Raw genomic sequence first — 892,219 nt, 5'->3', positions numbered from 1 at the left:
TTGGCCAGAGTCCCGCCAAAGTATGTGCAGCAAGTTTCACTGGCTGGATTTCCCCTTGCGTGAAATAATAAAAGCCCTGGCCAAGGCTTATGAATCTATTTTTGTTTCATTAATATTATTTATTATGTATTTTATTAATATTTTTAGGAGGGACTGTGCTCTCATTTGACCATTTGTAGTTATAATTAATACATTCCGTACTGGTTGTAAAAAGTGTATTTGCATTTAATTGCAAGTCAGGCTAAATTAATGGATATGATTTAAAACAAAACTCACTTAAAATATTCTTGCAGGGAGCAAAAGAAGGGACAGTCCTTGCATTAAATTTGTTTCTGGGTGTCTGTGGTAAGAGGCTTGAGAGGATTGTGTGGGTCTAACAGGAATCGGGTGTGTGTGTCCGAGAGACATGGGGGCCACGCAAGGGGGAGGAGTAAAACCTGGGTAGGGGGAGGGGCAGCCGGGAGCTCCCATCTTTTCTTTAATTTCTGAGGTTACCAGGAGGGGCTTAAGCAAAGTGGTCAAGTCCATCTGCTCCAGGGAAGGTGGTAAAGAAAGGAGGTTAGTGGCAAGAGGGAAGAAGCACAAAGGGAAAATTGTACATTGGGAACGTTGCTCTCGCGGCCGTGGTGTAGACAGACTGGTTTAGCAGACAGAATGATAGATTGTTTTGTCAAGGGTCCCAGGGTGTGCCCTGAACTTGAAGCACTTTGTTTATCTTGAATAGAAAGGGAAAAGAACAGACATAATCGATGTCTAGTTTTTAGGAGCTCGAAAGAGGTAGGAGAACAGAGAGGAGTCGGGGAGGTGGGGGGAGGTGCAGCCCTTGGTTGTGGCTGTCCATTAACAGATGAACTTGGCCGAGGGCCAAGCTTTAGATGAGAGCATGTCAGGGCCCCAGTGCAGCCAAGCCTTTTCAGTGTTTTTTTTTTTTCTTCCTTTTTCTTTCTTTCTTTCTTTCTTTCTTTCTTTCTTTCTTTCTTTCTTTCTTTCTTTCTTTCTTTCTTTCTTAAAAAAAAAGAAAGAAAGAAAGAAAATACCTGCTGACTGTACATCAAATGCTCCCAGGTTTTTGGCTAAAGGCAAGAAAAAAAAAAAAGACACAGCTCAATTTTTTCCCCTCTGAACCAGTTGAGGCCAGTCTTTTGGCTACACACACAGGTTCTATCATCTTTCCTGGCTTGCCATTGGGAAAAAAAGAGTTATGATAACGCCAGTAACCCGAGGGCCTGGGACAGGAAGGGTTCGGTGTGTTCAAGAGACCAGCGTGTGTGAGCGCGTGCGCTGTGGCTAACGTGTGTGCGGAGCCGGGGCGGGGCGTGTGGGCCGGCGTACAGGTAGGAAGTCGGTGCCAACTAATTCCTTTTATTTTTTAATTTTTTCTAATGTGTATTTATTTTTGAGAGACAGAGACAGAGAGTGAGTGGGGGAGGGGTAGAGAGAGGGAGACACCATATCCGTAGTAGGCTCCAGGCTCTGAACTGTCAGCACGGAGCTTGATTGGGGGCTGGAACTCACCAGAAGGGAGATCTGGACCTGAGCCGGAGTCCTTTGCTTAACCGACTGACTGAGCCACTCAGGCGTCCCCAGTCTCCTGCGTACCCACCACCCCCACACCCGCCTCGCCCCGACCTTTTTTTTTTTTTTTTTTTTTAAAGAAGTTAAACTCCTTGCTGGGAAAGACCTGTGAACTAGTCTGTTGGTGGCTGGGAAAGAAAATAACACCCAAGCAAGACCCAGGAAAGGCCAGGGATGGGGGAAAAAAGCGCCCCCATCGGAAGCACAGCACTTGCCGTGCAGGGCTGGTGGCAAACCCATGCGTCTGGGGCTTGTTTTATTCTCAATTATCTTATCTCTTTGGTCTGTTTCTGTGTTTTTTAGTTTATTATGACATTATGCATTCACTTATGAGTGTTGGCAAGCAAGAGTCATCAGCCCAATAACTTCCTGACATTTTTAGCTCTTTTAATGTGCAATCTTTGCCCTCCTGCCACAAGTGGCAAGGTAATTGAATTTCCCTGTTACTTACTGGCGGGAGGCATGTTCTGGTTCCCACCAGAGGAGCTGCTGGCACTAAAGCTGGGTTCATAGAATTCTGCCTAGGGGATACGGGGGCTTCCGAGTGGTTTGGGGGCCTGTCCGAAATGCAGTCCACACAAGAATAGATGTGTTTTTCCCATCACAGACTTGAAAAGGCCCCAGGGTGAACGGCCATATAAAATAGGATAAAATCGTGTTTACTTCCCCAGGCTGAAGCCTCAGCAGGGAGATGGGCTTTTCTTCTCCTTCTCCTGTAGCAAATAGAAACTGGGAAACTTTGGAGGCCTCTGGGCTCATCTCACAGATAACCCCAAACATTCCACAAAGCCCTTAGATGCTTTTTTCACTCCCACCTATGTGTCTTTGTAACCTGCAGGCTGAAAGAGGGGAAATAAGCCCTTAAAAATACATTTATCTCCTTTCATCTCCTTCTCCCCCCATCTTCAGCCTCTGTGAGTACATGAACTAAAATGGTGAAGAAGCGCTGCCATTTCTAGGTGTGTGAGCTTGGGCAGATTTCTTCATCCTCTAAGCTTCCATTTCCTCATCTGTAACATGGGGGGAGCCGCAGGACCCACCACACTGGGGACCTCGTTAGCATTGCAGGAAAACACTTGCCTGGTACCAGGTAAGCACTTGGGAAAAGCCAGTTACTATTATGATTCTGACTCGTGGCTGAGCACTTTTTCTCCTATAAGAACTGGGGTCTCAACCTAGTTCCTCACAGTGTGGGGGTAGCAGGTTGGGAAGAGAGGTGAGCCGGGCAGGGAGAGTTCTAATGGGCTCAGAGCCTCTTTCTGCCTCAGGGTGGGCTCCTGTGGGAACCTGTGGGAAAGGGGCTGTTGGGTGGAAACGGCTGAGAGTAGCCCTTGTGGGACTGGTGAGGTGGGGCGATTGGAGGGGCTTCTCCCCACTGGCAGCTCCCTCAGTGCTTGGCCTCTCTCCCTACAGAGAGGGATGGCGTGTGCTGCATTGCCAAGGGAGGGTACCTGGGTATGTGACATAGTCACTCTGGGTTCCAGTTCCTGCTTCACCACTGACTGGCTGGGAGCGTTGGGGCAAAACGTTTAACCTCTGGGAAATGGAGATAACCCAGGGCACCTCCCTTATGTATGGTCCATGCAACGAGTAAATGAGAGAAAGCACATACATTACTTGCCACCCAGGACACGCTGGCAGAGTTGCCATTGCTATACTATGTATCTGACGCCTTGTTATTCCATCCACAGAAGCCCCAGAAAGGAGATCTTATTAGCCCCATTTGGTAGATGAGGAAATTGGGGCTAACCAAGGGCTAGATAACTTCCCTGAGGGTTCACAGTTATGAAGGGTTTAATCCTTTGGCTTCTAGTCATCATCCTCTGTCACCTCCTCAAAATATTTGCAGCTTTCCGTAGTGGAGCTGGGCACCAGTTGGGTGGGAAGCGCTGGTGTTGGACGGCTGGCCCTCCTGTGGGTTCTGTGGTCAAGTTTTTTAGTCTTCTGGGAAAGAGAAGAATGTTCTCATCCAGTTCCTGGGCGGCTGTCCTGGGCGTATTGGCGGAGCCTTGGAGCTGTTGGAAAGAGTTGTAATGTGAGGAATTCTGCTTTGCAAGTAGTCACTTCTCCATCTGTCCAGAGTAAGCCAGAAATGGGGCGAGGGTCCTGTGAAGAACAGGAAGAAGGTTTCCTATTTGTGTGTGACTTGGTTAGGAGATGGCAGTAGGCTGACCAAGAAACCAAGCTAGGACTTTTAAGGGCTGGTGAACCCCCTGGCTTTCAGCATTTCTGTTCTCTTGTCTCTCTGACGTTCGCTTCACTGACCACACCTTAAAGGGGGTAGGGGGATAATCAGAATTATACTCTGAGGGGGAGAGTATGGGAGTGTGTGTGTGTGTGTGTGTGTGTGTGTGTGAATATGTGTATGTAGGGAGTGCTGGGGGGTTAATAATCTGCTTCTATGAGGTTTTCATTTCTAGCTGAGCAAGTGCTGTGGTAAGGCAAGTCTGGAAAGCATGCTAGGGGACCTGAGAAAATTTTTGAATGGAAACTACAGTCAACAACTCCATATGATCCACATGTGGCTTTCCCTGAGGCAAGTTTTCAAGTGCATGGTGGCCTCCCCCAGTCACTCCGCAGGCTGCTCTGACACCATTAATATTTGCTGAAGCAAGACCTGAGGTTCATTGCAGAGGGATTACATAATGTATTCCGAAACCAAATGTCAGGGTTTTCCTTTAATTACCCATCCTTTTGAATTGGCTGGGCCACCATCAACCACCATTTATATAGTTTCAGAGTCCATTGGGTAGTTTGGAGGCGCCTACTGTGTGCAGAGGTCCCATGGGGGAACTGAAGAGTTGGCTTCTGCAGTGACAAGGGTTGGCTGGGAGTTCTGCTCACCTGGTATGCTCTTCTATTCTATTTGAACCGAGGGAAGTTGTTCAACCAAGGGGTTGTCATCGGCATGGATTCAGGCTGTCTTCTGAGTTGGGGGTAGGGATGGAGGTGGCTGCTGAGAATACATGTGGGTAAAGAACTCCAAGCCTTACGTTTCAATTCTCATGCTGCCCTGGGACTACTGGATCCTTGCTTCCTTGCCCCTTGCCTTTTCCCCTGGTTCTCCACATTGTCTCTACCTGCCCCAGGTTCAGGACCGTAGCGGTATTCCTGATTACCCCAAAAGAGAAGTTCTGAACTTTGTTCCTGGGACTCCTAGATTGAAAAGCAGAAATGATAAAAGGAGTACCATTGCTTTAGAGGTCCTATTTTTCCCCTCCAGTTTTCTCCCCATTCTCTTGAAAATCAGGCCAGCTCTCTGATGGTGGCCTTTCATTTCGTTTTCTTTTTTGGTTCTGCCTTCATTAAGGTAAGCATGAATTTAATGCCCCAAGAGGCAGGCCGGCGACCCTTCAGGCCAAGTGCCTGGATGTGGCAACGCTATAATAAATATTGAATGGTGAGAGCAATGGAAATTTAACAAAGCCATAACTGAGGAGACCGCAGAGGGGCAGCGGACTGGTTAAGAGGCTGTCGGAGGAGCTGGGTAGTATTTCTACTTCAACCTGATTGAAATGTCGACTAAAAATCAATGCTGTTGACTAGTGATAATTTACAACGTTCCCGGTGCTAAGTAGTTCCCCGCTTAAGAATGCGTTGGCTGGGCAGAGATTAGTGCAGGGAGTTGTGTGTGTCACAATGAATCAGACGCATTATAGGTCAGCCCTTTATTTGTTTCATCATGACTTTTACACAGTTGTCATGTAATTTATGGCTGCTTTCACGTTGTCAAACATTTTCATTGCATCTTCTTCTTTAACACACTCCTGACACCGACGCGCTGTCTTGGAAGGCTTGGTATTATTTCATAATCCGAGAGGAGGCCTATAAACCATCAAATTACACTATCTTCGGGCTAATCTAAATGCGCTGCAGATTAAAATCAGAGCTCATTTGTCCCTGATGCAAATTATTAAGTTCTAATTATAAATATCCATTTAATTACCCCATACATTTTTATTTTGCGGACCCTTTTGAGCACTGCTGTCTGCGGGGGGGGGGGGGGGGAGATGCATAGGAGACAATCTGCAGTAATTAATGTACACGTCCCAAATGTAAAGGATAAACATATGCTGCTTTGTTTGGCATATTTATTGATTGATTAGATGTATAGAGACTTTGGCATTGGCACAATCCAAAGTTGAAATCTTTTTAAAAGTGAAAACTATTGAAAAATCTTTCGGGGAAGAAAAAACGAAATAGAGCCAACCAAGAGCTTTCTGCTAGAATAAATCATCCTAAACTATGGGATTTTATCAAATTCTGAATTTGAATCAATCTAGATTTTGTAGAAGTTAAGGGTGAGAGAACTCCTAACTGTTTTGCACCTAGAATATGAAATTGTTATAGAAAAAACTGTAACGTTAAAAAAAAAAAAAAGTCATCCTTTCCATCCCTGTTGCCATTTTCTGCTAGGAAATAACATTATCTGCCTGTAATAGGATGGCAGTCCATTTGAGAGCATTATGATAAACTATTTTTGATTACCAAACAATAAAGTAAAAGAAGAAGAAAGATAAAATAAAAATTTGTAAAGGCCTTATAACTAGATGCTTACCCTTCCATGAAGGCAGTGGGAAAATTACCAAAACAGGTTTGAGGGAGTAAGGATTGAGGTCTCTTGGGATTTTTCATTTTTCTAGAGCTAAATTTTGACTTAAAAATTATTTATTTTTGAGAGAGAGAGAGAGAGAGAGAGAGCATACACATGAGAGTGGGGGAGGGGCAGAGAGAGAAGGAGACAGATGATCCAAAGTGGGCTTGAACTCATGACCCATGAGATCCTGGCCTGAGCTGAAGTCGGACGCTTAACCAACTGAGCCATCCAGGCATCCCACCAAATTTTGACTTTTAATGATAATGGAAAGACACTGGTCTGGGAACCAGTATGCCTGGATTCTAACTCTGAACTGTGAAACTTTGGGTTCCCTTCCCCCTTCATTGGGTTCCTTTCATTGTAGTTTCCGTGTCTGTAGAATGAGTAGTTTGGAACTGGTGGGCCTCTAAGCCCCTGTCCTGTACTAGCATCCTCTAAACACCACAGGCAGATTCCCTGCTTCCTCTTCTAGCTGCTCTTTTCGGAATCTAGTTGGTGAAGGGGGCTCGCCTGCAGATAGGGCAGAATATTTTCTTTATTTGCCTCAAAGATAGGAGCTATGGTGGAGATTAAGTCTTGGGCTTGTGATCCCTTCACAGAAAGCTTAAGAGTAACTTTCAAATTGCTGGAAGCAAAATTGAAGCATGGTATAATGGAATGGTGATAATTCACAGAAGTTTCCAGCCTTACCAGATTTCTCTGTCTTTTAATTGTTGCAAGCTGTTTTTTTTTTTTTTTTTTTTTAATATAAACTCTAAGGAGTGTAATGTGTATTTTCTCCAAGCTTGCTTTTTTGGGCAACTGTAGCTGTGTCAAAATAGAAATACGTTTGACAAAGAAATCAGTTGAATTTAAACAACCAGGTATTTTAAATTCAATTAACCGACTGAATTCAGTGATATTTTGCTTCTTCCTCCCCCAAAAGCTGGTTTCTCTGTATGGACATAGCCTACATATGCTGAGTTCTTGGAGTTACAAATTCTTGCTTGTTAAAGGCATCCGATGCAACATGTTTAGAAGAACTCTCCCTCTGTTAGTGTTGAAGACAGCATAAATTGAGGGAAAATGTTCTTTTTTTATTCATCATGTAGGTAAAAGCATATGGCCTGTTCTGGGACATGTGATCTTTGCAATCCATTTTCTAAACTTGGTGTTTACCACTGACTTTTAGCACGGATGTTTCTGTTTTCCAACTGTCCAGCAAATACCATTTATGCATGGCATTAAATTAGGTATAGAATGATGTTTTCAGAAGCATGCTGATAAACAACATTCAGACTTACCCTTTGGATAATGATTATTTAAAACTTTCTTTTATTATCCCACATGCTAAGAATAAGGGGGAAATGAACCAGTTGTGAAATAACGTGTAGGACACAGGCACTCTTGAGATCTATAGCTTCAATAAAAAAGCAATTTATTTAAATTACTGCCTCTTTAATTTATAATGTTTTGGGGATTTTTATTAGGAGTGCTCTATTAGGGCACTGATAATCAGCTGTTTCAAATTTTGCATACTCTTCTGTCTCAGGCAGAAAAACAAAATAGAACCAAATGCTAAAAAAAACAAACAGGGAAAAGGAAAAAGTTTAGCCCTGACTCAACCCAAAGGAAGATAATGGGCAGACTGAGTGAATGGTAGCCACCCAGAAGCATTACTTTCCCCCCTTCGGTTATTACCTGAAGAGAAAGCACGATAGCATTCACATGCCAAAGAGATAGGCGACAAAATATGTATTCAGATATGATGTTTAGGATTTCATAGCCCGATAGTCTGTCTCTCTTCTCCCCCTACCCTGCATTGTATTGTGCAAATGTATCAGTGGTGTATTGTTAATGTGTGATAGGATGCTACTGCTGGGACAGTCTGGGCTCACTAATGGGGTCAGCTGTGTCACAACGTGATATATGGATTATGTTTACCGTGGCATATTTTGTTTGTGAGCTGGGCTGTGAGATGGGAGCAGATGATAAATGAAGATACCTACAGTTTTCACACTAGGTCCTGTGGTCCAAAGTCTCCAAAACAATCAAGCACTGCTGATAATGGAGAGGTATTTGTGGGGACATAATTGACTTCAAAGTTTTAGATCTCTGGCTGAAGTTTAGGATGTGATAGTCCATTAAGTTAATGTCTTTGCTTAAAGCTCCTATTTGACTTAAATAAATTATTTAGGGTTTATTGCCAGCACCTTGGTAAACTCATGAACCTTCAGGCTAGTTAAATAACTTTCCAGTGGCTTTTCTGTGCCTTCACGATTCATTTGCTTGGGCTCCTTCCTGTGTGTTTATATGACTTCTAAATTTCTTTCTCAAGTTTCAGTGGCAACGAATGATTTCTTACTGGTGAGGTACACCTATAAAAGACTTTTCTCTTTTGGAAAAAAAAACCCAAATATAGTGAAACTATCATCATAAGATATACACCCCCCCACACACATGCTTATATGTATGTACCATACATATGTGCATATATACATACACACATATAATGTGTGTGTAAATATATCTAGTGCTTGTATACATAGTGTGTGTGTGTGAATATATATTTGCATTCTCTCTGTCTCTATACATAGAGAGAGATTGAGAGACAGTAGGAAGATCTTCAGATTTACCATGATTCCATTAAGTTAATATGAAAGTTTTAAAAAGTCATCCATATGAATACTTCTTTTCATCAAATTCTGACTTAGGCAAATCCGTTTCACACTGTTTGTCTCTGAGGATCTGCTATTCACATAGCCCTGGATTGAGGGGCAGAGTTTCAAGTTTAGGGACAACAGTTTCAAGCTGAAATCATGGATGGCAGCCTGCACCCTTGGCCTTCATTGAGTTTAGGAGGCTAGTCTTTCTCTTGGTGGCAGTAACACTTGTTGCCTTGAAGTCCTCTTCTTCACAGTTCTGCCGCAAGTATATTTCCTGACCCGCCTCTGCATCTGGTTAAATGGACTTCAGTAATCTGTGCAGTTACTTCTTACTTATTTTATATCCTGAAAGATATTAAGTCCAACAAGCTTTTACCCACTGAGTCTACAGAGAAAACGGCCAGGCAATTTTTGTTTCAATCTCCGTGTCTCTCTGGAGCACTAGTTCCAGAGGCTGATCAATAGGTTTTATTGTAGACCTCACTGCCTCTAAAAGCATTGTGACCTTATCCTGTCTAAAAATAGTATTTGCTCTTGCCTGCAGAACCTTGACCTGTGAAAACCCATTTGGAACATAACTGACATATCTAGTCAGCTGTATATCCAAGACATGCTCTGTGAATGAATTCTGTGCAGAACTGTCCGGGAGAACACTTTCTTTGAAGAAAAATAAATACCAGTTCTGAACACTGGGAGTGTACCTGCTTGCCTAGAGAGGTGATGGGCCACACAGTGGGGAGTGAGGAAGACTCAGGAACTAGGGAGCTGTTGAGAGGGGTGAGAACCCTCACAGAGGACTCTCAGAGGGTGCATCTGGTCCCCAGTAGGGCAGGGGACTGCAAAGGAACAGGAGGAGTTTGAGCTGAAGTGCCAGGTGGCTTTGAACAAGGTCCGTGACCCTTTTTATAGAGAGTGATTCCCTGAATGCTTTCCTCGGCACCTTTTGTCTTGAACCACGGTAGAAGGGATCCTCCAAAGCAGGACCTAGATGCAAAGAAGTATTTCGGAGTTTAAAGTAACTCCCCTATTTAATGATAAGGAATTATTGTCACTTTAATTTTTTTGGGTGTGATAATGGTTTTGTGGTTAAAAAAGAGGTCTTTATCTTTTAAAAATACATACTGAAGTATTTGGTGATGAAATAATAGGATGTCTGGAATCAATGTAAATAATCCAGTGGGTAGGGTTGGCAATAGGGTTATAGATAAAACAAGTTTGGCCATGAGTTGCTAGTGATTGAAGTCAAATGACTCATACTTGGGAGATGATTTATACCGTTCTCTGTACATCTGTATGTATGTGAGATCTTCCTGAAAATAAAGGTGCTGCCTGACTGGTCAAGAGCAAAATGGCCTTGCCCAATGGATGTTGTTTCTTCACTAAGGATTCAGCTCAGAGGTAGTGATGGAGGCAGGTATCCTTTAGGGAAGAAAGTGCTTATGAGCTCAAATCTTGGAAAGTTCATCGTTAAGGGGATCCTCTTAGAGTCTTCACTGTGCACCGTGCTTCATTCTTCTGGAAGCAAAGGACTGCCCAAATTTGTTTTGGCATGTGAAGAGGAGTTGGAGCTGGAGTTGAATTGAATTCTGGCACCAGTGCCTCCTTTCTTGGTGGGTGTTGGGAAGAGCAGGTGGGAAGTGCCCATTTGCCTGGTAGTGCCGAGGAAGATAAGGCTCTTGGGCCTTCCTGTGGCCATCAAGCTCTGGCTATTTGAGAAAGATGGTTTGCCTGAGAGGAGGCTGGCCGTGCTCTAAGGGAGAAGGGGACCGAAGCCCAGCGGAGAGAGTGCTGGGGCACAGCCTCTGGAAGATGGGAGGGCGCAGGGCAATGGTGGAACCGCTGTAAAGGGGCATTTGTTCTGTTTGGCAAAAGCCAGGGCTGTCTCAGCTCAGCTTGAAAGCAAGGTCACTGGTGGGCTTCGTGCGGCTGGACACACATTGGAGCCGGGGTGGGCCTGGTCTCTGGCGCGTCTGCCGCCTGGAAGCTGAGAGCAGCCTCACAGAGCCATTCTCAGGCACAGGCCCCTCTGCTTTCACAAAATGTCCGTTCCTGCTCACTTCATGCAGAGGCTATTATTAGCAAGTGTCACTCGGTTATCTGAGAGTGGCGCTTTTAGCTGCCATCGAAGTGCCTGACACTTGGGTTTACAGCAGATTAAATTAAATTTTAGGCTGGTTTGGCTTCACTGGCAGTAGACAATGGGACCAGCTGTTGTAAAAATGTAACCTGGCACCCTCAAGAAACTATGTGAGTGCGCAGGCGCTCAACGCATGCACCTGTGGGAGTTCTGAGCATGCAGGTGGCTCTTGGGCAATTAAGGACCTGACAAGCCACCATTGTGGGAATGGGGAGAGGGAATGGGGTTGACCACTGGGTACACCTCCATTTTCTCTTCTCCGCATTTCATCCCTTCCCAAAAAACTGTTTGTTCAGACAGATTGTTTCTCCATCTTGGTTTCATTGTGCTTGTTGACAGAAGGGAGTGTATGAAGCTGGAATAATCTTTCTGCTGTTTGCACATCCATGTCACTGTTTTTCTGCAAAGGGGTTAAGTTTGCATGAAAACACCAATGGGAACCAACGGAAGGGTGTAGGTGATTTTGGGCTCATTCCAACATGGTGACCGAGTTGATGTGATGGCTGGTATAGGCAGAAAGTCTGGCTGCTCCCCTGTCCTGCCTTATACCTCAGACTCCTGTAGGTCCAGCAGGTTGCGGGGAAGTCTTCTCTTCCAGAGGCAAATGTCTTTGCTTTCCTTGGCACTTGGTGTGCTTGTGCCTGTGAATTTGGGACCTTTGTGCTTCTACTATTGAGTCAGAGCAAAATCGTGTACGTCAACATCACTTATTTAAGATTCTTCAGAAAACTGTGTGGATAATTTCTCCTTATAAACAGAACACAAATGTGTACGTTGTTGCACCGAAGGGCGATGCTCTTTATTTTTATAATCTGGATTTTAAAAAACTCTGCGGCACTCGATTTCCTCAGACTCCAGAATTTATACTCACTGATTAGAAATGCATTATGCAAATAATTCAGTTTACATATCCAAATACTGTTTTGCATCATTCACACCTCATGTCTTGAAAAAAAAAGTGAAATTTTCCTCAAAATAAACAAAACCTGCAGAAGAGTTTATTGTAAGGGTGAAAATTAGAGAGGCACCCATTTGCCTGGGAACTTTTGAGGAAGATTCTAATACTTGTGCGTACATAATCTTGCAAAGTTTTTTTTTTCCTTCTTTTTTGGCTGCTATGCATAGGACGTGCCATTCAAGGTATATGATGTTATCTTTGGCTTCCTGAATTTTTCAATGTTCAGAAAAAAGCAGTGGCTACATCAGATCCATATTTGTGCATATGTACATACAGCCATAAGTGAAAAGTTAAGTGGAGGAAATTGAAGGAGATACAAAAATTGCTTACCAGTGACATGGTTTTGCTGCTAGAGAAAGGGGAAAGGAGGGAGATGAAAACTTTTGATAACTCTTGTCAAGAGAGAGTTAACTAAGCATAGCCATGAATGCTTCAGTTCCAGATTGGCAAATGGCAAGGCCCTGCAAAAGTATCTCTGCTTTCAGTGGGTTTTTATTGTCATTGGAGTAATTCAGGGGAATACAGGATGTGACCTCGAGGCCTTGTCTTTAGAAGCACATTCCCAATGCCCACGTGAATGTCTAAACCAGTGGCTTTGACCTCATGTGTCAGAACAGAATTGGCGTCAGAAATCTGCCCAGGATTCCAGTGGTTCCAGCCTCACTCTCTGGGGCGGTTAACCTACTGCTGTTGCAAAGCCTGTCAGATTTCAGGAGGAATTTCCCTCAGAAGGAAGGAAGGATGGCAGGAAGGGAAGCAGGCAGGCGGGAGGGGACCTTGCCTTTTCTCTGTGGTCTGAGTGCCGTCATCTTTCTCAAACGATGCTCCACACCCATCTCCCCTAACAGGTTACAGACACATTTTTGGCACCGCATAAAGTAAGCGTTCCAACATGTTTTTAATCTTTAACTTTCACGTCGTTAAAAGTCTGATGTACTGACTTTCAGCTGCCTGCAGATAGTTCAGGGCACAGCACCTGACAGGTGTAATGTTTTGTTTTATGTCTCTCAATATGGAGGTTATAGAATCAAAAACTCTGCGAAATGCTTTAAAGATGTTGATATCCGTATGCCAAACTCTCATGGTCCTTAGGTTCTTTCTTGCCCCACTTTCACACCTACATTTTTTTTTGTAGCCTGTATTTGAAAGGGGCTCTTGGTGTACGTGGGAGACAAGAAATTTCTTGGTTTCGTGTTACCTACCAGAGGGTCAGGACTGAGAAATCCCACTTCTCCTCATTTTTTCTCAAGGGCTGAGAGATATGTCCTGTAGCTCTTTCAAAGAACGAACTTTCCTTTTGTTGTGGGTCATAGGGAGACAGATTTGGTGGTACTGTGGCTGCGGGTCTGAACTCAAATGATGGAAGGCCAGGGACAAGTAACCCCGTGAACTACCGCCGTGAACAACCGCATCCTGATCTTTGCCCATCGAGCAGCGGCATATTGATGGGTCCGTCCAGCTTGACTGGAGCATGAATAGTAACTGCTGGGTCCTCGGCATGCCCCATGGCACCTCCTTTTACATTCTGGTTCTGGAGGGACTTTTAAAGGAACTGGGTAATGATAAGTGGGCTCTTAAAATCTCCTCAGCGTTCTCTGATGGGTTTCTGTGTCGTCTCTCACCCGCCCCTGGTGGGTGGTGATTCTCAGATTGAGTGCGATGCTTCTCGCCTTGCCCCCCCCCCCCCCCCAAGTCTGTGTGTGTGAGAAACTGACATTCTCATGTGCGATGGCCTCCCATGTGCTGTTTCTGGCTGGCCCCACCTCCTAGTCTCCACTTGAGTAAGCATATTGAAATTCAGGTGAATCAGGATGTCGTTTTACAGGAATAATCTTGAGTCTACTCTAACGCAGACACTTTACAACATAAATACATTTTATTAATACTTAAGTAATAACAAAATTATTGGGACTCGCTTCATGCTGGGCTGCAGCACACCCATGTGGAAGTAAAGGTCTGATCCACTGCCTTCCTTATACAGTTGGGGAGCTCTGCGGACCTTGATGGAGGGAACCAGACAAGAGTTGAGGCCCAGCCTTTTTGGAGGAAGTCTGGAGAGAGAAAACCTAGGCCTAATTTTGCTTTTTCACATTAACATAGCTAATATTTTTAAAGTGTTTTTTAAAAAATGCCTCCCTTTCCCTAAAATTGAGTCTTAGGGCAAAGCTCTTGTTCCTTGCTGACCAGAGTATCTGAGCAATCAGAGAATAAAGTACAGGTTTTTGAGTCTAATTTCCTTCATGAAAGAGGGAAGTAAATATTTACTGAGCATCTTCTTTGTAGACATAGAGTCATGAAGTCCTAGCATCTACCCTCTCATTATACAGACGAAGAAGGTTGAGGCTGAGGAGGGGCGATGATGGGCCTGAGGCCACTCACTAGGCAGTGATAGAATTGGCACAGAGCCCAGGCCTCACACCCTCACCCTGGCTCGCTCTACCAACTCATATAGCCTCTCCTCACCCAGCGGGACCCAGGGTGACCCTCCTGTGCTTCTGCCGAGAGACTCGTGCTGCTTCTGGTGCTTTTATGTGTGATGGCTAGAATGCTTTCCAGAACTGGAGCTTTGCTGAGAAAGACTCCAGAGAACGGTCCTGTGCTTTGCCCTTTCCTCACGGCCTCCTTCTTTCCCTGCCCTGTTTTGGTCAGGCTTGCCTGCCATGTTTCCTGATGGGGCTCACACAGTGTGGTAGTTCTGAGGTTTGCACAGTGTGCAAATGGGGCAGCTTGGCATTTTTATCCAGATCACTGGACATGGGGTGGGAGGGTGGAGCTGGGGTGGTGGGGGAACCTGTACCTTGTCAGTGTTAGACGGGTCTCGAGAATTGACCAGCTCAACCTCTTCCTCCTCCACATGTGTTCTATTTTTAAAGACATCTCTCAATAGCAGGAAATCCTTCCTTTTGTCTACCTTAAATCTCTTATGCTTCAGTTTAAACCCATTTCCTCTTCATTCCAAAGAAGACAGAGTATCTCATCACCAGCTTTGGGCTGAAACCCCTCATGTTTTACAGTTCTTTGCTCTGTTCCTTGCCACTTCTCCTTCCTGAATATTCCTGAATAACCTCTGTTCCCTGAACTTGAATTCATGGATCTATTGTCTTTTAACCTGTTTATCATTTCTGTACTTCTCTTTAGAACCTCCTGGTTCTAACCTTCCTGGATCTTTTACTCAAACACTGGTCTGATTACTGTGCAGTGCACTGGCCAGATACTTTAGTGTTTTGCACATTCCTTACTCTGAGACCTGCACTCCGGTACCTTGCTTACTTTTTAAAAAAGAGCCTGGTGTCCAGGAGGAGTTCTAGATCTTCTTCAGCCATCTTTGAGTGCAATTAAACTTTCACTCCCAACTGTATTGAAGCCACATCTCTCCTTTTCCAGACTCTCCTCTCTGTCCTTGTCCCTACTGAACTTAGTTCTCCCCTGGTGTCCCAAGCCCCGTGGCCACCTCTCTGCTTCACCTGGTGACAGGGGGTTATGATCCTGCCTCTTGGCTCCTCTCCCAGTGACAACTTCATGGAGACTGAGAAATACAGTGAGTGGCTTTTCTTGCCTCACTTGCTGCTGGTGAGAGCTGTTCATAACTTTCCGCTGACATCTGGAGAACGTAGGCTTTGGGGAGCAGAGCCCAGATTCCCTGGGAGCCAGCAAAGCCAAGGCTTTTTTGAGTTTCCAGCACAATCCGTGTTACAGTAATAGGAATTGGTCATTGTGTTTAATAGTAAAACAGAACCTAAGTGCACACGAAAAGCACATCCCTTCTGTGTGCTGGGGTGAGGAGAGGTGACAGCGAGTGTGTAGGATGATATGAAAAGCATTACGGACATGGGAAAGCATTTCAGAGCACACAAACATGGCATGAGTAATGGCAGGCTTATAGCCACGAGGCTAGATTTTCAGCCCTGCCTCCCTTTTATGTACCCTAGTTCAATCAGGACGTATATGGAGTGGTGAGAAGAGGGGTCGCCTGCCCTTCAGACTGCAGGGCATTTGTAGCACAGGACCGTTTCGTGGGTGTAGGCCCGGCAGAGCCCAGAGAACAGCCTCTGTCTGGATCTTTCTCAGACTGACTTGTTCACTTCCCGCTCTGCCTAGCCCAGAGGTGATTCGGTAATCCCCACGGTATGACCTCACAGTGGGTTAAGTGGCTTGGGAACTTTAGCCTTCAGTCTCAAGTCAGGAGCACAAATAAGGAAGCTGGGAAGTTGAGTGATCAAGAGTCGGTCGGCAAGTCCTGCATCCATTTCAGACCCTGCTCCCAGGTGCCCCGCTCTTCACCGCCACATTCTCCTTGCCTGAAAGCACTGGGCTGTGCTTCGAGGAATAAGGAGGTAGCCTGGTCCCACACACATGCCGAGTGCTTGCTGCTGTGTTTGCCTTTCCCTGAGCTGGGTGGCTCCAAGGCCACTTCCCCAGCTAACTAAGAATGTGTGAGTGGGGACCCAGCAAAGGCCTGACCCCCATCAGGAAGTGGCTGCAGCCCCTCTGCTCCCTTTGGTGGAGGTATCGCCCTGGGATTAGTGAGAGGGCATCGGTAGTATTCATATGGCCTCCTGGGGGTTGGTATTTTCTACTGCCAAAACCATAACCGTTTTGAAGGCAGCGATCGGGTTTTATTTTTTGTATTTTCATGTCTCACATAATGCTGGTCTATAGATGGCGTTTAGTTCGTACTTTGTTCTGGCTGATTAATTGAAAATTGAAAGGCCAGCATTTCGATTGGATTCCTTGGCTCCCTGTTGAGGAAAGGTGCAGAGGCTAGGCGAGTTTACCTTCTTCTTTCTCTCTGTGGACAAGCTGAGAAGGGGTTGGGATGGGTACGATGCCTTTGCGGCCTTCACCTGCAGGCGCATTTTCTCTTGATGGAGCCGCGAGCTCTTTGTAGCTCTGCCCCTTCTTACCTGGACTTCGGTGTGGGGGAGGCTCCTCAGGGCTGGGCCAACCCTGAGGAGGGCAGCTAGGGCTACCCTGGGAGTGTGGGTAGCTGGGAGCATAGCCTGTGTTCAGAAGGGAGTGAGTCCTGCTTTTCTTCTGGTAGCTCTGGCTGATGCTGGGTTGGGTTTAAATGGTGATATTCTTTCTTTCTTTTTGTGTATATGTATGCAAGACCTTTGATATTTGAGTAGGGAAATCCTCTCTAATGCATGGAATTCACAGACTCCGGCAGTGTGTTACCCTTTTCAGTGTGTTGTGAAGAGAGTCATCCAGACCAACTAGATTTATTTGTACAACTTTGATTTCTTTCATAAGAAAAAAATTCCAATTTACATTTATGTTTAGATGGCCTGTTCTCTGAGTCTCAGGGCTGTCCAGAAGTGGACTGCTCAGCAGGGCCAGGCTCAGCACTGCTGTCCCATCAGTGGCCAGGGTGCCTGTGACCTCTCATGGTACTGGAGGTGGTCCAGCATGAGAGCACTCCTCTTGAGAACCTTCGGGAGCACTGCTGGCTGGAAGTGCTCTTGGGGAAGTCTAGGAGGAAATGTCTTGTGTGGCCAGGAGTTCCGGTGCTCTGCCTCTGCCTACCTGCCTGCCTGTCTTTCTCAGGCCAGGCTGCCTTCCTAACTCTCTTCTCCCCACCCACCCTCCTCCCCTCCTGCTCCTTCCCCTCCCCTGATCTTTCTTTGGGCATTTAGGAGAATTCAAGATAGTGGATCTAGAATCCAAGTCTTCACCACAGGCCAGAAATCTTCTTTTCCATAGAGGTGCCTGTCTGTGGAAGGCATTGAGTCTCTGGCCTGTTGAGATAATGGGTCTCCTGCTCATTGAACTCCAAGGTGTTTATAACACAGGACCCCTTTGTCAGTGTTGACCCAGCTGTGCTCTCTTCTAAAGCTGGGTCTTACTTCTGTTTCCCAGATACTGGTATGATGGGATTATTAGTTGTGGCAGGAGGCTTTTTCTTTTTGTTTTCCTCCGCAGTGGCCAGGGATGAGTTGGTTCCATTGTGGATGGGAGCAGGCAGCCAGCCCTTAGAGGGAGGTGGGATCTAGAAGGGAGAAGGCAGGATAGGGAAGGTCCTGGCAGAAATTGAAGATAAGCTCCAACAAGAGAGAAGAAACAGGAGTTCTTGCTAGAGACAGAGCCAACACCCATCTCTGGTGAAGGTGCCCCTATGGGTGCTTGGCCTTAGGGCACCTGGACTGTGGCTTCTTCAGTGTAGCCTCAAGGGGGGCATGGAAGCAGCATGTCCCTTACCACCTGGCCTTGAACACTCCTGGGGACTGAGCCCAGGGGGGCAGGAACTCCATTTAGTGCCACCCCTAGCATGAAATTCCTTGTCCCACATTCCACCATCTTGTCATGGTGTCGACTGCATAGACTGGGGACTGGAGCATGATAGGGGGTGCCTCAAACCTAATTAGCTTGTGAGTCCCTTACTCTCGCCATCCTCCTTCCAAGGGAGAGCATTTCAAAGAGTTGTGTTGGGTGGGAAAGACAAATTCACCACCCCTCAAGGCTTGGTGGCCCGTGGAGTTTGGTGCTGGTGGGGCAGGTCCTCGCTATCCCTGAAACTCTTCTTAAACGGTGACTGTCCGGTGGGCCGCCCATACGTTGCCTCTCTCAGGGGTAACTAGAGGTGGTGGTGTGGTCAGATGTGACTTGTGAGCTGTGCCCTGAGGTGTCTGTTTTTGGGTAAAATTCATCTCTGCGGTGGCTAAGTGGTAAAATGCCTTCCTCCTGTGTCATCCGAAAGGACATCATGTGGGTGGGCAATGTGGTCAAGTGTACTCCTTCACTTTAGATGTGTGTTGCAGTAAAACCTGCCTGTTCTCCTACCCCTCCTTCAAGGTGACTCATAGTTGAGAAGCTGAAAGAAAATAAGCCATCTTCACCAGACTGTGAACCTCTCCAGGCACTGAACCAATCTCAAGTGATGGGGATGCCCTGATGCCTACCTCACTGAAGCCTCTTAAATTAGATAAACAACATGGAGTTCTTCAGGGCTTTTGTTTTCACAGGGCCAAAGAATTAGAGCTGAGGGGAGAGGCAGATACCATCTAATCTCATTTTGTAATTCAACATGTGTTTATTGAACACTTGCTCTGTGCCCAGCACTGTATCAGGTGCTAGACCTGCAGAGGTGAGCAAGACTAGGCAAGTTTCCTCTCATGAAGGGTTCTCATTTGGAAGATGAGTGTGTGTATAGGCATGGGGGACAAATTCTTTCTGCCTGAGGGTCAGACACAGACATGCAGCCCAAAAATGGAAAGCCCACAGGCCAGGAGAGGACAAGGGACTGGTCCGGGCCACCTAACTATTTAGCACAGCTTAGCCACCATCCCGATTAGGTTTTCCTGAGTCCCCAACCCATAGTTTTTCTAGCACGTCAAGGGGCTGCCTTTGGCTACTCAACATTTATAGGCGGGGATCTAGGTGCCTCTGAATTGCCCCCTTTAAAGCATCCTGCATAAGTAGGCTTCCTCTTCTCACAGCTCCCCAGGAAAGGTTGAGCATAAAGCTTCCTTTGCAGCTCCCACTTCAAGTGTTTCTTAGCCTTCCAAGTTGTCTGGATAGCGTTGTGGCCCCAGGTCGCTGCACACATATTCATTTGGAAGGCCCTGAGACACTTGTGTATCCTGGGAAGACTTACTGTATCTTTGGCCCAGTTAGTACTAAGCACTGAGCCATGTCCTTTCTAAGGCATTTGAATGCCTGTCCCAGTTACTGGCAGGCCAGCTTGGTGAGTTGGGGGCAGTGAGTGAAGCACCTCATATTCTTATTTATTTGTTTGTTTTGAAAGAAAATTCTCACTCCCTTTACCGTTCTTCCTGTTCTTTTGCCTCCATGGAAACAAAGTGCACAAAGCTTGGAAGAGAATTAGTGACACTCCTCCCCACCAGTGTCTTATATTACGAGCTTCTTCTGTGCCTACTGCATTTTCAACTTATTACAGCTTTTCTGTGGCTTGGAAAATTCGTTGACTGAGTGATGATTGTTTTCATGAAACAGTGCAACTTGTAAAGCAATGGTTGTCATTAATAGTGCAGTTATGTAGAGAGTAGCTCTTTAAGCCTTCAGTTTCAAATCAGATTAGCGCTCTGTTAACTTAAAATAGCCCCAAAAAAGAAGAAAGAAGAAAAAAAGAACTGTCGGAAATCAGAGGGAAATATTAGCATTATGAAACATGTTAACAAGTGGCCATTAGCACTTTATGTCTGCATGAATAGCATCTTTAAGTGTTTTATTGGTAACAGAATAGAGTGGAGTCACATAGAATGGCATTACTTTTCAAATTGGCAAGTTCTTTTAATTCAGACTTCTCCTTGTTATTGCCTACTGGGGAGCATTTATTCACCTGTCAAAATGTACACCAGGGTGGGAAAAGGTACTTTAGCTGTTCTGGCTGATCCCGGGCTCTCAGGTGTAAGGGATTTGTCCCTTTACCATGCCTCCCCCCACTCCAGCAACCCTCCCCACCAGCAGGAGGGTGAGTCTGAAAGCGCAAAAGGTGATGAGTGATGCTATGGAGGAAGTGGTTCAGTGCTATGTAAGTATGTGGCCATATGCATCTCAGTGTGCCCAGGCAAGTGGCTGGCTGCCACGAGGTGTGTGTGCGGATCACTGAGCTGGGGGTGCTCGGAAGAGCTGCTGGTGGTGGGCTCTTAGCTTCTCCTTCCGGAGGCTCCTTTTAAGCCTTAGGGAAAAGACTCCACTTCGGTCTTGACTGGCCTCTCTCAAGAGCCCCCTCTTCCCCATTCGTTTCCCTTTCCCAAACCAGCTGGACCCCTCTATGTTATAATGCAAAATGCTGTTCCCTCTGGGCCTCAGGGCCTGTGGGGAAAAATGGAATTTGGCAGAAACTCAAACTCCAAAGCCCAAGTGATCCCAGGTCTGGCTGCCTGATGGTTTTATAGATATGGCGTTGAGTGGCCTCCTGGCAGTTAGGGATTCTGGAGGTTCCCTCCTTCATTTTTCAACACATTTTTTTGCAAACTTGCCATGTGCCAGGAACTGTTCTTGGTGTTGAGCACATAGCAATGATCAAAGCATTCAAAAATCCCTGACCTTGGGGTGCCCCCATTTTAGCTGGGGAGACAGATAGTAAATGAATAAAAATATGAATTATATAGTGTGTCAGAATGTGATCAAACTGCTTTGGAGAAAAGTAAGGCGGGGATGAGGGATGGGGAATGTGTGGTGGGCACACTTTAAATAGGATGGTTAGGGATGGCCCCACCGAGAAGAAAGGCTCCAAGGAATGAGACAATCGGCCATGTGGATTTCTGGGGGAAGAGAGTTTTGAGCCAAACAAATAACAAATGCAAAGACCTTGTGCATAGTCTGCCTGGTTGTTGGAGGAGGAGCAAGGGGCCCTTGCGGTCTGAGTGGAAGGTGTAAAGGAGGTGGGTGGGAGCTGAAGTCCAAGGGACAAGAGACCAGTGCCTTGCTGGCCATCGTGAGGAGTTTGGCTTTGACTCCAAGGGAGATGGAAGCCACTGGAGGAGTGGCATCATGTGACTTAGGTTTCTAGAAGGTCACTTTGGCTGCCTTTTGAGACTTGTGTAGGGGGAGGTGAGGCAGAAGCATTCAGGAGGCTTTTGCCCGAATCCTGGCCATATGATGGCAGTTTGGGCCATGGGGATGGGCATGTGAGAGGGGGCTGGATTCTGGACACATTTTGAAGGTGAAACTAACAGGATTCACTGACAGATTGGACGTGGGGTGTGAGGGTTAGAGGAGTCAAGGTGGACCCTAAGATGTTTGGCTTGGTGACTGAAAGGATGGAATTGCTGTTTACTGGGATAGGGAAGGCACTGGGAGGTGTCTGAGAGGATGGAGGTGCTTGGGCCAAACTGTGGGGCTCCCCTTCCTCTTCCACTTAGGGCCACAGGTGGCTGTTAGACTGTCCTGCTCAGGAAGCGTTGGGAGGGAAGGGAGTGTGGCCCTCATGGGGCAGTTGGGAGACCTCCAGTAGATTGCTTGTAGCTGAGATGACTTAGGCCAAGCTCTGACTTGTAGTTGTTTAGAAAAGGTGCTTTTTTTGAACTGTTTTATTCAGTTTCTTTCTCTATTGTTCATTAGCTACCAGAGACAACTTGATCTTTTGACTCAGAAATATGTGCTTTGTGTCTTGCATTTCTTTCCTGTAGCTTGTTTTCTCAGAGCTCAGGTCAATCACCAGGGGCTGCTGGTGAACCATGGGATTTGGAAATGGGTATATAAGCTGCATCTTTCCCTGGACTTCACCCTCTCCAGGTGCTGGAGGATTATCAGCACCTCTAAAGAGTCCTTTTCTGAAGATGTCTCCGTGGCTCTGCTGTGCCCAGATCTGCCATTCCGCCCCGGCTTTGGAATTTCTTATGGAAATCTGTTGTCCTCCTTTCCATAGGTCCTCCTCCTCCCTTTCCCCATTCCTGGAAAGAAGTTGGCTGGCAGATAGAGTGTTTTTCCTTGAAAGGAGAGAGGAGAGCCCTCTAATGGAAAAGTAAAATAATTCTTGGAATTCTTATTACACCCAAGCTAGCCAAAGCTGAGACCAAGTAAATTATTTGGAGGTAATTTGCAAGGGCCTGAATCAAACAAATTGCTTTCTTGCACTGACCTCAGCTTGATTCTTTAGAGCAAAAGCTGGCAACGTTAAGAGTTCGGTGAGAAACAAGAGTGAACGTTTTTTTCTGAGTCACTTTTGTGTTGAGGGCATCTTCTAGGCTTTAGGGCTCAGAGGTGAACATCTTTTGCCAGCAATAGGTTCCTTATCATAGGTGGTGCTCCTTTGCCCTCAAGTATCAAAAGGCCTCAAGTAGCAGCGTTTTGAGCAATGAGTTTAATGTCTATCAAGTTAGCCTTAGTTTTCTCTTTATCTCTTCCAAGGTGCTGGCTTTGCTACATGTAGCACAGCTCATTCTGGAATACTAGGTGGCTCAAGGGAGAAGCCACAGAAGAGTCTAGTCTGCCAACTTAAAGGTCCAGCCTGTTGTCAAAGAGGCTCTAGGGGAAATCCAAAGGTCTCCAGCCTTTCCCATGGTCCTAGATATGGAAGCACCAGCCTCTTCCTGAATCAAGTGGAGATGGGTTCCTGACATCTCCCTCCTCATAGCTATGCCCCTTCTTGACCACTTTGCTGAAGTGCTTGAGATCCTTTGCCTACCAAATATATCCTTCCCATCCTGGAGGAAAACAATGTCCCCTTTAGAAAGGGAAAAGTCCAACACAGTTCCACATTCACTGTTCCACAAACTTACAACTGCATTCCTTTACAAATGTGTCTTGGGGATGTTTGTCTCACAGCAGCTGGCAACTGCCTCGTTTTTGACAATGTCAGACTCAGTGGCTAGGCTGCCCTGTTGGCCCCTTTTGCTACTGCAGGGAGAATGGCCTGAGACATAATTCTGTGTCCCCCAAGAAGCGTCTCTCTGGCTCCTCTTTCACATCAAGCCTTGTCTGCCACATTCTAAAACAAGTGTGGCTGAGTTTGAGTTTCATCCTATTTTTTATTTATGTAATTTTTGGTAGTCGTTGTTTGGATGGGGGGTTGGTAGATAATCCTAGGGTAGTTAGCATGTTAGGTTGGCTCTTTGAGATGAACTACTTAGCTTTTGCTCAACTACTTTTGTTTGTGAAATAAAGGGCAGCAAGCACCACGACCTGAGAGAATCTTAGGTTTATTGTGATTTCTTTTTTGTGTTTGTATATGCCCTGCTCAGTTAGGGTATTACCCGTAACCCCATAGGAACTAACACCGAAGGCCATATGATTTTATTTGATTTTAAAGCTTTAGAAATCTGCGTGTGTAATATGTCTTTTGCGATTTTTTTTTTGTTCTTTAGCTTTAGAAAGTGTAATAATAATCCATTATAATTATCCCATAGTATGCTGTCCTTTGTTACAGGAGCACTGGATTAGTGTGAAAACGTGTCCTGTATACAGTTTCAACAGCTTGATTTTGCTTCTTCCTTCCCCCTTCCACCCCCCTCCCTTTTCTGTCTTGTGCTATTTGGAAGACAATTTCCACATTTCTGCCATATGTCTTAGAAAAGCTAAGGACTAAGAGGCAGTAGCAGACTTAGGACAGCGAGCTTAGTTCAGGTGGGGAGGCAGCCCTGTATGGCAGAGACTGTTATGCAGACAGAGAGCTTTTCAAACAGCTGCATTGGAAATAGTGCTTCCCCTTCCCTGCCCTCTTTCTTGAGAGACTCCCAAACATCTGAAAATGCAAAAGCACTTCACCAGGTTTTAACTTTTCTGGCTCAAACAGAAGCAGCTTCAAATCAACAAGAGCATAGCAGTCTTTGTATATTTTGTAGACATTTTTTGAGCTTCTTAAGCAAAACAGGCCCTCTCTTTTCTTCCTTTCTTTGCATCCTCCTTTCCTTCCCTTCCTTTCTACCTTCTCTCCTCTCCTCTCCTCTCCTCTCCTCTCCTCTCCTCTCCTCTCCTCTCCTCTCCTCTCCTCTCCTCTCCTCTCCTTTTTCTTGGTGCCTTGTTTTGCATTCTGCTGAACTGGAAGAGTGTTTAATCCTTGGCCTCCTGTCTGTTGAGATATTATGTTTTTTTAATAGTGCTTGTTTATGACTAAGGTCAAAGACAGTATTTCAGAACAAAAATTAGAGTTAGTTCATAATTGAGTACATATGTATGTAACTGTTTATTTTTATAGTTTGCTAATTTATTTTTAAACCGCTCAGTTATGCCAACATGTTTATTGCTCTGTTCATCACATGCCTTACCAGTCAGGGTGTTAAAAGGCACATGCTTTTCAATAGTTTGGATCCCAAGTTAAATTAGATAATGCTATCAGGTAGCAATTTAATTACATTAATTGAACGTTTAGGCGGAAAGGTAGTTTTGCAGAGGCTATAATGAAATAACATTTATAAGTACCCATGTATAAATCTCAGCATTATAGACATGATTTGAGGTTGCTGACAGAAAAATGGATATATATCGGGCGTTTAGGAGGAAACGTGAGGGGGCTCTATCAGCGGTGGTGAATGCTGCCTTCGCAATTTCGGAGGCTGCTGGGCACGGCCATTTCCTTCGTTTCCTTCGTGAGCTGCCTTTATCATTAGTCTTCTGAGCAGAGACACACAAAGGCACTTGGGTGTGTTTGTATAGCCAGGGCTTTCCTGGGAGGCAGCATGCCAGCTTGGGCTGGCTCACTGAGCCTGAAAAGACAAGACACAGTCTAGTGAGGTCTTTGTCACCTTGGAGGGTCGAGGCTTGGCACATTTGGCTTTATCTCTGTGCACTCCCAGCCGGCTCTATCCGGGATCTGAGGAAGGCTGTCTGAGGGTTCCAGGGGATTTTAACAGACTGGAATGGAAGCCACTGACAGAGAGAGCCCTGGGGCATGAGATGTGGCAAGTCAGCCCACAGCTCTTGCCCATGAGGGTGGCTTCCTATGACGCAAAGGGAGTTAATTAAATGAGGGGGCCAGAGCCCCAGTCCGTGGTCAGCTGCCTTCCCTCCATGCCCTTGGACAGAATGGGAGCGTTGGCATTTGGGTAATATGACAAGCTGTTTGGGGGCCCAGGTGTCCCCTCCCACCTCTCTGATTTCGTGTGGTGGGTGTCAAATGGTGGCTAGCAAAAAGGGATTTTTAGGTGTGCTAACAACAGATTCTTAGCCTCTGAGTAATTCATTGTCCTCTGACACCATCTGCTTTTACCCCAGCTGCAGAGACTAGTGTGGTGGCCCGTATGCCCCGCAGCACCCTTTGTGGGTTATATTTACTGAATGCCACCCTGCCTCCCTCACAGTGTCTGGCAGATAAATCAGGTGGGTCTGCTATTGCTCCCGGGTGTTCTCTGGATGTGAACTTTCTCTGCTCACCGTTGTTTTGGGGGACACCGGCCCCCTCCCTCAGGTGGAATTGTTCCTGGCCGTATCTGTAGCCCGCCCTTCCCCTTGGGAGGCAGCCACGAATGACTTCATCTAAAATTAAAGACCCAGATGGAGGATTACCCTCCTCATCACAGACTGGCCATGTTGGGGCCTTGCCTCTGGGAGGGAGGGGTGGATGGGACACGTTGTAGTTTCAAAATACTCTTGCTTTGGTGGCCAGAAGGTCTCAGTCCACTGAAAGAGAGCTGAGGGAGCTGGGAGGAAGGGTGGGCAGGTGTGCCTTTGAGGAGAAGGAGGTCTGCTGGTTGGGACAAGAAGGTAAAGGAGGGTTGATCTGGCCCCCAAGGGAAGGACAGAAAAGCTCTCATTCCTGGTTGCAGATGCAGTGTTTGTCCAGCTGAAAGCAGCCCCACTTGGTTGACTACCCGATGAGTGATTTTCCCCAAGTTGACAGCTGCTCCAACACATTTCACCTGCAAGTCCTGACAAAGTGGTGTGCTCTTTTGGGGCTGTTATTACTGCAGTAGGCATTTGGAAGAATCTGGAAGAATGGGGTTCCAAGGGACGACCTTGAAGCAGTTTTTGAGTATCTGTTCCTTCCCTTCTTGCCAACCCTGTAGCTTTTTTGTTTGGTTTATGAAAAACCGGACCCATCCCTTTTAAACATCCACTGTGCTATTAATAATGTGAATAGAAATTAAATTACAGTATGTTTTTATGGTTCTGGAAAAGCCCTTTGAGGAGCACTGTCGGATATGAGCCTAACCTCATGAGTGACCTTGTGAAGAGGCAGGAGAGGTGGTATGTGAAACCCAGAGAGGTTAAAGAGCATGTCTGATCTCACACAGCTACAGGATGGACTTAGGGTTCAGACCCAGGCGTCCCCCCTCCCGGCTCTCCATCCGTTCCACAGCCCGCCCACAGGGCAGACGGTTGGGGCTTGCAGAAGGCTGCTCTTTGGTGGAAGATCTGTTGGAACAGTTGGGAGCAGGGACGTCAGTGGGAGTGCTCACTGCTCGGGGAGGCAGGTGATGGGGATTAGTATGATATTTGAGGGTTTGCAGGGGCAGAAATGTGCCTGACATTCAGCCTTTCTATATACTTTCAAGAATTTATTGCCATAGCCCCTAAGCACCAGGGGAAATGTTAACTTGGAGGAGCTTCTCAGCAAATACCTCTGGTACAGTGCCTGGTGAGCAGCAGTACCTGTTTGTTGGGCTCACACCTGCCTCTCTGCAATGGCGAGAGAAGGCTCTGAAGAGGAGGGTTTGGAGAAGACAGACATGAACCTGGTCGTTTTAGCAGACTTGGTCTTCCGTTTGCATTTTCTATTGACTTGACTTTCCCTGGGTTCCAGGATGCTGAGCTCCCGTTGCAAGGAGAACATTAGTGTAAATATGAAAACCACAGGTAGTTAGAGGTTGACTTGTTTGTTTTATTGTACCTTCCTCTTTGGGAAAGTGGGCTGGCAAGGTGGAAGGTTCAAGTGTGTGTAATACTCTGGCATTCAGATCGGTGGCCTCGTCTCCCTTTGCAGTGGGTGGCTGGGTTGGGTGAACCCTGAAGCAACTTAGGAAGGGAAGGGTGGGCCAGACAAATCTCTGGAAGGCTGTGTGCGTTCTTCATCACTCCTGCATGTATGCCAGCCGGTAGCTGTGCGTGATGTCGGGGAAGCTGCTGTGCGGTGTGAGCCCTGGGTCCTGTTTGCTTGTGTGAAGGTTCAGTGGGCATGTCTGTCTTGTCCTGCTAAGCAAGTGTAAGTCAAAAAGGAGACCGGAGCCCTGTGGTACAGGGGTGGTGTAGGCTGAATGATGCTTTTTCAGAGTTCTTAGAATGTGCCACCTAAAGCCGTGAATGCTTCCAGTAGGCAGTGGCAAATGTGGGGTTTTGGTCTGGTTGGGCCTTTCATTCAGTGTCTTTCATTTCCTTCCTTCTTTCCTCTCTCCTTTCTTCTTCTTCTTCTTTACAAAAAAATTTTTTTTTAATGTTTATTTACTTTTGAGAGAGACGGAGACAGAATGCGAGTGGATTAGGGGCAGAGAGAGAGGGAGACACAGATCTGAAGCAGGATCCAGGCTCCTAGCTGTCAGCACAGAGCCCGACGCGGGGCTCGAACTCACGAGCTGTTGAGATCGTGACCTGAGCTGAAGTCAGCCGCTCAAGTGACTTGAGTCACTCAGGTGCCCTGTCTTCTTCTTTCTTTTTTAAATCGATAAACAGTTGATAGTCAATATTCAGAAGGTTTAGATAAATGCAAATTATTGTTTAATTTAAAAAACTTTGCAAAAAGAGGGGCACCTGGGTGGCTCAGTCAGTTAAGCGTCTGACTTTGGCTCAGGTCATGATCTCACAGCCGTGTGTCAGGTTCTGTGCTGACAGCGTGGAGCCTGGGGCCTGCTTGTGATTCTGTGTCTCCCTCTCTCTCTGCCCCTTCCCCATTTGCATTCTGTCTCCGTCTCTCTCAAAAACAAATAAACATTAAAAAAAAATGTTTAAAAACGTTGCAAAAAATTAAACTCCGATGAAAGATCCAGAATACTGTCCCTCTCAGTGGGTGTTGGGTTTGTATCTTATCTCCCAGATCTTCTGGCAGGATAAATGAGTCCTTACAAAATGTCAGTTTTCCCCGGCAGAGCCACCTGGGTGTTTGATGAAGTTTTTCAGAGCTAGGTCGGAATTCCTGGGTGTGGAAACCAACCATAAACCCTGAAAAGCCACGGGTGTGGGAGCGTGGATGGCAAGCAGGCCTGAGCGCCACACATTCCTTTCCTGCCTTGGGCAGTGCATGAGAAGTCTAACCAGTAGACAGGAGGCTTTTGCCCTGTCCTGGGAACAGACGGAGGAGAAGGTATACAGGAAGTTGTTAATAGCACTTAAAGGAAGCAAGAGCTGGCTGTCTCCAAGGAGAAGTCTGGGCCCTCGAATGGCTGCCCAGGCTGGGGTGGATGGTGAGAGTCAGAATCCCTGGAGGATTGGGGTTCCTTTGCAGCTGCCCCCCTTTTCTCTCTTGGTTCTCCTGGTTGAACTTCAGTCTGTGCTTCCATTTGCATGGAGACTGCCGAGAATTCAGAATGGGGCCAACGTGATGAGGGTGCTGGGGCCCCTCCCAAACCTCGTTTGGAGGAGGTGGCCCCCACCCCTGAGGCAAATGCAGTGAGTAGATCTGGGTCTGCTCCCTTCCCTACAGATACCTTCATGACTAGCTTTGATCCTTATTTAAACACATTCCATGCATATTAACATGACAGACACATTGGTTTTGCTCCAAGCAAGTAGCAGGCTTCCCTAGATGGGCCCGGGCCCTTAAAGACAGGTGGGTTTGGAAGAGAGTAAGCAACAGGTCTCACTGTTCTGAGAGCCCCGGACGGACTAGTGTTCTCTCTGTGTCTTTCTCACCCTGCCTCCCCCTACACGCCAACCCCCCTTCCCCCCGTACCCCCCAGCTCATTTTACCCATGAGAAACTTGACTCTCTTAGAGATTAAGTGCCTCCTCCTGGTCACATAGCTTCTTAGTGACAGGACTAGAATTTATGTCCTTTGGTTGTCAGTTGAATGCTTTTTCTGCTCTACTGTATTACCATGAGCAGAGCCAAATTTTTTTAAATTGGTATTTCTTAAACGCCTATTTTAATATAAGAAAGCACGGGATTGGATGTGAATAATATTTTTTGATGTAGGTGGAGGATAAGGGGAGGAAGCTGACTGGGGACAATTCCAGAGCAATACCTGAGATCTGGGAGTTGTGTGTACAAAGTGTGTGATGGCCAAGCGTGAATATGTGCTAGCAGGAACCCACTGTGCTACTCTTCTGAATTCCACGAAGCAGTTATTCTGTCTGTAATTTTATTAGGCTGAGACTTTTTCCAGTGGTTTATTTTTCCGTTTGCTCACAGTCCATAGAGGAGAGCCAGGGAGGGAAGCCAGTGCGCTTGCACTATTTACCGACGCCCTGACTTTGGAACTCTGCAGATCTGCTGTGTGTTGCTTTGTTGCACCGACTTTCACAGATCAGGACAATAATAGACTGTAAGCATATCAGCTCACTTGGATGGACCTGATAGCTGATTGTTGCCTTGATAAATATCTATACAAATATTTATATGATTCTGGTAGTCTTGAGTTGTGTTGTTACAACATGCAAAGCTGTCAGGTTTCCAGGACCTCTGGTGGTAAAGCTTCTCTGTGGAGTGAGGCTTATTTTTGATCTGGCCTTTCCTCCCTAAAACCCTGGTAGCCTGAGATCTCACCTAGTGAGTGCAACACGAGTTTGTGGAAAGAAATGTGACATTACCCCCTTCCATCATTCACTGGTAAAATAACCAGAAGAGGCCATTCTGGGATGCAGAGAGGCTGGTGTAACATTTCAGAGTTCTGTCTCCCTGCTCCCTTGCTTAAACTTTCAGGTGCGAGGAGCCCGTTGCTGGAATTAAGGAAGCAATATAATATTTTGGAAGGCCTTTAGCTCTGGCCACCCAGGTGAGCACCTGAAAAAGAACTTATAGACCATTTGGAAGTGACTAATTCTATTACAAAAGCATCCATTTCCCTGAAGTATCCATGGCTTCTTGGGACACTTGAATGTCTGTTTACAGATCATTGAGGATTAGAGCCGCTAGACTGTGAGCTCTTTGAGGGCAAAAAAGGCAGCTATTTTCCTTTTGTTCTCCCCACCATTGACAACACATGTGTGGAACAAATGAATGAAATTGGCTGCCCTTCACTCTCAAGCAGAATGAATGTAGCATTTTCAGAACAATGATGTGAAGAAGTACAAAACTGGATAGTTCCTGACACTTTTCCAGAAACAGGTCTAGGTTTGGAAGTCGTGTACCAAAGGCATCTTGTATGGGAAAGGCTTATGTGGTGGCTGGAGACTACTGTTGATTGAGTCAGCTGTGATTGGGCCAAGCAGTCCAGGTTTTCCCCGTGGCTCACACAAGGATGTCGAGCCCCAGAAGTGCCCGTGAACCCCCTCTGCTAGGTTATCAAGCTCCAGAAGCTCCTGAGCTCCAGACACTGGTTTTTTTCTAGGCAATTTCACCATAAACATCTTTGCCTAGACATCATTGTTGCTGCAAGCATTTTTGCTGCAGTAACTAATTGGCCCTAAGGCAACTTTGCCATAAAAGGTAAAACAAAACAAAACAAAACAAAACAAAACAAAACAAAACTGGTTGACAGTTTGGTTTCATTTCTCCATTGAGACAGTCCTCACATTTTTACACGATATAAATCTTAGCTCCCATAATGGTCTATATGGTGGCACAGAGTTTGAACCCACATTTCCCATAGAACTTTGGAATGTCATCAACAGACAAGTGACAATATGCCAAGAACAAACAGCAGTGTAGAAGGCTTTCACAATGCAATACAAAGCCCAGTTATACATAAGCATCCTACTATTTGGATAGTGGTGCCTCTCTTAGTGAAGGAAGAAATTTTAGCAAGAAAAGAAAAAGATGGGATGGTACATGAGATGAATCAACAAGCAAAAATATGTATAATGCTATGAATGAAAGACATTGAAGAGAAATGTTTAGGTACAACCCACAAAATCAGTTACTTGCACAGTATTGCCGTGAATCAACACTATACATTTTGAATGTATTCAACTATTTTGTACATTGCAATAAAGTCTTTTTAATTTTATTATTCATTTTCATGTTTCATTATGTCCTTCTAAATGAATGTCCCTTTTTTATTTTTTGTGACTTTGTCTTTTATGGCAAGATCTGCCTTACGGCCAATTAGCTATGGGGTGAAAATGTTTGCTAGCATGGGGCTTATGGTGAGAATACGCAGCAACCCCAGGAGGCTGGCAGTAGTGTTGTCATGCACATTTTACCCATGGAGAGACTGAGGCTCAGGGACCTAAAAGAGCTGCTCTGGATTACACAGCCAGGAAGTGATTGGAGGTGATGATTCTGGAGCCATCATCTACCTAGTTCTGGGATCCTGAGTGCCCACCCTGCCCCACACCCCCCCCCACCCCAGGAGCTTGGACCCACGTGCCCCACTCTGAGCTCCGGGTTGACGTTCCAGGCCCAGCAGCCTTACACCTCTATAGGTGGCGTCACCAGCCTGCCTCTGGACTTGGTCCTGGGGGTGGGGAGTACTGGGGTACCCTTGGTCCTTCCTGCTGTTCCTACATCCTTCACAGGGCCTCCCTTTCCTTCTCTTCCTACCACAGAGACTGGCTGCCTGGCTCTTGGGTAGGCTGCCTGTTCCGATGTGCACTCCTGCCAGGGATTAGTGCCCTGGCCAGGCCGCGGCTGCTCCCCCACCCTGCTCTGAAGGCATGTCTGTCAGCCCACAGGGGTGCGGTTCACAGGCCAGAAGTCGGAGGCACTCTGCCTGAAGGAACTGGTCCCAGGGAGCCTCATCTGCCCTCCTCCTCCTCCTCCTCCTCCTCCTCCTCCTCTCCTCCTCCTCCTCCTCCTCCTCCTCCTCCCTGCCCTGGCTGGACTTGGGAGTTTGACTGTCAGGGTCACCTCTCCCACACCAGTCCCTCTGCCACCCAGGGGTACCCCCAGACCTTCCCTGGCCTCTGGGTTTTCCATCCTGGGGAGAGAAGCAGGACTGTGGGAGTCCCAGCCCTCAGTGCCCTGGGTATAGCCCTGACATGCAATCGCTCTGGCAAGCAGCCTCAGGCAGGCCTGGGCAGAGGGCCGAAAGGAGAAGGAGCAAGGGGAGCCGCAGCAGACCAGAGAAGAGACAAAAGCCAGCTCAAGCGCAAACTGCCTGGCAGTGGGGTGGGTGCCCTGGCTGGAGGGCTGGCCCGGGCTGGCCTGCCCTGGGAGGAGTCAGGTTGGCGCCTGCTCTCTCTGAGTCTCAGGCCTGCTGGCTGCCGGCCAGCTGCTGGAGCCGTGTGTGGGCGGCCGACACAGGGTCTTGGAGTCTTGAAGGTTAGGGGTTGGGAAGAGGCGGAGAGAGAGAACTGAGATGGCAGAACTGAGATACGTCCCCTTCCCCACCACACACTGGGGCCCAGGTGTGGGCCCAGAGCTGTTTCACAGCAGCTACCCCCTTTGAAGTGGAGCGGTTTTCCTTACTACAGTCCATGCTTTGGTCTTAGGGATCTCACAGTCCCTGGGGTTCACTGACACCTGTGAGTAGGTGCAGAGTGGTTAGCAAATGATGTCTTGAGAAGGCCACACTTTGAAGGAGTTTACGCTCTAAAGCCAGGGATATCTGAGCTCGTTCAGCCGCTGGTGGGGTGGCCTGAAACAAGTTGATCAACTCTGTTCAGCCTCGGGCTTCTTATCTGTAAAATGGGGATAATTAGCTTTCCTGTCCACTGGGAAGAAATGTTCCGCTCGACTCTCTCCGAGGTGTTAAAGAATGTGTGTCTTCCCCCGAGGGTAGTGTTCTGGAAGGCATGAGGCATGGCAGTCTTTTGACTTCAGCTTCAGCACTGGAGGGCACTGTCCGCTGACCATGTGCTGCGTGGCATCTGGCTGGAGTTCCCCCTCCTCCCTCAGACTCTGTGACCAGACACTGTCTCTAGGTCGTTGGTTCGGGCCCACAGATGGGAGAGGGTGATGGCAGCCCTGGGAAACTGAGTCCCAGGGGACAGGCCACAGGGTCATCTCCCAGAAAAGGCAAAGATAAATGGGTTTGTTGCTATGGTGTTCTTCCCTTTCAGTGCCCATTTTTGGAGAGAGTTGAAGGAAGGGAAAATGGGGAAGAGACGCTGCTCCTGCCTCACGCCCCTCATCCTACCTTCTTCCTGTTCTATTAGAGAAATGTAGTTTCTGCATGAGTTGGACAATCATCTGAGTTTGATCAAGGTTTATTGATACTGATATATGTGTACGATACATATGTATTAGTACATAAATTTGAGAGGACTCCCTTAGCAACAAAGTTGCTCTTCAGAGGCTCTTCAGAGAATCAGCAGCCTGGACAACAATAGGGTGGGCCCGGCACAACCTCGGTCCTAGAGATGACCTCTGCAGCGCGCTGGCTTCTGGCCTCCTTGTCCCCATCAGCCTGCTCCCCTCTCTTTCCTGTTCATACACATAGGGGAATAGATGGGTAGGTCAGATTGCCTCTGCTCATTTCTCTTTAGCATACTCAACCTATTTGCTATAAAAATTCAAAAACATGCAGGTGTCAGAGGCAGCTATGTTATGAATGTCCCAGGCCACTTCTAGGAAGGGAAGGAGGTAGAGGGGAGCCTGGTGCTTTGTGGTGCCTTCCCGCTATCAGGATGGTGCAATGCTTCAGGATGTCCCTGCCCATGTCCTCAGTGCACACCCTGCAACCTGGTAGGGACCCCTGTGTCCAGCCCAGCCTGGGTGTGCATCTTGTGTGCTTGGTCGGCACTGATAGGGGGTCGCCGTGGGGAGGAGATCTCCTTGGAGCACACTGCCACATGTCCTGTGAGCTGTCCCTGAGGCTGTGCCCAGTGTCCAGGGTCTCTTCTTCCAGGGCCCTGCTGGTTATCACTGTGGGCATTATCTCCACTCACCGCCTCTGCACTCAGGGCTGCGGTGTCCCCTTGAAGAACCACACACCCATCTACCCAGGGGCCCTTCTTGCTTAGAATCTGACTCAACTCCCCTCACCCCCTCCTTCAAGGACTTCTGACTCACCCCGGCCTTTCTCTGAGCAATGTCTTTTCCCAAAGGACCAGACCTGACTCTCTAGGGTTGCTCTGTGGGTCCCAGTCCCTCACCTCTTTGGGCTTGTCACGTTTTGTGTACAGCAATCTACAATGCCCAAACCTTTGTGGGTTCTCATGATGGCCCTCAGCTGATGCAGTAGTTTCATTAGGACTGTGCACAGGACCCTTGTGAGCATTTTCTATGTGAGATTGTCCCATCATCAGCAAAGGGACAAATGGAACAAAAGAGGTCATGGGGTCCTCTGGGGGAAATGTGTGGTGAAGGTAAGGGGGTAGCACAAGGAAAGGGGGAGTAGAAGACTGGTCTGGAAGGCCTTCAAAGGAAGTAAAGTTTGTTAAATTGCTCCTTAAGCTGCAAAGAGCCATTCAGGGCAAGCTATCAACATCATCATCATCAGCAGCAGCAGCAGCATCATTATCATCATCATGGTCATTATCATTACCATGCCGAGGAGGTAGGTGGTAACTGACCAAGTCTCTAGCTGATGCCTGATTTTAGAGGCCATGTATTTGTTTACTTGGAACATTCCAATTCAATTCAAGAGCTGGCATTTGAGTCTAGATGTCCAAACTCTCTGATATTCCCCTGACTTACAAAACTGAGGGCTAGTTTCTAGGGTTTGACTTGAAGATAGTTTTTATATCCTTGAATACTAGTTGTCTATAGTGTGAAAAATCTGAATGTATATAATAGAGCAGTAAAAAGGTGATACTTCATTTTACGAAAGATTTTTTTTTTCAATTTACAAAAGGATCCACAGTGGTGTTCCTTTCCAGGGCAATGTTTCTCTAGCTGAGTAAGTGTTTACAGGTCATTAACTACTCCATGGAAGGACTTTGGTAGGGAAAAGGAAGGCTGCAAGGAAATTGACTCATAGCTCTAGCTTAGAGATGATGATTCAAGAGAATTAGAATGTGCTGGCCAACAGGTGTCTGCAGAGCAGATAGATGTGCGTGCTGTATTGGGAGAGAAGTAGAGAGCATGCTTCCTTCCCTCTGAGAACTTAGAGTCCCTTTGGAAGCAAAGACTTCTGGTGAAGTAACTATAGAGACACTATGATGAAGACAGAAATTAAGTGCTAAGTTGTGTTCACTCACCTCTTAATCACTGTTGATAGGAAAATGGGCCGTGCTTTCCAAAAATTCCGTTTACATACTGCTTTTCAGGACTCCTGCTATTGCATACAGTGAGGGAGGTTTGAGGAAGGACTTGGCCTAGGACTCCTCCTGGGAGCATGGAGAGAGCTCACGATGGAATGCAGAAGGTTGGCCGTCCTGGACTTTAATTCAGAGTTGGCACTCCAGCAATGGCCCAGGCCCCTGATGGATGGTGGGAGAGAGAAGGTGGTGAAGAGAGAGGTTTGTACGAGAGGGGAGAGATGGACTCAGTAGGCTCTTCCAGAAGTGGTAGCTGGCTCAGATCTGTGTCTCGAACCGGTGGCAAAGTGGAAGGCGGCCGTTCTATTTCTCTCTTCCTATTCTGCCTGCTGCTACCCTGAGCTCACTTTGGTTGTGTGTGCAGTGTGGACCAGGGGACAACAGCAGATTTCTCATCAGATGGTCAGCAACAGCTCTGTCTCTGCCTGGGAAATGGTTTCCAAAAGCTCCTGGTTGTGGCCTGGACACCTGCCTCACAGGGCTAGCCTTCGGGATAGTCCACTTTCTCCCTTTCCCCCATCTGTGGCAGCCTGCACCACCTTGCTGGACAAGGCATTCTGTAAATGGGTTCATTGGACCTCCACTGTAGAGGTCATAATTTGTTTCTCCAGCTTCCAGGGACCCTCCCTGGTCCTAGTATTCTGGGATTTCATGAGCAAGTGCATGTTCCCCAAGTATTCCCTCACATACGCATACTGTTCATTCATTCCCCACCCCCCACTGTGTGGTCCTCAAAGCCTTCATCATCAATCAGGTTTTCACAACAGAGGGTGGCCCTGGCCTCCTTCTCAGTTTGTTCCTCACCTTTCTATCAGTCTTTCTTGGATCTGTAGTGTGTTTCTTAGGTATTTAAAAAAAATATTCTAAGAAGAACGAAAACGTCTTTGTAATGTGGAGACTCTCAGATAAGTGGCAGTACCGTTTAGAGCCTGGAGCGTGCAGTGTGCCACCTCTGCCCCAGGCTCCCACAGCGGCATGGGCTTTGGGGCGAAGGGAGAGTACTGAATTGCCCATTCCTGAGCAGGAAGGGAATTGGAGTTTGCCAAGCATCTTTTATGTAGATGTGCCAGTTGAAGTTCCCTTTTGAACATTTTGACCTTCAGGGAAGTCCCAGACTCTCAAACCACAGGGGGCCGCATCAGGCACGTAATGTCTGCTCCCCAACCTGGAAGACAACCTGACTGCTTCCACTAGCTGAACCAGACTCATTTCTAGGGGGTTCTGCTTTGAGGTACTGATGGATGAGCCACTGCTATGAGAAGAAAGGAAGCTAGGCAGGACTTGGAGGTTAACTAGAGTGATGGGGCTGAAAGGAGATACACAGCTGGTGTGTCCCAGGTGCATAAGTAAGAACAGGTAGCTGATGTCAGTGCAGAGACCCAGCATCGGCCAGAAATGAGATATGGCATCCACTCTTAGAAAGTACACGCTGTAAGAATTGGTCTGGTACAAACTAACAGTTGCTTTTATCAAAGGCCCCAAGGAAGGGTTTGGCCTCTGATTGGGGTGGGGGTGAGGGTGGGGTGGAAGAGGAGGGTTAGATCTCCTGGTTTGTGGCTGTTTGCTCAGGTGGCCTCTTTCGGAAGACTCTCTCGGTGGTGGACAGTTAGGTTTTATTTCTCAGTGGGAATAAAATGATTTGTATGCATTGCCAGGTGGACTAGATCATCCGTCCCAAAATTGTAAAGGAGGTGAAGGCCCCCTTGTCTGTATCCTCCCCACTTTGTCACTGTCCATTCAGTTTTCATCTGTCTGTCTGTCCATCCATCTGTCATATACAGGCACCTATCAGGTTCCAGCTACTCTGCATTCTCAAATGACCCTGCTCGCCAGCTTTACATGGTTTCTTCTGTTCTCTCCCTCCCTCATCCTTTTCTATTACTCTTGGGAAAGGGGCTGATGACCTCATTTCTGCTGAGGTGTAAGTAATAAATACCAGGAGGTATGTGTTTTCTTTCACAGAGCACTTACTCTGTTGTAAGTACTTTCCAAATATTAACTCATTTTCTTTTCATAGAAACTCTGTGAAGCACATACCATTATTATTCCCATTTTTCAGATGAGTCAATTTTTTATTCTAGCTGAAGAAATGAAGTGTGGTGGTACACCACTATGAGCCAGGAATTATTTGTCATCACAGAACCAGCATCCATCTTCCCAAGTCTGGCTTTGGCTTTGCCAATGGAGGTTAGGTAGTTGGAATGAACACTTCTCCTTTTTGGTATTTCATCTCAGCTAGGGCCGTTTTTACTCTCCTCTTGCGTATCTCTGCAAATGTAGCATGAGAGTTGTAAGACCTTAAGGAATTAGAGATCATTTATTCCAACCTCCTTGTTTACAGTGGGGTGATTGGGTTTCTAGAGAGGTGATGAGGCCAGGCATGGTCACCTGGCTGGGTGGTGGCAATGCATAGATGAGGAGCCAGGACTCCCAGCTCCCGGCCCTGTGTCTTCCACTATCCCATACTACTCTGTCAGCACTACTGTCTCCCCACCTCACACTTCCTTAGTCTATTTAGCTAAAGGCTCTATTGCCCCGGGAATAAGGATTTGCTTGGGTGTCTTAAGCAACGCAGGTAAGGGTCACTCATGGGGCTTCATTTTCTCTTTCTCAGTTTATTGCCAGGAGCAGTCTTTATTCTGTTTTCTTCAGCTTCTTCTTCTTGAGTTGTTGTCTATTTAAGATGGCTTCCCCCTCTTGTCCACTTCCCCCCTACTCCCATGTCTTCCCCTAATCTGCTTCTGCCACTGCCTGGGGCCATGCGGTTCCTGTTGTGAGGCTCTAGCTCCTTCATGGATCTTTCTGCTTCCCGTTCACCCATTGTCCCCCAGCCCTGGTCTGTTACAGCTGATGGGCGTGGGGGAGGGGCGAAGAGGGTGAATCTTCATTTCCTCCTCTGTCTTTCTGTTGTCCACAGCACTGGGCAGCAGCTGTTTCCCCCTGGGCTGTTGTCTGAGAGAGGCCTTGATGTTGTCTTTCTTCCCAGGGCCTTTTGGCAAGGTATAAGTTATCTCCAGAACCACTGGCTGCTGTTCAACTATACAGTTAATGGGGGAGGTCAACCACCTCCTTCTCTAACCTAGTGGGGGGCTCTTAGGCCACTCAACACCACATTTAATTGTTGCCCCTGACTCAGAAGGGGCCTCTGAAGTTTTGAGGTCTCTATCACTTCCTTAGGGTAATGGAGAGGTTTCTGCTTGGAATAAGGTGACATTTGGTAATTGAGCCAAACAGATGGCTGGGATACAGCCTTTGGAGCTGAAGTCCCAGGGGAATGGGGTAAAGGTGGGGCTGGCTGCAGGGTGATAAAATGGGGGCTCCCTGGACTTTCAAATTCCAAACCTTATTTCTATTCTCAAAACCTGAGTTGCCCTAGGTATTTACCTAAGAGAAATGGAAACATGCATTCATATAAACACATACACATAAATGTTCATTGTAGCGTTGTTCATAATAGTCAAAAGTGGTAACAACCCAAATGTCCATCGGTAGGTGAATGGATAAATTGTAGTACAGCCATACAATGGAATACTCAGGTATAAGAATGACCTACTAATACATTTCAACAACATGAAGCAGTCTCCACATTATTCTGCTCAATGAAAAAATTAAATACAAAAGGTGATATACTGTTGATTCCATTTATATGAAATTCTAGAAAAATCAAAAGTATAGTGACAAGAAGTAGATCAATGATTAATAAGGGTCAGAATTAGGGGAGGGGATTAAGGGGAAGGAGGAAACATTTCAGAGTGATGGGAATGTTCTCTATCTTGATTTTGGTGGAGGTTATACAACTGTATACAATGAGCAAAATTCATTCAACTGTACACTTAAAATGAGTGACTTTTGTTGTATGTAAATTATGCCTCAATAAAGATAAAAAATAAAAACTCCATTTGAGTTGGACCAGCATGGAAGGCTGTCTGTCTATCTCTAGCCTTTAACTGTTTGTGTCTTCTCAGGACTCCAGCTGTCTCTGAGTGGGGCACCAAAGTACATTTCATGGAAATCATAATGCTCTTTGGATTCTGGGGAGATTTCATAGGAGTTGATAATGAGTGGGAGAGAGGCAGAGGTAGACGGAGATGGTGTTACCCACCATGAGCAGAGCATGTGTACTTAGGTGAGAAATGCATGAGCACTTGTGAGTGTGTGAGGAAAGGAATAAGTAAAGGGTGGGTATTTGTTGCATGGAATTCCATTGGGCTTTAATAAATAAAAAGAGGAGAGGGTGTCCAAGTCAGTCTTATTCATTGATAGATCTTCTCCTTGGGTAGAGATGCTAACTGTGTAATTGTCTGGGGAATTCTTGTAAAGTGAGAGTTTTTATTTGTTTTTGATATCCATCTTTCTCTCCAAATTTGTCTCTCATGCAGAGTTTCCAAGGTAGTGTAAATGTGATATCTGAACTTATTTATTGGCAGACTTGTATGGAGTGTGTTTTCTGAACCCAGCTTGGTGCTAAGGCTGCATAGATTTGGGTCCTTAACATGGAATACCTCCGTGCACGCATACTGTTGGGCCCTACCTGGCCACATGGCCTGACTCTGGGTCTTGGCTGTTAGGATAGAGGGAGGATGCCCAGGGTACTTTGATACGAACAGCCTGCCCAGCCTGGAGAATTATGGGCAACATTACAAATAATAGTTACATTAGTTGCTACCTTAGTTTTTTGCCTGGCCTCCCCTCTACTACACCCATGGCTAAAGGAAGCCAAGAATGTCCATGCTTGCTGTTCTCTGGCATCAAAATGAAGTCCTTTTTAGTGATGCTGGATTTAAAATAATATTAAAAGTATGTTTTTGGAACTTAGCTTTTTGCATGCAGGATGTGCTTCTGCTGAGCCTTCTTTGCAGATGACCATGGTTAAAATACAGCTGGAAAGTGGGGTGCCTAGCTGGCTCAGTCGGTAGAGCATGTAACTCTTGATCTCGGGTCATAGGTTTGAACCCCACGTTGGGGGTAGAGGTTACTTAAAAAACAACAACAACAAAACACGGCTAGAGAGTTGTACAACCTTAAAGTTGGTTTTCACATTGCGAAGATGTTATTTTTTGCTAACTCTGACAGCCAGACTCAGGTTGACCTGGCACATGCTCTGGTTGGCACACATACTTCACTTCTGCTCTTCTCCAGGGTGTGGGTGGCTGTTTAAAGAGGGTGGATATTAATGCTAATCTTTGTGTAGCATAACGTGTTACTGCAGCTTGCCTTTTTTATCTGGAAGTTCAAGCAGATATCAGAAGGGAACTGTTTGTGGGCACAGAGATGGTTAAAATTACCATTATGGCCAGAAATGATATTTGGAAAAATAACTTCCCCTTTAAGAAGGTAAATCAATTATTTAACCATTATTTTTTGAATTCCTAGGATATATGTTTATCAGATATCACAGGCTATCCTGGGTACTTTGAAATAAAACTAAAAGAAGTAGAGAATAGTGTCCCTGTACTTAAGAAGCACTTTGGGGAGACATGGAGTTAAGTAGAATCGTAGGTAAGCAGCAATGTAAGGACTGGACATGAGGCCAGTGCAGGAAATGAGTGTTCCATGAGGCTGAAGAAGGAAGAGATTGATTTTTATGCTGAGGTGATTAGTAGACCTTTAGCTGGGCCTTGAAACATGAGCAGGATTCCAGGAAGTCAGAGAGGAAGAAGAAAAGCCAGAAAGGAAATGAGAATGGAGAGGATTTTTACTTGAGCAGAGTATTTTCACTGGTGGAAGAGAGGGAACCAAGCCTAGAATAGAAATGTGAGGCCGGATTATGGAGCTTTGAATGGTAGCTTAAGGAGCTGGACCATATCCTGTTGACCATGGGAGACTATTGAATTGTTCTGAGCAGAGGATGAAGGCAGCATTCTAGGAGACATGAATTGAGGGTTCTGTCCAGAGGTGGGGTGGGCAGGTTGTTGGAATTCTTTCTGTAATGTTCTTCATCCTGAGTTCTCCTGTGTTGATATATATGTTCTAGAGCATGGAGCGTGTTGACTGTAGGGTTTCCTTTCGCAAGCAGAGTAGAACCAAACATTGTAGGATACTAGCGAGTGGGTCTGTTCTTAATGTAGAGGAACTTTGAGGTCTTGGAAAGTTTTCATTGAGCCCACATTATGGCTAGGGACTTGACAGGAATAAAGTTTAGAAGCAAAAGCCCATCAGGTTCCATATTGTTCTCTTGTCCCTCTCCTCCAGACCATCCATTTTGGGGAATTATTATTATTCAGGGCATGGATAATTTTTCATGGTGGCATTTACCATTTAGATGTGAGGAAGCAAGGTAGGCACCAAAATCCATATCCTTGAACTCTCTTTAATAGCATCTTCCTACTTTGGGTGTTAGTAAGCTAGCCTGAATTTAATGAACTTTTTTGGATAGAGTAAGAGGAAAATTGAGAAAAAGGGTAGTAGATAGGCATTTGGAAAGGAAAGAAGGTCTGTGGGCTCAGGAGATTAGCCAGGGACGCACAGAAAAGTCCAACTTGGAAAAAGCAGAAATGCTAGTGAGCCCAGAATATTCTATAGGAAAACTAGCCTCTGTTCAGATTTGAGATGGTCAGAACATCTCTTCAGCCTCCTTCATGGTACTTCTTCCTAGAGGCAAAATTTTCTTTTGAGACAAGCGTTAGTCAAACAAGCATTTTTTGTTTATGGTTGATCCCTTGGCATGCAGCATGGCTCCTTGTCCTGGACAATGAGGAAATCATTTTAATGGCAGCCAGGGCAGCTGTGCGTTTCACTGCAAAGGAATAACAGCTTCTAGGAGAGTTTGGTGGCTTTGGGGAAAAACTCACAGTGGCAGAAGTTAATTGGAAAGTACAGTAGAACTGACTTCCAAAGGCTGGTATTATGTGGATTTGGATGTGCTGTGGGCAAAACGACATAAAGGAAATGGAATGAGAAATAGTGTAAGTGACTGGCAAGGACCCTATTGGCTGGTAGACTAGTGTTGACCGCTCCCCCAATGTGAATTTAGTGAGGTGTTTCCACTTTATCTTCCCCAAACTCTCGGAAGCAACAGTGTTATTGGGGTCTGAGACATCCTTCAGAAACTTCTTGGCCACCTATTGTTTATAACCAACAGCAATTTTTTCTTCTTTCTTTGAAGATAAATTCATTTTGGGTGGTAGTGACTTCAGGCTGTTTTTGAATCTTTGGCTATGGTTTGAAATTCTTTTATTTTTTATTTTTTATTTTTTTAATTTTTACATCAACCAAAGCTAGAAAGTTTTACTGAATCCCCTTGCAGTGTAATAAGTGTTTCCTTTCATTGGGGAAGCAAACTATTTACAGCCCTAACAGGGTTTACAATGAATTGTATAAGTGATACTGACTTCTGTGTCAGCAAAAAATGAAACAAAAACTGATCATAGATGACATTACCTAAATGACAGTACCTACGTGTGTCCTTTCTTTCACATCTGCTGTAATCCTGTTATGGCATTGTCCTATTACCCCAAGTACTGTCATCTTTAAATGCTGTCAGATTGTAACTGGATTGCCAAGGACAGAGGAGGGGAATCAGAGAGAACACAATGGCATTTCCCAACACACCACAGAGATGGCTCTTTCCTATCCCATAGGTTGAATTCTTGGAGAAATTGTTTAGTTAAAATGATGACTCAGATGTCTTTTACAAGCTTTGATGAAATAGCCAGATTCACTCGTCATGTTCCTAGAAGGAAAGAAAGAGACATTCTCTTTTAACAGCTAATGAGACACACTCACTCTTCAAGGGGAATGTTAATGTCTGCATAACGAGAACTCCTTATAAGTATTATTATTGTGTTTTCAAAACCAGGTCAAAAGTAATAACAAAGAGAGGGCTCTATCTAAGAATTTAAAATCCAGTCGTTTCTCATCATGTTTTCCCAGACTTGAGTAGGAGACTCCATTTTAGAGATGGGAAACTGAGTCATAAGACATTGAGAGGCAGATGTTACTGGACAGCTGGAGTTGGGAACATTTGTGTTTTGGATTTGTGCCACGTGTCCCTGTTCTTCCTTATATATTTAGACCAGATTCTTATCCATAAAACGTTCATAAATTTCCGGTACTCACCTTTCTGCAGTGTCCATAGGTAAATGGGTTGATGGGAAGTTGAGTGCATTGAAATTAAGCCTCTTGCTTTTTGCATGCCATTGCTCATAAATAAGGGAGTGAGAAATGGTTACCCAAGCACCCTTATTCAGGCTAGCTTGGCTGCCAGAGAATAGGGCTAAATTTAAGGGGACCAGCTAACACTTCTTTCTCATGCCTCTTTGTTTTTTTGTTCTTTATTATTATTACTTTTTGCTTTGGATTTTATTACAGTATAATGTAGTCTTTCCTTAATCTGATTCTGTATTCATTTTTTAATATATAATGTTGATTAGTATGTTCTATTATTTATAGCCCTCCAGAAGGATCCCAGGGGAAGATAATCTCCATTTGAGGAGATGACTTCCCAATTTCCATACAGATGATGAAACAGTAACTGCCCACTCCATGGCCTCCCTCCCAAGTCTTCTTCTTACACTCTCGGTGTGTGGTGTGTGGGCCGCAGACACCCGAAAGCCTGACTGGAGGTGCAGCATGGGATGTGCTGACATTAACGCGAAAGGACTGGCTAATTGACTTGCAAAATATAGGTTAGGGAGTTTTATGGGATATCAAATTATCTTACTCTTTCTCTGATTAAAGACAAAATATTATATTAAGTAGATCATTACATGGGTAAAAGGTTAGGCCTTCACACACTTAGAGGTGCGGCGCTGGCTTCCCCCACCACTGCCATGTGGCAGAGGCCCGTGGCAAGTAGTGGACGGATGGCAGGGAGACTCACTGTTCACAGAAATGTGAAACGTCCGAATAGAGACGTTAGATTTATAGGAGGGGCGTTTGCCTTAGCTTTGAATGTCCTGAGTCTTTTTGATTCTGATAGAATAGACTCTCAAAATTAAATATTAATTTGTTCTGATTCCATTTCTGTTAGCAGGGAAAAGGGCGAAGACATGAAAGACAGAGTGAGTGGTGGCCAGAGCAGTGGCCACATTTCAGAGATGGGCCACTCTTCCCAGTCTGCCCACGAGTGGCGTTCACGGGGCATTGAGTGGACACATTCTGTCAAGGGACGCGATCACTCTGTGACTGTCACGCCACAATGCCTTGGTCAACCGTCTAATGTTATAAAATTCTTCCTGAAAGAAATTTCAGTCCTAATCCTGATGTTGAGTTGGAAGCTCCATGCGTCTGATAATAATCTGCCAGCTAATCCATCATGCCTCTCATTTCTGTGCATTATTTATTTCAAAACCTGGGCTTGTGGTTTGTAGAAAGGGACAATTTCAAGGCTTTGCCAGTCAGGTGTATTGCAAATGGGTAAATCTTTAGAAATTATCTCTTAAAGTGTGTGTGTGTGTGCGCGCGCACGCACGTGCGCGTGTGTAGAGTAAGTGTAGGTTTCTTGAATTTCTTACTTCAGTACTTAACTACACATGTGTGTGTAAAGCACAGCATTTGCCACCCTGTCTCTCTTGCTGTGTGAGAAGCCGTGGTTGCCAGGGTGGGCCAGTAGAGCTGTGGTTGGTGTCTTGATTTGATGGGTGGGGGAGAGAACAAATCACAAGTTATTCCCTGGAAATGAGCCAAGGTCCACCTGCAGAGCAGTGACCCTGAAAGCCCAAGCACCAGCCTCCCCAGGATGTCTTGACCTTCAGCAGCCTTCTTGTCAAACCACTTCAGAATGGAGAACAGCTTGCCTCTGTGCTGTACTGTTGACCTGCTGATAGACAGGAGTGTTAGAAACTTTGGGTAGATATGGAATTAGATCCCTAAGTACACTAAACAGACTTTGTGTGTTGCTGGGGGTGGGCAGGAGCAAAAGGTTGGAGAAAGAAAGCAGAGGACACAATAAGATATGCAGTCTTACTCTCTAGCCTTCCTGGGATGTATCAGTATCTGTTTCCGAGAGAAGACAAAGCCATGTGTTGCAGAGATGGAGTTTTTCCGGAAGACCTGGAATTGCTGTGTGACCTTAGGGAAACACTTGCCTTCTCTGGGTTGAGCTCAGCCCTTGGTTCACCAGGGGCAGTGCTGGTATTTATAGACCATGTTTGACAGTCCCGAGTGAAAGGCAACTGCACTTCTCACCTCAGAATAGCAAGCCTTTCTTATATCTAGGTTGCTGGGACAGCTTCCTAGGAGCTTGGTGATGTTGGATGAAGGGTTTTTCTTCTGAAATGAGTTGATTGGTTTTTGCCACTTTCCATGTTATTTTCTGGGTCTAGGTGTTTTCTTATTTTTTCCACACAGGCAGTGTCTAACGGAATACAGAGTCTGCCGTGGCTCACACGATCCTGTTTTGTCAGTTAGCTTTAAAGGCCCTGAGGGTTTTCCTGGGACTGGTGTCTGGAAGCCAATGGCCAAAGTGACAACAACAGGATGTGGGTGGGGGCGTGGGCCCCGTTGGGGTTAGAGGCCCGCTGCATCTATTGGGGATGCTGTTCTTGGGAATCTTGCTGGGGTTGCCTTGCCCCACCCTGCCTGGTTGCTTTGACATTATCTAATTCTGGGTTTGTGTGAATTCATCAGTCTAGCCTATGGCATCCCACCCCATCCCATTCTGTTGCATTTCATAAGCTAGCAACTGCAGGGCCAGGCTTCTGTTATCCTTAGCTGCCTGCGTTTGTCTGCAGGACCTCGAGGAAGGACTGGGTCTTCTTAGGGAATTGGGCCCAGTGTCAAACTTGGAGTCAACGTGGGAACCATGGCAGCACGGGATATTGTTCTTCCAGGGCTGTCCCTTGTTCTTGGTGGGGGTGTGCAAATAATTTTTATGTATCCTATTTTGACTTAGATAGTGGTTTCTTTTTTGGCCAAGTCTTAGGCAAGTGCCACACAGCATTCCTTCTTGGCCTAAACTTGATGAAATTTAGATGAATTTGATGAAATAAGCACAAATTTACACACACATGGTCATGGACTCCTCACCCATCCCCTTATCCACCCCAGCACATACCCCAAAATGAACTATTCCTAAGTGAGAATTCCCGGAATTTTGAGGTCTTCCATTGGAATGGTGATAGGGGCAGAAAACCTTAGCCCCATATGCATTTTTGCCTGAGTTGCTAACCTTTCCTTACTTCTTCCTCCTTTTCTCCTCCCCCTTCCAGTTCCCCCTTTCCTTAAGAAAAAACAAGTGAGCCATGCTGGAAGTACAGGCTTGACCTCCACCTCACCAGGTGCAGCTGCTGACCAGCGCAAAAAATAGGAAATATTTTTTTAAAAGAAGGTTGGGGGGTGGCGGGGGTAGTTTCTGTTCCACAATCACTGCTGTTTCAATAAAAAGCAACCTGGTTTATTTGTAAAACCTACTTCCCTTTCTGTGAATGTGACCGTTTTCAATAGCAGAGGACCCTGATGTGTGTGTGTGGTGGGGGTAATGGGAGGGAAGGTGACAGAAGGGAGATGCTAGAAAGAGGATGGAAGGAAGAGAGACAAGAGGTTGCAAGGAGAAGGAAAAGGGGAAGAGAGAAGGCAAGGAGGGAGGCAGGAAAGGGGATTGAAATTTGAGCTATTTTTAGCTGAATGTGCATGCAGATTTCCTCAGGCTTGTTGGCTGTGGGGAAACACTGTGTGGGGACAGTCACCTTGTGTGTAACTTCCTGCATAGCGGCCATGGTGACTAAATTTTCTGACACTGTCAGAGTTTGGACAACCCTGCCAGCTCTTGGAAGGACAGCCCAACAACTGTCACAGGCAAAGCATCAAAAGCGTGAGCTGTCAATAGTGACCTGCATTTGCAGAAAATCTGAGGGCTTTCTAATTAACGGAGGAGCTCTAAATTAGAGTAAAGCTGTTCGACAAGCCCCCTCAGATGCGGGAAGTGTCACGGCGCAGATAATCATTACATCTAACAAGCTTCTGATTTTTAACAGAAGCTACGAGGTGAACTCGCTTATAATGGTTCAGTTTCAAGGGGAAAAAATGGCACCCCCTCTCCAAAAAGGAAGCAGGAAAGAAAGAACAAGAAGGAAAGAAAATGGGAAGGGGGGGAATGAAAAGAGAGTCTCACGCGGGTACTTTGGGCAAATGCTCAGATCTCATCCCTGAATTCTTGCCTTTGTTGCTAGCTGAGGCATTCAGATACATCTTCTGTTTTAGTTTTTCCTTACTGTAATCTGTGTCTGCTAATATGCCAGCTCATTCAGTTGAGGTTTCCCAGAGACAAGCATCTTCTGTGAGTTATTTCTGACCATCGCGCATTCCATGGGGTCTGAATTGTTGAAAGCAGTGCCCCAAAACTAAACAACTTGAACATTACAATCAAAACACATGATACAGACAACAACTGATTAGGGTTCTACCTTGGATGGAGAAACAGACAAGGGGCTGAAGGGGGCTGCAGCTGGACCTGGGGACTTGCCTGAGATCACTTGGGGCTCATCTGAGCTCAGGCCTCCTGATCCTGTCCAGTGCTCTTTGCACAGGGCAGGGGGATTTGAATTCCAGTTTGAGGCATTGATTTAAACCAGCTTTGAGAGGCCTGAATGGAGCTGATCGTTTGTGTGCCTTCCTTTGGGGGTGCTTCCCTCGCAAGACCCTTTCTCTACCATGGGATACACATTAGAGGAGGAGAGGGCCGTAAACCTTGATGGTTGGCTCCCAGTTGTTCAGGAAGTGCTGCGTTAGGAGCAACACTTCTTTTGCTTGTGTGGCTCCCCCCAAGCCACCCACACTATCCTTGCAATTATTCATGGGCAATAAAATAATGTAAATCACACTGCCTGATTCTTCTCAAACAGCTTACAAAGTAATCACAGGCTGAGGTGCAGGTTTTCTTGCAGAGTCTTTATCAGTAAATCAGATTTTGAGCCTTTATCAGCAAAAGTTAGATTTAAACATCATTCCTGTAATGTTTGAAAGAAAGATTTGTTTCGGTGGGGACTCTGCCAATCAGTGATCTTCCAGCTTGACTCTGCTATCAATTATTGCTGCAATTATTTGTCTAGTTGGATATTTAAAATGTCATCAGAAAGAGATGATTACATATTCCAGAAAGCAAGGCACTGTATAATCAGATGAACTGAATCCTGTTAAATGTAGTGTGGGACCAACCTGTCCTTCAAAGTATGATTGTTGAGCTACCACCAGAGCAGCCGCCTTCTGCCTGGTTTTCAGGAAGCTGATCTTAACCTTGGGATGCAGTGCGCTGCTGGGGTCGGGTGATACTCAATTATGGGAAACTTTCCAAGTCCGAAAATGGAATTGCTCCTTCAGATACACGAGAAGTGCATTTTGGTTATCTCATTCAGTTCATCTGCAAATCTATAAATAAGAAGTCCCTTTATTCTTCTTGCTTCCTGTGGATTTAAATGCCAAATCCTGATTTGTGGCAACGTTGTCACATGCCCCTTTTCCCACTCTCTATGCCTGGTGCCCAGGATCTAAGCAGTGGCAGTAGAAATTACAACTGTTTGGAAGCCAAGAAAAAGCTCCATTTCTCACTTTTCTCCAATTCCGGATATTCTCGGCCCTGCTCCATCTATCAGCCTTCTCCCCACACACCTCCTCCACTGCACACCCTCCTTCTGTCTGCTCCACCAACAGGAAACAAATGCAGCTTCAAATTTATTTTTTATTTTATTTTTTTTGATGGAGGAAGAGAGAACACAACCTGAACAAACAGCAACAACAACAAAAGCTCCAACCAAACTAAACTCTAGACAGAATGGTCCCAAATGTCCCAAATGTATAGAAATTCCTCCTTAATAGTCTGACCCTGTTTTGGGGCACCAGGGGTGCCCTGATGAGTAGGATTTTCTGTCTGAAAGCAACAGCCAAGCCTTCAGCTGGGAAACATTAGTTCATCCCCATTCTTAGACCTGACTCTAGGTTGCAGAGGTGTTCTCTGTGTCTAGGTGGGTTTCGTGAGCTAGAGAACATGGTGGGCTGGCTGGCAGGGCTTTTCCCAATTCACTTCCTACTGTGCAGGCTGAGCTCTTATGATTCCATGACACGTTGGTGGTCAAAAGACTCTCCCACCTGAATATAAAATGCCCTGGGGCGTTTGTTAAGAAATTAATCTCGTCTGCAAAAACAGAAAAAGCACCTTTTAAGACATTGGAGCCTTGGGTTGTGTGCGCTTGTGGGAGAGAACAAGATGTAGGGGGTGGAACATCAGGAAAAAAAAATGACTTTAAAAAAGTCACAACCCATTGAAATGGAGAAAAAGCACTGCCCCTGCTGTGATCACTCATAGCCAGGAGCTGGCAGTGGACAGTCCTGTCATCTTTGTCCCTTCTCCTCCTTCACTGGCTATGCTCTTTACCTGGGTTTCCCTGCCAGGCCCTGTAGCTTGTGGCCTGGGTGGCCTCAGTTCCAGCCTGAGGTGACAGAGGTCAGCTGACCACACTGCCCTTTTGTGGTGGGGGTGAGGGTGGGGGAGCAGATACTGCTTTGACCCTTGAAAGTGGGTTATCTGCTTGTGGTGGGTGAGGTGTAGTGTATTAAAACCACACAACAAAGGCGTGAAGGGCCTGGTTTAGCTCTTGAATGATGGAGAGAGGGCCTAGGTTCTAAATGTTTTTACCGTTCTTGGGGTTCCTGTTCTATGTTTGTTTTTAGGGGGTATGTTTTTCTCTTCATGCCGTCCAGCATGTCCCAAGCAGAGGTGGGGGCCTGGGCTTGGGCATGGGGATCTGGGTAGGAAGGGAATTTCTGCGGGGTTGTCTCCTAAGCCCATGGCCATGGTTTTACACTCCACGGCCCTTGCCAGTCCCTTGGCTGGGAAGCCTGGGCCCCATAGAACACAGGCAGGGCTTTGCCTTCTTTGTTTCCTGGGCCTCCGCTGGGCTGTGCCGGGAGATGGTGCAACTTGGGTGATAGGGTCTGGGTGGCTGCAGGTGTTTTCCTGCATCTGAGGCAGGGAGGCATCCGAGACCAGCCAGCCTTCAATGCATCTTCCATGGCTAGCTTCCTAGCCTTGTTTAATCCCTTTTAGTGGAGCAAAACCAAGGGTTCTAAATAGAATTATTTGAACTGAAGAACTTCACACCGTTCTTTCTCTTGGGGCAGAAAGATAGGGGTGTAGGTGGGGGATGAGAATAGAGGAAAGTGTGGGAGATTACTAAAAAAAAAATTTAGAGAGGGAAAGGAAAGGGACCCAGATTAGGTAATTGGGGCCAATTCACCAGAAGACTTCAGAAAAGTTGACATCGATTGTAACTCTTCTAACTGTGTAATTACACAGCATTTGGAAGGTGAATTATTAACCCGATTGTCCATAACAACCATTGAGTAAATATACAATTACAGATTGCCAAAATTGTACAGTGAACCGATGGGCCAGCAGCCACTTTCAAGGGGCTGTAATCATCTCGTGGGTCAAGGCTGACCTGGACGTTCCTTGGTTAATGAATCATTTACTGGAGAGACCTCAACAGCCTCAGGAAGAGAAGGTTCCCTTGGTCACTGCTGGCTCCATGGCAGCTCCTTCCAGCCAGGTCGTTGGGAATAAAGAGCTCTCGAACATGGGGAAGTCCACTGAATAGCACTCAATTTCTGAGTGCTTATTGAGGGACTTTTCTTTGCCCAGAATGGTGTCGGATCATGAGAGGTGGACAATACCATCTTGGTTCTCAGAACCCTGGGGTTTAGTTGAGGAACCAGTGCCGGTGGGTACGCGATGATCTCATGGAGCCCTGGACCCAAGAGCAGTGTAGTGTAGAGCTGAAGACACAAGAATGGCGTATCCTTTGCATTCCCTTCCATTGTCTAACCAGGGGCCTTTGTGCCCCAGCTCCGTGAGCCTCAGTGCCCCCAGCCCTAGGTGGAGGGGGGCAGTAATCCCAGTGGGGCCTCCTCCCGGGGAAGTCCACAGCCCTCTCACACTGAGGAGCCAGCCTGTGTCAGCCAAGAGCCTCAGGCCATAAATGCAAAGTATGGTTGAACAAAAGCCGCTTTTGAGTGAGAAAGCTGAGTGGAGTTGTCCCAACCTGTCAACTTCAGATTTCTTTCCTCCTCCCCATAAATCAAAAAACGGTTGGTGGAAGGGAGGGACAGAAGCGTTTCATTTTCAGATTTTGTAAGAAAATAAAATCAAATCAAAAGAACCTGTCCCACGCTGATACCTTACATGCCAGGTTTGAGCCTGAGGCAAATTTTTGTGGCCATGTAATAAGCCTCTTTAAAATGGTGACAGACCCTTGACTCTTTGCCTTGAATTACACTGATAAAAGACATTTTATTGCGTTAGAGCTGGGGCAGGAGTACAGGACGGTTCTTGCCTGGTCGGCCTCTTTGAAACCGTGTCAGCCCTGCTGTCCACACTCCCCACCTCCTGACAGGGTTTGAGCACCATGGCGGCGGAGATCTGTGGGCCTGTGACAGAGGGGGCTTTCTGCCCAGCAGTGGAAAGTTGAGGCTCTGGACGTAAAAGGATTTCAGCCTGAGGGGCTTGTTAGGGAGAGGGGAGTGTGTCCGTTCTTAGTAGACATGAGAGATCTTGACATTGGTGGTTCCAGGTCATTCTCATGGTTGGGACTGCATGGAAATAGAGCATGGCCGGCGGGAAGGCTAACCCTCTCAGACCTGTATTTCCTAGGCAGTCTTAGAGAGATTCCAAAGGCAAAATGATTCTGAAGTGGAGGGTCCCTTTATCCCCCTCTTGATCCCTATGGAATAAGGATACAGGGATTGTGGCCCCTTGGCCCAGGGAGGCCAGGCGTCCACAAGCTGAGCTCCCAAGTGAACCTGCCCACTGGGTAGAAAGGAGATGAGATGGTGCGTTCTTGGTTTGAAGGGCTCAGAGGTGTCTGATAACTTTGGGTGTTACCTCTGCTGAATCAACAGAATTAGTAAACCCAAGAACAGCCAGCAACACCCACGCTGTGGCTGGATTGGGAACTCTTGAATGAGTGCAGATGATACATGTGGGCATCTCTTTTTTATTCAGGAAATTCTTTCCAGGTTGGTCAGTGGTATAAATGAAAGATTAGAAATTGGGTAAAAAGCCAGGAAAGTAACTATAAAGCCAAGAAAATAGGCCTCAGATAAATAGGCTGTGTCTGCCTCGCCTTCGTTCTGTGGAACTCTGTCAGAGAGGTTAGGGCTGAGGCTACAGCTGGGCCGCTCTGTGCCCAGAAGGAGGGAAGGTGCTGAGGGACTGGGGAGACAGTAGCAGAAGTCGGAAGAGCTTGTGGGCGGGCAGAGGCCTGTTTCTGAAAGGACTGGCTGCCTTGGGATGAGGCCTGGCCTCACAGGACCAGAACCCTTGATTCAATCTCACCTCAGGCGAGAGGGCAGCCTAGTTTTGTTCCCGAGGAAATGTCAGAGCCTGACCTGCTAGACCATTTTTTTTTCTTTTTCATTTGTAGAGCTTTGAAGTCTTAAATTAGTTCTCACAATTTCCGAGCACTTCTGTATTAACCATAGGACATAACAGGTTTTCATTCTGGAGAATGGCCAATTCTGGTTCTAAGGATCCCTTGGCCAAGATTGTCGCAGAGCGTTTGGCCTGCAGAGTCTGCCTTCCCCACTGCCTCAGATGCACACACACACCACTTTATAGTCCCAGGAAGGCAAGTGATTGCCTGTGAATGGCACAAAGATTTGTGTCTAGGGGCGCCTGGGTGGCTCAGTTGGTTGAGTGTCCGACTTCGGCTCAGGTCATGATCTCACTGTTCATGAGTTCGAGCCCCGCATTGGGCTCTGTGCTGACAGCTGGGAGCCTGGAGCCTGCTTCAGATTCTGTGTCTCCCTCTCCCTCTGTCCTTTCCTGGCTCATACTGTCTCTCTCTGCCTCTCAAAACATGAATAAATGCTAAAAAAAAAAAAAAAAAAGACTTGTGTCTAGACAGCACACTCTGCCTTGGCTCACCTTGAGGGTTCCTGAAGTGAGTGGTGATGAGGGCCATACTTAGTGCCCAGGAAGGTAGACTGGACTCTGACTCCCAGCCCTGCCTTCACTACCTGCAACGGGATGCTTTTGACATCTACTGTGTCCTTGCTGGGGAGGTGAGGATAACACCTTCCCTCATCCGCAGGACCACTGTGGGGCCAGAATGTGAGGAGGATGCTCTGGGAAGAAGAGGAACATCTCCAGAGAGGCCAGGACATACTTCCTTAAGAAGGGGCCGGGTTTGGAGGCCTGACACGGCCTTCCTGGGGCTGCCTGTTCTTTGGGGCCCTTTTCCCTTGAATGGTTGCACAGATCAGTTCTGGAAGATAAGACCAGAAGACTCTCCAGCTCCCTGGGTGGTCAACCATGCCTCTCCCCTCCCTTGTCTCTCCAGCAGCACCTCTGCCCCACCCTGCAACACCCAAGAACACCTGAAAATGTCAGGGATCTCCTTATAAGTGCCAAGCTTGGGTTTGCTTAAATTTATTCTGGTATTTGCTTGAGACTCATGAAATGGTGGTATAGAGGCATAAATCACATTTGTCATGAGCTGACACCGATGAAAAGGTTCGGGATGGCCTCGTCAGAGTAATTTGGGAGTTGCGTGTTCTGTTGGCTTTGATAGACCAGTCCTCTGCTCTGGCTGGTGTCGTCAGAATTAAATGTTTGCTAAGCAAATGGTCAGTCTCATTGGATCCATCTTTATACCCCAGATGCCTTTTCCTCCCCTCAGGCATCTAATACTTAAGCCAGGAGAAACTCAAGTGCATGGTTTTCAAGGCTTTCCGGGTGTCTGGGACTATGATTTTCCACCCTTTTCTTCATTTCTCCTGTGGGTAGGGGGGCGTGAGTGGTATCTGTGAATATATTTGCGTGAGGCTGGACAGTTGGGGTGGTGGAAACAAACTCAGAACAGCTTCTTTTTATCTGCCCCCTTCTAACCACAAAGGTATTGCAGTTGAGCCCCACCTTAAGAAAGCCCCAAAACACACGAAATCTCATCAATGGCAACTGATAAATTAGAGGGTGATTTTTCACATTACAGAAAGATTGTTAACTTTTCAAAAGGTTTCGCCACAGGGTTCCTTTAAATAGTGAGCTCCCCCACTGAATTTAAAGTGTTTGTTTACAGATCATTAACTACTTGACAGAGAGGTTGGGGAGGGGGTGGAGGAAGAAGCACTTAAAAGGTAAAATGTTAGAAGCCCTGCCAATTTTCCATAGGCCTGGAAGGGTGATGAAACATCTCTGAAATGATGTTGGTTAGCAAATGTGATTCAGTTTACAGAAACTCACTTTACACATGGCTTTCCAGGAACCTTTCAAGTTGGTTGAGGGCAGGGATCACAGGACACTGGGGCCTTGCCACCCTGGTTTGAGGTGGCCTGGAGAGGACTCCGGCTTTCCTTAGAGCCCCGTGGGTGCCAGGCTCTGGCATGAGGCCGAGCTTTGCCACTGGCCTTCTGGCACAGACAGCAGAGACCTTTTCCCTTGACATTTAGCCTGAGTTTGTGGAAACTTTCTTCCTGGTCCTCTGTGACCTTCAGTCTCTTTGGCTCTGGACCCGCCTTGGTTTCCTCCTTGAAGCTCAGACAGGTGAGATTTGCAAGATTGTGCCCCAGGAAGTTGAAATCCACCACCAGGGCCTACTTTCTGAGTCTAAGAATTAGCCTGGCAGCTGGACCCAGCCCACACTGGCCTGGAGGTTCATCCTAGTCCCTGCAAGGTCACGGGGGCACAGGCCCATCCTGGCCGGCTTTTAAGATGACCCCTACCAGGTCTCTTAACAGCATCCCAAACTCCTGTTCCATATCTGGTCTCAAGGAGACTTTGACTGGCATGGGAAACAGGAGGGAGAAGTCATCATGCATCTGATCCAGTCTTCTCTTTTTAAGGATGAGAAAACTTAGGGTCAGAAAGGGGAAGGGATTTACTCAAGGTCATGCACAGCTGGTGCGTGGCAGAGTTGGGACTGAAGAATCTGGATTCCTGACTTTGTGCCAGCAGCTTCTCTGAAGGCACGAGTCCCTGACATCCTAAAGGAAAAGAGTCTGGAGAGTGAGGGTCAGTGGTGTTCATAGGGGAATGCATTGGGCATGGGCATTGTTCCCAAATTATCCCAAATTCTACCTGAAAAAGACCCCAGGTAGAGGCAAACATGCATGTGTGTGCAGGTGCACACGTGCACCTGCACACACACACACACACACACACACACACTCGTATACTCACGCATATACTCTCACAGTCACGCACACCCCACCACACACAAACAAAATCCTCACATTAGGACTCAGAGGAGGGGTGAGGGTAGCCCCGCCTATTCATGGCTTTGAAGAGAAGAAAGGGGGGAAATTTGGAGGGAAGGTCAAGTTGATGACTGAAGAGACAAAGCAGTGTAGGAAAATCTCCACATTTCTTGCACAGTCATTTGTTGAGAATGTGTCAGCAAGTAGAAGCCCATCTGAAACTGGCAATGATACATCTGAAATAGATTATTTAAGCCAGGGAGGCAATATTGCAAAGAAGAATGTGGCTATCAACACTTGTTTGTCTGACTCAGAGGAATAAAACACACTGAATCCTGCTTCAGCAGACCACCCACCATTCATCAGGGCACAAAAATGGAGGTGGGGGAGAAGCAAAACAGGACGGATGAACTTGCATAAAGAGTTTCTCAAGCATCCGCATGGCTATGTCCCTTATTTTAAGAAAATGTGATATTTGAAAATAGGAACTTATGAAAGCTGAGGACTTCACAGACGTCCTCAGAGGGTTTATTTAGACGAACACATCCTCTGTTGTCAACTAAAGGAATCGGTGTACAATATTTTGATTTAAATGTAACTACCTGTTGGGCCCCATTTGCTATGTGCACACCTTGGCCTTTGCTCCTCTGAGCATCTGTACCTGCTTTTGCTTTTGTCTGGAAAGTCCTTCCTCTTGGCTTTCCAGGTGCAGTTCATAAGTTACCTCTTCCTGAAAGCTGCTCTCCTGCCTTTCAAGTGGAAGTAATTTCTCTTCCTTTGAATTTTCATAGCGGCTCATCTGTGCCTCTCTCATGACACACTTTCTGCATTGGAGGAGAGCGATTTCTCTCCAGGCCTTCTCTTCTCTGCCTCGTTGAGGGCTTTACTGGCAAGTCTGTCTGGGTTTTCTTTGTGTTACCCCCAGATGCTGGCCCATTGCTCTGGGCATTACAGGCCCTCAGTAAATAGTTGTTGAATCAACACATGAAAGAGTGAATGAATGGCATTAACCTGAATAACACATTTTGCATAGTGAGGTACACAGTTAAACAAAGAAAAAAAAATCTGTCCTAAGACAATTTGTCTTTATAGAGTTGCCCTTCCAGTCTCCTTGATTAGTTCCACCATTCTAAGGCAAAAGCTTAAAGTGTAATAAAAATTTATCTAATTCACAATCAAGTGAAAATACTTTGGGCCCAGAGCCAAAGAATATTATTGGAGCGCACTTTTTCAACACCCTAAATTTAACCAGCTGGAATTCTTTTTTTTAAAGTACCATCCTATTCAACCTTTTTGAAATGAAGGATTTGCCTTTTAGTGGGAAATCTGCATTTCAACACAAAGATGGAACACAATGTCTTTGGTTTAGTTATTCTTCAGAAAACTAAGCTCTCTCTCTCTCTCTCTCTCTCTCTCTCTCTCCCTTTTTGAATTACATGCTTTGCTTAAGTTAAAGACACAGATTGCAGAAAATTTTGTTTAGGCCTGACAGATTGGTGGCTTGCATTTTTTGCATTTTTATAGATAAAGGGGCATGAAAGGTGTCATCTCTCCTCCCTTTACAGAGTGAATTTCTAGGAGAAGAACTCAAAAGGTGAAATTAGTTCTTAGATAATCAAGGTTATGAGAGAATAGAATTGGTCAAAAAAGAAAAAGAATTTTTAAGTGAGTGATTGATGAAATTAGAGTCACCGACGAAGGATTAAGGAATATAGAGATCATGAGCAAATTTCAGCAAAGAAGTTTTGTTAAGTGTGATATCTCCAGAATTCTTGCTTGCTTTCATCTGTACAAGATACACTTTTTAAATTTTTTTTTAACGTTTATTTTATTTTTGAGACAGAGACAGAGCATGAACGGGGGAGGGTCAGAGAGAGAGGGAGACACAGAATCCGAAACAGGCTCCAGGCTCTGAGCTGTCAGCACAGAGTCCAACACAGGGCTCGAACTCACGGACCGCGAGATCATGACCTGAGCCGAAGTCGGACGCTTAACCGACTGAGCCACCCAGGTGCCCCAAAATACACTTTTTAAAGAGCATCACAATTTGGTAAAACCATATCTAGTAAAAAAAAAAAAAAAAAGAAAGATGGAAAAAAATGCTTATTTAAATGCTCATTTCTAGAACAAAAAGGAATGCAATTTTGACAATATCAGAAGGTTAATTAGGAAGTCTGTTAGCAATGATAAAGCTGGCACATTTTCAGTTTAGATTGACATGACTCAAGACATAGGCATAGTTAATGTTTCCTCTATAATACTTTGTTAAGACACAGAATCAGAGAGAGAGGCGCTGGTATCTATTGTAAAGGGAGGGTTAAGAGCTAGAAGGGCATTTGGTGGACTTGCTTTCCGGTTAAAGAAGCCTGTATCCCAGACTAGCTGCACTCGTTATTTTTGTGATTTGGATCCAATAATAGTGATAAAATTGGAATTGGTTCATTCAGGAAACTGTACAAACTTTCAGGATGTGTTTTCAGTGTAGTCTGTAAGTTGGCTACTGCCTGGGGAAGAGGGGATTTGAGGATCTTGGAGCTGGAAAAGAGTGTCAGGGTCCTTTATTTTGGCCTATATTACCAATATAGAGATCCTTCCCCATTACGGTGGGTTATCACGCATTCGTTTCTTGAAGACCCAGAGTGAATGGGAGGTTATGGCTTTCCAGGGTGACCCGTTCCACTTGGAGACAGTTGTACTCCTTTTGTGCCCTATCTAATTGGAAAAACAGGGAAGTTTTCTAAAAACATATGTTTAAGAAAGGAAATATATATACACCTATATACATTTCAGGAAACATCAAACACCTATATGTCTGTGTTCTCCTCTAGAGAGGCCTGGGGATTTAATACCTGAAGAAAGTTGGGCACCCAGAACAGTCTCTAAGTGTGTTGGAAATGATGCTTTGTGCTTAGCTGTTTCGGCACATGTGTAGATCAGCAGTATTACTTGCCGATGAGAAAGACTCTAATGTGGCTGCATTACATACCCAGTGATTAATTTCAGAAACAAACAGCATGTCAATAATAAAGGAGTCTTTGAGATGTTCTTGAGGAAGCCTAAAACTTGACTCAAGGACCTTAAATTCCAGGGACATCCCACCCGGCTTAGAGAGCTCTGCATCAAAAGTCGGTACCCCACTGTATATAGAAATGTAAAGTGACCAATGTATAACCTTAAATCAAAACCATTCCTGATTTACTGCAGGTTTTTAATGAGACCTGAAAAAATAAGATTCATTCTTTTTCATTCAGGCGTCAGGAAACATTGCAACCTAATAATGCATAAGGCATTTCTGAGGAGATGCCCAAGTGGAGATGCTGGGTCTAGAGAGACCTTTATGAAACAGAACAGGTTAAAACACCTTTCACCAGAAGAGCACAGGCATTTGAAAAGACTGATCCAGAAGAGGGCAACACATCACATTTGTGAGCCCAGACAGGGAAACAGAGTCCAGGTTTATCCCACCCATGCAGTGTGCCACAGCTGCTTCCTCAAACATTTCAGCTTTTATGAAAGTGGTGAGGACACCATCTGTCTGACATAAACTGGTTTGGATGTTGTCTAGTGCAAAGAGCGCCCCGTACTTGATAGAAAGCTTGGGTCTGTTCCCTGCCCTGTCAGTGAGGGATGTTGGAATTCCACATGAAGGGATTCTTAGGGATGTCCTGGGCTTGCTCTGTTTTGGACAGTTCTCGTCCTGAAAGAGGTGAATCTCAGAAGGGACAAAAGTCTCATAGCCAATCTGGCTCTCTGCCAGCGGAACATGCTTCCAGCTTCTGTGCCTCCTCTTACCCCAAGACAGCATTGTCTTAAACTGGGCTGTGTCCTCAAACCACCTGGGGGACTTGTTAAACATAGATTGCTGCATGTCTCCCACCTCCAGGTTTTTATTCAGTAAGTCTGAAAATTTGTGTTTCCAACAAGCTCCGAGCCACGCTGATGTGCTGTGCTGATGCTGGGCCTGAGGCTGCCCTGAGAGAACCACCAAGGAAACAAAAGAGAGCAGAACTAGATTTCCCACTTTCCAGCCAGCTACCTGAGCCCACCACTCCCTGGGGGAAATGGAGAGAAAAGGCCCTCAAAGGGGTGGGGGGAGGCAGGCAGGTAGAGATGCTCCTTGAGTGTGATGCTTCAAAGCATTAATTGTGAGACTTTGCCTAAAACATGATGAAATCACTGAAAGCATCATCGCAAGAAGTTAAACCCTAAGGAGGCTATTAACAACTTAGCATTTTCCAGTTCCTGTGGGAATGTCGACAACTTACCAAGGAGAATGTGTGCAGAGGCTTCAGAATCAGCTGGGGTTCCCCATTGCCTGTGCTTTGACAGTCTTCCTGGAGGAAGAGAAATTCAAGTATGAGTCTCTCAGAAAGACAATGTCAATAGCTTGTTAAGCTGATAGGAAGGGGTGTGTCCCTCTTCAGCCGGCCAAATTCTGCAGGGGAAGCAGACGTAGAGGGTGAAAACCGTGTGGGGTGGGGGGGGCGAGGGGGGAGAGCCAAGAGGCTCAGGAAGCAGGTCAGGTGTTGTTGTTTTCCAATTTTGAAAACCAAGTCAGTTCATTTGGACCCTTTGAAAGGCCCACTCAACACCCCTGGCTGGGTTGGACTCCCTCCCGAGAGGTTGCAATGAGAGAAGTTGTTTCTCCTAATGGGTCAATGAGTGCCTCTTAACTGGCACTCCTTGGGCAGGAACCAGGGGGAGGAGATAGATGGATCTCCCAGGAAAGAGCACTGGTGGGAAGCAGGAGAGTAATTCTGATCTTCACTTTGCGGTCAACTATCAACATAGCTTGTGGGCTAGTCACTTAATTTCACAAGCCCTCAGTTTCTCCATGTGTAAAATGAAGGCGTAGACCTGATGATCTTGAAAGTTTTTCACAATTCAAAAACCAAAAACAGGTCATGGTACCAGATACACAGATAGTCTCCTCGAAGAGCCCTTGCTTTGCCATGTGGCCTGGCCCACTTCCCCACAGGGCCCCTGGAAACTCAGCTTGTTCAGGGCCCCTGGAAACTCAGCCATGTGTAGACATGGTTACCAACCAGACATAAATGCAAGTGGTCAGGCCTGGGTTAGGTTAACATTCCTCTCATTTCTTGCTGGAGGCCTATCAAGGCACCTCAGCTTCTCCTCTCAGACTAACTGGCAGGGAATTTAAAATCAGACTGTCCCTGTTCAGGTGTCCAAGTACGTTGTTGCATTTCTGCTAGGGTTACGGAGTTACCTCAGTTGTGTGGGTCTCTAAGAAAAGGATCTCAGTCTTGGTGACAAACCAACTTCTGAAATGGCTAAGACGAGAACAAGTGCAAAAATGGATTCTCAGATTTCTTGTTGAAAAACACAATGACTAAATCTGTAGTTAATTTTGCCCTATACTCTCAATACCCTGTTTATAATATACACAGTCAACTGAAGACGTGCTTGTTTTTTAAGTCCAGTCTTTGCACTTTTGCTGGTTCATTTTGTGTCATTAATTCTGTTTGGGGCTGGAGAGAAGGACATGCCTGTGTAGATGGACTCAGGCTAGGCAGGGCCTCCACAGCAGCCTCCCTTTGCAGGCCTGGTAACAACATAGCTTAACAACAGAGCATAAGAGCTTCCATGAGCAATATGCCATTGTTACCCACCATGCTTCTCATGAAAGGAAACCTTGTGCTGACTGCCCTGGCTGTTCTTGGCAATGTGAATCTATATACGGAGAACAGGATGTATTTTACACTTGGGACCTGCTATCCTAGAGTATAACAACAACACTTTTAAGTGCTCTTAATATTAAGCTAATGGAAAACATACTCTGTTTACTCACCATCAAAGTCTGTTTTTCTTCTCTCCCTCCTCCCCCAATCATCACAAACTCCAGGCCTCTAGAACACGCTGGGTATCTCCTGCTCCATCTATCCTACCCTCTGTCTCAAGGTTGACCTCTACATGCTTGGTTAGCTCAAGGTGGACTTGGAAAAACTAGGAATTTACCACACAAACCATATAATCCCCAGGTTGCACAAACCAAACATTTCCTTTTTCACCAAAGTCTCAGAGCTAGAAATGCTTGATTTATTGCTAGCGTTATGTTTATTAGTGTGAGAAGTCATTTCTCCTCACCAGAGTGCAACAAAATGCAGTAGAAGGGAGAAGGTGGGCCACTTTTTCTGGGTGCTGCTATTATCAGAACGCTGGTCTATCCTTGTTATTTAATAGTGGGATTCCTCACCCTGAAGATGGGGACTTGGCCAAAGTTATCGTAACCCCAGAAGTCTAGTATTTATTCTCCACTACTTTGTGTTGTAAGAAGCCATGTCTATATGGGGTATTTCGCTGATGGGATTCTAGAGTGTGGCCCAACCAAGTCCCGAATGTCTAAGATTTCCCTGTCTTTGGAGGTGCTATTTGAAGTACATATTGTTTTTTGCTTGGGCGTGTCAAGTAAAGTAAATGTATGCATGTAAACCAGCCTTGCAGATAAATCCCTCCATTTTACCAGTCTACCCCATAATATTGCCAATTTCCCCCTTGCTATTTACATATCTCTTATTATAAGACAATAAACAAACAATAACAATCAAGCAAATGAACCAAAGACTCCCCCACCCCTGCCAAAAACAAACCCCTTCTGTTTTGTTGAAAAAGACTAAAATCAAAAACAAAACAAAATTGTGGAAATAACTTCATCACAGTTTTTTTGGGTTTTGTTTTGTTTTTTTTTATTTATTTTTTTGATATAGGCCTTGGGCCTGTTAACTATCTGCAAGGCTGTTGTAATGATGTTAATCTATTTTAATGGAATTGAAATGTGATATCCTGTGGTTTACGATGCACATTGTTTATAGCTTTGGTGCTTGATTTTGGGTTTCTTTCACAGATAAACTTCTGCACTGGAGGGGCCTCTCCTCCCCTCGTTCTGCACATGGAGCTCTAATCCCCACGCCCGGGATGAGTGCAGAATATACCCCGCAGGGTATTTGTAAGTTGAGCATTATTTCTTCTACAAATGTCCATGTGTATAGAGATGAGAGTTTCTGGAAATTACCCTTACTTTTTAAGTACTGAAAGGAGTTACTTCCAAAATAGATTGGCATCCACATATGTATTATTCCATTACTCACTTGGCACCCTCTCCCTGCTCCACTCAACCCCCCCTCCTCTTTTTTGTGTCATTCCCATGGAGCTGACAGTAGCTCATCCCTGTGGGTCTCCTCCCCAGGGTCTTACCTGGCTCCACAGCTGGTGACCATAGATCTCTGTGTGTCCAGGGCCCATTTTATTGCTGGACATTCACTTCCATGGCCTCATTTAGGACTTTGAGTTTATTCCATGGCATACCTGTTAGCAGAGGCCAGAATCAAAAGAGGTCAGTTTAGAGTTACTCTACAGTTATTCTCATGCATGTTATAGATGCATTTACATGTGTATTTAAACATGGTATATTTGTATATATACATGGCGCGTTATATATGTGCACACAGAGACGATTTCTACGTGTTTTTCTCCTAGTTTTAGAGAAAAATGCACAGCATTGTTGCTTAAATTCAAAGACACCACTACCACCACCATCACCACCATTAACGCCATCCGCTTATGTGTGCAAACCGACTTTTATCTTTTTATGAAATTCAGATTTATATGTTTATGAAAATGTTTTTGAAAGATGTTGTTCTAGAAGGTAATACAGTTTGCTTTTCTGTGTAGTAATAAATGATATGAGTCATGCATGGCTAAAAAGTTGGGTGGGGGTAGGGGTGGATTCTGCCCCAAACACAAAAAAGCAGGTTCAAGGAAAAAAAAAAAAAGAAGTGTGACACCTACCTCATTTTTATTTAAGGAATTAATTTTTATTTCGAAAGTCAGTGAAAGGTTACCTGTTGTGGAAAGAAGAAAAGAAAGAACATAAAGAAGAGCATAATGGTGGGGAGTTCAGCCATACAGGGGACCTGGTTTTAGATGGGAGAGATAAAGTACACCCAGCCATCTTGTGAATGGTGTCTGCCTGCAGGGCAGGGCATGCGCCCTGAGACCAAATTTGAAGCCAGTTGTTTATTTTGTTAACTCCTAGGTAATCCTAGGTAACAAAGAGTTATTGTGTGAATTTCACAAGTCTTCAAGTCCTGAGGGCTGGGCGGTGCAGGGGTTAAAAGCACCTCTTCTGCCATCCCCTCCCCGACACGAGGCTGGGCCTAAGACTGGGTTAGGTCACCGATTGCAGAGTTTAGGGGGTTGGACTCACAGTTTCGAGTCCCTACATGCTGGCTGGGTGGGGAGAGCTCTCCTCCTTTTGCTGGGGGTGCCTGGGGCCCCGCACTGGGCTGTGGGAACAGAGCCACCCCCTTGGAGGGAAGGGATGAGAAGGGAGTAGGGCAGCAGAGAGGAGGGTGGAGCTGAGTGGCCAAGTGCTGCTGGCCTGGGAATCAGTTCAAGGTCTCTGCCTCTTCCGCTGACCCTCCTGAGGGCAGGGGTGGGAAACTAGGAGCCTGCTGCAGAATCCATGTCTTCTCCCCCTCTTCCTGCAAAGGGAGGGTACCTAGTTTGCTGGTGCCCATGCTGGCAGGACCAGTTTAGGAGTGACCAGACAAGGTATGTGGAAATGGGTTGTGGAGTTCCAGAAAGCATTCAGCAGAGCTGACCCCCAGGCCACTCAGCTGCCTTAACCAGCTGCCCTTGGCTTTCAGAGCACTGAGCACTTAGCACTTCCCTGTGGCATCCCTGCTGGTGGACCACAGTCATGGGCCTTAAAATGGCCCCTCCTGCCACCCTCTAGCCAGGACCTCCCTCCCTTTGGCCTGAGGCCTGGATTCTAGATTCTGGATTCCAGCCTTCTTCTGGAAGCCTTTCTGGGTGTACAACCTGGTCAGTCATCATGCTAGGTAACTAATCAAGCCTGGGAGTAATGAAAACTCACATTCACCTTGGACCTGGTAGTTTACAAATGGCTTTTATACACGTCTGTCATTTGAACTTCACAATTCTGTAAGGTACTGTTTTTATGCTCATTTTACAGATAGGAAACCTAAGGCTCAAAGAAATTAAGTGTCTCAGAGCCCGTAAGCTGGCAAATAGTAGAGCCAGGCCTCTGGTGTCAGACTTCCTTGTTTTTCTCAATCCTGAGGCTTAGATCACATGACTCGTTAGCATTGGTGACAAACTAAAAATGGGGTTATTCCTTCCCATACAACAAAATGAAATAAAATAAAAGCTGGTAGGTGAACTAATGGCTGATTTTAACTATTTGATGCCTGGAGTTCCTATGCTTGGGGCCAGGACTCAGTTTATTGCTCTAAATCAAAACAATTCCCGTGAATGCCCAATGAGGCTCTCAAATTGAGAAGTTGATTTTCGTCAGAGTAAATGAAGAATATTATTATATTTTACACGTCAATAAATCAATGTAGCCCTAATTTTGCCACACAGGAAATCAATTCTGGTCTTTCTAACCCATCAAAGATGTTATGAACAAAGTAATTTCACAAATTATGGCAAGTAACACATTTATTGATGACTGCAGTTTAGGAATTGAGAATCTGTGCGCACTGTAATATAATATGGTGCACTGGCATGAGCTGAGTGAAATACAGATTATATGGTGAAACTGTAATGCATCATTTGCTATTAGTGGACTGGTAATAATTACCAGTTTCAAAGCAGCTCTTTTGATGTAATCTTTAGTCTCAATCGTAACAGCCCTTCTCATTGACATTATGATTACACTAGCTGCCCTCATGATCTAGAATATCTAGTTGATAGGAATACTAAAATGCGATAGTGAAAACTGTATGTTGTATGCTCATTATAAGATAAAATGCTATCTTCTCTGACCTGATGTCTGAGAGGGGAGGGTAACAGCACAGTGTGAACATAGTGTAACACTATCACATCACTGGCTCTGGAAACAAAATTTTAGGAAGTTCAGAGCAGCAAAATAAAATGGACTTTGCTTGTTTAAGCCTTTTGGAAAGGATACAGGTGAGACCCTTGATGCAGGGCTGTGCACATTTTGGCACTGATCCGTAGCCGTGGTCAACGTGCATGCAAAACCAGATTGCTAATTATGGGTCCAGTCCTGGGATTCAGTAGGATATCATAAGCGAAAATATGATTTTAAGGCATTTGGAGTGATGAAAGTGTTAAGGACTTGTTTCAGCTGACAAATCTCCTCTTTACTTATCCAATCCGGATTGTCAGGCTAAATGTATGATAATAACACAGAGTCCTAGAGAGGCAAAGGAGAAAGCCACAGAGGGTCATGTTAGTTGGAACCAGATAGGTTTTTTCCCTGCCTATTTAGAACCCAAGTCATTGTTCAACAACAACAAAAAAATTTATGAAAATACTCTCAATGATGCTTTTTATTTCCCTTTGAAGAAAGGAGGCAAACAAAAATAGGCAGATAATGTGATACTAATGTCAGCGTTTTCTTTCAAAATCTTTCTGCCTTTTTTTTTCCCTCCCTCCACATTAGGCAAATGTTGGAAACCTAATTTTGGTATCTTATCATCTAATCTTGTTAAAGAGATTTACCCAGGAGTGGGATATATTGAGTGAGATTATAAATGCATTGTAAAGTAAATCACAAGGTCAGGGCAGGGAGTCCATTATTCAGACAAGTGCTCTGAGCAAGGCTGGCTTGTTTGGGAATGCAAGTGTTGGGGCTCCTGAGAAGACCCTGCCAGCTTTTCTTTCTGACTTGCTAAATGGAGGAATCGTCGTAATTGATTAATTCCCACTCTTTAGCTCCATGGTGGATTTTTTTTTTGCTTTTAAAAAAGTTACTGACAAATACTAGCTGGGGCCTTAAGCGACTCCTCTAGTCTCCCCTTTTAAAAGACTGGCTAAAGTTTATTTCTCATTTGTACTTTATGCACTGGCTTTTTGAGAATCCCTGGGAAGTTCATCTATTTTTTCTCAACCTTGTCCTTTGGCCACCAATATTTGGGCCCTTTTTAATGCTGTAGTTGACTGGTAAACTGTTAGTCCCTTGGTGTGTGTGTGTGTATATATATATATATATATATTTTTTTTTTTTTTTTTTAATTTAGCTATCTCCAAAAATGAATGATCGTGAAGTCAAGCTGGCCCCCTCTTTGCCAAAGTGGCATTTACCACTCTCGGGTTCTTTTCAGCGAGAGAGAAATAATGTGACTTAAGCAGGGCCCCTCTCCAGACGGCTTGGCTACTGGCCAAAGAGTTGACTAGCTGAACTGTATCTTTCTGTTTCTTTCTCAACTGGAGCTGAGGCTCAGCCGAGGGCGCAGGATGTTGTATAATTTGGTTCTCGTTGTTAGCCTCTCAAAATAATGAGGAGGAGGATAGTGTAGCATTTCTCAGCCTGCTGCCCGTCATGGTGCTGGCTGCTTTAACTGTTCTTAAACTAGGATGCTGTGTCTGCTTAAGTTGGCACCAGCCGCTCCTCCTAACTTCTCCAGACTTGCATTTGTTTGACTGGGGGAACAACTCCTAAAGATTTGATACGGCCTGTTGGTTAAATCCAAATTAAATTTCTCTTTTGAGATTTTTTGCAACATCCCTTGAGATAAAAATGGGAGTCCCCATAGGGTGTTGTGGAACCAGGATTGGGACTCACTGATCCTCACACAAGGCTGGGATGTGAGAATGTTGCTAGTCTCTCTTCCTTGGAATTATTTTAGGAGTACCTTCCCATTTTTAACAATATCAACAATTACTGTGTTTCAGGCTAAGATTAAAAGCATCTCCAGGGCCATAGAGAACTGTAACGAGTTGACCTTCTCTTTTTTGATATCCCTATGAAATGATTGCCTGTTTAGAAAGTTCACCTGCCACCCAGGGGAGAATAGAACGATGGGATTTAGGAAGCAGAAAAGTTTCCCTTAGGTCACCTTGTCCAAGGCCCTCACTTAACAAATGAGGAAACAGAGGCACAGAGATGAAATAGCTTGCCCCAAATAGCTTGTCACAGCTGGTGACAGATTGGAGAGTTCAGAAGAAGAGGTTTGCTGAGGTTCCTTAGAATGTAGGGATCCTCATTCTCAAGCTTGAATTGGTGCAGATTTCTCTGCTTTGGAGATTGGATTTAAAATTCTTAGAACCGAATGAAATGGCAGCAAGACCAATTCGACAAATATTTATTGGGCACCAGCCACCAGATGAACCAGGCACCAATTCTAGGCACAGGGAATATTATAGATCAGTGAGGGCTTAGGCCTGTGGGGTGGAGGGCTGGGGGCAGGGAAGGCTGGAGGTGAACCATAAATAAGCAATTGCTAACGTCCTCCTCCGCGATTAAACATTGATGTTGGTGTTGTATTATTTTGCAGGTAAAGATGAGCCCAGCAGCTACACATGTACAACTTGCAAACAGCCATTCACCAGTGCATGGTTTCTCTTGCAACACGCACAGAACACTCATGGATTAAGAATCTACTTAGAAAGCGAACACGGAAGTCCCCTGACCCCGCGGGTTGGTATCCCTTCAGGACTAGGTGCAGAATGTCCTTCCCAGCCACCTCTCCATGGGATTCATATTGCAGACAATAACCCCTTTAACCTGCTAAGAATACCAGGATCAGTATCGAGAGAGGCTTCCGGCCTGGCAGAAGGGCGCTTTCCACCCACTCCCCCCCTGTTTAGTCCACCACCGAGACATCACTTGGACCCCCACCGCATAGAGCGCCTGGGGGCGGAAGAGATGGCCCTGGCCACCCATCACCCGAGTGCCTTTGACAGGGTGCTGCGGTTGAATCCAATGGCTATGGAGCCTCCCGCCATGGATTTCTCTAGGAGACTTAGAGAGCTGGCAGGGAACACGTCTAGCCCACCGCTGTCCCCAGGCCGGCCCAGCCCTATGCAAAGGTTACTGCAACCATTCCAGCCAGGTAGCAAGCCACCCTTCCTGGCGACGCCCCCCCTCCCTCCTCTGCAATCCGCCCCTCCTCCCTCCCAGCCCCCGGTCAAGTCCAAGTCATGCGAGTTCTGCGGCAAGACGTTCAAATTTCAGAGCAACCTCGTGGTGCACCGGCGCAGCCACACGGGCGAGAAGCCCTACAAGTGCAACCTGTGCGACCACGCGTGCACGCAGGCCAGCAAGCTGAAGCGCCACATGAAGACGCACATGCACAAGTCATCCCCCATGACGGTCAAGTCCGACGACGGCCTCTCCACCGCCAGCTCCCCGGAACCCGGCACCAGCGACCTGGTGGGCAGCGCCAGCAGCGCGCTCAAGTCTGTGGTGGCCAAGTTCAAGAGCGAGAACGACCCCAACCTGATCCCGGAGAATGGGGACGAGGAGGAAGAGGAGGACGACGAGGAAGAGGAAGAAGAGGAGGAAGAGGAGGAGGAGGAGCTGACGGAGAGCGAGAGGGTGGACTACGGCTTCGGGCTGAGCCTGGAGGCGGCGCGCCACCACGAGAACAGCTCGCGGGGCGCGGTGGTGGGCGTGGGCGACGAGGGCCGCGCCCTGCCTGATGTCATGCAGGGCATGGTGCTCAGCTCCATGCAGCACTTCAGCGAGGCCTTCCACCAGGTCCTGGGCGAGAAACACAAGCGCGGCCACCTGGCCGAGGCCGAGGGCCACAGGGACACTTGCGACGAAGACTCGGTGGCCGGCGAGTCGGACCGCATAGACGATGGCACTGTTAACGGCCGCGGCTGCTCCCCGGGCGAGTCGGCCTCGGGGGGCCTGTCCAAAAAGCTGCTGCTGGGCAGCCCCAGCTCGCTGAGCCCCTTCTCCAAGCGCATCAAGCTCGAGAAGGAGTTCGACTTGCCCCCGGCCGCGATGCCCAACACGGAGAACGTGTACTCGCAGTGGCTCGCTGGCTACGCGGCCTCCAGGCAGCTCAAAGATCCCTTCCTTAGCTTCGGAGACTCCAGACAATCGCCTTTCGCCTCCTCGTCGGAGCACTCCTCGGAGAACGGGAGCTTGCGCTTCTCCACGCCGCCCGGGGAGCTGGACGGAGGGATCTCGGGGCGCAGCGGCACGGGAAGTGGAGGGAGCACGCCCCATATTAGTGGTCCGGGCCCGGGCAGGCCCAGCTCAAAAGAGGGCAGACGCAGCGACACTTGTGAGTACTGTGGGAAAGTCTTCAAGAACTGTAGCAATCTCACTGTCCACAGGAGAAGCCACACGGGCGAAAGGCCTTATAAATGCGAGCTGTGCAACTATGCCTGTGCCCAGAGTAGCAAGCTCACCAGGCACATGAAAACGCATGGCCAGGTGGGGAAGGACGTTTACAAATGTGAAATTTGTAAGATGCCTTTTAGCGTGTACAGTACCCTGGAGAAACACATGAAAAAATGGCACAGTGATCGAGTGTTGAATAATGATATAAAAACTGAATAGAGGTATATTAATACCCCTCCCTCACTCCCACCTGACACCTCCTTTTTTCACCACCCCCCCTTCCCCATCGCCCTCCAGCCCCACTCCCTGTAGGATTTTTTTCTAGTCCCATGTGATTAAACAAACAAACAAACAGAAGTAACGGAAGCTAAGAATATGAGAGTGCTTGTCACCAGCACACCTGTTTTTTTTTTTTCTTTTTCTTTTTTTCTTTTTCTTTTTTTCCTTTATGTTCTCACCGTTTGAATGCATGATCTGTATGGGGCAATACTATTGCATTTTACGCAAACTTTGAGCCTTTCTCTTGTGCAATAATTTACATGTTGTGTATGTTTTTTTTTTTTAAACTTAGACAGCATGTATGGTATGTTATGGCTATTTTAAATTGTCCCCGATTCGTTGCTGAGCAAACATGTTGCTGTTTCCAGTTCCGTTCTGAGAGAAAAAGAGAGAGAGAGAGAAAAAGACCATGCTGCATACATTCTGTAATACATATCATGTACAGTTTTATTTTATAACGTGAGGAGGAAAAACAGTCTTTGGGTTAACCCTCTAAAGACAGAATAGACAGCACTGAAAGAAAATCTCTATGAGCTAAATGTCTGTCTCTAGAGGGTTAAATGTATCAATTGGAGAGGAAAAAAAAAAGGCCTTGAATTGACAAATTTTAACAGAAAAACAAAACAAGCTTATTCTATCATTTGGTTTTAAAATATGAGTGCCTTGGATCTATTAAAACCACGTTGATGGTTCTTTCTACTTGTTATAAACTTGTAGCTTAATTCAGCATTGGGCGAGGTAAGAAATCTTAGGACCTAGCATATAATTCTATATTGTATTTCTCACAACAATGGCTACCTAAAAATATGACCCACTATGTCCTAGTTAATCATCATTTTCCCTTTAGTTTAATCTTATAAGCAAAACTGATTATACCAGTATAAACGCTATTTTGCTCCTGGTGAGAGCTTAAAAGAAATGGGCTGTTTTGCCCAAAGTTTTATTATTTTTTTTAAATGATGATTAAATTGAATGTGCAACGTGCAAAAGCCCCGGAATACAATTAAATACATTAGTAAGGAATTCATTTTATGAAGATAACTTAAATAATGTCTGTTCAAAAAATTCTGGCACCAAAAGAAATAGATCCAGATCTACTTGGTTGTCAAAGGGACAATCAAATGATAAACTTTAAGACCTCGTAGACCATATTAAAAAGAAGAGACTGACAATAAGGTTTGACAGGAGGGTAACAGAGGAAGAAAATACGTGATCTTTTAGCACAACGTGGTACTATTTGCCATTTTAAACTAGAACAGGTGTATAAGCTAATATTGATACAATGATGATTAACTATGAATTCTTAAGACTTGTGTTTAAATGTGACATTCTTAAAAAAGAAGAGAAAGAATTTTAAGAGTAGCAGTATATATGTCTGTGCTCCCTAAAAGTTGTACTTCATTTCTTTTCCATACACTGTGTGCTATTTGTGTTAACATGGAAGAGGATTCATTGTTTTTATTTTATTTTTTTAATTTTTTCTTTTTTATTAAGCTAGCATCTGCCCCAGTTGGTGTTCAAATAGCACTTGACTCTGCCTGTAATATCTGTATCTTTTCTCTAATCAGAGATACAGAGGTTGAGTATAAAATAAACCTGCTCAGATAGGACAATTAAGTGCACTGTACAATTTTCCCAGTTTACAGGTCTATACTTAAGGGAAAAGTTGCAAGAATGCTGAAAAAAAAAAAATTGAACACAATCTCATTGATGAGCATTTTTAAAAAAAAAAAACTAAAAAAAAAAAAAACTTTGCCAGCCATTTACTTGACTAATGAGCTTACTTACTCGGACTCAACATTGCAAGCGCTGTGAATGGAAAACAGAATACACTTAACATAGAAATGAATGATTGCTTTCGCTTCTACAGTGCAAGGATTTTTTTGTACAAAACTTTTTTAAATATAAATGTTAAGAAAAAAAATTTTTTTAAAAAACACTTCATTATGTTTAGGGGGGAACTGCATTTTAGGGTTCCATTGTCTTGGTGGTGTTACAAGACTTGTTATCCATTTAAAAATGGTAGTGGAAATTCTATGCCTTGGATACACACCGCTCTTCAGGTTGTAAAAAAAAAAAAAAACATACATTGGGGAAAGGTTTAAGATTATATAGTACTTAAATATAGGAAAATGCACACTCATGTTGATTCCTATGCTAAAACACATTTATGGTCTTTTTTCTGTATTTCTAGAATGGTATTTGAATTAAATGTTCATCTAGTGTTAGGCACTATAGTATTTATATTGAAGCTTGTATTTTTAATTGTTGCTTGTTCTCTTAAAAGGTATCAATGTACCTTTTTTGGTAGTGGAAAAAAAAAAAAGACAGGCTGCCACAGTATATTTTTTTAATTTGGCAGGATAATATAGTGCAAATTATTTGTATGCTTCAAAAAAAAAAAAAGAGAGACAAACAAAAAAGTGTGACATTGTACAGATGAGAAGCCATATAATGGCGGTTTGGGGGAGCCTGCTAGAATGTCACACGGATGGCTGTCATAGGGGTTGTACATATCCTTTTTCGTTCCTTTTTCCTGCTGCCATACTGTATGCAGTACTGCAAGCTGATAACGTTGGTTTGTTATGTAGTGTGCTTTTTGTCCCTTTCCTTCTATCACCCTACATTCCAGCATCTTACCTTCATATGCAGTAAAAGAAAGAAAGAAAAAAAAGGAAAAAAAAAAACAAAAACAATGTTTTGCAGTTTTTTTCATTGCCAAAAACTAAATGGTGCTTTATATTTAGATTGGAAAGAATTTCATATGCAAAGCATATTAAAGAGAAAGCCCGCTTTAGTCAATACTTTTTTGTAAATGGCAATGCAGAATATTTTGTTATTGGCCTTTTCTATTCCTGTAATGAAAGCTGTTTGTCGTAACTTGAAATTTTATCTTTTACTATGGGAGTCACTATTTATTATTGCTTATGTGCCCTGTTCAAAACAGAGGCACTTAATTTGATCTTTTATTTTTCTTTGTTTTTATTTTTTTTTTATTTGGATGACCAAAGGTCATTACAACCTGGCTTTTTATTGTATTTGTTTCTGGTCTTTGTTAAGTTCTATTGGAAAAACCACTGTCTGTGTTTTTTTGGCAGTTGTCTGCATTAACCTGTTCATACACCCATTTTGTCCCTTTATTGAAAAAAATAAAAAAAATTAAAGTACACAATGTAAGCTTCTTGTGTCCTCATTTGACACACTCTGTAAATTACTTTCAAGAAAATAACAGGTTTTAAGAGAAGGCCAGTCAGTCTTTTTCAGGATTATTTCTATGGGCATTTTGATGCGTGCATTATACCCTAAAGGAACATAAAGTGCTTACTATATTAAAATAGACATATCTCAAAACATGGAAATAGTTTTTAGATTTTATAGTTCTAGAATAATTTTCAAGAAATGGAAAGTGTTTTCAGTCTGATGTTAAAAACTTTCCCTTCATGTCTTAACAATAATCCATCCAGATATAAATGAAAAATTGACTGGTAATAGCATCTTAAACTTTTATTTCCTTTGGATTTTTTGCTGTTCTTGTTGTCTGAAAGTTCTTTTCTATTCTCCCTCCCCTGCCCTATCTTAGAACATAATGTAAAAAAAGATTTTTTAAAAAGTTAGCTCTTTCATTTCCATATGAGTCTTTCTTCATACCAAAAATAACATCACCCTCCCCCCCCCCCATAAATATCCAGAAACAAAGGCATCATGTTAACGAGAGAAAGAGAGAGAGAGAAGTAACCAGTAGTTCAGCCAGATGTGGCAAATCTGTGGAATCAGCCACTGATTTCCTGAGATATATGGTGGTTTGCCTTGTGATCCTGTGATCTTAGGGACCAGAGATGGGACAGATCTTTTAGAACTTTTTATAGTGTCTTCCTGACTGGTAGCAAATGAGAGGGGGGAATATGCTTCCGTGATCTTTTGCCCAACCAACAGATTTATGAATGAAACATAGCCTTTGAAAAGTAAGTTAGGTCCATTATAAAAACCCCTCCTTAGAAATCTGTGTTGTCAGTTTTACAAATACTGCATGCTGCAGCATCTATTTGCTTTATTAAAATACATACTTCTGTGATACTGTCTCCCTGTTCCCAGTGTAGATGAATGGATACAACGTTGTTCTTCTTTTTGTAAAAACCAAAACAAAAGCCGTTCTGTTGTCTTCTTGTGGTAGCATTTTCGTTGCTCAGTTCTTATGCCCTGGTGCCTGTGAGGTGGCCTTTTCATGTAATGCCTTTTATCTGAGACAGGAATAGTTTTATCCTTCTAAAATACACAGAAAGTAGGTGTATTTTTTTTAAAGCCAGTTTGGGTGGGAAGCAGAGAGTGGAGGCAGAGAGGAATCCCGTGAGAGAAGATTTGGGGTTGGGTACAGGGGCTGGGATCAGATGGATGTATCTCGCAGAACTTGATAATTGGCAGTGACCTGAGAGGAGATATTTGTGTTTTGAATTAGGTTACTTCACAACTGAATCCAGAATGCTATTCAAGATAGAAATATTCTCCAGTGCCATGCCAGTTTGCGATGTGGTGACTTCTGCTCCACCGTATTAAATGTCCATAAAACCACTGTGTGTCCCTATTACTCTTTTATTAGGAGCTATGAGTGCAGCTGTGCAAGTTTTATATACAGTGTTCATTTTAATTTTTCAATATATGATGCTCTTAGCATAATTAGGTTTTGCATCCTGACAGACAGAATTAATGGTAGATACTGTATACTTACTTGTATGTTCAAATTTCTTAAATCAAATGGGGAATGGGGAGGGGTGCAAACATGTGGTGATAAATCACAGATTATGTTTGATTTACATGGTCCCAAAGTTAAATAAATTTATCGGGAGACACGTTCTTCAGGGTACTCAGTCTCCTGGCTTATTGAAGCCCTCTTATAAAATATGATTTCTGAAGCTGAGTGAACAATACGAGCATGAAAATCTAGGCAATAAAAATATAACTTATAACTGACATCTGTATCTGGAACCCCCGAATTAAAAATCTTAATGCAAAATAACAAAAAACATTTCCAACAGAGGATGAATTCGAGATTTTTTTAAAATGAGGAAATGCTGAGGATACTAACAGTTTTCAGAATTCTCAAGTTTATGCGACACCCCAGATATGTTGATGCAATGTTCTTTACCCACCTGAACTCTTAACGCGTCAATGTTCCTTTTTATCTTCATTTTGAGAACAGCTTCATAATAAACAGGAGTACAGCAAATACTATTTCTCACAGATTTTAACTTAGAAACCCTCCCAGTGCGTGGGCTCTCCCCATCCTGAGACCATTTCCTATCTTCTCTTTGTTTAGGACCCTACAAAAGGACTGAAGCCAAATCATTGCAAAGGTGGCTAAGAAGTGGGGTGAACACTTGTTTCTTCATTTGTACCAGCCATGGCAGGAAGTGTGGAGTAGTTGAGTTTTTCCCAGGGCATTCTGTGCTAGAACTGTTTATTTAAATACCATTTTTGTGTGTGTAATAAGTCCATACTGTATACGTTCATGATGCTGGAAGTGAGGATTTGAAAGGCAGTGGCAGTGGGAGTTAGATATCGTTTCATTTGGAGAAATAAGGAAATGAGGAGGTTTATTCACAGACACTAAAAGTTTGTTCAAAGGTGCTGGGATATTTCAGGCTTTCCTGAAAAGGAGTTGAGGAGCCTCAGGCCCCATCCTGTCCTGCTTCGAACACTTCAGAGTGAGAGGGAGGAAATACGGTGTTTTCTTTTTCTTTCTTTCTTTCTTTCTTTCTTTCTTTCTTTCTTTCTTTCTTTCTTCCTCTTTCCCCTGCTCCGCGCGTGCACACACTAACATGAGTTCTTAGGACTGTGTTGTAGTCGTGTTCTCTTCATTAAGATTCTGTTACTCCATCGTCCCTGGGCCTGGTGTGTTCAAGAATGTACCCATCCATTCTCTTTTCTTTTTCAGACAACTTCCCATTTAAAACAAAAAAAAAAAAAAAGAAAGAAAAAGAGAGAAAGAAACGAAAGAAATGTGGGAATTTTGCCAGTGTGAGGATGGGATTGGCAGTGTTCTTTAAACCTGCTTGGAAAAATATTTTTTAAAAGACCGTTAACTTTTTAACAGGCACGAGGCACTTAGCAAATTTTCCTAAGTGTCTCCTAAGGCCCTGCCGCTTTCCCAATTAAAACTAAATGAACCCATGTTTAGAGCAACGGACATCAGAACACACAGCCAGAATTGGGATTCTGGACGTTTATTCCAGGGCTGCTCTAGCTACAAATTGTAGACATGGGTTGTTGGGTGTGCACTTTTCCTTGCTGTCATCTTGTTATCCCATTAGCCCTCTGTTTCATTGAGTAAAACACATGGCCAGTGAATCAGCCTTTAGGGGGGATGGGTCTGTTTCTCTCTCTCTCTCTATTTCCCAGTGTCATCTGTGGTCATGGGAAGCGATTAATTCCTCCCTTCCAAAAGGGGAAAGGAGATCAGTACAGTTCACCTGGGTCATTTGTACTCAAGATCCTAAACTTGCCTGAACAACTCCAACGGTTGATCCAAATACTGTTTTTCCTTTCTGTAAAGTGGCAAAGACTACTTAAAGGGAGCATATATATTAGGTCCTTGTGATTCAGCAGAAAGGGCAAATTAAGCGATTTCCCCAATGTCTCTCCTCTAACGCAGGACACCCCCCCCCCCCCCCCCCCCCGCCCAAACCCATAGGGGGCTGTGCTTTTCAATAACGTAGAGCGTGGTACATGCCCAGGCCGTATTTTGTCTGTTAGAGCTTTCAATACTGGTAGCAGGTCTGACAAAGGGGTTCGATGGGGGTATCAGCCAGAGGGGCCTCCACGACAGTGGCAGGGCTGGACTGGGAACGGGGTTCCCCAGAGCCCACCTGGACACAGGAGGCCCCTCAGCCCTGGTCTCCACTGCGCAGGGGGCATTCGAGAGAGCAGCTGAGCTCCAGACCCTGGGCCTCCTGCGGCGCCAAGTCTGGGGAGAGGAGGCCCCAGGCCCCTGCTTCGGGTCGCCATGGCAACGAGCCCTGGAATGCCACAGTGGTAGCCCTCTTCCTCGGCACATCCGGACTCCCAGTTCTGCTGCTTCAAGTCAATGTAACACAGCAAAGGGAGGAACCCCGGAGGAGAATAACCACTCCCTTCTTCCCTTCACCATTGCCTTCCCCCTTTACCAAAAAGAAAAAAAAAAAAAAGAAAAGAAAAGAAAACTGCATGTTTGAAAGAAACTACAGGCAGTTTTTGGTGCAATTTGGGAGCAACTATTTTGGGTTCTGGTTTCCTCTTCAGGGATGTGTTCGCCTCTTGTAAATCGTTGGCTGCTTTGACGTTGAACTTGATGACATTTCATGTTTTCGTTGTGCTGCTTTTACATCAATTTTGAGTTTTTGTTTCTTTATAATTTTATTATTATTTTAAGGAAATGTCCCCCTTCCCTCCTCCCTCCCCTGTTCTCCTCAACCAAAGGACTGTTTCCTACTCAGTTTTCTCAGTCATAAGGGAAAGTGTTTCCTTCCAGGTGTGTCCCAAGTTTATTAGGACTACCATACGATTGGGATCGGGTAGCGGGTCTGGGTCCTCTGTTGGGAAGGCAGGGAGGGAGGCATGGGAAAGGTACTCAGGGGGCAGAGATTTGGGGGGAGGGGACAGAGTTTGAAATCATGTTTAAAGATGCCAGTGGCTCAACCTGTGGTTGATTTAAGTTATAATTTTAAAGAGCTAGTTAGAGAACAGAAAATCACTGGGCCAAGTCACACCTGTACTTTTTTTTTTTTCCCCTTCCTCTGTCTCCAACCTCCTTCTAGGTTCTTCACACACCCCCATTCGGCGTAGTACCCAGAGAGCTCAAGATGTGTGGCAGTTTTCGGATGGAAGCTCGAGAGCCCTTAAGTTCTGAGAAAATTTGAAGTCCCCAGGGGCGGGGTGGACGCGTGCTGCCCAGCCGACATCTGCGTGGCCTGTCATCCTGCTAGTTTGTGATGTTTTCCGACAGTAGCCTCCAAGAAGCCGTTGTGCGAAGACAGAGTCCTGCAGAGTCCTTCCTGCCCAGGCCTGCAGTGCCATTTTATTTATATTTTTTAAAAAAAAGTAAAAGCAAAAAAACAGACCCACATTGGAACGGTGAATCAGTCCCATATAGAGGGCCCATGGACCATCGCTGTCCTGAGTGACGTCCTGGCCCTTTTGAAACCAGCCAATCTAATTACCTGTATTGTGGAATCGAGCATGAGTCCCCCAACCCCTTGTTTCTATACATTCTATGTTGTCTTTTAAAAAGTGTGCTTAACATTGACACAATAAATGTTGGAGCTTTAGGTGGTGTTTGCTTGTTCTTTAATTATTGATGCTTATAAGACAATGCAGCTGCTTATGACTTTGTATTTCTGTACCCGTTTCCTGCAGACATCCATGGGGTGGGTAGGAGGAACAGATTTGAGGAATGGGTAGGAGATGTAGGAGGGGAAGGAGGTTACTGCTTATCAGATGGCATAAATTTTCAAGGAGAATCAACATGCAAAACTTGGGAATAAATCATAGCAATATCATAATTAATGTAGTAGTAGTGCTGCTGTTTATTAATGCTGAAGTGTGGTTTTCCTAACTGTCTGACTTATAATTTGCATACCATTAAATAATGCATAATATGGCACGCTGAATTCTGTTTTTCAAATATATGCTTTTGGTGGCTACCATGCAGGATTTGAATTTGTCTTTTAATTTAGCTCAAGAAAGATAACGTCACTGGGTTAGTGGTAAATCCCAAAGAAGGTGATAAATGTCAGTAGCGACTTATTAAATATTCCAATTTTAGGTTCCCAAACCTTTGGCAAATATATCTTAATACAGACAAACAAACACACGTAAAACTTCTTTATTACTTACATTAACTAACACCAGGAAATTTGGGGCAGATTTTATAAGGGGGAAAATTGTAGGAGGAAAGAGGTTCACATCAGAACACACGATTATAATCGTGACGTCCATTGCTTGGAAATTAGTGACACGAATAAGTTAGGTCTACAAACAGGTGATAAAAATCCCTTCTGGTCCAGTTAATTTGCGAAGAACTTTTCTCAATTTGGTGTTTCCTATTGCCTGGAGAACCAGAAGAGAGCTAGAAACAATATAGCATATTAAAATAGGTTTATAAATAATAGAACTCAGACACCTGTGTATTATAGATTTACATATTGGCTGTGAACGTAAGTGAGGAAAATCTTACCCACTCACCACCCTCTGGCTAGATTGCCTAGCCTCATGAGAAGTTAGCAAGATAATTGGCATCTGGATTCTTTCCTGCTTATTCATCATAAATAATGACTTCTTACAGTACTCTATTGCCTTATACTTTATATAGTGCTTTCATGTACCTTATTTCATCTGATCCTCGTTGGGACAGACCTCACAACTTGCACTCTGTGGGTGAGAAGATCGAGGCCAGGACAATCAGGGAGGAGAGGAGGGAAGCCAGGTGTTCTGGTGTCTAGTCCAGAACTGATTTCACTGAACTCTATAACTTATCAAAGAGCGTGTCTCTCCCTGTGTTAGCACACAAGCCATAGATGTTCATGAACATACCCAAGTATGGCTTACACACACACACACACACACACACACACACATCAAGGATGTCCATAGGTAAGGGCACACAAAGTTGTCTCTTTCTACCAACAGCTGTGTGCACTGCAGGAGGGACTGGGAACAAGGGTCCCTCCTTGCCATCTCTCCCTGGTGTCTTTTCCACGACAGATAAATAACCCTGATTGACTAGGTGGCCTTGATGAGTTTTTGAGAGTTCCTCCCACCTAGGTGAGATGGGACTTCCAAACAAGCGTCATTTCATGGAGCAACACTCTCCCTGCCCTATGCTCTGCCTTTGTGTTGCTGAAACCTGAGACCAATAGGGGTTCTGTGACAGCATCCTCCCTGAATGTGCTAAGCTCCTTGCTGATACCTTGAAAAAGTGACACCTTCAAAAGGGACACCCGACTGACACAGAACTATCAGGTGTTTTTTTGGACAACTAGGCCTTGGGAACTGCAGTTGGTGTTCACTACACTCTCATTTCTGGTCTATGTTTTTACCTCTGCCTCTTATTTCTTCTCAGAGTCAGAGAGCCACTGGGCAATTGCAAGTTTCTGGATAATTGTAAATAACTGGACCCATTGTAAATAAATGGATATTTCTGGGAGTGGGATTTTTGTTTTTTTGAGGGGGTGGGGGAGGAGTGAGGGAGTGGGTACAGGGTATCATTCCTTCCTCCCCCTTTTGGAAAAGCAAGATGCTTCACTAAAAAAAGAAAAGACCGTCTCTTTCTCCCCTATCTTTTTTAGCTGAAAGAGAATAAGAGTTCATTTATGAGATTCATTATGAAATGACCGTGTTGTGCTAGTGCTAGAACTTTTGAAAACCCACACAGGATTGATGATTTGGGAAGACATCTCCCTGTGTGATATGTCAAGGTCGTGGTTATCCGTGAATGGTGGAAGCCGAAGAAAGGACTGACAAATCTGATCGGGGTCCTCACTGTGCCCTCTCCTGAGAGTGAAACTTCAAACTGCAGAGAGATTAATTGGTTGCCCAGCGTGTACTGAGCACGGATTAGAGGACATAGTCTCGGGTGCTCGGGAGGGTGGGGACCAAATACGGGACATTGTGCTTACCCTCCCAAGCCTGGTCTATAAACATTAATTCTGTGGTCTGTCCAGACTGTCACACTAAACAAAAAGGTCTGGTTCGACTTCTGAGTCCGTGATGGCAAGACTTAGCTCCCATGACAGCACCCAGGCTTTTGAATACTGGCAGTGTTGGAGAAACAAATGATCGTATCAAAAACTGGTGGTAGTTCAAAGAAATTAAACTAAAGGTAGTTTAATTTAGGCAAGGAGAGCAAACGTGGTTTCTACTGAGGTCTCACTGAGTGCCCCAAACTTGGGCAGAATGTTTCCTGGGCACTTTTGCTTAGAGTTTTCAATAATATTTGTATCAGAGTCAAGTCTTGCAAAAGGTGAGGGATGTCTTTCAAGTTTTGTGTGCACTGACGTGATTTTCCTTTTTTTGAGGGCTGGTTGAGATTAGTATTGAAGAAGATGATTATTAACATTAACATACTTTTCCTCTGTGTTAATGTTTATTCTATCAAGAATTCTTATTTTACAAATCAATGTCTCTAGGAAGTAGTGGTAGAGAGGATCAGAACTGAAGTATTTTGTAGGCTGTTGTTTCTCTTTTCCCATGCCATACAGCTATGGCTCCTTTCGGGATATAGCGTGAGGAAACAGATTTGAGGAATTTGCATACTGGCTATAAAGTCAATATGAGGTTCAACTGGAAGTTACAAGCCCAACTTCCTTCTCCAGGGATCCATCCTGTCTGAGTTCCTAACCAACAGGGAAACAATAATGCTATTTCTTTTCTCAGAGTCTCTAGCAGAGACCATACTCTTCAGTTCGCACTTACATTAAGATGACGAACTTCACACATTCCAGAAAAATCCAGAAACGTAATTGTTTTCCTTCCTGTCTTGCTGTAATTAAGATACTTCCTTGTCAAATCATATTACCTTTCCCCTGATTTTTATTTTTAAAAAATGCTCCCAGAAAATACCTAAGGTTTATAGAACACTTTTATACACATGGTAGAATCAATTTTCCTAGAGATTCTAGAAAGGTAAGCCAACAGACTAAAGCTGAAAGGAACCACTGCAATCATTCATTTTACAGATCAGAGCAAGAGAGTCCCAAAGATTAAATGATGGCTCTAAGATCACACAGCTTGGGGAAAAATAATAATAAATAATAATAAATTAAAAAAAAAAAACCCGAGAGCCAAGCTCCAAACCACACAGTAGCTGAGTCAGAATTGGAACTCAAGTCTCCAGCACCTTTGGAAAGGAATTCAAGCGGCCAGTCTCTCCCTTGTGACCTACTAAATTCAGAAGCAAGAGTGGCAGAAAAGTGTGCATTACAGAAGGTTTTAAGAATAAAATCGAAAGCTTGTTTTGGTGCCAGTCCTAGTGGGGAGCATGTGAGCATGTCCCATATTTCAAGGGTTTCTAAGCAGCATCCCGATGGCAGAGAACATCTAGGTCACTACCTGGAAGCCTTCCTTCTTCATTTCACCTCTCCGATGGTAGAAATAAACTTAGGGACCAAGAATTGCTGCAAGACAGCTTTTAAAGTTAAAAGGGCATAAAAAAGAGCTACTCATCAAACCAAATTCATCTCAAATGACTTAAATAGATTTCACAATCTGTTCCATTCTCTAGACAGGATTTAAGAGAAACACCCACTTAATTTGAATTTCAAGTCCGCATCACATCCTGTTAGAGAATCCAACTAGCCAATAGCATGACCTGAATCTTGTTACTGGGGATATTTAATTTTGAGTTCAAAGGTGGTGAAATAGCAATGACCTACAGGGAGGGTTGACCGAGATGGTTTACAACTCTGGGTTGTGAGGACTGATCACCTTCCTATGCTATTGAGGCCGTACGTTCTTTTTCCATAAAGATGAAATCTTACTCCCCCCTTTGATCAGGGGCTCCTGACTCTGTTAGAGATGTACAAGTCCTGCCTCACCCTTTTATTAGATCTGCCGTGTTCAGCTCTTCTGCCGCCATTTCTTTTCTTGCCAGCCAGCGTTTGATTCACGTTCACTCCTTTGAATGGACATGGGTTGACTTTGAATGTCTCTGGGCCTGATCGGGCTGCAGTCGTGTGCAGCAGCTGTTTAGAGCCCGCACGGACAAAGTCACCTCTGAAACAGGAGCAGGATGGCGGGAGGTCTCACAGAGCAACAGCAAATCAAATATCCCTGTTGAGGATGGTCTGAGATGAAGTAATTTGCCTGGTTTTGTTTCCCCCTGGCGATAGTTCCCTGGATTTCCTGAAATGGCACTGCCAACAGGCAACTTCTGCTGCCTTCACGGTCCCTTTCTGCGCCCGTGTCTTGGCTGACTTGTCCTCTTTCCTCAGACACATAGAAAGCCTGCTGAGATGACCGAGGCGATTAGCTTCCACTGGGCTCTAAGATTTGCAGTTGCCCTGCCCTATTTCAGAGTGCCCGATTTTCCACCTGTTGCTTACCTCACCGCATGAAGGGGAAAAACCAAAATGCAAATACTCCTTCTCAGAAATTCACTCAAAGCTCAGAACTCTGAACATGAGCGATTTCCCTTTACAGCGATCCCCTTTGTGTGGATTTGCCTGTAGCCACGACGCCTTATTTGTGGAGTTCTTTTTATTTTTCAGCTTCTTTGAGAGTACATTTTCTTCTCCCTCTGATGGGATGATGTACTGAGGATGGACTCCTGGGGGTTATAGGCCAGCAAATGGTGCCAGTCTCTGAGTTGGCATCTCTGGGCTGGGATCTCGGCTTTATCTTTGCCGTGTTCACCCACCTGGTGTCCCCTCTCTGCACTTGACGTTATACAAAGACCATTCCTCCCTCTGAAAAAGGAAGGGCACACCCTGCCTCCTACCTCCTACTACCCAGCAGCATGCACCGGTCAGTTTTATGAACCACCCAAATGCTCTAGACTCCATGTAAGAATGGGGGTATTGACATCCGGTCTTGAAGACTATGGGCAAGTGGGGTTGTGGTCCATCTTAAAGGCAGGCTTTTCTTTGCTTTTGGTTAGTAAGGCCATTTTCTTTATAACTTTATGGCACAGATTAAAAAAAAAAGCTGAAGCAATTTTTGTTTGGAATCTAAAGCTGTCATCATCTTTCAAAAATGTGAGCATTTTTGAAATGGTTACATTTGCAGTGCTCAGGGTGCGTTTTATCACTTGGGTACCCCTGAAGGTTGGAGGTCTTTCTCTACCCCTTGCCCTGCTAATGGATAGCAACGGAGGGCCTTGTGTACCTACTGAAGGTTGCAAGGCACCACACATCTGTTGCCTGAAGATAGAGAGCCAGGACGTCTGAAATATGATCTCTATTGAACACCAAACCCATCTCAGCTGGCAGACTGCCGGGAGCTGGAGAAAGAGCAAAATAGAGGTTAAAATGAAAACAATAAGGGGTGCCCGGATGGCTCAGTTGGTTGTCTGACTCTTGTTTTCAGCTCATGTCATGATCTCACGGTTTGTGAGATTGAGCCCTGAGTCAGGCTTCTCGCTGACAGCATGGAGCCAGCTTTGGATTCTCTCTTTCCCTCTCTCCCTGCTCCTCCCCTGCACTGGCTCATGTGCTCTCTCTCTTTCTCTCTCTCAAAATAAATAAACTTTAAAATAAATCATCGTAATAATATTAGCTAATGCTTATTCAGAATTTACTATGTTCCAGGCATAGTGATAAGAGCTTTCTATGCCCATTCTTATTTCTTCTTCATAACCATCTTGTGGAGTAGCTGCTATCATTATTCCCATTTTACCAAAGCCTAGAGAGACTAAATGACATGTCCACGGTTGAACTACTGGCACTGCCATGATATGACTCTAGAATCCTCACTCTTAACCTCTACATATTGACTTCCAGGTTCTGTCTCATTCTAGAATTTTGTCATCATATATAATGCCAACGTGGAGGGTCCCCTATGAAAAAACAATGACAACAGTGCAGCGCTAATTAAACTGATTAGAAAGCATACTCAAAGGGGCCATGCCTTTAGGGTTTTGGTCTTGTTAACTCTTGAGCAAGGTTGAGGCGTGCACTTTTGTCTGTCTTTGGCATTGGGAGAACCGGTTTGATTTTGTGAGGCATATCTGAGAAATTTACTCATGCATCTTCTCCATCTGCAGTAAGACTCGTTCATTTGTTCAGTCAACAAATATTTATTAGGTCCCTGCTATATGCAACCTACTGAGCTTAGTGCTGAGGAAAGGAGGCAAAGAGGTAAAGGACACAGTTACTGCCCATCAGAAATTGCCACCAGTGGAGAATTAAATTAATTAGAATCCTACTGAATAACTAGTTAAGCTGACATGGTGAGAACAGTGGGCCTTTTTAAATGCTAATATATAATTCACTTTGCCAAGGTAGACAGCAGGCCAGGGGCTTCAGCACTCCCAAATGAATGGGAATGTTATTCTTTATACCTTATCAGTAGGACATACTTAAAAGTTGTTTTCCTTTTCTTTTTTTTTTTTAAGTTTATTTATTTATTTTGAGAGAGAGACAGAGTAGGGAAGAGGCAGAGAGAGAGAGAACCCCAGAGAGAGAGAGAGAGAGAGAGAGAGAGAGAGAGAGAGAGACAGCACAGACTCTGCACTGTCAGCATGGAGCCAGTCATGGGGCTTGAACCCATAAACTGTGAGATCATGACCTGAGCTGAAATTGAGAGTCAGACACTTAAGCGACTGAGCCACATATGTGTCCCTTAAAAGTTGTTTTTCAAATGCTGGGGATGATTATACATTGATGTTTCCTCATGTATTTGGTCTAGTCCTTCTTGTAAATAATAACAGCAGAAAATTTAGAATGAGAGTAGCAACGGAAACACAGTTTCTTGTCCTGTAAATCAAAGATAAGTGATACCTATATCCTACATATCCTGTGGGTATATCCTATATAAGGGATAAGTCCATGCATATCCACCCTCTGAGCTGACCTGTGACTGATTACCTGCTGCTAATTCATTCTAAATGAAACACGACGAAGAAATCTTTACTTCTGCTATGTGCTGTCTGATGATCTCTTTTGGAATGTCAGTATAAGCCAAGTTTGTTTTCCCCACCTACAGTGTGCAAGGTGGTGTTCTAGGCACTGTGGGCAACTATAAAGAAGTATAGGGGCACCTGGGTGGCTCAGTTGGTTGAGTGTCCAACTTTGGCTCAGGTCATGACCTCACAGTTTGTGGGTTTGAGCTCAGAGCCTGGAGCCTGCTTTGGATTCTGTGTCTCCCTCTCTCTCTGCTCCTCCCCCACACTCTCTCTCTGTCTCTCTCTCTCAAAAATAAATAAATGTAAAAAAAAACTATAAAAAAAAAGAAGTATAAGACCCAACCTCTGCTCTCAAAGGGATTATAGTTAGTCCTATTAGGAGGATAAAATTATAAGCATAAAAGCAGGTAATTAACAATGAAAGGGTGACATATGAGTAATTCAGAAGTGAGAGATACAAACTATAGGAATATGAAGGAAGAAGATTTCTCTGGGGTTCACAGAGATATTGGGCTTTTCGTTGGTCATCAAAGGCACGCTGGGACTTAAACCATAACGAGAAAGGATGAGGGCGAACCAGTTCAAGGCAGTGCTGTGGTATGTGGAGGGCAGTGGCTAGATCAGTGTGGCAGAAAAAAGTTTGTTTATGAAAATAATGGGAGCTAAGGTTAGAAACTAATTTAGAGCCAATTATGGAGGCTCTTTAATGATAGGCAAAGGGCACAATAAAAATTGTGTCCAGAGAGAAGTTTTAGGAAGAGTATAGTAGAGTATGGAATGGATTGAAGGGGAACTCAGAGCTGACCAAGAGGCCAATAGGAGGCTGATCCTTGAGGGTGTTAGCAATTTCCTGGAGGGAGGGCTCTGCCATGAGTATAGTATTTGGGTCAAGCTATGTAGTCATCTTCACAGTATTCAAGCACACAATGACGCCTTTATTCAATGGTATATCTAAATTCCCCATTTGCCTTGATCTAGATCCATCCCAGACTGACTATGGAAGCCAACAAAAGATCTTCCTTATATGTTGATTGTTGTTAGAAGTCCACACAATGAAGAGCCTAAAGATAAAGACCTTGAGCCTGAACAGTTCCTAGAGAGGAACTGTTTTTAGAGTATAAAGGGAAAATACCATATCTCAACAGGCATTTAACAATTTAGCAACAAGTCTCAAGCACAATGATAAACTCAACTGGAAAAAACAGAAGAATACAGGAGTTTTAGAGTTCAGTGGGCTCCAAGGATTTCCTTTTTTTTTTTTTAATGTTTATTTATTTTTGAGAGATAGAGACAGAGTGCGAGTGGAGGAAGGGCAGAGGGAGAAAGAGACACAATCCGAAGCAGGCTCCAGGTTCTGAACTGTCAGCACAGAGCCCGAAGCAGGGCTCACACTCACAAGCTGTGAGATCGTGACCTGAACTGAAGTCAGACGCTTAACTGACTGAGCCACCCAGGCGCCCCAAAGGATTTCCTTTTTTGAGGGGGAAAGATTTAAGATTTTTAAATAATTTTTTTTCACTATTTGTAAAAGTTGAATTATGTTGTCTTTTCCTTTGCAATATGCTTATTGGTACATGCCAGATACTGTAATATGATTTTATTGTCATTGGCCACAGCATTAGATGACTTTCATAATGAAGGCATGAAGTGAAAGTAAGCAAGCATGTTTACATGGAATCAGAAATGTTCTCTGTACCAAGTAAGGCTGAGCAGTCTAGGGCTTCACTCTCTTGGAGTTTAAATTTCAAAAAAAGAGACCTTTGTATTTTTGTATGGCAGTCATATCATCTGGTATCCCACCACACCTCCCTTCTCCCCTGGCTACCATTCTGTTCTCCCTGGAAGCAGGATTGGTCTATGACTGTCCAGTGTCATAAATCAGGACATTTAAGGCATCCAGAGAATTCATTTTTGAAATGAATGCAAACTGGTTGCAAACTGTCCATTTCAGAAACCCTTGAGTTTCCCCCAGAGCCTCCTCCTGGCTCCTGTGACCTGTCCATAGCTACAAGCCCCAGTGCTGTCTCCACTTCTCAGGAGGATTGTCAAAGATGTAAATACAAGCTAAATATCAGTCATGAGCGAGTGGCTGGGAGTTGCCCAAGGGGTTCAGCACATGTGGAAACATTCCCCTGAGGTGTGAAAACACTTTGACATTACAGGTATGGGTCATATTTCCCTCCCACTGAAATAGAGTATAACTGAAAAAGTTAAGTATTCCCTACAGACCTTGATGGGGGACAGGGAAGAAAGTAAGACCTCTGTGAGAGGAAGTCTGTGGAGCACAAGACAAAGCTCCCTTTTCCAGCTCAGCTCCCCCTCTCCTATGGCAGCACCGGGCTCGATTCACACTCGAGCAAAATGATAATCACTGAAAGTCGCACGTAGGAGCCCCTCCTTATCTGCAGTTTCGCTTCCCGCAGTTTTAGTTGCCCATCCGCAACCAGGGTCAGGAAGCAGGTGCTCCTGATTCAGGGTCAGAAGGTCCATAGCAGCCCAGCGCCACGTCACAACGCCTGCGCCCTTCATACGTCATCTCCCGGTGCCGACATTTTACCACCTCACAGCCTCACAAGGAGAGAAGTACATAGGAGGTTTTCAGGTAGAGAGATGGCATTCACATAACTTTAATACAGTGCAGGCATACCTCGGAGGTATTGTTTCGTTCCAGAGCGCCGTGATAAGGCGAATACCGCCATACAGCGCGCCAAACGAATTTTTTGGTTTCCCAGGGCAGGTAAAAGTTATGTTTACACCACACTGTAGTCTAGTGTGTAGTAGCATTATTCTTTTAAAAAAGGACATGCCTTAATTAAAAAACGCTTTATCGCTAAATAATGCTAACCGTCACCGGAGCTTTCCACGAGTCCTAATCACTGGTCAGAGAGCACCATGACAAATATAACAATAATGAAAAAATTTGAAATATTGCAAGATTACCAAAATGTGACCCCGACATGAAGTGAGCATATGCTGTTGGAAAAATGGCACTGGTAGAGGTGCTCAGCTCCGGGTTACCACAGATCTGCCATTTATAAGAAACATAGTGAAGTATAATAGAGCGAAGCACAACAAAACGAGGTATGCCTGTATATTTTAATAATTGTTTTATTTTATTGTTAGTTTTTGTCGTTAACATCTTACCGTGTCTAATTCATAAATTAAACATTATCATAGGTATATATGTGTAGGAGAAAACATGGTATATGTAGGGTTTGGTGCTATCTGTGGTTTCAGGCATCCACGAGGGGTCTTGGAATGTATCCCCAGTGGATAAGGAGGTGTTTCACATGATCAACGTTTACATTTTCTCCGTGAGACAGAGTTACGGTGTATGTGCAGGAAGGGTGTATGTATGCACAGTTACACTTCTAATTTCTTATGTATACGCCTATTTATAACATATGCATATTCATGTCTTGTGTATGCTGCCAGTATGTACACAACCAGATAGGAAAATATGCCTCATCTGTAATGATTGTGATGATCTCAAGGACATTACTGGGCTTTGATCTTTGATATTCACCACCCCCTAGTTTCTAGAGTCTTGTCTTTAGAAACTGTATTCACTCTGCCCCCACTCTTCTCCAGGCATTAAAAGTAAAGGCTACAAAGCTGGGCTAGAGAAGGTTCATTTATCCTCTCCTGGCCTAAGGAGTCATTGTGTCTACAGAACAGATGTGGGATGGGCAGGACTGGAGTAAACCTATCCCCTCTCCTACTGGAAATCACATTTAATTTTAACCCAAGGGGCCTCTGTGTTGCAAATGGAGAGGTAATTAAGCATCCAGACTCTGAGCCTTTTGGGGTGAGAGGGCTTAGTTTTTCATATATACATCTAGTATATTTTTGAAGAGCAGAGGGTTGGGGTCAGAGAGGCATAGGAAGCCTTGAAGAGAATGGAAACAAGATGACAGGTGTTGGACGTATTGCTGTTAGGTGGCATGGAAAAATAGAACACATATTTAAAAATTAATTCCAGTTTTAAAAAGCTCAAAGAATTCTACCAGCATTCTCGGTAGTGTGACAGGGGAATGGAGAGAGCGCTCTTGGGAAGGAGAGGGGGCTGGAGTGCCCCTTCTGCTATCATCATCATCATCATCATCATCATTAAAACGTATACATTATTGAAGGGGAAAAGTTCCACCTGCAGAGACCTGAAGTAAGACCTCGAAGGACAGGAGCCCTCTGTTGGTAACGACACTTGGTTGTTAACCAACACAGCCAAGGACTGAGCCCAGTGACCTAGAGGGAGATGGCTGAGGTAACCAATCCCCTGGAGTGGTCCTCTGAGGAGTATTGGTCCCATTTCAGCCACTGCCAACAAGGAACATTCTACTTGCTGCTGTTCCGTGTTGATTTAGACCATCCCTTCTGGGTGTGTAGCTATAGTAGAGCTCGGAAAATCTGAAGCAAGAGAGAGGACTTGGGATTTCCATTTAGGAATGTTGACACCTTCCTCTAGTCAAGGGACATGGAATGTGTGAGTGTGTGTGTGTGTGCATGTGCACACACATATTGGACTTGTATAAAGGATAGGGTCAGTCCTTTTCTCCACCACCCCACTCACGTAGGACTGGTGAACGGAAGGTGCTGTTGTATACTGCACACCCTCTCCTTCCACCACCCTCTTTTGGAACCAAGCTGAGAGAACTCTAGCATGGGCACCCTTAGTTTTTTTTTTTTTTTTTCTTTTCTTTCTTTCTTTCTTTTTTTTTTTTTTTTTGATGGGCCAAGCTTACAGTTTTCAAAGTGCTATGACAGGATGGTTGCAAAAATAAAAAGCTAGTGAAAGCTTAGTCACAATATTTCTATAGCTGGCAATCAAAAGATCATATTGCATGCAACTGGCAAAATCATCATAGGGAAATTATGCATTTTCCAGAATACCTTATTCCCTTCTGTGTATTAAACATTACTTTAATATTCTGGTGACAATGTTTTATAATTAATCTAAATGTAAGGGAATGAACACACCAGAGATTATGTCTCAGTGCAAAGAGGTGAAAAAGGCTTTTTTGCAGTGGCAGACCGGATTACTGACTCAACTCCTTTCACTTAAGAGCAGCCACGGATATCACTAAGGGCTAATATCCCGCCCCATCCTCCAGTGAATGCAAACATTCTGTACACTTTGGGGAGTAAAATCTCTTCACTCATAAGGGTGTTAATGTTAACACAGAAGAAAAGTGTTTTAAAAATTGCATTGGTTCATAGACTTACATTGAACTCATGAGGGGGAATCTAGCCCCAGAGAGATAAAAACTAAAGAGCTAAGCTATAAACCAGTATGATAACATCCTTATTATAAGATGCAAATTGAGGGACCCAATTCACTAAAACACATGTTACTGGTATTTAATTTTGCTTGTGGGAATATATCAGAAGTTGGCCTATGCCTTTTGCACAATGTACTTAAAACGAGGGCGAGTAACTTTAGCTATTAAAAAAAGTGATAAAGAAGCACAGGGCAAGCCAGGATTGAGAGATAATTGCAAGGATCTAATTTAAGTGTCAGTGTACACAGCTTTCTTCCCTGGCTTGGGCTTAGAGACGTGGCATTGGTGTGGGAAGGCAAGTGCAGCCGCATTCCTGGATGGGGAGGCTGGGGTCCTGCCATAGAGCCGCAGAATGGCAGCCCCGCTTGGCTGGCCTGGGGCCCATGGGGACGTAGCCTGTGGGGTGGGGGCCACATGAGGCTGGCCAACGCCCAGTGGTCATCGCAGGAACTTCACTTGAGCTAGTATGTTTGGGAGCCTGTGGTTTGGAGAAGAGAAGATACACTTCCCCATGAGAAAAAGGTCAGTTCCTCTTTCCTTTGGTGGCACAAACAGCCTGCTGGGTGTGCTTGGACTTCCTGCCACCAGTTCCACCCCTGAGTAGGTGAATTATGCTTCCCTCTCTGGGTGATGGGGTGACGTGGTGAGGTTGTACCCTGTATCTCCCCAGGTGGCCATTCCTGTGGGGCTTCGCATACAAGAGAACTGTTCCCCAGCTGTCACCTCCTTTCAGAAGCCTTCCTCACATGGGGCCTCTGGGAAAGGGACCTCTCCCCTCAAGACCCATAGTGCCATCAGTGGACCACAGAGCATGGGCATCATCTGGGAACCCAGTAAAAAGCACAACCCGCAGCCCCTCCCCAGAGTGACTGAGTCATGATCTGCATTTTTTAAAAGTTTATTTTATTTATTTTGAAAGAGAGATAGAGAGCAAATGGGGGAGGGGCAGAGAGAGAGGGATACAGAATCCCAAGCAGGCTCCAGCTGTCGGCACACAGCCTGACTCAGAGCTCAAACTCACAAATTGTGAGCTGAAATCAAGAGTCAGATGCTCAACCGACTGAGCCACCCAGGTGCCCCCATGATCTGCATTTTAACAATGTGAATTAACTTTGACAAGTGTGGCCAACCCCACCCTCTGAACTATTGCATGAACCCCTCATTTGTCATTTACCATTTAGGGCTGGCAGTGTTTATATAATTAAGAGAGGGTTCTCCAAACATCTATTTTTGGGGGAGGGGGAGTCAAATCTTTGTGATTAGAGGGAAAAGTATCATAGTAAGCATAGGGATGCAATGGAAGTTGTCAGGGCAGAAGCTTGACACACTGTGAGATGCTACCTTAGATAACATCAAGGTCACCTTGATGTTGGTTGGGGAGGGAAGGGGTGTGTAACTCATGGGGGCATGGAGGGTCTGCTGAAGGGATACATTTGCTATGATAGTGTTCACTAAAGCCCTAGAAGAAGCTATGGACATAAGGGTGGTCTGCCACTGCCTAACCCTTTCCAAAAATAGGTTGCCAACAACGTCCTTGAGAATGGAGTTAGGAGGACAAGGAGGAAAGGAATGGGGGAGGTGGAGCAGGGGGGATGGGGCGGGGACCTCCCCCCACCCCATCCCACCCCAGGCAACCTTAGATGATTAAACTTGCTGCCTCCAGGCAGGTTGGATCAGCCTTCAGTGATTTCAGGGGTTTCTTGGACTAACCCTGCTCCCACTAGTCTGCCAGCGAACACAGTTAGGAAAATGCTTATACTGTGAATGCCGGGTTGAAGGAATACCTAAGTATGAATGAGTTAAAGGATAACCAGCCAATCAATTCATAAGTCTTAACAGGAAAAGAGATGTGCCTGTCCTCGTTTTGCTAGGCTGACATGGCCAGCTCAGCTAAAACCAAGAAGGGGGCTAAGTGCAGAACATGAAGTTTGGAGACTCCATTCTTTCAGCCATGAGTAGGGCCCAGACTGAGCAAGAGAGGTGGAAGCATCTAAGGAAGTATTTTAGTCACTCAGCTGCAAAGGCTACAGTTCAACTTTGCATTATTCAACGCAATGAATGTTTTTGTTTTTTGTTTTTAAACCCAGGTTATTTCGTGTAGAGGAGCTTGTCTCCTAAGGTTTTATTATTGGGGCATTATATTTATTTACTTGTTATTATTATTTTTAATGTTTATTTTTAATAACACAGACTTTATTTATTTTTAAGACATAGAGTGCTAGTGGGGGAGGGGCAGAGAGAGATAATGGAAAACACAGAATATGAACAAGCTCCAGGCTCTGAGCTGTCAGCTCAGAGCCCAATGTGGAGCTTGAACTCACAAACCGTGAGGTCATGACCTGAGCCAAAGTTGGGTGCTTAACCAACTGAGCCACCCAGGCGCCCGTGGAGCATTATATTTAAATATCTTATCTCTCCATCTGCCCCTGGCCTACACTTTGTGGCTTTCCTTGGAGCAAGGACAGTACCCACACATAATTCTCTGTACAGATGCCTACATGTGGCCCTTTCTAAGGGCCAACAAGAACTTTGTGTGGTAATTTCCCCTCCCAGGATGGCTTTTACTCCTGTGTTTTCACCAGGACAGTCCACACACAGTGAGGTCTCTGGAGTGAGTAACTTGCTTATTTTTTTTCTTCCATTTTTTTAAAAGCAAAGAGGATATTTTTCATGAGGTTCTCAAAGTTCAGGTGACACCATCAGATTGATCTAAATGCTCTCAGATGGGCAGGGGATTGAGGTGGGAAGAGGATGGTATTGTTAATTAATGCTTTCAAATGTGTGGGTTAAAATGCTTGTGTTTTTCCAGTGGTTCAGATCTAGGCTTAGTTTCTTGTTTGACCTTTGAGAAGCCATCTCTAGCCTCAGTTTCTTGTTTGACCTTTGAGAAGCCATCTCTCCAGGTGCTTCTTTGAAAGGGAGAGTCCTAGGTGTTTGACTTCCATGTGGGATCAGAAGGAACAATTCCTGGGCACCTGAGAGAAAAATGTCCAAGTGACAGCTCTGGTTTGCTAGGGAATCAGCCCCTGATTTTTGGAGGAGACATGAGAAGTTCATGGAGGGATTTAATTCTGTTTAGATTCCCAGCCATTTTCTTGACTGCTATTCCCTGCATTTGTGCAACTACTGGCCTATACACAAGTTCACAAGCATTCTCTCATTAGATGCTTGTAGCAACACTGTAGTAATGATATAAGCAGGACAGGTGTGACTGCCTCCATTTCACTGACGGGGAAGCTAAGGCTCAGAGCAGTGTGTGGGCTCTCCTGAGGTCACACAGCTAGTTAGAAGTCAACTCAGGTTCCAGGGTAGATGTGTCAGCACTGTGTGAAGATGGCATAAAATGAGATCTGTAGACCACTGTTTCTCTGACAAGTTCAAGTCCTCTGCTTTGCATTGCCCTCCTTCCAAGACAATAAGTTGGTTCAGTGCTTCTCTTGGCAAACTTTGGAAGGATCTCATTGGTGCTAGGTAGCTACTGTATGATCCAGGAATTCCAAGTATATACTCCTAGGTATATATTCAAAAGCATTGAAAGCAGGAACTTGAACAGATATCTGTACATCTGTGTTCACAACAGCATTACTCACTGAGGCCAAAAAGTGGAAACAACCCAAGTGTCCATCAATAGATGAACTGGTAAACAAAATGTAGTATACACACACAATATAATACTATTTAGCCATTGGAAGAAATGAGATTTTGACACATGCTACAACATAGATGGACCTTGAAAACATTATGCTTAGTGAAATAAGCCAGTCACAGAAGGACAACTGTTGTATGATTCCACTTATATGAGGTACCCAGACAGGTGACATCATTGAGACAGAAAGCAGGGGCTGGGGGCTAGAGGGAAAGTGGGAGCTGTTGTTTAATGGGCCCAGAGTTTGTGTTGGGGATGATGTACAAGTTCAGGAAATGCATGGTGGTGATGGGTATACAGAATTGGGAACGTACTTGATGCCAATGAATTGTATAATTACAAATGGTTAAAATGATAAATGCTATGTTACATAGATTTTACCCTAACTAACTAAAAAAAACCCTGTTAAAAATGAAAGCAAATACACAAAACCCAAATAGAAAATGACAAGAACAAACAACAACAAAATAAGCAAAAACAAAAGAGGAGGTGAGGCAAGTAAGAGAAAGCAAAGGATAAAGGATGGGGGCTGGTATGGGAGAGACTGGCATGGAAATGAAGAGGGAGAAAGAAAGCAATCTTGTGGGGGGACAGAGGCACTCTCTGGAGCCTGGGGCTCCTGCAAACTGTCCAGCCAGTTTCAGCCAGAGTAGGGCTGATTTTCTTTTATTACATGACAGTGTGCCTGGAGCCTAGGGGCAGGATCACCTCCCTGGGGTGGGAGAAGTGTCCATTTCCAGTTTATTTATGTGTTTTATCCCAAGAGTAGGATAAACGGCTGGGAAGCTGATCTGATATTTATGTTCACTGTAAGGCTGGTGGTTGATATGAGTGCATTCCAGGTGAACTGTGCCCTCAAAGCCATTTACTTTATGGAAGGTCTCTGTTGGGGAGGACTGGGAAAAGTCATCAGATTCCATGCTTGCTGCTCCCTCTAATTATAATCTCACTTTTGAATAATTTCTGAGCACTTTGAAAGTGCAAGAAGGGGGACCCCGTCAAGTTGCTGGAACGTTCCAAAGACAGGTAAGATGTTTCCTACCCCAGGTGGACTCTACTATTAGTTTGTGAAATCTGCTTTTATCATTCTAAAAGTTTCCTGTTGTCCATTCTACCCATCAAAAAAAAGTTGGAAGATCTGACTTTCAAATATGTATTTGAGCTAGATCAGGGAAGACAGATTCTAATCTCACCTTGCCTGTTAATTTGTATGGTCAGTCTTTGTTTAGGATTCCCTCCCCCTCTTTTTTCTCCTCAAGCCACAAGATGATATAATCATAGCCCTTGACTGTAGAACTCCCTGCTTGTCAAACTCTGGAGGTTCAAGTCTGTGGATAGAAAGAGGCTAGAAGGCAAGATGTGAATACTGAGATAAAACAGAATGTGGGCAAGAGTTTTGTCTGGTTGCTATTGGACTTTAAGAACTCAAAGGTCAAGAACTGGCCTCAAAAGCAAAACTTGAGAGACTTGAAGTTATATTCTGAGATCAGGGCAAAGGACTCCAAGTTTTCAACTCTGTGACTTGCTTTCAGGAAGCATTCAGCATGTATTTGCTGCTGATGGAGGCAAATGACTAGAATTCATTTTTTACCAAATGATTTTGTTAGAATTCTGAGTCCTGAGCCCTCGTCAAACCTTCCCTTTTTTATCTTTTTTTTTTTTTAAAGCAGTTGGTATAGATGGCTTAACTGCAAGAGAATTTAAACAGGAGAGGCTAAATCTTACAAGCTATCTGGTAAATCTGGGAGTTCTCTGAAAGAATTCTAAAGAAATGTGAGTAAGTGTCTTGGAGGAGGACAAGAAAGTGATTGTATTATTACTAATAACATAATGAGATAATCATCCCTTTGAAAAATATTTCTACCTTTGTTGAGCAGTTTTTATTTTCTCATTTTGTCCCTATTCTATCAAGATATTGCTATTAAATCTCATTTCTCCAGTGAGCAAACTCAGGCACAGAGCAGTCTAGTGGTTCAGTGGGGGCCACAGAACTGGTTAAGAGAGTAGGCAGGGCTTAGGACCCGTGCATGGTGACCCATTCTGCAGACTTTCCATGGGGTTTTTAATCTTGTCTTTTCTGGATATGCTGTCTCCTGGGTTTGGACTTATGCTAGGTCTAGGTGACAGGGTATTGGGTATAGTGGGATAAGTGTGGGTATAGGGGGTGGCTCTTGAACATGCTAACATGCTCAGCTCAGGCTGGAGCTGGGTCTAACCCTGCCATGGTGAGGTAATGGGGATTGAGGACAGACTTTTCTGGAAGGGAGGAATGTGAGTGCTGGGTTCATGATACCAGTGGGTGGTTCTCAGCAATTCCATTCAGGCCAAGAAAACAGGTGGATCCATATATGACCTGTATTCTCTGGAACACTTCTGAGCCTGGCCAGCTTCTACACCTTACCCCTAAAAGGACAGCTTACTCCATCACCCTCTGAGTTCAAATGACTTCTTCTAAAGATACTGTGTTAGTCTGGATAGGAAAACCTTCAGAAGGCCCTTGTTTTAATATTCTCAGATTATCTGGGAGGAGTCATTAATCTCCTTTCCTCAGGTGGACTGGTTTGTCAGATTTTACACATCTCACTATTCCAGAAACAAAGAGTCTGACCTTGAGAAGATGAGGTATAGAAAAGTCACCTAAGACAAGATTGGAGTCTACAGGGTGATGGGTGGAAGGATAGCAGCCACAGGGAGCCTATCCAGGCAGATATTTTGGAGGCCAAGCTGAGGCACTGAAGGCAAACTCCCTGGACTTCATATGTGACCTTCCTGGAATGTGTGCTGGGGGAGGGGATGCTGAGGATGTCTTCAGGTCATGAGCCTAGTGGCACAGCACTATATTCAGAATCAAGACACTTGGGTTCTAGTCTCTGCTCTTTCCATTCATTTTCTTCTCTGGGTCTTAGTTTTCTCATTTGTAAAATGAGTAGATGAATTCCAAGAACACTTGTGATTTTAAGATTCTATGTGACTCTCCTTGGAAGGGAGGATGTGGGAGGGTAACCTGGGAGAATGCTGCTCGTTGATGGCTAGGTAGGAAGTCACCTGGAACAGCCATAGAAGGAATCAGTGAATGACTGAGGAGTCAGTACCATGAGCAATCTGTGGTGAGAGAAATAGGCTCAGGGAAGGAAGGCCACTCTTAAACACACCCCCGGGAAGCTATATAAGGAGGTTTTGCCTAAGTGACGGGCAAGTAGGTGCTGGTAGCAAATAAACCAGCTCAGGGTCTCAACTTTGTCAGGAATGGAATGCTTTCTTTCTTTCTTTTTTTTTCTTTAAGGAAATAAATCCAACAGGTCTTTTATCTTGTTTAGAAATCATAAATTTAACATGTATTGGGGTTACTAGACCAGTTCAGGGGCTATTTGGGGGCATGGGTTCATTAGGCTGAGAATATTTATGGGGCAGGGTTTAAAGGATACCATTCAACAATCCTTGGCCCAGGGCTGTTTTGGCTGCAGCTTTGGACAATCTTTTGGAATTCTGTGTTTTTGAAATATAGTTTAGGACACAGAGAATTAAATGGCTTTTGAAAATATTTCCCTACCACTCCAACTAGTTAAATTCCCAACACTTTGGAATCATGGCTATAATTCAGTTTATAAACACAAATAGAGTGCCTGCTACATGCAGGACACATTTTGAGGTATTTTGAAGGAAACAACAGTGAAGGATACTAAGGGCATGGCAGAAGACTTAAACATTTTTTTGTTGTAATAAGTTTTGGGGGGCACTTGGTTGGCTCAGTTGGTAAAGCACGAGACTCTTGATTTTGGGGGCATGGGTTCAAGCCCCATGTTGGACATAGAGCTTAATTAAAAAAAAAGTTTTGGGAATTTTTCTTTTCAAATAAGAAGGCATATCAACCCACACCTATACCACAACCTTCATGTATCCTTTTGCTATAGTACTTGGTCTTGGTTTCTGAAAACTGTTTCACAATTGATAGGCCAAACTTTGTCCTAATCAAATATGGTAGACATGTCTCAACATGAACACTGTTTAAAAAAAAAAAGACTCTGGAAGAATACAGACTGGTTTAGACAATCAAGAAATGAATGCTGATTCACTGGTCACTTGGTAAAGGGCACTTTCTGTCCTTGATCACCTGTTATGTGTATTTTATTGATTCCTCCCTGAACCATGTTGTATTATTGCCACTTTTCAGAGAAAGAAACTGAGGTTTGAACTGGTTAAGTGACTTGCTAAAGGTCATCTAGTTAGTAAGAAGTAAAGTCAGATCTTTCTGACTCCAAAATCCACGCTCTTATTTGCTTATTCATCTGACAAATGTTAATTGAGCATTTCTCATTAGCATACTGCCTTTACATGGGTCATTCTGTATACCTGAATCATGAAACAAAAGTGCAATAGAAAATGGTTTGTTATTAAGTGCTACTTTTTGAGCTACATGAACTCAGAGAAGGGAGAATGATATGGGTTGTAGAGGCTTGGTGAGATGTCTTGGGAAGATCTTAAGCTGGGTCCCAGAGCATGGAAAATATTTGTAGGGATAGAGAACAGAGCAGTAGAATGAGATGTGTCTTGGGGGACATTGAGGTGCAGAGGTAAACCAGAACAGATTGTTTACATTTGCAATGTCACAGCATTTTGGGTTCAAATGTATCTACCTGAAGTTGACTTCCAATCGCTGAAGTGTTGGAGAGACTAAAAGTAACCTGCACTGTATTATTTTCATCTACCTGAATAGCAACTATCTCTAAGTCCAGAAAAGAGAACTGGGAGGGGTGAGAATATAAAATAATTATTCTTTGATGGCAGTTTCCACATGCTTCCTAAACCTATATCCAACCTGAATTACCTTTTCTATGGGTACATCTACAACAGATGAGCCTTAATAAATCTGAAATAATAATGGGAGAAGCCATAAGAGTAATGATTTTAAAAGCCCTGTGTTCCCAAGGGGCATATGTTACCAGCTGCACAGACTTTTCTCAGTGTGATCAAAACCTTTTTTGTTCCCTTTAAAAATAAGACATTTGTAAGTAGGTGCTTCACTGATTGAAAAAGTAGTTGTTTGGTTGCTGGGTTTTTTTTTTTTTTTAATTAAAAAAATTTTTTTAAAGTTTGTTTATTTTTGAGAGAGAGAGAGAGAGAGGAGGGGAAGGGCAGAGAGAGAAGGAGAGAGAGAAGAATCCCAGGCAGGCTCTGCACTGTCAGCATAGAGCCCAGTGTGGGGCTCAAACCCAGGAACCATGAGATCATGATCTGAGCCAAAACCAAGAGTCAGACACTTAACCAACTGAGCCACCCAGGAGCCCCACTCAGGTATCTGCTGGTTTGGTTTTTGAGAACAGCAGTGACATGTTTGTAGAATCAGTTGAGCAGTGTATTTCATTCAGCTTCTCAAAAGTTGCCAATAAACTTTAAAGAGATTCTGGATGAGGCTGTTGTAGTGACTCTGACTTATTGCATCCCATGCACCTCCTTGCCCCTCTTTTGTCTTCTTTCCCAGCCCCATATAAGCCTGAGATGGTGGGATAGAAAGGGAGTACAGGAAGGTTTGGGGCCCAGATATTGGTCAGGAGAAGTTGGAGGCTGGGAGTGGAGCCTCAGAAAGACATGGCAGCTCATGGTGCTGTGGTGTGGCCTCTCAGGTACCACCCTGAATCTCCCCAAGGGAAAACTGTCACCATCATCCTCTCCTTTGCCACTGGTGGTGACTGTTGGGAGCGTTTCTCATAGGATTTAGGAGGGATGTCCAGGGTGATCTCTTAGGGCCCATTAACTCAGTTGCTTGGGCATTCTAGTGACAGAGTTGTGTGGTGCAGTGGAGAGAACACCAGATTGGAGAAGAGGTTTTGCCCTGGACAGTTTCTACTATGTGGCCTGAAGCGTGTTTCTTAAAATTTCTTCATCTTGATTTCCTTATGGTTGCACTAGATAATCCTTATGGTTGCACTACGTAATCTCCAAGCTCCCTCCTAAACCTGTGACTTGAAGCCAAGTTGTAAATTCAGTCTCCTTATGGGATAGGTAATGCTGCCTTGTGCCAGGGTCATAGGCAACAGCCCTGACTTGCCCTCATCTTGACTCCTCTAGAGAGGAGAATGTTGGTGGTTCAGCCCAAATCCCTTGTTATTTTGGGTAAAACAATTCCCAGTTGACGCTGTTAGCAAAATTGTGTAGAAGGCCTGGGGTGACCAATCATGCTGCTTTGCCTGCTATGGAGGACTTTCCCTTCTTTAAAAAAAATTTTTTTTTAGTTTCTCTTATTTTTAAATTTTTAAAAAAAATTTTAATTTTTTTATATTAGTGAAGAGGGGGAAGAGGGGCAGAGGGAGAGAGAATCTTAGGCAGGTTCCACGTTCAGTACAGAGCCTGATATGCAGAGCTCAGAGCTTAGGTGCCCCTCAGTTTCCCTCATTTAAAAAAATTTTTTTTGCTAATGTTTATTTATTTTTGAGAGAGAGCGAGCGAGAAAGAGAGAGCATGAACACTCAAGCCGGGGAAGGGCAGAGAAAGAGGGAGACACAGAATCCGAAGCAGGGTCCAGACTCTGAGCTGTCAGCACAGAGCTCGATGTGGGGCTCGAACTTACAAACCATGAGATCATGACCTGAGCCAAAGTTAGATGCTTAACCTACTGAGCCACCCCGGTGTCACTCCCTCATTTTTAAAAGTGGTAAAATCCTGGACAAACTGGGACAAGTTGGTCACCCTAAGAGGGAAAGTGCCCACCAATTTAGCATTAAGGTGCTGTTCAACCAGGGCCAGTGGAAGTATCACTGAGAAATGTAAAAAAAAATTCTAAAAATATCCAATTTCTATTGGTAATTATTGTATTTCCTGAAATTTTCTCCAGGTATTAAAATCTAAATGAAGTGCTCTCTTCCCTTGGTCCGAGGGCTGTGTAACCAAGATACTTCCTATCCCAGCAGCCTATCCTAGGGTCTTGCACCAAATGTCTCTGAAACTACCTTTTCACTCACCTGTTCAGGGCAGGAGGGATGCTCCAGATGCATCTGATGGCACCATGGCCAAGCCTTGCCCCAATTCCCACATACCCTCCCACTTCTCACTGTGGGCCTAGGAATAAATAACCTCTCTTCCCAAACTAATGCTCTGACTGGGCTGCTAGGCTAGAAATGTGTGGCCACAAGAGAGCAGGAGCCATAAAAGATTAGATATTTTGTGCCCAGTATCTAAGATATCCTGATTTGGGTGATTTATTCTGGGAGGGAGGGTTCTGAGAGTGGCCGTAAAAGTCTAAAAGAGTCTGTTTGGGCACAGCCTGTATCCTGTTGCCAATAACTATTCTTTGTAAGATAGAGCAACTTATTTCCAGGCCTTAGATTCCTTTTCCCCTTTCTTCTAAGCCACTTTTGAGTTAGGGAGCAATGCAGGTGGTTCCTCCAAGTCCCTCTGCTTTCATCTAACCCTTCTTTTACTCTTAGCTTTATTTACCTTCTCTGTCTTCTCTGGGGGCATAGAACACTAAGCAGCCATTTTATAATTTCTAAAATCTATTCAAATTACACAATTTATGTACAGATATATTTTTGTTGCAAAAATTCAAATTTTGTCAGTCTGATGGATAAGAAGGGTATGTCCTTGGTTTACTTCACATTTCCCTTTGTTCCTGAATGACTGTGTGGAATAGGCCCTCCTTCACCCCTCCCCCTGCCATAACCTGCACCAGACTGTGATATAAGCAAGAAGTAGTCTTTTATTGTATTAGGCCACTAAAATTGGGGTTGTTTGCTACAGCAGTTGGCCAACCCTGATCAATGCAGGGCATTGCAAATAATGGCAGAATACCAACATCTTTTTGATCTTTTAAAACCGTACCATCTAGGCCCTGCCTTACCTCGTGTGTATATAAAGTTGACTTTCATTTCTTAAGACCCAGCCTGTGGTTTGAAAACCCAAGTAACTGCAGAGACCTGAATAACCTTTTTTCATCTGCTCTGTCTCCCTCCCATAACCATCCTTACCTCCCCATCTTTGTGAATATTCTTTTCCCTTCTCCCAGTTTGTAGAAGTAAAATGGAAATGTTCATAGGTTAAAATAGGCCAATGGTTCTTTGGCTATGTCACCACATAAAAAAATGGGATGGAGAATTTTAACAGTTAAAAAAAATTCTTTCTGAATTTTCCTTTGGCCTTAAATACCATCTAGATAATTAACGCCATCGTGGTATCTTTTCTCCTCTCTTTGGGTGACTAAATATTTGTACCTTAGCTCCTTCCTTCTCTTTGTGTATGTGTATAGAAATGATTTCAATGCCCTAGCCTAAGATCTGGCAGAGAAAAATATTCTTATCCCCTTGGAGAAGGTCATCCTATTCTGGAAAAGCAGCCTCAAGAAAGGACCATATACATGTTTTGTAAAAGCATGATTATTAAGTTTCAGGTTTATTATCATGCAAATGCTTCTATTTCCCCTCTTACCCCACCCAGTCCCCTCCTATAACCATGAATAAAATGACATCTGGGACGTTGGGAATTTAACCAGCCAGTCAGGAAGGCGGAACAATGTTTCCTCGGCCAGTGGTTCACAGGGGTTCTCAGAGGGCCTTTGCAGGGAACTTAAGGAGTTGTTCCTTTAAACAAGGTGCCAGATTATCTCACATTTTTAAATTCCCTTTGCTTTCAAAGTTAAGTGTTTATCTCCCTGGGAAAATGAATTGGTACAACCTTTCAGGAAAGCAATTTGGCAACATGCATCAGGAGCCTTAAAAACGCTTACAAACTTGACCTGGCAGTCCCACTCCTAGGGCTTTATTCTATGAAAATCATCAGAGATATGATCACAGACACTTATCACAGAAAAATTTATGAAAGCAAAATATCTGGAAACAGCCTAAATACCAAATAATAAGGGTAGGGGAGATCTGCTCAGTAATGGAATATTATGCTGCCTTTAAAAATAGTGTTTAAAAAAGTAGATAACATGGGGAAATGCTCAAGATAAAGTGTTAAGTAGGAAAAAAAGGATAGAAAACAAATTCTTACTTTGTTTAAAACAATTTATTTTGGCACACATACATAAAACACAAGGAATAAATATAAATAAGAAGAGTTTTGTTCTAACCTCGGTTCTGATGCGTGCTAACTGCTTAGCATTGAACAAATGACTTAAACTCTGAATTTTTTTTCAGGGTTGTGGTGAGGATCTGAAAGAATGTTTGCAGTTTCCTGCACATAATGGTTGCTCAGTTAATGGTAGTAACTGTTATCATTCTGATCCTTACCACAATTATTTGTTAGTGGTAAGAGTTGGTCCATGACAAAGCTCATGAAAGGATGATTTTGTGGGAACAGTCTTCCTGTTACTGTCAACTAACTTCCCATTGTTGTCTACCCACTATCTTCTCTGAGGTGGTCCTGCCCATAATCCAGACAAAACAAACCCCGAGCCCTGAAGTGAAAATTGATACAGGGAGGAGAATTTCTGGAAACTATATGGAGGGGACCTTTGGAGGAAGCAGAACTTCCTTTGGCTGTTCAAAAAAAGCAAATTAAGCATTTAGGAAAATGAGTTATTTATTGGGTTGAAAACAAATGATAATGTACATCTGTATGGTGCTGCACTATTTTAAACCCTATTATCTCAGAGGACAACACATTTCAGTGAAGTAGCTTATAAGCTTAGGTACCCTATACAAGTTATCTATTGCTATATAACAGATTACCCCCAAACTTAAAATTTATACCAACACACATTTATTATGTCACAGTATCTATGGGTCAGGAATCTAGGTATAGCTTAGCTGGGTTGAGGGTCTGTTATGAGGCTGCAATCAAGTATAGGTCAGACTTGCAATCTTCTCAAGGTTCAACTGAGCAAGCTCACTCAGTGGTTGTTGGCAGGATTCAGTTCCTTCTGGGTTGTTGGACTGAGGACCTCAGTTCCTCACTGGCTGTTGGCTGGAGGCCATCTTGGGTTCCTTGCTATGCAGGCTTCTATAAGGTAGCTCACAACATGGCCTCCAGCTTCAGCATAATGAGTTGAGAAAGAGAGAGAAGAGTCACAATCTTTTGTAACCTAATTTTGGAATTGACATCCCATCACTTTTGCCATATTTTTTTTAATTAGAAGCAAGCCACTAGATCTAGCCAACACTCAAGGAGAGGAGATCATACAGGGGTGCGGATGCCAGAAGGCGGGGCATTGGGGGCCATTTTTTTTTTCAATATATGAAGTTTATTGTCAAATTGGTTTCCATTCAACACCCAGTGCTCATCCCAAAAGGTGCCCTCCTCAATACCCATCACCCATCCTCCCCTCCTCCCACCCCCCGTCAACCCTCAGTTTGTTCTCAGTTTTTAAGAGTCTCTTATGCTTTGGCTCTCTCCCACTCTAACCTCTTTTTTTTTTTTTTTTCCTTCCCCTCCCCCATGGGTTTCTGTTAAGTTTCTCAGGATCCACATAAGAGTGAAAACATATGGTATCTGTCTTTCTCTGTATGGCTTATTTCACTTAGCATAACACTCTCCAGTTCCATCCATGTTGCTACAAAGGGCCATATTTCATTCTTTCTCATTGCCACGTAGTACTCCATTGTGTCTATAAACCACAATTTCTTTATCCATTCATCAGTTGATGGACATTTAGGCTCTTTCCATAATTTGGCTATTGTTGAGAGTGCTGCTATAAACATTGGGGTACAAGTGCCCCTATGCGTCAGTACTCCTGTATCCCTTGGGTAAATTCCTAGCAGTGCTATTGCTGGGTCATAGGGTAGGTCTATTTTTAATTTTTTGAGGAACCTCCACACTGTTTTCCAGAGTGGCTGCACCAATTTGCAATTGGGGGCCATTTTAGAAGGCAGCCTACCACATCCCCTTTTTACAGCAGAGGAAACCAAGTCTCAGTAAGGATGCGTGACTTTCCCTAAATCTATGAAGGAAGACTCAAACCAGGGTCATTTAGGTTCCAAAGCCTATACTCTGTCCACTCTATCATGTAAATCTCTACTCATCCTATTCCAGTGTAATCCTTGTGCATAAAGGCATGCATGGTGTAATTTATTGAGTGCTTAAGGAATTTTATGTAATAAAAATATCCTAAGAAACCTACAACATTTTATGATGTTCTAGGATGGGGGCACATTTTGGAGATAATAGAAAAATGTAATGATAATTAGAAAAAATATACAGAGACTCCATTACCTACAAATGCCATCCAGAGTTTTCATAGATAAGGGCCTGGAAAAGAGTTCTTTAGGCCATCCAGGGTAGCAGAGATGATTAATTCCAAGCTGTTAACACATTTTATTATGCAAATACTCCAGCAGCTCAGCCATGGAGAAAGTCTGGGCACCGCCCCCACCCCATTCACTCTGGACACTCAATTTGCATGGAAATGTGGCACTCTCACTAGGAGAGGAGACTGGCTCTCCTTGGGGGAGGGGGCTTAGGAGGTAGGTGGGGGAGATGAAGGAGATCAAGCTACCCATTAGTGACATTGATCATTTTAACACCATTTGTGGTTAGAAAAACAATGATATTACCTTAATTTAGTAATTAAATTGCTCCAAGCAGGAGAGATAAGCAAAGCCTAGAGTCAGTTGCAGTTGCACTGAATTTTGGGCCTTCCAGGAATGGGAGTTGAATCCTGCATTACCAGGAAGAAGGCTATTCCATGTGAGCAGTATTTAGTCTCCACAGAAACAGAGGAATGTCCTTTGTGGGGAGAGAAAGGCAAGCAAAAGGAGCATGTCTCTGGGAATTTTATCTGGGAGTTTTTACTATGGACAGTGTTTGGTATCCAGGAGGTGATCACTGATGACTCTTATTGGCTCTTTCCCTCTTAATAGTACTTGGGTGGGCTGAGAACTCTATTCAGTGAATGGACAACCTTAGTTTAGGCATAGCAGGCTTACAGGGGAATATAGCCCTGGGTTGTTGGAGACAGCTGTTGAGGGGGGGCAAAGCAAGGGCATGACAAGAGGCCTCTCAAGAGATGGGCCAGGACACTGGCCTGACTTTGGAGGTGGACTAGGGGTGTTGCAAATTGAGGGCTTGAGCAGCACAATTATCTGGGAGTGGGAGGGCCTTCCAAGACCAGAGCAAAGACACACTCAAACATCTCTGTGAGGATCTTATTTCCAGATGGAGAGAGGGAGATGGGGGAGGTTAGCAGAGAGTTGGGGTGCCCACTCATCCATAAACACAAAACTTCTATAGACACTGGGAATTAAAGGACTGAATCAGGTTTCCCTACAAGCAGAGAGAAGTTCCATGTGGGGAGAGAGTGTGTATGCAGGACATACCCCTAACATCCTTTGTAGTTACTGCTTCTGGCAGTGAGGCTTCAGAAAAAGCATGTTTTTGGTGTGTGTGGTCTTCATCTCTGTACTTTCTACTGTATGCTAGCTTATAAGTATTGGAGGACACTTCTGCTCTGTTTTCACTGTATCTTCACTATGTCTTTAGACTAGTAGGGTGAGTATTATCATTCTTATTTTCAGAGGAGAAAAACTATGGCTTGGAGAAGTTCAGTGATTTGTCCAGTGAGCTGGGGACAGGTGGTCCAGAGACCAGGCCTTTGAACTTCTGGCTAGGAGCCCTTCCCATTTCACCAAATTACCTGGGAAAGCCAAGCCTGCCTTGAAACAAAGGGCAGAGAAAGGGAGCTCAGTTGTATTGGAGAATTTGAAGAGAAACCACTAAGTTTTCTTGAAACTGTCTTCTGCTAATGGGCAGACAGAAAGGGAGGTAGCATCTGGGGAGACCTGTAGACCAGCCTCTGACTTTTTGGAACAACCACCTGATTAAGTTCTTAGAGCTTTAGCTCTGGAAGTAAATAGCTCTGTTAATTAACAGATAGGAAAGGATACACATCGCCAGAAAAAGAGGCTGAGATATGATGGAAAGGTCTCTGACCTCAGAGATCGAAGACCTGTATTGTTTTCTAGTCCTATTTGTGCTACTAATTCATCATTTAATTGTGTGAACTTAATCTCTCTAGTTCTTATTTTGTTCAGTTGTAAAACATGGACTAGTTGTATCTAAGCCCTTTCTAACTCTTACTAGGGAGAAGCTGGAGTCAGACAGAAATGTAATCAACTTCCATTCCATTTCTTACTGATTGATTACCAGATCCCAGCCTCCGGGAACCCCAGTTTCTCCCTTTAGAATTTCTAAGTTCTGGACATCCTGGCACTTTCCTTGATTGTAAACACAGGCTATGAGAGAAACTGGCTTCTTTCTAGTCACCAGCTTCCTCTGCCAGTCCCAGGATAAATGGCACCATGCAACAGTTCCCATTCGTTGTCCTGATGTCTGCATTTGACTACACACCATTCTTGACTTGTGTTCCTTCAGTAGTGCTTTCTCCCAGTCTGCCCTCAGGCTTCCCTGCCCCAACCATAGCCACATTTCCACAGAAAGGTGGATATCTGACCATCACTCAGGAACCACGTGGAAATGTAAGATAGTTTCCTGTCCTTCAGGACCTTAAAACATAATTGGAAGACAAACTGATCAATAAATTTAATTCATTTTCAATCAAAATCTTGGCAGGATTTTTTTTTGTTGAAATTGACAAACTGATTCTAAAATCTATATAGAAATGTAAATACCTAAAATAGCCAAAACAATTTTGAAGGAGAAAAACAAAGTTGGAGGATTTATACTACCTTATTTCAAGACTTAATGTAAAATTAGAATGATCAGAATGTTGTAGTGTTGGTGTACAGATAGACATATGGATCAGTAGATCAGAATAGAGTCCAGAAATAGATCCCCACGTATGATTGGCTGATTTTTTACAAAGACACAAAGGCAATACAATGGGGAAAAGATAACTTTTTCATCAAATGATCTGGAGCAATTAGAAACCATATACAAAAAAAAAAAAAAAATCAACCTTTATTTCACGCCATACACAGAAATTAACTTGAACTGGATTGACCTAAATGTAGGAGCTAAAACTCTAAAAGAAAACATACGAAAAAATTTTGTGATCTTGGGTTAGACAAATACTTTTTAAATAGGACACACACACATACACGTAACCAAACTATAAAATAAAATATTGATAAGTTGAGCATTATCAAAATTAAAAATTGCTTTTCAAAAGACACTTAACAAAATGAAAAGACAAGATAAAGACTGAGAAAAAAATATTTGCAAAAAATATATCTGATTAAGAACTTGTATCCAGATTAAATAACTCCCACAACTTAATAATAAGGGAAACCAACAAACCAATAAAAATGGGCAACAGATTTGTACAACAGTCATTTCACCAAAGGAGACCTAAAAATGGCAAATAAACACATGGAAAGATACTTAACATCATTAGTCTTTAGGGAAATGTAAGTTCAAACCATAAGGAGATACCACTATATATGCAATCAAATGATTAACATTTAAAAGACAGGAAATAACAAGCACTGGTGGAGCAACTGAAACTCACTCATAGGAATGCAAGATGGTACAATCACTCTGGAAGAGAGCTGGGCAGTTTTCTTTTCTTTTCTTTTCTTTTCTTTTCTTTTCTTTTCTTTTCTTTTCTTTTCTTTTCTTTTCCTTTCCTTTCCTTTCCTTCCTTTCCTTTTCTTTTCTTTTCTTCTCTTTTCTTTTCCTTTTTTTAATTTTTAAAGATTTTATTTTTAAGTAATCTCTACATCCAGCGTGGGGCTCAAATCCACAACTCTGAGATTAAGAGTTGCATGCTCTATCTACTGAGCCAGGCAGGTGCCCCTGGGCAGTCTCTTTTAAAGACAGACTGACCACAGGACCCAGCGATTTCTCTGTTCACGAGAGAAATGACAACATATGTCCACACAAAGACTTGTACTTAAGTGTTCATGGCAGCATTATTTGTAATGGTGAAAAACTGGAAACAACTGGAATATCCATCAGCTAATGAATGGGCAAACAAATTGTGATCTAGCCATGCAGTGGAATACTACTCAGTAATAAAAAGTGTGGAAGCCTGTGACCATATGGCTGAATCTCAAAGACATTATGCTGAGCAAAAAAGCCAGACACAAGAGTACATGCTGAATGATTCCATTTAAGGGAAATTCTAGAAAATAAAAAAAACAATTGTGATAGAAAACATCACAGGATGCCAAGAGTCAGGACACCGGGATAAGGGGTTGACTGCCAGGGGATGAGAGAGAATGTAGATGTTCTATGCATGATTGTGGTGGTGTTTCCATGACTGTATATATTTGTCAGAACTCACTGAATTGTGAAAAGACACTGAAAATTGGTGAGCTCTATTTACATAAATCACACCTCAGTAAAATTGATTATAGAAAATATAACGGGGAGAGAAAATATGTTGGCATGAAACAAACAGTGCCAGGTCAGAGTAAGAGACAATGCCCAAACACGAGGGGCAGAAGGCACAGTGTGGACATGTAAAGATGAGACCTAGCTCCCAACTGTATGTGGGATGATCCTGGGAAGGTGGGGAGAAAGGAGCCTTGTGTGGATGAGCCTTACTTAGGGCTTGATCCGGTTGGCACAGGAGGAGGGAAAGGGCAGGGGTTTAGCAGTGGACAAAACCCCAGGGAATGCCAGCCTCTAAAGGGCAGCAGGGGAAGCGGTTCCGGCTGTGGTGGTTTTGGTCAGCACCTTTACAGTAAGCTGTGGGGAAGTGTGGGGTCGCTCGAGTGTGGCAGCACTTTTGGCCTTGAGCCCCACACGCGGGTCACTTTCATCAGAACAGGAAAACGAAACAGGCTCCCCTGAATGATTTATGGGAGGGCTTGTATTTTGGGGATGTGATACTGCAATTTGTGTTATAGGATCAGGACATCTGTTTCCAGGAAGGCGTGTTCTCTTACCATGAGTCTTTCCCACCAGGGATCTTTTGCCCCTTCAAATAGTTACACGTTTTATCTTGGTTGCTCGTTAGCATAATGGGGCCTTCTGGTGACAAGTGGCCTCACTGTTGTGTGAGCATGAGTGGTCGGGGGCCAACTGGGAGGTGAGCAAGAACCTCTTTGGTCCCACCCTACCCCTCAGATGGCATCCAGCAGTGCAGTAAGCTGTAGGATTAGGGAGTATGCCATCTGCCAGACAGCATAGGCAGGCTCCCACTTAACAATTACGTTTAGCCATTTATTTGATTAAATTCCAGTTATGCTAACTGTCCCCATGTGGATTGATGGCCCTTGCTGGGGAACTCTACTGCCAGCGGATCTTGGCCTACAACCCCTTCTCACCAGGAAGCACATCTCCTTGGGGAGGTCTGAAGCAAGAAGGGATAGAATCTGAATCCTGGCTAGAGGGACTTTGGCAAGCTTCCTGTTCAACCCTGCACTTCACAGATGACAAAATTGAGGCTAGCTGGTCACAGGGACCCAGTAGGAAAGGGACTTGCTCAATGTCACACAGCCTGTTAAGTGTTGAGTAGGACCTGGTGCCTTGGGCCTCAAGGTCCTTTCTAAGTCATGCAGACCTATTCCTCTTAGTTTATGAAGCATGCGAGCATGGCCTGGCATGTGTGTAGATGGGAACACAGTGTTGTACCTATGGCAGGCAGGTACTCTGTCTCTTACCTCTTACTCCTTTTCAGGAGGGGAACGTAGGACCTCTGCATGTGCTCACCTTTCCCTGCCAGGCTAGTTCTAGTTCAGGAAAAAAACCTCATTGAAAATTCATTTTGAGAGGCAGGCTCAGTACAAGCCACACTTTTTTTTTTTTAAGCCCTACCCCCTTCTGCTTTTAAAGGAAATAAAAATCCTCAGTTCTCAGTGAGGAAGATCTTTGTCTGGTTTAAATCTTAGGAACTTTGTTTTGTCAAAAGGGTGTTTGAGATTCTGGAAGCCCCACCCTGCCCGGTTTTCAATACTCCCCACTAATCCCTTTTCACCCCGAGGCCTTGTCCACATGGTGTTCATGGTCTCCTAGCTTGTCTGGGTGAATCCTCCCAGCTCCCACCCTGAGAACCTCCTGCAACCCATGATCCCCAGGAGCGTATTATACAAGAATGTGTGTGTACAAGCACCTCCCCCCAACACTGTATGTGGGATCGAATATTCATTGTATAAGTCAAATTAAAATGTATTAACTTTCCTTCCAGATGCCCCCTGATAGCAAGTTTAATTACTCTGGACATAATTAAATGAGTTTAGGAGATTAGAAATATAAGGGGGTAGTGAAGAGCATACATTTAGGGGGAAATAAGGAAAATTTAATTCTGAGTCTTTTGTCACTTGGTGGGTCGAATGCTGGGGATAAGCGAGATGGAGGAGATGCTTGGGAAGAGGTGGGATGAGGAAGGTTTTAGGAGGGTTGGGCCAGTTTGGATGTATCAGGATGTGTCAGTCTCTTACCCCACAAATGTAGAAATGTAGAAGGCTGCGTGCCTGGGCATCTTTCCTTTGATTTAGGGTGGTTTTTTCCTGTGGAGATCCACTAAACTTGGGGCAGATTGACCAAGTAGGGAGCTGGGCAAGCAAGCAGTGATGCTGAATCCTGCTCTCTCCCCTGCTTTGTTCTAGGACGTGGCCTCATCTTGCCATAGGCTTTCCGTCCCGTGGCAGGCTTTTCGAGGGACTTAAGGTCAAGTTCACAAACTTCAGAATGTCTTCAACAACAGAAGTGGCTCCCTAGAGTGTTGGCTGCTTTGTGTTTCTGTGGCTCTTGGCTTATCACACACCTTCAGGTACTTCAACCCCATTGTAGCCCTGACTGAAGGAGCAAGGTGGAGCCAACAAGCCTAGTCCAGCTGATTAATTAGATGCTGGGTTACTCCATTAAAAACTCAGGCACACACACACACGCGCGTGCATGTACACACATGCTACCACGTGCACACATGCATGCACACAAATACACTCACATTGACGCACACTAGCACATTCACACATACATATATACACTCATTTGCATGAACATGCACTCACATGTTCACATAGTCACTTATAACTCACATGCGTGAACACACACCAACACACATATGTATATACTTATATGTGCTCTTGTATGTACGAAGACATTCATACAACACACGCTCACATGCATGTACAGACACCTGCACACACAATTCCTGCAGTCACGTATACACACTTGTGAATACTTATTCATTTATATATATTTGCACAAATATGTATGTATGCATACACATGTCTATACCCTTAAACACAACACACACACACACTTAGAACTTAAAGGTGAAAGTTTTGGAGGAGAAGATACCCTCTTTGTGATTAATCTTACTATAGGTCCTTCTTTTTAAAATCCAGTTTTTCAGCTGGAGGAGATATCTTGCCTCTGAGTGGAAAAGGCAGTTGTGTTAAATTTTTCAGCTGCACAGGGCGGAAGGATATTCTTCCTTGTGGTTTAGAATTACACTCCAGAAAGTTGCAAGCAGATTTCCACACCCTTTCTGAAGGTGCCTTCCCCTACACTGGGGCTATTTTCAAGAGATTGGACAAAGCTCTCTAAATAAAGTGTGTGTGTGTGTGTGTGTGTGTGTGTGTACACATATATATATATATTTTTTTATAAAAGCCAAAAGAAAGCACCAAGGCACTGAATGAATAATGAAAGTGAAGGCAAAACAAGCCTGAGGAGATAAAGTGAAATTCTCTTACATTTGAGCCTTGGGTGAGGGGGTTGGGGACTGTGAGGTGCTAGGATGGTGTTTAGAAATAAAGAGTCTGTGTTATGTCTAGCGGTCCTAGTATTTTGTGTTACTCTGACCCCGGCATTGTATCATTTCAATGCAGTCGGGTGTGCAAATGTTCAGTTCTGGTGGATGAAAGGTATTTTGTATTCAAGCCAAATCTACATTTCAGATTTGAAATGGGGGGAAGCTGGGGGAAAAAGGGGTGGGGCTGAAAGGGGGCAAAGGTCAGTGTTCACAGGTCTGAGACCATGTTTAATATCACATGACACCTTTGTCAAACAGTGTGTCACCCACCCTCCCCCCTGTACACACAAGCGTCTGGGTTTCTGTACCTAAGGGACCTTTCTCTGTGTTGCCTTCCACCCAAACTCTCAGACTTGCTTTCCATAAATTAGAAGAAATGAATGAAATTTGATCTATCACTTTTTTTTTATGTGGTGGCATGAGAAGCCCTGGAGGGTTATGTGCTCTCTTCCCTCCCTGGTCAGGCTGTCTGCTTCTCCTTCCTGGGCTCCTGTGGGCTGTCTGAGGCCTCAGGGATTGACAGGAGGCTGCGGTGGAGGCGGTGGTATTGTATTTCTTACTCATGGCCTTGAAGGTGAGCCTCTGGTCTGCAGCCCAGGGTCAGGTCATCCCCTGAAACCTCAAAGGTGATGAATGAAACCCCAGGCAATCAGATGCATTTGAGACTTGAAAGTGGCAATGAAGACTCTTGGGTTCTGGGGCCATCTGGGGCCTTTCTGTGGGGGAAAAACAGAGTAGCATGGGCTAATGGCCTACCTTTCACCTTGTGGACCAGAGTTCACTGTGGCTTTGATCTTTACCTACACCCTGGTGAACGTCTATCCTTATCACCACAGTCCCCGCGTAAGCATTGCTACTCTGGACAAGCATCTGGAGTGGGATGGTGCAGTGACATACCTTTCTGCGTCTAGAGTCTTTGGGTCTCCCCAAAAACGCTTTATAAAAGAGGGAAAGACTGGTGGATATTGTAGTCACTTTCCTCCTTCACCTTTTGGCACCAAGTTTTAAAGACCAGGGAGAGGGAGAATGAGCCACCAGAAATAGTTTCCCAGTGAAACTTTATCTGAGCTTAATGAAAGAGAGCTCTATTAATGAGCACAAACCAGCAAAGGGAGGAGGACTTCGGAGGCACATAGACCTTGGTTCCAATCCAGAGGTGTCACTTGAAATGGTGACTTCTCTGAGATCCTTCCTTTCTCATCTGGAAAATTGGGATAATAATAACTCGACTGTGAGGTTGTTGTGAATATCGTATGAGTTATTGCATGCAAAGTGCCTGACATAGATTTGGTTCTCAATATATGTTAGTCATCATTTCTTAAGATTTATATTTAGCCATTATTTCAAAGAGTTAGAAGCATGCATACATGCTTGGATTTATACATAAATCCATGGGGCAAAGGCAGAGTTTTAAAATGGGCATTTGGAAGGGGGAAAACAAACATGCTCAGGAATGAGGCTTGAATTTCTTGATCAACCAACACTCCTGACCAAATCATGATTTCCCTTTTTTTTTGGGAGCTCAGAGGGGTTCTCCTCTGCTTGGTGCACTGTGGTGGGAAGAATCTCTGCAGAAACCAAGGCAGTACCTGCAGGGCAGGCCTGAAGGCCCAGTGCTCACTTTATACCTGCTGCCATTTTGACAGTTGTTCTTAAATGGATCAAGGTTGGGTTTACCTGCTTAATAATGATCTGCTTAGGTATAGAAACAAGATGCCAGGAACAATTTGGGGAGACTAAGCACTGTGCAAAAAAGCCACTGCCTTGTCCTTCCCCTATCTCCCAAGCCCCACTTTTAGGCTACCAAGATTGCTGTTTAAAATGAGATATAGAGGCGCTTGGGCGGCTCAGTCGATTCAGTGTCCAATTTGGGTCAGGTCATGATCTCTTGGTCTGTGAGTTCAAGCCCTGCGTCAGGCTCTGTGTTGACACTTCAGAGCCTGGAGCCTGCTACGAATTCTGTGTCTCCCTCTCTCTCTCTGCCCCTCCCCCACTCTTGCTCTGTCTCTCCCTCTCTCTCTCTCAAAAATAAATAAACGTTAAAAAAAAAAGAGATATAATCCTCACAGTATTGCTGAGACATCACAAATCACACAGCAAACCAATAATTCCTATGCACTTGAACTTCTTAATTTGTTACTTGGTCCCTTTCAGTATGGGAGATAACTTCTCGCTGCCAAATTTGAAAATCAAGGGAAGAGCAAGAAAAACTGGGCAGGGAGAAATATTGTGATGTGGTAGAGGGGCCAAGAAGTGGATTTCATTTCTGGCTCTGTCACTAATTAGCCACCACTAGCCATCAGATCTTAGGCAGGTAAATCTCCTCATTCCTGCCACCTCAGTTTTTAGATCTGTAAAATAGAGTGATGGTTATCTCATGGCTTTGTTTTGACATGCACTGAGATAAAAGATGGGAAGGGAACAAAGTGCTCTGCATATTGTTTGCCACCCTTACCTATGATTCTTTCGTGAAAAGGTCAACCCAGCTTCAATTCACATGACCAGCTAGCCTGGGGTTGGGACTCAGCACATTTTCCCCAAGTATTAGCAATAGTCACCAAAAACCCTAAAAAAGGTTGACATACTCAACCCAGTGGCAGTCTGGAGGGCTTGACAAACTGGTGTATGTGCCCAAGAGTTCTGTCCTCCTTAATTCTAGTATGGAAACTATAGTCCTCCAGACTCTAGTATGGAGTATGGCGGAATCTTCAGAGTAGCCCTCTGAGGCTCAGAAGAAGCCACAAAATGAAGGACTTGTTGATATTAAACAAGGGTCAGCAAACTATAGCCTAGGGGCCAAATCCAGAGTATTACCTGCTTTTGTAAATGTCGTTTTATTGGAACACAGCCATGCTTATTCTTTTATGGACCTATGTTTGTCTAATTCTCTGACTGCTTTCAATGGCAGACTTAAGTAGTTGTGACAGACTAGCCCTCAAAGCTAGCAATATTTACTACCTGGCCCTTCACAGGGAAAATCTGCTGACCCCTAATATAGAATATAGATCAAAGTAGGCTGTCACTCAGGTCCCCTATAAATGTGTGGCTTACCCAGTTATTCAGCTTATTTTACTAATGAATTCCTGTTATATCTCAGGAGGGGTTAATACTGTTTCTGGGCTCAATAGTGAAACAAGGACAGTATCATTTTCTTTTATTCTCCTTTTTTTTTTTTGGAGTGTCCTCCCTGTAGAGATGGAAGAAAATTGACCATCTATGTGCCAGCCACTTTACTTACCATCACCTTTACTTTTTATCATAACTCAGTCAGTTAAATATTTTACCTATGGAGAAACTGATCTTCAGAGATGTTAACTAACTCAGCCAAGATCACACAGCTAGTATGGAGTGAAGCCAAATTTCAATCCAGGCCTGCCTAATTCCAAATATTAGACTCTTCCCATCAAAGGTTGCTTCCTCCTTGCTGTCTGGCCCTCCCTGTGAAATTTCCTCAGAGGCCAGTTCTAGACACCATCTATGCCTTGTAGGCATGAGCTAAAGCCGATGAGTTACCTCTTGAGGCATTCCATAGCCTCAGTTCCATTTGTGGAGTTCAAGTCTTTTCTAACTTACAGGAGGGATTTTAGGCGTCAGATTGAAAGATGAAAAAGATGTTTTTGTGGGGAGGGGATTAGGAAAATGTGACAACTTTCCCTGAATCCTAAAATCACCTTGTGGGGTAACTGCCTTGTCTCCTGTGTGAAGAGCAATTCAGAACTGTTGCAGTTCAGGATTGTCCATGGAACTACCCCAGTCTCAAATGAATCACACAGTTTCACTGCATTGGCAAGCCTTTATATACCTGCACTTCTCTCAGGTGAGGGGTAGAGATCTGATAAGTACAGACCAGGAGGACCCAACATCCAGAAGCTCTAGTCTCATCCCATAAACATCTGTCAGTCCACCCCCACAGCCTCTCTGTCTATCCCTGCTGGCTTTGCCATCTAGGGTCTTGGCAATGACTCTGTTTTTGAAAGCAGTGGAAGAGTCCTGGATTCTGGAATGAGTCTGGACACGGGAAACTCTCTGCACTGGCTGAACTGAGCTTCTGGATGGAAGCCAACCCGGGAGAAGAGGCATCTGATCTGTGATAAGGACGAAGGGCCAAAGGCAGCTGCAGCTGCCCTTGGTCTGGCCCTTTTGCTTAATATATGGTCAGTCTTCTGATGAAAGGGCTCGGGGTTAAAGGTTGGCTCTGAGTTGACTGTTAATATACCTGCCCTCTTCTTGCTCCCTGGGGGAGGGATTTTTTTCTATAAGGTTAATTCAAGGTAAATGCATTTTAGGGGAAGGAGGAATGGTAAAGACATTTCTTAAAAATAAAAAAAAAAAAAAGGGGAGAAGACCAATGATGAATCTATTGTACTCTGGGTTGCAGACCTTAGTAGTACACATGTCTAATTCTGTAAAGGCTCAAAGCTCCCAAGCTTATGATGGGTGATAAATAAGAAATAGTAATTAAATTAAAGATGTGCGCACTGGCTTCTCTGAATTCCTGGAAGTTTGAAAATGGACTCCCCCTCCATCATGATTAAGACCCTCACTAAGGATATTCTGTGGTAGTGAGTGGAAGAAGATGTCACAGAAGCTTCCTTATAGACTTCTCAAGCTGTCACAGTTGAGCATCTCCTTTGGGGCAAAGAGAGGTGGAGAAAGAGAGGGCCCTGGGTAGGGGCTAAGGTGGCTGTGGCTGCCTTGGCAGTAAGAAGGAGAGGCTGTAGACTAGGCAGACAGACGTTTGTGGGAGAAAGTTGGAGCTACTGGATCCTGGGTCCTCTGGGTCCATATTTATCAGATCTCTACCCTTTACCTGAGAGAAATGTGGTATATAAAGGATTGCTAATGCAATGAAACTGTGTGATTCATTTGGGACTGGGGTGGTCACATGGAACATCCATGTAAAAGCAGAGTTGACTCCTCTGGAACAACAGCTCCACCATAGGCAGGGGGTGGGGGTCACTGAAGCGGCCACTCCTTCAGCCTCAGGTGGGAACTTTGAGCCATCTGCTTACGCACCCAGTGTAAGGTCAGGGAGACAGGCCACGGCTCTAGGCACAATCGGCAAAGGATACTGTGGTTCATACCTCAGGTTATGTGGTTTTGAACAAATCTGAAACATTGAGATGATAACTCCTGGAGGGAGGAGGCCCTGCAGCCAGAGATGTGAGAGTTAGTCTTCATGGAAGAGAGGGATCAGAGGCGTTGATGGCATCTGGACGGGTCCGGGTGAGGAGGGACAGAGTCATGGGAAAGTCTGTCTCCTGCAGTCACTCGTGGGGCTGAGGGAATTGGTGTGTGTGTGGGCTGAGGTGGGAAGGGCTGAGCCTCTGACCTCTGGGTTATGGCAATGCCATTTTCCTTCTTTCCTTAAAGAAGAAAACCACACACACACACACACACACACACACACACACACACACACACACAGACACACACCAAAAAAAAAAATCCCAACAGTTCATGGTCCTGTTTATTCTCAGACAGGGAGTGGATGGCCGTTCAGAGGTGTCTGACTATGCCGTCCAGCCAAGCTGACATCTGTGGGAGTTCAGGGTTTTAAATGTTTAGTCTGCATGAGACCCCCAGGTCCCAGTGGGCTCAACTCCTGATAGGCCTGACTTAGTCATCTACCCCCAGCCTCTCCTATGAAATGGAATTGTGGGGGTTTGTACAAGGAAAGCTTGGTTCCCTCTGAAGTCCAAGGGGATGCCTGGGCAGAGGGTTGTCATCAAAGTTGTCAGGAACCTAAGCCTGTGGACTTAGTTAAGGCTGTAGGTCAGCATCTGTCCACCTCTTCCCTTCTCCCTCAGAGCTAGCTGCCATTCTCTGTTATGAGGGGGCATGGTAAGGACTGGGCCTGTCTGTCCATATGGTGCTTCATACCTCTTGCTATCACTGTACTTATACACAGCCCTGCCATTAGTTGTCAGCGTGTCTGCATCCCCTGTCCCCTCCAATGGTTCTCTTCTTTATTTCTCTTTAAATCTTCAGCTTCGAGCTCCGTGCCTGGCACAGAGCTTTTGTTCAGTAAAAACCTGGAATTGGCCCAAGCTGAACTCAGCTGAACATGCTTGTCAAAAGCCTGAAGATTTCACTGGGCATGGTGGTATGTGGGGCATCTATGGAGAGAGCTTTGCAGATCTCCGAGCTTGCCACCTATAGAGTTTCTGGGCCACAGTCATGGAGTAGCCAGTGGGTAGGGGTTGCCCTCTGACATCGCGGCTTGGCTGGGGTTGTCAGCCCATTTACTAACAGAAGAGGGACACCTGGGGTCTATGGGACAAGGAGGGGATGACCCCTGTACTGCCACTGCTTTTCTAACTGGAAGTTCTGCAGGGCTTGGGGTAGGGGACGCCATGGGAGTGCAGCGGTTTAGGTCTAGTAGTCACTTACTTAGTTCTTGTCTGCTCTGGAGTAGCCGCAGGCAAACCTCAGTTAAGTAAGTCTGGTTTAAAAAATATGTTATTGCTGAGGGTCTCTTGGGTGACTCAGCAGGTTAAGCGTCCAACTCTTGATTTTGGCTCAGGTCATGATCTCATGGTTCGTGGGTTCAAGGCCTGCATTGGGCTCTGTGCTGGCAGTGTGGAGCCTGCTTGGGATTCTCTCTCTTCTTCTCTCTTTCTCTGCCCCTCCTCACCTCCAACCCTGCTCACACTCTCTCTCTTTCTGTCTCTCTCTCAAAAATAAATAAATAAACTTAAAAAAAATAATATGTCATTACTGAAAATATGCTTTTTAACCAGTTTATGTAACACTTTGCCCCTTGTAGTTTCCAGGGACTAAAGTGTGTGAAGATGCACAAAGCAGAACTGACAAATTCAGAATGCAAGTTGATTTTATACAAATCAATTAGCGGAATATAAGTTGCAGAAAGAAAGAAAGGGAAACCAAAGGTTGAACTGTGTGCTGAAATGATGTCGAATGTATTTAGCTAAATGCCTAACTTAGAGGTAAGCTCTAAGAAGAGTGCTTGTCCTTCTGGAGTTTCTCTTTGGCAGCTCCTGCAGTTTAGCCAGTTGTTGTCTGGCCATGAAGGCTTCAGGTTTGGAGATTCCACGTCTTTACGTGCCAGCAACGTCTCAGGAGATCAGCTCAGCCTCACTGCTCTTCAGTCTTTGTGGTCTGCTCAGCTGTTGATCCATGTATCTCTCCTTTTATCTAACATTTATAGTGAGCCTACTGTGTGCGTTGTTAGTGTTGTGACATTGTGAAGGTGATTCTGAAAATATGGAATGTCCGTACCCTGAGGAACTCGCTGTCTAATTCAGGATTTCTCAACCTCTGCACTATTTGACATTTTGGGCCAGGTAATTCTTTGTTGTTGGGGCTGTCTTGTGCCTTGTAAGATGTTTAACAGGATCCCTGGCCTCCACCCACTAGATGCCAATGGCATTCCCTCCCTGCTCTGCCTTACCCTCAGTTGTGACAATCAAAAATGTCTCCAGATATTGCCTGTTGTCCCCTGGGGGGCAAAATCACTTCCGGTTGAGAACTGCTGGTCTAATCAGAGACAGACACTCCTGACACAGAACAATGTGTTAAGTGTTTTAATGGATGCATATTCAAAGGATTATGGAATGAGAAAGGAAGGAATAGGAGATGTTTGTGCTGTACCTTGAATGGTCCAAGAAGGTTTGTCAGGCACAGCAGGGAGGAAAGGGCATTGTATGCAGAGGGAACAGTGTGCAAGGTGCATAAGCATTATAGAGCATGGTGGGCTTGGGTAGCAGAAGGAACTAGATGTGGCTGGTGTGTGGGCTGAATGATTGGGTGGGAGGAGGAAGCCAGAGAGGGAACTGGTAAAGTAAGCCAGGACCAGGTGGATTGGGGCCCTGCAGGCAATGATACACTTGGACTTCACCTTTTTTTGATGATGGAACCAATGAAAATCTTTACATTTAGTTCAGCCTGGGGTGGGGGACAGCTGAGATACCATTCATGCATTAACCAGCCAATCAAACCAAAACTAATCAAAGAGAGGTAAGTGACTTATACTTGGCCTCCCTTTTCCTTGATCACCTCCCCAACTTTCAATAGAAATTAGAAGTCAAGTGAACTGAACATAGTCTCTTAGTCATCATGTGTAAATGAAGATTTTTCCTGGGAGCATAAGGTTCGGAGTTCCTGTGGAAAAGATAGCCATGTCCCTTTTCATGTTATTGAGTTGTCACTGGGAAAGTGCTACATGTCTCTCTCCCCTTGTTGCATCTAAGTACAGATGTGACAATTTCTCATCAGTGGAATGTGGGGTGGACACGGGGTGTGCTCCTTCAGGTCAAGACTCTCCCATGTCCTTTTCCTTTTCCATTGACCCTAGGGGAATGAAGCTTCAATGCATGGTAGAGTCACATGACAGAAGGAGCCTGAGTCCCTGAAAGACTGTGTGGGAGAGAACTGCTCACATACCAGAGCACCTTCCCAAGATTTTGCATGAGCAGGAAACAAACTTCTGTTGTGTGAAGGTACTGCATTTTGGGTTCATTTCTTCCTGCATCTAGCCTATCTAATCAAACACAGAGGCTGCATTTGCTAATCTGGTCCTAAAAACACAGATGTGCACTCTGTTGCCCACACTGAAGACTGGATATGAGGCTGAACACCACATTTGAAATGGTGATGGCTCAGGTGACTTGGGGGGAGATGAGGTATTGACTTGATCCTCCTTTCCATTGCTTGCAGTAAGAGTCCCAGATGGTAGCTTCCCTCTGCACTTACAGCTTTCCCTCCCCACCAGCACTCCCTTTTCCCCCCAGTATTCTCTACATTCCCTTTCCCCCATTTATTAGGAAACCTCCTCATAAAAAGGTGGGAGAACACAGCCTTTGGTTTTATGCTGAGTCACCAGGCAGAGAGCTCAGTGGAGCGCCTTGGAACATATAAATGTCCATTGCTTCTTTTTTAAGGTCTGGGGCCTAACACTCCAGGCCACCTGTGTTACCTAGTCCAGTTGGCTGCATCTAAATAGTAGATTCCTTCTCGTGTTCCTGAAAACAAGAGGACTGCCTGGGGTGTGCATGTGTGTGTGCGCATGCTGGCAGGTATATGTGCTACAGGCCTGATATTAGACATAGGCAAGTAAAATATTGTCCATTTAACATATGGGGATCAGATGACTGGTCATGGAGAGTTGTAAGAGCATATGCGTGCATACCTTTTACCTCCTGGCTTGTGGGGAAAATGACCTCTAGGATTTTACCTTTAGCTTCCCATATACACATTGGTGACTGTTGGCAACAAGATGGCAGGAAGAAGGGCATTGCTTTCTGAACCCCCATTCCTAAATGATCCTTTTTGCCCAGTCTGCTTTACCCACTTGCATACTGTTCATTAGAGGTAGAGGAGAAGGAGAAAGCAGAGGTAGTGGTGAAAAATAGAAGGGAAACTTGAGTGTGCCTTTTTCTTCTCTTTCTCTTTCTCTACCTTCAGCCATAATTAACAGAAAAATATTTTTAAAAGATCCCTTGATGGCATCCCCAAATGCGAAGGCTGACATTTTCTTAGCTGATGGCCTCCTTCGTGAAGGTATTTTGTGTCCTCCCAGCATGCCTGCTGGATCCCTGGTTTGCTGCAGTTGCTAAGGTAAATACTCTTTCCATTAAACACCACAGCCCAGGAGTGGCCTAAAGCTCAAATAAATGACCAAGGAGCAAGTTAAACATTCCCTGGGGCGATTTTAACCTATGCAATGGCTTTTTGGGAAAATTGCCTATTTTTTCATGTTTTGGCCAGGGGGTGTCTCTTATTCCCTTCTTTTTTTTTTTTTTCTTTTTTTCTTTTTTCTCAGCTGCGTACACCTTTTCTTTCATTTATTCATGCATTGGATGAAGGGTGGAAGTAGGATTAATAAATCACAGAGGACTGCCTTCCCCCTCCTGCTACCCCCAACTCCCATCTCAGCTCTGTATTTGTAAAGAAAGTCAGAGCAGAATACATGCATTATGTTAACTTTGGGGGGACCTGGGACATGTAGCCAATTTGAAGAGGCCCTGCTTCCCTTTCCTGTGAAAATACCACAGCACAACAGGCACTGGAGAATGGTGTCCTTCTGGAAGATTCCTCTGACAGAAAGAAGATTCACGGATCCTGGTCCTCAGTGACATTTCAAGGCATGTGTGCCCAGAGCTTTGCAGGATGGCTTGGTTTTGCTTGTTCCCCTTTGGCTCCAGAAGGATGTTTTCACAGTCCTCAGGGGAAAAAATAGTGTCCTGACAGTTGTCATGCTTCATCATTTGATTAAGAGGCCATGGGGACAACCTTATTTTATCTCAATCTTTTGTGGCCAAAGAGTCTGACTGCCTGGCAGAAGAGGCAGTGTTTGACTGAGTGAGGGAAATCAAGAGTGGGCAGTGGCCTCTTGCTGCCTGCCAGCACCCTCCCCTCCACCACCCCACCCTGGAAGAGAATGCTTCACTGAAAGTCCACTCTCAATTCTTGCCTGATTTCTGCATTTGTGGGTTTGCTACTTTGTGCAGTGTGTTTGACCTCCCACTACATGATGTGTCCCTGTGCCCTAGAATCCAGTCTGTTCCGTCCATGCTCTTGTGTGTCTGCTGCATGTGTGATTCTCAGCAAACCACCCAAAAGTACCACTCATGACCATAGAAGTCAGGCTCTGAGGAGATTGAAGGCCATGATCATAATTACTCAAGTTGGTGGTTTTCAAACCGTGTTTCACAGAGATCCTGGGACAAGAAGGATTGTAGGCTATGGGTGAGTAGTTCTTTATCATTTTATATATTTATTTATTTTTAATTTTTTTTTTTTTTTTACTTTTTATTTTTGAGAGAGAGAGAGAGTGAGGGAGGGGCAGAGAGGGACACATACATACATACACATACACACACACACACACACACACACACACACACACACACACAGAATCTGAAGCAGGCTCCAGGCTCTGAGCTGTCAGCACAGAGCCTGACATGGGCCTTGAACCCACAAACTGTGAGATCATGACCTGAGCCGAAGATGGACTTTTAACCAACTAAGCCACCCAGATGCCCCTGTGGGTGAGTAGTTCTATGCTGGCCAGCGTGATCTTTTTAAAAATGTGAATTGGATCATGTTATGTCACTCAGTGCACTTAGAAGAAACCTGCACCCTGAGAGTTTGGCCAGCCAGGCCTTGAATATCCTGCTCTTCTCCAACTGCAACTCATGCCCCCAGCCCTATGTGGGGCTGTGGTCTGTCAGCCCCCTCTGTGGTTCTGGCCTCTGCCTCTAAGGCTCTTGCCCCACGTTTTACCTGGCTACCTTCCCTGCGTCCTTCGGGTTCCCCTTAGATGTACTTTGAGAGGCCTTCCCTGACCCAAAGACTGAGTTAGTGTCCCCAAGGTGCGCATTCATAGAGCCTTGTGCTTTTTCTCCATTGCGTGAGGCCTTACTGCAATTACTTAGGTATTTGGTGTGATTATTCGCTTAGCCTTGGTCTTCCTGCACAAACCTTTAAGACACACAGGGGCAGGGGCAAGTCTGTTCCATTTGCAGATGTATGTCTAGCCTGTGGCAAATAGTAGGTGCTCAATAAATAAATGTTTAATAAAAGGGGGAATAATGGAGTGACACTACCTCTCTATGTCTTGTCTTCTACACACTTCAAGTTGTCTGTCAGCTGTGTAAGAGAGCAGATTAAAATAATTTCACCAGCACTCTTTTTTAAAAGGGAGGGCCGAGTGGCCCTTTTCAAGCCACTTGTTTAGGCAGTCCTCAAAGAGTATAGTCTTTATTTCCCTTCCTGGTGTGAGAAATTGGAGCTTCCAATCCATATGCACAGGGTCTGGATCCTGGGGATCTTGGAAGTGACCTGGATGTCCTGGAGGCTGTCCAGGGCTGGAACCAGATGAAGAGGCCCCTCTGCCCATTGCTGAGTCCTGAACTCCTTGTTCAAGCAACCCCTTTGCCAAACCACCTCAGGCTACAGCACTAGACTCCAGAGCAAGACTTGGATGGAGATATTAGAGAATAGTTCTGACACCCACCTCTTTTTTCTTCTGAAAAATCCCCACTTTATGGCCCTTTCAGGAAATACGGGAGATGAAGGCCCAGAATGTAACTGGGGCAGAAGCGGGGGGGGGGGGGGGGGGGGGGGAGGGTGCCGCGAGATGGAGGAGAATTCTCATGTTTTTCGTTCTTGACTCTAAGTCAGTCTGTTTTTGTACTTGTGTCTTTTAAGCTTTTCCACATGTGCCCCAAGGGCCCATCGGTGAGTGTGTTTTATAAACTGGAAAAATGAATAAAAATAAGACCCAGAAGGGAAACACCAGAAGGAGTGTGAAGGGAAAAGTGTTAGTTCCTCTGTACCTCCCAGCTAGGCCTGCCCTGAATTTGTGGGAGCCCCAGGGTCAGGGTTATTTGGCTTTATGGGTAAAATGTGGAGTCTTCGCTCAGAGAAAGCCTCATCGGTTTTATACTTGGCCTGCTCCGTTCAGCATTAATTAACTTCAGGAAAGTAAAAAGTGATCCTTTTTTATTTGGCTATCTGGCTCCACAAACCTCATTGGCTTCCTGTCCCATAGGTGTTGGATTGATAGGACTGCAAATGTGTAAAGTCTTGCACAGGAAGCCCCCCGGCACGGCCATTCAGAGGTTCTCACCTCCCGCCGGACCCTAAGTGCACGCAACCAGGAGGCCCACACCCCGTCTCTCAGTGTGCACCTGAGAAAGTAGTACCTGAAAGAAAACTCCATTTTCTTCTCTTAACACGCTTGGGCCAAAACAAGAGCCTGGGGCAAGGGGCTACTTGGAAAATAAATACTCTAGATTGCTTGAAAAACTGATCATAGCCCAAACCCCCAAAATTTGGAAAAGCAATATATTTAGATAGTTTGAAGAAGAACTTTGAAATAATTCCAGCAGGTTTGTGATTACCCCACCACAGTCTCTGTCTGGAACCTAAGGTTTTATCCTTTAAACCTTGCTGAGCAACTTTATCAGTAAAAGCATTTTTGAGAATGTATGCTTAGCATATGTGTATGTATGTATGTATGTATGTATTTGTAATTGATGTACGCATACATTTTGTATTCATGTATTGCATATATTTAAAAGCAAACTCCTAAATGAAATTTTAAGAATTGATACAAATGGCATAAATATCTAAACAAAACCTCATTTTGATCTATTAACAATATGAAAAGCTCTTTGTGCTAAGATTATGCTATCAATAATAGTATTTTTAGTGAGAGCAATGGGGTCGGATAGGCTCATTATTTTTGAAAATCTTGGTGTAATGCTCTGTGACACAGTGAGTCAAAAGTCTACTTCTAGAAACAGTTTTTCAATACCCGGGCTGTGATAGCTAAAAAAGTATAAGATATATAAGTCCAAATGAAAGATGGGAATTGAGGCTCTCATTTCTGAATCCCAGCCTCTGTGGAGGCATAAATTTTAATCTGTCATACTGTGCTTAAAGCAAACAAATGAGTGAGGGTGTTGCTGTCAAACTCTCCTTGTGTGAGATTCCTACCTTTCCCTGAAGACACCTTTAGTACCATATATGACACTGGTCCTTTATCCCCGAGTATCAATCTATAAAATATTAGTAAAGCTTATTTTCTTTATAATTGTGGTAGGCAGAATGTTCTCCAAAGGTGTCCATGCTCTAATCCTGGAAACTGTGAACATGTGACCTTACATGGCAAAGGGGACTTTGCAGATGTGATTAAGGTTAAGAACCTTAAAATAGAGTATCCTGGAATATCCAGGTGTGCCCAGTCTAATCCTATGAAACCTTAAAAGTGGAGAATTTTCTCTGGCTGGAGTCACAAGGATGTGACAAAGGGGAGATCAGAGAGGTTTGGAGTGTGAGAAGAAGGCAGCCCACAGTTGCTGGAGGAGTCACCATGGAAACAATGAGTAGCAAACACTGCCCCCAGCTGACAACCAGGAAGGAAACAGTGACATCAGTCCTATAGCCACAAGGAACTAAATTCTGCCAACCACTTGAATAGCTTGGAAGAGGATCCTGCCCCAGGGCCTTTAGTAAGGAATGTGGTCTTGCCCACACCCTGATTTTGGCCTTGCATGATTCTAAACAGAGGACCCAATCAAGTCCAGCTGGACTTCCAACCTCCAGAAACTGTGGGATAATACATTTGTGTTGTTTTAAGCTGCTAAATTTGTGGTAATTTGTTATATTGTAATAGAAAACTAATGCAGTTATATGTTAGAAAAACTGTAAGTAGAAGTTCTAATCTTTTCTTCCCACACCCCAATGCTTCATCTTATGCTCCCCTTGGGGTGTGGGGACACCATTTTGAAACCACTGTCATCTAGAATTTTAGCCCCCACCTGGGAGAAGACCTGGAGATAAATTTTAGGTTATTTCTGAGCCATTCCCAACAAACCTAGAGAGTGGTGGTGTCCTGCCCAAGGGCCAAACGGCATGCCAGTAAATCATGGATGTAACAACTTTAACGATTGCCACCTGCTCTCCAAATGTCCACCCATCGGCTCAGTCAATTCTTTTCTGCCTCATAGTGATGAGAGGGAAGTGGTGATGAGGACCAAAATCCCATCCATCGGGTATCTGTGGCTGAAGCTTCCATTTCAAATGGAATGTCATTCTTGCTCATGGCCTGATCTCATCCTTTCAGATTTTGTCGCTGGTTATACTCCTGGTGTTCACGTTGCAAACTTTTTCTGTGAGCACGACAGACATGAAGGTGCCACAGGTGTGCAGGACCCTTTCCTACTTACACTGACTCAGTGTAGGCTATCTCTGATATTTACATCAGTGGGTGAGTGAGGGCATCATCAGATGAATGAAAGCTTCGAGAGGGTGAGTGACCCTGCCCAAGGTAACAAGGCCAGTGAGCCACAGAATCTACATACTTGGGGTACCTGGCTCCCACAGGAGCCTGGAAGGAGGAAGAGGCAGAAAGGGGCAGGGCCCATATCACCAGAATCCTGGGGAGGAGAGAGCATTGACACATGGGTCAATGAGCATCCCTCAGGCAGGACTGACTGAGTGGCTCTGTTCTGGTGATTGGAGGAGTCCACAGCATCAGGCCTCACTCAGCCCAAATGTGTCTTGCCCATTTTTACCATCATAAACCTGCTTATCCCAGTCTGTCTATTTGGGAGAGACAGACTATCTCTTAGCTTCTCAGTTCTTAAAAATGCCACTTTGAAATGCCTCTCCTAGGCTTATTCTAACCTTTCTTTATTCCCTCGAATTCTCATTGTGTTAATTGTTCAAAAGATTCTGGCACTTAGCATGTGCTGCTTTGTATTTTTAGTAAAAAAAACCCCAGCACTGTCTTGACCTCTAAGGTGGACTTTATATGTTATAACTTTATATAGTGCCATGGCCCTACTGTACCTGTCACAGTGGTGCATGTGAAAGGGACTTAATAAATATGTATACATTGAATGAGTGATTGAAGAGGTGCTATTGATTTCCTCTGTTCTTCTTTTTCTCTGATTTCACGTCTTAACTAGGGTTTCCCTTTAATAACAATAATTGTGTATAGGTATAGACTTATGTATAGGTTAAAGTGGGTAATGTAAGACTCTGCAGTCCCAGCTGGATGAATGATAGTATACCCATCTCTGCCTCAATGACAAAGGCTAAATCAGTTTAAAGTCACTTTTTAAGAAGGCCAAGTTGGATTAGATTGGGCTCCGCCTTGGAAAGAGCCACAATACCAGCTCACCATTTCCACGTTGTGTCTGATTTCAGGTAGCAGCTTTGTTCCCCTTCCCCCTTCCCCACCACTCACTCCCCCCCCCCCCCCCCCCGCCCACAGCCAGGACCAGAGAGTGGAATGTGCTACTTAAAGACTGCCTCTCAAATTGAACTACCCTATGGCCCAGCAATTGCACTACCCAGGTATTTACCCAAGGATACAAAAATACTGATTCAAAGGGGCACATGAACCCCAAATGTTTATAGCAGTGCAATCATCAATAGCCAAATTATGCAAAGAACCCAAATGTCCATCAACTGATGAATGGATAAAGAGGATGTGGTATGTATACATACATACATACATACATACATACATACATACACACACAATGGGATATTACTCAGCCATGAAAAAGAATGAAATCTTGCCATTTGCAATGATGTGGATGGAGCTAGAGTATATTATTAATATACTCTTACTTGTTAAGCGAAGTAAGTCAGGGAAAGACAAAAACCATGATTTCACTCATATGTGGAATTTAAAAAACAAAACAGATGAACATAGGGGAAGGAAGAAAAAAAGAGAGAGGGAGGCAAACCATAAGAGACTGTTAATGATAGAGAACAAACTGAAGGTTGCTGTAGGGGAGGTGGATGGGAGGGTGGGCTAAATGGGTGATGGGTAGTAAGGAGGGCACTTGTGATGAGCACTGGGTATTATATGTAAGTGATGAATCACTAAATTCTACTCCTGAAACCAATATTCCACTATATGTTTAACTAGAATTTAAATAAAAACTTAAGGAAAAAAAAAAGCCTTGCTCTCAAGCTTGGCTCCCAGCAGAATTCCCTAAAGGTCTGATCTAGCTGGGTGATGGCAGCATTGGCCATTCAACACCTGCACACACAAGCTAGTTCTGAAGGCTCACTTTGGATGGTGACACTGCCAGTGTTGGATCTGGCCCCTGAATGCCCTGACCTCACCTCAGGCTTGGCTTCATCAACTCTCAGGGTTGCACCAAACGGACCGGCTGAGTTAACACTCCCAGTGGGTAGCTCTTGCCCTTCTTAGCAGGACTGGCCTTTCCTGGACTCCCCACTGCCCAGCAAGCCAGGCCACATACCTCTGCATTCAGAGGGCGCCAAATGCATTTGGTGGGCATTCAGAGCCCACCAAAAGGACTTTGCAAATTTTCTGTCTTTTATCTCCTACACAGCTTCTGAGCTTCAGCCAGGCTGGTCTCCTGGATTTCCCCTGCACACCACACCTATGCCTGACTCTGAGCCTATGTTATCAAGTTCATGCAAGCATCCATTTTCCCTGCATCCCTTCTAACTTCAAGCCCCACATTGCTTTTTTTCTTTTTTTTATTTTCACTTTTTAATTTAATTTTGAGAAAGAGAGAGAGAACAGATGAGGGGCAGAGAGAGAGGGAGACAGAATCTGAAGCAGGCTCCAGGGTCTGAGCTGTCATCACAGAGCTCAACGCGGGGCTCAGACTCATGAATCTTGAGATCATGACTTGAGATGAAGTTGAACACTCAACCAGCTGAGCCACCCAGGCAACCCCCCCCCCCCCAACCCTGACATTGCTTTTTAGGAAAGCCATTGCTGAGTACTCTGACCTAGCTGGTGGGTTCTCTCCTTGATTGCCTGCATATCCATGATTTGTCCCACACATTTTGCCCCTGGTAATCTCTGAATTAAGTTTAAAAGGATTTATTTTAAAACACTTTTTAAAAACACTTGAAAATTATTAATAAATCCTCTGCCTGGTACTTGAGGGGGACCCAGAGGAACATGGGCTGCCAACGATTGGATACTCAGTGGGTGTCAGGCATAGCACTGAGTTCTTTACAATTCTGTCATTATGTAATCAACAAACACCCCAAGACCAGGCAATTCTACTTGGAGGAGCAATCCTAGAGAAGAAACTGTGTGTGCACATGCACAAGGAGATGTGTGTGTGGGTGCTTTCTGCAGCATTGTTTGTAACTGTAAAACAACAGAACAATCTGAATATCTATCAAGGTAAATAGATTGTGTTAAATTCATGTAGTGGAATCCTGGAATTAAGTTGTGGTAAATTAATCTAGTGAAATCCTATACAGCAGTTAAAATGAATAACGTTATATGTAACAACACAGCTAAATAGCAAACATAGTGTTAAAAAAAGTCAAATGTAGAAGAAAATGTACTAAACAATACCATTTATATGAAAATTTAAGACCTATCACACAATTGTCTGCATGGATATGCACATATAGAATTTCAGTATTAAAATATGTGTGGGAATGATATATGCTAGGGATTGGCAAACTACAGCCACTGGTCCAGTCTAGCCTGTGACCATATTTTGTATGGCCTGTGACCTAAGAAAGGTTTTTATGGTTTTAAATAGTTGATAAAAGTTATGGGTCAATTATATCTTGATAAAGCTGGAAAAAAAGACATGTAAGGGGGGCACCTGGGTGGCTCAGTGGGTTAAACGTCCGACTTTGGATCAGGTCATGATCTTGCAGTTCGTGAATTTGAGCCCTGTGTCGGGCTCTGTGCTGACAGCTCAGAGCCTGGAGCCTGCTTCAGATACTGTGTCTACCTCTCTCTGCCCCTCCCCCGTTCACTTTCTGTCTGTCTCTCTCAAAAATAAACATTAAAAAAAATGACATGTAAGAAAAAAATAGTTGATAAAAAAATCAAAAGAACAATATTTCACCAAACCTGCAAAATATATGAAATTCAAATTTCAGTGTCTATAAATAAAACTGATTGGAACACTGCCACACTCAATCTTTACGTATTGTCTGTGGCTGCCTTTGTGCTCCAAGAGTATGGCTGAATACTTATGACAGGGACCAAGTAGCCCACAAAGTTGAAAATATTTAGAATCTGGCCCTTTATGGAAAAAGTTTACCAACTTTTATTCTATATTAAATTCAGGGGAATGCTTACCTCAGGGAAGGGGAGAAGAGGAATGGATGGAGTGGGGTATGAGTGGAGTGTCAGTGATTATTTTTTAAACTGCTGATGGGTTATATATTATTACTCATGTTTTCAATATTTAAAATATTTCATAGTTTTAAAAGAGATAAAATACAATCCCCCCACCCCCACCAAAGAAAGTCCCCTATAATATTATTATTGTTCACAGATGAGAACAGGCTTGGAGCTGGCACAGACAGTAAATGTTGGAAGAAGAGTAGAGTCATGACTGTCTGTCCCAGAGACTCCAAAGCACTAGTCTGTGCTGCCAACCAGGGACTGCAGGCCGGTTGGAGGAGAGACATAATGTGGGGCTGCTCTGGACTGAATGTTTGCTCCTAGGGGACAGTTGTTTTGTGCAACACACATTATCGGTGTGTTCTATGGGTGAAATGGGTAAGACAGGCCACCATCTGCGATGACAACTGTGACTGTATTGCCTAGATGGTCATCACACCTGCCCAGTCTTTCTCAGAGCTTTCTGTTTCTCCCAAGTCCTTCCCATAGATTTACTAGGGAACCCTGGGAGGAAGCAAGGCAGTTGTTACTGCCCACCTTGTGGAGATAGTTGGAGGGAGATTCTGAGTGGCTGGTCAGTTCTTTAATGTCTTCAAGGGCTCAGTCACAGAGGCCTGACTTCCAGCTCCTGTGGTCACCCATCTGAGTGACCTTGGACAGGTCCCACATTCTCTCCAAACCTCAGGAGCCACGTCTATAAAACGGAGACAATAATTAGTTCCTACTGCATGAGCCTGTTGTGAGGCTTCAATGAAATCAGGCATGTCAAGTGCTCAGCCCTTTTTCTGGAATGTGAGACTCCCTACATGCCACCTATAGCATTGATGTTGTTTTATTATTACTCAAAGACCAGTCTAGGATTCCTCCCCACAGTGCTGTTTATCTTTGTCTACTTGACCAAGTTTGGGATGATTCATCCTGGACATGGCTCTGGTGGTCGTTAATACTGTGTGATTCCCAGTGGAACAATAAGGAAACTGAGTCTTAGCAACTGCAGTATCTTTGCTTTGTGTGTGGGATTGAGTGCTCCACGTTCCAGGCACTAGGACCTACCTGCTTTTCCTGTGTGAACATCAAAATCCCAGAGTCTTTCAACAAGGTAGGACTGCCATTACAAAGCAGTTGCAAGACGTTTATTAAAGCAGGACATGGTTTTCTTTCACATGGTCCACAATTTGTTTCAGTTATTTTTCTTTGAAGGAGGGTTTTTATCCCCCCAGTAAGGAACTTGTAGCAAAGATGGGTGGAGAGAGGCACTGGAGTGAAGGGTTAATGATGGGCATGGGGGACATGGGATGGGATTGGCGTGGTTTGAAGGCTAGCAGGCCAGACTAAGGGGGTGGCAAAGACAGGCAGGAGAGGGACTGAGAGAAGAAATACTTGCTGTGCTCAAGTGGTCCAAGAGTTTGTGTTGTCTGGTAGTCAGTGGTCAACTGGAGAAGGAGCTTGGTGTTCGAAAGCAGTGGTTACAGGTTCTTCGAAGGGGCTTGGCCTGAAGTGAATGCCTTGCCTGGGATTTGCAGGAAGACCTCTGTAGATTGCAAGTGACAAACTCAGCTCAAACTAGTAATTAACAAAAAAGGGAAATTACTGGCTCATGTAACTGGGAAATGCAGAGGAACTGGGATGCAGGTATGGCTGGATCTGGGGGCTTTACCAGGTTGTGAGTTCTATTTTGCTGTCCATCTTTCAGACATTTCCCTGAGGCAGGCAGCCCCCAAACTCACAAGCTGTCAGCTGACATGGAAAGATGCAGTCTTTTTGTATGATGCCAGCAGACTCTATTGGAGAGGGTCTGGCTGACTGGGACTGGTTCCCTGGCCCCTCCCTATTCGGAAAGGAGATATTTACTGTGTAGTACAGGGCAGCATGAGCTTCAGGCCCTTTCCACCACCTTGCCATGAAAATGAGGATGATTTTGGTGGTGAGCACATTCCTTCTTAATTTGCCTCAGTACCATCTACACAAACTACCAATACACAAATGTGCACATACTTTTTAGCTGTTTTTAAAGGGAGAAATAGGTAGAATCTGTAAAACTGGAATCTTAGAACAAGAAAACCTACTGTGTACATTTAAGCTCCCTCACAGTTACTTGTTCAGGACTTCTTGCTCTGCTGTCTTCTTTTGGCCTGAGTTGGGGATGAGTTCTAACTGCAGTTCTATTTGTAAATGTAGACACAGTCTGACCTCCCACTCCCTGTACATCAGAGCTGTGCCCATAGGGACTTAGCAAATGTATGGCTTTCCCTAGAGCCCCAAACCAAGATCCCTGGAGACAGACTGGCTTTCTGGACTCTGGGAAGGGTTCCAACTTCACTCTGTGGTGTGGAGGGGCTTCACCAGAGAAAAGCTCTGATTCGCCTGTAGTAAGTCCTTTCTCTTCCTTCCTTCTCTTTTAACAGGAGATGGAGCTGGTTTTTTGTGTGAACATGAAAGGTACTAAATTTGGGTTCAAGAATTGGCTTTTTAGAGGTTTTTAGTTATGGAGCAGAGTCTATACTTATGGCTCAAGTCTTTGAGCTGCCCCATTTGGGAGGTCCCAGGATCAACAGGTAAGTCCATTCATTTTCTGGAATATTGTCTTATAGAATCTTTGCAAGTTTTCCTCTTGGAAAGTTCCTTCATGTTCCTTCCTTTGTGCCTGGCTGGAAAACTTTCCCCCTAACTGTCATGTCCACCTGGAGCCACCTTGGAGTAAGTTAGAAATATTTTCCGTTTACAGGGCAGCCTTCAGTCTCATCTCCTGAGCAATGGCTAACACAGCTCTTTCCTTTTCTAGAAACCTGGTTGTGGAGTCCCAGCTCCTCAACATGGTAGCTGAGAGGGCTTTTCATCCTCAGCTTTCCCATCCTTCTCCTAGTTCCAAATGTCTTTTCCTCTTCTCCCTTACACCTATGCAAATCCTATGCATTCTTTACAGCTTTATTTCAGATTCTTTCTTCATGATCTGAATTTCAAAAGCATTTCTGATCTGTGCTGCCTCCTATTTTCCAATGTTGTTCTCTATTTACGTGGGTCCGCTGTCTGTTTTTACTACTGTGCTAAGCTGTGGGATGGCATGGGCCAAGGATTTTCCTTTCCCTGCCCCCCCACATCCTGAACTCACCTTAATGTTGGGCACATAGTAGGAGTTGGAGAAATAGTTGTAGATTGAGATTTTTGAAAAAATGCAACAGAACTCTTCATTCAAATGGAATCTTAAGTGGAAACTAGAACGTGTAAAAAGAACAAGTAGAAGTGTTCTGGTGGAATGAGGAGCCTGGAGTTCAAGCAGCTTGACCCTTTCCCTACCTTGTTACTGGCCTCTCCCCAGCTGCTGAACAGCTCTAGGGAAGTCTTGGGGACTGGCCCGTAGCTGTGCTCCCTGCATTTTGGGTTGATTTACTTGGTTGATGTTGATATTCATGGCACATAGTTTCTGTGGCTTGACTCACTGGCATGAGTTCCTGCTGTCTATGCTGAATGCTTTAGCTTGTATATCCTCCTTTAAGGCTCAGAAGGGTAAATGAGGGCCTTTAAACTTCCTTTAGAGGAACTGTCATTTTCTGCTGTCCCCAAAAGCCACGTTTTGGGAACTTTTGTATCTCCATCAGCTAGATGCTTCCAGTTTACAGAACTATGACAAACCTCATCACTTTAGTTCATCGAGGACTATTAGAAGGACACACAGGATTGGGCACTGAGGGATGTAAGGACACACAGGGAGGTGAGGAAGAACAGAAAATGTGAGCAGTCACAGAGCAGGCTTCACTGAGGACCAGAACATCATTTGCAGCCATGTGGGATTGTAACCTAATGAACGAAATCTCGTGTTCCATACTTACACTGACCAGTTCAAATTCCATCTCGGCTATTTAACAACTGTGGGTGCTTCTTTAGCCTCAGTTTCTCCATCTTCAGAATGATGATAATAATGGTACTGACTGCATAGGGTCCTTGCGAAGATTCATTGATATCACGTTTGTGACAGGCTAACACTGAGCACACTAACAAAGTCATGTTCAGTGAGTATGGTTGCTATTGACAGTGGCTCCATTAACCATGTTGTTATTAATACTGGTTATTAACAGAGGTTCTCCTCCACAGAGGTAGGTGTGTATCCATTATTGTCCACTCCAGTGTTGGGTTTTTGGAGCAATTTAATTACTTTTTTCTGTTCTCCTGTAACTACCCTTACTTGCAGAGGATGGTTCCTCATGTCTCACAGCCACATGCTCCAAGAGAAGATCTAATGGCTCCGCCAGATGTTATCCAATATTGGTCAGCCCTACTGGGCACAGTTTTCACACTAGGCCACTTGATTGGCCCTTCTGGCAGCCTCTCATTGAATGCCTTGTTCAGTCAGTAATGTCCAAGACAACCCACGACTGAGAACCCCCTCAGACTGTGGGCAGGAAGGCACTTTGCAAATCCTGTCCAATGTGACAGTCAGCAGGACCCAGTTACCTGTCAGGAGCCCTACCTGGGTTATATGAAGACACTTGTGCTGTCAGTGAGGGCTCTATTTCCATCTCACACAATAAGCATCCCTCCTTGCCTCTACTAGGCTTCCATTTTCACTTTTCCTCTTACATGCTCTCAGCCTAGAGTGAAGATCAAATATATCAGAGGCTGGAAATGTTGGGTCCCAAAGCAAATTCTTCAGAGAGGATCCCCTTATAGCAACGTCTCTGGACTAAGAAGATGAGGATGGAGAGGTGACTTTGGCACATTTCCTGGGGTGTCCCCATTCTCTTAACTGAATGAACCTCCCCTAGATGGCCTTTTACTCATTGAAAGGGGAATTGTAGGTAAATAGGGTGCTTAGCACAACTTTAGAAATCTGCTAGCTCTCTGAAAACATCCCCTAGTGAATGAGCAGGGAGCTGGCAGCTGTCTCATTGTCCTCTAGACTGGCTTCTTGGAGACCCTTTGGGGGGCTCCCTCTAGAAAGTATGCTCTTAGGTTCTTAGTAGATTTTAGTTGAAGCTTCAAAATCTCCTTTATTTTATTCCTTCAGCAAAGTCCCAGCCTGTTGACCTTTGGGTCCCAGTGCTGAGCCCAGCTCTGGATTTATCTACCCCACTGGGGCCAAATGCCTGACTTGTTAGCCATGCTGCATGGTTTTATTTATTTTCGTTGTGCATTTTTATCATTTTTGTTCATGTGTCTGGAGGCTTTCCTTAGAAAATGATGGATGCGTTTTCATAAATCAAAAATAAATGAGAAAGAGTATAAAGGCAAGAAATAGACCCAAGACTGGAATTTGCCACTCTATGTCGGAAGGACCTGCTAGCTATTTCCCAGTGAGTACACACTTTTTGATTTTACAAGGTCAGATCCTGACTTATTTCAGAATCCATTTTTCAGAGGATTGCCTGATAATAATGCCTACAATAGTGATATGATAATTCCAACCATGCCTAGTACAATGCTAAGTGCTTTACATACATGATCACATGTAACTTTCACAACTATCCTGTGAACTAGGTTTTGTTACCTCCATTATACATATGAGTAAAGAGAGGTTCAGGTGGTTTTGTTATTTAACCAAGATCCCATGGTTGGTAAGGAGTTAGATTAAAACACAGATTTTTCTGATGTAGACCTTATGCTCTTAACTGCCACACTGAACTCCTTTTGAGTGTTTGCTGGAGGTACTGAAGGGTTGTGGGTCGTGGCTTCTCCTGCCAGCTCTGTTGAAGGGCAGGTGGTTGGGAAAGATATGGCAGTTCCCAGCTGGAGGGACTTATGTAGAGAATCTGGTCTCACTGGCTCTGTTCACAAGGCCCCTCTGAGCCAGAACACCAACCTTGCTGGGTGGCACATTGGGAGACTTCCCCACAACCATTTCCCCATGACACCTTGGACAATGTCACTGACCACCAGCAGAAGTCTCACCCTCTTCCTCTGAGAGAGAGAGAGAGAGAGAGAGAGAGAGAGAGAGTCAAGATCCCTTCTTCCTCAAGGTGTCCTTTAGGACCTAGTGGGAGATCTGATACAACCCCGAAGGCAGTTGGTAAGAGTCCACATGCATACTGTATTAGTTATGAGTCCTTTGGTTGTTAACTCACAGAATTACCACTGGGACCAGTTTAAGAAGAAAGGAGGTGTGGGATGTCGATTGCTTCATATGACTGAATAGATGGTTCTTCTTCGTCTTGAGGAAGGATCCTGATTTCCCTGCTTAGTACCATGCAAATCCTTAAATCAATCAGATGGATGGGGAAACTGATTGGCTTGTTCCTGGACATGAGCCCACTTCTCTGGCAGGAGGATGAATAACTATGATCAGCTGCTGGAACCAAGTCAGGGTGGATGAGGCTGACAAAAAAGGGGGTTGCTGTTCTTGCAGGTGATTAGGTAAATGGTCAGGATGTTTTCTATTGCATTTCTTCTATTCCATGCCTCCCTTCTTTGTCTGGTCTACCTTCTTTGTCTGTATGTCCATCTCAAGTAAAGTAGTGGCATAAATCTCTGGTGAATTTCTGAACAATTCCACTTCTTGTTTCCCTGCCCAGAATGATCCTGAGTTCCCCCATTCCACTGGGGTTATCTTTTGTGGTAGGTGTCCATATTCTGTCTCAGGGCTTCTGAGGTTAGACCTTGTCCTTTGCTCAGGCTTGGAGATCTCAAGTGGTGTCATTGGTAACTATGCAGGACTGGAGAGGGAATTAAGCCCATAGGGTTTCTAACTCTATAGCCAAGTTTGGAATTTTCCATTCAGCAGAAGTTTACCTGTGTGAATGTCTGGTAGGACATGAATTCTGTGTTCTTTTTCCAATGTTTGAACAGTAAAAACATCGTCAGTTTTGCAAAAGTTCTTTCACAATTTTATGAATGTGTGTAAATAAGCTAATTAGCACAATCACTGGCCATTTCTTCATCTGTGTGCCACCACCTGGCCCAAGAGCATGTCACCCCTGAAGAGCCCCAGACAATAAGGCAAGGCAAACAACCACCTTGACAGGACTTTGCGTTAGGAATTTGAAGACTCTGCCCTTGAGCTTTGGCAAGGAAACTTACTCTTTCTTCATGGGCAATGATGAAGGTTTGGGGACTTTCGAAGCAAAATATTTTTATTTTTTATTTTTATTATTATTAATATTTATTTATTTATTTATTTATTTATTTATTTATTTATTTTTGAAGCAAAATATTTTTAAAAGCAACTTAGAAAACCAGGAAACTTCCAATAACTACCATGTACATTTACAGTAATTGATTCTCTCTCTGTTTCCTACCCAGTGACTGGTGATGCTGTCACACAATGGTATCTCAGCTGCTGTGCTCCACCCAAGATGCATTTCAGAGCTTTCACCAAATCCCAAATCCCCAGCTTGTTTTTTCATGGTTGATATTGGCTCTCCAAAGGTGTCATAAGCTCTCTGAGGATAGGAAGCCTATCTATTTCATCCACCGGTCACCTGGTAGTTCTTGATAAGTCTTCCTTGGCTGAGGAATTGTAATTTTAATTGTTTGTGTGTGTTGGGGAGTGGGGGTGGGAGTATGTATTAGTTCACTAGGGCTGACATAACAAAATACCACTGACTGGGTGGCTCAAACCACAGAAATTTATTTTCTTACACTTCTGGAGGCTAGAAGTCCAAGATTAAGATGCTACCAGAATTGACTTCTGGTGAGGCTTCTCTTCTTGCCTTGCAGACAGCCATGTTCTCACTATGTCTTCACATGGCCTCTTCTCTGTGTATGTGTGGAAGGAGAACTCTGGTGTCTCTAGCTCTTCTTATAAGGACACCAGTCTTATCAGATTAGGGCTCCTTGCCTTTATGACCCAATTTAACCTTAATTATTTCCCTAAAGGCCCTGTCTCCAAATATAGTCACAGTTCAACATGATGATTCAGTCCATAACAGAGTGGCAACTACAAGCAAGTGCTCTGAGATCCCTGTAGCCCTTATCTGTTGGAGATACTCAAACTGCATGTATAGAAGTTACAATTTGGGGGGAGGAGCTGCTGTTTTCTAATTGTTCAAATTTCCCCTGTCATTGCCAGGTCAATGCAACCTCTGAATTGTGCATTGGAAATGCGACTGCTTTCCAGCACAGTCATGTATTTACATGGGACAGAGCTGAGGTCAAACAGTTCTGGCAGTTATTCAAAGCCTTCCTACCAATAACCTCCTGAAGTTAAAGGCTACTCACATGCCTGACCTGTTGTTCTGGCTTCTCTAAAGCCACATTCCAGCCTTGGTTGATTTTCTGTTCCTTTGAAATATTTCTGTATGAGATGTAGGTGTATGTCATGTGAGAGGGTGTATGGGGAGAGCCAAGTGAGTTAGAAGGGAAGAAGGGGGATCGCTCCCCCTATAGTTCTACACTCTGCTTTCTTCTGATCAGTCTGAACGGGTTTACGGGATTTGATGTGGCCACATGAAAACATGCCTCACAAAAAAGCAAAATGTCAGTGTTTTGAGGCCTTTCCGTTAGGGAGGGTGGGAACATGGTGGTCACTGTGTGTTCTCCTTAGACCAGGCAGGGGAAAGGGAAGTATGTGTAAGTCTCTGATAATTCTCTTCTCTTTCTTCCCCTCGTTTTTGTTCTTCAATAAATCACTCAGGACAATCTGCTTCTCTTTAGTGGTGTGTTTTCTTAGGGTTCAGCCTTTGTTTGAAATTCTAGAACAACAGAGTTGCAGTAAATATGGTCAACCTACGTGTAATTATGCTGGTATGTCAACTTTGTCCCTCAGAGTTGGGTCTACTCTGGTTAACCAGAGGCCCCCCTGACTCAGAAACGAGACCTCCTGCAGAACCCTGTGGAGGGCCGACCCTGAGCCCTGCATTGGAAGGCGGTAAGCGAGCCCATAATTACTCTCATTGTTTAGGTCGGTGCACAGGAGGGTTTACATTAAAGACCTCAACTGGCACACACAGCATGCCTATGGAAAAAACGAACCAGTCTCCTCCTCCTGCTCCTCCATCCCAGCATTGTCTGTCCAAGGGCTTTGGGTTTCACAGACGCCTTCCATGACTCCGCTTTCTGACCACTCCTGATTAGAAGCTTGGATTGCCCCAGTTCTAAGGGGCATCTCAACCTCGAAGTCCGGAAATTGAGCCATGAGCCACTTTTTGGGAATCATAGAATTTAGGGCTTGGAAAGAACCTGGATTTGGTCTCAGCTGGTGTATCTCAAACCTTAATGTTCACGTGAATCACATGGAGGTGTTGTGAACCATACGGAATCAAATGCAGCCATCCTGGGGTGGGGCTGGAAAATCTGCATTTCTAAAAAGCTCCCTAGTAATGCCCTGCAGCTAGTTGGACTACACTCAGAATAACCAGATTCTAAGCTAAGCTTTTCATTTTACAAAGAGTAGAAGAGAGACCCAGAGACCTGAAAGAACTTGTGAGGTAGAGTAGACTCTTGAGCCTTCCTCTCAACCATGGTGTCGTCATGGCCTGTCTCTGGTGCTGTTGGCAGGGATGGTGTGGGTTTTAGCAGAGAATACCCTTCTGTGACCACATCTGGAATGCTGGAGCAGGGGGTCTTTCCCAGATGCTCTGGGGGTAGAAGTAGATGCCCCAGAGCTCTTGACATAAGCCTGCAGGCCTCAGCATCTGGGCAGCTGGATGGAAGTGGATCGCTATGTATTCTTTCTTGGTCTTCCAAGGGGTTTGTGAAGGGAGGGCACTTGGAGCATGTTGTCTATTGAGACATGTGTACATTCCCTAACCCTAGGCCATTCTCGGAAATGTCAGGTAGAGCAAATGGGATTTGGAGGGGAGTATATATGACATCATGGTACAGGGGAATGAGTGTTTGTAGTAGAAATCAGAGGATATGAGGTTCTATTTCTGTCCATACCATGATGAAACCTTAGGCAAAGGAGTAAACCTCGGTAGAACCCATCAGTAAAATAGGTGCTGTGTATACCTACCTGAACCCAGGGACTAGGCCATGTACTCTTTTGAAGTTTATTTTGACCTCAAAATTGAAATTGTAGATTTTATCTGCCATATCTATCTATCTTTCTATCTATCTATCTATCTATCTATCTATCTATCTATCTCTCTATCTATCTTCTTTTCTACCTTAATCTTTGTTAAGATAGTTTGGTATGATATATATAGCTGTGTACTGAAGAATTAGCCTTACCTAAAGAGAACTCTGGCCTTTACCATCAGCTACTGGGAGGTGATCTCTAGCGGTCTGAAATGTCCTGCCTGATAGGAATATCTTTGTCTGGGGCCTTTGGCCACCGGATAGTCTAACAATGTGATTTATGATGGGGCTTTGGGACATGCCCTATTAGTTATAACTTCTAGAGAATCTGGAAACTAAAGGTATTGGCCTGAACCTCCAGGGAGGTTTTGGAGACTATAGATCAATTATGTGCTCAGTAGGTGATTGGGCACCAATAAGTTTTGGGCGCTAAAGTCTTGAGTGAGCTTCCCTAACTGGCAGTACTTTGCATGTGTTGTCACACATTGTGGCTGGGAGGAGGTAACACCCTCCGTAACTCCAAGGGGAGAGGAAAGCTGCAAACTTTGCATTTAGACCCCTATACCCTATGCATCTTTTCACTGGACTGATCTAAATTTGTGTCCTTTTGCTATAATAAAACTGTCATTGTAAGTATAGCACTTTCCTGAGCTCTGTGAGTCATTACAGTAAATTACTGAATCTGAAGGTGTTTATAGGACCCCCAAATTTGTACCTAGTCAGTCTGAATTGAAGATGGTACCTGAACTTGCAGCTAGAGTTTGAAGTGAGGGCAACCTTGTGGGGACTCTTTCCTAACTTTGTAGCTAATTGAACTCTTAACAACAGCAATATGTCAATTTAGCAAATATTCTGGGAAAAACATAGAAATAAATCAACTCCTTTACCCAAAGCCTACCTGGTTGTAGAGTAGATCAAGTCATCTAGGACAAGTAAAGAGCCTGGACTTTGGAGAAAAATAGACTTTCAGATTGAGCTGGGCATCCCCAGTTATTGGTTGATTTGGGCATGTAACTTAATGTCTTTGTGCCTCAGTTTCCCCATCTCTAAAATATACTTACATTGAAAGCATGTTGAGAAGATGAAGTCATACATGTAAAGCACAGGGCATACAGGAAGTACTCCATACTGGTTGTTATGGTAGTTATTGCTGTTATCATTATTTCTGGCTTTATTGGTGGTATGATTTACATGTTAACTTATTTATGTACTTATTAATATTTTACCTTGTTCAAATGTATTTGAGTGGCTCACATACATGGAAATAAGATAGCCTGATAAAATACCAAGAAATAGAAAAGAAAGTAATGATCTTTCTTGACTTATGATGGGGTTACATCCATATCAACCTATCAACAAAATTAAAATATTATAAGTTGAAAATGCATTTAATACACCTAACATACCAAACAGCATAGCTTAACCTAACCTACCTTAAATGTGCTCAGAACACTTAAATTAGGTGACAGTTGGGCAAAACTATTTAACATAATGCCTATTCTATAATAAAATGTTGGGTATCTCATGTAATTTATTGAATGCTGTACTGAAAATTAAAAACAGGGTGGTTATATGAGTACAGGATGGTTGTTAAGTGTATTGGTTGATTACCCTCATGGTTGTGTGGCTCACTGGGAACTGCAATTGCCTGCCACAGCCCAGCATTGGGAGAGAGTAATCATGTCACCTATCCCTAGCCCAGGGAAAAGATCAAAAATCAAAATTTGAAGTACAGCTTCTACTGAATGCATATCACTAATGCACCGTTGTAAAGTTGAAAAATCATAGGCTGAACTATTCAAGTTGGGGCGAACTGTATTGGGTAAATGGCAGTAGCAGTTGAAGAAGTAAGGGCCAGGTCTGGCTGAGGGGTAGGCTGCAAGACTGGGCTTGATCATCTAAGATTGAGAGAGGGACCACTGAAGGCATGGTGACTTGTCCTTTATGTCAGGGGTAGTGGACAATCTTGGGGCCAAGAGTTGAGGAGAACAGCAGCTTTCCTGGCCTGGAGAAGAAGAGAGAAGTAGATTTGCATCTTTGGACTCACTTGGCCATCCTCATAGCTTCTATATGTTTCTTTTCTTTTTTTTTTAAATTTTTAAAATGTTTATTTATTTTTGAGAAAGAGAGAGACAGAGCATGAGCAGGGGAAGGGCAGAGAGAGAGGGAGACATGGAATCTGAAGCAGGCTTCAGGCTCTGAGCTGTCAGCTAAGAGCCTGATGTGGGGCTCAAACTCATGAACCATGAGGTCATGACCTGAGCCAAAGCTGGAGGCTTAATTGATCTGAGCTACCCAGGCACCCCAGCTTCTATGTTTCTATTTGGTAAGTAGGCTGTTCATTAATAGAGGTATGTGTTGTGCTGTAAAAAGCTGGGGAGAGAATAGAGGTGACACTTGTGTTTGGAAAACTTCTATTTTCTTTCTCTTCCTTTTGTCACCTCTGGGCATTGCCAAGTCTCTCTAGAGGCTATACCTTTTCTCATTTCTATTTTACTATTACTTGATAACTAAGAAGTTAACTGATAAGGGTTTTAGACATTGCTCCTTCCACGAAGATTTTGATTTCTGTGGAAGTGGGGAGGGGCTCCTTATGAGCCAAAAGAATAAAACTGCAGTGATAAGAAAGGGTGACAAACTCTGTTGATAAACAGATGGTGAAACTAAAAAAAAAAAGCACAACCTGCTGTTCCCAGACCCTCAAATCAAGCATGAAGAGCTGCTACTGAAGAAGCACTAACTGAGCATTCCAGAACCCACAGATAAGAGGTGAGTCCTAAATCACAGTTCTGAAATTGATTAGCAGGTCACTTAACTTCTCTGGGCCTCAGTTTTCTTAAGTGTAAGATGGGGATAACCATAATGTCCACTGCATAGGGTTGCTAGGAGGAATAAATGACCAAATAATATGAAGAACAACTAGATTTTGGTGGCCAGTGGTGTTTCAATAAAAAAGCAAAACAAAGACATCAGTTTAGTATAGTTTGGTTTTTGATCACACTATACTAAATATTGGACAAGTTGACAACTGGCGTTTTGGGGTCCCTCAGAGTTTTAACAAGTGGGCTCTGTGTCAGGCAGAACACAATAAAAATTTGGAAAACAATGTTCTTTTGTGATTCACCAAGTCTGATTAGCAGTTGGAATGTACATGGCATGCATCCTGTTTGGTTAATAATGGGAACGAACATTCTCTTGCATTTGTCAATGATACATTGAGGTGTTGGGGATGAGCAGTCCCTGGTTTGATGACAGGTCCAGATTTCCCCAGCCTTCTTTTTGACCTTGATCTTCAATTGCTAGATCTTGAACCAGAACACAATTGAAGGAGCATAGTGGAGAGAGTGGGGAACAAATATCAAAACTGAGTTGTGGGATTTTTCACAACTTCTCTGAGTCTTGGTTTCTCTATATCTAAAATGCACACTACAAAACTTCTTCATAGGAGGACGCACTTGAAATGTTATGGAAATGATTAAGGATAAATGCAAATGTTTATTATTGCTTTGTCCTTGGAATGTATTGGCTTATGTTGTTGTTCCTAGAAAGCGGCCCAGAGGGGTTCAGTGCTTGCCCAAGATGAATTAGAGGGAGGATGCAATGTGTCTTAGGGCTCCAACTGGACTGAGTTTAGCAAATCACCTCCCAACAGTTGTCCAGCATGTGGACTGAAGCATCTGCTGATCAGGAACACACTTGCATCTGTGGGTTTGTTTTGTTTTTTTGTTTTTGTTTTTGTTTTGTTTGTTTTGTATGCTTGGTTGAATTGTAACAGTCTTTGCTGTGTGTTGGATTAAGTTCCATCCTATGTCCAATCATTGATTAATTTTGTGACTCCATTAAGTCATGTAGGTCTGGAGTCTTCATGAAATGGGTAGCCGTGGCTCTCCCTGTCTCAAAGGGAATTTGGAACATAAAGGATTGAAAGTAAAAGCCCTCCTTGGAAGGCTTCCATTCTGGGGGTAGGTTAGCATTGAGATTAAGTGCAGGCTCCTGAGTCAGATGCTCTGACACTGACTACGAAGTCACTTAACTTCTCTGTGCCTCTGTTTTTTCATTGGAAAATTGAGGATAACACCACTTAGTTGGGATTGTTCTGAGGATTAAATGACTTAATCATGAGAAGAGCTTCAAATAATGTCTGGCCTAGCTAGGTGCTCTGCAAGTGCTAGCTACTGTAGAGTGGGGTCTGTCCTTTATGTCTCTTTTGAAGGTAAGGTTTCTGCAGAAGAAATCAGTACTGACACCAAAGGTACCAGACACCCTTTGTTCCTTATTTTTCTGCAGTAGTGCCCTGTATTGGTAAGGGGACAAATGGTCAAGTGTTTTGCCAAGCTTGGTTAAAAAAAAGTGGGGGAAAATGTTTGAAGATAAATTCCTGAATATTGACCCTTCTCTATCTCTTCATAGAGCCTGAAAAGCAGATTTGTATTTACATGAACTTGTGGGGAAGAGGCCTTTAGTGGCTAAATTAATATATACAATGATTTATGCAGTGGTGCTTGCAACATCACAATCAAAATCTCTTCTCATGTTTTAGAATGGGGGGACAAGTTCATGATACAAGGTTGGTCTGTTAGTCTACTTTTATTCATAGAGTCTGTCTTCCCAAAGCTGAAAGGAATGCTGTCTGTTTTCTGACCTGTTGTTTGAACTTCAGTGTAGGCAGGCAGCTTTCCATTTTGTAGACCAAGAGCCTGAGGCCCAGAGGTACATTTATTGGCCACTTTCACAAGTGCTGATAATGGTTCTGTTATTTTGGAACTAGTTAGGATAATTTTGGACACTTCTTACTGGATAGAAATCCCACTTGAAGGACCTTTGTAGGGTGTTATAGGAAAACATGCTGGTCTGGGCCTGGTTTAGGAAGGGTCATTTTTATTCATTATGATTGTTTACCAGAAGATTCAATCGATATGACACTTCTGACACAGTGTCACTCTAAGAATACCAATGTTGATGTAGTTGGACATAAAACACTGTTCAGATGTCTGGGGTCCGTGCTTCGTCCTGGAGCTGGGCCTGCCAGCATCAAGTTTGGGTGTCCTTGCTAAGCTCAGAAGGGAAGAACACAGAACCAGAGGAGCAGGATCACCAGGACCATGGGTTCGTGTGTGGGGGTAGGACAGGACTGTGTGTATGCTCCTGGGGGTTTGCTCCTGATGCAGCAATGAGGTTTTCAAGAAAGCTTTGCATTGCTCTATCCCCTCTTCTAGAATTGTTTTTATTATTGTTCATGAAGAAAAGATTTTTTTTTTTTTCTACCAGGCAGGTGAAATTTGTTCAGTGGAATTTAGTGCTTCGGGCCCAAAGAGAGAGAACTACCTTGCCATTTTTTTCTTTAATGTTTATTTATTTTTGAAGGAGAGAGAGAGCATGAGCAGGGGAGGGGCAGATAGAGAGGGGGACAGGATACAAAGTTGACTCTGCGCTGACAACAAACTCATGAACCGCGAGATCATGACCTGAGCTGATGTTGGATGCTCAACCAACTGAGCCACCCAGGCGCCCCATCTAGCCCTTTCTTATTGGCAGCTGCAGTTGAGGTCTGATGTGTGTCATTGTCTGGGGTATGGCATAGTGCAAATTCTTGGAAATTGTGGGAACATTAGGTATGAGCCTTGGCATTTCAGATCCAGGAGTTGTGTCAATATTTGGGCTGTGGCATTCTCTTTTCTGTTCACTCAACAAGTCCTTTTCTTCCCATTTACTCCTCACCTTTTCTGGAAGAGATGAATCCTTTCTAGAAGAGAATGTTTTGGAACACCTGAACGTCTTGTAGTATATGCTGTGGTGGGCTGCCCAGCTTCTGCTTCAAGACCAAGAATGTTGGCTGCAGCAGACTGACAACTGTACCTCTCTTGAACCAGAGAGAGCTTCCTGGGGAGAAGGAAGCTGCCTCGCCCAAACTTGCTCGCTCTCCCCTGGGGGCTCCCTGTGTCCAGTTATTAGTTGACTTGAGAATAAAAAAGCTTGGCTATGTTGGTTTAATTTGGGACAATTCACAAGGACATCTTAAGTCCAGAGCTCCCTACGGGATTGGCTGAAGCCTTTGTTACAGCTATACCATAGCTCAACTCTCCCACCTGTTCATTTTTGCTTTCTCGTCTCTCTTACAAGTATCATTTCCAAGAGCACTCTCTACTTTGCTCTGCACCCAAATCTCTGTCAGAGTCTGTTTCCAGAGAATCTGATCTGAGGTAGGTCCTTTGGAGCCATGATTAGGGATAAAATAGTGGCACTGGTCCTGACTTTTTCTATCTTTTTTGGAAATGTTCTCTTACATTTTCTTCCTACCATGATGTTGGAGACAGGGATTTCTGAACCTGGCTTAGTCAATATTGTGTGCATGCATATATGTGGAAAATCTGGAAAGATACCTACTGAGCTGTTAATTGTTATTGTAGGAGGGGATGTGAAGAGTGAATTTCTATTTCAACTGTATAAACTTTGATGCTGTCTAAATATTAAAATGAAAATGCATTAATGTATGATCTGTAGAATTGTTTTATTTCTTACTTATTTGTTGTCCTTAGTACCTGAGGGTGACCGTCACATCAGCCCATGTGCTCACCAACCCCATCTTCGCTCTCCCTTCTGCCTCCTTGTTCTGCTGAGGCCATATGTAGCTGGTCCTCCAAGTATTTCATGGAGGGGGCTGTGATGGGATAATGGACAGGGCAGTAGAGGTCACTCCCAACTGTGGGGGTCAGCGTCCTTTACCTACTTATTGAGATGGGTCAAAGCGGTGCAATGCTTTGTACCTTTTATCATGATGGAACACTCCTACCCCAGTGTTTGAGGAAGTGTTTGCTAGTTTGTTATAGCAAGTGAAATAACTCTGGAAAGTATCTCATATGGCTGGGAAAATACTTAATAAATGACAATTATCTTACCATTATGATATGATGATGATGATGATGATGATGATGATGATGATGATGTTGTTACTGTATTTCAGTTAGATGATTAGCACTGGAGTTTTTACCAGAACGGCTCCCCTCCCTGCCCCTGGAATTCCATGGTGAAGCAAGAGAATGTAGTGCAAAGTGAGCACCATGCTGGGTCTCTGTCCCTCCATTTTCTTTATGGGGCAGATGACTGTGGGGGATCCCTGATCTGCTGATGAGGGATGGTTGGGGGGAAGGACCAGGGGGAAAACTGCCCTTCTCCCTGCAAGTTTCCTTTAGGGTTTAGGGCTACCTCTTTGGCCTTATCTATAATGCAAGGTGTCAAAGACTAATCCTTTTTCGCTGGAGCAAGGACAAATTATTTATACTTTGGGGAGGGGGAAGAAAGATGAACCCTCATATACCTCCTCACCCCCTCTCTCTGCTACGTGAGCCCCAGTTTTATGTCCCTGTCTATCATGTAGCACTGGCATAAGATGTCAAAGGACAAGCAGGCTGTAGAAATTGAGCCTGTTAAAATAATTTAATCAATTCAACAGTTATCTCCCAAATGGAAGCCCAGATTCTATACTTTGTTGTTCTAAGAAAAGTTATCCCCACCTCCCCTTGTCTCAGTTTATTCATGTGTGACATTGAAGAAAGTCCAGTAGAGGCTGGAAGGATAAGAGTGTCTGTTTGCCAAGTGGGACCTGGGGCAAATTCTTATACCTATCCTGCCTCCCTCACGGTATTGTTTGGGGCTTAACTGGATTAATGAATGTGGCTGTATAAAGCTGAATGTATGTAAATACAAGATAGTCATCAATGAAAAATATGGTTTATTTGCTTTAAATAAGCTCTTCAAATAAATGTCTTCCTGGAGGTCAAATGCTATAGTGTAGCATTGCCATGATAGGTAGATGTGGATAAAAAGGGGCTATTTTGCTCTGGGGCACTGTTTTCCAGATGTGTTCTGAGGAACCCTAAGCACAGAAGATGTCACTTTGAAAAAAGGCTGCACATATTTGTGTGTGTGTGTGTGTGTGTGTGTGTGTGTGTGTGTATGTATGTATTTATTTGTGTGATTAACAGGTTTCAGAAACAATGCATACAAATTTGGAAAGAGGGAAGCTGTAAAATGAATTCATATATTAAGGGAGAATAAAAATAATAAATTATACAATGATTAAAACTGCTGACAAATTCCACAAACATGATGAGATCTAGAAAACATATTTTTATTCATTATTTGAGATACTTCTATGATATTTTTATTCTATATTTCATGGCCACACCTCTACATATGGCAATAATTTTGTAATATTTTTGAGAGAATAGAAAGATAATTTAATTTTTCTCCAAAATGATTGATGGAAATTTGGCTTTTATTATTGATAATTAAGAAAATGTCAAATTTGCCCCTTGTTATTGGTAATGTCATGTAAATTTTTGGGTTGTTGACAAATTTGGGACAACCTCTATCAAGTTTACTTTGTATGTGAGCTGCAAGATTTCAGGATGTTTCAAGTTTTCTGATGTAGTAACTCATCTTACTGCCTCTTCATATTGATAACTCTCATTTACTTACCCAGGTCTTAGAAGAACCCTTTCTGGTGAGGGACTCTGATACGTAAGCTTTATCCAATTCAAAGTAAATTTACCTTTTCTTAAACTCCCAAGTACTTATCTAGAAAAATTTCAAACCTAAGGAAAAGTTTAAAGACTAGTGCAATAAACACTTGTATACCATTAACCAAGATATACCAGGTAACATTTTGCTGCATTTGCTTTATGTCTCTCTTTTTAATCTTTACTTCTCCCCCTTCCCCATCTCTAGACACACACACACACACACACACACACACACACACACACACACACGCATACACACACACACACACACACACACACACACACGCTTTAGACTCTATCTTCTAGGAACAAGGTCATTTTCCTACATAACCACAATACCATTTCCATGCTCAATAAATGTAACATAGATGCAATAATATTATCTAATGTATACCCCATATCACATTAACATGTCCCCTATTCCATCTGAGGTTCTTTATAACCTTTTACTCCCTACACCTCCCTTCCCTTTTTTCTTCTTTCTTTTCCTCTCTCTTCCTCCCTCCCTTCCTCTTTCTCTTAGCTCCTCATACCTTTTGTCATGTCTCTGTTAATATTTGTGTCCTACATTGCTTTCTGGATCAAGATAGTCCATGATCACATTGTTCTTTTTAGCCTCAGACGTACAGTCAGTATTTTTCCCAAGGAATCCTGGTTCAAGGACCCCTTAACAAAAGAAAATACCTGTTAACATCTGGTGGTTGTTGGGACATCACACTCTGTAGAGTGAATACCATCCTGTTCAACCTGAATCCTTTTACCCTTTTTCCCAACTTTGTGAAGTCCTGAGGGTTGTACTTAAGTAACAGGGAAGCCACTGGTGCCTGTGACACCTGGAGACTTTTCATCAGATATTAGATACAGTTTGCTCCATGGAATAAAGGTGCACCTGCACACACACACCCCTTAACCTTTTCTTGCCTATTCCTCCTTTAGTTGGAGGAGTGAGGGGAAGGGAAGGTAGAACAGAAAGACAGCCTATAAAGGATGAACTTTCTGGAAGTTTTCCTTTTCCAAATACACCCCCTTCATGCACAATGGCCAAGCCATTGTTTAAGGTCCTATCTGGTGTTGTCTCTTACAGCTTCAGTATTGTATGTTTGGATATCTTGGGAGTCAGTCTTCATCTGTCTCTGTGTGCCTTCTTTGTGGTGGGAACTCATGAAGAACAACTAGAAGCTTTGCCAAGGACCCTAGCTAAGAGTTTGGATATTTTCCAGGAAGAGCAAAAAGTTTCCCCCTAGAACCCTGAGAGGACAGTTTTGGAAACCTGAGAATATACCTTGAGCTAAGGAGAGCCAGGAGGCCTGGGCCCTAGGGGGGTGACTAAGTGGGACAACCAGGGTATCTTACATGCATTTGCTTCTCTAGTATCACTTCAGAGTCATTAATAAATTTGTTTGGATAACTGCCCTTTGAATGAGCTCCTAGAATGGGGCTGATTCTGTAAAGGTGGTGCTACCCAGAAACCAGAGGGTCAAATGAACTGACTGAGGAGATGAGCAACCCTGGGGATGCCATGCAGGTATTTACTGGAGTGCCTCAGGAGAGGCCCTAGAGAGGCACTGATGAAGTGAAAGTGGAGGTGGCCACTTCTGAGAGCTGCCAGGTGTGGGGACAGAACAGCGAAGAAGCTGCTTCAGCTGCTGCCACAGTTAGGAGCTTACACTGAGACCAAGGACCCTGGCAGGAAGCCCTTCCACTGGAAGCAGAATTTCCCGTCTTCATTCTGCCTGGGCAATTGGCTAAGGGAGGAAGTTAGAAAATCAGTTAACCCTTCTCCAGTGTGATCTCTTCACCTATAAACCAGGGGACTGGATAAGATGACTTTCGTGCCTTTTTTTTTTTTTTTTCAATTAGCAAAATGAAGCCTTCTGTGGAAGCCCAGTGAGGTAGAAGTGCAGCTGTTCTACTTGAAGAGGAAGTTGGGGCCCCACAGCCTTCCCAGAAGCCCTACCCCTCACCTTCCTCTACCCCTCCTCAATGGCCCTGAAGGGAGCTCTGGGTTTTTACAAACAGATTCCATCTGGAATAAAAAAACAGAGATCTAAAACATTTTCCTTATTTTAAACATGCAAATATAGGCAGAAAATTGATTATTTAGAATCCTTCATGGAATGCATTTGTGAGTCCTGGTATAGGAGGCTCAGGAAGTGCCTTCAGCATCATGTGTTTAGATAGCTGGGGAGGAGTGCCATCAGAGGGCTCCAAAATCATTAGGACTGTTCACTCTGACCAGAGCTAAGTGGACCAGATAAACCCAAGTCCTGGGTCTTGGCTATAGGAAGTTAATGAAGCTACTGGTTCCAAGTCTGAATGCATCCTGAGTACTTTCTGAAGGCTTCATAACTTCTGTTCTGCTTACCACAGGTCTGCATTGATACTGTGTACAATGGCTGTAGACTTCCTAGAAAAAACAAGCAGTTCTGGTGGTCTTATCCAATTTTTGCCTTAGAAAAGGGTTCATTCATCCTATTTTTGCATAAGACCCATAAGGAGTATGAGAATACCAAATAGGACCTTGTGCTTCCAGAAGGTTTCAATTTTTAAAGAGCACCCTGTGATCTCATTTGATCCTCACAACAAATCAGAAAAATAGGCAGGATAGGCATTAGGCTCTTTTTATTAGATGGGCAAACAGAAGCCTAGGAGTGGCAAGTGAATTGCTCATAAACACATGGCTGGCATCTGGTGAGACTAGGACTGGATTTTCTGATTCTGCTAAGTCAGCCCCAGAAGCCCAGTTCTGTCTAGATAGTGGATTAAATGCAGGTACCTAGAAAAGGGTTTTGTTGGTATCGCTACTATGGGGGAAGGTTAGCCAAAGATCATTAAAGGTGGAATTATGACCAACAACAAGTTTTATAATGCAAGTTGGTATCCACTGAGAAGAGTAGTGCTCCTGCCTGGCTTCCACTTGTAAATACTTTTCCTTTAGTTCCCTGGGGCAGCAGGATATGGTAAGAGTCTACAGACCTGAATAAAGCTCTTAACTCTGCTGCCAATGGGTTATATGTCTTGGGCAACTTCTCTGAGCCTCAGAGGATATTGGCCTACATTGTTGTTTCTCATGCTTGCGCCACCAGTTACAGTGTGTGTGTGTGTGTGTGTGTGTGTGTGTGTGTGTGTGTGTTTCTGGGTGGCTTCCAGTCCCCCTGCACCTGAGCAGAGTCTTGGTGCTGGGTCACAAGCTCTTCTGGTGCTTTGTTGGCCACCGCTAGGCTAAAGGGTCCTAGTTGTCTTTCCAATTTGATACCTCCTTCAGCAATAACTTTTTGCCTTGACCTGGGAGGGTGAGGTTTTGTAGGGAGGTGGCACTTGATTTAACTGTAGATTTAAAAAGCTGTTCAGGGAGTAACTTACAAAAACCTGAGAGTCTAAAGGGGAAGTCAGTGAGCAGGTGGCACAGGTTAGTGTGGGGTGTGAGATGTTCCTTGTGCTTGTTTCAGGAACTGATGTAAGTTCTTAAACTCTGCTCATGCCAAACAAAAGTATGAGGACTGTCTTACTTCTTACTTATCATTCTTCTGGGGAGTTGCCTCTTCTTGTTCTCCTCTGTCAAGCTCTCTTCATTCAGGTGATGTCTAGGGCTTGTGCTCAGAAGAAGAGCTAAATTCTTACTTCCATTTTTCTGGGAAGAACATGGCTGAAATGACTTAATGTATTGACCAAAGAAGTGAGACCAGAAGCACTGAGATGAAGAAGGAGGCCAGTAAAAGAGTCACATTTTAAAATATGTGCAATACTTATTATAATTGTTTTGTGCACTCTTATGGTGTGTTAAAAGATTTCACACTTTATAAGTTCTGGCTTCCAAACTGAATATGATATTGTCTTACACTCAGGTTGCATATAAAAGTAGCTATAACAGCTTAAAGAGCTAGTCTTAAGAGAAGACTCATGGACCAACATTAGATAGTTTATGCTTATGAGCTTGAATTTGGACATTTTAATACACTGGGGTTGATAAAGTCATCAAAATGTCATGGCAAGAAGCCAAATCCTAAAGGGAGGCCATTGTATTTAAAAAGGATTAGCATTTATAGCTTATATGGGAACATAAGTTCTACTCACCTAAGACTACAGAAAAGATGGCTTTGTGATACAGAAATGTGTGACCTGTATGAATTAATATGAAGTGCAGAGTGTTGCCAAGTGAGTGAGACATTTTGCTGGATAAACTTATGGTTGTCCAAGTTTTCCTTGTATAATTTAGAAATTTATTTATTGGTAGATAATGCCTATAGATTATTACTAGCTCTCTACGAGATAAATTTTAGGTATACTCTTTTCTGTGGGGTCTAGAAGGCACTAGTTTGGGTCAAGAAGTGGGCATGATCCATTAGAACAATGACAGGTACCATTTGGAAGAAGAAAATAAGATTGTCCCCTCCCAGTGGTGCTTTTATTTTCATTCTTCTGAATTCTTCAAAGATCATGCTTGGTGAATCCAAGGCCAAGGCTGCAAGTTGTCTCAGTATCCTGGGATCTTAGTCGACTGAGCCAAGAAGATTCCAGTTTATTTTAAATTGCCAGGCTCATATCCCTAGCCCTTTATCTCTCCTGTGGGGCCATCCCAGTGTCTACTCATGAGCAGCCTCCCTGCAGCTGACAACCCAATAGCCAGCCAACTGGATGCCAGCATCTATGGCTAAGCCCACTTCTGACATGCCAGCCCTCAGTTTCATCTCCTGCTGCTTTCTTCCATCCAGTGATTGTACTGAAATGAACTGTTCAGATGGAATGAAAATATCTAGAAAGAGGATTGTTAATCTGAGTTAATGGAAAAGTCTGCAGAAGGAAGAGCTCTCTGAGATGTGCTCTGGTGGTGGGAGCAGTAATGTGGGGTAATGTTCATCCTGCCAGGGTTGCTATTTCCATGTAGAACATCTTAATTTGGGTTTAATGTGGTTAAAATATTTTGCATATTACTATTCTTCACTTCAAAATTATACCTACTTTTAAAAAATAATAGTTCTTAAAAATTTGCTGGGTTTTCCATTTATTTTTTTAAATTATGAATGACATATAGCATTACTGATAGTTTGAGGGGTAAAGGGAAAATAATCACTCATAATCCCTAACACAATTATTATCTTTATTTATTCCCTTACAGTCTTTTTTTATAAGTATGCTTTTATCTAGTTGTAACCACAGTGCAATACAATTTCTAGTCCCTTTCCCACTTAACATGTGTCACTTACATTTTCCCATGTTGCTATATGGTCTTTATCCTCCTAATGGCAGTATGATGGTCCATTGTAGTGTATCATAATTTACTTACCCATTTACCTATTGTTATTTTGATTGCTTCCAGTTTCCTACTGTTATAAAGCATATTGTGATAGGCATCTTTATGCTTATTGTTTTCCTATATTTTTGTTATTTGTTGCATTTTTAAAAGTGTCATTCAGGATTCAAGATATTAACTCAACAGTGGGAATCACATTTGAAGCTAATGGGAAAATGGGACATTATTTAGCAATTACGGTTGGAAAATAGGGCATCATTTAACAATTTGTTGGGTCTTCACTATTCTATAAATTGAGGGGAACTTGTGGCATTACGGTATTAGCACAATCAAAGGTGCTTAGACACCTTAAAAGTATCTCTGATTTATTCAGAGGTCTTGGGGTGTTGTTAGGACTCTCCTGTCCTTAGCAACATGATTAAGTACTTTAGGGGTGGTCTTCATTGTGATTTCAGTGCTATATGCAGACATACAAGAAGCTGTGTGGAAGGGTGACAAAAAAATCAGCATATTCTTCGATCAACATCCTTCGGGAAAAATACCAGTGAGTGATATCCTACTTACCTGAACTTCACCTGAAGGTGTAGGTTTTGTGGTTGTAAAGCAATATCATTTTTGTCATGTTCAATGTCAATACTATCGTCCTTAGTATCCAAATGAAGGCTGTGATCCTTTGTTTAATATTCCCAAGGCACTGAATGTATTGGCCACTCACATGCCAAGTACAGGCTTGTAATTACAGTGACATTCTTGACATTTTTTCAGTGTTGCAAAGGTTTTCTTTAATGAAACGTGTTTAAGACTAACTAGAACACTTTTTCTGTCTCTCTACCTGTTTTCTTGACTGAGCTTCATTCTCTCAGTGTGAATATGAAAGGGTAAGTTTTGGGAGGCAAGAAAGTAGGGTTCATGCTGGTGGGTCTCTGTGAGCTAATAGCAGGGAAGAAAAATAAGCATTGCATTTTTTTAAATGGGGGAGAAATCAGGAAAAAGGCATGCATAAAGGATTTATCCTTTCCATGAAAACATTGATTAATGAAATCTAATATGAACGGGGTGTCATGCCCTTTAAATATTAGATTTCATTACTTAGTGGATGGTAGCCTTCTGAAAAGGGATATTCTGCCTCTGCTGGCTTTTTTACAAACACAAATGTTTCATGCCGTTGTAGTGATCAAGGATGCAAATGTCTTGGGTAACCGAATCACTGGATGGGGTGAAACATTGTGCTGGATAGATGTGTTGTCAGCAAAGGGCTTTTGCTGATAAAAGGGACAGCTGCCCTCAGGATGAGGTGGGGTAGGGGGAGTCAAGCAAGAGGGAAGGAAGTATGCAAGGGAAGGTGACCCAACCACATGAAGCCAGTCTCTCAGGCCCCCACCTGGGAAACCCCACCAGCTTGCTAGCTCTTCCGGTTCTAGCAGAGCTGGCCAGACATCTGGCCTCTGTTCTAATTAAAGTGGGCAACCAATTTGGTGGCTGCAGTGAGGAAAACAGCAGTGAAATCCTATTGGTTGTAGGGTCACAAGAAGGCCCTACATAACTCTTCAAGACCAAGCCTTTACCAAATTATATGCATTTCCTAAGGGCCATTCAGTTCAATTCCACTTAGATTTATTGAGTGCCAGCTATATACAAAGCCCAGACCAGGCCCTCAGAAAGCCCTTGTTTATTGGGGAAGGCAGACAAGGGGACAGCTGACTACAGAGTAAAGAGAAATGAATTAAAGACCATGTTAGAGACACCAACAGGGTTCTGCAAGAGTGGAGCAGAGGGAGCAATCGACAGAATCTGGGAAGGCCTTCTGGTAGAGCTGACATTTGCTCTGAACTTGGTAATTTTGAAGTCAGGTTCTAGGCAAACATTCTGGAGGATTGCCATGAACAGAGAAACAAATTCCCTAAATGGAATTTCCCACCCGGAATTCTCCCCTGTCTTCATGGGACTAAGACAAAAGACTCATTTTCATATAGTCACAGAGTTTCTCACATCTCAAGGGTAGCAGTTTAGGCCCTGTGACCTCTAAGGCTAGGGTTTAGACAGAGGAAACAAACCAAGAGCCTGGTTTTTCACCAGACTCGGATTGTCGGAGAAGGATCAGTTTGGTGCCTCCGTATCTGGCTTATGTTTATGCCTCAAACAATGCATATGGTAGCCTGTTACTATCAGGAATAATTAAGCACAATCTTCCCAGGTTATCTCCTGCTAGGTAGTTAACCCGCACTTGGCTCTGTTGGTGGCATTGGCCACAGGCAAAGTGAGAGCTGCCCATCTCCATGTAAATGAGCCAGTTGGAGCTTGTTTGTTAACCATTTGCTTTCCCGTCAGTGCCCCCTCTGATATTCCTCTTCCATCCCCCTCTTCTCTCCAAGTGCTCAGTGATTGGTTGGCAATACCGTGCCAGGGATCCGAAAATTCTGATTTGATTTTTGTTACTGAAGGCAAAAATGATCTGCTATGTATATTTTATAAGAAAGTGTTTTGTTTATAGCTCTACAGTCAGCCATCCCCACCTGCCCCCACTAATAAGCTCATGTCAGAGCTCTGAAGTAAGTTTGTCATAATGGTAGCCTAAAGGACATATTTTGTAAAAATGAAAAATGAACATATTATTTATATATCAATAGTGTAAAAAGCATTGATCAATGCCAGCAGCCTGATGTTTTGTTTCTCTATTTCCCTTCTAACCCTCTTTTGCCTTCCCCTACTTTCCCCTCCTTTCTTGCCCCAGGTGCCTGTGACACTCCTACGATTTAGAAAGAGAGTTCTAGTCTGTCCTGGTCAGTTTGTGCTGGGATTCGGTGTTTAATACAGAGCCTTCAACGGCTGAGCCTCCAAAATGACTCTCTGACAGCCAGCCATTAATTACCATCATCCGCGTCTAATTCATTCATCCCTCTCCCTCTCATGTAGAGGGACAGCTAGGGCTGAGGGCACTCAGGGAAATGTAGGCATGATTCCATGTTCTTTATGCAGAGAGGGCTGCCGGAGACTTTGTTGGATGCAGGGGCTTTAATTGAATTGGCTTGCCAATAAAGCTGTTGTCATTCAGTAAGTGAATTTGTTGTACTACTCGAACCACAGCTGCTGCAGACAGCCCGGAATTTCCTGAAGGCAAGCCAGACCCTGGGCTTGCCTGGGTTCAGCCTTTTTGATTGATCTCAAAGGCCAGGCAACGTGTGTCCTCTCCCACCACCCCTCACCAGTGGGGCTTGTTTTTGGCACCCATTTGGATGGCAGCAAGTTGCAGAGGCAGAATTGAGCAGTGAGACACTGATGAGACAGTAGGTGTGACCTTGGGGGGGGTCTTGTAGGAAACAGGGAACCCATAGGAATGTTAGAGATGGTAATTGGAGGGCCCTTGCCCACCACAATTGGGTGTTTTTCTCAGTCCCTAAACAGTCACTGCCCTGGGCTTCTTCCAGCTGGTCATAAGAGGTTATCGCTTCCCATTATGAAAAAGAAATTGAGAATATGACAGTTAATATATTTGTAGAGCCTTGTTTAAGAGGTCGAGTGGTATTGAGGAAATACCACAGCTGTAGAACTGGCATTTGTTACTGGGAGATCGTTGGGCCAGAAATGCTCTACCTCTCCCCACAGTTTATAAAACATGGCAAGATTGGCAGGTTGTGTGATTTATGATGGCTTTAAAGTAACATCAAGATTAAGGAAAGTTTTTCAAGGGACTGCAGGGCTATTTTTATTTTTTGCGTCCAAGTGCATGTATGTAATGGGCTCAAGTGAATGAGTGCAGGACTTGCAGGCAGATTTTCATGTTTTTGGTGTTTTTACAACTTACACAGGTGGAGATCTCTCATTGAGCTCTTCTTTCAAGGGATTTCTCCCCTTGTTATTTGGAATTCTCTGACCAATGCCCAGACCTTTTCAGGGAGCTTACTCTCCAATTGTGGAGAGTTCATAGAACAGAAGGATCTCTAGTCTGCTTTCAATTATCCAAGAGCAGAGGATTTTCCAGGTCTTTGCACCTGTTCTCCACAGTGCACCTACATTTTAGCCATTTCATTGTACCTTTGCCAGGAAGTTGGAGGGAAAAAACCCTCTAAGTCAAATTTAGCTTTTGTTTGAGTCCTGAAATTCTGATAACTCTTTAAGTTAAACCTATGTATTGTCCTTGTTTTTGACCTGACAAGTGAGAACTGAATTGATATGTCACACACATGGCTGTAAGATTATAAGAAGCAAAGATGGTGGTGCACAGGTGAAAAAGACTTCGGCACTCTCTGTCAGCATGAATACATGGAGTGAGAGAGGGTGACGTGTATATGGACTCAAACGTGTGTGTATGTGTGTGTGTGTGAGAGAGTGAGCAAGCGAGAGAGAGAGGTTACTTCGATGTCTGAATTTGGGGTGAAGTAGAGAAAACAGTGTTTCTCATTCTAATCAGTAAATCTATTGACCATAACTTTTCCTAGGATAATCATGCCTTTGTAGGCTCTTCCCCTAAATTAAATCATGGCAGAAGATGTGACCATGGAAATATAATAATTACAGTTTCATTTCAAGGAGGTGGATTGAACTACAAGTCAGATTTAAGGTCCATCTCCTGAAGCTTCAAACTCACACTTATTTTTTCTTACAAAATTGGTTAACTCTTAAAGTCATAATTAAAATTTTCTCTTTTCAAAGGAGAAGGTTCTCTCTCCAAGCAACAGAGTTCTGAAATAGTAAGAAAAGACAAAACAAATTAGAGATATTCCTCTACATGGCACAAATGTGCCACCTGAGAAAGGATTTTGGTGGCTGTTCTTCTCCATCCCCACAATCTGGCCTCTTCCCATGCTTCCTGTTCTCTGTCTTCTAGGCTTTGCACCCTTCTTGTTATTCCCTGCTCCTTCTCCTCCCTGACTTCCTTACTTTGTCTTTCTTCTATATCTCTCAGTCTTTTCCTCCTGATGGGTCTCAATCCCATCACATATCAAATTACATAAGAATAATATTAAAATTTTAAATTGTCTTGTCTTTACGTATATGATTTCCTTAACCTGCTTCCCAAAATGATTATTCTTCCTTCATTCATCTTGGGGGTTTGCACAGCTTGTACCCAGTGAAGAGGCCACCAGGATACTGGTGATTCGATCTAGATACTGCTTCCCACTAGCAGCTGTCTTGGGTAGAAGTCTTGGATCTATGTTGTACTTTCTAAGGTAATAAATTCAGGGGAACCCAGCTGAGACCAACCCACAATATTCTTCATTTGGGGTTTCTGCTTTTCATAATGAGTGCCTTTTTGTACTTCTCTTTGATAAGTGGAATTAACGTCTCCACATGAACTGGAAATGCTAAGTTGACCATAGCCTCTTGAGGATTTTGCGTCTTGCTCTGACACCTTCAGTGACTTCATCAGAATTTAGGTGCATTAAGGGATCAAGGAGCTCGGCTTATATATATGAAGTTCTCAAGGTGTTCTCAGAACATGTTCTAAGCCAAGTTCTGATGGTCCGTCCCCAGGGGAGAAAGCTTTTCATGCATCAAATGAACACATTTCAGTGTGAAACCTCATGACAAGCCAGTGTAATACTTTAATCATTTTCTATCAGTGGCTCTGGAAAACGGGTATGGAAAGAGTATAATCTGTATCCTTTGTTCTTCCCCTGCTTTGGGAAACATTGTTTTCAATTCTCTTTCTAAGATTCAGAATTCTACATTGGTTCTCCTCAAACCAGGGTATGTGGGTGAGGTGGTGGTATGCTGGGTAAACCTTGGGGCTATAGGATCGACATGGTGATTTTCCTGGAACATTTATTGTACTTAGGAATTTTTGAGGAAAAGTTAATTAATGGAAAGATTATTATTACATTATGGAGTTGAATACAATATTTACATTAATTTTAAATAAAATAAGAAAACCTCAACCTTTTGCTTGGGATTCTCTATGTCAACTTCCATCTTGGGGTCCCCACAACTGTGATTTCACTCTTCTCTGAGTGAAGGGTGGGAAGTCATATGACCCTTGAACCAATTGCCCTACTGAATTTCTTATCAGAGCTGAGAAAGATTTATTTGTCTGACTGTGAATTTTAATATGTTTAGAGCATGGATCTTATATGCATAATGTCAAATTTAGTCACTCCTAATAATGGTGCTAGATTTTTGTAGTTGTGTTATATGCAAGTGTCAGAAGCAAAACTTTGGTTAATTTTGACTCTTTTTGGTTTATGATAATGTCTGGATGTGCATATAGTCAATCCATAGTCATTTGAGGGCTTCTCATTTGTATGTGGATTATCTCTGCTTCTTATGTTCCAAATTTCTGCTTACTAGCTCTTGGAGGTTTCTTCACCCATTAAATTAGTTATGATGAGTTGAAAAGCTATTTAACCAGGATCCTAAACATGAAATCATAGATCAGGCTCAAGGGAGATATGCAGAGTGGGCACTCTTGGCAAAGGTGTCCTATTGATTTCCAAAGGGCTTTGGCCCAGGCTCTGATGTAAAACTCCTGTTCTTGCTGAAATCTGCCACACCAAGCATGGGCCACAAGGGCTCTGTTAGCCCTCCTGGCTGAAGGCCTGGCCCAAAAGCAGGCTAGTCACCTTAGCATCTGTAGCCCCATGCTCTGAGCTTGAACTTTCAATCTTGCCTTCTGAGATGAAAAAAAGCAGAGGCCCTTAAGGAAAAGCAGGTGAAGAGGAAATTTCTCTGTAAGTCTAGAGTAGAGTGGACCTAAGATACCCACCTTGGCCAACTCACTGAATGGCCCTAGGCTCAGCAGCACGGGAGTGCTAAGAGAGAGAAGCATGAGTAGAAGAAACTGGAAAGGGCACCGGGCCCTTTAACCCTTTACCCTTCTTTCCTCACAGGGAGAAGTGTGGGAATGAGAGAAGGGAAGAATCAGTCAGCAAGACAGGTAGTGTGGAACAGGGAGTGGAGGCAAGTTTAGTGGAAGATGCTATCAGCTTTTTCCTGATGTCCAAAGTGTGTGACTAGCATTTTGTGCCCACCAAAGAAAGGCCATTACTGAGAGAAGCAATAGTATCACGGACCATGCCTCCTTTTTGTTGTTGTTGTTCCTTTCCAGCTTCTTAGGTGGGATAAAATGGCCCCATCGTGATGGAAGATTCTTTGTGTCCCACGGTGGCAGTGGACTGCGTGTGTCCTTCCCTGGCATGGCACCTGGTACTGATTGTTTGCACGATCTGATCTGTGAGGAAAGACTTTGCTGAACAGATTAGCAGTGTGGATGAGACTGCAGGAGGTACCATTTATCTGCAAACAAACTGTTTTCTAGCACTTTAGTAGCACCACTTACATACAATGTTAATGTGCTAATGTCAAGGAATGATTATTTAGTTAGTGAATTTACTTGAAAGATCTAAAACAGCCTTTACTGTTTTCTAGTTCAGACATCTTACTAACTCAGACTTGCCAGGTGCTTTGAACTGGAGAGGTGTGACAGGAATGTGCTCTTGAATTTTTGGTGTTGAGCATGCATGCAAGCAACGTTCCTTTCTTCAGAAGAAAAATAAATGATAGCATTCTGTTTGGGGTCTTGAAACTGCATGACTGAAAAGATAAAGGCAACAACCGTGATATGCTTTTTTAATGAGGGCAGCGATGTCAAGAGAAACCAGCCTTCTAGGAACAAAACAATACTCTGTCAGGTGCAGTGGACTTAAGACCTTTTTCTCTCTTGGAATAATGTCCTTAAAAATAACCAAATTTTCCATTCAATAGAAAAATGTTCATACCTCCCTCCCCATCAATATGAATTGTTGTCATCGAACATGGAACACTAGCGAGCTGTATTGATTTTGGAAATTAAAATGGGAATGTTCAAGAACGTTTTCAAAGAATTATATGGGATTTTAGCCTTCTGAATGGCTTTCTTTTTAGGGTCAGTGAGAGTATTCTTGCTAAAATGTAGCCCATTGCTTTAGAAATAGTTTCCTTAATGTCTTTCCTGTCGCCCCTGCTGGGTCTGTGTAGGAAATGTAAACCAACATACAATATGTGTGTTTATTTTCATGTCCTATTTTATGGGAAATTGGATGGGATATTCCACTGAGGCTTCAGCTATGAACTGTTGACAATATGGGGAGAGCAGGGCAGGCTATTGCTGAAAGAGTGTGCAAGGGAAAAAGGGGCTTCTGTAACCTTTGAGGGCTGCGGAAAGAACCAGGCCTGCCTGCAGGAGTTCCGGTACTCAGAGGTGAGGAGGAAGGCATTCAGTAATGAAACTGGCTGGTGAGTTGCTGAGCCATTAAACGACATCCTCGCCAGCCAGCCCTAGCTGCCAACATAGTAGGTCTGTTGCGCCACACCTCATCGTGTGGGATGTTATGTCTGATACTGTGTGGTCTTCCTGCCTCTGCTGCCTACAGGAAACTCAGAATACCAAACACCCAATCCAGAGCCCACAAGAGGTCATTAACCAGGCAGGGGGTAGAGTTACCCCAAGGACCCCTGCAGGACCAGAGAGGCTATAGATTGTCAAACCAGTCGTATCCTGGCCATGTGCAGGTGGTAGTTAAATGGAACCTTTTCCTGGGATCCTACTGGAAAAGCAATTTAAACAGTGTCTGGGCAGAGTGGGGCCTGAGCAGGGTGTGTGTGTCTGTGTGTTTCCTGTAGAAGGTTTGAGATCTCAGAGTTAAGCCCATCTGTAAGACAGCAGTAGGTGTCGGTGGGAATGCAAGTTCTTCCTGCAGAAGAAAGGAGTTAGTATGTTTGCATTTTAAGCTCATAAACAGCTGCTGCCTGGACCATCATCGCAAACACATTGGGGCTAGAGGCGCTAAGGGGCTGCTGTTTGCCAGTGCACTGTGACAATTTCCAAGTTGTAGACTGAAATACTGTATAAACTTCCGATTGATTAGGATTTGTCTTGTGTTTCTAAACAAGGAAATTGAAGAGTGTCAAATTAATTTTGTAGTTTTGGTCACTTTTTAATTCCAAGTTGGCCATCCCAGTCTAGATTTGTGTATGTACTGAGGAGTCCAGGAAATAGTCGAAGTACTAAACTTGGTAAATAAATGTGTTTATTTTACAAATGGATTCAAGATGAAACACCCAGTACTTCTCCAGGGCATTTCTGTCCCTGCCTGTTCATTTTAGCATCTTGACCAAATGAATTCCCTTCCCTTAGTATAATATTTAAATGGACTTCTGGCATTTGATGCATTGCCTGCTGCTCCAATTCCCCAAGAAAGTCATTTAAATAGATTTTGACTATCTTGCATCTACTATGAAAGCCAATCTATTAAAAATCCTGGTCACTTCTCTCTCTCTAATTTTAGACAAGCCATGTGGAATTATTGGCATTTGAGACAACTCATCTTATCAGAGCTGAAAGTTTTGGATTTAATTTTTAACAATCTTTTTATTTTTTTCCTTTTTTAGCTAGAAAAATGAACACAAAGTCAAATAAGAAAAGTTTGCCATGAGAAGTTAGCAAGCTATCAATAGATATTTTAGTACTAAATGAACCTTCTCACTTTAGCTTTTTGGGGCAAGATTCCCACCTCCCCCTCTCTCGATTCCCAACCTTCCCTCCACCCCACTCTTTCCATGCCCAATATGAGAAAAGGAAGGAATCTTGATAGGTGTCCTGCCTTCCAGGAATTTGCCATCCGGTTGAGGAGACAAGCTCTACTCATTCAGAGGGTAGACCATGTATATTGGATTATTTGCCATGCCCAGGGGAGGGGTGCAGAGCGGAGAGAGATGCTTATGCCCTGGTCAGGTGCCAGGATGTGATGAAAGCTGGCCTGAGGGATAGTGAGATGTGGGTATGCAGAGACCAAGGGAGGAGATGCTGACAGCACAAAGATGGTGAATATAAGGGGAACAATGGCCACAGGAGTAGGAAGTGGAAAGCAAAAGGTGAATTGGGAGACATGGATTTGGCCAGCCTGACTGCATCCCCAGAAAGAGAGGGGATCACGTAGGGGGGTGGTAGGAGATGTGGCTGGAAAAGGAGTGTGGGGCCAGGAGGGAGAAGCCTTGGGGTAGGGCTAAGGAGTTTGGATTTTGCAGTGTGGCCAGTAGGGCAAGGTTGTGCCAAGCAGTGGTGGAGACAAATGAAACCCAAGGTAGAGACTCCTGCCCTCAATGTTCCTGGGCTGTCAGGGGTGCATATGTTAAATCACAATGTGTGCCACCAGGATGAGAATGTCCTAGGGGTAGGAGGCCAAAGCACTTCTCTAAGAGGGGGAGATAGAGGATGCTGCAGCCTGGGGTTGGCCAGGAAGGTGTCTAGGAAGAACAGTATTTTACAAGGGGGAGGGATCAGTAGTAAGTAGTACTTAGACCCATCTCCTACCATAGAAAGATGATTATTAAAGCAGTACTAGATCCTACCTTGGCAGTCAAGATGTACGAATAAAAATACATTGGTCCCAATTTACTTCCTGTTCCCTTTCTTCCCGTTTAAAATAGTAATTGATGCTCCCCGCCCCCCCCCCCCCCCCCCCCGGCAAACAGATGTTCTCAATTTTTTAGCACGTTTGTGGGGTTGCAGAATGTGTGTGTGGGGGGGGGCAGCAGCTGGCAATAACATCTTTTATGTTTTTGGCTGTGGGTTGGAGTTAGAATGAGGATTGAGAAACGGGGAAGCAGCGGCTTGCGGCCCTGTGTCCTGACCCCTCACACTGCATCTCAGGTAGCGGTTGTCCTCATGAGCCAAACCTACAACCTGTTGGCAAGTCGGTGGCATCTTTATATTATGTAAGTTATACCTGCTTGTGGTAAAAAAAACAAGAAAGTTTCGTCTCCACCAATTTCTCTCTCCAGAGGAAACCCCTGTTAACAGTTTGGTGTTGATCCCTTCTTTTTTCTTTGCAGAGAATAATACTACTGACAACTAACTTTTATTGGGGGGGCTTTCTATTGTGTCGGCCCTATTCTGAGTGCTGTACACGTATGAACTCATTTAGTCCATGTATTAGTCCTATGAGGCAGGTGTTGTGTTTTCTCCATTTGACAGATGAGGAAACTGAGGCACTGAGAAGTTAAATAATTTCCTTGAGATCACATAGGTAGTATGAGATGAAGCCAGATTGATATCCAAGCAGTCTGAATCTGAAACTGTGCTCTTAATTATGACTTTATGCTGCCTCCATGAATGTGTTTAATATGTATGCACACACAATTATATATTTAGTTCTTAAAAAAATAAAATCATGTTCCACAATTTGCTTTTTTTTTTTTTTTGGTAAATAGTAAAAACATGGACATTTCACTGTGTCAGTGCATATCCGTCTACATTCTTTTTAAGATCTGTATAGAATTATACTGATGTACCATCATTTACTTAATGGTTCTCCCGTTTGTGGCCATTTGCACTCTTGCCAGATTTTTGTTATAATAAACGATATTGCAGGGAACATCCTAACAATAGCAGCAGCAACAGCTATCATTAATCCTGAAAAGCATGCTCACTGTGGGCAGGGCTTTATTCTAAGCTCTCTCCATGTATGAACTCATTTAAACATGCATCTTTGTGTAAGTGAGCAAGTAGTCCTATAGGTTAGATGCCTGGAAGTAAGACACTAGGTTAGAGGCCAAGTGCATTTAAATTTTTGATTGTAACTGCCTACTTTTCCTCCAGAAAAGTGGTATTTATTGACTGTTAGCTTTCAACTCAAGACCGTTAGGCATTGTTTGGAATGCACAGATGCATAAGAGAGAGGTCCCCCTGGAGGTCTCCAAGGATGAAGAGAAAAGCTAGCATAAGTCACCAGGTGATTAAAGCTGTCTCTACACAGGCAAGGCTGTGGCATAGCTGGAACATTAGAGGAGCACAGAGAAGGTCACACTGCAAGGGGTGAAAGGTTTGGGAGAGGCTTCAGAGAGGAGTGAGCTGTAGGAGGCCTGGAAGACGTGATGGGATGGGCAAATAGTCCTCCAATTTTTCTCTCCAGAACAAGAAGAGAAGGACAAGGCTGGAGGAGGGGCTGGCGTAGTTTAAGAATGAACCAGTGAGTCAGTGGGACTGTGGTTCTGGCTGAAGCAGAGGGTGTGTGTTGGGAAATAACAAGCCAACCTACTGCCAAGAGAAGAGTAGAGTAAGAGTAGAAATGGAAGTCCACCTGTCCTATGTCTAAAATTTTTAAAGTCACACACAAAGCTAATACATTGCTACAATATGTCCAATTCTTCTGCCTTGACAAACGAATCTTTACAACCACCTGAAATAGGCTTGAATTTAGAATTCCAGCTCCATGGAACATGGCACCGGAAGTTGGGGGATTATATTTCCAGATCAGCACCATTCAGCAAGGCAAAAAAAACCTTGTGATAATCCAGTATATTTGCTATAGTCCCTTGGGTTAGTTCTTCACCTCTGCCAGTATTGAAGCATGCTGGTGGTGAAGCTGTTTTTAAGAGCAGGATGTCATAGCCCAGAAAGGGCAAGTGTGTGCTCTGGTCCCACAGAGGTTGGAACTCCCAATCTCTGACTTGAAGCTGCAACGTGGGCATAGAAATATTCCTATTTGAACTTCCTCCTCACTCCACCCCCAGCCAACAAAGAAAGAAATGCAGGTGCTTGACTGTGACTTTCTGTTCTGCAATGGAAATGGGCTCCTGTGTTTTTGTTTCACAAACATGGTTAAGGTCTGATTTTCAAGACTGCAAGAGGGAAGCGAGGGTGATGGTAAGAAACCCAGAACTTGGATGCAAATGATGGAGCCATTTTTAATTTGTTCAGTGTAATCAGGTAGGGGAAATTCTATGTTTAAATATAGCCAACCACTTTGAACCACATATGGAAGTAGCTATGTAAGAAATGCTTGGTGACGCACTGCCAGAGTTGTAAAATTTGTACCTCTCAAAACAAGGACGTAGAAAAGTCAAGTTTCTCCTGGTGATGCTAACATATCTGCATCGCACTGTGCATGCAATTTCATGTCATAAATAATGGATTTACTGGCTTACCTACTACTCAGGGATATCACACATGTGGAATGTGGCTGAATGAATGTCACCATGAGACCCTTACCTTTCGTCAGGAGGTTTTCTCCACCTCAGGCTGGGACCAGGCAGGGTCAGGCTGGAGAGAGCCGATGCTGCCTGGCCTTGCAACATTGCCTAATGAGCACAAACACTGTTTTGGACTCAAGGATCTTGAGCTCCACAAGCCACAAATCATGAGGAAAGGGAAATCAAGCATTAAGGTCATCCCCAGATTATTATTGACCGGAACGGTCTGGAAATGGTTGGGTCTTTCTAAATGTCGACTGGGGCCTCTGTGAGGTCCAGCGACGTGGTGGTGTTTGCTTTTATTGCTGAAATTTCTCTATTTCAGGTTTTACTTGCTCTGATCCCTCTCAGAATGGGTGTAGAGACTGGCTCTCACCTGGCCTTTTCCTAGAGCTGCAGGAGGTCCTGAGGGAGAGTTTGGTGGCAGGTAACGCATGCAGACCAGGGGCATGGCTTTTACTCAAGTCCATGTGGGCCCTGGGATCAATCACACCTGTCCTAATTTGTCCACTGAGGCGGACTTGGGTGAAGAGAGACTTCAGGGGTAGCAGAGGAGAGAAAATGCAAGGACATCGTGTGTGTGTGTGTGTGTGTGTGTGTGTGTGTTGTGACAACTGGAAGGGACAAGTGGGATTCACAGGTCCTGGTGCCCCGAGTCTGGTCCCTGAGGTGATGTAGAGCCCATGAAAATGGGTCCCAAGGCTGACCCCAGGACCTTATCTTTTGGGGTCACCTTCTACTGCACGCTCCTGTCCCTGTGGAACCACCTGGCTGCTGGGTTGTGGCATATGGACTGGTTTCACTTTCCTTCAATGGGAAGAACTGGAATTGATTGACCAGCAATTTGCTAGTGTGTACGTTTTGCGTGTTGTGCTGGGCTAGGGCCTGTGGAGGACACTAAAGAAATAGAACATCAGCCTTCTCTTGGAAGACTACCAGACATTGGTTACATGATTGTGGATATGCACACATTCTAGGGAGTGACCCAGGGCACATCCTGGGTGCCTGGTTTAGAAGATAGAGACCTTAAGGGAGGGTTTGAAGTCAGGGAAGGTTTCTTGGAAGAGGCTGAGCTGCTTTTCAAAGAGAGGGGATTTTAGACAGGCAGAGAGAAGTGGGGCTAACTCAACAGATGGAGAAAATTCTGTAAGCCCTATGATCATGAGCCCTATAAGGAGCAGGGGTCCTAGTGATAGCTTTTTCAGTCTGAGTTCAGGCCCCAATTTTAGCCTTGAGGCAGGTCAGCTAAAGACAAAACTGTTACCTTGCTCTCCTCCCTGGCTGTCCTGTTCACAACTGTTATGATAAATTTTAACCAAATTATACCCCAGAGGCAGGCAGGCAGGCAGGCAGGCAGGCAGGCAGACAGGCAGGCAGGCATCCTTTGCCACTAGTATAGAGAACGGAATCAACCAACCGGGGTTCCTGCCAGAACAGGAAACCATGAGAAGTGTGTGCCTGGCCGCGTCCTCTGAGGCACTTTTCCCACCCTGTTGCTCGAGAGGACAGCCTTGGTATGGCACCTGCCTCACTGTGGATGTGTGGATGAGGCCTCCGGAAGGCAGGAGAGAGTCCTGGCTGGCTTATCTGACATTTGTTGGGTGATTTGTCATTGAAGGCTGTCTCCTTCAGGCAGCTGTGTGCCCCGGGTGAGTGACTTCCTCTCTCTGGACTCAGTTTCTGAATCTGTATACTGAGAGGGGGAGCCAGATGGCCTTGGATGTCCCTTCCAGGTCAGCCTGTTCCTGTCCCTAAAGGCAGATGGAGGCAGGTGGGGAGGGCAGTGGAGCAGAGAGGAATTGAGAGGAATTCCCCAGCAAAGGCTCTCAGGAACCACACAGTTCCCCATTCTGGTGCCACCTGCTCAGAGGGTGTGGGTGAAAAGGATACTGGCCTTGAAGGTCGTGTGGATGGGTGACCAGGCCTCCCCAGATGTGCCCTTAGGCTCTTTGGGGTTCAGATTTGGACTAATGTGGAGCCCTTAGTTAGGCCTGTCTTGCTTTACCAGGAAAAGTTCAGTTTTGTCTTGTGTAGAAAGTTGCCTGTGGTGCCAGGGAGGGAACTGTTGCCCTGAGAGGCTCACACTCAGTCTCATGACTGCAGCAAGGGCTGTGTCATCACGGCCAGGATCAGCAGGGCAGCAGACACAGGTCCAAGCAAGTTCTCCAGGTGCCTCCCATGGACTCTTGGGTCCAAACACGCCCTCATGTCCATAGCACATGATGTCTGAAGAGCTGAGGCTGGAAGACCCTGACCAAGGGCTGCACTGATGCTGGAAGGAAGGTTCTTTGAAGAATGAGGACTAGAGAGAGCACATGACTTGACCAGACGTGCATAGCTACTTGGGGACACAGCTGCAGCTAACTCCAGGTCTTCTGACTCTCTGTCTATCATGCTTTCTCTTCCACCAAATTGAAAGGTGGCAAAGGCTTGGTGTACCACAGATTGAAACTTGGACTGATCTCTGGGAATCAGATCATTCTCTAAAAATGTGTCAGAGGAAGTGAGAGTGCAGGGCCTCTCTTCACACATTGGAACTGTAGGTGGGGCACGTGTTCTCAGCTCCAGGCAGGGCAGAGAAAGTTGTGGAAGGGCAGCTGACCAAAAAGTACTTATTTAAGCATTTGTGTGTGCCCAGCCTTGAGCTAGGCGTAGTAGGGCATGAAGGAGCTTTGAGGTTCATACCTCACACAGCAATTACACTGCAGCTGGCAAGGCAAATTTAACCCCTAAACTAATTGCAAAAGCAACTGAATGCAAGCTCCTGTTTGTGTGATAAAATAGAAGAACATACATTTATATTTGCATAAAAGAAAATCTGAAAGGATACAAAAAGCTAGTAAAAGTGGTTAATTGAGCAGTCAGTCATGTGATAAGAACTAGGGGGTGAGAAGTTGTCATTTGTATATTTTCATTACAAAAATTTTTTGAACTCTGTGAATGTATCATCTTTGTAAAAAATTAAATATAAACAACAGTACTACCAATCAAGAACATGCTGAATTGGGTGACTAGTAGCAAAAGGAATTCAGAAAAAAGATTTGAGGGGATTTCTTAGAGACTTCTTAAGCTTCTGGAAGATTAAAACTGGAAGGGGCTCTAGGTGTCATTGTGCCTGACTTTCCACTCAATGCTATCAGGTCTTCTATAGTCACAAGACACAGAACTTCCAGTGTCCCTTCCTAAGCCCTGTACCATACATGGACAGTGCCGATCCAGGGATCACAATGCATAAAGAGGTCAGTCTCCGTCCTCAATGGCTTTACGTTCTTCAAGTGCACCTTTAACTGAGATGCCAAGGAGATTTTAAGAGTTTTAGGGTAAAAAACAAAGTGATAAGGGGCTTAGAAGGAGGGTAGAATTAGGGAAAGCAGTAGAGTTAAACAGAAAGTAAGAAAGAAGAAAGCAACAGTGTTTGAAATAACTCTCAAAGGATGGGTGACATGTTGACAATCAGAGCAGGAATGCCAGGTGGAGAGAATGCAATGTTTAGGAAATATTCAAGATTGACTGGAGATTGGGCCACCATGGTGGAATAGTGGCATGGAAATCTGGATAGGGATCATGTTGTTGACTATATGGAGTGCCAGTCTGAGGTATTTCTCTGTCTCTCCTTTTTTTAAGTTTATTTATTTATTTGAGAGAGACAAACAGCGTGAGTGGGGGAGGGGCAGAGAGAGGGCAAGTGAGAATCTTAAGCAGTCTCTGTGCTGCCAGCACAGAGCCTGACATGGAGCTTGAACTCACAAAACCATGAGATTGTGACCTGAGCTGAAACCAAGAGCTGGATGCTTAGCCAACTGAGCCACCCATGCACCCCTGAGGTATCTATTTAAACTTTAATAGAAAATTGGGAATTAATACAGATTTATGAACATGTGCTTGAGTTATTCTTCTTGAGATTTTCCAGTGAGTGAGCATTCTCTATTCCATCCAAGAACGCATGAGGAGAAGCTTCCTGGAAGCAGTAGGAATTGAGCTGGGCCTTCAAGGATCAGTAGAATTTAGAAAGCATTCTTGGTGGAAGAAAGCTGAGTCCAATATCAGTGGGCATCACTGAAGGACTTTGAGCAGGAGAGAGCATGACAATACTGTGCATTGGAAGGACAGCTCTGTTGTGTAATTTAGCATAGAAAGGAGAAAGGATTGCTTGAGGCACAATGGTAGGTAAGGAAGCTTTCTCTATAGTCCCAAGGCAAGACACTGAAGGTCTCTCTGACTTAGGTGGCAGTAATGGGAATGGAAAGAAGAAGACTGGAAAGACCCATTCCTTTCCCATCCCAAAGGTCCTCTTTTCTTGGATTTGCAAAAAGAAACTTTTGACCCATTTGCTAGTCCTGAGAGGAGAGACCATTCTTAGCTCAATGCTCAAGGCTCTCTACTTACCAGATGTTTTTCTGGATCTATCTACTCTCTCTTATCTCTCCACTGGCAGGAAGTGGCAGCCATACTTACCCCAGCCCTACTGTTCTTTGGCATATTACTGCAATTTGGATTTCATTTTATAGATGGTATAATAAACTTTTGCATCCTTGGACATCTGCTGCCAGGTTGGAGGAGAAGATGTTCAGTGGTGGTGAGAAGTCACCAATACTAGATTCAATTTTTTCATTTTACATGTAAGGAAACAGAGGCCCAGAGAGTTAAAGGAACATGCTTAAATCACAAAGAGAAGTGGGGAGTTAGGAGCAGAATTAGGTCTTTAGACTCCAAGTCCTGGACTTTTTAAAGTGTACCTTATAGTTTCTGTTGAAGAATGCTAATATTTACTGAGCACATATTATGTGTTATGCACTGTGTTAAAGCTTTGATATCATCATTTAATCCCCTTAATGGCCCTATGAGGTAGGGACTATCATTATCTCTTTCTCTTCAAATGGGAAACCGCAGGTCATAGAAACAAAATAATTTTATCAAGGTCACACAGCTAGGAAGTTGCAAAACCAGAATTTGAATTTAGGTCTGTATAACTCCAAGTATGTATTCAAGTATAAGACACCCCCCCCCCCCCCGCTTAAAATTATTTGTTAAGATAATTGACAGCCTCAATAGGAGTTCTGCTTTTAACATTTACTGTTTGAGAAGATATAGAGGACTCAGTAATGCCTTTAATTTAATCTGTATTTGAATAATCAGTGTCTGCATACATTTTGGAAAATATACATTTGGAAAATAATTGTACGTATTTATGCAAGACATGGTGGGTATGAGATTCAGAACCCATCAGTGAGTAGAAGAGGTAGTTTGTGAGGTGTGGGAAGATAGTAGCTTGGGAAATACAGTAAGGTGAGCAATCTCAGTGGAGTGAAATTTTAAAGCTTTTCACTCTGATGAGATTGCTCATCTTTCAGTTCTCTGATGTAACTTGACTCACCAACCTGCAGGTATGAATGAAGTCACACATTTGTTTGGCTCATTACTCCTACCTGTAACACTCATGACCTTGGGCTCCCCTGCACAATTTCCTACTTATACTTGTACTCCTGGGATGCTGTGAGAGGCAGTATGTAAACAAACTTGTACTTGCTGGTGGACCTTGGATATTTGTCGTGTGTCCTGCTGCTCTCCCCAGTGTTCTGCCAATATACTGCTCTATTGTGGGGAATTAGGGGGAGCGGTGGGCCAGGGCAATGCCTTAGTCTTCTTTGTTAGAAACAATGTGTTACAGAGTTTAGAGAGGCATCTCTATGTACTTTTTAATTGAGTATTGAGTATAATTTATATTCAAGAAAATACGCAGGGTACAGTGTTCAGGTCAATGAATATTAACCATTGTATATGCTTGTGTAATCAAAAAAGATATAAGATATCCCAGAAGTTTCTCTTGTACTCCTTCTAGTGTCAATTCCCTGATTCTCCAGAGGCAACCACTTTCTAATTTGTCATATTAGATCAGTTTTAACCTCATCTAAGTGGAATTATATAGATGTGTTTGGCTTCTTTCACTTAAAAGAATACTTTCAAGATTCACCCATATCATTGCATTATCAATAGTTCATTCTTTATACCGTTAAGTTATATCCCATTGTATAGATGTGCCACAATTTTTCTATCCTCCTATTGATGAATATTTGGGTTTCCTATTTTTTACTATTATGAATGAAGATGATATTAACACTCTTGTACAAGTCTTTTTGCGGAAGCATGTTTTCATTTCTCTTATATAAATACATAGTAGTGAAATTACTGGGTCATAGGGTAGATGTGTATTTAACTTTATAGGAAACAGCCAAACAGTTCTCCAAAGTGATCATACCATTTCACACTTATACTAAGTAATATGTGAATGTTTTACTTGCTTCACTTGTTTTACTTGTTTCATACTGTCTCCAACATTTGGCATTGTCAGTACTTTTTATTTTAATCATGCTAATAGGTGTGAAATTACAAGATGATGTTGAATACCTTTTGTGTTTAATTGACTGTATCTAATTTTGAGAGATGTCTTTTGGCTATTAAAAAAATAAGGCTGCTGGTTTTTAGATGTTTGATTTGTAGGTATTCTTTATATATGCTAGATACACATTATACATAACTATGTATATATGTAAATATATACATAGTTATGTGTATACATATTGTTATATATACATATTTTTCCCCAGTCTGTGGCTAGCCCATACATTTTCTTTTTTTAAAGTTTATTTATTTATTCTTAGAGAGAGAGAGAGAGAGAGAGAGAGTACAAGGGAGGGCAGAGAGAGAGGGAGAGAGAATTCCAAGAATGCTCTTCACTGTCAGCACAGAGCCTGACAACTTGGGGCTCGATCTCACCAACCATGAGATCATGACCTGAGCCGGAATCAAGAGTTGGACGCTTAATCGACTGAGCCACCCAGGTGCCCTTAACCTATACATTTTCTTAATGGTGTCTTCTGACATCCAGAATTATCTACATAACAAATTATCCTCCAGTTTCTTTACTTAATGACAATATTTATTTTGCTCACAAATCTATAATTTTGGTAGGACTCATTAGGAATAACTTGTCTTTGCTCCCTTTGATGTCAGCTGAGGTGACTTACCGGCTGGGGGCTGAAATCATCTGAAGGCTTGATAACTCATATATCTGGCCCTTGATAATATCAGCTTAGACTTTAGATGGAGCTGTTGACAAGAATGCATACCATGACCTCTCCATGTTGCTGGGTTCCAAAGGTAAGAGCATCTTAAGAAAGAGAGTATGTTTACTTTTTGGAAGATGGAAGCTATTTACTTTTTCCAACGTAACTTCAGAAGAAATATAGAATCATTTCTGCTTTATTCTAAAAGTTGGAGAAGTTACAAACTCACCCTGGTTAATTGACTCCACTTCTTGGTGGGGAAGTGGCAATGTTTTAGAAGACCATGTGGGACTGGAATATTGCTCTAGCCATTTTTGGAAAATACAATCTGCCTGAGTCTAATTCTAATATGTCAGTTTATCCTTTATTAGTTAGTGCTTTTTATAAGCACCCTAAGATTCTTTCCTACCTGAAGATTGCAAAGATATTTTTCTATGTTTTCTTCCGACACTATATGGTTCTGCCATTTACATTTAGGCCTGTGATCCATCTTTCTTGAATTAATTGTTGTGTAAGGAGTGAGGTAGATGTTGAGGATGACATTGTTTTTCATACAGATACCCAATTGATCCAGTACCATATGTTAGAAAGACTTAACTGTGACACAGGAAACCCTCAAAATCCTAGAGGAGAACACAATCAGCAACCTCTTTGACCTTGGCTGGAGCAACTTCTTACTAGACATGTCACTGGAGGCAAGGGAAACAAAAGCAAAAATGAACTATTGGGACTTCATCAAGATAAAAAGCTTCTGTACAGCAAAGGAAACAATCAACAAAACTAAAAGGCAGACTGCAGAATGGGAGAAGATATTTGCAAATGACATACCTGATAAATGGTTAGTGTCCAAAATCTATAAAGAACTTATCAAACCCAACACCCAAAAACCAAATAATCCAGTTAAGAAATGGGCAGAGACATGAATAGACATTTTTCTAATGAAGACATCCAGATGGCCAACAGGCACATGAAAAGATGCTCAACATCAGTCATCACCAGAGAAATACAAATCAATTCCGTGATGAGATATCACCTCACACCTGTCAGAATGGCTAAAATTAACAACACAGGAAATGACATATATTGGTGAGGATGTGAAGAAAGGGGGACCCTCTTACACTGTTGATGGGAATGCAAATTGATACAACCACTGTGGAAAATAGTATGGAGATTCCTCAAAAAGTTAAAAATAGAACTATCCTATGACCCAGCAATTGCACTACTAGGGATTTACCTAAAGGATGCAAAAATACTGATTCAAAGGGGCACATGCACTCTGATATTTATAGCAGCATTATAAACAATAGCCAAATTCTGGAAAGAACCCAGATGTCCATTTGCCCATGCATGGTTAAAGAAGATATGGTATACATATACAATGGATTATTACTCAGCCTTAACAAAGAATGAAATCTTGCTATTTGCAGTGGAGCTATTTGCTATTATGCTAAGTGAAATAAGTCAGTCAGAGAAAGACAAATACCACATGATTTCACTCATATGTGGAATGTAAGAAACAAAAAAGATGAACATAGGAGAAGGGAAAGAAAGAGGAAAAAAAAAAGTTAAGAGACTCTTAACTATAAAGAACAAACTGGGAGTTGATGGAGGAAAGTGGGTGGGAATGGACTAAATGGGTGATGGGCATTAAGGAGGGCACTTGTGTTGAGCACTGGGTGTTATATGTAAGTGATGAATCACTAAATTCTTCTGAAACCAATATTATACTATATGTTAGCTAACTAGAATTTAAATAAAACTTTGGAAAAAAAAGCCACTTTGCAAGAAAAGTTGAAGTCAATTAACCATATATAAATGGGATGATTTGTGGAATCTCTACATTGTTTTATTGATCTATTTGCTTATTCTTTCATCAATATCAAATCATAACTTTATGATGAGGCTTGAAATCATGTAATAAAAGTCCTCCATATTTGTTATTCTTTTTTATGCCTTTGGATATTATATTCCCATATAACTTTTAGATTTAGCTTGTAATTTTTTTTTCTTGAGAGAGACACAGGTGCAAATGATCAAGGGGCAGAGAGAGAGAGAGAGAGAGAGAGAGAGAGAGAGAGAGGGAGAGAAATGGGACTCACCCAAAGCAGGGCTCATTTTTACCTGAAGTGGGGCTTGTGCTCACCCAAAGCAGGGCTTGAGCTCACCTGATGTAGGACTCAAACTCACTAACTGTGAGACTGAGATCGTGACCTGAGTTAAAGTCAGATGCTTAATGACCGAGCCACCCAGGTGCCCTAGCTTGTGAATTTTTCAAAAAGGCCTACTGGAATTTTGGTTGACATGGCATTGAATCTATAGATCCATTTAGACAGAATGGCTTTTTAACAATATTTGTCTTCCAACTTATGAGCATAGTATATGTCTCCATTTCCTGACCTCTTTAATTTCTCTCTGTAAAACTTTTTTTGTGTTTTGTATATTTCCAATAGATTTATTTTTAGCTATTTACTGTTTTTAATGATGTTGTAAATAGGATTTAAAAATTATTTTCTAATTATTCATTGGTGCTCTATTAAAATTAAATTGCTTTTGGTATATTAACCTTGTATCTTGTAACTTTGCTAAATTCATTTATTAGTTCTACTCCTTCTTTTAAAGTGTCCATAGCATTTTCTACTGGGCAATCAAATTGTCTGCAAATAATAATGACTTTACTTCTTTTCTAATATTCATGTGTTGTATTTTTTTTCTTGCCTTATTGCACTGGCTAGGACTTCTAGTATATACTGAATAGAAGTGGTGAGAATGGATGTAACTATGATATCACCAGTAGGTTTCTTGTAGATTCTTTTTATCAAATTAAAGAAATTCCTTCTCCCTACCTATCTTCCTAGTTTGCTGAGAGGTTTTATGATTTTTGGTTATTTTTTTGTTTTTGTTTTTTTGTTTGTTTTTTTAAATGATGGGTATTGAATTGTGTTAATTGCTCTTTCTGTATCTAATGGGAATGAGATGATTATGTAATTTTTTTGCCTTAATTACATTGAACACTGTTCAAATGTTAAGCTAATCTTGCATTCCTGAATCAACCTCATGGACATGATCTACATCTATATAACTATCTATTCTATATGTGTGAGTTTATTTTGCTAATATGTGGTTAAGAATTTTTCATTTATGTTCATAAAGGATGTTTGTTTGCTTTTCTTATAATGTATTTGTCAGGTTTTGATATCAGTATTATATGAACCTTATGTACTGAATGGGGAAATATTCCCTGTGATTTCTGAAAGTGCCTGTGTAAGGTTGATATGAATTCTTCTTTAAATATTTACATAATTAATTGGTGAAGCCATCTGTGCCTGGTGGTTTCTTTGTTTGTAGGTATTTTATTAATAGTTTAATTTCTTTAATAGACATAGGGGCATTTCTATTTTCTTTTTCTCCTTATCTGAGTTCTATTAAGTTTTACTTTTCAAGGATTTTTTCCATTTTATAGAAGTTGTTGATATTTTGGCATCCATTTGTAACATCTCCTTATTATTCTTGTATATCTGCAGGATTTTCAGTGATGTCTCCTCTTTTGCTCCTTGGTAATTTGTGCTTTTCTTTTGATAAGTTTTGCTAAGGATTTATGTGTTTTATTAATTTTTTCAGATATTCAACTTTCAATTTTTTATTTCTTTGTCTAGTCTATTTATTTCTGCTACTAATTTTATTTTTTGCTTTCTGAAATCTACCTAATTGGTTTTAATTTGCTCTTTTATCTTGATTCTTTTTTTAATGTTTATGTATTTACTTTGAGAGAGAGACAAAGAGAGAGAGCTGGGGAGGGACAAAGAGAGGGGGAGAGAGAGAATCCTGAGCAGGCTCTGAGCTGTCAGTGCAGAGCCTGACCTGGGGATTGAACTCAGGAATTGTAAGATCATGACCTGAGCTAAAAATCAAGAGTTGGACACTTAACCAACTGAGCCACCAAGGCGCCCCTTTTTTTTCTTAAGGTCGAAATTTAGGTCTTTGATCATCTCTTTTCTAATATAGGGACTTAAAGCTCTACATTTCCCTCTAAACTCAGCTTTATCTGCATCTCACAAATTTTTTTATGTTATATATATTTTTTTAATTTATTACTCAGAGATATTTTCTAATTTCTCTTGCGATTTCTTCTTTGATTTACAGGTTATTTAGAAATGAGTATTTAAAATTTGAGACATTTCAAGATTTTCTGGCTATCTTCTTGTAATTCATGTCTAATTTAATTCAGTTGTGATCAGAGAGAATTATTTTGATATTTTGATATCATTTTGAGCCTTGATAATTTTTTCAGATTTGTTTTATGGACCAGCATGCAGTCTCTCTTGGTGAATGTTTTAGGTGCACTTGAAATTAATGAGTATTTGCAGGTTTGGGCAATAGGGTCAATTATATCAAGCTGCTTGACAGTGGTGTTCAATCCTTATATACTTACTAATTTTTTTTTTATTATATCAATTACTGAGAGAAGGGTGTTGAAATCTACAACTATGAATGTGGATTTCTCTTTAGTTTTGTCAAGGTCTGCTTTTTGAATTTCGAAACACTAGGATGGGTCTCTATGCATTTAGGATTGATCGTTAGATCTTTGTAATGAATTGACGTTTTTATAATTATGGAATTCTCTCTTTATCTCTGGTAATCTGTTTTGTCTTGAAGCCCACCTTGTCTGATTTTTATATAGCACACTAGCTTTCTTATACTTAGTGTTTATATAGAATATCTTTTTCAAGTCTTTTCCTTTTAATATATTTGTGAATTTATATTGAACATATGTTATTTTTAAATAACATGTAGGTCAGGCTTACCTTTTTTACTGAGTCTGACAATTTTTGCTCTACTCTTGGTGTGTTTAATCTGTTTACACTTAATATACTTAAATGTATGATGGATTTAAATCTACCTCTTGGCACTTTTCCAATTTGTTCTTTGTTCTTTTCTTCCTTTTCCCCTGTATACTTTTGGATGAATCAACAATTTTTTGGTATTCTATTTTGTCTTCTCTACTGACTTTTTAGTTACACTTTTCTTTTTGTTATTTTTATAGCACTTGCTCTTTAGAAATTAAACTACATGTCTTTAAATGGTCACAGTCTATCTCCAAACATGTTCATAGTTTTTTTTATGAACAATGTAAACAAGTCTTATAGCAAGATTTCATGGACCTGCTTCTTGCCCTTTATCATCTTGTTGTTATATGTTTTCCTTCTATTTATGCCATAAGCCTCATGATGTATTATCATTATTTTTGTTTTAAAAAATCAACAATTTTTATGGAAGTTTTTATATATAATATACATTACAATTTGTATATATATAATATATATGTATATATACAGAATAAAAATATATTTTATATACACACATAATTTTGGGGGGCATTTCTGTGGTCCTGGTTTGCTGCAGACAAATTCTCTCTGTTTTTGTCTATCCGAAAATGTCTGTATATTGCTTTTATTATTACAGAATATGGAGCATTAAGTTGATAGGTTCCCTCCTTGCAGCACTATAAAAAGTTGTTTCAGTTTTCTAGCATTCTTATTGTTGTTTCCTGTACATTATAAATCTTTTTTCCTCTGGCTACTTTTGTGAATTTTCTTTTTATCTTTGAGTCACAGTTTAACTATGACATTTTAAGGTATGGTTTTCTTTGAATTTGTCCTGCTTGGGTTCACTGAGCTTCTTGGATGTACATGTTAGTTTTGGAAAGTAGAAAAAAAAATTTTTTTTACACTTATTTATTTTTGAGAGAAAGACTGAGACAAAGAGTGAGCATGGGAGGGGCAGAAAGAGAAGGAGACACAGAATCCGAAGCAGGCTCCAGGCTCGAGCAAGTGTTCAGCACAGAGCCCGACGTAGGGCTCAAACCCATGAACCATGAGATTGTAACCTGAGCAGAAGTCGGATGCTCAACCAACTGAGCCACCTAGGCACCCCTTGACTTTATTTCTTGAAAGGAAGGAAGGAAGGAAGGAAGGAAGGAAGGAAGGAAGGAAGGAAAACATATTTTCCCTGTTATCTTTCTCTTTTTCTTCTGGAACTTCAATTACATGTTTTCTAGACCCTTTGATATTATCCGTTGTTTCTTAATTCTTTTTTCCCCTTATTTTACTGGTTTTTTTTTTTTTGGGGGTAATTTCTATTTTGTCTTTAAGGTCATTGATTTCTTCTTCTGCTATATCTAATTTGATGTTAAATTTATTAAGTAAATTTTTATTATATATTTTTTTCATTTCTATTTTTTCCATTTGGTATTCTTTAACTGTCACCTTCTGTCTTCTGAAGTTACTAATCTGTTTATGCATATATTTTCTCCACTAGATTCTTTAAAATATTTGTCACTGTTGTTTTAAAGTCCCTACCTGGGTCATTTCTGGGTCTTTTTCAATTGACTGTTTCCTCTTTTGACCATGGGTAAGATTTTCTTGTGTTTTTGTACCTTTCATGTATCTTGACGTGTGGAGACATTTTGGGTGGAGTAACAGTAGAGCAAATAATATTCACCTCTAGAAAAGGGGATCATCTTTTTTATCTGAGGGCATGTGTGAGGGAATTGAGTCAATTTCATATGTAGTTCAATGAGTCTGGGCTTGATTGCAACTTAAGTTAGATTGATTGTGCCACTGGCTTAAAACAATTTAAGAAAAAAAATCAAGTCTTGCTTTAGCAAGATTTAGGATCTGAATACTGGTGAGATTCCAGAAAATTCTTTATGCTCTATAATCCGGCTACCAGCTTCTACCTCTTCCACTGGAGAGTATTCTTTGCTCTCCAATTTTGCCTCCAGCTTTCTGCGTCTTGAGAGTTCTCTGTATCCCCTGATGTGCTGTCCACATGTTTTGGAAGATGGCTGCAGTGCACTTGATGGAAGCCCAGAGCGCCTCAGAGTGATTTCTCTCAGATCTCTTGCCCCACCCATAGCTTCAGCCTTGCACTTGGGGAAGGCTGTGGGCACCTCAGGGGGATCTGTATCTGTGTCTGCTCTCTTGCCCTCCCAGCTCTCATCATACTACATCTGGGCCTAGATGAGAACAAGGGGAGCATATTGGTAGGTAGATGCAGATTCACAGTTTGGCTGGGGTTCCTCAAGGTTCTAATCTGTCATGCCAACCAACTCAGTACTATGTTTGACAACTTTGGTTGGTTTCTCTTTATTCCCATCCATGGCAGATTCCTCTTTCTCTACTCCTTCACCAGTGATGAAAGCATCATAGCTGTCTTCTTGCTAGGAAGGAATCATCACTTTTTGAAATTTAGTTCATTTTCATTTCTTGGCATCTTAGCTCTCTGATTGCTTTTGTATTTTGTAGCTTATCTGGATTTTTTTCACTGTTAGGGTGGAAGCAACAGTCTCGTGATTCTCTGCATTCTAATTGGAAGGGTGCTTGGTTCTTTTTATTTTTATTTACTTCCTGTGTCCAGGACTTAAACACCTATGCATTGTAGCTGGGATAGGGATTGGTTTGATTGACTTGAACTCAAAATCTTTACTCCCTTTCTTTGTGGAAGGCTTTCTCTTGGGTGAAACTCATAATTTCTGACTCCATCTCTCAGGAGGAGTTGTCCTTCCAAGAGGTTCTCAGACCCTATTAAATGGGTGTCTGTTGGGCCCACCCTATCAGTGTCACAGAGATACCTACATCTCACTCTTCAAGGTGTGGCAAACTCCCCCATCCCTCAGGTACACAGTGTATCATATTAAAGTAAGAATAACTAAGAGGGGTGACACTTTAAGAACATTTTCAGGTTGGTGACATCAAGGCCTATGGGAATGGGAGAGACCTTAGGGGTGGGGTGGGCTTAGGAAACTCCTACCTACTAACACTTACTTGATATCTACTTTAAGTCACCCTCTTTCACAGTGGTGGCCCTTGACATAGATATTCTCACTTTACAAATAAGGAAGCTGAGACTCAGAGAGATTATACAACTTGCCTAAGTGGCAAACTGGGGATTTGAACTCACAGCTGACCCACTCCAAAATTAAGGTGTTTTTGTTCTTTGTGAGTTTTTTTGGTGTTGTTATTTTGTTTTGTTTTCTTCACCAACATGGAGGAAAGCACAGCAGAAGATGGGAATGGGCAGACCACTGCATCCCAGTCTGGGGTTGGATATTGCAGATATTGGCCATGGGGTTGGAACCAGCATGAGGGCTTTAGTTTCTGAGACTAGAGCTCTTCCTATTAGGACCCTACCATAATCAAACCATGCATTCACTGGGTGACTTTGAGCAGTTTAATTTTTTTTTTTGAATATCAATATTTTTTTCTGAAAACCTGAGCTTCCCCAAATCCTTTGAAAACACTTCTAAAGGATATTGGAAGCAGATCCTCCATGGGTTCTCTTTTCAGCAGGCCTCTCTCCCATTGACTGGACTTGCAGAAAGTAAAGGAGAGAAAATAGCAGCCCCCACACCCACCCCAACCTCTGCTCATCCCAATCCACACAAGCCTTCTCTCCATGCCAGAGGCCACCTCGCACTCGGCCTCTTCTCCCTGGCACTGCAGCTAACGCAGGAAAAGCCAAAGTGTAATTAGTTAATAGCAGAGCTCCTCTGTTAATGGAAAGGGCATTTCAAACTTACTTATGCAAACCGATACTGTAGGGTTTGTCAGAAACTATCAATAGGATGCAACAGAGAGGATTCACAGGTCACTTGTCAAGTGGGGACAAAGCTTTTCTAGCCTATGCTTTGAGAACCAGAATAGTTCTCTGGACCACCTGCTACCTTGGAAGTAAGACTGTCAGGAGAATAGGCTGGGGATCCCTCTTCTGAGCATCTTCCCCCTACTAATAGCCATGTGTATTAGGATGTGTCAGGATTGTGCTACGTACCCAACCAGTATTATCTCAGCTTTCCTTCTCTATAACCTGATGAAGTAGATGTTATTATTGTCCTCATTTTATAGTTGAAGAAATTGAGATTTAGGTATGTTACTTGAGTAAGGTAAAGCAAGTAGTCAGTGGTGGGCCTAGTACTTGAACCCAAGGCTACCTGAATTCCTGGTCTAGGTAGTTCACCACTTACTGTGGTACCTCCTCACTGAGCAGTTGAGTCCTTCTAAAACCTGAGTTACTAATAGAATATGACATTTGGATCTTCTTGGGGCTGGTAATTGATCACCATACCTATTTTTCCTCTTCGTGGTCTCATAGCCACACTACCTCCCTCCTCCTCCTTCCTACACATGATCCTCATGCTCTTTTCCCCTTCAGGTGGGCTGAAGCGGTAGTGATTCCTAGGGCAACCTTGTGAGCCATGTGTCAAAGAGGGTGGATCTACAAGTTAGAAAGATTCGGGGTCCTTTATTCACCATTTGGAGGAGAACATTCCTACCAACAACAACTGTATAAGATTCTTTTATTGTGTTAAGCCACATAGATATGAAGGTTTATCAGTTGCAGCAACCAGTGTTACCTTAAGCAATAAAAGTGTTGGAAGGCCACTGAGGACCTGAGGGAGTCAACCTTAATACTCTATGATTAACCTGCCTATGGGGGTGGGGTTGAGCAAGCTTGGTCTTTGTTGTACAGATTCAGGTTTGGGTGCAGCCTTCACCACAGATTAGCTGGGAGAGCTTGACCAATTCATTAAATTTTTCTGAACATTATTAGTTTTTAAGAATGAGAATGATATTTACATAATTATAAATTTAATTCAACAAGTTATATTATAAATTTAGTCAACAAATTTTATTGAGCACTTACTACATGCCAGTGGTTTCTCTAAGCGTTGAGAACAAAGAATCCCTGCCCTTATTAGAAGTTACACTCTGGTGGAGAGACGGCTGGACAGTCAATAAATAAATAAATAAATAAATAAATAAATAAATAAATAAGTCATTTGGTGATCAGTGATCTGAAGAACTAATAAAGCAATAAGGGGAGATAAGAATACCAGGAGTAGGAATACCAGCAGGTGGTCTTGGAAAGTGTCTCTAATTAAGGATGCTTGAGCCAAGACCTGAAGGTCATAAGAGAGTCAGACATGCAGGTATCTGGGTAGAGTGCTTCAGGTAGAGGGACTGGCAAATTAAAAGGCCCGAGGCTGAATGGTGCTTGGAATGTTGGAGGAGCAGCAGGGTGGCTGGTGCAGCTGAAGTGCTGAAGGCAAAGGGTATGTGTGACAATGTGGGGGAAAAGCATCTAGCACAATACCTTTCAATAAATGTTAGAGTTCTTCCTTCCTGTGTGATGGCTTTGTAGTCACCCTCAGAAGTCCTCATTGCCAAAAACAAGCAAACAAACAAAAAGTAAAGCATATCAAATTTGTGCATATCAAACACAAATTTCCTTTATTGAGGGGCTGATGGTTGGAATTTTACCAGGGAGTATTGTTATTTTAGTCCAAGGCTTTGATTCTGGCAAAGGATAAGATTCTAAGCCATTTTTCATTATTATACTTTAAAAGTGTTGATTGCAAGTTTGCGCTCTGAGAGAAGCAGTTGAGACAAGAGGTAACTGGGAGTATGGAAAGGAGTGAGGTAAAGGTTGAGCTACAGCTGGTGAATGGATGGAGCAGGGAGATCATGACCTGGCCTGAGGTCACAGTTTGAAGCTCTTCTGTGTTGTAGCTTTATGTGGGTGTCAAAGGAACTTACATCTGAAAACATCACTGATTCAAAGAAAGGATTGCTCTTAACTTAGAAGGTTGCCTTGCACTGAAAGAATGAGTTCCCTATGTTCCCAGGAAGGCATGACCCTTGTCCTCTACCCGGTCACTAAAGACTAGCAGAGGAAAGAGTCTCCACAGAGCATGGACAGGTGTCAAAGGTCTGTGTGCCCCGAGGCTCCCGTGCCCTTTTCTCCTAAAATGTCCATGGTCAGCACTTGTAGTTTCAGACAACAGAAATCACTTTGACTGTTTCAAGAAGAAAATGGATTTATTATGTGATATTTGGTTCCCAACAGGATCGTTGTCAATTGGGAGAGAAGCAGGTTCAAGGTTAAGCTTCCAGGAAGAATGCCTCAACCATAGTACAGAATTGGTCTGAAGGTGAAACCACCATTACAGCTGATGAGAATTCAGTGCCAGGAACTGGCCGTCTCTACTGCATGCATTGCTGCCTGCCTCCAGCATTAGGGCCACTTTTTGTCTGGAGCTGGACCTGGTCTCCCAAGTCCTGATGCCTCTGGGTTCTTGGCAGAGCTGGGCTCCTCACATTGCGCACTTGTTCATCTCCAGAACAAAGTCTTGTGTGGATGTGTGTAATGACAGAGCTAGGTCACAGTCCTGCATCTTAGTTGCAAAAGATGCTTGGAGTTTTTGTGACTATATTAAGGATGCAGGGCTGATATCATGGGAATGTCCCCAAATATAGGAAGGATTGGTAAAGATAGGGCCAGTGTTTCTTGCAGAGATTATCTACCAAAGGCCCTTATGAAAATTCAAAGTTTGTATTTAGAACAAAAGGCTTGTATGACCTTATGGGGCCCTAGAAAGAACGATGTCTAGGAAGGTTGCTTTGGCATGGAGTAATAACCCAGTATGGCAACCTTGACTAAAGCATGGCAGAGAGGCATGCTGGGGGTGGGGTCTTCATGAGCATGGAAGCAATCTACCGGGCAACTGGAACGAGCCCAATGCAAGCTTATGTGGGCTTAGTCTTTGTTTTTTTAAAATAAATATTTATTTATTTTTGGGAGAGTGCCAGTGGGGTCGGGGCACAGAGAAGGGAGACATAGGATCTGAAGCGGGCTCTGTGCTGACAGACTGACAGCATCAAGCCCGATGTGGGGCTTGAAATCACGAACCTTGAGATCGTGACCTGAGCCAAAGTCAGACACTCAACCAATTGAGCCACCCAGGTGCCCCCTGGGATTAGTTTTATGATAGTATCCTGCCCTACAAAGAGAGCAAGACCTTCAGGGGAAATGGCAGGGAAGGCAAAAAACCCATCTGACTTTGGTTTGTGTGCGGATTTAATTACTGAGGTATCCTGACGCCTGCATAAACTCACAGCTCAGAAGAGTGAAGAATTCTTTCAGAGAAAGCTTTGGTAAACAGAAGCCTGTAAGGGCTTAGAAGTGCTTAGAAGTGCTTAGAAGAACCTGGGGATGTTTTCCATTTATTCCAAGCTGGACTCCAAACAGATGTATATGTCTTTCCCTGCCCACTGAGAAGGCCTCTTCCTGTCCTGGGTCAGTAAACTGCAGGTTTGAAAGAGATGACATCCATTTCCATTTTCTGATCCGACCTGATAACCATTTAGAATTTTTGAATAAATTTTGGATTGGAACCCCCGTCTTAAAGTGCAATGCACGAGTTAGAACTTCAAGATGAGTCAGTAGTGAATGCCCCACAAAACGCAGACATAGATGACTTTGGTGTCCTCCAAAGCACTTTCCCACAAAAGGCAAGATTCTCTTGGTAGGGTAGGGCATGATCAGAATGAACTTTATCTGCTGTTTCCAAACTTCTTGCCTTGCCTGGGCCCTGTGCTCTCTCACTCCCTTGTTTGTACCGCTGTGCCTTGTCTTCTGTGGCTTTGCCTATCTGGCTTGCCATCTTTCAAGGCAGGCCAAAGGCCTCCTTCTCCATGAAGCTTCTAGTCTGACTATTTTGTGAGTGGGATACAGAAAAGAGGTGCTTTGGAAGTTCTGGAGGCCCATTTGGTTCTGCCTGTTGGACCGCAGAAGCCCTGAAAAGCCCAATTCCTCAAGATAGCACATTGACTAGTTTGGTCCTTGCCTTGGTTTTAATTTCCCTGCTAAGTTTCTGTTCTCGAGCAACATATGCCCCCCTTTCTCTACTTCAGTAACCTCAGTGGTAGCTCTCACCATGTTAAACAACGGTCTGATTTGGCATGGAAGAAAGCAGTCAGTTGTTTCCCGTAAATCTTAATGTTTTAGGCCCTGGGAACATTTTAAGTAACTATTTAATGAGAAGACTTCTGGTGAAGCACAGGTAAGATCTTAAGGGCTCTAATTGCTCCCCAGAGAAAGCTGTCAGGGTTAAGTAACCTCATTCAGGTTGTGTACGTGGAGCAGGATGAGCAAAACAAGGCAGAAGTGAGGAGCAGGGGCTGCAGGGGAGACGTCCCCAAACCTGGTGCATGAAACCTCTTGGACCTGGAAGCTTCCTAGACTGTACGTTGAGCTGTCAACAATTAATACCTGCTGGCCGACTGCTATGCCCCCAAATGGTCAAACAAATGACTGACTTTTTCCTGGGCCTCCTTGCCTTCTAATTTGGAACCCAAATTACAGTTCTTTCCTCTGTTCTTTCATTTAAATACAAAACAAAGCCAGACAAAACCAAACCCCAAACTCTGTTTTCCCTTCTAATCCCCACTTGAAGTTTTTATTTGTGCATCATTCATTTGTTTATTCACGACACAAGTGTTTATAAAACATCTTCCTGGTTTCAGGCACCACTCGAGGTGCTGGGGATGCACTCAATTATTCACCATAGATTTAAGGGCAATGAAACGAAGTTAGGCACAAGAGGCAAGAGAACAGATAGGGACACCACATCTGCTGGCGGGGGGTGACTCCTAACATAGAATCCCAGAGTGCTGGTGTTTGGGGTGAGCCAGTACCCCCGCCCCCAAGGGAAGGATGTGCATGATATGAAGGGGGATTCTGTCATGTAATAATGTTTACTGTGTGTCTAAGGCATGTGCAAAGTGAGGCACTTACAAAACGGGGCTCGAATTGACTTCTGATTTAATGGAACCAAAAAGCTCTTTGTGTGGGCCTTCCCCTCTCCAGCCAAACAGAGGTGGTCTGTTCACTTAGGCAAAAACCCCTGCAGCCCCCTCATGCAGAAATGCTGCCTGGCTCCAAATAGCCATGCTGTCTGGGACCATTACACGGGCTTAAGTAGGTTTTTACCTTTGGAATTAAGTAAGAACCATGGAGGCAAGAAAAGGGCATACTGTAGCACAGACAATTCAGTCCTCTCCTGACATGAGCGAGCCCTAAATTGGGAAGTATTTGGCTGATGGCGAGGGCAGGAAAACGTTACGGATTTGATGTAATCCCAGACCTCAGGCTTGAAACTGAGCTTGACCCTTCCCGTTGAGCACTTTTATGCAATACCACTGGACATGTAGTAACAAGAAAGGAAACAGAGGAAGGATATCGGTTCAGCCATATGTCAACTCTGGGAAAGAAGATGACAGGGAGAGCAAGGCATTGAGATGTGCATTGAGTCAGGAGTTGAAAGAACAAAAGAAAATTCTGTGAAGTTAGAGCTAGTGTGTCCTTGAGGAGACAAATGAGCTGATGTGAGTGCACTGATATTCCATTATAGGATATGAGAGGTGTGTGTATAGTGGGACGATGGGGGCTGGGCATGTCATCTGGCTGCTTAGAAGTCCGACCTAACCATATGGCCTGAAATTCAATTTATAACGATTGCAAATTGCACTCATTTGTCCTCATAAGCCTAAGTGTTGGGAAAGAGGAAGAGCTATCACTATACCAGTGTTTCAGATGGAGAAACTGAGGCACCAGGGGTTTATGGGACTTCTTCAAGGTTGCACAACTGGTGGCTGAATTTTGCATAACATGCAATGTTTGCATCCTGTCCTCCCACAATGGTGCTGCCCTGAATTTATCAAGGACGTTGGCATTTATTCTCTTACTGGACCAGCCCAACAACACTGTAGGAAGTGAAATAGGTGAGAAAACTGAGGACTAGAGATAAATCAAGAATGGACTGGAACTTCTATTTCTTGATACCATAAAGCATTTGCTATGTGCTTTATGTGTGCTGTCTCAGAAATGCAATCTTTAATTTTTTTGATTACATTTATTTATCTTTGAGAGACAGAGAGAGGCAGAGCACAAGTGGGGGGAGGGGCAGAGAGTGAGAGGGAGACACAGAATCCGAAGCAGGCTCCAGGCTCTGAGCTGTCAGCACAGAGCCCAATGTGGGGCTTTAACTCACAAACCGTGAGATCATGACCTGAGCCGAAGTTGGACGCTTAACTGACTGAGCTATCCAGGCACCCCAGAAAATACAATCTTTTAAAGGTAGATCCCAGTTATCTCTGTTTTAAAGATGGGGAGGCTGGGGATGCCTGCCTCAATTGGTTAAGCTTCTGACTCTGGATTTTAGTTTAGGTCATGATCTCATGGTTGGTGAGATGGAGCCCTGTGTCAGTGCAGAGCCTCCTAGAGATTCTCTCTCTCTGCTCGTACCCCCCGCATCTCTCTCATAAATAAATAAATAAATAAATAAATAAATAAATAAATAAATAAATAAAGTAAAAAAAAAAAAAAAGATGGGGAGGCTGAATTATGGAAGAATAAGAAACATGTCCAAGGCCACCCAACCAATAAATGGTAAACTTGAGATTCAGACCCAGGTGTCTAACCCCAAAGCCTGGGCTATTCCATCTCACCACCCACCAATCTGCCTGTAGATGTCCTACAGCCAGTCAGGGCAGAGTCAACTTTAGAACTCTATTTCCCCCATTCCTAATGTTGCCATCAAGCTGCTAGCACAATAACAAGTTAGTAGTGAATAGCAGGAGTGTGGAGTCAGAGAGGCCTGAGCTTCCCTATATACTAGAGGAGGGTCTAGAGTAATTACTGTCTCTCAGATGCAGTTGCCCTACTGTAAAATAAAGACGAACCCCCCTCCCCTTGAGGGTTTGTTGTGGGGGGTCAATGAGAGTAAACTGCTTAAAGCAGCATCCAAGCTGTGGTGAGCGCTTAGCAAGTGGTGGTAGGAGTAGGATGGGGCAGCCGGGCGCCTGTGTCCCACCTTGGTCTGTCCATGTTCCCCTATCCTGGCCCCTCATTTCCATAGGCAGGCACACATTTTCGAAATCTTCCTGTGCCCTCTCTCTCTCTTCTCTCTTTTCTTTTCTCCTGATCTTGCTGTGAGTGCGGAGTAACCTCTTGTTTTCATTCATATATGCCATAGCCAGGTGTGTAAGGGTGCAGGACAGAGCAGTAGCTCACTTTCTCCCTCCTCCTCCTCTCACTAGCAAGCCTGGAAGTGTGTAGGGCTGCTCAGCTGGCTGGAAACTCAGGCAGGAGCTGATACTGCAGTCTTGAGGCAGCATTTCTTCTTCCTCAGGGAAACCTCAGTTTCGCTTGTATAGGCCCTTCAATGGACTGGATGAGACTTACTCACATTATTGGGGATAATATCCTCTATTTAAAGTCAACTGATCATAGATATTTGCCACATCTGTGTAATACCCCACAACACTTAGATTAGTGCTTGGTTGAATAATTGGATACTATTGCTTAGCCATGTGGATACATAAAACTAACCAGCACAGCTTCCATGGCTGCCCTTGGATGAAGGTTCTCAATTGGCCTCTTCTTCCTTCATCTCATGTGCTGGCTCCTTTTCCCTTTGTCTACTCCTTAAATATTGGTGGTCTTCAAGCTTCCATTTTTGTACTTTGCTGATTCTAGGTGCTCCGCTGGGACAGTGTAGCACCCTTATCCCCTTATAGCAGCTGAACCTGTCCCTGCACACCATCTCTTGCCTTGTTTGTATTTCTAGAAGCCTATTTCTGACTGGCCACTGAACATCTCCGCTGGGTACTCCTGGAGTACCACCAGATTCCCTGATTCCCTGCTCCAACCTGTGTGCCCTCCTGAATTCTGCCTTCCCCACTCATGTGGTCCATCCACCCAGAAATCTGGTTGCCATTCTTGACTCTTCCATCTCATCGCTCTTCACATTCCGTTGGTGACAACCCCTGCTGACTTTTACCTACCAAATATTTCATTCACCTAGTCAAGAAAATGTTTATTGATTATCCACACACAGCACCAAGCCAGTCTCTAGAGCAGGGTTCCTTCATCTTGGCATTTTGGATCATATGATTCTTTGTTGTGGAGAATGGTCTGTGCATTGTATGATATTTAAGTAGTGTGCCTGTTCACTAGGGTCACTGTAACTGAACACCAGAGACTGGTGCTTACACAGCAGATATTTATTTTCTCACAGTTCTGGAGGCTAGAAGTCCAGAATCAAGGTGCCAGCAGACTTGGTTTCTCTTGAGGCCTCTCTTTTTGGCTTGCAGATAGCCGCCTTCTTCCTGTGTCCTCACATGGCCTTTGCTCTGTGCACACACATCCCTGTGTCTTTCTTTATACAGGGGCATCGCCATATTGGATTCAGGGCCTACCGTAAAAGCTGCCTTCTAACTTAATCACCTCTTTGATGACTTTATCTTCAATTACCATTACTTCTGAGGTACTAGGCATTGGGACTTCAACGTATGAATTTTGAAGTGACAAAATTCAGCCTATAAAACCTGGCCTCCACCCACTAGACAGCAATAGCATCCCTCACTCCAAGTTGAGAGAACAACCAAAAATCTCTTCAGATATGGCCAAATGTCCCCAGGGTGCAAAATTGCCCTGGTCAGGTACCGCTTCTCTATATACCAATAGTTTTTAATACTGACTGCACATTAGAATCACTTGGAGAGATTAAAACAAACAAACAAACAAACAAACAAACAGACAAACAACACACCTACAGGGATTCTGACTGAATTTTTTTGACTGGGGCCTAGGTAGGGGTATTTTGTAAAAGTGTTCCAGACTATTCTAATTTGCAGCAAGGGATGAAAACATTTTAGCAGTGTGAGAGTGAACAAGATAGACATTAACAACAAATTTCAGGGATGCCTGGGTGGCTCAGTTGGTTAAGTGTCCCACTTTGGCTCAGGTCATGATCTCGTGGTCTGTGAATTCAAGCCCCACGTCAGGCTCTGTGCTGACCTCTCAGAGCTTGGCACCTGCTTCAGATTCTGTGCCTCCCTCTCTCTCTCTCTGCCCCTCCTCAACTCACACTTTGTGTCTCTCTCTCTCTCTCTCAAAAATAAACATTAAAAAAAAATAAAAAATAAAAAACCCAACAAATTTCATAATTGAAAATTTCAAACACAGTTATGATTATGTTATACATACTGTTTTGTAACATTTTCTTTAGCAGTGTATCTTAGGCATTTTCTTGTATCATTAGGTTATCTACAGGTAAAATTTTAATAAGTTTACATGTGGATATGCTGTAAGTCATTTTAGCAGGGCCCTATTCTATATTTTAGAGGGTTCAAACTCTTCTCCATTGAAGTCATGTTCTAAAGAATATTCTTGCTACATATCTTTGTAAGCAGCTTTGATCACTTACTTAGGGTAAAATCCAAGAGGTGGAAATCCTGGGTCAAAGGGATGACTATTTTTGTGTTTTTTGACATGTGTAACTAAATTGTTCCTCAGAAGTGTTGTATTAATTTATAGTTCTGCCAACAGAATTTAAAAAAAACCCAAAAACCATTATCCTATATCCTCACCAGCCTCGGATATTTCAGTTTTTGAAATTAAAGGAAATGTGGTGACTTGTTTTAATTTGAATTTCTTTGGTTATTATTGAAACTAAACATTTCAAACACTTATGTGTTATTTGTGTTTTTCCTTTTCCAAACTGCTTATCCATGTCCTTTGCTCATTTTTAATGATATTTTTATTTTCATTATAGACTTGCAAGAGCTGACTGTAAGAATACTAATTCTTTATCTGTTATGTGTTGCAAATCTTTTTATCTAGTTAGTATTTGCCTTCACTGTTTCTCATTTTTATTTCTGGAAGTAACTTTCATGCAGCTAAATCTATTACTATTTCCTCACTCCTTCCTTCCTCCCTTGCTAATTTTATATTCATAGAAAAGTTTTCCATACCTATCATCAGATCAATATTCATCTACATTTTTGCTCTTTTATCATTTTTTGAACATTTGATTTTTGAAATCCATTTGGAATTTTGGCATGCTGTGTGACTGAATTTTACATTTTATTTCAAATAGTTACCCAGTTTTCTAAAACCACTTCTTAAAATTTTTACCTTTTCTTGTTCATTTGAAACGTCACACTTTTCCTAGACTAAACTCTTATCTGGTTGGGCTTGTTTTGGTGCTTTCTATTCTGTTCTGCATTGTTTTATTTACTGGAGTTATAATTTGTTTTGGCAGCTGAAGTTCAAGTTTGCCTCATTATTCTTGATTTTTCAAAACAATTTTTGAAATTCAAAACCACTTTTTTTCACATTCCCAAAATTCCCATTGTGATTTTGAGTAAAAGCCCATTAACTTGGGGAGCATTTATAGCCTTCCAACATTAAATCTTAGCTTCCGGACACAATATATAACATTCCTTCTCTTCTCAAGGTATTCTTTATGGATCTTTGCAAAGCATGTCGTTTCCTTTACTGCATAATTCTTGTTAAATTTATTCCAAGATAACTTTGTATGTTGTTGCTATTGAAAATGGAACCCTTTACCCATTATATTTACTGGGTAGTTATTGCCAGTTTTTAAAAGAAGCTGTTATTATATATATATTTATTTGTAATTGTCTCGTTTTCTGGGTAATTAGTTTCAATGGTTTACTACTTGAGTTTTTTTGGTCTGTTTTTTTTTTTTTTTGGTTACACAAATAGTGTTAATATGCTCTCCTTTTCATGTTTTCATTTCTTATTTCTTCTTGTCTTACTGCATTGGCTAAATGTCTAGAAAAAATATTTAACTATAGTGGGAATAGTGAACGTCCTTAACCTGCCCTTGATATGTTTTGATCTTTTTACTTATATTAGTATAAGATTGGCCAAAGTTTTGTTAGAGTATTTATTTTGCTGTTTTTGTCTTTGTCATATTTTCTTATTGACATTATATTAATTCACAAAATAAACAACAGAGCTTTCAAAAAAATTATATGACCTACCACATTTTGTATAGCAATAGAATAATCATTTTCTTCAAAGTTTAAATAATTTTCCCATAAAACTATCTGGGTCTAATACCTTGGCAGACTTTTTCCAGTTGTTTCCATGGCATTTGTATGGTCATCTTCTCTGCTTCTTTTGGATACACTTTTGGTAATCTGCATTTTCTTAAAAATTATCTATTTTACAAAGATTTTATTTTTTATTTGTTGTAGTGTGGCACATGAGATTCTTATAAAAGTATCTGCATGCCAGTTGATTATATACTCCTTTATGCCTAATTTTGAATCTTTATATTTTTTCTCTTAAATTTATTTATAACTTCAACTGTTTTTTGTTTTTAATACATTTTGTTTTATTTTTGCTGATCATTTCTTCTTTACTTTTTAAAAATCATTTTATTTGAAATTTTAGTTCATTTTTATTTTTTTAAAAAATTACTAATGAAAATAGTTAAGGCTATTTATTTGTCTTCTGACTATAGTTTGAAAGCATCTCATAAGTTTACAAATATAGTTTTGTAGATAGTCCTGAACTGACTTTTTTCCTCTTTAACTGAAGATTATTTATGAGTGAATTTTTAAAATTTCAAGGAGCTGAGGGTGTTTTTTTTGGGGGGGTTGTTATTTTGTTTCTAGATTTGTTGCATGGTGAATTAAGAATATACTTTAAACAATTTTCACTTTTTCAAATTAATTGTAGTTTTCTTTGTTGGAAGGGTCTTCACTTTGTGCACACCCCTAGTTTAGCATGTACATTTTATTATAGTTATGTGTCTACATGTCTATCATTCCATTAGCCAATGAGCCCTGTGTGACCTTGGCCATTTCTGTATTTCCAGTGTTGAGAGCAGTGCCTGGTAAATGCCAGACATCAATAAATGTTGGCTGAATTGACCTTGAATGACAGATGGGAGCATGACATGAGTTCAATTGGTGAAGGGGGCTAAGATTGTAGGTCCCATTTTTAGATGTACCAGTTGACTTTACTGATCCACAGCAGAAGGCTAAGTACAAGGGAGTATTTATAAAGCAGGGTGAAGTATTGGAAACATATTAGTGTCATTTATTGATAGGATTAAAATTAATTCTGACTTTTTTGTCGTGCTACCACATAGTAGTGTACCTAGACTCAAAGTTATGAAGAGAAGTGGCCTAGATAGTGGAAAACAGCTAGTCCTAGATCTGCATCTATCCAGAGGTCATGGCCATGATTTGCTTGGGCAACTCACTTAGGCTCTCAGGCTGTCAGCTTCCATGTCTGTCAAGAGAAGGACAGGGTTATTTTTTTTATTTTTAAATAAAAAAAAGTTTAATGTTTGTTATTTATTATATATATGGAGAGAGACAGAGCACAAGCAGGGGAGGGGCAGAGAGAGAGGGAGATACAGAATCTGAAGCAGGCTCCAGGCTCTGAGCTGTGAGCACAGAGCCAGACGCGGCGCTTGAATTCATGAGCTGCGAGATCATGGCCTGAGCCGAAGTCAGTGCTTAACTGACTGAACCACCTAGATGCCCCAGGAAAGGGTTATTTCTAATGATTAAAAAAAAGGATCTTTGATAAGTCGCAGGAAAAAAAAATAACTCATGACACTAAAAGAAATTCTGTTAAGAGACACAAAAAAGAAACATTTTTGTGTTTTAGTATTAATTTTTTAAAGTACTGAAATCCCAGGGTGCCTGGGTGGCTCAGTTGGTTGAACATCTGACTCCTGATTTCAGCTCAGGTCACTATCTCATGGTTGTGAGACTGAGCCCCGTGTCAGGCTCTGCACCGACAGCATAGAGTCTGCTTGGGATTCTCTCTCTCCCTCTCTCTCTGCCCTCCCCCCTGCTCATGCTCTCTCTCTCTCTTTCTCTCTCTCTCAATACATAAATAAATATTTAAAAGCGTAGTTAAATCCCTGAAACAATGCAGAACTTTGTGTTTGTGTGTTGCAAATATATTTTTTCTTTTTCTTTCTTTCTTTTCCTGCAGAGAGGGTCTAATTAGGTTTTCAAAGTATCTATAATCTAGAAAAGGTTAAGAGACACGTTTTTTGGGGGGTTCCAAATCTGAGAGTCAGTAGTCCTGATGAAATATGAGAGAAATTTAATTTCCTTTTGCTCTCAAACCTTCCTGTCACATCATCTGTCAGTCAGTCAAATATTTATAGAGCAGATCCCTGAAGATGTTGAAGATGTTCTTCTCTTCCAATGAGAAGAAGTAAAAAAGGGCATAATCCTGTCCCTGTTAGAAGCTTATGGTATGATTGGGGATAGAGGAAAAACAAATGTGGAAAGTTAGCAAATACTATTTCTGGTACAGAGCAAGAACATTAACTACAAGCTGAAGCCTCCCATTTCTACATTGAACACTTAAAAAGTTATGAGAAATTATGAGAAAGAAAATTTTAACAAGTATATATTCATGCTTAAATAAAGAGAGGAAATTTCCAGCAGTCATAAATGGAGAGGTTTCTATAAAATAATTTAACACATGGGCCACACTGGATATTGGAGGCTGAGGCTTGTGGGCACTGGGGATGAAACAGTCTTATCAGTGGGTTCAGGTTGGGACCCCATTGCCCTGACTATATAAAGCTGAAGCCCAGACACATTCTCTCTCCATTAAATTTGGGAGGGGACAGCAGAAAACCCTTCTTTCCTGCCTGGGGTTGGCTAAAATCCTGAGAAGTGCCACCCAGCATGACAAACTCCTGGGAGCATGCTGTACACTCAACCCAAATCTGCTGGTTGGCAAATAACTTTGAACTAAGAAGCCTGGATCTGAGTATCAAGTCCTTCTTAAAACTGCCTTGGGTTTTCTGAATATTTATTGGAGGAAATTCTCATAAAAGATAATCTCACAAACAAAAATTATAAAGCACCTAGCAAGTCCACCATCATGAAAGACAAATAACAAACTCAGCAAATAGAGGAACCAACATCCAAGGGAAAAACCTGATAGAACAATAAAAAATATTTTAAAACAAATCATTTAAGTGTTCTCAAGGATAATGGAAGGTATAGAAATAATGAAAAATGTGCAGAAGGAAATGAAACAAGTGTAGGTGGCTTTAAAGAAAATTAGAAACTTCAAAAATGAAGAAATCATTATTGGAATAAAAAAAAATTGAGTCTATGGATATATTAGCTAACAGGTCATTCCAAAACTTAGTAACTTAAAACAATAAACATTTATTCCTGGTTTCTTGGTTTTGGGAATTCAAGAATGGGTTAGCTGGCTGGTATTAGTTCAGGATCTCTCATTAGGTTTTAGTGAAGGTGTCAGCCAGATCTGTGGTCTTATAAAGGCCTGTTTGGGCCTGGAGGACCTGCTTCCAAGATGGATGCTTCACAGGGAAGGTGGAGATGAGCTCAGTTCCTCCCCATGTGGGCCTCTCCAAATAGCATCTTGATGTGTCCTCATGCATGATAGCTGATTCCCCCTAGAGCAAGTGATCAAAGAGAGAGACAGCAAAGGAAAAGGTAACCATGATGCTCTTTGTCACCAAGTCTTGGAAGTTACACACCACCGTGGCCACCATATCCTATTCATTAGATGAGAGTCATTAAAACTAGTCCTTACTCAAGGGGAGAGGAGTTAGATGCTGACTTTTGGAGGAAGGACTATTAGAGAATTTGCAGGTATATTTTAAATCACATAATGGACCAAATAGTGTATTGCATACAACAAATAATGTATTATGAAACTGGAAGACTAAGATAAGGAGATGTCCCAAAATGTGGCAAGAAGAGCTAATGGGATGAAAATCATGAAAAAAAAAGTTAATAGAGCTAGAAGACAGATCAAAAAGCCCTAACACATGTTTAATAGGCATCCCAAGAGGAGAAAATAGAGAAAATTATGCAAAACAATACATGAAGGTGTAATGGCTGAAAATTTCCCAAGACTAGAGAGTACTGTATTTCCCAGATCAAGAAATTTCATTAGGGATGAACTAAAAGTTAGCTATCTCTATAAAACAGTTATACCAGCAAAAGAATGGTGGAAAAAAGAACTTCGTGGAAATGAAGGGCAAGAGATTACAGGTTGGAGTAGTCAGAAAAGGCTTCCTAGGTGGTGGAGGCAAGGCTGGGAAATTGTGCTGTGTCTGGTGCCATGGAGGGAATGCTGGGCTCAGAGGGCAGAAAGAGACGAGCTATATAGGGCAGCCATGATGGGGCCCTTGCAGCTCCCACTGACCTTCCATTGATACCTAGGACAGTTTCCTCCCCCACTCTGCTACTACCAAATAACCAACAAAGATGTGTGAGATGGCCCTGGAACTCTGATGCCCAGGGTATAATGCCAAGAACTGAAGACACAGTGCTTCTCCCTGAGAAGGATATAGCCCCTCTTGAGCCCCAGGCTCCTCTTTCCAGCTCTTGGGCCTCAAATGTCAAAATGCGGCATCCAGATGAAGACATTTTTCTTTTCTGCATAAAGGCCTTGACTTGGCACACTTCTGTTTATTTTCACCCCCAAAAGCTGTAATTAGTAGTCAGACTTGGTTTTCCCTGCAGACTCAGAGACAGGAGTAAGTGTTAATTTGAACATTTGCAACTAACAAATGCCTTCCCATTGGCCCATATGTAGCCAGCCAGTTTTGCGAGAGATGCTGGGTACCCTGAGGAGGGTGTGGGGTGGGTGGGGACTAGGGGTGGGAGGTGGGAGGTCACAGGGGGGCTAATATGCAGTCTGGTCCTGGATGCATTGCCACATCTCCAGGCTGAGACTTGGAGAAGTGACAAGTGATAGCCTCGATGGGAAGTGGCAGGAGGTAGATATGTATACCCAGATCCAAAAGAGGCAAGCACAGGAGTAAAAGATTTGGCTGGGAAAATCAGTCACTTGAAGAGAGAAAACAATATCAGGCAAGAAAAAAAAAATCCCTCCAGCCAGGCAGTGTGATCTGACCCCATGAGAAATTTTTCTTAGGGTCAAACCTTTGCCCTTTGCATCCTGATCTCTGCCTCAGGCTGAGGCTGCCTGGATATATGTCTCTATGCTGAGGTCACTATTGTCTAAGGTTCAATGAGGCAGGGCATAAGGGAACAAGCTTGGGGTGTCGTGGGGGGGGGGGAGAAAAAAAATCTACTGGCAAGGAGAGATCAGTCCTAAAACCACAACAGTTTGATACCCCACAACTGTCACAGTCTGTTCAGAGTCCATTCACCATTCCTTTCTTCCTCCCATTGCTGTTGTTATTTTTCCTGGTTTGCATTTCACTCCCAGCTCCCTGCAGACTGTTTAAAAATTGGATAAAGAGAAGACACCATCCGCTTGCCTTCCCCTCAAGGAGGGAAAGAAGTTTCCAATATCACCAACCAAGATGGTGATTTATTCATTTTGCTTTCATGCCTAATCTCAGGGAACACTGAGGGAAAGAGGGTATTGCCTTTGTCTTCCCTGCCTCTTTGTGTTGTTGTCACTCATTCTGTCTCCCTCATCACTTTGTCTCATTCTAGATCTCTCTATCTGTCTCTTTTTCCCTTTGTGTATTTGCGTCTTTCTCTTCAGCTCGTTTCTCTGCACAACCAAACTACACCCAATATATCAGCGAGCCATTCAGCACCCTGGGCCAGCCACAATCTAATATCCCACACAGCCGTCTTACATACCAGGTTGTATTTTCAACCTTGTTTCAGCACCCCTAGGCGGTATGCACACTGCGTAACTTTGGATCTTTCAGCTCTCTGGATTATCTTTTATTTTAGTGACCCTGAGCAGATCACAGACTGAGCTCGGGCTGCAGACCGAGACCTGACCTCTTTTTATGTAGTTATGTCGAAAGGGGCATCTGTGGGATAGCCAGTTTTTCAGGCCAATAGTTTTGGGATGGTTGCATGTGAGTGAGTGTGTGTGTGTGTGTGTGTGTGTGTGTGTGCACACGTGCAAATAAACATAACATTGTAAAGGGATTTATTTATTTTGAGAATGCTATTTTGATTCCTATGAAGTAACTTGAAAGCTTCTTTCTTCTTTCTTTCTCTCTTTCTTTCTTTCTTTCTTTCTTTCTTTCTTTCTTTCTTTCTTTCTTTCTTTCTTTTGTGACAGAAGGAAACTGGAGATACTTCAAGCTACTGGGCAAAGACCTTTCTAGAAATGAGACAGTGCCAAAGTCTTATGTCATGATGCAGGTAGAGGGTAAAGGAATCAGGACTGAAGAAAAGGACGATGACTTTGTGTTAGGGCTGGAAATTGTGTGATGGTGAGGAGCCGACTGGACTCCTCTCTGCGACTAGACACAAGCTCCGACATGATTCAGACGCAAGGCTGGCTTTTCTATGACTCAAGCACTCTGAATGATTCTGTACACCAGGGGAAAGCATGACCTGTGGCTTGAGTGAAATCCATGGCTTTTGTGGGTACTATGGTGGTTGAGGATGAAGGTCAGGTTTTTTTTCAATAACTTTGAACAGCACACCAGAATTTTAGGGAAAGAATTGTTATTTTCAAATGGCTGGATCTTCGGTGAATGGGGTGCTGGTTGACATGCTTGGGCTCCTAGGGCATTACAGAGATTTGTGGGAAGCCCCGGGGTAGAAGGATGAGTCCAGCTGCCTAGACATTAGGGACAGTTTCTGTACTGCTCTGAATATTGGAGAGCCCTGCAGCTTTGCATCTAGACCTGGCCTTGGAATGCAGGCTTATTGGCAGCTGAACAGAGATTTTTGCCAGCTTTTTGCCTCATATAAATATAATAGTAACTCTGAATCTTGGCATTTCACTCCATGGATATTTACGTGATCCCCTCTTCATTACCAGTGCTAATCATCAGCAAAATTGCAAACTGGGTGCATCTTGCCTCAGTGCCTTCAGCTTTTGTACTTTCCTCCCTCCTTCCACAGCTGGCCCAGTCCCCCCCCCGGCCCCCCCCACACACATTCTTCTTCCCTCTCAACTTAGCATCCTGTGCTTCTTTCCCCTCCCCCAATAAAAATTCCATAGAGAACACAGATCTCCATCACTTATGCCTTGGTTATCTTTCCCAAGACTGCTTGTACCCCTCATTGTCTTGTGGAAGGCTGCATCCTTGTCCTTCGTGGAGGGATAGTATGGAAGTTCCTCGTGGACAGACATTTTTGTCAGTTACGTTCACTGCTGTATCCCCGGGATCTAGCACAGTGCCCGGCATATGGCAGGTGATCAACAGATTTTATTGAATGAATTAATTGATTAAGTGAATTCAAATTTTGGTCAGCACATAGAGCAGCTTTTTTTTAATGGGGTCAGGATGACTGAGGGTAGAGAGGCCCTGACCACCCCTGCTGTCTCTGGGATTTCCCATAAGGCTCCTACCTTCTTGCCACTCCTCCGTCCCCACCCCCGAATAAGGCCAATCCCTTAAATAACTTTTTTTAAAGATGCAGCTTTCTTTTGTCAGGCTCTCTGGGATCCTAAAATCCCCTGCTTTGGTTCCTGGCAAACTTTCCACACTTTCAGGACAAAGATGGTTTCCTTTCCCACTCTCCCAGGCCCCCGGCGTCATTACCGTGACCTCTTCCATCATAGTGGTCAGTGCCTAATGTTCATTCACCCCTGGGGGATAGCAAAGCTGCACACGCAATGCCCACCTCTGTCCTCGCAGAGTGGAGAATGGAACAGTGTCTTTTCTTTCGCAAACCTCCAGTGCCTGCATCTCCTCTGTATGACTGCTTAATAGTAAAATTGATCTGCTTCTGGGCAGGGGCTTCAGGCCTGGTGACTTGGCCCTAAAGGCAGACCTGCAAAGGACAATTGCCCGGAGCTGTCTCCTTCTGAGCACTGCCCCTTGTTGAGGTGTGAGATGGAAAGTTGACAATGGAATGAAAATATTTCGGGCTGTTTGGAGAGCTATTTTTAATACGCGCAAGGGATGTGGTATTCCTTGTTTAGACCATCTTCAATTTGCCAGGGAGCTCTGTGAATGGAAAATGTGAGCCAAAGGCCTGAGGTGGAAAAGGGAATATAAACGCGGGGGCCCTTGCGATCTGGAAATTTCCCCGCTGTTCCAAGCTGCTGGAGGTCTGAGTTCTGTGCGTGTTAGGGATGGCTCTTCTTTTATTTCTGGATCTTGTCTCTTCCACCTTTCAGCTGGCATGTAAATACCCATCAGCACCCTGGTCCGCAGGACCATCCCAGCCAGCTGTACCATCCACAGCGTATTGTATACATAATGCAACACCATTAACTCTAATGCTGTCACACGGCAGCAAGAGCACTTGGGAAGTGCTGGGTGGAAGGCAGGAAGCCGCTGACTGACTGGCTCTCTCTTATATAATCATAAACTCAAACCCACATTTCTCTGAAAGCAAGAAAAATCACCCAACCACCTTTTGATTACACTTTTACACAAATTAATGTCATTTTCCTTTCCAACAGTATTGACTACAGGATTCAATTTGGTCTGGCAGGCGCTGGGTAACGGGGAAGCCTGCTAAGAGCAGCTGTGTTAACAGCATCCCTCTCGAGAGAGGATTCTCTGAGGAGGGTGAAGAAGGAGGGAGAAGAAGATACAGAAGAAGAAGAAGAAAAGGGGGAAGAAACAACAACTTGCACACACATGCACACCCCTGTGTGTCGCTGCTGCCACCGCCACCGCGGCTGTTTGGACGCGTCTAAGATGGCACCTTGGTGCCCTGCCACATTCGGTCTCCTTGGTACCGAAGCGGCGCTCAGCTTCTTGTCACTGAGTGGATGATGATTATCTGCACCAGGGTCTCAAGGGTGCTCAAGCTTTGCTGGCGATTGGAGCTGAGATGCTTCAGCTGAAGGATTTTAAAAGCTGTACAAGGCCAAAGAACCATTACCAGTCACTTGCTGTGTGATGCTTGTTGAAGAGGGGGTAGGTGTGGAAAGGAGGGGCTCTGGGGGTGCAGGAGAGGGGAGGGCATATGATATCTCTGTCCCTTTCCCTGTTTTCTCTTTCTCCCCGCTCTCCTCCCACCTTTCCACCTCCCCACCCCTTTTTAGCCACTGTACCCTTGCTGAGGCATGACAAGGTTATGTCAGTGTGGTCTGAGAATCTATTGATCACGGCCATCAAAGATCTTTGCGGGAGTTCAGGGATTTGGTGCTTTGCATAACACCCCACTCATCTCAGTTAACTCCTCCTGTCCCGGCCTGGGCTGCCATCACCTCAGAGCTGAGCTGTTGGCAAAACTTGCTAATTTCTGTGACAGCTGCTTTCCAAACTATACTCTTAAGGCTGTCAAAACCATTGTAATTACTATTATAACAGAACTCAGGTGCATGACCCAGGCAGCAAAGAAGTGGAAGGATTGGACCAGACATAGCAAAGGGAAAACAAACAAACAAACACATAGAGATACTAACCTCCATTGCCCACCCCAAGACATGTGCACACACACACCAAAAAGCAAAAAGGATCTTGTTGATCTCCTACCCTGCTGATTTTTCTTTTAATCAGTGAAAAAGAAAAGAAATGTCAGAAACCACCGAGTCACACACTCAAATTCTTCAGCATGTAAAATTTTTCCATAAATATTTATTGAGTGTGGACTGTTGAGCCAGTGCTGCTTTGGGTGCTGGGGCTAAGCGGTATACAAAACAGACAAAAATCCCTGTCCTTATGGAGCTGACATTCTGGGCACACTGATACAAAACTGCCTATCTTCAGTCTGTGGGGACTGAGACATCCCCTGTGATCAGGGGATGACTGCACCAGTGTTTCCTCCAGTGTGATTTGCACCAACACCCATACATGTGCACACACTTCCGCATAATCATTGTAGGCTTGAACAATGCAATGGTAAGAAAATATCTGGGACATTTCTCTTTGGGGCCTGCAAAACCAGGAAAAACTAAAATGTCCCAAACTCATGAGTCTTGGAGAAAAGTGATGCTAGTGCTTCAGCCTGGAGGTCCACTGTGCCATGGGAGGCCTTTGCATTAGCCAGACTCTACCCACCTGGAAAGACAATCTCAAGGGCTTGAAGGACCTGGACAAGTCCTTCTTACAGTAAGTGAGAGGCGCTGTTTCGCTGGAAAGTTCCTGAATGGGTAGTACCTATGGGTGTGTGACCATAGATTTCCTGGGGATGGGTGGGGTGGGTGCGATAGGATGCAGAGATAGGTGTGAGTGGTGTGGTCTTGGACAGGAGGCTGAACCAGGATGCAGAGGAAGAAGACAGGGCTGGAGGGCACCACTGAGCTGTATAAAGGTGCTGGGAGAACTTCTGGGGGTAAAGGGCATCCTCAAACCCCAAGACTGTGGCTGGAGTGTGGCCTCAGCACCCCATCTTGGGGGGGGGGCAGAGTGCCCAGTTGCCTAGGGATCAGGGCACACTCAGCCTGGCCGGAAGGGTCTTGCTGGCTTCTGGCCGCAGCTGGCACCAGAGGAGTCTCTGCTTGTTTCTCTCTCCTTTAGCACTGGGTGTCACTGCAGCGATCGTAGATCCCTTTAGAAACCCTCTTGGGGCCTGGAATTAATCACCTGGCTGGGGAGGGGAAAAGGGTGGAGACCAGAGGGAGGGAGAGTCCAGAAGAGGGGAGAGAAGGATCATCTTGGCTCAGCAATTCCCAAACCCTCTCAGAATCTGGCTCTTCATCCTTTGCTGTCCGAAAAGCCTCATTTGCAGAGACTGATGCGATGCCTCAGCTGAGCCCAGACGTTTTATGCATTAGTGCTGCCTTTGAACACATTAGGGGCTCTAGGTTGGAATCCCAGGCACTTATGTTTATGGTGGGACTGTGGGCCTGGTGGCTTTGAGGGGAGGGGTGTTTGTGTCTCTGCCTGCTGCCTTGGAGGCAGGAATGCTGGGTTTGGGCTCTACATTGGGCATGGGTATCACGTGGCGGTGACCTTACCGTCTGATCTGGAGTTCCAGTGCCAGAACTCCTGTCTGAATGGGAATCAGCAGAGGGTCAGCATACAGCTCCATCCTGTATTAGGCCTCCAGTCCGGAGGGAGAGGAAAGAGGATGTCTTTTTTTCTCTCCCCTTTTCTTTTCTCTTTTCTCAATCTTTATGTTGTCTTTGGCATTGAGAAGCTGAAGTTTGGGTGGTTCTCCTGAAAAAGCACCTTGTTTTGATTAAGCATGTACCCCCCCTCCTTTGAATCACACAGTGATTTTATTTGTGGGGTCACCCCTTTCAAGGTAGTAGATTAGGGAATGAAGAGTCTGGGTCCACAGTGAAATAAATCATTACCACCCAAGCCCAAATCAGGGACACAGGCAAGAGAAATTGTCTTCTTCCTCCAAAAAGGATTTATTTTAAATAATGAGAAAAAGACAAGTTGGAATTGGCTATGAATGTGTGCTCTTCATTTAGGTGCCATATTGTGGCATAACTCTGGGTGAACATGATAAGAAGCTTGAAATGGGTCTTTGTGATTACCTGTATATTTTTAGAACAAACAAAATCACGAAAGCAGGGTTACCAAACTCCATCCCCACCTCCAGAAGTCTCTTCCTCCTCACCACCCTTCTCCTCCTCCTCTTGCTCCCTCTTCCTCCTCTCTGTCCTCCTCCCTCCTCCTCCCTCCTCACCTCTGTCTTTCTCCTTCTGCATCTTCATCCTCTTCTTCCCTCTTCCCTCCTCCCCTCTCCTCCTCCTCCTCCTGGTCAGACAGTTTCACTTCTGTCGTGTTTTTTCGTTTCTCCTTTAGGTTCTTTTGCCTTTCTGAATACCTTTGTAGTGAGGAACCAGCTTCCTCCCCACCTCTTCTCACTTCTGCCAGTTTTAATGAGAGCACAGTCAATAACTATGGAGAGGTGCTGACGACATTACAAAGGAACTAGCCCTTAACAAGTCAACTGTAGATGAGGTGCCAACAGGATGGACAAGAGGATTAAAGTATTTATGCCAAAATATTAGAAGCACACGCAGAATTAGTTCTCCCCGTGTTAGATATTTTACTTTTGGCAAGTCCATATTTAAAAATATTTTATCCTTGTTTTGCTTAAAGTATTACAATAAGCCCTGGATTTTTCACAGTTACACTTGTATATTTTCACAGCTGTTTTAATCAGAAAAAATTAATGTGCTTTTGATAGCTCAGAAACCTATCACTGGCAAAAGCTTTGCAAAAATGTGCTACAGAGCAGAGTGGAATCCTCAACATTATATATTTTGCCGGCTATTTGAAATTCATAGAATTTCCCCTAAATATTTTCTTTTGCAATTCTTGCCTAAATTAATCTAACAGCTTGGGCTGACTTCTTTGATAATCTCTTTTGTTATGAAGGCAGGGATTGCTATTGTTAACATTCTTTGGGAACCAAACATGAACTGTTACTGGAGGAAAACACAATTGCTATTTTTGCTTGTATTGGAAGCATTTCCTCAAATAAAATACACAACATAATGGATAGGCAGGACTGGCAGTCTCCTTGATGGCTTTATGGTCACTGGCTTAGCGTCAGTGTGCTCCCCTGGATTTTCACAAGCAGCACAGGAAGGAACTTGACTTTTGCTTCTCAAGGTCTGTGACACATTCAGTTCTACAGACACACACTCTGAGTCTTGAGCGTGGTGATCATGCACGGTTTTGGATTCAAATGCCAGGCACACGTCATGAACAGTGCAAGAGAGGAAACTACCAAGAGTAAAGTTCTGTGGCTGCACATCAATAATAACAATGCCAACAATTATCTTAATAAAAACTCGCAAAAGCAAAACATTCGCAACCAGGGAAGGGAAAGATGGGGAAGGAACAAAAGGGATGAACAAAAGTCTTGGTTGCCCCTGTCTACCCGGCAAAGAAGAGGCTGATTTCCAGGGGAGGGAGAATCAGTGGATTAATGTGAACTTTAATACTGAAGCAGTGTGTGTTTATTGCTGGTGACCACAAGACATAAATCTTGCAAGCACAATATACAATACGATGCAGCCCCCAGTTTTTTCTCCCTCTCCAGTCTCAATTTGTGTGTAAGTGTGTGTTAAGTGCCGTTGAAAAATAGTGACCTTTAATAAAGGATTGTATCCTGCGACTATTTTCCCAGACACACAGTGACCTTTCAAACCAGACTGAGGTGAGGGGGTGTGGAGTTTGGACTTTGAACCGGCCAGACCCCGCTGTGCTCCTCTGTTAGCCTGGCCACTTTTTATTGTGTCACCAGGGAGCGTTCTGTATGCAAAGCAGGCCGGGCTGGCAGCCTGAACCTTTGCAAATCAATTTGTCTGTGAAGGCGAGTCCACTGGAGTGAAAGATGGTCTAACAGGGCACACTGCCCCGTCTCTTTGTGACATCATCGCCTGTGGTACTCTTGTCAGTCATGTCTGCCCAGAGGACTGTTGGAAGGAGGGGGATGCCTGGATGGTGGGGTGAGGGGGTGGGAGGGGTTAATCCTCACGACCAATTGCGGCCTGAGAGACAAGGGGTGTTCTTAATAGGACAGAGCTGGGAGGGGGTGCACAATTAGTCTGCCTGGCCGGGAGGGTGTTGGGGGAGGGTGCTATTATACCCGATACTGTTGCCTAGCTGTGGTTGTCAACCCTACTGTTTCCCCTCCCTCCTGATGGTGACATGTTACAGGAGGGGATTGCTATCTCCCTTAGACTAGGAGAAAGCAAGAGTTCTGAGGAAATACTGAATATCAGACTAGCCAGAAAGTTTGCCCCACCCCCACTCCCTGCCAATAGAGCTGATGCCCACAAAACTCTAACCTTTGATTGTTTTCCATCCAAGACTCTGAGCTACAATCTCTTCTCATAGCAAACCTTTTCATAAGGGTTAATATTCTTATCGATCTTTCCAAGTCATTCTAACACCTAGGACTCTACATTAATCAGTAGCTAAAAATGCCAGGAAAGACAGAAAAATTCAATTACTTTGTTCCCTAATTCAAATTTCTTTGAGAAGTCCCTTTAAAGATATGGAAATCCTGCATTTTTCATAAAACAGTGGTTAGATCAATTTCTGTGTAAGCAATTAATCATCTTTGTACTCCACAAAAGATGGGGAGCAAAGTGTGACCTACTACAGCAATGCTGACTGATTAGTCTCTTGGTGAGCAGCCTGGTGGAGGGCCCCAAACACCTGTCCTACATGTAGGTTTAAAACGTAAGCCCTGAGTGGAATTCTTCAAGGGGGGCAACACAGGGAGGAGGTGGCTGTGATGGGCTCCGAAGCTGGAGGAGCGCTTAAGTTCTAATTGTTGCTCTGTCACTTGCCAAAAGTATGGGAACTTTGTCAAGTTACCAGTTGCCTTTAAGTCTTGGTTTCCTCATCTGTTTAATGGGAATGATAAAGAATAGCTACTTTGTGGGGTTTTGGTGAGAATTAAAAGTTAAGGCACATATGCTGCCTAACAGAATGCTGGCACGTGGTTACCTCTCTATAAGTGTTAGCCCTGGTAATAATATCATATGTGATGATTATTGAGGTGGAGTACTAAACAGGATGTAATTGTATCCACATGGATGAAGTATGGTTAGGATTTTGAATAGTTTTATTATCCACAAGACTCTTGTCTCATTTAAAAATCTTTGGATTTAGGGCAGACGTGTTTTATTTTGTAGATTATCGTATCAGATTTAAGGCTCTCGACATATGGACCATATATGTAGCATCATGTATGTATTATATTGGTGCTATACACACATCAGTTTTTTTGACTACCAATCTATTTTCAGTTATAACCCCAAAGCATAGGACACTAAAATTTATTTGTGTATCATGTCCTTTCTACCTGGGATCACAGGATGATTTGCAGAGAGTCAGTGGTAAACTGACAGGGAGAAAATGTTTTTGGGAGCGAGATTTGAAAGGGGAAGTCACTGTGAGGCAAGACTAGCCATCCATTTGTAAAGAGCACGGGTGTGATTGGCATAGGCTCGAATCTGAAAGAAAAATTTCAAAAACAATTTAATTTTTAAGTCGAGTTTCACCGTGAAAATGGTGAAGGGGCATTGGCTGAATGTATCTCATTTTGAGGGGAAAAATTTTACTGACCCTTTTATTTAGGAACTCACAACCGTGGGAAGACTAATGGGAGATTTGGGAGGGAATATGGACATAGGTGGGGATTTCAGAGAGGCCTAAGGCAAGATGGAATGTTCTAGGTGATGAAGAGGAAGTATTAGAGGCAAAAAGCAAAAATGAGGTCAAATATCAGATATTAGGACCAGAGTTAAGATCCTAGAATCTCTTAAAGATAGCAACAAAACACAACCAATAAACAAATACAGAAACCTCCAGATAATACAGAAACAACGAAAACAAGCCTTATAACCACACATTAGTGGTATAAAATGAAGACCTTGAAAGAGCAAGCAGTACAAAAAAAGACAAAAAGAAAAAAAAAAAAGACTTCCATTGAGCATCTCTTACCAAGCACTGAACACTTTGGGACCGAAAGCAGGTATAATGTTTAGTATGGAAGCAATGAACTATATAGAACAGAAAATGAAGAGAGGGTGGTAAAAGTGGAACATGCAAGTCCAGTAGGATCCTGTTTACCCTTTCCTGGATTCAGTTATCCAAGATGTCACATCATATTTCCTGAATCTTAAAAACTAGATGACTCCAAAGCTTAATTCAGCACCAGCAGCATCTGACGTGGGCTGCCTTCTGGTCCCTCAGCTTCAGCTCAACTTACAGAGAGTTCCACTGCACTCCCTAAGTGAGAGGTGAATCAAGGTCTTTGTAGAGGAGCCCAGACAAGGTCAGGTTGAGAAGCAGGACAAGGGAGAGGAACTTGTTGGGAAAAGATGAGCAGAAACCATTCCTAGGAAGTCTGGCAGTGTAGGGACTATTAACAGTGCGTAGGTATCATATTTCCAGTGTAGCCAGAGGCTGAGTTGGGGGGAGTGGTGTGGGAAGTTGGAAGTGGTGTGGTCTCTTCCCACTTGTTCTGGTTGGCTTTGTTTTTCTTAGACCTCGGAAAACCCTGGTTGAATACTCTCCTTCAGCTGCTTATGAATGCCAGGAATTACATTATCTCAGAAGGCCTCTTCCACAGTGAGAGAAAAGTTGATGACTATTATCAACTGGAATTACGGGGAAAAATGAGAAGAGATTAAGAATCCATAATGAGACCAAAGCAGGGCATTAGTCACCCAGGGCAGGGCAGCCATTAGCCTGACAGAAGTACACGTCTGGGTGAAAGGGATCTGGGAGTTGGTAGCCAAGTGTGCTGGCAGGCCCATAGACCTTTGTTAGCAAAAGGCAATTCAGACACGGTCCGGAGGATAATGGAGCCGGTTTCTGCTATTGTCCTGGAGATACCACGTATTCTGAGAGGGCTCACGTTTTGGGACCCAGTTCAGGGTGACACTCTGAATGTCCCTGCGGCATGAACGGTCTTAAGGCGATCTGTATGAGAAATGTGAGAAATGGAAAAGAGCGGAGTTCTCCTCCTAATATACTCAAGTTGGTGATTTTATTCATCAACTAAGAAGCCTCATTTTGTACCTCTGATAGCAGGGGCGGGAGCCCCCTGGTGGCTTCCAGCTGTTTGGAGAGGTTGCAGGGTACCTGTGATTCCTGGATGAGGGGCTGGGGGTATTATATGAGACCATCCCCGGGAATGTAGCTGGCCTAGCGCCTGATGAGCACAAGGTGCCCAGCAAGTGGGAACTGTCTCATCATGCTCCTACACTAAATTGTATACTGTCTCTTCAACCCCAGTGTTATGCATTGAGGGGAGGGCCTATATCTCTACAGTAAATCCCCAGAATCTAGTACTAAACTGGCATGCGGTGGCCAGAAACTCAGCAGGTGGGATGAGCTTGCCATGTAGGTATTTAGGTGAGGGAGGAAAGAGAAGGGGAAGCTCCAGAAAAGATACCCCAGCCACTGGGAAGGCAAGTGCGTATGGTGGTGGGGAGGACATAAGGGTGGTTAATATCATTTTTCTCTGATTCCCAATTAACTTTATCCAGGTACCTTTTATGTTTAGAACTTCTCTGATAGCCACAAGGGTGATCGAAGGCTGCTAATGCTGGGTACCTGTCTGGATCTTACAGCTGTGGATATGAATGTCCCAGAGTAGTCCCAGAATAGTGCCGGCCACCAGTTAGACCTGGGGTTAGGATTTATAACAAAAGAACTTTACTTTGTGTAGTGCTCTACCATTTTCAAAGTTCATTAATAAAGTTGATCTCCAGGTAGAGTTGCCAGATGAGTTACAAAACCACCCAATTATATTTGAATTTCAGACAAACAACAAATAATCTTTTAATATATATATGCCCTATATATTGCATGGGACATAGACTAAAAAAATTATTTGTTGTTTATCTGAGGTTCAAATGTAGTTGGGTGCTCTGTATGTGTGTTTTCCCCCCTACATCTGGCAATACTATCTCCAGGTAGAGGAGTTAAAGCACAGACACTGTTAATATAGATGTGGTTTGCACTCCCAGCTCTGCAACTTATGAGCTTTGTGTCTTTAGGTAAGATTTCCTTTTAAAAATCCAGCCAGAGTTTTCTTGTGTGTGCCAGACCATGCTGTGAGGACTTAATGAGATAATGCATGCATAGGCTCAGCGCATAGTGACTACTAAGGAGGTTGTAGTTATTGTTATGGTCTTATTCAAGGCTTGCCCAGGAGGCAGCCAGGCATTTCTTTACCCATGTAATAGAGGAAACTAAGACTCTGAGAAGCCCAGGTCTCAAGTTTTGACTCCTAGTTCAGCTTTTTGTACTAGATTGATGATACCAAAGTGTTGTTTTGCTACCATCTTGACATGGAAAAGCAGACTCTGCTGAGGAACTACCCAGTGCTACCTGTTTTCCCAGAGCAGGGAGAGCAGGCCCCTCCTCAGAGGTCCAACCGGAAGCCTGGTGAGTCCCTTTGCCCATCAGCACCTGTGGCCAGCAGGGAAGGGGCATTTCTTTCAGGGGGTTTCCAGTCATGAGCCCTTTGATGCTGTAGGCCATGACCCACGCCACAGTAGGATGAGAAGCACTTCCTGCCACCACCCCTTCCATGCCCCTCTGCAGACCAGCAGAGGCCCTGCCACTGAGGACTCCATGGCTCAGTTCTCACCACCCACTTATCTTTATCTGCATGATGGCCTAATCTGTACTTGTTCTTGGCACTAATTTACATGCCCTTCCTAGGAAGTGTGTATGTTAGGAGAACACTCTGGGTGCAAGTGACAGAAACCTAACTGAAACCAAAGGGGGATTTGAACCTCCATAACCCAGTCTCAGGCAGAGCTGCTGATGTCTGACTTAGGGATCACTGCAGCCAGGGCTTGAATGTTTTCATTACTCTCTCAGGTTCTGTTCTTCTGTTTGTCTGCTTCATTTTCTCTTGCCACAGATGGTTTCTGTCTTCTAAAAGGGGACAGGCAGCCCCTGACTTTCATGGTTACAACCTCACAGTCAGAGAGGGAGGAGGTCCTTCTCTGTCACTTCCAGCAAAATAAATAAATAGGTAAATAAAAATTGGGGAAGGATCCTGTCGGCTCAGCTTGGGTCATGTGCTCATCCCTGGACCAATCATTGTGATCCAAGAGATGGGATCTTCATCCTGTGGTTATCCCATGCCCATTATTGAAGCCAGGGGGATGAGATGTTCACCCCTTATCAGAACCATTATGTGATGTTCATTAGGTTACTTTGGGAGGAGAGCAGTTTACAAATAGTTGGGATGGGAGAATATGATTATCAGAAGAAGGAAGGGTTGATTCCTGTGTATCCTTGTAAAGAAAGAGTTCAGGGCTAGGAGAATCTGGGCAAGGAGATTGGCTGGATGATTTTTATGAGGAGCAGGGAGCAGGAGGTCACCTGGGTCATGGAGATAGAATTATTGGGTCTCTATTTGGGTCTCTTCTGGACCTTACATCATTTTGGTTTGGTTTGGGCACTGGGATAGGGCTGATGGTAACTTCCAAAGGGAAAACAGAGGTATGCTTGTGGCTCATGGGGCAGCTGATACATTTAGCACTTTGTGGGGGTAATTGCATCCATGGACATTCTATTATTAGGCTTTTACTTGATGCCTAGTGAAGGACTAAGCACTTTAGGAGTTCCAAAAACAATAGAAGACAAGATTTCAGTCTTTGAGGAATTTATAATCTTCTTAGGTCAACAAGATGTGCACATGTAGAACACTCAGGAAATCTGTTAAGGAAGTGCCAGATGTTGTCTGTAGAAGAGGCTCTGAGTTCTGTGACACATCAGGGCCTGGGGTTCGCGGCCTGGGTGGAAAGACAGGGAAAACTCCCTAGAGGAATTTGAGCTGGGGCTTGGGGACCAAAATGCAGGATGAATGCAGGAGGATGGCCGCCCAAATAATAAATTTTTATTGTGCCTTAGTATAGATAAATGAAAATCAGGTTTTGCAAAGGAGGTAGCCAGGGTGGATGCTGCCTTAGAATGAGGACCCAGGTCTTGTCCCAAAGAATATGAAGAAATACCTTTGTTCTCAGGCGGAAACATGCATTTTGGAGAAAGGACAATTCACTTTCCTTTTAAAATGAAAAAAAAATTTTTTAATGTTTATTTTTGAAAGAGAGACAGAGCATGAGTCGGGAGGAGTAGAGAGAGAGGGAGACACAGAATCTGAAGCAGACTCTAGGCTTAGCTGTCAGCACAGAGCCCGATGTGGGGCTCAAACCCACAAACCGCGAGATCATGACCTGAGCTGAAGTTGGATGCTTAACCGACTGAGACAACCAGGCACCCCAGGACAATTCACTTTCTATGGAGATCTGCTTTGCTAATATACGATGAGGTACTTAGCCATATCATGTAAATGACCATGGAATAGGGAAAATCACTTATTTTTCTTATTTCCAGCAGGTTAGGATTTGTTTATGAATGAATACATGGGAAATGTTAAGAGACAAACTTAAAAAAAACTTTAAAAAAAGGCAAACGTTTTCATGAATATTGTGAGGATCCAGGAAGCAGCAGATGTGCACAATGGGACAGGGTTTTTAAAGTCTGGAAGACCTGGGCTTGAATTTCATGTTTGTGGCTTACTAAGGGGCATGACCTCAGGCACTGAGCCTTAGTTTCCTGGCCTATGAAAGAGGAATAAGGTTGGTACTTACTTCATAGGATTTTATTTTAGAGAGTGGATAGATTATCTATGTAAAATCCTTAGGACAGCCTTTGGCAAGTAGGAAAGACTCAATAAACAGTTGTTGTTATTATTGTAAGGAAATATAATCTAGGTGTAGGCAGTTGGAGCAGGAACCATTGTGGTTCACTACTTATTATGTGCCTGACCCTGGACTACATAGGCACTTTACACATATGATTAAATGTAATCACCACAAAAGACATGTGAGGGAGGTAGAGTGATCTTCATTTTAGAGATGAGAAAAGTGAGCCTCAAGGAGCTTAAGGGGCCCCAGTGAGGTTAAGGAACCTAAGGGTGCCTGATTCCAGAATCTTGCTCTCTTTTCTTTAGGTGGACAATAAAAGATGGCTAGTTGAGGTATGAGGTGGAGGATGGGGTGGCCAGGCAATTTCCAGGCCAGAGGCCGCATCATAGACTCTCCATTCAGATGTCTTAGAAGGGACCCAGGAAATTGGAAGTGAGGGGGCAGCGATGCAAACCCAGTAGAAATGGTTGCTAAGACAAGATACAGGTAGGTGATCTCTTCTTGAGCCAAACTCCCCAATGAATTTCTGCCAGCAGCATTTGCCCAGGAATGCCAGAGAGAGAGGGAGTCCCTGAGAACCCTGGGAGCTTTGCTAAGCAAGTGTGACCTTTCCCTTCCCTTGGGTCAGAGCCTCCTCTCTCAGGAAGGCCCAGAGCTCTTGGGAGACCTCTTGCTCCGGTGACCCCTCTCCAGCCCCACAGAGGAGGGGTGCTGGCTGGAGCTCCCCTTGTGGGGGTGGCAGCCAGCCTCTGCCATGGCAATTGCTCCCATCTAATGAAAACATTTCAGGACGGCATAAAGCAAAGGCACAAAGCGAAGTGGAGCTTTGCTGATGTGTGGACAGGTGCAGGCCAAGGAAAAAAAAGGTTTGAGTATGCAAAGTTGAATTGCTGAGACATGGGATATCTTAATAGCGTGGGAAAAGGGGATTGTGAGATCAAAGGCTGTGATAAGAGGGAGATTATTTCATCATGACTGCTGAGGAGACGGTGGTCATACATGCAGGGCACACACCTCACACACGCCCATTTCTTTGATTTCAAAGTCGGAAACACTCAATCCAAGCCCGGCCCCCTTCCCTGACTCCCTACCACACTGGCCAATTCTGCACTGGTTTTACTTGCTGCGGGGATGCAAGACTTCCAGGGCCCACTACATTTGCTCCTGTGTTATTTTCATTTTATTTCCCCGCTCATACTTTTATTTCTTCATAGCTAAGTATTTTCTTCTGGTGAAGCATCCTGGCTTTTGCTTGAAGTCCCAGCCTATGTTCTTTATTTGGTTGTAACCATTGGGAGTTAATTTGGAGGCTTAAACACATTATTATTGCATTTTAAGAAAGACAAACCGGTTTGCCAGCATTATTTCTAGTTCTTAAAATTCAAAGCAGTTTGTTAGAGGTTGTTCCTCGCTTTTGGAGATGGAGCTGGTTTCAGCTTATAGCCCGTTGTCTTCACACCCGTCTCGGTGACTAATACTGTAAGATGGATTTCCTTTTTTTTTTTTTTTTCTTTCCTTGAAGTGGGTTTCAAATCCCCAAAGAATTTCTGGGAGGGGAAACAATCCTTTAATTGAAAGCAAGAGAAAACAAAACAAAAAAGCATAAGAGAGCTGACAAAAATATCATGTTTAATGAAACCAAGTTCCATCCCTGCAGATGGCTGTGGAGGCACAGAGTGACCTAAAGATAGAAAAACGAGTTTCTTTTACATGCCTTGTAGAGGGTTTTTTTTTTTTTTAAATGTTGCGCATATGACTGACCAGCACCTCGCAGAGCCCTGAATGAGCAGGAGCAGGTAAGAGTCCAACCTACCCTTCCAGATGGGTTGGGTCCCCCAAGGCGGTGCTAGGATGGCTTGTGAAGGCATCCTGGGTTCTGCCCTCCTCTGACTGCCCACGGCACGTGTGGTGTGTGCCATATCATTCAGCTTGGATGCAGTCACTTACCATCTGTGTGACCTCAGGCAAGGGACTTAACCTCTTTGGGCCTCAGTTTCCTCCTTTGCAAAGCTGGTGGGAATCATATCTACCTCCATGGGTTTTTGTGAGGATTATTTAAGATAAGGTGGGGAAAGTTCTTGGCATAATGTCTGGTTCTTAGAAAAGGGTGCTGGTTCTTCCTGTGGCCTGATCTTCCTACCTGTGTGTGCAGCCAGATCATAATCTCCTGGTGGGTGGGTTCTGGGCCTTACATACCGGAGGAGCTTCTTGGGTGCTGGATACCCAAGGAGGCCCTTACAATCGATGTGGGCTAAATGAGTAACCAAGAATAACGGAATTACTGAGGCAGATTTCTTAAAATAACCTGAAAAAGTACCAGCCTCTTTGAACTTCCTTCTTAAAGAAACAAATTAAACAAAACACATAAAAAATGAACACATTAAAAACCTCTACAAGGTTGAAATGAACTTTAATTAAGAATTAATGACTTGAAAGTTTTCCTATTCTGTCAATTCTTGCGTCACATTGGTAACTTTTCTCGTCTGCCTTCCGTCTCTGGAGTTACTCTCTCCAAGGCTGAGACAACGTGGGTATATTTTGTAGCTGGAAATACACTTGACCTTTTTCCACTGGGGAAGGGTGCTAATGGCCCTAAAGATGGCATGTGGACCTCTGGTCCATGAGATCCTGAGATAGCAAAGGAACAGCTTATTTTGGAATCTTCTTTGCTGGAGAACAAGGGGGAACCCATGTATCTTTTTCTCACTTTTCTCACTTCCTCTGCACATGCACCGGCTGCCGCCAGCCCAGAGTTATTTCAAGCCCTTGGCTGGGGTCTCTGACTCCCCCTGGGTGCATGTAGCCTACGTGCATTTTTCCTGCCCTCACTCCTTCTCTCCACCTTGCCCTCTGTGCAGTAATGCTCCCTGTCTTTGGTTTTCCAGCTTGGCAGTTCATCTCTCTGCATGCTATTTGCTCATCTCAGTCCCTTTTAAGATGGGATATGGACACCTTAACCTATTGAATTGGGTTCGTTGACCCAAGGAGGTATCGTTTCTCTCTTTCTCTCCTTCTCTCCTTTCTTCTTCCTTCTCTTTCCCTCTCTCAGTTTATTTCAGTACCTGCACCTTGCCGCTACATTCCTGGCTGGCATTTCATATTTTAACGAATTCAGAAAAACCTTTTATTTTGATGTCCTTTACTTTATAAAAATTCCATATCATACCTAGCAACCTAAATTGGCCTGAAAGATAAATAGCAGCTACCCTTTCTTTTTCAAATTATGAAAGGTTTCCCTCTAGGAACAATAGCTGGGATGCTGGCAATGAATCCATTTATTAAAACAATTTATATTTCACTTTTATGAAATATGTCTATGTGTAATTTGAGGCAAACCTGTGTTTCTTTATGGGTTTTTCATCTCTTCATTCTTTTTACTCCGGTCCTTCCTTCCCCTGTCCTAGCCATTGCTGGTCCAGTGGAAACTTAGCGGCCAGTGCACTTTAACACATTCATCTGGTGAGTAAAGTCGGGATCCCTTTAATTTGCATCCTACCCTTGCTTTGTCAGGGCAAGATGGGGGGCAGGACGGGTGTGAAGGGACTAACACCACTTTTTAATCACTTGGAAAACATACCCTTCCCTTTGGCTTTGCTTCTGTTCAGAGGCTTTCAAGCCTGTTAAGTCACACCTGGCCCCCAAATAATTGCATCCTCCACATTAAAGTTTATTGCCCCCTTCAATAGGAATGGAATGAACATGGGGAATTTAGAGACAGACCACAGGCTTCACTGAGCAGTGAAATTCACCCAGGTGTGACATGGTGGGGAGGCAAAGCACCAGGATGGAGGAGAAGACCCGCATGGGGCTAGATGGCACGCATACTTACCCACGGGGCCCAGAGGTTCTGAATGGACAAAGCCTGTGTACCCTGAGCGGCAAGAGTGACCTGGGCTTGGAGGACTGGTTAATGATGCCCCCTACTTGTTTGGTGATCTTTGCTTTCTACATTTTTTAAATCCTTTCTTTCAAATAGCCTCAAAATGCTTTTTTGCTTTCATCTCTGCCAAGGCCAAAGGAACAGCATGGGTTAAATCTAGTTAGCCATGCCCGTGCTTACAGACAGCCTCTCTGTCTCTCTCAGACACACACACACACACACACACACACACACACACACACACACACAGTCCAAACTTAACTGATTTAATTTCCATTATGAAAGGTGAAGTGCTGGTAGGAAATCGGGGGATTGGCTTTGGGAACAAAGTTAACAGCACAGAATTGGAAATACTGAGTCTGAGAAAGATTACTTTTTTTTTTTTTTTTTTTTTCCTTTAAGGGCAATAAGGTGACTGACTCTGGCCACAGACAGGATACGCCAGGAGAGCCTTATCGCACGCAGGCTGTTTTTGCCCCTTTCTCTGGTCACCCGATCTCTCTCCATGTGCTGCTTTTAGAACTTCCTGGTGCTCGGGCCTGGCCTCGAAAAAGGGAACAGCCATTCATGTCCAGACACATTTGCAGACTTCTGGCAAAATAGCCGGAGCTCACGAAAATTTACACTTTTCCTGGCACCTGGCCGAGAGTAGGAGCAGGATTTGGCTTGGGTTTGCTTTCAGTTAGAAAAGCCCTTTGGGGGTGGGGGTGGAGAGTTGGGGGTGAGGTGGCAGCAAGATCCTCATGAAGGGTCAGAGCTGCTGAAATAAATATCAACTCGGCTAGGGAGTGCGATTCCTGTAATTATATCTGCCCGATGACTTATAATCAGCATTCTTAGCAGAGTCTGTAACTTTCATGTTTTCTCCTCCTGTGTGCGATCTGGGTGGCACCGATGGTGTGGGTGGGAGGGAGAATAACACCTTGATTAAAAAAAAAGTGGTGTTAGTGGTGGTTGGTGCTGTTAACATGAACATCATTCTCATTGAGATTACCTTTGAAATAATGCCAGTGGGGCATTTGCTGGAGTTTCTGGTGGTGGGGAAGGGGCCCAGAGGACTGTGTGTTGTTTTTCACTAGGAGAATCCTGTGTGCATAGACATTTAAACTACCAAAACAAAGCTGAGCGTGTGAACGAAGCTCAGACTTGCCATATTGGTCCTGTCCTCCAAGTGAGGGTCCATTTTGGATCCCAACCCAAACCATCCTCTATCTCCCCCTTTTGAAATACTTGAGAGAAACCAGCCGTCTGCCAGTCCACAGGCTGTATGTCATTTCCTTTTCTCTCCAAGCCTCACTCTTTCCACAGAGGAGACTTTTCAAATTAACGTTTTCAGTTCATTAAAGACCTTTTCGCAAACATTTCGTTCTGGTAAAGGCAGTGTTTCATCTGGAAATGGTCAGGCTCGTGTTGGCACAGAATGGTGTGAGAAAGAAAAAAAAATCAAATCCCTTCTTACCAAGTGGACAGTGTGCACGAAACCTCAAGTGGGTCTTCCTTAGAGGATGGAGAGATTTCTTTGGAAGGAAAAAACAAAGTCAGTGAATGAAAATTATTTGCTTGTGTGTTTTGCAAAACTAACAAGGGAATAGGGGAGCTGGGCTTTCATTCCCTTTCTTTAAAAAAAATTCTCTGGGAAGAAGCAACTCACACTGTGCCCCTTTGTCTTGCTTTTGCTAATATCCATTGCAGCCTCTCCAGAGCTTGCTTGGTGCTCAGGGAGTAATGCATGAAAATCCTTCTGCCTTCAAATGAAAATACGCATGGCCTTCCTTTCTCTGCCCCGTTTGAACCAGACACTTGGAGAGTCTCATGAAAATGGCTGGTTTCCCCAGAACAGACCAATGGAGCAAAGCAGCAGTACCTTGACAAGCTTGAGTGCTTGGGGCTTGTTGGACAAAATTACAGAAAATATTCAGTTGATGCAGGACTGGAGATAGGCATACAGGATGTTCAGTTTCTGTTGCTGTGGTTGCCTCAACCTGGGAGAAAGAACCCAAGAATCTTAGTGCAGGAAAGGAACCTGAGACATTAGCTAGTCTGTGTGTGGATTTCTTTTTTTTTAAAGCTGTGTTTTGTAGAGCCCCAGATTACCTCAGGATTAGCTCCATTTTTACATGGTGGAGTTTGGTATAAGATTTCCACCAGACCTCAAACTCCCTGAGACCTCGGCCGTATTTGTGTTGTTCATGCTATTTGCACAAAGTCAGCTATAGGTAAATATTTGCTAAGTGAATAGAGAATGAATAATGTAGCCTAAAAGGAGTATGAAAACCATGGGTCCAGTCTTTTTGCTTTCTTCTTCCACCCAGTTTACATCAAGGCCAGAGATGCTGGGTGGGTTTCCCAAGGTCCCACAGCTGGCCACTGGCATGGCCAGGGCTGGAGACCCAGGCCTCACCCACAGCTAGTGTCTTAGTGTCGCCTCTGTCAGTGGGACTCAATAATAACCACAAATGCCTTGGAGACAGCTTTCAGGTAGGGTCACTATTCCCCACTCACCTTCCAACCAGTGGGCATGACTAGCTGGAGCTGCACAAGGGCAAGGGGTACGTGTGTTTGTTCATCTCTGTGTTCTGTGTGCCTACCACAGTGCCTGACAGTAGCTGCTTGGCCACTGTCATATTTGAGGAATGAATGAACACAAACACAACTCCAGTTCGAGTTCCCGTTTCTTGGATAATCTAGAGAGAAAAGATCATTCTCGGTCCCAAGTTTGTCCTCAAGACCCAGAGAGATCTGTGGGTCTTAACTGAAGTATCAGCACCAATGGAACATCACCTTCAGCAGCATCCAGTCTCCTTCATCATCATCATCATCATCATCATCACCATCATTGTCACCATCAATAGCACCAGGCAGATATGAAATACCTTACTCTTTTGAGGCTGTACATTTCTTCTGAGGCAAATAAGCAGTTCTTGCCTTATTTGAACATGGCTACTGGTTGGTCCTACCCCTATAATCTTCTTAGTCTTGCCCTTTGTAAATAATAGACTTCCACAGCCTAAATTCATGGGGTGATACAAAGAGCACCAGAATCCTAAAGTTGCAGGTTTTGGTGCTAGAGTTGGCTCCATAACTTCTGAGGTTCTGTTATCTTGTACACATCCCTTGTCCTACTTGACCTTCAGTTTCTGCATCTGTCAAAAAGAGAAACAGACCATGTGGATTTGCCACTTACCAGCTGTGTGACATTGGTCAAACCACTTAATCTTTAGCTCTAAGCTTCAGTGTTCTTAACTATAAAATGGGTTCCTAATGGTCTGTACTTCTCAGCGTTGATGTAAGGATTATATGAGTTCATGTATGCAAAACGCTTGGCATAGTTAAGTGCTTGATATTTATACTGTCATAATTATTCTCATCTCACAGGAATCATGAAGACTGTATGGAATGATTCATTCTACGGAAGAATTCTATATAACATAAGGGATGGCTATTGAATTTTTAAATATTTTCTCTGTGTATCCAGTTAACTCACCAGCTTTCACACTTAGGTATTTGACAGAAATACTAAAGGTAAATAGATCCAAATGGAGTCATGACCTTAGCTCATTTCCAGTACTCTCCCCATCTCCCTCACCCTTCTGGTCCAACTCATCTCCTCTTCCTGTGTTTCCTGTTTCAGTGAATGGTGTTGACAACTGTGTAGTTGTCCAAACAACTGTCCGAAAGTTGGGAAGAAGTCAGTTTCTACCTCACCTTCATAACCACTCAATTACCATGTCCTATCAATTTCCCCAGTTAGGGGACCTTCTCCTAAAGCTGGATATACTTCTCCCTTGGCACTGTACTACCGGGCAACAAATCTGAGTCTGTTGCCTGGGCTTGGGCAGCTGTCTGTCAGTGACCCTGCTGCCCCATTCTTGCTGTCTACACTCATATGTTTGTGTCTTCCCACTTGTTGCCTCTGGCCTTTACTCAAATAACTCCTCTTCCCCCTTACCTGGGAAATCCTTCAGAATTTAGCTTACAGAGTTCCTACCGGAAGCCCCCCTGATTACCCTTCTCTGGTCTGAGTTCCTCCTAGGGGCATCTCAACTATACTGCCCCGGGCCTACCTCTGCCATAGTATTTACTATCAGACCATATTAAGATTTTTAGAGCTTGTAAACCTGGAATGGATTAAGATGTTCTCATTTTGATATGCTACCTAAAATGAAAGCAATACTAAACTATATATGTCATAATAATGATAGCTAATGGTTATTGAGAGCACTGATTATGAAACAGGCTTTGATGCTTTATGTTAAAATTTGATTTTCAAAATAACTAGCAATCACATAATATGCTCTATGCTATGCCTATTTTATAGATGAAGAAATTGAGGCCCAGGATGTTTAAGAAACTTGTCCAAGGTCACAGAGCTAGTAAATGGCAGAGCTGTGCTTCAAATACAGGCAGGGTTGCTCCAGAATCTATATTCTTAACCATCCACTGTAAAGAAGTTTAACAAAGTTCTGATTTTTCTCTATTTTACATTTTTTGGGGAAAAGTCCAATATGAAATTCTTTCAAAAATCTTTCTCTTTTTCTCCTGCTGTTGGCACTGCTAGGCTGAGCCTCTGTGCATATGCTTAGCTTGCCTACTGGTCACCCTGTGTTGCTCAGCTTACAGTGTAGAATTGCCTTTGACATATCTCTCTTCCCTCTGGACTCTGATCCCTGAGGGCAGGTACTGTGTCTGTGTCTGTGTCTGTGTCTGGGTGCCTCTCAGGGAGAAGCTCACCCAAAATGCAGAGCCTGTGTGTACTACCACACCTTGGCTAGATCCCCCCTCATGGTTTCCTTCCCCAGCCAGGTTCATGCAGAGCTAGTGATAGGGTGGGCTGAAGTCAGGGTGGCTCAATCTTCTCTAGAACCTTCTATTCCCTCTCCTATGCTCCTGCAACTGATTCCCTGGTAGTTTCCTGCCTCTCTCCACAGTTCTCCACATGGCCTCAAAAACCCTGTCTCCTAAGCTGTAGTTGGAAGGAGGTGTGAGTTGTAAATACATTCTAGTATACTAAATATAGATGATAAAGAAATAAAGACTCTCTTTCACTCCCCTTGTTCTCAGGACCCATAATTCTAAAATAAACACTGTAGGATTAAGAAAACAACAACACATGAAGGTTGCCACTTGCCTAATTGAGAGGAGGTTGAACTGAAGTTTCGGCAACATCCTTCTGGAAGGCTCTTGACCCCTGCAGCCTTCCCCAGTCCTCATGCTGAAAATACACATGAGCCCATGAGCTATTCAGTTGTCCTTGGGGGACTCTCTCCTTCATAGGGTTAGTTGTTTTTCTCTGTACTGCTGAGCTGTATTAGTGAGTACCTGTTCACTTGGTATTGTGAAGAGAAAGCTTATATTTGACTTATCAATGTTTTATTTGCTTGTTTCTTTTTGGGTGCTAGATTCCCTTTTTCTTTGGCCCTCAAAGAGATTTCATCCTCCAAGGGAAGCAATGATGCCTCTCTCCAAACTTTCTCTTTTCTGACTTTTGTCAGTTTCATTTAACTTGAGCTAAGCTATTGGAAATATGCCTCTCAATATGTATTGCGTTTTATTTTTTCCATAAATAAGGATTGAACCTACTATGTGCCACAGGGGTGCCAGGCTTTTTATGGGAGAGTTCGTCATGGCAGGGGAGCACAGGGTTTGGGTAGTACTGTAGGAGGATACAGAGAAATGACTGTATTCACAGCCACTAGGAGTCCTACTGGGTGCAAACAGCCTCCTAGGTATTATAGTTGTTGTGTTCCCAGGGAGGGTTCTGCATTCTGTATGTGTATATAGATTAAATGTCTTCTAGTCTTGATTACTTTAGGTGTAGTCTCATGGGAGTCAGTGACAGAATTACCTTTAACTTTTCCATCACTCTCAGATTCTTTGACAATTAAGCAGGTGAGTTCAGACTTTGTACTTTTGCAGCTGATTTCTAGTAGGACCAAGATATGTTTAGACCTGGGAGAGAGGATTTGATTTTTGGATTAGGAGGCTTCTAGACTCTGAGTCCATTTGGGCAATTAGTTTTGTGCAATGCAATCAACAATGAAAGTTTTTCGCATAAGTATATCCCCAATATTGCCTGGGGTATACTTATAGTAAATTAACATTTGTTGTTTATATGAAATTCAATTTTAACTGGGTATCTTGTGTGTTTTTGTTTTGTTTGTTTATTTTTGGTTAAATCTGGCAACCCTAGAAGGTAGGCACTTGAGGAATGGGTTTTGAAAAGATCCACACTGTATGTGCCTGGTTGTGTTTGTATGTTAGGTATGTGTTTGGGGAAGAGAAGGGAGGGTCTAGGGGAGAATTACTTGGGCAGCTGGACAAGTGCATGTCACAGGAAAACTCTGATAGGGAAATTAATGATGAGTATTTACTCATAAAATAATTCTGGTTATCTCAGGAGAAGCAACCTGGAGCTTAGTGATATCCTAAGGAAGAGAGTCTCTAACTGCTCTTGGCACCATGGGTTAAGTATGGTGGAAGGAATACCAAAATGTGCCAGGAAAGCTGAATATCTGTATCTTGGTCAGTCAGTGTGATCTTGGGCAACCCATTTCAGTCTGTCTTGTCTCATTTTCTGTATTTGTCAGATACGGCTTACTAATAATCATTTTATTTACTTCAAGGGTTTATTTTGAGTTATAAGTTGAAACAATTCTCAAGCTATTTGAAACATTGGTAAACTCATAAGTTTTACTGATAACTTGGTAAACATTGGTAAACTTGCTATACTACTAAAGGAAATGGACCCCTTGTCTTACCAAAATAGACAATTGTACCACATACTTTTGGGATTCCAGGTCTTGGAATCCATGCTTTGGATACTCCTAACAGAAAGTGCAGTGGACCCCTCTCCTCCATTCAGCAGGGAAAGCCCTTTGGGTAAGTTCTCAGGTGGTTCTGGTTTTCTCTAAATGCTGTTTTGAGGTGGCTACTGTTCTCAGTACCTCAGTGGGATTCTTAAGTGACTGAAGAGGATTTGGGATATTACGTACAAGCTGGTTTAACTTAGCAGAGAAGGAATGTCTGGGTAAAAATTGAATGTAGAAATGATTGAACATGCATTTCTCCACAATGACTTCAGTATCTCTACTCAGGTGAATAAGCAGAATGTGTCACATACATAATAAGATATATCATTCACATTGCACTCGAGAGTTTATGATGTGCCTTTTTACACACATTATCTCATTCATGTATATATTATCTCCCTGTGGGCAAAAAACAGACCTTTTGCTTCTTTGTACACATCTGGGGAGGAAAGCAGGCTCCAGAAAGGGTGACTGAGCAACCAGGCCCGACACACACACTGTCTCCTCCATGCACTTGTGCTTCACCATCTGGGCACTACCAAACTCCTTTGCTCCTCACTCTGCTCTATTAACAATGCTCAGTTAGTGTTTTCTATCATTGGTCGTTATGTGGAACTTAGTACTTTCTTATACCATTGCTTATAGGACTGTTGTGTGGAGGGCAGGGATTTTTGTGTCTTTTGTTCATTGTCTTATTCTCCATATTGAGAATATTGCACATAACAGGTACTCAAGAAATATTCATTGAGGGGCGCCTGGGTGGCTCAGTCCGGTAAGCGTCCGACTTCAGCTCAGGTCACGATCTCGCGGTCCATGAGTTCGAGCCCCGCGTCGGGCTCTGGGCTGATGGCTCAGAGCCTGGAGCCTGCTTCCGATTCTGTGTCTCCCTCTCTCTCTGCCCCTCCCCCATTCATGCTGTGTCTCTCTCTGTCTCAAAAATAAATGTTAAAAAAAATTAAAAAAAAAAGAAATATTCATTGAATAAGTGAATTGTTCTTCATAGCTTGGTCATATCTTCTCAACCAGGTTCTAGTAACTGTGAGGGCAGGGACAATATCTTCATTTCTCATGTTTCCCCAGTGTATTTCACATGGTGCTGAAGAACTTGAATATTAGTGATGTCATTTATATGAAACAACCGACATATGCACACGGAAATGTGTTATGGATGGGTAGATGTGGCCGTTGGCCATTCAAGGACCTTCATGGGATAAATAAAGGCACTCAGTTTTGGAAGCCTCACCCCACATTATATTGATCTTTAAAATGCACATATATTTCATGATGTGTTTGTGTGCTTGTGTTTGTGTGTCTACACACATATAATTTTGCTCTAAAATAATTTTTGTAATTTGCTTTGTTAATGGTTACTTTATCATTTTGATTTCACAATTTCTATTTTGTAATTTGGAGCCCCCCTTTTTTTTCACCTCAAACATTTTCTTGGCCCTTGACAAGCCTACAGGTCTCAATCACTGTGCCTATAGTGACTGATGCATACAATGACTTTGCCTGTGGGTACTTCCAGGACAAGAGTGACCTAGAAGGCACAAAATGATGATGAGTTCAGCATCCCAGCGAAACTGTTCTCCATCCCTTTTTTTCCTGTCTCTGGGCCTTCTCTCCTGCCCTGCCCCATCTGCCAGACTCCAGGCGTGTGCTCAGAGAGGATGCGCTCTGAGTTTTATGGTATCTGTTGTTGTCCCCCAAGTGCAAGCGTCTAATTAGGCTTGACACTACCGAGGCGTTTCCCTGACATTTATGTCACTGTCTCTCAATCTTTAGCAGCATTTGGTCTTGTGGGAAGCACAACAAACAATGTCAGAAACAACATAAAATTCCCCATTAGAGGGGGCCCTCGGAAACCGTGGTGCTGTTTATTAGGCGCACTCAAAGGGGAGGCCGAAGGGTGGAGCCGGGTGTGTAGAATCTGGGCTTGGAGGAAGAAATAAAATGGCTCATTTAAATTCTTAAGAACTGCATAGGAGGCAGAAGACACAATGAGTATCTTAGAGAAGAAAGGCCATCAGTTGAACAAACTAATCACATGGTAATCAAAGGGGAGTGATTCGCTGCCTACTGAGAAGTACTTTAGAAGAAGTTCCAGCCGGGGAGAGTAAAGACCCTATTGAATGACAGCTTTCATAAATTATAGATTTTTAAAAATTGCACAAAGGAATCTGTAATAACGTGCGAAATGGATTTAAAGACGAAAAGTGCCCAAAGCATCTGAGCAAGTCCAGGGAACAGGCGGGCCTGATGTGGGAGGGGCTGTGCGAGCCTTTGCGGGAAGCCCCCCTCCCCGCAAAAGCCCCGCCTCCCGCACAAGTCCTGCCCCCATCCGGGTCCGCGCCGGGGTTGTAGGATTGCCCTGGGTTACCTGATTGCTGTCCGGATTTGCACGCTTGGAGACTGGCTCAACGTAGACCCTAACGAGTGAAGGTGCTGGTAGGTGGCAGTTCTCTGTCTCCACCACAAACCGAGCCCCTGGGTGTACAGGCTGCAGGTCCTACGTTTCTCAGTCCCCGGCACTGGGAAGGGCTGGAGACGCTGCCTCACTGGGAGTCCTGCTTCTGCACAAGGTCAGGCTCCCTGTCCGGATCTGGGTGGGCTGCCGGTTGTGATGGGATTGGTAGGAGGACTGCCCACCCCAAGTTCTTCTCCCCTTTTGTCCTAGGCTTGTCATAAATGTAGGCCCTCGTCCGTTGCCTCCTCTCCTGTAGCAATGTAGTCAGGTGGGAGTGCAGCCTGCAGGGAAGGGCAGCCCAAGGCCAAGGGACGCTGTGAGTTGATTCTGAGCGTCAGGGCTGGGCCAGCCATCAGCCAGGAGTAACGTGGGCTGAGTTTGCCTTCTGGCCCATCGCCTCTGCAACCAGCAGCCCTTTTCTCCCACCTGTGTCCACTGTAGCGGCCTTGAGGCCTCTCTCAGGTGAGGGCCAACAATTCCGGGCGCACGGTTAGCAGATAACCAAGGTGATGACTGGTAAAGCCTTCAGGTGTGGCTCTACTCCGGCGTATCTCTTCGAAAAGGTAGTTTGAGAAGTTGGGAAAGTTAAGACAAGATAGAAGTATTAGAACTGAGTGTTCTTTTTAGTTGTGCAATCTGGGCACAGTTAACCTTTCTGGGTCAAAGTTAAAATGGATATATGACTAGTACCTTCTTCTGAGTTGTGATGAGAGGATCAAATTGTAGTTTGATTATTTTAATTGTAATTTGTAATTGTACGTAAAGTGCTCAGTACAGGGCCCAGCGCAGTAAGTGTTCTGTAATGTCAGCTGTTGTCATGCTCCTGAGGTCTCCCTGAGCATGGCGGCTGATTGCAGAGATCTGCATGGGTGAGCTTAGGTCTCTTCCTGATGCCCTGGAGGATTCAGAGTAGAGAAGGAGCATTATCCCTTGCAAGTTCCTAATAGCACCTCCTAGGGAACCATGAGAGCTCCTCTTCTATTGTAGAGTAATTTAGCTAGCTGTTGTAACAAATGACCCCCAGATTTCAATAGCATACCACTATAAAGCTTTATTTCTAGCTCACAGTCCTGCGTAGATTGGTTGAACCGAAGAGGCCTTTCCGTTCCATGTTGTCATTCAGGACCCAAATTCTTTCCATGTAATGGTTCATTCACACATCACTTGTGCTCATGTCCATTGGCAAGAATCGGTCACACATCTCTGCTAATGTGCAAGGGGACTCGGTAATGTAGTTTAGCTGTGAGTTCACAAGAGAAAACAGGCTTGATAAGAACTTACTTGTCCCCAGAATAAACTTCAGAGTGGCACAGGATAGCTTTTGGACAGCTCAAAAACTGGAGGTTCTTAACCCAAGCCCCTTGAATTTGTGGAGGGTTCATGAACCTCTTGAAATTGGATGCTAAGTGTTGTATATATGAGCCTTTTCACTTTCATCCTATTCTCCAAAGCTGAGAGGGTGAAGTCCTGCCCCTGCTTGGACCAGAGTAGTATTATGGTACCTGCTTCCTGCATCTGATATTCATTGAAAAAAATGGTGGGCAGGGTCAGGATTTCTCTCCCCTTGTCTCTCTCTTTACTTTTCTTCCTCCCCTCTAGTTGGGAGAGAATGATGGCTAAGAGGCAGAGATTTGTTAGCACCATATCCTGTGGTGGTACTCTATTTAGAAGCTGTCAACATCAGGGAGGAGGGTTTATGTGGCTGTGAAGAGTCTAAGAGACTGCAGTGGGCAGGGTAAAGGCCCAGCGTTGCTCTTCCAGAATGCAGCTGGGACTAAGGGTTACCCAGGCCTCACCAATTTTTAATTTAGGGGCACAGTAAGTAAGAGGAGGGAGAGAGATCTGAGGGGAAGGACTCCCAGATGCCCATCTGAGACAGCCTCTGTAAGTACTGAGAGGTGACTTGATGGGGAAATGGACATTTTTGCACTGTTGTCTCGATGCGGCATCTGCTTGAGATGGTCCAGAGTGCCATTGTTTTCTTCCTGGTAATGGCCTTTACCTAAAAGACCTTCCAGATGTCGAGGGCATAGCTGAGGAGTTACAAACATTCCCATGGCTTAAAAAGCAAAGTTGGAAAACCACCGGTGTAGTCTCACAATGGAGCTTTGTACTGTAGCCTGACCCTGCCTACCAGAGGGCTTTTGTTTCCAGTAGTTTCTGGCACTGGACTTCAGGAGGCCATTGGCTCTGTTTCTCTCCTAAAGTCAGAAATACTTGCAGCTGGCATTTTGTTTGCATCCTATCTCCTTAAATTCAGGGACCTGCCCCCCTTTGAGGTCACGGCTGAACAGGAGTGGCCTGCTCTCTCTCCCATTTGTAAGGCAGGGCAGGAGACAATACTCCATCCGGCCTGGAGCGTCGGCTGTCTGGATGAGTATGACGCCAGCTGTCAGCCTGGGATGAGGTCAGACAGAGGCCACCCTGGTTCCAGGTGGGCAGGGGTCACTCAGGTGACCAGACTACACTGGAGGCCCAAAGAGTGTGCAGGAGCATGAACTTTTGGCCTCCTCTGCAGGGGAGGAGCTGCGATGCTGAGCAGAGTGAACTGCACACTCTGGCCAGGGAGCTGGCATTCCAGGTGCCTCCATTCCTTCAGGAAGTTCAGGCTCCCCATTGAACTTGGCTGTCTGCAACCTGAACACAGGGGCCTCTACTGTGCTGCCTGGGTAGCCCGTCACCGTTAATAGTTTTATCATCTGGGGAAGTGTTTCAGGCAGAGGTGATGCATGGATCAAACCCTGTGTCTGGCTTTGGAGGCAGTGAAGTTTAATGATTAGGGAGAAACATGCTGGAACCAGACAGCCTTTGTTCAAATTCTGTTCTACCACTGTGCAAGTGACTCAGTTTGTTCCTTTGTAAAATAGGCCAAATAAGAGTATGTACTTATTTCATAGGGTTGTTGTAAGTTTGAGTTGATGCATGTAACACATTCAGAGCAGTGCCTGGTAAACAGTAAGCACTCAGTAAATGTCAGTTTTTACTATTAGCCAAAAATATACAGCCTGTAAGCAGATCTCCAGGGGAAAGGGACCCTTCTTGCTCGTGACAGTTCAAGGCTCTGTGAGTAGTATTTATGTCTATCTCATCATCCCTGAGAAGTTTCTCTGATTACTCAGATCCACAGGGCTATCTTTTGTTTTAACTGTCCTGGTGTGTTTTGACACCTTTTTCTCTAAATGATTCCTACAGATTGAGATCTCTGCCTTATCTTTTCTGTCAGTTCTCGCAGTAAGTAATATAGTAAATTCTTTTTTTTAAATTTTTTTAATTTTTAGAGAGTGTGAGCAGAGGAGGGGGCAGAGGGAGGGAGGGAGAGGGAGAGAGAGAGAGAGAGAGAGAATGAATGAGTCCCAAGCAGGTTGTACACTCAGTGCAGAACCCGATGTGGGGCTCCATCCCGTCACCCTGGGACCATGACCTGAGCCAAAATCAAGAGTCATATGCTCAACTGACTGAACCACCCAGGTGTCCCAGTAATATAGTAAATTCTTATTAAACATTTCTTTTATGGTTGATTGATTGCACCCTCTGGTTTGTTTGTTTCTTTCTTTTAATGAACTCAGACTCTTTGTGTGAATATCCTTCATGAAAGGAAGAATTTCTGTCCTAGGATAAGATCCTGACAATTTTGTGCTTTTTATAAACTCCAGTTTTTTAAAAAAGCACCCTACCAGACCAAAACTATATTGTAAAGCTATAGTAATAAAACAGTATGGTATAGTTCAGAAGAAGGATAGACAAAGTAATGAAACAAAATAGAAAGTCCAGAAATACAGCCAGAAATATATGAGACTTTATGACATTATAAAGGTGTCTTGCAAAGCAGTGGAGAATTGGTATGTTGATTAATGGTGTTGAGATGCTGACAAGTCATTAGGAAAAATTAAATTTGGATCCCTAAATGTAAAAAGAAAAATTAAGCCATAAAAGTATCACAAAAAAATGACATTAAATTTTTTTTTAACATTTATTTATTTTGAGAGAGAGAGAGGTAGAGTGTGAGCAGGGGAGGGACAGAGAGAGAGGGAGACACAGAATCCGAAGCAGGTTCCAGGCTCTGAGATGTCAGCACAGAGCTGGATGCGGGGCTCAAACTCAAGAACCATGAGATCATGACCTGAGCTGCAGTCGGATGCGTAACCAACTGAGCCACCCAGGCACCCCCCAAAAATGACATTTTAAATGATATTCAAGTAGAGCAGACATTTCTAAGTATGACATGAAACCATGGGAGCTACAAAGAACTGATTACATAAAATCTGAAACATCCAAATGGCAGAATATCATAAAAACTGGAAATAAACGTGGCTAAATGATTCTACATAGCAAAAATGCCATTTGAACAGATGAAAAAAATGACTAATTGGAGAACATCTTTTAAACGTATATTTCCTTGGGGCACCTGGGTGGCTCAGTCAGTTAAGCGTCCGGCTTTGGCCCAGGTCATTATCCCGCATCAGGCTCTGTGCTATCAGTTGAGATCCTGGAGCTTGCTTTGGATTCTGTGTCTCCCTCTCTCTCTGCCCCTCCTCCTCTCACGCTTTGGCTCTGTCTTTCAAAAAATGAATAAATGCTGGAAAAATTTTTTTAAACATATATTTCCTTAATATACAAAGAGCTCTTCCAAATCAGTAAAAAGACAAATACACTATTAGGAAAACAGGCAAAACTCAAGAACAGGAGTTTCAAGAAAAAGACATGTAAGTGACCAGGAAACCTACAAAAGGTTACCTTGTAGTTTCTACAGGTTAAACCGTATATGATTTTCACTTATCTCATCGGTAGTTTCCAGAGTCTCATAATGCCTGTGTTTCCAGGGTATTAGGTAACAAGCTCTCAAACAGTGTTGGTGGGCATGTGAATCAGTACTGTTTTTTAAAAAGGTAGTTTGGTAATATCTATCAAAATTCAAGCTGTGCATTCTGTTGACATAGAAACGCTAAACATCTCCATACATACAAAAATGAGCATTTAACGTAACAATAGCAAAAATTGGAAACAACTAGATTCTCATCAGTAGGGGAATGGTTAAATAATCATACTTTGATACATTGGAATTCTGTACAGCTGCTAAAAAAAATGAAATAAGTATTTCTCTATTTTTATAGAAACTTGTCCAAAATATGTTGTTAAGAGAAATAGTGGTGAAACAGTATATATAGTATGATCTCATTTGCATAAAAATGTATGTATTATTGCATACATATAACAGAGTTTTGGAAGGATATACATACAAGGAAGAATTAACAGTTTTTACCTGTGGGGGTAGGATGGGAAGGGTGCTGGTAAGGGAAGAGAGGTGCTTTAACTTTTAACTTTGCACCCTTCTGAACTCTTTTAGTTTTGTTTATAACATGCACATATTACCTTTAACATAAAGTCCTAAAATCTGAAAATTGTATTGATGTTAACACAATAGCAACATCAATAGTATTTTAATTTTTTTTAGTGTTTATTTATTTTTGGGAGAGAGAGACAGAGGCACGAGTGAGGGAGGAGCAGAGGGAGAGGGAGACACTGAATCCAAAGAAGGCTCCAGACTCTGAGCTGTCTGCACAGAACCTGATGCAGGGCTAGAACTCAACAGCCATCAGATCATGACCTGAGCTGAAGTTAGACGCTTAACTGACTGAGCCACCCAGGTGCCCCAATAATATTTTAGAAAACATTGTAACGGTACCACATGTCCAGTTGTATAGGTTGTTCATTCTACAAATCCAGATGGCACCATTCACAAAAATACACTGTACAGCTATACATGTCATTTAATATAAATCCATTGTGGTATTTTCTTTGTTAGATCAACAGATATAAAGTCTTTGATTTCCATAAGATATCATGCCTGAACCAGCCCCACGGAATCCATAGATATAAGATAAAGGTTGAAACACAGTCGGTACCTGTTGCAGTGAGTGGGAGACAGGAAGAAAAAAGGAAGGGAGAATTAAAAAATTAAATGAGGGAACTTTACATGGGCCAGCAGTGATGGGTGCCATGAACTGGAGCATAAGGGTGACTCAGCTCTGAGGGCCTGTCAGTTTTATTAATTACACGTTCTAGACTCCAGCTCTTCCTGGAATACCATTTGAAGGAAGATAGGCTTGGCGTGGAAGGTCCCTTACCAGCTGACACCATCTTTCCTTTTCTTCTACATACCCTTTCTAAGGGCCATTCATTAGCCGGCTAGAGAACAATATAAAGAGGCCTCCCATTTGTGGGCCTCTTTCTTTCTTCATTTCTATTTCAGGTGACTTTCCTTCTGCCTTACCTTGCCCCAGTCTGGCATCATGCTTTCAGATGTGAAGGAGTGGGGTAGAGCTCCCTCCTTCTATTCCCTATGCTCTTCCATGCCATCTTTGGTCTGCTACTCAGTAGGCCACCTTAGGCACACTTGACTTTCAGGGCTCATCTCTGATTCCAAAGACGCCCTTCCTCTCTGGAAGGTATTCTTCCTTGTCAGAGGGCCATTGTTGTCAAGCTTACTTCTTATTAGCTGTGGCCATCATTTTGGTTAACTTGGAGATGCATGGGCATATTTAAAACCAAATTGACGCAAATTAACTTCCAGTAATTTTAGTCATTTAGATCCTGGCAGCTCTACTCTCAGGTAGTCTCCAGCATCCTTGAAAATAAGTTGCCTGTGGATAGTGAAACTTGAAGTTGGTTAGTGCCTCTAATTATACCCATGACTCAGATGGCGACTGGTGCAGAATGACTCTTGCCACTGGGCAAAGAAATCACAATGTCGGCGGTCTCTGGTCTGTACCCTTTCAATGCATGTATTCTCCCAAGTTCAAGCTGTGGTGTCTTGGCCCATAATGATTTTTCTTTGTTAGACTTCAAAGATGAGGAAAGGAGTCAGGAACTTGAATAAGCAAGACCTGAAATTTTGAGCCAGATCTGTAAAGGGGAATCATTAAAATATTTTCATCTGGATTAATGCCCTGCTGGTGGTATCTTTCTTTAACTATCTAGGGATAAAGTCCAACCGGAATAAGAATAATTAAAAAAAATCCCACTCGAGCCTCCAAGCATCCTATCTTCATCAGAAACTTGGCAGCATGGATCTGGGGTGGTTTTGTGGAGCCCTGTTGGGAAGCAGAGGCCCGGAACCATGCACTTCTGTAGTTTCCCTACCCAAGCTAGGATTCCAGGATGAAGAGTCTATGGTACTTTTCCCTCTTCGTGTTGTATGCTTATTGTCTCTTCATCTTCTCTTTTCTCTTTCTGAAGGTTTACTTATTTGTTTATTTATTTTTTATTATGAAATTTATTGTCAAATTGGTTTCCGTACAACACCCAGTGCTCATCCCAACAGGTGCCCTCCTCAATGCCTGAAGGTTTAATTAATGTACTCACATGACAGTAGAAGGCAGACTTCTGAAAAGGGCTCATTTGCAATGGTGGTGGTGGGCAGGGGTAGAAAAAACTGAGAAGATAACGGAGGGTGGGGCGAAAGGGCATTGTAAAGGCAAGCATTACCACTCAGCAGGACGTGTCTGCAGGAACCACTGCACTAGAGGCTTTCCTGGCCCTAGAAGCTTCAACAGGGTGTCCTGGACCTGGGGTCCCCTTTGTCTACTATTGTGAGAGAACCTGCGGCTAGGGACCAAGACCAGGAAGACCCACCTTGCCCACTCAGTCTATCTCTCCCTGCTGTATCGGGGACATACTAGACCCATCTAACTATAATGGAGGCCTGGAGTGTTTTTGTGGTTTGAAACAACCTTTCTTTTTATAAATGGTGATAACTGGGTGCATGGGAAATGCTGTGTCCTCGGTTGATATTCTTGCCAGTAGAGAGAGGAGAAAGGCACCTGGTGCTAGAACCAGTATGGAATTTGGAGCCATTTTTGTTGGCTGATTATTTGGCATTACGATAATGGACAAGGTGTTTGGCCTTCTCTGAGGAGATGAAGGCAGATTTCTGGTAGGTTCTGATAATAATGGTGGGTAGAGAAGGTGCCATAATGACTCTGTAGGAGAAATTGGGGGCTAGAGGCAGGAATGAACCCCATTTGAAATATGCCAGACACCATTCAGTGGAAATGATTGTTTTAAAGCTGGCAAGCAGAACACACACTGTCATACAAAGGCTTAGTATCATGGCATTAAAAATAAGCTCCGAAACATTTCTTGCCCAGACAGATGTTTTCTGAACCACAAAGATGGTGGTAAGAGAGCAGACAAAATTGGTATTTATTTTTCTACAGGGCTGGTAAAAGTTAAAAAGTAAATGAATACACTAGGCTTGCAGATAAGGACTTACTCTCAAGGTGATCCTAAGGGAACCTTTTCTAAGAGAGGTAGGACGAGGGATGGAGGGCCATGGTATCCACAGACAAGAAGAACAGTAAAGGCATGTACAGTTTCCTCTTCATTGTGTCCCGTGTCTTTGGCCTTGAAGGACAGAGACTCAGAATTGGTCCAGTGTAATGCTTCATCAGTCATAAAGACTTAATTACAATCCGTATTTGACCAGGATTGTAACGTGAAGTCTGTAAGTATTTACTGGGATTCTCTGTTGTCGCCTCTCACTTTCTCCCCTTCCCGCCCACCTTCCGTTGGCCCCCCCCTATTAAAAGGATGACCAGTTTTGAATTACGGTAATAGCTGCACTCTTGGTTTAGGACTAACCTCCCTGAAATTTTCAGGACCACTAATTTGTGGTTACTCCAGTGCTAGAATGAACTTGGCGCTCTGGCCTTTAGACTGGCAATGCAGTAAAAGTTTAAAGCGAAGACTGCCTCAGAGCCAAAAGAAGAGAGGAGATTGAAACCTAAAGGTTATCCTGAAATGCACTTTACTGTTATCTATGAGAACAAATGAGTTAAAAAAATTTCAAATACCAGAATACCCTACAGGGAGGAGATATAACTATTAAAGGGCTGTTATAGCTGCAATAAATGTAGGAACAATAAAAATAAATTGATGAAGTAAATGTCAGCGCTGTTCCCCTGAGCTGCCCCCACACCTTTGTCCAAAAGTAGAACATCTCCAATTACAGAGGGTGGAAACAGCCTTCAATGACAATATGACAAGGACAGAACACAGAACGCTGGCACAGAGAACACAATTATGCACAGCCTTGAAAAATTGTATCATAGCACAATGCATGGGAGAAATCAATTAATGATGCAGGGCTTCCACTGCTGTCTAATAATTCTAGAAAGGAAAGGAGGGGAAGGAAAAAAAAAACTCTGTACACCCAGTGCATCAAAAAGGTGACCCTTAAGTGGAAGTCTACATAATACCAGAGGTCAGTCTTCAGAGTTTATAGCATCTGAAATACTCTTTTTTTTTCTTCTCAGTTTTTTTCCCCTTAAAAAAAATCTAACAGTCTTAAGGAGGCATTTAAGTAAAAGTCACTTCTTCTCTGGTTAAATAGGCTTGCAAAAGAGAGTTCTTTGGTGGAAAGGGCAGGGATGAGCAAAGCGTGTGGCTGTCGCCTCAAGCCCACCAGCTGAAAGGGGAAAGGCAAAAGTTAGGCATAAACACTGTGGAAGGTAGAAGGTGATTTATCTTGTGCAATTTACAACAGGTGCTAAACATTACGAAAACCAGAGCTATTAAGCAATCAAATTAAGCTATAATTATAACCGAAGAAAACTGTACAGGAATTCTAATTAATTCAAATCTGAACATGTCCAAGAGGAATGCTCCAGCAACCCCACTTCTGAATAAAACAAAACAAAAATAACCCTTGGATAATGCCTTCAGATTACACAGGAAATTAAGAAATACTTCTCTGCCGGAATATTCCAGGCATTCCTTATTAAATGGTGAGAGAAATTCCCCACAATGCCTGAGCACTTGGCTTTTCAGGTACACACCACATAAAGCGTGTAGTTGGGGGGCCCTTAACTGGGCAGGATTTGAAGACCGAGCGGACCGAGGGATTCCACTGTACGTGTAAGTACTTCAAAGAGTCTGCAGGGTTAGCTCATTCTTCTCTCCTTTGAAGGTTTCTCCCAGGGCATGTGAGCCTTTTAAAGAACTGTTCACACTCCCCTTTTACTTTTTATTTTTTTGTGTCTTTTGGACCAATTCCATTTTCTTTTCAGCCACTCCTCTTCCAGTCCTCAATCCCAGTCTTTCCACCTGACTTGAGCTTTCTGCTTTTCTTCCACCCCAGGGAGCCCTGGGGTGTCAGAAGACCAGGGCAGGGTTTTCTATTGGATATGCCTGAACTGTGCACGTTGTGTCCCATTAAGCCACAGATGTTATGGGAAGAAAGGGATGTTTAGGTGTTTGAATAAGATTTCCAACCCAGAGACTGAACCATTTGATTAGGGTGCCTGTTTCCCCTAATTCATGATTCTTTAATTTTAACAATTCAGGAACAGGAACAACAAAAACAACAGTGACAGCTAACATTTATCAACTGCTTGTTATGTCCCAGACATTGTGCTGAACTCTTTACCTCAATTAATTCTTTATCTCAATTAATTTTTTCAACCACTCTGTGGGGTAGGCGGTCTTATAATACCCATTTCATAGAAGAATCAAGACCCACTGTTGGCCGTTAAATTGACTGTAAAACAAAAACCCCTTTGTTTTTATTCACTTGATGTTTTTACGTTTCTAAATAATTTAATGTAAAATTTCTTTGCTTTTTACTCTCTCAGGTTGAAGTGGTGGGGAGTATGGGTGGAAGGAGAGTGATTTTCTCGGGATGAGTTTGTCTTCTGGACTCAGGATGAATGTAGCATGGCCCTGTCGTTAACACAGTTTTGCCCACCATTTTGAATATTTACTTCTGAACGTGTCTTTGACCTTTGCTTTGACTTTGCTTCCATTCACATTATGATATGGTGCTTGGGGGCAAAGATGTGTGAAGAAACACTGCATTTGTGCATACTGTTGAATTCATAGCTCTTTTAACCATTACTGGAGTTTGTGTTCTCATGGGAATCTCTACACTGACTGTTGAGAGTTGCTAAAGGGCATGTAGCTATTTTTCTTCCATGCTCTGGGTCCCTTGGAGCCTTCCTCCAAGGCCACATGCCCTTTCCCTTTGATTCATGGGGCAGGGGAGGGTTGGTATCTTCCTAGTTTGGCAAGATTAGTCCATAAGTGTTTGCTGGAAGCAATTCTAATAATAACACTGTGAAGAAATTCAAATTCCCATGGATAGATGAGGAAACCAAGACTCAGAGAGTTAGAAATTTGACTATGGTCACATTGCTGGTTATGTGGTAGTCCCAGGAAATGAGCTAGAGTGCAAAATGCTCTTCATGGGCCACCCCACCTATGTGCGTTTGTGGACACGCACACCCATAGCTTCCCTTCTCTGCCCCTATGGCACATTGCAGGAGCTACAGAACTCCATGTGGCTACCTTTTCCCTGTTGCTTTTGAGTGCTCCTGCCAAACCTGGGACTGAGGGGAGTGCAGAAACTGCCCAAGGCTCACCCCTGGGAGATTTATGCCAACAAAAATGACTTTTGTGTAGGGTACCAGGCAGGCCATCCAGCCTGGAGTCTCCCAAATGGCAGCTTAGGGATTCACTGACCTAGAGCAGGACTTGGCACATGGTAGCTCCACAGCAGAAAGTACACAGTGTTGGGGGGAGCAGGGGGAGACGTGAAGACACCCTATCATGGAAATATGTACTAGCTGGGCAAAAGCTAAAATATAGGTACATTCAAAAAGATAACTAATAATCCTTAACTTTCATTAAGTAGCTACTACTGTTTGTGCCCAGGCCCTTGCATACATGTCTTGATTCTTACAACAACCCAACGAGGTTGATCTAATTACTGTTCCCAGCCCAGGGCTGGGGAAATTGGGCTTTAGAGAGATTCAGTGACTTGTCCAAGATCTTACAGCTGGTAAATAAAGGGCAGAACTAGTATTCTCACCCAGACAGGTGGACCCAGGAGCCCAGCTACTCAGCGAAGAGCTGTGCCCATCGCAAGCCCATAATGCAAGCAGGGGTCCCAAAGGCAGAGTGTGAAAAGCTGGGTAGGACCTGTGGACCTGGGGTGGGGTGGTTAGGAGGAGTTCTCTGGACAGCTTAATGGAGGAAGAGGGTCTTTTCAGTGACATAACAGATAAGTGGGATTCAGGAAGGCAGGGAATGATGGAAGAGGGAGGCATGTGTAGGCCTCGCAAATGGTATGAGCAGAGGGCAAGCCCAGCCAGAGGATCCTGAGGTGGAAGGACCCACATGGTGAGTGCCGTTGGTCTCCTTTTACCTCCCTTCCCTTTCAGGATTCTGCCTGGGTCCAGCTTGCACACACCCCTCACCCCTAGTGTGATTTTGGTCCTAAAGCACTTTCTTCAGCTTGCTCCTGTAGGGGTGGCAGGTTCCTTGGGATCCCACAGGGAACTTTTGGCCACTCGCTTCATGGCCTGAGGTTTAATCTGTGCTTTCTGTCCTTTGAAATATATGGGCAAAGGCCTGAAGAAGCCTGTTGTCCTGACAAGCTCTGCTTGGTGATCTGGCCTCATAGGACTTTTCCCAGCCTTCCCAGTGAGGAGCTTCTGGAGTTGAAGAGGCCCTGGCGTTCCTTAGGCCTGCACTGCACACTCTGCTTCCGGCTTCTGAAAGTCGCTCCAGTTTTGCATAAGTAACGGACATTTCACCCACCATGCTTTGGGGCTAATTTTGACTTCATGTAATAAGGCTTAGTTTTAAACTGGCCTAGAGGGTGACCTAGGGGCAGCTCCAGGTGGTGGCTGGAGGCCTGGAATGGGCAAACCAGTATGACAGCCACCCATTGTCCTGCTTGCTGTTTCTATAGAGTTGGACCAGAAGTCATTTCTGGGACTAGAGCATGGTGGTGATGAGGTTTGGCTCTGGGATCCAACTGTCTGGAATTATTTTTTACTTATTTTTTAAAAATGTTTATTCATTTTTGAGAGAGAAAGTGCGAGCACAAGTTGAGGGGCAGAGAGAGATGAGGCACAGGATTTAAAGTGGGCTCCGTGCTGACAGCAGAGAGCCAGATGTGGGGCTCGAGCTCTTGGACCGTGAGATCATGACCTGAGCCAAAGTCGGATGCTTAACCTACCAAGCCACCCAGGCGCCCTAGACTGTCTGGATTTAAATCCTGGGGCTCCCATCACCAGCAGGGCAGCCCTGGACAGGTCACATAACACTCTACTATTCATTTTCCTCATTGCACCCCTCTCATATGTTTGAGGAGTAAATGGAAAAATGTGAAAAATACTTAGAAGAACATCTGCATATAATAGATACTCAATAAATGCTAGCTATTATTTTTGTACAGTTAGAGTTCTAGGAATCTCGTCTTACCTGTCCATTTCGCTGATGGAGTCTGAGACCCAAACAGGTTGTTTACCTGCCTAAGATTACCTACTGGGTGTGAGAGCTAGGGCCTGTTCCAGCAGCCCTGGACTCCCAAGTCAGGGCTTTTTCCATCTAGCCGAGGTCCTGGGATTGGGTCTTTCTCACAGTATGATGTAAAACCCCATACATCTTTTATTGTTTTAATTTTTTTAATGTTTATTTATTATTTTTGAGAGAGAAACAGTGCGAGTGGGGAAGGGGCAGAGAGGGAGGGAGACACAGAATCTGAAACAGGCTCCAGGCTCTGAGCTGTCAGCACAAAGCCTGATACGGGGCTTGAACTCATGAACTGTGAGATCAAGACTTGAGCTAAAGTTGAATGCTTAACCGACTCAGCCACCCAGGCGCCCCACGACCCCATGCATCTTATTAAAAATAGATTCCTCGGCCCCACCCTAGACTTATTAAAACAATTTCTGGGATGGTGTATGAAAACCTATGCTTTAGCCAACCGCATGTCTCTCCTCCCTAGCTTCCACCCCCTACTTGATTCTTACGTACTTCAAACCTTGAGAACTGCCAGCTTAGCTTTGAGTAATTTGGTCAAAATACAGAAGCATCATCTGCCGCAACGTCTCCAGTCTTTCAGCCAGGCTGTTTGTGTCCTGCCTCCTGTGTGCCCTGCATGCTGCCCCATCATCCTGTCCTCAGGAAGCTTACAGATCTGTTGATCAGTGTCTGGGGCGAATGGGGTGCTGGTGAGAAGTGAGGAAAGCCAGTAGGAGATTGAGTTCTCAAAGGGAGGCTGAGATGACTGGTGACAATGACATTTAGAGGGAGCAGAGGCCAGTGAGTGGAGTCAGGAAAAACTTCAGCACAGGAAGGCCTTTGCAGGATACAGAGCTTGGAGTAGGCAAAGGAGAGAAGGGCAGCTCATCCAGAGTCACCCTTGGGTGTGGGTAGGGGGAGCTTCTGGGAGCAGATGTCACTGTGGGCAGCTGCAGGGGTGTGGAGTGGGGAGAATAGCCTGACTTAGCCAGTTACTAAGATATCCACCCTCTTCTTTTGATACTGTCAGGCTGCTCTTGTATGATTAAACAAACATCCTCCCTCCAGAGCTACTGTTGATTTGATTTTATTGGTGTAATTTTGGGGTGGGGTAGCCATGGGAGAGCAGTTTGCCCCTTGATATTCTTTGTTCCTGCAACCCCTGCAGGACAGCAGAGGCCAGCATGGGCATGGTATGGCTACAAGAAATGTGGGAGCAGCAGGCAGGCTGGGCAAGTAGGAATGGCCTGGTATGGCATGGGGGTGCCAGGTCTGTGGTGCCAGGTAGTCTGTTACCACCCTCCTGCACCTGCTCCCCGGTTATCCCCTGTCTGCTTGGAAGGGGTAGGGTGGGCTGACCTTCCTGGCAGATGTGGAAGAAGAGAATGCCCTCATTCCTGTCACTGGAGGTTGAGTAGATTTATCTGTGCTGCTTTACATTCTTTCTAGAAGCTGGCAGGGTATAAATTAGAAATAAAAATGGATTTATCAGCGCTTTCCAAGTTCTTACCAAATTCAGGGGTGGTAGTGCAAGTACCTCTGAGCCCTTTAAGTCAGGGGTCAAGGTGTATGTGAGTAGAAAGACCACATAGCTGCTGCCATCCCCTGGGCCTCTCCCACTGAGTGGAGGGTCCCAGCCAGACATCCTGATGAAACAGGGGACATGTGCCAGTGGCTGATATTCCTAAGTGTGGACTGTAGACCCTTCACTGTGATAAGCCCTTTATGTAGGTTAACCCTTCAAGGTGGGTACCAGTATTGCCATTTTTCAGATGAGAAAACTGAGGCCCAACAAGAATAAATCACCCAAAGACACACTGGTTGAGTAGTAAATTGGAATTGGAACCTAGGCAGTCTGGCTCCAGAGGTCCCACTCAAACATAGGCCATAGGACAACTGTCCCATTTGCTTGGAGGCAGAAGGGACTCTGTTGTGTTTTCTACTGGTTGATTGGAGAGACAGCTGATGTGTTTGGCTCTGTTTTGTTCAGTGGTGGCTGGCGTCAGCACTGTTTGTGGCAGACAGACTGGCCACTGCTGGAGGGCAGGGCCAGGGGCTGGTTGAATGGCTCGGCCAAGGCTCTGGCACCTCCGACTTAAGTGTTTGGTGCCTTTGTCTGCAGATTGTCAAGTGCTGCCATTTCTGCACTGCCCAGCCTTGATTGAGAACCCCTTTTTCGTTACTAGCAAGCTCTCCCCGTCCCGTCGTTCTTTCACCCACTAAATTTAGCATCCATCAGAGGTTCTTGCCTGTCACAATTACTACAGTGTATCTGCTCAGTGGTGGTTTTCTGTTTCTGTCACTTCTTCCACATTTGTTATTTGGAATTCTGCTGTAAGAAGTAGATGCTCCTTCTCCTCCATCTACTTATTTTGGAAATTATTTATTTATATTAGCATGGACTTGGATACTTACTGTATTTAACCCATAGATCAGCCTTAAATCCTGTTGCCATGGTTTTGAGGCAACCTTGCCTCATTTCTTGCCCAGATCACTGCAACAGCCTCCTAAATGGTCTCCTGGCCTCCAGCTTCCTTTGGAGCCAGACGTCACATGCCCTGAGGCTGTGTAATGCCTCTCTGACCATGTCACAACCCTTCAGTTGCTCTCTTTGGCCCCTAAGCTCCTGTGAATGATAATATAATGACAACTAACATTTGTTGAATATTCTAGAATGCTTTACACACATATTCTCATTGAACCCTCAGAATACTTGGGTAGATCAGGTAGTATCCACCTCATCAGCAAGAGCAGCATCTCCCTGGTGCAAATGAAGAAAATGAAGCACAGAAGGATTAAGCAGCTTTCCCAGGGTTGCTGAGCTATTAAATGGTGAGCTTCTACCATCAGCCACTAGACTCTACCCCTTACTACGTAGGCCCTTGATGACCTGACCGTAGCTGCTTATCCAACCATGTTTTCACCAGCCTTGACATTCATTGCACCTTCCAGAAACAGTTACTTGTAGGATTTCTCACCCAGCATTGCTGAGGGTCCAGATGACATTTCTGGCTGCAGTGCTGGTAGGGACATTGGTAGTAGGAGCAGTCTAATTGTATAAATAGTGGCCATCTGTCCTTCGACTATACATGAGTCTGGTAGTTCAGTATAGGCAACTAGATTGCAGGTCTAGGTGAATTTCTCACCTTACTTGCCCACACCTGGACTGCCTTCCCAGGCCTTCATTGCTTTTTCTGTTTCTTCTTTACCAGTCAGGGTAAGGTTAACCTATGCAAAGTTCTTTCTGAGCACCAGTCTGCCATGATGCCTTTCTTGTCAAATTTCTTCTCTGGGCCAATAGCATGTTGGTTCTACTTTAGATCTATAGGACATAGGGCTATAAGAACTTGTGGTCAAGGATCATGAATTTTAACTTGTTACATGCCTTCACTGCCTGGGGAGTTGCCTCCTATAATAAGTGCGTAGCTTGAGGATTCACTAATTGATAAGTAGATGTGAGACATGAAGAATAAGGACTCTAAGTTACCACTGTCCCCAAATCCATTATCTAAAACCTGTGGGGGACATATGTGATTCAGAATACAGAATTTTTCAGATTTGAGCAAGATATTATGGTGCATATCCAGTATCATTTATAATACCTCAAGTGGGGTCTGGGGAATTGTTCCATAGTCAAAGAAACTAATATTATTTTAGTGAAATGTATGAATATTCTAAGTGAGGTAAATAAATAATTTAAATGGATTCATAAGTTTTACTATCAAATAAGTTCTAAGAGAAATAGTTTTCTCTATTTTGGAATTGCAGATAAAGGATCGTGCATTGGCATTAAGGTATTCAACAGGTGGCGTAAAGAGGCACCCACATTTTGTCCTAGGAGTTGACATGAAAGTGAATTCTGGGCATGAGCATGCCAAGGCCACTGGCACTTGAGAGCAGGGGAGTTCTGTGACCTTCACCTAGTTGTGGATTGAGACCGTATAGGACAGGCAAGTTGGGAGTAATTACAGTTGTCCAGGTGAGAGAGCCTGAGGGCTGGACTTGGATGGTGGTGATGGGACGGAGAAACAAAACTTGATGTGAAATGTTACAGAGACGGGCCATGGAACTTCAGGGGGCAGTTGAATCGGATGTTCCCAGATTTTGTGCTCTGCAGTTTGGGAGAGGGTTGATGTCCTTAACAGCCCTGGAGTAGAGGGGAGGTGGGCAGAGGAGAAGACGGATGCCTTTGAGCATGTGGAATGTACTCAGAGGCCACACAGATGGAAATCACTTCTAAGAATAAAAGAGAAAATGAGTGTGAAACTACTTCTGACATGATACACGCTCTGCAAATATTGGTTACTGTCATCATTCTGTCTGATATCAGCCTATTATTTTGCAAGTATCCTCATCACTAGCCAGCAGTCCCCTGCTGTCCAAAGCTAGGCCCATTGTCAGGCCAGTGTTTGCCCAGTCCAGTTTGATCTGCTTCCAAGTCTTTCAGGAAAGCATCACATGCATGCTCTGTTGGTTTACACTGTCAACCTGTAAATGATCACTGATTTATTTAAAAGTACAGGTTTTGTCTCTGAGTGGATGTTTAGAGCTGGGGTTTCACCTGGGGATATAGGTTTCCCAGCTGGGTTATGAACCTGGGAAATAGAGACTGAATGAGTATAGTGTCGGGCTTGGGTAGGTCATAAAGTTCATCGTTAGCCTTTTAGAAGTACAATTCTACAGGTGTAAATAGTCACAAAGGATAAGCCCAATCTGTCCTTAGCCTAGCCAAGACTAAAACCCCCCTTGACCAGCAATCTCTGATCAAAATAACCATCCTCATAGCTAAGTGTTCCTGCTGTAGGGCTAGTTCACCCTTCTCATTTTCTTGGCTCAGACAGAGGTGAAGAGGACAGGACACATTCTGGTTAGACCTTGTCCTGCAGGGCTGCCTCAAACTGGGAGGTGGGTGGTTGGTCCAGTGGGCCAGGTGGGTGGTTGTCTGTGTGTCTGGAGGAGTGGGCAGGGCCTCTCTGTCTCCCTGCCTGTGCCTCTTTCACTGCTGCTGCTGGGAGCTCAGGACTGGGGTGCAGAGAGGAGACAAAGGGAGATGGGTTGAGGGACTGCATAGAAAGGGAAAATAAAACTGGCAGACTTGATTCAACTCTGATCTCAGTTTTCAAGGATTGCTTTGGGTAGAACCAAATAGTCCTCAGTAAACGGCAGCGTCATGTCTCTGAAGAAGTGCCAGCCCTCACAAATGATTCGCGTCATTGATACCCATTGTCAGTCCCCAGATACAAGAGGGTTCCTGCTCTGTCCTCCTTCTAAACCTGTCCTTCTACATGGATAGGGAGGGAAAGGAAGGAGACACTGGTCTTTGTCTTTCTCAGTGGTTCCAAAACATTTACCTTAAACACGCCCTGGCTGACCCAGCACCATGTCTGCAGTTATGGGGAGAGGATGCTGACATCCATAAAGACTCTTTCTTGGAATGTAAATGCTCCTTTAAATGGCTGTAAACTCACCTCCAGAGATGGTGAAGGCTGGAGCCCTCTCTAGCATTCTTGGACTTTAACATCTGCTGCTCTCCCAAGGGTGTTCTGTTTTTTAAGGAGGAGATGCCAACCTCAGTGAGGGTCCCTGCCTGTAGGTAGATCTGAGCAACAGCTGTGATGGGGAGCAGTTTCAGCTCTGGCATTGATGTAGGGGCCTTTCCTCAGGAGGATGGAGAAATGCTGAGAGCTCAGAGGGCTGCCTCACTTTTCCTCCTGGCTCCCCAACCTGGCTCAGGTGGCCACCTGACTGAGAACACATTGGTACTCGTTTTTTGTGGGGGTCTGAGACCTCCTTTCTAGACCGATGATCATATCTGCCCTCATCTCACCTTGCTTTTCCAGGGAGAAATGGGAACACAAGGAATCACAATTTTGAGGTCTGCACTGGGGAGCAGCTGTGGGCATGATTGAACTTCTATTCAATCATGTACTGAGTACATACTCTGTGTCCCTCTAATCTCTTTCTTTCCAGGTTCCTGAATAGGCCACTTAGCACCTCTGCTCCCACCTTTCTCTTCTTCATCTCATTATAGCCTGGGCCCCTGACTTTTCCAAATGCAAAGGGATCCTTTGCATTTTTGGCTAACTTGATTGGCCTCTGTGGTTTTGGACACTCTTGGCCACTCCCTTTGTCTAGAAAGTCTCCTCCACATTGACAAGTGTGAATGTACTCTGTTGGGCTTTGAGTAAGTTATTTAGCCTCTGTGAGCTTTGATTGCCCTGGTGTGACAGTGGGAACAGTTGTAATGTAGCATGGAGTTGTGAAGAATAAGTGTGTGATGTGGTGTTTCCCCAGATGAGGTCATGAGTACTGTTATAGATAATGTTTGGTGAACAGCCAATTAGACATTACAGTTGTATATTTCATTCCAATGTATTTTACCAAAAATACACATCAAACCCATGATTGTATTATGGTACTATGAGATTTCTCTCTTAATAATAAATAAGTAAATTTATCAAAAGAAAAGCATTTAGCAAATGATACTATTAGTATACATGGATATGACCAACATCGGAAAAAACCCGAGACAGCACATGTAGAGGCGCTCGCAAGGTGCGTGGCATATAGTAAATGCAAGTAATTAATTAATTATGATTGTCCTACACTCTAACCATGTTTTTTCCTGTCTTAGTTGGATTCTTTTCCTCATTCTGTGTAAACATACACTCACACGCATAATATATGTGGTGGTGTGTGTGTATATAGAGACACTATAAATACATAGTGTGTATATATGTATACGTTATAAATGTGTGTGTGTGCATATTTGTATATATATATAGAGAGGGGGGATATGTGTGTGAGTGTGTGTATATATGTATATATATCTATAGAGAGAGAGACAGAAACTTAAAAAATTTTTTTACTGTTTATTTATTTTTGAGAGAAAGAGAGAGAGAGAGACAGAGCCTGAGCAGGGGAGGGGCAGAGAGAGAGGGAGACACAGAATCTGAAGCAGGCTTCAGGATCTGAGCTGTCAGCACAGAGCCCGATGTGGGACTTGAACTCATGATCCGTGAGGTCATGACCTGAGCTGAAGTCAGATGAGTAACAGACTGAGCCACCCAGGCACCCCTTGAAACTTTCTAATTACTCTGATTACAACCCAGATATAAGTCTTTCAGGAGAGGGGAGATGAGCATAAACTGAAATAAAGGAAGACATTTTCTGTAGACAAAAACATGAAGGGAGATTTTTCGTGTTCATCAGTGTGACCCATTGGAAATTGTCCACTTGTGACCTTTATTTTCCAGTCCCAGTATCCCCCAAGACCTGGTGGTCAGCCCCTTGGGTGATGGGAGAAATGAAACAGTGGCAGCCACATGTGGGTTAGGTCTCCCCAGGGGATGCCACAATTCCTGGCTCTCACCAAGTTCTCATGTTCTTACAGGGTGTGAGCGGTTAACCTGCTCTGCCAGTGGGCTGAGCCAGGAGCCAGATCCCTCTGATGTTAGCGCTGGTACCAAGAGGGACTTATACAAACACACACTGATCCTCCACCAGAACTGTGTTGTAAGCCACATCTACAAATCATAAGCATATTTGAAATATTCATGACCATGTCCCATAGCAAACCCTATTGCCACTCAGTGTTCCCTGAGCCTCTCTGGAGCAGCTCAGTCAGTCTCTGAAAAGCCATCCCCCCTCCAAAGGGATTGGAGCTCTTTGGATCCTGGGATTGCATTAGGATTTAGTTCTGGACCCTGTGCCAGGTCCCATAGACTTGTGTCAGAGTTTTTATGCCTGTAGGACAGTGAGAGAAATTTACCAAAATGTGTCATCCTCATGGAGATTTAAATCTACCTAACCCAGTGCGTTGATTAATGGTGTAATGGTTGCAATTCTGTTGATAGTGTATTTTCTGGAATGAGAGATGGAAAGAGTTGAGTAGAAAATCCGCAAGCTTCCTCATCTCGCCTCTCTGGGCCCACCTATCCCCACAGCCAACCAGTGGGCCCAGAATGCCTAATCTGGATCCTGAGCTGGAAGCAGGGTAGGTAGGGCTGAAAGAGATATCTTCTCCAGAACTCTGTCTCTCTCCCAGGGGACCTCTTGAAGAAACCCTGCGGCAGAGAATTTTTGTGCTCTCCTTATCAAAGAGAAGGATTTCATTTGCTTGTTTATAAATGGGTGCTGTCTAGTACTTAAATCTGCTTGGGGACTAGGGTGTGAGAGCGTGTTTGAGAGTTTCTTGTTGATAAATACCACGTGGAAATGGAGTTCTGCTAGCATAAGCCAACTCCTGAAAAATGGGTCCCTTAATGTCCTCTCAATGAGACTGGCTACATGACAACTAGCCCGGGGAACTAAAATACTGGTGAGAAATTGAAGCCATACATCTGTCTCCGAGTGCGGCCTCATCAGCTGTGATTGTTAGGTGTTAAGTTGAAGACTCTACAGCCCTCTGGTCTTGCTTGCTGTCTGATGAATAACAGCTCGGGAATCAGCCAGGGCAGGAAAGGCTGGTGGTGGGTGCTGCTGCTGCCAGGTGCTAATTTTATATATGCGCCCCCCCCCCCCCCACCGGCATGCACTGAGGGGGGGCCTCAGGGGAGAAGAGAGACCCAGGGAGCTGGTGATTGCATCAGTCAGGGTCGAGCCAGGGAAATGGGAACCACCTGGGATGTTTCACAAAGAGGACATTTAATGCAGGGACTTGGTTACAAAGGTGCTGGAAGGAGGGAAGGACTAGAGCAAAAGGAGAAAATAGGGTGGTTGTGAAGGAGCAGAAGAAACAAGAGGCAATACCCAGAGATTAGGAAGCTGCTAATCCCCCTGGATTGGGGTCTGCACCTGAGCCCACGGCTGTGCTATTGGAACCGCCGAGGAGGTGCCGGCTGCCACCCTTCTGGGCAGCTGGGACCAGGAACAACTCTTTCCTGCTGCCGTTATGGTGACTGGCAGCCAGAGCCAGAGCTGCCTCTGATGTCCGAGAAAAAGGCGGGGAGCTTTTCCCTTTCTCCCACCTTCCTGTCACCCACCGGTGCCTGACTTGGCAGAACCTAACCAGAAGCTGCTGGAGAGTATGTGAAGTGTAATTTTCAGACTTTCAGCCCCAGTGGCCAAGAGGAGTATAGAAGGACCTGTGTAGAACTGACAGGCAACAGAAGGGTTCTTGGTTTCCAACATGGCTCAGTGGCGAGGGCACGTTCAAGATTTAAAATCCATTGTGCCCTGAGTATGTATTTGTGTTTTTCTACAATTTTCTGGAGAAAAGAAATTAGAGGTGGAAAGTGATCAATACTCCATCCAGGGCAAGAATGTCTTTCTGCAGCATTCAGAAGCATGGGAAGATGGCCCTTTAGCTGTTGTTTGAACATTTCCAGTGATGGGAAGCTCACTGCCTCAATAAGGTAGCCCGTTCATTTCACAGCTAGGCAGTTCTTCTTGGCAAGAACTTTGTTGAGCTGAAACCTGTCTTCAAGGAACTTCTGCCCACAGGTCCTTGTTTGCTACATCATAAGTGATTTCCTCACCCTACCTCCTCTTTGCTTTGGGAAGCACCATGTGTTATGCAGACAAGGTGGGCTTTGGGTTTTGTATTAGTCGGGAGTAGGCTTGTCCATGAAAGATAGGACCCTCTCCCATCTCAAAAGTGGGGGAGACAGTTCAGGGTAAGTTGGGGGCTCTGCCCACTGATTTTCCAGGGATCCTGTCTCCTTCCACATTTCTACTCTGTCAGACCTAAAGTATAGCCCTCATGCTCATGGTCCACGATGAAGCTAAGGCATTACATCCATGTGCCAACCAGTAGGATGGCTGGGGTGGAGGTGAGTGGGATGCTAGTTCTTCCTTAAGGAAGTGTTCTGGAAGCTATCATTGGAAACTTCCACTTACATTTGGTTGGCCAGAACTTCATCACATGGTAAAAATTTTAGCTGCAAAAGAGTCTGGGAAATGTATTTTTTATTGGGACAGCTAAGTGCCCAGTCAGAATTTCTATGACTATGGAGAAGAAGACGACAGATGTTGGGGCACCACGAATAATCAAGCGGCAGAGTCAAGTTTTTGACCTAACACAAGTCAAGCAATGTGCTAGGTCAGTGCTTCTCACACTTAATATAATGTAAATCCCCTGGGAAGTTTGTTAAAGGCAGATGCTGACTTAAAGATCCCACTGGGACCCGAGATTCTGCATTTCTTTCAGGCTCCCAGCTACTACCAGTATTGCTGGTTGAAGGACCATACAGTCCCCAGAGGGCTGAACTCTGGAAATAACAGTGTTGAAAAAGATTAACAGAGGTTCATCTTGTACCCCACAAGTGAAGTTGAACCCCAGCCTTTTTACTGTAAACCTACCTCTTGGGGATACAGTGAGATTTAAAGAACTGGCTCCCACTAGGCGCTTAATGTAGCCTCCAGCCTGCCTTTGGAGAGGCTCCCCCGCCTGCCCTCCTGGAGGGTACAGATGACAGGACTTGCTCAAATCTAGTGTATCAGCCACAGACTCTAGAACAATGAGCAGAGGCGGTTTCCTGAGAGCCAGGAGGGATCTTCCTTGATTGCGGACAGGGAAGGTCCACTGGGCACTGAGGACAGCAGAGAGGAAGCTTCAGGCTGGGCATAGGGCAGTACAGCAGAGAGTGCTTCCTCCTGTGCCAGGGAGGACCAGGGCCTGAAAGCAACCAGACTGCCACCACGGGCCTGCCCAACTCCCCATCTGCTCAGGGAGAAAAAGGACGTGGAGCAGAGGCAGGAATTCAGGCAATTAATCCTTTATTTAAAGAATAATAAACAGCCAGATTTTACATACTGAAAGAGGGAACAAGGTAAAAGGGGTTAAAAACTAAAAAGCAAGGACGGCAGACACCAATTAACACAATGCTAATTGACAATTTCCCCAAGCTTCCATGAAACATGCCAGGCCGATTTCCCCAATTGCTAATTAAATCAAACTGCATACACAATACTAATTTCCCTAACTTAGGGAACTCAGTAGACAAATAAAATGAGGAACTAACTTAAACATTTTGTCAAAGTATGGGAAGAAGGATGAATGAAATCTTAACATGAATAAACTTTGGCTTCATGTAAATGTGTTAAACTTCTGGCATGTTTAATGAAGTCTTGAAATATCCCAGTATCTCCGTTCTACTCACAATTGCATAAATGCACTTCGCTAATCACAAAATAATACACAGCAGTCCTCTTAAACTTACGTTCTCTCCCTCCAGTGAAGGGTACCCAGCGCATCATGGAAGTGACATGTAAATTGCACCATTTAAAAATTATAAAATACCTACTTAATTACAATTAAAAACAAAGGAATAACTTTTCTTTAAAATAGTCCCTGAGGTTCTTTGAGCTAGAGTTTGGCTTTGTGAAAAAGAGAAGCCAGTCACTTAATCACATAGTTGAGTGTAGAGGCTGCTAGCCTTGGCTGGTATTCTTGCAGTCTCCCCTCCCCCCAGCCCTGCACTCACACTCCCTCTGATCTATCTCAGGGGCCCCATCGCTCCCTCTTCCCACTAGCCCCCACTGCTTCGTGCTTTGAAGTGTCCCCTTTACCCTCTGGGCTATACTCAGGGCCCACTAGATGCATTTGCATTGAATTATGCCATCACAGAATGGGGATGGATCTTTGAGGTCATCTATCTAATTCGCTCATTTTACTATTGTGGAAACTCATACCAAGAGATGTGGATGTGTCTAAGATCTGATAGCTGGCCTTAGGCACCCTGTTTTTTTTTTTTAATTATGCAAGAAAGATATGATTATCTGAATAATCACAGATAATACTTGCACAGTACTTACTATGTGTCAGCCACTGTTCTAAAATCATCCCATTTGATGCTCACAGTGGTCCTGAGAGGCTGGTATGATTATTTCCCCATTTTACAGATAAAGAAACTGAGGCACTGGAGAATTAAATAGCTTACTCTAGGTCACATCCTTTAGTGGCAGAACTAGATTTAATTCTAGAAAGACTGATTCCAGGTCCATGCTCCTAACCACTCTATTAACCTGCTCCTTTGTAGACCGATAAGAAAATACAGACCAAAGAAATAAAGTAGAAAATGAGAAGTAAGCATCACTTGTAATAATGCTACCCAGATATAACCATTATTAGCATTTTGAACATATCCTAGCATAGTTTGTCCTCTTTCTTCTTACCTATTAAAAAGAAATAGAATCAGACATGTTTAGATGCTCTCAAAGGACTCCCTTGATTTTTATTTTTTCTTTCAAAAGTATGCTATGACCAGCCGTCTCTTGCTGATAAATGCAATGTGAAACATAGTCAGTGGTTGAAATGCATTCCATTGAATGGATGTGCCACAATTTATTAAAGCTGTGCACCATTGATGACGTTTAGGTTGTTTTCTTCTTTTTTATAGTATGTTGCAGTGGACATCCGTACAGAAACATCTTTACCTTGTTGGCTTTTCCTTATGATAGTCCCTTCACTAGTAATATATGGAAACCCGAAGATCTGAAAGTTGAGAGGGTGGGAGTGGTAAATAGGGATAGGGGACACTCCTAGATGTACAGAACTAGGAAGCTGGATTCCCAGCCAGCACTGGAGGAAATCTTGACTCCCTAAATTAAATGTTTCACCTCAAGCCTGCCCTTGTGCTGCCCCAGTTTCTTGGGGATCACTAAGGCAAGGGCCAGAGCCCTCAAAAGATTATAATAGGAGACTTACCTTTGTGGCTCAGGAAGCTGTTCTTGGAGGGATAAGTGATTAGCTTTAGACATATGTGTCTTAGACATTTTAAGAATTATTTTAGGATAATGGCTTTTTATTGGGGTACACGGAACTATGCTGTTGGTGAAATTTGTTTCCATGGATCTGCATGTTCTACCCATCCGCCAGAGGGGCAGGTAGCCATCCCTGCTCAGCCTGGGATGTAGGCACGGGAGACGACCACGCACAGCTGCAGAGCTAGGCTCTGTGGCCTTTTTGTTTGACTGGCATCCGTAATGCATTTGTCAAGAGGGAGGCTGCTTATCTGTCCTTGTCCCTTCCTGGGACAAAGGCAGACCTGTCACCGTCAGATCAAGGGAACTCTGGAACCGTGTGGAAGGACAGCTGAAAGTCTTTCTCGTTCATTGTGATTTATCATAATCACTGACCCCTCCCCCAGGATGAAATAGGAATGAAATAGTAATGTGATAGGTTAATGCTGATAATTAAAGAGAGTTTAAGACCAGTGTGAGACTGAACTGTGTGTGTGGGTGGTTGAAATGGTTGTTTGATGTGAAAGTCAATGATTGAATTATTCAGAGAGAGTGATTTCCAAATGATAATTTTACACTTTACATAACTGATTTTGATTTATTATAGTGGCACCCAGTTGAGCTGCTTTAGTTCTAAGGGCCTGTCAGCTTTTCCAGCTTTTCCATCCCAAACCTCTGATTTGGAGCCCAAACACACAAAAACCTGCTCATGTCTGAAAATTTGACATTGTTGTTATCTCTCTGGCTTGGCTTTTCCCCCTTGTCCCTCATAAGAGTTTATGGCTTGTTTGGCTTTGCAGTTTATAATCTGGCAAAGGAGTGTGTGTGTGTGTGTGTGTGTGTGTGTGTGTGTGTGTGTGTACGTGAGTACACACATGCCTGTGTATGTGTATAGCGAATGGCCCAGATAACCCGATCTCTCCTTCCCTCTCATTGTGGCTTTATGAAAGCTTTGATCTTTTGTCATTTAGTAAGAGGTAGAGCCATGCTGGGAATGGGGCCCCATGGGCAGTTGGAATGAAAACTGGATCACAGTGGCAAATCACAGTGCTGCATCAGAACTGAGAGGAGAGAGTGAAAAGCGCCCATGAGTCCTACTTCAGGATCAGCCCAAGAGAAGGAATGCAAGACTTTGAACAGATACGAACTTTTGCCAAGTAAATCCATCTGAAAAATCAGGCCTCCAGAGGCTGCTGCTGGTTTTCCTCTAAATTGGTTCTGTTGGAAGTGATGCAAACCAACACACAGATCTGTTGATCTTTTCGGGAGCGGTGTGGGATGCAAGGGCCATGCGACAGGCAAGCAGGTTACTTACCCTCACATACCTGCTTGCTTGACACCATACCTCTACAACCCCCTCCCTGCCCCTGCTTTTAGGACAGGGGATTGCTTATTCTTATGGACAAAAGCAGTTGCACAAGAACCATTCGTTAGTTGACAAACTAATTGAGCAGTTACATATGGTATAATAATAGGGAAAAGAACTGACTTTTATTGAGTGCTGACTTTGTGAAAACTGCCTTTAGGACTTTATCTGTATTAACTCATATGATTCTCCTTAGACCCTACAAAGTAGTTCTGTTTTTTTGACCCATTTATTATTATTATTATTATTATTATTATTATTTTAATTTAAATTCAAGTTAGTTATACAGTGTAGACTTGGCTTCAGGAGTAGAACCCAGTGATTGATCTCTTACATATAACACCCAGTGCTCATCCCCAAAAGTGCCCTCCTTCATGCCCGTCACCCACATTATACATCAGGAGACCAACAGTAACTAACTTACCCCTGAGGGTTCAGTGTGGCATTTTGCTACAGTGCCTGTCTTAGTGAAAGATGCCACATTCCATGGTAACTCCTGAAGTAAAGGTGGTCTTTGCTTGCCCAGGTTGCAGGTTTGTGATCTATGGCTCCGAAATAGGAATAAAGCAGCCCCATGCAAGAATATGTTGGAAAATTGTGGGGCAGCTAGAGGAGTTTGGGGATGTCGAGGAAAGGGTAGGGTGAGTGGAAGGCAGAAAAAATGAGCCAGGACACCTTTGTGGAGGAAGGGGCAGGAGGGGCAGAGGGAATGGAAGCATTAGCAAAGGGTTCTGGAAGCACAGTCTAGACATTTCCCCTTTGTGTTCAGCACTCAGGTCAGATTCCCAGGATGACAGGTCCTGAAAGGAGCTGTCAGTTCCCTAACCTGTGGAACTTGTCAACTAGACATTGTCCCCCCTCTCTGCTTTGGTCTAATTTTATTGATTGATTGATTGTTTTTTTAAATGTAATTTATTGACAAGTTGGTTTCCATACAACACCCAGTGCTCACCCCAAGAAGTGCCCTCCTCATTGCCCATCACCCATTTTCCCCTCTCCCCCACCCTCATCAACCCTCAGTTTGTTCTCAGTATCCAAGGGTCTCTTATGGTTTGCCTCCCTTCCGCTCTGTAACTTGGTTTTTTTCCCCTTCCTCTCCCCCATGGGCTTCTGTTAAGTTTCTTAAGATCCATCCACCTATGAGTGAAAATAAATGGTATCTGTCTTTCTCTGACTGACTTGTTTCACTTAGCGTAATACCTTCCAGTTCCATCCACGTTGCTGCAAATGGCCAGATTTCATTCTTTCTCATTGCCAAGTAGTATTCTATTGTATATATAAACCACATCTTTTTTATCCATTTGTCAGTTGATGGACATTTAGGCTCTTTCCATAATTTGGCTATTGTTGAAAGTGCTGCTATAAACATTGGGGTACATGTTCCTGTATGCATCAGCACTCCTGTGTCCTTTGGGTAAATTCCTAGCAGTGCTATTGCTGGGTCATAGGGTAGGTCTATTTTTAATTTTTTGAGGAACCTCCATACTGTTTTCCAGAGCAGCTACACCAATTTGCATTCCCACCAAAAGTGCAAGAGGGTTCCTGTTTCTCCACATCTTGGCCAGCATCCATAGTCTCTCCTGATTTGTTCATTTTAGCCACTCTTGCTTTGGTCTAATTTTAATAACAATTTAAAAAAATGCCTGAACCTGGGGTTCAGTTACCACTGGAAGTGCCTAGTGCTGCCTGCCTCATAAACGTGGTAGATTTCAAGGAGGGGAAGTTAAATAATTTAGTTTGGTAGTCATCAAAATATTACTTCTATAGCAAAATAAGTATTAATAAATCATGGAGTAGAAAACAAAATTCTAATGAATTCTTAAGAGAAAGCATGGGATTTCTAAGAACTTTTTCCTTTCACTGAGCTGGGCTGTCAGACCCCTGGCAGTGTGCATCCACTCTTCTCTGACCTTTGGAGTATTTTGGGAGAGAAGCAGGAGCAGTGCTGCTGCTCAGTATCCCCCAGCCTTGCCCACCAGTTACCTAGGGCTGCAACCCAGCCCTCTCTGTGTGTGACTCCAGGGGACTCCCAGCCTCAGACTTCCACCACGCATAATATTCTATAAACTTGGGGGTGGAATCACTTGCAAAGGAAGACAGGAACCCCAGAGGCCTTGGAGAAAAAAGAATAGAAACATAGGACTCAAAAGCAAAAAATTTTGCACATGCGAAAAGACAATGTAAACAAATTTATAAGACAGATGACCGACTGGGAGAAGATATTTGCATCCCACATAAAGGATTACAATTCTTAATATATAAGAATTCTTAATATATAAGGTCTTACAAACAGAAAGTAAAAGACAGCCCATATAAAAATGGACAAAAATATGAACAGGTAATTTACAGAAAAATATATATCAGTGGCTGATAAACATTTGTAGTTTAAAAAAAATTTTTTAATGTTTTTTTATTTTTGAGAGAAAGAGAGACAGAGCACGAGTGGGGGAGGGGCAGAGAGAGAGGGAGAGACAGAATCCAAAACAGGCTCTAGGCTCTGAGCTGTCAGCACAGAACCCAACATGGGGCTTGAACTCACAAACCCTGAGATCATGACCTGAACCGGAGTCGGATGCTTAACTGACTGAGCCACCCAGGCGCCCCTGGCTGATAAACATTTGAAAAGATACTCAGCCTTACTAGTTATTAAAGAAATGTTAAACACTAGCATATAATTGTTTTTTCACCTAGGAGAGTTGCAAAAATGAAAACACATTGATACTGACAAGCATTCAGGGAAATGGGCAGACACATATAGTATCAGTGGGAATGGGTATATGGGTACAGACTTTCTGGTGAGTAGTTTTGCTGGATTCCTTAGAATTTAAAATGCTCTTGTGTAGTACCTAAAAAATAAAATAATAATAGGAGTATTGTATCTATATTAAGGATATATGTATAATGACATTCTTCACAATTCTTTGTGAAATGGCTGTAATTTAAATGTTCATTCGGTAAGAGGGGAAATGGTGAGATGTACAGTTCCATGCAGTGATGGAAGATGATGCATCATATTGCCTTATTAGGCAAATCTTTATATGCTGATATGAGCAGAAACACAGTGCAGGCCAACAGCCTGATCACTTGCTTTTTGATTAAAAAAAAAAAAAAAGATGTGTGTCTATGTATGTTATGTTATTGAAACATAAGTACAAATCAGGAAAGAGCAATGCACCAAACTCCAAAGAGGGCTGTAGTTGGTGAGATTAGAGATGGCTTTTCTTTTATATGTTTTGTAGTGTTTTTCAGAGGTTAAACAATACGTGAACAAATGCATTTTGTGAGCTCATTCTGCCCCCAGTATTCACTATTTTGTGTTCCTGGTTAGGTGTCCAGATGAATATCCTTCCCCCCCTTACTATACTCATCGTATAGTACTATACTCATGCCCTCTTGACCTCGGTGTTTCATCCAGCCTCTCTATTTTGCAGATGAGTGTGCAAGGCTCCGAGGGACCATGTGTCTCCATTTCCTGAGGACAACCTTGGTTTATCTGTCATCTCAGCATCCTGTCTGGTTAGTTTTCCCCTTCAGTCTCAGATGTGTTCTGTTCTGGACTATAAATTACACAGCTCCGCTGCTTAAAAAGGCCAGATAACAGTTGAAGTTCACACAGTAGGTGAGAGGTGGAGGCAGGGATTAAACTCAGAGCTCCTAATTTCATTGGATTTGGTAAAAGGCAATTCTTGCCCTCAGTGAGCTTCTAGTAACTTTTGACGAGAAAAAGTATTTTCTCACAAAGGCAGATAGTTCTCTGGAAAATACTGGATTTAGAATCAGGCTGGATTTAATTTTTAGTGCTGCCTCTAGTTACTGGCTGTTCTCTCAGCTCAGCTCCTTTTCTGTAAAATGGGGTTAATAGTGCAGGTCTCAGGGGATTGATGTATTAAATACAGTGCTGAACATAATGCTTAGTACATGAGCTTCATTTATGAAAAGAGCAGTCCAGAGTAATTCTAAATAATGTAAAGCTCTAAGTGTGTGGAATTCTCTGTCATATAAAATGAAACTTTCAATGTGTCCAGGCACCCAAGGACACCAGGCACCTTGAACAAACCCGTTCTCATTTCATAGATGCTCTTTCCAAATATCTGAGGGAAAATGTGTTTTAAGGATGCTGGAACATGGAGAAACTTTGAGTTGCTTGTCAGAAGTCAAAGTTGATGGCTAAGAGCTTTGGTTCTCTCAGGTGTGTGGTGTGGAGTCAGAGCCTCTTGCAGTCAGAAGGGAACTTGGACATGATGTGGGGACACTAGGGGCAGACATGGCTCCAGCAGCCTTCCGTAGCCAGAACCTATACTGTCCTGCACTGATCCTGTTGGGAAACAACCACAAGAGGTCTTCTGGTCCTCTCTCTGGTCTCTAGCTTTCCTCCTGTAGGAGTCCTAGCTGTGAAGAGCCTCTGAAAGGCCACATCTCTCTTAGAGCACCTGCCACCCAGCTGGTTAGAAGCCTGGGTCACAGGTGCTTCATGGCAAGTTCACACCCTCTGTGTCCCTGGCAATGGCCGAGTCTGTAGGTAACTACCTCTTGTGTTTCCTGCTCAATACAGTAGAGGGTTTTTGGGTGTTCACTTCTGAACTAGCAACAGGAAGGGACAAAGGACCTGGATGAAAACAACAACAACAAAAACACTTTTTTACACTTCAGAGGGACACTTGGTCTTTGCACATTTGAACCTAAAAATCTCCCTCATTCTTAGCTCAGCAGTGAACAAAATTTAGAAGGGTTCGTGGGTAGTTTTAGTTTCCATTTCCCATGTTTTCTTTCCTTTTAGTTTGTAGCATTTTCTTCTGCATCTTTCAAAGAAGGTAGAATATTCCAGCACAACAAAGGCATATTTTAAAGGGCTACATGCTGAACATGAACTAATATTATTGGACAAAAAGTTTTAGACTATTCTGCTCTTATGTTTATCACAACAATAATTTCTAATATTTTGTGAACATTCGCTATGTGCCAGACACTGCCAAGTGCTTTACAAGCATGATCTCATTTAATTCTATTAAGAACCTCTGAGTTTGATGCTGTTATTATCTCTGTTATTCAAATGCTGAGACCAAGGCTTAAAGAAATTAACTTGCCCAAAGTTCCCAGCTAGAAAATTCCAGAGTCGGAAGGCAGATCTCTCTGATGTCAACAACCATGTCTTAATTGTATATTGTATTGCCTTCCATCGTGCCTGTTAACCTACAGTATGCCAGGCAGTGTCCTAAAGAAGAGTTCTGTTGTTGGCAGGTTTTGACGATGAATTTCAATGGCACACTTGAAATATTTTTGCCCGGTTCTGATTGACACCTCCCTCTTCCTCCACCTCCTTCATTTTTTTTTTCTTTCCTTTCCTTTCCTTTCCTTTCCTTTCCTTTCCTTTCCTTTCCTCCTTTCCTCCTTTCCTCCTTTCTTCCTTTCTTCCTTTCTTTTTTTTTTTTTTAGAAGAAAGTCCCAAATAGCTGCTGGTTGCCATATCTTCCAGCTTATGTGGTCAACATTTAATTACATTAGCATTTGTTTTCACTAAAAAGTAATCACATTACTGCCTTTCATGTCACATTAGTGAAAATGGATACCAATATGATACATATTAATAGAATATGATGGGAAATTGCTAATACAATTAGACTTTCACATTTTATTAGTTCTGGAGTGACACCATACGCTGAAGAACAGCTCACTTTAGTGGTGATGAAGAACAAGGTGGAAAGTGGTAGATGCCTTTCTATCCTGCATAGACAGAGCAGGCTCCCAGGGGGCCCTGGTACATTCATGGGGCCCCACTCTCAGTTTCTGAGCCCCACTTCCTGTTTCTTCCTGTAACATGAGCACCTTTGGATTTGGGCTGGGAGAGGAGTGCCTCCTTCACAGCCAGGCTGTGTTGCCTGACTTGTGGTCATTAAAGTATCATATGACATGATACTGCCTGGGTGGCCCCAGATCAGATAGAATTAATATTTTATTATCCCTTCTGTGGCGGGTGCTGGTGAAGAGGGGGGGACACAGGCAGGGAAAATGTCCCCAGGGCCCTTCCCAACTCTCATCCACAGATTTCACATAGGGCTCTGTCTTTGTCTTGGGGCCTCAGGAGTACCATTTGTTGTTTTGGCTTCTCAGAGGTCCCCCTGTTTTCCATTCTTTTCTTCCTGCCCATCCCCCCTTTTCTGCATTCACCCAAGTGATCTCTTGGAGGAAATCTCTTGACCATGTCACTGGTGGACATCTATAGGCTCATTGTTTGAAGGACAGCTACAATTTATACTCAGTCCTGGTTAATTGTCTCCTGCCACATTAGATCCTACTCCTGTGACTTTGTCTCCTTATGTCCCCCACTTGAAACACTGTCCAAACCCAATTTGTCTTTTAAGGACCATTTCAAATCGTACTTTTTCTACAAAGCCATCCCTGTGTACCGTAGGCTGATGTTACCCCTGAATCGAACATACATTTGTATACTTGCTTGTATGTTCTCATATGACTTCACTAACAAGTTACAGTGGCTACTTCCTGGCCTTGTTCAAAAGAAAAAATGTGAATCCAAACTGAGAGTGAAGCAGACAGAACCTTGTAACGTTAATGTTAGACTTGAAAGGACACGAGGGCCACTGTGGACTCCCTAGGGTATGGGGTGTGGTGCAGTCTGATTAAGTAGCAACAGGGACTCGGAGAGGGGCAGCACCCTTGCTTCCAGCTTATTTCTTGGCATTTTTATTTTATCTGTCTTACCCTGGAACAAGATCCAGAACTTGGGACCTTGGACGGAAAGGCTGTGTTGTGACAATTGGGAAGACAAACTGTGGCAATTAAGGAAGATGCCTACTGCCTCGGCAAAGGATTCATTTTGAGGGGAGGGGAGGTAGAGAAAAAGAGATAAAGGTGGAAATGGCTTTTAAGTAATAGGTAATTTGCTGTGGAGAAAGCTACACACTGTGGAAAAAATAAAAAGAGACCTTCTAGCCTCAGAATAGTTAGGCATCCTAAACCAGTATGGCAGCAGGGATTTCACTGGCCAGCCTTTTCTTGCTCCTCTGCAGGGAGGGCGCCATGGGAAGCTCTGAGAGAACAACGGAAGGCAGCTGACTGGGAACTTGCCCTCCAGAAGCCCATGGCGCTCCATGGCCTAGGAGCAAGCTCTCTGGTCTGCAGAGTGGGAAGGCCGTGTGTACACTTTGGATTTCTGTCTTGAAGAACTGAAGGATGCTACATTAGGTGATGTGTAAGGTCACTTCCTCCTCTATAGTTCTGTAACTCTCTTGAAGAGTGCATATACCTGGTGTCAAATGAGAGATCCTGAGCATCAGACTAGGTGTTGTAGTTTGCAGAGGTGGGTAAGGATATTGGGGTGGGGGGACCCCATAGGATCTGGATTGCTGGAGCAGGAGGGCTGGAGGATGCTCTCAAGAGCAGGAGAAGGTGCTAGCAAAGGTGGGTGGCAGGAATTTCCTGCCAGATATGGAGGGTTGTGAATAAGAGGATTTCTGTAGGGAGGCTGGATTGCAAGGCTGGAGCCAGATGGTTGGCAGCATGGGATGGCAGTCTAGAAAGTGGGGACTTGACCTTGTAGGTATAAGGAAGCCAGTGAAGGCAAATTCTGTCTTTTGCTGGAGCTTGGCTCTCTGATGGCTCACAAAGGGCTCCTAGGAAGGCAGCCAGTTCTGTCCAGTCAATTGTGCAGGCCCTGGAGTGCTGGCAGATGATCTTGTTGTCAAAGCTGGGGGTCCTGTGGGAGGTGGGTGTGAAGGAAGCCAACCGGGGGTGGGGTTGGATGTTGGATGAGTAGGTTTGCTTATCAGTTTTCAAAGTGAAGGGTAGGCTGAGGGTGTAATCGGGGGCCTCTTTTAAAATTCATTTTCAGTCTGCCTCTTAGAGGGTGAGAAGCTTTCAAAGTAAAGTGAATTAAGTCCCCGGATAAAGTCCCCAGTCGGCATGGCATCGTCAGTTCTACGTCTCCCATCCAGGTGTCTGGGCTTTCTCACTCTTGCCTTTTAAGAACACACAGAGACACAGTTTGAAGGTGACTGTGGGAGCGTGCCTGGCTTAGGCCGAGTCCCACAAGATCCCACACAAGGTGAGAGTAAAATTGAGGCAAGGGCCAATGACTTTGTGAACCCCAAGAGTCCTGACCCAGTGTTCCAGGCCTGGGGGTTCTGGCCACGAAATGTCCCCTGAGGAGGAGAACCATTTCATTAGCGTTGCATCACCACTGCTGCCGTCACTGGGAGGATAACCCAGCATCAAAACATGCCATTGACTGGTGTGGTCCTTTTTATTTGTTCTCCTTCCTCCCAGTGTATTTCCTAAAGGCGCATGTAAAACGGGTATTTGTAAGTTCCGTGGATTACATATTGAAATCGTTATCACCATTCAGGCCACTATAACAAACAATACTGATTATAGAGCAGGGATATATTTTGTAATTATAATGTTCTTCAAACTTCTCTGATTGACACTCAGCGTATTTAAACAGGGATGATCAAAAATTATGTTCACAGCGCGGGCCTTGTCTTCCCTTTGGCAGCACAAAAGCTCGCCTCAGTAGGTAACAGCCACCAGGCTGCCTTTGAGCAGCTGTGTCGAGATGGGATTCAGTTTCTTTGGGGGTGGGGGTGGGGGAAGACACCCCGGCTTTCAAATCAAAGACAATTCAGTTTAGAGAAAGATGTACCTTGTGGAAATAAATAAAAGGAGGCGCAGTGTACCGTCAGCTGGCCGTCTTAAATCAATAATGCAGGCAGTCCATCTTGCATGCCCATTCAGCTCCTCACTCATTCTGAGCGACGGGGAGGGGCCCCCGCCTTCCAGCCTGGGCCCACAATAAAAGCCGTTGTCGAGAGATGTCCGGGGATGCAAGTGAATCTTGCTCTGCTCTTCAAGGCCTCTCTGGAGCTGGCCTGGCAGTGTGCCTGCCAGAGGTCTCAGGATGTTAATGTCCTTTACCTCCAGAGCACATCAATCTGCATCCATTATTTTGCCAAGCAGGGACACCTGGACGGGAGGCTCTATTTTCTTTCAGTGGCCCCTGGCTTATAAAACAAAACCAGCAAAGAGCACGTAATCCCTTTGAGTATTCTTGTGGTGTGCCTAATGGGGGCTTTTGAGAGTGCCAGGTACTGTGAGAAGACTCTGGGAAAGAAAAAAAAAAAAAAAGGAAGGCAGAGTTTTTTAATCATCTTTGTTTACAAAGTGGTAACATTGAGTCTTGAGTCAAAGGGAATAGTTTCCAGGTAGAAAAGTCTCGGGTTTGTTTTTTGTCAGCTGCCAGCTACCAGCATGTCTCTCCTCCAAACTTTGCACAAAATCAACTTACCTTGATTTAAGTAACAAAGAAAAGGACTTGGGGGTTAAAAGGGTGGGAAAGGGGGAAGCTTTTAAAAGATTATCCTTTTGCAGTTTTGATAGATTAAGAGGGTGATCAGACTAGGCAGCATCTTAATAATAGGGCCATGTGAATTTTGGCTAGACTAATGGAAGCTCTTTTGTCAATTTCCTGTACCCTGTACTTGACAGGACTCAGGAAATGGCAGGACTGGCTCACCTTTGATACCTAGAAGGGGCTTAATGAGATTTAAAGATGTGCTACCATGACTGGAGTTTCCCACATTAAGTTTAAGTTACACACAAACTCCTCCTTTGCACCAGTCCCTAGCTGGCTTTGTTGCCTGTCTGCCAGAATCCAAAACGTGTTTTCTCTATAGAAGTAACAGCTGAAAGTGGGCAGCTGAGTTTCTGAACAGAAATTGTTTTTCTAAGAAGGTTTTTTTTTTTTTTTTTTTTTTTTTTTTTTTGGTTCCATTCAGGACTGTGTCTCTGAAATATTATCTATCATAAAAAACATGACATGAATTTACTATGGCAGTCAGCTGCAATTTTTAAATACACTTGTTAGGTTAGTGAGTAACATCTTCCCTTCCCAAAGAGACAGAGAAGAGAGGGAACATCAGACTGTTATTTCTTGGGGGTGGATGGGGAGGGGTGTGGGCCAGGCCATGACAGAACGTGTGAGCTCAGATGGGGCCCAAATGTTTCTGATGGAATATTTGAGCTGGAGATATTCAACGGGAAAGATCCCGCCTCAGGGAGCACCCTGTCAGCTGGAAAGGGGCCGGGAGTCATGATGAGTCCGTGTGTGACTGTTATGTGGGCTTGAGGGTGGAGCTTCGTGGGCAGGGCGTGGGGGTTGCAAAGTCATTCTTGCTAAACCTTTATGAGTGTGGATTTTTAGGCGACCCCCGAGGAAGCAAAAAGGTTTGTCTCTGGCAGTGATTCTGGTGAGGCTGTGGTAGAATAGAACAGACCCTAGTTAAAGTGGGTGAGAAATGCTTTCAGAATCCTGTTCATTCTGGTAACTGCTTCCTGAGGACATTAGGCCTGGTTGCTGGAGGTGAAAGCTCCTGTGTTGGCCCTAAGGCTAGAGATCCTGTACTATACCACCTGCTGAGAGTAGACCTCCCTCTCTGGGAGGCTGCCAGCCAGGACTTGCTTGCCATCCACAGCTTCTTTTGATTTCTAGTCCTGAGGGGTTGTAGATAAACTTGGCTGTAGCATGTTCTCTGTCCATTTCAAGTAAAAGCTCAAGTTGTTGGTCTTTAGCATTTTGGTTATCTGCACACACCTGTAGAAGTAGCCCCTGGGCTCCTGCATTGGGGTGGCCATGGCCCCCTGCCTGTCTGTTGTCATAGGCAGAATCAGGCCTGGAATACTGCTTCCAGATTTTGAATCAGACAACAGGATGTTCATATTTCCCAAAGAACCAGGGCCTGAGTTTCCTGGGAGCCAAGCCGATAACCAAGCCGAAAGATTGATATTTAAAGGGGCAAAAAGCTCCCAGGAATATTTCAAGCTGATTTTCAAGGTATGCAGTATCCATATTTTAATTTTGGATTGTCCCCAGATATACTTAAAGAATCGATGAGAAGAAGTGGGATAGATAGGTCTTTTTAGATCTAGTTCAAGTTTTTCTGTTTTACCTCATCTAGCCTTATTAGAATGAATTCTCTTTCTTCTTTTTTTCCCCATCTGATGCTCAGGATTTATAAATATCAGATCCCCCTTTGCCATCATTGGCCTGGCATCAGCTAACCTTTCTCTCTCAGTTTTCCTTCTATGGTATTTGAGCCACCACTTGGGAGAAATCAAATATAAACTGACCTATTTTACAGATAGGCTGAGAAATTTGTATGATTTTTTTTTAATGCACATCTGTTTAAGATATCCACAAATAGAAGCCATTGGAATACTCACATGTGGCTCCTAAAATTGTGAGAAGGGCCAGGTGAGGTTGGAGGGTACATGTTCAGGAGCCCCAGGAGGAGCCTGGCTGATGTGGCTGTGGGCCAGGGGCTGTCGGATGTACCACCTATGATGAAGACCAATGTGCATGAGAGCTGGGAGGCACCCTGACTTCAGTCCAATGCCAGTGCCACCACTTGGTAGCTGTGTGACTTTGAAAAATCACTTAGAGTTTCTGAATGGTGCCCTTAGCTATGGAATGGGGATAATACCCACCTCATGAGATTCCTGTACACTTTCTGTTTTTTGTTTGTTTGTTTGTTTGTTTTTTAGCACAAGCCACAGTAAGAAATGCAGTACGTATCACAACCCAACCCACAGAAATACATACTCACACTTACGAAACTGAACCAAACCTTTCGTGAAACAATTTTTACTTATATGCTAAAAGTAGCTCCTGATATTTTCTATTCTATTCTATTTTTCTTTGAACATGGTGATTATAATCCACCAAATTGATTTCAGGACCAAATAATAGGTTGCAATGCAGAATTTGACAAACACTATAGGCAATTAATACATCTCCATTCCCTTAATACTTTGAAGGACCAGAATCTTTGTTAATTAGGGTACAATAAGCCATGCTACAGAAACAGCCTGACAGAGCTGGAGCATAATGCTGTGGAAGTTTATTTCTTGCTTTTATAAAGTTTGGTGCGGGGGTTGGGCAGGCTTTCAAGGCAGGTCTCCTCTGTCTGGATCCAAGTGGGTTCCATCTTATCACTTTGTCATCTTCATATCTGGCCTCCCCACTTGCCACCAAAACGAAGAAGAGAGACGGCATGTCTTCTGGATGCCTTTAAGGACTGGATCTGAAAGTTGTATTATTACTACTACCACCATTCTAATGGACAGAGCTCACTCAGGTACATGGTCCCAACCCAGTCGCCGGGGAGGCTGGAACACGCAGTCTTCCTGTGTGTGAAGGGGAAGGAGACAGTAAGGAGATTCAGTGAATGATATATACCGTGTAAGGTAGTGTTTAGACAGGACCCAGGGTGGTTCTTTGATATACTGAGGGTCAGCAATCGAGTAAGATGTAGGATTAGTCCAATTTGGGGTAATGTTGGCTAGCTGCAAAGAAACAGCCTGAATTAATGACTTCAGGGGGCTTCTTTGTGTTTTTTTTTAATGTCACCCTCATGATTCTAAAGTTTCACAGAACTCACTTGTGGGTGTAGATAGTTTTCTGCAACTAATGTGAATTTACCTGTTGCTTGCTCTTAGGGGCTCAGTGGTGGCATTCTCATGGACAGTGGAGTAGGAATCAAAGCTCTGTTTCTGGTTGGTGAGACCAGATGGTGCCTATTGCTCACTGGTAATTATAGCGAGCATTTATATTGAGTGCTTACTGTGTACTTTCAGGCATTGAGCTAAGCATTTCACAAGCTTCTTCTCAATTCATCATCATCACAGACTTATTAGGCAGAATCTTAGACATTTTAGTTCCCTTTTAAGATCATTTGTTCTGATAAGTTTACTTCACCAGTGAAGAAAAGCTCAAGTTCAGAGCTGTTATTTGCCCAGGGTTGCACAGCAACCTAGTTACACGTTAGTGGTTATACTAGGATCAAAAGCCCAGATTTCTTGATCCCTACAACAAGGACATGAGGGCAGTGTGAGGCACATTTTAGTGGTCATAGCAAAGTGTTAATTGAACCTTCAGTTTAGGATCTTCAGTTTTTCCCTGGGATATACACCAGGAATTCTAATTAGTGCTGGAATAGAATGCCCCAAACTGCAGATACTATTAAACTTCTAGTTTTCATTTGAACTGGTCATTTTAGGCAGAAGTAACCAAAGTTTTCTCAAAAGCCAACTCGGGTATGGGCCTGATAATTTAAACTGTTATCAACTTCAGGTAAAAATATACATCTAGATTGTAGTTAAAGATCTTTATCTGTGGTTTTTATTTGTTTTCACATAAATCTGCATGCTGTCCCCTATTACTCAGCAGTCCTTAGTTGCTACCAGTAGTGAAGAGAAAAATTGGAATTTGCCAAAAGAATGCAAATGTGCTTCTGATAATGACAGGCTAGAGGGAGGGAGTTGGTTTAAGCCACAGCCTGAAGGATGTAAGTTGTTCTTAAGGAAAGACTTGCTAACGATGAAGCGATGAAGCAGTTAAACTCTCCTAGAGGTGACTGAGGAGGGTTCTACTTCATCTCTCGTTTGGAGGTCTTTAAAGGTGCTTCTCCAGCTTGGCTCTAGCCAGAGGTGCCGACCTGTGACTTCCTGGGTTTTCTCCCCTAGGCAGAGGGATTCTATGATTTCTTGAAGTTACCTTCTGCTACTCAGTGTCCTTAAGTAGTTACAGAAAGTAACAACCTGTGTTGTACTGTGTGTGTACCTGCACATATGTGGTTTGCACATGTGTGGCCCATGTCCAAGTATTCTCTAGAATGCCTCCTGAGGAGGGCCAGAGGGCATGGATATTTGTTTATTTATACGAGGGAAAGAGAGAGAGAGGAAGGGAGAGAGGGAGGGGAGAATCCCAAGCAGGCTCTGCACTGTCAGAGTGCAGAGCCTGATGAGCGACTCGAACTCATGAACTGCGAGACCGTGACCTGATCCACAACCAAGAGTCAGTTGCTCAGTTGACTGAGCCACCCAGGCGCCCCCATAGGGCATGGATGTTTAGAAAGAGGTGTTCCTAGCCTGGCCTGGTTGGAATTTGTACTCTTACTGTCTTGGCATGGATTAGCAAAATGTAACAGGTGACATTCTTTTTCTGTTTGACACCTCCCCCCCTTCCCTTTTATATTTCAGGATCAGGAAAAGGGCAAAAATTTGACACTAGTCAGGTAGGTGCTTCCAGCATCTTCCTCCACCTCTGCCTCTGCAGATATGTAGGCCCCATCCAGCTCGCAATTTACCATGTGTCCTGAAAGGGGTGCAGGGAAGAGGTGCTGTATCTCATGGCTTTGCTATTAGCCAGTGTGTGAAGGGATGCACTGCTTGGGGGGCACTGAGGCTCCTGGGGCCTGCTCCAAGGTGTGCACTCAGCTGGGGAGAGCATATCTGTGCTCTGCATTTACTGATAATTTTATACTGGAAACCAAACTTTTCTGCCTCAACACCACCGACTCCTGATATTCTTGCATAATGTGTTTGACATTTCTGAGACAGTGCAGTCTGGGAGAATGAGCACTGAATAGGGAATCAGCAGTGCCAGTTTTTTGTCCTGATTTGGCTGTTGACCTGCTCCTTCTCCCTAGGCAGGTCACCTAACCTCTCTGTGCCTCATTACCCTCCTTTCCCCACCTGGAAAATAAAGACCATTTCCTCTACCTGCTCTAACTCAGAGACCTCAGGGGCATCCAGGCAATTTACTTGGGGAAGGTGTCCTCTCCACTCATGATGGGTGTTTTTGTCTTTGTTGTGATTATAGTTATTCATTTTTTATTGGCTCAGTAGAAACCACTGTGAACCTAGTATCGGAGGACAAACCATATCTTACGGTGATCTACTATTGAGATGTGATCTTTCAGAGCTATGATATAATTTCCAAGTGCTGCCTTCTGAATGCAAGCCAGCATTTTGTCCTAACTCTCGAGACCTAGTTATATGGGTCCCCATTCTGAGATTTGTCACCATCCTTCTTTCACTTTTTTGTTGGACAAGGTAGGTTCCTTTTTGTTTTTGTTTTTGTTTTTTTACATTCTAAAGATTTATGAGCTCCCTTCCTCTGTCCCAATCCTACTCTTTAAAAAATTCTTTTTGTATGTCCTGGGTGGAAGAAAGTCTCCTGAGGCTTATCACCTGCAGATGGTGCTTCTGAAAAGGAATCTGTTTCAGAAAGTTCCAAGCACTGAAAATGGGTGTGTAATGAACCCTGTTTTGCATCTTTAATTATAGCATTTGCCACCGTGCATGCTGTAATCATGTGCTTTCTCTAGAGCCAAAGCAATGTGCAACTCCAGGTCCATTCATTAGCAAACCGGCAAATCAATCACAGGTCTTGTCAAAAACATCACTGCAGTGTGGGGGTCCCTTTGCATAGACCATGGGATCACATCTACAATGGACCTCTTCTCCCCAAGGAGTTCAGAGGGCTTCTTAACAAATGACTTGCTCAAATGGGCAGGTTTTCTGATGTCTGTTTGTCTGTCTCTGTTGCTTCCTCTCTCCCTCCCTACTTCCATGTCATATAGTGACTGCTGGTTCCTTGGAAAACATGACTTGCCTCTGGCATTTGACAAGTGAGGGATGCAAGAGGCAGATGTAGGGGACAGAGATGGAGATTTATATGATCCCAGGAGAGTGCCCAGAAGGCCTCTTGGCTTACAAATTCAGGTTTCACAAAGTATAAAATTCCTCCACCAGGGGTAGACTCTTGGGTTAAGCACTGCTCTTCGGGGAGAGGGGGCTTCACATTTAAATAGCAGATACTTGCAAGAGGTAAACCAGAGCCCCTACAGCTGTAAACTGTGTTGGTAGTGATGCGCTTTCCCTGGTCTGAGGGTCCTAGAGCAGAAGAGTGAGGACCTGCCAGGTGTCAGTGTGGAGACTGCAGCTTTGCTGTGGGAGAAAGGCTGGAAGGGGCTGGACGGTGTTGAGGATCACCCTGGTTTCCTTCTTGGTCCTGTTGGAGCCTAGCCTTGGTAAGCAGAGATTGGGGCTAAGCTGATGAGAAGGATTAAGGAGGTGATAAAATCAGACCAACAGTGTTTAGAGTTCAGATGTCACAACTTCTGAATGATTTGCCAACGTCACATGAAGGTCTGGGCTTCTCTTAGGAAAGATCTTGAGTTTCTCTGTGAAGCACCTAAAGTTTTTCCAACATATCTATTATTAGTGGTAATGATAGTTATTATTAACATATTAGTGCCATATATTTGGTGCATATATATATATATATATATGTATAATATATAAAACATAATATCATACAGTGTTTACTGTTTGTTGTCTCCTTCCCCTCCAGAGAATGTCAGTCCCTGAGGACAGCTTCTTTGTGTTCATGGTTGTATTCAGGTACTGAGAACACTGCCTGGCACACAGCGTAGTTGGTGCTCAATAAGTATTTGTTGGATAAGTTAGCATGTTTATTCTTCTCCTTGGTGTACGAGAATGCACTCTGTACCATTCTGGCGTCTACATACTACTCACTGCTGCCCCAGGAATCCTTTGACTTGGGAGCTTGGTGCCATCTTTCTTCTCTAGGGCCCTCTCAGCACTGGGACAATTGCAAACATTCGATTTCCACCCCTTTTCTTCAAGTGAGAAAGCTGTAAACAGTGATATGGCAGTCTCCACGATGCTTTTCTGCACGATGCCAGTGACGGTTTATTGCAAAGGGCAAGGCCTGGGATTGAATGTAAACAAACACAGCCCACGAGTTTAAAATAGACCATTGAGCAGCTCACAAAATAGGCCCCTTGTTTTTAAAAGAGCAGTGGACGCTCTCAAGAAATAATAAGAAATAATAAGTTTGGAAGCTGGATGGAAAGCTCTGATGCTTTCTGGCTGCGTTTGTCCTCCGAACTTTCTTTGCGCTTGGCACGCCTGTGATACAGCCTCTGCCAGCCACGGCCCAGGAGCTGCAGGCGATGGAAAGTTTATCTTGCTGCTAAAGGGAAATGGAAATGTCTTTGAAAAAGCTGCACCATTGCTTGTTGTGCTAAGATCCGAGACACACAGACGTCCTTTGCAGAGGGAGTCCAGTGTTCATCCCAAGAGGAGTGTGAGACTTGAGGGTTGACAAAATCAGGTTCTGGAACATGTTTGACCTCAAGACATTTTCTCAACGTCACCAAACCCATGCTTCTGCAACTGCAGAAGTGGACCGTTACTACCTACTTTATAGATTTGTTTGAAATGAGGTGATGTGAACGTCAATTCCGTGGGTTTGGGGCTGCCTTTGTTGTATTCGTTTCTGTACGCCCAGCACCTCACACCGCGCCTGGCATCTGATAGGTGACAGCAGCACTCACCCCTTCTACAAAGGAGCAGTAGAGGACAGCAGAGATCCTTTGTCAGCAGTTTGGAGGCATAAATAGCATTCTTTTCCCTTCCTTCCCTCCAGAATCTTTGTTCTTTTAGAAACAAATGTAAACATACACCCACAAATAATATATTAGTACATTCTCATTGTAAAACATTTTAACAAGTAAGAAATATATCCCACTTCTTCCCAAAATAAGTACCGTGGAAGTGTTTCTTTCCAGAGATTATGTATCCTTATCCCCTCTCTTTCTCTGTCTGTCTGTATCTCTATCATGTTTTTCTGTAGCTAAAGGCCTATCTTCCTCTTTGCCTATTTGTGGCGATTAATTTTATGTGTCAACTGGGGCGAAAATGCATAGATCTTTAGTGAAACATTATTCTGGATGTTCTGTGAAGGTGGTTTTAGATGAGATTAACATTTAAATTGGTGGGCATCCATGATATGGGTAGGTCTCATCCAGTCAGGTTGATGGCCTTGAACAAAGACTGCCTTTGGATTCCAACTGCAACTCTTCTCTGGGTCTCTAGCCTGGCAACCTACCTGGCAGATTTTGGACTTACCAGGCCTTCACAATCATGTGAGCCAATTCAGTAGTAGAACTAATAAATCGCTCTGTCTATATGTACATCCTGTTGGTTCTGTTGCTCTAGGGGACCCTAAAACCCGATCTCTCTCTATCTTACCCTATCCTGTCCTAGCCTGCCCTTTTTTCCTTCCATCTGTCCATCCATCCATAGCAGGATAATTTATTGAGATTATTTTGTATTCCATTCTTAGTCTATTTTCTTCTCCCATTCTAAGAAGGCAGCCAGCTTGGTATTATAAAGTCAAAACAGAAATTGTCTGCCCCCAGCTTCCCTTTCTGACAGCTTTAGCAACTTGGGTGTAGGGGCATGGTAGGACTGGAAAAGAAGCAGAAACTCTGAGATGGGGAGATAGGGAGATGCCCCAAGACCAGGGGCAAGTTCTATGGGATGGGGCCTTGTGCATGTTTACCTTTTCCATAGGCAAGGACAGGGCCTATGGGAGGGCATAAGTTGTCTCTTGTGCCCAAGGAGGCACTTCAGTCACCAGACTCTTCTACAAAGATTCCCATGCCCCAAAGTGATAGAATGACTTCTTTCTTTTAGATAATGTAATAACCAGGGTAAACCAAAGGCTGGAAGGGCCACATGGACATTTTTCTTTTGTGTGACCCTGGAACCTTGGTATAACATGAGGGTAGGGAGTGGGGGGGATACAGGTCAGAATAATGACTGGTACTATCTATAGTTCTTCAACTATAATAATGTTTATGTAAACATGTATATGTACTGAATGATTTTTAAAAACTTTTTTTTAATGTTTATTTTTGAGAGAGAGAGAGTGAGTGAGCAAGCGTGAGCAGGGAAGGGGCAGAGATAGGGAGAGACGGAGACAGAGAATCTGAAGCAAGCTCCAGGCTCTGAGCTGTCAGCACAGAGCCCGATGCGGGGCTCAAACTCAAGAACTGTGAGATCATGACCTAAGCTGAAGTGAGATGGTTAACTGACTGAGCCACCCAGGTGCCCTTGTACTGAATGATTTTAAGTGTTCCAAGTGTTTCTTTTTTCCTTCCTTTCTTCCTTTTTCCTTTCCTTTCCTTTCCTTTCCTTTCCTTTCCTTTCCTTTCCTTTCCTTTCCTTTCCTTTCCTTTCCTTTCCTTCCTTCTTTCCTTTCCCTCCCTCTTTTCTTTCTTTTCTTTTCTTTCTTTCTTTCTTTCTTTCTTTCTTTCTTTCTTTCTTTCTTTCTTTCTTTCTGAGTGTTCAAAGTGGGACTTGTATTTTTCATTCACTACATCTTGGATAACTTTCCATAACTCTCTCATTCTTTTAAATATTCTGTAAAATATTCCATATTACTGATGTACCTTAATTCATATAAACTATTTCCTATTGATAAATATTCAGATTGTTTCCATTTTAATTGTAAACAACACTCTAGTGAACATCCTTTAACGCTGGGTAATTATTACCAATTGCTTGGAAAAGCTAACATCCACTCTTTCCAGAATTCTGTTCTACCTTCACATGTTTACGAACCCAGTTCTATGATGGGCTAGTGGGAATCCAGAGCAGACAGAAGAAACTGTTCTCCCCACTGGAGCCTGTGATCTTATGAAAAAAAGTGAGACCTGAAAAACAAGTGACTTTTTTCTGTGGCCACACAACACCATGGGCTAAAAAGTCAGAACTGGCAAGTCCAGGACTGGGGTGTCATAGGAGATTGAGACTGTTTCCAAGTGGGACAGAACCTTCCCTGATGAATTCTCCACCTTCTGTGACACTTCCTGTGAGCACTTGAGTGTGGGGCAAATCAGGCTTCTCTCTATAGTTATTAAAGCTGTTTATCTTACTTTATTTCCCTTTGGAGTTGTTACCTTGTTTTAAAGAATAAACTTGACAGAGCTAAAGTCCTATGCTTTCTTCCCCTGACAAGTTTGTGTGTATCACTGCTGTGCATACTTCTGTACTTTTAACATATATACATATTTCCATAAATAATATAAACTATTGTTTAAATGTTTTAAAATTCTACAGATCTTTTCAGCAAGATGTAAACACACCTGGCCAGAGACTTAGTCTTTCTTTGTGAACCTGCCAGCCTTACATGGGTAGTTAGTGTGATATTCCCGCTTGACCAGATTCGAGAAAGTGGAGCCTAGGAGGCCTCTTCACCTTCCTTCTTCACACTCATTCCACCCCTCCCTCCTGGTGTCCCTCTCCTCAGATCCCTCCGCCAGGGGCCTGACATTTATTTCTGAAGGCTTTTGAAAGACTTTGGGCCAAGACCTTAGCTCATAAAAACTTAAAGATCTGTTCTCCAAGGAGCCTTTTTATGGGGAAACACCTGAGAGGGAACATTTAAAAGCTAAGGAGGAAATGTGTCTCTAGTAAGTGAATTGTGAGAGTGGACAGGGACCTTTTGGGCTCCTCTTTGGAGTGCTCCAGAAGTGGGAGTACGTGAAGGGATGCAGCCCTCTTTATCTCCTTGGCTAATGATGGTAACTAGCTATGGAGAGGAACATGCCCCTCATAATGGCTGTCCCAGATCAGGAACAGGGCTCTCCCTGGTAGGGCTATTTAGAAAACTCCATTTTTTGGTCACCTGATGGTAAAATGAGGTAAACAAGTATTGTCTCCCTTTTTAGATAGCCTTGTCTCCGGCCAGGGTGGACAAGCGAAAACTGGGAGGATGAAATACCTCTGCCCTCTAACTCTAAAAGGTGACAGGACCAAGTTCCTCTGGCCCTAGGTGAAGGTGCTCATTCCTTCCAGGGCACAGAGGATAAAGTAGCAGGGCTTCTTCTTTCCTTCCCTGCTTTCCTCCCTTCCTTCCTCATTCTTTCATTCCTTCTTTCCAAATATCTAGGAAATGTGACTCTTCTTGTTTCAGATACTTGTACTTTAGTATGATTTGATTTAATCTGTTTTTTTTTTTTTTTAAGCTGAGGGAATGCTAGTGTTGGCTGGGTCTTTTTGTGTTGGAAAGGGAAGTAACAAAGAAAAGAGGGACGAAAAGTTCCTTTTGATATAAGAACAATTTGTCATATGATTCTGCACCCCAAATACCCAGTCTCAAAGAGGCTATTTTTGCATCAGCCTTGTCACCCAAGACTCCATTCTTTCTCTTTTCTTCCCTTCCTTCCTCCTCCGACACTTCTGCATGTGTGTCTGAATATAGTAAAGTTGCTTTGAGCTTTTTTTTTTTTTCAATTATTCAACAGCTTTCAAGTGGAGAAAAATTTGGGTCTTTTAATTTCATTTTTGGCTTTTTTTTTTTTTTTTTTGCATGTGTGTGTCTCCTTTCTGTTTGCTAAACAGTAATTGCGGATCTTCCTGGCCACCTTTAATACTCCCAGCTAATTATCCTGAAATAAATCTCTTTCAAGCCCGCATGCCAGCAGTTCTGGGATCCGAGCGGCTCTTTCAGCTCCCGGCTGCCTGTCACTCAAATGGGCCTCAGCTGCAACTCCGAATGATGAGTATTAACCTCCCGCTGGGAAGATTCGCCCAATCTCCCCACTTCCAACAGCAGCTCCCAGGGCCGCACCACGCTCCTACCTGTTAGCCTAAGCTGGGATTTTCTTTTGCTAACGCTGTGATTTTGAAAAGTGGAAGAGGATTCCTGGGAGAAGGACACTCAGTTAACCTTCTCCTAATTGCCATTCAAGATGGAAAAGGGAGAGAAAGATGGTGGCTGTCCCAGGAGGGCAACTGGGCCACAGAGTGGCCTGCGGCCTTGCCAGGAAGCACACTGGTCTGTTTGTTGGTGAGTGTGCGTGAGTGTGTTTTGGCCCAGGGCTCTATGTTCATAGACTCCTACCTGAGGGTGGTTGATGGCTGGGATCTGGGGACAGGCCTTGATTTGGACTTAACTGTCTTCTCCAATGTCCTCCCTCCTCCTCAAATGTTCCTCACTGTTGTACTCTGGTAGTTCACTGGGTTCTCCTTTCTCCAATCTCGGCGATTCCCTTCCAGATTTTCTTTTGCCTTGTACAGCAAATTCATTTTTTTTTTCCTGTGTGTGTGTGTGTGCACGTGTGTGCACGCGTGTGTTTTGCTAACATCTAGCTTGTTTATTTGCTTAGAAATTTGTGGCTGGTCCCATTTGCCTCTCCTCAGTGATGCAGTGCTCTCCTCTCATTTCTCGTCTGATCCCATAGGCTTCCCAGCTTCCATACCAGATCATTCTAGTCAGAGAAAGGGATGGTTACTTGGGCAGGCCCCATAGCACAGTGGCAAATGGCACAGGCTTGGAAGTGACAGTACCCAGTGCCTGGCAAAGAGTAATCGTCTAGTTAAATGAGTGGATGAATACATCATAATGATGTAACATAACATATCTTGTCCCCACATATCAAGATACCTTCCTCTTAGATTGACTTCTTTGAAATCTTTTCTTCTTGTGGAAGACTGTTTACCGAATGTCAATTCCCCTCCTTGTGAGGAAAATTCCACTGCCTGGACACTGGCATCCACAGTCACAAGACCTGATTTAGTCAATAAATGTTAACTAAAGCCAGTGTGTGTCACTTCAAGGTGGAAGCTGGAGTAACTTAGTATTCTCTCTTTTTTTTTCTGTCACATTTCTGGCAAAGTTGCAGATAGTGGCTGTTCCATGAGCTTAGATATTGGGGTGAGAGCCCCCAGTTGATGTGCTATTGGAGTATGGTGTGAACAAGAAATAAACCTTTGTAGTTTTATGCCAGTGAAGTTTTGGGTTTTTAAGTGACTGTACCATAATCTGACTATCCTGACTGGTGCACAAATACACAGATATACTCATCTGTATTCATATGTGGTTTCTTATCCTCAGACTTTAAATGTACAATTTTTACCTGCCTCTGAATAAAGATCTTTTTCTACTTAGCTGGCCTCTTATTCTTCTCAGTAGTGCAAGCCAGATATCAGAAACCCAAATCTTGGCCAAAGAGATAGAGAAATGTGTTTGTTTAGATACTTGAACTAGGTAGGTAAGTCTTACATCATCACTGGATCTCTAGTAAATTATGTGGAACACCAAATAACTCCTATGTCTGTATATCATGTCTCAAGATAACAAAGCAGAGCTGCTACATATAGTTGTGAGGTTGTGCACTGAACAAGTAAGGGGTAGGGCATTCTCAAAGACTTCAGCATGAATGGTCATGCAGATACTTTGCTGGGCCCCTTTAACAGAGGATCTGCTTATAAGAAATTTCCAGGAGCCAGGGAGCAACTGTGCACTCCATCATCAATACAGAACCACAGAGTTCATGCTGAATGATGTCTTGATGCTGAACATTGCTGAAATCCTTCAGGAAATTGTAATGGGAGGACCCCTTACAATGTTGTGTCTTTGTCACAACTCAAGTAAAATGAGTGCCTGATACTTCCAGGCTTCCTGCCATTCTCAGTTTGCTCCTTAACCTTCGCTCCAGAGAGGCCCACGGACTTGTGCTGTGTTGTGTCTTGGAGGACAGTGTTTTCTGGTTTTCCTTTTTGTGGTCTGTGCCTTCTGGGCCTGTCCAATAGGGGGGGCTAAGTAGATTTCACCTCACATCCATCCCCTCTGGACTTTTATCCTCTATTCAGTTTCTGCTCTAGATTACTTTTGTCTGCCAAACCCTTGGTCTTGATTGGTCAAGGCTCTGCCCTAAGACATTGTGATGTTTTAATTCCAGTGAGCACTAGTTGAACAGTGAAATGTGCGGTTACATGTGGGTCTTAGGTTTTCTTTCTTTCAGAGTGTTCCCTCTTCAATCTCTAGCATGTGGCAGAGAATAAAAACCATTAACTGTCAGAAGAATCCTCTGCAGCTGAATATTTCCTACATCTGTAAATCATCCTCCTACTGCCTGCCATGACAGTTATGCAAGTGACCTTTGGATTTCACAATTAAAAAAAAATTTATGACCTGTAATCCCCACCATTCATGGGAATGCACCACACTGAGATTGTGAAATCAAAGAATGAGTGAAAAACGATCATCAATGAAAACAATAAGAAAATGATGGTTTGGATTGAAAGATACTGTATTGTAATAGGAAGAGCTCTAATCCCAACTCTACCACTGACTATCTGTGTGACCTTGAGTGGATCACTTAACCTCTCTGGGTCTTAGTTTTCCTACCTGTAAAATATGAAAGGATCCTTTTCAGCTCTAGCATTTTACAGTTCTAGAATATAATGTTTATGAATATTAAATCATAATAATTTCAAAAATGTATGCTAGGCATGGTTATTTCTTAGGTTCCCTGAGAGATTCTTGTTAGTGCTTTTGATAACCTTTTTTATTGGGCTGATTTTTATCCCTTAAAAAGTTATTCCCAGAAAATTTTTGAAATTAACAAGGATAGCTATCTCCATTTCACATTTGAGACCTATTGAGATTATGTACTTTGTCCAAAATTACATAGGCCCTTCAGCAGGGAACGGAACCCAGAAATCCAGAGTCTTGTACCATGTATTAGACAAGAGAGAATTGTCTCTCTTATGCTATTACTAGTGGGAATTACTGAGACATGCTCTACAATAAATCAATGTTAATTGAATGTATTTTATATATTTAGTGGTGAATAAATAGTGGCTCTAAATAACAATATAAATAAGAATAAATAAGGCTAGTATTCTCTAGCCTTAAAGAAGGTATGGTCTTGTGAGAGTCCCATTACATAAGCAGATGTAGGGAGTGCTGTGGTAAAAGTATTTTCAGGACTTCTTTCTCCAGTTAGGATAGAGTAAGGGTGGGGGGGGGGGAGGTTAACTCTCACCCAAAAAACTGAAATTGGACAAAATATATGAGATAATGGCTTTTAAGTCATTAGGCACAAGGTAACCATGGATGATATCCCTGAAATATGGGTAACAAATGAAATGAGCCCTATGGTCACTCCAGCTTAATGTCTAAAGAAAGTTTCTAAGCCATGGTACCAGAAAGGAAATCCCAGCAGTTTCTCTGAGTTCAGAACACATGACTACAAGTCTGGGAAGGCAAAGTGTAGAGTGCACAGGGCAGACTAGTGGAGTGGAGAGACCTCTATAGAGATCTGTAGAGGTTCCCATCAAATTGCCAGTTGCTGAGTACCTGAGTGGCTCGATTGATTGATCTCTGCTCAGGTCTCCGCTCTTGATCTTCGCTCAGGTCGTGATCTCATGGTTCATGAGTTTGAGCCCTGCATTGGGTTCAGTGCTGACAGTGAGCAGCCTGCTTGGGATTCTCTCTCCCTTTCTCTCTCTGCCCCTTCCCTGCTTGTGTGCACTCTTTATCTCTCTCTCAAAATAAATAACATTAAAAAAATCACCAGTTGAGTGGTACTAATCAGTACATGCATGTGAGGAAACTAGTCAAGGCTAGAGAAGGAATCACCTACAAGGATTAGAGGGAACATATCTTTGCAGATCATATAGTGGCAGGAGTAGTTCCTATTTCCATCATTCAGAATAGAAAACCTCATAATCCACAGGACATTGAGTAGAGTACTCAGAAGAGTTTTGTCTTGGTAGTGGAAAACGTTAGCCAAAGATTAAATGTTGATCCCATCCAATGAAACATCCAAAAAAAAAAAAAAAAAAAAAAAGACCTAAAGAATCAAACTGTTTCCAAGAAACTTAACTGTGAGACAGAAAAACAACAACAACAACAACAAAAACTCAAATCATTTAGAGAAATACAAAAATATCCAGTACTCAACAAAGTTTATAGTGCCTAGCAATCTGATAAAAAGCAAAACAAAACTCAATAAGGCATGCAAAGAAGCAGGAAAATATGACCCACGATGAAGAGAAAACTCTGTTAATAGAAACCAACTAAGAAATTAAAAAACGATAGAATTTATAGACATGGACACTAAAACAGTTATAACTGCTTTAAGTTTGTAAATTCAAGAAACCAGCACCAGAGAAGAAAACATCAATGAACCTAAAGATGTAGCAATAGAAACTATTGATAATAAAACATAGGAAAACAAGATGAAAAAAATAGAAAACAAAAAACAGCACACTGATTTGTGGGACAACTCTATGTGGTCTAATATATGTGTCAGTGGACTCCTTAAAAAGGAAGAGAGAGAAGCAAGACAAAAAAAAAATCTGAAAAAATGGATAAAATTTTCCATTAGAAATGAGAAGCTTTGTGGGAAATGGATGTATAAGGTTGTAAGGTATGTATATATGAAGTATCATTATCACTCAAAGGTTGTGATAAAGATAAATATGGTAAACTCTAAAATACTAAAATAACATAGTTACAGCTACTAAACCAAAAAGCAAATGAAATGCAACAAAAATACTCAGTTAATCCAAAATGATGTAAGAAAGAAGTAGAAGGGAAAAGGTAGGACAGATAGAAAACCAACAGCAATATGAGAGGTTAAAATCCAACCATATCATTAATCACAGTAAATGTAAATGGTCCAAAAATCTCAATCAAAAGCCCTAAATTGTTGATAAAAAAGAAAAAAAAAACAAGAACCAACTCTAGATCATCCATAAAAAATCCATTTTAAGTCAAAGACACAAATAAAAGTATGGAATATATTATATAAACCAACACTAATAAAGAAAAAAGCAGGAGCAGGTATTTTAATACCAGAGAAAATAAATTTCTGAACAAAGAATATTACCTTGAATAAAGAGTGTCATTTCATAGAGACAAAAGTGCCAGTTTTCCAATGGGTTATTATAATCCTAAAGATATAAGAACTGAGAGAACAGTAAGAAGAAATAGATTACACAATTATAATCAGAAATTTCAATATCTCCCAGTACTTGGTAGAATAAGAGGATAGAAAATCAGTAAGGATGTGGGAGACTTGGACAACACTATAAACGAACTTCTTCTAATTGACTTTTATAGTTCACACTACACAATAACAGCAGAATACACATTCTTTCCAAGTTTACACAGAGTATTTTTTTTTTTTTTTTTACTAAGATAGACCATATTCTGGTTCATAAAACAGGTCTCAATACATTTGATAGGATTCAAATCCAAGTATGTTCTCTGATCAGGAGGGAAGTAAATTAGAGCTAAATATAAAAGATATTTTGGAACCCCAAGATATTTGAAAATTATATAGCACACTTAAAATGCTTATGGGGCAGGGAGCGTGGGTGGCTCAGTTGGTTGCCTCTCTTTGTATTTATGTATATATATATCTATTAATTTAGAGAGTGCATGCCCATATGCAAACATATGTGGAGGGGCAGAGGAGAGAGGGAGAGCGAGAGGAGAGAGGGAGAGAAAAAATCCCAAGCAGGCTCTGTCAGTGCAGCACCCGACACAGGGCTCAATCTCACCACCGTGAGATCATGACTTGAGCTGAAATTAAGAGTCGTACACTTAACCAACTGAGCCACCCAGGCACCCCCATCTGACTCTTGATTTTGGCTCGGGTCATGATCTCATGGTTTGTGAGTTGGAGCTCTGAGTTGTACTCAACGCTGACAGTGCAGAGCCTGCTTAGGATTCTCTCTGCCTCTCCCCCTGCTCTCGTGCATGTGTGTTCTCTCTCTCTCTCAAAATAAATAAACATAAAAAAATGCCCATGGGTCAAAAAAGTAATCAAGAAATAAATTATAAAGTGTTTTGAATTGAACAGAAATGAAAAAAATCAAAATTTGTGAAAAGCAGCTAACATAGTTTTAAAGGGAAATTTATAGCACTAAATGTGTATTAGAAAAGGCTGCAAGCTAATGACCTCAACTTCCACTTTGAGAAATTAAGATGAGAAAGGTACTCAAAAGGAATATTCGGAAGAAGATAGTATTAGACATCACAGTGGAAATCAACAGAAAAATAATAGAGATAAATCAGAAAAACTCAAACCTAATTCTTTGAGAAGATCGGTAAAACTGATACATCTCTAGAAAGACTCATTAGGAAAAAAAAAAGAGAAGACACAAATTACTAATATCAGGAATGAGAGTGGTAATATCACTATCGATTTTACAGATATTTAAAGGACAATAAAGGAGAATTTTATGCCAGTATTTTTCTACAACTTATCTTAAATAGAAAATATACAAACTACCAATGCCCATTCAAGAAGAAATAGGTAACCTTAACAATTCTACATAAAAGATATTCAATCTATAGTTCAAAACCCTTCTACACAGAAGGCTCTAGGGCCAGAGGGTTTCATGAAGATATTCTACTAAAAATTTAAGAAAGAAAGAAAAAAAAAAGAATTCTACACAAACTTTTCCAGTAAATTGAAGAGGATAAAATATTCTTCGACTCAGTCTGTAAGACAGCATGAGTGATACCACAACCAGACAGACATTACAGTCTGTGTGGATCAGTGGTCCTCACGATCATAGATACAATATTCTTAACAAAGTTTTATCAATCAAATTCACTAATATATAAAAGAATAATACACCACAAACAAGTGGTGTTTATCTCGGGAATTCAATGTTGATTTAACTTTTGAAAGGGAAACAAGTGAAATCACCAATTCAACAATACAGATTAAAAATATTTTAAATGTCATCTCAATAGATGCAAAACAAAAACCCAAAACATTCTGGGAAAATTCAACTTCATTTCTGATATAAGTACCCAGTAAACAAAGAACAGAAGTAAAATTCCTAACAATAATGGATATCTTTGAAAAATGCATAGCTTATGCCAGATGTAATGGTAACATTGAATACTTTTCTCCAGTGCTTTTCTTGAGTCTTGTTTGGAAGGCTCAAGAACCAGACGAGGATGTCCATTTTTCTATGCATTTTACTGGAGGGGCTAGGCAGTATGATATAGCAAAAAAGAAAGGGGGAATAAAAAGACCCCCAGATAAGAAAGGAACAAGTCAAATTATATTTGTGCATGGCATAATTACCTGTGTTGAAAACCTTGTGAAATCTACAAAAAACTGCTAGACTTAGTAAGTGAATTTAACAAAGTTTTGGGGTAAAAGAACAATATACATAATTCAATTGCATTTTTATATGCTAGCAACAAACAACTAGAAATTGAAATAAAAATATGCTTTATAATAGCATTAAAATATGAATTATGGACAAATATGATAAAGGTTGCATGAGATCTATACTCTAAAAAGTTACAAAACAATGCTAAGAGAAATTAAGGAGTATGTAAATAATTGGAGAGGTATACTGTGCTTATGGATGGATTGAAAGATTCAATATTATTAAGGTTCTGTCCAAATGATCTGTAAGTCCAATCAAAATTGCAACAGACTTTTATTTTCTTTGTAGAAATTGGCAAGCTGATTCCAAAGTTCACATGGAAATGAAAAGGACTTAGAATACTTACTCAAAACAACATTGAAAAAGGACAGTGTTGGAGGATTTACTATAAAGCTATAATAATCATGACTGGTATTACCATAAAGATAAACAAGTCAGTGGAACAGAATAGAGTTGAGAAACAGACACATATATATGTCAATGATTTTTGACAAAGGTTCAAAGACAGTGCAGTGGTGAGAGAATTTTTTCAATAAATGGCACTGGAGCAATTGTGTATCCATATAAAAGAAGCAGAAAAAGAACTTCAGCTCTCACTTCATGCCATATAAAAAATTAACTCAAATGGATCATAGACCTAAAATAAAATCTAAAATGAAGGCCTAGAAGAAAACATAGGAGGACATCTTTACCTTGGGTTAGATCTGCATCAAAAGCATGATTCATAGGGGGAAAAAAACAAACAAACTGGATTTAATCATATTAAGAAAGTCTGCTTTTCAAAAGTCACTATTAAAAGAATAAAAAGACAAGATATAGACAGGGAGGAAATATTTGTAAATCACATATTTGATGAAGGATTTGTATCCAGAATATCTAGAAAACTTCAACATTTAATTGTAAGAAAATAACCTTTCTCCCTTGGGTAAAAGGTTTCAATAGACATTATACTAAAGAAGATGTATTGACGACCAGTGCCTCCATGCTTTTTGATCAACATTGTTAGTCAAAAGGAAAATACAGATTAAAACCACAGTGTACTACCATTGTTCATCTGTGAGGATGTCTAAAATAAAAGTTATTGGTCATACCAAGTGTTGGCAGTATATGTGGCAGCTGGGACTCGTATACACTGCTGGTGGGAATGTTAAATGATAAAAAAGATTTTTGAAAACAGTTTGCAGTTTCTTAAAAAGTTATACATCTACAGATGACCCATTCATTCTACTTCTAGGTGTTTGTCCAAGAGGCATGAGAGCATGTTCCATGTAAAGACTTGTCCAAGAATGTTCATAGCAGCTTTTTTTGAATTGCTTAAAAGGCTAAACAACCTGAGTGTCCATCAACAGTTGAATGGATAAACAAATTGTGGTATATCTATACAATAGACCATTACTCAGGAATAAAAATAAAAAATATATATCTGCAGCATAGATGAATATTAAAGCAATTACTCTGAGTGGAAGAAGCCAAATATAAAGAGGACATACTGTATGATTCCACTGTAAAAAAATTTAGAAAATGCAAAGTAATCTATAGTGATAGCAGATCAGTGGTTGCCTGGGAATGGGGTGAAGGGGGGAGGGGCAGGAGAGCGGGATTGTTAAGGGGCATGAGGAAACTCTAAATTGATTGTGGTGATGGTGTCATGAGTGCGTATCTCAAAATTGATCGTATTGTACACTTTAAACATACAGTTTATTGCATGTTAAATATACCTCAATAAAGCTGTTAGGAAACAGCAAAAATATATTCAAGCAACTTATATTTCTTAACACAATGGATTAAATTGTATACCTGGATCCAAATATCCATACTTCTATAAATTAAAATTGAGACTTATTAAAATAAGAGGGATGTTCAGGGCTCTGGGGTAGCCTAGAAAACTCAACAGCATACAACCAATAGTGTTTTTATTTCTTTAAAAAAATTTTTTTAGAACATTTATTAATTTTTGAGAGAGCCAGAGCATGAGTAGGGGAGGGGCAGAGAGAGAGAGGGAGACACGGGATCTGAGGCATGCTCCAGGCTCTGACCTGTCAGCATAGAGCCCAGTGCAGGGCTTGAACCCTCAGACTGCCAGATCATGACCTGAGCTGAAGTTGGACACTTAACCTACTGAGCCACCCAGGAGCCCCTTCTTTCTTTTATTTTAATGTTTATTTATTTATTTTGAGAGAGAAAACACTAGTGATGGAGAGGCAGGGAGAGAGAGGGAGAGAGAGAATCCCAAGCTGGCTCTACGCTGGCAGCACCAAGACTGATGTGGGGCTCAATCCCATGAGCTGTGAGATTACGACCTAAGCTGAAACCAGGAGTTGGGTACTCAATGACTGAGCCACCCATGTGCCCCTCAATAATGTTTTTCTATCCTTACATTATATTATGCAAATAATTAGGCAAGGATGCATTTGCTGTAGAAGATGCCTTCCAAATTCTGAGCCACATTCTGATTTATTAGGTCTGGATTGCTTGAGACCAGGAATCTGCATTTTTAATAAATCCCTTAGGAGATTCTGAGGCAGATGAGTCATGGGTGGCACTAGAGAAACAGTGGTCAAATTCTTGGCAGCATCAAAATCTCCTGTTTGGAGCTTGGCTTGTGTTTAGTTCTCATTTACCTGGCTAAACTAGTAGTATCTTCTATTGGGTAAGACCTACCTGCAGCAGGGTAAGACCTACCTTTGGACAGCATCAATGCTCAGAAATATTGTTACAACATTACATTTGGGGATAACCCCAGTGGTGTAATTATGGCCACAGAACAACCACTTAGTCATGCAATCCAGGCCCTGCCCTCGGTACAGAACATCCATCCCTCTTAGACCATTTCAGGCAAGTAAAGGCTGGGCTTTTAGGGAGGTCTTGCTTGCTGCAGGCTCTGATGCCAATGACTCTTAGCCAGGAAATTCTTTTCTGGGTTTCACAGTTTTCCTCTTGAAGTGCCCCTCGTTGCTGTGACTTGTGCGGTTTAATGGATTAAGTCACCCCTCTACTTAAAACATTCTGGAAGCTTTCCATACCTGTCAGGATAAAACCCAAACTCCTGACCTTGGCCAATAAGCTCTGCATGATCTCCGCCCTGACTGCCCCTTCCACTGCACCTCCACCAAGCACCAGGCAACCTTGCACTTGACTCTAAGTGCTTAAACACACCAAGAAGTCCCTTCCCACTTCTTTCATGCCTTTCCTCTTCCTAAAAGCTTTCTTAGGCCCCTTTGTGTCTGTCTTCTCTCATCCTTTACACCTCATCAAGATGTCACTTCCTCAGGGAGACCTTCTCTGACCAGCCTCTCTGAAGTTGGCTCTCTCCTCTCCCCAGTTATTCTTTGTTCCATCTCTCATCACAAGTTGTAATTATTTTGTTCAACTTTTTAGATTCTCTTCACTAGAATGTTAGCTCTGCTTTGCTCATCACTATATCAACATTACTGGTTGAATAAATGAATTACTCCTCCAGGATCCCCTAATTTTTATAAATGCTATGAAGGTTTTAGGCTTCAGTGTTTTCACAACTGTTCAGAAAAGCTCTTTGTTTAATGAGTGACAGCTCTCCTTGCCCCTCTCCCCCTGGAAAAAACCCCCCCAAAATCCAAAAAACAACAACAAATTTTGAGTGCAGCAAAACAGAAAAGCATTCAGCGCACGTAGAGGAAAACAGATATACATTTGCTATCAAACTATCTTGCCTGTCATGTTCACCTCAGAGTCAACTCTCATGTGGGGAAATGGTTCAGAAATTGAGTTCAGGATTTAGTTGAGTCCAGTCCTGGCTTTTGGATTCTCTGGTTATTTTTGATAGGCCTGTAGGGAAGACTGGGCTCCTGGTAGTGTGGCTGGGGTGGGGTGTGGCTACATGACCTCTGACTTCTTGGCTTTTCCAGGCAGATGGGAAATGAATGATCTTGATCATATAGTGTGGAGACCACCACATTTGAATGCAAGCTCTGAAGCCAGAAAGATAGGTCATAATCATGACTATTCCTCTTTTTATTGCTGAGTTTGATATTTGAAATTAACAAAGCCAGAAGCCTAATGACAGGTGTCACTCTATGGGCCACAAGAAGGTGTGACCCCAGTTGCTAAAGGGCTGAACTTCCTTGAAGGAGATGCATTTGTGGAATCTCTTTGACTCCATACTTTTTCTCTCAAAACATTTTCATTTTACTTCCAGTTGTTTTCTCTCCTTTTTTCATCTTCCTTTATCTCTCTTTTATTTTTACCAGATTTTTTTACCTTTCATATCCAGGTCACTTTTTAGTTTTTCCTGTCTGTCCTTCTCTTTCTTCTCTATCTCCATGGCTCATCTCCTATCTCTCAAATTTTAATCCCCTTCTTCCTTTCCTTGTCTTCATTTAAGATCATCCAGTGAAGCCAGGGACATTCTTTTCTCATCACTTTGAATCTAACCTTGTCATGACTGGCTATATTAACCCATATATAAATTTAAAATGATATGCTGTTCTGGTCAATTGAGTACTTTTTAAATCATTGTGATATGTTCCTCTTAATTTCAGCAAATGATTTTTGCCTTGAATTCTACTTTGGTATTAATTTAGTTGTGGCAGCTTCATTTTGGTTAGTATTTGCATAGTGTATTTTTTTTTCCATCTTTTCAACCTTAAAAAATTTTTTTAAGTTTATTTATTTTGAGAGACACAGAGACAGCATGAGCAGGGGAGGGACAGGCAGGCTCCACATTGTCAGTACGGAGCCTGACTCAGGTCTTGAACTGATGAAACCATGAGATCATGACCTGAGCTGAAACCAAGAGTCAGAAGCTTAAACAACTGAGCCACCCAGGTGCCCTCTTTTCAACTTTTATGTATGATTATATTCAATGAATGTCACTTGTAGGCAGTATGTATTTTTGGAGTTTTGGGTTGTTAGCTTGTCTTAGAATCTTTCTCTTGCAACTAGAGTATTTTGTCCATCTGTCCTTTAATCTATTTATGGATATATTGGGGTTTAAATCTACATACTATTTTATGTTTGTCTCACCTAGGTATTCTGTGTGTTCTCACCTTCTTTGCTTTCTTTTTGACTTATGATTTAGTATTTCATTTTCTATCTCTATTCATTGTATCATAGTTATATTTTGGTGATAATTATAGTAGATACTTAAAAAATTTACATATACATCTTTCACATAATAAGTATAAAATAGAACTTCCATCACTCAGTAGTTAAAGCAAGCCTAGAATACTATATATTTTCCCCCTTTGAATTTACATGCTATGATGATAATTTTTAGATATTTTAAGTCTTACAAAACAAAATTATTATTTTATATAGTAGTTATTCATTTAGCTTACCCACATATTTACCCACATATTTTCTGTTGCATTTCATGTCTTCCTGCATCTTTAAGGCTCTGCTGGGGATGGCTTCTTTCTGTGTATAGACATTTCCTTTAGTTCATGTCTGCTGACAAATTCTCTTCAGTTTTATTTGTGTGAAAGATGTCTTGATTTCATTGACAATTTTCAGTGACATTTTGGCTGGGTATAGGAATTTGGAATGGAATGGCTGTTATTTCCTCAGCACTTGTAAGGTATCGTTATAGTATTGCCAGACTTCTGCTGTCTTTCAGTGGAAGTCAGATGTGAGTTCTGTTGTTGCTTCTGGCATATTTCCTGTTTTAATTCAAAGACCCTCCTTTTATATTAACCATCAGTTTTTTTTTAATAAATAGGTAAGATTTAAAAATAATTAATTTGATATTTTTCCTGCTTGATATTCATAGTGAGTACTTTTCGAATTGTGCTTTTTTATGTGTTAGCAGATTTGGAAAATGCTCTTATATATTGTTGTTCCTCCATTCTCTCTTCTTCTATGACAACAGTTATACTACTTAGGCCTTTTCTTCATAACAGTCTTGATTTCTTGTCTGTTCTTTTTCTATTTTCTATACTTTTATCTTTTGGTGTTTTGTTCTGGACATTCTGTTCTGACTTTATTTTCTAGTTCACTAATTAACTTTTCAGTTGTATTTGATCTGTTGTTAAAACCTTCTATTAATTAAAAAAATTAGTTACTATAACTTTTTTAGTTTTAGTATTGTGTTTTTAGTGTATTTATTTCCTTCTTCTTAGTTTCCAGTTGATTGCCCCGATTTTCCATTTTGGATTTAATTCTTGAATATGCTAAGCATTGTTATTTTAAAGTCTATGACAACTATTATCTGGGACCTACTGTATGCTTGGTTCTTTTTGATTGAGTACCAGGTATTGCATATGAAAAAAAGTAAAGGTAATTTGAGGCTTAGCATAAAGTATCTTAACTTTAGACAGGATTTAATATACCTGTTACTAGAAATTAAAGCCCCTTAGAAATCTAGGCTTGCTTTAATCTTTTTGTTTTGTTTTGTTTTGTTTTTTGAGAGAGAGAGTGCACAAGTATGAGCACAAGGGAAGGGAGGAGAGAGAGGGAGAGAGAGAATCTCAAGCAGCCTCCATGCCTAGTGTGGAGTCTGATATGTGGCTCGATCTCATGACCAACTATTAGATCATGACCTGAGCCAAAATCAAGAGTTGGATGCTTAACTGACTAAGCCACCCAGGTACTGTAAGGCTCACCATAATCTGATCAGCAATAAATGTTCAAACTTGTCTCTTGGTTCCTATGAGAACTGCTTTATTTTTACTCTTTACTTATTTAAATGTTTATTAAAATTTTTTTTAATGTTTATTTTTTGAGAGAGAAAGAGCACGAGAGCACATGAGCATGGGAGGGACAGGGAGAGAGGGAGACACAGAATCTGAAGCAGGCTCCAGGCTCTAAGTTGTCAGCACAGAGGCCGACATAGGACTTGAACTCATGAACTCTGAAATCATGACCTTAGCTGAAGTTGGAGGCATAACCAACTGAGCCACCAAGGCGCCCCAGTGTTTCTTTCTCTTTCTTTCTTTCTTTCTTTCTTTCTTTCTTTCTTTCTTTCTTTCTTTCTTTCTTTCTTTCTTTCTTTCTTTCTTTCTTTCTTCCTTCCTTCCTTCCTTCCTTCCTTCCTTCCTTCCTTCCTTCCTTCCTTCCTTCCTTCCTTCCTTCCTCCCTCCCTCCCTCCCTCCCTCCCTCCCTCCCTCCCTCCCTTCCAACATTTATTTATTTTTGAGACAGAGAGAGACAGAGCATGAGCGGGGGAGGGTCAGAGAGAGAAGGAGACACAGAATCCGAAACAGACTCCAGGCTCTGAGTGGTCAGCACAGAGCCCGACGCGGGGCTCGAACTCACGGACCGTGAGATCATGACCTGAGCCAAAGTCAGACGCTTAACCGACCGAGCCACCCAGGCACCCCTGTTTATTTCTTTTTGAGAGAGAGAGAGAGAGAGTGGGCCTGCACAGGCACACACACAATTTGGAGAGGGGCGGGGTGGGGGGCAGCAGATCTGAAGCAGGCTCTGCACTGACAGCGGTGAGCCTGATATGGGGCTCGAACTCACAAACCACAAGATCATGAACTGAGCTGAAGTCCAATGCTCAACCGCCTGAGCCACCCAGGTGCCCCCCAAATGGTTTATTTTTTGATTCAACTTTATTCTTACATAAGGTTATATCCCTTTCATCTACCAACCCAAAATTCAGGGATTTACTAACCTCTCTGCCTTAATGGATCCTGAGACTGATTTTTTTTGTTTCCTGTTGTAAGACAGATTGTCACAAGGTCTTCAGTTTTACACCTCTCAACCATCTACCTGTACTGGAGTTGGCTGAGCCCCTGGAGTCTGGGGAAAAGCAGCCTCAAATGCCAGACTGAGTTTTCTGGGTTTCCTTTTTAATCCTCACACTAGGTCCTGTAATTCTTTCCTGTCTTGGAACATCTCCAGTGCCAGGTTAATTTTTGTATATTGCCCAGATTTTCAGGTTGTTCTCTGTATGAAGGTTTGTTCAAATTTCCTAGTCTACCAGTACAAGCACGCACAGCTATTATGTTGCTGTGTAATCCTGGACAAAACATTTCCCATCTCTGGACCTCAGTTTTCATACCTATATGATAAAAGGGTTAGACTGGAAGACCTCCACAAATTCGTCTTTCAGCCAATGTCAGCATTATTCTTGATCTGTAGGCTGTATGCATCAGACCTGTGGGTTAGACTGTCCATTTTATAGGGAAGGCCTAGTTCTTTCTACACAGGACTGGCATCCTGCTCCACCTGGTCAAGGTGACTAGTAAGGCTTTAGAATGCTGACAGTGAGCACAACTGTTACTTTTGGGAGATCGAAAACAGGTACTATAATGCTAGAATACAGCTAGCTTGAAATAAATACCCTTCTATCCATACTGGTATGAAATGTAGGCAGGGATGTTTCATTTTTCTCTCAACTCAGAAATAGGAAGGACTCCCCAGGGCTATTTATCACAGCCAGAAGGGAGATAAATAAAGAACAGGGATGTTGTTAATTTACTCAAACCCCAAACTCAAAGTCCCTTTGATGGAGCAGGGGCACTGAGAGAGCCCTGATGTAAGGTTTCTGGTGAACCATCTGGAATGTCTGCCACTCATCTCACTCTACATGAGTGTGTGCGCAAACACACACAGACACACACACACACAAATATATACACACACACCCCAAACACGTGTGCCTAATGATGACCATGTTACAAATGGACACATCTGGTGGAAAGAGTTTCCAATATGAATTTCAAAGCACTATCACTTTCATTCTAAAGGACTAATTTCATTACATTTTCCTCTGGCTCTTTATTTTTACTTATTTATTTTTATTTTTATTAAAAAATGTTTATTTATTTTTGAGAGAGAGAGAGTGCAAGCATGAGCAGGGTAGGGGCAGGGAGAGAGGGAGACCAGAATCCCAAGCAGGCTCTGCCCTGTCAGTACAGAGCCCAACATGGGGCTCAAACTCATAAACCATGAGATCATGCCCTGAGCCAAAATCAAGAGTTAGCTGCTTAACCAACTGAGCCACACAGGCTCCCCCTTTATTTTTTTTTATGTTTATTTATTTATTTTGAGGGGGGGGTGGAGACAGGCAGAGAAAGAATCCCAAGCAGGCTCTGCACTGACAGAGCCTGACATGGGGCTCGATCCCATGACCTGAGCTGAAATCAAGGGTTAGACGCTTAACATACTGGGCCACCCCAGCACCCCTGGCTCTTTAATTTGAAGAGCACTTATCATTGCTTTTTTTTTTTTTTTAATGTTTATTTATTTTTGACAGAGACAGAGACAGAATGCAAGTGGGTTAGGGGCAGAGAGAGAGGGAGACACAGAAGCAGAAGCAGGCTCTAGGCTCCAGGCTGCGAGCTGTCAGCACAGAGCCTGACGCGGGGCTCGAACTCACGAGCTGTGAGATCACAGCTGACCTGAGCCGAAGTCGGATGCTCAACCGACTGAGCCACCCAGGCGCCCCAACATCATTGCTTTTTAATATACTATTGCAGAGCTCCAGCTCTGAGAAGGAAGTTCTCTAGTACTGCCTTAGCTTCCTTTGGGTTAAGACAGATTCTGGGACCAAATTGCCTGAGTTCAAATCCTGACTTCTCCAAATGTACCATCGCAGTTAATGTTAAATTTCCTTGTGCCTTGGTTTCCTCGTGTATAACATGAATATAAGGAATAGTACCTGTGTCCTAGGACTGTTGTGAGGATTAGATGGGTGAATCCACGTGAAGTGTGCAGGAGGGTGAGGTGTTGATTCAGAGAACTGGTGTGTCAACCCTTCTGTACTGATACAGTATGTGTAAGCCCCAGAGGCCCATAGGCAAGAGGTGAAGTGAACTAGGCAGAGCACTGGATTCAGGGTCAGAAGACCTGCTCTTGTGTCAGACTGATTTTTGGGTTAACCCCCAAAACTTTTGGACCTCAGTTTAGTCTTCACACCATTCCTAGAAAATAGGACAGTAACACTCTTGCCTACCTCACAGGGGGAGATCATAGATGAAGTGATGGATGTAGAAATTTTTTGCAAAAGTACTAAGTGCTATATAAATATGAGGTACTGTTACTGAAGGTGATGGAACACTCATGATCCTTTGTAGGGAGAGATGAAAAGGAGAGGCGACTGTTCTGTGGGACTGCCTGGGGAAGGGATCTGATGGTTCCCTAGATGCAGTGTTGTATTCCATTTCTTTTCACCCAGGGTCTAGTCCTATAGACTCTGAACTTGGTATCTGGCAATGTGTCCATTTGGCCGAGCGAGGAAATTCCCAGGCTCTTGCTCCAAAGAGCCTGCAAGAAGATTAAAAGTCCTTCTGGAGTGATGATGTGGGACAGTAACCTGGCATGGGGTGGGCCAGATACTGGGGGGCCAGATTGGGTGTGGTCAGAGCCCTGAGGTGGGCACAAATGAAAGGTCAGGAGAAGTGGTATATTAGTTTTCTGTGGCTGCTGTAACTAACTACGAACAGCAGACTTTTTTTTTTTTTTTACAGGTCAGGAGGCCAGAAGTCTGAAATCACTGTCAGTGGGCCCAAATCAGTTATTGGCAATCTCACGCTTCCATGAAGGTCTTAGGGACAAGCCTCTTTGCCTCTTGCAGCTTCTGGTGGCTATGGGTATTTCTTGGCTAATTCCAATCTCTGCTTCTGTGGTCACGTTGCCTTTTCCACCTTTTCTGTCTTCTGCATCTTTCTTGGAAAGACAGTTGTCATGGCATTTAGAGTCCACACAGATAACCTAGGATAATGTCCTCATCTCAAGATCTTTAAGTTAACCACATCTACAAGGACACCTTTCCCAAATAAGGTAGCATTTACAGATTCCAGGGATTAGAATGAGGATATCTTTGGGGGGCTGTTTAGCGTATTACAAGTGGTAAGGCAGGAAATAGGGAGAGCAGGAATTAGCCCACACAGGGGAATTCCTGGAATGAAGGCTAAAAGAATCTGCCTCATTGAGGCAGAGGAAATTAGACAAAATGGGAACAAAAATATATCTATGGGGTGAGTAACAAAGGAGCCTTTATAATTTCCTAACCGGAATGAAGTAATGGTATTTGCCAAAGACCTACTAAGTGCCAGGTACTGTTCTTGGGAATGGAAAGAAAGCATGAAGTTTGCATTCATTAGATGAATGAGTAAATAAAGGGATTAATAACTGAGAACATTCTTTGCTTACCAAGAAAGGGCTTTGTTTCTCATTACATCAGATATCAAAGCTATCAAGAAGAGCTAAGCCCTCAAGGATGTGCAGTTGGAAATCAGAGAGCAGGTACTCTGCCTGGAGTGGGGTCTCTGGGGTACAGGAAGGCCTACCCTCTCTTCTAGCGGTGGGGAGGAGAAGTGTTTATTTAACTGAGTAGGTTCTCAGCCCTGGATGTGCATTGATCACCTGAGGAGCTTTTTAACAAATGCCCAGACCCTACCTTCAGAGATTCTGATTCAAGTGATCAGGGTGGGCTGGCCATCTATATATAATATAAGCTTCCTTGGTGATTCTAATGTGGATGAGAACTGGGGTTAGCTTTTCTTTGATTTGGAGTCAGACTTGGCTAAAATCAAGGCTCTGGGAGTTTCTTTACGTTGTGTGATCTTCTTGGCATATCATACAACTTCTCTGAGTGTCTGTTTACTTATCTGTAAAGTGAGGATAATACTACTTATATATTTCTCTAAGGATTAAAGTAGAAAATATTTGCAAAGTGCTGACCATGATATCTGGCACATGGTAAATACTCAGTAATTATCTTTATAGCCCCCACTGAGGTAGGGATTATTGTACCCATTTTATAGATTCAGGAATTGAGGTTCAGACACGTCAAGTTAACTTGTTCAAAGCCACATTTTTAGTAAATGGCAAATATAAAATTTAGCCCAGACTTCCTTTAATGACCTTCAATTCTGCCTAGTCTCTTTGACAATGGAGTGTTAAAACCCATTACTCTACTCTCTTTGGCCTCTGTGGCTGTGAAGGAGCTCATCTGTTAAAGCTCTGGTTTTCCCTCAATACTTAGGAATTTAGGGTGGGAGAGAAGCCCCACCCCCACTTTCCCTCCTAGCCCCATCATTTCTTACTCTGAGATAAATTGGACATGAGATTGCTGTAGAGAGGTATAGCAGGCTGAATAAGGGCCCCCCAAAGATATCAGTTCCTAATCCCTGGAATTTATGAACATTCCTTCTATGCCAGAATCTTTCCTGATGTGATTAAATTAAAGATTTTGAGATGAGAAGATTTTTCTGGAATTTCCAGGTGGGCCCTAAGTGCCATCACAAGTGTTCTTAGAAGAGAAAGATTTGATATATACATAAATACAGAGGAGAAGGCAATACAACCACAGAGGCAGAGATTGGAGTGATAAAGCCATAAACCAAGGAATGCCCTTGGCCACCAGGAGCTGGCAGAAGCAAAGAGTGGATTCTCTCCTAGTCCTCTCTAAGGGAGTTTTGGCCCAGTATTACTGGTTTTGAACTTCTGGTCCCTACAACTGTGAAAAACTAAATTTCTGTTTTAAGCCACCCAGTTTGTGGTAATTTGTTGAGTAGCTACAGGAAACTACTGGAAGTTCTCTTTGGATTCCCCTGTGCTCTACAGTGGTACCTTCAGGTCACAATGAACCTGACTGGGCTCTACTTGTGTCTCTTTTGGCTGTCTGATCACTGGCTCCTATGCAGGGCCAGTAGGGCCCTCAGGAAGTGTGTGCACCTGCGGCCCAGGGCAGCACTGGCACATCCCTGTCCTTTCTCACCTGGGGAGTGGACGTGAGTCTTACTGACTCTGCTGCTACATGGAGAAAGCGTGTCCAGTATGGGTTGGGGCAGAGCAAAGGGGCTGACAGCTGCCCAAATCGCCATTCCCTGCCTCCTTTTTGACATTGAGGGTCCCCAGCCAAATTTACCCTCATCTTCCCGGCCCTGTTGCTCAAGGGCAAGGGCTTTCTGGAACAATTTTACTTAGTGCACCAGGAACAAAGGAGAAACCAAATGCCTTGCTTGGGAGCGACCCATATGGAGGAGGCAAGGCAAGGCCCAGTGACAGGATAATTGCTTAAATATCTGCTTTAAGTATAAAGGCAGACTCTACCTCCAGCTGGAGTTCAGGTTCCCACAGGTCATGAAAACAAAGAGGGGAATGGGAGAATTAAAGAGGAATAGAAATGGAAATGATTAGGAAAGATTGCCACTACTTACAGTGTGTGTGGGGGGGGTGGTGGGGAGGTGGGGAGTAGAGAATTAACCCTTTTGGGATTGTGCAAGTAGGGTGTGGGCTCACCGCTCTTGGCTTTCCTTCTCAGGATGGGAAAGCTGGAGGCCTGGGCCCATGGGGGAAGTGTTCTGTGCCAGGGGGCAGCTCTCCCAGGACCCGGAGAAGAGGCTTGTGGGGCGTATTTAGGGCACTGTGCTCTGGGCAGTGCGAATTGGGAATAGCTTTGAGTGGTGGGGGTGAATCTGTGGGTAGCACATTCAGGTTTCCTTACTTTATCAGACTTCCTCCTTTCTGCTCTGCTGCTTGAGTATTGTCTTCTGGCTGGCGATGCCTCTTTATGCTTGATGTTTTTACTGAACCAGCACTCTGGCGCTCCCAAATTCCTGGGGATGGTTGTGGTGGGGATAGGGGTTTCTGCACCCACTGCCATAGCATTCTCTGTTTCTTCTTTGCAGTCCTCACTATGCTGGCAATTGTTACATTGATTATAATGATTTCATCTCCTCAATTCTTAGAAGCAGAAGTTTTCGTGTTTTAACATCTTTGGAATTAGGGCCTGGCTTACAATTAATGAGCATATTTAATGGGTATATTAGACATGGTTCCCAGAGCAATAGAACCAATAGGATCTCTCTCTCTCTCTCTCATTATATATCATATATCCTATCAAGTTATATCCTATCTGTATATTTATATCTGTATCTATTCTTAGAGATTTTAAGGAATTGGCTTACATGGTTGTGGGGAGTGGAAAGTCTGAAATTTGTGCCCGACAGGCTGGAAACTCAGGTAGGATTTGTGTGTTGCGGTCTGGACGCAGATTTTTTTTTTCCTTTGGAACTTTAGTCTTTGCTGTGAAGGCCTTCAACTGATTTGGCCTACCCACATTATGGAGGGTAATCTGCTTTACTTAAAGTTCACTGGCTATAAATGTTAATTACATCTAAAAATTACCTTCACAGCAACATCTAGACTGGTGTTTGACCAAACCTGGGCACCATAGTCTAGCCAAGTTGACACATGGAATTAACCACCATAGGAGGATAGTCATTCGTTTATTTCTATTAATTAATTAATTAATTCCCTCCAAAAAAATCTTCTCTAGAAGTGTGTACAGTCTTGGTGGGTACCTTAAGCATTGGGCTATAATGGCATTTGTTTTGAGTCTGCCTTCTGGTAGGCTACGTGCTTGATGAAGGCAAGGGTCGTACCTGTTTGTTCACTCAGCGTCTTCAGTGCAGAGGACTGGTACGTGGTAGGTCCTCAGTATTGCTCACCTACCTGACCGGCCAGGTGGATAAGTAATAAATGATTTGGATTCAGGTGCTCCTTGGACCTTTAATTTCTTCTCTTCAGGGTTGTTACAGGGACTTTTTCCACTTCCTTTCCCCCCTCGTGAAGACTATACACTCCTTTCCTTCTCTCCATCTCCCTGTCTTTCTGGCTCCTTGTCCTCCCATCCCTTTGATTTGGCTAATGTTCTGTGCCTAATCACGTTAGCCAGCACTGGCATTATAGAGATGTTTGCAATCCAACCCAGGTCTGATTATGAGCTTCAGCAGCCCCAGGCTACTTTAAGAATGTGTTGATTGGTGGGGGTGGGGAGCCCCCAGAGAGGACCAGCATTTTTGGCTGATGGAGCCGCCCACATGTGTGTCTGGGCACCGCAAGGGAGCCTGGGCCGGGTGGGTTTTGGTTCTCTCCTTGATCAGGCTCCTGGTGGGGTATTTATCATGGCTGGGCATCTAAGCCCTTCCTGATTGTATTAAGTCTCATGAAAGTGAGGCCCAAAACAATCCAGCTAGTGTGGCTAGTGCTGTAACCACAGCAAAGTGTGCCCTGTATTTCTTGTCATTCTCTGTTCGAGCTCATTTCAACTTTCTCCCCAACACCGGGAGTATAAAGAAACTGCCACGTGTTTCTCTGGTTTGCAAGCATTACCTCATTTCCCTTGTCTAGGATATTAATTCAGAAATATTTATTAAGTGATTTCAGGATTTGGGGCAATTTTGAAAGCATTCAGTTCAAATTCCAAGAAGGATGTCATGGGTTTGAAGGAAATTAGCTACTTCTCCCCTTCTCTCCATTTTCTCAAAAGCACTCTGTATTTTTCTTTAGAGCACTTTGCTTTCTTGTTGTTGTTCCTAAATTATTTAGATTCATTCCGTCGTTGTCTGTCTTCTCTACTAGACTGTAAAAATCTCCATCTGGGCAGGGTCCACGAGTGCTGTCTTCACCACTGTATTCCCAGGGGCAGGCACAATAAATTCTTGACCATCTATTGACTAATTTTGATTAACAAATGATATGGCATTCCACTTAGAAGGCATAATTATGTTTCAGAAAGTTTGTACACAGGAGGAAGGAATATTCATGTGTGAAAACTGGATCCGTGGGATCAGGCTAAAAGCTCACGCTGTATCTCAAAGAGCCTTAAAGTGATCTTTTCTTGTGTTCCTTGAAAATATCTGAGACAAGTCTATGTGAGTCACCATCCCTAGGGAGGCCAGTGTGAAATAAAATTACTTCAGGTTATACAATTGTGAGGACACACATCCCCATGTTTGTGTATATTGTACTATGCTGTACTCTGCTAAAATGTGCGGCTCTGTGAATCAGACTTCCTGGACTCCTCTCTTGGTTCTACCAGTGTTTAGATGTCCTACGTGAATGTCATATGGCCTTCAGAACAATATTTGCCATCTCTGTGCCTTAACCCATTCATCTTATTAAAGGGGATAATAATAGTCTTTACCTCGTAGACTTGTTTTGGGATTATGTGAGATAATTTATATAAAGTACTGAGGTCAGTGCCTAGCTCAGAGGAAAGTGAATATCAATTATTGTTATTATTTGCATATATATATGATAGTGAAGCTGTCTTTGTATGTACAGCAAGTTGAAAAAAAGAGAGAGAGAAGGGTAAGTTTTTTTTAAGGAGGAAAAACTCCAGTTACGGAAAATGGTATGTGGGCTCTACCTGTAAATAGAAATGAGGCTGATAGCCCAGGACACAGCAATTTAGGGAGCAAGGAGAGGAGGGGGGAGTATGGAGAAGATATATACTGTCAAGGATGTGTGCTAGCAGGGAATGGGGATGATAGAAAAAGAAAGATACATCCAGTCATTGAGTAGTAGTGTAAGTGGAGTTGACTCATTTGGCATCTGGCTGCTTCCAACCGTGTTCACCTGGCATCAGCACAACCGGTCATTTCAATCCAGAAGTTCAGTCCAGCAAACATTCGGGGAGAGCTGGTGGCCTGCCTTTGTGAGGCCCAAACTCTAAATCGTCATTTGGCCCTGGAGGCTTTTGGGATTGGGCAGTTGTGACAGCAGCATCTGCCAACTGTGCTCCCCACTTCCAGGACAGTTATTAGGGTCAGAAACTGCATTGCCCAGCAATTACTTAGCAGGGACCAAAATTCTGATTCCAGAGTACTCTTGTACTAAGACAGATTTGACCATAAATGATATCGTCTTGCTGCTCAGAGCAAACACAAGAGCTGCAGTGATTCAGCCTTGTCATCATATCCTCAAATTCATTCAGTAGAGTGGGGTTCAAATACACTTTTATTTATTTACTTTTTTAGACTATGGTAAGTGCTCTTTTAATGGTACCTTATATGACGACTGCTATTTTTTTTTTTGAATTTTTACACACACTCATATCGTGCTCTTGTATACATATGATGTTGCGTAGGCTGTATTTTCTGCATAAAACTTTAATTATTGATTTTACCTGTCCAAAACTTATGAATTGCTGTTGCCTTTTAAACACTTAAGTGGATTTTTTAATATGAAATTTATTGTCAAATTGGTTTCCATACAACACCCAGTGCTCATCCCAACAGGTGCCCTCCTCAATACCCATCACCCACCCACCCCTCCCTCCCACCCCCCATTAACCCTCAGTTCTCAGTTTTTAAGAGTCTCTTACGGTTTGGCTCCCTCCCTCTCTAACTTTTTTTTTTTTCCTCCTTCCCCTCCCCCATGGTCTTCTGTTAAGTTTCTCAGGATCCACATAAGAGTGAAAACATATGGTATCTGTCTTTCTCTGTATGACTTATTTCACTTAGCATCACACTCTCTAGTTCTATCCACGTTGCTACAAAAGGCCTTATTTCATTCTTTCTCATTACCACGTAGTATTCCATTGTGTATATAAACCACAATTTCTTTATCCATTCATCAGTTGATGGACATTTAGGCTCTTTCCATAATTTGGCTATTGTTGAAAGTGCTCGTATAAACATTGGGGTACAAGTGCCCCTATGCATCAGTACTTCTGTATCCATTGGGTAAATTCCTAGCAGTGCTATTGCTGGGTCATAGGGTAGATCTATTTTTAATTTTTTGAGGAACCTCCACACTGTTTTCTAGAGCAGATGCACCAGTTTGCATTCCCACCAACAGTGCAAGAGGGTTCCCGTTCCTCCACATCCTCACCAGCATCTATAGTCTCCTGATTTGTTCATGTTAGTCACTCTGACTGGTGTGAGGTGGTATCTGAGTGTGGTTTTGATTTGTCAAATACACTTTTAGAAGTAAAAACCAAGCTGGCATATTCCCTTCCAAATCTTCCCCTCAACTGGGCCCATGGAGGAGTCCCTGGCCGATTCAGGATTTCTTTTTAATGCCTTTAACATGAAGGACTCGATTTTAATTGATGTATATTATTATTATATTGGAAAGTAATATATTACAGATATTACTGTGAAGTGTTTTTCTGTCCCAAAGAACTTTTCACGTCAGTTGGGTTATTTGATTTTTTCAGCAACCCTGTGAGGTAAGTTGGGTAGAAAAGTATGTTATTAATTTCTAAACATATAATATGTTTAAATATGTATAGCATATAATATGTTATAAATGTTATTAATGGGGACGCAAGAAGGGAAAGTGATGACTTATCCAAAGATGCCCAGTGGCTAAACTGATGAAAATAATAGCTAATATATAGCAGTCACTGCATACCAGGCACTACAGTAAGTATTCATTCAGTCTTCATAGTGACCCAATGAGGAAGGTGCAGTTATCATCCCTGTTGTGCAGATGAGGAAACTGAGGCATAGAACGAGAAAGTCGATTGCCTTCTCTTCCAGCTGGTATGCGGTGGACCTGAGAGTAGAAGCCACGTGCCTGGGCTGCACAGTCTAGGCACTTCTGTTCTGCGATGTACTGAACGGTGCAGGCCGGGGGTGGGGGGTTGGTCTCAGGAACTCTCAGGTGATTCTTGTAGTTACTGCCTCCCTTCCCTGCTCCATGTCTTCTCTAAGGATTTCTCAGTCTTAGATGGATAAAAGCGTGTTTTAAAATGTTAAGAAAGCAGAGATAAAAAATATCTTTTTATTTCTTATAAAAGCTAGGTCACCAGTTGGGGGAAGAAGACAGGAACCCCCTTCAAAATGATAAAGAAATGAAAGATTGAAGCTTCTGGGGAGGGAAAATGCCGCTGCAATTGTTGTCTCATTCTTTTGGTTGTTGCCAAGGACTCTTGTTGGCTTCCTGCTCTGTGCAGTTTTATTTTGTTGAGGTAGGAGGAGGCGTCTCAGGGCTCAGTTCAGCCTCACGGTGGGGAAGGAGGGTGGTCTGTGTCAGTCGCTGTTTTCTTTCTTTGTGAACTTCACGCACATGTTGGCAGCAACTGCATTGGAGATTGTGCAGGTAAGAGTTTTAGGGCCACTGGTTGCTCCTGCTCTTTGAGTGAGCTCCTAGGTTGGTGGGATGTGGAATTCATGGGAAAGCTGTAAAGACGTTTGGAAAGAAAGAATATTTTATTTTATTTTATTTTTAATGTGTATTTATTTTTGAGAGAGAGAGACAACGCAAGCGGGGTAGGGGCAGAGAGAGAGAGGGAGACACAGAATCCGAAGCAGGCTCCAGGCTTCGAGCTGTCAGCACAGAGCCCACTGTGGGGCTCGAACTCACAAACCAAGAGATCAGGACCTGAGCCAAAGTCAGATACTTAACTGACTAAGCCACCCAGGGCACCCCACAAAGGTATTTTAAAACCTTAACTTCTCTTTATGGACTGTAGGTGTTTTTGGTGCTAAGGGTTTAGGATGTTCTCTTCAGAAATGAGGTCCTTATAGCCAGGAGTCCAAAAGGCATTTTTCAGGCCTATTCTGAGACAGTGAGAATGCACTGAGAAGTAGGTAGCTGATGTTTGATTCTTTGGACCACCAGGTGTTGTGCTGACTGAAATAATTCATTGTTACTCTCAGTGTATGGTTTGGAGAAAATACCATTTTCTAAGTGGCAGAAATTCTCCCACGGAAGAGATTGCTTTTGGTTGGGTGGGAGTGGAATGGGGAAGTGAGTGGGAATTTTCAGGGCTGCAAAATGCTCGTAAGTTTGTTTCTTGCCTGACTTCACAGGCAGCAGGATAACTAACTCAGATAACTCCATGGGGGCCTCACCTGGGTTTCCTGTATGGTGTCTAATTTTCTTCCTGCCTGAGTTATTATGTAATCACATTATGTTGTCAAAACTTGGGTGGTGGGAGAGAATATGGTAATAGAGAGAGACCCCAATTCCCTGGGCACTTCTGCTTAACATGACTTTTATGACCTTTGGCATAAGTATTAACCTGAGAATGCCAACTTTGTCATGTCTACAAGCATGTGTGCATGGGTGGAGGAGGTGAGATAGGGGGTGACATTAGACGTGTATTACAGTAGGCACGATGCCAAGGCAGACAATTGAAAAATGAAAATGTTTGCCAAACTAGTTTATTTGACATCTTCAGACAAATAAATGATGTTCCTTGAGAGAATTTTGTTTTTGAAAAACTGGAGTTGATAATCATGGATTTGCGTGCAGAAAATGTGTGCCTATAAATATGAAGAAGGGGTTTATGTATTGACGCTCTCTGAGGGTAATTCTAAACACTGCCCCCCACAGATTGTTATTCTTATTTATTTTTCATTGATTCATAAAATTGTAAGAATAACATAGCAATAATATTAAGCGAATTCAGAATAAGAAAAAAAAGAAGAAACATCTCCCGCGATCTCAACATTTTGGTATTGTAACTTTTTTTCATGTTTGAATTTTCCCTTTTTGCTGTTGGCTAGCATATTTCTACCCAGTTGCAATTCTAACTACACAGACTTTTAATTTACCCAATAACATTTGCAAACTGGAAGCAGCTTCAGTAGTAGATCCGTGGACGGATGAGCAAGAGGGGACATTCAAGAGCATCTGGCCCGATTTCCTTGTTCTGTGGGTGAAATGGCAGAAGTCCAGAGAGGTGAAGAGTTTGCCTGAAGGACAAAGATTGGAAGTAGCTGAGCTGGGGCTCTTCTAGCGCAGTGCTGCTTCTGACCATCCCATGCTATCTCTGACTTTGTCCTGGGGAGGCTTGCCTTCAACACCTCTGTCTCTTCAGCTTGGCTTTTAAGCGTGTGCGTGTGTGTGTATGTGTGTTTACATACGTGTAAATATATGTTTATATTTATAGACGTGAATTACTATCTAATATATAGAGAAGCTTAATTATGGTGAACTGAATTTCATAAACAACTATAAAAGTAGAAAATATTTGAAAAAATTGTTATGGGCCTCCAAAATTTGACATTTTCTCACATAATGTTTTTCTTGCCAAGTCTGCTAAAAAAAGTTTTTTCTAAGATCTTACGCTATGTACTGTTAGGTTATTTATGATGGAATGCCACTGCCCAGAAATGTGAAGCCATACTGGCACTGGGAAGTAAGCCCACAGGAGATGGAAAAGAGAATAATAATGCCGTAGGGTGAGCTTATTACAATGGACAATTGTTTTCTCACAAAACTCAAGCTTATATAAACCTTAGTAAATGGAGAAACCACAAGTTTGTTGATTTATTTATTTACTTGGCTCTAAGTGGAAATAAAGATTGATTCCTCATTGAGGTAGAGGTTCTGGTTTTTGTTTTGTTTTTTTTTTTCCCCCCCTTAAATCCTGGTCTTTAAGATTAGCCCTTAGCAGAAGTCTATAGAAATGGTAGTCACCATCTTGGAATGTTTTGAATACATCTAGATTAAAGCTTTCCCTCTTTTAGGTGTAGTTAGCCACACTTTTACAAATGAGTATAGAGAATTAAAGAGAATGAAAACATCCACCCAGATTTGCTTGAAAGGTAGATTTGTAGGTAACTATGGGGAGGGGAAATTTTTTTCCTAAACTACAAATCGTTTTTTGTAGTTAAAAGTATCAGTCAAAGACAAATATTTTTCCAGTTTCAATCAGCTCCTTGAAAGAACACTGCATGTTTTTCTAACGGAGGATACTTTTTGAATTTCTGAGTTCAGGAAGAGTAATGTATGCAGCACATCAGCACCTCCCCATCACAAAAATTAGTACTTGATAAATATCACTTAAGTGAATGGATTTTGTTCATTCAGTTCCTTTACTTTCTATCCTGTGTCCCCTGTTGGTACTCTCCAGAAACAGGACTTCTCTGTAGTTTGTATCTGTCAGGTGGACTAGGTTATGCTGCAGTAACAAACTAGCCTAAACATCTCTGTGACTTCACACTCATGCTGCATATCCATTGTGGGTTGATAGGGAAGCTCTGTGCAATCAGTCACTCAGAGATTTAAGCTGATAGAGGCTTCATTTTAACATGTCTTCCCATAACACTGTTGTAAGGAGGAAAGATCATGGCAAATTGTGCTGCTCTTAAGTCATCTACTCAGAAGAGACACTTAACCACCTTCTGCAGTGGCAAATGCAGTGGCAAATGCATGGCCATACGTAGGTCAAACCCTACCATGTTGCTTGGAGGGAGGATCAAAATAAGTGGGAATAGCCCTCACGACTGCAATGTGATTATGTGGTAATAATGGTGATTCAGGTGGACTTTTTCCTGAAGGCTTTAAAGTGGCTTCGGTATTCATACATAATGCACAATTAAGAGAGACAGGCAGGTTGCTGGTGCCATTGCTCTTGAAGGAAGTAGAAGGACATACAGAGGGAGAATTAGTGATGTCCTCAAAGCCGTGGAATGTGTTAGCAGAAATCCTGACGCTCAGAACCCTAGATTCCTGATGTCCAGTGTTCAGAACCACCTTCATGACTCACCTCAGTCTTTTCAGGAATAGCTCATTCCTTTAAGCATCTTGAGTCCAAGTCTCTGTGGTAGTGGGTGAGTTTGCAGTTTAGATGGTCTTTAGAATGGTTAGTCTTCTGGAGCAACTCTGGGAGGCTGGACTAGGTAGACTAGAAATAAAATAAAATTGAGATTAAAGTCAGGCAGGTCTGGGTTTAAATTCCAGTTTTGTCCATTCCCTGTGAAACCTCAGGGGAGTTCCTTCACTTGTCTGAGATTCTGTTTCTTCCTGTGGGAAACAAGGGCAGTGTTTGGCATCTGGAAGTTTGTGGCGATGAGTGAAGGAGGAAGAGCCGTCCCGCGAGCAGGAGCTGTCGTTACTGGCATCCCCTGCATTGGTGGTTTTTGGTGTCCCACATGGAGAGCATTAGAACAGGCCCAGAAATATTGGGGCAGTGTTCCCAAGTGAGGCTGATATTGTTTCAAGATAAATAAACTTGGTTTTTGTTTGTTGTAAGCCACTTTGTAATTTTGCTAAAATATCATTAAGTTTGAATAAGTTCCATCATACATTTTGAGGGCCTTTTTTGTTTGTTTGTTTCATTTTTCTCCCCCCATGCTTGGAACTGCTTTTAGGGCAACATAGTAGTCATGGTAAGGGCAACTAGGCACCAAGAAGTTACTTGAGTCAAACAGAAGTTTCTAAAAGCCATCTCATTTTAGCCATCTCTTTGGATACCCAGTGCCAGGGATAGCCTGTCTGCTTTACTTGTGGGGAAACTCTTGTCATTGTGATATAGCAGAGAGGAGTCACAGTCCCGAGCTGGCCACCTTGTTGAAAAGCATAACTTTGCTTTAGGCAAAAGATGGCTGGTCTCGTTTTCCCTGTTTAATGGGATACCAGCCTTTGCCAACTGCATCTGTTGTGGTTCATGTGGGTGGGATCACATGTTTCAACGGTATTACTGAGTGCCTTGTAGGTCTGATTTCACTCCGAGTTTCTCCTTGCTCCACTTTTTCAGTATATTGCAGAATGAGGCTGTTTGGACCAAAGTCAGGAGGAAAAAAGAAAACAAAACATCATTTTGAATCAACAGTTGCTTAGTAAGTACCTGCTGACTAGGAATCCACCGCTTGTTTTGACTATTATAAGCCAGAAAACAGAATTCAAACTGGTTTAGGAGTGTAGATACCATCTTGGTTTTTTCAAAGCCCACAAATAAAATCTAATCTCTAAAAGTGTGTACCTGTTTGTAAAGACACATAAATATTGGGTCAAAATTTGAAATGTACCTAATTTTGCAACTCAAATTCCAAACTACTTATAACCTTGTTCCTTGTATTTTTCTTTTAAATACTCCCCCTGGCTTCTCCCCCTCACCCCAAGCTCTACCTGGCTTCCTCCTTTGCCTGTCTTTCTCAGATGCTGCAGTGGCTTTATGTATTAGCAAGCCCATTCAAAACCAGGAAGGTTGATGCTTTTCCTTGAGCAGCTTGAATAAATGATAACAAAACATGACCTTTGCTCGACATCCCCTCCCCCACCCCTTTTTCTTATTTTTGGAGGGTAATATACCGGGCAGAAAAAAAAAACAACAAAAAACAAAACAACTTTCCAAACACAGAACTTTATGGCCAGAGACAATCTGGCTGCTGGAATAAACAGTCTGCTCCCTCGTTTACAATTCCATCGTGGGCTTAAATCCTGAGAAGCTCAAGGCTGGCCGCAATAGTTCTTGCTTGGCAGCGGGGAAGTCTGCCAACGTCCCATCAGGCTTGTTTCTTAAGCAAAGTTGTATAAGTTAACAGGTTTTATTGTTGGGGGTAATCTGGGGTTGTTCTTACAGGAGGAAGGGACGAGGCCCCCAGAGTGTTTGCCAGCAACAGCCCTTGGCTTTCCTCATTCCTGCTCCTCATTAATTTGTGTGAGCTCAGCTCGGATAACAAATGGCGGGGCAGGGGGATCCTATTCAGCCAGGCCTGGCCCTGGTAAGGCCTGTGAGCTAATTGCTCTAATTGAGTGGGAGGGACTGCCTTCCTCTCGATTCTGTCCCTGCCCTGTTTGGAGTGGAATGAATGGAGGCCCACTTCAGCTCCTGCTGGCAGCCCCTGCGGCCTGCTTGGCCATGGGATCCACTGCTGGGATCCACAGCACGGACAGCCCTCTTAGAACTGCTGCTCTGGTCCTTCATTGTGTGAAGAGGTATTCCAACAGGGCCCATTCTGGACTCTGCTCTCATGCTTTCCTTTTGGGTTGGGAAACATTCTGCTGTAATTTATATCTTGGAAACAGCATCAGAAATGTGTTAGCGGTCCACTCTGGATGGACAGATCATTTACAACTAGTACAATATATTATCAATGAGCTGCCCTTTAGGACCTGCTATGTAACAGACATGTAATGAAGCCTAGGAAACATGGATTTCGTTTCCAAGCCCCAAAAAGGGAAAATGATTTCAGGGTAGAAAACCCACCCCAGGTGGGGGCAAGGGGTGGGGGGACAGGGGAAGTGTCTGTCTCTTTAAGACAGACTAGGAGGAAAACCAAAAGTCATCAACTCCGAAAGTAACAAATGAGAGCCCAGAGCTGTGGAGCTAATGTGCAAACTTGTTTCTGTCCTCTATGGCGCCATCATTTATTCAGGAGGTAGAAGCAGAAGATGGGGACTTGCATTTGCTTGATACTCAATTATACATTAGTGTACATCACTTGGCAATCTGTTCATATCAATTTAATTGGATTTTAATATTGCCTCTGATCTTGTTGTCCAATTAACAGTACTGGCTGGCAATAAAGCAGAACCACACACTATGTAACACCTTTGATCCCTGCCATATGGAGCTCTTCCATTGATTACCACATTTTCAAAAAATTTCACTCTCTCAATATGGGCTGTGATAAATGGGAGAAAAAGCACATCCCTGATGTGATAAAAATTTCACTTCAACTCGCAACTTCATTTATTTTGTTGACATTCGGCTCTGATTAAGAACAATAAAAAAATCATGCCCTGAATATCATATGCAAATACAACCCTGGGCATGAATCTAATCATGCCATGGGAGCATTACCATGACTAGCCTGGCATCGGCTCAATTTTTTTTAAAGTGACAGCATACACTTCTGGGCTCGCTGTGCAAAGTAGTCACCACCGCTATGTCATTTAATAAACATCTGATGTTTCGGTTCCCACCACGGCATGAAGAAAGCATTTGAATTTCTGCCTCTTACTATGAGGCCTCTATGTTCAGGTGATGGCTTGCACTGACCCTCTCCTAGCCCCATTCCCCTGTTCCCTGCTCTGGGAGAGCCAGGCAGCTGGGAGCTGGGATGGGGCGAGGTTCCTGGGTGACCCATCAGGCTTCTGCCTCCTCTAGGGGCCACTCCTCAGAATGGATAAGGGGGATGGAGCTTTGGTTTGGAAAGGGCTGCAATGCCAAGGACAGGACCTGCTTGCTCTAGGAAGCTTGTGAATGTGTGTGTGTGCCAGCTTCCTGTTTGCCTCTTGGAGTTATGCAAGCAATTACAGCTTAATGCCCTGGAGACACTCCCAAATGACAGGATTAACCCCCAAGGGAAATAGGCTTCTGTTGTGAAGGATTACATCAATGTTCTAAAAAGCCCTTCCACAGCTCTGAGGAATCGCTGATCCTTTTCAAGCCTCGACAGGAGGTTGCCAATGGCCAGAGCTGGGAAACACTGGAGAGACCCCTGTCCGATCTGTGTGCTCTGCTCTCACACCATTCCCAGCTCTGGCTGTGGGACAGACTCCCATGTGCCATCTCTGCCTTTGCTGCTGGGTGCTACCCAGCTGGTACTGGGGAGCTTGAGCTTTAGCGAGGGCAGGCCACCCCAGCCCTCTCATGGGGACCTGGGAGAGAAAGAGGGTGGATAAGGTGGCCATGCCCAATGTTAGTGGCAGCCAGGTCTCACCCGGAATCCCAGCAACTTTGGGATGTGGGAGGGGGCTAAGGCTGTTGGTTACACATGTCATAAATTATTTCTTGACCATTAGCACTGTTTCTGCCTCATAACTGTTCTTCAGGCATATTAAATCAGCAAGAAGGAAGAGCATGCTAGGACATCTGGGGCTGCCAGATAATTCAGTTAATTTCTATTCCCTTGAACCTGGAGGTGTTAATTTGGAAGCACAACAGAAGAGTCTGAAGAATGCTAATACGTCATTTGAATGATTAATGCAATCAGGGGGATTGGGGGGACCTCTGTTTACTCTTTAATTTTGACATGGCACAGCAAGGAGGAGAGTGGCTAATTTTCCAAAGTTAAGGGCAAGTTGGTTTCATTTTGGTCACGTGGCCTCAGCTGGGGTTTGGGGAGCTGGGGTGACTCAGAAGGGCTGTATCAGGCGATGGGGGCCAGTTTTGTTCCTATAATGGCTACAGCCAGGAAAACAGATGAAATTGTTTGTGATCTGATGAGCCCTGTCCTCTTGGGTGAGGAAGCTCCCAGAAGCTGTTGGGAACAGCAAACAGAAGGGGAAAAAAGAAAGAAAGAAAGAATGAAGAGAGGGCCTGGAAAAACAAAGCTGAAAATAGGTGATAGTCTTATAATGTACATGTATTTTTATCTGACATTTCCAAATTGAGTGGCTTTCTTTAAAAGAAGGAAAATATTTCCAAATTTATTTAAAGGGACCTTATTAGGGAAAACTTAGGACTGAGCAATTATTTAAAAATATATTTGGAGGAGAGACACAAAAAAAGACATTTAATTCTTAGCAAACTGTACGCATTTTAAAGAAGTTCTTGTGTCTATTTCATTGCCTCCGATTAGAGGCAGCTATGACAGTGATAACAGGAAATTTCAAAGGGCACTTCCCCCCCCCCCCCCCCCCCAGCCAGACACTGTAGAGTATCTCCTTTTTAAAACAAAGGATGCATTGTAAGACTGAAAGGGATTTGGCCCCAAGCACTAAACAAATTCTAGAGAGCAGAAAAAACCCTGTAATTATGTTAATAGTAAATTAATGTTTTGCAATTTACCCATATCACCTCAGAATAGGTGTTGTTCAAAAGTACCTATTGGAAATATTGGGCAGACATGCTGGAGAAGGGAAGAAGTCAAAATGTTTAGTTCCCTAGAAAGCCTTGTGTTTAGTCTACAAATGGAGCTTCCAGCTCCAGAAATACTTGTTTTCCTGAGGTGCCACCTAAATACCTCGCAGAGAAGCTGGGTCGACAGGCTGCCTTCTGGAGATCCTCTGGTGGTTTGGAGTTTCCCTGTCTGGAAAGGCCGACAGGCAGCAGTAGATGAACAGAGATGGAAAGGATGTCAGGGTCCTTTCTTCAGGTAACCCAGTGAGTGTTACCTCCTGTCGTGACCCCTGCCTTGGGCTTTTGGTCTTCAAGACCATGAGGTCTCCGTTCAAATAGGGCCCTGTGTTGAATAGACCTCAATTTTGATTTCTGTATAAAGGTTTCTCAGTACATAGGAAGTTCTTTGCCCAAGGCTAACATCTAGATTAATCAACATTTACTGAGGAACCATATATGCCAGGAAATGTGCTGAGCCCATTCTGGAACATAAGATTTTTCTCGATTAATTCTCAAAACAACCTTGAGGAGCAGGAATTGCTACCTATATTTTACTGATGAGAAAATTGATGCCAGGTAACTTGCCTAAGGCTCCAGCCGGAGGGGCTCACATTTTCTGAGCAGTCTGTTCTAGGCACAGTTGTGAATTGGACTGGTCCCTTGGTACCCCAGGTATCCTCTCTTGTACATTTTCCCTTTCTCAGTGATGCTTTCTCTTCCCTTCAGGAATCCAGTTTTTTTTTTTTTTATGCTTTATATTTTTATCAAAACCTACTTTTAAGAAAAGCTTATATTAGTCATGTATTCTTTAGTATGAATTTAAACCCAAGCCGGAAATGGTGCTGGGCTTTTTTTTTTTTTTTAACAGGATTATCTGATTAATTCTCAAAGGATCTCAGTATTTAAAATTTTATAACTAATAATGGAATAAAATATACTACCTGCCTTTTAAAGTAGCTGAGACATTAACAAGTAGGAACAATTGGGACAGATTTGTGGAATCTTTCAAGTAAAGTAAATGTTGGCCTTTTCTGCCATATACCAGCTTAGAAGCACTTTAGAAACCAGTATTTCTGGTATATCTTATAGTGGATAACAGAAATTGTTTTAAATAAAGTACTAGACTAGGAGAATGGAATTTTTTAAAAAAATAAAGCACCAGGTTAGGAGTGAGGAAGCCTGGATTTCAGTCCCATGTCACTATGGGACTGGAAAACCAAGGGGCTGGACCATAGCAGTGTTCTCTCCCTACCTCCTCATCCATAGCAGACATCATTAATTAATCTTGGGGCTTTATCTGATCAAGCTTGTATGCTGTTTGGAATCTATCTCTACAGATCCTCCAAGGAGCATTATTTATCTTTTGTAGTTGGCACTCAAGATGAAGCGTATTGACACCCAAGGGCTAGATGGTGTCCAGCATTTCTTCCAGTTAAAAATTCTGTGGGATCTGTAATCTAGGGATGTAAATAGGTCCATGGTTCCCAAATCTGTCTGTGCATAAGCATTGGGAGTTTTGTAAATATACCTCTTCAATTGGATTTCCTCTGAATGAAATTTGAGAATCTGTATTTTTATAAAGCTCCTCCCGTGAGTGTGATGTGGCCATTCTATGTATTGGCATTTGGGCACTGCCACTTTAGGATTGTATGATTTAGAGTTCTGTTTATTGAAAAAAAGATTTTAATGTTTAGTTTTGAGAGAGAGCAAGAGAGAACAAGAGTGTGGGAGGGGCAGAGAAAGAGGGAGACACAGAATCTGAAGCAGGCTCCAGGCTCTGAGCTCTCAGCACAGAGCCTGAGGTGGGGCTTGAACTTGTGAACCCTGAGATCATGGCCTGAGTCGAAGTTGGACTCTCAACTGAGCCACCCAGGCACCCCGAGTTCTGTTTATTTTAATAATGGCAATTTACAAGTTGAAGTCATTGCCACTTCTGTCAGAGCCTCATGAATTGATTTTCATTGAGCTAAAAAGTTTTGACAAATTTCTGCTTTTAATTTTTGCTATTTTATCATCAAGCTTCTAAAGAGTACCATGGAGTACTGCCCACATCTGGGCTTCCAGAGCCCTGTTCTAATTGGGTTCAAATATTAGACTCACAAACCTATCAGCTGTGTGGCCTTGAACAGGTCATTTAACATAAACAGGTAATTTAATCTTATCTTCTGTGAAATTGAATGCCCACCGTGCAGAGTTGTTGAGATTCCAGCATTCTGTTATTTCTACTTGGTGATATCTATAGCAGTTACAGAGCACCTACCATGGACTGGGTGGTATAAAACCAAGTGGAGAGGCAAGTTGAATAAATAGAATCATGGTTTCTTAAAGTCATCAAAACCAGTGTTTTAATTTTCTTCCCATAATCCCCATGTTACAGTTAGGCACATGTGTACACACAGACAACTGAAAACAAAAGTTTCACAAAACAATGTCCTTGCTATGTGAAATGCACCTTGAAACTTTCTGTTCCATTCCATTAAGCAATACTGATCATGACCCCTACATTAATTTCATGGTCCATGAATGGGTTATTACCTGCATTAGACCACTCTGTTCCCCAATACTTCTACTAACCCCTCACCATGACCATCCCACCCCTGGGTGTATACTTCCAGTGATGAGAAACTCTTTGAAGCCAGGAAAAATACCTCTCAATTCACTCTAGCTAATATTAACTGGCACTGACTATTAACAAAGCAATCCACTGTCTTCATATTGCATGTTTTATCTGAAGGCCTGTAAGCTGATTATTTGGAATGCTGATTGGGTTTCCATAGTACCCTTCTGTTGGTCCTTGGATATCCAGGACCTACTCTATTGCCTTCTATTCCAGACTGTGAAATCTTCTTTCTTATCAAAACTCAGCTGTCCTCTCACCCAGTGCTGATAAGCTAATTACAGCCAAGAAGTTCCTGACTGACAATGACAGGTGTTGCCTTGCATTTTAAGAGAAACCTTTGAAGGCTAAAACAAGGAATTTTTTTTTATTAGACAAAGCTAGTGAAGAGAGAATATTGGTCATGATAGAATTTTGAAACCCTTTATAACTGTTTCTGCTCTTGGGAACTAGGACCAAGAACGTAGACTGAGTATGTAGTTGTGTAGTGAGTCTGATTGGGCTGGTGGGGTATCCTGTCCTAACTCTTCTGAACATTCTGAAGTATAGGGGATGCTTCCATGAGGTATTGCATTCTTTTCTTTTCTTTTTTATTAGAGAGAGAGGGGGACAGAGAGAGAGCATGTGAGGGAGGGAGGCAGAGGGAGAGAGAGATAGAATCACAAACTGGCTCCATGCTCAACACAGAGCCCCATGTGGGGCTTGATCCCATGACCCTGGGATCATGACCTGAGCCAAAATCAAGAGTTGGACAATCAACTGACTGAGCCACCCAGGCATCCCCACATATACATTCTAAAGTGTGAGACATTGATCAAGAATAAATTCTTGCATGAAGACTGTGTTAGGAATAACCACATAATTCATGTTTGAGGCAAAGACAATATACTTATGTATGGGAAGTGCCGTGTCTGAAACTCAGATTTGTGCCAGGTCAATGTCAGGTTTGGAGTTCTTTGTATTGGTTAAATTAATTGTTGATCAAATTAGTTATGTTGCCAATTAAACACTGGTTCAAAAGAATTTCTGATAAAAAAAATCACATACAAGCTTGTTGGTTTGATTTGGAAGACATGTAGTGTCCTTGTTGAGCCATAGGGAGTTTTATGATGGCCTTTTCCTGGGTGTAGGATGTAATGCTGGCAAGATGAACTCTTTAAATCTGTAGTGATATATTGCATTACCTAAGGATAAGTGGAGAGGAAGAGGAAAAACACACATAGACAAATATATTCACACAGAGTGCAAAAGGGGAATGGTAGAGAGAGAAGTAATAAATAATGCGTTGAGAGACATGATTGACCTAGGGATTAACTAGGTTGTACACCAGCAAACGTGTACTACTGCATAATATATTTAAGTAGGAAGCTGGTAATAATAGTTTTGGTTTAAGGATCCACCAGTTGTGTGACCTTCAGCAAGTTAATTGACCTCTTTGAGCCGGTTTCATCATCTAGAAAATAAAAGGGTTAGACAACGAGATTTCTAAATCCTTTCTGAAGCTTGAAAATGCTATTGTTCTAGGGATTTATACAATTTACACATCAGTGAAATATTACAATGCCTTCTAAATTCATAAATTTATCCATTTAACAAATATGGAATAAGGGCCTACCAGGATTTTTGCTCCTCAACAAAATAACAAACATTTCTCAGCTGTGCTCACTACTACTTGCCTTTTATACCTTTCTGAGCTCAATCAAAACTCAGGCGACAGCAGGCTAAAGACAGATTCTGCCACAGGAAGGAGGTAGGGTAGTTTCATGATTTAATGCCAAGTCTCCTTTGGGCTACAGACATCTCACCACCTTTTTCTTCAGAGGAGCAGTAGTCAGAAAGTATCTTCCTGCTGGTTTCCATGGGGCAATTGTTGAGTGATGGGTGTGAGGGGAAAAGGGGGAGGAAGGGAGAGGCAGGTCAACCTTCTTAGGGGCCAACCAGCCACGTACATCAGAAGCAAACGATGACATCGGTAAACCCTGGTCTTACCAACATAGGGAAATGAGATTCTTATGCTTTACACAACTATCCTTTGGGGTCAGTAGGTCAGAGATAAAGGAAAAAGAACCGGGGGGAAAAACCAATTATAAGACATAAAATAATATGATCTATATTGGAGAAAATGCTGAAAAAATAACTGAGAAAGTGTAGCATGAAATACTTAGCCAAAAACAGAAAGAAGAAAGATCATGTAAGGCCAGCTGAGCTCGCAGTCTTTCTCATTGATTGTGCCTGCATATTTTAGGATATTGCTTGCAGCCTGTTGCCTTAGTATTTATTTTGTCCATTGCCTGATTTTACCCTCTAACCATTACTACAAAGCTCACTGACTCCTTTTTAGAACAAATGAATTGTAGGATGAAAAATGTAATGTATATTGTGTCATAATTGATGTAATATAAAATTAATAAATGTGTAAATAAAAAGGGTGTCTTGATTATCACCTTAGGGACAAGCCAATATAAGAATCAGTTTGAATTTCTTAAAAACTGAACCCTTTGTTATGGCAAAAGTCCTAGGTTATTCCAGTTCACATCATTTGTTTGATTTAAAATTTTTTAAATAAATATATATCTGTACGTGAAGAATTACATATGTAGAAAAGTATACAACAATAAGTATAAAGTTAGTTTTTAAAATGAAATAGACCTATTTTTTAGAACAGTTATAGATTTACAGGAAAATTGTGAAGATGGTTCAGAGAGTTCTCCTAACTCTTACGTCTGGTTTCCACCTAGTAGTCACATCCTATTTTAGTATGGCACATTTGTTACAGTAGTTGAACCGATATTGGTACGTTATTATGAACTAAAGTCTATACTTTATTCATATTGTTTTTACTTTTAACATAACGTCCTTTTTTTTTCTGTTCTAGGATCTAGGATACTGCCATATATATATATATATATACACACACACACACGTATATATATATGTGTATATATATATACATATATATACATGTGTGTATATATACATGTGTATATACGTGTGTGTGTGTGTGTGTGTATGTATGTGTGTGTGTGTGTGTGTGTGTGTGTGTATATATATATATATATATATATATATATATATATATAGTTGTCCTGTCTCCTTTCTTGTCTGGCAGGGTCTCGGACCCTTCTTGTTTTGGATGACTACTGGTCAGGTATGTTGGAGAATGCCCCTCAATACGAATTTGTGTAATGTTTTTCTCATGATTAGATTCAGGCTGTGGGTTTCTGGAAGGAACACCACAAAAGTAAATTGCCATTTTTGTCACATCGTATCACATCAAGGGTACATACTGTTAATGTTTATCCCCTTGATCACCTGGTTGAAGTAGTTTTTGTCTGGTTTCTTCACTGAAAAGTTACTTTCCACCCCTTTCATACTGTGCTCTTTGGAAGGAACTTACTATGTGGAGTCTACACCTAAGAAGGGACCTATGCTCTACCTGCCTGAGGGGTTAGTATATATAAGTTATTCACATTCTTTTGCATAGGGGATTTATATTATCTCCAGTTTATTTGTTTATATTAGTATGTACTCATTTATTCTATACTTTGGTTTTTAATCCAGTACTGGTTTATTTATTTTGCTGCTCAAATTGTTCTAGCTTTGGCCATTGGGAGTTCTTTCAGTTAGCTCCTATGTTTCTTTGACATACTTGCAGCATTTCAGTTTCTTTTTTTTTCCAGGCACTTCCTTACTTTTTTAAAAAAAAATTTTTCTTTTAATGCTTATTTTTGAGAGAGAGAGAGAGGGGGAGAGAGAGAGAGAGAGAGCGAGAGAGCATGTGCGTGAGCGGGGGAGGGGCAGAGAGAGAGGGAGACACAGAATCCCAAGCAGGCTCCAAGCTCTGAGCTGTCAGCACAGAGCCTGACACGGGGCTTGAACCCATGAACCGTGAGATCATGACCCGAGCTGAAGTCCAGTACTTAACCGACTGAGCCACCCAGGTGCCCCACTTCCTTACTTTTTGAAATGACAAGATGCTTCAGGCTCATCTTGTCTATTTCCTGCCCCATTCATAAAATTGAGCTTTTCTCTGAGGACTTCTGTAATGGGAACCAAGATCTGAGTGGTAGGTGTGCCCATTCCTGCTTTTCCATTGTTGATTCTAGGCACTCTCAGCTGGCAGAGCGAGGAAATATATGTGTGTACACTATTCTATATATGTCTGAACATATCTATATTTTTAAATGTGATCCATCTATATCTATATTAAGTCAAATACAAGTTCATGTTGATGTCTCCAACTTGAATCCATTACCATATGAGTTATTCTAGTCTTTGCATATCTGTAAAACTCCCACTGCAACAGTGAGAAACCTGGTTCCTGTCATTCACTGTCTATTTACTTAATTGTTCAGTTCCAGTGTACATGTATAGTAGTATCTGAATTATTAACCTGTATCCCCGTGGGACACAGCTGTATCAACTTGAGTACAGTGCTTATATATAGTTCTTTTTTGCCTGTAGTCTTAAAAAGTCCACTCATTTCCACAGTCACTTGGGTCAACACCTCTTCCTTCTGCCTCCCTCAGTGATGTTGTTTCCTGCATTTGTAGTGCAGTTAGATTCTTTTGATCATGGCCTGTTTTTCATCTTTGTGATCACTTTGTGATCACCTCCTAAATGATATTTAAAACTTTATGTACATTAAGCTTCATACTTTGTGCTGTAAATGTTTATGTGTTCTGACACATGTATAATGGCATGTATCCACTACAATGTCATAGAAAAAGTTTCACAGCACTAAACAATGCCTTGTGCTTCAGCTATTTAGCCCTCTCCTCTTTCTCTGAACTCCTGGCAACCATGGATCATTTTACTGTCCCTATAGATATGCCTTTTCCAGAATGTCATATAATTGGAGTCATTATAGTATGTGTAACCTTTTCAGACTGGCTTCTTATTGCTTAGCAATATGCATTCAAGTGCCGTTCATGTCTTTTTGTGGTTTGGTGTTTATTTCTTTACATTGCTGACTAATATTCCATTGTATATGCATGTATACCACAATTTATTTATTCACCTATTGAGGATATGTTACTTCATTTGGGGAATTATGAATAAAGTTATTATAAACATTTGGACACAGCTTTTGGTGTGGTCTTCAGTTTTCAGTTTGAAAAGTATCTAGGAACATGAATGCTGGATTGTATGGTAAGACTGTTTAGCTTTGTAAGAAACTGCCAAACTGTCTCCCCAAGTGACTGTACCATTTTGCATTTCCATCAATAATGAATGAGAGTTCCTGTTGCTCCATATCCTTGCTGGCATTGGAGTTGTCAGCTTTTTGACTGTAGTCATTCTAATAGGTGTTTAGTGGTGTCTCATTGTTGTTTTAATATGTAATTCCTTAATGGCATATGATGTTGAGAATCTTTTCATATGCTCATTTGCCATCTGTATATCTTCTTTCGTGAGGTCTTTTGCCCATTTAAAATTGGATTTTTTTTCTTGTTGAGTTTTAAGAGGTTTTACACATTTTGGATATTAGTCCTTTATCATATATGTGTTTTGCAAATGTTTTCTCCCAGTCTGTGGCTTGTGCAGTGATTCCCTTAAGTCTTTCACAGAGCAGAATTTTTAAATTTTAATAAAGTGTAACTTTTCATTCACAGATGGTACTTTTGATATTCTATGTAAAAATTCTTTACCAAATCTAAGATCACCTAGATTTTTCTTACGTTTTTTTCTAGAATTTTTATAGTTTTGAGTTTTATATTTAGGTGTATGATACATTTTTAATTAATTTTTGTGAAAAGTTAGGGCTGTGTCTGGATTCTGGATTCTTTTTTTCTCCTCCTTTTTATTTTATTTTTTTTTTTTTGTGTATGGACATCTATCTTTTCTAGTGTCATTTACTGAAAAGACTATACTTTTTTTTTTTATTGAATTACTTTTCCTCCTCTCTCAAACATCAGTCAGCTAGGTTTGTTTGATTCAATTTCTAGGTTCTCTGTTGTGTTCTATTGATCTACGTATCTGTTCTTTTGCCAATACCACACTGTCTTAATTACTGTAGCTTTATAGTGAATCCTGTACTTTGTTGTTATTCTTCAGTATTATGTTGGGTCTTCTAAGCCTTTGTCCTTTTTACATAAATTTTAGATTCAGTTTGTCAGTATCTATAAAATAGATTGCTGTGGTTCTGATTTGGATTGTGTTGAATCTATTGATCAAGTTGGGAAGAATGGACATCCTAATCCATGAACACAGAATATCTGTCCATTAATTTAGATTTCCTTTGATTTCTTTTTATCAGAGTTTTATAGTTTTCTGCTATATAAAACTTGTACAGGGCACCTTGGTGGCTCAGTTGGTTAAGCATCCAACTTTGACTGAGGTCATGATCTCATGGTTTCTGGGTTCGAGCCCTGTGTCAGGCTCTGTGCTGACAACTCAGAGCTTGGAGCCTGCTTCAGATTCTGTGTCTCCCTCTCTCTCTGCCCCTCCCCTGATCATGCTCTGTTTCTTTCTCTCAAAAATAAATAAACATTAAAAAAATTAAAAAATAACATGTACATATTTTGTTAAATTTGTGCCTAAGTATTTCATATTTTTAAAAAATGTTTATTTATTTTTGACAGAGAAAGAGTGTGAACTGGGGAGGGGCAGAGAGAGAGGGAGACAGAGGATCTGAAGCAGGCTCTGTGCTGAAGAATGGAGAACCTGACTTGGGGCTCAAACTTACAAACTGTGAGATCATGACCTGAGTCGTAGTTGGATGTTTAACCCACTCAACCACCCAGGCGCCCCAAGTATTTCATATTTTGGTGCTATTGTAAATATTTTTTTTTTCAAATTTCAGATCCTAGTTGTTTATTGCTGTTCTATAGAAAACCAGTTGAGTTTTTAATATTTACTTTGTGTTGCTTTATAGCAGCCTTCCTATTATCATTCATTTATTAGTTATGGGAGGATTTTTTCATGTTTCTTTAGAGTTTTCTTCAGTGGCGAACAAAGATAGTTTAATTTCTTCCTTCTAAATCCATATACCTTTTATTTCCTTCCCTTGTGTTACCATACTAGCTAGGACTTCAGTACGATGTTGAATGCAGTGGTGGGAATGGACATCCTTGCTTGTTTGTGATCTTAGTGGGGAAGCAGCTACTTTCTCACCATTGAGTGTGATTGTCAAATGTGCATTGTTTTGTAAATGTTCTTCATCAAGTTGAGGCAGTTCGCCTTTATTCCTAGTTTGCTAAGTAAGACCTTTTATCACGAACAAGTGTTGGATTTGTCAGATGTTTTTCCTGCATTTATTGATGAGATTATATGAGTTTTCTTCTTCAGCCTGTTGATATGGAGGATTATATTAATTAATTCTTGAATTTGAACCGGCCTTGCATATCTGGAATAAATCCCACTTGGTTATGGTGTATTATTTTTATCCATTGTTGAATTTTATTTGGTAATATTTTGTTGAGGATTTTTGTGTCTAGGTTCATGAGAGATATTGACCTATAGTTTTCCTTTCTTGTAATATCTTTATCTGGTTTTGGTTTTAGGATAATGCTGTCTTCACAGAATGAATTAGGTAGTCTTCCCTCTGTCTCTATTTTCTTTAAAGATTGTAGAAAATTGGTATAATTTCGTCTTTAAATGTTCGGTGAAATTTATTGGTGGAACCATCAGGGCGTGCTGCTTTCTTTTTTGGAAGATATTAACAATTTATTCAGTCAACATTGAGCTATCCCATTTGTCTATTTTTCCTTGTGTGGATTTTTTTAGCTTGTGTCTTTCAAGGATTGTTCTGTTTTATCTAAGTTATCAAATTTGCTGGCATAGAATTATGTATAGTAATTCTTTATTATCCTTTCAATGTCCTAGAATGAGTAGTAGTAACCCCTCTTTTATTTCCATTATTGACCTTTTGTGTCTTCTCTCCTTTTTCTTAGTTAACTTAAGCTATCGATTTATTAATTTTATTAGACTTTTTAAGGATCCAGATTTTGGTTTCTTGATTTCCTCGATTGTTTTTTTGTTTTCAGTTTCATTGATTCCTGCTCTAATTTTCATTATTTCTCTTCTGATTGCTTGAGGCTTAAATTGTTCTTCATTCTTCAGTGTTCTAAGGTGAAAGCTTAGATTGATGATTTTAGATCTTTCTTCTTTTCTAATAAGTGCATTCTGTGCCATAAATTTGCCTGTAAGCACTGCTTTTGCTGCAACCTACAAATTTTGGTAAATTGTATTTTCATTTTCATTTAGATCAAAATATGTTTTAATTTTTCTCGAGACTTCCTTTTTGACTTGTGTTATTTGGAAGTGAGTCGTTTAAATTCCCAGTATTTGTGGATTTTCTGGCTTTCTTCTTTGATTTCCAGTTTAACTGAATTGTGTATGTAGTCTGAGAACATATTTTCTATGATTTCTATTTTCCCAGTTTTGGGAAGGTATGTTTTATGGTCCGGAAAGTGGTATGTATGTCTTGGTGAATATTCCATGTGAGCTTGGGAAAAATGTATATTGAGAAGATGTTTTAAGGTCAAGTATTCTATAAATGTCAACTAGATCAAGATGATTATAGTGCTGTTAAGGTCAACTGTATCCTTATTTTCTGGTTGCTTGATCTGTCAACTGAAAAAGAGGTGTTGAATTCTGCAACTATAATAGCGGTTTGGTTTGTCTTTTTCTCCTTGTGATTCTATCAGTTTTTGCCACATGTATTTTGACAGTCTGTTGTTTGGTGCATACATGTTAAGGATTGTTACATCTTTTTGGAGAATGAACTCTATTATCACTATATAGTGTCCTCTTCATTCCTGATGATTTTTCTTGTTCGAAGTCTGCTTTGTTTGAAATTAATATAGGGACTCCAGCTTTGTTTTTTATTAGTGTTATCATGGTACATATTTCTTTGTACTTTTACTTTTAACTTGCCTGAGTTTTTATATTACAAGTGGATTTTGTTGTAGACAACTTACAGTTTTGTGGGTTTTTTTTTAAATCTACTATGGCACTCTCTGTTTTATAATTTATATATTTAGCCCAGTATTCACTTTTAAAGTCATTATTGACAGAGTTGGATTGACTTCTGTTTGTTGCACATGTTTATTTTTTCCCCCTCTTTTTCTGCTCTGATTTTTTGGTTTTGATTTGTACATATCTTATATGACTCATTTTGTTCTCTGATCAATTATACTTCTTTAAAACATTTTATTCCCTAGAATTTGCAATACACATTTACAACCAAATTTAACCTCAAATAATATTATACCACTTCATTAGTAGTCCAGGTGCTGCATAACAGAGCATTCCTGACTCTTCCCTCCTGTCTCTTATGACATTGCTGTCATCCATTTCACTAATCTATATGCTGCAATCACCCAATTCATTGTTGTAGTTATTGGTTCAGACAGACTGTTATATTTTAGATCAATTCAGAATAAGAAAAATAAAAAGATCTTACTTTCATTTATTCCTTCTTTTATATTCTTCCTTTATATAAATCTGACTTTCTGACTTATGTAGTTTTTCTTCTTGAAAAACTTCGCTAACATTTCTTACAGGGCAGCTCTGGCAATGAATTCTCTCATTTTTTGTCTGAGAGTCTCTCTTTCTCCTTCACTTTTGAAGGAAAATGTTGTTAGACATATAATTCAAGGTTGATGGTTTTCTTTCCACACTTTCAACATTTCACTCCATTTTCTTGCTTACATGACTTTTGGTGAGAAGTCTGATGTAACTCTTTAACTCTTATTCATGTTCCTCTATAGGTAAGCCTTTTTCTTCATTATTTTTGGTTTTTCAATTAGAATGTGAGATATCTAGATAGAGAGTTTGTTGGGAATTTATCCTGTTTGGTGTTTGCTGAGATTTTTGGATCTGTAGTTTAGTCATTAATTTTGTCAATTTCTTGAGAATTATTACTTCAGATATTTCTTCGTTTCATTCTCTGTTTCTTCTCCTTCTTGTATTCCAAATATGCATATGTTACACTTCTTGAAATTCTCTCACAACTTTTGCATGTTGTTTTTATCATTCTTTCTTTTCTTTGTATTTCAGCCTGGGGTTTCTGTTGACATATCTGTAAGCTCACTGGTTCTTTTTCTCTGCCATATCCAGTCTCATGATGAGCCCATTGAAGGTATTCTTCATTTCTGTTCATTATGTTTTATTTGTAGCATTTATTTATTTTTAATTTTTTAACATTCGTTTTTGAGAGACAGAAACAGGGCATGAGTAGGGGAGGGGCAGAGAGCGAGGGAGACACAGCATCTGAAGCAGGCTCCAGGCTATGAGCTGTCAGCACAGAGCCTGATGCAGGGCTTGAACCCACAAACCATGAGATCATGACCTGAGCTGGAGTCAGGCACCCAACTAACTGAGCCACCCAGGTGCCCCAGTAGCATTTATTTTTTATTCTCTCCTAGAGATTTCATCTTTTTGCTTACCTTATCCATCTAGTCTTGTATGTTGATTACTTTTTTCCACTGGAGCCCTTCAAACATCAATCATAGTTATTTTTAATTCTTTGGTATTTCCACAGTCTGTGTCATTTCTGAATTCTGGTTGAATTATTGCTTTATCTCTTCAGACTGTCTTTTTCCTTTTTTTTTTTTTAGCATGTCTTATAATTTTTTGTTGAATGCTGGACATAATGTATTGGGGAATAAGAATTTGGATAAGAGGTCTAGTGTGAGATTTTAATTTAATCTGGCTTGGAATTAGGCTGTGTTTAATGTGTGCTGTGACTTTAGGTGCCAGGAGCTTCAAATTCCTCTGGTGTCCTTGTGTTATTCTCTTTCATTTACTTTGGGCTTCCGTAAGAATTCTTCCTTAAATAGAATGTGTACTATATAACTCTTTCAATAGTAATCCACCATTATTGTATTGGAGTCCTGATGATGTGGTGGTAAGATGTGGGGGAGGCAAGGTGTTCTATAATTTTATGATAAAATCTTAGTCTTTTAGTAGATTTTGCCTGAGTTGTGACCTCTACAAGTGTTTTTCAGTTTATTCCTCACTTAGGTGAGACAGAAAAGGTAGAGAGTGCTGGTGTTTGATAATTGAAATTTCCCCTGTGAAGGATAAAGTTCTGTATGGGATAAGGCAAAGTCTTTTTCTTAGAGAAGAGGTCTTTGTTACGGAGAATGCTCTTGATATGTTTCAAGTGGTTATACTTTCCTCCTTCTACCAGAGCTCTGAGGAGATCTTTCTTGGGTTTTAACTGTGAGAACCTGCTGTAGTTCCTAGAGGTAAAACCCACAAAAGCAGGGGTGTCCCACTAAGACTCACTCTTCTGCTAGTTTACATCCAGCCTCCAGCAATTTGTCAAAATGATCATTTAGGTATTTCTTCCAGTTTGTGGCTTCAGTGGTTTCTGCTCCAGGTAAGCAGGTAATGGCTGTGAGTCTGTGTTCATCTGTGAAGGTTTGGGTTAGAGAGTTTCAGATGTACACAAATCTATAAAGTAATTTTTTGGTTAGAAATTTCAATAAAAATTTTAATGGTTGTAAATATATTTCATTTTGATAAGCCAAGTTATAATACAGTAAATCACAGTTAAAATGCTTCCCCAAAAACAAATTGAGAAATTTCTGAACATTTGTAAGACTAACAAATTTCTGGTCACCATTCATCAAAGAAAGAACATGATGCCATTTGAGTAGCCAGCCACTCAAACGACTGTGTTATTACTAATGGTGGCATGTTTAATGAAAAATTGTGCCCCTAAAAAGTAATCAGTTGATTATGTCCAATGTGTATTATGAATACTTAATACAGTAGAATTGCCTGTGCTGTACAAAATGTAATAGCTATTTGTAATCCTTTTTCAAATGAGGCAGGGAAACCTAAATACATACTAAAATAAATTAGAATGTTAAGTGATATTGAATCATGTATTCTTAAATGCATAAAGGATTGGCATGTTAATTTATTACATAAGTTGAACCTTTCTATTGGTATCCTATTGGCCAGAGAAAGTCCATGCTGTTTCCGAGCATGCTTCCTGTGGTCTTTGTGAGAACAGCTCTCACCCCTGTTACTGTCTCTCATGAATTCCCATCATACAGCCATAGAGCTAGAAGGAAACCAATGGAATATAAAGGGACACATTAGCATGTAAAGGCTGGCACTTGCCCATCTGCAGACAAAAGGTCACAAAGAAGGTATTTGCAACGAGGCTCAGCTAGTTGTGACCACTCTCCAGATCTGTAGCTGTCAGACAGAGGTTGACACCTGTGACAGGTACATTCTGATTTCCACATTCCTTGTGCAGAATCAGACGTGCTCACAACAGCATGGCAGCCAAGTGTCAAGTGCTTCACCTCTCAGCATGGAGACACTCAGAAACCCTGGCTGGAAAAGGCACTCGGACTCACCTCTTGAAGTGCACACCAGGCAGGGGAGCCGAACCAGGAGAGGGTTCTGTTAAGCCTTGTTTGACAACAGGTGCAAGGAGTCATGCATGCTGACACTTCTCGTCTCCAGTGCTCCACACTCTGGCACCTCCCTGACCCAGCCCCACACAGTGGAGAGGTTGGGGTTGGGCCACTGGAGGGACAGCGAGGGTGTCTCGATGTCCTCTTGCTGTCCCAGGTGGGGTTTAGTGAGAGGGAGAAGGGTGTGTGATTTCAGAGCATTGGGCCTCTGGACTCAGGCTGGGATTCTTCTGACAAATAAAGTTCCTCCTTGGGATTCAGGAACTCTCATGAGGACAGAATGTTGAAAAAAACGATCAAATTTCTAGAACACTTTAAGCCAGAATCTAGATATTAGTGGGCATTATTGTTTTAGGCAGAAACTTCAGGACCAGAGCCACTCCTTAGGGAAGGAATGTGCTTTCACTCCCTTAAATGTGACTCTAGGCCTTCAGGTATGCTTTCAAAATCACCTTGGACATGAAACCATGGGGCTGACATCTAACTTCCAGCAGGCCAGTGTTTCTCTCAGGGTAGGCTTGCAGGGGCGCATGCACATTGTCGTCACCAAGAGCAGGTATGAGATATCCCCTGGAAAAGGGTGTGGTCTAAGGTTTCTGAAACCAAGACCCTGCTCTCAGGAAAGAGCCAGGCAGTGCCCTTAGGACTCAGCATTGCCCCAACACCCTACAGGACTGCTTTTATTGAAATGTTCTGTAGGGTAAGAGCTGATTCACAAAATAGCTCTATGCAGTGTGTCTTTGGTTTATTATTTTATTGATGTTGCAGATAGTATTGTTATTTGATGTTTTTGCTTTTTAATTTTGTGGACATTGTGTATCTGATATTTTTCCCTCCCTTCTTTCTCTTTCTCCCTCCCTCCCATCTTTCCTTTCTTTCCTCCCTTCTTCCCTTTTTTAGATCAGTGTTAGAAGGCTCAGAACCTTGGATCTATGCCTGTCAGACATAAAAGCATGTATCATAGGGCATATGTTTTTCTTAGCTTCTTTTTTGACCTCTTTTGTTGACTATGGAGTCTTACAGAGCCTGGATAGCCAACTTTTGCCTTTTCCGGAGGAAGGCTGATGTGAACACCCAAATTAGCAAATGAACATCGTCACTCAGACATTGAGCCTGGGACATAAGCTGTTGGTAATTGGCTCTAGGGACTAGGCTAGAGCAGAATGTAAACTTTGGTGGACTCAGAATAAGAGACCAAAGGGCCTGATCTGTGACAACGTACAGGTAGGCCTGGTGAGAATCTGACCCACAGACTTGGAAATGCTAATTTTTCTGTGAAGTGGTTGACAGAATGTGGACTTGGATGTTACAAAGACTTCTGTTGGATTTCTGAGACCGCTCTTTATTATGCACACTTCAGCAGGCCACTAAACCTCACTGAGGCCTCAGTGTTCTCATCAGTAAATTGGGAATAGTAACATGTATATGGTTGTTATGAACATTAAATCAAAGCGTCTTTGCAGCACCTGACATGTTGGTTCTTATCACCTTGTTCTTCATAAGATTGGGATAAATGTATTTGGAACTGCCCTGCTTTTTCAAATCTCTGGGAAGATGATGTGGATGTTCACGCCTTCCTTTGAAACAATCCTGGCACCCCAGGGACTTGTCCGGAAATTCAGCTCGTGTTCGAGCCTGTTTAAGGGGCTTTTGCTTTCATCTTCAGGGGCCAAATGCCAGTGGCTGCTTTTAATGAAACCAAATCCTTCCTAGTTCTGTGTGATTTGGGGATTTGCTTCCCCAGCCTGGGCAGCAGTCAGATACATTCTGTTTTCTTTATTTTCCAAGTGACCCCAGAGCACTTTGTGTTTCTAAAACTGACCTACTAGGAGAAACAAAATAAACTCTTCCATTCCACCTTCTCTTTCTCTGAATGTATTTGGGAATGATCTGACTTTATGTACCTCCTCTCAAGCTTGCTGGTTCCAGAGTGGTAACCACTAACATAAATACATTTATCAGTTACATATTCTGGGAAGGCTCTGCAATGTGTCCTTGACATACTGATACCTTCCTTAGCCATTGGTGGCACAGGAGCCAAACATGGAAGAAATTGGTAAAATCACAGAAAACAAACAAAGAAACAAAAATATTAAGTCTTTTATCCTCCAGGGGATACATAGTACATTCCCATTCCTTACCAGTAAATTTTAATCTCTTCTCTTCAGAAACTGGATGTCAGGGTAGCACAACAGGTCCTTAATTGGATGCTTTCCTGTGGAATGATTCTGGGGAGAAGGTGGTTTATAATGAGGAAACAGCTTCCCTTTTCTGTCTGCTTTTCTCTTTGGGCCTCTGCAGCTGACAGAGCTCCACCTGGCCTCATGGGAGAGGCCCACAGTCTATGATCACCCCCAGGCACATCCTGGGCATTTCAGTTTGGCCACAGTAATTTGGGTCCTACTTCTTCCTGCTGAGCTTGGGGCTATGGTTTTCCCCACCTGTGGTGTTTCCTTCTACAAGTCTACTATCTTGGCAAGGACCTTTTGGGCAGTGGTCCCATGACTTAGACTTTAGCCTGGGTTTGAACCTGGCTCTTCCCCTTACTAGCTGGGTGACTTTGGGCGAATTGCTCAACTGCTCTGTGACACATTTTTCTTGTTTGTAAATGGGGTAGTAAAAGCATCTGCTTCAGAGGGTTGTTCTGAGAATTAAGTGAAGTAGTGCATATACATGGGCTTTACACATTGCTGGCACATTTCAAGCACTCAGCCTATCAATGGCTACTACCACTATTGTCACATTTTTGGGCCAAGAACATTCAGTGGATGGACTGTTTTCCTCAGGGAGAATGGACATTAGAATTGGCTCATCTAAGAGCTTCAAAATTAATAGAATCTTGGAAAATATTCTCAGCTTCTCCTGTTCCCTGACAGGCATGTAAAATCTTTAAGAAGAGATAGATGGATGGATGAAAGTGTCATCCCAAGGACGGGAGTCTGTATCCTCTTGGTACTAACCTAATTAGTCAATCCTGGTCTCTTGGGCTTATGTTGGCCACTCCTCTTGGTCAGAAAGGTCCTTCCAACCTATTCTACATACGAGTGCTGTGCTAATCTTCTGAAATTCTGCTTTAACGTTGCTGTTTGCCCTTCAGAGCCTTCATCTATTTCAGAAGGCCCTCTGTGCTGTCTTTACCTTCCTTTTTATTTCTACCTCCCCTTGCCTCCCTGCAGCCTGACTGGTCTGTTTTGTCTGAATCTACATCTGTGCTTTGCTCTTGCTGTTCTCTTCACCTGGAAGGCCTGGCCTGTGGATCTGAGTCCCACCTATTCATTAAGTCCTCCCTCTTCCGCGAAGCTTTCCCTGACCACCCCTGCTCATTGTTCTCTGTCCTTCTCTTGAGCTACTGTGGTCACTAGTGATCATAAATTTGGTGCTGTCTGGGCTCCTTCTAAATTCACGAGCCCAAATCACAGATGCAGCTTCTGCAGTGCACAACCATCCTATGACTGTGACCTCAAGCCGCTTCCATGTCCTTTTCCTCCTTCCTCTTTATCAGTGGCAAGTTGGTCTCATAATTCCCAGAGAAGATAGAAGAAATTATATGCATACCTCCTCTGCTCTACCTACTTTCCTGCACCTTTAACTGTTCTCTACCTTCCCTCCTATTGGGTCATGAGTCCCTGCTCCTAACAAACACCAGTCCTTACCCCTGTGCTTTTGATCTCATCTCTTTGGCCTTTTCAACACCTGCACCATGATTTCTCCCTCTTTATGGGATCATTCTTACCGGCACAAAACGTACTCTTGAAATTTATCTCTTAAAACCATATCTTCCCCTTGAAGCTACTTTTTCCTTCAATTTCTCTGCTTTCTTTCTCAGCAAATCAAGAAAAATCTGCCTATAATGACTGTGTATACCTCCCTACCAGCTTTTTTCCCTCTACCCACCTCAGTTGGGTTCCAGCCTCACTATCAAACCCAGACTGCTCTTCTCAAGTTTACTACTGATCTCAATATTGTGTGTCTGTCATCATCTTACTAAATTTCTTATAAATATTCCAGCTAACCATGTCTTCTTCACTTTGAACATTTTCTTCTCTTGGCTTCCATGACCCCCGTTTCTCTTGGTCTTCTCCTAACTATTTATTGTCCACTTCTTCCTGAAATCCTTTGCTCGCTCTGCCTTCTCTGATGGGAAGGTTAGACTGTTTGAGGGTTCTCTTTTCCATCTGTACTTTCTTCCTGGGTGATTTCATCCAGGCAGACAGCTTTAATGACAACATATATGCTGATGACTCCAAAATTTATATTTCTAACTTTAAATTCTCCCATTAATTCTGGACTCTTCTCACCAATGACCCACTCCTCCTCTTCACTTATGTGATAGGTACCTCCAGCCGAACAGCCAGTGCTATCTCCCCAGCAGATCTCAGTGAGCCCATTTCTCTTCATTTTCTCTGCTACTGCCTGGCCTATACCATCGTCATTTCTCTCCTATGCTACAACAGTGGCCACCTAACTGGTTTCTGCTTCCGTCCTTGTCCCCTATTGTCCATTCTCCCCACAGTACCCAGGGTGATCTTTTAAAAATGTAAATCATATGTCAGAACCCTCCAGCAGCTTCCTGGTGTAGTCCTGCTCCCAGGCCAGAGAGGTGTGTGTGCCCCCAGCCTCCTCCCGTGCCCTGCTTCCTGCACACACTCTGCTATCGTCCCCCTGCCCCACGTTCTGTGGCTGTAAGCTTGTTACCCCCGAGTACGCTCTGCTGTGAGGCTTTTGCACTTGTTGTGTCCTCCGCTGGTAATGTTCTTCTAGATCTGCATCCACGTTGTTTCCTTGTCATTATTTTCAACTTCTTCGTCCCTTTTGTTGAGAAGGGAGGTCATTTTTTTATCCGACCCTATTTTGATTTTCATTGTAGCATGTATCACTCACTGATACTTTCTTGCTTGTTTGCTTGTTTATTGTCTTTTTTTTCCCCAAACTGAAAGAAAGCACTTAGAAAAGGGAGATCTTCATCTTGTTCATCACTGTCCCCATTATCTGTTACATAGAAGGTGCTCAGTACACATTTTTGAATGAATAAATGCTGACTAGATATTGTTTTATATTTCTGGTTTTGCCAGGGCTTGGAGTGAAGGAAATGATTGCCCTCTGAGAGCTAAGTTTTTGACATAGATTGGGGCAGGATGTGGGAATCCTCCAACAGACAGATTGATTTTAGACCAAGACTTGACTGTGAGGGATTGAATGTATTAACACAATCTAAGGCAAGGATGCATCAATGAGAAGGGGGATTGGTCAGCCCCCAGAAACCTAGAAAGAGGAAAATCCTTAAAGTGTATGTTGTCATTGCCCCTGCAAGCACTGACCAGGAGCCTTTGCCACTGGAATATGTATCTTTTAGTGCCATTGGCAGCACCATTCCTACTGTGAGATCAGAATATTTAGCTAGATGTGATTAAATACTCAGTGAATCAGACTTAGAACTGTGCAGAAATAAATTTCTGTTACTTAAGCCACCAAGTCTATGGCATTTTGTTACAGTAGCCCTACCAAATTAATGCACTGTCGAAAGAGAAAACCAGAGAAAACTATTTGAAATTGGGACACTCTCAGAGAATCCAAACCAAATGGTCACCAAGCAGCTCAGGCCAGTTCCATGGAAGGTTAGTCTCTAGGCCCAAGCTGTGGCTGAAACATTGACACTGCAGCCTTCCCTTCCTTGTGAGACCACTAGCTCCATTCCTGCCAATGTGAGCATTTGTGAAGGAGCAGACCACCTCAGACCCTTCCCAGGATTTGAACCACTGACCTTTCCATTGTGAATGAGTCAGACCATAGACCAGAATTCTTACTTGCATGCCCAGACTGTCTGTGTATAATTAACTATGAGTTACAATAATAATGATGATGATATGAAGTGCTCAAGGGCCTTTGGAACTTGAGGCCTATAAAAATATAACATTATTATTATTGTCATTACTGTAATCAGGTACAGATACCTGGATAAAAAGGCCATTTCTCACTAGTGCAATAACACATGACCATTAAAGTACCTAAAAATCTTTATTTTTCCCTCTTTAGAAATATGGCCCATCAAGTCATTATCATAATAATTAAAGTACCTTAAAATTCTGTCCAGGATCTGCATTTAAGTGTATACTATCTTTTTCACTATGCATGTTCTCACTGGCTCCTATTAAATGGCTGTGAAGGACTGGGCCTTTGGCACTTTGTCTTGGAGACAAGACATTGGGAACATCTGTTTTGGAAAAAGGAAATCATCTATAAAATAAAATCAGCTTATAATGGCACACCTACCTCCAATGAGCAAGTTTCAGAAGTGGAGTTGAGGCCATGTGTGCTCTACCTGGAGAGAATGTTCTGTGAATAAGGAGAATTTTATTAGTTGAAAGTGTAATAAACTTCTAAGCCAAATTGAAGGGCGTGTGTAACAGGTGGGGCTGATGTTCTCAGTAGTCATGAATTATTGGGAGCTGTCTCCATAGGGGCAAAAAGAAGGCTTAAAACTGTGGGACTTTTTTCCTTTCCTTCTTTCCATCCCTGGTTTGCTTTTTTTTCCTTTGACGTTTTAATTGATTTTCAGAGATTTTGAGAGGAATTTAGAAGTGAAATCTCTCAATAAGCAACATTATAGCAGCTCCCTCCTGGGACAGGGAAACTGAGGCTAAGTGGGCTACCTAACTCAAAGTGAGACCAAACTGTCCTCCTCTCCTCCTTTCCTCTCCCCCTAGCCTCGCCTCTTCTCTCTTCTTCAGCCAGATTTTGCTCATAAACCGAAGAAGGAACAGAATAAAGCAGATTGAAGAGGAATCTTTTGGAGCTCAAAGCAGAATCTGAGGAAGTGTGGTAATTCTGGAGAATCTTAATTAATGTCTCACTGGTGACTTCAGTACCTGGGGGCTTGTGAAGAGAGTGAAGCCAGAAACAGAGTTATTCAGTTATAAGAGGCTCTGAGAGCTGCAAAGATAGTCCAGTTGGAGACAGGCTACTCACTCAAGTGCGCACATGCAGGGACCGGAGTTCTGAAGACTCTTGGTCCAGGGCACGTGGGAGTCTCTTCATTGGCCAAGCTTACTGAAAGCTTCATTCGTTTCTCTGATCTTCAGTGTTCCCGTCTACAAAACAGGCTTAACGTGAACACTCCAGCTGTACAATTAAATCAACAAGAAACGAACTTGCGCCCTGTCCTCAAAATCTTCCCTCAAACCAAACCTGAAAATCTGAAAACTAAGTAAATTAACTGGCTGAGAACAGATTTTCTGCTGGTCATTCAACATCACAGAGAACCTTAGAAACAACGTGTTTGACTGAAGTGACCTTTTTTCTCTACTGACCGCAAACTGGTTGGGTATATAGACATATAGGCCTTGGCTCTGAATATGTTTGCCAGGTCTAACTCTGTTCCTTCTTGTTTTCAAGGCTCTCCATTGATGGGCCCTACCCTCCTTCTCTGACTTAATTTCTCAACGCTTTCTGGTATTCACAGCTGCATCAGGCTGGTGTTTTCTCCCCATGTCCTCCTCATTCCCATCTCTATGCTCATGTTCATGTGGCTCACTTTTCCTGAGGTAACTACGGTGTCCCTAACAGTGTCTCTAAGCATTCATTCATTCATTGATTCATTCATTCATTCATTCCTTGAATACTAGGTAGTATGAGTCAGATATGCAAGTCTGTTGGGGGATACAAAGGATGTAGGCAGAATCATGCCCTTCTTGACCTCTGTGGCTTTTTCTGCCTAGAAGGGATGGGGTGGGAGATGGGTACTCATTCAACAGCAAAATAAGTTGATAAAAAGCTATACTGATTTACTTTACATGTCACCATTTTCTGTTCCTACCTTAGCTTTGTGAAAAGCCCCTTTCTGGCATTCCTGAGGCTCCACAACTGTCCCCTGTGTGCTCACGCCTAAGTTGGGTCAGCTAATGGTATATCTACTCGTTATTTCTCTCTGTCTTCTGGCTCTGCATTGGCCACTGAGTGGCCCTTGACCTCTGGGTTCTGCTGCCCTTATGCTTGGTGCTACCCCTCTATAGATGCTCTCCTCACCCCTGCCTTCTTTGGCCACAGATGCTCTTTCAACTGTAGCCTGTGGTACAAATGTCACTCAACGTACATTGATAGAAGAACCCAAGGCAGTTGTCTCCCAACATCTCACAGAGGGTTAGGAGGGAATAGAGCTTTTAGGTTTTACTCATCTCTTCCATGAGATGCAGATACAAGTCCATCAGGGGTAGAGTTGACATATCTATCCTAACTTGCTTGGTGACTCCTGCCCCAGTGATGAAGGCTGTTTTACCTGATTCTGTTTTCTCTTAGGAGAAATTCTAACCCAGGAAGCTTCTGCCCCACCCGTTCCCTAGATATCGTCAAACAGATCTGATTCCCAGCAGTGGGATCAGCCTGGGCTCAATCCAGAGCTCCTTGCTACTTTGGTTATGTCTCAAAGATTGTGGGGGTAGAAGATGGACATTTGCTGTGAGAGTAGGGGAAAACATCATTGAGGGGATCATACAGAAAGCTTATAAGGATGAATTGCTAGATGGTGAATGGGGGAGATCCCCTCAGGCAGAAGGAGTAGCGTGCTGGAAGGCACTACAGCCTAGAAGATCATGAGATGAAGTAGCCCATGGTTGGGCACAGGCTATATTTTTGGAAGAGGATAGAAGTAAGGATGGAGGTTAGATTACAGTCAGATCTTAAAGGGTCTGATAGCCCATTATGAGGCATTTGGACTTTGTAAGTGTGGGCTCCATGGCAAAGCAGTCAATAAATAGTTGTTGAATTTAAAATGCCTGGCTTTGTGCCATGATTCAGGTTGTTACAAATACAAATTCGTTCTTGGCGTAAGTTCCTTAACTGTATTTCTTTTTAATGTGTGAGCTTTATTTTTTCCAAATTTATCCTAAGATCCTGATGTTAATAAACTGTAGAGGAAAAATTAACCTAGCTTAAATTTACTTTCTGTGTACCTTGATTTCCCAGCAAATGGAAAAAGGCTCTCCTAATTCCTGGATTTTATTTATTTATTTATTTATTTATTTATTTATTTATTTATTTATTTAATTTATTATTTATTAAAAAAATTTTTTTAACATTTATTCATTATTGAGAGATAGAGACAGAGTATGAGCAGGGGAGGGGCAGAGAGAGAGGGAGACACAGAATCTGAAGCAGGCTCCAGGCTCCGAGCTGTCAGCACAGAGACTGACGCAGGGCTTGAACTCACAAACTGTGAGATCATGACCTGAGTCGAAGTCAGACGCCCAACTGACTGAGCCACCCAGGCGCCCCTTTTATTTTTTTTTTTTTAACATTTATTTATTATTGAGAGAGAGACACACAGCATGAGCAGGGGAGGGGCCGAGAGAGACAGGGAGACACAGAATGTGAAGCTGGCTCCAGGCTCTGAGCTGTTAGCACAGAGCCTGACACGGGGCTCAGACTCCAAACTGTGAGATCATGACCTGAGCCAAAGTCGGATGCTCAACTGACTGAGCCACCCAGGTGCCCCTATTTATTTATTTTAAAATTCTGCAGGAAAAAATGGTCAAAACCAAAGTGTTTAGCCATGGATGGTAATTTTGTGTATACTGAGTAATTTTCCAGTTCCTTCACATGGCATGATGAGGCCCTTTCAGTCTTCATCACGAATGGGGCCCAATGCATTTGACTTATCTTCACATCTCAGATCATACAAAGGAAGGTAGACCTCTTAGTCTTGAGCTATAATTCAAGTAACTAGAATTTGTTGAGTACTTTATTCATTATTGATGATGCCCTTGAGGATAGGGAGCCAAGCTTTCTATTTTTTTTAAAACTTTTTTTTTAAATGGTTTATTTATTTTTGAGAGAGAGAGAGACAGACTGTGAGCCCAGAGGGGCAGAGAGAGAGGGAGACACAGAATCTCAAGTAGGCTCTGTGCTCTGAGCTATCAGCACAGAGACTGATGTGGGGCTCGAACTCATGAACCATGAGATCACGACCTGAATCAAAGTCAGATGCTTAACCAACTGAACCACCCAGGCGCCCCCTACTTCTTTTATTACTCCCACGTGAACCAACACAATATTCAGTACCTGGTTAGTCCTCAGAAAAGACTCATTGAAGCTGGGATGGCGGCGGGGGGTGGGGGGTAGGGGTAGTTTGTGGGACAAAGCAGTGGCCTTGAGTACTGGAAAATACAAGGGTTTTGGACTCAGCCAGGGCTGAATATGGCTGTGCTGGTTATTAGGTATGTGATCTTGGGTTAATTTGTCTATTTCAACATCTCTACCTAGAAGGTGCACATGATAGTCTCTAACACATAGATCTAACGGGAAAATTTAGAATGGTATATAAGCAGTGTTGGGTACATAGTAAGCACTAGACTGCTTAATAATTAATAAATGAACAGAAACAGAATCCAAAAATGCCGCAGTGAGCCTTAGAGATAAGAACAGCAACCCCATATTCCGTTTTCTCAAAAATGTCTTTGTTTCTAAAATAAACTCTAGATGGTTTTGATTTATTCAGAGCTCAATCTTGTTTCTGTAGGTTGCATAGAGAAATTCTTTCTTCCACTTTCCCATTCAATACTGAGTAATCCCATCAGACTCCACTGGACCCTGTGTCCAAATTGGTGAACAATCAGCTTCATCTCAGTAGAGGCACATTCTTCTATTCCTTTAGGGAAAGCTAGAGGTAGGAAGGAAAACAAGCACTCCCAGTTATTCCTGACATTAATGGTCCATCCAGGCAGTACTAGTGGTTTCCGTCTCAGGTCTCTTGGAATAGCAGTAACAACCAGATCTAGTCCTCCAATCCACGTTTATGGGAAGGGATGGTGAGACCTGGGCACACATGGTAGGAACCACCATTGCGTTGATGGTCCCCCATGAGCTTAGTTGGTATTAGGTTTTTCAGCTTTTCTGTCTTGAATTCTAATGTTTGAACAATTTTGCTCTTCAAATGGATTTGAAGGGACCTGCAGTAAAATGCAGCTCAATTCTGGTATGTGGAGTTCTACCGCTGGGACTGCCTTGTCCATTTTGGGATTCATTCTCAGTCAGCTCCTCCTTTCTCTTGTTGCTTCATGCCCTCAAGAGACCAGGGCTCCTGCTGTTCCAGAGTACCTGTCCTCACTAAAGACCCAGGACAAGCTAATGCAGACCGAAGAGTTTGTGGTTTAATGTTTTACCCCTCCCAAGAGGTATTGCAGCCACCCTAATTTCATTTCAACAAATACTTGTCAAACTTCTGTGTTACTCAGGCTGGGTGCTGGAGATACAAAGATAAAAACAAGGTGGAAGGTTCTGACACTGTTGTCCAAGAGTATAGTGGGAAAAATAGTCACGTGTAAATAATTTCAAAACTATGTAAGAAGTGTGTGCCTGTGCACATATGTGCAAGAGCACCCCGAAAGAAGGCATTAATTTTGCCTGAAGGACTTTTAGATGACCCAGGGAGAAGTTACAGTGCATGACACTAGAGCTGAATCTCTGAGGGTGGATCCCCAGGAACCCTGAAGGCAGAGGCTGACTGCCTCTTGTGCCCTGTGTGAGAGCACTGGAAACTTTGGCAAGCCCAGCGTTTCCCCATTTTAAGCTGAGCTCATAAAAGCCAGTGACTGCCTGCCCCCTCCCTCACCATGAGGGCGGAGAAAGGTTCCTGAGGATACAAAGTCACTTCCAGAGGCTGGCAAGAGTCACCTGCTACTTCTGCTGGAGCACCCACATTAACTCTCATGGCTCCTGTGGTGGAGTTTAGTCCAGGCCGTGGAAGAACACTGGCAGAAGTCAGGACACCTGAGTTCTAGGGAGGCTGTGCGCCTACTTTGGAGAGGCATGCAACCTTTCAGAGCCTTAGTACTCTGTTCTTGAATTGAATGAAGGCTGCGCTATCAGCTCTGCAGATAAAAATGAGATTATAAATGTGAAAGCAATCGGAAAACTAACACAAGTAACCTGCAATAAAGTTTTATTAATAATTAATCAAAAAAGCATTTACTGAGTATCTGTTGTGTACCCAGAATTTGGCTAGGTGTTAAATAGAGCTCAATGGTTCAATAGATTTCTAGTAACAAAGGATTTTTTCCTAATTTGTCTGGTATAGAGGAATTGTCAACAAGGGGTCCACACAGTATGGGAGAGAATGGTTTGACAGAGCTTGCTGCTCTTCTGTCATTGAACCTCAGTTTCCCAGTCAGTAAAATAAGGGTTTCTATTGGTCTTTCCTGATCCCTCTTTACCCCTACCTTCAGCCACACCCTTTGGTCCAGCTGTGGTGTCGGAATGGGGCTCTGTAAACCAAGGCACGTTAAAATAGAAAGACTGTAAATAGTAACTTAATGTGCTGAGTCTTTGGTGGACAGTTTAACCCACAGGAATGATACTGCAGTGGTTGAATATCAGGTAGGTACCATAGGTCGTTGGGGAGTTATTTGGGAGCAGGCAGTTGTAAAGCTAGCTTTGCTAGCATCTTCCCTTTGAGGGACCATGGTGGGGGTATTAAGCAGACAAAAAGGTTCAGAGTTTCACCCTATGTGGCTATTGCATTACATTATTGCCAATCCGCTCTTTTGGCTTCTAAAAGGAGGCCAGTAGGAGAAATCTCCAAGGCAGCATCTAGAAATACCTTATATTTATATTCACTTTTATCTTATTTTTTTTCACTTTCATTTTTTCAAAAGCACTTTCACTTGCATTATCTCACTGATCTGTATAGCAGGTGCACGCATAGTTAAGTCATACTTGACATCCTGTTTAGTAGAGGAAGGAAAAAGCATAACTGATTTGACATCAAAGAGTAAGACGGTGGCACAGCTGAAACTAGAAGCCCGATGATGTCACTTCTGGTCTACTGCTCTCAATTTGACCGTCACCTTGGGAGAAAGGAGTGTGTCCCTGAGGGGACCCCACAAACCTCCCACGTTCCTTGACTATAGGGCATTAAATACATTTGTGCATTGCTTAGAATAAGGATGATTACTTTTAAGAGGACAGGCATTGCCATATTGTAGGTGCTCAGTAGATGTTTGTGAATCAATAAATAAGTGTGCCATAACTGTGCTTGAGAAAATCTCTGGGGTGGACCCTGTGGTTAATGTGGTAGATACCTCTGCTTCCCCGCCCCGCGTTTTTCACCTACTCCTGACTTTGCCTGCAAGTAAAGGGGGAATTCTCTATCCAGGGACTCCATGCTTGTCAACTTGATTGCCTAAAAATTTAGTTATATGATTTAGATAGAGTCTTGGCATTCACATGACAAAAAGGAGGGCTAATCAGTCAGCAGATGCACCTTGAACATACACTTATGGTCTCTTTGAGAAGACAAGATATGTTCTAGGTCTAATTTCTGCTAGTGCAAAACTGCTACTTCACTGCCCAATGTTAGTAACAAAATGAAAGCAAAACCTATATCTGTAATTTATTATTTTAGCATGTAAAGCACACAAGTGTGTGTGTGTGTGTGTGTGTGTGTGTGTGTAAAAGGAGTATATCAAACAGACTTGTTTTGTGAAATATGATCAACATCAACATGAAACATTTTTCTCTGTGATGATTACTTTTATGTGTAGACTTGGCTAGGCCACAGTACTCCAATATTTGACCAAACATTATTCTAGATGTTTCTCTGAAGGCATTTTTTATTTTTACTTTTATTTTTTATTTTTTGAAGGCATTTTTTAGATGTGATTAATGTTAATATGAGCAGATTATTCTCATAATGTGGGTGGACCTCATCCAATCAGTTGAAGGCCTCAATAGAAAAAAGACTCATCTTCCATGGGGAAGAGGGAATTCAGCCAGAAGACTGACTTTGGACTTGAGGTGTAACAGCAACTTTTCTCTAGGTCTTCAATCTGATGGCCTACCCTTCAGATTTTGGACTTGCCAACCTCCATGAATCCTTAAAGTAAATCTGTCTAGATAAAGATATAGATATATAAAGATATAGATATATAGATACAGACATAGACATGTAGATATATATAGATATCTGTCTTTTTATCTATATCTAAATGTCTATATCTATATATAGAGATGTGATGTATACACACCCATATACATATACACACGTATGTGTATATATCTATATATGCATCCTCTTGGTTCTGTTTCTTTGGAGAACCTGTCCTCCCTGTCGTTAGACTATTCAATCTTATAGAAAATCTGGAGTCCCTATATGATACAAGGTCACATTGCTTCGTGGGGGGTGAGGGCCTTTTTGGGTTGTATATTTGTGGTGGGGTGGGAAGTGGGGGGAATTTCTAGACCCATCTTCTCTCTTTCATGGTGATTTTCTCTTCCTTCTGACTGGCTGCTGTAATTGATTCCTCCAGGGTTGGCCCATGGATGGGGGAAGGGAGCAGAACATGAAAAGTCCTGGTGGGAACTGCACTGTTGTAAGATGGATCTCTGGGCCTGGCTGATTCTTTCCCTTTCATGGGCACTTTCATAGGGACTTAAAAGCTCCAGCTCCTGTGGCTAGAGAAGCTTCTGGCATGGGTGATGCCCTTCCTTTGGCCTACAGCTACCCCCTAATCCCCTGTTCTCCAGGGATCCAGTCCACATGGGTCCCTGGTTCCCATGGGTAGGACTTAAAATGGATCTAGGCTGGCTCTGCCTCCTATGGAGTCTCCATCTGGTTAATACCATACGGTGATACAGTACTGATCTTGTGCCAGATGCTACTTCAAGCACTTTACATATATTAACTTATTTAATTCTTACAATGATTTTGTTAGGTGGCTACTTTTATGATCTCTATTTTACAGAGGAAGAAAGTGAGTCTCAGAGAGGTTAAACAGCTTACTCAAGGCCACACAGCTGCTAAGTGTCAGAGTGTCAGACCTGGGCTGTCTTCCTCTGGAGTGTATGCTTTTAAGGCAGGTCACTGTGCTCTGGGGCAAATGTGGATGCTCTTTAACCCGCCATGTACTTGTTTGGCCCTGCCTCTTGCTTTCCAGATTTCCTGATCTCATTGGAGTCTCTCCCCACAGCCCCTGCCCTAACAACAAGGTTTGAGATGGGGGAATGTCCCTGCTTTTTCTAAAGGAAAATTTTCCCACACAATCTTTTTTTCTTTCTCTAGTCTTTTATATTTACCAAGTGGGTAAGGGACTGAAGAGTCATGAAACCAATTATACTTCATTTCTTTTGAAAATTCTGCATAGGTTGGTCTAATACCTCATTTTGGATTTTCTTATCTATGGTATTTAGGTGTCTTGGTTGAAACTACAATTTTAATATTATATATACAGTTACATATTACATATATGAAGTCATGGTTGTGATATATCTAAGTACACATAAATGACTATAGTATGACACAATCTACTGTTTTTTTCTTTTTCTTTTTAAATTTTGTTTGTTCTTAGACATACAGTTTTCCCTGCTTCCATTACTATCTTTATCCTCTTTTCCATTTCACACTAGCTCACACATTTAAAAGCCCAAGGTCATGGGTATTAGTCACTTATTTCTGTCCATTTCCAAGGTGTTTTTTTTTTTAAGTTTATTTATTTTGAGAGAGAAAGAGAGAGAGAGAGAATGAGCATGTGCATGCACAGGGAAGGGGCAGAGAAAAGGGGAGAGAGAGAATCCTAAACAGGCTCCTAGCTGCCAGCCCTGAGCCTGACATGGGGCTCAATCCCTCGAATCATGAGATCGTTGCCTGAACGAAAATCAAGAATTAGATGCTTAACCTACTGAGCCACCCAGGTGCTCCCCCAAGGTGTTTTTTTTAAATGGTTCTTTTCCAGTGTCTCCCAGATTCCCATGGGGTGGGGTGGGATCTTGGGGGTCCATAGTCCTTGTCCTTGTGTAGGGGTCCTGGGTGTTGTAGGGCTTCTGTTCCCATTCTCCCATTCTCCAGTGCTGACCCTCGCTGAGAGGAGTGGGTACATATCCTAGCCCTCATATCCATGCTCCGTGTCCACATGACCCACATATCTACTTCCTCTGCATATATCCCATCCCCTTAGGCCTAGGGATGACCATGTTGATGACATAATCTGCCTTAGGAGGTGAAGGACTCTGGAAACAAGTTAGGGCTACTTGGGCAGGACATTTTGTGGTCCAGGATACCTGTGAAGAGTAATACGCAGGGGAAGTACAGAGCTGGGCCTCAAAGCATGGGAGCTAAGGTTGGGGCCTCTTGTTCTGTGAAGGGCAAGCAGTACTAGTTGCTGGTGTCATCCGTTTATGCCCGTAGTGCAAATCGTGGTGTCCTAACTTGCCCCTGTGGTGGTACCATCCCTGTGGGTTAGACAGGCTCGGTAGGTCAAGGTAGAAAACTAGCCTGGGAATCTGGCCTTTGCAGGTTGGGAGCATTCAGATATCCATATATTTTGCACACTACCTATGGAAAGGTGTGACGCAAAGAAGAGGCAAGGCAGAGAATGAAGTAGAGACCACAGAGATTTCCATATGGTGAATTTTATTATGTCTTTTTTTTTTTTTTAAGTTGTTCTGTGAAGGGGGTTGAGCTCATGGAAACTTGTTCAACTACAGGACAGCTCTGAAAAAGCCCATCTTGGCCCTAGTGGGCCTTCTACTTTTAAAAGACTTTATTCACATTTCTAGACAGGTTAACTTGAAGTTAACCATCTTACTTCACAAGAACCAAGTTCTTAATCCATTAACATTTTTTATTACTCCACGTATATCCTAAGGCTTAAAAGATTCAGGGAGGGAGGTCAACATAATTTTTAAATGATTGAGAGGCCTGGGATGGTAAAAAAAAAAATCCCAAGTCAAGATCTTTGGCTGGAGAACATGTGGACTGTGCTAGAATTTGACTACAAATCTCTCATGTGAAATGTCTGATAGATGCATTGCATCTCTGATTTTCTTGGCCACTCATTTTCCTTTTTACTCTGTCCCTAGTTTGTCTCTTCCTCTAGGTTTTCACTGAAGCTGAAATGATTAAGGAGCCTTTTTGAGTGTATAAACATATTTGCATGTTGGTATCAGCAGAAAGGTCAAGATTGGACTGAATTTTCTCTTATGTAGCACTTATGGGGTGAAAAAAAACCAGGACTTACGACTTCTTTTGGGAGGAAGGGACCCCCTCATGCCTGGAGGGAGCATTACTTACTGTCTGCAGTGGGTGTACCTTCCAGTGTTAATGCAGGGCCTCTGTATTCATAAACTTTGGGGGGTAGAGAACCATGTCCATCCTAATTGACATGTTAATTTTTACCAATGTTGAGACCAGTGCTGATAGCCTAATTTTTAAATTTGGATGAACTTCTTCTTGTTCTCTTACGTAGTTGATAGAGCAAAATATTGGTAAATCACACTTTACATTATAAACATGTCTTAAAGGGCATGGCAGTTATTTAAAAATAAAATCAAATAAATGTTTTAAATACATGGTGGTCTTGCCTTCTCAAAGAATTCCTTTTTAATATACTAAGTTTCTTATCCATTTTTTAAAAAAATAAATATTTATGGCTATTTTTAAGGAGGTGAGTCATGCCTCCTCTCTAGTATTCTCCTTTGCCTTCATGCAATTCATTATACACATAACATACATTTTAGGGTTAAAATGAAAATATGTTAATCAAATCACATTTTAACCTTGACTTCAGTTTTGTTTTCTGAAGTGTGTTTGGATGGAAAAAACATCTAAGTAATGAATCCTCATATAAGGTATGAGAATTGCTACATTTAAAAACTTGCAAACACATGTGCGTTAATGGAAAGAGTCTTTTTGAAGAGAAAGGAGAGTGGGCTTTGGGTTCAGAGCACTAGGTTAAATTCTAGTTCCTCCATGTGTCCTGTGGCCTTGAGTAAATTACTCAACCTCTTTGAGCTTTGGCTTCTTCAGCTGCAAAATGGGACTAATCTGATTCCCATTACTTGACTGACCCATTACTTGACCATGTAATATTGGTCTCTGTAAAGAAGAGAGCTGTAAAAAGGGGTTGACCTGTCTGCTAATGGTAGGAGAGCTCCAGCTTCCAGATCCAGGGTTATCCTTAGATGGTCTGAGACAGACCACATCTTCCACCCCACACAGCTATAAATGGCTGAACATGTCTTTTCCTTTAAAAAAGATTCCATAGGGGAATTATTATTCAACTTGTTTTAGGAGAACCAGTAAGTGAAACTAATTACAAAACCAAAAAGGAAGTTTAAGAGAAATGTATTTAAAGCTTTTAAATAACTCCTGTGTTCTCACATATTATATAGTTGAAATAACTGAACACCAAGGGGACAGAAAAGTCTTGAGAAGAAAGGTAATATTTAAAAAGGAGCCATGGGTACCTCAGTCATTATACCATAGACATTATTTAGCTAAAAGCTCCTTTGAGATGTGTCATTGCATGTCTGCTGATATTGCTGTTGATGGGTTTTACAAAATGGTTCAATCGTGACCACTCCCTGGAGCTTGGAGTCCATCTCAGAAGGATTTTTTGTCTGTGCCCTTGCGTCTGCCGCCACCACTCCTGATCCAGATAGTGCATTTGGACTCTGAGTCACTTGGAAGAAAGTTGGTATGGCGACTCAGTGTGGCATTCTTCTTCATGATGACCTCTCAGTCTTCTTCGGTTTTGGGAGCTGAGGTCAGGGAATCAGAACCTGCCCGTGGCAGTTGATAAAAATTCACTGGTTTCCAAGCGAGATGAGGCTTCCTGAGGTTCTGGGCATTGATCACAGTGAGGATGGGGGCAAAGAGCAGAGGTGTCCCTGAACTCTAGCTGCTTCCCGGGGTCAGAGATGAAGCTGGCCTCTCTCCTACCTTGGGGTTTTTAAAAATTTGGTCTTGACATGTGAGTGGGTTATAAAATCAATTTAATGGGTTGAGGCCATCATTTTTAAATGCTTGAAAAAGATTAGAATGGCAAATAGAGTGCATCACATGTAAGGTAAGGATAAATAGTTTCTTGAGATTTTATTTTAGTTATATATACCAATATGTATATACACCTACATATTCTGCATTGAAATGTAATAGAAAATATTTTCTTTTAGAATGTGGCAAATTTCTTTTAGGATGTACCACATGGCAATAAACATCACAGTTATTACTTTTCATGACAGAAAAAAACCAACAACAACAATTACAGAATCCATAATCCACGGGGTGATTTTACAAAGACACACACATACGTACACACATGCTTGCACATACCCACACAGAGTTAACTGCTTTCCCCCAAAGCAACACACAAACCTGGTATCTTAAATTGCAAATATGAATAAAGCCTGGTTGAAAGTACCTCCTCCTTGGTTTTCTAAGTTCAAAGCAACCTAGGGAATTAGAATTGGACTGTTCTGTCCCATGGCAAAGGCTGGCATGAATATTGGCATCCATTATTGGGGTGTAAAAGACTGTGGCTTGGCAAACTGACCTCTAAAGAGGGCCATTCTTGAGGCTCAATCTGGGCATCCTGGAGCCAGAAAAAGGGACTGAGAGAAAGAGAAGGATTTTAGGGAAAACTGAAAGTATCAAACATTGCTGCTCTTAACATACCAACCCTGAGCAAGGTGTGGAAGTAGATAATGAAGGACAAAGAAGAAAAGATCTCCTTGCAGCCAGTGGTGTTGTTTCTATAAATTTCTAGATGAAGCATTCACACCAGGACCTGTCTGCCTAAATGCTACTGTGCTGGACCTTGTGAATGTGGCTGGCTGAAGCTGCTGATGCCATAATTAATCTGACAAGGTATCTACACTGAAAGAAGAGAAGGGATGCTTAGCCTGGTCCAATGGAGTATGTCAATGAATAATGGGATGAAGCTAAGAGAAGGTAAAATTGGGCTGAATATCAAGGAAAAAAATTACCTAACAGAAAGGTCTATTAGATAGTGGAGTGGTCTCTCCAGGGGGATGGTGGCAGGGCCGATGGTGCTGGAATCATTTACAAGTCGGCTGTTGAAAGCCCCTGAGAATATGCTGTGGGGAACAGGGCTGAGTTGACAAGAGTGGACAAGATGACCTTAAAGGTCTTTTCCATCTTTAGTGTCTACGATTTTGTGATCGTCTGCTCTTCACTGAAGCGCTCCAGCTCCAGCTACTCTCTGGGGCCTGAAACACACGAAATAATTGTTAGTAAGATATCCAGCGATGAAACAGTTTTGAAGGAACCATTCGTTCTTGGCCATCTTTTTTCCATTCAAAACTGGGCTGGAAAGAAATGAACAAGATAAAGGAAACAAGGAAGAAATTGGAGTTTATTGTTCTCAGAGCTGACATTATTATTTTAGTCTGTATTCACTCACAATATTTGATCAAATGCAAAACTATTCTTACAGGTTGTATTTAAATCTAAAGGCAGTTTCTTTGGGACTATACCATACTAAATTTTGCATTTCTCAACAGGTTGTTTTAGTATTGTGCAGAAAGAGCCTGTTTTAGGGGTTGTTTAACAGATGAAATGAATTCTTGGATAAGCAGCATTGTTCCATCTGCAACATGGTTAGAACTCTTGTACATTTGCATTTCTGTGTTTCAGAATTATTCAGGCAATAAATTACTCAGGATGTCAACCTTATGCTGAAACAGAAATGACCTACTTTGTAAGGATCTCATGTATTTTAAATTTAACCTTGCGCCTTTTTTTCAACTGGGAACAGGAGAAAGTGAGTGAAGAATGGTGGAGTCCTAAGCTTTGTGAGTATGATCACAAGGAAACCAAAAATAGCTGAAATATATTGAACTTTTACTATGTGCTAGACATCGTTTTAAGGATTTGATGCATATTAACTCATTCATTCTCTTGAGGCAACCCAGGAGATAGGTACTGTTATTAAAGCCGAGGAAACTGAGGCACAGAAAGGTTAAAAGTCTTGTTCAGGGTTAGAGAATCGGTGAGAGGCAGAATTTGGATTTGACCAGGTAGTCTGGGTCCAAATCATTATTATTCTGTCACTTCTCTAAATATAGCTTTTTACTTCCTTCAAGAATATGATGAAGGCAGAGATTTTGGTCTCTCTTGTTCACTGATGAACTTCCAAAGCCTATGTCCCTGGCAGATAGTAGGCACTCAATAAATTTTGGCTGACAGAATGAATGGAAATTGGTATTGACAATTCTGAGTTTTTCAAAGGCAAATTCATCTATTCTAAATTTGCTAACTACAGGAACAGTAAAACTCTTTGTCTCTCTTCTGTTTATCTCAGCAACCTCTTAGCTTTGTTTTCAGGATGCCTTCCCTGACCCCTTGGAATAGATCAGCTGCCTTTAGAACAGGGTTCAGAAGTATCCTGCACTTCCTTGACATGGCAATCTCATACTTACTCGTGATTATTTGTTTCATTGTTCATCTTCCTGGCTCTGTTGTAAGCTCTGAGAGGGCAGGGTCTGTGTTTGGCGCACCACTGTAACTACAGACCCAGCACTGAACTGGGCACAAAGAGTTCTGCTTGTTGTTGAACGAACAATTGAAAGAGGATGCTCTTTCCAACTTATTTTTCTACTTTTTATTTACACACAACTTTCATAGTTTGTATTAGTTAGCTATTACAACATAACACATTTCCTAAAAACCCTGTGGCTTAAAACAATAATAAGTATTTATTAACTCTTACAATTTCTGTGGGTCAGAAATTCAGGAGTGACTTAGTTGGGTGGTTTTGATTCAAGGTCTTTATGAGGGTGGAGTCAGATGTCAGATAGGGCTGCCATCATCTGAAGGCTTGACTGACGCTGGAGGATCCACTTTTAAGATGGCGTCCTCACAGGTTTTTTGTTGAGAGGCCTCAGTTACTTTGCATATGGGTTTCTCCATAGGACTATTTGAGTGTCTTGATGATATGGCAGCTGGCTTTCCCCAGAATGAGTGATGTAAGAGAAGATGGTGAATGCTGAAATGCCTGATATAACCTAACCTTGGAAGTCATATACCAATGCATTCTGTTCTTGGTCATTTAGACTGGTCTTGATTCAGTGTGGGAGGAGACTTCACTAGGTCATGGATATCAGGAGGCAAGGATCAGGGGGAGCCTGATATTGGAGATTGGTTGCCACACATACCATTTTATGTCTCCTTTTCCCATCAAGCCAGTGAGGTGATATCCCTGTTTTATAGGTGAGGAAACTGAGGCTGACCGTGACATGCCTAGGATCATACCCTGTACATAACTCTACATTTACTCCCTCTAAATTAAGTGTTCTTTCCAACATATCACAGCTGTAGGACAAATTAAATAAATTATATACAGCTTAGAAAACTCAAGATGTAAAAATCTAAGTAGCAAATTAGAAATGTTATTTGCATTACAAAAAGATTCTCCATACCACAGGATGACCTAAATGGCATATTCAAAATGATTCAGTTTATCAAAGGTATGTTTGTTTCTTTTTTAAAAATTTTTAAATGTTCATTTGTTTTTGAGAGAGAGTGAGCAGAGAAGGGGCAGAGAGAAAGGGAAGCATAGAATCTGAAGCAGGATCCAGGCTCTGAGCTGCCAGCACAGAGCCTGATGCCGGGCTTGAACCCACGAACTGCAAGATCGTGACCTGAGCCAAAGTTGGACACTTAAGCAACTGAGCACCCAGGTGCCCCTCAAAGATGAGTTTTTTTTTAACATTTATTTATTATTGAGAGACACAGAGCATGAGCATGGGAAGGGCCAAGAGACGGGGAGACACAGAATCTGAAGCAGGCTCCAGGCTCTGAGCTGTCAGCACAGAGCCTGATGTGGGGCTCAAACTCACAAACTGAGAGATCATGACCTGAGCCTAAGTTGGACGCTTGACCGACTGAGCCACCCAGGTGTCCCAAAGATGAGTTGTAATGTGACTTTTGGAGACACACTTGTTAGGTAATGAGAAGTATAATTTGAAAATTTGTGTGTTAGAAACACTTAGTCATATTAGATTGTGAGTTTCTTGAAGGCAGGGATGGAATCAGCTGTATCTACCGTACCAACCCTAGGATCTAGCCCAGAGGAAGCTTTCAACAAAAGTTTATTAAATAAAGGAATGATGATGACAAAATACCTGTAGCTATAGTTTCTTAAGACTCTTTTTGTATGTGAGAAGTTGACATAATACTTTTAAAATACATTTTATTCTTCTTATTTTATACCTAAGAGTCTGATTCCTACTGAGCTTTATATTACTAGACTACCTAAAACTTATTTATATATTAGTACTGGCCTGATGTAACATGTTGTGAAATTTTTCATCCCTGCTGAGATATGAGGTTGAAAAACTGACAGATGTTTAATGAAAATAAAAAGGTAAAAAGCAAAATCTCATGTAAAGAATGGATAAAAGAGCTGATTTTCAGAACATGTAGGTAAATGGAATGGTGGCCTATTTTAGACTCAACCAATCAAACAATATAAATTTTTAAATAAAATATTTTCCATTGGGAAAAAAAATAAGTAGCCCCCACTCCCAAATGCATCACACTCGGATTGGGTTGAAGACTTGAAGAGATTCTGATCAGTTTTTGTTTGTTTGTTTGTTTTTACATAGCCAGGAGATCTAATGTTTTCTGATTTGAACAGTATTGCTCTTTGCAAAGATTTTCTAAGGGGAGGTGAACAGACATGTGTCTTTGGAATGATTCCTTATCAAGTCTTGTCTGCAAAATTAGTGGATTATCAGGTTTATGATAGTATGGCTGTTAGCATAAACTCACATAGGGGATCGAATTATGCAGGACATAGATAAAAGATAAAAGAGTGTTGAAGAAAGATGTTTGTTGAATAACTGCAGTTAAGGATAGGAAGGTTAGCATTAGAATCCTGATCACGTTGATAGCCTGGTATGAATATTTTACAACTTTATACAGTTTACTTTTGTGATAGTGATAATGTAAGATGAATTCTGTTTATCCTCCTCCAGGTACTGTAGATGCATATTTGCAAGTGTAAATTTCTCAGCTAAGTTTTATGCATGGATTTGTTATTAGTCATTCTTCTATCTAAATAACCTGATTAGGGGGTCTGAAAGAAGCTTCTATAACAGGAATGATAAATACATGCCATGTGATATCATACCCCTTCCTCACCCATGGCAGACATTTATCATGACCCATGTTCTCCCTGAGTCCTTGGTTGCTGTTTGTAAAAGAGCAAGAGATTGGCAAAATTAGGAGAGGTCAATATTACCACCCAGAAGGGGGAACTGTGTAACTAACAACAGAGAGAAAGTTGCCTTGATAAATTAATCACTTACTTGTTATTGGCTAAAGATGGTAAATTAGACTCACCTGAGGGGGTTTAAGGAAAACTTTCATATAAGTTGTTGTCGATTGTCATCTAATGTCTTGAATATAAGAGGAATGTATAAGAACTTTTTAAAAATTTATTTAAAAGGTTTTTAAAACTATGAAAATTTAGCAGATTGACTCTTGTTTTTATACGAAATCTATTCATAAAAGACATAGAAGATTAAAAATACAAAGGACAATTGAGACCACTTATTCCTACCTTCTCCCCACTTTGTAAAAATAAAGCTCAGACTGGGAAACTGATTTACCTAAGGTCACAGAACTCATGAATGAAAGCAGTGGGACCAGGGAAATTGCTGCCATCTTACTTGGCCATTTTACTCATACCACCACAGCCTCTATAGTGAGGGCATGAAGTAAATAGATCTCAAAGTCTCTTTAACCCTAAGGTATGATGTTTCTCTGTAACCCCTCCTGTGCTTTCCGATATTACATACTTGTTTATTTTCTGTGTTCCACTAACTAGAATGTAAGCTCCATGAGGATTAGTTCTCCATCTGTTTTGTTCTCTACTATTTGCCTACTATATCCCCTTCATTTGTTGAAGATACAGTACATGTCTAAGAACCAGATGTTATTGAGTGAATGAGTGGAGATAAGGCTCAGAATCTTTGCTAATATCACACTTCAGGTAGCTGTCACAAATAAATTGGAGTTAGCTTTCTAGTGACACGTGGTGGACAGATTCCAAGGTCACCCCTGTGATCTCCTCCTCCTGGTGTTCACACCCTGTGTAATCTTCTCCCTTTGACAGTGGGAGTGATCTGTGACTTGTTTCTATGGATAGAATACAGCAAAGGTGAAAGAATGTGTGTGATCACATGTATGTGATTCCATTGCATAAGATTGTAATACCTGTCTTGCTAAGAGACATTCTTTGCTGGCTTTGAAGAAGCAAGCTGTCTATGAAGAGGCAACTTGTCAAGGAATTGCAGATGACATCTAGATAACTTCCAGCAAGAAACTGAGGCCTTCAGTCCAACAGGCTGCAAGGAACTGAATGTTGCCAACAACCATATGAGTCTGGAAATAGATCTTCTTCAGTCGAGCTTCAGATAAGACCCCAGCCCTGACAGTACCTTGATTGCAGCATTATAGAGGACCCAGTAAAGCCATGTCTGAACACCTGATCCATAGAAACTTTGAGGTAACAAATCTGTTTTTTAAAAATATAGGTGTTGTTTTAAGCTGCTGTTTATTGTAATTTGTTACTTAGCAATAGGTAACTAACACATAAGCACCCATTTAGATGCATTTCTTTCATTTGGATATTCACAAAATAGATCTCTAGGTCAGATTAGGGTACTCTGAATTAAACATTACAGTCTAGGAGAAAATGTGGCTCTCTTTTGAAAGTGAAAAACTTTAATTTCTGGTTTGGGTTATGTTGAATCTATAGGGCCATAGCAGTCATATCTTTATAATCAGCTGGTGCTGGATCATTGATTGTTTATGGAAGTCAGAGCTCTTCTTCTTTACTTCTACTTAGTTGGTGTCAGCATACAAACGAATTCCTACAACAGGTTGGGCTTGGGGCAGGGGGGAGAATATCTCAGTATCTTTGCTTATATTAAAGATGGTTCTTAACATTTTAACTGTGAAATTGGTTTTTTTTTTTTAATTTTTTTTTTCAACGTTTATTTATTTTTGGGACAGAGAGAGACAGAGCATGAACGGGGGAGGGGCAGAGAGAGAGGGAGACACAGAATCGGAAACAGGCTCCAGGCTCTGAGCCATCAGCCCAGAGCCCGACGCGGGGCTCGAACCCACGGACCGCGAGATCGTGACCTGGCTGAAGTGGGACGCTTAACCGACTGCGCCACCCAGGCGCCCCAAAATTGGTTTTTTAAACTCTGTATTATAAATCAGGCAGTTGGTGAGTAACCAAAGATGCCACTCTCTAAAAACGTCCTTTTATTTAAAGTGGTTTGTCTGGGGGCACCTGGGTGGCTCAGTCTGTTAAGCGTCTGACTCTTGATTTTGGCTTGGGTCATGATCATGTTGGTTTGTGAGTTTGAACCCCTCATTGGGCTCTGCATTGACAGTGCAGAGCCTCCTTGGGATCGTCTCTCCTTCACCTTTACCCCTCCCCCACTCACACTGTTTCTCTCTCTAAATAAATAAATAAAGTAAACAAACAAACAAACTTAAAAATAATGGTCTACCTGTGCTGGGGTGCCTGGATGGCTCAGTCGGTTAAACGTCTGACTCTTGATTTTGGCTCATGATCTCATGGTCGTGAGATTGAGCCCTATGTCCAGTGTGGAGCTTGCTTGGGATTCTCTCTCTCCCTCTTCCTCTGCCCCTCCCCTGCTTGTGCTCTCACTTGCTCTAAAAAAAAAAAAAAAAATTGGTTTGTCTGTGTAGACTGTGTGTCAGTAAGGGTTAATTAAACCCCCTAAAAAATGCAGTCAAATAATTTTTATGAGTCTATGTGATCTTAATGATTTTTATAACTGAATTTTGTGGGGTTGGCAGTTTCTGCGTACAGTGAAATTGTGCCTTTGCGTTTCAAAGCCAAATAGAAATAAAATAGATTATGTGTAATTTTGCATTGTCCCTGTCCTATCTCTATTTTCATGAGTAATTGATGATATCAATATCTTTTACTTTACAAAATCATTGCTGTTTAGTGAAATTGGCTTTATATCAAATCTCATTTTTCCAGCTGATTCCATACAATTTTACTTGGATATCCATAAAAAAAGTCACCAAATGATGAGTCAAAAATGTTATATGAAGACAGTGTTAACATGGTGGCCAGCCTGTGGGCTCCTTGAGATAAATTGGGTGTGCTTTTGCAAATATTTTAGAATTACAAGACACTTGGCAGTACTTTCCTATTATCACCTCCTTCATCTCTGTGTACTCTAGACCAAGGAATACATTTGACTTTGGGGAATGCCCTTTTTCTCCTATATTTGAAGCACTCAGAACTTGCCCTCCTTCTTCTTTTTTATTGAGGTATAATTGACATGTACATTAATTTCAGATGTGCAACATAATGATTTGATATTTGTATATACTGAAAATGGAGCACCACAGTAAGTCTAGTTATCATCCCCAAAGTTACATATTTTTTTTCTTGTGAATAAGAACTTTAAGATTTACTCTCTTAGCAGCTTTCAAATATGCAATACAATATTATTGACTGTAGTCACCATGCTGTGCATTACATCCCCTTGTTTTATTTATCTTATACTGGGAAGTTTATACCTTTTGACCACCTTCAGTTATTTCATCTACCTCCCAACTCCCCTTCTTCTGGAAACCACCAAACTGTTTTCTATACCTACTATTTTTGCTTTATTTATTTGTTTTGTTTTTTTAAATTCCTCATGTAAGTGAAATTATACGGTGTTCGTCTTTCACTAACTTATTTCATTTAGTATAATACTCTCAAGGTTCTTCATTCATATTGTTGCAAATGGCAAGATTTCATTCTTTTTTATGGCTGAGTTATATTCCTTTGTGTATATATGCCACATCTTCTTTATCCACTCATCTGTTGATGGGCACTTAGGTTGTTTCCATATCTTGGCTATTGTAAATAATGCTGCAGTGAACATAGGGATGCTTGTATCTTCTCTAATTAGTGTTTTTGTTTTCTCTGGGTAAATACCCAGAAGTGGAATTTCTGGGTCATATAGTAGTTCTATTTTTAGTGTTTTGAGGAACCTCTATACTGTTTTCCACAGTGGCTGCGCCAATTTACATTCCCATCAACAGTGCACAGAGTTCTCTTTTCTCCATATCCTTGCCAACACTTGCTATTTCTTGTCTTTTGGTAATAGTCATCCTAACAAGTGTAAGGTGGTATCTCACCTTTGCATTTGCATTTCCCTTGTGATTACTGATGTTGAGCATCTTGTGTCTGTTGGCCATCTGTATGTTTTCTTTGTAAAAATATCTGTTCAGTCCTCTGCCCATCTTAAAATCAGATTTTTTTTGGTGTTGAATTGTATGAATTCTTTATATATTTTGGTTGTTAACTGTTTATTGAATATATGATTTGCAAATATCTTTTCCCATTCAGTAGGTTGCCTAGAACTTAGCCCTCAGCGTTCCTTTCTTTACTAGGCATATTTTCAATGCCTAAGAGAGCTAGCCTGCGAAACCTGATTCTACCATTAGGTGCTACTCTTTAACATACAATATCTTGCACAGTGATTTTTTTTCCCCCACCAAACTAATTTGAGGGCACAGAAGCACCTCATGCTTTTTATTGTTGCACATTAAGATTTTGATATGTTTTTGTTTGAAGAACTGTTTGCTCTTGTAAACAAATTGGAAGCTACCACCCTAACCTGAAAACTTCCCAAGTGTGATATTTAAGTTCTTGTAGAATAAATTAGTGAGCTATCCTAGCAGTGTTACAAGGCTTCACTTATACAGAGTTTTTTTTTAAAGAGCAAAAAAAAAAAAATCCCTCTTGCACAAAAATGTACTCATTACATTTAAAATCAATAACTTGGGAATGACCTTTGACATTTTTTATTGTCCCAAATCTTACTGTTTTCTAAGTGAACTAGAAATTATCTAGATATTTTGGGTTTGCTGGTAACTGCATAAATTTTGCAGGTGCAATGGAAATTTTTGACAGAAGTAAAAATACTATGCCTTTTTTTTCCTCTTTTTTTTCAGAAAAGTAATAGAAGATAGAGAAGAAAGAGCATTTACTGAAAGGGTGATATTTTTTATCTTTGTACTTCTGTATCAGGCAAAGAATTAATAGTATTGGTGGCAGCAGCAGTTTTTTTTGGGGGGGGGCAACATATGCAATAGATCTGAGGCAATAATTGCATGCTAAAATGGTCTCATGTTCCATGAAAACTTGAAGTAGGATGTCAGAGTGTCTCAGACACAATGTTTTGTGACAATAAGTCACCAACAGTCCTTGACAGAAGCTATGGGGCTTACAGGTTAACTTTGGGTATTGTATTAAGGCTACCAGCCTATCTGTATCAGTTTCTGGAAAGTTTGCAGGTAAAGGCAAGAGTTAAACCTGGGGTGTGAGAGAGAGATACACTAAAAATAATAAAAACCACAGACCTCACCGTACTTCAATGTGAAGGTTCTTATATTCAGGTAAGAAGTTATCTTTATAGGAGGCTTTTTTTTTTACCCTTTATTCTTTACTTTTTTTTTTCCTTTGTAAAAACAAAATATTTGCTGATTTTGGAAAATTGTTTCCTGTGAATGAAACTCTTCACTTTAGGGTTGATATGTTGTGACTTATGAAAATTTGAAATACCTGTTATGGATCAGCTCTCACTTAGCAAGGGCTGTATTTGTCAGGTGATGATTGAAGTTGTAAATCAGTATTCTTGGATCTGGAATTTCCTATGGTGAAGCAAATAGCTGCAAACATCAGCTTTAAGAATAAAATAAAATGAAACAAGCAGTAATAATAATAAAAAAAAACCTTGACAGGCAAATTTGGTGTTACACGTTGTGCATTTCTTTTCAGTCTCTCAAACTTTCTGAACACTATAATTTGTTTGTACTGCTGCATCACTATCATCAAAGATATAGGACTTTATTAGCTCCTCTCTCTTAGGAATGTCTTTTTTTTTAAGAGAAAGGAATGCATAAAAGTTCAGCCACTTGAATCTGTAAATAGTCACTCTTCTTAGCAAAAGTCTCTTATGTCTTTAGTATGAAAAAAAAAGAAGGAAGAATTTAATGAAAGGAAGGAGTAGTAAAAGGGAGGTAAGGAGAGAGGCAAAAAGAGGAAAGAGAGGAAGAGAAAGGAACCAGGGACAAGTTTTCTTTTGAAAAAATAAGACACTAAGGTGACAATATTGTGCCATGAAGATGAAATCATTTTTCAGACCTTCATAGCCACCTCCCCTCGCAAGTGTGAGAGCTCTGTCAGAAATGACAGAGTTTACAGCATACTGTTAGTAAACAACAATCCAGTTCCTTTATTGCCTGTGGAGAAGACTTTGTCCTTTCTGGGACTGGCTGAATGGTCGGTCATCTTATTTTTAGTTCAGGTGTCTTGAAACATTTGAAAAGAATTAAGATGAGATCAGTTAAGAGGTGATGGAGAGGTGGCTTTAACAGTCTGTTGGGCTAGAATAATGGGTTGTTAATGGCCTATGCTGATGATTTAGCCACCAGTATAAAGTTCCAGTCTCTGTGTGATCCAGGGTTGAACTTAGCTCATCAGACAGCTGTTCCGAGCATAGAAGAGCATGGAGTGCTAAAGGGGAACTTCCAGCAGGTACTCCTCTGTATTAATGATCATTTGTCTCTAAATCCGAAGATAAGCTCATCAACTTTGCAGAAAAAAAAATGTTATGGCTGTGCCAGTTAACCAGAAGATACGAAGCCAAGTTGGACATCTTTTCTCACTGGATATCGTCTGAGTTCTGAGAACCTAGATGTTCTCTTTTCCATTTATGTTCACTGCCACTTTGTCATCTCTGTATTCACTCTTTTGTTATGCTTCCTGCTTGTTTTCTCTTATGAATTATAGATGAGGGGAACCAAAGGTGTGGGTAGATAAGAGTGAATGGGTCGGTCCATGGGGTTTCCATGGTACCATGTTTACTAGTGCTTGGAGGTCAGGCTGTGCTGGGAGGCCAGGAGGGTGAAGCTGGCTGTTTTGTGCAAGAATCTGAGCCCACTGTGTGGGACCTTCAGCCAGGGTGCCTGCCTTGTGCCCAGAAAAGGGTCTGACACTGGCTCACTGGCTTTCTTTGAGGGTTGTGAGACAGAAAGAGCCATACATTACAGGAGAGATTGAGAGCTGGGTAGAGGAAGGTGCTTCCCGTGTGAGACTCTCTAGTGCTGCTCTGCACGGGATACTGCCTGGGGCTGGGAGCCTTGCAGTTCAACTTTCCTGGTAGGGCCTGAAGCTGTTGGCAGTTTATCCAGATGTACAAAAAGATTCTCCTAAGTTAAAAAAAAATGCCCTACCCAATCTTGAAAAAACAAAACAAACTGTTCAGCTTTGGTCCTTGTCATGACATATGAAGGGGACAGCTGAGGATGAAATGGAGAGGAGTGGCTGTGCAGCCTTCCTCAAGGGGTGTTTCTGGTAGCCACCTTCGAGGTATAGGCTAGGACCACAGACGCTGTGTGCCATTGAGTGTGAGGCTGGGAGACGCCTAACACCTAAAGTTGGGGATGGGGCATCCTGTTCACTCCTCACAAAACTTCTTTCCTCCCCTGGCCTGTCCCAGGGTGGCCTCACAGAAATTCATCTGTTTTTCAGCCCCTTCCTGTGGGTAATGTTTTTGGGACACGACTGTGTCTGGCTGTGAGAACCATCTGACAAAAGAACGGAGGGTGGGGATGCAGAAAGGTCATTGTCTGTCAGGGTCAGTTCTGGCCACTGCCTCCAATTGTTTGTAATTCTTCATTCTTGAGACCAAAGGGCAAGGAAACGGCACAGGGATGCTGGAAGGGAGCTTCCCCATGCTGTCCTAGCTTAGATTTTCAAAACTAAGTGACAACAAGGGCTAACTCCCAATCACAGAGACTTCCTGTGTTATCCTAGAGCAGCAGTTCTCAAACTTTAGCATGTGTCCAGATCACCTAGAGAGTTTGTGAAGACTCAGATTTCTGGGTCTCACTCCCAGAGTTTCTGATTCAACAGGTCTGAGGTAGGCCCGAGAATTTACACGTCTAACAAGCTCCAGGTGGTGCTGATTGTGCAGGTCTGGGGGCCATGGTTGGAGAGCCAGTGGAGTTTGGGGCAAGCCCTAGCCCATTACATAATGCATGCAATCATGATGCCCCTAAATAGCTCTGATCCCATTGGAGTGTTGCATCTTTTCACATGTCTTTAAATTCCGGGGTCCCCAAGGGAGTTTCTCTGTGTCTACAGAGGTGCTTGGCAGTTGAGGGTGTTGAGAAAGATTTTGTTGCAAGTTGATTTTTGAGATGCTTTATCATAGGCTTTGATGTCATTAGAACCATAGAATGTTAGGGTTGAAGAGAAGTTTAGAGCTGAACTAATCCAACAAGTTGTTCTACAAACAGGAAAACTGAGGTTCAGAAAAACCAAGGTCATGGGATCATACAAGATTGCCCAAGATCACAGAGCTATCAAGTCTTCTACTTCAGTTAAGTGCTCTAGTTATCTCCAGTGATTATCAAGCAGTTGTTCACTGTGTGCTGGACACTGAGTTCTCATTTAATTCTTTGTATTGTTAATTATCAGAATAACCCTCTGAGTGAGTGCAGTTATTGTACTCATTTTGCAGGTGCAATAACTGAGGCTCTGAGAGGCAAACAAGTTGCCTCAGTCCCAGAGCTAGTAAGTGAGACGCTAGGCAGTGTGACCTGAGAATGAGCTATTGACCGTTATGCTATTCTGCCTTACATGTAGTTAGTCCTTGATGAACGCTGCTGTTAGACATGTTCAGTCTCTTTATCTGTGACATGGGGCATTACTTATTGCACAGAATCTTGAAGGCCAAAATGGGAAACACGTAGTAGAGCCCTTTGAGACTGAGAAGTATTTTGGGACTAGGTGATGCCATTGGGAAAATAGATTTGTATTTTCCAGAGTGTTTCTACAGACGCGCTGTGTTTTTGCCCTTACTTTTTATTCCAGCTGAAATACTGTTCCACGTTGCATCCAGAGCTGTCCAGGTCTTGCTCATCTTCCCCAAGATATCTGTGTTCCTTATACCTGTATTTTCTTTCTCTTTTTTAAGGAATGCATTCATTTTTTTTAAAAATGTGGAACTTGTTGCCCTGTATTATAACTTGTTGGCTCACATGTCTGTAAGCTGTACCGAATTATCAGCCAGGTACCCTACTGGACCCTCGTCTGTACTCCCAGGGACATCACCTGGAGGGACCCTCAGTGCTGGCTGAATTGGAAGTCCTCACATGCAGCCCCATCAGAACCTGGAGTGGGCTGGGCAGATATTACGTTATAATCCCCATACTGGAGGGCAAGAGGCTTGAGCCAGGCTGAACCTTGGGGCTGCCCATGGTCCTACAAGAGCCCAGTATTCTATACTCCTGTCTGTATTGTCTCCCCATGATCCTGGGTCCATAGATGGAAAATGGGGACTCGTCTAACTTTCCCTTGCGGTTGCTTCAAGGTCCTCCTAATCTTTGGCTGACCAGCCATAAGTTATTCTTTCTCAAATATCCAGTCCTTCCAAAATGATCAGGAAATTTCCTGGAGCCATACAGCTTCTGATCTCTTGTGATTTAGGAACATTGTGCCTCTGGTGGAGTGGGTCCTTTGAGGTAGAGGAGGAGGAGGAGGAGGGAATGAGGAGGATGAGGAGGAGGAAGAGCAGAAGGAGGAGATGGGGGGCAGGGGGAGGAGGAGGAGGAGGAGAAAGAGGAGGAGTAGTGTAGCTTCACAGGATGTCAGATTTTGTGCATTGCTCAACCTGAGCTGGGCTTTGAAATGTAGGGGCAGTACCTAGGCAGGAGAGTCTTGCTGTTGCCTGTGTGTGTGTGTGTGTGTGTGTGTGTGTGTGTGTGCGCGCACACACACACATATTCATGGCTGCTTTGGGACTGGCTGAATTTTTCTCCCTCCTAAGCTGAGCTCCCTTTGGGAACATGGCCCTGGTGGTAATTTTGGAGTGTTTGAATCAGTCTGTGTCATCCCACACTAGAGGGTTTCTCTTTCTCTTGGTTGTTATTGCCGGCTCTCTTTAGTTTGCTCTGTATTCTCAGCTAGGGATAAAATATGGTTTATACTTGCTGGCTTAGAGGGGATGATTCACTAGAGGCTGAACCCTTCAGGAATAGTTTACTGACACAGGAATTAAGATGAGCTGTGTCTGCCTCGACACACACTTCATATTTCAAAACAGGGTGGGAGCCAGCCCCTTATGCACATACCACCTTCCTGGAGAACTTTATGATGATGACTCCCCTCCCCTGTTCAAAACAGGGCATGCTTTTGCTCACCTGAATGAATATAGGTGCCATGAGCAGAGACAAGTTTGAATGTGAGCCAGGCAGGCACTTTGGCTCTGGCCACCCAAGAAAAGTCAAAGCAGGTCCAGGGATAGCTCCTGAAACCCAGGGCTACGGCCTGTGAGGAAGGCATAAGGAGCCTCCAGGTTTTGGCCCACTCCGAGGTAATTTCCTTTCTCCTCTCCTCCTCTGTGTTCATTCATATCCCTGCTTTCCCTGGGGTCTGCTCTGTACCCCAGCTCTGCTGAGAAGCCCCTTTCTTGCCAAGGTGGTAGTGGTCATGTTGCCTGGAGGATCTCACTGCTGTGCACTCATGATGTGCAGGACATTGCCACAGGCATACCGAGATCAGACAGCAAATAGTTGATGTCAGACTGATGTGGGCAGGCCTGGGATGAGGGCCCTGAACCATGAGAGGCTCCTTTACCGTATCAAGGGGCGCTACTATTTCAGGCTCCTCATCTCTCAAATGGATGCAGTTAGTCTGCTTCCCCCTGGGGAATTAGTGCTAAGGGAGTGGGGAGGAACAGTAGCATCTTTTGATAGCACTTTGGAAACCACGAGGACTCAGTTCTAAGGGGTCCATGCAATAATGTAGATGCAAAGTTCCGTACTTTTCTAGGTACATGTACTCTAAATCCCTTAACTTCTCTCCCACTCCTGAGAGCGTGTCCGAAAGGAAGTGACAGTGCCCTTATCATGGAGGAAATCTCAATTCTCTTCTCAGGTATGAAGACAAAATAAATTATTTTCAAACCATAAATTATTATGGGAACAATTCGCATGTAATGTACAGTTGCTTCCCAATACAGCTAAGAATGGTGCTTCTGATTACACGGTCTACCTTTGGTAATAGATGGTCCTGTACAGTTCACTGTGGTGGGTTTGAGTTCACTGTGGTGGGTAGGACCAGTGTTAGTGCTGGAAGGAATATTAAAGTCATCTAGTCCAGTCCCCTTATTTAATGGATGGGGAAAGTATTCAGAGAGGCTGGTGGCTCACTCAAGGTCACACAGTGAATTACAAACTGGTAATGGAATCAGATCTCTTACCTTTTAGTCAAGTGCTCTTTCCCATTTCTGATGCCATCTGTGCCACTGTGATGTGCTAGCAGGCCATATATCCTCTTCATGAAAGGATCCAGGGAAAGATATACCAAACCTCACTTGGGTACCATTTCTATAAAAGAAAGAATGAATTACTAAATAGTGTTGAAGTCTGGTCTGAGAGTTGCCCAATTATAGCTGGCATTTCTACCACAGCCTTCTTTATGTTTGAGAATATTTGGAAGCAACTCAAATGTCCGAAAAGGATATTGGTAAAATAAATTATGGCACATCCCTATAATGCACTATCTCACAGTTATTTAAAATGGTGTTATGGAATAATAGCCTCAACATGGGGAAATGCATTTGAATGTTATGTGTAAAAACAGCAGACTACTCAGGTATATGGGTCTGTAATCTTAGTTTGAAAAAAGTAAATTCATGCATACAAAAAAAGGATACCAAAATGTTAACAGTTGTTATCTCTTGAGTATTGGATTATTGAGTGATCTTCATTTTCTTCTTTTCGATATTTTCAATTTTTTTCAATGAAGATTTATTACTTTTATAACAGGGAGAAACAAAAGGTGTTATTTTTTAAAAAGAAGTCTGCATTAGGAAGATTTATACACAGTGCTTCCAAAAAGCCTCTTGGGAACGCACGCTGTCCTATGATACAAATTCAGATCTTAATGTGTTTTGTAAAACTGCCTCCCAGAAACCAGAGCTCTGATTAAAGGAAAGGAAGCTGACTACAGAATTTGAATTCACGTTTCCTTTTATTGGTTCTGGGACAGATCATTTGATCCCTCTCTGTTGTTAGTCTTCTTGTCTGTCTTATGGGCATAATGCATCTGCCCTCCCTGGAGAGAGAGGAAGGGAGATCTATGTGGGAAGGAGCTATAACTCACACTCATAAGCACCTTGGAAATCTTAAATCCTTGGCTATAAAGAGCCCAAAGCAAGTCTGTGATAATGACTGATGGGACCTACACAGATTCAGCCCAGCCTTTCCAAATGTAAAAGACAGACATGCCTAGATCCTGCTACTCATATTCTCCTGCTGTGTTGGAAGTGAGGTGTGGAAATCCTCTCTGCTGGCACTTGGCAACTTTGCCTGGGATAACCCTTAATTGAATAGGCTTCACCTTCAAAAAATTGATCAGCGGACTTTGGAGGAAACTGAGGTTTCTGTCACCATGGCCTTTACCTTTGCAGACCCTTTTGAGGGAAAATACTTGCTGTCCTCTTGGCCCTTCTCAGAGAAAGAGGGTTCGGGTCACTCTTTTGCCCTAGACTCATAGGTGAGAGAAAGAGTCTGAGGGCCCCAAATGGTGGGTACGTGTAGACCCCAGATCAGATTCTTCTTCTCTCTCGGGGGTTTCCTGAGCCACTTGAGAAATGTGCAAGTATTTTATCTTGCAGCCAGAAAAACTGCCAGACTGAGAGCAGGAGGAAGAGAGACCTCTTTCCCACCAACCCAACAGTGTAAAAACAGGCTTTTCTCTAGGGTGGCTCCAACCTGGCTCTGAGTTCTGGCTTCGAATGACTTCTACCTGATCTGGGAGGGTTTGATCCACTCATTCCTATTCCAGACGGTCACAGAGTAGGGTGCCTGGTTGATACAGTCTACCCTCTGGAAAAGAACAACCTGATGACAATTGGTTTTATAAGCTCCCTGGAGCTAGGAGTGACTCTTCCTCATCACTCCTCAGGGCTGATGGCCAGGAGGACCTGGTAGCTGGTCTCAGGGGAAAATCTTTGACCTTTAGCTGATTGGCTCCCTCTGCAGCCGAGTCCTTGGCAGAGGTCTTGAAGCCTAGCCGGGTAGGTCCTTCTTGACTGCCTGTGTGGCCTTATGCTTTAATCACTGTCGCTCTTGATCCTGTTGCTTCAGAGAATCTGAAACAGTCTTGCAAATGGAGCTAATGACAAGTCTCAAAAGCTTCTTCTGGTGACATATTGTTGACTTCCAAGGCCCAGCTTTGATGCTACTTTCACAGTGAAGCCATCTCTCCCCTTCCCTTCCTCACTCTTTCCTGTCTCCACAGGAGGTCTCGTACCTTGATTTAGCCTTCACTGCTTTCTGCGGTGCATTTCAGTTTCAGGCTGCCTATCTGTCTGCACCCCTCAGCTGTAAGCTCCCCAGCACTCTTTGCTGTGCTTGCCTGGTATAGATGCCCACTGAATGCCTGCTGGTTTGAAATAACGGGATGGGGCCCCACAGTACTGGTCTGGCTCTCGCTGTGCCTTTTGCTTTGACAATTTCTGGTCCCACACTAAGTTTATTTTTTTCTCCTTAATACCTAACCTGGTGTGAGAGGCTGAGACCATCCATAGATTAAGCAATAAATGGGAATGTAGCAAGAGAAGTATGTCATGGCTCCTAGCTTTGAGGGGCTTGTAATGAGGCTAGAGAGAAAACATTACCCATCTGGAACAACCACCATCTGGAGAACCATGCTAGACAATGTTAGAAGTTGTGGGTTAGGTCATGGGAACTATCAGGGATGCCTTTCTGGAGAGGGGGAGTTTGCTTTCATGCCCTAATGATGGAAAGGATTCTGATGAACCGGTCTATAATTTTCTAAGCAAGGACAGGGAATAACTTGGGGTTTGTGTCAGAAGATTTGAGTTCATTTTCTAACATTGACTTGCTATACATACAGCCTTGGACAAGCCACCTAACCTCTCAAGCCTCATAGTTTAAAAATGGGAAACATAAAAAATGTCTGCTTGGCTCTCCTTACGGAAAGCTGGTGGTATAATGTGAGACCTTTAGCAAATGATAAAATCATATAGAAATATTACTTCTTATAAGTCTCCTTATCAGGAGACTATGAGGATGCTAGACCTGCCTCCATGAGTACATAGACAGTTTATTTGTTTTGAGCTATTGGTTGTCTGATTTGACATGTTTCTGACCTGTTCTGATTTTTGCAGGAACTTCAACCATGTACATTATGCATTTTTCAATGTCTTCTAGTGCTTTAAAAACTGTTTTTTAATAATAACTCACAATCATCAATGCATTTTGTCATTACATAATACCACACACTCAGGTTTCAATTTATAAATGTACACACAAATATCTATCAAAAGAAAAATTTTTACAAAACCAGATACCCTTGTCATTTATAGTATACTGATCTTTCTTCTCCTCTCTTCTGTTCTGTCCTGTCCAACCATTTCAGGTAAAAAATTTCTGGTTGCAACCTACTAAATTGATTTCATATTTTACTAAAAGATATTGCCTCATAGATTTGAAAACCATGTTATAGAATGCACAAAGAACCATCTCAGAAAACAAGATATGTGCCCTAGCAAACTAAGGAAGATATCCAATGAAAGCTAACTTGAATTCACACTTTAAAATCAGTAGTTAGAATAGGGAAAATAAGAGTTCACATCAGTTTCTGAAGTTTTCCTGGAGGAGGTGTGAATAAATCTGGGCCTTCAGCTCCTGGTACATTATGGATGGTGAATAAAATAAGAGAATTAAATGTAATGGTAGGGAAGAAGGGCAGGTAATGGCATGATAGGCTGACTGTGGCAAAAAGAATGAGTGCTTTTGTGGGATAGGAATTGTGATGGGTAGTTTTGAGAAATCTGGTTTGTTACATAGTAGGACCAGGTTATAGGCTTTGAGTGTCAGACTGAGATACAATTGATATGGCATTTTAGCTTGATGCGATCAGACATGGGATGCCATTGGTAGTTCCTGAATAAGAGATTGACTTGTTAAAAGCAGTGTTTTGGGAAGGATAGTATGACAATATTAGGATCAGCGTTTCTTCAGGTCAGAGGGATGTGCTTCTTTCTCATTGTTAATTGATACATCAAATATTTCCCCTTATAGTCCAATAAAAATGCAGTCGACTAGAACATAGAAAACTCTTCATTCCTCTCTCCCATCTCTCCTTCCTTCCTTCCTTCCTTCCTTCCTTCCTTCCTTCCTTCCTTCCTTCCTTCCCCCTCTCCCTTCCTTCTTCCTTCCCGCCATCTCTCTCTTTCATGAAAAGGCCCTACTAGCATGATTTATATGAGAAAGTTTGTTTTTTCCCTCTTTCTTTTATGTGTTGATAAAACATCTTTTGGCATGTTCCCATCTAAAGGTACCTACAAGAAGAGGCAGAATCTGAATGCCCTTTTAGAAAAATCACACCTCACTACTTACACAGGCCTATTAAGATTTTCCTCTAGGGGGCTCTGTGGCTCTTAGCTGCCCATCACCCACAAAATTGCAATGCCAGTGGTTTCTTTGTGGATCTATAAACGAATGAAAATTGGGATTATAAAAACCATTGGGTTTGCCCATGAATTTATCAGGGGAGAATTTCCAGAAAGAAGTATATGGCATTTCTGACACAAGACTTTGAACAAAAGCTAGGTCAGGGAGTGTGTAAGCCTGGGGTGTTCTCTAAGCAGGTCTGTCTGTGGTAGGCAAAATTATAAAATGACTCCAAGATTCCTTGCCCCTGGTATACACACCATATATAATTCTCTCTTGTGCATGGGTAAGACCGGTGAATATAAAAAGATAGCACTGTTATGACTAGATTCTGTTATATGGCAAAGGTGAAGATGTTTTGCAGATAAAATTAAGGTTCTGGTTGAATTTAACCTAATCAAAAGGCAGATTATTCTGGCTATACCTAAACAGATGTGTCCTTAAAATAAGTCTGAGTTTGTTTGTTTCTTTTTTGCTGGTCTTCAGGGAGCAAACAACAGTGCTATGAGCTGCCTGTGGAGATGCCACATGGCAAGTACATGAGGGTGTTCTCTAAGACCTGAGAGTGATCTGTGGTAAACAGCCAGTAAGAAAATGGGGACTGAAATAACTGAATTCTGTCAATAACTAGTGAGAACGGAAAAGGACTTTGAACCTCAGACAAGATTGCAGCCCAGCTGACAGCTTGATTTCTGTCTGGTAAGACCCTGAGCAGAAGATTCAGCTAATCTGTACCCAGATTTTTGGTGCATAGAAACTGTGAGATAATAAACAGGTGTTGTTTTGAATTACTGTGCTCATTGTAATTTGTTATACAGCATAGGAAACTAATTCAGGGTCCTGATGCAGCTTTGGCATGGCAAAACATCCTTGGAAATGTAGCAAGGTAGGACTTTTTAGAACTTGGAATTCTTTTCAGGGAGATTATGGTATAGGATTAGAAGAAATACTTAGATCAAATTCTTAGGGTGGAATAAGACCCCCCCCCGCAAAGGTCATGCTCAATGATTATAAGATTTCAGTTCGCTACTAGGTTTTTGTTCTCTGGGTGGAGTATGCAAGTTTGGGGCCAGAGCTGAATTGCTCCAGAAGTTAGGGAGATAGAGAACTGCCATTGGAATCATCTCTTTCCACTTTCTTCTTAATGGTGCATGGTCTCTCTCGTAAATGGAGCATTGAATTTGTAGTCACCTGCGTTTATACCAAACCATTAACCTTTTCAGAGTGTCCTCATGTTTGATCTGGCTTTGAAAGTCTCAATTAACATCAGTTTTGTTCCCCTTTCTCTGAAGTGGCAAGATGCCATTGTCAGCACCTGGTTTAGCAATGAAGGCTTGATGTCCCTGCCAAGGCTTCAGTGTGTGAAAAGAAGAACCAGGGGGTAGAGTTAATAGGAGAAGATCTATGTTGCTGAAAGAGGAAGAGAACAGATGAAGAAGGAGATCTGGGCTTGAGGGAATGGGCACAGTTACTATTGGTTTCACCATGTACTGTCATAGCATTAATTAATTTGGAGTCTGAGTCTCTTAACTTTGTAGACTTGATTTATATCTGAGCTTATTCAAATGGACAGATTGTGGTGAATTGAGCTAAAAGGTAAGATAGAGGAACACATAATTGGTAGCTCATAAATAAAGGAACAAGAGGGGGCTGGTATTTACAACTGAGCTTATTTACAGCCTCCATTGGTAGGATGTGATGTAACCAGCCCAAGCACCAGAGGCTGGGATAATGAAGGAAACAACCAAAGGTTGGAACAGAACACCCTGCCCCTCATATTCCTGTGTGCTGTGTACCATCCCGACAAAGTGGGGCGTTTCTGATGGCCTGTGCCATGGTGACCTTTAGTGGGTTTACTTTTCAGTTGGCTTGGGGAAGGCATGTTTGAACTCTGCAGTATGGGCAAGTTTACTCCTTCTCCACTTTCCTTTTATTCCCCTCTTGCCCGAAACCATTTGCTGAGTGACAAATAAGCACCAGTTGTTTTTACAGGTGTAAAACCAACAGATCAAATGCTGGCCTGTGCCTGGGCTTGTGAATGGGGACTGTGTTATGTTTGGAGAATACCACTGCATCATTTACACTTGCAAACCCTTTGTAATCTTAATCTCTTTGTTGCTTTTATGTTATACTGGCCCCCCAAGGTTAAAGAAAGAGATTTAGACCTTAAACACAAATCCAGCCTTCAAGCTCTGGAATTATCTTTGCCTTTAAATGCAGCTGATCAATGCCCATTTCTTTTGAAAATAAAACCCTTTTGAACCTTGAAAGCCTTCCACTGTTGAGCTATGCCTAAGTGCCACATGGGGGAATGGGCAGAAAAGAGCCCATTTTTCCCTTAGTGCTTGCATTAGGGGTCCCAGAGTTCAGTCCAACGCAATCAATTTAATTGGCGCTAGCTCTGGTGACAAATTATGCTGGTTTACACTCCAGTGTAGCAGAGATTCCTCAAATGCAAGGGAAGAAGGGAGATACACTTCTTGGTCTCTACTTAAAGAGGGCAACAGTATTGGAAAAGGAGCACATTTAATTTATCACTGTCAGAGCAGGTGCAAAGTTTAATTCTAACTAAAAGCATTAAACAATTAACCCAGACAGTCAGGCCTTCTGAAAATGCTCAGTAGCAGGGAACACACGGACCAGATTACCAATGGAAACGTCAATGCTTCTCTTTTATTCTGTTGAATATCTTCTTGCACTTTTTTTTTTAAACAAAGAAAAGTCCCAGAAATACAATAACTTCTCAGGTCTTTTGGTTGATATCTGAATTGAAAGGGCCAGGGAGGACACCACCTAACACTCAAAGATCCACAAATAACTGTCCCTGGAGCCCTAGTTGATTAGCTGTGAGAAGAGAAATAAGAAGTCACTTGGTTTTGAAGCTCTCATAAACTGATTGCCCTTCTTTTTTATGGAAAGGTTTATTACCATGCAATATATATTCCACTAATTTGAAATATTCTGCAGTGTCCGAAACTTTGGGGGCTGTTTTTTGGAAGTCGGGTGGACAAGGGGGAAGAATAGAGGAGGAAAAGACTCAGAGAGCAATGAAATCCAATTAGACATAGGGATGAACCCTGCTTCACAGATAATACATTTACTTTTTGTGGTTGTTGAGTTGACCAGCAAATCAGTGAATTTTAGAGCCTTAGAGAACTTCGAGGCCTCACTTGGAGAATTTTTTTTGGTGAGAAGTGTCGAGGCCCAGAGAAGGAAAATTTCTAGTCTATGTTATGTCATTTCTGCAAAGCTCTTACTACAGTCCAGCTATTCTGACTCACTGCAGGCAGTCTAGGAAAGACTGTGGGCTTTGGAAACTGTCAGACCTGCATTTCAATTGTGATTGTGTCTCATACTTGACATTTTGGGCATCTGCAAACCCTGGAGTATGATGCACCCCTCACATGGTAATACACTTAGCCCAGTGTATGTCATCTACAGCTGTCCTCCAGTGTTGGTCCCCTTCCTCTCTTGCTCTAGGGGCCGAGATGTAATGAGGGGCTAGGGGTAAGTACCTAGTCCAGTGTCTGGCGCAAACGTTGGTAAGTGTATTTTCAACTCTTTCATCAACCAGGAGAAGATAGCTTTTTATATTCCAGGTGCTTTGGAAGTTTAGAAGCGTTATCTTCTGGATTCATTTATCGATTCAAAACTGTGTTACTGAGAGAAGAGGGTAGAATTGAGTGTGTTTAAAAAAAATATGTAGCTAGAAGAGATTTGGGCTGAGTGGGACCTTACAGAAGATGGATCACCCTCCTCACTTTATAGGTAAGGAAGCATACGCCAAGATTGGCTAATACTTTACCAAGGACACAGCTCGTTACCATAGGCCAGGCACTTCTGGTAATCTCAAGGTCTGAGAGCTGCTCAGGTGGGAGTGCAATCAGAGGTCTGGATCTCTGTGAACTCAGCTGCCCACACTCCAACATCGCAGAACCTCAGACTCCATTGAACACACTGAAACCATAAGGGTCTGTTCTGAAATTGTTACAAAGGTGATCTCCCCCTTCTTAAGATACCGAAGTACAGGTGACATATAATAGTAGTTTCAGGTGTACAACATAGTGATTCAACAATTACATACATTACAAAATGCTTACGACTACAAGTGTAGGTACCACCTCACCTTAAAAAGTTATTACAATCTTGACTATATCCCCTATGTTGTACTTTTCATCCCCATGACTTACTTATTTTATAACGGGAATTTGTACCTCTTAATCCCTTTCACTTCTTTTGCCCATCCCCATAACACTCCTATCTTCTGCCAATCATGAAACTGTTCTCTGTACCTATTAGTTTAGTTTAGTTTTGTTTTGTTCTTTAGATTCCACATATTAGTGAAACCGTATGGTATTTGTTTTTCTCTGACTTATCTAACTTAGCAAATACCATCTAGGTCTATCTGTGTTGTTGTGAATGGCAAGATCTCATTCTTTTTAATGACTGAGTAATATTCTATTGTGTATATATGTATGTGTGTGTGTATATATATACATCCTCTTTATCCATTCATCTGTTGATGGACAGACACTTAGGTTGTTTCCATATCTTGGCTGTTGTAAATAATGCTGTAATAAGCATAGGGGTACATAGATCTTTCGAATTAGTGTTTTGTTTTCTTTGGGAAAATACCCTGAAGTGGAATTGCTGGATCATATGGTTATTCTATTTTTATTTATTTATTTTTTTTGAGGAACCTCCATATTGTTTTCCATAGTAGCTACTCTATTATACATTCCCGACAATAATGCACCAGAGTCCCTTTTTCTCCCCATCCTCACCAACACTTATTGTATCTTGTGTTTTTGATACTAGCCATTCTGACAAGTGTGAGGTGATATCTCACTGTGGTTTTGATTTTCACTTCCCTGATGATTAATGATTTCGAGCCTCTTTTCTTATGTCTGTTGGTCACCTATGTGTCTTCTTTGGAGAAATGTCTGTTCAGGTTCCCTGCCCATTTTTAAGTGGATTATTATTATTGTTGTTTTCTGTGTTGAGTTGTCTGAGTTCTTTATACATTTTGGATATTAACTACTTATTGGAAATATCATTTGAAATGTCTTCTTCCATTCAGTATGTTGCCTTTTGGTTTTGTTAATGGTTTTCTTTGCTGTGCAAAAGCTTTTTAGTTTGATGTAGTCCCAAGTGTTCATTTTTGCTTTTGTTTCTCTTGTCTGGGGAGACAGATCCAAAAAAATATTGCTAAGGTTGCTGTCAGAGAGTTTATTGCCTGTGTTGTCTTTTAGGGGTTTTATGGTTTCAGGTCTTACACTTAGGTATTTAATCTGTTTTGCATTTATTTTTGTGTATGGTGTAAGATAGTGGTCCAGTTTCATTCTTTTGTATGTAGCTGCCCAGTTTTCACAGCCCCATTTATTTGAAAAGACTATCTTTTCCCCATTGTATATTCTTGTCTCCTTTGTTGTAAATTAATGGGCCATATAAGAGTGGGTTTATTTCTGGGCTCTCTAGTTTGTTCTGTTGATCTCGGTTTCTGTATTTGTTCCAGTACCATACTGTTTTGATTACTATAGCTTTGTAGGATAGTTCGAAATCTGAGATTGTGATACCTCTAGCTTTATTCTTAGTTCTCAAGATTGTTTTGGCTGTTTGGGGTCTTTTGTGGTTTCATACAAATTTTAGGTTTGTTTGTTCTAGTTGTGTGAAAAGTACTATTGGTATTTTGATAGAGATTGCTGAATCTGTAGATTGCTTTGGGTAGTTGGACATTTTAATAATATTGGTTCTTCCAATCCAAGAGTATGGTTTATCTTTCCATTTGTTTGTGTCATCTTGAATCTCTTTCATCAGTCTCTTATGGTTTTCAGAGTACAGGTCCTTTACCTCCTTGCTGTTAAATTTATTCCTAGGTATTTTATTCTTTTTGATACAATTATAAATGGGATCACTTTTTAAATTTCTCTGTTCATTGTTAGTGTATAGAAACCCAACAGATTTTTATATATTGACTTCATATCCTGCAACTTTACCTAATTCATTTATTCAAATAGGTTTTTTTGGTCAGTCTTTAGGGTTTTCTATATATAATATTGTCACCTGCAAATAGTGACAGTTTCACTTTTTCAAGGTAAGCTCCTCTTGGGTAAGCTACCAGACTGTTGTATTGGTGAAAGGTATGGTGCTGATCTACATTTTGTTTAAGTTAACTACTTTAAACATGAGATTCCCCTAATTTAAATTTTATTTTTAAATTTTAAATTTTAAATTTTTAAATATTTTATTTAAAAATTTTTAAATTTATTTAGAATTAGAAAAACATTTAAGGATAAACAAACTAAACACTGACATATCATTCCATGTCCTTCCCCAGTGTCAAACATAGGGTACTGGGCACAAATATCATTTGAGGGAGCTGACACAGTCCCATGATTAGAAAGGATTCAATGTCTGTGTCTTTTTTTTTTTTTAATGTGCATTTATTTTTGAGAGAGAGAGAGAGAGGAAGAAAGAGCATGAGCAGGGGAGGGGCAGAGGGAAAGGGGGACAAAGGATGCAAAGAAGGCTCTGTGCTGACAGCAGATAGCCCTATGTGGGGCTCCAACTCATAAACTGTGAGACCTTGACCTGAGCCGAAGTCGATGCTCAACCGACTGAGGTCCTGAGGCTCCCCGAATGTCTGTGTCTTCATTCCACAGTTTGTGCCTCACTTTGTTTTGTAGAAGGATCCCTCTTTCCTTTTCTTAGACAGCTAGTGCTGACTCAAGTGTATCAGTGTTGTCTGTGGAATCATAGGATCTTACCAGAGACAAGCTCTGTTAGCCTACTGTAAGGGGAAGATGTTTATTGGGCATCTACTGCACACATGGTTTCATTTAATCCTTACAGTAACTTTGTGATGTAGATACTGTTATCTCTATTTAAAAAAAATTTTTTTAACGTTTTTATTTATTTTTGTGACAGAGATGAGCATGAATGGGGGAGGGTCAGAGAGAGAGGGAGACATAGAATCTGAAACAGGCTCCAGGCTCTGAGCTATCAGCACAGAGCCTGATGCAGGGCTTGAACTCACGGACTGCAAGATCATGACCTGAGCTGAAGTCGGATGCTTAACTGACTGAGCCACCCAGGCGCCCCTCTGTTATCTCTGTTTTGGAGATGGGAATGAAAGAGAGGTATTGCCCACAGTCACCAGTGAAAGGAGGAGCCAGGATCTGAACCCCGTTCTACCTGAATGAAGCCCATGCTTTTTGTAATCTGCATGGTGGTGTTTAGTAGTTATGGCTTCATTAGACTTACATTTCCAAAATATCATGTGACCAAAATCTTAGGGATCACAAAGACAGAAACTGCTTGTAGGGTGTGTGGGGCTATCATTTGCTGATGTTTTTGCTTTGAGATCTGTGGCCAATAAGAATTTTTTCTTACCAAGTCCGTTTGTTTTCATATTATACATTTTTATTACTCAGAAGATGTTCAAAAAGGACCACCATGCCCTGGTTGAATGTTGCTCTCCAGGAAGAAACATCCAGCTGGGATTTTTTTCCATGGGTTTGTCAACTTCTGGAAGCCCAGCAGCCATCTCTTTGTAACATTCAGTGTTGTGAAGTTTGGAGGGCTAGAGACTAATAATGGACATCTTTTAGAAAAACATAACCTGATTTAGCACCTGTTCACTCTTTGAAGTTGTAAGGGAAGATACTGAATTGATGATGCGGGTACTCATTCATTTCATTTTCCCATCAAGGAGAAGATGAAGTGAGGTCCCAATAATAATGGTTCAGTTGAGGTCTAGGACAGGCAGGCCTTCTGACAGTGGCCAAGAAGTGTGTAATTCAGATTATTAGTCCAACTCCCAGAGCTCTCATTTATTGTATCTGATGGCAAAATAAGGGATCTTACATGCATATGTCTCATATCCTATTTCTCCATTATTTGCTTCACTCATTCATCTAGATTTAATTGCCATTTCACAGCAGTCTCCATGAAATCTTGTTAAATTGCCTACTGCCACTATAATTTTGGGAGTCTTATATAACATAATGGTATTAACAAGTTCTATCCTTCTCTTGTGGTCCCTTTGTTTTGCTCCCTCCTGGACATCTTTGCCTGTGTCCGTTCTGGTACAGGACAGCCTACCCATGTAGCCAAGAGTTTTCAAGGAGAACTCTTACATGAGGATGGGATAAAGTCTCTTGTGTCTCCTGCATCAATCCTAGGAAAAGGTATGGGTGCAGTCTAGAGAAAATGGTGAGAGACTAGTCTATCTCAATCTGTGTTTTAATATCACTGAATTAGGTATTTTAATACCTTCCATCTTCTTGATGGAAGAAAAGAAAAGAAAATATTGGAAGGTTATAGTATAACTTTTCCCTAAATTTAGAATTACGTGTGAGTGCGTGTGTGTGTTTTTGTGTGTGTGATATGGGTGTGTACATGTTTAAGTTCCCTCTTTATTGCTCTTATCTTTTAAAGCAAACCTAAAAAAAAATCCCAAAAAAACAAAAAACAAAAATACAAATACCAAAATGCATTTCCTTATGGTAGGATAAACATTCAGCTGTGTCATTTGCAAGAACTCAATAACATAAACAAAAATAAACCAAGCAATTTTCATAGCGAGTTTTTGTGTTTAGTATATGGAGTATTTCTGGATTGTCATCAAGCCAGCATTTATGACCACTTTAGAGAAATAAAAATTTTAGTAACAGAAAATTACAACATTGTCCAGCTCTTGATGGGGGGCAAGGGAAGAGAGGAGACTGCAAATGATCTGAAGAAATAGAGACACATTTCCAAGGCATGCAAGGACAGAGTAGAGAGAGGTGCTGCTTCATAGAGGCCTGAACCCAGCACGAAAGTGGCGTTCCTCAGTGTCCAGTCCAACTTTGAAGAAGGCTGGTTTTCTGTGGCTAATGAAGTGGCTCTTCAGGTTTGTTTTAGGACTCATCCCGCCCATCTGCAAAATAGGAATTCTCTTGTTCGTGTTCTTGGGCTCAGGACTGAATCAAATCAGCCCAAGTTTTTTTACCATCTTAGGAATAAAGCCCATAAAATTTATTTCAGGTCTCATTTGGCATAGAATTGCAACATTTCCTTATAGTTAAAAAAAAAAAAAGTCCCTAAACCCTGTTCAGTTTAACTCTGGGAGAACATTAGGACAGAATTAAAGGCACACTTTTTCTGATGCCTTGTGGAAGAATGGAGTTCCTTTTCCTTTCCGTGTGGGGTTCCTCTGCCCACTTGCCCCCCCCCCCCCCCCACATACACTTAGTTTCTCCTCAGTACTCTGCCTTGAGTCAGCAGTAGCTCAGAGCTGGCTTCAGTTCTCCCCTTGCCACACACTTCGACTCTGAGTGACACACACAGTGTAATGACCTCCCCCTCCAGTGACCTCTCCAAAGTCCGGGCATGATATTGCTGTAGGATGGACCCTTCTGGTTTGCCTCCAGTTCCCTTCAGGGTATTCAGATTCATCATTTACTCCCTTCCAGGTGGCAGTTCTTAAAGTGTGGTCTGAGAGTTCTTCTTTTCTACTGCTCGTGTTTCCAATATGATAAGGTCTGTAATTTTGATTCTGGCAGGAATTAATAATCTCCTTGCTCTATTCCTAATTAGTTTTTCATTAGAATCACTGCTAGGGTCTATTCATTCCTTTATTCTGTGGAGGCTTTCCTCCCCCTCAGGTGACAAGCCAGAGTTGGTGGCAGAGGTATTCCAAGGAGGTTTTAGCTCTATTAAAGGCTCCATGGACATATTTTTTTTTTCTCCATCCAATTAAGAATTTCCCCTAAAACTATCCCAGTAGTAACCGGGTATTTTGACAGAGCTCTCTGAATAACTCAACTTTTCAAGACCACTGTAGTGTCCTTCTCATTTGGATTCACTTCCTGGCTTCTAGACTTTGGAAAACATCTGGTCAGCATGTAGATAGACTACAAAACTGTCTTTGGAAGCTCACTTATCTACTTTCACAAATAGTAACTCCTGTGTAACTTCAAAATGATTAAAATAGTGATAGAAAAACCATATTTTGGCTTCAGCTAAGAGAATTGTGACTTAAGACTTGCTTGTCTCTTGTCTCCAGGCCAGGCAGTAGACTTAGATGTCTTTGGTCTAGTCAAATTTGTAGTGACATCCTTGTTGAAATAGAGTAGACCCATGTTATTTCTGGTGTTTTCGGTTCCAGATTTTTCTCCAAGAACCATTCCTTCTCTCCAGCTGCTCATTGTTTTCATTAACTTCTGCATAGCTCAGGACTAAGAACTTGGGAAGGAATTCCAAGGAAAGGCCTGAGTTGGGTGGAGAAGCTTATTTTTGTGGTCTTTTACTGAGTTTTTTCTACTTCCTCTGTGTGGCCTGGCTCCTAAGGGACAAAGAGAGCAGTTGTAGGTATGGTGATTTTTGAGTCCAGGCTCTAGGTCAGACCTGGTCAGAGTGAGAATCTGAAAGACTCACATGTTTTTTAAAACAAAATTTTTTTTTAATTTTTAGAGAGAGAGAGAGAGAAAGAAAATGAGTGGTGGGGGAAGGGCAGAGAGAGAGCGAGAGAGAATCCCAAGCAGGCTTTGCTCTGTCAGCGCTGAGTCCACCGCGCGGCTTGATCCCATGAACCGTGAGATCATGACCTAAGCTGAAATCAAGAGTTAGACTCTTGACCAACTGAGCCACCCGGGTGCCCTGGGACTTAGAAATTTCTGATAGTCTGTGGAAGCTGGAGCCCTCCTACCTTTTAATTATGGAGTAGTAATTCTTTGGATGGAGGGATCTGCAAAGATGCTAATCTACTTCTCTTTGCTAACTCTAAGAAAGCTTAAACCATTTTACTGATGTGCTTGCTATCCAGGTTTAGAGCAAATAGTTGCAGTGGGACTAAAGTTCTTTTCTACCTCTACTCCATCCCCAAGCTTAGTGTAAAATGCAGGAAATCTACAAAAATAGTGTCTCAGCCATCAGCTGTCTAAGCCATTATGGGAGACATAATGCTGGTGCTTGTCACTCTAGCATTCTCCTGGCACCTGTCTGGGGAGAGAGTGCTAGAATAAGCATAACTGAGAAGGCTGTGGGGGTGTGCGCCCTTGACTTGTTAGACTGATGGTAGTATCAATCCCCACAGTCAACACACTCCGGCTCCACTCAGTACTGAAACATTTACTGAGCATCTTATGTGTGTCAATAACTTGGGACTTAAGGATGAACAAGACATCAAAACTTCTCCGAGTAGAGGAGAAACGTGCAACCATGAGATCAAGGCCTTGAAGGAGAAGATGGGAATCTGGCTGTAGCATGCTGCTCTCTCCGTGGTAGGTTGAGGAATGATTGGAAAGACAGAGACATTCAGAGAAGCTCAAATGAGGGGTTTATTGGAAGGATGAAGCCTTGTCCCACGCTGAGGCTGCTATGTATGGTTTAGGCAAGGGCTTCTGTCCTGAAATTGAGCTGTGCTAATGCTTGCATAGGACTACAGAGGGTGCTCTTCTTTGTTTTCGGTTTCATATTTTATTTTTAAAATGTCTCGTTTTGAAATAATTTCAAACTTACAGGAAAGTTATAAGAATAATACACATACACCTTTTATCCAGGTTCACCAATTTTTAACAGTTTGGCACATGTGTTTTCTATCTGTCTATTGTAGTGCTTTCTGAATCATTTGAAGAGTAGGTGCCTCAATATCGTAATTTATGTTTCTTAAGAACAAAGATGTTCTCTTATGTAACCAGAATAAAGTTATCCAAGAATAGGAAATTTAACAGGAAAGTAATGCTTTTATCTAATATGTTGTCCATATTTTAATTTTTTCAATTGAATCAATAATGTCCTTTATAGCATTATATTTACCTTACATATTATATTTTACCTTTACATTATATACATATATATTACATTACCTTTACATTATATTCAGTACAGAATCCAGTCCAGGCTTGTGAATTGCATTTAGTTGTCTCTTTTTTTTCTCTTTTAATTGGTAATAGTACTTTGACCTTTCCTTATCTTTCATTACACTGGCATTTCTGAGGAATACAGACCGATTATTTTATAGAACATTTCTCATTGGGTTTATCTGATATTTCCTTATGATTGGATTCAGGTTATGCATTCTTGGCCAGATTCCTACATAGATGATGTTATATACTTCTTGGTGTAACACATCTGGAGACACACAATATCTGCCTGATCCTTATTGTTGATGTTAATTTTGATAACCTCATCAAGGTATTGTCTGGTTTCTCCACTGTATAGTTACTCTGTTTACCCTTGTAACTAATAAACTCTCTGTGGGAACACATTTTAAGTACATAAATATCTTGTAACTCATGAAATCCTGACCTCAAGATTTAATGTTCATTGATTGTTCTTGCTCATTTCTGGTTGAATATGGTGATTTTCCATTCTACCACTTTCTCCGTATTTATCAGTCAGCGTTTTCTTGTAAGGAAGAACCCTATTTTTTCCATCATTTGTTTATTCATCTGTTTATGATCAATATAGACTCATAGATTATTTTTTGCAATGTGTTATAATCTGTTATTTATTTTGATGGCCATTAGGGAGCTCCTTCAGGCTGCTCCTGTGTTTTTTGGACATGCCACCATTTTTTTTTAAAGCACTTCCTTCCCTTCTGGACTAAGAGGATGTTCCAGAGTCCTCTTGTATTTTCTTTGTCCCAGCTCTAACCATCCATTTCTCCAAGGAGTTCCCTGATTCCTATTAGTGGGAAATGGTGGGTTGCCAATTTCATTGTTTTCTGATTTATCTTTCCTATGTTCTTTTTGGGGAAAAAAACCAGATCCCTGTATGCTTTATTTCCCTCCCTGCTTTTTGTATAAAAAATAGCATACAGAATGTTCTCTTTTATATTTTGCTCTTTCACTTAAGAGCATATACTGGAAGTCACCCCATATTAGTTTATAAAGATCTTGCTTTTTTTGCTTGCTTGTTTTAAATAGTTGCATAGTACTTCACTGTGTATATGTATCAGTTTATTCAACCAGTCTGTCTCTGTCTCTGTCTCTCTCTCTCTCTGTCTCTCTCTCTCTCTGTCTCTCTCTCTCTCTCTCTCTCTCTCACACACACACACACACACACACACACACTTCTTATGTTTTTAAAATATTTTCCCCCAATTCTTCCTTTGTCTTTTGATTTTACTTGTGGTATTTTTTTTTTCTTTAATTGAGTTGCCTTGTCCTACTTAGTCTGTCAAGAGTGAATGCCTTTTTTCTAATACTCAGAATGGTGCTGTACATGCTGATGTGGCCTGAGTTGCAAGGAAGTTGGCTGCAGGGAGAGAAGCTGTATTTCCTGAGAACTGCATGCCTCCAGTGGGGAGCAGAGGCCACCAGCACCCTGGATACCCTTTCTTGTCCCAGAGCAGCGTGCGAGTTTGGTCAGCTTACTCTCTGGTGGTCATCTCACTATGCTTTACAAAGTGTCTCCAGTTGAGTTGCTCAACCTTGTTGGTTGGAATGAGCTGGGATGCCTGGGTAGAGAATTGTTGGCCTGAAGAGTTGGTAGAGGCTCTAAAGTCTTTATGTGGTGCCAGGCACATAATGAATTCTTACCTAAAATCAGGTATCATCACATCATTATCATCATCATTACTGCTTTGATAGAATCCAGTCCATGTATTTATGTTAGCCCCCCCCCCCCCCCCGACATCCCTCCTCAGGTGGTATATGTTCAAGCTGTCACACATGGGACATTATGTGTTTTGCTGAGAATACTTAGAGTAACTCCTTCTCCTGCTTCTATTGCTCTCTCCCTGTCCTTTCGCTTTTCAAGAAACTAGGTGTTGAGTACCGACTCAGGTTTGTGGGGGAAAAGTCCCTTTTTATTTGGATAATTTGAAGAATTCATAGCAGCTTGGCCAAGATGTACCCACTTCCTCCCATAACTCACATCATTATGCTAATTCAGAAGAAATGTGTCGATGCACTATTAAAAAGCATGATCTGTTTTCAGCTTCTGGGTAAAGAGGAGATCAGCAGCCTTTAGTGGCCGTGTCAGTTTTGCCCGTATTATTATGTGCAGATGTGCCAGCTGCCAGTAGGCATTTTCTCTCTGATAGCGCTAACCACTTAACCGTGGGTCAGCAAGGTGCAGCTCTCAGCCAATAGATCTAATTGCAATCCTTCTATGTTCCCTGTGATTGCAGGTTTCTTCGGCTCTATAAACAAATAGTAATCAACTAAACCTGTTACCTCTGAATAGAGATGTCACGATATGAAATATTAACTGTTCAAAATACAGTAATGATGGTTTAAAACTGTATTTGTTTCTTGAAAATAAAGAAAAAAAGATTAAAAAAAGAAGGGAAAGTCAGAAGCTCAAGAATTGGAATTCTGAAGGGCCCTCTGGCTCTTTTCCCTCTACATAATGAAAAATTGCATATGTGTACGACATGTTTTATGTGGTCAGATACAGCGTAAATATTGTGTACATCTTTTGCTGCAGTAACAATGCATTAGCAGCATCACAAATAAGCTCTGCCTCAGCATCTACATTTTTATGACATTTTTATGTTAATGCAAGTCAAACTTATGTTTTGTGATGTATCTAATCCACCCCAAATTAATCCATTTGTATTCCTATAATCCAATCAGCTCCCGCCTCCCCTGCTAAAAAGTTACATGCAAAGTCCAAGGCAGAAATACGGCAGTAAGGCTAGGCCCAGGGAGACTTAGCTTTTAGAAGATGTTTTTCCTGTCTGGCACATGGAGGCAGTATGGGTGCTTCGGAAGGGTTTCTCTGGATTGGGGCAGCGGTGGGCGAGGAGGGAGAGATATGGGAGGGATAATACTATGGGTTAAAGCTACCAGTGTTGATAATATAATGTCTTTGGCTTCTGAATTTTATTATTTTATTTTATTCTTTGATGCTGTTTGGATAACTTTTCATCCGTTCCAACTTATGGTCTCTGCCATGTTTCCTAATCTAAGTGCCAGGATTCTATGAAGCACTTAGTGTATATTGAACAATATGCTAAGCCTTTATTGAACAACTGCTATGCACAATGTATATGCCATATTTACTGAACATCTTTGCACTTTTTTAAAAAATATTTATTCTTAGAGAGAGTGTGTGTGCACATGCGTGTGCATGAGTGGGGAGGGGCAGAGTGAGAGAAGGACAAAGAATCTGAAGCAGTCTCCAGGCTCTGAGCTGTCAGCACAGAGCCCGACACAGGGCTCAAACTCACGAACTGCCAGATCATGACCTGAGCCGGAGTCAAATTCTTAACTGACTGAACTACCCAGGCACCCCTTACTGAACATCTATTGTATAGAATATGTATGCCTGAACTGGAGACCAGCTTTCACCCAGAAGTTCCATTTTGTCCTAATCAGACCACTGAAGATGGGGTATCTATCAGAATTTGTTTGGGAATTTTAGGTTATGACTGCCCGTTTTTGGTTCTTCTGAGACTAATCTAGTGATGGAGGAATTCCTCCCAGAAACTGACAAGAGCTGTTTGATGTAGTGGAAGAAACACTGAACTACAAAGTCTTGAGTCTAGATAGAATAATGTATTGGTGAAAAGTTCGTGCTTTTCATTGATATGCATGCTACACAATCACTATGCTGTTGTAGGGTTCAAATCCCCACCAGCTCAGGAAAATGACTTACCTATTCTGGGTCTCAGTTTTCTTTTGTTTTGTTTTGTTTGTTTGTTTTTTTAATATCAAATTTATTGTCAGATTGGTTTCCATACAACACCCAGTGCTCATCCCAACAGGTGCCCTCCTAAATACCCATCACCCTCCCCTCCCTCCCACCCCCTATCTACCCTCAGTTTTTTCTCAGTTTTTAAGAGTCTCTTATGCTTTGGCTCTCTCAGTTTTCTTATCTGTGAAATGAAGATATCAAACTTACAAGGTTGTTGAGAAATACTGAGCAAAGATGTGTAAAATAGTGGCTGGCAACTTAGGAGGAGCTCAGTCTATGTTAATCAGAGTTTTTGTTAATCAGGGTTTTTGAAGTTTTGAGCTGTGAGTTCTTTAGGACAAACCTCTTAATTTTTCGGATGAAGAGAACTTTGGGTCCCAGGCCCAGAAGGACTAAATGCCTTACTCAGAATCACGCAGCTACATGAGACAGAGCCAGTATAAGAATCCAGGTCTCCAGACATGCAGACCAGTGTCTTTCTAGTGCACCTGCTGCTGCCTTTCTTGCAGAGGAGAACAAATGTAAGGAATGCTATAAAAAGGCTATGTCTTTGTTACTGCCCTGAAGCATGTAGCTCAGGGCAGTGCTTATTGATTACCCTTTAGCTTGGTTGATCTTGAGACAAAGGGAGCGTGTTCCCTGGCAGCCTTTGGTGATGGACTTCAGGACCAAAACCAGCTGGTTTGAGTTCCTCCCTCCAAGTCTCCATCCTGAACAAGCCATTTCCCTGAGCGCCTTTCCTAACTTGCCCATCCCTGCTGATTTTCAAGGATGAGTTGGCAGACATCTTCCTGGAGCTGGCTGTCTAGGAAAAGCCTAGGAGCCACCAGGAAACAAAGGCTGAGTTCATCATCTTTTCTTTCCTTAGTAGAGAAAGGAAAGAGGTCTTAATTGAGACTGGGAGCCAGAGACTGGGACTTTTTTTTGTTTTTTTGTTTTTTTTTTGTCTTGCCTTTTTGACCATAATTTTGGCTTCCCAAAGAAATGGCCTCTATCTAAGTATGATTCTTTGTCTCTCTACCTCCCTTCTGTCCTTGATTCACCTCATGTCTTTACCTATGGAGCTATCAGTTTGTTTTGACTTTGGATATTATAGGAAATAAGCTCCTGCCAGTTAAGATCATGGAATGGGGCTTTCTTCCTTGAGCCTTCTGGCATGGTGCAGAGTTGGAATCTTCTGTCAATTCAGATTTAACTGAAATGGGATCCTGTGGTTCTTATCCAGGGGAGCATTGTCAGTTACACACATGAGAGGAGACAAAATGGTGGTGGTGGTGGTGGTGGTAGCGGTGATTTGTGTGTGTACATAGGTGGGGGTGGGCTTGGCGGGGTGGAATTGGCTTGAAAATCTGCAGTGGGCTCTTTCCTCCTTTAACACTGATGCTGGGTAATTAGCAAAATGCGCACAGGGTTTTATCCATATTCATGCGCCCTTTCCCACAAGCATAAACAATCCAGTCTCTATTATTTCCTTGCGTGTGCAGCTCCCCCCTCTCCCTGCCACCTGCAGAGCCCTGTGCGGCTCTGTTCACATCATTCTGGCTCTGGTTGGGAGTGGGGGGCCCCCTGGCCTGGACGTGGGCACGGGGAGAGGACTCCACAGAGAGCAGAGGGGGTGCCTCACCAACGCAGCATCTGTGGCAGGTTGGAAACTTTCACAGGGTGCATTCACAGCTATGAATACATGCAGTCCTTAAGAGGACCCTGTGTGGTAGGTACGGTTACATAATTATTCTTGTGTGACAAAGGAGAAAATGAGGCACAAAGATGGGACTATACTTTGGTTTGCTCTTCCAGATAATTCCCTATCCTGCTTTGCCTTCCTCTTTGCCTTGTTTGGCTGACTTCAAAAGACCCCCATCATCCAGTCCCCCTTGTCTTCTGGCTCTGATGTGAGATTAGAAGGCACCAGAAGGCAGAGGTTGGGGTTTATGCCTGCCTGTGTTGTATTGGCAGTGCCCATATTCCTCTGTGGCAACCTCTTTTCCACACCTACACTTGCCACCGTTTCCCTGCAGGCCTTTTCCTCTGTCCTGCCCCATTCAGACATGGCAATGTTAAAGACTTCCTGCTGCCAGCAGTCCCTTTGCTCTTCTTTCTTGGTTCCCTTGTACTTCCCACATCTTTGTAGAAAGTGCTTTCATGCATTCTTTACTATTAAACTCCTTAAGTGAGCAGCTGAGGCCTGCTGGGCCCTGCAGGATGTGTAGCGTGCCAGTGACCACACAGCTGGTGGGTAGAGCCCAGTGTTCCTCCTTGCTTACCTGGATTATTTTTACTAGACCATGGTGCTCCACGGTTGCATCACTGGTGTCCTCTTCTCTGCCCCCCTTTCAGTGGGTAGTTGAAACCAGCAGCAAATAAGAGATCCTGATTCTGTTCCATCTTTGCTCTCCTTTATGAATATTAGATTTTTCAGATAGACTTCTTTGTAGAAGCAGGAGCCCAGGAATGGGGATAGACAGTGTAAAGGGCATTGGAGAAACCCAGCTTTTTTTTTTTTTTTTTTAATCTGTATCTTCTGCTGTCTGAGGAAGAACCACATTCTTCCAAGATGTGGGTGGAGTCGTATAGTCAGAAATGGCAAGTGACCATCATGTGCATTCATTTTCAGTCCTGATTTCTCCATGAGCGTGGAGATTAGCTAGCCACTCTAAATTTGGTATTTGTGAGGTGTGATCACTATTCTTTCCTCTTTCTTCATACATGTCATAAAACAAATTGCCCAAACATTCTACTTCATGATGCAACAGTGCAGGATAGTTCTCTGTGATATTCATCAAGCTCAATGGTACCTAGCTTTTCCATCTCTTACCTGGTGCACATGTGGAGACAGGCAAACCACATGATTGGAGGGACTCCCAGTGTAAAGGGCAGAAGCAAACTGCACTATCATGCTCTATGTTCTTGCTTTCTTTGAAAGGAAGTTTAATACAGAGCTGTGCATCATTTACATTTCAATTGGATCATTATTAACTGCATGCTTACTATGAACCTGGCACATGACAGGTCCTAGAAGGAATATTGCAGGAGCATATGGCATAGTGTTTGTCTTCAAAAGACTTATACATTTACTAGAGAAATAAGATCAACCTGGAAAAAAAAAACCAGGCAGATACGTAAGAGAGTTTATGTGCAAATGCTAAAAGTAAGCAATCACTGCATATCATATCTCGTTGTGCTATAAGGAAGATGATTGTGAAGGTGTTGGAGAAAGCCTCATGAAAGAGCTATTAGAAGGAGCAGAAAGATTTGGACACCACTGATCACTGAACTTAGTATGATTACAGATTTCCCTTCTTTGGGCTCAGAGCTAGTTTCCTGGAAAGGATGTAGGTATGTCCTAAATTTGGTCTTTACAGTCAAGGTGTGGTTTCTTCTCCATCAGCACATCATTGCCCAAATGGCTGCAGCACCCTTTGCCTTAGGGAGTGTTTGCTTTCTGTCCTATGTGACAGAAAAAAGTGGACGATGACAACGTGCTTCCCAGTGGTGGGTAAAGTATTTCCATGGAAAGTCATTTATATCCAGACACTCAGTTACGAAGTTTATTCTTCCCCTAACACCCCAAAGGCAGAGAGTAGCTTGAAAAAAATCACTAAGAAGCCCTTAACCTTGTAACATACAGTTTTTGCTAAAAATATATATTAATAATATATTATTGAGCGAGCATAGATGAAGAAGGCCAGGGAGGGAGGAAGCAATAAGAGTGTGAGCAAGGTCAGTGCTCTTTGCCCGCAGACTCTACAATCAATAAGATCTGGTCAATAACTGCTTTATTACTGCACTACCACCCGGAGCAAAATCATTTTTAAATTAAGAATATATTTTGCAAAACTGAATTAACAATATTGAATATTTTGCTCTTTGATATGACTAGCCTTCAAAATCAAATTATTAAGTATGGAAAATGCTTACCAGGTGAAGTTTTTCTTTCTTCTCCCTCCTCACTTTTCCAACCACATTCCCTCTCTCCTTTCCCTCATGCTCAACTCCGCTCCTCTGCACCCCCCCCCCCAACCCCCACTCTACAGCTTGGGAAGGAAACAACAGCAGATTTTTGAGATCTCTGGCACAAATGTGGATGTAAATTAGTATTGAATCCAGCACATGAAATTTAGGAAAGGAAGATACATTTACTTGAGTTTGACAAAACCATGCATTTCCTCCGAGAGAAAGGACTAAGTAGAGAAAATTGGGAATTTTCCACTTGGGTAAAACTGATGCCAAAAAGTCAACCTTTGGACTTTTATAATCTTTGGCAAGCTGTGAAATCTCACCATTTCTCTGTCCCAACCCCCATCCTTGGTTACCCTGGCTCCATCCCCTGTTCTTTTCTCTCCTCCTCTCTCCACAGATGGAGGGGACAGAGGAGAGTCTTACATGACTCATGTAGTGCAACTTTAAAGCATCCATAAGGCCAGACTCTCCCCAAGAACTATAAGAAGTATTCCTAGTAGCTGTTACACAGAGTGGGTTGTGAAGGCACCCATGGATTGTGGCTCTGGGACATATTAAACGATATTATTACAATTGCTTATATAGCATCTTTCTTTGTGAAACCAGGAGATTTTGATGCTCACGTGTTCAAAAATTGTAATAAGCTCCTCTCATTCTTTCCATGTTCTTGGGCCACTTCTCACTGTTCAACATTAGGGATTATAATCTACGTGTAATTTTTAGGTTACTGGGTTTGGCTTATAGAAAATAACAAGAGAAGGGAAAGCTTTACCGCTCAATATCATTCACATTGCAAAAACCTATTCCTGCATTCTATATTTTTCAGTAAAAGGATAATATTGGTCAGGCCATGCAATGGCATGTCAACTTGCCATTTATTTATGTCAGATGACAGATTTGTACTTTTGTGAAGGGGCATTTGTTCAAAGTGTTGGTGTTTGCTGTTGAAAAGATAGGAGGGAGGGGGGATGGTATAAAGGAAGGAAGGAAGAGGCAGAAAAGAGGGAGGGAGGAACACTAATGAAGAGAGGAAAGGAACTAGCACGTATTTAGTGCCTTCTTTGTGTCAGTGGTCTTTGGAAAATGGGTATTATTGACCCCATAACATGAGAGCTCAGGTGGTTTAAGTAACGTGCGCAGGTCAGGCAGCTGGTGAATGGCAGAGTTGGAACTCAGCCTCAAATGGGTCACACTCTAAATTCTGAGTTTTTTCTGTTATCCCATGCTGCCTTTCTAACCTAGACCATTTTTGAGCCTATTACCCAGCAAATGATTTTGACAAAAGTTAAAATACGTAAGCAGCTTAATCACCGATTTTTAACATTTTATACAGGTCATAGGTCCCTTTGAGAAACTCATGCAAGATATGGCCCTTCCCAGGAAAATGCATGTACACATAAAGTGGTTTCAGAGAGTTCATGGGCCCTTTGAAGCATGATGATGGCCTCCAGGTAAAGACCCCTTGCTCACAGTGCCCTAAAGGAGAGGCATCCAGTGAATCTTGCTTTCCTATTTAGGAGCCCCTGAGGCTTCCCTGTTAGAACTCTTCTTTGGCATCGGGTCTTTCAGAAAGCAAGTCCAGGCCCTAGATAGTAGTGAAAGTGGAGGATGAGAAGTTGAACTGTAGTTGGCTCCACACTTGCGTACTTACCCAGTTTGTCCACAGGATTTCATGGCTGTGCATCAGGGTTGTTTGTGAAGGACCTTTGAGTGCAGAGCTCTGTCTTGTTCATGTTGACTTTCCATGTCCCAGAAAAGGCCACAGGGCATCTAGTGGTAAGGGTCCACCTGTTCTTGGATCCAAGTTATTGTCCTTGGCTTTTATGCCTCTGAAGAATGTGAGGGAATTTTTTCATTTTTCAGTTCTGTTCAGTAAATGTTGCTGAGCCCCTACAAAGGGCCAAGTGCTGCGTTCTAGGTGCTGCATTCTAGGGATGAGGAAGGAGAATCACAGTGTACTGTTAGCTCGCTGACATTTTAGTTCTTCTTGACTGAAGCCTAAGGTTGGGTTATTGATCAGGGAGAGCTTGACAGGGAGACAGAGAATTCAAAGTTAGAAAGACCTCTGGCACATCTGGGGGTGCCCGTCCTAAACCCCCTCCCAGAACCTGAATCTTGCCTTTGGCTTGGCTATGATGCTTTTTGTTTGACAGTGCTCTCAGTTGGTTAATTCAACGCAGATTTATGGAGCACCTAGAGCATGTCAGGCATTGTGCTTGATGCTGGAGGACACTGAAGGAGACGATGTTGAGGATGAGTTTGTCTTGGGGAGCTGATATTCTACTAGGGCGGTCAGACCACCACACTCTTCCAAAGAAAAGATTATCAGCTAATGCTCAGGAGAGGCTGTTGAATGCCACATGGGAGAAAGAGCACGTTGGGTTTTTTAGTCAGAGTTGTGTTGCTATCTTGAGGTAGATTTAGAGCATGTCAAGAAAGTACTTTATGATGGGATGCATTAGACTGTTTTTAGGGTTTTGGGGTTCATATTGGTAATCTAGTAGATTGAAGGTACTTTTTAAATATGTGGAACAAAGAAGAGGTTATTGGGGAAGACATCTTAACCTGAAAAGTCATTAGACATTTTCATCTGTAGGCAGCTGACATTCTCCATCTCCATCAAGGATGATGGAGGGTGGTCATTGACTCAGTGACAGGAAGATATTGGATTACTGGAACCCCTATGCCATTTTTATTTCTAGGAGGAGTTTAAAAACTACTTTGTCTTCTCGATAGTTTGAATAGCACAAAGGTAGACAAGGTATTTGTGCTTTGGTACATTGGCCAAATCCATCTCAGTGGTTGTTTTCAAGATAAAAAATGAAGTTCCTTTATTTCTTCTATGTGTAGTTTCCCTTTAGTTTTGGAAGATTTGCCAACTGAAAAGAATTGACATCCTGGTGACTCAATTACCCAGGCCTTTCCCCCGCCTTTTGAATTCTGACCCCCAGAAAACCATCACAAGGCAAAGCAGCTGATGCAGCTTGGAGGGTGCAGACTAAAGGTTTTCTGTATCCACAGGGGAAGTCTGAGTCCTGTGAGGGATTCCGAGATCCATAAGAAGGTGGTGTTGGAAACCACCTGTCACAGGACAAAAGTAATTCAGTCTTAGAACATAACTATTGGTTCTCCTGTTACCTGTGTGGGTACATTTGAAGGCTATGGTTAGGGAGAGAAGATTTGAATGCTAGAGTCTACAGAACCAGTCTGGGCTCCAGACCAAATTCTGCATCACCCACAAAGAGTTTTCTTCTCATCTAAGCACGCACATACCTCCGTCCTCTGCTTTTCATGGAATTCACCACTCATCCTAGCACTTCCTCACATGCCAGCCTTTCCTGTTATTTAAGGGTGCCAAGCACATATGGCTTGGCTCCTCAGCAGGAGTATAAGAAGGTGCAGGTACAATAACTCTCTCAGGCACTCGCCACATTTTGTGGTAAATGCTTTGCCGATGCTCTGTTAATGTTTACAGCATTTTGCATTCAACTGAATCAAATTGACACCATTCATTCTAGTTTTTCCTGAATTTTCCACCATCACAAACTGCCCTGAAAATTTCCTTATTCTTGTGTTCTCGTCAAACTTCTGTTGCTTCTCCAGAGTCTGAAGGTTCTACATGCCCTTTCCTCCTTTGGGGGCTTCTGGAAAGACCCCAGTTTTTATGGTCATTTTTTGGCCTCTCTTACTTAGATTTTTCTCTTTAGCACTAACTCCCAGTTTCTTTCTTTTTTAATCAAAGGAAGCTTGGAGGTGCTTCACTTAGTTTAGATCATGCCTGCTGATTTACCAGTACCCCACTCGCCCTGTGGTATGTGATTGGGGTGTCTCCACAGATCTAGAATGTCAAGGTCTAGTGGTGTTCTCTCTGACCTTCTGAAGCAGGGAGAGTGGACCACAGTGAGGCTGATCTCAGATTTAGGGAAGCAGGCTCACGAATCTCACAGTGACCTGTGTTGATGCCATCAGTTTGATGGAACTGCTGTTCCTTTCCTGTGGGGCCCCAGTGTTCTGATGCAAGTCCCAGTTCCAGTGAGTGACAGGTGCGACCAACGGCTGCATGAGTTATTTCCTTTGGAAACCACAGCTGTGGCTGAGGCCAACGGATGGCAACGGTGCCACTGGGCTCTCTGGGAGCAATCCACTTGGCCATCTTCAGCCTCAGGAAGGGCTTTCATACTTGATGAAAATAACCCAAGAGGCTGGCTTTCGGTGGCAACCGCTAGTATTCTAGAGGTGGGAAGGACCCAGGAGGGAGTAAGGTTTAGGAGCCAAGATGTTGGCATCAGACAAACTAGATTAAGGGCCAAGTTCTGCCATAGCTTTGTTACCTTGGGCTATTAATTCTAAACCTCTCTGAGCATCAGTTGCCTACCACGTGAAATGGGGATAAGGTCTAGTTTTTAAATTTGTTGTAAGGACTGAGATAAAGCAGTAAAGCATTTTGTGTCTGATACATTTGATGTTCAGTAAGTTTTAGTGATTATTATTATTGTTATTACAGAAGGTAGAAGAGATATGCACTCTCTCCAGGTGCTCACAAGGTCCCTTCAGCCAAAGGAACAGGCTGTTACCCTGGCCAGGTGATGGGAGTGGTGATTGTACCTACATCATCACTTTATTGTGAGAATCAGGGGTAAAGCACTTAGAACAGCGACTGGTATATGAATACACCATAGTGTTAGCTTTCATTACTTTAATTTTTTTAATGCTTATTTATATTAGAGAGAGAGAGAGAGAGAGAGAGAGAGAGAGAGAGAGAGAAAGTGAAAGTGGGGGAGGGGCTGAGAGAGGGAAACACAGAATCTGAAACAGGCTTGAGGCTCTGAGCTGTCAGCACAGAGCCCCATGCAGGGCTCCAACTCAAGAACCGTGAGATCTTGACCTGAGCTGAAGTTGGACGCTTAACCTACTGAGCCACCAAGGCACCCCTCATTACTTTTGTTATCCTCATTATTTTTATTTACTAAGATCAAAGAGCTTTATTCTAAGATGTTGCCAGAGAGTTGCCTTGTGTTGATTTGTAACCAGAATTTGATAGGATCTCCCAAAGCAGAGGAAGTGGCAACAACTGTTCTAGTTTAGTTGGATATTTGAAATACTTTGTTCTAGAATTAATTTCTCAGGTGGAACAAAAAGAGGAAGAACCACAGAGCTTTCTACAAGAATGGAAACTAGTTCATTTCACTATGTGACCCTATTTTCATGTATTGATCCTTGGGAGCTACGAGCTGTTCCCTTCCCATCCCCTTCCTCTGGTCTGTTGTATCATCTCTAGCTGCAGTTCTGAGTCACCTACAATAAGAACATGTTCTTAAACTTAAGGGATTTTGAGCCTAAGAGTGCTTGCTGCCTGAACAGTTTTACCCATATGTTTTAATGGCTTAAGTGGCTCCTTTTTGTTGCTATTGTTGTTTGTCTGTTTAGCATTCAGATTTTTTGTATCATATAACATTAATCAAGAGACAAATGTGTATTCCAAAGAAAAGAAAATATCATAAAACTCCAACCTGAGAAATGAACATACCTTGGAATGCATGATCGAACTGTTTCTGAATAATTTGTAGGTTTATACTCTATACGTTTCATGCAATATTCCTTTCCTACATGGAAAGGTTTTTGTCTGTGCTCATCCATTTCATGCTCTGCTTAAATATGGTTTCTGGATTGTGTTCCATGTCCCTAAGGCATGCAGTCCAAGGGAAGGAGCCAGAACTGCTTCTCAGCCTGGCATGGAGGGGAATGTTTTAGTTTATTTTAAACATTAACCACCCAATGGTACAGTAATTTGTTTTTGGATTTTAGCAAATTGGTTGTTTTCTACTACCTTTTTGAGAATTTGGACACTTCTTTATTTTTTTTTTCCCCTGGATTTACATGGAGATTCAGAATGACTTCAGAGAGCTAAAGAAGACATATTGCTGGTAACAGATGCAGGACGGACACTATCTCAAAGGGCCAGCACTCTGAAGAACTAAGTTAGAAATACAGTCACACTGGTGATAAGACCCTCTTTGACTCCTAAGGATAGATTTTCTGGGTGCTTCTCTGTCCCTGGAGACAAGTCCAAGTCAAAGGCAATATAGGGTTTGTAATGATTCACAGGAATGTCACTTCCAGAATTAGGGTGTAGAATGTGGAAATTCCCCCTCATGGCATACAAGGGCTAGAATGAGGTCAGCTCAGAGTGAGAGCCTGGTTCCAAGGCAGGCAGATAAAGGTGGAGAGGAGGGATTTGGGCCCGGATGGTGAAGTGTAAGATGGAGAAATCTTCATTTCATACACCCCTGGGCCTCAGGTATGGAGCCCAGTGATTGTAGAAATGAGTTTGAAATTGAAAGGATGTAACTCATAAGGGGATGAACAGCCAAAGAGCTTGCAGAGGATATAGCCTTCTACTGAAGAAGTCAGCTCTTCTCTAACACTTACTGTAAATGCCCAAGGCTGGTGGGAACTTAGTAGAATTGCCCAGTTTAACCCTTTGCTTCATAGTAGGCCCCACAAAGGAGAGCTGATCTTCTATTTTACATGTCCCAAAGAGACACCTTGTAAAGATTTCCTATATCTTATGGTCAGGAAGTTTTTCTTACAGTCTAAACCATATTTCTCTGATATATCTTTAGTTTACATCCTTCTTGAGCTGCCCTCATTCTTTCCTCCTGGATCTCTTTATCTTCTGTCTTGTAAGACCAATACTAATTATTTCTTTTCCAAGGGGATGATTTCTCCTAAACCTTGTGTCATTTTTTGAGTCTCTCTCTACCCATATAGGTATTTTTGTGGCTAGAAGGAGAGTCCTTCTGGGATGGTATTTTTACCCCCGGGTGGATCTGTGCTGTGAATAACCTGAGCCATTCTGGAACCATCCCCAGACCGGGCAGGTGGCAGCCCCATTTGCTCTTTCCTAAGCGCCAAGGCAGAGAAGCAACTCTGGCTCCTTCTCTCTGGACTGCATGCCTCCGGAACACGAAACTCAGTCACAGACACCATATTTAAACAGAGCAGGGAAAGGATGAAAATAGACAAAAACCTGTCCATGTGGGCCAGGAAAGCTGCATTTCCAATATGCTGTTAGCAAGACCCTGCTGAGATCCATATAGCAAGTAGTCAGGGGATGGCGAGCAGCACGGCCACCCATGGGTTCATTCCTAGATGTTGGAGTGCAAGACACATGCAAGGGGCAAGGTCTGGGGCAGGATGAGTAAGACAGGACCCTTTTCTAGAGCACAGGGAAGTATGACTTAAACAACTACAACTATGAGAAACAACGCAATCCATAGAACTAGGGGCTGGGCTTTAATGGTGGAGACCAGCATTTTTCAAACTTCTTCAGCTGAGGGATTCTTCAGATACATTTCAGAGGTACAATATATATAAAAAATGTCAACAGTTGACCAGTGTGATGTTTCATGTGGTCCTAGAGTTTGTGCCTAGCCTTGAGGACTCAAGGCTCAGGACAAACACAACTGTGGGTGGCCACCTCTCCACAGGCTTACAGGGAAATGTCAGTTCAGAGAACAAGCCTGATTATTCCACTTTCCCAGTGTAAGAGCCAGGAGAGCAGAGATGGCTATGGGGAACAGCCATGTGTACAAACTTCCCCTTTGCTCCCCCTGAAAGCTACAGAAGATGGATCCTGCCTTTGGCATGGGTCTCCTGGTTGTCCATGGATGGTTGATGATAATGGGAGGTACTGACTTCCAGACATTTCTGCTTTAGAGGAATGTGGTTGGTGTTAATCAGAAAATATGGGAGCACCTGAGTGGCTCAGTTGGTTAAACGTCCGACTTTAGTTCAGGTCATGATCTCATGGTTTGTGAGTTCAAGCCCTGCGTCAGGCTCTGGGGTGACAGCCCAGAGCCTGGAGCCTGCTTCGGAGTCTGTGTCTCCCTCTCTTCAGAGTCTGTCTCTCTCTGTCTCTCAAAAATAAACGTTAAAAAAATTAAAAAAAAACACATGGTCAAAATTATGTGTTCATATCACCCTGAGAAGCTGTTTGGGGACCACCCCATGTCAGTGGGGCAGGTTGATGCTACCATCCAAACTCAGTGAACCCAGAGATGGTGAGTTAACCTAACAGTTATGAACAACAAGGGAGGTGACTGTAAAGTTTTTCAGCCAAATTGGGAGTGGACTGCCACTTTCCTTCTTCACTCCCCATCCTGGAGGAGATGACACCCATAAGAGGGAAGGCTGGGGCATATTTGTAAAGGCCAGGCCAAGCCAGACCTTCTCTCTGCTCTGCACTACTGGAGTTGAGCTCCAGTCTAGGCTTGGAGGGATTGGGGGAGAGGAAGTTTAAATTAAATATGAGAATGAAATTGAAAAATGGACAGATAGAATCCCTGGGAAGACAGCAGAGGAGGGCATATGGATCCAGAGAATGTAGCCTTGGGAAGGGATGATCCAGGCCTTGGTAGGAAGGGAGAATGCCAGGAATCACTTTTCCTATGTCCCTAGGTTAGCTGACTTCAAGTCAATCAACTTCAATTTGCCCCAATGAAAATACCTCACAGGTCACACTGGAGGCCCCTACTTACATTTAATGGACTGCCAGGAAGACTTGGTCTTTCACTCAATTGTGGTCAGGATTTTAAGCTTATTTTTGTATTGAGTAGGGGTGAATTTCAGTTCAATTCCAATTCTAGATTCAAGTCTCATTTCTTGCATACCTACTATATATTTGATCCTGTTCTATGCTCATTCATCAAGAATGAGGAAAGGAGAATAGGATAAGATAAGCCACATCTACTCTTAGCGGCAAGTCTTTGTTGATATAATTATCTTCACTCATTTCCCTCTTGCCCAGCCCTACCCAAGACTACACACATATTACACTCCTCCAAGAAACCTTTTCACACCATTAGCCATGGGACTCCAACCCCTTTCAGCTTCCTCATAATCTCTATCACTTAATGCAGTCCCCTTGGTGTGGTCTCATTCATCTCATCCCAACAATCATATGGAAATCAACTCAAGGATGACAAGAGCATGCTGCCATGTCATGGCAGTCTGTGAAGGCCTGAACCTCTTAGTAAGTTCTGCTTCTTAGTGCATCCTAGAGGGTTTCTGATACCAGAGACCCCCTTTATTGTATCTGTGGCTTTGAGAAGCTTGGGAGATGTTGCCCACATAGAGTCAGCCATTTCAGGGCAGCTGGCAAGGCTCTAGTCCAAGCCTGACTCAAAACTCAAGGAGCAAGTATTCTATGAGACTGAAATGGAAGTTTCTAGTCTCTTAAGGCCTGGTCCTGAAACACGGCTCAGTGTCACTTTTGTTGTATTCTGTTGGTTGCCATGGATCACAGACCCTGCCAGTTTTAGTGGAGGGGATTAAATTTTATCTTTCAGTAGAAGGAATAGCAAAGATTTGTGGCCATCTTTAATCTACCACACCTTGATGAGAATAAAAGCATATTTAGAATCCCAGTGTGTAAAAACAGAGAAAGCAAGAGACTTAGAGACCCTTTTTTACTTTTAAGTTTATTTATTTATTTTTAGTAATCTCTGTACCCAACATGGGGCTTGAACTCACAACTCCAAGTCAGGAGTCACATGCTCTACTGACTGAGCCAGCTGGGTGTCCTGAGACTCCGTTTTGGTGTCTTCTTTTAATCCATACTCTCTTCATAGGAGGACTTTGGAGTTATAACTTGAATTTGAAAGCTATAATGACAGTTGTTTGCTATGTGAGAATAACAGAGAAAAGAGGTACTGTATATTTATTTAATGGTAATTTCCTCCAGATATTGTCCCACCTGGGAACTTATTCTGTTCAGTTGATATAACTTGCCCTTTTGGTAGTGCTCTGGTCATTCTCATTGCATTTCTTAGTACAAGCTGTAGGGGTACCTAAAACCTGCTCTGACTGTCAACCAATCTCCATGTTGGGGAAAGCAATCCTTTTGGACACACTGTGAGTTTTACCACCTATTATCTCCATTTCACCATACCAAGAGGGTTGGGCTTCCCTTTGTAGCCTAGAGCAGAGGTCTTTATCAATAGAGCCCTGCCCTTTTTTGTTTGAGATTCTGAGCAGGTGTTATCTGAGAACAAGCAGGTGTTTGTAGAAATGTGACCTTGAGCCCTGAATACTGACCTACTCTTTTTTTCTGGTATCTCATTTTCCCTTGAATGGGTTGGTTTCTATGAAATGGCTATGAGGTCACAGTGACTAGTCTGGTCACTACCACTGTATGTATAGGTACTCCCTTCACCAAGGGCACAGAAATTACTGCGTGCATTTTATACCTTTCTGTTAGAGGTATAGTCATCTCTTGTTCACAAAAAAGGGTAAATACAGTATGCTCATGTGACACTTACTTCCTTAAGGAAGGTTGTACCCATAGAAAAACAGAAGGTGCCTTGTTCCAGTGATTTTTCTTTCTTTCTTTTTTTTAATGTTTATTTATTTTTGAGAGCTGAGGGAGGGGCAAGGGGCAGAGAGAGAGAGAGGGAAACAGAGAATCCCAAGCAGGCTCCACACTGTCAGCACAGAGCCAGAAGTGGGGCTCAAACTCACGAACCATGAGATCATGACCTGAGCCAAGATCAAGAGTCAGGCGCTTAGCTGACTGAGCCACCAGGCATCCCTCCAGTGATTTTTCTGTTGTCAGGCTAGAAAATAGAGTTTAGTCTATCCTGGGAAGTTAATGGGCATTTCTGAAAATATGTGGCTAACAGGAAATCATTTGGAACAGAGAATCTTGGAATTTAAGCCAGAATTATGCACTTCATCATATTTCCATTTTCCTAATCACTGCGGAGAAGTGTGTGTGTGTGTGTGTGTGTGTGTGTGTGTGTGAGAGAGAGAATGTTCTGGACCTTTATGCAGAGTTAATGATTTATTCTCTAGGGCTCCCAGGTCTGAGAAGTGTGAGTTTAACTTCAATCCAGAAATAGGAAGTATTTTTATATATAAACCAAGTTCAACATTGGCATTTAAGTTCACATGTCTATATGAAACAATTGACAAAATTATATGTTGGAGTAATTTTCTAGAAATGTCCTACTGATGGTAATGCTATCACAAAATTATAAATTTTACCATCAATCCCATCCTGCAGGCTCTGTGCAACTGCTAGAAATAGGGTCAGTAACGCAAAAGCCACTGCAACTGTAGGTAGAAGATCATGCCCAGTCACATGCCAATTTTATTTCAGGACTTAACAAGGACTTTATCAACCCAGACCACATGGCCCTGTACATCATTCAGAGTATCAGGAGTCACAGAGGAATTTCCCAACGTGGTTATGCTTGTGATTCAGGTGGAAAAAAGTGGACACACTCAAGAGTCAGACAGCAATGAACTTATGGGGGAACGAAGGACTGGGATGTTCCATGAGCACATTACATGGTTTGGAGTTTTCTAATGAAGTGTCATTCTTCTTACAGTATCCTAGAAAACACAAAGATGGGAGCGACATGTATTTGGATCCGTGGCAGATAGGCAATATGTGGTGTAGTTTATTGACGTGGTTTCTTTGAAGCTCCTTTCAATTATTCTTGTTCCTTATGTGTATAGTTTTGATGGAGAGTTGATATACCATTTTCCTGATCCTCCTGGCATCCTCCCCAATATTTCACCTGCCTAAAATCATGGAAAACACTCTTCTAAACTTTTCTCCACAGACAACAGTGTGAGGGATGCACCAGCATTATATGTAGGGATGTAGGGGAGAGGGAAAGCCACATTCATTAGGAAGCACTGGGATTTTCAGTAGAGCACAGTACTGAACAGAGAGCCCCCCCCCCCCCCCCCCAGGAATCACTTGGAGCAGAATGAGCTTCTTTGAAATATAAGTGGCCCTGTAAAAACCCAAGCAGATTCTGCAATATCTATTTGGGGCATCCGGGAATGCTACATAATAGGAACTTGAGCACACCTGATGGTAACCATATGGCAGGTTCTGATGACTGACAATAGGTAGAGGCTGCAGTAATTAATGAACATGAGATGCCATTTGTGTCCCCCACAATGCAAGAATGAAGAAGAGGCCAGTCTATTTGCAAAGTCTGGGATGTGCCCAGAGTGTATTTCTAAACCAGGACTGTCTGGGCACGTGTCTCTGCGTGTGAACAGGTATAAGAGAAATGATGCAGTGGGAGGGAGGGCTTGGTTCTGGCCAGAGAGCTACTATCATTCCCGGGGCTGCAGTAGGAAAATGAGTTTGCAGATCACTCAGGCTGATCCTGCATGACTAAACTCCTACACCTTGCTGGAATTTTTAGTTTGATGTGGGAGAGATTCCAGGTAGAAACCAGTTAGTTGGATTGCTTGAGGATGAGGGTTCGCTGGGTGTGATTTTGCCATTTCTGGATTTCAGGGCACAATGCCTCTATTTACTCTCTTGGGGGTAACTGTGCTCCCCTCCTTGAGGTGTGCTCTGAGTCAGAGCATACCAAGATTTGGCTAGCTTCTAGCAAAAGCAGAGGAGGGAGGCAATGCCTCATTGTTTTATTACTTCTTTCTTGAACGTGGGCTGGAGTGAAGAGGATGGGAGTGGGCCACGGGGAGATTCCAGAGAGACTGATTGATCTTGTCAAAAAGAATAAAGGTATCCAGTCCCTGGCACCCCCCTTCAGCATATGGGCATGTGGGATTGAGGCGGTCACTGTGAAGTTTTGCGGTTAGGCGTTCCAAAAAGAAGTTTCTTCATGATTCCTGATTGCTTAGGACAGATATAAGCAATACCAGCTGGGGCCCAGCAAGCCTGTCTCCAGCTTTATTGTTTCTGATTTATCGGTGGTGTGTCCGCCTTAAAGAACTGATCTATATGCCCTTTGTTGCTAGCCTGTTCCATAGCCAGATAGGAGAGTTGAACATTAACAAGTGAATTTGTTTTCAGTAGCTGTGTGTGTGTGTGTGTGTGTGTGTGCGCGCGCACGCGCGCACGTGCGTGTGTGTATATGTGTGTGTGTTTAGCAAGATAGTATTGTCTTGCTCAGGGGCAAGTGACTCATATTTCTGCAAGAAGATTCCCATTCTTTTGTCTTCCATCTTGAATTTTCCCTAATTTATTTGAAGTTGCGTCTTTTACCAGAACCAGAGAGAATCCATAAGGCTGTTTTGTAAGTGTCCTTGGTAAGTGGTAAGAAACTCACTTGGAGCCAGGCTGCAGGCACCAGGCACTGTGTATTGCAGAGACATTTCATGTCCTCCCTGGTGGACAATTTGCACTGTTCAGTGTTAAAAGGCTCTGTGGCAGTGGTTCGGAGAGCCCCTCATCCCTCCCTCCTTGGCAAGTCGTTTACAAATGATGCGCTCTACTCACCCTGCCTGGAGTTTCTGGTTTAAAAGTGAATAGTTAGAACTCTCAAGATGTGTAAAGGGAAAAGTTTCACTGCCTAGTGGAAAGTGACCATTGAAGTTAACTGTTCCTGGATTGACAAAGTAGACACAAGGACTGCTTTCACTCAGGGGCCAAGTGAGAAACTTCTGGGACTCTTCCATTAGGCAAAGGGGCAGGCAGGTAGTAACAGATGAGTGACGTGTGACTTACCAGTCTGGAGTTTGGCTCGTTCATTTGTTTTTTTGGAGGAAACAAACAAACAAACAAATGTCCTGCTACAATGACAGTACTCACTGGAGCACTTCTTTGGGTTGGAGTTTATGTTCTGCGGTTCTGAGACATGTTTTCATTTGGACAGTTATTCCCTTCCACACTTCCTTGATTGTAGGTTATAATAAATGGGGGAAAGGGAAGGATGAAAGGTGAGTGCCCAGTGGCACTGAAAGCAGCTTGTGTCGTACAAATGTAGCCTTGTGAAATGTGAGTTACGGGGTAGAGATACTAGAGATCAGATGGCTCACTCCTGCCTGGTTGGAGATGAAGAACCAGATTTTGATTTCATTTAGGATGCAGGTGGACACGAGGGCAGCAGAGGAGTTTAGCCGATAGCTTCTTCTGCTACCATTTTTCATGAACAGTCTCTACTGTCTGTGCATGAAAAACATCGAGGAAAAATTTAATAGTTTTACACAATCCCTGAAGCCTGGTCCACGGCCAAGACATGTTAGCTTTCTAAATCTTTAACAATATTTTCCCCTACCAGAACTAGGGCAAATTTTTATAGCATTTCTAAGTGCATGTGTTCTTTTTTTTTTTTTTTTTAATAAAACCAAGCATTAAAAAAACCTGACAAGACTAGTGCTATTTTATTATCCCCCCAGATTATTTCAAGATTTTACTGGAAAAAAATGTGTATCCCAGTTTGGCTCAATCAGAAGTGGGTATGGGCTGAGTATGAGACTTTCCATTTTCTGAAATATATAGTTATGTGCATAACTATGTCCTGTTGGACATGTAAGAAAGTATATGATGGCTTTCCCCCAAGGTTAATATAGGTCAGTATCGTAAAGAGTACATAATCAAGTGTTAGCATGAATATTATTTTGGTTATTGTAAGTTTAAAATCTTTAAACTATGGATATTCGTCTCCCCAGAGATGCAAGGACGCTGCATTCAGCACCTTTCTTGCCAGAGAGAACTGAGCATTTGGTTTTCTCAGATGGCATGGTAATGAAGCTATTTTGATAGAATTAGCCTCATTACTATTCATTTTTACTGGCTGTCAACTAATTCTTGAACCTAGGTTCTGTTTTGCCCCATGCCCCCCCCCCCCCCCCCCCCCCCCCCCGCCAAATAGGCACAAGAAAATAGGCACAACAAGGAAAGTAAGACGATGCCCTTGAGTCTCTGAAGCTAATGACAAATGCAGATGGATTCTGCCCAAGGAGCTGTTTTGGAGGTCCTTGCCTCTGCCTGTGGCAATAGCCACCACTCCAGGCAGTGTGGAGGACTGGCCCTTCCTCCTGCTCCCTCCCTAAAAGACATACCTTTTGATTCAAAAGGGGAACATTGCCTTTCAGACTTAATACTCATCTTCTTTTTGGAGGGTCCTCACCTGTCTTTCCCAGTGTGATGCAATGAAGAGCATCTTGCATGAGGATTGGAGAAGTCTTGGCTTTTTCTCCTGGCTGTGTGACCTTGAGCATGTCATGGAACCATTCTGGGCTTCAGTGTCTCTACATGTACCAAGGGATCTGACCAGGTGGTTTCTAAAATTTCTTCTAGTTATAACAGTACCAATTCCTTCTCCATTATTTCCATTTTAAAATAATCTTTTTGTTTTAGAATAGTTTTATATTTACAAATAAAGTTCAAAGACAGTACAGAGTGTCCATGTATCTCGGTCATCCCTTTCCCCCTGTGAATAACATTTGGCATTACTTTGGTACATTTGTCATCACTAAGAAACCAGCACTGATATATTCCTTTTAACTAAAGTTGACATTTTATTCAGATTTCACTAGTCTTATAATGTCCTTTTTTATCTATTTCAGAGTCTCACCCAGGATACCATTTAGTTGTCTTGTCTCCTTAGCCTGCTCAGGTCTGTGACAGTTTCTCAGATTTTCCTTGTTTCTGATGACCTTGACAGTTTTGAGGAATACTTGTCAGGTATCAGGTAGAATGTCTCAGTTAGGGTTTCTCTGATATTTTTCTCAGTTTAGACTGGGGTTATGGGTTTTTGGGGAAGAAGACCATAGCGGTGACATACCATTCTTATCACATCAGATCAGTGGTACGTGCTATCAACTGATAATGTTAATTAACCTTGATCATCTGGTCAAGGTAGTGTTTGCCACATTTCTTTGTTCTAAAGTCTTTCTGTTCCCCTTTTGTATTCTGCTCTTTGGATGCTAGCTGTAAGTGCAGCCCATACTCAAGGTAGAGGGGTAGTGGGGATTAATCTCCATGTCCTGACTGGGGAGTATCTACATAGATTATTTGGTATACTTCTGTAAAGGATATCTGTCTCTTTCCCCATATACTTATGCAGCGTTTACTTATACCAGTGTGGACTTGTGGGTATATATTTTATTTTTCCAGTTTTATTGAGATATAATTGACATATAAGATGGATATGTATTTTAAATTTTGGATTATAATCTAACACTGTTTATTTTGTTCCTCAAATTGCTACAGTTTGGCCATTAGGAACTTTTTCAGGTTGGTTTCTGTGTCCCTTTGACATGTCCCCATTGTTTTATTTTGTGGACACTCCTTTACTTTCTGATGCTGCATGATGCTTTAGACTCATTGGGTGCATTCTCTACCCTAGCCCTAGAATCAGCCATCTCTCGAAGGAGCCCTGGTTTCATTTATTGGAGAATGGTGTTAGACACCTTTGGTTTTTAGGATCTAGGTGGATGTGAGATGTTACATTTTCTAAAATACACCTTTAGGTAGGTAGCTGTGTCCTATTGGAATACGAAGAAATAGATAATGTGTTCCTCTCAAAGCTAATGTAGGTCAATATTATAAAAAAGAGTATATAATCAAGTGTTAGAGTAAGTGCTGTTTTGGTTAAAATGAAAAGGAAGTGTAGATTCTTATAGCTAAAACAATAAAACACTTTTATTCTTTTCCTTTTTCATTCTTTTTACTTGTTATTCACATTTTGTTCATCTTTACTGGAATTGAGAAACGTTAATTTATTTACACAGATATGTTAGCAGGGTGAATAAATGCTGCTCACTTGAGACTGGGGTCCACAAGCCATGCAAAAATCTCCTTCCTACAGAAAGGAGAAGTGTCAAGGGCTTAGAGCATTTGGAGAAAGATTCCTGGAGGATGGGGTACTTGACTTCGTACTTGAAGGGCAGGAGCAGATTGGGGCAAAGGAAAGATGCCTCTTTGGGAGAGTGATAGAAACTAGCTCAGGGATGGGTTCCTAAAGGATTTATTAAATGTCACTATTCTAAGAAGACCTGAAATCTACCCTCCTTCTTAAATATGTGACGGATTTCTCCTATGTCACAAAGATATAGTCCCTTAACCCAGACTCTCCAAAATGTTGACATTTAGTTGAAACATTCTTAATGTTTTCTGTATGAAGGGAGAGGGAGCCAATGGAACTCATACAATAAAGTCATAATTATTAAATATATGCTGAATACTTTCATAGTAGAGATTGGGAGAAATTGCATCCTTTATTCCCATGGTGGCAACTGCATGCTTTGGCCCACCTGTGTTGTTTGGTGGTACTTTTTAACTCTTGGTGTTCTTTTTATGTAAAGAGTCTTAGAGAGTCTGTGGAAATGGATTTGGAAATGTTCTTAAATTTTCCTCTGCAATGCAGTAGCCAGGATGGATGGGGCCAATGCTCGCATAGACTCTTACATGGACAGAGTCTTGTAAAAGTGTTCATTAGCTTCAGCTGGGTCAGCACCACATAAAATGACCTCCATCCAAACTCTTAGGTCAAGTGTGTTTACTTCAGACCCAGGTCTTTAGGTCTTAAAAAGCCAGATTGTGTTTTTGTTCCAATAAAAATGGCTAGAATTCACCTGTTATGTTTTTTAAAGTTAAGTCCCACTTGACCAGATGATTTTCTTTACTCATTAAGTAGTTCTGTGTGAGTTGACGCATTGATAGGAAATAGGGCTCAGGACAGAAAAACCTTTTCACACACTGGGGAAGAAAACATAGGAAATAGAAATCTTCCTCTTCCACATACTAGCTTTACCACAGCATCAAAAGAAAGTATTTAGCTGTGAAAGATAGAAGAAGCTTGGTTTTTGATATTACAACAGCACTTAATTATACTCATCTCACTGCATGGATTCATGTAAACTTTGAGTCATACATCATCCCAAGGTATATAATGATGTATAGTAAAAACGTGATATAGAAGAGTTGATCCAGAAAGCCACAAACCAATGTGAGAGCCAGAGTCCACTGTACTTTATGCTAGTGAAACTACTTTGACTTGGGCAACAGAGACAGATGGGTGGATGTAAAGAATTGTCTTTATCCTCTCTGGTTATGTTAAAGCCCTGTGTTTAGACAGCAGGGTGATTTTTTTTTCTTTCCAACTATTGTAGTCACATTCTCATGGAGGACCCCATCCAATGCTTCAGCCTCACAGTTCCTGACACCTCTTTCTCCAACAACCTCCACCTCAACTTCACTTTTGCAGCTGCTCCCATAGCAACTACTGGCCCTTGTCATCAACTGGAGTTGCTCCATTTTTGAAATCCTGAACTCTGAAATTCTCCTTTCTGACCACAACCTCTGATCCTTCTATCAGTCCCCACTCTTTCATGCCCTTGAAATCTGTTCTTTGGTCTCATTGGGACTCTTGGTCTCTTGACCTTTCCTTATGTTAGCAGTATATAACTCCCTCCTAACTTCATTCCTGCTCCTACCTTGTTTGTGCGACCATTTCAGCTCTGCTCTCACAAGCTCGTTCAGTTCTTTCATTCCTTTGACTTCTTGTTTTATCTGTCTTTCTAATCTCTGGCTAATAATTTCTCTCTTACTCCTTCACCTTCTCCCTCCTCCACCTCTACCGCCATCCACATCACCCATCTCCCTCTCTCCTTGTCTCCTCTTCTTCTCTCTGTCTCTGTCTTTGTCTCTGTCTCTCTTCATTTCTTGTCCTGAGCTTCTAAGCACTAGAGAAGAAAATATTCTAACTAGGATGAGCTAGCCTACTTCATTAAAAATCCATGGTTTCCAAACTCATCTAGATGGTGAAACTGTTTAGAAATCCCAGGGCCAGGACTAGGGTGGGGCAAGTGAAGTGCCCAGAATGCAGAATTTAAAGAGGCACTCACTCATGGAGCCAACCATGTGTTTGCTGGACCCTGAGAATGACTGCTTCCTTAAATTTTGTGCCCTGTGTGCTTCACTGGCTCACTTTAGTCCTGGCCCTGACATTTACTCATCTCTAATTACCTCTTTCAGCTGCCACTAGGGGTAGCCATTTTAGCCTTATCACTGTCTTCAGTCCACCTGTTCACTCACACTAGAAGGTAACTTGTTCTATTTCAGTGAAAAATGCCAGTTACCGGATTTGAATTCCCTCAACTTAACTTCTGTCTTGCCATCAAACATACCTATTCCTTCAGGTACCCTCTTTCTTCCCTTAGCCTTAAGAGAAGAGATGTTCCACACTCTTCCATCTTTGCTCTTGGTTACATCACTTCACAAACCCACTAGAATCTCACCTATCAATTATCTTCTTCCTTTCTTGCATTTGCCCTTTGTAAATATCATTGAGTCTCTCCTTTATTAAAAACAGTCTTTTCTCAACCTTGCCTTCCTTTTGAGCTAGTCCTAATCTCCAATGTGTGAACAATAGTCTACACCGTTCTTCATCCTCAACTTGCTACCCAAGCAGTACCGTCTAATTTTTAATCTGACTTCTGCTTCCATCACTATAACATATACTCTTAGAGTTGCTGGTGATTACCCAATGGACACATTCACTCGTTCTTCTAAGTCTTTGTCTTATCCAACCTCTGTGTAGCATTGCCACTTTGACCCTGCTCTCCCTGGTGTGTGAGGCATTCCATTCTGGTTTCCTACTCTCCTCTCTGGTGCCTCTTCCTCAGTCCCCTTTTCTGACATTCCTCACATGTGTGGCCCTAACGTGCAGCTGGTTCTCAAGTTTCATACTGGGTCTTCTCATCTTATACCACACTCTTCTCTTGAGTGACTGCCACTCCTGTGGCTTCAGCTACCACCTGCATATTCCCTGATGAAACCAGGGAATTATTCCTATCTGAATTGTCATTATTTCTATCTGAGACTTCCCATTGAACTCTGGATCTATTTCTTCAAGCACAGTATTTCCAAAATCAAGATATCTTTTTTCCTAAACCTGTTCTATTTTTATATTTTCTCTTTTCCATTAAGGCATAGTTATTCACTTAGCTAACCAAGTAAGAAATCTCAAAATCATTTTTTAAGAAAGAAAATAAAACTTTGCTCATTTTTATAGTGTTTAAAAAACATACTACATATTTTTTTAAAATCATAATTCCAGTATACTTAACATACAGTGTTATATTAGTTCCAGGTATACATTATAGTAATTCAGCAATTCTAACCTTACTCAGTGCTCATCCCAATAAGTGTACTCTCAAACCCCTTCACCTATTTCACCCACCACCCACCACTGCTCTGGTAATCACCAGTTCTCTGTATTTAAGAGTCTGGTTTTTTTGTTTTTTTCTTTATTTGTTTTGTTTCTTAAATTCCACAGATAAGGAAATCATATGATATTTGTCTGTCTCTGACTTATTTTACTTAGAATTGTATCTTCTATATCCATCCATGTTGTTGCAAATGGCAAGATTTCATTCTTTTTTAAGGCTCAGTAATATTTCTGTGTGTGTGTGTGTGTGTGTGTGTACACATATATACTACATCTCAAAATCATTTTTGTATTTTTCTTTTTCATCCCCTCTATACCTAATCAGTTGGCCATAAAAATGTTTTTTCAGATTGACCCTCTTTATACACTCTGTTGACATCTTAGTTTAATCCCTAAGTATTTCTTTTTTTTTTTAATTGATTTATTTATTTTGAGAGAGAGAGCGAGAGTGTGTACACATGAGCTGGGAGGGGCAGAGAGAGAGGGAGAGAGAGAATCCCAAGCAGGCTCTGAGCTAACAGCATGGAGCCCAACATGAACTTGATCCCAAGAAAGGTGAAATCATGACCTGAGCTGAAATGAAGAGTCAGACACTTAACTGACTGAGCCACCCAGGCACCCCAATCCCTTATTATTTTGTGACTGAACAAATTCACTAAGTCCTAACTGGTCACTTGGCCTGTAGTCTCTCCTCTTTGTATCTTTCTAAAACACCATTTTTTTTGTATTGTCATTCCTCTGATCGAAAACTTTTGGTGATTCTCCACAGACTTTATCCAGTCTTCTATTAAAGCATGTATTTATTGTGTTGGAAATAGTAGTAAGTATCTCTGTTCTCCTAAGCTTTGAACTTCTTAATTTTGGGAATCACGCCCTAGTCACGTTAGCAACCCTGGCATCTAACGTGAAACTTTACATATGGGAATAAACATGTTTCTTGAAAAGATAATTGTTCCTATTATAAAGTACCTAAATGGATAACTGTGGGCAGTTGCTTCTTTTGCTTGGCTGATGTTGTCTTCTCTCTAAGAGAAAGGAATTGAACTAGAGGGTCTCAAAGTTGACTGAATTTCTGTGATTCTGTGTTGGTATTTGTTGAATTTTGGAGCTGAGTGGGGACATATAGATGAAGCTTCTATCAGAAGTCTGTTGAAGCACTGTGGGAAAGGAACTTGTGGGATAAGCAAGGAAGAGGTAGCACAAGCAAAATAGGGAAGATAAAAATGAGAAGGGCATTAAGGAAGAAAAAATAAAGCGTCCCTGATGAATCTCATGCCTTCAGAATTTTGTAGTTCATTAGGAAACATTTCAGACATACCTGCTATGTGAAGACCATTGTCCTGCCCCCCCCCCCACCTGCTGTGGGGATACAGTGCAAGTTTAAGACATGATTACTGCCCTCAATGAGCTTATGCTCAAGTCCATGAGAAGTATAGATATACAAGGATGATTACACAGATGCTCGAGTGAGTGTTATTATCTAAGATAAGAAGAAACAGTCTTTTGGGTATAGATGGGCTTCCTCTTAGCCAGTGCAGCCAGTAGCATCTATAGAGTCCTTTTGTGTGAATTATAAAATGGTGCCCTCTCTTTGGGGCTTGGATGATGGAGTGTGGAGTGGATTTTCCATCTCCACTCCACAATGGCCTGGCCTGTTCAGGGCAAAACTCATACAGCTCTCTGTGTGGAGGTGCTGCTCCTCTCTTCCCTCCCTAGCCAGTATCTTAGAGAGGACATAACAAGGGCCATTGACACAGTGATGCCCAGACGTTCTGCGAGGATCTTAGGTCAGGGGGCTGGCCTTCACGATACTGATTCAGACATGGTGGGACTGATCAAACATGTACAAGGATCACTGGGAGCTTGGTTCATTTTTTCTTGACTTTTCCTTTCATCCTGCCTAAAGTAAGGTTATAGGACTTGTTGATTCCAGGCCAATAAATTTAAATTTATTTTAAATTTATTTTGACAGAGGGGGAGAGAGAGAGAGAGAGAGCGCACATGAGCAGGGAAGGGCAGAGAGAGAGAGGGGAGAGAAAGAATCCCAAGCAGAGCCTGAATCAGTCTCCAATCAGTGCAGAGCATGACATGGGACTTGAACTCATGAATTGTGAGATCATGACCTGAGATGAAACCAAGTGTCGGACACTTAACCAACTGAGCCACTCAGGTGCCCCTCCAGGCCAGAATTTTTATGCCAAAGGATTGATGCTCGTAATGGAACTCCCTCCCTCTCTACCTCTTCCCCTGCATATCTGACTGACTGGCCTCAGCCTGTGTAGGACCCTGCTGCTGCCATAGAGGTAGTGGGTGTGCCCAGAAAAGTTCCAGAGGCTGGGCTCTGCCTTTTGCTCTGCTGGACACTCTGGAAGACCTGGGGCTGGCCAAGGGAGGAGCTGCCAAGTGGTCTGTGATGGAAGGGACTCCAGTACTCAGTGTCTTGCTGTCTGCTGTGGTTTCTGGCAGGTAGGAGAGAGCCTGTGAGTGATGTGAAGGGCCTTCCCGTGGACTCAGTGACCTTCCTGGGCTGCCAGGCTTCTGTTCCTTCCTCCTCCATTGCTCATTTCTCTTTCCTCTCAACTTCATTCCCCAGTGGGCTGGCCAGGAATCAGCAGAGGGAAAAAGTAATTGAAGTGCTTAAGAGGAATTGTTTGGGGTAGGAGGAGGCAGGGTCAAAAGGAGAACAATTAAGAAGCAATGTGATACAACTGTGCGGAGAAGAATTTAGTATGAATATAATGATCAATTTCCTAATAATTAGGTCTCTTAGACGGCAGAATAGTTCCCCAAGAGGCAATGGTGGGAACCCCATTGCTTGGTCATTTCTAATTAGACTGGAGAAGCACTCACAGAAAATGCTGCAGAGAAAATCCCCCATGCTGGGGGATGGGCACGTGACCCGGGGCGGGTGGGGGGGGGGCTCCACTATCTCTCATTTCTATGATTCATTGATGAGCACATAATTCACTGATTAGTTAGGCAGCCAAACTTTGAGGGGTTTATTGGTTTCTCACCTCACCTCTGGACCTTGTAAATTGACCATATCTATTATCTTCAAAAGGCATATTTAGGGCAGGCAGTGACTGAAGCTAGGGCAGATGCTGCCTCATTTCTACCGAATAAGTTTAAACAGAAGAACTGGGTCCCATTCTTCATCTGCTATGTAGTGGGTGTGGATAATTTGAGGTTTTATCTGGTGGTGTCTCCCTCTGCTTATGAGCCTACAGGGTACTTATGAGTTTGATTTAGAGAAGGAATGTTCTTAACCAGCATCCATTTGGTAATTGAGTGTCCTAACAAGAGCCAACACGGTACACTGGCTGTGGAGCTGGCCTGCCCAGGGATGGTCCTGGCTCACCTTTTTGATATGTGACCTTAGGCCAGTTAGTAACTTTTTATGCCTACTTCCCCCCTCTGTAATATGGCGCCTGTAAAAATAGCTGCCTCATTTGGTTGTCCTAAGGGTTAAATAAGTTACTGTTGGAAGAATACATAGGACTGTGTCAAGTACCTGGTGATTGGTGGCCGCTGTTATTACTAAATTATAAGCACTTTTGAGGAACATGTCCTCCTTCAGAGCTCCAGAGGTTGTTAGCTCTCTGTTGACCCTGTGGTGGTTGGGGTGGATTGAGTGTTGTGGTGTTATGCATTTCAGTCATTTGTCCCAGCAGTTATTTGTTGAGGACCTCCTGGTACAAGGGGAGAGATGCTTTCTTCCCTCGAAGGGTGAATCATCATGTGTTTGTACATGTGTTGGGGGTGGATGTTTGGAGTAGAAGAGAGCAAGAGCACAGATGCTAAAAAGTTTGTGGAGTGCCACCAAAGTCCCTATCCTATGAGAATACCAAAGACGTAGTGATCTCATCTGATTGGGGTGTGGCCAGTGGTCCAGGGAGGAGGTGGTGAGGGGAGCAGGGCTTGAGAGTTGGCAGAGGGCAACCAGGATCAAAGCACTTGACTAGAGCCTGAGGGTCACAGAGGGGAGGCCAGACAGGCCCACATGATAGTATATCAGAGGGTCTTGGATGCCAGGCAGAGAACTTCTATTTCCTTTAGTGGGCAACAGAGATCAAGGGAAGATTTTTGAATGAAGGAGAGCTAGGAATAGAGTTGCACTTCCCAAAGACCCATCTGCATGGGTATGGAGAAGGCGGAGCCTGGGGATGGTGGGGGGGGGGGCAGACAGGAGGCCTGGTATGCTCCATGGTACTCTGTATGCAGCTGGGTCCCAGGGCTTTGCCCTTTTGTGTCCAATCCTAGGCATCTTCTCTGGGTCTCCTAACCTACCCAGTGCCAGGAACCAGCCTGGAGTGCACACAACTGCCTTTGTGACAGCCCAGCATGCTTTAGCACATGCCATTTTGTCTCTTCCTTCCAGGTTTATAGAGGCAGTATGGCAGGGTGGTTCCAGAACTGTGGTGGGGCTTTATGAAGTGATGCAGGCACACTCCATCTCTTCAGTCTCTCCCATTTAAGTCAACAAAAGCTGTTTCCTGTAAGAATCTGACCCAAATGTTGTTATTTGGGGATAAGCAGACATTTGTTTGTGTCCAGTGGAAGATAAAGAACCCTTTTATGTTCTTGGAGGGAAGAGTTGGCTGAGGTGGTTTGTCATTAGAAGGAAGCAAGGAAAGAAAGGAGGAAGGAATGAAAGAAGGAAGGAAGAAAAGAGGGAAAGGAAACATTTATTGGGCACCTATTATGTCCCCAGATACCTTGCCATGCACATGAAATTTTATTTTCTCATTTGCCTCATCATAACTCATCAAAGTAAGAATTCTGTATTGCAATTGAAAAAACTGAGGCTTGTGTAAATGAACTAACTTCTGACTCCAGAGCCCATGTTTTCCTGCTTTATGATGATCCCTCACTAGGTGGTTGTGTATCAGGAAAAGATGCCCAGCAGTTTAGAGAAGGTGGTCCCAACTTAAGGCTGGACCCACTATTCTGTTCCATCATCCCCTGTGATTCTAATCAGGGTAGCAGAAATTATTACTTGAAGAGTGGTGGGTATTAGGTAAGCCTTAGGCCCAGGTGTGGTCTCAGGCATCACTGGTCTCGGGGCGTGGTCACCTTCACTGTGACCTCCCCCTGGAAAGCCTGCTTCCTTCCTTAGTTCTCCCACTGCTAGTAGTCTACAGAGCAGGTGGGGGAACTCGAATCACTGCCTGCTAAATCTTAGCATTACCACTCCGGAGAAACCAGAACCTCCAATGTGCAGCCTGAGGATTGCTGCAGAGAGACCAGCGATGCCTCTCTCCACTCCTGGGGTTTGGGCCGTATCTGTCAAATGTAAGGGGCACAACTATAAAATGTCTTCAGACAGGCGTGTGCTACTGCCAACCTCTGTGACACTGAGGGGAAATTCAGGCGGCCTCTGCTTGGAAGAGGAGCCAAGAGGCTGTTTGTCCCCAGTGTGACATTTGCTTTTTTTTTTTCTCTTACCACTTTTAAATTCCAAGATTTTCCATGAGTTGCTTTTTCCCCCTTTGCCTAGAATCTTCTGTCTACCAAGTGTCCCAAAATCACACCCCTTTCCCATGGTTGTCTTCCTCTGGCCCTTTAAAGCAGCACAACACTCACTCTGCCTTTCTGAATACAGGGATTTGGGGGAAGAACCCACCCTCCCCCATATCTTTGGAAGGTTCAGGTCGTTCTCTTTTACTGTAGAGGGCTCAGAGTGTGTGTGTGTGTGTGTGTGTATGTGTGCGCGTGCATGTGTGTGTGTCTGAACAGGAGGCCCACTTGTTGGAGGGGAGTGGAAGGTTCTGGTGCTAATTGAGGCCATGCGTTCTGTACTTGGGTGCCGGCTGGTGAGGCAGATTTAGAGGACTATCGGGAATCTTAGATTAAATACCATTAAAGCCAACTTCTTATACCCCTGCTGTTCAGCACACACGTGGGGAGAACGGAGATCGGATGTTCAGGATTCTTGTTTGGGAGAACCATATGGAAAATCCACACAGCAGTAAGTCTATAATCAGGGCTTACAGCATGTGGCCTGTTGGGTGCCAGTAGTGTTTCTTCTCCCTCCTTCCAGAAGGTACATGGGATTTGGTTCTCTGACGAGGAAACTGAGCCCAGGAAAGGAGGTCTTGTCCACATGGAAGGTTGGGAGCCCATTTCCTTCTGTAGTACTCAGAAGTAGAGTCCTCCATTTATCATTCTCAAGGTGTTTTCATATTGGTTACACTGATGCTTGTAATAATTCTACTGGAAGTAGGTAGAGAATCCTATGTGTCCCTTTCCAGTAGAGGAGGGGTTTGGTGACCTGGCCAGAATGTGCAGGGGTTGGCTGTAGGGCTGTGTATGGAAGTAGGTTTGTGTATTACACAGAGGTGCCCAGCTAGCGTGGTGAGGAGAGCCTGAATCCAGCCTGTGCTCCGAATCCACTTGTGTGCCTAGGCATGGGGCTGTCTGCTGGGACAAAGGGCCACCTTTTTCTGATGCCCTAAAGGCTCTGCCTGGGCCTTCAGTGCTCCAAGCTGGCCCTACTGCTCTTGACTCTAGGACTAGTCTTGCTCTGTCTCAGAACACCACCTCTCCTTTGTCCCTGATTATAGACTGTGGTCCCCAAGGCCTTGGCATTTTCGTGCTCAGAGCAACCTTGTCAATTCCATGCTATCAGTGGGAAAATTTTTCTTATTGGCCAAGATGGGAATGTGCAGTTGAGCAATGTCCCAGCACAAGAGGAGTTTACAAGTGGAATTAAAATAAATATAGGGTATTTATCTTGGGGAACATGTGGTAACTCACGTTTAGCATTTAGAATAGCATGTTTACAATATGTAGGCACTTCTGGAAGCAGTGGGTTCATTCCTGCTGGGCAGATCTGTGCATTCACTCAGTACACGTATATAGGGGCATTTGAAGACCTCCTACATCTGCTGCAGACATAATGATAAAAGAAAGACCCAGGGTCTGCTCTCAAGGAGCACTCAGTCTAATGTGACAATGAGAAAGATAGTAACGGTTACAGCGTCATACGAGTGCAGTAATTGAGAAGGTGATACCTGTGCTGTAGTTAGGGCTGTAATGAGGGTTGGCCAGGTGAGAAAGGACAGAAGGTATAGATAGATGTCTATGGCCATGCCACCCTGAATGTGCCCGATCTCGTCAGAAGGTGTTGAGAGAGCAGTGATATGTGTGTGGCTGGGGCTCAGACAGCGCAGGGGTAGTTTGGTGAGAAAGCGCAAAGCAGAGGTTTGAAGGGAGACTGGGGAGATGATGTTGTTGGTCTAGGTCCAGGTGGGCGCTGGAGAGCTTCAGACTTTCTCCTGTGGGCAATGGGCGGTCAACGAGGGATTCAAAGTGGCAGAGTGAGGGGGTTCTTTTCTTATTTTAGCAGGAGGACCACTCTGGTCACAGTGTGGAGTGTGAAATGACTGCAGGTTACCCAGTCCAAGGGCAGGAGGGTTGCCTCAGGGATCAGAGGAGACGCACTCAGGGTCTGAAGGGAGGAGGTGACAGCAGAGCCCTGTTAATAATTTTTAGGTCAAGTTTTTGAACGTCTGCCAAATGATACCATGCAGTTTTTATTTCCACCTACCCCCCTGGAACTGGATGGACAGACACATCAACTCACTTGAGCAGAGAGCAGTGGAGGGAGGGGGAGGGGAGAAGGGAAGAAGAGGGTGTGAAGAGGGAAGGCCAGGAGAAGCTCCTTAAGGGGGTGCCTCCTTTTGTGCTGTTGGAAGAGGCATTTTTGTTTTCTTTCCTCCTCCCCTTTGAAAGAAGGGTAAAGACCAAATGAAATATCTGCAAATGGCATAAAAGCAGAAATGGGATTTTTAAACAGAGCACATTAACAACATTAAAAGCTTTTGTCTGCATGACAGCCAAATGAACATATAGGGTTGTGGACTGGAACAGTTTATATTGTAATGGCTTACAATACCCCCTGCAATGAGAGAATGCATCATTTTTAGAACTATTTGATTCACTTAATATACAGGCTGATGCAAACTGTATATAAAAAACATGTAAAACAGCATCAATGAATTTCAAAGCGAGCAGCAGATTTTTTCTTTGCAAAAACCCTGTCTTCTATGAAAGACTGGTTTTAAAAAATGAACTGTGTTAATGACACGTGTAAGCTTGATGCATACAAAATATTTTTTCTTTTTTTTTTTAATGGCCTGCAGAATAAATTTGAGCATCAACACAATGCTTCACAGGCTTAACATTTCTCAGCTGCTATGAATCATCAGCGCTAATGTATTCACAACAGACGAGGACCAACTGCTGCTATCAAAGGACTTGCTTGAATAACTGTAATAACTGGAAAATTATTTTGATAGCCTGAAACAATCTTATATATCACAGAACTTTATTAAAATAATATCAAATCAAATTAGCCTGTATCCCCATAATGAATTAAGTAACAGGTTATGCTGATATTAATCTCAGCTAGCTTGCAGGCATTGCAGCAGGAACATTTAATAAGTTGGTCCCTGTTGCTCTGAACTAGCAGAAATCCTCGAATACCCATGCTTATTCAGAGAAAATACATCAAAAGGCTCTCTCTAAATAATGTGCCCATTTTTGTGCCTTTGGTGAAATTATTCATAAGGAGGAAAAAAAAATCTTTGGAAAATCTCCTGAGAATTCTGATTAGCTGTTGACCTGTAGAAGAAGCTGTTTTTCATAATCCCCTAAACACTGTCTAATTCTTGCCTCAATCAGCTCTGGAAATGCTGGCTTTACCTTAAAATAATGTGATAATGTTTCCTTATCATCTGTAAGTGAGACAGGCAGTGGCAAGATGGTTCTATCAGTTTATTTTCCATATCCCATAGCATAGCTCCAATTTAAGTCCTGATCTTTGATCCTCAGCCATTTCAGGATGTGCTGGTATGTGGCAAGGGGTGGGGAGGGCGAGGCTGGGAGCCTCGGTGTGTTTGCTTAATGCAAACGTTGGTGAAGAAGTGCCTCTGTATTCAGTACGTCTCTGTCTTGTTGGTCCTGGAAACTTTTCCAGTTCTACCGGCTTCTCCTATTTCCAAAGGAATAGAAAAAGCAAATGAAAGCCAGAGACGCGGGTTGAGAGTGCATCAGTCACAATTTCAAAAAAACAAATAGATGCTCATGGAGCGGGGGTGGAATCAACTCCCATTCTCCTGAGTTCCCGCCTGCCTAGGTCTCCCTCCCTTGTTCCCTGAGTCGTTTTCCCAGGTCTTGTTGCCCCCGAGAAGACCCATGTGCCATGCTTCAGAAATGATTGCTTCTACCTGGCAAGGGAAGGCCCTGTTCTTCTGCCTCTGTATCTCCCCCATCTTCCGGCACAGTGAGTGGCACACCAAACTCTCCGTGGCCAATTGTGGAGTCAGGCCACTGTTTTCTCTTTGTTAGGTGGCTGTGGGACAAGCCCTACCCAGCAGAGTCAATTAATTCAATAATGACAATAATAATTAAAAAACAATAACAGTTTCGATCCCTTTGGTTGAGTGCCACTTAAGCTACTCTGTTTAAACACAGCCTCCATCTCATCTCATGGTGTCCATCCAGCATTCCTGTGTCCATCCTCTGAGGCCCCTGTGGCTCCTTGTCTCAGACACGGACCCCTGAGGCACTGAGTGGGCACACTGGAGCTCCCCTTGTAGGTCAGCTCACAAGTTGCTGAAGAATAAATGTGTTTTCTTGATGATGATGAGAGCCGTGGTGAGACGTGGCCCCCATGCTTGAAGAAATGGGATTGTAAAAACTACCTGAAGTGGCTGAACTTTTAACTGTGCTAATTATCTGTAACTACTCCTGGGAGCTGAGCTCCCCATAGCGAGCTTGCTGGGGCCTCACAAGTTTAGCTATTCTGCAAGTGGCACCAATGTTAGAGTCTAAACAGACAGTGTGACCTTCAGAGATTAATCAGTTAAAGCGTCCCTTATGAAGCTGTTTTAGATTATTCTTGACAGTAGCTGTTTTTGACAGGAGAAGGTCAGAATCAAAGTCCTTTTTCAACCATTGTAGGACACACGTCTGCATCAAATGTAGCAAACATGCAGAAATCATTGAGGAAAGGTGCGGGCGTTGTTTTTAACTCCCCATTTTCATGCTTTGCTTTAAAGCAGAGACGTTTGGAACATGACAAATGGGGAAAAATGTTTTCCACCTGTATGCCCAAGCCTATCTGTGGAGACACATAATACCCCTTTGCACAGAGTCTCTAACATATTTGAACATTTCCCCCTTTGATGTTGAACCACGGGTCTTAAGTGCGCTCCCCACAGTCCACTTTTACTCTGTGAGTCAAATTGAAGTTCTTGAAATGGGGCCGATGGCTTTGCTGGAGTGTGAATGTGCTCTCATTCTATAAGAAAGAGTAACCCAATCAGGGCATTGTGTTTCAGTTTCTTTTATGAAATAAGTCACTTTCTGGCGATTGCTGTTTGCTTTTGAAAGCTGGGAGAGTCAATTTGGGGTCTAAGGGGCTGGAGAGGAAGCCCCCAACTGCTGACAATTGCTTCTTCCTCCGTGTGAGTTTGAAGCTATTGTCCAGACGAGAGAATGTAGGGTAAGTCTGGCCTGATGCAGGGAATTCCTTATTTCAAACACACGTCATGGCGTTTTCTTTAATTCAGTTGGATGAACCTAAGTGTATAATAGATTTAAAAGCACAAATGTAACTCAGCTCCTTTACTAGCAATCATTTAGGAATTGATTTATTTTCAAGGAAATAATACCTGAGTCTCATTTTCCCTTTGACATGCACTTTCCTTTCGTAAAGTGTACGATTGTGCTTCTGTTGGTGAATACGGATGGACTAGCCACTACCATGCTTTTCTTTTGAAAACCAACTAAAAAAAAATCCTACCATCTTGGAAACATTGCAAAGAAACAGTGGTGACACCTGCTTTAAAGAAAACATGAACACAGTTTTGACTTTGATATTAGAGGCCAGTGATTCTGAAGTGGAATTAAACTTCTAATTCTTTACCCGATCGTGGATGGAGTCAGGAGGGCCAAAAACCAAAACAATGGCCCAGGATGCTTTCGCAGCATGTTTCCTTCACCCCAGTGGAGATGCCAGAGAGGAAAGAATCATCTTTTAAGGCCCTAGAATCTTGAATTTCTCTCCAAGGTAAAAGTTAATCTTTCAATCATGAATATAGTGGAGTGCTTAGGTGCCCAAATCTGTGCTAAATGCTGGTGTTCATGGCTTATAAAATAGGATTTCCTCTAATCAAGGCCCATGTCTAGTTTAAGAGCCATAAAACAAGTCAACAAGACACTGATGCACAGTGGATTTACCTCCTCAGTTCATTTCACATAGGAATTCTTACACTTGGAGAAACCAGTCATGTGGCCCAATTAAGGCAGGAATTTATATTTTAATTTATTTTTTTACTTATATTTACATTTATATTTGCATCTTGTGATATTTATTGAGTGGTCGGCAGGTACCAGACACTGTGCTGGATATTGTGGGAGATGCCCACAAGTTTAAAACAGGACTGTCGCATTTGAAGAGGTGTTATCTTATTAGAAGCCCATGTGTGAGAAGGTTCAACAGCAATGCAAGGCTATAGGTATAAGAGGCATGTGCCACAAATGTTCTAAATATATGACCTAATTATGAGGTCAAGAAGATAGTCATTTTTAGCTGCCTATTGATCATATTAGGTGTTTAACTAGTTCCGAAAGTCTTCCTTATAGTCATCCAGTTGACAAAAAAGAAAAAGTCTTCAGCTGGGTTAGCAGGTTAGTATTAATGAGCCTGTGATATATTGTAATAAAATCTGAGTAACAATACCAGGTGCGATTTATTAATCTCTTATTCAGTGTCAGACATAGTGTGCTGGGTGATTTCCATGTACTGTGCAACTTCATCTTCATTACACCCTTCTGAGATGGGTACTGTTATTATTCCAGTTTGCAGACGAGGAAACTAAAATTCAGAATGAGTGAACTTGCCTAAGTTGTAAGCAGCAGAGGTGGGATTCACACCAGATCTGTAAATACCAGAGTCATGACCTAGATGACCAGGGTCAGCCACCTGGGTTAAATCTCATGTGGCTCAGATCCAAGGAACTGGGAGGGGAATTGACTTTCACAGCCCTGTGGCTGTTTGGCAACATGTGTCTGGGATTACACGGGGTGAGAGCATGGAGATGCTGGTTCAGATCTGTCTTCTGTCCTGGGATGAGTCTACCAGTTTGTCTCTTCTGGGTGGTTGGTTTGAAGAAAGAGCTGAATGATGATTCCGTGACCATAGTACATGGCATACTGGACTTGATATAGGGAGAAATGAGGGCACCGGAGGGTACAAAGATGAGAACCTAAAGGCTGGAATGTTTGTCATTGGAGCTGCAGCTTGTTTGGGGACCCACAGGGTGATGGGAGCATTTTTACACAAAGTCACTAAGAGGCCATGGGGATTTGGGGCTCAGCAGTCCGCACCAACTTTCTGGGAAAATAATTGCTAATCAGTGAGCTGTCAGCCAATTGTTTAATTTCCCCTTAGGCTAATTGAACTCTGATCGTAAACACCCCAAACCAGTGCTCTCTGACAAGGATGCCTGTGAGCTCAATGCTCATGGATGAGCCACACCTTGCTGATGGTGTCTAGAAGGTGTGGGTGAGGAAGGTCAGGGGAGGCGACACTTCATCATTGATTTGAAGCAGCTTTTACCTTCAGTCACTGCTTCTGTTGTTTCTCAGTGGGTGGTGGGGCTGTCAGGGACTCAAAGAGAGTTGCTCTCCTGGAAAGATCAATGCGTCCTGTTCATGGTTGGGTTTCATGGGCTCTTGAAAACAGCTACTTGACCAAATGTACTTCCCAGTGTTCAGCAAGCACTTCAGACATCCAGCTCAGAAATAAATATCCATCCATTACAATAATTAAAAAGATCTGATGAAGGACTTAATGTATTCCTAGAGCTGGTGATGACTTCAAGTAATAGGGCAATGATGAGCTGTGTGATTCTGAGCAAATTACTTCACCTCTCTGAGTCCCCGTTTTCTCCTGAACAGGGAGAGTAATATTAACCTGCTCTCAGGGCTATTGAGAACAACAAAGAAGACAATTCATGTAAAACACTGAGCACTGTCAGCCTTGGGAATTCCCTTTAAAAACAAGCCTCCTTTTAGTTTTTCAATGAAAAGATCCACTGAGCTCAGAAGCTATAATCCTGTGATCAGTTCTTGGTTCTCTCCCTGAATTTGTTTTTGGGAGTAGGGACATGGTTCACATAAACATGTCACGGGGTATTACTAGGAAAACTGCCCATTTTTTCTTAAGAAGTTTTTAATTATTTTAGCTAAGCATGATACTCATAGATGTGGGTCCTTGGTTTCTCTCTCCTGATTCAGAGGCCAAATATCCATCCAGTGTCCTCTTCTAGGTCAGCTTGGCTCCTCCAGTGGTTTGTCCACCTCCATAAATGGGCAGGTACCACAGGAGTCTACAACTGCAATGCCACTAGATGCCCCACCATCCATACCTCTATGGACCCAAAGACACCCCAGCTACTGGGAGCTCTGGGCACTCATCCTGGATTATGAGTGTGAGCAGTTTCCAGAAAACCAAGATGGTGGGTCAGGCTAGGACTCCCCTCCCTTTCTCTTAGATTAGTTATAGGCTCTGGTGAGAAAACAGGCAGTTAATATGTGAACTTCCTGTGCTTAAAACACTGAGAGTGAGTGTATATATATATATATATATATATATATATATATATATATATTTTCTACATTTTAAAAATACATATAAATGTAGCACTCTTCTTTGCTCATAATGAACAAAATGTCCAAAGTAATGCTTAAAATACATTTTGAACAAACAGAAGCTGCATCTGGAAACATGGTTAGTGGGAAGTACAACTGTTTGGAGGGGTTTAAAGTTTTTTTTCCTTTTCCTAAGCAAATGCTCTGAAAAGTTCATTTTATATCAGAACAGCTTTTCTCGAACCTGTTTTAAAGTTAATTATCAAAAGCTTGCATCTTCTATCTCTTGCCTATGGATCCCTGCTGGGTTTGTTGTTTAGCTTTCCTTGGGAAAGAGTCGCTCTATAGAAGATCATCTACATGATGTCACAGTCCAGGGACTCTAACCATCCTAGCTAATCAGCTTAGAACATCAGTACCTCCTTAATGTGGGATTTGGGACCTTCTGGATGCAGGGCGAGGAGCTGAACTAGTCTGCAAGCACATCACTTTATTTCTTTTGCTTTAAGCAAGAATAATTTGCCTTTTTTCTCTCATCTTTCTCCCTTGTTGTTTTGCCCCTGAAAACTGTGCAGCAAAAGCAACCTCCAGGGTGGACACTAAATCTTCTGATGCAGGCAGAGCAGTGATAACATCTGAACTGAGGGTGCTTTTCCAGGGCATGCTTGACAGATGTAGCAGGGCCTTTTAGGATTTAGTGCTGGAGCGTATCTATTACCCGAGCTGCAGCACAGCTTGGCAGGAGCTGTGTGGTAATCTCCCATGAATTCTGTCTGACTTATCAGAGCTGCTGAGCAGGTTGCTGGAGGACGCAGACGCTCTGCAGCCAGTTGGGGAAAGGCAGACCTTCCGCTGGAAGCTCTTTGAACTCTCTTCTCTGGGCACATTTCCCAGGTGGGCTTCTCCGTGCCCCGGAATGTGTCATCTGGCCCCTTTTGCTTTTGGAGATATCATGTCAAATTTGCTTTCACCCCACTGACTTCCTGGTGTACAGTTTCAAGAGACCAAATTTAATTTCTAATATGGCTAATAGGGCCAAAGTGATTGCTTTAATGGAGTGGCAGCCTGCCTGAGCCTTTGACAAGGGGAAGTAGGGATGATACTCACCAAGATTTCTTTCTTCCCTCTCTTCCCTCCTTCCCTCCCTCCGTGTCTTCCTGCCATCCGCCTTCCTCCTCTTTTCATCTCTGGCTCTGGCAGAGGCCTGTCTTCTCTCCAGGTCTCCTCACCCAGCTTCTGCCCCAGGAGCCTCCTTTGCTTCTACCGGAATGTGCTATTGGACAACTCTGTCCTCCTCTGCTCTAACAATTACCTTGGCATTTTATAAAAATACCAAGATTGATCACAAACACCAAATTGTTTAGATCACAGATTAAAGTTTAATTTTGGAGTTTTGCTGTAGGGTTAGAATTAGCTTCAGAGTGTGTGTCGCATAGGAGGTGCTGTAATTTGTTTTAAGGATAAGGCCTTCGGGCAGCTGTGCATAAAATGAGCATGATTCCTTATTCCCACGGTTGATTTTTGAATGGGAGTGCAATTAGAATTTTTTCACCCAGAAGCACATACAGTCAGAGCAAAGATAATACCTTGAATGCATATCAGCTTAGGAGACCTCTCCGGGAAATATATTTATTGTTCACCAAGTCCTAATGCAAAGAGATCCATGCTTTCCTTAACAACAATAAACTCACCCTTTAATTTGAAGTCTGGTGTGTTTGTAGAGACTCTTGCAGTGTCCTTGTTATTATCAAGTGAGACTTCGATGGTGAATTTTAATGTCACTCATTGGTATGTACAAATGGTTATTTTTCTTCACAGAATAGAACCTATTAGAAATCACACTCCAGTCGAGCAATGGTCTCTCCATAGCCTCAGTGGCTGCACAGATGTTGCTGCCGTGCCGGGGAACCCCACTCTGGAGTGGCATGGAGCACCTGCCTCCCTCGTAGAGTGGTAGGTAGATGATACTTTTCTGATTAATGATGCTGATCACATTTGTTTCCACTGGAGGAATGTGGAATCAATGTCTGCAGAATACTCAATTAACCTGGTAAACAGAGGTGATTGCCTCTTGGTCATGTGGACACATTGGTCACTGAAAACAAGAATTTGGCTTCACTGACTGGTCAGTGTGTAAAGGGGGAACAACTCCATTGGGCTCTGCATTAGAAGTGGACATTTACACACATCCTGCTGCAGAAAATTCTAGCAGAAGCATCTATTTATCTGTCTCTTTCTATTTAGTGTATTTCTGTTAAAGAGTAGAGTCTCAGGGATTGATGCTTCTTGAGGATGGCTTCTTTCTGGAAATCAAGATGTTAGACTATCTGTATTCATTTAAGGTTTTCAAAATTGAAAATCTGTATATATTTTTTGTGTGTGTGTGTGGGAAGAAACCTATTTCACTGAGCTATATTGTTTGAATCAATATATAACATCCCTGTTCCATGACTTTGTTGTCCTAATATGTATCTCATAGACTATTTGGTGCCACTTTCTGAAAGAAGTTTGAGACCCTCAATGGAACAATCACTTTCCCTTCCTCTGGAACCCTCTCCCTTCTACCTCAGCAAACTTATCAAGCTGAATTTCACTTCTTTTCAGACAATGTGTTAAACACAAGTTTTGGTTATAAAATTATAATACATTTGAATTATGATAGTTGGTATTCATATTGGTAGAGACAAAGGCACTTTATTTATAACCAAGTCAAGAGAATACAAATCTATACCAAACCTCCTTTATTGAATGTAAATACAAAGTAAATGGCCACTGAAGGCATTTTTGGCTCTTATGTGTGACAGCATGATTTGGATAATTCAAACAGGCAGTCCATGTGTTGAAAGACTCAGGCTGGTTGTTGACCAGCTGACTTCATTTAAATGGTCCAGTGGGCAGTACAGGAGAACAGATAGGAAGAGTTGGCATGGTCTTGGTGACTCTCTAACAGGCTCTTAAAGAGCTGAATGCCCTTTTTGTAGGCTGGATCCCTGCTTTCCCAGAGATGCCGAGATTGATGGGAAGATGGGATTTCATCACGTTATTACTATCCATTCCTTGGAAAGAAAAAACCCCATGGCACTTCATTCATTCTTGAACGCTATTGCCTCAAGGTCTCACTCCTTCATGCAGTCATTCCCAATATAATCCTCTCATTTCACTTCTACCCTTTCTGATTTGCCTTAAAATTCAGAAACCATCCAGCTTTATAGTATCTGATTATTTGAAAATTGTTAATTTTTTCTATGCATATACACCACTTGCACGCATTTTTTCCTTTTTGCACATTTGAGGTCACATTTCTTTGTAAACTATTTTTTTGTGTGTTTTTTTAAATTTTTAAATGTTTACTTATTTAGAGAGAGAGCGAGAGAGAGCGAGCGCACAAGATGGGGAGGGGCAGAGTGAAGGGGAGACAGAATTCCAAGCAGGCTCTGCACCATCAGCGCAGAGCCTGATGTGGGGCTTGAACTCATGAACCGCGAGATCATGACTTGAGCAGAGATCAAGAGTTGGACACTTAACCGACTGTGCCACCCAGGTGCCCCTTGTTTTTTTGTTTTTAGCCTAAGAACATACTTTGAATATCTTTGCATATCAATAAATATCTACAGTGTCACTCTTACTGTCCACTTAGTGTCTACTGTGTAGCTATGACAAATATCATTTAACCAGTCTCCCCAGTGTTGGGTATTTGGTAAACTTCATTTTTTGTCTTTGATCCATAGTTACTATATCACATAGCACTGTGTCTAAATCTGTGTGAACTTTCTTTTTTCTGTAGAATAAGTTTCTACAAGTAGAGTAGCTGAATCAAGGAGTATTCAAACATTTTAATGCATTTGAAAACTTTTGTCAAATTATCCAACAGGATGACTCTACCAATTTATATTCCCATCAGTTGCCATGAATGAGAATGCATTTGTCTAGATACCTTTGATGTTGTCATATTAAAAAAATTAATAATGTGCTCGCTTTGGTAGCACATATACTAAAAATTAATAATGATTTAATAGGTAAAAATTGGTTCTGTTGTTTGGGTTTGCATTTTCTTGAATTCTTTTAATTTTTTTCTTGGACTCTGTATTTGGCATCATTCTCTAATTGTTTTGATTTTCACGATGATGTTCTTTTACTCCTGGGGACAGGGGCTATGGTTTGATATATATTTTTTACTTCTTAAAATGGGAAGCATAGTGGTGAGATGCTCTGGGGAGAAATTTGGGAGAAGGATTAAAAGTATATGGATTTCCATTAGAAATCAGAAGAATTTAAGAAATCGAACAAAGTTTGAGTTCGAGAGGATGTGAGTCAATACAATTTTTTATATATTGCTATTGGTACAATCCCTTTGCAAAGTAATTTGGTACTGTCTCCTTTTTTTAATTAAAAATTTTTTTAAATGTTTATTTTTAAGAGAGAGAGAGAGAAGGAGATAGAGCATGAGTGGAGGAGGGACAGAGAGGGAGACACAGAATCTGAAGCGGGCTCCAGGCTCTGAGCTGTCAGCACAGAGCCTGATGCAGGGCTCAAACTCACGAGCTGTGAGATCATGACCTGAGCTGAAGTCAGACGCTTAACCGACTGAGCCACTCAGGCGCCCCTGTACTATCTTCTAAGGTAAACATTTTGCCCACCCTATGGCCTAGCAAACCCACTTCTAGAGAAACTCTTGCCCATGTTCATGAACCTTCATAGCTGCCCTTCTCAGCCTAGAAAAATGTATGGACATTACTTGAATGCCAATCAAGAAAGTGGATAAATATACTCTGTTATACAGTGAAATAGACTATGTCATATCATGGGTAAATCTTGCAAAATAATACTGAATAAAAACAGTTAGTTTTAGAAAACCACACGTGGTAGTATACCATGTTTTTAGTTCTCAAGAACAAACACAGCAAGCTTCAGCTTACACACATTTGTGGTAAAACCACACTTTAAAAGAGCAGTAAAAATTAGGACTGCGATTGTGTCTGGTGGAGGAAAGGAAGGTGGACAAAGGAGAGGAGAGGTATATGTGCACGTGGGTACAGGTTAAGCATAGGTTCTAATTTTTTAATTGAATGGGAACCTACAAATACTTATCGTATTGCGCTTTTTAAGTTACATGTGTTTTATTTGTAAATCTGATTGTTTCAGATAATATAAGAGGTAATAAAGGAAAGAAATAATGAAAATAGAAGGGAATGCTGGTAGCAGAGGGAAGTTTCTTCAGTCTTCTTAAAGAAAATCTGTATTTTTCCTTTGCTATGGTTTCTGAGTTGTTATGGTTGCATATTTTCTTAATCCCCGCTCCCAAAACTCTTTTTAAGTCATTGGTGAAAGTGCTTATGGACAAATGTCCAAGGTGGTTTCTTAGACCTCCTACCTCCCTCTTGTCCCCTAATGATTTCTCCTCTGACGAGCATCGCCTGGTGGATTGGGGTAATGGGCTGGAATAACTTGGTTGGTCACTGATGCCTTTGTGGCTGGCTAACACTGTTCTCAGTCACCATGCAGGCTGAATGGGTGACTTTTGCAAGTCACGGAGACAAAGTTATTTTCTGGTCGAAAACGAACTTTTGTGTGTGATTCCAGACATTACTTTCTACCTGCCTTCAATTGCCATTCTGAATTCAGGGTATAACTGGGTAGTTTAAATGCTTTTGCTTTAAGGGAGAGGGAGGCAGCTTGAGTGCAGTGGGGAGGAACTTTTCAAAACACCAAACTCCTCAATGACTTTAGGAGGTTTTTGTTCTTGTATCTAAAATAGTTCTTCTCGACTTTTTAGAAAGTTTTCTGTTTTCTTTTTGTGTGTATTGGAGGTGATTTTGTCCTCCAGGGGACATTTGGCAGTATCTGGAGGTGGGTTTTGGTGGCAGGGTGGGGGGCAGGGGGGTTCTACTGACATCTAGTGGGTGGAGGTCAGGGATGCTGCTAAACCCCCTACCATACACAGGACAGCCCCCACAGAAAAGAATTATCTGGTTTGAAATATCAACAGTGCCCAAGTTGAGAAACCTTGGCTAGGAGTATATTTTCTTTTCCACTTGGGTACAGGGATTCTTGGGGTACCTGAAAAACAGAAGTGCTCCCTGAAAGTTGATAGATTCAGTAGAGTGTAGGGATATCAGACAGGCAGAGAATAGTCACGCTGGTCTCTGATACCACACTGGCATGGATTTGTGGTCCATTCTTTGTGGCTTTGTGTCATCTACATGCATTTGTAACTTGGCTAAATTACCTTCCTCCAGTCAAGCATAAGCAACTTGAGGGCAGGACTCATGACTCATACTGTTTTGTATCTTCCACAGAACCTCTTATAGAATAGGTGCCCTATAACATTCTTCTGAATGAACTGGTAATGAAACAGTCACTTCAAGAGTAAAGGTGAGAAATTTGTTCACAGAGGGCTAGTTAGGAGGGGCTTTGGTAGAGGTGGTGGCCCAGGCAGGGGTATTAACTGTGTTTCCCAAACCCTCAACTATTGTGGATTTATAGAATGTTGTTGTACAAGGGGGTCACCTCTCTGGATTCCTTCATTCACAGGAGGAGAGTAAGATTAAGAGAGGTTGAAAATTTTACATAAGTTTGCACAGCAATGTACTGGCAGATGTAAAAAAAAAAAAAGGGCTCCATCCTTCTGCTGCCTGTTAATTTGGCTGTGTAGCAGGTTCTCTTCTTAAGGGCCTGCATGAGGCCCTGAAATACAGGGCTCCTGATTTGCAGGGATGATGTATGTGCTTCTGAGTATACATGTGTGCACATGTGCTGAATAACGTTTGAGTGTAGAGTCCCCAGACCTATCCCTGAACCCCAGCAGAGGAGATCAGGTCCCTCTGTCCTGGGTACTGCTGATACATCCTGTACTGTTCTGACTTACTATGTCTTACTGGGATTGTGAATTTCACATCTGTCTTCCATGCGATCTTTGGGAGGGCAGGAACTATATTTGTCTCATTCAATGCTGAACACATAAAATATGCTCCATAAATGGTTTTCTGTGAATAAATACATAAATATTACATCAAGGGTGGCCATTTTGGGCTCAATTCTGAGGAAGACATTGTTCAGGTGGGTTCCTTGCTGGCCGTATAGAGATTACTAAAAAGGGTGGGGTGGTTGAAGGAAAGTTTTGCCTAGGTGGCAAATGTCAGGAGCTGAGCAACTCCAGAGCAGGCAGGATGGGGAAGGTGTGGCTGGTGGGGCAGACACGAACCGTAGCTGTGCCTTCATGAAACCTCAGAGCCCTGGTGGCAGAGAACCTGGTTCAAGAAGTAGCCCCATCCCCTGTGTGATTTTTTTTTTATTATGGGGGCCATTGATATATGTGTTTTTTTTTTAAGGCTATAATGTCTGAGCAGTCCGCCCACAGCTTGTTATATGGAAGATGAGATAGCTCATTATCCTGAAAATTCTTCAATAGCTGCTCATAATAGGGTCAGTTAAGTACAGAGTGTCTGCTATCATTCAGAATCTTCTTATTCTCATTGAAGTTGAATTCAACATTATTTTCACACCCTATTTTTCTTCGTCTCTCCATCTGGGGGATGGGGAGTACACAGGACATTAAAATGGATGTCAATTCAACTTGAGCCGAGCAGCTCCTGCCCGAGGTGCCTTGATGCTTCTATAACTTCCGATGGACTCGGTTCCCTAGGAGGAGACCATTTCAGATGGATTCTTTTGGGCTCAGTGTTTATGTAGAATGATTCTCTGCTCTACAGAGGGCACCAAAAGAGAAGCAGAACAGAGAATGGGGAGGACAGGCAGCATTACTTTCTGTTTTCCCTGGAAGCATCTGAAAAAGGAGAGAAGTCAGAGAAAGTTCCCATCCTTGAACAAAGTCCTCCCCAGTCCCAGGGCCTTTCAGGACTCACCCTTTATTGGATGCCTGGTTTCCTCACTGTATCATGAATATGTCCCCATCAGACTCTTCCAGGTTCTTGTTCATGCTGTCACCCAATACGATGAGCTCTCCCTGCACCCTTCCATGAATCTAAGTCTGAGAATCCCTGGTTGCCCTTCAATACCTGATCAAGTCCCCAGTCATCCATGAAGCCTCTAAGAGGCAGAACGGGGTTGGGGAGGGCAGGGAGTATTGCTTCCAGTTTTCCGTGAGCATGTCTGAGAGTGGGGAGATAACTGTGCTTATAGTAGACATCATATTCTTTTCACTATATTATAGTACTGACAATTATCGAGCACTTACTGTATACCAGGCAAGGTTTTCAGCCCTTTTCAAGCTTTATTTTATTCATTTGTCACATCACCCTTTGAGATAGGTGCTATATTATCTCCCCTGTAGAAGGGAGAAATCTGAAGCACAGTGAGAATAAGTCATTTGTTCAAGGTCATCCAGCTAGTAAGGTGGGGGGTTGGTTTGAACCCGAGCAGTCTGACCTCAGACACTATGATCTGGTGATACTGTGTCATATGCTGTGGTTTATGTGGAAAGAGAGCTGGACTGGGAATCAAAGGCCAGAAGCAGGGGTTTTAGTTTTGCCTCACTTTAACTGTTGGGCTCTGGGCAAGTGCCTTTGTTTCTTTTTGAACCTCAGTGTCCTCATTTATAAACTAAGGAGAATTAACTGGCATATGTAACATTATATGTGCCACAGAAAGCATATTCATGAAATCTATTGCTAAACTCTTATATAAAGTTAAGATTCTACATTACTCAATGTTGCATTATTGGCTGTTGTTACCTGCTTATGGGACTGTCTCACCAAGAGCATTTTGTATTCATGTGGGCAGAGGCTATGTCTTGTGCTTCTGTAATATCCCACCATATCACTCACTGGCCTGGCCACTGCTTACCTTTTTAAACATGCCTTTTAATAGGCTTTTAATAGATGTCATCTATTTTCTTGGTTATACCCTAGTCCCCATCAATAAACCTATAACTGTTCCTCCTCTAAAATCTTGATTTCAAGCCTTGCCTTTGTGGACACTATATCCTACATTTCTAGGACCTGCTCTCTAGTACTGTTTAGTCCCAGAGGAACCTTCAGTCCATGGACTCTACACCTGTCCTTTGTGCTCCTCAGACTTAGACTCGTGGTTATTGATACAGACACATATCCTTATATGGGTGGCACCCTCTTACCTACTCCAATTCCATTGCATTCTTCTGCCAAAACCCCAGCCCTCTGCTTACCCTGGTTCCATATACCCAAGTAGCTAAATGTAACTGGAGAAATTATACAACCGTGCTGACTTTACATTTAGAACAACTCCCAGTACTGCAGTTTTGCTACATTCCATTTGTTTTTTAATTTATTTTTTATTTTTATTTATTTTAATGTTTATTTATTTTTGAGAGAGAGAGAGTGCGAGTTGGTGGAGGAGCAGAGAGAGAGGGAGACACAGCATCCAAAGCAGACTCCAGGCTCTGAGCTGTCAGCACATGGCCCTACGCAGGGCTCGAACTCACAAACTGTGAGGTCATGACCCGAGCCAAAGTTGGACGCTTAACCAACTGAGCCACCCAGGCGCCCCTACCACATTCCCTTTATGAATATACTTGCCTTCTCTTCAAGATACTATTTTAAACCTCCTCTCCATTCAGAATGCCAACTCTTCTCTCCTTTGTGCTAAGATCCTTGCTGCTTATTTCCCAGAGACAAAGAGAAACAATCGGATGAGGATCCTTTCATATGGGCACCGTGAAATGAACTGGCCTTCCCATGTGGGAACCCGTGTGGTTGGCCTTCATCCTGAGTGGATCCTGCTGCTTCTGACTTCACAGAGCTCAGCCCCCTTCCCACCACACTGTAGCTAGGCCGGCCTGTACCATTTCTCTGGTACGCCAGAGCTTTCATGTCTCAGGGTCCTCATACTTGCTGTTTTCTCATCTCTAATGCTCTTTCTCCAGATCTTTGCATGGCTCATTCTTTCTAGTCCATGGGCCTGTTCGCATGTCACACTCTCTAAACAAGCTTTTCCTGACAACTCTTTCTCAAATAGGACTTCCTCTCATGTTATCACTTGCTACCTCTTTGGTCTGTTTTAGTTTCTTCATAGCACGAATCATTATCTGAAATGTACTCTTTATTTGTTTACTGTCTGTCTTCCCCAAGAGAATGTGGGCACCATAACAATAGGGGAACTTGTCTTTCTTGTTCCCTGCTGTGTTTCTAGCACCTGAAAAACTCCCTGGCATATAGTGGGTACTCTATTAGTGTCTACTGAGTGAATAAATGAACAAAATTAGGTCCATCTAAATAATCTTGGATAAATCACTTTTATTGTTGTCAATTTTTCTCATCTACAAAGTAGGAGAATTGGCTCTCCATTGATGCCTGTTCCGGTTCTATTCTTCCTAAATGAAGGTCGTTTGGGGTAGCCACAGACATCGTCTATGATCCAGCCACAAGTTTAGTATGTGGTTAGTGCCCACCTGTTCCATGTGAATCCTAAAGGAATCTGCTTGGCTGGACTTTTGCATTGTGTGGCTGAAGCGTTCTAGGCACGAAACTCGAACAGTAGAAGATAAGTAGAGAATGCTGTGGACATTTGAGGACATTAATGCCAAGAGATCACAAGGGAACTTAGTAAAGGCTCTTGTCCAGGTCAGGATGCCTTCACAAAGCAGCAGGGTGGATTCTTAGCCATGTTCTGTGGAGAGTGTGTGCTGGGCTGCGTTGACCTCCCTCTGGGGTAGTCCTCTTATGGTTGTGTGCCCAGCGACCCCTCTGTTCCCTCACACTTTAGCCTGACCAGGCGTTGGGCCTGAGGACTTTGTGATTTCAGTCTAGGCAGGATGGAGGCACTCATGTTCCCAGTCTGGTTAAGGAGAATCTGTGTATTGTGATGTGAATCCCAAAGTTAGTAATAATAGTAGTAATAATAATAATAAATGCTTTTCCTTACACATGTGCCTGTTTGCCACGGTGCCATGTGTTTTATACATTGTCTGATTTAATTCACCCTATAGGGATGGTAAGTACAGCAGATGCTATTGCTGTCCCAACCATCTCCTTGAACCCTCCCCTGAGGTCACCTATAGGTGCATTGGACATTTCATATGCCCACTGTTACTTTCTTACCTCAGGCCCCCAGTTTATCAGTTTCTCCTTCAGAGGGATTTTTCTGCTTCTGTGTGGTAGCTTTCTCCTGCCCACGTGCAAGGCAGCCTAGAAGTATAGAGGTCTTAATGCCCCTGAGGGTAGTCTTCAGCTAATAAGGAATAAGAATTAGTGGGTATTTGCCCCAGTTTCTCCATCCTTAGGTGGGACATTTCTCAGGTGTGTTATACACACATCTTAAGAAGGTCCTCAGGAGATAGAGCCTCACTCCCTTCCATGATAACCAGCTCATTCTCCCATCTTCATCTTGTTTCCTTCTTTCCCTTGTTTGTGTTTCTTGCAGTCACCTCTCAAATAGAGTATTTGAGTCCAAATCCTTCTCTCAGGGTCTGATTTTGGGGGAACCCAAACCAAGGCAATAATTGATCCCCATTTTGCAGATGAAGACCTTGCAGGGAGAAGGAGCAGAGGGAGGGAGCATGCCTCCAGTTCATGCTTCCTTTTAACCAGAGTGGAGCTTCCTAGCCTGGTTCTCATCTCTCCAGCTGAGCCATAACCATCTTTGGTCACTAGATCCTTGGGCCCAGGCCCAGCTGTTTCTGAGATATGAAAGTATTCGACTATATTTGCTCTTTGGCAAAGAGCAGGCATCCCTGTGGGGCTGGAGGTGGGGCTCATGTTGAGACATGCAGCCAAGACATCTAGGCCCACCTGGTTGAAAACAACATGATGCACATTCTGGAAATGCCAGCTTCAAATCCCGGGTAGACATGACTGGACAGGCTGTGTTTGTCTTGCTGTGTTCTGTGTTGCAGTGACTCAGGTACAGGTATGACCTTCTTCTTTCCCAGGGTCTCTTCTCCACCCCTCCCCCCCCCCCCCCCCCCCCCCCAGAGATCTGGGCTGTGTGTGGGTCACAACATGTCCTTTGGCGGGAAGCTTTTAGCCTGGAATGTTGGAGGGAAGGAGAGAGGCTTGCCAGCAGAGGCAGTGGAACCCAAGGCTGGTATTTGGAAATGGGAGAGGCTGGGTGATTTGGGGGGAGGAAGTGTTGGGGGAAGCGATGGGATTATTCTGTCTTAATCCTAGTGATTCTCTGGGCCTTCCTTAATGACATTGTAGTGGTTGCAGAACTCTACATATGGAGAAGCAAGCCTTGCTTGGGTAGGGGGAATATGTGACAAGAGTGTTAGACTCCACCATAAAACAGGAACCATGACTCCTAGCCCACAGTCTGATATAAGGGATGAATTGGGATTATAACAGATGGGAGGACCAAGCTCTTTGTGGTGCTTGACTCACACCACAACATACCACAGCCTCTTGCCTTCCTATGTGCCTTTCTGTGGAATGGCAAACAATTGAAAGAAAAGGTTTCTTCCCTTTTATGTCTGTGATATGGAATGTGTAACTAAGGATGCAAGAGAACCTCTTGTGAGAAATGTTCACTGCAGGAAAGGTCTTGATTATTTTGTGGGAGGCTTCCCTTTCCTCCCTGTAAACTGAGGAAAGTCAGTAGTGAGCTGTTCATGAGAAGGACATTAGGTTTCTACATTTTCTAAGCTAGAAAGGACAGTGATTTCTGAACTTTGGCATGGGTGAGAATTATCTGGGGAGCTTGTTCAAATGCAGATTATTTGGTAGTGCCCACAGAGATTCAGATTTAGTAGGTATCTACATTTTAATAAGCAACACCAGTGATTTTACCTGGTTTTCCTGAGAGACCACTTTGAGTGTGATGCTTGTGGCAGCACTGAACCCCCAAATTAATGATGCCCTGTGTTTTCAGAGCCCCATCTCTGGTGTTTGAGGGATCACTGACAGGCAGGAAGTTTCCCTGTTCAACAGGCCATCAGTGACAGATAGCTTTTCCAGACGAGTTCTTAGCAATAACAAAATGGCTCCTGGCCAAGGATTCCCATCTCATAAGCATCATCCCCTCCTCCACAGGGGACAGTCCCAGGGCAGAGTCTTGGCATCTCTTCAGAGGGAATCTACCACTTTTAAACCTGTTCTTCCTTTACTCAGATATAGAGGCAAAACTTTCCCCCAGCTTTGACCTCATGCCTCCCTTTTGACAACCCAGTTCAAGTGTCCTGCCCCCTCGGTCTGGGATTGCATATTTGTCTCTGAGCTAGCCAAGAATGTGGGCCAGCTCAGTTGTGATTCGAGTTATTTTCATGGGTTGTGATGGGAAGAGTCTTGAGGATTCTTAGGGAGAAGGGTTGGTTTCCTCTTCTGATCTTGGGCAAAGAGGGTCATCTTCTCAAGTCCATAAGCATAAAAGTCCCATAGCATCTCAAATCCCAGGGCCGCAGGCTGTGTGGTGAGCTCTGGACGCTCACTTCAGACCGCAGGGCCTCCTGGTGTTGAGCAGCTGACTGCAGCACAGCAGTCTGCTTACTGCCTTGTAAGGAAGGCCTTTGCTTCAGCCCTGTTGGTTCTGCCTTCTCCATTACCCACTTTCCTCTCTCCTCTCTCTCCCCTTTTGGTTTTCCCTTTTACTCTCTGTTCCCTCTCTGCATTTTCCAGCCCTCTGCAGTTGAAACATCTGTCTTAAATCTGCAAGGCTAGTCCAAATGTTTACTAGGCTTATTTAATAAGAAGAATAATGATAAGTGCTTCTATTTGTTTTACTAAGTGCTCCCCAGGCAGAAAGAGAAGAAAACCCTCTGCCTAGAGGGAAGCTGCAGTCACCCTAAATTTGTATTCTTAAAGAGGAGGAGAAGACTAATACTGTGATTATAATAATCATTCATCAGTGTTGGTCAGATATCTTGCTATCGTCCCATTAGCAGCGACCTTGCTACAGACCGAAGCTCAAGGGAGAAGAGCATCTTTGGGGGATGGATGAAATGAGGGGTGGCTGAATTGCCACATTCAAGTCCAAGTGGGGCCATATTTTTTTAAAAACAATTGTATTGAGGTATTGACATACAATAAACTACATATTTAAAGTATACAATTTGATAAATTTAGATCATTGCATCCACTTGGGAAACCAGCACCACAATGAAGACAGTGAATGTATTATCCCTCAGAAGGTTTTTTTTTTTTGTCTCTTTGTAATCCTTTGTTTTTGTTCCTCTGGTACCCTCTGCCATCCCCAGGCAGCCACTGATCTGCTTTCTGTCACTATTGATTAGTTTGCATTTTCTAGAGTTTTATATAAGTGGAATCAGGTAGCATGGGCTCTTTTTGACTGTTTCCACTCAGCATGATTACTTTGAGCTTCATCCATGTCGTTATGTGTTCAGTAGTTCTTACTTATGCGGAGACATATTATATTGTATGTCTACACCCTAGTTGTTTATCTAGTCACCTCTTGACGGATATTTGGGGCATTTCCAGTCTGGGCTATATACTAAAGCTGCTATAACATTTGCATACAAGTCTTTGTATGGGATAATGCACATTTTCTTTTCTATTGGGTAAATATATAGGATTGGAATGAAGAGCCATACTTTTTTCTTTTAATGTTTGTTTATTCATTTTTGAGAAAGCATGAGCAAGGGAGGGGCAGAGAGAGAGGGGAACAGAGGATCCAAAGCAGGCTCTGCATTGACAGTAGTGAACCTGATGTGGGACTTGAACTCAAGAACTGTGAGGTCATGACCTGAATTGAAGTCGGACACTCAACCAACTGAACCACCCAGGCAACCCAGAGCCATACTGGGTTTTAAGAAGCTGTAGGAATGATCGGAAAGAATCTAGGTCTGGCAATCAGGAAATCTGGTTTTAATCTCAGTTTTTCTAGTTACTAGCCTTGTCACCTTAGACGAGGCACTTTAACAATTCTGGGTGCCAAGGAACCTGTCTTTCAAATGACATGAAAACTAATCTCTGTCTCTCACACGCATGGATGAGAGGAGGACCAAGGGACATCGCCAAGATTACTGCCAAGTTTAAAGGCCCTGTAATGCATTATGAAGCCATTATCAAGAATAAGCTCCCAGAAGGGATAATTCTGTCCTTTAGGTCTTGCTTTGCCAAGAGAGGGAACTGCCCAAAGGCTCTGGAGGTGAAGAATTGCATTTGGTGTTTTCTTGTTACTCCTAAGTGTAATTTCTCTCTTTCCCTGCCTTCCATGTCCCCTTTGTCTCCTGTTATGGTCCCCTCACAAAGACAGGCCTATTGAGTAAGGGTGAACTATTAGAGGCATTGAGTGAACTAACTTTCCTTCCCTGCCTTTGGTTCATAAATCAGATGGTAAAAGCAAAGCAGTAGGGTAGTATCATAGAGCTTAGACCTCAAGAACAGCTTTGCAGAATTTTACTAAAAAAAGTTATCAAAGACTTCTTGTATATGTGGGTATGGTTTCTCAGGGCATGTTCTCTTCTGAGAAGTATTGTGCATAGTGGTTAGTGTCTTTGGGGTGTGACAGGCATGTGTTCATATGCAGGATTCACAACATGGTGACCAATATGTCTTGGAGATATTCCTTCACCTACAAGCCTCCGTTTCTTCATTTGTCAAATAGGAATGTTTATTCTCCTTGATAGTTCTGGGGATTAACTGAAGTAAGGTACACACTTATATTTTGAAAGTATTAAGTTTTTCCTGACCTTTGTAGCTATCTTTCTTTCCATACTGTGTGTCTTTAGGAATGGATGATCCTTCCATGGATAAATTGGGTGATCCTATACATTATATGGCAAAAGTCATCCCTCATTGTCAAGATATCATCCTCTGTCTCTGAAATCCCTAGTGTTGGTCACTACTTTCAGTTAAGTTGGTGTGCCATCAGAATGTAACTGTATTAATTTATTTTGAGAGAGAGAGAGGGAGAGTGTGTGAGTGCACACGCACCTGAGCTGGTGAGGGGCAGAGAGAGAGAGGCGGAGAGAATCCCAAGCAGGCTCTGCACTGTCAGCACAGAGCCCAGTGCAGGCCTCAAACTCTTGAACCCATGAGATCATGACCTGAGCCAAAATCAAAAGTCAGAGGTTTAACAAACTGAGCCACCCAGGTGTCACCGGAAGGTAACTTTAAAAGGACAGGTACATTTACTTCACAGCAGTCATCCATACTTTAGTGTATAAATTACACCATTTTCCTAGCAAAAGTCTTCAGAATGTGGGTTATAGAGTGAGCGTAGGAAGAGTGGTTGGAAATGCAGAGCCCTGGATCATATAGGAGAAAAGGAAGGGTATCTAAGTGGGTAGGAAATGACAAATTTCATGTTATCATTTATTTCTAAGGCTATTTCTGGCCACAGGTGACAGTTTGCTGTCATTTCAGTAGTCCTAATGAAGGCTTGTTCTTTATTTCCTTTAACCATTCTACTATTCTTTTCTTTCTTCCCAAACTTGTCCACATGTCTTACTCTACCATTGGGGATAGGTGGCCTCTTACTGGACAACACTCTTATTGGATGAGAGGTTCTTTTGCACATGCTACTTCATTTATTCTCAAGCCCTTTTCTGTGAATCAGAGAAGAAAACAGATGGTAATGTGTGTATATAAAGATGGAAAAATGGAAGGTAAAGAGGCCAAGGCTCTTTTTTGATATCCCAAATTTAGTGGCCAAACCAAGTGGCCAAATGTTCAGGGTTCAAAGATACTGAGGCTGCCACCTAGGTGAGATGCTAGGACTCAGGGGTCTTCTCTGATAGGGGCTCATTATAGTAACAGGAGGATAATTCCTACCAGACACAAAACTGGAGAGTCCCCCCATCTTTTCTTCTGAGGTGGTAGGAGTCAAGTACCCTGTCCTGTTTATCCTAGAGGTTTTAAATATATACAAATCACTTGGAAAGATAGAGGGAAAATAATTTTGTCAACAACATTCCCCACAAAAGACCCTGAGTAACCAAAGCAGTCTTGAGACAGAAGAACAAAGCTGGAGGCATCATACTTCCTGATTTCAAACTATATTACAAAGCTATAGTAATCAAGAGTATGGTATTGGCAGAAAAACAGACACATTGATGAATGGGACATAACAGAGAACCTAGAAATAAAGCCATGTGTATATGCTCAATTAATTTATGACAAAAGAGTGAAAAATATACAATGGGAAAAGGACAGTTTCTTCAATACATTGTATTGGGAAAGTGGACAGCCAAATGCAAAAGAATAAAACTGGATACAAAAATTAACTCCAAATGGATTAAAAACTGTAATGTAAGACCTGAAACCATAAAACTCCTAGAAGAAAACATAGGCTTTAAGCTCCTTGACACTGGTCTTGGTGATGATTTTTTGGATTCAAAACTAAAAGTAAAGGCAACAAAAGCAAAAATAAACTAGTGGGACGATATGAAACTAAAAATCTTCTGCACAGCAAAGGAAATCATCAACAAAGTTAAGAGGCAATCTATGGGATGGGAGAAAGTATTTGCAAAGTATATATCTAATAAGGGATTAATATTCACAATGTATAAAAAACTCCTAAAACTCAATAGCAAAAAAAATCAAACAGTCCAATTAAAAAATGGCAGAGGAGCTGAATAGACATTTTTCCAAAGAAGGCATGCAGATGGCCAACAGATGTATGGAAAGGTGTTCAACTTCACTAATCGGGGAAATACAAATTACAGCCATTGAGATATATCACCTCACACCTAGTAGAATGGCTCTTATAGGGAAGACAAGATAACAATGTTTGTGAGGATGTGAGGAAAGGGAACCCTGTTGATACAGTGTAAATTGGTATAGCCAATATGGTAAATATGGAGACTCCTCAAAAAATTAAAAATAGAACTATAATATCAGCAATTCCATTTCTGGGTATTTATCTGAAGGATACAAAAATAACTTGAAAAGATATTTTTACCCCCATGTTCATTGCAGCATTATTTACAGTAGCCAAGCGGAAATGTCCATTGATGGATGAATGTGTAAAGACAGTGTGGTATATGTACAAAACGGAATACTATTCAGCCATTAAAAAAAGAAATTCTGCCGTTTGCAACAACATAGAGAAAATTTGAGGGCACTATGCTAAGTGAAATAAGTCAGAGAAAGACAAATACTGTATGATCTCAATTATATGTGGAAAGTAAACAAAATTGAACTCAAAGAGAGAACAGATTGGTGATTGTCAGAGGTGGGAGGTAGGGGGAGGGTGAAATGGGTAAACTTCTCAAAAAGTACAAACATCCAGTTATAAAGTAAGTGATGGGATGTAATGTATAGCATGTAGTTAATAATACTGTATTGTATATCTGAAAGTTCCTAAGAGACATCTTAAAAGTTGTCATCACAAGGAAAAAATTTATAACTATGTCTGGTGATGGATGTTATCTAGACTTACCGTTAGGTAAGTGGTGATCATTTTACAGTCTATTCAAATATTGAATCATTTTGTTGCTCTGCAACTAATATAATGTTATATGTTAGTCATTTCTCAATTAAAAAAAAAAATTCGACTGGGCTGAATTCATAGCCCTGGAGAAGGAGTTCCTGTTTAACAAAAAAACTCAATACAAAACAAAGAACACACAAAAAATTATGACTTCCTTTTCTTTCAGTTAACTGGGGCTGGCTCTGGCAAGGTTGCACTATATTCGATTATCCCATTGGCCAGCAAATCCCGAACAGGCAGGATGGAGGACACATCAGCCTGATCGGTGTCTTTGTCTGCTAGGCTTTGTCACTGCTGGCATTATACATAGAGATTCTGCTTTCCCCATGTACCCTCTCCAGCATGTTAAAGCTAGAATGGATTTTGGAAAAATTGTTGTTTTCCACTTTTTATGAGGAAACTGAGGCAAAAAGAAATACGGCCATTCACTTGAGATTATCTATCTAGATGATGAAAACTCCTATCTCATTCCCATTTCAGTGTTCTTTCAGAAGCACTATGCATCTCCCTCCCATACCATGAGAATTGGGCCTAATGGGCTTTTGTGAGTTTGCCATCTGGAATAAAAAAAACACCATACCTACATTTATTGCAAGGAGGCCTTGACAGTGGTATGCCTGCTTTTCCTCAGAGATGGAGGCCACAGAAGCACTAGAATCTGGTTATTTCTCTGAGAATAAGATGATTCACTGTCATGAGTACCCAAGTGTTTACACCTTCACCCACCCATGGGCTTCTGGCTCAATCCTTTTCCTTCTGATGATCCATCAACCTTCTGAAAATGCAACCATGTCCAGGAAATCTAGGTTGCCAGAGAACGAGATAGGGTGATTAAAAAGAAGGAAATGGGCCAACCCAAGCAGTCATTATGAAGTAGGTAATATTCACCTTTAGATCCCATCACATACCTGCCTCCCCCACCCCTGCCCTTTTTGTGTTTCTTTTTCAAGCATGAAGATACCAACCGTTCCTATTCCTCACCATACTGGACCCATTGCCAGGGAACCAGTGAACTCTTTTCCAGTGAGCAAATATACCTGAGGACTTCGTGGCCAAGAATGCTTTATTGTGCTATCTTCCATGGGCATTTGTACTTTGAGGGGAGCCCTAAAGCTTACTGTGACTCAATTGGAGACTCTTGGGAATTGTAGCCATTGTAGTAGGCTGGTGGGAAAGGCTTACAATGCTAACCTTTGGTTATATAACCCAAGGGTGTCCCTTCACACAGGAACAGCCTGAGGGGCAAGATGCCAACATCCATGGTGAATACCTGGCAGCCTCCCTGTCACCTGTTTATATATGTGATGTTTCAAGCACCAGCTGATTCTCTGAATTTACCCATCATTTTCATGACCTCCAAATTCAGTATGTCTCTTCTTGAACTTAAAAAAACAAACCAAAAAAATGTCATTTGTGTGGCCATATGTATATAGTCAGACCTCACCCTTGAAGGTTACTTACCTGCCAACCTAAATGCATTGGGAATATGGCTGTAGCCCTACTCCTCATATTTGTGGGATCTAAGGCAAGAGTGTAAATGGAGGTCCATGTAACATATGTCTAAATATTTTATAGTTGTAAATCAAACTAATGGACTATTACATAAAATATGTCTATCCTTCTATCTTGACAATTATACCTTCCTAATGGCAAAACTGACAAATATGTTTAAAGTTGTTTTTGTTATATGACTGAAGGTTGGCAGAAAATCAAAGATGACAGAATTTAATTGTTTACTGTGCATCTCTGAGTCATTTGAGTCATTTTTATGGTTGATGATGTTGGCTAACTAATAAAATAAAGGCATGTATGTATTGTTTCCTTACTTTAGTTTTAACAAAAATCACCACTTATTTCACACATTTGGTTTCCTATTAACAGTAGTGGTTTAAGAAATAAAAACTTTCATTGTAATAAAAGTGTACAAATGAAAATCTTTTCATAAAAATATGCACATTAAACATAAAACAAACACTTGAAATTATATTTATGTGTGCTTTCTAAAAGTTAATTTTTCTAAAATCTTTAAAACTATGTATTACAATAAAATACAAAATATAAATTATAATGCATCGAGATTTTAAATTGAAGTTAAGGAAATAAAACTGACATTTTAAATTTAATTTTTGAAGATGTCATTAAATCTCATTTTTAGGAAAAAAAATTATTCTTAATGTTAGCATTTAATGTCTATTTGCTAAGGTAAAGCTTCAGTATCATGCTTCATGAATGTCACATCTAGATTTATAGAAATGCATAAATTTAAGAGTAATATGCATTGTTGAATATTGCAACATGTTTCCTAGTCACCCTGTGCAACTCTTGTGAATACTACATTTATTCATGAGTACCTCTGAAGTCATGAATTGGGACACAGAGAAAAGCATGAAAAGAATGCTCAGCCTTGCTGGGAAACCAAAGTTTTGTAAGAATCTGTTGAATTCAAGCTATCTAAGAAGAAGGATTTGACAAGATAACTCATATGTATGTGTGTGTATATATATATGTATATGTATATATACATATATATGTATATGTATGTATATGTATATATATAACATACATATATAACATATATATATATATATATATATATATATATATATATATATATGTTATTGTTATAGCCAAATAATTCTCATGCTCAGTTTTTCCACATTCTGAAGTGATGTCACTAGCATTGTCGGCTACTGCAACCCACAAATATTCCTGGCGTTCAATCACAGCTGCTTTTTGTTTTGAGGGTAAAGGGAGAAAGATGTGGAGACTTTCCTGGAGCCTAAACAGTGTTGATCATGGGAGTGGAATGTCGGGTTAATGGGTTGTGCTGTGGCAACAATGAATTCTGGGTCCTGAATGACAGACGTGCCCATGTGTTCTTTAATAAATATATTTTTACTTTGTTTGTTTGTGATAATGTAGGCCTCTTTGAAGTACGAGGCCTAGGGCAAGGATCCTTCTTGTCTAGGTCAGGTACATGGTCTTGTACATGACTGTATTAATCAGGGTTCTCCAGAGAAACAGAACTGGCAGGTTTTATAATATATAAACAAATTTATTTATAAATAAATATAAAATGTAATATAAATAGAGATAATTAAATACATAATATAGTAAATACATTAAATAAATATATCAATATTTATTAATACTTAATAATTATATTCATCTATTATATAATAAAATATAGTGAAATATACACATAAATACAATATATATCATGTATATATATCCCATATATATATATATATATACACACACACACACACACACACACGTGTATGTATTTGATATATATATTATAAGGAATTGGGTCACATGATTATGGAGTCTGAGAAGTCCCAAGATCTGCAATTGGTAAGCTGAAGACCCATCTAATGCTGATGCAGTCTGAATCAGAAGGACTGCGAACCAGGAGAGCAATGGTGTAAGTTTCAGTTTGAAACCTGGCAGGCCCAAGAGCCAATTTTTCAGTTGAATCTGAAAGGAAAAGACCAAAGTCTTAGCTGCAGCAGCCAGGCTAGAGGAGTTCTCTCTTACTAAACTTTTTGTTCTATTTCAATCTTTAGTTGATTGGGTAAGGCCCACCCACATTAGGAAAAGCAGTCTATTTATTCAGTCTACCTATGTTAATCTCATCTGGAAACACCCTCACAGACAATACACCCAGGATTATGTTTGACTTAATGTCCAGGCATTCTGTGGCCCAGTCAAGTTGACACATGAAATGAACAGTCATATTGACCAAAACCTAGAAAATATAGAAAAAGAGCTGTCCAAGTAGATGATTCCAAAAGCATGGGCTGTAGCTAATGGCTGTTCCTTGGGAGAAGGGGCATTTGTGCAGAAACGCCATTTTTGGTGTCCGTAGTGGCATAGCTATACCATGGGCTAATCCTGTAACATTTAATCTTTGTTTCTGAGCAACCAAGCAGATCAAGATGCGTGTAGTAAACTTGGTATAAAAGGTGAGGACATGTATACAATGGTAAAAATGTCTCCATCTAAAATTGTCTCAACATTCTGAGGAATATTTATTTATAATAAGTAGGGTTCACTTGTCAGGAATATTTAGAAGTGTGGATAGCTCATTCCCCAATGACTCGGATCACAGGAAATGCAGCTTTATGTTTGCATACACTGTAAATATACCCAACACAGTGATTGAGTACTTGCTAAGAACAAGATATACCAGATTTTTAAAGGGAATTGTGAAAAAAGTAAGGAAGAAAATGATTGACTTTTGAGGAGCCTTCAGTTTTATAGAAAACTCAAAACAAGTCCAAATATGTACCCATTAACATAGGCAATAGAAATGTACTGATGTATATATAATTATACACACTTCATTCTTTGGCTTTCTGCTTATTTGTAACTGGTGATAATATAGACCTGGGGCATGCCAAACTGATGTTGATTTTTTGTTTGTTTGTTTGTTTTTTTGTCAAGAGCAAGATTTAGAAAAAAGAAAAACAAGGTTGGAAACATTTTCTGGATGCCCAGCATGTGCCAGGCACTAAGATGGTTGTTTTACATGCAATACCTCATGTAATCCTTATGATAGTTCTGTGAGGTAAACTTTTTAAAATTGAGGAAACTGAGTCTCACAGCAGTTAAATATAGATCACTTCAACTTCAGAGTTACACACCAAACAAACTAGCAAGAAAATGCTTAGAAAGCCAACCATTCTTGAGAATATTAGAATATTAGAAGGTGACATGAACAAATATCGATAAATCCATTACAGATAATCCTTATCTTTTTATTGGAGAGAGTGCTGAAAGACATCAACCAATTGTAGGTTGATAGCCTGTTTTAATTTATTGAGTGCACTCTGAATAACGTTACCCTATATGGTAGTTAAATAATTTAACTTCTGGTTACTTTCCAGCGTGAGCTGTCTCTCATTTTAATGTGAATAAATTAGGGGCACCTAGGTGGCTCAGTCGGTTAAGCATCTGACTTTGGCTCAGGTAACGATCTCGCGGTTCATGAGTTCAATCTCTGCATCGGGCTTTGTGCAGATAGTTCAGAGCCTGAAGCCTGCTTCAGATTCTGTGTCTCCCACTGTCTCTGCCTCTCCCTCACTCATGCTCACGCGCGCTGTCTCTCTCTCAAATATAAACATTTTTTAAAATTAAAATTTTTAAATAAAATAAATAATAAATTAAATAATAAATAATACATTAAATTCAACTTTTGAGTTGCATTATGGAGAGCCAAAGAGCCAAAGTGTTTTCTACCATGAACAATTTTGTGAGATGACCCCACCAGGTTGGGTGCTGGGGAGAGAAGATTGTTCTTTGTCCTCCCTTTCTAATCATTATAAGCAAGTAAACTAATGTGTGCTACTAATCTGTTAGACTGTCTTGTTCTGTGTAGTCTAGTTTACAAATATGACTCAGTCCAACCAGGGCCTCCTCCCTTCTGCCCATGATCCAAGCATGAAAGCTCAGAGCTATAAACAGGGTTACTGTATATATAATATATATATACTGTGTGTGTGTGTGTGTATATATATATATATATATATATATATATATATATATATATAATTATATCTCATGGTATTATATTATTATATTTATAAAAGGTTTTCATATTTAATAAAATAGCAGTCATCTTGTGCCATTACATAGTGCTTTACAGGAACAAGGCACAGAGAGATGTGGGCCCAGCAGTGTGCAGCATACATCTTTAGTAAGTGTTATTGATGACTGGGATGGAGTGAGTGTGCTGAGTTAGAGACACTTCATTCTGAACTTGGATCAGAATTAGAAAAAATTAGAAAAACACTGCAGAAATGAACACTCTGCCTGAGGTGAGATTTCTTGCAGTGCCTTGCTACCTAAATAAAATAGAGGCTGTGTGTTCACCAAATCTTTGCAGGTAATTAGTGTCAGTGATTTATCTCAGAGAAGTTGCATTGTTCCTGTATTCAGAGACATAAGTGGTTATTTCAGAATTGGCTGGTGTGGTTTAGATTTTGATCTGTAGCTTTGGTTTTCTTGTGATTCATATTGATTGTTCCAATTTGTATGCTGCTTTGCTCTGTAGGTTCTTGATCTACTTGTTTCTCTCCTCTTTGGCCATGGTTATAGGTTTATGTTTCTAATTTTCGATTTTCTTTTCTTCTTGATTTTCAGTGTTTGTACTCAAGGTGGCTTTTTTTTTTTTTTTTTTTTTTTTAAAGTAGTTCTTGCTTTTGTTTATTTGCCCTGCTGTCAGGCCTGTTTGGCCTTGTCCATGATATAATGGAAATGAAAGTGCTTTGTAAGTCGTAAAGCACTATTCAAATGTAAGAGATGATTACTATTTTATTAAAAATAATAACCTTGGTTATAGCTCTGAGTCCTCTTGCTGAAATCTGGGGCAAAGGGGAGCACCTGATTGGACAGGTGGGTCATCTTTATGCACTGATATCCTAGTTTGCAGCAGCTCTAGCAACTGGCGTTGTGACCTAGATTCCCTGCAACCATGGATTACAGTCTGTGTCTACTCTTAAGTATAGAGGCATGAGCCTGGAAAGGAGACCAACAGCCTGCCTGGTCCTACTCAATTCCTGATTCTTAACTCGTGTTCACACTCTGATTTTGGAGGCCTAAAATACTCTGGCAGGCCAGGAGGAGGCTTAGATCTTACCTTTACTTCCTGTGCTCTGTCAGGGATATTATTGTAGGCTGTGTGGTAACATTGGTGGATGGCTTTGGTGACTCTCATGGTTCACCTACAAATTCACGTCACCTTTTAAAAATCAGTCCTAAAATTGTTTGAGAACAGAACTTTCATCCTGTTTTAAGTAGTTCTGCTTCCTCATCAAGAAGTCCCACTGAGTTTAGGCCTGCCCTAAAACCAGGCTGTACCTACAATTACTGTGTTTCAGTTGGTGTAGTACCAAGCCCAGCATATGACTGTAGATCCTTATAAGCTTAACTTACTCATATCTAGAGCTAGTTCCTAACTTTTGAAAAGTTGTTCTTTGTTTTAACTAAGCTATCATTAGTGGAATCCATCCCAACTTTGGAGAAAAAGGTCCTTCTTGGCTTCCCAGTAGATTGGAAATACGGAAAAGTTTTTCAGGGTGAGGGAAGGGTTTAAGAGTCACCCCCAAAAACGTTGTGTGGTGTGCAAAGGGTGGGTTTGGGACAGGGTTTTGTAAAAGGAGATATGTACAGTCTCTGACCAGACATCCTTAGGATCAGCACACAGTCTCATGAGGTAGACAGTATTTGAATCCATCTTTGTGCTCACTTTTGTACTTTATTATTTATTCATGCATTCGGCAAATATTTATTGAGCACTCATTCCGTAATAGGCAGTTGCCATCTGTTAGATGCTAGGGACATTATTTCTGACAATTGTCCTGGATCTGGAGGTCATCTGTGCTATTGTCTGTAAATGGGCTTTAGGTCAGACAGATCTGGATTCTAGTGTCTTTTCCCTGCTTTGCTATTTGTGTTACTCTATAAACTTATTCAATAATTTGTCACCTGGGTCTTGCTTTATGCATCTGTGAAATTGTATAACAATTACCACATTGAGCTGTGGTGAGGATTCTATAAGTGATGTATGTAACACTCCATGCTAGACACACAGTAGGTCTCTCACTTATTAATTGCTGGTTGTCTCTTCTGCACTCATCCCTTAATCATTATCTCAAACTCACTGATTGCTCTTTGCCTGGGACAAATTGGCCTCCAAGTAGAATGTAATAGTACTTGAGTCTTTATGCGAATAGACCTATGGATAAGATAATTTCAATAGAGTATAGATCCTAGTTCAGGATTCCAGAAATGTATAAACACATTCCTAGTTATATTTTCCTTTTATCAACATCATTAAATATTTTTAAAAATTTTTTTATGTTTTTATTTTATTTTTGAGAGACACAATGTGAGGGGGGAAGGGGCAGAGAGAGAGAGAGAGAGAAAGGGAAACACAGAATCTGAAGCTGGCTCCAGGCTCTGAGCTGCCAACAAGAGCCCGATGCTGGGCTCGAACTCACAGACTGTGAGATCATGACCTGAGCCAAAGTCTGTCCCTTAACTGACTGAACCACTCAGGCACCGCTAAAGATTTTTTTTTAACTGAACAATTAAACTAATCAAAATGGTTATGCTGGCAGACTGGACAACTATTAAAATAACAAAGAATTGCACATAGGAATTAACAGAAGAGATAGAGTGGAATCATAAAAATATTTAATCCAAAGAAGGGAGAAAAAGAGGAAAAAGCAAACAAAAGCATCATGCAAATATGAAACAGCAAGAGTAGATTTAAACTCAACCATATCAACAATCGCATTAAATATAAAGGGTCAAAATATCCCAATTAAAAGACAGAATGGACATATTGGATAAAAAGCTGAAATTCACTGTGTTCATTTTATAAGAAACCTACTTTACATATTTTTTTTTCAACGTTTATTTATTTTTGGGACAAAGAGACAGAGCATGAACGGGGGAGGGGCAGAGAGAGAGGGAGACACAGAATCGGAAACAGGCTCCAGGCTCTGAGCCATCAGCCCAGAGCCTGACGTGGGCTCGAACTCACGGACCGCGAGATCGTGACCTGGCTGAAGTCGGACGCTTAACCGACTGTGCCACCCAGGCGCCCCATACTTTACATATTAAGACATATTTACATTTTAAGCAAGTTAATGGAAAAAACATATATTAACAATAAACAAAGCTGTAGTAGCTATATGAACATCAGACAAGTTAGATTTCACAGCAAAGAATATTAACAGGGATAAAGAGGGTCATTTAATAATGATTACAGAGTCTACTTATCAATAGGACATAAAAAAAATCTTAAACATTTATGCAACTAATAACAGAGCTTCCAAACGTGAAGCAAAAACTGCATGATAGAACTGCAAGGAGAAAAACATACAAGTAGAATCAAGATGTCTTAGCACTTTCTCTTAATAATAGAACTTATAGAGAGAAGAGCCCAAAAGGATGTAGAAGACCTAAACAATATTATCAACTAACTTGGCATAACTGACCTGTACAGAACACTGCATCTAACAACAGAAGAGCACACAGCACTTTGCACCCAATAACCTAGCACCTGACACAGCACACTAGCCAATTCTGTCAACAGGAAGATGCTTCTGTCGGCAGTAAACACCATTGTTCTGGGCTTCTCTAGAAGCCCCTGAGAAATCCCGCAGGATTCCTGTTAGAGTTGTACAGATATCTCTTTGGGGCACTGCTGCTGAGTATCCTGGTAGCAGCTCCAAGAGAAGGTCACTGTTTCAAGAGCACAGCTCACCTGCCCAGAATGAGGTCAGGGATTGAATCTGGACCAAAGTTCTAACCCACACTTTATCATCTGGTTGGGGAGAACAGCAGCCTCTTTTTCCAGACTTGTTAAAATCAACATAAGGGCTCGGCATTGAAAACAAAACAAAACAAAAGACAATAACTATGCCAGAGTTAGGCCCATCCAAAGATTTTCTGTCATTTGTTAAAGGTATTTGGACTGTTGAAATCAGTTCAAACAATAGAGACCCTTTCCAAAAAAAACCTTGAGAGATTATACTCCTTAAGATAATTATGACAAGGCACATCTTCCTGCCTGCTACCTTTCCAAAGGGAGAAAATACGAAACCATGGGAATTATGATAGAACTGTCAAATACAAATGTAATCAGCTTTAACTAATACAATGTAAATGTAATTCACATAATAGTGTAACGAATTGTAATTTTTTGATCAAGGAGAACAAAGATAATCTAGAAGAATTATTGGTATAATGGTGACATTTTCATGGTGTCATTTTGTAGGTAGTCCTATCATTGTCAAATTCCAGTGAAGGATTCCTCGTGGGAATCAGGTGTATAAATGAAGGATGGAAGAGAATAATAGCTACAGCCACAAGGTACTTTGCACCTCACCATGAACCTTGGCTGCTCGGTGTGTGTCTGTACTCCAGATGAGCTTCCTCTTCAAAGCAGCCTGTTCTGTGAACATGAAGCTATGCCCAGATTATAGTACATGCCATGATTTATCACAGCCTACCTTCAAGTGATATTCTACCACTTTATGAATAGTATAAGGATGTTACAATAGTGTACTTCCACTTCTCTCCTTCTGGTCGTTGTGCCATTTTTATTATAAATTTTACTTTATTTATTTTTGATGTTTATTCATTTTGAGAGAGGGAGAGAGAGAGCACAAGCAAGGGAGGGGCAGAGAGAGAGGGAGACACAGAATCCAAAGCAGGCTCCAGGCTCTGAGCTGTCAGCACAGAGCCCGACGTGGGGCTAGAACCCACAAACTGTGAGATCATGACCTGAACCTTGCAATCATGAACTGAGCTGAAGTCGGATGCTTAACTGACTGAGCCACCCACGTGCCCCCATAAATTTTACTTTTGTGTATGTTATAAACCCTACAATACTTTTTAATGTTTGTTTGTTTTTAAGAGAGAGAGAGCACCAGTAGGGGAGGGGCAGAGAGAGAGAGACAGACAGACAGACAGACAGACACAGAATCTGAAGCAGGCTTCAGGCTCTGTCTGAAATGAAGCTGTGAATGCACAGCTCAATGCGGGCTCAAACTCACAAGCTGTGAGATTGTGACCTGAGCTGAGGTTGGGTGCCTAACTGACTGAGCCACCCAGCGCCCCTACCCTACAATATCTTTTAAATTGCTTTTACTCAAATAGCCAATTATCTTTTAAAGTAATTTAAATAATAAGTTAAAAATCTATATTTACCCATTTAGTTTCTATTTCTAGTACTCTAATTTGCGTAGATTCAGATTTACATCAGCTATCATTTTCCTTCTGCTTGAAGCACTTCCTTGAACATTTCTTGTAATGTAGATCTGTTGATAATGAATTCTTTTAGCTTTTGAATGCCTGAAAAAAATCTTTATTTTGCCTTTGTTTTTTTACAAAGTAAAGAATTCTCCATTGACAGATTTTCCCCATTAAGTATTGTAGAGATGTTATTCCATTGTGTTCTAGTTTGCATTGTTTTCAAAGAAAAATCTGCCTCCATTCTTTGTTCCTCTGGATGTAGTGTAATTTCTTTTTTCTGTAGCTGCTTTTAAGATTCTTCCTTTTCATTGGGTTTTAAGACATTTGATTATGCTGTGCCTTGGTGTAGTTTTCTTCATGTTTCTTGTGCTTGGAGTTTGTTGAGCTTCTTGGATCTGTGAGTTTATAATTTTCATCAAATTTGAAAACATTTTTGCCAGCATTTTTTCAAATATTATTTTTCTCCTATCCTTTTCAGAGATTAAAGTGACATGAATATTAGGCCTCATAGTTGTCTCACAGCCCATAGACTCTCTCTGTTCCTTTCTTTCCCCATTTTGTAATGTTTCTATTGCTGTGTTTTCAAGTGTACTAATGTTCTCTTTTGCAATGTCTGATCTGTTCTTAATCTAATCTAGTTTATGTTTCATTTCAGACATTGTTGTTTTTATCTTTAGAAGTTAGATTTAGTCCTTTTTTATATCTCTCATGTCTCAGTTAACATGCTAAAGTATTCCTACCTTCTTGAACATATGGAATACAGTTTTAGTAATTCTTTTAATGTGCTTCTCTACTAATTCTACCATCTGTACCAATTCTGAGTCAATTTCAATTTATTGATTTTTTTTTTCTTCTGGTTATGGTTATATTTTCCAGCTTTTCTACATGCCTGGTCATTTTTAATTGGATATTGAGAATTTTACCTTGTTAGGTGTTATATATTTTAGTATTCCTATAAATATTTTTGAGCTTTTTTGCTGGGACATTATTAAATTACTTCAAAATAGTTTGAGTATTTCAGTATTTCACTGTTTTTATGCTTTGTTAGGCAGGATCAGAGCAGTGTGGTCAGGGTTAATTTTCCCCACTACTGAGGCAAAATCCCTCTTTGTACAATTATGAGGTCTCTGCACTCTGGCTGATGGAAAGAGGCACTGTTTCTTTTTATCTCTAATCCTCTCAAATGATTTTTTTTCCCCCTCGGTCTTGAATAGTTTCTTCATGTACTTGAGCTGATCAGTACTCAACTCTAGAAGGGGACCTTCTTAAGATCTCTAGAGTTTTCTTTCTTTCTTTGCATCTCTCTCCCCTCCACTACTCTGTCCTGAAAACTCGACTGTCTCCAGGACAGATCCATGTCTTCAACTGAAGGAGACCATTGGGCTCTGTGTGGGTTCCCCTCCTTGTTACATGACCTGGTAACTTTCTCCAGGCAGTAAGTTAGGGCCATTTGTGGGGATCAGCTCATTTGTTTGCTATCTCTCAGGGACCTTTGATGTTTATTGGCTAATGTTCAGTGTTTTACAATCCAGGTTTTTATGTATATTGTCTGCTATTTTTGTTTTTTCAGCCGGAGTGTAAACCCAATCTCTCTAACTTTATCTTGGCTGGAAGCAAAGTCAGTAGTATCATTTATAATTAAAAAAAAAATCTTGTGCCTCTTCAATCTTTTCATTCCCTATATTTTTAAATTTTTTTTAATGTTTATTTTTGGGAGAGAGAGTGAGTGTGTGCGCAAGTGGGTGAGGGGCAGAGAGAGAGGGAGACACAGGATCTGAGGCAGGCTCCAGGCTCTGAGCTGTCAGTACAGAGCCCAGTGTGGGCTCCAACCCATGAACTGCAAGATCATGACCTGAGCCGAAGTCGGTCGCTTAACTGACGGAGCCACCCAGGTGCCCCTTCATTTCATATTTTTGAATGTGGACGAGTTTATGGAAGTAAACCAGAAAGGGTTCCTTTGGTTAAAATATCTCTTTAGATATTTTTTCTCATTCTTTTTCACTATGATTCTTTGCCACCAGAGTGATCTTTCCAAATCTAACCATCTCTCATTTCTGCATAAATTCATCATGGCTTCTGAATGGCTACTCAGTAATGTCCAGACTCCTTGGTATGTCTTCAGGGCTCTTGTGTACCTGTTAACCATCATTTCTAATGCCACTCATCTCTCCTATCATACTTTGTGCTCTGCTGTCTGCCACGGTAGTATGTATGGGTTCCTGAGGCAGAGCAACAGTTCAGATTATATGTAATTTCCCTGATTTGGGGGAAATTAACTTCTTTAATATCTTATCTGAAAATAAGAGTAATTAATAATACTACACACCTGCCAGGGTTGTGAACACCAAATGAAATAATATCTGTGAAGTGCTCACCACTGGGTCTGGCACAGAGTAAGTGCTCCATTAACATAATTTATTACTGGGACGACTCCTCAAATGCATCATGTTCTGCTTCTCTGCCCTCTGGGCCTTTAGACATGTTTCTCCTGTTGCCTAGAAGTTCTCCTTTTCCTGCTCCATACACTCTGTTACTTCCTACTTCTCTTTTCAAATGACTCTTGAGCTTTACCTCATGTGGAAGCTTTCCCTGACCTTCTGATCTTAATAGGATATTCCATGATGCCACATAAAATTGTTTTGAAATTGTTTCCCCCTTCCATCTTCATTGCAGGAGGGGGAAATTGTGGATCCTGGTAAGTGATCAATGTTGAAGGAAGGAAGGAAGGAAGGAAGGAAGGAAGGAAGGAAGGAAGGAAGGAAGGAAGATAGGCTCTTTTTTTAAAAAAATATTTTTTTATTTTTGGGGAGAGTGCAAGTGTGGAAGGGGAAGAGAGAGGGGGACAGAGGATCTGAAGTGGGCTCTGTGTTGACAGCAGCAAGCCCAATGCAGGACTCGAACTCACAAACCATGAGATCATGGCCTAAGCCAAAGTCTGATGCTCAACCAACTGAGCTACCCAGGTGCCCTAGGAAGCTTGGATCTTAATAACTGTTGAATAGAATGATGGAAAGGACATTTATAATACTCTGACATAAAATGTTGTTTGAATGAACACCATAGAGGCCCAAAATTTCTAGGTGAAAGGACACTGGGAGAACAGGAGTAGCATGCTCCAGGATACAACATGGCTGGTCACCACTGCATTTTGAGCCTCTCTGTAAAACTGCCACAAGAGGCTGCAATTCAATAACAAGTGGTGCAACTTGGCAAGGAAAAAGAGTAAAGCCTGGTGATGAGAAGGAAAAAAAATGCAAGAGAATGAAAATCGTGAGCCAAACAATACGAGAACAGCTTCCTACCCCTATCGTTACCCCATGGCCCGGGCCCCCAGCATTGGTGGCATTATCTCTGCACAGCCAGAATTTTAGGAAATGCCTGCCAATATTGACATTTCCCCACATAATGAAATCAAGGTGGATTGGTGAACAGTCACTTTAAAAGTTAATTGTTGAAAACCTGCAGGTTAAAGCTCTTAAGCTAATGCCTGTTGGCTTGGTGGCAGTTTTGGTGCTTGCTCTTTTTTTAATTGTTTTTATTTTTGGTCTCTCTTGTTCTGTTGATTTTGATGGCAGGAAGTAAGAGTTCTCTTTAATTTTATTTCTGAAGGCAGGTTAAAGGACATCTTGCTTGGCTTTTCTGATTGATATTTTTGTTTCCTTACTCCCTTTTCTACTTCCTTTCTCCAGTGTATGCTCTCTCTTTAGCAATGCCTGCCTCTTGTCCTATAGTGTTGCACAGACATTTGGGTATTTTGATAAACTCAATCCCTACCATCTTCAACCTTCCTGAAGTCCCTGGAGGCTGTGTTAAAGGAAATTGTTCATGACTGAGTCATTGATGACATACTCAGAGCTCTGCCAGCATCTCTTCCTCAGAACCAGTTCCTCTGGTGGTCCTAAAATAAATCAGAGGTGGGAGACCTCTGTGTTTAATGGAAGATGTTTCCATCCCATAGATTGGAGGCTGGCCCAGTTATGGCCCATCTGGAGGAGAGCCTCACGCCAAAACTCATGTCTCCCTTTTCCCCTTTTCCTCTTCTATTCAAACCTCAGACTGAGGTGAGTGAAAGCAGGGGATTAAGCCTGGCATAAATTTGGATCTATCAGTATATTTCCATTTATTGATGAGCAGATCACAGACTAGCCCTAGGCATGTTTTCAAACTTAATGAAGAAAAGACAGTTTCTGCCACAAGAGCTCTTCATCTAACTGACAGCATCAATCAAGAGCCACTCTGACTCCTGGCTGCTCTCAGTAATGAAACCTTTCTCCTAAAAACTGGAGAGGCTGGGAGACAGAATAGTGGGCCATGGGAGGGAGGGGCAGAAGGCGCTAATGCATCTTAATTATTTCCTTTGCCTCACCATGGGCCCTGATAAAGGTGTACAGGAGACCAGAGGGTGAGGTTTGGTGGTAGCTGGGAAGTCATGGAAAGCAGAGACAGTAGAGAGTCTTTCCCCAAGGAGAATGGTGCTATGGAGCGGCTTTAAACTTGGAGGTGTGTTTTTTTTTTTTAATCCCCAGTGGTGGAGAGCCCGCATCTAGGAGATTCTCCTTCCAGAAGTTTATTGTCCTTTCTATTTAGGATACAGAAAATAGAATTTCTGTTCTATTCAGAAATCTGAGACCTTAGAGATTGGGTATTTCAGTGGTTTTCAAACCTTTCTTTTGCTGGAGAATGCTTTTTTCCTCCCTGAAGGAAAGCTACCACCTCTACAAGAGCCCAATAGTTAAACACACCAAAAAGAGTAATAAGGATTTGGTAGTTTGGCATGGAATGAAGTTGCAGGAGGTGTATGCTGGGATGGAAACAAGTGGCCATATAGAGGCACCAGAAATCTAGGTTTCTGAGAAGCACTGAACACCATGAATCTAGTTCAGTGCCCTTAAGTTGAAGAGCAGGGAGGTCATGAGATTTATTGAAGGGCAAATTTATAATTCCTGGTGGAGCTGGTCTTCTGATTTCTCTTTTCCCCTTAAGATGAGGTATCTACTTTGTGCCAAGCATCCTGATGTGCACCAGTGATGTAAAGGGAGAGGAAGGAGAAGGAGAGAAAAATAGGCTGCATATGGATCTGTGGATCTTCCAGCCATCCTTGAGAAGGTGTGGCCTAATAGGTCTCTAGGACATCCCTCTAAGCTTTCCATGCCTCCATCAGCAACAATGGTGCTTTCTCTCTGAAATAATTCATGTGTCTCTGACAGAGGGGCTTCATATTTCTGCCTTTGAGGAGAAATTATTTGCCACATTGGCCTCAAAACTATAAGCTATCCTTGTTACCTTCACCTCCCTAATCTCCCTTAATCAGCTCATTACCTAGATCTGTTGAATTACCTCTCAAATAACCCGAGTCAGTTTACTTGGTTCTGTCTTCATCTGAAAACCGTGGTCCAAACCACCATAATCTTGGAAGACCTGGCAAAGGCCTCTTTATAGACCCTCCTCCTTCATTCTGGTCTCATTTAAATTCATTCTTCGCACAAACCCACATGATGTTTTTGAGCTGAAATTGGCTACATCACTTCCCCCACCAGCTGAAAACTCTTTAAAGGCTTCCCATTGGTTTTAGGGTGAAGACCTCAGTGTTTAAAATACTCCAGGTCCAGTGTGTGTCTTCGGCGTTGTCTCACATCTCCTCCTCCTTTTTCTGCCTTGCAGATACACCTTCCCACCCCTCCCACTATGGGGACTTTGCGTATGCTGTGTTCTCTACTTGGAACTCTCTCCCTGCCCTTGTTCACCCAGATGCCTCCTCCTCAACCTTAACTCCTCAGTCACTCGTCAGGGAGTCCCCACCTCCCCTGACTCAGTCACATCCCCTTATTGTGAGCTTTCAGTGCATCATATGTTTCTCCTGCAGCACTTCCACAGGAGCAGTTCCATGTTGCCTTGTGTGGGTCTGTGCTCAGTGTCTCACTTCCCTGTAGGACTGTCAGCTCCATGGGATGGGGGCCAGGCTTACTTTATTTTATTAATTTAATGAATTTTTAAAAAGTTGTTAAGTTCCAATTAATTAACGTACAGTGTAATATTAATTTCAGGTGTACAATATCCTGATTCAACACTTCCATACATCACCCTGTGCTCATCATGACAAGTGCCCTCCTTAGTCCCTATCACCTATTTCACCCAACCCTCACCCACCTCCCTTTTGATAACCATCAGTTTGTTCTCTATAGTTAAGAGTCTGTTTCTTGGTTTGCTTGCCTCTTTCTCTTTTTCCCTTTGCTCATCTGTTTGTTTCTTAAATTCCACATATGAGTAAAATCATAGGGTATTTGTCTTTCTCTGACTGACTTATTTCACCTAGCATAATGCTCTCTAGCTCCATCCATGTTGTTGCAAATGGCAAGATTTCATTCCTTTTCTTGGCTGAGTAATATGCCATATATGTATATCCCACGTCTCTATCTATTTATCAGTTGATGGACATTTGGGCTGTTTCCATAATTTGACTATTGTAGATAATGTTGTTATAAACATTGGGGTGCATGTATCCTTTTGAATTAGAATTTTTTAATTCTTTGGGTAAATGCCTAGAATTGCAATTGCTGGATCATGGGGTAGTTCTATTTCTAACTTTCTGAAGAAACCTTGATGTTTTCCGCAGTTGCTGCACCACTTAGCATTCCTACCAACTGTGCAAGAGGGTTCCCCTTTATCCTCATCCTCACCAACACTTGTTGTTTCTTGTGTTTTTGATATCAGCCATTCTGATGGGTGTGAGGTGCAATCTCATTGTGGTTTTGATTTACATTTTCCTGATGAGTGATGTTGAGCATCTATTCATGTGTCTGTTGGCCATCTATATGTCTTCTTTGGAAAAATGTCTATTCATGTTTTCTGTCCATTTTTTAATTGGCTTATTCATTTTTTGGGTGATGAGTTTTATAAATTCTTTATATATTTTGGATACTAACCCTTTATTGGATAAGTCATTTCCAAATATTTTCTCCCATTCCATAAGCTGCCTTTTAGTTTTGTTGATTATTTCCTTTACTGTGCAGAAGCTTTTAATTTTGATTTAGTCCCTAGTTTATTTTTGCTTTTGTTTCCCTTTCCTCAGGGGACCTATCTAGAAGTTGCTATGGCTAGTGTCAAAGAAGTTACTGCCTGTGATTTTGATTGTTTCAGGTCTCACATTTAGGTCTTTAATCCATTTTGAATTTATTTTTGTGTATGGTATAAGAAAGTGGTTCAGTTTCATTCTTTTGCATGTTATTGTCCAGTTTTCCCATCACCATTTGTTGAAGACCGTCTTTTCCCCATTGAATATTCTTTCCTGCTTTGTCAAAGATTAATTGGCTATATAATTGTGGATTCATTTTTGGGTTTTCTATTGTTTTCTGTTGATCTATTTTTTAAAATTAACTAAGTAATTAATTATTTTTTAGAGAGTGAGCAGGGAACAGGCAGAGAGAGAGGGGGTAAGAGAGGATCTGAAGCGGGCTCTGTGCTGACAGCACAAAGCCCAATGTGGAACTCTAACTCACAAACTGTGAGATCATGACCTGGGCCAAAGTCAGACACTTAACCAACTGAGCCACCCAGGCACCCTTGATCTATCTCTGTGCCAGTACCATACTGTTTTGATCACTAGAGCTTTGTAATATAACTTGAAATGTGGAGTTGTGATGCCTCCAGCTTTGCTTTTCTTTTTCAAGATTGCTTTCACTATTCAAGATCTTTTGTGGTTGCATACAAGTTTTAGCATTGTTTGTTCTAACTCTGTGAAAAATGCTGTTGGTATTTTGATAAGGATTGCGTTAAGTGTATAGATTGCTTTGGGTAGTATAGACATTTTAACAATATTTATTCTTCCAGTGCATGAGCGTGGAATGTCTTTCCAGTTCTTTGTGTTATCTTCAGTTTCTTTCATCAGTGTCTTCCTGTTTTCAGAGTACAGGTCTTTCACTTCTTTGGTTAGGTTTTCTCCTAGGTATCTTACTATTTTTGGTACAGTTGTAAATGGGATTGATTCCTTGATTTCTTTTTCTGCTGCTTCACTATTGGTGTATAGTAATGCAACAGATTTCTGCACATTGATTTTGTATCCTGCGGCTTCATTGAATTCGTTTATCAGTTGTAGCAGTTTTTTGGTGGTGTCTTTCAGGTTTTCTCTCTATAGTATCATGTCATCTGCGAATTGTGAAAGTTTGACTTCTTCCTTACTGAATTGAATGCTTTTTATTTCTTTTTGTTTTGTTTATTTCTTTTGTTTTATTTCTTTTTGTTCTGTTTGCTGTGGCTGGGACTTTCAGTACTATGTTGAATAAAAATGGTGAGAGTGGACATCCCTGTCTTGTTCTTGACCATAGAGGAAAAGCTGTAAGTTTTTCCTCATTTAGGATGATTTTAGCTGTGGATTTTTGTATATTGGCCAGGTTTGTTTTAGCCCTAGTATGGTGCCCTTCATAGAGCAGGGGCTCAATGGATATTTCATGAATGAACAAGGAAATGAATGAATGAACTGACTTGTGGAATGGGAGTTCTTTGCTGAATCATCCCTTTTGAGTGGTTAAGGCAAGGTTTTGCTTCTTCTCCTGTTTTGGCATTATTCTCTTGTCATTCAAACTATGGAAAGTACCCAGAGCAAGCCTCTGGGATCCTTACTTCAGCAAGCAGTGGGATGGGGCACCTTCCCTTCTGTCACTGGAGAACATGGCCTTTCCTCTGAATTTTTCTGATAGCCCTTCTGTGAGCAGTCTCCTCATCCTTCCTCCATCCTCCTCTGCCAAATGAAGGGTTGGACCAGGAAGGACTTTCAGATTCACCACACAGTCAAGAGTGAGAGCACAAAGCCATCACTTTGATGAAGATGGGAGCATGGGAATGATATAAATAAGTCACAAGCTGTGTCCTCCAACTAATTTTGGCACAATTTTGCCTGTTAATACATCTTCTAAAAATGTCTTTCAGTGTCTTGACCTTCCTTGATCTTGATCTTTGCCATTGGCCACTCTGCAAACAGCATTGCATTCATAATAGTCCAAAAGTTGTTTGGGTCCAGAATTTCAAGGGTACAGAACATTACTTTCTCTTTCCAGTCTCTGAGTCCCATCCATTCTGTTTGAGAAAGCTAAATAGGGCAGATCACTGAGTAGTGGCATAGGGTACAGAAAAGAGCAATGGCTTTGGAGATTGATAGCTCTGGGCTCTGACACTTACCAGATACGTGACTTAGAGTCTCTGAGTCTCAATTTACTCATCTGTAAATACTACAGTGTTTAAGTTTAACTGAGGTGATATATATAAGCTTCTTGGCCCAATGACTGGTCAAGATGCTTAATGAATATTCTCAGTTGGAGTCTGTCCCTTAGTGACTTCTCCTAGAGTTTCAGATCCATCACCTGTCTTCCTTAAGGTGAATATTAGGCTCCTTTTTCTTTAGCATTGATTTCTAGCTGCCTCAGCTCTGTATTTGACACAAGGATTCTTATTTCCTGGGACTCTGCTTGGCCAACCTCAAAGCTGCCCATCAGAGGCATTCCGAGGTCAGGCCTGTGGTAGGGCAAGTCCATAATACTCACACTGAAATTATTTCCTAAGTCCGTACCTGGGGCTCCCACCATTGTTATTCCTGGGAGTCTCCGCTGGAGTGTCTCTCAAAGCCTTGTCACACTTTTTAAGAGGTTGCTCAGGGTGGAGTCCTCAGTGGTACTCTACTATCCTAGAGTTCTTGGTGCTTGGCAAGCATGGATGCCACTGGCCATGTTCCCATCAACTGTTGGAGCCAGAATCCTCAGTCAAGATGGTGTTTTGGCCTGGAAGTAAAAGGAGGCTGTGGCTCTCTGCACTCCTTTTCTGTGGAATACTTTGGGCCTTCCATCTCTGTGGTCCCTAGCAGGTGGCCCTATTGTAGAACTTGGTCACTTTTCCTGCATTGGGTGCCCAGGCCAGGGTCCTGGCAGAGGAGGCTAGATGGGTTCGTGTTTCAAATTGCTGTCTCCTCCCCAAGGTCTGGCATGGGGCGTATGCCTACTGACCATTTGCCTGTATTTTCTTGCATCTCCTTATCTTCTGCTCTTCTGGCCAACAGTCGATCCCTAACTTCTCATCCTTTTCTCAGCTGCCACATGTATGATAGATGATTTTCATATTTTCAAAACACTCCAAAACACATGTCCAAGTTTTGAGCACCTCCCCAAAAACTTTGTGGAAGAGACACAGCCTTATAACAATTTATAATTGTCACAGTGCTTCAGAGTGTATCAGTAGCCTTTTTTCTCTTGCAAACAGTGACACAGTTCAAAATGTCTTCAGATTTGGCAATTCCCAGACACTAGCTGTATTTCTTTCCTTTCTCATTCAAATTTAAATACATTGAGTGAGAGAAAAGTAAGCTAGAATTTGCTTAAATGTGTTAAAAGGGTTTTAAAATCTTAGAACGTTATTATTAGGAGTAAATTACTGTGATTTTCCCACAGATGGTGAAGACATTCTGGCAAGGACATGGCCTTAAGGTGAGGGGCCCAGTGAAGGTTTTTCAAGATCATCTTTAGGTCTTTCAGTGAAGGTCATCTTATTTGGCTACCTAGATATTCATGATCTCTTGAGATAATTGGGGACTGGTAGTTGAGAGTGACCATGGGTCTTACTTGAGGTGGGCAGGGCATTCTTCTCAACCCTTCATGAGCCATGCTCCAGTGAAAAGGACCCACTGGGACACTTAATGAAACTGAATTCTGATCCTCTGTGGCTGACAATGGAAGGGCAATGTGGTGTGGAGGGTGGGAGTGGTCTTGAAGTTGGACCTCCAGGAGCCACATTCCCATTGCAGAGTTTCCTCATCAATGCTTCTCCTACATGGAGGATATTAGTAGACTGGAGTAGCTTCATCCCACTCAGTCTGACTCTTTTTTATACTTCTTTCATCAGCATGTACTTCATATCACCCTACAGGGTCCTCTTGCTTCAGAGTTTGATGCCTGATCCTTTGTGAGCTACCACAAGGACAAGAACATTCACCATCATGGTGTTTGTGGTGGTGGATGCTACAGAGAAGAGTAAATGCTGCTCTTCTTGTGCTTCTTATAGTCTCCCTTCCAGGGCCAGGGAGTTTCTCAGAGCCTAGCAGGACTGACCCTATGGCTATGCTGAGGAAAAACCGCAGCCTTGACTCTTGAGGGGATGACAGGACAATGGCCGGGTGGTGGGGTATAGGGCCCTCTGTGATTCTGCCAGCTAGGTATCTTCTCTGTCTTTATACCCACTTACTCCTTTAGCCCAGGGGCCCGGGCCTTAGAATTTATGGAGACAATCATAATGTGTCCCCTGAGTCTTCAACAAGGCTTGGAGCTTTGATGCCTGTCCACTTTGGTTGTGGCCGAGGGGCTGAGGGGGAGAAGTGCCACTTTAACCTCTCTTCCCCATAATTCCTGCCCCGGTGATCCCCGGAGCAGCAGAGAAAAATTCCAGCCTGGAAGATGGGCCCTGGTCAGTTTTGAATCCCCAAACAGGTGCCTCTGGCCATCAAAGTCTTGAAGCAGTTAAACTTGCGTTCACCTTTGTTGCAGTTCCCTTAAAAGAAAATAGAGAGATCTTCGAAAGGTGGAAGGGGTGGCAGGCCAGAAACGTAAAGTGTGTGCAATCACTCAGATACAAGTGGCACCACTAAAAATTGCCTTCATATATCAGCTTATGGTTTACACACTCTGGCAGAAAGGACACTAAAAGGTCAGTGGGAAAAAAATTTATATGTCAGGCCTGGAGCTGTGACTCCAAAGGTGGTGAGAACACACAGTCTGGGAAGGTTCTAGAGGGACCGGCTAAGTGCTTGACGTGGCAGGACTCTTTTTTTCACTCTTTATTTTGTTTTATTTTTAAGGAAGTTGCTTGCAAACGTCAGCAGAGAAGCTAAGGTATAGACTCAGGGTAACCTCTCGCTCCGACCCCTGGTGACAAGACAGATAGTTCCATTCATCTATGGGTGAGCAGTGGAGGCTCCCTGCATTTTTTTCCCCTTTTTGCTTGGATTCAGGATATATTTGTTTGCAGAGAACGATGTCACGCCTGTGAATGCACTGCTCAGTCATGTGCCGGGGGTGAAAGCAGAGGAGGGGAGAAGAGAAGAGACAGGAGGGAGGGAAGGGGGTGGAGGGCGATGTGGGGAAAGGGCAAGCTATACTCTGGGGGCTTTGAGTGATGCCAGCTAGTATCCAAGAACAAATCTTCAACCAAATGCTAATGGAGAATGTGCCTTCCAACCAGAAGGATCAGCAAATATGCTGTAAATTAATAATGCACCCCTTTAGTGGCAATTGCCTTTTGAAAAACTCTGGGGGAGGATTATTTATCCACTCCCCCTTCCATCTCACCTCCCATAAGAGAAGGAACTAGAACGTTGTAGGTCTCTTGGAGTTTTGTTTAAGACTGACACCCCCCCCCCCCACTTTATTAACCGTGTAACATTTTAAGGTTGTTTTTCCTCTCTGTCTCCTCCAGCAAGTCTCTATTGATCACTGTTTACAGTTATAATCCCTTTCAAATTTATCATCCATGACTAACACCACATGTATTGATTAGTGTTGACGGATGTCCCTCTATAGTATAGAACCACCGTGATCCTAGCCAGTGAAATACCAGAGAGATGGAGGGAGAGAGAAATACACAGTTCCCCTTTCTCCTCAATTTTCTTTTGGTAGTTTTCTGCTCCCCCTTTTGTTCATAACTTCAATGACTTTTTTCCGACCTATGCTGAGGAATTGCTTTGTATATTTTAAAGATCATTTCTTTATTCTCACTGAAACCTTTTGGGAGGAAAGGCAAGTTGCTCCTGGGTGGCAGGTTGGGGGTTGCTGACAGGTCCTGAAGGAGATCAGATTTATGAGGGACATCCATGTGTCTTAACCTAAAGCCTCAAGTACCAAAGACGTAAATATGGGCTAGGTTTTTAGGGCCAAATTAGATGTCACTTGTGACTAAAGACAAAATGTCTGAATTTCTGCTATAAGTGGAGCCATTTGTCAATAGTGCAATTTTTTTGGCCCTTTTTTGCTTACTTTCTGTAGTGTCCTTTTTGCCTGTTGTGATCCAAAGGCAAGCGATGGACCATTTGTGAAGGTGTATACTCATCTGTCTTGCCCAAGCCACATGTCTGGGACCTCTTGTCTTGGAATGTCCTGCACATGCATAAAAGTAGGCACCCCACCCACCCACCAGCCTGGCATTGAGTTGGAGAGAGGTCTGGCCCTCACCTGCAACCAGCCCACTCATGGAGAAACCACCATGCAGGTTCTGAGCTCAGCTGCCTCCTCTGTGCAGTAGAAATAAGAATACTTTCCTTGCCCACCCAGTGGGGAGGCTAGGGGGTAATAGCTGTGAGTGCTGCAGAAAATCAGAAAGGACCACGTGAACTAAGATGGTCTATTGTATTACTCAGGGAGCATTCTCCTCCCTCTCTTTATCTCTGGGTCTCAGTCTTTCTCTCATGTTCTATGAAAGTTTCATTACTCTGCAAGGTCTTTCTTCTATTTCCTGGCACTTTAGCAGAGGACCCACGGACTAGTCTTGAGAATGGAAGGAAGTAGTCTCATAGGTTAAATCTTTAATTTGACTGGTGAGGAAACTGATGAAGCTGAAATTTTGGGAATAACTTGTTTTATGTCTCACGGTGTGTGAACCATAAGCCCAGGAAGAGGACTGTTTTGTGACTCTTAGGCAAGTGTCTCTCCGTCCCTTTCTTCCCCTTCCCATGGCCTGTCCATCTCTCTCCTCCTCCCCTTCCTTCCTCTCTCTCCCTCTCCCCTTCCCCTCCTGCTTACCCTCTCCCTCCCCGACTCCAGCCCCTCAGAAGTATGCTGGGTCTGAAGGTAGAGACACAAAACCCTTTTCCTCTGGAAGCTCATTTTACTTTGGAAGGCAGAACCATTTTTTAAGAAACTCAGGATTTCTTTACTACAGAAAATGCACATTTAAAAAGTTAGTTTTCTTTCTAAAGGAAAGAAAAGGGAGGACCGTTCAGCTCCTAGGGGAAGGCACATCTACCTATGCAGTGTACCATGCCTTCAAGCTGTAGTGCTTTTGAATAGCTATTTAGTTGACTCATATGTAAATGATATTTTGTCCTCCCTTGTTGCCTCAGCCCCCACTATTGACAATAATTTGATGGGATGTTTTTTGCTTCTTATCTATTTTCCAAGTTTTCATGGTCTGTTTGTAATAGTGTTTTTGGTTCTTTGCACTACTTTAAATTAAGTTTCTCTTATGGGTCTTTTTGTACCTGAATACTGTTCAGTTATTTGATGACATAGTTGTAAATCCTCAATAAAAAGATCTTTAATAATCAGTTGGCATTTATTTAATATACCACCCATCTTATTAAATCTAACTCCTTAGATTTAATAGGACAGTTTATTGTATTTTCACTTCGGAATAGTGATGCTATAGTTATGCTTGAGAAGGCACTTTCATTATAAACTCCTGTTTTTAGGCACTTATAATTTTCTCAAGTAGCACATTTATTTCAATGTGCAATCATTTTCTGTTCTCTTCTCCCTCCCTGTCTCCATTTGTATCATTTTTCTCATTTTTTTAAAGTTTAATAAGGAAATGTATCTTAAACTTCAGGGAGAAGAGCTGTGTCATTGGCGGAGAATAGCTGAGCAAAGCTGCCAGGCTCTTGAAATCCAGCTTCTTGTGCCTGCAAGTCAGCTTGATGCAAATGTTGGGGAAGGAGGCTGCTAGCCCCAGGATTAGGCTCCCACAGTGGGGGCAATGTTCTCCCCAGGGCTTTCAAATGCTTTGGTGGGGGAGGGTGTTAAACATTCCCCAGCTTTTGCCAGCAGTAGGAAACTGAGGGACTGAACAGGCAGGAAACAGACCAGAATGGGCTAGAATGGAGACAGACCCCCGAAATCCTCACCTGGTGCTTTCCCTTTCCACCCCGCTCATGGTAGAATGGGGGCTGTGCTCCCTTGTCTGGACCCTTTACACAGGTTGTCTCCCCTTGCTCACTCTTCGCCTGGTTAACACTGACTCATCCTTCAGATCGCAGCACCTCCTCAAAGATGTCTGTCATAACCATGTAGGCTGAGTTTGGTTCCCATGTTATATACCTTGTAGTATGGGGATTCTTTGCTTTAGAGCACATGTATCATTTCCAGGTATTATGATCTGTCGTACACTGGAATAGGCTCATGCTGTCTTATGAGAGCTGACTGTGTGCATCTCCTCCCAACTCCATGCTTATCTTGGCAGCCTGAAATTAATCATGGTGGGAATTTTTCTGTCAAAGAAATTGGCAAATGCTACAAATCAGAGTTCACTCTTTCCCTCTCCTCCAGAGAGCTGGTTTTAAAACATTTACCAGCATACAGCTTACGTGAGGATTTGTGAAACCTCTCCTCTCTACTAAACTGTAAACTCCATGAGAACGGGGCTTTGTCTGTTTTGGTCTGTGTTGTATTCCCCTCACAGTGTCTGGCATATAGTACGTGATCAAAGAACTGAGTTTATAAAGAGGTTTGGGAATAGACAAAGTCTTAATTTAAGCAAAGAGCTGAGCCACTCAAAGGATCTTAATCTCGCAAGATCAGGGTTCTCCATGATTTACCTCTAATAGTAATTCATTCTGCATCAGGATCTGGCTTCCTAAGAAAAGGAAGATTGTTCGATATTTAATTGGTTCCATTAATGAAATGATTCATCAGGAAGCCCTAGAAACTGTTTAGCCAGGTGCAGCAGGGATAATTCTGTTTAGGCAGGGGCAGAGGCTGGATAATACACTCTGCCTCTTTTGAATTTATTTCATTCAAGAAGTTCTCTTGTGTTCTACTAGATAGCTGCTTCCATGGGCTGACTCCACGGGTTTTGTGTTCCTGATTCTGAGAGAATGAGACATTTTGCTTCTGCCTCCTTACATGCTCCTACCTAGGCAGTCACTATCCCTTTAGGAGCTTTTGGTATCTAGTGAAATGAGGTCTGAACATGAAGTCAGAGAGATCATGGTTCAAATTGTCTGTGCTGTTGTTTGTAGCCTTGGAAATTAATTCCATTCTTGGAGCATGAGTATCATCATGCCTAAAGTATGATATATTACAAAACTGTTAAATTACATGAGATTTAACAGTGTGTGAAGTTGCTTGACAAAAGTAAAGATTATCATTAATTTTCGAACTTTTCCATCTTTTCTCCTAGACCTGGGCTGTGACTTTGTTGATAGTTGAGGAATGGAAGACAGAGGGGTTGGAAATACATAAGGATCACACAGGTAGCTTAGGTAGGGTGAGTGAAACATAATTAACATTAGTGATTAATTAAAAACATTTTCTGTCAAGAGCTTTGCATTCTGTAATAGAGGGCTAAGTAGTTTGGACAACTATCCCACTGAGAACAACTAGAAAGGCTGGAAAAAGTGTGACAAACATCTATTGAAAGGCATAGTGGAGCTGATAAGACAATGTGAACTAATAGGGACAAGACCTGGGAGAATAAGGAAACCTAGACAAGTAAGGCTGGTGTTTGGAACAATGTTCCCAGCAGCAGCTATTGGAATTCTGGAAGAGGTTACCAGGCTCTGAGGCTGAGAAGCCCCACACAGATCCTGAAATTCTGACAACACTAGAGGGAATATTTGAGTTCAGGGACTGCAACGGAACGAGAACCCTGGAAAAATGGCAGGCTTTCAACTGCGTTAAGATTAAGCTGATTTTATACTTATTTGCAGGGACTAAAACCCAGCTTCAAACCATCTCAGTCTCCAATTGGAATAAGATGGCTGGGAATGCTAATGTTCTTAGCCATCTTTCATAAAGGTAATATAAATCCTCTCTGGAGGAAATGTTATACTCCTGATCCTGAAATTTGTACAATAATTTTTTATATGCTGTGTTATGCACTCAAGCAAAAATAGTCAAGCATATAAAAATATAAGATAATGTGATAAGAAATTAGGAGAAACAATATATAATATAAACAGACCAGAGAGGATTCAGATACTTATCAAATATGAATTTTCAAATAACCACAATACATTGATATATCCAAGGAAATAAAAGAAAAAATTGAGAATTTAGGGTATCAACCAAACACATACATATATACACATGTACATATGTACACACGTATTCTAGAACTTAAAAGGCAATGGAAATTAAAAACTCAGTGGATGGGTTAGCAGTGAATAGACACAGAGGAAGAGAGAATAAAGAAACTGTAGTATCAGTCAAAAGAAAATAGTCACAATAAAGTGTTGGGTATAAAAGAAGGAAATGGGGAAAAGAGAAAAAAAAAGGGATAATGACAGAAGATGTAATATGTATAATTGGAATCCTGGCAGAACAGGAAGGAGAGGGTTGGGTAAAAGCATTGTTCTAAGAGACCATGGCTGAGAGTTTACCAAAACTAATGAAAGATATCAAGTCATATTAATGAAGCGCTCTGAACCTGAAGCAGAACAAATATAGTAAAATTGTTTGCAGTATTAAACTGCTGGAAACAGAAGACAGTGAGAAAATCTTAAGAGTAGTCGGAGAGAAAAGAGCAATGAGATTAACAATAGACTTTTCAACAATGATAATGGAAGCCAGTCGTTCATGAATGATAAGTTAAGAGCACTGAAAAAAAGTGGCAACTTAGAATTCTATACCAGTGAGAATATCCTAAAAAATGGTGGCAGAGTGGAAATATTTTTGGAGAAACAAAAACTGAAAGATTGTGTCATTGACATATCTATTCTAAGGGAAAGCATAAAATATTTTATATTATAGTGATTTTATATTAAATATTGGGAATGTAGAGGAAATGGAAAGGGTAAATATGTGGATATATATAAATAAATAGTAACTATGAAATAATGTCATGAAGGAAGAATAAATACATATATGGAATTAAAATACACTAAGTGGCATATAAATTTGGGGCATTAATGGAGTTAAAAGTATTTGGGGGCACTTGAATTGCCCAGGAACAAGTGAAAGTCTGAATTTACATTAAAAGTTGATAAGTGAAGAACGTATATTTTTATCTCTAAGAAGCTACTAAATAAAATACATATACTCACACTAAAAGAACACATAACAAAATAATAAAAGGAGTCTGGAATAAATAGATATACTCAGTGAATCCAAAGGAGACAACAAATGATAGAAAAAGAACATATAAAAATAGAACAGTTGTAGGAAGAGGTAAGTAGGAAGATCACAGATCTAAGCTCAAATATATCAGTAATTACACTAAATATACACAGATCGAATGCACCAACTGAAGAAATGTAAATTGTCAGATTAAATAAAAAACAAACCCAACTATATGCTGCTTATAGAGACACAACATGAATATATGGATACAGAAATGTTAAAAATTGAAAGATAGGAAAACACTTACAAAAAGAAAGCTGATAAAGCCACGAAGACCTTAAGACAAAATATTACTAAAGATGAAAATGGGCATATAATGGCAAAATAACTGTTTCATTACAAGATATAACAGATCCAAATTCATGGCCACCTAGTAGATAATCTCCAAATACATAAAACAATCTCCAAATATATACAACAGTTCAAAGGTAATCCAAAAGAGAAATAGAGAAATTCATGATCACAGCAGGAATATTTAACGTACCTTTCTTTGTAACTGGTAGATATACAGGCAAAAAGTTAATATAGAGCCTCTAAACAGCATTATTAACCAAATTGACCTAATTGCAACATAGAAAACACTGTAGCCAACAAATTTTTTTTTAAGTTTATTTATTTATTTTGATGGGGGGAGGGGCAGAGAGAAAGTGAGAGAGAGAATCCCAAGCAGAGTCATTTGCTGTCAGGACGGAGCCCAATGTGGGACTCGATCCTAGGAACCAAGAGATCATGACTTGAACTGAAATCAAGAGTTGGATGCTTAACTGATGGAGCTACCCAGGTGCCCCGCTAACATTTTCTTTTATTATAAAATTATGCATACATAAAATTTATCGTTTTAACTATTCTTACACTTATGGTGGCTCAGTGGTATTAAATATATTCACATTTGTGTGCAGCCATTACCACTATCCATCTCCACCAACTTGTTTTTAAATTCACAGAGAACATATACCAAAAATCATTACATACTGGCTCATAAGGCAAGTCTGAACAAATTCCCAAAGGACTGAAATACCTAATTTATTCTCTGACCAGTTGAAATTAAGCTAGAAATCAGTGACAACTAGGTAACTTAAAAATCCCCAAATGCTTGAAAATTAAGGAAATAATCACAATAAAAATTTAAAAAATATTTTGAACTGAATGATAAGGCAAATACCACATACCAAAACTTTTGTGATACGGCTAAAGGTGCGATTAGAGAAGTATACAAGAAATACATATATAGGAAAAGAAAAAAAAAGGCTGAAAAATCAACAGTTTGAGTATTCATTTCAGGAAGTTAGAAAAATACCAGCAAACTAGACCCCAAAAAGGAAAAGGAGGGAAACAGTATAGATAAGATCAAAGAGTTAATAAATTAGAACACACATACCTAAAAGAGAAATTCAAAAAATCAAAAGTTGGTTCTCTGAAAGATTGTAAACTGATTAGCTACAAGTCAGACTGATTAAGAAAAAGTGGGGAAGGCACAAATTACCCATATAAGGAATAAACAATGTATTTCATACAGATGCTATGGATATCAAAAGAGTTATCAAGAGTAAATTAAAGAAATTTTATGTCAAAAATTCTGAAATTTCTATGAAGTGGGAAAATTCTGAATAAAATATAATTTATCAGAATTATAAGAAATATATCCATTAAAGAAATTTAATTTGGAATTAATAATGTTACACAAAGAAATTTTCATGCCCACATGGCCTCACAAATTATTTGAATCCTTTTAAAGTCATTGAAATTCATTTTAGATTCCAGAATGTGGTCTATCTTCGTAAATGTTTTCTGTGTGTGTTTTTTTTAATTATGGTTAAAAGATGCATAACAAAGACTTCCATCTAAACTGTTTCTGAGCATACAGTTCAATAGTGTTAAGTGTATTCACACTGTTGGGTCGAAATCTTCAGAAAGTTTTCATTTTGCAAAACTGAAACTCGGGCGACCTGGGTGGCTCAGTAGATTGAGCTTCTGACTTTGGCTCAGGTCATGATCTCGCAATTCGTGAGTTCGAGCCCCACGTTGGTCTCTCTGCTGTCAGCACAGCACAGCACCTGCTTTGGATTCTCTATCCCCTTCTCTCTCTGTCCCTCCCCTGATCAATCTCTCTCTCTCTCTCTCCCCAAAATAAATAAACACTAAAAGAAAACAAAAAAACAAAACCCCTATACCTATGAAACAATTCCTTATTTCCTTCTTACTCCACACTCTGTCAACCACTATTCTGTTTTCTGTTTCCATCATTTTGACTGCTTGAGATACCTCATATAAGTGGATCACAAATTTGTGTCTTGGTGACTGGTTTATTTTACTTGGCATGCGTCAGAATTTCCTTTTTAAGGCTGAATAGTATTCCATTGTATGTAGATACTGCATTTTTTTTTAAATCCATTCTTCTGTCAACGGGTACTTGGGTTGCTTCCACCTCTTGGCTGATTTGAATACTACTGCGATGAACATGGCTGTGCAAATATCTCTTTGAGATCCTGCTTTCAGTTTTTTTGGATATATACACAGAAGTGGAATTGCAGGATTATGTAGTGATTCTTTTTTTAACTTCCTGAGAAGCTGCCATACTATTTTTCACAGTGGCTGCACCACTTTATATTCTTACCAACAGTACACAGCATTCAGATTTGTCCAAATCCTCACCAAGACTTTGAAGCAAAATTATTTATAGTAGCCATTTTAATGGGTGTGAAGTGATAGCTCATTGTGGTTTTAATTTGCATTTTCCTCATGTTTAATGATGTTGAGCACCTTTTCTTATGCTTGTTGGGCATTTGTATATTGTCTTTTGAGAAATGTCTATTTAAGTCCTTTGCTTATGTTTTAATTGAAGTATTTTTTTGTTGTAAAAGTTCTTTGTATATTTCCTTACTATTATCCTCTTATCAGATATATGATTTGAAAATGCAATCTCTCATTCCACAGGTTGCTTTTTCACTCTGTTGGTTGTGTCCTTTGATGCACAGGTTCTAATTTTAATGTAGTCCAATTTGTCTGTGTTTACTTTTCTTGTTAGTACTTTTGGTGTCATAGCCAGGAAGTCCTTGCCAAATCTAATGTCATGAGGCTTTCACACTGTGTTTTTTCCCAAGAATTTTATACATTTCATAAAATGTTCATACATTTAGGTTTTTGATTCATTTTGAATTAATTTTTGTATTTGTTGTAAGGGTGTAGCTTCATTCTTTCACATGTCAGTATTCAGTTTTCATGATTTGTTGAAGAGATTTTCCTTTCCTTCATTGAATAGTCTTGGCACTCTTGTCAAAAATCATTTGACCCATTATACAAATGTGATTTCTGGGCTTTTTGTTGTATTGGCCTATCTTTATACCAGTACCACACCATTTTTACAGTAGCCTTCTAGTATGTTTTGAAATCAGGAAATGTGATACCTCCAACTTTGCTCTTCTTTTTCAAGAGTGTTTTGCATATTCAGGGTTCTTGAGATTTCATATGAGATTTAGAAAAGATTTTTTGTTTTCTGCAAAAAAAATTGTATTTGGATTTTGATAGGGGTTGCATTCAGTCTGTAGATTGCTTTGGGTAGTTTTGACATTTTAACAGTACTGTCTTCCAATCCATGAACATGGGATATCTTTCCATTTATTTGTGTCTTCTTGCATTTCTTTAGGTAACATTTTACAGTTTTCAGTACAAGTCTTTTGCTTCTTTACTTAAGTTTATTCTTAAATTTTTTATTCATTTTGATGCTATTGTAAATGATTGCTAATTTCCTTTCAGATTATTCATTATTAGTGTATTGAAAAGCAACTGATACTCAAATATTGATTTTGTATCCTGCAACATTGCTAAATTCATTTATTGGTTCTAAAAGTATTTTTGTTTTGTGTTTGTTTTTGTGAAATCCTTAGAGTTTTCTACATATAAAGTTACACTGTTAGTGAACAGAAATAATTTTACTTCTTCCTTTCCAATTTGGATACATTTTATTTCTTTTTCTTGATTAATTGCTGTATTTTGGACTTCCGTTACAATGTTAATAGAAGTGGTGAAGCCAAATATCCTTTTCTTATTTCTGATTTTAGAGCAAAAACTTTCCAATCTTTAATCATTGAATATGATGTTAGTTGTGGATTTTTCATATAAGGCCTTTATTCTGTTAAGGTAGTCTCCTTCTATCCCTAGTTTGTTGAATGATATTCCATATGCTTTTGAAAGGAATGTGTATTTTGCTGTGGGTGGACTGTTGTATAAATATGAATTAGGTCAGACTGGTTGATTATATTTTTCTGTTCTTTATACTTAATGATTCTACTTTTTAAAAATCAGTTATTGGGGCACCTGGGTGGCTCAGTCTGTTAAGCATCTGACTTCAATTCAGGTCATGATCTCATACTCTGTGAGTTCGAGCCCCGTGTCAGGCTCTGTGCTGACAGCTCAGAGCCTGGAGCCTGCTTCAGATTCTGTGTCTCCCTTTCTCTGACCCTCCCTCGTTCATGCTCTGTCTTTCTCTGTCTCAAAAATAAGTAAACATTAAAAAAATTTTTTTTCATAAAAAAATAAAAATAAAAATCAATTATTGATAAAAGGGTTGAAATTTTGACAGTAATTGTTATTTTTTGTATTTCTCCTTTCATCTATCAATTTTACTTTAGATATTTTGAAGTTTTGTTATTAAGCTCCTAAGTGTTTAAGATTATTATGTTCCTTTGTTGAATTTACCCCTTTATCATTATGAAATGACCCTCTCAATCTGTGGTAACATTCTTTGCTCTGAAATCTACATTGTTCAATACTAATGTGGCTACTCCCACTTTATTTAGTGTAGTATATTTTTTCCATCTCTTTACTTTTAACCTGTTTGTATCTTTGTATTTAAAGGAAGTTCCTTGTCAGACCATAGTTGAAAATGAATCCTGAGCAGTGAGTGAAGATATGGGACAAGAGAATAAGCAAAAGAAGGGGTTTTCCATTAATTTGTAAATATCTAAACCAGTCTTTCAGAATGAAGCTTTTATTCTATTTCTATAACGTCACGTTTAGGGAAGAAGAAAGTGGCCAGATTAAGGGAACCTCATAGTGAGGGATAGAGACTAGATTCAGGGGAAATTGAAAAAATCCACAAATACAAATCTGAGCCTGTTTCCAGACTGCAACTGAAATTGAACTGTTTGCACCTCAGAAATGTCTCAGTATAATGGATGCTAATCTTTGCATCTCTACCATTTCAGATTCTGCCATGTTTTTAGTGCACTAAAGCTCCACTTCAGTGCGTATGAGTCATTTAGAAAGTAGTAGGAATGTTTGGCAGAATGCAGACTAACACCCTGACCAACACCTCTGATTGGAATTTAAAAAAGCTACATGAAATAGACACTTACTTTTAATGTTCTGCAGCAATGGCATAAGAGGAAGGAATATGTAGAGGCCAAAGAGAAGAGATAGTGGGAAATATAACAGGTAAATGAGTACCATCAATACTGACTTGTGCCCTGAGAGTTTCTGCTGAGCCCTAATGACCCCGCATTTTGACTTAACATTGAAAAGAAGCATGGGAAGGTGGATGTAAAACCTACCCTCCTTAGTGAAGAAAATTCTAAGAGTCCCCCCAAATAAATGCAGAACTTCAGAGGGCTGCGTTATAAGTATGAAGGTGAATAGAAAAAAATGCAGGAGAACATAGCAAGGATAAAAATCTACCTTTGTTGGGGCACCTTGGTGGCTCAGTTGGTTAAGCATCTGACTCTTGATTTTGGCTTAGGTCCTGATCTCAGGGTTGTGGGATTGAGCCCCAGATTGGACTCCATGCTCAGCATTGAATCTGCTTGGGACTGTCTCTCTCTCTCTCTCTCTCTCTCTCTCTCTCTCTCTCTCTCTCTTTCCCCCTCCCCCCTCCCCCTTCCCTTCCCTCCCTCCCTCTCCACACACATTCTCTCCCACACTCGCATGTTCTCTCTCTTTCTCAGAAAAATTTAAAAATTGAAAAAAGATTACCTTTGTTGCTGAGCAAAGGTAGGAGGAGGGATATTCCTTGAGAATTAATAACTAATACCTTGCTCTCATGTGAGTTTGAGGTCAGAATTCTTGCTACCTGTATAATCCTCAAAAAAAGTTCAAGTGGGGAATTTAATTAAAAATGGTTCTGGACTAGTAAGAAGCTGGATTTATTTCCTTTTTTCTTTGGAGAAAAACAACTATAATTCATGCCTAAAATATCCTAAAGATGAAGTTGCAAAGCAATTAAAAAGCCCAGTCAAAAACCATAAAACATACAGGGAAGCAAGGTACCATGAATAAAGGCTGGTGGAAATAACTGAAGGCAAAGTCAAACTTGTAAAATATTCAGTTATTGCAATTATTAGATTCAGAATTTAAATTAACAATGTTCAATATATTTAATGAAATAAAAGGAAAGCCTGAAAATAAAGGCAAGAAACTGTAAAGCATGACCAAAATGATTCAAATAAAATAGTCAAATTGAATTTCCAGAGAAGAAAAATTTAATAATTGAAACTGAAAGCTCACTGGCTAGGTTCAAGAGCAAGGTAGACATAGCTAAATAGAGATTTAGTGAACTAGAAGAGGCAGCAATAACAATAGCAGACTAAGCATACAGACCTGGGAGATGGACATGGGTATGAAAAAGAGGGGTTAAGAGAGATACAGGATGGAGTTAGAGGGTCTAACATATATCTGATCAGAAATCTAGATAGTTATTATAGGAGGAGTGGAAAAGAGTCAACATATGAAGTGGATAATTACTGACTGAGAGCTTTTCTGAATTACATAGTACAAATTCTCAGAACCAGACAGCCTAACAAATAAATGTCAAGGAGGATAAAAATAAATCTACACCAGATAGAAAAATTACAAAACTGCAAAGACAAAGGAAAGATCTTAAAAACAGCCAGAGAGAAATGACACATTACCTACAAAAGATGCTATTTAGACTTTTCAGCAGCAACAATAGAATATGTTGGAATATTACATCTATGTGCTGAAAGAAGAGAACTCTCAGTATAGAGTTGTATGTAGAGAAAATCTTGAAGAATAAAGCCTAAATAAGAACATTTCTGACAAATATAACTAAACAACAGACAGCCTCATTTAAGGCTATCCTGAAGGTTAAACTTCAGGTAAAAGGAAAATTATCCTAGGTAGAAGGCCTGGAATGAAGGAAGGAATCATAAGCAAAGATCACTATATGTAGGTGGGCACACTAAGCAAACACTGTATAAAAATAATGTCTGCTATTTTTGGGGGGTGATAAATAGAATATAACCAAAATAATTACGAATTGGGATGGGGAATCAAAAATGTCCTGGATCCTTGAGATTCTTGGGAAGGATAGTGAGCTTCTGATTTTGGCCATTTAAATATGTATGTTAAAACTGCTCGGGTAATCACAGAAAGAGAAAATGTGGTGCATATAGCATATAGCTTTCAAACAAATGGTGGAAATTGAGTGAGAGAAAGAGACTTAATCTAAAAACATGGAATAGAAGAAAATTTTAAAAGAGATCCAGAAAATTTAGAAATAAATCTAAATATAACACTAATCATTCTAAATGTGAGTAAGCCAAACTCTCCAATCAGAAATCAAAGGTTTAAGACTGATTTAAAAAATTAAACTAAATGCTATTTATAAAAGGTACACTTAAAACATAAGCACACAGAAAGATTGAAAGATACTTCATGCAAATTCTAATGAAAATAAATCTGAGATCACTATGTTAATTTCAGATAAAAATATTACTAGAGAGAGAGAGTCATCACATGATGATAAAAATTCAAATTGCTAGGAAGACATTACAATGAAAAATGTATCATATCTCTGAAATTTGTATAGCAAAAATAGGAAAAGCTATTAGCTGAAATAGATACATCTCCCCTAGATTTTGGGATTTTGCATACCTCTCTTAGTAACTGGTAAAACAGGGTGAGGAAGTACTAGTAAGGCTATAAGGCTGTGGAAGACTTAAATGACACAGTTAATAAATTTATTTTAATGGATGTACATGGACCACTATAGCCAGCAACTGCACAGCACATGTTTTTTCAAGGACACAAGACGTGTGTGTGTGTGTGTGTGTGTGTGTGTGATCAGCTACCATTAACTGAGCCCTACAGGAGGTCTCAGCTAGTTTCAATGTGTCATTACTACACAGGCCACATCCTCTGACCACAATGCAATTGTATTATAAAACATTCACATTAACTGGAAAACAGCCATCTGTTTAGAAATTAAGAAACATGTATCCAAGTAAGTCATGTGTCAAAGGAGAAATCACAAATTACTTAGGATTATGTGACAACAAAAGTTCGTATATCAAGACTGTAGGGTATAGCTAATTGAGTACCTACAGAGATATTGATAGCCTTAATATTTGTATGAGAAGACAAGAAAAGCTCAAAATTCTGTCTTCTAAAACTAGATGCTTTTAGAAGACAGAAAAGCCGAGCAGTATAAGCTCCCCAAAAATAGAAGTAAAAAAGTAATAAAGTTAGCTGTAGAAATGAACAGAATGGAAAACATACAATAGAGAAGATCAACAAAGTGAAAAGTGGATAATCTGAAAACAGCAATAACATAGCATCTCTGGGTGGATTAATCTGTAAACAGAAAGAAGGCAAATTAGATTAGAAACAGAAGAAGGGACAGCTACCAATGCTGTGGAGATAAAAAGATGCCTCCCATGGCGATGTCCCTTCTGAGACCAGGAACACACAGAGGCAATTCATCCTTCAGGGTTTAACTGTCATTGTGTTAAATGCAATATCTCAAGTGGGAGATGCTGCAGGGAACAGGCTGAGTAAACCCAAAGGCAAAAGAGTAGGCAGTGTGGGTGGATTATCTGAGATTTCAGAAGACCTAAAGTTGAACTAGAAGGCTTTGATGACAGATGACACATGACACATGCAGATGGAGACCTGCTGAGAAGCAGTCAGGATGGCAGGAACAAAAGGCATGGTGGCAAGCTTAGAGTCAAGTAATTGGGGAGCTAGGAGAGACTCTTGTTCCACAGGCATGGGCAGGGAAGGGGTAAAGGGTGAAAAGAATGGGTAAAAGGTTGAAATTCAGACAGGTGTCTAGAGCTTGGGAAATCTTTAGTTTTTCACACTTTCTGTTTGGGATCTTGGCACCCAGCTGCTGCTGCTGGGCCCGCACTGCCCTCTTGGTATTCCTTCTTGAAATGCCACCACCCCTGTGGTATTATTGCTCACAGGGAGAACCTCCAAATCCAGGAGCATAAAGAGCTATTCTCACTCCCAGTGGTGTATGAAAACCCAAATACTGACCTCTGCTCCCTTTCAGAAGCCTTAAATGAATGCCTTGACTTTACTTCCTTTATTCTCACTTCCCATTCTTATGTGTTTTTTTCCTCCTTCTTTCCCTGCTTCCTTCCCTTCCCCTCTTTTTCCCATCCTTCCTTTCTCCTTTCCTCCCTCCTTTTCTCCCTCGTTGCCTCACACTCCATTCTTTCCCTCACACCCCAAGCATTTGCTGAGTTCTCACTATGGTGTATATCAGGGATCAGCAAACTTTTTCTGTAAAAGACTAGCTAGTAAATATTATAGGCTTTGGGGGCCATGCCATCTCTGTGACAACTACTCAACTCACTTGTACTATGAAAGCAGCCGCAGAAGATCTATAAACAGATGAGTGTGTCTGGTGTTCCAACAAGATTTATGGGCACTGAAATTTGAATTTCGTGTCATTTTAATAGGTCACAAAACATTATTCTTCTTTTGATTCTTTTCAACCATTTAAAAGTGTAAACAACATTCTTAGGTCACGGGCTACACAAACAGGCGGTAGACCTGTGGGCCATAGGTTAATGATCCCTGGTGTAGAATCCTGGAAATAAAAATAGAGTCTAAATGCCAGCCCTGCCTTTCTGCATCCCTTCTGCTATGGCACAAGTCTGTGACACCTTTGTGTATGAACTCAGGTTAGAATTAAGTGGCAGGAGTAATGATGAGAAAGGTGAGATTATTCCTGGAGGAGGTAGCATTTTTATTGCCCCTTGAAGGATGGTTGAGGTCCCGATGTCTATAATTAGACTTCCCTGATGAGTGACTCCCAGTTTGCATTTCATTTCCCAACTGGAAACCTCAGGCAAGGCACCTGCCTCCTAACTTTGAAAGGCAGGCTGGCTTTCAACTGGCCTGGATTCCTCCCTATCAAAGGTTCCTCCTGTGATTTGGAACCCTTGTGGGATGTGTATGAGTGAGCTTTGCTATTGGGGTCTTTTTCTTAGCTTAGGCAGGAGTTCTTAGTGCCATAGTTTCATGAGTAGGAAGAGTTAGTCCCTGCTTCTAGCTTCTTGTCAAGACCCTATCTAGGAAATCCATTGTGATGGCCTCATCTGGACATGCTACAAAGTCCTTTACATTGGAACATGACCCGCTGGTGTACAAAAAAGTGGGTTCTGCTTTTCCTGCTTCAGTTTTCCACTTTCTTTCTCTGCCTCTCCTTTCCTTCTTCCTTCAAGCCTTTGCAAAAAGGTCAGGGTACTGAAATATGAATTGATTGTGCAAAACAAACTAAAATTTGCCTGGGGCATAATATACAGATTTTTCATTTATTTCCCTTAACATCTTCCAGTCCTTGAGTGTGTATATAAAGGATAGAAGCCCTAATTTATCACAGTGATCATAAAGAGATGCTGTGGCTTTTGTCTTTGAATTTCTAATGATTAGATGGCATTGTTATTTAGAGCTGGGGCCTGAGGGCTGGGGAAGCTCTGAGAAGGAACCTGGTTCCTGCTGGCATTTTTTATGATGAGAAAGCAGGTCTTCACTTCATCTCCCAAAATTGTCATGTAGTAAAAAAGAACATTGACCTTGAACCTTCAGAACTGGATTAAGATCCCAGCTTGACTACTTGCTATGCTTATTACCTTGGGAAAATTACTTAACCTCATAGAAAGTCAGTTACAGTTACCTATTCTTTAAGATGGAGATAATAATTTTAAATTCATGAAGTTGTTGGGAGAGCACTGTCAGATAACAGATATAAAAGTGCCTTGCCCGGTATGAAATTGGAGAACCTTTCTAGAGTGGACTCCAGATCACCCAAGACTCATCTGAGCTCCCAAGGGCATTGCTAGAGAAGGTGATGAATGTCAAAGAAAGTGAAATTATTTCTTGGTCTGGTTTAAGATTCTGCTAACAATCTCCCACCTTCCTATTTCTCCTAGTGGAATTTTCCTTAGTCCATCAATGTCTTCTTTCCCCAGGTTCCAACTACTGTTTGGCTATGGTTTGTTATGTGGTTCACAACATGCTGCCCCAAAATATGGGGCTGTGTGGTACTGAGTATTTTAAGCTGAAGGAATTGGAGAAATGGAAGGTGCAGAATGGATTCTCTGACTTCCCCCTTCTACCCTGAAACAGATCAAAAGACCATCATGTGAGAGGTACCCTCCCTATACCCAGAGGAAAGGAGCATCCTTCTATTTGAAGACAGATATCCTTGTATCTTATGTTCTTATGTGTAGGGACACCAAAAGGGATCCAAACAAACAGGACTTGCTAAATTTCCCTAAGTTTACTACCCTTAACTCATACTCTTTTGTCCTGTCACATTTTTCCATGACTTTCTGCTCTTCACCAAACCTAGTGTAAAAATACCTAGCCTTAACTGCCTCTTTGGGTCTTCAGTTAGTTACGAAGGCTCTTGTGTCCCATAAAATTTCTATTAAATTTGTGTGCTTTTCTCCTTTTTTCTGTTTTTGTTAGTTTCATTTTCAGGCCCACCCAGGGACCCTGAGAGGGTCGAGGAAACAGTTTTTCCTCCATTATATCTACAAATTCCAATATTCCTTCCTATATAGGTATCAGTTCATTCTGAAACCCCCTCCCTGTGGCTATATGGAACTTTGGCTCTGTTTTCAAGGCCACTTCCTCTAAAGAATGTCCTATAACTTCAGCTTCTAGACAGAAAAGGATTGCCACTCTGAGTTGCACCCTTTGGAATATAATCACACAAGGTCTTTTGTTATGTAAGCATTTCTTGAATCTGTGTGTGTGTGTGTGTGTGTGTGTGTGTGTGTGTGTGTGCGCGCGCGCGCGCACGTGTGCACGCGCAAGTGTAAATAAATGCTTTGAAATGTATGTTGCTCAGTGCCTAGGCAGTTCTTGGCCAGCAGTTAGTGACTGATAAATAGTTGTTTTATCAAAAGTAAGTTAGGCCATATAGATTGCCTGAATTTGAGGTTTTTCTAGGTCTCTGAGGCCTCTTAGGTTCAGGGGAAGCTCTGAATTTGTTCCATACGAGGCATGTTTGCAGGAATTGTTAGCAGAGTGTTAGCATGTTTATGTAGATGTTCAGCTCTTTCCATAACCACCTGGACAATGTGCTTAATGCCCTAGGGAAATCAGACCTGAGTTAAGGTTTCTAGAGTGGTCCCCTGTCCCCATCCTAGAGCTGACAGAAAAACCCATCTATAGATATTTAATAGTCCCTGTGGCCCTTCAGGGTCCTTCAAATTAGGTGGCTATCAAGGAATAATTTTAGGTGTTGAATTAAACAGGTCTTTTTTGCAGGTGGATGAGGCTGGTTTACTTTTTCTGGATCCTGAAATAATATTAAAACTCAGGGCATGATATGCTCAGCTACCAGGTGGAGAAGAAGCGGATACACAAATATTTGATTATCTTCTCTTTGAGAAAATTCTGATTGGGCTCTTCTCCCTGGATTAGAGTATCTTTGAGTCAATCTCGCTTTGGGACAGGCCTCTGTGCTCCTGAGGCAGAACTTCTGGGAGCAGCAGCAGAGAACACTGGTCTCTCTTCCTGGAGAAGCTGAGAATGCTTGATTACTCAACAGCTCTCTTAGAAAGTACCTGTGTAACATTCATGGTTGCCTTTGTGAATGTTTTGCCTTCTATGGAGTCTTTTTTTATCAACCAGTGCTTGTCAACCCTGGCTTTGCATCAGAATTACCTGGGGATTTTTTTTGCAGAAACAGAGTTGCCAGGGCCCTACACTCCAGAGATTCTGACCTAATTAGTCTGGGATAGTCTAGGCAGTGATTGTATTTTTGAAAAAAACTTCCCAGATGATTTTTAAATTGCACTGAGGGCTGGGTACCACTGCTCTAGACCAGGGGTCAGCAAACATTTTCTGTAAAGGGCCAGGCAGTAAGTTTTGCAGACCAAAGGGTTCCATCAACAATTAATCAATTCTGTCATTGTAGTGCCACAGTAACCATGTATGGGTGTGGCTGCATTGCAATAAAACTTTATTTACCAAAGCAAGTGGTTGGCCAGATTTCGCCTGTGGGCTATAGTTTGCGGGCTCCTACTCTGGAGTCTAGAGTATCACCTTCATGAAGACAAGGCACTGTGCTTATGAAGTTCAACCTTGGGTCCCTGGCATGCGACACTCCATAAATACTTACTAAATTCCATGAGTTTATTGTACTCATGGGGTAATATATGAGAAGGAGACAGAGTGGCTAGCTTTGAGGAAAAATTATAGTATTTTGAATAGAAAATGTTTATAGCTTAAAGATTTGGGACAGTTTCCTGGAAATTCCTGTTGAACTTTGTTAGGTTTTGTTGAACTCTCTAGTGAAACTTTTCCAAAACGGATTCATATTTTATGTGTGTGAGGGAGACAGAGCTACAGAGACAGAGAGAGACAGAAAGAGGGTGAGAAGGAGATTTTCTGTAGTTTCCATTTGCCTGTGCCTATAAAAATATAGAGCAGTGAATAGAATTCCCATAATTAGTCAGTTTATGAAAAATTTGTTGTCCGTTGACTAAACTGCCCAGCCTATTTAGTCAAACCAGTGCAGTGGTAACCTCATGGAAACAAAATGCATCTGAATGGGTTCAGAACATACTAGTTAGAGGAAATATGTGTTGGTTCTTTAAGGTTTGCCTTGGTGGTCACGAGGAGCAGGTATCAGCAGTAAATGCCTATGGGCAGTTGGCCAACCACTGAGTTGGAAGTGGAGGTTCCTCAGATACAATCAAGTGACCCCATGGATAAGAGCACACAGACAATCGCTATAGAGTAGTTTCAAAACAAAACAAAACAAAATAAAACAAAACAAAACACAATTAAGTGGGAAATTCCTGCAAAGAAGTCACTCTTGCATCTAGATGCATAGCAGTCTTGGCCAGGCATCCATTTTTGCTTTTCCTCTTTGGTCAAATGCATCAGTCTTCTTTTTAATCCAAGTCTATTTATCAGTTGTAATACAGAGACATCCTTTATGTGAATTGGCTCTTCTCTCCCAACAGGAGCTTAGGATTCCTAAATTCTGGTGTCCTGAATGTGGAAATGACACTGTGTGTGAATGGTTGTGTGACACCAGCATCCTGGGCCTCAACAAGTCTTTAGAAGGAGTACATAATACCTAGGAATGTCTAACTAATGGGGACTGCCTTTCTGCAGCCCGCAGGCACAGTGCAGAACATTTCATCTAAAACCCTTCCTTGACTTTGGTTGGAGACTTTGCACACATGATGATCTGTGGGCTCAAATGGCCTCTGGAAAGAGTCTCCTGCTGTGGGACCCTGGTGTGGACACAACACAGAGAGGAGGAAGGCAGTGCAGCAAAGTCATGTTTATGAGCAGTGGGTCACTGTACATTATGTGATCATAGTGATCTGTTATTAGCAGAAGGCTTATCAGAACAAAAGGGAACATATCTATGGCAGAGCAGCAGGGAGAGGATTTTAAAGTTTTGATGGAAAACTAAAATTGCTTGGGAAAATATAAACTGTTTTCCTTTCTCCACATGTGACTTTTAAATTGAATTTCTTTTAGGCAAGAAGGTATTGTTTTACCCAGGACAGAACATGGAGGGGTCTGAATTTTTAAGCTCCCGACATTTCTTTGTATGATTGTTAATGCAAGCCCCTTGGGAAACACGCTTTTCTATGCATGTGTCCTGTATTGTCTTTTCCTTTCCCTCCTCCTCCCACCCCTTCTCCTTACTGCAGAGGTAGCGATCTTCCTGCTATTAGCAAGATGTCTATTATAGTGTCATTAAAAAAGCCATAGTCAGTGCAAGGAATGACTCATGTCATGGAGGACTTAATAATTCACTGTAATAAAAGTATAAAGTTTTATGATAAACCACTCTCAGGGGAGTTAAATATAATCCTTGGCGGGTCACACACTGACTACAAAGCTTACATTTGTAATGGTAATTTGAATTTACTACATTGCCTTTAGTTTTTAAGCATTTGTGTGTCATTAGACCTTATAAATTGATTTATATATTTCAACTCCAGTATAATTCTGCATAAAGGTACAATAAATTTTATGGATTGGAGATATGGCATCTAAAACATTTTAATAAAATTATTGTTCTAAATTCACTTAAATGGCATTGATGAAAAGCTGCAGCAAAGATGCCAACGTTTCAAAACTTTCATGAAGTGGATGAGGTGGGAGTGACAGCTGCAGGTGGGGTGCTGTGGGATGTAATTCCTCAAGTCCTTCTCCTTGCTTTGTGAGCAAAGAGGGACCTCTGGGGCTGTTCTGGAAAGGGTGCCCACTGCCACTCGGCCCGCCGTGAGGGGACATCAAAGCTCTGGGTAATGCACTGATGATGAATTTGCAGGAGAGGGGAGCTTATTGAATCCCTCAAAAGGACCTGCCTGTTATTTGTGGAACCAGACGGAATTCTGTCTTTCTAAGGAAACCAAAAGAAGCTTGTCCAAACCAGCAGCTTTCCCACCAGGAATCGAGAGCAGATCACCCATTGCTTAATTTATTTTCTCCTCCAATTTTTGAAGGAAAGGCATTCAGAAGAAAATAACAACAAAACCTGCTTGGAGAGTGTGATGGGAGGGGGGCCGCTCTGGTGCCTGCCCCCCCCCCCCCCCCCACGCCCTCCCCCTCGCCCCCGGTCTCAGCCTCCGTACTTTTGAGGAATGTCTGTCAGCCACACTCTACCTTTTGCTCTGTTATCAGAAAAATAAAGGTCAAATAAACTGGATTATGAAAAATGAAAACTAAAACCGAGAAAAACAAAATCTTGTTTATTTCACAGGCTTAGATCCAAATGGCACAAACTCAAGCTATTGAAAGGAAAGGAGGGAACCGCCCCTCCCCCACTCCTCCCACCCTCACCCCGGAATCCTCCTATTAACTTTTCACTTTTTCTCATTGGTATTATTTCAACTAGCCAGCTAGGAGTGAGTTGTGATTAATTGTATTTTCCTTTTGACTTTGCAGATTCAGGGGCGATTGCTCACTGGCTCCCGTCCTGTGAGAACTTTGTTTACATTTGGCAGTGTGCTTTTAAGTCACTGCAAGCAGCGCCGAATTTGGCTAAAAATACTTGATAAACTATACCGTCTGTTTTAGGCTTTCGATAATCACCGGCTTTTTTTTTTCTTTTTTGAATGCAGCTTCCCCCAAAGCTGGTATAATTTCAGTGCAGATCTTCAAAACCCCTTTTGTCTAACCCTGTGTATAGGCTTTCCCATAAAGAAACTTAAAGGTCCAGGTCCTCTCTGGTGGGAGGTTCTCATCGTATTCCCTGTAGCCCTTGCACATTAAAAAGCTTCATCCCCTCATCCAGAGCAGGTTTTGTTTTGTTTTGTTTTGGTTTTTTTTTTGGTCTTTTTTTTTTTTTTTTTTTTTTTTTTGCTAGGAAAGCACGGAGGTAAACCTCTAGGGGCCCTCAGGACTCAGTGGGTGTGTCACTATTAAATGACCCAGCCAGCTGGACAGGTGGAGGTACAATTTACTGGAAATATATTAAAAGTGTCTTGGGAAATGATTCTTAAAAATGTTCCCACTGCTGGTGTGATGCAGATTAGAACCCCAGTGTGCAACTGAGAAAAATTAAATTGTAACAAGAAACCCCTGATGGTACACTGATGGCTTGTGGGGAGGAGGGTTGAATTCAAGGAACTAAAGGGAGAAAATTCAGCCTGACTTTCTGCCCCAGGGCCCCAGTGGGGCCTGTCTGCCCAGGGCAGGGAGCTGGAGGGGGCCTGAGGAGGCTGGGGAGCCTCCCTCTGACAACTGACATCTGTGTGCACTTCCCAGGTAGTGGAGATGTCACTCTGCATTCTTCTGTCTCTTGACCCTGCCCCTTGGTGACATCCCAAGGGAGCCAGAGAAGCCTTACGCATAGACAAATTTGGCAGCCACTTACATAATGTGATTTGTGCAGAGGAAAAAGTTTTCTGGCTGGCATGGCCACCTTTCAACTTGTTTTTTTCCCCAAAGCAAGGACTCTCCAAGAATCCCTATTTCAAATGCAAATGGCCCAGGGAAAGGGAATAGACATTCATCAGTCATCAACACACCACAGTGAGAATGAGTGTCATCAGAATCTAGCAAGCTGAACAATCAGGACCTAAAAAGTGGAACCAGCACATAGGAATTTTGATGAGAAGAGAGAATTTCTTTGGAGTTGCTTAAGGCAAGCAAGCCAGAGTGGTACACTGCAAGGTGGGGGGAGTGATGCTGGGGTCCTCTGAACGGTGGAGAAGACTAGGGGTGAAGGAGGTGCAAAGAATGGAGAAAGAGACTGTATAAATGAGATGTGGAAGAGCATCAAAGTGAATTGGCCAGCCTTGGACTTTGCCTTGAGAAGTTCTACAAATCTTGTCACTTGGACTGTTGTCCTAGAACTCTCTTCTAGTGTCTCCGGAATTTTCTTAGCCCATTGGCAGATGGCCCTGGGTCGATTAAACACTAAAATGAAACAAAAGTTTATGAAACATATGTGACAAATATAAAAATATGCAAAACACTTTCACGTATGCCCCTTTGATCATTTTCATCTTCCGTCTGCAACATAGTAGATGGTTAATAAATATTCAGATGACTTGAATACTTGGAACAGGTGTTAATAGCATTTGCATTTTATGGACGAGGAAACTGAGTTTCAGAGAGGTTAAGTGAGTTGCCCAAGATCAGGCAACTAATCAGGGCTGAAGCTTCTTTACTCTTAGTGCCCCCAGTTTCATTAGAGTCCCCTCTTGTGGTATCCCACTTTGGCTTGCGCTCCTTAGGTAGCGCCCAAGCAGTACTTTCTGCTTTGTAATTCTGACTCCCAAGGCCAGTTGTTGTTCTACGTTGCTTCCATGTGAGAATAGTATTGTGTAAGGCTCTGTGTGCTCCATTTTATTAAACCAGGTCCAAATAAGAAAAATTGAATATAATTGCGAGGGAAGTCCTTGACCTTTTAATTACAACCTGCTGAGTCTGCTGGACTTCTAGGTCCCCAGCTGCTCAACCAGATACACTTCCAGGCAACTTGAGGCCTTGGACAATATTTTATTTGGAAATAACTCCCATGTCTTAAACTGGGATCAGTGGCCCTTTTCTTCCACCACGATTATTGGGGGCACTGCTTGGTCCCCAGAGGGCCAAGGTCAAACATTTATATGACCCAGAAGTAGTTAGTCCTTTCAAAGTGGGATGAGCTGATGGAGAAAATGCCCTCCATATTCGTGAGTGGCGGTCGAAAGCCAGGGACCACAGCGATGGATGGTATAGGCAAGACTAGGGTGGCATGGTAGAGGAGGAGCTGGGGTGATAATCTCAACATTGGTGAATGCTTGCATAATTGACTGCCGATGGCGTTTGGAGCCTCAGATTGACTTAAAGGTAGAGATTAGAGACGGTTAAGCTGTATGCAGATTGCCCAGCCTTGACCACAAAAATCTGTTTCTGTCATTTAATTCCATTCAGTGCCCCTGCACCCCCTACCCCCCAACCTAGTCTGGGCCATCCTTGTTGTCTCTGAGATATGAGAGTCACTCTTTGCAGATCCCAGAGTAATCTAGTGGCTGTTTGAATGAGATTCTCTGCATCATTCTCTCCTTTTTTATTATGGACTCAGTTTGATCCCAAAACATCCACAGATAATTCTCAAACACTCCAGCTGAGCCACAAGGATGACATTTCTTAGGATTACTATTTCTTTGAATACACTGTGGCTTAATTATTTCATGTTACTTCTTTTGAAGTATTATAAGTCACATTTTCTTCCTTTTTTTTTTCCACTCCATCGTGTATGTGTGTGCGTAGGTGTGTCTATAATATGTAACAACTGAATGTGTGTGGAGGAAGAAAGTGTGTGACCCTCTAGGCCCACACCATCCCACAGTTGGAGCTATTAGCCACTTACATGCACAATTAACCAGCTGATTCTTAGATTGAAGGCTGAGGGAGCTAATTACAGGTACAAAAATTGCACCCAGATAAAAAGAGGTTGCTCTGGAAATTTAATCTTTAAGCCTTCTTCTTCAGGGTGAGTAGGTAGTATGTATGTATGTATGTATGTATGTATGTATGTACATATATATGTATATACGTTTTTATTTTAGGCTGACTCATCTCCCTGGTTTACTTCATCATAATTACTAATGTCATCTAGTGGAATCCCCTATTTTGTCACAAATAGCTACTACCAAATCACATTCCATTTAAGTTCTGGCACAAAGGTCTGTCGCACGCTCTTTGTCTCTTTATCTTAAATCTAGAATCCTGCAGTGATTTATAGGAAAAATACGAATAGTGTGTAGGTGTGTGTATGTGTGTGTATGTTGAGTATCTTATTAAGAAGTATCTCTTGGAAGGATTCATATTATATTGATAGCCTATACCTTGTATGGGGGGGCCTTCATTCATTATCTTATTTATCTTATCAATAACCCATTGAGCTTGATAGGTTATTTCCATTTGATATGTGAGGTTACTGAGGTTCCACAAAGTGAAGTAACCTGCCTAGGGTTATACAACTGGTCTTAGGTGTACTTGATGCCGAATGCTGGCTCTTTGCATTGCTCAACATGACCTTCCAGCTTCATAAACTTCCACGAGTTAGATAGACTCTATTCTTACATCTCTCTGTAGATATGAAATTCTGTAGTTCAAAGCAATTCTCTTTATACTATCTCTGGACGTTAGAGCTAGTGGTAGTAAGACTAAACAAATCGGCTCAGACTGCACGTGTTAAACAGACCAAGTAGGCTTCATGTTCAGGCTTTTTCACAGTGGCACAATGATGCTGAGGAAACATCGTTGGTGTTTTGTCCTCTGTGCTTCTCTTCCATTTTTCATAACCATTTCTCTGACACTCCTGTCTCATCCTACCTTCTCGATCCCTTGGGATTTTTCCCTTCTCTTAGGATATCCCCATTCAGCTCTGCCCTCCCCAGGTAGTATTTCATGGTCTGGATATTCCCTGCCCATTCCCATTGGGCTACTTTCAACGGAAGCATAACTCCAGCATTCCTGCCCACGAGGCTATGCTCTATGTTTTTTAGTTAGTTAACAATAATTCCACAAGAACATGGAGGTTATTAGACGTTAATGGATTAATAAATTATGGTACAGCCACCATCTCCCACTATCAGTTTCCTACTTGGAAAAATGAAGGGGTGGGGCTGAAGAAGCTCTAAGATCCAATATTTTTCAATTTCATTTCCAGTCTATGATCCATGAACCTCCACATGTTATTCTTACATTTTGACAAGGGACTTCCATACATAATGTATCTTAAATTAAATGAGCACTCTTCCCTCTTCTGCTCCTTAAATGGGATGCCCTGGGTTTAACACTTGGTCATCTTTTTTCTTGTGGGGGATCCCCATGACCCCACATGTATGCTAATGACTCCTAAATCTATGTTTCTAATCTGCCTCTGACCTTGAGCACCAGATGTCTATATGTAAGTGTCTGCTGGCCATTTCCCTTTGGGTTTTCCACAGTCCCCCCAAATTTAGCTAAATATAGAACAAAAATCATCGTTTTTATAACTCCATTGAGCTGCTCTTCCTTACTTCTTCACTGTTAATGAATAGTGCCACTCTTCTTGTCAGCCATTGGGGAAATTTGCTCATAGTCTTACATTCTCTTCCTTCCTCTCCTTTGCAAGCATGTTTGCATGGTCAAATCCATGTTTATCCTTCATCTTAAGCTTCTCTTTCATCTATCCAATGCCCTTAACTCCCCAGAATGGCCCTTATCAACTTTCTTAGAAATTATCATAATGACAGGTTTCCCCTCACTTAGTGCTATAAAAGCAAATAAGATAAGCAACATGGATGTGTTTTATAAAATTTAAAGTCTAGCATGCTCTATTATGTTGCATTTCTAAAAAGACAGCTGATTCTGGCTTCTTGAGTCTTTGTGCTATTTCCTGTGTCTAGAATGTTCCCCTTTCTCCCCCTCTTCTTTTTAAAATAATACCCATTCCTCAAAGCGTAGCACAGGCTCATGTCTTCCAGAAGGATGATCTAACCATCTCTACCCTCATTAATATGCTTATGCTTCCCCTCCTTGGTCTTAGTTACTTACATTCTTGAACTGCTATTTGACTTTCTAGTTCAGGATCAGGTTGTAAGGTCATTTGAAGGCAAGAGCCATAGCTTTATTCTTCTCTAAAGTACGTTAGAAGGTGCCCAAAGCACTGGATGGATGGATGGATGGATGGATGGATACTTCAATGGACCTCTATTTGATTTGTCTTGAGATTATAAATCTGGCCCATGCCATCTATATGAGAAGGATTCCTACATCTTTTTATCACAGAAGTTCAACTATCCAAGCAAGGAACAGTATATGGATCCTGAACCCCTGATTCCACTCAGGGTCAGAGGGAATGAAGCTAGTGGAAATGCCATGAGCCAATAAATTTATGACATCTCTCATGCCTAAAGCTTTTCTTTCTTTCTTTCATGGTGTATCAGTAAGAGGTTGCACGGCCAGGTGCACAGGGCGGGGCAGTGCACAAGGTGAGTCTGCAAGCATAAACAGTGTGCATGCGTTTTTCTAGCAAGCAGATCACAGTTTGTAGTCCATTGTTTCTTTTGCCCACATGGGCGCATTCAGCACTTATCTCCGCAGATGTGGTCAGTGTCCTCTCTTGCTTATCCAGATACACAATTGGACAATAAACGAAACCATGGAAAATCCACAATGCCAGAGGTCTTTGTTCATTGCTGATTTTAAATGAACTTTGATGCATAGCATAAAAAGAGCCATTAGCAGGAGAGAGTGTAAACTACATTAGAAGAGGGAAGAAAATTGTCCAACATTTGGTCAGTCTGACAAGGTCAAAGGGAATGTGGGGTGGGGGCAAGCTATTAGGGAACGCAGGGCTTCCATGCACAATGGTGCTGAAGAGCAGACGTGGGGTGGAATAAAGTGCCGGTGCCAGTCTGGAAACAATGCGTAAACATGTGCAAAGTTACCAGGCGGGACAGCAATTCTTTTTCTTTACAGTTAAAAACATTGAAAATGCCTTCTTGCTTCCCTCTCTCTTCTCCCAACCCTGCCTCCTCCTTCCTTTGATTCTCTGTTGGTGGAACTTGAAGAATATTTGAGGTGCTTAAAGGAAGCCTTCAACTACTGTTTAACAAGTCAATGCTAATTATTGTTTAGCGCTGGATTATGGGCCAGATCATGGAATTAAAACAGAGCTGTTGGGACACCTTTGTACCTGGCAAAGAGTTAATGAGCACATGCCGGGTCCCTGTATTAACTGCCAGGCTGGTTTACTATTTTATTTCAGTGACACAGAAACAAAATCTAATAAATCATTTTACTTTTACCTGGATGCTTTCTTTCTTCATTAGGAAAATGTGAAAGCTTCATTGTAATGTTTATCATAAATTGGGATATTATTTTTTCGATTATTCAATTAGTTGGTTACCAGCAGAGTGGTATATATATTGGAGGAAGAAAAAAGATTACAAGCAAATTTGGTATCAGCAACAGGTACTGGATTAATAGCATGAGCAGAGAAGATGATTTACCTCCTGAGGTTATGGACAGTGACTGGATACCCTCATGACTGTGTGCTTGTGTGGATTATGGATGTAGAATACAGACACTGGAGAGAGAGAGAAAGAGAGACAGAGAGTGTGTATGTGTGTGTGTAGGTATGGCACGAAAGCCTACATTTCTAGACGTAGCAGGGCAGAGTTTCTGACTTCAGGCCCAGTCATTTGGGGTCTTTTGGTAAAGGCTCCATAGCTAGCACAATATGGGGGAAGGGAAGGAAGCCGGGAGGAACAGGGGTGAGTTATGAACGATCTGTTTGTTCTGATGAGATGTCCAGCTGGGATGGTGACCAGACTTCTCATAGCAACTTAATTCACCAGATCCCTGAGCAACTAAATGGTCATGGCTTTGGGGTCCTGCTGACTGGAGTGAGATTTGAACCAGTGACCTGTAAGCGAGAAATGCTATTTGCTATTGCAAGGTGCATGTGCTGTTTAGCTTGACCCTCTCACCACCCGCCATGGGCTCCTCAAAATTAACATTTAGACATGTTCGGCACTGAAATGTGAGGTACAGGTGACTGTCTCACTAAACCTGGTGATCAGACCTAAAGTTGATTTGAAAAGCTTTGGAAATGGTTGGTAAAACACATTATTTGTATAAATTCAGTAAGTTTTAATTTTATTATGCAAAAACAAAGCAAGGGAAATACTCTATACATAAGTCAAAGTATGTAAAAGATAATATGTAGTTTAATAACAGATTCTGTTTTTCTTCCTATTAAGTCTTACTACTTACTACAGTAATTTACAATCTTGGAGTTGCTTCGTGGGAACTAGGAATTCATTAAGATGTGTACGTTATGCAGCTGGTATTACATGTAATATATATATTTTTAAAACTCTTAATCTTTAACCTCAGTATTGCATAGAGGTCCAGGGGATCAATTATAGGTAAAAAGAGGGGAGATCTCAGAGGACTTGCAAACTTATTGGCAGTTTCTCAAGATACAGTACTGAGTCTATATATATTGGTATTAAGTTTTCCATGGCTCAGACAAGAAGAAACATAATTGATTTTATTTGAAAGGAGGAGATGGGGCCAAAGGGGGACTTGTGGTATCCATTTTTTGCTTTCAGCCCATATAAAGTAAGCATGCTTACCAGAGGTGTTTAATGGTGTACCCTGGCTGTTTTTTTTTTTTTTTTTTTTAATACAAGTGTGAATGGATGCCTCAGGCTATAAGCAAGCTCCACCTCTTAGAACCTCAGAGGCTGTGGGAATGATCCCTGCCCTCCCGACCCATCCTTAATTGGCCTATAGTCCAAGAGGCAATTAAAACTAAGGGTCTGATTCATAAAATGTGAACGTGCCATTTAAATGTGTGCAGGGGGATTCCTGTTCATAATGCTGGGATAGAAGCAGCAAAGACTTTATTTTTATCTTCTCAGCCTACCTTTCATAAATTTACTTTTCTTTTCTTCTCTGGGCCCTAAAAGCCCTCTGTCCTTTTTCTGAGAAATCTAAAGCTAGCTTCAGGGCAAAGGTTGGGCTCAGGTCCTTGGGTGCATGTCATGAGGGCCTGACGACCTAGTCTCCACTTTGTCTCCTTAGGCTGGACATTTTGATTACAATTTTTCTGTATGTATTCCTATTATTTAACCATTTTAATATTTTGCCCAGTGGTATATGGGAAGAAAACTCTAGAAACGGAGTTGAGCATTGCTGTCTGCAGAGACTGAGGTTAAGGGAAAGCTGCCAGACCTTGCCAGAAATAAGCTTCAGAAATGAGCTGGGGGAAGAAAAAGTACCCCTGAATTCCACAATGTTTAATTACAATACCAGGGAAACCCTAATTTGACAATCACTATTTACATTTTCCCACAATTTATATACTCTGTGCTCTCAGCCCTCTACCCCACACTATTAAGCTCCTAGTGTCGCTAATGTATTGAGTTTCTGAAATCAGTGCAGAAGTTCTGTTAAGTTGAATATGATTGCTTGGGAAGCGTTTCGTACATTTTTCTATTATTTGCTTTAGAACCGACTTAGAAACAGAGTCTCTTACAGGAGATACTAATTAAGGTATAGAAATAATATGTTTTAGCTCAACCACCATTCCAAGCACAGGAGTCCATTTGAGATGCCTTTTAGACCAATGTCCAACCCGAGGAAAGAATCGTAATAATATGCCCTTGAGAATATTGTGCCTGCTGCCGGGGACAAACTAAGTTGACAAATAATCACTTGATTTAGTTCTTGTGTTTGCTTTATCTAATAAACAACAATCTTATTCTTTATTATTTCCTGCAGTTTGTGTTATACTGTTATTTGCAAAGTTTGAATTTATTTTCCAGAATGGTGCTCTAGGCCTCATTATCTGGGACTCCCTTTTTAGCTTTTCCAATTGAGCAGGGGGTTATCTGGTACTTTAGTCTAGTAAAAGGCTGCATCTACACCACACCAAACAACCAAGCAGAAAGTGAAAAAATTTAGTCCATCTCCCAGATGGCCCCAGATGCATGGCATTGTGTAGACCGAAACAGCCAGATGGCTGAATGGATTTTTCACTTTCCATCTGGGTGCGTGACATGGTGGAGATGCAGCCAAAGTCTTGAGCCAAAAGAAAATGCCAGCCAAGGAGATGAGGTATTGCTACTTTCCAGGCACCTAATTCCTGCTGGGTGGTATTGTGACCTTGTATTAATTTATTCTTCCAAAGCAGGTCACTCTTATGGGAGAAATGATTGTCAACCTCTAGAAATAAAAAGGGAGGCAGACAGACCCAAAGAGACTTGTAGAGAATTTGCTTTCTCCTTTCTTTCTTGCAAGGATAGGTCTTTTACGGACTTGGTGGGAATGGTGACACCTCAGGAAGGTCCTCTCCTTCCAGGTCTCTAGAGGTTGGCAAGCTGGAGGCACTACAAAACACCAAATGAAAATGAAAACATCAGGGGGCTTGCTGTCCATCATGGGCATCACTAAATCTTTTTGAACAACCCTGGGCAGTGAATTATGGCAGCATGGAATTGACTTACAGTTTATTTCTAGTAACAGGCAGTTACTATGTCAAATCTGAAACCATTCAGAAAGGCCTATAAAAATATATGACAAAGTAACAGGCTACCTCTAGCTCCTTTTAGCATGTTTATGAGTTTAAACTGCATTGAGCTTGTGTTTATAGAAACAAATACAGGGATTTCTTACATCCTATTCTTCCTCTTTCTCCCTGCCCTGCAATCAGCTCTTTTGTGACTGTGGGCTGGTATCCGAGACCTTCAGAATGTTTGAACTCCCAACCAGCGTTGCCATTTTCTTTAGAGGCAGTCTTATTGATGAGCATACAACTTGTATTTTTCTGGAATAGTTGAAGTTCTTTTGTTGAGGAACGGGATAGTTAAGTGACAGTTGCAAAAGAAAATCATTTCCAAGTTACCTTTCACCCACTCTTCCCCCCTCCCACCCCTGATGCTGTTTGACACTTACTGAGAAACTAATTGCAGCCTGAGTGGGGCCACGGGACAAATGCAGCAATCCAGGCATAATGCGACACCAAATATAATAAGGTAACATATTGTTAAAAGTCAATACCCCAAGTCTAACAATACGGTGTCACAGACTCATAAGCGTGTAACCATATAATACATAATTGTCATCTGCAGAGAAAAGATCTAATTTTGATAATGCATATTGAGATTGGTTGTCTGAAAAATGCTTATGGCTCCAGAAGGTTTGACAGTCCTGAATATCACATAATAGCATGTAGCCAAGGAGCATAGGATGAAGGGAAGAAAAAAAGACTCTATTCCAGAACGCAAGCACTCCCACTCACAGTTTTATTTTTAAAAGAACACGATTCTGCTCAGACAATGAGCAAGTTTACTGTGAAGGGTGATTTGTTCCTGGGTTTCCGTATCTGGAATCTCTGTGTGTGTACGTGCGAGCAGAGGTCCTAATCCATTCTCTAGGCTCTGAACTATAGGATCTTGCTTTGACAGACACAGATATCCTGAGGTCTCTGGCTTATAAGGGCTTGGTGTAGCTTTAAATTCCAAAGAAATTAAGCAAAATCAATGGACTCTTGAGACATACTGTCTACTACCTACCATATTTCCTCAATTCTAGGAAATAGCTTTTTAGCGTTTTAAGATAGCTGTGGTCAGCATCCTGCTTACAGTAGACTTAACATCTTTTTTTCCCCTCTTCTTTGCTTTCTAAAACACTGTTGTTAAATGAAAGATATGCCTTCCAAGCCATGGTGCCTTAGAGTTGAGGAGAGGAAATGTTATAATAATAAATGTGGTAGCTACTATTTATTAGGCATAAGTGGTATCTCTAACGTAGTAGAAGACCTTTGGCAAATGCTTATTTCAATCTCATTTCAACCCTGTGGTGGAGCTAATATTATTTTCATTTTACAGATGAGGATTCCAAAGCTCATAGCCACTGAGTTATACTAAAGGCTTTCCCTATATTTGAGGATCTGGCCAGAGCTACACCATCTGGCTAAGGTGTAGTTGCAATAGAGTGTTTTGTTTCCATACCTATAACTTTGAGAGGGTCCACTGAACTGGACTCACTGATCCTTAAATCCCATTAGCTTGGGCTCTAATTGATCTGGGTGTAGCTCTTATAATTAGAAGGTTTGCACCTCTTTCAAACTTCTGGGGGCAATTGTTTATACCTCTTGCCCCATTTTGTTATTTGAGGTTGCCCTATCAATATGCATTTATGACCATGCCTCAAGTCCCTTTACTAGATGAAGACTTCTCAAGGGCACGGCCATTTCTGTCACCCTTCATTAATCACACCATCAAAGTATTTTGTTTGCATATAGTGTGTGAACATTAAATAAGTGTGAAATAAGTACTTGGCATTAAAGAAAACAACAACAGACATTGGATTATTACCATTTAAAGAGGGTGAAAGGAACTTTGAGGTCATCAACCTTGCTTCTCACAACATCGGACTCCCTATAGCACTTTTTTCTTGAGATTTATTCGTTCACTCATTCATTCATTCATTCATTCACTCATTTGTTCACTCATTTCTTTATCAGATTTTTATTGTACATGGCTCTGTGTTCAAAGCATTGGTCAGATGTGCTGGGGGAATACAGAGAGGAATAAGCAATAAAACCTATGTCTTTGAAGGGATTATAATGTTGATGAGGTCATGCAAATGTAAATATTAGAGGAGACTTGTGCATATGTGAGGCCTATATAAGAGGTTAGATGGTTGTTTTTATTATTATTATTAAAATATCTGGCAGTCAATGCAGAGTATGTTAATTGCTCTGGGAATTCAGAGAATGGAACAATGTCGTGGGTGATTGGGGGAGGCATTTTTTTTTTTTTTTTGAGGGGTTGTTGTACATGTGGAAATGAGGCACGGCAGAAGAAAACAGCAGAAGGGTCTCATGCAGCAGTCATTTCCATTTTAGCTGAGTTGGAATGCTGGTGCAGGAGAGACCACAGAGAAATATTTGCTTGGACAGAATCATGGAGGACTTTGACTGGCAGGCCAAGGTGCTTGGGGAGCTGCTGAGAGTGTTTGAGGAGGGGAGAGACCTGACTGGGTCTGTGGTCTTGGGAGATTAGCTTGGCCTATAGTCATGTCAGTCTAATTTCAGGATGCCTTAAGCCCAGGAATAGGAAGTATTAGGAGAGAAAGAAGATCATCAGGTCATCGTTTAGAAAGGTGCTATTTTGTTTAAATATGTTTAAAATATTTTTAAATGATGGTAAAACTGCTCCAAAAACTGTATTTGTTAAGGCAGATTGTACATGCTGATAATGGAACTGAGAACCTCCATCAGATGGTGAGGATGTGGTCACTAGAAATGCATGGGAGTGAGGCTGGTGTGGGGAGCAGATAACCAAGGCAGCCACATACAAATCCTAACTGGAAGATGGAGTCAGGTGGCAGGGTCACCTCTGTAGACAGCAGGTCTGTGGAAGCTTATTTCTTTAGATTCTCTGAGAAAAATGGGGAAACAGGGAAGAGCACGGCAGGAAAGTAACATTTATTAAGTTCCTCTGTGTGTCGGGCAGGATGTTGCTATGCTTCTTTTTTTTTTACTCCGACTCCTTAAATCCCTACAATATTCCATTGAGGAAAGTCTTATTATCCCCATTTCACATGAGAGAAAAATTAAGGCTCAAAGAATTTGAGCGAATGCCTTGCCCAAAGATTGTGTGTTGAGTTTCAACCCAAGAGTTGTTCAAACGCGATTCCCTGCATGCTTTCCTCAATGCACCTGATGGCATTATATTGACATGCCAGCTCAATGCCTGTTGTTTAGATTAGAGTCTCAGAGATGGCAAATACCCACTTCCCTCATTGCCCATACACCTCTTGACCTGGGCTGTCTGGATTTTACCTCTCTTACCATAATGGGGGAAAATGGGTAAGTCAGGGAAATGAATTCCCTCCTCTAAGGACAGAACAGAGACAGCTGAAGCCCTTGTTGTTGTTCTTCCCTTAACATTCAATCTGGGACCAGGAGAGGTGACGTGTTCTGATCAGATACAGAGCTAGTTGGAACCTTAAACAGGGAGCACAGAGAGGAAGGCAAAAAAGAAACACAGAATAGTTTGCTCCTGTCTAGTGTTATTTACTTTCTCTCTACTCCTCCCATCCATTAAAGCCTCTACCCTTAATATGAGGACCAAAATTGTGTGTCTCTAAGGACTCAAGGTGTCATTGATCCATTTCCGAGCTCTTCTTCTTCCTCAAGGCTGGATTTTGGGGGAGTCAAGGTGACAAAGCTGTGAGCTTTCCCTGGCTAGAATAGTGCTTCCCATCATTTTTCACATCATGGCACAAATATAAAATGATAATATTTGTAGGGCTCTCTGGAAAAGATGGATGAGCTGTTTATGGATGGAGTGCTAGCCCAGGGCTCTGGCCCCCTGCAGGATTCCTGAGGCCTTACCTGTGTCTCAGATGAGGTATACCTGTGTCCCCACTGGCTAGATGCTCTGGGCTGGGGAGGGCCACCGTTCATCAGCCGCAGCAGTGGGTTCTCAGATCTATTACCAGCAGTTAGTACCTGACCCTGCTTATCTGTAGTTTCTTAGGGTCTCGGTATTTTTTAAAATGAGAAAGGCACAAAATAGGCTTACACAATGGTGATGCAGTAGAAATGTGCTATTCACATTATAATCCCAGGATTATCAAATAATATTTACTCATAAAGTATGAAAAACTCTATGACACAAGCTTAAAGCAAGCTGTGTGGGGTGCACATTCTTTCAAGCCCATTGGGGTATCTTGGTAAAGCTAGGTATAATTTCATCTGAAGAGGCCCATTGCACCCTTCTCACCAGTCATTCAGTAAGTCCCGACAGGTAATAAGGATGATACGTGATGAGAACGTATTAGATGATTGCTGTATGCCAAGTACAGTGCTCCCTGTTTAATGGACTGTTTAATCTTTATAGCAACTCTGATTACCCCTCTTGTACAGATGAGCAGACTGAGGCCTAGAGGGAGAGGTTAGGTAACTTGCTCAGAGCAAGTTACATTCCTTGTTATGTGAAATTTAAATGCAACTAGAAGTCCTGTATTTTATTGCCAGATAAACATTGTTAAGTCTGTCTGTTGGTAGGTAAGGATTTCCTTTAACTTTACGATTCCTTGGTAGCATTAGGCAAAGGCAAGTGTTATTTAAAATGGTAAAATAAGTAATTATGACGGTAGAATCACAGGGAAAAGAGAACGGTGGAGAACGGTTATAACTTTGCTACTCTTTGCTAGACAGTGACTGTGTTCATACCAAGAGTAGATTAGGTTTTGTGTCTTGCCCACAAGACAAATCAGAGGAAGCAATTGAAGTCATGAGCCCAGATTTGGGAAACAAAGAGGAGACTTGCCATGAGTGAGTCTTCCCTGATATAGATCTTCAAGAAGTGAAAAAGGGGATATCAGAGAGTTGAGAAGAGGTGACATATTTCTAACTAGTGGAGAGCGGACATGGACACACAGAAGGACAGAAGGGCAAGTTTCTCAGAGTTATTGTAGAGGGAAGAGGGTCTACTGACTTGGTAATTGGTCAGAATGTGTTGTAAATGGTGAAATAAATGAATAGATAGATAGATAGATAGATAGATAGATAGATAAATAGATAAATAAATAAATAAATAAATAAACAAACAAAATTTGCTGAGTACCAAGTACTAAATCATTCTGCGTGGAATAATGTCCTCTCAAAATTCATGTCCCAGAATGTGTGAATGTGACCTTAATTGGAAATAGAGTCCTGGCAGATGTAATCAAGTTAAGATGAGGTCATATAGAATAGAGTGGGCCCTAACACTAATATGACTGGTGTCCTTCTAAGAAGAGGAAAATTTGGACATGGGATGAAGACACACAGGGAGAAGGCCATGTGAAGATGGAGGCAGAAATTGGAATGATGCACATACTAGCCAAGGGATGTCAAGGGTTTCTGGCGATCACCAGAAGCTAGAAAGAGGCAAGGAAGAATCCTCCCCTAGAGTCTTTAGGGAAAGCATAGGCTAGCCTATAACTTGATTTTGGATTTTTAGCCCCCAGAATTGTGAAAATGAATTTCTGTTGTTATTAGCCACCCAGATTGTGGTAATTTGTTATGGCAGCCCTAGGAGACTAATACAAGTATATGCCAAATTCTGTTATTACCTTCCATACAAATAAAAAGGCAAGTGTCATTGAGGAAAACTGGGGAGGAAAGACAATTCACCATGCGTTCCCTACTTTAATTAGCCTCTAAAACAGACTCAGTCACAAAGGACTAGGGTCAGCAAACTTCCTATAAAGGGTCTGATAGTAAATATTTCAGGCTGTGCTGGCCATGGGTTCTCTGTGGCAACTACTCAATACTGCCATTGTAGTGTCAAGGCAGGGTAAGCATTACATAAACACATGGGCATGGCTGTGCTCCAATAAAACTTTATTTACAAAAACAGGTACTGGACTGGTGGGTTGAATTTGGCCCATGGGCTATCGTTAGCCCAACTGTGACAAAAGGCATGGCTTTTTCAGACCTCTCTTGCCTTGTGAATATGTAGAAATTTATTGCTGGCTACATTGAAAGTCCACTTATGTGTCCTGACTTCTTGCATATCTGGTGGCACAGAAAATCGTGGAACTAATATTTCCTCAGGCTAAGTGATATCTCAGTGAGTGTGTCTTTCCATGTTAGTGACTTACGTGCAGGCTGCCATTCTTCACAGGGCTGTGCCTTTTACCACCACTCTCAGAACCAGGATTTGAACCAGCCAAGAAAAGTAGACTCATTTCTTCATAGCTGTACCTCATTTAAATCCTACATGGCATTCCCCAGTTTTATTACTCACTTTGTTCTGAGCAACTTTATGACTTATTCTAAAAGCCAAATTAACCCTCAAAAGATAAAATTGCTACTTTTGGGGGCTTTCCAGAGAATTTGCCAAGGAGACTGACAAGGAGTCCCAGTGAAGAGTTCCAGACCCTTCTTGTTCTGGTGGCATTAGTAGAGTAAATGCTCAGCTTCCCAGGACAGCTCTTGGGACAGGATGGAGCCTTAGCTGCATGTGTAAACAGTGCTAGGCTTATAAAAAGGTCATTTCCATCATCTTCTAGGCTCACTTCATTTGACTGGCCCCGATGTAGTATGCGCATATGCATGTACTCCAGCAGAATGGGCATAGATATTCTGGAGACTCAGGGACACCAGCCAGATTTACCCATGCAACCACCACCTTTACTTCTCAGCCACGTATTCCATGTCCCTGAGAAGCCACTCCTCCTGGGAGAGCTTTTCCAAAAGCATCAGCAACTTTTCAGGCCTCAATCTCGTCTCCTCAGAGGAGTAGCTGTGCACATCACAGTTTATCAGTATTTCTGAGAGGAGCTTGTTCCTCTGCTCGCTGCTGTAGATGCAGGCCTCAGAGGAGCGCTTCTGGCTGATACTGCAGGACGTTTTCTTACCCTCTCCACTTTAGAGTGTTAGTTTCCTCCTCACCACAGTGCTCTTTCTTGTCAGAGGGATGCTGAGTGTGTGAGAGCATGTAGCATCTGATACTCACTGGAGGCTGTCACGTGTGATTTCACCTAATTTTCTGAGGCACTGGAGGGAGGAGTGCTGAGTTTCATTTGAAAGTTGGGTCTCACTTGGATGCAGGAAGTGCTCCTCAGACCATCCGTCCACTTCCGCTAAGTTTTAAAATCCAATACTATGTAATGTGTTGTTCTTTGTATTACAATATACTATTATATAAAGTTATACCATGTATGCTGTATGTTATAATTATGTTGTCATTAATTATTAATTCTGGTGATAATATGACTTTCGAGACTCCTGAGGGCTAATCTTTTTATGTGGAAAAGCACCTTAGGTTTGCTCAAATGAAATCTACCCCAGGAACAATACCACGAGAATGATATCTGCAGGTATCATTCTGAGCTTCTGAGCTGACCCCAGAGTGTCCACATAAAGTTACCATGTGAGTTAAGTCATTTGTCTGTTTTGAATCATATTTATCTGCTAGACAAGTAATAACACTTAGGAAGCATTTCTTACATAGGACCTTAGACTGTTTCTCTGCAGGCTGAATGCTAGTAACGTACACCTAAACCCTCTGGCGCCTGTGGTTGGGTGAAAACCCTTCCCTTTGTTCAAGAATAAGCCTGACCAGATAGAGAATGAGTATCAGTAATTTTTTCCTGTTCGAACAAGATATATGGACTGTCATTGCTAAATACATATAATTATTCCCTGAATGAAGACAGAGGTAATTCTGGCAGTGCTGAAACAGGGGACATGTGTGCACCTTTGATAATGTGGCATTTTGCAGAGGACTAGGAAAGAAGCTGTGTGTTCTCACAGAGTAAAGTGGAAGATCCTCTTGCTCGCATTTGAATGACAGAACCAGAAGGCAACTTTTAGGGTCTTGTCTCTGATCCATGCATTTAAGTGGACCAGAAAGGTCCACTAACACAGTAGTGTGTGTGGGGTGTGAGGTCTTTCTTGCCCAGAGTGGGCTGACTTTGAGAAAGCAGTGCTGACCTTTTCTATGATATGAGCTTCTAAGGCAGAACTATCAGCCAATTCCACCATTGTTCTCTCCTGGGTTACTTAGGTTTACTCAGCAAGGCATTCAGATAGTCACCTGATACAATTAACCGATCCCATCCCCACAGGCTGGTTCATTTGGCAATGCCCACTTCCTAATGGCCTATGGCAAGGGTCAGCAAACTTCTTCTGTAAGTGTCCAGATAGTAAATATTTTGGGTCTTTTGGGCCATGTAGTCTTTGTCACAACCACTAAACTCTGCCATTGTGGTGTGAGTATAGTCACAGACGGTACACAAATGAACAGGCATGGCTACGTTCCAGTAAAACCTTATTTACCAAAACAGGCAACAAGCAGGATTTTTCCTGTAGGCCATAGTTTGCTGACCCCTGAGGGCAGAAGGATTCTATTCTTAGACACTTGCAAATCTTGTATTTATAGATTTAACTTGGAACAATACACAGATCATTAGGAATGAGGAGGCGTGGGCTCTCATCTCAATGCTGCCATTGCTTGTAGTTACTTACTTAACCTCTCAGGCCTTAATTTCATCATGATAAAACAAGAAGTGTAGATTAAATAAATGATCTCTGAGTTTCCTTGCAGCTGGAAAATTCTGATCTAATAAGAGTTGGTGGTTCTAAGGGCACATGGGTGACTTGGTAGGTTAAACGTCTGACTCTTGATCTCAGCTCAGTTCTTGATCTCAGAGTTGTGAGTTTGAGCCTCCCATGGGACCCCGCACTGGGCATAAAGCCTACTTAAGAAAAAAAAAAAAAGTTGTTGTTCTAAATTTCAGGCTCTAAGGAATATCCTTCACCACGTCTTTATCATCATTTAGGGTTCTCAATGGCAAAGGCGGTATTACAGAGGAGGTCTGTGAGACAGTGATGCTTTATATAGTGCCTGTTCATTGGTGCAGAGCTCTGCTTCTCTAGCCTGGCCCTGGATCATCTCTGCCTGGAGCCCCAATTATTCTTTCAGCAAATTCCACACTTAGTACCTTCTCCACTGGCACCATTTCTCTTCACCCGATGACAACAGAATTAGGAAGTACTTTGTTTCCCGCTTTTTTTCATTTGCCCCCAAGAATGAGCTCTTACTTGTGCAGCTATTGGACTTTTTATTTGAGTGACTGTTCTCCCCAGTGGACTGGGATGGAGCCTATACTTCACGTCATATGTCTTTCCCCACAGGACTTTGTGTGGTAAAGGGCACACAGCAAGTACTTACTATATCCCTGTTGGCTTGAGTTCAGGGAAAAATGTGATAGATCCTTGTCCTCCATTACTACACATTCAACTGAAAGATGGCAGGAGAGAGCTTGTGGGATAACTTTCAAGGTGGGTAACAAAAGTTATGGTACAGTGATACACACTCTTTTGTGTAAGGTTGGTACTCAGCCCAAATGCCCTCGGATTATTTTTTACCATTTTTGTGTATCACCAGTCACTTAGTTTCTGACCGTCAGCAACTGCATCTCCTTTGCTCATGGTTTGGAGAGCTGAAAAGTGCCTGGGAATTTAGATCCCCTCAGGGAGGCCTTGACTGATGACAAACAGGCTCGGGGATACGAACAGCCAATTTCTTGGCTTCTGATGACTCTGAGGCATAACTTATACTCTAGAGTTCCTCTGGAGATCAGGCTGAAGCTACCTTCCATGAGACTTCACCTGAAATCCAGCCCTTTTCTGGCCATCTCTCCTTTCTTGTCCTGTTCTCTATTCCCTCTCATATTTGTCCTGGGAAGACCTTCTTTGCAAATCACAGATGTGCACTAATCCTCATGGAAGGTCTGATTCTAGAGAATCACCTCAAAGAACGGCCTCTTCTTATATTACAGCTACTATATTAGGCACTTGACACACTTTATCAGTGATCTGCAGCCTAGTCCTGTAGGGTAGGTACTGTTGTCCCCATTTTGCAGATGTAGGAAACTGACGTCCAGAGAGAGAAATGGCTTTCCCAGGTTCATTCTGGTAAGAAGTAGAAAATCCCAGAATTCCTTCAGAATTCAGACTGTGTCTCAAATCCACACTGTTTTTACTCTGCGAGGTTTAGTCTGCTCTAAACAAAGAAAACCGTTCGAGAGAAGTTATCACCAAGATGCCAGAGGATCTTTGCAGATTTACCTCAGAGGGACCTCTGCCTTAGGAAGAGCTCTTTTGTACATGCCAGGTCTCTCTCCAAGTGCCAGTAAAAAATTAAGTTGTGATTCTGTCCTCTGATGAAATGGGCTTGGAATAGCTATGGTCCTAATCCATGAACTATTCAGCACAGTGGCATTGGCAAATGTTTGCACATGGTAACTTCCCCCCAGTGAATCTCTTGCCTTTCCATAGCTAATGGTTAAACAGGACTTGGACCCGTATTTGCATCTATCCCAGCCTCTGGCAATTTGATTATTAGTGCAGTAAATATACAACATTAAATAACTCTTCACTTGCCACTTTGAAACCATTAGTTGTCTCCAGGTTGACTGTGAAGAACTTCAAATTCAATTCATTAACATTTCCTTAAGTAGTCCTCTTAACAATGCAGGTCTGGCTTTCCCATTATGTACTGTCACTAATAATGGTTTTTACTTCTAACCTATTATTAATTAAAAAATAAAAAAGAGCCCTCCACTCTCTCCATTTCTGAATAAGGTTTATATCTTCTGTGTGTGAACTGCAAAGAGGCCTTTAGAGTGTGGTTTCTAGTGTTTGATAATTGCTATCAAAGTAAATAATTTAGCTGGTCAGACAGAGTGCACTTCTCCCTGCCTCGAGTGGACGGCTCAAGTCGTGACCAGGCAGGCCAAGCCAAACCCAGGGTGAAGAGAATCAGAGCTGCACGAAACCTCGATTAGAAGCTAACAGGAAAAGGCGGCCTTTCCTAGGGGAGGCCCAGTGACCTCTGGAGCTTGCCATGACCTCAGCCACTGCTCTCCTTCCCAGTGTGCAGCCAGATCGGGATGTCTGGACCCCCAGAACTCCACACATGGAGGCATCTCTTCCCAAAGGCTTTCAGGATTTTGCCATGAAGGACAAATGAACAGGCACAGATCCTCTGGACTCCCTAATCTTTTCTTTCTCTACTTCAAAGCCTTTGGAGTTGCCTCTGAGCCTGTAATTACCCTGGAGGTATTTTAGACTTGAAGCGACACCAGCAAAATTGCACTTCCTGATCATGGGAGTCCACAGTTGTGTTTAATCAGTTATGAAGCTGGTCATGAGATGGGGCTTTTCAGCCATAACCATTAAAGGGGAATCATGATCTAGCCCAACTCCTTGTGCTCGGGATAAGGGACCCGCGATCTGAAATTAAAGAAACACTAGCCACTTGATGTGGTTTAATTTAGTCTCTGCCTCCTTAATTAAAAGCATACCATTACCCACCCACATAACAAACTGGCACTTTTATGCCAGACTGTAACTCAAAAACAAACAAACAAACAAACAAAAAAACAAAACAAAACAAAAAAACCTGCAAAAGTTAGGTGGAGCTAAAACACTGATTTTAAGACACGAACAGAGGCTTTCAGACACTGGCTGTCGGATCTGGAGTTATTTAAATGGGAAGCTTTGAACAAGCTTCGAGGCTCTTTGAGAGTCAGTTCTCTGTGCCTGTCTCTTGCCCCCACGCCCTCTGTCTTGTGTCTCTGCTCCTCTTTCTCTGTCTGTCTCTTTGTATTTCTTTCTGTCTCTGGTTTTGTCTCTCTCTGCCTTTCTTTCTGTCTCTTTCTGTGTTTGTCTCCCTGTCTCTCTGCCTCTGTCTCTCTCTCTGTCTCTGTGTGTCACTCTTGTCTCTGTCTGTCTTTCCTGAATGGTCCCATGCATACACGTATCACATTTATACACACACATTTGTTTATTTGCTGTTAGTGGTCCAGAAAGGGAAGCAACAGTTCCTTGGATGTTCTTTTTGGGTACCTGTGTGTCTGTCTGCACAGGTACAGGGAGTTTCAGGGAAGAGAACTTCAGACCAGCCTTTGGGCATCCAGTCCTATAATCATGGCCATGCAGCAACGAGCCTGTAGAGGCCTCGCCTAGAGAAGGCTGGCTGTGGTGAGCACAGGACGGTACAGGCCGCAGTCTGTGATGAACCTCCCTTTCCAGTTCTTCTTAGAGACATCCAAAGGCTTTCAGAGACTTTGGCAGCAAGGGAGCTAATTCCATACATTCAGGCCACCTGGACTGCTTTCTGCTCAGATCTCTTGTCATCGGCTCCGTTGTGGTGCACGAACCCTGAAGCTTGGGGCATCCCGACCACCAGTGCCAGCCAACATCCTTGGCTCTCCTTCTTCTTCCCTGCAGCCCAGCCCAACCTACCTCATCCCTTAGTGGCACATTGTTCTACTTTGAGAGATTGTATAGCATAGTGGTTCAGAACATGACCAGTTATGCTGTTGCGTTCAACTTCTTGCTTTGCAGGTCGCTAGCTGAGTGGTTGGATCTCAGTCTCCTCATCTGTAAAATGGGGGTGGTAAGAGTAATGACTTCAGATGTTTTTCTGAGGATCCAAGGAGTTAATTCAGGTTAAGGACTTAGAATAGCACAAAATAAACCTGAAATGTTACTAACTTTTAAAATCTGATGCCACTTCCCATTTCCATAACTTTGAATGAATTACAACAGGCTGGATTCTAATCTTTCAGCCATTCAAAGCTGAGAGATATTCGTGATCCACCAGCTAGACCTTCCCATTTTTAAAATGAAGAAACTGAGGCCTGCTGAAATAAAGTAACCAGCGTATTAAACAAATTGAGTGGTGGAGTGGATTCTGCTTAATCCAGTGCTCTTTCAAACGTACTCTTTGCAAATATTTCTCCTTATTCCTGATGAGAGCTCCCTGGGACTCGGGACTGCTAGAAAGAGCAGCAACTCTGAGCATGTGGCTTAGTACTAAAGCCTTGCTGACCAGCCTCAGCTTCATGTAGGCAGTTGGCGGACTCCTTGGGGTGGCCAGAAGGATGCTGTAAGATCCCACATAGCCCCCCCTGCCCCCTTGCTGTGGACATTCCACCTTTCTCCAGTCATTATTTTTGGTTAACAATTGTACCAGGAGAAAATGAGCCCTCCTTATTAAAAGTTGTGCGCAGGGCTCGGAATATGCAGAAAGCACCCAACATTTTATTGTGAGTGAGTTGCCTTCTCTCCTAAGCGCTTGGGAGCCTTAGGCCCCAGGGAGAAAATTATTTCTGAAGAAGGGAAAATGTATAGAAAGATCAGGAGCCTCTGAAAACAAGCTATTTGGACTCTCCAGTTTTGCCTAGGGCTAGCTTGATCTTATGTTTCCAGCTGTGTCTCCTCTTCCCCTTGGCCGACTCTGCCTAGATGAATAATGGATTGGGAAAGAATGTTTGGAAGCAAGCCCTGGACTGATTGGGTGACCTGTGGTTGGCAACACGTTACTCAGGGTGTTGACTGTCCAGTGCTGGTGAAGGTCACTCAGTAAGGCGTCTGAGCTTCCCAGACGTGAGTAGCAAGGTGGGCCTTTCCTCTATCCCCACCCCAGCCAACCCCCCGGGATTCAAGGCCTGGGCAGGGGTGACTCCAGGACCTGCAGTGGAGTCCTCCTGCCTGTCAGCTCACGGCTGCCAGGCTGCAGTGCTCCTGCTGTGGACCGCCTCCATGGAGTGTCACTGAACAGATAATCATACTGCCTGGGTGAGTAGGGTGGAGGTTTGACTCAAGAGGTACAGATTTCTTCCTTTTGAGCTAGAAGCCTGGCATGCTGCTGTCTGACTGGTGTCTCTGAGGACTTCGTTCCCCAGTCCAGGTGCAGAGCTCAGGTCAGAGAGAAAAAACAGGAAACATAGCATGTGCCTCTTGATGTGATATTCCGAGGAATTCCCACCTCAGATGCATAACCTGCGTCTAATCATGAGGAGACATCAGGCAGCCAGAATCGAGGGACATTCTACAAATAGCTGGCCTGGACTCTTCAAAAATGGCAACCTGATTATAAGATCAGCTCCCCGTCTTCACTGAGAGCCTGGTGGCTGCTACCCTGGAAATACAGCCTTCCTTTGCATAAGGTTCCAGAACTCCTTGTTCCTACCAAAGCCCTCGATGGTGAAAGACTGCAAGAACAACCTTGCAAACTATGCTTCTCCTACCTTCATATGCAAGGACGCACTGCTGTTCGTTTTGGGGAGGTGATTGGCTGGCAGCTCATAGATAGCATGTTTCATGAAACCAGTCATTGCAGAGAAAGTGTTGAAAGTTTGAAAAACCATCAAACAAACCATGTTGATAGAAATTGCCACCTTTAGTACAGCTTGCATAAGCACAGCCCTGTGGCAGTGGATTCCTGACAGTGGAGGGAAGGGCACAAAGCCATGCCATCCCTGAGAAAATGCCAGATTGTCCTCTAGGAAGGTTGGATCCATTTCTCCATAGCTTCAGACTCTTGGCAGATATTTCCCAGGGCTTAATTCAGAAGATGATGCTTTCTGGTGCAGGACTTGCTCTGTGACCTTAGGTCTTCATTTATATTTTTGCACAATGAGAAGTTTCATTGTGGTCTCCTCAAACTCTGAAGCTGTATTATTATATTAATAAAATACAACAGACTATAAGCATGTGTGTTCATTGAATGATATGATACTGGTTTGAATGATATGATACTTATAGGATGTGTCCTGTAAGGTTGGTCATTTAATATGGTTTGCAAAGTAATTTGGGTGACTTCTCGGTAAGTCTGGGCATTTCATTCATTAATCTTACTTAGAAGTAAGACTGCATTAAAGAGCCCTTACTTATAGCATTTATTCAGATCAAATTGTGTCCCTGAGCAGAAGAATGTATGTTGTATCTCTTTTACTCTAATGAGGAGAGTCTCTAAAGTGGGTATTTCTGAACCCAAACCCCAGATTCTAATGGGGTCCCATTATCATGCCCTTCAAACCTCTGAAAAACATAATCTCATATTCTCTATAAGTAAGACTGTCATTTGCTGGCTACACAAAATATACCAGTAGTTTTAAACCAACTTTAGGTAGTAGATCTCTTTAAAAATTGAATAAAAGCAATGCTTCCTTTCTCCTAAAATGCACATACTTGCAAAATATGACACACGATATTGAGGGCTCCTTAGACCTTCTGGAAGGCCTTAAATGCCAGATCAAACACCTCTGTTGTGAAGTTACAAATATGTTGAAGAGGCAGGGACATAATCAGCTTTTTACTGAGAGGAAGTTTGAAGCAAACAGATACCTAAAATCAAGTAATTACAATTTTTAGGCCCTCCAAGGTCAGAAAGTAGCTAAATTTCCTGTACCTCCAAATAAGATCTTTCTGAGTCATTGCTGCCAGTAAGGTACAGGAAACTTGTATTCAGTCTGTGCTGTACTTTCTGGGATGTCCTGCCAACTCAAGGCTGGGGAACTGTCCCATTTCTTGGGGACATGTAGAAGTTCATGGGGAGACCTGGGTAGCTATTGGGAGGTCGCACAAACCTAGCACCCACTCATTTCTCTGGGGATGGAGAATCTTTTGTGCAAGTAGAGACTGTCACTTACCACATAGCTGGCTGAGAATGCCCATGGGGAATGCCTACAGCCTTGCTTCCTGAGGCATTGCTCTGTTCTCCATCCCCCCATCACTTTAGAACTTCCAGAAAAGTGCCAGAATAAGAGAAAGAGTAGGTGAATCACATTTCTCTGTAGCTCTGGAGTTTTCTTTCTCTGCTTTTGAATTTTTGGTTGTTGACCATTGGCTACGACCATATGGCTGTCCGTTGTTTTCATGCACATCTCTCCAACTCCCCACACAATGTTGGGACTGTTTGCAAGGCTCCTTTCCATCAGTCCGCCCAGCAGCATATGACATCTTGGGGATTTGCATTTTTTAGTTCAATCATTAGCTTAATGTTTGGGGGACATTAGTCATAGGAAGTTAGTCTCATTCATCCAGATGCGTTTTTAAAAGTTACAGCTCTTCTCTCCCCACCATAATGCCCCCCTTGAGCATCCCTTCTCCCATTTCCTTTTAAAAACACTCTGTTCTCCTGGAAATCTCAAATGAAGATATCAGAGCTGGAAGGAATTATTAATTCAGAAACTACATTTGAGTCTTCCAGAGGAGCTGAACCTGGCTGGAGTTGCATAGGAACTGTGCTGGTGTTTGGTCAGGAAATGACTTAAACCTGATCTTCAAGGGCCTGAAATTGCTCCCCTGAAAAAAGAGGAGGCATTTCTCTTGCCTACAACCCTCTGGGGAGACCTAAGTCCAGTGTTTGCTTCTCTTTCAATGCAAACGAATGAATGAGTTTTCTCCCCAGGCTTCTGGCCAACAGAACTGGGAACCATTCATGGAAGTTGGGTTGCTTTTTGAGTCTTTGGGCTCTGTAACTGGCTAGATGGATAGCTCTGGAAGCGAAGGTAGGGTTTGACATGGACTTTGAAAATGTTGACTTTAGATGAAAGAGAGGATGATTTTTCCAGGTAAGCAAATGATATGAGCAAAAGCATGGAAGCAGGTGTAATAGTGGATATTCTGGGCGTCATGAGTACCTCTGTCTGAACATAAGCAGAAAATCAGAGTTGCTGATCCTGGATAGGGCACCATGGGTAGAAGGATTTCTTGCCATGTGCTTTAGAGTTTAGTTTTATTCTATGGATAACTTAGAGCCATTGAAAGCATATGAGTTCAAGAATTTCAAGATCAAAATAGTTTTAGAATTGTGAGTCAGACAGGAATAATTCCATAGCTGGTCTTATGGGAGTCCCTTTCTGGAGCTTTCTTTCTCAATGTCAAATGACAATGATATTTTTCTTGATAATGAAGTGCCATGCTCTTGGTGTTGCCCTTCCTTATATGTTTAAGAACTCCCTTCCAATTGTAAATATGGTTTAAGCGGTCTTACTATAACCCTCCTCTCTTTATGTTGACTATTAGCTGCCCTTGTCCCAAGCACAAAACCTCTAGAGCATTGACTTTGGAAGACATTAATTAATACACTTACGTGCCCCTAGGCATGGTCCAGAGAAGCCATTCTTTTGCATCCTACATCCCTTTCTGGGCCACAGTCTCAATGCCCTTGTAACTCCCACATGCCTTATATTTATTTTCCCCTCCCTCTCCTTGCCTTACTCTTTTTAAAAATTAATTAATTAATTTTTAATTTACATCCAAGTTAGTTAGCACATAGTGCAATAATGATTTCAGGAGTAGATTCCAGTGGTTCATTGCCTGTGTATAACATCCAGTGCTCATCCCAACAAATCTCTTCCCTAATGACCCTTATCCATTTACTCCATCCCTCCCCCACAGCCCTTCCAGCAACCCTCAGTTTGTTCTCTGTATTTAAGAGTCTTTTATGTTTTGTCCCCCTCCCTGTTTTTACATTATTTTTGCTTCCCTTCCTTTATGTTCATCTGTTTTGTATCTTAAATTCCATGTATGAGTAAAATCATACGATATTTGCCTTTCTCTGACTTATTTTGCTTGGCATAATACCCTCTAGTTCCATCCATGTTATTGCAAATTCCTTGCCTTACTCTTAATATGAACATTTTCTAATAACCACCTCCCCCAACAGGAAAAAATAATTCTTTGCTCATTCAAGGAAATAAAAAAAGTAACTGCTCAAGATCTCCACTATAACACTTTTAGACATCATTGTGACCCTAATCCATCGATGACTCCTCTTTCCCTGTATCACTTGCTCATGCCATGTATCTAGTTTACTACACTCACAGTCTTCATATACTCTCACCCCCTTTCCTTCCTTCCCACCTGGCAGGAAAACACACACTCTAGTTGAGCTCAACAACCTATTATCTTCGTGCCTGTAATCAAACAGCAAAACATTTCTGGCCAGAGAGAGAAAGAGATTGGGAGATTGAGAAGGGGTTGGGGCAGAGGAAGGAAGGAAGGATGGGAGGAAGGAAAAGAGAAAATTATCACATGACCAAGCAGGGTATCTCCACTGTACACTGACCTTCACACCTTCAACTGGGCCCTCAATATCGCTGTTGTTGAGGCATTGCTGGGCCCTCAATGCAGCTGTTTTCCTGCGTATCTCCAGTAGGCTTGCTTTCCCATACTTGACAGACCAATGCATCTTCTTGTCTCTTCTTCTCTCTTTTGTTATCTCTGCCTCCCCCATCACTGGTCTACCAGACCTCATAATACATAGATAAATGCTTTTTCTCTAACTTTATTTAAACTATTTTATTTATTTTGGTCTATACATTCAAATTGTCCAAAAATCAAAAGGTACAAAAGTCATCATTCTATCCCAATTCTCTGCACTCTCCATTTTCCTTCACGTGGGCCACCACTGTTCTCAGTCTGTATGCTCCAGAGACACTTTAGGCATATAGAAGGAAATATACATGTATATTCTTTCCCTTCTCTCTTTTACATATATGGTAGCATTTTGCTTTTTTTTAACTTAATAATATGCCAGGGATTATCTCTGGCATATTAGTATATAGAGAGTATTCTCATTCTTTTTATAATATTGTAGTGCTACTGTTGATGGATAGGTTGTTTCCAATATGTTATTACAAGTTGTGCTACAATGAATACATTTATATCTACATATTTTGCATATGTATTGGTATAATATGTAAGATAAGTTCCTAGAAATATTATGGATGGGTCAAAGGGTATGTCATTTTCAGTTCTGATAGATATTGTTGGGTTTCTCTCCACAGTGATTACTCCCTCCAGCAGTTATATAAGAATGCCAGTATGTTCCAGATCACCACCACAACATGCTACTCATCTTTTATCTTTGCTGATCTGAGAAATGGGAAAGGTTTCTCATTGTAGTTGTGATTTGCATTTCCACAGAGAAGATTGAAAGTGTTGGAGAGATGTTTTCTCATTTTATCCTCACCATAATAATAAACATACCTGATTCCATTCTTGTCCCTTCCAACTCCCATCCATACTCTCCTCAAAGACTGGTGAGGAGTCTCCTCACCAGTCTTTCCTGTACATCCTTTCCTGTATGTTCTAGATCATATTCCCTTTTTAAAATGTTTGTATGTATGTATGTATGTATGTATGTTTATTTTTGAGCCCGAGAGAGAGAACACAGATGCAGGAGGGGCAGAGAGAGAGGGAGTCAGAGAATTCCCAGATGGCTCCATGCTGATAGCACAGAGCCGATGCAGGGCTCGAACTCACGAACCGTGAGATCATGGCCTGAGCTGAAATCAAGAGTTGGATGTTTAACCAACTGAGCCATCTACACGCCCCAGATTGTACTCCTCTTTTATTCTTAGACAATAACCTTCTTTGGCAAGCCCTCCTTTCTGTTGCATCTTCAGCCTTTACTCCTTACGAGAGTCCTTCCATTGACTTTCAGACAGGCATTAGTACTCTTTCATTCAGTTGCTACCCTAACTGTACTTCACAGCCAAACCACACAAAAGAAGTTTGTACAAATGCTTCCATACATACACGTGTGTTGTTTTTCTCTACCACTCCTGACTGTCACCAATGACCTCCATTCTGCTCCTTCGAATGTTGACTACTTCATGTTCATTTTCTTGATCTCTTTTCAGTAACATTTTTCAAAGTTGACTTCTCCCTTCTGAAATACTGTCTTGGTGTTCATGACACCACACTCCCTGTTTCCCTTCTGAAGGGAATGTTTAAGTTTAAGACGTCCAGAACTGAAATCTCTCTTTCCCACACCCAAATATTTATTTTCTTTAGTATTACCCATTTTTGTAAGTAGCACCTCCAGCTATATGGTCATAACTGCCACCAGTTTAGGCATTATCCTGGAAAACTCCCACAGCTCCAGTCCTACATCAAATATGTAAATATGTCCACTCTTCTCATTTCTGACATCTATGTTGTTTCCACCATGTTTCCCCATTTCTAATGATTCTGCCTTTATCAAAGCCACAAAGTCTCTTTCTTGGACCACCATGATACCCTGTTTCTGCTCTTAACCACTCTACAGTCTATTCTCATGAAGCAGCCAAAGTTTCTAAGCATGCCAACTAGGTACTGTTACTTTCCTTCTTAAAAATTTTTATAGGCTTTGCATCATACTGGTAATAAAATCCAAACTCTCCATCATGGTATGGCAGAGATTACTAGTGGTCTTTCTGACATCCATTCTTCTCCCTTTCTTGAATCTGGTATAAGATTACATTCCTTCTCCCCCATCCCTTACAAATAGGTGTGGTTGTGTAACAATCTGGCCAAAGATATAAATGGTAATGTCACCTGGAAGTTCTGGGAAGGATCCTTTAAGGAAACTGATTTAGGACACCCCTTTGGCCTGCCCTCCATACCTCCTTCCTATTGCCTTGTGCATATATGACAGCCTCATCGCCACAAACTTTCTTGGACCATGATTGGACGGACCTCTCAGGAAGAAGCTGCCATGCTGGATGACTGTGTAGAAATATAAAGGGGAGATTGTATTCCTGAAGCTGTGATACTCACCCTGGACTGATTTATTTGATGTGTGAGAAAAATAAGCTTCTGTTTTCTTCATGCCACTGTTATTTCTGTTTTTCAGTTATATACAGCTGAACTTAATGTTAACTGATACATATGGCTCATAAAGCCCTGCTTGATGATCTGGCCCTGGCTCTCTTCTTTGACCTCGTCGTGTGTGCCTGTCCCCCCGGATCACTATCTGCTCCCCTCACTGGTCTGCTGTCAGTTTCTTGAACTCCTTCCCACCTTGGGGCCTTCCCACCTGTCGTTCCCCTGCCTGGAATGCTCTCCTACTCCTTCTTTGCCTGGCTGACTCCTGTCATCTTTCAGGTTCAAGTTTAAATGTCATTTACTTGGAGAGGACTTCTCTGATTCTCTGATGTAAATTATGTTTCCTGTATCGCTCACACTACTACATTTTTTTCTTCACAATACTGATTACAATTTGAAATGACATATTTATTTGTGAGAGGTTTCCCCCCCACCCCCCAATGCCTGTCTCTCTGCCATGGCAAAAATCATGTCTATTTGCTCAGTACTTATGCCAGAACTTAATTCTAAGCCAGGCATATACTCAGATAGTAATCAAATGAATGGAAGAATATAGAGTACAGGTTAGAGAGTGGGATCAGGGATCTAAGAGTCTGGGTTTTAATCCCAACTCTTACTGGCGGTGAGACTTAACCAAATTACTTAACCTCTTTAAGCCTCATTTTACTGATCTTTAAATGAGGCTAATAGAACATTCCTGAGGGGATTGTGGTGAAGATTAAGTGACCAAATAAAACTGAAGAATTCGACATAGTGCCCTTCACAGAGGAAATGCTCAGTATACACTAGCTATTATTAATGAATAAAGAAGAAATCAATGAAAATATCCAAGGTCATTTTTGGCAGTCTGTTACCTGACCCAGGAAAGAGATCAGTGCTTTAGCAGTGGCCTTCATTTGCTGAGGTTACAATGCCTGCAGCCAAAGGAGTGGTAATATTTGTCACAGGCATTTTGAATGTCCACCTTGACCCTTTTGTAGGGGCAAATCAAATGCCCCTACTCCAACAAGGCCCACCCTTGGCTTTTGATAGTTACTTCTCTGGTTTCTACAGAACTTTGACCCCCTTTCTAGGCATCTACCATAAGGTTCCAGAACTGTTGCTCTTTAAGCCCAGGTCCTGTCTATCCCTGGGGATGCCAAGCCATTCTATGCTGCGCCATATTTTGTGTGCCTACTCTCTCCTGACTATCAAGTAAAATCCTTCTAAAAGTGAGATTTTAGTCTGTTATCAAATGAGAGTGAGAACCAAAACACCAAGAAGCAAAGAATGTGGGAAGGGAGGGGGCGGTTGGCTTCCTGTGTGTAAACCACTCCTTACCGAATTACTTCAAAGATGGAGAAACCACCTCAGAGTTTGTTTTGGTTCTATTAGGGAAACTCCAAAGCCACGGTTTTGGAAAGGCTTCAAACATTCCCCAGATGAGCCGTCTTTCCATTTATAAGATACTCCAAAGTCCTATATTTAGTAAGAGTGGAGCAGGACACACACACACACACACACACACACACACACTCACTCACTCACTCACTCACGCAACAACCCACTCTGGAGTTGCTATAATCCTGGTCTGAACATTCAAGAGAATACTTGAATAATACTTACCTACCTCACTGGGGTGTTGTTAACGATTAATTAGTTAATGTTTGTAAAGCACTTTGCAGATGTAAAGTGCTTATAGAAGTGCTAAGTATTATTATTATTAAGCAGAAGTTCTGTGGTTTGGCTGAAAAAAAATATATATATTTGCAATCAGACATTTAAATGTGAATAAATCAAATTTATTTACAAGGGGATTTTCCTTTTAGGGTCACCTCTTGGTTATTATCATTTAACTGATCTCTTTTATTTTCATTTGGGCTATGAATGGAGCTGGCTCATCCTGAAAACATCTATCTTTGAGATAATTTCAAGAATATCCTAGGAAAATAAATTCTGGACAGTGCCCATATCATCAGGAGTCAGGCTGATGATGTATTTCTTCAACAAGGACTCTCTGCCTTCCCAGTGTCCAAGAATTCCTCTGTAGAGTTCTCACCCAACTTAGTTCTAACTTGGAAAAAAAAAATGCTTATAGAACAGTGTCCTCTGTCAGATAGGTCAGTGGAATTAATTTGCTAGTTTTGATGAGGATAATAACAGTAATAATCACAAAAAAGGGATTGGATGTATTTCGGTTTTCCTTTCTTCATTCCGTTGCCCTCAGTCTGTCTTTGTTCTCTGGAAGAATGCTAAGGTGGGGGTGGGAGGCTGAGGAAGAAGCAAGTGGCTTCTTTGGCACAGCAGTATGCAAACTGTCCAGGGAAGAGTAGCCTTAATGAAGTAGTAAACTGTCTAAGTCCATAACAGCCTGTGAGTAAAGTTATTTCTTCCAGTGCCTTAGGCAATTCCATGGGAGTCTTGTGGATCTTTAAGGAACTCAGTAGACTCTAAATCAACAAGGGATATGACACTGGCGAATGGGATGAAACAGGAGAAAATCAGACAGTGAAGGCTGCTGCCTCCTTCTCATTAAAAAGACACACTGTGTTTTTGATGGACCATATTTTTTTGGTATATTTTGGTATGTGTGTTTTTTTTGAGGTATGGTTGGACACTGGTTATTTTTAGCAAGGGCTTACCTTTTCCAGATGTTGGATGAGTACCATGCAAGGGTTGCATCCTGAAAGTGTAATTCTAGGGTAGGTGGGAACAATCAAGTTGAATTACTGACATGGTAAGGAAATGAAAAGTCAAACTGCTGACCATGTATATTTTATATTATTTAATTAAAAGTAGATAACAGTGTATGAATGAACCACAAATCAGATAAAAATGGCAGCATTTTCTCATATTTAACACATATTTGACTTGTGGTTATGTGACAGTTTACCAGAACAGGTCTGCAATGTCTCCAAATAGAAAATCAGGAGTGTAATTAAAAAATACTGCAGAGGAGAAGGAATATTAACTCCGACTCCGAGCAGAGTTAATCACAGCCACATTTCCCATTACTGTTATTCCCATTTAATGAGAGTCTCCTCTATTTCTTTCTATATGTTGAAATAAAAAAAAATCATCAGAATTTTATTTTCAGTACACATTGTACCTTTTATAGAAATAAAGAATATGGATAGATTAAAAATTCTAGGTGTCAGGATTCCCTATTTATTTATTCATTTTAACGGAGTCTCATTAAATATCCAACAGTCAGTCATTCAAAGTTGTCCCTCAGGACAGAACTGCTAATTCACGGCGCTATCTTTAGAGTTTTTGGTTTCATCAGATGAGAAGTTGTGGGGAATGTGCATCTACTCTTCTTCAGTATCCCTGGAGTGACTATTCCCAAGTCGTGCAGAGAATATTCTCAGTGAATCCAGTCTTTTCAGCATCCAATCAAAATGTCTGGTATAACCTGAGCTCAGCATCCTCAGACTCTGAGATAATGCGACAGCCAAAGTTCTGACTCTCCCTGTCAGGTTCCACTTGGCATTCATATTGAATAGGAAAGACTATGGTGTGTTTTCTGCCTTCTGATCTTCAATTATTGGATGATTCAGTTAATTCACCCATCTTTGTTTAAAAATAATCACAAAAATCTCTCATTATACTTTGGTTCTTCTGTCAGAGGGCAGGAGTGGAGTACAAAAATATATTAAATGACAAATTGATGATAACTCGTTTATGTTTTGGCACCTTTTTCTGCTTTGGATTGGGCAAGACTCTGAGGTGTTTGTGCATTAGAATCTGGTCTAGTATGCCACTATTCACACTTCCTTTAGTCCTGAGTCAGAATAAATCCCCCACTCTTGAAATAAAAATCTCACCTTCTGTTGCCCAACATTAAGATTGCTTTCCTGATTTTTATTTAAAGGTTCTCCTTGGAGCCAGGATAAAGAACGTGGTATTTATTAATAGAAAGGGTTCTAATTCATTGGAGGAGAGGTGTAGAGGCTGATGATTCCAAGTGAAGAAGAACCTCACTCATTTTCTTGTGTTTAGAGCAAGCCTGATGAGTGAGCTGCCCATGAAGGGTGGCAACCAGAGAAGCAGGATCCTTGGCCAGATCAGCTGAGCAGACTGACTGAGTCAGTATACTAGGTACAGCTGGGACTTGAGAGGATTTGGTAAACTGGCACTGTCAAGTCCAAAGATTGATGTGAGGATGTTAACAGAAGGCAAGGGGAGAGAATCAAGAACAAATGTGGAATTTGGTGGGACACATGGTTTAAGAGAGAAGTTCAAAACTCTGGAAGTTTGGTGAATGTGGAAGAAAGAATTCTCATTGCCTCTATAATACTGCCCCTAGGGGGTTTAAGAATGGTCATGGTTGCTTAAAGCATTTTCTAAAGGGATGGCAGGAAGTGGGAGGAGGCAACTAAGTCAATGGAATATAGCTGTAGCATATGCTGAGGTCTGAAGTGGGAAATAAATATAAGGACAGGAAATCTGTTTCGTGGATTGTAAGAGATTCATGGCCTCACATTTTAGCGTCTCTAGTGTTGGTTTGCACCTCACAATTGATGACCTCTTGGATTTGATAAAATGTGGTATAGCATGAAAGGCATGAACACATGAGAAAAAGGTGAATCTTTGGCTATACACAGTTCTTGACAGATGTGAGGGTAGAGGTATACTTTCTTTTGCTTATTAAGTGAGAGTATTATGAATGTGATTTTACCTATCACTGTGATTTTTCAAATGAAGCTTTTGGAAAGTCTCATTCAGATGCTGGATCTCAACATTCTCTTTTCTGATGTTATCACACGTTCCTTCTCTCTCTTCTCTCTCTCTTTTTTCCCCCCTGTGTTGACTCCAGTATCTTATATTTAGAGAGCAGTGGGCATGGGAGGAGATGAAATTAATTGTTAACCCCTCAGAAAGGCCTGCCTTTTGGGGTACCTGGGTGGCTCAGTTGGTTGAGTGTCTGACTTCGGCTCAGGTCATGATCTCACAGTTTGTGAGTTCGACCCCCACATCAGGCTCTCTGCTGTCAACGCAGAGCCTGTTTTGGATCCTCTATCCCCCACTCTCTCTGTACCTCCCCCACTCATGCTCACTCTCTCAAAAATAAAAAATACTAAAAAAAAAAAAAAAAAAAAAAAAAAAAAGGCCTGCCCAGACCACTCAACAAGTCACCATCCTCCATTCACTATTACATCACCCTGCGTTCTTCTCAGCATAGCACTTATGCTTTTCTGATAGTTTCTTATTTATTTGTTGATTAATTTTGTTTATGATCCATCTTCTCAGTTAGGATGTAAGCTTAAGATGCATAAGGGTTTTGTCCACTGAAGTGTTCTCTGTGCTTAGAATAGTGCCTGGCACATATTTGACTCTTAGTAAATGTGTGTAAATGAGTAAATGGGTGTATGACCTTGAAAAGAGTTGAACGCTTCCCTGGAGAGTTAGAGCTCCCTGGAGTAAAGTACTGAGCATTATATCCAACTAATGTGTTTGAGGATGTTTTGTGGGTTCCTCTACATTTACCATATATCTTTTACTCAAATAAAAAACTTTAAGAATCATGAGATTCTGGGTCTTTAAGATAGCAACCCCTAAAAATATGGCTTGAGATTTTCCAGAATCTTAAATTAAAGCCTCCCCATCTCCCTGTCTGGATTTAGGCAGGCTAATCCAGCTTCAAATCAGCCAGTAGCTATTATTCACCCTAAAATTAAAAAGCAAGAAAACAACCTCTCTTCTTGCAAACAGACATTCTTGAAAAGTTTTGGCCTTGTTATGTTGGTCATGGTGTTAGTGATCCATATTTATTTGGTTATAAAATCTCTCTCACATGTTTAAAATAGGTTTATCATTAATATTACACTAGTAGTTGTAATTACTGAGGTGATTGCTTCAACACATTTAAGCCAACTAAAAATACTATAAAAAGAAATTAACCTACCTCCACATAACAGACAGCTCTCAAAATAGCTCATTTATTGCCTAGAGATGGAGATCATGCTAGGAGAAATTGTGAAAATGGACATGAGTCATGGAACTGTCTTTCAGCTTAACCTACATTGATCTCTTGAATAAGCATCACTCTCAGAATGAAATTAACCTCTTTGATTTTAGCAGATCAACTCCTATTATGCCCTCATTCTAAGTTAAATGTAAAAATATAAACAAAACATGCTAAAATTTTGAGTGTGTGTGATGCAGAGTTATCCAGGAGTAATTTAGGAATATCTCTGGCTAAATTTAAAAGCATTTAGAAAGGCAGGTGTATATAAGGAGAATAACCCTTACTTGATCATGTTGGGGTCACCTTGATACTGGCAGGGATCCTTGTCATGCTGGGCAAGAACTGTTTAGGCAGTTATCATCATCATCTTTAGCTTGATGTTTCAAGGATGAGGCTCAACACATGTATACAGATAAATAGTGTTTGTCATTTCTTCATTCTGAAACCCTTGTTCTTCTGTATTCTACCAAGTGAGTGAGCTTGTTTAAACTGTAATGACCCAAGGCTCATTTCATTCACCATGCATTCACGAAACATCTATTATATGGAAGGTGCTGGGCTGGGTTCTGAGGATACTGAGGGAGACCCTGATCTTTCCTTTCAAACTGCTGAGGTATGTCTCTGTTTCTGGCTTTCCTGGCAGTATTATGGCAGTGTGTAAATAACCTTGGGTTGTCTGAGTCACCAGTGGAAAAAGTCATCGTATGCCTGGGATGTGTCTTATTTTCAGGATGTTGTAAAGTAAGGTACAGACCCAAGTACCAAATGACTGACAGAAATTTCCCTTTTGATATAAGTGTTTTCATTGTAAATAAGACATGGCCATTGGGGTTGGGTCATTCCTTGGGTCCTTTTTGATTTGCTTAGATCTACAACATTACAGGGTGTGTGGCATTGTCTCCATTTCACCTGTGAGGAACCTGAGGTTTAGTCAGGTTTAGATTCCTGTGGTTGCTGTAACAACTTACCATAAACTAAGTGACTTAAAACAATAGAAACTTATTCTCTCTGAGTTGTAGAGGCCAAAAGTCAGAAATCAAGGTGTTGGCAGGGCCATGCTTCCTTTGGAGGCTCCAGAGGAGTGTTCTTTCCTTCTTACAGCTTGTAGGGGCCATTGGCATTCCTTGACTTGTGGCTACGTGATTCCAATCTCGACCTCTGTGATCACATTGCCTCCTCCTCCTCTGGCCCTATGTCTTCTTTATATGTCTGTCTCATAAAGATACATGTGACTGCATTTAGGGTCCACCTGGATAGCCCAGGGTTTCCTTCTCATCTCGAGGTGATTAACTTCATCACGTTTACAAAGACCAGTTTGACAAATCATGTGACATTTCGAGGTTCCAGTGATTTTACATGGATACCTCTTTGGGAGCTATTTCCAGCTTACCTCAGAGGTTAAGCCTTTCTCCAGGGTTTTGCAGCTGGCAGAGGTGGGGTTTAGACATAGCAAGGTCTGACTCTAGAGTCCACTCTCTTAAATCTCCACACTGACTCTCTGGGATCCATGTGATGGATCATTTGTGTGATGATGGAGTTTTCAGTGCCATTACATAACCAGTTTTCACCTAGAAATCTAGCATGAAGAACTAAGATGAAGGGTTTATTGATAGAAGTATTTCATTGCTATCTTCCTTTTGATTCATTCAACCAACATTTGAAGTGTGCCCAGGCTGTTCCAGGCTCTGTGCTAACATGGAAACTTAATGTTAACCAAAAACAACCATTACTCTTATCCTTCCAAACTCACCATCTAGGTGGGGGGACAGAGATAGATATGAAGTAACATGCAAATGAGTGTATAATCACAAACCGAGAAGGCAAAGGAACATAGGACAAGGAAAGCTTACCCAGGCTGGATGTGAAGAAAAGTTTTCCCTAAGGAAGTGATGTTGGAGTCAAATTTGAAAGTTGAGTAGGAGTTAGCTAGCTAGATGAAGGAGGCAGGCAGCAGAGAAAACCATTCCAGAAAGCAAGAATGACATATGTAAAGGCCTTTTGGTAGGAGAGATCATCAGTATTTTAGAAATTGAAATAAGGCTGGAGCACAGAGTGAGACAGCTTTCTGAATATGAGCATTTGTTTCTAGGTGTCTTCCTGGGCACAGAGTAAGACTCCATGAGTTTTCTATGTTGGCAAACCCTTTGAGGGCAGGGAATGTGTTTTATTCATCTCTGGGTGCTCTGGCACAGAATAGTCTCTGGAAAAGAATATATGCTCAATGCTATGCTTGCTGACTCTCAGTGAATAGATGAATGAACAAATTAGCTTTGACCTTACATATGCAGGATGTTTGACCAAAAGGGCAAAATAGCCATAGTCCTGTTTGCTAGTGTTTCCCCTTCTAAGCCAGAGAGTCATAGTGGAGCCAAGTGTATTCTAGCCAGTTGTTACACTCATATGATTGTCCCATGTGAGCGGTGAGCTGGTGAGGGAACCAGGAGTCAAAGCCTTTTTGCACCTACTTGTGAAATAATCTGGGAGGGCCTTTGGCCCGAGGAGAGAAAGCTGGATAATAAAACCCAAAACAGCTTCCTCAGCCCTCTTCACAGCTTTACCCAGCACAGACATTGATGATTGCCTCTGGAGGCCAGAGCAGCACCCATTGGTTCCTTCATCTCCTTTGAGGGGAGAGACAATGTGAGGCTTTGCTGCAAGCCAACCTCTCTCTGTGGCTCCATATTCTGTTGCACCAGAAGAGAGCTAGCTTTGGGTCCTAAAAAAAGGGACAGGCCAGGAGGAAGGCTTTCCCATCCTCCACTCTGAGAGTTTCACGTCTCTCGTTCACTGCACGCCACCTGGGCTGCCTCCTGTTAGAATGTATGCTTGTGAGATACATAACTTCTATTAACACTCATTTAGCTTCTTTATCTGAGAGAGAATACAATTCGTTTCTGCACAAAACTCACTCAAAAGGATAAGGTCTGAGAGATTGCCTTAGAGCTCATGTTGAGAGTTCTGCGTGGGATGAAACCTGGCTGGTGTTTAGCCACACAAACACTGCAGGTGTGAGGGTGTGAAGGTCTCACATCTCACGGGAGAGGGGGTGAAGGCCCTCAGAGGCCTGTGTCTGTAATTGCCCCTGTTCCGCACAGGAAGCTCTCAGAGCTGACAAATGTGTCCTGGTCTTTGCCCACTGTAAATGGGGTGTCCACTCAGAAGGATGATATTTTAAATTTAGTCCTAAAATAGAAATTCTACATTGACCTACTAGGCTTGTACTCCTATCTTCCATCGCTTTCTTACCATCTTTCTTACTTCTCTCTTCTTTCTTCTTTTGTTACTTTTCATGTCTTGAGATGGTATGAGATCTGAAAAACGGACAGTGAACCCGGAGAGCTCCAGACCAGGTTCTGGCACTAAGGAGCCATGTGGCTGGGGCATTCCACAGAACCTCTTTGGTCCTCAGTTTCCTTATCTACAACATAGAGCACTGGACTCTGCTCACCCTGTGGAGCATTCACTGCAGTCTTCCAGTCTTTCTTCCCCATCCCCCCACCCTCAGACAGTCCACCCTACTTTCCCCTTTCCCACAAGGCCCTTATCTCTTTCCAGTCATTTCCTTCATTTCTATCCCTGTCTTTCCCGTCTTTCCTCTCTTTTCCTTGTTCTTGTGGGGAATAGAGGATCACAAGTTGGATTTGGTATTTATTCTCTTTGGAGAATAATGGAGAGATTTCTAAGGCCCCAGTTGATAAGATATCAGCCACAATTGTAACATTTGCACTACTCTGATAAGAAAATCAGGGCCAAGATATGACGGGCTGGCAGAAGTCATGGACTGCCAAAATGGGCTGGTGCATGATAGGAAAAGGAATTTGGATGAGAGAGAAGATGTGAGGCATCTCTTTCCCTTCACATATCTGTGTCCATATTTGTTTTCCTTGTATCGGGGGCACAGTCCACATGTCCCCAACTGAGAGGGAAGCCCAGGGCCTCCCCATATGTGCTTCTTCACAGGGTTCCATCTGCACCCCAACAGTGGACAGTGTTGGCTAAACTTGCAGGAGCCTCCTCCTTTCATCTGCTCTCCCAGATTATACCTTCTTTCGACTTTGTTTTTCAGAGACAAGACCACCTTAGAACGTGGCTTCTTCCAAAAGAGCATTTGGCAGCGTTCTTCTAAGCCTGAGGGTAGACTGAGAAGTGGTTTCTTCTTTATCCTAATACAGGTATTAAGCTGACTTAATATTCACTTACTCTGAAAAATCCCACTTCACAGAAACATTTTTTAACATGAGCCAAAGTGTTTCTCCCTAATTCAGCACAATTGCGCCTGGTTTATATCCATTGATGTTAAATGATTTCCCGTTTAATATCAATTGGAAATGGCTGATTTCCTACCCCAAACAGTACTTAATGTCAATTATGGCAGGCAGGGCAGAGCTGTTTTTCAATTAACTGCACCACTCCATTTTGTTTGCTGGTGAGTGGTACAAAATGCATGCACACAGAGCCACCTTGTGAAACAGTGACAGAGAGGGATACAGTATTGATATTGCTCCCTGTTCCTGACCATTGGTTTGGGAGGTGATGGTGGTATTAAGGTTGGCGGGGGAGGGGGGGCGGTCGGTGGGGGGCAGTTAGAACTTCCTTGTCCCTTTTCTCCAGGGACCAGTCATGGTTTAATGAGAACCTACCCTTCCATCAGAGGAACCACTGGTGTGGTAATGACAAGAACTTATTGGGGGAAAGCACAACATTTAACTATAAACAGTCTTGCTGGAACAGAGTTTACAGACATGGGGAAGGGGGTTATGGACTCATAATGAGGATGTGACTGTGATGTGGATTCTCTAATAATTCAAGGAGAGCCTGGGTGTGGTTGTGGCATAAGGCTGAGAATGGCAGCTAACATTTATTGAACATGTATTGTGGGTCAGCAACGTGCTACTTATGTTAGTTAATCCTCTCAATAACCTTGTAAGAGTATATGCCTGTTATGTAGATGTCCATGTCTGAAACTGATAGGATTGTCTAATGCCATTGAGCTATTCAGCATTTGAAGGTAGAGTTTAAATCCAGCACTGTCTGATTTTATCTCCTGGACCAGTCTCCCTTTCTAATGAAACAGATGGTTGAAAACATCCCTGCTGACTCTGTGTAATTAGGGGTGATGCTCCTTAGAACCTTGGGGGATGGTACAAGTGGGGAATGAGATGTAGGGATTTCTCTTTTCCTTGGTCTAGGATCCACAGCTCTACAGAGTCTCTTCTCGTGTTGCCTTGTGTTTTTCTACTTCTTTCTGTGTGAGCCTTTCCGTACACTTCTGCCTATGCTAATCCCACACCTTTCAGGGACTAGCTTGAGTTGTCCATGAAACGTTTCTTGACGGCTCTGGCCACCGTGGGCACTCCCTGCTGAGCTCTTTCAGCACTTGCACTCTAAGATCCTTTGCTCACATTTTCCACATAGGGAAAGCAAACTTTCTTCAGAGCAGAAACCAAGCAGGAAAGAACTTTGCGTGAAGGGCTGATAGGTCAGAGCTGAAATTCAGTTTTGTCATTTTTTTACCTCATTTTTCTTCATTCAGTGAAGATTTATTGAGTGCCTACCATGTGCCAGGCATTATGCCAGGAGCTGTCAATGCCAAGGGGCCTGTGTACCAGTGGAAGGGACAGAGGCTGAAGGGGTGCTTCAGTGCAAGAACACGGGTACTACTATGGGATCGCCCAGGACAGAGCCACTTGGTCCCATGGTGGGGTAGGTGGAAGAATCAGGAAAGTTTCTCTGGGGTGGGCATGTGAGTTGAGTTTTGGGAATGTGGACAAGCAATGGCAGGTAGCGGTCAGAGAGATGGAAACCTGAGGGAATGTTTTAGCGCAGGGTCAGCCACTGCACAGGTCTAGGTAACACTGGATCTGACAGGTTATTGAGCCTCTTGGATCTCAGTCTTCTGTCTACACCTTCGTCGTAGGGGTGGTATGAGGATCAGTAACAGCAAAGACATTGCTGAGCATTTACTCTGAGCCTTGCGTTGTTACGAGCTCTTCACTTGTATGAACTCTTTGAATCCTCATAACAATTTTATGATGTAGTCATTGCTTTATGGCTCATTTTGCAGATGAGGAAACCGAGTCACACAGAGCTTAACTCTTCCAAAGTAACCAAGCTAGTATAAACAGTAGGGCTAGAATTCAGACCTGGTAATCTGGCACTTGAGGCTGACCTCTTAGCCTTTAATCTCTGCTGTTTCCTCAGTGCGTGAACAAAGTAATCATTCCATTAATAGTTATTGCTTTGATTTCTTTACCTCTGCTTTAAAACAAAACAAAACAAGGGGCATCTGGGTGGCTCAGTTGGTTTAGCATCCACTTCTTGATTTCGGCTCAGGTCATGATCTCATGGTTTGTGGGCTCAAACCCCTCATCGGACTCTATGCTGACAGCATGGAGCCTGCTTGGGATTCTCTCTGACCCTCCCCTGCTTGCTCATTCATTCTCATTCTCTCTCTCTGTCTCTCTTCCCCCAACCCCATCTCAAAAAAAAAATAAATAAAGATTTAAAGCAAACCAAACAAACTCTTCTCTTGGGAAAGATAAGTTCTTTCTTCTTCAAAACTCCACATTGTTAGGAATAGACCATGCTAGCTGGCAGTGAACCCATCCCCCTTCACTGTGGAACCTATTTCAGTGTTGTGAAGAAGAGAACACGTGCAACAGAACAGAACAAGCCATAGAGATAAATGCTTATGCAGAGAAAAGTGGCCAGCCAGACTAGGAAAAAGTGAAGCTTCTTGTTTCTAAGGTTTATTTAGGCATCAGAACACAGATAGTTCCTTGTCGGGGTATTGCTAAGAGAACGGGTAGCCCTTTCCTTGGCTACTCTTCCTAAGATGGTTTGCGAATATGCTTTCTTGGGGGAGGGGGTCCTCTTGAGCTCTCAGATTCCAGGGTAAGTCATTCCAGGTGGTTTGAATGTCATAATTGCTAATATACATTTTTCTGACCAATTAATTTGGAGGAAATGTCAGCTACCAGTACATGGGCTGATCCCATTGGTTGAAAATTACAGTATATTCTTTAAGTACTGCTCAGACCAGCACTTGAAGATGTACATTTTTTCTGTTTCCTCTTCCTGTGACTTCTGTTGACCTACATGAGACATTCTGTACATCTCATATATGTCTGAGATATTCAGGTTTGTGTAAAAACCTGTGGGATTATTTGGTAAGACCATTTGATGACAATTTGGATTTTCTTTGAAATTCTTATAGTAATAGGAATTTTTTCTTTAAAACATAATTACAGTCATCTATAAATGCTAGTGATTTTTATTTTGCTATATGTTTTTGAGTTTAGATCAACTTTAAACACTAAAAGGAAGGAGAATAAAAGAGAATGGACAGATGTAAGGGCTAGGAATCAAGAGCCCTTACTAAGTTATTGAGCCAGGCTATCATTGTTTTCAAAAATGGTACCAGTGATAACTCTTATGCAGTAATTTCTAGCCTAAACAAACAAAAAGAGTTTTGTTATTTGACATTAGATTTTACTTATGGATAGTGTTCCATTCATCCTTGCAGTATTTCAGAATGTTATGAGAATAAATATCTTCTTCAATTCAGACTGGCTCAAGGTCGATGCATGAAAGCCAGAACTTTGAACTCCTTTTTACTACATGTCTGATTCCTATTGGTTATCCTATGCCTTGATTGAAAGCATTATTCTCTAGGGTTGGACTTTCAGAATTATAAAGAATGGATGAGGAAGAGTTTTATGAAGAAATGAGTTTATAAAGAATGCCTACTACGTCCCTGGTACTGTGCTAGGCAGATTTAAAACACATTCTTAATTCTTCAGAAGAAGCCAATTCTCTATATGTGATGTATGCACCCCTTTGGCATAGTCTTTACAATAATAGGTGGTGATTATGCCAGAGAATCTCAGGCCTCGCCAAATGAAACATAGGTATTTGGCATGATCTGGGGTAGTATGTCCACATTATTATATCCATCTCACAGGTGTGGTGGAAAGATGGTCTTAAGGTCTCTGGGCACAAATTCTTGACATTTGGCTCAGGTCTCTCTTTACTGCCTTTAGTTGCTCACCTCCAAAGTATCCAATCCACCTGCTAATTAAAGGAAAAATAGAGACAGCAGATGAGAAGTGTGACTTTTTTCCCCCCTTTTGAAGCAATTTAAACCTTTGGAAGATACACAAATGTAGTCCTATTATTCAAGTTAATTTACAATCCTTCCCTCGTCCACTACAAGGAATTTATGAACCTGGAAGAGCTGGAAGTCCCTTAGCAAAGTAAACAAACTGTAATTCAGGGTTGCATACTTTCAAGGAGCCTCTATCAGCAGGTTTTATTTTCACACCATAGGTGAAAGATAATTTGGTGAGCCATACTTTGTCTCGTTGGGAGCAGCAACAGCCTGTCTGCACCATGCAGGAAGAGTGGGTTAACGCACAGTAGCTGTCATTGTTCTGGTGATAAGGATGACAATGAGAACTGGCATTGACCGAGCTGTCGCCATGCCCCAGGGACCATCTTCCCTGTTTCAGCCCGCCGTACCCTTTGAGCTAGACACTGTTATTATCTACATTTTACAGATGAGGAAACTGAGGCTTTTAGATGTTTGGATATTTTTCCTCTAGGAACAAAGTCAGAATGTGACTTCACACAATGTGGCCACAGATGGGACATTATCTGAGGCAGAGAGTGGACTCTGGAGGAGGTGGGGGAGATTGGATTGTGTTTTCTTTGTTTTTTAGAAAGGGGGAAATTTCTTGTTCTTCTTCTCTGTTTGTAGCCCCCTGATCCCCTTTCAAAGCAGACTATGAACACTAAACTAGAAGTCAGAAGGCCTGTGTCCAGTCCTAGCCCTAAAAGGTCCTGGCCACATGATCTTGGATGAATCCTTTCCTCTTTTCTGGCATCAGTTTCCTATTCTTAAAATGAGGAGGACAACACAGGTAGCTGATATCTAGGACCCATGGCTCTCAGTTTCAGTGGCTCCAGGATTCTGTGAACCTGGGTGATCGATCTTTGTCTTTCAACCCCTCCCTCATCCACCCTTGTGTGTGGGACAGTGATGCTTCTCTTGGATGTGCTAGGCACTAAAAAGAGAGAAAGTTGTTTTTTTATGTGCTGTATACCAGATGACCTTGATGTGATGGACTATGGGATCTGGTGACACTGCACACTCAGTACTATTCAACACTTTGCCTGAAAGGGAGGAAGGAATGGATTTATTGACTTGCGACTTTGACTCGGGCCTGTGTATCAGGCCCGTTATTATGTGGAATGATTAGGCTGCAGTGGCAGGGACAAGTTAAACTAGAACAACAAAAGACCTCCTTAACCTTTACCTGGACACGAGGCCATTCATAATGACTTGCATGGTTTGGAAAACCAAGTCTCTCCTGGAGCACTCAATACTTTTGCAGCCCCAGCAAATGAGCAGGAAAGAGGAAGATGGATGGGTGAGGGAGATGAAATGTAATCCAATTCTGCATAGTCCTGTTTAGAATGCTGAGTTCAGGTCTGTGTCAAAAAAACAGCGATGCCTTAGAGATCATCATCATTTTCTTTGGCTTGGAAAAGGAATTTGAAACCAGATACAATGGTTGCTCGCTGAGAAAACTTCAAACTATTTGTTATCCACTAGAGCAAATTATGCTGTTTCTGAAGGATATTTTCCTTCTTGAAGGAACCATGTGCCTCCTATTAATGTGAAAGGAACTGGATACATGGAGCTTTCACACACACACACACACACACACACACACACACACACACACACACACCCTCCCCCCACCCCCCAACCCAGAGTCTCAAACACAAGGTCTCCTTGAAAAGCTAAAATAACCATCTCAGACTTGCCTTACTTCTGAAAAATACTGTCCCCTCTAGCCCACCTCCCTGGTTCAGCCAAATGAGCCATAAATTTTGATGGAATGGCTGTAATGTCAACCATTTCAAAATCTTGGGTAGCACTTTTTCCCCCACACACACATTTTCCCCTAAATATTGTAAGTTTTAATGGAGCTGGATATGACACAAGAATTAGAGAATCACAGAGTATTGCAGTGTAAGGAGACCTTACTGATCATCTAACCCAAGGGTAAACCTGCCTTTTCTTCATAGGGCCTGGTGGCAAGTATTTTAGGCTTCATAGTGTCGTCAGTCTTTGTCACAAATACTCAGCTCTGCTGCTATAGCAGGAAAGTAGCCATGGAGAGGACACAGACAAGTGAGTGTGGCTGTGTTCCATAAAACTTTACTTCCAAAAATGGACAAGTGGCAGGTCAGATTTAGCTAATGGCTGTAGTTTGCTGACTCCTGATCTAACCTGTTGATGAGGTGAAGGAGACAGAAGCCCAGAGATGTGAAGAGGGTCATCCAGAGATGTGAAGACTGGAGTTTTGTGGAGTAGGAATCAGATGCTTCATTCTGAGGTTCCTAGTCTGGAGAATTTCTTTCAGCAGCATAGTCTTAGTCCACTTGAACCCACAAATATTTCTAAGTTATTTTTGAAAATTCATTTATAAGATAGAATGTGGGAACTGTGCTTGGCTAGTAGAGGTCATGGCTGGCATGATATGAGACTTGAGTGTGGTGGTTGGTGACCCTGAAACCAAAAACTTCCTCACACACATCATCCGGGTAGGCTCTGGCCATCTGTTGACTTATGTGGGCCTGTGGGAAGGAACCTAAGTGCTTTCTATCACTGGTCCATCACTGGGACAAGCGTCATTGGGAGACTTGAGTGGGGTTGGTTCCAACGGTTGCCAGATCACAGAAAAGGACACTGGGGCACAACAGAATGAAGAAGTCTCATAGAAGTGGCCCAACATAGCCATATTTGTAAAGGACCATAGTTCTGGGACCATGAGAAGCTCTACTAAAATCTAGTTGACCTGGTCACCTGGGGGCACCCATGAATCCAGCCACAATAAAAATTTAAAAAATGAGATTACCAGGAACCCAAGTGTCTCTGCAAGGAGCTTCTGTGTTTCCTCACAAAATAGCACAACCAGAAAGAGCATGCATTTCTTTTCCTCATGGAGATTTATATAACCTGGAAATCTGGCACGAGGCAGTAATGGAGCGCCAGTTAGGACAGCTGAGAAGGTGGGCATCAAGGAGTGATGGAGGTCATGAGTGAGTCAGTGGCACCACCCAGGTGGCATAGATAGTCACAGAGGCATAAAACATAGAAGACCCAGAGGCAGACTACAGTAATGCACAGGGACAGTGGCAGAGAGGAGAGACTATACGAAGTGTTGGTTGTAGGAGGGGGTGTACAGTGAGTTGACATCAGTATGTTAGGGGCTCAAGCTGAGCATCAGCAATATGGCAAGTCAGTGTGCTTGGCACAGGTGTGGATGAACCTCAAGAAACAGACCTGTTACCTAACAACTTACCATTTCTGAGCAGTCACTGTATATCAGATGTTTTGTTACCTGCCTTTCAGTGTTATATCATTTGATCCGTATAACAACCTTTCACGGTAGGTACTATTATTGTCTTCTGTGCCAGTTGGCTATTGCTGCAGTAACAACCCTCCCCAAAAACCAGTGGCCTAAAACATAAAGTGTTTTGTTTTGTTTTTTTTTTTACTCATTCACATTTTATGAGGGCTGCGTGTCAGCTGTAGCTCTGCACCAAGCTGAAGGTCAACTCTGGGTCTGTTTATGTGTTTTCTCATTCTGGGACCATGGCTGAAGGAGCAGTCCTTATCGTAGACATGTTGTTTTCACAGTGGGACAATGGAAGAAAAATGCAAGAGCGGGTTGAACTTTGTAATCACTTTTAAAGCTTCGGCTTGGATGTTGTGTGCATCAGATCCACGCACATGCCACAGGCCAAAGTAAATCATGGCCAAGCCTGACAGTAGGATGGGGAAGCAGTCTTTGCCTGCTGGGAGGCAGGGCCAGTCACATGACAGGGAAAGGAAAGGGTATTTGTGACTAATTTGATCTATCATGTCATCTCTGCTTTATAAATGAGAGAGGAGTCATTATATCACATTGCCATTCATTCATAGCCACTCGTGACACTATACTGTTGGTGCTAAGGAATACACAGCTGACTTAATTATACAGGAGCTCTCTTACACCCTTTTGTCCCCAGTACATATATACTCTAAGGTGAGGCCATCTGGCAGGTGGAGGAAACTGTGCCTATAGAATGAGGAATACACATAGGATATTTTAATTTAGAGTCTCTAAAGGTGAAGCCTGGACAATGTTTCAATTACACTTTTTAAGATTCATGGTAGAAATACTTTCCTGCTATCATGTAAAAGGCTTTTCTTCTACTATGTCCAGTCGTCTGTGGCATCATGAGAACTCTGATCTTGCAGAGTCAATAGGATTATTCTAGAGATAAGAGTATCCTCTGAAGCAGGGTGACTTGTCAGATTATTTTGGGTGCGATTTGAGGAAGAGTGTCCCCCTGTCTTTTTATTAACACTTTCAAATACGCAGAATGGTTGGGAGAACATACAGTGACAACCAAGTTTCAACAGTTGTTATTTTCTCTATCTGTAGGTATGTAAACACATACACACATATTTGTATGCATACATACATACGTTTAGACTGAGCCCTTTGGAAGTCAGTGGCAGACATCATGATATTTCACACCAAATATTTCTGAAGGCAACTCCTAGAAATGGACACATTCTTCTAACTAACCATATTACCATTACTATACCTAAGAATAATTCCTTAAGTCTACAAGATGCATTTGTAGCTGGTTCAGTTTTGGTACCAGGAACCAATCAAGGTTTATGTATTACATTTGGTTGTAATGTTTCTTTAGATAATTTTATTTAGAAGAAGCCAACAGTACCCCCACTTTTTTTAAATAGTATAGTTTTTTTTAAATTTTTTTTTAACGTTTATTTATTTTTGAGAGAGAGAGCATGAATAGGGAAGAGGCAGAGAGAGAGGGAGACACAGAATCGGAAGCAGGCTCCAGGCTCCAAGCTGTCAGCACAGAGCCCGACGCGGGGCTCGAACCCATGAACTGTGAGATCATGACCTGAACTGAAGTCAGATGCTCAACTGACTGAGCCACCCAGGCGCCCCTAGTATAGGTTTTTTAAAGAGACCAAGACAGCTGTCTAAGTATTCCATCATCTGGATTTCTCTTCATTGTTTTCTCTTGGTGTCATTTGATATGTGCCACTGTCTCCTGTATTTTCTATAACTGGAGGTTAGCTCTAAAGGCCTGGCAGTATTCCCAGGAGACCTTGATGGCCAGAATGCTTTATAGGAGGTATTATGTACTTGACATTGCTTCTTACCAGGAGACACATGGACCATGATCCCATTATCTGATCATTTGGTTAAGGTAGTGAGTGCAAGCACTTTCCATGCTAGGTTTATGCTTTTCCCTTTGGAAGTCAGAGTGATACTTTGAAATCTTGTGACTGTTTTGTTCCTCATAAACCATTTACCTTGTAGTTTTAGCAAATAAATATACAGATGCCCAGTTGAATTTGAATTTCAGTTGAATTTCAGGTAAACAATAAAAACATTTTTTTTTTTTTGTATACTGTGTCCCGAATATCGCATGGACATATACATACTAACATTTTTTTTTTCTTATGTATCTGAAATTCAAATAGAACGGGGCATCCTGCACCTTTTCTGGCAAGTCTAGTCTCAGAGCTCAAGCTTGGATATATTGGGGATGGAGTGCTATGGAAAAGGAGGGAAGAAGGAAAGGTACCCAATGCTAAAGACAGACTGCATGGATGTAGTGAGACAGCCTGAAGACAGACTTGCACCTAAAGGTTTTGGACAAGATGCAATTGTAGAGGTTTGGGAATGGTCGCAGTGATGTGTGAGGATCCTCTGAGGGGGGCGCGCTCTTCTGCCTCCTCCTGCGTGCATACCCCGGACTCAGTCCCAGTGCAAGGCAGAGTGGTGTTCTCATGCTTACTTCTCCAATTCTTCAGTGTATTTTGGCCAGTGGAGGGGCTTGGAAGCTTAAAGTCTGGACAATGGTATGGATCATGTTTCTCTAACACAGTATTCATACAAATGATGTGAGAATCTTGTGAAAATGTAGTCAGTGTGGACTGGGGCCCGAGATTCTGAATTTCTAATACATTCCTATTGCTGCTGGCTTCTCAGATGGCCTTCTGGCTGTTTGACACAATGGGTAAGTGAATGGTATTGGAGCCAACGAAGCCTGAGTTCAGGTCTCAGCTTTGCAGCTTCTAATCTGTGTCATTGGAAAGTTACACCATCTTTTGAAGCTTCAATTTCCTCTTCTCAAAATAATTATGTCTAGCAGGGGCACCTGGGTGGTTCACCTGATTGAGCATCTGACCGCTCAGGTCATGATCTCATGGTTGTGGGATCTAGCCCCGCCTCGGGCTCTAGGCTGGGTGTGGAGCCTGCTTAAGATTTTCTCTCCCTCTGCCTCTGCCCCTCCCCCACTGTCTGTCTGTCTGTCTGTCTGTCTCTCTCACTCAATAGTCAGTCAGTCAGGCAGTCTAGCAAATAGAGTTGATATAAGGATTAAGTCAGGTAGTGGCTGAAAAGTGCCTTTCACAAAGCCTAGCATATTGTAAAATGTGTAATAAACAGTTGCTATTTTTATTAATATTAGCAAAAATCATATATGTGAAATGAATACGTATCTCCAGTCTCATGCATTTTATTCTGCTGGAGTGGATGATATCCACCCCCAGTTTGACATGACTTATTATACAATGTACAAAATACAGTAGACAAAGAGGGCAGCTGTCCTCTTATTCAGAGTAGTATATTTCTTTCTTGGAAAAAAAAATACATATTTTTTCCAAGAGAGTACAATCGATTAATTCCATGAAGGGAAGAAAGCTGTGAGATACAGAACTGGGAGCAGTCTTGAGATCCGAAAAGTAACAGGTTGTTGAGGGGGGGGTGGGGAGTCATTAAGTAGATAAGGCAGCTTGAGTACACATCAGTGTGGGGTTATTTAGTGTGAGGGACAAACAGCCTTGCTTCTTTTCTTAATCACTACTGGAATCCAGTTTCTCAAAGAAAATTCAAGATACCATAGCAAAGGCTGATACACGAGGACAGTAGAAATTCATTAGAAGCAAATAACACTTGAGTTTTGATTCTACACTGTAGAATTTCTTGGGATTATTTGATGACTCCATCCATTTTTTTATTGATGGTAACATGGCTGTACCAAGAGGGGCTCATGACCTGTAAGCAGAGTTGTGAGTTTGGGAGGGCACATGTACATGTGGCTGTAGCGTGACTTTTTAAGCCAGACAGATTTGAATCTCTGTCTGAGGCACTAGAGGGTAGTGGTTAAGAGCACTAGTTCCAGATTCAGACTGCCTGGATTGCATGCCACTTCTACCACTGATTAGCTATGTGACCTTGAGCTTATTACTTAGCTTATCTGTGCCTCAGTTTCTTCATGTGTAAAATGGGGTTAATAATCATAATATCGTCCTCATAGCAGTTTTGTGAAGCTTAACTAGTTTAAACAATGTAAATATATAATGTATTCAGTAAGTAGTAGTTGACTGTATAAATGAAAGTCAATTTTTTTTTTAAATTTTTATATGCAACCCTGAAAGCTCAGTATTATCTTTCAAGGATAAAGCTCTGGCAACAGCCTGGGAGCATCTCGTCCCTGTTTTAGTGAGGCTGGCAGGATGTGCAGCAGTTTGAACCGAGAACTCTGGTTGGTTGAAGTTGAGGTGGAAGCTGGGAGGTGGGGGGGATGGGAGCTCAGACGATCAAAGTCTGAGGTGTGGAGATGTCAGGGTACAGGAAGCCAGGTGAATCATTGAAAGGCACTATCAGGAGACCTCATCCAGAAGGTTGAAGCTGAGACCAGCTAGCTCATTGTTGAGGTTGGAAGGTGAGGAACCAAACATACACAGGGTGGAAAATGTCAGACGAGTAGAGATGTGGTGGTGAACACAGATCAAGACTGCAATACCGGCTGTGGTTTGGCCAAATGTCCCTGCAGTCACACAAACCAGAAACCTAGATGCCATGTTGACAGCCCCTCACCCTACATGTCCAATACTAATCTCTTTGCTTCTACGTCCTAATGCATTCACTATCCCCCTCATTTCTACCTCCAGCACTACCCTTAACAAAGCCAAATCATCTTTCGGTTGGACTGTAAAAGACTCCCATCTGATCTCTTTGCCTCCATGCTGGCTTCCTTCCTTTCTTTGTCCCATCCTGCAGCCAGAGGGACTTTTCCTAAAAACCAGTATGATCATGTTGCAGCCTTTTCATGGTTCTGAGGACAAAGTTGCAGTTCTAATGAGTATGGTTGAACTCCCATGTATTCTTCTGCAGTTGTGTCTTCTTCCAGGTGCTTCTTCACGGTGTTCTCCTATAACCCTGGTCTTCCGTCAGTCCCCCTGCTCACCACACTGCACCCATCTCTTTTGACTGCGTTTGCCTTGGCCTAGAGCACTCTTCCTTCCTCCTTTTTTCTACCTGATGTCTCCTTATCCTCCAGATCAGAGGTAGAGCATCAGGGGAATTATCCTTGATCTCTCTGATCAGTCCAACTCTCCACCCTCATCTTAGGCTCTCAGAGAACACCATGAATTTCTCCTTTGTGGTACTTAACACATTTGGAATTCCACATTTAGTTGCATTTAATTATTAACAAGCTCCATGAAGGCAAGAATCATGTTTGTTTTTGCTCAGCATTATACCTCTAAAGCATAGCATGATGTTTAGAATATACTCTGTACTTGATAAATATTGGTCGACTGCATAAATGCATGCATGAATAAATGAACTGATGAAAAGGCAGAGTCAGGAAGAATCAGGATGTACAGGTTGATCAGGAGACATTGGTAGCTGAGTCACCTTCTCAGGAGCTAGCTCAGATCTTCCTTGATTGTTCCATCCATTGAGCTTGCCTTTTGAACCATGAGGGTCTTTACTCTCCTACAAGGTTCAGGAATACAAAGCCTTCAGTATGGTTGATTCACTTCTGCATCTTTAGCTCAGCGTGTAGCATGTTTTAGGCACTTGATGCATTTTTCTCCCCTAATGAGTGAATGAATCCTTGCCTGGGGAGGAATAATTCCCCCCCCCCATTCTCATCTTATCTACCATTTTATTGTTGGGCACTTGGTCTGGGACGTCTGGTTTCTGTTGGAATTGGTACAGTTGATGCCTCTGAATGTGTCTTAGATCCACTCCTCCTTGGGAAACGGTTCTGAGCAGTGTGCTTTGATGTTTTAGGTCATTCCTGATCAGAGTTTTGGTCTCTTCATCCCACTTCTGCTATGTTGTGACCTACCAAACAAACCTAAGCCTTCTTATTCTAGGGTGAATTTGGACCAGGGCTGTTGTCATTCTCCTAAGGTGCTAAGGTGGGTCAGGAACCTTCCTCCCCTTCAGCCCTGGGAGTACCTCTCTTTCCTCAGTTGTTCTGAGGAAATTACCTTTCTGGAAAGAATAGACCCAGGCTCGTTTCTTGGCAGCCAGCACTGGAGGGAGAGTGTAAACTGAGCTTCATCCTTTCTCCCTGCACTTTACAAATATCTCATTCTTTATTTCCTTCCAACAACATGTGATGACCCTTTGGCAAGTCCTTAGTGCTAAATTTCTTTTTTATGGAGGCGGCAGTAAAAACTCTAGGGCCTTTGATAGGCAGTGCTGGGATGTTGAGCGGATGTAAATCACTTGAGCATTGGCTGGATTCAGTTGACAGATTTCTAGGTTCAATGAAACGTTCCTTTTCCAAATAAATCAAATTCTGACCTATGAAGGTCTATGCTGGGAACACTTCTGAAGGAAGTGGACTGAGGTTGGAGGTTGTCCTGTTTGGGTGATGGGCATGGTTTTTGTAGTACGCATGAAGGGAAAACTCACAATGTAGATTTTTACATATTTCCCTTTTGCTTGAGGCTTTTGGTACTTTCTGCTTCTGGTCCCTTAAATGAAATGGATACAAAACACATCTAAATGAGGAGGTCTTGGAATAAGCATGGAGAATTGAGCCCAAGCTTTGATGGTGGAGACATTTTTATTTGAAAAGAAATGCATGTGAGTGTGTGTGAGTGTGTGTGTAACTCTAAACTCTCTGAACTTGTTGAAGAACAGCTATGGCTGGGCCCTTATAAGGGATTTGTACATAGGATGGTATTGAGATGATCTGCTTTTAGGACTTGGAATTTCAGAAATGTTCCCAAAGTGTCAGTTATCTTGCTGTGACTCAAAGTACCTTGAGCATCAGAAGAACCTGACTATTTGCTATTGGACTTAGTTTTATCATTTCAAGTGGCAAATTGTTTCCCCTTATAACTCAAGTGCCCATAAGCCTGTTTACTCTAGGAGTCCCAGATGAAGACTGTTCAGGGACACAAGGTGTCCAGAGTGGGTAATTTAGGAAGGCACTCACTCTACTCCTCACCTGTGTGGCAACCATCACAAATGGAAATGCGCAGCTTCTCTGAAGCCAGATATCAGTCAGGTGGGGGACTGCTCTGACACTCACTAATGGCCCAGTTATCCCGGAATAGCATAGTGCCATTAACAACTGATTATACACATTATTGGGTAGCTCACAGCTAATGGGACCTGTCACAAGATCTCAGAAGACGGGGCTTATGATCTGTTGATAAATAGATATGTGGTACACGTGGGTCAGTCATTTCCTTGTTAAGAAGGAAGGAGGAAATGAAATGACAGCGTCAGCAGTTCCACATGGACCATGGCTACGTGCCTGCCTGGAGCTTGGTATCAGGATGTGAAGCCTGAGTGGGGGCTGAAGTGCAGTGGGACATGTCTGTATTCTAGACCTGCAAATATAAAGGGTGGTTGAGGATAGGCTATACCTACAGAGATTTTAAAGAGTGCATCAGAACCTCAGTGTCCCCATAGCAGGTGCCCCCCTTCTAGCAGGCCCTTGAAGAAACTGGGAATGTTCTCTTGGGAGGCTGCTTTTATTCTTGTATTTTCTTTGTGGGACTTTTTTGGTGGGGAGATGGTATATCCTTTTTGAGTATTCTCAGTGTCAGATCTTTAAAGGAGCAGTTTGCAAATGTGAAATAACAGGGATAGGAATATTTACCAGACTAGTGCTATATAATTTAAACAGTGGTCGAGGTCTACTTTCCATTCTGATGCAAGTATCCAGGGTGATAGTAAAGTAGCTTTGAACTTTAGGCCACAAATGCAGGTGTATGACGCTATTACATTGAAATCAAAGCTCAGATTAGAAATCCAGTCTCACTGATTTTGGTGGAGAGAGGGGGATAAAGACATATCTCCAGGGCACTCTGATATCATTCGACCTGGGTATTGTTCAGACCCTAGCCTGCACTGGTTCCTTGATGTCTGGTGAATGCAGTGCTTCCATGGCACCATGTTTTTTGCAAGGCTGGGAATCTCTGTCTAGGGTCAGCCTTGTTAGGTGCATTCTCCTAACTCTCCACCAGAGGCCCTTTCACCTCCTCAGGGCATTGCAGAGCCCCAGAGTCTCACTCCCTTCCAATCTCATCCCATTCTTGGGAAACCTCTCCACTCAAAGGTATTTGCTTCTTTACCTATGTCTCAAGGAACTCAGATTTTTAGAGGGGGAAAAAAACAGGTAGATACTTCTCTGCAGGCAGTTTCTATGTTCAGCCTTTACGATCTGCTGCTTAAGTAAGGGAACACAAAGAGTGTGGCTAACCTTTTGGGAACTAAAGAGGGGGAAATTTAGAGAGAACAAAACACATTAATATCTCAGTGCATTATACTGCCGTGATAATGGTGGTACTGACAGTGATGGTGATAAAGATGATGATTTATATTGGCATATGGCTTTAGAGTTTCAAACCACTGCCTGGCATGTTCCCTATAGTAGGTCAGTAAGATAGGAGAGTGTGCCAAAAGGAAATGAAGACTCAGAGAGGTTTTGTGAGTTGGCCAAGGCCACACCATACGTTAGTAACCACAAGTCCTCATTTGCTGGTTCAACATAGTTTTCTCTGAAATGAAGCTACATGCTGCCGTTTTTGTCTGGAGAACACCAGACCCACTCTTCTAGGGCAAAGTGGCTTCTAAGTGACTTAGGGACAGTTGGGGTCTTTGACACCCAGGGATGTTAACAGAGGGATTCTGAGACTTCTAAATCCCTTAAAGGCTCTTTGCTTTGTGGGCAGCAGGGGTGCCTATCAGGCCAGACCGAATTTGACCCCCTGCCATAGGGATGGATTCTCCCAGAAAGGAAATAAAGTTTATTTTGGTGTTATTTTTGTCCTCTGCATCAATCTCCCTGAATGTCGCCTGCTCCTTTCCTTGTACCAGGACTAGCTGTTTACTTAATTATTCTGACAGTGAGAGTAGTTAAGGGTTGGACAGAGGAGGCAGAAAAAGATTGCGCTGGAAGGAAAGAGAAATATTCTATTTTTTCAGAGGGACACAGATTTATTTCAGTTTTAGTAGTTCTTATCCAAATTCATCTGAAGTAATTAATGAACGCTAGAAGAAGACCTGCGCACATGCACGCATGCACACGCACACACACACACACCACTTCCTAGGATTTTTTTCACTCTTACTTGAATTATGTTGAGCTGTTTGGTCTATTGGTTCAGTACCCCAAGCCTAGTGCAGTATTGTCATCCCTTGCTTTACAACACAGTCATTATATCCCTAAACCACATTGTGATACACAGTGCCTTCTGTTTACGACTCCCGAAACTCCCACTCCATATATCACCTGCCATAAAACCCATCAAACTGCTGCTACTAAAATGGTGCACAGTGGTCTAAGCAGGAGCCAGGCAAATTGTGTGATACCCTACTGTGGTTAATGAGAGTGAAAATGTGGTTAGGATTTTATTCAGGCGATGTTCATTTGCAGGGCCATTGTAGTGAGATGGCAAAGAAAGATTCTTTTGTTAACTTGAATGACAATATATTTTCTATTGTATGGAGTGGCTCAGTACAGAGTTTGCCAAGTTATTTGTCAATTGTAAATAAGTCAAACTGTGACCTTGAACGACTAGATTTTTATTGCTTGGGGGTCTTGAAAACTAATTAATATACTGGAATTGTTTTATTGTGTATCAGAAACCTGTTGCCAGATTTTAAAGTACAGTAGTGAAATTCGACTCTAATAAAGACAAAAACAAAAGTTAAAATAGAATGTCCTTTTTTGTACAACAGATAAAATTTATTGTGTCTTTTACCCTGGGGGGTTTTTTTAAAAGATGATGGACAGGAGAGAGGGCATTGTACCTTTTGAATTTTTTGCATTCTTCAGAAACCTGCTCATGTGCAGAAAATTCTTAGTAATATCTGTAACCATCATGAGTCCCTGAAAAGATATGTGAAGATCTTCTCTAAAAAGTAATTAGAACAATTGAATAGCTTTGTTTTGTAAATAATCTTAATTGAAAGGCATTCTTACCCCTCCCCACACCCTCCCTTGATCTCCAACTCAAGATCCAAGACATTTTGATCCTAGCAAAGGGATTTCTTAAAGGTTCAATAAATGCAGGTATTTTATTCAAGGAAAAGTGAATATAAACTTCTCTCCTGTTAATACATGAGCCATCTTACTATTGTCTCACAGCTCTTTCTTTTCTTCCAAACAACGAATTGTGTAAGACAGATACCGCTGATATTAGAAAACTTTCTTGGGGCACCTGGGTGGCTCACTCGTGGTTCATGAGTTTGAGCCCCGCGTAGGGCTCTGCGCTGACAGCTCAGACCCTGGAGCCTGCTTTGGATTCTGTGTCTCCCTCTCTCTCTGTTCTTCCCCTGCTTGCGCTTGCTCTCTCTCTCTCTCAAAAATGAATAAAGATTGACAAAAAAAATTAAAAAAAATAAAACTTGCTTCCACAAGCCTAGGTTCATTTATGAAAACTTTAAAGAAAAAATTATCACACTGTATATACAGCATGTCTGATCTCATTAACTCATTAATTCATCACTGAGATATGAGTATCCCCAGAGACCACTCTGGGCAATGTCATGGAAGCAGAGCTTATCCCTGGCATATTCTTCCTCTTTATTTGATCTTTTCCATCATTTCCCCCCATCCCATGATTGGAGTCCTGGGGCTGTCCCTGCAATAGCATTATTATCACCACCAAAGCTGCTGTGGACATCCCACCAAACTCCAAATTCTCCACTAAGTGCTTCCCCCATGTTATCCATTGACACACACAAAAATACTATGAGGTGGGTTCTAGTGTATTTTCCACTTTACAGATAAAGCAAATATAAGGCCATTGGAGATGAAACAATTTCCCCAAGTTCAAGTAAATAGGAAGAGGCAAGACCTATTGTGGCCATCCTTCTTTTAGATCTTTTTCTTCTTCTTTCTGATTACCTTCTCCTGGGGTTCTCTCCACCCCCAATCCATTTACACCCACCATTTCTTTAAAGTCTTATTCTCCTCTGGAGAAAATGACCAGGGGATGAGCTATATGACCCCTCCCAACTCCCATATAAGCACTGCCTAATTTCAGTTCAGGGCTCTTGTTTCCTGGAGGTCCTTAAAATGATGCTCTTCCTGGGTATGGTACATGCTAGGGCCTCAGCAGAGAAGCTGTTGGGAAGGGGGCACTAAACTTTCTTCAAAAGTATTGTGGGCTGGCCTCCTCTGCAATGAACAGATTTCCTTCGAGATTCATATCTCTGTTTGTATCTTGGTAGCTCTAACCATGGAAGAGAACAGAGTTACTATTACCAGGAAGGACTAAATAGGAGTGAAAGAAGTATACCACCCACAAAGCATTTGTGGGTGATACTAACAAATTCTGTGTACTTTTTTGAGGCTTTGTTCATCAACCCAGTACTACACCATCATAATGCTGAGACATCATTCGGGTAGAAACAAAAGGACAGCCAAGGAAGAATACTATTCTCCATAGAATGACCACAAGCTATGGGGCAGAGTTTTCAGATTGGGCCCCTCTGTGAACTGTTTGACTTCTTCAGGGGAAATCTGATTTCAATTGAATCATATTGTTTAAAAAAAATTCCAACCCCAAACAGCACCACAAAAAGGAAATTAAACTATAAAAACTGCATTAAAGTCAGGGTATGGGTCTAAGTTACTGTCTCAGAAACAAGGCAAAATCAAAGTTAAGAATAGAACCATAAGTTGCTCTAGTTAGACATTACAGGTATCACTGGTATTTACAATTGCTTGATATAAAACAGTCTATCTTGCAGTGGATGCTGACATTATAAGCACTTAGGACTTGGGGATCTCCAAGTACTTTAAAGCATCCCTTTACTTATTCAGTTCTTGTGGAAAATCAGATAAATACAGAGTACCATTATCTAAGCCACATGGATAGAAGTGCTCCAGTTGGAAATGCATTCTCAACATGGGGACTTAGTGTTGATTTGGAGCCTAGCAAGCTATTGTTGGCTCTCCAGAGGCTTGGCTACATTTTCTCCCTGACTCAGCATTTCTGTACTTTGAAATTCATATTTCTGGCATTAGAGATCTTCATTAATATAGGCAGTTGGGGACAGCTGGCTAGCTCAGTCAGTGAAGTATGTGACTCTTGGTCTCAGGATTGTGGGTCTGAGCCCTATATTGGGTATAGAGATTGCTTAAAAATAAAATCTTTTTGTAAAAAAGATAGGCAGTTGGGTAAAGAAGACTATTTATATTCTAGCCTTGGTGGTGCCACTAACTAGCTGTGTGACCTTGGACAGGCCACTTATCCTTTCTCCCATGCTTACTGTCCAAGGTTATTTTGAAGATCAAGCAAAAATAACTATGTAAATAAATAAATAAATAAGCAAATAATGTGGTCAAACCTAGGAAAGTCTAGGTTTGCATGAAAGTCTAGGAAAGCATGAAACAACTGTATTATTATTTTATAGGAGAAAAGCAAAGCAAAGGAAAGGCATAATTTAAAAAAATAAGTTGAAGATCAGCCACAGTGTTTTGAAGGCATGTAAACATAATATCAATTTAATTCAGGTATGGTTGTGCCCTTCCTAATTATTTCTTACACCTGGATGTGGCCCACGGGAAAATTCTCTAAGAGGCCATGCATTTAGGGTCTTGTATATTTTCAGGTTTCCTTATTAAGTAGAAACCAGAAGCCTTTTTATGTCTCCATGGGGATACCTCCAGAGCTTGTATCAGCAAAAAAGAAACCATAATGTGAGGTGTTGGGGTTAGGACAGAAAGTCTGAAGGGGCTCAACCCCAGAGAAACGGGAGACCTGTCCACTGGCTGGCCTTACGTGGGCTGCACATCCCTATGGTCTCCTCCTAGACATGGGGTGGTTGTTGTTGTGTCTAAAAGGAGCTTTGTGTTTTAAAGAGGAAAGAGTTTGCAGGGGTGTGTGTGTGTGTGTGTGTGTGTGTGTGTGTGTGTGTGTGTGTTGTGTTGTATTTATATAGAGGCTCTTAATCAAAAAGTTTTTGGTCTCTTTATTAGCAGTGGGGAGGAAGTATCGGAGAATGAAGAGAAGGAGAAAAATAGCTGACAGATACTAATTGAACACTTGGTGACATAGAGTATTATGCATTATGTTATCTGTGATACCCTTTTTAAAAAGAGGTTGGACATGGCCATATTTTTTACTCTTAACTGCTAATTGTTTTCAGGCTCACCAAATCATTCTTTCTGATGGTAAACCCACTGCAACCTGCGTAGTTTCAAGCTGAGTTCCCTGGTGTTCCAGAGAAATCAGTGTCACACTCACTGACCTAGAGAAACTTATGGATTGGTCAAAGAGAATATACTGATATAAAGGGAGAGCATAAAGTGAGGGGATTTGCAGTTAAGTGATGCATCAAGTGGCAAAGACAGCTTATGCTTTGGTGGGTTCAGAGAAAGGGTAATTTCAGTACTGGAGAAACAAGTAGTGGAGTTGCAGGTTGGGGTAGGGAGATCTCCTGGAAGTGCTGGGACCAGAAGTCGCAGAGAGATGTGGGCACAATTTGGAGACTTACCTCTATACATGCTTTGGTTTTGTGAGCCTGGGACCAGCAGAGGGAGCACAAGGTAATAAACAGCTTTGGTTTGAGAACTTGACTGTGCTCTTTGAAGCTCAAGGAAAACAAGGCCAGGAGCAAGATGGCATCATTTACCCCTATTCTCTCTCCCCTTGTTTGTACTTGTCACCTTTTAAGTCTACCACATTTTGTTCCCTCACTCACTTACAAAAGTTGTTCCATGGTAAATTCAGAAACAGACCCCAAATCAAACTAGCCAAAAGAGCCCACAAAGAAAATCTAGACAAGAAAAAAACAATAACACCAGTTCTTAATTGTTCTTAAAACCAACTTTAATTTTTTAGTCTCCCAATTTTTTGAATAATCAGGTCATATGAAGAGCTCACAGACTATTATAGCTCAGAGAATTGTCACTTTAATATTTTCTCTGCCTTGGGGAAATGCAGTATTTAACAATATTCGGCAAATCAATGACTGTTGGGAAGGATATTTGAGGGGAGCTAATGCAATCTTTCTAAGGCTTCAGTGGTGAAATGTGCATTAAAAAAGGCTGCAGACTCATGTTTATTCTCAACAGAACTACTGTAAGTTTCTAGAAATTTGGTCAAATACAGCCATAGATATGTTAGAGTGAGCCTCCAGCTTTATTGAGCTGGCTCTGCTTGGCTCTCCCTGGCCCATTTCATGGGACTTTCATCAGTTCAGCAAAGAACAACACAACTCTGCCTGTCTTGGGGTCTTTGCACATGCCATTTCCACTGGAAGTCCCATTATCTATCTACTCTTCAACCTTTCTTTGGCCAACTCAGTATTCAGATCTCAACTCAGGCATCCCTTCTTAGGAAAGTCATCCATAACCTACAGACTAGGTCTGTCTACCATACATTCTTAGGGCATCTTTACACTTCTATTCATAGTGCTTAACAAATTTTGCAATTGCATATGTATTTTTGTGACTGTTCCACTCATTGTTATTTACCTTACTAGACAAAAACTCTAGGGTGCAGGGACTCTGTCCTTTTTATATACTGTTGTATCCTCAGCATGAAGTATAGTGCCTAGTACCTAGTAAGGCTCAATAACTACTCATTTATTGGATGAAAAAATACATAATAACTATCAACTGCTAACAGCAGGTATTACATTCTGCTAAGGGAGGGCTGTGGGAGTAGACAGAAGAACTGAGATTTAGGGAGGACAGTAAGTTCAGGAGAGCTTTGATAAATACTAGTTTTTGAAGGATGGAGATGGAATGGGGAGGAGAGTGGGAAGGTATTGGGAGAGAGGCTGGATAGGGAAGCATGAGTAGTACTGGCTGAGGGATATATGGGGACATATGACAGAATATGTGGGGATCACTGCCCTGTGCCTCAGATAGGTTGAAGCGCCAGTCATAGTTCAATGTACTGTGATGTAAAGAATGTTACTGATAGTGCTAGTAATTCTTCATTTGCTTCCCACCCTTAAACTTATTCTATTCTTTATATCCTCTCTGTCTCCCAGGAGGCTGACCCTGGCTCCTGGTTGGATTTGGCCAATGGAAGGCACTGGCATGAACTGGTGGGAAGGAGGGGAGAGGAAAGAGAAGATGGGTATGACCACTCCCTTACTTCCTTGAGTGCATATCTCTGGTGGCAGCTGTGGCCCTTGTCCCTTAGCCAAGCTCTCCCTGGTCTCAGGAAAACCATTTCCTACCCTCCTTCTGTCAGCCTTAGGGCCTCCTGCTAACTTGAGTCTCTCCTTGCCTCTCTGCTCATTCCTTTTTCCTTGTTTGTTTCCTTAACTCTGCTTAATCCTGTTAGTAGCCCCTTCTTTAAAGTCTCCTCATTTGAATCATCTGTAGACAACTCTGTTTCCAGTTGGGATCCTGACTGATGCACTTAGTTTCTCCAAGTGATGGCCATTTGTCTAGATTCACATTAGAAATATCCTCTTTATTTGGGGGCAGCACATTGTTAGATTCTTGGCTCTGTCAATGGAAGGAAAGGCATCTCTTTCCACTTCTTCTACTGTGCATGCAGTGACTTTATGATTAACAACCTGATCCTAAACCTAAAATCTCTGAAGAAATGTGACTTCAAAAGCCCCAGCTGGCAGGGGCATGGAGAATAGAACCATTAGCAGGTAAGAGTGCTTATTAGACATCCAGTCTGCAAAATTCAGGTCACCAAATTTTTTTGAAGTGGGTTATTTCGCTAGCTGCCTCAGTTTTCTAATTTATTTTGCTGGTGCAGACCCTGGGTTTGTACCCCTTCTTCTCCCCGTGCCCCCAAATATAAAGTACAGCAAAGAAGAACAGGAAGATTATAGGTGTAAGAGATTCTCTCTTGGTTCCAGTCCTATTTTGATATCATCAGCTAGTTAGATTTTTCTCCCTAGACATATTGAACGTGTACCCCCAGATCTATAAAATGTCCAATTAAGAAACCAAATGAAAGTATTCAGGAACCAACTCACTTACACTGGTACATAATGTAAGGCTTTCAAAAATAGAAGAGAATAATTTAAATATGTTTTTAAACTTATGGCGTAATATTTCTTCTGACACTCCCCACACTCAACTCCCTGCCAGATACCCAGAGCAAGAAAATACTAAGAGTGAATTTTCTAAATTAGGAATGGAGAAATGACCCATTTACAGAAAATCAAATGCAGTCTCTCTCACGTTCTGCAAGTACCTGAAGAAAATATATAGATGACTCATTTTAGAATCTGCCACAGAAAGGGCAAACCCTTGATCTGTAGAATCTTTTTCACTAAGGAAACCTTTCCTCATAGGATGGAATGTTGGAATAGAAGACACCAGGGCCTGGATCCCGTCTTCACTTGGGCTTAATGGGACTGGGCTGGGATGCCACTCAGAACTCAGTGACCTGGAGGAATGAAAATATTATGTTGGGTATTTAAGGTGGAATGACTGTCTGATTGTTTATTCTAATTTTAGTCTCCTGCAGATTACTTTAAAGAACAATCTTATACAGCTTGTACTTTTCTATAAATACACTCATTCTGTTTGTTTTGAGGCTCTACTATCTTTCTCTTGCATTCCTGAATGGGAAATTCTCCTCAGAGACCACTGTCCATACTTCCAGGGCTTCAAAGGAGAGCTGATGTGGCCCCTCACTGCACTCCTGTGTGTGGACCCTGCTCTCTGCCACTTCTGTGATGGGGGTAAAAAAAGATAAACATAAAAGTAATCTGGATTATACCTAAGTCAAACTTCTTGACATTCTCTTTCGCCAATTTCCCCACCCTTTCCTTTCTCAGGAGGTATATGGCTAAAGGAAAACCATGCTCTTTACAATTGGTCTTGGAATATTTGCCATATGTAAGGGACTGTTTATAGGGCTGATTTATAAATATGTTGACTATGGTTCACAGCAGACATTCACTTAAGTAATTCACTCCAAGCCTTGTTATGTTGGTGTTCTAGGCTGACTGGACTCCCTTCAAGGTGAGTCAAAAGACACTTGAAATAAATGATTTTAAGTTCAGTTTCATTTTAAACAGAGAAGTCAACTAGTTGTAGTGGCCTGGGAGTCAGAAACAGACCTCTGTTTCTACTACGATCTTGTGCAGTTTGTAGCAGTTCCCTTAAGTCTTCTAAACTTCACATCCCTGCCTGTGAGATGAAATGTTTGGATGCAGGACCTCTGGGTTGCACACTGCGGGGGATGTTATTACATTGTAGTTTGTATGGTGCTTAGGAGCTGCCATTCCCTTATACCACAGTGAGGATGGTGTTCCCTGGAATGAATGGTACATTGCTGAGGCCCAGGCTTGACTTCTAAATCAATAAATATCTATTGGGTGTTCATTATGTGCCCAATGGTAGAGAGGCAGATAGAGACAGGAGGCACAGTGCAGACATTCTGAGGTGGGGGGTGGGTGGGTAGCTAACAGAGGTTAAACATATGTGTATGTGTTGGTGTACTTGGTTCACAGACACGTGTAAAGAATCTACTAGGTGCCAGAAATTGTGCTAGGTGAATCATACTTTTTCTTCTAAACTCAGCTTCGACCTGATTCCCTTCATGAAGACCCAGTTTCTCCCTCCAAGAGCTCACCAGTTTGTGGAGAACAAACAGGAACTTGGGATTAGTATCATGGTAACGAGCGGTATGAGCCCGAGACATGGCAAAATTGAGCCACAGGGATTTTTGGATTATCTGATATTTTATATCATTCACGTTTGTTTTCTCCATGGATGAGTAATTGAGATGTCCATGTACTTCAGTGAAGATTTCTTGAGTGGGTGAAGCACTGTTAAGAAGGCAAAGGTGGGTGACATGTAATGTGTGCTGTCACGGGTTAGGAAAGTAAGACCCATTTGTAAATAACACGAACGGACTTTGGTAAGGGCTTAGCAATGTGCTGTAGGATCCTGAGAGAGACAGAAAGAGAGGGATCACAAGCAAACACGTGCACACCTGGCTTGGAGAATCAGAAAAGTGTCCTTGCTGGAGGTGCCATCACGGTGACTTATCCTTATCCAGGATTGACAGTCCTTATCCACGATTTGCTTGCTCTCTGTTTCACACTTTTGTAACTCCCAGTACTTTGCCTTGATAACTTGTCCCCCAGTTGTAATTATGCATTATTTTTCCATTTGAATGATATCTATGCCACTAGATTGTAAGCTCTGGGACGTAGAGACTCTGTTCTTTTTGCTTACTGTGTTATCCACCAAGTCTTACACAGTGTCAGATTAGAAAACAGTTAGAAATGTCTAATAAATGAATGAATATGTGGGCAATGAATAAGTAGGTATTGGAGTAGAGAAGATCCTCCAGGTGGAGGGAACTGTTTGAGTGATTGCCATGTGTAAGCAACCCCCTGTTAATCCTTGGAGGCTCTATGAATGTTAGAAATGGCAAACTGCATGGGATTCTTTCACTCAGCGGCTGGGGGGCTTAGAGAGAAACTGTGGCAGGTGCACAGAGTGTGTCTAACCTCTCCTTACTAAACTCAAGAAAGATTTGTCATCCCTGTTTTCACTTAAGCTCTTCTTGAACCTAGTAGGTGCTCGTTAAATATTTGAAGACAGAATTAGAGCATGGATGGGTTTGCTGATGTTTTCTGTCCCACAACCTTTTGGAATAATGAGCTCTCATTGCGCACCCCCCCCCCCCGCCCCCTCCTGCTTCTCACTTAAGCCATGTCTTTATGCTGTGAGGAAAATGGTGCAGTACGGGGAAAAACCAGGGCATCTGGTTCCCCAGATATGCATATGGCCGCAACATATGGCAAACCCAGGGCATTTGACCATCGTGCTCATTAGGACTTGCCGGCAAACCGGATGCCGCACGTTCCCTGTGTCTGTGTCGTTTTTCTCTCAGCACGTCGACCTGGTGTTAATCATCGGGGCACACTTGCCTCTCCTGGGCAAACCACTTCGTCCGCTCCTTCACCTCCGCTGTCTTCTGAACCGCCCTCCACGTGAGCACTTCCTTCACATGGGTTGGTGGCCTTCACATTCGCAGGATGGTCTTTCTCTACAGATCCCACTAAAAACCTCAACAAACCAAACTAATAACCAAAAGCCACACCAGCAGCTTCCCTGCTTCTCAGGTGGTGAGAAGAAAATGCAGAGTTCATTTGCATTAAGGCATTAAGGGAAATTTGTCTTGTTTTCCTTTTCTTTTTCTTTTTCTTTCTCAGAGAGTCTGGGATAATTAACTTTGCACAGAAGAAAAGAAAACCCAGCCCACCTTAGATCTCCCGAATTTCACTCAGATTTTCCAACTTCAGGAAGAGGAGGGACAGAGAGTGCAGCCTCACCCTCCACCCTGGCAAACAAAACAAAATCACCAGCAATTCAAAGGACTGAGATTGAGAGTGGGTCCGTTTTCAGAAGCCAGTGGAGCTGTTCATTCATTTTGTGTGTTTGATAGTTTCCCCCAAAACGTCCCTGCTCCAGCTTTTCCAGGCCTCTCTGGTGTTTCTATTCCCCTCTCCCGCAGACCTCCACCAACCACTTCTCTAAGGAAATTCCATTTTTCAGTTTTTGTTGGCAATTGCTACACCATCCATTTAGCACATTTGCATATTTCATTTTTGTCCAGGTTGCTCCTCTCCCGTTGCATTTCTAAGAATGAGAAATGAGATCAAAACTCACATTAACCTCGATGTCATCCCCTTTGCTTTTCGTTCATTGCTATTCTTTGTTTATCATCTTTCAGCAAATTTTCAATCCATATGACAATACTCCCATCGAAATCAATTAGAACCAGTTTCACAAAATAGACTGACTGATGCCCTCTGTCAATCTTCTCTTGAAATCCAGCTGTATACTGTTGATGCACATTCACTTATTGCTAGATATACATTATTCCTTTCATCTGCTAGTAACTATCAAAAAACAGTCACAAATTTGTCCGGAAGGATTTATTCACCGCATAGTTCCCTTCTTTTCTTTCTTTCTAAGTATTGGCTGATGATTTGATTGCACTCAAAAGAGTTACAGATTTTTCTCATTTAATACCCACTCCATTATTTCAAGACAGGAAAAGTGCAGATTTTTTTTTTCTTTTAAATAGTTTTATAGACAAAGTGAAAGATTTTTCATTCTTGCTTCAAATTCATTGTGAAAACAGAAGGCAGTTTTCCCAGATGGAAATCTGTCATATCATTATGGAAATGTCAGATTTCCACCCAGGGCATATTGACAAAAAGCCATGGTTTTTGCCCAGGGGGTGGAATTTCACAAATTTTCCCAAGAAGAGCTGCACTCCCTAGTAGAAGACAGAGGCAGTTTCTTTCCCTATTTCGATTTGTGAGACTGAGCTCTAAGAGATTGGTTTCAGGCAAATACCCAAAGAGGAGAAAAGATTTTCGCATCTCCGTTACTGGCCACAGCAGCCTGGCTCTCCTTCATGAGTCAGTCCTGGCTGTATTTACTTTAGTGTTACAGTTACCCTGAGCTGTAACTCTACTGGCGATGTCACATAAAATGGGTGTGTCACATCGTGGGACAGAGAGATTTCATTCTTTGACTTACCTGATTCTCCTATGTAACTGTCTCCCTTTTAGTTAATAGATATGCTCTTCTTAAAGTCTCTCTTAATTTTGGTAATTGTATTTTTTTCCCCCTGGGAATGGAGCATTTTAAGCCTCCGTTAGTGGAGTATTCATGCATGCATTAGAAATATTAGCAAATCATGTCCATGTTAATGAATGATAGGACATTTAGAGGAAAATAAAACAATCTCCAAACATTTTCATACATTTATAGTCATCGGAATCTCACGCTTTAAATAGATGAAAGAGATTTGTGAGTGGCATAAGTCACCGCAGAAATAGCCTTGGGACATGAGTTACTCTATTCTATTACGTAAAAGTCTTGCCGCCTCGTATAATAGCCCTGTAGATTAGCAAGTACAATGCAAAGGATCTAAATATTTTTCTTAAATAAAGATTTGCTGTTCTCAACAGAAAAGCTCCTCCAAAGATTATGCTAGTATAGGTCCTCTGCTCCATTAATATAAATGACTCTGATGTATATTTTTTCCTAGCAGAAATACCTGCATTAAAAAAAATACAGCAATAACTTCAAACTTCAAAGGTCTAAACTTCAAAAGGTTTCTTGCATTCTGCTTGATGGGACAGCATCTTATGCACACATGCTTTTTTCCCTGCTAAATGCCTTAATAATGAGCTTGGGTTCAGATTTTGTGAATCGGAGCCAAGTAACTCTATTTTATTATATTTGCTGGGAAATGAACTAGCTCAGGGTAATTAGGAAAGCAATTTTATTAGCTTCTATTTCATAAAGATTGTTTTTTAATCAGAGTCAGAACTTACTAGAAATGATTCTGTGCTCATTGCTCGGGTCTCAGGAAATGAAGTGGGGCACCATAGGTCCTAACCCACAGTAAAACCAATGTGATGAAGACAGAAGCTTTGCTCTTAATCTCTAACAATGCTGTAAAAATAAACCCAATCTGATGGCATTGTAAATAAAAGGGTCACAACCAATGATTACCTGTGTCTAGTTTATTATAGACTAGGGCCTTGATAGCTGAAGGAGTTAAAGCTTCCTTCTAATTGACCTGGGAGTCTTGGATTCAAGTCCTGAGCAACCCTGGTTTGGGGGCTGGGGCTACTGGGGCGGGTAGGAAGAAAAGTGAACCACTGGATCAGGTGAATATGTCTTCAAGAGACAAATGGGAGAAGGAATTGGGACTGATAGTGTATTTAGATAATGTAGTGTGGCTGTGAAAAAGACAAATGCTCTACTGAGGCACACAGCGTACAAGGGGGGTGTTGCTTATAGGAAAATGGAGTTCCTGTAATCATGCCTCTCCTGGCAGCCACTTATGGAGCATGGCATACTGTTTGGGGCACCTCATTATAAAGAGAACATCAATACTGTAAATTAGAGAGAACTCAGAGAAGGGTGACAAAAAAGATAAAAGGAGTAGAAGAGGTGACCTATAAAGAAAGGTTAAAGGAACATAACATTTAAAGCTTTCAGGAAAAGGAGCTAGAGAGATGGGAGCCTATGCTAACTGTCTACAAATATTTGAGCAATAATAATTTTAAGGAAAGAAGCGGATTGCTTGCAGTGGTTGAGAATGATCTAATAAGAAGTAACGGCTTGAGACAAGGAAAGGGGAAAATGTCGGTTAGGAGACATTAGGAAAAATTTCTTCCCAGTAAGGGCAATTAGGCACTGAAGTGAACTGCCTGGGGAGGTGGCTGAGCCCCATCACTGCAAGTGGCACAGGTATTTCAGGGGGAGCTAAAAGGCTCGGGGAGCTCCTGAGAAAGGAAGGAGAGCCCTCCTTTTCTGAAGACGTTCCTGTACGGGAGAATGGGGCTGGAACACCCAGGAGGACTTTCCCACTGGCCCCGACTGTAATGTACATCTCGTTAAGTGTGTGGTGGGTGGGGGGTGGAGGGGGTAGGTTTTGTCCAAGAGAAAAGCCCGTCCTGCATGTACGGGGAAATACCTTGCTGGAAAAGCTGTTGTTTTCTACAGTCAGTCATTAGCGTTGGTGGTCCTCATTTCCCTCTACAGTCATCACGGCATTTACATAAATCACTGCACAACACCTCCAGAAGTCAGAGCTAAGGTGGGAAAGGGAGGGATGCCTCTGACAAGGAAGCCCATTTAAAAATGAATGGTGTGAGGTTGTGTGCATCAGTTTCTGTTGTGCAAGCAAAGGGAAATAGAGAAAATTGCCATGTTTTATCATGTCGGATGAGCTGGAATAGGTGACACTGTGATCAGGTGTGCATGCATAATCACTCCCCCAAATAATCGCCATGTGGAATAATTTCCCCCCAAATCTTGCAGCTTCAACTTATTCTCTGCGAGTGACTCATAAATCTTGGCCTTGAATGTGAATCAAGATTCCAAGCTGCAGGCTCAGGGGTTTGTTGGATTTATTCAACTTTAGTCTTTATTTATAGACATAAAAGTGTATTATTGGTTGTAACATCCAAACAAAAGAAAACAGATTGTAAGCATCCATTAATGTTTTCCCAAAAGGGAAATCGCACGTTTCTCTCGGGTCTTTCATTCTCTCTCTTGTAATATTAAGATGATGTCATAAACTCGTAATTACTTTGTGATGTTCTTGTGCACTTTATATCTGTTGGTTCAGAGACGCAAATTCCCTTTCTGATCAGAATGCAGGAAACAATATGAGCAGGTGGAAGATAAGTCTTCAGTGGCCTGCGATTTAGAAACCTCTGAAGTTTTGAAAACATACTATTTAAACTGTTCTCTGGGAGGGGAAAGAGGCATTTGAAAAATCTTGGGTTCTGCATCATATACATGAGATGAGGTGTTAATACGCTGGAACAATTACTCTTTCTACCGGAAAAGTAAATTATTTTGGCTAACAAATGAATGCGGAGGCTATGTGAAAAAAAATATTATCATATTTATTGGATAGAAATTTTTCATCCATTAATCATATCCAGGAAAGCAAAAATACTTTAAAAGAAAGGATATGTTTCTATGCGTATTATATGTTTGGCTTTCAAGTACCGGTGATATTGGGAGAAGCAGAAAACACGAAACATAGGTCTGTGAGAGAGAAATTGATCACAAGATGGTGACTTTTCTCTTCTCTTGACCAAATCTTTGTTCTGGTACTCTCAGCTTATCTCTTCAATTCTGTGAGAAAGAGGCCATAAAGTATCCATTTCCAAGTCCTCTTTAAGCCTTGCTCAGATTTCTTATTGCTCATTGCTAACCATTTTAATTTCTGACCTCTTCTGCTCTACTAGTTATAGACCCATTCACTGACCCTCTAGGATTTCCAACTCGGTGATTTATGTCCTTACCATATTCATGGGAAGCGCCAGCATCAACCTCACAGAGAGGGGGAGAGAGAGAGAGAGAGAGAGAGAGAGAGAGAGAGAGGGAGGGAGGGAGAGAGGAGGGGGAGGAGGAGGAGGAGGAGGAGCAGGGTGGGGAGAGAGAGAGGGAGAGAGAAAGAGAGATGCTTTCCTACCATTCTCCTGCATGGTGTCAGAACAACTTTTCTTTCCATTTCTCTTTTCTTACGATCTTAATGATCTTGATGCTGGCAATTTTAGATGTCTGCAGAAATGTCCCTCCCCATCCGTTAAAAGAAGAAAAGAAAAAAGAAAAGAAGAAAAAGAAAAGAAAAAAGAAAAGAACTCCTCTTTTGAGTTTTAATTGCCAGAGCTATTACAGACTGAGAGGCAATGTTTCCTTGAGTGGTGGAGTTTGGGGCAGGATGGAATGAGAAGTAATCCTACAGTCTGTAATCTGATCAATGAAACTACTGACTTCTGGGAGAGTCAGAGTGGGGAGGGGAAGCCCACTGCTGCCTTGGCCTTTGTACCATTGCTCTCCTTGGGGAAGCAGAGCCTTTTTGCCTTTACTATCAAGCTATTGAGGGTTATGGAGCCATCTGTTTGAAGGAGCTGAGCCACTCTGATCACTTACTTGGTACATGCCTGGACTGGTCTTCTTGTAAGTTGACAAGTAGAGAAGCAAATGTGGGTGCCACACACCATCTTCAGCTGAGTCCTTTGCTTTCAAGATTGAGTTAAAGGTGATTTAGCTTTAGATCTTTCTTTTGCCAGTTTCGTGTATGTCCCTTTCTGTGTCCTTTTCTCATGTCTGTGTTTAATTTTCAGTCTTTCCCCCCATTCTTGGCATTCTTTGCAAGTTGTAGGTCTCCAGCAAACACCACTTCTCATGTGAGCCCTGCTCGAGGCTCAGACTTTATCTGTCTCCCACTGAGGCATGTGCTGTGTGGGAACACTGTGCAGAATTGCATACAAATGCAGACTAGCGAGCCTCTTTGTCAGGATATGGACGTGCCCCACGCGTCGATCCTGTTTAGTTATTAGGTTCTGAAAACTTAATCATACACTCGAAGAAAAGGCTTTGATAAAGAATTTTACTCCTGCATGTTCATTTAAGATTTAGACTTGACGTATTAACGCCAAATTTAAAATTGTGTCCTCTTCATTGCAATCCTCTGTAGTTACAAGGTTCTAATAAATATTATGTCCTCCCATCATGCAATTAAAATTTTCCACCTCATTTCACAATGCAAAACATTCACATGTTGTCAATCATTTTGAAACATGATTTTTTGACATCATATAATTTCACTTCATTTTTTCAGACAGACATCGCACTAGGAAATTATTTAAGAAAGAATCCTATTATATCTTTACTTTTCCACCAAATTTCACCTTCAGATGCAGTCATTTGTGTACATTTCAGTAATTTCAACAATAAACTTGCAAGGAGAGGGAATGGAACCCCTCAGACAGACGTTTGCATATGGGTTTTGCCGCTCTTTGTGAGTCTCTGCGACTCAGTTGTGGGCACCTGGTTAGAAAACACGGTTTTAGCCACGGGAAGTTTACAAGTCTTGCTGCACAAAGTGAAAAGGTTGCTGCTTGAAACAGCTACCACCTGGGAAGCCGGGAGAAAAAACATGAGTGTGCTTTTGAACTTTCCTCTGTTTCATAACTAGCAGACACTAATGATTTGCCAAACGTCCTGATTTAAAATGGTGGTAGTCAAAAGCAAGGCTGCCTGCTGGTTGCCAGGTAGCCCACCTGTTCTCCAAACCAAAGTTCCCCTGACCTGTGCCCAACGCAAAGCTGTTATCCTTTAAACCACTGCTAGATGTGTGTGTACATCTTGTCGGTTTCTCCCGCCAGCATTCTGGCCTGCCGTTGGAGAGAAGCTTCTTACCAGAAGCTCCACGCTGCCTTTTTTTTTTATGAAGGAAGATCCTCAGAGAATGACCTCGTGCATAGTCTTTTGGAAGATTGGGCTGGGAGGTGGGGTAGGGAGAATGAGGGCTCATCTTGTCTGAGTGACAAGGGACAGTTAAGGGTGAAATGTTGACAGAGACACTGCTCAGTTCAGCATAGGAGGAGTATCGCTTCCTAGTTTGTTTTTTTTTTAAAGAGTGGGGCAGGTTTTTCTAGAAGGATCGACCATATCATTCATGACTTGGTGTAGTTTCTGTGAAAGGAAAAGTACAAGACAGCCAGTGGCTGAGTGTGGGGAATGTAAGACATAAAACAGTGTTGAAAACGGTGTCTATAGTCTCGAGCAGGGTGAGCAGAGGTGGTTTTTGATTAAAACAGAGGGCCCTGGAGAGGTGGGAGAACACCTTTTTCTGTGACCCAAAGTAGAAAAGTGAGTAGAAGGGTTTATTAGGTGTCAGTTTGGTTATTATTTATTAGCAAAAGTAAGTTAATTTCATTAATCCTCATAGGATATTAAAACCTATGGACTTTGGGATGGGCCAGGTTACCGTTTCTAGCCAACCACCTAATGGCAAGAACATGGATGCTGCTAGGCCTACATTCATTCTTCCTGTTCTACTACTATTTGTTTAAGATATTCTAGGTTTATATAGCAACTGTAATGTAGATACCAACGAATACATCAGAGTGAAACGTTCCACAGCATAGGCGGGAAATCTTTTAAGGTAGTTCCATCTAGTACTGAGCATTATACTAAAGCGATTACATTTAGGGTTTTAATAATGGTTAATCTGTGAAAGCACTTGGCATGGAGTAAGATTTTATGGCACATTTAAAAATACCTACTATGGGGGCGCCTGGGTGGCTCAGTCGGTTAAGCGTCCGACTTCAGCTCGGGTCACGATCTCACGGTCCATGAGTTCGAGCCCCGCGTCAGGCTCTGGGCTGATGGCTCAGAGCCTGGAGCCTGCTTCCGATTCTGTGTCTCCCTCTCTCTCTGCCCCTCCCCCGTTCATGCTCTGTCTCTCTCTGTCTCAAAAATAAATAAACGTTAAAAAAATTAAAAAAAATACCTACTAGGTACTATGTTTTACAAGTAGTGTGTCATTTAAATCTCACACCAACCCAACACAATTGGTATTATCTCTTTTCTACTGATATGACATCTGAGACTCACACTGTAAGTCATATGGCTAATAACATGGCAGAGCTCAAAATCAAACCTTCCATACCCTAAGTGTTTGTTCAATGAATGTTGACAATTAAATCCATACCATATTCACTTATGGATATTCATACATGCTTGTTCATTAATTATACACACATGTGTCAGAATACCCATCTGTTTTTGTTGCTGTTGTTTGATGGGATGATTAGTAAATTAGAAGGAGATCCTTTATGATAGGCGAGAGCATGCTCCCCCCATCTTTATTCCAAGTAAAGGCCTTTGTAATGTTCTTTAAATCCCAATCGAGAGACTTTGTCTCCAGGGACCAGGGGATGCTTAACTTTGTTCTCTCAAGCCAATTGTGCTACAGATGAAGATAGCAGTTAGCATTCATCATCCTTGGTGATGTTTATCTCTCCCTCTGGGTTGACTTAGCGCTTATCACCGTGCTACCTAAATGCATTGACATGTTTGCTAACTTCTCATGAAACAATACCGGGAGAATAGCCCTTCCTCTCAGCTGCTCCATGCCTAGCTCACCGATAACCATTTAATTTTCTCAATATTACAAATCCTTCATCATCTGAACTCCTGTGTTGTTTACACATATCCAGCCTTCATGCAATGAAATTCTTACCTGATCACCATTTGAACCACAAGATACATTGAAGCATTTATGCCATGGCATGCCTACTACTTACTTACCACTTGTTCTAGGAATTATTTGGTACAAGGAAGAGAACAGGCGAATAAGCTAAAAAATAAAAATTAAAAAAAAAAAAAAGCAAGAGTTTTTAAAAGGTTTTATGGCCATCCCCTGAAACCCAGATGTACTAGTAGGGCATGGTGGCCTTAGCCTACAAATTGATGTGACTGTTCAGTTCCTATTCCTCACATCAGAGTAATGCTGATTCTAGTTTTCCTGTTTTAAATTTCTGGGAGAAAGTACCCGCTGAAGCCCAGGTTACGTATCTCTACTCCTGGTTTGAGCAGTTGTGATGGCGGCGGGTGGTGGGGAAGAGGGGTCCCGCACGCTGGACTACTTCCCCGGGACACTGGGGAGGTCTCCAAGGGAATGAACTAGCTGTAGAGGGGTTTGTCTTTTTAAAATCAACTACACTTGATCCTTGAACAACATGGGTTTGAGTGGCATGGGTCCACTTATACATGGATTCTCTTACAGTACGGTACATTAAATGTATTTTCTTCTGAGACTTCCTTAACATTTTCTTTTCTGTAGCTTACTTTATTGTAAGACTACAGTATGTAATATATATATAATCTCTAAAATGTGTGTTCACCAACTATTTATGTGATTAGTAGGGCTTCCAGTCAACAGTAGGCTATTAGTAGTAGTAAAATTTTTGGTGAGTCAAAAGTTATATGTGGATTTTGGACTGTGGACGGGATTAGTGCTTCTAACCTCCATGTTATTCAAGAGTCAACCATAAAGTGAGGATTGCAGGGGAAAAAAGTGGACTTAACTATGTAGTGATGGAGTTTTAAGTGAACATACTTACAAGAGAGAAACTAAATTCACATGCATTGTTTCACTAGGTAAAATATAAGAATGTAATGAACCCAAACCTGAGTGGATTTATACAGCAGAATCACCTGAAAGAGGCACTAGTTTCCAATTTCTTGTCCTTTGAAGGCTTCTTGTATGTAGGCAAAAGATACCAATAACCCTGAGCTGCTGGGCTTTCAGAACTATGTAATTTAACAACAGAAATAGCAACATGTTAAAGTAAGCCATGCACTGGGCACTATTTAAGTTAGCTTCACCTGGATCATCACATTGAATTCTGAAACCACCTTTCAAGGTAGATATTTTTATTATCCCAATTTTATAGATAAATAAACTGAGGTTCAGAGAGGTTAAGTAACTTGCCTTGAGTCACAGAGCATGAAAGGAGTGTATTAGGCTTTGAACCCATTGTGAGTTCGAACTTTGTGTTTGGAGCACCCAGCCAGTTATAATGTGAGCATTTCAAGGGCATGACCAAAGTGCCCTTCCCTTGTGATCACTCCCTTCCAGTCATACCTTAATTCTCTTCCTCAGACCTCAAACCTAATAGTGCTTCCAAAACCATTTATTACGTGGGGTTTTGAAAATAAGGAGAAAAAGGAGGGGTGTGTGCAAGATCAAGAAGAGAAGAAAAAGCTGGGGAGGGAGGAATGAATAGGAGCAGCACAGAGGAGTTTTAGAGCAGTGAGAATACTGTGTGTGATCCTGTGATGATGGACACATGCCGTTACACATTTTTCCAAAGCCATAGAATGTACACCAACGGTGAACCCTAATGTGAACTGTAGTCTCTGGGTGATTATAATGTGTCAGTGTAGGTTCATCAGTTGTAACAAATGTACCAACGCTGATGGGGGATGTGGATGATGGGGGAGGCATGCATGCACGTGTGAGGACAGGGGACGTTGGAAATCTCCATACCTTCTGCTTAATTTTGTTGTGAACCTAAAACCACTATAAAAAAAGAAAGTTAAAAAAAAAAAACCAAAAACTAGGAGGAGAATGTGGCAGGGGTGCTAAGAAACTTGTTTATGATCCTTTAAAGAAGGGGAGCGGGAGAGAAGGGCCATACAGCTTCCCTGTTTGGAAATGCTCATGTTTTTAGCAGCTTCTTTCTCTGCTAAAGGTGCCCCATGGATGACAAAAAGCTGGACATCAGAGAATAGACACTATGGAAGCCTGAGAGGAAAGGCCCTTCCGAGTGTGGGATGATCAACTTTGCCTCACTTTCCCCTGATGGTGTGTTCAATGAGTTACCTCACTGGAGAGTGTGAGAGGCAGAGTCTGGCCTGTCAGGGAAGAATCGGGAAGCAGAAGACTCTGGGTCTATCTATGCTTCTGCCTCTGGCATACGAAGGGTGAAGTCAGGGTGGGACTCTCTCATGGGGAGAAGTTTTAATGGGAGCATTTGGGTAAAACCCAATAGTGTAATCAGACAGTGATCAGATTAGTGGTCTGAGCATAAGCCTCTTCCTGTGGGTGGGGTAGTGTGCAATTCCAGCAGGCCAGTCCCCAGTATGAACCCCCCACCTGCTCCCACCCACTTCCTAACCCTCTTGCCTGCTTTTCTCCCTTGGTCCTTGTTGTCATGGATTACCCTGTACATCTCACATATTTAGGTTATTTATTATTTGGCTTCTTCCTGTGTGGAATGTAAGCTCTGTAGGGGCAGGGGTTTTAAATATTTTGATCGCATTGTAGGGATCTTCGTAGGTGCTCGGTAAATACGGTGGAAGGAATGAATGCTGTTGCTGGACATCCTAAGAGGACAGTCTGGCCAGGAGGCCCTGCCTTTGTTTTCCTGTTCACAATAGCCATTCTGTCTCCCTCTCTCATTGTCTCAGGTCTCAGCTGTTTTATGGCCAGCGGGCTAGCTAAATAAGTTTTTCATTTCTGTCCTGGGCTTTCTCTCTCTCTTTTTCTATCCTTGACATCGTATTCCATTCAGTGTTTCTCACTGTCGTTTGAGACGAGTTCCTCTCTCTCTGCAAAATCTTTATGCTAAGTCACGAAGTAGTGTGAGAAGGGTGAGGATGACAACCTAGGGTAGACAGGGTGACTCAAAGGTGGTTGAAGGGCATCCTGGTGTCAGGAAGGCAGACCCCAGTGGGTGCAGCCATCCTGCTCCAGGTCCGTGGGACTACATTACCCAGACGAAGAGTAAAACATTGGCCCACATCCACACTGGGTTGCAAGATGAAATGTTCTGCTTCTTATGGGAAAGATGATTTCTAAACCTCCCTTGGTAACATTTCCTGGATAAATACCACGTATGGGTATATTTATTGATTTAATAAATACTTCTTTAATGCTTATTATGGGCCAGACCTTGTTCTCAATGACTCAAAAATAAATATTGAGGCATCCCCAAGTAAGTCCTATTGTTATTCTCTCCCCTCCTGCCATATTGTAATAAGGAACTAGCTGCAAAAGAAGTTAAATAACTTGCTTGAGACTAAGAGGTCATAGTGGCCGAGCTGAAATTCATACCTTTGTTCAGATCTGGTTCCAGAGTCAACACTTTTGTCTACTAATTAGGCTACCTCTCCAATGTTTGCTAATAGTTTTGCAGTATTAGTTATGGTCTCATTAAAAAATATGCCATAATTCTCTAGATCTTTGCAATGGGGGTGGAAAAAACCTACAATAGAAGATACGCAGCTATTCTGACTTCAAAGAAAGCAAATTTTCTGATCTGATTTGTTTTTTTTAATACATTGATTATCTGGTGTGTATATATGTATATGTATATATTAAATGCATATAACATACATAGATGAGAACATATACATGCGTATACATGTATATTCAAATGCTACATGAATATATTTTGCTTAATCCATACAGAGCTTCATCAATATTTCTTTTTTATTCTCTTTTATGCCAGCAGCTTTCTTTATGTATTTCCATTTTCCACATTTTTCAGAGTGATTGGATTAGGTTGCATACACTTCTCCTGAAATATTAAGTGCATACAATCTGCATCCACGCATACTGGGTCTATAGTTATGATCTATCATTTCAAAAACCCCCATGTTAAAAAAGAGCAGAACAAGGGCTTGAGTGCTATGAAGTATGAGGTCCAAAGAACCCCCTGCCATTTATCTTCTCACTAATGCAGGAACTAACAAGACCCCAGAGTTCCTGTCTCATTGGCAGATCCTTTGTCCTAAAACCACTGAAGCCACACACGCACACACACATATGCCTATCCACACTTACTTGCTCACATCTACTTTATATATCTAAGAGAATTAACCCATTTCATAATGAGTTAGTTGCTGCATAGTCAAGCAGAAGAAGGATATCTAACTAGCATGCCATTTCTGAAATTTTTAGAGGGGATGTGGTATCAGCACAAGTGTCAATCAGGTTGTTGAGCTTTGTCCCCAGGATGATTTGGGGGGAAAACTAGATACAGAAATGGTTGGGCAAGACGTCATTTTTAACTTATAATTGCTTCCACCTGATGTCTCTCCCTCTGTACTGTTTCTTCCTTATGACCTTTATCATTAAATATTTCCAGCGTCTAAAGGTACCACTGCTAGCCCCTCCCCATTTATTTTTTCCTCTCGTCTCTTAAAAATATGATAAGGCAGTCTTTCTCGTTTGGCTTATGGAAATTGGTCTTGCTGCTTTGGAGTTAAGCCATGCTTGTTGCAGTATAATTTCCTGGCTGATGGTGTCTCACTGTGCTCACTTTCTGGACACCCCCATGCTCGTATTGGGTCCACAGATTCCTTTCTCCGCCTTTTATCTCAGTGGATTTCTGCTATGATGTGTGCTCACACTTCCGAGCATACATTCACTTTACTTCTGTCTTCCCTTGAAGTTCACCGCTCATAACTTCTGAGTCCCTGTCCTCTGCTTGTGAATTTCATGACTGGTTTAAGGTTGAATCTATGAGTAGAACAAAACTACCAATCCCTTCAATATGTTTTTAGATAAATGCATGAGAAAAAAAAATCAATTCGATTGAATTAGTTTGTTCATGTGGAAAAATCTTGTGTCCTGTGCGAACATGATGTTATTCACCGGGTGTTTTAATGGCTAGGTATTTATGCCTATAAAGTCTACAAAGCCCAAACACACCAGATTTGGTCAGTCATCTTTGTCTGTACAATTCCCCAAATAAGGATACTCTTACATATACACAAATCCCGGTGGTTAACATCATGGACCAAACATCCTGATTATTTTGTGATTTTTTTCAGAGTGCTTCCCAGTAGGTATCTCTTTGAATTTGCTTTATTGATCTAGAACAAAGTTTCATTTGCTCAGAGGTTTTAATTTAAAAAAGAAAACCTAATGAATGTTGGATCGCATTCTTCAGCGAAGGTAATAAGCCTCGTATGTATATATAAAAAGCTACCACCCTCTGATTGGCAAAGTTTACTTCTTTCTTTTCAGATTCTTCTTTGTATTGTTTTACAATCTAGGTATATCTGTTTAACATGAAATGCAGAAAATGACAGGGCTCAGACAGCTACTGCATCCAGTGACAAAGATTACTGTCATCCTGGCTCATCAGTTAATTCATCATTGGCAATGGTCCATTCCATTTCCTGGTAGCCTAGCAACAGCCAATGATGGGGAGGGCTGTTTGCCATGTGACAATGGTATGTGGTACTTTCCAGAATGCTTTTACATAAAAATAGGATGATAATTTATAAATTTACATTTTTATTTTAATAAATGGGAATATTTGGTTTTAGGGGTTGACATTCAAAAGGGAGACAATTTTATTTTGCAGACCATGACTTTAAAGTGCTGGACTAGTGACTTGATAACAGAAATGGAGCCATCAATTTCACACATAAACAGGGTTTAAAGTTGAGCCTGTGAATGCCTTACTTTACCTTAGAATGAATGATATTCCCCTACAGAGTAACTATAAAAAATATAATTAAATGAGAGCTCGTCCTATATCTTCACACACACGCACACGCACACACACACGCCTTAGGATTTTGAGTCTGAACTTTGGCTCCTAATTTTCTTTATCACTGGATAGAAAAAAAAGCAAAGAGATCCATGAGCGACAATAATTACTGTTGTCCTCAATATTAAAAAAAAAAAAAAAATCTTTCAGTTTCCTCCAGTCCTAACCCTCTATTGATGATTCATGGTTCGGCAACTCATTTGAAAATCTGCTCATTTGTTTTCACTGATTGAACTCCCTGATTGTTAGTGTGTATAAATGTGTTAGCTACTTTTGAAGCGATCTTCTGTTAAGGAATTGATAGAAAATCCTATTTAAATGTCATAATGCTTTTTCTCTTGTTATGACAATATCATTGAGTAAATAGTTTTATTTTAGTGCTATGGTAAGAAAATCTATAATCACCTTCTCAGAAATCTTTTTTTTAAATCTATATTTAGCCCCATCTGCAGAGATAGGAGTGGAAAATAGGCGACTACCTAAGACATGAATTCCGTTAAATATTAAAGAGATCTCATCAATGATTTTATTAGTCTCCGAGCTCAGTAAAGGCCTCACTGACATCTAAAGCCTAATGATTTTTTTAAATATATTTAAAGCCTTGCACTGCACCTTTAAATATTGAACAATATTGAAAAATATTGAAGCCCTTTTTTTGTATATTAGCTTTAGGCAGAACTGTTGTATGATTTCCACTCCTTTCATGACATTGTAATGATGTTACCACATACAACTTTATCTTGCATGAAAAGGTGAAGTCATGAGTGATTTCTCCAATTTAAAAGCACTCAACCCTCACAGTGCTAGAAATGAATATTTTGCATATATTCATGCAACAATGATTCAATTTAAGATTTCTATTTTCAAACATTGCTTGAAACCTTCACTATGTTAGTAGTAAAATTGCCAAAATGTGTAATAAGATTTATTATAGATGAGTAGCATTTTATTTAGTATTTCATGTTAACATGCTTTTAGGGTTACCTGGTTTAGCAGGAGAATTCATCTTTCTTTTCTAATCAGAGATAACATTTTATTGTATTTTAAAAAATACTCCTCCCGTACATATATATATTGTGGCACAAACTGAATTTTCTCTTGCTGGCAACACAAACCCAAACATTGCTCATGTCAAAGCTCAGTGTACCCTCGCACAAAGACGCTCTGATTTTAAAAAAAGAAGACTTCCATTTCTCCTTTGTAGTCACTGCCCCTTCTCTCCACAACAGCTGTTAAACCCTTTTGCTGTACATCCTTAAAATGGGTTCAGACTTTTGTCGCAAACTTGCCCCTTTATGGGGGTCCTGTTGCACTCTTGTTTATACTGTGTAGATGCTTCATGCTGTAACAGTATAGAAACATGTAACATTGTAAGTTTCCTAGAAGCCGCATCGTGGCATATGTTACAGGCACAGAAAGTTATCTTGGCGGGAGCTCTTGGTTGAGGGGCTGTGTTTCTGAAAGAGGCTTGCACAGATGGAGGAAGAGATGTATCAAAACGTGGTTACCTGTGGGCTTACATACAAGAGACTGGGGAAATGTGTAACCATTTCATGACTGTACCCGTGATTGTCACAGGAGAGGCATGAGAAGGTACAAACTCTTAACTACTTCCATGTTCATGATGTGTCTTAGGCCCTTAACTCTTTGTGCCACTCCAGGTTTTCAGTCGTTTCAGCGGTGAAAGAGGGAGCCTTCCATAGACCCGTTTCGTAGGCATTAAAACAATGTTCTCCTCACCCCAGTATATTTATAAAGCATCTGTGGACACACACATGCGGTCAGGTAAATACACACACAAAACAAGGCTCTGTGTATGTGTGTGAGCTTATTAAAAAAAAAACAAACCTTCTATACAAAGCACATAGTTCTCCCTCCAGGAAGGAAATACTAACTTGATTTTCATTTGGAAGAGACCTGCAGCTGCTAGCAGCCACCCCCATTTGTTGGTGCAGAGCCGATCACAGATGACACATCCATACAAATGTGATTTTTTTTTTTTTTTTTTTGGTTACCTCAAATTTTACAGTAAAAAAATGCTATTGGCAACTGGAGATGCAACATGCTGGTTAGTGGCTTGTTCTGCATTTTGGGGAGGGAAAGAGAGTGGTGATCTTATTAGGCCCCTGGGTGGGCCAAATTTTCCTAATTACATGGAAATCAGAGGAAGCCCCTAGACCGGTCTCTTACCTGCATGGAGTAAACACTCCCCTGCTGTCACTAATGTCCTATAAATCATGTTAAAGAGAAGCATAATTAACATTTTTTATCAAATCAGGCTTCAAAGTCATGAGGTGCTTGAGTGAATAAAGCCCCATTTCAGCATCAGCAGGAGAACAGATTCTCCTAAGAAGGTTTAGGATGGTCTGCACTCCTCCCACCCACCTCCCCCTACCCTTTGCATCCCCACCCGAGGCAAAGGGGACGTGGGTGAGGAAATCCTAGCAACATACCACATCCAGTTTCGTGGATCTAAGCTTGTCACGGAGGCAGAGGGCATGGGGTAGAGAGATGGGGAAGCAACCCCATGTCTGAGAAGAATGAGCAGATTTATTTTCTCAGTCCAATGGAATGGTGTTCTTTCATGGCCAAATTGTTTCTGTCTGTCTGTCAAGCCATTTAAAGAGGACGATATTCCTAGTTAATGGACAGGTGGTTTCGCACCAGTCATTTCCGTCTTCAAGTTTATGTACCTTGAGAAAATTTTGAACCTGTTGCCAAAGGCTACTTAGAACTCCAGCTCACCTGGAGGCGGGTGCCTAAGTGGAGGCGTTGGAAGGTATTTGAGAAGTTTCTAGCCTCCAGGACAGCAAGCATAGAGAACCCTAGAGCTCCTGTCTGGGACACAGTGCTCTTCTTTCTTTTCAGTGACAGAAGGGACTTTTTAGTTGCAAATTTCCCTGGACGTTGCTAGCAAACTTGGATTCACACTGGAGTATAAGCAGTTGATAGGAAAGTCTTAATGAAGGGAGTGAACAAAGGGTGGGGAGAAACAGGGACTCCCAGCTGCCCAACTAGACCAGTAAAAGGAAGGAGAGAGAGGTGTATGACATGTAATCTTCTTCCTAAATATTACAGGTTTAATCTGGGGCTCGCACTGGCTCCGAGGTCTCGGTAAGCATCAGTGACAACAAAAACAGAGGTGAGGTGGCAATGGAGGGGCCTTGCCATGAGACCCCCATCACCACTGGTTCATATACCATGTCACAGGAGAAAGAAGTTTTCCCTCTGTCCCTCCATTGGTCTTGTTACTCGGGGAGGATGTGCCCTGGCAGCAGGGGTGCCAGGAGCCTGGGATTAGGGTCTATGGCTTTTGCAGCATTCCTGCCCGCTCCTCCCATTGGCACAGTCTGTGGATTTACCTCCTCCCAGTCTCCCTGCAGTAAATGCTGGCTTTATTCCTCCTGCAATGGGTACATCTTCTACTGAGGCAACACAGATTACATCGGTTTTGAGGGACACTTACAGGAACCATAAGTTCTGGATTTCTGGAATCTACTCCAATTTTAAAGTTTCAAATCATTTTTAGTGATAGAGGTGTGTGTGTGTGTGTGTGTGTGTGTGTGTGTGTGTGTGTGTGTGTGCGCATTTTAGTGAATTATACCTTTTTAGTTATATAACTGTCTTCAAGGAAGTAATTTTTTAGAAATATTTATTTTAGAGAGAGAGAGGGAGGGTGGGAGGGAGGTGGAGGGGCAGAGAGAGAGGGGAACAGAGGATCCAAAGCAGGCTGCACACTGACAGCAGAGAGCCCCATGCGGGCTCCAACTCACCAATCATGATATTATGACCTGAGCCGAAGTTGGATGCTTAACAGACAGCCACCCAGGCGCCCCTCAAGGAAGTAATTTTTTAAAATAACAACCAAACGTGGTTTAAATTTTATAACTTGGGAAAGCTTTTTATCCAAATGAACTCACAAATCAGAAAAAGACTTCTTTTTTAGGTTCTAAGTTATGACTCAGGAGATATGGTCACGAGAGATACACATACTGCCCTTCTTCTTTCTTGGGTCTAAGTGTTTGGAAAACCAATGGCTTAAAAAGGGAAATGCAGACAAACTGGTTATTTGGCTGCTTTAGAATGACCAGGTCCTGCCCTTCTGTCCCTCCTGCCCCATGCAGGGAACCCACCAAGGTTTTCCTTTCTTTCATTTTTCTCCACATTGCTTTACTTCACCGAATGCGGACAAACTGATGTGTGTTTAAAACAAATGAGAGATACACAGTTTACACTGTTCTGAGAAAAAAAAAGTTTCCTCTTTGTAAGGATTCTGTTAATTTCAACTCCCACTGTGGCAAAGGAACGGCGGGTACGAATCTTCCGTGGGGTCCACTGAGTGATTTCCTGAGGTTACGCTCTCAAGAGGCTGCTGGATCAGTTTGGTCATTGCTGCCCCTAAAGAGGAAAAGCTCATGCAAGCAGGTAGTCTGGCTAAGGTTTCATCCAGATAGGCCTGTGGTTATTACTCCAGCAGTACCCTCTCAGGGAAGTCTTTAGGGACCATCATACGCTTTCTGCCCTCGTTTTTGCCCTTTGTCTCCAAGGTAGCTACTACCATCTGATCTAGATAGTTTAATGATCTGTTTGTTGTTTGTCTCTCTCCCTCCAGCCCCAGCCACCCTCTTCACAAATACCGTAAACTCTGTGGGAGCAAGGATTTTTGTCCTGTTTTGTTCACTGAATCCTCAGGGCCTGGAATAGTATGTGATACATAGTAGACACTCAAGAAATAATTGTCAGCTAAGCAAATGGGATGAAGGGATTCGATTTATCAAGCCACCTGGTTTTATTTTAAATACATAACACACGTTTAAATTGTATTAATTAGCCAAGTTGATTTTTTTTTTCTTTTTTGCCTTCTCTTTTTGTCTTTACCATTTTGGTCGTTTTCCTTTCTATGTCTTGTTCTTCTGACAATTTATGTGACACCTAAGTGTGGAGAAAAGGAACCAAGTATCCATCATAAAAGTTATTTTACCTCACGTAGACCAAGAAAACGGGCTATGTCAGCAAATTTTTCACCTTCCGACTGGTTGTTTTGACACTTTGAGGACACCACTTCTGTTTTATGCACTGTCATTTAGTCTCATGGTTTCATAGCACAGGAATTTGATCATAGTTCACTTGACGCATTCCCCAAAGTAAAGGAACTGGGGTGGTTAGCTCGAGGCTGCCAACCTGGAGTGTTGGAACTTGAAGATTGAAAGTGCTGAATGGTAGGAACCTTTCCATCTTTTGAGCCTCAGTGACACAGATCCAATTTATATCATATGCAACTATTGACAATCAACAGTCATTAAAAACCTAGTCGCCGTGTCTTATCCTTTGTATATTTCTTAGGTCGGTTATATATGTATATGTATATATCTGTGCATACACACATACATGTAATTGAACATTATATATATACAGAAATTATATATGTATGTAAGTATATATATATATGTAAGGGGAGGGGGTATAGAGAGGGAATGAATGAAGAAATAATATGTTGAATGAGGCTTGAATCAGCAAGACCGCATAGTTCTGCTTTTTGCTCTGGGCTGCTTCTACCCTGCATGAAGAATCCATGCGTCTTTACTTTCTGTCCCTCTTTGGCTTCTTCTGGATGAAGAAGTATGCCCTACACCTGCTGGTGCATTTTTATGAAATGTTTAGGATTTTCTGGGGTCTTCCCCAGAGGTGACTGTGTTTCAGTGGTGAGTGAATAATGCAAAACAGTCTTCAGACTGTACACACTGAGTAATCACTGGGAATTCTTCAAAACAATCTCAGGTTGGTAAAATTTTCCACAGAAAATAATAATAATAGTAACAATGGCAATACCAGTAACAATAAACATGATATGCCCTGTACACTTCCACCCAATTATTAGCTAATAATGCATAATTATGATTAATTCCACTCTTGAAATGCAGATTCTAAATAGCAATAACCATTTATTTTATGTTTTCACGTTATTTTCCTGCACGTCCTTTATGTCAATTATGTGTTTTCAGGCACATCTGATTGTGCTCTACTGTGGTTTCAGTGGTTTGGTAATTGTACATTAAAAAAAAAAAATAACAACACGTGTTTAGTATAAAAATTAATTACGTTAAGCATTCCTACTAATTTTGCTAGGCAAAAAAATGGCATCCCACAAATTTTCAGCATAAAGCCGGTGGCCAGCCCACTTAGGAGCTTTATGATCTGTGGCTGGGTTTTGTGAGTGAGCTCGGTCAAAGCAGTTGCCTCAAAGCTGGAGATGGAATGCTGTGGACAGCAGCATGCCCCTGCTCCAGTCCCCGCGTTCCCTTAAAATTCGTCTCTGGTCCCCATCTCATCAACCACTTCCTAATTACAATTATAATAACAGCGCTGAAAATATCATTTTGAAATGTCGCTGCAGTCCAAATTGACGAAGCTTCTGCCAGCAAGCTGGACGGTCAGGGATATAGCTTCCTTCTTTTAGTTTGGTCCCATTTATAAGAGGTTGATCCCTGGTACCGAGGGAGAAAAACATTAGATATGCTGTAAAAAATCTACCCAGAAAATCCATGGGAGCAGGGAGGGAGAGCCGTAAAGGAGGGGAGAAAAGAAAAGGAGGGACAGAACCAGAAGGAATTGGATGAAGAAAGTCTGCTCACTGTTGCAGTCTTTCAGGAATATTTTCTTGTGATGCATTAAAAATATCTGATTCTTAAAACAATTTTCTGCTTCTGTAACTCAAAATAGGGCTCAGTAAGGGGGAAGGGAAATGTAACAATTAGTTGGCTTTATTTCTGAGGTTTTATTACTTTGATTCTTTTTGATTTAATCAGCCACGAATGCAGCTACCAGCAGACGGTGACTTTTCCCTGAAATGTGCTTCCTGCCCAGAACGGTGGCTTGTGATTGTAGGTTAATGTTAATGAAACATGAAAAGGCAGACCCTTTTTAGGAAAATTTGTTATTAACAAATAAAGACTTGGTAACATTTAGAATCACACCAGAAATCACACCATCGAAAATATGGCCAGAGCAGATTCTGGAGCCAGCCCGCCATGCTCAAGTGATAAATTTGTTTACATCCTTTAAAAGTTCTAACTCAGTACAGACGAGGTGACGTCCTACTTTTCACATTCATGTTCAATTCACAAACATAAAGAGACTCTGAGCCATTAGGGAAGCTTTCATTTTGGCTGGGGAAGGATGAAATGATAGTGATAGTGGCTTTCATAGCAGAAAATAATTGTATACTTTTCTTATTATTATTTTTGGCAAGGCGTGCACATTTCGGCTTTCCGGTGTATTACATCATTACATTGTATAATGCATCATAATGATAGAGTGAATAGAGATGAAGAAATGCCAGCGTCTGCTGCAAGTTAAAAGAGAGAGACATTGCATGCATTTTCAGCTGGGGAGGCTGCTGTTCAGCGAAGTGTTCTCTGAGATGAAACAAAGCTGCCTTCCCACTTGGCATTCACATTAATTGTGGACTTGCCAGCCGGCCAGTTTCATTGGTGTATAAATTAGTGGGGAATAATTCCACTTGTCTCAAAAACCAGAATATCTGAGGAATGCTTCCTGAGATGCTGACTTATTTGCTTTTCTGTGGTCTGTGCCCAGCTCCCAGCCAACCTCCAAGATCTGCTAGGCACACACACAAAAAAAGCTCTTGTGTCCTACCCTGGCATACCTGTGTGAGAGGTGATGGCTGTCATTAGGACAAATAGAAGTTTTATTATTTTCAGCAACATATTTTGCCGACGTATTCAAACAAATCATTTTGCAAGTCCTCCTTATTGAAAAATGAAAATCCATTGACATCTCCTGAGAGGAAATTTAAACATGCTGATTGTTATTAATAATAATACTAGTAAATGCTAATTTGAGAGTCAGTGATAATCTGGGAGCTGCCATTCAGGATGCATCAATGGGATGCCAAGATAACCAGTTACAGAGGAAAAGAAAATTTTAGTCAGTTCATTTATTTGTTATATTTGTTTGCCACTGTGTTGCAAAATAAATGCTTTTTCGGTGACTAAATATATATTTTTAATAATCCAAATTTAGCCAAATCTATTTGATGCTGCCTCCATCCCGTTCTACTTAGTTCTCCCACAGACAGTTATAGTGAGGATAAGTATATGGTCCAGGGCTTTCAATGTCCCTTTAACCTTTTACACTTAAAAATTAACTTGCTCTTAAATATTCACTCTTTCATTCCATAAATGTGAATGTATTGTGCGCTTTCTGTGGTGCTGGCCCCAGAGATACAAAGATGAATGATGGACCTGGATCCTCTCTTTTTGGAGCTTACAGTCCAGAGATCTAGACATCCTTACACCAAAACAACTGGATGATTCTGGCCAGCCCAGGGGTTGTGAGTATACGAATCTATTCCAGTAGTCCCTTTCAGTTGAGCCAATTAGCCTTGAATTTACTAAGAGAGGCCACGTTGGTCTTAATATTTATTCAGTCTCCTTAAGCCTTAGTAGAAAAGAAAAAAAAAAAAAGTGTTAAACCATTTTGTTGGAAGCAAAGTGCATGGGCGTTTCCATTGTTACCTGTTTATATATGGGCATCAAGGAGACCCATATTTTTTGTCCTTCAGAGAGCAGAACATTTTGGATTTTCACCAGCCTTGCAAGGCAAGGCCTACATAACCCAGTAAAATAGAGGTGTATTTAGTTGCTGAGAAAATTTGGATTCCTTAGTTAGCTAGTTAGCTAGCTGCTCTGTTATCTGGATGTTTGTGTTTATCTGCACCCATACACATTATAGCTGCCAAGTGCTTTACAAAATATTAAGTGTCTTTGAGTACAGTACCTCATTTGCTCACTGGTGAAGATCATGGGCTTTGGAGTCATTTCGATGAATAGGCCTGGCTTCAAACAGTCATTCTGCTATATATTTATGAAGTGACCTTAAATTCTCTAAGCTTTGGTCTTCTTGTAAAATAAGGACAATAGCTATTTCACAAGGTTGCTATGAGAGACAATAAGATAATCCATTAAACTAGCTTAAATGGGAAACACTCAATATATGGTAGCTATCTTTGTTGTTGTTGTTGTTGCTTTTTAATAATCCCTAATCCTTATTACAACTTTATGAAGCAGCCTGCTAATGATCCTGTGAAATCTTCCTGTTTGTTTTCATCTTCGTGTGGATGTACAGGCGGACTCCAGTTTCCTGGGATTCCAGGAAACTTCCCTTTTCTTCATTTAAGGATTTCCTACCCATTCCTTAGGGCCCAGTTAGAGGTCTTTTCCTGACTTCATCATTTCAGTTCAACACTCCACAAAATACTTATCTAGCCTCACTATATGCACGGCACTATGTTAAGTGCTGCAAATCCAGTAACAAAAATGGGAGAGATAATTGTCCCTGCCACTGTGGAGCTTATGTTCTTTAAGAGGAAGCAGCCTCTCAACAAATACTGCAAAGATAAGTGTTTACTTTGGGTTGGGTGGATTGCTCACAAGGTGAAGCACAGGGGATTAAGAATGCATATCCCTGTGGACTGACATAGTCTGGGGTTGGAAAGATTTCCCTGAGCAGGAGGTATTGGGTTGAGATGTAGAAGATGATGAAGATTAATCCAAGGGAAGAGGGTCAGTCAACATGGGGAGAGAATCTACCATGTTCTCCACCTGTCCAAAGCCTTGAGGGGCATGTGGCCTGCCTTCTAGGAGCTTCTAATTTGGGAAATACCTTTTCTGACCACCCTAGTGAACAATAAGCTGCTTTTTCTTGGAAGTCAGGAATGCTTATTGCTGGAAGTATTTTTTTTTTTTTTACTTCTTTCCAGATACGCATTGTTTATCCATTCATTTATTTAACAAATATTTAACATCTAGGGAGATTCTGAAGTATAGACATGTCCTTGCTTTACATGCATTTATATAACCAACTATCTTTAAGGTATATTTTTTGTACCTCTAGATCTGGTCTTGTTTACTATGTCACGGTCCTGACTGCAGAATCCATGTCATTTACCACTTTCTGTCTCATTCAGTAGCTTGCACACAGTAGGCGGTCAGTAGGTGTCGATGACCCCAGGTGACCCCTGTTCTGATCTTTCACATGACTATTATCTGCCGTACTTCTAAAATCCCTGGCAACATCTTGTGATGTTGAATGTTTCTAGCCTAACAAAAAACATAATTAGGAAGGTAAATCTGCTGAAGCTGAAACAAATCATTTAATTCATTCCACAAGCCAAATGGAAAATGATTTTGAGATTATCCACCGTATTGGGTTATCTGCTCTACTGCTCCGTACCATTAGCTCAGGCAGTTGGGAATTGCTTGCAATTCACAAAGAAGCAGATTGTGTTTGGTTTGCGTTGGCTGTGTACCCTCCTCTGAAGTGGCTGCAAGTCCTCTCCAATTCAGCGAAGGCAGCCAGTCTGGGTGGCCGATAAGCCAAGTAGGTTTCTCCCACACTGGTGCTTCTGTGTAGTGTGAGGCTCGTGTGCACACGCGTATGCCTACCTCACTCCGCTGTAGTTCCTCATCAACTGAAGGTAGTGCCTGGTACATACTTAGTCATCTGAGTTTCTGGATGACAGCTTCCCGTTAACCTTTCATCTTTCTTAGGGGTAAAGTGACCTGATACTGTGTTCTCCAGAGTCATTTTCCTTTCACAAGAGGTGGATGCTGCCTGTGTTTCCAAGAGGTTGTGGAAAGACATCAGACCACACAGAAGCCCCCTTGTCCATGGGAGAGAGTTCAGGGTGCTGAGATTTTTCACAGTTGAATCCACTCGTGTACTTTAATGTAGTTCACACTGCTCTGAGATCTCTTCCTGCTTCCCTGGCTTTTGAAAGCTCATGTGTCTAATATGGCAAAGTAGGGTGGCGCCATCCCGAGACGCTTATTGCAAGCTTGGGAGGAACCTACCTTGGACCAGCCTGCTTTATTCAAGGGTGGTATTGAAAGAGAATGGCTGATGAAAGCCATACCTCTGAAAGGTGCAGTTTTTAGGTGTGCAGTTCCAAGGGCATTGGGGCCCAGTGCTGCAGTTTTAAAGAGGGTTCAGATGGCTATTCACAAAACGTGTGGGTGAACCCTTCTCTAATTGATTGACGGCAGAGAAGGTGGGGAACACAGAGATGGACAGGTAGATAGCAGATAGATGGACAATTATTAGATACATAAAACCCTGAGGCCTTTCTGGACTTGCTTCCAGGCTTGCTAGGGAGTTGCCTAGGTGGTCTTGAGAGTTTTTCTTTATCCCCTTTGCTCAGTAAATCTGCGGGCCCTTCTCATCCTTTGGAGCTGTGAAGAGTACAGTGATACTGATACTTTGCAGGCCCGGATGCTCCTGCAGGGCCACTGTGGGCCATCCTGGTAAGGCTCCTGTGAAGCCAAGGCAGGCAGACCCAGGCATTGGCAAGTGTCACACTTCATTAGGGAAGCTGCTTGTGAGTTTGGCTGAAGTCTTGGGGGAAATAAGTTAATAAAAAGAAAACACCTGACTCAGAGCAGATTACGTAAATAGATTAGGCAATTTGCTAATATCATAGTACAAATGATGCTTTTCTTATGCTAACCCAGATGAATTCAAAGACAAATGAGAATGTCTCATAAAAAGTATCTTAACTTTTGTATCAAAAATATTGTTGTAATCTGAATGCTTGGTTCCACCTACAGTAACATAAGAAAGACCAGGGACCTGTACATCTAGCATGATGGTAGCATGGCTGTCTTTGATAGAGAATTTTGCCTAGATTTTTTGCTTAGGGAGAACAATCAAGCTATTAAAAAAAAACAAAAAACAAAAAGGACGAGATCATTTTAGTGTAATAGCACTGAAGAATACTAGCTCATGAACTGTGGTAGCAGTTCCCTCTGGATCTCCTTCCGCTGTGTATGTTCTCATTACCGATGCCTCTGCTTGGAAGTCAACTAAACAGGTAAGTCAGGGCGAGATTCTTATGGTGACAGCCAGTAAGAAGCCAGGACCCTTGGCCAGACAACCACAAAGAACCGGATTTGGCCAACAACCACGTGAGCTTAGAAGAGGATCCCAAGCTCCAGAAAGGGGTACAACCCCAGTGGACACTGCAGTTGCAGCCACGCAAGCCCCTGAGTAGAGAGCCCCACTGAGCCCGGGGCCAGACGCCCGACCTGCAAGCAGAAACCATGAGATAATTAATGCGTGTTGTTTTAAGTCACTAAATTTGTAGTAATTTATTATACAGCAGTAGAAAAGCAATACAGTTATTTGTTCTCTTTATAAAATATTCCATCAGAAAACTTGAATAACAAAGTCACTGGGTACGCGTCTAGGTTTCAGCATATAAGATTGCAGTGGATGCACCACTTCTAACCTACAAGCATGACAAGCATTGAACCTGAGTGGGTCTCTGCTCCTCCTGCCACCCAATTGCTTGTGCCTGTGAAACTCTGGCCTGTCCCCCAGTGTCGCGGGCTCCTTTTCAGTTATCTCTGCGCACACACATTTGATCCAAGCAGGGATTATTACTCCTGAGGGGCTCAGAGGGAGGCGTTGATGGTGACAAGGCTCTTTCCTCTCCTACCAGTCCAAGCCCTCCTGGAATTTCAACTAAAGCTGTGCACCGAGAATCCACAGGGTTATCCAGATAGACTTTCATGCTGGTCCTTTTGTGTTTCGCCCCAGGGAGAATCTGGCCAACTATATATTCATTGATATTTTCGCCATTATTTATTACCTAGACAGAATAGCATGATTAATTATTGATCATAGACCAGTAACTGATTAAAGTGAGGTTCTGATCAGCAGTCAAAAGTCATTTGTTTCCAGGCGTTCATAGTTCCTGCATAGAGAGTGGCAAAACAATACTCTCTTTTCAGTGCATAAAATATGACACCTGTAGGCAGGCTGCAGTTATAAGCCAGCAATGGAGCCCTTTGACTGTACTTTGTCTTAATAAATGGGAAATAATGATTTGCCAAAAGAGAGAAACTGTTTGGAAGATTTACATGTAGAGAATACAATGTGAAGTATAATAGGAGGATTCTAATTAGAATTGTTTCTTATGGACTGAATGCTTTGCTGAAGAGAAACTCACTAGGAATAGCTCTTTACCATCTGGGAAGCATATCAAATTTTGTTTCATTCTGACTTTATTTCTGGGTTTATTCTCCTTCTCTACCTCGTCTTCCATCTCTTCTTCCCTTCCTCTCCCCCTTCCTTCATGGTTGCCTCCTGCCCTCCCTTCTTTATAGTTTTCATTGGATGGTCTGCCACAGGAGTTGGCAGACCCTGGTCTGCAGGTCAAATCTGGCCCACTACCTGTTTTTGTAAATAAAGTTTTGGAGCACCTATTGTCTGTAGGTGCTTTAGCACTACTATAGCAGCTGCACAGTTACGACAGAGACCAGGTTACTGCAGAGCCTAAAATGTTTATTTACTCTCTGGCCATTTACAGAAGGAAGTATGCTGACCCCTATTTTATGTGCCAGGCACTGGGGACACAGTCCCTCCGTCAGTGGCTTCAGAATTATGTGAGCATGTAATTAAACTGTGTTGTGGAGGGTAAGATGATGGACATCTGAATGAGGCACCATGGGAACCAGGAGACAAACACGATGTATTTAAGAGGTGGGATGAGAGGATGGCATCCCAGCAAAGGTAATATTTGAGTTGGGAGTTTCCTGGCAGTTTAGAAGTGGAGAAAAAAGAATCAGACCTTGACTCCTGTGGCTCAGATATTTTATTTCAGCCCCACAAGACACCCAACCCAAAGTTCCAGTTCCAGGTCCTTTTTTGGGATATATATATAATTTTTTATATATTACCAAGTCTTCTGCATAGAGATATCTTAAGACATGGATGGGAAATCTAATTTTTCTCTTGGGTATTAGAATCTCCTGATTTGGTGAAGAGTCGAGCTTCCAGTGGTGGGGAGTGGCAGGAGATCTTGATTGGCCAAACTGTCTCAGACCTCCAGGGATGCTTACAGAAGCTACTGCTTTTGACTTGAACAATATCAGCATGTCTTTGTTGCTCTAATTGCAAGTGGAGTCCGTTGGCACCAGATGAGGAAGAGACTCCCCCATGCCCACAGATAGATGTGGCCTTAGGGTTTCCAGGAGTATTTGCTGCAAGGGAGAGATGTCCCTGAAGTTTTGACAGTGAGCTCCTTCCCACCCCCAACCCCTCCTTTGAACTTGGCTGAGTTTTGAACTTGGCTGATGAAGCTAAGTTCATTCCAGAAACAGGCAAACATTATGGTTTTTTTTGTGTTTTCTAAAAAAGTGTTCAAACTCTAAGTGGAGTTCATTTTGGGAGCCTAGTTTCAGTCCACCTAGGATACTTTCCAGGCCAAGCAAAGACAAAAATCAAGGAAAGACCAGAAGCCAAGTTCAGATTTAGTAACTCTCTTTCCATCAGAGTAAAAAGTAGAATTGGTACCAGTTTGCTTTCTAGAAAAAAAGAGATAGTAGAAGAATGTTAGAAATCACTTGAAAATGAATTTTTTTTAAAAAAAATTGGACAGCAAGGCTTTTTCAAAGAAAGGAAAACAAAAAAGCCCACTAGAATTGGTGAAACTATCGTACTTCATCTCCCAGTTATCAAGATGTCAATTCCTGCATGAGAGGATTTTAATCCAAAATTTATAAGGCAAAAAGAATTTCTCTTTGTTGAAAGTGGACTGAATGACAGTTGAGTGACCTGGCTTATTTTGACTCCTAAACTTATACATAAAACTCTGGAATTTCCTCGTAGTGTTGTTAGGTTCTCTCCTCTAGAAACTGTAGAAACTTCTGTCATACCCTAGGAAACATAATGCTGTCAAGTTAGGAACCTAAAACTGGAGCCAGCCAGAGTTGGGCTTGAATCTGGGTTCTCCATTTCTTAGTCTGAGGCTTGGGCCAAGTCACCTGACTTCTCTGAACCCTGGTTTCTTCATCTGTAAAATGGAAGTACTAATAATGATGTGATGTGACAACTGTGAGATTTTCATAAAGTCATCTACATAAAGCAGTGAGCATCATGCCCAGCATATAGCAGGTGATTAATAAATCTTCGCTGTTCTTATTTCCAGTTCAATGTTACAGTAATTTGATGTCCTAGGAGGTTTGGGATATTCAACAATGACTTGGACTTTCAAGTTCACTGTTTTGCCCACACGCATTTGGAATGTTCTCACCACGTCAATTAAAATCAGAATGGTGCTTACCAAGCAATTTGTGAGCACAGATTTCTGAATGTCTGCTTGAAGAATGGACAGCAGAAAGGACAATGGCATCTTTAGGAGACAAGTCTATTTACTCAACAGCCATTGAAAAAGCATTATGCATCAGCCACTGGGCAATGGCTCGGGAGACAAAGATAAATAAAATATTGTTCTTGGCTCATGGTTTTATAGTCTAGTTACTCTATGGACATGTTAACAGAAGATTATAATTCTGTGCAAAAAGTGCCATAGTGGAATCTATGGGATTCAGATGACAGCAAGGGGACAGGAAAGACCTCATAGAAATTCAAAGAATTTCATTCAGCTGAAATTCAAAGAACAAGCAGGTGTTTTTCAGGCAGGCAGGTGAGGGGAGGACATGCCAGGCAGAAGGAACCATGCAGAAAGACACTGTGGTAGCTCAGCACTGCTGGAACATAAAGCACATGTAGGACATAGTTGGAGGTAGCTGCAGCTGGACAGATTGGCTGAGCCCTATGTGCCCCACAAGGCATTGTGTTTTAATCCTGTAGGTGGGAGGGAGCCATTGAGAAATTTTAAGCAGATGAGTCACATGATCCAATATGCTTATTAGAAAGATAATCTGGTTGGCAATGTGTAGGACTCATCGGAGGCAGGGAGTCAGGGACACAGATCAGTTACAAGGCTATTTCAAGTACCTAGGCAAGAGACAATGAAGTTCTGACCCAGGGTAGTGGCAGTTAAGAAGAGGAGGGAATGCATGTGAGTGATGCTAAGGAGGTAGGAACTGATACAGAGGGACAGGAGTTGATTATTATGTGAGTGGAGTCTGCTGTAGGTATGCAAATCATCTGAGATCCCCTGTGATTTGAGGTGAGACCTAGACCACAGTATGTAGTCTCACTGGTTTCATCTGGGAGACCACTGTTGACCTGCTCTTGTTAGATCCTTGAAACTCTAAATGGGACCAGAGACTTAATCCTCCAAGGTCAATTCTTGTTGACTGATATGAGATTGCATATTTTACAGTGGGTCAGCCTAGCTAAAGAATGAGTGCCCACAGTCTATGGGTCTTAGTTTATCATCAAAAAGGAATAGCTTGTCAAAAATGGACAATTGACCCTTTCCCTACATATTCTGGCTTCTTGAAAATGCTGAATAAAAACTCCAATCTCTCAGAGATTGTATTTAAATATTATACTATTTACTATCCACCCATACATCTGTCTATCCACCATTGATTATCGTTGACTAGCCATAAAAACCATCTGTGAGTTTTAATATGTAGTAAAAATCCATTTACCAACCATTACTATCATGAAAGAGGAAAATTCAAAATGTAGATTTGGAAACATCTTTTGTCAAATCTAAAATCCACACAGCCTGTTTGTTTGCTTACTCTCGTAATGCAAATCTTGTGTTTGTTAATATCCAGTATGCAATTTTATAAACATGACATAAGCATTTTGCACATATAAGATTGTGTGTGTGTGTGTGTGTGTGTGTGTGTGTGTGTGTGTGAGTGAATGAAATGTTTCTTTTTAAAAGGGTACTTGCTAATGAAGTAACTAGTAGGGACATATTTTTTGCTTCACATGTGTACATGTGTGTGAATATGTATATGCATATATGTGCATATATATATATTCAATCTGATTCTTAATATATGCTGATCTCCATAGCACATGTAATATTAAAAGAAAATTTGGTAATACTTTAAATGTCCTATCATTGTGAATTCATTTTATATTCATTGTAATAGCATTGATCAAAATGAATTCATTTGGTATTCATGTAGATGTCACATGTACTTCCATAGGTGTTTCATTGTAAATTAGCATTTCTCAGAGGACACTTAAAATAAGTGTTACTGAAAGTCCTCATTACACATATTGCCGAGATTAGTACATTAAGGATCATGTACTTACATAGTACTAATGCATTTCTGCCACTTAAAATACTACATTACCCATTTCTGATATCTAGCAAATATCTAAGGCAATTTTGAGAATTACTGACATCCTAAAGGAAGTGGTACTTTTATGATTAAGCAGGTTGCCTATATTTTGCTCTGATTTTTTTTAACTGAATTTCTGTTAGATATAAAAAAGAGGATTAAAATGAAATTTATATGATAACAGTGGTTTTTAAGTGATTTTCATATAGTCAGGTACACATAAAAAGTAGAACTTTATGTAATTTTATTAAAAATTTTCTTTTAATGTTTATTTATTTTGAGAGAGAGAGAGACAGAGTATGAATGGAGGAGGGGCAGAGAGATAGGGGGAGACACAGAATCTGAAACAGGCTCCAGGCTCTGAGCTGTCAACACAGAGCCCGATGTGGGGCTCGAACTTGAGAACGACGAGATCACGACCTAGACCAAAGTCGGATGCTTAACCAACTGAACCACCCAGGCACCCCAATGTAATTTTATTTTTAATCAATAACCTTGTTTAAAAAATCCATTGAAATGAAGATTTTGCAGACCAGACTATAGACTTGCCAAAGAAAAACTAAATTTCTGGATGTACCAATTTTGAGCTTGATTTAGATAAAACAGACACACAGTCAAATTAAGGATTGTTTATCTTTGCGAGTTATGCTGTCTTTATAACTCTCCCATTGCTATTTGGGACAGAATATATGTTGTGATCATTGTGGATGTTAGGAGGAAATGGTGGTATCTGGGTGGCAGTGGGCTGCAGGGGAATTCTTGAGTAAGTCAAAAGTGTTGTTGGCTCTTCTCAACTTCCTAAGAATTCTGACAGAGAAAGGGGGACGGTTTTGGTGTCTGACATGGCGGTGGCCATAGGCTTGCAGATCAACCAGGTACAGCTTTGGGATTTATCGGGGTACTCAGAGTGTTGGTTAGGATTTCTGTCTTAAGAGTCACACTTCAAGAAGGTGTAATATATGCTTTGAAGAATAGGATTTCCCGGGACACTGTTAGTGGGAAAAAAAATGGTGCAGCGGCTATGGAAAATAGTATGCATGTTCCTCAAAAAATTAAAAATAGAACTATCATATGATTCAGCAATCCCACTTCTGGGTATTTATCCAAAAAATTGAAATCAGGATCTGAAATAGATATTAGCATTACCACATTCATTGAAGCACTAATCATAAGGGCCAGGGTGTGGATACAACCTAAATGCCCACTGATGGATGAATGGATAAAGAAAATGTGGTCTGTACATGCAATGGAACGTTATTCTGCCTCAAAAAAGAGGGAAGTTCTGTAATATTTGGCCACAGATGAATTTTGAGGACGTTATGCTAACTGAAGTAAGCCAGTCACAGACAAATAAATACATAATTCCACTTATATGAGATATCTAAAGTTGTCAAATTCATAGACTCAAAGAGTGGAATGATGGTTGCCAGGAGCACGGGGAGGGGAAGTAGGCAGTTGCTTCTCAAGGAGCATAAAGTTTCAGTTAAACAAGGTAAGTTCTAAAGCTCTGCTATACAACATTGCACCTGTAGTTGACAATACAATATCGTAAACTTAAATGTTTGTTGAGAAGGTAGATTTCATGTTAAATGTCCTTACCAAAATAAAGCTAAAGTAAAATAAAATTAAGAATGGAGTTTACCAATAAAAAGTATGCACTAAAGGGATTTTGGGTCCTGCAAGGGAAAACCCCTTAGTGCTTCTAGAACATACTCAGTCATCAAAGGTAGGTCCAAAGTTCTTTTACTTTTTAGATTCCTTTGTTTTTATCTTCCTCTCTGCCCAGGATATTTGCAGTCTACACCTGGTGCTGCATTGGAGGACTGTCCCTGAGATGGGACTGTCTCCCCTCAGCCACACCACTGGGACACAGCACCTTATTTGGCACTGACTCAGTGGGAGCCAAGATTCCAGCAGGCTACCAACTCACACCTGCAGAATTTGCCGCACATCCGTTTTGCAAACACACAAAATGGGTAATTGGGCACACAAATGCCTATTTGCATTGCAATTTGGCATTTGTATACACAGTGATGGATTTTTTTTCATGTGCAAATGTGGGGGATGCAAGTGCAAAATGGATGTCCTCAAAAGGGGTGCCTTTAAAAACATATATATCTTTTCAGAATCCTGCTAGAAATTCGAGGAGTGCCAGGAAAATAGGTGCATGGATGGATGTATTTTACTTTTCCTCCCCCTCCATTCAGAAAAGTCCTGATCGCATTTGTTGATTTTTGAAGAAGGCCTACTTTTCCAAAAATAGGCAGAGGGACATCCAGGCTTTTTTTTTTTTCACCCTAATAAAGGACTTCTCTAAGTTATCACAGATTTAGCTAATAAATACTAATACTTTAGTTCTAATGAAATGTGAGGAGTTTTTACATTCTTAGAGTGGTTGGCATTTTATAATGAGTGCCATACTCTGGTTTTGAGGTGCCTTGTTCTGTTTTGTGTTAGAGTTACACACACAAACACATGGAAATGTTAGGAACCACAGTTGTGGGGTTTTGTTGTTGTTTTTTTTTTTTGTTTGTTTTTGTTTTTTGTTTTTTTTTTTTTGGTAACTAATCAAAATGATGCAGGAAAAAGTAATGATGGCCCTTGCACAAGGAATGGATGCAGAGTTGAGGTGTTCCACATGTTTCAGCTCATTCTCTGGGTTCTGTTTCTTCTGTTGGCCCCTGTCCCTCGAAACTGCAGTGCTGCTCACTCAAATCTCATCATGTCCAGAGGGGTCAGGAAAGGAAGCTGTGAGTACCCACTAAGGGGTCCTAGGCTTGGCTGGTCACTGACTTGTATCTGCCTGTTGTCTCTGGCTCTGGCCCCTGATTCCATATGAGTCCATATTTTCCTCTGATCCCTTCTGCTACTAGCAATTTGCAGGACCGTGTCTTGACTCCCTTGGGTGCTGGCTTTCCTGCTTCGTTGTGGCTCTACTTCCTTTCCTTTGGTAGCACCTGCGACACTTTGCGGAATCTGCTTCTAGGAAATCTTGACCTGTGGCCAAGAGATGGTTCAGGTTTGAACTTCTGCCCAACAACTATGGGTATTGATCAAGGCTTTGTCCCCAGCTCTCCACTTCTTTCTCTGCACACGCTTACTTTTTCAAAGCTCAAGCACACTTCATGCCTGTGGTCTGATCTACACCATCAGGGTATGTTTGTCCAGCTTCATTGTGCTGTCCTTATCTCTCATTTAACATGCCTACAATCAGATCCGGTTTCCTCTTCTTAATTTCTTCCTTCTAGCACTTCACTTGTCTCAATCTTCTCCTCTCCTCTTCCAGCCTTTTTATCCTTATTGGTGTCTTTTCTTTCCTTTCCGCATCTCATCCCAAGGGCCATCCAGTCTCGTTGAACCCCTTTTGAAATGTCTTTCAGGTTCTAAGCCTTTCTCTTTGCTATAGCCACCACCATCTGGTGGTATTTACTGCTTGAGATGGCTCCTTGCTTGACTGTTGTTTCATTAAATACTCTGGTTACCATGGCTTTCATCCGATTATGAACTAAAGCGATTCCATATTATCAGATCAAGTTCCCACTACTCATCGTGACCTTCAAGGCACATATTCAACATTATTTCCCACAGTAATAGTAGTAAATTCCTTAACAATTTTCACTTTGGACTTTTCATTTGCTCCCATATGTCTCTTTCCTACCTACCTCTGCCTTTTTCCATGTGGATTTCTCAACCAGGAATGTTTTCCCCCTCCTCATATTTATCTAAACCCACAAACAACCCTTGAGGTATCCACAAACCCTAGTTCTTCTTTTAAAAAGCTACTTTTAATGATCTCAGTTCAAACCAAATTTTGCTGACTCTGCATTCTACGTTGACAGCATTGAGAGCACTATACCAGTCGTTCTAGATCGATCAAGCATCTCCTTGAATTCTTTTTTCAGGTCTTAGACTAGACTGGAATTTCCTTAAGGATAGTTATTATGCTTTATAATTTTATGTCCTTTGCAGTACTTAGCACAGTGCTAGTCGTATGGAAAATGCTCATTTGCTACTTCTTGACTTTGTCTTCACATCTTGGAGGATTGGAGGTTAGGAGAGAAGATTGAGGAGTTAGTAGCAGGGGGTGTCCTGAAGCCCCATTAAATATTCTCTATTTACAGTGCTGCTAGCACACCAGGTTATTGTTACTGTTTTAAATTTAAACTCTGGTTCCTCCCCTTTCCTCCTCTTCCAGAGTAACAAGGGCCTAATAGGCTTCATGCGTAAGTGCCTATTTTTATTAAAGACAAGTGTAATCTTTTGTAGACCAAATGTCCCTATCATAAATGCTAACAGAGAAAAATATTAGGACTCATTTATTTATGAACCTGTTAATAATGAGGTGCAGTTATGAAAAAAGGCTTCCTCAGCAAAAGCTCCTGAACAAACAATGCACACTGGGGAGAAAAAAGCTAGTTAGCCTTCTTGACTTAGATAAAGCTATGGAGAAATGACAAGTGCCAGTAATTAGCACAGCCTCTTCAACAAGATAACCCTATACATCTTTGTCTATTTCAATCACCAAAGACTCCGATTCAGTGTAAAATTAAACCTTGGATGCCATCAATTTCTGTTAACCTCTTTATATTGTTCTGTGTTCATGTCTATGTGATAGATAGATTTTGTCATTTTATTAAGTGGTGACATCTCTACAGACAGTGACCTAAAAATCTGTTTGCTCCTTAGCAAATATTCCTAATCATCTCCTGGTTATGTTTCACAACCAGGCAACTAGTTTCATCCCCATATCCAATTGGTAAACTCCTCATCTTTAAGAACTTGACTCTCTGGTTTGTTTGTGCTACCCTGCTTTTTGGCTATTCACCCCAAACCTGCCCTTACCCAAATACTAGTCAAGGTCTAGATTCTGGATCAGGCTGTTTGTTATATTCATATATCCATTAAGAAAATTCTGATTTGAGGTATTTTATCCCTTCATATTTATTTTCTTCTTCCCACTCAATGCTAGACTCTAGATTACTTTTAAGGCTCCAGATTACCTTGAACTTCAACCATTCAATTTAATCTATTTTGAAATTTAATGCCTAATATTCTTTGTTGCCAATAGACTTTTAAATTTATTTTTTTATTGTTGTGAGAAATAACAGTAAGCTATCATCCAAACTGGGAAATAATTGGAAATTATACACAACCACAGTTTAACTATGGGGTCCAGGTTTATCTACAAAAAGTCTTGGGTAGATTCATGAAGAGGCCAGTAGAACCAATGAGCATGGTGTATTTTAAGCTGTTCCACGGCATGGTTCAAGGTCAGTGTGTTGCTTATGTCTGAGGCACCTCTTGTCCAGGGCACAGGGGAACATCACATAGCTCAGAAGAAAAGTGTACAGAGCTGTTTCCATCTAACATGCTCTAAATTCCTGCTCTTCTTCACTAACTTTCTTCCAAAGTTTCTCCCATTAAAATGTTTCCTACCATTTAATTTTGCTCAGGTCTACAACTCCTCCTGTCCTTTTCTTAGGGACCTCATGTCTCTGGATGAATAACACTTTTGTTTTTGTGCTTACCCCACCTTTTCTCAACTATGTTGTGCTCTTTTTCTTTTTCCATTCTGTAGACAATATCATATGCTTGGTCTTTTATGGTGGGAAAGGTGCCAAAATTCAGCATCTATAGACTTCTTTTCATTTTGAGCCCTGATTGCCGTGGGTCCCTGGGAAATATTACAGGCTATCATTTATATATGTATTTACACAATATTTTAAGACACATGTTATCTAGCCAGTAGAGCAAAACAGCTCACAACAAGTAAATGGAATAAAGCACATTTAGACGGTGTTTAAAAGCTCAGGTTTCTTTATGGTAAATGCTGAGAGAACCTATTTACAACAGATGCTGTTTATCAAGGGGATGTTGTTCAGGGTCTCCACTTTGTTGTGACTGCTTGCCGTAACCTGCAGCTTTGCCCTGTGGGTGAGTTAGATAGGGCCATTGAGTAAAAAAAAAAAAAAAAAAAAATCATTATAATCTTTAAATTTGTGAAGTTTTCGGTAGTTGAAGAAAGAGGTAGTGATGGAGGGGAAAGAAAGGCAGAAAGGAAATTAGGAAGTAGGTAGGAAGAAAAGGTTAGGAGAAAAGAACATTGATAACTTTGGAAACAAAGAACACCCACCTAGATAGCTATCCTGAGCAAAAAAGAGGTGCAGATCTCCATGGAAAAATATTTTTAAAAATGTGTCTTTTGTTTGTAAGTGGCTGTGACTGGGAAATTTTGGATGATTAGCCAGGCTTCTAAAAGCCATCTCAACCAAAATTATGAGAGGAAACCTTGAGTCAGTACACATACTAATTCCATCTGAGAGCTTCATCAGAAAAACAAACAACAATACAACCACAAAAGGAGTCATGTTTAAATATTTTTTTAATGTTTATTTATTTTTGAGAGAGAGGGAGAGACAGACAGACCGTGAGTGGGATAAGGGCAGAGAGAGAGGGAGACACAGAATCCGAAGCAGGCTCCAGGCTCCATGCTGTCAGTACAGAGCCCAACGTGGGGCTTGAACCCATGAACTGCGAGATCATGACCTGAACTGAAGTCGGACACTCAACCGACTGAGCCACCCATGCGCCCCATCAAGGAGTCATTTTTAGAGGGAGTGGCTGTCCAATTTGCATCTCTAGATATTGAAAAGTTTCTGGAACGTAGTGCTCAAAGTTGTATTCACATTTTCCTTCGTCCAGTTCTGGCTCTTCTGATTTCTTCCTATTTTCTGTTTCCCATCTATGACCTCCAGGGCTGGACAAGACGTCTGTGATGTAACTGTCCTTGCCTCTTTAGCTCTCCTGCCTTTACTTGTACCCTCCCCCCACCCTCCCCACCATCTTTTTCCCTCTATGGTCTGAACTTTAACTCTCTTCTCCAGACACTTCTCAACTTTTCAGGTGTTTTTTAAGTGTCCCTCCCCTATTAAAAAAAAAAAAAAAGAAGGAAAGAAGGAGGAAAAAAAGCTCGTGTGGTTTAATTTTCATTATTTTTAGGTGTTAAGTTTTAGATTAGCACACTATGTCTTAAACTACTGTATTAGAATGCTGCTTGACTCGCTTCCAAATTGAAGACCTTTTAAAAAAATTGAAGCAGTCCAATAATTTTAAATCACTCTACACTGTGCATTGCAATTTAAAATTATTGGAGTGCTTCAAATTTTTATAAGCCCTTGAATTTGGAAGTGATCAAGGTTCTAGGCATACTCAGTGTAGAGCAATTTAAAATTATAAGAGCTGTCAAATTTTTATATAAGCACTTCAGTTAGAAAAGGGATTTGGGTTCTGGGCATGTGCAGAGAAGAGCCATTTAAATTATTAAAAGTACTTCAATTTTTTTTCCCCAAGCACCTGATTTTGGAAGAGTTTTGGTTTGTGCAGCCTAAAGTGACAACTTCCTTTGAGAGAATCTGTGTAAAGAGACTTTCAATCTTTCAAATAAGGCCAGCACTGTGGGGATGTAAAGTAGGTAGCTGGCTTTCTGGAGTGAGCTGGAGAACACCAGGAGAGTGTTACCCCCAAACATCATTTCTGTGGCTTGGCATCTTGTCACTATCAAAGTCCTTTTTTGGGGGTAAACGTATTTCCAGGAGGCCCCTTTGAAAATGCTAATTTCTCATATGAAGTCACTGATACACCAATAAGATGAATGGACCAGTGAAGAGCATGGCCTTGGGGGACTGAAGACTCACATTTCCGTGGAGAGGAGGGAGAGAGAGGCCTCTTGACAAAGACTTTTCTCCAGGGAATGATAGGACGGGTAAGAGGCTGGACATAAAGCATGGGGTCTCTTGGTTCCTAAGGCTGTAGCTGAGAATATTCCAGGTGGCCTCAGAATAGGGCAAGAGCACAAAACTGACATTGTGCATCAAGATTTTACTGAGAATTAATCCCCTCCCCCACTTAAGCTAATCATTTAAAAAAAGGTGGATTCTCTGGTACTTTTAATGTTCATTAGCATTACGGCTTGCCCAGGATATCAATTTTTCTCTTTTCTGAGAAGTGAAATATTATTCATCTGAAGCATTTTAAGGAGAAAATTGAAAGGAAGGTAGAATCGATAGGTTCAGCTTTAAGGTTGATTCTCCTTATTTCATCTTTTGGTTGGGAGTTTCAATGATGTGAAAGAAAAAGAAGGGAACAAATCTGACAAAATGAAAATAATGTTTCCCCTTCAAAGTTTTATTTACAACAAAGGGAAAGGGAAGATGAATGATGTAAAATTTAGGCACTTTGCAATTGTGATTTTTGTTAATTTCTCACCTCAGCAGGGTTTAGGTGACCATTTCAGATATTTAACTTTACAAGAACTATGACAATCACGTTGCCATGTATGACTGTGCCATTTGGACAGTGTTTGTGGGTCCTTGAATTTCTTAAAGGGGAAATGGTTTTGAATCAGGAAGCTTGAAAAAACCATTCACTCTTCTGCTTCTTCAGAGGGATGTTGATTCTTTTTGAAAGTTGAAATCATCATTGCTGCGGAGTGTGAGGTATTCAGTTTTATCTCAAAGTCCTGGTAAAGGCACAAAATGAAACTTTCTAAGGGCTCCACATATTTATCATTTTCTCTCCCAGGTGCACACAGCCACAGTAGTGGGCCAGCAGATACCCTGACCTCATACAGAACCCAGAGCTCTGGGTCTCCCTCTACTTGCCTGCAGGTGAAAGGGATCCCTGTGCTTCCTTTTTCTTAGAGCTGGGGGCTGAGCTAGTGTTTGGAAATGGAAACCGCTTAACTTGGTGATCTGTCCCCGCTTAAAGAGTTATCAGGATTGTAGCTTAAGTCCGGGCCTTTGTCAGAAGTCGGCAAACTCACGTGGGGCCTGTGGAAGTTTGATTCAGAGGTCAGCAGGCTTTCCCCTGTGGGCACCGGCCAGTGTTGGAGCTAACCAATCTTTGCCTGTGAGGTGATGGCATGAGACATGGTTTCAGAGTCAGCAGTGCAAAGACAACTTCCTGTGTCTTTCAGGCCAGATGAGTTTGGAGTTAAATGTCATTCCATTAATCCAAAAGTTAACACATTAATATATTAATGAAATAACCATCTGTTTATTGAATATGAGTCATTGTATTAGGTGCTGAAAGATGCAAACATAAATGAGAAATAGTCTTTCTCAAGGAAGCACTAGAAGGACATGTACACAAATGGCTAGAATATAAGGTATTATGTTTTATTATAATGTATTTTTAAAAAATATTTATTTTATATTTTGAGAGAGAGAGAATGAGCAGGGGAGGGGCAGAGAGAGAGGGAGACAGAGGATCTGGAGCGGGTTCTGTGCTGATAACAGAGAGCCTGATGCGGGGCTCGAACTCACGAACCACAAGATCATGACCTGAGCTGAAGTCAAACACTTAACTGACTAAACCATCCAGGTGGCCCTATAATGTATTTTTATAATAGATTATAAAACATGATAAAATATAATTCCTATTCCATATTATTACTTTTTTTATCTTGGGCCTGACTCATTGCAGTATTCCTACGTATAGCACACTTGTTGTTCGTGGTATATTTACTCAATAAACAGATACCAATTAAATGTGAAAAGTAGAAGAGATACAAGCCAAATACTTAAACAAGTCTTCTGAAAGCTGGGAAATATGAAAATAACCGGGGGTAGGGGTGGGGAGGGGACTTCAAAATGATGACTCCCCAAGACCTCATTCCTAGGGATTGTGATTTAATTAGAACAGTAAATAAGCTTTTTTGTTTTGTTTTGTTTTTTGTCTTTTTTTTTTTTTTTGAGAGAAAGAGTGAGAGAGAGAGAGAGCCAGTTGGGGAGAGACAAAGAGAGGGAGAGAGAAAGAATCCCAAGCAAGCTCCCCACTGTCAGTGCAGAGCCCTACGTGGGGCTCAAACTCACGAACTGTGAGATCCTGAGCCCAAGTCAAGAGTCAGACGTTTAGCGAACTGAGCCACACAGGTACCCCAGGAAGTCAGCATTTTAAAAAGCTCCCCAGCTTTGAGAAGCACCAGTCTAGGGGCCTCATGGGGGAAAACAGCGAACCACACTTGGACAGCAAGCTGAGGCTGTTTTCCAGATTAGGGAGTGTTAGAGCCTGAAGGATGGGTATCATTTATTTAGACAAAGTTTCATGGAGGCTAGAAGTAGGGAAAATGACATTCTCAGGAGAGGGAACACCGTGGGCAGAGGAAGAAGCAGGAAAGGGCAGAGTATGTTCTGGAAGAATCAAACCTGGAGTGAGCCCACCATCTGCTGTGCAAGCAGGTGTAGTGGACAAAAAGAAAGGGCTGAAACAGTAGGTTGGGTGAGACCATGGAGGAGCTACAATGCCTCTCCAAAAAGTTTGAACTTATTCAACACCTGCTGAAGAACCACTGGAGGTTTGGAAGCCAACAAGTGGCACGAACAGACCTTTGTTTTAGGAGAACATGGATACATTGTGGAGAATGAATGAGAGACAGGGAGAACTGGAACAGAGAGAACCAATTTGGAAGCCAAGCCTTCCGGGAGACTGGGTGAGGGAGAAGGCAAACCTGCGCTAGACCAATTTGGACAGAGTATAGAGAGGAGAGTAGATTTGGGAGACATTTATGAGACAGCGTTGAGTAGATTTGTTGGATAATTGTGTACTGAGGATGAAGATAGTGTGCAGTCAGTGAACATCTGGAGGAAATACAAGAGTACTGAGTGAGACAGTGGCATAGGCAGGACGACCATACAGAAAGGCCTAAGGGATACTTGGTAACATTGGTTCAGAGCTCAGGGGCAAGATTCAGCCTACTATGTGACGTCACAACCCAGAACCCCTTCTGTCTCATCTTTTAGGCCTTTGTTTTGGTTTTCCTTTTATCCACATTACTTGAAACAAGTACACATTTTATCAGTGTGCATCAAAATGCCACTGCTCTACTTTTGATCAGCAGAGCTGTCATTTTACTCAGGGCTTCTAGAAGAAGGCCATTTTGCAGCTCTTACACCTTTCTCAAAAATGAAAGTTTTGAATAAGAGCCAGTCATAGAATTAAGTCAGGGCAAAGTGGTGTCAGGGGTGAAATTCAAAAGACAATACGTAATAATTGGTTTTAAAACAGGAGCCAGATGAATCATAAGGTCAGACGTATGAAAGGAAAAAGCTTTCTCAAGAAGACTTCAGGGCTAAGGCTGAGAGGACCTGTTAGAAAACAAAATGGCACTGTGTGTGGTGGCCTACACAGGAGACACGCCTGGGAAACCGGTCACCATTCCCAGTGTGTCTGAGAACACTCGGTGAGAAGACAGATCTGTCTCTTGCAACTGTTTATGGTTTCCGCAGAAAGCTATTTCTACCATGGCTACAGTCATTGCTTTGTTTCCTCCAGAGAACCCATGGATCAGGGAGAAGGAAGACAGGGCCTTAGGAAGTAAGAACGTCCGTGTGTCTGCTGGAAACCCGTAGTCACCTGGGGGAGGAGCTCTAGGACCCAAGTGTGGGGTCTTAGAGAGGCACAGATACTTAGAGCTGAGAGGGAGAAAATATATTAACATTCCAGCTTCACAGTGGTGGGCAATGAGGCCAGAATGTGTGGTGACTGGCCCAGAATCAGGCGGCCGAGGAATAGTGAGGTCAGCAACAAAACTAAGACCTCTCGGCCCCGATCAGATCTGGTCCACCTCACCACTGCACCAGAGGCAGGTGGCCCCAGGACTCTTCGCTGGTGTCAGTGATTTTGGGGTGGGGAGCAAGAGGAATCCCATCCATTCAAAAATCCTTGTTGTTCTTTTACTCTTTTGTGCCACTCCATCACTAGCTTTCACTCTTTGTTTCATTGACCTAAAGAGAAAATTGGACATGGCCTTTTGGAGTTGGGGTACAAGAGGCTGAAAGGTGATTTCCTACAAGAAACATGTGTATTGTTATTGCCAGTCATGAGCTGCCTCTAGTCCTATGGCAACCCAGACTTTTCTCACTGAGCCTTTTTGTTATATTGGGTGGAGTCTGGATTTGAAAGATTGTTTTCAACGAAAATGTTTGCACAAACAACGTTTACCTCCTTGGGGTCCTCACACTCACATCGCATCGTCTGGTCACCACGCCTGCAGCTTGGCCTACTAACTGACCTGCTGCCCCTGACCGTACCCCAGAGTGTCCGGGATGCAGCTGGTTCTCCTTAGCTGGATCTGGAAGGTCATGGGAACTAGTGGGTTCTGGGCAATCTAACTCAGTTGGTGAAAGCACAGCTTCTGAGGCTAGTCTGTCAGGGCTCCCGTGCCGACTCCGCCACGTCCCAGCTCTGCAGTCCTGGGCGCGTCACCTCTTTGCCTCAGTTTCCACAACTTGAAATTAGAGATAATGATAAATAATAATAAAATAATAACAAATAGTAAAAAAGCCATATAAACAAGTGAACTAAACATAAATAATAGAAGATAAAAATAATAAGGTTGTTATGCTAAATGAGTTCATGTGTGTGATGTGCTCAGAACAGTTCTGGCCGTTATTCAATTGCTTGCTATTATTAGTAGTAGTAATAGTAACAGCACTGGTACTACCATCCTTATGGTGCCTTCAACATAGTCCGTGAGGAAAGCCAGCAAAGGAAGTGGGGTTGCTGAGAGAGAGGAGGAACACCTAAAGAGAGAAACGTGGTTAAAATCTCATGTGCTGCCTGAAGGTAAGACAGAGATATAAACATGGAGACAATAAGATATAAATATGGATTGGACGCCTCTCCAGGCCGCGGTTCTGTTATCTCCTGAGGACCAAATATACTTCTCCCTTTTGGGTCCTCTGAGCTCCTCTTGTAATAAAACTTCTCCCTTGAGTTTCTTTGAATGAAGGCTTGTTCCGTGAGACCAAAGGATTCCTAAAGAAGGACAAAGGTGAATCGTGTGAGGATGAAAGCAGACATCTTTCCCCTGTATCTCTTGCCTTCTCCAGCACAGCGTCCTGGTTTAGGCTTTATGCTCAGGTGGATCTCTGGCCAAGCCCCATTTTGGGTAATTCAGTTTAAATAAGCAAGGCCTGATCCCATGGCAGCAAGCACTGCCCTGGCCATTGAAGTGAGTACCGTGAGCTAGGAGACATGGTCACAGGCTGGCTCCACCAGAGAAAGTGTGTCTTGTTCCATTTTGTACAGAATCTGGCACATAGAGGGGCTCAAAGAATGTGGACTGTGGAATACATAAAGGAAGCAGCATATGGCTGTGGATGAGTGGTCAGGCAGTTAGAGGAGGAAGAGACCACTCTGGGGCTGGGGGGAGTGGAACTGGGGACTACTTTTTTGGGTGTTAATATCCCCAATGGGAGTGTATTACGGGACAGCTTTTGGGTGTAAATTTGGTCCACCTTTATCCCCATTCCTAGACCTCTTTCACCCTTTCAGTCATTGACTATTTCAAAGATTTCCAAAATAATCAAAATGGGAAAATCAGGGCTTTCACCTAATTTACTTTACTATCATTTGTTTTTTAATTGATTAAGTGTATTTGGGTTTCATGGTGGGTCGAGGTTTTACCCTAATCTTTATAGTACTTGGAGGCCCTCTGTGCTTTTAATGAATGGAGATTCATTTTATTCTCTTTACCTTCACACCCTGCTGAGAAGGGAGGGCAGGTGTGGAGAAAATCTTGATCTAGACATTGGCTTCATCTCTGGACTTTTCAAAGGGGTGATATTTAAAATATTTAGCCACCGGTACTGCTCAGGCCCCAGCAAATTGGGTTCAAATGTTATTCCAGTCAGGGTCAGAACGGGGCTGGCTGTAAACAACCTGCCTGGTGAGTTCTCCCTGAATACCAACGTTGCTCTCTCCAGATATGGTTTGCTAGAATTTGGAAGGTTTTGTTGTTGCTGTTGTTGTTGTTGTTGTTGTTTGTTTGTTTTCTTTTTCTTTTAGAAACCTATAGGTGCCAGCACTGGACTTCTAAGTGAGAGGTTTTTGAATACTGTTAGCGGGGAGGTACAGACCAGCCTGCACACAAGGGTCACTGGGGCAAAACCCATTCACATGATTGAATGTGATCCTTCTGTTGCTTTGCATCTCTTCCAGGCAGGAAAATGGAGGCAATTTTGAACACTCGCCTTCATTTCATTACGTAGAGATTTTTGTAACGTGGCTCCCGGCCCCTGGCCTTTTGGGTTTCTATCCACCCACCTTTGCACGGTGGTCGTGTCATACACCCGACACAGATGTGGAGATCTAACCAGAGACTTGGGGGAAGGACAGAGGCCCTCCCACAGCCCCTCTCCAGCATGAAGAATGAGAGTGGCCCGACTCCTGTCCCCACCTCCTTGGCTCGCCTCACACAGAGGCACATGAATTTGCCAGCCGGATCCCTTTCCCCTTTAACTGAAACTTCCTTCCTTGATGATTTCACTTCAGACACTGCTTTCCCTAAACCTTGCCTTGACTAGAATCATGCTAATGTTGACAGTTCTTCCCCCACCCCCACCCGCTTTGTTACATCCTGCAACCTAGAGAGAGTGTGAGGTGAGCCTGTCGGAGGAGATGAAAGATGGCAAGAAATGGGTGTTTGGGGACCAGTTCTTTGGTGACATCGACTCTGCAATCCTTTTTTCACTCTCAGTACCTTAACTCCCTCTCTCGCCTTCTCCCTCTCCCTCGCTCCCCCTGCCTGCTCTTCCCTCTCATTCTCTCTGAAATGGTGTGTGCCTCCAGTAATTTACATAATACTCTTCTGACACCTTTACTTTAGTCATCAATCACGGTACCTTCTCTCAGTCTATCTTTTGTCTGAGCATGTCTCTTCTTTATCAGGCCATGCACAAAAGATTAATTTCACAGTTTTTCTCCCTTCTTTCTTTCCTTGCAAGATACAAAGCTCATGAAATGACAGAAGCAAGATAATGAAAACAACAATGCAAGCAATTTTTTTTTGTTCTTGCAGGTTGGATCTCAAGATACTTTTTCTAACCTCATTGTGTGCCATCTGTCTTAGAAAAGGTCTGCTCTGTATTTTTTTTAATACCTTTCTGATGCTGCTCAGTAGACTACCTGGGGGGGGGGGTGGATTACATATTTAAATCAGGTCAGAGGCTTTGGTTTTCAAAATCTTTGGAACAATTAAAGCAAGGGGCCCGTCTCTAATGGAAGCATGGACTACTGCACAATGCCCACGCCCCAATTAATATTAATGAGCTCTTATGCATAGCCAATTTATGACATTTGATTGACTCACCAACCACCCTTCAACCTGTCTTATAAAGTGAAATATATGGCAAAGAGGGGCTTATTTGCATATGCATATGTTCTTAATATTAATTAGGCTAATGGATGTAAGGACTTGGAGATAATTTGGGTCCTGGTGAAGAAGAAAAAAAAAGTCTACCACCCACAAAATACAAAAGTGTTCTGTGTCCTGTGTCTGCACTTGAACAAAAGAAGTTGAGGTGGAAGGTAAAAATAACTCATGCCAGTATTTCCTCCTTTTCTTATATTCCATAGGATTCAGAGTTTTAAAAAATAAAAATATTGACCTCAGGCATTAGTATCACTTATCTCCTGTCTTCCATTTAAATTGGGAAAGTTTAAATAGATTATGGAATAACGTAAAAATAAAAGCCTAGTTCAACTGTATGCCGGCAGCCATAGGTCAGATCTCTCCCGTCAGCTCGGGACGCTGCAGCTTTAGGAGGATGTGGTGTCTCACAGGGACACGTGTGAGACATAGGACAAGGGTTTAGGTCAGGAGGAAGTGTTCCCAAGGACATCTGCTTTAGCAGGGTCACTAATGGAATTTATCCCCACCGTGGAGTAGAACTCTTTTGATGCAGCCTAATTAAGCCTAGAGAACAGAGTCAAACTTCATGGATTTTGTTAAGGAGAGTGGGGGCAACAACAAACCCTGATTTTTCTCTCCAACCATCCTTTAAAGTCCCACCGTGATGATCTTTGAGACCAATGACAGAAGGAAAAACATTTATGTAACTGCTCACCCTCTATATTCTGAAGGACATTGATAGCAGGTAACTAACTAGCAGGCCTTGGGCAGCAGAATAGCGTATGCCATAGGAGCTTGCTGTATGGTACCATAAAAAAGGTCATCATAAATAATCACAGTGACTGTTACTTGAATGCTTCTTCTATAGCGAATGTTATGAAGAGCACATTCCATATTCTTTCTATCTAATCCTAGTTGTGTAAAGTATAGAGTTGGGAATGCCGAAGCCAGGATTACACTTAGGGGGACTGTGACTCTAAAGTATAATCTCTTTTCCTTGGTTTTTCAAGGTCGAGACCACTCAAGGGTATTGTAGACTGGAGGTAGCTGAGCCTGGAGTAAATAAAAACGGCAACTGGCACCACAGAAGAGGGATACACTGCCCCTTCCCGAGATCGCCAGTGACTCAGCTAACTCTGTGATGTCCAATTAAATAGTTAACATTCAAAGTAGACATTATTATTTGTTGCCACACAGATAAAAAGAACGTGAAATACGGAAGGAAACTTGATTAATTGGCAGTTCAGTGAAGTGTTTTGGAAGAAAAAAAAATTATTTGTATTTAACATTAATGAATGAAAACTCTTTATAGGATAAGTCCTACTGGACAGAAATCTTTCAGAGCTTGCTAGAATGGTTATGTCCATGGAAAGAAGGATGGGGCAAATAGATGGGGACCGAATGAGGCCCATGCTGGGAATCCAAGGTGGTGACATTAGAAACAGGCAAGGAATGGAGGCCTCCAGAACCAGGAATGGCCTCATGGATTCTTCTTATCTCAGCTCTCCATCTCCTTTCTGAAGTCTGGTGGCTGGGCACAGCTGGATGCTAAAACTCCGCTCGGGGGGTTTTACCTTCTGATGGCATTCCTAATGAATTTTATGAGTTGCCACAGCCCTTACCTAGCTCTCTAGTCCAAGTCTGTATGTATCTTATGTGACCATGCATTTTGGGGAGGGGAGTGGGAGGAGCAGAAAATGGTGAGGAAACACAAGGAGAAAAGGAGGAGACATCCTCTTCCTGGTGGTCCTAGGCTGGGGTTCAAGCACTGACAGGACCGGTGGGGACAAATATGAGTCCTTCTCTTTGATAATCATTTGTTCTGCCAAAACTTGTTACTTTTTTTTCCCTAATTATCTCTGCTGCTGAAAATGCTTTGACTGTATTGTAAAGATGTGACAGGTAGTGAAAGAGTGTGTATGAAGTGATTAGGGAGCTGATATACTTTATTCTCATCTCACATTAAATATATGTTCATTACAGCAACAGTTTATTCACAGAGAGACAGTAGGAGAAGGAGGAAAGGACTGAGGGGTGCCTAATGCCCTTTCTTCTCTCCCATGTCAAGTTTAGCAAGAGTTAACTGAGCGGAATGAATGGTTCAGTGTGCGGGCTCTGGATCCAACTGCTTGAAATTGTATCATGGTTCCACCCTTTATGATTTGGGTGTCCTTAGACATATTCCTCAAGCTCCTTGCACCTCAGTTGTTACTTTCTGTAAAAGAGGTATAATCAGAGCATCTATCCCGTACTATGTTGTTGTGAAGTGTAAATATAGTACAGTGTTTGGCAAAGTAGGTATTAACTCTCATTATTACCAGGTTTCTCCACTCAGTTGATACACCAAACTGCCTACTTTTTTCACTTAGCATTTTTGGAATTCACTCAAGAATGCTCTCTTTCAGTAAACATGTCATTGCCATTGCCATGGCAAAACCATGGCCAATCACTTTATTAGTTGCTGGGAATGAGCAGGGCAGATGTGATCTCTGTCCTCATAGAGCTTATGGTCTAGCTGAGCAGAAAGGTATTTAACAGCTGAATACAACAGAGTATGATGACTGTTAGAGTGAGGATTTATGTGAGTCACTGGAGGGGTCAGAATGGGGAGGTGCCTGAGTTCTAGATGTCTGGGAAGATCCCTGAGGTGAGATGTGAAGGACAGGTCAGAGAGAGGCACTGGAAGGAGGTCAGAGAGGAGTGGGTTGGAGAAGGTGGTAAGAGTACCATAAGTAAACTCCCAAAGATGGGAAAGGGCAGAAGAAGGTTCAAGGGACTAAATGGATGTCTAAGTGGCTGGATCTTAAAAACTTCAGGATAGAAAATGGTGAGGGAAGGCAGAGCCCAGCTGTGCGAGGTGTGCTTAGCCATTCAAGGAAGTGGGATATACTCTATGAGTAATGGGAAACCACTTGTGGATTTAAAGCTGGAGAGTTAGATGTGCTGAGATGTCCGTTTTGCAAATGGATGGGGAGGGTGTACTGGCTGGTGAGGAGTCAGTTGCTGCTGTGACAATTAAGGAGAGGGCCAGGGCAATGAGAAAGGGCAGGGGTAAGTACCCTCCAGTGCCCGCTGGCCAAACACTTGTCTCTTGAACAATCGCTAGACTGGCCCACTGCGAGCCAGTCCAGGAAGGGCAAGTCGTGTGCTTCAGTGCATGAGGGGCCATCTGAAAACCGGACACCCATCTGCGAGCTCCGGGAATGTTTTTACTTAAACCCTCCGGTTTTTTTTGTTTTTTGTTTCTTGTTTTTTGCCACCATCTGCCAAAAAGAAAATGTGTTGAGAGCACTTTGGGCGAAAACACACCGGCAGTTTCTCCCCCTTCACCCCTCTGTCTCTGCCTACCTTGCCAGTGAGAAGGCTGAGCTGTGGAATCCTTTGCAGTAGAAGAAACCATGTGCTAGAAATGTCGACCATTTCTCTTTTCCGACTCTGCTAGCTTCAGGGCCAGACACACAGTAAGTGCACACTCAAGGCACATTGACTCACCTGGTCTCCATGATCTGTTCTCTCCTCCTGAAGAGGGGCCAGAGTCAAGGGACGTGATGCTTCTGTGATTGCCAAATTCTCCTTTTCCATCTGCTCAGCATTTATCAAGGTAACAGCGGTCAGGCTTCTGGGGAGGAGAGGACATTGCAAGAGGAAGCTGCATCTGACGAGCCCAAGATGCTCGGCTGCAGTCAGAGGACAAAAATGTGGTTTGATCCTGAGCCTGTCATTCAGCTCGACTGCCTGTCAGGCCCCTAGGGTTCCCAGACCTGCAGGCCGCCATTTGGCCCAACATTTGGGAAGCAGGATACTTATGGAATCCATTTTGGGTTTGGCAGCCAGAACAAAGAGTGGGCTGGAATGGAGCAAAGAGGTGTAAATGTAGCCCAGAGCAGGGGGCTATCTGGTGTCACATAGCTGACCCTTCTGTGGCAAGGGTGGGGTGTTGGGGAGAGAGCGTGTGCAAGGAGACCACATAAACCCTTGCAACAAGCCAGAAGAGGGGGAGCCACATTGCAAGTGAGGTCTTTCAGGCAGCTGCCTCCCAGAGATGAGCAAACCCGGTCTTGGTTCATCTGTAGGTCGAAAGCGTTTTTTGTTCGGCTCTGTACAGTCGCGGCCTGCCAGAGGTGGGATGGGCATCTTGCATATCTGTGGGAGTCAGCACCATCTCTTTCTCCCCTACAAATAGCACGTGCTACTTCCTGGGGCAGTCCGAACGAGTTTGGCTGCTGGCGGCCCCTGTGACCCTGCATCTGAAAGAATGTGGGCATTTGCATGCCCATCTTCCCAGCCACCCCCCCCCCCCCCCACACACACCAGTGAGCCCTGTTCTGCTTGAAAAAACTCTAAAATATTCTGTGTCCTTCATATACGGGGGAAAACCCTTTAGGCGTTAGATACTGCAGTAATTACTATATAATGGAGTAAATACTATACTATAATAATTAACTTGTAAACCTTGAAATAACATTTACTGTAATTTAGACCAAATATGAACTGTGAGTAATGAAGCTCGATCCAACATGAAATCATTTGCAGGACGCTTTAAACATATGCCTGGGAAATAGAGAGCAGCGGTTTCCCGTCGTTACCAAAATGGGCCCCGAACAAGGCCCTCACAGACTGGAAGTGCATGCAGCTGCTGTTATTTTGAAATATCTTCGTAGCATTTTTTTTTCCTGTTTAATAAATCGCTTCCCTCCCGCCTTTTCCTAAACTGTCCTTTTAGGCCGTGGGAAGGAGCCCAGGGTTTTGTTTTAAATTTAGTTTTGACCCAAATGATTGCAAATGCTCTATGCAAAGCTAACATTTGAATCCTGGGCAAGAGTCTTGGAGTTGGGCAGAGGGTGAGAAGGTTCTTGGGTTGCCTACATCAGTAGTGAACGGTGGATGCTTCTGGAAAGTGGATGTGCAGACAAAGCTGCTTCTGACCACTGTGGTGCCAGGGGTCTGGGACACCCAGAAAGTAAACAACCCCTTTTGTTTACTTAGCATGTCATGCCTGTGCCTCCTAATCCCTCTTCTTTTGGCATGCTCAACTTCTTAGGAAGTCTGAGGTGGGTGCAGAGGGCGGATTTGCCCCCTCGACTCCCCCTCTTCCCCCACACACCTTACACATTAAAGGTAAGGAAGGACTGTATCATGTTGAATCAAATGAAACTGCTGTTCTTCTAGGTTAAAAGCGATGTAGCATTGGCAACACCATATGGGTCAAGCTAATACGGAACGCACGTACGCGCCTTCTGACATCAGACTCCTGTGCCTTCCTCTGAGCTACTGCTTCGGCTCAAGATTCGGTTAAAACGGTGCCTTGGTTGATCTCACACTGCCCAGCTCCCAGCCCTCCCTTATCAGAGTCCTACTTTTGGGACGCATGATCCATCCTTCACTTACCTTTCTAGCTTTTTCGCTCACTAGGTCGCACACCTTGCACTCTAGTCAGACTGAAACATTTACTGCTCTCTATTTCGGCATTCCCAAGTCTGATACCTCGTGCTTTCAGGTCCTAGGTCCCCAGAATGCTCTTTTGGCTGACTTGAATTCTGTCTGTCCTTTCAAAGAGACAATTAAGCTCTACCTTTTCTCTCATGCCTTTTTTTGAAGGAAGACTCAGTTGGGAATAAAAATAGGTGGCATTCATTGAGCACTTACTGCATGTCCTCGAGCATGGACTGGGGCATCCTATGGTTTATTTTATCTGATCTCCACAAAACTCATGAGACTGACACAGGTACTATCCCTTACCCTATCTCAGAGACGAGAAAACTGACACATACACTAAGGTTCAGTAACATGGCTGAGGTCACACAGCAGGTGTGACAGAGGATGTTTCTTAGGTGATCATGGCCTGGAGCTGACAGTTTAGGAACACTCACAAGAGCCATTTGAAAATGGGCTAACTACTGCAAACAGAACTGGTTGCCCTGTGAGAATGAATGAGGTACTTTTCACTGGAGATATTCTAGCAGAAACTGGGCGTGAGATTCACCATAGAGATGATCTCTTTGGGCAGAACAGCTTGGTGGCTGGGAGCATGGTTTCAAAGTCTGGATGGTTTCAAAATCCTAATTCGACATTTACACTCGGCTCCTGACCCTTTCTTTTTTTCCAGCACACAACCCCTCACACATATCCACACACCCCCAGCACACGTGTGCACACACGTGCGCGTGCACACACACACGCACACACACACACACACACACACACACACACCTACTTTTAGTTTCTTAAATCCACATATGCTACTTATGCTTCCCAACCTTAATAAAGACATGAATCACTTCAACCTTGAACTTTGTTATAGTGCAGATTCTGATGCAGGAGACCCGGGCGGAACCTGAGATTCTGAATTTCGAATAGGCTCTGGGTGATGCTGAGATGCTCTGGTATAAGGCCACACTTTGAATGGTAGGGCCTTATATCATGTGCGTCATCTCTACCTCCAAAACATTGTAACACTTCCCTATTAGGTTTAGGTAAATGATAATGATTGATTGATGGATTGATTGATTTATTAGATAAACTCTCCAATCTAAGAAGGCCAAGTTTGGATGATCAGAAAAATAATCCTTCAAGTGCCCACTCCCCAACAGGGTCCATCCGTATCCCTCTTTGTCTTTGTGCCAACTAATAGATTGTTAAAAATTCTGTGTGATCTTCTTTTACTCTTTTATGAAAATTGCCCTGACATCTCTCATAGTGTTTGCCAGCAGAGATTTTAATTGGGACATGGATAAGATTTGGAGCAAATGGCAAACAGTGGGAATTTAGATCAGTTAGGCTAGCGGTTTCAATAATGGGTGTCTCTGCAGAGATAAATTATTTTCAGGGAAAATGCACATTTAAATCTGTCAAGTTATTCCAATACATTTTTATCAGTTTTTTTTTCTTTTCAGATAGCACTGCACATACAGATATGATCTTTTTTCAACTACATAGTGAGAGCAAGTGACCACTGGACTCTTACTTCTCAAGAGACCCGAAAGTGTTAATGTCCTCTTTCTGTCTGTTGACAGAAAGTGCTTGGCATCACAGATGGGTTTTTGCTCAACGCTGGATCCAGGCACTTCTGTGTGTGCATCCTGATATTAACACAATGGATTGAAATCATATTTATTGTTTTCTTTTTCAGAGAAGGATCAGAGATGGGGGAGTGAATGCTTTTAAGCAGTTTTTCAAGAAACAAAAGGCTACATTTTTGAAATGCCAGCTATTACCAGTCCATAGTTCAGACTCTAGGAAGACTCGTTAGCACTTGCTCGGGTCCGTCCCTCCCTGGAAACAGTGCAGGAATTACACTCTGAGATGTGACCGTTGAAACAGACTCAAAGTCAGTGTGCATAATTACTTACCACAACAGTGGTTAATGTGCCCTGAAATATTCCCAGCTCCCCTCGGCCTGGGGCTTGATGGTTGATATTCAGATATTCTTGATAAATGTCTTAGATGCTTTGCTTATGCCATTTCCACAAAATACTTCTAGGTTCTAATGCATGTGTTTGCCCTCGCCATGTAGGTCTTGGACTGGGTGGAGGAAGGAAAGCCTCAAAGGCTGTCACATTACAGCTGTGATGGGGAATGAATGCTGTCTTAGCATGTTAGAGCTAAAAAGGGCTATATAGTATGTAACCATCTCTCTCTAGCTCAGTCCACTCATTTTATAAATGAGGAAATGGAGGCCCAGAGAGGTAGAGTGACTTGCCCCAGGGCCACCCAGCTATTTAGTGGCTCAGTGAAAATGAAAGCCCGGTTTCCGCCGAATCAGAAGTCCCATGCTGCTTCTGTGTCCTAGTGGGCTGCTTCCAGTGCACGTGCCCCTGTTGCAGTGAGAAGGGATGATTTCTTATTTGGAATCACCAGAAGGCGTGGTTCTTTTGCATTACCTTAGGCCATGCCCTGTGGCTTCTCAAATCCTCTGCCCCAGGGAGGAGGAGATTTTCCACATCTGCCTCTCCTTACCCCCCCCCACCCCCCCACCCAACAATAGTTCCCTTTTCTGTTCTGAAACTCTGAGCTCTGGCACTACCTCTCATACTCTGAAGACTTGCAGAGTGGTGCGGCCCACAGCTACCCTCATCACTCTGAATTCTGTGTCCTACAGTCTGGTTGGTATTTACTCCTTCTATGTCAAGGCTTCTGCCTCCCCTGTCTCATTCCCTTGGGTCATGCTCTCTAGTGTGACGCTAGACACAATGGATGATGTGTTGTTCGGGGCCCAGGTCATGTACTTGCCCTTGAGCAGCCCCTCCAGCAGTAACCCAGAGTGACCACAGTGCTGGGCATTGGGTACACCTTGGACAGAGGTGAGCAGGGCTGAGGATTGAGGCTGATGTGATGTTCATAATACACCCTGCTGTTCCCTCTGTGTGCAGGTCAACCCTGCCCTACCCCTGCTCTGCTATGTTCATCTGAGGAGTGTTCATCTCCTCAGACGTGCCAGATGGCCTGAGGATCCCAACGTGAAAAAGACATGGCTCCTGCCATTATGAAGTGCACAGGGCAACATGATAAGTTACTAAATCATAGCCTGGCAGTGCATTGTGTGACCACAGGGGTAAGAGGGTTGGGTCCCCCAAGGGAGTTCAGGGCAAGTTTTGCTTCAGAGGTGGTAGTTGTATTAAGCTTGAATGGCAGTGGGGATCTTGTTGGTTATCTCTGGGGGTAGGGGTTGGGGTGGGGGGTGCTGAGGAGGATTGGGGTAGGTACAAAGAGAAGAGGTATTGCATAGATGAAAGCATGGGCAGAGCCAAGAGGCAGAAAGGCTCAGGACTGCTTGGTGGGGGGGACAGAATGACACCAGTGTTCTTGGCTCAAAGTGACTCTTGACAACATACTGACACCATGTGCTGGCAAAACAGGCCTTAATGTCGGAGGAGGGGGGACTACAGGGAAGCCCGCACCCCTGATCCTGACACACAGCTCCCTCACATATTATCTCTCCACAGCCCTGCTTCCCCCATTCCAGTCTGGGCTACTCCTGGCCTCTGCTCAGACCGCTTGCTTCCATTCTGTCCTCACAGGTGGCCTCTCTCTGGCATCTGCCTGGATGCTCCTGTCCTTCCTTCTGCTTCTCTAACCTTAACTCTTCCCATAATGCCCAAGTTCCTCCCTCCTCCCCTGTGAAATCTCTAAACATTCTGTAAGGGTTAGAAGCCTCTCACACTACCGACTCAGGTCTGCAAAAATGGCCCTTTTCCCAATTTTCTTTAAATCAAATGAAATCAGACTGTAAGCCCTGTTCTGTCCAGAATGATAGTAATTCAATCTCAGAGATTGTTAGGGCATTCTCTACTTCCTGGGAGTTGCCAGCCCCCCTGTAGCTGGAGAATGGAGGAAGTGTCTCTGGTTTTCAGTCCATTGTGCTTATGGAGATCTCTTTCTCTCCAAGCCTGTGTCCTCCTCAAAGGTGGCAGACACTGTCATTCTCAGGCTTTGCAGGACCTGCCCAGTTGCCCAGGTCAGACCTTTTTGGGAGACCACATAACTGTTGTCTTCTGGGGTCTTGTGCTACCGGGGAGTGGGGCTTGGGTCTCTGCCTTCCCAGCACCTGCGAGTATCCTCCTTGTCCCCATCTTCTCGTCCGTCTCTCCTCTCTCTAGCTCCCTCAAAACAACTCACTTCCCTCTGGGCCCCCAGAGCTTTGGCATAACCTCTTTGGTGAATTTAGGCTTTTGTGGAAGGCAGGAAGAGGGGGCCCTTCTGAATCTTCTGCTTCCAACCTGCTTCACAAACCTTCTAGAGCCAAGTGGGCACCGCGGGCTTGGCTTCCTTCTTAAGAGGTAGGATTTGTGCAACAGGGAGGAGAATACACAGAGAATGAAATTCAAATTCTAATTATCATGTCAATAAATTATCTGAATCACAGTCCCATCCATCCCTTGAATTCTGGATTTAGATGAGTTACCTGCCTAGACAAACTCTCCGTGCCCTAGTTTCATTATCTATAAAATGGTAATAATATTAATAATTACTTCCTAGGTTGTTACAAGAATTAAATTACTTAATACCTGCAAGTTACATAGAATAATACCTGGATCATAGCTAAGCTCTTAAAAAAACTGTGAGCTGCTTCATTAGTTATTATCCATTTGACCATTAACATGCCATAGAGGACTGTTAATGATTTTATTATGAGTATGGCGGTAAGCATGCACACATGATTAAAACCTCTTGTGCATTTCAGTGCTCAATACATTGTGGGTGATTCTGACTTGACAGAAGAGCAAGATTTGTCCCACGAATCCCAGAGGAGAGTCTGCGCCCTGAATAACTATTCCGACTATTGCTCACCATATGTCCACAACCAAAATATAGTTTTGGAGGGCAGGAAATGAGCACACATGTGCACATCTGCAGAGAGTCGCCTGCTGAAATCAACACGTAAGACATATTTACCACCGAGGCAAATGCCTTCATGTGTTTGTAAGTGGCTATTTCTGAACACCCAAAAGGGAAGAAGAGAGGAGCCAAATTCAAATGGCATCATGTGTTTGTTATTTTGGAGCAAGGTTATGTGGAAGGAGAGCTTCCCTTATGCCTGGAACACTTTAAGGGGGAGAAATGAAGTATTTAAAGGTATTTTAATGATCATGAAAGGCACTGGCTTAATAGGGCAGGAAACTACGGTTCTCTTTTTAATCCCAGAAGGAAAATAACAAGGCTGTAGCGTAGCCTTCCCTGAAGAGTCATAAAGTGGACTGCAAAGAGGCAGCCCCTTGAGACCCTCTCTGGGTCTCTGCGGCCCCTTAACTGTGGGTCTGTCTGCTTAGGTTTCCAGTGTGCTTATTAATTAATGATCATAGCACTGTGCTTAGGTAGCAGCAACCTGAACAGGGTTCTGGGAGAAACCATTGACTTCTGGCATACAGGGTTAGGGACCTTCCTGAACAAGTCAGCCTATTTAGTCCCACATTTCCTGCTTCCCAGCTCTCTATGGCCAGGTCCCCCACTAACCTGTTCAACTGTGTCTTCTCTTCTTTCCCTGCTCAAACATGGGAGCCCCCATGCTGGTCCCTGCTTCCCCACCAACAGCATCACGTGATTCTTGTTATTTTCAGTGGTTATGTTCTATAAAGTCACAACAAATGCTGAATTCGTGAATACTGAACCACTGCTCCTAGGGGAAATACAGGGTTAGGTTCCTGTAAGCCTCTGGTCATAACATTTCATCAACTAATGAATACAGAATCTTATGATTTGTGTTTCTGTTCAAAGACACCTTAAAGGTAGCCATCTGGACACTCTGGGGTTATCAGTGACTCAGGGCTTCATGGAGGAGAGCCCTCAGCCCCCAGGCACTCTCTCCTCCACTTTCACCTTCTCTGTTCCAGCACGTGGACCTGAAGTGCAACAACCCCAGATGCTTTCCTGCCTGGAACCTCAGGTGTTACAGATTTTACTTCCTCTGAGTACGTTTCCTCACACCCTATATCTGTGTCACAGACCGTTTGATAATCAGACCCTTGAACTTGGTCTTTGCCTTTGCTGGAAGCATCCACTGCCACTTTCCCTTATGTCCCGAAGCCTACTACAGCAAACCCTGCCCATCATATTGCCCCAAGCACCTTCTGCTGACATCTCTCACTTTGGGATGGAATTATTTTTTGAAAGTGCTAAGAGTATATTTTTTCATCTCTTGATTTCCTTTCATCTCCAGAATCATTTGACTCTCTTCATTAAACAAAAACATGCATTATAACTGTGGTGGGGCCCTCAAGCCAACATGTTAAGGATACGTGTTACAGACATCATGTGGAGGTCATCAGCAGGCAGTGAGCCTGGCTAGCATCAGCCTTCCTTCCTGACAGCACCCCCAATGGCCATTCCACGGAAAGGATTATGAGAGGGAGGAAGAGAGTCCAAATAGTACAATTCCACATGAGATGACCTAATTGTGGAAGGCTAAAGCAGGCTTATATAGAAGACTGGGCATCTCAAAGAAACCAGGACTTGAATATAATCAGGAGAACATTTGGCAGATGATCAGAAGGCTATAAATAGGACTGTGTTTTAATAGCCATCACCTTTTGTGGCAGCATTTGTCTCCAGATTCTTAAAAATTACCATACCACAGTCACTGGTGGCTTCTCTAGGAGAAATCACAGTGCATTTCCAAGTGAGTTCCTCCACTCTGATTTCTTGAGTTTAATTTCATTTGTATTTTAGTTGTTTTATCTCCAGCTGGCTTTTTCTCTGTTTCCATTCATCTTCTTATAGTACCTCCCCTTTCCATTCCACTATATCGTCCTCCTTTGTTCCTCATGCACACAGGGACATAAACATGTTTTGGATTAGAACCCAAGCTGATTGTCCTCCAAATGTATGACAAATCAGTTGTCCACTAATGACCTTGGGTAGTGCCACATTTGGGAATGCTCATGGGCCTGTTCTTCAGCTTGAGAGGAAAGACTGGGAAAGTTTTGTTGTAGCTCAGGTAGAAGCACTCCATGTAAGAATGGCACCATCTTTGTGGGGAAGTCTGAAGAATGTCCTCATCATTACCCACAGAGGGTGAATTTGGAGGGGAAAACTTCTGTCCATCATTGGACAGAGAATTGGAAGTGCAAGAATATCCAATGACTTCCAGACACATACAGAGAGGCAGAATAAAGGCTAGGATCCAGGATTCTTGTCTCAAAACTAGGCCTGACCAAACACAGCTTAGCCTGCATGTGTCTCTGTGCCATTGACCAGCTTCCTACCTGGATGGAGCTTCCTTTTCTCTTTGCCAATCCCAGATTAACTAACCTGCTCTGCCCAGAGACCCTCACATGTTCCCTCTACGTGGCTCATAGGCCCCCCTCACTCCATGACCAGGAATGTCCCCTTTCCCAGTGCCAAGGTACCCAGAGAGATTCAGAAATCAAATTATGGTTTAGTAAACTGAGTCTTAGCATGTGCAGTGCGTTGTGGGAAGTTGGCTTATGGAAGAGTTAATGCAGTTGGATTAGAGAACACGTATCTTTGTAAGGTGTATTACCGTAAATACAGTTTCATGCTGCAGGAAACCTTTTCTCTGACAGAGTGCTTGCCTCATCTCCTATCTGCACCACCCCCTACCCCAGTTCCATCCCCAGCCTCTGTTTTCTTAATTGTACATTGAAGGATCAGCATGCCTGGGATATATCCATCTGCCCTTATGTCTCTCTTTGTCTCATCTTCTCGTAGGCAATGAGGGCTCCTTCCTGCAGGGGTGGTAGAAAGGGAAGGAAGGACACAAACTGATTTATCTTGGCCTGTCAGTTGTTTTGAGAACATCAGCAGTGGAGGGCGTCTGCTCCTCCTCAGTCATCTCAGGCTCTGAGGCAGAGCCCCGCCTTCCATTAAAAGTATGCACAACGCCCCTTGACTATGACCATGATGCTCATTCATTGTCTGCTTTCCAACACAGCACCAGCAGGGGGTCTGGAGCCTCTACTTCCAGGCAGCCTCCTGTCAGAGCTGAGCAGAGAGACAGCCGAAGGCAAATCCTTCTCTTCTGGGAGGGTACTTGATGGTGTTGGTGCCATGGCTAGAGAGTTTCATTTTGGGTATAAATGAGAAGCAAGCATTGCAAGTGACAGTTATAGCAAATCAGAGTACAGTGGATGGTTCCAACCTTTATTCACATTATGTGTCATAATAAACGTCTTTTTAAGAAAGATGGCATGTGCAGAGTCAGACAGAATAGCCCAGGCTGCAGCTTTGCAAAGGAGTAGGAGGAATCACCACTGTAAAAGCAGAGTGTGGCCAGAGGATGAGATCATACCTCCAGCTGGAGCCCTACAGTCTCCTCCCTCTGTCCTCTAGGAAACATGACACATAGCATGGCACTGCATCCACTATTTATAATGTCAGAGTTAGGGAGGGTTGAGTTTCATACTGATTGCACCTTTGGAACAGAGATGGATCGGGAAGATGTTGCTGAGCTTTGATGTGGTGTTTAGCACCTCTGGGGTGAGGAGCTCAAGGTTTATACAGGTTATGAAGGGAAGTCTCTTCGTGGCCAGCAGGAAATCTGGTCACATGCCATCTTTAGTTTTGAGGAAGCTGAACACGGGAGGTTCCATGACATACCTCACGTTCTCAGCTAAGTGACCAGCAAAACCTGATTTCTGAGTATTGGTCCATTCAGAAGAAAAAGCTAGGCTTCCCATGTGTAGAGGATGTACTCTATACCAACACATACCTGCTCAGCATCCCCAAAGATCGTCTTCCGATTCCACTTAATGCAGAGTATTTATGGCCAAATAAACCTGTATTTGTCTTCTGTGTTTGCTGAACTCAGAAGAATTTGTTTAGAGAGATCTCTCAACATCAGAGACCAATAAATGGTGTAATGTGGCATAGTCATAATGATGTGTATTTAAGCTACATTTCTTCATAGAACTTGCCATTTCTATGGGTTACTTAGTCTAAGAAGTCATCTTCGGGATTCTAAGACAGACAAATAGAGAAGGAAAGATTATTTACGCTGATTCAGAGGAAGCACACCCTTAGAGATGATACTTACCTTACCTTCTCCAGGAGTTAAATAGCAGTGACTACATAATTGACAGTCATCGACCATAGCAGAAGGCCCAGAGATGTTAGGTAGCTGGTCCAGAGTTTCATGGTTAGCTGGTTTCTGCTCTGGAAGGCAACACCTTGCCTTCAGCATTTGAACTGGTTGGGGGAGAAGTTCACAGCTTTTCTACCCAAAACATGGGCCACAGAAGAAAGAACATCCCATTAGCTTACCAGGGAACATCCACTGTTGAACTTGAATTCTGAGTTAAAATTGAGCACATTATTCTCTGCCCCACTGTGTCAGTTTCAGCCTTAGTGGAGTGACTAGTGAGCATGGAGGTGGAGTATCTCGAAAAGGCAAGGCTGATCACTAGGGGTGTGCAAACTTTACAATAAGTGGTCCGGATAGCATGGTCCATATCGTCTCTCTTGAAGCTGCTCTTCTCTGCTGTTGTCAGAAGAAAACAGTGGGCTGAATTTGATCCATGGGCCTCAGTCTTCTGACTCTTGATTTAAAACTATCAAGTTATGATAATGCTCTGATTTCCTTTCAAAATCAGCAGCCTTCTGCCATTGAATGGAGAGACCAGGGTTTTTCCAGGTGAATTTAAAGGGATGATAAAGAAGGTGGGACTGTTAAAGAGTACCACTATTAAGCTTTGTAAACCACTGCTATTGCTTTGTACAAAATTATTGTCTCCTCTCCCTGTATTAATTGAACATACCTGCACAAGTAGACACTGATATCGATCCCTTACAAAAGCCATGAGGGCAAACACAAATGCACACACAGATACAGAAAGACTTGTGCAACACCAGCTGCGTGTTCTCAAACACATCTGGGCACACATGAGCACATGCACATGAAAACGCTCAGGAATTCATCTGATTCGATTCCCACACTGGGTATTTTATCTTACTCTTTAAAATCACAGCTATGCTTAGAAAGTCCTCAGCTACCCAAACTTTTTCTGTGATCCTCTTTGTCACCTGTTTCTTGCTGCAAAAACCCTAACTGATGACACTAGTAGTAGCATCATTCTGTATAAAAAGGTAAAAGTTCCTTTCCATTTCCGCCCTGTGTTTTTCTCTCTCTCTCCCCCCATCTCTCTTTCACTCCCTCTCTCTTTCTTTCTTGCCTTCAGGCCGTCTTGAGTTATGGCCAAGAAGCAGCAGCTTTTCCACCTCACCCTCTGTACACAGGGCTGAGGTCCTGGCATCAAGAACCTTCCTTCTGTGGGCTCAGCGCTGTAGAGGAAATTGATTTTCGGGCTCCAGCACAAGGTTTTCTACTTGTGTGGGCTGTCTACACTGAGTCCCTGTTCAGAGGGAAGGACTGGGGCAAGGTGCAGAGTCCAAGATGCTCGTTCTGTTTCCAAACACATTTCACAGTTTACTTAGGATGAGGAGCACAAGTAGCCATCAAAGCCTATCTGGTTTCTCTTCTGGGTTTTGCAGGTGAGGAGGAAGCACAGTGGACAGGATTAAGTGGTCTTGATTCCAGAATTCATTTAAGGATTTGCATCCAGTCTTCTGGCCATACTAGGAGTGCAGAATTTAAAAGTCTGCAAAGATGTGTCTGGGCATGGTGATATCCTTGAAGGTTGGAGTGCCCTGGGAATGAGGCTGGGCTGGGGTGGGATGGAGACATTGTAGTTTCCTGGCAGAACTCTCCCTGTCCCTTTGTTGAGTGGGAGAGTAAGAAGAGCTGTCTTGACCCAGGTGGACATATCAGCAGGGTCACATGTGATTCCCAGGTGACTCTTGGGGATGCTGACAGGGGAGTGGCATGAACCAGCAAGGTTCTGTGTTGATGGCAAAGTTTTGTGAGCACAGAGGGGAGAGGTTTGAGATTCACCGGTGGGCACTAAAAGCTACTGTCCATCCTGGGTGGAGGATGGGGCTCAGTGAAACAGAGTGGTTCTCTCCTCCATGGCTCTCATCCTTATAAGATAGTCTGTAACCTTTAACATCCACTTCTTCCCTCAACATAAAAAATGTTTTAAAAGTACCTGCTGTTGAAGAAAGCTCCCGACTTTAGTTACATTGCTATTCATTTAGTGCATTGCCCTCAAGCCAGGTTTGCTAAACTGGGCCAGAGTTTACTAAGTCTCTGAATATCCTGAGACAGCATGCAAAATTATAAGCAAATTTTTCTCTGTGTGTATATGAAATGGTGCGAGTGTGTGTGGTGGCTCTTCAGCCTTTACCAAATTCTCAGGAAGTCTGTGATGTCTGCAAGGTTAAAAACTCCTTTCTGAAGCCAAAGGAATCTTGCCCCAGTGGTTGAATTTCAGGTGCTATGGCGGGTGGCTATAGAAAGTGCTTATCACTTGCCCTGCATGGACAGTGTTCCCCTCTGGCCTACAGGTAAGACAGGAATGGGTGATAGGACATCCAGGTCACCAAGGGATGTGATGCTTTGTAGCATGGAAGGGGCTGATCTAGCTCTCTCGGTCCTTCGTCTGTGATGGCAGAGCTAAAAGTAAATACACATTCCAGCTGGGTGTGGAATATCTTCAACTGTTTTGCAAGGTCTAGAAACAATGACAGCTTTAGCTTTAAGAACCTCGCACGTATTGATTTATATGATCCTCATAACCACCTTAAGAAGTAACTTGTGAGTTAATTCCGCTTTACAGCTGCAGGAACCGAGGCCTAGGGAGATAGGTGAGTTGCTCAAGTTCACTCCACTGGGGAAAAAAGTTCCCTTTCACATGGCTGGACAGGCTGTTGGGATGGAAAGGGTTTTTTTTCCACAGGTCCTGAGTAGACTCTCCCAGGGAGGCCAGCTGCATCCTTTGTCTCTGTGGGGCCAGGCTGGGCACCCGTTCCCACATACCTAGCAGCACAGTCTCACTCGGGAACGTGCCTTTCAAGAGCACAGAGCTCCTCTTTTTCCTGACCTTCCCACCCATGGCTGTATCCCCAGTGGCATGGCCTACCAGATCCCTGGCCCAAATAATATAGCAAGAACATACTTTGTGCTGCCTGCCAGAGTCCCTGCTTGGACCAGCTGATTCTGGTTTGGAATGCCAGGCAGAAGCTGGGACCTGGCTCACCCTGCCTACTGCTTCTGCTCAGGCTTAGCCAGAGGCAGGGTGGCTATTTCTCCCCTTCATATGGCAGAGCAGAAGAGGACATCTTTTTGATAACTGTCTATTTGGTATTAGATTTTTTTCTTCTTTCAGAACTCATAAGGAGACATTAATAAGTGGAACTTCGGGAGAAGACAAGGGCTGTGTATCTTAGGGGTGGCATGGGTGTATCGGGAAGGGCAGACTGTGATGTCGGCAACTTGCTTTACCTCTGCGAGGCTCAATTTTCATCTCTTTAAAAGGAAAAGTAATAATAATAATAGGTGCTCTATAGATTGTTGGGGAGATTCAGTGAGACCATGCAGATGAAAAATTATTGGCATATGCATGCTTAGCACAGTTCCTGAGATGTTGCCAGCACTTAGTCCGGGATTGCTATTAATGACTGAGGGGCAGAGAGTGAGAGGTCATTGTAGGCGGGAGAGGTGAGGGTGGGTTTAGTAGGTTTTGATATTCGTAGAAGTAGAGGAAAGGATGATGGAATGGGAAGAAGCCTGAGGCAAAGGCACAGAGGTGGTGTGGGAGGCGGTGTGGGAGGTGGTGTGGAGGGGCTGGAGGTTGCTGCAGTGACTGGGTTCATTAGAGCAGCAGGGCCAGGTGAGGTGGGAAGAACAGATGGAGGATGTTTTATTGGTGATGCAGTTTGAGTCTTTATTAGGTAAATAATTGGGAATAATTCCAAAAGTTTTTGAACAGAACGGAAATGTGGTAAAATGTTATTCAAATGGTATTTGAGGGGCGCCTGGGTGTCTCAGTCTTTTGAGTGTCCGACTCTTGATTTCAGCCCGGGTCATGATCCCAGGGTCATGGGATCAAGCCCTGCATCAGGCTCTGCACTAAGTGTGGAGCCAACTTGGGCTTCTCTCTCTCCCTCTCCCTCTCTCCCTCTCCCCCACTTGTGCTATCTCTAACAAATTAAAAAAATAAGTAAAAAAAAAAAAAAGTATTTGAGAAAGATGAACCAGACAGGAATGTACAGAAAAAAACACGTGGCAGAGACTGTCATGAAGTCACCAAAGTCAGTTTGCTTTTCCTCCTGTATATATAATTTCATTTCCCAGTTTCTTTTATGGCAAGGTGAGGCCATGTGACTGAATCCTTCCCAGTTAAATGTCAGTGGAAGAGATGTGCACTGCTTCCAGGTTTGGCCCATTAATTGGAATCCTACACCTTCCCTTCCTCATCTGGTAGTCAGATGCAGAATATCTGACGGAAAACCTGGAAGTTCTGGGGGATAGCAAGGCCACAAGTGCAAGAAGCCTGGGTCACTGAATGTGTGGATCCAAGCCCCCCCCCCCCCCCACCACGTCCATTGCTCATTGGACGTTATGCCAGTAAGAAATAAGCATCTTCTGTGTTAAGTTATTGAGGGTTTGGGATTGTTCATCACAGCTGGTAACCTAACGTAGTACAGGTTGGAATGGAGAGAGACCAGAGGGAGAGTCAGGAAGTTTGTGATTCAGAAATGAAACAGAAAGCTTTGACTAATTTGGTAGAGGTTGAAGTGAGAATAAACGAAAGATATTGTATCCCCTTGGGCAGATTCAGATGACTGACTGATTAATTAGGTGGGGTGTGTGTGTGTGTGTGTGTGTGTGTGTTGAAGGAGAGGAATCCGTAAAAAAATGCCTGTGATTTTCTAGTCCAGTGACTAAGAAAATGGTAATACCATTGACATAAATGAAGATATCAGAAGATGAGATAGGTCTGGGAAAAGTGGTGATGAGAGTTATTTAGTTGGTGGTGGATTTGAGGTGATGGTAGAAAAGGAAATCTCTAAACAAGGGTTTGTTAACCTTGGCACGATTAGTATTTGGAGCCCAGTAGTTCTTTGTTGTGAGGGGCTGTCCTGTGCTGTGGAGAATGTTTAGCAGCAGCCTTCTTCCCTACCCGGTAGATGCTCCCCTCCATCCCCTGCCAGTTATGACAACCCATAATGTCACCATGTTATAATGTCTTAGAAATCGCCACACACCAAGGGAGGTGATACAAAATCACCCCCAGGTGAGAACCACTGGTTCAGAGGGAATTAGAGATGTGGGTGAGTTTGAACAGCCTGGGTTCTGTGAAGGACCATATGTATTCAGGGCACTTTGAGTTCTGCAAGGTTCAGGTTTCTGCCAGTTTATCAGAAGTTAGCAGCTCAGTTCAGGCTCCATTGGAAGGTGTCTATAGGAGCTCAGGCCCCATTTTGATGAACGCTCCTATGCTGTGCATTCTGGGCTTTGGAGAAGATGAAGGGTATGGAGATCTGGGGGACACATGACTGGGTTCAGGGACGCAGGAGAGCCATGGTAGGGACCAAACATGGCTTCCCTTCCAACATCCCAAGGCAGGGACAGTGTGGCCTCTCTCCAACCCAAGAGGGGCCCAGGCTCTCAGAGTCACATGTGGTTACTTCAGCGTATTATCAGCTGAGCCTGTAACAAAGCTTTCCAAATGGCATGAGCAAATCTCTTGGACAGCAACTGGCAGCATGATTTGGGAGGATTCCCTTTTCATTTCCTATGTTTTATGATTTTTTCCTTCTACTTTTCAAAGAGCATTTTTATAAGCTAGTATTCTATATTGCTCTGCCTGTACTCTGAAGAAAGATAAATATTTTCAATGTGTTGTCTGAGGCATAAGTTCCCATTGAGAAAATGTATCCCTTATGGACGTAGCCGTTTTGACCTCATTAGCTGGGTAGATCAGAGGGAATTTGACAAACAGGCCCCTGTATGCCCAGGAAGCCTCTGCTAGTTTCCAAGGGGAGCTGGGGGGTTGGTACCACTGGGGGTGCACCTTTGGGTTTCCCAGAGGGCCGCAGAGGGAAGCAAGGGGAGCCTCGTGAATAGGTTCGTCAATGAAAGAGGCCCGTGAGAGTGACCCTGCTCCTGGTTCCCAACTCCAGGGTCCCACTTAGCGGGAGTGGTGAGGAGAGAATGGAGAGCTGGCTCAGAATTCTACAGAGGCTCCGGGACCACCCCAGGGAAGCTCACACAGAATGCAAAACCTCCGACAGGTAACTATGGCTGCTTTCTTCCTGAAGGGCATTCCGAAGGTTTCACCAGATGGAGTGTGACCAGCTCCTCATAGTTTGACTGAAACATTCCCAGTTTTATCACTGCAAGTCCTGCATCTTGGGAAACTCCCCTGTCCTGTCTCACCAGGGATGGTTGGTCACCCTAGCAGCTATTTGTGCCCTGAGGAAGGAGGGCAAAGCCTACAGCTTCCAGTGTCTTTCACAGTACCCCAGATGTCAGACATTCAGCCCTTTGGGTCTTTTGGCAGCCCTGCATTGTATTTTGGTTCTAGAATCCCAGTTTCAGACTTGCTAATCGGGTGACTTCAGATACATCACAGAACCTTTCTGTACCTCAATGTTCTCATCTGTGATTTTGGGTAATTCTACCTACCTCCACAGTTTCTGTATGGAACCAGTTAGATTAGTGTAGTAAAATGCTTGGCACATAAAAGCTGTCCCAATGTAGATAATGAGCAATTGTTATTACTACTATAATTAATATCTAGCTCCCAGGATCCTGTATTAATAGGTGGTAGCTCCAGAGAAGGGTGATCTTGTAAGCCACCATCAGCTAACAAGCCAGGTCAGTTTCAATCCTCATCTTTCCTGAATTACCAGCAGCTTTTGCACAGGTGATAATGCTGTCCTGATGGTGTCCTGAAATGCTTTTTCTGCTTGAACTGCAAGTCTACTTCGTTTCTTCTTTTTTCTGTCTCCTTTAATAGATCCTCCTCAAATTCCCAACCTCTACATGTTGGGGGGCCCCCAGGTTTTAGTCCTTGGAATTTCTTGTTTCTGTCCATCTTCATTTTTTAACTGATCTCAACCTGTCTCATGGCTTCAGATACCATCTTGACACCGAAGCTTCTGAATGTACATCTCAATCCACAACCTTTCCCTTATGCATAGTGTCATACACTCAATTTATTCTCGCCAGCAGGTAGAAAAGCCCCCTTTGTTTCACATCTTTGGCAAAGCTTATATTGTCATCTGTGTGTTTTTCTGTCTCTGATGAAAGTGGAATAGTGCTGCATTATTTACTCCTGGTCCATCATTGGTCACCTAACCCTACTTCTGGTCCTTGAAGGCATTCTCACTCTCCAGCCTCCTTGCTATGACACTATGTTATGGATTGATGCGTTCAAGACTCTAAGATCCTTGGGGGCAACTTTGCAGTACTTCCTTGAAACGCAAAGGATGGAGGGAAAAATAAACCAGGTTCCTATGGATGGAAAGCTAGGACTGGAACCTTTATGTAGACTACAGTTCTGTCCAGGGACATTACCTGTCTGGAATTATTTATCTTTTTTTTTCCTTTTATTTTTTTTATCTTTTGAAAATTAAGGTGTGCGGGGCGCCTGGGTGGCTCAGTCAGTTGAGCGTCCGACTTCAGCTCAGGTCACGATCTCGTGGTCCGCGAGTTTGAGCCCCGCGTCGGGCTCTGGGCTGATGGCTCAGAGCCTGGAGCCTGCTTCCAATTCTGTGTCTCCCTCTCTCTCTGCCCCTCCCCCGTTCATGCTCTGTCTCTCTCTGTCTCAAAAATAAATAAACGTTAAAAAAAATTTTTTTTTAAATAAAAAAAAAAAAGAAAGAAAATTAAGGTGTGATGATACAATCATGTAACCAGCTTTCCAATTAATACACAAGGATTTTATCTAAATCATGAGACACTGCTCAAAATTTTATCATCATCATCATCACCATTGTCATCTTGCAAATTCTTTTGCAAATGTCTTTCTGAATTTCTTATTTATGGAACAAGGTGGGGATGTAAATAAAAAAAATGCCTCTATCTGTGTGACATATTCTTTTGAATAACAGAAATAGCAAATATTGTTTCTTTCAAGGTGGTTATGATATTTGGAAACAACTAAAAGTTGACACATAATCATTACTTTAATTGGCTGTGTGACCTGGGACAAATTACTTAACCTCTCTGAACCATTTTTACTGATTTGTAAAATAAAGGGTCATGTTTTCTAATCATGAAGGGTCTTTCTGTTATGTTCTATGGTCTAAAGGACTATTTAGTTGTCTGACAGTTATCTGTTATTATTTGGTTATTTCTTTCGTGGATATGCATGTATATGAGGTGTGTGTACAATGTATATGGGTGAATATGTGTGTACAGGGGCTGGAGATTACAGGCTTACACAATCAAAGATTGATGGTGACTTTGAGATAACATTTTATCCCGTCTCTGTCTTTAGACCAAACCGTATCCAAAATTACCTAAACCAAGGGGCTAATCTACTTTGAAATTCACAACTCTTAGAGTTTTTTGTCTTTATTTTTGTTTTTAAGAAATTCTTTTTCTTTTTTAATTTAAAAAAATTTTTAATGTTTATTCTTGAGAGAGAGAGAGAGAGATAACGTGAGTGGGGGAGGGGCAGAGAGAGAGGGAGACACAGAATCTAAAGCAGGTTCCAGGTTCTAAGCTTCCAGCACACAGCCCGACACAGGGCTCAAACTCACTAGCTGTGAGATCATGACCTGAGCCGAAGTTGGACGCTTAACCAACTGAGCCACCTAGGCATCCCTTTTTTCTTTTTTTAATTTAATGTTTATTTATTTTTGAGAGAGACAGAGAGAGAGATACCAGGTGCAAGTGGGGGAGAGGCAGAGGGAGAAGGAGACACAGAATCTGAAGCAGGCTCCAGGCTCTGAGCTGTCAGCACAGAGCCTGATGTGGAGCTTGAACTTATGAACTGGGTAGATCATGACCTGAGCCGAAATCAGATGCTTAACCAACTGAGCCACCCAGGCATCCCAAGAAATTCTTTTTCAAGATTAAATTAAATCTTTCATGTAGTCATCTAGTCATGGCCACCCTTGTTCTCCCTGGAGGTAGGGAGGCATACCCCATGTGAGATATTAATCCTGAAAATGAGAATTTGTATCCAAAGGATACCTCCTTAAGAAGAGGACAACATGAAGGAATGATAGACATCTGGAAGGAATGATAGACATATGAGCATGCCCAAAACTTCCCCTTGCAAAGGAAAAAAGGCTCTCTGTCCATCCATCCCCCCCATCCATCTTTCTATCATCTGTCTGTGTATGCATCTCTCTTAGCCTAACCTATTTAGGTAGTGTTCTCTTCTGGTGTGTCTGTCCCATTGTCAGGTTAGTGGTTTCTGTCTTCAGAGGCAAAGAGATGTCAGAGGCAGTCATCCGTGCTAATACCAGATATTCCACCAAACAAAAACTCACACAGAAGTGTGAATTTGAGGGCCATTTAACACTGTAAATTTCCCCCTTGTATAACAATTATGGAAACACGCCTGCTAATTGACAGTGTCGTGCGGCACTGTGTGAATGTGAACAGTGTTCATTCGTCCTCATAATTCCTCTCTTTGTGGCTGGTCGTAAGCCTGTCCAGAGGATGTCGTGCCCAGCCCACTTATGCAGGAAGCTTTCTCCTAGCTGAATATTGTCTAATATTCCACACATGTGTACTTGTACTGTTGGGACCAATATCTGGCTCGTTGTACTAACAACTGCAGTTTTAGTCTAAAAATGCGTGCTCCCTTATCTTTTGGTTTGGGGGTGTGTTGTTTTATTTTAATTTCCCCATTTAGTTATTCCTCCCCTCTGGTGGTTAAGGAATATTACTATACTCAAAAGAAGAGCCCGTGGCCTCAAACTATTTGGTCCCTGGCAATAGTGGGACTAGACTGCCACTTTTTTTTTTTTAATATTTGTTTGTTTGTTTATTTATTTATTTATTTAGAGAGTGTACAAGCAGGGGAAGGTCAAAGAGAGAGGGAGAGAGAGAATCCCAACCAGGCTCCACCCTGTCAGTGCAGAGCCCAATGCAAGGCTCAGTCTCATGAACTGTGAGATTATGACCTGAGCCAAAATCAAGAGTTGGACGCTCAACCGACTGAACCATCCAGGCGCCCCTCTAGACTACATTGTACTGCTTGTATAAAAATCACTTACTGGAGTCTGGAGTGGTATCTTCAAAGACAGATTTAAACACAAACAAGACCAAAACACTAATCCTTATACTGACCGGGACGCTAACCCCTCCTAAAAAAACTGTATGCTATCTCTCTGGAGAATCCAAAGAGAAATAAGGCTAAAGGCTGGTCACTGCGGGCTGACCACCTGGGTGTAAATATTGGCTCTGCCCTGATAGCCAGATATGTGTCCTTGAGGAATGTGCTAAAGTCACTTTGAGTATTGCTTTTCTCATCTGTAAAATGGGGTATGGTTAGAGCTGTTGCGAGGACTCAATGAGATAATCCTTGCAGAACACTTTGCAAGGTGTCTGGCATACAGGGAGCGCTTGTAAGAAACATTAAGTTGTCTTGGCAGGAGTCTGGAAAGTGAAAGGCACACTGGGTCAGCCAGGTAGCCCTGAAATCCCAGTTTAAAACAAATAGCAGACATGTTATCTCATTTGACCCTAATTCACATCGACCCTGAAGTTGGACCCCAAGTCTGTGACACAGACTCATTGCTGGGATGGTCCCACCGGAGCCCTTTCTATCCAAGAGCACCCACTCTGCCAGCATAGTGGCTATCAACACGCCATTCATATTTCAATCTAGGCATTGGGTATTGCATCGTATTTCCTTTAAAGTTATTAGGGTACAAAAGGTGGGCGCAAAGATTGCCTGGGTGAACATGGGTGTGCACAGGGCTTTGAACTTGAGCTTGTTCTCATGCTGGCAGGAAGAAAAGTAGCAAAGATACAGGTTGGCCACTGGAATCCAGATTCTCTTTTTAGATTCTCCCTGTTTGCTCAGGATTACTCCCGAGGCCATGTGACCTGATGAAGCAAAGAGGATTTTTTTTTTTTTTTAAGACTCCTGTCCTACAGAAGAGAAAAATAAAGGAGGGCTCAGAAAGTGAGGGAGAAGAAAGGGAGAAGAAACTTTGTAATTGCTAATGGTGTTTCAAACTGATCTTAGTTGCTATTAAATAAAAATTGCAACCGGATGTGAATTGACACTTTCTTCCCCTTAATGTGTTCTGGTACACATAGTAAATACTGAATTTAGTAGGTTTAGAAATTCTCGATGGCACATCATTAGCAGGCGTGTCCTCACAGCCATGTGCTCACAGGTATGTGTGGGTGTGTTGGCATCTCATTGCATTTGGTGTGGTTTTTTTTCCTGTTTTATTTTGTGCTTTTGTTTATTTGTTTTGTTTGTATAATCTCTCAAATCCAGCCACAGCCTGTTCTTTTTAACATCAATCTTGTTTCCCCAATTCTCTCTCTCTGTCTCTCTCTCTTTTTTTTTTTTTTTTTGCACAATGAAGTCTCAGGGGCTATGGAGGGAGGGGTATGGCAGAAAAAAAACTATTAGATTATAACGTTTTATGGATTGTCAAGGCTCTAATGACATTAGCCACCTAACTGCAAGGTAAAACCTTTGTGATGTCACATAACAGGTCGCCACGAGTTTGACAAACCTTTGTGAAGGAAACCAGAGAAAGGAGCTGAAATGCCCACAACACATCCCCCACCCCCCGAGATTCTGTCGCCACCCATGGACATTCCCTTCTTGCTTATCAGCACCTGAAGGGCACGTTTAGTATAAAATATATATAAAGTCTTCCCAAATCAGAAAGGTCTCCAAGTCTCCAATTTAATTGGAATGGAAAATGCTAACTAATTGGCATCAAAATTTGATTTGTGGGAGAAACCTCCTTTTCGTTGGAAACACAACAGTGTGTCTGGGAACACAAGCCCAGTCCTTCAAAAATCATCCGCGAGCGCCGCCGAGGAATCAATTAAAGTTGATTTGGCATATCTGCTTTTGACAAATATAAAGAAATCTCTGATTAGGCAGAGAAGCAAAGCAGCTTTCTCTTTCTTGCTCTCTCTTCCTCTCTCTTTCCGGTGCCTCTTCCTCTCTTCTCCTCATTTCCCTTTAAAGGCAGTAGGTGTCAGAAGGGGGTGGGTAGTGATATGCAAAACACGGCCTCCATAACCAAAGTAGCCTGCAAAATTAGGTGTCAGCATGCAAAGCTTATTGATGTATGAATGCGGAAAATGAAAGGCGGCAGTAGACAGCCGGGGCTAAAGGTGAGACAGGCACAGCGAGAGCAGCTGTAGATCCACGTCAAGGTGTTGCTATATGAGCTCGGGTTTTTTCTGGAGGGCCACAGCCTAACAAGGTAAGCCTGGCCATGAAATGATGGAACAATACAATATAGGCACACACAGTGTGAATACCAAATAAATTGACATGGTGTCTGCACCCCGCCCCTCCCCCCACCACGCACAGAACCCCTCCTCCTCCCGCGCTGCCTCCCCCCTTCAAAGTATGCCTGTGTATTCATTAATAAATTCATATTCTTGAGTTTTCAATAAAAGCAGAAAATGCAGTGTAAACTGGAGTTACTTAGTGACACCCAGCTCATTGCTTTTTATTGTTGCTTGCAGCTACGAAGACTTCACAGTGCACTAGTAGAATTTATTACTGTCTGTCTCTGTAGCAAGTTGGCGAAGTGCGCCTTTTGAAGAAAATTGACCCACACTTCATGAATATGATGAAAAATGCCAATAACACTACAAAGATGAAGCTCTTGACATTACTCTGCAAAGAGCTAAAAGACAGTAATGAAAGTATTGCAATTACAAATCATTACCTCCTCTCCAGCCAATCGCCACCTTCCCTCCTCTTTTTTTTTTTTTTTTTTTTTTTTGACCACTCTCAAGCTCTGCGGCTGCCCCAGGTGCTGTTTTGCACAGCATGATGGGAAATGGAGGGTGGATGAAAGATCCAACTGACTTCTCAAAGAAGGAAGAAGGAAACAAGAGGGAAAGAATGGGAGGGTTCGAGGGAGTGCGATAAAATTGCCCCTCCTGTTTCACCTGGAAAAAGAAGGTATAAATGAAAAGTTCTTAAAGCCAGTGGTCAGAAGGTCATGACTTTATGGTGTGGCCTCTTGCAGCTGAAAAGTGGGATGCAGAACACCCCATCTACTTTGCTAGAACTGTTCCCTCTTGGCAGGTTTCTTTTCAGTCTGGCTTTAGGGAGAGCACCTTTAGTCCTTAACCTTTTATTATTGTTACAGATCCAATTTAGACATTGGCAAATGAATGATCAAAAATGTATATTAGTGTGTTTTCGGTGTAGGAAGCTGGTCTGTCTTCTTATTCGAAAGGTGGTGCTAAAAAAGTCAAAACAGGGCGAGGGAGAGATAGAGAGAGTGCTAACTTTAGACTCTAACTTTAGACCTGGATGTGTCGAAAGGCCCTTGTCCTTACAATTTAGACATCTTTCTGAAATGGGCTTTCTGTTGCATACGCTTTCACTGTTGATCGTTAGAGTTTTGTTTTGTTTTGTTTTTAAATTTTGGGGGCTGTGTGTGGAGGGAGTGTATGAATACATGCATTTCTTGACTCCTGTATGGCTTACGTAGGAAGATAGCAGAATTGTCTTCTGCTTATCCTTTCGTTCAGTGTATTAAAAACTTTGGAACTTTATACAGAGCATATACAGTCAGAAATAGAAACAGGGCAGAAATTATGAAGAGAAGAAACTAGCAGCTTCAGGGATCTGCCTTGGAAAGAGGAGAAACAGAACAAGGACAGATACTGTGACATAATTATTTGACTTTGAGGTGGTCATCTGGCTTCCAGATGCCCTTTCTCAGCTCCTACTGTAAGTTTCATTTTACTCTCTGATGCTGCTAGAAAGTCTACTAATTGGAGATTCGGTTTTGTTTCCAAAATACCCCATTAGAAATGCAAATTCCTCTGGGAATGGTAGACTATAAATCATTTACACATTAGTATGAAATAGCTATATCAGATTTACTTTCCTTCTAAAATCTAGCTAAACTTTTGATTTGCCTTACGGCACAGAGTATTTTGCATCACAAAATACTGAGGTAGGAAGAAGGTAGAGACTAAGTCTAGGTGAATCTGGACAATATAGGGTTTAGGATACCCTGAAAGAATTGATTTTGGGGAAGAAGAGCCACAGATGGCAGAAGATATATCTAGGAGAGAAGATAGAAGTGGGGCTAAAATAACTTAGCCCATTTCAAAATGTTTGAGGCTAGCCTTTTGACCAGAAAATGGAGAAGAGGCACATTTTCCTGCCTCTTCCTACTTTCTGCTATATTAGATGTTCCGTTGCCTTTTTCCAGGACCCAGAATTTAGGCTAATTGAAATATTTCTGTGAATCAGGTTTTCTGGACTAGCCTGGGAGCCTGGGGATCAACAACGTAACAAGAGAAAATCATTGTTTATATGTCAAAAGGCATTGTAGGATTCTAAAATCCAATTTATTAATTGCAACTCATACTACCAACATAGAATGGGTACCATGAGCTGTGGGGGCTGATTGGTTATAAGTGCCTACTGCCTGCCAGATGCTCATGAGATTGACTTAAACCACCACGGCTATTTAACTCACTCTCCTTACTTTAAGCGAGAAAATGCTTACATACTAACAACACTGAACTTTTAAAGCTTTTAGTTTTCTTTTCAGTAATCTCTTTTACATTTATTAACTCATTTGCTTACCTGATGATCTTATAGCTGAGAATATCCACGTACAACAATTCCCGCCTGTAGACCAGGTTGTCAGCTAAGGACTGTGGCAGGAATGACATTGCCTGTCATGCACATCATCATACCTCATCGCCATATCCATGGCATCATTACCGATAGACTAGACGGTCCTCTTTTACTAAGCCTTGGAATCCTTCTCGTGCTGTGTTCAAGGGAACTCCTATTTGTTGATCAAAGTTGGCATACCAGAGTAGAACTATTTGTCATTCTCGGGCTTTACCAGTTCATTTAATGTCAATATCCCTAGCAAAATTGTCTCCCTAGGAATAGTGGTTGGCCAGTGCATCTCCTAAAGGGGAAATCAAATCTCTGAGTGGTCAAGCTAATAACATAAGGTACTCATCTCTCATTCATTCATGCTTTCATTCCATATAAATACAGTGAATTCCTGTTATTTGCCTGGAACCGTTTTGGGCCATGTAGCTATATCAGTAGAGCTTTCTAAGGTTTGACCATGAAGTAGAACCTAGTGGCTAAGCTTTCTGATACACAGCCAGAAAGTAGCCTACCAAAGAGAAGAGACTTCTGGGTGGAAGATAGCATTAGATGGAACCACCTTTCTCTGCAGGACAGCAGTGCAGTGGGAGGAGCCTACAGAAGTAAGTACAAACTTAACACTGGGGCTTCTGGCTGGAACCTGGATTAGTACTGAGGGGAAGCTTTATTTTACATTTTAAAGTTTCTAGAAAAGGACAAAAATGGCTAGAGTGGTAGCAGCCACTAAGCAGTAGAGCTGAGACGCATATGTAAATACGAATATGACATAAACTGCATGTCTACAAGAATCCATGTCGCAAAATTGGCCCGACCATCAGAAGATTTTGCATATGTTCTTCTACTCTCTGTGTGAGTCCAAACATGCCAGATCCTCTCTTTCTTGTAGCAAGAGTGATAGCTGAGGCTGGCAGTGGAAGCTGAATGGGCTCCTTGAGGGAGAGGACTGTGTTTGTATCACCAGGTCTAGCATGGTTGCCAGCACACAAGTGGCACTCAGGATATGCTGGGTGAATCAAATTGTTCAGAAGGTCAAAGGAAATGGACGTTCCTCGAAGGGTTGATTTTCAGGTGTTGGCCATTAGGCATTCTGTGGAAGTTTGATAAATGGAATTTAATTTGATATTGATACTAGAGAAGTTGCATGAAAGCACATGGACAGAGTAAATATTACAGACCTAGATACTCAGTAAATGCTAGTATGCTTGTCAATACAGGGTTTTCTCCTCTCTTTTTTTCATGCTCTATTGATGTGGTATATGAGTTAGGCTAACACCAAGTTAGGCAGCTGTAACAAATAATTCCCCAAATTTCAGTGGCTGAACACTGGGAGTTTATTTCTTACTAATAAGAGTTCTATGTGGGCATTCCTGTTGTCAGGAAGTTTTCCTTTGTCTTATGGTTTTGCTAGCCCTTAGGGCCTTGAAAACTCTAGAACCAGTCAGCAGACAGAGGAAGAAAGTATTTCAAAGACATAAACTGAAATGCTTTACATTCCATTGGTAACAACCCCTTCAGACCCCAGCCAGTGCAAGGTGGGGGCTGGGAAGTATGGTCGTGGCTGGGCACTGGCTTCCTAGTGAGCACTGCTCTGTGGAAATGGAACAGGGATTTGGGGTAGGCAGCTAGCCATCTTGCACACACATAGGAAGGTGGTTCTCAAACATCATTTAGTAGCGGCAGCTAAAAATACAATGTGGCTCAACCGGTCAGACCTTCCCTGCCCACTGCCACAGGAGAAACCTCGCCATCAGTCATCCCTCAGCTTATTCTTCTCACAGTTCCTCACTCAAAATACAAAATTGTGAAGAAGCAGGAACACAGTTAGGTGGTTCACATTAAGAAGGGTGGTCAGAGAATGCTGACCCCTTGGCTGTATCATGGAAGGAAATGAATACTAAGGGGACCAACTTTAGAATTTGTCCAGGGTCATTCTCCATGCCCAGGCCCCCTGAGGAATGTAAGCCAAAAGGAATCGAGTGTCCTCAGGAAGCTGATGGAACAGTTCATGAGAAGACTGTCCCTCAGGCTTCTGCCTGTTAAGCAGGTGCCACTGATAAAAAAAATAGGGAACTCTTGGAGGGAAACCCAGGCCAGTCCAGTCTGTCTCAGTGTAGCTCCAGTTAGTGAGTCCTCAGAAGCACCTCTCAAGGTCTGTCTGATCTGGAGGTGGCCATGTTTTCCTGTCTGCCTGCATGATTTGTCCCAGCACCATCTTCCCCCTATTCTGGGCATTTAGGAGACAGGAAAAACCTCTGATGTGAGAAGTGCAGTCAGTGGGCTCTGGTCTGAGAAACTTCTATGATGTGATAGAAACAATCATATTGAAGAAAACAGCCATCAACAAAGATGTCATAAAGCCTGGGACTCATTTAGGCCTGAAACAGTCATCCCTACCCTTCTTCATACTGTTCTTTTTTGCCAGGTTCATCTGCATTAAAATTATCATTCAAAAGGCATGGAGATAGTATGATTCCAACTTTGGGGTGTTTTCATGGCTTCATTAGGTTTACATACTTCTTTAACTTGGATTCACTGTAAATATTCTGAGGCCAGCGGTCTTTATATGAGTAGGCAATGTGAATAACCTTCCTTCCTAGGGGTGGGGGCAGCTGTAGAGATCAGATGGGGGCCTGTTTCATTGTGGTACAGATGCCACACTTCTTGGTGGAAATAAATGCCCAGATTATTGAAAGAATGTAGAGATTTGTTGGCAGTTCTGGGTCAAGGTAAGTCAGTAGTTATATATTTTTTTCTATTTGGAATTACACTAGGGAGAGGCTGGCCTCAGGTGCTCAGACAACTGGCTATACCCTCTTGTCACTTGGCCACAGAAATTTGAATGGGTTTGTATACATGGCTTCTAATATTTCAGGCCATTTACTTGCTTTGTAAGTGATGCAGCTTCCCCCTCAAGTTTTGCATTTGCTCTAAACCAGATGGCCATGATGCCTTGGCTAATGCCTTTTAATATCTAAGCCTTGTATATCTAGTGCTTGGTTAATAACAGGGAAAAAGCTCCGGTGACTCACCTTGACCTCTAGAGGGGAAAAAACATCCTTTTAATAATCTGGGAGTTTATTTGGATCGAAGGCATACTGCATGTTACACAATCTTCTTGTAGACCCTCACGGGTCACAAAATGGCACCCTTGTTTTTTATGAAGTCAGCAAGATGTATAGGGGCCAGGCTCACCGCTTCTCTGAGAGCCTTCACATTCATCTTTAATATGTAACCTCCTAGCAGAGCAGAAATCCTCACTAAGTTTAACTGGATTTTCTCTGACAACTTTTCTAAGTATATTACCTTTGTTGCAATTAAAGGTACATTTTCCAAATGTCCTTAGGACGGACTGCAGGCCTGTATTTTAGGAGTCAACCCACAATCTCTCATGTCTTTTTACTTTAAAGTTTCTCTCTGCTCCTAAACTGGGAACTACTTGAGGGTAGAGACAAGTACATTGATCAGTGTTCTAAATAGAACGAACATTGCCTGAATACATCAGTCAGATTTGGTGAATAAATGAATGGGTGGAGGCTTATGGTACACCTTCACCAGTAGTTCTCAACCAGGGGTGATTTTCCTCCAGGGGTAATTGATAATGTCTGGAGATGGTTTTGGTTGTTACAGCTTGGGGGATGTATGTATGTGTGTGTGTCGGGGGGGATACTACTGACATCTGGTGGGTAGAAGTCTGGGGAGCTGATAACAGTCCTCACAACAAAGAGTCATTTGGCCCAAATGTCAATAATGCCGAGTTTGAGAAACTGCCACATGCATCCCATAATGCCACATGTGTTCAGAATGTCTGGAGGTGGCCATTGGTCTCTGGAAGATCCATTCAGCAAATATTTATGGAACATTTTTCATGTTGAAATTCAACCAAGGTATCCACTCATAAAGCCCGTTGAAATTTTCTTTTCCCTGTCTCATCTCCTTTTGTTTTTTTGTTTTTTTTTTTGGTTTTTTTTTGCCTTCCTCCACCCCATTTCCTTATCCTTACCATCTTCCAATATCGATGGGAAAAATGAAAGTATACAATGGACTGTCTGGAGGTAGGAGCATGGCTCTTTCTAATTACTAATTTAATTATAGCTGTGTCTTTCCTGGACCATTCCTTCCAAAGATAAATCTATTTATGCTGCCCTTACACAACTTGGGAAGCCCTTTAGAGATGGGTATTGAAGGTAAAGAAACACATTGACAGGATGTTTACTCTAATGATGCTCTCAAAAGCATTTGGGAGGTTTAAACATATGCTTCCAGCATCTCTTTCTATCTTCACATTGCTGCTAAATTGTGGAAAGCTGTAAATAGAAATAATGGACTCAGTTTATTTTTAATTAGAAGGCTGCTGCTTATAGCCGAAATCGTGACACTACCAAGCATGTCTTTCTCTCATTTGGAAGGAAAGAATGGAGTGATCCTAGGGTTTTGAACTTGAGCCAGGTTCCCTGAGTGTCTTGGTCTCTGAATCCCTGCAAATCCAGTGCCATTCAGTGGCATGTGGCCATAGGATGATTCTCTGCAGCACTTAATAGCGTCTTTAGATGTAGAAAATAATGCTATATTATTTCTGCAATAATAAACACTTCAGGGAGTTGTTTTATTTTTCCTTTTTCTTCATGTTTAGTTGTTAATATTTATCCATCAATTCAATAAAGCTTCATATTCAATTTTTTTCTGGGAAGGTCCTATTAATTTTTTTAGGCATGTGCATGGAGTAATGTTGTCACGATGCTATCTCCCAAATATACTTTATTCTGGGAATATAATATTTCTCCATAGACAACATTTCTGAGGCTGTTTCCCTCTTGTGCCTGCCTCCCCCCCCCTCCCCCCCCCTTCGGCACCTGTAAAATGACATGGATAGACTGAGCTAGCCTGGTGTTCTGTTGTTTTAGGATCCTCTGGATCCTAAGTCAGGAACCTTCACTGTTGTCTCAATCTTCTGCACTAAAGTGGAGAAAATGCCCATGTAAACACTGCCCAGTTTGGAATTGCCTGGTCATGGGGCAGAGAGCAGCCATACAAAGATCCAGCTCTAGGCCCTAGTGCTTCCCAAAATGCTGTGATTTATGATATACTACCTGCCTTGAAAGAACTATTTCTCTCTTCTTTCCTGATATTTTAATTTTTTTCCCCTACTGGATTAACATTTCCTACTCTGCGATGGGATGCCAACCCTAAAGTATCATGATTCATGGAGAGAAAACTTTACTGTTTGACATTCATACTATAGTAGAAAGGTCTAAGAAGAGAGTTTGATGGAACTAAGAATTAGCATGTTTAGTGATGCCTAGTTAGGTTTAAAAGGATGTTATGGAGGAAAATGGATTTGACGAAAAGGAAATATGATAAAGTGGTTTGAAACTGTGCTGTCCACTGTGTTAACATATGTGACTGTTGAGCCCTTGAAATGGGACTAGTCTGAATTGAGACGCAATGGAAGTATAAAATACACATTAGATTTCTAATGGTATGAAAAAAATGTAAAATACCTAATTTATAACATTTTATATTGATTACATGTTGAAATAATTATATTTTAGATGTACTGAGTTAGATAAAATATATTATTAAAATTAATTTTACCTATTTCATTTTACTTTTATTATGTGGCTACCAGAAAACTTAAACTTAGTATATGATCACAGCTGTGACTTGCATTATATTTCTGTTGGACAGAATGCTTTCTGTGAACGGCCTTGCCTTCCAGAGCATGTTTCCGTGGCCTAGAGATAAAAGTTTAAAATTTGCTGTAATTTGGTTTAACCCAAACTATCCTCTAGTTTCAAGTTCTCAGTCCTAGAGCAGGGATTCAGCCCCATGGGTAACTGAGCCTCCAAGCCAATGGATACCGTTATGTCTGTGAAGACTCTAAAATTAAATGTGAAGTTGTGTGTGTGTGTGTGTGTGTGTGTGTGTGTGTGTGAATTCCACTGAGGAGAAGCTTCTTGACTTTCTTCAAACTCTCCAAAGGATCCTTGACCAACACTTGATTTGTACAAGTCCAGTGGACCTCTATTCCTATAGAAGTGAATGGTGGCTGGTATTCTCCCTGAGGTTGGGCAATATGGTGATATTGCCTTGATCCCAAACTGTTTTAAAACTCTGACCCATGGTGAGAACTCTCAGTGTGATTTTGTCACTCTTTTGTTCTTTAGTTCTTGGTAGCTTACTGTTGCCTTCAGAATAAAGATCATATTTCTTAGGATGGCATTGAAGACCGATTATATGACTACTTTTTGAGTTGCATGTCCATATATGTTCCAACCACGAAAGTCTGCCTAATTTCTCAGAATCTGACCTTCAGTTAAGAGCCCTGTGTCTAGGGGTGTCTGGGTGACTCCATCAATTAAGTGTCTGACTCTTGATTTCAGCTCAGATCATGATCTCAGGGTTGTGAGATCGAGCCCCATGTTGGGCTCTGTGCTGAGTGTGGAACCTGTTTAAGATTCTCTCTCTCCCTGTTCTCTATAAACAAACAAACAAACAAACAAACAAACAAACAAACAAACTCATGTGTCTTTGGAGATGCGGTTTCCCCTTCTTAAAATTCCTTCCTCACCAAACTTTTATTCATCTACATTCTACTCAACATTAAACTAAGTTATAAGACAGGATGGGGAGAATGTATTTGTTTATCTCTTATAGGATTAATATGCAAACATGCAAATACTTCCATAAATCAGTAATAAAAAGAAAGTACAAGAAATATAGGCAAAAGATAATAAATTCAAGAATAAGAAAAGATGCTCTATTAGTAAGAGCCTTTTACTTAAATTTTGATGTTTTAGATACCATTTAAAATCTTTTGTGTAGTTAATCATTTCATGTCAATATCCATTACTACTAATACTTCGATAAAGGCAAGTACAAACAATAGCAGATGCCACGGTTGGTGACGGCAGGAGAAATGAGCACTGGCATAAAGAATCACTGGGCCTGTAAATTTTTTTGAAAGCTGGTTTGGTAACTAATCAAAATTCAAATGCACATACCCTGTGACCGAAAATCATGTTTCTAGGAATCTGCCCTGTACAAATACTAGGAGGAATGCATAAAAGTGTAGGTACAAGGTTTCTTCATGATAATCTGGATTGGGTAAATCAATTCTGGAATGAGCCTAGAATACAGTCATTGAAAAAGAATCAAATTGACCAACATAGACTAATTTGGGAAGAGATGAATAAGTTTAATTAATTTGAAAATATTAACAGTATACTATAGCTAGTTTGATTTTCCTTTTTAAAACAAAGTATGTGTGTGTGTATGTGGTAGTACCACTGTGTTTATTGAGAATTTCTAAGTACCAGGTACTGTTTATATTCATTTTCTTTGTTTAAATTTCAGAACAGACCTAGAATATGTACTTTTACTAACTGTACTTTACATTCTAGAAAAATACTGCAGAGAGAAGCTAAGTGAATAGCCTAAGGTCACACAGCCAGTTGGTGGTTGAGCTGAGACTTGAAACCAGCCAGTTAGATTCCAGAACTGGTTGTCTTGGCCTCTGTGCATGTGTTGGGAGAGGGGGTAGAATGACATATTTACTTAAGAGCAAATTACAAGTCTCAAAACATATGCCCTGCACTGTTAATGCTTTGGAAACTGAGATTGGAAAGTGGGAGGGAGGGACTTAAATTGTTTGTTTTAGAGACTTCAGTAGAAGAAGGAATTAAGGTCAAATTGAGGGTAATTTTTTTATTTTATTATTTTTAAAATTATATTTTTAATTTACATCCAAGGTAGTTAACATATAGTGTAATAATGATTTCAGGAATAGAATTTAGTGATTTCATCACTTATGTGTAACACCCAGTGCTCATCCCAACAAGTGTCCTCCTTAATGCCCCTTGCCCATTTAGCCCTTCCTCCCCACAAAACCCCTCCAGCAACTCTCAGTTGGTTCTCTGTATTTAAGAGTCTCTTATGGTTTATCTCCCTCTCTGTTTTTTGTATGATTTTTGCTTCCCTCACCTTATGTTCATCTGTTTTGTATCTTAAATTCCACAGATGAGTGAAGTCATATGATATTTGTCTTTCTCTGACTGACTTATTTTGCTTAGCATAATACACTTTAGTTCCATCCACATTGTTGCAAATGGCAAGATTTCATTCTTTTTGATTGTCAAGTAGTATTACATTATATATATATATATATATATATATATATATACACACACACACACACACACACACATATACATACATACACACACACACACACACACACACACACACACACCACATCTTCTTTATCCATTCATCAGTCCATGGACATTTCAGCTCTTTCCATACTTTGGCTGTTGTCCTTAGTGCTGCTATAAACATTAGGGTGCATGTGCCCAGTTAAGGGTAATTTCACATTTTGTGCTTTTCTGTGTTTTCACATATTGTTCACTTTCTATATATTCAAACATAACCTATTGAATATTAGACATATTATGCCTTTGTAATTGGGAACATATCTATAAATGCTGTTTTGAACTTAGGAGACTCTGCTCAGTCTTTGTGAAGCCTTTTCCAGTCTTCTCACTTAGAATCAACACTGCTCTGGTCTGTACTCCCTTCGAGATCATCATGCCTTATATAGTGTTAGTTCGATGACACCTTTCTTCTGCCCTAGATGGGAAGCTCAGTGAAGGCAGAGATGGCACATAATAGCATTCAGCTTGTGTTCTGGATGGATAGATGCGTGGGTATGCAGATGGATGGAAAGAGTAAAACAGGCATGAATGTCACTGAGGGATTGTCACTGATGTCACCTCAAGCTTCAGCCTCACTGCTGTGTTGTGATCATAATAGCCTAACAGGTAGGGCTGCTGGGACCTCTCTGAATCACTGTGTGCTGTGTCTAGCTTGATGCCAGGATGAAGTAGGGCCACAATGACAAGTGCTGTTTAGTGTGATTTCCTTGGCACCACGTTGGGCTTAATAATAGGGAGAAATGTGGCAAATAAATTCTCTAAAAATTTACCAGCCTTGGGTGGAGATAATGAGAAATAGTCTAATCACAGAAGAAAAAATAAAACTTAGGAGGGGCCTTAAAATGTCAACTCTTTTACTTGGGCCTCCTATGTAGATGAAAGAGCCCTCAATGGAATGAGAGCATGTGTTTAAAAGCTCTCAGTTCTGTACCTGGCACTTAGTAGGTATTCAGAAAAGGTGTCTGTGTGCACACATTAATGGAATACACCTCCCATCAATTTTTCCAGTAATCCTGGATAGGAAAAAAAAAAACCCATAGGAATCATTTATTATATTCTATGATTTAAAAATTTACTCAAGAAAATAACTATAATCTATAAAAACAAATGAAAGAAAGGGAACTCACTTGATTATTGATCTGCTCCTATATGCTTTCTCTGTCTCTACCCTTAAAAGATAGGGGATTGATTAGTTAACTGGGGAAGCAATCACACTTCCAGATTATCAGTTTGATTTCACTATAAACTTGGAGTGATTATTTCCTTAAAAATGACTGTGCTGAGTCAAAAGTACAAGCTGTGTCTATAGCCCTCAGCAACAGACTTGACTGGTGGGAGCCACAGGCAGAATTGGCCTCCTTGGTCTGCTGATCCTGGCTTAACCCCTTGAATGCCCAGCTGATTTTTAGGTGATACTTGTAGAGCTTTTCACTGCATGCATGCTTTCTGTGGGATCACTCAATTAACTCTAATTGTCCTGCCCTGGAGAGCATGGCCCCTGGCAGACTAGGGAGTGTGGCCCTTCAGGGGTTTTATTTCAAACCTAATTTTACAGAGGGTGAATCAATCCATGGACTCTTTTCCTCAATATTTAATCAGACAGCAGGAGCTTCAGTGTCACAGGATCCCATTCTTCACTAGAGAGTTAACTGACTCCTTGTGGACTTCAAAAACCGGAAAGTAGGCTGTGCTTGCTGGTCAAGAATAAGCAGGGTGCTGCTGTACCTGGTCCAACAGGGGCTAAGATATTTTGAATGGGCAAACTGCTCAAACCCAGGAGTGGGAAACCTGTTTGTAGCATGTATTTTGGTAGAAGTCATTTGTATAGAGGGATCACCAATGGATGAGATAAGGAAGGAAAGGGAGGAGGAAGAGCCAGAGGAAAGGAAGAGGAAGGAAAAGAGGAGGAGGGGCAGGGGAGAAGGAGACAACTATGATGATGCTTACTTTAATAAGAGCCATTCCTAGAGGCTTTCAACTATCTCTTGAGCGGGCACAGGGTTCAAGGCAAAAAGTGCCTTGCCGTCCTCCTCCCCACGTGCCCTGACCCCAAATCTCTACTATTTTATACAAAGAAAAAATGCTGAGTGTCAGGAAAGTCCTTGAAGAAGGCAGGTCCTCCAAAGTTGGAATATGTGTGTGTGTTAAGGATGGAGGAGACATTTTTGGTGGCGGCGAGGAAAGATATTTCTGGACCACTTGTTTATATGCATATGGACCTTAGGACATTTTTACAACCTTTTGGAGAGCTGCTTTGTTTCTTTACATAGTAGCTCCAAGAACCATTCAAACTAATGGCCCTTGTCGTGTCAGCCTTAGGAACAGTTCTAGTTCTGGGCTTTTGTTGAAGACCATTCCTCAGTACTTTCAGAAGAGTTTCATCATAAAAATAGAGATAATGTCTGTAGTATAAAGGCCATCATGTGTTTTTGAGTACCTACTACATTTTGTACACAGTGCTAGATGCTGTATAGGATACAAAAAAGTTCAAAATCCTTGGCCTCAATGGATTTACTACCCAGTCACTAGCCAAGATTTTCCTACAAGATAATTATCTTAGTCACTTAATCATGCAAGTTTTCAGGAGCCATTTATGAAACATTTATAAGTTGTTAGGTACTGTACATAAAACAGTTTTTTATTTTGCCTTCAAGAAGCTGGTAGAGACTAAATATTACATTGTTTTGTGTGTATTCAGAGACTATCAAAAATCAGGATAGACTCTATGATGTAATGAGGACCAGAGCAGACTCCCAGTAAATCCTGTTTGAGTGGTCCTATCTCAGTGTGCATTTGTGCATACATTTGGTAAACATGTGGGAAGTAGTAGAAGGCATTGAGCTAGAATTTGATGCCTGGGTAGAGTTTTGATGGCTGGAGAGAAAGGCGACTTGCAGAAGGCGGGGGCTGCATGAGAAGACAGGTTAGGTCTCAACTAGAAGCCTTAGTCTGTGGACCTATGGGAGACCCTGATTTATCCTCTCACTTTATAGGTGAAGAAACTGGGCCCAGCAAGATTTGAATTTGATTTGAATTGGGAAAGGATTTGAATTCAGCACCAAGGACCTGGCAAGCAGCAACACCTAGCCAGATCCTAAGAGTTCCTTGTGCCGTTACTTCTTTATCCCAAGAATGGAGCACTGCACTCTTGAGTACAGAGGAAAGCTTGGGGGTCTCCAGGGGCAGAAGCCCCGGTATAGTCCATTCTGGATACTGAAAATAATAGCAGCTTGGAATATGGCAAAGAGTGGATGACAGCGAAGAGGGAAAGAAAGAGGAAAGGGGGAATGGAAGGAAGAAAGGAAGGTGGAAAAGATGTATTTATCATGGGTCAGGCAGTCCCCTTTAATCATCATATCAATCCTATGAACAGGGTAGATATTGTCCCCTTTTACACCTGAAGGCACTGAGGTTCAGAATAGTTACATATCTTGCTCAAACTCATACCTAACAAGTGGTAGGAATGAGAACCAAACCCACATGTATCAGACTTTGGAGTTTGGGCTCTAACAACTGCATTGACTGCAACCAGACTAGTATCCAGATGACCTTGTGTTTTGATCCCTAACTTCCTCTGCATCAGTGCTTGGCACAGTGCTCTCTTCCCTGATATTTTGAGGGAAGACAAAAGTGTCAGGTGTCGTGACTTTTTACTTGAAGTTTCACTTAATCTTCATCTCTCTTTAAAGTTGTTAGTATTAGCCCAGTCCTGCAGGACAGGAGACAGGCTGGGGAGTTCAAGCCCCAACTTCTAAAGGAGAGAGCTGGAATTTAAACCAGGTCCCTCTGACTCCTAGTTCCACGTTGCTTCCTATAAAGGAAGCATGAGTTTTCAGAGCCACAGAAGGGGAGGATCCCTTGCAGGTAGCTGAGGAGCGACTGTTGCATGTCTACCATTCCCAGCTTGGGAGGGAGCCCAGAACTGGAGAATCTTATCAGCTTTATTTCTCTGCCTGCCCTGAAACTCTCCCCTTGCATTTTATCTTAGAGGCAGTTTTTAGGAGCTATATTGTCCAGTAATTCAAGAACAAGATTCCCAGGCTCCAATGTCCTGCTAAAAACTGAACTTCATAGAGTTATCTAGTCCATGCAGTCTGTCTGTATAATATCCTTCCTTTGTAGAGAAAGACATTAGGAAAAAGATGACTTTCTAATGGCAAAGGACAGGACAGGCACCTCCGATATCATATGATAACCATCTGCTTAAGGAGTTAGAGCTACTAATTGGTCTCTCACCTTCAGTTTAAAAAATACACCTCCAACTTGGGGTTATTGTACAGTTCACTCATCAAAATCTACATTAAATGAACCTTCAAGTTGTGGCACAGACCACGACGTTTTTTTTTTCTCCCTTGTCATGGAAATTGAAATGACTGCCAGGAAGGCATGGAGAAAGGTTGTGCGACAGATGGTGGGATTTCTGAGGCCAGGGAAGTCTGTAATTTATATTTCTCAGGGCTGGTTTAAAGCACTATCCAAATAGCCCAAGCTGGAGCACCTAGGGAGGCTGGTCAGTGAGTTGCTAAATGTAGACTGTTTGATAGCTTTAGGATTTCAGGAAGTAATGATCAAATAAAGTCCTTGTCCTCATGGAACTTAGACTTTTCTAGGTCTTTATCTCTCTGGGTAAAGACTGATGCTGAGGTAGACAGTGAACATAAAATTAGGCCGAGTAAGATGACTCACGTAGGATGATTTAGGGGCAAGTCAAAGTCTTCCCCACCGACCTTCCCAGCAAGCAAGAAACAACTATTTTGTCAACTTGTTATAGTGTCTGAAATACCGCCATTAAAGATGCATTGCTATTCTGAATTGCGAATTTAGAAATAATCCCCTGGTAAAACATACATACTCTTTCAACATATATTTGTTTCTTTGTCTTCCTGGCACAAACATCTTAGACCAAAGCTCTGGGTGGTGGAGATGGTGCAGTGGGTGGGACAACTTAGGGAGGTAGCAGTTGTAAAAATGAAATAGTTCACAATTTTGTTGATATTGGACATTCACGCAGGAATTTCCAGAATCTACTCTAAGCCTTGCTATGACAACGTTGTAGGGGCATGGCTTCACTTAGAAAACCCATAGATCAGAAAGAGAGTGGCTGGCATATATGAAGAAGACGCCATGTTGTTTCTGCTATCAGGAGAGTCCAAGAGTGCTCGCCTTCATCCTTCATTGCTCTCTGACAATTTGTAGAATTAACTACAGAGTCATGATTACTCTGGCCAGCTGATTACCCTGGTGAAAGTGTGTTCTTGTTTCCCCAGAGCCACCAGCCCAGTGGAAATCCATGTGCTGCTTGTTTCTTCAATTTCTTGTGGCTGAACCAATGACGATGACGGTTTCAGGAAAAGAAGAAGATAGAAAGTCCTTCCAAGCCATGACTGAGGTAACGAGCTACAAAGCTTGATTAAGCCACGGTTAATCTCTTCTGTTTCTTCACATGACTTAAAGGCAGTGACCTCATTCGTGGGCTCTCATCCTACTGTCACTCCCAGTTGAAAGGTCCTCCATCACCCTGTCTAATCATTCGGATCCTCCAGTTCCTTCCAGTTCAGAACACGACTCATGTTCTCCACAAAGTGCTTCCTTTTCATTCTTGTCTGCATAGTCCAGTCTTCTGACCTTTTATTGTTCTTATCGTTTTCTTAGACTGTTATGGTTTTATTGCCCTGCAGTATTATATATCAAGTTCACAGGCATCCTTTGTATCTCTCCAACTAAACTATAAGCCCCTTAAGGAGAGGAACGATGTCTTATATATCTCTAGTGCTTAATGAATTACATGGCACTGTAGCACTTTTTGAATTGAATTGAATTGACCCATTCATCTCTAATCCAGCGGCAGTGCTAAGTTTCCAGCCTTGACTTGGAATGAACAGTGCCAAAGGATATAAGAAAAATATTAAAGTTGATCAAGTCTTCAGTAGAACAGCTCCACTAGAAACCATAAATTCCCTGTGAGGATCGGACGGAGAACATGCTCTGAATACATAACCTTGGATCACTGTGAGCAAGTGGGTGAAACAAGGTGAAAGGTGATTTAGAGGAAAGGAAGAGAAAATTAAAGAAGATTAGGGAACTCAGAGACTATATTTTGAGACTATAACCAGCAGGACAGTTAATCATCGTGCGTTTCCAGGGCACGTATTTTGTAGTAAAGGGTGGTTTTAGAGAAAAAACACTGGGGCAGAGAAGAGGTTGTTCAGCCAAAGATGTGTGAGCTCCTGGAAACAACTGGGAGAGAAGAGGAAGAAAGTTCTGGAACTGGAGAAACAGCGTTGTGGAAATGAGAAAAAAATAGATTGGAGACCCCTGGCCTAGAGCCTAGAAAATGTAGGGCACACTTTGTGTAAAGATTTTACACTTTGTGTAAAAGATTGTAGAAAGCGAGCCAAGGTATGTCTTAAAGAATATTCAGTGGAAGTCCTTAGCCACAGGGCTTGTCTGGGCCTTTGAAGGTCTTGACTACTTTCCCCATCCAGGAACGAGTGGAAAACCTCAAGGGGTGGATGGCAGGGAAATTGTTAAAAGTTTATTCGGCCAAGGGCTGGTCATTAGTGCCACAAGCTGTCCCAGTCCATCCACCTAGCCCTGGGGGCAGGTTTTACCTCTGATAAAGACAGGATTGGGTTCTGGAGAAGAAAGGGCAGTAGAGAACAAATCTTTACCCCTTCATTTTCCCATGTCTCATTTGGTGACCTTACAGGGTGTGTCAAATCGATGATTTCTTTCCGGCTGCATTTACCTGCCCCGAGGTTTGCTGTCTCTGAGGATGAGGTTTGTTGTTGCTGCTGCAGGAAGAATGGTCTGAACTGGGGCAAGATTCAGAAGCCTGTGGCGATGCTTTTCATGCTCTTTCTAGAACTGATTCCTATCCGTGTCCTTAGGCAAGACACTCTGTTTTCCCATCGCTAAAATGGGATAATAACTGCTCTGACAAAAATAGCATGGGAATAAATCCATTTGCCAGGCTTCTCCCTTTGAAGTCAACAAGGATGCCTTATCATTACTATAACCACTTTAACGCTCTCTCTTTGAAGACACCAGAACAAACCTAGAGGCATCTCAAATACATTTAATTGCATCCATTTTTCTCCCCGCAGAAATACAAGAGGGGTGGCCAAAATGTGTGAGTGGGAAGAGGCAGCCGTGTGGGTAGAGGGAGAACAAGAGCAGTGAGGTCAGAGCTTCACAGTCCTGATAGGAATCACAATCTCAATGATAACGATAATCAGGAGCACCATCTGACTGTTTTTTAAAATATAAAGACCCTCCTCGAGCATGCTGTAAACATTGGTGAAAAACCTGGGTGGCCTCTGGGGCTGGAAGCCGATTTCAGACGCGCAGTTTACAGGTGGGGAAAAGGAGACCTGAGGAATCATTGTCGGGAATCAAATGAGGAGCAGAAAGTTGGAGAAATTCACCTCCAAATTCACGGGGGCAGGCTTGTAGCACCCACATCCTACTCTGGTGGCAGAGCAGTGATTCTGAAGAGAATTGCAACTCTCAGATGCATGCCTTTATTATTCAAGGTCCAACCTCAGCACAAAACCTGTGGGTGATTTTTCCCTCTCTCTTTTTTCCTGCTCACTCTTTCTGGGCTGATTCTATTAATTTCCCCCAATGGCACGTGTGCGGTCCTGCACCGACGCTGCCATTGCTGATCTCCTTATTCGTCTCGTAGCAGAGAGGCCATTTGGATGAATATATGTTCCCCATTTTCTTTGCATTATAAATTCAGTGTTGTGGGAAAAGGAGCGAAATGTAATGGCAAGGCCTCCGCAGAGAAATGTCCCTATTTGAGAAGAGGAGTTTTATAGGGGGGAACAATTGACAGGCTTTCAGTACAGTGGGTACGTTTTTCTGTACAACTGCATCACCACTAATGATAAATGAGGAATGTATGATAGCTGGCACCATTGTCTGACAGCTACAGTTTTGGCCAGAGGGCCGTGGCAGCCTTTAGACTTCTGTTCAAAATGAGTTAAACATATTAGGCATTATGAAGGCACAGAAGCCTCGAGAATGAGTGCTGAAATGAGTGATCCGGGTAGGCTCCTGGGTACACAACTTGCAAAGCAGATGTCATTCTAATAATGTGTGATATAGAACATGCCTGGCCTAAACCCTGCCGGATGAAATATGAAGCCCCGTTGGTGATATTTAATACCATTTTATGAGGTGCCATCTTATAAAGACAATGCCCGCCGTATGTGGAATGCTTAAGGTATTTTGCCAAAGGCACAGGGAGGTATCTGGAGTAAGTAGAATTTTTATTATTTTATAAGCCTTTACTTTGTAATATTTCTGTTTCCACATTATTGTGGGGGCTTGCTGCCCTAACCCTCTGTCGAGTGAACCTGACGAGCGGCTTGCTGGTAGATTGACGGATAGCCCTCGCTGTTTCTGGAAGAACAGGCTAGCTCCCACCTAAATGCGTTCTTCAGAAAGCCCTCAACACAGAAATACAGCTTTACTACCAGCATTCTTTGAGCGGGGACTTTGAGGGCAGCACACAAAAATATTGCCATTTTGCAAGTGGACCATCTCGAGGGTAATAGAGGATTTGTGTGGACTATAGCTACCAGTTCACATTTTCTCTTTTCACTACAGTTTCTGATGCCGGGTACCCACTGAAGTTTGGGGTCCCTTTTAGGACATCCTAAGGTTGATCAGGCTTGTGAATCTTAAGCCACAGCGTCGGTGTGGATCTTGCAGCCCCTAAAGTCCTAGGAAATCTAAGCGTGTGAACAGCGATGGTCCAGGGCTGGAAGGGATTCTCGGGAGAGGTGTGCATGGTGCAGAGAGAGGAAGGGCACTGTCGGGAAGGATGAAGTGATGATAAGAGTACCCAACTTAAAGCATGTCACATTTTACATTTGTTTTCTAAATGCATTTACATTTACAACTCCCATATCACATGCAGCCTTCCATAAGTTGAGAGCCATATAACTGACCAGACTCAGAATGCTTAAGAAAGGCATCACATGTTACATTTCTGAATCAGGGTCTGTTCTCCTCATACTCATGGTTTGGGCAGTGACATTTCTTCAAGGATCTGTTCAAGGTGAAGCATCCTGTATTAATTATAGGTGCAATGGATGAAGAAGAATAGACTTTTAAAATTTTTTTCTTTTTTGAGATACCGGCATATCAAAGAAACTTCCCAGCACATCCTCGGAAATAACATAACCAAGGTCATTTACTTCTGAATTTAGGTTAAGCTCTTTGGACAGAGCTCTGCCCAACATTTTGTGGGCGTGAACACTGCCTTTTCTCAATGATAAACCATCCAGACAGTGCGCACGGCCTGCTGGATGTGTGTGGCCAGGAAGGCTACTTTTCACTGAACCGTTGCCTCTCTGCCACCATCAGTGGAGCTATTTGCTAACGCGTAGCCTGGTGTGTTTGTTTTCCAATGGGCTTACACAGATTGTTCTTGTTATTGTGTGATTTAGTTAAATATCTAGTAATTGATGAAATATTACTGCAAAAAGAAGGGAGTTGTTCCTCTGCTATTGAAATGCACACTTTGGGGCTACTCGATGAAAGCAAGACACTAAAAAAAAAATGTGCTGTTGAATTAGGCATGTGTAAGACATCTGCAGAGGATTGGAGGAAGATCATAAAAAGTAAGAGCATTTTACATTCAGATGGCTTTACAAGTGTCTAGTTCTCATTCCATTTGAAAGAGACTGAAATCAGAGATTGTAACTGATGGATACTAGGGGTGTGGTTTTTGTAAGAACGACTAGTTGAACAGCTGATGCAAAGACAAGGTTTAGGTCTACATCAGAAGATTGACCGATAATGTACTTTGAGGAGTTTTCAGCTAAACTAAAATGTTTAAAGTCTACACAGATGACTTTTGCAATTCTGTGCTTTGGCAGACACTTCTCCTCAACCAGCCCACGACGGTCCTCATTGGGGAGGATCTGAATCTGTTCAGGTTCCAACTGCTGGTATGATTCCAAGCAGAACGGCTCCTTTCTTAGATGAGCTGGATTTACACATCAGCTTTTTTTTTTTTTTTTTTTTGAAATGAAGGGAGTCGGAAAAGTTTGGTGCTTGAAATAGAAGGACAACATTGTAGGGTCAGGGACAAGAGCACAGGATTTGGAGCTTGATGACCCAGCTCTGCTACTAAGTACGAACAACCTTGAGGAGGTACGTCACTTAACCTTTCTAGACCTGTTTCCTCATCTGTAAAATGAGGATAATGATATTCTTCCCTATCTACCTTGCATCACTGCTCTGACTAGCAAATGATAGAATGTGAAACCTTTCACATCATCTATGAATATGACTTGCCCCTGCTGCTGCTGTTTCTACCTCCATCAGTTCCTCGATGGCTACCACTCATACTGTGCTTCCAGCTACTACTACTTGGGTACTGATGTGACTAGGGAGAGTAGGCACTGGTTTCCCTCAATTCCATGGGGTCTCTTTTGGAAGGACAGCTTTGCTTCAAAAGGGCAAGTGCTAGACTAGGGGTTAGAAGACCAGTTTCTTGCCACTCAAGAAATGTGTGACTCTGGAGAAGGCATCTCAGTCCCTCCATGTGTGAAATGAGAGGATGTCACTCACCAGTGGTTTTCAAGCTGCTTTTCTTCAGAGCCCTAGGTATCTGCTTCCATCTGATCTGTTTCATTATTATATGATTTTATGTGTAGCGTTTCTGTGTAAAATTTTGTTTAGAAAATGAAAATAAAGTTCCAGTTTTAAAAAGGGCTTACAAATCACTGGATTAGAGGTTCCCTAATGTTCCTTTTAACTACAAAAGCCTGCAATTTTGTCATTCTGGGAATTATTATGTCCCCCATTCCCTGATTCTCAGACCACTGTGGTCACTTAATTCCCAACTTGATCGTCAGAGCCAAAGAGAACAAATTGTCCAACTAATTAATTGCCTCCCATATGTGTAAGTGCCAGCTTTCGGCGTGTGGCCTGGCCCTTCCCTTTATGGACAACGGCAGCCTCAAGGTCCATATGACAATATTTTCTGTGGCAGTCCTCAGGTCTAATCTTTAAACAGGACCTGAGACACCTCACACTTGTCAGGAGAAGTAAAGGAGATTGGCAGATTGGTGACTGTCTATCATTTTCAGCTAAGGTGTTTTAGAGACACATGTGCCCCTCACCCTCCAAATACAGGCAGATGAATGTGTGACGGCTACAAATCCTCTCCATCTCTTTGTATAAAAGTCTGGCTGATTGCTCTTTTTCTGTAAATACCTTGATAGATGAACTAGGGAGAAATTCATGTTTCCAATGAAGAGCACAGAAGTTGTGACTGGATGTTACCACAAGGCCCAGCCCCTGCCCCAGGGAAGGTATTAGAATGAATCAGATTATTTCCTTCCCTCTTCACCTCCCTTGGCTGGAAAGTCCTGAGATTGTTCTTCTAAGGGATTCACTACAGGTTGTGGTCAGAGCCGTTCTGTTGCTACCCCATTTCCAGGTGAGCCACCCCCCTGTGGCTTGGGGTTCAAGGTTGCTCTGACTGAAGACTCCTCACCTGGAGTGGGTAATAACTTGATATTGCTTAGCACAGAGATTTGGGGGAGACGGATATCCCTTGACTGGACACTGTCTCATGTCCTATAATTTCTAACCCATTGTGATCAAAATAATCAAAGAGGCCAGAGAGGACACATATCCCTAATTTTCACAGGCTCCTGAAACCCTGTTTCTGAGTACTGATGTCACCGAGCCCAGGCACCTTTTTTGTGTCCTGTGAATTTTCACCAAGGAGATGGGAGTATCTCCGTTCTGATTTGCATCTGTAGTGAAGAAGAAGATCTGCTATGCTTGCTGGCCAGGCAGATTGATCTGCACCCATTAGAAAGGTCTCATTTTCCAACAGTAGGGTAAAAACTTTTGCCAGCAGGATCGGATAACTGAATGATTCAGGTAAACAGTGTTTTGGTTGTTGGAGAGTTTTGACAGGTACTATATGTGGTTATGTGTTTCTGATGCTTTACAATATTTAATTTTTGAACGAACTAATTTGTGAAACATACTTTTATTAGATGTATACTATTGTCACTCCTTGGGAGTTACAGATGTCTATCCAAGGACATACAAATAGACAAAAAGAATTCCTCCTGAGGATCAGGCTGTAAAGTCAACATATATTGTGCCAGAGCACAGATAAGTGAAATCTCTTTACAGTGATGGGATGACTTTCATGTTCAGAAATATTTGGCTGCAAGCTGAGGCACTATTGTGGCAAATCTACACAAATAATATAATTACCAGAGAAGGGGCTGATCAGATATAAAAGTAGAAAAAGGGGAGGATTCCAGTAGCAAATGCTGGCTCCCGTAGGGGAGAGAGAACCTCAGCCTGGTAATGCTGTGCTGTGGTCAAGACGGCTATGTCAGGTGATGCCATCTAAGACACCAGCCATACAACAGATCCCCCTTGTTCTGATTCACTTAAACTTCTGATGAGAGTTCATTTTATCATGAGGCTCTGGCCTTGCACAGAAAACTCCCGGGCAGCCAGACCCAAGGATTTAGGTCTGAAGGAGAGTAACACTTGTCTTATAAGTAATTAAATGAGCCCTTAGGTTTTACACCACAGGTCTCTTGAGCTTGACTTGCACGAGTCCACTGGTGAGAGATAGGCTGTTCTCGGTGTGCCAACAAATCAGTTTCCAAGGACCATCAGAAATGCAGACCAGGCCCTAATTAACAATGGACACAGTTGCCTGTGTCCACCAGGGTAAGTGCACCAACCGAATAAATGTTGCCTTGTAAGCCGCCTGAAAACAGCTCACTGGACCCTCCCTGGTCAGCAGACCTTTTGTACATCTGCACTGTGGGACCCTTTCATCTAATCAGAATTGTGTACCAGTGCCAGGCAAAATAAGTGCACACATTGGCAGATAAGTCACATCTCTGTGACTCACCTTTCCTCCATTTTGCCACAGCAGACAAAGGAACTGCTACATCCTCATGTCAGTAGTTTAGCATCTTCAGCTTTGCTCTTCCTCATGCTTTGGCCTTGAACATTGACTCTAGACTTGGGTTTAGTCTTGCTTTTGTTTTTTCCCATTTTTCCCTTTTTTGTTTTTCATTAAGAGTGTCGTTGAGGCTTGGGTGCCTGGACGGCTTAGTCAGTTAAGCGTCTGACTCTTGATTTCAGCTCAGGCCATGATCCCAGGGTTGTGAGATTGAACCCCACATTGAGCTCTGCACTGGGCATGGAGCCTGCTTAAGATTCTCTGTCCCTCTTCCTCCCTCCCTCCCTCCCCTCCCCTGCTCTTGCACACACACTCTCTATAAAATAAAAATAAATAAAGAGTTTTATTGACGTTTAACTGGCAAACCATAACAGCACATTTAAAAGCATGTGATTTAATAGGTTTTGATAATATTGATATACCCATGAAACCATCACCACAACCAAAATAACGAACACATCTCTCGCCCTCAAAAGTTCCTTTGTGCCCCTTGTTAATCCCCATTTACCCTGCTCCTGGGCAACCGCTGATGAGCTTTTGTCCTTAGATTTTAAATCAAGCTCTTGCGGTATATTTTTGTACTGGTAACTAAGGACCGTTTATTACTACCTCAGTTGCCTCAATGGACTTTTCTAGCTCTGTTGGAAACCTGGGTGTCTGCATTTCACTTCTTGTTGCAAGAATTCCCTATTAATGAAGACTTTCTTGTCCAGACTGTGTTCTATACTTTGCTGCTAGAATAATTGTATTTCACCTACCTTCTGGGCTCTCCACCTGTTCTCTCTGCTGCATTCCTGACATCAACCTGCTACCAGTTCATTTCCCAGCTTTGTTGGCCACCAAGCTCTGCATGGCAAATAACTTTGCTCTGCCACTGCTCCACTGTAGGTCCTTGATAATGTCTGGTGTCTTCTGGCTACGTTTTCCCCCTTACCTGCTCCTAGAAATGTCCCTAAAAGTTGCTTGAAGCCACTGGTCTAACCAGTTGTTACCTTTCAGTCATTCTAGGATGAATCTATCCCGTCATCAGGTGATCCTATTATTGCCAAGAAAACATTTATCCCTACAACTAAAGCACAGTTATTTTGATTATTTCTTTATTCAGAAAGTTCCTTGGAATCACAGGGTATCTCAGTAGCACCATTGTGAATGTCACTGGCCTGCGGGTAGGTTACATTGATTTACTGGTTAGTAGAAAATTCTGGGTTATAGAAAAAAGGATGAATTGTGATAGTGACTAGACCCCAGCTGATGAGGAGAGTCAAGGGAAGAAGGTCACTGCAGGAACTATGGGGCTGTTTTCAGGAGTATCACCAGGACTGTCTATTTAGTCTTTGAATTCTGAACATTTTCTGTAGCTAGAGAAACCCAACGGGCGGAGGTAGTTATAGCTCCTCTACCTCTGCCTTAACCAGAATCAGAGTGAGAAATTAAATGACAAGAGGTTTAATCCAGTTCTCTAACATTTATTGAGTTACCACCATGGCTAGACACAGAGTTACTTGGTGGTGAGATTTAACAGACCTCGACCGTTTCTGCTGTTGGGTTGCTTACAGCTCAGTGAATGGGAAGGAAAAGTTCCTGTTCTAGTATCAGAACTCCTTTGGCAACTCTTCCTTGTTATAACAGTTGTTTACAGACCTGTGTGCTTAGGGGACCTTTCATGCGTTAGCTAATCCCCCAGACTCAACCTTATGGCCGACTCTAGAAAAATACCTGCTTGATCATTCTGGCTGTGGCATCACTTCTGGAACTTTGATGTGTGCCTCAGAGGTGACTTAGTGGCATATGTCTATTCTAGGTGAACTGCTTAGTTCATTAGGTCCTGGGATGAGGGTGGGAAGTGCTCTGCCGTGGAGGGCTAGAAATAGCATGACCCATCTGTATGTACCCACTGAATTTTGGATTTGTATGCCCAGTTGCTGTTTGTACTCACATGAAGTCAGAGTGCTATTTTCTCCTGAACACTTCTATAGGAGCCAATGGATTTTTGATCCTGGTTTCTTTTTGTTTTTTAAGATATGACATTTTGGATATAGGGTCAAGTTAATAAGGCAACTCAGGTACCTCTATCTAGAGGGTCTCCTTCCTTTGAGGGAAAAGTACAGTATACAGAAAGAAATGTCCCTATTCACATAAATATCTTCATGGCCATGGTGTGTAGTTTGTTAGGGACTGTAGTCACTATTTATTAGTATACTCATTGATAATTCTGGTCAGTAGCATATCTGGATACTTGAGCTGTCTCAGATTTTTTTGAATGCTTATTTATTTTTGAGACAGAGAGAGAGCACAAGCAGGAAAGGGGCAGAGAGAGAGGGAGACACAGAATCTGAAACAGGCTCCAGGCTCTGAGCTGTCAGCACAGAGCCAAACACAGGGCTCGAACACACAAACCGTGAGATTTTGACCTGAGCCAAAGTCAGAAGCTTAAACAACTGAGCCACCCAGGCACCCCTCAGAATTCTTTTTTTTTTCTTTCTGGAATTCTTAATACAGTCCTCAAACACAATTAATTTAAATTAATATCTTTTATAAGCATATGCCATCTAGATACGTAAGAAAAGAAGGTCTAGAGATTTTAAAAATGATTGAGAATGTCAGTTTTGAAGTATGGTGATAATATCTGATACATATCTACCTGAGGCATCCTATGTATGAAGTCCTTATAAGACCAGTTCATTTAAAATAAAGAAGTCATGGGGCGCCTGGGTGGCTCAGTCGGTTAAGCGTCCGACTTCGGCTCAGGTCATGATCTCACAGTCCGTGAGTTCGAGCCCCGCGTCGGGCTCTGTGCTGACAGCTCAGAGCCTGGAGCCTGTTTCAGATTCTGTGTCTCCCTCTCTCTCTGACCCTGCCCCGTTCATGCTCTGTCTCTCTCTGTCTCAAAAATAAATAAACGTTAAAAAAAAATTAAAAAAAAATAAAATAAAGAAGTCATGGGAATGTAATGTACAGTATGGCGACTCCAATTAGTAATACAATTGAAAAATAGTATAGCATATCTGAAAGCTGCTAAGAGAATAGATCTTAAAAGTTCTCATCACAAGAAAAAAATGCTTATAACTATGTATGTATGTTAACTAGACATATTGTAATGACCATTTTGCATATATACAAGTATTAAATCATTACATTGTATACCTGAAATTAACATAATGTTGTATGTCACTCAATAATAAAAGGTCAGTTAGCCTTGCACAGAGTAAATCTCTGTAATCTAATAAATTATATAACTCTTAGTCTTAGCTAGGCTCTATTTATGCCTTTCTGTGATGGAGTTGATATTGTATGTCTGTGTATGTGTGTGTTATGTGTACGTTTAGGTTTTTTGTTTTGTTTTGTTTTGCGGAGGTGAGTAGAGACTATAAAACAAAGAAAAACATTATTAATAGTACAAATCCTCCCCATAGCTGTAATGGTGAGTCAGTAGCATGGTCATTATGTATAAGCACATGAATTTTTATCTCTTTAATCTTTCATGAAATTAAATTACTTCTCTTCCTTTAGGTTCTTCCCCTGAGCAGAATTTTAGGGAGGCTGGGTGATAGTGAAACTTAGGAAACATTATATTAGAATCTCCTCCTTAGAATATGAAATAAACCTAAAAAATGATATAATAATCTGTACAAGGGCACTTCGGTATAAATCTTCAGATTGTTTCATTCATTCATTCAACACCTGCTTATTAACCACTAGACACTATTGAGCACCAGACACATGACAATTAGGTCCATAAACATAAATTTGGCACAGTCTCTTCCTACAGTGTGGTTGATAATGAAATGTGTTTCTCGGAAACAGTGAACTCCCAGCACAGAACTTGTCCCGTAGGTTAGGTTCAGTAAGTGTTTACTGACAATAGTCATGGTTTCCCAAAGTGTACTCTGTGGAACACTCACCTGGAGGTGCTCTGGGAAAACAACAGTGAAAAGGAGATTCCTGGTCAAAATGTTTGGAAAATAGTAGCTATTACCTTTCTCTCTTGAGGATTCACAAAGCAGAGTTATATATTTAAGGCTCTGAGAAATCTTACTGAATTTTGTTTAATCCAGCATCTCCAAAGCTCACTTAATTGGGGTACCCTTCTTTAAAGTAAACTTAATAACCTCTGTGGAACATATGTTAGAGAATACAGGGTAAATGAAAGTGAAAATCAATGTCAGAAAGACCTCTAATGGTTTAAACAAGCCGTGGAAGCCTTCGGTTCTTCCCCCAACTGCATGACTGAGGTCCCATCCCTCAGAGGCCTCATTATTGTATGTTTTTGACTTAGTGCAGAAGAAAAATTTTGGCCCAATAGGATGAGTAATATTGGGATATATCTATGTATATATACCATAGTTTATTTTGTATATATAAATTATATGTACACAATACATATATCATATATATGTTATATATAAATATATATACACATACACACACACACACATATATATACATATATATATGTATATATATATAATTTATAAAGGAAAACATCACTGGACAAAAAGGTACCAGTCTTAAAAATTGCCCACTTGTACCCCCAATTGTAGTTCATATGGAATCACACTTCTAGCAGATTCTAGGTACATTTCCATCCCAAGTCACCTGGACAATTTTTATATTATTAACCACATGAGTAGAATTTAATGGGAATAGCTCAAATAAAACCTGCCCTCACACTACCTTTGATTGTCAGTTCCATTTTCTGAATGGCATTGATGGGAGTCCGACTCAGAATCCTTCCAAAATGTTTGAGGAATCCTTCACCATTTAAGAAATATAAATCAAGGCTAATTGAAGAAAAATGAGAGAAAGCGTGTCTTTATGTTACTCTGATAAATCTGTGGCCAGGCGATAATTGAAAAACAATACACAGGTGAAAAATAGAAGCTGACAACTCAAAGTAGCAAATTCTGATTGTATGGAATTACATTATTGCACAGGATAACTCAGCTCCCCGTCCCCATTCATATGCTTCCTTGGAAAAAGCTTGGAAACCAGGGGCATTTTTCTATACCCATTATTTTAGTTATACAGGTGGTTCATTGAACAGAACCTTTATTTTTGGATCCCAAAGTTGACTTCATTCCTTTAGCAGTGTGGCTTGTGTTTCTCTCATGTACAACCCTTGTTTCAAACTCCATGAGATTTTTCCTTTTTTCTCCCCTTCCAGCCTAGATATTGTTGCCACTGTCAAATGGGAAATACACAGAAATAGGAGATTAAAAATGTAAATTTTATAAACAGAAATCAAAGGTCCTAAATCCTTAGCAAAGAAAAGCCAACATAAGTAAGAACATTAAAAAACATACATAAATAGTGCTTCCAGGCTGAATATGTTAAATAATTCAACAGTTAAGTCATAAGCGTTCTTAAACTTAAGTATAAAAATGCCCTTGACAATATTTCACAGCCGTGCATTTCTTTAAAATATTTAGCATTCTCATTAAAGAGAATGACTTTAGTTTATATATTAGTTACACTCCTGCTTGTTAATATGAAGGAATTTAGGAGCAAAAAGCATTCTTATGTGTATAAGCAAAAGGCAATTTACATACAAAGTTAGACAACAATTCACTTTTTATTTATTTCTGGATCATGAGCATCTACATATAGCTATACAGCATTTAAACAAATTTGTTCCTTAATGTGCAATATTAATATTCTCTGCCCCAAAGTGCCATTTGCTAATGCCATTGTGAAGACAGGTTCCTTCAAAGCTACACGGAAGTCCCTGCTTTAGAAAGACTTAATGAACCTTACATTTTTTGGAATACTGCACAGTGTAATGCCTATTACATATTCATTGCTAAAATGGAAGATTTCCTTTAACTCTGAGCTTCCTGGTCTAGTTCTCTGTAAAACATTGTCAAAAGTCACCAGAGACTCTCGTGGAAGATTGTGACTCTTGATAGCAGGATGTAATGGGGAGGTTTAGAGTGGAGAAGCCAGGAGTCTATCGCCCCACAGGGAGACGTTCTGACAGACAAATGGATGGATAATACAATTTTTGACATAATGGGATGAAAAAGTTTATGCCAGAAAGAACTGAATTAAAGTTATTACTTTAAAAGAAAGTCTGAAGTTTGAAATCATCAGAATTTCCAATGTGTGCTTCATTGTACTGCTGAGATGCAGAAGAGATTTTAAAACAGAGATGCTGTCAGCAGATTTACAGAGTGACTAACAAGGCCACCGTAAAATTTTAGTTACCTCTTTGGAAACATCCACAATAATAACCACAGTGTTTCCTTTTTTCTCTCACATTTTTAATAAAGGAAATGCAACACTGTCCTTTTATGTTCCTACTTTCTCATTACGGAAAGCAGAGCGGTAATTTTCTGAGGTTCAGGATACAGTTCAGGGGGATGGAAGAATGGAAGGTGCCACGTTGCAGACTCTTGCGTTTGTTGAAATGTGGTTCCTAATGTAATGGCAGGCTTGGAAATCAGCAGTAGCAACTGGACAGCAGGCCTCCCTTGATGTGTTGAGGACTGATTTGGAAGGGTTACCAACCCCCTCTCCTTTATATCTACTTTGTGGGTCTCTAAGGTGCCAGCACCAAAACCCAGCATCAGATACAGCCACCCCCTTTATATACTCCACCTCATCGACTCAGTCTGGATGCTTGGAAACATAATGCTATCTTCATTCTCCTGACATTCTCCATTTTATTTCAGACCTTTAAAAAAATCACAGAATCTCATAATTGGTTTCCATTACGCTCTATCTTGTTCACGTTTAAATCAGTTCATACTGTCGTTTCACCAAGCACAATACTTTGCACCTGCCCCTATTACTTCTTTTGTTACTTTGTATGGATTTTATTTATTTAGTGTCTGTCCTCCTTTGTGAATGATTCCATGAGGGTCACACTGTGTCTTTTTGTCCTGATGTCTCAGTGCCTATTAGGCTGGGACTAGGAGACATGCACTCTCAGGGTCATGCAAGCGAGCGCCTCTTTTACACCCTGGGTACCTCATTTGCCTTGCCCTACTCTTGGCCCTGGTGCTAGAACAATGCCTCACATGTAACAAGAGCTCAATAAATACCTGGCAAAGGTCAAAATGCCCCACTAGATGCGTAAAATTTAAAATATATTCTCTATTGTTGGAATAGATATCCTAATAAAATTATTTTCTTGCCTTTAACATTTAAAAAATTTTTTTTATTGTCTTAGAGTGAGCGAGCATGTGAATGAGCTGGGGAGAGAGGCAGAAGGAGAGAGAGAATCTTAAGCAGGCTCCATGCTCAGGTGGAGCTGGACGTGGGGCTCAACTCCACAACCCTGGGATCATGACCTGTGCCGAAATCAAGAGTTGAACTCCCAGCCGCCTGAGCCCCCCACGTGCCCCTGCCCTTAACATTTTTGAAGGTAGACCATTATTACTATGTTGTATTTACCAGAGATAGTTTTCACATAGTTACATAGGAAAAGAGAACCTCAAGACTTAGAAGTTATTTCTCAAGCAGTGCATAGCATTGGCTACTCCTGGGACTCAGTTGGTAAGACTCTTATAATACAAAGCCTATTTTTAATTAATGCTAAATAATGGTTTAAAGAATAATATAATTCATGAAAATTAAATATCTGGAATTATGGACATCAAAAGAAAACAGTAAAGGATAAGTAAAGGAGGGAAAAAAGGACATAAAATAAAAACAAAGAATAGAGGGAAGAAAGAAACCTCTGGTGTCTTGCATGAATTCACCACCCGCCTACTGAATTCACGAGTTGGCTTATGTGTATCAAACGATAATCCAATGGCATATATGTTAGTGAAAGATATTCTGACAGTTCAGTGACTAGAAAGTACTATTGTAGATTCCCAGTGCCTACCATTAATGAGGAAGGGGAGAAAAATGTAGACCCTGGGAAACTAACACTATTTAAAATAATATGTAACAAAAAATGTTAGTGTGCTGACATTTTTTTCTGACATTACTCTTCCAAGGGAAAAAAAAACACTCAACATGCACTTTGGAGAACAAAACTATAGTTTTTCAACTTTAGATCACCCGTCAACTTTAATTCTTGGGCCTTAGAGGGATATCAGTTTATTTTAAAGCAGTGATGTTTCAGAAGAAAAAATTATATTAGAGTGAGAAACACCCTGCTTAGAAATAAGGTGATGATGATGATGGCGATAAGCATCCAAAGCATTCCCGTGGTGTTTTATAAAATGCATTCTCCAATGTTTCCCCATTTGATTCTTTAGGAATCCTGTGGCATGCAGGTATGGGAACATTCAGTATATCAAAACGGAAACTGAGGTTCACAGAAACCCAGCAACTTAACTGAGGTCATCTGGTGAGTGCATGTGCACAACCACTCAGTTCTCAACCACATGGAAATAACATGTTCTCATTGGATTTTCAAGCTGTCATGGGCTACCAATGAAAAGCATAATAACCGACAAAAGTCAGACCCAGAGTGGCCCCTTAATGTATTTGGATACTAGGTTCAGGATGTAGACATTATGTTGTCAACATACAGAGCCATATAGGAATTGGTTCCTTGGTACCTCTTTACTTTGGTAATCCTGACAAGTTTAAATTTTGTCTGAAAGGGGAATTTGGGATGTCCTGAAAGTGGTAAAGTATCACCTTGTTTAGAAATAGTACTGTTGGGGGGCGCCTGGGTGGCTCAGTTGGTTGAGCGTCTGGCTTCGGCTCAGGTTATGATCTCATGGTTTGTGAGTTCGAGCCCCGCGTCGGGCTCTGTGCTGACAGCTCAGAGCCTGGAGCCTGTTTCAGATTCTGTGTCTCCTTCTGTCTCTGTTCCTCCCCTGCTCGTGCTCTGTCTCTCTCTCAAAAATAAATAAACATTAAAAAAAAATTTAAAAAAAAGAAAAAAAGAAATAGTACTGTTGGGGCACCTGGGTGGCTCAGTCAGTTAAGTGTCTGACTTTGGCTCAGCTCACGATCTTGTAGTTTGTGAGTTCAAGCCCCCAATTGGGTTCTGTGCTGACAGCTCAGAACCTGGAGCCTGCTTTGGATTCTGTGTTTCCCTCTCTCTCTGCCCTTCCCCCACTTGCGCGCGCGCACACACACACACACACACACACACACACACACACACTTTCTCTCAAAAATAATAAACTTTAAAAAATTTATAGACCAAAAAAAAAAAGAAAAAAGAAATAGTACTGCTTCAGATGACAAGCAACATCTGAGTGTTTGGTTCCAGGACTCTCACTAAAATGAAGTCTGCTATATTACAGTAGGCTGCTTACAAGAGACACACACCGAGAAACCATGCCAAGAGAGGCACCAGAGTGATCCAGCTCCATAAAAAGAAAGTGAATCCAAGTAAGATTCACTCTGGAGAACCAAATTTGCAAAGTAGCACCAGTGTCAAGGTGGCTGTGCCTTGTAGCAAATTTCATGTAAAACCTCTTCCACCCTTCTAACTATTTGGAAGCATAAGTCTCCTTCCATGGTAACTTCCACATTCACAATTCTTTTTCATTCTTGGTAGGTTTTAATTATTTCATTTATCATATTGGGAATTTTACTCTGATATTACATGATGATGTGTGGTTGAGAAGAGTGCCTGGGGGCACCTGGGTGGCTCCGTTGGTTAAGCATCCAACTTCAGCTTAGGTCATGATCTCACAGTTCGTGAGTTCAAGCCCTGCATCGGGCTCTGCACTGCCAGCTCAGAGCCTGGAGCCTTCTTTGGAATCTGCGTCTTTCAGATTCTGCATCTTCCTCTCTCTCTGCCCCCATCCCTCAAAAATAAATAAACATTGAAAAAAAAATAGAACTACTCTACAACCCAACAATTGCACTACTAGGTATTTATACAAAGGGTACAAAAATGCTGATTTGAAGGAGCACATGCACCCCAGTGTTTATAGCAGCCCAATAAATAACAGCCAATTATGGAAAGAGCCCAAATGTCCATCAACTGATGAATGATAAAAGATGTGGTATATATACACAAGGGAATATTTACTTTTAAGAATATGAGTATAGAGGTGCCTGGGTGGCTCAGTCAGTTAAGTATCCCACTTCAGCTCAGGTCATGATCTTGCAGTTTGTGAGTTTGAGCCCCATGTCAGACTCTGTACAGACAGCTCAGAGCCTGGAGCCTGCTTTGGATTCTGTGTCTCCCTCTCTCTCTGCCCCTCCCCCATTTGGATTCTGTCTCTCTCTCTCTCTTTCTCTCTCTCAAAAATAAATAAACATTAAAAAAAATTAAAAAAAAAAAAAAAAAGAAGAGTGCCTAGGATTAAACTGACTTTGTGAGGACTTTGTGAATACCATAAAAACCTCCCTGAGTAGCCTCAGTGGGGAAACTGAGTCTTCTTCCTCAATCCCTGGAAATGACCGGGGGGCAAGTGCCCATTTTCTCTTTGGGTGCATCAATCCTGGTCTATAGCATGGGGCAGGGCAGAAATTATTCATAGGAAATAGTGATATCTTGGGGCGCCTGGGTGGCTCAGTCGGTTGAGCGTCCGACTTCAGCTCGGGTCATGATCTCATAGTCTGTGAGTTTGAGCCCTGCGTCAGGCTCTGTGCTGACAGTTCAGAGCCCGGGGCCTGTTTCCGATTCTGTGTCTCCCTCTCTCTCTGACCCTCCCCCATTCATTCTCTGTCTCTCTCTGTCTCAAAAATAAATAAATGTTAAAAAAAATTAAAAAAAAAAGAAATAGTGATATCTAGATGCCAGCTGGGCCTGCCGTGGTATGACTATGAGATGTTCACTCACCTTCCCTGTGCCTACCTTTCTGCCCATGAAGTAGAAATACAGGAACTGCTGGCTCTCCAAGATACTGGCCATTCTACAGTTCTGACCCTCCCACCCTCCATACTACCTGAGGTGTTTTTATCTGTAGCACTTCTGACGCCAAATGTGTATGTGGGGAGTTCCACATCAATAGCAAATTATCCAAATCTTCTGCACCAGTTGGGTGTCCAACAATTCAGTTGAGTTCTCATACAATCTGTGATTAGCACAGACCCCACGTGTTGTCCTCACTCCTGACCTTCTGACACCAATCCCAAATCCCATTACTTTTGACCAACTGGCTATAAATTCAGAAATTCCCATGACCCACTTGCCTCTCTCAGGTTCAGGAATTCCCTAGAATGACTCATGGAACTCAGGAAGGTGCTTTGCTTGCTATTCCTGGTTTATTATAAAGATACAGGAATAGCCAGCTGGAAGAGATGCATAGGGCAAAGTATGGGGGGCAAGCTTCGTGGAGCTTCATTCTACAAGTGTGCAATTCTCCCGGCACCTCAGTGTCTTCAACAACCCATAAGCTCTCCAGATTCTACCATTTAGGGATTTTATGTAGGTTCCATATCATAGGCATGACTGGTCAAGTCACTGGCCATTCACGATTGACTCGACCTTTAGCTTCTCTCTCATCCCCAGAGGTCAGGGGGTAGGGCTGAAGGACCTGTCTTTCTCATGATCATCCCTCATCCTGAAGCTATCTGGAGGCCTCACCAAGAATCATTTCACTGGCATATAAAAGACACATTGTAATTCCAGAGATCTCAAGGGCTTTAGGAGCTCTGTGCAAGGCACAAGGAACCACCTAAAACAAAAACAAATATTTACTTTTTATTATTCCACACAGTCCATTGAAGACGTTTTCTTCCCAGGAGTCTGAGAGTTTTCACCCTCTATTCTATGACATGTATTGTTATTTTTTAAAAGTGTATTTATTTATTGAGAGAGAGAGGGAGACCACACATGTGTGAGTGAGCAGGGGAGGGGCAGAGAGAGAATCCCAAGCAGTCTCCCAGCTCTGTGCTGTCAACCCAGAGTCCAATGCAGGGCTTGATACCACGAACTGTGAGAGTATGACCTGAGCTGAAATCAAGAATTGGACATTTAACCACCTGAGCCACCCAGGAGCTCCTGTGACCTGTATTTTTATAATGCCTTTTCATTCAGCTAAACATCTGATCCCTCTTACTGAGAGTCCTGTGTGGTACAGCACTGCCTGTCTCCTGTCCCCTTTGTTGGAGGGAGGACCACAGGGTGCCCTTCTCTAGTCCATGATTCACGGCCTTCAGTCTTCCCCAGTCTCTTAGAACTGGCTTTCAAAGGGCTAGTGCATCCCAGCTGGAGATGTGAAAGAGAGCATGAATAAAGGGAGTCATCTCTACTGTCATTACCAGAGGCATCGTTATCTTCACACAGTTGATAGCCAGTGACACTCAGCTTGGCACTATCGAAAAAGTTTTTAAAAAGCCATAGCTTCTGCCTTCTAGGGGCACACACCTGGAAATAGCATACCTGACATATATAGGGGCAATGCAGAGACAACAGTAATTGTATACACATCAGATAATTAACCACACTTACTAAATAGGTAAAAAGAATAGCTCAGCTGATGAGACATGGGCCAGAACCCTGGATCAGGGGTGGGGTGGGCGGTGGGGACAGCGCTATGTGACTAAAGGAAACAAATTACTGAACCCCTCTGGGATTTTGTGAAATGACAGCAATGATAACCCCATCTCAGATATAGGGAGAGAGCATTAGTAAATGTGGCTGGGAAGTCCCCAATAAAATGGAGGACATTATGGCATGGTGGGCAGAGTACTGAGCATTCGTGCCCAGGCACTGTACTGAGCATGAATATGGCAGGTGAGTTTGGAGAAGGGCAGATCCATAGGTACTACTATGAAACAGACTTGGGGCAGTCTAGGGTAGGGGACACCCAAAGTCCTCTGTGCTCTGATCACCTGTCCCTGTCCTCCTTGTCCTCCCTGGCTTCTAACTACACTCATGCCCCCACTTCCTGGCAGTTTCTCTCCCCTTGATTTCTGTAACAGGGCACTGTCATGATTTTCCTAGGTCTCTTTTGAACATTGATTTTATAAGCAGCTTTTACAAATGTTGACATATATTCTTTGTAATTATAATATGTAAATGGCTGAGTAATAGTCTATCATGTGGATACATCGTAAGTTACTGAAGCATTCCTGTATATTTCAATTGATTCTGTTCTCACTCTTATGATTATTCCCTCAACCAGTGAACAGATCAGTGAGTATGCATATTCCTTAAAATGTCCTCTGCTGTGCAGAGGCCTGCACCTGTTTACCTGGCCGCCAGTCATACGCAAGAACCATTCCAGTACCTCTCCAACTTCAATTTATGTCATTTGTCAGTGATTCTTGCTCCCACTTTTTTATGTCATTCCTCAAAATTTTAACCTCTGTCGTTTTTACTGTAATTCACCTCTAAACGGACTCTCAAGACCTCAAAAACACCTCAGCTGACTGCTCTAGAACAGATACCTTCCTGTCTCTGAACTTTCATTATCCAACCATCAACCATCCACCCACCTACCCACCCATCACTTATGGGGCCCTCTACATATTCTATTTATGCACTTATTTTTTAGAGAAACAATGATGAAGACATGGCTTCTGTCCATAATAAATTGGTTAGTGTAGATGAGGAAGAAGATAGATGAATACCTGATTGAGCACAATGTATACAAAATAGATGGATATTCCTAATTGGGGTACCCATCCTGATATGGGAAAGGGGTGGATGTTAGGGACAGTTTCTCTAGAGCAGGTGGCATCCATGCTGAGTTCTGAAGGATGCCTAAGTGTTAGCCAGGTTAAGAAGGATAAAACAGAGTGTCTTAGAGAAGTAGCAAGACAAAAGGAAAGAAAGAGAAGAAGGCATATTTGGGGAACTGGAAGCAGATCAGTAAGCTATACTGTGGTGTGTGTGTGTATGTGTGTGCGCACCTTATGCACATGTGTGAAAAGCCAGTTTAACTTCGAAAAGGACAAGACCATGGAATTTCTTGCTCATCACACTAAAGTTTAAATTTTCCTCTGAGGATAGTGGAAAGCCATTGAAGGATTTCTGTTTTAATTTTTTTAAACGTTTATTTTTTGAGAGACGGAGACAGAGCATGAGTGGGGGAGGAGCAGAGAGAGAGGGAGACACAGAATCTGAAGCAGGCTCTAGGCTCTGAGCTGTCAGCACAGAGCCCGACGTGGGGCTTGAACCCACAAACCGTGAGATCATGACCTGAGCTGAAGTCAGATGCTTAACCCAACTAAGCCACCCAGGCGGCCCCCATTGAAGGATTTTAAGTGGGAAATTAGTATGGCCAAGTTTGTTTTTGACGAAGACTGCTTTTCCTGCAGCTTGGAGAATGAACTGCAGCTGGGCAGGACAGAGACAGAGAATCTATGTACATGATGGAAGAGGTGATGAAGACTTGAGCTCGGGGACAGTGAGGATGTAGAAAAGGAGGGAAATAGAAAAGCTATTAAGGAGGTAGAACTGACAGAAGAATTCTGTCAGGGAAGGTAGGGAGGGGTTTGGTGAAGGATGAACATGAGGCATTGACAACTCCCAGGTGTTCGAGTAACTCACCTTTTGTAGAGCTTCAGTATAGATTGGACCACCTGATAGCACCCAAGGAGAGTTGATCAACCATGAGATGAGAGGAACGTCAAGGACAAAACCCTAAAGATCACTAATATTTACATGGCAGTTCTTCCTCATGAAGGATGCTGGATTCACAGCATCCTTTAGCTGTAAAGGAAGTAAAAGCTTCCATATTTAACTCAAGACTCTTGAACAGTACATACAACTGCAGTGCTCTAGCATTAACTAATACTTGAGCAATTGCTAAAATTCTTGACATTTGTATGTGCCAGTAATGGTGTACACTAGGTTTTATTATTCTTTTGTTAATGTTAATTAGAGAGGCTAAGATACTTTCCCATTCGTGTAGCTAGTAAGTGAAGGAATCATAGTCTCACCCAGGTCTGTCTGATATCAAAGTCTAGCTCCTTCGACTGCACCACTGCCTTTGTCTGGCACCTCAACATTACTGCTCTGATCCATTATGCTGGTCCTATCAGTAATGCTCCTCTGCTTTATTTCCATCAGTTCACACTCCAGACTTCCTCTAGGAAGCCACGTGATTACCCCAAAGCTGTTCTCCTGACTCACTTTATCCTCCATTTTGCATCTCCCCCAGTACTTTTTAAAATTATCATTTGCATTCTGTTCTTTCTGGTTTAGATTTTGGAGCAATTCAGCCAGAATATATTGAATGCCAACTGTGTGCCAGATATGACAATGAGCACTTTCTAATATGTCACACTGTGACTGAGATCTTGTAGATGTATGCTGTTCCTTGATGAGGTAAATCCAATGTTGGGATTGGAACTTGGGTCTACCAGACTCCAAAATCTGTGCTTAGTGGGAGAGGGTGAGAAAGGAAGGAAAGAAAGGAGGAAAAGAGAGAAACAAGAAAACAGGGATAGAAATGTAAAATAAACATTTAATACAGGCAGTCCATTTTGGAGGCAGAGATCTGGACTGGCCATGGTTCTCAAGAAGGCCGTTGGCAAACACACTCCAGGTGGGTTTGTAGAGGCTCACATTTTCTTTCACTGGCTCGAGACAGAAAATGTGCCTCGTGAATGTGACTTGTTCTAGAGCATAATGCAGACCTTAAAAAAAAATCTTGGGAAGAGAAATATCATGGAAGATAAAATCCGTGTAACCGATGGGTAGCCAACCTTTCTCAGAGGTGCTACAGTTGAGGCTTCATTGATGCGGTACACACAGCGGAACGTCTGACGATAGCAAATGAGCTGGGAAACCTAGCAGGCACTGGGCTCTCCTATACAAATATATAAAGGTATCAAAGTTAACAACTTATATAATAATACAAAATAAGATAATGTCAGATGTGGGGCCTGATTTACTCCAGTGTCCTAGCTTTGGGGGGCTGTTAGGATCTCTGTTGCACTGTTAGATTAACATGATTGTTCCCTTTTACATAACTAACTGTTCTACACTTTCTTTCCCTGACATTCAGTTTCTCAGTGAAACAAGCAGCATCCAGTTTCCCCTTGTCTGTGCATATAGCAAAGCCACTCACGAAGCCATGCTTAGCAACAATCTTTTGCAAAGGGCCAGATGATAAATACTTTAGGCTTTTAAAGACCATGTAGTCTCTGTTGCAACTCCTCAGTCCAACCATCGTAGTGTGAAGACAGCTGCAGATAAAACGTAATGAGTGTGTCTGTGTTCCAATAAAACTTTATTTATAGGAACTGAAATTTGAATGTCATAAAACTTACATGTGTCAATAAATTGAATTCTTTTGATTTTTCAACCCATTTAAAAATATAAAAACTATTCTTAGCTTGTGGCTGTCTGAAGACAGGCAGTGGGCTGGATTTGGCCTGTAGCCCATAGTTTGCTGACCCCTGCACTACAGCATGGAAATCTTAGGGTGGTTAGATTCTCCTGTGTTCATAGGATAGCCTTCCAGAAGGAAGTGGTTAGCTAACTCTATTAGGGCCTCTGAGCTTCAACTATTAATTGATATTATTTCTTAATTCTCAGCTATATTTTAAGGTATGAACCTAAGGAATTTTAAAGTCATTATGTGGGTGAGGGACTGTTAAAAATAAATCCTTCAGGTTTAGAAGTGGTAGAGAGGGAATAGAAGGTGTTAGCAACTCCAGGAGTTTTCAGGCAGATGGTTCAGAGAGCATTGAGGCTGGCCGCAAGTTGCCTCTAAAGGTCATCGGTACAACTTTGTGTCTTCTTTTTATGTACTTTATGTCTCTCATAAAATAAAGTGAAAGCAGTTTAATTTAACAGTCTAATTAGCGATGAATTTTTCATTTTATATTTCTGACTATGCAATACCAGGGGTCTGGATTTGACTAGGGCCAGGAAGGGATTGTGTATATTAAATCGGGCCTTTCCGACAGCAGGCCAAATCGAAATGGTCTGTGTCTGTTTGGTTTCCAAAGAACTGTTGGGCATGGGGAGATGCCACTGTGCATTTTCTCCAAATAACAGGCCCAGGTATTGGGGTACCCTTTGAGCCTCACTTTCAACTGATATGCACTTCTTTCCTTATATTGTATGTGGTCAAGAGAAGGAATACTGTTTTGTAGGCAGTACCCAGGCATGGAGGGGGCCAAGTTTATGGGTCTCCACAAACATTTGTTCTTCTTTGTAGCAGTGTTCCCAGTGGGCTAAATGTGAGCTCTCTTTCTTCTTTTTCTTTTTTGTTCTCTCACTTTTGAAACTAAAAAAAACCCACAAAAAAACAAAACGCAAAACCCACAAAACCTTGCCCAACAGATCTTGAGATTCAACACCTTGGGATTAATTTCTTTTTTTAATTGGTTTTACACCTCTAAGCGAAAGCATGAGGGGCTGGGGCAAAGATGAAGCCTTGAGAAAAGACCTGATCTTGAAACTTGGCCAGGAGTTGAGAGAGCCCTCACTCTCAAGAGATCAGTAAGACTGCATGCGCCCTCATTTGAAAAGGCAAAGGACGGACCAGAGGCTATGGGACTCTGGTTGAGTCATGCTTTTTCCTGTATAAGCCAGAGAAGTGGCTACTTTTAAATTTGACTTTGTGATTTAATCTCTATAAAATCATTTAATCCTCTTCCTCCACTGCAAGTGATCAGCCCCAAAACAGCAACAAATATCCCCACAGACAGAATATTCACTTGAGAACATACAGCTTTTCAAAGCTGAAAATAGGATTTTTTTATGAACAATCCCATCAAAACACAGATTAAGTCCCTAACCCATCCAAAAAAAAAAAAAAAAATCCTTAAAATGTCCATAATTCCATTCATGCTGTAACAAATCTGTCCATTTGGGGGGATCTCTAATTTATTTAAAGAATAAGATGCCTGTAATTTCAGGAGCTGTATTTTGTAAGGCAGCTGTAATAGACACATATCTTGTAACATTTTGGGAAAGATAGAAAAACAAAAACACAAACAAAAACGTGTCTTCTTAGGAAAACAATTTGTTTTCCAATAATGTACATTCAACTTTGGTTTTGAGGTACTTCTTACTCCAAAATGCAGTCCTTTCCAGATCCACAGTGCAGGAGGGCATGAGCGGAGTTCTGCCTTCACTGGCCCTGCCTCCAGCATCTGGGTTTGGGAGAAGAGAGCTTTCAGCCTGCAGGTCCGAGGCATCCCAGTTCACGTGTTCTATAAGTGCCCTGAGTTCTGCTGCTGCTCCAGCTTGAAGGTGAGCTTGTTCAGCTCACTAGGGCCAACTGCACCCCAGGGGCCCAGAGCCAGTCAGAGATGAGCCCAGAAGAACCAATTTGGTAACTGCTCTGCCTCCTGGTGCCCTCCGGTGCTGGAATCAACTAGGCCAGGGGGGATATTGTCCCAAATATGGGTGGGCAGGTAGGCAGAGACAGGGAAGTGGTCCTGAAGGTGAGGTGAGGGGTGTGGGTGGGGTGCAGTGCAGGGGAAAGATCTTTCCTTCCAGATGAAATCACTTGGATCTGTAAATGGCAGAAAGGAAGTCTTGAGATGGCTTTACCCACTCTGGCTGATTCATTTGATTAAGTATGGGTGAAGCGTTAGCTGTGTTTTTTGGGGGGGCATATATCCATAGTACCAGGCACCTCCTATAAATAAGCCTAGTTCACCATAGCTTTTCCTTTGTTTCTGGACTCCTGTGGTTCAAAAACTGCAAGACTTAGGCACTAATATCAAGGGGAGGATGCTTTCAGAGAGAGACAGAAGGAGAGGGAGATTGAGACATTGAAGGGGTTGCATCCTTGTGTCTCCTTTGGGTTGGGGTGAATGGGCCGTGTTGCAGCCAAAAGAGAAACAAAGGATGGCACAGAGAAAGTGGGTTCACTGAGAGACTAACCCTTGTTTACTCAGGGAAGGTAAAGAACAAGCACAAAAAGGAGTGTAAGGGACCACTGGCACCTGTTATCGGTCATTAACAAACGACCATGTACTGCTAATCTGTGATCATAAAAAGGCCATCTGCTAATGCTCAAAGGTCATTAAGATGCCAGCCGTGTTTACTGTGTTCTCATTGGTGGGGCCAGTCATTTCTAAGAAAAAAGGAGCTTAAATGGTTATTGTGGTGGTGCCTGCTAATGCCGGTCTAGTTATGGGTCTGTCAGTGTTTCCATTATAAACCCGCACTCTCATCTGATTTAGAATACAACCACAAAAATAACAGGTTAACGGAGTATGCATGTGTGTGTACATGTACGTACTTTTTATTTTCACAGAGGGGGAAGCTTGAAGTGCACCAGCTTGCCTCTATTCACATTCACAGATATTCATTAGAAAAGAAAGGTGATTTCTTCATTTCAGGTCTTCTTTTATTTAACCTGACTGATGGGCCTGTTTCATAGAAGAGCCTTCCCACAGTGCCTAAAAACTGTTTTCCTTGATAAAATAAACATCTTTCCAAAGAAGAATCCCAACTTGACGGGAGACCTTAGCCCTTCCATGCTGCTGAGAGAATTGGATTATGTGTGGATTGACCAAAGATTGGATTACAGTGTTGGGAATGTACCTTAGAAAGGGCATGTACTGAATTAAAGCTTGCCTCCCCTTTTGCCTGCTTCTCTTGCACCCAGAAATTATCAGATAGGTTTCCCAATTGATTTTGTTTCTGTAACCCTTCAAATGGATTTATGCATGTACTTCTCTCTAAAGAGGAGAATCGAAATTATTTTTTCTTTGCTTTTTCAAGATAACAGTGAACTCATAGGAACCTATTAGAGTGATAGATCATGTTAAGTGTTCAAAGATGTTAATAATATAATCGTGGCAATCTAGAGCTAAATAATTTCATTATTATATATGTACACACTTATAAATGTGAGAAATATGTCTAGAGCGCTGAGGAACTGTTCCTTTTCTTCTTATATATTTTCTTGTCTCCTCTTCTAGGATTCTCCTGGAAAGGGAAAGATAGAAATAAAGCTCAGTGTGTAAACTAATTGACCAAAGGACTCACAAACAAGTTATGTAATTTTAAAATTCTATCCCCAATCTGTTCATTGTGGCTGTTAAGGAAGGTGGCTCTTATCAGTGGGTGGCCTGGCAGACCATATGTTCTACTACCTGGCCACAGCAGGTGGGAAAGACAGAACCCACTTCTAAAATACGAATTTTAGCAATACTCTGTGTGCATGCCCGTGTGCATATTTGGGGGTAAAACAAGCAAGCATGGTCAGACCTTCAAGGTTATATCAATGTAGACCTGTGTGCATAAGTGTGATTTTCAAAAACGCGGGCAGTTGGGGATTTTGTTTGGTTTTGTTTTTTGTTTGGGGTGGGGGAGGGAGGTTGTCTTCTGAGATTCTTTAGTGATAGAGGCCAAGACTGTTGTTCAGATTTTTTCTCCTTAATTTCTGATAGCACCGTTTCTCATCATATCCTTGCCTTTCATCTCTGCCAATTAACTAAGTAGCCAGAGCCTTGTTTGAAAGTTCTGAGTAGTTAGTAAGCTCTTTTTTTTTTTTCCCTGAGCCAAGCCAACGTGTCCTCTGGAGGCCTCTGAATGAGGAGTCTGTCCACTGCCCCCACCCCTGTCTGCCTGTTAGTGCAGGCCTGGGCTTAATCTTTTGCTTTCAACGAGTTGCAAGGGGGGTGGGAGTTATAGAGCAGGGGGTGGGGTGGTGACCGCAGGTGGCTGAAGAAAGAGGTCTTGTTCTCATGATGCTAAATGGCTGGTTAGCACTGCTTTTACTGTGAAATTCAGCTTCTGTCACTTCGTGGTTAATTGCTTTATTATTCTCAGATCCAGATTGGACCTGATTTAGTTCTGTCAGGAGCCATGACTCTTCCTGGCATTTGGCCAGGATCCTTTCGATCCTTTGATCTGAGGTTTTATAATCACATTACCGTTCAGATTGCGGCAGGAGGCATGGGGCTTTTGCTGCCTCTTTCTACTCAGAAGTGCACAGGTTTGCTCAGTAGGTGGATGGAGTGTGACTTTGACATGGGCAGGGGATTGACGATCGGGGTCTTATCCCTAACTCAGTTTCTCCTTCCTGGTATTAGGCTTTATGGGTTTAATTTGCTTTCCTCTTTTTGTTCAGCCCAAAACAGCAATGGTAGTAGGCATGGACTTGCCTCTTTGGTGGGTTGATTTTCTGCCATCTCAAAGTTGAACCCTGGGTGAGGTTTTGCCCTCTTCTTTTGCCAAAGCTTTTCTGCATCAGCTGGCTGTCCTTAATGTGAAATAAGTCAACAGGTAGTTCAAATGACCTCCCCCCTAATTGTAAGCAGAGCCTGGCTGGCCCGCATCAATTGTTCTGGGATACAGACGCCAGGCGGAAAACATCGAGTAGCCCACGGGCTGCATTGTTAGTGTGCCTGGTGCGGGTGAGGAGCAGAAGCAGCTATGGCCTGGGCTTTTTAATAGGCAGGGCTGTAAATGTCGTCCAGGCCTAAGTCACAGATGCACCACAGAGCTCTTTCAAGCCCTTATTCCAATGCTCCACTTGTAACTATTTTTAACCTTATTAAAAAGGAGCGAAATGCTTCAGCTTCACAAGCGCATACTAGAGTCTTGCAGTAAATTTCTTTGGTTTATAACTCCACCTTTGATTCAGAAGGCCAGCGGGCATGAGAACTTGGATAAACATAAATCTCCAGATCTGCTCCAGGGAACCATATGCAGTTAGGGATGTGCTAGAGACCGGCCCTGGGGCTCCAGCTGGAGCAGAGGGGAAGCAGAGGCTTCCCTCTTTGGATTTTCAGGCAGCTCAATCTTCAATTCAATCTTGCAAAGACAGAATTTGTGGCATTTGTGTAATAGAAACACAGACAAAAGTCAGAAGCATGCACCCAGGCAGGTGATGTCTGATAAATTGAGCTGCACGTGACCGGCTTCCCAGCACAAGGTCAACGGGCCCGTGGAAGCCAACTGCTGGTGTAGGAGGCAGAAGTGGGGCTGGCATTACAGGACCAAGGGATTTTTGTCTCTTTTTTTCACTTGTCACATGGCAGCTCCTCTTCTATCAGTGGCAGGAGCTAAAATCTCATTTAGAATTTCTTCTAAGCTTTCTAGTTTGGAAAGTCCTTGCTAACTTTTGAAATAACGACTTTTGGGGGCTGGGCATAATCTTGGTCCGAGGTTCGTGCAGGGGTCTCTTTGTGGTGGTTCAAAACAGAAAGAGACTCTTGGCTGCTATACTTCTCTGAGTTTGGGTGCCCACTATGTGAAGAAGCCCAAATGGTACTACATTTTAGAGCGTCAACAGGGAGGCCTGAGAAGAGCTGACATGATAACAGAAGTTTCTGGTTTAAAACTTTAGCAGGCGTTGTGAGGTGTGTGTTATGTGTACTGTGTAAGAATCAAAGGAGCATTGCCTAGGACAAGGAAGACAAGATTTCTGTCCTCCAAGAGCTTGTCATTTTATTAGAGATGCCACATCTAGTTATTGAGCCGTATGGGAAGTACATGACTAGAGAGTTAACACCACTGGAGGTCAGAAAAGAAAGTATTTATGGTGCCAAGACAGGTCAAGACAGGCTGATGAGAGCAAGGGCACTAGATTCTCAGATACAGTTAAGTGTCGACTGTAGTGAACATCTAGCATTTTAACTGTTGATGATTACTTCTCTCCATTCGCTTTCTGGCGACAAAATTCTTGTCACTGTGGGAAAAATCCATTCTGCGTGGTTGATTCAGCTGGGCTGCCCCATGACGGTGTCGTGCATGTGACTGAGGCCTGGCTCATCAGAATATCTCACTGCTTTGGCTATGTTGATTGGTTCCAGCATGGACACCTGACTCGATCTGGCCAGTCGTACTCCTGAAACTCTCTTGACAGCTGTAGGGAAGACTCATTCTTTCCATTGGGTTTGCCAGGCTGGAAATGTGTGGGAGAGGGGCTGCTAACAGCTCTTCTTACATGGTGTGGAGAGAGGCAGTTTGAGCTGAACAGAGATAAGCAGAGCTGAGAGATGGCAAGGGAGACAGACATCTTTTGGTGACATCGTTTGAAGTTCTGTAGCTAGCTGTGTCTGAAGCCAGTTATGTGGGCCGATCGTTTCTTTTATCTCTGCTAGTTTGAGGCAGGTCCTATAAGGTATAATCGGGAGAATGTGACTAATATGGTGGGGAGGGGGCTGTGAAGGAAATGCTTCAAGGAGGTAGTATACTTGTTTCTGTGTTAGTGCTGATGGCTCATAAAGAGCGTTAAGTAACTTTACCCAAAACAGAGCAACAACAACAGAATGTGTCACCCTGGCCGACTCCTTTCTCTTCAAGACAGGCTACATGGCAGTGTATAGGATCAAGGCAAGATGAAATGTTTATTGGTAACGGGCCCAAAAAATCCATTTTTAGAAATATATTTATCACAGTGAGCTGCCACTCAGACCTCCCCAACTTTCTTTAGAAACCTCATTATCACCATATATTCTGCCAAGAACACACTTTGAAACATGATACTTTGACCAGAACTTTCAGTTCAATATTTATTGAACTCTGTGAGTCAGGTACTATGCTAGGTTTGGGGGATGCACTGAGGAACAAGATAGACATAGTCTCTGTTCTCAAAGAACTTGTGAACTCAAAAAATAGTGTAAACTGGTATTATTTAATGAGAATAGAGTTTTCTGATGGCTTTATATTTATTAAACATTGAATGTCTAAGATCTCTCTCAAGACTTTGTTTGTCTGGGCCTCAGGACACAACTGTCTCACAGTTCCCCAACTCCTTCTTACAGTTTGTTCCGCTGTGCCTTATGTCATAATCCCCTGGTCTTGATTTATTTAAGTGTTAAACTCCTGAAAGTTTGGGCCATTCCTATCAACTTGCTTTATACAATGCCAATTAAAGGGTTTTGCTCAAATTAAAAGAAAAAACTAAAAAGAAGAAAAAAGAATACTGTGCCAATTCCAGCTGAATTGAGTATAATATCTTTGTGTCCCTTCCATAGCATCCTCCCCACTTACTGTCTTGGCCTGGGATATCACGAATTGTAGCATTGATAGGTATACTTTTATGCTTCTCGGTAGTGATATATTCATGGTAGCAAAATAAGTTAGCCCAAGGGCCACAAATAATGGACATTTTAGATGCTGGTATGCCTCTCACCTTGTTTGTAAGGGTAAGTGAATTAGACTTAGGTCCAAAACTGGCTCTATCACTTAGTAGTTATAGTTCTTGGATAACATTGCTTAATGACTCTGACCTTCGATTCCTCGATGATAAAATTAGGCTAATAATAGTATCTATTTGGATATGAGGAGTAAGTGAAATAAATGCATGAAAACTGCTTAGCAAAATGCTGGTGTATAAAATATGCAAAGGATGCTAATATTAGTGCGTGAATGTATGATGAAAAATAAGATCCTTACTGTCTCGAGGTGCTTACCATCTCCTCAAGGTACCTACCTATAAATTACAAACATGACAAATACCACTTTTATAAAGTGATCAAACTAACATCATTACTAACGTTTATGATTTAGTAGTAATTGGCCAGATCTAAATCATGTGCCTCCTGATATGATGCACTGAAAAGGACACAATACCGTATTTATGATATTCTTGCCAAAAATACACAACCTGAATTTAATCATGCAGAAGCATCAGGCAAACCCAAGTTGAGAGACATTACAAAAAAATAACTGACCTGTACTTTTCAAAACTATCAAGGTCATGAAAGACAACAGACAGATTGAGGAACTGTCTAAATGCAGTGTGTGATCTAGGATGGAATACTGGACCAGAAAGAAAAACAGGGGACTTTAATAGGATATTTGGCAATATTTGAATATAATCTTTACATTTGATGATAACATTGTTTCAGTGCTAATTCCTGATTTGGGTAATTGCTTAGTAGTTATATAAGATGTCAATAGTTGAGGAATCTAAGTGAAGGGTATGTATAAATTCCTGTCAATTCTATAACATTTGGGAATCTGAAATTATTTCAAAAGGAAAAAAGAAATGCATGTAGTAGGCATTCAATAAATCACGTTGTAACTGAGGGAATCTTCCCGAATCTGGGCCAGCCATTTAGATGAAGTTGGCAGCTTTGAATGCTGCGTCTGTGCGTAACTCTGCTGGAAGGTCTGGTAACTCTGTGAGGGTATTATACATTTGCAAGGACATTCCTGGGCTGGTTTCTATCTGATCCACTCCCTATGGTATGTCCTCCTTCTCCACAGGTCCTTTGAGAAAGAAGTTTGAGACAAGCAGGAAGTTATTATCTGACAGTTTTTAGAAATTGAGCTCCTCCTTTGAGGGCAGGGTGATTGTCCAGTTGATACAGATCTACTGAGAGCTCTCTGCATTGTTCAACTGTTAATTTTGCTCTGGAATCTACCATCATCCTTTCACCTGTTGGGCCTTTCCTGTTAATCATTGGGAACAGGAGGAATAATTATGGACTTCTAAAAAACGGTTAAGTGTCCAAATCTGACATTCACATTATCAATGTAGTACATGCAATAGAAGAAAACTTGGAAAAGTTGACTAAGGCTACCAAAGGGGCATAATACAAGACTATGCAGAGTTCTAGAAGGAGACTTTGTTCCAGAAAAGCCAAACCAGAGAGAGGTTTTGAGATCTATAAAATGCAAAAGATCACGGAATGTAAACACGTATTCTTCACCGTACATGACAGAGATATATGTCGAAATGTAGAGGGACCAGTTCTTGGAAAATAACAGGAGAAGTCATCAGACAATATAAACAAAACCCATCAGGTAATGAGTCTGCCAGTGATGAGGTTCTTGAAGGATTTGAATTAACTTGTAGGAGATAGATCTGAGAGACAAGTGAAACCATGGAAGACGGAGTTGCCAGACAGACACACAGGCACATCCTTCACCTAAGCCTCCTTTCTTTCTGCCCATGTTACAATCACATATCAAACTGTGTAATTTTCCTCTTCTTAATTTTGTTCATTCGTTCATAGCCCCTTGAGCATGGGCTGCTCTGTCCGAGTGAATCAGTGGTGATGACCTCATAGGAATGTTGTGAGGTTAACAAATACAAATTGTAATGTGCACTGCAGATATAAAGTGCCATAAAAATGCTAATGAATGATAATGTGCGTCCACTGGTTAGCAGGCCAGTGCAACAGGCCAAGGATAACAGAAAAAGAGACTGCCTTTTGAACACACAAAGTGCAATCCTATTCATCTGGCCTCACGCCTGCCACCATGGGAGGCTCTGGCTCGGGTCTCATTATTCACCCAAACAACTTCCTTTCCTTCTCTGTCTGGGTCTGCAAGCTGCTTTCTGAGCAAAGAAAGATTCCCTGAAACCTTTTGGCGCCATCAACAACAGCAGCAGCAAGAAAAGTTTGGCTTGAAAAATTCATTCATGGGAATGAAAAAATACAATGGAAATCTATCATTATGGATGTTTGGGAAAGAGGGAGAAAAAAGACCTGGGCTTTGTTTTGCATTTTGGTAAGAAATGATATATAGCTACATAGTAAAAACAGTTTTATTAAAAACATCTTCTCGCCCTGTATTCAAAATTCGAATCGTGCCCTCTTATCATCCAGTCACTTTAGAATGAAAGTTGGAAATGCTGATACTGTGGAACTAGCCCTTGGTATTCTATCTCATAGCTGATATATTTGTCTAATACTTTGGTTTTTGAAGGCCCTTTACTCAGGACCAGTGTGCAGGGCACTTCATTTTAATCCTTTCTGCTTACTGAAAACAGGAATGCTAGGAAGAACTTGTAGATAAGATTACATTCCCTCTTCTGTGTGTCCCTAGGTGGTGGGCTATAAGCCAGATAGCAAAGCAAATGGAGTTGTCATCACCCTAAGAAAAGGGTTCTGACCTCAGATTTGTGGGACTTTTGTTTAGGGAAATCCTGCTAAGTGTTCTATGTTGGTTAGAACATTCCTTCTTGTAGAGTGGAAATTTTTAACAGCCCAACAAGTGTCCAGATATTCATAATGGGGAGTTCAGGGGCTGTGAGAACCTTAGTTTAGCAATAGAACAGGTGTAGAATTTCATTATGTCTATTCTGCCCGAATAAAAGGAACCTCTTTTTCCACTGAAGCAGCATATCTAGGACCAGTCAGGAGGCTTGGGCTATCCTGTGTTGGGAAATGTAAGGGGAATTGTGACGTTCTCACTCCATGGTGCCATCTGGGCTCCATGAATGGTTCAAGGGAGGGTGGCTGAGTGACCCAGATTAAACTAATACTTTGGTTTACACAAAGCCATCCAGCAATTATACACATGCTTGACAGTGTTATCATCATTATTTACTTTGCTATAAGCTAGATTTATAGCATTTGTAATACTAAGCATAAGAAACATTAATAGCTTTACTAATTATATCACTACTTTACTGATATACATAGTGATAAAAATGCCAAGTAAAGTGAACTAGTAAAACATTTTTAAGAGGATTTTAAAATCAGTTACTGATTGACGATGTCTTTGGTGAGTCTTGGGGTTTGAATGGAGAGGACAGCCTTCTTTGTAGATTTAAGTCTTGCCTTCCTGCCTATTCATAATAAATTGAAAGTCATTCTGCCTTAACCCGACTATAATCAACTGAACCATGTATTTAATATGGAGCCAACAAAATGTACTTTGTTTTGGATCAGAGCTAAATGAAAATCCAAGTGTAGAGAAGGAGAGAGGGAGAGAGAAGGAGAAAGAGGGAGGGTGAGAGGGAGAGAGGAAACAATCATAAATGAAGTGGGGGGAATAAAGAGAACCGAGTAACTAACATCGTGCGTCTCCCCATTCTGGTTATTGATCTTGCTCTGTGTTCTCCAGAAAACACCTTGTTATAAATGAGGATATTGAGTGAAGGAAAAGAGTTAATAAATCCACTGCCTTTGCCACAACTGCTAATGGAAATCCATGAGCAGTTTCAGTGCTGGACAAGTAAAAAGACCAAACTCAGAGTGAAGGGCATAGTGGATAAGAATGGGTGGGCAGCATGTCTGGTCTGTGAGTTGAAATGGTGGGCAACATTTTTTGTGGATTGCAGCGCACAATTCCTGAGGTCCTGAGTGTTGACCTATATAACAGGTCAGCAGCAAGGCTGCCTACTCTGTCCTATAACAGGAGATACCTGCTTTTGTAAATGAAGTTTTACTGGAACACAGCCATATCCTCCTTTCATTTAAGTGTTGTCCATGGCTGCTTTTGTGGTACAGCCCAGAGTTGAGTAGTTGCAACACAGGTCTTATGACCCACAAAGCTGAAAATATTTACTATCTGACCATTTATTTATTTTTTTATTTAAAAAAAATTTTTAACGTTTATTTATTTTTTGAGAGACAGAGAGACATAGAGCATGAGCGGGGGAGGGGCAGAGAGAGAGGGAGTCACAGAATTCGAAGCAAGCTCCAGGCCCTGAGCTGTCAGCACAGAGCTCAATGGGGGGCTCGAACCCACGAACCATGAGATCATGACCTGAGCCGAAGTCAGGCGCTTAACCGACTGAGCCCCCAAGCACCCTATTATCTGACCATTTATTTAAAAAAAAGATTACTCTAAAAAATTGCCCATTTTTGTTATTATTTTTCACTAGGATTCAATATATGCCTTCTTCAGAAATTTTCACTGCCTACCTGAATGCTATCTGAGCATCAGGAGACTGGGATGGGGGTGGGCATGGTGGGTGTGTAGAAGAAGGCCTGTTTGTACAAAACAAGAAGTGTGACCCTTCAAAAAAAAGACCTTGGTTGCATTAGATAATCCTGATTTTAAATGTCTAATCTTAAAGCTATAACTCAGGGATAAAAGAGTGTGAGTATTTTTATTTGTGGTTTGTGGTGGGTCTTATTGCATTTCTCCGTCTTCTTAAAGCTGGCTGGGAGGTTCATAGTAGGGAATAACTCACCTAAGCCAACTTGAATGAATTCTCCACTACCACCTCCCTGAAGAAAATTCCTAACATGGAAAATTCATTTCAGCAAAAGAGGTCTCTATTTTTGAAATGTTTTGACCTGATTTAGAGGCTAGATATAAATAAAAAGGACAGAACTGTTTACTTGCTAAACGTATGATAAAATATTTGAGAGCTCACCCATACTGGATGCAATCTAACAATATTTGCAAAGTAGACATTGTACATTGTATTTCTGTTGCTTTCATTTGTCTGTGAACAATTCTTGGATTTTCCATCACACTTGATCTCATTGTTGCCTGTGTAGAATTCAACACCCTATAAAGTTCAGCTGAAATTCAACCACTTTCATGACTGGTTCTCAACTAATTCACAGTGGAAAACTCACAGGCTTTGCAATCAGATTAACCTGAGTTCACATCCTGGCTCATCCATGGCTGAGGGGCCGCAAGCAAGTTACTCCTAGCCTCTGAGGTTCCAGTTCCTCATTTGTAAGTAGGTTACAAACTCAAATCTCAGAACTGTTATGAAAATTAAATAGGATGATGCACATAAAGAGCTTGGAGGATGATAGACTTTCAGTGAGTTATGATATTATTTTCTTGGGTGCAAGCCTTCTGCTTTGACTAACAGCAATTGCCTACACCCGTTAAGTGACACTTTCTGTATACTGTTTTACATTTTTAGTTTCTTTTCATAAACGTACTCCCCCTCCCCAATTGAATTTTGTGCTTTTAGGAGTGGGCACCACGTCTGTGTATCTGTTCAAGTGTATTGCAAAATAATAGGTATTTAATAAATTTCTGGATTGATTATGGGTCTTTGCTTTGTTGGGTGGATAAGGAGAAACCAGAACAAAGAGACTGCATATTTGCAAGCTCACTAGATTGTCCCAGAGACTGTGTGAGGGAGTGGAGGGCCCTGCCTCGCCCCAGTGTGATAAAATATCCAGATGTCTGTATTTGCAAAATGGGAGAGATGGAGTGGAGCTACTTTTGAAATGCATGGTCCTGCTCAGAGGGCCTCAATCTGTTTTTTTTTTCTCTGCCCGCAGCCCCATGAAAACATTGCTTTCCCGTACAACACTGAGATTAGCCTATCAGTGAGGCTAGCTTACTTAACAAATTAATTATGCCTTCAGTAGGGAAGATAGCACTACAATTAATTTTTACAAATTTATCATCTTTAGATTACTGTTCTCACCTGAGAATGTGTCAATATTGCAGTAGGCATTTTTTGAAACATAATTTAAATGTAATAAATTGATCCTTTTTAGGTGTATGTTCTATGAATTTTGAGAAACTTATGCAATGTGTAACCTTCACTACAATGAAGTGAGAATATTTCCATTATTCCACAAAGTTTTCTCATGCCTCTTTGTAGCCAGTTTACCTCCTCTGATTCACCAGCCCCTGGAAGCCTCTGATCTGATTACTGATCTTATAATTTTGCCCTTTCGAGAACACCATATAAATAGAATCACACAGTATGTGTCCCTTCCAGCCTGGCTCATGTCACCTAGCAAAATACTTTTGCATTTCATCCATATTGTTTCTTAACGTTCCTTTTTATTATCGAGTATTCCATTGTGAATGCACCATGATATATTTGTCCATTCACCACATTATGGACATTTGGGTGGTGTCCAGCTTTTAGTGCCTGTAAATGAAAGTGCTCTAAATATTTGTGCACAAGGTTTCAGTGTGTTCATGTATGAAGAAATGGGTGTGGGATTCCCTTGAGTGAGGAACTGCTGGGTCATATGATAAGTATATTTTTAACTTTATAAAAACCTGTCAAATTATACTCCAGAGTGGTTTTACTATTTTGCATTCCTAAGCAGAAATATATAAAAGTTCCAGTGGCTCCATATCTTTGTCAGGATTTTGTACTGTCATTTTTTTTTAATTGGATCAATTGTAATAGCTGGGTAGTGGTATCTCATAGTTTTAATTTACATTTTCCTAATGGCGAATGACGTTGACCAACTTTTTGTGTGTTTCTTTTCAATGAATGTATCGCCTTTGGTGAAGTGTCCCAACCTTTTGCCTATTTGCTTTTCTCTTTTTTGGAGGGGAGAGAGTTGTTTGTGTTTGCAACAGGAGTTTTTAATTATACCATATTTTTGCTAGTCAACACATAATATTTCGTAACATGATACTACAGGGAGTCAGTCCACTATCATCTTGGAATATTCCTTTCATTACCTTGTATTATAGGTAAAATTTATTATAGAAACATATTAGCTGAAAGTCCAGAGTGAGCAAACTACCATGGTTTCTTTCAGCATCATGGTGACATAGCCCTCTGTCTATTCTCTCTCCTCATCTATGCCCCCCTTCTTGTTGGTGGGGCACACACCAAATATCCTTTGGCCCAGGGCCTTTGACCTAGGGCTCATTTTACCTGGAAAAGTCTCCCCCAAACTTTGCATGGCTTTTATGTGTCTCCTTCTTTCACTTTGTTCAGGTCAAATGTTACCTTCTTCGGTAGGCTTTCCCTGACCAGACTATGTAAAATACATCTGCTTCCTCCACATCCTCCTACTTTAATACTTCTTTGTACCGTTTGTCACTACCTGGTATGCTATGCTATGTGTTATTTATTTGTTTATTTACTCTCTCTCTCCTCCCACGGAACTGTAAGTTCCATGAAGGAAGGAACGTGGCCTGTTTTGTTTCTCTGCTAGATTCTAGAGCCAGAATAGTGCCAACGATATAGCAGGTATTAAATAAATTGTAGGAAGAATTAATAAGTCTTAAGGAGAAAGGTGAGAGAAATGCTAATTAGCTGAATTTTTAGACAGGCCTGCACATCATACCAGACCTGGCCTGCTCCCAGCACTTAAGAGTTTATTAAGCTATTTCACATTTGACCCAGGTGAACTCCTAAACTAAGCTTCCTTGGCCTAAACCTGTATAACATCTCCAAGTAGATGTGATGGTCCTTTAAAAGACAGGCCTAAGATGGCAGCAAATAGAAGTAGCAGTGATTGCCTTTGTTTGAGGCCCACTGCCTGATCTTTCTTTGTCTCTGGCTGGTTTATTCATGCAGCAAAGCAGAAACAAACTTCACGAGTCTGAGGATTCTCTCTCAGGTACGCTCTGTGAGTGGGCTTGGATTCTTCTGTTCTGGATTGCTCCAGACTTATTTTCTCTCTCTTGTGCTTTCTCATGTTGCATATGCAGACACGGCATTTAATTCTTCACTTGCCCTGGCTTCCCTCTGAGTAGACTGGGGGAGTCCTGGGGAAGGGTGGTGCCCCATGATGCAACGGATGGGCTACCCTTGATTTGGAGGTCTCCAGGGTTAGGACCTTTAAGAAGTTCCTCCTCTTTCATGAGACTGAGATCACAGTGGAGTCAAGGGTGGGTTCTCCATCCTTTCCATACTCTGTGCTCCTGCTCGTAAATAGTTTTCCATACCTGGTTCAAATCCACACACTTTCCTGAATTGGGATGTGATAGAACACGCTCTGGGTTGGGACTAATGGGAAAGGATAAAGTTCCTAGGACAAATGATCAGTTAACTAACTGATCAAATGAACAACAAAATACCAGACCCTTAGCAATAAATGGCTGCTTTTGAAATCAAGAATATCCCCCAAGAAATAAAAAAAAAAAAGGTTTCTAAAAATGTGCTGTTTCTCTTTTTTTTATTTGATACAGATATTCAGATTTTTCAGTACATTTTCAAATCAAAAATTATTGGAAGAAAATGACAACCTAACCTACATTAATAAAACACAAAACAGCATTTGGGCCTTTTTATTGTCAAGACTTCACAAATAGGAGAAGGTGTTATGAAGAGCAAAGGGATGCCGTTTGTAGCATTTCCCTTGGGCTGAGGGGCTTTATAACGTGTAGGCTTGCAGATTCTGGTTTTCAGAAATCTTCTAAGCTGAGCATGTTTCAGAACTGATCTTTGCCTTCTTGGTGATCTTAAGCAAAATTATGAAAATCTTCCCAAATCCTGATTTTATAACACCAAGAAATACTGACAGTGATGCTTCAGGAGGTTAATGATGGTCTAATTATCTTGCACCAATAAGGAAAAAGAGTCAGCCTTTTGGCAAGATTATGTCAGAACTAGTCAGATAATATAGATATTTCTACCTCCACACATTTTCTAAAGGGGGATGTTGCCGCTTTAATTAAATGTTATATGAATACATTTCAAATAGATCCAAACACAGGGCAAACTCTGTTTCAGAACTGTTTTTCTTACATTTAAAATGTATTTGAAATGTAATTGAAAAAAAAAAAAGATAACGGGAAAGAAAAACTAAAATAACTCGAAACAAGCAGAATATAGTAGCTCATCATTACACTAATATATCAAACAATGTGATCTTAGCTTAATTATCCCCTTTGAGAGTTGAGAAAACGAAGCACAACCTTCAATTTACAGCTGTTTGGTGCCGGGAACCTGAATTATTATCGGAGAAGAAGGGGGGAAAAAGTTTATTTATTGTGACCTCCACTCAGTTTTTATTCGTTGTGGAAAATCTGTATATTCACAAATGAGGGCTATTCATCCTTAGACCACAGCATTCTTCAGCTGTCCAGGCCTACATCAACTGCACTTCTCCAGCTTTTGTGTTCATCTCGAAGGCTCTTCATCCAGATTGTTCATCATCTTGATGGTCGAGCTTTATCTTGCTTTTGTGCAGCTGCATTCCGCTTATCCAAAGTGCTGAGAGAGACGAAGGAGAGGGAGAGGGAAAAGAGCGAGCAAGCAAGCAGGAGAGAGCGAGCAGGGGAGAGTGGGAGACTAGAAAGGAGAAAAAGCAATGGCCGGTGCACATATGAGGATAATTTGTAGTTTCTCAATAATAATATAAAAAAAAAGGAGGACAGGCTAATTACTGGCTTAACTAGGGCAGCCTGTGGATCTTCATGTCAAAAGGACTGCCCGTAATTATTTGCCATCAAAGCACATTCATATTGTGGCACAAAAGAAGGGCCTTTTGCAAATGGATCTTGCTAATAAACAGGGCTGAGAGGAGCATTATGTGTCTCCCTGGTTGCAGGCACATTAACACAGTGACATGGAGCATAACTCGGGGCCTGAGGAAAAAAACACCAGAATGATAATTATCCCCCGCCCCTCCCCAGCTCCCTCTCGGTCCCTTTGTGTTGGATGAGGAAGCCGAACATGACCTATTGGAGGGCCCAAGGCAGGCTATTAGTGACCCCAGAGCCCTGACAAGGTGCCTCTGTTCTTTTAAAAGCCTGCCTCTTGATGTCAGGAGGGCCACGTGGACGGGCTGGCTCAGCTCGAAATGGTCCAGCAAACACTTCAACCTTAAAGACACCTGGAAGGTCATGACCAATTTAATGCGGATGGAGCCAGCAGAGGAGACAAGGCTCTGTTGAATCTGGGTGCTGAAGTTTCTTACTCCCTTTTCTTTTTCTTGATTGTCCACACTTGCTCTCAAGCACGTATTTAAGTCCTGAAAACTAGATCTGGGCGGGGGAAGAAAGTTCTCTCTCTTTCTCTGTTAGTAAATAGAGAGAGTTTCAGGGTGAAAAAAGGTGGATACAGATAGAGCCCCTTGGGTTAACCCTGCTTCTGGCAGATGTGACCATCCTGATTACCCAAAGGTAGGGGTTAGTTGGGGCGGGCAGGGGCCTGCCTTTCTTGCTTCTTGCTGGGCAGGTGCAAGAGGTTCTTGTGCAGTAGAGGCTCACCTGTGAGCTAGGCCTGCCTGACGCTGGCATTGCCAGAGCTTCCGACCCACTCAGAAGGCCTGAGGCTGGTTCTGCTTTTATAGAGCAGTTGCTAGTAAAGCAAAGCGCCTGTAGTCAGCTTGGAAAATGTACCCGAGACCATTAAGATTGGGTTGTCTTTCCTCTTTCCTTCCTCTTCACTTTCTGTCTTGTGATTTTTCTGTGGGAGGTGCCTTCTGACAGGGGGGCACCCCAGAACCCAGAATGTGGGGGAAGGTATTCTATCTTACATGCACCATGAGCAAAACCAATCCCTGGAACTCTTATTTTACCAGCAGAGAAATTAAGGGTGATAATTTGCATTGCAAAACAATGCTTGCTTCACAAATGCCGATTTTCCTGAGCATTTAAATATTTAATTATTTGAAAGGTTGGAGGTTGATGAACTTCAAGTTAAAATGTTATGAGCCATTTCTAATGGAAAATCTACTGGGAATGACTTAGAAACACTGAAAGATGTGTATCTGTGGGAAAATAGGATTAAGGGTTTTTAGGATTTGACTTAAACTGATCAGGAGTTTGCCCTCTATCTGAAGCAGGTTGAGCCTAGGGAAATGGCTCACTCTCAGCTTGTAAATTGCCCAATAACCAGCCTGCCTGCCTGCCGGCCTGCCTGCCTGCCTCCCTCCCTCCCTCCCTCCCTCCCTCCCTTCCTTCCTTCCTTCCTTCCTTCCTTCCTTCCTTCCTTCCTTCCTTCCTTCCTTCCTTCTGCTGTCCCCCACCCCACCTCCTTCCTCTCCAAATATCTTAGCATAAAGAAATTGGGGTGCTGACATACTAATTAGAGACATAAAATTTCCAAACTATTAGAGTGGTTAAAAAGAAAAAAAGTTGAAACCTTGCTATTCTTTATTTGAATCTCTCTATCCTGGACCTCTATCTCTGAAACGTTTAACTCTTATATCCGACTGCTCATAAGACCTCTACTCTACACTAGCATATCAAATAGACATCTTAAACCCAACATATCCGGAAAGGAATTCATAATCCTCCTCCCCCGCCCCAATAGCCTTATTCACAGTTTTTTCCAATCTCCGTGGATGTCAGCTGCAACTTTCCAAGGCTAAGGTCAGAAACCTTGTAATTATTCTTGTCTCCTCTCTTACCACAACCAAGCTACCAGAAAATACTGTTGGCTCTACCTTGAAAATACATTCAAAATGGAACTACAACTCAGTCACCTCCACTGATACCTTGGTCTGAGCCATCATCATCTCATGCCTCCATGATTCCAGTAGCATTTTAACAGGTTTCTGCCCCATTTGATCTACTCCTAAATTGGCAGCCAAATTGGTCCTTTTAAGCTGGTCATGTTGGAAGTTTGTTACAAAGGCCCATGAGGTTCTGACTTTGTCTCTTACTTTTCCTTCCCTTAATCATTCCATTCGAGCAACAGTGCCCCTGAAATTTTCCCATAAACACATAGTAAGAATGCTCTGCATCTTAGTGCACTCAACTCCCTCACCTCCAAGTCATTTTTCAGAACTTACTTTCTCAATGAAATGTATCCTCAACACCGTATTTAACCCTGCAGTTACCTACCACCCCCAGCACCGTGATTCCTGGCACCCTTAGAAATGCTGAAATTTTTACTTTAAAAAGTAGAAAGGGGAGTCTGATTGTTTGTCATGATTTCCCCTTCCCATGTGTGGAAAAATCCATGCCAAGCAGTTCTCCAGTTCTCAGCATATACTGACTGGGTGTAAAACTTGACTCTGTTCTGACACTGTCTACCTGGAGATAGTATCAGATCCCACAGGTTGAGGGCTCAGTCCCCCAAAACTGCCCCCTCCTTAAGACACCAATGGCAAGGCCAGATTGTTACTTGCACTTCTAAGCAGCTGGCTCTAAATCAGAGATTGCCACAGCTCGGCTCCTACATTGGAATAATTCACTGAAGTCGCTGACAGAACTCAGAGAAACATTTACTTACATTTACCAGTATAAAGGATGTTATGAAGCATACAGAAGAATGGCCAGATGAAGGGGTTACATGAGGTGAGGTTCGGAAGGGTTCTGGCACAGGAGCTTGTGTCCCCATGGAGCTGGAGTAGGCCACCCTCCAGGCACGTGGATGCTATAACCAACCTAAAAGCCAATCGTATCTGATTACTTGAGAGTTTTTATAGAAAACTTTAATTTCCAGCCCTCCCTTTCTCTTTCCAGAGATTGGTGGGTAGGGCTGGAAGTTGCAACTCTAATCACTGGGTCTCTTGGGACCAGCCAGATCGGAGACCATCTCAGGGCCCCGCCCTAAGTCACTTCATTAGCATAAACTTAGGTGTGCTCAAAAGGGGCTCCTTAGGAGTAACAAAAAATACTCCTGTCACCCAGGAAAGGGGTTTAGGAGCTTTGTGCCAGGAACCCTGGACAAAGACCAAATAAATACATTTCTTATTACACCACACCCCTTTACTGTGCAGCTGTGGGCTCTGTCAGCAACCTGGAGGACATTAGCAAATTCGTGAATCAGCTTGCACTGCTTATTGTGAAGGAGAATCATTTGTTAGCTTAAGTAAAACCTGGATTAATTACAACTGTCTGTGAAAATATTGACTAAGGAGGTCTTTAGTATACATTTAAGAAAGGTGAAAATCTCACAGACTCATGAAATTCAAGCCCTCTTTTTGTTCATCAGTAGTAGTTGGGGCAGTAATAAAAGCAGACACTTTGGTTCAACTGAATAATGATACAGGAAAAAATAATTAGGGTTTCAAATAAATGATTTTGCAAAGCTTTTTTCCCGGGGTATCTGTGAACAAATGGAGAGTGTGGAAGGGTGGACAAGCAAGACAAGAAAATGTACTTAGAGGTGGCTCTCTGAAGAAGTTGTTCTTTCAGTTTGTTCCCTCCTTTTGTGTGACTTGGGAGGAGACAATCCTAGAAAACCTCGTGAGAACAGTTCTGAAAAGATTTGAAAATGCTTATTTTCTGTAGGTTAACATATGAGGGAATGGGGTTGGTGGCATATTGTGACCCCTGTTTAATGTTGATCCTAAACTTCTTAAAAGTGTGTGTTGGGTTCCCTGTCCATGTTTCCAGCTCCTCAGTGTATTACTGTTCAAAATTATTTACTTTGGTTTAAAATCATATATGTGATGTCAATTATTGACTTAGAAAACATGCCTTGAGTAAAGTGCTTGTTGATATTAGCACACGCAGAAGAGTCTTTGTGGAAGAAACAATGCTACCTCTTCTTTAAAGATATAAAAGTAGAACCAATCAGGGCTCCCATTGTGGGCCTGGGCATCCTGAGCGGGACTGAACAGTCTTTCAGGGTACATTTTCAGGAACCCTCCTGCAAACAAAAGGGGACTTCCTTTTCCCTTCTATAGCCTGGTTTTTGAAACCAAGTGGAATCTGTCGCATAATTGTTGCCATAAGGAGAGGCCTCATTCTGTGTCTGAATCCTTTATACCCTCATGTCCCTGAAAATGCCTTTCCAGAGAGAAGTGTGCAGGAAAGTCAGTGGATTGGGTGCCGCGGTCCAAAATCCCCTACGAAAGACAGAAGAAAATAGAGTCCCAGCCTGTAGTGTGTGGATCAAAAGAGAGGAAAATAGAATAGTTACATCTAGAAAGCTTATATGGATCTAGCTACTCATTAACACCATCAGACAATATGGACGTATTTATTCTTTAACAAAAGCTGACCACCCACAGAATGAGAGAGAAATTCTGATACTTACTTCATTTTTCAGGGTAGAATTTTTTGTTATTGTTTTAGTAGTATTAATATATAGTAGTGTCAGTAGTATAGTTAGTATTTTCTCCTTTCCTAAATGGTAATGTGTGTTTGTGTCCTTTATATCCACGTTTAAACCTAAGTACACACATACACACGCACATATACATGCATGTGCATATAAAGAAAAAAATATGTCAACTGTGTGTGTATGTATGTACAGAGCAAGATATATCTACACATGTGTGCATATTATATATACATATATGTGTTTATATTTATATATACATGTATATAGGTCTTATATATATATATACACACACACACACATATATACATATATATGTATTTAAAAGTTTATTTTGAGAGAGTGAGAGTGCAAGCAGGGGAGGGGCAGAGAGAGAGGAAAGAGAGAATCCCAAATAGGTTCTGTGATGTCAGTGCAGAGCCTGACATGGGGTGCGATCTCACCAACCATGAGGTCGTGGCCTGAGCCAAAATCAAGAGTTGGACGCTCAACTGACTGAGCCATGCAGGTTCCCCAAGTCATATATATATGTTTATTAAAAAATTTCCAAGTCTTCCAACAAGACCTAAAGCATGTAGTGTCTTTTTTGCTGTAGTGTGATACATCTTTCTTTAAAACGCATCATAATATTTCATATTGCAAGTAATATACATTCACTGCAGAATATTTGGGCTGTATAGGAAAGTACAAAGGAGAAATAAATATCACACAAAAATCATATAGTACGACTATCTAAAGAAAACTACTATTACTGTACTTTGTTGTTGTGTTTATGTGGGATACTTTTTAATTTTGATTGTCCCCAACCTATTATTCTCTAAGAGGATATGTGAAACATATGTCTCACATGTGAAACAAATAAATTGTGGCATAATTGGTGCATTCATTTTGGTATTTTAAGACAATGCACTTTTTTGTTCAATAAATCTCCTTTTCTGAAGTATATACTCATTCTTTGCCCATCCATCCATCCATCCATCCATCCATCCATCCATCCATCTATCCATCCATCCGTCTATCCATCCATGTATCTTTCCCATGTGTACTTACAGATCTTCAAGTAATTTTTTTCATTTCCATTAGGATTTTAGGTTTTCCCACCTAACTAGTCTCTTGCATTATCCTAGGTCTACTCAAACTCCATTTTGGTAATGTACCAACATGGTAGTGATTTTGTTTCCTTGGTATTCTTTTTTCCCACTGCCTCTTACCTCCTTCAGTCCTTTAGCAATTCATCTCAGTGGCTTGGATTATGATGTTACTGTTCATCCACTTTAACCTGTTAGTCTGAGCTTTTGCTTTGTGGGTACCATCTGTAGTTCATCCATCATGCCTTCATGTCTTTTTACTTTCGCAAGGTTTTTTCATCTTTGTACCTATTCTTCACCTCCCTTTTATAATCACTTCTTCCCATTTGACTTGGGCACAGCAGTCAATCATTTCAACGACATCCTATCTCATACATTCAGCTTATTAATGAATTTATCACCCCTCCCCACACAATGCTGAGGAAATCTTGTCATTTTGCTGATTGATAAAAATTTATGATATCCAACCTTAGTTAAAATTTTAAAGCTGATGAAAATAACTTTTTAATGGCAAATGCATCCCTTTCCCTTTCTTTCTGATGTTTTATTATTTCTTTAAACTACCAATTCTGTCCCTAGTCCTCTTTCTTTTAGTGGGCAATCTGACTGCTACTGTCAGAAAGAAAAGCAAGCTCATGGAAGTTGGTGTGGTATGGTGGAAGAATAAGGGACTCTGGACTTTGCTACATTACACTTTTGGCTTCACCAATTACCATCTGTATGACTTTGACCCTTGACTTAGTCCTTGAAAAACTTTCATTTTTTTTATTTTGAAAAATTTACCAACTTCATAGGATTTGTCAAGAAAACTCAATGACACGATATGTTCAAAGAATTGTAGCTATTATTCTTATCAGGTAGCAGTGCTCTCAACTTCCTTTTCCATTGAGTTCTAAGTTTATTTGTATCTTTGTCCTTTCTTACTCCTTCCCTATTGGTTTAGAAGAAGATATAGCAACTCCTTCCAAGGCTAATAACCTGGAGACTGTATCCTGCATCCTGGACCTTGGCTCCATCAGATATTCTGTCCCTTTCTTGCATCTTCAACTTGAGTGGCCACACATCTTCCTCATGTAAATGCCCATTCTCTCCAAATTCCTTCCTTCTTGACAATGTTTTTTGAACATATGACTATTCATAACTCACAAGTGTAATCTTTTTACTTTTCAATCTTGTGCTCTTGGTGTCTTGTTAACCCCTTTTCTGAAACTGTTTATAAAAGTGTCCTATGACTCCTGATTGGCAACTTCAATGGAGATGGGCCTTAGTTTTCAGCCCAGGAACCATGAAGAGAACATTGTGCTTCCAGTGCTTCTATTAGACTTGGTTGCCACTCATACTGTGGTGCTATGACACTGTATTGTTATTGGGTTGTCTTTCTCACCTGGTGGATGATGAATGTCTTGAAGAGAGGGCTTTGTTCCTAAAAGCCAAACTGAAGGATAAACACACACACACACACACACACACACACACACACACACACACACACACAACCACATTGACTCCAAAGACTGTTGTCGCGAAAAGGAAACTTGACATATAAAGATTGCCTTTATATACACCCTGAGGTTTGTAAGTGCTAGGAATGGGCATCTTTTCATGTTTAGTGAGTGTTACCAGGACATTTCTGACATTGCCATCAGCCAGTCAGCAGATATTTATTTATTGACAGTGCTAGATACTGTCATGAGTAATAGGAATTCAGTTCTGAATAAGACCTAACTGTCTTTGCCTTTCGGGGCTGGTTGAAGGTTCAAGGACTTGAATTCTGTACATCTACCCCTCCCCACAGGACATATTAAACACTTAAATTTTACAGCTTCACACTTAGAACTTTTGGGGGGAGAGAGTTATGTTAGAAGTTTCTGTCATTTTCACTTGGGTAGAAAATGTACTTTTCTCCAGACTCATCTGGAGTCAGGGATAGAGTCAGTAAATTAAGTTTAAATTTCAGTAAGTATTTTTGACTTCTACATAACAATGATTGCATAATATGGGAATATGTACACTTGTTATTTAAAAACTGAGCACCTGTGAACTTAGGCACATCCTTGCATGAAGGTTTTGTACAGATGGCACAGGTCTAAGGAAGGAGTCACAAGCACTAGAGAAACATATCCAGTTTGGAAAGTTTTGCTTTTTAAGGTCCTCTGTGTAGAAGGAATTATGGAACAAATTTCACTTTGAAAGGACCAGCTTTAAAAATAGCCTTTATATATATACACATATATATGTATATATATATAAACAGAAATAGTCTATCATTGCTTTAAATCTCAATATGTGATATTTTCCATTCTGAGATTCCTGGATGGATATATATATATATATATATTCCAAATATATATGGATTTCATAACTCAGTAGCCTGCTTGTTATTGAACCAGACATACATTTGAAATATCCTTATCACGATTATGTAACTTCTGAAAAACTGAGTACCCTACTTTGAAAATATTTAAGACGATGTAATGCATTATCAGTACAAGATGATACTGCATAGTTTGTTTTGAAACTGGTATTGTTGTTGGAGTACAACACATTAATCACTGCCACTGGGGTTTTTGCTTTTTTAATATAATCAGAAGAGAAATATGATATGATCACCCCAACCAAAGTGCTGGAAGAACTGAAGCCACCTGTTGGCATCTTCCAGATGACAACTTTGAATGTATGTCAGTATTATCTATCTTTTTGTGCTTGAACGAAACTGTGACCCTCTTAGCATCTTTTCTGTGTTGCCCATACATTTATCCTCTCTTGTCCTTTGTTTGGTTTTTGGCCCCACTTTTTCAGCAGTTTGGGAGAATTATATGAGACTCACACCATTGGGAACCTGGGGATGATGACAAGGGGACTATCTTTTGTACTTCTGGTTTCACAGAAGTTTGAACAATGTTTAACACTTGTAAATGCTTAACAGATACTTTTCATAAGTCTGAATGGAGAAGCATGATTGCTTTTTTTTAAAGATTTTATTTATTTATTTATTTATTTATTTATTTATTTATTTATTTATAAATCCAAGTCAGTTAACATATAATGTAATAATAATTTAAATAATAGAATTTAGCAATTCATCACTTAAATATGATACCCAGTGCTTATCCCATAAGTGCCCTCCTTAATGCCCATCACCCATTTAGCCCTTCCCCCCACCCAACACCCCTCCAGCAACCCTCAGTTTGTTTTCTGTGTTTAAGAGTCTCTTATGGTTTGTATGATTGCCTTTTAAGTCTGTGTGACCGCTGTGGTCTGAAATCATGGTCCTTTCCCATTTGAAAGGCACCTTCTCCATCTACTTATATCTGTTCTCAATAGAAGATGGCTATTGAGGCTCTGAGAGATGACCCTTAGAGAAGTCTTGACTTCAATAAAGTTTATTTCCAGTCTTCTCAGACCAGTTACCTACTTCGAAGGTCCCTTGTCCTTTACCTGTGTTTTCTGTTTCCTCGTGTACTCCAAGATCAAAAAGATTTTGCAGGAAAATCTGCTTTTTAATAGCAGCCAATGCTTTAACTTAAAGGAGTAGCTCTAAGTTCAGGTATTGGTCAACAAGTAGGGGAAGAAGGTATTTGGGGACAATTGGGATTTCCTGGAACTTCTTGAAATCCATTGAGTTAGGCCACCAGATCCTGTGCCCACAGATGAGACAAGTTCTAAAACTGGATAATGTTTGATTCTGGTCAAGGGATATTCTGCATGGGCATGGATTGGGATTTACCTTATTTATTAAACTTAAAAAATTCTTATGACAAATAGTTTTTAAATTATGTAGATGAAAGTTTATTTTCTTTCTGACTTAAAGGCCCCTGCCTCCACTAGCACACCCACAGGCGTGTACACTCATGCTCACACAGGTACATGCTTTTTGTATCCATCATACATCAACACTTCATTCTGTCTCCCTGTTAAGCTTATCCACATATTTGGGCAAGGGTAAAGGTGGGAAATGTGCCCCCTATCCAAGCAATCTCAGTTTATTGAACCTGTACAGCATTTATCAGGATTCTAAGACCAGGGACTGTTTGTCTTTGATAATAAATGCCAGCCATCAGGTCTATAGTAAACCTAGGAAAAACTGGGAAAAATCTTTTTTCATGTAACTGTCTTGTAGAAAATAATTTGCCCCAGACATTTTCATCTTTGAAAGAATGTAGATTTATAGGCTTGATTTCTTAATCAGGGTGAACTTTTGTTAATGTTTCATGGCTAGGATATATATGGTCGTGCCATGGACCCAGTGGTGATATTAGTAATAAAGACAATATTATTAATATCACTACATCAATATAAAAAGAGTTATAGAGTTAACATTTGTAAGACAAAAAAAAAAAAAGAAAGAAAGAAAAATCCCAGGTTAACAGTTGCCTTTTCTGCCATTAACTCACTCGTTGGCAGTATTTTATGCACTCATATAGTTTATATACCAAGACTAGTATTTGGCAAGAACAATCAAAGACACACAAAAACAACCAGTTGCTTCTTTTTTCCCCTTGCTTTTCATTTTCCCCTCCTCCTCCTTATGATGAAATTTTATTATTTCTTTGAAACTCCGAATCAGCCTCTAGTGGGGGGCCGTGTCCTTTTAGAGCCAAAGTACAGTATTTGAACTTTGCTATCACATAACACTTTCTGAGACTGCTTGTCTGAAATGACTTAATTTGCACTGCAGGACCAGCCCTGAACCCACAAATACTCCAAAAAGCCACAGTGAGCCAGGGCAGCAGACCTATTACTAATTTTTTATTAAAATCCCTGAGGCACCCAACACAGGGCCCCAAAGCAGCTTTAATAATAGACAACATACAGCACATTTTTCTTGTATTGCCATGTAATCAAATCTGAGACTGCTGTTCACTTTCTTTGTTTTACCTAGAGGACCGGCTTCCAATTTAGTTGTGGCCTACTCTAAACTGATTTTTCATTGTAATTAATGCCTACTTTGGCCTCAGCCACTTATACAACTTTCCATTAGAGGTTTGCAGCCATCCACTGAGTCTTTTACTAAGTTACCTTCACAGACTTGCAAGAGCTGCAATTTTGTTAAAATCTTTCTTTTTATTATTTTTTGTAAAGAATTTTTAAATTGCTTAGCTAAATAGTTAAAAAACATTTTCCTTCTTCCTTCTTTCTGTGCTGTACCTATTAAAATATTTGGGCAGAGGTCCATGTTGGAGAAAAATTCTCTCTCTCTCTCTCTCTCTCTCTCTCTCTCTGTCTCTCTCTCTCCCCCTCTCCCTCTGTCCCTCTCTCTCTCCCTCTCTCCCTCCCTCTCTCCATCCACCCCCTTAGCAGCCTCCGACTACCGCAGCCTTGAAGTGATTTCAGAAAGGCTAGTGGAACTTACTTAGATCCAGGGACTTCTGTGGCTAATTTTCTGTCTTTTTGTGCTGTCCATTTCCTCTGAAATAGTACCTGAGGTTTAAGGTTCTTCAGCAGAGGATGTTAGGAGACCTCTGCAAACATTCGGGAGACAACCTTCCCACCACTAACCTTAAAAAAGATTATGGCAGTGGGCCCAGGGTCAGATTGAATAGATGAAAAAATATATGCCATGCCTTTGCTGCTCCCTGAACCTTTCTCTGTTGGCTGGGCTGACATTTTCAGTGACTTTTCTTAGAGTCTTGTTTAGACTGTCTTCCTAGAAAATTCTGGATCTGTTTACTACCCATCTTCTCTCACCTCCCTTGGCATTACCAAATCACAAGGAACAACTATCAGAAATTAGAGCCCTCCGGCTCCTTGAATGGAAGGAAGCCCTCCTTCATGTCCATGAAGACATGGTTTTTAAGAAGACCCAGTGAATTAGCAAGGTCCATTAACACAGCATTGATAACAAGTAGCTTCCACAGAAGGCAACTTCCTTGGCTTTAAAGGCCTTGGCTAAGAATACTCTGAAATTATGAGAACTTTGTGCAGTTTTTGCTTTTACATTTTAAACATTAGTAGTTTACCCTATGGGACTGATGGAGGATGATCTCCTACTGTCTGGTAATGAGCAATGGATTTCCTTGTCTTAGCTGATATAGGTTACGAAATGCTGCTAGCCATTGGGTATAATAATTCCGTTTCTCATCTTTCAGAGTCATTTTTTACTGGATAACATTTTACACTGTTGTGTAATACTGTCGGCCTTTTAAATGGCATGCACAGACTCTTTTGATCACATCTACGTGTGAGTTGTTGAAATTGAAAAGTGCACAGTGTCTCAATGGAAACTTGTATCTGTGTTGTGGCTGTCAACAACTTGGTAAAGTTTTATGAGAGAGAACACATTTGTAGGTTGGGGAAAGTGAGATCCAGGTCTTTTTCCCAACACCATTGCTTGTTTGTTGAACAAATAAGGCTTGCTCTTCCTCATTAGGTGGTGTGGCCTTATCAAATTTATGGCAACTCTTCTTTCTCCCAGCTAAGATCCACAGGCATCAGAAGATAAACAGAAGCACCTATATAAAGCACTTGATAATTCATATATTTTACCATAGAACATGGTTCCTTTGGTTATTGTTTACGTAAGAAGTGAACCTTGAAAAGACTGATTTGTGTGTGAGGCTTTAGAAGTCAGGTAGTGTTCTTATACTCACACCTCTTGAATCTTACGTTTGCATTCATACATATAAATTATCTAAAATTTAAATGTAGAGTGACACTGAAAGGGAAGTGGACTGGTAATTTATTAGGTGATATGTTTTCCTTCTAAATTGGAGCGATCTCATGTACCATGGGTAGAATATGTTGTAAGGACTGAAGGCTAAAAAGGAATCACAGCCAACATGGAGAACCAGATTTCTAAAAGTTTACTTAAGAAAAATTCTATCTCAGTGCTTTTTATTTTCCTATTTTTCCAACCTCTTCTCCCTTGTGTCTATAACCAAAATGATCTATCCTGCCTGCTTCCCGAATGTGATAGTCCAGTCATAGTTTAACTCATTCATCAGCTTCTCGTGCACCTTCCATTAGCACCATGTCACCCCTCTCCTTGCCCTAAACATTCCCCCATCCATTGTACACCAGTTGGCTTCTATTTTAAAGAACTTCCTGGCATTGAACATCAGAGCCTGCCTTGTGCCAGTTCTGGCAAATAAAGACAGCCCTCCTCTTTCCTTTAGAAACATCAGGATGATTTTATTCCACCCTTATTTTCAAGTGAAAACATGAAGCTTGACTCTCTGGCTTTAAAGTCCCTCAGAAGATTAATTAGGGATTCCATTTAGGTTTTTCTAAAATGTGTGTGTGTGTGTGTGTGTGTGTGTGTGTGTGTGTGTGTGTGTGTGTGTAAGATGAAGGGCAGAGGAACATTCTATTTGGACCATTGACAGATGTTAGAATTTTCTAGCAAACAGAACTGTTGTGCATCCTACCAGGTGCCCAATCAAAAAACATGTCTCACTGGCATCTGAATGGAATCAGATGGAGGCAGCACAAATGCGTTTTCCCCCCAATATGAATGGGATATTTTCTTGTCTTTCTGACACAAGACAAGATGCTAAGAATTAGAGAGGGGTTGGGCGATTGTGGTTGGCCTGGGCATTAATGCTGGGCTGTTCAGAGCCCTTTCACAATACTGAATACAACCTCAAGGGCTATTTTTACATTAATTGGAATGATTTGGCATCATAAAATATTTGAATGCAAAGGAACTGTGGAGATAATCTAACTCAACACCCTCACTCTGCAGATGGGGAAAATGAGACCCAGAAAAATTAATAAAATTGCCCAAGGTCCCATAAGCAGCCAGTGAGTCAACTGAGAATGAGACCCAGCTCTTTGTAGAATGTTCCCTCCCTTGATCTGCATAAATAATTTTGAGGCTTCCCGTCAAAGCCCAAGCCTACACCAGAGACAGAAATATTGAATTTTGGGAAAGAAGTTTAAGGTACCACTTAATCTGCCTCTGCAGTGAAAGCCCAGCAGGAATCTCCAAACGACTTTCCTGCTAAAGTAGCTGTTTGAAATGGACCAGCCATTTGAAAAAACTGCAGCTTGGTGTAGTGGAAAGCATGTCACTGGAAGTCAAGGGTATCTGTCCAGCCCTGGCTAAAATGTTGATCATCTGGACCTTCGAAACATTAAAGTGCTTTGAAAGAATCTAAGAAAGTATTTAAAATTCAGATCTCCACACTCCTCCTCCTAGATAGGAACTGCATAGGTCTGAGATAGTGCCGAGTAAGCTGCATTTTATTGACGACAGTTTCTGAAGACAAGTTACTGACTCCGTGAAGCTTTGAGTCAAACATATGTGTCTGTGTGTGTGTGTTTGAGTGGGCAGGGAAGTAATTGATAAGCACATCATAAAGAAGTTAAATCCAGAGATTGATAAATGAGATGAAAAATAAGGTATAATAAATAGACACATGCTGTGTGGGACTGCAGTTGCTGGTATGGACAGAGATGGCTTTCAAAGACCCAAATAGAGAGGAAGAACCTGTCATTTGGAGATTTGAGGGAAAAAAACAGAGCGGGGGAGCTTGTGCAAAGACTACAAGACAGGAACATCCTTTGTGTGAGCAAGGTGAGGGAGGGTGAGGGAGGCAGAGAGTGGATGAGGGAAAAACACCAGCCCATGAGGGTGGAGAGGGGCATGTGCATATCCTGTGTCTGTGGTGAGGAGTGTGAAATTGGAATGTGGATTTCTTCCTAATTGAATGGGCAACTATCAAGTGTTTTTTTTTTTTAGCAGAAGAATGATACGATCCAGTCTTTGCTGTAAAGAGATGCACTTGAACAAGCGTCCCAGGTGATTCTGACGCAAGGCATCCTCAGATGCACACTTTGCAATTCTCGGCCAACCTGTGATCTTCCGCAGTGATTTGCCTTTCTGGGTTTTAGTGTTCTTCTTTATAAAATCTGATTCATGACCATCCCTATATCACAGGAATTGTAAAAATCAAGTGTTCCCCTGGGAATATTGTGCAGCGATAAATCTTAAAAATGTATACATTTATTTTTACTCTTGTCTCGAAAGCCAAACTGGAAGACTATTGACTGGGAGGTAATTCAGATTTTGGCCACTGGGTTGGAAAAGTCATGTGCTGCAGAACACCCACTTGTAACCAACTTATTTTTCTTCTTTCCAGTACTCATTCTAAGTGGATTTCCCTTTTGTGTATGTATGTGTTTGAGACAGATGGCGACTTTACAGCATGATGTTAGAAGAAAAAAGTGTCTGGAAAAGGAAGAAGGGAGGCAAACACGAAAAGCAAGCCTTGAATAAGCAATTTTTCTTAAAAGGAATACATTCTGGGACAGTTTATTTTTGTGATCTGCCTGGAATTTGGGGACAATGTGCTAGAATTCTCTTTTTGCCTTCAGCTGGCAAGCTGCCTAAAAAAGGTGGGGACTTGGAAGAGAGACACAGTGTTTCTGTTAAAATAAGGCTTTATTGAAAAGCAGGACCAGTGGCTAAAGTTAGTCCTTGGCTTTTTTAAAACACTGTGGCTGGGTCTACAGAACACTGAAGTAGAGAACGGAAACTATTACCCAGCTGGGCAGTTGGGCTCAAATATCTAAGTATACTGTGTTCAAACCAGCGCAGGCCAAGCTGTTTTTGGAAAAGAATATGAATTATTTGGATAATTTCCTTAATTTCCCACTTTGTGGGGTAAATACGGTTTACAGTTGAGCCGAGGATGAGTTTAACATATTTTCTCTTTCCAGAGATACTTCTCTGTTGTGTTCCTTCCATTCGCCTTGCGGTTGTCGCTGCCAGCGCTTGTAGAACAGCTCCCTTTGGCCTGGGGATCATCCTGGACTCTGGTCACGTCAGACTCTTTCCCAGCCTTCCAAACATCCCCCGGGTGTACAGGTCTTGCTTCTGAGTCTGTTCTGGTCCTTACAGGATCCAAAGACAAATACTTTGCGCTCACAACCGATCGTTATTTTTTAACTTTTCTGTAGGAATCAGCCTTAAAACGTTGGCATCGTGATTGGTTCTGCATTTTTCCTATGCTTCCAGCTCTGGCTGCAGTTCTATTGATTCCTCCTTTAACGTGCTTCCCAGATAACTATGATATTCATTAATATTTATTGAGGCTTAAGGTATGTAAGTTCTTTTATGTTGATGAGTTAATCCTGACTAATTCCCATGATACCTTTACTAGTTGATGCTGTTGCTTCACTGTTTCACAGTTGAGGAAACTGAGATGGTGAGACGTGAAGGCACTTATTCCACATGGCAGAGCAAGTCCGTGGTAGACTGAGGGTGTGAACCGACAAATTAGTGGCTTCAGTCCACGAATAATAATTGTGTGAGTTCTGTGGGCCAGGGAGTTGCCAAACACTGAGAATTCAGTAGAGACCAGGGTAAAGGGGGAAACTGTATGAATTACACCAGAAAATTGTGCTAAGAGACATTATATAATTGGTGTGTAGATACGATTTGTTAGTGCATGGGAAGGCTGATTATTATAAAGATGTCAATTTCCCCCAAATTTTATTAATCTAGTGTAGTTTCAAGAATATTATTTTATTTAACGTAACAAACTTATGACTGTAAAATTAATATGGGAAAAGAAAAAATAGTAGAACATTATGCAATATATCTCGTAAAGGAAGAGTAAAAAGATGAGAATTCTCTTTTTGATGGTGAATTCTACTACGAAACTAATCAAAATAGTGTAGCAGATAGATGTGTGGAGTAAAGTAGGTAGCCACGGGCTAGACAAATCTATGAAAATGTGGGATGTGATACATAAAAAATCACAAATCTCCGGAGAAGGAAGTGATTGATCACTTTACTGATTGATCAGTAAATGGCATTAGGAAAAGTGCTTTACAATTTGGAAATGTAAGCTTAAAACATTACTTCTTCCTTTACACTAAAATAAGTCACTAATCATTTATAAAGAGAATAAATTTTAAAATATGAAGTGATTAAACAACATGTAAATATATATATAGAGAGAGAGGGGGGAATAAGTAATAAGTATATTAAGTGTATTGTACCTTATGACTCATCAAAAATATACAAAAAATTTACAAATTCCCACATTTTATCATTAAGTCAGCAGAAATGTAAGCAGAGGTGTTATATTACTCACTATGGTGATGAGCGTAGGCAAAGTGCTTGCTCACTCAGTGATGTAGGATTAGAAAGTGTCACGGTCTTTCCACACAGTGGATTTTTAACATTAACAAAGAGCTTCAAAATTTTTAAACCTATGACTTGATACTAGTCCTTTAAGATTTTATCTGAAGGAAATAATAAGAGAAGTATTCAAAAAAATTACATATAGGTCTATTTACCACACCATTATTTATCAGAGAAAAAAGTTTCAAAATGACATAAATGTCCAACATAAGGAAATAGTTAAATTATGATATGCAGGAGTATTATGAAAGATGCAGCTGTTTAAAATTATATTTTGAAAGAATATTTTATGTCACGGAGAAATGCTTATATTAGATAAAGTAAACATGATACAACTTTATATATTTCATCCTTTAAAAAAATCTGTGTATGTGGATTTCTTTTTCTTTTTTTACTGAATGGGCGTGATAAAATATTAAAAGTGGGGAAATGAGCACTTTGTATATGGAAAGTGAGTAAGAAGACACTTTACATCACGTATGTCTGAATTTTTCAAGTTTTTTTTTTCTTTTCTTTCTTTTTTTTTTTAGGAGCATATTAGTTTTATGAATTGGAAACAAATTTGTTTGTTTGTTTGGGTTTTTTTTTGTTTTGTTTTGTTTTTAAGAGGAAGCAGACCGACCCTAACATTGACTCAAGTCCGTTCCTAGCTTAATGGGGAAACTGCTCTCAGATGGTATTTGGGTCTGAGTAGCCATGTGTCTCCAGGATATGGCAGGCAGGTCCCGTTTCATCCATAGAACCCTATGTATTGTGGTGTGTGTGTGTGTGTGTGTGTGTGTGTGTGTGTGTGTGTATGTGTATTTTAATAAGGGAAACTAGAGTTTTCAGAATACTTAAAGGAATGTTTGGCTCACATTGTCATTCAAATTGGTCTAATTTCATTGAATTTTGTTTTATCTCTAGTAAAACATTTTGAAATGGTCTTATGAAAGACCCTCTACAACCAAGCTATTGGCTGATCAATTTGATTAGCAGTTAGGAATTATAAATGGAAGATAAAACGGGTCTTTTCTTGTTATGCAGCCCTGGTAATAAATGGCAAGTACATATTTTTGTGAAGCTTTTATTCTTAGAAAGAAAGCAAAAGGATATAATAGGTTTTTTAAATACATGCCACATAATTTATTCTGACAAACAGATGTATTTTGTTGTTGCTATTATCATTTGATGAAATACTTTAAAACTAGTCCAAGGTGGTCCATTTTCGAATATAATACATACAGTACATCTAGTAGTTAACAAAATTTGGATGTGTAGCATAGAATGGTCATTATTTTTACTGAAAAAAAAATAAAGGCACTAATTACTTACAGACAAGATACTTAGCACAAACAGATAAGCTTCAAAATGAAAAATTCTCAGTTTATGATAATTATGTTCTCTGCTTTGTTTTCAGAGACTGATAATTTGAGGCTTTAAAATCACCAGGAAGCCATTAATTGGAATTCTTCAATAAAAAATAAATTACATAGAAGTTCATGATGAGTTGTAAAAAGCAGAGAGACTGTATTATACAGTGAGCGACATTGCTTCACTATTTATAGCCTCATGCAGATATGTCTAACAGAAAACTGTAAAGAATTTGAGATGTGCAGATAGCAATTATTCACAGATCCAAACTATCTACAGATATTTCAAATAACAGCTTTTAGCAGATCTTTGCACCAATAAAGACAGGGCTTTAATATGAAGCAGGGTTTTGCTAACATGTTTCATGTCTTGTTTTTGACATTTTCCATGGCTTTCTAAGGCCATCTCAGATCGTAGCTTCAGGAGAGAAAGATGTTTGTATCATGTGGCACAGTGCAGCCCCCTGTAAGGGTAATGTAGCCCTCTGTAAGAGCAGGTACACTTTCAGGATGGTGTCTGTGGTACAGATGGAGGTCTGAGTTGCACTCTTTGTAAGGTTAGCTGCGGCATTCTCAGCTGCAGAATACTCTCCCTTCATCCCTTCTAAAGAGAACCAAATCACTGTAAATCCTAATCTACCATGCTCAGGGCTAGAGGTGAGAGTTAGGATAGCCTCTTTGGGATGTTCCAGGAGAAAAGCAAATCTTTGGGTTTGAGAAGCAAGCAAGTAATGGTGATAAACAGGTGCCATGTAGGTCGAGGTCAAGGGGAAATGCGAACGTACCAGTCTATAATTGGATAGTGAATGTGACTCTGATATGGAAGTCTGGATGCTTTGGATCCTCTTCTCATGTGATGTCAGCATGTGAAGACTGGCATCACTCAGGCCCATTGTAGAGGGACAGAGAGAGATTTATATGAGGGTGACAAACAAAGACCATTGTCTAATGAAAAGAAAATGGTAGGACCTGGGGGGTGTAAGAAGGATGTGGCAGTTCGCTTTCAGTTTTTCTTAGGATACCTGCCTCAGCCATCTGGTCCGTAGTTTCACAGTGTACCCACAGTCCGTCCACAATTGTGGGAGATACAGGAATGTTTGGAGTGTGAAGGGAAACAGGAGAGCGTGGTCAGGTGTACAGACAGGAGGCATCATGATTCTGTGAAATGTGCACCAAGTTCATGATCTGTGTTTGTCAGGGTAGGTGAGGTTACGCTTCGGTGGCAAACACTCCCCAAATCTCGGAGCCTTGATACAACAAAGGTCGACTTCTCCATCCTGATACATGTTTAACATAGGTTTTCAGGGGATTCTGCTCATCACAGTTGCTCAGGTACCAAGTCTTAATCACCAAGGAAGGAAAAAGGGAACGTGCTAAGTTTTGTACTAACTCTCAAATCTGCCACTCAGAGCTAGCACATGTCTTTTCGGGTCACATTTTATTGGTGAGTGCGAGTCCCATGGTCACTCTGAACTTCAGTGAGATACAAGAATGGTTCTCGCATGGACTTGGATAGAGAGCTGGCGTGTCTGTGAGCATTCCTAGTGAGCACCTACATTAGTTTCCGGGGGCTGCTCTAACAAATTACCACATACTGGGAGACTTAAAACAGCACACGTTTGTCTTCTTACATTCCTGGAGCTCAAAAATCTTAACAGTTTCACTGGACCAGAATCACAGTGTAGACAGGGTCATGCCACCTCCATAAGCTCCAAGGGAGAATCTTTTTCCTGGCCTTTTCTAGTGTCTGAAGCTGCAGGGCATTCCAGAAATGTGAAAGGATTTATGTACAATATTATTTCTATAAATTAGGAAATTTAGATGAAATGGATGATTTTCTAGAAATAACCCAATGAAACTGACCAAATAAAAATTAGACATTTTTAATAGACCAAAAATGATAAATGATTAAAAAAGATGTCAGAGTTTTGGTTCTAGTTGGTTAAGCATGGGACTCTTGAGTTTGGCTCAGGTTATGATCTCCTGGTTTGTCAGATTGAGCCCCACGTTGGACTGCGTGCTGACAGTATGGAGCCTGCTTGGGATTCTCTCTCTCCCTCTCTCTCTCTCTGTGCCCCCCCCAAAATAAAAAAATAAATATTAAAAAAACTGGTTTCTATGTAATTAAAAAGCAAAAAAAAAAACAAACAAACAAAACAAAAGCATTTAGACTCAGAAAGTTTTAGAGTATATTCTACCAAAGATGTAAGGAACAGATAATTCCCTGTGCTTTATGAACTCTTTCAGGGCATTTAAAATGATATTCAAAATGATTTTACCAGGCTTACGAGCATGGCACAAAGAATAAAATGATATAATACACGCTATACTATTTGATTCTACTATAGATGTAAAAAACCTACATAAAATAACAAAGCAACAACATGAAGGGGGTGCCTGGGTGGCTTGGTTGGTTGAGCTTCCGATTATGACGTCACAGCCATGGAATCAAGCCCCGTGTTGGGCTCTGCTGACGGTGCAGAGGCCACTTGGGATTCTCTCTCTCCTTTGCTCTCTGCCCCTCCCCCACTCTCTCTCCATCCTTACCTGCTAAGGCTTATTCTGAGCATGGAAGGATATGCAATATTTGGAAATGTCTTGATTAGACTTACTGTATTAACAGATTAAAAAGATTAATATAGTAATCTAGGTTTTCTCTGGGGAGGAATGGGAGAAGATTTGATAAAACCAGTCCATATTCAATTGACATGAACTTTTGACATGCGCATTTGGTAGTATCTGTCAGAATGTAGTATTTGTGTACCTCCTCTCCCATCAAGTCCTATTTTAAGTTTATGCCTCAGGGGGGAAAATGCTTGCTAATGTATACAAAGAAACATGGACAATTCATTTCATGTTGTTGATAATAAGTAAGAAGTAAAGTCATACAAATGGCTATCAGTGGGAGGAAACAGAAGACCTAGAAAGATCACCAAAACACTTTTTTTGTTGTTTTTTTTTAAAAAGTAAATGCAGACTAGTCCATTCAATATGATTCTATTTATGTTAAAATAAGACAAAAATAAAACCTAGGTATATAAATACATAGAGAAAGCCTTGAAAGATACATGCCAAATTGATAACTTTTGGTTATTTTTGGTAAGGAAAATGGGATCAGACTGTACAGGCAGGGGTATTAGTGCCTAATAACTATAACTACATATGCTTTTTAAAATAATCAAAATTCATTCAAGTATCACTTGCATAAAAATAATGTTAAGAAACAGAGGAATAGGGGCTTCATTTTTAAATGACCTCATTAATCCTGTTATGTCATGCAGAAATATGTATTTCCTCCGTGGATGAAGGCATCTCTCAGTTCTCCCGAGCTTGGGAGAGCCACCCCTTTGAACAAGTAGCTGCTATTGTTGGTATTCTGTGTCCTGCAACATCCTTACGATGTATATCTGAGTTTCTTTAATGACTCCACAAGAAGGGAATGCCCTGTTTAGTTGCTTGGTTCTTACATCAAGTTTATCTTTATTCTAAAATAATAGCACTAGCCACTGGTTGGTTTAAATAACAACTCCATACAAACCAATGCCACAATCCCTGGAATTCCCAGCATTTGACTTTTTTTTACTTTCCACCTCTTCAAATGCCTAGGTTTGCAGAACCTATGCAGAAGTTTTTCATATTTATATTTTTTTACATGTGATGCTAATTCCCCCATTACTTAAATGTGATGAATTCACATCTTTTTATGACTTAATGACATAGCCAGTGTGAGTTTATGGAGATAAGGTAACAATGTCAAGATAGAATGAAACGATATTGGCCAGTGTCTGAACATGTCTTAATGTCAGGATGCAGTAGGGCAGAGTCAGGGACAAATGCCACACAATAAAAATATTGGGTCTCTGCAGGCACAGAAACAGCTCATAGTTCTTGTTGAATAAAACCCACAGTAAATCACATGAAATCAATTGATAAGTGATCCCAGGCAGATTAAAAATTGTCCCCTCTCCTTCATTAATAAGGTGGCTTCAGTCCAGATTTGATTGTTGATGTGGCTTACTTTGATAGACTCCTTCTTACTTACTGAAAAGAAACTTTCCATAAGGAGACATTATCCTCTCTTTCTTATGCCAGCTTCGTATTTCCGTGTTGCCATCCAGGAGGGAAGAAGAGTGAAAAGTCCATTGAACTGGCAGCTCTGGCCAGGGGAATTGCTTTTTGGCATTTTCTAAATTCTTCACGCTGTATTCTATCTCCCTTCGCAAATTCTACCATCAGAAAACTTTAACAAGATTACAAACAAACAAACCCAAACCCCAGTTGTCTACTCTGAGATGCCTGGCTACTCTGGACTAGGGGCAGCAGAGATACTCTGGGGCTTTGAATTCTGTCACCAGTGGTGTTCTCTGGGAAGCAGGCTGAGACAGAGATGAGCATGAAAGAAGCTGATTGGCAAGTGTTCCAGGAATAAGACCTATAAGAAGTGAGGAGAGTAGGGCTGGTCCCAACTTGCAGCTGGACCACAGTGCTGTGTCCACAGAGCCCTCATCTGATCCATTAGAAAGTTCTGGAGCTGGGATGGTCCTGCTGAGGTGTCTCTCATTCGGTTCAAGGGGCAAGTTTTTTATAGCCTGCATTGGATTTGGGCTGCTTCAGGAACAGGGCCCAAGCTGGATGAGTTTATCTTCAGCCAGAGACTCTCAGAAGGAATGCTCAGCTATCACTTAGCACATACCCAGCCACTGGGGAACTGAGTGCCTCATCTTGGAGGACAGGACCTGGCCACCACAGAATCTCCTCACTGTCTAATGTTAGCTAATGCTCCTGCTAATTAGATTCTAAGCCGAGCATTTATTGGAATGTCACTGTGTTATCCGTTACCCTAGTGAAGTCATTCAGCCTGTGTCCAAAATGAAAAGACTGAAGTCCTGACTGGGCCCTTCCATCTGTGAATTCTGTGTACTAAGGACTTTCTTGCTGGACCATTTTAAGCATCAGTGTCTAAAATAGAAGTGCAACAATTGTTAGAGTTTCTCATGTCTTCGTTCCTTTTACATACTTTTGTCTAAACCTCTCGGGTGACTTGGGTGAGGGGGGTCACATGCATCTTTGACAGTCTGAAGTTTTCAGGAACAGTTCCAAAATTTAATTAAGTACTGATTGTCTTCTATGCACATGAGAGAGAAGAAAAAAATCTTCAGAAATAACAGAATTAAGCATGCTCTATTTTGTAGCCTTGTAATGACCTCCAGCAAACGCCTGACCTAGTTCTGAGGGCCTTGAGTCCACTTGCGTGAACATGATGCCTTGAAAAGCTGACTAGGAAATCAAAGTCAAAAACGGGCACCATCCCTGGTAATGGAGCAGGGAGGGATGTCCTGTGTTAGTGGTAGAAAAGACAAAATTTAAAATAGAATGAAAATTGCCTCCAGTCACTTAATTTGGAGGCAGCACAGGAACTGTGCAGCATTTGGGTCTGATGGTATACCTTGAATTAAAAGAACTAATCTTCAGCAGGTTTTCTTATTATCCCTATGGTGTTGGGAACAGATATTTCCCCAGCTATATTAATGCCTAGGGACAGCAACTCCGGCACTCCCGCCTGCCCCCAAGAGGTTAACTAGTAAGCAGTGCTCTGTGAAGCTCCCAGAAGGTTCTGTGTGTCGGCCTCTCCTCCCTGCTGCTACAACTGAAGCATCGTTGGTCAGCAGAAACATTGCTCGTGCTGTTTTACGTTAGAAGGTAAACTTCACATCGGGTGGCAGAGCAAGGATGATGTCAGAGGAGGCTTGGACGGTGATCCAAGAGTTTTTTCCTTTGCATCATAGGAGAAGGCCCAAAGGGCATGACCTTCCTATCTTGTCTGTCCTGTGTAAGTCACTTCCGGTGTCCTAGCAACATTGCCCACAATGTGACTTCTTGAACACCAGTCTTGTGAAGTACTTCACTGAGAAAACTTTTTTTTGCATTGAGTTTGGAAAAAGCTGTTTCCCACACCCCTGTCTTAAGAATTCACAATGAATATTAGCATATTAAAACACCATGTGGGGGTGCCTGGGTGGCTCAGTGGGTTAAACAGCCTTCTGATTTTGGCTCAGGTCAGGATCTCAAGGTTTGTAAGATGTGTCCTGGATCCGGGCTGTGCACTGAAAGAGCAGAGCCTATTTGGGCTTCTCTCTCTTCCTCTCTCATTGCTCCTCCCCCTCATGCCCGCTCTCTCTCTCTCTCTCTCTCTCTCTCTCTCTCTCTCAAAATAAATAAATAAACTTAAAAAAAAAAAAAAGACCATGCGGTCGTGCCTTAAAGAAAACAGTCAGGTGAATACATGTTTTTCCAATCTCGTTTCCAATCTTATTTGATTTGCAACCGTCTTTCCCTTTCCCTCTTCTTGGTAACGGCTTCATAATCACACAAAATGTACTGCAGGCCACAATTTGGGAAATGCAGCTTAAGCTGAACTGTCAGACTGTCAGGAGAGGGCACGGGCCAGTTTGGTGCTCCTCTTCTTGCAAGTCTAACCTGTCTTCCTCCTCCGGGAATCCTCTGATCACCCTGTTAATTGTAGCTCAGGTTAAGTGATTTCTCATGATTAAAAGTCAAATCGTTTCCCTCATCATCCCTCCCATTCCCTGCTTCCCCTCCCCACTCTTTTCTTTTCCCTTTAAGCCAAATAGCAGTGTTATAGTGTAGGGTCACCCCCGCTTGCTTATACATTCTCACTAGTTACAGCCATCTTTAGGTCTCCACTATGCTTTGCTCATAGTGCAGCTTCAATAAATATTGATGGGTAATTGAAGAATGCAAAGTAGCGAACGTAGGTAAAAGAGTCCATCTGGAAACAGGAGCATGGGTAAGAACACAGCTAACTCAGAGGCAAAGGAATCTTGGGGAAAGGCAGAGGCTCTACGAGATGGTTTTCATGTCTACCTGGAACTCAGTCCAGGAAGTGTAGGGTCCAGAGCAGCATGCCTGGGATCCAGAATGACATCAGACCTCAGTGTGGAGGATGATGTGTGGAGGATGATTCCTCTGGAACATATCACAGTCCGTTTGACTACCTTTACTCTTTTAGTCAAAATGGTGCACGAAAGTCTCATTACTTTTGTCCCACATTTAGTTTTTTATCCCCCAAGGATGCTCTTCAATTCTGAAAGCCCTTGAGAAGTTCCCCAAGGTACAGTGTTTCTTGTTTCACCACATCCCCCACTTATAACATTTTCTTATTTGGTTTCTTGAAAAATGCTGTAACAGCCTTTTACTGTAAATAGTGGCTCCTACCCTCAAATTTACCTCTCCCAGAAGAAAGACGCAATAGCAACTCCAGTGTGAAGTATAAGGAGGAGGTAGTGGCTATTACACCACTAGGATTCATGTGGCATTATAAATTTCTATGAAAATGGGCATTACGGAGAATCTGCTTTGCTTTCGGGCAACCTGGTTACCTTACAGAACATTCTATTTCTTTTCTTTACCTCAGAGCATGAGTGGGTAATAGTTACAGCCATGAATCTACTAGATTTTTCTTCAAATAAATAGATGGTAAGATAAGTAGATCAACAGATAGGAGATATATAGCTTTATAAACTCTGGGATTATATCAAGTTTAACTTCATAAGTGTTAATTATGTTTCCTGTATAACCTAATTTATTTAAAAAAATAATATGTATCGAGCATGTGAAAGTACCTACAGAGAGACACAAGAATTCATAAAATGTCCCCACACTTTCAATATAGTATTTTTCTTTTATAAATATGATTGTGAGAAATCAAAAAAAATTATGTTTCATTTTATATTTAAGAGAGAGAGAGATACAGAGACAGAGTGTGAGCAGGGGAAGGGCAGAGAGAAGGGAGACACAGAATCTGAAGCAGGCTCCAGGCTCTGAGCTGCCAGCACAGAGCCCAACACGGGGCTTGAACTCATGAGCCATGAGATCACGACCTAAGCTGAAGTTGGATGCTTAACCAACTGAGCCACCCGGGCGCGCCTTGATTGTGAGAGATTTTATTTTGTACTGCTCACTGCAGAAGGGAAATATTATAAAGAAGAAGCAAAATTATGAAATTTGACTCTGGACTTTAAGTGACAAAAAAGGCCCAGCATACCCATGTAATTTCTTCATTCTTAGCATTTTAATCAGCCAGATGATGCATACTGCTTGCCATTCAGTACAGTCTCCGTCCCAAGGAGCAGTATAGACTATCAGGTTTACACTGATGACATGAAGAGTGTGGGCTAGTGTCCTCAGGGAATGGATTCCAGTGGAGCAGCATTTGGGCCTTAACATTTGGACAGTCACAGGGTGAGAATGTGTTGGGGGTGTTTTTAGGCCTTGGGGATACTAATATGAAGGGCGCAGAAATGACGGAATTACCAGTCCGGCCAGGGCAGCGCTACAACACGGGACTGAAGTATACCCACTAAGTGAAGAGTAATGGCAAATGATGTTGGGCATGTCCAGTTTGGACGGGCAGCATTGCTAGGTGACAGTTTTGCTTTCCTCCTAATGGCCAACCACTTTTACCTGCGGCATTGCAACATACTGACCTGTCATAATCCATTATGCAGTATAGTGGAGTGATTTGATTCTAGGAAAAAATAACTACTAGAGATTTTGTTTGACTTATTTTGTATGTAAATGAAAGTTCCTATCTTTATAATCATGTGTGATAGGGATCTTAGTGTACCATAAAGTCTTCTATTGTCCGTTGCTCGAAGCTAGACATGGCTCAGCCAGCTTGGCCAGATGGTGGGACAGAAAGAGTAACACACCGTGACGTATGCACGGCATCCACCTGCAAGGGGCTGAAGAGTGTCTATCTAAGGGAGAATACATTGAACCCAAAGAGCACAAGCCAGTGCCAAACCCTTCATCATGAGACAGGAGCTTATGTTCTCCTGGTGGCTGCTCCTTGACTCTGCTCCCCATCCCACCCCTTGATGCATATCTGGGCCCTGACATGATATAAAGCCATAAATCCATGTTACACATTGGGACTCGAAAGAACATTACCTTTGGGCTCCTCCAATGGAATGCTGTGCAGGGTGGAGAGAACGCTTTGCCACTGTCTCCTCACTGCTGTAAGGCAGCCTGAAGACAAGTACTATGCTTAATAGACTGAGGCATGAGGAATAGCTCAGACGCTCTGAGATACTCTGGAGGTTTCCAGAAGTACCTGAAGCAGGGGCTTCATCAGATGGCAAAGGATACCTATCAAGATGTGATTTCCTAGCAAAGCAGGTAAGCAATTATTGGGTAAGCAGTGTCACCCTCATTCTCATGTGTTCCCATGCTATTACTGAATGGGAAGAAAGGGGGTAGCCATAGAGCAATGAGGCTAATTTTGTAAACACAAGAGATCCAGGGCCATATGAGTGAACAGTGCACATCAGATGCACAGTGGCCGGGGGGTCACCTAAGAGTCTCAGCTACACGTGTCTGGTCTCGGAGCCATTGAAATTCCGAATGGGTGATGTCTAGAGGAAAGTGATTTTCTATGATGAACCTAGTGGCCAGGTGAAGAAAGGATTAATTAGAGCATATATTTCAGACCAGGAGGCCCACTTACAAGGGTGGCGTTCAGTACAGTCAGCATTGAAATCAGAAAACTTATGTTCGTGCTCTTGCTCTTCGAATTAGCTGCTGTGTGCCCGTGGGTAAGATTCTTACTTTCTGAGCCTGCTTTCTCGAATACTACGTGGTCCGTGAGATAAGTTTGCTGGTTTGCCTCTCCTCACCTTCTGAGTCTCTATCTGTATCTCTCATTCTTTTACTCGGAATGCTCTACTTCCTCTTGCCTGGGTTTATTGTCTCCCCAGCTCTCCCTTTGAAAATACAAAAACCCTCAAAGAATCTTCTCAGAGTTTTTTCAGCTATTACCCCTGGGGGACAAATGAGGAAGCAAATAAGTATGTGAGAGTTTACAAAGCAATAGTTTGTAAAAAGCTTTTCAGTGATTCTTTTTCATCTTCAAATTTAACTTTCCTGATGCCCTTTTAGCTTCCCTGATGACTCATTGGTTAGTTTTTCTCCTGGACATTAGCCCTGCTTGACCCTGCTCTCTTTGACACTGGTATTCATGTGAGCTTCTCCCCCTTTTGTGTGGACTGTCTCTACTTGCAGTGGTCACTACAGCAGAGTGATAGTGAGTGCTCAAGGGATTGTTGTGGTCCATGAGACCCAAGGAAGAAATGTGTGGCCTCCACTGTGGGCTCCAGGCTGGCAGCTTCCCAGTAATATCTTCCAGGTTCCTATAGGAAACCTGAGGTCCCATTCAGTGGTTATGTGGTAGTTCCACACCCCCAGCTGATCACCTATCCCTCCTGTGGGCCATTGGAGTATTCTAAACTGAAACCAATTGGGTATGAGCTCGGGAAAGGTACGAGAAAGGGAAGAATGGAAAAATGTGCATTTGTGTCTGTCTTTACGGTACACACATATTTGAAGGAATTATTCAAAAAATGTGTATGGGGGATGGAAATCATTTTAAACCTGTATTTCTACTCTTAGATAATATAAGATAATCAACTGGGCCAACCACATAGTAGGGGGTTAAGGAATGTTGGTTCATTTCCTGGTGAAAGTAACTATAAAATTGTGAACAGGTCACATATATTATGAATCTTGTTACATACTGAAATATATAACACAAATCTTAGGACAAAATATTGAAAGTTTTTTCCAGCTCAGGTTCTTAAGTTCTTCTCCCCGCTCCCTTCTTTTCACCCTTCCTCCCCCTTTTTGGTGGACTGGCGCTGACAGTTATGTATGTTGGTTAAGTTGCTTAGAACTTCATAGCCATGCAGATTTTCTGCAGGAAGTTATTTTTCTCTCCTTGTTTGACTTGGTGGTGGCGGGAGCTTGGTGAAGGAATGTGAAAGCTCATTAGAGTTTATTGTACGGTGCAGCAGGGGGAAGTGAAATTATAGAAGCCAAGGGGCGTGGCGGGGGAGAGGCAATTGCTAGACCAGCGCTGACACCAATAACTTTTTACGAGGGTGAGTCAAAGCATCAGGGAGGCTGGAACCAAGTTTCCGCCCTCTTGAACCTATTACTGTAGATCATGACAGAGAATGGAGGGAAGGCAAGCCTCTCTCTCAGGCTGGGTAGGGAGAAAGACAAAAGTTATGGAGACAGATGTCAAGGTATTTGAACTCAAGTGGTGGTAAGGGCAGGTGGAGAGATTAGGAGAGACTGTTAATGTACCAAAAATAGTAAGAGCCAGTACCTGATTACCTAGAATAATGGAAGTCAGGAAGCATGTCCCTAGTGAAAAAATAGTGTCAGTGGGCGATTTCCATGGACATCTGAGATTGTAACTTCGTCCCTCCATTTTCATTTATTTTTTTTAAGTTTATTTATTTACTTTGAGAGAGAGAGAGACAGTGCTAGTTGGGGAGGGGCGGGGGGTGGTGAGAATCACAAGTAGTCTCTGCATTGCTAGCACAGAGCCCATTGTGGGGCTTGAACCCACAAAGCCGTGAGATCATGACCTGAGCCAAAACCAAAAGTCGGACGCTTAACTGACTGAGCCACCCTGGCACCCCTTCCCTCCATTTTTATGTCCTTGTGAGAATGAAGAATCAGTGTCATGTCCAGCCTGCCGGAGAAATAGGGCATATTGCGGACATGTGAAGCTTGAAAACTAGCCCCCTTAATAGAGACACTGTGACACCCTATCTTAACAACTCTTTGACCCTGAGAGTTAACAGGCAGAGGCAGGCATTGCTGGTGAGGCTGGTCCATACCGACTGCTCTTTACCAATTCCCTTGTGCCTCCTTTCTTCAGTCAAGGGAAAGGCCTCAGTGAGGAAAAGCATAAGTGGGCCCAAACTTGACTCTTCTCTATGCTGGTGGCACCTAGATCTTTGCATTTCCTAGAGACACATTCTCCTAGGACACTTCTAACCCTTCCGGTGGCCTCAGCTGTGCCAAGCTCAAATGGGAGAACTGTTTCCTTCAACCAACCAGAAAAGAACTAAATTAGTAACAACTTGCTCCGGGCCACAGCTTCTAACGTATGTCTTTACACTTTCATCTCCTCTAGTGTCAGTACTCCATGCATTTGCCTCATTAGTTTTTTTTTTTTTTTCCTTCTTTCTTTTTCACACTAATAAATATATCTGCCTCTGGATGTTACTAGCAGGAGATGCAGAATGTTTTGAATGAGACCCCTCAATCTAAAGCTTCACCCATTATAAAAAAAAAATGCAAACTGCAATCACAGCCCGGGATGGAGAGTGTGTGGGTGCCACAAAGGATGCCAAATTGTTAGCACTTACCCTCTGCTCCCAACTCCGCACAGCCCTTAAGCAAATGCTCTGGCTGTGGTCAGCTTTGGTAGGGGCGGGTGCACCCAGGCAGGGGTGCAGACTTTGAGAAGAGAAGGGCTCTCTCTGAAATTCCTTAGAGCAGCTTTCTGTCCTATATCAAAAGATCGCTGCATTGTATGGGAGTACAAAATGGGGTTCCAGACACCGTTGGGTCTGGATGGCTCATCTCTCCGCTTTCTGCCCGTGTGTGGTCACTGTGGTGCTGCTCCATTAGGATTCTTGGAAAGCAAGGACTTCTTGGATGGCACTCAGTGGTCTTTTGTGCAGACCCAGAGGCCAGCCTCAGTGAGGTTTCCATGCATGTGAAGAAGAGGCTGCGTGTAAAGAAGTGGGGAGATGGAGCTGATTGCAAGGCCCTGGAGTCCAGACCTCTTGCCTTTAGCTTACACTGACTTTGGCATTCAGGAGTGTCATTTGATACATCTCCTGGAGACAGAGGTGGATCGGCCCCCCTCTGCTGACTCCAGGATAGCCATGCACACCCCCCGCGGTGTTCCCTCCTGGGCTGGGGGCTGGGGGCAGCGGGAGCAGCGCACGAATACTTGGCTGCATCTTCACACTGAAGCACCAGACCCACTCTGCTTTCCCCGAGAGCTCTGTGTTGGGCATATGTCCAGCTGAAAGGTTTTCCCTTGTGGTTGCGATGAACAAAAACAGCAATGGGAGAGGGCCCCCTAGAAAAATGACCGCCGTCTTATTGTGTCCTCAGGCTGTCTCCTCTCCCTGGCTACTTTTCCTGTAGAGGAACATGCTACAACAGGATCTATCCTCGTTCCTCCAGGCTCTCTCTGACCTTTATTTTAAGTATCTTGTGACATGTGTACATGTGTTTTTATTGCAAACTGCCTCAGATCCATTTGGATATGGATGCTATACAAATTATAAATAAATAAATACATGATAAAGAGAGGAGCTCTTCCCTGCCAGCTCGTTGCTTAAAAAGCAGCAAGTTTGCACTTGCGTGACTCTGCTTTTGCTGGGCCCCATGCCGGCAGCCAACAGGAGTGAAAACAAAATCTGTCCCTTTCAGCACCACACATTCCTCTCCTGAGCCTAGGGGAAGAGGTGGCAAGTATCATTTGCCAATCAGCAACCAGATAGCCTTGTCTTTCCTAAATTCCACATATTTAAGGAAATTCCACCCAGTTTGGGGGAGTCAGGCTGGTAAATCAGGTAGTCATGGCTCTTCCTGCTGGGTTCAGGACGCCTCTGCCTCATTCCTTCCCCGCCGTTCTACACAGCCCCTGGCTCACTCTCCTGTTCTGCCCTCTGCCTGTCCCTTGGGAACCTTGTTTTTCTCATAAGCAAATGCTCCGCTGTCCTTCCTTTATTTTACACATCGGCGTCTTGGCACTTGCTTCAGTGCGATCTAGGCTTCCCCTGAACTCCCATCACTTCCAAAGAGGGCATCTGCTTATCGTTTTGATAGTCCCTTTAGTCATCTCGTGCTTTAGTCATTCTCATCTTGCTGACTGTCTCTTTCAAGTCAGGGTGCTGCCTTTGAACGCTGAAGCCCACCTCTTGTCTTTTCATTTTGAGCAGAGAACATCGGGCCCACTTACTAGGCTGTGGAAATCGTTCTGGGTGATTCTTCTCCATGTCCTTTGATTTTGGTTTCCATTTCTCCTGTTTTAGAAGTGGCCTTCTTCCTTCCGAAGGCTCCATCTTCAGCTTTGGCCTAGATTTCAGTCACTCCCTTCGACCGCGGCTCCTTGCCCCATCAGTCTGACCCTGGTTTTCTCATGACTCCATTTACTTCACCTCCATGAGTTCTACCCCCATCTTTAAATTTAAAAAATATTAATGAGCTAGAAACCCTCATTCTACCGTGTCACCTCCACAGGCTATTTTCCTCTTGCTGTTTTTCTTATCAACATCAGCCTTTTGGAAGGAATACTTTGGCCCTCTTGCCATTGCTGTGTGATTCCCAATACCACCACCATGAGGAAACTACTTTAATTTTTTCTTCAATTTTTTTTAACGTTTATTCATTTTTGAGAGAGCATGAGTGGGGAAGGGGCAGAGAGAGGGAGACACAGAATCTGAAGCAGGCTCCAGGCTCTGAGCTGTCAGCACAGAGCCCAACGCGGGGCTCAAACTCAGGAACTGCAAGATCATGACCTGAGCTGAAGTAAGACACTCAACTGACTGAGCCACCCAGGTGCCCCAGGAAACTACTTTCTTAAATATTATCTGTGGCCCCTTATCTGCCAAGTCAAGTAATCCCTCCCACCTTATAGTCTCTGGAATATTTTCTTGCCCCTCACCTTGTGCTTCCATTTCATTCTATGCTTTAGGTCCTACTACCTCTAAAATTACTCCTTTTCCATGTCGTTTGTTGCTTCATTGAGTTCTTTGCTTTGCCTTCTCTCCTGAGATTCAGTTCTTAAATCCCAGTTGTCTACTTGGCATCTCCTCCCACATAAAGTTCTATCCCACCAGAATCTCAAACTCCCCTTTCCTCCGTCCTGTTCTTCCACTGAAACCAAATGGCTTCTTTCTCCAGGATACCTTTTTCCCAGTGTCTGAAATCTGGGTGTTTACTCCAAGTACTCCTCCTTCCATAGTTCACACATCTGATCAGTTGGTAAATAGTGTCATTTCCCCCTCACCAAGGTCTCTTACATCTCTTCTCTTTCTTTCTATTCTTGCTAGCAACCTTCTGGTTCAGATATCTCTGCCTCCTCCCAAAGCATTCCAGTAAATGTCATGGATATTTGGAAGGCGAAATTCGTTTGTAGCCTGAACCAAAGACATATAGATGATTCTCTCTTTCACTCCTCTTACCTCACTATGGATATGTAGACTGTGACAAAAATCAGTTGCCTGGGTGGCTCAGTCAGTTAAGTGTCTGACTCTGGCTCAGATCATGATCTCACTGTTTGTGAGTTAAAACCCCACATCTGTCTCTGCTGTCAGCACAGAGCCCACTTTTGATCTTCTGTCCCTCTCTCTCTCTGCCCCTCCCCCACTGGTTTGCTCTTTCTTTCAAAATAAATAAATTAATTAATTTTTTTTAAAGTTCACTTCTATACTCTTGATGGTTTTGTTGTGCTGCATGATATAATTTTATTTAGCTTATGTTAGATTTTTATGGAAAAATGATACTGTTTTTAAGTCAGCTTGCTCTGTACTGACTGACCTATTTACTCAGAAAAAAAAGAGATTAATCAAGTGTAGCTTGGGGTTGGCAAATATCAGAGGTTGATCACATGGAGAAACCCAGAAGAGAATGCCCACAGAAGACAGCAGAAAGTAGGAGACATTTTAGCAGCTATAGGCTTCAAAATGATATAAGAAAGAGTTTTAAGTGGAGCTCATTGCTTCTAATCAACAAAGTAGTGTTGATGTCATATAGCAAAGAATAAACAAGGAATAAACAACATGCAAAGAATAAACAAGGACGGGGTGGGGGGGCATGAAAACATTACAGACAACATGTGAAGACCAGAAAAACCCACACACAATTATAATAACAGCGACTTTATTGCAGCAAAAACATTGTATAACCTTTGTGCGATATGTTTATGTGTAGTATATATACTTATAAATTAATTTTATTCATTTCTGTGTTGCTTTATGGATAAATAATTGTATTTTTCATTGTAAAAGAGTAGTTCATTTTATATATATATACATACACACACGTGTATGTGTGTGCGTATGTGTGTGTGTGTATGCGTGTGTATATCTCAAGTTTCCTTTTCATTTATTTTCTTATGCTAGTTAAAAGCGAACCGTGCTAAATTTGGGGGTGTGCTAAATAGAGATACCTCGAACCTTCCAGTGGTGGTAAACAGAAATAAAGATGAGTACCAAGAAATGTTAAACAGCCTCCTTAGATCTCACATTATTATTATTATTTTTTTTTTTCCAGATTTCTCAGGGACTTTATTTGCTGGATCTTCTACTGTCATCAACTTTTTCTACTTCTTCATGAAAAAGTAGTTCATAAATAAGAAGTGGGGAAGACCATGCATTATACTACAGAGATACAAAGTAAGTTTGTCTTGAATTCTACTCAATAACAATTCGTTACCATTAAGAGTTTACTACATACCATACCATACCTGTACACTTTATAGGCATTAACTCACTTGATCCTCATAGAATTTCATAAGGTATAAATGTTATTCTCATTTTGTTTTTTTCCCTTTTTTTATTTTTCAATATATGAAGTTTATTGTCAAATTGGTTTCCATTCAACACCCAGTGCTCATCCCAAAAGGTGCCCTCCTCAATACCCATCACCCACCCTCCCCTCCCTCCCACCCCCCATCAACCCTCAGTTCTCAGTTTTTAAGAGTCTCTTATGCTTTGGCTGTCTCCTACTCTAACCTCTTTTTTTTTTTCCTTCCCCTCCCCCATGGGTTTCTGTTAAGTTTCTCAGGATCCACATAAGAGTGAAACCATATGGTATCTGTCTTTCTCTGTATGGCTTATTTCACTTAGCATCACACTCTCCAGTTCCATCCACGTTGCTACAAAGGGCCATATTTCATTCTTTCTCATTGCCACGTAGTACTCCATTGTGTGTATAAACCACAATTTCTTTATCCATTCATCAGTTGATGGACATTTAGGCTCTTTTCATAATTTGGCTGTTGTTGAGAGTGCTGCTATAAACATTGGGGTACAAGTGCCCCTATGCATCAGTACTCCTGTATCCCTTGGGTAAATTCCTAGCAGTGCTATTGCTGGGTCATAGGGTAGGTCTATTTTTAATTTTTTGAGGAACCTCCACACTGTTTTCCAGAGTGGCTGCACCAGTTTGCATTCCCACCAACAGTGCAAGAGGGTTCCCGTTTCTCCACATCTTCTCCAGCATCTATAGTCTCCTGATTTGTTCGTTTTGGCCACTCTGACTGGCGTGAGGTGATATCTGAGTGTGGTTTTGATTTGTATTTCCCTGATGAGGAGCGACGTTGAGCATCTTTTCATGTGCCTGTTGGCCATCCGGATGCCTTCTTTAGAGAAGTGTCTATTCATGTTTTCTGCCCATTTCTTCACTGGGTTATTTGTTTTTCGGGTGTGGAGTTTGGTGAGCTCTTTATAGATTTTGGATACTAGCCCTTTGTCCGATAATGTCATTTGCAAATAGCTTTTCCCATTCCGTTGGTTGCCTTTTAGTTTTGTTGGTTGTTTCCTTTGCTGTGCAGAAGCTTTTTATCTTCATAAGGTCCCAGTAGTTCATTTTTGCTTTTAATTCCCTTGCCTTTGAGGATGTGTCACGTAAGAAATTGCTACAGCTGAGGTCAGAGAGTTCTTTTCCTGCTTTCTCCTCTAGCGTTTTGATGGTTTCCTGTCTCACATTCAGGTCATTTATCCATTTTGAGTTTATTTTTGTGAATGATGTGAGAAAGTGGTCTAGTTTCAATCTTCTGCATGTTGCTGTCCAGTTCTCCCAGCACCATTTGTTAAAGAGACTGTCTTTTTTCCATTGGATATTCTCTCCTGCTTTGTCAAAGATTAGTTGGCCATACGTCTGTGGGTCTAGTTCTGGGGTTTCTATTCTATTCCATTGGTCTATGTGTCTGTTTTTGTGCCAATACCATGCTGTCTTGATGATTACAGCTTTGTAGTAGAGGCTAAAGTCTGGGCTTGTGATGCCTCCTGCTTTGGTCTTCTTCAAAATTACTTTGGCTATTCAGGGCCTTTTGTGTTTCCATATGACTTTTAGGATTGCTTGTTCTAGTTTTGAGAAGAATGCTGGTGCAATTTTGATTGGGATTGCATTGAATATGTAGATAGCTTTGGGGAGTATTGACATTTTGACAATATTTATTCTTCCAATCCATGAGCACAGAATGTTTTTCCATTTCTTTATATCTTCTTCAATTTGCTTCCTAAGCTTTCTATAGTTTTCAGCATACAGATCTTTGACATCTTTGGTTAGATTTATTCCTAGGTATTTTATGCTTCTTGGTGCAATTGTGAATGGGATCAGTTTCTTTATTTGTCTTTCTGTTGCTTCATTATTAGTGTATAAGAATGCAACTGATTTCTGTTCATTGATTTTGTATCCTGCAACTTTGCTGAATTCATGTATCAGTTCTAGCAGACTTTTGGTGGAGTCTGTCAGGTTTTCCATGTATAATATCATGTCATCTGCAAAAAGTGAAAGCTTAACTTCATCTTTGCCAATTTTGATGCCTTTGATTTCCTTTTGTTGTCTGATTGCTGATGCTAGAACTTCCAACACTATGTTAAACAACAGCAGTGAGAGTGGACATCCCTGTCGTGTTCCTGATCTCAGGGAAAAAGCTCTCAGGTTTTCCCCATTGAGGATGATGTTAGCTGTGGGCTTTTCATAAATGGATTTTATGATCTTTAAGTATGTTCCTTCTATCCCGACTTTCTCGAGGGTTTTTATTAAGAAAGATTGCTGAATTTTGTCAAAGGTCTTTTCTGCATCGATTGACAGGATCATATGGTTCTTATCTTTTCTTTTTATTAATGTGATATATCACGTTGATTGATTTGCGAATGTTGACCCAGCCCTGCATCCCAGGAATGAATCCCACTTGATCATGGTGAATAATTCTTTTTATATGCTGTTGAATTAGATTTGCTAGTATCTTCTTGAGAATTTTTGCATCCATATTCATCAGGGATATTGGCCTGTAGTTCTCTTTTTTTACTGGGTCTCTGTCTGGTTTAGGAATCAAAGTAATACTGGCTTCATAGAATGAGTCTGGAAGTTTTCCTTCCCTTTCTATTTCTTGGAATAGCTTGAGAAGGATAGGTATTATCTCTGCTTTAAACGTCTGGTAGAACTCCCCTGGGAAGCCATCTGGTCCTGGACTCTTATTTGTTGGGAGATTTTTGATGACTGATTCAATTTCTTCACTGGTTATGGGTCTGTTCAAGCTTTCTATTTCCTTCTGATTGAGTTTTGGAAGAGTGTGGGTGTTTAGGAATTTGTCCATTTCTTCCAGGTTGTCCAGTTTGTTGGCATATAGTTTTTCATAGTATTCCCTGATAATTGCTTGTATCTCTGAGGGATTGGTTGTAATAATTCCATTTTCATTCATGATTTTATCTATTTGGGTCATCTCCCTTTTCTTTTTGAGAAGCCTGGCAAGAGGTTTATCAATTTTGTTTATTTTTTCAAAATACCAACTCTTGGTTTCGTTGATCTGCTCTACCTTTTTTTTAGATTCTATATTGTTTATTTCTGCTCTGATCTTTATTATTTCTCTTCTTCTGCTGGATTTAGGCTATCTTTGCTGTTCTGCTTCCATTTCCTTTAGGTGTTCTGTTAGATTTTGTATTTGGGATTTTTCTTGTTTCTTCAGATAGGCCTGGATTGCAATGTATTTTCCTCTCAGGACTGCCTTCGCTGCATCCCAAAGCGTTTGGATTGTTGTATTTTCATTTTCATTTGTTTCCATATATTTTTTAATTTCTTCTCAAATTGCCTGGTTGACCCATTCATTCTTTAGTAGGGTGTTCTTTAACCTCCATGCTTTTGGAGGTTTTCCAGACTTTTTCCTGTGGTTGATTTCAAGCTTCATAGCATTGTGGTCTGAAAGTATGCATGGTAGGATCTCAATTCTCGTATACTTATGAAGGGCTGTTTTGTGACCCAGTATGTGATCTATCTTGGAGAATGTTCCATGTGCACTTGAGAAGAAAGTATATTCTGTTGCTTTGGGATGCAGAGTTCTAAATATATCTGTCAAGGCCATCTGATCCAATGTATCATTCAGGGCCCTTGTTTCTTTATTGACTGTGTGTCTAGATGATCTATCCATTTCTGTAAGTGGAGTGTTAAAGTCCCCTGCAATTACCACATTCTTATCAATAAGGTTGCTTATGTTTGTGAGTAATTGTTTTATATATTTGGGGGCTCCCGTATTCGGCACATAGACATTTATAATTGTTAGCTCTTCCTGATGGATAGACCCTGTGATTATTACATAATGCCCTTCTTCATCTCTTGATCTCACCTTATTAAAAAATATATATATATATATTGTGGTGGGTCGCCAGATAAGATAAGATAAGATAAGAATTATTGTGGTAAAGTATATACACTCAAATTTTCCATTTGAGCTATTTTGAAGTGTACCATTCCCTAACATTAGTTACATTCACAATGTCTGTGAAAAGCTATTTCCATTTTCTCCATCTCTGCCCAAGCAGGAGTCTGTAATAGTTAAGTAACAACTTCCATTTCCCCCCACTCTTCAGTCTCTGGTAACATCTAATCTATGTTCTATCTCTATGAATCTACCTATTCTGGATATTTACTGTAAGTGAAATCATGGACTATATGGCTTTTGGGCCTGGCTAAATTCATTTAGCATGTTTTCCAGGTTCATCCATGTTGTTACATGTATCAGAACTTTATTTTTTATGATTGAGTAGTAGTCCGTTGTAGGTATATGTCACATTTTGTTATTCCATTCACCCATCAGTGCACACTTAGGTACCTATTTCTACTTTGGGGTTATTATAAATAATGCTTCACTAAACATTGACACACAAGTATTTTCTTTGTTCTGTGTTTTGATTTATTTGGGGTATATACACCTACAAGTGGAATTGCTGGGTCATTTGGTAATTTTTTATTTAGTTTTTGAGCAACTGCCAAGTTGGATTTCACAGTAGCTGTTCCATCTTACATTCCCTTCAGCAGTGTTTGAGGGTTCCATTTTCTACACATTCTTGCCAACACTTACTTGCCATTTATAAAATTATAGCCTTTCTTGTAGGTGTGAATTCATAACTCTGTGGTTTTCATTTGTATTTCCCTAGTGACTAATGACATCGAACATCTTTTCATGGGATTGGCCATTTGTATAACATCTTTGGAGAAGTGTTTATTTAAGTTTTTGGATTGGGCTGTTTGTCTTTTTGTTGCTGAATTATAGGAATTATTTATATATTCTAGTTATTAATTGTCATATCATATGTAAAATTTGCAGATTTTCTCTCCCATTCTGTGAGTTGGCTTTTCACTTTCTTGGTGAATGTCCTTTGATGCACAAAAGTTTTTAATTATGATGAAGTCTGATTTATTTTTCCTTTTTGTTTCTCATGCTTTTGGTGTCATATCTAAGAAGTCACTGTTAAAGCAAATTCCATGAAGATTTAACCCTTTTTCTTTTTACTATGAGTTTTTTGGTTTTAGCTCTCGTATTTAGATACTGATCCATTTTGAGTTAATTTGTGTATATGATGTGAAGTGGAGGTTCAACTTCATTCTTTCACATGTGTCAATTCAGTTGTACTGACACTGTTGTTAAAGACTGTTCTTTCCCTAATGAATGGACATGGCATCTCTTTCAAAAGTTAGATAGACATATAGGTTTATTTGTGGATTCTCAATTGTATTTTAATGTTGTATAAGTCTACACTTACATCAGTATCAAACTGCTTTGGTTCCTTTAGCTTTCTAGTAAGTTTTGAAATTAGGAAATTAGAGTCCTCTGATTTTGTTCTTTTTCAGGATGGTTTTGGCTATTTGGGACCTCTTGGACTTCCATATGAATTTGAGGGATCAGCTTTTCCATTGCTGCAAAAACACCATTGGAATTTTGATAAATTGTCATCTTCAGAATATTATGTCTTCCTACCCATGAACATAGGGTATCTTTCCATTCCTTTACGTTTCTTTTAATTTATTTTGGAAATGTTTTGTAGCTTTCAGTGTATTTGTGTTTCATCTGTTGGGTTAACTATATTTCTAAGTATTTTATTCTTTAGATGCTGTTGTAGATGGAACTATTTCTTACATTTCTTTTAGGATTGTTCATTGCAGGTGTATAGACTCAATTAATTTTTGTTTGTTGAGTTTGTACTTTGCAACTTAGCTGAATCTGTTTAGATAAAGTAGTTTTTTGTGGATTTTTGGGGGACTTTCTATATATTAGGATCATGTCATTTGCAAACAGAGATAGTTTTACTTCTTCCTTTCTAATGCAGATAACTTATTTTGTTTTTTCTTGCCTAATTGTTCTGGCTAGAACTTGCAGTACTGTTGACTAGCCATGGTAAAAGTGGGTGTTCTTGTCTTACTCCTGATCCTAGGGGGTGAGCTTTCAGACTTTCTCCATTAAGTGTGATGTTAACTGTAGGTTTCCATTAATGCCCTTTATCATGATGAGGAAGTTTCCCTTTATTTCAGTTTTCTGAGTATTTAATTAATTAATTAATTACTTAATTTACTATCAGAAAGTGTGTTAGAAAAGCATCAAATGCCTTTTCTGTTGATTGAGATGATCACATCTCCACTCCCATAGTGTCTCAGTGTGGTAGATTGTATTGATTTTCTGATATTTAACCACCCTTGCATTTCTGGGCTAAATCTCACTTAGTCATGATGTATAATTCATATTCATAAAAGGCATTGATCTGTAATTTTTTTTTTTTTTTTGCTTGTGAAGCGTTTATCTGACGTTAGTATCCAAGTTATGCTGGCCTCAGAGAATAAGTTAGTTTGAGAAGAACTTATGTTAATTCTTTAAATGTTTAGTAGAATTCAACAGTGAAGCTATCTCATCCTGGACTTTTCTTTGTTAGGAGGTATTTGTTTACTATTTCCGTCTCTTTAGTTATTATAGGTCTGTTGAAATTTTCTATTTCTTCCTGAATCAGTTTAGATAATTTGTGTTTCTAGAATTTGTGCATTTTATCACAGTTTCAGAATGTGTTGAAGTACCGTTGTTGATAGTATTCTTTTATTTCTCTTTATTTCAGTAAAAACAACTTATCCTTTCTTACATTTCTGATGTTAGTTATTTACATCTCTTTCCCTTTTTCCCTTTGTCAGTCTAGCTAGAAGTTTATTAATTTTGTTAACCCTTTGAAAGAACCAACTCTCAATTTCATTGATTCTCTGTATTGTTTTTCTATTCTCTGTTTTATTTATACTATTCTGATAGTTTTTTTGTTTTTTTGTTTGTTTTTTTCTACTTCCCCTAGCTTTGGGTTTACTTTGCTCTTCTTTTTCTAGTTCCTTAAGGTGTAAAGTTAGGTCACTGATTTGAGATCCTTCTTCTTTTTTTAAATGTGGTTATTTATAGCTATAAATTTCCCCCTGAGTACTGCCTTTACTGCATCTCATAAGTTATAGTATACTGTTCTAGTTTTCAGAAGTTATAGTATACTGTTTTAGTTTTCAGTTGTCTTTAATTATTTTCTAATTGCTTTTGTGATTTCTTCTTTGACCCATTGGTTATTTAAGACTGTATTGTTTAATTTCTACATATTGGTGAATTTTCCAGTGTTTCTACAAAACTGTAACAAGATATTTTGTATGGTTTCAGTCTTTTAAAATTCATTAAAGCTTGTTTTCTGGGCCACTATATGGTCTGTCTTGGAACTTTTTCATGTGCACTTGAGAAAAATGAATGTTCTGTTTTTGTTTAGTGGAGTGTTTTCTATGTGTCTGTCAGATCTAGTTGGTTTATAGTAGTGTTTAAATTCTCTATTTTATTTTTAAGTGCACTTCCCACCCAGTGCAGAGCTCAACACAGGGCTTGAACTCACATCCCTAAGGTCATGACCTAAGCTGAGATCAACAGTCAGGTGCTTAGCCATCTGAACCACCCAGATGCCCCTAAATTCTCTATTTTCTTGTTGATCTTCTCTCTAGAAATTATATCTATTACTAAAGATGTTAATTGAATTATCCAAATACTATTATATAACTGTTTATTTCTCCCTTCAGTTCTGCCAGTGTTTGTGTCATCTATTTTGGGGGCTCTATTGTTTTGTGTATGTTTATAATTTTTATATCTTCTTCATGAGTCAACATTTTTATTAATATACAATGTCCTTTTTTGTCTCTTGTGACAATTTTTTATTTGAAGTCTGTTTTGTCCAATATTAGGATAGCTACCCAGCTCTCTTTTGGTTACTGTCTGCATGGATTATCTTTTTCTCTCCTTTCACTTTAATCTATTTGTATCTTTGCATCTAAAGTGAATCTCTTGTACTTAGCATATAGTTGGATCATTACCAAAAAAAAATCATTCTGAAATCTCTGCCTTTTCATTGGAGAATTTAATCTATTTATATTTAAAGTAATTACTGATAAAAAAAGGACTTAATTACTTTATGCTATCTTTGTTTTATGCTTCTTTGTCCCTCATACTCCCCATTATAGTCTTCTTTTGTTTTTGATTGATATTTTTATAGTGAACCATTTTGGTTCCCTTCTCATTTTCTTTGATATATTTTTAATACGTTTTCTTTGTGGTTACCATGGAGGTTATATTTAACATCCCAAATTTATAATGATCTAGCTAAAATCTATATAACTTATCTTCAGTAGCATACAGAAATTCTGCTTCTATATAGCTTTGTTTTCCAACCACCCTTAATGTTGTCAGAAATCATACCTTTATACATTGTGGACCCATTAATATAGATTTATAATTACTTTGTATGCTTTTTTCTTTTAACTCCTATATGAAATAACAAATAGAAACCAAAACACTATAAGACTGGATTTTATATTTTCCCATGTATTTACTTTTGCCAGAGATTTCTATTTCTCATATTTCTTAAAGTTACTGTTTAGTGTCCTATATTTTAACCTAAAGGACTCCCTTTAGTATTTCTTATATGGCAGGGCTAGTGGTAATGAGCTCTCTGAGCTTTTGTTTAGCTGATAATGTCTTAATTTATTCCCCATTTCTGAAGGACATTTTTGCCAAATATAGAATTCTTGATTGACGTTTTTTTTATTTCAGCACTTTGAATGTCATTCTGCTGTCTTCTGGCCTTCATAATTTGTGATGAGAAATCTACTGTTAATCTTATTGAGGATCCCTTGTATGTAATGAGTTGCTTCTTTCACTACTTTTAAGATTCTCTCTTTATCTTTTGATAGTTTATAATGTGTCTTAGTGTGCATATTTTTGAGTTTTTCTTATTTAGGATTTGTTGAGCTCCATGGATTCATAGATTCATGTCTTTCATCAAATTTGGGAAGTTTTGAGCCAGTATTTCTTCAAATATTCTTTCCGCCCCCCACCACCCCTTTTTTTCTCTCATCTCCTTTTGGACAATGTGTATTTTGGTTTTTTGATGGTATTCCACAAGTTTCTTAGTCTCTGTACTTTTTTTTTCTCTCTTTTCTCAGAGTGAGTAATTTCGGTTGTCCTATATTCAAGTTTATTAATTCCTTTTTCTTCTGGCTTTTAAAATATTTGTTGAATCCCTTTAGCGAATTTTTCATTTCAGCTATTATAATTTTCAGCATGATAATTTTTTGGTACCTTTTTAGTATTTCTGTCTCTTTATTGATATTCTCATTTTTCTTATACATTACTTTCCTGATTTCCTTTAGTTCTTTGGCATTGTTTTCCTTAAATTACTTGTGTATATTTAAGACAGTTGTTTTAAAGTATTTATCTTCAATTGTAATGCTTGAACTTCCTCAGAGATGGTTTCTGTTAATTCTGTTAATTTTTCTGCATACACGACTGCTTTTACATGTTCTAATTTACTAAAGAAACTCTTCCCAGCATTTGTTCTCAGGCTTTAGGTAGCCTGTTGTATATTTTGACTGTTGCTTTTGTCCCAAGCATCTGAGTATTGTGAGTTTAGCTTTCAGTGTTTCTGAGCAGTGATAACTGCTCTTCTGTTCTGAATTCCTAGTTAGGTGAAACAGATGGGTACCTTTTGTCAGTCCTTCAGATCACTCTTGGTTAAAACAGACATACAAGTAATTTGTGAATAAGCTGTACTCTGCTCCCTCCCAAACCAGAGCCCAGGGTCTTACAGTTGGAATCTGTACTGCTGCTGCCTTAATATTACCACTATTCTGGGGAGGGGATTGGCTTGGGTGGGTAAAAATGCCACAAAGTTCTTCTGGTACCTTGGAGTTGGCTTTTTCTTGATGCCACAATCACTTGGTTGCTGTAAATTTTGTTTTTCACAGTTCTGGTAGAGTTGATTCTGACAGTTTTTGTTTGTTTTTTAATATTTCTGTGGAGCAATGAGAGCCTGGAGCTGTCTATTGCTGTTTTGCTGATTACACTCCCATCCTAAAATTAACCAAAAATCCTTTGGGAAAGATTTATGAGAATCCTACAATTTCAGAACTGGGGTAAGCTTTTAGATCATGTAGTCTGGAAGTTTATAATCCATCACCCCATAGCAGCAGGGGTTACATGGAGGGCCACCTCAGAAGGCTTGAGTCTCTTTACCAACCCTCTCCCCCATCTTCACCTAGAATCACTGACCTTGCCATCCTTACTTTTATTTTTTTTAATGGTAAACTTTCATTTGAATCAAGAGTTTTTGGCTTAAAAATTTTTAGAAACCACTAATTCGTGTAAAGAGCTTAGTTCAGGACTAGGCAAGGAAGGTTCAGGTTCCTTATTCAAAGTCAGTTTCCCAGCTACTTAGTTAGTAGCTGGACAAAGACATGTAGGCATGCTTGGGAGGATAATAACTTGGTGCCTTTGTTCAACATTTAATTAGAGCAAAGGCACTGTGCTATGCAGAAGGTAAGAGAAGGGGATTATTGTGGCGCTTCTCAATCCTTTTCTATCATCCTCAACAATGTAGTTGTGGCTACAAATGTGTACCCTCTCCCAGCACAGCTAGCCTCTGAATTTAACCAGATTGTATCTTTTTTGGAAGACAATTTATCAACTATTTATTGTGACTGGAAAATGCCTCTTGGAGCATTCACTGCTCCTTCTACCATAATCTGAGGGGCTAGCAAAGTAATTTTTCTTACCACATGTAATTCTGTTCCCTAGAGGAGATCTAGAAACTAAAATCTTCTCCATTTTGTTACATTTTCAGTTCCACTTATATAAGGCCACTAGTCTGAATACATGAGAATATTGTATGGTAGTAGTGAACTGTTTTTTGTTTTTTGTTTTTTGTTTTCATTTTTCACTGTGTTTGAGAAACAAAAGGGAGCTTAAGTGATTATTGAATAAGACATTGACACCCAGGAAAGACATGGGACACCAGACATGATATCAAGCTAGACGTAAAGAGAGGTTGGAAAGTTTTCTGCTGAGAAGAAATAGCAGTCTCCATTGGGTGGGTTTCACTGCAGTTATTAAAGAGAGTGAGCTGGTCTGATGCAATTAACCTCTCATAGTCTCTTAGAGTCCTAAGACTCCATCTTTTATAGTAATTAAATAATTTCTGATTTCACATATCTTGTATGGATATGACAAATTTTATTTTCCTTGGTATAACTTAGATATTTAATATTTATAAATATGTAATATTGATATATATACACAAAAATAAATATATAATATTTGTATATACACATATCTTTAATTGATTGTATATGAGTATGGAAAACATGATAATAGCACTCAGAAGTTGGTAGGAGCAGCAGTTTTCAATCCATGTAATATTATATCTAAATAGAAAGCAATCAGCTTGGAGGTTTTCTTGCTGACTGGTATATTGACATGATTGTGATACCTCCAGCTGGCTTTTTCACACTGAATGACAATTACACGCATGCCCCATGATAGTTGATGCTCACAGAGCATAAAGAGAAAGGAAAACAGTGATCTTAGGTCCATGAGGGAAGGCTATAACCATGGACAAAGTAAGCAAACAGAAACCTAGCTAATTGAAAGGGAGGATAGTTAAAATTTAGCATTGTTGAATTGGGAATAGCATCAATGTCAAAGGGAACTTGGATTTCACTGGGTGATTGAAAACTAACATGGCAAATTGTTTCTTTCTTCGAATTTATGGCACCAAAATAAGCCAAGGACTTTCCCCCATTGTGTCATAAAAAGGGAGCCATTGAATATACATGTCTGGAATGAGTTTGGATAAAAGCTGTTGTTCTCTAAAAATATTTTACCTTTTGCATATTTTAACTGTGACTTATGGTTATGTGGCTTTGCATTCACATGAACATTAGTGACTTCTGTTTGAAAGTTCTGAGTATCTGAGTCTCTTTACCATCATGCAACTCTGTCCGTTATTCAGAGTAATAACACTTCTGATTTTTAAGCTAAGGAATAATATGTACATATGAAATTAGTCATAAACAATGAACAGTGATATATTAAGGCAAAAAAATATTAAAAGTTCTCCTTTGCATGTTTCAAAGAGGTACCTGAGTTACAGTGGAAAGATCTTGGTGGAAATTCAGAAAGTTTGGATTCAAGTCTCCACTCTGCCACTTGCCGTGGTTTTTGTCAAGTCATTTTTGTTCTCTTAGCCTTTCTCCCCTCTCACATTTGCACTATGGGGGCAGGAATTTTGCTTTCTAATCCCTGGGTTATTTCAAAATAGTATGTAGAAAGCCATGTGGAAAAAAAAGTGATATGCAAATGAGGTGGATGGTGATGCTCCCAACTAGAAATTAATCTTTTCAAAAATTATGTTTCTTACATGCTATTTTACATCTTTTAAAGACAAAGCATAACCAATAACCAGCCATCTTTCCATGAAATAAGAAACATTTCATTACTATTTTTACCTGAATTGACAATGAAGAATAATGGAAAAAAGCTAAGTGGAAGCAAGAAATAACTAAATGCTATCAACTAACAGAGCTTATGTGTGTTGCTTCACAACCCTGAGGCTTTATTTATTTATTTTTTTTGTTCAAATGCAAATACTCTATTTTCTAAGTTCCTTTAAAATGTTATGATTTGGTAAGTTTTATCTTCATTTATCCTATTATTCTCTCTCTCTCTCTCTCTCTCTCTCTCTCTCTCTCTCACACACACACACACACACACACACACACTCTCCTCTCTACCACTTTTTCCTTCTTCCTTAACAAGGTCTTCATGACTTAGCTCAGATGTCACATCTTCCAAGAATTCTTCTCTAATTTCTCCTCCCAACCTCAGTCTGGCTTAACTAAGTCTTCTCTAGGTTATGTTAATACCTTATGCCTAAGCTATATCATTGGACGCTGCTCTTGGCTTAAAAAGAGTGTATGTGTCTTTAACCCCAGCTACAATCTAAGACTCCTAAAAGATAGGAGTCATGTGCTATTCATTTGGGGGACTAGCATTTAGTAGATTCTTAGTAAATGTTTCTTTACTAAGTGAATAAATTAGTAAATGGATAATATATGAGAAGCTCTTTGAAAAGAAAAGACAATGTGCAATGTGATATTTTTCAAATATAACTGCAGGAGGAAGAAGTATTTATCTAGTGAAACAGTACTATATTTGGAAGCAAGAAATCAGTTATTGGGCCATTTCTACTAATTTGATGAGTAACTCCAGGAAAATCACTTGAGCTCTCTGCATTTAACTTTCCATTCAAAAATGGGGCAATCTTCATTTCCCATTGCCTGCCTCATTAAGAGTGTCACAGAAGCCAAAACTGGAGCAGTTATGTGATATCTGCTGATTTTTAAAAATAAAGTTATGTTATGCATTTTAGGGGCTGCATTAATACCTGTTCATAGTCAAACACATATCTCACTTTATACTGAAAAATTCCTGAAAAGTTTTCTCTAAACAATTCAGAATCAGATAGCAGTTTAAGTAGACTGAACAAGATTTATATTTAAGGCATAGTTTTGGTCTAAGACCAGTTTTGTAGTATACTGAATCCTTTTGAAAGGGAAAAATTATTTATAATTTATTTTATAATTTAGAATTTTCTTGTAACACCAGTTTCTTGAAGTAGCACCCTCCTATATCCCACCACATCTCTTCTTCTGCTCCGCAAACCATTGTTGCTAACAGTGGAGAAGAACTATCCTCCACTGAACCGTCTGTATTGTCTTTGGGATGTTGAATTTTTGTTCAGGAGCACAACCTCTGTCCTGCAAATGATAATTTCCAGCATTGCACACAGATATCTGTGTCTTTGAGAAATAAGCAAAGAAGATGAGTTTTTCCGGAACTTTGGGATGTCTTGATCCTAAACTAAAATAAAAAGTACAACTCTTAATAATTCCCTAGAAGAGTAGGGATTTTTTTTTCTTTTCAAACAAAGTATTTTTGTTTTTCTGTTTGGAAATTGACCTCACAGTAACAAATCCAGAGTTATTTTTTCATGTAATTATGGAATTACTTATCTCCATTTTATCAGGACACTTCTTGTTCTCACCCAGGCAGGAACATAATTTAGGCTTTGCTTAGTCTTCAGTTAAGAATACAAACTGCACAGTGTTTAGATTTTTCTTGTTATGAAATTGTTATGGGGTTTCTTCTTAAGTGTCCCACTATGCTTCCGTATGAAAATTCTGTCTCATGGGAGTAGGACATCTCTGTCTTGATTGCTTTTTTCTTTTTGAATCAACTGGATCGAAGTATACTGTATGTATAATAAACTGTACCCATGTAACTCCATGTAGCCACCACCACAATCAAGGAGCAGGGCATTTCCAGCTACCTCCAAAAGATCCCTCATGTCTCTTTGCATTCACTTCCCATTCCATCTCAGCCCAAGGCAACCACAGATTTGCTTTCTGTCAGCATAGATTAGTTTGCATGACTGTCTTTTATTGAGCCCACCTTCTTAGAGTTGAGTTTCTTTCTAGGGAGACAAACTATATGGCTGGATTGAAGGAGAAGGCAGAGCCGAGGCATTTATTTAATCTTCAGATGTGATGAGCACTAAATCTTTGTGGAAGCAAGGATTATCAGAAGTCATAGGCCAGGTAGTTAGTTTCCTTTAGGAAATGGGTAACAAAGAACTACAAAATAGGAATGAAGTTTGCATCTGGGTCATTAAAACCAGAAACACCCAAGAGGAAGTTCAGGATATGCAGCAGCTATGATGAAGGAACTTTTCCATTCTTCACATGAACTCGATCTTATGCTTTTAGCCATCACTAAACTACTTGGGGGGTCTGATATTTGTTTTTTATATGCTCACCTTTCAGAAGTGAGTGAGGTTGTTTCCCTTTCATCATGTAAAGTTATGAGATATAAACTCTTATTTTTAGGAGTGCAGGAATTTGTTCCATTCAAATTTTGAAAGTGGTCAAGGGACAGGGCCAAGACTACTTATCTTCATTTGGCTTTAGTGCAGTAGTTCTGACTACTGGACATTTGACTTTATACGGCTAAGAGTCAAGAGCTGTTTGGTGAGATGTTTGCAAAAGGATTGGCATGAAATTGCCCGACTGGTATTTTATGCTTGTGCCACAGTCCAGAAATAAACATTACATTTCTTTCTCTAAATATATTTGTGTCCTGGATAGCCAACTGACAACTATTGTCTCTCTCTCTTTCTTTTCTTTTCTTTTCTTTTCTTTTCTTTTCTTTTCTTTTCTTTTCTTTTCTTTTCTTTTCTTTTCTTTTCTTTCTCTCTCTCTCTCTCTCTTTCTTTCTTTCTTTCTTTCTTTCTTTCTTTCTTTTTCTTTCTTTTTGGTTTTCCAGTTAAATAGCAATTGTTTTGGATGAAGAAACAGCACTGTTTAAAACTCTTTCACTCTGAAGTGTCTCCTGGGTAAGAAGGAAAATAGATTTCCAGTCTTAAGAATCAAATGGCCCTATTCAATGTCAGTCCTATGACTTTGCGCCCCCCCCCCATGTTAAAATTTTGTTAAATTGGGCTCTAACCTGTTTCAAAGTAAAGTTGAGAGGCTCCTATATCAGAAATGTTCTAGATGCGGACGTATTTCTCACTTACAAAAGTACCTTTTTTCTTCATAATGTTTGGGGGAAGAAGTGACTTTTAACCTCTTGATGTCTAGGTTTCCTTTATTATTTTTAAGAAGGTTTAATTGACCAATTCCATTTAAATTTAACCTATTGTTTAGAAATTTCTGGGGACATAATTTATCTAAAGCAGTAAGTCAGATTCTTCTCTCCCTCCTCCCTTTTATTCTTTTATAGGCAAGAACTGGAGTATATGCAGATTATTGAGAGAGGAAAAATAATATCTGAAAAGGTGGCTTTCTTAAAAGGCACCAGCAGCATTAGTGTCATGTCTGAAGCACCCATTTGTGTCAACTGTACAGACCTTTCAATGGAAAATTGTGCTGTGCTACCTTTTAAAGTATGAAATGCTAATTTGGGATTTACAGTTTTTGAACTGGAGGGCTGCATTTTGCATGGGATTTTGTTTAATTTCCCAGTGAAAAAAGGCATTTGAAACACAACTGCCTACAGCCAACTGTCAACAAAAATCAACTGTAATAGCACAGAGCCTGTCACTGATGTATGTGGTGATGTGGTAATCTTCTCAATTTAGCTGGATATTTCTTCTCCGTACAAAATAGCTGAAAGTCTTGCTAGGCATTTATGAATATCGAGAGGTATTATTAGGCTGATAATGGGGCCAGATTAAGGAAGGGTACACTGGTTCAAGATGTCAGTTAAAGAGACGCAGAATGGGACGATGCATGGCCCTCAGTATAAGGGACTCTTCGTATTTCAGGTCTGCTGAAGATTTGGGCGATAGCATGCTGAGTTCCATCTGCTGTGAAAGTGGCTTTCTGGGGAAAAAAATAAAGTTGTTATGCTATTTTTTCCCCCAGAAATCTGTTTTTGTTTATCAAGAGGGTGAAATAAAAAATCTCTGAAAATGGAAGTGAGGAGGGCAGACTAAGGAAATCTCTTGAGGTGAGACTGGTCAGTATGACTCTCCTTGCAGCGTGGAGAGCCAGTGGTTGACAGCTGGCATCTTTTCCCCCTAAGTCACGACTGTATAAGAGCTGGAAGAAGAGAATTCTTGTGGAGACTCTGTATTTTAGTAGTGGGACCCCATTTGGATTCTGAATAACAAACCTGCAAATGCAAGGAAAACAATAAAGCTGCAGATAAGCTATTCTTTGGCAAGGCACAAAGTTGGGACTTATTATTAGCTGTCATCAAAACATAGCATTAGTGAAGCATCTCATATCAAAAGGGTATTTAGAATCAAATGGCACTTTATGTTACCAGTTGCTTCTTTTTTTTTTTTTTAAGTGAGCCATATTCAGATCTGGCCCCACCATTTTTTAGCTGCGTGGTAGCTTAGCTCTCTGTGTTTAAGTTTCTTCATCTCAACATTGGATTAATAATCATGCCCACGTCATAGGGATTTTGTGAGAAATTATTTAATAGGTATAAAGAGCTTAGAGCATGCTTGACCTATAATAAGTATCATGTGATCAGTTATCATCACCACCATCATCATCGTTAGCATCAGTACAAGCAACATATTTACTGTTCTCAAGTATTCATGGCAAAAAGAGAAATATACTAGCACATATGCTACATAACTTGTTGTGAAAGGTGTATCCATTTTTTCTTGATCATTATGTTTTTATATGTAGATGGAAGACAGGAGTGAATTGTGTTATTTTAGCTACAGGGAATATGTTCTAAGATACTTATAAATAGCACCATGGCTAATAAGAATTTGAGAGTGCCCTGGCCCGTTTCTGCACTGCCTGCCCGGTGCCCCTTTTTCTGTGGCTCTACCCTTCTGCCGTCCCTGCTTCCCATGTGACCTTGATCTCTTTCCTTCCCTGCTTACTTTGGCCAATAGTGATAAATCAAGGATGGACCTCTGATGGAGGAGTGTGGCTCCAGATAGGCACGTTGGTGACATGTCTTGGCACACCCCTAAGAACAGCTAGATTGAGCCAATCTAATCTCTTTCTCTGCAATTCCACGATTGAGCATGGAGGTGCAATTGTCAGTTATCAGTAGGTACCCAAATTTAAAGACACGGAGAGGAAGGCAGAGTTAGATGTGGCTTTGGAAGTTATATACAAATTCAAGCTCGGGTAAGACAGTGGAGCAAAGAGGAAGGCAACACCGTGAGACAGACTCTCTGTGGCTGCCTGTTTTTCTGTGTTTCCTGAGCTTTCATAACTTGGCTCTCAGGGGCGCCTGGATGGCTCAGTTGATTAAGCATCCAACTTCAGCTCAGGTCATGATCTCACAGTTCATGAGTTTGAACCCTGCGTCAGGCTCTGTGCTAACATCTTAGAGCCTGGTACCTGCTTTGGATTCTGTGTCTCTCTCTCTTTGCCCTTCCCCTGCTCGCTCTCTCTCTCTCTCTCTCTCTCTCTCTCTCTCTCTCAAAGATAAATAGACCTGGCTCTGCAATTTTTCCAGATCTCATGAGCCCTCTTTATGTCCCTACAACAAACTTCCTGTCCTCTTGACTTCCCACTCATTTGAGAATTTTTCTGTTTGCTGCAACCAGTTAGGGCATGGAGAGTCGAAGGTTCCATGTGTGGTAAGAAGTAAAGTTTTCTGCTGATGAGTAAAAAAAAAAAAAAAAACACTGCATGTAATGGAATTAAAATGACATTGACAGAGCAGTCAGGGAAATTTCCATTATCCATTTTCAAAGTCTTAGGAATGAAGGGTTGGCAGAAATAGGAAATGGGCAATTATCTCTAGGTTCTAGTGGACTGACAAGGTCTTTGCACATATGGTGATTACTTTTTAATGGCATGGTCAGATAGATGATCAACAAGTAAATATAAATAAACATGGTAACAGTAATTTATAGTCTGAGATGACTTCGATGAGGGAAATAGTTTAGATAAGGAGTAAAATTAGACGATGGATTGGAAGTTGGCTGGAGTGTGTTCTTTAGTACCACATGATTTTGCTGGGGTACCGCCTCTGAGTGAAAAAATATGACCACCATCCATCCCCTTCCTTGGCCTTGGCCAATGATGATGGACTGGGAATGGATCTCTAATGGAAGAGTGTAGCCCAAGACAAGCACAGGTATAACATAGTTATATACTAGATCAACATATACTCCAGGTAGATATGGACCACTCTAGCTTTTCTGCCTTTTATTTTCAAAGATGACACCAAAACCATCATCATATTTTTGATTTTTTTTCTCTGTTTGGGATGGATTTGGATAGTGGATAATGGAACAACAATTTAATGAGCCTACCTTTTACTAGGCAATGTATAAGATCCTTTCCACAATTCTCTGATTTAACGAACAAAGCCACCCACTCTCACCTTGTAATCATTGGCATTTATAAATACAGTGGCTACCCGGGATTCGCGCTTCTGTCTTCATGTGGAAAGGACATTTTTCTCTGGACTAAAGAGTTTTTTAATCTGCTGCCTCTTTCCTCTAGCTTAAAGTTCTAGCCTGAACACAGACTTTTAATGAGCAACCCATATGTAAATAATTAGTATAAGAGAGGAATTAACTATCATTACCCAATTGCTTTTTTTTTCTTTTTAGAAATGATTTGCTATTCAGTTTTAAGCTTTCCAACTATTTTGATGGAGATCCAACTTGGAGAAAAGAAGTGTTTTTTGTTCTCATTATCACTTCCTGTAAAACTGCATAGTTAATTTCCAGAGGTAGATATCCCTTTGAGTTCTCATGATAGGAAATAGAGAAATCGCTGTTCTGTGCCTTTAAGATCAAGAGAGATCAAGAACATTGGAAAGGGAATATACCATGCACAAGGTCGTATATGAAACAATGGGATTTAATGAGCATGAAAAATTCTGTCATTAATAGGTGAACAATTCTCTTGAGTCTTTCCCAGGATGCAAAACAAGTGGTCTCAGCAGGGACTTTTTCTTCTTCAGGGTTTTTATATATTGAAGAAAAGGCAGATATAAGCACACTGACAAGTAAGCCTTTGGATGGAGTGGTGAGGCCAGGAGCACCACGGGCTACTTCTCGAGAAGGTGAGCATGACTGATTAGGGTGTTTTTCCAACGGTAGTAACTTGACATCTAAACAGGTCCTTTGGTGATGATATTCCTAGTTCTTCTTTACTGTGTGCTTTTCATTCAAAGGCATTTAAGTACGAGATGGAGGTGCAGCCATTACCACCCTATTGTCCATCAGAAATGACACGTCCCGAAATACTTACTTTGGGCAAAGCAGTGATGATACTCCTTCTTCGGAATGCCATTTTGCCCCAACGAGAAGATCTATATCTATTTCTCTTCATAGAGTTAGGCTTAGACAAGTGTGAGACCAGTACGCATTTTTTTTTTCTGATGAGCTCAGTATTCTCTGATGTTCATTACACATTTTTTCAAAAATACTCATCCAGAGCCTATGTTGTGCAAGAAGCCACTGAAGATGCAGCAGTAAAGAAGGCAGACACGTCTTGGCTGCTTACATGAGATTATATTCTAGTAAGGAAGACAGATCATCAAGAAAATGTAAACAAGGTAATTATAGATTGTTATGGTTACCAGGAAAGAAAGTTTATCCAGTGGTGCTCAGGGCCATCCCATCCTCACACCAAACCTCCAACATGCCTTCTTAGTCTTTGAAGCGCACAGCTGACTTTTCTAGTTTTACATACATAGCTATAGCTAATGCAGCTTCAAGCGCTCCTCTCTTTCCAAATTCTTGTCCCTAAGTCTTTTCTATATAGACATTTTAGAACTGCCAGTGGGCCTGGTAGTAAGACATTTTCTTGGGAAAAAAGACACAAGACACAAATTGTGTGTTATCAAAGTCTAGAACTCCGAGAGGACAAGTAGCTGTGTGGCAGTTATTTGCATACACATCTGTCTTCCCTATTAGATCTCCTTGAAAGTAGACACTAATGTATTTTTTTGTCTCCTGTGTTACATGCATATAGTAGGAAGTCAGTATATTGCTCAATGAATTCAATTGAATTAGCACAAACCACAGGCTTTTGCCAAAAGCACTAGTGAATTCGTGTTTGAAGAAAATTAACAATTAAGATTAAAACGTCAGTATTCACATGGATTTTGGCTGAGGAGATACATTTCCTTACTGGTGAACATAAGGCTTTTCAGACCAATGAATCTGGTATCCGACAGTCCCTTGCCAGCAAGGCATGGCAGGAGTGGAAGGAGAGGAGCATGGGCTGAATGCAGACTTTGGCAAATGGTTGGCACTTCCATTTCTCCTGCCAGACTTGTAAGCTCTCGGTGGGTGTGGCAGGAGATATGAGAGAGAGCAACTGAGAGGTCCTAGGATGAGACCTCCCTATGGAGGTGCCAAAGCTATTTTTTTTTTTTTTTTCGGTTTGAAGTTTGTGAGAAGGATGCATGCCTACCCCAACTGAATAATTTTGGGCTTCTTTTCTGGACACCCCCTTCAGGGACCTAGTTCAAACGATTTCTTTTGCTGAGATCTCACAATGTGTCAGCCTCATACATAGAGCCAGGGTTACAAAGATTGACAATCAAGATTCTTACCCTCAGGTGACCGCTGTTCCCATTTGAGAGGTAGGAATTAACATGTAACCAGTAAAGAAAAGCCAGCCGTGTTATTCTCCCTGCCCTGAGAGTTCACCTTTGTGTGTACATGCACATGTGTGTACCCCCACAGATGTGCACACGCAGACACAGGCACATACACATGTACCTTAGCACTTTCCCATATAGGATAAATCAGAGTAATTGCTCCAAGCCCTTCATTTTGGTAATGGGACTTGAGGCTGGTTCTGGGCTTTCCGGGCTATGACAAGGAGCAGGTTTCAGAGCAAGGACCAGGAAAGGCAACTGATATGGAAGAGGGATATCGTTTTATCAGCTGGCTTTGGTTATATGGACCTAAGTCCTCTATGATACAAATTGTATGAAATGAACAGCAGGAGTACACAATTTATTCAATCCTTCCGTTGTTCTTCACTTAAGAAATGATTGTTGAGTATCTGTTATGTGCTAGGGACTAGGGATGGTGCAGAAGGCAAAAAAATATAATCTACAGGAGGAGCAGACATTAAGCAAATAGTTCCACAAATATAAAATTTGCAACTATGATAAGGGCTAAGCTGCTAGGTGTTGTGAGAGGTTATAATAGGGGCATTTAACCCATTGGGGAAGACTTTTTTAAAACTTTACCTAGTTTTGCTAATAAAATACATTTTTGGGGCCTGGGGTGGGGAGGATTGGTTTGCTCTCCACTTTGTGTGGTCAATCTTTGTATCAGTATGTGAATGCCTGCACACAACTTAGACCGGTTCTATCTTTTTATCTCTTTACTTTTCATTTTACTTATGCATTTATGTACTTACACACAGTTACAACTATTTTTAAGTTTATTTATTTATTTTGTGGGGGAGGCGCAGAGAAATAGGGAGAGAATCCCAAGCACTCAGAGCCCAATGTGCAGCTCGATCTCATGAACTGTGAGATCATGACCTGAGCTGAAACCAAGAGTTGTGCCCCACAACTATTTTTAAATGTTGCTGTGTTTACTCATCATCTTCAGGAGACTATAGGAATTGCATGGAAAGTGCAAATTCTTCAGTCACTCACCAGACATGGGTGGATGTTTCCAATGAGCTGGAAAACAGAACTGAGTGATGTATCATAAAACTTAGCTTTTATATTTTCAACTATGTTATATTAAGGTAGAATGCACTGGTGGTAGCATGGTGTGTGGAAAGAGCAGGGATTTGGGGTCCGAGAGCCTCCACCACTTGTCCACGGAGGCCTTGGTAATTTATATATCTTCCCTGAGCCTCAGTGACTCTGTCTGCAAGATGGAGATTATAACAGCTGCCTCAGAGGTTTTTTTGTGTGTGTGAAGAAATCTTTAAAGGCTCTAGGACAGTGATGCTCTAGCATTAGTAGGAGCTTGGTAAATATTTATTTCCTTTCCTGCACTCAGATTCTTGGGCCCCTTTATCATAAGTCTACATGGAGATACCCTGCTGACTTCAAAAAAGGTTTCTTTTACCATAGAAAGTGAGATCGAGGGGAAAATTCTCAAGGAATTCTCACCTTGACCTAGGGGAGATGAGATGCCCATACCCCGGCTCATAACAAGATTCCATAGAAAGAGTGGATGGAAGATGAATGTACATTAAAGTGATTCAAAACATGAGCAGACTCTGCAAGTGTTATGCACAGATGAGTTAATTGTTTTGCCTTAAATATATTTCCTGAAGAACAGAAGCCCGATCACAGCACACATCGTTATGTATTTTAGACAAACAGCACTTTGAATCAAATTATAGTACATGCATAAAATATTAAAATAAGACATTTATAACAAATCTTTCTAACTTAGTGCTCAGCTCTAAAATAGATTTATATGCGGATAAGCAATAGGTGCGATAAATGTGGTACAGATACCACAATTTAAATTGCAAATCAATGGGGCATCATGGGTAGAAGGAATGCAGACTTGAAGCACTGAGGGAAAAGATCCAGCCACGCAATATTTTTAGGTCTTCTGCCTGATTTTGTTTTGCAATGTCTGTATCTGGACTCCACGTTTGATAAATTATAATATCTGCTCTCTCATATAGTTTCTTTACACACCCAATTTAAACGATCTAATTAAAACCTTCACTTATTGTTCCTTTTGTTTATTGTTGAACCGTTGCCAATATACAGCTCCCCAGAGTCTACAGGTTATTTTTGTTCCTTGGGAGATTTTAGAAGGTTATTGTTTCCCAGTTAACAAAACAGGCAGGGGAATGGGGAATGATACCTCTGCACAATGCTGGTGTGCTGCCCACTTCACCAGATCACCTTGCGCTCTTTTCCTCCCCCATGGTTTGTTGGACAGTGTGTGGTGAACGTGTCGACAACTTGTCTCTAGGAATGATCCCTGCCCGAGAATATTAAACTTGTTTCATTTATTTTGAAGAACTTTAGGGCTGTCAAGTTGAATGTATATAGATATGAATGTTTCTGGGCTAGCTGGCCTTCTAGAGGACTCCCCCACCCCCATAGCAGAAGCCCTTGGAAGAAGTCTAAGGGATGAAGTTGCGCTGTAGGGCTCTGATGGGATCCAATCCATGCTGGAGAAGTAGATCATTTGCTAGATGCAGATGCACAGCTCTGACTTGCCCAGCAGTCATTCTCAGGGCTGGAGGTCTGTGAATGGAGTGGATGAAGGGCAATCACAAAGAGTTAATGACAGTATTTCTGGGTGCTGATAACTAAAGAGATCTTTTAGCCAAAATTTTATATGTAGCTACAGAATCGAAACATCTCTCAGCAAGGAGTAGAGCTGTTTTACTTAGAAAACTTTCTTTGCCTGAACTGTATGGTAGAAACTTCTCTTCCCATTGAATATCTGCAATATTCCCATTGAATATCTGCAACTTTCGTTTTCCTTCACAGAGAAAGTCTGTGTTGCCATCGTTCTTCTCTTCTCGTCTCGTCTCTTCTCGTCTCTTCTCGTCTCTTCTCATCTCTTCCCCTTCTCCTTCCCCTTCCTCACCCCTCCTCTTCCCTTCCTTTCTTTTTTGCAATGTATTGTATTGAGTTTTTAATGCTTAGGTTCCTAGTGCAATGAACTTACCTACCTTTTTCCCACTCTGCTTGCCATAATTGTTTCCAATACTTTTTTGGAAGTTGCTGCCTTAAAATTAATAAAGAAAAAGAAATGTCTTCATATCCAAGACTTCAGGTGGCAAGCTTCAACCATACTTCATACGTCAGCCAACCACACCAGAAGAGACGACAATGCCTGGCTATATTCCTGCTGTAAAGTCGTATCCACAAAATTATATCTGTCAGTGCTTACCTCCATGTAGGTCAGTACGATTAGGACAGCTCTTAGGAAGAAATTAAATATATGGAATTAAATACATGTATACAGATGGTTCCTGGAACTAAAGAACCAGTAGGCATTCCCAATAGTCTGTTCCAATAAGAGCCAAGTGCAACCTTAAAATAGAGATGTAAAGAGTTAGATCTGTGCTGTCCATTACAGTAGCCACTGGCTGTATGTGGCTACTAAGCACTTAAAATGTAGTTAATCTTAGTTGGCAAGAGCTTTGAATGTAAAATACATACCAAATGTTGAAAAATTAACACAAAAAAGTGAAAAAAAAATCTCAGTTTTTATATTGATTATCAGAATGATAATATTTTAGATATTTTGGATCAATAAAATATATCATTAAAATCATTTTCATATGTTTATTTTTCTTTAAAATGTGGCTACTAGAAAATTTAAAATTATATATGTGGCTCACATTATATTTCTGTTGGACAGTACTGAGCAAGATTGATGTCAGGTAATATTGTAACGAATTGGCTTAAAAGACTTTGGTGTTAGGCAACTCACTTTGTTCTTTATAGCATGGCTGAAATGCATTGTAAATGGAGTCCTATTTTAAGTATGCCAGGAGATCTTACTGGTTATAGTAACCCCATGGTGAGAACCGCCGTATTTTGAGTAATTGCTCCCTAATATATTTGTTTAATAGGTTTTCATTTTAGGGGCACCTGAGTGGCTCAGTCAGTTAAGCGTCTGACTCTTGATTTCAGCTCAAGTCATGATCTCACGGTTCATGAGATTGAGCCCTGTGTCAGGTTCTGTGCTGGATAGCACAGAGCCTGCTTGGGATTCTCTCTCTCCCTCTCTCTCTGCCCCTTCCTCTTTCTCTCTGCCCCTCCCTGGCTCACGCTGTCCCCTTCTCTCTCCAAATAAATAACTAAACATTTAAAAGAATGGGCTTGGATTTTAATAGGGTTTTCCTAAAGCAAAGCTCACCAATTTTATCATTTGCTTTCCAATATGACCATTATTTATCTCTGTGCGACGAGTCTCTGGCCTTTCATGGAATACATGTTTTTGTTTATTTATCTTTCATAATTGCCACTTTTTAGAAGGTAAGTGTGGTTTGGGTGAACATGCTTGGACTCTTAGGGTGGACTGCCTGGGCTCAGCTGATAGTGACTCTTGGCATATCCACCTCTCTAGGTTGAACTTTCCTCATCTGTGAAATGAGACAACAACTCAGAGCTTGCAGGGGAGTAATGCACACTTTATGGGATGATTGCTATCTTGGGCCTATGGACTCAGTGGGGTGAGTCCCCTGTCACATCCTTTTGTTTTATAAGTGCCTTGGGCCCAAGTTTCTAGGACACTGAATCTATATTGCTGACCACTGATTATTTTTCCTGAGGGAAGGCCATTATTCTGAGCACTGTGTGCCTGTTTGATATACTCAAATATATACTCAGGTATCTGCATATATACAGATATACTCATGACACTTGTGAAGAGTATCACACATAAACTCTTGGCCCGTGTCTTTGCATTTGCCCTCCTCCCTGCACAAATTGCCCTCCTTCCCCCATTATTTCCTTCCCCCGTTGTCTTGTCCGTCCTTCAATGTCCAGATGAAGTGTCACCTCTTTCATTAAGCCTTCTTGGACTACTTCAGAGAGGACTAATTTATCAGCTTTATACATGTTATTGCCAATACAAGCCAGCTTAAATGAAGTAACAAATATTTATCTGGTGTTTCAAATTCCAGTGCTCTCTGCCAAGTGATTTCAAGCTCAATTTTGGTTTCATGCACTGAACTGTAAGTGTTTTGAAGGCAGCGGCTATGCTTCATACCCACTTCACCACCTCCATGTATCTTGATCAAAAAATACTTACTGATTAATTGACTGGCTAGGGCCTGGCTGATAGCAAATTTTCTACTGCAAGAATAAGTATTCATGATAGGAAGTGACCCGGCAAGAAAAAGAACATACACCATCTTTACAGCTATCCGTGGTGAGTAATTAATACACATGTCAAAATTTAAGATCATCATCACGTAAAATCCCTGTCTTCTTTAACTGCGGAGTTCTAGGAGATACCTGAGTTAGTAGGAAGATGACTTAAATAAGTTTCCGATTCTGGATCCTTCAGAGGTACATAGATATGTGTAATATATACATGTAGATAGATGTATTAAGATCACTAAGATGCTTGGTTTCTATTTGTAGTCTTTTCTCAATAAGGCAGTGGGACATTGGTGCTTTCAAGTGAGTTTAGAGATGTTGAATATGACATTCATGTCATTAAAAATAGTTAGCTCTTCTTGGCTACATTCACAAAGAAGTCCCCTAATGCTTCCTTTAATTGGCAGGATCCACACGTGGTGTCTATTTTGCAAATGTACTCTGCACAGAGTGGCTCGAGCTGTGTATGTGTCTGTGTATGTTCTCTGTAAGTGACACTACACCCTAATCAGACAATTCGTGCATTGTACTAGGACATACTGTATGCAGACAATGCCTCGCCTACCACTCCCCCCCCCCTTTTTTTAAACCCTGAAATATGGTTGATATGGTCCATTGCAAAATGAACCTATATTGGAAATGGCAAAATTGTAATGTAAAATATACCGGGGTCAGTGGGGTGTGCTGTTTTTTGCATATATTTTTTCTCCCCTGACCCATGCCATTCCCCTGCATACGGGGAAAAAAGCTTCATCTCACACAGAAATGTGATGTCCTTTACTGCCAGAGGCTGTTGCTGTTTTAAATGAGGAAAAAGCACAATGCATGAAGAAGGAAAATTAAAGCATATTCATTTTGGAAATTAGATATGGTGTCAGGAGACTCTCAGAAAATAGCCCCGTTTGAATGGAGCCCCACACTACAAGACAGTTCACTGAACTTTTGACCACTATTTATGCTATGGAAGCTTTTGAAATAGGGAAGAGAGCAAAACATTTTATAGCTGCTTAATAGCTGAGTTCATTTTTCTTTCTTTCTTTTTCTCCCACCAGGCATTTGTCTATCCCTTCGGTGTATATAAGATATGCAAACACCATGTAGTTTATTGGCAGGCCTTTGTGTTAATGTTTCCAGGTTGGTTCCAAAACACACAGCTACTGGATGAGAGACTCTCCTGGCCAACCCAGTGACCTTCTTTACCCTCCACTGCACAGTCTGCCTCCTGCCCTGTGGCTAGTCTGGAATGGCCAGGGTCACACAGGCCTTGCGAGTGACGATGACCTCTTTAGAGGTCATTCTGCCAATGCAGAGAGAATATACCTTTCACAATTCCCAGGGAATCCTTATGCAAAATTGGACAGGGATGGGAGAGATGATGGAAAAGGCATTTTGTCTCATTTCTCCCTTTCTATTATTTGGAAGAACAGTTCTCAATTTGTGATCATCCCTGTTCTGCTTCATTGCTGCCCTTCCTGCAGAGCATATCACACCAGCCAGGTTAAGTGGGATTCAAGGGCCCTCCAGGAAGGACAGCCAAGATACTTGATTAACACTGAATAAGGAAGCACCTGAAAAATAAGGTAGGGGAAGAGTTAATCAGGAGTGGATAGTGGGGTCAACTAGAAGTGGAAAAAGAAACCCAATATGAATGGGTATTAATGAAAAATATGCCTTAACTTTTATACAAATATGAAGCATGGAGCTAAATATTACAAATTACAGGTTGTGAGTCTGTGTCAGCTTTATTATTGTTATTACTATTAATGCAATGATATCAAACCTAAGGGGTCACTGGTGTTTGTTTAATTTATTTTCTGGGAAAGCTTGGCATTTCATTTCCAAGTGAGGACCTTTTTTCCGGCCTCTCGGTGACTTGCCTACATGGGCACAAATTGGGCTCCGCGTCTCTTAGGACCTGTGAGCTCCTTAGTGTTCTCTCTTTCGGATCATCACCAGCCTGGACTCTCAGGGCTTTACCCCTCACTCCATTCCTCAATCGACCATGGGTCTCTCACTTCCATTAGGAAGTGATACAATATCAAGATTTTCGAGGTGGCTTGAGGTGGGGTGGGACGAGGGATGCTGAGAGAAGGCTTAACCGTGGAATCACTTTGTGCCACAAAAAGGTTGAAATGTGTCTGAGTGCTCACTTTCTGTGAGGTCATGTCTTTGGCTTGGGAAATAAGGACACTCCGTTCCCATACACAGCTATGAATCCTTTGCAGACTCACTCGAGGAAAACTTCAACATGGCACATGTTCCCTTTTTCTTCTGCCTATGCTCTTTGGTTTTAACTTCAGAGAGGGAGGGAGCGGGATGGAGGGAGAAAGAGCCCATCTCTCTCCTCCCCCACTCCCAGCATTATTCATTAGGAGAAGATTTTTTTCCTCCCTTGGACAGGAAACTTCTCTCCTCTCACTAGCCAGTAACAACCCTTCTGTTCATCCTTATGTCAGACCCTCACAACTGCACTAATATGATCTCTGATGATTGGAAGGGAGCGGGAGAGTGTTGTAAGGGCCGCTCAGAAGTCAGGAGATGGCTCAGGATCTTCTCAGAGCAAGAACTCCTCCCGACTGTCTACTTTCTGCCAGGACTGGGAGGTTGAAATCTGTGTGCTGACCTCAGGCCACAGGCTGAGAGAAACCTGAGAAGTGCTTTCATTACAATCTTCTTGGCCTCAGAAACTGCCCCCCTTTGTTTCCTGTTCTCCCTGAGGCTTCTTGGCACTGCCAGTAGCCATGTTGCTTTTGCTCAGGCTTTGTGCGAGGAAAGTCCCGGGGAGACCTGGGGAACTGCTTTGTGCTCCTGCCCATACTACCCACCCACCTCCAGTCTGTAGTCTGATGAATGGACCTGAGATACCATGAGGGGGATGCAAAGGGGCGGAGTCGTGCTGGCCATGTCAACTGTTGGCAGAAAACAGGTGCCAGAATTGGTGACATCAAGTAAGTGCAGTTTAGAGCTGGGAGTGGGGGAAAGTGAAGGATCAAGCTTGGAAAATTCTCAAGCCCTCCCAGGCTGCTTCACCCTGTCCTTCCTACTTATGAAGACTTTGCTGAGATGGACCCATGGTGGACTCGAATGCCCTTCATTCGTCTGTCACCCCTGCCTTGGCAGAGGATTACCCCTGCAGTTGTCACACCATTTGTGATGGCCCATGGTTCCCTTGCCATTGTGGTGGCTGATGGGGATGAGCTTATTAAATAATGAAGCAAAGGGGAGAAAATGATCAAATCCAGCACCAAATGCAATAATAACCATAATGATTTTCTTTTCTTTCTTAAGACAATGAGGAGAGAGGCCTAGGCAGGATTTCTGCTTTGCTTAATTATAAAAGGACATATTATAGCAAATATGATGATTGTTTTAGTTTAGGAATTTCAAGTCTGACTCGAGTCTGACTATCATATTCTGATGACCAGGCTTTAAATGCAAATCCATCTTAAAAGATAGTTCTCATCAGGTGCAGTATTGGTAAGATGACCTCAATGCATGTTGACCATGTGGTGGTGAGGTGTTTTCTGGGTCACAGGGGACTTTGCTGGTAGTTCCTGAGTATTTCTGTTATTCTTATGGTAGTCCAAGAAATAGGATTTTTTAAAAAAAAGTTTAGCCATTTCCTTTTTTTAAAGTTTATTTATTTTGAGAGAGAGTGTGTGTGAGCGCACACATGCGCACATGAGTTGGGGTGGGGGAGACGGAGAGAATCCCAGGCACTGCACTGTCAGCACAGAGCCTGACACAGGGCTTGAACTCACAAACCATGAGAAATCAAGGGTTGGATGTTTAACTGGCTGAGCCACCCGTGAGCCCCAAGCCATTTCTTTCTTTATGCAGTTGGGTTTTGGGTGAGGGTTGCAGGACATAGCAGACTGGTGAGAGGCAATGTGATGGAACAAAGAGGGACAAAGTAGCATTCAAATCCCAGGTCTGTCACTTGGCTGACTTCAAGGCCTTGGGCTGGTCAGACTCTCCCAAGTACAGTTATCTCATAAATAAAACAGAGTAATAATCTCTACCATGCAGCATTGTTTTGAAGATTGAAAGTACTACTCACATAATATTTACTTAATAAAAGATGTATTATTATTATCACTACAATAAGAGGTCTTAGAGCTGGATGAGGCCTTTAAGATCTACTAGTTCAACCTTCCCCCATCTTACAGAAAAAGAAACTAAGTTTAAGAGAAACTCAGCAACTTATTCAGCAACCAGCAAAATGGCCTCAGAGCTTGCCACGGTTTATGTTCTTTGGGTGCCCAGATAATGGGTTATCTCAGTCAACTCAGGCTGCTGTAACAAAAATACCATAGACTACGTGGCTGAATGGAGCGTTTCTTTCTCACGGTTCTGGAAGCTGGAAGTGCAAGTTCAAGGTGCCTGCAGATTTGGTATCTGATGAAAGCCCTCTTCCTGGCTCATCAACAGCCTGTTTCTTACTGTGTCCTCATGTGGCAAATGGGGCCAGGGAGTTCTCTGGAGTCTCTCTTGTCAGGGCACCAATCCCATCATGAAAGTCTCATTGCCCTGACCTAATTACCTTCCAGAGGCTCCACCTTCAAATACCATCACACTGGGCATGAGACTTCAACCGAGGACTTTTGGGGCCACAAATATTCAGTCCATAGCATAAACTCCCCTCCTCCTTAGCATTTCTCAGGTCTGGCTTTTCATGTTGTTAAAGATGAGTGCTAAATAAGAGTTTTTCTTAAGTGTTTTATTTTTTTTTCCTCTTTTTTTTTAAATAAATTCTTATGGTCCTTGGACCTCACATAGCCCTTGCTTCATTGATATTACTGTCCTTATTAGCTAGCCCTCTGATTCCCTTCAGTTGGAAAATTTTATTACCATATTGCCCTGTCTCAGCCTTGTTTTTTTCCACAGAGGGTAGAATACTTAATAAAAGACACCATGTACCATAATTTATTTAACTTTGTGGTTCCCAGAATTTTGTTTTAACTGATAAGTTAAATTTTTCTTTATTACTTTTTTTTGAAAATTTACTTCTTTCTAATAAGGGATGGATAGAAGTTTGTCAACATTTCAGTTTTCCAAGAGCTTTAAAGAAGTTTATTTTATCTATTAACACCGCTTCATGAATAAAAACATCTTTGAAAACCATAAAAAATAGAAATAATGAAATAGTAGAGCTCTCTTCAAGAAAGAATATCAGCAGAAGGGCATAAGCATTGTCTATGTGGTGAAGAGAAAAAAATTTTGTCACAGACCAGTATAGGCCCATAAACGAGTAAATGGGAGCCAATAGTCTAAGGGACAAGAGTTGGGCTACAATGTAAATTGAAAAACCTTAGGGGCGCCTGGGTGTCTCAGTTAGGCGTCTGACTTCAGCTCAGGTCATGATTTTGTGGTCTGTGAGTTTGGGCCCTGTGTCAGGCTCTGTGCTAACATCTCAGAGCCTGAAGCCTGCTTCGGATTCTGTCTCCCTCTCTCTCTGCCCTCCCCCGCTCACACTCTGTCTCTCTGTCTCTCAGAAGTGAATAAACATTAAAAAAAAAGTTTTAAAAAATTTAATTGAACAATATTAGCTCATCAGGAGCCTAAAATGGGGATAGCAATGTTAAAATGATTTCATAGAGTGGCTGTGAGGTTCAAGTAAAATGACATAGAAATATGCTTTAAACATTCTGTGGTCCTGTGCAAATATAATGGGTTATGGTTATCGTGTCAGAAAGCACTTACAGAACACCGAATTTTATTTATATATACATACATAATATAAATTATATATAATTATATATATACCGATATACAAGAGCTCTATAGGGCCGTCATACCCCAGTACTGGGAAAAACAATGGGAGTGACAAGAACCATGGGATCTCGTCATAATCTAGTGAGCACAAAGAACTTTGGGAGTACAGAGGACAAAGTTACCATGGCTCTCACCTTGACAGAGTTCACAGAAACACTGCCACCATCCTGTCATCTGCATTGCCTCTACCTCCCAAGTCCTTATCCCTAATGCTGGGTATATGCTCACGAAGAACTTTTGATCAACTGATTGTCTGCAGTATGTGGGGTAGCTCCCCAGATGAGATCTTGCTGTAGAGGCAGTGATGCTAGAAACTGAGTAATGTGAAGCTGTGTAGAATGATAAAAAAAATAAATCAGTCCATCTCTCAGCCATTGTTACTATATGCCTGATTCCAAAACCAATACCGACCCACGTTTTTCTCCAGCCCACATAAGCAGAATGTGCAGTGATCATGGGAGCACACATGTGTCAGGTCATTGTAGCTGGGAAAACATTGTGCTGAGCCATCACTGCAGATGAGAAAACTAAGATCCACAGGAGCTAAGAAACTTGCCTAGTAATGCATGGCAAATAACTGGCAAGGCGAAAAGTTTTAGAATAAATCTATATGACTCACCAACTCACGGTCTTTTCAACAAACTTATAGTCATATATGTATGAGAGTTGTATGTCTTAATGAGTAGAATGAGGAAACTTCCATCAACATGGAAATGATGAACTTCTGCCTTTTTTCTCTTCCCCTAAATGACTTGCCTTTCATCTTTACCTTGACTGACTTTCTAACGCTAGTCACAGTTGAATTCCTTTTTCCGAGGTCCAAAGACAGATACTAATTTGGAGGTGATTAGTTCAGGCGTTGCGAGGGGGCCCAACTAACCTATGCTTTCTCAGATATCAGACAAGCCAGGTTACCCAATTATTTCTGAGAGTAATTACTGTGTTTTCACTCTAGTCCATTTCTACTCTTTGGCTCATTGTTTACCTCAGAGAAGAGCAAAGAATGAATTCAAGTTACAGTCTGACATTACAATGAGATTGCCAATAGAAATCAATGACTTGTCCCATGACAAGCTAGGGTTTATGAGGCAGCCTAACGGTGTCCTTATATCTTTGCCTACCTCATTGTACTGCCATTCAAGCGGATTATACAATTTTCCTGTTATAAAGGGGGTGTAGTCAGGGCAAAAGAGAGTCTAATTGAGTTTAATAAAGCTGGAAGCAGTAGTACAGAAGAGAAAAGAATATTATAAATAGGATATTCCAATAAGAGTGGTCTGGGTTGTCTGTTAAGGTTGATATTTATGTCCACATTTATTGACCTTACAAAGGGGGTATAGACAGAGCAGATAGAGGTCAAGGAACTCACCTTTTCAGCAACAGAAACCTAGACTTCAGTGGAATTGAAAAGAGTTATACTCGATGTGGTGAAATGCCATTTCATCCATTTTGTATTTATGATGACTTCTGCATATTTGGATAAAGTGGCTGAAAAATACAGCCTTCTCCAAACAAAGCAGCAAAGCCATATGGAGACCGTGTGGAGTTGCAGGAGATATACGTAGTTCTAGTGTTGTTCTCTCAGGTACAGTAGCCGCCAGCCACATGTGGCCACAGAGCTCTTGAATCAATGCATAGTTTGAATATGTGCTTTAATTATAAAATACACCCTGACTTTCACAGACTTGGGATGAAGAAAATAATCAAAAATCTCACTAATGGTTTTCATATTGTTTACATTTTGAACTGATAATATTTTGGATGAATAGGGTTAAATAAAACATTCAAACAATTTCACCTGTTTCTTTATACTCTTTAAAATGTAGATGCTATGTCAAATTACATATGTGGCTTGCACTGTATTTTTAGCATACAGTGGTCATCTAATGCAATGCCTAAATGGTATCATCTGTGAGTCAAGTTCCAATAATTAGGAATGTCAATGTGTATTCTGCCAGCATGGGATATGGGTTTGCGCCCATGAGTGTGATGTGCACCTACACACACATCCATATTCACGCACGGTGAGGAATTCTATCACCTTTGGAAGGAGAGAAATCATCCCAATACAACCAAAGTTGCTTTCACACATAGAAATGATGTTTTCCTGCGTCTCTTTGTTTTAATAAAACCCCAAACCCTAAAGAGCACAATTTGGAATAAGCTCCTAGAATAATTTGTTTCCTCTCCATGGATTAGAGAGGCGGTACTTGGAGCGGATTGTTAAAGAGAAGAGCTTGGCCCTTGCCCTTGCTCTGTGTTTAATGATCCTCTCTTCATGTGCTACCTCTCTAATCTGCAGAGAGATAGGTACAAATTGTGTCTATAATGTTATATTACTTAACAGTATAATGTATGATAAATCATAGAATTGCATCCCTACCTTGTAATTGGTGAGATGTGTTGCATGAGAGATCCCCTAATTCAATAGAGAGTGGTTGCTCTTATGCATAACTGCCTCTCTGGATCAAACCAATTCAGCCCACAAGTGATGAGGGGAGAGTTAAAGCTTTTTTAATTAAAAAAAAAAGGAAAAATAGGACTTAGAAAGGCTTTATCGGCCCCTGGATTCAAAGGCTGTTTAATAATCCTCTACACAAATGGAGCCTCTTTCCCCTCCCCCCCCCTTTTTTTTCCCTGTAGGCGGCATGGATGGGCCATCTGTAGGAAATAGGTACCTGGGAGGACAGACAATTCATGTTCTCACATGTGGCAGTCATCACTTTTGATATGTTGCCCTTAGCCAAGTGTGCTTATTATTTTTGAAAGTCACTGTCTTCCTGTTGTTATCCCCACATATTTTATCCTGAACACTTTTTGCTTTTGTTTTAAAGTCTATTCATTTGTTTTGAGAAAGAGAGAGAGAGGTGGGGAAGGGGCAGAGAGAGAGGGAGAGAATCTCATGCAGGCTCCGTGCTGTCAGTGCAGAGCCCAACGTGGGGCTTGAACCCGTGACCTGTGAGATCATGACTTGAGCCAAAATCAAGAGTCAGCCGCTTAACCGACTGAACCCCCCAGGGACCCCTGCTTTTGTCTTAAATCCCTTCCTTTTACCTATATAGTCCACCCCCTGATTCTTCAGAGTTCTTTCATCTTCTTTTGTTTTCTCTTCCTAATTCCTTAAACGTCTTATTGTATTTTTTAGCACTGCCTATTTTGGTGACCTGTTTTCCTAACTCGTAATCTTTTAAACTTCCCAAGTTTTCCTGCAAAACAAGTAGCATGAGGGTGTTTAACAGTGCAGAAAGATGGAGCGTGGGCGACGTCATTTCCATTCCTCAGAACACACGGAGGTTTTAGTAGGAAGCCATACTCATATAGAAATGAGCAGGGACAGTAGCATATAGATCTTGATTGTTCTTGGCCATCTGAAAATCTCTGACCAGCACTATACTTAATTGGATCATTGACTGTTCAGACATTAGTTTTGAAGATAACCAAAATAAAATTTGACAGGTGAGCTTAATTAAGTCTGTTACAGTTGTTATGACTTTTTTATACAAATTAGACTGTTCCAGCTGGAGGGGGGGATCACAGATGTCCCTAACTTTCCAAAAGGGTGGAAGAAACATGGGGGAAATAACCAGTCTCAGCAATTCCTTGAAGGAGATCTGGGTCTAGCACTCGTTTCCCTTGGCCCTCATAAGCTCTCTTTCCATTCCCTCACAGAGTCTCTTTTCAGGGAGCTTCTCTTTAGGAGCTGAACTCTAGGATGCATTGTTTGGGGATGAAAAATACCCAATAAAAGTTGTCTCATACTTGTCCCTGACAACTCACCATTCATCATTTAGTAAATGAGCGAGATGCGGTGACCTGATTTTTCACTTTCAAAACTTTCATGTGTACATATTTTAAGAAAGATAAAACAGATTGTGTGGTCTTAACTCAGTCACTTCTCAAGTCTGACTTTCTGAGAAGAGTAGAAGGGCAGCTTTTGACATGAGTCATTGATTCTGTCCAAACAGACCTAGGGATAGTGCCAAAATTGCAGCCTAGCACAGCCTACTTGCAAAAGTGGTGGCTTTGAAGGTGGAATTGCCTTATGGTGTTTGATCACATCTACATCGCTTTTCCTGTACTCTACTTTTTCACATCTTAATAAAGAGAAACAATTCATTTGGTAAAGAATCTATAATACAATTTCCAGAGATTATCCTGCCATTTCTCAACTGCCAGATATATTTTATTTTTACTCTGCATGTAACCAAGGAAAACAAGGTTGCAAAATGATGCCAGCTTATGCTTTTCAGCTATGAGATGTCAATAGCCCTTGATTTTGTTGCTGTTGTCACTAATTTCTGCAAGTTCACAAAAAAGTGTCATAAAAACAAATTGCTTTTAAACATCCTATCATTATTCACCCAGTATTCTTATGAGATATAAGAATATATTTGCCATAGTTTTTGAAATCACTTTTAATCACATATATTCAGGCCCTTAGAAAAGGCTACTTAAGCTCTATTTTTTATTTTCCTCTCAGCTTTTTTTCCCCCCTTCCTTGTGTTTTCATGCTGACATTTTTACTATAAAGTCACATTTTCATCTAGGACAATGGCATCTTGTTTTTAAAGCAAACAAACACGAGACGATTTGTTTTGAAAATATGTGGGTTGATGACAAAGTCATAAGAATTTCAGGGAAATGTCAGCGCTGGTGTCAGGAGAGCCAGTTTCATGTGTTTCTTCTATGAAAATGGGATTCGGTGCCTTATGCTGACGACCTGCGCACAGAGCAGAAGTTTCTTTGTTTTTGCCGGGCACCAGCTTCCTCCTTCATTGCAAGCCCACTTGATGGTTTCGAAAGATCAATTCTACTTTGCAGTGAATGTATCTCTTAACCTTTTCCCTAGAAACTGAAACAATATACAAGTGAGTTCCACAAAAGGGGGAACTCTTAGATGAACGGCAAGGAAGCGGAGGGTTATATTCTAATTCATCTAGAAAAGAGCATTTTCACTAATCAGTACCCATATCATACATTTGTAAAAATGACTGCCTGACAGGTGAAAAATCTATTTTTTTGACAACGTACATTTAGTCTTAAATCAGTCCAACACAATAGTTCCTTTTTTTGCTTTACACAAACTCTCTTTCACCTTTTGATAAACTGTACCCCTGTGAGCCGTAGAATGTTTCAGATTCCTACCCTATTCTGCGTTGCAGCAATATTTTGAGAGCAATGTAACGCAGATTCATTTGGCAGAGTGTTTTTATATGCATATCAGTGCAAAGGTAGGATTTAATGATTTTGAGGATTAAAGGCTCTGTCCGAAACTTTGTAATGCGCTGTGAAATACTTGCCGTGCGAATTGGACTCCTGACCCTCTGAGGCCTCTCTGAGGTATTCTATTTTAACCCGGTGCATAGAGCACAATAGCGATAAATCTTGAAGCAGATTAAGTAATTTCCCCATAGTGGTGTGTCTATTGGAGTTTCAAATAGCCCCACATAGGGATTCAAAGTCTTGCTACATTTGGATATTCCAGACTGTATCCCCTCTGTGTAAAAAAACTCTCTGGCGGGCAGCATCATGCACTTTGACCCCCGTGTAAGAGTATAAATGGTTGCCCCACTGGGCTGCTTGAATGCTAATTATTTTGCTGCTCCTGAATCCTTAAAAATAAAATAAAAGAAAGACAGAGAAGAAAAGATGGCCCATTTGCATGCTTAAAATATGCCAAAGATTGTATGAAATGGAAGCTTGAGACATTATGACAGTCTGAGGTTTCAGGATGCCATTGGGGATTTGACTTACTTTTCTATTTTGCTGGCAGATATTCTCGTTTGGCCTGGGCAGTTTTGGTTAGAAAAATCTCCAAGGCTTACCTGAGATAGCATTCATGAGCATGGGTACCCCGGGACAGCCAGGAAAGAACACACGGGACCCAGAGCTGGGACTAGAAATAGTGGTGTCTCTTCATGGGAGCTATCTTGAATTCAGCACTTTGGTAGGGGAGAAACTTTGCATTGTGTCTTCTCAGTGCCAACACCTTTGTGAGGTATAAAGGTCAGATCTACATAATGAAACAAAAGCAGGGCCAGGTCAGAGAGAGGGAGAGTTGTTTAATCTAGGAGACCAACAAACTTTGGAGATTTGATTAAAAACCCGAATGCTTCTGTGGGAACAAGCATCTAATTAGTATGGGTAATCTAAATGTGCCCTTGACTTCTTTGTTCCTTTTTGCAAATGACAAGTCTTCTCACTCTAAACACATTTTCAAAAACAGAAACCATGGGCTCTGGCAGAACACTATATGGCCCACTGATTTCTCCGCTCCTTTGAAGAAAAGACCTGTGGGCAGTATTGTCATTACAGGGAGAGAGCACTTGGCAGTATGGTGTTGACAGCACATTAAGAAAAACAAACAAGAGAAGTAGGGCTCCAAGCACTCTCTGTTTCCCAGATCAAACCTCAGGGCCCTTCTTGTGGCCTGTCCAGTGGAAGGAACCAGGTGTGCAGCCCAAGCAAAGAGAAAATGTGCCAGTGGGTGTGTGGACAATTGTACGCACAATTGTATGGTTGTGGGGGTATTGAGTGTGCATACATGTGTGAGAGTGTGTGCACGTGCATTTGTGTGGAGAGCATGTATACGTATAGGCAAGTATGCATCATGGGCGTGTAGATTGTAGTGTGTGTGTGTGTGTGTGTGTGTGTGTATGTGTGTGTGCGTGTCCATTTAAAAAATTATATATCACCACCTTAATCATGATTATACTCTTACTTATTATAGTCTGTCATGAAAAACAAGGAAAAGAAGAGCTATTGCTTCTTAGCGGCAGTAGGATGAAAATACAATTACTCCCTTCATAGTTTTGATGGGGGCATCATGAGGCAGAGAACACTCTGGCCTAGGAACATAGATGTACATTAAGTTGGAGAAAGACGGAGAGCATTTGTTGAGTGGGTCTGAGTCAACGTGATGTTTAAATAATGTGCCCCACTCCCCCTATTTCCCTGACTTCCTCATTCCCCTGCTGGCTTCAAGGTCTCACCAACCCAGTGATTCATTCTGCATCGAAGCTCTTTCCTCCTGCTCCCATTTTCCTCTTGGAGCTTTCTAACATGGTGCATATTTCTTTTTCCTCCTTATGTGTGTCTCTACTTTACAAAATATATACTAGAAATTCAGCATCGCAGAACCCCAGATCTCAGGCTTGGCATCACAGAAACTTAAAGCTGAAACTTAAAGCCTCCAGGATGTCCTAATTCAGTTCCTTCATTTGCAGATGAGCATGTTTAGAGCAGATTCCAGGGGGTGGGAGTGGGGGCAGCCAGCTGAGGATCTGAGTACCCAAGCAATGTCATAGGGTTGATGTGGACATTTCACTAGAAGTTGTGGTGATCTGTGTCATGGCAGTGACTGGAAACGGTGCAGAGAGCATTTCCTTTAGGAGATTAAATGTGGAAACTTACATTCGTGAAAGTGCTTTCTGAGTTATGGCGTGGTAACTACATGAAATGTAAGACGATTCTCATTTTTCCTTTCATAATTAATAATATACTGGGTGAAAGTTGTAACGTAACTTTTGAAACCATAAAACCTGGTGAAAACTGAAAAGTCTTTAAGTGCATATTTCAAAGAAGCCCTCTACTGTGTCTCAAAATTCTTTACTGCTGAGTTTCTGGAAAGCTGCTTTGAACGTTCAGCCCTTTAGAGGAAAAGGGATCGTTCGTAGAGGTATAGAGAAAGAGCACTGGACTGGGAGATCTGCAGGCTCAGACCCCATTCTTGCTTGAGATTTTGCCATATTTATTTACTTGGTGTCCTAAGTGACTGCTAATTATTTAAGCTAAGTGGGACACCTAATTTTCTCTCGTCCAAAAGTGAGTCTCACCTTTTGCAGTGCATGGCCCCAAGTGTCCAGTTGCCCCAACCAGAAGTGTGGGAGGCTTCCTCCCCTCGTCAGGACCTGTCACATTTGCCCCTAAATATCTCTTCAACTATCCTAGCTGCTGTTGTCCACATCTTTGTCTCACCTTGTTTTAATTCTAACTGGCCTCCCTTTCTCCAGCCTTGCTGCTTTCTCCTTCAAGTGCTAGCCAGATTGATGCTATAAATTCCACATTTGGTCAGCTCACTCCCCTGTTTAATACCCTTAATGATGTCAGAATGCTCTGCGGAGGAAGTTCACAGTTGTTACCTCCATCCAGGAGCCTTTTGTGACCTGGCCTCTGCCATCTTACCAGGCTCCTCTTACTTCACAGCCCACACCCCAGTCTTCGGGATCTTTTTTTGTTTCTTCAATGCACCATTTTACCTCTCACCTCTGAGCTTTCACATGCCATGTCCTTGGCTGAATACCTAAACGTAAGCTCTTTAAAAGCTCTGTTTTCCAGCTCTGTTATTTTCATATGGTTAAATCCATCTTATCTTTCAAGTCTCTGCATAAACATACCTTTGTCTGGAAGCCTCTCCTGATTGCTCCTCTCTCAGGTTGCTAATTTCTCTGTCCTGTTAGAGCATTTATCACAAATCATTAAACAGCCTGTGGTTCCCCCCACCCCCACCACCATTAACTCCATGAGATAAGGGACCAAGCATATATAATTTTTATATCTCTAGGTTTTACTCCAGTGGCCCATACATAGGCTGCATTCAAATAATGTATGTTGAATAAATGAATGTGTAAATGGCAGTGACTTATTTGTGACCTTGAACAAGTCACTTACCTTATTTGGGACTCTATTTTCTTTGTGACTAGCATGAGAACATTGAACTAAAATTGCATGAAGGTAGCTTCCAGTTTTAAAGCCACTTGAATTTATAATGATATGTTTATTGACATATAAGAAATATGCTAGAAATTTCAAAATATCTATGAGTCAGTGATACATAACTATGTTTGATTTGAGCTTATACATTTAGAAAGTTTGTAAAACTAGATCAGTACTGTCTACCTCGTGATTAATATCTTCCTAATGCAGCCAATATTGGTCAATTAATATCAGAGATCAAGAAAAGTGTATATACCCTTACAGTTTGGGGTTTTTTGGGCTTTCAGGACATGTGAAAGAAATTGTAAGAAATAATGTTTTTCTGAAAGAATTTGGGTCCAATCTAAAAGAGAGAAAATGGTTCAGAAGGAAATGCACTTTCATTGTTTCTCTAAGTTAATGAAATAGTTACTTGAATGTTATGGACTAAATATGGGAGCTAGTCAATATGTCTCTCAACTAAGTTGAACTTTTGGAAGTCAAACCATCGACATTTATTTGGTGGCCAAGTCTTAGGTCTTTAATTTCATTCTTAAATGAGAAAATGTAGTGTATGTCAGTGAATCTACAGATTATCCCCGTGAGGAAGCAAGTGAGGTGAGATAGCGCTGATGGCAAAGAGAAGCCACAAGACATTTGAGTGTAAAATATGCAGAGAAGAAATTTTTGAGCTTCTTGTTTTTAGTTTTTGGATGACCTCAAAGGTAAGAAATGCACATAATCTACTGTCAAAGAGAGCCAGTTTGGGGGAGCCATAATGCAAATCAACAGACATAGACACCACATTCCCTCCCCAGAGAAGCTGAGAAAAGGTCAGAGCTTTATACCAGGAGAATGATCCAATTAAATACCAATATGAAGCCAGCATGCTATGTGCCCAAAAAACAAAGCTAGGTATGCATTCTTATCAGTGCCTCTTTGTAGACCCCCTGAAGGTTGACCCCATAATTATTGTATTTGCTCTTCCCCACTCAGAAATATAACCAACTTTCCAAGCGTTTTGTCCTTGACTTTTCATATTTTACCCTTCTCTGCCTTGTGGTGGTTAGGTTTTAACATATCTGCTCCATGGTATTGTGGTACTGGAATTAAAAGCTCTACCTCTAGGATTATTTTTCCAATTTACTGCCTTCTAGGGCAGGGATTTATTCTTTAGACTTCTTGCCAATCTGCAGTTGCTAGCAAATGATATACTGGTTTGAAGATCTGGATACTTTTAGGCGGGGAAATAAAATCATGAAAGAAAAGGATTTTGATCTGAGACTGAAATTCAGACAAAGGATTGTTGGTGGTGTTTGAGTAGACAGTGCATCAACATGGCTCTATATTAGCTAAAAGTGCCAGCTTACAGCAAGCAGGAGAGGACTCAAGAAGAAAATAAAACTAGGCCTACCTCTGCTTATTCAAATACCACCCACAACTTTCTGGGAAAAGAACATATGCAGAGCATATTTGAAAACATTATAAGGCATGCATAAAGTACAATATTAGTCAATTTTATATGCTCAGTTGCATGAAATCTGTGTGTTTAAAAAATATAATAATTTGCATTTCATGGCTTTTGATAACCTCAGGAGTGCACTTGAAATTCAGCACATGCCCACAGCACCTCCCAGCTCACCCCATTTTTAACTGAAGACCAATGGTTTCTATTAAGGGATCAGGCAGGGCCTCTGACAAGCCAGTCAATAACTATGTGAGGTTACTTCATTAATGCTATAATGGCTGATAGAGTGAGAGGCAAAAAACAGGTTCCTGACAGCAGCAAATGAAAATGATAGAGATTCCTGAAGCAATGCGCCTTTCCTTTGTCATTGTCTTTTGCTTCGCTTATTCAAAATGTGGCATTTATGTATTCAGTCTTGATGAATGTTGCAGGCTTTAAGTACTTTTTCCATCTCTAATGCAGTGCCAATTGCACATTGTTCTCTCTTTCTCTCTCTCTTCCCCTCTCCCTCTCTCTCTCTCTTTTTTCCTATAACCTCTGCTGTCAAGGCACTGCAGGCTGAAGGGTTGCAGGCACTGGCTAAATAGCTTTTGTGCTATAAATGGTGAAGGTGATGGGACAATGCATCATAAGTGCTGGCTGGGTCATAGAGCAGAGAGGGTGGTAGGAGCTGGGCCCTGCAGCTAAGACGGTGCAGGTCCCCCTGGCCCTGCCACTCTCTTGCCTTTATTTGGAAGCCCAGGCAAAAATCTCCAAGGAGCATAAAGACGTCTCTGTGAAGTTCAGACAGGAAAGCAACTGGGAAAGGAAAGCTCCCTGCAGGTGAATCACGAAGACAGGTTGCATTAACAGGACACTTCCGTTGGCCATGTTGAGAACCACGTGCCGATCTGGCCAGGCTGGGCTGACGTGATTGTCTGGCTTCTAGAGGCTGAAGTTTTTTCAGCTTCTAAGTGCCTCGATGGGCACAGGCTCCATTCTGATCCTCGAGGGGACCTCCCACTCCGTCTGAATGGATACGAAGGGGTACACAGTGGAAAGACACGTCTTTGGCATTGGTGAGAAGGGGGCTTTAGCACAGCCGGAGTGGGAGGTGCACACGTTTCCCTGATGCTGCTGAGTGCCTCCTTTGAGGTAGGTCAGAGTCCAGCAAAGGAGAGACGTGCAACGAAGCGAGAGTTCAGAGCTTCCCCGGGGCCTGTTCTGATGTGGTTTGGGGTGGCAAAGCAAGCCACATTAACAGGATTTCTTACACCTTTGGTGGCATGAGAACCAAACTTTGGAGGAGGAAATGGGATAAATCACTTGATAAAGACATATATTTGAATTTCAGCAGGCTTCACCAGGGAACTGATCTGTCTTTTGAGGTGTTTGGCTTCAGCTGGCAGAACATCAGAATATCAACACGGTCAGAGGCAAGGCAGGCAGGAATGAAAAACGGGATGGCCCTGATTCTCTACGGCTTCTCCCCATACAACTTGGGTGGTGGGACGTAGCCTCAAATTGCCACCATGTGTTGTAAAAACTGACTCAAATCCTTTGTGAAGGAGTCTGTACTAGAATATAAACAAACAAAAACCTACCAACCCACAATTAAATGCATAATTGTAGTCTGGATGTACAGGTGACTGTTTGGCTAGAAGCGGCGTAGCAGAAAGGACCAACCTTTATTTTTCTGTGGTTCCATCACAGAATGTGGTAATACTCTTCCATCTTTGTTTACTCCAGAAAGCCAGAGCAGAAGTTCTTGTCTAATTGAAGACTGAGCTGGCCTGAACTATGGTATTTTATTCTGGGCAGCCTCCATTGCTTTGTCAATTACACAATTGTATTTTAATGGGTTTTGTTTTGTTTTTCTTACTGGTCTTTACCAATTATTTACATGTAGCTATTATTCTCTCTTTTTTGGTAAATGTTATGGGCTGAATTGTGCCTCTTCCCACATTCATATGTTAAAGTCCTAACCCCTCCTACCTCAGAATGTGACTGCACAGGAGGACAGGGTCTGTAAAGAGGTAATTAAGATAGGGACGCCTGGGTGGCTCAGTCAGTTGAGCTTCCAACTTCCGCTCAGGCCATGATCTCATGGTTTGTGAGTTCGAGCCCCATGTCTGGCTCTGTGCTCTGTCTCCCTCTCTCCCTGCCCCTGCCCTGCTCATGCTTTGTCTCTCTCTTGTCTCTCAAAAATAAATAAATGTTAAAAAAATTTAAGAGTTAATTAAGATAAAAATGGGTCATTTGGGAAGCCCTATTCCAATATGACCAGTGTTCTTGTAAGAAAAGGAAATTAGGATATAGATAAGTACAGACTGAAGGTCCTATGAAGACATAGGGAAGAGATGGCCGTCTATGAGTCAAGGAGAGAGGCCTCAGAAGAAACCAACCCCACTGACATCTTTTTTTTTTAATGTTTATTTATTATTGAGAGACAGAGAGGCACAGAGCGTGAGCAGGGGAGGGGTAGAGAGAGGGAGAGACACAGAATCCAAAGCAGGTTCCAGGCTCTGAGCCATCAGCACAGAACCCGATGCAGGGCTTGAGCTCCCAAACTGTGAGATCACGACCTGAGCTGAAGTCGGTCACCCAACCGAGCCACCCAGGCACGAGTTACCCTACACTTTTTTTTTTTTTTAATTTTCAACGCCACCTACATCTTAATCTCAGACTTCTAGCCTCCAGAATGGTGGGAAAATAAATCTGTGTTGTTTTAAGTCACCTACCCTCTATCATATGTCCCCAGTGATCAGCATTTCAATGAAATGAGTGCCTTCTCTGCATCCCTGTTTTTGATTTTTACTTGTAAGTTAGAGGTCCATAGATAAGAGGTAGAATTAAGTCATATATTTTGAAACATTCACACACATAAAGTTTCATCTTGCTGTGATGTTCTGTAACCTTTATCTTGCTCTGCATTCTAGTTTTAACATGTTTTGATAAATGTAGAAATAATTTATTTTAACAGCTATATAGTACTTCAGTGTATAAATGTACCACCATTCATTTATCCTTTCCCTAATGGAAGGAATCCAGATCATCTTTATTTTTTTATGATAATGAACAGTGTCTTCCATGAACATTGTTTTCTGGAGCAGAGAATGAGACTTCACTAGGCCATATTCTCAGAATAGGAATTAACTGGATTATAGCATATATATACATACATATATATATATATATGTATATATATATATATGTATGTATATATTTGTTTTTTCAACCTAACTATATATTATCAAATTACCAGCCTAAATAGTTATATAGGCCTCTCCTCCCAGAAGCAGAATAGAAACATTGCTATTTTTCTGTAATCTTACTAATACTTATGTATTGTTCAGATGTGTAATGTTTTTCTAGTCTGATGGGAGTGAATAGCATCTCATGGTTGTTGGGAGTGTTTTTTTTTAAGTTTTTTTTTTTAATTTATTTATTTTGAGAGAGAGAGGGGTGGGGAGAGGAAGAGAGAGAGGGAGAGAGAGAATCTCAAGCAGGCTCCATGCTGATAGCATGGAGGGCTCAGTCTCAGGAACTGTGAGATCATGACCTGAGCTAAAATCAAGAGTCAGAAGCTTAAAGTTGGGAGTGTTTTCTTAACAACCACAGTTGCTTGCAATGCCAGTATTTGTTGAGCCCCTATCAAGTGCATGGTTCTGTACTATTTGTTTTACATCTTAGTTAATCTTTACAATAGTCATACAAAGTTGGCATAGTTACTATCACCTGTATTTTACAGATAAGGAAATTGAAGTTTAGAAAGATTAAATAACTTGCTTAAGGCTAGACAACTAGCAAGTGATTAAACCAGGATTAGAATGTATTAGAATGATTCCAAAGCCTGTTGCATTAGTTTGGGCTTCCTCAAAAGCACACCATGAGATAAGGGACTTGGGTACAGGTAGTTTATTTGGGAGTTGATCCCAGGGAGCATACATGAGATTATGGGGAGAGTCGGACAGGGTTAGAGGAGTCTGTACAAGATGTATTAATGAGCAGATATCCACTGCAGGGAACTGGGGCTCCATATTTCTGGGGCTTCTCTGAGGGTTGGTGCCTTGGAATTATCTCACCTAGTTATGGGGAACCTAGGGGTGTTTATCCTCTGATTTCCATTCCTCATTGGTTGGCTTCTGGGCTGCTCTGCATGAGGACTAACCAAGTTCCCCAGGCCAGAGAAGAAGAGATATGTTGGTCCTCTCCCTCCAGCAAGCTGCAGGGGGTGTAGAGGTGGGCACATGTGTGGGGAGTGCCATCAGCACCCACCACCTCCAGCTGTACTGCCATCTGCTGAAGCAGGAGAAATCTCTTACGCTGGCTTCTCCCTCTCATGACCTAGGGAGAAGCAACTGCATTTTAATCTCTCCCCAGTGGGGCTGATTTATAACTGATAAGACTTCGCTTATAGATGTTGGCACACAGCACTGCATTTACCAAAATTGTCCACCTTGCAGTGTGATGGATTTGGGGGGCACATTTATTCTTTATTGGTTTTTTTTTGTTGCTTTGTATGTGATAACAAGGCTCATCACATATTTTTGATAAAGTGGGGAAAACGTCAATTTTCTCACTCCTTTCTCTTGAAATATATAAAATAAAGCTCATCTCTAATTTTGAAGTGGTTTTATGTTTATAAAGATGCATTTTTCACTCTAAAAATGCTTCAGTAGGGTCATGGATATAAAACTAGCCCATAAATAAGAATTTTACCAGAAATCAGACTGGCAACAATAAAAACAAGGCAATGTGTCTAACAGAAATAATAACACTTAGATTTGTATAGTACTTTGGGTTTTCGAAGCATTTTTATGTTATTTTACCAGAACTGCCTAACAAGAAAGTAATGGGTGCTAGAACCTCATCATTCCCTTTCATAGATGTGAAAACAAAGGCTCAGAATGGTAAAAAAAAGTTTACCCAGTGAATCGGTTGAACTTGGACTCTGGACTGCTGAAACCCAATCCTATGCTTTGTCAGCTCCATCAGAGTGTTTCTTTTCTTTTTTTTTTTTTTTTAATATTTTTTTATTTATTTTTGAAAGAAGGAGAGAGACAGAGCACGAGCGGGGGAGGGGCAGAGAAAGAGGGAGACACAGAATCCGAAGCAGGATCCAGGCTCTGAGCTGTCAGCACAGAGCCTGATGTGGGGCTCGAACCCACGAACTGTGAGATTGTGACCTGATCTGAAGTCAGATGTTCAACTGACTGCACCCCCCAGGCGCCCATTCCATCAGAGTTTTTAAATACATGGTTTGCAGACAACCTGCATCAAAATTGCTCAGTTTACTTCTAAATGGCCAAGTCCTAGGCCTTACCTCAGGGGATAGGCATCTGATAAATTTGCCTGTATACCCTTATGCAAAGGTGCAAGACATTTCGATGGGAATGTGTTGACACTTGTATGTCATGATGGTCACGATATTCTCACTACCCCTGGAGATGGTTGAGGGGCAGGCAAGCCACCACACTCAGGCAGTGTCTTCACACCACCAGGCAGCCCTGCTTTTCACAGCAGAATGTTTTTGTGCCCACCCATAGTGGTCATCATTGTGTCGATGTGAAGAAAGCAAAATTGTTCCGGGAGAAAGAACATATTTGTGGTCATCCTTTCCTTGCCAATGATATCTTTAAACAAAACAGATTTACCCCCAGACATACAGACAGGCTGATTCATGCAATCTGGATAATCTTCTACTACTTTTTTTTTTCCTCCCTCTCTTTAAAAAATTAACAAACGAATCCCAACAGCATGTCTGCAATATAAAGAGTGACTTATTGTGGCATTGATGAAGTGTCACTTAAGCGAGTTTTAAACACTTCCTGTAAATCTTCTAGTGTTTTAAGAGGCCAAACTTCAGTTTTTATTTTCTCTGCCTATCAAAATGGCACTGTGGTTAATGTGTTCTCTAAAACCTTTTGGGGCAGCCTGAACTGATTGCTGTGCCATCACAATGAACCAGAGATGAGCTGCTCATAGTATTTCCTTGATTTCCAGGATTTTTGCCAGAGGCTGTGGCAATTGTCCAGTTGAAAGATGATAGGAGTTTAGGCATTGATGTGGCAGTGGGGGTGGTCAAAAAGAATTCAATTCTGTTTATATTTGGAAGTAGAGCCAACAGGATTTCCTGATGGATCCAGTGTGAGGTATAAGAGCAAGAGAGGGGTCAAGGATGACTCCCAAGTTTTCTCCCTGAGCCCCTAGAATGGTGAAGTCACAATAAATTGAGATGGAGGAGGCTGTGGATGGTGCAGATTCTGTGAGTAAGATCAGCTTGGGACATGGATATTTGAGACAGCTATTCAACATGCAGGGGGAGATGTAAGGTAAGCTTTTAGATGCATGAGTCTGGACTTTGGGAGACAAGTCTGGACTGAAGATATAAATTTGGGAGTCATCAGCATATAATTCAAATGTAAAGCTATGGGACTATAACTCACTGAGACAGTGAGTTGTAGATTTGAGAAGAGGAACAAGGACTGAGCCCTGGGGCACTTAATATAGACTAGGAAGAGGAAGAAGAATCACCCAAGTTGACTGGGAAGGAATAAGTGAGATATGTGATATCTTGAATATGAAGGAAATAATGGATATCGAGGCAGAAGCAATGGCCATGTCAAATTTCTATCAAGGTCTGCTGATAATTGACCACAGATTTAGTAACATGGAACTCACTGGTCATCTTTAGAAGGGTAGTCCTTTCTGTGGAAGAGAGAGGCAAAGGCCAGTTTGGGATATGCTGAAGGGATGAGGGAGGAGAAAAACTGGTCCCTATGTTAAACTTGGTTCCTACTGAACATCTCACCTGCACCAATACCTCCAGCGGACTGCCCTTCTGTTATGCTAGTCCAGCACCATTGGCACATGGTCCTCGACCATGAATTTAGCTAGTTAAGTAGGATGCCAGCGACCTGCAGAGGATTCAAATGTCCAGTTTTCACCAGCATGGTAACTTGTGGCCATCATCGAGAAGTGCTTTTCTCTGTTTGTGGGGAAGATGATTATAATTGGTCCCAAAATAGCCTATTCGGCACCCAGCACAGTGCCTCATACATAGTAAGTATTTAATAGCTTTTTTGTGGTCTGAATGGATTTGTAAGAGAATGAATGTGCTTGGGTATATTTGGAGCAAATTATCTGTGTTTGGTCAATTTTCTTTTTCAAATAAAAGATCTACAAATGATTGCTAGCAAAAATAAATAAATAAAGCCAGGGTGGGGAGGGGGGACCTATTTGAGACAAACACATTGTGTCCTGAAAGATCTATTCTGTCATGCCAGCAGTCTCATTGGCTGTGATTTGTATATTAAGAAGATTTTAATTGCTCAGGTAAGTGCCTGCACCTGCTAAGACATTGTGTATTAGAGCACTTTATTCTAATCTTTTACAATACAGGGCACACTTCACCCATAAAATTATTCTCTGCACAATTATCACTCCGTTTTGCTGAGGTAGAAAGTGCAACTTAACACTTTTGGTTTCACTCATTATTATTAAAATCATGGAAATTAGGATCGTTGGGCAAAGCTTGTGCAGTTAACTGCTGAATTGCCCCTATCCTTTCTGCTCCTCTTTTTGCTTGCACCAATGAGCAGGACTTGAGTGAGTTTTCACGTTATCTGCAAGCATGGTGGGGGCTGGATTGTTTTCAACACAAAAGATTTGTAAACTCCAAGCAGAGCTTTTCTGCTGAGGCTCAAGGAACATCTAAACTAGCTGGTTTTCTTCTTTCTTCTTCAAATAGTATTTTTTTCTGATTATAAAAGAATTGCGAAAGGAAGATTAAAAATAATTACATATAGAAAGAGTGAAAAATTTAGAAAATATAGGGAAAAACAAAAATATTCATAATCAATCATTCATATGTGTTTGATGTACTTTCTTCCAGTTTATATGTAAATAAAGAGAATGCATAAAACACAAACACACACTCTCACAGTTTCAGATCGGAATATAAGCAAAAGACTAGTTGCCTTTTTCTTTTCCTAAGATAAACTACAGCAGGAGTTAGCAAACTACAGCTTTCAGGTCATAGTCTGCCTGTTATGATAAATAAAGTTTTATTAGAACACAGCCACGTGCCTTTGTTTATGTATTGTCTATGGTTGCCTTCATGGTACAACAGTGAGTGGAGTTGAATAGTTACAATAGAGGCCATATGACCTGCAAAGCCTAAAATATATACTATTGGCCTTTTACAGTAAAAGGCCTATTGACCCTGACTTCCTGTAGCAACATTTTGCTGCACATCTTGCTCTGACAACCAGGTACCTTGTTGCTAATGTGGTTAGCAATCTCATTGCAGTGCTTGTGTTACCAATTTCTTGGTGGGAAGCACTTACATGCTGTGTCTTAGTTGTGGTTTTGTTTGACCCAGCTCATCTCTATTACATACCTATTTTAGAGTGATGCTTCATTTCTTCACCCATTTTTACCTCACTTTCCTGAGGCTTCCAGCTCCCTGTGTTCCCCAACAGAACCTGCCTTCTCTTTTATCTAGAACACCAGTTATCAAACTTCTGTGTGCCTTAATATGCACCTCAACAGATTCTGAGTCAGTGGGTCTGGGATGGGGCCGAGGATCTGTATTTTAGACAAGCATTCCTCAATGATAATGGTGTGGTTGTTTTAGACAACCTCATTTTGTAAGGATTGCCTGAGGCCCTCTCTCTTCTTTCCATCTGCCCTATCAAACTTACTACCTGCTCTCCCTTCCAACTCCACTTAGGGCTTTGCTCTTGGCTAGGAATTGAAAAATCCTTTGGGAGCTAGAAGATTAGCATGCAGTGTCTAAGGAGTGTGCTTTCATTCCATTAGGACTTCTAGGAGACAAAATCTTAACCTGTAGAAGTCGTTCTTCTGGAAATTTCAAATCAGGAACATGTCAGGACAGGAGATGTTTAGATGAGTGAGTCTTTAGGTCTTCATTCTCTTTAAAGTAGACTGTGAAATCTGTACTTGGACCAGCTCTGTTGAACACTGACTGTTTAATAGGCACTATCTAAATTTGTGAGCTATCCTAGTCACTAAGCAAACAAAACCAAGCAGTAGGTTGACACATAGGGACAGTCTTCACTGGTCAGAAGTAGTTCGTAGTCATCTTAGTTCCTGTGGTTCATATTTTCTCTCATTTCATCCATTAGCTTCTGTTTATCAACCCTGACAGTTTCCAAAACCTCTTTGGACACAGTACAGACTCTATGCCAGTGTGAACATTGATTTGTAGTTATAATGGCATTATTTAGGTTAGGAGTGGGATAACTTTTTTTTTTTTTTTTATCAGAAGTCTAAAGAAGTTTCTTGTTTGAGGGTTCTACCTCTGCATTGACTGCATCTATTAAGTGAAATGGTTTCTTCTCTAACTCACGAACAAGTCTTTAACAGCTTTTATAGATTTGTAAGGACTACAAGCTCTCAGGTTACTATGTCATTTTCTCCATTGCCCTGCCTGTACTCAGCACAGTTTTAGAAAGCAGTGATTTGAACAGTTACTATTTGGGGCGGAGGGGCTGTGTGGAGAGGGCTGAGTATACCCAGTATTGGTTTAGGTGTGGTGGGGACTACAGAAGTGCCGTAAAGTGTAGTTTCTGTCCTAGAATTGCTTATAATGTGATTAAAGAGAAAAATAATCAGGTGACTTACAATTGGGGCATAATTCAGGTCAGTAGAGTTAGACCCTTGGTGTTCAATGTTTTAATATTTATCCATTCAGTCAATAAGTTACTATTGGTCGCCTACTCTGCATTGGTACTATATTGGTAGTGAACAAGAGACAAAAACCTTTGCCCTAAGGGAGCTTATTCTAGTGGAGAAGACAGACAATAAACAATAGTATGTGAGTTATAAACACTGAGGAGAGCACCAATAAAACAAAAGGAACATCAGAGAGTGTGTGTTTAGGGATTGGGGAAGGGGTGGTGGTTTTGATGACATTTCTTATAAGTTACCTAAAGTCTCAAGAATTTGGATTTCCTGAGCGTTGAGACCCTTGCCTAAATCCTAGCCTCTGAGGCCTCATCTCAGCCTAGAATCTCAAGGCTGCATATTACTCTGGAATTCTCAAGTGGGCAGAAATTCTAATTAAGTGATACAAATCCTTATTTCTTTATAAAACAGTCTTAAAGGAAAAGGTGTAATTCAGTGACATGAAAATGTTAGAGAATTTATGAAAGTCTAAGTACATATCTCAGCCTCTGGGGGAGGTGTCTGGAGGCTTTTCTGGCCAAATTTTTGCACGTTTTGCTCTTTATCTTTCTGATCGCAGTTCCTAAGGGAGGTCTGCCCTGACCACCCATCTAAATCACCACCACCACCCCACCCCCCCCACCGCCGGCCACCACCCCATTACCTTGCTTCACTTAATTTTTTTTCATAGCACTTACCACTAACTGGTATTTATTTATATACTTGATAATTGCTATCTTCCCTACTACAAAGAAAGCCCCAAGAAAGTGGGGAGCTTGTTTGTTTTGGCTCTTGCATGTAGTAAGTTCTCAAAACATATTTGTTGAATGAAAGAAGATTGCCAAGGCTTAGCTATGTCCAACCATATGCAAGGCAGAGAGAAAAGTCTTTCCAACCACTTTGCCCTTAAAAAGTTATTTCAATCTAATTTAAGATTCTAGTCCACTTTTTTAAAAAGAGTAAACAAACTTATTGTAATTGTAATAATTCACCAATTTGGAGCAATCCAAAATAGAGCAGTTCTTATTAGTGAAATTTTCAAATTCCCCAGTTAGTTTCCAGATAGATAGATATACTTTTATTTTGTGAGCACATTGTAGAAAAAGCTGCAATTAAAGCAAAATTCCTCATTCTCCTGAAAAGTAATGTGTCTGCATCTTTTTTCACTTAATAAAATGCATAAAATGCATTTACCTTGCCTATGATGTTTCCCTTCAAATAACCTAATTTTATGTATATCATTTGAAACAATTTTTCCTATATTATGAATTAATTCAAGCAAATGGAAAAATATACAGAATAATATAAGCATCTATGAGCTCACCAACCAGCTTTGTCAAATTTTAACATTTTCTCAATTTGCTTCCTGTCTTTATTTCAGATAAATAAAAATTCCAAACATGGTTGAAAGGCCCTGTATAATTGCCCCTTTTCCCATTCCATTCTCCCCTTCCCAGGGGTTGTAATTATCTTGATTTGATTTTGAACCTCTCTACCCTTGTTTTTATAATTTTGTGCATATATATGATAACATAAACTGGATAAAGATGTGTGTATTATTATATAAATATATATAAATACAAATGATACTACATGTATCATTCTGCAACTTGTGTTGTTTTTTTTTTTTTTTACTCAACATGGCTATTTAGTATTTATTCATTTTGAAATATATAGCTAAGGCTTATCATAGGCTAGTACGCTTTCCAGTTCACCCATGGCATCCTGGGTAGGCATGCCAGTTTATATTCCCATCTATAGTATATGAAAGTTGTAATTTGTTCCCATTTTCACCGATATTTGGTGTTACTGGATTTATTTTCCTCTTTGCCCTTCTGATGATAAATTTCTATTGTTATTTTGCCATGCATATCTGTAATTAATAGTACAGTAAGAACATCATTTCTTACATTTAGTGGACTTTTAGATTTGTTCTCCTTCAATTACTTGTTCATATCCTTTGCCCATTTTTCTTTAGGTTATTTAACTTCTTAAAATTGATTTATTAAAGTTCTTTGAACTCTATCAAAAATTATCGGGTACTTGAGTTAAAAATACCATTATCCATTCTGTGATTTATAGTTTTCCTTATTTATGACATATTGTGCTGCACAGAAATACTTCATTTTAATTTAGTATTCAGATTTCAGTTCTTTATAATTTATGTATATATCTTGTTAAGAAATTATTCCTTACCCTGAGACCATAATGACTTTATCTTACATATTCTTCTAGAAGTTTTAACATTTTGATTTACATATTAAAACTTTCAAGGTATGTGGCTGTCTATTCACATGTGATATTAAGCTGGGATCTCATTTTGTTTGTTCCCATGCAGATATATAATTTTTCCTATCATCTATTGAATAACGCATTCTCTCCCCATTGGTTTGTAATGACACATATGTCATATATAAATTTTTCATAACACTTCTGTTCCATTTCTGATCACTCAGTTTGGTTCTCTGTGTTTTTATGTATCTATGCACCAAAACCACACTGTCAATTATTATATTGATTTGTGGAGTATGGCATAGTATGTCCACAGGTGAGGCACCTGTGTTTGAACCTTATCTCCACTATATTCTTGTGTTTGATATTGTGCATGCCATTTAGCTTCTCTGTACCTCAGTTTCTTCTGTAAAATAAAGTAAGTAATGGTAACTACTCAACAGTTGTAATGGCAGTTAAGTTGCCATATACTTATAAAATCCTTGGGCCAGTATCTGACACATAAAAGCACTTAAAATTGTGTAATTGTGTTACCACTAATACTACATTAAAATAAGTCTTGATATTTTGATACTTGTTCTTTTTCCTCAAAAATTGTCTTAGCTAATTTTTGTCTTTTTGCTCTTGCATATAAGTTTTAGAGTCAACTTATCATATTCCAAAAAGTAGCCTATTAGGATTTTCATTACAACTATATTGACTTTTTGGATTAATTTGTAAAAATAAATGGCATTTTATGTTTTTGAAATGTGTACCTAGTTAAAGAATAGGTATAATGGATCTGTAAAATATCTGGGCCTAGCAGGTTTGTGTGTGTGTGTGTGTGTGTGTGTGTGTGTGTGTGTGTAGATATTTTAAATTACTGATTCAATTTTTTTTAAATATGAATATGTTAAGGTTTGTATTTCTTGAGCCAGTTTTGATTAGTTCTACTTTTCTAAAGTATTTTATCTAAATTTTCAAGTAATTAATGTAAATTTCAAATTATTTTAATAATATTTATATTTTATATAATTATTAATCTACTCTATGATTATGAACATAATATTATATTTAGCTTTTAATTTGATTTGACTTTGTTGATCTCTATCATTTTTTCTCTTTCATTATTTTCAGTTATCATTATTTTATTTCTACTTTTTTTGAGATTGTTCTGCTGTTCTTTCTCTTTTTTTTTAAGTTGAAGTCTTGGTTTGTTCTCTTCTATCATAAATACATAAGGCTATAAGTTTACCTTTAAAGCAGTTTTAGCTGCATTTCATCACTTTTATTATGTAATTTTTTGATTTGTGTTATCTCAAGTATTTTTTAACTTTAAGCATGATTTTCTTTTTTAACCATGAATTATCTTGGAACATTCACTTATGTAATTTTAAATATTTTTTATCTTTTTGATTTTGATATCTTGCTTAATTAAATATGGCTATATACCATTCTTTTGTAATTATTAGATTCTTTAGGTATTGTGTGTGTGTGAGCACTATGTAATCAATATGTTTGTTACAGTAGCATACCTAAGACACAATACAGGTGGTGAAATCACTTACACACCAAGATTCTTTGGTATTTATTGGGACTTGCTTTGTGCTTTTATGCATGCTAAATTTAGCATATCTATAACTGTTGTACACATTGTTCTATTAATGTCCATTCAATCAGACTTCCCCTTGAGTGTGAGTAGAACTTGTGACTATCAGATTTTACTCCCTTGATTAGGTTACTAATGAGCTGACTCTGAGTAATCATAAGGGAAGTGGCTAGTACCTGAGTAATCTCTAAGAGCTGGGAGCAACCCCTTCCTAACAGAGGGCAAGAAAACAAGGACTTGAGTCTCATAGACATAAGGATCTGAATTCTGCCAACTAATTAAAGGAGCTTGAGAGGCCTCTCAGCTCCACATGAGAATGCAACCCAGATAACAAGTTGATTTCAGTCTTGTGAGGCCCTGAGCAGAGAATACAGACTTCACACCTACAGAAATGGGGAGATCATAAATGGCTGCTATTTTAAGTGCCTGAATTTATGGCAATCTGTTTGTTACACAGCAAGAAAACAGTTATCCTATATTTTTGTATTTAATCTATCAATTGTTAAGAAATATGTGTCAAGATATCACAACTCTGCTTATGCTTGTTGATTTCTGGTAGTAATTCTGCCCAATTTTTACTTTTTCTAATTTAAGGCCATGATACTTGGTCTATATAAATTCAAAAGAGATACTTATTCTCAATTGATTTATCTTTTATTATTGTGTAGTGACTATTATTAGTTATATTTCTTGCAAACTTATTTTACCTGGTATTAAAATACTTACACCATATATCTTTTGCATACTGTTTTCCTGGTATTTATTTTTTAATCCCTGTATTTTCAGTCTTTTCTTGTTTTATGTTTTTAGATTTGTCTTTAGTAAACAGCATATAGCTGAATTTTTAAAACCTACTTTAAGACTGTTTAAATATAAATTTTGCGTTTAAGGGTGCCTGGGTTGCTCAGTCTGTTAAGCATCCAACTTTGGCTCACATCATGATCTTGCAGTTCATGGGTGGGGCCCTGCGTTGGGCTCAGTGCTGACAGCTCTGAGCCTTGATCCTGCTTTAGATTCTGTGTCTTCCTCTCTCTCTGCCCCTCTCCTGCTCACATTGTATCTCTGTCTCTCTCAAAAACAAAAACAAAAAAAACTTTTTAAATTAAAAGAAATATTAATGGTGAGTTTTATGTGTTACATTTACTGTGACTATTGATTTACTTTGATTTTTTTCTATTATGGTATTTATCATGCTTTTAAATTAATTATTTATTTATTTAATTTTATTTTTTTTTTCTTTTGAGAGAGAGAGAGAGAGAGAGACCCAGTGGGGAAGGGGCAGAGAGAGGGGGACAGAGGATCTGAAGCAAGCTCTGTGCTGATAGCAGAGAGCCCTATACAGGGATCCAACTCATAAGCTGTGAGATCATGACCTGAGCTGAAGTTGTGCACTTGACCAACAGAGCTACCCATGAACCCCAATGCCTTTTTATTTTTTAAAAAGCTTTCCTGCCTCATATGTCTTTGATCAAGTTGTCCCCAATCTCCCATTTTTCATCTCTATTAAAGAGTTATATAGTAAGATTTCATTCTTTTGGTAGCTACTTTTAAACTTTAACAGGTATCTTTTATTTAACAAACTTTAAAATTAATCAATATTTGTATACTTCTAAAAAATATGAGGATCTAAGCAATTTGAAGATCTGATTAAGCCCTTTTATCTTATACATTATGTCTTAACTTTAGTTCCACCTTCTTTTTATAGCATTCCAAGTAATCATTTTTATATTGATTTATATTGTCAATGCTTATTGATTACTCATATTTTCTTTCTCTTTTTTTACACTGTATACCTTAATTCTGTGTTCAATATCTTCTTCCTGTTGAATATTTTTTAGTAATTCTCTCTATATGCCCTCAGTATCTGCCTGCGATGGATTTATTTTGGCCCTACTCTAGAATGATAGTTTAACTGGGTATAGAATTATAATTTGACAACTTTTCTCTTTCAGCACTTTGAAATTACTAATCCATTATTTCAAGCTTTTTGTGGCCTGGAGAAATTTTTAACACTACCCAATAAGAGGTAGTATATGCCCCTTCCCCTTGAATCCTCATAGTTACTGTGACTGATCAATAGAATATGGTGGAAGTGACACCATGCCAACTTGTGGGTCCAGGCCTTGAAAGATTGGAAGTTCCCCTGTCTTTCCTCTTGAAATTCTCATTCTCATGGAAGCCAGCTTCTATATAATAAGTTTGATTGCCCTGGTACTATCATGGTGTGAGGAAGCCTGTGTGAATCACTTAGAAAGGTTTCAGAGAACCAGTCATCTCAGACCAGGTGACAAACATGGGAGTGAAAAAGCCATTTCGGACATTTATAATTCCCTGCCAATGTGATATAGAGTAAATCCATGGCCACAGACATAAGGCCCTCTTCTCATTTTCCCATTCTTCTCCAGCTGCCAAAGACACCCTGGCTGAGGCTTAAGTCACAGTGGAGCAGGGTTGAGCTGTCCATATTGTGCTCTGCCCACCTTTCTGACACATACAATCATTGACATAACAGAATGGTTGTTGTTTTATATAACTAAGTTTGAGGTAGATTATTACAACTTAATATATATCTAGAATAATAACAATTTCCGTTTATAATACTTAGATAATACTGGAAAATTATATATGTATTAGTATGGATATTTGCTTAATATTTGTCTTCCCCAAAAAAGTAGGTTTTATTAAAGTAAAATCAAAACATAATTTGTTTTATGCTTTATTCTCAGGGTCTAGTCCATATAGGTGCTCAAAAAATATTTGGCAAGTGAATAAATATTTTGAAAAGTTTATACTGCTCAATTTTTATACTAATTATTGCTTTATTATAAATGCTTAAAAATTATTTTTACAGTGTTGTTCATCTGGGCTTCTATAATTCATTAAGATACTCAATTAAAATTATAGATGGAAAAAGCTCCAAAAATTTAATTTAATCTGCAGATGCAAGATCTTTTTTTTTTTTTTTTTTTTATGTTTTTAAGACTTCTGTGCTGATGATTTTCCTGGCCATAGAGGCTGGAAATAGTCAATGAACAAAAAAAGCTGGATTGAGTAGATAGAGTACACATTGAAAAGTTTAGAGTTTAAATTTAAAGATTACTTAATCACTTCTATTTTAAAATCTGGGAAACATCAGAATGTTTTCCCCAAATGGGCCCTGGCTCCATTGTGTGTGTATGAGTGACGATGCGGCTACTTCATGGTTTCCTGACATCTGTTGCTCCATGTCTTCTCGGACAGCTGTTGAAAGTCTGATCTGTTTATTCTCTTTGTCACTTGGTTATTTTTGCTGTTACCCTCCAAAGATAAATAATTCCTTTGCAATGAGAGCCTCTGGAAATAGAGTTTGGGGAAAACAGCTATTTGTTTGTTTTCTCAGACCCCACCAAGTCCTAGTAATTAAAACCAGCTTATACAGATACGTGAAATATAATAAAAAGATAAATTTTAATAGAAGAGAAAGAAGGAAAAGAAGGAAGCAGACAAAGGAAAATAAAGGACAATAAAGTGGTTCTGGTATAAGATTCAGAAAAGTCAAACCATGGTGACTTTCATTCTGGCTTCTGGTGGGCCAACACGTGTCCCTAAGCATCACAGGAAAGGGGAAGCCGGTCAGTTACATGGTTCAAAGTGTCCATGATATGAATGCACACTAACTGTTTAGAAGTACAGTTGTCTTTCGATCCCATACCGTTCAGCAATTTCTCCCAGGTTCCTCATAAAGGGGACCAGGAGGAACAAAACAGTTCTGGCTGATGTGTACTTTAGACTAAAAGAGCATGTAGCAGAGGTTGTGAGCAAGTGAGAAATTCAGAAGAGAATAGGTTGCTTTCATGTTTGTATTCTTGGTTGTCAGCAGTGTTGGCAAATAGTATGTACTCATTAAATCTTCCTTGCCTGTGTGTAAAAATGAAAAGGGAAACAATCTGTGACTTCTTTAATCATCTTTAACAAAGTTCTCTAGAAGCAAAACTTTCTTACAAGGACCTGATGTGCAATCTGGCACCACTTCCATCACCTGTCTTGAGTGGAGTGGTGGGCATCACTGAGCACCAGGCAAATATTAATCCTTCAGAACTGAGAGGCTGCTGTGGGTTTAGATGCCATGACGAAAATGTCTCTGTCACTTCTGCGGTCCTCATTGCAGTCCTGAGATCAAGGCAAACGGTAATAGCCATCACTGTCAACCGTTATCCCCTCCCTGCCATGCAGGGCAGCTGATCAGTCCTCGTATTTTATGCCCTTGGGTCCTCCAAATCCCTCATTCTGGGTTCTTTTTAATTAATCACATCTGACCAATGTCCCCCCATTTTTTTATTTTCTGGAACAAATCTTAAGATGCCTGATGATACTCAGTCGATATTAAGCCTTACTTTTCCAGGCCATAGTTTTCTTCTCTTTATCAACCTTATGTCCACCAAACAATAATTATACTGTGGCCTGAAAGACACAGTGTCATTGTGTGGGTTAAAGTCAGAGTGTAAAGGGGGGGTGCGTAACAATGAGGCTATAGTATTCTTTGCTGTGTTGCAACTGTCCATCTAGGTAATGTGAGAAGGCCCAGAGGTAAAGCCAAGTCACAAAAAATAGGTTACTTTATTTCCACACTGCTCCACCCTCGGAAGCATATTGCTTCAATTAGAACAATGCTACACATTTTATGTTGGTAAAGAATGAGGCAGTCTTTTCCTTTATTTTCGTTGGTCAACATTTTCTTTACTTGGAAAGGCAGTCTCTGTGTGAAAAAGCAGGAAACAAAGCACCGTCGTCTGGACTCTACTTTGACCCTTGCCAGTGAAACACCACGACAGTGCAGCGGGCAAGGCTCGCATGATGGCATTTTCCACCTTTTCCAAAACAGCCATTTGGCCATTGAAATGGGGACTCTTGTTGGTTTTCTTCTTCCTTTTTTCTTTTTAAACCTCAGAATTTGCGTTTGTTAAAGGGCTGGTTGACATTTCTCTGCCAAAACAGAAAACCTGTACAATAAAGGGGAGAGAGAGAGAACTAGGGAGCACAGACAAGGCGGCTGCTTCACCAGCAAGGCTGTGTAGCAGATGCCAGTAAAGTCCAACAAGTCCCCTTGGGGTTAGCAGAAGGGAAGCCTTGCTTGGTCATCCTCCAGTGAGGTGAGTGTTATGGGGAGCACCACACCAGCCTGTTCTTCAGGGGAAACTCGCCATCTCCAAGGCATCATGGTGACAGACCCACACCACATAATGTAACCCTTGCCAAGTGGAAACTATTGGCACCTGAAATACTTACATCTGGCAAGCCCTAAGAGTGGAGATTGATGTCCTTTCACATATATGCGGGTACCAGGCTGTAGAGCAGAAAATGGCTTGGAGGAGGCAGGATGCGACATGCAGTCTATTTTGCTCTATGAGCAAGTTGCCCTGGCTGTCTTGTGCATGCAGAGGATAGGTCAAGGAGCTAGGGCACCTGGCTCTTTTGTAGACCAACTACATAGCTCTCAACAGGTGGTCCCAGCACAGCCCTCTGCACTGGATCGGTGTTCAGTGAATTATACTGGTTACTGAACTCCAGAACCTGGAGAAAATCAAATGAGAGAGAGAAAGATGTGACAGGAAGCTTCTCAGAGTCTTCCTGGCCTACATTGGATAAGAAAATGCACCTTTAGGAAGAGTGGCTAAGGAAAGGCAGGCTTCAGATAATCAGGTCTGTATGGGCCTTCCACAAGCAGCCTAGTTAGTGTTAAGGAAAGAGGTGCTCAGACATTAGACCAAAATAGGAGTTTAAACCATCAGCTCTGTCACCTTCTAGCTGTATCACCTTGGACAAGTTGCCGAACCTTTGTGAACCTCTGTGTTCTCATCTGTGAAGTACAGATACCTGAGAGTGTTGTCATGAGAATCAAACGAGATAATGTATATTTGAGTGCCCGACTTAGTCCTTGGCATTGTCACCATGCTCCTTATTCCATTATCTTCATCGTTACTCAATCATCTCATTTTGTTCTGTAGTCACATGGTCTTAAAACATTATTATTGTTATAATTAAGTATCACTGAGAACACCCTATATGTTACTGATGGACATAGTTGCAAAGCATGAATAATAATGTGTTTCCTCTTTAGAACTAAAACTGTTTCCATATAGGCAAAAGAAATCATGTTTTGCTTTATTAAATACTTAATTTAGTTGAGTTACTCAAAACAGCTTGATTTGTAGATGTTTTCCTTAGGAGTATTTTTTTTTTACAAAACCCAGCCCCTCAAAAACTAGCAGTGTGGCATTTAGTAAGTCACATCTCTTTGTTGGACCTCAGTTTTCTTCATTTATGAGATAATGCATGAGGTCCTTCTCATTTCTCATCCATATGCATGACTCCTTGAGCTTCATAAAATCCCAGGGAGTTTCTGACATTAGGCATTACTTCCCTCATTTTACAGATCAGCAAAAATATTTGAAGAAGTCACAGGGTTTGTCCAAAGTCACTTTAAGTAAGTAGAAAGGTTAGGATTTGAACCAAGAACTTCTGGGCCTAAGGAGAGTGTTCCTGTTCCCTGTGTCTTCAATCACATGAAAGTGATGATAATGTCTCAAATAATTAAGATACATTAAAGCTTATTAACTGTACTCTTATACTGGTGTTTCACAGGCACTTCAGAATTTTATAGTTCTTTATGATTATCATTATAATAGCACTTGATACTATTAAAAAACAGTGAGCACTGGGGCGCCCAGGTGACTCAGTCAGTTGAACGTCCGACTTCAGCTCAGGTCATGATCTCACAATCCATGAGTTTGAGCCCTGCGTCGGGCTCTGTGCTGACAGCTCGGAGCTTCGAGCCTGCTTTGGATTCTGTCTCCTTCTCTGTCTGCACCTCCCCTGCTCACACTCTGTCTCTCTCTCTCAAAAATAAATAAACATTAAAATTTTTTTAAGAAATAGTGAACACTATTCAGTCATGTAGAGATTGCTTTCAAAAGTTTAAAGAGTTTGGGCAGAATCTGCATGACCCCTTAATATTCTCAAGCTATTGCCACTTACCATTGAATAAATAATTATTTATTATGCCAAATGAGACTTATTCCCTTAGATGTTATTATCTCATTCTCATAGAGTGTTTAAAAAGGCTGGCAATGTGACTTTTATTGTCAGTTTTACTCCAAGATAGTGAGGGTAGTGAGAATAATATTAATAGATAACATTTGGTAAGTTCTCACTAAGTGCCAGGCTCTTTGCCTAGTACGTCGTGTAGATTTCCCATGTAATTCTTTCAGTTAAGCCTATGGAGTTGTTATGTCTCCTACTTTCATTTTATAGGTAAGGAAACTGAGACACAGAGAAGTTAAATGACTAGGTCATAGACCTAGCAAGCAGTAGCACCAGGAACTGAACTCAGATAATTTATTATGATTTTTTTTTCAGAGACGGGTTGGCTTATAACCTTCAAAATACTGTCGAGCAGAAGGCTCATAATTCATTCAGTCATTATTTGCCCAGTGCCTACTATGCCAGGCACAGTGGTGGTATCAGGGAGACAATGGTGATCAAGGCAGATGGTCTTGTATGTGAACAGAAAATAGGAATCATCTCACATGAGAAGGCTGGCAGGTAGAACTATGCAGTTGCTTCTATAGCCAGTCTGTCTCTATCTCAAGAAAACTAAAGGTCTTCTACCAAGTGACCAGGATTTAATCTTCTTCTGTGTAACAGTACATTCTCTGCTAGACCCTTTGGGTCTCTTTAGGATCTTAGGGTTAAAGGTCTTGCTGCTGTGGACTAAACTGGTTAACGTACCTCCAGGTCAACTGGTGGGATTGATATAGGACGTTTCACACCACATTGACTCTATCACTTTGATCCAAAGGACATTGAGATACTACTCTTTTAAGGAAGCATATTCAAATCAGGATTTTGTCAGCATCGACTAAATTTTGTTGACAAACTTTTAGGGAACCCATTGCATCCAGCAAATTTAATTTGTTCATCCATTTTCTGTAAGACCCAGCCAAACCATTTTCCATTCTTTCCATTCTAATGTTCACGTTACTGAAATTCTCTTCATCAAAATCAATTCGTTTTTCCATGTAAATGTTGTAATGAAGATTTGATTTATTGATCAAATCTGGATCCATAATAATTTTAACAGATTTTAGTGGATCTTCTTTTATGAGTATTGTTTCTGTTATGAACGTTCCAAAGTCTGACTTTTCATATTTCATGAAGTATTGATTTTTCTATCAAAATTTGTTTTGTTTTGTTTTTTTAAAAGATTTATGTGTGCATTTTTGACTGCTGTGTTTTATTTTATGCTGATTTTTTTCATGATATTCATTATAAGTGATGACATTTTGTATTTATTTCCTCGCTAACCCACAAGAAAGATAGCATATATTTTGAAATGTTGAGATGGAAAGGGCAGGAGAATAACTCAGGCCATGAGGAGACCGAGGGATGGTAAGAAAAAAAAAAACAGACAAAATGAAAGGTAGTGGGGAGTAGAAGGATAAATGGAAAGGATATTGGAAGAGGAGGAAAACAGGAGAAAGCAAACAGGAGGTGTGGGAGAAGAAGTCAAAACAATCTCATTTTCAAAATGGAGGAGTCAAAACAATTGGCTCGAAGTAGTGAGGTTAAAATAACCTGTACCACTTAGTGCTAATTGAACATCCATGTGTTACCTCTGAAAATATGTTGGGTGGGACTCTGTCATTTCAAACAATGGGGACCCTTTGAAGATTTTTATTTTGCAGGTCTGCAAGACGTTTTCGTACCTTGACAGAGTTGCCTATTTCTTTACTTTATTCTTTTCACGGTAACCAGAGACTGTTCTAATTATCGATGTTTCTTGGCCCACTTATATTGCTCATATCTGCGGGCTTGTGGATGGGAAGTTGGCCAGTGGGAATGTGTTTGGATGTGCCTAGTAAACCCATTTTGAAAACATGGTATCTGGGATAGGCTTCTCCAGCGAGGACACCTTCTGACAAGGCAGGGGACTTGCTCTCTCCACAGAGCTCCACATGGATTCTCACTAAAACCCCACTGAAGGGAACCTGAATGATATTCAGAATGATATGAGTAAAACCACCTCAAGGCTACAGGATTAATTGGGGCTGTCAAGGTCACATCACAGAGCCGGTAACTAGAAACTGAAGCCTGGACTTATTGGGAAGGCTGAGTAAAGAACTGTTCCTCTGCAACTACTCTCACCGAGATACACTCCAGATAGTCTGTTTTTGCTTCATTACCTTATTTCCGGTTATTACTGGATATTTATATTTGATGATCACTGGTTTAATGTTTTCTCCTGACTAGAGATCATAAGTTCCATGAAGGAATCAGCCAGCTGTTTTGTTCCCCACTCTGTACCTTTATTTGATACAGCCCCTGGCACATAGCAGGTGCCTAATTCCCATTTGTTAAAAAAGTAAAATAGAATAAGTGAATTAATCTAAAACAAAGGACAGAGCAGAGCTTTTGAATTTGGTATGAACCAGAGTTACCTTGAAGACTATTCCCGCTTGATTCTTGAATGTGGCTATGAAGAGGAAAGAGGGTAAATGGAGGGGGATATGGACAAGCGTCCTTTTATTCATGCCCCTGCTTCCTGTACCTTGATACTGAGTATCCCACTATGTGCTTCCTGGCAACATCCCATGGCTGGATCCAGAACTGGCTCCTCTCACTTTAAAATGGAGCTGGCTTGAGGGAAAGAAAGTTGATAGAAGTGAAAAGTTCTAGGGTCCAAACTTGTCACATGAGAATAAGCTGAGAGAAGCAAAAGACCTTCAGAAGACTGAGCATAACAGCTTTTGACACAAGGAAGCACAGGCAACATGAAAGAAAAAAATGTATTATTATTATCTGAATCTTGGAATTTCCAGATGTTTGGAGGGCATGGTCCTTTGGAGCACAAAAGATGAAATTGCTTCTAAACGATGGCTCTAATTATAATGAAAACATGAATTGATCCATTTAGTTTAGGGAGCAAATAGGCGGAAGGAGTGTCCTTGCTTCTTTCTCTGATCTGATGTCCCACCACCTTCACATCATTCTCTCTACTCCAGCAACACAACTGTCTTTCTATTCTATGGACAGATCAGCCTTGCACTTGCTTCTGTACCTTTGTGTATTCTGTTCCTTTGCCAAGAAGTCTCTTCCTCGTGCTCTTCACAGGACTAGTTCCTACCCATCATTTAGTTCTCTGCTTCAGCGCCCCTTTCTCATATCTTACCACCCCGTCTAAGTACTCCCTGACGTGAGTCTTGTCAGGGTTACCCCTAGGGTGTGTGGGCCCTAGGCAAATATTTTGTTTCAAGTGATGCATGACAGTTAATAATAAGTGATAAATATGATCTAAGAACATTTATTCAATTAGATGATAGTGCGGGGTAAATGGGACATGTTAGATGTGTGAATTTTGTTTTTTCTGTGATTTTTAACTATATGTGAGGATCTGGGGCTTTGGAAATAGGTAGCTGTCTTGTCTAATCCAGGAAAACTGGCTGGCTTATCTAGGTATATTCAGGCCTTTCCATATTTTGTCCAAACAAAGTAACATGCTTGATTGTGATGTCATTCATTTATTTTCTGTATGTGTGTGTTTGTTTCTTTCATATTTTATTTTAATCTTAATTTTTTGTGGTCAGGACGCAAAGAGTCTTCTAAAACATGGATGTCCCTGAAATCCAGGGCTGGAGACTGAGGCCTTATCCGCCCAGGTCTAAAGGCGGCATTGCTTCTGGAACTTTATGAAGGCCACAGAGCCAGGGTGTGAAGCCATGCTGTGAGGATCCGCACCCATATACACTGCAGCAGTTTTACTGCTCCCTCCCGTAAAAACTTCTTTTCCCCTTGGCACCAACAGTGCTTGATTTAAATGCCAGAAGTCTTGCCACATTCGCTGTCAGAGAGCCAGGCCCTGCTCTACGTGTCAGGGGATCGGACTCTGCGCGGACCTCTTTCTCATGTTTCTCAGCCCTCAAACCATGTCTCCAACAGGTGTGTTTTGATGGGTAGAATCCAAGATACTCCCGCAGCTGCAAGAGAGTCTTGGAATACAAGTTTTGTTTTGTTTTATGTTGTGTGTTTTTTTTGTTTTATTTGTTTGTTTTTGAATTCTATCTTGGAAAGGTAGGGCTTCCTACACAAATGTAACGAGGGTTTTCAGTGAGGTAGCCACCACTGACAGAGGTCCAATGCAGCAGCTTTTTGGCATTTTAATTTTTTTAATGTTTATTTATTTGAGAGAGAGAGAGAGACAGAGAGAGCTAGCATGAGCAGGGGAGGGACAGAGAGGGAGACACAGAATCCGAAGCAGGCTCTAGGCTCTGAGCTGTCAGCGCAGAGCCTGACGCGGGGCTCGAACTCCCAAACCGCAAGATCATGACCTGAGCCGAAGTTGGATGCTTAACCGACTGAGCCACTCAGGCGCCCCAGCTTTTTAGCAATTTAAATATGAGAGTGACATGACTTATGTTTTAAAATCATAAAGACACTCTGACTTCTGATTGAATTCTGTATTGGAAGGTGGCAAGAGTGACAACAGGTGACATCATTTGTGCAGGAGGTAGGAGAGGTGAAGGCCATCTGGACCAGGGTGTGGCCTCAGGGTTGGAGAGAGGTCGGCGGATTCTGGGCCGGTACACCAGTGCCGACCACTGCAGATGGGATGCCCTGGAGGAGGGGAGCTGCAAACAAGTTGTTGTTCACTTCATTTCTCTGCATTGTTTTCTATATTATCATACAGAGATACTGTCCCTCTTATCATAAGTGTTCCACTCCTGAGAAAATGTCTAGGAAAACCACAGAATTCCCTCAGTTATCAAATTGGCCATCTAATATTGCCTAAGGTATTAAATGCCAAAAATGAGGGTGTAGTCCTTGACCTTTTTTTAAATTCTAGTGTGGTTTTCATAGTCCTGATCATGGATGATAGCTACATTAGATGGAATGTCTACACAAAGCAGGTTAGCAATATATTGACATTTTTATTTTTATTTTTTTATATTTTTTACTTGCTAAAATTGCAGCAAGCATCCAGGTCAAAGTGCAGGGCTCTCTATTTAAGGTGGTTCTTATCTCCTTAAGAAGCTAAGACTCTCCTGCCTGGCTCAGTCAGTAGAGCATGTGACTCCTGATCTCAGGGTTGTGAGTCTGAGCCCCACGATGGGTGTAGAGATCACTTAAAAATAAAGTCTTAAAAAAGAAAAAAGTTAAGAGGCTGGAGTCTACAAACTAAAATCTGACGTGAATGTTGCAAATTTGAGCTACCAGGAAGGGCTTTTAAAAGGAATTTCCTGAAGATTGTAAAACAGATATTAGCAATTCTTTTATTACTAACCTGAAGATAAATCTGTATAATCTGATCCAGTCATAGCTAAGAGGAATATAGAGTTTTCAAGAAGGTTTGAAAGATTGAAAACCCTCCATAAGGAAGAGGAATTGTGTTAGGAGGTTTGATTAGGAATGGTGGGGGAAACTGAGTGAGGGGAAAAGTTGAGGTTAACATCAAAGAAAATTTCTTTCAGTAAGAGTCATTTGGTGGTAAAAGTCCAAACCTTGGAGTCTCTCCAAACAGGTTTGGTCATCACACTCTTGTAAGACAGCCGGATTTTGACTTTGCCAGTCCCTGGTCCATGCAGGGAGGAAGTCCTTTGCCTCCAAGGCTATCTTTGTTCAGTTGCCATGATTAGATGTGACATGAATTTCAGAAGACATCTAGAGGAATTGCACAGAGCACCGGGAAATGTGAAGACACCTCTCGTGCCTCTGCTGTTGTTTGACAGTAGAGGTGGAACAGAAAGTGGCCAGTGATCACCCACTGGAACAAGCCCTTTATCATAACAACAACCTATTTTGAAAGAAATTATTTGCATTATGATCATAATTTATTGATACAAGACATAACTTCATTCTAAGCAGTGGCTGGCTGACTGGTGGAATGTCTTCATTAACCATGATATGGGTGTCCCCTCTGATTTACGTTGAGTGAGGTTCATAATTTGCCATACAAAAAATAATTTGACACATTAGGAAAGGAAGGCTACATTTTAAACAGTATGTTTAAATGTTTATATTTCATGTCTTGACATTTTATATCTAATTCTAGGAACTTTGTAGTTCTTGTGTGTTTTGGCTTTTGTGGTTATATTCCATGAAAAAAACCTAAAACTTTGCAAACAAACTATGTGAATGAATCTATTTTTCTTTCTCACTTTTTTTTTAACTTTTGGAAAGATGGAAATAGATGTAGGAGGATAGGTCAGGGAAAATCTGTCTCTGGTTTTCATGAGATCCAGAATACTTGGAAAAATAGAGGTACTTATGCCAGTGATCACCTGTGCACTAAAATCTACATGCATTGGTGAGAAAAAGAACAGAAGACCCAGTGAAAGGGGAGACATACTGTGTCCATAGGTCACAGTGATTGAGAAAACTCAAGGTGATTCAGATGCCACTTCTCCCCAGATTGATCCATAGATCATGATCACGATTAAAATCACAGTGGGTTCATTTTTTTTTATAGAAATTGAAGTAGAGATTTTAAATTTGATATGGAAATTCATAGGTTCCAGAACATCCACAATGTCTTTGGAAAAGAAAAAAAGAACCAAGTTATAGAACTAACACTATTTGATTTCAAAACATCTACAGTAATTCAAGCAGTATGATATTGGTGTAAAGCAGGAATAAGAAAATCTTTTATGTGAAAAGTCAAATAGTAAATATTTTAGGCTCTGTGGGCTCTCCTGTATCTGTCACAGCTCCTCAGCTCTGCTGTTGAAGTATGGATACAGCCATACACAATACATAAAGAATCAGTGTGGCTATGTTTCAACAAACCTTTAGTTAAAGACCCTGAAATTTAAATTTATATAAAAGTTACATGTTATGAAAAACCATTTGATTTTTTCAACCATTTTAAGATATTAGAGCCACTAATAGCTTGTGGATGTATATAAATAGGTAGTGGACCAAAATTGACCTGTGGGCCATTGTTTGCTGGCCCCCGGTGAAAAGTAGACAAAATGATCAAAGGAATGAAATGGTCAAGAAAGACCTATGTATATATGAGCAACTAATTTTTGACAAAGATACATAGCGAAAAGCACAAATGGTGATATAATATCCATATGCAGAAAGAACCTTTATCCATACCCCACGCATATACAAATATTAACCCCAAATAAGTAATGTGAAACCTAAAACTATAAAACTTGTAGAAGAAAATATTTTGTGACCTTAGTTTAGAAAAGGATTTCTTCACAGAATAGTAAAAGTATGATACATTAAAAAATGGATAAATTGGACTTTATTAAAACAATATCAACAAAAGACTCTTGATCTCTAGAAGACAGTATTATTAGAATTGAATATCAGTAGATAAAAATAAGCAATGTGGTATAACCATACAATGGACCAATAAAAAGGAATGAACTATCGATGCATGCTACAACATGGATGAATCTCAAAATAAGAGTGCTAAGTTAAAGAAGCCAGACAAAAAGAGTATAGACTGTGTGATTTTTTTAAATGTAAACTAGTCTGTAGTGATAGAAATCGGATGCGTGGTTTCTGGGGGATTGGGGTGGGTGTGGGTAGGGGCAGCAGGAAAGGATTATGAAAGAGCATGAAGACACTTTTTAGAATAGTGTTTATGTTCATTATTTTGACCATGGCTATGGTTTTCCAGAAGAATACAGATGTCAAAACTTATTGAATACTATACTTTTAAAGTGTGTAGTTAATTTTAGATCAATTATATCTCACAATAAAAAGATTATAAAAATAGAAACATAGCTACAGGTAGTCTAGTTATTGTAGTGATTAGACAAAGGCATTTTAAAGATCTGATTAATGTATTTAAGAAAACAGATGACATGCTGGAGATTTGCATTGGATAAATGGAATATATTAAAAAGTATGGAATAGAAATCTAAAAACAGATTAATACAATTCTAAAATTAGTCAGGCTTCACAGAAGAGGAGACAAATCAAAGAGAGGATTAATTAACTGGAACATAGTGTATACATTGGTTATGTAGTGCATAACAAGGAAACACAGTCACGTAAAACCTTCATTTTGTTCATCGGGCTGCAGCTCATCTGAGGTGTCTCTGCTTTGGGTTGCAGTCTCTGAGGGTGATCTGGTTCAAGATGCAGAATGAGGTTTGCCAGTGCTCTGAACTCCGTATGCTCAGGTTGAGCGGAGAGCAGCTTTATGCCATGGAATTTTAAAATTTAGACTAAGCAGGTGGTTTCTTTCAGCAACACAATTACCAACTTCCCAAAACTGACACAAGAAGAAATAAAAAATATGAGTAATACTAGATCCATTGTAGAAATTGAACCTGCTATTGAGACTTAGTCTTGCCCAAAGATCCACATTCACATGACTTCTGGGTGAAGTCTACGAGTTGTTTAAAGAAGAAATAAAATCAACCTTACATCAATTCTTTAGCAATCGAAAAACAAATGGAAATGGAACATTTTTCTGTGCATTCTGAGGCCGACATAAATTTGGTGCCAAAATTGCAGACCAGTTTCTTTATTGGACTTTGACACAAAACTCCTAAAAAAAAACTATTAGCAAGTTGAATTGAATAATATATAAAAAGGAAAATACATCACAACTAACGTGGGTTTATCTCAAGAAAGCAATGTTGGTTTAACAATTGAAAAATCAATCAATGTAAGTCACCGCATTAAGAGAACAAATGAGAAAAATCATATGATCACTTTAATAGATGCAGAGAGAGCATTAGAAAAAAATCCAACAGCCTTTCATGATAATAAAAGAACATTTCCTTACTCTAGTAAAGAGTCGCTACAAAACAGCTACATAAATCTTAATATGCAATGGTGAAATATTGCAAGATTTCCACCAACATTGGGAATGAAACAAAGAGGTCCGCTCTCACTAATTCTATTCAGCATTGTGCTAGAGGACCTAGTCAGTGCAACAAGGCAAGAAAGAAATAAAAGTAATAATAATTAGAAAGTAAGAAGTAAAACTGCCATTATTCACAGGTAGCATGATTTTGCGTGTAAAAAATCTAAAAGAACTAAAGACAACTTATTAGAATTAATAAGTGAATATAGCAAAAATCAATTGAGTTTTACGTGCAATATAATAAACCTTCACAGCTCATAAAGTTCTGAATGATAAATGTATGTGTGGTTACTGTACAGAAGTGTTGGATTCAGATGCCAGTGATCTCTGAGGTTAAAGTTTTCTTGCATGTATTTGTGAAGGACCTTAAATTATCAAATTGCAAGCAGATGGCAACAAACCATTAGAAATTAAAATGTAAGAGTGATGCCACTTAACATAGCATCATCAAATGATCAATTACTTAGCAGTAAATCTGATTAAATATTTGCAAGACCTCTATGAGGAATGCTCTAAAATATTACCGAGTAGCCAAGAAAATCATGAATTTGGAAGATTTATATGATCAGATATCAAAGTTAGTGTGCTTACCATTATACTTCTTATAAAACAAAGGGGAATGAGGAAAGTAACTGTCTTTTCAATAAGTGGTACTGAATCACTTGGATATCCATCCATCCAGGGGGGGAAAAAGAATCTTGGTTCCTATAACACACCATATGCAAAAATCAATTCCAGGTGGCTTGTGGACTTAAATGTGAAAGGTAAAGTGAACATAGGGGAATTTCTTCATGACCTTGTGGTGGGTAGGCAAAAATTAATTAAAAGTATTTGGGGCTGAGCTTTACACAACCAGAAACAAACTCAAAAGTGTGAAACCAGCTATAAAGTGCGATACCTGATCATCTCACTTCAGGCCCCTGCATCTTGATTTTAAATAGTCTGTGGGAGTCCACTTTTATAGTGGACTCTGTAATAGTAGAGACTCCACAATGTCTCTCTAACAATATCTAAGTATTGGGGGACTTTATAAAGACACTAAAAGGAAAAACTGAGAATGAGTGTGGAGACCCTGAACTGTATTTGCTTTACTATGTAGTAAATGTAAGAATAAATGCATACGACAAACTATAAACAATATACAAGGGTTATGATATTTATTTCCAAGCCTATCTCCAAGGATTTAATGAAAACTGCAGCCAGCTGAAGCTGTGGACTTTTCTGTCTTTGTTACTCTGGTTCAGATTTCTCCTCTTTTATCGCTTAGATCCTGCTAATGTTTTGGATGCCACGCGAGGCTGAAGGGATTGGTAATGCTTACCGATACAACCACTCTGCCGAAGTGATAGAAAGTGATAGGAACATGGACTGTGGAGTCAGCTTCCTCTGGAATCCCACTATGGGCTTACTAACTACCTAAGCTTGGGCGATAACATTCTATCTCTCTGAGCCTGTTTCCCCGGTTGAGGAAAAAGGTGAGCTGTTCATAAGGCTGTTAGGAAGACTGAATGCAGAGATGGTGATTTTTCACTTATTGTTAACAAGACACTTGCCTGCCTTTTGTAAGGAACTCTTAGTCTTTGAAACAGCAAGGGCTCAACATTTAGATTTCAAATAAAAGTCCTTATCCATAGATTTTTAAAGAGACATTTGATCTTGTTAAGTATGTTCTACAAATGCCATGCTATCAGTTTCTCGAAGGTACTTTCTTTCCCTTTCCCTTGGTATGCATAGGTTTTGGTTTCTTCCCCCCCCCCCCACCCCCCCACCCCCGGCATATGTCCGCTCCATGGTACAAAGAAGAGGGTTCATATGTGATCCAGGGGTTTGTTTTATTTTGGTTGTTGTTGTGTTGTTTCGTTTCGTTTTGTTTTTATTGAGAAGGCCAAGTCCTACGTTGGATCTAAAGTAAAAGTGGGCTCTCCATTGTGCAGAGTGATGAGTCCCATGATACTTTGACATGACTCCCTCACTGCTGCAGGAGTCCACGTTTTACTGTTTAAAAACATATGGCACAAATTATGCCATAAGCCAAAGTTCCTCATAAGCAGAACCTTGCCTTTCTTTATGGGACTCTGTTGCAGGTCCTCCTTGTTTTACCTGTGGACACGAGTGTATATTGCAGCTGTTGAAATCTTTCCTTCTTAGCTATTCCATGGATACCAACTCATGCCTTTTCATTGGATGTCGTGCTGTTGAAGAATAGGGTATTTTTTATTTACAAATGTGAAACCCTGCAGCCAGGCATATCTCTTTTACAATGCAGTGAACCTTCCAAACCCTTGTCTTAGTCTCTTGGAACCAAACAAATTACATGCCATCGTGTGCTGTATATCACAGCTGGAATGTTTAGAACGTCTGGCTGAGTGGAGTTTGGGAATGGGCTTCTCCGGTGAGCTGGAGCAGATTGTGTCTTTGACTGACAAGCTGCCATTTTCTTGAGATTTGACAATTTGGGGTCCTTCACCTACCCATGCAAAAAAACCTTAACCTCAGAGAGCTTTGGCATTTGACCCCAATATTTTTATACAGTAACCATACATACATTTATCACTCGGAGCTTTATGAACAGTGAAGGTTTATTACACTGCACTCAAACCTCATTTAACCTTTTCTCTTGAAGCAATACTTTAAAACAGAGTTGAAAGAGTTTGTACAACCAAGACTGGTTGTTGACCTTTTTGTGTGCTTCTGTTCCTGAGAACTCTTTGGTGCGGATGTTTTTGGTCAGTAGAAGTTTTCTGTAACCTTGAGGAGCCTTACTCTTCTGTCTGAATATGTTCTTGAGAGGCCTCTTGGTCCTTGGAGGCTTTGGGGTTGACAGAGATTCTAACATTTTTTTTAAAAAAAATATTTTTGACAGAGAGAGAGACAGAGCATGAGCCAGGGAAGGGCAGAGAGAGAGGGAGACACAGAATCTGAAGCAGGCTCCAGGCTCCGAGCTGTCAGCACAGAGCCCAATGCAGGGCTTGAACCCACGAACCATGAGATTGTGACCTGAGCCCAAGTCGCACACTCAACTGACTGAGCCACCCAGGTGTCCCAATGAGAGATTTTATAATAGGAAACTCAGAATTGGTCATTGGTAGAAGTGACCAGATCTGTCCCTCATGTATACCCCTGTCACTTCTGTCTCTGAGCATTTTGCTTATGTTTTTCCCCTTTTCCAGTCCACATGTCAGCCATAACATAAGGACCACTTCTTGCCTTGTAACAATGATTTCTTCCCTTTCTGTTCTGGCCCTCATGAAACTCCATTCCCTAAAAATCTGTTCCTACCTGAACCATAAAATTTAACATTTTATTACCATATACTATTTTGGAATATTTTTTAAAATTTTGATTTGTATAATGTTGCTTTCTCAACTTGCTTGAAAGTGTTCTAAGAACTAGAATTGTATGCTGTACTTCTGAAACTCCATACAAACCTACCACTATGCCTAGTACATTAGTAGGAATATGCCATAGATTGCATGGACACATTTGACCTAGTGTTTTATGAAAGATAAGTGTTTACATCTGAGGAAAATTTGTCCTTAATAAGCAGGCAATAATTAAGAATGGGCCAGAATTTCCTGCCGTGGGTGTTCAGAAGGTTTACATGGTATTTATTGCTTGGGAATGGGCCTATTTGGTATCTGAAAAGGGCTACCGTGTTACTTCTTGGGTCTAGACAGAAAACTTTGAACCCTCTGTTCTATTTCCTCTGTGTTCCAGTATTAGTAAATGCACAGGGTCTGCCTGCAGCTTTGAGTTGCACAAGGAGAGGTTTTAAGCTCAGTGCAAAAGAGGACCATGTCTGCATAGAAAGAGTGGATGGAAGCACGTGTGCTGCTTTATTCATTTGCCATTGCTGCTGTGTATATCTCAAAAGCAGGTCTGAGAGCTGATGCTCAGGTTGCTGTCGGTGTTACTTCTGGATCTGCCTCTTGGGCCTACCAAGAATAATAGCCTTTCCCTTTCACTAGGGAAATGGAAGACACAGATTCTAATTTCAAGTAGGTCTGTAGATACTGAGCAATGACAGATTTGATCACTTTGATTTCTCTTTTTAAGTTTACTCAACCAAATCACTGTTTTCCTTCTGTCCTTGCTTCCTATATGAACCTTCAAAGCATTTCCAACATTTATAACTCTGCATGGGACTTACCATAACCATGCACATTGTTCTTCTAGTGGTTCTGGGGAAAGGTCAGGCAGATGACACCAAGCAGAGCTGCCAAATGCTTTAACCAGCTGATAGATCTGGGCTATAATACCAGGAAGCATATCTCTGAGCCCCAACAACTTTTTATTTATGTGACATTTGCTTGGTGCCTAACACTTATCAGATACTATTCAAAGTGCTTTATAGATATCAACATAGTTAATTCCCATAACAGCTCCATGAGCGAGGTACTATAATAACCCCCATTCAAAAGATGAGGAAACCGAAGCGCAGAGAAGTTACAACTGTTTTGCCTAAGGTCACATAGTCAGTAAATGGCAGAGCTGGGATGTGAGTCAAAGCAAACCTAATTCCAGAGACAATGCCTTCAGCCACTTTGCCTCCTCATTCCTTGTGTTCTGTGTATTTTATTTCTTTTTGTTTAACCGATATTTATGAAATGCCTTATGCCCAAACATTATGTAAAACAACTGTGGGAATAGAGAGAAGAGGGGACCCAGCTGTTTACCATGAAGGACACGAGCACTCAATGGGGGGGGGGTGGTGAAGAATATGTCAAGCTCTGCACAGCATATTGAGGTGTTCTTTCTGCCTCGAGGACATCTGATTCTTCATTGATGAGAGGAGAACAGCTCCTCTGTTGGGAGGGTTGACGTCTCATTTTACAAGGAGAGCCAAGTTGTTGAAGGACTTGTCCATTAGGAGACCTTTCATATGGGTTGTGTGGGAGTGAAAAATAGAACTGCTAGTCATTCATTTAATAAACATTTATTGAACACTAGTAAGGGCAAGGCATGATATTAAGAAATACTAGAACATACTAGTGGTTTCTTTTAAGTGTAAAAACTATAAAAGTTCAGTTTGGACTACATGGGGAAAAGTGTAAAAATTAATGCAAATTTGCAAATTTCATGTTTGATTAATGCAGTGCTAGCCCTAATCTTACAAGGAAGGGCAACAAGAGAAACAGAAAGGAGGAAGAAAACAAAGGACCGAACATATGCCAGTAGAACATTTCAGTTACCAGGGCCCATGGCTCCTTACTCTCTCTGTCCAAGGATTCTCAACGTAGGTACCCCTGTTTGGCATTTTTAAAATCCATAGGCAGCATGAACTTGGCCAATATTCCAGCCCCGTAGGAATACTAAATGTACCCCATTTCATTTATAGGAAAGAAGCAAATTAAGACAGAGCACTTTTGTGTAAACCATAAACTGCATTTAACAAGGCAGGAGGCTTGGGAATCCATGCTCAGGCTGCTTGTTTTTCCTGGCACCTTGTTAAACATGGTTGAAAGTTTACATGCTGGGGAGCAGCCCACTTTCTCTTTGTTCCTGGGAATGGCTCTGACTGATCTGGGAGACCCCGGTGGATGGGGTGCAATCTTAGATGCCGGTGCTGGAATAGAACAGTGGGGCCTAAACTGCCACCTTCAAGCAGTGCCCACCTCGGTTGGGCCCGTGGGCCTGTGCTTGAGTCCCCCCGTTTGTATACCCTCCAAAGAGCAGGACTGCCTCAGCACTGATTGCAACACCTAATAACACTTATTACCAAGGCACTCTTTCTATGTCTAAATTAAATCCTTCATCCTGCATTTAGTGCATCTCCTTTTGTTCTGCCCTGAATAAAGATTGAGAACAGCTGGTCAGCAGTCCCTGCAGAGTAACTCTTCAGACACTTGAAAGCTATTATTAAGTTCCCTCAGAGTCTCCTCTTCTCTAGACAGATACTGGAGCTTTCTCCCACTTAGTTTCTCCACTCACCTTTTTCTTTCTGCCTTTAGGTCCTTCTCCAGCTGCTTGCTTGAAGCCACCTGGAATTCTAACTGAACATTTTCCTAATGGTGTTGTTACTAGGAAATGATGGCAGGGGATTTTGTTTCTCTTTCAGTCATCATTTTCTAGTGGGCTTGGTCTTTAATTATACTAGAATCTCATTTGTTGGCTTCAATTAACTGAAGCATCCCCCCAATATTTAAGTATTTTGTGTCTACAGAGGACTTGTTAGTAAAGTTGAGTGTGTGTGTGTGAGTGTGTATATATGCAAATATGTATGGTTTTTCTCTGTTTTTCATTCACTTTTTCCTAAATATTATTATCTTGATAAAATGTGTGCTTACATTTATTTCCTTCTAAATTAGGCATGGGATATTTGTGTGTGTGTGTGTGGTGTGTGTGTGTGTGTGTGTGTGTGTGGTGTGCACACGCATGTGCACATGTGAGTGTGCATGCAAGTGTACATGTGTATGTGTAAACTAGTTCTGATTTATTTGCAGTAGCTACCCAGAATTCAATGGTGGGAAGGATGCTGAAGCTCTGTGTAGTTAAGCAGGGAAGAATAATGCTGAAATGCATGTCTACAGCTATGACGGCATTATTGCCAGGTTGTAGGTGCCAAATAACTGGCTGAAAATGACAAAATAAGTAATTATATTTTTCCCTTCCCTCTCCATATATATATATATATATACATATATATACATACATATATACACACACACACACACACACACATATATATATATACACATACACACACACACACATATATATATATTTTTTTTTTTTTTAGAAAACAGCCCTTTTATTGATCTACCCATGGAGAGCATCATCAATTAACTTCTCGCTTAGTCTGACTCACTATTTCCCGTACACTTTGGTGTCTCTCTCCCTCACCTTCATCCCCTATATTCTGATGGCTCACCAGTAGTCTTGGGAAGCATCTCCAATCTCACTTTCCTATCACATCTTGGGAATTTATTGACCCACTCTTGGATTACTCCAACAGCCCTATAACTAGCCTGCTTTCCTCTTTTCACACTCTTGGCCATGGAACTAACACTCAAGGTTGATACGTTATTCATGGCAACCCCTTACTCAAGAAGAGTTAGTGGCTCAGTATCACTTAATGTAACCCATCTAAATGCTTCTTTTGTACTGGCTTCCAGGTTGTTCCCAAGTAGATATCATCCAACATATTTATCTTAGTTTCCCACCACTTTCCGGGAACGCTTTTGTTTCAGATTTTTTAAAGTACACTTTGCATATTCAAAGAATTTTTACCACCTCACCTGGAATCTCTTCCCCTCTTTTCAGCCATTTCAATCTTCCCATTGTATGAGACCCATCATCCATGAAGCTTTTCTAAATGTAGATTTCCAGTCCTTACTGATGTTTTCTTTCTCTAACCTCCTACCACGATTGTATTTTGTCAGTTAGCCCAATTATGGATGGTTTGTGTGCCTCGCTAATTGTTCTGTGTGAACCAACTGGTCTTGTGTTTTCAGTTAGAGTTTTATTTTCTTCAGAGGAGAGAACATACCTTCCCTTTTATGTGTTTGTTTTACCCATTTTTCTTTGTTTCAATCTACCCCATAGCAGCGCTATGCTCTTAAATAGTACTCCAAAAGTACCTATTACATGACCCTCCATGTAAACAGTCTGACTGCTTTTCACAATGAGTAGATAGATTTAAAAAAATAATAATTTGATCAGTCTTTATGGCTTGGATAGATAGATTAATATTTCAGAAAGTATAGTTACTAGTGACATTAGTAAAGAAAAATGTATTTGGGGATCACACATAGTTAATAGATGATTCTCTTTGGGGGAAGAATAAAAGTGATTTCATTTTGACAGAGCTCAAAGTATTATTAATTACACAGATGCTAATATGGTATTGAGGGATAGCTTAGAAAGGCATTGAAATGCAATTTCTCACCTGCTTGCATCGACAGTGATGAGATGTTCACTACAAAATTTCTCTACTCTGGCACAGTAAACAGGTTAAAAATTGCAGGAAAAATCCAAAAGCAGAAAAAAAAATTCTTAATCAGTCATTATTAAATGATATTCAGTAGCATAGTCAAGAAAAACCAAAAAGGAACCTGCCAGATCTGGTGTATGTCTGATGTTTCGGTGGGGGTATGCTTCAGCCAAAGAAGATTTTAGAAACCCAGAAAAGACCCCAGAGAACCTCAGCATGGCTGTCGTTCTGTCCCCCGTATGGTTGTGGAGCTGCCTGAAAGTCACCTGAGAGGCAAAGAGGAACCATGCCATAGGCTGGCATTTCTGATCCACAGCATAGTGGCTTAATTGATTTATACTTTATTCTTTTCAAAAGACAGCTGAATGTCACAGGCCCTTCTTTTGTGTAGTACTGGAAAACTGGTTGTCAAACAATCTCTGCTCATTTAATAATTTATCCCCTTTTGTAAAAGAAAGGCAGCTGACATGCAGTAAATCTACTCCATATTTAAATTACCACATTGAACAATAATAAGGAGAATGAAAAATCTAGTCCATTATTTAAAATTAAACATATATGAAACTGTTTTTTTCCAAATGATCACCAAAGGCTATAGTTTAAAGGCAGACTGAAGCCCTGAGTGGAATAAAAATGCCTAACAGTAGTTTGCAAATGGCAGCGGAATTATTTATTCTATTTTTTCTATACATAAGGAATTGAGCTAAATGAACAATGTTTAAGCATGTCAGAATTTCATCAATTTTGCATGAGCATTCTCAAATATCCTGGTGGGGGTAATTGCTTGCAAATACATTTAAACTAATGATATGTTATATCCTTACTTGATATAAAACTATTAAAAGATACGTTATTGCATTTGACAATGCCATGCAGCTGGGTCAGATCTTAATGACAGATTTCTGCATTTGTGAATTAAGATATACTCTGCTGGAAGCAAATATTTTGTAAAAATAAAAGCTATACACTATGTAAGTTTGATCATTTGTCTAAATTTTCCATTTCTGTTTTTCGGGAGCTACAAGAGTTAAGAGAGGAGAAGGTTTGTCCCTTTCCTAAAATGGGGAAAGGAATTCCAAACTATAATTGAACCTTCCTCAAACCCCATTCCCCTCAGCAGGAGTGAACAGAACTCGTAAAATCCACCATGTGGTTTTAAAGGTCCACTTGCAGTGTGGTTTTGCACCCCTTGCAGGCTGAAATGACTGACAGGCCCCAAACCAATTAGAGAAAGTGGCCCTTCCCTCCCATGAAAAAGACTTGCTTACTTTTAAAGGGGATTAAACTAGGCTGAGAGGGAACACTGGATGGGAAAAATAATTCACAGAAAAAAAGCATATAAAAGTCTACTTGCAAAATGGTGTTATTAAGAGGAGGGTGTAACAATTTGCTGCAAGGATTCTTTGGTCCTTCACTTTCAGGAGATACTGGCTTTTCTATTTTTTAGTCTGTTCTTGGTTTTGCCCGAGGTGAGTATACAGAGGGTCCAGCTTGTACCAGCTTGGGTTTTATTTGCCTGGATCTCACCCTAGGCTCTGTGATCAAAACCCTAGTGTGGTTTCCCTTCTTGACAGTGGGCTAAAATGCATATTAATTTGTCTCCAGTGCCGGGATTTGTGACTCCAAAATAGATTGTGAGGCAGGCGTTAATGCTCATACGTGATTACGGAACTTGGGGAGCTAGCTTGGCATCCCACTGGAAGTCAGATGATGTTATGATTACAAGGGAAGTATTGATATACTTCCCTAATTGTTTCTTAGGACTTTGGGTTCTATTTATGATGTCATTACAAAGCTATGCATTATCTGCATAATCGCCAAGGAAAAGACTCTCATGAAGGAAAATGCGTCCCACTGAGATAATGCCGCGAGCTACTGCTATACATCCAGCGGCATATGTATGGTGTTGAAATAATAAGACAGCATGGAATAATGATGAATTCTTGTTCCCATCATGACAGAAAGCTTTCCTGAAATTATCACTATTACTGGCTTAATTGATCCATGCTCAGTGAAAGGATTTCAGCAAATGGATGGCTTTGGGACTCAGTCCCTACTCCACAGTACAATTTCTGACAGTATCAGCCTCGGAAGGGCCAGTTACTCTTTGCAGAAGCTATGATTATTCTGCATGGAATGCACACCGCCTCTCTGGAAGGTGTGTACGTGTGTGTGTGTGTGTGTGTATGTATCTTTACACAAACATGTACGCACACAGTTCCATTGATAGCTTGGGGCTGAAAAATAAAGGTAAGATAAACTTGCCCCTGCAATAAGAGGACAATAATTTTTTCTCAGTGAACAGACTTCACGGAGTGAAAAAATTACACATTATTGTTGCAGGGTGTTATATATGTGAAGCTCTTGCCTTGACTCGGCAGCCTAGCAGGACTAGATCTTTTATATGGCAAAGAACAGTACAATATACCTTTACTGCAAGGTTTTCAGTTACACGGTAATTCTGATACATATTCTCTCCCTCTCCTTAAAAGGCACGTATGCTGATTTTCAACATCATTGAAGATTATTACAACTTCCCTTCATAATATACTGTAAATTTTATTATAAAGCACCAATTCCTTGGCTCCTAAGAACAATCTTAGGGAAAGAGTGCACTATACTTCTTACTCTCTCAGTAATGTGAGAGGAGACCTAATGAAGCTCTTTATGCAAATTTTCCAGTTACCAGGTAAAATCTTCACATAGAAAATCTGTCACATGTTGTAAAATTTCTTTATGTTATCAAATGCTAATGATGACTCAGAACACAGCCCACAGAGGATCTTTGAAATCCTTCATAAAAACTGTATTCCACCCCAATATCAGAGGCCTTGGAAATTCCACCACTCTGAAGACGCGGGTTTGTAATTAGCATGGTGCAGGCTTCTCTGCCCTCTGAAACCATAATGTTAATTACAAAAATTACACTGTGTTTAAAAGTGCAATTAAGAGACTCCACCGCACAAAGGGAATCTTGGAACCTCTTTTCACACTTTGAAGCCAGGTCATAATGTAGCCCATAAAAAGGAGGCCAAGGCTCATTCCCTTTTAAAGGCTTCAGAAGATCAGAGAGATGATCTCGGCGAGAATGAGCTCTACTGAGCTCTGCAGCGCTCGTAATGAACAATGTTCTACCTGGAGCAGGGGAGGAGGCAAAAAGAGAAAATTAGCTGCAAAATGATGGCTGTTCTACACCCAGCTTGGCTATTGCCAACATCAACGCCCAGCTTGGGTCTACTTTGGGCCAATTCTAGAGTCATTTGCTTGGCCCTGGTGTCTGCATGGCTCCCAAAGTGGGACATGTATATCTGTAAGTAAAACTGTAAGATGGAGTTTTGTGGATTCAGGCCTATTTTTGTCCTTCACGGAATGGAACAGTGGAATAAAAAATAATACAGGGAAATAAATCTCCCCTCCCCCAACTGCTTGGAGGAAATAAGGTAGAGAGACTGTAGAATTAAGCTGAGCACTTGCTTTGGTGATTTAGTGGTAGAATTCCATCTACATCGTTGGTGGTGAAGTGTGTTAAGACAAAGCAGGCAGTGTAGACTAGTGGGCAAAACACTGCAGTAGGAAACAGCAGCCTTGAAGTTGAGCCTCAGCTCTGCAACTGGGTGACAGTTTAACCTGATAACAGTTTAGTGACCACTCAACTTCTCAAAGTCTTAGTTTCCCCACTAAGGAGAGGGAGAATAATGCAGAACCTGAGCAAGATCAAGATAGAATTATCTGGAGTAAATTATTGGAAACAAAAATATTCAGGAGTCTGTAAAGGGGTAAGCGAATACAAATTATCATTGCTTTGTATATGCCTTAGATAAACATTATGGGAATTTTGGTTAACTCCTGAGGAAGTTCTCTCTCTCACCCTCTGTTTCAGGGTAAATTATTCCTGCCCCCCCAACCCCGTCCATTCATATGTTGCAGTCCCAACCCCCAGAACCTCAGAATGTGACCTTACTTGGAAAGAGGCAACTTCAGATGTAATTAGTTAAGGTGGAGGGGGGGTGTTTCTAATCCAGTATGACTGGTGTCTTTACAAAAAGGGGAAGTTTGGGCACAGAAACAGATAGGCATAGAGGGAAGAGCATGTGGAGAGACAGGGAGAAGACTGCCATATCTAAGCCAAGGACAGGGGCCTGGAGCAGACCCTGCCTTCAGAACCGTCTGGAAGAACCAGACCTGCAGACACCTTGATACCCAATTTGTAGCCTCTCAAACTGTGTAGGACAGTAAATTTCTGTTGGCTAAGCCAACCAGTTTGTGGTACTTTAGTGTGGCAGTCTTAGCAAACTAAGAATACCCTGGAGGTGAACGTGTCTTCCTTAGGGTCATTTTTCTCTGAAAACTTTGAAATATCTTACTTGCCTTTCAGACAAATAAATATGAGATCACATAGCCCTTTATGCCATGTCTCCTTCACCCAGCCTTTAAGTCGCTCTTCTCCAAACCTGAGCTTTTGCTTACACTTTGGGACTCCAGAAACCTACCCTGATTTCTTTGTCTGTCTCCTTTTACTTTTCTTAGGGAACACCCTACTCTTCCGAGTCATTGCTGTGTGAGGAGCTCTCCTGGGACATGAATGAAGGGGCAGCATTCAGCTCGGAGTCTATGAGGCAGCAAAAAAAGCTGCCCCAGATTTATTGACATCCCCAAATTTTCATTTTAGCCCAAAGAGCAATAAAAGATAGAGAATGAAGAAATTAACAGCAGTGGGAATGCCTTTTGTTTGTTTGTTTAAAGAGTTGTGGAATGGAACCAGAATGTTAGAGGTTAGAGAAGAGGTTCTTCTTTGACCAGAAGTCTGGGGAGAAGGTTCCAGAAAGAGGGCAGTTCAGTGTTGGTATTATGGAAAGCATGAGACAGAAATACATTCTTATGTCCTATTCAGGCCCACCACGTAGTTTCAGGTCTGGAACTATTCTGGTATCTCAGATAACACTAATAGTTACTCTGGAAAGAGGTATATTTATGGCAAATAAAATGATTGTTAAAACTCAGGAAGGCATTTTTATCATGACTTTTTTATGCTTATCCCCTTTCTCTCTCTCCCTCTTTTCTTTCTCTCTCTCTGTCTCTCAAATACATAAACACACACACACACACACACACACACACCACACACACACAGAGGCATACATGCTAAATCCCAAATGGAGGATTTTGCATTTTTTTTGTAGATTTGCAAAATCTGCAAAAAATGCATTTTTCAAATGTCTACAACATCTAGGTCAATTGCTACCTAAATAATTACCATCAGGGGAATTTTTTATTCTCTGTCCTCTGAAGACCTAGGACGTGTTAACCACACTAGTTTGTGCTCATGAGCCCCTCTGTGGTCTCTGAGCTGGTGCACTTTGCTTAATCTTTCCTTCCACTTACAAATAAGTTTCTTGTGAAGTCTAATGTAAAAACTCCCCACACTGCCCGGTAAATCACCAGCCTGACCTTTTGTAGAAACACTGAAGGTTGGTGGTGAAACCGATTTAAAGATGAGAGGGAAATTATTTGTCCCCCCCCCCCCCCCCCGCTCACCCCATCGTGGCCCCCAAAGTCCTGTGCACGGTGCTGCCCGTTGGCCTGGCCGTTTGGCCTATGTGCCTGGAAAAATTCACTTCCTCCTCCTTCATCTTCTACCTGCCCGACTCGTTACAGAACCAGACAGTTTACATATGTGATCCTTCCTATTTAGAAAATTAATGGTGTTTTCTGGCTCCAAATCACAGCTTGTGGTGCTCTGCAGGCGATGAAAAACTTGGCCAGCTTCAGCAGCAAGGCAGCCATTAGAAAATTAACCCTTGGTGACCAAGGAGCAAAGGTAGGCAAGTGGGGTCCTGGCGACGTGGCAGGCTGTAGCTTTCAGGTGTCGATACATATGTTAGCCGTGTAGGAACAGCACACACGGGGCCCCCTGAGAGCTTCTAGCTAGCATGTTTGTGGTTGGCCACTGTGGAGAGGGCACGGACATAGCACTTGGCAGCCACTGCAACCAATATGCCACGCTTTTTATTAGAGCTCAGGAGAAAGCCCAGAGCCCAGCTTTGGAATCCCAGCCATCGCGGTCTTGGCTCTACCTGATTAAAATATGTGCCATTCATCGCCATCCCTGTGCACCTCCATCTCACACACCCGCTCCACCCCTCCCGTGCTGTGCCCTCCCTGCCTGCCTCAGGAAATGGCTGACCTCAGAAAGACAAGCATAAAAGTCAGGGTGGGAGAACATTTTAAAGTGGTTAATTCCACATTAACTTAAGTCTCCCCTGCTTGCTTTCTTTTAGGGTTTTTCCTTTGTTTTTTGCACATGGTAGCCAGAAGGGGCTGTTTTCTTGTGTAAGTTGGGAAACTTCTGTGTGTGTTTGTGTTGTGTGAATGTGTGCAGGGAGGGGAGTGGGGTCAGGGTACGGAGCTTGGAAGTGTCAGGTCTACCTTTGGGAATTTGATTTTTTAAGGATGATATTCTTTAGACCATCGTTATAGTTTTCTCTTTTCATAGTCAAGACTGAGCCAGTGTCTTATGATGGTTCAACTTTAGTCCTGGATTTATCCTTGATGAATGTAAAATCATTTCTTTGCCCTATCCCAGTGGAACCGGCATCGATGACCCCTGGGATCAGAAGCATTGAGGCATGCTTTTCTGTGTTTATTTCTTCAACTGATAAGGTGCAAGGACTCTAGATTCTGAGCAGTCATGGATCCCTGAGCCTACCACTGAGGGGAGGAAAAGGGCAGCCTAGAGTAACAGCACGGGCGAGTGTAGTCTGGAGACTCCCTGTCTCCCTCTCCCGCACACCTATCCTGAAATCCTGAAGTTGATTTTATTTTTAGGTCCGAGGACAGGAAAAACACAGCTGCTTATTTTACTACTCCTGAATGGTGTGCTCCATGGCATTCAGTGAAATCAGGCTATATTCATCTCTAACATTGTGTAACACCAGCTTTAATACAAACAGGGGTAAATAACAGTGGCACATTAATTACTCCTTTCTAGTTTACTCTGACAAAAATGTACTAAAATGAAGACTAATGTAATTATAGATGATGCATTTTCAATTAGCCTTTGTTAATACTATTAATAAGATTAATAATATATACTAAAAACGTCAATATGCTTATCTAAATAAATTTTTTTAAATCACCCTTTCAAGTCTCAGCATCAAACATTAAGGCACAGCATCTTAATTACATGTGCTCATCAACAAAGTTAAATGGATAACATCCCTCAACTGTGGCAGAGACAGACAGAGGCGGGCTCCAAAGCCGCCTGCCTATTCACCTTGTTTACCCCCCTTTTACTTGCTGTGAACGGTCAGCATGTGCAGAAAGAACATACCCAAATTAGCACAGGGCTCTGCAAAGTTCTTACACAGTGAGGGCTACATGTGGAGTAGCTTATGCGCTAACACACACACACACACACACACACACACACATAAATGACCGCTTTCTGAACTGAATGATAAAATGTGGGGTTTTGCCTTTATAATTTTAATAATATACAGCACAACTGTGACTGGTGTTAATGTATAGAATTAATTGCCCCAGTGAGACATTTCTTCCAAAAAAGCAATAATAGCTGGATTCTCCTTGAGAATGTGAAAACCCTCTGGTATACTAATAAAATGAAAAAGGTTCACAAAATAATATCCTAAATAATTGGGTTCCCCGTACCAAAGACCCCATGTAGTTTCTCTTAAGTGATCTAAAAAAATTGTGATTATTCCTTTGGACTTAATAAAACATAATTGAAAAAATATCAGTGAGGATAACACAGAGATATCCATATCCCCTTAATATTTTTAAAGGTGAAATGCTTAACACTTTCTCATTATTAAGGAGAAAAGGTGTTGTGCAAGTAAAAGATGATGTGTACATGGCCGATAGCATATTGATAAAATATCCAATTCCCCTGCCCCCTGTGTGTGTGTGTGTTATTATACTTGATCATTAAAACTTTTCAACAGCTCCAGTTAGTAAATCCTCTGGCCCTTTCCTTCCCAGAAACTGGGAAACTGTGTACTCCTACTGTGCTGTATTCATAAACAAATTAGTGTCCTTTGAATAGAGAGAGAGAGAGAGAGAGAGAGAGAGAGAGAGAGAGAGAGAGAGAGTGTGTGTGTGTGTGTGTGTGTGTGTGTGTGTGTGTGTGTGTAGCGGGGGATGGGGGCATAAACTGCTCTCCTGCTTGGATGGATGTTTTCATTCCAGTAGCTTTTCTTTCTTCCCTTCAGACAGAAAAGGTTACCCAGACTGAACATCTCACCCTGCATTCCTTTTTCCTACTTATTTTAACCTGTTTATTCACTTGTCCTTATGCTACAACAACCAGGAAAAAACAAAAAACAAACAAACAGTGGCTCTAAATGAATATAATTTTCCATGAAGAAAGAGGAGCCATGGAGAGTATCGGGGACCTGGAGGGAGACGGGAAACACAGAGAGGACTTGGGACAGAGCCGGGGATGCTTAAGCGACAGAATGCTGAAGATAGTTGTCCCAGCTACGAGATAAAAGCTACATTACATGAAATTAATGGAGGCTGTCTGCGACATACATGAATCACTGTTTCAACACTAAGAAACCAGCACAAAAGAATAAAGAAATCTGAGTACTAACTACATCTTCAAAGGTCTCCTATTTACCCAGCTATACTGGGTACTGACACAAGTGGGGGGAAATATAAGAAAAAAGCACTGCTGTGATCGAATGAATGCGACCATATGAGCTATATTGGAGCCGTATGCATCCTATTTAGCTGATATCAAACACAGTTTAATGAAAGTTAAATAGTTTCTGAGGAGTGCATGAGCTGGAACAGATTAGATTCCACCGAGGGGTCTCTCAGCATATTGTTGCTCACATGTATTCCCTGCTCAGGGCTGCTACAATTCCAGCACTCCATTAGCAATACACAAAAGACTTATGCAGATAGCAGGCATAAGCTTCTACCGCCATGTTGGGAAATAAAAACACACACACACAGACACACGCACACGCGGATGAAGGTTTTGTTCAATGTGTTCATCTCAAAATAGATCTCTGTAATTCAAAACCGATAAGAGCATTTGTAGGAAGAAGGAAGTAGCTGCCTATATTTTTAAACAGAGAAATATGTAAACTGCCTCCAATAGAAGATCCTGCATCAGGCACAGAAGGAGAGTTTGATCTTGCAGAGGACAACGACTTGGGTGAATGTGATGCCCTTTTGATCCCTAAGTGACATCTGGTCGGAAGGTACAGCAGCCTCTCTGTTACTGCCCTGTGAAGTTATAGGGGTGTACCCTTCTGCCAGTCCTCACACACACAGTATTCTTCCAGCAACGCCTCGTTTTTAAAATGTACAATTCCTTCCAGAAATACCGCTGAACAGCCTGTCCATCCATTCACATGGCTGTTGCAAAAACTGACATGAATTGCAATTAATAATTTCATTACTTGGCAAAGACTTTTTTAACTTCCTCACAATTAAATTGTTTATGTGCTTTCTTTTTCTTCCTTCTGTCCAAGCACCCCCCTCCCCTGCTCTGTCTATATTGAGCTGACTTTTCAGGGACAGTGACAGTGACAGTGGTGTTTTAATTTAAATAAACGGGAGAGATCTTTCATGTCGGTCTCTCTGTGAAAGTGGCCAGAATGGTTGAAGAGAAAGGCATCCTTTGCTTCTTTCAGGTGAAGAGTGAAAGAAGTCACTTCCAACATTTGTCATGTTCACTTCTTCACTCTTACATAATTGCGGTCAAACTTCATTGAACATTTACTCTTTGTCTGGCATTTTCCCTGTGCCAGGCTGGGTTATAAAGATGAATCAGATATGCTCCCTCTGTCCAAAGAGCTCAAAGAGGGTATAGTAGAGTTTCTCAGATGAAGTGGAGGCGGGGGGAGGGGGGGGCGGGGAGGTGGATTTTGACTCCACCCCTAGATGGCAATGTCTGGAGATATTTTTAGTTGTCTGAACTAGGGGAATGTTACTGGCATCTGGGGAGTTTGAAGGTAGAGGCTGAAGGTGCTGTTTAAATACCCTACAGTGTACAGGACAGCTTCCCTGCCCGTGGCCCACAACAAAGACTTGTCCAGTCCCAAATCTCAATAGCGTCAGTAGATCTAGAGAGACGATTATTTCCTAGGAAGGAGCAAGGTGAAACTTTCAGTAAATGTCAAACTCTGGTATATCTTACAACTTTTTCCTCTTCCCAGTGAAGTCAGAATCACGCTTTAGCGTGTGGTCATCTGGTAGCACCCAGAGGCTGAATGAGGCTTCCATGGTATTCAGCTTAAACTTCAGGAGTAAACTCCTAAAAGCTGTGTGCAGCCAGGGACAATGCTATACATTTTGGGAAAACCATTTTTAGTTTCTTAGCTGCAGAAACTAGAGAAATTAGAGGTAGGGGCTCTTTTGCAAACTCAGCCAAGGAAAAGGAAAACAGAAAAAACCACATATCTGTCCTACATTCTATCTCAGCTGTGGGGAGATTTTCCCATTAACATTATACAAGTCCTTCTAGAAAGGATGGGATTTTTTCAGCCATCTCTTCTATGTCCTCATATTAGTATTCCTCAGGATAAAAGTGGCTCCACAATTGGGATCTGAGTGCCCATTTAAGGTGGCCTGTCAGAGACACTGAGGTAATCAATCAGCTCTATTTCTTCATCTCTGCGCTCAGGTATAATAATCTCATTAAGAAGCAGAGTTGATACCGGAGCTCTCTCCAGCTGCCTGTCTGGTCAAGAAGTATTTCCCCACCTTATTCCTGCTGTCCCTGTCACCACGTTATGTCGTCATCATATTCCGTATGACGTCACACCACAAGTGCACACATTGGAAGTTGCCTCCATCTGCTGGTGACAAAATGGGGAGCTACTATCCTGTTTGGCAACATTGACTAGCCAAAAATATGTGTAAAAATGTTGATGGGTATATTCTTCCCTTCCTCTTAGATTTGTGCTTCTCAGATAATTGGGAATATACCATCACTAGGGCCAGAAACTGAAGCGTAATTTATAATAAACTGATAGCAAAGTTTATCTACTATGACTAATAATCATAATGTAGTAACGGTAATGTCAGTCATAATAAGAAGGAGCTAATTAGAGTGGGAAACAATATCTCTCCTTAAGAATCCTCACCTAGCTTAGAAAATAAGACATGTAGATGGCACAGCGTGTGCTAATTCACTTAGCACAGTGAACGCAAGTAACAGCAATTGCATGGAATGATCGATTGACCCAGGAAATAATTCACATGGAAACTAATTGGTTGAGGATAACTCTCATAGCACCTTTACCTGTGACATGAGACACATTACAACGGCACTGGGATGCTGTTGCATGAAGTAGCCCAAAGCAATTATTTCCTAGGAAATGACTCTATACATGTTCCTAGATGTAAGTATCAGCTGGCCTGAGTGTTGAGTGAAGAGAGAAGCGTGGCTGCAATGGTGATTGCAAAGGCATATCTTTGATAAAGAACGTCGTCAATGAAATGAGACTGTGTTCCTGCTGATTGGCAAGGTTTGCGGACTTGTGGAGGTACACATTACAGTGTGCTGTGAGGATTTCAAGTATCTCGCAACAGTTTCTCTTTAACCTGCAGGTGGCATTAGTAGTAAAAAATGTATTTCCTATCATTCTTGAAAAAAATATTCGGCAATGAAGTGAGGGAAACAGTAAAGGGCTTCACAGCATGACTCAATTAGAGGAGCAAGCCCGATTCATTGCAGATGGCTTTTTGCTATGTTTAATAATCCAGGGAACTCAATGATCCAAATCCAGAAATAGTAAACTACAATCCTTACAGGAATTGAAAAATCTGGGGAAGTTTTTTTCTTTCTCTTGAGTTTGGAATACAAGCATACGTCTATATGCATACACACACACATGTCTTTGTGATTCCGTTTCCATGTGGGAGGCCAAAAATCTGAGCACTGGGAGCAAACTTGGTTCTTTACTTACAGAGCGAGAATGGAAACTCAACAAAGTGTGATGGAAACTCTCTTTCTGCAACCAGTCTTTAGTCTGCGATGCTCTTGCATTGATGCTGGCCCCGTGTCTAGCCCACAGAAACTCTGTATTGCTAGCATAGCGGTTCCTATAGTGACAGTATGTATTTTTCACTTCATGACGTAGCAGCAACTTACTAATGGCACTGACCAAGCACGTCCTTGGACATGATGAAATACCTGGAATAGAGCCAATTTAGTGACGCCTTCCCTCCCACCCTCTCCAGATAGCTTCCAGTCTAACTGCTTGAACCTAGGAATGGGAGTTAGAAAGTAAGACAATATTCCTTTAGAAACTTCGAGACTTAAAAAAAGAAGAGAGAGAGAAACTTCAAGGCATCAAGAGATCACAAATTCAGGAACACACAGAGAGTGGGTATAAACCCTACTGGGACTGGGATCTGTGACCTTATTCTGTTAGATGGAGCAGGATAATTATGAGGGAGAAGATGGTAAATAGGGTGACCCAGCACGTAGCATGCAGTCAGTCCCTAAGCATCCTTCAGTGAAACATGGTCTTCCAACAGAAAGAGGCTACAAAGAAATGACAAGCAGCAACTGGGGTTCTTAGAAACACAAAACTCAAATTGATACATGAAGTTTCGTCAAGAACAGGCCACTAACCACTAACCAGTAAAGTTAGAGGTTCTGAAATGAATGTTTTCTTCTCCGATGTTTCTCACATTTAAATGGTTTATTGTTCATGCCTCTCCTTCCCTTCCAGTGGACATTTGAGTATTTTCTTGATATAGAACAGTCCTGATCAATATGCCAGAGGTAGATCTCTAACCATGGGATCTATTTCTCAAAGTTCTTTTAGATAAACTGATACAAAGGCCAGTATCTTTTTTACATGCAGTGTTATATTAGTTCCAGGTGTGCCGTGTAATGATTCCACAATTGTATACATTTCCCAGTGCTCATCACAATAAGTGCACTCTTAATCCCCTTTATCTATTTCACCCCTCCCCCTGCCCACTTCCCCTCTGGCAACCACCAGTTTGCTACCAATATTTAAGAATCTTTGGGGTGCCTGGGTGGCTCAGTCATTTAAGCACCCGGCTTCGGCTCAGGTCATGATCTCACAGTTCATGGGTTTGAGCCCCACATCCGGCTCTGTGCTGAGAGCTCACAGCCTGAAGACTGCTTCGGATTCTGTGTCTCCCTCTCCCTCTGCCCCTCCCCTGCTCATTCTCTCTCTGTGTCTCTCTCTGTCTCTGTCTCTGTCTCTCAAAATAAATCTTTTTCTAAAAAGAGCCTTTTTTTGTTTGTCTCTTTTTTTATTTCTCCCCTAAATTCCACATGAGTGAGATCATATGGTATGTCTTTCTCTGACTGACTTACTTCACTTAGCATTATAACCTGTAGATCCATCCATGTTGTTGCAAATGGCAAGATTTCATTCTTTTTTATGGCTGAGTCGTATTCCATTGTGTAGGTATACCACATCTTCTTTATCCATTCATCTATGGATGTACACCTGGGTTGCTTCCATATCTTGGCCATGGTAAATAATGCTGCAATGAACGTAAGGGTGCATATTTATTACTTTCTTCCTTTTAATGGCTTTATTCAATATTTAGTGCTGAAATTATGTGAAGTAGTCTATCAATGAATCAGTTAAATCACTTTTATTGGGCCTGCATGTTATAATCTAAATTTCCCCTTTTCTCATTAGCCTCTATATAGCATCACAATTTCTCTGGCTCCAGTACACAGGCTCTCTGCCTCCCAGGAAGCATACCGCCCCACATACCACCAGTACTTGTAGGAGTTTCCATCAAGAAGTCCATTTCTACCGGGGGTTGCTACTGCCTACATCTCTTGCTGCAACCTGGGCTTTGCCTGGATATTGCTGTGCCTTTGAGTTCTTTTTCTCACTGAAGTGAGGGAGACCCTGGAGCCCAGAGGGCCCCCAGGCTTATCTTTGAAGAAGTGGCCAAGATGGCCTCCCTCTCCATTGGTTCCTTCCACTATAATAGGGGCTTCAGGCAGTGTTGTCTGTGTCCAAAGACTTCAGGAGTATTTCGCTAAAAGGCTTCTACAGTAATAAGTTATATCCTCTGAGCTCTCCACAAAACTAAGAGACAGGTATCATGGAGGCTAGGCTGGGACACAGAGCCACCACACCCAAGGCACAGACAACCCAGTTCCAGGCTGGGCCTTCCTACCTTAGACATGCTGTGTGTCAGAACCTGTGTTCCCCTGTATAACCTGATGCGTCTTGCTCAGCTCAGACCTCATATACTCAGTGCCACGTTGTCCTTCTCTCTTACTGAGTCTTGCTGGGGACATAGACTCCTCATTTCTTCCAGAAAGTCTCCTTAACTCCAGATCTTGGACATTTTTAAAAGAGATCCACTAGTCTCCTTATTTAGATTAAAATATTATTTTCTAAAATTAGGTTATGAAGCCTGATCAAAGATTTTTTTTTCATTCTAATTGGAAAAGTTATTATCTGAAAAGACATACATAGTGTTGTGGACTAAGTATTTGTGGTTCCCCAGAATGCATATGGTGAAACCCCAGTCCCCAAAGTGGTGATGGTATTTGAAGATGGGCCTTTGGGAGGTAACTGGGTCCAGAGGGTGAAGCTGTCATGATGGGATTAGCACCCTTAAAAGGAAAGACACTAAAGAGCTTGCTTCCTGTTTCTCTCTCTTGGTCATGTGAGGACGTGGCAAGAAGATGGCCATCTGCAAAGCAGGAAGAGGGTTCTTGCCAGAACCCTCAATGCCTCCAGCACTGTGGAAAATACATTTCTGTCAATTAAGCCATCTAGTCTATGGTATTTTGTTACAGTGGAAGGAACAGACTAAGAAACATAGCTGTAAAATGTTTCATAATCAGTTTTCTGTTTAGCAAATAACTTTTTTAAAAAATGACACCAAATCAGGACAGTCTTAGAAAATCTGGACATATGATTATGTCTGCTTCAGTCTAAACAATGGTAATGATCTTCAGCAGCTGAGAAAACCATTGTCTTAGTCACCTCTACTTGGAATTCTCTTATTAATCAGTTCATTCTGTGGGAGTTTTCACCCCTGTATGTTATATAACATATGGGATCTATATGGCAATTTATGAGAACCCTGCAACTTAATTATATTACGTAATGATAATCTCTCCTGTGACTGTTTTCTGTTCCTGGCCTGCTGCTTGCACGGGCCATGGCATCTCAGTTTTCACTGGTATGACCCTTGCATGTGCTTCGACTCATTTGCATTTCAACAGCTTTGGTGATACATTACTTCACTTTTATCAAATCATCTTCAAAAATCCTTTCTAGATAAGATGCCTTGGTTTTATGATGACGCCAACATATGGCTCCCACCTCTGACCGTTTGGGAAGATGGAAACCACCCTCTTTGTAAATCCACTAACATGTGTTTGACCTTTGCTTCTCTTGGACTTGTTTCCATATCTACTCTAGAAGCATACACTGGACTAGCTCCAGGTTGGCCCCAAACACTATGCTCCACAATTCCTCCAACACACACACACACACACACACACACACACACACACACACTCCCTACTCTGTGCACGATTCTGAAGAGAATTCATGGTAACAAAACAATGGGTGCTACAGATATTTGGAGCAGAGAGGTTAACCCATTAGTGAAGGTAGGATACGGAAAGTATGATAGGATGTGGGAGACAGGAAATCTGGAGATTAAGTACTTTGTAACTTAACCACTCTCTGTCCCAACTTTCTCATCTTGGAAATAGGACTCATAACACTTGTTCTTTGTATTTTATACTGTTATCAAAGCAAATAAGACAAAGGAAATACTTTGAAAAACATAAAATGCTGTACAAACATAAGGAAGGGTGGCATTAGATTTATTCCTGCTTAAAAATACCCATAGATTACCTGCAGGATACCCAGCAATGCTCAGGAGTCCCAGTCAGCACAGAACTGGTATATTACCTCCATTTAACTAAGGCAGACTGATTATCCCTAGAAGGCCCATATCTGTGGATGTGGACCATATGGGCAGTGGTATGTTACATCTTGTCTCATCCTTTATGAAAATTCTTCTTCATCCATTCATTTGATAGAGAAAATTGAAATACGTAAGATGGGATGTCTCTAAAGAGAAGTAGAGTAGGGGAGACGACTCTGTCAGAAGAGAGTACAGAGGGAGAGGACCGTGGAAACTGCTGCAGAGTCTGCAGCTGGAAGGTACAGGGAAAGGACCGAGGGAGGAAGTGCTAGCCCCTTGAGGAAGGGAACACTGACCCAGGGATTTTCGGCACTTTTATAAAGGACTTTGAGACTCATTGGTTTTGACTTAGGTGTGCGTATTTCTAAATGACTGCCGCTTTACAAACACGTTTGTTCTAACCATATTGCAACGGATCTGCGTTCCTAGCCAATTCCCTTGCATTCTTAATTCTTGTTAACAACTCTGGCAATTAACCAATTACTCCTTCCACTGAAGGGCTCAGGGAGGAAGGGACTGATGATTTATAGCAGCACAGCATCCATGCTTGTTGAATTGAACTCAATTGCTGGAATACTTCATTTAGAGAATAGATGGGCAGGTGAGTAGCCAACAGGCTGAAGCCAGTCAAAAGACTAAAACTGCCAACAGGTGACAGGTCGGCAGTTTTGCCTCTCCTGACTCTTCGTGCTGTTTCTCACCTCCTCTTCCTGTTGCCAGAACTCACGCAAAAACCAGCTCCCCCCCCCCCCGTGTAGGTGAGCCAGCTAAGCCGGTGCTGACGGTTTTCGAAGTTGGTGGAATCAAGTGGTTCAGGACTCTCAGAAGTTGTCTAGCCTAAAAGCGCAGGAAGCTGTTCTGTGATGCCGTTTAGACCCTTTTCAGATATTATCAGTGATGACTTTGGAGGGCAGCGCAATTCCACTGCTGGACAACACTGTTTGTTGGAGGGCCTCCCTTAAAATGAGAAAAAAAAAATCTTCCTCTTTGTAATGTAATTCCCCACTGATTGTACTTTTGTCCTGTGAGGCAGTCCGGAATCACTCTGCGCTGCCTTTTAGATAATGTACCCTCAGAACTTGAGAACAGCTTCCGTGTCTCCATCCGCCTTCTTCACTGCCGTTCCTCTAGGGCTCACGGAGCGTGGTTGCCTTACCTCTTTTCAGCACCTTCTGAAGACACCCTTTTATTTTTCAAGGCTCTGCTTAAATTGCAGCACCAAAATTTTAATGTAATTGCCCACATTGCATTTCTTGTGAGCCCTGTTCCTGCCGTTTAACATTCCCATATTATCTTTGGTCCCAGTAAACCATAGATTTCTAGGGGAACTATTCAATTAAAGCCAATTAAAGCCAATAAAATGACCAGGAACATTCTGATGACATTTGCTAGTTCTTACCTGAAATAACTTTGGAGTCATCATTTCTGTTTCAAGAACTGTTTCTAGGGCTGTGTGGCATGGCTTGAACTTTTGATATGCTCTTTAAGAGAATCTAAATTTACTGAGTTAATAAAACTATAGACACTGGCAAAGGCAATAATAGAGCAAAGGAAGGTGAACAATGGTATCAGCCAGAGGGAGGAAAGAGAAGGTCGTTTGGGGGAGAGGAAGGCAAATGGCTCCTACAGAAAAGAAAGCTCTTTGTTGGTACATGTGAAATCACCCCAAAGGCAGGACTGACCAGATGTGTAGACATGCCAATGGGTACATGATGTGAATGGAGGGGTGCTAAAATACCACCAGTTCCCACATATTCATTGCACACCTACGTCAGAAATCCCCATGCGGTTACCATCTTTTGTTTGAGGCCGCCATAAAAATGTAAACGTTCTCTGGAAGAATAAAATATCAATCCATCATCAACCAGTAACATCTTCACTGTACTTGACCAAATTAGTACCAGTTGGTCACTGAGTGGACCCCTAAGGGAATAGGCTACAAAACTGATATGTTTTATTTGGGGGAGAATCAAGAAGGATATAAAAAGACAAAGTTCCAAAGTTTGTGGTGCAAGGGGGTTAACAGGAAGGATAAAGATTTGGTAGGCAGCAAGCTGCTTGAAACAAGTACGGTACCTTTACAGGGGCCTGTGGACCCCTCGGCAGCTATGTGGATACCAGGAACTGAATGACTACAGGGAGGATGCTAAGAAGGAATATTAATAAATCTCTTAGGTTGAAATGCTATGGAGGGAGGCCCTGAGGAAATATCAATAGAGCCTGAGCTCAGGAACTATGAATTGACTGTCTAGGCATGATGCCCTAGTTCTTTGATTTTTAATTATTGTTTCCCACTTCTGAATGGACTGAAATGACTTCAGAGCTGTAAACTATAAGAGGAAATATCATTTAGTTCTCTGCTTTTTTCTCTTTTTATTTTATTCTCTTTGATTTCCCCCATTTTGTTCTCTCTGCTTTCCTGGCCAAGCCCCCGAAGAGTGGTGAATTAGCAAATGGAAGGGAGGTCAGGAAGCAGATCATAAATGGGAAAAAAAGATAAGGAAGAATAATTTTCATATTCTTTGTAATTGTAAACTAGAAGGACTCTTTGACTTCTAATGACAGAGAAACAAAATAAATTAAGCACAAAAAAAGAACGTATTTATTTCCATAAACAAAGAGTGGAAAGGGAAGGATAATCTCATGGATGCCTTGATCCTGAGACTTTAGTGCTGGTATCTCTTTATTTCTCTTGCTCTCCTCTGCCCCTTCCGCATTTCTAATGTGTGTTTCTTTTTGCCTTCTGGGTTTCTTCTTTCCTACTGTGGAGGGGCTTTTTCTCCACATTGTAGGCCTACATCTTCACACCCTCATGCCCATATGAGAAAGTTTGTTTTTTTTTTTTAGCTCAGTTTTAGGAAAAATATAAAACAGAGAGAGGCTCTGATCTGTTCAGTGTCAACTTATTCCCAGAATGATCACCTGCCAAGGTAAAGGGTGCTGTAATTTGCTTACTCTGGATCCCATGTTACTCCCATGGCCAGGCGGCTGATATGTTATCACACTAGGAGAAAAGGATGTTGGACAAATTATGAATCCTATGGAAGGAAGAGTGGGCCAGTCATTAGACAACAGTGTCCCTGCATTCCTTATGGGAGTGAAGATCTTGGTGGTTTTTGTTTTTGTTTGTTTGTTTTGTTTTGTTTTTAGTTTTTACAACCTGCAACCTAGTTACAAAATCTTGAAATGGACTGCATTAGTCTGCTAAAGCTTCCATAACAAAACACCACAGATGAGGTGGCTGAAACACAGAAATTTACTCTGTTATAGTTCTGGAGGCTGGAAGTCCAAGATCAAGATACCATCAGGGTTGGTTTCTCCTGAGGCCTCTCTTCTTGGCTTCTAAATGGCCTACTTCTCACTACATCTTCTCGAGGTCTTTCCATTGTGTGCACACACCCCTAATGTCTCTCTCTTTTTTTAGGAACCTCAGCCATATTAGATTTAAGTCTCATCCTTATGACTTCATTTAACCTTAATTCTCCCTTTAAATGCCTTATCTCCAAATATAGTCACATTGGGGATTGTGGTGTTAACATAAGGATTTTGAGGGGACACAACTCAGTCCATAACATGGACTAATCTAGGTTTCACTAAGGAAATGAGTCCTGCTGAAGAATGGTGTTTGAGTTCAATTTTTCCCCCTAAATCTTAGAGGGCATGTATAAATCAGGAAGGGTGCACCTACTTGAAACAAATATATGGGATATTTGCAGTGTAATGGTTAAGGACAATTAAGATGTGGTTTTGACTCATAATGCCACTGAAGCACTGATCTAGCAAACAGGTAAAAGATACGGGACTATTACAAACTGGGAATTCTGTTTAGCAGAAACACTGATGTTAAGTTCTTGGAAGGTCTCCCCAAAGAGGAGAGCCTTAGTGGGAGAGGCCATATTTTAGGCAGTGCCATCATCTGAGTACAAAGTTTTTAAAAATGTCTAGGAGAATGTAATACTTATCTGCAAATATGAATGCTAATGGAACCCTGTCACTGACTAATTTACATCAGAGGAAACTGTTATATATTCAAAATATCTATCGTTGGACCCCTAAAATTATCATTGCTATTAAAAGGCAGTTTATACCAGAGCTCTTATTTGAACTAAGTGAAAAACCCAGTCTCCATACTGAGAGAAAAATACTCTGGTAGGCTTCCTATTTAATGAGAAGAAATGAGGTTGGAGAAAACAGAAATTAAAGCATTTTTAGAAGTCAACTAGGTCTGGGGAATAATTACTATTGTGATACATTGACTGGAAGCTGTGTGTTTGTTCACTTGATGTACAGTTCATTTATAATCCTCCTACCTACGTACACAGAACACATTTGGGGGAGAGAGAGAGAGAGAGAGAGAGATGGGAGAGAGTGAGGGAGGACAAGTGAAAGAGAATGAAATCAATGTATGAGTAGCATAACTAAGAAATTTATCTTTTTTAATAATATAGTTTGTAAAGTAAGATAAGCCTGCAATGAGATTTTATGCTGTTGCTTTTTGTTTGATTGTTTATTTGGGTCTGTTTGGGGTTTTTTTGGACAGGTTTATATAAAAAAGGGGAAAAAAACTTTCTTATAAACAAATGGAATCCGTGTATCATGTATTGTGCCCCCTGCAAATATAAGCAAGGATGTGCACATATATCCCAAACTAATTCTGAAGCATTTTCAGATCCAGATTTGAATTAATGCATTTAGTAAGTAATTAGTTGTCCATTCATTCATTAACAGTATATTTTAAAACTCCCCTCCCCCCAAAAAAACCCCACCTCCCCCTTCAACAAAATGGCACTTCCAAGAAGACAGAAAGGATATTAAAAAATGTCAAGCAAGATAGGAAAACAATTCAAAAAAGAAGAAATGAGAAAAAAGAAAATTACGTGTTAGTCATGGAAATGGGACTTACAAAGAAAACACTTTGCTTCCCTTTACCTTTTCACACAAAAAGGGTGAAGTTGTGAATTGGAGCTGCGTCAGTGAGTACTTTAGCATTTTATGGTTTCAGTTTAGTATAATGTTTTTCTCTCTTGGACATTAGAATTTTTCTTCCATTTGTAAAGTGCTTTATAGTTTTCTAAGCAATTTCACATAGAGTAGTTCATTTGTGGAACTAATGGCATTTACATGGGATAACAATATTCTGATAGAATTGTGCAATTCACATAATGAGTTTCACTTGTTATTAAAATACATGTCACTTGGATAAGATGGAAGGAGGAACCAGACTGGTCAACAGTCTTGAGACAGATGTTGACCATTCCTGATCTAAGAGACAGGGGTCCATGAGTCTTTCTTCAGGCCTTTTGATTCTTCTTTATTTGTATACTGCCTGTCTTTTGCCCATCTCCATTTTCAGTGAGCAGACAGAAGAACTCAGAGCAGAGACGGTGGGAATAAAAGGACTTAATATCCTGCTCTGTACCTTCTAAGAGTACAAGAAGTGTATGCTTCTTTTTTATTTGTTTGCAGATATTTCATTAAAAAATGAAATTGGGATCCAAATGAGCATAGTTGGCCTCTTCTTAGAAGCTGACATCAAGATTTGGAAATATGTTATACAGGAGTTAACAGAAACACAAAACAGTGTTTAGGATAAGATAATAGCTTTGTGCCCCCATCAAAATGCAGCTCTAGTCTTAACACAGAAAGAATAGACAACATTTAGTGTTGAATCACCTTGTCTATTCTTTCTGTATATCTTCTCTGTTTAAAAATTGATGAAGGCCTGAGTTTCCACCTTGAGAGCTTCATACCCTCTTGAAGTCTTATTTTTGGCAAAAATGCAAAATCATCTAGGGATGATTAATTGGGAGGTTATCAATTTTGAGGTATTTTTAGAAAAAGGAATTTGAGGGTCTAGGGACAAAAGAGAGGGAATGGGAAACTAGAAGGCAAGAAATAAAACTGCCTTGGGGGGATATGACCATAGATTGAACATTTTAACATTCAAAAAGGGAGGCTAAAGGCACAAAGATACCCTGTTCCCACTTCACATTCCTTAAGAGTTGTGACAGAAATTTCTGGTTTCAATTATCATTTTTTCTCCCTTATAAATACATCCCCTGCTTTGTTGGATGTGGTCATGTTCCCAGATAAAAAACTGCATGACCCAGCCTCCCTTTCTGCTCCTTGTTTCTATCAGTGTACAGACTTTCTGACCACAAGAAGCCACAGGGAATGGGAGCTGTGTGCTCAAGGTGGAGGAAAGAAAGATGGAAGAAATCTGAGATACTGAGGCAAGGTTGAACATCTCTTGTGTGCAACTATTGTTCCAGCCACTGCTAAGATGACCAGCTTCACTCATGTACCTTGTTCGGATCCATAGAATCCCTAAATATTGCCTTCACATGGGACAGTAATAGGAAGTTCTCTGACACTCAAGGAAGTACTAACCCGGAAGAGTTAGTGGTGGTGCATAAAGAGACGTAACACATCTTGGGACTACTAAGTATCCTTAGCAGTAAGGGATGGGAGACAGTGCTTTCCTCTTTCTTTCTATCAGATGGTCCCTTACTAAAATAGCAGAAAATTATTTTATATTAGAAAATAGAAAAAGGTCACATCAATAATCTAAGCTTCCACCTTCAAGAAAACAGAAAATAATAAAGACCAAAATAAATGGAAAGCAAGAAGGAAATAATAAAAGAACAGAGATCAGATAAACTGAAAATACTAAAACAGTGGACAAAATGAAAGAGCTGGGTTCTTGGAAAAGATCGATAAGACTGGCAATCCTTTAACAATACTAACAGGAAAAAAGAATGAAGACACGATTTACCAATATCAATGATGAAAACAGGATACAACAGACTCTATAAAATTTAAAAGGATAATAAGGGAATAATATGGGCAACTCTACATAACATAAATTTGACCATTTGGATAAAGTAGATCAATTTCTCAAAGAGTACAAATTACTACAAGTCATTCAACATGCAGTAGATAATTTGAAAAGTCCTATAACTATTGAGGAAATTGAGTCTGTTATTTAAAATCTTCTGAAAAAGCCTTCTCCAAGCCCAGATGGCTTCACTGAAGGACACTACTAAATCTTTAAATAAGAATCATCAAATGTTGGGGTGCCTGGGTGACTCAGTCATTTAAGTGTCCAATCAGCTTAGGTCGTGATCTCATAGTTAGTGGGTTCAAGCTTCACATCAGGCTCTGTGCTGACAGTTCAGAGCCTGGAGCCTACTTTGGATTGTGTGTCTCCCTCTCTCTCTGCCCCTCCCCCACTTGCACTCTGTCTCTCTCTCAAAAATAAGGAGACATTAAAAAAAAAAGAATCATCAAATGTTCTACATAATATCTTCTGGAAAGTAGAAGAGGAGGAAACATTTCTCAGCTCATTTTATAGGCTAGTCTCAGCCTGATACCCAAACCAGACAAGGTAGTACAAAACAAAGTAACAGTAGAATTTATCAATGATATTAATAACTATTTCTATAAAAATACCTACGTAGATCTGTGTAATCTATATATCATAATTTGGTAAGTCTGATTAAGAAGAAAATACTACATTAACATTTGATTTGTGAAAAGGGATATAATTACAGATGTGAAGGATATTTAAATAATAGCAAGAGAATACCATGAGCATAGTTAAGGCAATAATTATTCTATTTATATGGAAATTTTAATGTGTGCGTGCGTGCGTGTGTGTGTGTGTGTGTGTGTGTGTGTGTGTGTATTCTTGACCGTATAACCATAGGAGGACATTGCAAGTCAGTCAACTCTGTATTTCCAGTCTTGGTAATGATGAACAGTTAGTATAACCAGCTATCCTGTTGGAAAAAGCCCTGAATGATGTAGATAAAATATTTGTTTAATGCTTGAAGGCACTGGAGTTCTGGTAAGACATTGAGAACTTATCAGACCAGAACATAAGAGAAGTCAGCAATACAGAGAGGTAAGCCCGGTGTCTAGGGCCACTTTGGTTCTAGTAAATTTACTGTTACTTGATTCACTGAGCTGGGACAAAAACAAATAATGAGAAATAACTAGAAGCTAAAAATAACTACTTTAGAACTTTCAAAAAATGTTAGAATTGAACAGTATTGTTACCACAGTTGAAGGCTCATTGTACAATTTAATAGCATATTAGGTACAGTTGAAAACAAAAGTAGGAAACTCGTACATAGGTCAGATGAAAAAAGTGATAAATACAGAACAGAGAAACAAATTGAAGGAAAATATAAGAGTAAAAATACATAAAAAGAGAGGTTCTAACATATATGTTAAGATATATCCAGGAGAAGATTAAAGAGAGTTTGAAAAGGAACAATATTCGAAGAGACAATATCTGAAATATAAAAACAAATTACCAATGATTCCCCAGGAGTGTCAAGTAAAACAAATTAAGAGAAAATTACACCTACTGTGATAAAACTACTGAGAACTAAGGACAAAGAATAAGATCTCAAAAGCAATTGAGCAAAAAGACACATTACTTTCAAAGGAGCCACGGCTTGACAGCAGATCTTGCAACAGAAACAATGGAAGCCAGAAAACATTGAAATGATACGTGCAAAGTACTGAAAGACAAAAAGGTTAAACTACAGTTTTATAACTATGGAAATTATCCTTCTGAAATAAAGACATTTTCAGAAAAAATAGTTTTAAAAAAAGTTTACCTATAACAGTAACACACTAAAAGAAATTGCAAAGTGTATTTTTCAGAAGGAAGTAAAATAATTTAATATATGAAGAAAAAGGATAAAAGTGCAAAAAGGTACATCTAAATGAATATTGACTATAAAAATAAAATGCATAATATGTTTTAGGGTTTTACACACACACACAGAATGAAAATATACAACAATAGCAACTTATAAGATATGAGACTGGGAAATAGAATTAAAGTGTCTTGAGGTCCTTGAAATGACTGGAAAAAAATGAAAGTACCATTTTCTGTCAGATTTTTATATGTTAAGAACTTATGCTCTAATCTCTAGTGTTACCCTAGTATATTAAAAGTAAATAATATCAGGTAATACAGGGAAGAAATAAACAGTTTTTAAAAACTTCCGTTAACCCAAAATTAGGCAAAATAGAGAAAAATTCAAAGAGGAAGTGAGACATACTTAGATGAAATAGTAAGATTTTACATTTGAAAACATTGCATTAGCTATTACTTTAACTATACATAGAGTTAATACTCTAAAAAACACAAAATTGTCAGCCTAAGTAAAACATAAATCCCACCAAATGCAAATTAAGAGAGTTTAAATGTAAGGACACAAAAAGGTGAAAATTAAAAGGATGGAAAATGCATACCATGCAATCATTAACCAAAAAGCAGGTTGTGTAACTATTATCATCAAAGACTTCAAGGCAAAAATCATTAATAGAGATTAAGAAGGATAGTTCACAATGGCAAAAGGTTTAGTTCATCAGGAAGGAATAGTAATTCTAAATTTGTATATTTACCTAACACATACACATATGTATTAAAACAAAAATAACTGACCAACTACTACCAAAAAGTCTTAATAAATCTGTAATATCTATGATACATTTTAACACACTTATCTTAATTAACTGATAAAACCAACCAGAGAATAAAACAGAAGATAGAATGTCGAATATTTGAACAACACAATTAACAAATATGATGTCACTGATACAGAACACTACTCCAACATATGCAGAATATGAATACATATGAAGTGCATATGGAACATTAACCAAAATAGATTATCTGTCAATTAATATAGAAAGTCCAAACAAATTTCAAAGGATTGTTGTCACGTTGACTGTTATCTGACCACAGAGCAAATTAAGCATGAAAACAAAAACAAAAAGGTAACTAGTAGATTTCAATATCTTTTGAAATTAAAAGGTATACTTCTAAATAGATTCTGAGTCAAAAAAAGAAATTATCAAAGAAAGTATAAATTTATGAGAGATAATGAAAATATAAACTGCAGATTGCAGCTCAGGAAATTTAGAGGGATATTTATAGATTTAAATGCATATGTAAGAAGATAATAAAGATTTAAAAAAATCAGCTATCAATCTAAAGAAAATAGAGCAAAAAAAGAAAAGTTTGAAAACCAAAGAAAGAAGAAAATTACAGATACAGAGGAATTTAAAGAAATAGTACACAAACATGCAACAGAACCAAATGTTAATTCTTTGAAATGTTTATAAAATTGATAAATTTTAGTTTTTGAAGGAAACTGATGAGAGAAGATATAAATCAGGAATGGAAAAAGGGCATTACTAAATCTCTTACAAATAATACGTACTTTTGTTGTAAACAACTTTATGCTAGACATTTAAAAATATAACATCCAATGCACACATTCTTATGGAAAATTCTTCTTACAAAAATGACAATAAGAAGAAATAAAACATTTAAGTGTACATAACTGTTAAAAAGTGACTTCCTTATTAGAAGTTTTCTACAGAAAATAAAATATGCTCTGTGGCCAGATGGCTTCATGAGTGAATTTTACCAGTTACTTAAAGAGAAAATCATGACAATCTTATGCATCCTCTTTCAGAGAATGGAAAACAAACACAAACTAGGAAATACTTCCAACTCAATTTATGTGGTGTGTGTACCAAAACTGACAAAGGATTACATAAAAGACTATTGCAAGTCAGTTTCTCTTATAAACATAGATAAAAACTTATAAGCATAAAAAGAGCAAACTGGATATAGCAATAAATTAAAAAGGTCATGTTTCATGATCAAGTTGGTTTTATTCCAAAAATGCAAAGTTTAACATTAGAAAATTAATTAATGTAATTCACCACATTAACACAATAAAGGAAAATAAAAACATAGTTTTAATAAATTCAGGAAAGGCGATTTTAGAAACTTGCCCTTTATGATTAGAACAAACACATAAGCAAAACTTAACAAAGTGGGAATAGAAAGGAACTTACTTCATCTGATAAAATATAACTATACATAAAAACTTGCAGCAAATAACATACTTACCAATAAGTATGATGAAATATTGAAAGATATTCAAGATTGGGACTGATTTGAGGATGACTATCAGTACTATGCAACATTTTACTGGAATTCCTTTTCAGGGTAATAAGATACAAAAACAAAAACAAAAAAACAAATGAAAGAATTAAAATCATTGTTATTAAAGATATGATTATAATCATAAACATCTGGAAGAATTTTTCAGATGAATTATTGGAATTAGCAAATGGGTATGGCAAAAATAAAAAATCAAGTATATTTATGTATATTAGCCTCAAAAAGAAGAAAATGAAATATATTAGAAGAAACCATTGTAATGCATACAAAATTATAAAGCAAATATCATGGAAGATAGGCACAACTTCTACACAGAAAATGGTAAGATAATTTTGAAAGAAAATAAAGTAGTTCTAAATAGAGGAAATCACATGTTCATTTATTGGAAAACTCCAGATTATAAAAATATCAATTCTCCCCAAATTGATATTTAGATTCAATACAATCCCAAACAAATTTTCTATAGATTGCATAATGGAAATGGATGAGCTGATTGTAAAATTTATATGTGAAAGGGCCAAGAATACCTGATAGGGCTTGTCCTATTAGACCTCAAACTTAGAATGAAGGTATAGTAATTAAAACTGTGTGGTATTGACAAATACAAAATAGAACAGATTCAGGACCAGACTCATACATATAAGGAGACTTGATCTGGGAAGGAGACCCCTGTAGGAAAGTTAGGAATGAGCAATTTTTTCAGTAAACTTTGCTCGGTCAACTGGATGGATATTCATCAGTATGAATAAATTACCTCGAGTCGATAACAAAATCAACTTCATCTAGGTTGTAGATTATGAAGTTTATAGAAAGCACACAACCTCCTGCTTCCAAATGGGTTGGGGACTTGACTGGACACTTTATCTTATTTTATTTTTTTATTTTTGTATTTTGTATTTTTTTTAACTTTTTAAAAAATATATGAAATTTATTATCAAATTGGTTTCCATACAACACCCAGTGCTCATCCCAAAAGATGCCCTTTTCAATACCCATCACCCACCCTCCCCTCCCTCCTACCCCCCATCAGCCCTCAGTTTGTTCCCATTTTTTAAGAGTTTCTTATGCTTTGGTTCTCTCCCACTCTAACCTCTCTCTCTCTTTTTTTTTTTCCTTCCCCTCCCCCATGGGTTCCTGTTAAGTTTCTCAGGATCCACGTAAGAGTGAAAACATATGGTATCTGTCTCTCTCTGTATGGCTTATTTCACTTAGCATAACACTCTCCAGTTCCATCCACGTTGCTACAAAGGGCCATATTTCATTCTTTCTCATTGCCATGTAGTATTCCATTGTGTATATAAACCACAATTTCTTTATCCATTCATCAGTTGATGGACATTTAGGCTCTTTCCATAATTTGGCTATTGTTGAGAGTGCTGCCATAAACATTGGGGTACAAGTGCCCCTATGCATCAGTACTCCTGTATCCCTTGGGTAAATTCCTAGCAGTGCTATTGCTGGGTCATAGGGTAGGTCTATTTTTAATTTTTTGAGGAACCTCCACACTGTTTTCCAGAGTGGCTGCACCAGTTTGCATTCCCACCAACAGTGCAAGAGGGTTCCTGTTTCTCCACATCTTCTCCAGCATCTATAGTCTCCTGATTTGTTCATTTTGGCCACTCTGACTGGCTTGAGGTGTTATCTGAGTGTGGTTTTGATTTGTATTTCCCTGATGAGGAGCGACGTTGAGCATCTTTTCATGTGCCTGTTGGCCATCCGGATTTGACTAGACACTTTAAAAAGAGAATATCATAATTACCAAAAACAAACCAACCAACCAACAAACAAACAAAAAAAGCCACACCATATGAATAGATGCTCAAAAAAGGGAAAATACAAATTTAAATAACACTGAAATATTGGTATATATTCTCTAGACTAATAAATTAAAAAAGATATAATGGAGGGGTGCCTGAGTGGCTCAGTCAGTTAAGCTCCTGACTTAGGCTTTGGTCAGGATCTCATGGTTCATGGCTTTGAGCCCCACCTCAGGCTCTGTGCTGACAACTCAGAGCCTGGAGCCTACTTCAGATTTTGTGTCTCCCTCTCTGTCTGCCCTTCTCCCGCTCACACTCTGTCTCTGTCTCTGTCTCTCTCTCAAAAATAAACATTACAAAAATTATAAAAAATAAAATGAAAGACAATGGAAAGGTATAGCCATAATAAAGGCATTGGCTTTCCTCTGGTCACTGCTACTGGGAATGTCAATAATTATATCGGTTATACCAAGAAACATCAAGGGATGCCAATAGCAGCATGGTTTCAAATAGCCATTTTACAACATTAGGTGAATAAATTGTATATCTGTATAATGAGATACTCTACAGCAATGAAATGGATATAGTTTGCTGCATATTGAAACATGAATTAATTCACAAACATGTTTTTTGTTTTTTGTTTTGTTTTAACTTTTTTGCTAAAATTTTTTATTATAATTTACATGTAATAGTAAATTAGTTTCAGGTGTACAATATAATGATTGGATAATCATACACATTATGAAACATTCACAAGATTAAGTATATTACAATATTATTTACTATATTTCCTATGCTGTACTTAATTCCTAACTGGAGGTTTGTAACTCTTTTTTTTTTTTAAATATGAAATGCATTTGCTGTCAAAGTACTTTGCAAATATCAAATGAATAGTTAGTGTTACATACTTGACCTTGAGATTTTGTTTTTTTTTTTTTTAATTCAAGTTAGTTAACATACAGTGTAATAATTTCAGGAATAAAATTTAGTGATTCATCACTTACATATAACACTCATTGCTCATCCCAACAAGTGTCCTCCTTAATGCCTCTCACCCCTTTAACACTCCCCCTGCCCCTCAGCACCATGCCAGAAACCCTCAGTTTGTTCTCTATATTTAGGAGTCTTTTATGGATGGTCTCCCTCTCTGTTTTTATATTATTTTTGCTTCCCTTCCCTTATGTTCATATGTTTTGTATCTTAAATTCCACATATGAGTGAAATCATGATACTTGTCTTTCTCTGACTTATTTCATTTAGCATAATACACTCTAGTTCCATCCATGTTGTTGCAAATGGCAAGATTTCATTTTTTTTTTTTGATCACTGAGTAATATTCCATTGGGTATGTATACCACATCTTTATCCATTCATTGCTCGATGGACATTTGGGCTCTTTCCATACTTCGCCTGTTGCCTATTGTGCTTCTATAAACATTAGGGTGCATGTGTCCCTTCGAATCAGCACTCCTGTATCCTTTAGATAAATACCTAGTAGTGCAAATGCTGGGTCATAAGGTAGTTCTATTTTTCATTTTTTGAGGAGCCTTCATACTGTTTTCCAGAGTGGCTGTAGCAATTTGCATTCCCACCAGCAGTGCAAAAGAGATCCTCTTTCACGGCATCCTCACCAACATCTGTTGTTGCCTGACTTGTTAATTTTAGCTATTCTGACAGGTGTGAGGTGGGATATCATTGTGGTTTTGATTTGTATTTTCTTTGATGATGAGTGATGTGCATTTTTTTTATGTCTGTTACCCATCTAGATGTATTCCTTAGAAAAGTGACTATTCATGTCTTTTGCCCATTTTTTCACTGGATTATTTGTTTCCTGGGTGTTGAGTTTGATAAGCTCTTTTTTTTTAAATTTTCTTTTAACTTTTATTCATTTTTGAGAGACAGAGAGAGACAGAGCCTGAGTGGGGAAGGGGCAGAGAGAGAGAGGGAGACACAGAATCTGAAACAGGCTCCAGGCTCTGAGCTGTCAACACAGAGCCCAACGCGGGGCTCAAACTCACAAACTGTGAGATCATGACCTGAGCTGATGTCGGATGCTTAACCGACTGAGCCACCCAGGTGTCCCAAGTTTGATAAGTTCTTTATAGATTTTGGATACTAACCCTTTATCTGATATGTCATTTGTAAATATCTTCTCCCATTCCGTTGGTTGCCTTTTAGTTTTGCTGATAGTTTCCTTTGCTGTGCAGAAGCTTTTCATCTTGATGAGGTCCCAATAGTTCATTTTTGCTTTTGTTTCCCTTGCCTCTGGAGACATGTCCAGGAAGAAGTTGCTGCAGCCAAGGTCAAGGAGGTTGTTGACTATTTTCTCTTCTAGGATTTTGATGGCTTCCTATCTTATGTTTAAGTCTTTCATCCATTTTGAGTTTATTTTTGTGTATGTTGTAAGAGAGTGGTCCAGGTTCATTCTTCTGCATGTCGCTGTCCAGCTTTCCCAATACCATTTGCTGAAGAGACTGTCTTTTTTTCCATTGGATATTCTTTCCTGCTTTGTCAAAGATTGGTTGGCCATATGTTTATGGGTCTATTTCTGGGGTCTCTATTTTGTTCCATTGACCTGAGTGTCTGTTTTTATGTTATTACCATACTGTCTTGATGATTACAGCTTTGTAATACAGCTTGAAGTCCGAAATTGTGATGCTGCCAGCTTTGATTTTCTTTTTCAGGATTGCTTTGGCTATTCAGAGCCTTTTCTGGTTCCATACAAATTTTAGGATTGTTTATTCTAGCTCTGTGAAGAATGCTGCTGGCATTTTGATAGGGATTGCACTGAATATGTAGATTGCTTTGCGTAGTATCAACATTTTAACAATATTTGTTCTTCCATTCCATGAATACGGAATGTTTTTCCAGTTTTTGTGTCTTCTTCAATTTCTTTCATAAGTTTTCTATAGTTTTCAGTGTATAGATTTTTCACCTCTTTTGTTAGGTTTTATTCCTAGGTATTTTATGGGTTTTGGTGCAATTATAAATGGAGTCAATTCCTTGATTTCTCTTTCAGCTGCTTCATTACTCATGTATAGAAATGCAAACTATTTCTGTACATTGATTTTATATCTTGTGACTTTGCTGAGTTAATGTATCAGTTCTAGCATTTTTTTGCTGGAGTCTTTTGGGTTTTCCACATAGAGTATCATGTTGTCTACACAGAGTGAATGTTTGACTTCCTCCTTGCCAATTTGGATGCCTTGTATTTCTTTGTGTTGTCTGGCTACACTATGTTGAATAACAGTGGTGAGAGTAGACATTTTTGTCATGTTCCTGAACTTAGAGGGGAAGCTCTCAGTTTTCCCCATGGAGGGCAATATTAGCAGTTGGTCTTCCGTATATGGCCTTTATGATCTTGAGGTATGATCCTTCTATCCCTACTTTCTTGAGGGTTTTTATCAGGAAAGGATGCTGTATTTTGTCAAATTCTTTTTCAGCATCTATTGAAAGGAGCATGTGGATCTTATCCTTTCTTTTTTAATGTGATGTATCATATTGATTGATTTGCAGACATTAAACCAGCCCTGCATCCCAGGAATAAATCCCACATAATCATGGTGAACAATTCTTTTAATGTATTGTTGGATCTGGTTTGCTAGTATCTTGTTTAGAATTTCTGCATCCATGTTCATCAGGGAATTTGGTATGTAGTTCTCCTTTTTAGTGGGGTCTTTGTCTGGTTTTGAAATTGATGTAATGCTGACCTCGTAGAATGAGTTTGGAAATTTTCCTTCCATTTCTATTTTCTGGAACAGCTTCAAAAGAATAGGCCTTAACTCTTCTTTAAATGTTTGATAGAATTCCCCTGGGAAGCCACCCAGCCCTGGATTCTTGTTTGTTGGCAGATTTTTTATTACTGATTCAATTTCTTTACTTTTTATGTGTGTGTTGAAATTTTCTATTTCTTCCTGTTTCAGTTTTGGTAGTTTATATGTTCCTAGGAATTTGAGCGTTTCTTCCAGATTGCCCACTTTGTTGGCATATAATTGCTCATAATGTTCTCTTATTGTTTGTATTTCTGCAGTGTTGGTTGTGATCTCTCCTCTTTTGCTCGTGATTTTATTTATTTGGGTCCTTTCCTTTTTCTTTTTGATCATTCTGGCTAGGGGTTTACCAGTTTTGTTAATTCTTTCAAAGAACCAGCTCCTGGTTTCATTGATCTGTTCTGATTTTTTTTTTTAATTTAGACATCATTGATTTCTGCTCTAATCTTTATTACTTCCCTTCTTCTGCTGGTTTTGGGATTTATTTGATGTTACTTTTCCAGCTCTTTTAGGTGTAATGTTAGGTTGTGTATCTGAGACCTTTCTTCCTTCTTTAGGAAGGCCTGGATTGCTGTATACTTCCCTCTTATGCCTTTGCTGCATCCCAGAAGTTTTGGGCTGTTGTGTTTTCATTTCCATTGGCTTCTGTGTACTTTTTAATTTCCCCTTTAATTTCTTGTTAACACATTCATTCTTTAGTAGGATGTTCTTTAATCTCCAAGTATTCATGGTGTTTTCCAAATTTTTTCTTGTGGTTGATTTCGAGTGTTGTGGTATGAAAATATGCAAGGTATGATCTCGATCTTTTTGTACTTTTTTGAGGGCTGATATGTGACACATTATGTGGTCTATTCTGAAGAATGTTCCATGTGCACTCCAGAAGAAAGTGTATTCTGCTGCTTTAGGATGAAATGTTGTGAATATATGTGTTAAGTTCATCTGGCCCTGTGTGTGATTCAAAGCTATTGCTTCCTTGTTGATTTTCTGCTTAGATGATCTGTCCTTTGCTATAAATGGGCTGTTGAAGTCCTCTACTATTCTGGAATTATTGAGGTTTTTTATGTTTGTGATTAATTGATTTATATATTTGGGTTCTCCACATTGGGGGCATAAATATTTACAATTGTTAGATTTTCTTGGTGGATAGACCCCTTAATTACAATACAATACCCTTCTTCATCTCTTGTTACAGCCTTTATTTTAAAATCTAGTTTGTTTGATATAAGTATTCCAGCTTACTTTTAATGACTGTTAGCATGATAGATGGTTCTCCATCCCCTTACTTTCATTCTGCAGGTGTCTTTAGGTCTAAAATTAATCTCTTGTAAGCAGCATATAGATGGGTCTTGTTTTCTTATCCATTCTGATGCCGTCTGTCTTTTGACTGAAGCATTTAGTCCATTGACATTTAGAGTGAGTACTGAAATATATGAATTTAGCACCATCGTGTTGCCTGTTGACTTAGTGTTTCTGGTGATGTTCTCTGGTCCTTTCTAGTCTTTGTTACTTTTGGTCTGTTTTGTTTTATTTTGCCTTTACTCCACTCAAAGGATCCCCCTTAAAATTTTTTGGAGGGCTGGTTTAGTGGTCATGAACTCCTTTAGTTTTTGTTTTTCTGGGAAACTCTTTAATCTCTCCTTCCATTTTGAATGACAGCCTTGCTGTATAAAGAACTCTTGGCTGTATATTTTTACAATTTAGCACATTAAATATATCCTGCCACTCCTTTCTGGCCTGCCAAGTTTCTGTGGATAGGTCTGCTGCAGACCTGATCTATCCTCCCTTATAGGTTAAGGACTTTTTTTCACTTGCTCCTTTCATAATTCTTTCCTTGTCTGTGTATTTTGTGAATTTGATTATGATATGGCTTGGTGATGGTTGGTTTTTGTTGAATCTAATGGGAGTTCTCTGTGGTTATTTGATTTTGATGTCTGTGTCCTTCCCTAGATTAGGAAAGTTTTCCACAATAATTTGCTCACATAAATCTTCTATCACTTTTTCTCTCTCTTCATCCTTTGAGACTCCTATGAATCAGATGTTACCCCTTTTTAATAAGTCACTGAATTCTCTAAGTCTTGTATCATGATCTTTTACCTTTATTTCCCTTTTTTTTCCTGCTTCATTATTCTCCATAATTTTATCTTTTAAATCACTGATTCACTGTTTTGCTTCGTCCAACCTTGCCATCATGACATCCATTCGAGATTGCATCTTGGTTGTAGAAATTTTAATTTTGTCCCAACTAGATTTTATTTCTTTTATCTCTGCAGAAAGGGATTCTGTGCTTTTTTCAATGCTAGCTAGTATTCTTTTTATCATGGTTCAGACATCTTGCTTATATCTGTTTTGATAAAGCCCCTGGCTATCACTTCTTCCCATTCTTTCTTTTGGGGTAAATTCCTTCAGTTTGCCACTTGGAGGAAGAAAAAATTAAAATATTAAATTTTAAAAATCAAATAAAGTAATCTAGATCCTAGGTGTGTTTTGTTCTGCTTATTGAAAGAGGCTTGATAAAATAGAGAAGAAAGAGAAAGAAAATAAAAAGATAAATGTTTTAAATTAAATAATAGATATAATAAAATAGAATCAAATGAAATAAATAAAATGAAATAGAATAAAAATTTTAAAAATTAAAAATAAAGTAAAAAAATAAAAATTTCTCTTTATGTATTCAAGAATGAGGAAGAAAAGAAAGAAAGAAAGATAGGAAGAAAGAAAGAAAAAAGAAAACAATTTAAGCAAAAAAACCCCCAAAACCAAAAAATAAATGAACCAGCAAACAGAATGAAACCTGAATAAAGTTACATCCAGTTTACCCTACACTGAAACTAAGAAGCCCGCTATAGTCCATACACTAAGCTGGTGAAGTGATTTGTACTGTTCTAGGGGATGTGCTTGGAGGGAGTAGTTGGGTGGGGCTTGGTGTAACAGCTCTGTTCTCCACTTGTTAGTTTGACTTAGCTTACTAGGGTGGATCAGTGTGTGTGTGGAAATGGTTTTATCCAGTTCCCTAGTCTCTTGATCATTCTCACTGACCCATTCTCACTTCACATTCTCACTGACCCATGATCAAGCACCCCTGCTTTTTAAAAACATTTTTAACGTTTTTTTTTTTTATTTTTGAGAGAGAGATTGAGCAGGGAAGGGGCAGAGAGAGAGAGGGAGACACAGAATCTGAAGCAGGCCCCAGGCTCTGAACAGTCAGCACAGAGCCTGACGTGGAACTTGAACTCACAAGCCATGAGATCATGACCTGAGCTGAAGTCAGACACTTAACCCACTGAGCCATCCAGGGGCACCCAAGCACCCCTCCTTTATCTCAGGCCTCTATCCACTCCCCGCCTCTACCCTGTGTCTAAGCTGTCTGCCTGCCAGGTGGTACCTCCCTCCAGAATTTTATCTCAGATGGGGCTTTGAAGCAAAACCCCACCCTTCAGATATCCCTGTGGCTTAGACCTGTGCTGACTCTCTGAGGGAGGGTCTCGATGAGCAATAGCCAGGTGCTGGCTTACCCCAGAAAATATTGGTGCAATTGCGCAGCAGCAGAGGTTCAGAGATTTTGACAAATCACAACACCTAGCCCATGCTTTCACTTCACTCTGGCATCTTTATCCCAGTGCCAGCAAATGTGGCTGCTCTACGGGGTCCACTGGGACGTTTGCCTGTGGGAGGCTATATGGCCTCTACCAAATCCTCTCTAAGCTGGGTAACTGCTTCTCCCTGTGTGGCACATGGACCCCTCAGAACCTGCTGCCTGCTCCTGGAGATTCACCTTGCTTTCTCACCAAAGCACCACCAGGCACTGAACTCTGAAACTTCAGACCCTGTGCTCCACTGTTTGTAGAATCCTGGTGGTATTGAAACCCTCTCCTTTTTTCCCTTCAATGGTTTTGAGAAACAAATTTCTTGTTCTGTCTCCTGGAGTGTTTTCACTCTTTCTCTCCCTTTCTTTCCAGCTACTTTCAAGGGGAGAGCTTTTCTTGCACGATCCTGATGTGCCATACTTTTCTCCTTTCTCTTTTTCCCTCTGTCCTCACTCTACCAAAACAGCTCCCTAACCTCCATGGCTTTTCTCTCCATGGCTAGTTCATCTCTTTGCACCACATACCTTCCAAGTTCTGTGACTCAAGTGATGCAGATTGTTGTGTTAATCTTATTTTTGGAGGTGTTCACAACACCTAATCTAGCTGCATTTCTAGGTGCTAATCTAGCTGCGTTTCAGGGACAAGACAAGCTCAGGATCTCTATGCTACTTCACCATCTTAACTCCAATGCACAAACATATAATGTTGAGCAAAGGAAATTAGACATGAAAGGGGACACTTACTATATAGTTCTACTTATATTTTGTTCAAAAACAAGGAAAATGAAACTGTAATGTTCTAATTTAAGGTACAGATTGCACTTGAGGAAGGGGAGTGTAGTGACTGGAAGAAAGCATGAAAGAAGATCATCTTGTTACCTGGTCATAGTCTATCTCATGATCTGGATTGAAATTACATGGAGGTTCACTTTGTGATAATAATTGAGCTACAAACTATATTTTGTTCACTTCTCTATTCTTGTAATATTTGAATTACTTAAAAATGCTTAAATAATTACTTACATTCTCCAAAGTCTCAAGAAAATCATGCTTTATAAAGGTATTCCAGAACCAAGAAAAAAAATGATGGGAACTTTCCAAATCTGTTCTATAATATTAGTACATTTAATTCCAAACAAGAGAAAGACTATATATATCTATATCTATATCTATATCTATATATATATATATAGATATATATAGTCTTTTAGTTTGTTTCTTTTATATATATATTACATACATATATATCAAATTATATATATATAACATATATATGTATGTAATACATACATATGTAATACAATATATATGTATGTAATGTATATGTGTATATATATATATATATATATACACACACACATAAAAGAAACAAACTAAAAACCAATCTTATTCTTAAGCCTAGATGGAAATGTAAGCAAATATATCAAAGATAAATAAATATATCAAATACAAGAAAATTTTATCTAGTAATGGAAATCCTGAACAAGGAAAATATATCTCAGAAATGCAAGAATAGTTCAATGTAAGAAAAATATATTGGTGTAATTAAATAATTAATAGATTAAAGGAAACAACATATGATCATGTCAATAGAGAATAAAATTTCTTTCATACAAATCAGCACAGATTTTCAGTAAATATTTGAATGAATTAATAAAGGTATGAGTGTTTTTTTTAATCAAATAGATTTTGAAATCTAGATTTTCAAAAAGGTAAATATTTCAAAAAAGAAAATTTAGGACTGTTATTTTAAACCGTGGTGTTGAGAAGGCTTTCTAGAGCAGAAAAAAAGAGAAAAAAAACCTCAGAATCTCCAAAGGACAGAATGCCAGATTTTATGACATAAAATTAAATCTTCTCTATGACAAGATTCCATAGGCTAAGAAAAAAATACAAATGACACACTGAAATAAAATAATAAATATATAAAAAAGAATAAGCATTATCTATCTATCTATCTATCTATCTATCTATCTATGTTTCAGGGGAGCAGTGGGATGAGAGACTAAACCAGAAAAGAAGATATCTCAATATATTGTCCAAAAAAATGAATAGTCAGTTCAACATAGGAACAAGTAGAAATGACAGATAAATTTAAATAGACATTAACCTTAAAAAAAACCAAGAACATTTAAATGAAAAAAAAAGACTTTAAAAGATTAAAAACACATATAGTATTTGAGCAAGTGTAGGGAAATGCAAGCCATCAGTAGTAATGTAAATGTGTATAGACTTTTTACAGGGGCAGTTTGTCAGTTTCTATAAAATTCTCAAGACTTTGATCTAGAATTTTCACTTTTCAGTTTTTACACTTAAGCAATGCTTGCAAAACACATAAAGAAGCAAGTTAAAAGAATGTTCTTTTTTTTGGTAATTGAGAAAAATTGGGACTAAAAGATTCTAATAAAATACAATAATCAAACATTTGCATGAATTAATTTCATCCATGTTATGGAAAACTATTCAGAGTTCCAAAAGAATAAGGTCGATTTACAAGTCAAGAAATAGAAAGAGCTTGAAAAATTATTAAGTGGAAAACTTAAATTAAAGAACAGAATTGAGTACTACCCTGTTTATGCAAAGAGAAACCATTTCTTTGTATAGTAAACATATATATATATGCGTATATATATGTGTGTATATATATATACATATATATGAATGTATATTTTACGTAAATGAATAGTACAAAGTTAGGAAGATACACTTAAGTGTTAACAGTAATAGTGATTAGTTCTGTGGAGAGGAGTGAAGTTGGGGTATGTGAAGTAGGATTTTTATTCTTTTTTTAATGTTTATTATTTTTTCTTTTTTAAGCCACTTTATTGACAAATGATTGAAATACAAAAAGCTATACATATTTAGTGTGCACAACTTGGTGAGTTTAAGATGCGGCTGTTAGTGTTTATTCACTTTTGTGAGAGAGACACAGAGTGCAAGTTGGGGAGGGACAGAGAGAGAGGGAGACACAGAATCTGAAACAGGCTCCAGGCTCTGAGCTGTCAGCACAGAACCTGACGCAGGGCTCAAACCCACAAACTGTGAGATCATGACCTGAGCTAAAGTCAGATGCTTAACCGACTGAGCCACCCAGGCGCCCCTAGATTTTTATTCTTTTAATCTATATAGATACATATTGTTTCAATTTATAGAACAAATGTATGTTTGTGCATTGTTTATATAATTAAAATATGAATTATAAATATGCTACAATACCCATGTGTGTCAAGGTATATGGGCTTGCGGTTTTATCAGCCCATCTGTGAGATTTATTTTTCAAGAATGCAAATCTATATTTTGTGGCTCCCAAAAAATCATCTCTGGTATCATAATGATAACATTCCAACTCAAAGTATCAATTATAAGAAAATAGTCTAATAGGGAAAAATAGTAATAAAAAGTAGTGAAGAATATTAAAAACAGAGTAAAAAATAAAACACAATAGGTTATACCTCTCAGCTGCATTTAGCATTTGAGAACATTTAGAATATCAAAGTTTATGGATTACTCTTAGAAAGATCCCCACCTAATATTGGCTCTAAATTCCATGTGATATTTATTGCAGAATTGGGGAACTGCACAGCAACTTTCCATCCTCTACCTCTTCATTCCCCACTTCCCTTATTATTCTGGCTACATGGAGAGAGTATTGACTTCTGTTCCAAGCATATGTCTTTCTTAGTGGGACTCCCCTTCTAGACCCTAGGGACCTTGAGCAACTAGTTTGTGTGCCAGCAGTTCTGTATTTTTGGATGATGAAAATTGATTTTTCTCCTTTCAGCAGGTGCAGTCTCCGAGTGAGCCTCTCCCCTCATGACCTGTGCAGATTATGCCATCAATAGTGGGAGAGGGGATGAGGACGAACATTTGGAGCCCTCAGCACACAGCTCCAAGGGGCCTGGTGAAGCCTTGCAGCAATGAGGGTGCACTAGAATAAAAGGTAACAATAAACTCAGCTTAGAACTGTTTCTTTCCTGGTACGTCCTGGACAAGTTCAGTATCTTTCTATGCATTTTCTGGGATTATCTAAATGGACAGATACTTACGTGGGGTTTATTATGGTGATACACTTCTAAATGGATCATTCTTGTTAAACTTGAGTAATGGGAGTTTTCCTTTTAAGGAGGAGAATAATTATAAAGGATATCAATGTGGCTTAAATTATGTTTATTATAATGCAACTTATATTTTTCAATCACAGGTAGGTCTTATTGTGCTTATGGCTGTTTCACATCTGGAAGAATCTAGCTAAAGAGATGAAACTTTTTTGGTATGCATTGGAAAACCTGAGAGATTTTGAGTCAGGAAATAAATACCAAAGTACATTTTTGCTTGCATATGGGATAGATGGGCATTTTGAATGTAAGGGCAACTAGACTAGTTAAAAGTTACTGCAGGCTTCTAGGTCTAAGTTGTTAAGTGTCTGGACTATATGGTGGCTGTGGGAGCAGGGGACAGGGGTAAATGCAGGTAGAAAACAGGAGTCTTTCTACAGAAGGTGAAAAAACTCAAGGGAAAAGCCTTCTGAAGTTCTTGGTATTTTTAGATATTTTGTTTTTAAAAAGGTGAGACTAGCATTCAGTAGTATAAATAAGTGTCATTCGCTAAGACCTTGGAAGATGGGGAAAGAAGGAGTGTGGTTGGAGGGCAGAATTTACCAGGTTGATTTAAACAAAAATCAGGTCATTCAGGAGTGAATACACAAGGCAAGCAGGCAGTCTGCTGTGACAACTTATAAGACAGTTTGTGGGTGAAGCCACAGAAAGCAGTAGCTGCTAGGACATCCAGAAAGTATGGCACTGAAGGAGCACCCTATACTCTGTGGTGCTCAGCGTTAGTTTTCCTCCCTCATACTCAGCTGTTGCATATGCTAGAAATAGTTTGTCTCCTTGCCAGAGGAAAAGGTAAGTGAGGAAAAGGTCAAGAGAGAACACTTCTGAGTGATTCAGAAAATTATATGATATGGGGGAATTCTAGAAAGGCGGGAAAAAAATTATGGGATTAAAGTCCAAGGAAAAGATTTGGGAAAGTTGTAAGAAGGCAAAATCAATATCGTATACAAGAGACAAGATGTGGAGGGTGTAAGAAGCACCTCAAGGTTGTCCCATTTCTCATTCACGTGAGACAAATGTACCCATAAGTATTTGTAATGGTACTGAGTTTGGTGGGATAAGTGGTGATACATTTCAAAGAGCAAGACTTCTTTTGTTGGAAAAGTGGGGGGGCGTCATTAAAATTATGCAAGGGATTATATCTTAGTGATTTGAGCAAGATCTCTGAAGATGACTCTGAAATAGAGGGGCAAAATTGCCCAGCAAAACTCTCAGGAAAAAATAGTAAGAATGAGTATGGCAAATGGTGTGCTCAAGGGAATAGTATATAGGATCCCCAGTATTTTTCTGTAAGAATAACAATGGGCTTTCATATGTTAATATAGCAGGTGGCTGAATGTGGATAGCAAACAATTAAGTTAAAAATTTGATACAATGACTAAAAACATATACTTGGTGTATGATTTGTGATTGGAATACAGAAATCCAAAAACAAATCTGCCTGGCTGTAGCTTATATAAAGAAGTCTTTTTGATATTAATTGATTCCTCAGTAAATCAATGTGGGAAATGATTCACTGGGAGAATGGTAATATATATATAATATATAATATATATATATTATATATATAATGTATATATATAATATATATGTATTCTATAATATATATATATATAGACATAAGGTATTATACCTAAATGCATATGAAGTTCATGGTCCAAGAAAAGGTTACATTTCCAAAGAGATGGATTTTAGTAAATATAAGGAAAAGCTTTCTTTGTAACAATAACACCTTCCTACCTCAATATGGTCTTCTGGTGGGTCAGGGATGTTTCTGTCATTAGGAGTGACCAAATTGAGGCTGGGTGACGACTGCCAGAATTGCTGCAGAGGTTTCATTCGTTGGATGGAAGGTTGTACTAGGTTAGTCTTGAGGTTCCTTCCAAATTCAAAATTGTATTACTCTATGAAAATAAATTAAGATCTAACTATTTCAGACTGTGCCAGCTCTTCCTCGTGTGATTTACAACGTAGACTGAAGGGAGAAATTACAAAAAAAAAAAATCAACTAGAACAAGCCTAGGATAATGGGATATACTTCCAAAGTGGACACTTTGAAAGTTACAATACTTGCTTAAACAAACAAGATGACAGATAGATATATAGATAGGCAGATGGATATGCATAAACATATGGATATAGATAGTTATTTCTTTATAAACATATGTCACATGCTCGAAAATATCCAGATATTATAAGGCATCTTCCAGTGAGCATTTCTTGAAGTGGCAAAGGAGGAGTTAATCTTTTGTCCTCAAAGCCCACAAGAATGTTTATCAACCCCAGAGCAGGCCTCCTTTCTTTCTTTTGGTGAGTTAAGTCTGTCTGTGCTTTGTTTGACGCTGCCCATTTGAGGAAAGCTTATCCCTGACCTTCTGCCAGAGAGACTGATGGCAAGGACGGTTTGCACTAACCTTGACATTCACCAGGGTAAATGGCTTTTTCCACAAGTAGTCGACAAACAAGGAGAGCCAGTCAAGAGCTAATGAATCTGCACCTGAGAGAAACTGAACAACAATTGTGCTTTTAAAGAAAAAAAGAGTCCTTGGAAGGTGCGGGCCCATCTGGTGCTTTAAGGTTCAGGGGAAATTAACTCTTTTAGCCAATGCAGTTTGAAAATAAATAAATAAAAACAACCCCTTGTCTTAAAGTCTGCCATGAGGGGTCCTTTTAAAGTTTGACCTTCTGGTCTTTTCAGCTTTAAATGAACTCTCAGTGCCATTCTGTGGAGCCTGGGGAAGATAGAGTGATGTTACAGAGTGACCAAGATGGCAAGGCACATTTTTTCAGCCACCACTTATGCCACTCAGCCCCAATTCTTCTTCACTGAGTTCAAGGGAAGTAAAATGTGAATTTTTTTTAAAGAGTGGCTCAGTTTATCTACTGTATATGCTATAAAGAATCCACAAAAAGCAATATAGAATGGAACTTCCCTATTGCAATCAGACAAACTAATATTCCCTAAGGGCGCCTTGTGACCAGATGCAAATCCTACTGGTCAAACTAAAAATTGTACTCCTGTGATATTTTGCAACCAGAGCCCCAGTCAATATCCTGTGATTTCTGCTCTTGTTCCTCAGATATTGATTATTCTGTTTTCATTGTATCTGTACATTACAATCTCTTCTATATAATTATGTTTAATATAAACCCACTCAGACTGTTCTGTATTTTGGGTGTGCATACCTTGGCTCTTCAGTAAGATTTATGAAGAAAATCATTCAGGTTAGGAGACATTTTTTCTCCACCACAACGTTGTGCAATTCTGGGATTAATAAGAACTTAGCATAGAAATGAATATTGGTGCCTTACAAAAGTTGACCAACTATATTTTTCCAAGTTTCCATTAGTTTTTTTTTTTTTTTTTGCTCATGATTATGGAGAATCAGGGCTGGTATTCTCACCCACCATAGCAAAAGTACTTCTATATTTCCATTACCCTCTGTTATTTCTCACTTTCAGTGATTGCATTATAACATATCTAAAAATGCATAAATTTTAAATATACAGAGTAAAACATTTTTTCAGAGTGACGTATCCATGCCACCACCAACCAGATAAAGAATAACAGGTTATTAATAAAACAGAAGCTTCCTTAATGCCTTGTATGGTCACTTACTTTCCAAGGTAACCTCCATGTGCCTAGAGTTTTTACTTAGTGTTATCTTGATGAAATTCATCCATGTGGTTGAGCGTACATGTAATTTGTTCATTCTCAATGCTATATAAAATTCCATTGTATGAATATACTTCTTTTTATTTATCTAATGTCTTATTGACAACATTCAGTTTGTTTCCATTGTTTATTATTGCTGTTTGTTATTAGGAATAATGCCACTGTATGTTTTTATATGTGTATGCATTTTTGTTGGGAATGAAATTGCTGGGTCATAAGTAATGGATATGTCGGCTTTAAAAGGTATTATCAAATAGTATTCTTAATTATGAGAGTTTGTCTTTCTCCATATCCTCTCAATACTTGGTATTGCAATATTTTTTTTCTTCCCTTGTCTTTATTTTTTTTTTTTTTCTGTTTTAACCTTTTTTGGAGGGATGAAGGGATGGTTAACTTGTGGTTTTAATTTCCATTTCATTAATACTAATCTTGTCAAGCATCTTTTCAGAAGTTTACTGGCTTTTGGACATGTTCTTTTGTAATGTTTCAAATCTTTTGCTCATTTTTTTAGTGGCTATTTGTCTTTTCTTTATATGTTGTAGATATAAGTCCTTTTCCAGTTAAATGTATTGCAAATATATTCCCCGGCTATACAGCTTACCTTTTCATGAAACTTATAATGGTGTGTTAGATCACAAAAACTTAAGTTTTTTTTTTTTCATATTCCCAACACTATACTTTTCATCTCTGTGATGAAAAGTTTATTTTTTAAACTGGAAGTTTCTACCTTGCCGTTAAGAAACTTCTTAATTTTAATGAAATTAACTTTACTAATATTTTCCTTTATGCTTAGTGCTTTTTATTTCCTACTTAGGAAATTTTGCCTTCCTTAAAGTCATAAAGAAATGATCCTTTGTTGTATTCTAGAAGCTTTATTGTTTTACTTTTACATTTTGTTCTAGAATCCAGCAAAAATTTATTTTTCTACATATGTGAAAGGATCAAGATTTATTTTTTATATGAATACTAAAGTGGCCCAGCATTTAGCCTTTATATTAAAGTAATCATACTTGTGTGAGTCTCTTTGTGGATTCTCTTCTGTCCACTGATAAGTCTGTCTAAGCTGAGCCAGTATTACACAGTATTATTTACTGTAATTATTGTTAAATGGTTGTACAAACTTAATCCAAATTGGTTCTTCATCAGATTATCTTGAGTTCCTTTGGTCTTTTCATTTCCATATGAATTTTAGGATGCCTCTCACTTTCTGTACACACACATACATATACACATAACCTGCTAGGATTTTGACTGGCATTTTATTGATTATATAAATTAATTTGGAAAGAATTGGCATATTTACAGTATTGAATCCTGTGTTAAATACAAGTAAATCGATTGGTTTGTAAATGTTTGGTCATATTCTTGTTATCACTTATTGGTAACCATCATAGTTTTACTATTTTCAGGGCACAAACCGTTTACAATTTCAATATTGTAATTTTTTTGAGACTTGCTTTTGCTCTATACATTAATATTTAACTTTCTTTAAAAGAGATTTTTTTTATTGTGTAGTCTTGCAGTTCTACATTCTATATGTCAATTAGGTTAAGTTGGTCATTTATGTTGCTTAAGTCTCTATCTACTAATTTTTGCCATCATATACAATCAGTTGCTGAAAGTAAATTTAAAAGTCTAATAAGATTGACTTTGTATGATTCTCCTTTTAGTTTGGGCAGATTTTGCCTTACATATTTTAAGACTATGTTATTAGGTGCATACAAATTTAGAACTCATATCCTAGTTAATTAACCTTTTTGTCACTATGAAAAATTTCTTTTAATCTTCAATAATGATTCTTAACGTATTTAGTCTGATATTAGAATAGTTAAATTGGCTTTCTTTTGGTTACTGCTTACATTCTATTCTTTTACTATCAATCTTTCCATATCTTGATGTTTAAAGCAAAATACTATTAGATTTTTTTTCCAGCCAGATAATTTTTATTTCTTATCTGGAGTAATTAATCTATTTGCATTTAATGGAATTACCTTGAGGGCTTAAATCTATAATTTTACAATAAATTATATATTTGTAACATCTGTTTTTTCTCAATTTGTTGCCTTCTTTTTATTAATCTGGCAACTATTTTTAGTATTTCAGTCTTCTACTGTTTGCAGTTATATATTATTTTATTGTTCTTTTAGTTTACTTTAGATATTACATTGTGCATCCTTGGCTTATTATACTTTATTACAGATTAGTATTTTTCCTACTTTTCTGACAATGCAAGAGATAATTTATCTCTATTTACAACCCTCCCAATATATATATTACTACTGCCTTTAATTCTCTGTACATTCTAAACCACACAAGACTAATTTTTAATATTTTACTCACTCAATGTTCATGTAGGCTTTCCTAAATATTTATCATTGTGTATTTTTTATTCTTAAATGTAAAGGCTTCTATCTGAGATTATTTTCCTTTAATTTATAGAACATCTTTTGAGAATTCCTTTGTTAAATTATATTGTTGATGATTTCTCTCAGGTTTTGTTTATCTGAAAATGTCATTTATCATTGATGTTTTGAAAGAAATATTTTCCAAATTTAGAATTATAGCTTGACAGTTATTTTCTCTCAGAACTTTCAGATTGCATTCTGTTATTCTTTGGCTCCATTATTTCTCTTGAGAAGTCAGCTGTATGTTTTGATATTGATCCTTGGAAGATAATTATCTGCAAACCATAATCTATTTCTGCCTTTTTAATATTTTACCTTTGTCCCAAATATGTTACTTTGTCCTTATAAACAGTTTCTGTATGTTAGGACTAGATGGATTTTTCTTTGAATTTATCCTGCCTGTGGTTCACACTGTTATTTACTTCTATGGCTTGATACTTTTTCTTATTTGGGGACAGTTTTGTTGCTATTTCCTCTTAAAACCTTGTTGCTGTTCCTTCTGTGATTCTAATTATGGGCATATTAGATGTATACATGATGTTCTTTACATGATGTTCTATATGTCTCTTATATTTTTCTATTCTGCCTCCATGTGGATATTGTCCTTTCTGCTACTGTGTCTAATACATGATAAATCTATTTACTGAGTTCTTCATTTAGTCATCACATTTCAAATATTATAACTTCTATTTTATTATTTTTTACTAGCTTCATCTTGTCATCTATTTTCATAAATGTATTAGGCCTGGTTGACTTAGTAGCACTGAAATCCAAATTTCATACCTAGATTCATGTGACTACTGAAAATTCTTAATCCACCATTTTCTTCTTGCCTTTCCTTGGCCTTGGGCCACTTACTTATGGTTCAGTGCCTCAAGGAGAAAGTAGAAAACAATGCCAGTTCACCTGAATGTGGGTTTTTTCCTCCAAAAATTATGGTCCTTAAAGTCCTTGATGCCTTTGTCACTTTCTGCTGCCTTCAAATAACTATATTTTGTCATTCATCTGGCTTTTGTAGTTCTCTGTGGAAGGGTTGCTCTTATACAATATACTCCTCATGTCCAGGTGATTAGTAGTATTAACATGTTCAAATGCTATTTCAGGGGAGGGTAGTAATAGAAACTGGGTACTTTCCTTAATTGAAAAGGCAAAGAAGAGGAGTAAATAACAACGTGCAAAGTTTACTTAACACAGGCAACAGTGAATAGAGTGGTCAGATAGAACTTCTTTTGACCTAAAGTTTTGTATGCATTTAAGTAATTTCAAAATTTTGATCTAGATATTTTTAGCTCACTTTATTCATTAGGAAATGGAGGAAAATGCATCCCAGAGCATCTTGGCATCTTCCTGTGGGACCAGCTGATGAGAACCAAATTTGCGAGTACCTCCTGGGTTTCTAAACTTTCAGTAAGTTGACTATTATCAACTAAACTGTATTTCCACAAAGTTCGTATGTTGAAGCCATAACCTCCAATGTAACTATATATAGAGGTAGGGCCTCTAAAGAGGCTATTAAAGTTGAATGAGGTTATAAGGGTGGAGGCCTAATATGATAGAACTAATGTGTTTATAAGAAGGAAAAGACAGATCACAGTCCCCTTTCTCTCTCTCTTTCTTTGGACATGCACATATAAAGGCCACATGAGGACACAATAAGTAGCTGGCTGTCTGCAAGCCAGGATATGAGGTCTCAACAGACACCAGCCCTGCTGGTACTACAGCCCTGAAGTCCCAGCTGCAACTTCTAGCCTCAGAATGTGAGAAAATAAATTTCTGTTGTTTAAGTCACCAGCCTATGGAATTTTGTTTTGGCAGCCTGAACAGACTACTACAGTAGCCTTTCCACTAAACCAGCTTCTACTTGTTCTTTAGAGATGTTTTGATTACTACTAGAGATGTCTAAAGGGAGTCAGACTGTGTCTACTCTCACCTCAGTCAAAGGAAGCTCTATGTTTACCTAGTCTTAATATTGGGATTCTGCGTAAGATTTTTTTGAAAAAAAGGTTTTGCTGAAAGTAATTTGAAAGTCAGTTATCCCATAATATATCAAGATTTGGAGTATTTCTGTAAATGTGGATATATAAAATGAGATCAAGATTTCTTATCATGTTAGAAAGAGAGTGGAGATAGCTCTGTTGGATAACAGAGGACAGTGTGACATGAGCAAATTCATTTTAATTTCTCCAAGTTTTCCTGTGTAGCAGGTAATTCTAGTCTTGATGAAAAGTTGCCTCTGTCCGAAATAGAAATTTGTTTATTTTTCTGTTATTCACCTTACTTTCTATTTTGTCAACTTGGCAGAACTGTAATGCCAGTTATTTTGAGATGTCCCCCTTTCCCATGACTGTTTGTTTTTAAGTTGTAGGAGACTTACTTAGTGCCATGGCCTTATTGTGAAGAGATGATCGGGGGTATGTAACTGCTGATGTTATGTATTTACAGGGGTATGATCCTTTTTTTTCCCCTGTGGTCCTCTGCAGACACTACACAGGTTGCAGCTAAAGCACCCCTTGCTTCTTTCTGTAAGTGTCTTCATTCCCGTGGATTTCCCTGCTTTTATGTTATAGTGCTCACTGCATGTGGTAAACTCTTGAAGGGGTGACCTAGGCTTTTGCCATTCTAGGTACAGCATGAAGACATTCCTTTAGCCCATGCTGCATAATGGGAAACGAGTCATCTGTGCTGTCAGATGTTGCAAATCTCAGAGTTTTAGTAATTCTCCAGGGTTTGACCCAGGGAACAGGGCACAGGACCCCACTTTCTTTTGGATTTACCAACTTCTATGCATACATCACTTCCTCAACCCAATCTGTAGGAGGTGGACTGCCTTAGGGTTTGAGTTTTGTTCTTTTATCATTAAGTTTATTCCCAAATTGATAGTCTATACCGAGTCATTTCTGTTGCCTCGAGGGTCTTGGCTTTTGAAACTCAGAGCCAGAAAAATACAGCCTATCTTTCTTTTCTCCTGTCATATCTCTTCCCTGAGGCAGAAGCATGGAATGGTCTAGCTGCCATTTCAATAATGGAGAAAGTGGAGAAAGTTAAAGGGATGGATGGATGGATGGATGGATGGATAGATAGATAGATTTCTCATAAAATGTATAGCTTCAGCAAGATACCTATATTTATGTGTAGTTCTACAGTTCTAGTATATAATAAAAATAATAGTTTCATAATTCCTTTTGATGAATGGTTATTCTGCAGGTTATCATGGTAAACACTTTACATACATCAACCATTTCTAATCTGCCCAATAATCCTGTAAGGTTTTCTTATCTGTAATTCACAACTAAGCCTTGCAAGTGTTTAACTTAACTAAGATCATGGAATTAGTTAAGTGGCAAAGCCAGTATTCTAGTTCGATCTATCTTACTTTCACATTTGTACTCTTAATCATGTCGAACTACTCCTCTTTAGGGGACAGAAGTCTTGCCATTCTGTAATGTGTGTGAAAACATATTTAGTTGTGTTTAGGAAGGAGATGGGAAGCTATGAAAGAAAACATGAATGTGTTGCCATTACATATGAACCAGGCCATAACTTCACCTGTGGTAAGTAACTGGTTCATGCACATGTTCGTTTAATATTCACAGGAAAATTAAAAGATTGTTCTATCATTATATTCATTTTATAAGTAAGAAACTGATGCACAGAAAGGACTGAACCCAGGCAGTTGAGTTCTAGAGTCCATGTTCTTGACCATTATGTTTTACTGCCTCTTCCATAAAAGAGACAGGAGAGTGGTAGGTACCCCCTAGGAAAGCCTGCCAAGTGGTAGCCAAACGTGTAACTTCTTCAACTCTTCATGGGATCCCCATATCCATTTATGCTGCCTGAAGGCTTACCAAGCAAAAGTTAATACACTGGGGAAGGTAGTATTTCATCTCATTCCAAGTCTGTTGGTCCCCAGCAGCATGATTTCTGGTTTGAGATTTGGGTGTTTCCAGACAGACAAACTCTACAATCCAGTGAAGGTCAGTCCAAATATGAGCCATATGAATGCACCTGAACCATGAGCACAAGGCTGATTTGTAGCTCTCAGTTCATTCTTTCTTTTTCATGACAAGGCATAGCATGAATAACAGAAAAGGCAAAGAGTCAAGGGCTCTCTGACTCTCTGAGGCTCTACTTCCCCAAAAGCTGTTTTCCTGGCTTTGCTCTTATAGCCCTCTCTGTGCCCTGAACATTTCTTTCCAACCTTACTGTGTGTTGAGTTTTGTCTTCCTTTATTTTTTCTGTACTCTTTGTTATGTTTGTTGGAGCGTGTGTGTGTGTGCGTGCGTGCGTGTGTGTGTGTGTGTGTGTGTGGACATATATTTGTAAAAACAGGACACCTTTGTTGCAATTTGCAAAATAAAGACATAATGAATGGAAATATATTTTGCTTTTTGATGCATTGGTTTCAGGTTAATAAATGCATGTTGTTCATGATAAGTAGGTCATTACTTGGAACTCCATCTCTGGAAACTTTTTTCTTCACTCACACACAACACCTGCCTTCTGCAGTCCTCCTCAGATGCCCACAGGGGATGGGCAGACCTCATTCATTGAGCCTTCTCTCTGATGAATGTCTGTGATTGGGCTCAATCATAAACTACCCTCACAATCTTCTGGATTATTTATTCCCTGTGAAATATAGCAATGAAGAAATAATCTTCTAATTCTGCTGGTAGATCTCAGCTGGGCTAGCTTATCACACTTAATGGATTTAAAGAGAACTTTGGCGAACTTTATAAATTAAATGGGCTTCCTTGCTCCCTGCTTTCTTTTGTTACTAAGTGAACACTGATGCCACTGTGTTGTCATGGGTGTACCAGCATAGAAAATGATTGCAGATGCTTGGCTATGGTAATTTTACACTTTAGTCAGGCAAGGGGTGTTACTATAGGGAATCTAATTCTTTCTGCTGTTGGCTTTTAGGTGGGGTCCAGTTCATCATGAGTCCCTGGTGATTATAAGTACAGACAAGTCTTACTTATCTTACTTATCTGAGTTGGAATCTCTCATGTGGTATTGTTCTTGGGGCTAATATCCTCTGCTTGTGGCCCCTGGTATCAAGCAACTGCTGAAGAATTCAAGTGTTGTCCTAAAGGAATCCAACCTTGCCCCCAGATTACAACCTCCATACTACTCACTGTTTCAAAATATAATAGAAGGGTTGTTGGTTTGCTGATATGCTTGTCACTATAGCTCTGCCATGCATCACCTATATTATTTATATGGGGAAAGTATTTCTCCAAAAGCTGAGACCTCTTTTAACCCTGGGTTCTGACACTCACTGAATGAATGGCTTTGAGCAACTTACTTGATCTTTCTGGATCTCAATTTCTTTATCCCTATAATGACAGAGTTATTGTACTTCAGTAACCTCTAGGGACCTTTCTATCTCTGAAACTTCCCTTATTACACTCTGGAAACCTCAGTAACCTTCCTCTCCATGTTTTCTATATTATGCCTTTAAGACTTTGCCTGGTTAGCATATCACATGTTAGCTTATTAGAGGGGTTGGCGAATCAGTTGCATGGTTTGGATGTCTAGCTTGTGCTAAGAGCACTGTGGGGTGTTCTGTATTCCTCCTGCCAAATTGATACTGAGCTGAATTATGGAAATTACGCAGTAAGCCTCTATCTTTCTTCTTTCCATAAAGTGAGCCTTGAATGTTGATTACATTCAGATCACACTAAAATTTTCGTCCATTTAGAGAAATGCATGCTCTCCACTCTAGAACTTGGTCTTTTTTTGCCACTTGAACTCATTTGCCTTTTCCCAATAGATACTATATTTAGTCAGTTTGTGGAAACTAATTTTTGGTGTCACTGCACATTTACTCAAGGTATTTATTTATTTTTAAACTACAGTAAGCTAATATTTGCCAGCAAAGGATCCTGTTTGAGGTTCACTGATGCAACTGGAGATGCTGGCAAGGGAATTCTGGTCCTGTTAGCCAGCTCCCTGACGATGGCTCAGGATTCTAAATTGCACAGATTATCTCTCTGCTCTGAAATCTTAATACAAATAACTTTTCAATAATTAGTAAGGTTTATCACATGCATAAAGACATTGTAAAGTTATGAAAAACACTAATGTTGTTTTAATTGCCTTTAAGTTCCCTATGGGAGTTATATTTTCATTAGGGTACCCCTTACAATATTCACAGTTGGGAGGACACATCTGAGTCCAGAGAGGAATACCTTTTAATTTGCTTAACTCTTTCAAGCCCTCTACTTCCCATGTCAAATAAGTGTTTAATTTTTATATACATAAAGTCCTATCTGAGGACTGCATTTTTTTTAACACGGTAAATGGGAGGTCAAATGTGCGCACGGAGGAATCACTAGGAATAGGTAGGTGCAGGAAAGGCAAGGGACAGTAGTGAAGTAACTTTGATCAACAAAACTAAGTATTAGGCATGGGACACGCTTGTTCCCACAATGCAGGTGCAATCTGCACTTCAGTAAAAGTGTCATGAAACATGCAATTAAAGTTTCCTCCTCAAAATCATATTGTTTCAAAGCAGCAGAGATTTATTAGGCCCTTGGGTCCCTCAGCCATTTTGAATACAGTCCCTTGAGAACAGAGTTGAACTGTCAAGCAGACATTGGGCTTACCTTTAGGTACAATATGGAAAAATTCAGCAACATCCAGCTGGACCTTACATAAAAATGCAACATCCCCCGCCCCCATCCGGCAAACCAAGGAGACCAGTCAAGACTCGTGGCTGTGGAATCCTATCTTGCTCCTGCCATGCTGGAGTCTCTGTTATCTCTTGCTTCCACAGAGACTATACCATCCCCCATAACACTCATTCCCCAGCTCAGTGTTACTCCTCTCAGTAACACTCTCATTCTCCACTCAGGTCTCACCTCAGTGTTGGGTCATAGAAAATCAGCAAGAGTAAGAAATGAACTGAAGAATGCTCTCCTCATCCTTGACTTTCTGAATTCCAAACATTGAAGTATTCTTCAGGGCAGTATTCTTGCTTTTTTATTAACAATGCTTAGCAAGGGACTGACCTTGACTGAGAAATGCTCCCCTTGGTCTATGCCAAATTTCAGTGCTAAGCTCACATTTTTCCAGATCCAACTTGTGACAGATTTCCCCAAGTTATGAAACCATGACCAGTGTGTCTTGCAGCTTCCACTGCCCAATAGGTGGGATGGTGGGTTAAATCCTCCTGATTGATATTTTGCCAGAGAAGGAGGCCTGTCTGCCAATATAAGTTCTAATTTTTAATGTATTTTCCAATAAAAACTAGGTGATACTATTTTATAGTACTGTGACTATCATGTCACAGTTACATTGTAGAATTCAGAAACTTTCTATTATGAGTTATATATTTTTTCTAAAAAGGAATAAAAAATGTATTCCAAGTTCTAAAACACTGAATTATAAAGAGCTAATAGAGCAACATCTTTTTGTAATACATGCAGGGACAAAATAAGCAGGGGTAAAAACAAAAATAATAGTTATATTTCAAATATTTAGTTGACACATATTTTTAGAAATAATTTTTATAAATTTTATAAATTACATATTATGTAATTCCATTTATATGAAATGACAGATGAGCAAAATCCAATGACACAAAAAGTAGATTAGTGGTTGTCAGGGGCTGGCAGGAAGGGAAAGTGGGAAGTGACAGCTAAGGGACACAGGTTTTTGATTTTTGTTTTGTTTTGTCTTTTGAGGTCATGAAAGTATTCTAACATTAAATAGTGGTGATATTTGCACAACTCTGTGAATATAAAAAAGTCCCATTGAATTGTGTTTTAAAAGGGTGAATGTTATGACATGTAAGTTGTTTCCCAGTAAAGCTATATGTGTGTGTATATACACATATATATATGTGTGTATATATATATATGTATATATATATATGTGTGTGTGTGTGTGTGTACACACACACACACACACATATATATATATACATATATATATATATATATATATATATATATTTTTTTTTTTTTTTTTTTTTTTTAAGTAGCCTATCCCACCCCTGGCTTTGTCATACCAGGGGTATGCCTGGAGATGCCTGGAGATCTGAGATCCCTGGGAGTGAACTTTGTGAGAACATATAGGCATAGAGAAAACTACCATCAAAATAATAGAAAATTTGGGTTCCTGTGGTTCTAATTTATATTCTGTCTTTATCCTAAAGTAAGATTTATTGATAACTTGTTTCTCAAATGAAGGAAATGGAAATAATATTCATTACTAGTCATCAAATTGGATTGCCTGAGAGAAACCAAATTATGAAATCGTATACAGGCCTGGCCCTCTGAGGAAGGTTGCATCTCTTGCAATCCATTGGGGATAAAATCATAAGTTTGTGACACTACCCTGTCCCAAAATAACCATAATATCAACTATTTTACTACATTTCTGATAATATATTTTAGAAACTACTATGCATAGTAGCTTCTATTTCTCCATTTATTTCCCAAATAGACTGGGAGCTTCTTGATGATAGGGGTCCTATGATTCCCTGTACCTGACAATGACAAGTACAGAGAAGGTGTTCAATGTTTGTCAAGCATTTGAATGACATAATGTTTTAGATCTCATCATTATTAAGAGATTATAAAATTCCTTTGTTCCAAGACTTGAAAAACACTTAACAAACTACAAGATATTAGAAGGAATGAGGACTTCTGCTTCTGGCAATAGCAGGGTAACTGGCACTGGATCCACCCTCCCCCAACATAAAAAAGTTATAAAACTGAACAAAATAATTGAAGCAAATGTTTTCAGACTTTGGATAATAGGCAGCACAGTGTTTCAATCTCTAAGAAAGGGAAACAAATAAAATGAACCCTCTAATTACTCCAGCTTTCTGCCTGAAAGTACTTTCCTAATCAGGGTACAAGAAGGGAGATCTCAAGCAGAGTACTCAGCTATGGAGGCAGAGATCATAATTGAAGGCAGCGGAAAATTTGCTGGGCAGATTTCCAGAGAGGAGGGTGCTGTGCAAAGAAGGATCACCATAAATCTGCATACAGATCCTTTGAAATCTTTGGCTTAATACTACACTGCATTTACATAGGGAGAATGACTTCTGGGAAACTGCGGGTTGAACAGAAATTCCAGAGGTAACCCAGTGGTAGGGTGTCTGATCAGCCAGAGGGAAGAGACCTTGCTGAACACTCCCAGTATTCACTGAGACCTTAGAAAGGCCACAGATTAGGAGTAGAGAAATTTAAGACCTATTCTCACAAGATGTTCAAATCAGCCTTGAAATGATCAAACTGATCTGCCAGAAAATCAAATGCCTTCTAAAACAAAACTAAACACTCTTTAAAGGAAGTAAGCAAAAGCTAGCCTCTCAACAATAAAGCAATCTCAACTTCCATCAATTAGAAATATTACTAAAAAATAAAAAGTAAAAATATCATTAAATGTGTGAAGAGTGAAGAATGTGATCCGTTTACAGAGGAAAAACACAATCAACAAAATAAGACACAGAAATTACTGAGCAGATGAAATTAGCATTCAGGTTTTAAAATAGCTATTGCAAATAATCTAAAGAATTTAAAGGAAAAGATAAATATAATGATAAAGATACAGGAAAAGAATCAAATGGAAATTATAAAGACAAAACATTGCAATATCTGAAATATAAAATTTACTATTTTGGCTTAAAAGTAGATTAGATACTGCAAAGGGAAACATTGATGAACTTAAATTATTGTAATAGATACTATCAGCACCAAAGCACAAAGATTATCTGTATGCGCTAATAACAGAGCATAAATACTTTGATTGCTATAACAAGTAGACAAAAATCGTTAAGAATATGGGAGATTTGAGAAACTTTATCAACCGGATCAACCTAATTGACATTTTTAGAATACTCCACATAACAATAGCAAAACAGAAAATATTTTCAAGTGACCCGTTCAGCAATAAAGACCACCTGTTGAACAATAAAGCAAGTCTCAATAAATATTAAAGGATTAAAATCATACAGAGTATGTTCTCTGAACAAACCGGAATTACTAATCAATAACCAAAAAAATCTGGAAAATCCCAAATTCCTGGAATGAAGCAACATAATATCAAATAGCCCTTTAATCAAAGAAAGCAAAACAAAAAAGAAAATATCTTTTAAATAAGTAATAATAAAAACATAACGTTAAAACTTGGGGGATGCAGCTAAAACAGTAGTAGGAAGAAAATATTTAAACAAATTTTTCATAAAAATGATATATTTTGCTCAAGAAACACGTGAAAAGATGGTAGTATCATTGGTAATTAGGGAAATAAAAATTAAAACCGCAGCAAAATGCTCTTTCACACCCACTAGATCGATTAAAATTTAGAAGGCTGACAACACAGGGTGGTGACAGGGATATGGAGAAAATGGAACTTTTAGACACCACTGCTGAGAATATAAAATGGTAGAGCCACCTTGGAAACAGTTGTTTTTGTTTTATCAAGTTAAGCATGCACATACCATATGACCCAGTGATTTCACTTCTGCGTTATGTACAAAAAAGGAAAAGAAAGCATATGCCTCCATAAAGACTTATATATAAATGTTTATAGTAGCTTTGTTCATAAGAGCCCCAAACTGAAAGTGAGGCAAATGCCTAGTAACAGATAAATAAAGAAACGGTGGTATGTATATATAGGGGAAGACTACTAAGCAATGTAAATGAAAGAACTATGAAACATACAACAGTGATGAATCTCAGAAACATCATGCTGAGTGAAATATACCAGATAAGAATACCTATTACAAGCTTCTACTGATAGGTCTAGAACAGACAAAACAATCTATGGTGAATATCTCTTGAGAATGGAGCAATCGCTGTCTTTGAGGAAGTAGGTGAGAATTGGAGAAGAGACACAAGCAATATTCTATGTGTTAGAAATGGGGTATATGCATTTTTTAAAAAACTTTTCGAACTGGGGCGCCTGAGTGGCTCAGTCGGCTGAGCATCCGACTTTGGCTCAGGTCATGATCTTCAGATTCTGTGTCTCCCTGTCTCTCTGCTCCTCCCATGCTCATGCTCTGTCTCTCTCTGTCTGTCAATAACAAACAAACGTTAAGAAAAAAGATTTTTTTAAATAAATAAAAACTTTTCAAACTTGCACACTGGTGTTCATCTCACCATGTATAAATTATACATCAATAACAAATTTAAATTTGCAGAGATTAATGTGTCAGTTCATTCTTTTCACTTTCCTAAAAAAATTTAAAAACTAACAAAATAGCAACAACAAAACTTATATTATCATTTCATGAAAAATAAATATTTTAATTACATAAAAGAAAGCAACACCTTAGAAAATAAGATAATTGTTTAAAATAAAGACTTCCACAATGTGAATCACTCAGTTCTTATTTCACCAGTGACTTGAAAATTTCCTCATTGGTTGTTCTGCTGGGCCAGCCGTATCCATTCGATCTAGTCAAACCAGACTTGTCAGATATTAGCAAATAAAAGCGCAGAGCATCATGTTTGCAAAGGACAGGTATTGGCAAATATTGCATAGAACATAACTAATACTAAAATATTATTCACAGTTTATGTGAAATTCACATTAAATTTGATTGGAGTAATCTAAATTAAACTCCTCAAAATGGAAGCCCAGAAATGTCAAGAGATTTTCTCCCAAGATCTCACCAATAAAAAAAAAGAAAGAAAGAAAGAAAAGAAAAGAAAAAAAAACTTCAAATAGTGCCCTGGCTTTCTCTTCTGCAGTTCAGTGTTTGAGTTGGTAAAATGAATGGTCAATTTTTTGGAACAGAATTATGAAATAGTAGTTCCCTTCTGAAAATTATGCTAAATTATGTTTTCCACTTAGAGGGACAGCAATGCAATCAGTCAAAAATGTCAATCCAATGGCACCATGGAGGCATATTCAATGAGTACTTTTCTGTATTTCATTTTATGAGGCCAGCGTTATCCTCGTCTTTAAGTGGGGGTAATGGTAGAAGATTAAATGAGGTAACACATGTCACTCATGGTGTGGCCCTTGGCAAATGCCCAGTAAATAGTTATGGCTACTGCTTTTCCTTTTCCAATCTTACTCTTCAGTGTTGATATTATGATTGCTTGTTTAAAAATGCGCACACTGTTAAAGAACATTGCCTTTACTTCAAAAACACATTCAAAGTACTCAGCTACTTGAGGATCATGTGTGTGCACTATATACATGTAGGGCTTTTGGGTTTTCCTTTCACTTATAATAATAAAATACCAAACCTTCTGCCATGCCTAAATGAACCAAATGTCATCCTATTTCTCTCCTCCTCACTCACCCTTTGGAACCACTTAAGATTTTGTTTTTGCTTGTATCAAATAATCTTTGTTCATTCTGTTCCCTCTGCCTAGAATGCTTTTTCTTGTATTCCTTGTATATAAGGCTCTTTCCCATCCCTTATGTCTCAGCATAAATGTCACCTACTCAGAGGGGCATCTTTGGCCACTGTAGTGATCCCCCTCTGTTGATCTCCCTCTCAACCCCTTGTTTATGTCCTTGCAAGCACATTTTCTTACTTGAGAACATTCTGTTTGTACATCTGTTTGCCTGTTAATTACCATCTCACCCACTGGAAGATGGTTTTCATGAAGGCTGTCACAGGGGGCACAATGTCTTCTTGGTCCTTGACACTTGGCACAGAACTTCCTACCATCTGAGAGGGAAGGACTGCTTCCTGCTCTGTCTCTCCACACCCCCACTTACCCCTCTTCTTGCTGTCTGCACTTCTTCCGTGAACCTTCTGTGACCTTCACTCCCAGGTCTGAGCCCTCAGTTACAGCCCGGCAAAGTTAGTTGAAAGCATATACTACAGTTTATAATCATACAGTCATTTGTGTGATGAGTTGAGTAAATATCATCTCTTTCATTAGGCCCTATGTTCCCTCTGGCTCTGCTCAGGGCCAATGTGTTCATCTCTGCAACCTTGGTATCTTTCATGGTGCCTCTAATCTAATTAAGATTAGAAACATGTAAGATTGATACTATTTGGTCATTTTTGACCTATTAAAATGACAATTTCACATGGCTCAAGCTAAGTCCTCAATACATGACTTTTCCTTCTGACATTGTACTAAATTGTGCTTTTCACTTGGAATGCTGGAAAACCCCACTTCCTGGTGGATTTGGATCACCTTGTGCTGTAGAGAACTGCAAAGGAACGGTTCAGGGTTATGTACTCAATGGGGTCGGGCACAAACAAAAAACTCACCAATATCCAAACATGTCCTGTCTCCTCTTGCCACGTCCCCTTATCTGCACCAACCACCCCCCAGCTGCTTCAGGAGCAGAAGCAGGAAAGGAAACAATGTCTGTGGAATATTCTGCAGGCTGGGGCTTCTTGCGGTACCTGGCTGTAGAGGGTCATTGCTGGGGCAAGCTGTACTTTTCTGTGATCTTTGTTATTTTGTCCGCATCCCTTTGTTACTATTAGAGGGGTCAGTTGTGTGAGAAAGCCAGCAGGGAGCCTGGAGATTGTTAAGCACCAAATTCTGTTTAATATATATTTCATATGGGCATATTTCTTGCATCTAAAAAAAGTCAAATGCCATAACAAATATTTTAATATCCCACATTTCCTTTTCGTGGACTGTGTTTGTTCTGTTACCATCTTCACACACACTTCCTATCTCCTCATATCATTTTTCAACCACCTCTTACTCCTCTCTTCACTTTCTCCCTCTCTCCACTTTTCTCCCCTCTCTGCTGGAGGAGAGAGTCTTTGGTCCGTGGAAAGTGTCCTAAACTTTAATCTACCCGCACTGTTCACATCAATAAGGAATTTTTCTTACTCACCCTTGAGCTATACCACGGGATCAACCCGTTGCCCTCTTGACCTATTCTGGGAGTAGAATTAATAGTACACACACATTCCCCTATGATGTTTTATCTTTGGGGTTGGCTTGGTGGTATATTTCCACTCTTCTCTGTTGTGTTTGATTCAATGTCAGTGCAATTCGAACTAGGGGATATATCTCCACCTGCCACTGTTTGTCAGGATCTGTTTGGAACGAAGAGGCCAGGAAGAGAGGAGGCTTTAAATGAGCAAAATGAATGAAGGAGGAAAGAAGCCAGTACATAAACAACAGAGATTTGACTGCGGTTAAATGGGAGACTGGGATCAGATGGAAGCTGATTAATATTTTCAATGTTTATCAACGATGATTAGTGATGGGATAATTGTCACGGATGAGTATCTTCAGCCTAGGCAGCCCCGCTCCAGGCAACAGATATTCAATATGATTACCAGATTAATAAAATATATTCCACGAATACCACTGCAGGTCTTATGCTATGATTTAACAACATCAGAAAACCAAACAAGACAGTCACTTCTCTGATAAAAGAGATCTCCATTTGCTGTGTCCTGAGTTATAATTGCTATAATTGCTTTGTTTCTTCAAATGTCCTCAGGATTATATAATTTGGGGGAGGGAGCTTGGAGAGGGCCATTTTCTAAAATTACTGAAATTGAACTCGTCTCAAATTATTTTAGAAGATGATGTGAGAATTTGGGGAGACAGGGAGGCATGGGAGGGAAGTTATTGAGTGAACACTTCATTCCTTCATTCTTTTGGGTGTCCATGCATCTAAAACCATTTACCTTTTCTGAGAAATACCCATCTTATTTAACAGATCCTGCCTGCTGATATGCAAAACCAAACTTCCAGACACTTGCTTTCTTAGCTGCTACGTAGAGAGCCTCTACCTCAGGCACATGACCTGGGCACCACAGCTCAGATATCTGGCTCCAGACGTTGATTCTGAAGCTCTTAACATATATATGGAAAAACAGGGATCTTGCAGATGCCATTCTCACGTGGCTGGCAGCAGTCAATGGTTACATGTGTTTTCCAGAAGCAACACTGGCCTTAGCAATAGACTCCCATATCCAGCTTGGGTGATTTGATGGTGTGAATTAGCATCACCGCAGCCCAGTGGCTGCTCCATGTTATCTCCGTGGGGCCACTCCCACTGTGTTATTTGGAGAATTTATTCCTAGCTGCATAGGCTCCAAGCCTGATTTCCCCAGACCATTTCGAGATCATGTGAGCTATTATAAACCTTTAATAAATTAACTGGAGTTGATATCTGTTGCTTATAACTAACACCTTGACTGATAGAAAGCTTAAGAAAGACCCAGGAGCGATTTGGCTGACATGTTAGGTTTTTACTGCTTCTTAACAAATTAGCACAAGCTTAACAGCTGAAAATAACAAACACTGATTATCTCACATTTTCCATGGGTCAAGTGTCAGGGCACAGTATCACTGGGTTCTCTGCTCAGGGTCTCAAAACTCTAGTCAAGATGCTGGCTGAATTGCCTTCTTATCGGAGGCTCAATGGAGGAGATTTGCATTCATGCTCCTTTAGGTTTCTGGCAGAATTCATTTCCTTATAGCTGTGGAATTCACGGTGGCTTGTTTCATCAAGTCTAGCAAAAGAAAGAATCTTTAACCTTTAGACATTATTTTAGGCAGATCACCTGATTTAGTCAGGCTCACCCAGGTAGTCTCCCTTTTGAGATATTTAAAGGCAACTTACTTAGTGCTTAAATTACATTGGTAAAATCCTTCTTTCTCTGATGTGTAAGGTAATTTAATCACAAGAGTAACATCCTGTCACTTCTGCCATGGTCTATTGGTTTGAAGCAAGTTTCTGTCCACTCTCAAGGAGGGGGGTTATACAAGGTCTTTCGGAGTCCTCTTAGAATTCTGCCTTCCACAATTGTGTTCTTCCACAAATGTGTTCACATGCATCTTTTGGCAGCTGAACTTACCATTTTAAATGAAGGCCTCACTGATAATGATTCCTAATAAAATCCTCCTTGAGAAGTTGGGGCACTTCACCAAATTCTACCTTGAAGGAGGATTTTCTTTGGAGTCAACATATTGTCCTCAAAATTAGATGATGCTTTTGGTTTATAAAGTTTATTAAAAAGATGATATAACTTTGTTATGTGGCAAGTTGACTAGGCCTGTGCTATGTTTGAATTATCAGAGAATAATTTTTAGGTTACAATTTCAGGGAATCTGTGGATTATTAGTATATGGGGAGCTTAGCCTGTGATTGCCTGGTTGTTGTAATGAAAGGCCCTCCTCTACTCAGTTAAGTGTCCCCCGAAAGTGAAGCAGTCTTCCTTGAGCAGCTTGTCGGGCTCTGTTTCATGAAGTTACTATTCCGTATACTTAGATCTGCTCATCAGATTGCTGTCCTGATTAGAAAAGGCTGAGGCAGTGCTGTTCAAAGAGGGACCCTGCAGGCTGCTGGGGTGTTAACCCCTCTTCCCTCACTGCCCACACCATCTTGGCATCATGACCATGATTTCACCTTGACCAGTTTGAAACCTGGAGTGTGCAGCCTCTGGCCCTTGCTCTCTTCTACACTGAAAGCCTTTACTTTGTCTTGGAGATATAGAAGTGGTGGGAATTGCCTGTAAGCTTGCTTTTGTTTTTGCTTCTTTCCGGTGAATTCATGTTCCCTGTCTAAGGGCCCACACAATTAGAACAAAGTAACTTGCCCTTAGCTTTGCCTTCAGAAACAGAAAGTTATTTTTTTTAAAAACAGGCTGGAAGTGATGGGAGAAAAGTCAGAGTTCTTTTCTGAAGTATGATAGCAAGTACAAAACATCAGTTTGGACAGTCACAATCTTCTGGCTTTTCAAGACTATTATTCACTGGGTACATGATGTCTGGCATTAATTTCAAAAGCAAATAAATGTGTATCCTTCTAACCTCTGTGAGAATTTGTTCATTCAAATATTAACAATGCTTAGCCAGAGAGGAAGTTCATTTTTATGTTCCGATGAGGCTTTCCCTCTCTTCTCTATTAATTTTTTCCTTTCATTAAATCCATGTTCAAATTTTAGTCTTAAAACAGACAGCCAAGCAAACCAACAAAGCCTTTCCTTCCCCACTTGCCACTGCCCTGGCTCCCATCTTATCTCTACAGTCAATTTCTTTAAGGAGTGTGTAAAACCTTGTATCTTTGTACCTATCATCTGCAACCCACGTTGACCAGCATCTGCCCCTGCTGATTGACTGAAACTGCTCTAAAATTTGGCCACATGACTTTCAGATAACTTAATTAATGAGCGTTTTTCAGTCTTCATTTTCTGACATCACAGACTGTTGAAACCCTCTTCTCTCTTGACTCTCAAAGACAGTCCACTTTTCTGGTTTTTCCTATCTTTGTATGTCTTTTTCCTCCACCCTGCCTTCAGAATCATTACTTACTGTTTTCTAATTCCAGAATCATGACTTTGCCCTTCTCTTCTTATGCTGCATGATCTTTTAGAGATTTTGCATATATTCTGTTCTTATCAGTCATATTTTTACCGAGCACTTCCTTCCCCAACAAGAATTAACTGACACTTAAATTTTGTGGAAATATTTTCTTACTCTTTTTTATGGTTTTCCCACCTTGGCTTCCAACTAATACTAGTTTGCTAATGCTGCCATATAAAACGCCCAAGCGACAGCAATTTATTTTCTCACAGTTCTGGAGGCTAACATCACGGTGTCCGCAGGTTTGATTTCTGTATCGGCTACTCTACTTGGCTTGCAGACGGCCACCTGTTCATTGACCTCACATGGGCTTTCCTGTGTGCACACATATCCCAGGTGTCCACGTGTGTCCAAAGTCCTTATTCTCATAAGGATACCAGTTAGATTGGATTAGGGCTCTCAGAGCATCATTTGAACTTAATCACCTCTTTCCAGGTCCTGTCTCCAAATATAGTTACTCTCTGAAGTAGTGGGGGTTAGGGCTTCGACACATGAATGTTGGTCTTTTTGAGATTTTCACCTACTTCGTATCAATAACCTTTACCAATGACTCTCCTCCTCTCTGAGAGAGAACAGCTGCTTAAATTTTCATGTAATTGTTTTATTTTTTTTATAGCTTCACTGCATTTGTTTATATCCCTAAATAATCTTTTATCTTTGCACTTTATACATATGGAATCACGTCTAGTGTGTATATTCTTTGGTAACTTTTTTCTTGCATCTAACAGTAGTGTTTAAAGATTCATACATGCTGATGCTTACAGTTGTATTTTACTCATTTCACCATTATTTACTGTTTCTTATATAAATATATGACAATAACTGTATTCACTTTTTGGCCTGTGGATAGTTATTTTTTCCTACTATTTTTGACTACTATGAGCCATGCTACTATAAACATTCCAGCATATGTCTTTTGGTGCTTAAGAGTTTGTCTGTTTAGCAAAGGTTCAAGGAAAGATATACATACACATGTTCAACTTTTCCAGGTGATGCCAAATGTTTCCAAATACATTGAGTATATCAGTAGATTGGTTTATTTTATTTTGTTCTACACCTTCATCAGCTCTGGGTATTATCCAGTGTTATATATAACTTTGCCCATCTATATTTTCACATATTTGGAATCAAGTCATAAACTCTTGTATAAAAAGAGACTGGTGCTTATAGACATTATCCTTGCCACTGGAACCAGGATTCAGAGATCCTAAGGATCCCAATTCCCTCTCTGGCAAGTTACAAAATGCCAAATTAGACCTATTATTCATGTATTTTAATTCAATTTAACTTTTTTTGTCTGAGATATCCATATTAAGGGGATTAGATTATGGTCCAAATCCTATTAACTGTATCTAGCTATTTCCTAAATTCTCCAAAATACTTTTCCTGATAATAAACATCTTTTGATGGTTTTGTTTCAAATGGATTTTTTTTGGTTAAATTTAAAGACACATGTATGTTGACAAACTTATAAGAGCCAACATTTTTGTTTATTTGTTTCCTATTCCTTTTTCAGAGGTCTTTGAAAATAATAATGCAAACCCAAGCATTACTTTGGGAACAATTATCAGAAAAAAAAATTTTATCAATTGGAGAAGTAGAAAGTTACAAAACAAAACTTTTGGCCTAGGGCCTAATTCAAGTAGGAAAGTATTTCAAATGACTTAACATTTCCAAGTAATGTAAAATGATGCAGTGAAATATACTTCCATTGGTCTGAATTTTTTTCTGAAGGAGACTTACAGTGTAAACCAAAATAAGCTGCATTACTATTTTCTAAAAATTTTATGAAAAATAAAATTGAGTTTGTGGCTCCCTTTCTCAAGTTTGAATGATGTCTTAAAAATATTAATTTACTATAGTTTTTAACTTGATGTTTCCTATTCTTATGTATTTTTTTATTGTGGCATCTTAACATATTTAGTTGTCTGTTTCTCAGATAACTGCTATTAATGGCAATATCTCTCCTCTTTTAAATGTTGTGACTAAATAAAAGTCATAAAATCAATCGTGTTTTTCTTTAATTCATTTGTATTTTGCAGCTATGTAAATGTCATCCTTATACTTGAATGATCCAAAAGGAAGGAGATGGTGATTAACTGTTTTGATGATATTACCATGCATTTAATATGGTACTTTACCATCTTCAAAGCACTTCCATATACAAATGAGGAAACTGAGGTCAAGAGAGTTTAAGTGACTTGCCCAGCTGCAAAGCAGCTGTTTCTATTTGATAAAAAGTTATAGATCAGAGTGATGTTAGTAAGCACCAAGGCCAGGACAACAATCTTGTTCTCCTGAATCCTTCCCTGGTATAATTTTTTTCTAATATTCTAGTGAAGCTGATGAACGGCATATTGGCTGGTTATATTTGATAAAAAATGTTACCCATTGGCTAAAGATTTCATAGTGGAGTGGAAACTTTAGGGGGAAAAAGATTAATATACCATCTACCACCATATATTTTTAGGTAAGACTGTATTTTGAGGCTTACTCAATTCTCTGTCTCACCTTGCATGGGTAGAAATGACTTGTGTCTACCTGTTGCACAGAAACGGGTTCATTCATTCAGTGGTGGATAAACATGTGCAGTCCTCGTTTAGGGAAAATGACAGTGTCCAACCTTTATGAGATGCCAGGATGCTGCTAGGTAATGGGAGTTATAAGATTGTAGCACAGTGGGATATGTGCCAAAGTGTAAGTTGTTATAAACAAAAAGAAATAATTGCCTTTGGAGGAGGAACTGGATATTCAGATTTATTGCTGTGATATCATGTAGCGATAGCCATACTTGGAGACCTCTGCAGAAATTAGCGTTTCTTTAAGAAACTATCAATTCTAGCAGAGTGGCATATATATTGTATACTTGTATATGAGTAATATACTTAGGAGGGGTTGGGGTCGACCCGAGTGGGTCAATAAAGCCAGAGGAGAAAAGGCAAAGCAAATAAAAAACATGGTTGAAGAGGCAATAAAAGATGGAGGTTCTCTATCTGCCACTGCTGTGTTCCTCTTTCTTCCTTTCTTCATCCTCTTTCTTCTCTCCTCCACTCTCTTCTGCTGGGGCACAGGGTGTGCAATTTGATCCACAGCCCTTGCTAGCCATTGCTGCACCAGACACACTCCATTCATCGCTGCTCCTGCTGGCCTTTGAAAACAAGCTCCGTGGCCCCGCTCTGTTTGTCGTCAAGAATGGAAAGCTCAGAGTAGGAATGTTTCCCAGACGGGAGGTGAAAGGGTCAGTCCGGACCTCTGGACGTTTGCAGTGCTTAACTTGCAGGCATGTCCTGTGAAAGGGAGGGTGGCTCCCAGCGCTTCTGATGGCGGTTTGTACACATGCCGCAAAGCGCCGCTCAGATCATGAGATTGCCTGTCAGGTCATCTGCTGTGAAATCCATTATGAAAAACACCCGGAAACTGAAGCCTGACTTGAAATCCTTAGTTTACTAAATTGCAGAAATTATCTTTGGAAGGTTTTGTCACTTTTATATATATATATATATATTTTTTTTTTTTATAAAAAAATAATGTTTGCAGTAATGCCTCATGCAAAGTGCTAGTTGAATGAATCTGTCAGTGAAACTTCAATTTCAGATTACCACACGGCTAGATCTGCTATTATAAATGAAAACACATCTTTAGAAAGTTCGCAACAGTTTGAAGTAGATGAGCCATTGAAATGCAATAGAAAAATCTACCCTTTACAGATTAGTCAAACAGTGATTGTAGTCCAATATGTAAACACAGTCTCACTTTATTGTCAGGGGAAAATGGTCCTTAATGGGCTACTCCAAGAGCAGGTTAGCATTACCTAAGCCTACAAATAATGATATAAATTATCTTTAAGAAATCTTTGCTTGTGAGTATGGCCCAGAATTTAAAAGCAAATAGAAAATCCTTGCATTACCAAACTACTAGACTTGTAACAACAACTTGATAAGATGTTGTTGTTGTTTGTTGTTGTTGTTCGGTCTCTGCAAGTTCTGAACCACAGTTCACTAGAAGAATGTTACTGAGCTGTTCTTAAAAGTAAGCTTTAGTCGAAAGAGGCCTAAAAGAGCCACATTCTTTTTTTTTTAAGTTTATTTATTTATTTTGAGAGTCAGACAGAAAGAGAGCATGTGAGCAGGGGGAGGGGCAGAGAGAAGGAGAGAGAGAGAATCCCAAGCAGGCTCAACGCTGTCAGCGCAGAGCTCGATGAAGGGCTCGAATTCATGAACCGAGAGATCGTAACCTGAGCCGAAATCAAGAGTCAGACGCTTAACTGACTGAACCCCCAGGTGCCCTGAAGAGCCACGTTCTTGAAGTGACCAGATCAAATGTGAATGACTTGGTCTTACTTCCAGTGCACTGTGCTGTTTATAGGGCAGCACAGGGGCATGGTGTCCTTCTTGTTTATTGTCCCTTTGGAAGATTATTATTTTATGGCATTTTGCTACTAACGACCTATGCTTTTCACAATGAACAATTGTATGTACTTAGTTTGCCAAATGACAAGAAACTGTGTTAAGAAAAAAGCAGTGGAGCTTCTCATGCAGGAGGGCTGACGAAGAGAGAGCCTTGAGAATCTTGGACCAATAAATAAAAAATCTCACTGGGTTTGAATTTTGCTTCAAGACCAGCTATCTACAAAAAGTTTATGTAGAGTGTGCTGGAAACGATGATTCAACTTATAAAATTAGCAGAGTTTGGCAAGGAAGGAGACAAAGAAGGAAGGAGTGGGCATGAGAAGGAGACTAAAAATTCTCTCACACTGTGCCTGTCCTGCAACAGATGCCCTCCGAGGGGACCTGATCCCAGCTCTTCATCCAGATTTCAAGGCTGGACACAGCACATATCGCTGCCACACTTTTTTATTTGCATAAAGCAATTGCCCCCGTGGTCAGTGGCTTCAGAGTTGTCTAGACAACATGCTTCAGATGGTATCGATGACCTCAGATGCACGAGGCTAGCTCTAAATTAGTGATGAGCAGAGCTGGAGGGACATATTATAGTAGTTATAAACCATAAGAAGGTATTTAAATAGATAGATAAGACACATGCAAATCTTTTCATTGCCATGACAACCATCTTGATATAGGTTTTCCATATGTAGCAAGAAGGGCAGAGCAAAAGGCACTGGAAAAATAGCAGGGACCGATAATGAAAATGAACCCTGGCAGGGGATTAGTCCAGATCTTGGTCATTTATTAACTCTTAAGAGAACACAGACTTCCGTAGTAATGTACTGCACACCAGGTCAGAGAACCTTTATTTCCAGACCTCAGCTGTACAGTTCTCAGCTATGTGATTTTATCCCGGCTCTCAAGTCTTCGCAAATGGCTCTGGTTGATGCAAGGAAAGAAGGAAGGAGGAATACGAGTGTGCTATTAAATGCACATTTTCAGTGCCCCCAAAGATCCTTTCAGGGGACTCATCCATTACTCAAATGTGTAATTTGTAGACATGTCTTTAATTGTTTGTTTGTGTTGATCACAGAAGCTAACGAATTCCTAAATAATGCTATAATGAAGTAGTATGCTCCCTTTCAAAGCAGTGCACTATTTGTTCTTGTGCAAGCATCCTGAGGCAGAAAAAAGGAAATGCTGTCTACCTTCCTCCTTCTTTCACATTTTTCTTCCCTCTCTGTTTCCTTCCTTTCGTCTCTCTAGCTTTCATCTCCCTCTCTCTCTCTCCCTCTCCCTCTACCTCTCCCTCTAGAGCTCTTCATTTCTTCTAAGTGCCAAAATAGTTTCAGGGCCAGCTGCAGGCACTGACAGTTGTCCTGTGTCCCGGTAAGCTCCGTCCCCCAGAGCTTTCTCCTGCCACAGACGTGGGCAGTGAATCTAGTCCTAGCAGTCTTCTGGTCCCAGCCCCTTAACCCTGGTCATCTGCTCAGAGGTGAAGGAACACGTGGGAGAGCAGCGGGGAGGGGGGGGGGAGCACAGGTGTACCTCCACTCCCTGTAACATTTTCCTCTGCAGATCACAGACCTGGGGCGGGAGGCCCTTGAATCTTTTGAAACATAAATGGCAATTCTGCTTGCTACTTTTAAGGTGAAGACTGGTACCTTCCGAGGCACTGCCGAGTCATTAAAATTCTTCAGTCAGATCTTTGTATGTGCAATCAATGTATGGATTCTTTTTGACACAGACTGGCATTTCAACACACAAGGGAACATTGGTGAAAACAAGCTGGTTTATTAATTAAAGTGATAATAAATAATTCCCCTACACTTCAATGTGTTTAGTGAAAGTCTTGGCTCAGTCATCCGTGTTCTGAGGCTATTTTGAAACGTGGACTTCCTTTGTGCTCTTTCTAGCATGAAACCAAATCAAAGCCAGAAAGACCCTTTCCTTATAAGTCACTTAAATGCTAATTTGGTAGTAGCCCTTATAAACCAAATTCTACAGGGTATTATTTAAATATGGTTTGTTGAAAAACTATTTAAGTGGCAACTTATTACAGCAGGCGGCAGAGACGAGAAATGGCTAAACAACCCGAATCTTCAGCAAAGCACAATTTAAAATCTCATTCATCAGATTCCACCTGTCCCCCGGAAAGCGTTCTAACTTTATAGAAATTGAAGACTAACCATAGCCCCGAAAACTGTTGGTATTAACACTGTAGGGCATCCGTATACTGATGTCTCAGCTCCTTATCCAGAATACGTGTTCTGTCTGACAAATTTTGGGGGTGTTGTTTTGCCTTCAAGATATTCAGATGTTCCTTTCTTGACATCTGGGGTTCTAATTAACAGTCTTTCCATGTATTTAAAGCAAAATGAACTTGGCCTGGCCTGGACGGTGCCATGAAGCATTTTTTATTTATGAACGCTATCCCTGTCATGTTAATTTGTGCCACGTTTCTGATTTATCCTAAAAGAACACATCACACAGTGGATTTGGAGGAGTTAAAGAGAATCTACGGGGTGACTTTAATCTTTATGTCTTTATATACTGGAGGGCATTTTACTGCACCTCTACACTGCTCTCACTACACAATCATTTTCTGCTTTAGAAATGTAGCCATTCGGATCAATAGTTACAGTACAATATATTGTACTTCTGATGGGGGCCTCCTAGGACAGTTAAGAATCACCGTGGTGATTTCACCAAATGCTTGGTTATAGTCTGAAATCTATTTTTAAAAAGAAAGTTAGCACAACATATATAGAGCCAAATTTATAGGCATTCTAATGAAATTTCACTTACTCTACTTAAGTATATTAAAATAAAATTAGGAAAAATGGAGTGCAAAAGAACATTTTGCAGCTTGAAAAATACAGATTTTTTAATGGGACGCCAGTGTGGTAACAGCTAGAAGTGGCTGTCTTTAGGAATTTGTAGCTGTTGCTTCCAAACACTGAGATTTGGGGTTTGGCATCTATTTCTAGCTGTTGGGATGACTGTACACTTGTAATATTGGAAAAAGAAGGGGAGAAAAATCCCTGAGATGGCCACAGATGTTTGCAGAGTGCACAAAAGACGGAACAAGCAATAATGTAAAGAAATTATACATCTCCTAAAGTGTTAACAAACGTAGGCTGCAAGTTGAGGATTTTACTGTAAATTCTTAATCTATAAACAAACTGGGTTATCACAGCTGCTTATTGTACTACTAGCCCTGATCCTAACCTTTATGTCTTTATTGCTTACATACCATTCCCTTGCTTATGCGTCTGTACCATTCGGTGCCCTTGAACTTGGTCCCTCTGAGCCGCGACCCCTGCATGCTTGCTCACTCACTCCACTCACGTCTGCAGTCAGTAAATGTGAGACAGGCCCTGGCTGATAGCCGAGCTGCAGTAGGGCAATTAACACAGGACTAAAGTGTCATTACTGGCAGGGTGGGGAGAGTGGCAGACCACGGATGACAGTTCTCAGTTCTGAAGCTGTGACATCCAGGCCAGACCTGGGATTATAGGGAACAAGGGGGGAAAAGGCAAGAGGGAGCGGGGGGAGCATTGTATTTGGAAGGGGGAGAGAGGTCCTCAAAGAAAAGCGCTGAGTGGCTTCTCTTTGAAGAATTGTTTATTCCCTGTATCAAATTCCAGCTGTCTGACCAGTTAATTGGATGAATACCTAGAGGAAAACATTCTGTGCACTAAGTGAATTGGGGAAAATGGGCATCTTTCTTTCTCTTTAGAAGGAGAAAGTGCTTTTTCTTTAAAAAAAAAATCACCAACTCTCAATCACCTTTTAACGGTGCTCCTGCCAGACTTAGATTAAAAAAAGGAAAAGAAATATCTTTTATTAAGTGCTTGCCTCCCCCCACCTTTTTGCGCACTCACAGTTTCCCCTGCAGCCACCTACCTGCTCTGCCTCTGATATCTTAATAAAGTTAGTGTTGAATAGAAACAGAGCGCCCAGGCGGCTGTGTGCTGAAAAGTGGCTTCCTTTTTAGCTCCTTCCTCTCAGTGGCTCTGGAGACCCACCTATGCCCAGGAGGAAATGGAACTGTTTGTTGGGAACGGCTGGTTTTCGCCACAAATACCAACTGATAACCTCTTTCAGAATGAAGGTTCCACAATCCAGAGACTGAGTTGTATGCCGCGTTCCTTCACCTACATGCTCTCTAAGTTTCTTCCAATTCTGGTACCTACAAGCTTGTCTTTAAGGTGTGCTTAGTAACGGAGCAGATAGTGTTTCTGCTATGATTTGATTAAGTAAAAGAAACGTTCCGATGGATCCTATTTCTTTTAATTACAGCATTGAAGAATCAATATTCAATCTTAATTCAGAAGAGGAAAGGAGGGAAGATGATGTTGTGTGGCTCAGGCATAGATCTTTCTGCTGGTCTACGTTAACACAGGGATAGAGTCTAGAGATTCGAAAGGAATGGCTGTTCATGACCCATTTGGCAGCACTCCTTATACTTCAGATGTCTCACACCAGCTTTGGACCAGGAATGGCTCACACTCAATTCATGGTTGAATTGTCTGATGAATATTTGAAATGTTGATATCCTGTGCTTTGAGTTGAAAAAAGGATACACATGGTTTTGAGTTTAGGCAGGCGAGAAGCAGCCTGGCATATCGGTGTGAAAGTTCTGAAGCCTGGCTTGCTTTTTCTCCAAGGCACGCGTTCAGCTATTAGCCAGTGAGACTAGATCACAGGGCTGCTTGAGGGCAGATCCAGGATGTTTCTGGAAAGGATGTAATGAGTTGATTCTAGCATTGTGACATCCACACAGGTGATATCTCAGAACTCTGAATCCTTCATTTGGATCTGGAAAGTATAATAAAGACAGTTCCACTAATAGGTGTATTGACCATAATGGAACCTCAATACATGTGAAATAAGTGATTTTGCAAAGAAAAATGATGTCCCTCTGGGCCCTCTAGGTTAAGTTAATTCCAAACCCATCTTGAAAAGTTTAACTCTGATCGGTTCATAACCATACCATTTATTGAGTTAGAATATATCTTAGAAATAATCTAATTTCCTAATTTTACAGAAGAGAAACTTAGAGTTCAAAAAGGCAAAGTAGCCTGGCCAGAAGTGCATGTAATTTGTGGCAGAACTGATCATAAACTCCATGTGTTTAATGGCATTGCCCCATCTCTAGCTGATAAATTATTTCAAACTATTTAAAGCTATTTGCTTTAACTATACAAAGCTATTTGCTTATCAAAGATACTCTTACAGGACACCATGAATTTAGTTTATTGTTTCTAAAACTACGTATTGAATGCTTCCACAGGTGCTGGATTTATAGCCAGTACAAACAAAAAGAAGTCAGAGGTTCTTGTGAGGCACAAATGAGCTGATGAGGTGTGCACTTAGAATAGGTGTTGGCAAATAGTAAATGATTAAGAAATGGTCACTGTTTGGGTGATACTAGCATCATTGTTGTCGTCATTATTCTTGCCTTTGTGCAGCTTTTGTGAAACAAGAAAACCCTCTCCCCTTTGATTTCTTCTATGTAAAATCTCATTCCCAATGCTTGTGGCTTCTGGAAATTCAACTTATTCCGTGAAAACCCCTGACACAAGCCCCCTTATTCTTCAAGGACTTTGTTCATTTGTGATTCCAAACCAGAGCTTGTTTGGCAAGACATTTCCTGGGAATATTTATAGTTAGCAACTGATTTGGAGCAGACAAATGATTTAAGCTCTCTAAGCTGCTTGGATTAATACACGTTACTGGTTGTTTTGATTCCCTCCCCCTCCCGCGCCCCGCCCCCCCCCCCCCCCCCCACCAAACTAAGTTTGCAGTTGTAGCAGATACTAATGTTTCCAGCAAGAGACAGGAAAGGAGGGAAGTGGAGAGAAACAGAGAGACAGAGAGAGAGAGAAAACGAGTGAGTGGGGAGGGGGGAAGAGGAAGAGAGAGAGATGATTATACAAGCTGTAAAATTTACAAATGCTAAGTAGGTGCCATTGTTCGTGTTGCAGGGACCACAGAAATGAGGGAGCGCCATCTTTGTCCTCAGAGGACGTTGCTGTAAAGAACGTACACAAATAAGGCACAAGTAGGGGTGGGAAGAGACATGAAGCTCCGGAAGGGAACAGAAACAAACTCTGAAGGGAAATGTGAGGGGACAGAAGGCTCTTGCTTGGAAATCATCAAGAGCGATGACCACTGGGCCAAAGAAGGAAGAAACTGAACTCATGACAAAATAGCACTTTCTCCAGTAGTCTCATAGCACAAGTTGTTTGCTATAAAAACATATATTCCCAATTGCCTGTTGTTACATTAGTACTTATTTGTTGATCAATGAAAGCACACCCTGTGCCTGAGGGAATTTCTCTTTAAACATTTCAGGTAAGAGATTGCAGCTATAACAGGGGCGTGAAAGGGCATAAACACAGAGGCCGCATTGCTGTGTCATGTGAAGCTTCGATGCTGATCCACCCCGAAGGATTCCAAGGAGTTAGGATGGAAGAAAACTGAAATATAGTTTGGGAGAAGAGGCTTATTTCTGGACAAAAAAAAGTCCCAGTGATGACTAGCTTGTTCCAAGGTTTAGAATTTTTTTTTTAACGTTTATTTATTTTTTGAGAGAGAGAGAGAGAGAGAGAGAAGAGCGTGAGTGGGGGAGGGGCAGAGAGAGAGGGAGACACAGAATCCAAAGCAGGCTCCAGGCTCTGAACTGGCAGCACAGAGCCTGACGCGGGGCTCGAACTCGCGGACCGTGAGATCATGTCCTGAGCTGAAGTTGGTCGCTTAACCGACTGAGCCACCCAGGTGCCCTGTAAGCTTTAGAAATTTTTACAAGTAAACTTATGGTCTCAAACTTAGTGAATAAAACTGTTTTTAAAAAAAGTTCTCCACTAAAGATAGGAAGCAACCTAGATACATTTCATTTAAAATAGACCGTCTACTCCATCAATCAGCACAGTGGTCACTGCAAGCCAGTAATGCACTCCAAATTATTATATCTCTAAGTCACATGGGGAAATGGAATGAAGAATGTGCTCAATTGATACCTAAAATCTGTTTTTAAAGAACTAAGTCAATGACTTTGACCTTCAGCCATTTTTATCTGTTCAGTTTGTCTGTTTAGATTCTTAATAATTGCTAGTTTTTGTTTCAAATTATCCTTGAAATATGGTAAACTGCACCATTAAAAATAGCCTATATCACACCCCTGTTCACTTCCTCCTATTGTGTGGACTCTGTTTGATATCATAAAAAACAGTGTCCACATCTTTCCAGTACTGCCTTGTGTATCCTGCACTATCAGACAACTTAGTGTTTTTATCTTCTGTGCATTCATTCATTTTCATTCATTCAAGTGACATCGATTATCTACTATGTGCCAGATACTCCTAAATCATAGAGACGAAAAGGTTAACAAAAAACATGTGCTGGTCATCTTTGCTACCCTTCCACATTTACCCCCTACTTTTCTTCTGCTTGCTCTGTATCATGGAAGCCTGATCTTTGTGATCAGGCTCTTTTCAGCTCTGAGCCAGTGTGATGCACTGGAAGGAGAGAGGTTGGAGTGCCTTTTGCCTCCAGCCCTCCCTCTGCCACCTTGTTCTGTGTGGCCAGGCTCTACTACTGAAAGGAGTCTCCTCTCAGGGGGTGTTTTCTGCATAGGTACTCTTTCTAGGTTCTAACACCTGCTTCCTCCCCCAGGCCCCTCTGGGCCAAGGGGTGGTAAAGACACCACTGTTTCTGGACCTATGATACTGCACTACCCTTCTTGGTTTCCTTAACACAATTTTTAAATAGCCCATTTTAAAAACTCTGCTCAACTAGTTTGAGAACGGACTCTGACTGATAGATACACCATGTTCCTTCCTTTAAGGAATTGATACTGGTGGGTAAGAACAGATTATTGAGTGAACACCTATTCATGTGAACAGTTAACGGATTTTCTAGATCTCCCTGGATTGTAGTGGTGGCCCACCTGATAAAACTGACCTTATGACACTAGCTCTTCTTCTGTTGCAGATGTCTCCATGGATATTTTTCATCATTTCCAGATGCAAAGATATTCCCTGTCAAGCATTCCGCTAGGATCTTAATGGTTATAAATACTCTGTAACTAAAAATGCCCTTTCTCTTTTAGAATGCGTAACAAAGACATTACAACGGTTTGCAAGGCTTGGAGCCTAGGTGTCACGTAAGGCTATCTGTGTGTTCTGATCTCCAGCTCAGCTTCCAGCCTGTCTAAATAAGACCTATTGTAAAACTCCATTCACCACGTCACATCTTTTCATGCCAGCACCCTTGCACATCCACATATACTTAGAAAACAATTAAAAATTCACGTTGGCTTTCCTTTTCTCATTCACAGTCTTTTCTCACTTATTGTTTTGTTTCTTTTGCTGAAGACATGAAATCTCTCGTGCTTTCTGTATGGAATTCTAGCATTTTGGGGAGGTGGCTTTACTCTTCTCTTTATATTTTCCCCCCATGTTTCCCTTTTATCTCTTTAAAGTAATGAAGTCTTCCTAACTAAAGGCAACATTCAAGGTGACCTTTTAATTCCATATTTCCTGAATGACTATTAAGATGTCTTAATCTATAACAAAGATGTATTCTTTTTCACATTATCCTTGATTTCTTTCTTATTACAACCCAATATCCTACTTATTTTTTAAATCTTCTCCTGTATGTCAAGTCAACACATTCTTTGAGCTGTCGACGGTGGCGTCTCAATTTCTTTCTTGAGAGGCTGAGGGTAATTCAGAAGCCATTAGTGTACTGTGAATGAGTCCTTTGAATTGCTTCTTCCACTGGGTCTTACCTTGAACTTGCTACACTCAATTCCATTCACCATTGTGGAGCTTGATTACTTAACGCCTTTGGTCTTTCTCAAGTTCTTCCTACCCCTTATTCTTGACTACATCTATGTTTAGTATCTGAATAATTATGTGGTTTTGATAAATTTGCTGCCCTGTTATTCACCCCATCTTTCGGGTTGTTAATAAACTTATGGAACACCTGTGCCACGTATGATTCACAGGCCATCAACTAATTTCTTAGCTGATAACCAGTGATTTCTCTTAAGATTTTTTTTTCTTTTAACCAGTTTTCAATCCAGTGCTGCTAGAATTCAATGATTTTTTTTTAAACGATACCAAAAGAGAATGTTAAACTCATTGTTCAGCGAAAATAAAAATAGTTGAAGCTATTATGAAGACATAACCTATGTGTTTTCCTGGCTTGATATTCTACCGCCTCTTTTAGTCTCAACACATGGCCACTACTTTGCAAGAGTGAAAATGGATTATTTCACAATTATTTCTTCTTTTTTATTTTTTTATTTTTTTAAAGTTTATTTATTTTTTTTGGGACAGAGAGAGACAGAGCATGAACGGGGGAGGGGCAGAGAAAGAGGGAGACACAGAATCGGAAACAGGCTCCAGGCTCTGAGCCATCAGCCCAGAGCCCAACACGGGGCTCGAACCCACGGACCGTGAGATCGTGACCTGGCTGAAGTTGGACGCTTAACCGACTGCGCCACCCAGGCGCCCCTATTTCTTCTTTTTTAAAAAGAGAAGACAGTTTAAAAATTGTTAACTGGAGAGACATTATGGGATATAACTTAGTATTAAATGCAATTTGCCAATCTGTTGAAATTTATCAAGCTGACCATTTACTGACTATGTAGATGTGGCTTACACTATACTAGGTACTCGGGGGCAGATAAATAAGTTCAAGGCTTCATGCCTTATTTCTTTTAAGGGAATAATACATAAGCAAAGATTTAACACACGAGCCTATAAAGAGTTGTATAACAATACCTACAGCGATATGATTCCAAAAGATCAATCGTAAACAATTTTATGTTTGTCAAGTTAATTTAGAACCAAAAAACACTAAAGGTTTTCAGAAGGTGAAATCTCATTTGACTGGTTTCATGGTGGAGTAGAAAGAACATAGACTCAGGCATCAGACTTCAGCTCAAATTTTCTGAGAGAGTTTTCTCTGTGACCATGTCCAACTTCCTGCTCAGGATCACAGTTCAGGTGGCTCAAAGTCAGTCCAACAATGACGAGTTTAAAATTAAACTTTTGATTCAGGCTGTTGTTTCCCTCATCCACTTTCCCCTCAGCCTTCCACACATCAGTAAATACTACTATGCTTCCAGCGGCTCAAGTTAGAAATCTAGGAATTATCCTTGATTTCTCCTTTTTCCTCACAGACCTCATAACCAACTCTTCAGAAAATTTAGTAAGTCTACCTCTAACATATATATTTAAATTGTGTCAGTTTTTTTCTTGTTCATGCCATCACTCTAGCCTGGCCACCCTCTCCACCAGTCTCTCATTGGGACTGAAGCAATAGCTGCTGGTACGTCTTCCTCCTGCTGCCCTTGCCCCACTCACCCACCTTCTCTGTGGAAGCCATTTTCTTCAACTTGACATTGTGAGAAGTTTGTCTCTTGATTAAAATGCTTCAACAACTATCACTGTATGTATTAAACAAACAAACAAACAAATCTAAACTCATCCCCAAAGCCACCATGGTCCCACCGGATGGCATCTTTCGTGACTCTCCAGTCTCACTTGTGCCCCTCTGCCCTCTCTCCATTCCAGCCACAGTGAGTGGTCTGGCCTCATCCTCAAATCTGCCCATCTCATTTCTGCTCATGATGTTCACACACATTACTTTTGCCTAGAATATTCTTTATATGGCTTATTCCTTTTTCTTTATGTCTTAGACTTTTCTGGAGAGGACTTTTTAACTACACTATTTATATTTCTCTTCTTTCCTAACTTTGTATTACGTTTCCACTTTTTCTTGTATTTCTTTCATTATTTCTATTTTTCTTTACAGCCTTTTTGTCTTTCTCCACCACTGGAGCATACTCTGCAGGAGGTCAGGGGCTTTATCTGTCTTAGGCACCACTGCATCTCCAATACCTGATGTACAGTTGGTACTCTGTAAGTATTGGTTAACTAAATAACTAAAGAATAATAAAATTCTTAAAACTCCCATTCTAATTTATTTGGACAACCGACACAGTTTGCAGCTTATATTAGCATTCCTCTTACACTTTCGAACTTAAAGTTCATTTTCTATGACCCCACACTGTCTTCATATCTTAATTGGAAGATCTTTGCTTATGGACAACAATGACCTCTAAACACAAAAGCTCCTTAAACTTTCTGAAATAAGTTTAGATCAAACTTAAAGCAAGTAGTATTAGACTAATAATATTAACTAAAAGTAGAGAGACAGTGAAGAGAAAATTGCAGTGTAGGAATATGGGTCTCAACCATTTCTCTGAGTTAAGTAAGATCTCAACTTAATATTTGCATTAAAATTGTTCCATGTGTGAACTGGAATGTTGTCATAGTATCTTGGTCCAGAATGTGAGAAAGTTCTAAGAGTGCTTTCTAACAGATGTCTATAGTCCCCTCCTAAAGAAAAGAGGGCTTACAATGTCACTACAATAAAAGAGAGAAGCCATGAAAGGAAGTGGGGGGCTCACAGTTCAGTGAAACTGTGTGCTGGTAGCTGAGTTGCTAACATTTGATGCAATTTATTATCTGCCAAACCATACTGTTTTAATTACGGACTGTAGCTCCTATATTCTTCTGTAGAATTTCACTTAGAAATGGAAGAAGTCACTGAATTTCCCTTATGTGAGTTTTTTTTTTTCATTTCAATGTTTATTTGGTTTTGAGGGAGGGAGGGAGAGAGAGAGAGGGAGAGGGAGTGGGGGAGGGGCAGAAATAGAGGGAGACACAGAATCCGAAGCAGGCTCCAGGCTCTGAGCTGTCATCACAGATCCTGACGCGGGGCTCAAACACACGAACCGTGAGATCAAGTTCACAAACCGTGAGATTACGGCCTGAGCCGAAGTCGGTGGCTTAACCAACGGAGCCACCAAGGCACCCCATCCCTTCTCTAAGTTAAAGGACACTTGTAAATGCCAGCTCAATCCCTGACACCTTGCAATCTGCTGTGAGACCCCATACTCTTCCCCGTGGAATTGTCCTGCCTGTCACCTCCTTCAGAGGTTGGTCTGCTTTCATTTTGTTTTTGCCAAAGTCTTAGCAGCTTCATGTTGCAAGGAGATGCCACCCAAGGATAGCAAGGTAGAATTAGAGTGTGACCATAAAAATTACAAGGTGCAAACAAACACTTCAGGTGGGCTGCATGTTTATCAGCAACACCCAGAGACCATCACACAATCTAATCAGCAAATCACCTAAATACAAGTTGTCCCATTGGCCATCTCAGGTGAAAATGAAACAGCTGTTTAATTTAGCTTTTATGAAAGAAACTCATATCCTGAATCTTTGATATCCTTATTACTCTTGCAATTTATTTATTTATATTGTGGTTATTTGATCTTCCTTGGGAACACCGTGTTGTTCTAGAATTGTCTTTCTCTGAGTGTATGGCATGCATATTGATAATATACAGAATGATTTTAGTGGATACTTTGATGAATTTGAAATAATGTAATAGCATGTATATTTATTTTTAGATGTATGAGAAAACATATGTAGAGTCCTCAAATCCCTGATTTATTCCTGAAAACAAAATTAAGAAATGAAATGGGAGTTGATTTAAAGTATTTTTTATGATCGAGTAAATAATAATATAGATAATACTCAGATCTGGACAAAAATTATGAACGTGGTAAGTGACTGCCTAAATTTTGGGCAGTGTGGTAATATTTCCTCGTCATAATCTATCGTGGTTTATGACAGGGGTGAAATAGGTTGGGCAACTTCCTTCTCATTTGGCAAATTGGCAAAAAAAGAAAGTTTTGCCTGAATGGAACCCCAAATTAAAGTGTTTGTAGCAGAAAATGCTAAAGTGGGGGGACAGAAAGAGAGTGGAGATGGGGGAACAAATGGGGAACAAGCATGAAACTGGGGTTCTGGTTGTAATAGCACAGTTGCATGCCAGGTTGGTAAGCAGAGGAAATATGATTTTGGAGCCTGGACCAGTCAAACCTTTAAAACCTCCCAAGAAAAGAGCTTTGGTGGGTCTGAGACTGTGCAATCGCCAGCCACAACTGAATGCTTTATTGCCGTCTGGAAGTGTTTATTTTCTGAACATAAATTCAGGGGACAGATTCAAGGCATGTCTAGAAATAAAGCATATCATCATGTGAGCTGAGCTGACAAGGACAATTTACTGTACCCTGCATTTGTTCTGGGCCAATCGGAGGAGAGCGGGCGATTAACATTCTAAAATCCCTGCTGTTCAGTTCTGATTGTCCCTTCACTGAACTTTGGAATGGCATGGATTAACCCCTTGGGGGACTCCAGTGCAGAGCCTAGAGCCCAAGAAAGGACAGTTGTTCCAGCCCTGAAGACACTGAAGACATATGCGGTGTTGGGATGTTTCTGTAGCAACAGGCTGGCTGCTGATCCTGTGCCTTTGGGGGCCCTGGGGAGGAAGGCGCAGCCCAGAGCTAAACCATTTCCTACAGGCTTTTGCCGAGAAAGCCAAGGTTTGGGATTTATTGTGAAGTTCCCATTTGATTCTGCAGGAAAGATGGGGCAAGTGTTCATGTTGCTCATTTGAACAGGGCCAGTTAATGGGGAGAGGCAGGAGAGTATAGTGTTTCAGAGCATGTATTCTCATGTTGGGTAGAGCTGGATCTGAATAGCAGTCCCTCCATTTGGAACTATGTGCAAGTTATTAATGCAGCTGACCTTTGTTTCTTATTTACGAAGCAGAGAGTAACGCTGGTCTCATAAGGAACCTGTAAGAATTAAACGAGATAATGAGTGTGAAGTGGCTGGCTCAGTAAATATTGTGTCCCATAATTTTTGTTACTTATTTATTATTTTCTTTTGCCCACATGTTGAGCGATAAGGAGCTGAAGGGGACATTTTTGCTATTTTCCTGAAGGTATGAGTGCTATTTTACACACTTTTTAGAAAACCTAATCTCAACTATAGGTGGCAATGTGTAATCCATGATCAGAGTGCATAATTTTGAGATGTTTCTCCAACCTTAAGGACATGAGAGTGCAAGAAAAAACGCTTCAGTTTCAGAACACTTCAACAGAGTAAGTGTTTTAATATGGAGGCAAATTTGCAGTCAGATAGCTTGCGTTCACTCTGATATGCAGCATATTTGAAAAATGCTCCTGGAATGAAGTTTAAGGTGGAAAAAGAAATTGGCTAAGGTAGTTTGATATATTTGAGATTAAGATTTCAGTATGTGTCCCTTTCCATCATACAAATTGCTAAATACTTAAAGTTTGATGTATTCATCATAGGAAGGCATCTTCCACCACCTCCGTTTTGGGTTCTCTTCCCCTGCTCTTTCCCTCTGCTTCTGGTTCTTGACTCTACAAGAAACCGGCATCAGCGCTCAGGTGGGGGGAAAGGAAGAATCACAAGGAAGCATTTATCTGAAAGGACATAATTTATGCTCTTGCCTAATTTTTCCTGAGAGATTTTTAAATATCCTACTGAGTTACTGAGTAGGCCACGAGGATTTTAGATGTACGGGTTTTATCTTACTCAATATTTGTTCATCAAGTATTCATCTAAGAGACAAAGAGCAATTTTATTGAATTTTTTGGAAACACCCCCACCCCCACCACACACATACCTCTGTATTGTCTATTTCAGTGGTTCTACAAACAGACATTTTCATTGTAAGTTGATTTGTGAGCTGAGTATATCCAGGGAACAGAGTTTCTCTTTCATTCTTGTTCTTTCCTCCCTCCTTCCCTATTTCACTCCCTCCTTCTCCTTCTCCCATCCTTCCTCCCTCCCTTCCTTTCTTCCTTCCATGTATGTTCTGATTTTACCTATCTGTGAAGATGAGCCTACATTTCAAATTATACTGTTGATTATCCTTTATTTTCAACTTTGCCCCATATTGACTCATTCAAACTAAGAATCAAGGTAACCCGAGTGGGATTCTAAATTTCTGTTTTGTGGGCCTGCTGCCAGTATCCTTAGTTAAGACATCTGATTCAGTGATATATTGCTCAACTATCTATATAACTTAATAAGGCTATCATTAGAACTCCGCAAATGGTGGATTTAAAAACTGGCTAAAATGGCACATTGCACTTCTCTCACAGATAACTCCATACATTACTACTTCTGTTTAATAATTAATGCTCTTGTTTTTAAGATATTAACAATTTAGTCTTTGTCCCGCTCAATCCACTCTCATAATGAAAAGCTCAGTGTGTTCTCTGGGTCTTGTATCACTTCCACACTAATTGTCATGAAATGTGCAGTATAATGCACCAATAAATATTTGAAAATTGGGTAGAAGGAATGTGGGGAAAGCACTTTGTGCTTTTAATTGATATGCTGAACAACATTGGTTGTAAATGGAACTAATGCATTTGACTTTCTTTTCTAGATGTGATTAAACATTGTACTGCCTGAAATAACCTCGGTTGTTTATTCCAAGTCTAGTTAGAGTGTCCGTGTCCACTCTCCTTGCTCTCTTTTTCTCTTTTCCAATAAGAAACAATTTACTGGTAATATATTCAACTTAGTGGCCAAAGTTCATCCAGACTAATATAAAGTTTTCCTCAAATCTGTTTCACCATGACCTCTTACCCTCCACCCCTCCTCCACCACCTTTTTCTTACTTTTCTGAAGTATCCTTTCTCAATTTGCCTGAATCAGTTGTCTTTTTCTGAATTAATCTCAGGACTGAGGGCCACTGGGCATCTTTCAGTTGCATGTAATGTCAAAATTATAGGCTTAGTTTTGAGTCTTGGAACTGTCTTTTAGTCACTGTATTTAATTCCTATATTTACATATGTCTTTCAGGTTAAGACAGATCTTTTGATGGCTTCTCTATCTTTTCCATTAAGATTTTACCTACTCAGAATTTTAGTGGCAGCCTCACAGTTGTTGATGTCTTTCATTCAGGCCATGGCATTCTAGATTCAAGGCTCTTTGTGATTTAACCTCCTACTGTCCTGCCCTCATCTGCTTCCATCATCTCCCCCACCCGCCCCCTGCCCCTGACCAGTGTGTGCATCCTGTGACCACATCTAGCGACTCAGATGCTCTCTCAAGCCTCTGTCCTTGTCCTAGATTGCCAGAACTGCCCTTTATTCTCTTTAAGGTGGCTCAGAAGGTGTCATCTCTCATATCCTACACTGACACCCCAGGACTGTTAAGGTTCCTTTCTCACTGAGATCACGGAGTCCCACAGGATGCCTATCATAACCTCCTGCAAAGACTTTCGCATCTGAATGGGGGACTCTTGAGGGAGATATCCTGTCTTTGAGCTTCACATCCTTAGTACTCAGCACAGTGCGTGGAAACAAGAGGATTTGGTCGAGTGAGTGTATGAATGAGCTTACAGTAATTAAATGAGTGAAATTTCCTGAGTGTATTCCACACGTCCAAAATACTATTAGACTATCAAGTCCACGGAATTGCCTATCCTAGAGGGTTATTGCTTTCTTTTTCTCTTTCCCTACAACCAAGAACAAAATTAAGTTAATGACAATTTTCTGGTACCCGCTAAGTGTTTTCAGGACTATTAGATATAAAAAAGAGGAGACTAGAACTTTAATACATATCAGATTACTTGACATTGCTAAAACTGGTCCTGTTGACTGTTTGATGAATGCTCAAGCACTCTTTCAGAATTGACCAAGAGGCTAAGACAGAGGGGGGCGTCTTTCGATTAGAGATAAAATGAAGGCCATTAAAGGCCTGAGATGGCATTCTCTACTTCATTTCTACAGCTACCATAGATACCTTTAATTTAGGAAGATTGACCAAAAAAAAAAAATATTTGCTCCCTGAAATTTATAAACCTTTGCCCTCCTTCTCTCTCTCTCTCTCTCTCTCTCTCTCTCTCTGAACACTATACTTTTCTCTTGCATGTTAGGAAGTTCCCCACATGGAATTTTGGGAATTTTTTTTTAATGTTATAGTAATGTAGTACGGCTATCCCAGCTTTCTATCAGAAGTGGCAGGCAGCCAAAAACTAGAATCATTGTTTGCAAACTCTAAATATAGAGTCAAGATTTATATGAAGAAAACAGATATGTCTTGTTATAAAACCATGAATAAGCATTGGCACAAACATAATAGTTTATTCTTCCTTGATATCGCTTATTTTAAATAGCTATCTATCTTTTTACTAAGATACTGTAGAAAGATACATTACAGAAACATTTGCTTCAGCTCAAAGTACTGGAGGGTTGCTCTTTTCTTCATGCAGTTAAGACTTCATTATTTCTAGTAACTGATGAGAGAAATAAGAGCCTAAAGGTGATTTGGTCTTTCTGAATTTCAGGTAGCCCATGGGGATGTTATTATTAATAATGCATCATATTCATCTTTAGGTCACTGTTGATATGTGTGTATTTTTTTTTATTATTATTGTTCTGGATTTGCTCTAACTCTGCACAAAGGTTGCCATGATCCTCAGACTTCTTTAGCCTTTGGTTTACAAGATGTCGCGTTCAGTAAAGAAAGAAGCTCTCCCGTGCCCCATCTGGGCTTCTCTTTGCTTCCTTCCCATCCTGCCCCCCTCTTCTGAGTTCCATCCCCTTTAATCATTTCTGCCTGGTCCACAACAAACGGGCAGCAGGAGGAAAAAAAGACTTCCAGAAAGAGTTAAAAAGGATGGATGAAATTCATACAATGTACACCATATGGCCTGACATTTTCCAGATTAGGTAAACATTTCTATTGGGGATAAATAGTCCTGTACATTGATGTAAAGAAATTGCATGAGACAAGGGCACATTCAACATAGTTCTGCTATGGAGTAATGTTTGCTCAGTAAGACAAATCTGAAAACTCAAGGGCAAGTGTGGGGGATGCTTTGGCAGAGTCCAACTTTTGGAAGAAGGGGTTAAAAATCATGAGTTTGTGGCCAAAGTAAATACCGTCTCCTCTAAGTTGAATATTAGTAATTGTTTTCAAATGTAAGTGAGTGCACGCATGCGTGCACACACGCACGCATGCACACACACACACACTCACAGGAAATTCCCAGCATTCCGTCATCAAACCTCTCTGAAGCAACTGAAGGATTAAATTTTGTCAAAATCCCTTTCTGAGTGGCCCATGCCTACAGAGGAATACTTGCAATGGCTGGCGAATTGATCCTAGGTGGGTTGTTGCCAGTGTGTGTGCCTGTATGGGGTGTAGACTGATCTGCTGGTGAACAGCCCCAGAGCCATAGATTTCATTTGATCTTTGCAAAGGCTAACATCTGTCTGCTGTCATTTTAGTAAGATTGATGACAGGCAAGAAAGAGGAGAGGGGAGGGAGTCGAGGAAACAGAGGCTGGGAGAAGGAGCGCTGGGCGGCCCCAGTGGCGGTGGCCCAGGCTGCCAGGGGTCACTGCTGCAGAGTCTCTGGCCGATGAGGGCTGTGGTGGGAAGCAGCCAGGCCCCACACTGGCAGTAATGGCACTTGGTTGTTACAGCTGATAGCTGGAACTCCAAGACACAAAGGCGGCATTTTGCACCTTATATATCTTAATAGATTACTCACATCGCAAGCAGCACCAAGCTAAATGTTATGACAGCCATAAGAATGTAGTTTACTGTTATCTTAATGTAGCTGGGCAGCACAGGGTAAAGCCATCAAAAAATATTATATTTTTTTAAAGTTTCCAAGAGAAACTAACTGATACAGACATGAAGCTATTTTTACACGAAGTCCTGAATTTTGGCAAAAGCTTTTCAAACCATAATTTTAAATATATACACACATATTTCACATATGCATATGAATATATGCACATTTGTATATGCATTTCCCCCATTTGCTCTATATCATTTTTCTTGCACTATTTCCCTTAAATTGTCACATGAACACCAACCATATAGGGAAGATTCAATTTAGATATTTTAAGAGATGATCTCATGTTTGAAGTTTGTCTAGCAGATATTAAGCACTAATTTTGAAGACACAAATGGCACACTTGGGAGATTTGGCATGAATGAATGAAGGAACAAATGAATGAATGATTGATGGCATAGACCTTCTGTTAACAACATGGTGTCGATAGTCTACCTGCATCCAGTTTCTCTAGGTACACGCACCTGGCAGGAAGAGGTGCGCTGAGCTGTGAAGCAAATGAAAGTTGATAGGGCTAAATACCCCCACAGAATAGAGGAAGGCCAGGAGTAGCACCAAGGCCTATTTCTGTGCATTTGTTTGTTTTTGTACTGGTGTGGTCGGATATTTGATTTCAACTTGCTGAAGCAGTGGCTACAGAGGGTTTTAGACTAGTTTTGGCCTTTGTCAGCAGGAGGCAGATTCCACGAGTAGAATTCAATCCAGACACATAGAACACTTTCCAAATTTAGTTGGAAAGTTAAACAATTTCACTTTATTCAATAGGAGCCCTCAGGGCCTTAGGATTTCTTATGACATCATGGTGATGACATGATGGAGTGGCTGAGTTCCATGGGCCAATTTATGTAAGTTCCAGGACCTTCTAGAAAACAGCCTTAAAGAGCAAATCACCCAATCCAACCCAATCAATCTACAAAGAGAAAATGGGCAATTAAAAAAAATCAATATTCAAATAAAATATCTTAGCAGAATTCTCTTTAATTTGGCCAATAGTTTGTGCCTTGCATATATTCACATAGAGCTGGATCAGCAATGAGGGAGAGAATAAGTGGTTAAACATCAGAAAGGAGCAAACACACATATAAGTGTGGGTTACTATTCCCACAACGTAAGACAAATTATTTAAAAAGTGTTAAGGGGCACCTGGGCGGCTTAGTTGGTTAAGCGTCCGACTCTTGATTTCAGCTCAGGCCATGAATTCACAGTCATGAGATCAATCCCTGTTTTGGACTCCATGGGCTCCACACTGAATGTGGAACCTGCTTAAGATTCTGTCTCTTCCTCTCTTTCTGCCCCTCCTCCACTCTCCCTCACTCTCTCAAAAAAAAATTTCTTTTTCAGTGTGAAGGCCAGTAGGTTACAGTAAGTTAGGTGATTGATGTACATGGTGTCAAACAGTGTTATTACAGTTTAGTTCACTGAACTGGTCTATTATTTGGGGAAATTTCCTAAATGTAGGTAAATATGTTCATAAAAGTTCATTATGTCTTAGTGAAAGATGAAGAGAGCTTCATTATAAAGATTACCTCTTTCTGTGTACAAAGTGCCAGAATTAGAAAATGTCTATTTGTAACATAGAAGAAGCACAGAGGATTAGCTCCTCTGCCCCTGTGACTTTTTTTGTAAGCGTGTTTTGAAGTTTTCAGTAGTGAATCCTGCTGGCTGAATCAGGGAAGATATGTTCCGTTGAAGATGGGGAAGTCTGTGGCTGAGAGTGGGGATTCATGTCAGAATCTTCGTTGATAAGGTCATGTTTAATTTTTTTGGTGTTTTTTTTCTTAATGCGTCCTCAACACTCTATTATATAATTTATATAACTATTTTAGTTAGGATCCATGTACATTTATTTTTTTAATTTTTAATTTTTTTTAAAGTTCATTTATTGAGAGAGAGAGAAAGAGACTACATGAGCAGGGGAGAGGCAGAAGGAGAGAGAATCCCTAGTAGGCTCCATGCTATCAGCACAGAGCCGAGGTCGGGCTTGATCCCACAGTTTGTGAGATTATGACCAGAGCCAAAACCAATAGTCAGATGCTTAACCAGCTGAACCACCCAGGCACACCAGGATCCATGTGCATTTAAAAGGATAAGAGAAGCAAGTCTAATGAAGGGATTCTATTCATATCTTGGGCAAGGTTAAGGGGATTGCCAAGAGATGGTAAAGCCTGGCAGTCCTGGCAACAGGAGGAAGCATGGAGGCAAAGGGAAAAGAACAAGAGCCAGGACCCCTCAAAGTCATAGCCCTTTGCAGTGGGTTGAAAGATGGTCCCTTGAAAGATACACCCACCCAGAACCTGCAAAATGTGACCTGACTTAGAAAAAGACTTTGCAGATGTAATTAAGGATCTCAAGATGAAATCATGCTGAATTATCCAGGTAGGTCCCAAATCCAGTAAGTGTCCTTATAAGAAGGGAAGACACAGACAGAGAGAAGAGAAGGCCATATGAAGACAGAGGCAGAGACTGAACTTCTCTGCAGCCACAGGCCAAAGAATACCTGAAGCCACCAGAGGCTAGAAGAAAAGAGGATTCTCCCCTAGAGCCTTTGGAGGGAGCATGCATTGCTGACACCGTGATTTTGGACTTCTGGTCTCCAGAGCTGTGAAAGAATACTCTCCTGTTATGGTAAGCCTCCCAGTTTAAGGTGATTTGTTATGGTGGCTCTAGGAAACTAATGCAGCATTGGAGAAGGGCTTCCAGATGGGAGCCACGGCCAACACAGCTGCCAACACAGCTCATGTGGAGGAAGCAGGGACAACATAACACATAACCTACCCTCCTCCTGTTCTCTGATCTCCTGCTGGTGCCTCTCATTGGCCCAACTGCATCAGTAACTGGAATTGCAAGACAGCCCCAGTGAGGTGGTCCAGGGAAAGCCAGGCTTTGGGACATGGAACAAAGGAGAGAAGGATTTGGAAGAGAAACAGAAAATATTGGGCCCAACAATGTGTATTCCTTTGTAACTCAGTCTCCAAAAGTCATAACTCACAGAGACTCAAAAGGTAAACTCAAACACCCACTCACCACTGATTCTGGGGACCATGCCCTCAATAGGTAATGATGGTAGTGAGGAATGTTGGTGGTTTGGTTAGGGTTGAAATTAATATGTTTAGGCTCATCTAAAAGAATATGTTTCAAAAGGCTGAGAAAAAATAGTCATTGAACTCCAAGCAAATATGGAATTTAAGAAGGTATCAACAAAATGAATTTTTCGAGTTGCTCTGCTACATTCTTCCCGTGCTCTATTATACTCTGCTTCTAGTCAGTTATTTATGATTTTTTTTTCTAAGTTCAGATTCCTAACTGTCCAATTGAATGGTTTGAGCTTCCCTGTGAACATCTCAAACTTCTTGTAATTAGATACTTCTGGGAAGTGAGAAGTTTGGTAAATTTTATCATCTTGCTACCTATTCACTCTACATTTCAAAATGTCAATCTGTTGTGGGACAAGCCATTTCCCAAAGTGCAGAGTGTTCTCAAATTGTGCATGAAAACCTGGGATTCTTAAGTGGAGTAGAAGAGTAAGCATTCATAAGGGAAAACCAAAGAAAAATAATACTCAACATGTTATTTTCTCAATTTTTATTTTTTCTTCTGAAAATGTTTGGGTGCTTGTTAGCTGGGATGTGATGTGCAGTGATGTCTACTTGAGCACAAAGTATACATTTTATATGCACTTTACATTTTTATGTCACTTTCTCCTGGTAGCTCACAATGAAGATTCCTATTTCCAGGTGGTCCATCACACAAAACTTTTGAGAACGATAGCCCACAAAGTTTCTCCTGTTGGATATTTCACAAGAAATATTAAAACGAACACAGCATCTTTTCTTGGACCTTCATCTCAGTGGGATTTTCCCTAAAGCATACATTGTTCCAGCCCTGCCTTTCTATTAAAATTAAAGTATTGATTTCAGAAATTCCCCCTTGCAGAAGTTAATGAACCACTCTCACTATTTTTACTCTGTTGGTATCATGAAAAGCACATAAGCTTTGGAGTCAGACAAACCTAGAGTTGAATTATGACTTCACCACAAACTACAGGTAGGACTTGATTTTTTTGAAACCTCAGAATCTTTATGTGTAAAATAGCTGATCACCCAAGATTGCTGCTAGGATTAAACAGACTCATGTAAGCAAAGTTCTTGATACAGTGCGTGGTCCATTGTAAGTGCTCAGCAAATCTGTGCTGATTAAATGATCTGTAGATGCTATGGAAGTCAGAAGCCCAGGAAAATGAGATGGAACAAAATGGTGCACCTTGAAAAGCTATGCTTGGTTCTATCACCTTGGGTTTTCTGGCACTCCCCTACCTCCTTCTCCCTTTTCCCCCCATCTGCTTTCCTAAAGCTTTGTCTATCTTCATAGTTTATACGCCTCCCGCTCCCCCCCCCCATTGTGTTTTATTTGCCACCCATTCTTTACCCTCCTCTGGCTGTTTGGTGCCCAAGAGTGAGCCTAGAAGGGGGGGTTTGCCAAGTATGTCTCCCCATCTCCCTCCCCAGATTAAACTCAAGCTCTAATTTCACAGACCAGGTTCATTTTCTCCAGCTTCATGGGACCTGTGTGCTGTAAGGAGCTGGTTTGTTGCTAATGAGAATCAGTGACCCTGGCCTGATTCCAAAGTTTAGAAGAAGACAGAGCTACCTGTCCTAGCATTGCCTGGCAGATGATATTGATACTTTTCTTCTGGCTGCCTCTACTTCCTGACAGAATCAGTCCATTTGTTCACACCCTTGAAGTTGAAGTCCATCTAATCAGCTATCCGCTGGGTGAGGCTTGAGCTTTGCAGTTTGCTCATGTTACAACGGCAATGTTTAAAGTGTGATGGATAAAAACATGAGTGATGTGCAGCTTAGAGTCAGGCATTGAGCACTAGCCAGATGAAAATATTTGTCTGTGTCCCCCTTTGGACAAATGACACAGTTTCTGTCTCTGTCAAGTGCTTTTCTCAAGTAAATTGCTCAGTCTTATTAAAGAATCACTTCTGGTGGGGGCAAATTGTCACATGCAGGACATTTATATTAATCTGGATATATTTGGCTATTTATAATTCTGTCATAACAGTCACTTCCTGAAAGAAACGAGTCTTCTAAGGATCTTTACAAAATATAATAGAAGAAAAAACTGCTGATGAAATATTTACTTTATAAAAGAATTAGTTTAGAAAACAAAAGGAAAGGACACATATATCCAGTGACATGGGGAGATATAATATGGATATTATGGGTTATCCCAATTTCAGTCCTATATTTGAGGCAAGGTGTTATGTTCAAGTACAGGTGCCATGAGTGTTACAAAGTTTGTTTCCTTTTCTCTCTTGTAACCTAATTTAAGGAGAAAGGCTTCCATCAGAAAATAACCTTCCTTCCATGGGTTGACTATCACTAGCAATAGTCTCTGTTGCTGACAGAGCTGTTATCATAAAATTACTGAAACGTCTGCTCTTTCCCATGGGAAGGAACCATTTATGTGGTCTAGAGAAGTCAAAACACAAAACTAATACGTGTGAATGAAGACCAAATACCTATATCCAGTTTACAAATGGTGTTCCAGAATGTAGAGAAGTCGGGCACAATTATAAGGAAGGCGAGCTTGCTTTTCTTCTGTTGAAATACTACATGTGCTTTGCAGTGAGCATGACCCCTTTATATTTGCCACAGCTTTACAGTTTGTTTTCCATGCAGGCAAATTTGGAATTGCACTGGAAGTAGGAGTTGTGGAGGATGTGAAGAGGAGAAGCTTTAGAATGTATGGAAATTAGAAGTGTGTGTGTGCATGCACGCATCTGTTTCACCAGAACAAGGAAAGCATTTCAGAAACACAAACCGGAGCTGGAGATTCGGTGACATTGAGACTGAACTTGTAACTTAATGCTATATAAAATTATAAGAAGTATAATTTCCTGGGGCGCCTGGGTGGCTCAGTCGGTTAAGTGTCTGACTTCAGCTCGGGTCACGATCTTGCGGTCCATGAGTTCGAGCCCCGCGTCGGGGTCTGGGCTGATGGCTCAGAGCCTGGAGCCTGCTTCCGATTCTGTGTCTCCCTCTCTCTCTGCCCCTCCCCCATTCATGCTCTGTCTCTCTCTGTCTCAAAAATAAATAAATGTTAAAAAAAATTTAAAAAAAAAGAAGTATAATTTCCTCAGAGCTAACTCCCTTTTTGGCCTCCGAATTCCCAGTATTAGGAACAGTCCTAGGACATGGTAAATACTTATATTTGTTGAAGGAATGATTGGATGAATGAATAAGAATATTCCAGAAACTGATGACATATTTTACATGTGCTATCTCATTTGACCTTATGGCTGCCATAACAAATTATTGCCAATTTCAAGAGAAGTTTCTACTCTCATAGCTCTGGAGGCCAGAAGTCTGAAATCTAAGTGTCCATAAACAGATGAATAGATAAAGAAAATGTGGTCTGTATGTATAATGGAATATTATTAGCCTCAAAAAAGAGGGAAATCCCATCATTTGTGACAACATAGATAAACCCAGAGGGCATTATGCTAAATGAAATAACCCAGACAGAGAAAGACAAATACTGCACAATATCACTTAAATATGGAATCTAAAAAAAACAAAAAAACTCCTAGAAACAGAGTAGAGGAGTGCCCGGATGGTTCAGTCAGTTAAGCATCTGACTCTTGATTTCATCTGGGGTCATGATCCCAGGGTCATGGGATCGAGCCCCTGTCAGGCTCCAAGCTGTCAATGTGGGATCTGTCAGCTTGGGATTCTCTGTCTGTCTGTCTCTCTGCCCTTGACTCCTCCACCACTTGTTCTCTCTCTGTTGCTCTCTCTCTCTCTCTTTCTCTCTAAAATGGAAAGAAAGAAAGAAAGAAAGAAAGAAAGAAAGAAAGAAAGAAAGGGAAAGCAGAAAAGTAATTGCCAGAGGATGGGAGTGAGATTGGTTGGAGGGTACAGACCTCCATTATAAGATGAATAAGGTGGGGAGATCTAACGTGTAACATGACAAGAGTTATACACTGTATTGTATACCTGAAATCTGCTAAGAGAGTAGAAATTAAATCCTTTCAAACAAACAAACAAACAAACAAAGTAAACAGAGTGTGAGCAGGGCTGCGCTTCCTCCAGAGGCTCTGGGGAAAAATGCTTCTTTATCCTTTTCTAGGATGGCTCCAGCAGCTCCTTGGCTTGTGGCTGCATCTCTCCTTTTCTGTGGGACACAAATCTCCCTCTGCCTTTTTCTTCCAAGAGCACTTGGCACTGGATTTAGGGCCAATCTTGATGGATAACCTAGAATCATCTCATTTTAAGATCTTGTTTGGCGTTCTGATGGGAAGTTTTACTGCGGAAAGGAGAAAAAAGAGCTCTAAATGCCAATGGCTGTGTGCAGTAACTAAATATCTTTCATCCCGTATTCATTGCCACTCACCATGTGCCTGGCACAGTGCTAGATAATGGGTTGTGTTGGTGAACAAGATAGAAACTGGCTCAGGTTTTAGTGAGGGAGAGTATCAAGGAATCAGAGAATTTTTTAAGTGAGAGAATAGTAACAGCTCATATTTCGTGAGTATGATATGCTAGATACGAGTCTAGGTGCTTATTTAGCATGTGATAATTTATTGAATGTTTATGGAAAGGTAAGAAACACTTGGAATGGTCAATATAGACTCAAATGGGGGCATATTGCTGGGGAGCAAATAACCCGGGTGTTGGGAGCACTGAAGATGTTGCATTAAAAGTCAAGTCTAAAGTAGCAGTTAGGCCCAAAAGACGTTGAGAAGTACATTCCAAGCAGAAGAACCAGTATAGTCACATTATAGCACCTAAGGGGATGATGCATTTTGGGGACTGAAATTACTTAATAAGTGGCTGAAGATGGAGAACAAAGGGTCAGGGATGAGACATGAAGCTAGAGAGGTAAACAGAGGCTATTTGATTCTCAAAAGGTAGTGAAACCCTTTGACTACAGGGAATAGTCAAGAGAAGTTGGAGTTTTTTTCTCTCTTCACAGGTGCTCAGGTGTCCCTGTGTGTGGAATACAGTGGTATCAGGGCTCTTGAAGGCTGAGGGCAAAGGTTCATCAGCAGCCTCTCACAGGTCTTGGCATCACTGGTCCTGCTGCTGCAGTCAGTCTGTCTCCAGGGAAAAACCAGAAATGATTCAGCAGGGTCTAGCCTTACTCTCTCCAGCAAGTTTCACTGATGGTCTAATGCTCCCTCTCAAACCTCTACTGGCTTGTTTTCTCCTCTCTATACCTTTGCTTTCCTGTCCCCAAATTTATTGTGCAATACACGAGATTAAGGACTGGATTATAGATTTTATTTGCAACTCAATATATTGTAGTTTCTTCAAAAATACCCATGAGTTTGTTAACTGTCATACATCCAGAAAAGTTGGTTATGAATTGTGTGTCACTTTCTAGTACATTTTAATATTTAACTATTCTAGCATTTTTTATCCAGTAAAATTGTTTTATTCTTTATTTAAAAACACACTCGCCTAAAATGTGAGATTTGTGCTGAACACATAAAAGGCACTTAAAAATTGCATTTGAAATTGAGGAATAAATTTTGGAGTTTAGGGGATAGGTAATGAGGCATGTTTTTTTTTTTAACTTATTTATAAACACAGAAATATATATAGATTTCATATATATGAAAATTCTTTTACAAAATTTTAGGGGCACCTGGGCAGCTCAGTTGGTTAAGCGTCCAACTACGGCTCAGGTCATGATCTCGTGGTCCATGAGTTTGAGCACTGCGTCAGGCTCTGTACTGACAGCTCAGAGCCTGGAGCCTGCTTTGGATTCTGTCTCTCTCTCTCTCTCTCTCTCTCTCTCTCTGCCCCTTCCCCCTCTGTCCCCTTTCACGCTCTGTCTCTCTCTCTCAAAAATAAATAAACATTAAAAAATTTTAAAGCTTATTCATTTATTTTGAGAGAGAGGCGGGAAGGGGCAGAGAGAGAGAGGGAGAGAGAGAGAGAATACCAACCAGGCTCTGCACTGTCAGCACAGAGTCCAATCCAGGGCTAGAACCCATGAACTGTGAGATCATGACCTGAGCCAAAACCAAGAGTAAGACACTTAGCCAGCTGAGCCACCCGGATGCCCCCCAAATTCTTTCTTAATATTCCTTTGTGGGGATGGAGAGTTGCAGGAAGCACCTCCCTGCTAGCAATTCTTATACCTTTTGGATCTCAAAGGCAATCTCTATAAATGGTAATGAGATGCAAATGTTTCATGTTCTGCTTTGTGTTTCAAATAACACATGATTTTGGATATCTGTTACATCACAGATCAAAAATATCTAAAGACCATCGGATCCGGAAAAGGGCTTAGAGACGGTGGAAGTCATTTGGGGTGCCACCTCATGTAATTGAGCTTCAGGCTCTTGTGAAAGAGTTTATCAGGAAGCCTTAGGTGCTCCAAACTGGAGAACGTAGGGGGAAAAAAGAAGCAAATGATTTCAGACTTACCCCTTATCTCAAAAGACAAAAGAGAGAAGGATATACAGTTCTCTAAACTAAGTTCTCTGAGTCCCAGAGAAAACATAATTAAAAAAAATCTTTGTTTCATATTTCTAAAGAAAAAGGTGAAGGAAATAGTCCTCAACATTGTCGACAATGAGTGACAGTGATAGCAAGAAAGATGCTTTCTGATTGGATTGCTGTGGTTGTTGAATTGCACATTGAGCATTTGCAAATTTTCTAGTGAAAAATAAGAGTAATAACAGTTTGCAGCATGAGGCTCTGGAATTTGGGTCCCTCTAGGCAGCAAGCCTGGAAGAGGATGAAATTAGCTACTATTAAGGTGATGGTCTTTTAAAAATAATCTGTTATGGCATATGTTGAGAATCCACGAGTGCTTGACTGCATTGGACAGATGTAAGCATATCATTTGCACAGGGGTTCAAAATTGCGATTTAGTTTTTAACTACCAGGACCACTGAAATGTTCTACAAGGACCACAGGAACAGAGCAGGGCCTTTGAAAGAGGAAATGTGTCCAGAATTCGCACGGCCACGCTCACCAAGTGCACGTCCTCACATGGAGACCTATGGTCGACTCTTTCAGATGCTATTTTCAAAATCTTCACAAAGGACCATGCAGTGATTATGTGTATTCATGATGTGCATATCGTGTGCTCAGCTCAAAGGATATTTGAATGATGCATTGAGAATTATTCCTAAAAAAGGATTCAGCATCTGTAAATTGCTTCATCTTTGAGAACGGAGAAGAAAAAAATATGGCTTGATTTTCTTTAAAAAAAAATTCCAACTCATAAAGCAGAGCAGTTTCTGTGAGTTAGTGTTAATGCCCCATTACCCCCCACACACTGAGGCATAATCACATGCATTCACGTGCACACAATCACGCACACACATAAACAACCGTGTGGCATTGGTGCTCCCTGATTATTTTCATCTTGCAGTTCACTGTTCAAATCAAAGGAACTCTCCACTCCAGCTCATAGGCATTCCCCCTTCATGCTGCTCTTTTGGCCTCCACAAAGAGGTCTGAGAAAAATTTCTCCAAGAACAAACCCAAGTCTGAAGACTTTATGCTGTGGATTGATTAGTTGAATGGATGTGTGTGTGTGTGTGTGTGTGCATGCATGATGTGCTAGGTATGCATGTGTATGTATGTATACACTGAAATATGGTTAACTTTGAGATTTCAATTTCTTTTTTTTAAGTTTATTTATTTTGAAAGAGAGAGAGGGAGAAGGGCTGAGAGGGAAAGAGAGAATCCTAAGCAGGTTCTGCACCATCAGCCCAGAGCCTCATGTGGGGCTCAAACTTGCAAACTGTGAGGTCATGACCTGAGCTGAAATCCAGAGTCAGTGGCTTAACCAACTGAGCCACCCAGGCACCCTGAGTTTTAAGTTTCTTACTTCTCAGATCTGTTCTTTTTATTTTTTAACTGAAGTATAATTGACATGCAATATCCTGTTCATTTCAGGTATACATCATAGTGATTCAATATTTTTATATTTTAGGTAATGATCCCCATGATAAGTCTAGTTACCATCTGTCACATTACAAAGTCATTACAATATTGTTTCCAATGAAGGGAGAATATAAGAGTCACACCTTGGCTCTTCTGGGACTTCACTGACCTGACAGGGGAATTACGGACACTGCCTGACATGTGGCTCCTGCCCTGGTTGGGGCCTTTGGGTCATTGATCTCTGAGAGGCTCCCACATGATCTTAGTTCTGCCTAATGATGAGGAGGAAGGTCCATTAACTGCTACTGTGATTTCGCCAGCTGAGTACGTCCTCTGTCCCCCCAAATAGCAACAACATCAACAGTAATAATAGTAGTAATAATAATAATAAAGAGAGAGGAAGGAAAGAATTATACAAGGAAATTAAGTGTGTATATTGTCCTCTCTTGACACTTCAATTTTCTTCATTTTGTAGCATATTCTAAACATTAAAGGATTACCCCTCAAAACAGTCTTTATAGTCTAAAAGAACTTTTGCTATCTGACAACTTTATGCTCTGTTTAGTGTTTATCCTATCACGGACCAACAAATAGTACCTATCACAACGTGCAAAGTACTGTCCAAATGATGCTTGCCATGTGCACACTCCTGGGATTGTGAACTATGTGAGAACAGAGACTATTTCTTAGTCCAGTATGAAGCCTAAAATATAGTAGACAACTGGTGAATGTCTATTGACAATTGTTCCTTCTTTCTCCTCAGTTAGGTTACAATTTATTTAAGAAGATTGACTCGAGGGGCGCCTGGGTGGCTCTGTCCATTAAGTGTCCAACTTTGCTCAGGTCATCGTCTCACGATTCGTGGGTTCAAGCCCCGCATTGGGCTCTGTGCTGACAGCTCAGAGCCTGGAGCCTCAGGGCCTGCTTCTGATTCTGTGTCTCCCTCTCTCTCTGTCCCTCCCCTACTCACTCTCTGTCTCTCAAAGGTGAGTAAATGTTAAAAAAGAAATTAAAAAAAAAAGATTGACTCTCTCTCTATTTTTTTAACTTTCTTTCTATCTACCTGAATTATTTTGTTCAAGAAGTAAAGTTGAGTGGTACGTTAACTTGATGGCCCTACTCGATCGATTTCCTCTGCAATGGGACTTTGCACCTCTTCTCAACAGAGGATGGAATCTTCTATTTCATCCCTTGAATTTAGGGTGGTCTTATGACTGCTTTGGACCAGTAGAATGTGGTATAAATGACAGTGTAGGTGTGACTGTTTTTAGCCTAGGCCTTGAGAGAACGTGTGTTCTTTTGTTCACTGTCTTGGATTTCTGCCTCATGGGAACATTTCTTGACTAGTCAGCTGGAGGAAGAGAGACCACATGGACCAAAGCCAGGTCATCCCAACTGAGTCCCTACTACAGGAGCCGGTTCCTCAGCTGACCTGCCAGCTGACTGCAGGGATATGAGCAAGGCCAGCTCAGATAGGCAGAGCTACTCAACCAAAAATACAGACTTAGAGCAAAAATAAATATCTATTGCTGGATGCCACTGAAATGCTCTGGTTTTTTATGCTGCATTCCTGTAACAAGAAATAACTGATACTGATAACTTTAGGTCAGCCTCCCTCCTGGCTTTCTCTTCGCTCTTCGGTGTCTGCTAATCACACTTTTCCAACATTTGCTCTCA

At 41.5% G+C, this 892,219-nt stretch overlaps 1 protein-coding gene and 1 long non-coding RNA gene across 16 annotated transcripts in view; both read left to right on the top strand.

The window, feature by feature from the left end:
• BCL11A (BCL11 transcription factor A) overlaps positions 1-78,280 on the top strand; it is a 101,614-nt gene extending 23,334 nt beyond the window's left edge. For 4 of the 15 annotated variants that reach the window (XM_027072398.2, XM_053200630.1, XM_053200632.1 and 1 more), the window contains 2 exons: positions 62,478-62,579; positions 67,903-77,176. In XM_027072398.2, the coding sequence (XP_026928199.1) occupies positions 62,478-62,579; positions 67,903-69,923 (2,123 nt within the window). In that variant the 3' untranslated portion in view covers positions 69,924-77,176. Of the gene's footprint in view, positions 1-1,005; positions 1,335-1,357; positions 2,666-62,477; positions 62,580-67,902; positions 77,177-77,770 lie in introns of those variants that run through there. The other 11 variants (XM_053200634.1, XM_053200631.1, XM_015070522.3 and 8 more) reach the window with 11 other exon arrangements.
• Positions 78,281-259,096: 180,816 nt separating this feature from the next.
• Positions 259,097-733,318, top strand: LOC113603241 (uncharacterized). Its single transcript, XR_003424804.2, has 5 exons — positions 259,097-259,182; positions 420,887-421,021; positions 638,015-638,136; positions 713,504-713,625; positions 733,077-733,318. It is a non-coding gene; the product is annotated as an uncharacterized LOC113603241 (long non-coding RNA).
• The last annotated feature ends 158,901 nt before the right edge of the window (positions 733,319-892,219 follow it).

The sequence above is a fragment of the Acinonyx jubatus genome, chromosome A3 (assembly GCF_027475565.1).
Source record: "Acinonyx jubatus isolate Ajub_Pintada_27869175 chromosome A3, VMU_Ajub_asm_v1.0, whole genome shotgun sequence".
Classification (NCBI taxonomy): domain Eukaryota; kingdom Metazoa; phylum Chordata; class Mammalia; order Carnivora; family Felidae; genus Acinonyx; species Acinonyx jubatus.
The sequence above is the reverse complement of the archived record's forward strand: the minus strand, read 5'-3'. Positions and strand labels throughout refer to the sequence as shown.